At 42.5% G+C, this 1153433-nt stretch overlaps 1 protein-coding gene across 1 annotated transcript; it reads right to left on the reverse strand.

Moving 5' to 3' along the window:
• Positions 1 to 140580: 140580 nt before the first annotated feature.
• On the reverse strand, positions 140581 to 669796 carry CLSTN2 (calsyntenin 2). Its single transcript, XM_066601026.1, has 16 exons — positions 669652 to 669796; positions 472245 to 472440; positions 439358 to 439566; positions 362964 to 363113; positions 337912 to 338097; positions 319031 to 319279; positions 315701 to 315822; positions 221974 to 222136; positions 171981 to 172147; positions 165432 to 165580; positions 158930 to 159150; positions 156525 to 156695; positions 154667 to 154812; positions 150898 to 151015; positions 147909 to 148093; positions 140581 to 140793 (listed from the first exon to the last, which is right to left on the reverse strand). Exons 1-16 carry the CDS (start codon positions 669794 to 669796, stop codon positions 140581 to 140583), a joined length of 2790 nt encoding a protein of 929 aa, XP_066457123.1.
• Between the last annotated feature and the right edge of the window lie 483637 nt (positions 669797 to 1153433).

Consider the following 1153433-nt stretch of genomic DNA (forward strand, 5'->3'; position numbering starts at 1 on the left):
CACCTGATCACATGACGGTGACATCATTACAGGTCTTTTATCCTCCTTCTGCACTGAATGAGGAATTATGGGCAGACTACATCACCCACAAACCCCTACGGCCTCAGTTGCTATGGATATAGCAGTAGTCTGCCAGTTTGTACCTGGTTGTCAGACTGCTACACACCTGTGTGGAGACTCCAATAAATGACCTCACAAATTTACACATACCGGCTCTAAATTTTCCCCCTGATCACATGACAGTGATGTCATCACAGGTCCTTAATCCTCCTTCTGCACTGAATGAGGGAATAGGGGCAAACTACATCCCCCACAAACCCCTGCGGCCTTAGTTGCTATGGATACTATGAACTATGAAGTTCTACCTTTCAGACATCAAGAGCTACTCCTGCAGCCTGGTCCTCTCCCTATAGTTTCCATATTGACCGTGCTGGCATGGCAACCTAAATACAGTAGCCATCTAGCATGTCATGTCCCAGCAATTACTGAAAAAGACGTTTTCCTCAAAATGCGTTTGTTCTGCTGGTTTTACTCCTCCATATAATAAAATCTTTATATCTTACCATCATCACCATTTTTTGGGAGTTGTTTTTGCGCCTTGAGCCATTTTTATCTCTCCCACTCTGTGTGTGTGTGTGACATGCCTGTAGCAGAGCTGTGGGGCACATTGCGCCACCAGAAACACTGGTACTATAATTTCCTAATAATTACTAGTATTTAGCTGAGAAGAGGAAATGTAGAATGGAGTGTGTGGTATGAAATCCATGTGGGGTACTAAGAGAGCCAGCTCCTGGTCTGAGTTAGAGCTAGGGCTCAGAATATAAAGTTTCACTTAAGGGGTACGCTCACACATAGTGAAAATGCTACAGAAATTCCTCTGCGGATAAATCTGCTGAAATATCCATAGCATTTCCACATCAAAATCTGCACTATTGGTCCAGATTTTGATTTAGTTTCAGCTGTAGATCTACAATAGAATACTGAACCCGCTGCCACTGCTGGTCAGGTGATGCGCCCACTTCCACATCATCTGACCGGCGGCGGGATCAGTAGAGGTTCTGGGGTGAGGGATGTGTGCTGCAGTGAGGGCTCAGTATTCCAAGGTGAGAGGAGCGGCATTGAAAACTGAAATCAGCTCTGGGGTCTGCAACTAAGACAGAGTCAAAATCCACAGCAATGTTGCCTATTTTGATGCATAAATCCTGCAGATTTTGCCCCAGACTTTTCCACTGTAGAAATTCTGCAGTATTTCAGTTACGTATGAACATATGTTCCTAGCTAAAGGTGGCAATCTTCGGGACATGATATGAGTGGGCACAACAAGTAAGTCCAAGTACAGCTGTTGGAAGACAAGGTAATAGACTGGAAACAGAAACCAGGACACCTTTGGGAGCCTGAGTGTTGCCATGCAGTGAAGCCAAAGTGCAGCCACTTTGAGACAGAACAGTGAGTTGGTGGAGATACTGAGAGACATTGTGGGTCATTTTTGGGATGGTGTGGGCAATGTATCTGCATCACCCCAGAGTTTTGGTGTCAGTGGACAGTGGAAGACGGACCACCCTGATGCCTACTGACAAGTGTATCTATTTTAATTTAGCAGAGAGGGAAGGCACAGGGATGATTGTCTGAAAATACTCCTCCTCCAGAATGAAAAACTGTGTAGAAACGTCATCATTAGAGATGAGCGAGCACCAAAATGCTCGGGTACTCGAGTAACGAGTCGAGCTTTTTGTAATGCTCGAGAGCTCATTTCGAGTAACAAACCCGTTTGAATTCAATGGGAGACTCGAGCATTTTTCAAGGTGACCGATACTCTGCATAGGGGAGGTTGTGTGATTCACCTAAAAACATCAGAAAGTGATGGAAACACCACAGAAATGGATAGGGAACAGCAAGGGCAGTATGCATGGATGCATCTGAGGCTCCCAGTTCACACTATTAAGCCAAATTGTGGGCAAGAGCCTGGTGGTCACCCCCCAAACAATTTATTTGGGCCATACCATCATCAGTAATGCACACGCACTGGCACATCTTAGTTAAGCACCACAGTAGGTGCAACGAAGGCCTGCATCCACAACGTACTGAAATTTTTTACCACGCAGCATCCAGCTGTCCCCATCCCAGATAGGGTAAGGCGCACTCTTCACTTACTTCGCCGACGGGAGCTCGGCGACACCGTAGGCCGGTTCTTCCGGCTCCTGGCGTCCGATGGACCGACGACGCCCCGGCGTGGCACACGAAAGAGAAGCGGCCCTCTCCTCTCGTCCCAGGGGTTCGGATCAACCCACCTTTGTCCGGGAGCACTGGCCGAGAGCTGGCGGTCTTTGACCTATTTTCTCAAAGCGCTGAGAAGGAGTGGGGAAGCGGACACTCGAGTCAATGCACCGCAGCTGCCCCTCTGCTGCCTCCGTTTGGGACAGTGCCACGGAGTCCCTGAGTCCCCACTCTGCCTGTCCGGCCATGGTAGCTGGCGGGCAGCCGTCCGACCCGGGCACCCCCTCCGAGCGGCCGGGCACGCAACGACACCTCTGCCAGTTGAGGAAGCATGCAAAGAGAAAAAAAAATGAAAAAAAAAATCTCTCCCCAAGGGGTTTGTTAAACAGTGCCCCAGCGAAAGACTGCATGAACTGTAAAGAAATTAGTGACCAAAGATGGATGCTGTGTGACCCTTTTAAAATTGTGCTGCATAGCTGACAAATCGCAGACAAATTAATATATGATTGTAAATGCCATCCCATGCCACCTCCGTTGCAACATTTCATTAGCCACAAATGCCAGCATAGGGGGGACTCAGAGGCCAGTACTTTTACATTTTTAATGAAGAAAACAATCCATTTTAAAAAGATTTTTTTTTTTTACCAAGATTGCAGGTGAGAACCTAAAAGATTTTTTTGAGCGAGAGTGCAGAGTATTTATTTACCAAGAGTATAGGTGAACCCCTGAAAGATTTCTTTACAAAGAGTATAGGTGAACCCCTGAAAAATTTGTGTACCAAGAGTATAGGCGAACCCCTGAAAAATTAGTGTCCCAAGAGCATAGGCGAACCCCTGAAAAACATTTGTTTACCAAGAGTATAGGCGAACCCCTGAAAAATTAGTGTACCAAGAGTAGAGGCAAACCCCTGAAAAATTTGTGTACCAAGAGTATAGGTGTACCCCTGAAAGATTTGTTTAGCCAGAGTGCAGGTGAACCCCTGAAATATTTTTTTAACATCGAGCTCGTACTTGCTTAATGGGATCCAGGTGGCGGTCCACCGACAGGCAAGCTACCGCCTGTCCCAGCCCCTGCCTCTCCCTGAGGGGCTTTTTAACCAGTGTCCCAGGGAAAGACAGCATGTCTTTTCTATGAAGAAATTACAGTGGTCAAACCAGGACAATTCATTCTGTCTCGGTGTCAGATAGCTGGACACTGCGCTAGGATACATTTGTGGACTCTGTGGGCGTATGAAGCTGGAACCAGCACGTTCGCTGTACTCTAGTGGTGAACCTCTTCAAAATTGGGGTTGAGAATCTGGGGCAGCCCTCAGAAAAAATTGTTTTGACAGAGCCTGGAGGCAGCCCTCCGAAAAATTAGTTTTTACAGAGCCTTTTGGCCCTCTGAAGAATTGGCTTTTCAGTGTGCTGACATGCTGGTTTAGGAGGAGGAGGAAGATCAGAGAAGGATAGACCAAGCTACTTCTTATATTTTGGGGGGTAATAGAGGGTGCATGGTTCTCCAGTTCCAGCTTAAAGATACTTTATGTTAAGCTGCTTTCCACCAGTGGAGAAGAGAAGTCTGGGGAAATCCAGGCTTGCTCATCTTAATAAGTGTAAGCATGTCGGCGCTGTCAGTTGACAGGCGGCTATGCTTATCTGTGATAATCCCACCAGCAGCACTAAACAACCTCTCTGATAACACGCTAATAGAAGGGCAAGCCAGCACCTCCAAGGCGTACAGCGCAAGTTCGTGCCATGTGTCCAGCTTTGACACCCAATAGTTGTATGGAGCAGAGGGATCATGGAGGGTGGTGGTACGGTTGACTATTTACTTCCTCACCATCTTTTTACACTGTTCCTTCCTACTTAGCCTAGACTAGGGAGTGGTGACACAGTCTGGCTAGGGTGCCATAAAACTGGCAAAGGCCTTGGAGAGTTTTCCCCTGTCTGCGCTGGACATGCTGCCTGTTTCCCTCATCTCCCCTGCTAGTTGGCCCACTGAACTACTTCCTCTACCGCTAGCATTGTCAGATAGGAACTTTAGTATCAGCTTTTCCACCAGCGCCTTGTGGTATTGCATCACTCTTGTACTCCTTTCCTCTTTGGAAATGAGAGTGGAAAGGTTATCCTTATACCGTTGGTCGAGAAGGGTGAACACCCAGTAATCTGTGTTGGCCAGAATGCATCTAACGTAAGGGTCACAAGAAAGGCAGCTTAACATGAAGTCAGCTATGTGTTCCAGAGTCCCAGTATGCAACACACCGCTGTCCTCACTAGGAGGATGACTCTCAGTCTCCTCCTCCTCCTTTTAAGCCCATACATGCTGAACAGATGTGAGGGAAGTAGCATGGGTACCCACTGCAGTGTGGGCAGCAGTCTATTCCCCCTCCTCCTCCTCCAATACGCGCTGAGAAACAGAAGTGAGGGTAGTACGGCTATCAAGTGACGTATTGCCATCCCCATCTCCTGTTCTATCTGCAAAGCGTCAGGCTTAATGCTTAGCAGTGACCTTCTCAGCAGGCAAACCAGCGGGATGGTTATGTTGATAAGGGCCGCATTGCCACTCACCATTTGTGTTGACTCCTCAAAGTTTCCTAACACCTTACAGATGTCAGACATTCATGCCCAATCCTCTGTGAAGAACTGCGGAGGCTGACTATCACTCCGACGGCCATGTTGCAGTTGGTATTCAACAATGACTCTACGCTGCTCGTAAACCCTGGCCAACATGTGCAAAGTTGAATTGCAACGCGTGGGCACGTCGCACAACAGTCGGTGCACTGGCAGCTGGAAGCAATGTTGCAGGGTCCTGAGGGTGGCAGCATCTGTGGTGGACTTTCTGAAATGTGCGCACATGTTACGCACCTTGCTGAGCAGCTCAGACAAATTGGGGTAGTTTTTAAGAAAGCACTGAACCACCAGATTGAACACGTGGGCCAGGCATGGCGCGTGTCTTAGTCAACCCAATGTGCCATCAGGGAGATGTAGTGTCCCTGCCCGCCAGAACTTGTCCATGTTACGGTGGTTAAGTTGACCTTCCCAGTAACCGCGTTGGTGAGGGCACCATTGATAATCCGTGACACGTGCTGGTGTAGAGCGGGGATGGTGCAGCAGGAAAAATAGTGACAAGTGGGGACCAAGTAGCGAGGGATGGCCACTGGCATGAGGTTGCGGAAAGCCTCAGTTTCTACCAGCCTTTATGGCAGCATTTCCAGGCTCAGCAGTTTGGAGATATGCATGTTTAGTGATTGTGCATGCGGGTGGGTGGCTGCATATTTGCACTTGCGCTCTAATGTTTGTGCTATGGACAGCTGAACAGTGCACTGGGACACATTGGTGAAGGCAGTGCAGGACCGTGCAGGTAAAGGGGTGGGTGCAGGTCGGGAGACGCTTGTGCCTGCATCTTGGGGGGGGGGGGGGGGGTTGCATCTCAGTGCCAGCATGTGACACAGGGGAAGATGCAGTGGTGTGACCTGCAAGCAGTGAATGGCCTTCGTTCCATCTCGTCGGGTGCTTAGCTATCATATGCCTGCGCATGCTGGTGGTGGACAGGCTGGTAGTGGTGGGTCCCTGGCTGATCTTGCTCTGGCACAGGTTGCACACCACTGTATGTCGATCATCCGCGCTCTCATTAAAAAACCTCCAGACCTTCGAACACCTAGCCCTCTGCATGGAAGCTTGCTGTGAGGAGTTGCTGTGGGGAACAGTTGGAGGATTACTTCCTCTGGCCCTGCTTCTCCCTCTGGCCACCCAACTGCCTCTTCCAACCTGTTCTGGTGCTGCACTTGCCTCCCCCTCTGAAGCCCTGTCTTCAGTAAGCTTACCAACCAAGGTCGGGTCAGTCACCTCATCATCCACCAGCTCTTTCTCTGAATCCTCAGTCTGCTCCTCCCTCAGACTTAGTGCCCTAACAACAATCTCACTGACAGACAACTGTGTCTCATCATCATCATCAACAAACACCTCTTGAGACACTACGTCCCCACCCTTATCACCCTGAGACTGTGAAAGGTCCAAATTGTGGGCATCGGTCACGACAAACTCCTCAGGTGGCTCATGAACTGTTTTTTCCAACTCAGGGAAGGGACCCGAGAACAGTTCCTGTGAGTATGCCTGTTCTGAATCTCTCCTTTTCCTGGAGTGACCAGGCTGGGAGGAAGGAGGATCAGCCTGAGGATTCACAGGTCCAGTCCCTTGGCTAGCGTGAGTGGACTGCGTGGAAGACTGGGTGGTGGATAAATTACTGGACACATTATCTGCTATCCATGTCATTACCTGATCACACTGTCGTGCTTTTAATAATGGTCTACCACGCGGACCTGCAAACTGTGTGATGAAGCGAGAGAACGTAGATACATGGCATTCTACTTCTCCCTCAGCAGCAGGCACTGTTTCACCCAGCCTCTGCCCACACCCTCATTCGGACGCCCACGTCCTCGTCCCTTACCCCTAGTCTTCATCATCTTGTATAATGCACTGCATCAAAATGCTACGCAAAATGCAAGTTTTTTTGCGTACGCTTTAAGCCCAAAATAGACACTGTAAACTGCATATAGTCTTGTTAGATAGTGTGGATCGACAGGACACACACAGGGGGATTCGGCGTACCCTTTAAGCCAAAAAAAAAATGAGGGGAGTTTTGTTACTTCCTATCTAGTCTGTGTACACCAGTAGCAGTATACTGTATAGAACCAGTAACAATATGCAGTATACAGCCAGGATGCTTGTGAAGACTTAGTGTGCACTACAAGTCCCAGCCAGCCAAACTGCTGATGCAGAAAAGTGGACTTGTAGTCCTAGAAGAACTGTTGGGTTCTTGGAAAAAGGATCCCTGCCTAAACACTTACTTAACCTACACTAACGCTCTCCCTGATTGACAGCAGCTCTGTCCCTCAGCTAATCCAGCCAGCGTCTGAGGCGAGCATCAGGTGACCTGAGTTTTTATGATCCTAGGTCACCTGATCCAGCCAGCCAGTCACTGCTATAGACATGCACAGGGTTGGCACGTCATAGCAGGAGGTACCAAAGCCTTCCTTGCATGTTTATTGGCTAAAAAAAGCCGCTAAACATGTAGGGAGGAGAGGGGGAAATTTTCTCGAGCATCACGTGGTACTCGCTCGAGTAACGAGTACCTTCGAGTATGCTGATGCTCGAACGAGCATCAAGCTTGGACGAGCATGCTCTTTCATCGCTAGTCATCAAATGTAAAATGACGAGTTTTCTGCAACTACTAATTGCCGTTCTATTGGTCAAGCTGTATTGCAAATAAGAAAGTGCCTGTAGGATGCTTAACAAACAATAGACAAATTATGTAGACTTGGACTAGAGAGACATAGTTGCTTGGAACTTTACTCTAGTTTGCACAGAATACTGTACAACATGCATTCTGCACATTCACAGTTGTGGGTATTTAGGCCCTGTGAAAAGCACCGAGTTGGTTCCATACTAAGTGACTGATGCACCCCTAAATAACGCTTACTTTATAGGTGGGGAAGGCTGGGGCATGGAGAAGCCTCCTAGAAACTCACAGTAGCACAACATGACAGGAAAGAGCTGACAGTCACTTTGGCACTACCTGACTTTGATGGAATATTCAAGGTCCCCAGCTGCTCATTTAGTAATAACCATTCATTCATCCAATCGAGCCCTTGTGGGACAAACTGGAGTGATGGGTACGACACCGCCACCCACGACCATCTTTACAACAATCTCTTCTCACAGCCTGGGATGAGTGATGGCGAGCTATTCCTGCCCAGACTTGCAGAGAACTTGTGGAATGTATGCCTTGACGTCTTACCACTGTAATACAAGAAACAGGAGGGTCGACACGTTACTAAATAAAATAAAGCACTTTTTCTGAAAAACATGCAGTGGCCAAATATGTTTGTCCATATAGCGTGGATGCATCCTATAACTGCATACAATTTGTATAGCCTATGTGTCTAACACTATGCAGGACAGCTCTCCAAAGTTTGAGGCTGTTCTAGATACCATGTTTTCCCCAAAATAAGACCATGTTTTATATTAATTTTTGCCCCCAAAAAAGGCACTAGGTCTTATTTTCAGGGAATTGCTTATTCTACTTACCTAGCAGCCATGATTTAGGTCCCTGCCGCTGGTCTCTGAGTTTCCGTAGCTCAGACACACGTCCTGCACTCCTCGGCCACCGACAGAACATTACTTGCTGTTCATGGGATTCATAAACCCTGCCTCCAGGAAGCAATGGTTCTGATTGGTTCAGTGACCAATGCTCTCAGCCAATCAATGCAGCACTCACTGAACCAATGCGATGGCTGTGATTGGGATGGCTGTGATTGAGTGCTGCTCTCAGCCAATCACAGCCGTCGCGTTGGTTCATCCAGTGCGTTTTACTCAGTGGTTTAGCTAGCTTTTATTTTTATTATTATGTGGTGGTCAAAATGAAATTTTGCACAGGGCATCGTCTGACCTAAGGCAACCTTGGATGCAACATACCAACACATTTGTCTTAAAGTCCCTCTCTAAGTAACAATTGACCAAACTCCACACATGCATTATACACATATTGCACATGAACGTTCAAATATTTTGAGGTTGCATCTAGTTTTCTCTACTATACATCTTGATATTTATGTATACCTATCTTTATTTTTTGTGGATTTGGAGTGTCAAAGGGTAATATTAAAAGAAATATATAGGTGCACGTTAAACCATGGGTCTGAACGCTAATACCAGGTGGTTTAATCTCAACCTGGGAAAGTTGGGTTCCTACCTCTCGGAATGCTCCTCTTTTGGGACTAAGCCTACAAATAAAACCAGGGAAGGTAGGATATCATTTATATGGTACAATAGAAGGGACAGAATGTAAATGGGCGGCAGGTGTGCACGACCAGGTGAAGGCAGCCAAAACTTCACAATATTTGTATAAAAAAAAAATAGGTCAGCACTACCCAATGGAAATATATCTCAATAGAAATATATAGGTGCACGTTAAACCATGGCTGCAACATGCAATAGAAGCAGAAACCAAAAATGGCAACAGCACACAAAATAAATTTACTATCAGAGGTATACATACCTATACTCAATACTCTAACCACATTAAATAATGCAAGGTTCTTGGTATATAATTTGATCAAATTACGTTGGCCCATCTACCAGCGTCCAGGTGACCAAGCTTTCAGATGGGTCTTAATGCCAATACCAGGTGAATCTCAACCTGGGAAAATTGGTTACCTATCTCTCAGAATGCTCCTCTCTTGGGACTAAGCCTACAAATAAAACCAGGGAACCTTGCATTATTTATTGTGGTTAGAGTATTGATTATAGGTATATATACCTCTGATAGTAAATGCATTTTGCATGCTGTTGCCATTTTTGGTTTCTGCTTTTAAAGGGTAATATTAAGACATATCCGACACAATAGAATGAGTATATAGGAAAGTAAAAGCCTAAACAGCGAAGAACATCAAGCACACAAAAAGCAGTATGTGAAGCAATCATATCTAAATGTTTTCTCTGTAGTAACAGTGTTTTGCTTTCAGAAACAAAATGTGCTAAGTAACCAATTTTCTTAAACAGTCTCTCTAAAAAGCACCCTTTGAGAACACTTTACTGAGTAAAATGGACTAAGTTTTGAAACACTAGAAATTGGTAAAATAGCAGCGGTTTGTTTAATGGTCTGTTAGTATTGCTCATAGCGTTTAATATTTCCCTTAAATTTCCCACAGCATATTGACCTACTTTTTCAACACATTTCTTATTTTATGACAAATATAGTAAAAGAGAGCTTGAAGCTTTCTTTAATTCTTCATTGTTTTAGAGATTAATAAATTGTGTAGTAACTTCTAGCAGAATATGGCGGATTAATGTTTCCATATCCAGTAAGAAAAGACAAGTTCAAGTACTAACTCCAATTTATGCAAATTTAGTCTTGGCTTAGGATCGTTTTTGAAGCATTTGGTTCCAAATCACAAGTATTAGAGAAAAATCACTCAATACGTCGACAGTAGTGTTGAGCAAACTAAAACAGTCGAATGCTGTTTGAAAAGTAGCTAAAAGTTTGGTTCGATGTGAACCCAAACGTCTCAGCCAAACCCACTAAAAGAAGGTGGTGGTCCTCTAATTTGGCTTATGGTGACCAAGGACAACATCTCAACATCTGCATGGAGTTTGTAATGACCCTTGTATTTATCCTCTTCCTTCTTCTCCTCTAAAAGAGAAAGAAGTATGATGGATCAGTGGTTAGTACTGCTGCCTTGCATTGCTGGGTTACAAGGTTCAAATCTGTCCAAGGATAATATCTGCATGGAGTTTGTACATTCTCCCTGTGTTTGGTTCATTATAATAATAACTTTGTATAGCTCATACATATATTGAAAAGAAACAGAAAGAGAACATACAATCTCCACACAGATGTTGTCCTCAGTCAGATTTGAACCTAGGACTCCAGCATTGTAAGAAAACAGTGCTGACCACTGAGTCACCATCTTCTTTAATATAGTGCCATATATTACTTTTAGGGGTATCGTTGAAGTTCGAACTAATTCAGACAAAACTAAACTTTTTGCTGAAATTTGCCGAACCAAACTTTTTCAATGTTCACTCAACGCTAGTTAATAGGTGTTATGTCACTAAGCATTTTTAGAAAAAAGAACTAATATGGAAGGCACCATACATAAGATAGTTCTCACAGACCTCTCACCAGCCAAGCCAGAAACCTACTGCACACTGATGAGGGGCAAAGACCCCGAAGCAGCTGTCTGTGTATGGTTTTCTGCCTTGGTTTCCTAATCCCAATCATTGTTTTACATACTTGTTAAAAAGTCATACATTGACTTGCAGGAATGCTGCGATCCAATAGGTGGCGCTGCAGAGGTATTGTTACTAGAGATGAGCGAACACCAAAATGTTCGGGTGCTCGTTATTCGGAACGAACTTCCCGCGATGCTCGAGGGTTCGTTTCGAACAACGAACCCCATTGAAGTCAATGGGCGACCAGAGCATTTTTGTATTTCGCCGATGCTCGCTAAGGTTTTCATGTGTGAAAATCTGGGCAATTCAAGAAAGTGATGGGAATGACACAGAAACGGATAGGGCAGGCGAGGGGCTACATGTTGGGCTGCATCTCAAGTTCACAGGTCCCACTATTAAGCCACAATACCGGCAAGAGTGGCGCCCCCCCCCTCCCAACAACTTTTACTTCTGAAAAGCCCTCATTAGCATGGCATACCTTTGCTAAGCACCACACTAGCTACAACAAAGCACAATCACTGCCTGGATGACACTCCGCTGCCACTTCTCCTGGGTTACATGCTGACCAACCGCCCCCCCTCCCCCCCACAGCGCACACCAAAGTGTCCCTGCGCAGCCTTCAGCTGCCCTCATGCCACGACACACTCATGTCTATTTAGAAGTGCGTCTGCCATGAGGAGGAACCGCAGGCACACACTGCAGAGGGTTGGCACGGCTAGGCAGCGACCCTCTTTAAAAGTGGCGGGGCGATAGCCCACAATGCTGTACAGAAGCAATGAGAAATAGAATCCTGTGCCACCGCCATCAGGAGCTGCACACGTAGGCATAGCAATGGGGAACCTATGTGCCACACACTATTTATTCTGTCAAGGTGTCTGCATGCCCCAGTTAGACCGGGCTTTTTAATTCATAGACACAGGCAGGTACAACTCCCTATTGTGAAGTCCCTGTGGACCGACAGCATGGGTGGGTGCCAGGAAGCCACCGGCGGTACATAGAAATATCCCATTGCATTGCCCAACACAGCTGAGGTAGTAATGTCGTGCGTAATACAGGTGGGCTTCGGCCCACACTGCATGCCCCAGTCAGACTGGGGTTCTTTAGAAGTGTACAGATGTATTAAAAACTCTGTGTGCACCTACAGCATGGGTGGCTCCCTGGAACCCACCGGCGGTACATAAAAATATCCCATTGCATTGCCCAACACAGCTGAGGTAGTAATGTCGTGCTTAATGCAGGTGGGCTTCGGCCCACACTGCATGCCCCAGTCAGACTGGGGTTCTTTACAAGTGGAAACAGATGCATTTATAATTCCCTGTGGACCCACAGCATGGGTGGGTGCCAGGAAGCCACCGGCGGTACATAGAAATATCCCATTGCATTGCCCAACACAGCTGAGGTAGTAATGTCGTGCGTAATACAGGTGGGCTTCGGCCCACACTGCATGCCCCAGTCAGACTGGGGTTCTTTAGAAGTGGACACATGTATTAAAAACTCCGTGTGCACCTACAGCATGGGTGGCTCCCTGGAACCCACCGGCGGTACACAAAAATATCCCATTGCATTGCCCAACACAGCTGAGGTAACGTCAGCTGGAATGCAGGTGGGCTAAAAATTAATTTGATTACACTGTAGGCGAGGGCCCACATAAATTGCTGTATCAACAGTACTAATGTACATCCCAAAAATTGGCCATGGCCAGCCAAGAGGGCAGGTGAAACCCATTGATCGCTTTGGTTAATGTGGCTTAAGTGGTAACTAGGCCTGGAGGCAGCCCAGTGTAACGAAAAATTGGTTCAAGTTAAAGTTCCAACGCTTTTAAGCGCATTGAAACTTATAAAAATTGTTCAGAAAAATTATTTGAGTGAGCCTTGTGGCCCTAAGAAAAATTGCCCGTTCAGCGTGATTACGTGAGGTTTCAGGAGGAGGAGCAGGAGGAGGAGGAGGAATATTAGACACAGATTGATGAAGCAGAAATGTCCCCGTTTTGGATGGTGAGAGAGAACGTAGCTTCCATCCGCGGGTGCAGCCTACGTATTGCTTACGTATCGCTGCTGTCCGCTGGTGGAGAACAGAAGTCTGGGGAAATCCAGCCTTTGTTCATCTTGATGAGTGTTAGCCTGTCGGCACTGTCGGTTGACAAGCGGCTACGCTTATCTGTGATGATTCCCCCAGCCGCACTAAACACCCTCTCCGACAACACGCTAGCCGCAGGACAAGCAAGCACCTCCAGGGCATACAGCGCTAGTTCAGGCCACGTGTCCAGCTTCGACACCCAGTAGTTGTAGGGGGCAGAGGCGTCACCAAGGATGGTCGTGCGATCCGCTACATACTCCCTCACCATCCTTTTACAGTGCTCCCGCCGACTCAGCCGTGACTGGGGAGTGGTGACATAGTCTTAGTGGGGAGCCATAAAGCTGGCCAGGCCCTTAAAGACTGTTGCACTGCCTGGGATGTACATGCTGCTCGATCTACACACATCCCCTGCTACCTTGCCCTCGGTACTGCGCCTTCTGCCACTAGCGCTGTCGGCTGGGAATTTTACCATCAGCTTGTCCGCAAGGGTCCTGTGGTATAGCAACACTCTCGAACCCCTTTCCTCTTCGGGAATCAGAGTGGGCAGGTTCTCCTTATACCGTGGATCGAGCAGTGTGTACACCCAGTAATCCGTCGTGGCCAGAATGCGTGCAACGCGAGGGTCATGAGAAAGGCATCCTAACATGAAGTCAGCCATGTGTGCCAGGGTACCTGTACGCAACACATGGCTGTCTTCACTAGGAAGATCACTTTCAGGATCCTCCTCCTCCTCCTCCTCCTCCTCAGGCCATACACGCTGAAAGGATGACAGGCAATCAGCCGGTGTACCGTCAGCAGCGGCCCAAGCTGTCTCTTCCCCCTCCTCCTCATCCTCCTCATGCTCCTCCTCCTCCTCCTGTACGCGCTGAGAAATAGACAGGAGGGTGCCCTGACTATCCAGCGGCATACTGTCTTCCCCCGCCCCCGTTTCCGAGCGCAAAGCAGCTGCCTTTATGGTTTGCAGGGAATTTCTCAAGATGCATAGCAGAGGAATGGTGACGCTAATGATTGTAGCATCGCCGCTCACCACCTGGGTAGACTCCTCAAAATTACCAAGGACATGGCAGATGTCTGCCAACCAGGCCCACTCTTCTGAAAGGAATGGAGGAGGCTGACTCCCACTGCGTCGCCCATGTTGGAGTTGGTATTCGACTATAGCTCTACGCTGTTCATAGAGCCTGGCCAACATGTGGAGCGTAGAGTTCCACCGTGTGGGCACGTCGCACAGCAGTCGGTGCACTGGCAGCTTAAAGTGATGTTGCAGGGTGCGCAGGGTGGCAGCGTCCGTGTGGGACTTGCGGAAATGTGCGCAGAGGCGGCGCGCCTTTACGAGCAGGTCTGACAAGCGTGGGTAGCTTTTCAGAAAGCGCTGAACCACCAAATTAAAGACGTGGGCCAGGCATGGCACGTGCGTGAGGCTGCCGAGCTGCAGAGCCGCCACCAGGTTACGGCCGTTGTCACACACGACCATGCCCGGTTGGAGGCTCAGCGGCGCAAGCCAGCGGTCGGTCTGCTGTGTCAGACCCTGCAGCAGTTCGTGGGCCGTGTGCCTCTTATCGCCTAAGCTGAGTAGTTTCAGCACGGCCTGCTGACGCTTGCCCACCGCTGTGCTGCCACACCGCGCGACACCGACTGCTGGCGACATGCTGCTGCTAACACATCTTGATTGCGAGACAGAGGAGGAGGAGGAGGAGGGTGCTTTAGTGGAGGAAGCATACACCTCCGCAGATACCACCACCGAGCTGGGGCCCGCAATTCTGGGGGTGGGTAGGACATGAGCGGTCCCAGGCTCTGACTCTGTCCCAGCCTCCACTAAATTCACCCAATGTGCCGTCAGGGAGATGTAGTGGCCCTGCCCGCCTGTGCTTGTCCACGTGTCCGTAGTTAAGTGGACCGTGGCAGTAACCGCGTTGGTGAGGGCGCATACAATGTTGCGGGAGACGTGGTCGTGCAGGGCTGGGACGGCACATCGGGAGTAGCGCGGGGCCGCCGCCTCCATGATACTTTTGAAGGACTCCGTTTCCACAACCCTATACGGCAGCATCTCAAGGCTGATGAATTTTGCTATGTGGACGGTTAACGTTTGAGCGTGCGGGTGCGTGGCGGCGTACTTGCGCTCCAACAGTTGCGCAAGCGACGGCTGGACGGTGCGCTGAACTACACTGCTGGATGGGGCCGAGGACAGCGGAGGTGAGGGTGTGGGTGCAGGCCAGGAGACGGTAGTGCCTGTGTCCTGAGAGGGGGGTTGCATCTCAGTGGCAGGTTGGGGCACAGGGGGAAAGGCAGGGGTGCAAACCGGAGGCGCTGAACAGCCTTCGTCCCACCTTGCGGGGTGCTTGGCCATCATATGTCTGCGCATGGTGGTGGTGGTGAGGCTGTTGGTGTTGGCTCCCCGGCTGAGCTTTGCGCGACAAAGGTTGCACACCACTGTTCGTCGGTCGTCAGGCGTCTCTGTGAAAAACTGCCAGACCTTAGAGCACCTCGGCCTCTGCAGGGTGGCATGGCGCGAGGGGGCGCTTTGGGAAACACTTGGTGGATTATTCGGTCTGGCCCTGCCTCTACCCCTGGCCACCGCACTGCCTCTTGCAACCTGCCCTGCTGATGCCCTTGACTCCCCCTCTGAAGACCTGTCCTCCTGAGTAAGCGTTGCACACCAGGTGGGGTCAGTCACCTCATCGTCCTGCTGCTCTTCCTCCGAATCCTCTGTGCGCTGCTCCCTCGGACTTACTGCCCTTACTACTACCTCACTGCAAGACAACTGTGTCTGATCGTCATCTTCCTCCTCACCCACAGAAAGTTGTTGAGACAGTTGGCGGAAGTCCCCAGCCTCTTCCCCCGGACCTCGGGAACTTTCGAATGGTTGGGCATCAGTGACGATAAACTCCTCTGGTGGGAGAGGAACCGCTGCTGCCCAATCTAAGCAGGGGCCCGAGAACAGTTCCTGGGAGTGTTCCCGCTCCTGAGCAGGTGTCATTGTAGTGGAGTGAGGAGGCTGGGAGGAAGGAGGAGCAGCAGACAGAGGATTCGGATTTGCAGCAGTGGACGGCGCAGAACTGCGGGTAGACGATAGGTTGCTCGAAGCACTTTCTGCCATCCAGGACAGGACCTGCTCACACTGCTCATTTTCTAATAAACGTCTCCCGCGTGGACCCATTAATTGGGCGATGAATGTGGGGACACCAGAAACGTGCCTCTCTCCTAATCGCGCAGCAGTCGGCTGCGACACACCTGGATCAGGAGCTCGGCCTGTGCCCACACCCTGACTTGGCCCTCCGCGTCCTCGGCCGCGTCCACGTCCTCTAGGCCTACCCCTCAGCATGCTGTAATACCAGTGATTTGATTTCACAGGCAGCTAATAAATTGGCGCAAGACTGCAGGCCAAATATAATTTTTTCCCTTTTTTGAAAACGAAAGGCCCCACTGCCTCTAGTGAATGAATAATCTAAGTTTAATAACTGTGCTGTTTTCCTGCTAATGTGTCACAGAACGTGAGGGTAGCAGAGTTATTAACTGTGGCAGAGCAGGTATTTTTTTTCCCAATTAAGGAAAGCAAATGGCGAAGCCAGGAGTAAAACGTAGCTGGGTGCGTCTGATTTTTACAGGTTGCACACGCAGCCGACACGTGTCCACCGCCCTTAGGACGGACAGAGGCAGGACAAATAGAATTATTTTCCGTTTTTTTGCACCAAAAGGCAGCACTGCGTATATTCTATGAACATGAGAAGTTTAATAACTGTGCTGTTTTCCTGCTAATGTGTCACAGAACGTGAGGGTAGCAGAGTTATTAACTGTGGCAGAGCAGGGTTTTTTTTTCCCAATTAAGGAAAGCAAATGGCGAAGCCAGGAGTAAAACGTAGCTGGGTGCGTCTGATTTTTACAGGTTGCACACGCAGCCGACACGTGTCCACCGCCCTTAGGACGGACAGAGGCAGGACAAATAGAATTATTTTCCGTTTTTTTGCACCAAAAGGCAGCACTGCGTATATTCTATGAATAATAACTGTTTTGTGGCCCTGCCTATACAATTCTTTCCCTGCAGTATCAATGGAGGGTGCAATGCTCTGCAGAGGCGATTTTGAGAAGCAAAAAAAAATGCAGCACAGCTAACAGCAGCCTGGACAGTACTGCACACGGTTAAATATGGCCCTAGAAAGGACCGTTGAGGTTCTTGAAGGCTACACTCACTCCTAACACTCTCCCTGCCTATGCAGCACTTCTGTCCCTAATGCCGGGTGCAACGCTCTGCAGAGCCGATTTTGAGGAAAAAAAAATTTGCCACTGCTAACAGCAGCCAACACACAGCTATCAGTGGCCCTAATAAGGACCTTTGGGGGGTCTTGAAGCCTACACTAACTACCAATTCTTTCCCTACAGCAGCTCCGGTACAAACAGCACTGTCCCTCATCTAACTCACACGGCATCTGAGGCGAACCGCGGGAGGGGCCGACTTTTATGTTCGGGTGACACCTGATCTTCCCTGCCACTCACAGCAGGGGGGTGGTATAGGGCTTGAACGTCGCAGGGGGAAGTTGTAATGCCTTCCCTGTCTTTCAATTGGCCAGAAAAGCGCGCTAACGTCTCAGGGAAGGAAGTGAAAGTAACCAGAACACCGCATGGTGTTCGTTACGAATAACGAACATCCCGAACACCCTAATATTCGCACGAATATCAAGCTCGGAAGAACACGTTCGCTCATCTCTAATTGTTACATATTCCTTATTTGCATAAGATAGTTCCCATAATGTAATTTTTTTTCCCATCAAAAATCATGCATATAATCTGAAATAGCATTTACTTTAACCAACATTAATCCTTCTTGAGCAATAGTTAAAGGGGTATTCTCATATTGACAGGATATGCTATAAATAACAGATGCACCCATCTCCAGAACTCCTCCACTAAATCTGACCTGCCTCACCTCCTCCTGCTCCCCACTGCCAAAAGTGGCTGGAATTTTGGAAATTTACAAACTTGCTGTTGTATGCTGTTTCTGTAACTCTCATAGATGGGAGTGACAGTTGCATAGACAACATACCATAGAGAGCTATGCGGTTTATGTAACTCCCATTCACTTGTATGAGAGTTAGGGCTCCTTCACACTGGCAATTAAATTGTGTGAGATTTGTGCGTTGTGAGACACACGAATCTCACACAAATATGAAATCCATTCTTTTGAATGGGTTCATTCACATTTGCGATTCTTCCCTGTAAAGCATCGCTTTGCGATGCTTTGCAGGCAACAAATCACAGCATGCTCTTTCTTTTAGCGATATCACCCATCGTTGCCAATGGGGGCAGTGGCAGCAGTGCCAGCCCTATTGAAATCAATGGGAGAAGATCACAGCCTGCAGAGCTGAAGGAATTCCCTATAGTGAGGAAAGAGAGGGGCACGGAGCTACAGGGTATCTCCTAGAGATACTGTCCTCGCTAGTGTGCAGGAGCCCTAACAGAAACAGCCTAGAACAGCCAGTTTAGCTGTTTCCAATTATCCCAGCCATGATTAGCTGAGATGGCAATAGCCCTTTCACTATTTGATATATAATTGTTATATTTTTCACTAAATATACTGAATCATGAACTTGTAAGTGTTCAAATCAATGGAGCAAGTTTTCACTGGCCAGAACCATTTTTAATGCCATAATATAACAATTATAGTTAACAACTGTAAAACTGATTGATCAAAGACAAGTTGATGAAGGGGCCTGTCATGTTGAAGTTTGTTTCCTGCCCAGACCTCGGCATGTCTTTGGTTTATATCTGTATTTAGGTACTGCACGTTGGCATCGGCAAACACAATACTAAGACTATTTCTGGGAGTAACGGCTTAGGAACCCAGCTATAAAGACTAAATCCCACCTATAGGAGAAAAACTGCAGTTCTGCAAGTGCTGCCTCTAGATGTAGCCCAAAGTCAAGTTGCTTGTGTGGCAAAGCGGACCCCCGTCCATCTACCTGTCAAATGGTCTGTTGGTAAACTATATATATCTCATGGAGATATAACTTATACAGCGCATGAATATCAATGGATTCTCCTGTTATAAACCCAAATTGTAGGTATTAGGCCTCCCTCACACATGTGTTACAATAAGCGCCGCGAGTTTAAACGTTTTTACTATCATTTTCAGCAGCGGCAATGGCGCCAGCTTCTAGCACTCCTCATCATTGATGAGGAGTGCTAAACGCCCCAAAATAATACAGGCACTGCTTGAAAATCGCGGCACTGAAAAGAGCTGCAATCGAGCAGCTGTCTGAGTGGTCCCATTGAAAACAATGGGAGTGTTCTATCGCGATTACTGCAGTGCTGAAAGCGCCGCCCTAATTGCGGTAAGAAACGTCTGCGTGAGGGTGGCCTTACATTTTACATCTTAGATGTGAAAAGATGTATCAAACTATATATTCCAACCAATGTGTAAGTAGTGGTAGAGTTGGGGGGGGGGGGGGGGTTGACATAATTCTACTGAATAAATAAAGCGAATAGAGAAGAAAGTAATAAATGCTACAAAAACACAAATTACTACAACTGCTCTAAACACCGTTATGTCCTTGACTAACTTTATAAAAAATGCATTTACTATTATGTAAATTCCCCGCTGTGCCTTTAGATGAGTTTCACATTTTTTCTCCTGTCTTGAGTAACGATGAGTCTAACTGCATGCTTACCAATAAAATCTTCAAAACATGTAAATCCCATAATTGCTTGACTTGGACTTGGAATCAATAGATAAAATTGACACCCATAGGAATATGCAGAACTGCTGCCATAGTTTTCACAAACCTGGATCTAAGACAACATTTATATTGAAATAATCATTATTCAAATGTCTGAAACTGCTAGACAAGCACATTCTCACTAATGATATTCATTCACTTGTTTTGTTTGTTACCATTAAATGCTTTACATTTTTTGCTAGAGGCTTTTGTTAATTTTTTTTTTTGCCAAGAAAATTGCTTATTCAGATTTTTTAGAGAGAAGTTTTTTTTTTCTTCTTGTTTTTGTTTATTATCGCTGGAGGTGGAAATGCATCTTCCAAAACTAGTTTGGACAAACAGAGCTTTGGGGTTTAATATATCTAAAATGAGTGACACTTCTGACTTTTACTAAGGATATTTACATACATAATACTTATTACATGTTCTCTAATAAAAGTAATGCGGTAGAGACAAAGTAGAATAATAGGAAATCAGATCCATAATAATAGAAAATCACCCGAGGCGTAAGAAAACAAATTACCCTTTAATAGACTAATTTATTAAAGGTGTTTTTTACTGGCTTTTAGCATTTTCTTTTTCTCTCTAAGCTGATGGCATATTTACCTAAGGTACAGTAGATACAAAGATTAACAAACACAGTATTGCATAGGGCAGTCATCCATAACCTATGGCACTCCAAATGTTGTAAAAATACAACATCTTAGCATATCCTGATATCTACAGGTTGGGAGTTGTAGTTTTATAATAGTTGATGAGCAACAAATAAGGAGCCAGGGGTCAAATAACAATTTCCTTGAAATCATAGGGTTCACGGGCAAGGTATGAGGAGATGAGGACGGACGAGGACATGACCACTGAAGGGTTTTACGCAATCTGGCAGCCCTGGCTTGACTTCAGAACATCATCCAGAGTCACAGAGTGGGTGATCTGAGGGTCAACCTTGCCATAGGCGTGTTGCCCAACCTTTTCTTTTCTGCCCAGGGATCGGGGGAGCATGAAGCAGCTGGGCTCATGAATGTTCTAGAGTGATGTCCTCCACCCTGTCGGTCTAGCCCTTGAAGTCTTCAAATGTTATGGACATAATTCCTTTTTCTTTTTGAGGCTTATTAAAGAGCCACCCCTCCTGGACCCCCCTTTTATGTTTTTCTTTCCTTTTTCTCTCCACTTTTTCTTTTTTTCCCTCTCTTCCTGTACGTATCTCTATTTTTGATTTTGGTTTTATCTTGGGTTAGTCCGGTCTATGTTCGAGTAAAAACTTAGGATAGAGAGTATTCAGAATTGTGCTTCAAGGGTGCGATTAAAGTTGGAGAATGTTATTGCTATAATGTATATAAGCTTGAACTTGGATTGGTTTGCTCCACATATGATGTACACCTTGTCCTAATAAAAACTTTTTGAACAAAATCATAGGGTTGAGGTGGAGACAGACTGAGCTTTTACCCAGGTTGTAACTTTCAAAAGAAAGGAGATTTGGATATGAGTATATACACTGAATGACCATTTTATCAACACCATTCTAGTACAAGGAAAATCAAAAAATAATCTAGCAAACTAATAACTGCCACTGGCCACACGGAAATGGAAGGTTACACTAGAAGTCTTGCAGAGCATATAGAATATATTCAGCGTCTAAGATTAATATAAAATCCGAGGCTTTACTGAATTACTGGAAACAATCCAACACACAAATAACAAGCATTGCTAACGTCCTTCAAACCACGCAGGGTGCTAAGTCATTCTCGTAAAGAGGTATAATCCCTTTGTCCTCCAGGACATTCAGAATTTTTAATGAGACAAATTCAACATGGTACTCAAAACACTTCTCAGATATCCCAAGACATATTAAAGCAGTAACATCACACTAGAACTGTATTTCATTGCACCACATCCCAAAATTTGTCAATTACATTTACGTTTGGTGACGTAAATCACGTGAGATTTGTGCGTTAGGAGACACACAAATCTTGCACAAATATGAATCCTATTCTTTTGAATGGAGTCATATGTAGGAGTGTTTTTTTTCTGGCATCGCTCGCAGTGCGGGAAAGAACATGATGTACTATATTTCCGTGTTCCCCGAAACCCATTTCCAATGGTTTTCAAGGGGACAGGAAAATACATTGCACAGAATGTATTCGGGAATGCAATGCAAGTTTTCCCAGTATAAACAATGGGAAACACTTGCCAATCCACCGTCGTGGCTGAAAGCTGGGCTGGCAAAGAAAAAAGTATATGTCAACTCTTCTATAAACACAACATCATACAGGACTTATCCATATGGGCCTGAAACAAATGCATAAATGTCATAACTAGGAGCAAAAATACAGTTCAAGACACCCTGGACAGAACTATTGCCCCTTACACAGATGGCCTCAGTCACAACAGTCTGCAAAGTAAGAGTGCACAAAACCAGAGGAACAATTCGTTACACACTGGACAGACCTATTGCACCTTACACAAACAGCCACAGACACAATAGTTACAAAGAAAGAGTGATCGAAACCTGAGAGGAACTGAAAACAAGAAAAATCACGTAAGGACTAGTGAATAAAGTAAGCTAGATCATTACTTTTCAACAAATTGAGAAAAGGGCTAATACTCTCTAACTGGGGTGTTTGCAGGAATACATCTGGTTAAACAATAGGTTCCCCACCCAGAAATATCATTGGAAACCCGGTTGATAATTGGGTTATGAATTTTTAACCAGGGTAATCCTAGGAAAATATAAGTAGGGAGGCCCTCACATATGTAAAAAGATATAGTTTCTTCAGGAAATTGCTTCAGATGTTACAGGGACGAATCTATAGTAGAAACAGAAATTGGGTTAGAGAGTGTTTCTACCTTCAGACTGGCTTTCAGGGCAAACTGAGAATCATATTAATGTCTGACCCACTATCCAAACAAACACCAGAAGATATGATGTTATTATCTGAAATTACTTCAGCTGAGAAAGTTTGCCCAGACTTGGCCAACTAAGCAACTTGTGGTCTCCGCCAAATAGCTGACTGCTTATTCATGGGTCTTATTGGACAACTGCGAATAAAGTGCCGATCTTGTCCACAATAAAAGCAGAAACCTTTCTTTAAACAATTTTCCCTACGTTCTTTATTGATAAAAACTGTCCCTTTTTCCATAGGCTCATCTGAAACATCTTCATGGAACGAAGACAATGAGGAGGGAAACTAAAAAAATACTGTTTCCCACATTCTTTCTTGCAGACGGCGATCAACCCTAATTCCCCAAGGCCATAGCATCCTCCAGCATACAAGGTGTAGCACACTGAACCATTGCATTCTTCACCTTGCATGACACACCTGAAACAGACCAGGCTTCTCAAAGCCGATTGTTCTATTGAATTCCATTCGCCCAGCGCTGAAATTACACGCAGTAGTCCTCAACCACAGGATTGCCTTGTTGTAGCATACACATTTTACTTTCAGCAAAGGCAACACGATCCAGATCATCATAGAGCAGGCCTAGAATTGAGTAAAAACCTGCCTACTGAACACAGAGCAGGTGAAGTGGGGAAAAAGGAAAATGCTAGGCCTGAGGGTCTCCATGTAACTAAGAGATTAAAAACCCATTTGCTAGATGTCATTCTCCAAGGAAACTGGCCTTAAACAAAAATACAACTTGAAAACTTCACAGAATGAGATAAAATCGCTAAGTTTGCCAGAAAATGGCCTGGTAACTCAAGTTTTGATTCAGATTGTGCAGAAACGTCAAATAATGCAGGCAAAGACTTAATGGCTGACAGCTGTTGCATAGTGTCCACCATTTGCTGCAACAATGCAAGGACCTGCTGAACCGTAGCTTGCATTGGTCCGGTACAGATATAATTTTAACCTGTTTTGTAAGTGACTGAACAGGAGCCATACTGCATCTAGCACAATTATACCTGGTCGGTTATTATGTTACGTTCGTCCTGGACTGCTAACAAAACCTTAAGATGACTTGTTACTATGGCAGTCTGGACAGACATGTAAACTTACTATACAGATGGCTAGATGCAGGATTAGACAGACACAAGAGGTAGCAATCAGAGTAGGGCACCTTGATCCCCTCAGACAGAACCCACTTTGCAGTAGAGCAACCGTCCCGAAATGAACCACTCCACTTCTTCCATGAGGAAAGGTCCAATGTCAGAGGGGAACCGACGTAAGTAAACCAGGGAGAAACAGAAACTGAAAGTAAATAATAGATGAGCATACAGACATGCAACACAAACCGAGAGGAGCACTGAGCAAGTTTACTTGAACAGGAACACTGAAAAATAACCAGCAACTCCCAGCCAGGAAGAGCTAAGTTATATAGGGAGTGGGAAGAAACTGGTTGGCTGCCAGAGTTATCAATTACCAGCCACTACCTCAACTAACAGCTGCAGGACTACTTAACCTTAACTGGCCAGGAAAGAAGATATTAACCCTAGTTTGTTGGGATAGAACCGGCAGTAGTGAAGGTGTGCTGGCAGGGACGTTACAGATGTGCACCAGAGTACCAATGCATCTACAATTGCCAAAGCACGTGTTAAGATATGTTGAGGAGAATATGGCTAGCCTTTCTGGAGTAAAATACCATCTAGTGAGAGCATATATGAGTTTCATGCTGTTAGAATGAGAAATGGTGCTAGCATGATCCACTATCTGTTGCCAAGAGCAGTCTTCGGACAAAGCATCTAACTTTTTTTCCCAAGTATTTGCGTAGAGAGTAGGGACCAAAAACTAAAGGACTCTTAATTGATTATAGAGAAAAGATAATATTCCCTTCCTTCTAGGAGAGTTACAGCATAAGACCTCAAAGCTATTTGAAGTATATATTTGGGTGCAGACAATAAATAATGAGTTTGTATGTAATAAAAGTATTCTCTATGTGTAGTGTCATATTCCAAGTACAATTCCACAAATTCAATAATTTTATTGTTTCTGTGAAGTTTACCAAGAGTACAGAGAGCTGCTCGATAACACCAAAGAAATTTCAACTGGGATTGACCTGGGGTGTGTGAGGGAGGATCTAATAATAATGGCTGTAGGAAAGCCTTACCATGGATTTTTTTGGAATGTTTAAATGTTCCATCTTTTTGGGTCTGTACCCAACTGTAGCCTTCACTTCTTGATCTAAACTGGTAGTAATGCAACCTATTATGGACATTGTAATTAATTGTTAATCCACTATTCCCATATTCTGATACACTCTTCTACATACTAATATTATTTATAACACATGACTTTTTGAGTTACTGTGCCCTTCCTTTTAGCTGGAACAATCTGGACGTTCTCAGTTGATCTCTCTTATTAATAAGCAGAGATGAACGAACGTACTCGTCCGAGCTTGATATTCGTGCGAATATTAGGGTGTTCGGGATGCTCGTTACTCATAACGAGCACCACGCGGTGTTCTGGTTACTTTCAGTTTCCTCTCTGAGACGTTAGCGCGCTTTTCTGGCCAATTGAAAGACAGGGAAGGCATTACAACTTCCCCCTGTGACGTTCAAGCCCTATACCACCCCCCTGCAGTGAGTGGCTGGGAAGATCAGATGTCACCCCAGTATAAAAGTCGGCCCCTCCCACGGCTCGCCACACATGCTTTGTGAGTTAGCTGAGGGAAAGTACTATCGTGCTGGTGCTGCTGTAGGGAGAGCGTTAGGAGTCAGTGTAGGCTTCAAGAACCCCAAAGGTCCTTCTTAGGGCCACATCTACCTGTGTGCAGGCTGCTGCTAGCAGTGTTTTTTTTTTTTCTCAAAATCGGCAGTGCAGAGCATTGCACCCGGCATTAGGGACAGAAGTGGTGCATAGGCAGGGAGAGTGTTAGGAGTGAGTGTAGCCTTCAAGAACCTCAACGGTCCTTTCTAGGGCCAAATTTAAGCGTGTGCAGTACTGTGCTGGCTGCTGTTAGCAGTGTTGCATTTTTTTTTTTTCTAAAAATCGTCTGTGCAGAGCATTGCACCCGCCATTGATACTGCAGGGAAAGAATTGTGTAGGCAGGGCCACAACACAGTTATTGTTCATTGAATATACGCAGTGGGTCCTTCCCTTTGCAAAAAAGGAAAAGAAATTATATTTGGCCTGCCTGTGTCAGTCCTAAGGTCTCCGTGTACGTGTGTGCTGCGTGGACAACGTACAAAAATCAGACGCAACCAGCTACAGTTTACTGCAGGCTTGCGCCATTGTCTTTCCTGACTGGCAAATACCTGCTCTGCTAGAGTTAATAACTCTGCTACACTAAAGTTGTGTGTCACTTTTTCAGGGCCACACTACAGTTCTAAAAGTTATTGTTCATTGAATATACGCAGTGGGTCCTTCCTTTTGCAAAAAACGAAAAGAAATTATATTTGGCCTGCCTGTGTCAGTCCTAAGGTCTCCGTGTACGTGTGTGCTGCGTGGACAACGTACAAAAATCAGACGCAACCAGCTACGGTTTACTGCAGGCTTGCGCCATTGTCTTTCCTGACTGGCAAATACCTGCTCTGCTAGAGTTAATAACTCTGCTACACTAAAGTTGTGTGTCACTTTTTCAGGGCCACACTACAGTTCTAAAAGTTATTGTTCATTGAATATACGCAGTGGGTCCTTCCCTTTGCAAAAAAGGAAAAGAAATTATATTTAGCCTGCCTGTGTCAGTCCTAAGGTCTCCGTGTACGTGTGTGCTGCGTGGACAACGTACAAAAATCAGACGCAACCAGCTACGGTTTACTGCAGGCTTGCGCCATTGTCTTTCCTGACTGGCAAATACCTGCTCTGCTAGAGTTAATAACTCTGCTACACTAAAGTTGTGTGTCACTTTTTCAGGGCCACACTACAGTTCTAAAAGTTATTGTTCATTGAATATCCGCAGTGGGTCCTTCCCTTTGCAAAAAAGGAAAAGAAATTATATTTGGCCTGCCTGTGTCAGTCCTAAGGTCTCCGTGTACGTGTGTGCTGCGTGGACAACGTACAAAAATCAGACGCAACCAGCTACGGTTTACTGCAGGCTTGCGCCATTGTCTTTCCTGACTGGCAAATACCTGCTCTGCCACAGTTAATAACTCTGCTACACTAAAGTTGTGTGACACTTTTTCAGGGCCACACCACAGTTATTAAACGTATTGTTCATTGAATATACGCAGTGGGGCCTTCCCTTTGCAAAAAAGCGAAAAAATTATATTTGGCCTGCAGGCTTGCGCCAATTTATTTCCTGCCTGGGAAATCAAATCACTGGTAATACAGCATGCTGAGGGGTAGGGGTAGGCCTAGAGGACGTGGACGCGGGCGAGGACGCGGAGGGCCAAGTGAGGGTGTGGGCACAGGCCGAGCCAGTGCGGTGGCCAGGGGTAGAGGCAGGGCAAGACCGAATAATCCACCAACTGTTTCCCAAAGCGCCCCCGCGCGCCATGCTACCCAGCACAGGTCAAGGTGCTCTACGGTGTGGCAGTTTTTCACAGAGACGCCTGATGACCGACGAACAGTGGTGTGCAACCTTTGTCGCGCCAAGATCAGCTGGGGAGGCACCACCAACAGCATGCGCAGGCATATGATGGCAAAGCACCCCACAAGGTGGGACGATGCCCGTTCACCGCCTCCGGTTTGCACCACTGCCTCGCCCCCTGTGCCCCAACCTGCCACTGAGATCCAACCCCCCTCTGAGGACACAGGCACTACCGTCTCCTGGCCTGCACCCACACCCTCACCTCCACTGTCCTCGGCCCCATTCAGCAATGTCTCTCAGCGCAGCGTCCAGACGTCGCTAGTGCCACAGTTTGAGCGCAAGCGCAAGTACGACGCCCCGCACCCGCACGCTCAAGCGTTAAATGTGCACATTGCAAAATTGATCAGCCTAGAGATGCTGCCGTATAGGGTTGTGGAAACGGAGGCTTTCAAAAGCATGATGGCGGCGGCTGCCCCGCGCTACTCGGTTCCCAGTCGCCACTACTTTTCCCGATGTGCCGTCCCAGCCCTGCACGACCACGTCTCCCGCAACATTGTACGCGCCCTCACCAACGCGGTTACTCCCAAGGTCCACTTAACAACGGACACGTGGACAAGCACAGGCGGGCAGGGCCACTATATCTCCCTGACGGCACATTGGCTGAATTTAGTGGAGGCTGGGACAGAGTCAGAGCCTGGGACCGCTCACGTCCTACCCACCCCCAGAATTGCGGGCCACAGCTCGGTGGTGGTATCTGCGGCGGTGTATGCTTCCTCCACTAAAGCACCTTCCTCCTCCTCCTCCTCCAACGCAACCTCTGTCTCGCAATAAAGATGTGTCAGCAGCACGTCGCCAGCAGTCGGTGTCACGCGGCGTGGCAGCACAGCGGTGGGCAAGCGTCAGCAGGCCGTACTGAAACTACTCAGCTTAGGAGAGAAGAGGCACACGGCCCACGAACTGCTGCAGGGTCTGACAGAGCAGACCGACCACTAGCTTGCGCCGCTGAGCCTCCAACCGGGCATGGTCGTGTGTGACAACGGCCGTAAGCTGGTGGTGGCTCTGCAGCTCGGCAGCCTCACGCACGTGCCATGCCTGGCCCATGTGTTTAATTTGGTGGTTCAGCGCTTGTCATACCTGCTCGGAAAGGTGCGCCAGCTCTGCGTACATTTCCGCAAATCCCACACGCACGCTGCCACCCTGCGGACACTGCAACATAGGTTTAATCTGCCAGTGCACCGACTGCTGTGCGACGTGCCCACACAGTGGAACTCTACGCTCCACATGTTGGCCAGACTCTATGAGCAGCGTAGAGCTATAGTGGAATACCAACTCCAACTTGCGCGGCGCAGTGGGAGTCAGCCTCCTCAATTATTTACAGAAGAGTGGCCCTGGTTGGCAGCCATCTGCCAGGTCCTTGGAAAATTTGAGGAGTCTACCCAGGTGGTGAGCGGCGATGCTGCAATCATTAGCGTCACCATTCCTCTGCTGTGCATCTTGAGAAGTTCCCTGCAAAGCATAAAGGCAGACGCTTTGCGCTCGGAAACAGAGCTGGGGGAAGACAGCATGTCGCTGGATAGAGCACCCGCCTGTCTATATCTCAGCGCGTTGAGGAGGAGGAGGAGGAGCATGAGGAGGATGAGGAGGAGGGGGAAGAGACAGCTTGGCCCACTGGTGAGGGTACACATGCTGCTGGGCTGTCATCCTTTCAGCGTGTATGGCCTGAGGAGGAGGAAGAGGAGGAGGAGGAGGATCCTGAAAGTGATCTTCCTAGTGAGGACAGCCATGTGTTGCGTACAGGTACCCTGGCACACATGGCTGACTTCATGTTAGGATGCCTTTCTCGTGACCCTCGCGTTACACGCATTCTGGCCACTACGGATTACTGGGTGTACACACTGCTCGATCCACGGTATAAGGAGAGCCTTTGCACTCTCATTCCCGAAGAGGAAAGGGGTTCGAGAATGATGCTATACCACAGGGCGCTGGTGGACAAACTGATGGTAAACTTCCCATCCGACAGCGCTAGTGGCAGAAGGCGCAGTTCCGAGGGCCTGGTAGCAGGGGAGGCGCAGAGATCAGGCAGCATGTACAGCGCAGGCAGGGGAACATTCTCCAAGGCCTTTGCCAGCTTTATGGCTCCCCAGCAAGACTGTGTCACCGCTCCCCAGTCAAGGCTGAGTCGGCGGGAGCACTGTAAAAGGATGGTGAGGGAGTACGTAGCCGATCGCACGACCGTCCTCCGTGACGCCTCTGCCCCCTACAACTACTGGGTGTCGAAGCTGGACACGTGGCCTGAACTCGCGTTGTATGCCCTGGAGGTGCTTGCTTGTCCTGCGGCTAGCGTCTTGTCAGAGAGTGTGTTTAGTGTGGCTGGGGGAATCATCACGGATAAGCGTACCCACCTGTCAACCGACAGTGCCGACAGGCTTACACTCATCAAGATGAACAAAGCCTGGATTTCCCCAGACTTCTCTTCTCCACCAGCGGACAGCAGCGATACGTAAGCAATACGTAGGCTGCACCCGCGGATGGAAGCTACGTTCTCTCTCACCATCCAAAACGGGGACATTTCTGCTTCATCAATCTGTGTCTAATATTCCTCCTCCTCCTCCTGCTCCTCCTCCTGAAACCTCACGTAATCACGCTGAACGGGCAATTTTTCTTAGGGCCACAAGGCTCACTCATATAATTTTTCTAAACAATTTTTATATGTTTCAATGCTCTTAAAAGCGTTGAAACTTTAACTTGAACCAATTTTTCGTTAAACTGGGCTGCCTCCAGGCCTAGTTACCACTTAAGCCACATTAACCAAAGCGATTAATGGGTTTCACCTGCCCTCTTGGTTGGCCATGGCCAATTTTTTGGATGTACATTAGTACTGTTGATACAGCAATTTTTGTGGGCCCTCGCCTACAGTGTAATCAAATGAATTTTTAGCCCACCTGCATTACAGCTGACGTTACATCCGCTGTGTTGGGCAATGCAATGGGATATTTTTGTGTATCGCCGGTGGGTTCCAGGGAGCCACCCATGCTGTAGGTGCACACGGAGTTTAACCTACATCTGTCCACTTGTAAAGAACCCCAGTCAGACTGGGGCATGCAGTGTGGGCCGAAGCCCACCTGCATTAAGCACGACATTACTACCTCAGCTGTGTTGGGCAATGCAATGGGATATTTCTATGTACCGCCGGTGGCTTCCTGGCACCCACCCCTGCTGTGGGTCCACAGGGAATTATAAATGCATCTGTTTCCACTTGTAAAGAACCCCAGTCAGACTGGGGCATGCAGTGTGGGCCGAAGCCCACCTGCATTAAGCACGACATTACTACCTCAGCTGTGTTGGGCAATGCAATGGGATATTTCTATGTACCGCCGGTGGCTTCCTGGCACCCACCCCTGCTGTGGGTCCACAGGGAATTATAAATGCATCTGTGTCCACTTGTAAAGAACCCCAGTCTGACTGGGGCATGCAGTGTGGGCCGAAGCCCACCTGCATTAAGCACGACATTACTACCTCAGCTGTGTTGGGCAATGCAATGGGATATTTCTATGTACCGCCGGTGGCTTCCTGGCACCCACCCCTGCTGTGGGTCCAAAGGGAATTATAAATGCATCTGTTTCCACTTGTAAAGAACCCCAGTCAGACTGGGGCATGCAGTGTGGGCCGAAGCCCACCTGCATTAAGCACGACATTACTACCTCAGCTGTGTTGGGCAATGCAATGGGATATTTCTATGTACCGCCGGTGGCTTCCTGGCACCCACCCCTGCTGTGGGTCCACAGGGAATTATAAATGCATCTGTTTCCACTTGTAAAGAACCCCAGTCAGACTGGGGCATGCAGTGTGGGCCGAAGCCCACCTGCATTAAGCACGACATTACTACCTCAGCTGTGTTGGGCAATGCAATGGGATATTTCTATGTACCGCCGGTGGCTTCCTGGCACCCACCCCTGCTGTGGGTCCACAGGGAATTATAAATACATCTGTGTCCACTTGTAAAGAACCCCAGTCAGACTGGGGCATGCAGTGTGGGCCGAAGCCCACCTGCATTAAGCACGACATTACTACCTCAGCTGTGTTGGGCACTGCAATGGGATATTTTTATGTACCGCCGGTGGGTTCCAGGAAGCCACCCATGCTGTCAGTCGACAGGGACTTCACAATAGGGAGTTGTACCTGCCTGTGTCTATGAATTAAAAAGCCCGGTCTGACTGGGGCATGCAGACACCTTGACAGACTGAATAGTGTGTGGCACATAGGTTCCCCATTGCTATGCCCACGTGTGCAGCTCCTGATGGCGGCCGCACAGGATTCTATTTCTCATTGCTTCTGTACAGCATTGTGGGCTATCGCCCCGCCCCTTTTAAAGAGGGTCGCTGCCTAGCCGTGCCAACCTCTGCAGTGTGTGCCTGCGGTTCCTCCTCATGGCAGACGCACTTATAAATAGACATGAGGGTGGTGAGGCATTAGGGCAGCTGAAGGCTGCGCAGGGACACTTTGGTGTGCGCTGTGGGGGGGAGGGGGGGCGGTTGGGCAGCATGTAACACAGGAGAAGTGGCAGCGGAGTGTCATCCAGGCAGTGATTGTGCTTTGTTGGAGGTTGTGTGGTGCTTAGCTAAGGTATGCCATGCTAATGAGGGCTTTTCAGAAGTAAAAGTTTTTGGGAGGGGGGGCCCCACTCTTGCCGCTATTGTGGCTTAATAGTGGGACCTGTGAACTTGAGATGCAGCCCAACATGTAGCCCCTCGCCTGCCCTATCCGTTGCTGTGTCGTTCCCATCACTTTCTTGAATTGCCCAGATTTTCACACAAGGAAACCTTAGCGAGCATCGGCGAAATACAAAAATGCTCGGGTCGCCCATTGACTTCAATGGGGTTCGTTACTCGAAACGAACCCTCGAGCATCGCGAAAAGTTCGTCCCGAATAACGAGCACCCGAGCATTTTGGTGCTCGCTCATCTCTATTAATAAGACATTTTGCTCACATGATCGATGCTCACTAGCTCTTTGCACTGCCATCTCAATAAATTTCAGAAACTGCATGACTCTCTTGACCTTGCTGTTTTCCTTTTATACATTGACTTACTTCCATAATGATAAGCTGTGTGAATTAACAAGCAAGTGTATAGAACTATCCAATAAAGTGACCAATGAGTTTATTTTGGTTTGTTACATCCAAATATCTTCATGTAAGTTTACCAAAGATGAACTTGCACTCTAAATGTTAGAAATTCTAAGCATTCCCCTACTGATTCCCTTGGCTACAAAGCAACATGATTTGAAACACATTTTCCATTGCTAACCTGTTAAAAGCTAGAATTAGTAGAAGTAATACATGAAAGGGAGAAAAACAAAGGAGCACTCATAATAGGCTTAATGCGGTAAACATTTGCAGCAGTAAAGTGGGCAAAAAGGTTCTAAATGCTCTTCTTTTGTACTGTTGCAAATGAATAGGTACAACACTATTACATCGCTTTTAAAAATGCTGCCGTTGTCCAGATCCTTTTGCATCCGGATGCCAGATGTTATCAGAAGAAGAGTATGTAAAACCAAGAGCTCTCAGGAGGAAAATACAAGACAAAACTTGAGTGCAGACTATCGGCAATAGTCTCCATTAGTAGACTCTGTTAGATCTCTTTTACTTTAAAAAGTGACCATTGAGCCCTTAAATGTGTTAGATTACTGACTATCAATGCATTTCCAGTTTTAGATACCATACAAAGACTTCTGCTGATAGTTTGTGCCTGAATTCTGTCCTGTAATTTCCTGCCAAGGGCTCTTGGCTTCATACAGAGATAGAATCAGGAGTGATTACTGTGCTGTACCTCACAAAATGCTTAAAAGCCTGGCTGATTATTGTTTTATTTATTGATATTTTACATATATATTCTGAGACTCAAAATCTAAATTTAAACCTATTAACATGGTTTTTGGAGCATGGGAGGAAGCCCCTATAAGCGTGGGAAGAATATACAAACTCCATGTAGTTGTGGTCCTTGGTCTGATTTGAAGCCAGAGCCCCACTGCTAACCACTGTGATGCCCATAGATGTGAGATAGACAGACACCCTGATCTGCTGGAGTTTGTCCCATACTACAATCTCTGTGGACTTTAGGTATGCTGCAGAAGGAAATGTAGAGAGGATTGGGATATTTTAAGGTTCAATGTAGTAAGGTTACTACATAGGGGCACCCTTTTCTGGGCAATTGTATGGGGTTGAAAGTGTTATTTTATTAAAGGTAATGCCTTTAAATGTTGGTGGGATGTAAAGTGGGGGTGGGTGCATGTGTGATACGCAAACCATGGGTAAAGAGAAAGTGCACGCAGCGCTTTTTGAGGAGTGACTTTAGAGTGAGACAAGGGGAGATGTGAAGAGCTTCCGTGCATCAGATTTTGAGAGTAGGAGCAAGCTGCTGAAGACACAAGATTTTGAGCCAAAGAATCTGGTGAAAAGCAGAGCTTTGGCCTGAAATCTCGAATCCAATTATTGGTGCACTCTCCTCTGGTCTGAGTGAAGTCTGAATCTGATTGAAGTTGCCATTGCTTCTACAAGAGTTATGATGCCAGAGGAGATAAAGCGATCCATCGCCCCCGGGATTCAGCCATCATAGCTAAAAGACGGAGGCATTACCACTTATAAAGTTTATTGCTATTCAAGGTGATACTATAAATCCACTGTTTGGGAGTGGCTCACAGCCCTTTAAAGGGGTTGTCTCGCGGCAGCAAGTGGGGTTATACACTTCTCTATGGCCATATTAATGCACTTTGTAATATACATCGTGCATTAAATATGAGCCATACAGAAGTTATTCACTTACCTGCTCCGTTGCTGGCGTCCCCGTCTCCATGGCTCCGTCTAATTCTGATGTCTTCTGGCGTTTTTAGACGCGCTTGCACAGTCCGTGCTTCTGCCTGGTGAATGGGGCCACTCGTGCCGGAGAGCTGGTCACCGTGTCGTCATCGTAGCTCCGCCCCGTCACGTGTGCCGATTCCAGCCAATCAGGAGGCTGAAATCGGCAATGGACCACACAGAGCCCATGGTGCACCATGGGAGAAGACCCGCGGTGCACCATGGGAGAAAACCGCAGTGCATCCCTGGGAAAGGACCGGCGGCCATCTTGGGAGAAGAATTTTTATATGTTCATATTTCATCACATCGGTAAGTAGCAAGCGGTTTAAAAACCGCTTTAAAATGCTATTTTATGCTGGGGGGGTGACAGGGGGAATGGGCTAATGTAAAATTTTGATGTTTGCCGCGAGACAACCCCTTTAAGGCCCCCAAGTTGTTGGGTGTTGAGTGTCCTTTTGCCCCAGTGAATGTTTTAGAATCACTGCTGCCCAATGAGTCTGTTTCACAATCGCCCTACTTTTTGAAAAGGAAATAAAGTGGAAAGAGACATTAAAAGGAAAAAAGTGGTAACTATTCAAGCTTCAGAACTACCATTAGAATGTCATCATTCCCAAACAAGGAGTTTTTTAACTTTTGTTTTGTGCGACACAAGTTTTGGTAAATTTTGTATTGTATTTCTAATTTTGCCTTAAAATAGTAATAACTGAAGGGAGGATTTAGATTGACGAATCTACATTTTCACTATTATCTTAAATGTCTTGATCTTAAAACAGCAAGTTTCATCCTTTATTTATCATTTCTTTTGCACTTCCGGAGCTTCCCACAGCATGGGATTTTATTAATGCAATATTGTATAATGAGGCTTTTCCAACAAGTGACACACAGTTTAAAAGTTGTAAATAGATTTTGCTCTTTCCTGATTATCATTATGGTGGCAGTAATCATTTTATAATTATTCTAGTATATTAGAATCCCAGGCCACATAAAAAATGTAAATGTTTTCTATATATCTTGCATATTTAAATGACAAAACATCATCACAGTTGCAGTAATGGGTATTTTTTAGCGTTGGCAGCAGTAATATTCTGCACAATTTTTATCTGCTTGATAATAATTATATAAGCCATTAGTGAGCCTGTGTTTATAGGAGACATATAACAGGATATTAATCTTTGCATTATTCCCCTCTTTCATTAGAATTGACCAGACAGGATTCAACAGGAATAATTACTGTGATTTATTACAGTGTTAAATGGTTGGTTAATCTGCCCTCTATATTCCCATTATTGACATAGGGTTATAACTACACCTTCTCCCGATCTGTTTGCACAACAACTGTACAGGACTGCTCACACTGATTTATCTCGCTCTAGCATTTTATTGAGCCTATTATACTTTCGCCATTGATACAAGGTAACAATTATGTTATTTTCTATGCCTCCAGATCTGTTGGTCCCTAGTGCTTAGATTGATTAGAGTGACATTTTATGTTTATATCAGCCCAGAATTATTCATTCATTATCATTGGTCAAGGGCTACATATTATTTGATTTGCGTGTTGTGTACTTTTCCTAATAGCTCCAACACACACAATGATTGATTCTGTGCATTTGCTCTACTAGATCCCTGCATTGTTTGAAGTCATCTTTAATATCTTATTAGAAATAATACTGTCTTTGTGTTTCTTCATTTCATTTTTTTCTATTTTTTTTTTTATCTTTTCTGGATATTTTGTATTATTTTGTACCAAAACTTAAAGGGATTTTAAGGGGTCTTCAAATGTTTGCAGAAACAGCCGTGCTACTTCTGTACATTCTGTTCAACAGACTATTTCTGTTATGCCAATTCAGCGCCATTCACTTCTGGAAGACTCGTTTTTACTTCTTCTAGTCCTGTCGAAAGCCCATTAAGTCTACATCTCAAATGATGTGTTGTTTTGCTTGTTATGAAGTGGATCTGCTTGTATTAAGAAATTATAAGAATTGTAGAGTAATAAAAATTCTGTTTATAATACTTTGAAAATGGCTAAAAATATTCTACTAAATGTTAGTTTTTAGTTCTTCTGCCATGCAGACATTTTGTTATTAATGTGGTTGCTCCACAACAACTTCTTTTTGCTTTTATAATCTGTAGATATGTTATCAATCATTGAGAATACAGTCACATAGTTTGTAATGCTGAAAAAAGACATGTAGTATGTCCATTTAGCTCAGCCTGTTATCTTGCAATATTTATCCAGAGGAACGTAAAAAGCTCCATGAGGTTTCAACCAAATTTTCTCATTTTACGGGGAAAAAAAAGTTGTGTCGCTCTCTGATTCCATCCAGTGGGCAATATTCATTGCTGTGCGAAATCAGAGGAGTGATAATCTTTGGGATGACTGTCAGGTGTTTAAGCACCCATCAATCATCCCATGTTAAAGGACCCTTAGTCCCTATGCTTACTTGAACAGGCCGTATATGTATCACACATCACTATAATCTTGAATGAGGGCACCAGAAAGAGGCAAAATGTTTTTGCCAATTTTCAGTACCCTCATTCAAGTCAATGGAAAGGGACTGCATAGACTATCCTCCAACTAAAAATGGAAGAGGTGAGTCTATTTTACAGTAGGACCCATCTGAATGCTGCACACCTGGACATGGCTGATGGGTCCACATGTTTTACATGCATTTCTACAACTATATTGTTGCAGCTATGACTTATGTGCACCTTTTACATTTAGTTTACTTATATGAAATGCCAACAGAGTTTGCTTTTTTGCATATGAATCTATTTAAATGGGCATATAAAATATGCATGTGTTTGAAAATCACAGCATGTGCTAGTTTTCATCTATTTTATGGATGTTATACACCCAGGGCTATATTTACTGGTGATGCTGCCCTAGGCATATAGTCTGAATGCGTACTACTTAAGGCAGGGTTCACTGTGATTTACTGTAAATCCAGCCTTTCCTTCTGGGGCTCTGTCAAAATTGCAGAAAAATTGCATTTAGAATTCTGGATGGACTAATAGATTTTAATTTGTTAAACAGACTTCAAGGGTTTCTCCATTTGACATAGTTTCCACTTTCTTCCATTTATTTCTGGAAGACAGAATAGCATAGTCGACTGCATTATTCTTTACTCCAAAAATAACTCATTAAAGCCTACAGTTATGTCTGAACACCATTTTTGGTTATTTAGATGGAACCCTGTGATGGAAAGCATAATATAGCATAGCATATAGAAACACACTGTGTAAATGAATCCTCAATCATACCTTTGAGAATAGACATCAGGGACATTCTGAAAATGTGCATGAAGTGGTGTACCTTATACTCTTCCCATTTATATATAATATGGCCCCCAGCCTATAATATTTGACCAGACCCACTAATCAAATACAGATCTAACCCTCTAAATACAGACCCATGGGGGTGTGGGCTAGCACTGAAAGAGAGAGGACATGTAGTGGATCGGCTCCCGGGAACCACATAAAAAGTTCCCTTCCTGTGATCAGCGTGACTCCCAGCCTGCTCCTGTCAGCTGCTCCGTCCTGGGAGAAGAGAGGTGCAGGTACAGGGACTGCCTGTGTCGCGGGGTGATCGCGGTGAGTTATGACCTACCTGGGAGGTCCTGCCACTTGTCTCGACGAGCATACACTTCCAGTCCCTGAGTAACCCGATGGAGGCAGAGAACTAGTGGCACTTTCACCTGCTGGCAGAGAGTCTGTGCAGCCTCCCCTGTGCTGACATCCACCTGAGCTGTCCCAGAAGTTTGGCGGGGGACCCGACACTGCATAGGCTGCCATCTTGGTGCACACAAGTGGAGGTGAGAGACTCACTCCTGCTGCACAGGTTAGTGCAAGATCCTCTATCTGCCACCGATAGTCTTCCAGAGCCTGAGGGAACTCCAGATGGCTTCTGCCTGCCTTGCCTGTTTTACCAGGCTGGAGGCCTGAATAGTGGCACCAATCGCTGCTTGCTGCCCACCTTCTAGCAGCAGGTGCAGCAACACCCTCATCTCTATCACCTCCCATGCCTGAACAGGCAGACTGTTTAGCTCCTGCTGTCGACACTGGAGCATGTGTCCACTTGCCTACTGGTGACACCTTGCAGTTACGGTCCTGTCTGGCATAGGGTGCTCTAGAGCCCCCATCCTGTGTGAGGGTCATGTGGAGGAACTGACAGTCGCCATCTTGCCAAGGAATAAGAACGAATAGGCTGACCCACAAGCTACGCTGTTTCACCACACCAGAGCTCCGATTTCTAACTGATCTCCTACAGAAAGGGACTGCATTTCTTCTCTCACCTCCTCATAGTCTTTCATAGACAAGCATTTAGAGGGACTTAGAGCCTTAATTTTTTAAGAGAAGCAATTCTCTACCTCAATCATTTGCTACAGTTGGTAACACCTGGACATGCACGCCATCACGTAGCTGATTGTAGTTTAGATACTTGAACATTGCTGGCATGAATTTGCAGACATTGAAGTCTTACTAGCTATGCTGTGAGTTGAAGCTCGAGGATCTTAAAATACAGAGGAGGCAGACAGGATGGGGACATATTGCAACATTGAACCCTGACCCATCGGTGGTATATGATACTCTTCAGCTATGATACCCAACCTTACAAACTAGTAGACTTTGCCATGTTACAATACTGATCTAAATATGCCAAATTGCGGGAAACAATCCAAAGCTTCTCCATTGCACAATACATCTCAGACAATTTCAGAAATTGTTCGTTCCCAACTCCCACCAGATATGGAGGTTCAGGACCTTGGACTCTCCACCCCATTCCTGAATTATGATCGCATTCTGTCAACCTCCCACTCTGGCAGCTCCGCTTCTTCAAGCCTTGATACCAAAGAATTATACGAGAACATTCAACAACGTTTTAAAAGAGAGCTCCAGAGCACTATCTTGGAATTTTCTACACCAATACAAGAGCTTGGCCAACGGGTTGATGAGGTTGAAACCAAGACTGACGAAATCATTGGCACAATGGATCTTGATAGAAGCAACATTGAGAATAATAAAAAAAATTGAGCAACTTGAGTTGAAGCTCGAGGATCTTGAAAATAGGTCTAGATGAGCAAATCTACACATCAGAGGATTACCTGAACACTTCCCTACACTCAAAGAGCTGCACTGAACATCTTTCAGGCCCTACTCCCACAGGCTGACTCTAGTCTGTTTAGAATAGATCATGTTCACAGTGTCCTGAATACACCACGTAACCCCAATCAAACTAGGGATATTATCATAAAACTCCATTATCCTGAAGCACGAGACATGACACTCACTGCCGCCAGAAATGTCTGTCAACTCTCTGGTGCTGAGCAAGGAGTACAGCTTTTTGAGGATTTAGCCCCATCCACCCTTGAAAACAGACACCAACCACGCCCAATCACCAGGACTCTACAAAGGGCACAACTTCACTATTAATTGGGCTTTCCGTATATGCTTTCTTTCAAAATTGAAGCCCAAGAGCATATTATACGCTCATTGTCTGAGGGGCAAGAGATACTCCACGCCACAAGCATTCCATTTGATGTCCCTTTGACCTCAGGCCAACAGTCCCCACTATCCCAGTGCCCGGCTAGGCTATGGGACAACAAGCATCAGAGGACCCGTCCATCTACCTCTCGCAATCCTGCATAATTCTGGTCCGACATGCCTTGGCTCCTTACTGGAACCGTAACATATTATTATACCTGATCATCATATTGTTTGTATTCTTAATTTGATACTCCCTTGTTTTTAGGGGGCTCGCTATGGCCATGGTTTTGAGAGGGAGGGAGAGATGGGAGAGAAAAGTGAAAGAAAGAAATGAGAGATAGAAAGGGGAAGAAAATGTTACTTTTTCTTTCTCCTTTTTGGAAGTTTGGTCGCTGTGCTATGCACCCCCTCTCTAAACGATATAAAGGTTAAAGGTTGCATTGTTCAAGACACATTGCGCTTTACTATTTGTTTTTCATAAGATCATTACCACCACCACGGATGCTATGCTGTCCAGCTGGTATATACAAACCAGGCTGGTCCCTTATATGGGCTACCCTTGCATTTATGATGTTATATTGTTTAATCTTATTTCAAATATCTTTATTTATGTTTATTTGATTGCTGTTACCCACATGAGGTATTGGATTTTGTCTCCACCATCATATCCCAAAGGAACCTTTTTTCCTATGTGCAATGAACGGACCCTCCCCCAATTTCTTTATTCCTACTCCTCAGAATACATTTCCTTTCTATATACCATGTGTAGACTTTTAAGTCACAATGTCTGGGGATTCAATTCCCCCATTAAATGTAGAAAAGCTTTTAGAAAGACATAAGCCACATCCCACCCAAAACACTTCAACTAGCGCTACCAAGCCCACTATCACTCCAGGTTTGTCACCAAATGCAGAGGGATATCCATCTTTTTACGCAACTCCTTCCCTTTCATAGTTACCAAATCCATTTATGATGACCAGGAGGCGGCTGCTTAGGTGCTCTGAAGCGACTCCCCCGTCTCCGTCATAGCCTCAACAGCCTCTTCAGGGAGTTATTGTGATTTTATTTATTTCATTAGTAAATTGTGATGCCAGCGCTACATTAGCATAATAATCTTTAATGTGATGCAATTAAGAAATCACAAGAACCAGGGTTTAAAACGTAGTAACTTTCTTTCCCATTTCTTTGTTGATGTCACATATAGTGATCATATATCAGTGCACACATACAAGCCTTTCATTAAAGGTGGTTATTCTCTTTACATGTTAGGGGTATCATTAACAGGAATAATGTAGATGGGATTCTTCAGGTTACAGACAGAGATGATGCTCTGGGTAACATATGGTGGTGCTGTTAGTTTTCCTTGGACCGGTTTAATGGCCCTTCAGTGACGTGAGCTGGGAGCCATATACACCTTAATTTTGGTCTGGGTTATGAGGGTATTCCGTGGCTCTGGTGTCCACAATTATAACTCTGCTGTGTATTTGGGGCCCACTCCTCACAGAAAAATGAATACTTCTGTGTTTTACCCCTCATGTCTCAGCCACCTCGCAGGGACTCTCCTGTGACAGGCCGCAACTTGCCTCTGGATCCAACGACTCTTCCGGTAGCTTCTGGCAGCTCCCTGTCTGCAATGCTGACAGGGATCTTTCTTCTCCCAGTAATCCTAACTCACTCTCTGTACACACTAACACTGTCCCTCTCTCTCTCTCTCTGATGGACACTCGAAGACTTTTACTATCTAACTCTCTCACTTCTCTGACTAACTCCTCTCAACTACACACATGATCTCACTGACTAACTAAACAGTTTACTTGTTTAACAGCCGACTTACTGACAAACTCTCTGCACACTTTACTGTTCTGATCTGACTGAAATCTCACTATCTTCTCACTATATCTATGACATGACTCCTCTCCTTCCTCTCTCTCTTTCTTCACTGCCCAGACCTGAATGATCAACTACCTCCCAACGTCACTCCACTGGCTTGCAGCCAATTAGAGCTCACTCAACCAATCAAAATTAACTGTCCACCTGGCAGATTATTAATAGCGCTGTCGTAGGGCAAAATAAGTATTGGTTAACCCCTGCTGGTTATACATGAACTGAGCACTGCCATTTAAAGACAAGTGTTACGGTAGGTACGCACGGCGTGGGGCTCCCAGATCTAAACCAACACCACTGTCGCTTCTTGGAGATAGCCCTGATGGTAGACACGTCCAGGCCGCCAACTCTGACCCTACGCTTCCTTTGGGGGGACAGGCAGGGACCGCTGTACCTATGCAAGAGAATACTATCCACTAGCATCGACAGGACAGGCAGATGACAAGAACCAACATGAACAATACTAACAGGACAGAGGCAGATGGAAAGTCCTGGCTGATAACAGAAAGTGAGGCAGACAATAGCAAGGTCTAACAGACAAGCTGACAGAAGCAGGATACCAAACGAGACAAACTAGCTAGCAGACTGAGGGAATGGCATAAAGTACCAGGGCCAGATTACCAGCAGGTCAGAGTAGCTGGAAACTCAGCAGACACTGAACAACAAACTGAAAAACTGAACAAAAAGTACAAAACACTGAAAAAAAACACAAAGTACAAGACACAGAAAAACTAAACAACAGAACAACGTACAGGACCGACAGCCGGCAAGTCTGAGCTACTAAGCTGACACTGAAAACTGAACAGCAAACTGCAAACTGAACAATAATCGGCAACTCCCAAGCAGCCATAGCTGGATCTTATAGGGACACATCAAATTTTTCAGTTAAACATACTTTTGTAAGAATTTTTTATTTTTCTTTTAATTTTCATTTAAGATATTACAATTTATATTTAAAAGAAAACCTAAAATCTTCAGTGTTCACACTAATCAGTAATCGTAATAATAGTCTGATGCTTCTTGTTTTGTAGAGAAAACGTTTCAGCAGTCATCTCATTATCATCACAGGCATGATTACAACGAAAGACAACACGTATATAGAGATAACACAGGATCCACTATTCCCAATAAGTGATGATCACGGCTTATCTTCTCCCCCTACCTGCACAATGACCTCGGCACATGTCACAGAGCATGCCTAGAATACCCTTCCATAGAAGTCAAAGGGTCCCCTCCTGTACATTGTCTCCTTTAAAGCATATCTCAAAAGGCTAGCAGCAGATCAGTCAAGATGGCTGCCCCCATAGTCTTGTACAAAGAGTAGAATACAAAAAATCTACAATCAGAAAATAAAAGCAGATTAAATAAAGGGAATATGTTTTATTATCTGATTAGCAAATTAATTATGGGATACATTCAACTGGACAGTGGATGGGTGAAAACTTGAAAAAATATTAACATAAATACCCCTTTAACTAACAAAGACAAGCAGAGTTGCAGACAGCACAACCTTAACCCAATAAGGGATGAACTGGTAACTTGCAATCGCCACAAGGAAATTGATCCAAATAATTTCCAAAGTAATCCAAGTATGTAGAAAAAAGTATGGCAGCAAACCAGGTGCAGATAAATGATGCAGAGCTTTATTCCTCCTCAAGTCACAGATACATAACGTTTCGACACAAAGTCTTTTTCAATTGCATTTGAAAAAGACTTTGTGGCGAAACGTTATGTATCTGTGACTTGAGGAGGAATAAAGCTCTGCATCATTTATCTGCACCTGGTTTGCTGCCATACTTTTCTCTACATACCCCTTTAACTAAGTTTGCTCTCCACCGACCACCATAAAACGTAACTTAAAGGGGTTGTCCCGTGCCGAAACGGGGTTTTTTTTTTTTTTTCAATAGCCCCCCCGTTCGGCGTGAGACAAACCCGATGCATGTGTTGAAAAAAAACAACGGATAGTACTTACCCGAATCCCCGCGCTCCGGTGACTTCTTACTTATCTTGCGAAGATGGCCGCCGGGATCTTCACCCTCGGTGGACCGCAGGTCTTCTGTGCGGTCCATTGCCGATTCCAGCCTCCTGATTGGCTGGAATCGGCACACGTGACAGGGCGGAGCTACGAGGAGCGCTCTCCAGCACGAGCAGCCCCATTCAACACGGAGAAGACCGGACTGCGCAAGCGCGTCTAATCGGGCGATTAGACGCTGAAAATTAGACGGCTCCATGGAGACGGGGAAGCTAGCAACGGAACAGGTAAGTGAATAACTTCTGTATGGCTCATATTTAATGCACGATGTATATTGCAAAGTGCATTAATATGGCCATACAGAAGTGTATACCCCAACTTTGTTTCGCGGGACAACCCCTTTAAAATAGTGCTAGAGAGAAATACAGGCAACCATACTTTTAAAGAAGTTGCTTACTCTCCCAACTGTAGCTCCCAGGATTCCTTATGGTGGGAGGCTCAACCTTACTTATAGCTGGAACTACCCTTTGGAGGATCACTATTCACACTACCCTATACAATTACATAGCGAGAATACTATTACAGGGTTTAGTCCTTTCTGTAGTTCTGCAATATCTTCGCCAAAAGGAAAAGATTTTCCCATTTAGTCATGCTTATCATGTCCAATGTTATTATAAATATGCTTATCATATCATTCTAAAAGGGCAAATTATTCAAATAGGTCAAGAAATATCACAGACATCAGTGAAGTTGCACTCTACATAATAAGTCAAGAAAATTGGTGTCTTATGAAAACTTATTTTCATCTAAATTACAAATAGGCAATATCATTTCGGCTTATAACTTGTTTACACAAATCACTTATAGTCTAATAAACTTTAAATGAGAAACAGATTAAATGTATCACACAATACGCAGATTAGCATTAGGTCTAATATATTGCTCAGGCGCTTGTTAGAAACTATATTTATGAGCAGGATTAGGGAATTATTCAAGAGTATTATAAGACCATTCATAGATGCAGCTCTTGCTGAACATTTCACAATAAGTTGAAGTATTTTCATTTTTAAACATGATTGCATGGTTCATATCTACATATTATATACTCCACTACTCTGCCCTGTTTGTATTTACACAACAGTATATTCAATAATATCATGTCTTCGAAATTTCAGGACCGGCACAACACATTTTTTGGAGGGCATTTGTATGAGATGTATTTAGGCCATTACATTATAATGACCAGCTTCAAAATGTCATGTATTATGATATAATTATGGCTATGACTCAAGGTGTATTATTGACTGATCGCAAATACCAACCAGCGGACATTCCAAGGCATCTAAAGAAATTGATACGATGAAACCAACAATCATATTAAGGTAAAACAAATTACTTCTAAAGTATTGAGAATTCTAATGTATACAATGCAACCTGCTCACTGCAAGGAAATGTTCACACTTTTGACAAACACAAATAAAGCCTGAACTGTAATTATAATAGGAAAACTATATTATACCACCAAACTCACATATTTTCTAAAAGTAGACATTGTTAGTATGCCATTCGGTAATTTACAATCTTGAATGCCTTCATGCAATTTTGCCTTGAAGCATAGTATTTTGTTAAAAGTCATATTTACAGCCAGAAGTGAACACAGACCTCATGGGGTACCATAGCAAACTTGGAATGGGGGCCCCCTCCCATGATACACGTTCAGTATTAGTCCGTCTATCCCCCAAACCACCAGTAAAAAGTCACAGTGATGCCAGCCAGAACGCTTAGTGCACCATCTGACTCTTCCCTCAATCTGCTGCACATCACACACTAACAGCAGGAAATGAAGGATATGATTGGTGCCCTGAGCACTCCGGCCGGCATTGTAAGAGACTGGCAGCATAGCTGGTGCAAAAAACATCAATTGGTGTGCTTTGATTCTCTATGACACAAGAGAACAGCAATGTTTCAACCTAACCAAAAGTCTTTGTCAAGCTAATTACATGTAGGCACAACATATGATATACATACAAAAATAGTACAACCCGTTTCCCTAATTATCCAATGGAAAACAGACAATACTCACTCAAAACCTTTCTTCGAACAGATGTCTATCCTCTGGTGTCAGAGTGTGGCACATGCAGGGCACCCACATCCATCTTCCCTCACTGCTACTCTCTACAGTGCTGGGACCTCCTCTCATGGGCGAGAGTCACACATAGTATCGCGTACATTCCTCCCCATGATATGTCTGTGTGTGGAGATCGCCATAGTAACCGCAACACTTCAATCTCATTCGAAGATCCTTCTCTCCAAGCGCATGCATCACAGAACCGAGGCTCAGCGGATATAAACAAAAGTATCAAGACTAGTAGCGCCCCGATATATCGAGCTACTCAATATTAACCCCTTCCCTCTATAGGGGTTGGGGTATGTATGAAGGGAGATCGCGGGGCAACCTCCCTTCATACAGTATGGGCGCTGGCTGTTTATTATAGCTGACACCTGGCGGTAACAGCTCCACCCGACCGCGCGGCTGAGCTGAGCTATTCACCATTTAAATTCCGCTGTCAATTCTTACTTTTCCTTTCCCCCTTTTCTTTTTCCTTTCTTCTTTCTCTCTTGTTTTTCCATTTTTTTCCCTCCTCTCTCTCTCTTTTCTCCTTTGCAGTTTTTGCTTTATTAATTCTTTTCCTTTTGATGTTTTTGCATTATATGATGTTTGCCTGCCCCTTTGATTTTTTTGTTATCCGTTTAGTCTGTAGAGACAAAATATGGTGATACATTGCTGCTGTTTAGGTGAGCTCTATTTCCATGTCTGATGATATTTGAATATTGCCTTTTGTCCATTGCTTAGGATTAAGGTGGCTTTGTCACATTTAGTACATACTATATAAATATCAATGAATACATGAGGGGTATTTCACCTATTTAGATATGTTTGTGCTGCGGGATTTATGGAGATTATGGGCATTAATATTGAGCTAGCTGATATATCGGGATGCTATTGGTCTTGATACTTTTGTTTATATGGGAGATGCATCACCCCCCCCCCTCCCCCTCCGTTTGCGCTGAGCCTTGGCTTTGTGATGCATGCCCTTGGAGAGAAGCATCTTGGAATGAGATTGAAGTGTTGCGGTGGCTATGGTGATCCCAACACATTGACATGTCATGGGGAGGAATGCACGCAATACTATGTGTACATCTTGTGCATATGCAGTGCATATCAGGACACGCCAGCACTGAAGAGAGAAGTGGTGAGGGAAGATTGATGCGGGGGCCTGCATGTACTAAACTTTGACATCAGATGATAAACACCAATTAGAAGGAAGGTTTTTAAGTGAGTGTTGTGTTTTTTTATTGAATAATTAGGGAAACGGGTTGTACTATTTTTTGTATATATATCATATGTTGTGCCTACATGTAATTAGCTTGACAAAGACTATTGATTAAGTCGAAACATTGCTGTTCTCTAGTGTCATGGAGGAATAAAGCACACCAATTGATGTTTTTTGCACCAGCTATGCTGCCAGTCTCCTATTATTATTTGGACTGATTTAGATCCAGGATTTGGGCTCCCTTCTGGCTGTACATTGTGACCCGCCTCAATGAATACAGCTATCAGGTTTGTGCAGCTCAAAAAATAGACTGTGAATTCCGTCCGGCATCGTGTCAGTGTATGTAATCACATTTTTACTGTTGACCGGTAGTTTGGGGGATAAAGGTTCCACAAATGGGGCAGGGCCCTGGCCCCCTGCATGTGGGCCCCATAGCAATAGCATGGTCTGCCTCTAGAAGCAGCACACCGCTGTTTGCCACTGAGAAATTAACCCACATCGAGCCTGAGATGCATAAAATTTGCTAAGAATAAAAGTACAATATGTGCAGAGTTCATGCATGCCACCTATGCCAATTTCTACATGCACGTACTGTATTTTTTACATATTCACCCAAACTGAATAGACTAAATATCTCTATGATCCAGTTGCTATGAAACACCTAAATCACAGAGTCGAAAAATGTCATGATTAGGTGCAAAGGGTGATTACGTATGCAAGTACACCCTGAGGGCTCCTTCACACTGGTGATCATGATTTTGCCGCGAGAAAAGCGTGGCGAAATTGCGTCTTTCTACCCACGATTTTTAAGCATGCTTTTTCCTGAGAATAATCTTGCATCACATCGCTGCCGCCTGCTTTTTTATTGTGCACAAGTCAATAGGAGTTTCTAATGTTAATCGCATGAAAACTGCAAGTTTGTGTGTTGCGATGTAATAAAGAGGAGGCTCCATAGAGAAACATGGGAGATAAAATATTGCAAAACACAGATGAGGACATGCTGCGATTTTTGTTTTGACACTCCACATCGCATGAGTGAAAACATCGCAAATGGGAAAGAAACTATTGAAAATCACTGGTTTCATAATTCTTCCTTTTCACTCCCTCTCACATTGCTCAAAAAACGAGTGGTTTTCTCACCAGTGTGAAGGAGCCCGGAATATATTTTGTGATTGCTAAAAAAGTGATAACATGAAGCACAGTTTTTATATGCTCGCCCGACCAAGGTCACTGGAAGCTGTATATCGAGAGAGATGACAATAGCAAACTGTAATATTTTTTTTCCTGATGTCACTTGCAGCTCGCTCCTCCCAACCCATCCTTAGGCCTTAGTCAGACGGGCGTTTTTAGCCGCAATTTGTGCATGCGCATGCGTCCGGCGATTTTTTTAATCCATTGCTTTGCAATGGTATCGGACACATGAGCGCTTTTTATGCACTCGTCCGATAAATTATAGAACAAAAAATCGCAGATCGCACCTATCTGCGATCTGTGATTCCTGTTCTCTTCTGTATATGCGCTCAATGGGGCCGGCGGCAGCAGCGCCGACCCTATTGAGAACATATAGAAGACAAATCATTCTTCTCTGCCACAGCTGTAACAGCTGTGGCAGAGAAGAACGATGTTTGCCCATTGAATTCAATGGAGCGGCAATACAGCCGCTCCATTGAAAGCAATGGGCTGCCGGCGTGCGCGGGGTGAATTGTCGGGAAGGGGTTAAATGTATAAGCCCTTCCCTGCAATTCATCCTAAAATGTGTTAAAATAAAAAAAAATTGTATACTCACCTTTCCGCTGCAGCCGGAGTCCAGCCGCAGCCGCTGTCAGTTCTCCTGAACTGCTTCTTGGCACTATTCAGCCGGTGGGGCTTTAAAATCCCCGCCTGCTGAATGATCTGCCTCTGATTGGTCACAGCCCTGACCAATCAGAGGCTGAAAACACTCACACACCCATTCATGAATTCATGAATGGGTGAGTGACTGCTGCCTCTCAGCGCTGAGCCAATCAGGGGCAGGTCTGACTCACATCCATTCATGAATTCATGAATGGGTGTGAGTGAGGCATGCCTCTGATTGGCTCAGCGCTGAGCCAGTCAGGGGGCAGGTCTGACTCACACCCCCTTCACACCCACTGCAGTACGGCCGAACCGAGCTCCGGCTGCTGGCAGAAGGTGAGTATACAATTTTTTTTAATTTTTACACATTTTAGGATGAATTGCAGGTAAGGGCTTATATATTTAAGCCCTTACCGACAATTCATCCCGGGCTCGCCCGCAGCGCATTGCTTTCAATGGAGACGGCTGTATTGCCGTCTCCATTGAATGCAATGCGCTGGACAGCTCCGGCCCGTTTCTAATGAAACGCGGCTAGGAGCAGATTTTCGGGCGATTTGCGGGCGACTTGCGCGCACCGGTCACGCGATTTGCGGATGCGCATCCGTCATGCGATCCGCAAATCGCGCGAAAAAACGCCCGTCTGACTAAGGCCTTACAGGCACCACGAACCATGAAAGTACAACTTTGCATGCTGCTTCTCAATTTCAAATAAGCACAGCTTCACAGATATTGCACTTATAATATTGAGCCTTGCATCATTTGAAAACTAAAAGTCTGAACTTTAATGTAGTCTAAGCTGTAGTTTTCTTATTGTGGCTTTCAAAATCACAACCTACTAAATTGGTCATTGGCAGTGAAACACTGAAGCATGTTCAAAAGTGGGCCTTAGTTTTAAAAGTATTTGTACATGTTTTTAAATGTACATTTGTAAAAGTCATCATTCATCATTTATAAAAGTGTGTTTTTATTCCACTTTATTTCTTTGTTGTGGATAGATATTATTAGTATTATTATTTTTATTACAATGTTATTCAAGGGCACAGAACATATGAAAATAGGAGGGTAAGTACATAACACATAAAGTACAAAAACAATAAACATGAACTGAATGATTTACAACTTCAATGGAAACCATCCAACCCGTGGCCCTACCGCAATAACATTGCAGAAAGGTTGTGGATTCCGTGTGATTGCTTAGTGATAACGCGGGAGAATCAGGGATTTGGAAAAAAAACTGTACTGCGTATGTCCAACGACTCGCCATGCGGACCATCCGCAGTACATTAGAGCCGCCTGCAGACGGCCGGGTCAGATCCCCCTGGCTCTATGATGAGCCGGCTGCCGCCCAGCCGGCGAATGCACAGAGCGCCGGGAGTGACATTTCTGTGCAGGCCTCTGCGAGACCCACACAGAAATAGAACATGCCGCAATTTGTTTTCCGCGTGTATTTTCACGTAGACAAATCGCGGCCGTCTGCATAGGACTGTGTTTTGTAATGCAATCCTATGCAGGTGGGCATGGGCGGAAATTCTGTGGAAAATCCCGCCGCGGAATTTCTGCCCGTGTGCAGGGAGCCTAAGGCCTCGGTCAGACGGGCGTTTTTTCGCGCGATTTGCGCATGCGTCCGGCGATTTTATAAAACCATTGCTTTGCAATGCTATCGGACACATGAGCGCTTTTTATGCGCTCGTCCGATTAATTATAGAACAGAAATCGCAGATCGCACCTATCTGCGATTCCTGTTCTTCTCTATATGCGTTCAATGGGGCTGCCGACCCCATTGAGAACATATACTAGACAGGCATTCTTCTCTGCCACAGCTGTAACAGCTGTGGCAGAGAAGAATGATGTTTGCCCATTGAATTCAATGGAGCCGGCAATACAGCCGGCTCCATTGAAAGCAATGGGCTGCCGGCGAGCGCGGGATGAATTTTCGGGAAGGGCTTAAAAATATAAGCCCTTCCCTGAAAATCATCCAAAACTGTGTAAAAAGTAAAAAAAAAAATATACTCACCTTGTCCCGGCAGACAGAGTTCAGCCGCGGCCGGCCGGCAGTTCTCCTGAACTGCTGTGAGTAGTATTCAGCAGTCGGGGATTTAAAATCCCCGCCTGCTGAATGAGCTGCCTCTGATTGGTCACAGCTTCACCAATCAGAGGCAGCTCTCACTCACCCATTCATGAATTCATGAATGGGTGAGTGAGTGCTGCCTCTGATTGGCTCAGCGGAGGGACGAATCAGGGGCAGCTCTCAGCTGAATGACATATGATATATATTTTTTTTTTACTTGTTACACAGTTTTGGATGATTTTTAAGGAAGGGCTTATATTTTTAAACCCTTCCCGAAAATTCATCCTGAGATCGCCCGCAGCCCATTGCTTTCAATGGAGCCGGCTGTATTGCCGGCTCCATTGAATTCAATGCGCTGGACAGCGCTGCACTGCTCCGGCCCGTTTCTAATGAAATGCGGCTAGGAGCAGATTTTTCGGGTGATTTTTCGGCCCCGGTCACACGATTTGCGGATGCGCATCCGTCATGCGATCCGCAAATTGCGGCAAAAAACGCCCGTGTGACCGAGGCCTAAGGGTGACTACCCACTACTTTTTTTTTTTACTCCGAAATTCACAGCGTTTTTTTTCCTGCTGGGGTGTATTGGACTTGTAATGCTAAAATCGCGATCATGCAAAATCGCAATTTACCGCGAAATCACGATTTTGCGCGATCTCGATTTTAACATTACAAGTCCCATAGACCCCTGCAGGAAAAAAAACGCTGTGAATTTCGCAGTGAAAAAAAACTGTAGTGGGTAGTCACCCTAAGGGCGCCCACCCACTGGCGTTTTTTTTTCCTTTGCGTTTTGCGTTTTTTCTCAAGAGCAATTAGAATTGAATGTGTTCCTGTCCACTTGCGTTTTTTTTTTCAGTCCGTTGCAATTTTTAACATAGGAACTGTCAGTTGCATATGTGTCCTTATTTTTCTCTTAATGCACCCATGAATGTCAATGGAAATTAACGGAAAGGCGCGAAAATGCCGCGGAAAATGCTGCGTTTTTCACGCACGAAAATCGCAAACGCCAGTGGGTGGGCGCCCTCAAGCAAAAGAAATGTCAGGTACGCGAGAATGCCGCCTGGGCACTGGGTCGGATTCCACTGCAAGTCCCCCACATGCGGAATCTGACCCGGCTGTGTGCAGCCAGCCTATAGCTTACGCATGGGAGTATATTAAGTCAGAAATGTATGGAGGGGACAGGTTGTGGATCGTCTTGTTTGTCATTGCTAATATCTTGAAGTGGATTCTCTAGGCAATCGGTAACCGATGAAGGGATTGGCAGAGGGGAAAGGTAGAAGAGGAACAAGGAGTGATGACTCAATTTTTTTTTTAAACTCGTTTTATTAAACAGTATGCATCACATACAATAACATTTACATTAACTGTGTATACATCAGAAAGCTCTTTGGCATTGGTATTCAGTACTCAAATACGTTACATTTCTTCTGTGCTCATTAGATATATATTAACACTTGCATTTATAGTATTAACGACAATATTGCTTGTTTTACATGTCGAGCCTGGGTGCAGTTCGTCTTAATAAATTTTGAAACATTTCCTGTGTGAAGTTTGTATTTGTTGACCCACACCAGATCCCCCAAACTTTGTCAAATTTTTCAGGATATTTTCTGTTTTTGTAGACTATTTTTTCGTATGGTAGGATAGTGTTAATAATGCTCTGCCATTTTGTAATTGTCGGGGGGCGTCTGTCCATCCATCGTAGTGCTATAACTTTAAGGGCATAGAATAGTACTTTAGTAAGAAATATTTTATCATAGTGCTGCCACTGCTCCTCGTCCATGACCCCCAACAGGCACATAGCTGGATCCAGTGGTACTGGTATTCCCATCAGTTGGGTTAGAAACTCCGTGACCTCTTCCCAGTACGTGTGCACCATCGGGCAGTTCCATATTAGATGGTTGAAATTTGCGTTTGGTGCGTGACAGCGGTGGCACTGACTGGTAATTGATCTATTCATTTTATGGAGTCTACTCGGTGTTAAGTAGCATTGGTGTAGGATATATAGTTGGGTTAATTTGTTATTCGCAGCTGGTGAGACCCCGGTGTATATAGCCATCGCGGTCTCCCAGTCTTCATTAGTCAGTGTTGGGATAAGTTCTTTCCATCTTTCCATCACCGTCATCTGTGTGCCGGGTTTCCTGGAGTGCAGCAGGTGAGTGTATAGTGCTGAAATTAGGCCTCTAGGGCCTTGTGTGCGCAGTATACCTATTAATGGGTATGCTGAAAAGGGTCTCCTGGGCTCCGGGAATTGAGCTGTCAATGCGTGTCTAAGTTGTAGGTATCTAAAGAATCCCGTCCTAGGTACCTGGTATAATTGTTGCAGTTGCTCAAAGGAGGCTAGTATTCCGTTGATGTATAAGTGTTTCAGTGTGGTGATTCCTAAATTTGACCAAAATTGTCTGCCTGGTAGGTTCAGTAAGTGCGGCAGCGCTCTGTTGTTCCATAAAGGGGTCTCCAGGGGGGTGTCTTCCTGCCCAGTCAGTTGCCTACATGCCTTCCAGACATTTGTTGCGAGTCTGTGAATGGGCAGCATTTGTTTTGTCAACAATCCTGGTGCCTCCAGGAGGATCCAAAGCGATGCCTCCGCGAGGAAATACATCAGGTGGTGCTCGGAGTTCGGGAGAGGAGAGCCCGACAACCAGTGGCGTACGTATCTGACTTGCCCCGCTAGGTAATACATTTTAAAGTCCGGTAATGTCATTCCTGCTAGTTCTTTAGGTTTTTGTAGGGTTTCCATACGGAGTTTGGCTCTGGATTTTCCCCAAATAAATGAGGTTATTAATGAGTTAGTTTTTTTGAAGAATTTTTGTGTTATACTTATTTCTGCGTGTTCTAACTGGTATAGGTACTTGGGGAGTATTATCATTTTGATAAGGTTTATTCTACCTGCTACAGATAGTGGTAGAGGGCTCCAAGCTTTTAGTTTTAGTTGCAGGGTCGTCATTAGGGGTGCAATGTTTAGATCAAAGCTTTGGGTGTGGTCTCTGGTGATATAGATCCCTAGATATTTAAATGCGGGAACAATTTGCAGATTATGATGTACTTCTCCCGTCCTCCACTCCTCTCCCCTCAGCGGCATAAGGGTAGATTTCTGCCAGTTAATACGTAGGCCTGAGTAGTTCCCGAATTCATCTATTTGAGATATGGCCAGCGGTAGGGTGTGTTTGGGTTCTGACATATAGAGTATTATATCATCCGCATATAATCCTATCTTATCCTCTCTAGGTCCAATCTGGATTCCCTTGTATGATGCGTGCTGTCGGATCTTAAGAGCCAGGGGTTCTATGGCAATTGCAAATAAAAGAGGGGAAAGCGGGCAGCCCTGTCGGGTCCCCCTGTGGAGTGGGAAGGAGGTGGAGACCAGGCCATTCGCCATTATCTTTGCCACCGGGGCACTATATAGGATAGAGACCCATTTAATAAACGGGTCTCCAAATCAGAATTTCCGCAAAACCTCTATCAGGTATGGCCATTCTACTGAATCGAATGCCTTGGCTGCGTCCAATGAGGCCAGGGCCCAATTTGCCCTCCACCTCCCCCCCACCTGCGTAATCACCTGCGTCCTTCTGATATTGTCTGACGTGGACATTCCCGGGATGAACCCGCATTGGTCTGGGTGTATGATATCTTTGATCACTTGGTTCAGCCTGGAGGCCAATACCTTGGTAAGGATTTTATAGTTCGTATTTAAGAGGGAGATGGGCCTATATGACCCACACTCCTTTGGGTTCTTATCAGGTTTTAATATGAGGACTATATTGGCCTCGAGCATCGATTCTGGGAGATGTTCTTTTCCCAATATGTCTTCATATAGCGTAAGTAGTTGTGGTGTTATTTCCTCCCTGTATTGTAGGTAGACTTCTATTGGTATGCCATCTGTGCCCGGGGTCTTGTTTTTTGCCATGTCCTCCATTGCTTTCTCTATCTCTTCCACTGCAATAGGGTCATCTAACAGGGATTTATGTGTGTCTTGTATTACTGGGAATGTTATACTGGCTAGGTAGGTCTCTAGCTCTGTTGGGGTGTAGTTAGTTTGGGATTGGTATAGGTCAGAGTAGAATTGTTGGAATCTGCTTAATATACCTTTGGGGTCTGTGATTATTGTTCCCTCTGCTGATTTAATCCTAAGTATGGCCGGGGAGGTATTTTCTTGTCGGGCCATGTATGCTAATAATTTACTGGACTGATTACCCAATTCAAAGAAGGTCTGGCGGGTGAAGAATAATTTTCTTTGGGCCTTCTCCTTTAAATGTAACAGGTACTCTCTGCCCGCTTGTAACCATTTGTCTTTTTTTTCATTTGAGGGATCGGATATGAATTCCTTTTCCAGCCGCTGGCATTGTTCCGCTAATTGTTCCCCTTCCTTTGCTGTGGTTTTTTTAATGAAGGAGATTGAGGATTTGAAGCATCCTCTGAGGTATGGTTTGAAGGCTTCCCAAACCAACATCCTATCAGGGCTCGCTTCGTGTGCTTCGTAATAAATTTTAATTTGGTCTACTATTCGGTCGTTTGGGCCGAGTAGCGACAGCCAAAACGGGTGTATTCGTTGTTTCTTAATGACAGAGAAGCTTGGGTTTTTTATAGTCATGCGTATTGGTGAGTGGTCTGACACTGCTCTTGGGAGATGTTCTATGGATTCAACTTTTGGGAATAGTGAGGGAGATCCAAATATATAGTCTATTCGACTCAGCGCATAGTTGTGGGCTGCATGGCAGGAGAACTCCCGCTGGTATGGGTGGAATGTTCGCCACATATCCAACCATCCCGCTACCGAGATCATAGAGGCCAGTCGAGTCGGGCCCGTGTCCCCCGACCCCCGAGCACCACCCCCGAACCTATCCAGGAGCGGGTCCATGACCATATTCATGTCTCCCAAGCAGATGGTTGTTGCGTCTGGTGAAAATGAGGCAAATTGTATGCCTCCTGCTAGCAGGGCTGTTGAGGTTGATGGTGGGTTATAGTAGCATAAGAGTACATATAAATCATTATTTATTTTGGCTCTTACGAAAACAAACCTGCCCTCCGGGTCCTTCCTCAGTTGTTCCACCTCCCATCTAAGTGATCTTTCTATCAGTAGGGACACCCCCCTGGAGTATGGTGTATGGTATGAATGTGCTGACCACTGGACCCATGGCTTCGACAGACATTTAGAAGTTTCAGGCGTGAGGTGGGTCTCCTGCAGGCACAATATATGTGGTCGCCAGGAGTGTATTAGTGAGTTAATTGTAGTTCGCTTCCTGGGGGATCCCATGCCTCTAACGTTCCAGGACACAAAGGTTATCTCAGCCATTGGCGGAGGTAGTTTAATTGGTCCGGATAAAGTTTTTTATGGCATTCTTTCCCTCAGGAAACCCCCCGTCACGCCTCGTCACATTTTTGTTACTCATTATACAATCGCATTTCAGTACATTCGCATAACAGACATTAACATTGAGCATCCGATGCACACAACTTAAAAACATTGCGGTAGTGTAATACCAACTTGTAACTTCTGCAACTTGTGGTCTAACGGGTTTTAGTCACTGAATACTTTTTTCTATATCAGCATTCGTGGCTAACTTTTTACTCGGGGTAACCAGCTTAGCATAGCTTCAGTATTTGCTATACTCGCGGTTCTGTTAGTTTATTAAAGCAGTAGTGCGAGCCGACCAAATCTCGTTGTATATTAATTAGGTGGGCTCCCTTTTGAGGAGAGGGGGGAGGAGGAGGTGGGGGGGAGGAGGGGGAAAGGGGGTGGGGCTAGGGGGGGAAGGAGGGGTGGGGTGGGGATAAGGGGGGGGGGGTATTGTGCTGAGGGCGGCCCGAAGGGGGCACCTCATCTTTGGTTTAGTAATTTATCATATCCTTAGATAGTTTTAGTGACACCTTATATATCGTGTAGGAGTTCCGTCACCTAGAGGGGAAATAAGAAGTGGTTAATTTTTATATACATTACAGTCTTTCTGGACGTCGTCTGGCGGTTAACCATTCTTCTGCTTCGGATGGTGAGGTGAAGAAGCGGGTACGTTCTCCGTCGGTCACTCGCAGTCGCGCCGGGTACACCATAGAGTACGGGAGCTGCAGCTCTCGAAGTTGTCTTTTAACGCTGAAGAATGACGCTCTCTGCTTTTGGAGGTCTGCCGAAAAATTCGGGAAGATGGATACTGTGGCGTTGTCGTGGCGTAGGGGTCCTCCTTTTCTAGCAGCTTGTAGGATATTATCTCTGTCCCGGGAGTTGAGTATTCTTGCTAGTAGGGGTCTGGGAGGGGCTCCAAGTATGGGCGGCTTCATCGGCACTCGGTGGGCTCGCTCAATAACGAAGATTTGTGACAAGTCAGCATTAGGAAGACGTTCACGGATCCATTTCTCTAGGAATTCTTCGGGTCTCTGCCCCTCGGTTCGTTCTGGCAGGCCGACTATACGCAGATTATTGCGTCGTGAACGATTTTCAAGGTCGTCCGCTTTTTGTCTCCAATATTCAGCTTTTTGTGTTACGTCTCTTATTGTAGCTGACATTGGGGAGACGGTATCATCAAGCGTGGATATTCTGTCTTCCGTGTTGGTGACTCTTTCCCTCAGGTTTTGGAGGTCTTGTCTAAGGAGGCTTACATCCATTTTTACTTCATCAAGTTTACTGGTGAGGGCAGTTGTGGATGTTTGGATTGCCGCCAGCAGCTGCTCGGACAGTTGTTGTAGGGTTTGAACTGTCCCTTCCGCTGGGCCTGGGCTGGCATTTTTTATCTGAGGTGATGAGCCCCCTGGGGCCGATGATGTAGAATCGGAGCCTGGGTCCCTGCGGGTTTCGCTTCTAGCAAATGCTTTCAGTTTATCCGCTGTTGCGTTTTGCCTGGTAGGCCCCATGCTGCTCTCTCAGGGGTACCTGGTGGTGTACTCTGCTGCCTTGTTTCTGCTAGGTGCTGTTGCGCTGCATTAGTGGTGATTGTTTGCCTCCGCTTGCGGGGGGAGGGGGGGGGGGTCCTCTGCAGGGCCTGTGTCACCCTTTCCCTCCTTCAGGGGGTGTGCTGTGCTTGCCTCTATGGTCCCTTCTCTGGGTATGGTGGGAGGAGGGGGGGGGTCTGTCTCCGGGCTCAGGTTTATGTGGGGCACAATAGCTGCTGCGCTTTCCCCCTGATTGCTGTTTCCAGCGTTACCTTTCTTCTCTGGTATGAGGATCTCTGCGCGCCCCCTCCGCTCCGTTTGTCTCCTCTGGGTCTGCTGGCTCCGTTCCCCGACCGGCGGCTGTGTCAGCCGCAGCGCCGCGGGTCCGCTGCTGGTATCACCTCAGTCGCCGCTACCACGGGCGCCTCACCAAGCGTCTTGTTGCTAAGCGCGGGGTGATGCGCCGGGGCGCCCTTGCTGTGGGTGCCGCACAGGCTCTATGGTGCCCTGCGGTGTTGCCGGCGGTCTGGGTCTCTCCCACCCTTCTTCTTGACGTGTGCAGCACCGGGTTTGGGGCTTGTCGGCTGGCTGGTGGGTACCTCGTGGCACAGAATGGCGGCTCCCTCCCCCTCACAAGTCTTTCGTCGGCGCCGCTGCCGTTGCGCTTTCCCTCTGGCGTCGCTTCTCCGGGGTCTGTTCTCCTCCCCCTCTCCACCGGAGATGTTGTACCGGGGCTGAGGGTCCTCAGGATGGGCACAGGATTAATTTTGGTCGATCAGAGCGGGAGCTCCTCTCACATACAGCCGGTCAGCTCGGCTGCTTGGCCACGCCCCCGTGATGACTCAATTTTAATATCTTTTGTTTCTTATTTTCTAGCTATGGTAAGTTACTGAATATAATTTAACTTTAATAATAAAGGAGTATTACTATATGTCATATGAACAGCGGTTGTCTCCATGAGAATAAGATCAGGGTCAGATCTGCCCTCCAGGCAAACAAAGGATCTTCCAGTTGGCCAAGACTCTAACATATTAATTGAACCAAAACATAAAATAGTCCATAAATGTAAGTAAAGAGTAATCTCATCTAAAACTTTTTCGTTGTGTGTGATAAAGGTGGGACATAGCTAAAGGTTGTGACTTCAGTGACAGTACCTCTGGTGGTTTATACTGTCTTACAAAAAGAATAAAACTTGTTTAGTGGAATATAAAATAATTTGAGTAAAATAGTACAGAGTAAGGCTAACTTTATAGATAATGGGAGGCAGGCAAAAAATTGGACTTGGAGCAAAAATACAGTTAAAGGTGTATTTTGGAGATTGGGTAAAATTTTCTAAATTTCACTAATGTTTCCACTTATTACAAACATCTATCTAAATTGTTACATTTATTTTGTTGACCTGCGTCACCAGCCAGCTTCAGATTTCAACATTGCTACCTAAAGTGGCCGCCGGGAAGTGCAAAAACTACATCTCCCACAATGCCCCATTGCCAGTTACTGATGAGTGCACATTCACAACTGTACAAACTGAGTCGTCATTACAGAATTTGAGGGCACTGAGTATGCCTAACCAGTACAAGAGCGGAGCATGCAGGTCATAACTATTGAATACCAAAGGAGAAATAAGCTCGGGGGAGAGGGGTGGGATAAACCACAGGTAAAGCAGTATCTCTGCAGCCTTGTAAATCAAGTTATAACTATATTACAAATTGCATGTTTTTTGCCTTATGAAGCATATAAATTTAACATTGAATTGTTGGAATACCTCTTTAATTCATTCTTTACTAAAGAGGATGCAGCAAACAGACTGTCACACATGTCTGGAACAGTCTTTATATCTATATACTATATAATGACAGCAGCAACAAGAATAATCACAGTACTTAGACAATCTCTGCAACACAATAGTTTCCTGGGTTAACCAGGGAATAATGCCAAGAACTGTCCAACCATGGAAATGAGAGTCTATAATAAGAATCTAAGAGGCTGTTTTCTTAACCCAACTTTGTGATTAGCCTCTCCATACAAAAAAGTGCCCTTTTCGACACGTATTGATTCAGACTTTGGGATACAGCATCTTTCTTCGTTAGGAGAACTCCATTGAGACTCCTGGTGTCCGGTCGACTTGTTGTCTCTCCTTGGGAACTTGAGAGGGTAGGCAATGACACCCACATTGTGCATGTAAATAAAAAAAATGAATAAATCTTTGTATAAATTTGTATATTGCCAACTTATTCAGCAGTGCTTTCAGGTAATTTATTTATTACCCCCCACCAAGCTGGATACTCATTTTACTGACCTCTGAAGCATGGAAGGTTGATTCAACCTTGAGCCATGCAGGGATTGAGCTCGCAACCTTCAGGTCATGAGTGAGAGCTTAGGACTGCATTTCTACTACCTTAACACTCTGTGCCACATGAGGCGCTGGTGCACCACACTAGTACAACTCCGTATACCTACTTCTGCTGCAAACTGAATTGACTTCCCTTGCCATCATGTTCTAGAACCCTCTGTTGTGCCTTGTACACATATTCTTTAGTATCCAAATACTCTTACAAAGCGTATATAATACTGCATTATACTTCACCCATAACACTTTAATACTAGTAATACTCAATATGGAAAGATAATCTACTAGTAGCTAAGAAACAAATAATGCAGCTGGAACCTTTTATGAATCCTTATTAAAACAGAAATATAAACATGACATTGCTAATTAAACATTGAAGATCCAATATAAAGATTTAGAGAAGAAGACTTTCAGTTATATGATGACAATCTAATGAACAGCGCTTTGAAACTTTATCACAAATTTACATACAATTGACTAATAGTTTCATATTACTGTAATTATTTCAAACATTTAAAAATAGGCTTTTTTGATCAAAAAGCCTATTTTTAGATGTTTGAAGCAACAATATAGTATAGTATTTATGAATGTCTTTCCAAAATGTTTTGGAAAAAAAATGTTAGTTTTATTCTAATGCCTATGTAGACCTATTTTTATTTTACATTGTTTTCAGGGATGCAAGAAAAAATAGGTTTGCACACACAAGCTTAAAGTGATAAGGGCAAAAGCATATGAAGACAGTAAACATACAAGATATGGAAAGATGTCAGAAAGACAAAATCAAAAGTTATCAAAAGGTAAATGCAAATGTAGCAATTGTTACCATGACTGGTGCATCATGATAGCTCTATTTACAACATTATAGTACATTGTAGTTAAGTTATAATAATTAGAGATGAGCGAGTATACTCGCTAAAGGCAATTGCTCGAGCGAGCATTGCCTTTAGCGAGTATCTCCCCCGCTCGAGACAGAAGGTTCGGGTGCCGGCGCGGGGGAGCGGTGAGTAGCGGCTGTCAGCAGGAGGGAGCGGGGGGGAGAGACGGAGAGAGAGATCTCCCCTCCGTTCCGCCCCGCTCTCCCCCGCAGCTCTGTGTCCGCTGCCGGCACCCGAATCTTCCGTCTTGAGAGGGTGAGATACTCGCTAAAGGCAATGCTCGCTCGAGCAATTGCCTTTAGCAAGTATACTCGCTCATCTATAATCATAATGCGTTGTTTGCATGTCAAGTTAATGTTTGCTAATTTTGTACAACATATAAATTTAGTATATGAACAAGGCACTGTAACAAGAAATAAATAATATACTCTGTGTCAATCTGGGGGAGCACAGTCATTGCTTCCAACATCCAGAACTTTTGTTGAGTGTAGTTGTAATCCTGAAAGAAGTTTGGTATCATGTTAGCCAGTAGAGCAAAATGTGATTGTTCTCAGTAAGAGAAACCAAGTAATCTTGTAGATATGATACCTTTTAATGGCCAACAAAAATACATGATGTTATGGCTTGCTTTCCAACTTGCTCAGGGTTCTTCCTCGGGCCAGAGGAACAACTCTGAGTAGGTTTGAAAGCTTGCTATAACATCATATTTTTTTTAGCCATTAAAAGGTATCATATCTACAAGATTACTTGGTTTCTCTTGCAGGGGCTGCATTCAGACAAACATATATCGGCTTGGTTTTCACGCCGAGCCGATATAAGTCGTCCTCATGTGCAGGGGGGGAGGATGGAAGAGCCAGGAGCAGGAACTGAGCTCCCGCCCCCTCTCTGCCTCCTCTCCACCCCTCTGCACTATTTGCAATGGGGAGAGGCGGAACGGGGCGGGGCTAATTCTCAGAACGTAGCCCCGCCCCGTCCCACCTCTCCCCATTGGAAATAGTGCAGAGGGGCGGAGAGGAGGCAGAGAGGGGGCGGGAGCTCAGTTCCTACTCCTGGCTCTTCCATCCTCCCCCCCCCCCCCTGCACACGAGGACAACGTATATCGGCTTGGCGTGAAAACCGAGCCGATATACGTTCGTCTGAATGCAGCCTGAGACCAACACATTTAGCTGTAATCCTCACATTAGAGTATTCGTGTGTCCAATAAATTCAATGTCTTTGTCTAAAAGAAAGAGTGTTAATCCGGCCTTTCTCAAAACTTTAAATATGCAATTTCTGTATGTAAACTGTAAAATTATATTTTACCTTGACCATGCACTTCAGAATTTGGAGCGATAAGCATGCACAACACCTCCTTTTGTCTGATTACATTTTAAAACTTATATGTTGTTGGATTTAATTACCTTTCAAAGCAGTAAAGATTATTCCTGATGACTTTGCATCTTCATGAACTTTATGGGAAAACATCTTGCACATTATGGACAACAGACACAGATAAACAGTTCCGCTATTCATGTTTAATGAGGCTTTGTATTGGCTAAGCCTTCCATCTGCTATCTTGTTTGACCAGGAGATTATGTTTTCATTTTGGATAACTTCTGTATTTTGTTGTAGTGTTTGTGTTTGTTTTAATGTGCTTATTTGTCATACTTTACTATATTGAGGGTAGATTTTTATCACATGACTATGTTTATTTTTTTTACACCCAATTATATGTATCAGTGGATGAAAACAAACTTTGAAGAGAATTTATCAACTCTCCTGACATAGGAAGATAATTTCCAGAATTATGTCACAGAGAATACAATTATTTATTAAAATAGACCTGTCAAGAGAGCTGACAGATCTTCTTTAGGTGACCAGCACACGGGCAGGTATGATTCCACATGCGGAATCCGGCCCTGGCAGCAGTGGCGTCCGCGTGTACCTGCCTTTCTTTTTCTTCATCTGTACTGCGGATGGTCCGCATGGCTCACCGTCGGACACACACAGTACAGATTTTTTAATAAACTCCTGCTCATCATTAGACGAAGGGCAGCAGATCGGACGGCTTCCATTGACTTCAATGGAAGCCATATGCGCGGAATCAACGAAGAATGGAGTACGCTGCAATTTTTCCTCCCCAAACCTAAACCGCAATTGGTATCCACTTGTGTGCAGGAAAAGTCACTTTTCCATTGCATGTTATGTTTTGTATTTTTGAAGGCACTAGTAATTTAAATGGAAATTAATGGATATTGTAGGGTCTCAGCGCAAATTACATTTTTTGAAATATAACTTTAACTAGTTTAAAGTTATAAATCACATATCCAATTAGTTTTCTATGTGGAACCTTCCAAGTATGGCATCAATGTAAAATAGCATTATGCCCAATTATGTCCTGAGCTTGGGTTTTTATGATTTGCTTTATATATTCTTATGATAGTAAATGAAAGAGACCACATAACTGGCTTCTTTACGAGAAACGTACAGTGACACTGGTCACATGATTTTGCATCTGCCCCTAGCCAATTAGTGCTTGAACTGCCCCCGGCATCTACAATGAGAGCATGTATGTGATGGTGCTTTTGGGTACAATTGCCACTATTAACTTTCTGTTATTTGATCATGTGGTAGATGAACTAATGTATAGAGACCTTTTCTGACTATTAATAGAAAAAAGAGCGCTTTAGACATTCTAGCCATTTTGTCATTAAAGAGAATGTGTCACTAGGTTCCTGATTCCCGAACCATGATCAGAAGTAGGTACAGACATATACATTGCAGACAGGAAATGCTGCAGTGTTTCATAAAAAAACAAAAACATTGTTTAGGAAGTCATCAGCAATGGGGAGAAGAGTCACAGGCATGGCTTATTTTTGGTTTCTTTCCCCTGGATTGGTTAACTAACTTCCAATGCCTGTTCCCAGCAGCTATTGAAAGAAGAAATGTTTGTTTTCTAAAGCACCACAGTGTTTCAGAATAAAACATGCATGTCTGCAATATGCACGCCTATCCTACTTTATGCTGCCTGTACTTTGGGTAGTACTTTTAGTATTTCAGAGACAATTTTGGTCTCTCTTCCTCATGGCCGGTCTATCAGTCCCAGGATTTTATAAGCATAGGCTTATCTTTTACAGAGAAGAGTAAATTTAATGTATAATACTGTATGTTTATTGTTGTTGCTTTGCTTTGTACTCCATTTCAGAAACAGGTGAAAAATCCACACTTCACTGTTTCTTAAACTGGCCAATCAACCTGACAGCTATAGATGTAGCCACTCTTATCTTAGCTCTAATTTGGTTACAAATAGAGATGAGCGAACGTACTCGTCCGAGCTTGATACTCGTTCGAGTATTAGCGTGTTCAAGATGCTCGTTACTAGAGGCGAGCACCACGCGATGTTTGAGTTACTTTCACTTTCATCTCTGAGACGTTAGCGCGCTTTTCTGGCTAATAGAAAGACAGGGAAGGCATTACAACTTCCCCCTGCGACGTTCAAGCCCTATACCACCCCCCTGCAGTGAGTGGCTGGCGAGATCAGGTGTCACCCGAGTATATAAATCGGCCCCTCCCGCAGCTCGCCACAGATGCATTCTGACAGAGATCAGGGAAAGTGCTGCTGGTGCCGGAGCTGCTATAGGGAGAGCGTTAGGAGTTATTTTAGGCTTCAAGAACCCCAACGGTCCTTCTTAGGGCCACATCTGACCGTGTGCAGTACTGTTGAGGCTGCTTTTAGCAGTGTTGCACATTTTTTTTTTTTTGTATATCGGCCGTGCAGAGCATTGCGTCCGCAGTCTGCAGTCATTGTACAGAGTATAGGGCCAGTACTGGTGAGGCAGGGAAAGAGATATTCAGGCTATATAGGCAGTGGGCTTTTCCAAAAAATTGGGGAAAAATACTATATTTGGGCTGCCTGTGACCATCTTCAGTTTACTGCGTGTCTGCTGGGGGTAGTAGTCCTAATTAATACGCAGCTAAGCATTACAGCAGGCTTGCGCAAAATTGTTTCCTGGATCTGCTGTCTCTGTTACATGATCGCCGTCATCCCGCCAGAGGGAAACAGTATACATAATATTATACGCTGCCTACAGTATCTGTCTGCTGTATCAGCTCAGCATTTAAAAAAAGTAGAAGCAAAATACTTAAGGCCTACTACTGGCCTTTGGCCACTTGACTGCTTCTGCGCTGTGAATTCCACTAGCTCAGTCATACGCACCTACGTCTCACTACAGGCGTGCGCAAAATTGTTTCCTGGCTCTGCTGTGCGTTCCGTAAGGGAAGTCAGCCTCCAACCACAGGCCAATAAGCGGCACATTTAATTACAGCGTTCTGTTTCTGCACTACTGGTAATACAGCATGCTGAGGGGTAGGGGTAGGCCTAGAGGACGTGGACGCGGGCGAGGACGCGGAGGCCCAAGTTAGGGTGTGGGCACAGGCCGAGCTCCTGATCCAGGTGTATCGCAGCCGACTGCTGCGGGATTAGGAGAGAGGCACGTTTCTGGCGTCCCCACATTCATCTCACAATTAATGGGTCCACGCGGTAGACCTTTATTAGAAAATGAGCAGTGTGAGCAGGTCCTGTCGTGGATGGCAGAAAGTGCATCCAGCAATCTATCGACCACCCAGAGTTCTACGCCGTCCACTGCTGCAACTCTGAATCCTCTGGCTGCTGCTCCTCCTTCCTCCCAGCCTCCTCACTCCATTACAATGACACATTCTGAGGAGCAGGCAGACTCCCAGGAACTGTTCTCGGGCCCCTGCCCAGAATGGGCAGCAATGGTTCCAAATCCTCTCCCACTGGAGGAGTTTGTCGCAACCGACGCCCAACCTTTGGAAAGTTCCCGGGGTCCGGGGGAGGAGGCTGGGGACTTCCGGCAACTGTCTCAAGAGCTTTCAGTGGGTGAGGAGGACGATGACGATGAGACACAGTTGTCTATCACTCAGGTAGTAGTAATTGGAGTAAGTCCGAGGGAGGAGCGCACAGAGGATTCAGAGGAAGAGCAGCAGGCCGATGAGGTGACTGACCCCTCCTGGTTTGCTACGCCTACTGAGGACAGGTCTTCAGAGGGGGAGGCAAGTGCAGCAGCAGGGGAGGTTGGAAGAGGCAGTGCGGTAGCCAGGGGTAGAGGCAGGGCCAGACCGAATAATCCACCAACTGTTTCCCAAAGCGCCCCCTCGCGCCATGCCACCCTGCAGAGGCCGAGGTGCTCAAAGGTCTGGCAGTTTTTCACTGAGAGTGCAGACGACCGACGAACAGTGGTGTGCAACCTTTGTCGCGCCAAGATCAGCCGGGGAGCCACCACCACCAGCCTCACCACCACCAGCATGCGCAGACATATGATGACCAAGCACCCCACAAGGTGGGACGAAGGCCGTTCACCGCCTCCGCTTTGCACCGCTGCCTCTCCCCCTGTGCCCCAACCTGCCACTGAGATCCAACCCCCCTCTCAGGACACAGGCACTACCGTCTCCTGGCCTGCACCCACACCCTCACCTCCGCTGTGCTCGGCCCCATCCACCAATGTCTGTCAGCGCACTATCCAGCCATCGCTAGCGCAAGTGTTGGAGCGCAAGCGCAAGTACGCCGCCACACACCCGCACGCTCAAGCGTTAAACGTGCACATAGCCAAATTTATCAGCCTGGAGATGCTGCCGTATAGGGTTGTGGAAACGGAGGCTTTCAAAGGTATGATGGCGGCGGCGGCCCCGCGCTACTCAGTTCCCAGTCGCCACTACTTTTCCCGATGTGCCGTCCCAGCCCTGCACGACCACGTCTCCCGCAACATTGTACGCGCCCTCACCAACGCGGTTACTGCCAAGGTCCACTTAACAACGGACACGTGGACAAGCACAGGCGGGCAGGGCCACTATATCTCCCTGACGGCACATTGGGTGAATTTAGTGCAGGCTGGGACAGAGTCAGAGCCTGGGACGGCTCATGTCCTACCCACCCCCAGAATTGTGGGCCCCAGCTCGGTGGTGGTATCTGCGGTGGTGTATGCTTCCTCCACTAAACCACCCTCCTCCTCCTCCTACGCAACCTCTGTCTCGCAATCAAGATGTGTCAGCAGCAGCACGTCGCCAGCAGTCCGTGTCGCGGTGTCTGAAAAGCTACCCACGCTTGTCAGACCTGCTCGGAAAGGTGCGCCGGCTCTGCGCACATTTTCGCAAGTCACACACGGACGCTGCCACCCTGCGCACCCTGCAACATCGGTTTCATCTGCCAGTGCACCGACTGCTGTGCGACGTGCCCACACGGTGGAACTCTACGCTCCACATGTTGGCCAGGCTCTATGAGCAGAGTAGAGCTATAGTGGAATACCAACTCCAACATGGGCGGCGCAGTGGGAGTCAGCCTCCTCAATTCTTTACAGAAGAGTGGGCCTGGTTGGCAGACATCTTCCAGGTCCTTGGAAACTTTGAGGAGTCTATGCAGATGGTGAGCGGCGATGCTGCAATCATTAGCATCACCATTCCTCTGCTATGCCTCTTGAGAAGTTCCCTGCAAAGCTTTGCACTCGGAAACAGAGGTGGGGGAAGACAGTATGTCGCTGGATAGTCAGAGCACCCTCCTGTCTATATCTCAGCGCGTTGAGGAGGAGGAGGAGGAGCATGAGGAGGATGAGGAGGAGGGGGAAGAGACAGCTTGGCCCACTGCTGAGGGTACCCATGCTGCTTGCCTGTCATCCTTTCAGCGTGTATGGCCTAAGGAGGAGGAGGAGGATCCTGAAAGTGATCTTCCTAGTGAGGACAGCCATGTGTTGCGTACAGGTACCCTGGCACACATGGCTGACTTCATGTTAGGATGCCTTTCTCGTGACCCTCGTGTTACACGCATTCTGGCCACTACGGATTACTGGGTGTACACACTGCTCGACCCACGGTATAAGGAAAACCTTTCCACTCTCATACCCGAAGAGGAAAGGGGTTCAAGACTGATGCTATACCACAGGACCCTGGTGGACAAACTGATGGTAAAATTCCCATCCGACAGCGCTAGTGGCCGAAGGCGCAGTTCCGAGGGCCAGGTAGCAGGGGAGGCGCAGAGATCAGGCAGCATGTACAGCACAGGCAGGGGAACACTCTCTAAGGCCTTTGACAGCTTTCTGGCTCCCCAGCAAGACTGTGTCACCGCTCCCCAGTCAAGGCTGAGTCGGCGGGAGCACTGTAAAAGGATGGTGAGGGAGTACGTAGCTGATCGCACGACCGTCCTCCGTGACGCCTATGCCCCCTACAACTACTGGGTGTCGAAGCTGGACACGTGGCCTGAACTCGCGCTGTATGCCCTGGAAGGTGCTTGCTTGTCCTGCGGCTAGTGTCTTGTCAGAGAGGGTGTTTAGTGCGGCTGGGAGAATCATCACAGATAAGCGTACCCGCCTATCAACCGACAGTGCCGACAGGCTTACACTCATCAAGATGAACAAAGCCTGGATTTCCCCAGACTTCTCTTCTCCACCAGCGGACAGCAGCGATACCTAAACAATACGTAGGCTGCACCCGCGGATGGAAGCATTGTTCTCTATCACCATCAAAAACGTGGACCTTTTAGCTTCATCAATCTGTGTATTATATTCATCCTCCTCCTCCTGCTCCTCCTCCTGAAACCTCACGTAATCACGCCGAACGGGCAATTTTTCTTAGGCCCACAAGGCTCAGTCATATAATTTTTCTAAACAATTTTTAGACGTTTCAATGCTCATTAAAGCGTTGAAACTTTCACCTGAACCAATTTTTATTTTAACTGGGCTGCCTCTAGGCCTAGTTACAAATTAAGCCACACTAACCAAAGCGATTAATGGGTTTCACCTGCCCTCTTGGTTGGGCATGGGCAATTTTTCTGACGTACATTAGTACTGTTGGTACACCAATTTTTTGGGGCCCTCGCCTACAGTGTAATCCAATTAATTTTTTGCCCACCTGCATTAAAGCTGACGTTACATCAGCTGTGATGGGCACTGCAATGGGATATATTTATGTACCGCCGGTGGGTTCCAGGGAGCCACCCATGCTATGGGTCCACAGGGAGTTGTAACTGCATGTGTCCACTTCTAAAGAACCCCAGTCTGACTGGGGCATGCAGTGTGGGCCGAAGCCCACCTGCATTTAATCGGACGTTACCTCAGCTGTGATGGGCACTGCAATGGGATACATTTATGTACAGCCGGTGGGTTCCAGGGAGCCACCCATGCTGTGGGTCCACAGGGAGTTGTAACTGCATGTGTCCACTTCTAAAGAACCCCAGTCTGACTGGGCCATGCAGTGTGGACCGAAGCCCACCTGCATTAAACATGACATTACCTCAGCTGTGATGGGCAATGCAATGGGATATATTTATGTACCGCCGGTGGCTTCCTGGCACCCACCCATGCTGTGGGTCCACAAGGACTTCACAATAGGGAGTTGTACCTGACTGTGTCTATGAATTAAAAACCCCGGTCAGGTTGGGGCATGCAGTGTGGGCCGAAGCCCACCTGCATTTAATCGGACGTTACCTCAGCTGTGATGGGCACTGCAATGGGATACATTAATGTAAAGCCGGTGGTTTCCAGGGAGCCACCCATGCTGTGGGTGCACACGGAATTCCCATTGCGGAGTTGTACCTGCCTGTGACTATTTATAAAAAACCACGGTCTGACTGGGGCATGCAGACACCTTGACAGAATGAATATTGTGGTGCACATAGGTTCCCCATTGCTATGCCCACGTGTGCAGCTCCTGATGGCGGTGGCACAGGATTATATTTCTCCTTGCTTCTGTACAGCATTGTGGGCTATCGCCCCGCCCCTTTTAAAGAGGGTCGCTGCCTAGCCGTGCCAACCCTCTGCAGTGTGTGCCTGCGGTTCCTCCTCATGGCAGACGCACTTATAAATAGACATGAGGGTGGTGTGGCAAGAGTGCAGCTGAAGGCTGCGCAGGGACACTTTGGTGTGCGCTGTGGACACTGCATCGTGCGGGAGGGGGGGGGGTTTGGCTGCATGTAACCCAGGGGAAGTGGCAGCGGAGTGTCATGCAGGCAGTGATTGTGCTTTGTTGGAGGTAGTGTGGTGCTTAGCTAAAGTATGCATTGCTAATGAGGGCTTTTCAAGTTGTTGTGAGGGAGGGGCCCACTCTTGCCGCTATTGTGGCTTAATAGTGGGACCTGGGAACTTGAGATGCAGCCCAACATGTAGCCCCTCGCCTGCCCTATCCGTTGCTGTGTCGTTCCCATCACTTTCTTGAATTGCCCAGATTTTCACAAATGGAAACCTTAGCGAGCATCGGCGATATACAAAAATGCTCGAGTCGCCCATTGACTTCAATGGGGTTCGTTACTCGAAACGAACCCTCGAGCATCGCGATAATTTCATCCCGAGTAACGAGCACTTTGGTGCTCGCTCATCTCTAGTTACAAACTTTACTTTCTCATAAATCAAATCAATACAAGATTGTGACATACTAGCAAAACCCTTGAAAACTGCAATCCACAGCCCAACCACTGGGTGGACATACCTAAACACAAATAGGAGAGAGATCTCATGACAGAGTATTGCAAACTCATGTTCTTTGAAAAGTTGGTCATCTCTTGACTCACATATCTGAACATATCCAGCCAAGAGGAAAGGAAAGGATGGAAGGTCACATCTGTATCTCCTCCAACCTCCTAATGAACATATAGACTTTGGGCAAATTTGTGTGCTCAGCTTAATGAATAACGGAACAAGTCACTGCTATACACCTCACTTTAACTAAGCATAAGGATTGGGCGTAATGAACTCCAACATGACTGATCCTTGTTTCCTTTGACTTCTACTATTGGGGAACAATTAGATGGCTCCCATATATATCTGTTCCATAAAATGTAGGTTAGCGCTCTTAAACTTGTTATATCATTGTGTAGCAAACTAGTGCAGAAAGATAAGTTCATTACACATAGGAAAATATTAAAACCAGCAGATGTCTCAAAACTTCTGTTCTTAAAAAAATATACACATCTGACATACGTAATGAGATGCATAGAGCAATTTATTCACATTCATAATTCATTCGATTCATTTTGAGAGTTTTTCAAAGGTTAACACTGAAGTTCCTTTTGAAGGAAACATTAAGCATGTTGATAAGTTACTTAATCCCCAAGTGGAATAGCAATATGAAATTCATTCAACATAGTTCATTTTAAATTTTACATAGAGCAAGACCAGAAAAAAATTATATATTTTGGTAGCAGAATAATTTGAAACTTTCTGTCCACTAGCTATTGATGACGGATAACCTCCTATTTCTGTATATCTGATAGAAGTAATACCTTTTTAGGCAGGTTTGTTGTGTTTGCAGAGTCAGAGTTAAGGGATTTGGTGGTCTAATTTAAATTTCAGTTTTCCGCACGAAACAAAATTTGACCTTTTCCTACTGCTGTTTGAGGAAGTTTCTCAGTATGAGTTATCACTTCAGATTGGAGTACTTTATTTGTGTTCACATCAGAAATGCATTTCGGACTGGAACCGGGTACTTTATCAAGTTATGTATTATAACTTGAAGAGGGAATCTGCTCTTTTAACAAAAGTTCAGAGATTTTCTTAACAGCAGTCACATGGGCATAAAAAACTGTAGTCTAGAAACAACTCACTGAATTCTTTGGTAAAGTGTTGTGGGCATGCTCTATAGCAGGGGTTACTGTAGACGTAGGAAGAAGGGGAAGGAGATGAGCTGTGTCCATCACCTATTGCCAATGGCTGACTTGTGGTATCTGCCTCAAGCTTCATAATAGTGTTACGTCTTAGCCAGATGTACTTTTGTGTCCTTAAAGGATAAATATATACACACTTGGTACAAATGCAGACAAAAAAATAAAATAAATTTTAAAAAAAGTGGGAAAAGAGGGGAATCGTATCCTAACTTACTCATACAAGGAGACCCTACCTAAAAGTGGAGCGCTCGACCCTTAAAGCCCAGCAGTAGATAGTCTCATTTGAAGTCAAATTTATAACCAATCAGTTTGTTTTAATGTTAGGTTATTTGTAATTAGACCCATATTAAACAATTAGACATTACTGATATGAGCGTTGGCTATAATATTAACATAGATTGAAACTCAAATGTGGACATGTACGTTCCATGCAGTTGGTGGATAGGCTTACAGAATTTCTCCAAAGGTTGCTCAATGTAATACTGAATTAAATATTAAAGGGGCCATTCAAGATTTAAAAGAACAAAGCCAAAGAGTAGATAACAGTATAAAATAAAGAAAAAAACACTACTTACATTTTTATCACCCTTCCCCCAGTGCAGTATCTAGTGGTCTGGTCTCGTAAGTTTCCTCAGCAGGCACATGCCATTCATCATTCACATGACCGCTTAGCCAATCACTGGCAGAAATAACTGTTTTGGCTTGTGATTGGTTGAGTGATTGCATGAGTGATTGCATGTGACCACTGCTGCAGCTTTTGGGACTGGACCTGCAATTCTGGAACTGGTGGTGGGGGTGGGGGGCATTTAAAAGGTGAGTGCCATTTGGTTCTTCATTATATACTGTTATCTACTGTCTGGTTATTCTATTTCAAAATCTCAGATAAACCCTTGGGTACAACTAGTTTTTAAGGGTTGAATGTAACTTTAATGTCTGAAAATACGGTAATCAATTGAACACATGATTTGTTTCATTCTATTTTATATTTTTTGATGTTGAAATAAGGTTGGGTAAAGTGCACAGCCCTCCTTACTTGTGTGGCACCATAACAGATTTCTGATATATTCTGGAATATTTAATTCATAATATGAAATAAAATTTCCAAATTATTTATTAGACTGAGAAATTATTCAGGGATGATAGGCTCACGTCTTGGCAGATATATGGAACTGTGTGAATAAAGCCTTAGTCCTTTCATGGCCCTGTCAATTGCGGGATTATAAATAGCCATTCAGTTTGTCCTTCAGCTCTGTATTAAACCGAAGTCTTCATGGAAAACATCTATCTGAAATTCCTGCCTAATGAAGCGTAATGTGTATTAATGGCTTCTATTACAGCTTTACTTCATGTTTGTTGGGGAAATCCCCAGTATGCAGTAAATTGCAATATGGAGTGTTGTGATAGAGTAAACAGTATAAACCTTGCATAGAATATCCTGCTCTTTTTTCTTTTTTAATACATTTTTATAAGAACTCTCTAATTAAGAATTGCTTCAGGAAACGGAGGACTGCACCATTTATTTCCTGTGATTTAAAGGTTACTTTAAAAAGCTCATTAGAATTTAAAAAAAAATATTATTACTAAACATGAACCATTTTTAGGTTTATTATTATGGGTCTATTCAACTCCAGACATTTTTTTATCAGTTCTTCTAATTCAACTAACTACATTCACCCAAGGTACATTATACGAAAAGACCGAAGCAAACTCAGAAATTTTTGTTAAATGAAGGAATGATGAAAACTGGAAAAAAAAACATTTTTTTTTTAAACAGTTAGTGGAAGCTTTGCAGATTTGACTACTTTAGAAAAATGTTTTACAAGCATCTTATTGAGGTAGTAACCAATTTAGGGCCCTCATTTTTATCCATAGCAGAGAGCAGGTATATGTAGCACTCTCTCTAGAAGACCAGGCACAACTATTGATTTAACTGTGCAACATCTTATCCTTCATCACTTGGACAATCTGTAGTCAGCTATTTTATGAACAGACCTTTTTACCAAAAAGAAGATGATGACAACTGTATAACAATGTTAATCACTGATGGGATGTCAGTACTCATAATCCCTTAATTTAGCATTAGTCACCTGGGCCTGTAAACCAAAATAATTACACAACAGCCATTATTCTTTTGCTTGGTGGGAGTTAGTTGCGGCATTTATTAACTTTATATCTGAACAATAACATACTTTTAATTGCATAAATCTCCATTTTTTCGGAAGTGAAATGCCGACCATAGGGTAGACCCAGGCAATTCCGCATTCCAAGCTCTAACTTCCCTATATCTTACCACACCCCACCACAGAGGAGGCCATGTAATCCTACATGGTACTCTATCCCCCACCCATCAAAAACAAGGCCTTCTCCACAGCATCCTGAAGGCCAAACAGAAATATGTCGAAGCCTATGTAATTCAAATGGACACTATCTGGGAGCATCAAATTGGTGTTCTTTCCCTCTTGTAACTGGTGCTGTACCCCTACTCTGGACTCGTAACGCATAAATCTAGAGAAACGGGAATTAATGGTGCAACAGACTTTATCTACCACATCAGCATCCTTGGCACCTTGCCTAGTTACCCGGGGAACTGCCTCACAGCACACCATAATGACTTCTTTAAAAAAATAAACAGGGAAATTATCCAAGTCAGACCTCATTAGGGTCAGGAGTTTAGCAACCTGCTGGAACAGAGATCTTTTCTGCCTGTGTGGATGACCAGGACAACCAGTCTCATTACCTCTTGGCTGATGCTGATGACTTCTGGGATGACCTGGGTCCACAGCAACCCATGGATACCACACCAATGCACATACACCATTTGGAAGCCTAAAGTTTTGCCACCAGGCCTGTACTCAGGAAGTTGATCCACCCAGAGTATATATATATGAATCGCCTAAAAACCAAACCACTGGGCAACTGAAACCTGCAAACAAACAAAGAAGTTAGAAGATGCATATTAAAGTAACAGCTTTGGCCTGATATATCTTGCAAAATAGGCTGATAGCCATCTCCAAATCCTCATGAAATATGACTCTGGAAGGCACGCTTGCACCACTTCTGTGACCACACCAATATAAAATACATCTTGAACTCCAAAAAGCAGGGTCATCTAAAGAATAAAGGGGAATCATTTGCTCTACAGCTCCAGGATTATACCCCTAGAAATCCTAGAGTTCTGGGAGGAGAACATGACTTTACAGAACTGGAAAAAATAGAGGAATTGCCACTTTAATCGATTTGGGGGAGGGAAGGGAGATTAAATCCTTTAGTAAACTTCAGGAGAAGTATGGATTAGCCGATAGAGAATTTTTAAGATACTCTCATATTGGAAAAATTTGGTCGGCTCTTCTTCTTGGGTGATTTCGTTACCCGTTTTCCTCTACAAGTTTAACTTCAAACCCATTCCCTATAAACTATTCCTAAATTGTATTTATGAGATCTTTATTGGAGAGGGGAGCTCAAACCCTAATGTCCCCGAAAGAGCCCATATCTTAAATTGGGAAAGAGAGGTGGGGGGCTCTTTCTCTTCTCAGCAATGGAAAAGTGCGCATACATGGGCAAACAAAGCATCCCTGTGCGCAAGTCTCATGGAGGTACACTGCAAAGTGATTACACGCTGGTACTGGTCCCCAGCAAGACTAGGAGACTTTTTCCAGAGATCTCAGGCAGATGCTGGAGAGGGTGTGGAAAAAGAGGGACATTACTCCACATTTTTGGAGCTGCCCGAGCATCCAAACCACTTGACAGGCCTTCTTCTCTCTCCTAAAAAAAGTTCTAAAAATTCATATTCATCCATCGCCAGAGCTGGGAATCGATGGAGTCCCTATTAAATGTATGAATTTTAAATCACATGGGTTTCTGTCTATGAAACTAATGATAACAAGAAATTGGAAATTAACCCAGACTCCTACAGAACCTGAGATAATTAGGTTGTTGTCAGATCAATGTTCTTATGAAAAAATACACGCCTATAGAAATGACAAAATTGAGGGCTTCAAAGAAGTTTGGGGTCCCTCGGTAAGCTATTTTAAGTTAGACAATTCTTATGTTCTTACATAAATTTTAGACTCGAGGAGCTTCAACGTATGCTGTTTCTTTTACTTAAAATTTTGAATTTCGTACTTGAACATAGAGAGCAGAGTGGTCTATAGCAGATAAAGATGCAGATGCTTTGTGTAAATTTTACAAATATATGCCGTCTGGTTGATATTACATTACATAAATATACAGTTCTGTATTATACATAGAAAAATATACATTATGCTATACAAAAATGGATCCTATAACCTCCCATGTTCCCCTTCCCCTCCCCCTCCCTTCCTCCCTATCCTTACCCAGGTTCTATCACAACTTTCTCTGCTTCCTTCCACTCGTCCCCCACCCCTCCCTTCCAAGTCACACTCCCTCTTCCCTTCTATAGGTTTCCGAATCATTTGGAAATTTCATATTGGGTGGAGCAGACATTGCTGCAAGAATCAATTAAAGGGGTTGTCTCGCGGCAGCAAGTGGGGTTATACACTTCTGTATGGCCATATTAATGCACTTTGTAATATACATCGTGCATTAAATATGAGCCATACAGAAGTTATTCACTCACCTGCTCCGTTGCTAGCGTCCACGTCTCCATGGCTCCGTCTAATTTTGCTGTCTTCTGGCGTTTTTAGACGCGCTTGCGCTGTGCGGTCATCTGCCTGGTGAATGGGGCCGCGCGCGCCGGAGAGCTGGTCTGCGCGTCGTCATCGAAGCTCCGCCTCCGTCACGTGGTGCCGATCAGCCAATGAGGTGGCTGTATCGGCAGTGGAACGCGGAAGACAGAAGAAGAAACTCCACGGTGCACCATGGGAAGACCCGCGGTGCACCGTGGGAGAAGACCAGCGGCGCCATCTTTAAAAGAAGAAATGAAGAAGCTGCAGAATGCTGATGCAGGTAAGCGCAATGTGCTTGTTAAAAACTAACACATGCTTTCTTTTTCACAGGGCATAATGCAGGGGTCCATTTAAAAAAAAAAAAATTTACTTTCGCCGCGTGACAACCCCTTTAAGCAACATAATAGTGCATAGGATACTGGATGTCGAGACTGTGATTACATGCTCTATTTTTAAACCCCTTCAAGGATTGCAATGCCACAAATCACTTTGTTACATCCAGCCAACCCAGAATCAGGAAGCAAAAGGCTACACCTGATAACAGATGCTGGGCAACCAATCCTAAAACTTCTTTTTTACACAAGCACAACATAAACTGTACGGTCATTTCCAAGACACTTTCCGCCCTTGAACCAAGGACAGCCACTCTGCCCATGCCTTACTATTGAGATGCTATGTGTCTGGAGAAACGAAGGACCTCAGCAACACCATCACTCCAGCTCCACCGGGTTCCTTAAATAGTACAGGCATGGACAGCCTTCCTTATTCGCCTACGAATGAAGCTCCCATAAATTCTGCTAATGAAATTTTTTTTTAAATCAGCAACTCTGTTTATGACAACCGGAATGTGCCTTGCAAAAAAAATAAATGTTGAGCACCGAAGTACAAGATGATGAAGCAAATACAGGATGGGCAAGGAGGAAGAAGACATCATAGTAATAACATGAACAACACTTAAATTAACTGTCTAGAAGGGGACTGAGCGCATACTACAGTTCTTCCCCCAAATTTCTACCACCATCACAATGAGGAACAACTCCAGCAATGTCAAATTCCTGTACAAGCCTGACTCCAGCCATTTGCGAGGCCATGGGGAGACACACTATTCCTTTTAGAATACTGCCCCAAAACCCCAAGCCCGGGTGTGTCCATGAATAGTTGCAGCTCCCTGCTGGAAACCTTGGTAGCCTGTGTGGCCATTATATGAATGCAGGAATGCCTGCCAAATGTGCAAATCATCCTTGAGTGGTCTGGTTAACTGGTGTCCTGGCGACTTTACCCCCCAGGTAACTAGAAATAAGCAGTAGGAGAAAACGTGGCCCATGGGAAATACCGAGCAGACAAAAACCAGGGGACCCAGCAGGGACTGCATCTGTTGAAGGGTGACCTTGGTCACTTAACAGAAGCCCTCCACGAAATCACACTGTCGCTGCAATTTGTTCTGCAACAATTGAAAAACCATGGCCTGGGAATACGTTTTGCAACTCAGCAAAGCAAGGGTCGTCGACAGACTCTCGGTTTTCTCTGTGCACAAGGGAATACCAAAATGATGCATAAAAAAAACAGAAGCTAACCAGGAAAATGGCACACCTGTTGCTATCAGGCGAGCCCATAAAAAGGAAGTCATCCAGGTAGTGAATGATAGAATTAGAGCTGGTTTCATAGTTCACTACCCATTCCAGAAAGGAACTAAACATATCAAAAAAGTGGCACAATATGTAACAGCTTATGGGCAAGCAGTTGTCAAAATAATACTACCTATCGATACAACAACCCAATATATGGTAACAATCTGGGTGTACCTGTAACAATTGGAATGTTAACTTAATATCAGATGTTGCTAGAAGAGCATTCCGGCTGGCCTCTAATATGAGGCCAACAGCTTTGTCATAAGATAAGCAGGAGACCGGGAACTCTTCTGGCAAAATTTCATGATTTACAGACTTTCCCATGGAGTGAGACAAATGGTAGATAAGGCGAAACTTGATGGCTTCCTTTTTGGGGACCACCTCAAAAACTGACACCTGCAGGTTAGGAAAAGGTGGGGAGGGGAAGGGGCCTAAAAATTCTTCTCAGAGACACCGTCTTAGTGATCTTCTTTCAGAGTACCTCCGGGTCCTTCTCAGCTGAATAAAGATTAGATGAGAAAAGAGGCTCCCTGCGGAAATAAAAAGGATGAAAATACCATAACTAAAACCAAAATGCAGCTACACAGCCCAGCCATTGCCTTATCAGGGTACAGGTCTAATTTTGGTTCCATCTCTACCATGGTCACTGGGGTCTCTATGCTTGTTGGGATTGAGGGGCCTACTGGCTGTTTTCCCGCTGAATGGGTACAGCGGACTGAAACGTCGGCACCCACACAAGAGGAGCACTCATGCCTGAATTTGCAAAGATCATACAACATGCAGTGACCCTCCATTCACTGTAAGCAGCAGCCATTCAGTACTGAAAGGCTGCTGTTTACACTGAACGACCATCGGTCAGGATTTTAAGCATGCTTAAAACTGAGCAACTGGACGATTCTTGTCTAGGCATTCAGTTTCTGCATATTTTTACATGTGATGATTATTGCTTAAAACACCAGGGGAGTGCAGGAGTCTGAAAAACCAGAATGATAATTGTCCCATGTAAAAGAGCCTTTATAGGAGTTTTAAAATCATGTTCATATAAATGAACAACTCTGAACAGTGTTTGGGGTGCCTCTGACCCATGGAGCATCCCAAAATCAAAAAATCAAAAGAGTCTGAAGCCAGTTGTTCATAGTCTCAGCTATGCAAAGCATCCTATCAAACGATTTATCTACCAGCATACATTATTCCTTATTAATCATATTCTGATCATTTGACACCAACGTCCATATGTCTACAAAGACATTGCACCAAATTTTGTCTTTTGTATCACTGTCCAAGTGTGTACCCAGAGTGCTAACCCCGCAGTAGAAAATGTCATTGTGTAAATTGGCAGAGGGGGGAAGGAAAGGGCTTAGCACTGGGGGGGAGGGAGTGGATAGAGACTGCTGAAACCTTTCCAAAACGGCCTTAAAAGCAGCAACCATCGCTGGCCCCAAAACCCTGCATAATTAAACTCACTGGAATATGTAGAATTCCCTAGATCTGCAACAGGTGGACCCACAATTTCCACAGTCTGTGGAGCTGGAACCAAGCTAGCTAGCCTGGACAGAAGAGAAGGCTCCTGTCTCATTCGATTAGCCTGTCAGCCACTCATAGTTACTGATGTGCCCAATGACTCATCCAATGGTGATGGGGAGCACCATCCAGATGACCGGGAATGGGAACGCATCCACAAGGCTCTTATCTGTATCTGGACTAACTGTGTAGGCAAACCGCAGACCAACAGCTACTATGGCTGCGGTAGTCCCGGGAGGGGGAAGAGAAAGGTAACCTGTGCCTGCTGACTCGTGACTGGCTGGCACGGCAGGTGTAAGGGACAGAAATATTTTGATTACCAGAGAGAGGAAGCACAGCACTAATGGTGGGGGTGAGAGTAGGGGGTGGTTGGAGGCACTGTAAAGTGGGACTGCTGAAGGCAAAGGCATGGATGGTTGAATGATAGCCTCCTGTGAAGCAGCAGAGGGCAGAGGACTACCCACATGATTTAGGGGCAGGTTTATTAATAGTTAGTAATATTTAAGCAGTGTAAACTTCGAATAGACAGTTTAAAAAAAAAATTGCTAAATTTATTACAGTGGCCAATGCTACACAAAAAATGTTTGGCATCTTTAGACCCTTTTGTCTAATTTTAAGCCATGCATTGATTGGGTTAGTTTGTGCTAAAAATTTATGCCAAAATTTGAGTATTATTTTTCTGCACACAGCTGCATTTAAGGGCTCTTTCAAATGGGTATATATGCAATTGTGCATGCCTCAGCGCAACGTAATTGCACAGTGAACGAGGTTAGATGAGGTAGATTTGTGCGGATAACAATGCATACTCTTTGCGCATGCAAGGCTAGTTCACAAGTACACGTGACTTAGCCCTTCCTTGGTTTAAAAGGTTATTTAGTCTTATAAGGACCAGATGTGTTCTTTTCCCTGTGTTTTTTCCAGAATATTAGCCATCTGCACATGTATTGATTTCAATGGTTTCGTTTTCACTATCGGGATTCTCGAGTGTTAATGCTGTCCCACTTTTTTTTCAAACTCTTGCAGTTTTGAATAGCCTGGCTCTTGCGCTAATACGCTCCATGTGTTTTTGCCTGAAAGAAGCTAAAGGTACCTTTAGGGCTTATACAGATAGGCGTGATTTAGTCCTAATATGTGGATGTGAAAATCATAGCCACATAGTAACATAGTATGTTAGGCTGGACCCCTTGTTGGTCCAGAGGAAGGCAAAAAAACTCCAAGCAGCCATTTTGCTCATTTGGAGGAAACATTTCTTCCTGACTACATAATAAAACAAAAATCACAGAGGTGAGGGAAAAAACAAAGACATTATTCACAGAAAAAGCCAAAAATACAATACCTGAAGGTCTGCAAAGCAGTCACGGTCGCCATAGGCACGATCGCCATAAGGCAGGCGCAATCGCCATCGGCACAATCGCCGTAGGGCAGGCACAATGGCCGTAAGCCCTGGAGATATGCAGTCAGCCAGACAATAAAGTGGAGGAGCAGCTTGTTCTGGCTGACTGCATATCTCCAGGGCTTACGGCGATTGTGCCGATGGCGATTGTGCCTGCCTTATGGCGATCGTGCCTATGGCGACCGTGTCTGCTTTGCAGACCTTCAGGTATTGTATTTTTGGCTTTTTCTGACTACATAATAACAGCCAGGGTAATCCCTGGAACAACATTTGAGATCAACAAGCTGCTGGTCACCTAATGTCTATATCCTGTAATACCATAACGCTCTAGAAAGACATCTAGTACCTCTTAAACTCCTCCATGGATTTATAATGGAACTATTGATTTCAATGGTTTCATTTTCACAACCTGGTTTCTAGCTTGTGATTACTAATACTCGTAATATTACGTGCAAGAAACATAGGGCAAGGCATAGTTTCCCACTTTTTTTAAAACACACATGGAATAGCGCCAAGTTTGAAAGGTTAAAAAAAAAAGATTTTTACTTAGTTCATGCGCCCATGTGAAAAATCCTTTACACAGAGCAACTATTGTTCAGGTAGTTGCTAACAGAAGTCGCTGAGGCGTAGGAACAGCAGCCGTTTATGTGCTTTTGCATAGAATGATAATTGTTCATTGGTTGCTTGCTGAGATATCCTTCATAGAGGGGGTCTCCATGCAAATTCATTTGCAGGATGTTCAAATATGACTGACTGACTTTACACCAGACAACTTTTGAGCAACCAGCAACTATTTTTTGACAAAAATGAAACAACTAGTGACTTACCCCCCTGTCAGTGGCCATGTTTACACTCTACGACTATCATTTTGAATTAGCCCTTTCAAGTAATTCTTTGTCTGATAGTCGTCCTGGGTAAAGGTACCAGTCAGTTCAGCAGACATACTTTTATAACATCTACTCTATCTGTCCTGGTTTTATCTGGTGTAGGACAGAGCAGAATTTATTGTAATATAGACCTGCATACATTTGTGTTTTTTTTCTAGGCTCACGTGATATTTTGCACCAGGATAATTGTACATTATCACTTGTTGCCATAGCTTCAAAGATGAAGAGGACACGAATGTCATCCTTTCTCCCATGATTATTATAAAATAGGAATTAATGTTCCCATATTGGTACTTATATCTTACAAGCAAAGAGCAAATAGAACACATCCGTTTTATATTTTCAGTCGACACTTTGAGATAAGTGTGGTTATTCAATGTTCTGGCTGCTTTTTTGAACTTCCAAAGAGCTATTCTTGATATTACCGTTCTGCTTCTCCATATGTTTAGAACAATGGAGACAGATCCTCTTTTGATGTCCAAATATGTGCTGGATGAAAAAAAAAAGCCAGATGCTGCGTATTACAGTTGAAGAAATTTATTTTTAAAATAGATTTTTTTTTTTATTGGAACGTTTTATGACAACTCCATGAACAAGTAAATGGTCACTTCTGGGGGCAGACTTTTATTTAGATGGCAGAGCAAAATTGCTATGCATGAATTAAGGATTGTTCTGCAATATCAAATAACGAGGAAATACCATTATATATATATATATATATATATATATATATATATATATATATATATATAGTGGGAGAGTCAGCTCAGGTAGAGCGCGAGATTGCAGTGTGAACGGCAGTCAGGGTCAAAGACACAGGTATAGTCCAATACGTTTATTAAAAAGTTCACCAAAATAAACAAAACACAGCTTCAGGGCTCAGTCACACGGGCGCTGATCCGCCTGTGTTTCTGCACAATAAGACGATAATTATTCAGGCCCCAGACTAGACCCCAAAGTTAATCCAGACCCAAAATACATTGAGACAGATGACAAGTACTGTGTTGTGGGCTCTTGCTGAATGAGGCCAGAACACTGGTTGCTTCATCAGTAAAAGTTTTAGGTCATCCAGATTGTGTTTTTGTGAAAGACATTTGGCAATTGCACTAGGTAATAGGAGATTTGGTTGGGTAGCATTGATTGAAATCTGGTGCAATGATACATGCATGTTCACCAAAATAAGGATGATCTCAACACGATTGCAAGATACCAGTGGGTCCCTATGTCAGCCAAAGGCTGGACAACATCCTCCTTGTCTGCCATGTAACTCAGCCTAAAAGACCCCACCGCCCAGAGAGTCTTATGTCATAGACTTAGTAGAATGTACTACATCAGTAATTCAATGTACTATCCTAGCTGTTGAATGATCGCATCATAAAGTCCTCTTGCGAGACTAAAAAATACAGTAGTGTCAAAAAATGTCAATAAAGTTTAATTTAAAAAATATCCAGTTTTAAAAAAATTAGATTCTCACAAAAACCCATTTTAAAAGGATAAAATACCTTTTTTTTTTTTAAAGCAAACAAATAATAGTTATTGCCGCCTTTGTAATAACCCAGATAATGAAAATATGTTATTTAACAGACTAGGTGAAAGACATAAACATAATTTTAAAAAGCTATGCCAGAATTGCTATTTCCCCACCCAAAAAAACGCAATAAAAAGCAATCCAAAAGTCAAACTGGTACCAATAAAAACTGCAACTCTTCCTGCAAAAAACAAGCCCTCCCATAGCTGCATTGCTGAAAAAATAAAAATACTATGGGTCTAAGGCCTCCTTCAAACGACTGTATGCATTTTCCATTTGCTCATGTGTCGTAAAATCACATGAATGAATAAATATCACGATTGAGTCCCAAACTTTAGCTGCGTATTTCCAGCCATTCACATGGAATGCTGCTGCATATTGGCAAACAAATACGCAGTAGTGATAAAAACCATCGATTGCTTAAAAATGCTTGGAATAACCAATAATGCTTAAATTGGGCCAGCTGTGTTCTTTTCCCAGCGTTGTATGCAGGGTACGTCCCTCTACCTCCCTTTGATGTGAGACGTGAATGTTGGCTACAAAGTTGCACGAGGGCCAACCGATACATGCAACAGTGGAACAGCTCGCTATGAAAATGAATCTGGGGGCAACCAGACAAGTGTCTAAAACAACAGTTCAGTGAACCCTACTGTGTATGGGTCTCCAAAGCAGATAGATGGTCACTGCACTTATGCTAACAAAGGTACATTGGAAAAAAAGGTTTCAATTTACACGGCGGGATCAGAATTGGACCACCGCAATTGGAAAAGTAAGTCTGGAGAGGTATGTTTTATACTCACCTAGACCCCATTCCTATTCTTTGTTCCTGTGAACTTGGTGCACAAATAATGTGCCTCTTGTCAGACAGCTCTGTTCACACATTCTCCTATTCCTCACTACGGGAGACCGCATGCACAGAGCTGTCTGACATGAGTCACACAATAGCGGGTTTGTGGGGACACAGTGCAGCAACACATACCTTCCCCGGACTGTCCATTCACTCACCTTTGAACATCATATTGTAGTATATGCTGCTCAATGGTGGTGACAGAAGCATTCTAAATAGAGATGAGCGAACGTACTCGTCCGAGCTTGATACTCATTCGAGTATTAGCGTGTTCGAGATGCTCGTTACTCGTAACGAGTACCACGCGATGTTCGGGTTACTTTTACTTTCATCTCTGAGACGTTAGCGCGCTTTTCTGGCCAATTGAAAGACAGGGAAGGCATTACAACTTCCCCCTGCGACGTTCAAGCCCTATACCACCCCTCTGCAGTGAGTGGCTGGCGAGATCAGGTGTCACCCCAGTATAAAATTCGGCCCCTCCCGTGGCTCGCCACAGATGCATTCTGACATAGAGGAGGGAAAGTGGTATCTTGGTGGAGCTGCTATAGGGAGAGTGTTAGGAGTATTTTAGGCTTCAAGAACCCCAACGGTCCTTCTTAGGGCCACATCTAACCGTGTGCAGTACTGTGGAGGCTGCTTTTTGCAGTGTTGCACTTTTTTTTTTTTTGGTATATCGGCCGTGCAGAGCATTGCGCCCTGCAGTAATACTCCAGGGCCAGAAGCGCTTAGGCAGGGACAGAAGACATATTGATTGAATATAGGCAGTGGGCCTTTGCAAAAAAATTTTGGGAAAAAAATCTATTTGGGCTGCCTGTGAGTGTCCTCAGTGTTCTGGGTCTGTGCTGGGTGTAGTAGTTCTCCAAATTCATACGCAGCCAGCTAAGTGTTACAGCAGGCTTGCGCAAAATTATTTCCTGGCTCTGTCTGGGCTGTGAAATCACCACTGTATTGCAGTTCACAGTGCAACACTCTGCAGTTCTTTGACATACTCCAGGGCCAGAAGCGCTTAGGCAGGGACAGAAGACATATTGATTGAATATAGGCAGTGGGCTTTTGCAAAAAAATTTTGGGGAAAAAAATCTATTTCGGCTGCCTGTGAGTGTCCTCAGTGTTCTGGGTTTCTGCTGGGTGTAGTAGTTCTCCAAATTCATACGCAGCCAGCTAAGTGTTACAGCAGGCTTGCGCAAAATTATTTCCTGGCATTCCGTAAGCGAAGTCAGCCTCCAACCACAGGCCAATAAGCGGCACATTTAATTACAGCGTTCTGTTTCTGCAATACTGGTAATACAGCATGCTGAGGGGTAGGGCTAGGCCTAGAGGACGTGGACGCGGCCGAGGACGCAGAGGCCCAAGTCAGGGTGTGGGCACAGGCCGAGCTCCTGATCCAGGTGTATCGCAGCCGACTGCTGCGGGATTAGGAGAGAGGCACGTTTCTGGCGTCCCCACATTCATCGCACAATTAATGGGTGCACGCGGTAGACCTTTATTAGAAAATGAGCAGTGTGAGCAGGTCCTGTCGTGGATGGCAGAAAGTGCTTCCAGCAATCTATCGTCCACCCACAGCTCTGCGCCGTCCACTGCTGCAACTCAGAATCCTCTGGCTGCTGCTCCTCCTTCCTCCCAGCCTCCTCACTCCATTACAATGAGACATTCTGAGGAGCGGGCAGACTCCCAGGAACTGTTCTCGGGCCCCTGCTCAGATTGGGCAGCAGTGGTTCCTCTCCCACTAGAGGAGTTTATCGTCACTGATGCCCAACCATTGGAAAGTTCCCGGGGTCCGGGGGATGAGGCTGGGGACTTCCGGCAACTGTCTCAAGACCTTTCAGTGGGTGAGGAGGACGATGACGTTGAGACACAGTTGTCTATCAGTGAGGTAGTAGTAAGGGCAGTAAGTTCAAGGGAGGAGCGCACAGAGGATTCGGAGGAAGAGCAGCAGGACAATGAGGTGACTGACCCCACCTGGTTTGCTACGCCTACTGAGGACAGGTCTTCAGAGGGGGAGGCAAGTGCAGCAGCAGGGCAGGTTGCAAGAGGCAGTGCGGTGTCCAGGGGTAGAGGCAGGGCCAGACCGAATAATCCACCAACTGTTTCCCAAAGCGCCCCCTCGCGCCATGCCACCCTGCAGACGCCGAGGTGCTCAAAGGTCTGGCAGTTTTTCACTGAGAGTGCAGACGACCGCCGAACAGTGGTGTGCAACCTTTGTCGCGCCAAGATCAGCCGGGGAGCCACCACCACCAGCCTCACCACCACCAGCATGAGCAGACATATGATGGCCAAGCACCCCACAAGGTGGGACGAAGGCCGTTCACCGCCTCCGGTTTGCACCGCTGCCTCTCCCCCTGTGCCCCAACCTGCCACTGAGATCCAACCACGCTCTGAGGACACAGGCACTACCGTCTCCTGGCCTGCACCCACACCCTCACCTCCGCTGTCCTCGGCCCCATCCAGCAATGTCTGTCAGTGCACCATCCAGCCGTTGCTAGCGCAAGTGTTTGAGCGCAAGCGCAAGTACGCCGCCACGCACCCGCACGCTCAAGCGTTAAACGTGCACATAGCCAAATTTATCAGCCTAGAGATGCTGCCGTATAGGGTTGTGGAAACGGAGTCCTTCAAAAGTATGATGGCGGCGGCGGCCCCACGCTACTCAGTTCCCAGTCGCCACTACTTTTCCCGATGTGCTGTCCCAGCCCTGCACGACCACGTCTCCCGCAACATTGTACGCGCCCTCACCAACGCGGTTACTGCCAAGGTCCACTTAACAACGGACACGTGGACAAGCACAGGCGGGCAGGGCCACTATATCTCCCTGACGGCACATTGGGTGAATTTAGTGGAGGCTGGGACCGAGTCAGAGCCTGGGACCGCTCACGTCCTACCCACCCCCAGAATTGCGGGCCCCAGCTCGGTGGTGGTATCTGCGGCGGTGTATTCTTCCTCCACTAAAGCACCCTCCTCCTCCTCCTCCCCCTCCAATGCAACCTCTGTCTCGCAATCAAGATGTGTCAGCAGCAGCAGCACGTCGGCAGCAGTCGGTGTCGCGCGGTGTGGCAGCACAGCGGTGGGCAAGCGTCAGCAGGCCGTGCTGAAACTACTCAGCTTAGGAGATAAGAGGCACACGGCCCACGAACTGCTGCAGGGTCTGACAGAGCAGACCGACCGCTGGCTTGCGCCGCTGAGCTTCCAACCGGGCATGGTCGTGTGTGACAACGGCCGTAACCTGGTGGCGGCTCTGCAGCTCGGCAGCCTCACGCACGTGCCATGCCTGGCCCACGTCTTTAATTTGGTGGTTCAGCGCTTTCTGAAAAGCTACCCACGCTTGTCAGACCTGCTCGGAAAGGTGCGCCGGCTCTGCGCACATTTCCGCAAGTCCCACACGGATGATGCCACCCTGCAACATCGGTTTAATCTGCCAGTGCACCGACTGCTGTGCGACGTGCCCACACGGTGGAACTCTACGCTCCACATGTTGGCCAGGCTCTATGAGCAGCGTAGAGCTATAGTGGAATACCAACTCCAACATGGGCGGCGCAGTAGTTGTCAGCCTCCTCAATTCTTTTCAGAAGAGTGGGCCTGGTTGGCAGACATCTGCCAGGTCCTTGGAAAGTTTGAGGAGTCTACCCAGGTGGTGAGCAGCGATGCTGCAATCATTAGCGTCACCATTCCTCTGCTATGCCTCTTGAGAAGTTCCCTGCAAAGCATAAAGGCAGACGGTTTGCGCTCGGAAACAGAGCTGGGGGAAGACAGTATGTCGCTGGATAGTCAGAGCACCCTCCTGTCTATATCTCAGCGCGGTGAGGAGGAGGAGGAGGAGGAAGATGAGGAGGAGGGGGAAGAGACAGCTTGGCCCACTGCTGAGGGTACACATGCTGCTTGCCTGTCATCCTTTCAGCGTGTATGGCCTGAGGAGGAGGAGGAGGAGGAGGAGGAGGATCCTGAAAGGGATCTTCCTAGTGAGGACAGCCATGTGTTGCGTACAGGTACCCTGGCACACATGGCTGACTTCATGTTAGGATGCCTTTCTCGTGACCCTCGCGTTACACGCATTCTGGCCACTACGGATTACTGGGTGTACACACTGCTTGACCCACGGTATAAGGAGAACCTTTCCACTCTCATACCCGAAGAGGAAAGGGGTTCGAGAGTGATGCTATACCACAGGACCCTGGCAGACAAACTGATGGTAAAATTCCCATCCGACAGCGCTAGTGGCCGAAGGCGCAGTTCCGAGGGCCAGGTAGCAGGAGAGGCGCGGAGATCAGGCAGCATGTACAGCACAGGCAGGGCAACACTCTCTAAGGCCCTTGACAGCTTTATGGCTCCCCAGCAAGACTGTGTCACCGCTCCCCAGTCAAGGCTGAGTCGGCGGGAGCACTGTAAAAGGATGGTGAGGGAGTACGTAGCCGATCGCACGACCATCCTCCGTGACGCCTCTGCCCCCTACAACTACTGGGTGTCGAAGCTGGACACGTGGCTTGAACTCGCGCTGTATGCCCTGGAGGTGCTTGCTTGTCCTGTGGCTAGCGTCTTGTCAGAGAGGGTGTTTAGTGCGGCTGGGGGAATCATCACAGATAAGCGTACCCGCCTGTCAACCGACAGTGCCGACAGGCTTACACTCATCAAGATGAACAAAGCCTGGATTTCCCCAGACTTCTCTTCTCCAGCAGCGGACAGCAGCGATACCTAAGCAATACGTAGGCTGCACCCGCGGATGGAAGCATCGTTCTCTATCCCCATCAAAAACAGGGACCTTTTTGCTTCATCAATCTGTGTATAATATTCCTCCTCCTCCTCCTGCTCCTCCTCCTGAAACCTCACATAATCACACCGAACGGGCAATTTTTCTTAGGCCCACAAGGCTCAGTCATATAATTTTTCTAAACAATTTTTAGACGTTTCAATGCTCATTAAAGCGTTGAAACGTTCACCTGAACCAATTTTTATTTTAACTGGGCTGTCTCCCGGCCTAGTTACCAATTAAGCCACATTAACCGAAGCGATTAATGGGTTTCACCTGCCCTCTTGGTTGGGCATGGGCAATTTTTCTCAGGTACATTAGTACTGTTGGTACACCAATTTTTGGGGGCCCTCGCCTACAGTGTAATCAAATTAATTTTTAGCCCATCTGCATTACAGCTGACGTTACATCAGCTGTGTTGGGCACTGCAATGGGATGTATTTATGTACCGCCGGTGGGTTCCAGGGAGCCACCCATGCTGTGGGTCCACAGGGAGTTGTAACTGCATCTGTCCACTTCTAAAGAACCCCAGTCTGACTGGGCCATGCAGTGTGGGCCGAAGCCCACCTGCATTAAACATGACATTACCTCAGCTGTGATGGGCAATGCAATGGGATATATTTATGTGCCGCCGGTGGCTTCCTGGCACCCACCCATGCTGTCGGTCCACAGGGACTTCACAATAGGGAGTTGTACCTGCCTGTGTCTATGAATTAAAAAGCCCGGTCAGGTTGGAGCATGCAGTGTGGGCCGAAGCCCACCTGCATTTAATCGGACGTTACCTCAGCTGTGATGGGCACTGCAATGGGATACATTTATGTACAGCCGGTGGGTTCCAGGGAGCCACCCATGCTGTGGGTGCACACGGAATTCCCATTGCGGAGTTGTACCTGCCTGTGACTATTTATAAAAAAACGCGGTCTGACTGGGGCATGCAGACACCTTGACAGAATGAATAGTGTGTGGCACATAGGTTCCCGATTGCTATGCCCACTTGTGCAGCTCCAGATGGAGGTGGCACAGGATTGGATTTCTCATTGCTTCTGTACAGCATTGTGGACTATCGCCCCGCCCCTTTTAAAGAGGGTCGCTGCCTAGCCGTGCCAACCCTCTGCAGTGTGTGCCTGTGGTTCCTCCTCATGGCAGACGCACTTATAAATAGAAATGAGTGTGGCGTGGCATGAGGGCAGCTGAAGGCTGGGCAGGGACAGTTTGGTGTGCGCTGTGGACACTGGGTCGTGGGGGGGGGGGGGTTGGGCAGCATGTAACCCAGGAGAAGTGGCAGCGGAGTGTCATGCAGGCAGTGATTGTGCTTTGTTGGAGGTAGTGTGGTGCTTAGCTAAGGTATACATTGCTAATGAGGGCTTTTCAGAAGTAAAAGTTGTTGGGAGGGGGGGGCCCACTCTTGCCGCTATTGTGGCTTAATAGTGGGACCTGGGAACTTGAGATGCAGCCCAACATGTAGCCCCTCACCTGCCCTATCTGTTGCTGTGTCGTTCCCATCACTTTCTTGAATTGCCCAGATTTTCACAAACGAAAACCTTAGCGAGCATCGGCGATATACAAAAATGCTCGGGTCGCCCATTGACTTCAATGGGGTTCGTTATTCGAAACGAACCCTCGAGCATCGCAAAATGTTCGTCTCGAGTAACGAGCACCCGAGCATTTTGGTGCTCGCTCATCTCTAATTCTAAACTTACCCTACTGGTGGCTGTAGGCAGCCTAAATTTTACTATATAATCTACCTATATGCAGAACATTTGGAAATTTGTATCACAAAAATGGCCCTGTTTCCTATTGATCAATAGATGCCGACAGGACTCCAGAGCAAATCATTGACTAATAGTGGAGGTCATGACCGGATCATCTGCTATATTTTCTGAATTCACTGCAAATTATCAGTTTCAGATTTGTGTAATACGGATAATTGGTATATTTGGAAGACGACTGGAGTGATTTAGTCCTCATGTGGCGCAGAGTGTTAGGGGCAGTAGAAATGCAGTCCTTAAGTCTTACTCAAGACCTGAAGGTTGCAGGTCGCATGGTTACGGTAGCTGATTCAAGGTTGATTCAGCATTCCATCCTTCAGGTCGGTAAAATGAGTACCCACCTTGGTAGGGGGTAATAAATAAATTACCTGAAAGCACTGTGGAATAAGTTGGCGCTATAAAAATAGTGAAATTTATTTATTTTACTTTTTTATTTATGTATAACTTTGCTTACTTGATCTTTCTTGTTGCCTGATCCTCCCCAGCAACACTGGATTCTATCATCTTCAAGAGCCAGTATGTTGTGTGCAGCAGTGTCATGATGCTGGCTGATGTCAGGACCCTGTATGCAGTGACAGAGGACTGGGGCATGAAACGTTGTAAGTATTAGTTGGTATCTAATCTGTGTTTTGATACTTTTTTGGTCTGAGCTCTGAGTTTGCCGATCTGTTTTGGGGATCAGATTATTTAGTGGTCTGGTCTCACGTCTGGATTAATTTGGAGATTTAGTCAGGGGTCTGATGAATTCTGGGGTATGGTCTATAGTCAAATTTATTTTTGAGATCTGGTCTTATGTCTGATTAATTTAGGGGCATGGTTGGGGGTCTGAATAATTTAGGGTTCTACTCTGAAGTCTGGATTAATTTAACAGTCTGTTCTGGAGTCTAACTTAATGTATTGGTCTGATCTAGATTATGGGTATGGATTAATTTTGGGGTCTAGTCTGGAGTCTGAATAATTTAGGGACCTGGTCTGAGACATATATTAGTTTAGTGCTCTGGTCTAGGGTCTAATTAATTTAGGGGTCTAGTGTCTGATTAAGTTAATGCTGTTGTCTATGATCTGGTCTTATTTAGCAGTCTGGTGTCGGAATTAATTTAGGATAGTACAGGGAATCCAACCGGCACTCTGCTGCAGCTATGGCACATGCATCTAAGGTACAAAACACCAAGATAAAGCAAAGCAAAGGACTAGCACTCATGTAATTTTGCAATATATTCAATGACTGTATTCAATACTGCCTGATGTGAATTAGATTATTGAAGATATTGCAAAATTACACGCAAGTGTCGGTCCTTTATTTTGAATTACTTTAGAGTTCTGGTCTGGGGTCTAAATTACTTTAAGGTTCTGGGGCCTGATTAACATAGAGGTCTGGTCTGGGGTCCTGGATTAATTTAGTGGTGTGGCTTGGGGTCTAATTCATTTCCACGCCTAGTTTAAGGTCTTTTGAAATGTTGCCTCCGGTCTGGGGTCTGATTAATTTAAGGGTCTATTCCGGGCTTTGGCTAATTTAGGGGTCTGGTCTAAATTAACTTTGGTGTCTGGTATGGAGCCTGGTTATTTTAAGGTCTGGCCTGGTATTTGATCAATTTATGGGTCCGGTCTGGATTAATTTCGAGGTTTGATCTGGGGTCTGCAATAATTTAAGGGTCTAGTCTGGGCTCTGATTAATTTAGGGGTCTTGTCTGGATTAATTTTGAGGTCTGGTACCTGACCTGGTGGTTTTTAAGTCTAGTCTACTATCTGATCAAATTATGAGCCTGGTCTGATTAATTTTGGGATGTGTTTTGGGTTCTATTTTTGTGATCTGGTATTGAATTAATTTAGGAGTATGGTCTGTGGTCTGAATAAATGTAAGGGTCTGTCTGATGTCTGATTAATTTAGGAGTGTCATCTGGATAAATTTTGGGGAGGGGTCTCGAATCTGGATTACTTTTTAGGTCTAGTATGTGCTGTGAATTTATTATATATAGTCTGGATTGATTTAGTTAAAAATAAATTAGCACTCTACTGTGGGTGGCACATGTGTTCCCTGTGTGAGCTGTGTGTGTGAATAAACGTAAAAATAAATAAAAATTGTTTCCATGTGGATACATTATTGCTCTATTGTTTGGTTTCATTAATTTAGAAATATATGTCAGTTTTAAGTACTGTACATTACATTAGTACTTTTAGGTTACCATAGGGAAACATTTTGTATGTAGAGTATTCAGTAGGGTGCAGTTGTTTAGTTGTACAATAGAGCAGAAATGTTTAGATATGCTGTATGGGTTTGTTATAGATGTTCATTTATGTGGAAGCACTAACTGTATGTGTCCATCCATCACTTTTTGATCAGTGCTTCTTATCCACATACCTCCTATATATTCAAGACGATGAATCTCCTTTGACAAAATCCTGTGTATGTGTGAGTCTAGATCACATGAAGTAATTATCCCCCTCTACTCTTCCTTAGTCAGACCTCATCTGGAATACTGTGTCCAGTTCTGGGCACCGCACTTTAAAAAAGACAAACTGAAGCAAGTTCAGAGAAAAGTTACCAAGATGGTGAGTGGTGTACAAACCATGTCCTATGAGGAACGGTTAAAGGATCTGGGAATGTTTAGCTTGCAAAAAAGAAGGCTGAGAGGAGACTTAATAGCTGTCTACAAATATCTGAAAGGCTGTCACAGTGAAGAGGGATCAGCTCTTTTCTTATTTGTACAAGGAAAGACTAGAAGCAATGAGAAAAAAACTGAAAGGGAAGAGACACAAATTAGATATTAGACAGTGAGGGTGATCAATGAGTGGAACAGGTTACCACGGGAGGTGGTGAGTTCTTCTTCAATCGAAGTGTTCAAACAGCGGCTGGACAGATATCTGACTCGGATGATTTAGTGATCCTGCACTAAGCAGGAGATTGGCCCCGATGACCCTGGAGGTCCCTTCCAACTCTATGATTCTAGTTACAAATGAGGAGGAAACTGCAAGACATAATACTGTGAGTAAACATTATACAATATGCTAAAGTAATCAACAGTTTTACATCAGGTAAAAGTTATTCCTGCTCACAAAGTGTGTAGTCAATGATAATTTGTATGAAGGCTTCCTAGATAAAAGAATAACTCTTGTGTTTCACTATTGCAATTACTATTATGCAAAGGTAGGCTTTAAAATGGTCTGCTGATTTTTATTTTTTTGTCATCAAAAGCATGCTAATAAATAATTTTCTTTTTGAAGTTGCTAAAGAAAAGGTAAAAAAAAGGCCTATCATTTTACATGCTGGTGAATGTATTCACTGACCTACAGAGGATAATCACTTTTTCAACCACATTAGATTTTGCTGTATTTTTTTCTTACCTTTCTTTTTCATCAATGCTGCTGTTCCATTAGGATACATTTTCTATGGCTACGCAAACTGATTTATGTTCTTGAACAGTGCTAATCATTTCATTGGTATAAACATTTCCCTTGAGGACAGTAATTGTCTTCCTTTTGTGTATTTATTGTGTGTTTATGGGAAAAATTGCACTCAGAATGAAATAGAACAGCTCACCATAAACAATGAATTTATCCCCCATAGATCCTGGTACGAACAATGCTCCGTCTGCCACTAGTTACTGTAATTATTTATTTTTCAGTGTAGTGTTGTAAAGCTTTTAGTTTCTTGCAAACAGAAAAATCTTTTTTTCTTCAGAAAGTTGTTGGTTAAAAACAAACAAATTTACCGGCTTACATTTAGGCCTTAGTCAGACGGGCGTTTTTTCGCGCGATTTGCGGATCGCATGACAGATGCGCATCTGCAAATCGCGTGACCGGTGCCCGAAAATCGCCCGAAAATCTGCTCTTAGCCGCGTTTCATTAGAAACGGGCCGGAGCTGTCCAGCGCATTGCATTCAATGGAGCGGCAATACAGCCCGCTCCATTGAAAGCAATGCGCTGCGGGTGAGTGTGGGATGAATTGTCGGGAAGGGCTTATCAGGGGACAGGTCTGACTCACACCCCCTTCACACCCACTGCAGTACGGCCGCACGGAACTCCGGCTGCCGGGAGCAGGTGAGTATGTATATATTTTTTATTTTAACACTTTTCTGGATGAATTGCAGGGAAGGGCTTATATATTTAAGCCCTTCCCGACAATTCACCCCGCGCACGCCGGCAGCGCATTGCTTTCAGTGGAGGCGGCTGTATTGCCGGCTCCATTGAATTCAATGGGCAAACATCGTTCTTCTCTGCAACAGCTGTTACGGCTGTGGCAGAGAAGAATGATTTGTCTTCAATATGTTCTCAATGGGGTCGGCTCTGCTACCGCCGGCCCCATTGAGCGCATATAGAGAAGAGAACAGGAATCGCAGATCGCATAAAAAGCGCTCATGTGTCTGATACCATTGCAAAGCAATGGTTTTATAAAATCACCGGACGCATGCGCATGCGCAAATCGCGGCAAAAAACGCCCGTCTGACTAAGGCCTAAGAGAAAAGATAGTTAAAAAATATCCAGTGGTCCAGTAATACTGCTAGTTCAATTTATGCTCAAATAGTTCTAGGCCAGAGAGTGGCTTAATAGACTGGAATTTTCCCAAAAGTAGACACAAATGTATAGAACTGCAGTAGCCTAACAGGAGGTCTTCTTGATCTACCAGCATATAACATGGTTGGGATCAGCTAGGGTTGCCACCAGGCCAGTGAATTACTAGCCTGGCCAGTGTTTTTTACTGGGAGGCAAGTACCGGTGAAAACTTTGCATTGCATATAGAGCAGATATTGTAGAGTTTATCTGCTGAGATCAAGTTACATATAGAGTGTTAAGGCAGCAGAAGCCCTCGCTCATGATCTGAGGGTTGTGAGTTCAATCCCTAATGGTTCAGGTAGCTGGCTCAAGGTTGACTCTGCCTTCCATGCTTCTTATGTCAGCAAAATGAGTACCCAGCTTGGTGTGGGGTAATAAATCAATTACCTGAAAGCGCTGCGGAATAAGTTGGCGCTATACAAATAACAAGATTATTTTTTTTTACTGGCTGTATTAATAGTATAATTTTAAATGTATTGCTATACAATGGGCTTCATTTATCAAAATAGCCTAAAAGAAAAATTGTTGCTGACGACCATAGCAACTAAACATAGAGCAGCTTTTATTTTACCAGAGCAATTTTAGAGATGAAAGCTGAGCTCTGATTGGTTGCTCTGGGCAGGAAGGACAGTTTTTCTATTAAATAGTTTGATAAATGGGGACTGGTATGTTTTAGCTGTATATTTTACTGTAGAGTCTATGCATGGAATTATTGCTGTAAAATGCTACTGCTCATACACAGGATTTGCTTCTTCAGGGCTTAGTCACTGCAGGAAGAAGACGGCTGTACTTCAAGACGGACGTCTCTGTGCAGCACCGGGAGAAAGAACATGTGATTGGCTTCATTGCCGGTTATGTGTTCTTTCTTCAGCGCTGCGGGGAGTCGTCCGTCTTGAAGTACGGCCGTCTTCTTCCTGCAGTAAGGGCTCAGTCACACGGGCGCATCGGCGCCTGTGTATGGGTGTCGATGCGCCCGTGTGACTGAGCCCTTATGTTGTGACATGGTTGGTAATCTACCATACAATGTTGTTGGTGAGTTGTTGGAGCTTATGCAAAAATGGGCAGAAAGTGTACCCATAAGTGGGGTAACATTGAAGTGTTGCTTCAAAAAACTTCAATGACCCAGTCCGAAATGGGTAAGAAATGATTCATAAATCAATTGGCGGTGTCCTGGATAAAAAAGTAACTGGGTCAGAGCTTGTCAGTGAACAGAAAGGGTAAGTTTCCGGATGAGAACTGCATTTCCTTGCAGGATGTATCTCCTTTCTAAACATTGCAAATAGCCATATTTACCTTTATACTAATACAAGGATATACAAGGGCAGGTTCAAGCACCACTTTCCAGCGGAATGTAGAAATGCTGATTGCTATATAGAGGAGCAGTCTGACTTTAGATTCTGCGGTAGGCCATGGTGTCACTCTGTGTGGTTCTCTTTGAGATGTAGGGCAACCCACCAAGCTAAATTTTATGTGGCGTTATTAATATGCTGTAAGCCTGCTTGGTGCACTATGCGTATTAATGGTGACTTGGCACCCTTTGTATGCTTTATCTATGTGCAGGTATAGTAATAGGCAGTCACTCTCCCCCACCTCCACCCTCTCCAATCTGTGATAGATTTGTGGGTTCATCAGTATCTTGTACTTGTGCACTGCTCCTCCATGTAACAATCAGTCTATCTGCATTCTGCTGGAAAGGAGATGTGTGAACCTGCCCTTGTATATCCTTCTATTAGTATATAAGTAAATATGGCCATTTGCAGTGATATGTCCCCTTGCCACACAGCAAAAGTGTGATGCATTTGTTTAACAACTCCGGGCTTGAGCTGCTTCCATGGCCATGCAATAGCCTATACATGAACCCAGTAGAGAGCGCTTGGTGCAGCCTTAAAAGCCAAATTATTGCAAAAGGGCCTATTGTTTGGTTAACAATATTTAATGTAATGCAATCGTTGTGCTACAAAAAGAAGATAATAATCTCATGTATTGTGTTATCATCATTTATTAATACAAGTCTATTTTTGGTAACCGCAAGAATGTTTGCTCATAAATCATTCTGGTTATTAACCAATGTCTTAATGTAAATAATAATCAGATTTAACCCATTTACGACCAGCCACTGTATATATACGGCGGCTGGTGCTGGGCTTAAAGGACCACCGATCGTAAAAATACGGCGGTGCTCTAAGCCTCCTGCCTCTGCAATCAGTCAGAGACAGGTACGGGTTATCAGCTGTTAGTGACAGCTGATAACCTGGAGCAGAAGGCAGGAGGGGTTTTTAACCCTTCCTGCCTTCTGCTTCCCCGATATACAGTGCTCAATGAACACTGTCGGGGCAAAGTGAAAGTAAGAAGTTCTTTCACTACGGGAGCCTCGGGGGGTCATGTGACCTCCCGGGATTCCCTGCTACTGCAGAGCTGGAGGGTCAGACTTAGACCCTGGCAGCTCTGCAGGTGACTAATGTCACCACAGGGGTTGCTATCCCCTGCAACTGGGGATCCTATGGACGCCCAGCTACAGTGGGAAAATGTCAAATAAAGTTAAAAAAAAAAAAAGTGAGTGTCCCCCAGAGGTCTTATATGACGTCATGGGGGACACAGATAGTAAAAAACACAACTACATACATCAGTAAAACAAAATAACAGAATAAAACAACAATACATACAAAAAAAAGGGAATAACACAAAGCAGACGCCAACAAAAACCGTCACCGTATGCGCCCTATAAACCAAAACCATACATACTATATATCAAAACGTCCGAAATAAATAGAGGAACCCATATTTTATTTTAGTGTAAATATAAAAATAATTTTTTTTAAAACTATAAATGTTAAAAAATCATTTTTTTTAGCATTTTACCCCCAATAAAACTAAAAAACGGAAAAAAAAAGTCAGTGAAAAAGATATTAAAAAAATAGTCCTATATGTCACGGAAAAAAAAAAACGCAGCAAAAATAATTTTGGTAGCTAAAGGAAAAAAAATGGAGCAGTAAAACCGCCACATGGGTAAAATCCCTAAAAAGTGTCTGGTCCTTAAAGGAGTTGTCCGCCGGCGAAACTGATTTTTTTTTTCCCCAATGAATGCCCTGTAGTGGAGAAGCATCACACATTACAGCTTTAACCATGAAAAACGATATTTTGCTCACCTTTTTATTCCTTTTCTTACCTTATAAAGTTTGCCTGAAGGATTTTTCAAAGATGGCGCCGCTGGGTAGTTCCCATGATGCACTGCTGCCTCTCTCTCCTCAGTGCGCGCTCCCGATGACACCGGCCACATGACTGGAGGACCGGCATCATGCACGCTTCATTGCTTTGAATGGAGCCAGCAGCCGGCTGGCCCCATTCAAAGTAATGAGAGAGCAGGGAGAGCAGTGCGATCTGCTCCTACAGCTCTGACAGCAGTAGCAGGAGATTCCTTCATCTCCCCGGCATGTCCCCTCATCACTGGACACTGCAGTGTCACAGCCTCCAGTGATGAGGGAACATGCTGGGGAAGATGAAATAATCTACTGCTACACCTGTCAGAGCTGTAGGAGCAGATCCTGATCTCTAGCAGCACTTTCAATAGCTGACGATCGTCGGCTATTGAAAGTGAAAGTAGCACCAAGCATGCCCTACACACACATACACATGCCCCCCCCCCTTCCCCCCCGGACTTCTGACAGCCCGGCCGACACCAGCAGCACACACACCCTCCCCCCTCCCTTCTGCGAGAGCCCGGCCGTCCACTTACCCCCCCGGGACTCCTGACAGCCCGGTCACCACCAGCAACACACACACACACACACACCCCTCTCCCCCCTGCGAGAGCCCGGCCGTCCACTTACACCCCCCCCCCCGGGACTCCTGACAGCCCGGCCACCACCAGCAGCACACCCCCCCCCCCCCTGCGAGAGCCCGCCCCCCCCCCCGGGACTCCTGACTGCCCGGTCACCACCACCAGCAGCACACACACACACACCCCTCTGCCTCCTCCCCCCCCCCCCCTGCGAGAGCCCGGCCGTCCACTTACCTTACAGATGCCAGCAGCCGCGCGCCCCCTGGGAGAGGTTCCCAGCAGCTGAAGTTCTACTGCACATGCGCAGTAGAGAGCAGAAGTGAGAAGCGCGTCCCCGACGTCCCGTCAAGACCTGGAGCCGGCCCGACAAGAAAAAAAGATTTCTTGTCGTAACCAGGGACGACCGAGGAGCAACACAGGGGGGGGCACCCCTACAGGTAAGTCAATAACTTCTGTTTGCCTCATTTACCATGCACAATGTATATTACAAAGTGCATTGTATTGGGCAAACAGAAGTAATGAGATCTAATGTTTATGGCCGGACAACCCCTTTAAGGTACAAAACAACCTGGTCCTTAAGGCGTTAAAGGGGGCTGTACATGAATTGCAACTCTTATGGATAGGGAAAAACTTGCTTATTAGAGATGAACGAGTACCAAAATGCTCGGGTGCTCGTTATTCAAGTCAAGCTTCTTGTAATATACGAGAGCTCTTTTCAAGTAACAAACCTCTCTCTCTCTCTCTCTCTCTCTCTCTCTCTCTCTCAAAATTGGCAGGTCTTGGTGACTGTTCCCTAATGTGTACATGGATCTTTTGGCCTTATGTAGGAGGCGTATGGTGACATACAGAATACCTGTGTTCAGGAGGATGTACAGTGTACATATGAAGTCCTTTTAGTGTATAAGAAAAGATTTGTCAATCAAGTTGAGTCAGGCAGAAAAAGGTTGGAGGGGAGCTGAGCTGCTGAGTGGACACTATTCCTCATGCTGTCTATTTTTAAGACATTTTTTTCTGGAACACCACAGTGTTTCAAGATAAAATGTAGTTGTTCATAATGGGGGATTGTCACCGATTCATGCTTCTTGTGGTTAGTTCAGCATAAAACTGATCAAAGGTTCCCTTTAGAGTGCTTTGACGTGTGCCACAATATCCCATGTGGAAGATATCTGCACCAAAATCTGCATATCTAACATATCAGAATTCTGGTGTACTCACTAAGGATTTGCAATGGTGAAATCACCATTGCAAATAAACTATACAAGTATTGTACTGCAAATCCACATCAAAACCAAGATATGAATACGATGCAGCAGATGGAGTAAATAGAGCGTCAAGGGTTTATTGAGAATGCAGAGATTTTTAAAAAAATGAATACTAATAAGTAAGCAACTAAGTATTTGCCTGCACTGATCAAGAAACTATAGCATAATATTACCTTATGAGTAATATTAATAATATGTTACTAATATCAGTATAATCGTATAAGAATACAGTGTACAGAAGGTAACACAGAGCAAGTTTCTCAGTTAAGGCTCATTCACCTCTGTGGTAGTCTTTCTATTTTACCCCTGCAACATCTTTCAGTCCTGCAATGATTAGCTTTCATCTGTATAATGACGATCCTCAGGAGCTCAAGCAACAGAAAATGTCTTTAATACTTTGCTCTCCCAAATATGATCATTGGTTGATGAAGCAGGCTTATTGGCCATTAATGAACTCTCCCTTTCTGTGTCCACACATATAGACTCCTCAGAGGCTGGCCTCACTTATGATTTTATGCACGAGACATCACAGCCTGTACTGCTAAAGGATAGTCCTTGGCCTTATCCAGGCCCAGGAGAGCTTTACCTGCTCACTCCCTATGGTTCCTGTCGCTGGCTTTGTTCCCCACCATCTCAGGGCTATTTCATTCCTTCTCCTTTATGGACTCAGGCAGCGCAGACACCAGTTTACTGAGTCCTTGGTCCTCTGTGAGCTCAGCTCACTTTGCTATGGAAGCGCTCACATGGACCCTTTTTAGAAGTGTAGAATCTGCGCTTCTAAAAAAGAACGGACAACAAGTGCCGACTCACCTGTCAGGTCCATGGGAGCCGTGGAAGCAGGCTGTCTACACCACAGACGTGTGAATGGGCTGCTCTGGGAAGCTACAGATAGTCCGGTCATGCAATCTTTTCCTGCATGTCAAGAGCGTGGTTTTACACATTGCTTAGCAGCGTCTAAACCACGCTCGGCTTACCGCGGCCTAAGCATTATTATGCCCTTAACATTTTTGTAGGGTGATGTATTTTATTTTATATAGTCTCTATTTTAGCTTCTAAAACATAATCTATATTAGATCAATTTTCTAAAAATCACACAAGTATAAGAAAGGATGCATTTATGTGCAAAATTTAACAGCATATGAGAAAAAAAATAATTTCTTTATCAATATGCTTTATGATGATCAAACGAAACCCTGCATCTTATTAAGAATGTCATGGTAACAAGGCTTCTTTGTTACAGGAGCCAATTCTGTTATATTTACATACACAGTATATTACTTTGTTTTGAAATTCAGGTTGCTGTGTCCCTTTAAGCTACAATACACATAAAGGATTTATTGGCGCAGTGCATTAAAAATGTATATAAATTAAGTGCTTTGGCATCAGTATCTCTGATCATTATTTAAACATCAAGCACTGATTAAGTGGGTTCATGATTAGAGATGAGCGAACACCAAAATGTTCGGGTGTTCGTTATTCGTAACGAACTTCCCGTGATGCTCGAGGGTTCGTTTCGAACAACGAACCCCATTGAAGTCAATGGGCGACCAGAACATTTTTGTATTTCGCCGATGCTCGCTAAGGTTTTCATGTGTGAAAATCTGGGCAATTCAGGAAAGTGATGGGAATGACACAGTGACGGATAGGGCAGGCGAGGGGCTACATGTTGGGCTGCATCTCAAGTTCCCAGGTCCCACTATTAAGCCACAATACCGGCAAGAGTGGGCCCCCCCCCTCCCAACAACTTTTACTTCTGAAAAGCCCTCATTAGCATGGCATACCTTTGCTAAGCACCACAATACCTCCAACAAAGCACAATCACTGCCTGCATGACACTCCACTGACACTTCTCCTGGGTTACATGCTGCCCAACCGCCCCCCCTCCCCCCCACAGCGCACACCAAAGTGTCCCTGCGCAGCCTTCAGCTGCCCTCATGCCACACCACGCTCATGTCTATTTAGAATTGCGTCTGCCATGACGAGGGACCGCAGGCACACACTGCAGAGGTTGGCACGGCTAGGCAGCGACCCTCTTTAAAAGTGGCGGAGCGATAGCCCACAATGCTGTACAGAAGCAATGAGAAATAGAATCCTGTGCCACCGCCATCAGGAGCTGCACACGTGGGCATAGCAATGGGGAACCTATGTGCCACACACTATTCATTCTGTCAAGGTGTCTGCATGCCCCAGTCAGACCGGGCTTTTTAATTCATAGACACAGGCAGGTACAACTCCCTATTGTGAAGTCCCTGTCGACCCACAGCATGGGTGGCTCCCTGGAACCCACTGGCGGTACACAGAAATATCCCATTGCATTGCCCAACACAGCTGAGGTAGTAATGTCGTGCTTAATGCAGGTGGGCTTCGGCCCACACTGCATGCCCCAGTCTGACTGGGGTTCTTTATAAGTGTACAGATGTAGTAAAAACTCCGTGTGCACCTACAGCATGGGTGGGTGCCAGGAAGCCACCGGCGGTACATAGAAATATCCCATTGCATTGCCCAACACAGCTGAGGTAGTAATGTTGTGCTTAACCCTTTCCAATCCAATTTGTATATGGTTTTCCTAGGGGGCTTACTCTTTTTCTGCTGTTATACAACGGCGCTATATGCTGGCTAAAGCCAGTACTGCATGAGCTGACACGTAGGATAGGCTCCGACAGCAGAGAGGCTGGCAATATACAGTAAGAGAACCCCGACGGACGTCTACCAACAACGGAGCTGTACAGCCTTAAACCCTAATGTCTTCACAGGTCACACAGTGGACTGGAAAGGGTTAATGCAGGTGGGCTTCGGCCCACACTGCATGCCCCAGTCAGACTGGGGTTCTTTACAAGTGGACACATGTAGGTTTAACTCCCTGTGGACCCACTGCCTGGGTGGGTGCCAGGAAGCCACCGGCGGTACATAGAAATATCCCATTGCATTGCCCAACACAGCTGAGGTAGTAATGTCGTGCGTAATACAGGTGGGCTTCGGCCCACACTGCATGCCCCAGTCAGACGGGTTCTTTAGAAGTGTACAGAAGTATTAAAAACTCAGTGTGCACCTACAGCATGGGTGGCTCCCTGGAACCCACCGGCGGTACACAAAAATATCCCATTGCATTGCCCAACACAGCTGAGGTAGTAATGTCGTGCGTAATGCAGGTGGGCTTCGGCCCACACTGCATGCCCCAGTCAGACTGGGGTTCTTTACAAGTGGACACATGTAGGTTTAACTCCCTGTGGACCCACTGCCTGGGTGGGTGCCAGGAAGCCACCGGCGGTACATAGAAATATCCCATTGCATTGCCCAACACAGCTGAGGTAGTAATGTCGTGCGTAATACAGGTGGGCTTCGGCCCACACTGCATGCCCCAGTCAGACGGGTTCTTTAGAAGTGTACAGAAGTATTAAAAACTCAGTGTGCACCTACAGCATGGGTGGCTCCCTGGAACCCACCGGCGGTACACAAAAATATCCCATTGCATTGCCCAACACAGCTGAGGTAGTAATGTCGTGCGTAATGCAGGTGGGCTTCGGCCCACACTGCATGCCCCAGTCAGACTGGGGTTCTTTACAAGTGGACACATGTAGGTTTAACTCCCTGTGGACCCACTGCCTGGGTGGGTGCCAGGAAGCCACCGGCGGTACATAGAAATATCCCATTGCATTGCCCAACACAGCTGAGGTAGTAATGTCGTGCGTAATACAGGTGGGCTTCGGCCCACACTGCATGCCCCAGTCAGACGGGTTCTTTAGAAGTGTACAGAAGTATTAAAAACTCAGTGTGCACCTACAGCATGGGTGGCTCCCTGGAACCCACCGGCGGTACACAAAAATATCCCATTGCATTGCCCAACACAGCTGAGGTAGTAATGTCGTGCGTAATGCAGGTGGGCTTCGGCCCACACTGCATGCCCCAGTCAGACTGGGGTTCTTTACAAGTGGACACATGTAGGTTTAACTCCCTGTGGACCCACTGCCTGGGTGGGTGCCAGGAAGCCACCGGCGGTACATAGAAATATCCCATTGCATTGCCCAACACAGCTGAGGTAGTAATGTCGTGCGTAATACAGGTGGGCTTCGGCCCACACTGCATGCCCCAGTCAGACGGGTTCTTTAGAAGTGTACAGAAGTATTAAAAACTCAGTGTGCACCTACAGCATGGGTGGCTCCCTGGAACCCACCGGCGGTACACAAAAATATCCCATTGCATTGCCCAACACAGCTGAGGTAACGTCAGCTGTAATGCAGGTGGGCTAAAAATTAATTTGATTACACTGTAGGCGAGGGCCCACAAAAATTGCTGTATCAACAGTACTAATGTACATCCCAAAAATTGGCCATGGCCAGCCAAGAGGGCAGGTGAAACCCATTAATCGCTTTGGTTAATGTGGCTTAAGTGGTAACTAGGCCTGGAGGCAGCCCAGTGTAACGAAAAATTGGTTCAAGTTAAAGTTCCAATGCTTTTAAGCGCATTGAAACTTATAAAAATTGTTCAGAAAAATTATTTGAGTGAGCCTTGTGGCCCTAAGAAAAATTGCCCGTTCAGCGTGATTACGTGAGGTTTCAGGAGGAGGAGCAGGAGGAGGAGGAGGAGGAATATTAGACACAGATTGATGAAGCAGAAATGTCCCCGTTTTGGATGGTGAGAGAGAACGTAGCTTCCATCCGCGGGTGCAGCCTACGTATTGCTTACGTATCGCTGCTGTCCGCTGGTGGAGAACAGAAGTCTGGCGAAATCCAGCCTTTGTTCATCTTGATGAGTGTTAGCCTGTCGGCACTGTCGGTTGACAAGCGGCTACGCTTATCTGTGATGATTCCCCCAGCCGCACTAAACACCCTCTCCGACAACACGCTAGCCGCAGGACAAGCAAGCACCTCAAGGGCATACAGGGCTAGTTCAGGCCACGTGTCCAGCTTCGACACCCAGTAGTTGTAGGGGGCAGAGGCGTCACCAAGGATGGTCGTGCGATCCGCTACGTACTCCCTCACCATCCTTTTGCAGTGCTCCCGCCGACTCAGCCGTGACTGGGGAGCGGTGACACAGTCTTGGTGGGGAGCCATAAAGCTGGCCAGGCCCTTAAAGACTGTTGCACTGCCTGGGATGTACATGCTGCTCGATCTACGCACATCCCCTGCAACATGGCCCTCGGAACTGCGCCTTCTGCCACTAGCGCTGTCGGCTGGGAATTTTACCATCAGCTTGTCCGCAAGGGTCCTGTGGTATAGCAACACTCTCGAACCCCTTTCCTCTTCGGGAATGAGAGTGGGCAGGTTCTCCTTATACCGTGGATCGAGCAGTGTGTACACCCAGTAATCCGTAGTGGCCAGAATGCGTGCAACGCGAGGGTCACGAGAAAGGCATCCTAACATGAAGTCAGCCATGTGTGCCAGGGTACCTGTACGCAACACATGGCTGTCTTCACTAGGAAGATCACTTTCAGGATCCTCCTCCTCCTCCTCCTCCTCAGGCCATACACGCTGAAAGGATGACAGGCAATCAGCCGGTGTACCGTCAGCAGCGGGCCAAGCTGTCTCTTCCCCCTCCTCCTCATGCTCCTCCTCCTCCTCCTGTACGCGCTGAGAAATAGACAGGAGGGTGCCCTGACTATCCAGCGGCATACTGTCTTCCCCCGCCCCCGTTTCCGAGCGCAAAGCAGCTGCCTTTATGGTTTGCAGGGAATTTCTCAAGATGCATAGCAGAGGAATGGTGACGCTAATGATTGTAGCATCGCCGCTCACCACCTGGGTAGACTCCTCAAAATTACCAAGGACATGGCAGATGTCTGCCAACCAGGCCCACTCTTCTGAAAGGAATTGAGGAGGCTGACTCCCACTGCGCCGCCCATGTTGGAGTTGGTATTCGACTATAGCTCTCCGTTGTTCATAGAGCCTGGCCAACATGTGGAGCGTAGAGTTCCACCGTGTGGGCACGTCGCACAGCAGTCGGTGCACTGGCAGCTTAAAGTGATGTTGCAGGGTGCGCAGGGTGGCAGCGTCCGTGTGGGACTTGCGGAAATGTGCGCAGAGCCGGCGCGCCTTTACGAGCAGGTCTGACAAGCGTGGGTAGCTTTTCAGAAACCGCTGAACCACCAAATTAAAGACGTGGGCCAGGCATGGCACGTGCGTGAGGCTGCCAAGCTGCAGAGCCGCCACCAGGTTACGGCCGTTGTCACACACGACCATGCCCGGTTGGAGGCTCAGCGGCGCAAGCCAGCGGTCGGTCTGCTGTGTCAGACCCTGCAGCAGTTCGTGGGCCGTGTGCCTCTTATCGCCTAAGCTGAGTAGTTTCAGCACGGCCTGCTGACGCTTGCCCACCGCTGTGCTGCCACACCGCGCGACACCGACTGCTGGCGACATGCTGCTGCTAACACATCTTGATTGTGAGACAGAGGAGGAGGAGGAGGAGGAGGGTGCTTTAGTGGAGGAAGCATACACCTCCGCAGATACCAGCACCGAGCTGGGGCCCGCAATTCTGGGGGTGGGTAGGACGTGAGCGGTCCCAGGCTCTGACTCTGTCCCAGCCTCCACTAAATTCACCCAATGTGCCGTCAGGGAGATGTAGTGGCCCTGCCCGCCTGTGCTTGTCCACGTGTCCGTAGTTAAGTGGACCGTGGCAGTAACCGCGTTGGTGAGGGCGCGCACAATGTTGCGGGAGACGTGGTCGTGCAGGGCTGGGACGGCACATCGGGAAAAGTAGTGGCGACTGGGAACTGAGTAGCGCGGGGCCGCCGCCTCCATGATACTTTTGAAGGACTCCGTTTCCACAACCCTATACGGCAGCATCTCAAGGCTGATGAATTTTGCGATGCGGACGGTTAACGTTTGAGCGTGCGGGTGCGTGGCGGCGTACTTGCGCTTGCGCTCGAACACTTGCGCAAGCGACGGCTGAACGGTGCGCTGAACTACACTGCTGGATGGGGCCGAGGACAGCGGAGATGAGGGTGTGGGTGCAGGCCATGAGGCGGTAGTGCCTGTGTCCTGAGAGGGGGGTTGCATCTCAGTGGCAGGTTGGGGCACAGGGGGAGAGGCAGGGGTGCAAACCGGAGACGGTGAACGGCCTTTGTCCCACCTTGCGGGGTGCTTGGCCATCATATGTCTGCGCATGGTGGTGGTGGTGAGGCTGTTGGTGTTGGCTCCCCGGCTGAGCTTTGCGCGACAAAGGTTGCACACCACTGTTCGTCGGTCGTCAGGCGTCTCTGTGAAAAACTGCCAGACCTTAGAGCACCTCGGCCTACGCAGGGTGGCATGGCGCGAGGGGGCGCTTTGGGAAACACTTGGTGGATTATTCGGTCTGGCCCTGCCTCTACCCCTGGCCACCGCACTGCCTCTTGCAACCTGCCCTGCTGATGCCCTTGACTCCCCCTCTGAAGACCTGTCCTCCTGAGTAAGCGTTGCACACCAGGTGGGGTCAGTCACCTCATCGTCCTGCTGCTCTTCCTCCGAATCCTCTGTGCGCTGCTCCCTGGGACTTACTGCCCTTACTACTACCTCACTGCAAGACAACTGTGTCTGATCGTCATCGTCCTCCTCACCCACAGAAAGTTGTTGAGACAGTTGGCGGAAGTCCCCAGCCTCTTCCCCCGGACCCCGGGAACTTTCGAATGGTTGGGCATCAGTGACGATAAACTCCTCTGGTGGGAGAGGAACCGCTGCTGCCCAATCTAAGCAGGGGCCCGAGAACAGTTCCTGGGAGTGTTCCCGCTCCTGAGCAGGTGTCATTGTAGTGGACTGAGGAGGCTGGGAGGAAGGAGGAGCAGCAGACAGAGGATTCGGATTGGCAGCAGTGGACGGCGCAGAACTGCGGGTAGACGATAGGTTGCTCGAAGCACTTTCTGCCATCCAGGACAGGACCTGCTCACACTGCTCATTTTCTAATAACCGTCTCCCGCGTGGACCCATTAATTGGGCGATGAATGTGGGGACGCCAGAAACGTGCCTCTCTCCTAATCGCGCAGCAGACAGCTGCGACACACCTGGATCAGGAGCTTGGCCTGTGCCCACACCCTCACTTGGCCCTCCGCGTCCTCGGCCACGTCCACGTCCACGTCCTCTAGGCTTACCCCTACCCCTCAGCATGCTGTATTACCAGTGATTAGATTTCCCAGGCAGGAAATAAATTGGCGCAAGACTGCAGGCCAAATATAATTTTTGCCCTTTTTGGAAAACGAAAGGCCCCACTGCCTCTAGTGAATGAATTATCTAAGTTTAATAACTGTGCTGTGTCCCTGCTTATGTGTCACAGAACGTGAGGGTAGCAGAGTTATTATAACTCTTGGAGAGCAGGTATTTTTTTTTCCCAATTAAGGAAAGCAAATGGCGAACCCAGCAGTAAAGCGTAGCTGGCTGCGTATGATTTAGCAATGTTTTTCACGCAGCTCACACGTCTACACAGGCGTAAGGACGGACACAGGCTGGACAAATAGATTTGTTTTCAGTTTTTTCCCACCAACAGGCAGCACTGCGTATATTCAATGAACCTGCGAAGTTTAATAACTGCGCTGTGTCCCTGCTTATGTGTCACAGAACGTGAGGGTAGCAGAGTTATTATAACTCTTGGAGAGCAGGTATTTTTTTTTCCCAATTAAGGAAAGCAAATGGCGAACCCAGCAGTAAAGCGTAGCTGGCTGCGTATGATTTAGCAATGTTTTTCACGCAGCTCACACGTCTACACAGGCGTAAGGACGGACACAGGCTGGACAAATAGATTTGTTTTCAGTTTTTTCCCACCAACAGGCAGCACTGCGTATATTCAATGAACCTGCGAAGTTTAATAACTGCGCTGTGTCCCTGCTTATGTGTCACAGAACGTGAGGGTAGCAGAGTTATTATAACTCTTGGAGAGCAGGTATTTTTTTTTCCCAATTAAGGAAAGCAAATGGCGAACCCAGCAGTAAAGCGTAGCTGGCTGCGTATGATTTAGCAATGTTTTTCACGCAGCTCACACGTCTACACAGGCGTAAGGACGGACACAGGCTGGACAAATAGATTTGTTTTCAGTTTTTTCCCACCAACAGGCAGCACTGCGTATATTCAATGAACCTGCGAAGTTTAATAACTGCGCTGTGTCCCTGCTTATGTGTCACAGAACGTGAGGGTAGCAGAGTTATTATAACTCTTGGAGAGCAGGTATTTTTTTTTCCCAATTAAGGAAAGCAAATGGCGAACCCAGCAGTAAAGCGTAGCTGGCTGCGTATGATTTAGCAATGTTTTTCACGCAGCTCACACGTCTACACAGGCGTAAGGACGGACACAGGCTGGACAAATAGATTTGTTTTCAGTTTTTTCCCACCAACAGGCAGCACTGCGTATATTCAATGAACCTGCGAAGTTTAATAACTGCGCTGTGTCCCTGCTTATGTGTCACAGAACGTGAGGGTAGCAGAGTTATTATAACTCTTGGAGAGCAGGTATTTTTTTTTCCCAATTAAGGAAAGCAAATGGCGAACCCAGCAGTAAAGCGTAGCTGGCTGCGTATGATTTAGCAATGTTTTTCACGCAGCTCACACGTCTACACAGGCGTAAGGACGGACACAGGCTGGACAAATAGATTTGTTTTCAGTTTTTTCCCACCAACAGGCAGCACTGCGTATATTCAATGAACCTGCGAAGTTTAATAACTGCGCTGTGTCCCTGCTTATGTGTCACAGAACGTGAGGGTAGCAGAGTTATTATAACTCTTGGAGAGCAGGTATTTTTTTTTCCCAATTAAGGAAAGCAAATGGCGAACCCAGCAGTAAAGCGTAGCTGGCTGCGTATGATTTAGCAATGTTTTTCACGCAGCTCACACGTCTACACAGGCGTAAGGACGGACACAGGCTGGACAAATAGATTTGTTTTCAGTTTTTTCCCACCAACAGGCAGCACTGCGTATATTCTATGAATAATAACTGTGTTGTGGCCCTGCCTATACAATTCTTTCCCTGCAGTATCAATGGAGGGTGCAATGCTCTGCAGAGGCGATTTTGAGAAGCCCAAAAAAAATGCAGCACAGCCAACAGCAGCCTGGACAGTACTGCACACGGATAAATATGGCCCTAGAAAGGACCGTTGAGGTTCTTGAAGGCTACACTCACTCCTAACACTCTCCCTGCCTATGCAGCACTTCTGTCCCTAATGCCAGGTGCAACGGTCTGCAGAGGCGATTTTGAGAAAAAAAAAAAAATCCCACTGCTAACAGCAGCCAACACACAGCTATCAGTGGCCCTAATAAGGACCTTTGGGGGGTCTTGAAGCCTACACTAACTACCAATTCTTTCCCTACAGCAGCTCCGGTATAAACAGCACTGTCCCTCATCTAACTCACACCGCATCTGAGGCGAGCCGCGGGAGGGGCCGACTTTTATATTAGGCGAACACCTGATCTCGCCAGCCACTCACAGCAGGGGGGTGGTATAGGGCTTAAACGTTGCAGGGGGAAGTTGTAATGCCTTCCCTGTCTTTCAATTGGCCAGAAAAGCGCGCTAACGTCTCAGGGAAGGAAGTGAAAGTAACCAGAACACCGCATGGTGTTCGTCACGAATAACGAACATCCCGAACACCCTAATATTCGCACGAATATCAAGCTCGGACGAACGCGTTCGCTCATCTCTATTCATGATGCATTTATATGGGATATAATTCACTTACACACATATGTATTATCCATTGTTGGTGTAGTTGTAGATTTCTTCCCTCATTTTGTTCATCAGTGGATTTTTACATTCATTGACAAACATGAATATATGAAAGTATTGTCTCTTATACAAAGAGGGTCTTGTCATTGTTTGGTAGCAAAACTCCATTCCTATCTCATATCTATCTATCTATCTATCTATCTATCTATCTATCTATCTATCTATCTATCTATCTATCTATCTATCTATCTCATATCTATCTATCTATCTCATATCTATCTCATATCTATCTATCTATCTATCTATCTCATATCTATCTATCTATCTATCTATCCCATATCTATCTATCTTCTATCTATCTATCTCATATCTAGCTATCTCATATTTATTTATCTATCTATCTATCTCTATCTATCTATCTCATATCTATCTATCTATCTATCTATCTATCTATCTATCTATCTATCTATCTATCTATCTATCTATCTATCCCATATCTATCTATCTTCTATCTATCTCATATCTATCTATCTCATATTTATTTATCTATCTATCTCTATCTATCTATCTCATATCTATCTATCTATCTCATATCTATCTATCTATCTCATATCGATCTATCTATCTATCAATCTATCTCATATCGATGCAGCTTAGCAGCGTATGCTGTGTTGCTTAGCAACGCTTCACTCATTCCAGCGCATACCTGAAGCACAGCAGCACCGCCCATAGACTTAAAGGGGTTGTCCCGAGGCAAAACATCAAAATTTTAAATTAGCCCATTCCCCCTGTCACCCCCCGGCATAAAATAGCACTTTAAAGCGGATTTTAAACCGCTTGCTACTCACCGATGTGATGAAATATGAACTTATAAAAATCTTCTTCCTAAGATGGAAGCCGGTCCTTTCCCAGGGATGCACCGCGGTTTTCTCCCATGGTGCACCGCGGGTCTTCTCCCATGGTGCACCATGGGCTCTGTGCGGTCCATTGCCGATTCCAGCCTCCTGATTGGCTGGAATCGGCACATGTGACGGGGTGGAGCTACGCGATGACGCGTAGAAGGGGCGGAGCCAGAACGCCGCTCGTGCCCGGACCGACCAGAAGGGAGAATACCCTTCTGCGCAAGCGCGTCTAATCAGGTGATTAGACGCTGAAATTAGACGGAGCCATGGAGACGGGGACGCCAGCAACGGAGTGGGTAAGTGAATAACTTCTGTATGGCTCATATTTAATGCACGATGTATATTACAAAGTGCATTAATATGGCCATACAGAAGTGTATAGCCCCACTTGCTTTCGCGAGACAACCCCTTTAACATTGTAAGTTACAACCGGCTGACAGATCCCTTAATGTATTAAATTCATATTTGATGATTTTACGGCACTGGTGAGCATGTGTGTCATCTAATGTCATCTTAAGAAACAGCATGTAGGCTTATTTATAATAGATTTGTCTTTTAGTGCCCACATACTTTCTTTTTTTTTACAAAAATGGCAAGGCGGGCGCACAAAATCGAAAAGTTGCAAATTTTTGCACAAATTCCCACTAGCGCAGAAAAATTGTGACTTTTTTATGTCAGAAGCTGGCATATTTTTGTAAATGTCCTTAGTGGTAATTTGAAGGAGTTAGCGGACTAAGTTTACATGCAGCAGATTTCTGGTATAAATGTCTGAGACTCTCCTATTCAGAATAGGGTTTGCAGAACTCCATGCACTACCTGCAGAAATGACCCCATTTAGATACAACATATGGGATCGATTTTCAGCTGTAAGTATTTCTGCCACAAATCTGCTAAGTGTGAAATTAATTTCCTGCAGAGGACAAAGCATCCAACACTTGACTTGAGTTAAACAATAGAGATGAGCGAGCATACTCGTCCGAGCTTGATGCTCGTTCGAGTATTAGGGTGCTCGAGATGCTCGTTACTCGAGACGAGCACCACGCGGTGCTCGTCTCGATTAAACGAGCACTGACCATTGAATTCAATGGAGCCGGCAATACAGCCGGCTCCATTGAAAGCAATGGGCTGCCGGCAAGCGCGGGATGAATTTTTGGGAAGGGCTTAAAAATATAAGCCCTTACCTGAAAATCATCCTAAAATGTGTAAAAAGTAAAAAAAATTATATACTCACCTTGTCCCGGCAGAACGATGTTAGCCCATTGAATTCAATGGAGCCGGCAATACAGCCGGCTCCATTGAAAGTAATGGGCTGCCGGTGATCGCACAATGAATTTTATAAGCCCTTTTATAAGCCCTTCCCTGCAATTCATCCAGAAATGTGTAAAAGTAAAAAAATATATATATACTCACCTGGTCCCGGCAGACGGAGTTCAGCTGCGGCCAGCTGGCAGTTCTCCTGAACTGCTCTCTGTAGTATTCAGCAGCCAGGGATTTAAAATCCCCGCCTGCTGAATGAGCTGCCTCTGATTGGTCACAGCTTGACCAATTAGAGGCAGATATCACACCCATTCATGAATTCATGCATGGGTGAGTGAATTCTGCCTCTGTCTGGCTCAGCGCAGCTCTCAGCAGAATGACAGCAGTTCAGCACCACAGTGCAGGGGACAGCAGGAGAAGACACGGCTGTGCGCCGGCAGCTGAAGGGAGGTGAGTATCTATTTTTTTTGGTTTTTAAATCACTTTTAATTCATTTCCAGGGAATGGCTTATATGTAAAGCCCTTCCCTGAAAAAGAATTCAGGTGTGCCAGCGGACCATTGTCTTCAATGGAGTCGCCGGCAGCAGCAGCGGCTCCATTGAAGAGAATGCCTGCATTTTTATTCCTTTTTACACTAAAATCTTTCTTTTTCAGGTAAGGGCTTATATTTTTAAGCCCTTCCCGAAAATTCATCCCGCGCTCGCCGGCAGCCCATTGCTTTCAATGGAGCCGGCTGTATTGCCGGCTCCATTGAATTCAATGGGCTAACATCGTTCTTCTCTGCCACAGCTGTTACAGCTGTGGCAGAGGAGAAAGATCGTTATGCTGACAGTGGGGGGGGGGGGTCTCACTCTTGCCACTATTGTGGCTTAATAGTGAGACCTCGGAGCCCGAAATGCAGCCCTGCATGTTGCTCCTCGCCTGCCCTATCCATTTCAGTGTTTTTTACATGACTTTGGTGATTTGCTAAGATTTTCACAAATGAAAACCTTAGCGGAGCACCAGTCATATACAAAAATGCTCGAGTCGCCTATTGACTTCAATGGGGTTCGTTACTCGAAACGAACTCTCGAGCATCACTGAAAGTTCGACTCGAGTAACGAGCACTCGAGCATTTTGGTGCTCGCTCATCTCTATTAAACAATAATCCTTTATTGAGTCAAAAACATTAAAAAATAAGCTTAGTTGTTGAGTTTATAAAATCTAGGTCCCTACAAGTATCACACAAACATGGCTTCCAATTTCTAACTTGAAACTTACATTATCATAATGCACAACAGTTCATATTGCTTCCCCTAATATGTTTCAGTGTGCAGGTCACTTAGTAATAATGGGTTAATCCTTCCATTATCGACACACCATGCTGTCAGCTTAGCTTTGTATGTCAAAGGTTATATTTTGATCTCTATGATTTGAAAAAAAGGAGAGCTTTCTATTTAATAATTTCCAACAACTTACCCATTTTAAGTATATTTGTTCTCGTAGTCTTCACCAAGTCTTCTCTGGTGCTGATCAGTGAAAATTCACCTTTGAAGTTAAGACTTGCCTATTTATATTTAAAGGGACTTTTCAGAATTACCCATTGTTTGTATACTTGAACAATAATATCATTCCCTAATTACAATGTTACGTGTATGATGCTCAATACTTTATGGTGGAAGCCTTGGGGGGAACACCTATGGTGCTCTACCTTTGACATGGCCTTGTGCTCAAGTGCTTATTTTAGGTGTTATCGGTGGTGGACAGGCTCATTGATGTGTTCCCCATATGCGTCAGTGAGTCTTTGGTGCCTATGACCCTACCGCTAATTCACTGTTGTCCTTTCTTGAACCACATTTGATAGGTACTGCTGCAGACTAAGAACACCCCATAACACTTGCTGTTTTGGACATGCTTTGACCAAGTTGTCCAGTTGTAGTGAGCTGGAGGCTGCCCACCAGGTATTGAGGATACAAAGCCAAGTTTGGGGATAGCAGTGAAATAATGCAGAATTTATGGCTGGTAAGTAACTTATCATGATAAAAAGGTTCCACACAGAATAGCGAGCATGAATTCCTCTATTCAACATTTAGAGCTCTTTTGATTAACCGGTATACTTCACTGTAATGGTACATTTACACAGGCCACTGTCATCTAAACAAGTACAGGAGTGAGTGACGTCACAACTAATTTTTGTGCTGTGCAGAATGTTTAGACAGGCAGATCACCACTGAGAATCACTCACTTTTTGCTAACTTCTTGCTCAGTGCTCCCCATTCTATGTAGAACATTGACCGGGGAGTGTTTAGACTCAGCGAGAAATGAGTGAACCAACGATTATTTTTATACTGGTTGAAACTGAGTAACAAATGAAAAGTAAACGAATATAGTGCATGATGTTTTTGATTTTGGACATAATGAATATTCTGCATTTTTGTTTGTTTGATTGAAACAATCTTTACGTGTAAATGGCTCTTAACACTAAACGGTTGGTCACAAGTAATCTAGCACTGCCTACACGTATATTATAAGGAGCACACTTCAGAACTAACACTTAAACCCTATCTGAGTGGGTCTTTATCGCGGCTAATAGATAGGATTCCAGTAGGAGACACTATCACCGTCCTTGGGTAATACCTTCGTTCTGAATGGTGACTTGTCCAAAGGAGAATCCCGGCTCCTTTAAAAAAAACACTTCTTTTATTCCAAAAAATTTGTAAAATTACAAATGGTAGATATCGTGTAACACCATGTTTACATGGTACCATAAAAATACACATGGTTTTACACAGTACCTATCATTTATAATTTTATGGACTTTTTTGAATTAAAGAAGTATTTTTAAGGAGACAGCTTTTCTCCTTTGTTGCTAATATTGTCTATAACATCTAATAAAAAACAGTTTTTTTATGAGCTTAGGGCTCCTTCTTGTGGCAATAGCTATTATTGCAGCCCCACAGTGAAACATGGTACCTGGCTCCGCAGTCATCAGAACTTGGCCCTTGTCAAAGTCACTCAGATCCTTATACTTGCCTTTTTTTCCTGCCTCCAATACATCTTCAAGAAGTATCTGCTTACTTGCTGCTTAATCTCTACCATCTCTTGACAGGTACCATTGTCACAAGATAATCAACGTTATTCACTTCACCTGTCAGTGGGTTTAATGTTATGGCTGATCGGTGTATATAAGGGCTCGTTCACATGAGCGTTGTGGGCGTGCAGTATAGCCACGTGCAAAGATCGCAGCTATACTGCACTAAAGATTGTGTGAACGGGTTAATTCCAGCTACTTGAAGTAGCCCGTTCACACGATCCAAGGTGCGTGCTTTCCAGCTCCCATAGGAGTCTATGGAAAGCACGCACCAAACAGAGGACAGGTCCTATCTTTGCGCGCACCATGGAGCTTAGATGCGATCTTGCAGTCGCATGCCCTATCTTTGTTAGGTGCATGAATTTAGCGCTCCTAACATTCTTTCATGTGAATGCTTCTATAGGAACTAGAGATGAGCGAGCGTATTCACTAAGGCAAACTACTCGAGCAAGTAGTGCCTTATGCAAGTACCTGCCCGCTCGTCTCTAAAGATTCGGGTGCCGGCGGGGAAGAGCGGTGAGTTGCGGGAGTGACCAGGGAGGAGTGGGGGGGAGAGAGTGAGAGAGAGAGATCTCCCCCCTGTTCCTTCCTGCTCTCCCTCGCCGCTCCCTGCCCCCCACCGGCACCCGAATCTTTAGAGACGAGCAGGCAGGTACTCGCATAAGGCACTACTCGCTCGAGTAGTTTGCCTTAGCGAGTACGCTCGCTCATCTCTAATAGGAACCCATTGCTTCCTATAGAAGCGCGCCCTGTGCATGCCACCAATGAGTGTGGACAGCGCTCACGTGAATGCGGCCATAAAGATTTAAGTCCCTGGAAGACCCTTTTAGCATTGTCTTATTATTTGAGGTCATTTGTAATGGTTATGTAAGCAAATTCATTCAGTTTGACATGTTAAAGAACTTGATTACATATTCCAACTTCCGTGACTTGGGGATTTTAGTCTTCATTGGAAAAGAGAACTATAATACAGGCATTATCAAGCGGACAAGTAGAGGATCTACAAGGCAACCAGGACCTCTAATTAGGCGAATAAATAAACCTACAGATAGATTCTGCAAGCAAAAAATGGTTCTAACCCTCCGTAAATTCAGTCTCTATTACTTTTATACAGTAGTAAGTGTGATTGTCGACCAAGCAAAACCCAGTTTGGCAGTCACCTTATTCACTTTCCAGAGCCTCATGTATAATTAAGGGGGCTATCAGATGACAGGATTAGCTATTTATAAGAGAACGTTGTCTTCCTAAAGAGTGTTTGTGGAATAACTTTGTGTTTGAAGCGTATTTAATTAATTGCTACCATTGCCACAGCAATATCCGTGCAACAGACATAATATCCCAAGAAGTGAATCAGCTTCGGTGCACTGGATACAGAACAGATATTTCAGCATTGTTCTTAAAAGATCTGTAATATAATTCCAGTCCTATTTGTTGTGGCATCATGTTTTCTTAGGCTTATAATTTGACATCTGCAGGGAATGCTGGGCCGAGGGTACCTCGCTGCACAGTGTATTTCTCCAAGTAGCCTAAATAAATGTAGCTACTATTCTAAATAAGAGGCGGGATGTACATTTTATAACATTATCCATTATAGGTAGAGTGTGCTGTGCACTTACCCAGATATACTATGCTATTATTATATAATATATTGGGTTACGTTTCTTATAACTCACGAGGAAAGCTTGAACCTGGTCATGAAAATATCCTTGAGAGCCTTGAAAGATAAGAAACAAAAGCAGAGAGGCGTTGAGTGTATTATTTAATACGTGATGCTTGTTATCATTTAAAGTATCAGAAGCTAGGGAAATCAGACAATCTATGTCAATTGTTGTAGATGAAAGAAGGTTATATATTGTTTCAATTTAATTAGTTGTTAACCAGCCCGTTCCGGAGCATGTATTGTGTACATTATTCATACGGTTCGCCTTTCTGTTTTCTTCCTTGCTCTTTTATTATGCTTATATTATATTTCTGTGGACAAAGAGATACTGCTAAAAGCTTCAATGCAGGAATCAGTTTAACCCATAGCAACTAATTATGTAAAACTAGCTATTCTAATCTAGAAAGAGAACCTACAGAACTTGTTGCAGCTTATTGAAAATGATGGTCCCTTTTCACGGGACGACAGTTGGGTAAATGACTGCAGAGGCACTGGCGTCACTGCTAAGGTCGTTAGCGCTCGCGCAGAGTATTTGGACAGACAGACCTCGTCGCTGGGTTCTCGCTCAGTGCTACACCTTTTATGTGAAGGGCTGAGTGGAGAGTGTTTACATGGAAGGAGAAGTTAGTGATCCAGTGCTAGTTTTTATGCTGATTGAAAGTCAGCTATAACGACTTGCGAACGAATACTAAGACATTTTTTTTTTTGCATTTTTACTGCATGATAATCACTCAAATTTGTTTGTTTAAATGAATTTTGAGCAATAATCATTACTTGTTAAGGGCCCATAATAATATTATCTAAAGAAGAATTGTAGGCACACTGATGAAAGCAGCCCAAGGTCCTTAATATGCTTGTGTAAGCATGTCATCTCGCAATAATATATAAATCAATGCTTTTATTTACTTTCTCAAAAGTTTGTCAGGCTTTTTAGATGTTGCTGCTGCATTGTTTATCTGTAGCATTAGTCAATATTTTTTCGTGATTTCTTTGTTTTCACCTATCCAATTTTGCATACTATGGAATATCAGCTACATAAATGCCTCCACATACCTTCTGATCCTTATAAGGAACATTGTCTACCAGTCTATAAAGATTGTCAGTTCTGATTATGTGACCCCATAAGTGTGAAAATGACTTTACACAAAATATTTTTTTCTCTGTAAACTTTAACATATTATATGTGTATAACAATTTTATTAGAGCCATATGTCCTAGGAGGCTGTGGATAAATTGCAACAAATTGTGAACAGTTTTTTTGCTTGAGAGAAAGGATTAATACCTTCCCTGGCCAGGGCTTTGTTGACGGTGATGTTTGACTGCATGCTAGATATATGGCTAAGTCAGGAGACTGGTCCAAAAAGTAAAAAGAAGAAATCACTGCCATGTGCAAATAAGGCAAAGCATACAAAAAGATAGGGAAGGCATTGTTCCTAGAGATACAGTTGGAAGTATAGTTCACAATCTCAAAGTTTAAGGAACCTTGGCTATAATATCTGGACATGGCAGAAAGGAAGTTCTCATCGGCTGCAGCTGCCAGCAGATTCCCGAGGCAGGTTGTCAAAAACCCTCAAAAGATCTGTAGGAAGATTTGGTGGTTCCAGGCACTGAGATTTCTGTTTGCCCACTAAGGTGCATACTAAACACTAGAGGTTTTCATGTTCAAACTCCAAAATGTAACTTCTAGTGACCCAAAAAGCAGAAAAAGGTCAGCTGCTATATGCTCAAAACCATATAAATAAGCCATCAAAGTTTTGGAAATTTGTTCTGTGGAGTAACAAAACAAAGCTGGAACTTTTCGAGAGCTACGTCTGGAGGAGGAAGAGTGAAGCATATACTGAAAAGAACACCCTGCCTACAGTGAAGCATGGTGATGGGTTGGAGATGCTCTGGGGTTGCTTTGCTTTCTCCGCCAATAAAAACTTGCAGCCTGTAGAAGTCAAGATGGATACAATCAAGTATCAGGAAATCCTAAAGGAAAATGTCTTCCCTTATGTGAGGAAGCTAAAGCCTGGGTGTGATTGCACCTCACAACAAGACAGTGATCTTAAACATATATCAAAGTCCACCAAGGCTTGATTTCAGAAATAGACTTGGAAGATTCTGGAGTAGCCATCAAAGTTGCCTGACTTGAACCCCATAGAAAATCTTTGGTGGAATTTGATGAAGGTAGTTACAATACACAAACCAAAGGGTATTAGTAAACTGAAGGCTACTGCCCATGAGCAATGGGCTAAGATTCTTCAGGAATGCTGTCAGAAGCTGAAGTCTTTCTATGCATCATGTTTTTTAGCAGGATGAAACTGCAAAAGAGTGCTCTACTAAACGCTACAGCCGCTTGTCATTAGGGGTTGACTAATGCTGAGAATGGAGTAGTCATTTAAAAGTGGCACTTTGTGTTGTATTAGGAGAAACCAAATGTTATGTTGGTTATGTTGAGCTATTTAAATTGTTTTCGCTTTTTTTTCCCACACATCTAATGGTTTGTAAATTTGGCAATGAAACCTAATTTGTAATAGAGGGGAGAATAATTTTGATTACATCTGTAAGTGCATGTTGCGACCATTGATATACAATTAACACTAAAGTAATATGATGATGATGAACATCGCTTGAATTGCATAACATGAAAGTACGTTGTATCTTCTTTAGTGCTCACGTGCCTAGGTAGCTGCGGCTGAAAGCATTAATCTCAAACTATAACACTTTAGCCAGCATTTTATGGATCTGGATTAAATAGCCTGACCTGGTAATCCTGCAAACAGCATTGTACTACAAAGCTTTCAGAAAAAAATAACATACAGAAAGTAGTGTTTTTCATGTATCACAAAGGTTCATTGGTTTGTACCTTTAGGGCGAAGTCAGACAAGCGTATTTTTGCACGCGTCTCTGAGCGCAACAAAAAGCACGTCTCATAAAACAATTGGTTTCCTATGGCGTGTTCAAATGTCCGTCTTTTACAGTTGCAAAATATGCACACCTGCAAAAGATAGGACATCCGTGCACTGGGAAGGTCCGTGCTGTGCGTAAAAAATCCCCGCAGGAGTCCCCTTATCACTGAATACTGTGACAGCACAGGGGACTCCCCACGGGGATGAAGGAACCCCCTGCCACAGATGTCAGAGCTGTGGCAGCTGTGGCAAAGGAATGCAATGTTCTCCCATTGCTTTCAATGGGGTCAGTGCTGCTGCCGCCGGCCCTATTGAAAACAGTGGGATGAAGGCAACCCCCTGCAGTGATTTTCTGGAAAGGGCTTTACATATAAGCCCCTCCTTGAAAATCATCCCTAGGTGTAGAAAGAACAAAACAAAAAAACATTACTCACCTAGCAGCACTGTCCGGGCTCTGGTGCGTCCTCTCTCTGCAATGCCGGCACTGATCTAAAGCATTTTCAAGAGATAGGGATTTAAAAATCCCTGCCTCTTGAAAGTGCTGGTCTGATTGGCTGAGTGTTCATTGAATGACTGCTAAGCGCTGCCTGTGATTGGTAACAGCACTCAGCCATTCATTGAATTTAAAGTGAAAGTGCTTTAGATCACTGTCGGCATTGCAGAGAAAAGATGTGCCAGACCCCGGACAGCGCTGCTGGGTGAGTTTTTTTGGGAGAAGGGGGGTTTCTACATCTAAGGATGATTTTCAGTGAATGGCTTATATTTAAAGCCCTTCCCTGAAAAATCACTACAGGGATTGGCCACATCCCATGGCTTTCAATGGGGCCGGCGGTAGCAGCTCTGGCCCCAATGAAGGCAAAGGGCATGGAGCCATGGTCATGTGCATCTTGCTAATGCGTGGAGTGCTTTTTTTTGCACACACAGAATACTTGTCTGACTGAGCTTTGTGCATCAAATTCCACGTCAAAATTCCCATCAAAATCCGCACCAATGATGTCAAGATTTATACACAGATTTTGCTGCTGATCTGCAGCAGACTTCACACCTTTAACTCTTTGCAATCCAATTTTGGATTCAGGGTTTCCTAGGGGGCTTTCTCTTTCTGCCATTGTACAATGGCGCCTTCTGCTGGCTAGAGCCATTATTGCGGAATGTGACATGCTGGAGAGGCCCCCGACAGCAGAGCGGCCAGTAATATACAGTAAGAATACCCTGCCGGATGTCTTCCAACATCGGAGCTGTACATCCTTCAATCAGAATGTCTTTACATGTCAGACAGTGGATTGGAAAGGGTTAATTGAAAGCGTAAAATCTACAGCAAATCTGCATCAAAATATGCCCCAAATGCTGCTGCTTTTGATGCAGATCCTCACCAAAATCTGCTATGTGTAAATGCACCTTTATACTTTTATACTGACTCGTAAACTTGGAAACAATGTAATATATTCACGTGAAAAGTGAAATATGCAAAGTATGACAGGATAAAGAGAAAACACGAGGACAAGTTTTTTTTCTGTGAAATTCTAAAATCATATTTATTGGCCAGTCCACAGAAAGTGCCATCGTACCACAAAAAAAGGCGCCTTTTTATACATTTAAAAGCCAAGGCTTGAAACAGCAGGTCCGTTGTAAGTAATTTAATAAGATCACGTTCTCAAATTCTTGTGGAAACCGTCAGAATCTTTACAACTCAGAATATAATATAGACACATGAATACAGAGACAAAATGAAATAAACGTAATCCTATCATAACATACGGTGTTATTGTTACCACAAAGTCTATTATTTCACACCAATTCATTGCTAAAATAACTAAGAACATTATTAAAATAAAGAAAAAAAAACAAAGTAAAGTGTGTATAGCATATGTCATATACAGAGCCTGTGCCACAGTGTCCTGGGCGACCACTGACCGTGCATTGTAAGCTTCTCCAACAATATAAATTGTAGCAACTAATGTAAAAACTGGGGTTTAGGCGGCTTTAGATGCATCGCTCAGAGAATAGAAACCATTGTTTTCAATGCCTTCATTCTTTCTGTTCTTTCTTGCACGCGCATTTCTCTCACATGAAAAAATGTGACATGCTCTAATGTTGGCACCATAGAAGTCTATGGGCATGCCCAATGTGCCCCGGATCCTTGCGAAATTGCACAATGAACTGCACAATTTTGCAGGGAAATCAATAACACCAGAGACTAATTAGGTTGCATAGATTTTTTAATCACGGCAAGGGTGGGTCCTGCGACTATGTGAACGGTCCCCAGCAGTGCAGAAAGTACAGTAAATATGCGCTAAAGTGCACGAAATAGCACGACCTTCACAGCGCAAAATGTCATGCTACTGTGAATGTTTAAGCGCTTACCCTCGATTGAAGCCGCCCTTAGTTCTATTTACTACCAGAAAAATCTGCTGTGACTGCAGAAAGCCTATGCATCTTCTCTCCACTTCACACGCAGGAGGAGCTGTTCTTTATCTGCCCCTATGCTGGTCTGTAACATGTAGGAAACATTGTCATTACCAGAGGGTTTTATCTCCTGACCACAAATATGTTAGTTCAAAAAGTACCCATTTTTTTACTGTTACTTGTCAGAGAAAGCAATCCAAGTGATTGAATCTCTACAGCATTTTAAGGAATACAAAAATGCAAAGCTATTATTGCACCTTGAAAAGTATATAGATAGATAGATAGAGATATATATCTATATATATATATATATATATATATATATATATATATATATATATACATATATATATACATATCTATCTATCTATCTCTCTCTCTCTCTCTCTCTATATATATATATATATGATACCAATATTATGTCCAAAGGTGACAAGTTGGATAATTGCTAAAATTTTCCACCAATCAAAGTTGTTAGGAACAATAGTGTTTAAAGGGGTAATCCAGGTGAAGTCAATTTTTAGAAATTTGCTCAATCAACCTGAAATCATGCAAGAGAAGAGAGTATATAGCGCTGCATGTGCACTACCAGTGATTGTTGGAGCGCCTGAGATAGTTTTATGCTCACCTTTGTCTGTTGTGCTTGTCAAGGCACAACATTTGTTGGAGTTTGCGGTAGGGAAGAGTTCTGCTGCCATCCCAGCAAGGCCGATGCTGCCTATTGTTATAGTGCTAGTGGAAGGGAAGCAAACGATGGTACGTACCGAGTCATGCAGAGATGTTGAATATAGGAAGAATAAAACTACATTTATCTGGAGAGAACACAGCAACCATGGACAACACGTCCCATGCACCGGGCATTTCATCAGGTACTTATAATATACACAGAACAAAGCATATTTAATGGCTATCCTAAGCAGTCAGGTATCACAGTTCTGATTTCACCCATAATTTGAACTGTGCCAATATAGTGGCTATTCTTATTTGTATTCTTTATTTTCATTGGCAAAGTGGATATTTCCCAGTGGGTATTTATGTACCATCATCCCAGGGATTGTTTATATTTTATCTTGTAAATTCATTTTGTATATAATTTTAATTTATCATTATTATTACCACTTTTTTTTAATAAGGCTATTACTGTAAAATTGATTTTATTTACTCAGGCATTTGTACTTTACCTATAAATTATTAGTTTTTTTAATCTATTTATGCATTTAATGATTATTTTTATTTTGTCAATCACACAATGTATTTCTCTGAAAACTTTTAACAAACAATATATTCTGAATGGAGCTATGGTTGGCCATTCAGCTATAGTCAAACAAGAGTCAAATGGGAACACCACCCAATGTAATACCTGACCACTTAGGATAGTGGCCTTCCTGCTATGTGCTTTGTTCTATATATTTTATATAATGACCTGATGAAGTGCCCAGTCTGGGCACAAAATGTGTTGCCAATGATTGGCTGTGTCCTTTTAAAATCAATGTAGTTTTATACTTACTATATTCAACATCTCTACATGAGTCAGCTCCTGCCAGCGTTTGCTTCCCTTCAACTACTGGTATAATAGCCATCTGGAAAAACATAACATAAGTCATACCCCTGTCACCTGTTCCCTCTTCACCACTCCCATTCCGATGGTGCCTTGGATCCCACAATTCTCTTCCTACTGCGGCAGTGACATCACTGACAACAGGGACATGTGGCAGGTGATTAGCTGCAGTGGTCACCTGTTGCACTGTCAGGATGTCACCGCTGCTGCAGCTAGAAGTGAAGAATGGCAAGAGATCAGGCACCATTGGAATGGGAGTGCCGAGGGTCAATCAAAGTCAGTCTGACTTTTTAAATGTTTTTTTTTCAGCAGAATGAGCAGATTTCCAAAAGCGCATTTTGCCTGGATTACTACTTTAACATGTCAACCTGTAAATAGCAAAAAAAAGAATAAAATATGTAATCAATGAACCATTTTAAATGGTTAAAGTCCAGTGAACTGAGCTGAGTATGGGATCTGATCAAATTGTGATGTATTTTGTTTGCACCGCAGGTATTCATTTTCTAAGAGCAGATTTTTGATGCTACATGAATAGTGTCTCATGAACGGTGTTTCACAAGCTGTGCTATCCCTGTAGCCATACTACTGAGATCTGCTAATGAGGCTGGGTTCACATTGTGTTACAGTGTATACTCAGCCTATCAATCCCGGGGTTCCGTTTGGATCGCCAAAGCCTGCACCTAGACGGAATCCTTGCTAAAATCATAGACTTTCATTACTGAATCAAAGCTGCAAGCTATTCTGTGTGCTACAAATACCAAAAAGGAACAGATATCTGCTCAAATGAAGACTGACTTTTTTTTAGTTTTGGTCTTTTTTTTAGTAATGAAAGCCTCTAGTTTGATCTGGATGCAGTTTTCAGTGATCCAGATTGAACCCTAGGAATAAAAGGCTGGCTACACACCGAAGTGCAATGTGAACCTAGCCTAAGACGTAATGTGCTCCAGCATCCATACCGTACAGTATATTCCACATTTTGACTATATCTGAACACATGTCTGTTCAACACTGACATTTATATATCAACTCGAATTCACCAGGGCACTATTTGTCCAGCGGGAGTCTAAGATTGTTTTATGAAGTTAATGATATTTCCTTAAGACATAATGACCTACATAGACTGACTATCAGCCCAGTAATGATGTGTTCCGATAGGCTAAAGCTGCACAACCCCTGGTTCTGGGGGAAAGGGGAGGATATTACCGGCTGTCCTTCTGATTCACTAATTCTGAATCTTGTTTTCAGTCATCCAAGATGGCAGCTGCGATTTTCTAGCTATCTAATGCACACTGCTCTCTGATTGGCCAGTGCTGATTATGTGAGCAGTGCTGTATAATAAGAGAGCAGATATAGTGCATTAGTAGTCTAACACTACCATTGCACTGTAATTATGTAGTATGAAGATTGTATCAGCCATCTTGGATGACCAAAATAAGATTTTGGGACCAGAGGATAAGAGGGACAAAAGTTTGCCTCGAAACCGGAGAGTCACTTCAACCCGCAATGAACAAAGTAGAGGTAAGCGTCCCAGTTAGCAGACAGTTCTGTCACCAGTTATCCCTTGAGGAAACAGTTAAATAATAACTCTAATCTGTAGCCGAAAAGCCCCATAAACATTGGTTGTAAGCAGGCACCAAAGAAAACGGTAGGAATCCATGAAAAGCGCTTTATCCCTATAGGAGGCTTTAGACATTGCAATTAAAAATAATTAAAATTTATGATAATTTTGATTATTATATGATGCTCATATTATGGCTGCACAAATAGATAATCAAAATAATCCAATTTACAGATGCAGAATGCACAGCTAGTCATTAGTATAAAACCTAAGCATTATATTCCATAGGAATTTAGATGCATCTCTTAATACCAATTCCACTTTGTTATTTCTACTTGATGCAACTGATTAAAGTAGGTTTGTTTTCCAACACGAGTAAATAATAACCATGGGATTTTTGTTTAATTACGCTTCAAGTTATCTGCAGCCTGAAAACTCATATCTCTGCTTATCAGCAGCCTTCAACATCCACCTCATAGGCAGACAACACACAAAGACAATTTGTCACAGCTGCTTTCCTCCTGCCCTGTACTGCTGGAAGTTCGGTAACAAATGTAGAAGCCTATGGCAAGTTAAACCCAGCTGAAATACATTCATTAACACAGCAATAACCCCATGCTGAGGCTGATTAATTATTAAGCAGGAGAAAAATGCTGAGTACCTCGTTTCATCACAACTTTATCCCACTGCTGTGATTTTACATATTTTTGCATTTGCTTATGGATTCAGAAATGAGAATGGTGTCTTAATGCAGCTGTTTATGTTTAAAAGAAACATATTCTCAGCATTGCTTCTGCTAGTTTTAAAATGTATGACTGTAATGAAGAAAATGTTACTAAATGATGCTCAGTAAATGGGATTCTATCTGTGCAACTGGATTCTTAAAGAGTAACTGGGGATATTATATTCTACATATGGTCGCCCCTACATCGGAGTGATGAGTAATATGGATTAATTGTAAATATGTCATGGATTAATTAATGTGTAGCTCTAATTATAAATAGCTTTTCATGGATTAATATTATTAGTGAAAATAAGAAAACTTTGTAATGTGTCTTATTAGGAAAAAAAAGCCCTATCTCAACATATCAGACTCCCAACTGCACTAATCATTCACTGTGAATTCATGAATAAACTCTGTCTCCGAAGAGCATATGTCTTTTAAATTTACTGAGAGATCAGATTACAGTTGCCTATAAACATTTATGAAAGGGAGGGAAGCATCTCTGGAGTGAGAGAGGCAGAAAAACTGGAATAAAGATGCTGCTACTAAAGTTTCTGGTAAGTTTATTATGTCAGTCCAGTGCTGGGTTCATAGCTACACTGATCAGTACTGCTGTATAATATCCTCTGTGCTGCTGCCTCTGAAGGAGTGCTACAGAGAGGAAGGGGGTCAGGGTCTCCTCCTCTGTCTGTGTGCTTGTATGGGAGACAACATAGCAGCTAGTCTCCTGCACCAGCTCTCTCTCCCACCTTCATATACTCTATGGGCAACCATAATCTGATCTCTCAGTAAAGCTAAAAAGCCATATCATATATACAGATCAAGAAGTGTCAGACTATTAGACACTATTTGTGGTCAGTGTGAAAAGTGCGGGATAGTCTGAAATATAAAATAATTTATATTTACAGAATGTTTAACATAAAAACTTGATTTTATACAATAGCGTCACTTTCTGATAACACAGTCCTTTTAAAGAGGTAAAGGGAAGTAGAAAAAGTCTGATAAGTGAAGAAAATGGAATTTTACTCTAATAAGATAAATTAGAATGTATTTTTAATAGGTGCTTGCATTAATAATTTATGGAAAGTTGTTTTTAATTTAAGGTACAAATGTAGCAAAGTTTAACTTGAGTGCAATAACTTTCTGTGACATAACTATCTTATCTTAAGCCATTAAAAACCTGTTATATTAGCACAGCAAAACCTACTGTAAAGCAATTGAAAGGGTAAACAAACCATGGCACCAAAAGTTACGCTAAAAGTCATGTTAAACTTAGCTACATCTGTGCAATTTATTGTATTATGTTATCAATCCCTGTCCTCAATAGGGTACACAATCTAAACTGCGCATCTCTGGCAAATACACATGCATGCATAATATGACTAATTCCACAGGAAGTCATTGAACCTTTTACTATGTTTGCGGGTCTTAGAGGAAAACTACATCATACAAGTACTAATAGAAGAAACACCTGTCATGATTTATAAAGAGATTAATCCAATCAAGATTAGAAAAAAAGGATATGTTTGTGTTTCTAAAAACAGCACCACTCTTGTTTATGGGTCATGTCTGGTATTGCAACTCAGTCACATTAGCCGAAATGGAAATAAGCTACAATACCAGACAGAGCCTATTGAGTAGTGTGCCTCTGTTTCTACCTTAAAACTGATGATAAATTGCTCTCATTCTTTAATAAAATAATAATCTTTTGTTCAATCCTAGCGATAAAATTGTTAAGGACAACATCTGCATGGAGTTTGTATGTTCTCCCTATGTTTGCATGGGTTTCCTCCCACACTCCAAAAACATGCTAATAGGTGAATTGCAAAATGATGATCCCCAATGGGGACACAACCCAATATCAAGTGATGTAAAGTTTTGCGTAATATGTATCTGTAAAATAAAGTACTTACTTGCCCACCTCTATGTTGGTAACATCAAAATATGTCTCCTTAAGGCCTCCTGCACATGGGCAGATTTGCATTGCGGAGTCCGTGGTGGGCATCCGCCTCCAGACTCTGCAGCAAATACCACCCCCTTAGAAAGCATGCTATGGAAATACGGGATTTCATCTCCATGAGCGGAAATCGATTGTGATTTTCCGCTCGTGGAGTAGTAATCGCAGCATGCTGCGATTCTGTGCGGGCTACAGTCAATGGAAGCCGTCCATCCCGCAAAAGTATCACGAGATGCGTGACATCACCTAGCACTGACGCCAACTACACAGGCGCGATGAAGCGTCAACCGGCACATCTGAAGCAGAGAAGAAAGACGGCGGACAGGTACGTAGGGGTCACCGGCCAGGCATCCCGTTGAACTCCGCTGTGGGAATCCTGCCTGATCCACCCATGTGCAGGAGGCCTTAAGTTCACACAGCTATCCTCAAAAATTGGTATTGGCACTGCTATAAGACTAATCAGGCTGCTGACAATTGCTTATCGTCTTGTCTAGTATTTGATGTATTAAGACATTCTAAATTATTTTCTTGCTCTAACTTTTTGACAAACCACCGAATGTTAAATTTTTCTAGTCTGGCTAGATATCCTCATCAGGTTTAGCTATTTTGCTTGCTTCAGGGCAGAGGGGAAGTGATGGACATTATAATGGACAACTTATTTTTAATAGCCAATTGCCACCCAGAACAAACCATGTCTTGCAAAGTAAATGTACTCTTGACATGAAAATGCTCTTTTAAGATTTAAACTATAAGGTGCCTGCCCTGAATTTCTTTAATGGTACTGAATGGATATATTTCTTAAACCAGGCCAACAATCTTTCCAATGCTGAATGTAATCACTATGAATAATAAATGAATACATCACTTCATTGCATATTTGCTTATGTACTTTCCAGTACACATTTCAATACCTTACTTGTAGACATGATTCATATGTCTGCCTCTGTTTTTCACAATCTGCTCACGTCCAAGTTTTTGGTAGGTAACATTTCATTTTATGCTACATTACATACCATATTGGTGATTTATTGCACCTCGCAGACAGAGGAATCGCTGTGGAGCTTTTTGAATTGTGCAATCCTCCAAATCACAGGAAATGAATTCTTTACAGATAAGTTTTACGGCAGGAGATAATAAATAAATTAACAGTAATTGGCCCCTAATAACAAAGAATTATCGTTTTGTGTGGTGGGATCCAGTGTAATAATTGTGCACGGAACTGCACATAAAAAGCTTTGTGGCTGGCACCCTTACTGTAAGTAATTGTTTAATGAATCGGGCCTTCAGAGTTTGCATTTCAACAAACGTAGTTTCTATAGCAATAAAGCTCAGTCACTTGCTGCTTGAACACAAAGTAATGGGCCATAATCGATGTAAAAGGTATTGTCAGAGTCATTTGAGTAAAATATTTCTCTACTTCTCTTTGGAATTTGATATAATTTGCACTCATTTTGCTCAGTAACGAAAACGAAGGGAAAATAGGTTCTCTGGCGAGGCACCGGCACAGTAGTGTATTCTTCTAGCTATGTTAAGAGGTCATTGATTTTCATAGCATGAAGCCTTAAGTGTTCTTTTATAGTTGTCTGATAAATGGGAACTAAAACAAAAGTTTCTAATTGTCTGTTAAATGATTGGTAGCCTTCGCTTACTGAATATTTATATTCCAATTGTCACATTGCATTATGCCGAGTATTTCAGTGCTAATCCTGTGTAATATTAACTTCCAACATAATTGAGCAAGCAAAGGTATTTCCAACAGTAGAGCAGTTTATTTGGGTCTTGCTATGCTATATGAAATGTAAAAGTGCGTTTAATTAATATACAGTAGTCAAAGTTTAACTAATTCGAAAATTAATAAAGATTATTTACCCCACAAAATCAAATTATGCAGGTATGTACAGTAGCCACCAAAAGTTTTGAAAGAACCATTAAAAATGTAAAATTGGGAAGAAATAGTCAAAAATCTCAATGATATGAGATGTTCATGTTTACTGAACTAAAAAAAATAATAATAAAAAACAGCTAAACCTTTCCACTGGCTCTTGGAATCTGGAAATAAATTTCAGCTTTGGACTATTTGAACTATTTGGCTTTGCTTCTACGACAGCCTCGAAAACTACTGTTATGGGGTAGTTCAACTTTTCCGTTTTTGGGTTGGTTTACATTTCCACACTTGATGGAAAACCTTCCAGAGATATTTCGGACTAGTGATTTCCTGTGTTAAAAACATAGGGTGTTTGCAAACTTCGGAGGGTACTGTATAAATTTACATTTTTTTGGCTATTGTCTGATTTTAGTTCATAGGGACAACATATGATAGATATTTCAACTCATATGTGGTTGTCCCAATGAAAAGGATCTCACTTCCTGGATTAGAATATTCTACCCTCCTCCCCCTACTTCCTCTGGTTCTGTCAGCTTGTCATGTGAACAAATCATAGGCAGAAGTAAAATTAAGCCCCTGTAATATCTCCTGCATTGCTCCTGCATGGGACTAAGCTGTTCCAATGAATAATGGGTATTTTTAGTTTCTGGGAAATAAAGTTGTTGGAAAAAGTTGTTACCTCCTTAACAGATGACTCTTTGCCGTCATACCGTTAGCTTTAAAACACATTTTAAAGGAGGGGGAAAGAAATCTGAACTTTTTCAAATTGAATGGACATTTATAGTGTTAAAGGGGTTGTCTGAGATATAGTTTTTAGTTAAAAAAATTGTGCTCTTCTTATGTAAAAATAATAAGAACATCTTACATTCACCGCTTCTGGCTCTCCACAACTCCATAGCTGCAGCCCCATTCTCTGTGCCGGGTCTGAGTTTATGGGACGTCACAGACTGCTGCAGAGAATTACAAACCTTAGCTTTTGAGTGCTGAAGTCTGTGATTAGCTGCAGCAGCATGTGACGTCCCATACATAGGCTGACTGCAACCAATAAACACAGCATCACAAGGCGATTGCACATGTGATACTGTAGCTGCAGGGAGCCAAAACAAGTGAGTATAGGATGTTTTATTATTTTCACATATGGGGAGCACAAATTTCTAAAAACATACAAGTCAGACAACCCCTTCAAAATAATACTTCAATAATATATATTTGTATACATATACCAATATATACTCGTAGGCATATGACAGCAAAGGCCTACACAATAGAGAATTTCATACAGTCTAGAAAGTCACATATCAAGTTGAAGACTGCAATTTAATAGCACTTAAGGCCCATTTAGACACAACGATTATTGCTCAAAATTCGCTCAAAAGCCGTCTTTTGAGCAATAATCGTTGTGTGTAACTGCACTTACATTGTGCACTGTTCGTTATGCTGTCGCTCATCATTGCCTTTCAGCATGCTGGAAGACAACGATGAGTCTTACCAGGGATTCACAGTGGGATACAGCTGATGCTATTGTTTCAGCTGTATTCCGCTCCCTGATGACAACCTGTGTATGAAGAATAGAGAGGTCCAGCTCTGTTCTCCATAACCAGATCAGAGCACCCGGCTGTATAGCAGCCGGGCGCTCTGTGCAGAGAACAGCTGGTTGCAGAAGAAAAGCAGGGACAACCTGCTTGTCTTCTGCATCCTCCGCTCAGAGCGCTTGGCTGTATAACAGCCGGGCGCTTGAAGCAGGGAACAGCTGGATGCAGAAGACAAGTGGGGACACCATGCTTGCCTTCTGCATCCTCCGCTTGAAGCACCCGGCTGCATAACAGCCAGGCGCTCGGAGCAGGGAACAACTGGAGTGCAAGGTGATCACTCAACATTTGAGTGATCATCTTGCTCTGTAAATGACACAACGATTAAAAAGTTGCTCAAAAGACATGCTTTGAGTGATAATCGTTGTGTCTAAATGGGCCTTTAGGACTGACCATAATTATCAAATAATTGTAGATCCACTGACAATCTAATGCGTATAGAGCAAATCAATTCTCTCTGGTAGCCTTTAACCACTTTTTTAAAGATAAGACATATAGATATGCAACCTTTCTAGTCTGCATATGTATGTGGCTGTTGGCTGAAAGAGTAGTCAGGCCAAATCTGTCCATGTGGGAGCTGCTCTTTCTGATATAGTGGAGTCTGGAATAGGGAATGTTTCTGTGGGGTCAAAAAATTAAATATATCTGAGCATTTTTTTAGAATGGTAAAAAAAATCACAAAATTTATAATTCTATATAAGAGCAGCTTGGTCATAAAGTATACAACCTCTTACATAGTATGCATTTGTTTATGTTAAGGGGATCTCCACATACAAATCATGTAGGGGAGATTTCTAAAATCTCCTGCACATAGAATAGCAAAATCAGCAACGAATCTGAATCCTAATTTTATAGCAAGTCTATTTATATTGCAGTTTTCAACCTCTGAATAACAAAAAATGTTGCGAAATCTACACCATTTAGATCTGCCCATATTCGCTGTGGGTTTTTTGCTGTCAAATGCCTGCAGTTGATACGCTGTGTGTGAACCCACCTTAAATGGAACCTGTAACCAAGATAACTTTTAGGCCGGCTGCACACGGCCATGACGGGCTCCGCCGCGAGATTCCGCGGCGGAGCCCATCACGGCGCCCCCCAGGAGACCCCAAACTTACCTGCGGATCCGGCGTCCTCGCTCCCACATGACGCTTCCCCACCCACCTCCGCCGCAGCGGTGGGCGGAGAAGCGTTTTCACGCTATCTTCCGCTGAGCTACAGCGGGATATAGCGTGAACGGATGGCTCCCATTGATTGCAATGGAAGCCGTCCGCACGTACATCCGCGGCAAATAGAGCATGCCACGGGTGAGGACGGGAGATTTCACGGTGCGGAATTCCGCGGTGGAATTCCGCACTGTAAGCATTGAGCTATTAGATTCAATAGAACCTAATAGCTGCGGGCAATGCGGCGGAAATCCGTTCGTGGGAAGGAGGCCTTAAGAATACAGAATCTATCTAATAGGACTGAACTAACGAGGCTTGGAACTCTCAATTGCTTCCTCAGATGTTAATGTGGGGCCTAGAGGTACACTCCCCCTCAAACGCTTAGAAACAATCCCCTTCTGGCTATGTGGAAATATGCTATTTACTTCCACTTAATAAGTCAGGGTGTTCACAGAGGGTGACCAAGTCAGATATTTTGGAGGGCTGCTTGTTCAGGATTACAATAACTTATTTATCGGATATCATACATTTAAAGGAGCCAGGTCAACATTGTCAGTTTAGTTAAATTATGAGCTGATATGTTTAGCATGTAAGAATTTTTGTAATTGTATTTTTTATTTTGGTTTTCCAGCTATTCAAACAATAGCTCCGTAAAAAATGATTGCCACTACAAAATCTGTATTGTTATAAATGTGTTCTGTCAATAATGACCAAAGATGCATTGCACATAAAGTGTAAGCCTGTGTAACCGGCTATACAAAAGTGACTTATGCTTGAGAATTGCAGCTTCAGGTTATTTTAAATTAATGAGAGTTTCAGAGCAAACATTGAATTTTTTGTTTTACTAAGTAGAAAGATGTGTGGGTCCCTTCAGGCCAAATGAAACTGTAACTGATGTTTGCGTTTCACTACATTGATCTTCTGTTGTGAGAAATCTTTAGCAACACTTAAGGTGTGTACAAGCACCCACAGAGCACTACTCAAAGCTGGAAATAGCATTAGAACCTAATCTCGATTGTGTCTGATGATGTCATCTGTGGGAGATAAAACATTTTAGCACATCTGCTAGTGCATCCATCTTACTAGGCAATACATGCCTTCTTCTGTAGGTTTATTCTGTGGAGCAGACAAAGGCTTATTTTTTCTGAATCTTTCGGGTATATGATGGCTATTCTATGAATTGGAGCTTATTGTTTAGTAGGGATTGAGCAGAAGATTTTATTTTGAGAGTCATTTAAATAAAAGGCTATTTACATCATTGTAACCACTGTTTTCATTGCTCTAATGCATCTTAAGGCTCCTATATATGCTGATTTTGGCAGGACTGCATGACTATTAAATGAGTGTCTCCCAACTCCCTCTATGGGTATGATCCAACATCACAGTGTAAATCCACACCAAAAGTCTCATGTGGATTTAGGTATAGATTTTCATAGTGAAATTCACTCATTGCATTCCGCTGTGGAGCTTCCCCATATAGTTGAAGCCAGGGGAAAGAAGGATTGGGCATGTTGAATTTCAAAGCCTGATCCTTTTGTTTCCCATGCTGATGAGGTGTGACCAGAGCTCCATGGCTTCCACTTTTTTCCCACACTACCTACTGGAAACACATGAACATTTGGCCAAACTTTACATTCATGTGGATATTGTAGTTGGGAGAAATATTTGTTGGCTGAACAAGTGTTCAGTTGACAAATACTGAATGTGCAGGTAGACTATTAAATGAAAAATTAGGCAACTTTGAAAATAAATCACTAAAAATACAGAAAACTCTATTTAAAATAAGAAAAAGCAGCCATGTTTACTATCAAACTGATGCAGAGGTACAAGTTTGGTTCATTTATAAGGTCGTCATTAATAGACTGTAAGCCTGCATGGTACACTACATGTATCTGTGTAACTGACACCCTATACAAACCTTATGTAGGTGCAAGTATTATACTAACAGGTTCCCACCCCCAATGTGTGGTAAGTGTCTGAGTGGTTGTTCATCAATATTTTGCACCTGTTCGACCTCCTCCGTATAGCAATTTGTTTGTTATCAATGCTTCTGGGAAGTGGTGTTTTTTTTACCTTTCCTTGTACCTCTGTATCAGTACATCAGTAAGTATGGCTGCCAACTTTTCAAATAATTTTCATTATAAACATCATATTGTATCTATAGGTCTAATGCAGACCAATGCATCTTCACGCTAAAAGAAAATATACTGATCCTGTTTAATCGGTTCCTGCAATCATACTCCTTTTCATCTGTGCCTGTACTACAATTCTTACTAAACTTTCTAATATAAGTTACCAAGAAATAGAGGACACAAGGAACAGAGTACGACTCTAGCATCAGACTACACAAGATTTGTTTGTAGTCTGTTGCCATGGAGACGCATAGGTCTGCATCAGAACTATACACAGAAAATGGTCTGATTAGTATTACCCACCAAATTAGCAGTAAATATTCAAACTTTCTAGTCTACTATATATTCGTATATCCTGATTCCCAATTACTTCTAGATTATAATATATTTGAGTATCAACTTTTTTTACATAATAGATATATGCAATACATGAAGTGATTTGTAGAAAAGTTTTGCACAATAAATGCTTTTTTAACATTTTTTTTTTCCAAGAAGGATCATGTAACAAAAAGGTGCAATGTCACAGTTATGTTTATGGGCACCCTTTATTGCATGCTGAAATCTGTAGGCCTACTATCAGGAACTAGACTATAGTACATGGTGATGCAAATCACTCTTTTTGAACTGCGTCTGAAACTTTCTGATTGTTACATATAAAATGTAGTTTGTTATCATCTGATCCATTAACTGTTCTGATAACTATTATAATAATATAGGGGACCTGATTGCTACAAAAGATGTGTTTCAATTATATCTAATAGAGCAATCCGTGTATTGGATAGTAGATTAGTAATATTGAGTAAACATTCCCCCTACTGGTTGGTTCGGACTAGTATAATACAGTAAACGCTCAATAGAGATCATCTAAAACTTTTGCCCCTTCTATGGCAAAGTTAAGTTACTGTCAACAATATGAAAGGTTCGAAGCTTACAGCAGTGCAGCATTTTATAAGATGTCACATAAAATAATCATTGGTGACAATATTTACCGTGCATGCTGAATAATTTACTGTAAAGTGACAATAAGGTTAAAACATAAAATACATAAAAAGATGAATTTTACAAAAAAAATTGCTAAAAAAGGAGGACTAGTTGGTAACATGGTTGGTAATGTGGGTACAGTACATAGGAGCATTTCCATTTATTGAGTTGTGCTCCTAGATATTTCCTGCATAGATAAAGAAAACATTCCCCTTCCTTCACACCATTATCTATTTTCATTTAGATTAGGAATATAAAGGCAACATATCATTGACCAGACATGACTAAATCTTCGTGAAGAATCAAAAAACCACGGAGTACCATCCAAAGGTTTTGCCAATTTTGCAATGTGCCAATATATCTGGGTTTATTTTAGAAAGTGAAAATACATAGATGCTTACAATGCACTTAGTAGTCCCCAGCTGCAGTAGACACATTTTCTCTTCTGTTCATTATTATGCATATTCATTCTATAGTACATTATATCCTCAAATTTATTATAAAAATGTACCTGTTAACCATATAGTGTCTCTTTACTTTACACAAGCATTTCAGAATTTCAAAACTATCACTATTAAAGCAAAGTTTATGCTAGCCACACAACGCATTCATTTTGACGTGATACTAACCTACAGCATACAGATTTTCTTTAATTTTGAACTCTATACCAGACATTTACATAACACCTAATGACTGAAAGGTTAGGATGGCTTAATACATTTTACAATATTGATTGCGAAAATTGTAAAAATGTGTTGTATGTTTCCTTCACGAGGAGCTAAATTCAAATAAACAGTTGGGTTGGAGAATTCGACATTATATAAAAGCATGTAAAGCCACCCTTAAACACTAATTAATTAAGGGGAAGGTAACACTTGTTTAGTAATTAAAATCAGATAGTTATATACATTCCATTTTTCTATTCTTATTTTAGATTTTTTTTATTTTATTGTTCGTCATTATTATGGGGGTGGCCATCTTGCTTGAGTAGCAGTTAACAGCATTTAGAGCAAAACTCATGGGCCATTTATACAATGGGTAGGAGCTGATTAAATTGACTTCTATGGGGAAATGATCTAAGCACACTGTGACATGTGCAAAAGTAACTGTGCAGTGAGTAGGAGGAGGTGAGCTGTGACCTTCACCTATTGCGAATAATTGATTATGTGTTATCTATATATAGGTGTTACCTTTCATTGTAATCCTGCTTTTGATGATAATAAGATGACTGCTGTAATGTGTTCTGTACAAAACAAATGCCATTATATTATTATTCCTTGTGGTCAGTGTGAAAACTGCAGGGTCTTAGGATTTTACTTAACATAAATTGTGATATAAAAGAAAAAAATCAATGGCAATTATTTTTAAAAAACTTTAACATTGAAACCTGATTGATACAATAGATCATTTTTCAATGATACATTTCCTTTAAGTAACGCATACAACTAACTACAAAAGGAAAAAAATGGAAGCATAGAAAATACATTGAAAAAATCTGTCAGGTACTGTAAAGGTAATTATTACAACAAAATTAACATACAAATGCGCCAAAATATATTTTGCATGTGGCTAGCATAAAAGAAATACAAAAATAAACAAAACTAGACAAAGCAAAGTTAATGGTATCTCTGTGGTTAATTCTTTTTAGTTATGCTTTGGACCAATATTGTAATTGTTTCATAAAACCATTATCTGTAAACTGACAGTGTAATTCCTTCTGCAGTCTGTAAAGAGCTACATATTAAATATTGCCAATGCTTTTAATTTCAGTGATTACAAATGTAAGTATGTCCTTCCTTTTGAAGTAGGACTCTGTGCTGGTTGGTGGAGAAATATGTAGAAATCGTTTAACCGGTCTTCAGACTCAACCCAAAAAATTAACCATAAAGAATGTTCTATTTCCAGTGATGTAACATATCAAATATGATACATTAGAAAGACTTGGATGCTCTCACAATTATTTTTTTTCCTCATAGACAAACATATTAGTAAAATGCCCATCTGGAAGATGAATACTACCGTTAGCTAAAGAGCAAACACAAATTACAAGAATTCCTCTGACTTATCCACCCAATTATGACTTGGTACTGGATGGTCCCTTTCACCAGCTTAGCAGACATAAGCAGACAATGTAAGTTTTACTAAAACTAAAACTTTTTAACAACTCTACATGCTGAAATGCATAAACAGGGGTTGGAAAAATTCTAAACAATCCTTCCCAAGAAACTGATACTCAACAAGGGCCTAAACCCACATCTAGTCCCATCTGAAAATGGAACCACATTTGTTTTAAATAAAGCCAGAGGGCTTAACTAAGACTATTTAGGTATAGATTCATAACCAAAATCTCTCCTGTATGAAAAAATAGCATTGACAAAAAATTTTTGGATTTATTGACAGGATATGATCTTTTATTGGATGTGTTTGCATGCAGAACCAATCAAATGGATTTTTATCCATAACCCTTTAGATCAAATGAACCCTTTTGCTCCGAGAAGAGTTTGCAAATATATCCTAACTTTATATTATACATTTACAAAGGTAACTAATATGGAATTTCTGTGATTTCTTAATTGTTATTTAGGGTTTGGCATGTCGGGATACAAAACATAGCTTGTGCATTATAAATAGACATGTTCCTGAAATATTGGAACAGTTAGTCCCTATATTAGAGCATATCACTAAAATTATATTTAGCTTTACAAAACAAAATATAAAAATCTTCTAAATAATAGTTTTGACATTTTTAAATTGAATAAAAATATAATTTCTGCAGAGAAAATAAATATATAGTCCTTCACCTCATCTCGCTGTCGTTACAATTCTATCACATCACCTTGTGTTTTGCTCCACCCATTGCAGGAGGAACCAAATGAAGTGAGTGCAAAAATTTACAAGACACATGAACATCACATGTCTTTAAGCCCTTTCCACAATGGAGATTTCGACACTTAGTGTGATGAGATAAAACAGAGGCAGCGAGGTGGGCGAAAACAGATAATCAAGAAATGGACACAAATCTTGAAACGTTTAAGCATTTTTAAATTTAATTAGTTAAAATAACACAAATTTCTATCCTAACATACATTTAAAAGCATTGGAAGTCGTGTAATATTTGCATATATGTGACATTGTGTTGATTAAACTTAACTAGAGGTTATATTACAAATGGGATTTTAGAACTACTTTGTACTTCTAAATACAAGTAAGCTTAGGGATTTTAATAGAAACTGTAATTTTTTGCAATTTTAAACTATGTCCAGTGCTTGACCAGTGCTTGATTCTTCTACAGTACCCTCCAAAAGCTTGGAAACACACCTTAAGATGTAAAATTGGGCACTTGTAGTTAAAATCTTGATGTTTTGGGATGTGCATTTTTATTTAACTAAAAACCATAAAAAGCGCAATAATTTTTGGAATCTCAAAATAACTTCAAATTTTGAACCCCTCATAATATCCACAGTCTTGCAAACTCTCAGTATATGGTGGCTGACCCTTTCCGTTTTGGAGTTGGTATATGTTACCATTCTTGATGGAAAATTTTCCAGAAATGTTTTTCTGCTTAAAACACAGTTTCCAAATTTCTGGGGTACTGTATGACTGTATAGAACAATAACATCTCTTGGATAGAAAGTGAAAAACTTAACAAGAAGTTTTTGAAAAAAAATGATGGAAATTATGAAATTTAAATTTTAGCATGGATGATTTTTGTCTGTAGACCTAATAGATCTTATAATTATAGTTCAGTCAGGGATGATGAATTCTAACGTTTGAATACAATAATGTGGAAGAGATATAGATTTTTTTAAAGTGAAAGATAAAAAATTTGGTTTTCAAGTGAAATATCAAATAGTAAAATTTATTGGTGCAGCCCTGACCACATACTGTAAGTATAGCTCCTTCATCTACTTTGGATTTACACACAGAGTGGCTTCTCTTGCAGCAAGTACACGTATTGTGAAATGAGTGAAGATATTTTATATCAGTGCTAACTTATCTTCTCCGTTACAATGCTACCCCTTTGTGCTGTAATATACAGGCAATCTTCTTTGCTCAAAATTACATTTCTGTCTCTTTCGACTCAGTATATTCACATTGTATGAGCTATAGGCTTCTCGGGAGCAAATGGGTTGAAAATGCTGACAAACACAAAGCTCTATTGGGAAATCATAGTCCCTTTGCTGGCATTAATGCTAGGGAGCTGGTGTACATTTTACTACCCGAGTTGTAATAAGAACCCTTAATATAGCCTCAATACTTTACATACACAAACCAGGTTTTGTTTCAGACTATGGTTTGCCAGCAAATGAAAAAAAAATGTTAGTTGTTATTTGTAATCCTGTCATTGAATCCAGAGTCTTTAACTAAGTTGCTTTTGAAATAAATAAGATTTGTGTTTACAAAAGGAAGAATAATAAGAAGAAAGTATTAGTACGTAAGTGTTAACTGATTCCATTCCACGTGACCTCTTCGTGTTGCACTGTGCTGCTTTGATCTTGCCTGGTTTTCAACTTCCTCCTCATCACTGTCATCTGAGTCTCCACTTGTGCTTTCTCCCTCTTCTTCATCATCATCCTCCTCATCTTCCAACTCTTCTTCTTCCTCACTTTCACCATCTCCGGGGGCATTTGTTTCATATTTCTATCAAAGACAAGATAGGACACATTTCAAATATGGAAAGATGTTCAATGCAAACACGAATATAGATGTCTTGATGTAGCCTTAAAAAATGGCAGAACTATGGGCATCATATAGATTTCCTGGGGATCCAGTAAATAATGGATGCAATCTTTTGCATTTTGGGATAGAACAAATCACTTACTGCACCTGATAATATTGCATCCCATCTCAAAACATGTAGTAAGATTATAATTAGTGATGAGCGAGCACGCTTGATTAAGGCAGTTACTCGAGCGAGCATCGCTCTTCTCGAGTAACTGCTTACTGGTCCAAGCAGATTCGGGGGGCGGCGGGGGTGAGCGGGGGGCGGCAGGGGGTAGCGAGGGGGGAGAGAGAGCGAGATCTCTCTCACTCTCCCCCCTGCTACCTCGCTCTCCCTGACCCCCCAACCCCCCGAATCTACTCGGACCAGTAAGCAGTTACTCGAGAAGAGCGATGCTCTTCCCAAGGTGTGTGGCCCATACACCTATGGACAACATCGAGTCTGTCTTCTCCACCGGCCCATACAATAACCCACATGGGTTGTTTCAGTAATGTTACTTGTAATGATAATCTTCGGAATGCAATAGTACTTATTGTTTGTGTCTTCTTCCAGTGTCAACAGCTATAATGTAATTTGTGGCTTATGAAGTAGAACATGTTGACCTAAATATGTTTACCAATATGTAATGATTTAGTATTATACTATATTTGTACAGATGAAGCTACAAACCACGTGGGTAAGTCAGATAGGAATATTCCTAATGTGATATATCATATTTATTTGAGGCAAAATCATCATGATCTATGAGACCCCTATAGATATTACATCTGTACATAATATTAGTTTTGTGAAATGAAGCAATACCAATTATCTAATATGAAATGAAACCAAAAGATTATAAAGGGGTTGTCCTCAGGACAGGTCATCAATAGACGAATGACGGGGTTCTGTTTCTCGGGATTCCAGTAGATAAGCTGATTCCCAGTGCCGCTATCACTACAGACAGCAACAAAAGCAGATCATGCTGATCATAACGGAGTGGTCGAGGTTGGTATTGCAGGTACAGCTCCCACTTAATTCAGTAGGAGTTTTACCTGCATTACCAAAACAAGTCACTGCAATGTTGTCAGGCCTATCTGCTTTCAAGGCTGACCACATTGACAGCAGTGCTGGCAATCAGCTGATTTCAAGGATCCCTAGTAAAGGACCCCCACGATCATATACTGATGACCTGTCCTCATTTTTTGTTATACTCAAAAAGGTACAAGGTTACTTATTATGTTAAATAATGGACCATATTACAGCCATATGCATAATTCATAACAATAAGAATTCTGACTCTTTCTCGCTAAGTACAGCAAAAACAGTCTAGTACTGTGTGAGCCTTTTTATCTCCGAATTGCTACATTTTAACATAACCCCAGGTCTTCGGCTGTATTAAATGTCATAATAACATTTGGGTTACTTAAAATTGCTGCTTAAAAATAATAGATAACTTCACAGTGGAAATATTTTCAAAAAGTGACAATTACACGTTACATATGTTTCATAAATATGCTAGCTGGTTCATTGCCTGGCAACTAAAACAACATTATTGTTGACTTTTACACAACGTAAAATAATAGTTTTCTTGCAGTGAGAATTTTGACAAGTAAAATGCTTTCCAATTATGATTAGATCTGAATTGTACTTCATATAAAATCACATACATTTTACTGGTGATTATATTTAAAGAGGAAGCAGGAGGAAAGCATCAAATTGTCAATTGTGCATCAAATGTGGGCCTTCTACACCTGTTGCCTAATATCCAGGGTTGTAGCTTAGGGGGGGGACCCAACCTTTTGTACCCTATGAAACACATTAAACTTTGATTGATGGTTGAAACCCACATTCTACTTAAAAATGGGACTGAGAAAATTTTAGACTAAGGCTACATGATGACTTTGGGAATTAAACACTTCAGGCGGCCAGAGATCACCCTATAATATAAATGAGTGCAGTCACATTGTGAACTATAGGTTCTTACAACCCAACAATTGCAAGAAATCCAAACCTGATGGGTTCCTTATGATTGTTGGGTCGGAGAAACTTGCAAATTGCAATGCAGTAGTAGCAGGGCTATAGTGCAATCTTTGGCCATTTGATGAGTGTTGTGCCCAAAGTTGCTGTCTAGCACTGACCTAAGTGTGAAGAAACAAGCAATTTGGAATTCCAAAAAAATTTCTGATAAATATCTCAGTGGGAAATGTGACATTAGTGCTATGCAATTTCACTGTTTGGTGGTTAGGATGTGTCTTGGATAATGTTATTTGCCAGTACACGTGGTCATAACTCAGGACTCTCATGGCAAGCCAAACAGCAAGGTGTTTGCAAACCACATGTGGTGCCTGAGCCACTTGTTGGGGACCACTACTATACGGGGGGAAAATATAATGGTCGTCAAAATGCTATTACAAACCGATATTACAAATGGAGTACAGTAGGTAGAGGTTCCTGGCTACAGATTTTAATTTGGGGTTCAGGAGCTTCAAGTTATGCCTCTGCTAAGATCTAACCCTAAATCTTAACTCTAGTTCTTGCAAGTGAATATAACAATAAATCCATGAGTTCTTAAAACTTGCTTTCCGCTTTGAAAAAAAAAATTGGTCTACTTGTTTTTCCTATTTTTTATGTATTTTTTTCAAATTCTCATATTTTTCCTTGATACAAGGAAATTGTAGCCACACCAATGTGCAATCGTTGTACAGCAGTGAACTCTCTTATAGGTTGTATAGCATTGACTGTGATTCTTTTGCTTTTCAATGCATATGCCCACTTTTGAATGTCATTTATATTTAGCATTAATCTACAGTACATAAAGTTGTATAGCTCTGCAAATACATTGCATCGCTTACCTTGTATTATATTATATATATTATTTTTATATTACATTTTACACTGCATTTTAATTCTGTAACTGCAGCTGCTATAATAGCTCTTGTAACAGTGGAATATGACCATGATGTCGCAGCTTATGATGTCACCAGCATACTGCAATGTTACATAACTTTACATGATGGGATCGATATTGAGACTTTCTCCATTGTACATGTGTAAGGGGGGATGCCCTTTGGGCATACCCTATGTATCAAAGATAACATTGTTATTACAGCCGATGTATGTTGTTTCTATGAATTGATGGAGCTCTGATGCCATCTTGTGGCCACAAAGGTCTACTGTCTTTTGCAATGTTATAATGAGTAAAAAGCATAAAATGCCTGACTTCCATTCTGATAATGAACAGTGATACGTTTCATAATAATAATCGCTGACGTACAGGCAATACTTATTTTCATATTAAAATTGTAACTTAAATATGTTAGTTATAACTTCATCAGCATTTTAAACATTATACTGAACATAAGATGGCAAACACATCATTTTCTTTCCACTTATTTAATTACACAGATATGCAAGGTTCTGTTGTTTTGAAATGAAGAGGTGTACAGGAATAGATTTTTTTCTGCAGATTCCGAAAATGACCTTCAGAATTCCATATCATGTCAGGCTTTTTCACAAATCCCGAAAATATGAAATTTACAAAAAACATAATTTTAATGACATTCATATATGACAATGTATTGGCTCCCCTTGAAATTTTCCCTTTTAGGTACCGGGCAGCCCGCTAACACTCAACTAACTGACTGCCTGAAACAAAGTAATTAGCTCACTATTCTACATCATCGACACATTTCCTGCAGTTTGTAGTAAATATACTGCTTCATCAGGATGAAATAAGGATAAAGAATAGAGGAGGGTGCGGCCATGATAACTGGCAGCATCCCGATAGTGAGTACCGCGCGTCTGCTAAGGACAGCGCTTATATATGAGAAGCCCCTCCTTCCCTCTTCCCTTCTAACCAATCCCAAGTCCTGATTGGGATCCAGCCATTCCCCACACTCTCTCACGATATGTGCCTCATGTCAGTGTTTGTTCCTGGTTCAGCACTGGACAGCTCACAGCTATCGTTATTATGAACAGCAGGGTCTGAGTGCAGGGATCAGCACTGGACAGCTCCCTCCACACTACTATAACATTATGGCACATTTCAAAGCAGCAGTACATATATGGGGGTCTTGTATGTGATGAAATAATTATCCCAACATAATTAAAATATAGTTATGTTACAGGGTGTGGGGGGGGGGTGTCTAATACCAAATGGGGCTGGTTTTAGTTAGTAAAAATTGGGAAGCAAAAAAATACATGTGTATGTTTCTCAGTATTTGATCAAAAGGGAGGCATCTTGCCAAACACTACATTTCACATTAGAAGGGGCAAAGGAGGTGGAAAGGACCGAGTGAGGAAAGAACAGCCCACCTATATCTGGACTAAAGTTGGTACATATGATTATAGTCAGAATAAATCATTTGTTCTGGCCGATTGGGAGACAATACTAGAGGCTAATTTTAGCCTGTATATTTAATTCACATTTGCCAGATAAAATTGGCTCAGATGATTGAGGTATAGGAAATCTGTTCATTCAAGCCTGTGGGTGAACAAGTCCGTAATCTGTGAATCCACATACATTCTCTTTGTAGTAGCTTTTTATCAATATATCCCCTGCTTCCATTATACCTGATCAATTCAATGCCCTTGAATTTAAGGACACTGAGATCATTATCATGGTAGTCTCTCATGTGGGTAGCCAGGCTGGTGTGCTCACCCCTTCGTAATTACCCACATGGGCCAAAATCCTTCTACAGAATTGTTGTTTTGTCTTGCCCACATATTCCAAAGGGCATGGGAATGGTGCCAAGTAGATCACTCCTGACGTTTTGCAATTGATAAAGTCACGAATTTCGTATGCCTTTCCAGAATTAGAACTCACAAATGTGGGACCTCTCCTTATAAATTTGCACGCTTTACAATCCGAACAAGGGTGTTCATATATGACAATGTATTGGCTCCCCTTCAAATTTTCCCTTTTTGGATTTCCTTCGGTGCTCGTCTGTACAGTCTCTTTTCAACATCCAACAATAGTCGGCCATCATATGTGCAGTCCACTTTCCCTGATATCTCTTTTCCATCACTTTAAAATCTTGATGAACGCGCTCGGCATGGTCTTCCGTAAAATCACCAAGATTGTCAGGAAAGCAATTTAGATGAGCATGAAGAAAGTGAACTTTGACGCTTATGTTGCAACCAAGCAGTTTATAGGATTCCAACATCTCGTTGACTAAAATGGTGTAATTTGCAGCCTTTGTGTTTGCCAAAAGTTTTGTACCACATTTCTAAATGCAGTCCATTCTCGCAATTCGCACCTACTCATGGTTTTCTCAAATATGTTGTCTGCCATTAATTTTCGTATTTGTGGGCCTATAAAAATGCCAGCTTTGATTTCTTCAGAAGTGATTGATGGAAACTTAACACCAAGGTACTGAAAGCATTTACTGTCCTTGCTTTAAGCTGTCACGAATTGCTTTATTAAGCCTAGTTTTATGTGTAACGGTGGCAACAGTATTTTCGAGGAATCAACCAGTGGAAGTGAAACAATGTTTTTTTCACCAGGCGTGAAGGTACTTCTGACTGGCCACTGCTTCTGAACCCAATGTTCAGTCCTTGCTCTGGAGTCCCATTCACACAAAAGGCAAGTAAATTTGGTGTAGTCTGCTTCTTGGCTAAGCAATATTGCAATCACCTTGCAATCCCTGCACACAGACCATTCATGAAGCCTGTACTGTACACTTTCCAGCAGAAATGTAAGGTTTTCGTATGTCTCTTTCATAATCACAGAATGTGCTACTGGAATGGATGGATGTTAGCATTGTGTAATAAAACACCTTTTAAACTGGATTTGCTGGCATCTATGAACAACCTCCACTCTCCTGAATTGTAATTAATGTGGCAATATTTTACGACTGCTTGAATGTCTCGACAATATACCAAATTGGCTTCCTCAGCAAAAAACTGAAGCAATTCTACCTCTCGGTGTCTGTACCAGGAGAATCTTTTCATGAAGTTGTGATCCTAACAACTCTGACGTGTCTTTAGGTAAATTCAGATTGTGATCCAAATCATTCAGTTGACGCTGGGTAAATGGCACTGGGGTTTCATCCTCCATACTGTCTGGTTGGTACATCTCATCCCTTGTATCACCATCTGAATTGGTGTCTGTTGTGGGCTTGACAATGGACGGGGATGGCACAGGGGTGAATTCACTATGGGGCACTGGTCTCATGGCAGATGGCATATTGGGATACACAAGGTTACACTTACTGGGAATGATATGGCCAACGCTCTTCACTGTGCAGACGTAGCAGTTGTCACTGTAATTTCTTGGCTCACGCCACACCATGGTTGCACCGAACAGCATTGGTTCCATTTTTCCACTTTCCCAGTTCCTCAACCTCTCCACACATGTATAGCACACTTTGTGAGGAGCCCACGCTTTATTCTGATCTGCTAGTTTAATCCTTAAGTATTGAAAATAAGCATTTTCACGAAGGGCGTAATATTTTGCCCCTGTTTTCCTGTCATTTAATAGCCACATATGTAGCAAAATATGTCTGGATGATTGACACAACAACGTGAAGCCATTGCACACCCCACGAAGAAACAACCAAATGGTCACTATAAAGCAAGAGGGGAGAGGTGGCGTGAGGTATTAGTCATAACGGTGTGCCAAGATTACTTTCTCTCATGTTTAGACTTTGTGAGTGCGACAAATCTTGATGCGATACCGATAAATCAATTTTATTTTCGTAATCAGCTATGTATTTATATTTACCTATTCCATGCACATTCATTCCAGAAGATTTTCACACATTACAAACGTCATATATCAATGTCATCTAAAAATTACGTTTTTTAAATTCTCACATTTTCGTGATTTGCGAAGAAACCTGACATGATACAAAATTTTTGAAGGTCATTTTCGAAATCTGCGGAAAAAAACTATTCCGATACTCATCTTTATTTAAAAACAACAGACAAAAGTTGCAAAATTGCAGATCAGTGTTATTTTATTATCCTCTAGACATATTTTACTTTAAAATATTATACTGATAAACATTGATGATGATGATGCCAAAATGAAATGGAGAAGCCTACATACCTCCATAGGATTTACAGTGATAGTTAAAGCAGAATCATCCCAATTCATGTCAGGGTCTTTTGTTGCCTCTTTGTCAGGAAAGTCTTGTTGGTGGACTGCCCGTAATCTAAAGATTCCCAGCACAACAATAATAACCAATATGCTGATGCAAGCTACCAGGACAATGGTTGTAGCACCTGGAGAAACTGAAGACCAATGGAAGATGTTTAAACATTTTAAGTGATATGGAATCAATAAGCTTACTGTCTCCTACATTTACTTTCTAGGCATTCGAACCAATAATATAGGCAAATCAGTTCCTTTTCAGTTAGAAACTTCTCAAAAAATCTGGTAAACTGCAGTATTGATATGAGATATTGCTGTTGTCTCTAAATTTCCTTTTGCAGGGACTGCTGCAAGAAAAATATATTATTACATGCCAGCTATTCAACTGGCCCCATTCCACTAGAGTAACAGCCAGTGCTTTTCTGTTTTTGCTAGCATCTTTACACTCAAGATCATAGAGATGGATTTCAAGTTTAGGACCATCCTCTATGACATCCATATACCTCATTATACAATATTGACAGGTTTTGCATTTGGAAAAGAGGTGCTGAACAATAGGGGTGTAGCTGGGTGGTTGGGGGGGGCAGTTGGGGCACTGAATTAGCTTTCATAGTGGAGGCGTGCAGGATGCAGCCTTCAGTCACTTCCCTGCACATCTTTTGCTTTCTACACTGCACTGCTCTCTCCCCATTCGGCCTTAACTTCAGCTGGTTGCAATATGAAGCGAGAAAGCAGTTGAGAGATCCCATTGGGATGGCCCGAATGTGGAGGAGCATGAGAGAATGCAAACAATTCGTGGATAGCATGGACTCAGCACAGATATGCTCATTTGGACGATGTATGTTTTATTATAAGATGCTTAGAAATTTGCCTTAGATGTCAGCTGAAATGGAGCTTTGAGTCAAAGAGGCTCTCCCTGCTAAAATCATCAACGTTTTTCTCCCTATACTCAGCTGAAATAGAGCTCAGAGTGAAACCTCTACGTATTTTTTCAGCATTTCATTAGAAAACATACATGAGCCAAATGCGCATATCTGTCACAGGGTCATGCTGTCCATGGTTCAGGCGGCAAAAACCTGGTGACCTGTTCCCTTTAAGATATTTACTTGCTGTCATTGAGTAGGAATTTTCATTCTGAAAATGAAAATCTGTGATGGTGTTGTGGATCTAAACAATGACTGATCTAATTCAATTACTATAGAGAGATATAATCAAAACTGTAAACAATTTATATAGAAAGTACGTTAAAAAATTGTTTAACTTGCCATTTTATAATGAATATACTTTAAATGTTGAAACCAGATTTCCCCTTTAAGTACATTTACCAGGCACCTTTAATTGAGTTATTTAGTTGCTGCTCTATAATCCCATGAACGGCTTTGCAGCATGGCCGGCAGTAGATGGCTTATTTGTTTAGCAGATGAGCTTAGCAAAAAATGATATTAAAAATAAAACAAATTTAATTAAACTATGTAGAACCGGTAAGAAAAATCCTAATTACCATGTAAGTTTAGATGCTATATAAAAATGCAGTAATTAATGTTACAGTTCATCAATAATGATGATTATACCAGTCTATTAAAGGAGATCATCTTCTGCCATCTGCCAGATTCTGGGTGGCACATGCCATGCCTTGTGTGCTACATAAGCAAGGATTTTTCCTTTATTCCAATGCCTAAGCTTCGCTTTATTTACATGCATAACCTGATAATGGTCAGAGGAACTTCCTTTCCATCTGTATTTAATAACCAGCTGTTGCATTTAGTATTCCCACTACTTAAGGACTGAAAATATACACCATCATTATTCATTGCTGGTATATGAAACAGCACTAATACCACATTTTGAAAAAAACAATACACTGCAGATCTATGCAGATTACAATTTTATATGTTTAATTTCAAGAAAAAGTAATTGAACCCTTTTTGAAATACCTGGATTTGTGCATTGATAACTAAGAAAAAAGTGGTCTGTGTCTGGATCAGTGGGCTTGGGAACCACTGAACCCCTAAACCACAGAATGGTTTGGGTTTGGGACAAATCCTGAAGCAACACTTGAGATATCCTGGTCTTCACCCTTTAACCACACCAATTGGGATGTGGGCTTTGCTATGAAGTCCAGGCCATTGCTCAGGAAGTGGTCCCAGTTACTGTGTCAGCTGATGCTATTTAAGGCCCAGGCATGGTATCTGAGTGTGTGAACAGGAGCGTAGTCAGATAGTCTAGGTCAGGGCAGACAGCACACTTTAGCACAAGGAATAAATCCGAATAGGTTCAGTACAGTAATCCAGGGCAAAGGTCAGGGCAGGCAGCAGGGAGAAGTGTAGTCAGAATAACAAGCTGGGGTCAGGAGAGCAACAGGAAAACAGTTAGCAAAGCCATTATTGGGAAACCAGGAAGTCAGAACATATCTTGAAAGCACTTTGAGCAGACTCAGACACCTTCTATACCAGAAAGATACCTGATATAGACAGGAACAGAAACTGATAGGCAAGTGAAAACTTTGACAGAGGCATAATGGCCCTTTTAGAAGTGGCTGTGAGTGTGTGCGTAATCTTAAGGCCAGGGACAGCGAGTGAGTAGATGCCAGGAGCTGGCATCTGCTAAAGGAGGAGGAGGCAGAGTGCAAGCCACGAGTGTCACTGAACGGCCAGTGTGTTAAGTGAATAGAGAGGGGAGGGGGAGAGCGAGGAGTGAAATCTCCTCCAGCTGCCCTGCCCCCCTGCTGAGAGAACCAGCAATACATACTCCTGTGTAACAGCACGGGAGCGAGTACATGCGGCGATGAGTGTCAGGCATCGTTTGCCCAACATTCATCCAGTGTAAATGGGCTTTTAGGTTGTGTTTGTTCATTACTGTGAGTTAGATAACAATGCAGAAATACAGATAATTCTAAAGGGTTCACTTACTTTTTCCTGAAACTATAGATGTGTGAATTACATACCACGACTTTCATGACCTAGTACTTCACTGCTTGGATTCTGGAGAGATGGCATAAACTGTGGTTGAATCATCATGTGGTTAGCATGCTCCATATAATTAGAATTATGTAAAATGTTGACCTTGATAATGAAAGAAAAGATACAGTATGTCAAGCAGTGTATGTAATACCCATTTCAATTACAAAATGATTAGCTTACAAACGCAAATAAATGTAACACTGATATATCATTTTTAGAATATCCTGGATTGCATGTCAGGTCTCTAATAAAATATTCCATATTCTGTTGTAATTATGCATTTATATATTATACTATAAAATCATGCATGGGATTTTTTTATCAAGCTATTTTCCTTAGTTAAATAAGCCATAGTGCGCTTTGACATCATGCATAATAATGCAGTCTGCAGAAATTGTAGGGCAAGTCTCAGAAAAGCTAAAGCTAATGAATTGAGGCTTGCAACAAAGGCCAAGAGCAATAAAAAGGGATTTGGGATTATGTAAAAAGCAAAAGAAAAGTCAAAGATGCTATTGGATGCTTACAAGATGAAAATGGTGAATTGGTTAAGAATGATATTGAGAAAGCCGAACTTTTAAATTCCTATTTTGTATCTGTTTTCTCTCAGAAAGTAGATGTAACATCAATTGATCTCCCCTGTGCTATTGGGGGATAAAAGAATGCAGGCTATCTGTAAGCAGAGAGATGGTGAGGGAACACATAGCTAACTTAAATGAATTCAAGTCTCAGGGTCCAGATGAATTACATCCTAGGATACTAATGGAAGAAGCAGAGGTAATTGCTGAACCACTCGCTATAAACTTTGAAAATTCCAGAAGTCCCAGAAGATTGAAAAAGGGCAAATGTTGTCCCTATCTTCAAAAAAGGAAAGAAGGTGGATCCAGGAAACTACAGACCTGTGAGCCTGACTTCTATACCAGAAAAGATCTTTGAACAAATTATTAAACAGCATGTATGCAAGTACTTGGATGAAAATGGAGTAATTAACCAGAGCCAGCATTGGTTTCTAACAAATAAGTCATGCTAGACGAATCTAATTTCCTTCTATGACAGAATCACTGATTGGGTTGATTAGGGATATGCAGTGGATATAGTATATCTTGACTTTAGTAAAGCATTTGACAAAGTATCTTGTGCCATACTTATTGAAAAAAATGACCAAATATGGGATTGACAGGGCAACTGTTAGGTGGATTCACAACTGGCTGAGTGATCATACTCAAAGAGTGGTCATAAATGGCTGCACATCCAAGTGGAAAATGTATCAAGTGGGGTACCACAAGGCTCTGTCCTAGGCCCAGTGTTGTTCAACATTTTTATAAATGATCTGGAGGAGGGAATTGATGGGAAACTGATCAAATTTGCCAACAACACAAAAGCTAGAAGGGATAGCTAACACTGGGGGAAAAGAGAGAGAGTATTCAAAAAGATCTAGAAAAGCTTAAACAGTGAGTGGTGACTAACAACAGAATGGTATTTAACAAGGAGAAATGCAAAGTCCTACATCTGGGCAAGAAAAATGAAAAATGCACATACAGAATGGGAGGAATTGGGCTAAGCAGCAGCATATGTGATAAAGACTTAGATATACTAATAGATCATAGACTGAACATGGGTCAACAAAGTGATGCAGCAGTCAAAAAGGCAAACACAATTCTGGGATGTATTAAGAAAAGCATAGAGTCTAGATCATGTGGGGTAATTATTCCCCTCTACTCTTTGTTAGTCAGACCTCAACTGGAATACTGTTTCCAGTTCTGGGCACCCCACTTGACATAGACAAATTGGAGCAAGATGGTGAATGGTCTGCAAATCACGTCCTATGAGCAATGGTTAAAGGATCTGGGAATGTTTAGCTTGCAAAAAAGAAGGCTGAGAGGAGACTTAAAAGCTGTCTAAAAATATCTGAAGGGCTGTCACAGTGCAGAGGGATCAGCCCTATTCTCCTTTGCACAAGGAAAGACTAGAAGCAATGGGATGAAACTAAAAGGGAGGAGAAATAAATTAGATATTAGAAAAAACTTTCTGACAGTGAGGGTGATCAATGAGTGGAACAGGTTACCATGGTAGGTGGTGAGTTCTCATTCAATGGAAGTGTTCAAAAAAAGGCTGGACAAATATCTGTCTGGGATGATTTAGTGAATCCTGCACTGAGCAGGGTGTTAAACCAGATGACCCTGGAGGTCCCTTCCAAATCTACCATTCTATGATTCTATGATAATTTTACATCACAAATAAGCCCCCATATGAATGTGGAACCTTATTATCCAACTGTTATGGTAGTGCCAGCTAAACCTGATCAGCTTAGTACATTTTCTATGAGTGAGGTGCTCATAGTAAGCCTGCTGCTCATTGGCTCAATTGGCTGCTTGATGTGTAAAGAGGGAACATATCACCACCATCTCATCCCTAAAACTAACTTCACCAACCAGAGGGAGGTTAAAAGTCAATCACTTCTAACACTCTTTCTTTCCATAATGAGCTCATGTATCTATGCAATTTGATTCCAAAATTATACAATTAGCTGAGAAGAGTCATCTGGCCAGGAAGAGTAATTTTGATGCATCAGCACTGAGCTAACCATGCCTTTTTCTCTTGATAGACAACTCATTTCATCCCTTGTTACACAAGAAACCAGTTTATCAAGAAGAAGAAAGTGTGGTTAGCTAGCAGTTCATGAATCGGCCTTACTCCTCTCAGTTAGATGACTCTTCTCTGCTGATTTGCATACAACACAGGAGCCTAATTGCAGAGGTAAAAGGGCTCATTAGGAAAAGATACGACATTAGAAGTGATCAATTTTCCATCCTCTGCCGTTTTAGGTGTGAGATGGCAGTGACAGGCTGATCAGGTGTCTACGTACTATGACCCAATACTACACTGTATTATCCCACTCATATAGTCACTTTAGGTGCAAGTGCACACAAAGCACACAGCATACTGATAGTTAATGGGGTTGTGTCATTATAAAAAAAATTAAAAGCTGAGCATTGGATAAAACCAAAAAAAGACAACATACTCATGTGTCTCCAGACCCACAGTACTCAGTTGAGTGGCTCCTGTAACCCCATCCATCATACCCAGTATGGATGTCTGCTGGACGTGATGTGACCACCGCGGCCAATCAGAGATTGCAGCATCACTGTCCTGAACTCCTGGCATCATGGCACCAAAGATGTTAGCCCAACCCCTTTAAAAATTAAATGAATCTAGGAATGCACTTAATATCTAAGTTCTGTACTTTTTTGTAAGTGAGCTGTGGGGTCCCTGCTTTTCTGGCCTATCTGGGAGTGCCAAATGTCTGAAAGTCAGTCCTCCTCACATTTACAAGAGAAAATTTGCATTTATTGTATAAATTCTGACATGATGATATCTAAAACAGAAAATTAGCATGTCACCTAATACCATACATACGAGGTATCCCAAAAAATGAATAGGCACTTTAATATTAGTTATATTAATAAAGCTTTTATGCAGATATTTTTCATGATGAAGTGTGTATACCTTTTTTGGGACACTGTATACACCTGTGTATTATAAAAAATGCAAGATATCTTGCGCATTTGCCATTAACTGCTGATAACAATAACATCATTTCACTTGTTTTACTTTCAAGTAACCCAACACCGTCACCTACAGGATATTAATTATAAAGAGAAGAATTGACGCAGGCACAGAGTTGTAAAATTAGAAGTCTAATGATTTTATGGACAGAAAAGTATCAAGATGCATAAACAGTAAGATGTGTCATACCTCGAGATTAAAGTCATTACTTGTGTAACGTCCATTTAATTCAGAACACTTGACTTTGAACTTCCGACCAAAGATAGAAGCAGAATCCCAATGACGATAACGGACTTGTCGTAAAACATCTTCATAGTTTTTCATTGTGTCTACACCTGAAACATTTAGTGCTAGTTAGCTGAAGAGTATATCTTCAAGTCATAGTACAACAAAGAACAGGAATACAGCTGCATACAAATAGGAGTGCATAAGATTACAACAAGTAGTGGGTATCTGCTCTGTGGACTATGGGGGTACAACTGAGCTCATATTTTGCCTGGACCTTAACATTACGACATTATGTAATGTATGATCAATGATAGTTTCCACTCTATAGAAACACAATTCAATCCCTCTATCAGGTCATATTTATCAATGACCTGTTTGAGGGGCTGCACAGTAAAATATTAAATATTTGCAGATGATACAAAATTATACAAGATAATCAATACAACGGAGGACAATGTACGGCTACAAACGGACCTAGATAAGCTGGGGGCTCGGTTAGAAAAATGGCAAATGAAGTTCAATGTTGATAAATGTAAGGTTATGCACATGGGCAGGAGAAACGGATGTCACCAATATACACTTAATGGGGTATAGCTAGGGAAAAGTGATATGGAGAAAGACCTGGGGGTACTAGTGGAATGTAGACTAAACTGGAGTAACCAATGCCAGCCAGCTGCTGCAAAAGCTAATAAAGTCTTTGGGTGCATTAAAAGAGGCATAGGGGCGAGGGACAAGAACATTATCCTCCCACTATATAAGGCACTTGTCAGGGCTCACATGGAATACTGTGTACAGTTCTGGACCCCGGTGCTCAGGAAAGATGTTGCAGTGATTGAGGGAGTTCAAAGAAGGGCAACTAAATTAATAAACAGAATGGGAGGACTGGAGAACCCAGATCAAAATTGGGATTTTTACCCTGGAAAAAAGATGGCTATGGGGCGATCAAATAGCTATGGATAAACACATTAGGAGACAATACAAGGATCCCTCCCATGATCTGTTTATACCCAGGACTGCAACAGTAACAAGAGGACATCCTCTACGTCTAGAAGAAAGCAAGTTTCATCACCAACACAGAAGGGGGTTCTTTACTGTAAGAGCAGTGAGACTGTGGAACTCTCTGCCTGAGGATGTGGTGATGGCAAAATCTATAGAGGAGTTTAAGAGGGGATTAGACGTCTTTCTGGAGCACTATGACATTACAGGTTATAGGCATTAGGTGACCAGTGGGGTTGATTACTCTGGCTGCTATTATGGAGTAAGGAAGGAATTATTTTCCTCCAAATTAGCTAAATTGGCTGGTTGGGTTTTTTCTGCCTTCCTCTGGATCAACAAGGGGGTTGAAACAGGCTGAACATTTTCTTCATTCAGCCTAACATACTATGTTATTATGTTACAATGGGACATATTTTTGTAAGGCTGCCTAATATATCACAGTGTTGCAAGCTGTATCATAGATTTGGTCTATTTTTGGCACACATTTTACTCAAAAGGTACTTCATACCACCTATTAGGGGTTTTCTTTAGATCAGTTTTTTTGTGCCTAAATACTGATAGTCATCAGTACTAAAACTGGCAGATTTCAAATTCATGCCTCCTTTTTGTTTTAAAAAGTGTCTTGCAAGGTGTAAACATCTGTTATTGCTGGCGCAAATCATTAATAAATTTGTCTAAAATGATTTGTGTCAAAATGTTAGCACAACTAATTCTGGAATTCTAGCACAACAGGAATACTAAATCTGCCTTAATGTGGCACCCCTCCCACTGTTTTTCCATTTGAGAATAAGATAATAATAAGCACATTATCATTCATACATACCATAGATGGAATAGCCTTTAGTTGAATTGGTGGCATCAAGATGTTTTCCTTGCAGGGTGCTGCGATCTAGCTCCAAACACTCCTGTTTAGTGTTTAGTTCATCGCCAGTGATCAAGATGTCACAAAAATCCAAATAATGTAGAGTTTCTGCCATTACCACTGCACCAGAAGCTAGGGGCACAAAGCATTACTATTTAGTGACTTACAGTAAACACATAGGGAGACTGTTGAGTTAATCTGCTACAGAAGACCACCACTTTAAAAATACTACTTCTGATCTAGAACAGATACTCCATGAAATAATTTCAACTTCCTTACATTCAATGTTCTTCGTTCTTTGAGAGGATCATCACTCTCGAAGGCCATTTTTCACTGAAATTTGAACATCTCTAAGACATTTCACTGTACATGGTTCTACTTAGGGTACCTTTAGACAGGATGACTGTCAGGCACTTATGTCCAACACCAGCCATCCCAACAACATCATTCACAGAATGGAGGCGGTATGCACAGGAGATCTTTTCCAACTGCCCATCTTCATTCACTGTGAACAAGCAGTTATTCAAATCTGAACCACTGCCTGTCTGCACTGAGCGAGAAGATGCTCACTAGCCGCTTTGCTTCAGTGAGTGAAATGAAGCGAAAAGCAACAAATGAGCGATTTCTCGCTCAGTACCCTGCCGAGAAGACTGTTGGTTAAAATCACTCATTTGAGTGATTTTTTTTGTCCTGAAATCTGTCACTTAAAATATACAGCAGGACACAGAGGTTGAACAATTCCCTAATTTAGGGCTTAACCCTTTCCAATCCGATTTCCCTACCAACCGTACTCCCCAGCTCTTATTTATTTTGCGTGGGAGAGTGCATTGTGCATTACTTGGAATTACTCAACAGAAACACATAAAAATGAACTGTCATTATAGCTTAATTAGCACTTTTTTGAAAATTAAATGTGAGTTATGAGTGTTTCACATCGGGAAGATCATTTGTAATAATCCTTTAAAAATATGTGTATTATTATAACATGCAGTTATATAACAAGGTTCTATTTGTTTCTAATTTCTCTAATGATAGATAGATAGACAGATAGATTGATAGATTGATTGATTGATTGATAGATGCATACAATGTGTATAGCACATGTCTCTAACCGTATACAGGACAACATTCCAATGTCAGAGGCTGTTCTGCATATGTAAGCTACAGTATCAAGGACAGCGCTCCGAAGTCAGAGGCTGTTCTGCATACTACATCTGATGGAGTGCTATACTGTAGAAGACATATGCAGAACAGCCTCCAACATTGGTGCGCTGTGTTTCATAGTGCTACAAATATGTGTTTGAACCTCACCCGACATCAGAGCTATGCAGGGAAATCTTAATGTTGGACGAGGACTGGAAAGAGTTAAAAGCAATGCTTCTAGAAGAGAAAACCTACATACATAAGGAGTGTGATGATGGATGATTTTTTTCCTATTGGATTTGTACAGCAGCATAAGGGAGAACAATAGAGTGCTCATGCACCTTCGTTGAAGCCCAATTAAAGCTCTGCACAAAAGAAGCCCTTTAAGTCTAACATTAAAGTAAGGCTGCCTGCAGACAGCTGGGTCGGATCCGGCTGCGGGAATTCTCGCAGAGACCAGCGCGGCACTCACCTGCTCCCGCTGCTCCAGCTCTTTGATGTGCCGGCTGCCTGGCAGACGGCCCATGCGCAGACCGGAGACGGCAGCCGGGGAGTGACATTTCTGTGCGGGGCTCTTCGAGCCCCACACAGAAATAGAGCATGCCACGATTTGTTTTCTGCGCGTGATTTTGCGCAGACAAACCGCGGCCGTCTGCCTAGGATTGCGTTTTCTACGATTGGTCACTACAGATTGATACGACTTGTGTTAAAACGATAGCTTATCTAACTAGCAAAAATACTAATCACTTTGTTTACCTAAAAAAAAAAAGTTTTTGTGCTGATAAATGACTGTGAAGTGCTGGCCACTAGGGGGAACTCTGCAGTTTTCTCTATGTGCAGTGCATAGATGACATCATAGCATCAGTTTTCACCCACCAGCTCAGAAAGAACTGAAATTTAGAGATGCAGTCATGTATTGGCCCAAAATAGTGTTATTCCTCACATATTCATAGATGGCAGCTTACTCTGAAAAGTTATCTGAAAGTGCGGGTACATTTTAAAAGGTTTTTTCTTTTTAATGTTGTCAATTTCAATTGATTTGTAAAGTAAGCTACTTTATGAGTATTAGTTTCTCTGTGGCTTCATTTTTTTTTGTATTCCATAAAGCAGATGCTATGACAATACAATACTTGACTTCACAATGTATTGATTTTTTCTAGCCAGCTGTATCTTGTGCAGCAATATAGCAGAATGTAGGCATGTTTAACAAATAAAGCTCTTACTTTTACCCAAGCTCTTTTCCAGTCGTTTTTCTATTTTGGTGACTGTACTGCTGATTCTAATATCTGGAAATAGTATCACACCATTTGTATTTTCAAACTCTGAAGCTGGTCGAGCAAAGTGATCCATTCCAGTGACTGTGATCTTGGGTTCATTAGCTTGAAGAATGACAACATATGCCTCTATGTCTGGGATAGTAATGCAGACATCTTCTCCAAAGCATCTGGAATGCAGAAAAATAAGTTGAATCTGAAGTGGTGGCAGATATTAGCTAATAATAAATAATTTGTGAATTATTAATGTACAGTGCAAGCAAAGTTTAACTTGACATTTTCAATGACGCTATTTCTGAAATGGCAATGTCAAGTTTGCTGCATCATGGTATCTAATGTGTTAAATGTAAAAATAAGGTTTTTACATTTTACATCACATCCGGGCTCTAAATTCAGCGCACTTGTCAGGAAATTCTTACACGTGAAATGTTCAGTCATGTGTAGTCCCACATGCAAAAGAATTGTATCCACACCATACACTTTTTTGGTGGCCCACTGTATAATAAAAAGCAGCAGACTATATACAATTAAAAGGATTGTACCAAGATTTCAAATTATCTCCTATCCATAGGATAAAAGACTACTTCTAGATATGAGCGAGCACGCTTGGTTAAGGCAGTTAATCGAGCGAGCATTGCTCTTCTCGAGTAACTGCATACTGGTCTGAGCAGATTCGAGGGGGCGGCGGGGGTGAGCAGAGGGCAGCGGGGGGTAGCGGGAGAGAGAGAGCTCTCTCATGCTCCCCCCTGCCGCCCCCCACCACCACCCCAAATCTGCTTGGACCAGTATGCAGTTACTCGAGAAGAGCGATGCTTGCTCAAGTAACTGCCTTATCCGAGCGTGCTCGCTCATATCTAGAAGTAATCCTTTATCCTATGGATAGGGGGTTATTTTAGAAATCTTTGTACAATCATTTTAATTGTATATAGTCTGCTGCTTTTTATTATACAGTGGGTATAATTACTTCCTCACCAGTGAGACCCCTGCTGATTTCAAGAATGGACTCCCATGTCCCCTCTACTGACCACTGTAGGGATCGCCTCTTACCCCCCCGCAGTGATGTCATAATGAATGGAGCGCTGGCCAATTATTCACGGTTGGAGCTCCATTTATTTCAATGGGACTGACAGAAATACCCAAGTGCCAGCCACTTGAGTATCTTGACGGTCCCATTGAAAGAGAGTGGAGTGCTAATGTGCTCATGCGACAGCGCTCCATTCAGTCTCCTCCTCACTGTGCAGAGAAAAGTAACCTTGCAGTGAGGAAAACAGGGGGACATGCAGTGAGACCCCACCAATCAGAACGTTATTCCCTATCCTTTGGATAAAAGATAACTTGGACTCTTCATACAACCCCTTTAAAAAATAAATGTTGAATAATTCCCTGCTTGCCTGATGGAAAAAGAACACTTTCTTGGCATCCATTGAGTCTATAAGACTTTCCCAGCGCATAGTTATAGCAGAACTTAACTAATATTAATTACAATAGAATGGCATTATGTAGAAACACATACTTAATAGATAGTAGATTTTAAATTATGGCTATGCTTAGAAACATTTGAGTATCTGGAGACCAGCATCCAGCAGCATTAAACATCATAAAGGAAATGGCATTTTAAATATAAAGACCTAAGATAGCTATACGAAACAAAGAAACTGTTTTTCTGATGCAAAACTACAAATCACCTGCAACGACACAACTTTCTAGTCGCCTTCAGCCATCATTACAGAAAGACTGAATTAAATGTATAAACAGTATGCATTAACCTCCCCATATTAGTGGCTGCAGGCAGCTAGAATATTATAATTTTCAGGGACCTTGGAGAAATGTATAAGAAAAAAAGAGCTCAGACTATTCAATGTGAAGAGTATTAGACTTTTATGTTTGGTGTCAAAAAGCATTGTATGTTTATTAACCATTTCAGGACTGCCCATAGACTATAAACATCTAGGCAGTCCTTATCCATCTCTGCAAGGATCTTTTAAAAGTCCTTGCAGAGAATCCCCACAGAGTTCCCCCTACTGTGCAGGAACCATGTTAGCCTAGTGGCTGATGACAGCTAAGGATTGCAGGGCTTAAGACCCTTTTACAAGGGCCAAATTGTCGAGATTCCTATGATCCAGTAAGAATCTGAATGATTATCAGTCAGTGTAAATGCATGCCCCGACTAAAAAATTAATGAGAAATTGTTTGTTTCTTGTTCGTAGTTTGTTTTTTTTATACAGAAAACTGAATCCACAGATTGTCCCATCTAAACAGGCAGACGTTTACCTATTAATAAATCTTGGAATTTGTATAGCGCCAACTTATTCTGCAGCGCTTTCAGGTGATTATTACTTATTACCCCCCACCAAGCTGGGTTCTCATTTTACCGAGCTCAGAAGGATGGAAGGCTGAGTCAACCTTGAGCCGAATACCTGAATCACGCGGGGATCGAACTTGCAACCTTCAGGTCGTAGGTGACAGCTTACACTCTGCACCACAGGAGGCTCATTCAATGACTACCTGTTTACTGTAAATGGAGGAAGGCATGCCAGAATGATCTCTGGACCGCTCCGGTTCCATTCACTAGTGATCATCGTTCCTGAGTAAAAGCACGGGAACAATTATCACTAGGACAACCTGTCGAGCGTCTGCGCCCCATTCTGTGTAAAAGCACCTGTAGGCTTGAGAACAACCAGCATGATCTCCAGGCATTTGATGGCTTTGCAAAAATTGAGTTTGGTAACATTTTTCTACATTTGAAAAATGTCTGGTATATTTATAAGCCTTGTAACGTCTGTAAAAAATAAAAAATAAATTTAAAAAATGCTAAAATAATGTGGACATAGGGTAAATGTTATTTATTAACAATGTGGTAGGGTTATCTGTAAAACAAGCAGAAACTGTCCCATTTAGAAAAATGCAAATTTTTCAAAATTTTCTCTAAATTTTGTTCTTGTTTTTTTCTAAATAAACAAAACATACCAACCAAAAGTTGCATGGATATAAAATAAAATGTGCCACAGAAAACAATCTCAGAATCACCTGAATAGGTAATAGCATTCTAAAGTTATTTCCTCATAAAGTGAAACGTTAGGTTTGAAAAATTGGCCTTGCTCAAATAGGCCAAAACTGGCTTGAGGGGGAGCAAATGGTTAATAAATACACTCAGAAGATAAATCTACAGTCTCTGCTTTATTTCCATGGTTTCTAAAAGTTGAATGTTTTGTTTTTTTTGTTGCATTTAATGACCATCCAGTTTGGAGTATTGTTTGGGCAAACTATCGGTCAGCTGATGCCACAGATCCTGGATTCCATTTACTGCAACATGATTTGATCATTGTTGTGCCTAATACAGTACATGTACAGTATAGACAACTTGACCAGGTGAGCTCTTGGCCATTATTGTGTGTTTAAGCATTTGTCTATCTGCCCCACTGTGCTACCTCGGAGAGCACTGGCTGTTTTTTCCCTTTGTTTCTCTCTGTACTAAAGATATATTAATAAATTTATTGGCGCAGAAAGTCAGAGCTAAAAATGACATGAAGTTAAATGGTGATCATTCATTTTATACTAACTCGGATTTGTATTTAGGGCTCCAGTCAGGGATTGAAAGTCTTCCATTTATTAAAAGGATGTATGAACAAAGCAGATCAGAATGTAGTGAAAATGCCGAGGGAATCCAAAAAATAAGTGACTTTATGCCGTGTTGTAAGTGACTCTTTTTTAATTACACATTTGCCTTTTAGTATTTTCATTTTTTTAGGAAGTTTGAAAAGAAATGTGAAGGATACTCCTTTTTGGAGTTTATTCTTCATTTCCTGATTTGAGATTTTTTACTCTATTTTCTGTACATTATTATTGAGACAGTCATATTGCCTAAGCAGCCACATAGACCATAGAGGCCTGTATTCTGAAGATGTTCATTGACTTCTATGGGACAATGTTCTAGAAATGTTTTATGGCCTATGCAGAAGTCTTTGCACAGGGAAGTGAAGGAGGTGAACCGTGACCCTCACCTATTGTAAATGGTGGATTCTCTGTTATTTATATATATATAAAAAATGGTGATACAGGGCAATCCACTGCTTTGCCAATAGGGGTTGCATTCCTGTATGGCGTGGCACACTTTTCTTTGGCTGACATCCTTGGTATCAGTTCACATGTGCAGACTATGTTTGCTAGCAGTCACCCCTCACCCAATCTGGGCTGGGTTGAGCTGGGTGGCTGCATATTAGTCTACACTGGAACATTTGGCTCACTCATATTGCAATCTGGCTCTCTGCATACTACCAGGGTCTATGGTGATTGAACCCTGCAGTTTATCAGATGGTGCATTTTTGGCTCCTTTTTCTGTAAGTTATGTTATTTATATATAAGTGTTAATTTTCAATGTATTATTGTCTGTGATGAGAATTAGATGACAACAAAAGTCAAATATACAGGACAGTAAATATTAGTAGATTGTGAGTCTCAGTGGCCAGTGTGAAAACTACAAGATTTTAGAATGTTTTTAATATAGAGTGACATGGAAAATTATGGAGAAAACATCTTAAAAACTGTAACCAAAAAAGAATAGGACATTTTCTGATAATATATTCAAAGACAAGAAAGGGATTCTTTGGGGCTTTGTCTTGATGGCTTACGCTCAAAAGGGGCAGTGATTCTATTAAAAAAAGAACTTCAGAAAGAGAGAAGTGCTACAAACTTAATAGAGACAAAAGGAATATAAATTAAATCAAGTGATGAGAACGGGTCGGTGTGGCCAAAATATCTGATGTGGTAGATAACGAAAGGGCTAGAATTAAAACTACGCAAAAGAGGACTGAAGAAGGTATTGACAAAGGTCAGTTTTTGTACTATATTCAGATTATGGATAAGTTGAGGAAGAAGGGAGATCTGAACTAGGTTTTGCGTTATAATCATGAAGGTAGTCCATCTATTAAAGGCTAACTAGAAAAGGTAAAAGTATATTTACTAGTAAAGTGGGAAAAGGTATCTCAAGGGGTCTCTGTCAATTGAAGAGTTGGAAAAATATATTTTCTATGTCTGGGCCAACCACAGTATAGGCCATCTATGCTTCTTCCATTCTAGGCTAATCTCCAGGACCCACACGATCAGTTTAGTAAAGTTTTTCTTCCTATTTTCCATAGATAGGCACTGTGGAGTCTGTTCCTGGTATTATAGTTCATCACATTTACTTGAATGGAGCACCATGTGCAACGTTCAATGTGAATAGCAGTAGGAAATAGGAGGACAACTGATCAAATATCGATGACCTATTCTAAGGACAGGCCATCAACATTAAGGTCCCAGAGAACCCTTAGGATATGTAATGAGAGCACAAATCACGTATGGCAGATTCTTGATGAACCTGGACTTATCTCTTTCTAGTTTGTACTCTTAATGCATTTGTTTCTTCTACATAACAGATTTTTTCTAAATTTAGAGATTTGTTGTCAATGTCACAAAAGGTCAATGTCCAATCATAGGAAATTGTTCTTGAGTGCCGTGTAAAACTCCATTAAAGTGATTTCTCTAATCTCACATTGATATTTGACCACTCGGTATTCATAATTGTTAAACATAGTTACTTCAAAGCTGATCGCTGCCAGGGTTAATCTTTAGTACAATCAATATGTAAATAGCTAACGGGCATTTAATTAATATTTCAGCAGCAAGCCTACTGCAAGTTAATTAGATGGCTCTACATTTAATTGTTATCACCACTAACATATGGTTCTCCACAGTAATATATATCTACAATAACCAGCTTACTGTAATAGAGATATCTTGTTAAAAGTCAATCAAGCACATGTACAAAGTCAGATCTCTGTCGGTACTGCTGGATAATGTGTCTTGTGTAAGAAAACAACACTTCAGCCTTCATCTAAGGTCGCCGTAAAGAAAATATACTCACAAAGATTAATGGAGGACAGCCTCTAACACAAAAATGCAAATGTCTTAGATAATTAAAGCAACACTCCAGGCAAAATTGATACATTGTTTTGCAATATATCTAGTTTGGGGGCTGTAACTGTATTCCTGAATCACACACCAACCTCTTGGAACCAGCATTAGGTATAATACAGTATATACATTTTGCTTGGAGTGTCTTTTTTAAAGGGGTTGTCCAAGACTGGAAAAGGGGTCTGCTGTCCCAAAACAGTGGCATACTGTCCATGGGCTGTGTTTGGTATTGCATCTCATTCTCATTCAAGTGCTGAACAATGGAGTGCAACCCGTGGCTTTCAAACTGTCACAGCAATATAACTCTCAACGTGCTTTGATAGACCACAGGCTGATTACCATATCTAAGGAGCATGGCCTATGGTACCATGCTAGGATTCCGTCTCAATCCTGTTTTCATGGGTTTAGATGGAACCTCAGGGCATAGTCCTTAATGGGGTGTGAACAAACTGCAGTACTCATTTACAGTAGAGGCATTTGTTGATACTGTAATACTTACTGGACTTTGGATGAGACCCTGATCCTTCTTTTGCCAGTGTTTGGAAATTGCCGGGAATTAATATAAGAAACTTTTCGGAGTGCTTGATTTATACTGTCAATATCCTCACCTTCCATTATAAGCATGGATTGTGAAGGGTTGAAGTGGTACTGCAGGAAAGAAAACATACAATGGGCTTGTTGACTAAATTCAACTGCAGATATATGTAACCATAACTAAAACTTATTTACCTCAGTGTTTAACTTTACATTATTAAAACAAAAAGAAAACTCTAGTCCATCAAGTCTAAAGGGTCAGCATCAGGTTCTTTGTGCATTACTTCTGCCCATACAATCATATCCCACCCAAGGCCTCTTTCTTCTAATATGAACTATACTGGAGAAACTTGGATCAATTTATGGTTTCTTTGACAGTTGTACCACCCATCCTGCCGGTATCATTCTACATCATTTAAGACATCAAAAAGAACAGGCAGTGCAAATAAAATGAAAGTGACAATGTAGTTCTTCAAATTCAGCTTCTTTAATTTTGTCTCATAAGATTGGAGTCTCATGTGACAATGAATGAAGCAAAGCTGAACTACCCATTGAAATAACAATCAACGAAGAAGAATATAGAATTAAAACTAACTAACGTTATTAAAAAAAATTAAAATGGACAGAACAAAACATATATAACATAAATGGAAACCCTTGGAGACTTAGTTTGAATGTTCCTTAGTTCCACATAGAAAACCCGTATCCCAGAACCATATAGTGTCACGGATACCAAACACTAAATCACCTATGAGGTCTTCGAAATTCAGGACTTTATTAATTGCAAAACATCAGGAGTGGTTTACCTGGCAACTTGCCCTTGCCCCCTGGAGTATGTGGGCAAAACTAAACAACAATTTAGGAGGAGGATTTTGGCCCACGTAGGGAATGTACGAAGAGGTGAACACACCAGTTTGGCTAATCATATGAGGGACTTCCATAATAATGACCTAAGTGTTCTTAGGTCCCAGGGCATTGAAGTGATCAGACAGAACGGGAGAAGGGGTAACATTGATACAAAAAATGGAGTGTATGTGGATTCATAGACTATGGACATGTTCACCCTCTGGGTTAAATGAACAAATCTCATACACCTCATTTATTTGAACCCAATGATACTGACTGCTCAAGATTTTACCCGTCTCCATCCGCCTTAAAAGTGGGAATCTCAACACATATGTACTGGCAGGAATAAGCGACCAAAAACAGATACTTATGTCAGGCTCTCCCTGTCCATCTCCTTTACTACCAAAAATTATGGTTCTGACAATGATGCTATATGAGAAAAGACTATGAAATAATAATACATACACATATTTTTTGCTTCTAATATTCACTAACTTTAATTATCTCTCTTTGATAATTAACCCCCCCCCCCTGAAATGTAACCATATACCAAACCTGTTGAGATAAATTAAATAAACTTTCTAATATTAAGCCCTCAATTTTTGAAGCAAATGCCCCTCAAAACAGTCTGCAGAGAAATACACATGTAGAGGGAGCTGTCCAGTGCTGATCCCTGTACTAATATACTATTGCTCAGTCTCACGACAGCACGGAGCTGTCCAGTGCTGAGATAACTCAGCAGGCGCTGTCATGTGGTGCAGATCGCGAGAAGGGAGGGCTCATAGCTTAAATCCCAATCAGGATTTGGAATTGGTCAGGGGGTGAGAGAGAAGGAGGAGCTTTCGATATATAAGCGCTGTCTTTCACAGACGCGTGGCACTCACTACAGGGATGCCGTCAGCTATCACGGCCGCTCCCGCTTTTCATTCCATCCTGATGAACCAGTTTACCCTTTGTTAAACTGCTGAAATGCATCGATAGGGATGCAGTACTTAGTGAGCTAGTTTCATTATTCTCAGACAGTCAGAAATAGTGTTAGCCGGCCGCCCGGTACCATCTGCCGGGCGGCTACATCTATGCCGGTATAGCCTTCTACATATCACAGCGGTCAGCGCTGTTATAGGCAGTTAGGACCTTCATACCTACTAGGTCACTATATTTCCCCTAGGGGAGATTTACAAGGCACTAGTGGTATTAGGAACAACCTCCATTAGCGCGCTGTTCTTTTAAAACACACGGGGAGTATTAACCCTTAGTGTGCTGTATCTCTGAAGTATGGTTAATACAGGGATGATCTCTAGGGCTAAGGTGATATAATACACAGAGCCTCAGTGGGATTGTATGTGTGTTCCAGACACTGGTCCGCTTTTACATAATTAACCCCTTCTGCGCTGGGTCGTTATGTCACCTTTGTAAAAAGAAGGGAATTGGGAATCTTTTGCAAACCAGTGTTCCTAATAACTTTACTATCATCAACCCTGTCCGCAATACATGGGAAATATTAACCATTCGCGGTCTGAACATCACAAGTTATAAGCACATCACCTCTGAGTACACAGCGTGATTGGTTCTAAACAATGGTACAAAGTGCTAATCTCTATACCTGCATTAGGGATATTGATCCCGGTTTGGTCCTATCCCCTGTATTACATCTCAACTATTGGGGTCTGCCTCAGAAAGAAGAGAGGCTAAACATTAGACACTCACCTTTTAATCTCCCCATATCTAACATCTCAGACTGGGGATTTGGATTACAATCAAGGGGTGCATTTCTGGGTGGTTAAGCACATGAAACACACCATCTTTCTGACTCTCTGAAGCCTAATACAATCTGAGGGTCCCCACTATAGAACGTACCGCACATAGACTTGAAATTAAAAAGATTTACCTTCCCGACCACAGAACAATATTTGATCACGAGTTGGAGGTCATTATCTCACATATTGTCCAAAGACCTCATAGGTGATTTAGTGTTCGGTATATGTTACACTATATGGTTCTGGGATACGGGTTTTCTATATGGAACTAAGGAACATTCAAACTAAGTCTCCAAGGGTTCCCATTTATGTTATATATGTTTTGTTCTGTCCATTTTAATTTTTTCTAATAAAGTTAGTTAGTTTTAATTCTATATTCTTCTTCAGTGATTGTTTTGAGATTGATTTGAAGAATTACTGCCTCGGTGAATAACCCATTGAAATAATGTTTATTTGATTAAAGTCTAGCTCCTTCTAAAATGACAAAAAAAAAAAAAGATTTTACCACAATTACCCAATTTTCCATATTCAATGCTTATGGAGGAAGTTTTCCTGGTAATTTTTTAAAAAAGTGAGCCAAGGCATTAAGGCAGTAAAAGCAGGAGTTCTTACCCATTCTCTGCCCTGGTAATCTGCAGTACCATGGGCCTCCCAATCTTTATTTTGGAATGGCTACATCTGACCACTGCAACCAATCAGAGGCCACAGCAGTCAGATGCTATTCTCCTTGTATCACCGCTCATATGCTGGAAGCTATGATGCCAGAAGAAAAGTACTAGACTGCTGAGGCCTCCTGCTTGGCTGCAGTCGCCAGGTGGTACCCATTCCAAAACACGGACTGAGAAGGCTACGGAGCTGCAACACTGGATCTTGAGCCCCCCTGCTTTTATTTTTTTAACAAGCTTGGATCATTGCATCCAGACAAGCCAGTTCTGTAACTACCAATGGATATAGAGGTAATAAGGGCATAACAGGAGGATTTCATTCCCTAAGACAACTGTGACCTGATGATGATGGAAAGCCATTATTTTTCCATATAAGAAAATATGTCCTCCAGTCTCCATGACAGTTCTGCAGGCATGTGAACAGATCAAACAGTACAGCTAAAACCAGGGCCAGACTGCCCATCTGGCATTTCTTAAAAATGTCTGTGTCTACAGTGGACAGCTCATCTGCCCTCCTCTTCTTCCTCTGCAGCCAGCACAACCTACTACAGTATGAGGTGAAGGACCTTTAGTGGCATCATGGTCAAATGACAATAAATGCACATGTCTTTCCTGCAAGGAAGTGGATTACTTCAGCAGCAGTCTGAAGACTGGAGAGGCTCCAAAGGGGAGCTAAGAGAGCACACTTAAGATCTCTTTCACCACCTCCAACTACATTTTTTTCCTGCTAAAGCATCTGTTTTGTAATGGCAGCACTGCTACGTGTGGCCTCTGCTTACTAATAGGGCTTTCCCCTGTGGCCCCTGCTTAGTAATAGTAATCTCCTCTGTGGCTCCTTCTTAGTAATAGTGCTCTCACTTGCGGCCATCGCTTAGTAATAGTAATCTCCCCTGTGGCCCCTGCTTAGTAATAATGCTCTCCCCTGTGGCCTGTGCTTAGTAATAGTGCTCTCCCCTGTGGTCCCTGCTTAGTAATAGCTATCTCCCATGTGGCCCCCCCTTAGTAATACTGCTCTTGCACACCTGCAGCAGGAAACTGTCTTTACTACTTACTGAGAGGATCTTGCTCTCTCTAATCCATAGGCTGTAAAGCGGATGTCCCCCTGCCGTGACATACTGTACCGTGAGAGCAAGCGCAGAGGGGAAGAGTCAGCTTATGCCTTTCAGAGAGCAAGATCCCAGCAGTAAATAGTAAAAAGAATTTTTTACTGCAGGTGCAATAATTACCAGCACTGTCCTTTGGATGCATTTACCAACAAGGTCCCAGCACTGTTGAGCACATATCCTGACCACCAACCCACTTCCTTCATCCTGAGTGGCAGCGATGTAGCAAATTGGCTCATACAGCGGAAGAAAGTCAGATACAGTAAGATGTAAGACGAAGGCCAGACTGTAGTTATCCACTGACTTCCCTCTACTACTAGGTAATTAAAATAAATCAATTCACAAATTACCTTTATTCCTTCCCCCTACTTAGGAAACTGTAACTTCCAACAGACTCAGAGAGCTGTAGACCTTCAGGACATGCTGAAAAATATAGTTTTCCTAACAGAATGTACTGAACAATATACTTGTCTTCTTAAAGGCGTATTCCCATCTTTTAAAGTGGTGGTAAATCACTAGGGCATGTAAGCACTATGGTTAGAGGGCTCCGACCACTGGGACCCCTATTAATCTTGAGAATAAAGGGGCTTCAGAGGTGATTTACTGCTGTATACCCTTCACTGATTTGCCCACATAGCAGTGCCCCTCACCACCCGGCTGCTGTGGCAGTTGCAGTGATGCACCATTCACTTGCAAAGGGTCAGTCCGATGGATGCTAATCTGACTTTGCACAGCATGTATGGACAGCTAGTGGGCCTGTGTGTTCTTTTTAAAACCACGGCTGATTTAAAATCCCAGCCAGGCTTTGGTTAAAACTGAATTAGCAAAATAGAATTTGGGCATAATTAGGCAGTGACTACATCATTTTCACATATTAGTACTTCATTGCATTTTTTGAGCTGTAAAAAGCTTTCTCTCACTTATTCCTTGAGCTTGTAGAGCTTGAAGGTCAGTTTTATCTAACTGGATAATGATCCATATAAGATGCACCAACCTGTTCAATTTGATTAACTGCGCTATAGAAGATGTTAAATATTCAACAACTTTATGTAGAAAACTTTTATTTTAACTCTGTTTACTTTTGAGTCTTGCGGATCTTTCTGAGGCCAAGAAGGGTGTTAAGTTCTAAACAAGATCATCCAAGATGGATCAATTAAAATGTGAAGTACTGTTATTACATATCACACAGTTCTGGAATTATTTTTACCAAGTTTAGATATTGCGTAACAATTCAGCTGTTGTATAAGTAGGAATGACATAAATTGAGTCATTATAACAATAACATTATACATATCATAACTGCATTAGGAATAGCTGTCAGTTTGACTGCGGTCAGATTGTTGGTGTCTAGAGGTATACTGCCAGTATTTCTGAAACAGTCACATTTGTTGGCTGTTGCTGAACCACGGTATCAAGAATGTGCCAAAATTGGTTGAACCATGAACTAACATCTAATAGAAGATCACATAGTGGCAGGCCACGTGTAGTTGATTCTAGAGGCCAGCGTTGGTTGGCACTTCTGGTTTCTCAGCAACAACCTGCCACAGTAGACCCAATGACCCAGTAGTATAACAGATCTTGCATTGACTGGGGTTCAATAGCCAAAGACCAACAAAGGAGCCCCTGATGACTCCGGATCATCACAAAGAATGACTTACATGAGCCAAGAAAAGACATCAATGAATGTTGGACACATAGCAAAGGGTAATAGTGAGTGGCAAGTACCGTTTCCTGCTGAACCATAGGGATGACGAGGTCCACATTTGGTGTACACAGCATGAAGCTGTATGCCATAGGTGCACTGTTGTAGTTTAACAGGCCAGTAGTGGGGATGTTATAGTCTGGGGTTCATTTTCCTGGCATGGCCTAGGACTGTGGAATTCATCATATCACAATCATTTAATAGTCCTTGTGAAATCTGTTCCCTGATGTCTGAAAGTCATGATAACCCAAAAAGGTGGACCAATTCACTATTGATTAGGTGTACCTAATGCAGTGAACATGTAGTGTATAAAGGCATAGGACATTTGTAGTTCTGTAATATAGTGCCTTGGTATGCAGCGCTCAGACTGCTAAAACATACAAGACACCATTTTGAAACTTTACTAATAGCGTTAACATTAATTTTCATTATTTTCATTACCTTTACACCTTGTCCAAGGTTGTCCAGTGAATTGATATCCAGCCCTTCTTTACAGGCCTGCAAGCAAGAGATCACTTTGCGACTTTCTATCTTCCCAGGGCGCAGAGTAAGTCCAGCTATGCTCCCACGAAAGTACTGGGTAAATTTTGGCTTTGTGATTTCACCACCTGTCAAGAAAAAAAACACAGTACACTGAATTTCCTTTTTATGTATAGCATCTAACAAGTAGGAATTGTCCCAATGGAAAGCCTCTTTAAAGAGTTTCTCAAAAACGTTGTACTTTGTAATGAATTGACCATAAATAACTAATTTAGCATTAGTTTTTCAGCCACTCAGATTTAACACTTCTTTTTGTCCCTTTTTTAAAAGTTGCAACTACAACAAAGCAGATAAATACCAATAATTTCTGAGTACAACAAATACAATTAATAACCAACTTTTGTTATGACTATAACTTCAGATTCACTGATATATGGTAATTAAAAAAAAAAATATTTTGGGTAGAAAACCTATGTTAAAATAAATAGCACCATAAAAGTTATTTTTGTTATTGAATATATGTCCTTCAAGTGATTTATTATGTTTTTAAACACTATACCATCACTTTATATGATAAATTTCTAATAGCAGACATTTGAAGCTGTATACAGATGTATCTACCCTTAAGTTACCACAATTGTTTTTAAGAACTCCAATTTCTTACAATATGCATTCAGTACAATATTGTGACAAGCTAGCAATACCATTGACAGGCTGTAAGTCACATGACAACCACTAGGTGGCCACATAGACAATTTTGAAGCATATATATCTCCCAACAGAGTATCAAGAAATCATGTTTTTTATAGTTGGTCCTCTTGCACCTCATATCTTGGAATATGTTGAGCCAAGAGTAAAGGAAAGGAAGGACATATCTGTACCGTTGTATAGTATGGACATACATTCTGTGGGACGGCCTCAAAAGGTCCAACCAGGTTTTTCAAGCAGCTTTATTAAAACTGTAAATACAATAGTGAATCTCCCTATCCATGCAATAGCATATTCCTTTCTCATACACCACTGTATTTCTAGGCTGAAGGCTCATGCATATATTCTTAGTGAATGTCCTATGGTAAAATTTGGTGTGTACTCAAGTAACCCCTCATAGAACTCTTGTGCCCCCTATACTAACATGAAAGGATTAGATGTATTGCTATAAATAATAGGCTTATATTAAATATATCATTCATTATATTAAACAGAGATGACAGGTGTTCTAGTCTGTAACACCACATTAATGCAAACATCTGTTTGTCTTTAACTAATATGTATGGCATTATGAGAACTTTCCTAATTATAAATGAATACTGTCATTACAACAAAGCTAGCCATTAAGAAAATATTGGATCTGCTTTAATTGTAGACTTTCTTCCAACATCAAAGTATCTTTGTGTATTACGAATAGAGATGAGCGAGCGTACTCGTCCGAGCTTGATGCTCGTTCGAGTATTAGGGTACTCGAGATGCTCGTTACTCGAGACGAGCACCACGCGGTGTTCGAGTCACTTCCACTTTCTTCAAAGAAAATTTTGCGCCGTTTTCTGGCCAATAGAAACACAGGGAAGGCATTACAACTTCCTCCTGTGAAGTTCCAGCCCTATCCCAACCCCCTGCAGTGAGTGGCTGGGGAGATCAGGTGACACCCGAGTATAGAAACTGGGGCCGGCCGCGGCTCGCCACAGATGCATGCTGAGAGACATTAGGGAAAGTGCCGTCCTGCTGTAGCTGCTATAGGGAGAGTGTTAGGCTGTTATCTTCATCTTCAAGAAACCCAACGGTCCTTCTTAGGGCCACATCCGACCGTGTGCAGTACTGTTGAGGCTGCTTTTAGCAGTTTTCCAAAATTTTTTTTTTTGTATATCGGGCATGCAGACCATAGCGTCCTCAGTCTGCAGTCATTTTACTGAGTATAGGGGCAGTACTGGTGAGGCAGGTAAAGTGGTACAGGGAAAGAGATATACTGGCTATATAGGCAGTGGGCTTTTTCCCAAAAATTGGAAAAAAATACTATATTTGGGCTGCCTGTGACCATCTTCAGTTTACTGCGTGTCTGCTGGGGGTAGTAGTTGCTCATTAATACCCAGCCTTGCGCATATTTTTTTCTGGCTGCACTGTGCTTTGAATAACCACAGTCATCCTCCAACAGGGAAATCCATATACAGGCTATATAGGCAGTGGGTTTTTTCCCAAAAATTGGAAAAAAATACTATATTTGGACTGCCTGTGACCGTCTTCAGTTTACTGCGTGTCGCTGGGGGTAGTAGTCGCTCATTAATAACCAGCCTTGCGCATAATTTTTTCTGGCTGCACTGGCCCTGCCAACACTCTGCAGTGTGTGCCTCCGGTTCCTCCTCATCACAGAGGCAATTATAAATTGACATGAGGGTGGTGTGGCTATGAAGTGAGCGTGTGGCATGGGGGCAGCTGAAGGGAGCGCAGTGACACTTTTGTGTGTGCAGCAGACGCTGGGTTGTGTGGGGCGGTTGGGCAGCATATTACCCAGGAGAAGTGGCAGCGGAGTGTCATGCAGGCAGTGATTGTGCTTTGTTGGAGGTAGTGTGGTGCTTAGCTAAGGTATGCCTTGCTAATGAGGGTTTTTCAGAAGTAAAAATTGTTGGGGGGGGCACTCTTGCCGCTATTGTGGCTTAATAGTGGGACCTGGGAACTTGAGATGCAGCCCAACATGTAGCCCCTCACCTGCCCTATCCGTTTCTGTGTCGTTCCCATCACTTTCTTGAATTTCCCAGATTTTCACAAATGAAAACCTTAGCGAGCATCGGCGATATACAAAAATGCTCGAGTCGCCCATTGACTTCAATGGGGTTAATTACTTGAAACGAACCCTCGAGCATTGCGGGAAGTTTGACTCGAGTAACGAGCACCTGAGCATTTTGGTGCTCGCTCATCTCTAATTACGAACAATCTCCTCAGTGCTGAAGATTAGTGTCCAAATTCTATGAGAATATTTTTGGCTCTTGTCAGTTTGATTATTGGAAATTCTGTTGAGCCAAGAAGTCCTATAGTTGTGATAAGTCCATTTAATAAAGAGTTGGATGATTTATTTGATGATAATGATTCCAATGTCAGTGGTATAAGAGAATAAATACTTGCTCTACTATATCACATCTTTTAAGTAAAGCTTTGCCTTGCCTTGTTAAAGCCATTGCTTTTCTGCTAAGGGTTATACTGTTGAGCCAGCATGATACTTTTAAATGAAGTATCTGTTCTCCTAGTACAAATCTGCGTACAGTGCAATTCCTTTAGTCTGACATCTAATAATTCACAATGTCTGATAATCTGGGCTGTACTTCTTTTTTGCTTTGATTTTTCTCTCTTTTTTCCATAGCTAAAAAATATGATATTCCAGGAATTCATCTTCTGTTGCTCTTCTGTCAGCTTGTAGTTTGACTATTTGGCTTATACTCTTTACTCCTTTATCATATTATAACTTACACTCTACTAGATAGAATATATTTATTGCTAATTTTACATTATTTCATTAGTGTATAGTTGTTTATAGTTATGCGACAAGATAGGATGTCTCTTTATTTAACAACATGTTATACAGCTTTTCAGATAGGGAGTTATCTCATCGTGTTCCATATGCTTGATCATATTGCAGCTTAGTTAAAAGGGATTTTCCAACTTCTTAAATAGCCTACAACCATTCTGTCATTCCTAGTTGCTGCGGTCCAGGACATGTGACTGCTGCAGCCAATCACAGGCCACAGCAGTGACCTTCTATAGCCAGTGATTGGCTGCAGCACTCACATGTCCTGGTTAGCAGCAACGAGGAAGGACAGAGTGGTTGTGAAGCAGTTTTAAGCTGCAGGAAAACCCCTTTAATGAGCCGCACTTTATTAGGCAAGGATGAAATTAGATCCCTTCTTGTGAAATCAGGAAAGCCTTTTGCCTTGTAATGTGGGTGAAGATAGGAGACATTGTTTATTAACATGATAGAGGTCAAATATTAATTGCCTCATTTCTAAAACTTTTTGTTTGATTTATCAAGACATTTGCTACAGCCTCAACTGGTAGTTACAGCCTATTGTGCAAACCTCTATTTTTGGAAAGAAACTGGAATCCATATGTCCAGGCATGTGTCGGGCATTGCGAATAACCCAAGATTTTCTTTCTTTCAAAGGCGGTCATCTTGTTCCACCTATCTTAGGATAACTCAGAACAGGTGAAAAGGTAAGGAAGGAGGCATCCATACACGTATATACTGTATATAGCAACTGTTTAGCCATAACCCCTGTTTTTGTTAAAGCAGTTGGTAGATGAGATAAAAATATATTGACATCAAAGTATTCCTCTCAATAGAGGCTATAACTTCCAGAGTGGTGAACACATTTTAATGAAATTTGGTCCAAGCGTTCCTTACTCAATGAGAACAAGACCCCCTTATAACATCTGCTGTAAGTGTTCTATGTTTTTGGTCAAGCACACTTAAATCTGACATTCTATATTGTTTCACATACTGACATTCCGTATTGAACATATGCATTCATTTCTTGCGCAATTTTTCTTTTCAATTCCTCGACAGCTCATGGCTTATTACAGTAAACTTTCCCCATCAGCAGGGCACCACAAGAAAAGAATAGGATGGGTTAAAATCAGGTTACTGAGGTGGCTAAAGTCCCTTAAAAATGATTTGATCCCCAAAAAGTGTTCAGGTCTTAGTTATGGTCACATTGGAGACATGGAAGGTTGCCCCATCTAATTGAATGCAGCTGATGCTAATTTCCTCATCATCCAATTGATTTACAAATGTGTGTAAAATCTCCACATACACCACATTGGTCATGGTATTGTCAAAAAAGACGGGGCCAATTATGCATCACTATAATATCATGCGCTAGACATACATTTTTGTTCAGGGTAAAGTAGGGTCTAGTGTAGTTGGTGAGGATTTTCAACTGTCCACATCTGCGTATTTTGAGAGTTTAGCCAGATAAGTAAAAACATGCCTCACCTGTAAACCACATGACATCAAGAATATTCAGATTGTCAAAAACAAATGATTCAAATCAATAACAGTACATAAGGCTTTTATTTTTATTGGGACCTTTCAATTTATGTACGACAGTTACTTGGCATGCATGAAGATGATCTCTCTTTGCAACTGTAACCACCAACACTAGCCAATCTGTCTCTTTTGCCAGTGCCCGCCACACATGTGAACAGCGGCAGTTGGGTAAAGGAGTGCTTAATGCACATGCCATGTGAGCTTTCTGATTCTCATTGAGTAAGGAATGTTTAGACCACATTTATTAAGTCTTAAGCCAGAAAATGGCACAAAAACCTGGTGTAGATATTATCTTCTGACTTAAGGAAGCCCAACGTGCCAAATTTATAAAGAAGTGTGTCCAAATGGGTTAATTATGTATACTCTCAGACCTCTTAATAAATTTGGCACATTTTAATGCAACATACTTCAGCCTAAGACTAGAGTAGGAAAGACCATTATTAATAAACCCTACAAAACGTTTTAAAATGCCAATGATATTAGCTGTAATCTGACATTTTACATAGTAAATGTCCGTGGCTGGTTACCAGTTACAGCTTTCCTCAGCCTTGTCCATGGTGCTGAATCGTCTGAGCACTGAAAGCATTTTTACACCTCTTTGTAAAAATGAACAAAATAGGTCAGATTTACTAATGTGGTTAGACCTAAACCTTGTCAGAAAATGCACCAAACTCTGATGCATTTCTGCCATGTAATTTGCACCAAATTTCAAGACCTATTTTTGAAGCAAATGCAGTGAAAAGAATAATTTGGTCAAGTTTGCTGATATGTCATGGGAACAGCCAAACGGAAAGAAAACTTTTCCATTATGAAGCCCATAGAAATGCATTTAAGCGGAAGGTCTTCAGTTTCAATCTGCTTCTGTGTCTTCCGTCTCCCTTCTGTTTTACTCATTGGATCAAAAGTGCAAACTGCTGCACCTTTGTTTCGGAAACGGAATACAGATGTATCCTTTTTTTTATTGAATTGTACACAATAGGAGGCGGATGGGGTTTGAAGACAATCTATTTTTCATTTCTGGTGATGGAACCTCTACAATGAATGTGGCTCAGTGGTTTCCACTTTTTCTTGCAATGCTGAGGTCCTGGGTTTAAATCTCATTAAGGGCAACATTAAATTTGAAAAACTCCATACAGCCATCACCCTTGATTAGATTTGAACATATAACTCTAGCTCTGCAGGGCTACAGTGTTAACAACAGATTGTTCTTTCATTGCTAGAGAAATAGAAGAGCAAGAAGAGTAAACACACAGAGACCATAAAAAGCCAATACACGAAATCACCCTTGGTCAGATTTGAACCTACAACTCCAGTGACGCAAGGCAATAGTGTTACTAACTGAGCCAACTTGCTCAAAAAAGAAAAAGAAGAATAAACACAATGAGAACATACGACCTCCATCCAGATGTCCATGATGTGAACCCCAGTGTTACAAAGTATGGGGGCTAAGTTCTCAGCACTGCTTATTGCAGTTCAGAAGTTTTAGGATCAAATCTGACCAAGGTTGATGTCTTTATGGAGTTTTTCAAAGTTGATGTTGCCCTTGATGAGATTTGAACATAGAGCCCCAGTATTACAAGGCGAAAGTGTTAACCACTGAGTCACATTTATTGAAGAACAACCACCAGCACCTTTTAAATGCTAAAAAAATGGATGCTTTCCATTTTCTAATATTCGTTAATAAATTTGGAACAGTCCAAAAAACACTAGTGTGAATGTAGCCTCAGAAGTATGTGCACTGTTAAGGTCTTATTGTAAAATATTGTCTTAAATAAAGGCAATTATTTGCTGGTTTGTTTTACCATGACTGGGATTTTCAACATGCATTTCCACAACTGCTGTTAAACCTTGACAAACACCACATGTATTTTGCATGTGGTTTTTCAACACCGCATAATGATGTGGTCTGCACCATGCCTTATAAAGTAGTAGACACTCCATGGGCTGCATACAGCCTCTCTGCACACAGTGCTGACATGTGTAGTACTGTATACAATCTGTGTATTCACAAATATACATGACTGAGATGATGTATTTAAAACACAAATTACCTTTAACCCTTTATCTATTAGCCATTTTGGGGTTTTTCTTTTTAATTTTTTTCAGCCTTACCTGCAGCCAGTCCTTTTCTATTTTTCCATTGACAAAGCCATATGATGGCTTGTTTTTTGTGGGATGAGTTGAATATTTAATGGTACTATTTAATGTACTATACAATGTACTCAAAAACTTTTAAAAATGTTTAAGTCGGGTGAAATGAAAAAACAAAACAAAATTGTGTCATATTTAGAGATGAGCGAGCACCAAAATGCTCGGGTGCTCGTTATTCGGGACGAACTTTTCGCGATGCTCGAGGGTTCGTTTCGAGTGACGAACCCCATTGAAGTCAATGGGCGACCCGAGCATTTTTGTATTTCGCCGATGCTCGCTAAGGTTTCCTTGTGTGAAAATCTGGGCAATTCAAGAAAGTGATGGGAACGACACAGCAATGGACAGGGCAGGCGAGGGGCTACATGTTGGGCTGCATCTCAAGTTCACAGGTCCCACTATTAAGCCACAATAGCGGCAAGAGTGGTCCCACCCCCCTCCCAAAAACTTTTACTTCTGAAAAGCCCTCATTAGCAATGCATACCTTAGCTAAGCACCACACTACCTCCAACAAAGCACAATCACTACCTGCATGACACTCCACTGCCACTTCTCCTGGCTTACATGCTGCCCAACCGCCCCCCCTCCCCCCCACAGCGCACACCAAAGTGTCCCTGCGCAGCCTTCAGCTGCCCTCATGCCACGCCACACTCATGTCAATTTAGAAGTGCGTCTGCCATGAGGAGGAACCGCAGGCACACACTGCAGAGGGTTGGCACGGCTAGGCAGCGACCCTCTTTAAAAGGGGCGGGGCGATAGCCCACAATGCTGTACAGAAGCAATGAGAAATAGAATCCTGTGCCACCGCCATCAGGAGCTGCACACGTGGGCATAGCAATGGGGAACCTATGTGCCACACACTATTCATTCTGTCAAGGTGTCTGCATGCCCCAGTCAGACCGCGGTTTTTAATTCATAGACACAGGCAGGTACAACTCCCTATTGTGAAGTCCCTGTGGACCGACAGCATGGGTGGGTGCCAGGAAGCCACCGGCGGTACATAAAAATATCCCATTGCATTGCCCAACACAGCTGAGGTAGTAATGTCGTGCTTAATGCAGTTGGGCTTCGGCCCACACTGCATGCCCCAGTCAGACTGGGGTTCTTTACAAGTGGACAGATGTAGGTTAAACTCCGTGTGCACCTACAGCATGGGTGGCTCCCTGGAACCCACCAGCGGTACATAAAAATATCCCATTGCAGTGCCCATCACAGCTGAGGTAGTAATGTCATGTTTAATGCAGGTGGGCTTCGGCCCACACTGCATGCCCCAGTCAGACTGGGGTTCTTTACAAGTGGAAACAGATGCATTTATAATTCCCTGTGTGGACCCACAGCATGGGTGGGTGCCAGGAAGCCATCGGCGGTACATAGAAATATCCCATTGCATTGCCCAACACAGCTGAGGTAGTAATGTCGTGCTTAATACAGGTGGGCTTCGGCCCACACTGCATGCCCCAGTCAGACTGGGGTTCTTTACAAGTGGACAGATGTAGGTTAAACTCCGTGTGCACCTACAGCATGGGTGGCTCCCTGGAACCCACCGGCGGTACATAAAAATATCCCATTGCATTGCCCAACACAGCGGATGTAACATCAGCTGTAATGCAGGTGGGCTAAAAATTCATTTGATTACACTGTACGCGAGGGCCCACAAAAATTGCTGTATCAACAGTACTAATGTACATCCAAAAAATTGGCCATGGCCAACCAAGAGGGCAGGTGAAACACATTAATCGCTTTGGTTAATGTGGCTTAAGTGGTAACTAGGCCTGGAGGCAGCCCAGTTTAACGAAAAATTGGTTCAAGTTAAAGTTTCAACGCTTTTAAGAGCATTGAAACATATAAAAATTGTTTAGAAAAATTATATGACTGAGCCTTGTGGCCCTAAGAAAAATTGCCCGTTCAGCGTGATTACGTGAGGTTTCAGGAGGAGGAGCAGGAGGAGGAGGAGGAATATTAGACACAGATTGATGAAGCAGAAATGTCCCCGTTTTGGATGGTGAGCGAGAACGTAGCTTCCATCCGCGGATGCAGCCTACGTATTGCTTACGTATCGCTGCTGTCCGCTGGTGGAGAAGAGAAGTCTGGGGAAATCCAGGCTTTGTTCATCTTGATGAGTGTAAGCCTGTCGGCACTGTCGGTTGACAGGTGGGTACGCTTATCCGTGATGATTCCCCCAGCCACACTAAACACACTCTCTGACAAGACGCTAGCCGCAGGACAAGCAAGCACCTCCAGGGCATACAGCGCGAGTTCAGGCCACGTGTCCAGCTTCGACACCCAGTAGTTGTAGGGGGCAGAGGCGTCATGGAGGATGGCCGTGCGATCTGCTACGTACTCCCTCACCATCCTTTTACAGTGCTCCCGCCGACTCAGCCTTGACTGGGGAGCGGTGACACAGTCTTGCTGGGGAGCCATAATGCTGGCAAAGGCCTTGGAGAATGTTCCCCTGCCTGCGCTGTACATGCTGCCTGATCTCTGCGCCTCCCCTGCTACCTGGCCCTCGGAACTGCGCCTTCTGCCACTAGCGCTGTCGGATGGGAAGTTTACCATCAGTTTGTCCACCAGCGCCCTGTGGTATAGCATCACTCTCAAACCCCTTTCCTCTTCGGGAATCAGAGTGGAAAAGTTCTCCTTATACCGTGGGTCGAGCAGTGTGTACACCCAGTAATCTGTAGTGGCCAGAATGCGTGTAACGCGAGGGTCACGAGAGAGGCATCCTAACATGAAGTCCGCCATGTGTGCCAGAGTACCTGTACGCAACACATGGCTGTCCTCACTAGGAAGATCACTTTCAGGATCCTCCTCCTCCTCCTCTTCCTCCTCCTCAGGCCATACACGGTGAAAGGATGACAGCCCAGCAGCATCTGTACCCTCAGCAGTGGGCCAAGCTGTCTCTTCCCCCTCCTCCTCATCCTCCTCATGCTCCTCCTCCTCAACGCGCTGAGATATAGACAGGCGGGTGCTCTGACTATCCAGCGACATACTGTCTTCCCCCGGCTCTGTTTCCGAGCGCAAAGCGTCTGCCTTTATGCTTTGCAGGGAACTTTTCAAGATGCATAGCAGAGGAATGGTGACGCTAATGATTGCAGCATCGCCGCTCACCACCTGGGTAGACTCCTCAAATGTTCCAAGGACCTGACAGATGGCTGCCAACCAGGGCCACTCTTCTGTAAATAATTGAGGAGGCTGACTCCCACTGCGCCGCGCAAGTTGGAGTTGGTATTCCACTATAACTCTACGCTGCTCATAGAGTCTGGCCAACATGTGGAGCGTAGAGTTCCACTGTGTGGGCACGTCGCACAGCAGTCGGTGCACTGGCAGATTAAACCTATGTTGCAGTGTCCGCAGGGTGGCAGCGTGCGTGTGGGATTTGCGGAAATGTGCGCAGAGCTGGCGCACCTTTCCGAGCAGGTATGACAAGTGGGGGTAGCTTTTCAGAAAGCGCTGAACCACCAAATTAAAGACATGGGCCAGGCATGGCACGTGCGTGAGGCTGCCGAGCTGCAGAGCCGCCACCAGCTTACGGCCGTTGTCACACACGACCATGCCCGGTTGGAGGCTCAGCGGCGCAAGCCAGCGGTCGGTCTGCTCTGTCAGACCCTGCAGCAGTTCGTGGGCCGTGTGCCTCTTCTCTCCTAAGCTGAGTAGTTTCAGCACGGCCTGCTGACGCTTGCCCACCGCTGTGCTGCCACGCCGCGTGACACCGACTGCTGGCGACGTACTGCTGACACATCTTGATTGCGAGACAGAGGTTGCGTTGGAGGAGGAGGAGGAGGAAGGTGCTTTAGTGGAGGAAGCATACACTGCCGCAGATACCACCACCGAGCTGTGGCCCGCAATTCTGGGGGTGGGTAGGACGTGAGCGGTCCCAGGCTCTGACTCTGTCCCAGCCTCCACTAAATTCACCCAATGTGCCGTCAGGAAGATATAGTGGCCCTGCCTGCCTGTGCTTGTCCACGTGTCCGTTGTTAAGTGGACCTTGGCAGTAACCGCGTTGGTGAGGGCGCGTACAATGTTGCGGGAGACGTGGTCGTGCAGGGCTGAGACGGCACATCGGGAAAAGTAGTGGCGACTGGGAACCGAGTAGCGCGGGGCAGCCGCCGCCATCATGCTTTTGAAAGCCTCCGTTTCCACAAGCCTATACGGCAGCATCTGTAGGCTCATCAATTTTGCAATGTGCACGTTTAACGCTTGAGCGTGCGGGTGCGTGGCGTCGTACTTGCGCTTGCGCTCAAACTGTGGCACTAGCGACGTCTGGACGCTGCGCTGAGAGCCATTGCTGGATGGGGCCGAGGACAGCGGAGGTGATGGTGTGGGTGCAGGCCAGGAAACGGTAGTGCCTGTGTCCTCAGAGGGGGGTTGGATTTCAGTGGCAGGTTGGGGCACAGGGGGAGAGGCAGTGGTGCAAACCGGAGGCGGTGAACGGGCATCGTCCCACATTGTGGGGTGCTTGGCCATCATATGCCTGCGCATGCTGTTGGTGGTGCCTCCCCAGCTGATCTTGGCGCGACAAAGGTTGCACACCACTGTTCGTCGGTCGTCAGGCGTCTCTGTGAAAAACTGCCACACCGTAGAGCACCTTGACCTGTGCAGGGTGGCATGGCGCGAGGGGGCGCTTTGGGAAACAGTTGGTGGATTATTCGGTCTGGCCCTGCCTCTACCCCTGGCCACCGCACTGGCTCGGCCTGTGCCCACACCCTCACTTGGCCCTCCGCGTCCTCGGCCGCATCCACATCCTCTAGGCCTACCCCTACCCCTCAGCATGCTGTATTACCAGTGATTTGATTTCCCAGGCAGGAAAGAAATTGGCCACGGCTGCACTCAACCGTAGCTGGTTGCGTCTGATTTTTGTACGTTGTCCACGCAGCACACACGTACACGGAGACCTTAGGACTGACACAGGCAGGCCAAATATAATTAATTGAATTCGCTTTTTTGCAAAGGGAGGGCCCCACTGCGGATATTCAATGAACAATACGTTTAATAACTGTGGTGTGGCCCTGAAAAAGTGTCACACAACTTTAGTGTAGCAGAGTTATTAACTCTGGCAGAGCAGGTATTTGCCAGTCAGGAAAGACAATGGCGCAAGCCTGCGAAAAGCATAGCTGGTTGCGTCTGATTTTTGTACGTTGTCCACGCAGCACACACGTACACGGAGACCTTAGGACTGACACAGGCAGGCCAAATACAATTTCTTTTCCTTTTTTGCAAAGGGAAGGACCCACTGCGCATATTCAATGAACAATAACTTTTAGAACTGTAGTGTGGCCCTGAAAAAGTGACACACAACTTTAGTGTAGCAGAATTATTAACTCTAGCAGAGCAGGTATTTGCCAGTCAGGAAAGACAATGGCGCAAGCCTGCAGTAAACCGTAGCTGGTTGCGTCTGATTTTTGTACGTTGTCCACGCAGCACACACGTACACGGAGACCTTAGGACTGACACAGGCAGGCCAAATACAATTTCTTTTCCTTTTTTGCAAAGGGAAGGACCCACTGCGTATATTCAATGAACAATAACTTTTAGAACTGTAGTGTGGCCCTGAAAAAGTGACACACAACTTTAGTGTAGCAGAGTTATTAACTCTAGCAGAGCAGGTATTTGCCAGTCAGGAAAGACAATGGCGCAAGCCTGCAGTAAACCGTAGCTGGTTGCGTCTGATTTTTGTACGTTCTCCACGCAGCACACACGTACACGGAGACCTTAGGACTGACACAGGCAGGTCAAATACAATTTCTTTTCCTTTTTTGCTAAGGGAAGGACCCACTGCGTATATTCAATGAACAATAACTTTTAGAACTGTAGTGTGGCCCTGAAAAAGTGACACACAACTTTAGTGTAGCAGAGTTATTAACTCTAGCAGAGCAGGTATTTGCCAGTCAGGAAAGACAATGGCGCAAGCCTGCAGTAAACCGTAGCTGGTTGCGTCTGATTTTTGTACGTTCTCCACGCAGCACACACGTACACGGAGACCTTAGGACTGACACAGGCAGGCCAAATATAATTTCTTTTCCTTTTTTGCAAAGGGAAGGACCCACTGCGTATATTCAATGAACAATAACTGTGTTGTGGCCCTGCCTACACAATTCTGTCCCTGTAGTATCAATGGAGGGTGCAATGCTCTGCACAGACGATTTTTAGAAAAAAAAAAATATGCAACACTGCTAACAGCAGCCAGCACAGTACTGCACACGCTTAAATTTGGCCCTAGAAAGGACCGTTGAGGTTCTTGAAGGCTACACTCACTCCTAACACTCTCCCTGCCTATACACCACTTCTGTCCCTAATGCCGGGTGTAATGCTCTGCACTGCTGATTTTGAGGAAAAAAAAAAAAAAACACTGCTAGCAGCAGCCTGCACACAGGTAGATGTGGCCCTGAGAAGGACCGTTGGGGTTCTTGAAGCCTACACTGACTCCTAACGCTCTCCCTACAACAGCACCAGCACGATAGTACTTTCCCTCAGCTAACTCACAAGGCATGTGTGGCGAGCCGCGGGAGGGGCCGACTTTTATACTCGGGTGACATCAGATCTCCCCAGCCACTCACAGCAGGGGGGTGGTATAGGGCTTGAACGTCACAGGGGGAAGTTGTAATGCCTTCCCTGTCTTTCAATTGGCCAGAAAAGTGCGCTAACGTCTCAGAGAGGAAACTGAAAGTAACCAGAACACCGCGTGGTGCTCGTTACGAGTAACGAGCATCCCGAACACCCTAATATTCGCACGAATATCAAGCTCGGACGAGTACGTTCGCTCATCTCTAGTCATATTTTTGAGTATTTTGCTTTTGAGGCATTCATGGTGCTGTACAATTTATACATTTACTTTTATTATTCTATAGGTCAGTGCCATTAAGATGGTACTATGATTATAGCTTTTTTAAAGGTTTTACTATTTAGAAAAAAAATTAAAACACTTCATTTAAAAAAGCTGGGGCGAGCTGTAGATTTTAGTGCTATCATTTTTTTTTTTAAATACGACTTTTTGATTAGATTCTATTGAATTCAACTGGCAGAATGAGTTACCAAAAACCACAATTCTGGCAATATTTTTTTTAACTGTTCAGTAGAGATGAGCGAGCATACTCGTCCGAGCTTGATGCTCGTTCGAGTATTAGGGTGCTCGAGATGCTCGTTACTCGAGACGAGCACCACGCGGTACTCGTCTCGATTAAACGAGCACTGACCATTGAATTCAATGGAGCCGGCAAAACAGGAGAACGATCTTTATGCTGACAGTGCGGGGGGGGGTCTCACTCTTGCCACTATTGTGGCTTAATAGTGGGACCTGGGAACTTGAGATGCAGCCCAACATGTAGCCCCTCGCCTGCCCTATCTGTTTCTGTGTCGTTCCCATCACTTTCTTGAATTTCCCAGGTTTTCACAAATGAAAACCTTAGCGAGCATCGGTGATATACAAAAATGCTCGAGTCGCCCATTGACTTCAATGTCGTTCCTCACTCGAAACGAACTCTCGAGCATCACTGAAAGTTCGACTCAAGTAACGAGCACCCGAGCATTTTGGTGCTCGCTCATCTCTACTGTTCAGTTTTTACAGATGTGATGATACCAAGTTATGTTTATTTTTTATTGTTTTACATTGTTTTTTTAGGGAAAATGGGAAAAAGAGTTTGAATTTTTAATATTCTTTACATTTTAAAAAAATAATATTTCACTTAATTTTACATTTGTTTTCCCCTTAAGCAAACTTGCTATTGTTCCTATATTATACTGCAATACTTCAGTATTTGAGTATATTGTATTTTTAACATTCACCTATTAAGCCCTGCCAAATGGCTACCAGGATAACCAGCGGCACCCCAAGATCACATTGGAGGCCTATGGTTAGTTAAAGGATGCCCCCCCTCCAGCTGATATCTTAAATGCACCAGTCAGGACTTATAGTACTTGTAAGCTGTTAAACAACTCAGATTGTGTTAATTGTTTTTGTTATATATGTATGTCACGAAGACAAATGCATTAATATATTTTCACATGGATCTGTGTAAATGTTAAATTATTGTGGGGCACCATATGAGTTGACACTACTCTAACCAGCTAGAAATTGAGTCCTGAGATTGAATCTGACCAGAGGCAGCATCAACATGAAGCTTATATGTTGTCCCTTTACTTGGGTGGATTTCACCTGTTTAATGTAGTTGCCTCCCACACTCTAAAAAGATACTAATAGGTTTACTAGCTACCTGTGACGCTAACCGTGGACTAGGAGATTGTAATCTGGGACTTTAGACTAGTGTGAGTAACTACAGGGTTTGTCCTGTTCACCTGAAATATCTTAGAACATAAATGCTTAAAAAGGTTGTGTGAACATTGAATGTTATCCCCTAACCACATAATAGAAGATAGCATTCTACTCAGTGGTGATTTGACAATAGGTTCCTCACCAATTCGAAGAACATGGGTCCCTAAGGTCACTGTATGAATGAAGCAGCAGTCAAGCATGCACACTACCCCTCTATTTCTTTCAGTGGGACTGCCAAAAAAAGCCGAGAGACTGATCTTGACTATGTCTGGCAGCCCTATTGAAATAAATGCTCAACCACCACTCTATTCACCTGGAGAACTTTAAGACACCTGTTCTTGTGATTGGTTGGGGTTCCAGTAGTCGGACGCCAACCAACTGGAAGGTTAACTTTCTGGACACTCATTTTTGTGGTTAGTAGGCGTCCAAATAATCAGACCATCAACAATCAGAAGGATAAATCTGAATGTTGGCAGAACCCCTTTAATGCCCAAGAAAACTACAGCACTGAGGATTATTATTGGATCGCTCTATGTGTAATGGAAGTATTCTAGTGCTAAAATTATATAAGACAATTTCTATTGACACCATTCCCTGATACAATGTATATATGTGCTTTTCATGCAAGGCTTTACATTAATGCAGATTGCATTTTACCTGCTTGCAGTGTTTGTGAATGGAGCAGTAGAATATCTTTTATCTACTTCTGAATAACACTTTCTTCCTATTTATGCAGCCACCAAGCCTTTCAAGGTGTATTAGTCTAGTTTCTCAAGGTCAAGTTTAGTAACAGAGCTAATTATTAAGCAAATTCCACCTCCATCTCCCTCTCCCCTTCTCGTCTTCATCAATGAGCATAAACAATATGGTGTGTTTTTGCTTACCCTCTGGATGCTGTACATAACTTAATACAATAAAGAGACGCTGCAGGTTTTTTTTGTAGTTAAGCATGAGACAGAATGTCCTAATTATGCGGGGATAGATTTTAGTAATCTTTGTTTTGTACTTATTTAAAACATAAATACACATTTAAAGTCAATGTTATAGTAGCCACCTAGGAATGGTAAACAGAGATGAACAGCTGTGTGAAGGGTACATTTACTTTTATACCCTGCAGATGGGTTATTTATTTATGTGTACTCTCAGACTACAAAAACTACATCAAGGCATCACTGCATTGCAATAAGTCATAGGAAAGATAAATAAAGCCACTATTGTTGTTTTATATTGCTACTACTTATACAGTATATACAAGAGAGTGTTGTGCCATTAATATTTTAATGGATCTGCAGCTACAATCATATAACCAAATATAATCTGAAGAACAAATAAATAAATCTAATTTAAGGAAATAGTTCAAGTAATTCCTATTAAAGCAATGTTGTGTAGGATAAATATTTTATCTTATGCTACCTCTGTTAGATGTATATATATATATACACATATCATTTGGATTTTCCAATAAATATGCTTATAAAAGTAAATAGCCAATGCACAGCATGGTGTCTCAGTGTTTAAAGGGATTTTCTGTACAGGCTTAAAATGGTGTAAAATACAGAAAAAATATATGCTTGCCCACTCCAGCGGGCCTGTATCAAGAGCTGGAGCCCTGATACCTGCAGCTCAGAACCCAGAAAACCCAGTAGGCAGTCACATGCTGTTCATTGTGCACATGACCGCTAAGCCAATCATAGGTTTCAGCAGTGATTCTCTCATGCCCACTTGGCCTGTGATTGGCTAAGTGGCAAAATATATATAGTGTGACACCCCCCTGGCTTTTTTTTAGGTTGCAACCAACAGTCACAGGGACCCCAGGGCTGGATGGGGAGCAACTGGAGAAGGTGAGTAAAGATTTTTCTTTATTTTACACCATTTCAAGTGTGCAAATTATTTTTTAAGTTCCATAAACCCCCTTTAACACAAGAGTGCAGCACTGGAGCTACATAGATATGAACAAGGGTAACATTTGCATTGTATTCGTATCCTCTCCCCAAGTTTGTTTCTTCTAGGCTTCCCATTTTCATCAAACCCATATGGTGCATGTGATTTTGATGAGTGGGATGAAAATGGGAAACCTAGAAGAAACAAATTTGGGGATAGCATACAAATACCATGCAGATGTTACCCTTGTCCATATCTAAACCAAGGACTCTAACTGAATGGATTAGGAAGACAGTAACCCCTAGCACTAATGTTAACGAGCCCTTACTGTATACACACTTATACAACTTATTATTAAAGTGATTCGACTATTGTGTTCTATGATCGGGATGTGTATATCATCTCAGTGTTCACCCCAGTTTTTTTTTCCAGGCCCCTCCACTGCCTGCGTAAACAGTGGACGAGGTGCTGTCAAAGGCCACAACAGTCTGCAGCTGCTCATACAACATCACTTCCTGGTTATGGTTTCATAAATCCTGACTTCTGGAAGCAAAGGCTGTGATTTATTATTGGACTGCTGCTCAGCCAATCAACAGACTTTGCGTTGTGGAGGTGGGATTTATGAACTGGCTGGCCGCGGCTAGGCAGTTAATAAATCCTGCTTCCACAATGTGACAGCTGTTGATTGGTTCTTCGATCCCTGCTCAGCCAATCAATGCAGCTGTTAATAAACCAATGTGATTGCTGTGATTGGTTCATTGAGTGCTGCATTGATTGGCTGAGTAGCGGTCGAAAAACCAATCACAACCATCACTTCCTGGTTATGGGATTCATAAATCCTGCCTTCTGGAAGCAAAGGATGTGATTTATTTTTGGACTGCTGCTCAGCCAATCAATGCAGCACAGGAGGAACCAATCACAGCCATTACATTGGTTCATCGAGCACTGCATTGATTGGTGGAGCAGCGGTCGAAGAACAAATCAACAGCCATTGCATTATGGAGGCGGAATTTATTAATTGGCTGGCCACAGCTAGATAATTCAGAAATCACGCCTCCACAGAACGACAGACGTGATTGGATCTTCAACTACTGCATGGATTGGTTCTTCGATCACTGCTCAGCCAATCAACAGTCATTGGCCGCGGCTAGCTAATTCATAAATCCTGCTTCGACAATGCAACAGCTGTTGATTGGTTCTTCGATCGCTGCTCAGCCAATCAATGCAGCAATCAATAAACCAATGCAATTGCTGTGATTGGTTCATTGAGTGTTGCATTGATTGGCTGAGTGGCGGTCGAAAAACCAATCACAGCTATCACTTCCTGGAAGTGGGAAATGCTGTTGTATGAGCAGCCGAGGACTGAAAGACTCCGGAGCTCCAGAGAACAGCAGGAGGGACCCAGAATGAGCCTGCTATATAAGAATAATAAGACATCCCCCAAAAATAAAACCTAGTGCCTCTTTTGGGGCAAAATTAATATAAAACAGGGTCTTATTTCTGGGAAACACAATAGTACAAATATTATTCAAACATGGTCAACCCTATTAAACTTAATAATAAATTCCTGTATAGTCAGCTCTGATGTGCCAGTAGGCCACCAAAATATTATTATTTAAAGTTGTTGCACAGGATTAGAAAGATATGGCTGCTTTCTTTCACAAACGGTGCTACAGCTGTGCATGGATTGTGTATGCTATTGGAGCTCAGTTCCATTGAAGTAAATGGAACTGAACTAAAATGCCACACACAATCTGTAGACAGTATGATATACGGTTTAGATCAAAAGTAGACATATTTTTAAAATCTTTTTTTAACCCTACTTTATGTCTTCCTGCATTTCTGCCGAATCCATAATCCACTAAAGGTATATCCACAGCAACTCACATAACTTTTCAGATACCTAATCTGGGCCAATGAATGCTTAAAGTTTGAAACAGATCTGTCCACATTAGTTCTGTACTGTGTAGAGATGAGCGAGTATACTCGCTAAGGCACATTACTCGAGCGAGTAGTGCCTTAGCCGAGTATCTCCCCGCTCGTCTGTAAAGATTCGGGGGCCGGTGCGGGTGACAGGTGAGTTGCGGCAGGGAGCGCAGGGGGGGGGGGGAGGGGGAGCCGGGGGGAGAGAGGGAGAGAGAGATCTCCCCTCCGTTCCTCCTCGCTCTTCCCTGCCGCTCCCTGCCCCCCGCCGGACCCCGAATCTTTAAAGATGAGCGGGGTGATACTCGGCTAAGGCACTACTCGCTCAAGTAATGTGCCTTAGCGAGTATACTCGCTCATCTCTAGTACTGTGCTTTGTGTTAACTAATAACCAATATTTTACAGCTCCTTCTGTAGTCAGATATCAGACAGGATATCTAAAACCACTAGAAGTGTTGGCACAATCAATGGAGCTAGATAGATAGTTTGGCAATTTGTATGCAGCTGGGATGATCCCTTAAGAATCTGGAGACAGTTGGCTCAAGATGGAACTGTTGCAAGTGTTGGTGTGATCATTGGAACCGGATGGTTTGTAAAAACAGGTTCTATATTCTTCTATATTGGGACAATGCATACAAGAAAATGTTTCAGATAGGGAAGCGGTCCTTTGTAGGATCCATGCAAGCTGATGAAGGGCCACGTATCGGTATGAAACGTGTGGTTGCAGGCTTTGAACCAATAAAGAAAGACCTTAAACATGAAATTCAGAACCAGGAGCCTCAGATTGACCAGGAATACCTTCAGACTAAGAGTATGATTGGTGTCCTCTGTGAGGAGGAGCCAGAATAAATGTACAAACAGTGACGCTGATTGGTTGGCTGAGTGCAATAATTGTATGATCTAATTAATGTTTACAAGGCTTCCTACATTATTCATATTTCTTCTTTTTTGCTATTGCATGGCGTAAGATATTGGCCTAAAGTGTAACATGTGAATCCTTTTCTTCCTTTTTAAGAAGAGCTATTTACAAGTTTTTAGTGCAGTTCCTCTGTCTCATTACCTGAAAGTAACAACATAGAAATCACATAAAATAAAACTTTTAATTAAACATCCACCTTGTTTTTCAATGTAATGGGGAAACTGGTCAGTTCCCTGGAAAGAAAATGTATGTATATTATTCCTCTGCAACTTAATTCATTGTGTATTTTTTTCTAAAACAGAATGGTGTAATTGTTAAAATGTCCTTGGTAGTGCTGCAGTTAAAAATAAAAACAATACGAGGATGGATGACTGCTCTGAACCTTCATTAGCCATAGCGTCAGGAATGTGGGAATTAATTACTTTAAATAATTCCTGTTGCTAATGCTCTTGTTTGTGTATTCTGTTATCATAAGAGCTAGCTCAATTCTACAAGAAGCATGGAAACCTTAAAGAGACTCTGTCACCATCGTGTTGCACCCCTATCTGAGGACACCACTAGGTAATGACAGGCACATTGATTACAGTGATATGTCTACTGTGGGGATCTGTGCAGTTGTTTTGGAGAAACTTGCATTTTATCAGTGGCAGCACATACATAGAGGACTACTTAAAAGGAATCTGCCACTATGTTGTTGGGGCCCTTACTGAGAGCAGCATAAGGTCGTGTCTGTTACACTGATTACAGTGATATGTCTGCTGTATGTATCTGTTCAAATGTTTTGGAGAAACTTGCATTTTATTAGTAGCACCCAGACACAGAACTAGTGTTGTGTCTGGCTGACAGGGTCAAACTAATAAAATGCAAGTTTCTCCAAAACTACTGCACAGATACAAACAACAGACATATCACTGTAATCAGTGTGACAGGCACTACCTTATACCAATCTCACTGAGGACTGCAAAAACATGGTGAGGCTACCTACACACGTCCAAATGTGATATCAAGCCATGTAACTCAAATCGATATCACGCTTGTGAACGTGTGGTGTACTCGCCAACGCAAGAAGTTTTTCCTTCAAAAACTCTGCCCATCTTTCAGCCGCACCAAAGTATTGGCAAGTGTTTCCCATTGTTTTCAATGGGAAACCACACATTGCACTTGTTGTGCGATGTGTTTTCCTATCCCATTGAAAACAATCGGTGATGCATTCCAAGGAACGGGCAAAGATTGAGCATGCCATAATGTAAATACCACAATGTATATGACTCAATTCAAAAGAATAGGGTTCATATTCGCAGCATCCAAATCTGGCGCAATCTTCTTGGCTGTGTAAAAGCGACCTGACAGATTCCCTTTAATTGCCTTTAATAACAAAAAGCAATGCTAGCGTGGTGTTGTTAGCCATAATACTTATAAACTGCCAGTAGCTCAATGCAATGCTTTTACAGCTATATAACTGATTCTGTTACAAAGGCTTGTTACAGTGAATAATGGAACATTTCCTAGGGTTCATATTTAGCCCTTTACTTCTTTTGTGACTGAATAACTGTTTTGAAAACAGTTACAAATAAATCACAGAAAATGGGATGAAAATTACTTGAAACAGAAATAAAAAAAAGAAAAATAGTTGCTCAACCACGTTACCTCTCAGTAAGTGCTCTTACAACATAAAATGGTATGACAACATGATCAATACATGCTGTGCGTGCAAAAACGGTTTGATTCAATACAAAATCAACATAAACCATCAATGCAAACGAATATAAATAATAGCAACAATCTGTGCAAATCAAATGTTTCTGGGCAAGACGGAAAGTAGGCTATAGAAGTTTTGAATTGTAACTGGAGATTGTGCAATGCTGTCTAAAGTGGAGTTCAGAAAATAGGGAACTCTTCCAATATACTTCAAAAATAATTGCTCTGATTTTTTCAAGTTTGAAACCTCCAGACTAATACAGGACTTCCTGAAAAAGGAGATGGTAACCATTAGAGATGAGCGAGCATACTCGCTAAGGCAAACTACTCGAGCAAATAGTGCCTTATTCGAGTACCTGCCCGATCGTCTCTAAAGATTCGGCTGCCGGCGCGGGAGAGCGGTGAGTTGCGGGAGTGAGCAGAGGGGAGCGGGGGAAGAGAGTGAGAGAGAGATCTCCCCTCCGTTCCTCCCCGCTCTCCCCCGCCGCTCCCCGCCCCCCGCCGGCAGCCGAATCTTTAGAGACGGGCGGGCAGGTACTGGAATAAGGCACTACTTGCTCGAGTAGTTTGCCTTAGCGAGTATGCTCGTTCATCTCTAGTAACCATGTATCGCCTCTTTTACTGGTTATCAAAAACATGAGAAATGTTACAGTACTGTTTTTAGCCTACTCTTTGAGTACTATATTATTTATCTGTGAACGGCTATCCAATTGATTTACCCCTTTACTGCCACTTATAGTGAAGCACCAACTCTGAATAAAGCCTATAAGAAACAAGGTGTACACTGACCAGTAGAGGATTTACATTTTAGGAACATGTAAATATAGGTCATCTCAGGGTACCTTTACACAGAGTAACTATTGCTTGGTTGTTCATTCACTTTTAAGGCCTTTTACACACAGCGATAATTATCGCAGAAGATTGTTCATTAGTTGTTTGCCAAGATATTATTCATCAAGGTAACCTCCAAGCCATTCCAATATCAATAATTGTGTCAGGAATTGAAGCGGAACCTCCTGCTCTCCAGTCTGTTGCTCTCACTACTGAGCCATCCAGTCTGTAGACAGTACACTTGTATTACTATCAGCCTTGTTCCATGATCCCAGTTATTTAGTTCCTGCCTCTTGGTCCTGACCCCACCTCTGTCCCTGATTAGGTTCATTATAAAAGCCTGACCCTGCCACTGAACCAGCATGTGATTAATCTGCTTCACAGCACTGTTTGATCAAGCTCTACGTTGCCTGCTCCTCCACTATTTTTGCAAGACCTCCTGATGCTGACTTCTGGCTTCCTCTCTGATTACGCTACCCGCCTCATCCATTAGTACTGCAAAATAAGACCTCCCATTGCTGACTTCTGGCTTCCTCTCTGACTACACTATCCGCCTCATCCATTTATGCTGCAAACCGTGACTGTGACTTTACACCAAATGACTTTTGATCAACAAGTGGCTGTTTCCTTTTTTTGGTAAGCTTAAACAAAACTTACTAGCAACTTATCACTCATCACCCAGTTGGTAGCTATGTTTATACTGAACAACTATTATTTGAATTTTCTTTTTCGGCAATTATTTGGCCAATACTCATCCGATGTAAAGGTATCTTAGAGTCAACCCTTTAAGGGGTTTGTCCAGGATTAGAAAAACATGGATGCTCTCTTTCAGAAACTGCACCAAACTTATCCATTTGGCTGTATCTGGTATTGCAGCTCAACTCCATTGAAGTAGATGAGCCAAGCTGCAATACCACCTCCAACCTGTGGATAGATGTGGCACTGTTTTGAAAGAAAGTAGACATGCTTTTCTTATTGTAGACCAACCCTTTTAGCAGGACACACCTTCATGTATGGCTTTAAAAATGTCATCTACTCTTACAAAACATTGTGGTACACCTTTCACAACCCCTTGTCACTCCTTGCATGTTCTCCTGTCACTACCACAGCAACATGAGAGCATAATTAAATACCATTCAGTTCATTCATATGTAAATGGCCCTTTAGCAGGCACCCTTTTCCATAAGCACAAGCCTAGTGCAATACTTGATAGCTCCGAATATAAGTCAAGAGTATCAACTGGGATTTGTTGGAATGTGTTTGAACATGGATCTATCATACCTATCATGGCTCATTATTAAACAGAAGCCATGACAATTGTATGAACCGCATTACTCAGATGCATGACTTATTACTACGTAGGAGTAATACAAGTTATTTGGTTAACTGAACAAAAAACAAGTCAGATATTAGGAATTTGATTGTGCTGCAGAAAGAATGATTTTTAATCATGGAGCAGGATAGCCGGCATAATCTCTAAATACGCTGTATGCTATTTTATGTCAAGCATGTATAGGCCATGCGTCTTATAAACTAATAGCATTCTATACTTTGTTGATGGGTATATTGATTGGTTCTGAGAGTGAGTACAAGAAATGTGTTCAGATCAAGCAGCAGTAATTTGGCTGTAGTTGATAAGGTGCCTGCATTATTCGTTGAATAGTTAACCCTTTCCAATCCACTGTCTGACGTCTAATAACATCCTGATTGAAGCGTGTACAGCTCTGATGTTGGAAGACGTCCAGCAGGGTATTCTTACTGTATATTACTGGCCGCTCTGTTGTCGGGGGCCTCTCCAGGATATCCGATACCACAGTACTGGCTCTAGCCAGTAGATGGCGCCATTGTATAATGGCAGAAAGAGAGAGACCCCTAGGAAACCCTGAATCCAAAATTGGATTGCAAAGGGTTAAGCATAAGAGTTACAAAGTACTTTTTCCTAATAACAATGGCCTGTTTTGTCAAAAAAAAGTATATAGTGAATTTTGAGATACTAATTGCAAGTTTAACAATAATAAAAGCAGTCATCAACGATATAGTGAAGAGTAGAGATGAGCAAGCACCAAAATGCTCGGGTGCTCGTTACTCGGGATGAAATTTTCGCGATGCTCAAGGGTTCGTTTCGAGTAACGAACCCCATTGAAGTCAATAGGCGACCCGAGCATTTTTGTATATCGCCGATGCTCGCTAAGGTTTCCATTTGTGAAAATCTGGGCAATTCAAGAAAGTGATGGGAACGACACAGCAACGGATAGGGCAGGCGAGGGGCTACATGTTGGGCTGCATCTCAAGTTCCCAGGTCCCACTATTAAGCCACAATAGCGGCAACAGTGCCCCCCCCCCCTCCCAACAATTTTTACTTCTGAAAAGCCCTCATTAGCAATGCATACCTTAGCTAAGCACCACACTACCTCCAACAAAGTACAATCACTGCCTGCATGACACTCCGCTGCCACTTCTCCTGGGTTACATGCTGCCCAACCCCAACCCCCCCCCGCACGACCCAGTGTCCGCAGCGTACACCAAAGTGTCCCTGCGCAGCCTTCAGCTGCCCTCATGCCACACCACCCTCATGTCTATTTATAAGTGTGTGTGCCATGAGGAGGAACCGCAGGCACACACTGCAGAGGGTTGGCACGGCTACGCAGCGACCCTCTTTAAAAGGGGCGGGGCAATAGCCCACAATGCTGTACAGAAGCAATGAGAAATATAATCCTGTGCCACCACCATCAGGAGCTGCACACGTGGGCATAGCAATGGGGAACCTATGTGCCACACACTATTCATTCTGTCAAGGTGTCTGCATGCCCCAGTCAGACCGCGGTTTTTTATAAATAGTCACAGGCAGGTACAACTCCGCAATGGGAATTCCGTGTGCACCCACAGCATGGGTGGCTCCCTGGAACCCACCGGCTGTACATAAATGTATCCCATTGCAGTGCCCTGGACAGCAGAGCTAACATCAGATTAAATGCAGGTGGGCTTCGGCCCACACTGCATGCCCCAACCTGACCAGGGTTTCTAATTCATAGACACAGGCAGGTACAACTCCCTATTGTGAAGTCCCTGTGGACCGACAGCATGGGTGGGTGCCAGGAAGCCACCGGCGGTACATAAATATATCCCATTGCATTGCCATCACAGCTGAGGTAATGTCATATTTAATGCAGGTGGGCTTCGGCCCACACTGCATGCCCCAGTCAGACTGGGGTTCTTTATAAGTAGACACAGGCAGGTACAACTGCCTATTGTGAAGTCCGTGTGGACCGGCAGCATGGGAGGGTCCCAGGAAGCCACAGGCGGTACATAAATAAATCCCATTGCATTGCCCATCACAGCTGAGGTAATGTCATGTTTAATGCAGGTGGGCTTCGGCCCACACTGCATGCCCCAGTCAGACTGGGGTTCTTTAGAAGTGGACACATGCAGTTACAACTCCGTGTGGCCCGACAGCATGGGTGGCTCCCTGGAACCCACCGACGGTACATAAATATATCCCATTGCAGTGCCCAGCACAGCTGAGGTAATGTCATGTTTAATGCAGGTGGGCTTCGGCCCACACTGCATGCCCCAGTCAGACTGGGGTTCTTTAGAAGTGGACACATGCAGTTACAACTCCGTGTGGACCGACAGCATGGGTGGCTCCCTGGAACCCACCGGCGGTACATAAATATATCCCATTGCATTGCCAATCACAGCTGAGGTAATGTGATGTTTAATGCAGGTGGGCTTCGGCCCACACTGCTTGCCCCAGTCAGACTGGGGTTCTTTAGAAGTGGACACATGCAGTTACAACTCCGTGTGGACCGACAGCATGGGTGGCTCCCTGGAACCCACCGGCGGTACATAAATATATCCCAATGCAGTGCCCAGCACAGCTGATGTAACGTCAGCTTTAATGCAGGTGGGCAAAAAATTAATTGGATTACACTGTAGGCGAGGGCCCCAAAAAATTGGTGTACCAACAGTACTAATGTACGTCAGAAAAATTGCCCATGCCCAACCAAGAGGGCAGGTGAAACCCATTAATCGCTTTGGTAAATGTGGCTTAATTTGTAACTAGGCCTAGAGGCAGCCCAGTTAAAATAAAAATTGATTCAGGTGCAAGTTTCAACGCTTTAATGATCATTGAAACGTATAAAAATTGTTTACAAAAATTATATGACTGAGCCTTGTGGGCGTAAGAAAAATTGCCCGTTCGGTGTGATTACGTCAGGTTTCAGGAGGAGGAGCAGGAGGAGGAAGATAAATATTATACACAGATTGATGAAGCTAAAAGGTCCATGTTTTTGATGGTGATAGAGAACAATGCTTCCATCCGCGGGTGTAGCCTACATATTGCTTAGGTATCGCTGCTGTCCGCTGGTGGAGAAGGGAAGTCTGGGGAAATCCAGGCTTTGTTCATCTTGATGAGTGTAAGCCTGTCGGCACTGACAGGCGGGTACGCTTATCTGTGATGATTCCCCCAGCCGCACTAAACACCCTCTCTGACAAGACGCTAGCCGCAGGACAAGCAAGCACCTCCAGGGCATACAGCGTGAGTTCAGGCCACGTGTCCAGCTTCGACACCCAGTAGTTGTAGGGGGCAGAGGCGTCACGGAGGACGGTCGTGCGATCAGTTACGTACTCCCTCACCATCCTTTTACAGTGCTCCCGCTGACTCAGCCTTGACTGGGGAGCGGTGACACAGTCTTGCTGGGGAGCCAGAAAGCTGTTAAAGGCCTTAGAGAGTGTTCCCCTGCCTGTGCTGTACATGCTGCCTGATCTCTGCGCCTCCCCTGCTACCTGGCCCTCGGAACTGCGCCTTCGGCCACTAGCGCTGTCGGATGGGAATTTTACCATCAGTTTGTCCGCCAGGGTCCTGTGGTATAGCATCACTCTCGAACCCCTTTCCTCTTCGGGTATGAGGATGGAAAGGTTCTCCTTATACCGTGGGTCGAGCAGTGTGTACACCCAGTAATCCGTAGTGGCCAGAATGCGTGTAACGCGAGGGTCACGAGAAAGGCATCCTAACATGAAGTCAGCCATGTGTGCCAGGGTAACTGTACGCAACACATGGCTGTCCTCACTAGGAAGATCACTTTCAGGATCCTCCTCCTCCTCAGGCCATACACGCTGAAAGGATGACAGGCAAGCAGCATGGGTACCCTCAGCAGTGGGCCAAGCTGTCTCTTCCCCCTCCTCCTCATCCTCCTCATGCTCCTCCTCCTCCTCAACGCGCTGAGATATAGACAGGAGGGTGCTCTGACTATCCAGCGACATACTGTCTTCCCCTGCCTCTGTTTCCGAGCGCAAAGCGTCTGCCTTTATGCTTTGCAGGGAACTTCTCAAGAGGCATAGCAGAGGAAAGGTTACGCTAATGATTGCAGCATCGCCGCTCACCATCTGGGTAGACTCCTCAAAGTTTCCAAGGACCTGGCAGATGTCTGCCAACCAGGCCCACTCTTCTGTAAAGAATTGAGGAGACTGACTCCCACTGCGCCGCCCATGTTGGAGTTGGTATTCCACTATAGCTCTACGCTGCTCATAGAGCCTGGCCAACATGTGGAGCGTAGAGTTCCACCGTGTGGGCACGTCGCACAGCAGTCGGTGCACTGGCAGATGAAACCGATGTTGCAGGGTGCGCAGGGTGGCAGCGTCCGTGTGGGACTTGTGGAAATGTGCGCAGAGCCGGCGCACCTTTCCGAGCAGGTCTGACAAGCGTGGGTAGCTTTTCAGAAAGCGCTGAACCACCAAATTAAAGACGTGGGCCAGGCATGGCACGTGCGTGAGGCTGCCGAGCTGCAGAGCCGCCACCAGGTTACGGCTGTTGTCACACACGACCATGCCCGGTTGGAGGCTCAGCGGCGCAAGCCAGCGGTCGGTCTGCTCTGTCAGACCCTGCAGCAGTTCGTGGGCTGTGTGCCTCTTCTCTCCTAAGCTGAGTAGTTTCAGCACGGCCTGCTGACGCTTGCCCACCGCTGTGCTGCCGTGCCGCGCGACACCGACTGCTGGCGACGTGCTGCTGCTGACACATCTTGATTGCGAGACAGAGGTTGCGTAGGAGGAGGAGGGTGGTTTAGTGGAGGAAGCATACACCGCCGCAGATACCACCACCGAGCTGGGGCCCGCAATTCTGGGGGTGGGTAGGACGTGAGCGGTCCCAGGCTCTGACTCTGTCCCAGCCTCCACTAAATTCACCCAATGTGCCGTCAGGGAGATATAGTGGCCCTGCCCGCCTGTGCTTGTCCACGTGTCCGTTGTTAAGTGGACCTTGGCAGTAACCGCGTTGGTGAGGGCGCGTACAATGTTGCGGGAGACGTGGTTGTGCAGGGCTGGGACGGCACATCGGGAAAAGTAGTGGCGACTGGGAACTGAGTAGCGCGGGGCCGCCGCCATCATACCTTTGAAAGCCTATGGCTATGTGCACGTTTAACGCTTGAGCGTGCGGGTGCGTGGCGGCGTACTTGCGCTTGCGCTCCAACACTTGCGCTAGCGACGGCTGGACTGTGCGCTGAGAGACATTGGTGGATGGGGCCGAGGTCAGCGGAGTTGAAGGTGTGGGTGCAGGCCAGGAGACGGTAGTGCCTGTGTTCTGAGAGGGGGGTTGGATCTCAGTGGCAGGTTGGGGCACAGGGGGAGAGGCAGCGGTGCAAACCGGAGGCGGTGAACGGCCTTCGTCCCACCTTATGGGGTGCTTGGCCATCATATGTCTGCGCATGCTGGTGGTGGTGGCTCCCCGGCTGATCTTGGCGCGACAAAGGTTGCACACCACTGTTCGTCAGTCGTCTGCACTCTCAGTGAAAAACTGCCAGACCTTTGAGCACCTCGGCCTCTGCAGGGTGGCATGGCGCGAGGGGGCGCTTTGGGAAACAGTTGGTGGATTATTCGTACTGGCCCTGCCTCTACCCCTGGCCACCGCACTGCCTCTTCCAACCTGCCCTGCTGCTGCACTAGCCTTCCCCTCTGAAGACCTGTCCTCAGTAGGCGTAGCAAACCAGGTGGGGTCAGTCACCTCATCGTCCTGCTGCTCTTCCTCCGAATCCTCTGTGCGCTCCTCCCTCGGACTTACTCCAATTACTACTACCTGAGTGATAGACAACTGTGTCTCATTGTCATCGTCCTCCTCACCCACTGAAAGCTCTTGAGACAGTTGCCGGAAGTCCCCAGCCTCATCCCCCGGACCTCGGGAACTTTCCAAAGGTTGGGCATCGGTCACGACAAACTCCTCCAGTGGGAGAGGATTTGGAACCATTGCTGCCCATTCTGGGAAGGGGCCCGAGAACAGTTCCTGGGAGTCTGTCTGCTCCTCAGAATGTGTCATTGTAATGGAGTGAGGAGGCTGGGAGGAAGGAGGAGCAGCAGCCAGAGGATTCTGAGTTGCAGCAGTGGACGGCGCAGAATTCTGGGTGGTCGATAGATTGCTGGATGCACTTTCTGCCATCCACGACAGGACCTGCTCACACTGCTCATTTTCTAATAAAGGTCTACCGCGTGGACCCATTAATTGTGAGATGAATCTGGGGACGCTAGAAACGTGCCTCTCTCCTAATCCCGCAGCAGTCAGCTGCGATACACCTGGATCAGGAGCTCGGCCTGTGCCCACACCCTGACTTGGGCCTCCGCGTCCTTGCCCGTGTCTACGTCCTCTAGGCCTACCCCTACCCCTCAGCATGCTGTATTACCAGTAGTGCAGAAACAGAACGCTGTAATTAAATGTGCCGCTTATTGGCCTGTGGTTGGAGGCTGGCTTCGCTTATGGAACGCACAGCAGAGGCAGGAAAGAATTTTGCGCAAGCCTGTTGTAACACTTAGCTGGCTGCGTGTGAATTAGGACAACTACCCCCAGCAGAGACGCAGTACAGTCAGGACGGTCACAGGCAGCCCAAATAGATTTTTTTTCCCAAATTTTTTGGAAAAGCCCACTGCCTATATAGACTGGATATGTCTTTCACTGTCCCTGCCTCACCACCACTACTGGCCGTGGACTATGTAAAATTACTGCAGACTGTTTCACTCTGGACAGGATGACAGAGGTGATGTAAGAGGCAACGCAGAGGCAGGAAAGAATTTTGCGCAAGCCTGCTTTAACACTTAGCTGGCTGCATATGAATTAGGGCAACTACCCCCAGCAGAGACGCAGTACAGTCAGGACGGTCACAGGCAGCCCAAATAGATTTTTTTTCCCAAATTTTTTGGGAAAAGCCCACTGCCTATATAGACTGGATATGTCTTTCACTGTCCCTGCCTCACCACCACTACTGGCCGTGGACTACGTAAAATTACTGCAGGACGCAATGCTCTGGACTCAATGCTCTGCACGGCCGATATCCAAAAAAAAAAAAAAAAGTGCAACACTGCAAAAAGCAGCCTCAACAGTACTACACACGGTCAGATGTGGCCCTAAGAAGAACCGTTGGGGTTCTTGAAGCATAAAATCAATCCTAACACTCTCCCTATAGCAGCTCCGGCATCAGCAGCACTTTCCCTGATCTCTGTCAGAATGCATCTGTGGCGAGCCGCGGGAGGGGCCGATTTATATACTCGGGTGACACCTGATCTCGCCAGCCACTCACTGCAGGGGGGTGGTATAGGGCTTGAACGTCGCAGGGGGAAGTTGTAATGCCTTCCCTGTCTTTCTATTGGCCAGAAAAGCGCGCTAACGTCTCAGAGATGAAAGTGAAAGTAACTCGAACATCGCGTGGTGCTCGCCTCTAGTAACGAGCATCTCGAACACGCTAATACTCGAACGAGTATCAAGCTCGGACGAGTACGTTCGCTCATCTCTAGTGAAGAGTTGAAAATAATTGCTAAGAGTTAGTTGCATGCTATTCATGCATTGCTTAGCTAGCACAGTGCATTTAGCTCAAGCAAAAGTGCTTTTAATTTGTATTTATCACACAAAGCCCAGTTTATTATCAGTATTATCAGCATGCGCAATAGTTACCAAGCAAAATCTCTATTAACCAAATTTGAGCTCCTACATTAATATATGCATGCCTTATTTATCTTTTACCTTGTAGTCTGTATTTTGGTTGGTTGACAATATTCGAATGCAGTCGAATAACTGGTGCAGCATCTAATGATACTTTAAAATAAAATGGTTTGCTTCTACTTGTTCACTGTTCATTAGTTGTTGGTCAACATACGTTCATAGGGAGAATCTCCATGCGAATTATTTGCAAGTCGTTCAAGTATGAACGATTCTAAATCAGTCATATTTTTTAGGTGAGATGAAATGCCTAGCGATTAGTGAGCAAATTATTACTAGAGTTGAGCGAACTTAGTCTTCCGAGCTTGATGCTCAAACGAGCATCAAGCCATGTTCGACCCCCGCCCCAGTTTTTGGCTCCTCCCCACTGTGACGTGCCTGCTTTGGCCCCTCCGTCAATGGCAAATTTTTCGTCTGGCAGGGAGGTGAGAGAGAGCAAAAGAGAGAGAGACAAACCTAGGAAGAAAAAAAAGCTCGGCACCCGGCGTCCCACATACAAAAATGCTCGAGTCTCCCATTGTAGTCAATGGGGTTCGTTACTCGAGTAGAGCTCTCGAATTTTACGAAAAGCTCATCTCAAATAACGTGGACCCGAGCATTTGGGTGCTCCCTCAACTCTAATTATTACCCATCACCCTGTTGGTGGCCAGGTTTACATGTAAAAACTTTCATTTGCATTTGCTCGATTCAGCAACTATTCGGATGATAGTCATCTAATGTAAAGGTACCTTAAGCCGAAACTCAAGCTAGAGGAAATAAATATCAGGTATCTTTTACCTAAATATATTGATTATGATATTTGCAGCCCCCTAGCCTTCATTGACCTTCGCAATGTTACAGATATACAGTAGATACAAGAGGTAGACATTTTCAAGGGCATAGCTATACGAGGTGCAGAAGTAGCAGATACACATGGGCCTTGGAGCCAAAGGCTCCTCTGTTACATAGGAAGACATCAGCATTACACGTGGTACAAGGTAGGTGGGAAGTTTCTTTTACCACCTCTTTTCATAATAGTCTGCCTACCGTTTGTTTGGAATTGCATGCGTTTTTGTAAAATGGCCATAACTTTTTTGTTGTGTTTGTCAGTTCTCCAAGCTTTATATTTTCATAAGCTATTATTATTCCTCTATACTACTAGTAGTAGAATGCAAGGTGATCTAACTGAAATTTAGAGGGAAGGTGTAGTATATATTTAGCAATGGGGCCCAGCTATGATACTATAGCATTTCACTGGATACCCTCAATAAAAATCACTTTAGTGCACAGTTTATGGAAATATACTAGTACTTTTATAAACCAGGGCAATAATAAATATTGAGCATCAGTTCAATCTAGTTGTAAAAGGAAACAGCTCTGTCCTGAAATTCCTAATAAAGCTCTTCTTTTTTCTCTTCAATTTCATGGTGATAAAGCATGTTAGAAGTTGGTTTGGCATCATATAATCTCACCCTAAGGGGCCACTAAATCTGGCCATAATTTAGTACTTCCCTGTATAGCTGGCAGCGCAAACATTAGCAATGTGCTCTGCAGAACAAAGTCAGCTTAACATACACTATGTATGACCTTCATCTAAAGGCAGAGCTTTCACCAAGATCTGTAGCATAGTGTGCAATTCTCACTTATAATAATAAAAGACTTGTTAGAAGTCTATTTATTTATGTGTTAATAATCATTTAAATATACATATTTTTTAAATCTATGAAACTAACTGCTAATATTGTCATTTAGAATGGCAATACCGTTCAATAACTGGCATTTATTGGAAATGAAGGGCGATTGTGGTGTGGCTGGATGTGTATCCACTAGAGATGAGCGAGCACCCAAATGCTTGGGTCCATGTTATTCGAGCCGAACTTTTCGTAAAATTCGAGAGCTCTACTCGAGTAACCAACCCCATTGATTACAATGGGAGACTCGAGCATTTTTGTATGTGGGACGCTGGGAGCCAAGCTTTTTTTTTCTTCTAGGTCTCTAGAAGAAACGAGCACCATCGAGTACGCTAATACTCGAACGAATATCAAGCCCAGCAGAGTATGTTCGCTCAACTATAGGCATCGTATTTTTTGACAAATATATAATAAAGTCCTGACAGTAGTGCTATGCTAAACCTTAGGCAGTTTTCACAGAGTTGAGAAAATTTGCGCGAGATTTGAGCGTTGCGAGAGGCACAAATGTATGATCCCAATGGGGTCATACACATGAGCAATGCGATGCGGGGAAAAAATTGCTGCATGTCCTATCTTTGGGCATTCCCTCGGAACACATCACCCATTGTTTTTAATAAGGCCAGCACAGTATCACACGGCGTGCAAGGTGCACTAGATTGTGATGCATGGTTTATCTATTGAGAACTATGGGCATATCACATATTAGCGAGCGCAATACTGGGCCGAGTTTCACTTTTTAAGACGGTTTTTGAATTCTGAAGAACTTCATTGAATTTAATCTCTTATTTTTGCATCAATGCAGGTCTATAAGGTTTGGTTTTTTTAGATGAAATTATTTTTCTACAGTTGCCATTTTGAGGTCAACATTCAAAGTCAAGAAAAAAAAATGAACACATCCACTATGATTTTTTTTCTGCTTTTTCATAAATGCCCATTTGTTGGCTTACAATGCCATTTTACCTGCCATTGTGAACCTGAACTACAACAGGTTTTGACCATTAGATGTGAATTGGGGTTAATTACTTGGATTAAGTTTGTTTTTGTTTTATGACTCTAAATTTACAGTTATTGGGGTTGTCCAGCTTGATCCGCTCAAAGCTGATACTGGCATGGATATCAACCAACTGAAAGAAGCTGTGCAAAACTAAATAAAACATGGATGAAGCTCGCCTTTGGGGTCACCGAGGTTCGTGAATGACTGAAGGCTAACTACAACAACAGCTGTACATGATTGATGACCTATCCTCAGGACTGGTCATTCATTATTATTGATCAGCAGGAGTTTGACAGTCAGGATCATTGGGTTTGTTTTTTCAGACTACAGAACAGGAAGTACACAGCTCTGTACAGGCTGCAGTGGCCCGGCATGGTATTACAGGGAAAGTTCCTATTGGGGTGGGTCCCCTCTGATCATGATAGGTCATCAATCATTTACAGCTGGACAGCCCCTTTAAAAGAAAGGATGGATTAAGGGCCAGCATTAGCATCAGACAAACCAGGGCAAAAGAAAGGAACAACTATACAAATGATAGTAATCTACATGAACATTCTCTATGCTTCTAAGGCTATGGGTGTTGGAGAGACATGAGGTCTACTGTGATCTACAGCCCACACATTTTGTAAAGTACAATATTCCCCACATACTGGCAGAACTCTCTTTCTTGCTGACCTAATAATTTTAATTTATTATTATTTATTTTAAAGCGCCATTAATTAACTACAGATAAGCTATAGGGGAGGAGACAGCAGGTGAGAGTCGAGGGTGCTCCTGTTGTGGTGGCAGTGGGGTTACTGTAGGTTGTAGGCTTGTCCAAAGAGGTACTCTTGTACTGGGCTCTCTGGGTGATAGGATGCCATTGAAGGGATTGGCAGAGGAGAGAGGCAGGAGAGTAATGGGGAGAGAGGTGGATAAGCCAGGCAGCAGAGTTGTGAATAGATTGAAGAGGCACAAGTGCATCAGATGCGACACCACGGAGAAGGATGTTGCAGTAGACTGGATGGTAGGTGATAATGGTGTGCACCAGCGTTTTTGTTGACCCCATCAAAATTAAATTCATGAAGATTATACACTACTGTATAAAAGTGTCCTTAGAGCAGATTTTAGACCGCTACTACACATATTCATATTGTGAGAAATGCTTTGTAACGAATAGAAAAACACTGCGTATCAAGTGCAGCTAAGGGAAGGTTTGAAGGGAAATGAGGTAAGAATGATAACTCATTATGGTAACACACATATTACAATTCGTTAGACATACAAACAGTCAGGCATACATTATTTAATGCATTTACTTGTATTATTCTATAATTCACTGCACTGAAAGCATTAATTTGCGGGCATGCATTTTTTATCTGCTCAGGACTATGCAAGACTCAGGACAGCTGGAACTACAAACCTCTTAGAATTCCCACAATGAAAGCCTTTACACAATAAATTACAGACACGAGAAGTAAAAAAATGTTTTTGTTCACTCTTAACAATTCACATTCAATACAAAACATTATTAGAATTGACAGCCATCTTGAACGAGGTCCAAAATAACAGCTGCAAGAGCACAATAGTTAAACTAAGCTACAGGAAAGAAAAAATATTACAAGGGAAAAAATAGACCAAAGGTTTATGTTCATTAACGCCTTCCCCCATCACACCATACATGCACAGCGCTGATTAATGGGGGGCTCAGAACCTGAGCCCTTAGTATTTAGAGCAGGATCACAGCTGTAACTTGTTACAACCCAGGGGATGGAACCTAGCTCCAATCCCAGTAATTTAACCCTTTAGATGCTGCTGTCTATGCAGACAGTGGCATATAGAGGGTTTGGAGAGGGAGAGGGCACCCTCCTTCTCCCAATTGACACTTCCATGATGAGATCACAGGTTGCCCATCGTAGCCATGGGAACAGGAAGTCAGATCGTGACTTCCAGATCTGCCATGCATGGTGGACTGTGAGTGTCATAGGCTGTACTGCCAGTGATACCATCAACTAAGTATGTAGTATAGTTAGAGATGAGCGAATATACTCATTTCGAGTAATTACTCGATCGAGCACCGCGATTTTCGAGTACTTCCGTACTCGGGTGAAAAGATTCAGGGGGAGGCGTGGCGGAGCGGGGGTAGCAGCGGAGAACAGGGGGGAGCCCTCTCTCCCTCTCCCCTCCACTCCCTGCTGCAACCCCCCACTCACCCACGGCGCCCCCCGAATCTTTTCACCCGAGTACGGAAGTACTCGAAAATCGCGGCGCTCGGGCGAAAAAGGGGCGTGGACGAGTAGGTTCGCTCATCTCTAAGTACAGTGTATTATCTAAGCATTAAAAGGATTGTATCTTCAAGTACCCTTGTGGAACAAACAAATATGGTAAAAAAATATATATAATAAAAATGAAACCAAGCAATGTATAGGCAGCAGCACTCACCGACAAATCCTACTCACGAGGGTTTTTTTTCTTTTTTTACTCAATGTACAAAGCACTAGTTGGTGGGTTCACACCCCGGTCAGGTGCATGCTGACTACATAAATATTTTTATATAATAAAAATCATTTTCACATGCAAAGCCCAATGCCCGAAATAAATCAGAAAAGCGCCATTTTGTAATAAAACACTATTATTGGAAAAATAAACATTGTGTGAATAGCCCATGAATTTTGCTCTAGGCATATCTCTAAATGCCATTAACTGTAGCTCAGGCAAGATGGCAACATCATAGGCATTTACAGACCACAAAATAAAAGCCACAAACAGAAAATAGAAACAAATTAGGAAATGGAATATGTTTCACTATATAAATTAGTCACAGAGGCAGAATTGTCTAATAGTCAATTTGAAAGCCCTTCACAGTTTAGACAAAATAAAATTAAAATCAGTAAACTTTATTTGTTATATTTAAAACCAGAAAACACAAATAGGGCACTACAAGAAAACCTCTACATATAGAGAGGTGTACGAGTCTCATATAGAAGAGACTACTACCACTTCTTGTCAATATCAGATAGTCCCCAGTTAAAGTACGGGCACTGATAGAGTGGTAGAGAAAAAGGGAAAGAGGGAACGCAGGAACTAATAATAGAAAAAAATCCCTTTCTTAGTTAACCTTCCCCATCCTTCTATTATTCTTCTGAACATGTTAGTGTGTGGTAAGGCTATTTCACTGGGATAGACTGAGTGTCACCGTTAGTACCCCAGTGTCTATTTTACTTCATGCTCCAGAAGAATCTAGTTGGGGGACAGGTATATCATCCCTTTATTCTGGGATTATGGGAGTACACAAAGGCGTATATTCTTGATGTTAAACAGCATCCAGTTATCACTGTATTGCTAGCCTCTATGTTCCCATAATAGAAATGGAAATCCCATAATAAAAGTGGCAAAGGAACAAATGGTAGCCCTCTTTCAAAAGAATAGATATAGGGGCGACCACTTTTTATTTTCTAATAACGATTTGAACTCGGTTTCATCACTTGTCTAATATGTGATGCTTTCAGTTTATTTTTCAAGATACAGTATGGATATATTCTTTCTTCAACTTTTAGTACTATGTACAATCTCGATCTTGGTCTCTTGGTCTCAACGCGTTTCACCGTTCATAGAACGGATCATCAGGAGATCACATTGATTAGTACCATCTATATAGAGTTATAACTGTTCCAGCGTTTTTAGGACAGTTGCACATAGATTATTTATAACTCATATATTGTTCCTATTGGTGATAGCAGAATTGCTTACTTTCAGGTATTCTGAATATGCTATGACTATCAGCAAGTGAACACTCAGTGCATAGGTAAATTCCTAGCTTGTCGGAGTGTATTCAGAGTTTAGAAAGTATTATATCAGGTGCAATTTTAATCAGAATCTATGATACTGTGCACGTGATATCAATTTCACTTTCTTTTATTGTAGTTCTCATTTTGCTCTAGTGTCAAGCAAAAGAGTACCCGCATGCTATAATGATAAGCATATGTGGCTCTTTAAATCTTCACCTAGCTAGCAAAGATAGGAGGACTTTGCAATAGATACAATTGATATATCAAATAGGGAGTGTGACCAATGTGTCACTGGTATCTCCCTTACTATCACAATATAATCAATTACATCGTGGGACTGCAAAGTGTATGCAGACCCCACACTGTGCTAGGGAACAAAGAGTCAAAAACTAACGTAATTGGATTAAGGTAACGGCATGCTAGGTAGAGATGCAGTTTTCCATACTAGAGTATAGTTAGTTTCTAATTCTGCTATAATGCAAGAGTTTCTATGTGCTAGGATCAGAGTAGTAGCGCCTCTGGCCTGGATGGTAGGTCAGGGCTATCATGTTTCACTATATAGTTTTAATTAGTAAATAAAACATAAAAGTGTTACATTCCCTTTAAATCATAACCTATAATAGGGCAGAATTCACATGTTGCAGTTATATGGCTTTTTTCCCCTTTGATTTTTGCATAATTATGTAAAAAAGGCTCTAACTGCATTTTTTTGCATGCTGAAGATATATTGTATATTTACTGTGGTTTTAAGATGCAGGCTAGCTAAGATGTGTTATAGTACAGACTCAGAGTTTGCATATTTCCTGGTACTTTGTGTACAGTGGGGAAAAAAAGTATTTAGTCAGATACCAATTGTACAAGTTCTCCCACTTAAAAAGATGAGAGAGGCCTGTAATTGACATCATAGGTAGACCTCAACTATGAGAGACAACATGAAAAAACACATCCAGAAAATCACATTGTCTGATTTTTAACAAATTTATTTTAAAATTATAATGGGAAATAAGTATTTGGTCACCTACAAACAAGCAAGATTTCTGGGTCTCACAGACTTGTAACTTCTTCTTTAAGAGGCTCCTCTGTCCTCCACTCATTACCTGTAGTAATGGCACCTGTTCGAACTTGTTATCAGTATAAAAGACACCTGTCCACAACCTCAAGCGGTCACACTCCAAACTCCACTATGGTTAAGACCAAAGAGCTGTCAAAGGACACCAGAAACAAAATTATAGCCCTGCACCAGACTGGGAAGACTGAATCTGCAATAGGCAAGCAGCTTGGTGTGAAGAAATCAACTGTGGGAGCAATAATTAGAGAATGGAAGATACAAGACCACTGATAATCTCCCTCGATCTGGAGCTCCATGCAAGATCTCACCCCGTGGGTTCAAAATGATCACAAGAACGGTGAGCAAAAGTCCCAGAACCACATGGTGGAACCTATTGAATGACCTGCAGAGAGCTGCGACCAACGTAACAAAGACTACCATCAGTAACACACTACGCCACCAGGGACTCAGTTCCTGCAGTGCCAGACGTGTCCCCTTGCTTAAGCCAGTACATGTCCAGGGCTGACTGAAGTTTGCTAGAGAGCATTTGGATGATCCAGAAGAGTATTGGGAGAATATCATATGGTCAGATGAAACCAAAGTAGAACTGTTTGGCAGAAACACAACTCGTCATGTTTGGAGGAGAAAGAATGCTGTGTTGCATCCAAAGAACACCATACCTACTGTGAAGCATGGGGGTGGCAACATCATGCTTTGGGGCTGTTTCTCTGCAGTGGGACCAGGACGACTGATCCGTATACATGAAACAATGAATGGGACCATGTATTCGTGAGATTTTGAGTGCAAACCTCCTTCCATCAGCAAGGGCACTAAAGATGAAATGTGGCTGGGTCTTTCAGCATGACAATGATCCCAAGCCCACCAACAGGGCAACGAAGGAGTGGCTTCGTAAGAAGCATTTCAAGGTCCTGGAGTGGCCTAGCCAGTCTCCAGATCTCAACCTTTGGAGGGAGTTGAAAGTCTGTGTTGCTCAGCGACAGCCCCAAAACATCACTGGCCTTGAGGAGATCTGCATGGAGGAATGGGCCAACATACCAGCAGCAGTGTTTGGCAACCTTGTGAGGACTTACAGAAAACGTTTGACCTCTGTCATTGTTATATTTCCTTTATTGGCAAAGTATTGAGATGAACTTTTGTTATTAACCAAATACTTATTTTCCACCATAATTTGCAAATAAATTTGTTAAAAATAAGACAATGTGATTTTCTGGATGTGTTTTCTCATGTTGTCTCTCATAGTTGAGGTCTACCTATGATGTCAATTGCAGGCCTCTCTCATCTTTTTAAGTGGGAGAACTTGTACAATTGGAATCTGACTAAATACATTTTTTCCCCACTGTATTTATCAACAGTATTTGGACTTGCATCTTACATAGTAACATAGTAACATAGTTCGTAGGGCCGAATGAAGACAATGTCCTTCTAGACCAGCTTGTTTATCCTCCTATGATGTTGATTCTCTGAAAGAATTGGACAAGCTGCTATTCTACTTGTTGTAGTAGTTTTGATATATCTAGGTAGCTACTGAGTTGGTTTCTTTTCTTTGATACAAAGCGCACATTTCTACTTTTGTACATACAGTGTATCTTGTATTCTATCATTTGAGCTCAATTATCACCTTTTGCTGTATTCTGTGTATGTGAATAGCAGAGCAGTTGTTCTTTTCGGTAGTTTATCAGTTTCTACCATTTGTTCTGCATTTGCCCTTCCATCTGTTTTTAAAGTTATCAGCTTCTGTTTTTGCTGGGATCACAGATAGCAGTGCCATGTTATTATGTGTGCAGAAGAAACCTTTCTTATATTTTACTTTTCTAACTAGAGATGTGATTCACTGGGACTGAGATTTAAAAGGAATTATTTACATTTTGAAGAATCAATGGAAAATAGAAATAGATTCACTGGAGGGTTCTCTCTTTTACTATGAATATAAGCGATACAAGGCATTACTTATAGTGTCTGCAGGCAGACCTTCACTAGACAGTCTACCATTGTCTTCCATTGAGGAGTGAAGTAAGATATCATCTTGTTCAAACCTAGGAAAACAAGAACTGCCAGAAGAGTCTAGAAGAGTATTATCACCTCATTAAGATAAACAGACACACTTGGCTAATCCGGGCATGGAACTTCATGGAGAAGTTGGGAACTTGTCAACCAAGTAGCTAACGTATATGTATGACTAGCTTTGGGCTGGCCAAAAACTTTCAGATATCTAAAATGTGAGACATCTTGTGCTCCTCAACAGTGTTATAACCTTTATGTATGATGATCGTCATCCTTGATTAGTCTTTGTTGTAAAGAAATAGTCAGCAGAGTAAAGCTGCTTGTAGATATTAGAGTACACTTGCCCATTTAAGGAAGATTTTTCATCAATGACTGTGTCAACCAGTCAACCACCGCCAGCCGGTTTTCTACTGATGAAGATTTCATAAGTTTTCTGACTGATCCATGTGTGTTTACGAAGTAAAAACAGTAATACAATGGATCACATTCACTGTGTTACTCTGCATAACATTAAGGGCTCAGTCAGACGGGCGTTTTTTCGCGCGATTTGCGGATCGCATGACGGATGCGCATCCGCAAATCGCGTGACCGGTGCGCGCAAGTCGCCCGCAAATCGCCCGAAAATCTGCTCCTAGCCGCGTTTCATTAGAAACGGGCCGGAGCTGTCCAGCGCAGTGCATTCAATGGAGACGGCAATACAGCCGTCTCCATTGAAAGCAATGCGCTGCGGGCGAGCCCGGGATGAATTGTCGGTAAGGGCTTAAATATATAAGCCCTTACCTGCAATTCATCCTAAAATGTGTTAAAATAAAAAAAAATTGTATACTCACCTTCTGCCGGCAGCCGGAGCTCCGCGCGGCCGTCCTGCAGTGGGTGTGAAGGGGGTGTGAGTCAGACCTGCCCCCTGATTGGCTCAGCGCTGAGCCAATCAGAGGCATGCCTCACTCACACCCATTCATGAATTCATGAATGGATGTGAGTCAGACCTGCCCCTAAGGCAGCAGTCACTCACCCATTCATGAATTCATGAATGGGTGTGTGAGTGTTTTCAGCCTCTGATTGGTCAGGGCTGTGACCAATCAGAGGCAGATCATTCAGCAGGCGGGGATTTTAAAGCCCCGCCAGCTGAATAGTGCTGAGAAGCAGTTCAGGAGAACTGACAGCGGCCGCGGCTGGACTCCGGCTGCAGCGGAAAGGTGAGTATACAATTTTTTTTTATTTTAACACATTTTAGGATGAATTGCAGGGAAGGGGTTATATATTTAACCCCTTCCCGACAATTCACCCCGCGCACGCCGGCAGCCCATTGCTTTCAATGGAGCGGCTGTATTGCCGCTCCATTGAATTCAATGGGCAAACATCGTTCTTCTCTGCCACAGCTGTTACAGCTGTGGCAGAGAAGAATGATTTGTCTTCTATATATTCTCAATGGGGTCGGCGCTGCTGCCGCCGGCCCCATTGAGCGCATATACAGAAGAGAACAGGAATCGCAGATCGCAGATAGGTGCGATCTGCGATTTTTTGTTCTATAATTTATCGGACGAGCGCATAAAAAGCGCTCATGTGTCCGATACCATTGCAAAGCAATGGTTTTAAAAAATCGCCGGACGCATGCGCAAATCGCGCCTAAAAACGCCCGTCTGACTAAGCCCTAAGTGTGCATGCTAATTTTCACAAACGCTTCATTAAACCACTTACAGACATCAACAAACAGCAAATGGTCAAATATCTGATCTTCCAGAGCAAACTTATTGACAGACACATGTCCAAAAGCTTAGCAGATCTCTTCTAATGCTCTGCAGCATAGTGTTTCATTGAAAATACCTATAATACTAGTTTTAATGCGAATCACCAAAAATCTTTATAAGGACCCTGAATCAGCAAGCAATATTTGGGGAGATTTCAGCTCAGGGCCTGCAGTAGTTCAAGTGCAGCTTTGGACAATATTGCAGGTTGTAATTCTGGATTGAAATACAAAATAACTAAAGACAAATATTTGTAATAGTAATACACTTTGGTGTACTGTAGTAATTCTTGTATAAAATGGTGCTCAATTGGCTTTTCTAAAAGCTAACGCCACCTACTAAAAATTCTCATATAGAAGAAAAAAAATTAATTATAAACTTGCCTTTAAATTATACCACAGTCAACGCAGTGGGCCTCTTCTAGAACTTTGCAAATGTTTACATGCAATGATGTGCCACCTACATTGACATCACCATATGTGACTGCAATGGCCAATCGTGGCCACTGAAAGCTACATCATGACTGTGGCTGACAGTGATTGTTCACTACAGATGGATGACATATACTAGATAGATGACATAAACATTTAACCAACTGAAAGATTCTAACAGTGGGGGACCAAAGTTATATATATATATATATATATATATTGGGGTACCCAATTATAGACATTTATAGCATAATCACATGATTTTCTGAAAAATAAAATATATATATATATATATATATATATATATATATATATATATATATATATGTAAGTGTGTGTATATATGTATATCAGATAGCCTTTGGGTAATCTGACTAATGTGCTTTGAATTTCTTTCATTAGATTCAACTGTCTATTATAATGCATCAAAACATTATTGAAATGGAAGAAACACCATTCATTTACTGTTGAAATTCTGTCGTTTTCATTTAATATAACTGTACATTTACAATAATACAGCCTATGATTCCAAGGTTTAAAATCAGATTTTTCCAGATATTTATTAATTTGTTATTAAGTTTTGATTATTATGAATCTGCTATGTGTATAACTGGCTCATATTAAGACTTATTCAAAAGCAAAGAAATATAAGTAGCGATACTTCAAGGGGTTTAACCTCCATGGAACTCCTATTGATGACCTATCCTAAGGATAGGCCATTAATAGTTGATCAGCCAGGGTTCACCCGATCGGGCAATCACAATGAGTGCCGCTACACAAACTGATATATACTTATATTTGCAGGTGCAGCTCTCATTAAAATCAAGACGTCTATTAATCTGTGATATACCTAGTTCAAGGCATGAAGGGGCAGTGCATGACTTCTATCTGTGGTATGCTAAAGGATTGTTTGGTCTTAGCCCAAAACTGGGCAATGGTGGCCAACTACATGAAACAAAATACTTACCTGTTATATCCTATACCACCACTCCGGTTCTCCTTGATGAGCTGTATTGGTAATGTCATTTAGACAACATATGACTACTTTAGCCTATCGCTGGCCCCGTCAGTCACATGTTGTCCATGTGGTGTCACTGCTCCAATCAGATAAATAAACCCATAAGTGATAGCGCTGGATCTAATAGGTACATACTGCTTGTTCTATTGCTTTGTACAATTGGCTAAACCCAGACAATCCCTTAAAGTCATTGTCCCCTCTGGACCGATATAAGGTATAGTGTATAAATATTAAATGGAGAGTTCTGTTAACATGTCAATTAAAAAAAAAGGATGTTAAATACTATACTAGTTTTAACTCTTTAAATACTTAATGTAGAAAAGCTGAAGAATGTGTAAATTGAAGTGCTAGACATACATAGTGACTCGTTACTGAAATGAAAATGTGTGAAGTCCTTGTTAACGGTTTTATTCTTTTTTCCATATCCACAGTAATAATGGGAAAGTTTGAGTCTTGAATTCTAGCACAGATTGAAAGTATGTACTTTTGTGAAACTTTTCTCCATTATGAAGAACATTACACCAAAAGGTCACATTTTTCAAATACATACCTTTCACCCGCTATGAAAGTGCCCTCTCAGTAGTGTGTGACTCAGGCTATAATAAATAGCACGCCACACATAAGGAACAGAATTTTTTACATGCATTATATAGCCACTTGACATGTATTCATTTTTTATGAATAATCTTCCCCAAACTATTTATTTTCTATTGTTGCCTTTATTTAACCCCTTAAGGATTGGAATGTTTCGGTCCTAAAGAAACTTTGTAGTGATTTTACATATGAGGTGCCTTTAAGCTGACTGTATATAGTACTGCTGTAGAATTAAAATGACCTTTCACTGCAAATAAGAGGTTAAGAGTGGCTGCACACAGACATAAGGACATATACGCTCATGATACCGTGATGTGTATGCACTATGCAGGGCGGGTGATCACTTGCTATTGCGCCAGTAGTGGCGCTTTTTACTGTACTTTCTTACACTGCCAGGACCGCGCACAACGGCAAGGTCCTGGCAGTGCCATGTGGTCCAGCTGACTTAGTCCCAGATGTTTTCTATTCTCCGTGCAAAATGGTGCATTTCAGTGTGCAATCTCAATCACGGGGACCTTTGGTGTCCGATTGCGCACCAAGATAGAGTATGTCGTGTTTTTTATTGTGTGCTTGAAATGTGCATGGAAAAAATACTGTGTGAAGGAACCCATTTAAATCACTGAGTTCTATTCGCTGCATATGCTGCCCACAGATTTTGCAAAACAAATACACATGCAAAAGTGTCCGTGTGCGGGAACCCTTAGTCTAAGCCCAGGAAAACAATCACAGAAAACGGCCATTAATAGGTTGCAGACCAGCAACCTATTAATGACGCCATATATCAGAATGGTCTGGCACTTTGTATCCACTATGTGTGGGAGTATACGCCAAGCAGCCACCCCCCTCTATATCAAGAGGCAGTGTAAGTGGCTGTCTCATCGGTGTCCTGCACAGGTGTAATTCGCTACCTCCATTTGGTAGTCAGCTACCTGCATTGTGAGAGGATGCATCTATATGCACTCCTTACTCAGTAAGTAATGGCTGTTTTCTGTGATTGTTTTTCATTTTTTTTATATTTTCCCTTCTGTGATGTATTTATATTAGTGTAGGGACCCACTACAACGCAAGGAACCGTGAAGTGGTTAGTGGGCTCATGTATCTTGGCCAAAATCTAACCAATGCCTTGCATTCATTATCTATCATTCATATGCAGCGTGGCTTTAAGACTCCAGGGGGAGCCCAGGGTGGCAGTACCAATGTGGTTCACTGATGGAAATGCAGGGCAACTCGCCAAATTATTATGGCGTCATTAATAGGTTGCTGGTCTGCATGGTGAACTACATATATCAGAATGGTCTGGCACTTTGTATCCACTATGTGTGGGAGTATACGCCAAGCAGCCACCCCCCTCTATATCAAGAGGCAGTGTGAGTGGCTGTCTCAACGGTGTCCTGCACAGGTGTAATTCGCTCCCCCATTTGGTAGTCAGCTACCTGCATGGTGAGAGGAGGATGCATCTATATGCATTTCTTATTCAGTAAGTAATGGCCGTTTTCCTGTGATTGTTTTTAATTTTTTTATATTTCCCCTTGTGTGGTGCAAGCCCGGGAAAACAGACCCATACTATTATTCCTTCTTTACCTAATTTTAGAGTAGGTAAATGCTCTCCAATAGGTATTGTAGTGTTCCCTGGGTAGCTATCAGACCCAGAATTTGTCCATCAGACTACAACATAGTTGCATGTGGTTCATCACTCCAGAAAGCCTATTTCCACTGCCCCAGAGTTCTGTGCGCTCTATACCGCTCCAGCCATTGGTGTTCATTGCACATGGTGATCATAGTCTTGCATATAGCTCTACAACCACAGAAACCTGTATATTGAAGCTCCTGAAGCACAGTTTTAAATCTTGATATGACTTGATGCAGTTTGGAATTTTGTATTGAATGATCCAACCCAGGATAGACGACTTTTTACATTATTCACTTCAATACTCAGTGGCCTCACTATGTGAGATTGTGCAGTTTACCAATTCAGGACTGAGTTGCTGCTACTCATAGACAATCCTATTTTATAATAATACCACTTAAAGTTGACAGCGGCAGATCTAGTAGATCAGGAATTGAAAAATCTAACTTGTGCTAGAGCTGGCCACCTTTTGTATTACAGAGCCACGTTTAAACTCATTAACATATTAAGCTCTCGGTCAGACGACCATTTTTTGCTGCGATTTGCGGATCGCATGACGGATGCGCATCCGCAAATCGCGTGATCGGGGCCAAAAAATCGCCGAAAAATCTGCAGCTAGCAGCATTTTCAGCGAAACGGGCAGACACGAGGAATCGCAAATTGTGCCTATCTGCGATCTGCGATTCCTTGTGTTTTATATATGCGCTAAATTGGGCCGGCGGCAGCAGCGCTGACCCCATTGAGAACATATACTACAAAGATCATTCTCATCTGCCACAGCTGTAACAGCTGTGGCAGACAAGAATGATGTTCGCCCATTGAATTCAATGGAGCCGGCAATACAGCCGGCTCCATTGAAAGCAATGGGCTGCCGGCGAGCGCGGGATGAATTTTCGGGAAGGGCTTAAAAATATAAGCCCTTCCCTGAAAATCATCCTAAAATGTGTAAAAATAAAAAAAATATATATATTCACCTTGTCCCTGCAGCCGGAGTTCAGCCGCGGCCGGCCGGCAGTTCTCCTGAACTGCTCTGTGTAGTATTCAGCAGCCGGGGATATAAAATCCCCGCCTGCTGAATGGGCTGCCTCTGATTGGTCACAGCCCTCACCAATCAGAGGCAGCTCTCACTCACCCATTCATGAATTCATGAATGGGTGAGTGAGTGCTGCTTCTGATTGGCTCAGTGCAAGGACCAATCAGGGGCAGCTCTCAGCTGTCATTCATAAGCTAATTATAATACTAATTATTTTCTACTATGGAGATTGTATGGTTGTGTGTGCATTATTTATGCAGATGTATCATAGGATGGTAGAGTTGGAAGTGACCTCCAGGGTCATCTGGTCGAACCCCCTGCTCAATGCTCAAGTCCAACTCCCTGTTCATAGTGTATGAAATGGGGGTGGCTAAAAAAACCTGAACTGAATAATTAAGAGGGATAGCTAAATACTTTTAGCCATTCAGTTTGGGTACTTTGTATTTACACTTTTTTACTCTCTACAGCAGGGGCATCAAACTCATTTTCACAGAGGGCCACATCAGCCTTATGGGTACCTTCAAAGGGCCGATTGTACTTGTAAGACAGTATAGTAACAGTGACCCCCGTAGTGGCCGCCATAGTAATAGTGACCCCAGTAGTAATAGGGACCCTATAGTGGCCCCAGTAGTAAGTGACTCCCATAGTGGCCCCAGTGGTGATAGGGACCCCATAGTGGCCACAGTAGTAACAGTGACGCCCATAGTGACTCCAGTCATAATAGTGGCCCCAGTAATAAGAATGACCCCCCATAGTAGCCACAGTAATATAAATGACCCCCTTAGTGGCCCCAGTAGTAAGTGACCACAGTAATCAGAGTGGCTCCAATTATAAGAGTGGTTTCCATAGTGACCCCAGTAATAATAGTGACCCCAGTAGTAAGTGGCCACAATAATCATAGTGGCTCCAATAATAAGAGTGACCCCCATAGTGGCCCCAGTAGTGATAGTCTCCTGTAGTGGCCCCAGTAGTAATAGTGTCCCCCATAGTAGCCCCAGTAGTAAGTGACCCTATGGGAGCCTTTGGGAGTTGCCCGAGAAGGGAGGTGGAAGGGAGTTTAGAAGCATGTCTGCTAAACTTCCACCCCCTCACTCCTCCTCTCCACCCCTTGCAGGCTGTTTGCAATGGGAGGGAGCAGGAGCTAGTGTGCTAAGCTCTCGCCCCATCCCACCCCTTCCCCTTGCTGAGAGCCGTTGAGGGGCGGAAACGGGGGAGGCAGCTGTCTCTCCCCCCCCCCCCCCCCCCCCGCCCAACGGTATCCCAGGCTTGGCATATACTCGCCGGACCACGGCTGCCCCTCGTTCACGCGATATTTGGTTGCACTGTGGCTGTGACCGAAAATCACTGCGCTCATCTGAAAGAGCCCTTAGATTGTTGCATGGCTGGCGGGCCACATAAAATGAGGTGGCAGGCCAGATTCGGCCTGCGGGCCTTGTGTTTGACACATGTGCTCTACAGGTATCTCTCTGCTTCTTAGTCCAGGCTGTGTATGGGTAACATGGCAAATGGAATAGATTACATGAAGAGACAGAAGAATTTGAGCAAGCCTACATCTACAGAAGATCTGTGGTTAGTTCTCCAAGATGTCTGGAACAACCTTCCAACTGAGTTTCTTTAAGAACTGTGTGCAAGTGTATTTAGAACAATTGATGCTGTTTTGGAGGCAAAGAGCGGTCCCACCAAATATTTGATTTAGATTTCTCTTTTGTTTAGTCACATTGCATTTTGTTAATTGACAAAGATAAACTATTAACACTTCCATTTTTGAAAGTATTCTTACTTTGCAGTTTTTCATCCACACCTGCCTAAAACTTTTGCACAGTAACATTTACAGACATACAGTAAAAATATATACATACACACATGGTTATTTATTTATGCCTGGTACCTTTTTCAATGGACTTTCTGATTCTCATCCACTTCCCTCTTCTGGTTTTACTTTTGGTCATGTTTGTTCTGCATGGATCAAACTGCCATATTGGAACTGACCCTTCTTACTGCCGCTACTGACTATCCTATTAGCTACGCATCTGTATTGCCACCTTGTCCTTCCCGGACATCTTTAGCAATGCCTCTGCCACCAGTAAATGACCACCCTAGGGAATGCCAGATGGGGATCAGACAGAAATCGTATACTTCTGTGAGGGAGTTAAAAATGAAAAACAGGAGTATCCCTTAGACTTTGTACTCCGGGGAGTCACTGCCAAACTGGTTCCAGTATCAGAGATTTCACTTTCAGTGTAACATACAAAAGCAAACTTTTTGAATCCTACTATAACCCTTTCATGACCAAATAAAATACATCACATGGTTGTCCAACACTACATAGAATTTCTTACCTTGCCAACAAGCACCAACTGTCAGCTGCATGGCAATGTGTGAGGGATGGATTGGCCAATCATTTGTTACCAGGTATGGTTCATATGTTCCTCCGTCCATGTACAGAGTCACCACTGGAAAGTCTATGTTGATTACATAGTAGTGCCATTCTTTGTCACAAATCTGGAAAATACATGAAATTTCAAAAAAAGGGGATCAGCATTAGCTTAATGTTGTCATTACAAAAAGTTGAACGTAAACTCTGAAATTATTGAAAGCATTATACATCCATGCATGATGTATACTCATGTACAATACCATTGTACAACCATTCTATTAGTGTTGGACCCTGAGGATTTTTTTTTCTTTTCCTCTTATCAGTCTCTGGTGTTGTTTATCATCCTACAGCGTGTTTCAATAGATGTATAGATCCGCTAGATACAGGTGAACAAACTTAAGCTCCATTTATTGTCACATTCATGGGATATGACTGTAGGGTAACACACAGGCTCCTTACTATCCTATGCAGTATTATAGATATGTCTCCATATAACATCTTGGTTTCCCTGAGAAGCAATGTTTCTCGAAGAGGATACCTCCATAATGTAATATGTGATGCAGCATGCTAATAATAATAATCTTTATTTGTATAGCACCAACTTATACCCCAGCACTTTCATAGCATGGGGGAAACACAAAAAAGATGACAATTACGTGTGGTATACCGTTATTTGGAAACAAACAGGGTGGGGGTGATACAGGAGGTACAGGAGCAGGAGATGAGGCACGGGAGAACACAAAACAGTGCCAAAATTACATATGGTATTTAATTATTAGGGAAGCAGAACGCGGGGGGGGGGGGGATAAGGTGGTACAGGGGCAGAAAATGTATATGATAGGCAATGTGAAAAGTGTGGGGAGCAATAGGGAGGGCAGGGGCATGTAATGGGGGTGGGGGATTGGATCAGGAGATTTGGCATGCTTCCGTGAAGAGATGCATTTTTTAAGGCGTGTCTGAACTTCCGTGCATCAGGACTTGTCCGGATGTTTTGGGGTAGTGCGTTACAGAGGACCGGTGCTGCTCTAGAGAGGTCCTGGAGGCGAGCATGTGATGATTGAATTAGAGGGGCGGTTAATCTCAATGTGTTGGCTGATTGGAGTGTGCGCAGTGTGATGTATGGACAGAAGGGAGGCGATGTACAGTGGTGCGGCGCCATTGAGAGCTTTGTGGGTGGGGTGTACAGTTTGAATTGAGTTCTATAGTGGATGGGTAGCCAGTGCAGCGACTGGCATAGTGCAGGGGCATCTGAGAAGTGTCTGGATAGCTAAAATAGTTTAGCTTTCGCATTTAGTATGGATTGAAAGGGCAAAAGTCTGGTGTGGGGAAGGCCAATGAGTAGTGAGTTGCAGTAATGGAGTCAGGAATGAATGAGGATGACAATGAGTGTCTTTAGCGAGTCCGTGGTGAGAAATGGACAAATTTTAGCAATCTTTTTGAGGTGCAGGGATTGGATGTGAGGGGTAAAAGAGAAGTTGGAATCCAGTTTTCTTTTCTCACAGATTCCAAAACAACCTGTGAGAAAAACTTTACATGCCACATTCATGAACCTTTACTATGCCCAACTGGGTATCAACTCTTGCTATGACAATTCTGTACAAAAACCAACAATTGTACCAAAAAATTGTAATCATTTGCATCTGTTGTCATTAAAGTTTGCACTATACTGCTACATTATTAGACCACATTCACATCTGTGTCAGAGGCTTGGTTCAGAGCATCCAGTGCAGATCCATAACAGCACATTGAGCTATTTTGTGAAAGAAAATGCCACTGGGCATGATGGAACATGGATGGACCCCACTATAGGTAATGGGTCTATTGGGTGCAGTTTGTTTCCATCATTGAACAGATCTGGAATTTAATTTTCTTGATCCCATGATGGAATAGGAAAAAAGCAAATCTGAATGCAAATCTAAACAGATCATAAGGCATCAACGGGTGCTGCCATTTATAAAATATTTTAGGAGGCCTACAGAGATCAGAAAATTTTCCTTGAATACAATACAAAATAGTAAGGGAACCTTTGGAGGTATTAGTGTATCTTGACGCCACCAGAAAGTCCTGGTGGAGCCAAGATTGACAGGGGGGGTGATGCCTTGCAAATAGGTCCTGGAAGGGCTCTAAAACTGGCCGGAAAATACATGCAGCTGCACCAAAGTAGAGGGAAAATACCTAAAGCGGGCCCTGCTGCTAACGCACTGCCAGAGCTGCAAGCTCAGCATCGAGGCACTCGCTGCAGACCTGGCTCACTGTTCTAGCAATCAGCCAAAAGCGGCATTAGGCGGCTTTTGCTGGGGAGCCGCTAGCGCACCACAAGAAGCAACCCCACCCCTACCCGATTTCACTTCAACATACCACCCGCTACGCTCTAGGGCCGGGGGGACAGAGAGTGTTATGCGGTGGCCACACAGTGCGGGAGCACACAACGCCAGCCTTCCTCCCTCACCTCAGCTAGCTTTCCCGGTGGCGGAGCACAAGCGCTGACAGCGTTCAGGGCGGCAGCTGTTAGGAGGGAGCAGCGTCCATAGAGCTGAGAGTCCCACCAGAGGAGCGAAGCTTTCAGAGCGACAGCGGCCAACATGGAGCTGACAGTTTCGCTAGCAGAACACAAGGGGTGAGGGCGCCAACTGTGATCAGTAGACCTTAGGGTGAGGGTAACATTACTTGTTATGATTACATTTAAATGCTGCCATGTTTCGGCCGTAGCATGGCAGCATTTATGCACACTCTGCTAGTAGGCCCTTCCTGCCTTGGCCCAATCGTTCCCCCTGTCAAACCACTACACTAAGACCACCTTTGGAATCCATGCATGCAACAATGTCACCACAGCTGTAGCACTAATGAAACTTGGTACTGTAGCAGCACCATATCACTCATAGTACCACTACCACTTGGTTTCTGGGTGAGAACTTAGACAGCAAAACATGGCTGGACTTTGTACCGATCCAATATACTATGAAACATTTTTAACATCCAAATGTTCCTTTTGTTTTTTTATAGTGATCTGTTTTCTTAGTAATCATTTGCAAAGTAATGGCTCAGCAGGCTACGTTGTCATTGCACTAAAAAGTTTAAGCACCACTTCAATACAAAATCTACAGCCTTTACTAGCAACTTTCCTCCACCATTAATGCAATGCCAGGAGCTCACTTCTTCTTTCAACTTCTAAATATTTTCTAGTAATCGCCAAACCTTTTGTCCACATTGTCACAGAATAGATTAGCATGGTATGTATGGATTACATTGCTATTGCATTTACCATTCAATCTCTATACAATTTCTTTAGATTATTTGTACAAATTAATTTTGCCTGCACATCTGGTCCACTAGTTAGAAAAATACCAAACAGGGGAACAGCCTGTATATACAGTATCTCGTGCAAGTACTAGAAAAAGGATTGCAATGTTAAACCTTGAAAAAATATCAACCTCTGTTTTACTGCAATACACAGATGTACTGAAAATAAGAAATAGGACAGTGTTATAATACATGAGTAAATATAATTAGGCATATAATCAGCTCTGAGATGGGCAGTTAAAGAATAGAATGCCTCTGCAGTTCTTATGCCCATTAATAATAGATGCTCAGTAAATGGGTAAAATGCAATTCCAATTAATAATAACTAAACAGACGAATTGATTGGGCAGCTAATATCACAGAGGAGGAAAATAGATTAAGCCGAAATCACTTTTATTAGTCATAAGGTCTTATATCCTTTTGCTTCTCACTCACAATGTAAAGGCTTTACTTAAAGGGGTTCTGTCACTAAAAAAGAAAAATGCTATACTTATCTATTCCTCCACCATCAGTCTACTTATCAGATCTTCACCTCCCTTATCTTCCCCTGTCTCCTGCAGTCCAGGGGGTCACTTCACCTCCAGCTGCCTGATTTTTCTCCTTCCTGTGAGGTTACATACATTTGGTTGGCAGTCTTCCAATGTATGTTACATCACAGCTCACAGGCTAGCAGGGGGACTGCCTATCTTCTTCAGAAATTGCTCATGCGAGCTGTCTCTGAAATAGATTACAATACCTTCCTAGGCAGTGAAGCTACAGCACAGGGATGTGACCTTCACTGACCCAGCCGGAAGTAATTTGTGATAAGCAGCCCTCATAACAAGCTGGGCCCAGCCTGCAGTGAGCTGACCTGGGGCACTGGAGAAGCTCAACCAGGAGAAGATGTGATAAGGAGACAGACAGGGAAGGAATAGGTAAGTTTAGATATTTTTTTTTAACGACAAAACCCCTTTAAAGGGACTATCTGATTGAAAGACACCCTATTTAGGATTTCTAAGTTAATATGCAGGAATACCCCATCCAAGACTCTATTAGACAGAGCAGAGAGCAGCTAGAAGGAGTGTCTCATACTCAGAAGGGCCAAATAAATCCTCCCATTACATGGACAGTGCACTGATTTCAGTGTAAACTGTGTAATGCCTCCTCGTCTCCTGTGGTGGTGCTGCACGGAAATTGAGCACTTGCTGCCTAATTCCTGCACATATTGCAGTTCATAACTTAAGATCCCTGCAGCGCATGCTCTAGTTGTCGCGGGACTGCAGTGATGACTTAGCATCTGCCACTGCGCCGACACATGCTCAGTGTCATTCCAGTGTAGGACGCCAAACATGAGCACTTCTAGGCTGGTGTGTGGATGGATTGGTCAGCTGGGAGGCATGTGTCCCAGCCAGCCAATTAGGGCATGTCTGTTCACATTTATTCCGGCTGCTCCTTATTGAGGACATCAGTTATACTTCTAGTATGAAGGTGTTCTGGTCTAGTTGGCGGCTCCTGTCCTGGTTCTACTGTTAGATAAGTCCTTTTTGTGCTAAGTGCATTTGGAGTGTTTAATATCTATCTTCTGACTAATTGCTTTTTCTGCATTAGTATTCCATCTGGTTTGTAGCCTGCTTCTTTAACATGTATACCATATATATTTTTTATTGTAGCAAACATTATCTCTGTTTTCCAACCAGGGAGACTCAGGGTCGTCACCAATTCCTGATGCAGGGTTGTCCTCATCGGGGCGAGTGCTCCACCTTTAAGTAGGGTCTCAGCACATTAGTATGTTGGGGTCAGATTTCAAATTCCTGACTCTGGTTCTGTTAAAAATATTTTTTCCGCTCCGTGTTAATATATTGTGTGTATATTTGTCCTTCTAGGACAACAAATTATATCCAATCTCGATGACGTGTTTTGCGTTCAGCTTAGACATAATGCTGTCATCTGTTTATTGCTCAAAGTTCCTTCTAACTAAAAAAGTTTATTGAGAAATATTTAGAATAGCAAAACAATAAAGCTCTAAAAATATTCAGCCGCCGAACTGACTGCTGACAGTTTGCAGATAGCAACATGTTTTCTACAACGTAAGTAAAATAAAATATAGTAACATAGTATAAAATATAGTCTGCATGCAATCATTAGTACTTAACTCGACTTTTATGAGAACAGCTATTAGTTTTCAAAAATATATAAAGAAGACGATATGTTTATGGGCAGGCAATATATATTCTAATATCAACATCACTCATCATATTCTAAGAGAACATGTTGGCTGTTTTTGGATGCATTTTATCCTATCGATTGGTATCACACATTTTTCATGCGATTTTTCGCCTGATGCGAGGGTCAGTACCAAAACAGATTATGAAAGCAATGATTCACAATGGTTTCCTACTAGAGATGAGCGAACGTACTCGGTTCGGATGTTTTTGGACTTGAGCATCGCTTTTTCCAAGTAACTGACTACTCGGACGAAAAGATTCGGGGTGCGCCGGGGGTGCGCGGGGGGTTGCAGAGAGGAGTGGGGGGGAGAGAGAGCTGCCCCCTGTTCCCCACTGCTACCCCCCGCTCCACCACGTCACCCCTTGGCGCCCACCGAATCTTTTCGTCCGAGTAGTCAGTTACTCGGAAAAAGCGATGCTCAAGTCCAAAAACATCCGAACCGAGTATGTTCGCTCATCTCTATTTCCTACCCATCTGCGATGTTTTCACTGATGCAATGTTGACAGAATGAAAAATCGTGACATGCTCTATCTTCTTGCGATTTTTGTTTCCCTATGAATTCTTCTTTTATTGCAACAAGCTTGCGTTACAATGCGATTTTAACATTAAAAAGCCCTACTGACTTTTGCGATAAAAGAAATTGCACGTTTTTATCGTGTGATTTTATCACTGGCAGCAGCAATGCGATGCAAGATTATTCTAAAATTAAAAGAATTGCGACGCCCAAAAATTGCACAAAAGACACAATTTTGCCCCGATTTTCTCGCAGCAAAATCGTGATCACCGGTGTGAAACTAGCCTTTCAACAGTACGAGCTGTGGGTTGTTTTTTGCAGTTCAGTTCACCTTTCTAGTTTCCTTGCATTAGGCTTTGCCAGCATTTCTCATTGTGCCTATTGATCTTTTTTACTTCTTATCTTTGTACCATGTGCTGCCATCTTTTCTTGATATAACTTTATTTTTTCATTATGTCTTCTTGTATGTGTTAGCTACTTTCCCATTGAGTATAACAAAGATTTTATGAAGATGCAAGAACTGGAGCCAGGCTGGTTTTACTATTCAATAAAGAACAGGACAAATGTTTCGCCAGATGATATTTTCATGAGGACATTCACTGTTCATTATAATAGAATGTATCTTATAGTAGATCAGCTGTATGTATATTTTTCTACATCCATCTTTCTTTTATACCATTGAATTTCGCACTCGTGTTTCTGTAGTTTTCTGCAAATTGACTAGGGCTTGGAATGTGAAATCTCCTTCAGAATATGGTATGAGTCCATTATAGACGGCATCATTCAAGTTGCATCAAGATGAAATACTCTTCAGTATTTCCCAGCATAATGAAGACTCTTGTACATGACCCAATAGAGGCTGAGCAGCATATAAGTGTACAGACAGACTACTGTAGATTCCTTTTACAACCTTCATGATACTACAGTAATTACATGTAGACTGCTTTCATTTCAGTAGGAACATACTTTATTATAGTGTTATGATCATGTGGGCAAACTAAGCACGGGGCCGACATGATCGTTACCAAAGGTTTTGGACAACTGGCCCTGTGCTACAGGGAGGAATGACTTGGCCCTATCTAAGCGGGGACATCACCCCAATAAAGGGCGGCCCAGCGGTCTTCGGATCTGGGCCCTGGCTGCTCCTAGAAACCACGCACCAGGACAGGATACATACATATGTCACATTACAGGGACAGAACAACAGGACACACAGAGCCAGAAAACACCAGCATACAGCAGATAAAATGCAACCACTAATAGCAGATGATAAGCTATATATAAATACCAGGTATTAGTTGACATTTTGTACAAAACATGGAAGCTAGCGGGCGACTTCACGGCTCCTGGCTCTACCGCTAGTCCCTACACTAACCAGGAGTCCAGAAACACCAGACACAGTTCACACAGCAAGCTGCAACAGGACAGAACAGAGCATACTTCACACAACAAGTTGCAACCGGGCAATCAGGGCACGAACTCTACCGGCACGGACTTTAACATATAGTGCAAACCATACAGACTCCACCCAGAGCTCACATGAACACAGATGAAACTCACAGCAAGTCTGTGTCCTCATACAGGGGGGGATAGACAGTCAGCCGGGAACTGTGTCAGGGATCCACCAACTGACACACAGAGCGAGACATAAGACGTTTGGAGGCCGCACCTATGAGGGGAAAGGAAAAGGGGCATTGCATGTGCTGCAGACTAGGACTTCAGGCGTCCAAAACATCTTTGGGAAGCATAGAGACACAACAGACTTACATGCAAACACAGATCTGAGTGGGAACAAAACAGATACATCCAAACAGTACAAGACCAGCTTCAGACTGAGAAGAGCTGGGTTTATATGTACTGAAGGCTAATGGGGATTGGCTGCTGGCGAATACCACACCCAGCCAGCTTAATTAACCCTCACTTCCTGTGGAGCTGTGCTGCTAGGAACCAGTACTACAGATCCCAGCAGCACACGTAACATATAGACTTTTTAAGGTAATCAAACACAGTGAAACACTTCTGAAGTGACAATAAATATTTAGCAAAAATCTACATTTCAGAACTTTCACAGTGGTGACTTGAATTAAAAAATATAATTTTTATTTTGAACTTTTTAAAAATGCACATATAGGGGCACAACACATAAAACAACAAAAACAAAAAAAGTAAGTAAGGGGCGTGGTAAATACCATCCAACCACACCGTCACTAAAGATGGGCATCCAATTGTGCTGTGTGTGTGGGTGTTTGTGTGATCTGGTCACCGGCGACCACGAAGTTTTTTTGTCCTGCTTAAAGCCGGTAATGTATGAGGCAGGGGTATATTGGTACTTGGGGTTTGTAAGATAATCCCCAGTTGTTTTGGTCTTTTTTATTTATAAAGCCCACACACCGTAGATGGATGCAATTTTTAGTGATTTGAACGTTCGTTTCTTCACAATTCTTTTTTGCCCCCCCCCCCCCCTTTTTTTCAAAGGAGGGTAGAGGTACCTGACCAATTCCTAAATGGATAGTCGGAATTGGCCTTGGCCGTAGGGATCATCTCCCGAGGTTGCTAGATATGTATGATGCCAACCTCCAGAGAGAGTCTCCCGGTTAGTATAGGACGGCCTCGCCTCTATAGATAAGGGTCGTAGTGTAAATACTTGACCCAAGCGTATTCGAATTTCCCTTTTTAGTATGCTGATTCTCGTATTTAATTGCTCGACGCGTTTCACCACTTCAATTCTCGTGGATCATCAGGAACATTATAAATCGGGATTGAGTAGAGACAGTATAGATGATATCATGAGGTCACCAATAGACCAATTGATAAAGAAACGAATATCTTAATTTTTGGAGGGCCTGTTCATGCAGCAGGTTTCTCAAAGGATCGGGTCTAGCCTGGGTAGAAAGTTCGATACTCAAATTTCTCTTATTGACAAAAGCAATAATTTGAGATTTGCCAGAGATAGCGTATCCTAATGACCCAAATCAGCCTTGAATGCGAATGTCTGGCGTGGGGTGTTCAGGACTGATACGGGAATGTTCAAGCTGCTACTACTCACAGAAACATACCATAGGGATGCAGTATTATGCTGTGAGTAAAGTAGTATTGGAGCAATCCGTCTCTGTCCAGAGATTGGATAGCCGGTTCGTCCTATGCAATATGCATACTGGGACGCTAAGCCGGTATCGCAAGGGTTTTTGTGCCTGTGCTTATTCAGGACACATATCCCCAGGTGAGGAAAAGGAGAGAAGCACTAGCCCCCTGCTTCTCTATAGAGAACACCCCGTTCACCAATCTGCTGCTTCTTTAGCTATCACATAAACAGACTAGTGATTTACTAGCCTGTTACGTGTAGGAGCTTATCTAACAGAACCCGCCCGAGTTTCTTTTCCCAGAGTGTCAGAATTGACAGAAGAAAAGGATGGATACAAGATGAAAATAACAAAAGTTGGTGTCCATAGCCCAGATGGTAGGCTAGGGAATGAGCTCTGGATGCAAGGTGCTTGCCTTATATAGTGCAGTGCCCTCCTTCAAGAGGGTGTGATCAATTTGTCCACCTATCAAGATAGACTACGCCCCCTTGTGTACACATCATGTGGATGGGAAGGGCTCATTTGTTATTATTAGACTCCATGTAAACCTAGCACTGGATCGGGAGTCCTCAATGGTTACTGGAGTGTGGGTCCTCTGATGTTGTGGAAACGATCGTCCCTCAGGGCTCCTCTCCACTGGCGACGGCGATAATCGCTGCGAGAAAATCGCAATGCCAAGATCGCACCGCATCGCCGCAAAACCGCAAGTTTGCGATTGCGCTGCGATGCGACGCGACATCCGCCCTGCCATTACGCTGTGTGTGCGAGAGAAAAAAACGCAAAACGCTGAAACAATCCCCCTGCTGCGATTTTTAATCCTCGCATCGCAGCCTGCCCCCAAACATCGCCAATGGAAGGCTGTCACAGAACCACACGTGCAGGACCTTCCCCCGAGAACCCGCACTCTCACATCGCACTGAAAACGCACAACTATCTCGCCAGTGGAAAGGAGCCCCCAGTGTGACGATCGGCGCGGGCTATGCCTCTACTGATGTGGTCTATAGGAAAGATCAGAGGGGGCCCATTATTTTGTCCCCGCCTCCTCGGTATTTGCTGGCCAATCCGAGTCCGGCTTAACGTCAGGGGGTGTGTACTCCCGTGACGTGTGTCGTGGTGCCATGACAACCTGAGCGACGCTGGATCCAACCTCCCTCCGTAACATCAGGCATGTGTATTGCGCAGTGTAGCGGACACAGGGCCGGACTGGGTCTGTTATTATCAGTCGCGGCGCTCGTATAGGTCCGTGCACTCAGGTGGGCCGTGGATCGCGTCCTACATACCGCCCCCCGACGCACAGCGCCGCAGAGACGTGGGGGGACGTCATGACGCGCGGCGTCTCGTGGGACGCATCTGCGTCTCATAGCAGCGATACCTCACGTCCTGGTGACGTGACGTCACGATGTAACGCGTAGTGACGTCACCATGCGTGCCGCATCATCGGGACAAGCGGCTCAGTGTGGGGCCGTTTCTCAGGACTCTAATTGGCGTGCTGTCATAGCGTTATCGATGGGGGGGTGTGGCGACCTACGGGCGCTCACGGTGAGATGCAAAGAATGCATCTGATCCGTGATGGATACCCGGAAAAGACCAAGAATAGTCGGATGGGTCCGTGAGGGATAATAGGATCAGTATGTTCAGGGCGAGTGATGGACTTCACAATATTCACTATATTATCCAGAGTTTGAAGTGTGTAAATAAAGATGTTTGTCAACAAGGTTTTTTCTTTTTATTGCAGATGCTCCATGGGAAAAGACCCCGTGTTGGGTGTTGTTTGTATTTAATAGGTCCTCTTTGATAATACAGTAATAGATATTACAGGATTCATTTAGTTAGTTTTATATTTGTGACCCAGAAATTTAAGGTAAGTATAATACGATCTTGATCCAAAACATAAAGATAGCGGCGGATAATATGGTAAAACCGTAAGATTTGGTAAGGGTGAATGATGGACCATCACTTGTGGTCTTATTTATAGTGTCGCATGACGACCATGGATGGAGGTTGATTCAGAATTATAGTTCTTAGGCCCAAAAACAGAAAAGGTACTAGAAGGTTATCTGTTAGATGAAGCAATTAAATGACAGAATTTCATTTAGGCCAACTGGTTGTGTGGTTCCGCACCGGAAAATCCAATTGGCCTCTTTACGAAGTAGCAGGCTGTCAGGGTTGCCGCCTCTACCATCCGATCTAATTGCTTCAATCCCTTGGAAAGCCAAGCATTCAGCATTTCCATTATGGTGTTCCCACACATGGGTTGCTACGGAGGTGATCTCTTTCCTCCCTATATTGCCAATATGACCCAGTATTCTCCGTCGCAGTTGTTGACGCGTTTTTCCGATATACTGTTTTTTACAGCTGCATGTGATCAAATATACTACATTGGTTGACAGGCAATTGATGAAATCACGTATTTCATACTGTTTGCCTGTAGCATTCGCGGTAAAGGAGTTGCCTTTCAGAATATATTTGCATGCCAGACATTTGGAACATTTAAAGGTCCCATTTGGGATTGAGCGTGTGAGCCAGTTCTTACAAGAGGTGGTTGGTTTCAGATGACTTTTCACCACGTGGTCGCGAATATTCCGGCCACGTCTATAGGTGATTTTAGGGAGATCGGAGATATGCTGTTTGATATCATCATCTTTCTGAAGAATTTCCCAATAGGACTTAAGGATGTTGAAGATTTCCTGGTGTCCAGTGTCGTAGGTGCCAATAATTCTAATTACGTTTTTGTTATCTGGTCGCTGTTTTGGGATAAGGAGAGAACTCCTGTTGCAAATGCGGGCATGTTGTTCAGCTGTGTTTAGAATTTCAATAGGGTATTTACGTTGTCGAAACCTATTGTGGAGTTTGTCACATTCCTTGTTGAAGCAGTTGTCGTTGGAACAGTTGCGTCTTGCCCTTAGGAACTGGCCTTTAGGGATGCCTCGTCGTAGGGGGAAAGGGTGGTAACTGTCCCAGGCTAAGAGGCTATTGGTAGAGGTTTCTTTACGATATAAATCGCTCGTGAGTTTGCCGTCTGCTTCGATTTTGATAATGATATCCAGAAATGTCATCGTATTCTCGTCTATTGCAGCTGTAAATCGTAAGTTTAGATTGTTATCATTGAGCCACATTACAAACTCTTCAAAAAGCCGTTTAGTGCCGGTCCACAGTATTAAGATGTCATCAATATATCTAATCCATGTGAGGATATGTGTGGACCATGGCATGTCGCTGGAAAAGACGATTTTCTCTTCCTGAGTCTTCCTCCAAACTTTGGAGGTCCCTAATTGCGGGAATATCAGAGACTGGTACACCTAGTTCGTTGGCCAATTTGCGATCCAGGAAATATCATGCGATCCAGGATCGCAAATTGGCCAACGAACTAGGTGTACCAGTCTCTGATATTCCCGCAATTAGGGACCTCCAAAGTTTGGAGGAAGACTCATCTGGACCAATTCCATACACTGATTGCAGGCCAACAAATAGATCCCATCCCCCTGCAATGAGTTGTCCAGAATTGGATATCTTTGAGAATTTGGTCCTAAGGGATATAAAAAAGATTCAAACCTCCAATATCAAAAATTATAACATGAGCATAAACGAAAAGAAGGCCCTGAAGGCTCTAGAAAAGAACGAGGACATCATTATTAAACCGTCTGATAAAGGCGGCAATGTGGTTATATTAGACAGAGACAGCTACATCAAAATGTGCACCGACATTCTTGATGATGTAACCACATATGCTGTTTTGGAGGAGGACCCCACAGACAAATTCAAACAAGTATTAGACCAAATTCTCATGACCGCCAAAGAATCGAGACTCATCAATGAACGCGAGCTGAAATTCATGACTGTAGACACACCTAGACTGGCCACCTTCTACACCTTGCCAAAGATACACAAGGGGACGAACCCCCTAAAAGGACGCCCTATTGTTTCTGGCATTGATAACCTAACACAGAATGCCAGCAAGTATCTAGACAAGGTCCTGAGACCATTTGTGTCATCGCTTCCGTCATTTGCGCAGGACACTATGGATGTCCTGCGTCAAATTGAGGGAATAGTGGTGGGTCCGGAGACAATGATAGCGAGCCTCGACGTTGAAGCCCTGTACAGCTCAATCCCGCATAACATAGGACTAAAAGCCACCTCACATTTCCTAACTCAAAGAGGCCGACATTTACAACAGCATAGTGAGTTCATATTGGAACTATTGAGCTTCATCTTAACACACAACTACTTCCTCTTCAACCGGAAATTTTTCCACCAGCTCAGGGGCACCGCGATGGGGACCTCTTGTGCCCCCACCTACGCAAATTTGCTCCTGGGCTGGTGGGAAGAGAAAATCGTCTTTTCCAGCGACATGCCATGGTCCACACATATCCTCACATGGATTAGATATATTGATGACATCTTAATACTGTGGACCGGCACTAAACGGCTTTTTGAAGAGTTTGTAATGTGGCTCAATGATAACAATCTAAACTTACGATTTACAGCTGCAATAGACGAGAATACGATGACATTTCTGGATATCATTATCAAAATCGAAGCAGACGGCAAACTCACGAGCGATTTATATCGTAAAGAAACCTCTACCAATAGCCTCTTAGCCTGGGACAGTTACCACCCTTTCCCCCTACGACGAGGCATCCCTAAAGGCCAGTTCCTAAGGGCAAGACGCAACTGTTCCAACGACAACTGCTTCAACAAGGAATGTGACAAACTCCACAATAGGTTTCGACAACGTAAATACCCTATTGAAATTCTAAACACAGCTGAACAACATGCCCGCATTTGCAACAGGAGTTCTCTCCTTATCCCAAAACAGCGACCAGATAACAAAAACGTAATTAGAATTATTGGCACCTACGACACTGGACACCAGGAAATCTTCAACATCCTTAAGTCCTATTGGGAAATTCTTCAGAAAGATGATGATATCAAACAGCATATCTCCGATCTCCCTAAAATCACCTATAGACGTGGCCGGAATATTCGCGACCACGTGGTGAAAAGTCATCTGAAACCAACCACCTCTTGTAAGAACTGGCTCACACGCTCAATCCCAAATGGGACCTTTAAATGTTCCAAATGTCTGGCATGCAAATATATTCTGAAAGGCAACTCCTTTACCGCGAATGCTACAGGCAAACAGTATGAAATACGTGATTTCATCAATTGCCTGTCAACCAATGTAGTATATTTGATCACATGCAGCTGTAAAAAACAGTATATCGGAAAAACGCGTCAACAACTGCGACGGAGAATACTGGGTCATATTGGCAATATAGGGAGGAAAGAGATCACCTCCGTAGCAACCCATGTGTGGGAACACCATAATGGAAATGCTGAATGCTTGGCTTTCCAAGGGATTGAAGCAATTAGATCGGATAGTAGAGGCGGCAACCCTGACAGCCTGCTACTTCGTAAAGAGGCCAATTGGATTTTCCGGTGCGGAACCACACAACCAGTTGGCCTAAATGAAATTCTGTCATTTAATTGCTTCATCTAACAGATAACCTTCTAGTACCTTTTCTGTTTTTGGGCCTAAGAACTATAATTCTGAATCAACCTCCATCCATGGTCGTCATGCGACACTATAAATAAGACCACAAGTGATGGTCCATCATTCACCCTTACCAAATCTTACGGTTTTACCATATTATCCGCCGCTATCTTTATGTTTTGGATCAAGATCGTATTATACTTACCTTAAATTTCTGGGTCACAAATATAAAACTAACTAAATGAATCCTGTAATATCTATTACTGTATTATCAAAGAGGACCTATTAAATACAAACAACACCCAACACGGGGTCTTTTCCCATGGAGCATCTGCAATAAAAAGAAAAAACCTTGTTGACAAACATCTTTATTTACACACTTCAAACTCTGGATAATATAGTGAATATTGTGAAGTCCATCACTCGCCCTGAACATACTGATCCTATTATCCCTCACGGACCCATCCGACTATTCTTGGTCTTTTCCGGGTATCCATCACGGATCAGATGCATTCTTTGCATCTCACCGTGAGCGCCCGTAGGTCGCCACACCCCCCCATCGATAACGCTATGACAGCACGCCAATTAGAGTCCTGAGAAACGGCCCCACACTGAGCCGCTTGTCCCGATGATGCGGCACGCATGGTGACGTCACTACGCGTTACATCGTGACGTCACGTCACCAGGACGTGAGGTCTCGCTGCTATGAGACGCAGATGCGTCCCACGAGACGCCGCGCGTCATGACGTCCCCCCACGTCTCTGCGGCGCTGTGTGTCGGGGGGCGGTATGTAGGACGCGATCCACGGCCCACCTGAGTGCACGGACCTATACGAGCGCCGCGACTGATAATAACAGACCCAGTCCGGCCCTGTGTCCGCTACACTGCGCAATACACATGCCTGATGTTACGGAGGGAGGTTGGATCCAGCGTCGCTCAGGTTGTCATGGCACCACGACACACGTCACGGGAGTACACACCCCCTGACGTTAAGCCGGACTCGGATTGGCCAGCAAATACCGAGGAGGCGGGGACAAAATAATGGGCCCCCTCTGATCTTTCCTATAGACCACATCAGTAGAGGCATAGCCCGCGCCGATCGTCACACTGGGGGCTCCTTTCCACTGGCGAGATAGTTGTGCGTTTTCAGTGCGATGTGAGAGTGCGGGTTCTCGGGGGAAGGTCCTGCACGTGTGGTTCTGTGACAGCCTTCCATTGGCGATGTTTGGGGGCAGGCTGCGATGCGAGGATTAAAAATCGCAGCAGGGGGATTGTTTCAGCGTTTTGCGTTTTTTTCTCTCGCACACACAGCGTAATGGCAGGGCGGATGTCGCGTCGCATCGCAGCGCAATCGCAAACTTGCGGTTTTGCGGCGATGCGGTGCGATCTTGGCATTGCGATTTTCTCGCAGCGATTATCGCCGTCGCCAGTGGAGAGGAGCCCTGAGGGACGATCGTTTCCACAACATCAGAGGACCCATACTCCAGTAACCATTGAGGACTCCCGATCCAGTGCTAGGTTTACATGGAGTCTAATAATAACAAATGAGCCCTTCCCATCCACATGATGTGTACACAAGGGGGCGTAGTCTATCTTGATAGGTGGACAAATTGATCACACCCTCTTGAAGGAGGGCACTGCACTATATAAGGCAAGCACCTTGCATCCAGAGCTCATTCCCTAGCCTACCATCTGGGCTATGGACACCAACTTTTGTTATTTTCATCTTGTATCCATCCTTTTCTTCTGTCAATTCTGACACTCTGGGAAAAGAAACTCGGGCGGGTTCTGTTAGATAAGCTCCTACACGTAACAGGCTAGTAAATCACTAGTCTGTTTATGTGATAGCTAAAGAAGCAGCAGATTGGTGAACGGGGTGTTCTCTATAGAGAAGCAGGGGGCTAGTGCTTCTCTCCTTTTCCTCACCTGGGGATATGTGTCCTGAATAAGCACAGGCACAAAAACCCTTGCGATACCGGCTTAGCGTCCCAGTATGCATATTGCATAGGACGAACCGGCTATCCAATCTCTGGACAGAGACGGATTGCTCCAATACTACTTTACTCACAGCATAATACTGCATCCCTATGGTATGTTTCTGTGAGTAGTAGCAGCTTGAACATTCCCGTATCAGTCCTGAACACCCCACGCCAGACATTCGCATTCAAGGCTGATTTGGGTCATTAGGATACGCTATCTCTGGCAAATCTCAAATTATTGCTTTTGTCAATAAGAGAAATTTGAGTATCGAACTTTCTACCCAGGCTAGACCCGATCCTTTGAGAAACCTGCTGCATGAACAGGCCCTCCAAAAATTAAGATATTCGTTTCTTTATCAATTGGTCTATTGGTGACCTCATGATATCATCTATACTGTCTCTACTCAATCCCGATTTATAATGTTCCTGATGATCCACGAGAATTGAAGTGGTGAAACGCGTCGAGCAATTAAATACGAGAATCAGCATACTAAAAAGGGAAATTCGAATACGCTTGGGTCAAGTATTTACACTACGACCCTTATCTATAGAGGCGAGGCCGTCCTATACTAACCGGGAGACTCTCTCTGGAGGTTGGCATCATACATATCTAGCAACCTCGGGAGATGATCCCTACGGCCAAGGCCAATTCCGACTATCCATTTAGGAATTGGTCAGGTACCTCTACCCTCCTTTGAAAAAAAGGGGGGGGGGGGCAAAAAAGAATTGTGAAGAAACGAACGTTCAAATCACTAAAAATTGCATCCATCTACGGTGTGTGGGCTTTATAAATAAAAAAGACCAAAACAACTGGGGATTATCTTACAAACCCCAAGTACCAATATACCCCTGCCTCATACATTACCGGCTTTAAGCAGGACAAAAAAACTTCGTGGTCGCCGGTGACCAGATCACACAAACACCCACACACACAGCACAATTGGATGCCCATCTTTAGTGACGGTGTGGTTGGATGGTATTTACCACGCCCCTTACTTACTTTTTTTGTTTTTGTTGTTTTATGTGTTGTGCCCCTATATGTGCATTTTTAAAAAGTTCAAAATAAAAATTATATTTTTTAATTCAAGTCACCACTGTGAAAGGGCTACTCAAGTTAAATTTGGAGACTTTTTGCTCTGCCTACTCTGTGAAATATTGTTACATTTCAGAACTTGCATTGAACAGGCAAGAAATAACTTTCATTTAAGTAACTAACTGCACTTTTCCCCCCAAAATATGCAGTTGTCGGTTTTCATATGATACCATACTACTGAAGTGGCTTAGTGGAATTTGTTTATATCATACTCAAGCAGCAGGGTAGTTACTGAATAAGGTAAAAGCAAATCACATAAAATGTAACAATGATAACGCCTGAAGGACGGAGAGAAAACTTTTCATACTTGACTCTTTGCATTCTGAGAACCATAACTTTTTTGTTTTAGCTTATTTCTATAATTGAGCTGCTGCAAATCTAGTTATTCACAGGAAAATACTGCAATGGGTTCTGCAATTCTCACGATCAAAGGTTTCGTAGTGTAGAAAGACAATTGCTTTAGCAGTTAGGGGAATTTATGAATTGGTCATGTGCATAAAGATGAAGTCAGCTCACCTCAGCCGTGCACAGAAGTCAGAATCTCCCAGGCAAGGAGATACACAACAAGGCATGAACATCCAGCGCAGTTCCAGTTAAAGTCTTGGAACTTTACTCAACTTAGCATAACACTAAAACCATTGAATGTCTGCATACCGTAACTGCATATACATGAAATCACAAGCCATGGAGTAAGAGAATCTCCTGGTGCGTTTCAGACATTAAATGTGCTTACTCAATGCCTCAATGTACTTAATGGTCCTGTTATACATAGCAATATATTCAACAGGATGAATTCACAGAAGGTTATGCAGTCATCAGGGATACTGTTCTGTTAGGCCACTTTATCTGAAATGGCAATCACTAACACACGAGAAAAACTTTTTTAAAGAGTTTTTTTTCCACTCTCTGGATATTTATCTATTTTAGGTAAATCAATAAACATGTATATGAACTAGAGATGAGCGAACCTACTCTTTCGAGCAATTACTCGATCGAGCACCGCGATTTTCGAGTACTTCCGTACTCTGGTGAAAAGATTCGGGGGGCGCCGGGGGGCGGGGGGTAGCAGCAGGGAACAGGGGGGAGCCCCCTCTCTCTCCCTCTCCCCCTCACTCCCTGCTGCAACCCCCCAATCACCCACGGCGCCCCCCGAATCTTTTCGCCCGAGTACGGAAGTACTCGAAAATCGTGGCGCTCGGGCGAAAAAGGGGCATGGCCGAGTAGGTTCGCTCATCTCTAATATGAACCCATATGATCTTAGTGCAAGAAGAAAATACAGCACACATAAGAAAACAGCTCACAAGGGGACTAGTTTAATCTAGACTTCCCATATATAACCTGAAGAAATGAAAATGGCTGCATCACTACCCAAGAGCCTTCATCTCATCTACACTAGTTTCTCTTTTGTGGAAATAAGGGAGATGGAAGAATACCTCTGCTGCACCATCTACAGGAGGGCAGCATTCCTATAAGTCAATGTTAGACTCTTTATACAAGCCTTGTAACAATGACTGGGAATTGAAAGCCAAGCCAGAGTCCATACACAGACAGCTGTTTCAGGGAAACCTATTGGAAGGCAGCATTCCTGCATCTCCCTTATTTGCATATTACCCAGAGGAGCATAAATGGCCTTATAAGTCTCCTCACTCACTTTCTAGGTGCTCTCACTAAGGAGAAAAGATAGCGTGCCGGACTCTCTTCTGTGGGAAACATTTTTCTGATTTCATAGGACAGAATCATCCCATCCTTGGCTTTAAATATATTGTTAATACATGGCACCGTAATATATATCTGTGAGTATAATTCCGCCATCTGCATCATATGCGATACTGTAATGCTCTGCAAAAGAACCGCAAAGTTCTCCAAGTTCTTCAAGTTTTCCAAAGTGCAATATATATGAGCAAAACATTTTAATAAAAATTCTCCATTCCAACCTGTCATTCGGTGTGGAACGGTGCAGGATAATACACTCTGCTGACCCCCTTAATTATTATGACCTGTGAATGACTCTTTCTTAAACCCTTTCACAACCTATGATATAACTGTGCATCACAGGTCACAGGGGTGGGTGGGAAGGTGGTGTTTTGAAGTGAGCTAGGGATCTGAACCCGCCCTGAACCTGGTAGCCGTCAGCTGTTTTAATACATCTAACAGTTGATGACAACGACTGCAATAAAGGTAGCTTTGATTGCATCTGTTTCACTGCTTGTAGACTGGAGTTAACCTTTTCCAATCCAATTTGTATCCTGGTTTTCCTAGGGGGCTTAGTCTTTATCTACTGGTATACAATGGCGCTATATGCTGGCTAAAGCCAGTACTGCATAAGGTGACACGTTGGACAGGCTCCAACAGCAGAGAGGCTGGCAATATACAGTAAGAGAACCCCAACGGATGTCTTCCAACATCAGAGCTGTACAGCCTTAAATCATAATGTCTTTAGACGACAGACAGTGGATTGAAGAGGGTTAATGCTTACTGAAGTGACTAAGCACCTAGCCAAAGGGAGGGGGGCCCTTCAGTACTTCAACCGTCTAGGGTACCGATGGGTTACCATGGTAAACTGGGGCCTACTGAAGGCTCCCAGACTTGCCATGTATGTGAACCTATTAAGCCCTGCCTGTGGTCCAACTCCACTGACACAAGAACATGATGGGTCCTCTTTATACTTTCTTCACAAATCTTTTTTTTTTAACTGAAATGTAAAAAAAAGGCATTAAAAAAGCCTGCACAGTCAATAATGTGAACAGCTAACATCTTACCACCGGAGTTTTTGCCACAAAACCCACTACAATAAAAATGCCAGGAAAAGTACCTCCAGAAAACACAAACTTTTTTTTCTCACACTGCTATGTATGAAACCACCCTAACGAAGACCTTTTTTAAGCCAATGTAGTAAATGTGACACTTTGTCCTTGGCCAGGTTACATTTTTTTTCTGTACTACTAATGTTTTGTTCCAGGTGGTCCATCAAATGGATGTAATCGCTTTCCATTTCAAATAGATATATCTATTATCACAAGCATCATGACCAAATAGGAAGGAGAGATAAATACAGCAATGAGAAATGACCTTTAATCCATACCTAAAAAAAGAGGAAAAAGTGTTTTCTGAAGGTGAAATGGTCTCTGGTGGAAATGGAAAGTAAATAGATTGGCAAAATTGAAAACTTAGTTGAAATACAAAATAATGTGAATCAACGTAGTGGCTTAGAAGATATGTTGCTATGCTCTGACTCTGATCATATCTCTATTATTCCGAACATAGAGGAAGCTAATTCATCATGTGTCACTCTTGAAGCATAAAAATAATCTATGGAGCAAGTAGCCTGCTAGAATGAATATACTTCCAATGACTTTTGCCACACAAGCAAAACTTTACACTGGTTTCATTTAGTATTATCCTACTCTGTCCATTATCTGTCAACTGTGAAGATTTGGATAGCGATATTTTGATTGCAAAACATTTAAGCAAAAGTAGTTCTTGTTTTTAAGATGACATAAGAATAATTATGTTACCGCATATTATTAATTATTGCTATGGTGCCCGACTTGGTTAAAAGCAGTTTGGGGTTTCAGTAAAGAAGCCGTGAGTATTCAAGCGATCCTCCGGTTCACAGTAAAAATGTCACTGTACATGCCGAATGTATAGATAACATACCCGGTGCCCGATTTTACAATGCTGTTGCTGTGGTTCATTCCATTGCCAGTCCCCTATCATATATGCAAAATTGCCAATAGATTCATGAAGACAAGGGATGGACATATGAGAGAGGTCAGGTGGCCTGCTGGGGATTCTCCAGTTCACCAAGTAAGACAGACTGCACACAAATAGATTTGCATTAGCAAATACCGTTTGGTGCATGCTATGCAAAAACGCTTTTTCCTACCCATGGAAATGAATTGCGATTTCCTAGAGTGGAGGAAAATCGCAACATGTTGTATTTTTGTGCGGATTACGCACAAAGGGCTCCCGCATGTGAAATCTGACTCATTCGTGTGCAGCCGGCCTTAGTGTTCACCTGACAGGCAACAGGCAGACTTGGCTCCAAGACAGGGAGTGCCATTTCCAGCTCTCTAATTGAGGTTGTGGTCTCCTTGTCCCCATGTGGAGAACGATGGTAAAGCAGGGACTCATGACCAAGTTCCAGCTGTATCAGTTCTGGAGAGGGCCGAATCTTAAAATAGTCCCTATTGTCTGCTACCACAGGGGGGCTATACAGGTAATTCCCATAGGTCTAATCTTAGGATTCATCATAGCTGCCTCAACAATAAACTTTAATAGTATTATAAACAGGTCGTGAACAGAATGCCAGTTCCCAGGATGGCCAAGTCCTTTCTTTTTATGAATAAACAGAGACAGCTCTTCATCCCCTTTTAATGGTGGAACAACAAAAGTCCCTACCAGCAATACCCATACTCATTACCCATACTCATTACCCATACTCATTTGACAGGAAGAATATCTTTGCAGGCACACCAATGCCGCCGGGAGGGAGAAAAATGAAGAAATGTTGCTCTCTGAACTCTCTACTCAGCATATCAGATACCGAAGAAGACCAAGTCTGTAGGACAGATACTGATTTCCTGCAGCATCAACTAGAAATGACTCCTTTACTTCTCTGTCCACAGTGTAGCTGCTACACACTCTGCTATTTCCTGGCTAGATTCTTCTTAGGGCTCTTTAGCTCACTGCTGTGTATCGGAAAAGAAATACGCTGCGGCATGGAAATCCATCAATTAACAGAAATGCTCAAAATGACTGCTAATGCTTAAATAGAGCCAGCCGTCGTCTTTTCCCAACGTTGGACACAGGGAAACTCCCTCCTCCTCCCTTTATTTTCTACACTCCATCCATCTTTTGATGCTGTGTTTGAAATCATTTTGGTCACAGATGTGCTATTTTTCCAGGCGCAATTTTTTTACGCACCCAAAAATCAGCCAAGTGAAGGAATACATTGGAATCCAATGCTTCAGATGGTCAAACTTTTTTGGCGTTTTTTTTAAACGCTGCTAATTAGTGGCGTATATATATGGTTGAGGGAGGCTTTACAGACCTGTTTCCTCACCCTTGTCCCCTTTTAAAGCAGTAGTACTTTCACACAACGCAACATAATATAAAACAACAAACAACCTATACCTCTCTTACAGATGCAGTGCTGATGTACTTGGCTCTGGTTTATCTAAGAGCAAGTGGAGTGTCCCTGACTACCGAAGCACACTGTGCATGACTAGTATGAGACTCTCAATGACATTCTATATGCACGAAAAAGGGGCACACAGCAGCTGAAAGGGGCGCACCAGGAATTTTAACTGATTTAGCATAGTTTATGAACTTTTTACTGTGAACCAGAGGGTCACCCTAAGGCCTTGCAATAAGCTCAATACAAGAAGCCCAACACAATCCACATGCATGATGCCTCCGTACAACACCACATTAAAGAGGTGTTATCTATGAGCGGAGCCATGATAGAAAGCCATCATACATTTGTCTCAGCATGAAATCAGCAGCATGTGTAGCATATGTATCCATAGACCTCAATGATTGTAATTTCACGGCTCTGTACAACAAGTAATATATTATAATACAGCCATGCACATGAGGTCTGGAAGTTATGCTTCACATATAGCAGTAAGTTTTCTTTTGTGACACATTTTTTCTCATTAGTTTCTCATTACCCTGTATAGGGTGTCACAGAAATACCTATCCGAGGGCAAAAGAGATCTCTCCAGCATCGCACGAGGATATGTATGAAGAACATGCTTGTTCCAGCTGTAAATTAAAGAAGAGCTACCCTTTCAACTAACTTTGACATGTCATAGAGACAAGTAAAAAGTATTGATCAGTAGAGGTCTCACTGCTAAGACCCCTGCTGATTGCTTGAGGGAGTGTGCTGCAGCGCACACCCAAGCGCTGTGCCTCCTCGGTTGTCTCCTCGCTACTTTTCAGCTTCTTCCAGCAACTGAAGAGAGCAGCATACAGGTGTTTACTGCTTTCTATGGATCTCTATCTGGGCAGTCTTCAGCTGCTGGATGGAGCCGAAAAGCGGCGAAGACAGCCCAAGGGGCACAGCTCACTTCTTCTTGCAATCAGTGGGGGTCTCAGCAGCGGGACCCTCACTGATCAATACATGTCTCTATGACATGTAAAAAGTTAGTAAAAAGTACTGCTACTCTTTAACTGAAGGGACTCAATTTAAGACAAATGTATTAATTCATTGGTGGTAATTAAAAATGCAACAAATTAATGAATGCCATTAGTGAAATGAAATAAATCAGTTAATTAAAGGGTCCTCTGACAATTGCACGGTAAACCAGTGACAATAGGTACATTTTTCTAACATTAGGTGCATCAGGCCAAGATGCAAATCATGAAAGAAATCCAGACTAATCATACTGCAACACACAATGCCACCAGCTATACAATAAGAGACAACAACCTGCTAGGTGATACATAGAGTATAGCAGCAATGAACAATACTGTGAAATAGTAATGTCCCGTTCACCCTGAGCGTAAAGGTTCTTTTACACACAAAGATAATCTTTCAAATGGCCAAAAGATTGAAAGATTTAGAGATGTATTTGCATAAAGTGTTAATGGCTTTAATGACCATTAACACATTGAGCATCTTGATTTGCATGTAAAAGGACCTTTTCTCTTCTTCATGAGTTGTTTGCTGAGCTGGGCTTGTGTTTAAACACCCGCCCAGCTGAGTAAGCATCTGCCAGTAGATTGCATTGTTCTCCTTGCTGCAGAGTACACAGTGTACTAGTTATGTATACAAAGCAAAACACCAGAAGCACACTGTGTATTGTGCAATCTTTTGAAGGATCAGTGTAATGCATTCAAATGCACTGTATTTGCTCAGTCTTATAATGGCTGAACAATAGATTTTATGCAAAGCTAAAATCCATCTTGCAAATGAAAACTGCACGATGCCCGTGTTTACATGAAATGATTATCACTCATTTTTGTCCATTTGGATGAATTGTGCGCGATAATCGTTGCATGTAAAAGGCCTTTAAGACACAAAGCACCCAGGATAAACATCAGTAGGAGGCTGGTCATTAAGTTATGTCCATACAGGCCATGGGAACAAAGGCCTAACCCAAACAAGGACAGGAGCCGAAGAATTGGGATAGGGGAACATGCATACACTGTTACGGTACTAGTGGGGTGCCTGGGTACGCATGACGTGGAGCTCCCTGATCTTTACCCATGCCACTGTCCCTTCCTGGAGATAGCCCTGATGATGGACACATGCAGGCCACCAACTCTGACCCTACACTTCCTAGGGGAGGACAGGCAGGGACCACAGTACCTATACAAGAGACTACTACCTACTAGCACCGACAGAAAAGGCACATAACAAAACCAACACGAACAGTACAAACAGGTCAGAGGCAGATAGTAAAGCCTTGGCTGATAACAGCGAGGTCTAGTGGACAAGCTAACAGAAGCAGGATACCAAACAAGGCAGACGAGCTAGCAGACAAAGGGAATGGCAACAAGTACCAGGGTCAGATTACCAGCAGGTCAAGTAGCTGGACTACTCAGCAGACACTGAACACTGAACAATAATCGTCCACTCCCAGGCAGCCAGAGCTGGATATTATAGGAGGGTGAGAGGAGCGGATAGGTAGATAGACCTGTCCATCACCAGCACACCTCTCAGACACATAGCAGGGTAATTAACCTGACTGAAAGGCACAGGAGCTGTTAACCCTGGCTCGTCTGGACAGAACAAGGTGTGCTGGCAAAATTAACTATGAGCTGCCAGGCGTAACATACACTCTGAGCACCATAGCAAACTGAATTGCAAACAGGACTTGCGAGCAGACATCCAACAACAACTGACAACCACCAAAACACTTACCAAGAATACTGACGCGCATAAGCAAAGGGAATAGCTAATGTACAGACGAGGTATTGGTTTGTATTTTGGCCAAGAAACTTAAGCTCTCGAGCCTGCCGACAAGGGTCCTCGTTCTCTTGTAAGTCTCTACTCTACTCAACTTAACCTGCAGGGAGTCTTGCCTGCAAGTGGAGCGACCGTTCTAATAGGGACGCACCCACGCTGGATCCTAGGGGCCTGACTCACCCTAGATGGTATACAACATATGTGGTATTCATCCCACACCTGTAAAAGTGTGCTACTGGAATGACATATTCTTTGAGCACAACATGGCAGGTAATTTTCTCCAGGGCAGCACATAGAAACGTCTCACAAAATCTAGGTGAATGTACAACCGACGCATATGGCGATTCTGACAGTTGTTCACTGCTTGAGGTGACGACGACACAGGAAGGGTTCACAGACCAGGCTGTCCTTGTCTAAACAATGTGGACATGTTGGCACACTTCCGTACTTATCCACAAGCGTCCGTGAAACAGCACATATATTTGGGCTGAATAGTTTTTAAAAGATAAAGTTCACATTTTTTAGTTTTGTGTCTTACATTTGTATTTATCCTGTACAGTCAGAAATTACTTGTTTTTTATGCAAATTCATCTTAAATTGACTCCCTTCGTTTAGCACTGGAACAAGCACGTTCCACACACTTACCTATGTGGGATACTTTTTGCCTCTGTACAGGTATTTCTGTGGACAGCTCTACATACTAGGAATATTCTACCTCCCCTTCCTCAAACTTTGCAGACTTCAGAGCTGAACTCTCATAGCTCAGCATATAGCTTAGCAAAACTGCTAGATTTGTGTCTGATAACGGCAAGCATTTCTACTAGTAACCAGGCGGATTGTCAATGCAGCTCTGAATTATAATGCCATTCTAAAAACTAACATTAAAATACTTTGCAGCAGTCAGGCTATTCCTGTAAATTGTATCAGCAAACCTTGCCGACTCCAGTGTGCTGACCCAATATCTACGGCTAAGTTGCGAGGATTTAGGTTTTTATTATCTACATAACTTATGTAAATATAATGCTTATAAATGATTCATAAGTGAAGTTCTACAGCAGCCCTATGAACACCACTTGCTGTTCTCTAACGTGCCGACATGTTGCTCAGCAGACTTCTTCTATAAACAGCTTTTGATCATTTATTTTCTTTAGCCATCAAAAGGGAAAATTCTACGATTGTCATTTTTATTAATGTGAAGGTTTCTGCTGACATGTCATAAGTAATCAAAATGGCAGCTTTCATACAGTGACTTCGCTAAGAACTCCTGCTGATAAATTGTAATTAGTGGCCTTAATTCCTGCAGATGTGTTAAGAATTTAACACTCATTAGCTTCAAATAATGCAAATTGTATTTTAGAAATACTTAACTTTAACAAGTTTGCACTGTTCAACGAAGATTATGGAAAAAGACAAACTGAAGAACAAATGCCTTGGTTTTACAGGCTGAGAAGATTTGTAATAGCCACATACAGAGTTCTTATGGTTCCAGACCACAGAGATGTAGGAACTCTGTGTGCCGCCATATGTGCCTTCATTCTGTACCATGTTGAGGAAATGTTCTCCCATAGTAGTAATGGTGAAGAATATCTCTGTAATATAGCATCAAATGGAATAAGGCACCATTTTTTTTGTAATTTTCTGCCAAATGCGTCTGTATAGAAGAGCACTATATAAAAAAAACACTTATATGGAGCCATAATATGGCCATGTGCATTAGGCCTAATCACTATATTGGAACAGGAAGAACAAGGTACTCAGACTGTGTACTAGTAATATAAATACTGGGTCATATGGTAAATGGCAAAATGGAATCTACTCAGATAAAGGGGGAAGAGAAAGTGTCCAACGCCACTCACCCCATCCAAATTCCAAGTGGGCTTTCAGCAAAATCAATGCAGGCTTCTAGGTTCACTAAATACAACTTTATTAGCTCATACAGTTGTATCGGGTAAACATGGAAGCCTGCATTAGTTTTGCTGAGAGCCCACTTGGAATGTGGATGGGGTGAGTGGAAGTAGACACTTTCTCTTGCCCCTTTATCTGAGCAGATTCTATGAAAACAAGTATTGGTATTACAGCAATAGTCTGAGCATCTTGTTCTTCCTTTCTTTATCCTTTATACTATAGGGCAGGGGCGTAACTATAATGGATGCAGGGGATGAGCTTGCACATGGGCCTATAAACCTTAGGGGGCCCATAAGGCCTCTCTCCACCATATAGGGAATCCAGTACCATGAATAAAGCATTATAGTTGGGGGCCCAGTTGCAGAGTTTGCATTGGGGCCCAGAAGCTTTAAGTTACGCCACTGCTATAGGGTCTAGCTAAGGTGACCAGACATCCCGATTTTCGCAGGACAATCCTGCTTTGGGACCCTGTGTCCCTCTTTCCCCTAGGGTACCTAAGCGGAATAGCCTTTTGTCCCGTTTTCAGGATGCTTGATCACATTGAAGGTGATTACCAGCCAAAGTGCCGTAGCTCCCCGGCTGGTAATCACTCAGTGGCACTGCTGTGGGATGCACACACTAACGGCAGTGTGTGCACCTGGGATTCTCCTCCCCTGACCTCTTCTTCTTGATTCTGCAGAGGAAAGAAGTGAGGAGGTGTTCGAGCACACACACTTCCACCTGCAACACCACTGAACAGAGGAACAATGGTGCTCTGAAGACCAGGAGGAGGTAAGTATATCAGTTTCAGGGGGAGCTCTATTACTACTGGGACTACTCTGGGGGTAGTAATAGTATCCTCTATATCAGCCTTAGTAGTAATAGCTTTACTACTGAGGCCACTGAGGGTCATTAATACTAATGAACTCTGCAACCAACACAATGATTTTTTTACTTTAATATGTTTGTTGTCATACTTAGAAGGGGAAAACAGGAAGAAAATAGAGGGGTGAAGGGAGTGAGGAAAGGGTGTTTTGTTATTGTAATTCTAAGTATGAAAAAGTCAATTAAAATAGTCTAAAAAAACTATATTAACTTCTAGCCATAATGGGTGGAGCTTAGATTCCGACTGAGGAAACTGCAAATAATTGCATTCCAAGCCCTTCTTGTGGTGGGTTAAAGGGGGTTAAAGTAGGCATTTATACTATCCACAGGCTATGTGATATATGTGTGATCGCTGGGGGACACACACAGGCATTTTGAGCATTACAGTCCTCCTCACTGCATTATTACAGTGAGAAGTTTGAATGGAGCAGCAGTCCAAAATGATTCCTGTTACTCCATTCAATGTCTATGATGCTGATGGAAACAGTTAAATCTGTACACGGCTGTCTCCATCAGCCCCATAGAAATCAAAATGGCCATTGTGGATTAATCACTAAGAGTATTACATCTGCTGTGTACTTTTGCCACTATTGTTTAATTTGGGTGCCATTCAGTATTGCTTTACCATTCTGATATTTCATGGTTGCTGCTTTCCGAGGTGCAAAAGGTGCCTATGCCCTTGCTTGAGTCTTCCAATTTATTACAATGCTCATTCCAGTAAGCTTCCTTATCCCTCCTTGCTTCTCTCTGAAATTCTGCATTTAGCAATCTGAATTTGATGTTCTTGCCTGCAGCTTTGGCAGCTCAACTCTTTTTTGCAATTTCTATTGTCGCATCTAAGAGCCATTGTGGTCTTTTTGTTGTTTTTGTGTATGAAATGGATTGTTCTGCTGTTTCAATTATGATTGATTTCATTTGTTCCCATAGCTCATCCGGATCTTTGTCATATGTCTAATTTATATACAAAGTTACACTCAATAAAAATGGAACCATTTGGACTCTTAAGTGTCTATGTCTTTATCATCACTGCTTCTAAGGTAGAAGACCTCCATAATGTCACATGATGGAGGTATCAGAGATATGGGCCCATAGTGGTCAATAGGTGCCATTCTACGGTTTCATACAAAATGGATCAGCTATATGGCAGTGAGCATGATGTCTTTAGGTAAAAAGAGAAAATCCTGCAATGTCCTTCTGGATGTTATTATAGACTATTAACATGCTATACTGCAAAGAAATCAATGAACTCCAAGATCTGTTATTTAGGACATGAGCAAATTAACATTATTAAAAGCTTTAGAACCACCCAGCAACATGAGGATTAATTTTTACAAGCATCCAATGATCATATACATGCAAAGACCCCGCTGTACCACAATATGTCACTTCCTTAATAACCCCAGAGGTCTAATAACTGGCATTTTACCAGCAATAAATTGAACATTCAAACTACAATCAAACTTAGCATGAAGTGAACATAATGAACTAGTGATTGTTGGAGGTAGCCATGGAAATATGACAATTATAGTATTTATGGATTCCTTTTTCTAATCTCACTTATTCCAGAGCATTAAAAATAAATACCATATAAAGTCGGAGGGAAATGTAAGCAATTTCCAAAGCTTGGCCTTGAGAAAGTGTTTGTACAGTCAAATGAATGGGTTAATCTCCTTTCTCCAAGGTTACATTCTATCTGAACACATGGCAGCTTTTATAATATGAAAACTGTGTAAAGCTTCAAATGGTAGAAATAGCAAATAATTGAATTAAGGAACCTGTGTGATTATATTACTTCCAAAGTATCTGGAATTGTTTGGTTTAATACCTATAAAGCAGACAAGTGTTGGATATAGAGTACCTGTTCTGAAAAACACTTTATTAGCTCCAAGCTAAATATCTGTGTGCCCGGAGATGTGGAAAATTAGGAACAAGACATCCAACGAGAGATCTAACACTCCAGAGTTGGGAATATAAAAGGAGTTTTATTAAAGGGAACCTCTCATTGCGTGTAGCATAAAGTAATGGCAGACAAGCTGATTTCGGCAGTCATGGAGTAATGTGCAATGGTTTTCAAGAACTTACTGATTGTTTCTGCAGCTCCCGGCAAGAGATGAGTGCACTTTATTTATTAGTTACAGCTAGTCCCGCCCACCCTCTGTGATTGGCAGTTTTCTTAATATGCAGTGTAATAGCTAGAAGGCTGTCAATCAGGTGAGATGGGCAGAGCTAGTAGTGTCCCATGCATAAACTGGTCTGATCTCTTGCTGGAAGCTGCAGGAACAAGTTGTAAGTTCTTGGAAACTTCTGCACATTATCCCACAAGTGAAAGACCAATAAAATCACTCAGTCTGTCATTACTTTATGTGCCCTTCAATGAGAACAGCATGAAGTACATGACAGCTACCCTTTAAATACAATTTAAATTACAGCATAACAGAGCTAATGCGATTCTAGCATAACGAGCTCCTATTCACAGGATAAAAAGACAACAGTGGCTACAAACATATATAGTAATACACAAAATCAGAGGGCCAATTAAAAGGCAACACAATTTAGATAAATAATGCACTGTATTAACACCTTGGAATGACAAGCTGAATAGTTTGTAATATCCCCATATAAAAGGTTACATCTGTTAAACAGTCAGTTGTATAGTATTGGACCTCTGTGATAATAAAAAAGAGCTCAAAATATCCCAATAGAAAAACTCCATTAAATAATATTCAAGACAAGACTTCAAAAAATAAGCACAACAAATGCATCAAGAATTCAGCATAAAATACAAATGCACAAAAAAATCCCACAAAAAAGACACCAAGAAATGCAGCAAAAAAGGTGGAATATGCCAATAGATTATATTGGTAGGAACAATGAATTTACAATTTACCCCCCACCATGATAGTGTAAGCACAACATCATGTCTGTGGATCTTGTCTTGTCTATTGTGGACAATAAGGTTGTTATTAGCACTAATGTTGTTAACAGCAGTTCACATGCTGAATCCAGTCACCCAATTCATATTATAGAAAAACATTGCAAAGGGAGATTAAATTAGACCAAAGTTCAATTGCACAAACTAAAAGCAACTTTTATTAAAAACCCAAAAAATCAAATGAAAACTGACTTATAGGGAATATCCATAGTGGAAGCTGTCCAGAGTAGATTGACATGTTTCTCCCTTCGATAGAGATTCCCTTCAATGGAAATTAAAATGGCCCTATGGTTGTTGGATAAAACTTTTTCCCAGGACATATTACCTGCAGTTGTTCTTCATCCAATTTGTCAGTTACCGGACCTATTTGCAGTCATCCAAGATGGCAAATGCAATCTTCAAAATTCCTAATTTCCCACAGTGCATTGGTAGTGTTAGACTATCAACGCACTATACCCGCTCTCTGAGTGGCTAGAGCTGCTCACATGATCAGCACTGGCCAATCAGAGCACAGTGAAAATCTTGGGTGGCAAAAACAGGGTCCAGATCCGCTGGATCGTAGGGGCAGCAGAGAAGTACCGCTGCTGCCTCCCTGCCTCTGGAGTCCCAGAACATAGTTTTGTGACAAAATTGGAGAGTTGCTCAAGGATGAAGGGAATGTCTCATCAAGACCTGTTTTCTGTTCAGCTTTAAGTGAGGTATTCAATGTAGTTACTAATATTATAAACAAATATATACCAGTTTTATGCGGCTTTAGTGAGATCCTAGGCAGCTGGTACTTGCTGCAACAGAACATAAACTTATGTCCTGTACATGGTACGGGCTCAAAAGCTGAGCATGTGCCATCCACAGTGGGCGCTGGCTGTGACTGATAGCCGACCTCCTGCTGTAACAGCAGTAATTGGTGATAGCATTGATCCCTACTGTTAACCCCAGGCATGCAATAGCATGTAAAAGGTTCACAGAGGGTGCACACTCCCTCTGTGACATCATCAGGCTGATGGGTTGCCATGGCATATGATCGTTAGTAATAGTGATAATGCATTGCAGGACGTCTCTATAATACACTGGCATGATAATACATTACAGTACTGATGTACTCCAATGTATTATCATAGCGATCGTACAATTGTGCGTTCAAGCACTATATGGAGCTGTCTTCAGCTGCTGCAAGGAGACGAAAAGGCCGAAAGAGCAGAAGCACTCTGAAGGTGAAAATGCAGGTACTCTTCAATCTCCTGGCATTTTGTGCCATTTCACAAAGCACATACTTTAGTTTTTTTTGTTTTGTGGTTTGAGCCTATTACTGCTCCCACATGGTGGGGATCACAGACGTAAGTTAGGCCTCACAGTTTTTCTTTATGCAGATCCTGTGCCTAGGGGCTCCTGCCGATGAACGATTTTGTGCTCATCTTCACACGTGCAAAATCGCTTGCGCAAAAGAAAGTCGAACCCATTGATTGCAATGGGTTCCATCACAGTCAGCATTTTTTGCAATGTCTTCACACGCACAAAAATACACGCTATATGCTCTATTTTTGTGCGCATTTGCGCATCCAAAGCACCATAGAAATGGTGCACCCCATCCGTACAACTGTGCAATTTCACAGTGTAAATTGATAACACCGGGGACTAATGAAGCTGCCCAGCCAGTTCAATCATAGCATGAATGTATCCCCTGCCGATGTGAGCAGGCCCAGAAGCATGGAAAAGTACAGCGAAATGTGTGGAAAGCACGTGATAGAACTCCCTTCAAAGCGCAATCAGATCATGCTCTCGTGAGCATATATACGCCTACACCCATCTACAGGAGATCTAAATCCATATTATAATCTGTGTGTTTTACGCAATTTGTCATTAGTTCATACAGTATTTGTTTACTGCACGCATAATTTTATTCCGTGAAAAAAAGGTCAATTCTTGCTGCATTTTCTGCGTGGAAAACGCATCGGATTTGCCCATTGAAATTAATGGATGAGGGAAAATCCACACCAAAAACGCTAAAATGGAACCTGCCATCAATGTATTACTTGTGGAAAACATCGTGATTTTCTCGCACGATTTTCTAGCGCGATTTTTGTGCAAGAAAGAGAACAGGACTTTCTCATGTTAAAGTATCATCGCAGGTGATGCAACAAAAATGCAGTCTCCACAGGGAAACATGGGCTACGAAACATTGCAAATCGCGACAATATAAAGCATGGCGCAATTTTTTTTCTCGTAAGATCGCATCAGAGAAAATATAGCTAATGTGAAGTAACCTATAAGAAAGCATGGGCTTCACATACACTACCGTTCAAAAGTTTGGGGTCACATTGAAATGTCCTTATTTTTGAAGGAAAAGCACTGTACTTTTCAATGAAGATAACTTTAAACTAGTCCTAACTTTAAACAAATGCACTCTATACATTGCTAATGTGGTAAATGACTATTCTAGCTGCAAATGTCTGTTTTTTTGTGCAATATCTACAAAGGTGTATAGAGGCCCATTTCCAGCAACTATCACTCCAGTGTTCTAATGGTACAATATGTTTGCTCATTGGCTCAGAAGGCTAATTGATGATTAGAAAACCCTTGTGCAATCATGTTCACACATCTGAAAACAGTCTAGCTCGTTACAGAAGCTACAAAACTGACCTTCCTGTGAGCAGATTGAGTTTCTGGAGCATCACATTTGTGGGGTCAATTAAACGCTCAAAATGGCCAGAAAAAGAGAACTTTCATCTGAAACTCGACAGTCTATTCTTGTTCTTAGAAATGAAGGCTATTCCATGCGAGAAATTGCTAAGAAATTGAAGATTTCCTACAACGGTGTGTACTACTCCCTTCAGAGGACAGCACAAACAGGCTCTAACCAGAGTAGAAAAAGAAGTGGGAGGCCGCGTTGCACAACTAAGCAAGAAGATAAGCACATTAGAGTCTCTAGTTTGAGAAACAGACGCCTCACAGGTACCCAACTGGCATCTTCATTAAATAGTACCCGCAAAACACCAGTGTCAACATCTACAGTGAAGAGGCGGCTGCAAGATTTTGGGCTTCAGGGCAGAGTGGCAAAGAAAAAGCCATATCTGAGAGTGGCCAATAAAAGAAAAAGATTAAGATGGGCAAAAGAACACAGACATTGGACAGAGGAAGACTGGAAAAAAGTGTTGTGGACGGATGAATCCAAGTTTGAGGTGTTTGGATCACAAAGAAGAACGTTTGTGAGACGCAGAACAAATGAAAAGATGCTGGAAGAATGCCTGACGCCATCTGTTAAGCATGGTGGAGGTAATGTGATGGTCTGGGGTTGCTTTGGTGCTGGTAAGGTGGGAGATTTGTACAGGGTAAAAGGGATTCTGAATAAGGAAGGCTATCACTCCATTTTGCAACGCCATGCCATACCCAGTGGACAGCGCTTGATTGGAACCAATTTCATCCTACAACAGGACAATGACCCTAAACACACCTCCAAATTGTGCAAGAACTATTTACAGCAGAAGCAGGCAGCTGGTATTCTATCGGTAATGGAGTGGCCAGCGCAGTCACCAGATCTGAACCCCATTGAGCTGTTGTGGGAGCAGCTTGACCGTATGGTACGCCAGAAGTGCCCATCCAACCAATCCAACTTGTGGGAGATGCTTCTAGAAGCGTGGGGTGCAATTTCACAAGCTTACCTCAACAAATTAACAGCTAGAATGTCAAAGGTGTGCAATGCTGTAATTGCTGCAAAAGGAGGATTCTTTGACGAAAGCAAAGTTTGATGTAAAAACAATGTTATTTCAAATACAAATCATTATTTCTAACCTTGTCAATGTCTTGACTCTATTTTCTATTCATTTCACAACGCATGGTGGTGAATAAGTGTGACTTTTCATGGAAAACACAAAATTGTTTGGGTGACCCCAAACTTTTGAACGGTAGTGTACATGTGTTTTGTAGCGTTGTCGCATTGCGAGAAAATCGTGCGTTTTTTAGCCCATGTTAAAGCAGCCATAAGTGAATATACACTTAGATATGAAATTTCACAATGTAGTTTGGCATTTTCCAGCCAAGAACATTATTATTTTCCCTTTAATTTCTCGCTTCATCACATTTATGTCAGTTGAATTAACTTATGTGAAAGGATCAAATGTTTTTCAACCCAACTAAACTTTCTAGGAAGGGCAGGAGCAGCTGTGGGTAGAAGGGTCATGATACAAGGTCTACGTAGAGTTAGAGCTGTTTAGGTACTGTACTTTTACCGCTGCTATCTTCAGTATATAAAATGTAGCAGAAAGGAACCAAGGATTTAGTAACATCATAGAAATCAGATAAGAGAAAGCAGTGAAAGTTTACTTTGATCCATTGCTCAAGGCATTAGCATTTTTCACTCACCCTCCACATCCAGATCAAACAGATTCCACTGTGAAGGTAGCAGCTGAGCTCTAGCAACCTGTCTCAGAACTCGTCACCCGCTACACTTGGTGGCTATATATAAGGACATTGGGCAGTACTGGCTTAATCCGAGCTTAGACCAAAATGTCAATACTGCCGTCTACAAACAGAATTCACTTTATAGTCAGGCACTGTACATAAATCAGTTACTTTATTAGGATAATGTTAACCTTTTGAAGAATATCTTACTATTACTGCTTAGATGCCAAGGCGGCACTAGTTGGACTGACACACCATTATGCTCAAGTTTATATAGATGGCAAAAACGCTCAAAAGCAAAAATATAAGTAATGTAGCAAAGGTCAGCTAATGTCATGCCTGATCCTTTAATTTCCACCTGCCCACTTGATATTTAGTCCATTATAACTATTTATAATTTTAAAAGATCTATAACTCAATTATTTTAAGAGGTAATCAATCACTGATACTTTGGAATTATCTGTGGAAGCTCATCTGTGCGGGGCTAACAAAGGATATGTCTTCATGTCGCGTGATAAATTTTTATAATTATGCTTTAACCTTGAGCAAGAAAATATGTACATATGTTCATGACTCTACATATTGTTACATATTTTCTTGCTCTAGTTTATTCAGTGCATGGTATGATTTTTGTGCACCCTGTACCTGTATTATATTTGTGATGCCCACTGTTTTTGTGGTTATTGTCCTGCTATGCTTTAACCATGTTGCTTCTTGTCTAATGCTAGAGTTAATAGGCTTTGAACATCATATATGACTATTTTAAGTCTTTGTGACTTATTTCATACAGAGTCATTAAAGGGTGTGACACTAGAGGATTAGTCCCTTGCTTGGTACTGCCATCTTTTCACACAGAACAGATCGTGTCACTCTCAGGAACTCAGTCTACAACCAGAAACTTTTTTCAAACTGACTCCTGGCAGGTTTATTCCCCTAACAGAGCATGGGAGAAAAAAAAACTGGCCGTCTGGCCTTTAACTATACATGAATTTTGCCCTATAGGAGGCCTAGTGCCTAAAAACATTACCCAACAGTACATAACCATTAATCATTAGTCCTTTACCATAAACCATATTTCAGCACAGAGGACGTCTCTTTCTCTGCCGTTTGGGGCCTGTCCCTTCAGGTACAGACTAAAGCCAGAAATGCAGGAGCTCAAGAGCTTCACATCACAAACATGAATCAGCAAAGGGTGTGTCTCATACACTTTCGTGCTATGCCTATCTCTTCTCAGGCTGAAAGTCAGAGTGGGAGCCTGGGAGCTCAGAAGAGAGCCATTGAAAACCTTCCACATCTTTTTAACAAGGCCCATCATAGCCATAATGAGGCTGCTCCACATTAGAGCACCCTTTTCTACTGATACTTTTCCAATACTATTGCCTTCTGGCAGCTCAAACTTGTAATTACAGTGATTGCACTGCCACAAGGCTCATTGCAGCCCAAGGCATTTATTGAATATCAATATTAAAGAATCTCTAGGATCCCTACGTATTGGTTGAACAAGGTTGTTTAGCTGTGTCTGCAACTACCATAGAATATAATGGAGACAGTGATCTGTGAGTGATTAGTTTTCCCTTGCATATCCTTTTCGTAGGGTCTCTTCACACACCTGTATTTTTCGGATGTGTTCTGTGTATTTCTCTCCAAAAGGTATGATCCCAGGGGTATCTGTCAGACCTTTATGTGTATTTTAAAGGGTTTGCCCTAGTTATGAAAGTCCATCCTAATTGGTCCTGCATGGTGTAAAATAACAAAGGAGCTGATTCTCACCTCTCCCCACTCATCTCCCTGCTGATGTAATCTGTAGAAGCTGCAGTAAGCCATAACCATCTCCAAACAAGGTGCTGCAGCGATTATGTGTGAGCGCTGTCATTGACTGCAGCGGTAGGTTTACAGAATATCACAGGCTGATGGCAGCCTGTAAATAAGTAAATAATAGCACAGCGGACACCCGGAGATGCCAAAGGATGAGCGAGGAACAGGGAGAGGTGCTTTTTAGATCCTTTATTATTTTAAACCATGGGTGACCCTTTAGGATGCAGTTTCATAACTAAGAAAATTCCTGCTGTCATTCAGCTGAGAGCTGCCCCTGATTGGTCCCTGCGCTGAGCCAATCAGAGGCAGCACTCACTCACCCATTCATGAATTCATGAATGGGTAAGTGAGAGCTGCCTCTGATTGGTGAGGCTGTGACCAATCAGAGGCAGCTCATTCAGCAGGCAGGGATTTTAAATCCCCGGCTGCTGAATACTACTCAGAGCAGTTCAGGAGAACTGCCGGCCGGCCGCGGCTGAACTTCGTCTGCCGGGACCAGGTGAGTATTTTTTTTGTTTGTTTGTTTTTACACATTTCTGGATGAATTTCCGGGAAGGGTTTATATTTTTAAGCCCTTCCCGAGAATTCATCGTGAGATCGCCCGCAGCCCATTGCTTTCAATGGAGCCGACTGTATTGCCGGCTCCATTGAATTCAATGCGCTGGACAGCTCCGGCCCATTTCTATTGAAACGCGGCTAGGAGCAGTTTTTTCAGGTGATTTTTCGGCCCGGGTCAAGCGATTTGCAGATGCGCATCCGTCATGCGATCCCCAAATCGCGGGAAAAAATGCCCGTTTGACTAAGGCCTTATTATGTAGTTCATTATCCCATCCAAGAAGTGTAACTTAAAGCTTCCGGGTCCCATTGCAAAATTTGTAACATGGCTTTCCATCTCCCATTTATAATACAAGTGTCTCATTATGTTGTAGAGTAGCCTTTTAACCCTTTCCAATCCAATTTGTATCCTGGTTTTCCTAGGGGGCTTACTCTTTTTCTGCCATTATGCAACTGCGCTATTTGCTGGCTAAAGCCAATACTGCATGAGGTGACACGTTGGATAGGCTCCGACAGCTGAGAGGCTGGCAATATACAGTAAGAGAACCCCGACAGATGTCTTCCAACATCGCAGCTGTACAGCCTTAAATCGTAATGTCTTCAGAGGTCAGACAGTGGATTGGAAAGGGTTAAACCTCCTGAGCAGGGGCGTAACTATAGGGGATGCAGAGGATGCGGTTGCATCTGGGCCCAGGAGCCTTAGGGGGCCCATAAGGCCTCTCTTCTCCATATAGGGAGCCCAGTACTATGACTAAAGCATTATAGTTGGGGGCTCTGTTACAGGTTTTGTGTTGGGGCCGAGAAGCTTCAAGTTACACCTCTGCTCCTGAGGTTTTTGGTCTGGGTAAGTCTCATACTTCTGTACACCTTTAGTCACACGTCTTGTTCACTGTGTGAAAATAATTGTGTGATTTCCTATTGCTTTGCATGTAAAGTTATAGTAACAGTCAAATACTAAATTTACATGTTGGGAATCATTTTCCAACAGATATAGCAGTGCAGATAATAATACATTTGTGTGGATCATATTTATGTAGTTTCCAAGTTATTTTATTTGCTCTTTTATACTTATCCGTAGTGGACATGGAACAAGCATGTGTCTTCATGTAGTGCAGAATACATTCAACAGATCAAAGCCCTATCTAACAGCTAAAGGCTACATTGTGTCGCTGCACATCTGTGTGTTATTAAATACTTTTTTATACATAACAGTGAAAAGCTGAATGATAGCATTTATTTTGCAACATTTCAGTAAATTCCTAATAATTGTATCCCCTTTTCCTGTGCATTCTGCGCTACTTATTCATCAGTTATTATTTGTGCCTGTGATCTCTACAAGATATATGTACAGGCATTCGGCTTTGATAAACCAAGGATGCTTATCTAGATGCTCATAAAATAATGTAAAGCTATTGTTACGCATTAGATAATATATGTATCTGCTGGTGGAATAAAACCTGCTGGCATTTTGCTGTGCTCCAGGATAAACATTCATATATGTGTTTTTATTTTATAATGTCACCACACACAGCACTGCGTACAGTAATTGTTTTATGCACACGTCAGGCCTGTTAGACTAGCTATTAATTCGATTACTTATCAAAAGGCCAAGAATGACAGATATGTGAATAATTACCACTCCTGTGGATTTCATAAACAGTGTGACTCCAACTTGAATAAAATAGGAAAACTAATACACAGGAGTGCATGCAAACAGTAGACTGAATACGATTATGTATTTGTGACATGAAGTTTATTTGTGCTATAGAAATAAGGAGAAATAAGGAAAAATCATTTACGGAAAGGCAGAATCATGCTATATTTAGTCTGTATTAGGTATATCCGTGCAGTATATGTGAAAGCAGAAACAAAAGTACATTATAGTATAGAAGAAGGTTATGGGGAAATCTAGGAATAATCCTTGATTTTATGTAAATAGAGCTTAATCATGTTTTAGTGGAACATTTTATTACCTTCCGAAAAAGTTTCAGTTTCGATTTCTCATAATTTCCAAGATTTCTGATTCCATTCAGGGCTCCTTCACACTGGTGAGGGCGATATCGGGCTACGAATCACAGCCTGATATCATCCTCGCCATCCATGTTTGACCGGTGGATGCAAGGCGTTTTTACGTGAAAACAGCCTCGCATCACTGCAGGGAGGAAGGAAGTCTCCTGCTGCGGCTGTGACAGCTGCGGCAGAGGATTGCAGAGTTCTCCTATTGTTTTCATTGGGATTGGCGCTGCTGCTGCCGATCCCATTGAAAACAATGGGTGATATTGCAGGAAGTTGGGACATGCTGCAATCTTTTTCCTGCATTGCATTGCATTACGCTGCTATGCAAGAAAGCATTGCTAATGTGAATGAACCCATTCAAAATAATCGGTTCCATATTTGTGCGAGACTTGTGCATCTCACATAGCACAGATCTCGCACAATTTTCTTGCCTGTGTGAAAACGGCCTCAGTGGATGTAAACATTCTTTCCCGAGGGTCCTAACAAAGCAGCACATATATTTTCCTATTACATGCCTTGCACAGGTGAAATGAAGATCTTAACATGAAGAGTTAGTTCAAGTTTTGAGCAAACCCTATAAGAAGGGCCTTAGCTCTAGTGTAGATGGACAAGTACAATGAAGTGCCAGTAGTCTTGAGATTCCAGTCATACCAATCTAGCCTGCTCCGGAGAATGAGTCAGAGAATCTATGGGAGGCATCTGCTCAGATCACACCTGAGGTTTCAGCCTGATGGCATGAGAGTTCACTGACCCTTGCTAAGTGACATGGGTTTATCAGAGGCAGAAAGCTCAACCCTGTTGGCTACCCAAGGAATGGCAGCATATAATGCCTATACCTGTGTAGTGTCCACCTGCAGAAATGGTGTGAACAAAGAAGGCTATTAACAGAGGAACCATATTTAAGAGTGATGCTCCATTTTTCACAAGATGGATTTCAAAAAGAGCTAAGGTAAGCCCCTAGCTAAAGACCCTCTGATAAAACAGTCAGTTCATAATAGCCATTCAGAGACTGCAGACACCTAAAGTCACCCTCTGGCCTTAGCAAGGCAATGAAAGCAACCCTCCTAACTTTTACAGCAGGCAAACTTGCTATTCCTGTTAAGTTGGCATTCCTGGTGACAATTACATCAGCTAAACAAATCAGCCTGGGCTGTCATAGAATCTCATCTAACCTTCCATAAGACTAAAGTGATATTAAGGACTCTGCCTTTATTCAGGCCCTTCACGTTCCCTGATGTCACCCCCCCCCCCCAGCACTGTGAAGAGAAGAAGCCATACTGCGTTACAGACAGCTTCTCCTCTGCACAGCGCACCCATTCCCCGCAGGACCGCATACACTGTCATGATCTTAGTGCATCAGGTTGTGACATACTGTACATACTATGACATGTATGTCACAGCCTGATGCACTAAGACCCTGACAGTGCATACGGTCCTGCGGGGAATGGGTGTCTGTAACACAGTATGGCTTCTTCTCTTCACAGCTTTGGGGGACAGAGGCAGGGGGGTAATTTCAGAGGAGAGGACAAGATTGGGGAAATTTATATAAAATTGTAATATAACAAAAGGCAGACATCTTATTATACCCATCTATGTAAGCTGTTGTGCCTGCACTAGAGATAATAGTGCAGGCACAGTGCAGAAGGGAGCTCCATGTTCAGCTATGCAGTTAGTAGAGATGAGCGAACGTACTCGTCCGAGCTTGATACTCGTTCGAGTATTAGCGTGTTCGAGATGCTCGTTACTCGTGACGAGTACCACGCGATGTTCAGGTTACTTTCACTTTCATCTCTGAGACATTAGCGCGCTTTTCTGGCCAATAGAAAGACAGGAAAGGCATTACAACTTCCCCCTGCGACGTTCAAGCCCTATACCACCCCCCTGCAGTGAGTGGCTGGTGAGATCAGGTGTCACCCGAGTATAAAAATCGGCCCCTCCCGCGGCTCGCCACAGATGTGTTCTGACATGCTTTAGGGAAAGTGCTATCTTGGTGGAGCTGCTATAGGGAGAGCGTTAGGAGTTATTTTAGGCTTCAAGAACCCCAACAGTCCTTCTTAGGGCCACATCTAACCGTGTGCAGTACTGTGGAGGCTGCTTTTTGCAGTGTTGCACTTTTTTTTTTTTTGGTATATCGGCCGTGCAGAGCATTGCGCCCTGCAGTAATACTCCAGGGCCAGAAGCGCTTAGGCAGGGACAGAAGACATATTGATTGAATATAGGCAGTGGGCCTTTGCAAAAACATTTGGGGAAAAAAATCTATTTGGGCTGCCTGTGACTGTCCTCAGTGTTCTGGGTCTCTGCTGGGTGTAGTAGTTCTCCAAATTCATACGCAGCCAGCTAAGTGTTACAGCAGGCTTGCGCAAAATTATTTCCTGGCGTTCCGTAAGTGAAGTCAGCCTCCAACCACAGGCCAATAAGCGGCACATTTAATTACAGCGTTCTGTTTCTGCACTACTGGTAATACACCATGCTGAGGGGTAGGGGTAGGCCTAGAGGATGTGGACGCGGACGAGGACGCGGAGGCCCAAGTCAGGGTGTGGGCACAGGCTGAGCCAGTGCGGTGGCCCGGGGTAGAGGCAGGGCCAGACCGAATAATCCACCAACTGTTTCCCAAAGCGCCCCCTCGCGCCATGCCACCCTGCAGAGGTCAAGGTGCTCTACGGTGTGGCAGTTTTTCACGCCTGACGACCGACGAACAGTGGTGTGCAACCTTTGTCGCGCCAAGCTCAGCTGGGGAGGCACCACCACCAGCATGCGCAGGCATATGATGGCCAAGCACCCCACAAGGTGGTACGAAGGCCGTTCACCGCCTCCGGTTTGCACCGCTGCCTCTCCCCCTGTGCCCCAACCTGCCACTGAGATCCAACCCCCCTCTGAGGACACAGGCACTACCGTCTCCTGGCCTGCACCCACACCCTCACCTCCGCTGTCCTCGGCCCCATCCAGCAATGTCTCTCAGCGCAGCGTCCAGACGTCGCTAGCGCCACTGTTTGAGCGCGAGCGCAAGTACGCCGCCACGCACCCGCACGCTCAAGCGTTAAACGTGCACATTGCCAAATTGATCAGCCTGGAGATGCTGCCGTATAGGCTTGTGGAAACGGAGGCTTTCAAAAGCATGATGGCGGCGGCGGCCCCGCGCTACTCGGTTTCCAATCGCCACTACTTTTCCCGATGTGCCGTCCCAGCCCTGCATGACCACGTCTTCCGCAACATTGTACGCGCCCTCACCAACGCGGTTACTGCCAAGGTCCACTTAACAACAGACACGTGGACAAGCACAGGCGGGCAGGGCCACTATATCTCCCTGATGGCACATTGGGTGAATTTAGTGCAGGCTGGGACAGAGTCAGAGCCTGGGACCGCTCACGTCCTACCCACCCCCCGAATTGCGTGCCCCAGCTCGGTGGTGGTATCTGCGGCGGTGTATGCTTCCTCCACTAAACCACCCTCCTCCTCCTCCTACGCAACCTCTGTCTCGCAATCAAGATGTGTCAGCAGCAGCACGTCGCCAGCAGTCGGTGTCGCGCGGCATGGCAGCACAGCGGTGGGCAAGCGTCAGCAGGCCGTGCTGAAACTACTCAGCTTAGGAGAGAAGAGTCAGATGGCCCACGAACTGCTGCAGGGTCTGACAGAGCAGACCGACCACTGGCTTGCGCCGCTGAGCCTCCAACCGGGCATGGTCGTGTGTGACAACGGCCGTAACCTGGTGGCGACTCTGCAGCTCGGCAGCCTCACGTACGTGCCATGCCTGGCCCATGTCTTTAATTTGGTGGTTCAGCGCTTTCTGAAAAGCTACCCACACTTGTCATACCTGCTCGGAAAGGTGCGCCGGGTCAGCGCACATTTCCGCAACTCCAAGATGGACGCTGCCACCCTGCGGACCCTGCAACATCGGTTTAATCTGCCAGTGCACCGATTGCTGTGCAACGTGCCCACACAGTGGAACTCTACGCTCCACATGTTGGCCAGGCTCTATGAGCAGCGTAGAGCTATTGCGGAATACCAACTCCAACATGGACAGCGTAGTGGGAGTCAGCCTCCTCAATTATTTACAGAAGAGTGGGCCTGGTTGGCAGCCATCTGCCAGGTCCTTGGAAAATTTGAGGAGTCTACCCAGATGCTGAGCGGGGATGCTGCAATCATTAGCGTCACCATTCCTCTGCTATGCCTCTTGAGAAGTTCCCTGCAAAGCATTAAGGCAGACGCTTTGCACTCGGAAACGGAGGCGGGGGAAGACAGTATGTCGCTGGATAGTCAGAGCACCCTCATGTCTATATCTCAGTGTGTTGAGGAGGAGGAGGAGGGGGGGGAGCATGAGAAGGAGGGGGAAGAGACAGCTTGGCCCACTGCTGAGGGTACACATGCTGCTTGCCTGTCATCCTTTCAGCGTGTATGGCCAGAGGAGGAGGAGGAGGAGGGGGAGGAGCATGAGGAGGAGGGGGAAGAGACAGCTTGGCCCACTGCTGAGGGTACATGTGCTGCTTGCCTGTCATCCTTTCAGCGTGTATGGCCAGAGGAGGAGGAGGAGGAGGAGGATCCTGAAAGTGATCTTCCGAGTGAGGACAGCCATGTGTTGCGTACAGGTACCCTGGCACACATGGCTGACTTCATGTTAGGATGCCTTTCTCGTGACCCTCGCGTTACACGCTTTCTGGCCACTACGGATTACTGGGTGTACACACTGCTCGACCCACGGTATAAGGAGAACCTTTCCACTCTCATTCCCGAAGAGGAAAGGGGTTCGAGAATAATGCAATACCACAGGGCGCTGGTGGACAAACTGATGGTAAACTTCCCATCCGACAGCGCTAGTGGCCGAAGGCGCATTTCCGCGGGCCAGGTAGCAGGGGAGGCGCAGAGATCAGGCAGCATGTACAGCGCAGGCAGGGGACCATTCTCCAAGGCCTTTGCCAGCTTTCTGGCTCCCCAGCAAGACTGTGTCACCGGTCCCCAGTCAAGCCTGAGTTGGCGGGAGCACTGTAAAAGGATGGTGAGGGAGTACGTAGCCGATCGCACGACCGTCCTCGGTGACGCCTCTGCCCCCTACAACTACTGGGTGTCGAAGCTGGACACGTGGCCTGAACTCGCGCTGTATGCCCTGGAGGTGCTTGCTTGTCCTGCGGCTAGTGTCTTGTCAGAGAGTGTGTTTAGTGTGGCTGGGGAAATCATCACGTATAAGCGTACCCACCTGTCAACCGACAGTGCCGACAGGCTTACACTCATCAAGATGAACAAAGCCTGGATTTCCCCAGACTTCTCTTCTGCACCAGCGGACAGCAGCGATACCTAAGCAATACGTAGGCTGCACCCGTGGATAGAAGCATCGTTCTCTATCACCATCAAAAACGGGGACCTTTTTGCTTCATCAATCTGTGTATAATATTCCTCCTCCTGCTCCTCCTCCTGAAACCTCACATAATCACGCCGAACGGGCAATTTTTCTTAGGCCCACAAGGCTCAGTCATATAATTTTTCTAAACAATTTTTATACGTTTCAATGCTCATTAAAGCGTTGAAACTTTCACCTCAACCAATTTTTATTTTAACTGGGCTGCCTCCAGGCCTAGTTACCAATTAAGCCACATTAACCAAAGCGATTAATGGATTTCACCTGCCCTCTTGGTTGGGCATGGGCAATTTTTCTCAGGTACATTAGTACTGTTGGTACACCAATTTTTGGGGGTCCTCGTCTACAGTGTAATCAAATGAATTTTTAGCCCACCTGCATCACAGCTGACGTTACATCAGCTGTGTTTTGGCACTGCAATGGGATATATTTATGTACCGCCGGTGGCTTCCTGGCACCCACCCATGCTGTCGGTCCACACGGAGTTGTAACTGCATGTGTCCACTTCTAAAGAACCCCAGTCTGACGGGGGCATGCAGTGTGGGCCGAAGCCCACCTGCATTAAACATGACATTACCTCAGCTGTGATGGGCAATGCAATGGGATATATTTATGTACCGCCGGTGGCTTCCTGGCACCCACCCATGCTGTCGGTCCACAGGGACTTCACAATAGGGAGTTGTACCTGCCTGTGTCTATGAATTAAAAACCCCGGTCAGGTTGGGGCATGCAGTGTGGGCCGAAGCGCACCTGCATTTAATCTGACGTTAGCTCAGCTGTCCAGGGCACTGCAATGGGATACATTTATGTACAGCCGGTGGGTTCCAGGGAGCCACCCATGCTGTGGGTGCACACGGAATTCCCATTGCGGAGTTGTACCTGCCTGTGACTATTTATAAAAAACCGCGGTCTGACTGGGGCATGCAGACACCTTGACAGAATGAATAGTGTGTGGCACATAGGTTCCCCATTGCTATGCCCACGTGTGCAGCTCCAGATGGAGGTGGCACAGGATTGGATTTCTCATTGCTTCTGTACAGCATTGTGGACTATCGCCCCGCCCCTTTTAAAGAGGGTCGCTGCCTAGCCGTGCCAACCCTCTGCAGTGTGTGCCTGCGGTTCCTCCCCATGGCAAACGCACTTATAAATAGACATGAGGGTGGCGTGGCATGAGGGCAGCTGAAGGCTGGGCAGGGACAGTTTGGTGTGCGCTGTGGACACTGGGTCGTGCAGAGGGGGTTTGGGCAGCATGTAACCCAGGAGAAGTGGCAGCGGAGTGTCATGCAGGCAGTGATTGTGCTTTGTTGGAGGTAGTGTGGTGCTTAGCTAAGGTATACATTGCTAATGAGGGCTTTTCAGAAGTAAAAGTTGTTGGGGGGGGCCACTCTTGCCGCTATTGTGGCTTAATAGTGGGACCTGGGAACTTGAGATGCAGCCCAACATGTAGCCCCTCGCCTGCCCTATCCGTTTCTGTGTCGTTCCCATCACTTTCTTGAATTGCCCAGATTTTCACAAATGAAAACCTTAGCGAGCATCGGCGATATACAAAAATGCTCGGGTCGCCCATTGACTTCAATGGGGTTCGTTACTCGAAACGAACCCTCGAGCATCGTGATAATTTCGTCCCGAGTAACGAGCACCCGAGCATTTTGGTGCTCGCTCATCTCTAGCAGTTAGCAAGCTAAAGATGAATTTTTCAGCAACATCTTCTCTTAGCTACATTGATGAATAGGGGTTTTCTAAGAAAAAATTACAGAATAGGCTGATAAAACATACAGAAAAATGCTTATTCTGTACATTTCAAAAAATAGAATAAAAAATTAAAGTGCAGTTACACTTTAAGCTTTATGCACAAAGACGACTTCTGGGCAGATCACCACTAAGGGAAAAAGTATGAAACAGGAGTAAAGCACAGCTGTGTAGTAGTCTAAAAAGTCCTCGTGTAGGGAGTACAATTTTAGGTGTTCCAGCCTAGTATGCTGGTCAACCACAACTCATATAAGCGTGGAATGCTAAAGTGAAGGGTTGTAAAAAGAAAAAAAGGCAGCAGGTAACACATTTCTAGACCTCTTCATCAGACAGCTGGATAGAAAATATGACAGTACATCATTTCGTCATGGTCTGATGTATAAAATAATCATGACGATTGGTGGCCAGTGGTGGAGTACTGGCGGCCGAGTGTATTACTTGCTAATACTATCCTTGGTTGGCAACACTCCATCACCAGCTACCAATAGTCATAATTGTTTTATTCATTGGACCATGAGGAAATGATGTACTGCCATATTCTCTATCCATCTGTCTGACGAAAAGGTCTATAAACCTCAAAACGTGTTAACTGCTGGTTCCAAATAAAGCGTTCCTTTTTATCTTTATCATTGGCTTCGCTGTCTTTCAAACAACCACCTGCTGACAGTTCGCGCTAGAGCCTTAGTTTCTTTTTACCACCTGTCCTTTCAATCTTAAGCTGGTTTGAAATTGGTGAATTTTGCCGACATTTAAGGGTAGTTATCTTGAGTTGATTCTGGATACATATAGAAATAGAAGCTAATGGTACCATAGTCTATCAACAATGCAACATACTATACAAACACCAAGAAAATGTCAAGAAATCGCACAATTTTTGTGTTATGTTTATTATAAACATAATATTCATATGTAATATGTTCACTTATTGGTCTTACAGTAATGCCTAGATTCATAAAGTATACACCAGCTCTTCATTCGGTCTCCTGTTTATTGCAGGGGGGCGCAGTAACCCTACAGCGAGGAAGCCAGGGAGCATGAGACCCCCCTTCTCGAGATCGGCAGGGGTCTTAGCAGTGACTAATAGACTTGAGGCTGGATCCTGAGTTTTAGCTTACCAAAATTTTGATATAAAATACATAACAAATGTTCTAACCTGAGTTTTCTACTAACTAACAGTCAAAAACAAGCAATGGAAGGTCATAGTGATGCTCATTTTAAACTCCTGCAATCTTCCCGCTAATGCAATTATGTCTATATCCAAATAAGAAGGCAATAATGTTTATATGAAACTGCATGCCCCATAAACATGATTCTACGTAGCATGCAGCACATTATAATAAAGTATCCTACAGTGAGTCATGGATCAATACTACAAATGAGCAAAACTAATTGTCTGTATAATTAGATATTTCTAAGCAAATTATAGCTTAATTAATTTGTTTGTCTTTGGTATTCAAATATATAACTTACAAAAGAGATGTACTATGCACCAAATAGATTCAATACTAGAGTTGAGCGATTATTGTACCACTACCCCGACAGCCGATTACTGTTAAAATCAATGGGAATAATCAAAAATCTATTTAACTAATGTACGTGTACATGTACTGTTGCCTTTCAGTGCTGGGGTCCTAGGTTCAAATCCCATAAAAGACTATTTAGACTTTGAAAAACTCCATCCAGATGTTGCCCTTGGTCAGATTTGTATCTACAAATCCAACACTGCAAAGCAGCACTTACAACTAAGCCACCACACTTGTCTGGCCTGCTCAAAAGGAAGAGAAGAACAGCAGTAAGTATAAACACAAAGAGAACAGAGAAAATACCTCCAGATGTTGCCTTTGGCCAGATGTGAAGCTACAACTCAAGCACTGCTAAGTAGCAGCACTAACAATTGAAACACCATACTTGTCTGTTCTGCTCAGGAGGGGAAGAACAGCAAGAACAAACACAGAGGACTAAAAAACCCCATCTAGATGTTGCCCTTGGTCAGAACTCCAGTGCTGCAAAGTAGGAGCACTAACAACTGAGTCACCATGCTTGGGCTTCCGTTTGTGGAGAAAGAGATGAAGAAAAACAGAGTGCAAGTCCATGCAGATGTTATACTTGGATAGATTTGAACCAAGGACCCCAACAATACAATACAACAGTGCTAATGACTGAACTACAATGCTTATTCTTCTTTCTTCTCATTCCTTTGCCCTTTCCCTCTTTCTTCCTTCTCCTCCTTCTCCTCAAGAAAAAGAAGAGGAAGAAAAAAGTTAAGGATACGTAGAATGAGGAGGGGATAGGGAACAAGATGATAAAAGAGTATAACATTTCCTTCTTATCATTTTTCTCCTCTGCAGAAGAAGAAGCAGGAGAAAGAAGAAGCGTGGTGGCTTAGTGACTATCGTGGTAGATTATGGACAACATCTGTATGTAGTTTGTATATTCTCTTTGTTTTTATTATTCTTGCTCTTTTCCATCTTCTCCTGTGGAGAAAAGAGAATAAAAAAGCGTGGTGGCTCCAGATGTTAGCATTGCTGCCTTGCAGCACTGGAGCTTTAGGTTAAAATCTGCACAAGAGCAACATCTGAAGGGTTTTTTTTTATGTTCTCTTTGTGTTTATTCTTCCAATTCCTTTCCTCCCCAGAGCAGATCAGAGCAGACAAGTGTGGTCACTCAGTTGGTAGTGCTGCTTTGCAGTGCTAGATTTCCAAGTTCAAATCTGATGAAGAGTAGAACCTGCAAGGAGTTTTTCAAAGTTCATGCAGATGTTATCCTTGATGAGATTTGAACCTACACACAGAATCATAAAATGGTAAAGTATTCCAGATGAGGTCTGACTAATGAAGAGTAGAGGGGGATAATTACCTCATGTGATCTAGACTTTATGCTTCTCTTAATACATCCCAGAATTGTGTTTGCCTTTTTGGCTGCTGCATTACATTGTTTACTCATGTTCAGTCTATGATCTATTAGTAAACCCAAGTCTTTTTCACATGTGCTGCTGCTTAGCCCAATTCCTACCATTCTGTATGTGCTTTTTTCATTTTTCTTGCCCAGATGTAGGACCTTGCATTTGATATTTGTATTTAATCCCTGTTAAATACCATTCTGTTAGTCGCCGCCCACTGTTCAAGCTTTTCTAGATTTCTTTAAATACTCTCTCTCTCTTCCCTAGTGTTAGCTATCCCTCCTAGCTTTGTATCGTCAACAAATTTGATCAGTTTCCCATCAATTCCCTCCTCTCGATCATTTATAAAATGTAGTACAACACTGGGCATAGGACAGAGCCTTGTGGTACCCTACTTGACACATTCTTCCCCTTGGATGTGCAGCCATTTATGACCACTCTTTGAGTATGATCACTCAGCCAGTTGTGAATCCACCTAACAATTGCCTTGTCAATCGCATATTTGGTCATTTTTCCAATAAGTATGGTATGAGATACTTTGCCAAATGCTTTACTATAATCAAGATATACTATATGCACTGCATTTCTCTGATCAACCCAGTCACTGATTCTGTCATAGAAGGAAATTAGATTTGTCTGGCATGACTTGTTTATTACAAACCCATGCTGGCTCTAGTTAATTACTCCATTTTCATCCAAGTACTTGCATACATGCTGTTTAATAATTTGTTCAAAGATCTTTCCCGGTATAGAAGTCAGGCTCACAGGCCTGTAGTTTTCTGGATCCACCTTCTTCCCTTTTTTGAAGATAGGGACATTTGCCCTTTTTTTCAATCTTCTGGGACTTCTCCCATTCTCTGGAAATTTTCAAAGATTATGGCGAGTGGTTCAGCAATTACCTCCACTGCTTCCTTTAGAATCCTAGGATATTATTCATCTGGACCTTGGGACTTGAATTCATTTAAGTTAGCTAAGTGTTCCCTCACCATCTCTCTTCTTATAGATAGCCTGCATTCTTTTATTCCCCCAATAACACAGGGAAGATCAGTTGATGTTCCATCTACTTTCTGAGAGAAAACAGATACAAAATAGGAATTTAAAAGTTCGGCCTTTTCAACATCATTCTTAACCAAAGAACAATTTTCATCTTGTAAGCATCCAATAGCATCTTTGACTTTTCTTTTGCTTTTGACATACCCCCAAAATCCTTTTTATTGCTTTTGGCCTCTGTTGCAAGCCTCAATTCATTATTAGCTTTAGTTTTTCTGACACTTGCCCTACAGTTTCTGCAGACCGCATTATATTCTTCTTTAGATATTCCTCCCTTTTTCTATTTGATAAACATATTTTTCTTTTTTTTACTATGTATTGCAAGTTCTGTATTCATCCATTCTGGTCTCTTTAAATGCTTCACATTCTTCCCTATTTTAGGGATTGTTAACGATTGTGCTTTGAGAATCTCATTTCACAATAATTCCCAACCTTCTTGGACATTTCTGTCCTTAAGAACATCCAGCCATTGGATTCTTCCTACCCTCTTTCTGAGTCCATTGAAATCTGCCTTTCTGAAATCCAACCTTGAGGTCTAAATCTTCTCAGGTCCTCCTCCTCTTTTTATCCAAAATTCAAGGATAGCATAATCATTGCTTCCTAAGGTCCTAGCCACCCCTATTTCCTTAACCATTCTCTATCCAACATACCTACCTCCCATTAGTAGAACATCTTTTTATAAAAATCGGGTCAGGATGACCTGATCCACTTTTGCAAAAATCGATTTTATCCCCCGGCTTATCACGACAAGCAACACTATTCAATATTATTTTACAATTAACTTATAGAGATACATAAAAATTAAGCAATCTTACATGTACATGAAAACACTTATCTTTAATTGATCCTATGTTATAGCGCAGAGCTGCATTTATACATTTGCTGACCGCTACTATAAACAGTAGACAGTTTGTTAGGTAAAAACTCTTCCAGTTTAGCTGAGCTACTATAATGTACTGCCACTTATCTACCACACAAAACTTTGTGAAAGATAAACTCTGTTCACACAGACTACTCATTGATATTTACGTAAGAGGTCTCCATAGACGTTCATGGAGCTTCAAATACCAAAAGAGTGTCCTTTTAACTTACACCATACAACATACATTTTCTTGTATTGGAGGTCAGTAGCAGACTATACAACTGGTTAGAAAAGTTTCATTTTTCAAAGTTACTTGTTCGCTGAATACACCAAACAGTACAAGCAGAGCTTTAGAAGTTCTCTTTTTGTTTTACCTAATTTACCATGCAATGCTTGGTGTTAAGGCCTCACTTCTCATTAAACAAATCTGTGAAGAAGCAGCAGATGTTAGGTTTCTCAAAGGAATTGGTTTTATAATATAGATTGTAACTCTTAAAAAGTTTCTTTACTATTTTCTAGATTATATTTATACATATGGCCTTTGTTGGCCTTAGTAATGTGCAACCAATGACATCACAGGATGTCAGATGCCAACTTGTGGGGGGAAGGGGGCTCTGTCAGGCTGTGGGCAATCGCCCTTCATAGTTGTGTCCAGCTGAATGATCTACTTTCTCTGTGCAGTAGTGTCTTGTTTGGTGCTGTATTTATGTACTGAGCTGAGTTCATGTTGTATTTATATTCAACAATGCTGTGAGACACGGGTGCAGATCCATATATTATACATTGATCTAGTATTCTCAGCAATATTTATAAACATGAAGTTCTTTATTATATTTTGATCAAATTGAATAAGCCCACTAGAGACTTCACAGTCTTCACAACCTCTTTTTAGTCGTTCCCTACACTACTAAGTGACCCCTCCCACTCCATGGACAACGCACAATTATAACCTGGGTCGCCATGCAACACCGCACCATGTGAAGAGGCCTCTAGAGCTTATCTGTCTATATGTTCCAAGAAATAGTCTGAGAACAAAGTAAGCAGTTGGTGTTTTTGCATTCTTCTGCTAATTAAAAGCACGTGCGCTAAATGAGTTAGAGCGCTAGCCAAAGCAAAACCAGAAGAGGACAGACTATGCAAATTCAACAAAGCTGTGGAATAGCAGTCCGGGCTGTCATAGTGCAGTGTCCATGAGGTGCTGTGACTTTTGAGCCATGTGGGCTAAGCCTGGCAGCAGTGGTGTTGTTGGGTAGCTGGGTTGCTCCTCCTGCAGGTGCTGTATTGTGGTGGAGTTCCTGTGCCCAGTAGTGTAGTGACTAAAGATGAGCGAACACCAAAATGTTCGGGTTCGCGTTATTCGAAACGAACTTCCCGCGATGTTCGGGTGTTCGTTTCGAATAACGAACCCCATTGAAGTCAATGGGCGACGGGAACATTTTTGTATTTCGCCGATGCTCACTAAGGTTTTCATGTGTGAAAATCTTGGCAATTCAAGAAAATGATGGGAACGACACAGCAACGGATAGGGCAGGCGAGGGGCTACATGTTGGGCTGCATCTCAAGTTCACAGGTCCCACTATTAAGCCACAATAGCGGCAAGAGTGAGACCCCCCCCCCCCCCCCACTGTCAGCATAACGATCGTTCTCCTCTGCCACAGCTGTAACAGCTGTGGCAGAGAAGAACGATGTTAGCCCATTGAATTCAATGGAGCCGTCAATACAGCCGACTCCACTGAATGCAATGGGCTGCCGGCGATCGCGGGATGAATTGTCGGAAAGGGGTTAAATATATAAGCCCTTCCCTGCAATTCATCCAGAAATGTGTAAAAATAAAAAATATATATATACTCACCTGGTGCCGGCAGACGGAGTTCAGCGCGGCAGGCTGCAGTTCTCCTGAACTGCTCTGAACAGCTGTGAGTAGTATTCAGCAGCCGGGGATTTAAAATCCCCGCCTGCTGAATAAGATGCCTCTGATTGGTCACAGCCTGACCAATCAGAGGCCAGCCCTCACTCACACCCATTCATGAATTCAGAGGCAGCCCTCAGCCCTCAGCCCTCACTCACCCATTCATGAATTCATGAATGGGTGTGAGTGAGGGCTGGCCTCTGATTGGTCAGGCTGTGACCATTCAGAGGCATCTTATTCAGCAGGCGGGGATTTTAAATCCCCGGCTGCTGAATACTACACACAGCTGTTCAGAGCAGTTCAGGAGAACTGCAGCCTGCCGCGCTGAACTCCGTCTGCCGGCACCAGGTGAGTATATATATATTTTTTATTTTTACACATTTCTGGATGAATTGCAGGGAAGGGCTTATATATTTAACCCCTTTCCGACAATTCATCCCGCGATCACCGGCAGCCCATTGCATTCAGTGGACTCGGCTGTATTGCCGGTTCCATTGAATTCAATGGGCAAACATCGTTCTTCTCTGTTACAGCTGTGGCAGAGAAGAAGGATTTGTCTTCTATATGTTCTCAATGGGGTTGGCGCTGCTGCCGCCGGCCCCATTGAGCGCATATAGAAAAGATTTCTCAGGGAAGAAAGTTAAAGTAACCCGAACATCCGAACATCGTGTGGTGTTCGTTACGAATAACGAACATTCCGAACACCCTAATATTCGCCCGAGCATCAAGCTTGGACGAGTACGTTCGCTCATCTCTATTAGTGACTCCCTAAAAAGAGGTCTCCATGAAGTGTCTAGTGGGCTGATACAATTTGATCAAAATGTAACAAAGAACCTCAAGTTTATAAATACTGCTGAGGAGCACTAGATCAATGTATAATATGTGGCTATGTGCCTGTATCTATTCTTCTACATGTGTTTATGCTGTATTTATGTCATGCACATAGTACTGTAGATGTGCTTCTGTACTGATCTTGGTTCTGGTACGATAGATAGATAGATAGATAGATAGATAGATAGATAGATAGATAGATAGATAGATAGATAGATAGATAGATAGATAGATAGATAGATAGATGCATCTTTATATATATGTTTTTTTTCAGTGGGGGTGAAACAAAAACATTCTGTACAGGGTGCCATATAACCTAAGGCAAGCTCAATGGGTACTTTTACCCCGTAGTGAGAAATCGATTGCCCAGGCGAAGAAACAAACGATGACACAGTTTGCTCCATCTCTTGGGTGGTCAATTTATACACAAAGATTATTTTTTGTTATTTTTTTTAACAGGATCATTCAATCATTCAGTTCACGGGACCAGTGAATGAAAATGACTGAAAAAACAGTCTTTAAACTTAGATCAGCGAACAAGCCAACGATGATTTTCATGCTTGCATCAAATGAACGGTGAATGATAAGCAAACACATTATCATTCATTGTTCAATTGTTGGCCCTGTTTACACTGAGTGATTATCGTTCTAATCTGAACAATCCAGCAATTTATTTTTAAACAATAATCATTCAGTGTAAAAGCACCTTAAGTAAGACTCTGTTCTAAAGTTTTCCATTGTTTCAACAGATCATAGACGTCAAACAGTGGAAATGATGAAAGTGATGAAACTAGTACTTCACAGCTACCAATAGTATCTGATGGACCAAATGGATTATAATGGGGTCTTTCAGGCTCTTGCCAAGCCACCCAGCATTCTACCAGACACGATAGTGCAGCATGCTGTGCTATTTCGGCAGATCTTTGCCAGATGCAGATGTGAATGGAGCCTTAGCTTAGCAATGTGAATCCATGCTTTAAGCCTACATTTTGTCAGCAAGCATGAAAAAAAAACATTGGCGCATTAGTGTAGCTTGTAAATTAATCCTTTACAAATCTCACACAAACATTTAAATAGAGCATATGTAATATCATTCATTATTCATCGACATGAATTTTGATACATTTTGATATTAACAGAGTGAAAATTATTATTCAGATACCATCAGCTTTGAGATTCTTTTCAACTCTTATGAATATAAATTACTTTTCTTTTTAGGCATAAAGTACGAGGTTGCAATATGCAAAAATATGCATAATAATGCTCCGATATTGCACTCTTTTGTTGTAGTAGGAAATGTGTTATGCTGTGTCCCCTCCACCTCTCTTTTAATGTACCTTCATGATTTATGCTGCACATTAATGTTAATTATTTCTTGAATAATATTTCTCTGCGTCCTTGTAATTCATTTCAGGGAAGGAGTTAATTTCATTACTGGCCAAAGAAAAAACCAAGTAATATGATTTTCTACCTACTTTAAAGCATGCAGTGTTTTAGACCATGGGAATTCTTAGATGTATTTTTGGCTTAGATGAAGATGAGCATTTTAGAGTACATTATCCTGTGAGAAGGATCTCTGTTTAATATGATGCCTCAAGGCTATTCAATAGCCAAACAAAAATCAATCACTTGCCTTTCCTTATAGTTAGGCCATTTTTTTCATCCCTTTTTCAGCTATGACAATGTCACAGAGTTCCTCTTATCCACATCAATACACCAGCAAGTTCAGTGTATTATTGTAGTAGTATTCATACATATTGGATAGAGATGATGATGATAATAAATATTCTATCGCTCCCACATACACAATCACACACTCACGCTCTCCATGTCTGGTGCATACCATTGATTTCAATGGTCTGTATGTAATTCTTCATTTCCCCTGTGGAGGTGCTGCAGGAGAATTGAGCACTTGCTCCTGAATTTCCCATGGATTCCAGTTGATCATTGAGTGTTTTAGTATTGACATGGGTTTTCCAAAGCAGACAAACCTTGTATTAAAATGCATGAAAAATAAATGTTGGAATATCAAAAACTCTTTACAAAAGTAGTTGCCAGGACCATGATAGTGCAATATATAGTGAAAGACTACTAGCTAACTAGAGGATTACATTACGAGGATATAAATGCATTTTGATTCACTAATAGAAATCACTAGGAAAGGATCAGCTAAAGTAACAGGAAGTCATTTACAAGTTTGATTAAAATGTTCATAGTGTGAATTACATAAACATTTTGGTAAGTGAGTAAATGATGGCCGGCTGCACATTGGCGGATTTGCATTGCGGAATCCGGAGAATTCCGCTTGAAATACCGCCCATAGCATGCTATGTAAAAAAAAAAACTGTACATGCTATGTGAAAGAAAAAAAAACTGTACTGCACATTTCCGACGGTTCGCCGTGCAGACCATCTGCAGTACAGAAAAGAAGAAGAGATGACAGATATGCGCGGATGCTGGACAGACACATATTCCGCTACGGGCTCCCATGTGCTGAATCAGACCCAGTCGTGTGCAGCCAGGAACTATGAGTTTGTCTCACTTCATCATGACAACTGAGTAAAGAAAATAAAGCAGTCTATAATACATTGTAGAAGAGGGAAGTGAGGTGAAAGGGGTGCACTTTGCCTTACTGAAATGTTGTAGACGCTTTTTGCAGCAAACAGGAGCAATTTACTTTCTTTAGCCTTCTGTCCACGGGTAATAACGTGGCTGCGGGTAACGCAGTGAATGCTTCCCATAGACTTAACTATGGAAAGCGCAGCCCGACATCCACGAGCGGAGAATCATAGCAATTCTCCGCTTGCGGGATTCAAATCGCGGCATGCTGCGATTCCCAGGATTCTCCACGATGAGCCTATCTATCAGACAGGCTCATGGCGGAGACCTGTCAGTTCTCCCCCCTGCTTCCCCGTGGCGGAATATCCCTAATGATATTCCATCACGGCCGTGGACAGGGGGCCTTACTCAGAGCCAAGACACTCTTGGTGGACAAAAGTATTTTATAATAGTACTACGTTAATATAACATTTTGTCTTTTTTTTATATAAAAGTATTTACCAACTTTTTACAACCCCCACAACAAACAAAAACTAAAAATTGTCATTAAAATGAAAATATTTTAAAAATATATAAAAAAAAATTAATAAAATAACAATAATAAATAAACTGATCACTTCTGGTGTAGAACAATGAATCAGGGGGAGACCGTATACGGGGGCACATACTGTGCTTTTCGCTTCGTACTATGAAAAAGAAGGGACTGTTTGCATCCGCTCGGCCTTTTCCGCCTTTTGTTACATGGCTTTTATCGGTGCATATATTCCTATGGTCGACCAATTTGCTTATATGTAAGAAGCTCAGCACAAGATCCATACCGAACAAATGTAATATTTCTTTTATGGAGGCGAAAAGGTGAATCTGAAAAAGACTGAATTTGTTCACATATGGTACATTTCTTCAACCTATGCAACTATATGCTTGACATAAGCTACACAATGCCATTGTTCCAGGTTTGCTCTCGTTACATTTATGTTTATTTACTTGCGGCCGTGGAATGCAATTTACATTGAGGGGTTTAAATAAATATGATGTTCAGAGTATGTCTGAAGTCTGCCATGTACCTAGACTTCGCTTTCATTCTGACTGACTGCCCACACTATTGTCAGTTAATGCAGCAGAGGGGAGGGGTGATGAAAAGTTCCTTTTTACCTCTATGAATAAAGATCTACAGTTCTATTCATACTGCTCCAAGTAAAGAGGTTGTTGTTATATGTTTGCCTTTTTAAAAGGATTTCCATTAAAATCAAATGGGAAAAAAAAACATATGGGCTCCGAACATTTTTTTTTTATTATGCATCAATAACATGGAGAGGGTTCTTACTGCAAGGACTTTGCTTCTTATTATATTTCAATTTCTAAAGTCTTGGGTTAAACAGGGTCACATAAAAAAAAATTGCAATTAGCTTATAAAAGTGAACCATCAATTAACTTGCTGCCTGCATGCTTCAATGATGATACAAAAGCCAGTTAAAAGGTGCTGCTAGCTGTAGAGAGGTGAAACGTTCTTGTCATTAAGAATGAGGATGCTATTTAGAAAATAAAAGCCTTCTTTAAAAAGTGCAGCTTCACTTCTGGAACATTAGTTTACAGTTAATTTCTTGGTATATGCTACATGCGTTATATTAAATAAGCCCACATATAATGAATGCTTCAATGTAATGTAGGTAGCTCATTTCATAAAGAAACACTGTGAGAACAGCTGATAAACTGTCTTATGCCGAGTGCAAAGTCTGAGGACACGGTGCGTGAGACAGTGTGGCCTCTTTACTCCTTGTTGTAACCGGCATAAGCAATGTATCGGTTAAAAAAAAAATCAACTTGCCCCCCAAAATTAATTCCCTTAATGATACTATTCAAGAGATCTCATTTGTGCCTTCTACTAGGTCACAGCTGAAGTCTGCGCTGACAACAACTTAGCAGCACTATTGCCAGCCACTTGCGAGTCAGTATAGCCAATATACCCCAATGTACCGTAACTTAACAAACATGACTATCCACCCACAGGATAGGAAGAAGATGCCAGTAATTATAGGGCTTCGAAAATTATAAATGGGTTGTCTAGTTCTAGCCCAAAACCAGGCCATGGTGGCTAAATGCATAAGTCAAGTAATACTTAAGGTACCTTAACATGGGACAACTATTGGCAGAATAATTGCTCGAAAGAGTGAATTCAAATGATACTCGTTCAGTGGAAACATGGCCACCGACAGGGTGACGAGCGATAAGTTACTAGTTGTTATGTTTCAGCTTACCAAAACGATAGTCGCTGGTTGGTCAAAAGTCATCTGATGTAAAGTCATAGTCATTCGTATTTGAACATGTGACCGAATTTGCATAGGGATCGCATTATGAATGATATCTCAACAAACAACTAATGAATAATCAGCAAAGACGTGGCCGTTGAAGCCTGGGAAACAACTTTTTGCTAATAAAGGAAGATACGGCCAATGATCCTCAAAGGATTTAATTTTGATATCCCTTTTGAAGGCGTTCCATAGGATTACAAGACAGTTGATGCTTTCTGACAGGGGTAGCACCACATATGGTTTTGTCTAGTATTGCAGATCAGCTTCACTGAAGTGAATGGGGTTAAGTTGCAATACCACATACAACCTGTGGACATATGTGGTGCGTTATTGCAAGACAGCAACCATGACTTTCTGATCTTGTACAATCCATTTAAAGGGGTTGTCCCGCAAAACAAAGTGGGGGTAAGCACTTCTGTATGGCCATATTAATGCACTTTGTAATATACATCGTGCATTAATTATGAGCCATACAGAAGTTATTCACTTACCTGCTCCGTTGCTAGCGTCCCCGTCTCCATGGTGCCGTCTAATCTTCAGCGTCTAATCGCCCGATTAGACGCGCTTGCGCAGTCCGGTCTTCTCCTTTGCTGAATGGGGCCGCTCATGCCGGAGAGCGGCTCCTCGTAGCTCCGCCCTGTCACGTGTGCCGATTCCAGCCAATCAGGAGGAAAGGGGTGCAACCAAAAGCAATTTAATGTTCTGGAGTACAGCTGGAATAGTAACATTTTCTGTATGGTCCCACTAATAAAATGTAATGAATAATTAAAAATGCACAGGGGGTGGACAAAAATATGGAAACACCGTAGGAAATGCATGTGATTTTAATCATGAGCAGTGAACTGCCCTTTTGACTCCTGCTTGGTTGAGAGCTTTCCCACCAAATTTGTGTTTACTTCACCTCTTGCCCTGCTCTGAGTGGTTTTGGGAGCCCACTATAATAGCAGTTGAGTGGCTCAAACCCCTGTCCAATGGAACCTTGTTCACTTCTGCCTGGCAGCATCTGTACTTAAAGTCAGTCTTAATAAAATGTGATTTATAATCCCATGTAATTTAAGGTGTGCATTTCGTATGGTGTTTCCATATTTTTGTCCACACCCTGTATATAGAATGTTTCTTTTTGAAACTAATAATTATTATTCGTAAAGCCTCCAGTAGACCTGACTGTTCTGGATATATAGAAGGAATGTGGGCTGTTTATCTTAATGCTTATGTCTTTCACGTTAACACTGCATGTTTTCCATGGAGATTATGTCAGACATAGAGTGAATTCAACTTTTCTATTCTATATTTAAAGCATTCATCTAGAAGTAAAAGCTGCTAGGTAACACGATTAGAATGTGCTTGGTGTATCTGAGATCGGTGCCCTAGTGCTAGAGCTTGCATGGAATAATTCCAGTAATATATTTCTCTCTGGTGGGAAGCTGCTTTCATTTCGCTGTATTTGTTGAAAGTGTTTTCACTCATTCAGGCATGTGGGGAGAAATCATCCCGGTATTAGTTATGCAAATCTGCACAGAGCAGGGTCACTGCCACTGCTTAGTTTCCCCTGCAGGAACATGCTCGATTTTTGTAAATACTAAGAATGTCAGGGTACAAGGGGATTGCAATCAAAGGAAAATATGTATGTGGCCATATCTGTAAAGAGAAGTCCCAATGCGGGTAATTACCTAAAGCCCTACGTTTTATGAATGATAGGAAGGATATCCTCAAATGAATGGAGATTTTGAAACTGTATGTTCATTTGTAAAAACACAAGCATCATAAATATTCATGCGGTACTACATTTATATACAGTATATGAGGACATCTTACGCATTTAAAGGGGTTGTCTAAGATATATCTCAGATATAATTTTTCTTAAAAGCAAGTTGTTGTTTTTTTTTAAGTTATACTCACCCGTTGTAATGTGTTAATTGTAGTTCTATGGGTTACCAGGAGCACAGTTCCACAGATGTGGAATAATTGAGCTGGCTGGGTGCGTGGATCGTTCCAACCAGCGAATCACTACCAGTCTGTTCAGATAAGTTCCAGACCCATTTGCTTAGGGGTGCTGGACATTACACACTCTAGGTACTTGGTGTTTTGTGTTATGCATGCTTCTTGTTTGAGTTCTTTTCCTGAAGATTGACACATGATCTCCTGAATCTGCATGTTCTGCAGCCCCTGCTCTCTTTCCTTTTATCAGGTGTGGCCTCTAAACATCTAATGTCTTGTATGTGGACAGATGGGTGATATCGGGCAGCATGTTCCTTTTATGTCAGATTGGTGTCTGACACTCCTTCCCCTTTCTCGGTGTGTCGACACTTGAATTAGGTCCTGTTTATCTATGTGTGCATGAGGTTCTGAGTGGATTTTTTTCCTTCTGTCTGTGAGGTGAGCAGGCTATAGGTGTGAACAGGGTTCTGTTTAGTGTATGTCTATAGGTGTGGACGACGCTAGGTGTGAACTAAGTCTTGTTCTGTGTGGCGTTCTCTTTATGTTTCGGTCACTTGGTGTGAACAGGGATGTGTTCTGTGTATGTCTGTAGGTTTTGACTACACTAGGTGTGAACTGTCCTGTTCAGTGTGTATTATGTTGCATTTCCCTTGACTGGTGCTCCTGCTCATTACCATCTAGGGTGAGACACTTGGCCTCCAGGTTCCAGTGTAGAGACGTCCCTATCAGGACAATTGCCCCGCTCATAGGCAGGGTTCCCCCTTCCTGTGTTGTTGTCTTTTGAGTCCCTACACTAACAACACAACAAGGACCCTTGATGTGGGCTTGTGAGCTTACATGTTTTGGCCAAAATACAAATGAATACCTCATACTTACTTATAGATATTTCCATCTGTCTGGTTGTTTAGTACATTGGTAAGTATGAGCCCATCTGGTCTGTTGTTGAGCCTTATGTCCCTGTTTTGCCTGTGGGTGTTTGTATGTATGTCTGGCTTATATTTGTTTGATGTTGATGTCCGGTCGTGTATGCATGTCCCAACTCCTCTTTCTCCTCTCCAGTCATAAAATGTGTTGCATTCCTGTAGGTTGTTGTTCCCATGGCCTGCATGGATGTAACACTTGTTTGATCCCGCACCAGTCCAAAACTGCCATTCCAACCTTGCCGTAGGGCTTTGCTTGCATTTCGAAAAAAAATCTATATATCATATAGAAAACTCCTTTCATTGGCCATCAAGATTGTATAGAATTGCTTCTATTTTAAATTGTACCTATTTTTTACCACTCCAATAAACTTATTTTTATTAATATATCCTAAAACTATTCAGTGCACCCTTATCAAAAATTGTGCATTTAAAAGCCCTTGTTTTTCCTCGCTGGTTGCCAATGGTTGTATACAGATTTCAAACACTATATCATGACCATGATTGTGTGTTACAGTATACGATATTTGAAGGTATGGCTGCAATTTTCACTCTCATTAGCACTGCATGTGTGCAAGGATGAGTAACCGGCATCTGAAAACTTATTATTACAGCCCCCTACTGCCCCCTTCCTACCACAACCTATAGTGATGTCTGGAACTTCGCTCCTTCTGAGCTTTATGGTCCAGTGCGTGGTCCTATCAGTGACTGACAGCTATCTGTATGACTGTTAATACAGAAATAGTGGTCAGTTACTACTTGGACCTCCCACTGGACTACTAAGCTCACAATAAGCAGAGATATAAATCAATGAAACACAAGTCATGCTGAATATTTCCCATAAGACTGTATGTCAATCTGCTCAGCTCTGCCTGCTCTAAAACATCATGCCTGCACTTTGGAAGGCGGTTCGAACTGACACCCTCTCTTTAAAGGCAGCGCACTATGCACCTACATTATTATCAAAAACTTCAGCATTTAATATTTTTACAAAGAAATGTGAAGGTATTTTTTCTTTTGTTCATAAATAAAATGGAACTTGTCACCTGCCTAAAGTACCATAAAGTTATGGTAGTGCTAGAGGATGATGGTGCTGCAAGATCTATCTCCCTAAGGACAACACCAGCGCCCAATAGATTCCCTTAACTTACAATGAGGTCCATCGTGTTCCATCAAAGGGGTCTCTCTTTTTGATAGGAAAAATAGTGCCCATGCAGTGCTATTTTGAGGATGATGGTTATCCGTTCAGTCGCATCCGACCCTCGGTCACTCCATGGATCAATGTTCTTCACGCATTCCTGTCTTTCACCACTTCTTTCAGTTCGGCGATTGACATGTTCGTGGTGCCTTGATTGTATCTCACCATCTTGTTCTTTGTCGCCCTGGTCTTCTCTTTCCACTGACCTCGCCAAGCATCAGTACTGTTTCCAGTGAGTTAGCGCACATCCTGTGGCCAAAAAAAGAGAGCCGCTGTTTGATGATTTTGCCCTCTAGATATATTTTCAGTTTGACGCGATCTAACACTACCTTGTTCGTTATCATGGCAGTCCAAGGTATCCGTAGCATTCTCCTCCAGCCCCATAGTTCAAACGCATCAATATTCCTTCTGCCCATTTTCTTGAGTGTCCAACTTTCGCAAACCATACATCGTTATGGGAAAGACGATTGCGTTGACCAGTCTGGTTTTTGTTGCAATGCTAATATCCTTGCTCTTCCAGATCTTTTCGATTCCTTGCATTGCAATCCTACCAAGTGTAATCCATCTCTTGATCTCAGGTCCAGGTTGCCCGTTGCAATCGATTTTAGATCCAAGGAAGATAAAATCTTGGACCTTCTCAACTTCTTTGTTGTTAATTTTTATATTCACTGTACTGTTGCTTACCTCGGTCATGACTTTTGTTTTCTTGCTGTTGAGGTACAGTGCCATGCAATCGCCTTCCTTTGCCATTTTACCCATCATATTTGACAATGGGGCCTCCAACGCAGAAGTGAACATAGCCTAATACTTAAATTTCTAAATAGTTTATACATTATTTTTGCTAATTTTTCAATATTAGTGTATAATATATACACACAATGTATCGATCTACATATCAGTACACATTCTGATGAGATTTGCCACTATTGTCCAAATATTATGTGGAAAATACATTTAGTTCTTTGTACAATATAGATGGTAAATTCAGTAAAATAACCCCTGGCTTCTATTCTGTATTGTCTTCCTCATGATTGAGAGGCTTTAAAAAATGGTAGTTTAAAGCCCATAGTAATCTACTTACAGAATGGGTCTGATGAATACCAAACAGTTACATTAAATTCATTACCAGACAATGCTTGAGGGGGCCGCAGTGCACTGGAAAGTGAATGGGAAGATTAAGTGACCCCAGTGCTCCTCATGTGTCACCGACTTCTGATGTATCTCTATAAGAATGTTTGTGGCGGGGAAGGATTGTTTGCAATGAATAGAAATGGCTGTTGAAAAGCACAAGGGTTATATCACAGATGAGAGCTTTCTTCCATTGATAATATTTCATCTGCTTCAAGTCATTGGTATTTTAATCATCATTGCAGGCAATTGTGTGAAGCTATTCATTTACTATAATAACTCAAAACATATAATTTATTTCATATTTAACATCAATGTCAGCTTGAATCCATCTCAGCAGTGCAGGTAATCCAAGCTCTGATTAGAGAGTGCTGGAATGCTGCCCTATAGGTATTGTGAGATTTGCAAATTCTCAATGACCGTCCTTGAAATCCTATTCCCTCCTAATTCTCAATCTATGCAAGAATTCTGTACAAGTAGTGCTGACTGACTGTCATACATGAGTGCTGTATGCACATTTCAGCTAACCAGGGTACATGAGTTGGGGTTAGTCAAGAATTAGTTGCGCACATAAACATGCTCATTGTACCTCCATCATCTATAAAGACATGATCTAAAGCTCTATTAAATATGCATAATTATTTTAAAAATGCACTATTCACATTCTACTGCCTCTGTAGTGAGCAGGTACCATGTTGAAAAACCTATATATGCTTAACCCTTTATGGACACTTTTTCACTTTTGGTTGCTTTTTTTCTTCCTCACTTTCAAAATATCATAATATTTTCATTTTCTTGGTTTACATGGCTACATGAGGGCTTGTTTTTTTTGCAGGACACGTTGTATGATTCATTAGTACTATTTAGGCCTCATTCACATGAGTGTGTATTACAAGTGTGCAAATTTGCGCACCTGCAAAAGATAGGACATGCGTGCACTGCGTAGATCCGTGCTGCGCGTAAATATTCCCTGTGGGGAGTCCCCTCATCAATGAACACTGTGACAGCACTGTCACAGTGTTCACTGATGATGGCACTCCCCGCGGATAGTAAAAAATTCCCTGTCACAGCTGTGACAGCTGTGGCAAAGGAGCGCAATGTTCTCCCATTGCTTTCAATGAGGCTGCTGCCGGCGGCCCCATTGAAAGCAATAGGCTGCAGGCAACCCACATAAGCTAGGGATGTTTTTCAGGGAAGTGCTTATATTTAAAGCCCTTCCCTGAAAATCACTGCGGGGGGGTTGCCGTCATCCCATTGCTTTAATTGGGCCACTAGCAGCAGCGGCAGCCTCATATAAAGCAATGGGCATGCAGCTTTGTTCACACATTTTTTTTGGCACATCAGTTGACTCGCGGTTTTGTGCACATATACGCGTGCACAAATACACGGTCACGTGAACGAGGCCTTAATGTACCACATAACATTTCCAAATTTCTTAGTGGAGAGAAATGGAAAAAAAATTCCACCATCTTGTTTTCACAAGATACACATTTTTCAAAAAGTGACATGATAACTTTATTCTGGACCTCATTAGTATAAAAAGGCTTTTAAATCACATCGGAAGGGTGTCCTATACCCATGTGAACATGCCCTGCGTGCGAAAATACCTTATTCATAGTGCAAATATGTCGTACTGAAGCGTGCACAATTGCACATACCTCCGAGGGAACCTCTGATGTTAGGATTGATGTTGAATCAAACCAGTAGAACTTTGTTTGAGGTCAACCTTTGCTAAAAGTTTGGTTCAGCATGGACCCAAACTAAACTTTTAGCAAAGTTCTACCCAAAACAGTACAAAACTAGTCCTGAACACTGGTGTATAACTTCTACATGAGAGTGAATCTTGAGCGAGTTCTGTGCGTTGTGAGACGCACAAAACTCGTGCGAATATGAACTCCACTATTTTGAATGGAGTCATACACATCAACGATTTTTTCCCTAAAGCGATGCAGTGAGGTAAAAAAATCGCTGCATATTCTATTTTTTCGCATCCCCTGGAACACATCACCCGTTGTTTTCAATGAGACAGTCAAACACATTGCATGCTGTACGATGTGCACACGAGTGCGATGTGATGTTTCCCATTGAAATCAATGGGAAACACTTGCTTATCCTCCAACACATGTGAAACAAGCGCCAAAAAAAAAATCGAAATTGCATAGAAGTGATGTGTGTTTTTGCATGAAAAACTCCTCCCATCTGCGGGGAAAAACGAAAGTTGACAAGTGCGATATTGTGTTTCTTGGACCAATATTGCGCTCGCCCATGTGAAGGTAGCCTAAGAGCCATAAAATCTCTCTATAACACTCTTGAGACAGTGTTCTACACGAGTCTTAGGGGTTTTGGTGAACTTTGGACTAATTTGGTCCGAATCAAACTTTCTACAAAAGTTTGGGTTACCAGCTGAACTAAACTCTTCAAAATGTGCCCATTACTAGTGAAAATCAAAACTTGGCACAAGTAATATGAGCCCATTGAGCAAAAGAAAAACAAAAAAACAGTACTAGATTTTTTATTGGCAATGGTTGGCAAACAATTTCTGTGATTGCTTAGGCTTTGTTTACAGCAATGTATTCAGAAATATTATCATAGCATTACTTCAAGTAAACATACTAAGGGCTCAGTCAGACGGGCGTTTTAATGTGCAAATTTTTTGTGCACAGAACGTAAATGCACAAAAATTCGCATGACCAAAGTGGGCGGCATGCAGAAAAAATGCACTTGGCCGCGTTTTTGCACACATAAAGAGCGCTATCCGCTATCCCCTGCTGCGGTTGTGACAGCTGCAGCAGGGGATTCCTTGGATGTGAAACCCCTGGATGCTGTCACATCCAGGTGTTTTGCCTTCCATCAATGGGGCCGGCAGCACCAGCGGCAACCCCACTGACATACAAAGAACATTGCGATCCTCTGCTTTAGCTGTGACAGCTGTGGCAGAGGATTTCTTCATCTCCACAGTGAGTCTCCTTGTCACTAAACACTGTGACAGCATCAGAGGCAGCACTCAGTTGTCGTTCAATAGCTGAGTGCTGCCTCTGATTGGTCACAATGCTCAGCCAATCAGAGGCAGCCCTTTCAGCAGGCAGGGATTTTAAATCCTGCTGAAAGCACTTCAGAGCAGTGCAGGGAGAAGACCCGGCTGGATGCACCTGCACCCCAGCAGCTGCGGAGAGGTGAGTATATAAATTATTTATTTTTTACACATTTTAGGGATGATTTTCAGGGAAGGGCTTATATTTAAAGCCCTTCACCGAAAATCACTGCAGGACTTGCCGGCAGCCCATTGCTTTCAATGTAGCTGGCTATAGTGCCGGCTCCATTCAATTCAATGGGAGAACATTGCGCTCCTCTGCCAAAGGTGTCACAGCTGTGCCAGAGGATTGCGATCTTCACTATATGTTCTCAATGGAGTCAGTGCTGCTGCCGCCGGCCACATTAGGCAGGGGTTTCACATCCAAAAAAGACAGATGCCACAGTTACTTGCATTTTAAAATCCGCTGCCCTATATTTACCGCTGCGCATTTTTGTGTGCAGGTAAATATCTGGCATATGACCGCTGCCATTAAAAAGCATTGGTTCTATATAGATGCGGATCGCAAATGCAGGTAACAAACACACATATAAACGCCCATCTGACTGATCCCTAAAAGAGTGCTCACTTTATATACAGTATATTTGACACAGCAGTGAACTCTGATAGCCCGTATGTAAGAACAATATACAGTGTGGGCCTTATACTCTCCAGTAGCTCATCATAGAGCACTCCTCAGAAAGAAAGAAAAAAAAATAAAAATATATATATATATAAATATATATAAATATAAATATATATATCAAGTGTATTCTAAATATGCTGTGAGTGTAGCTTTTAATATACTTTCAGTTCATGTAGTGTTTTTCTTGAAAGTTCTGCTTCAGATTACCGTATTTTATGGGATTTAGAAAGGATTTGTATGGGAGTTAAACTGTTGTTGATTTCTCATTTATTGTTAGTCTTCATCCTGTTGCATAACCAAACTACTACTGAGTTCTTAATCACACACAGAGGCCTTGACATTCAAATTGTGAGATTTATTTGTACTATGTACATTTTTAGACTCTCAGTTTTGATCTTCATCTACAACTAAGCGTCTAAATACAAAATGACACCCTTATATCCCTCACCAAACTTCATAGATGGGATATTGTATTGGTGTTTGTATGCAGTGTTTCATAACCCTTGGCTGACCTGTTAAGATTCATTTTATTTACACTGTTCTTTATTAATTAAAGTGCCAATGTGTTTATTATTTACACAACTAGTCTTCAGAGTGCCTTTAAATTATCCTTAAAGAGGTTCTCCAGGACTAAGATATTGATGACCAGTCCTCAGCTTAGGTAGGAATGTACTGTTCAGGACCCCCACCAATCAGCTATCAGAAGGAGCTGCAGAACTTTAGTTAGCACTCCAGCCACTTCACTACATACCAGGCATAGTGCCATACATGTCATAGTGAATACAACTGGTATAGCAGCTGAATCACATTCACTTGAATGAGACTGAGCTGCTTAATGGTTATGTGACCAGAGAGAATGACATCACTAGCCTAAGAAGAGTACTGTGGCCTCTTCAATTACTTGATTGTTGGAGATCCTGCAAGGCGGATGCTCACTGATCTGATATTGATGACCTATCATGAGGTAGGTCAGATTTTGATGCAAGCAGCTTGAATGGATGAACCCTTCCTGACAGTTGTTCAGAGCATGTCAGTACCGCCATCTAAACCGCTGCAACTGCAAGAAGCCCTCCATGGTCTATGTAGACCAATGTTCCTCCAGAATGTTTTCAGCACCTGATGGAATTTAAAGGGGTTGTCTCACGGCAAACCTCAAAATTTTACCTTACCCCATTCCCCGTCACCCCCCTGGCATAAAATAGCAAATTAAAGTGGTTTTTAAACCGCTTGTTACTCACCGATCCGATGAAATAAGGACTTTAAAAAATCTTCTCCCAAAGATGGCCGCCGGTCCTTTCCCAGGGATGCACTGCGGTTTTCTCCCATGGTGCACCGCGGGTCTTCTCCCATGGTGCACCATGGGCTCTGTGCGTTCCATTGCCGATTCCAGCCTCCTGATTGGCTGGAATCGGCACACGTGACGGGGCGGAGCTACGATGACGACGCGGTGACCAGCTCTCCAGCACCAGCGGCCCCATTCACCAGGCAGAGGACCGCACAGCGCAAGCGCGTCTAAAAAAGCAAGAAGACATCAGAATTAGACGGATCCATCGCAACGGGGACGCTAGCAACGGAGCAGGTAAGTGAATAATTTCTGTATGGCTCATATTTAATGCACGATGTACATTACAAAGTGCATTAATATGGCCATACAGAAGTGTATAACCCCACTTGCTGCTGCGAGACAACCCCTTTAATGCACGATGTATATTACAAAGTGCATTAATATGGCCATACAGAAGTGTATAACCCCACTTGCTTTCGCGAGACAACCCCTTTAAGCTATGCTTAACTGCTGTAGTTCCAAAGGCAAGAGAAGGTCCAATATGCTACTAGATAAGTGTCTGAAATAAAGTTGCCCTTCGATATGTGCACGTATGTATAAGGGCTTAGTCCTACGGGCGCATCGGCGCCCGTGTTACTGCAGGAAGAAGACGGCCGTACTTCAGGATGGACGTCTCTCTGCAGCACCGGAAGAAAGAACATGTGACCAGCCTCATTGCCGGTCATGTGTTCTTTCTTCAGCGCTGCGGGGAGTCGTCCGTCCTGAAGTGCGGCCGTCTTCTTCCTGCAGTAAGGGCTCAGTCACACGGGCGCCAACGTGCCCGTGTGACTAAGCCCTAAAAGCCAGTGTGTGAACAGTCATAGATCAGCCAAAATATCTGCCAATTCCTCCTATTTTAAATTTTAACAAATCGGGTCTAAATGATGTCTCCTTGGGAGACCATGCCTACCTTTCTCTTCATTACACATTTGGTTAGATATGAGAAAAGCTGCAAACTATAGAGATAAAATGTTGCGTGTCATCGCTTGACATCTGAATTTACGGCAAAGCGTGGTGTAAACAGCAAAATCAATGATGCAAAGTCCCCATTCTTCCTTAAAATGTCCACATTTGACAAGTCTTACAATTTTACAAATTATACAGACTTCTTATAACATTTTTATCTCTCGCTGCTGAAACTTTCTAAATTAATTAAGATCTGATCCCATTCTGACTCACGGCAGTGGAATCTATGTCCTAAAGCAATGACATCTGTAAAGATATACAGATAGTCCCCGACTTGCGAACATTCGACTTGCGAATTTCGCTAGCTGCGAACAATCTGTTCTGCACAGTATGATGTAATGCTATGGCATTACATCATGCTGTGCAGGGACCGGGCAGCCTTCTATCAAGCCTGATAGAAGCCTGTCCGGTCACATCGCGGTTGCTAGGCAGTCGGGGGCCTTCTGAAAGGCCCCAGGGCTGTCTATGCAGAGCGCCTAGCAAGCCGTGCGCTTGATGGGCACTCTGCATAGACAGCCCTGGGGCCTTTCAGGAGGTCCCCGGCTGCCTAGCAACCACACAGCGTCCCACGATCTCATCGTGGGATGCTGTACGGGCCCCCTGAACGTCGGGTGCAGGCTGTTATTACAGCGGGCACCCGGCGGCAGCAGTTCCGACGAGCCGCGCCGCTCGGCGGAACTGTTAACACTCTAAATACCGCTGTCAGAGCGGTATTTAAAGTGTTAACAGTTCCGACAAGCGGCGCGGCTCGTCGGAACTGCTGCCGCCGGGTGCCCGCTGTAAGAACAGCCGGCACCCGACGTTGTATGGAGCGGGATCCACCCGCGATCCCGCTCCATACTACTACTTGTTCGACTTGCGAACAAAACGGACTTGCGAACGGGCTCCCGGAACGGAACCTGTTCGCAAGTCGGGGAGTAACTGTACAGTGTAGATGCGAAGCTTCAAGTCATTTTTACACTACAAAATAAGCCATTCCAATGCGATTGATAAAATTGTACTATAATGATACATGTTCTAATTTAAAATCCATTATAATCAGCTTCCTCCATTTGTAGAAACACAAGTTTTATCTTAGTGTTCCAATAACACCTAATTACTGTAATGTACTATCAGTAAAACGCGTGCAGAAAGCAGGCTGATAATCCTCTTTCAATTAAGACCTCAAATGCGTAGTTATATTTACAAGGGCTTATCTACATCATATTTCTGCTAGCAGCCCCTCTATTTATATGCAGCTATCTGCTAATGAACCTATCTTCAACCCTCCATGGGAGCAAAAAGTCACAATAATGCTGTTATTCTTTAATATTCAGTTACAATGGAAAACAAGCAGGGATTTTCACATTGTAAATTAATGAATAAATGTCTGTTCAGTATCTACGATAATATAATTTTCAAAGCTAATTGTAAATGTGAAGTTCAGTTGTTTAATAATCAAGGCCATTCTTTATGCCCAATGGCACAATGGAGTAAATGAACCACCTGTGAGTTTATAGCATAGGTGAGAATGATAATATACCTCACCCTCCTTCCTCATCAGTATTCTTTTAATGTGGTTTCATTCTTGTATATTTCCTGAATTAGGCTGAGCTCAAATATTCATTTTGGTATAGTGTATTCGGAGCGAAGGTTTTGCGTGCGGGATATGCCGTACCAATCTTATTTTGGCATGTACTTAGACACTAAGATAGTACATGGGCAGCCTAAAGCAAGTATGCAATGTCATTGTGTACTTGCTGCATGCCACAAATGTAGAGATGAGCGAGTATACTCGCTAAGGCTAACTACTCGAGCGAGTAGTGCCTTAGCCGAGTATCCTCCCACTCGCCTGTAAAGATTCGGCTGCCGGCGCGGGCGACAGGTGAGATGCGGCGGTGAGCAGGGGGGAGCGGGGGGGAGAGAGGAAGAGGGAGATCTCCCCTCCGTTCCTCCCCGCTCTCCCCCACCGCTCCCCGCTCCCCACCCCCCGAATCTTTACAGACGAGCGGGAGGATACGGCACTACTCGCTCAAGTAATGTGCCTTAGCGAGTATACTCGCTCATCTCTACACAAGTGCCTTTTGTGGGTGACACACTGCGAATTATGGCCGTCTGAGTCTGGCCTTAGAAGGATGTAAGAGGCAGACTATGTTTATAATCCACTCCTTGTTTTGGATTACAAATACTGAAAAGAATATTGTAATCTGAATCACAGTCCTCAAACACATTAAACGGAAGTTGATGAAAATGGACAATTTCAACCACAGCTATTGTTCATTGGGTCAAATATTTAAAAGCAAGACCCTGTCCTAGGAAATGAAAACAATGATTAAAAAAGAAATAAAGAGGATAGAACTCAACTGGTGTAAACAGTCTAACCTCCTGGCATGCCACCACACCTGTGACCCTCGAGGACGTACAGGTCCAATCAACAACACTTCGTCACTAGAATATCCCAGGAGGAGAGCGCAATGGAAATGGCCCAAAACTTCTGGAAGATTTTGTCATGAAGGCAGAAAGATATGGAAAACAAAATGATATAAAATCTAGCACTCAAAGTATTTCGAAATCAGTGCTATGATACATTTGGTAAACTTTGAGGTACTCACATAGAAAGAGGGTTAAGGAGGTCATCAAACCCCCTCCCCCTGGGGGCAGGGTGATCTTGGTATGCATACATATGAAATACCATGATGAAAGACACGCCAGAGGATGTGCATTACAAATGGTGGTGTGCTTTTTACGGTCATCGGAACGTACACTAAGATTTAACGCTTTCTTGCTGGAATGGATACCTGTAATGCACCATGTTTGTTCGTAAACCATTATTGGTCATACCAACAAATAGAAGATATGAAACTATATATACCCAACCAGATGCTTCACCTGTAATGCACTTGCACTTGGGAGAGGAGAACTATACCTCTAAAACACGTTGCACCATCTTTGTACCTTTTTTTGTTTTGTTGTTATGATAAATTATTTTAATTACACATGGCTGGATTAAGCATAGCGTTTCCAGAGAACACTTATTATTTGGCATTCCTGGACACCAAGGGGGTATCAATGATTTCAGAACCCCTTATGCAAGTGAGTACCTCAAAGTTACCAAATGGAACATAGCACTGATTTCTGAACACTTTAAACACTGGATTTTATTTCATGTTGCTTTCCACATCATTGTTTGGTGAAATTTAACAGCAAATGATGGTTTTAGCCCATAGATAGTCATCATCTGGGAAGAATTTGACAACGTTTGAAATTTTTGTCCGATAGTTGGTTGAAAGAGGTTTCCATCAAAGAAAAATCTCTTGTGCATGAACAATCATTTTCTTGAAAGAATGTTCCCACAAAGATCTTTCGTCCATTGCCTTGTAGCAATAAATATGACCAGTTTGAACTAAATTGCAAGTTGAAAAATCCAACACTTGGTCCAGTAAAATATATAGAACCAAAGCTTTATTTCATGGGTTTAACAAAATAGTAAAATCAGGAAATCTTGCTTAGCCTACTTGTTTCAAACCACAAAGGGTTCTTTCTCATGCCATGAGTAAGAACCCTGTGTGGTTTGAAACTAGGAAGCTAAGCAAGATTGTCTGATTTTACTATTTTTTAAACTTATAAAATAAAGTTTTGGTTTTAGATTTTTCGCTGAACCAAGTGTTGCACTTTTCTACTTGAAATTTAGTGCTGTTACCCACACCTGACAAGGAATCTTCTATCATCACCAGTTTTTCAAAGACCTTCAAAGATCTGACTGCTTGGAGTTGAGTTAATTGTAGTGCGCATGGCTAAAGGCCAGGTGAAAGACTGTGATGGCCAATATGGACTAACATCTCTATTGCTGCATCTGAACATTCACCAGATGATCATTCGTTCAATGGTGGTTCAGTTAGAACCTACTTTTATCTAATGTGCATGGCCAGCTTTAATTATACTGTATGTCAGTGGTTGCTAACAAGTTTCTCTCTTCCTGTGCCAGCAAACTAGAATGAACTTCTTGTAGATCAATACTGCAGAGAATTGTGCCTGATCTATGTAGCTTCCTACATTTCAACTAATTTTACAGTAACAGCAAACTATTCGAAACTATATAATTTATGCTAATATGTTTGGCTGTTATATTTTACATACAGCAACATGACAAGCAAATTGATGATAACACCTAACACACATAATAAATATTCTATAATCTAAGCATGAAGTCAATTCTTTTTTGGTAGCTTCATTATGGTGAATCTTTGCCTCATTACAAGATACAGTATTTCTGCATATGATAGATGTAAACTTCACAGTTGCAGCTGGAGGCTCTGTGGATATGCCAGCCGGATAGCACCTGTTTACATAAATAAGAGACAGAATCATGGCCTACCAGGGCTACAGCAAGCAGAGACATTTGCATGCTTAACCCCTTGTAATCCAATTTTAGATTCAGGGTTTCCTAGGGGTTTTTCTCTTTCTGCCATTATACAATGGTGCAATCCTGGCTAGAGCCAGTACTGCGGTATGGGACATGCTGGAGAGGCTTCCAACAACAGAGTGGCCAGTAATATACAGTAAGAATACCCTGCCAGACGTTTTCCGACATCAGAGCTGTACAGCCTACAATCAGAATGTCTTCAGATGTCAGACAGTGGATTGCAAAGGGTTAAGGGAACAGCATTTGAAGCTTTTCTGCATGTATTTAAAACATTAAAATGGCAAAAGGCCAATAAGTACTACTTTGTTCTCTTGATTCCTACTATTATAAAAGTGAGTTGCTTTTTTTCTTTTTTATGCCATTTTGAAACTTTTCAAATAACTAAAAAAATCACAAAGTTGAAAATAAAAAAAATGTAAGGAAATTAATAAGATTTTTTTAAAATATGTGGTTTCAATCTGGTGGAGTAAATTCATGGGAATATTAAGACCTCCCAAGAACATTTACTTAAAAGATTAATTCAGCCACAAATTTATTGACATGTTATAGATGCACATTGGAAGACCACACTAATGGGCTCCATGAGATTAGACCACCACTAATTCATTAAATACAATCCAGCTCACAGCAACCAGTAGAAAAGGCTTAGAAGCACAGTGCCACACCATCAGAACAGGAAAAAAATGCTATGACTAAGGACTAGAGATGAGCGAGCATACTCGTCCGAGCTTGATGCTAGTTCGAGTATTAGGTTGCTCGAGATGCTCGTTACTCAAGACGAGCACCACGCAGTACTCGTCTCGATTAAACGAGCACTGGCCATTGAATTCAATGGAGCCAGCAATACAGCCGGCTCCATTGAAAGCAATGGGCTGCCGGCGAGCGCGGGATGAATTGTCGGGAAGGGCTTAAATATATAAGCCCTTCCCTGCAATTCATCCAGAAATGTGTAAAAATAAAAAAAAAATATACTCACCTTGTCCCGGCAGAACGGTGTTAGCCCATTGAATTCAATGGAGCCGGCAATACAGCCGGCTCCATTGAAAGCAATGGGCTGCCGACGATCGCGGGATGAATTGTCGGGAAGGGCTTCAATATATAAGCCCTTCCCTGCAATTCATACAGAAATGTGTAAAAAAAAATATATATATACTCACCTTGTCCTGGCAGAACGATGTTAGCCCATTGAATTCAATGGAGCCGGCAATACAGCCGGCTCCATTGAAAGCAATGGGCTGGGGGCGATCGCGGGATGAATTGCCGGGAAGGGCTTAAATATATAAGCCCTTCCCTGCAATTCATCCAGAAATGTGTAAAAATAAAAAAAATATATATACTCACCTCGTCCCGGCGGCAGTCCTCCTGAACTGCTCTGAACAGCTGTGAGTAGTATTCAGCAGCCGGGGATTTAAAATCCCCGCCTGCTGAATGAGCTGCCTCTAATTGGTCACAGCCTGACCAATCAGAGGCAGATCTCACTCACACACCCATTCATGAATTCATGAATGGGTGAGTGACTGCTGCCTCTCATTGGCTCAGCACAGGGACCAATCTGATTGTGTCTGATACAAGATGTGTCTGATACAAATCAGAAAGGAGCTGCACTGAATTGAAGTGACTGCAATGTACATAGGAAACCTCCAGAGTGTATCAGGCAATCAGATGAGGAGGTCAGGAATAAAAAAATGTGTTTTTATCGCACTGGCCCTTTAAATTCAATACAGGTCAAAACCCAATTAATACATTAGGATTGTCTCATGTCTCTAGATGATCACTAAGAAGGTTACTTGTTTACATATCCAGTTTAATGTAAGATTCTCAATCTGATGGGCTATGTTTTAGAAGCTATTGATGGAAGAGAAAGTAATCTGCTCCATTGATAGTTGTAAGCAGAGGTTGACTGCTGTACCCCTTTTACTCAAGTAAATTATTGTATCTGATCATAGAAGTATATCCACAACTTTTAACCCTTTCCAATCCACTGTCTGACGTCTAAAGACATTCTGATTGAAGGCTGTACAGCTCCGATGTCAGAAGACATCTGACATGGTATTCTTACTGTATATTACTGGCCACTCTGTTGTCGGGGGCCTCTGCAGCATGTCCCATACCGCAGTACTGGCTCTAGCCAGCAGATGGCTCCATTGTATAATGGCAGAAAGAGTAAGCCCCCTAGGACAGTGTTCCCCAACTCCAGTCCTCAGGGACCACTAACAGGTCATGTTTTCAGGATTTCCTTAGTGTTACACAGGTGATGTAATTATTGTCGGTGCATCAGACATTGCCACAGGTGTTCTTACTATAGGAGATCCTGAAAACATGACCTGTTGGTGGTCCTTGAGGACTGGAGTTGGGGACCCCTGCCCTAGGAAACCCTGAATCCAAAAATAGATTGCAAAAGGTTAAAAGTCTCAAGAGATGATTTCCAGAGTTTGGCTTGTCAGCACTGATTGGACAGTGTCAGCTGTCAACACCCATAATTGGAAACACCCTATGCACAGCAACTTTGGTCATGGAACATCAAGTCTCAGAAAAGTTGTATTGTCAAAATAATTGGTGCAACATATTGTCACACAAATGTTTTAGCCACTTGCACTGTAATCTATAATGGCAAACTTGTGTGCAACTTGCAGCCCGCCCCCAGAAATCGATGAGTGTGGAATTTTTTATAATTCTCGCATCAGGGTCACATTAGGTCACCGACCACAATGCAATCCTATTGACAATTATTAGATGCAGTATTGAAGTGCAGCACTGAGACCCTCATGTTGCATGCTCAAAGTTGCCATGTACCCTCAGTCTGATTCATAAATTTGCAGGGGGAATAACAGAGGCACAGCACAACATAGAGTAAGTATTAAGAACAGATGGCCCCAAAATGTTTTTTTTTTTAATGGGAACAAAAGTATTTGCTACAACAGACATATCAGAAGAGATGACAGATACTCTTTATGGAACCATGAAAATTGTATCATCTTCACCAGACAAATAATTTTCATCCTTGCTTAATGAACATGAAGGAGCATACTGAGCAGTAAGTACAGACTAACAGTCCTTGATATGTAAAAAAAAGGACTAAGCTACATATTTGTGAATTATTTTATCTCCAGTACAAGGTAGTTGGATGAGAGCCCTTAGAGAATTATGGTTTGCCTAACCACATCTGTTGCATCCGCACCACGTCTGAGAACATGGTTAATTTATTATCACAGCAAAAGGAAATCTCTGGGGTGCCTGACTATCAAAGCAGAATGACAGTAAACTCAAAAAGGTGAACAGGATTGGGGAGCCCCCTAGGATTTCAACAGCTGAAAGCTACTTAATTACCTTACTGTCTTTTCATGGTCAGACCCTTTTCTTAACACTTACTTACAGATTAGTTGTTCACCAACAAGTATATATTTTACTGTAAGCAAACATTTCTATAATCTGTAGCACAATATTCTGTGTAGGGGTATACGGTAGTGCAGGTTAACTATAAACATAGTACATTCTAAATGATCAGTAATAAATATGTATTGGCGTGGAATCAAATTGCATTTCCTGACCAAATAAAATAACATTTGCACAGGTTTCCATATTTGGTGAAAATGTTATGCCGTAGGTGAATAGCATGAGGTAGGTGGAACGAAGACAAAAGTCCAACTTGGCGTTACTGACCTCCAAAAGGAACTCTGAACCTGGAGAAGACTTACATAATAATATTAAGTAAAATCAACTTGCTGCTATTGTAACTCTATAGAAGGAGCCCCATTTCTCTTTTCTGTGGGCACTGTGAACCAATAAAGGGCTTCAGCTCTCCACAGGTATTAGACAATAAGAAAAAGGAATCCAACACCAGAAGGACATGTCAAAATCTGACAGGGGGAACAATTGAGTTTTGAATTTGTTGAAAAATTAACATATTGGGGGAAATTAAGGATGGTGTGTCTAACACTGATCATAATTTGATCCCCATAGGTACACAAGATGTACCTAATGTCATACCTCTTCATAGATTAGGTGCATCTTGGGTTGCCCATGAGCCTAAAAAAAATCCATGCAACCAATGAGTAGAGTTGATTTTTGGTATAATTTATGTCAATTTTTGGTGTAACTTATCTGTCGGTCTGAGGTGGCCACGCTTCTCTCAACCAGCAATGTCTAATTTTCCCAAAACTAGTGTGAGTGAAGTAAATGTTTTACATTTTGCAAATTCTTTCCACAAGTAAGGCTTGCAACAAAATGTATCACTTTTTAACCACTTTACCATGCCTCCATTATACTTCATATAGAAAAAGTAGAGTGGGCTCTGCTAATTAGCCTATATTTAGAAATCATAAGTCCCCCCCCCCCCCATTGGAATGTTCATTAAATAGACAATTTCTGAGGGTGAAAAGTTAATGTTATGTTCCTATTTCTTGACGAAGTAAGGAATTACAGAGAAGTTGGGAGGGGGGAGACTTGTTTGTTGAATGTCGAAAGTATTTTTTTCTTTGCTGGTTTTGTTAGGTCCCAAGCTTCATAAACTGGATGAAGTCTTTATGTTGATCTGTTAGAAAGAAATGCAAGCATGCGTATAGCCTCATATAAGTAGGCAAGTTATAGGCCACTTAAAGTAGAACATGAAAAGACACATTGAGCTTTATGGAATGAGGGGAGCGTACCATCTAGCTTCAGCAAGTCTGCCAGAGTCAAGGTGCTTGTAACCATTAGTGTCACTATATGATTCGAAGTAAAAGACGCAGTCCTGAATCCTCAGCAAAAGAGATAGAAAGCAGGAGCAAGCTTCTCATAGACATCCCTCCAAATCTGTAAAGTAGATTGTGTCTGGAAACTGTAACATGACAGAAGGGTGATGTGACCAGGGTTGGACTGTATCAGTTGGCACAGGAGAATATGAGATGTGGCTTCTCCTATGTTGAAATATAGCATGAGGGACGTGGGGGAAGGTCTGATCCAGTACAGGATCCTGTTTAAATCTCCTGTTTTGTAGTATTTGACTACTTTTGTACCACCTCTAACAGGAGGGAGATGGAGAATTGAATGCAAAAAGAGGGCTTTATAATTAGCCCAGGTACATTCAGTGCAGATCCTTCTCAGCTGGTGCAGGGTAGTTGAAGTAGAAGACCTTTGTAAGAGGTATATAATTTTAGGGATCCGTGTAATTAGCATATTTGTCTTATCAAAATAAGACAGGAAAGGGGGAGGGTTTAGTATAGAAGATATGGAAGCAAGAGGTCGTTTTCTAGTTGACGTTAATTGCTCAAGATTGCAAGTAATGGTGATATTGAGGCGTGTAATGGAGGACTCTGGAAGGCTCCATAAAGCTGCTATTAGTAAAATGCAGTCAACTTTCAGTACAACATAGTCAACTATGCTATTCTGTTCTGCTGCAACGCCAGAATTGAACACAAACCCACTAAAACGGAGACCAAAGCTTGTAGCAGATTAGCATTTGACTGCAGCTTTGGTCTCTGTTTTACTAATACCAGCCTATGGAGCTGTCCAGGCTTCCATCTGGCAGCAGCTTTTGGCTATCTAGACAGAGTCCTGGGACAGAACCCTTGATTAGGGGTGAAGATACCATGTGAATGTAACCTAAACCAATGACAAATTAATCTTTATTCTAGCAAATGTTATGGATGTATCTGAGGAGCTTGAGAGAGTGCAAAAAGGTGTCATCACAGTAATTCCATAGCTAAATAGCATGATAGTCATCTATTTCTGTAAATAGGAATGGCCCCCGTATGGCCAACCTGTCACTTAATGTACTTGCATTATCCATTTTCATGTGATGTGCTTTTAAACCCGGTGGAATCATTATACTGTAAATGTAATAAGATAAGATTTATTATGCAAGTATTTTAACAGAATCCTATGTTATACTGTAGAATATTTTAACACTAAATTCAGCTCCAGAAACTATTACAATGTCGTCTCTATTATCCAATAATTCATCATGACTGTTAACAATGCCATAACTTATTTAGTGAAATGTAACAGCATTTTTGGGATGTCTCGCAGTGCTTTGAGATTAATTGGTCTGCTCACTGAGAAGCACCAAAGATCACTTGGATGTTGGAAAAGAATTAATGGGATATGATACATCATTACAGAATAACTAAATGCAATCTTGTGTGTCAGAGTAAATGAGGAGATATTAAAGCCCACTTATTATTTAAAAGCTGCATATTCTCTGATGCACTAAAACATTCATTAAAAGTAATCTGTAAAATGCAAGCCAGTTTTTCGTATCTGAGTCATAGTCCCCAAAAAATCAGAAAACACATATAGAAACAATTTGCTGAGTAAAAAAACACTATTGTATAGAAAAGTATATATTTGATATGTCTTTCAGTGATTGCTTTAGTCATCCAACATCACAACATAAAAAAATAAAAATAAATCTTGTTATTTCTATAACGCAAATGTATTCCACAACACTTTCAGATAATTTATTTATTATCCCCCCCCATCCCCCCCAGCAAGCTGGGTACTTAGTTTACCAACCTCGGTAGGGTGAAAGGCTGAGTCAACCTTGAGCTGGCTACCTGAACCATTCGGGGATGGAATGCGCAACCTTCAGGTCATGAGCAAGAGCTTAGTACTGCATTTCTGCTGTCCTAACACTCTGCATCACACAAGGCTCAAGTGGGTCACTTATTAAAGGGGCTGTACTCAATGAAGGGGCCTCACTACTGAGATCCCCACCAATTTCAGAATGAATGATGCACTGGATGAGTATGCGCAGATACTACTTCATTCATTTCCTTGGATTGACAAAAATACTTGAGTGCTTGTCGCTATCCCCTACTCTTTATAACTACAGATCCATTCCAAAATGGTCAAACCAGGCAAATACAAGAATAAAGACTTAAGGGGCACACCGAGACTCCAAAAAAGCCAAGCTGAAATGGATAAATATCTGAAAAAATAACTCAACAGTCTAACAAAGATTTAAAATACAAAATACACCTTATCTGAATAAGACCTCAATGATTTAATTGCAGACTGTATGTCTAATACCTCTGACCATATGGAAGACTGAAATCGCATTCCAACTTCCTGCTCTTTCATTAATAAGATCTTTACACAGTCTCTCTGCTGTGATGAGAGACCTTGTTGATATTAAATCTGACAGGGTTAAGGCATAAGAGAATATACACACTTTGATATCCTTCAACATAGTAAAGCTATCCAGACCACCGTACTAGTTCAACAAGATCACTTAAATCAAGCCCTATTTATGGTGGATCAATAAAACAAAATCAGTAGTCATTGAAGACCTGAAATCTTCCAATAAGCAAATTTCTTAATACCTTCTAGGTAATGAAAGAGCCAAATTAATCATAATTGAATGCATTCATAGAACTCAATGACCCATACCAAATGCCCCTGATCTCTCATGTGATGTTGTTTGTTGTCCTTTAAATTATGTAGATACTGCAGCCATTTTGAAAAGAGAACGAGAATCCGAAGAAATGCCTATTTGAAGGCAAAAAAATTCTGCTCTTCCAAGACTTAGCCCATTGGCCAAAATACACATTCTAAAACCCTTTACAGATGCCTTATGCTCTAAAAAACTTTTAGTAAGATGCTCTTCCCTTTTAGCCTTGCAACTTCAGAATGGCCTTCAGAAACCCTGAGAGAAAGTTGGCATCTCTCCTATTGAATTATCATCTTGATTGCCTGTCCAGCTTACCAACAAACTACCACCTCTTCCTCATCCAGAAAGCCAGAAACCAAACTTCATACCAAAAGCAAATTTCCTTAAGAATAAATAGAAACTATCATTACATTGTTAACATCTTAAGGATCCTTCCGTCTCCTGAAATTTACAGAAATGAGGTTATGTACACCATAAATTGAGTGTTTTGTTCCCCAACCATTTGTGCTTAATAAAGAAAGTAAAGCCTTTGAAAAGCATTGCACATAAGTTTACATTATGTTTATTGAATAAAACGGTGTCTAGCCCCCGATTCTGTGACCATGGACTTCATTCATTGGCTCAAGGCACATTTAGGGGGGTTCTCTGTCTCAGGACCCCCGTAGAACATAAGTGCTAACATTATTTTGGTGTTTTGACATATAGGTTGAATGCTCTTTGCTGAACATCTTCAGGTAAATTGAAACCTGTCAATGTCTTTTTTGATTAAAAATGGAACTGTCCACTCTCCCCCTTCTTTAGTTGTATTGGTAATAAAACATAACTACAAAAAATTGGACAATGCCCTGGCATAAAAGGCTTAAAAACAGGGGACACTACACTAAAGCAGCCGTTGTGGATGACCTTTAAATTTGAACGATTAATCCGGAAAAAACACTTCCCTCAATTCTAGAAATCTTTAATATATTTGGTAACATCTTAAACGTCAAAATAAATTATGATAAATGTGAAGCTTTAAATATTTCTTTCCCTGAAAACCCTATTATCTTCAATAAAACAATATTCACCATTTATGTGGCCTTCTTAAGAAATTAAATATTTAGGTATGACTTTAACTCCAGATCCCTCCTTATTATATATATACAATCATGCTCCACTTATTAAGAAAATGCAAAACCAGCTGCGACATTTAAATATACATTTTCTTTCCTGGCTGGCCTGGAAAAATCTGATATCTACATACATGCTGCCTTCTATTTCATACATAACTAGAGATGAGCAAACGTGTTCGTTTAGAGCAATTACTCGATCGCGCATCGCTTTTTTCAAGTAACTGCCTAATCGGGCGAAAAGATTCGGGGGGCGCTGGGGGTGAGCGGGGGGTTGCAGGGGGGGGGGCTCCCCCTGTTCCCCCCCGCTCCACCCTGCTGCCCCCCGCCCCCGAATCTTTTCGCCCGAGTAGGCAGTTACTTGAAAAAAGCGATGCGCGATCGAGTAATTGTCTTAAACGAGCACGTTCGCTCATCTCTATATATAACCCATTCAGTCCCAGTAGTGGTTCCTAAACATTTTTTTAATAAGATAAATTCCTTTTTTAGTCAATTTATATGGAACCATCATAAACCAAGACTTGCTTACTTCTACTTAATGCAAAAGGATCCACAAGGTCGGTTCGGCCTTCCAAGCATAGATCACTATTACCAGCAGATTATATAGCTACAAGAAATTCCTTAGACAACCTTTCAATAAACTCCCCATCAGTAAACCTTGAACTATCATTTCTAATTAGAGATGAGCAAATGTGCTCGTTTAGGACAATTACTCGATCGAGCATCGCTTTTTTCGAGTAACTGCCTAACTGGGCGAAAAGATTCGGGGGGTGCCGGGGGTGAGTGGGGGGGGGGGGGTTGCGGTGGGGAGTGGGGGAGAAAGAGAGAGAGAGAGCTCCCCCCTGCTAATCCCCGCTCCAACCCGATGCCCTCCAAATCTTTTCGCCCGAGTAGGCAGTTACTTGAAAAAAGCGATGCTCGATCGAGTAATTGTCCTAAATGAGCACGTTCGCTCATCTCTATTTCTAACCCCTGAACATAGCTATCTTTTCTGGTTCAACTCCCTCTTAAAACTACAGAAAACTGATCAGCCCTATCACTACAGGCATAATCCTAGTCCTACAGGAAATTCATTAAACGGCCCTAGAACTGTCTAAACTCTCCCATCTAACGTCTGCCTCAATAATTTATTCAACATTAGTAAACAGACCCCTAAAATTACCTAAAACATGGAACACATTTAACCCTTTGCAATCCAATTTTGGATTCAGGGTTTCCTAGGGGGTTTTCTCTTTCTGCCATTATACAATGGCGTCATCTGCTGGCTAGAGCCAGTACTGCGGTATGGGACATGCCGGAGTGCCCCCTGACAACAGAACAACCAGTAATATACAGTAACAATACCCTGCCGGACGTCTTCCGACATCAGAGCTGTACAGCCTTCAATCAGAATGCCTTCAGATGTCAGACAGTGGATTGGAAAGGGTTAATAACCTGATGTTACAAAGCGAACGAAAATCGGCAATGACTGGACGGATAAATCATCATCGCAAAACATTCTTAAGAGTATAAAACTCACTAATCCAGGACTGCACCAAAATGAAACTCTTTTGGATACAAGTACTAGACCTCATCAGCAAAATATGTTCAACTACATGTCATATAATGGCCAGAAATAACATTATTCCTCATGTACACATGGCAGCATATTCTGAAAAGTTATCTGAAAGCGCAATTACACCTTAAATGTCTTATCAATTCCTTAACAACTTTATGTTATTGTTAAAACTCATTTTCTCTTCAAGGACATTCTGCTTATAACATACAGGTCTGCTAAGGAATTTGATTAGCTTAGAGCTACATTCAAATTATTTTGGCTTCAGAGCTGAAATCTCAAAGAATTAATTGCAGGGTCAATGTCTGCACAGACCTTGCTTTGATAAATAACATTCTAATAAGTGTGGGCTTCACACCAGGCAATGTGTCCTACTACAAAGCTATCAGGAATGCATCTAAAGACAAGCTTGTTGACTGTTTTAAGTGAGAATTATTAAAGCAGTGAATGCGCTGCTATACTACTAGTTGTGACTTGGATCCATGTTAAATGGATTTTTCCATGGAAAATACTATTGATGATCTATCATCAGGATAGGTCATCAATACCTATTTGGCCGGGGTCCGTCGCTCTTGACCCCGACCGATCCGCTGTGCGGGCGCAAGCTGTCAGCACCACAAGAACACATAGGTCAGAGTGGAAGCCAACCTCTGTGTAGTGGCCGGCACTTGTAACTGCAGGCACGGCTTTCATTGAAATCAATTAGAGCTGTGCGTGCAGTTCCAAGCGCCGGCTACTACACAGAGGTTGGTGCAGAGGCTTCTGCTCCAACCTCTGTGTTATTGCGGGGCTGACAGCTTGCGCCATCACAGCTGATCTGTCGGGGTCCCAAGCGACAGACCCCAACCAATCAACTATTGAGGACCTATCCTGATGATAGGTTATCAATAGTATTTTCCTGGGAAACCCCTTTAAATTGATAATTTATTGTATTTACAAAGCTGTTCTAGTTTTATTGTACATTATATAAATTATGTCTAAGATGGACACAAAACACCTCGTCCGGATTGCACATAATTTGTTGTCCTAAAGGGATGGATATACACACAATATACTCAGAGAACACAAAATATTTATAATGAAGTCAAAAAGTAGGGGAACAGGAAATCTGATTCCTAACCTACTAATGCATTGAGACTCTACCTAAAAGCAGAGCAACCCCATATCATTAACCTGGGGTAATCCTGACCCTCCCTAGTTGGAAAACAGGGATAAGGGTTGCTACAATAAACAATATACACAGTATACATGTTAAACAGGCACACAATGATAACAATATATAGAGAAACAATAGATGTCAGCAGATAGATGTTAAACACCCCAAATTACTTCAGCACCAAACATCCTTATCTGACAATGGAAGCGCCGCCTAGACCAGAAACACCTTCAGACTAGAAAAATATCTGGTGTCCTCAATGAGGAGGAGCCGGAATAAATGTATACAGATGAGCGCTGATTGGCTGACTGGGACACACCCCTCCCAGCTGACCAATCTATTCACACAGCAGCAAAGAAGTGCTCATCTCAGCATCCAATGCAAGAATGACACTGATCATGCGCCAGCATGTGGATCACGTGGTCCGGGACTGATGCCAAGAGGTCACCCTGGTCCCGATGCAACCTGGCCAGTGAGCCAAGACAATATCTATTTAAAACCCGTAAAGGACATATATTTTTGTATTGTATCTTTTCAGCCACCAACATTTCAGTTTCCGAAATCATTCGCTCTCAGCCAACTTCTGTGACTTACTAAGCTTTTAAATGTCAAGAACTGTGATTTTTGTAGGCATTAAGCCACCAAAGCCAGGACATCTGCGAAAGTAATAAGCACCGAGTTTTCCCTATGTCTTTTTTGATAAATCAGAGCAACCATTTATCCATACAAGGCTTAACCCTTTCCAATCCACTGTCTGACAACTAAAGACATTATGATTTAAAGGGGTTGTCTCGTGAAAGCAAGTGGGGTTCAGCACTTCTGTATGGCCACATTAATGCACTTTGTAATATACATCGTGCATTAAATATGAGCCATACAGAAGTTATTCACTTACGTGCTCCGTTGCTAGCGTCCCCGTCGCCATGGATCCGTCTAAATTCGCTGTCTTCTGGCGTTTTTAGACGCGCTTGCGCAGTCCGGTCTTCTCCCTGGTGAATGGGGCCGCTCGTGCCGGAGAGCTGGTCATCGTAGCTCCGCCCCGTCACGTGTGTCGATTCCAGCCAATCAGGAGGCTGGAATCGGCAATGGACCGCACAGAGCCCATGGTGCACCATGGGAGAAGACCCGCGGTGCATCGTGGGTGAAGATCCCGGGGGCCATCTTGGTAAAGGAAGAAAGAAGTCGCCGCAGCGCGGGGATTCGGGTAAGTAATAAACGTTTTGTTTTTTTAACCCATCCCTTGGGTTTGTCTCGCGCCGAACGGGGGGCCTATTGAATTAAAAAAAAAACCCGTTTCGGCGTGAGACATCCCCTTTAAGGTTGTACAGCTCCAATGTTGAAAGACATCCGTCGGGGTTCTCTTACTGTATATTGCCAGCCTCTCTGCTGTCGGAGCCTATCCAACGTGTCACCTCATGCAGTACTGGCTTAAGCCAGCATATAGCGCTGTTATATTACAGCAGAAAAAGAGTAAGCCCCCTAGGAAAACCAGAATACAAATTGGATTGGAAAGGGTTAAACTGCATATAAAATACATGACAAGTTTTCACGTGCGATAAATGTTTACAATGCTGCGTATTAAGAAGAGAAAAAAAAAGGTTAAAGCGAGCATTGACGGCCGCAGTTATGTTCCCACACTAATCCTGCTCAGTGATCAACATTTTCCTGTCTCTCTGCCAAATCTCAAATAAGAAGAGCATAAAGCAGGAAGGTGACCCTTTCATCCTACAAAACCTGTTCTAGCTATATTTATGAATATCCGTCTATAGCTATATTTCAGCTGGATACTGTACTCATTGAGGAAAACCACATTTGATTCTCCTGGATTCACCTGACATGTAGGTCAGCCCTGAAGCATTCGTCCTAATCTGTAAGAAATGATTGCCATTGAGGTGGGCAGAGAATGGATCAGACCGGCAGAAGCTTTGCAAATAAACTATGTCAGAAAAGACTTTAAGGGATAGAAAGCTAATGGACTTAGACCCTACTGGATACAGTGGAATTGACTTGGAATAATTCTCTGTGGTAGGATTAACATGACTCATTTATCATTTATCTCGCCAGCTGCTTAGGTAAATGTGGTGCTTTAGAGTTCCTTGTATATAACCTTAACTGCTTACATGATAGACGAGCCTGTAGCTATGTGTCAGATAGTACGCTGAAGATTCCTGCAGGCACTGAATGGGTTAAAGGTGTACTCACAAAGCATTAGGGACTTGCACTGCTTGTCTGTAATGAATTCAGCTCATGCTGCTCTTGAGATATTTTTCCCTAAGATAGTTTCTCAAGAATAGAAACATCACTAGCATTAGCAAAGGAGACAAATCCCAAGCAGGATATTATAGACTCGTTTTTTATGGTTTTTTTTGCAAAATGCTAGGAAATCATTAAAGGGCGTAATGTATGTAAAGATAAAATATAATTGTAGGGTAAGTATTTACCATAAAGGGATGTTAAGCTATTGCATCACATTTTAACCCCTTAATACAGCACTAATCTAACATTAAGGTCTCGGTTAGACGGGCGGTTTTTTTGGCGCATTTTTTTGCTTGAAACGAAAGTAAAACGCATGCATCAAAAAAAATCGTGTGACTGAAGCGGGCAGCACGTTCTAAAAATTACAGTTGGGTGCGTTTAAAATTCGCACATAAAGTGTGGTGCCATCGCTAACCCTTGCTTCGGCTGTGACAGCTGCAGCAGGGGATTCCTTGGATGTGAAAACTAGTGGATGCTGTCATATTTAGTGGTTTCACCTTGTGGTCAATGGGGCTGGCGGCGGCAGCGGCGGCCGCATTGACATACAGAGAAGATCGTGATCCCCGCAGAGCTGAAGAAATCGCCTGCCACAGCTGGTACCAGTTGTGGCAGAGGATCGCAATGCTATCCCATTGAATTTAATGGAGCTGGCGCTACAGCCAGCTTTATTGAAAGCAGTGAGATGCTGGCAGCCTCCGCAGTGATTTTTGGGGAAGGGCTTGAAATACAAGTCCTTTCCTGAAAATATGTCCCAGGTGAAAAAAAAAATATTAATACATCACCTAGCGGCGCTGTCCGGGGTCCGGCGCATCTTCTTTCTGTGAAGCTGGCACTGTACTAAAGCATTTTCTTCTGCCAGGGGATTTAAAAATCCCCACCAGAAGAAAACTCTGATTAGCTGAGCGCTGTGACCAATCAGAGGCAGCGCTCAGCCATTGAATGACAGCTGAGCGCAGCCTGTAATTGGTCCCTGCGCTCAGCCAATCTGCTGCTGTTAGTTGCGGTTTGCAATTCGCTGTCATATTTTTTACTGGTGCAAATTTTTTACGCAGGTAAAAATCGGACATATGACCACTGCCATTCAAAAGCATTGGTTCTAATAGATGCAAATCGCAAACACAAAAAATGTCTATCTGACTGAGCCCTTGAGCATCAGTCAGACAAGCGATTTTTTTTTTAGCACATGAATAGCCCCGCTAAAATGAAATTGAACATTACGTATAAAAACATTCTGTGATAGGGTGAATTTGCACTCGCATGTCCTATCTTCTGGGGTACATATAGTTTATTGAATAGCTTTTAACAGCAATTTCAGCACTGTATTTTGGTTTTAAAGGGGTTGTCCCTCGCCGAAACGTTTTTTTTTTTTTTCAACAGCCCCCCCGTTCGGCGCGAGACAACCCCGATGCAGGGGTTAAACAAGAACACCGGACAGTGCTTACCTGAATCCCCGCGCTCCGGTGACTTCTTACTTACCTGCTGAAGATGGCCGCCGGGATCTTCTCCCTCGGTGGACCGCAGGGCTTCTGTGCGGTCCATTGCCGATTCCAGCCTCCTGATTGGCTGGAATCGGCACGTGACGGGGCGGAGCTACAAGGAGCCGCTCTCCGGCACGAGCGGCCCCATTCAGAAAAGAAGAAGACCCGGACTGCGCAAGCGCGTCTAATCTGGCAATTAGACGCTGAAAATTAGACGGCTCCATGGAAACGAGGACGCTAGCAACGGAGCAGGTAAGTGAAAAATTTCTGATAACTTCTGTATGGCTCATAATTAATGCACAATGTACATTACAAAGTGCATTAATATGGCCATACAGAAGTGTATAGACCCACTTTATTTCGCGGGACAACCCCTTTAACTTTTTTTGTTTTGTTACTATATTTGTTGTTTAATATTTTTTTACAATTTACCATTTTACCATTAACAATATTTTGACCATTGTTTTTCGTGTTTCATTTTTGTCACTTTATTTTATTATCCCTTAAATGTCTTGAGGCAGCTATCAGTATTGCTTTGCAATACATAGTACTATAAAGCATTGTTGTGTTATGCAGGCAGGCAAAGTATTATGCCATGGACCTGGAGGGTCTTTGTCTTGCCATAGTAAATTATTAGCCCTCTGGAATCATGTTAAGGAGAGCCTAGGGGCTAAGAGAGGGAGCTCTCTCTCTCTGTCAAACTCCTTAGATGCCATGGCTGCTATTGACAACAGCATGGAAGGGGTTAAAGTGATCAGAGACCATCCTTATTGGTCTCCAATCTGTGCCCAATGCCTAAGGTTGCATAGTGCTGCGATCTTCTTCTGAGGTTTCACTGTTAAAAGGCATTACAAGAAGTCCCTTAACTGCCACCATAGAAAAAGTATACAGTGGTCATTAAGAGATTAAGAAGGTACAATTTAAATGCACATATAGATGAGATAAACTACCCCTTATCATGAATGATAAATCTGTGAGGAACTTGATGACCATGTAAATGTATGAGTCCACAAACATCAAGAAGGCTATTATTATTGTTTGTAGTAGAGTTATATTGTTTCATATACAACATATATCAGCTGATGTAGAACTCATAAACAGAAAATGCCGGTTAACCATGGCATCTAAGATGTTTGACAGAGAGAGGTGGCTTTCTCTCTCAGCTTAATGTGAACAACTGACTCAAACCCCCCCCCTTCCCCATACAATGTCAGTCATGCATGACCCACTCCATAGTGTTGAAGTTGCAATATGCTCTACTATACAGTGAAACCTTCATTTAACACTCCACACACCACCAGTTATAGTGGCGCTCTTACAGACTAGCTTACATTAATCACATCATAGGGACTATTTTAATTACTTTCGCTTATACATTGAATTGCTGCCACATGACATCTTGTGGTCAGTGGCCACATCATGATCTTCTCTCAGATAATGTTCTGAGTTCTCCTTTGCTTAGCAGAAGGCAATATTTGCTAGCAATTGGCACACATAGTGTCTTGAGTGACTTTGACCATGGGCAAATTGTTGGTGCCTGGATGCGTAGTGCCAGTAGTTCTGAAACAGTCACACTTGTTTCTGAACCATGGTATCAAGAGTGTACCAAGACTGGTTGAACTATGGGCAGACTTCTGACAGAAGATCACACAGCAGGAGCTCATCTTTGGCTGATCCTAGAGGTGAGCATTGGGTGGAATGTCTGGTATCTCAGCAACCATAGACCAACTGACCCAGCAATGCAACAGCAGGTAAGTTAGACAATTTTCACGATGAACAAGTGGTGTATTTTATGTTGACTGGGGTTCAGTAGCCGAAGACTGATGAGGTTGACCCTGATGCCCCCCATCATTGTCAACAACACCTTGCATAGGCCCACAAAAGAGATCAATGGAACTAGGACACATGGAAGAAGGTCATCTGGAATGAAGACTCTCATTTCCTGCTTAACCATGTTCATAGCTAGGTTCATAGCTGGCATAAACAGGATGAACCTGTGTCTCCCACAGGTGTACCATTGGGTTTTATCAGGCAGGTGGTTCTGGTGTCATGTTCTTGGCAGTATTTTCCTGGCAGGGCCTAAGACCATTGGTCATTATACCACAATCCATGAATGGTGAATGCTATAGGGAACTGTTAGCTGATCATCTGCACTCATATCTTCGGGAAGTCTTCCCTGACCAAAGTGCCGTCTTTTAACTTGACAACACTCCACGTCATTGAGCTTAGATCACTGGGGAATGGTTGGAGAAACATGGCAATGAATTTTCTACACTGCTTTGGCCCCCAAATTCCCTGTACTGTATCTCCATTGAACATGCTCAAAATATATATAAATAGTAAAAAGGTACAATACAGCTCGCCAAAAATCTTAATTCACAGGGTTATGCCAAACAGAAAAGCTCCAATAAGGGGAGTGCATGGAGGACAACACCAAGCTGCTTTCTCAGGAACTCAATGTGAAAAAAACAATGTATATCGCTCCATCACTTCTCATAAAAATGTAATCTTGATTAGAATATATCCATAAAAGGGTAAAAATGCTCAGATGTGGGAACAGGGACTTACATATTTTGGCAAAAACTAAACCTTAATGATAGCATATAACCTGTACAAGAAGCAAGTCATTTAGAGGTAACAGGATATGACATAACGAAAGCATAACCACTCCTACTAATAAATAAATAACGCAACGTGTGAAAAACAGTACAAAACATTAGTATGTAAACAGAAGATCAGATCTGAGGTTAAGATCAGATGGAAATCTGGTTTATAACTGCATAATCCAATAAGCCTCTCTTGCAAGCAATTTTTTGAACCAATCTCCACCTCTTGTTGGGCGGAACCCCCTTTCAATGCCAGTGACTTGTTTGTTCTCCAGTTTCCCCTTTGCTTCAGCAGGCAATTCAATGACCACCATTTAACTATATTTTCTATATGTTGATACTTTATGGCTATATTATACTCTATGAAATGCTTCTAATTCAAATTAATGGAGTGTCTGTTCATTATAAGTATGCAGCTGGATTAATCCATCAATACACAAAACATGTCAGAAAAATCGAAACGCTGACTGACAGATGAAAAGGTTAAATTACTAAATTTGACTTTTAATATAATAATGGAAATGCCCTAGTGAGAAATGGTTCATTGTCTCTGTAGCAATTAATATCAATCTAAAAGTAACATGAGGTATTTTACAGTGTACAAATCTGAGTTATTTACAGCACCGTCTGAAATGAGGCAGTAGAAGAACTTGTGCCATGTTCAATTGAAAGAACATTTCTAAATAAAAGCTGCACCATAACAAATGATATATTGATCAGCGAGGACTGCAGTCAAGTGTGGCAATACAATCATCAAATGCTGCATAACAAACAGAGAACATGGTCTCCATGGTTTATGTGTGACTTCTAAAAGGACCACCTGTCAATTCTCTTCTGGAGGACATGCCGAGTGACCTCTCAGTTAGTAGAGGTTGTACAAAGCTGTAGGGCACATGGTTACAGTCATTTGTACAGCTAAGCTGAAAAACTGAACAAAGATCTTCATGAAATGCTGCTGACTGAAGAAAAAGAAAGGAAATGCTACTACCTGATCTAATTTCCAATGAAACTCTGCAGGTCGAAAAGTGTCAGCTTGGTCAAAATCCCGGCGTAACAGGAAAACAAGACGGCAGTTGTGTACATACAAAGCATAGTGGTGGCGGTTCATTTCTGAAATAAAAACCATGATTTAACAAATGGAAACATTGTACATGCATATTGGAGGCTACTGTTTGTATAGTTAGATTTTAGGAATGATTTTGGTACCGTAACATACATAGTAACATAGTATGTATGGCTGAAAAAAGACACATTTCCATCCAATTCAACCTATTAACCCCCCTTCCCCCCAATGTTGATCCAGGGGAAGGCAAAAAATCCCCAATGAGATGGAAGACAATTGTTCCTCATTTAGGGTAAAATTTCCTTCCCAGTTCTGTGTGCTATCTGTATTTCAGAAATCTGTTGATTATGAATAGATTATTCTTGACCACAAATTGGACCAGAATAGTGCATGCTACATTTGTCTTCTCAAAGACCATCAGTCCATATGAAAAAATGAATGTATGACTAGCCCCATTGCCTACTATGGGTCCATATGTTGTTTGTATGAAGTCCCATGGACACACTGGCAACTCAAAAATGTGAAATGCACTCATCTGAATAAGCCCTTCTGTCACTAAAAAAGAAAAAATTATTTACTTATCTACTTACCAGATCTTCATCTCCCCTATCTTCTCCTGTCTCCTGCAGTCCAGGGGGTCACTTCACCTCCAGCTGCCTGATTCTTCTCCTTTCTGTGAGGTTACGTACATTTGGTTGGCAGTCTTCTGCCTGCCAACCAATGAACGTTACGTCACAGCTCACAGGCCAGCAGGGGGACTGTCTATCTTCTTCAGAGATTGTTCAAGCGAGCTATCTCTGAAATAGATTACAATTTCTTTCTAGGCAGAGAAGCTACAGCACAGGGATGTGACCTTTACTGACCCAGCCGGAAGGAATTTGAGATATGCAGCCCTAATGACAAACTGGGCCCAGCCTGCAGTGAGCTGACCTGGGGCACTGGAGAAGCTCAACCAGGAGAAGATGTAATAAGGAGACTGACAGGGAAGGAATGGGTAAGTTTAGATTTTTTTTTTAAATGACAAACCCCCTTTGAGGCGAATGTATCATCTATATATTTAAAAAAAAAATAAAACCAGATACAGAAAATTCTTCTGAATTTGTAAAGTTTTTATTTTCTAATTGTAGATTTTTTAATATTATTGTCTGTACTTGACTATGAGGCCTTCCATATTGCAAGAACTGCTTTAACAGCATTTAGAGATATACTTTAGAGCAGCCTCATGGGCCATTCACACAATGGACAGGAACTGACTGGTTGACTTGTATGGGAGACTGGTCTACACATGTTCTGTGATCTGTGCAGAGGTCATTGTGCAGGAAGGGGGAGTTGATCATCAGCTATTCTGGATTGTGGTTCTTGTGTTATTTATATAGAAATGTTTAACTTTGATTGTAATCTTGCCTGTGATGATAATGAGATGACTGCAGAAAAGTTTTTTTATCTACAGGACAGGAAGTCTTAGCCTCCTATTAGATTTAAGTGTCTGACAGTCATCTCTGCAATTATAGTTCATATGCTTTTACAGGAGCGATGATCACACAGTGAATGGAGGCACAGCTTGCCAGGGATATCTTCCTGCCGTCTGCCTCCGGTCACAGTAAGGCCGCCTGCAAACGAGCGGGTCGGATCCGGCAGCGAGAATTCTCGCCGCGGGACCCAACCCGAGAGCCTGCAGGGACGAGCGCGTACTCACCTGCGCCTGGCGGCCCCGGCTCTTTCATGTGCCGGCTGCCGCGCAGCCGGCGCATGCGCAGACCGGAGCCGGCGGCCGGGTGAGTGCGTGCCCCGCACAAAAATAGGACATGCCGCGGTTTGTTTGCCGCGCGAGATTTCGCGCGGCCAAACCGCGGCCGTCTGCGTAGGAGTGCGTATTGTAATGCACTCCTATGCAAACTTTCAGTGGCGGAAATCCCGCGGGAAATCCCGCGGCGGGATTTCCGCCCGTGTGCAGGCGGCCTTAATAGATGAACGACTGCCTGTTTACACAGACCAATAGTCGCTTGGTGAGCTGAAAACCAAGCAAATCCGACAAGTGAATGATTCTCACTCACTTGCCCTGCCTGGTCCTGTGCTTACAGAGGCTGATAGTCATCTGTAATCTCTCTAAGTAAAAGTACCCTTAGTTGTCTATAGTATAAAAAAATGCAGAATTTGTTTTTTTTTTTAAAATATAGATACTGACTGAATGAAAAAAACACCAAAAATTCTTAATGTGTTAAGCATAAAGAATATAAGCCTTTTCCTGGTAACCTTCAATGACAGAATCTGGCTACAAATGCATAAATAATTATGCAAAAATACTAGCATTACAGCAAAAGAGGTTTTCCCAGAGTAAACATTTTTTGCCTATCCACAAAAGAGGTAATAATTATTAAGTTGCTGGGTTCCCCACCGCTAGACCCAAGTCTCTCTGTCCTTGTCACTAGCACAACCCTCCATTGGATGTAAAAGTTCATATGGAGCAGCTCAAGATCTCAGTACTAGTGATCAGGGAAAGTATTTCCTCAGTGGGGAAACCCTCTTTAGTGAGGTTTCTAGAATTACAGAATTCCAGCCTAATCAACATATCCACAATTAAAACTGTATGTTACACTTTGTTCCTCCAAGAAGCAGTCCCTGAGATCCGTAGTCAAAGGTCAAATTTTTACATAGAGTGTTTTAGTAAATTATGGATGTGCTTCACTCTGTTCATTGATATGTATTAATTAATTCCTGAAGAAGCTCTTTGATCCAATGCACTCTAGGTGTATGGAACAATACAGGATGCTATAAACTAGCTATGAGGACATCGATGTGTGCAGGTATGAGAAGGTGCAGATCACATTATTTCTAGTGGATGGTTTATGAGAATCTCATTATACACTGATCTGCCATGTTATTAAAACCACTGAATAACACTGATTTTGATAATGGCACCAGTCAAATGATATCCTACCTGGAGATGTGGTGTTGGAAAATTTAATAAGAGTTGGGTGCTACAATATTACGTTAAAGTCATTACTTTAAGAGTTGTTGTTCCAGGGATTATTACGATTGCTAGACTTGAAGTCAGCAAATAATTATTTTTTCCTTAAGTGAGGATTGGAACATTGACTTCTACTTCATTGTTTTTTGGGTTTTTTGCCTTCTCTAGTCAATATTGGAATGTGAGGTAAAAGGCTGAACTAATTGGACACGTGACTTCTTTCAGCCTCACATACTATGTTACTATGTTTCTATCCTTCTGCAATTATGGTTTAGAACTATTGTTACCTGTCTTGTCTGAATTGCATAGTATTGTCTCCTTCTCAGCTCTCAGCCCAGGGCTTGGACCATGCTTCATCCACATAGTGATAGTAAACTGGTCAGTTAGATTTTTTGGTACTATGGCATCTGGAATCTTCACTCCTTGTTTGCCATCAAATTTAAAGATCATGCCACTATTGTCCATAGGCAGGCCAGCTGTCCAGTTGGTGGCAGCAGTTGGAGTTGGGAGTAAGTCAATGACACCAGAAGAGGGTCCTAAAAAAAAAAAAAAGGCACACTAAGAATACAGCATTGACCACTAAATTAAGACAATTAGGATGAAAATAATAATATTAGACTGCATATTTAGCTCCATTATATTCCGCAGTTTATAATAATCAAAGAAATAGTGCAGATATAAAAAGTTACAACATTTATAAACAATAAGCCAAACAAATGAAGACCTTTAAGAACTTTTAAGTCTGTGGAGGCATAGATATAAGGTGCCTTAGGCTGCCTGCACACGAATGGGTTGGATTCCGTATATGGCTGCCTGCAGTGGAATCCGACCCTGACCGCTGCCAGTGTCCGGTAATACCTGTTACTGTTTTTCATAATCTGTCCAGGATGGATCTGGCAGCTGGCCATCAGACATGTGCAGTACAGATTTTTTTAAATGTTTCTTTTTCCCGCGCCATCGCCAGGCAATGATGCGGAATTCGCAACCTGTCCACAATGTCAATTGTGGACAGGCCGCGGGTTGGACGGCTTCCATTGACTTCAATAAAGGCTGTCCATGCTAATGTGGCACAGTAAAAGAGCATGCTGCAATTTTTCATCCTCTCGTGGAAATTGCAATTTGTTTCCACCAGTGTGCAGGAAGAAGCAATTTTCCATAGCATGCTATGAACGTTATTTTCTGTGGAACCATGGTGCGGACGCCCACCGCAGCTTTCACAATGCAAATATGTTTGTGTGCAGGTGGCCTTACGCAGGAAGTAGGGTGGAAAAGTTTATCACAGTGAGTTATAATGTTGCACTGTCATAGAATACCAATTTTTAATAAGTTGGTTTACCAAATGTCTGCTCTGCTATAGATAAGCCCTATATATCCTCCTTTATCCTCCTTCATCTCTATTTATCACCCTGCCCAAGCTTTCCATTCTGCTAATAATTTTAGACTTTCTTTGTAATCTGCTATGATTCTCCGCTCGTGGACAGCGGGGCTGCGCTTTCCATAGTAGTCTATGGAAAGCTTTCACTGTGTTTCCCACAGCCGGATTATCGCCACTGGAAACGTAGTGAAAATTGCCCACGGACAGGCAGCCTGAAATGTGAAAATTTGAGCATGTGTCCAAAACATCAGATGGAGTTATCTTATATACAAATATCTTTGTATTCCATGAACAAACTTCTGTTAATGTTTCTTAAACTTTGATAAAATCAATCAAAAATGTGTTAAAAGAACATCTCCTGATCATTATGGACTTGCAAGGGACCCTTCACATAGGTCAAATTGTTTTGTAGGATGAAGTGAAATTTGCTGTAAGCTCTTGTGAGCCGGGTCCTCCCTCCTATGGTTCAAAATGTTTATTAATTTCGCACTTCCTATATATAATGTCTAATTTTCTCTGTACATGTACCCTCTGATTTGTAGAGTGCTGCAGAATAGAGATGAGCGAGCACCAAAATGCTCGGGTGCTCGTTACTCGGGATGAAATTATCGCGATGCTCGAGGGCTCGTTTCGAGTAACGAACCCCATTGAAGTCAATGGGCGACTCGAGCATTTTTGTATATCGCCGATGCTCGCTAAGGTTTTCATTTGTGAAAATCTGGGCAATTCAAGAAAGTGATGGGAACGACACAGCAACGGATAGGGCAGACGAGGGGCTACATGTTGGGCTGCATCTCAAGTTCCCAGGTCCCACTATTAAGCCACAATAGTGGCAAGAGTGGGCCCCCCTCCCAACAACTTTTACTTCTGAAAAGCCCTTATTAGCAATGCATACCTTAGCTAAGCACCACACTACCTCCAACAAAGCACAATCACTGCCTGCATGACACTCCGCTGCCACTTCTCCTGGGTTACATGCTGCCCCCACCCCCCACCCCACCCCCAGACCGCAGTGTCCACAGCGCACACCAAAGTGTCCCTGCGCAGCCTTCAGCTGCACTCGTGCCACACCACCCTCATGTCTATTTATAAGTGTGTCTGCCATGAGGAGGAACCGCAGGCACACACTGCACAGGGTTGGCACGGCTAGGCAGCGACCCTCTTTAAAAGGGGCCGGGCGATAGCCCACAATGCTGTACAGAAGCAATGAGAAATATAATCCTGTGCCACTGCCATCAGGAGCTGCACACGTGGGCATAGCAATGGGGAACCTATGTGCCACACACTATTCATTCTGTCAAGGTGTCTGCATGCCCCAGTCAGACCGCGGTTTTTTTATAAATAGTCACAGGCAGGTAGAACTCCGCAATGGGAATTCCGTGTGCACCCACAGCATGGGTGGCTCCCTGGAACCCACATAAATATACATAAATATATCCCATTGCATTGCCCATCACAGCTGAGGTAATGTCATGTTAAATGCAGGTGGGCTTCGGCCCACACTGCATGCCCCAGTCAGACTGGGGTTCTTTAGAAGTGGACACATGCAGTTACAACTCCGTGTGGACCGACAGCATGGGTGGGTGCCAGGAAGCCACCGGCGGTACATAAATATATCCCATTGCATTGCCCATCACAGCTGAGGTAATGTCATGTTTAATGCAGGTGGGCTTCGGCCCACACTGCATGCCCCAGTCAGACTGGGGTTCTTTAGAAGTAGACACATGCAGTTACAACTCCCTGTGGACCCACAGCATGGGTGGCTCCCTGGAACCCACCGGCGGTACATAAATATATCCCATTGCATTGCCCAACACAGCTGATGTAACGTCAGCTTTAATGCAGGTGGGCAAAAAATTAATTGGATTACACTGTAGGCGAGAGCCCCAAAAAATTGGTGTACCAACAGTACTAATGTTCGTCAGAAAAATTGCCCATGCCCAACCAAGAGGGCAGGTGAAACCCATTAATTGCTTTGGTTAATGTGGCTTAATTTGTAACTAGGCCTGGAGGCAGCCCAGATAACATAAAAACTGGTTCAGGTGCAAGTTTCAACGCTTTAATGAGCATTGAAACGTATAAAAATTGTTTACAAAAATTATATGACTGAGCCTTGTGGGCCTAAGAAAAATTGCCAGTTCGGCGTGATTACGTCAGGTTTCAGGAGGAGGAGCAGGAGGAGGAGGAGGAATATTATACACAGATTGATGAAGCTAAAAGGTCCACGTTTTTGATGGTGATAGAGAACAATGCTTCCATCCGCGGGTGCAGCCTACGTATTGTTTAGGTATCGCTGCTGTCCACTGGTGGAGAAGAGAAGTCTGGGGAAATTCAGGCTTTGTTCATCTTGATGAGTGTAAGCCTGTCGGCACTGTCGGTTGACAGGCGGGTACGCTTATCTGTGATGATTCCCCCAGCTGCACTAAACACCCTCTCTGACAAGACGCTAGCCGCAGGACAAGCAAGCACCTCCAGGGCATACAGCGCGAGTTCAGGCCACGTGTCCAGCTTCAACACCCAGTAGTTGTAGGGGGCAGAGGCGTCACAGAGGACGGTCGTGCGATCGGCTACGTACTCCCTCACCATCCTTTTACAGTGCTCCCGCTGACTCAGCCTTGACTGGGGAGCGGTGACACAGTCTTGCTGGGGAGCCAGAAAGCTGTCAAAGGCCTTAGAGAGTGTTCCCCTGCCTGTGCTGTACACGCTGCCTGATCTCTGCGCCTCCCCTGCTACCTGGCCCTCGGAATTGCGCCTTCGGCCACTAGCGCTGTCGGATGGGAATTTTACCATCAGTTTGTCCACCAGGGTCCTGTGGTATAGCATCACTCTCGAACCCCTTTCCTTTTCGGGTATGAGAGTGGAAAGGTTCTCCTTATACCGTGGGTCGAGCAGTGTGTACACCCAGTAATCCGTAGTGGCCAGAATGCGTGTAACGCGAGGGTCACGAGAAAGGCATCCTAACATGAAGTCAGCCATGTGTGCCAGGGTACCTGTACGCAACACATGGCTGTCCTCACTCGGAAGATCACTTTCAGGATCCTCCTCCTCCTCAGGCCATACACGCTGAAAGGATGACAGGCAAGCAGCATGGGTACCCTCAGGAGTGGGCCAAGCTGTCTCTTCCCCCTCCTCCTCATCCTCCTCATGCTCCTCCTCCTCCTCCTCCTCAACGCGCTGAGATATAGACAGGAGGGTGCTCTGACTATCCAGCGACATACTGTCTTCCCCCGCCTCTGTTTCCGAGCGCAAAGCGTCTGCCTTTATGCTTTGCAGGGAACTTCTCAAGAGGCATAGCAGAGGAATGGTGACGCTAATGATTGCAGCATCGCCGCTCACCATCTGGGTAGACTCCTCAAAGTTTCCAAGGACCTGGCAGATGTCTGCCAACCAGGCCCACTCTTCTGTAAAGAATTGAGGAGGCTGACTCCCACTGCGCCGCCCATGTTGGAGTTGGTATTCCACTATAGCTCTACGCTGCTCATAGAGCCTGGCCAACATGTGGAGTGTAGAGTTCCACCGTGTGGGCACGTCGCACAGCAGTTGGTGCACTGGCAGATGAAACCGATGTTGCAGGGTGCGCAGGGTGGCAGCGTCCGTGTGGGACTTGCGGAAATGTGCGCAGAGCCGGCGCACCTTTCCAAGCAGGTCTGACAAGCGTGGGTAGCTTTTCAGAAAGCGCTGAACCACCAAATTAAAGACGTGGGTCAGGCATGGCACGTGCGTGAGGCTGCCGAGCTGCAGAGCCGCCACCAGGTTACGGCCGTTGTCACACACGACCATGCCCGTTTGGAGGCTCAGCGGCGCAAGCCAGCGGTCGGTCTGCTCTGTCAGACCCTGCAGCAGTTCGTGGGCCGTGTGCCTCTTCTCTCCTAAGCTGAGTAGTTTCAGCACGGCCTGCTGACGCTTGCCCACCGCTGTGCTGCCACGCCGCGCGACACCGACTGCTGGCGACGTGCTGCTGCTGACACATCTTGATTGCGAGACAGAGGTTGCGTAGGAGGAGGAGGGTGGTTTAGTGGAAGAAGCATACACCGCCGCAGATACCACCACCGAGCTGGGGCCCGCAATTCTGGGGGTGGGTAGGACGTGAGCAGTCCCAGGCTCTGACTCTGTCCCAGCCTCCACTAAATTCACCCAATGTGCCGTCAGGGAGATATAGTGGCCCTGCCCGCCTGTGCTTCTTCACGTGTCCGTTGTTAAGTGGACCTTGGCAGTAACCGCGTTGGTGAGGGCGCATACAATGTTGCGGGAGACGTGGTCGTGCAGGGCTGGGACGGCACATCGGGAAAAGTAGTGGCGACTGGGAACTGAGTAGCGCGGGGCCGCCGCCTTCATCATACCTTTGAAAGCCTCCGTTTCCACAACCCTATACGGCAGCATCTCCAGGCTGATAAATTTGGCTATGTGCACGTTTAACGCTTGAGCGTGCGGGTGCGTGGCGGCGTACTTGCGCTTGCGCTCCAACACTTGCGCTAGCGACGGCTGGACGGTGCGCTGACAGACATTGGTGGATGGGGCCGAGCACAGCGGAGGTGAGGGTGTGGGTGCAGGCCAGGAGACGGTAGTGCCTGTGTCCTGAGAGGGGGGTTGGATCTCAGTGGCAGGTTGAGGCACAGGGGGAGAGGCAGCGGTGCAAACCGGAGGCGGTGAACGGCCTTCGTCCCACCTTGTGGGGTGCTTGGCCATCATATGTCTGCGCATGCTGGTGGTGGTGAGGCTGGTGGTGGTGGCTCCCCGGCTGATCTTGGCGCGACAAAGGTTGCACACCACTGTTCGTCGGTCGTCTGCACTCTTAGTGAAAAACTGCCAGACCTTTGAGCACCTCGGCCTCTGCAGGGTGGCATGGCGCGAGGGGGCGCTTTGGGAAACAGTTGGTGGATTATTCGGTCTGGCCCTGCCTCTACCCCTGGACACCGCACTGCCTCTTGCAACCTGCCCTGCTGCTGCCCTTGCTTCCCCCTCTGAAGACCTGTCCTCAGTAGGCGTAGCAAACCAGGTGGGGTCAGTCACCTCATCGTCCTGCTGCTCTTCCTCCGAATCCTCTGTGCGCTCCTCCCTCGGACTTACTGCCCTTACTACTACCTCACTGATAGACAACTGTGTCTCATCGTCATCGTCCTCCTCACCCACTGAAAGGTTTTGAGACAGTTGCCGGAAGCCCCCAGCCTCATCCCCCGGACCCCGGGAACTTTCAAAAGGTTGGGCATCGGTCACGACAAACTCCTCCAGTGGGAGAGGATTTGGAACCATTGCTGCCCATTCTGGGCAGGGGCCCGAGAACAGTTCCTGGGAGTCTGCCTGCTCCTCAGAATGTGTCATTGTAAGGCCGCCTGCACACGAGCGGAAATCCCGCCGCGGGATTTCCCGCGGGATTTCCGCCGCTGAAAGTTTGCATAGGAGTGCATTAAAATACGCACTCCTATGCAGACGGCCGCGGTTTGGCCGTGCGAAATCTCGCGCGGCAAACAAACCACGGCATGTCCTAATTTTCTGCGGGGCACGCACTCACCCGGCCGCCGCTCCGGTCTGCGCATGCGCCGGCTGCGCGGCAGCCGGCACATGAAAGAGCCGGGGCCGCCAGGCGCGGGTGAGTACGCGCTCGTCCCTGCAGGCGCTCGGGTCGGATCGCGCGGCGAGAATTCTCGCTGCCGGATCCGACCCGCTCGTCTGCAGGCTGCCTAATGGAGTGAGGAGGCAGGGAGGAAGGAGGAGCAGCGGCCAGAGGATTCAGAGTTGCAGCAGTGGACGGCGCAGAGCTCTGGGTGTTCGATAGATTGCTGGATGCACTTTTTGCCATCCACGACAGGACCTGCTCACACTGCTCATTTTCTAATAAAGGTCTACCGCGTGGACCCATTAATTGTGATATGAATGTGGGGACGCCAGAAACGTGCCTCTCTCCTAATCCCGCAGCAGTCGGCTGCGATACACCTGGATCAGGAGCTCGGCCTGTGCCCACACCCTGACTTGGGCCTCCGCGTCCTCGCCCGCGTCCACGTCCTCTAGGCCTACCCCTACCCCTCAGCATGGTGTATTACCAGTAGTGCAGAAACAGAACGCTGTAATTAAATGTGCCGCTTATTGGCATTTGGTTGGAGGCTGACTTTGCTTACGGAACGCACAGCAGAGGCAGGAAAGAATTTTGCGCAAGCCTGCTGTAACACTTAGCTGGCTGCGTATGAATTAGGACAACTACCCCCAGCACAGACCCAGTACTCTCAGGACGGTCACAGGCAGCCCAAATAGATTTTTTTTCCCAAGTGTTTTTGGAAAGGCCCACTGCCTATATACACTGTATATGTCTTCTCTCTCTGTGTCACCACTACTGGCCCTGGAGTATGTAAAATAACTGCAGACTGTTGCACTGTGGACTGGAATACAGCGGTGATGTAACAGCCAACAGAGAGCCAGGAAATAATTTTGCGCAAGCCTGCTGTAACACTTAGCTGGCTGCGTATGAATTAGGACAACTACCCCCAGCACAGACCCAGTACACTGAGGACAGTCACAGGCAGCCCAAATAGATTTTTTTTCCCAAATGTTTTTGGAAAGGCCCACTGCCTATATTCAATAAATATGTCTTCTGTCCCTGCCTCACCACCACTTCTGGCCCTGGACTATGTATAATTACTGCAGGGCGCAATGCTCTGCACGGCCGATATACAAAAAAAAAAAAGTGCAACACTGCAAAAAGCAGCCTCCACACTACTGCACACGGTTAGATGTGGCCCTAAGAAGGACCGTTGGGGTTCTTGAAGCCTAAAATACTCCTAACACTCTCCCTATAGCAACTCCAGCAAGACAGCACTTTCCCTGATCTCTGTCAGAACGCATCTGTGGCGAGCCGCGGGAGGGGCCGATTTATATACTCGGGTGACACCTGATCTCGCCAGCCACTCACTGCAGGGGGGTGGTATAGGGCTTGAACGTCGCAGGGGGAAGTTGTAATGCCTTCCCTGTCTTTCTATTGGCCAGAAAAGCGCGCTAACGTCTCAGAGATGAAAGTGAAAGTAACTCGAACATCGCGTGGTGCTCGTTTCGAATAACGAGCATCTCGAACACGCTAATACTCGAACGAGTATCAAGCTCGGACGAGTACGCTCACTCATCTCTACTGCAGAATATAAATAAAGACTATAATTATTATTTTTTAAATGATATAATTTGGAAGAATTGGTGAAATGAATATCAATATTTGCTCTCACTAAGAATAGATCTTCATGCTTGCATCCTTGTGCAAACGGATTCCCTGAAGAGTAGAAGCTGTTAGAACAGCAAATAGAGAACCAAATCATATTGACAAACATGGGTTTGCAATAAGTCATTCAACAAGAATCTACAAATGTAACTTTTTGGTGTCCACATCCCTTTGACCACGTACTACATTCTCGATGACACTGCCTCAAGGCCCAAGCACAAACAAATAGCAAATCCAAGCATTTTACATACAGAAAAGATTTAGTTGCTTCTAACAGTCTCAATTTTTATTCCTCCACATCATCTAAGTGTTCTAATTATCTGTGACAGATGTCATGTTTAGTTAGCTCAAACTGACAATATATTCTAGTATAGTGTATATGGGTTTTATATACATTTAAGACTTGCTGGTAAAGTATTCATGCAGTAAATTCTATTGTTAGTCTGGAAAAGCAATAAATTGTGCAAAAAAATACAGTGTCTCTGGGGTAAGATAATAATGATATAGCCTGTCAGTTGGCAACTGACTTTCTTGCTTGTATCAAGTCTAATCAGATCTGTGGCAATACTGAGCTATAATAAGAAATTCTATAATTGGTTTTTAAACCTTACCCAAATAAGTTAATGGTTGAGGAGGGATGTGAAGGGGGATGCACAATGTCTTTATAAGTAATGCAAGTAGCAGTATTGTGTTACACAAACCCTCCACTGAACGGAACAAGAACATTACATTCGTACTTATTTTGATATCACTTTTACATTGTCAGTTTAGCAAGTCATTAACTTGGAAGGGAGCGGAGGTTCCTCCCACCAGTTAATTAAGCACATTACTACATTTGCATGATTTATGTTTTGTTTCATAGGGAAAACATTTTGCTTTTAACAAAGTGTATTCCTTCCATTGCACCTGGATAGTGCTGCTAAAATGATATCTGTATCCTGTAAACCAAATGTTGCTAAGAGTAAAAGGTGTTTTAAAGGGCCACTCCTGTCATATTTTCATTCATTATGTAGCTAGTCCACTAGTATATATAAGTGAGCTAGTACTACCATATTACCTCCTTCTCCTCAGTTGGTCATGTGATCTCAATTATGACCAGCTCACATCTACTTGGGTTTATTTGTTCAGTTTCTAGTCAGTTTCCCAGCCTAGCTCATCCTCTTGACTATATACTTATGGTTTTTAGCCTACTTAGGTGATTATAGAATACAAATAATATTGGCTATGTTGCAGCGACAGTATTGGCTGTAGCTTATAATGTAATGCTGTGCTGATACATCATGAAATTGATGCAAAAGTGAAATAAAACCAAGACTGTGCCTGATAAGAATCAGTTAGGAGACTGCACTGCATGAGAATTACTGAAATTCATAGCGGAGACCACCAGAGTGTGACGGGCAATAAGGTGAGGGAGGCAGAGATGGAAAAATGTGTCGTTGTGAGAGTGACACTTTAAGGGACTGCACTACCCTTAGTATAACGAAGAAACTCTGATTGCTGCTGTTAACCCTTTAAATGCTGCTGTTATTCCTGACAGCAGCATTTAAATGTCCCAATCAGGACTGAAATGTAGTAAACAGTCCTGTCTGGGAGTAATGGCAGCCTGGGGCTTTTGTAGGCCCACACAGCTGCCATGACTGTTTGCCTATTAAGATGTGCCTATGGCATATCTTAATAGAATACCAATTAAAATACAGAACAATGCAATACTACGGTATTATATTATACTGATCAAACAACCACAACTTCTAGTCACTATAGGGAAGAAAAAATAAATAAAAATAAGTAAAATAAAGATTTTTTTAATTATTAGAAAAATAAGAAATATTTAAAAAAAAGAAAAGAAAAACATTCCTCAGTTACCCCATAAAAGATGCTAAAATTGGTATTGCTGTATCCCTCAAAGTCCAATTTATTAAAATATCACAGTGAATGCCGTGAGAAAAATTGCAATGCCAGAATTGAGCTTCTTTGGTTTTCTCGCTTCCAAGGAAAAAAATGAATTAAAAGCAATTGTAAAAAATGAGCCTTCATACAACTGCAATGATGAAAAAAAAAAAATTACAAGGCTTAAAAGATGTCAACAGAAAGCATCTTTTAAGGGTATGTTTTAAAGTAGTACTACATTGAAAAAACTATATAAATTTGGTATCGCTGTAAAGGCCCATTTAGACCCAACGATTCTCGCTCAAAAATCGCTCACAGACGTCTTTTGAGCGAGAATCGTTGGGTCTAACTGCACAGACATGTGCAGTTTTTGTTAACGAGTCATTCATTGTTTTCTTTCAGCAAGCTGAAAGAGAATGATGGATCTTATCAGTGCCGCACACTGAGTTCTCAGTGAGATATCACTGATACTATTGTTTCAGCTGGTATCCCGCTAAACACAGCCGGAGTATGAAGAGGTCAGTGGTCCAGCTGTATTCTGCGTACTCTGCACGGAGCACTCAGGTGTATACCAGCTGTGCACTCCATGAACACAGCAGGAGTATAGGATGCCGGCACTCCAGCAGTGATTTTCGGGGAAGGGCTTTAACGATAAGCTCTTCCCTAAAAATCATCCATAGCATGTGTAAAAAATAAACAAAAATATATACTCACCTCTCTGCCACTCCCGGGGCTCAGCCGCGTGTAGCCACGTCTTCTCCCTGCACTGCTCTGAAGTTCTTTCATCAGGCAGAGATTAAAAATTCCTGCCTGCTAAAAGAGCTGTATTTGATTGGCTGGGCACTCAGCCAATCACAGGTAGTGCTCAGTCATTTAATGAATGACAGCTAAGCACTGCCTGTGATTGGTCACAGTTAGAGATGAGCGAGCATGCTCGTCCAAGCTTGATGCTTGTTCGAGTAGTAGCATACTCGATGGTGCTCATTACTCGAGTGAGCACCACGCCATGTTCGAGAAAATTTTATTGCCCCTTCCTGCTTTACCACTTCCTGCTGTGACGTTTCAAGCGTGCGCATGTCTACAGCAGTGTCTGAGAGAGAGAGAGAGAGAGAGAGAAAGACAGAGACAGAGAGAAAAAAGGCTCAGCGCCCCGCGGGTCCATTGAAAAATGCTCGAGTCTCCCATTGACTTCAATGGGGTTCGTTACTGGAACAGAGCTCTCAAACATTACAAAAAGCTCGGCTCGAATAATGAGCACCTGAGCATTTTGGTGCTCGCTTATCTCTAGTCACAGTGCTCAGCCAATCACAGGCAACACTCGGCAATTTATTGAATTCAATGCGTAATATTTACTACACTGCGAAGTCTGTAAAAACACCCCCAAAAATATGGTGCAATTGTGTTCCATTTTGCCCCACTTAGAAATTTTAAAATTTTTCTACTACACTGTATAGTATGTTAAATGGTACCTTTGAAAACACAACTTGTCCCATAAAAAACAAGCCCCATGTAACTAAGTCACCAGAAAAATAAATAGGTTCTGCCCTTTTGAAAGTAGTGATGGTAATGGTACACCTGAACTGCAAAATGTGTCTTGGATATAGGAGTATTCTAATTGACCAAGGAGCTGCACCTCCCTATCACAGATACAGCAATTATGTGCATTTTTTCACGCGTGTGTCCAAAAAAATAGGTCATTATATATTTTTGTGCATATTTGCACACCAAGTGCCCCATCGACATCTATGGGGGGATGCATAAATGCCCACTGAATATTAATGCAATTGCGCAATACGTTGCACATTCCGCAAGACAAAGAACACATCTTGACTAGAGATGAGCGACAATTACTCGAGCAAGCATTGTCTTTAGCGAGTACCTGCCCGCTCGGAAGAAAAGATTCGGGTGCCGGCGGGGAGCTGCGGGGGAGAGTGGGGGGGAACGGAGGGGAGATCTCTCTCTCCCTCTCTTCCCCCCTCTCCCCCCTGCTCACTCCCGCAACTCACCGCTCACCCGCGCCGGCATCCGAATCTTTTCTTCTGAGTGGGCAGGTACTCGCTAAGGACAATGCTTGCTCGAGTAATTGCCCTTAGCGAGTATGCGCGCTCATCTCTAATCTTGACCTCATTAGGCTAAACAGCCTTTTAAATCATGAAAGGGGTATGTTGAGCGCACATGTAAAATGGCCCTGCATGTGCAAAAAGTACAGTACTATGCACCAATACACGTGTAAATCTACCTCATCAAACCTCAATTGTGCATACAGTCATCTGAAGCCGTCCTTACATGGCTGTTGCAATCGTAGGAATGCCATAAAAGTGTACTTTTCAAACTTTACCACTTTTTGTGAAGTTTTATTCATTTTTCTGAGGATACAGTTTCTTTAAAAAAAAAAACATCAAAGGCCTAGGCTAATGCATTATAACGCAACACAACTCAAACCGCTCCAATATGTTGACACAAACCGACAGTAGTTGGATTGTTAATTGGCCATCTAGTATTCGGGTATAACTCATGGCTAGCTTCAAGGCTGTGGACCATTAATAGAGATGAGCGAGCATACTCGCTAAGGACAATCACTCGATCGAGCATTGCCCTTAGCGAGTACCTGCCCGCTCGGAAGAAAAGGTTCGACTGCCGGCGCGGGTAACAGGTGAGTTGCGGCAGTGAGCAGGGGGGAGTGGGGGGGGGGGGGGGAGAGGGAGAGAGAGATCTCCCCTCCATTCCTCCCCGCTCTCTCCAGCCGCTCCCCGCCCGCCGCCGGCACCCGAATCTTTTCTTCTGAGCGGGCAGGTACTCGCTAAGGGCAATGCTCGATCAAGTGATTGCCCTTAGCGAGTATGCTCGCTCATCCCTAACCATTAACAATCAAACTGCTTTCAGCTACAATCAATTTAAAAACCGCAGCGGTTTGCGCGACGGCACGGTTGAAGCTGCAACATGTGAACCCAGCCTAGAGCAGAAGGTGCTTATTAGCAAACTGTGAACCGTCAGCAGTGATCAGAAGGTTGTCACTTCAAGTCTCAATTATATCCTTGTTGGAAGGTGTTCAGAAATTTATGACATTAGGCCACGTTTTACAGGAAATATGCTCGCTCCAATCTAGTTTTCACACATTCCTGAGCAAATAAAACCATAATTGAAACAGAATGTAATTTAAATGGAAATCCTGTCTGTTCTGATAAATTCAAACAGAGAACCTGTCCACTCTTATCAGAGGATGCTGATAGAAATTTACCTGCAAAATATGATCTTTTTTTTTTTCTAAACCCAGCTGAAGAATAAATAGCACAGATAACCAGTAACCAAAGTTAATAGAGTTCAGTGGAACAGGCGGTCGGTCCCGGAATACATAATCTTGGATATATGCAGAAGTTTCCCCAGGACATGGTCACACTGATAACATGCACTTAAAAGGTCATTTAGAAAACCAGTACCCAAAACCAAAATAATGAAGGACAGATTAGTGTTTTCCTATAGTTTACAGTTTTTTAACGAAGGATCAGGCTGGGCCTAAAAATACAGTAGCAGCCATTCTCCCTGACAGTGATTAAAGCTAATATACTCATGAAACTGGTAAAGTGATGCTGACTAGAGATGAGCGAGCGTACTCGCTAAGGCAAACTACTCGAGCGAGTAGTGCCTTATGCGAGTACCTGCCCGCTCGTCTCTAAAGATTCGGGTGCCGTCGGGGGAGAGCGGGGAGGAATGGAGGGAGATCTCTCTCTCACTCCCCCCCCCCCCGCTCCTCCCTGCTCACTCCCGCAACTCACCGCTCTCCCCCGCGGGCACCCCAATCTTTAGAGACGAGCGGGCAGATACTCGCATAAGGCACTACTCGCTCGAGTAGTTTGCCTTAGCGAGTACGCTCGTTCATCTCTAATGCAGACCCTTTGTTAATCATTCTGCTTCATTAGTATATTTCTAGACACTATTACTTAGTGTCAAAATCTTTTACTCACTACTTATAGTTGTCTAGATTGGACAAGGGCACAATTATAAAGGGTGCTACTGGTTCTAGTGCCTAAAGGGTGCAAAATAGCTTCTCTGCAAAAACCACTCCAAAACATTAGCATTATAAATCAACTGTGAAGGATGCTGTTACGGATTTTGCTTTGTGGGCCATCAGGTTAAAGTTATAACTTTGGTTTAAAGGGGCACTAACTTTTCAGGCAACTCATTCTGATCTACTAGCTTGTGTTAGTCTCGTCATTTCTGTGATATACTTGCATTAAAAATGTAGTTGATTTACCATTGTAAATCACATATGAAGTGGCTGCCACTAGGGGTCTCCCTTCCAGCTTCTCTGAAATCCACTATCTGCTATTAGGTACAAAACTTCCTTAGTAGCAAGGACACAGGAGTGTTTCCATAGCAACATGGTGGGGGGAGGGGCTATCTTCAAAAGAGGCTCCAGTGTCATAAGAGACTGCAGGCTGACAGATCTGTAGACACTGTGAAAACAATCTCCACAATCTCGTCTTCTCCTGCTGTTACAGTGTGGGTGTCTGTCTTTGTAAGTGTGCACATATTACACACATTATAGTGGGTTTACTAACCATTTGGCTAGAATGTCTCTACATGCCTGATCATCCTGAGAAAGCAGAGAGGTGGGCATTAAGGTACTGCCTTCTTGCTGATGGGACCAGAAATGCAGCAGGTGAAGTAAGGGCAAGGAAGCCAGGACAGTGAACTACTGGCAGAATGCTAGTTTTGCTACACATCCCCTACCTGAAAGTGGATTGCAAACTGCAGAACAACAGAAAAATGCAGAAACCACCTGAAAATCAGAACTTATAGACATAAAACAGGGTACAGACAGCAGCAAATGAGAGGATAAGGAGAATCTGTTATATTTTAGAAAACTTGTTGAAAACTCAGGTATGCTTTAAACTATCTCATTCAGATAGTGGAACCTCTGAGGGTCTAATTAAAGGAGGTCTTATGCTTGAAGATCACAAAATCTAATGGGAACCTCTTTGTAAGTGAAATTATTGCCGAAACATTGAAGCAGAGAAAGCGCGAAGCTTTACAACAGACACATTGAAGTCAATAGGTGTCGATCTTGTCCATGAATTCAGGAGGTAATCTGCAGTCATCTAGAGTTAAGAACTTTAGGGCTTAAGGCCCATTTAGACACAACGATTATCGCTCAAAATTCGCTCAAAAGCCGTCTTTTGAGCAATAATCGTTGAGTCTAACTGCACCAACATTGTACAGTTTTTGTTAAGCCGTGACTCATCGTTGTCTTTCAGCATGCTGAAAGACAACAATGAGCCTTATCAGGGATTCACAGCAGGTTACAGCTGATACTATTGTTTCAGCTATATCCTGTTCCCTGATGACTGGCAGGGTATGAAGAACACAGCGGTCCAGCTGTGTTCCCCATACGCTACTTGGAGCACTCGACTGTATAACAGCAGGCGCTCCGAGCAGAGAACAGCTGAATGCAGAAGACAAGCGGGGACACCCCACTTGTCTTCTGCATCCTCCACTTGGAGCGCTCGGCTGTATAACAGCCCGTGTGTAACCACCCTTAGGATTAAATCACACAAAGCAGAATTGCTGGTGATTTTTAGCTGTACAATGTGAGCTGAAATTCTGCAGCACTGTGCAGTGGGAATAAAATCCTCCACGGAACATAGTCATACTGCAGATCTTCACATTTTCAGCATACTCAATTTGTTGTGGAAAGGCTGCAGATTTTCACAGCGGAATTCATTCATTGCAATGCAAAGATTAAATTCTGCAGTTAAAATCTGAACCAACATCTGCATAAAAACCCGCACATGGATTTTTGTGCAGATTAAGGCCTTAGTCAGACGGGCGTTTTTTGCCGCGATTTGCGGATCGCATGACGGATGCGCATCCGCAAATCGCGTGACCGGTGCGCGCAAGTCGCCCACAAATCGCCCGAAAATCTGCTCCTAGCCGCGTTTCATTAGAAACGGGCCGGAGCTGTCCAGTGCATTGCATTCAATGGAGACGGCAATACAGCCGTCTCCATTGAAAGCAATGCGCTGCGGGCGAGCCCGGGATGAATTGTCGGTAAGGGCTTAAATATATAAGCCCTTACCTGCAATCCATCCTAAAATGTGTTAAAATAAAAAAAAATTGCATTCTCACCTTCTGCCTGCAGCTCCGGGCAGCCGTCCTGCAGTGGGTGTGAAAGGGGTGTGAGTCAGACCTGCCCCCTGATTGGCTCAGCGCTGAGCCAATCAGAGGCATGCCTTACTCACACCCATTCATGAATTCATGAATGGATGTGAGTCAGACCTGCCCCTGATTGGCTCAGCGCTGAGAGGCAGCAGTCACTCACCCATTCATGAATTCATGAATGGGTGTGTGAGTGAAACCGGCCTCTGATTGGTCAGGCTGTGACCAATCAGAGCAGATCATTCAGCAGGCGGGGATTTTAAAGCCCCGCCGGCTGAATAGTGCCGAGAAGCAGTTCAGGAGAACTGACAGCGGCCGCGGCTGGACTCCGGCTGCAGCGGAAAGGTGAGTATACAATTTTTTTTTTATTTTAACACATTTTAGCATGAATTGCAGGGAAGGGTTTATATATTTAACCCCTTCCCAACAATTAACCCCGCGCACGCCGGCAGCCCATTGCTTTCAATGGAGCGGCTGTATTGCCGCTCCATTGAATTCAATGGGCAAACATTGTTCTTCTCTGCCACAGCTGTTACAGCTGTGGCAGAGAAGAATGATTTGTCTTCTATATGTTCTCAATGGGGTCGGCGCTGCTGCCGCCGGCCCCATTGAGCGCATATACAGAAGCGAACAGGAATCGCAGATCGCAGATAGGTGCGATCTGCGATTTTTTGTTCTATAATTTTTCGGACGAGCGCATAAAAAGCGCTCATGTGTCCGATACCATTGCGAAGCAATGGTTTTAAAAAATCGCCGGACGCATGCGCATGCGCAAATCGCGGCAAAAAACGCCCGTCTGACTAAGGCCTTACTCTGTGATGTGTGAAAGTATGCTTACGGTATGTTTACCTGCACCTCATTTGCTGTGGATTTTCTGCAGCTAAAAAAATCCACACCAAAATCTATGTTAAAAAAATCCACACCATTTGGTCTGGACATTGTAAGTGGATTTTGGTGCAGATCCACAGCAGATTTCACTGCTTCAAGCTGAATTTAATTATGCAGACTCCTTCACACTGGCGAGAGCAGTAACAGGCTGTAATTCACGGCCCAATATCGCCCTCACAATCCTTCTGAAAATCCCTGGATGCGAGGCGTTTTCACATGGAAACAGCCTTGCATCCCTGCGGGGGTTCCCTTTATCTCTGCCGTGGCCATCACAGCCATGGCAGTAGATCATGATGTTCTCCCATTGTTTTCAATAGAGCCAGCACTGTGGGGCGGAAGTAATCACCCGCCACAGCTGTCACAGCCACTGCAGGGGATCACGAACTTCTCCCATTAGAAACAAATGGGCGATATCACAAAAAAAAAGAAGATGTTGCGATTTTTTTTCATGCAGCATCGCAAGAGTGAAAACATCGCAAATGAGAATGAGACCATTGAAAATCATTTGTTTCATAATCATGCGTTTTCACTCACTCTGTCATTTAAAGAAAATCACACGATTTTCTCGCCAGTGTGAAGCAGCCCTAAGGGCGACTACCCACTACAGTTCTTTTTCACTGCGAAATTCGCAGCGTTTTTTTTTTCTCCAGGGGCCTATGGGACCTGTTAGGCCTCCTTCCCTCGAACGGATTTCCGCCTCGTAATTCGCGGTGAAAATCCGCTGCGTTGCCCTCAGCTATTAGGTTCTATTGAACCTAATAGCTCAGGGCACACAGTCCGGAATTCCACCGCGGAATTCCGCACCGTGAAATCTCCCGTCCTCACCCGCGGCATGCTCTATTTGCCGCGGGTGTACGCGCAGACGGCTTCCATTGCAGTCAATGGAAGCCGTCCATTCACGCTATCTCCCGCTGTAGCACAGCGGAAGATAGCGTGAAAATGCTTCCCCGCCTACCGCCGCGTCATGTGACGTGGCCGGCGCGTCACATGACACGGCCGGCCGCGTCATATGACGCGGTGGGCGTGTCATGTGACGCGGCCGGCGTGTCATGTGACGCGGCGGCGGTGGGCGGGGAAGCGTCATGCGGGACCCAGAACGACGAATCCGCTGGTAAGTATGGGGTCTCTGGGGGGCGCCGCGACGCGCTCGTGTGCAGCCGGCCTTAATGTTAAAATCGCATTGCGCAAAATCGCGATTTCGCGGTAAATTGCGATTTTGCCGCAATGCGTTTTTAACATTAGAAAACCCCATAGATACCTGAAAAAAAAAATGCTGCAAAATCGCAAACACTAGTGGGTAGTCACCCTAAGGGGAAAATCTGCCACAGATTGCACCAAATTCCATGTCAAAATCCATAGCGAATGGGACACATTTTGGCTTGAAATGTTACAAATTTTTCTGCTGCAGAAACTCCACAGCATACCTGAAGCCCCCCTACCTGGATCACGCTCTAGTGCAGCTTTAGATAATTGAGAAACGTCCGAAGAAAAAGACGCACATTCATGAGCTGGCAAGGGTTACTTGTACTTATATTAAATGGTAAAGATGTTTTTATTCAGTTGGAGAATCCCTCTTACACCTTGAAAAAAAAGCTGATGAATATGCTCAAAATAGACATTTCAAGTCACAAAAAAAATGTATTATGACATAACTGTCCACTTACCACATAACTTCTGCAAGGATGTGTCAGAATAGGTTTCACGGTCACAGCCTTTTCCAATATGATTGGTCTGAAGTTCAATGCTGGTACGGACAGAAGACACAGGTCCATCACAGGTCTCCAAGTGAATATTTGGAAAAAGTGCAACACTTGCAGAACCAAGATTGTATTCTATACGTCTATCCCAGTCTAAAAGAGCAAAGAAAAATACACTAAATTATGATTATAAAGTAAATCACAACTATATCTCACGAGGGTTAAAACAATTCTGCTAAATAGTGTTAAGTGACTATTGAAATATTCAGGTCAGGAGTGCCCAAACCGATTTACAAAGAATAATCGAGAATCAGAACAGCCGATCCTGCTTCACTAATGTACATTTGTTGCTCAATTGTTAGTACGGTTGCCTTTAAGTGCTGGGCCATAGCTTCCAATCTCATCAAGGATAGCATCTGCATGGACTTTGAAAAACTCCATCCAAATGTTGACCTTGGTCAGATTTGAACCTTCAACTCAAGCTGCAAAGAAGCAGTGCTAACAACTGAGCCACCACACCCACCCTTTCTGCTCGGAAGGAGGAGAAGAACAGGAAAAATAAACACAGAGGAAATAAAAAACGCCATTCAGATGTTGCCCTTGGAAAGATTTTAACCTAGAACTCCACCACTACAAAGCAGCAATGCTAACAACTTAACCACAACACCTCTTCTTTCTGCTTCCTCTTTTTCTTCTGCTCCTATGGATCAGAAAGGAAAGATGCGTTGGCTGTGTTGTTAGCACTACTACTTTGCAGTACTGGAGTTGAAAGTTCAAATCTGACCAAGAGCAACATCTGGATGGGTTTTTCAAAATCCATGCAGATGTTATGGTTGCTCCTGTGTCCTTTCTTCTGGTTATCTTAATTTTTACTTATACAATGCTACTCTGTGCAATTCTGAATCTGATGAACCAACTCTAATTCATTAGAGGGAAAGGGATCTTAGTGGATAATAGTGGACGAAGCAGTCAGATATGAAATGCATCCTCTAAATACAGAAGCCAAAATGCCATTGTGATCACCACTTTATATGATTATTAGCACTCAAATTACTAAAGAGTAATAAACAGTAAATTCTGTATCCACATTTCTGTGAAGTTCATTATGTAATTTGTTAAATAAATTAAGTTTTCAGCTTTTTTCTCCAACAGCTAGGCCTTAGTCAGACGGGCGTTTTTCGCGCGATTTGCGCATGCTCATGCGTCCGGCGATTTTTTTAAACCATTGCTTTGCAATGGTATCGGACACAATACCGGCAATACAGCCGGCTCCATTGAAAGCAATGGGCTGCCGGCGAGCGCAGGATGAATTGTCGGGAAGGGCTTAAATATATAAGCCCTTCCCTGCAATTCATCCAGAAATTTAAAAAAATTAAAAAAAATGTATACTCACCTTATGGCTGCAGCCGGAGTTCAGCAGGGGCCGCCGGCAGTTCTCCTGAACTGCTTCTCTATAGCATTCAGCAGCCGGGGATTTAAAATCCCCGTCTGCTGAATGAGCTGCCTCTAATTGGTCACAGCCTGACCAATCAGAGGCAGCTTTCACTCACACACTCATTCATGAATTCATAAATGGGTGAGTGACTGCTGCCTCTCATTGGCTCAGCGCAGGGACCAATCTGATTGCCGGCTCCATTGAATTCAATGCGCTGGAAAGCTCCGGCCCGTTTCTAATGAAACGCGGCTAGGAGCAGATTTTTCGGGCGATTTTTTGGCCCCGGTCACGCGATTTGCGGATGCACATCCGTCATGCGATCCGCAAATCGTGCGAAAAAAACGCCCGTGTGACTAAGGCCTTAAAGTGATTCTGTACCCAGGTTCATGTTGCCCAAATAATGGAAAGCATGAACCAAGTACAGGGATGCCTGCTGCTCCTGCCTGCGTTTTATGCTGTGGCATTTCAGAATAAATATACATACAAGTTTGGCTTGGAGCTGAGCTCTGATTGATGAAGGAGGGCCATACTGGCCTCTACCCATCGGCAGCATGAGGAATGGCAGCTCTCTGCCCTTTTATGTATAGGGGAAGAACTCTCAGTGAATTGGAGGTCAAACTCCAAAGTGTATTTATTGTGAAGCAGTATTTCAGAATAAAACACCCACTGGCGCAACAGGCATCACTGTTTTGGGCTCATGCTGTCCGTAGTTCGGGCAGCATGAACCTGACCACAGAATCCCTTTAAATGTAGATAGGATGCCATAAAGGTTAATGATTGTGTAATCAAAAGACACGCTATCTTCTAATATATAGTACTATAGCAGAGATTTATTTTAGATTGGTATTTTATATGCCAGTCTTAAACTTAAGCCCATTGGAGGAAAAAGCACCAAAAGTATTAAGAAATGCACAGCTCTTAGGGTGCCTACTAGAGATGAGTGAGCGCCAAAATGCTCGGGTGCTCGTTACTCGATCTGAGCTTTTTGTAATGCTCGAGAGCTCGTTTCGAGTAACGAACCCCATTGAAGTCAATGGGAGCCTCGAGCATTTTTCAATGGAGCCGTGGTTGCTGCCAGCGACTTCATTGAAAACAATGGTCTGCCCACACCCCTGAATTGTTTTTCATGGAAGGGCTTTACATATAAGCCTGTCATTCATTCGGCAAGAGCTGCCTGTGACTGGCTGAGTGCCTCAGCCAATCACAATCAGCTCTTTCAGCAGGTGGGCATTTTAAATCCCCGCCTGCTGATAGATCAGCACTACAGAGGCGGGGAAAGCGGAGAGAAGATGCGTCTGAGCCCCGGCAGCTGAAGGAAGGTGAGTATGTTTTTTTTTGCTTTTTACACTACTTTTACTGTTTTTTCAGGGAAGGGCTTACATTTAAAGCCCTTCCCTGAAATCCAATAACAGGGAGCCGGCAGCAGAATCCTCTAACGCAGCTGTCATGTGTGACAGCTGTAGTAGGGAATTGAAGAATTTCTCTGCTGTATCTGTCACAGATGTGGCAGATGTAGCAGCAGGGAATTCTTTTTACTAGTGGGGATGAAGGAAACATCAGCCGCATGCGGCAGGTGTGTTCTTCATCCCCGGGTGGGACACGGCAGCAGCGGAGGGTTAGTTGTTTTTTTTTACACTAAAATTATTGTTTTTCAGGGAAGGGCTTATGTGTAAAGCCCTTACATGAAAAACAATTCAGGGGTGCCGGCAGACCATTGTTTTCAATGGAGCTGCCCACAGCAGCTGCGGCTCCATTGAAAACAATTTAGTGTGTGTCCTGTCCATCTGCACCATACAACAAGACTGTACTCATTTTACACTGTCTATTTTTTTGCTAAAGTGTATGCAAAAATACTATTTTGCACACACGTTAGCAAAAAATAAACATGTGGGGAGAAGAGGGTCACGATTTTCTCGAGCACCTGAGCACCGCGTGGTGCTTGCTTGAGTAATAAGTACTTTCGAGTATGCTAATGCTCGAACGAGCATGCTCGCTCATCTCTAGTGCCTACAGATGAGCAGAATATTGCTCTAAGACACGCTGCAATACACAACTTAACCTACAGCTGCGGATTTTGGTGTCAAATTTCCATATCTTTCAGTGCGTCTTGTGGAAATATCCCGCTCACTTGTAAAGTCCCTTAGAATATTTGAGGCATCTCAGATGGTTTATATGCCACAAACTGGAGTAGATTCCATTATTATTTATGCCATTTTCTGGTATAGAGTATAGCACACACTCTACTTAGCCTCAACCACATTTTTTTTTAAGTGGTGCGCATGGTAGTAGTAGTTGGAAAGGCTAATAATTCCCAACAGAACAACGTACTGACTTGCAGCTTCTAGTTTCCTCATATAAGGAATACTTTTCAGTACTTCAGCCTGTTGTGTTCTGTATTACAGCCTTTAAATATCTGTAGGGTAAATCATCTGAAAAGCTATTTTGAAAGCAAATCCCAGTTATTTTATATTACATTTACTAATTGCTTAATGTCAATGTCTTGCTCAGATGCCAACTGAGCGTGGGAGGTGAAATTAGTTTGTGTTTTCCCCAGTGACAGTCTAGATAATCTTATTAGAGCTCATTTATCGAGTCACCCATCAGCCATAGGGTGCATATATTTCATTTTGTATTTTTATCTCTCTTGTAATTTCTGAAGGTTGATGAGTTTCCCTAAGGTTGTTTGTTTCTCTTTTGTACTGTATTCAAAACTAATTTGTAAATGTAATTGAAGGAAGTGAAGTCAAATGCCAAGTTATTGCTTACATCAAGGTTCACACTTAGAAAAACATCTTCAAGAAATAGATGAAACGCTTCCAAATAAAATGTATCTCTATATAGCTTTGTACTCAACCACGTACATTGCCCACAAGCAATATTACATACTACCACCATGCGTTACTGTCTTACTGTAAGCAAAATAATCACCATAATAACAGTGTAGCTGCTTTAACCAAACCATCCAAAATATCAATAATTCATTAAAAGGAAAACAATATTCACAGCACTTCTTCTATACTTACAGCACCATTTTTGAACACTATTAATAATTTGCAAATTTACTAGCTTTCACATAGTTTTCATTTCCTGAATTACAATATGGGATATATAAAATAAAATTTCAAACACCAAATAAATATGGTGAAATATGGAAAACATGAAAATACATGTAGACACAGTGGGTGGGTATATCACAATATACTGATGTAATACTAGAAGCAGGGTGAGCCATTGAGAGGATATATTGCAAATCATATGAAAAATAATAAATCTAGCAATAATTCATTAGATGTTTTCAGAGGAGAAGGCAGATACGAGGTAAATCTGTCCAACCATTCCATTTAGATAAACAATTTGACCTACATCATCCAGATATAGTATAGCACATTTCGTATAGAAACCATACAAACACGTCGTTGGCCCTTTTTTCATGTTTTAACAATGTGACAGTATCTAATTGCAATAAATATATTTAAATGCGTATCTAAGAGATGAACTCAGGTAGTATTCCCATCTGTTTAGAGGTACCCTCCTAGCAAAACTTTTAGAACGCCTCAATTTTTCCAGTTCTTATTGATATTTACACAGTTTAAGGTCTCAAATGTACTTTGAAATGAAAGCATTTTGAGGGACAGATTTGAACGTTCACTTTGCATAAGCTCTCAAGTAGCTAATTAGTGTTTATTAGTGTGTAAATGAAGGCTCCCACTGTATACAGTGGAGCGCTTTCTTTTGTATACAGCTGCTGTGTTCTCGGAGCGCTCAGCTGGTATACAGCTGAGCACTCTGAGCGGGGTATGCAAAAGACAATTGGAGCGCTCAGCTGGTATACAGCTGAGTACTCTGAGCGGGGTATGCAAAAGACAATTGGAGCGCTGTCTTTTGTATACAGCTCCTTTCTTCTCTGAGTTTTCAGCTGGTATCCCGCTGGGACTTCCCAGGTGAAGGATCTGAGAAAAAAGGATGTTATCAGTGCCGCCCAGCGTGCGGCACTGATAAGACTCATCACTCATTTCTAGATGACTAGAAATGAATGATGAACAAACGAAGAGTGTATGATGGCAGAGCATTTAGACAGAATGATTATCGCTCAAAAGATGGCTTTTGAGAAAACTTTGAGCGATAATTGTTGTGTCTAAATGGGTCCCTAGAGCATGAGTGCTCCTTAAACCTTTAGGCCTCTGTCACGCAGACGTTTTTTTGTACAGCGCTCAGCGCTACCTTTTCAGCGCTGTGCTAAACGCTGTACAATGCTCTCATTCATTTCAATGGGGCTGTTCACACAAGCATCAAAACTCAGTGTCTTCAATGCTGCGCTTTGACAGCAATGCATATTCTATCCTTGGTCACTTTCAGCCATGCGTTGCTCATTAAAATGAATGGGCAGTGGTTTCAGCACTACCCCGAAAATCAGCTGTAGCTACTCTATATGGAAAAAAAAGAAAGCAATACTCGCCTAGCAGGTGCCATCAGGGTCCCTCCCAATGGTCTCTGGCGCTGCACCAGGCTTCCCGTGCACTAAAAGATCATGTATTGATGGTAGCGAGGTTTGAGAACCCCGCCTCCAGCAAGAGATTGCTGTGATTGGTCCTCTGCACTTGCTTAGACAATCAGAGCCAGCGCTTGATGCACCAATCACAGCCATTCATTGACTTGCTCAGAGGTCGTCGGCTCTAATTAGCTGAGCCAGTGCCAAGAACCAATCACAGCAATCTCTTTCTGGGGGTTCTCAAACCTCACTACCAGCAATAGATGATCTGTTAGTGCACAGGAAGCCTGAAGCAGTGCCAGAGACCAGCGGGAGGGACCCTGATGGCACCTGCTAGGTGAGTATTGCTTTCTTTTCCAGCTTCCTTGGCTTCGTTTTCAGCCAAATGCGGACAGAAACCGTAGTAAATGCAGCATTAAAAAAGGCTGTCTTTCTGTAAACGCCTGTGTGAGGAAGGCCTTAGTCATGATTGCTTTTTTGTTAGCCCTTACAAGTTTAATCAACATTGTTTGACTCTATGAGATACATGTTTTGAAAGGAAATAAAAACTTCTAAAATGATACAGAATTTTTAGCCACATCTGAGCAAGTTCACATGGAGGGAGCTCTCCTTTAGGATCAGTGAGGGTCGTGAATGGATAACAACAACAACATAAGCTAAATTAATCCCCCCTATCTAGGATAGATATGTATCCATATTTTCTGCATTTGTGATTTAAATGTTTAATTAGGTCAGATTTACAGATGAAACAATCTTTAACATGACTGGCACATTGTGAGAACCTGATTTATAGCATTGCAGATCAATGTAATATTTGCTACATCTGTAGTTGTACCGATCACCTCGTTTGGACCTGAGGTTAATTTAATTCCCAAGTATGTAATACATTTTTCAATCATAGAAACAACTCATCACTATATAAATTTGAAGAGGTGAAGCCTATATGGACTGGTGCTCCGGAAACTATTGATGAGCAGTTAAGGTTATCCAAACACGAAGAAGAAATTCCACCACTTCTGTGAAGATTCAGTAGCTCCTTTATTGTAACATCATTAAAAGTCCATAGGGCATGGTTAGAGAAGTAGGGAACATTGCGTTACACCGCCTCTCAAACCATGCACTATTGTCTTTTAATGATATTACAATAAAGCAGTTATTTTATCTCCCCAGAAGTACCTCAATTTCTCCTTCGTATTTGGATAAACAGTTTTAAGGCCAACTGAACAGAACCATTTTTGATGTCTTTTTCTTTGATTACTGATATTTACAGGGAGAAGAGGATTTTCTGGAATAGATTTTATAGTCTGTGCTTTTGCTGAATTTATCTAATGCTAAAAGCACTTTATTAAGAAATGTGACAGGGGAAGACAGAACTAAAATCACATCATCTGCAAACAGACCAATCATGGTCCTTATGGCTAATATGCACATCTTTTAGGGTATTATCTTGTCTAATATGCCAGTGGTTCCATAATAAGAATGATTGTTAAAAGAGATAGCAGGCATCCTTGTCTGGTCCCATTTGACGAATTAAAAGGTTCTGTCAGAAAACTGTTAGCATATGTTTGCACAGATGGAAATATATACATAGACATAGCCCTGTGTATCCACCTAACATGGCCAAAATTTGTTAAAATCCTTCACAAGAATACCCAATGGCCCTTTCCAAAATCCTTCCCAGTGTTTATGGTTTAACATATAAGGGGCACATTTATGACACTTTTTACACCATTTTGTGACTTAAAAATTTGCTACTTTTCTTCTTTCTGTGCCATCCTCGACACTTTTTCAAAACATGGGTTGCACTTACTAGGAGGGGACGTGGCCACCCTGGACAGACAGATGTATGCATAATTTACAACAGAAACTGGAGTAAATTAAGCCAGAACTGTACACCAAGACAGACCTGGCATATAATTCCGAGAAAGCTCACAAAGCTGCCATGATGCAATTAGTAAATTTTCCCCGTAGTGGGAATGGGCCACATGCACTGGCATAACTATACGGGATGCAGGAGATGTGGTTGCACCCAGGCCCAGGAGCCTTAGGGGGCCCATAAGGCCTCTCTTTTCCATATAGGGAGGCAAGTACTATGAATAAAGCATCATAGTTGGGGGCCCTATTACTGGTTTTGTATTGGGGCCCAGGAGCTTCATGTTACGCCACTGGCCACATGTAATCATATTAATAAGCTTTGTAAACGCATCTATGACTTGTCGATATTTGACAAACCCAAACTTATTAGATCTTTGCAAAGTGAGTAGCGTGGACTCTAATCTTATGGTAAATATTTTTGCAAATATTTTTAAATCATTGTTTAAAAGTTAAATTGTCCAAAGTTGTCTGATGAGACAGACAGTTTATTAGGTCCAGGCAATGCAATAATAGTTTTCATAAATATTTCTTTTTGAAATGAGTCACTCTGAATAAATTACTAAGGGGGATGGGTAGGAAATCCTGTATAAAACTTGCTTGGCTACCTGTCTAGATATGAAGCCTTTAAGGTTTTAAACCAATGAGTAGCCTTAGTAATTTTTAAAACTGAAATACTGTACAGTAGGTATTTTGACTTGGCTTCCATCTGCCCCTAACAGTTGACATGGTGTAGTTTCTGCAAAAACTTATCAATCAAGCGGTAAGTTGGTCAATTGATTGGTTGGTTGATGAATACATACATCAGTGTTCAAATTATACAACCCTTCATAGGATGCAATAAATGCTGCTGCTATTTGGTATGGGTTATACAACTTTCCCCTAACTGGATGATCAATATAAGCTATTTTGTTGGTTTGCTATTTCTTAACCTTTTTAAGTAATGGTTGCACCAGCTCTATCCCCTGGAACTTAGAAATGCGCTTTTAAAGAGCCAATTCATATTTGAGCATCATAGCGAGATTAAGTTGTTTATGAAGAACATGATCTGCATAGTGATTTGTTCTGTAGGCTTTAATTTATTCATTTGTTCTAAATGATGCAGTTGGGTAAGGATTTAGTGTTTGTGGGAGTCTCTCTGGCATTTTTCATATGCTACTAGCTTAATATAAATCATGTTCTTTTAAAAAAAAGTGTAGAAAAAAGTGTAGAATCAGGAGTGGAATTAATATTAAAACATTGTTTTATGATGGTAGCTAACCTGGTTTGAGTTTAACTATATTGAGTAGAAATGTATTCATATGCCATGGTCTATTATTTTTAATATTGTATTTTTCTAAAACAGTAATTATGATAGGTCCTTGGTCCAACTTCATAATAATGCCTATTGACGCTGATTCAAGGGCTTATACCAGGTCTCCTTGTACAAGGCTAGAAAATATTCAATTTTTGAGGCAGGAGTGTGGGAAAAATAGGTATAATCCCTCCTCTGGGGTTAAGATGCTTCAACATATCATGCAAATGCTCTTCTTTCAACACTTGTGACAAATTGAGTCTATACTCATGAAAACATTTTGACCAGTCAATACCCACGTATCATCAAGGAGCAAAATTTTATTTTATTAACTTCATAAGCTTATTAAAGAGCGATTCTTTCAAAAACATTTTTTTTTTCATCCCTGTACCCTTCAGTAACTGTGATAAGAGTGTCTGTGTCCTCTTCAAAGTGCTTGTCTGGCAGGGGTTATGTTATTTGAAAAACTAACAAATTTTGAGGGCGCACAAACCAAAGTAAATCTGAGCTGGTTAGAATTGAGATCACATCTCCCCCTGATGAGAAGGACTCTGGAAGTTTAAATCGAAAACAGTAACTAGCTAAGATAATAGGAGTTGACCTAATTATACTTGGGGGCTAGTTATATAATGAATGAAAAAAAATCTACAGAGTGGCTCTTTAAAGAGTGACATTTGATTATAATTTGGGGCATATACTGATGTGTACACCCTCACATTAGCTCTAAATTGGCTAACGACTTTACTTTCAATTTATTAGAAAATCGTTAGATGCTAGCAAAACCCTTGCAAACTGCACTGTAGAGCACAACCACTGGGTGGTCATACATAGACCTCTATAAAATAGAGAGCTTGTGTATCATGAAATCAAGTTGCTTTGAAAAGCTAGTTACTAGAGATGAGCGAGCGTACTCGGAAAAGCACTACTCGCTCGAGTAATTTGCTTTATCCGAGTATCTCCCCGCTCGTCCCTGAAGATTCGGGTGACGGCACGGAGCGGGGAGTTGCAGGGGAGAGCGGGGAGGAACGGAGGGGAGATCTTTCTCTCCCTCTCTCCCGCCCGCTCTCCCCTGCTCCCCGCTGCGACTCACCTGTCAGCCGCAGCGGCACCCGAATCTTCAGGGACGAGCACAGCGATACTCGGATAAAGCAAATTACTCGAGCGAGTAGTGCTTTTCCGAGTACGCTCGCTCATCTCTACTAGTTACCTTTTGACACACATATGAACATATCCAGCCAAGAACAAAGATAAGGCAGGTCACTTATTATATGTCAGAATAGTCTGGCGGGAGTAAAAAACAATGTCCACTATGCATATAGTTGATCATTTGTAATTGATTTGAGGATGACTAGTCTTCTGCATTGGAAAATATGAGGGCCAGTCTTTTCTTCCAGGTGTTTAGTACAGTATCCAATACCATGTATGTACACCTGAAGTGTAATTAGACTAAAATGGCAGAGGGAAATAAGCAGGTTAACTAAAGATGAGCGAGCGTACTCGGTAAGGCAAACTACTCGGCGGCACCCGAATCTTTTGATACGAGCGGGCAGGTACTCGCTCGAGTAGTTTGCCTTACCGAGTACGCTCGTTCATATCTAAGGTTAACGACTCCTCTGTGATTTGAATTGCAACAAGGACTATCTGCTGTTGTGTTCCCACAGAATCCCAGATCCCCGCACTGTTCGAAGGTGAGATGACCACCATGTGGTAGTTATGATATGGGCTGTACTGGATAGATGAACTTTCTGACAGATCGAAATATTCAGTCAATTTTTCCACTCCTTTGTCTTTTTTGTTCTTCCCGTAATTTGTGAAGGAAAGGTGCTGTAAATATACTCTGAAGCCGTATTATTCCCCCTGCTAGATCAGAGCTGTGAAGCACCATCAGCTTCCAAGATACAGGACACTTCTTGAATTATGTTGGAAAGCTGACAATTCCGCAAGACTCAGAGCTGAAATTTCCCAGATTCCTTGCTGGTTTACTATTAGCATAAACCATTTGTCCTAGGTAGTTTTCCTGCTCAAATATTAATTCACTAAGTGAATTATTGGAAATTAGATAAGCTAATAGAGCTGTGAATATCACCAAGTTTCCAATTGTAACAAGAAGTACTATGAATTCTAATTAATTTTAAAGCATCATTAATTCCAGGTTGCTCTACGTACAAAATAATATGAGTCAGCTACTATTCTCAATAAGAGAAGCAAAATAATCTTGTAGATATGGTACCTGTAAATGGCTAACAAAAAGACATGATGTTACAGCAAGCTTTCAAAGCTACCTGAGCATCTTCATCAGGTCTAAGAAGCTTTGAAAGCTTGCTGTAACATCATGTCTTTTTGTTAGCCAATAAAAGAATATTTTCTTCCCTTCTAAGAGCAATTTTTTCCCTATGGCTAACACAATACCAATTCTGTGATTTTTTTTCAGTAAGTACAATAAATATAAACTTATCAAGAAGGAGAGAACCCTTCATACAACAGCTTACAAATTATAAGCATCCATAGTGCAACTAGAATACGGTCTGTAACACAGAACTAATGTAGAGAAAGTTATATCATGTATATACTGTACTGTTTTTAACTTTTCATGTTTTTTAATGTACATAAATTATATGCTTTTCAAAAATGTGTTTATATTTGACTTATTTGCCTAGAGTAATTAAGCATGGCTATAGCCTCTCAATATTAAAGGAGTTCTAAAATTTAAAAATCTGACTTCTGGAATTTCCCTGCGTGGGGTATATTTTTGGCAAATATACTGCTATAGAGCTCAGTCACACGGGCACATCAGCGCCCGTGTTACTGCAGGTAGCAGACGGCCGTACCTGAAGACGGACGTCTCTCTGCAGCGCCGGAGGAAAGAACATGTGACTGGCTTCATTGACGGTCATGTGTTCTTTTATCAGCGCTGCGGGGAGACGTCCGTCTTCAGGCACGGCCGTCTTCTAACTGTCAGTCACACGGGCGCATCGGCGCCGGTGTACGGTTGCCGATGCGCCTGTGTGACTGAGCCCATATTTTTATGAAAATTACTAAAACGATTTGGCTTCAAGATAGTCAAAAACTTGGAATATACTGCTGTCCTCAGCAGAGTTTTTCCTATAGTGATGTCAACCGAGTCACCTGATGTCTGATTATTATGTAAGTCATGTCAGGGAGCATGAAAGGACAGCAGGGGGAAATATATTGCAAACATTAATATTTTGCAGATTTTTAAATCCTCTCCAGTAAGAATGGCTTATTATTTTCCTAAATACTGAACCCTTAAACAATATATACAGATAAGTTACAAATTATCTTATTTCACTGCTTGATTGGCAACAAAATGTTTTTATATAAAAGCAAATAAGATTTCCAGTAGAGGCGTAACTTGAAGCTTCTGGTCCCCAATGCTAAACCTGTAACAGGACCCCGAACTATAATGCTTTATTCATAGTACTGGGCTCCCTATATGGAGAAGAGAGGTCTTATGGGCCCCCTAAGGCTCCTGGGCCTGGGTGCAACCACATCCCCTTCAGCCTTTATATTTACACCAGTGGTTTCTAGTATACCCTGCCTCCTACTTAGACAGTCTGACAAATTTCAGCTTATTCTACTCAATGGAGAAATGAAAAGTTCACAAAAACTGGACCCTGTTGACGAGGAGACAGAAATCAAACGGTAAGAAATGTATTCAAATACTTAAACCCTTCTAAATTCCAAGTCTTTGTTGATAATGTACAAGACACTAAAACACCTGATGTCATAACAGACGGACAATCAAGCTTACATTTGATATGTAAAAACTATGTATGTGATTTTACACTTCTATTTCGGTGAAGTGCCGGTTTAAATGGATTCTAGATGAAAATCATGTATAGACTACTAAATGTGATTATAAGTTCAGGGACAGAAATGAATGGCTAGCTCTTTAGAGCATACATGCTCCCACTCATGCATCAAAAGCATAATGCAATGAAGTATTTTCATACCAGCAAAGGTTCTAAATTTATGCATCCTATAGGATTCCCTTCTCTAAACACGTCCCTGTAACTTAATCTGAACCTGAAAGACACAAGCACTCATGTATGGAGAAAACTCAATTTTGTTAAGGTAAAAAGCGGATTGATTTATGATATTGTTCTTGTGATACAAACTCAGTGTTCCAGTCTTGTCGTTCTACAGGCTTTTCTATGTCAATTTAATTTCATAGTTATAGTAGATAAAAACTGGCAAAGAAGAATGCAAAACCCATTACTTGAAGTCTCTAAATTAAAAATAGGATATAAGCAATATTTGGCTGACTTTCATTTCGAATGCCTAACATCTGAGCTGCAAAGCTTGCTAAATACTTGTCTGATTCTATCCAATCAACAGAAATTAAATATGCATGGCAAAAGGGTGCACTAGGAACAATGGACATGACTTAAGGCCCTTTTACACACAATGATTATCGCTCAAAATTTGCTCAAAAGTCATCTTTTGAGCGATAATCATTGGGTGTAAATGTGCCTACCTTTCACTTTTCTGCCGAACAATGATTTTTAGTTTGGCATGAAATCCATCATTCAGCAGAAGAGCAGATAAGACAGATCGCACGCTGTGTTCTACCCAGGGAGCTCTGATAACATTGTCTCTTGCCCCCTGGCAGAACAAAGGGATTTTATTCAGAGAAAAGCGGGTTGTCTGTTCTCTGAATATGCTACTAATTGGTACTAATAGGCATGAGTACCAAGTAGTAGTTTATGCAAAATGATTGCTCTAAAGCCATCTTTTGAATGATCATCTTTGTGTGTAAATGGGCCTTTATGGAGGTATTCTTTTCAGGAATTTATGGCATATCAATTGCATATGCCATAAAGTTTGAAAAATGTGGAACCCACCTCTGGAAAACATGCACTCACTATGTCTCCAGAGTCAAGCCCAACCACCCCCAGACCAGCTGTATATGTCAGCCAAAGGTGGTCACAAGTTATAGTAGATAGCTGCCCATCAGCTTCATATTAGCTGTGTAAATCCATGTGCAGATACCTACCCTAGTGATGGTTGCATAAAAACAAATTGACAAAGAGTATGTATATATATATATATATATATATATATATATATATATATATATATACACACAAAACGCAGCATGCACGTACATCTCAGACAGATATGCAAATAATTAGAGTTGTTGTGTGATTAGATGAACGCTCTTGCCAACTGAGGCCCTAAAAGTGGTTCCACCCTTGGTCTATGGAAAGGCTCTCCTAGGCTACTTATGTGTAGTGCACCTCTTTTTCCGCTTGTGTAGAGCTTGTTGACCTATGATGCAGTCAAATAGATTTTGCCTATATATTCATGCCTCTTCGGATCTATTCCATGAAGCCTGAGGAAGAACCCTGAGAGGTTTGAAAGCTCGCTATTACATCATGTATTTTTGTTAGCCATTAAAAGCTATCATATCTACAAGATTACTTGGTTTCTCTTGCTGGGAACAATCACATTTTGCTCTACTGGCTAACATGATACAAAACCTTTTTCATTATTTAAAGTATCTCATATGCCCTTGTTCTTTATCTTTAGCATTCCTTTATGGTTTCTTGCCTTCCTGACAGCAACCAACAGCTACTGGACTAACTGAGGCCACAACACAAAAGACTACTTGAGTGCTGTTTAAGGCGTATGGCCTGTAGTTTGAATGCATTTATTTCAATAAGCAGATGGTCATTTACTATTCAATCTCAATAACTGAAAGAGATGCCAAATATATTTGACCTAATGAATTTTTTAGTTCTGTATTTATGTGAAGTCAGATTTGTTTTCAATCTGTTCCATAATTTACTATACAGTATGTGCCAAATCACCAGATTACATAGTGGAATAAGATTCACTGGGCTTCATTCTGCAGATGAGATATTGGAAGACGGAGCTGATATGTTGTCACATTGCAATGACAAAATAATACAAAAGACTCTTCTACATCTCTGTGTATACAAAAACTTCCTTTTTAAAAAGGTAAATATTGAAGTATTCTGAAATAGGCAGCAATTTAAGAAAAATACATAATCTACAGACAAATTGGAGTGTTAATATTTATCTGGACTATCCAATCTCGTTTGAAAAGCCCAGAAAGTTGAAAAGAAGGCTTGAAAGAAAAAATGCTGAAAATCCCTAGTGACGAACTCTGCCAAAGAAAGGAGGTATCAAAGAAGCTTTTAATATGATCGGGTCATACATGCCAACTTTAAGCATCAATTCTCTTCCTGCTGTAAAAGGAAATTGAATCAGTCTCAGCAGGAACAGCAACTCGAATGCTTCAAAAAGTGGAAAACATAGCTCAGCTTACAATCACCATAGGCACTTATGACATATTTCATTGTACTGATAAAACTTTTGTTGCTATTTCTTTACATTATTTTTATTCTTTTTTAAACCTTAAGATGCCATTTTTTCTTATTCCTTTCTCCTCCCAACTTTCAAAAAATCATACATTTTATTTTTCCATTAACATAGCTATCTGGGGGCTTGTTTTGTGGAACAAATTGCACCATCTTTGGGAAGTGGGGTTGGTTCTTGGTTTTCCGGTAGAGATGAGCGAGCGTACTCGGAAAAGCACTACTCGCTCGAGTAATGTGCTTTATCCGAGTATCGCTGTGCTCGGGTCTGAAGATTCGGGTGCCGCTGTGGCTGACAGGTGAGTCGCAGCGGGGAGCAGGGGAGAGCGGGCGAGAGAGAGGGAGAGAAAGATCTCCCCTCCGTTCCTCCCCGCTCTCCCCTGCAGCTCCCCGCTCCATGCCGGCACCCGAATCTTCAGACCCGAGCACAGCGATACTCGGATAAAGCAAATTACTCGAGCGAGTAGTGCTTTTCCGAGTACGCTCGCTCATCTCTATTTTCCGGCTTCCCTGTGGGTCAGTATGATTATGACAATACTAAACTTATATAACCTCAATTCCAAAATAGTTGGGACACTATGTAAAACATAAATAAATGTTGAGAAAAAAGACTACAGAACAGTTTTCTATTTTGCCTCAGTCCATTTTAAATGAGAAGACATCAGCATTTCTGGGTTGTGTTGATATTTGGCGGTTTCTTTACATGATGCAGCTTTAACTTGCATTTGTGATTTGCACGACGAACATCGTTCTTAGACAATGATTTCTGGAAGTATTCCTGAGCCCATGCAGTGATTTGCATTACAGAATCATGCCTGTTTTTAATGCAGTGCCGTTTTAGGGCCTGTAGATCTTGAGCATCCAATATTGACCAACAGCTATGTCCTTTCTGCACATGAATTTCTCCAGATTCTCTGAATCTTCTGGTGATATTTTGTATTGTAGATGATGAGTCTTCACAATTTTACATTGAGGAACATTTTTCTGAATTTGTTCTACAATTTTTGAAAACACACTTTTTCACAGATTGGTAAACCTCTGATCATCTTTGTTTCATTAGTAGCGCTTACTTTTCCAGCCTTTTGTTAACCCTGTTCCAACTTTTTTGAGATGTATTGCTGCCATCAATCTCTAAATTAGTTCATTTTTTTAAATTAAATTGAAAAATGTCTGAATTTCAAATTCTGATATGTGTTCAATGTTGTATTGAGAATAAAATATAGTCATATGATATTTCCAAATCATTGAATTATTTTTTTTCTAAACATTTATAATTTCAAATATTTTATGGATTTTCACAGTGAAAATAGAGAACATTATAAACAAACAAAGTTTTGGTATTGTACAGTTGCGTATATCTATCCACAATAGTAATAAATGTTAAGTAAACCTATTCCATCATATCTATACGCTTATGGGGGAGTCTATTATGTATCCAATTGTGACCCATGAAAGATGCATAGTTAAGGTTGTCCTGTGTCCTCAAAACTCTTATATATGTATAACCAATTGTATAATAGTTAATTAATTTACATTCTGGGCATGAAATTGCTGAAAAAGCATAATGCATCAGTATATCTCAAAGGAAAAAGGATAATACATAATAAGAATAAATATTTTAAAAGTAAAAACTGTTAGTCCGGTTAAACTCCACTGAAACATTATGGCCATACTGTTGAGCATAAACTGATTATATAAGACACATGCCAACACTACAAAATATCGCCATCCTTCCCCTTTCCTATACGAAATGATCAAAGTGTGGAGGTAGACATTAAGCAAGAGTAGCCTGAGAATTAAAGCCACTTTGCACATTTATTTTTGAACTTTCCCAAGTGGTCCAGTCTGCTGGCAATTAGATGTACCATTACACAATTGTGTTGTATTATTTGGAAAATCTCAGATAAGGAAGGAATTTCGTAGCACTTCCATCTTCTAGCAATAGCTGATCTTGTCGATGTCAGTACATGGGATAAAATTAAGAGGTCAGGGGTGCTGCATTGCTCTATGCCTAATGATAGGAGAGCTATACTTACACACACTCCAGCTTAGGTTAAACTGTAAGATGGAGCAGAGTGATAGATATATTTGCTCCCATAGTGACTTGAGCAAATCACAAAACCACAAAATATGCATCAACGTGCCTATTTGTTTGTTGCATATCCAATATTTATTAGAATGTTGTGATGAAATCTTTGCTAAATGGTAAGAAGTCAGGTACCATCTGTACAAAAGCTTCCTATTGATTTCTAAGTGATTTGCACGTTAAAATGTCTTCAAACTGAATCGGAATGCTAATGAACACTGATTGGGGCTGGAAAGATTTATGGAAATCTCTTTCCCAGTTACTTTGAAAGAGAGGAATGTTTAGAGGTAAGCTAGACAATATTGCTGCATAGGTCTTAAGGCCCATTTACACGAGCCGATGATCGCTAAATGATCGCTCAAACGACAGTTTGAGTGACAGCTTTGAGCGATCATTTTGCATAAACTATTAAATAGCTACTCAGCTACTTAGTAGCAATTAAGTGTGCAATGAAGCCTTCACTGAAAGCAGTTAATAACCCGAGGGCTATTATCTGTGCTCAGATCCTTTGTTCTCCACGGGGAAACAATGCTATCAGCACTCCCCATGGAAAGCTGCTGATAACAGCGAAGGATGATTTTTAGGTAAGACTGAATTTAACGATCAGCTAGCAGTGCCTGAAAAGCGCACGATGGCTGCGCGTTTAGATGCGCCTATGATCGCTAAAACGATCGCGATTAGCGATTTTTTTTTAGCAATCATCGGCTGGTGTAAATGGGCCTTTAAACATTCCTCCAGCGTGCCCCTCACATTTGTATACAAATGACTCATACTTTGTAAGTAAAGTTATAGGTGGGGAGTTTAATGATGAGAGGTAGTGTCAAATTTGAAGGTACTTGTAAAATTCTTTAGGTGGTAGTAGGTACGTTGCATGTAGCTGAGTAAAGGATTTCATAACTGGTCCTTCAAATAAATCCTCTACATTAGCGATGCCCACATTGAGCCAAATGTCAAGTTTTATATCTGGAATTAGTGATTCGATCACTTCCAGAGGCATCTGAAAAATTCAGAAGGGAAGTAAATTAGTTAAAATAGTCATTCTTTTCCACATGCGAAGGTTAGCAGTGATAGCAGGGAAGATAGACATGGGGAAACCCCTGGTTAATCTGAAGGCCCATAGGAGATTTGGTAGTTTAGGATATCCAGTAATATTACACTCAGTTTCAATCCAATGTTTAGAACCATCATTCAGACACCAATTTTTAAGTTGATCAAGTAATAATGCGTAGTAGTAATCTTTTATACAGGGACACCCTAGCCTTCCTCGGAATAATCTTTTATACAGGGGCACCCTAGCCCTCCTCGGAATACTTTGGCTGGTACATGTGCTCTCTTGTTGCCCCAAATATAGCGTATCAGCAAACATTGTATTGTATTCAAAGTATTATTAGGTATTACCACTGGAGGGTTGCAGAATAAATACAAAATTTTTGGAAGCAATAGCATTTTAACAAGGGTAATGCGACCTATCCAAGAAATCCATAATTTATCATAGTTTTGTGTGTCTTTTTTGAGGCTCGACAATAAAATTTTCAAATTGCTATATCCTAAATTGTTGGGAGGGAATGTTAAAATAATACCTAAATAGAGAATCTGTCCATCTACCCATTGATAGGGGTATGGGAATTGAAGATCTGCTTGGGTATTTTTAGAAATTCCTATGTTGAGAATTAGGGATTTGGAGGTGTTAAGCTTGTAGTAACTGACCCGATTAAATTTCTCGATAATGTCTGCTAGTGCACTAATCGAGGATTCTGAGGATGTTAAGCGAAGTATAACATCATCCACAAATAGGCCTATGCGGTGTTTAATATTGCCTATTGTGATGCCAGTTTTCTTAACATTTATTTACATTTTTACATAACATCCCAACGTTTGGGGGATTTGGGGTGGTATATTTTTTTGTTGTTGTACTACTTGTAATAAATAAAACAACTTTAAAAAAAATATTTTCTACTGCCATCCTCTAACTGCCACAATCTTCTTATTTTTCCATCAATGAGGTTGTATAAGGTCTCGATTTTTGTGTTTTTTACCATTTTGGAGGACATGCTGTATGACTTTTGGATCGCTTTTTATTACATTTTCTCTTGGAGATGAGATGACCACAAAGCTCAATTCTGGCATTGTATTTTTTCCAGACAATGTTCACTGTGGGGTATATAAAATGCATTATTTTCATAGATCTAACTTTTATGGACGCGGCAATACAAAATAGATTTTTTTTCCTTTTGATTTTGCTACTTTAAGTACGAGAAAAGAGATTCTTAAAGTTTATATTTCTTTTATTTTTTTACAGTCATTAAAACATTTTTTTTCTTTTTTCTTTACTTTTTTGTAGTCTTCTTAGGGAACTTGCACTTGCAATCGTTATATTGCTTATACCATGCACTACAATACTTCAATTTTTCTGCAGTTGTCAGGCAGGTGGATATGGATCCACATTGCCACATACTGTTTTGACTTTGGGCTGTTTGTGGAGGCAGCACAAAGTTTACAATATATAGCCGAGGTCAGGGAGCACAGAAATTAGAATAGCCAAAGTCAGGTAAGGGTCAGAAGCAGAACAAACACAATCAGGGTCTTTGTCACAAATGGCAGTAGGAGACCAATTGCTTAGGCATCCACTCAAGATTGTGGATGCCTTATACAGGGAGTACAGGAACATGATTGGAGGGAGATAACTTATGGAACCATGCACTGATCATATAGTGGGAGGAAGAGAAGGAAGGAGCTGGAGGCAGGATCCAACATACCAGAGAGTGAGCACAGTGACAATTGCCTGAAGCTGCAGGAGTAGGTGAACTGCAATGGAAGCATGCAATGACAATAGTTCCTAATGGCAATGAAATAGTCTCTCAAAGAGCGCATGCTGTATTCTTGTACCTTGCTGCCACCGTAAGTAATGGGTGGTGACAAGGTACCAGCTGTTAAATAATTTTTTAATGCCCCCAGATTCTGATTGGCTGGGGGCATTACTAAATTTGCACACTGCAGGAGGACAGCAGCGAGCGCAGGGAGGCCAGCCCCAGGCAGAGGCGCCGGAGGACAGCAGCGACCGTGGGGAGCGTTGGCACAGGCAGTGCCCCAATCCAAGGAGCCAGAGGACACAGGGCACTGAAAAGTGCAGGAGTACAGTGGAGAGTGCAGGGAGCCCATGCCCCAGGCAGAGGCGTCGGGCCAGTCAAGGCAACGCTGAGGACAGGGAGCAGCGGCGCAGGTACAGCCCCAGGCTGAGGTGCCGGAGGAGATGGCCCATGGAACCCAGTACTGAGGACAATGGCAAGGCAGGGAGTGCCAGCAAGTTTCATCCTCCAAGTGCCGTCCTGACACGGGAGGAGGACCGCGGAAAGGGTGTCAGCGGCGGCTCCCAGTGAGGTGACGGCTGAGGCACAGGACACCACAGCCAAACAGTGAGTTACTGGGGAATTGGCAGCTGGGACACAGCTCACAGCTGGCAGAGCAGTTGCTAAAAACTTGTCGCGCGGAGCCATGACAGATCGCTGTCATAGCCGCATTGTGTGTACTGATTTTTGGCTGCCCTGTAGGGTTCATGTTTTAACCCTCCAGGGCAGGCAATAATCCATCCACACTATGCTGCTAGGACTGTGCTACATTGACCCACTCTGGAGCTAGGGGTGTGACAGCGGTATTCCTCCATCCAAGCCTTGTCAAACCCCTAGCTTCCGTGGTCATCACGATACAATAATACGATCACATGCATCGTATTGGTTAGAGTTTGTAATGGGCACATTCAGCTTAGTGGTTACAGTCTCTGTTAACTCAAGGGGCATTAACTGAACTCGGCTGGGCACCCTGGGTTGGCACTCTCACAGTCTCCAATTTCAACAATAATATTTCCCAAGGCTTTTCTGTGCTAACAGTACAATCTCTCTCTCCAGGTATTGGTCCAGAACCTCGCTAATACTCCAGGGACACTTCCAGTTAAGGGATGTCCTCAGGCTCATGCAAGGCTATGATTGGTGTGGGTCAAGATAACAAAGTGATGGATAACCAACCAATAGGATCTCAGGATCAACTCACCTGTTGGCTTGTGACTTCCACTTAGTCTCATGTCCTGATACACATAGTACATGGGGGAATTGCGTCAGAGTGTACGCAGGAGGCCAGTTGTGCAAGTAGAGAAGGAGAGTCATCAGGGCTAGTCATAATCCCATACTGATTGCTACAGCCAAGTTACATGACTGTTGCATAGCTACAGATTTAGTGGTCACCACCATAAGCAGCATAGCACGCTACAGGGATTGTGTAGCTAGCCTACATTGTTTGCATCGTGCGTGACTTCTTTAAAGTGAATGAGAATGGCCGAGTGTAGTGCTCTGTGATGGGCTATGTTACTAATGTAGCACGCCAGCAGCCAAGGTGGCAATGGCTACATATGTACCTTAGTACCGATACCACTGGTGCTGAACTAGGGCAGAATGCCTTATATTGTAAAAACACTGCTGTGTTCGAGTTTCCTCTACCAGTTATAAACTACATTCTGCAGCCTTTGTAATCTTTCTAGCTACACCCTGCATCCAGCTGGTCCAACCTATGGCTGTTATTACACTCTCCAATCTGTCTTGGCACTGTGCTTACAGTAGAGAAGGTAAAAGCAGATTAGCAGCAGTGATATCATTTCTCACCTCAGACTGCAGTATTAATCAGATTTATCTGATTTAGGTAAGAACTTATTAGGTCATTATTTGTGCCGTGTCCCCGTATCAATATAATCTACCCAACACTCCTATTCATACAGTATATTATCAGGGATGTATTACATTCCTTAGGCCAGGATCTTCTTTTTAGTTTACAATGCAAGCAACGGTTTTAATAATGATGATGTCTGGGACATGGAACAATGAACGCTTTGTTGTGACTATACCACTTTTTCTGCAGGATTTTTTTATCTGGTCCTATTACTTAGGGGAGCTGACAAAGTTGACTTCATTTTTAACAATGGCTAAGAAGAAGATTTTTCACTGTTGCAAATCTCATTCTCTTTCCCTAAGCATCTTGTTTCCAGATCATGCGTTCTTTGCAATAGCGTTGCTTATCTTGGCTCAGACTCCTGTTAAGTCTGTGTGACTCACTGATATATGGAAAACTCAAATTGAAACTGATGAGCCAGTTAAGTTGATTCTTTTGGCTGTAAAATGAAAATTCGCTACGCACATATTATCTTCTGAGGATGTAATTTACAGAGGGGATCGGTACTGAATGGCCAAAGTGCTTACAAAGAGGCTTGGTTGCAAATACAGACATCAGACATACTCATTGGATGGATACAATGTCCTCTTTGAAACTTATTGTCAGATTCCACTTCCCTGGCTTTTAAATGCACATAGCTCGATGCAGAAGACATACATTACAGATGGATAAGAGCTGAATTTGTCATCAGCCTGTTTTGTTACAATTAATCTGCACAGAAAAGCAGAGTGATACTGTGTTATCCAGGAAAAATCAGTGTCGTATTGATTTTAAAGCAAAGCACAAATGTAGCAAAGTTTAACTTGACTCCTAAAAAGTTCATATAACTTTCTATGCCATCATTTATTTGCGCTTTTATTTGCTTTACAACAGCTTTGTAGTGTTAAGATAACAATAGCTTTTTAATAGCTTAAGATAAATTGTTGCAGAAAGTTATCACAGTCGGGTTAAACTTTGCTACATTTGTTCTTCTCACCACATTGTTGCAGTTACTCAGTAGATTTACACAAAGTTCTTTGTACAACTAATATCATATCATAATGAATTGTATCAAGGTAAAATAATTCAGCCCTGCTACATTTGTTTGTCAATCAATTGGAAATTGAAATCCACCCTGTTAAGTTCCAAAGGAAATGCCTCTATAAAGTCAAGTGGGGGTTTGGCACTTTGTAATGGAAAACAGTATTCTAACCCATATGATGACATATTATAAAGTAAATTATCACAGGAAGTTGCGGCTAAAAGTTAGACACTCACTTTAATATGACACATTGGGAGAAATGTATATACTAGAGCTGGTATAAAACAAATGCGGAATAGTTGCCCAACTTGTTTTTTGTAGTAGGAGCGTAGCTACAGGTTCCTGGTGCAACTTGCTTTCCCCAGCACAAATACAGTGGCTCAGCTCCGTGTATGGTGGTATTCGGTAACTCTACATAATACAATCATCATGAGTCAGATATCAGTTCTACATGGTGAAGACAATTACAGTATAATTACCTCCTGTGATCACAGGTGACATTTTCTCCAACTGGAGTTGTCCACTCTCCCTTTTCTTCTTTAACTGGGTGCAAACCACCATACTCCTGGCTCTTTGAGTATTGTACGAGTGGCGGAGAGCCAGGAGATGGGTGTAGAGGTACAGTGAGTGCTCCCAGCACGGATTGACAGTTATTTCTTTATGCACACTTATACAAAGAAGGCTGTCAATTATTAATAGGACAACCCACTATACCCCTAAGCCTAGAATGAGCAGAAATTACTCCTAAAGAGGTTCTGTCACTAGAAAAAAAATTCTATGCTAACCTATTCCTCTCCCGTCAGTCTTCTTACTGCATCTTCTCTCTGCCGATCTTCTCCTGGCTCCTCTAGTCCCCCGGGTCACGTCACCTCCAGCCGGCTGAGTCCTCGTCTTCCTGTTATGTAGCGTACATTCTCAGCATTCTATTTCCTGCAGGTCAGTGTACCCGGTCACTAGTGAGGGAGCATTCACTGCCTAGTAGGGAATGCCGAATCCTATGTGGGGCTATTGCAGAGACTGCGCATGCATGGTGTCTTGCCAATAGCCTGGCATAGGATTTGGCATTCCCAGCTAGGCAGTGAAAGCTCTGTCACTAGCGATGTAGCATACACTGACCTGCAGGAAGGAGACTGCCGAGAATGTAAGCTACATCACAGGAAGAATTGGATCCAGCTGGCTGGAGGTGACGTGACCCGGGGGACTGCAGGAGCCAGGAGAAGATAGTTGAGGAGAAGATGCTGTAAGAAGACTGACGGGGAAGGAATAAGTAAGTATTAAATTTTTTTTTTCTAATGACAAAACCTCTTTAAAGAATTACAAGTTATACTGAACCCTTTCTCACAAAACTATATATCAATCTGCCCAACTAATCCCGCTCTATACTGTAACATGCTGCCCACACATCAGAATGTAACAGGTTTCCCTTAAGTACCATTGTAATAACTATTATCCACTGAAGTGTATTTACTTTGCCTTTCTGTTCACATTTCTCATCAGGAGATATTTCTTGCTTTTGTAGTATTGTAACAATGTTAGGAAAGGCTCAGGACCAGCACGAGTGGGAGCTTGTTATAAGGTCAGAAACCGACATCATCATTTATCTGCCTGTTGGGACAGTGAAGCCTGGGGTTTTAGGAAAGTAATCTCAAGTGGATTTTTCGACTTGGGAAAACAGCTTTAAATGGCAGTGAAGAACCATAACGTTATTACACAGTTTGATCTAGGGATGCAGGAAGTTTCTTACCTTGCCACCCGGGTTTGCACACCGGCTTCACATCTACTTTTACTGTGACCTCTTGAGCCGCGTGTTTCTGTCCACAGTCATATGCGGTGACTTTAATCTCATATTGGTGTTGCTTATCATAGCTTAGTTTCTCTGTGTTCCTGATGTTACCTTGAAGATAAAAAGATCAGACAAACAGTGATTACTAAAAACGTAACTGAAATGAGTTTATTGGTTTTCAAAATACTGTCCGTCCTGAATGTTTCATACTTTGTTCGCAATATCAATGCTCGCTCTATCCCAATGGTTACGGCTTGGATATAGCACTTTGTTGCATGTATAGGTATAGGAAACAATTTGCACCACACATTTTAATGAGATTTAGAAAAATAAGTTTTTCAAAACTCTTTGTTTTATCAAACTAGTTGTTTCATGAAGACAACCTGATTTTGAAATGCAGCCGACTGGACAATTAATCTGTAGCGTCTGATACTGCCGGCATGATTTTTTTAAACAAAAATCACCAGAAAATAGGTTTACTAATAAAAAAGGGGAGAGAGGAGAGAGAGAGAGAGAGACGGAGGTGAGGAGTGGGAGGGGGTAGAGAGAAGGGGGGGCTGAAGAGAGAAAGAGAGAGAGAGGGGGTGGAGAGAGAGAGAGAGATAGACGGGGTGATGAGTGGGAGAGGTTAGAGGGAAAGGGGGGCTGGAGAGAGAAAGAGAGAGAGAGGGGTGGAGAGAGAGGGGTTGGAGAGATAAAGAGAGAGAGAGAAGGAGATGAAGAGAGAACGAGAGAGGGGGTGGAGAGATAAAGATATAGAGAAGGAGCGGAGAGAGAAAGCGAGTGAGGATGTGGAGAGAGAGAGAGACAGAGGTCATGGAGAGAGAGAGAGAAAAAGAGAGAGGGGGTGGAGAGATGAAGACAAAGAAGGGGATGAAGAGAGAACGAGAGAGGGGGTGGAGAGATAAAGATATAGAGAAGGAGCGGAGAGAGAAAGCGAGTGAGGATGTGGAGAGAGAGAGAGACAGAGGTCATGGAGAGAGAGAGAGAAAAAGAGAGAGGGGGTGGAGAGATGAAGACAAAGAAGGGGATGAAGAGAGAACGAGAGAGGGGGTGGAGAGATAAAGATATAGAGAAGGAGCGGAGAGAGAAAGTGAGTGAGGATGTGGAGAGAGAAAGAGAGACAGAGGTCATGGAGAGAGAAAAAGAGAGAGGGGGTGGAGAGTGAAAGAGAGAGAAGGAGTTGAGAGAGAAAGAGAGAGAGGAGGTGGAGAGAAAGAGAAGTAATTTCTGTCTATCAGTGCTGGGGTCCTAGGTTGAAATCCCATCAAGGATAATATCTGCCAGAATAAAGACAAAGAGAACAGAAAAACCCATTCAGATAAATGATAGACATTACTTTAGGCAATTACTTGACTGTCACCCACTCAAGTTTGGGAAATTCAAATCCGTGTTATGGCTAATTATATTTTAGACAATCCTATAGTCAACTGATTGAGTGACTGGCAACCATTTAATATTTTAAACATTTAATTCTGTGTAACTGTTAATTATATTTTAGGTCATGCTGTAGACAACTGCTCAACTGGCAAGTACTCACATATTTTGGAAATGCAAAGTCACATTACAATGGCCTATTTTACTATGTGAAAATACAAGCACCTATATTTTGCTGCATGCTTGATTGCAATTTTCAGAAAATGCAAACTCATACTGAAGTACTTTAACTTGAATTTGCGTAAACAGTTGAGTGGCTGCCAGTTGAGCAATTGCCTGCAGTATTATCTGAGATATAAAGACATAATTAAAGCCAGAGAAATATTTTGAATGTAAAAAGGCAACTGCTCAACTTTTTTGAAGTGTAAGTGTAATAAATAATGCTACAGACAATCACTTGACCATCAACTGCTAAAATGCCAACTGTGTGGGTAAAGAGAGAAAGTGAGAGACATTTGCTTGATCAACTGGCGAAAAGGCAATTTTGAACGAAGAGTCGTTCACTTGGTCATCAACTGCTGGGAAGGCAATTGCATGGAAAGAGTGAGATTCAAGTGCTTGAATGTCAATCACTGAAAAGACAATTATGTGCGAAAGGTAATTGCTTGACCATCAACCACTGAAAGGTAGTGAGAGAGATTGCTTTACCCTTCCCTGACTCTGAAAAAATTTTCTCCAGTATATTTCCACCATTGCCCAATGGATGTATGAAACATTCAAAATACTTACCTATATAAGCGCTGTGTGATGCCAGCTGCCTCACCGCAGGGGACTGGTTTATTGAGATGCTCCAACAGGCAAGCCCAGAATCAGATGGCTTTGCAGAGCATGTGCAGCTACTCTGAATGGAGCTGACACTGCACATGCTCTGCAAAGTGGATTTTATGGCCAAATAATGGATTTTATGGCCATTAAAACTTGCCTCATCTGATTAATTCTAGGGAATTCCTGACCAACCTGTCCAAGTTCTGCTCCTCGACCAACATGCATTGCAACGCACATGACGGCAAGCCTGGGCGTGAAGATAAGGAGAGGAATGAGTTAGTGTACTTCCGGACGCCATTGCTGCTAGTTGTGCTATTTTATCTAGATGCTTGTGCAGGAGAAGCTTCATTTCTCACTTGGTTGCCTTTCAGCTCAGCTTTCGTGCTTTTTGGTGATCTTTTTTCCGGAAAAGGCCTCGAAGTTGTTTGAATAATCCTGACAACTTCTGTTATGTTTGTGGAGAGGTCACTTTTAAATCGAAAATAAAAGAATTAACGCCATTGATTTGCAAAAGTTATGAACTATATTTGGGTTGCAAGACCAGAGTCCAGGATAAGTCTTGGGCTCCACATGTGTGTTTTGAGTCCTGTGCTACTTTGCTTTGTTAAGTTGCTTAACAAAGAAGCTTCGCCACATGACCTTCGCTTTTCCAATGGTATGGAGAGAGCCAAAGGATCACTTGTTCGATTGCTATTTCTGCATTACCAAAATCACTGGAATTTCAAATAAGTTGAAAAATTCTATACAGTATCCCAACATACTCTCAGCCATTAGGGCGGTCCCTCACAGCGAAGAGCTACCCATTCCAGTACCACTGGAAACATGGAGTCTGGACACGGTGGAGGAGGACCATGTTCATGTTGAGGCTATGCACGATGAAGAGAGCGATCCAGGCTTTACTGAAAGTTCCTCAGAACCACACATATTGAGCCAGGCTGACCTTAATGATTTAGTTTGTGACCTGAACCTTTCAAAATCCCAATCAGAGCTTCTAGCATCAAGGCTTAAAGGCTGGAACTTGTTAGGAGAAAAAAACGGAATCTGTTTATTCCAATGGCGACAACAAGAATTAGAGCACTGTTTTTCGAGGGGAGATGGCCTAGTTTATTGCAATGATGTTAATGCTCTGTACCTTGCATTGGCATCAGTATAATCCCCTAGAGTGCAGGTTATTCATTGATTCCTTTAAAACCAGCTTGAAAGCAGTACTTTTGCACAATGGTAGCAAAAGCCACTTCATTCCCACCGCTTATGGGGCCCACATGAAGGAGACATATGAAAACATGAAAGTTTTGTTAAAGATGGTTCAGTATGAAAGACATGCCTGGCACGTTTGCAGAGATTTGAAAGTCATTCCCCTTGTACTTAGTCTTCAACTAGGATATACCAAATTTTGCTGTTCCTTGTGCAAGTGGGACAGCAGAGATAGAAAAAACACGGTGAGCGATTCCACCAGGACATATCCATCATGGAATTGTGCTATCAAGGAAAGTATGGCCAATTACTGTTGGACATTAAAAAAGAGATATTCCTGCAGCAAAATGCAGAAGAAAATCATGTAGAAATACATTTTGAACTGTCATTAGTATTAGAATTTAAGCTAGTTAAAGTTGTCAGCAAATGGAAAATATAGGTTTTTCAAGATTTTAAATGCATCTTACTCAAAAACTATACCTGACACACATTTGGAAAGCAGATTCAGAATCATTGGGGAAAATACCATAATAATGATCCTATTTGATCAAAGAAACACGAAAAAAGTTAAATTTTGTTGGCCAATGTTATTTGATCTTTACAGATCACGCGCTAACTGACTGGACTTATCCAGTGCACACATTTTTACAAAAGAACTGCAAACTTGAACTTTGGTTTTGGGAAACTGTTGAACAGGCATGTTCAACTTTCTCTGATGTTGACTACTTTCTAGATTTTCTTAGAGGTCAGTTATGATTACAAATAGAGATGAGCGAACGTACTCGTCCGAGCTTGATATTCGTGCGAATATTAGGGTGTTCGGGATGCTCGTTACTCGTAACGAGCACCACGCGGTGTTCCGGTTACTTTCAGTTTCCTCTCTGAGACGTTAGCGCGCTTTTCTGGCCAATTGAAAGACAGGGAAGGCATTACAACTTCCCCCTGTGATGTTCAAGCTCTATACCACCCCCCTGCTGTGAGTGGCTGGGGCGATCAGATGTCACCCGAGTATAAAAGTCGGCCCCTCCCGCGGCTCGCCACACATGCCTTGTGAGTTAGCTGAGGGAAAGTACTATTGTGCTGGTGCTGCTGTAGGGAGAGCGTTAGGAGTCAGTGTAGGCTTCAAGAACCCCAACGGTCCTTCTCAGGGCCACATCTACCTGTGTGCAGGCTGCTGCTAGCAGTGTTTTTTTTTTTTGTTTTCTCAAAATCGGCAGTGCAGAGCATTGCACCCGGCATTAGGGACAGAAGTGGTGTATAGGCAGGGAGAGTGTTAGGAGTGAGTGTAGCCTTCAAGAACCTCAACGGTCCTTTCTAGGGCCAAATTTAACCGTGTGCAGTACTGTGCTGGCTGCTGTTAGCAGTGTTGCATTTTTTTTTTTTTCTAAAAATCGTCTGTGCAGAGCATTGCACCCTCCATTGATACTACAGGGACAGAATTGTGTAGGCAGGGCCACAACACAGTTATTGTTCATTGAATATACGCAGTGGGTCCTTCCCTTTGCTAAAAAGGACAAAAAATTATATTTGGCCAGCCTGTGTCAGTCCTAAGGTCTCCGTGTACGTGTGTGCTGCGTGGACAACGTACAAAAATCAGACGCAACCAGCTACGGTTTACTGCAGGCTTGTGCCATTGTCTTTCCTGACTGGCAAATACCTGCTCTGCTAGAGTTAATAACTCTGCTACACTAAAGTTGTGTGTCACTTTTTCAGGGCCACACTACAGTTCTAAAAGTTATTGTTCATTGAATATACGCAGTGGGTCCTTCCCTTTGCTAAAAAGGACAAAAAATTATATTTGGCCAGCCTGTGTCAGTCCTAAGGTCTCCGTGTACGTGTGTGCTGCGTGGAGAACGTACAAAAATCAGACGCAACCAGCTACGGTTTACTGCAGGCTTGCGCCATTGTCTTTCCTGACTGGCAAATACCTGCTCTGCTAGAGTTAATAACTCTGCTACACTATAGTTGTGTGACACTTTTTGAGGGCCACACCACAGATATTAAACTTCTTGTTCATTGAATATACGCAGTGGGTGCTTCCCTTTGCAAAAAAGGAAAAGAAATTATATTTGGCCAGCCTGTGTCAGTCCTAAGGTCTCCGTGTACGTGTGTGCTGCGTGGACAACGTACAAAAATCAGACGCAACCAGCTACGGTTTACTGCAGGCTTGCACCATTGTCTTTCCTGACTGGCAAATACCTGCTCTGCTAGAGTTAATAACTCTGCTACACTATAGTTGTGTGACACTTTTTGAGGGCCACACCACAGATATTAAACTTCTTGTTCATTGAATATACGCAGTGGGTGCTTCCCTTTGCAAAAAAGGAAAAGAAATTATATTTGGCCTGCCTGTGTCAGTCCTAAGGTCTCCGTGTACGTGTGTGCTGCGTGGAGAACGTACAAAAATCAGACGCAACCAGCTACGGTTTACTGCAGGCTTGCGCCATTGTCTTTCCTGACTGGCAAATACCTGCTCTGCTAGAGTTAATAACTCTGCTACACTATAGTTGTGTGACACTTTTTGAGGGCCACACCACAGATATTAAACTTCTTGTTCATTGAATATACGCAGTGGGTGCTTCCCTTTGCAAAAAAGGAAAAGAAATTATATTTGGCCTGCCTGTGTCAGTCCTAAGGTCTCCGTGTACGTGTGTGCTGCGTGGACAACGTACAAAAATCAGACGCAACCAGCTACGGTTGAGTGTAGCCTTGCGCCAATTTCTTTCCTGCCTGGGAAATCAAATCACTGGTAATACAGCATGCTGAGGGGTAGGGGTAGGCCTAGAGGATGTGGACGCGGCCGAGGACGCGGAGGGCCAAGTGAGGGTGTGGGCACAGGCCGAGCCAGTGCGGTGGCCAGGGGTAGAGGCAGGGCCAGACCGAATAATCCACCGTTTCCCAAAGCGCCCCCTCGCGCCATGCCATCCTGCACAGGTCAAGGTGCTCTACGGTGTGGCAGTTTTTCACAGAGACGCCTGACAACCGACGAACAGTGGTGTGCAACCTTTGTCGCGCCAAGATCAGCTGGGGAGGCACCACCAACAGCATGCGCAGGCATATGATGGCCAAGCACCCCACAAGGTGCACCACTGCCTCTCCCCCTGTGCCCCAACCTGCCACTGAGATCCAACCCCCCTCTGAGGACACAGGCACTACCGTCTCCTGGCCTGCACCCACACCCTCACCTCCGCTGTCCTCGGCCCCATCCAGCAATGTCTCTCAGCGCAGCGTCCAGACGTCGCTAGTGCCACAGTTTGAGCGCAAGCGCAACTACGACGCCACGCACCCGCACGCTCAAGCGTTAAACGTGCACATTGCAAAATTGATCAGCCTAGAGATGCTGCCGTATAGGCTTGTGGAAACGGAGGCTTTCAAAAGCATGATGGCGGCGGCTGCCCCGCGCTACTCGGTTCCCAGTCGCCACTACTTTTCCCGATGTGCCGTCCCAGCCCTGCACGACCACGTCTCCCGCAACATTGTACGCGCCCTCACCAACGCGGTTACTGCCAAGGTCCACTTAACAACGGACACGTGGACAAGCACAGGCGGGCAGGGCCACTATATCTCCCTGACGGCACATTGGGTGAATTTAGTGGAGGCTGGGACCGAGTCAGAGCCTGGGACCGCTCACGTCCTACCCACCCCCAGAATTGCGGGCCACAGCTCGGTGGTGGTATCTGCGGTGGTGTATGCTTCCTCCACTAAAGCACCTTCCTCCTCCTCCTCCTCCAACGCAACCTCTGTCTCGCAATCAAGATGTGTCAGCAGCACGTCGCCAGCAGTCGGTGTCACGCGGCGTGGCAGCACAGCGGTGGCCAAGCGTCAGCAGGCCGTGCTGAAACTACTCAGCTTAGGAGAGAAGAGGCACACGGCCCACGAACTGCTGCAGGGTCTGACAGAGCAGACCGACCACTGGCTTGCGCCGCTGAGCCTCCAACCGGGCATGGTCGTGTGTGACAACGGCCGTAACCTGGTGGCGGCTCTGCAGCTCGGCAGCCTCACGCACGTGCCATGCCTGGCCCATGTCTTTAATTTGGTGGTTCAGCGCTTTCTGAAAAGCTACCCCCACTTGTCATACCTGCTCAGAAAGGTGCGCCAGCTCTGCGCACATTTCCGCAAATCCCACACGCACGCTGCCACCCTGCGGACACTGCAACATAGGTTTAATCTGCCAGTGCACCGACTGCTGTGCGACGTGCCCACACAGTGGAACTCTACGCTCCACATGTTGGCCAGACTCTATGAGCAGCGTAGAGCTATAGTGGAATACCAACTCCAACTTGCGCGGCGCAGTGGGAGTCAGCCTCCTCAATTATTTACAGAAGAGTGGCCCTGGTTGGCAGCCATCTGCCAGGTCCTTGGAAAATTTGAGGAGTCTACCCAGGTGGTGAGCGGCGATGCTGCAATCATTAGCGTCACCATTCCTCTGCTATGCATCTTGAGAAGTTCCCTGCAAAGCATAAAGGCAGACGCTTTGCGCTCGGAAACAGAGCCGGGGGGAGACAGTATGTCGCTGGATAGTCAGAGCACCCGCCTGTCTATATCTCAGCGCGTTGAGGAGGAGGAGCATGAGGAGGATGAGGAGGAGGGGGAAGAGACAGCTTGGCCCACTGGTGAGGGTACACATGCTGCTGGGCTGTCATCCTTTCAGCGTGTATGGCCTGAGGAGGAGGAAGAGGAGGAGGATCCTGAAAGTGATCTTCCTAGTGAAGACAGCCATGTGTTGCGTACAGGTACCCTGGCACACATGGCTGACTTCATGTTAGGATGCCTTTCTCGTGACCCTCGGGTTACACGCATTCTGGCCACTACGGATTACTGGGTGTACACACTGCTCGACCCACGCTATAAGGAGAACCTTCCCACTCTCATTCCCGAAGAGGAAAGGGGTTCGAGAGTGTTGCTATATCACAGGGCGCTGGTGGACAAACTGATGGTAAACTTCCCATCCGACAGCGCTAGTGGCAGAATGCGCAGTTCCGAGGGCCAGGTAGCAGGGGAGGCGCAGAGATCAGGCAGCATGTACAGCGCAGGCAGGGGAACATTCTCCAAGGCCTTTGCCAGCTTTATGGCTCCCCAGCAAGACTGTGTCACCGCTCCCCAGTCAAGGCTGAGTCAGCGGGAGCACTGTAAAAGGATGGTGAGGGAGTACGTAGCCGATCGCACGACCGTCCTCCGTGACGCCTCTGCCCCCTACAACTACTGGGTGTCGAAGCTGGACATGTGGCCTGAACTCGCGCTGTATGCCCTGGAGGTGCTTGCTTGTCCTGCGGCTAGTGTCTTGTCAGAGGGGGTGTTTAGTGTGGCTGGGGGAATCATCACGGATAAGCGTACTCACCTGTCAAACGACAGTGCCGACAGGCTTACACTCATCAAGATGAACAAAGCCTGGATTTCCCCAGACTTCTCTTCTCCACCAGCGGACAGCAGCGATACCTAAGCAATACGTAGGCTGCACCCGCGGATGGAAGCTACGTTCTCTCTCACCATCCAAAACGGGGACATTTCTGCTTCATCAATCTGTGTCTAATATTCCTCCTCCTCCTCCTGCTCCTCCTCCTGAAACCTCACGTAATCACGCTGAACGGGCAATTTTTCTTAGGGCCACAAGGCTCACTCATAATTTTTCTAAACAATTTTTATATGTTTCAATGCTCTTAAAAGCGTTGAAACTTTAACTTGAACCAATTTTTCGTTAAACTGGGCTGCCTCCAGGCCTAGTTACCACTTAAGCCACATTAACCAAAGCGATTAATGGGTTTCACCTGCCATCTTGGTTGGGCATGGCCAATTTTTTGGATGTACATTAGTACTGTTGATACAGCAATTTTTGTGGGCCCTCGCCTACAGTGTAATCAAATGAATTTTTAGCCCACCTGCATTACAGCTGACGTTACATCCGCTGTGTTGGGCAATGCAATGGGATATTTTTGTGTACCGCCGGTGGGTTCCAGGGAGCCACCCATGCTGTAGGTGCACACGGAGTTTAACCTACATGTGTCCACTTGTAAAGAACCCCAGTCTGACTGGGGCATGCAGTGTGGGCCGAAGCCCACCTGCATTAAGCACGACATTACTACCTCAGCTGTGTTGGGCAATGCAATGGGATATTTTTATGTACCGCCGGTGGGTTCCAGGGAGCCACCCATGCTGTAGGTGCACACGGAGTTTAACCTACATGTGTCCACTTGTAAAGAACCCCAGTCTGACTGGGGCATGCAGTGTGGGCCGAAGCCCACCTGCATTAAGCACGACATTACTACCTCAGCTGTGTTGGGCAATGCAATGGGATATTTCTATGTACCGCCGGTGGCTTCCTGGCACCCACCCATGCTGTGGGTCCACAGGGAATTATAAAAGCATCTGTATCCACTTGTAAAGAACCCCAGTCTGACTGGGGCATGCAGTGTGGGCCAAAGCCCACCTGCATTAAGCACGACATTACTACCTCAGCTGTGTTGGGCAATGCAATGGGATATTTTTATGTACCGCCGGTGGGTTCCAGGGAGCCACCCATGCTGTAGGTGCACACGGAGTTTAACCTACATGTGTCCACTTGTAAAGAACCCCAGTCTGACTGGGGCATGCAGTGTGGGCCGAAGCCCACCTGCATTAAGCACGACATTACTACCTCAGCTGTGTTGGGCAATGCAATGGGATATTTCTATGTACCGCCGGTGGCTTCCTGGCACCCACCCATGCTGTGGGTCCACAGGGAATTATAAAAGCATCTGTGTCCACTTGTAAAGAACCCCAGTCTGACTGGGGCATGCAGTGTGGGCCGAAGCCCACCTGCATTAAGCACGACATTACTACCTCAGCTGTGTTGGGCAATGCAATGGGATATTTTTATGTACCGCCGGTGGGTTCCAGGGAGCCACCCATGCTGTAGGTGCACACGGAGTTTAACCTACATGTGTCCACTTGTAAAGAACCCCAGTCTGACTGGGGCATGCAGTGTGGGCCGAAGCCCACCTGTATTAAGCACGACATTACTACCTCAGCTGTGTTGGGCAATGCAATGGGATATTTTTATGTACCGCCGGTGGGTTCCAGGGAGCCACCCATGCTGTGGGTCCACAGGGACTTCACAATAGGGAGTTGTACCTGCCTGTGTCTATGAATTAAAAACCGCGGTCTGACTGGGGCATGCAGACACCTTGACAGAATGAATAGTGTGTGGCACATAGGTTCCCCATTGCTATGCCCACGTGTGCAGCTCCTGATGGTGGTGGCACAGGATTCTATTTCTCATTGCTTCTGTACAGCATTGTGGGCTATCGCCCTGCCCCTTTTAAAGAGGGTCGCTGCCTAGCCGTGCCAACCCTCTGCAGTGTGTGCCTGCGGTTCCTCGTCATGGCAGACGCACTTCTAAATAGACATGAGGGTGGTGTGGCATGAGGGCAGCTGAAGGCTGCGCAGGGACACTTTGGTGTGCGCTGTGGGGGGAGGGGGGGTTGGGCAGCATGTAACCCAGGAGAAGTGGCAGTGGAGTGTCATGCAGGCAGTGATTGTGCTTTGTTGGAGGTAGTGTGGTGCTTAGCTAAGGTATGCCATGCTAATGAGGGCTTTTCAGAAGTAAAAGTTTTTGGGAGGGGGGGGGGCCCACTCTTGCCGCTATTGTGGCTTAATAGTGGGACCTGTGAACTTGAGATGCAGCCCAACATGTAGCCCCTCGCCTGCCCTATCCGTTGCTGTGTCGTTCCCATCACTTTCTTGAATTGCCCAGATTTTCACACAAGGAAACCTTAGCGAGCATCGGCGAAATACAAAAATGCTCGGGTCGCCCATTGACTTCAATGGGGTTCGTTACTCGAAACGAACCCTCGAGCATCGCGAAAAGTTCGTCCCGAATAACGAGCACCCGAGCATTTTGGTGCTCGCTCATCTCTAATTACAAACTAATGACTACAAATCCACATCCAGTCTTATAATTTCAGCCTACCATTCTGTCTTCCCAATACTTTATACTGCAGCTCCACTTGTTTATATTAGTTATTGTGTTTAAAAGCAAGCCCAGCAAGAACTCTGCAAATGGGCAAAATGATTCAAAGCTATAGCAACTAAACCACTGTTTATGAAAGAGACAATGAAAAAAGTTTGTTAGCCAGTAGAGCAAAATGTGATTATTCCCAACAAGAGATACCAAGTAATCTTGTAGATATGATACCTTTTAATGGCTAACAAAAATACATGATGTTAATGTGAGCCTTTATGTTGGAAAAACAGGACACAAACTTAAAGCAAGGATGCAATCTCATCGCCACACGATTAAACAGAGAAAGACAGAATTACCTGTGGTGGAGCACTTTGGACACAACATTGGACACAACATTGAAGAAATAAAAGTTATGATACTCATAGAATGGTAGAGTTGGAAGGGACCTCCAGGGTCATCTGGTCCAACCCCCTGCTCAGTGCAGGATCCACTAAATTATCCCACACAGATATCTGTCCAGTCTCTGTTTGAAGACCTCCATTGAAGACCTCCATATGCTTCTCTTAATACATCCCAGAATTGTGTTTGCCTTTTTGGCTGCTGCATCACATTGTTGACTCATGTTCAGTCTATGATCTATTAGTATACCCAAGCCTTTTTCACAAGTGGTGCTGCTTAGCCCAATTCCTCCCATTGTGTATGTGTTTTTTTTTTTTTTCATTTTTCTTGCCCAGATGCAGGACTTTGCATTTCTCCTTGTTAAATACCATTCTCTTAGTCGCCGCCCACTGTTCCAGCTTTTCTAGGTCTTTTTGAATACTCTTTCTCTCTTCCCTATTGTTGGCTATCCCTCCTAGCTTTGTGTCATTGGCAAATTTGATCAGTTTCCCATCAATTCCCTCCTCCAGATTATTTATAAAAATGCTGAACAACACTGGGCCTAGGACAGAGCCTTGTGGTACCCTGCTTGATATATTCTTCCACTTGTATGTGCAGCCATTTATGACCACTCTTTGAGTACAATTATTCAGCCAGTTTTGAATCCACCTAATATCCAGTAGTATCCACTATACTGAAAGGCAATTTTATGTCACAAAGCCATAGAAGAATTTGGAAATATAAATTTATAACAACTTTTTACACTTTCAATAGAGGGCTAAATTCTTCATGAGGATTCATGTGTGACTGAGAAGTAAGAGAAATCTATAGCACAGATAACACTGCTGGCCTAGTGACCCACCCAACACTAATTCGGGGACCATAAAACCTTCACTTTCTTATCATTGACTATTTAACAATGTCAATATTTCTGTTGTAGTATTCTTTTAAGTGCAAATTATTCACATCCATGTCTGTGCCTTGTCATAAGTATAAATATGAATGCCTCTTCAGATTTATTTCATTTAAGACTGAAGCAGAAACCTGCGTTGGTTTGAAAGCTTGCATTAACATCATGTTTTTTGTTAGCCATTAAAATGTATTAAATCTACAAGATTACGTGATTTCTCTTGCTGGGAATAATCACATTTTGAAATAGACAATTAACAGGAAATTGCAATATATGTGTTAAGGTAATTTCTTTAATGAGTGTATTTAAAAAAAAAATCTCAAGCTTGGCAAACAGATTCTGCTATCTGTAATCATAGCACACAGCGTATGTTATATATAGTAGTAATTGCTGGTGAAATCCTTTGTATGTACTATCCTATTATCACACTATACTCTTTTTACATTTAAATCCTATAGTATAAATGCCAGACATCTTGACATATTCCTTAAAAAAGAAGCTTGTTAAACTTTCGAGCATTTAGTGTGCTATATAAATGTTACAAATTGTTTGAGCATTTCTATTCTCTAATCTAAAAAGTTGAAACCACAACCAAATGTGGACGTCTGGCTCAGTTGCACTGATGACGGACCATAGGATCAGATGACTGGTAGGGACTCCGAATGGTGCAGGCCTGTTGATTAACTATTAATGACGTATTCTGAAGATAGGTCATCATTAGAAAATGCCCAGAAAATCCCTTCAAAATAATTTGGGTTTTTTTATGTTTATTTAAAAAAACATTAGTTTTACATGATATTGCTGGTTTTGATTCCTTTCAGCCCTGGCAATGAATTTGAGTATTTGTTGGAGATTACAGTTATCTATGTAACATAGTATGTTAGGCTGAATGAACTCAATGTCCATCTAGTTCAGACTGCTTCATACCCCCTACCCCCCTTGTTGATATAGAGGAAGGCAAAAAAAACAATTAGCCCATTCGGGGGGAAGGGGGTGGGGGGTGGAATTCCTTCCCGACTTCATAATGGCAGTCAGAATAATCCCTGGATCAACCTTTGATAGTTCCTCCCTGACTGTAAGACTTAGATCAACAACCCGCTGGTCACCTAATGTCTATATCCTGTAATATCATAGCGCTCTAGAAAGACATCTAGTCCCCTCTTAAACTCCTCTATGGATTTTGCCATCACCACGTTCTCAGGCAGAGAGTTCCACAGTCTCACTGCTCTTACGGTGAAGAACCCCCTTCTGTATTGGTGATGAAAACATATACACCAATGATTTCTTAAAACAAAGCATTTACATGTCCACCTCAATGACATATCATACAACAAGGAAATCCCCATCATGGATTAGAGAACAGATACATGCAAATTCTTCCTTTCTGTTCCTATTGGCCAACTTTGCATCCCGAAACCTGCTATATAGAGCAGATAGAGCTTAATAAGTGTAACTTGAATACTTCCATATGTAATAAATACATTTACTTATCAGATGTAGCCATCGTTAAGTAATCCCAACTCAATGTCATGTTAATTTACAGCACTGTAGTACATTGGAGTTAAGTTATTATAATGCATTACATGTCAAGGTACCATTTGTTAGATCTCTTACAATAATATATACTGTAATGAGCATAATTGTTGAAGATAATGTGCCTATTGAAATAATCATAACAACAATTAGATATTATAATCATTTGCTATCTCTAATAACCTCTTTTAACTGAAAGATCTAAGCAGCCAATTTTAGTAACAACATTGGATTTATTCGGCGTATAGGCATTGCTCTACTTAGATAAATTGCTCAATTTGAATGGCTTGCAATATAGCATATAACAAAGAGAAATCATTCACATGCGCCAGATCTGTAACTGCTCAGCTACTTTCCAATCAAAGAGTAAAAGTTACAATGAAGCATATTCAAAGATTTCAATCATGCTGCTGGTAATAGAAGCATTCCGTGCAATGAGATGAAGACTGATCATTCCACATTGATTGACATTAGGAACCAGGGGATATTAGCATTTGATGTCAATATTTCTTATGCAAAAGCTCTGTTTAAAGGAAGGAGGATTAAATTAAAGAATCTTTCTCCTACAAAGAAATTGACATTTAGCATTTATGAGATATTCAGCTTCTTAGGCTGTGAATATGCAGTATGGCCTTTTTCTGTCCTATGACACAGTATACTTACTTTATATGAATCTACTTTGAGGATACCGCCCAACTATTGGAATTGTTTTCTAACCTTTTCAGCAAATATCCTTTCAATATGCTTGACATATTTGAGGTCTTGAGAGTGTACACTTTGTTGGAAACTTTACTCAAGATTTGTCAGACACATATTTTATCATAAAACCACATACAATATTCAAATAACCTTCCTGTACAAAAAGAATACTATGTTCACAGTGCAATTTACTTGATTTCTTATACAGATGTAGTAGTTATTAGCCCGACTGGTGCATTGTGATAACTCGATTTACAGCATTGCAGGTAAGTTATCATAATGCATTAACTCTCAAGGCAATTTTTGCTACATCTGCAGTCCAATGTCTATTCGAGGAGTCTTGCAACATGGCTCCAGTATTAACTAACTAGAGACACCCATAGGAACATAAATGTTTTTTCACTGTTGTGGTTGCATCCTTATTAGAACCATGACTCTCTTTAGAGAGGGATTATTAGAAACAGGAAAACTATGGCAATACTTTAACCACAGACCTGGCCTGATGTGGTTCTAATGACCAAAACAGATCTTTCCCCAAAGGCTTGTTTTTGATTAACTAGTAACAGATTCGAGTCAGATGCTAAAAGAATGTAGACATGAGACTTAAACTTTGGAGGTAGTGCCGAAAAGAGCATCCATAAAAGATGGCTTTATTGTAGCAGATAAAAATATATGGATGTTGGATCAACTATGTTTGTTTTCATTTCCTCTTGAATTCCCACAACATCCATGTATCTTTCGTGCTGTGTGGGCTGGTATTTATTTACTTTTGGAGCTACTACTATTCCTTATTGTAATGACGCCCACTGGACGCTAAATGACAGAACTCAACTTTACCTTAGCAGTTATGCTTCCAAGCTACTAAAAAGTGTCCTCCAGCTCTCAGCTATCCTAATACTTAAAGTAGAGCTGAATACTGTAACAACTGGATGTTGTAAGATATATCGGTATGAAGCACTTATCAACGCAGTAAAACACACATAAATATTAGGGACTCATCGTTAAATGAGAGGGGTAGAAGAGGTTGATGGTAACTGGATGATGATGATGTTGAAACTGGCATTGGAGTCTGGAGCAAATGATATGACACCAAAATAATGACTAGAGAAATGCTATCCCTAATCCTTGCTCTCTTTGCATCTTTCCATAATATCCCCCTGATGCTGTCCCTCAATAGACACCACTATCCCTAAGTATCCTTCAGTTGTCCCTACCAGCATCCCTGTCTAAAACACTATCCCTAAGAACAAAGGGGCATTAGGGTCCAAACAAGAAGCAAACAAGCAATGCTGAAATATGAACCAAGGCAGACAGAAACTAACAAGGAAGGGTTAGACAAACCACAGATTAGGAAACATGGACTGGACTAGAAATAACTAAAGAAAAATACATGTTAAATGGATAAAATTTAGAACTAGAACAAGGAATAGCAGACTAGACACACATCGTCACAGCTATCAACTGTACAATAAAGCAGAAACCATAAATACTTTCAGAGAGGATCCCCAATCAGACACTTGTGAGGTAGGCTAAACAATGAAGTGAGCTGATCCTTTTCAATGGATCAGCTGTGGGACCAGCGACATAGCAATGGTCCCAACAACAAACTTAGAAAGCAGAAGATAATTTAGCCAGGGACCTTCTGCTGATCATAACATTATTATAGTCAGCTTGGAATGAAATAAGGTTGAAAGGTGAAAATGAATTCTCTAATCCCTGCTTACCTGGTGAATCCAAAAGAAAATTTTAGATACATAGGCTACATACATAGGATATACATAGGCAGAAGTTTCAAAGACGGTTTGTAAGAGTTCTACCCATCATTAGAATGTACCCTATTCCCATCTGAATAATTCATAATTCCATTCAGAAATTTTACAACATGTTCTGATCATCACTAAAAACATTATCACCACTTCTACAGCCTGATTTTGGCCAGATTGCTAGAGCTGGCTGAAAAATCAGAATGCAGATTGCCAAACTTAAAAGGAGAGTTGGATTTAGTACACTGATATGTAGCATGGTGTAATAGAGCCAAAGTCATTAGTGATCTGGATTCAATACAATGTATGCATAAATAATCAGATTTTGGCGGAAGGCAGCTGCAGAGAAAGGTAACAACTGAAAGGCATAAGTATCAGAAGCACGCAAAGGAGATGTGATGGGTACATGTTAAATTTGGACTCTTTGTTGTTAACTGGTTAAACTGTTATAACTTTCTTTTTTAAAGTCTTTTTTACTTTGCTTTCGCTCCAATGACAAACTATTTTGCAATCTAGATTTTTACTTGCTTTTTACCTCTGCAGATTCTGTATTACTACAACACACTGGCATATAAGATGTAAGGTTGTATACGCAGTTTTTTCTTTATAGACCTTGTTACTTTTATTTTAAAAAGTCCAATTTTTACATTTCAAGATCATTCAAAGGTTTTTATTCTATAGACCTAGGCTCTTCAATTTCTTAATGTGGTTGCCGGGCTACCCAGCATACTTTTTATTGCATCTGTGCTGACTTAGCCTGACTGTAAAGGCCCATTTACATACAAAGATGATCACTCAAAAATTGTTCAAAAGATAGGGAGATTGACAGTTTTAGCAATTGTTTTGCATAAGCTGCTAATGGGCACTAATGCCCATTAGCAGCTTATTACCTTCATTTGCATGTAAATGAGTTTCCAGGAGCTGTATGCAGAGAACAGCAGGTGGTCTGTTCTCTGTGTACAGCTCCTTTGTTCTGCTGTGGGGCTGCAAGCTAAATACAATGCAATTAGTGCTCCCTTGGAGAACACAGCGTGAATTCCCTGCTATCAGCTCTCTGGCCAAATGATGGATTTTATGCTTACCTAAAAATCATAATTTGTCCGAAAATTAAATGATGGTAGCATTTATACACGATGATTATCGCTCAAAAGACATCGTTTGAGCAAATTTTGAGCAATTATCATTGTGTGTACATGGGCCTTAAGAGTGTTGCTTGACTGGAGCATTTGCAGGTGTTGGAGACATTTGTTTTGGCTTTTGTACCTCAGACAGATTTCTGTTCAAGTTTACAGCAGGGTTGTATCTACAACACCTAATGTAATTATGATTTCTGTTGATTTGTTTTAAAAGTGTGGTCTGGCTAAAAAAGCAGGGCATTAGTTACTATAAGCTGCATTTAACACCTTCTTGCACCGCACCATAGTACTACAGCAAGGGTAGCATGCAGGTGAATCAAGGGTAACACATACTTCCTCTTAAATAACATTGTATATATGTACCTTTTAGAAATATTTATTGTTATTGTGTTGCTGTACTATGTTTGCACTGTGGTCTATTGGCCTGTGTATGTAACACTGACAGACATAATACATTACAATTCAGGAGTATTGCAATGTATTATAGAAGCAATTAAACTATTGTGTCAAGGCACATAGCGGAACCTATAGTATTTTTTTTAATAAACTGTTTAGAAAAATAAAAACTCTAAGTAAAAAAATGAAAAAATATACTTTGCCAAACACAATACTTTACTTTTGAAAATACTAAAAAAAATAATTTAAAAAATCTTTAAATAATTTGCATTGATGCTTCCATAATGATCAGTAATATTATAAAGTAACAAGTTAGTCATCTTTCATGCTGAAAATTGTAAATAGAAAAACTCTAAAAAAAAATCCTAGAACACCTTTTCTTTCTTATCCCACACCCCAAAAACATAAATAAAAATTAATAAAGTAATGTGTACCAAAAATGGTATTAATGAAAACTACAAGTCGTCCCAAAAAAAGAGGTTATACCAGGATATGAACTTATCACCTATCCATAGGTGGATAGGCAAAAAGTATCTGATTGATGGGATTCCAGCCACTGGAAATGGCAGTTGAGCATGTGCACTGTCTCTCCATCAATCTCTATGGGTCTGCTAAAGATTGCAGGGTGCTGTACTCGCCTTGTCTTTGGCAAGTCCCATTGAGATGAATGAACTGGCAGCACACATATGAAGGATTATGGGATCCTTATTCTCATGATCATTGGGAGTTTCAGTGGTCGGATCCTCCCTGATCAGCACTAAGTTCTTATCTTCAGATAACCCCTTTAATTAAATTAAAAAAAACGGTTTTGTTTTTAACAAGAGCTATCCAATGTCCTTTTGTTCAACTGTGTGATGGTGAACTTGTAGACTGAAGTCTTTCATACTGTGAGGTATAAGGCAAGGATCTGAAATCACAAGATCGATGGATAATTTTACAATTATATATTCTACATAAGTAATTTGGGAGCCAACCATAATGATCATCTCATGCGTCTAACATCCTTTAGTTTGAGAAAGTCAGAATTACTACAATTAGCTATGACTCGAGAGTTCTAGCAGTGTACGGAAACTTTAATATACCCTGCCAAATAGCAAAATAGAATATCATTGACAAGTATATGCACATCTTAAGCTTCTTAGGGACCAGTTGTGTCTTAAATTCACTAACAAGCTGCAAAATCCCTTAAAAAGCCAGTTTACATGCTTCAGATTCATTTTCAATGGTATGCCTCTAGAATCACATCTTCTTTAAAGATGAATCCCAGATGACAAATATAAGAAGACACTGATTTATCTTGCTTGGTGTCTGAATAATGCAGTAAATGTAATGCCAGAGGCAGAAAAAAAATATGTTTTAGTGTTTACAAATAGGCCAACAGTTGAAATGTTGAAACAAAGAAATGCAAATCAACGTATTGTATGTTTTTCGTTTTTTTCAAGTGGGACTGCAAATACATGCAAAAGCCTATTAAAGTGGCATATTGAAAAGTAAATTAAAATTGAGTAAATCTTTAATCAAAGACATGCAATTCAGGACAACCATATGTATATTTGGACCATACTTCCCTCATGATTTTTTATGGAGCCAGAAGCAGGTCACAAAGAGATAAATAGCTCTATAACAGCTGCGCTTGTGTGATTAATTTCTCATAAACACCATGGAAAGTTGAAATTTCCTATATAACGTGCATACTATCAAATAGTGGTAGAGTATGACTTATGTCTGGCAGCCTGATGTGGATCCGCCTTGCCACACACCGGTTTGGCTTTGGGCAAACTAAAGTGGCAGCACCTAGAGAAAACTGTTTTTCACACTTGACCCCTCTTAGTGGCAAATTACATGCACAGATAGTCCTGTTTGTGTGTCAAGTGATACAGCACTGGCTCAAGGCACGGAACCCGCAGGTTTGATCAGATGCATAGTGGAGAGACAGGCTTTAGTCAGGGCTGGCAGCACAGGTGCATAAAAGAGGTCCAGGATTGTAGGTCATTGTAGGATCGTACGTAACTAGGTTGACCTGTGTCAGGATTTGAAAGGGTTCCAAGAAGTGGGGAACAAATTTGATGGAAACAAATCTTTTCCTGGAAAATATCTTGTAAGTCTTCTATTTTTATGAGCATTTTTTTTCATGAGAAAGGAAGTGTGTGATAAAGAATACTCAGTCTAGTCCTAAATTTTCAAAAATTCTCAGTTGCAATGGTTTTCAGCAGACACATTCGTAGAAGAAGAGATGGGCAAGAGCATATTGGGCTGCAGAGTGTAGACAATGAAAAAGTTGTAGACTTTTTAAGATTGATTTACATGATTACTGTGAGAGAAGTCAGCCCAATTGTTCTGTTGAAAGGACATAAAATGCTGAAGGTATAGTTCCAAATATTGATTGGTCTGCTCTACCTGGCCACTGGACTGTGGACGGTAAGTGGAAGAGAAATCCAATGTTACAGGCTTCAAATGACACGAGGCTGCCCAAAACTTGGAAGCGGATTGCATACCATGATCAAAGATAATGTGAAGGGGATGCCTATGCAACCTAAAAATGTTAGTCACAAAAAGATGTGCCGCGTGGGACACCGAAGGCAGGCCAGGAAGAGGGATGAAATGAGCCATTTTGGAAAATCTGTCCACAATCACCAAGATGACAGAATTACCAGAGGAATTAGGCAGATCAGTAATGCAATCCATGGCAATGTGTGACCAGGGTGACTGGAATCGGCAAAGGGTGAAGAGAGCTGGCAGGACATAGAAGTGAAGGCTTGTTTCTCACACAGACTTGGAAAGTGGAAACATATTCTTTTATGTCTTTATCCAAAGTTTACCACCAATAATGGTGAGAAATAAATGCAAGTAGTGATGACTGATTAGTGGAATATTTGGTTTGTGTTGGTATTGTGCCGATTTCACAAAAATCATCATAAAGTGGGACAGCTGATTCAGACTCCCATTAAAGTAAATAGGAATAAAAATCAGGTTCACTAATTTGCCTTCCAGAAGGTTTCCAATGCAGCCAATGCCCCCCCAAATTGTATGGGATTACAGCCACACATCTGGGGAACACTGTGCTTCTCCCACAAATGGGTTAAAATAGTGTACAGTGTTGGATGGGGTCAATTGTAGAACAGGGGTGTCATTAAAGACAAAAGAAGGCCCACATAGTGTCTCCTAGATTATAAATTATATCAAGCAAGACAGCAGGCATACTTAAAAGCAATGTCATAAGTTTTACAAGGAGGAGTTCTGCCAGGTGATACAACACTCAAGCACGGGCCTCCTCCTCCCCCTCCTTGGAAAAGCAGTAGAGTTACCAATAATTAGATCAAGGCAGACAGCAGGTGGTGTGCTTATTTTAAAAGCAATGTAAAAGAGTTTGCAAAGCACAAGTTTTGCAAGGTGGACATAACAGCCAAGCATGGGTTCACCAGGGCAGCATTTCCATTGCAAGAAGCTGTGCAATGCTTGCATTCAAGCTTTGTGCTTGAGGATGGCTGCGGTGGTATTTTTTGCGTGAAGGGTCAATTTCGCCATGCCTTATCCAACATTTACAATTTGTCAACTTCTCAACTGGAATTGACAAGTCCCTTCTATCTGGGTGGAACTTAGAGACGGGTGTTTCCTTTACTTGAGAACACAGAATGAAAATTTTTACGCATAAATCTTCCTTCACTAGTAGAATTCAGGAGATACTATCCCAGTGGTATATGGTGTCCTGTTTAGACCAGAGATATTGCCACTCTGTTGCAGGTGTAAGTGGAGATCAGGGCACTTTACTACATATATTCTGGGAATGACCAGTTGTAGCCTGCATCTGAGATTTGGTTTGGTGCATAACATCCAAATTCACAAATTATGATCTGCCTTAGTTTCCTGCACTGTACCTGCTACATCTCAGTGACATCCCACTATGTACTTATAAATGTTCAGTTTTGCAGTATCTGGTTAATGTGATTTGCGCTTGTACTCCCAAATTGTGGAGCCAAGCCTCCCCCCAAACCCCACAGTCTCAATGTTGTTTTATGCAATATAGGAGGTCATGTAGATGGAGGACCTTACAGCATTAAGGGTGATTCATGGTGAGTTCATAAACTTATGCTTTTATTGGCTGGAATTCCTGAACTCCCCGGAATACAGCTTTTTGTCCATTACCTAGATTGCAATCCTTTGTTCTAAGTCAATCCTTGAGAGATTCCTTCTCATTTCTACCTTGTTTGTGCTTTTCCTCTGTCTCTTAGGTTCTCATCATTCCTCCCCTACTCCCAATCCCCCCTTTTTTTTTTTTTTCGGCTGGCTCTTTCCCTTACTATCCTATTCCATGTTGCTATTGATTTTACAGAGGCTTCTTTTATTACACCAAATAAATCATTATTTATACCTGCGCTGTTATTTTGGCAAACACCATGTTTTAACTGTATTGGATAGCTTTTCATTCTCCATACCATAACCATGATCTGTTTGACTTAAGTTACAAAAAGTAAAATTAAATAATTTAATAAAGAAACAGAATTAGATGATGATAAAAGCTCCAAGTAAAGTTGAATGTTATGCTACCTCCACCTCAAGCAGGACAATAACCAGCGCCCTTGTAGAGGTGGGCCCAGAATAAATACACTTCCTTTATGGTTGGTTGGCCAGCCAGGGGAAACACCTACCTGTCTACCAATCAATCTATATACCACAGGAGATGTTGAAGAAGAATAGGGAAGAAGGGAGCATTAAACACTGAGGGATTTGTGATAGACAACACTTAAGGGAACTTCTGCAATGACAGAAAAGATACACTCATCAGCAACCAGCGCCAAATGACAGGGTGCATGCACCAAAGATCTCATCATGTGGGTCAGGGCCGATATTGTGACATCACCCTGGCTTCAGCACCTGATTGACATATCATCAGAGGGTGTCATTGGTGGATGTCTTCTATGCACCCTGCCCCTTCATCTTCAGATCTCAGTCTTTAGTTGGAATCTTTCATTTTGTGTAGTGGGGTAGGCGACATATACCTATCATGATCATGTGGGGTAGGCGACATATACCTATCATGATCATGCATCAAAAGATGGCTTCCATAGGAGTTTGCACTAGTACACAAAAGCCTGAAGACGTCATCTACTGGCATGCCCCAGTGATATTACAGACAATGTTTAGAGGTTAACCTTCCTTTAACTTTACTTCCAGTATATAACTACAAAATATTATTTTATTCGTTGTCTGTACATAGCAGGTACATACTGCTGCCTAGAATTCTTTTCATAAAGTACTATGCTCCTCCAGAGTGCACAGATGTTTTTCGTCCTTATCTCCTAGACTATGTTTCTGGCACATGCAGTATTTCTTGCTTCCAAAAAAGCAAAGACCTCATTAAAGCGGCAGTGCTACTTAGAAGCATAAGCTAACTAGGTATGATGGTTAAACACCTTTCTTATTACTTTTAAGGTTATTTCTTAGGTATAGGTAAGTCTAATGAACTAGCCTCTCAGCAGAAGGAGCAATGGTTCCACAGAAAGCAAGCACAATATGTTTTAATCAAGAGTTAGTAGGTAAAAGCACATCTCTAGCTAGAAAAATCATTGGTGCAGCAACTTTAAATTTGGTCCTAGTTATACAACAGATTTTACAAGCTTTCACGGGAAAGTCAATTTTAAAAGCTGCCAAAAACCCTTATTCCTGTATATCTCTTGACAATAGAAAAAGGCTAGAGCATTTCACAGTGAATTGTAACAATGAAGCTAAACTGTACAGGAGCGTTGATAAAATAAGTACTTCTTTTGCAAAGAAGTTTCTGGATTGCAAAATGCAACATTAACCATGACCATTATCGCACCTCTTTTTATGTAAAAAAAAAAACTTGGCACCATCTACTAACCTTAAGGACTTTGAGAGTAAATTTAGGATTGTGGAGATTTTTACATTTTCTTGTCATAACTTAGTAACTACTTAAAGGGGTTGGACTAAAATTTGAAGTTACCTAAAGGATAGGGGATAACTTGGAGATTGGTCAGGGCCTTACCGCTGAAACCCCTGCTGATCTTGAGAATGGGACTCCTATGTCCTGCTCTCTTGTCCCTGCAGGGAACGCTTCTCTCAATGCAGTGACGTCAGTATGAAGGGAGCGCTTGCCGAGTATGGGCAGTCAGCACTCCATTTATTTAAATGTGGCTGACGGAAATACCTGAGCAGGAGCTATCAGTCCCATTTAGGCCTTAGTCAGACGGGCGTTTTTTCGCGTGATTTGCGGATCGCATGACGGATGCGCATCCGCAAATCGCGTGACCGGTGCGCGCAAGTCGCCCGCAAATCGCCCGCAAATCGCCCGAAAATCTGCTCCTAGCCGCGTTTCATTAGAAACGGGCCGGAGCTATCCAGCGCATTGCATTCAATGGAGACGGCAATACAGCCGCCTCCATTTAAAGCAATGCGCTGCGGGCGAGCCCGGGATGAATTGTCGGTAAGGGCTTAAATATATAAGCCCTTCCCTGCAATTCATCCTAAAATGTGTTAAAATAAAAAAAAGTTGTATACTCATCTTCTCCCGGAAGCCGGAGCTCCGCGCGGCCGTCCTGCAGTGGGTGTGAAGGGGGTGTGAGTCAGACCTGCCCCCTGATTGGCTCAGCGCTGAGCCAATCAGAGGCATGCCTCACTCACACCCATTCATGAATTCATGAATGGATGTGAGTCAGACCTGCCCCTGATTGGCTCAGTGCTGAGAGGCAGCAGTCACTCACGCTGAGAGGCAGCAGTCATTCATGAATTCATGAATGGGTGTGTGAGTGAAACAGGCCTCTGATTGGTCAGGGCTGTGACCAATCAGAGGCAGATCATTCAGCAGGCGGGGATTTTAAAGCCCCGCCGGCTGAATAGTGCCGAGAAGCAGTTCAGGAGAACTGACAGCGGCCGCGGCTGGACTCCGGCTGCAGCGGAAAGGTGAGTATTAGAGATGAGCGAACACCAAAATGTTCGGGTGTTCGTTATTCGTAACGAACTTCCCGTGATGCTCGAGGGTTCGTTTCGAACAACGAACCCCATTGAAGTCAATGGGCGACCAGAACATTTTTGTATTTCGCCGATGCTCGCTAAGGTTTTCATGTGTGAAAATCTGGGCAATTCAGGAAAGTGATGGGAATGACACAGTGACGGATAGGGCAGGCGAGGGGCTACATGTTGGGCTGCATCCTAAGTTCACAGGTCCCACTATTAAGCCACAATAGCGGCAAGAGTGGGCCCCCCCCCCTCCCAACAACTTTTACTTCTGAAAAGCGCTCATTAGCATGGCATACCTTTGCTAAGCACCACACTACCTCCAACAAAGCACAATCACTGCCTGCATGACACTCCACTGCCACTTCTCCTGAGTTACATGCTGCCCAACCGCACCCCCTCCCCCCCACAGCGCACACCAAAGTGTCCCTGCGCAGCCTTCAGCTGCCCTCATGCCACACCACGCTCATGTCTATTTAGAATTGCGTCTGCCATGACGAGGGACCGCAGGCATACACTGCAGAGGTTGGCACGGCTAGGCAGCGACCCTCTTTAAAAGTGGTGGAGCGATAGCCCACAATGCTGTACAGAAGCAATGAGAAATAGAATCCTGTGCCACCGCCATCAGGAGCTGCACACGTGGGCATAGCAATGGGGAACCTATGTGCCACACACTATTCATTCTGTCAAGGTGTCTGCATGCCCCAGTCAGACCGGGCTTTTTAATTCATAGACACAGGCAGGTACAACTCCCTATTGTGAAGTCCCTGTCGACCCACAGCATGGGTGGCTCCCTGGAACCCACCGGCGGTACACAGAAATATCCCATTGCATTGCCCAACACAGCTGAGGTAGTAATGTCGTGCGTAATACAGGTGGGCTTCGGCCCACACTGCATGCCCCAGTCAGACGGGTTCTTTAGAAGTGTACAGATGTATTAAAAACTCAGTGTGCACCTACAGCATGGGTGGCTCCCTGGAACCCACCGGCGGTACACAAAAATATCCCATTGCATTGCCCAACACAGCTGAGGTAGTAATGTCGTGCGTAATACAGGTGGGCTTCGGCCCACACTGCATGCCCCAGTCAGACTGGGATTCTTTACAAGTGGACACATGTAGGTTTAACTCCCTGTGGACCCACTGCCTGGGTGGGTGCCAGGAAGCCACCGGCGGTACATAGAAATATCCCATTGCATTGCCCAACACAGCTGAGGTAGTAATGTCGTGCGTAATACAGGTGGGCTTCGGCCCACACTGCATGCCCCAGTCAGACGGGTTCCTTAGAAGTGTACAGATGTATTAAAAACTCAGTGTGCACCTACAGCATGGGTGGCTCCCTGGAACCCACCGGCGGTACACAAAAATATCCCATTGCATTGCCCAACACAGCTGAGGTAACGTCAGCTGTAATGCAGGTGGGCTAAAAATTAATTTGATTACACTGTAGGCGAGGGCCCACAAAAATTGCTGTATCAACAGTACTAATGTACATCCCAAAAATTGGCCATGGCCAGCCAAGAGGGCAGGTGAAACCCATTAACCGCTTTGGTTAATGTGGCTTAAGTGGTAACTAGGCCTGGAGGCAGCCCAGTGTAACGAAAAATTGGTTCAAGTTAAAGTTCCAATGCTTTTAAGCGCATTGAAACTTATAAAAATTGTTCTGAAAAATTATTTGAGTGAGCCTTGTGGCCCTAAGAAAAATTGCCCGTTCAGCGTGATTACGTGAGGTTTCAGGAGGTGGAGCAGGAGGAGGAGGAGGAGGAATATTAGACACAGATTGATGAAGCAGAAATGTCCCCGTTTTGGATGGTGAGAGAGAACGTAGCTTCCATCCGCGGGTGCAGCCTACGTATTGCTTACGTATCGCTGCTGTCCGCTGGTGGAGAACAGAAGTCTGGGGAAATCCAGCCTTTGTTCATCTTGATGAGTGTTAGCCTGTCGGCACTGTCGGTTGACAAGCGGCTACGCTTATCTGTGATGATTCCCCCAGCCGCACTAAACACCCTCTCCGACAACACGCTAGCCGCAGGACAAGCAAGCACCTCAAGGGCATACAGGGCTAGTTCAGGCCACGTGTCCAGCTTCGACACCCAGTAGTTGTAGGGGGCAGAGGCGTCACCAAGGATGGTCGTGCGATCCGCTACGTATTCCCTCACCATCCTTTTGCAGTGCTCCCGCCGACTCAGCCGTGACTGGGGAGCGGTGACACAGTCTTGGTGGGGAGCCATAAAGCTGGCCAGGCCCTTAAAGACTGTTGCACTGCCTGGGATGTACATGCTGCTCGATCTACGCACATCCCCTGCAACATGGCCCTCGGAACTGCGCCTTCTGCCACTAGCGCTGTCGGCTGGGAATTTTACCATCAGCTTGTCCGCAAGGGTCCTGTGGTATAGCAACACTCTCGAACCCCTTTCCTCTTCGGGAATCAGAGTGGGCAGGTTCTCCTTATACCGTGGATCGAGCAGTGTGTACACCCAGTAATCCGTAGTGGCCAGAATGCGTGCAACGCGAGGGTCACGAGAAAGGCATCCTAACATGAAGTCAGCCATGTGTGCCAGGGTACCTGTACGCAACACATGGCTGTCTTCACTAGGAAGATCACTATCAGGATCCTCCTCCTCCTCCTCCTCCTCCTCCTCAGGCCATACACGCTGAAAGGATGACAGGCAATCAGCCGGTGTACCGTCAGCAGCGGGCCAAGCTGTCTCTTCCCCCTCCTCCTCATCCTCCTCATGCTCCTCCTCCTCCTCCTGTACGCGCTGAGAAATAGACAGGAGGGTGCCCTGACTATCCAGCAGCATACTGTCTTCCCCCGCCCCCGTTTCTGAGCGCAAAGCAGCTGCCTTTATGGTTTGCAGGGAATTTCTCAAGATGCATAGCAGAGGAATGGTGACGCTAATGATTGTAGCATCGCCGCTCACCACCTGGGTAGACTCCTCAAAATTACCAAGGACATGGCAGATGTCTGCCAACCAGGCCCACTCTTCTGAAAGGAATTGAGGAGGCTGACTCCCACTGCGCCGCCCATGTTGGAGTTGGTATTCGACTATAGCTCTACGCTGTTCATAGAGCCTGGCCAACATGTGGAGCGTAGAGTTCCACCGTGTGGGCACGTCGCACAGCAGTCGGTGCACTGGCAGCTTAAAGTGATGTTGCAGGGTGCGCAGGGTGGCAGCGTCCGTGTGGGACTTGCGGAAATGTGCGCAGAGCCGGCGCGCCTTTACGAGCAGGTCTGACAAGCGTGGGTAGCTTTTCAGAAACCGCTGAACCACCAAATTAAAGACGTGGGCCAGGCATGGCACGTGCGTGAGGCTGCCGAGCTGCAGAGCCGCCATCAGGTTACGGCCGTTGTCACACACGACCATGCCCGGTTGGAGGCTCAGCGGCGCAAGCCAGCGGTCGGTCTGCTGTGTCAGACCCTGCAGCAGTTCGTGGGCCGTGTGCCTCTTATCGCCTAAGCTGAGTAGTTTCAGCACGGCCTGCTGACGCTTGCCCACCGCTGTGCTGCCACACCGCGCGACACCGACTGCTGGCGACATGCTGCTGCTAACACATCTTGATTGTGAGACAGAGGAGGAGGAGGAGGAGGAGGGTGCTTTAGTGGAGGAAGCATACACCTCCGCAGATACCAGCACCGAGCTGGGGCCCGCAATTCTGGGGGTGGGTAGGACGTGAGCGGTCCCAGGCTCTGACTCTGTCCCAGCCTCCACTAAATTCACCCAATGTGCCGTCAGGGAGATGTAGTGGCCCTGCCCGCCTGTGCTTGTCCACGTGTCCGTAGTTAAGTGGACCGTGGCAGTAACCGCGTTGGTGAGGGCGCGCACAATGTTGCGGGAGACGTGGTCGTGCAGGGCTGGGACGGCACATCGGGAAAAGTAGTGGCGACTGGGAACTGAGTAGCGCGGGGCCGCCGCCTCCATGATACTTTTGAAGGACTCCGTTTCCACAACCCTATACGGCAGCATCTCAAGGCTGATGAATTTTGCGATGCGGACGGTTAACGTTTGAGCGTGCGGGTGCGTGGCGGCGTACTTGCGCTTGCGCTCGAACACTTGCGCAAGCGACGGCTGAACGGTGCGCTGAACTACACTGCTGGATGGGGCCGAGGACAGCGGAGATGAGGGTGTGGGTGCAGGCCATGAGGCGGTAGTGCCTGTGTCCTGAGAGGGGGGTTGCATCTCAGTGGCAGGTTGGGGCACAGGGGGAGAGGCAGGGGTGCAAACCGGAGGCGGTGAACGGCCTTTGTCCCACCTTGCGGGGTGCTTGGCCATCATATGTCTGCGCATGGTGGTGGTGGTGAGGCTGTTGGTGTTGGCTCCCCGGCTGAGCTTTGCGCGACAAAGGTTGCACACCACTGTTCGTCGGTCGTCAGGCGTCTCTGTGAAAAACTGCCAGACCTTAGAGCACCTCGGCCTCCGCAGGGTGGCATGGCGCGAGGGGGCGCTTTGGGAAACACTTGGTGGATTATTCGGTCTGGCCCTGCCTCTACCCCTGGCCACTGCACTGCCTCTTGCAACCTGCCCTGCTGATGCCCTTGACTCCCCCTCTGAAGACCTGTCCTCCTGAGTAAGCGTTGCACACCAGGTGGGGTCAGTCACCTCATCGTCCTGCTGCTCTTCCTCCGAATCCTCTGTGCGCTGCTCCCTGGGACTTACTGCCCTTACTACTACCTCACTGCAAGACAACTGTGTCTGATCGTCATCGTCCTCCTCACCCACAGAAAGTTGTTGAGACAGTTGGCGGAAGTCCCCAGCCTCTTCCCCCGGACCCCGGGAACTTTCGAATGGTTGGGCATCAGTGACGATAAACTCCTCTGGTGGGAGAGGAACCGCTGCTGCCCAATCTAAGCAGGGGCCCGAGAACAGTTCCTGGGAGTGTTCCCGCTCCTGAGCAGGTGTCATTGTAGTGGAGTGAGGAGGCTGGGAGGAAGGAGGAGCAGCAGACAGAGGATTCGGATTGGCAGCAGTGGACGGCGCAGAACTGCGGGTAGACGATAGGTTGCTCGAAGCACTTTCTGCCATCCAGGACAGGACCTGCTCACACTGCTCATTTTCTAATAACCGTCTCCCGCGTGGACCCATTAATTGGGCGATGAATGTGGGGACGCCAGAAACGTGCCTCTCTCCTAATCGCACAGCAGTCGGCTGCGACACACCTGGATCAGGAGCTTGGCCTGTGCCCACACCCTGACTTGGCCCTCCGCGTCCTCGGCCGCGTCCACGTCCTCTAGGCCTACCCCTACCCCTCAGCATGCTGTATTACCAGTGATTTGATTTCACAGGCAGGAAATAAATTGGCGCAAGACTGCAGGCCAAATATAATTTTTGCCCTTTTTGGAAAACAAAAGGCCCCACTGCCTCTAGTGAATGAATTATCTAAGTTTAATAACTGTGCTGTGTCCCTGCTTATGTGTCACAGAACGTGAGGGTAGCAGAGTTATTATAACTCTTGGAGAGCAGGTATTTTTTTTCCCAATTAAGGAAAGCAAATGGCGAAGCCAGCAGTAAAGCGTAGCTGGGTGCGTATGATTTAGCAATGTTTTTCACGCAGCTCACACGTCTCCACAGGCGTGAGGACGGACAGAGGCTGGACAAATAGATTTGTTTTCAGTTTTTTCCCACCAACAGGCAGCACTGCGTATATTCAATGAACCGGAGAAGTTTAATAACTGTGCTGTGTCCCTGCTTATGTGTCACAGAACGTGAGGGTAGCAGAGTTATTATAACTCTTGGAGAGCAGGTATTTTTTTTCCCAATTAAGGAAAGCAAATGGCGAACCCAGCAGTAAAGCGTAGCTGGGTGCGTATGATTTAGCAATGTTTTTCACGCAGCTCACACGTCTCCACAGGCGTAAGGACGGACACAGGCTGGACAAATAGATTTGTTTTCAGTTTTTTCCCACCAACAGGCAGCACTGCGTATATTCAATGAACCTGAGAAGTTTAATAACTGTGCTGTGTCCCTGCTTATGTGTCACAGAACGTGAGGGTAGCAGAGTTATTAACTGTGGCAGAGCAGGTATTTTTTTTCCCAATTAAGGAAAGCAAATGGCGAACCCAGCAGTAAAGCGTAGCTGGGTGCGTATGATTTAGCAATGTTTTTCACGCAGCTCACACGTCTCCACAGGCGTAAGGACGGACACAGGCTGGACAAATAGATTTGTTTTCAGTTTTTTCCCACCAACAGGCAGCACTGCGTATATTCAATGAACCGGAGAAGTTTAATAACTGTGCTGTGTCCCTGCTTATGTGTCACAGAACGTGAGGGTAGCAGAGTTATTATAACTCTTGGAGAGCAGGTATTTTTTTTCCCAATTAAGGAAAGCAAATGGCGAACCCAGCAGTAAAGCGTAGCTGGGTGCGTATGATTTAGCAATGTTTTTCACGCAGCTCACACGTCTCCACAGGCGTAAGGACGGACACAGGCTGGACAAATAGATTTGTTTTCAGTTTTTTCCCACCAACAGGCAGCACTGCGTATATTCAATGAACCTGAGAAGTTTAATAACTGTGCTGTGTCCCTGCTTATGTGTCACAGAACGTGAGGGTAGCAGAGTTATTATAACTCTTGGAGAGCAGGTATTTTTTTTCCCAATTAAGGAAAGCAAATGGCGAACCCAGCAGTAAAGCGTAGCTGGGTGCGTATGATTTAGCAATGTTTTTCACGCAGCTCACACGTCTCCACAGGCGTAAGGACGGACACAGGCTGGACAAATAGATTTGTTTTCAGTTTTTTCCCACCAACAGGCAGCACTGCGTATATTCAATGAACCTGAGAAGTTTAATAACTGTGCTGTGTCCCTGCTTATGTGTCACAGAACGTGAGGGTAGCAGAGTTATTAACTGTGGCAGAGCAGGTATTTTTTTTCCCAATTAAGGAAAGCAAATGGCGAACCCAGCAGTAAAGCGTAGCTGGGTGCGTATGATTTAGCAATGTTTTTCACGCAGCTCACACGTCTCCACAGGCGTAAGGACGGACACAGGCTGGACAAATAGATTTGTTTTCAGTTTTTTCCCACCAACAGGCAGCACTGCGTATATTCAATGAACCGGAGAAGTTTAATAACTGTGCTGTGTCCCTGCTTATGTGTCACAGAACGTGAGGGTAGCAGAGTTATTATAACTCTTGGAGAGCAGGTATTTTTTTTCCCAATTAAGGAAAGCAAATGGCGAACCCAGCAGTAAAGCGTAGCTGGGTGCGTATGATTTAGCAATGTTTTTCACGCAGCTCACACGTCTCCACAGGCGTAAGGACGGACACAGGCTGGACAAATAGATTTGTTTTCAGTTTTTTCCCACCAACAGGCAGCACTGCGTATATTCAATGAACCTGAGAAGTTTAATAACTGTGCTGTGTCCCTGCTTATGTGTCACAGAACGTGAGGGTAGCAGAGTTATTAACTGTGGCAGAGCAGGTATTTTTTTTCCCAATTAAGGAAAGCAAATGGCGAACCCAGCAGTAAAGCGTAGCTGGGTGCGTATGATTTAGCAATGTTTTTCACGCAGCTCACACGTCTCCACAGGCGTAAGGACGGACACAGGCTGGACAAATAGATTTGTTTTCAGTTTTTTCCCACCAACAGGCAGCACTGCGTATATTCAATGAACCTGAGAAGTTTAATAACTGTGCTGTGTCCCTGCTTATGTGTCACAGAACGTGAGGGTAGCAGAGTTATTATAACTCTTGGAGAGCAGGTATTTTTTTTCCCAATTAAGGAAAGCAAATGGCGAACCCAGCAGTAAAGCGTAGCTGGCTGCGTATGATTTAGCAATGTTTTTCACGCAGCTCACACGTGTCCACCGCCCGTAAGGACGGACAGAGGCTGGACAAATAGATTTGTTTTCAGTTTTTTCCCACCAACAGGCAGCACTGCATATATTCTATGAATAATAACTGTGTTGTGGCCCTGCCTATACAATTCTTTCCCTGCAGTATCAATGGAGGGTGGAATGCTCTGCAGAGGCGATTTTGAGAAGCCCAAAAAAAATGCAGCACAGCCAACAGCAGCCTGGACAGTACTGCACACGGATAAATATGGCCCTAGAAAGGACCGTTGAGGTTCTTGAAGGCTACACTCACTCCTAACACTCTCCCTGCCTATGCAGCACTTCTGTCCCTAATGCCAGGTGCAACGGTCTGCAGAGGCGATTTTGAGAAAAAAAAAATCCCACTGCTAACAGCAGCCAACACACAGCTATCAGTGGCCCTAATAAGGACCTTTGGGGGGTCTTGAAGCCTACACTAACTACCAATTCTTTCCCTACAGCAGCTCCGGTATAAACAGCACTGTCCCTCATCTAACTCACACCGCATCTGAGGCGAGCCGCGGGAGGGGCCGACTTTTATATTAGGCGAACACCTGATCTCGCCAGCCACTCACAGCAGGGGGGTGGTATAGGGCTTAAACGTTGCAGGGGGAAGTTGTAATGCCTTCCCTGTCTTTCAATTGGCCAGAAAAGCGCGCTAACGTCTCAGGGAAGGAAGTGAAAGTAACCAGAACACCGCATGGTGTTCGTCACGAATAACGAACATCCCGAACACCCTAATATTCGCACGAATATCAAGCTCGGACGAACGCGTTCGCTCATCTCTAGTGAGTATCCAATTTTTTTTTATTTTAACACCTTTTAGGATGAATTGCAGGGAAGGGCTTATATATTTAACCCCTTCCCGACAATTCACCCCGCGCACACCGGCAGCCCATTGCTTTCAATGGAGCGGCTGTATTGCCGCTCCATTGAATTCAATGGGCAAACATCGTTCTTCTCTGCCACAGCTGTTACAGCTGTGGCAGAGAAGAATGATTTGTCTTCTATATTTTCTCAATGGGGTCGGCGCTGCTGCCGCCGGCCCCATTGAGCGCATATACAGAAGAGAACAGGAATCGCAGATCGCAGATAGGTGCGATCTGCGATTTTTTGTTCTATAATTTATCGGACGAGCGCATAAAAAGCGCTCATGTGTCCGATACCATTGCAAAGCAATGGTTTTATAAAATCGCCGGGCGCATGCGCAAATCGCGGCTAAAAACGCCCGTCTGACTAAGGCCTAAAAGTGAATTGAGCGCGGTATACTTCACTCACTCTACTGCTAACTACAGTTTTGCAGTAGCCCAGCAGTGAGGTGAATAAGGGCATGGGATCACTGTTCTTGAGATCAGCGGGGTCTCAGGAGTGAGACGCCTACCGATCTGCAAGTTATCCCCTATTATCCCGTGGATAGGGAATTACTTTAAATTCTAGTACAACCTCTTTTAATAGTCTGTCTGGTTTAGAAATCTCATTGACAAATATCCTGTTTGGGGCTCTTGCACACAGGTTATGTTGCATGCATTTTCCCATATGCAAAATCAATCGCACAATCTGACAATAGAACACATTCCCTCACATTCAGCATTTTTGCGCTTGCATTTCTGTTGGGTGAAAAAATATGTAACATCCTCTATTTTTGTGCGGATTTGCACACCCTAGCCACCATAGGGTTCTATGTGCATCCCATTCACATAAAATTCTGCACGCATCTGCGCTAATTGATAACTCTGGGGACTAATTAGGCCACGATGGAAACGAGCCAGGCAGCGCAAAAAGTACACCAAGCAGCTCAGATACTCTTATGAAAGCATGTCATAGCGCTCCACTCACAGCGCAAACATGTCATTCTCTCACGAGAGTACCTAAAGAGCCCTAAGGAATTCGAAAGAAATAGATGGGAAGGGGTATGTTCACACTGTGGAATTCAATGCAGATTTTCCTGCATGGTTTCCACCTCTAAAAACTACAGCAGAAATCAACAGCGGAGCTGCGGATTTTTACTGATGCTATGCAATTGTAGGGCCGTGGATCCGCACGTAAATTTTACCCTTTTTAGGGCGAGCACCCACTGGCGATTGCGTTTTCCGCCGCGTTTCCCGCGATTTTTCCGGGCGTTTTTCGCGGCGTTTTCGCAGTTCCTATGTTAAAAACGCAAACGCAATGCAAAAAAAACGCCAGTGGACAGGAACATATGTTATCTCTATGCCTGTGCAGGAAAACCGCAAAACGCAGGTAAAAAAACGCCAGTGGGTGCTCGCCCTTAATTGGTAAATCCACATGCAGATCTCCCAACACAGATTCTGGGCGGAACCAGCTTTAAAAACTCATGTGAATAAAATCCGTATAGACAATGGTGCAGATCCCCGAAAAAAATAATGGGGCACAGAGTGGATATGGATTTGGTGCCGACTTTACATTTGATTTTTGATCATGTGAACAGAGCCTTAATGTCAGGCATTACACATTGTCTCTTGAAAAAAGTGAACAAATATCAATATTTTTAATCACCATGAACATATATACAGTTGTAAGGGCGTTATCAACCAACTGAAAGAAGCAGTGCAAAACCGAAAAACATGGATGGAGCTCGCTTTTAGGGTCACCGAGGGCTAACAACAACAACAAGGGGGTTAAACCTTATATGCCCCCCTTATATAAAACACTGTAGGAATTTCATGCTAACTGTATATATTATATTATGCTGTGCACCACCCTGCTTGAAACAAGTTTAATGTGTAAGGATTGATGTTTTCAGTATTTTCTGCTGTCACTAGATTTCAGTATTGCAAAAGATATATATATGGCTGTTTTCTAGGAAGTTAGTCTGTGCCTAGGGCCCCATGGCATGCAAGGGTTCCCTACACTGAATGAGACCACAGGCATTGAGCAATACTGAAGAAGGGAACTGCAAAAGGAGTAACCTCAGAGTAGTCTGAAAACGCTGCAGCTGCAGAGGGACATGTTAGTGATGAAGTGGTTGTAGCATGCTTTAATTTAACCCCTGTAAGATATCATTAAGAAGATCAGAGGTGATAGCTCAGGAAGAGAACAACTACAAAAACAGTACGCTGTTATGTGAGTGACAGGATAAAATGTGTCAGTGATCTTTGTGAAGCTAACTGTGACCACTATAAACACATATAGCTGGTCACTAAGGAGTTAAAGGCTGCCTAAACATGGGCTGATTTGCATTGCGGAATTCTTGATTCCTGCTAGAGATGAACGAGCACCAAAATGCTCGAGTGCTCGTTACTCGAGTCGAACTTTCAGTGATGCTCAAGAGTTCGTTTCGAGTAACGAACCCCATTGAAGTCAATGGGCGACTCGAGCATTTTTGTATATGACTGGTGCTCCACTAAGGTTTTCATTTGTGAAAATCTTAGCAAATCACCAAAGTCATGTAAAAAACACAGAAATGGATAGGGCAGGCAAGGAGCAAAATGCAGGGCTGTATTTCGGGCTCCGAGGTCTCACTATTAAGCCACAATAGTGGCAAGAGTGAGACCCTCTCCCCCCCGCACTGTCAGCATAAAGATCGTTCTCCTCTGCCACAGCTGTAACAGCTGTGGCAGAGAAGAACGATGTTAGCCCATTTAATTCAATGGAGCCGGCAATACAGCTGGCTCCATTGAAAGCAATGGGCTGCCGGCGAGCGCGGGATGAATTTTCGGGAAGGGCTTAAAAATATAAGCCCTTACCTGAAAATCATCCTAAAATGTGTAAAAAAAAAAAAAAAAGTATACTCACCTTTCCGCTGCAGCCGGAGTTCAGCCGCGTCTGGCCGGCAGTTCTCCTGAACGGCTTTCTGTAGTATTCAGCAGGTGGGGATTTAAAATCCCCGCCTGCTGAATGGGCTGCCTCTGATTGGTCACAGCCTCACCAATCAGAGGCAGCTCTCACTCACCCATTCAAGAATTCATGAATAGGTGAGTGAGTGCTGCCTCTGATTGGCTCAGCGCAGGGACCAATCAGGGGCAGCTCTCAGCTGTCATTGAAGCCAATGGAAGCTGTCTGCCCCACGACTCTTCCGCCATCATCATTGCAAAAATATCATAGGAGAGGGAGTCAAGGAGGGCGCCAAACACTTTTCAAAGGGTAGTGGGTAACTTGTGTTAACTCACCTGGTGCCCGACATGACACCCTAGGGTGAGCATGTCAGCACCTAGTATCCAGGCAGGCATATAGCATTTTTCTTTCTTACTATCACAGAAATATCCACCGAATTAAACTCCAATGGAGAGCTGCAGGTATCACCCAGAAAAATCCGTACCTCATAAGAGGACGGATCACACAGAAATAAAAAAAGCAGAAAAAATGGGGTTCCTGCGCTGCTTTGCAAGAGACAAGGACCGGTTCTTTTTTCCACAAAGAATTGCAGCGGTCAGTAATGATTTATACTAAAGACATTTATTTATCTATTTATTTAAATAAATGTCTTTAGTATAAATCATTACTGACCGCTGCAATTCTTTGTGGAAGAAAGAACCGGTCCTTGTCTCTTGCAAAGCAGCGCAGGAACCCCATTTTTTCTGCTTTTTTTATTGCAAAAAGATCATGGGATCTATGTCATCGCTTAGCGATGGCGCGGCATACCCTGTAAGGCACTCATGCGTCAGCACATCCGCAGCACAGATTAGAAGATGGCGGACAGGTACTCCGGGGTCAATGGCCGGACACAGGGCTGGATCTGCATGCGGGATCTGACCCGGACGTGTGCAGACGGCCATTGGGTTGGTCCCATCTTGACTTTTCATAGCCAAATTTGGTAAACAGCTGCTATGGCTACTGGACATCTGGAGCCTACAGAAAGAGCCAAGCGCTGTTTTGGTAGTTCTCACTGAAGAGAATAGAAGCTACAGGAACAGAGTAGCGCAGCCTGCTATTTTTTTTTCCATAGCTCCCATTCACTTGAATGCGAGCTACAGAAACAGTTTGTCTCTTTCCGACAGGTCATCTGCCATGAGAAACCACAATGGAAACAGTCCTTTAATAAAATGGTCTTGTCGCCTCTTTGAACTTTCTGAAAACACCTTTGTCCTAGATCTTGTGGGTCTCACTGGAGTTTTCTGCTAAATTATTCTTTCTATGGTGGAAACACATCTGCATTAGAGATTCTATTCGGAGTGTCTATCTCAGATTTATCCAGACATCCCAGACAGAATAGCATCCTGTGCTATTTCATCCTCAAAAGTGTTGGAGGACATGATGGACGCCAGGCAGATCCCACTATAGTCAATGTGTCCAGTTCGCACCATTCGGTTACATCATAGGACGGATCCGGCTGTTTTTCTGTTCATAGAATACAATTATGGAAAGCATAGCCTTAGGTGGGCATAGCCTTAGGTGTTACTCCTACAGAACTAGTTTGGTAGGTTCTTCAGAATAAGCTAAACTCTGCATATACCACAGATTCATCTAAGCAAGACATGAACAATTTTATCTGTATGGGAACATCCAAGCTTGGATTTCAATGCGCCCAATCCAGTTTTCTGATGGGAAGTTTTAGCTTTTTCTTCTTTGTGGAATTATTTTAATTCAGGCTTTTTGGTTGATTTTTGTACATGAAATGCTCATTTTAAGCCATTTCAAAGTGCACTTACTGTAAATGTGCTGTAGACTTGCTATTTTTGTTTTCAATCATTTTCTTCAATTGGAATCATCTTCATATTGTTTCTACTGTAACATATTTTGCATAACAACATATTCTTATGTACTCCTGCATGTGTTTATTCACAATTATCTCATAAGGGTTGTCCAATTGCATTTTCAAGTATTAGATAATTTCTTTCTAAAAATAAATGTGATTTGGGTGCCGCAAACTGCCCAGGGACACAAGCTGAAGGTAATGGATACTGCATATGTATGAACCACATTTGCATACAATTAGTCTAATAGAAATAATGAAGATCCAATTTGCATTATGATTTAATGTCAACACACATACCTTCCAGCCAAACATTTGCTTCTAAGCATGTAGGGCAGTAACACTATTATAATTCTATATAAAACCAAATGTGCCCAATATGATTAGAAAGGGAAAGAACATTTCCTATATATTTTGGCCAAGTGGGAAAACATTGTTTATACCAGCAAACGTAAGATGTCTAAGCCTGTAGATATACTCACTAGAGAAACATTGAAGCAACAATACAAGATGCTACTTCTGCATAATAATCATTTCATTATGTGTAAAGACCTTCTGAAGAATACTGCCACCTTGTATATTTACTGTCTCAACAAAGTCAATGAAAATGAAGAGGATTTTCCATTAGAGATGAGCGAACGTACTCGGATAGGCACTACTCGTCCGAGTAATGTGCCTTATCCGAGTACCGCTGTACTCATGTTCAAAGATTCGGGGCGCTCCGCTGCTGACAGGTGAGTCGGAGCGGGGAGCGGGGCAGAGCGGCCGGGAGAGAAGGAGAGAAAGATCTCCCCTCCGTTCCTCCCCGCTCTCCCCTGCAGCTCCCCGCTCCGCAGCGCGTCCCGAATCTTTGAGCACGAGCACAGCGGTACTCGGATAAGGCACATTACTCGGACGAGTAGTGCCTATCCGAGTACGTTCACTCATCCCTATTTTCCATACATTTTTAGAACATGTCAAACAAATATATTGTTACAGCCATATCTGTATGTAGTATTTATCGTAGCTTTTAACGCAAGTTTTCATAGAGAGTACATTGCTCATAAGTGTCCCCTTTTACTCGTAATTAAAAGCCATTATGAGGCCTCGGTCACACGGGCGATTTTTCGCGTGATTTGCGCATGCGATCGCCGATTTTATAGAACCATTGCTTTGCAATGGTATCGGACACATGAGCGCTTTTTATGCGCTTGTCCGATTAATTGTAGAACAGAAATCGCAGATCGCGCCTATCTGCGATTCCTGGTCTTCTCTATGTGCACTCTATGGGGCTGGCGGCAGCAGCGCCGACCCCATTGAGAACATATACAACACAAATCATTCTCCTCTGCCGCAGCTGTAACAGCTGTGGCAGAGAAGAATGATGTTTGCCCATTGAATTCAATGGAGCCGGCAATACAGCCGGCTCCATTGAAAGCAATGGGCTGCCGGCGATTGCAGGATGAATTTTCGGGAAGGGCTTAAAAATATAAGCCCTTCCCTGAAAATCATCCAAAAATGTGTAAAAAGTAAAAAAAAATATATACTCACCTTGTCCCCGCAGACGGAGTTCAGCCGCGGCCGGCCGGCAGTTCTCCTGAACTGCTCTGAGTAGTATTCAGCAGCCGGGGATTTAAAATCCCCGCCTGCTGAATGGGCTGCCTCTGATTGGTCACAGCCCTCACCAATCAAAGGCAGCTCTCACTCACCCATTCATGAATTCATGAATGGGTTTGTGAGTGCTGCCTCTGATTGGCTCAGCGCAGGGACCAATCAGGGGCAGTTCTCAGCTGTCATTCAATAGCTGAGAGCTGCCCCTGATTGGTCCCTGCGCTGAGACAATCAGAGGCAGCACTCACTCACCCATTCATGAATTCATGAATGGGTGAGTGAGAGCTGCCTCTGATTGGTGAGGGCTGTGACCAATCAGAGGCAGCCCATTCAGCAGGCGGGGATCTTAAATCCCTGACTACTGAATACTACTCAGAGCAGTTCAGGAGAACTGCCAGCCGGCCGCGGATGAACTCCGTCTGCTGGGACAAGGTGAGTATATATTTTTTTTTACTTTTTACACATTTTTGGATGATTTTCAGGGAAGGGCTTATATTTTTAAGCCCTTCCCGAAAATTCATCCTGAGATTGCCCACAGCCCATTGCTTTCAACGGAGCCGGCTGTATTGCCGGCTCCATTGAATTCAATGGGCTGGACAGCGCTCCACTGCTCGGGCCCGTTTCAAAGGAAACGCGGCTAGGAGCAGATTTTTCGGCCACGATCACGCGATTTGCGGATGCGCATCCGTCAAGCGATCCGCAAATTGCGGCAAAAAACGCCCGTGTGACCGAGGCCTAAAAGAGCATAACCACTCTCACACATACTGTAGGTGGCAGGCCATGTATTCTAAGCATGACTGGCAGTCCAGCCGTTTTCCCCAGCAGATGTATAATTTTACATTTTTGAGCCTTAATGCAAAATCTGTAAGTGGAGTCCATGCTTACCATGTGTCCTTTATGATACTGACATATTTTTGTATGTGGAGAGGCACCTTTAACTTAACCACAGGAACAAGGGCCCAGGAGTAACTGCTATGCCTGCATGCCCCATAGCTTTACCCCTCTTTTCTAGCACTGCATTAAGTTCTCATGACATAAAAGCCTATAAAGGAAAGGGATCTTGTCATTCGCGATATTTTCCACTGTTGCACTCATTACACTGAGGGAAGACAATTTTTGGTGACTAAGATGTTAAAACTTTCTTGGGGTATTTTGGGGTCATAGATTCTGCAAATGACATTAGTTCTCCATCATGCTTGTTTATCAAGATATGACATATGTCCATATAAATGTATACATCTACACATATTGTATTATACATGTAATACCTGTCAATCAAAAGCTGAAGGTACAAAGATAAATCCCAAGATGCCTTGAACACGAACAAAGCGAAAGTTTCTTTATTGAGATGTTGATGAAAGTACATTTTTGTGATTTCCTGCGATGAGATATTCCTGGACATTCGCGCTGGATGTTTCTACAGTAGTCCGCCATCATACGTGTATGTATTGTCCGCAGTGCTGTTCTTCCACAGACACCAGTAGTCCGCCATCATATGTGTATCCCATCATCCGCAGTGCTGTTCTTCCACGGTCACCAGTAGTCCGCCATCATATGTGTATCCCATCGTCCGCAGTGCTGTTTTTCCACGGTCACCAATAGTCCGCCATCATATGTGTATCCCATCATCCGCAGTGCTGTTTTTCCACAGTCACTAGTAGTCCGCCATCATATGTGTATCCCATCGTCCGCAGTGCTGTTTTTCCACGGTCACTAGTAGTCCGCCATCATATGTGTATCCCATCATCCGCAGTGCTGCTCTTCCACGGTCACCAGTAGTCTGCCATCATATGTGCATCCCATCGTCCGCAGTACTGTTCTTCCACGGTCACCAGTAGTCTACCATCATATGTGTATCCCATCGTTTCCGGGTGAAATCGTTCCGCCCGTTCATCACTAATTTCACCAAGACAATCTGTAAATCCATCCAAAATGACGGCAGGTCCTGCAATCTGATGCTCATGTTACACCGAGTGTTCAGAAACAGAAGTGAGTGTATTCTCCACAAGTTCAGTATAGTCTTTGGCCTTATAGTTCCCAAGGAAATGCTCTACAACCATACTGAACAATGACCGCGCACGCGTCTGAAAGTTGTTCACTGAATCTCGGAGACGCCGGTCTTTCTTGAGTTCCCGGATTTGTGGTCAATCAAATTTAACTGTTTTTAGCTTCTCCAAGCTCATCGCGGGAAATATTCTACATTTGTAGCCGAAACACGTTCTACTTCTCTTCAATGTCATTACACATTGTTTCATCAAACCAAGTTTATGTGAAGTGATGGCGATATGTACCATAATTACTAATAGTAAACAAATGCTGGCAGGAAAATAGATAATGACATCTGGAATATCTCAAAAACTAGAGCCTGTAGAAAGAAACAGATCAGCGACAATCAAAAAATACCAAGAATAAGATCTAAAATTCCAGGTACCGTGAAAGTTTTTTTTGTTCCATGGTGCTATCATTAAACTCACGCTTTCCTACAGAGAATATAAGTGCTTTGTACACAATGATAACTGTAGGTGCATTTTTCTAGCTTATTTAAACAAAAATTTTCTAGTTTAATTTTTAGCTTAAAAATGTTTTTCTTGATGTTTTTGTGGTGTTTTTCTTCTTTTTTAAAATTCAGTATACTCAAGTTAATTTTGTGGCATCTTTTTCCATATGCTTTAATAGATTTTTTAATACATCTGTAACCCCTTCCCTGATGTAAGGGTACATTATGGCAGCGGGGTACTTCCCGGAACTGGACATACCCTTATGTCATGTGGATAGCGAGAGATCATAAGAGATTTCGCGTTATTCGGCAGCGGGAGCCGTCTGTCACTGATAGCTGGCCTCCAGCTGCAACAACGGGGGAGCATCAGTGATGCCCCCCCTGCTGCTAATCCCTTCCCTGCCGCTCTCCCTCTGTGATGTTATCGGCCTCTCGCAATATAATCGCAAAGAGCCCGGCTGGTTGCAATGGTAATAAGGCGCCATCTACAGGCGTCCTGTATTACCAATGCCTATGATCACTACAGGAGAGAAGTTCTGCAATGCCTTATCATAGTGCTCATAGGTGCTATTCTGTAAGTCCCCAAGAGGGACACAAATGGTGTGAAAAAAATAATCAAAATAATGTACAAAAAATAAATATGTAAATAGAAAACCCTTTTGGGGTCTTTTTCTTATATAAGCATAAAAAAATATATAAATCCCACATATTTGGTATCATTGTGTCTGTAACAACACGTACAATAAGCTCAACATGCTTTTTATCCTGCACGGCAAAAACTGTTAAAAAAAAGCTAAAAACGCAATAAAAGTGATCAGAAAAGCTGTATGTACCCCAAAATGGTACCAATAAAAACTACAGCTAGTCTCACAAAAAATAAGCCCTTACAGAGCTCCGTACATAGAAAAATAAAAAAGTTATAGGACTTTGAATGCAGTGATTTAGAAAAAGAATTTCCAAAAAAGGGTTTTTATTGCAGAGAAGTGGTAAAACCTAAAAAAAATATAAGAATTTTGGTATTGCTGTGATCGTACCGACCCGCAGAAAAAATGTATTCTGTCATTTTTGCTGCATGATCAACGCTGTAAAAAAAATCTATGACAGAATTGATGCATTTTCTCTCCCTGCAATCATAAAAAAATAATAAAAGTTTTACAATTTAGTCTATGTACCCAAAAATGGCACTATCAAAAACTACAGTTCGCCACGTAAAAAACAAGCCCTTATACGGCCGTGTCGATGAAAAAATAAAAAAGTTATGGCTTTTGAAAAATGGAGATTAAAATCCGCCAAAAATTGTTGCGTACTCCTTAAGCCCAAAATAGGCCATGTCCTTAAGGGGTTAAAAACTCATTTAGAAAAAAAGGAATGTCTGAAAAATAACACGAAAATGTGAGTAAAGATGCTATAAAAATCAACCTGGCTTAAATATAATTGTTTGGCAAATAAAAGCACACTAACAATGCAGACATATGAAATTCAGAAATATGATGCCACTTACCCCATAACTATACATTTACCGTTGCACGCCTTTATGAGGGCAGAGGCACACATAAAATGTAGCACACATACTGAAAAGGCTGTTAAAACGACCTAATTTGACATTTGTTTTAATTATTCAATAACAGTTTCACAACAGATAAATTCTGCAGTATAAATGAAACAGTTAGCACAATGTTATGTATCATGGGGGCTCTGGAAGTGCGTGCTTATTATATGCTTGTAGTATACGGATTATGTAACTGTATGAAATACTAGCAAATTACAACAATGTAAAACACTAAATAACTTTTCCAAAAATTGGTGGGAAAATTGTTTTCAACACTTTTTAAGTTTTTTTACGCAAGAAAATACATGTATACAAAGTTGCAGGTTCTAAACATTGTACATTTTTTGAATTGTGATTTTTTTTTTTTAATTCACACATTTTTAACTTGCGTTTTTTTTCTGGTGTTTTTCAAATCTTATAGAGAAGCCTATGCTAAAATGCCAGGACAAAAAATGATAAAACGATAAATGGCTGTGATTGTAAAAAGATCCCACTAATTCCCAAAATACAGCAATAAACATACTCCTTGTAGCATGTTCAGTATCTCCCTATTGGCCTACAAATACCATCTGGCCTAACTTCTGAAAAAACTATTCGTCAGTGTTATACTAAACAGAATCTCAACCAGAGGTATCCTCTACTATGAGGGTATTAACCCCTTAATGACACGGCCTATTTTGGCGTTGAGGACCAAGCGATTTTTTGGTATTTTTCCATCTCCATTTTTCAAAAGCCATAACTTTTTTATTTTTCCGTGGACGCGGCCGTATAAGGGCTTGTTTTTTGCGTGGCGATCTGTAGTTTTTATCGGTGCCACTTTTGGGTATATAGACAATATCGTAAAATTATTTTTTTTTTTTTTAATGATAACAGGGAGAGAAAACGCATCAATTCTGCCATAGATTTTTTTTTTATTTTTTACAGCGTTAATCATGCAGCATAAATGACACACTAATTTTTTTCTGCGGGTCGGTACGGTAACAACGATACCAAAATTGTTATATTTTTTTTAGGTTTTTACACTTTTTTGCAATAAAACCCCCTTTTTTTGGAAATCTTTTTTTTTTCTCTATAGCTGCATTCAAAGTCATGTAACTTTTTTATTTTTCTATGTACGGAGCTCTTTAAGGGCTTATTTTTTGCGAGACGAGCTGTAGTTTTTATTGGTACCATTTTGGGAAATGTACGGCTTTTTTGATCACTTTTATTGCATTTTTTGTGAGGCAAAATGCTAAAAATTAGCATTTTGCCTCTGTTTTTTAGCGTTTTTTTTAACGCTTTTTGTCGTACAAAATAAAAAGCGTGTTCAACTTTTTGTGCACGTCGTTACGGACGCGTCAATATCCAAAATGTGGGGTTTTAATTTTTTTTCCCTTTTTTTATGCTAATATTAGAAAAAGCATAAAAAAGGGGTTTTTTACTTTTTTTTTTTTTACATTTTTCTTTTTTTTACACTTTTCTTTTCTTTTTTTTATACTATTTGAGTCCCTCTGAGGGACTTACATCACTGTGCCTATGATCGCTGTCATAAGGCATGGCAAAGCTACTGCTCTGCCATGCCTTATCGCTTGTACAGCGATTATAGGCACAGGCAATACAGGACGCCAGTGTCTGGCGTCCTGTTGCCATGGTGACAGGCCGGGCTCTCGCGATAACATCGCGAGCTCCGGCCGGAGACACACAGGGATCGCGATCCCTCTGTGAACTCTTTCCCTGCCGCGATCTACTTAGATCGCGGCAGGGAAGGGGTTAACAGCGGCGGGCGCATCTCCGATGTCCCCCCGCTGTTGGAGCGGGACGCCGGCTGTGACTGACAGCCGGCTCCCGCTGCGGGATAGCGCGGGATCTTATGTGATCCCGTGCTATCTCCAGGACGTACCAGGTACGTCATGTTGCGGGAAGTACCAGGCTGCCATGACGTACCAGGTACGTCCAGGAGCGGGAAGGGGTTAAAGAGGAATCCAGCTATAAACCCAAAGGGGCCTTTATAACACTGTGAGGTTTTTAATGTTTTAACTAGAGATGAGCGAGCACCAAAATGCTCGGGTGCTCGTTACTCAGGACGAAATTATCGCGATGCTCGAGGGTTCGTTTCGAATAATGAACCCCATTGAAGTCAATGGGCGACTCGAGCATTTTTGTATATCGCCGATGCTCGCTAAGGTTTCCATTTGTGAAAATCTGGGCAATTCAAGAAAGTGATGGGAACGACACAGCAACGGATAGGGCAGGCGAGGGGCTACATGTTGGGCTGCATCTCAAGTTCCCAGGTCCCACTATTAAGCCACAATAGCGGCAAGAGTGGGCCCGCACCCCTCCCAACAATTTTTACTTCTGAAAAGCCCTCATTAGCAATGCATACCTTAGCTAAGCACCACACTACCTCCAACAAAGCACAATCACTGCCTGCATGACACTCCGCTGCCACTTCTCCTGGGTTACATGCTGCCAACCCCCCCCCCCCCCCGCACGACACAGTGTCCACAGCGCACACCAAAGTGTCCCTGCGCAGCCTTCAGCTGCCCTCATGCCACACCACCCTCATGTCTATTTATAAGTGCGTCTGCCATGAGGAGGAACCGCAGGCACACACTGCAGAGGGTTGGCACGGCAAGGCAGCGACCCTCTTTAAAAGGGGCGGGGCAATAGCCCACAATGCTGTACAGGAGAAATATAATCCTGTGCCACCGCCATCAGGTGCTGCACACGTGGGCATAGCAATGGGGAACCTATGTGCCACACACTATTTATTCTGTCAAGGTGTCTGCATGCCACCGTCAGACCGCGTTTTTTTATAAATAGTCACAGGCAGGTACAACTCCGCAATGGGAATTCCGTGTGCACCCACAGCATGGGTGGCTCCCTGGAACCCACCGGCGGTACATAAATATATCCCATTGCATTGCCCATCACAGCTGAGGTAATGTCATGTTAAATGCAGGTGGGCTTCGGCCCACACTGCATGCCCCAGTCAGACTGGGGTTCTTTAGAAGTAGACACATGCAGTTACAACTCAGTGTGGACCGACAGCATGGGTGGGTGCCAGGAAGCCACCGGCGGTCCATAAATATATCCCATTGCAGTGCCCATCACAGCTGAGGTAACTTCCGATTAAATGCAGGTGGCCTTCGGCCCACACTGCATGCCCCAGTCAGATTGGGGTTCTTTAGAAGTAGACACATGCAGTTACAACTCCCTGTGGACCCACAGCATGGGTGGCTCCCTGGAACCCACCGGCGGTACATAAATATATCCCATTGCAGTGCCCAGCACAGCTGATGTAACGTCAGCTTTAATGCAGGTGGGCAAACAATTAATTGGATTACACTGTAGGCGAGGGCCCCAAAAAATTGGTGTACCAACAGTACTAATATACGTCAGAAAAATTGCCCATGCCCAACCAAGAGGGCAGGTGAAACCCATTAATCGCTTTGGTTAATGTGGCTTAATTTGTAACTAGGCCTGGAGGCAGCCCAGTTAAAAAAAAAATTGGTTCAGGTGAAAGTTTCAACGCTTTAATGAGCATTGAAACGTATAAAAATTGTTTACAAAAATTATATGACTGAGCCTTGTGGGCCTAAGAAAAATTGCCCGTTCGGCGGGATTACGTCAGGTTTCAGGAGGAGGAGCAGGAGGAGGAGGATGAATATTATACACTAGAGATGAGCGAGCACCAAAATGCTCGGGTGCTCGTTACTCGAGTCGAACTTTCAGTGATGCTCGAGAGTTCGTTTCGAGTAACGAACCCCATTGAAGTCAATGGGCGGCTCGAGCATTTTTGTATATCGCCGATGCTCGCTAAGGTTTTCATTTGTGAAAACCTGGGAAATTCAAGAAAGTGATGGGAACGACACAGAAACGGATAGGGCAGGCGAAGGGCTACATGTTGGGCTGCGTCTCAAGTTCCCAGGTCCCACTATTAAGCCACAATAGTGGCAAGAGTGAGACCCCCCCCGCACTGTCAGCATAAAGATCGTTCTCCTCTGCCACAGCTGTAACAGCTGTGGCAGAGAAGAACGATGTTAGCCCATTGAATTCAATTGAGCCGGCAATACAGCTGGCTCCACTGAAAGCAGTGGGCTGCCGGCGATTGCGGGATGAATTGTCGGGAAGGGGTTAAATATATAAGCCCTTCCCTGCAATTCATCCAGAAATGTGTAATAATAAAAAATATATATATACTTACCGGGTCCCGGCAGACGGAGTTCAGCGCGGTCAGCGGCAGTCCTCCTGAACTGCTCTGAACAGCTGTGAGTAGTATGCAGCAGCCTATCATCTGATTGGTCCCGCTGAGCCAATCAGAGGCAGCAGTCACACACCCATTCATAAATTCATGAATGGGTGTGTGAGTGGAATCTGCCTCTGATTGGTCAGGCTGTGACCAATTAGAGGCAGCTCATTCAGCAGGCGGGGATTTTAAATCCCCGGCTGCTGAATACTACTCACAGCTGTTCAGAGCAGTTCAGGAGGACTGCCGCTGGCCACACTGAACTCCGTCTGTCGGGACCAGGTGAGTATATATATATATATTTTTTTTTTACACATTTCTGGATGAATTGCAGGGAAGGGCTTATATATTTAACACCTTCCCGACAATTCATCCCGCCATCGCCGGCAGCCCATTGCTTTTAATGGAGCCGGCTGTATTACCGGCTCCATTGAATTCAATGGGCTAACATCGTTCTGCCGGGACAAGGTGAGTATATATATATTTTTTTTTTACACATCTCTGGATGAATTGCAGGGAAGGGCTTATATATTTAAGCCCTTCCCGACAATTCATCCCGCGCTCGCCGGCAGGCCATTGCTTTCAAAGGAGCCGGCTGTATTGCCGGCTCCATTGAACTCAATGGTCAGTGCTCGTTTAATCGAGACGAGTACCACGTGGTGCTCGTCTCGAGCAACGAGCATCTCGAGCACTCTAATACTCGAACGAGCATCAAGCTCGGACGAGTATGCTCGCTCATCTCTATTATACACAGATTGATGAAGCTAAAAGGTCCAAGTTTTTGATGGTGATAGAGAACAATGCTTCCATCCGCGGGTGCAGACTACGTATTGTTTAGGTATCGCTGCTGTCCGCTGGTGAAGAAGAGAAGTCTGGGGAAATCCAGGCTTTGTTCATCTTGATGAGTGTAAGCCTGTCGGCACTCTCGGTTGACAGGCGGGTACGCTTATCTGTGATGATTCCCCCAGCCGCACTAAACACCCTCTCTGACAAGATGCTAGCCGCAGGACAAGCAAGCACCTCCAGGGCATACAGCGCGAGTTCAGGCCACGTGTCCAGCTTCGACACCCAGTAGTTGTAGGGGGCAGAGGCGTCATGGAGGACGGTCGTGCGATCGGCTACGTACTCCCTCACCATCCTTTTACAGTGTTCCCGCCGACTCAGCCTTGACTGGGAAGCGGTGACACAGTCTTGCCGGGGAGCCAGAAAGCTGTCAAAGGCCTTAGAGAGTGTTCCCCTGCCTGTGCTGTACATGCTGCCTGATCTCTGCGCCTCCCCTGCTACCTGGCCCTCGGAACTGCGCCTTCGGCCACTAGCACTGTCGGATGGGAATTTTACCATCAGTTTGTCCGCCAGGGTCCTGTGGTATAGCATCACTCTCGAACCCCTTTCCTCTTCGGGTATGAGAGTGGAAAGGTTCTCCTTATACCGTGGGTCGAGCAGTGTGTACACCCAGTAATCCGTAGTGGCCAGAATGCGTGTAACGCGAGGGTCACGAGAAAGGCATCCTAACATGAAGTCAGCCATGTGTGCCAGGGTACCTGTACGCAACACATGGCTGTCTGCACTAGGAAGATCACTTTCAGGATCCTCCTCCTCCGGCCATACACGCTGAAAGGATGACAGGCAAGCAGCATGGGTACCCTCAGCATTGGGCCAAGCTGTCTCTTCCCCCTCCTCCTCATCCTCCTCATGCCCCTCCTCCTCAACGCGCTGAGATATAGACAGGAGGGTGCTCTGACTATCCAGCGGCATACTGTCTTCCCCCGCCTCTGTTTCCGAGCGCAAAGCGTCTGCCTTTATGCTTTGCAGGGAACTTCTCAAGAGGCATAGCAGAGGAATGGTGACGCTAATGATTGCAGCATCGCCGCTCACCATATGGGTAGACTCCTCAAAGTTTCCAAGGACCTGGCAGATGTCCGCCATACAGGCCCACTCTTCTGTAAAGAATTGAGGAGGCTGACTCCCACTGCGCCGCCCATGTTGGAGTTGGTATTCCACTATAGCTCTACGCTGCTCATAGAGCCTGGCCAACATGTGGAGCGTAGAGTTCCACCGTGTGGGCACGTCGCACAGCAGTCGGTGCACTGGCAGATGAAATCGATGTTGCAGGGTGCGCAGGGTGGCAGCGTCCGTGTGGGACTTGCGGAAATGTGCGCAGAGCCGGCGCACCTTTCCGAGCAGGTCTGACAAGCATGGGTAGCTTTTCAGAAAGCGCTGAACCACCAAATTAAAGACGTGGGCCAGGCATGGCACGTGCGTGAGGCTGCCGAGCTGCAGAGCCGCCACCAGGTTACGGCCGTTGTCACACACGACCATGCCCGGTTGGAGGCTCAGCGGCGCAAGCCAGCGGTCGGTCTGCTCTGTCAGACCCTGCAGCAGTTCGTGGGCATTGTGCCTCTTCTCTCCTAAGCTGAGTAGTTTCAGCACGGCCTGCTGACGCTTGCCCACCGCTGTGCTGCCACGCCGCGCTACACCGACTGCTGGTGACGTGCTGCTGCTGACACATCTTGATTGCGAGACAGAGGTTGCATAGGAGGAGGAGGGTGGTTTAGTGGAGGAAGCATACACCGCCGCAGATACCACCATCGAGCTGGGGCCCGCAATTCTGGGGGTGGGTAGGACGTGAGCAGTCCCAGGCTCTGACTCTGTCCCAGCCTCCACTAAATTCACCCAATGTGCCGTCAGGGAGTTATAGTGGCCCTGCCCGCCTGTGCTTGTCCACGTGTCCGTTGTTAAGTGGACCTTGCCAGTAACCGCGTTGGTGAGGGCGCGTACAATGTTGCGGGAGACGTGGTCGTGCAGGGCTGGTACGGCACATCGGGAAAAGTAGTGGCGACTGGGAACTGAGTAGCGCGGGGCCGCTGCCGCCATCATACCTTTGAAAGCCTCCGTTTCCACAACCCTATACGGCAGCATCTCCAGGCTGATAAATTTGGCTATGTGCACGTTTAATGCTTGAGCGTGCTGGTGCGTGGCGGCGTACTTGCGCTTGCGCTCCAACACTTGCGCTAGCGATGGCTGGACGGTGCGCTGACAGACATTGGTGGATGGGGCCGAGCACAGCGGAGGTGAGGGTGTGGGTGCAGGCCAGGAGACGGTAGTGCCTGTGTCCTGAGAGGGGGGTTGGATCTCAGTGGCAGATTGGGGCACAGGGGGAGAGGCAGCGGTGCAAACCAGAGGCGGTGAACGGCCTTCGTCCCACCTTGTGGGGTGCTTGGCCATCATATGTCTGCGCATGCTGGTGGTGGTGAGGCTGGTGGTGGTGGCTCCCCGGCTGATCTTGGCGCGAAAGGTTGCAAACCACTGTTCGTCGGTCGTCTGCACTCTCAGTGAAAAACTGCCAGACCTTTGAGCACCTCGGCCTCTGCAGGGTGGCATGGCGCGAGGGGGCGCTTTGGGAAACAGTTGGTGGATTATTCGGTCTGGCCCTGCCTCTACCCCTGGCCACCGCACTGCCTCTTCCAACCTGCCCTGCTGCTGCACTTGCCTCCCCCTCTGAAGACCTGTCCTCAGTAGGCGTAGCAAACCAAGTGGGGTCAGTCACCTCATCGTCCTGCTGCTCTTCCTCCGAATCCTCTGTGCGCTCCTCCCTCGGACTTACTCCAATTACTACTACCTGAGTGGTAGACAACTGTGTCTCATCGTCATCGTCCTCCTCACCCACTGAAAGCTCTTGAGACAGTTGCCGGAAGTCCCCAGCCTCATCCCCCGGACCCCGGGAACTTTCCAAAGGTTGGGCATCGGTCACGACAAACTCCTCCGGTGGGAGAGGAACCATTGCTGGCCATTCTGGGCAGGGGCCCGGGAACAGTTCCTGGGAGTCTGCCTGCTCCTCAGAATGTGTCATTGTAATGGAGTTAGGAGGCTGGGAGGAAGGAGGAGCAGCAGCCAGAGGATTCAGGGTTGCAGCAGTGGACGGCACAGAACTCTGGGTGGTCGATAGATTGCTGGATGCCCTTTCTGCCATCCACGACAGGACCTGCTCACACTGCTCATTTTCTAATAAAGGTCTACCGCGTGGACCCATTAATTGTGAGATGAATGTGGGGACGCCAGAAACGTGCCTCTCTCCTAATCCCGCAGCAGTCGGCTGCGATACACCTGGATCAGGAGCTCGGCCTGTGCCCACACCCTGAATTGGGCCTCCGCGTCCTCGCCTGCGTCCACGTCCTCTAGGCCTACCCCTACCCCTCAGCATGCTGTATTACCAGTAGTGCAGAAACAGAACGCTGTAATTAAATGTGCCGCTTATTGGCCTGTGGTTGGAGGCTGACTTCCCTTACGGAACGCACAGCAGAGCCAGGAAACAATTTTGCGCACGCCTGTAGTGAGACGTAGCTAGTGGAATTCACAGCGCAGAAGCAGTTAAGTGGCCAAAGGCCAGTAGTAGGCCTTAAGTATTTTGCTTCTATTTTTTTTAAATGCTGAGCTGATACAGCAGACAGATACTGTAGGCAGCGTATAATATTATGTATACTGTTTCCCTCTGGCAGGATGACGGCGATCATGTAACAGAGACAGCAGATCCAGGAAACAATTTTGCGGAAGCCTGCTGTAACGCTTAGCTGCGTATTAATTAGGACTACTACCCCCAGCAGATAGATACTGTAGGCAGCGTATAATATTATGTATACTCTTTCCCTCTGGCAGGATGACGGCGATCATGTAACAGAGACAGCAGATCCAGGAAACAATTTTGCGGAAGCCTGCTGTAACGCTTAGCTGCGTATTAATTAGGACTACTACCCCCAGCAGATAGATACTGTAGGCAGCGTATAATATTATGTATACTGGTTTCCTCTGGCGGGATGACGGCGATCATGTAACAGAGACAGCAGATCCAGGAAACAATTTTGCGCAAGCCTGCTGTAACGCTTAGCTGCGTATTAATTACGACTACTACCCCCAGCAGATAGATACTGTAGGCAGCGTATAATATTATGTATACTGTTTCCCTCTGGCGGGATGACGGCGATCAATTTTTTGGAAAAAGCCCACTGCCTATATAGCCTGAATATCTCTTTCCCTGCCTCACCAGTACTGGCCCTATACTCTGTACAATGACTGCAGACTGCGGACGCAATGGTCTGCACGGCCGATATACAAAAAAAAAAAATTGTGCAACACTGCTAAAAGCAGCCTCAACAGTACTGCACACGGTCAGATGTGGCCCTAAGAAGGACCGTTGGGGTTCTTGAAGCCTAAAATAACTCCTAACACTCTCCCTATAGCAGCTCCGGCACCAGCAGCACTTTCCCTGATCTCTGTCAGAATGCATCTGTGGCGAGCCGCGGGAGGGGCCGATTTATATACTCGGGTGACACCTGATTTCCCCAGCCACTCACTGCAGGGGGGTGGTATAGGGCTTGAACGTCGCAGGGGGAAGTTGTAATGCCTTCCCTGTCTTTCTATTGGCCAGAAAAGCGCGCTAACGTCTCAGAGATGAAAGTGAAAGTAACTCGAACATCGCGTGGTACTCGTTACGAGTAACGAGCATCTCGAACACGCTAATACTCGAACGAGTATCAATCTCGGACGAGTACGTTCGCTCATCTCTAGTTTTAACTACATAAGACAAGATGATTTTACAGCTGTAGAGTGTACAAGTCAATACAATGTGGCCCCACCATTGGGCAGTGAGCAGGTGCATTGATGTAATATGGTGCATGTAGGGTGGCATATATTTTGGCATGCACAATGCTGACTCTCGGATGCCAGGGGAAGCGGCAGATGTAACCAGTGATTTGATATAAGGCTCATGTGTAATACTGCTGATTCTTATCTTTCATTCATTGGTCAACATATATAAAGGGAAGAACATGACAGATGTCCATTACCCCTGAAAAGCCATACCCTAAGCAGAGATACGCATGCATTTTTTTCACCTCAGGTCCTGTGAATGTTGGCTATTTTAGCCTTTATGCTTCTTTCTAACTTATTCTGACACTGTTTTTCAGCATTATCTGACTCCATATTATTCTATAGGATGGTTGTACGGATCGAAATCTTTCCCCCTCATCCTCACTCTCATGCATCTTTATTGGTATGCCTATATATCTATATGTATCTATATCTATATATATTATGTACTTTAGGTGATATGAATACTATATACCTTCCAATGTATAGACACTTTAGCAATTCTTGTTATTCTTATTATCAGACCAATTTATATTCCTTATGCCTTTACATCCTGGGGGTGTGTGTATTAATATTGGATACCAGTTGAATTTGTTTCCCTTTATAGTATATAGACCTTTTGGGTTTAGTCATTTTTTACTGCATGTTATGGTTTCCTCACTAATTTTTGGCACGTTAGCAAATCTTGACAGGGCTGCGACCTGCAGTTTTACCAACATTTTTATCTCACGCGACCTGCTGATCCTCTTTTTTGTTTCTCGTTGTGTCATTTGTCTTTCATTTTTCTGTTTTGCCAATACTTTAATAAAACTTGTACCGTTTTTGCATACCCCGGTGTGCATTATCTTTTGATGGGTTAGAGAGTTATTGTTTAACATTGTTGTTTAATTATCCATTTAGCTGCACTCTTTTATGTTGACTTGTAAAAGTGGTGTCACTCATCCATGTGACATACAGTGTGGTCCTCACTAGTGCCAGCCTCTTGGGTGTACGACTTGTGTAACTGCACAGGGCGCATCACTCTACTAATATGAGGGATGCCCCATCTAGCCTCATTCCTAAAGGTTAGGCGGGGGAAGGGGTTAAATTCAGTTTCACTCACCCCATCTGCTGGCTGCTTTGAGTATCTGATGCACTGAATCTCACGCATAGCAGTACCTCTTCTCTCCTCCCCCAATCCGGCTTCAGTACTCCGAGTATAGTGAGTGTCAAGGCCTGATTGGGGAAGCAATGAAGAAGTACTGACATGCAAGAGACTCGGTGCGTCAAATGCTCTGTGTATTACTAAATTTATCTCCTTTCACCTGCCAGAGTTTTAGGAGTGGGTTGCAGTGGACCTAGATGTGTTGGGGCACAGAGAGCCTTATTACTAAGTGTGGTCACAGAGAGGAGTATTACTAACTGGAACACAAGGGGTCCTATTATTAAGAAAGCCCACAAATGGGGTCACTATTACTCTTTGGGGAAACAGAGGGTGTCCTATTACTATTAAGCAACCTGTATGTTTAATAGTATAATATAATCTCCTCAATCCCGTTCAGTGCTCATTCCATCAGACGAGCTCTCTGATAGCTCAATATGTCCAAGCACTTTAGACAAAAGGTGCGCGGAATTAGTGATTTGGGGCATTTCGGGTGTCCATCAACCACAAAAAAACCTATCATTTGTAACGGCCAATTCCAGACTTTTGTTTGGCATAAATGTAATTGGTCCTGGAATCTTTACTGTAGCTGGTGAGATCATTTACATGTATTTAACTCTAATTAATTAGAACTTAATAAAATTTGACTTGCCTAAAACCACAAACAATATATATCAATAAAATATACCTATATAGCATATACAAAACCTATAAACTGACTTGATTAACCTTATTAGTTGTAATTAAAGTTATTAAACTCTAACAAAAGCCTCAAATAATAATCTGAACCCAAGTAAAAAACCTCTACCCAACTGCAACACTACTTGGATTGGCCATACAATATATATTAGCTGATAGATATGTTTACTAATGGCATTTCTTATCTAATAGACCCAATTAACTCTAATTAAATCTAATCTAAAACTAATTAGAGCTAATTAAACTCTATTTTTACCTGCTAAGTGGTCAGGGGATACACTATATATTAGCTAGTTATGAAGGTAAAACAGACTAATAGGTCATTTACACGGGACGATTATTGCTCACAATTAGTTCAAACAAGCTTGAGTGATAATTGCGTAATGTAAGGCCTCTTTCCCATGAGGGACCTACGCGTGTCCACATCTGTGCACCACAAAATCGTGGCTGATTGTGTACAAAAACGTGTTAATGGATGTTTTTTTTTTTTATTGAGCCCTGAGCTTAATTAGCATTAAAATCAACCATTCACACGATCTGGAGCTGCATGTTGCAGAAAAACAGCACTGCTGTTTAAGAATTCGGGGACAACAGAGAGAGAGAGAGATTGCAGCAGCAGCCCCAAAGTCCCTTGTTTGGCTGAACAGTAAATGTCCCACTGTAAGCTCCTGTTAGTCCCTGCAGGGATGAGGGGACTCCCTGGGGGTTCCGTTCATTGCTGGGGACTCCCTTCATCTCATTGGGTCTGTAGGTAACCCTGAGGATTTCCCCTATAGCAGGGCTAGAGAAAGGGCTGGGCTAGAGGGGACTCGCCAAGGGAATCCCCCATAGCGGGAAGAGTGAGGGCAAGGCTAGAGGTGTGCCCCACCTTTCTCTCATTGCTATGGGGGAACCCCTCAGAGATCCCCTATAGCCCTGCCCCCTCTCTCTGCTATGGGGTTTTCCTTCAGGAAGTCCCTTTTAGCCCCTCTCTCTCATCACTGTGGGGGAATTCCCCTATTGCGAGCAGAGAAGGGTTACCTTGCAGGAGCTGCTGAGGTCCTTTTTTTTTGGAGGTGCAATTCCTTCATCTGAATGTTTCCATAGAAAACCATAGGTTTTAATAGCTGCCTTTTTTTGGCGTGCCTACATCACATCTAAAGGACTCTCATCTGAATAAGCCTTCAGTGCAAAACACATGCTCACTGGTCGTTCACAGGTTTTTAGAGCTGACTTTCAGTTTGCTTAGAAACCATCACTAGATCGCTGGTTTATCGTTCAGTGTAAATGCTCCTTGCTCAGAGCTTCACATAGAAAGTGAAGAGCTGAATGAGAAACCTGCGATCAAGCAGTGAAGTCAGTCCATGTAAATGCTCTGCATGAGCGTTGATGACCTTAGTCATGATGTCAGCACTTGTGCAGTTATGTACCTGACTTTGCCCTATATAAAAGAGCCATTAGATCAAGACTGCAGTAAATGTGTGTTATACACTAGCTTGTTCTCATCATTAGCTCATCGTCTTCCCAGAAAGTAAGTTTGTTGGCTTAGACGTTGCTGGCCAGAAAGCCGGTGAATTTGGAAATACCGGGGGAAGCAAAAGGAGAGCAGGGACATGGCACTGAAGAGGGTGCTTGTACACAGGGCATTTAACATGCCACAAATGCCTATATTCTTGCAAACTACATAAGACATGAAGAATTAGCATATATATAGCTGTATGGCAGTCTTGAAAGAGTTCCTATTGTAGTATATATTTATCTATTTCATAACTTATTATTCTCCCACTGGGTTTGTCCTTCAGGTTTTGATGATAATTTGTATTACTCATACTGTTACTTCAGGATTCCTCCAGGTATTCCACTTTTCCCTACACTACAAAAATATACTGATAAGGCCAATGGCTTCTTTTGAAATAGTCCTCAGAAAACAGAGGGGTCACTGATGGCTGTGGCCGACAGGAGGAGGCAGTAAAGGAAGCTGTTGGCCAAAACCAGCAGCCTTAACCCTTTCCAATCCAATTTGCATCCTGGTTTTCCTAGGGGGGCTTACTCTTTTTCTGCCATTGGCACTATATGCTGGCTAAAGCCAGTACTGGACGAGGTGACACGTTGGATAGACCCTGACAGCAGAGAGGCTGGCAATATACAGTAAGAGAACCCCAATGGACGTCTTCCAGCATCGGAGCTGTGCAGCCATAAATCATAATGTCTTCAGAGGTCAGACAGTGGATTGGAAAAGGTTAACAACTACTATGTAAACTAAGAGTAATTTCACACATGGCAGAAAAATCCAACATAGTCAAATTTACCACAGAATTGCTGTGAATTTGCAAAGGGCTAAAACCACAGCAAATACGCCTCAAGTGCAAAGAAAAATCCACATGGAAGAAAAGCAGATTTCGTGGTAGATTTTTCAGCGAAGTGTAAAAGCACCCTACAGAAAAAAACACATAGAAAGAGAAAATATGTAAGCCTCATACATACGTCTATCAACTGTAGATGCTAGCCTACTTGAAATCTAAGTTCCTAGAACTAATAGTATATGAATGTTTGTAAGGTATGCTGGGTAGATGTGTTGTGCGCGGTTAAAATATCTCTCTGTCCCAAAATAAGTGACCTTTTATGTTCACTGAAACTCCAAATTAGAGAAAAGAGAATATGTTAAGCTTCTAACTATCCAATTCTAGAAAGCGTTAGCTATTTCAGGCTGAAATAAAAAGATGTCAAAATGATTGATGTGTGTGCCATGAAATACTCGGAATCAGCAGATTTTCTACATTGCATGAAACAATACACTCATTCTTATCTCTGGCTCGGACACTATGGTTTAAAGGAAGTTCTCCATGGCTAATTATTATTCAAAATGGTATAATGTACTATATATACTTCATTTCAGTAAAACGTACTTCTATATGTAAGCAAGCAGTGAAGTAACTATAGAGCAGGGATGCACAACATACGAACCGCGGGCTGTGACATGACTAGTATATCAAGAGACTAGTCGCTAGCCTATTAACATCATAGTCATATCACAGTCATGTCACACTAGCAGTAAAACCTAAACTTTACCACTAGCGCTAGCATGACATGACTGTGCAGGGTAAAGGGCCTTCAGTGAATAACAGTAATATGACTGGCTGTGCGGCTGGTCACATGACTGTCATTCAAGTCAGGGCCTGTAGGCCCCTGGAAGATATATGTAGATTTAGTATAACAAATAGACTTGGAGAATAGATTGGAAAAAGAAGCTTCCATTAATAGATGTTACCGAACCGTTGGATTGCCTAACTAACTCTAAGAATATCCGTAAGGCCTCTTTAACACTAGTGTTGTGATCCGGCCGAAAATCGCATGAGCGAGAAAAAGCCACGATGAAGTCGCAGCTAAATCTCTAGTTTTTTTTATCCATTCACACATATATACACCACAGCCCGGAATCCTTCCAGTGGCTCAATAGAGTCAGCCAACATAGTTTAGCAGCGCTAGCTGCTGCTAAACCTCCGCCCCTCCTTTTGCCATCAGCACCAATAGAAGCCTTATGTGGCTAATGGTCGCCCATGTGAATGAATGCATTGGAATCCAATGCTTCACATGGTCGCAATTTGTTTATCATGGTAAATTAGCCACGTAAAAACGCCTGTTTCAATAAGGCCTTACTGTAATGTGCACAGAATATTCTAACCATCTTTTACTAATCACAAAAGTTAGCAATACACCTCAGTTATAAAATATGTGGTAGTACCACCGGGTTTCACTAACATGTGTTTTGTAGCGCTGTTGCATCACATGATTTTGTATTCCGTGTGAAAGCAGCCTTATTAGAATGTTAGCATGATAATCTACCAATGTAGTATTTGTTATATTGACAACCAGCATAGTACACTATTGACATAGTGTATCATTATAATAGGAAGTGCCACAGTACCCCTACAGTAAAGCACATTTTTCTCCTTAAGATCCAACTTTTATGTTTATTCTTCCAACTGGAATTTACTTTTAACATTAAGCATTCTTATCTGTTCTAGTCAATCATATCATTGCAGAAGAGCAGAGATGGACATACCATAGGTATTACATCTAACTGAAGAGAAGTTCAACACATCAGGGTATCACAAAATCCAATTTTATTCATTTATTAAATGGATTATTGTCAGGATCCACCAATGTAGACCCACTGTGCCACACAATGGTTTGACTTTGGGCCAAATCCAAAGGGGTTACCTGAGGAACCTCGATCTACACCCATTAACCCCATCAGTCTGAATCTGGGTTTTGCTGTGGGATCCCCAGGCTGTTGCACTGGAAGTGATCTATGCCACCATAGACCGGGGTGCAGTACTTGAGCGTGTGAATGGAGGTGTAGTCTGGGAAATCTGGAACAAGGCAGGCAACATATACTTCTACAGACAGTCTAGAGGTCAGGGCACACAGAACAGGTTTAGTACAGTACAAACAGGCCAGGAGTCAGGGCAGACAGCAGACAGCTAAATGGTTAATATAACAAGCCGAGATCAGGAGTGGAGAATCCAGAGAAGTCAGGGAGAGCCAGAGTCAGATGCCAGCATGTATGATTAGCACCTTCAGCTGGACTAAAAAGGTCAAATCTTAGGCATCTTGTTTAGGGGGAAAGTGCCAGATACTACTAAAGATGCTTAATGATTGTCAGGTGGCAATTGCAGGATACGCGCTGGCCCTGTAAGACTGAGAACATGTGAAGTAATTATTGTCAGTGCCTCAGACATTGCCACAAGTGTTCTCCCTATAAGATTTCCTCAAATCATGACCAGTTCGGGGTCGTGAGGACTGGAGTTTGGGAAACACTGAACTAGACCCTGTCATGGTCCATTCATATTCATTAATAAAGTTGGATTTTATGCTACCCAAATGTGCTAGACTTCAGTTTAGTGCTTATTCAGTCTTTTGTGCACCGGGACGAGAGGTTGGCTAAGCTAAAGCAGGAAAGTACATATGTATACCCTATGTATGGAGTTGGGGGAGTAAGAAGCCAAGTAAAATAAGTAAAAAAGTTGCATGTGGTATCCAAACCTCATTATACCCATTCTCACTCTTATAATGCATCCGTCTAGTTTACTGTAATTGTCGTTAAAGTGTACCTCCAGTTGTGACTGCAGTTGTGTCCTTAGTGGGTGTCATGTGTACCAGGTCCAAGAACGGCTTGCCAGGTCCCTCACTGAATTTTAAAAGTGACAGCAACAGACACAGCTGGAAGTTTGTGAAGTTCAGCCTTCTGGGTAGACCTATGGCACCAAATGGCAACCAGACAGCTTGCTTTCCCAACTGCATTTCTCTACCATCATCTTGATATAATTGGAGCAACAGTCTTTATTATCTGATCTCCAGGAGAAAATAACTGAATCAAAGAAGTTGAATATTTGAATTGATTTATGAAATATAAAGACACTAAAAGGTTGGTACATCCTATCTACTAATCAGGGGCGTAACTAAAGGCTCAGGGGCCGGGTGCAAAAGTTCAGCTGTCCCCCCTCCCCTCCATCTATACCCATACTCAGATGCGTAACTTGAATATTCGAGCCCCAAAGCAAAATCTGTAACAGGGCCCCCCAACTATAATGCTTTATTCATAGTACTTGCCTCCCTATATGGAGAAGAGAGGCCTTATGGGCCCCCTACGGGTCCTGGGCCTGGTTGCAACCGCATCCCTTCAATCCCCTATAGTTACGCCCCTGCTACTAATATTACTGATTCATGGTTGTAATATGGTATCAAGAACATGCAGTATATAGGCCTGTAAGTCAGTAGGACTTTGCTTTATGAAATTGCACATTTTGTTTCAGCCGTTCTAATGTTTACTATGACCCACAATCTCATAACTGACGCTTGCAGCATGACTAGAGGTGGGAATCCTCAATATTGCTGCTTTGCATAAAAATAGAGGAGAGAGAAAAGTAAATTCCAATGATTCTACCATTACAACTAGCCTTTGAAAGCACAATGTTTTCAAGGCTGTGAGGGTCAGAGCCCGTGAGAATGAGACTCATCCTCGAATAGCTTCACTGGAGCAAACTGCTTCAAGCTAATGTGCCATCACTGATTCCCAGATTAGCCGAGTCAATGAGAGGTTGTTGTGTTGTTTTGTTAGAGAGCAACAATTCCTTGATATTTACAGTTTAACACTCGAGCAGATGACTGCCGAAAGAATGTTTACTGGATGTTCATATGGTGCCAAGTGGATTTGTTTGGAGTACTGAAAAAATGAGTCTAAATAATTCAGATATATTGTAAAAGTTATTTATATCAGTCACTATTCTTAGGGCCTCTTTAGACACAGTGACTATTGCTCAAAATTTGCTCATCTTCCATCTTTTTAGCGATAATTGTTATGTCTAAAAGTGTGGCCATCATGCACTTTTAGTGCACTTTTCGCTGATCGCTGACCTGTTGCTTGCTAAAAGTCAGCGATCAGCCTTATCAGGGCCACATGCTGAGTTCTCAGCGGGATACAGCTGATACTATTGTTTCAGCTGGTATCCTGCTTCGAGAACAAATCACAAGTATGCAGAAGACAAGCAGTCCAGCTTCTCTTCTGCATACTCCGCTTGGAGTGCTCAGCTGTATAATGGCTAAGTGCCCTGAGAAGAGAACAGCTGTATACAGAAGATAGCAGTTCCGCTTGTCTTCTGTATACAGTGTGAGCTTCATTTACACATTAGTAAGCTGTTAAGTAGCTAATTAGCTCTGTCTCATTCCTGCAGGGAATATCCCTCCAGTCCCACTTAGATGAAGGGAAGCCCCATAGAGAAGGTGGTTCCCCCGGGGCTTTCCTTCTCCCTCTCTCTCTCGCTATAGGGTGATTCCCCTGTAGTGGGGAAAAAGAGGCAGAGTGGCTATAGGTCTTCCATGAGAGTGGGAAGAGAGAGGGCGAGGCTAGAGGGAACCGCCCTCTAGCCCCTTCCTCTCTCTCTTTGCTATGGGGGAATCCCTGGAAGAGCCCCTCTAGTCCCGCCCTCTCTTTGTAGCGCCTCCCCGCTAAAGGGCAATTTCCCCATAGCAGAGAGCGGGATGGTGGGGCTACAAAGAGAAGGCGGGCTCGAGGGGCTCTCCCAGGGATTCCCCCATATCAAAGAGCAAGGAGACGGGGCTAGAGGGCAATTCCCTCTAACCCAGCCCTCTCTCTCCCTGCTCTCAGGGAAGCCCTATAGCCACTCCCCCTCTTTCTCCGCAAATGGAAACAACAGTTGTTGCATATAAACACAACCACCAACAGGGAGATATTTGATAATTCATTCATTAGTGACTAGTCCTTTCATTTCAGCTCAGCAAAAAAGTAGCTACTGGTTCCTGTAAAGTTGCTTGGTGTAAAGTCACAGTCGTTTGTATTTGAATGATTTGCAAATGAATTTACTTGGATTTCTCTCTTTTGGGATGCTAACAACTCACTTTAGCGCTTATTCTGTACGGCAATTAAGATGATAGCTCGTCAGTGACAACTTGTGCTGTGTATGTTCCTTTCAGGAACAAGAATATTCTGTATGAGACTAGGAAGAAAAGTATCTGTTTTTTTTTTAGAAACAGTTCCACTCTTTTTTATAGGTAGCATTTAGTATTGTACTTTACTTGAATGAGCCACAAAATCAAACACAACCCATGCACAAACGGGGCACTGTTTCTGGGAAAAGAACATTTTTTTTGCTATCTCAATACAAACAGTCTTAGGAAGGCAACATGACAAATCAGTTTCTTAATGTATCTATATGTTTTCAGTGGTCAGCTTCTTTACTATGGAGCACCCATTTTCAGTCTTTCTTATAATTCAAACACGAATTTAGAAGCCCAGTTATGTCCCTTGGGGTCTGGGAGGTCGTCTTCAAGTTCAAATATTCATGCACTTGCATTGGCCCCTAAGAGCAATATACATTTTTATATGAATGGAAAGGGAGGGATGAAGGGTCTGAGTTCTTTAGTAAAAAACTAGAGCATCCAGGGCTTAAGGTACCTTTACAGGGGTCAATAATCACCTGAATTCTTACTGGAAACAGCTAATTTGGGTGATGACCATCCCATGTACATGCGACCACCGACAGGACACTGAGCAAGAAATCGCTTACCTATCACAGTCAATAGGTTTTTAGCAGAATTAAAAACCAAGCAACTATCAGGCCACATAAACAGAAATCGCTCAATATTTGAGCAACTGCTATTTACTGTGAATGGAGGCGGGCAGCTGGAACAAGTTCCAGACACGCCAACTCTATTCACTTAAACAACTATCATTCCTGTAAAAAGCACAAGAGTAATAGTCGGGAGGTAGCCCGTTGGATGGCTGTCAAGCACGTATGCACCCTGCAGTCGTAGAATGCAAAGGTACTCTTGGGGCAAAGTCAGACGAGTGTTTTTTTGCGCGCACCTACATGTGTAAAAAAAGCGCGTCTACTAGAACCATTGGTTTCCTATGATGTGTTCACATGTCCATTTTTTACAGGTGCAAAATACTCTTGCATGCAAAAGATAGGACATGCGTGCACCAGGAAGGTTCGTTCTGCGCGTAACATTGTGTGAGGTCACAGGCAGTCCTCTCATCACTGAACATGGCGACAGTACTGTCACAGCGTTCATTGATGAGGGGACTGCAGTGGGGACGAAAGAATCCTCTGTCACAGCTGTGGCAGAGGATCGTGGTGTTCTCCTATTGATTTCAATGCGATGCAGGCAACCCCCGCAGTGATTTTCGGGGAAGGGCTTCAAATAAAAACCCTTCCCTAAAAATCATCTCTAGCTGCTGGAGTAAATTAATATATATATATATATATATATATATATATATATAAATATATATATATCACCTGTCCGCCACTGTGCAGCTCCGACACGTCTTCCCCCTGGCTCTCCGACACTGTTCTGAGGCACTTTCTTCTGGCTGGGGACTAAAAATCCCTACCCCCTGAAAGCACTGGGTCTGATTGGCTGAGTGCTAAGCCAATCACAGGCAGCACTCAGCCATTTACTGAATGACAGCTGAGCGCTACCTTTGACTGGTCACAGAGCTCAGCCAATCAGAGGCAGCGCGCAGCCATTCATTGAATTCAATGGGGTGGCCAAAGTGCCAGTCCCATTGAAAGCAATGGACATGGAACTTCGGTCAGGCACATTTTGCACATCTGTGCAGCGATTTTTTTTTTGCGCACATAGGTGCGCAATATAAAAATGCTTCTCTGACTGAGTCCTTGCCAAGTAAATCTAGTAAAGACTTCTATTCAAATATCCTTTAGTTCACTATAGAGTATGTATATTTATTGCAGCACTGTACAATAACAACTTAATTGCAAACCTCAATTTCAAATAGCATAAATCTCATGAATCTGGATTGTAGACAAGTTGTAGATTTTCTAATCCACGGCATATTACATCAATTGTATCAATTTTTACTCAAGTTTTCACTCATTTAAAAATTGTGGACTATCAGTCACATTCCACAAGTAATTATTTTAGATTGTGCATAAACGTTTGTGAATTACAACAGGTGCAAGGTGTTTTTGTTTACATTTCAGCAGTGATTAGGCACCATACCAGAACATGACTACTGCATCCAATCACTGTCTGCAGTATTCATGTCTCGTACATAATGCTAACACAAACACTTAGGGTACTGATTGGCTGCAGCAGTCATATGCCATACATACTAGGATCACTGATGGATTCGGTAATTCTCTCTAGTTGTCAGGTGTCTGATTAACGCGCCATGTAAGATGCCATATTCATACAGACTGGGAGATCACAGAGGTTTCAGCTTTAGATTTAACAAGTGAGCATGACTTTTTCTTTCTTTTTTTTTTAACCACATATGAAGCTAAAAATGTTTTAAATATATAGCCCATTAAAAGGGAATGTATCATCAAAAATGACAAGCTTATATGGTAAACATTTTTACGAATTTGGGGTGATTTCTTTTTCATTTTCCATGTCACTATATTAAAAAAAAAAACCTGAAATCCTGCAGTTTTCACTCTGACCACTAAACTTAATATTCTGGCCCTTCTTGTTCTGCAGAGATCACTTTTCATTATCAACATAAACAGAATTACAATGTAAGGTACCATGATAGTCCCATCTGTATATATATGATAGTCACATCTCACCTCTTCCCCTCCCTGCACAGGTCACAAAGCATGCCTAGATTACCCTCTCAGGGCTCAGTCACACGGGCGCATCAGGGCGCCGATGCGCCCGTCTTACTGCATGAAGAAGACGGCTGCACTGCAGGTGCGGACGACCCTCCGCACCACCAGAAGAAAGAACACATGACCAGCAATGGAGACGGTCATGTGTTCTTTCTCCGCACCTGCAGTGCGGCCGTCTTATCGTGCAGTAAGCCCTCATAGAACATCTCTAGTCTACACATTCCTATGGTGGCCATGTAACTACTATAAAACATCTATTTGAATGTTAACTGCAATCAGGCAAGATAGCAGCCCTCATAGTCATGTACACGCAATAGAATAAAAAATCCACTGTCAGAACATTGGAACAGATTAGAAAAAAAGAACATGTTTTACTATTTGGTTTTAATTAGTAAGAATACATTTAAGTGATACATTCCCTTTGTATACACAGCAGTAACACACAATATGTCATATTTATTCGAGGTAGAATGCTAAAAAAGGGAAAAATGTTTTGCCTATTAGTAATTAGTTTTTCGCTATGGTAATGCAATTTACAAAACAATAAGATCAATTAGAAGCACTGATAAATGACATATTCGGTAATATTCGCTGTGCCTGTAGTGTTTATTTTTAGTATTTATTACCATTTTCATTGTTCTATCCAATTACATGACAAAATGAGTCCTAATAAATCTGTGTAAGTCGACTATAGAATCAGTAATAATTATGATAAGCTTATTTAATCTGGTTTTGCTAATTGCAAATCAGAAAAAAAAGGTATTTTCAATGCCTGCAATTATACAAGACATGGGAAACGTCTAATCTCTGCATGCAGATGTATGTGTCAAAATCAGAGGCAAGAGCGGAGATCTTAGTTTTGATTAAAACAAGCTCAGCTCTTATTAAACCCTGGCATCCTTTGTGCTTGGATAACTTCTTTTCTAGTTGAGTTAAGGTATTATGAGCAAAGTGTAAAGAGGCAATTTACAAGTTTCTTCCACACCACTGGAAGTACATTGGTTTGCTATCAATCTTCTTCATCCTCCTCCAACACAATTTGAGGAATTAGCATTTCATGGTATTTTCTGAGTATTCTGCACTGTCCAAATTCAGAATCATTCGTTATGCAAATACTGAAAACGCTTTCATTTTGTTAAAGGTTACAGGTCTGGCGCACTTGCGATAAGTGCATTAGCCAGGGATGGATTTGGTTGGCAGAAAAGCTTCCGATACAGAGCCCAAACAAATTCATCAACATAACATTCCTCCTCTAATATCCAAATTACAGAATGCCAAAAAACTGCTGTTGTCTAGAAGACAAGGCGATTCCCAGCTTTTTGTTCCATTTGGTTTCTGCCAGAATATTATCTTTCGCTCCCCAGACACTCTTTATGACAGACGCTCGTTTATAAAGACAATTCAATTCTCATTTGAAAGAAATTTCTCTCTGTATCTCACATAACCGCCACTTCAACTTAGCAGACCATGGTGATAGCTTGTGTATGCGTCTAATGCAACAAGCTGGTGGGCTTCAGTTTTATGTGTTCTAGTTTTATCTTTACAACCCATTTCGATTTTTTTCTCAGTCATATCCATTTTCTTTCCATGTACAGTACAATAATATCTGTTCGGTACAGAGGCAGTTGCTCTTTTTGGTTCTTTCTATGCATAATTGTTAACTTAAAATAGAGTCTATTGTGTGTGCTGCAATGATAACCAAAGTAATGGGAGAAGAAATACGTTGTTTTTATGGAGGATATTCATTCTCAGAATACACCTGGGCTTTGCTTTCCGAGGCAAGGTGTCCAAATGTTCTAAATTTGCATTAACAAAATCACTTGCCAGAACAAATCAATAGATGAATAAATATATTGTCCACATGTACTTCTTTCACTAAGACAAGCCAATCTTTTTTATGCAACTATCCACGTGTACGTACAATTATTTTATTTAGAACAGAGGTGTGATATATTTTTTTCCAGAAATATTGCTCACTGTCATCTAATGGGCAGTGTCTGGTTTTCCTGCTCAGCTTCATTCAATTGAAGGCATAACCCTTCTACAAGCAATGTTTGTAAGATACTCATTTTCTCTTGGTAAAAACTTTACAATCCACTTTACAAGCAAAAACAACTAGGTTTTCTTCAGAGTAGTGATAAAGGCTATGTACATTGTGAGGGAAATTATATCTTGTATGATTTAGGTTTGTATTTCAGTCTAATTTGGGCTATGTCTGCAAGCAGAATGTTTTTCAGGGTAAATTTCTTACACTATATTAATGTTTACCACCTGAGACAAAGACAGTGAGTCCCCAAAAGGCAAGATACACCAGATTTCCTTTAGAACAATGGAACCAGCAGAGAGATGAATCAACAAAACGTGATCATTCTTTACACTTCAAAGGAAAACCAGTTTGAACCAAATGAATAATGTAGCTGTATTTGGTTTTGTAACACCCCTTTCTGTAGAAACTTGAAACTATTTGCCTAAAAAAGCTGTGTCTTAATACAATAAAGCAGAAAAGCTCTTGGGTAACACATACATCCATCTCTTTATGTTGTATGAGAACATTTTCTCAGAGCTCCTACCAACCACACCTAATATGGCATCCACAGCATATCTAAGAACGTGACTGTGCTAACATACACCTTTGTTACACTTTTTTCTTTTATCAATGTATCTTTGGAAATGGAAACTTTTTGTAATTAGTTTTCATAAAGAATTTCTGATGCTTTGCATGCTTGTATTGTTTTCTGATGCACTGTAGACTGGAGGACTAACAAGCTAGCAAAATCATCAGTAAGGTCTCAGTCACACGGGCACATCAGCGCCCGTGTTACTGCAGGAAGGAGACGGACGTACCTGAAGACGGCCGTCTCTCTGCAGCGCCGGAGGAAAGAACATGTGACCGGCTTCATTGCCGGTCATGTGTTCTTTCAGCAGCACTGGAGAGAGACGGCCGTCTTCAGGTACGGTCGTCTTCTAACTGTCAGTCACACGGGCGCATTGGCGCCAGTGTACGGATGCCGATGCGCCCGTGTGACTGAGGCCTAAGAGTAAACTGACAGCTGCTTCTCAGCCCTTCCCCTAGCCTGCTCAATTGAGCAAGAACAAGAATGCTGTGAGGGAGGCACATTGCACAACAAGAGATTTGTGAGATACTACCACTCAGGGACTTTTTGCAGTGATAGGAAAAAGACAGCACATAGTCATTTGTAAGTTCATGTGAGTATTCCACACAGGAAAGTGCAGTCTATGGAAAGCAAAATCAGCATGTTAATACTTATTATATTTACTCCAAGTCATAAGTAGCAAAAGAGGATAAAAGACCCGTAATATGTCTGCAGGGAGAAATCTTATTACAGAGGGCTGTATGGCTGTATCATCTCATCAGCCCCAATAACCCAGCATTCTGCACCCTGTAGTACTATTGTCACAGCACATAAATTGTTACATTTCAGAATGCAATAAGTGTATTTATTTCTTATCTGACTGGACTATTTGCCCTTACATAGAAGACTAAAACCTATGCTTTGTAGTTCTGGTAACAAGGATTAAAAGATCAGAGGAGTCAATAGGAAGAATAGCAATACTAAATTATGTTAACATAAAGAAATAGTCTTGAGAAATAGTGTATAATGCAATAACAAGACCCTTATTGTAGTCAGTTTCTTGTCTAAATGGGCCTTAAGAGCTTTGAGACTGTTTTGCAGATGTCAATAAACCTTATGATCAATAATCTTTCTAACCTTTGTATGATAACGCCCTCTTTCTTTCTGTATAAAAACTGGCAATGACTTCAATTAACCCTTTGCAATCCAATTTTGGACTCCTAGGGGTTTTTCTCTTTCTGCCATTATACAATGGCGCCATCTGCTGGCTAGAGCCAGTACTGCAGTACTGGACATGTTGGAGAGGCCCCCGACAACGGAGCGGCCAGTAATGTGCAGTAAAAATACCCTGCCGGACGTCTTCCGACATCAGAAACTTCACAGCCTTCAATCAGAATGTCTTTAGACGTTAGACAGTGGATTGGAAAGGGTTAAACAGAATTCTCCATGATATGCTTCTTGATATAATGTGGAGTACTTTCGTGTTATTCATAGATATTGCTGGCAATCGTCTCATCACGGGCTTCCATATCTACCAATTTGGCATCAGAATGGTACTGGTGTGGACCACTAACGCTACTATTTTGTCCTACTTTGCAAGGCCCTATGCCTAGGTCATCTGCCACTCACGCACCTGTCAATATTACAATTGGCCTGTGTTTTTAGTCCAGCTCATCTCCCAGAACCTTGTCGTTTGATCTAGAGACAGCACTGTGCTATAATCAACTACATCTTGCTTATTCTGCTCCTACACCATCAATCTATCCCTCACTAGTAATCATTAAATAGAAAGACGGCATTCTGTAGTATTGAGTGGGCGTGGCTACACAGCCTCTGACAAACGAGAGGGGAGGGGGGCCGAGCTTGTGCTCCTTCATGAGAGAGACCAACTGGTCAGTGCTGGGAATGCCCCCCATCCACAATTCTAAGTTGAGCAAAGAAAGCATTATGTTTTTTATGTGCATCAGAATAAAAACTCAATGCAAAAAAACAGATAAGTGCATCATTTGTTTTTCTGTAGGAACTTAGTAAAATTTTTGTGTGTATATTGATGTTTCATGCACAAAGATTTCCATCGCCTTTAATAATAAAAGTTAACGGCTCTGAAAACATTTGCCTTTCAAACCAGACAAGGAGCAGAAGGATTATGGCTAAGTGCTATATAAAGCAAACACAAGTGTGCGAGCTGAGTAAGTGTGGCTGTATTCTAAGTCTGCTGTTTCTTAAGTGTGTGACTTGGGATTAGTCGAATTGCTGAGTGCATCTTTGCCTATTATATTTGCATATGTTGAGTTGTGCTATATATAAAATCATAGTAATCTTTTAGCTTATACATTGGGCAATATTGTCTTTTTTGCCCTAGAGGTTAAATACATTGTGTCAAAGGGCTATATTGGAGGGACATATTGTTAAACATTGTTACATTTAAAAGCACATATAGTCTGTTTTTGGGTTTCAGTCTCCATTGCTTTGCACAGGTGATTAAGGGCAGGATTACCCAATCAGGGTGTGATAAATTGCATCTGGGGAACTTCCTGTGTCCATTCCAAACAGTGGAGGAACACAAGTATTACAGAAAAGTGCTACTTAAAGCAAACATGAGTGTGCCAGCTGAGTGAGTTGTATTCCAAGTGTCCAGTTTTCTATAGTGTATGATTTGGGATTAGTGACATTGTATTTAGGAACTTTAGAAGTGTCATTTGCATGTATTTATTGCTTATCTGAATTTTTGCATATATTACTTTTATTTAATCTGTATGATGCCCATTAAGAATGTGCTCCATTATTGACAATGTCGTCTAGCTTACATCTTGTGCCATTTATGCAGTCCTTATATAACCGTTCAAGGGTGCATACTTCTGTACAAAATGTGAGTGTGTTGCACATTTGGAAACCTAGATCCTGGATCTAAATGTGCGACTTGCAACACTAAGATCCATGGGCAACATGGGCCAACTTTGCTGAGAAATAGAAAATGTTTAAAACATCTTAAATATAATGAGCAGTTTATACCTTACAACAATAAAGGAATTAGGAATATGAGTAAATCAATGTGGGTTAATAAAGATGTAAAGGGGGGCAATAAACAACAAAATGAAAGTGTTTAAACAACTAAAACAAGAAGGCAGCAAAGAAGCACTAAAAACCTATAAGGAAAAAATAAATCATGTAAAAAACAGAGAAAAGCAGCAAAAGTAGAGACAGAGAGACTTATTGCCGAAGAAAGTAATGCTAAACTATTCCCCAATGATATAAATAGCAAAAAGATTAATACTGAAAGTGTTTGTACTGACTGTGGATGTGGAACCACTGTGTCAACCTACCGGGTAGGTGATGACCCAATCCAGCATGGCTGACAGCTAACCCTCGCAGTGGAGGCAAGATGCCTGATGTCCAATACCCATACGGAAATAAGCTACGGAAAAGTACCTTGCCCTGAGCTGATAATAGGGGGAGGGAAGACCCTGCCTATAAGCAGGGCTGGTGTCCTGAAAAGGACGACCCTATGGTCTTCCTCTAGGCGCTGACTGACCCTGACAGGACACCACACCTATAAAACAAAAGATTGATCAGTACCGGGGAAGTACGGAAGCAAAGAAGAAACAGGATGACAAGGATAAACAGAGAAGCAGATTCACAAGAACGACAGACAGTAAGATACATGGACGGACGAACAATAAAGCACAGAACACAGAATTATAGCAAAATAACTGCAGGAGCAGCGACTAAACATGAAGTCATGGAACAGGATTCTCAACAACACTGAAGCACTGTATGGAAGGGCCAGGGCAGCTATAAGAGCAGTGATGGGAAAAGGTGCATCTACTGAGCTGAAGGCCCAGAGCAATTAACTATAGGAGTGCTGGAATAGAATAGTTATATGCTCAGGGAACAGGTTGAGCAGGACGACGCCCGCATCTGCTAGACACAGAAGCAGAGGACTTAGTCTGAACAGTGCACCTAACAGTGTTGGCCCTTTGGAGTAATCAGATCTGGACTTTTCCAAAGCATTTCATACTGTGCTGCATAAACGGTTGGTATATAAAATGAGCATGTTTGCTCTGGGCAAGAATGTGTGTAAGTGGCTAAGTAACTGGTTCAATGATAGAAGCATATGGTCATTATTAATGGTACATATTCTAATAGGGTCACCATTATTAGTGGGGTACCACAGGGGTCAGTACCGGGCCCTATTCTTATTAATATATTTAATAATGACCTGGCAGAAGGATTGTACAATAAAATATCAATATTTTCAGATGATACAAAACTAGGTAAAGTAATTAACACAAGAGAGGACAGAATGTGGTTGCAAATGGATTTGGTTAAGTTGGAGGCTTGGGCAGAAAAGTGGCAAATGAAGTTTAACACTGATAAATCTAAGGTTATGTACATGGGCAGGGGAAATGCATGTCACCAGTATACAGTAAATGGGAAACCATTGGGCAAGGCTGACATGGAAAAGGGCTTGGTAATTTTAGTTAACTGCAAGCTAAACTAAAGACACCAGTGTCGGGCAGCTGCTGCCAAGGCAAATAGGATCATGGGGTGCATCAATAGAGGTCTAGGGGCACATGATGAGAACGTTGCTTTTCCTCTTTAAAAGTCACTGGTCAGACCACACACGGAATATTGTGTACAGTTCTGGGTACCGATACTCAAGGAGGACATATCAGAGCTTGAGCATCTTCAAAGGTGGGCAACTAAAGTAATAAATGAAATATGAAGACTACAATTCCCAAGAGGTTATCAAAATTGGGGTTATTTAGTTTAGAAAATAGATGGTTGAGGGGCGACCTAATAACTATTTATAGATATATCAGAGGTCAATGCAGAGATCTCTCCCACAATCTATTTATACCCAGGAACGTGCCTGTAAAAATGGGAATCCTTTATGTCAAGAGGAAAAAAGGTTTCTACACCAACATAGAAGGGGGTTCTTTATTGTAAGAGCAGTGAAACTATGAAACTCTCTGCTTGAGGGTGAAGTCACACGAACGTATAAGGATAATTAGCTTCTACCTCATTGGGGTTTTTCGCCTTCCCCTAGATCAACATTGGGGGAGGTGAAGCTGGGAGTAATAGGCTTAACTAGATAGATATATGTCTTTTTTCAGCCTAACATACTATGTTACTGTGTTACATATTTCACTAAGTCTCTGCAGCAAATATGATGCACTTAATCAGTTTTTTTGCATTGAGTTTTCCTTCTTATGCATTTAGAAAGCCTTATACTTCATTTGCAGGTTTGCCTACATTCAAGTTTCTGGCTCTTGGGTGTTCCCATTATTGATCAGCTGGTCTCTCTCATGAGCACACACAAGCACAGCTACCCCTCCCTTCTCCTTTTTTAAAGATTGTGTAGCATAGCGACACCCACTCAATACTACACAGCTATCTTTCATCCTGTCTTTGAGTAGCTGTTGATCCCTTCCCCCTCACTGCTGATAAAATTACAGATTTCTGTAATAGTAGATTTCTCAGCTCTCTATCCTCCTGATTGCCTCCACCATTCCCAGGCACTGTCATACAGCCCTTTGTAATAGCTCAGTGGAAAGGCAGTGAATGGCCATTTATAACAAGGGAATAGCTGTCAGTTTATTCTGACTGATAGAAGTTGCTAAGATTTAAGTCCTTCAGTCTGCAGTGCCTTGAAAAACAATACAGGCATAGAAATAAAAAATTTGAAATTTTTAATGAAAACCAATTACGGTTACAAAATGTCCTTTTTTCTAAAAATACAATGATTAAAAAAGTGCAAAGTTATGCATAGCTTTTCAAATAAATGGAGATCTACTTTCTTAACTCAAGGGATTTTCCAAGGAGAGAAAAACATACTAGATCCAATCTGGGTGCAGTTGTGCCATAATCTCTACTGGCCCAGCTCTGACACCAGGTCATGTGGTATACATTCTTCCTACTTCTTCTCATTTTTAGTGACATCATTGTAGGAGGCTGCTTGACTGTCTCATTGGAATAATTAAGTCAGTCCCCTTCTTTGTCAGCACTGCTCCCCTTGGAGTGGGTTATGATTTTCTCCCCCTGGACAACTCTTTTAAAAGGGTTTTCCCATTATTTAAAATTACTTCACAACCACTCACTTCTTCCTGATTGCTGCTGACCAAAGTATGTGACTGCTGCAGTCAATCACTCACTTTTAAAAGGTCACTCCTGTGGCCAATGATTGGCTGCAGCAATCACAAGTCCTGGTCAGCAGCAAGCAAGGACAAAGTGGTTGTAAACCAATTTTAAGTTGTAGGAAACCCCTTAAAAGTGTCTATCCACATTTTAACACCATGTACTATAGCTATTAGGTTCACAAACTTGTGTTGAATATTTTTATAGTATATTTGTAGTGGAGTGATAAGTCCGTTTTTTTGATATGTCGCTTGCATGCCCATTAAAGGGTTTTCCAGTGAAATACTATTGATGACCTATCATCCTGAAGCCTCTGTGCCGACCTCTATGTAGTGGCCGGCGCGGGTAACTGCAGGCATAGCTCTCATTGAAATCGATACAGAGGTTGGCATGGAGGCTTTCGCTCCGACCTCTGTATTTGCGGCACTGAAAGCATGTGCCCGCTCAGCTGATCGTTTGGAGTCCGTCCGATCAACTATTGCTGACCGATCCTGATGATAATTCATCCATAGTATTTGACCTCTTTAAGTTATATGATGATTGCAACTAGAGATTAGTGAACCAAACCTGTAGAACCTGAATTCTGTTCAAACTTATTAAGAATTCGTTTCAGCAAGAACCCAAACCTCAGGCAGTTTGTTTCTACCACAACGAATGTAAATTCCTAAAAAAGTGTTGCGGGTCAGAGGTTAGCACTGTTACCTTGAAGTGTTGGAATCATAGGTTAAAATATCACCAAGGGCAACATCTATATTGTGTTTGCATGTTCTCTTTGTGTTTCTTGTTCTTCTCCTCAGGAAAACAAAGAAAAAAGAGTTGTGGTGGCTCAGAGGTTAGCACTGTTGCCTTGCAGTGCTGGAGTTCTAGGTTCAAATCTGAGTGAGGACAACATCTGCATGGAGCTTCTAAAGTCCATGCAGAAATTGTCCTTGGCAAAATTTTAACTTAAGATCCCCAGCAGTGCTAACGCTGATAATGTGTTCAGTACTTGTTTTAGGGGTTTTTATGAACTTCTGGTTTGTTTTGAACTAATTCTGACTGAACCCAACTTTTTAGACGCGCAACTACCATTAGATGTACTGTAGCTTAGAAGACACATGAACCCAAAATTAATTTTCTATAGTTGTCCTTGGTAGTATATTGGACACATTTTTTAGGGCATATTTCATAAGAAGCCAATTAACCTAAACATTTTTAAGCATGTAAACAATCAGGAACACAAGGCAAACACATAGAAAATAGGGATATTGTCCAAGTTGGATTTAAATCCACATCCACAGTTCTGCAAACGATTTTCTGCCAAGTAAAAATGGGACAGATTTATTCAATAAATTTTGCACAAATCACTCCAATTACATCCTTTGCTCAGACTAGTAAATAACATAGTAAATGGGGGCCAATTTCTCTTCTATGCAATATTTTTCCGTCCCAAACATTTTTTTAAATTTTACTGCAAAATTAAAATTGACTGTATTATCAACAAAAATGAAACATATCGTATATGTAGCAGATATTTTTAAGAAAGCACATACTATAAAATGACATACATGAAATACACTCACCATTTCTGTCTATAGCAAACGGTACATCACTGGTAACAATCTCATAATTGCAGATCTGGCTGTATTGAGGTGAGCAATCTTCATCCATTGCTTCAACTTGCAGGATGCTGTCATAGATTTTGCCCTCTGTAACAGTTGCTCGATATGTGTTTTCCTTAAATACTGGAGCAAATTCATTCACATCATTTACCTGGATATGAACCACGGCCCTAAAGGGGAAAAAAAGGAGTGTCACAGTGAATATTGTAGGAGTAAATAACAAGCAGTCCAAAGCATACAGTTTACTGGATAAGAGATTTAAAAGAACACAGTTCTTGATGCACAACTTGCATGTGTATTATAGCAAAGACATTGTAATGTAATGCAGTGTAATAGTTCAAGGGCTTTTTTGGAGGGACTCCAACTGTGGTTATATGCAAGTTTGTTTAAGGACCCAAATGCACCTTCAATAGATGTCAATAGCTATTTCTCATGACTTCCCTGTATATATTGACACTTGGTTCAGCCAAACATTCATGTTTTTTCATGGAGAAAGCCATAGACAGACTGCCCTGGCAGACACTTGATTCCAGGGGAAAACAAAAGGAAAGGGTACTAAAATTCAACACACCTGATCCTTCTTTCACCTGTTCTCGGGGTTAAAGTTAAGACCCCCCATACTCATTCAGCAGTCATGCAGTCCCACTGAAATTGACTGTCTAATTGACAGTTTAATATATACAAGAACATTAAGATTGTGTTCACATATTGCAGATTTAGCTGAAGATTCCATGTCTAACCCCTCATCAAATTTACTAGAATTCTGTATTCCATTGCAAGGAAATAGAATACTCTATACCCCATTCATATGTTCCATAAAATATTTGAGTAGGTTTTTGTCAACAATATTGAAAAAAAATCCATAGATGACTCCCATGTGTATTATTCCAATTGAATAAGGCTGCTCCTTTTGTGCATTCAGTGGCCCATCCGTTAGTCTCAGGTTTCAGTCTCTGATGCTCATGTAAAGACATATCAGATTTGTCTGCGGTAAATCTGACATGTGTGAACGTAACCTAGAGAGTCTACATTTGACAAGACAGAAAAGACAAGAGTGAGGGCAGCAGTTTATTCCCTAGCTACTATCATGGTTTGGAGCACGTAGAGAAGATGGGATCTGGAGCACAAGTCTCATGTTTACAGTAGCATTAATGGACAAACGCTTCAGAGGATCTACAACGTGCTGAGGAACCTGAAGTTCTGTTACAATAGTAGGCCAAACAACAGCATGAAGCAAGAAATTCAGCAAGAAACAACCTTGATTTTAATTGATTATAGCCAAACGGTTGCTCCTTGGGAATATTTATAGCCTGGACTGTATGTGCAGTGATAGCTTGCAGAACAATTAAAGGGGGATTCCAGTGACCTGAAGTTAACCCCTATTCACAAGTTATGGGATAGCTAGCTGATCAATAGGGGTCCAACTGCTGGGACCACCACTGATCACCAGAATGGGGGTCCTGTGTTCCCCAAGAGACTGGCAAGATGAATGGAGCAACACTGCACATGCTTAGGCACAGCTTCATTCATTTCAATGTGAGCACTGGAGATTGCCAAGCACTTGAACTCAGCTGTTTTTGCATTTCCCATTGAAATGAATGAAGCAGCAGTCAAGCATGCACACTGCCACTCCATTTGTTTTGCCCAACATGAGAACCCCATGATTTTGCTTAACAGTCAGATGCCCACTGATTAGCTAGTGGATGAATAAATGTCCCTAGAATACCCCTTTAGCGTTCGGTCAGATGAGCGTGTTTTTCGCTTCTATAGAAGCGTTCATATGTTCAGAATTTGAAGCACAAAACAGGGCGCACCTAAAAAAGATAGGACATAATTGCGCGTTTTGCAGGAGTTTCCATTGACTCCTATAGGAGCAGAAGTTAATGGAAACTCCTGCACAGGGAATAGCTTCCCCGCTGCTTATAGCAGGGCATTTAAAAGGTGCTTCTGGCCAGATTCAATGATTGAATGGCTGTGATTGGTCCCTGCGCTCAGCCAATCAGAGGCAGCGTTTCCAGGAGGCAGGGATTTTTCAATTCCCGGCCAGAAAAAAAGATACAGAAGAGTGTCGGGAAGCCAGGGAGAAGACGCGCCAGAAGCCTTACAGAGCTGCTAGGTGATGTATAATTTTTTTTTTTTTAAAGCAGCTAGAGCTTATTTTTAAGGATGGGCTTATATTTTAAGCCCTGCCCAAAAAACCTTAAGGGGGTTGCCTTCATCCCATTGCTTTCAATTGGGCAACAGCAGCGCTGGCCCCCATTAGAAGCAATGGGATAGCATCATGGTCCTCTGCCACAGCTGTGACAGCTATGGCAGGGGATTCTTTCATCCCCACTGGGAGTCCCATAATCACTGAATATGAAACTTTGCCCGTTCACATGTTTTTCGCTTAAGAAGTGAATTAAGAGTGAATACCCACCCTCTGGTGAGTTGAACATGTCCCAGTCCAACATGGCTCATGTTTCCAGTGGTGGTAATGCTACTAGGCACTAATTCCAATATCACAACTAATAGACACAATTCTCCTCCCGTTGTATAGCAATGTTATATAAGATGTTATCATCCTTGACTCCAGCACAAACGTACCTAACGCTAGTTGCATAATACTTTATTTAAAGCATGGTGTGACATTAGATTAGCATTAAACAGCAGTGTTATATTGGAAACAAACATTATATATTGTAAAGTTAGCATCATATTTCTGACTTAAAATATAGCTAATTAGCACTTGGTCTGCATATATTAACACTTGTTTACACATACCATTATTTGGCAAACAGATTTAGAACATGGAAGGTTAATTAAGTCCATTTAAAGGTCTAGAGACACTTGCATAATTATTTATGGACTTATATTTATGATGAAGATCTTTGCCTTACGTGACCTCACAGTATATCTGTACTGCTTTTAGATGGACAAGCAAGTGTTAGAATGTCTTGTCTAGTTTTGGATTGGTAACCTTGAAAAAAAAACAGACCCCAAAGGTGAAATTTTGGCAACAGAGGACGCAAAAAGATCAAGATATTTACAGGGCTGAGTAAATCACACTCAAATTCTTTCCTCAAATGAGCAGTTTATAAAATGTACGCAGCTATAATGGTTACACTGCAATAATTGATCCTTGGAAATCTGCACCACCTTTTGGATGGCATGATCTAAACAAATGTCACTATAAAGGGGACTTTAGATACCAAGTGAAAAGTGAGGTTGAGTTTAAATCCTTTTAACTTTTTCAATCTACTACATGAAGAGGGTGCATAAGTGGGGTTATTCCAGGAAATCCTAATTGTGGGGCATTATCATGACTCCAACTGGTACATAACAATGAAATTTAATATATTGTAAACTACATTTTGTTTAAAGGGAGTTAACTCGGTAATACAGTAAAACAGGGTAATATGATGGAAACAATAGGCTTATTCTGTAGTTTATTCTTCTTGATGGAAATCTAAGTTTATAGGTTACAGAGAAAAAGTGAGAATTTATCATTTGGAAAACATAGTAACATGGTGCCAGACAAATATATTTCTGGATTGCTAAACGCTTCTCAATGGTTTGCTCTGATTAAGAAAATATAGGCTTCACTAATAATTACATGTCAATATATTGAGAGTTTAACACATATATTTCTGTATGCATTCTGGATACTGCCTTGATGTTTGCCCAGACTTGGAGTTGCCCAGTAGGGACTCCATGAATCCCTATTGGTTCCCCCAACTGTGAAAGGGCCTCCGTTAGTTAATCACGTAGATCTAGTGGAGTGCTTTGGCCACCAGGGTAGAAGCAATGACTGCTAACCTATATCCAGCCGTTATCAAAGCAGATTGAAAGGTCCAATGGCGGATTCTCTCGGTGGGCAGCAAGCTATTAGAGGTAAGGGTGCACCCAAATAGAAGGTGACAGAAAGAGGCCGTGGGGAGTGGAGAAAGTGGTGTTGACTTGGAGCAGAGGAAGGGTCATGAGCTGTGAGTACAAGGTAGCATAACAGAGCAAGAGTAGCTGCTGGCTCAGATAACAGAGACAGGATTTATACTCTATGAGAGAGCAGCAGCCAGCAAAGGACACGGCAGCTTTAGAGGCTTCAGGTCCTGAAGGCCAAAGGAGGTCCAATGCGCTGCTAGATTGACTGGCTCTTATAATCTGGCTATTCAGTGTATATAAACTCTAACAATGTGAAAACTGTAAGTTGGGCATTAATACTATGTGGGAGGAAAAGGGGAGGGGGGCAAAAGTAAGTTATGTAGGATGTAGAAAACAAGGGGCCTTATTACTGTATGTGGCACCAAGAGGATATTTTTACTGCCTGGGGTACAAAAAATAGGGAGTTTGTGTAAAGTGTAGGCTGTAGGTGTGGATGGTCCTAGAGAAGCAAAGAGCCAACAATGTATGTGCTAGAAATTCTGCAGAGAGGAGTCATGGCTGGAAGAAATTATCATTGCCATTTGGGCTGGATAGAGAAGAAAAGGTAAAGTAAATGACTTTAATCAGATAGGATGTCACCTGTGGGTCAGCAGAAGTAACTGAACTGTAGCGTCTGCATGTGTACAACTGGTATGTACTACTATATTGTAGCACTATGACATATCTTGGTAATATTGGTTTTGGTATAGTGGTGTTTATTCAGTAGCAGCATAGTAATATTATTCAGTCAATATGTGGTTGTAATATATGTTCATTGTGTGATGGTGTTATTAGTAGAGATGAGCGAGTATACTCGCTAAAGGCAATTGCTCGAACGAGCATTGCCTTTAGCGAGTATCTCCCCCGCTTGAGACTGCAGGTTCGGGTGCCGGCGCAGGGGAGCAGTGAGTAGCGGCCGTCAGCAGGAGGGAGCGGGGGGGGGGGGGGGGGGCTCACAGCATAAATTCACAGCGTTATTCCACAGCTATTAGGTTCTATTGAACCTAATAGCTTTTCGCCTTGCAATGTTCATGCTGCGGAATTCTACCCCTTCATTCCCATCTGGATTTCCTTCCAGACAATTGTGGTATGGTTAGTGATGAACATGGTGACCGTTTTTATCAAGATATTGCAACAATGGAGCAAAGATACCACGAAAAATAGTCTACTACCATGCTGGCTGACTACTGCTGGACATTACCATGCTGGCTGACTACTGCTGGACACAACCATGCTGGCTGACTACTGCTGGACATTACCATGCTGGCTGACTACTGCTGGACACAACCATGCTGGCTGACTACTGCTGGACACAACCATGCTGGCTGACTACTGCTGGACACTACCATGCTGGCTGACTACTGCTGGACATTACCATGCTGGCTGACTACTGCTGGACACAACCATGCTGGCTGACTACTGCTGGACACAACCATGCTGGCTGACTACTGCTGGACACTACCATGCTGGCTGACTACTGATGGACACTACCATGCTGGCAGACTACTGCTGGACACTACCATGCTGGCTGACTACTGATGGACACTACCATTCTAGCAGACTACTGCTGGGCACTACCATGCTGGCTGACTACTGATGGACACTACCATGCTGGCAGACTACTGCTGGACACTACCATGCTGGCTGACTACTGCTGGAAACTACCATGCTGGCAGACTACTGATGGACACTACCATGCTGGCTGACTACTGATGGACACTACCATGCTGGCAGACTACTGCTGGACACTACCATGCTGGCTGACTACTGCTGGAAACTACCATGCTGGCTGACTACTGCTGGAAACTACCATGCTGGCAGACTACTGATGGACACTACCATGCTGGCTGACTACTGCTGGGCACTACCATGCTGGCTGACTACTGCTGGGCACTCCACAGAGATGCTCCCAAACAGCTGTACAAGAGACAGGCAAATAAATCTAAGCCGCAGTCTATGACTTGATGTTTTTACAGGTATTAACCAGAGGCCTATTACTATTGACATGCATTTCGTGATGTAAACAGTTATTGCAGACTACAATAAAAACAGAGACAGTTTTGAATTCTGACTGTCATATTCGTGTTGAGCTCATAAAAATTGCTAAGAAATGACTAATTTTATTTCAGTAACATAACTTTTGTAAAACTTTGTTGACCAGTGTTACATTGTAGAGGTATGTCTAGTGGTCAACAAGCTCTACAAAAGCAGAAAAAGAGGCCCACTACACACAAGTAGGCTTTGAAAGCCTTTTTATACACCAAGGGTGGAACTGCTTTAACGGCCTCAGCTGGCAAGACCGTTCACCTAATCCCACCATAACTGTAATCGTTTGTATATTTGCCTGAGATGTAACTGCAGGACGAGTTTTGCAGCAAAAATAAACTCCTAGGTGCAGGATTTTTTTTGACAAAGGGTGTACTAAAAATAACAGCTGGGATATTAATAATAATGTTCCTTAGCTACTAGTTTATACTCATTTTGGCATTATTATAGATATCCTTTGAATACATTTAAGATGCCATACTTATTTCCATAGTTCCGATAAATAAAATATAACCTCTCTTCAAAAACAGCAGATACATTATTTAGTACTGAATTAATCTACAGACCTTCAAAACGTTTAAAATGTGTGTCTCTATTATGTCTACTTACCCATTGATCAACCAGAACTAGAAAATGGTAGATGTCATTTATTTAGAGATAGATGTAAAAATCTAGCATTAAATGGCAGCAGGGGGGCAGTCAATAAATGTTTCACTTTACTAAGCTAACTTTATGATTTAACACCTTGAAGACCTAATAAATAAATAAATAAATATAAATATATATATATATATATATATATATATATATATATATATATATATATATATATACATATGTGTGTGTTTGTCTTTTTAACATTTTGTTTATCCCTTTCTTTCAAGATTAGTATTTTGTTTCTATTTTTATTTTTTTGTTTCTGTGTTTATCAACATAGCTGTATTTTTTTTTTTTTTGCTGGAAAGTTTTGTGTTTTTTTAGTGGTACCATATATATAATGTATAGAGATGAGCGAGCACCAAAATGCTCGGGTGCTCGTTACTCGGAACGAACTTTTCGCGATGCTCGAGGGTTCGTTTCGAGTAACGAACCCCATTGAAGTCAATGGGCGACCTGAGCATTTTTGTATTTCGCCGATGCTCGCTAAGGTTTTTCATGTGTGAAAATCTGGGCAATTCAAGAAAGTGATGGGAACGACACAGCAACGGATAGGGCAGGCGAGGGGCTTTTACTTCTGAAAAGCCCTCATTAGCATCGCATACCTTAGCTAAGCACCACACTACCTACAACAAAGCACAATCACTGCCTGCATGACACTCCGCTGCCACTTCTCCTGGGTTACATGCTGACCAACCCCCCCCCCGCACGACGCAGTGTCCACAGCACACAACAAACTGTCCCTGCGCAGCCTTCAGCTGCCCTCATGCCACACCACCCTCATGTCTATTTAGAAGTGCGTCTGCCATGACGAGGAATCGCAGGCACACACTGCAGAGGGTTGGCACGGCTAGGCAGCGACCCTCTTTAAAAGGGGCGGGGCGATAGCCCACAATGCTGTACAGAAGCAATGAGAAATAGAATCCTGTGCCACCGCCATCAGGAGCTGCACACGTGGGCATAGCAATGGGGAACCTATGTGCCAAACACTATTCATTCTGTCAAGGTGTCTCTGCATGCCCCAGTCAGACCAGGCTTTTTAATTCATAGACACAGGCAGGTACAACTCCCTATTGTGAAGTCCCTGTCGACCGACAGCATGGGTGGCTCCCTGGAACCCACCGGCGATACACAAAAATATCCCATTGCATTGCCCAACACAGCTGAGGTAGTAATGTCGTGCTTAATGCAGGTGGGCTTCGGCCCACACTGCATGCCCCAGTCAGACTGGGGTTCTTTACAAGTGGAAACAGATGCATTTATAATTCCCTGTGGACCCACAGCATGGGTGGGTGCCAGGAAGCCACCGGCGGTACATAGAAATATCCCATTGCATTGCCCAACACAGCTGAGGTAGTAATGTTGTGCTTAATGCAGGTGGGCTTCGGCCCACACTGCATGCCCCAGTCAGACTGGGGTTCTTTACAAGTGGACACATGTAGGTTAGACTCCGTGTGCACCTACAGCATGGGTGGCTCCCTGGAACCCACCGGCGGTACACAAAAATATCCCATTGCATTGCCCAACACAGCTGAGGTAGTAATGTCGTGCTTAATGCAGGTGGGCTTCGGCCCACACTGCATGCCCCAGTCAGACTGTGGTTCTTTACAAGTGGACACATGTAGGTTAAACTCCGTGTGCACCTACAGCATGGGTGGCTCCCTGGAACCCACCGGCGGTACACAAAAATATCCCATTGCATTGCCCAACACAGCGGATGTAACGTCAGCTGTAATGCAGGTGGGCTAAAAATTCATTTGATTACACTGTAGGCGAGGGCCCACAAAAATTGCTGAATCAACAGTACTAATGTACATCAAAAAAATTGGCCATGGCCAACCAAGAGGGCAGGTGAAACCCATTAATCGCTTTGGTTAATGTGGCTTAAGTGGTAACTAGGCCTGGAGGCAGCCCAGTTTAACGAAAAATTGGTTCAAGTTAAAGTTTCAACGCTTTTAAGAGCATTGAAACATCTAAAAATTGTTTAGAAAAATTATGAGTGAGCCTTGTGGCCCTAAGAAAAATTGCCCGTTCAGCGTGATTACGTGAGGTTTCAGGAGGAGGAGCAGGAGGAGGAATATTAGACACAGATTGATGAAGCAGAAATGTCCCCGTTTTGGATGGTGAGAGAGAACGTAGCTTCCATCCGCGGGTGCAGCCTACGTATTGCTTACGTATTGCTGCTGTCCGCTGGTGGAGAAGAGAAGTCTGGGGAAATCCAGGCTTTGTTCATCTTGATGAGTGTTAGCCTGTCGGCACTGTCGGTTGACAGGCAGGTACGCTTATCTGTGATGATTCCCCCAGCCGCACTAAACACCCTCTCCGACAAGACGCTAGCCGCAGGACAAGCAAGCACCTCCAGGGCATACAGCGCGAGTTCAGGCCACGTGTCCAGCTTCGACATCCAGTAGTTGTAGGGGGCAGAGGCGTCACCGAGGATGGTCGTGCGATCGGCTACGTACTCCTTCACCATCCTTTTACAGTGCTCCCGCCGACTCAGCCTTGACTGGGGAGCGGTGACACAGTCTTGCTGGGGAGCCATAAAGCTGGCCAGGCCCTTAAAGACTGTTGCACTGCCTGGGCTGTACATGCTGCTCGATCTACGCACCTCCCCTGCTACCTGGCCCTCGGAACTGCGCCTTCTGCCACTACCGCTGTCGGATGGGAATTTTACCATCAGCTTGTCCGCCAGGGTCCTGTGGTATAGCAACACTCTCGAACCCCTTTCCTCTTCGGGAATGAGAGTGGGAAGGTTCTCCTTATAGCGTGGGTCGAGCAGTGTGTACACCCAGTAATCCGTAGTGGCCAGAATGCGTTGAATGCGAGGGTCACGAGAAAGGCATCCTAACATGAAGTCAGCCATGTGTGCCAGGGTACCTGTACGCAACACATGGCTGTCCGCACTAGGAAGATCACTTTCAGGATCCTCCTCCTCCTCCTCCTCCTCCTCCGGCCATACACGCTGAAATGATGACAGGCAAGCAGCATGGGTACGGTCAGCAGTGGGCCAAGCTGTCTCTTCCCCCTCCTCCTCATCCTCCTCATGCTCCTCCTCCTCCTCCTGAACGCGCTGAGATATAGACAGGAGGGTGCTCTGACTATCCAGCGACATACTGTCTTCCCCCGGCTCGGTTTCCGAGCGCAAAGCGGCTGCCTTTATGGTTTGCAGGGAAGTTCTCAAGATGCATAGCAGAGGAATGGTGACGCTAATGATTGCAGCATCGCCGCTCACCACCTGGGTAGACTGCTCAAAGTTTCGAAGGACCTGGCAGATGTCTGCCAACCAGGCCCACTCTTCTGAAAAGAATTGAGGAGGCTGACTCCCACTGCGCCGCCCATGTTGGAGTTGGTATTCCACTATAGCTCTACGCTGCTCATAGAGCCTAGCCAACATGTGGAGCGTAGAGTTCCACCGTGTGGGCACGTCGCACAGCAGTCGGTGCACTGGCAGATTAAACCGATGTTGCAGGGTGGCAGCGTCCGTGTGGGACTTGCGGAAATGTGCGCAGAGCCGGCGCACCTTTACGAGCAGCTCTGACAAGTGTGGGTAGCTTTTCAGAAAGCGCTGAACCACCAAATTAAAGACGTGGGCCAGGCATGGCACGTGCGTGAGGCTGCCGAGCTGCAGAGCCGCCACCAGGTTACGGCCGTTGTCACACACGACCATGCCCGGTTGGAGGCTCAGCGGCGCAAGCCAACGGTCGGTCTGCTCTGTCAGACCCTGCAGCAGTTCGTGGGCCGTGTGACTCCTATCTCCTAAGCTGAGTAGTTTCAGCACGGCCTGCTGACGCTTGCCCACCGCTGTGCTGCCACGCCGCGCGACACCGACTGCTGGCGACGTCCTGCTGCTGCTGACACATCTAGATTGCGAGACAGAGGTTGAGGAGGAGGAGGAGGAGGAGGGTGCTTTAGTGGAAGAAGCATACACCGCCGAACATACCACCACCGAGCTGGGGCCCGCAATTCTGGGGGTGGGTAGGACGTGAGCGGTCCCAGGCTCTGACTCTGTCCCAGCCTCCACTAAATTCACCCAATGTGCCGTCAGGGAGATGTAGTGGCCCTGCCCGCCTGTGCTTGTCCACGTGTCCATAGTTAAGTGGACCTTGCCACTAACCGCATTGGTGAGGGCGCGTACAATGTTGCGGGAGACGTGGTCGTGCAGGGCTGGGACGGCACATCGGGAAAAGTAGTGGCGACTGGGAACTGAGTAGCGCGGGGCCGCCGCCGCCATCATAGCTTTGAAGGACTCCGTTTCCACAACCCTATACGGCAGCATCTCAAGGCTGATAAATTTGGCTATGTGGACGGTTAACGATTGAGCGTGCGGGTGCGTGGCGGCATACTTGCGCTTCCGCTCAAAGACTTGCGCTAGCGACGGCTGGACGGTGCGGTGCGAGACATTGCTGGATTGGGCCGAGGACAGCGGAGGTGAGGGTGTGGGTGCAGGCCATGAGACGGTCGTGCCTGTGTCCTGAGAGGGGGGTTGTATCTCAGTGGCAGGTTGGGGCACAGGGGGAGAGGCAGCAGTGCAAACCAGAGGCGGTGAACGGCCTTCGTCCCACCTTGTGGGGTGCTTGGCCATCATATGTCTGCGCATGCTGGTGGTGGTCAGGCTGTTGGTGGTGGCTCCCCGGCTGATCTTGGCGCGACAAAGGTTGCACACCACTGTTCGTCGGTCGTCAGGCGTCTCTGTGAAAAACTGCCAGACCTTAGAGCACCTCGAGGGGGCGCTTTGGGAAACACTTGGTGGATTATTCGGTCTGGCCCTGCCTCTACCCCTGGCCACTGCACTGCCTCTTGCAACCTGCCCTGCTGCTGCCCGTGCCTCCCCCTCTGAAGACCTGTCCTGTGTAGGCGTTGCAGACCAGGTGGGGTCAGTCACCTCATCGTCCTGCTGCTCTTCCTCCGAATCCTCTGTGCGCTGCTCCCTCGAACTTACTGCCCTTACTACTACCTCACTGCAAGACAACTGTGTCTCATCGTCATCGTCCTCCTCACCCACTGAAAGGTCTTGAGACAGTTGCCGGAAGTCCCCAGCCTCATCCCCCGGACCCCGGGAACTTTCCAATGGTTGGGCATCAGTGACGATAAACTCCTCTGGTGGTAGAGGAACCACTGCTGCCCAATCTGAGCAGGGGCCCGAGAAAAGTTCCTGGGAGTGTTCCCGCTCCTGAGCATGTGTCATTGTAGTGGAGTGAGGAGGCTGGGAGGAAGGAGGAGCAGCAGACAGAGGATTCAGATTTGCAGCACTGGACGGCACAGAACTCTGGGTGGATGATAGCTTGCTCGAAGCACTTTCTGCCATCCAGGACAGGACCTGCTCACACTGCTCATTTTCTAATAAAGGTCTCCCGCGTGGACCCATTATTTGGGCGATGAATGTGGGGACGCCAGAAACGTGCCTCTCTCCTAATCGCGCAGCAGTCGGCTGCGACACACCTGGATCAGGAGCTCGGCCTGTGCCCACACCCTCACTTGGCCCTCCGCGTCCTCGGCCGCGTCCACGTCCTCTAGGCCTACCCCTACCCCTCAGCATGCTGTATTACCAGTGATTTGATTTCCCAGGCAGGAAATAAATTGGTGCAAGCCTGCAGGCCAAATATAATTTTTTCGCTTTTTTGCAAAGGGAAGGCCCCACTGCGGATATTCAATGAACAATACGTTTAATAACTGTGGTGTGGCCCTGAAAAAGTGTCACACAACTTTAGTGTAGCAGAGTTATTAACTCTGGCAGAGCAGGTATTTGCCAGTCAGGAAAGACAATGGCGCAAGCCTGCAGTAAACCGTAGCTGGTTGCGTTTGATTTTTGTACGTTCTCCACGCAGCACACACGTACACGGAGACCTTAGGACTGACACAGGCAGGCCAAATATAATTTTTTCGCTTTTTTGCAAAGGGAAGGCCCCACTGCGGATATTCAATGAACAATACGTTTAATAACTGTGGTGTGGCCCTGAAAAAGTGTCACACAACTTTAGTGTAGCAGAGTTATTAACTCTGGCAGAGCAGGTATTTGCCAGTCAGGAAAGACAATGGCGCAAGCCTGCAGTAAACCGTAGCTGGTTGCGTTTGATTTTTGTACGTTCTCCACGCAGCACACACGTACACGGAGACCTTAGGACTGACACAGGCAGGCCAAATATAATTTTTTCGCTTTTTTGCAAAGGGAAGGCCCCACTGCGGATATTCAATGAACAATACGTTTAATAACTGTGGTGTGGCCCTGAAAAAGTGTCACACAACTTTAGTGTAGCAGAGTTATTAATTCTGGCAGAGCAGGTATTTGCCAGTCAGGAAAGACAATGGTGCAAGCCTGCAGTAAACCGTAGCTGGTTGCGTTTGATTTTTGTACGTTCTCCACGCAGCACACACGTACACGGAGACCTTAGGACTGACACAGGCAGGCCAAATATAATTTTTTCGCTTTTTTGCAAAGGGAAGGCCCCACTGCGGATATTCAATGAACAATAACTGTGTTGTGGCCCTGCCTACACAATTCTGTCCCTGTAGTATCAATGGAGGGTGCAATGCTCTGCACAGACGATTTTTTGAAAAAAAAAAATATGCAACACTGCTAACAGCAGCCAGCACAGTACTGCACACGGTTAAATTTGGCCCTAGAAAGGACCGTTGAGGTTCTTGAAGGCTACACTCACTCCTAACACTCTCCCTGCCTAAGCACCACTTCTGTCCCTAATACCGGGTGCAATGCTCTGCACTGCCGATTTTGAGAAAAAAAAAAAAAAAATTTCCACTGCTAACAGCAGCCTGCACACACGTAGATGTGGCCCTAAGAAGGACCGTTGGGGTTCTTGAAGCCTACACTCACTACAAACACTCTCCCTGCAGCAACTCCAATAGAACAGCACTTTCCCTCACTAACTCACACGGCATCTGAGCCGAGCCGCGGGAGGGGCCGACTTTTATACTCGGGTGACATCTGATCGTCCCAGCCACTCACAGCAGGGGGGTGGTATAGGGCTTGAACGTCACAGGGGGAAGTTGTAATGCCTTCCCTGTCTTTCAATTGGCCAGAAAAGCGCGCTAATGTCTCAGAGAGGAAACTGAAAGTAACCAGAACACCGCGTGGTACTCGTTACGAGTAACGAGCATCCCGAACACCCTAATATTCGCACGAATATCAAGCTCGGACGAGTACGTTCGCTCATCTCTAATAATGTACCATATATTTTGTATTGAAATTTTTTTTAAGTGGGGTAAAATAGAAAAAGTACAATTGTGCTATTTATAACTTTTTTTTAGTATTCTATTGATGGAGATATAAAAGGCTTTTTTGCAGGGTACAACTTTTTATCAATTTTTTATTCAATTTTTTGCTTAATTTTTTAATAGAGATGAGCGAGCACCAAAATGCTCGAGTGCTCGTTACTCAAGTCGAACTTTCAGTGATGCTCGAGAGTTCGTTTCGAGTAACGAACCCCATTGAAGTCAATGGGCGACTCGAGCATTTTTGTATATCGCCGATGCTCGCTAAGGTTTTCATTGGTGAAAATCTGCAAAACCCAAAAAAGTACTGGAAACGACACAGAAACGGATAGGGCAGGCGAGGGGCAACATGCTGGGCTGCATTTCAGGTTCCCAGGTCCCACTATTCAGCCACAATAGCGGCAAGAGTGAGATCCCCCCCCCACCCGCACTGTCAGCATAAAGATCGTTCTCCTCTGCCACAGCTGTAACAGCTGTGGCAGAGAAGAACGATGTTAGCCCATTGAATTCAATGGAGTCGGCAATACAGCCGGCTCCATTGAAAGCAATGGGCTGCCGGCGAGCGCGGGATGAATTTTCGGGAAGGGCTTAAAAATATAAGCCCTTCCCTGCAATTCATCCAGAAATGTGTAAAAACAAAAAAATTGAATTCATGAATGGGTGTGAGTGAGAGCTGCGTCTGATTGGTCAGGCTGTGACCAATCAGAGGCAGCTCATTCAGCAGGTGGGGATTTTAAACCCCTGGCTGCTGAATACTACAGAGAGCAGTTCAGGAGAACTGCCGCCAGCCGCGGCTGAACTCCGTCTGCCGGGACCAGGAGAGTATATATATTTTTTTTGTTTTTACACATTTCTGGATGAATTGCAGGGAAGGGCTTATATTTTTAAGCCCTTCCCGAAAATTCATCCCGCGCTCGCCGGCAGCCCATTGCTTTCAATGGAGCCGGCTGTATTGCCGGCTCCATTGAATTCAATGGTCAGTGCTCGTTTAATCGAGACGAGTACCGCGTGGTGCTCGTCTCGAGTAACGAGCATCTCGAGCACCCTAATAATCGAACGACCATCAAGCTCGGACAAGTATGCTCGCTCATCTCTATTTTTTAACATGAGAAATCAAAAAGGGTATTTTTTATTTTTGATATTTTTAAAAATATGTTAATAAACTTAATTTTACTTTTTTTTTCCCACTAGGGGATTTGCAATCGTCTACTCATTAGTAAAATACACTGCACGTCAATGGGTTCCCTTCTCTCTATTGTGTGCATTGCCCATGAGGCTGCAGCTAAGCACATTTCTGCAGCGAAGGCAAGATGGCAGCATCTCGAAAACCGTTTTATATGGAAAGATTATCATTAGAGATGAGTGAGCACCAAAATGCTCTAGTGCTCGTTACTCGGGACGAAATTATCGCGATGCTCGAGGGTTCGTTTCGAGTAATGCACCCCATTGAAGTCAATGGGTGACCCGAGCATTTTTGTATATCGCCGATGCTCGCTAAGGTTTTCATTTGTGAAAATCTGGGCAATTCAAGAAAGTGATGGGAACGACACAACAACAGATAGGGCAGGCGAGGGGCTACATGTTGGGCTGCATCTCAAGTTCCCAGGTCCCACTATTAAGCCACAATAGCGGCAAGAGTGGGCCCCCCCCCTCCCAACAACTTTTACTTCTGAAAAGCCCTCATTAGCAATGCATACCTTAGTTAAGCACCACACTACCTCCAACAAAGCACAATCACTGCCTGCATGACACTCCGCTGCCACTTCTCCTGGGTTACATGCTGCCCAACCCCCCCGCACGACCCAGTGTCCACAGCGCACACCTTATTGTCCCTGCGCAGCTTTCAGCTGCACTCATGCCACACCACCCTCATGTCTATTTATAAGTGCGTCTGCCATGAGGAGGAACCGCAGGCACACACTGCAGAGGGTTGGCACGGCTAGGCAGCGACCCTCTTTAAAAGGGGCGGGGAGATAGCCCACAATGCTGTACAGAAGCAATGAGAAATATAATCCTGTGCCACCGCCATCAGGAGCTGCACACGTGGGCATAGCAATGGGGAACCTATGTGCCACACACTATTCATTCTGTCAAGGTGTCTGCATGCCCCAGTCAGACCGCGTTTTTTTATAAATAGTCACAGGCAGGTACAACTCCGCAATAGGAATTCCGTGTGCACCCACAGCATGGGTGGCTCCCTGGAACCCACCGGCGGTACATAAATGTATCCCATTGCAGTGCCCATCACAGCTGAGGTAATGTCCGATTAAATGCAGGTGGGCTTCGGCCCACACTGCATGCCCCAGTCAGACTGGGGTTCTTTAGAAGTGGACACATGCAGTTACAACTCCGTGTGGACCGACAGCATTTTTGGGTGCCAGGAAGCCACCGGCGGTACATAAATATATCCCATTGCATTGCCCATCACAGCTGAGGTAATGTCATGTTTAATGCAGGTGGGATTCGGCCCACACTGCATGCCCCAGTCAGACTGGGGTTCTTTAGAAGTAGACTCATGCAGTTACAACTCCCTGTGGACCCACAGCATGGGTGGCTCCCTGGAACCCACCGGCGGTACATAAATATATCCCATTGCAGTGCCCAGCACAGCTGATGCAACGTCAGCTTTAATGCAGGTGGGCAAAAAATTAATTGTATTACACTGTAGGCGAGAGCCCCAAAAAATTGGTGTACCAACAGTACTAATGTACCTCAGAAAAATTGCCCATGCCCAACCAAGAGGGCAGGTGAAACCCATTAATCGCTTTGGTTAATGTGGCTTAATTTGTAACTAGGCCTGGAGGCAGCCCAGTTAAAATAAATAATTGGTTCAGGTGAAAGTTTCAACGCTTTAATGAGCAATGAAACGTATAAAAATTGTTTACAAAAATTATATGACTGAGCCTTGTGGGCCTAAGAAAAATTGCCCGTTCGGCGTGATTACGTCAGGTTTCAGGAGGAGGAGCAGGAGGAGGAGGATGAATATTATACACAGATTGATGAAGCTAAAAGGTCCACGTTTTTGATGGTGATAGAGAACAATGCTTCCATCCGCGGGTGCAGCCTACGCTTAGGTATCGCTGCTGTCCGCTGGTGGAGAAGAGAAGTCTGGGGAAATCCAGGCTTTGTTCATCTTGATGAGTGTAAGCCTGTCGGCACTGTCGGTTGACAGGCGGGTACGCTTATCCGTGATGATTCCCCCAGCCGCACTAAACACCCTCTCTGACAAGACGCTAGCCGCAGGACAAGCAAGCACCTCCAGGGCATACAGCGCGAGTTCAGGCCACGTGTCCAGCTTTGACACCCAGTAGTTGTAGGGGGCAGAGGCGTCACAGAGGACGGTCGTGCGATCGGCTACGTACTCCCTCACCATTAAAGATGAGCGAACACCAAAATGTTCGGGTTCGCGTTATTCGAAACGAACTTCCCGCGATGTTCGGGTGTTCGTTTCGAATAACGAACCCCATTGAAGTCAATGGGCGACCGGAACATTTTTGTATTTCGCCGATGCTCGCTAAGGTTTTCATGTGTGAAAATCTTGGCAATTCATGAAAATGATGGGAACGACACAGCAAGTTCTCCTCTGCCACAGATGTAACAGCTGTGGAAGAGAAGAACGATGTTAGCCCATTGAATTCAATGGAGCCGTCAATACAGCCGACTCCACTGAATGCAATGGGCTGCCGGCGATCGTGGGATGAATTGTCGGAAAGGGGTTAAATATATAAGCCCTTTCCTGCAATTCATCCAGAAATGTGTAAAAATAAAAAATATATATATACTCACCTGGTGCCGGCAGACGGAGTTCAGCGCGGCAGGCTGCAGTTCTCCTGAACTGCTCTGAACAGCTGTGAGTAGTATTCAGCAGCCGGGGATTTAAAATCCCCGCCTGCTGAATAAGATGCCTCTGAATGGTCACAGCCTGACCAATCAGAGGCCAGCCCTCACTCACACCCATTCATGAATTCATGAATGGGTGAGTGAGGGCTGCCTCTGATTGGCTCAGGGGCAGGAGAGGAGGGTGGTTTAGTGGAGGAAGCATACACCGCCGCAGATACCACCACCGAGCTGGGGCCCGCAATTCTGGGGGTGGGTAGGACGTGAGCGGTCCCAGGCTCTGACTCTGTCCCAGCCTCCACTAAATTCACCCAATGTGCCGTCAGGGAGATATAATGGCCCTGCCCGCCTGTGCTTGTCCACGTGTCCATTGTTAAGTGGACCTTGGCAGTAACCGCGTTGGTGAGGGCGCGTACAATGTTGCGGGAGACGTGGTCGTGCAGGGCTGGGACGGCACATCAGGAAAAGTAGTGGCGACTGGGAACTGAGTAGTGCGGGGCCGCCGCCGCCATCATACCTTTGAAAGCCTCCGTTTCCACAACCCTATACGGCAGCATCTCCAGGCTGATAAATTTGGCTATGTGGACGTTTAACGCTTGAGCGTGCGGGTGCGTGGCGGCGTACTTGCGCTTGCGCTCCAACACTTGCGCTAGCGATGGCTGGACGGTGCTCTGAGAGGCATTGGTGGATGGGGCCGAGCACAGCGGAGGTGAGGGTGTGGGTGCAGGCCAGGAGACGGTAGTGCCTGTGTCCTGAGAGGGGGGTTGGATCTCAGTGGCAGGTTGGGGCACAGGGGGAGAGGCAGCAGTGCAAACCGGAGGTGGTGAACGGCCTTCGTCCCACCTTGTGGGGTGCTTGGCCATCATATGTCTGGCATACTGGTGGTGGTGAGGCTGGTGGTGGTGGCTCCCCGGCTGATCTTGGCGTGACAAAGGTTGCACACCACTGTTCGTCGGTCGTCTGCACTCTCAGTGAAAAACTGCCAGACCTTTGAGCACCTCGGCCTCTGCAGGGTGGCATGGCGCGAGGGGGTGCTTTGGGAAACAGTTGGTGGATTATTCGGTCTGGCCCTGCCTCTACCCCTGGACACCGCACTGCCTCTTCCAACCTGCCCTGCTGCTGCACTTGCCTCCCCCTCTGAAGACCTGTCCTTAGTAGGCGTAGCAAACCAGGTGGGGTCAGTCACCTCATTGTCCTGCTGCTCTTCCTCCGAATCCTCTGTGCGCTCCTCCCTCGGACTTACTCCAATTACTACTACCTGAGTGATAGGCAACTGTGTCTCATCGTCATCGTCCTCCTCACCCACTGAAAGCTCTTGAGACAGTTGCCGGAAGTCCCCAGCCTCATACCCCGGACCCCGGGAACTTTCCAAAGGTTGGGCATCGGTCACGACAAACTCCTCCGGTGGGAGAGGAACCATTGCTGGCCATTCTGGGCAGGGGCCCGGGAACAGTTCCTGGGAGTCTGCCTGCTCCTCAGAATCTGTCATTGTAATGGAATGAGGAGGCTGGGAGGAAGGAGGAGCAGCAGCCAGAGGATTCAGAGTTGCAGCAGTGGACGGCGCAGAACTCTGGGTGGTCGATAGATTGCTGGATGCACTTTCTGCCATCCACGACAGGACCTGCTCACACTGCTCATTTTCTAATAAAGGTCTACCGCGTGGACCCATTAATTGTGAGATGAATGTGGGGACGCCAGAAACGTGCCTCTCTCCTAATCCCGCAGCAGTCGGCTGCGATACACCTGGATCAGGAGCTCGGCCTGTGCCCACACCCTGACTTGGGCCTCCACGTCCTCGGCCGCGTCCACGTCCTCTAGGCCTGCCCCTCAGCATGGTGTATTACCAGTAGTGCAGAAACAGAACGCTGTAATTAAATGTGCCGCTTATTGGCCTGTGGTTGGAGGCTGACTTCGCTTATGGAACGCACAGCAGAGGCAGGAAAGAATTTTGTGCAAGCCTGCTGTAACACTTAGCTGGTTGCGTATGAATTAGGACAACTACCCCCAGCAGAGACCCAGTACACAGAGGACGGTCACAGGCAGCCCAAATAGATTTTTTTTCCCAAATGTTTTTGGAAAGGCCCACTGCCTATATACACTAAATATGTCTTCTGTCCCTGCCTCACCACTACTGGCCCTGGACAATGTAAAATTACTGCAGCACGCAATGCTCTGCACGGCCGATATACAAAAAAAAAAAAGAAGTGCAACACTGCAAAAAGCAGCCTCCACACTACTGCACACGGTTAGATGTGGCCCTAAGAAGGACCGTTGGGGTTCTTGAAGCCTAAAATAACTCCTAACGCTCTCCCTATAGCAGCTCCGGCACCAGCAGCACTTTCCCTGAACTATGTCAGAATGCATCTGTGGCGAGCCGCGGGAGGGGCCGATTTATATACTCGGGTGACACCTGATCTCGCCAGCCACTCACTGCAGGGGGGTGGTATAGGGCTTGAACGTCGCAGGGGGAAGTTGTAATGCCTTCCCTGTCTTTCTATTGGCCAGAAAAGCGCGCTAACGTCTCAGAGATTAAAGTGAAAGTAACTCGAACATCGCGTGGTACTCGTCTCGAGTAACGAGCATCTCGAACACGCTAATACTCGAACGAGTATCAAGCTCGAACGAGTACGTTCGCTCATCTCTAATTATCATTCAAAAAATCATTGGATCATGCAAATTTGAACGACAATCATTCAGTGTAAACATGGCCAACAATTGAACAATGAAAAATAATTCATTTGCTTCTCGTCTGTCATTCATTTTATATAGGCATAAAATTATTGTTTGCTTGTTCCCAACTCCCTGCATATTAACAGCAATCATTCAGTCATTCACATTCACTGGTACGATGAATGAACGACTGAGCGCACAAAATTTAATTTATTTATCTAATTGTATAAACTGGATGAATGAGCGAAATCTGTCATTGTTTGCTTCTTCACTTCTGAAAACAATTTCTCGCTCCGTGTAAAAAAAAACCATAATGAGGTACATTCAATAGAATTTAAAAAATCTGCAATCATAAAATAAAAACTGAGAGATGATAAAAAAGGGAAATATTTCACTATCTGGTTTTAATTAGTTAAAAATATAGAACTCACATTCCTTTCAAGCTCCGCCACAGACAGGGCTTAATACTATATACTGAAATCCATGACAGACCAGAGAACACTTGGAACACTTGGTTACAAAGGGGGTGGGGGGCAATAGGGGCCACTTTTAGGCTTGCTGCTTGGACTCCCTAGCTGATATTAACATAGCCATATGAGGGCTTGCTTTTTTGCGGTACAAGCCGAGCACCCGCTTCCCATGGAACCGAAGACCTGCGCTGGACTTCTAATGCCGTCTTTTGATAACGCTGCAGATTAAATCATCTTCATGGCGATTGTTAAAGGGGGACAGTTTTCTAACATGGGACTAATGAAAGAACTGGTACCAGAAATAATAGTTGTGCACACTTATATAATGGGTAATAACACACTGAATCCAGTATTGAACTGAAGGGTTCCCATAATGCAAGTATGAGTGTACTCTCAGGCTCCTGTACAAACTTAATCAATGTCTGATAAATTCCGTAAACACAGCAAGGCCGTACGTGTTGGCACGTATGTGCTATTTCACTTCTGAAAATGGTGCATATTACCTGCAAATTCAGTCATGGCCCACAAACAGTGCACCTATCATCTGCAATATCAGCTCTCACTAGTCCCTCTGGCTCCATTCAGAGTTGCAAAGTCAATCACCCAAGACTTTCCCTCCTGGATACTCAAAAAGTCTACCTGCAAGCCTCTCTCTCTGCACTCTATAAAGCTGCTGTATCACCCCAGTCTGTGAACGGGATTCATCTTTTATACTAAGCCCTTCAGCCAATCAATGTACAGTTCAGGTCATGTCTGTTCGCAGCAATGAAAATGAAGGTTCTGGCAGGACCATAAAACCAACTTTAACAGTAATACGCACTGTGGTATCTTGGGGGTTACTCACTCCTGGACCGCCATCTTTCTCCACAGGATGGGTGGCAACACAAGAAGAACTTCACTTCTAGACTGTATCTTTCGTAAAATATCTGATTCACCAGCCTTTTTTTTCAGTTTCACACTGTTACCACCACTGGCATAATTATAGGGGATGCAGGGGATGCGGTTGCACCTGGGCCCAGGAGCCTTAGGGGGCCCATAAAGCCTCACTTCTCCATACAGGGATCCCAGTACTATGAATAAAGCATTATATTTAGGGACCACATTTCAGATTTCGCATTGCGTCAACATACGCCTCTGGTTATCACCGTCATCACAGTACCATATACCATGAAAACGTAGAGAGTTGCGTCAGCAGCACCACATAAACCCCAATCTGTGCAAGTAAATGCAACAGCCGAGGTACTAGGAGATCGAATCCAACTGCCAAGCAATATCCATAGAAATAAGAAGACTTCGGCAGCATACAGGGGTGCAAATCCAAGGAAAGATTTATTCTCCCATCAAATACAAAAATGGTGATGTTTTGGCCATATTGGCCTTTCTCAAGATTGCTGCTGAAGTCTTTTTATTTCTATAGTACCATATACCATAACACCAACAAAGTTCATATCATATCCAACCTGGGTGTGTGAGAGTCTAGGGGCATCCTCCCTGTCAGACTCCAACCTTCTATGCTTGGTCCGTATCGGACCTTGGGCCTGTAGCTCTTTCAGCTTTTCTTTTCTTTCCCTTTGCAGGAGTGTGTCTGAAGGTTTTATCTCCTCCAACCACACCCTACAGCCATCCCAGCTAATTTAGCACACAAAATGCTAATTTCACTCCCTCTCCAGGCCATCTTGTGGAGTGCAGCACCACAACACATATTGGCATTCAACCCCTTACATGCATCAAGCACATACAAATAGATGCACACAGAACTGATAGACATAGTCAGTGCCTTCATTATCAAGTCAATACATTTTCTTAACATACTGTATACATAGCTTATGCTGCCATAATAAACATAACTAATGCCACCAGACAGTACACGTAATAACACTGCCATACTGTATAAACATATAATGGAGAGAATTTACTAAGCTTAAGGTCTTGGGGCCCAGTCACCAGGGCACATCTGCGCCTGTGTTACTGCAGGTAGCAGACGGCCGTACCTGAAGACGGACGTCTCTCTGCAGCGCCGGGGGAAAGAACATGTGACCGGCTTCATTGCCGGTCATGTATTCTTTCATCAGCGCTGCAGAGAGACGTCCGTCTTCAGGTACGGCCGTCTTCTTTCTGCAGTAACGGTTCAGTCACACGGGCGCATCGGCGCCGGTGTACGGGTGCCGATGCGCCCGTGTGACTGAGCCCTTACCATAATTTCCTCGGTGCATGATGCACCTGATACATATGCCTCTTCATACATTGGGCACATCTCGGTTCTTCAGTGCACCTACACAGAATTGTACGCCAGGTCCGATCTGGCGTACATTTCTGGTATAATTTATGCCAGTTTCTGTCATTTACGCCAGTTTTTACAAAAGTGGCTAGGCCAGCTCAAAAGGTCAAAAAGTTCCAAAATTTTTCTGCACGTGGGATTTGAGCAAAAAGTTGGACTTTTATGCCACAATTGTCTCCTGATCTCATTTCGGCCTCATGTCCATGGGCAAAAGAAGAATTAAAATCCGCAGACGTGCCCTGCGCATCCGTCGGGCCGAAGAAAGAAGATCCGGCCGCGACGGAGAGAAGATGAAGCCGCGGCGAAGGGAAGATCCGGAGCGGGCGAGAGGTGAGTTAATTCTTATTTTTATGCCTCATGTCCGCGGGGCAGGAGGGACCCGCTACGGATTCTCCATGGAGAATCTGTAGCGGGCCTGATTTTCCCCGTGGACATGAGGCCTTAATGGTGTATAAATAAATACAACTACTATCATACAGTATACAGAACATGCTCATATATCTATAGCCTATGTACTGTAACAACAGCAATAACACCCATAAGGGCCCCCAATTAATAGTATCTTTACAGGTTGCAGTGCATAGAGATTTAATACATCATTTACTGTAGCTAAATTAAAGAATTAATAATATATATATTTCTATACTCTTCAAATGGACTTCATTCTTGCAACTTTTAATTAGGCCAAAATGTTTTCTATATTCTATGTACCATAAAACAGGAGGGGTTGAGAATTCCCATTTTACACTAGACTTTCTACATACTGTAGCTGTAAACTGGTTATCTTGCCGGAAACAAAGACTTGAGATTTATTCTTAAAGTCTACTTTCACAGGGCATAGCAGTGGGAGGCAATGTGCAGTGTTAGGTTTAATAACATAGCCACAATGTTGGTTTTCTTTAATGAGCAATGGTAAAAGTAATTCTTTTTCACTCTCAAAGGGGACATAGTCCATGACGAAGGGACAAAGGCAGCAAGAGATGAGAAATACAGAGTTTAAAACACAGACTTCTTGGCAATTACATCAGTGAGAATGGCAAGTGAAAGCTTAGTGAAGTACAATAATGGGCAGTGGAGGACTGGAGAAGAGAATATGTATACTGACATTGTACAAAAACAAATATGACATTCAATTGCTTTTCAAAGCATTATTTTCTATTTCAAAGGTTTAATATTTGTTGAATGATCTTTTATTTAGCACAATGTATTCAATACTTAGGGGAAGCTTCTGAATGGAGAATAAAAGCACAGCCATGATTCTATTTTTCCACCACATCCATTTTCAACAATTAAGTAAAGAAACTCCTACAGTATATCAGAAACTTGACAAAAAGAAAAACTGGGTTATATACCTGGGGTTGCCAAAGTATACATCAATCTGTATAAATATTTTCCATCAGACACAAGTGACGATTCCAGAGGTGGAAGTTTAACTTTTCTACTCCAGGAGGCTCCGCTTAAAAGTTCTTGGAATGACAATAGCTACATACTTGGCCTATCCGTCCAATAATAATAGTCGGATGTTGAACATAGTCCTTGTGAGGATAATATTGAAAACCCTCCAGTAACAAATTGGAATATCTTATCACCTTTGATGCACTGGCTCTTTCTCTTTTTGAATTTGGGCTTAATGGTGTTTCAGGGTCTCTGCAGCCTTTGATGTCCTGGCTCTTGCCTTCCTTTTGAATTCTAGTCTCATGTTGTTATGGGGTTCTTGGAGATCTTGATGTAGTGGCTCTTTCCACAGTACTTTAAGTCAGGCCTCACACTGTTCCATGGTTTCTGATGCTCTTGATGCATTGGCTCTTCCTATCTCTTTTTGAATTTGGGGCTCAAGCTGTTCCGAGGTCTTTGAAAGCCTTCATGTCCTGGCTCTTTATGAATTTGCGTCATGCTGTCCAGAGGTCTTTGCACGCTTTGAAGTTTTGGTTCTTTTTCACTTGTTCTGAAGTTGCTGGTCACGTTGTTCAATTGACCCACTTGCCCGCAGTAATTTTACTTTCTTTGCTTTGGCTAGATCTGTCTGTTGGGTTACCGTTTTTAGAGGCTTTCCAGGTCCATCACATATCTAAATTAATCGCCACGCTGAATCACAAAGCATTATTCTACCATAGATTATACAATAGGGGTCATTTGTTGAAAAACTGTTTGTACCAATTCTTAAACTGCTCAAATAAAATGAAAACTGGGCTGTGATTAGCAGCTATCAGCAACAAATAGTTGAAACCCAATGCCCCACCCCCATCAAGTATTTTAAGTTGGATCATGTAGAGTATGTGTACTAAGTTTGGTTGAAATCCATCAAGGCATGTACAATACTATGAGGAACAAACAAACAAAGAGACATATACAAAAATGTTCACTATTAGAGATGAGCGAGCACCAAAATGCTCGAGTGCTCGTTACTCGAGTCGAAATTTCAGTGATGCTCGAGAGTTCGTTTCGAGTAATGAATCCCATTGAAGTCAATGGGCAACTCGAGCATTTTTGTATATGACTGGTGCTCCGCTAAGGTTTTCATTTGTGAAAATCTTAGCAAATCACCAAAATCATGTAAAAAACACAGAAATGGATAGGGCAGGCGAGGAGCAACATGCAGGGCTGCATTTCGGGCTCCGAGGTCTCACTTTTAAGCCACAATGGTGGCAAGAGTGAGACCCCCCCCCCCCCCGCACTGTCAGCATAAAGATCGTTCTCCTCTGCCACAGAGAAGAACGACGTTAGCTCATTGAATTCAATGGAGCCGGCAATACAGACGGCTCCATTGAAAGCAATGGGCTGCCGGCGAGCGCGGGATGAATTTTCGGGAAGGGCTTAAAAATATAAGCCCTTCCCTGAAAATCATCCAAAACTGTGTAAAAATTAAAAAAAAAAATATATACTCACCTTGTCCCGGCAGACAGAGTTCAGCCGCGGCCGGCTGGCAGTTCTCCTGAACTGCTGTGAGTAGTATTCAGCAACCGGGGATTTAAAATCCCCGCCTGCTGAATGAGCTGTCTCTGATTGGTCACAGCCTCACCAATCAGAGGCAGCTCTCACTCACCCATTCATGAATTCATGAATGGGTGAGTGAGTGCTGCCTCTGATTGGCTCAGAGCAGGGACCAATCAGGGGCAGCTCTCAGCTGTCATTCAATAGCTGAGAGCTGCCCCTGATTGGTCCTTGCGCTGAGCCAATCAGAGGCAGCACTCACTGACCCATTCATGAATTCATGAATAGTAGAGTGAGAGCTGCCTCTGATTGGTGAGGGCTGTGACCAACCAGAGGCAGCCCATTCAGCAGGCGGGGATTTTAAATCCCCGGCTGCTGAATACTACACAGAGCAGTTCAGGAGAACTGCCGGTCGGCCGTGGCTGAACTCCGGCTGCAGGGACAAGGTGAGTATATATATATTTTTTTATTTTTACACATTTTAGGATGATTTTCAGGGAAGGGCTTATATTTTTAAGCCCTTCCCGAAAATTCATCCCGTGCTTGCCGGCAGCCCATTGCTTTCAATGGATCCAGCTGTATTGCCGGCTCCATTGAATTCAATGGGCGAACATCGTTCTTCTCTGCCACAGCTGTTACAGCTGTGGCAGAGGAGAATGATCTTTGTAGTATATGTTCTCAATGGGGTCGGCGCAGCTGCCGCCGGCCCCATTGAGCGCATATATAGAACACAAGGAATCGCAGAACGCAGATAGGCGCGATCTGCGATTCCTCGTGTCCTATAATTTATCGGACATCCGCATAAAAAGCGTCCATGTGACCGATCCCATTGCGAAGCAATGGTTCTATATATGCGCAGATCGCATGCGCATGCGCAAATCGCACGAAAAAAACACCCGTCTGACCGCGGCCTTACGGTGGGTTTACACAAGCGTGTTCTTGTGCATACTTAGGTGCGTACGTAAGCGTGAACACAGCTGCGTGCTTGTTGTCAATGGAGCCGCGGCTGCTGCCGGCGGCTCCATTGAAGACAATGCTCTGCCGGCCCCCTGCATTCTTTTTCAGGGAAGGGCTTTACATATAAGCCCTTTCCTGAAAAAGAAACATTTTAGTGTTAAAAAAAAAGCAACTTACCTCTCCGCCGCTGCCGTGACCCCCGCGGGCATGAAGAACATATCTGCCACATGCGGCAGATGTTTCCTTCACCCCCGCTAGTTAAAAGAATTCCCTACTGCTACATCTGCCATTCTTCAATTCTCTACCGCAGCTGTCACACATGACAGCTGCGGTAGAGGATTCTGCTGCCGGCATCCCGTCAATGGCTTTTCAGGGGAGAGCTTTATAAGGGCTTCAATTTATTGCTAGTATAATATCTGCAAATGTTATGATTGATTTGGACAAAAATCTGTTCATCTGTTTGAACATTTAAGACATACTAGGAAATCATGCCTAATTGCTAGACATGTATTTTAGCAGTTCTATGGGGAAAGCAGAGATCAATGAGCTTGGCTATCTCCCTTTATTTCATAGAAGTGAATGGAGTGACACTCAAGTATATGTACCACCACTACATTACGTGGTGCATTTGTGTGCGCTGGTTTAAAGATTGTTGGGATTCTCAATGATCAGACCCCCAATGTATATTTATCAATAAATGCCTTTAAAAGGAAAATCCCCTTAAGCATAAACCTCTTCACTGCTCTAAGCCACCAAAGATTCCTTCATTAACCACATTAGCCATCTCCCTACCCTAGACAGCTAAGGATGCCACCATTACTTCCTTCACTAATCTAGACCACCAGATATTGTCAACTTTAACACCTTTACCACCTAAAACCCACAAAATACTATTCAGGAATCTATAACAACATTATTTGGGGACAGGGTGGTGGTATAATGTGGGCTGTATGTCAGCCAAATATGGATACTCTATGGGAGTGTTATTCGGGCACTAAATGTATTAGGACATTCAATCAAAGTATTGAAAAACAATAAAGAGCAGTATTACTATATGATAGAATTAGCACCAAATAAAAGACTAATAGGCAGAGAAGGGGGTTTCTTTAGTTGTTTTTTTTTTTTTTTTACACATTTTAGAGTAATAGTCAAGTCATTGAAATCAAGAATTGATGCAGATGGAACAATACAGTGACCAAAATGGAAAGGCTTCGTTCAGACTGTATTTCAGTCCAAGCTTAATCTTTCCATCCCAGGGCTCAATGGGAATACCACAAAGCAGTAATGTACTGAAAAACTTTTAAAAAATTCTAAGTGGAGTGAAATGGAAAAAAAAATTAAAATTCCACCATATTTGGGTTTGTCTTGTTTCCACAGCGTACATACTGCAACAGAAATGACCTGATAACTATATTCTATGGGTCAGTACAATTACTACGATACCATGTTTATATAGTTTTTTTATTTGCTACTTTTATTTTTTTCCAAAGATATTTAATTTTTCATAGTTATTTTCTGTCAACATCTTCTGGCAGCCATAACGTTTTGATTTTTCCATCAACATATGTGGGACGTCCTGTAGCTTCCATTGGTGCCATTTTGGAGTACATACGACTTTCAATCTCTTTCTATTACATTTTCTGTTGGAGACAGACAAAAAAGCACAATTCTGGTGTTTTGTTTTTCTTCTGACGACGTTCAGCATGCGGAGTAAATAATGTATGACTTTGATAGATCGGACTTATACGTACACAGCAATGCCAAATAGATTTCGGGGTTTTATTATGTAGATTCTTTTATTAAAAGGGCTTGGTCAGAAAAGCAATTTTTTTAGCGCATGAATAGCCGCGCTTAAAAAGTGGCTCTATTAGAACCAATGTTCTCCAATGAAAGAGTTCACATGCATGTTTTTTAGAAGTGCTAAAAAATTCACACCTACAAAAAACAGGACATGCCAGTGCAAGTACACCCGTTCATGCGATTTTTCTACACATGCTGTGTGATTTTTTTTTTTTAGCGTGGCTATTCATGTGCTAAAAAGATATTTTTTAATATTTAATTAAACTTTTTTAAACTTATTTTTACAGGTTTTTTTTAGTCTCCACAGGGGATAAAAACTTGCGATGCTTTGATCACTCCTGCAGTATAATGTAATGACAAGGCATTACAGTATACCACGATCTGACAGGCAAACTATCAAGCCACGTTACAGGCATGGCTTGATAGGCAATCTGCAATGGCAGCCTTGGGGCCTTTCAGAGGGCCCCCGGCTGCCATAGTAACTGCATAGCGACCCGCAATTTTATGGCAGGGGGCCGTGCAGGACCCTTGATCATCATCAGAATTGACAGTAGCATTTAAAGGGTTAACAGCTCCGATCAGTGGTGCGGCTTATTGGAGCTGCTGCAGGCGAGTGTAAGCTGTAAGGAAACTCTTCCATTGCATGGAGTGGAATCGACCTGCAATTCCCCTCCATACATACCCTGAACCTGCAGGATGTAAGTGTATATCCTGTGGCATTAAGGAGTTAAAGGGGTTTCCCACATCTTAAAATTGCTTTACCACCACTCTGGCCTTCCCGGTTGCTGCTTACTAGAACATGTGATGGCTGTAGCCAATCGCTGGCTATAGCAGGTCACTGCTGTGGCCAATGATTGGCTGTGGCATCACATATACTGGTCAACAGCAACTAAAAGGGACAGAGTAGTTATGAAGCAATTTTAAGTCATGTAAAAACCCTTTTAACTTTGGTTTCCATTCAACTATTTTTTGGTCTTCTATCTTATTTGGAAGTAAGAATAATGGAGTGGGTGGCATTTGTACTGTGTCCTATGGTCTAGTCGCTGCTTGACCGCACTGCTAGAAAACAACGTATTCAATTTGCACACATTGAGTATGTCCCACATCTATAGTATTATAGATCTATGATATTTTAGATGAATGCCTATAGAAAGCAAATATGTTGAATGACGGTGAGGATGGTGAGGACAGCATGTATATGCGTGTGGCTAATGTGGCTTCTACCTAGTGTGTCTGCGCTTTATGTGAAAACTAAGTTAAAAATATCCTATATTAATTATGAAAATGATGTGCAAGATGCTGCTGTGTTGAAAGGATGCTGCATTAATATAGCTATACATATTTCATTCGGTGTTTTGCATTAATGAATGCAATAACCCTACGCTCAGAAAAGGCAAACTGGCAAGAAAATTACCATAACCTGTAGATTTCTGAATGTACAGTACTAAATTTCTTTTATTGTTCATGTGTGAGGGTAGGGGTTATGGACATAGCAAATGGAAAGGTACAGATGTAGTAACACTGAAGTGCTGGAAATCGAGTGTTAAAAGTCAAATTAACTTTTGCTGCATCTGTGTATTACACAGCATTACATTGTTAATGACAAAATAATGAAATAATGTGATTAAAATAGTCAATAGGCTCTAGAGAATATTTTAATTGAACTGTTTTTAAGTAGATGTGAATTTAAAGTGACCCTTTGGTCCCAGGACAAAATTTGTCCTGGGACCTGTGGGGGTAGGGATTAATATTGCCTGCCACTATCCCTTTGTGTCTTTGTCCCCGCCTAGTCTGGGTCTATTTTCGGTCTTCCAATATGGATACTGCACTTTTATGGCCACTTGATGCACACTACTTTGGTAGCATCTTGGACAATACATTGTACTACCAACGAACTCTTATTGGAAGAGGCACTGGCCAATCAGAAAGCAGCATGAAGTGCCTCAGACTACCAATGCACAGTATGGAAGAACAAACAGGGTCTAGGAAATGTCAGATCTGGGAAAGAATGGTGCAAGGACAAATGGTAAATAGTATTATTTGCCCCGTGTCCAGTCCGAGGACAAATTTGGTTTAAAGGCAGATTATTTGACATATTGTATAATTTATCGTCATTAGATTAATAGACATTGGACTCGACAGAAGGGCATTTTTAACTTAGTCTTGTATCTACTATACTGATGACAATATTACTGGTCTAATTAGTTTATATATCATAACAACTGGTCATTTTATTATACATAATTGTTAAGGATATGGGACCTTTTCAGATATACAACAATGTAAAAGTATAATAAAAACTTTTGTAGTTACATAAAATAGTCTCATAATATGCAGCAGCTGCACCTTGTGGAAGCAATGCACATGGTTCACTATGTTAAAACTTTTTTACTGTATTCAAAAGTAGTTATAGTAGTGATATACAATATCTAGTAGTAATATACAGTACATACACAAAAAATTGTAGACTCATCAAACCTGATAGAGTGAAAGTGGCAGGGCTGGCCTAAGATTGAATAGTAACTTATGTTGATCCAACACCGACCACACACACACATAAAGTGTCTATATAATACTGTCGTGGATTTCCTTTGTGGAACCATGGCTTACTCAATTAGGAATGTTTACACCCTTCCAGATTAATTATGAATTGATTATGCGCATAAGAAGATTTCACACTAAAACAGGTTCAGCATGTATAAGCTTCCTCAATTCTGCTTTATTGTTGGGCGCGCAGCCTCTTTTAAAGAGTTTAACATATCTGGGCAGGTCAAAGATTACATAGATACAACGTATTGTTTAATTATTGGATAAGCATCTTGAAATTCTTCCATACCCCGTTCATCTGCCATTGGCCATCATGTGGTAGCAGGACGAGATGAGTGGGTTGTCTTGGACCCACGTGTGGTTCCTCCGATATGATTGGAGATTACAGCTTGAACTATTAATTGCATAAATTTCCCGTGTTATTTGCATAAGTTTCCAGTAAAACTGCTTGGGTTATTATTGCGGTAGCTGCTTCAGACTGCGGTTATTTATGTCTGATTTTACTTCTTCTAAAGTTACAAAACACATGGAGAAAATATAGCGTGTTTTTGCTAAATACTAGCTTGTCAGCAGAGTTTAGAGAATAGAAGTTTCATTAAAGGAAGTAGATACATTGGATACATGAAAGAATATATATATCTATATTTGTATCAGAACAGCCAGCAATGGAAAAGTACTGTCATTTAGTATGCAGAATGCTAAACATATAAAAACAGGTTCACTGTCCACTACAGAGGTCCACAATCCAAAATATAGATATATTGGGTTTCCACTACAATTCCACTATTAATAAGGCCAAAATAATGCAGGGAAAGAAGGAAGGGATGGAGGAAGGGAAAGGGAGGAAGGAAACAAAGAAGGATCCTTCTCTTGCCCAAAGTTATACGCAGTGAGAGCCCTCTTGAGGACTGTGTTTTTGACAGGGGTATAATTAAGAGAAGATGTTGTAAATGATCTTTGTTGTCTACAAAGACAATGCAGGTAGCTGCCACATAAAGGGCTAAGAGGGGTTTCTATGTAAACTGACAAATTGGCAACCCCTCCTTGCAATTCCTTCTGCAGGACTGTGCAGTCATCAGTTATCCAGACAATTTTGTGTAGATCTGATAGTAATTCAAATACATTGGATAGTCATGGAAACATCAGATTCCACTATATTTAGATGGATCTGCCAAAGTATATCTAGTGTCTTTGGCCACCTGAAGAACATAGTCAAATCATTATCACCAGGCTTTAACAAAATAAAATAACTAGGCTAAAATAACCATGTTTATAATATACTGTATAGAAATGAGACATCTATACTTAATAGCAAATATCATCAAAGGATGATGGTAGGAAGGCCAGGCAGATATGCAGTTATGGGACCACCACAGTCAACCATTTTACATCACTAGGAGTGTTACGAAGATACTTAAGATCTGCACATTCAGCATTTATTAAATTCTAGATGTTTAATCACCATCAAAGATGGATGGACTCTTGTGCTGATGTGAAAATTCTAGCAATCATGCACTAAAGAACTTACTTGTGAGATTTCTTCCAGTTGGCCCCATTTGGACCAGCCCCACAGTCGTATGCCTGGATGATGAAGGTATACTCCTTTTGTAGTTCACAGTCAATTGGTCCTTTAGCTCTTAGTCGACCTTCCCCAGAGGTTCTGTTCAGTACAACTGCCTCAAACGGAGTGTCCTGACCATGGATCTTGAATGCGCAAATTTCTCCTGGTAAATAAAGAAAATAATTGGTAAATCGGTTTTCTTTTATATGCCACACATTTTGCAAAATACTCTTTCACAAACTTTACTGTCCAATGCTCTTCCTTAATTACATTGACCTTCAGCACATTGTAAGGATGCAGATGAGAAGCTGTAAGTGAAACTATTGCAGGACACATTGACAGGGGTTTCTTTTTCTCATATTATCTTACATTCCCCTGTGGAGTTTTAGCATGTGCCCACAATAGTGAGCTTACTGACTAAGGCTTAATGCACACCAGCGTTATTTTTTCCATTCGTCTATTTTGTTTTCAGACCAGAAAAATGGAAATAAGTGGATCTGAAAAAATCCCATTGATTTCAATGGAAAAAGATATCTCTTTCTTCCACTTCAGGCCTTAGTCAGACGGGCGTTTTTTGCGCGATTTGCGCATGCGCATGCGTCCGGCGATTTTTTAAAACCATTGCATTGCAATGGTATCGGACACATGAGCGCTTTTTATGCGCTCGTCCGATAATTTCTAGAACAGAAATCGCAGATCGCACCTATCTGCGATCTGCGATTCCTGTTCTCTTCTCTATATGCGCTCAATGGGGCCGGCGGCAGCAGCGCCGACCCCATTGAGAACATATAGAAGACAAATCATTCTTCTCTGCCACAGCTGTAACAGCTGTGGCAGAGAAGAACGATGTTTGCCCATTGAATTCAATGGAGCCGGCAATACAGCCGACTCCATTGAAAGCAATGGGCTGCCGGCGTGCGCGGGATGAATTGTCGGGAAGGGCTTAAATATATAAGCCCTTCCCTGCAATTCATCCAGAAAAGTGTAAAAATAAAATATATATATATACTCACCTGCTCCCGGCAGACGGAGTTCAGAGCGGCCGGCCTGCAGTGGGTGTGAAGGGGGTGTGAGTCAGACTTGCCTCTGATTGGCTCAGCGCTGAGCCAATCAGGGGGCAGGTCTGACATTGAATGCAATGCGCTGGACAGCTCCAGCCCGTTTCTAATGAAACGCGGCTAGGAGCAGATTTTCGGGCGATTTTCGGGCATCGGTCACGCGATTTGCGGATGCGCATCCGTCATGCGATCCGCAAATCGCGCGAAAAAACGCCCGTCTGACTAAGGTCTCAGTATGTATCTGTTCCATCATGGTTCCATTTTTGGGTGTAGAAAACAGTACAGTCTGCAGCGCTATTTCTTCCATTTGAAATAACAGACCCATGATACCATAGCCAATCCAGTTTTTTTTTTTAGCTCTGAGGTCAATGGGAAACTGATGCTAATTTCATTTTCTATATTATATATTCCACTTAAGGGACCTTTCAACTCAAAGAATATTCTACAACAGCATTGCAGAATTCTGCACCAAAATCCTCACTGCTAGTTATGGATTTTGATGTAGAATTGCTAACATAATTCCGCTATTTTTAATTTTGCCTCAAAATCTGCACATTGGCCATGCGGATATTTTTTTTGTATCCGAATTCCTCTCCTGTGGCCTGCACATATAATACAGTCCTGTCTTATTGGAGCTGAAGAGAGTGCCGCCTGTGACTATTTTTATGGTGCTGAATATTTCATAGAAGGGCATATTCTGCAACACTGTTGTGGAATGTTCCTTCCCATGTCTAAGGTTTCTTCAGGATCCTTTTTTCTCAACTGCAAACTATATCCTGCAAACAGGATCCTTTTTTCTCAACCTTCTACTTGTCAGGCCTCACATGGAATACTGCACATAGTTCTGGTCACCGGTGCTTAGGAAAGATGTTACAGGGGGTTCAAAGAAGGGCAACTAAACTAATGCATGGAATGAAAGGACTGGAATACCCAGAGAGGCTATCAAAATTGGATTATTTACTCTGGGAAAAAGAGGGCTAAGGGGCGACCAAATAACTATGTATAAATACATGAGGGGACAATACAAGGATCTCTCCCATGATCTATTTATACCCAGGACTGCGAAGGTAACGAGAGGGCACCCGCTACATTTAGAGGAAAGCAGGTTTCATCACCAACACAGAAAAGGGTTCTTTACTGTAAGAGCAGTGAGACCGTGGAACTCTCTGCCTGAGGAGGTGGTGATGGCAAAATCCATAGAGGAGTTTAAAAGGGGACTTGATGTCTTTCTAGAGCCGAAGGATATTACAGGATATAAATCTTAGGTTAATTGTTAATCCGGGTATACAGGCAGGTAGGAACCATTAGCGGTTGATCCAGGGATTAGTCTGATTGCCATTAGGGAGTCGGGAAGGAATTTTTCCTGCAAAAGGGCTAATTGGCTCCTGCTCTTGGGGTTTTTTGCCTTCCTCTGGATCAACAACATTGGAGGATAAACAGGCTGGACAAGATGGACATTGTCTTCATTCGGCCTTACATGCCATCAATCTTGGTATATTTCTACCAGGTTACACGGCATGCATGGTTGGTGCCTCTTGTTAGTCACTGATATCGTATCCACAGTAGAAAAGGCAGTCACATTTCATTTAATAACGAGGATAACTAATTAGTGTGAACTTCATGTAGTGTCATTTTAGCATTGTTGAATAAAGGTTACATTTTAGGTTTCATTTCCTATCAGCCTTCTAACCAATGTATTTCCTATACAGCGAGGTTTCATACATCTAGTCAATATTATAAGGCTAAGCCAAAAACGAAAATTTGAAGAGTACCGGCAGATAAGTTTCCCAGTGGAATAAATTAGTGATGTGATGGAAAATTCATAACTTTCATAAAACATGTTAAATAAAAATGTATAAAAATGGATATAAGATTTAGGAAAATGTCATTACTTTGTAGCATTTCCACCTATTCTAAATAAATAGCTTTTAATTATTTTTTTTTAGAGATGAGGCCACTCTTGTGCAGGATTTGTTTCTGGTCTTGCAGCTCAGCCCCATTCACTTGACTTGGGAAGAGCTATAGCATCAGGCACAGAATTTCAATAAAGGCGGTTTCAGACGAGCGTTGTGCAACTATGCTCGCTGGCAGGGAAGGAGCAGACTTTCTTCCCCTTCGCTGGCTCTTCAGATGCTGTGCCAGAGCACAGGAGTTTGAAAAAAAAATGCGGGAAGATAGTGGCTGCCCAATCTTTCTCGCATATAGTTAATACTACTTGCAGCAAAGATAGGGCAGGTCCTATCTTTTCTCAGCCGCACAATTAATGGCCAAGTAAAGAGATAGCGAAAAAGAAACTGCTGAAATCCTATTGAAATCAATGCTTTTGTTTTGTCCCATTATGCTTCAGTGATTGTCACGGCTGCATAAGGAGAGAAAAACGCATTTGCCTGACTCCGCCCTAAGGCCTCGGTCAGACGTGCGTTTTTTCGCGCGATTTGCGCATGCGTCCGGCGATTTGAGCGCTTTTTATGCGCTCGTCCGTTAAATTATAGAACAGAAATCGCAGATCGCACCTATCTGCAATCTGCGATTCCTGTTCTCTTCTCTATATGCGCTCAATGGGGCCGGCGGCAGCAGCGCCGACCCCATTGAGAACATATAGTAGACAAATCATTCTTCTCTGCCACAGCTGTTACAGAATGACAGCTGAGAACTGCCCCTGATTGGTCCCTGCGCTGAGTCAATCAGAGGCAGCACTCACCCATTCATGAATTCATGAATGGGTAAGTGAGAGCTGCCTCTGATTGGTGAGGCTGTGACCAATCAGAGGCAGCTCATTCAGCAGGCGGGGATTTTAAATCCCCGGCTGCTGAATACTACTCAGAGCAGTTCAGAAGAACTGCCGGCCGGCCGCGGCTGAACTCCGTCTGCCGGGACCAGGTGAGTATATTTATATTTTTTATTTTTACACATTTCTGGATGAATTTCAGGGAAGGTCTTATATTTTTAAGCCCTTCCCAAAAATTCATTGTGAGATCGCCCGCAGCCCATTGCTTTCAATGGAGCCGGCTGTATTGCCGGCTCCATTGAATTCAATGCGCTGGACAGCTCCGGCCCGTTTCTAATGAAACGCGGCTAGGAGCAGTTTTTTCGGGCGATTTTTCGGCCCCGCTCACGCGATTTGCGGATGCGCATCCGTCATGCGATCTGCAAATCGCGGGAAAAAACACCCGTGTGACTAAGGCCTAAGAGTTTCAGGCACATTTTCAAAATGGATCTATTAGAACAAATGTTTTCTAATAAAAGTGCAATAAAAGTTTTTTAGAAGCGGAAAAAATTTGCACCCGCAAACAATAGGACATGTGAGTGCAAATGCATCCGATCACACCATTTTTTTCTTTACGCAATGTGCCTTTTTTTTTTCCTGTGCCTATAAAGGCCTGAGCCCTAAAGGTACACAGTCAGTTTCCATTGTGTGAGGACATGCCTTGTCCTGTTTAATTGGACATCACCTTTAACCTTTTCCAATCCATTGTCTGGCATCTGAAGACATTCTGATTGAAGGCTGTACAGCTCCGATGTCGGAAGACGTCCGACAGGGTGGTATTACTGTATATTACTGGCTGCTCTGTTGTTGGGGGCCTCTCCAGCATGTCCCATCCCGCAGTACTGGCTCTAGCCAGCAGATGGCACCATTGTATTATGGAAGAAAGAGAAAGCCCCGTAGGAAACCCTGAATCCAAAATTGGATTTCAAAGGGTTAAGGCTGGCTTCATGCAATGCATGTATTTGTGTGCGGAACTAACATTGCTTTTTTGCATGCACGTCAGCATATTTTACTGTTCTTTTTGCGCGTGCAAGGCTTACGCCAAAAAATAAAGCACCAATGCTCCCAGCCATTGAAATGGCTAATTAGTCTAATATGTTCAAGATGTGTTTTTTTACCTGCACAATCATGCAGTGTTTCACACACCTCCTAGTGTATTGCCTGCCCATTTGCACATCCCCATTGACTTCTATGGGGACTTTGGTGCGCAAATGCATATGAAAATAAAGATGCTGCGTTTTAATTGTGCAACTGAAATACGTACATGTGAACAACAAGCCCATTGAAATCAATGGGTTCTATTCACTGCATGTTGCGTGCGCAAATAAGCTTGTGTGAAAGCGGCCTAAATCTAACTGTATTAAACTTTAGAGATGCGGTCTTAAAACTCATAATAATTCAACCACTAGACGTACTTAACAGGAATAGGAGTGCGGTGAATATTCAATTGATGACACATTTGCATTCTATAGACAAGTAACTGTATCCTAAAATATAAAGTGCCCGGATATATAAACTTCTTCTAGAAGATATTTCATAACTTTATGAACTGCTTGCTTCTCACTCCATCTCCATGATTCCCTAATATCCATTATTCAGTGCTCTCGTTTTCTGCATATCACTCACTTTTATACTATCGGTATTTATTCGGAAGCCGTCTATCCCGCCATCAGCTTCATCACTGAGTGAATGTCTACAACAGGGGCTTGTATAGCAGCGGAATGCTTTTTTTTTTTGCGCTCTCATTAATTTTTTGGTCACATCCAATAGTTTAGTGATAATGACTGTAACAAAAGTCTTAATTATCATCATCACAGCACGGACCGGATAGTTATTGTTCGATAATAATGGAGTTCTACACTCTTATGTGCTAAAAATAAGAATAGTCGCACTTGCACTTCTTGTGACCTTCTGCGCTGAACAAAAACGACATCTTGGCGTATTTCCTGCATCTTCTGCTTTCTTCACTATTTAAAATGAAATTGCACGAGGAGTAATAAAACCAATTTTGGAAATAAATGGGTTTATTTGCCAGAACAAAGATTTAAAGCAAACCTTTTGAATGTTAGAAATGGGAAATGTATTCCTAGCAATTTGCCAATATATTGTTATTATCAGTCTTGTTGGGGAGCATTTAGGGTGGTGGAGAATTTCCATTTACAGCAGCTTCTAGTCTGCTATTCAGCTGCTCTGACAGGTTGTCATTACGCCTGTCACCACAACTCTATAGTCTCTAATGGCAGGATACAGGCTGCCATAAACAATGTTAGTAATCTGCTAATGGCACCTATAGTGCTGCAGTGGAAAATCTCAAATACTCCTGTGAATGTGCTTCATGTAAAACAGAAGCTGTCAGTTCGCCAAACAATTCGGTTTTAACAACTATTTGTTTTCCTCCTAAAGTAATAATCTTGGAAAATGTTTCCTATATCATACTGTACCTCTGCTATTCCTCCTGGAAATAGAAGAATACATTAACAAGTGGGTCTTATTCTTCTTGTCAATAGGGTGTGCCTCTTTGGCCAGCTTCGCAGAGGAATACATGTATTTGTGCGCGCATAAACGCCGTGTTTTTTGGAACGAAAATGTATTTTTGCACATGCATCAGCGTGTATTACTGCACTTTTACCACATGCAAATGCACATGTCTTGTGTGACACAATGCGCAATTCTGCAAAAAAAACTAAATCTGGACCTTATTAGGCTAAATAGTCATTTAAATCGGGGCATGTTCGTCTGCTATGCACAAATGAACATGCCCTGCGCGCACAAAAAGTAGATTACAGTGCGCCAATATGTGCGCAAATCAACCTCATTCACAGCGCAAATATGCGCACATTTGTGCACATCCACTCCTGGCTCGATTATTGCAACTCTCTGCTAACAGGCTTCCCCTGCTCTAGACTCTCCCCACTCCAATCCATCCTGAATGCAGCAGCCAGGCCCATCTTCCTGTCCAGCCGCTACTCGGACGCCTCTACCCTGTGCCAGTCACTGCACTGGCTGCCCGTCAAATATAGAATTCGATTTAAACTCATTACCTTAATCCACAAAGCCCTCCACAGCTCAGCACCGCCCTACATTGCTTCCCTCATCTCAATCCACCACCCAGGCCGCGCCCTCCGCTCTGCTAATGAAATCAGACTGAGTGCCCCTTTAATTCGAACCTCTCATTCCCGCCTCCAAGACTTCTCCAGAGCAGCACCGGTCCTCTGATACACACTACCAAAAAAATATCCGGCCAATCACTGACACGCTAAAGTTCAGGGAGGCATACCCTATCTCCTAAACCAAACCCCTCAGTACTCCTCCGGATAACATGCTCCCTGTCCCACAGACTGCAATCCCTGCTAGCCGTAATTAACCGGCACCTGCAGTCATCCCGAATCCGCCACTATACGGCCTGACCCCTGTTTGTGTGTATAGCATCCCTCACTCTCCACCTCACCATACTGTGCACATCTCCACCCCCTTTACCTTCTGTATCACCCCATTACTTGTAGTATGCAAGCTCATTGGAGCAGGATCCTCACCCCTACTGTTTCCATTAATTGATTACTTCATGTAACCGTTGTCTTGGGTTATTTCCCCTGTATTGTAAGCGCTGTGGAATATGTTGGCGCTATATAAATAAAGATTATTATTAGAGATGAGCGAGCACCAAAATGCTCGAGTGCTCGTTACTCGAGTCGAACTTTCAGTGATGCTCGAGAGTTCGTTTCGAGTAACGAACCCCATTGAAGTCAATGGGCGACTCGAGCATTTTTGTATATGACTGGTGCTCTGCTAAGGTTTTCATTTGTGAAAATCTTAGCAAATCTCCAAAGTCATGTAAAAAACACAGAAATGGATAGGGCAGGCAAGGAGCAACATGCAGGGCTGCATTTCAGGCTCCGAGGTCTCACTATTAAGCCACAATAGTGGCAAGAGTGAGACCCCCCCCCCCCCCACTGTCAGCATAACGATCGTTCTCCTCTGCCACAGCTGTAACAGCTGTGGCAGAGAAGAACGATGTTAGCTCATTGAATTCAATGGAGCCGGCAATACAGCCGGCTCCGTTGAAAGCAATGGGCTTTCGGCGAGCGCGGGATGAATTTTTGGGAAGGGCTTAAAAATATAAGCCCTTACCTGAAAAAGAAAGATTTTAGTGTAAAAATGAATAAAATAACAGGCATTCTCTTCAATGGAGCTGCTGCTGCTGCCGGCGACTCCATTGAAGACAATGGTCTGCTGGCACACCTGAATTCTTTTTCAGGGAAGGGCTTTACATATAAGCCATTCCCTGGAAATGAATTAAAAGTGATTTAAAAAACAAAAAAAATAGATACTCACCTCCCTTCAGCTGCCGGGGCACAGCAGCGTCTTCTCCTGCTGTCCCCTGCACTGTGGTGCTGAACTGCTGTCATTCAGCTGAGAGCTGCACTGAGCCAATCAGAGGCAACACTTACTCACCCATTCATGAATTCATGAATGGGTGTGAGTGAGATCTGCCTCTGATTGGCTCAGCGCTGAGCCAATCAGGGGCATGTCTGACTCACACCCCCTTCACACCCACTGCAGGCCGGCCGCACTGAACTCCGTCTGCCGGGACAAGGTGAGTATATATATATTTTTTATTTTTACACATTTCTGGATGAATTGCAGGGAAGGGCTTATATATTTAAGCCCTTCCCGACAATTAATCCTGCGATCGCCGGCAGCCCATTGCTTTCAATGGGCTAACATGGTTCTGCTGGGACAAGGTGAGTATATGTTTTTTTTTATTTTTATACATTTCTGGATGAATTGCAGGGAAGGGCTTATATATTTAAGCCCTTCCCGACAATTCATGCCGCGATCGCCGGCAGCCCATTGCTTTCAATGGAGCCGGCTGCATTGCCGGCTCCATTGAATTCAATGGTCAGTGCTCGTTTAATCGAGACGAGTACCGCGTGGTGCTCGTCTCGAGTAACGAGCATCTCGAGCACCCTAATACTCGAACGAGCATCAAGCTCGGACGAGTATGCTCGCTCATCTCTAATTATTATTATTATTATTTGTAGGAGCCCTAAGGCCAGCGTATCTGATGCTAATTTCTGATGCGCATGAACAAAGAATTGCATCAGTACAATCTTATAAACATTACACATTACATCATACACATATAATAGTACAACATCATATCACCAAATTATGCATGGCCTTGCATAAAACTATGTGTAAAAAAATCAAAAAGAGCCTTGCAAGTTGTAGCCTCCACGCCGCATTGCCTGGCTATTTCCCACTTTTGTTTTGTTTTTTTATTGTTTCCTTGTCTATATCTATATTTTAACCATACTGTGGAATAAATTATTGGAAAACATTTTCATCTCTCAGTAGTGACTTTTGATCTATGAACCTGGATATTGGGGAGACTTGGTGGCACCCAAGTCTCCTCTGTGGAGTAAGTTATACATTTTATCACTAATCTTTCAAGCATTCCAAGTAGCGCAGACATTTTTTCCACTTTTTGATTTTTTTTTTACATTTTCTGTGACTGAGATCATGTGGCCCTGAGTATCTCCGTTGTCACTTTCTCTGTTCCTTTGACACCTGGTTGAGAACTATCACCAGGTGAGCCCACTTCTAAATTAATTGTATTGTTATTTACTCGCATTGACTCCTCCTTGGAGCGCAGACACAATTATCTACTCTTGCATAAAACTATGACATCAAACTCATCTTTATATGGTGGTGATATTTGCATTCAAGCATCCAATAAGGTCCCAATGAGTCCACATTCGCTGCCCTGGGCAAGGATTTACACAATACAGTCTCAGGGAGATTATCACACCCATGACTGTCTTCGGTGTCATATTCCAATGTTGCACAGAGTCAATCTCTTCAACTTCGATGCAGTGATGTCATGCAATGGCAGGGAGGGGGACTAATTATTCTCCCACACACTGCAGGATCCTTCACCCTGATGGTTGGGTTGCTCCATCTTCTGATGCTGCTTCTTCATTCTATGGACCCCGGGTCATCAGAGCCCTCTGTGCTGCTCCCTAAAATGGAGACAATGCTTGCACCTATTGCTTGTGCAGCCTCTGCCACTTTATGGCGGCTGTGGTCTTTGTTCTACGGTGCTACTCCAACTCTAAATATGAGGCCTTAAACCAACTCATTTGCAAGTACAGTACTAGTCACTGCTGTTTTTGACAAGCCCACAATAATTACTAACACTAACCATTTTGCCTGGAGTAATAGATTATTTTTAGCTTTTACATATAACATATTTAAACTTAAGGTGAATTTTATATTCATTTCTAAATCTCCATGGTCTGTATTACGGTAATTCACAAGTATATTTCCTGACACCAGATATTATCTTCTGCCAGTTCAGAATGGAAAAATACTCTGTATACTACACCTCTAGTATAGATAAAAGGGATATTCCTAAAATATTTACTCATTATCTGTTACCTATAACACATTGTAGTTACATATCTGCACTCATCACGACATATCATGTGAATGTCCAAAGGGGTTCTAAGTTATAGGGGAAAGGACAGCTGATGCTTAAAAGTAAAAAAAAATATATACTCATCACTCCTTTCCTGGCCAATCCAGTGCTGTGGCCGCCATCCTCATGGCAAGTATTTATTAACTTGACTGATATTCTGTGTTTACACGTGACTGTTGCAGCCAGTCACTGGCCTCAGTGGTCTACCGGTCAAGATTGCTGAATTCAGTGATTGGCTGCAGTGGTCATGTGTGAATACAGAAACCTTGCCTTCGCAGCTTGTCAACAAAGACTAGTGGTGAGGATGGAAGAGGAGCTCGACCAGCGTGGGAATGAAGTGCTTCCCTCTCCCCAATGTTAGAACTTGGAAAAAACCCTTTAAGGGCTCTTTCCTTTGGCCGATTTTGCTTGCGTTTTTGCAGACTCTAAATGTTTGCGTAAACCACTGACAATAGAACCCATTGGTTTTATTGGGTTCCCTCACATTCAGCATTTTTGCACCCACATTTACATTGGGTAAAAAAATACACAACATGCTTTATCTTTGTGCGCATGTTCACACCCAACCCACCAAAGAGTCTATGGGGGTGTGGTTAATTAAAATGATAATGACAAAACTGGCGACTAATTAGGCTGCTGAACTGGTCCAAAACCAGCACTGGTATGTCCCACACAATGTTAAGGGGCACAGCCTCGTAAAAAAGTATAGCAAATGCGCAAGCAGGTGCACAAAAGTATGTGATCATGCTCCATTTGGAGTGCATTCAAGTTATCCTCTCGCAAGTATATCTACACATTCTCTCATGTGCAGGAGCCCTAAGGGTATGTTCACTGGATGCTAAATCCAGAGAGAATCTGCAGCAATTCCACAATGCATGTGAATGGGCTTTTTAATGGATTTGTTCACATTGCCTTTTTTGCATAGATGAGCAAATAGGGCCTGCTTTACTTGTGCACCTAGTACCCCATAGAAGACAATGGTATGTACATAAATGCATGCGCTAAATGCAAGAACATGAGAAATACGCTACGCAATTCCATGAAAAAGAAAATATTTGGACCTCATTAGGCAAAAAAACCTTTTATGGCAGGGGTTTCGCACACATATAAATAGGCCCTGCAAGAGCAAAAAGTACAGTATTATGTGTTGAAACATGCGCAAATCAGCCTTCTTCACAGCGCTAATACGCCTGAAGCTGCCCTTAAGCTGCATACAAGTCCCCAGGCAAATTAGCCGTCGAAATCTGAGTGTCTGCTATGGATTTCCCTAAAAATTCCATTATGGGTGTGCTTATTACAAATCTTGACCGCGAGAATATGGTCTAATATTTTCAAAAGTTCAACATATTAATAACAATTCATAGAAAACAAGCCAGGGGTTACGAATAGGAAAGACAGTAAACTATAATTACTGTCATGGATCACTGCTTTCATGTTCTGTTCCTAAGAATATGCATGTATATAATGTATTGCTACTGAAAGTAGAATTTAAATACATTACATAGGGCATCCATTTCTTCTACATGGATACACATCAGTACCCACCTGAGATGAAGTGCATTGCTTTAATTCCATGTCTGTCAGGAAGATAAATCAGGTTAAAGTGTATGACTGAGGTCCACCAAGATAAAGCGAGAGATAATTTAGTTCAGGGACCTGCTGTCAGGACCACTTTGGAAAGCAGAGACGTGAAAACGGTACAGTTTTCAGCTGCTAATAACAGCCGTGGTCTTTGGAAACCTTGATCTTCTGAGGCTTCCATGTGACATTTGGACAGCTGTACTATGAAATCCAAGATGGTAGGACGTTCATCTTGGAGATTAGAACCTTGTAAAATCAATGAAGCAATTACACTTGTTACAGACTGTCCAGCAGAGATGTAGGAAACCCTTCACAATACGTAGATAATAAACTATCACTGATATTACTTATGACTTGAATTGTGATCTTAAATGAAAATCAATTTGCAAAAGTTCTAAGTACAAATCATTTATGAAACTCCCCTGTCTCACTTTTTCATTTCTTCAAAGAGCACCCATCACATCCCCACAGCACTATAAACTAAGTTATGGTGGCTGTTGGTGGACATGACAGGGAACCGGGGGAAGTATTTTTTATAACCCCCGCTCCCAGAATTCAGCGGTGTCCCCCTCTGAAGCTGGCGCATAGCACGAAAATATGTCTCTTTTCAGAGTCTTGTGTTCATGTTCTCCCATAAACTTGTTTAGGAGAGAGTTGGCACGGGACTGAAAAGTGCCATCTTCCTTCTGCCATGATCATTGTAGGTATGATCAGCTCTCTAGATAAGTTGTCACTCCTGACAGACGATCTGCGCATACAACTATAGACGAAGTGACGGCACATCCACGAGACCTTGCCCCGCTGCATGGATACATCATCCACATAAGAGAAAACGAAGGGGTGAACTTTTGGACAAAATGAGCAGCTAGCAGAGATAGTCCAGCCCACCCACAGCACCTTTGTGCCTCATTTGTGCATGCAAATAAGGAAGATGGAACATTACCTCTGATGATTGGGAATTGACTAGAGTTGAGCGAATGTACTCTGTCGAGCTTGAGGCTCGTTCGAGTATTAGCGTACTCGATGGTGTTCGTTACTCAATCGAGCATCACACCGTGTTTGACCCAGCCTCAGTTTTTGGCTCCTCTCCGCTATAACATGTCTCTTTTGGCCCCTGCTCGCTGTGACGCAGTGCGCGCATCAATGGCAAATTTTTGGGCTGGCAGGGAGGGGGAAAAAGAGAGAGAGAGAGAGAGAGACGAACCAAGAAAAAAAAAAAAGCTCGCGACCCGGCGTCCCACATACAAAAATGCTCGAGTCTCCCATTGTAGCCAATGGGGTTCGTTACTCAAGTAGAGCTCTCGAATTTTTACGAAAAGCTCGACTCGAATAACGTGGACCCGAGCATTTGGGTGCTCGCTTATCTCTAGAATTGACGATTTGCCTATATTTCCCAGAGGAGTATGCATGGCCTTATAAGTCTCCTCACTCACTTCCTAGGTGTCTCCTCACACACCTTCTAGGTGCTCTCCTTAAGGAGAGATGACGCCATTCCCGAAACATGTCACTAGCCAAGCCACAAACTTACTGCACACTGATGAGCAGCAAAAACCCAGAAACAGCTGTCTGTGTATGGTTTTCTAGATTTTGGTCAATGCCCAATTATTGTTGTAAAGATGTGTTTATAAAGGGTCTGACATTGATTTGTAGGATTGATCCAATAGGTGGCAATGCAGAGGTAATGTTCCATCTTCATCATTTGCCTATTTCCCATAGGAGCTTGCATGGCCTTATAAGTCTCCTCACTCACCTCCTAGGTGTCTCCTCATACACCTTCTAGGTGTTCTCCTTAAGCACAAATGATACTCTTCATGACCCAAGTCATTTGTATATGGTGCTGTTTTTGGTTTACATTGGTAAAAACTGATAACAGGTTCACCTTAAATAATGAGTCCTTTACAAGGTGACACCTGAGCCTTTATTTTTATGCCTTCTTTTATACCACTAAATTTTTTGATGCCAATATAAAAAAAATGGGGGAAAAAGTGTGTGTCTTTTTATTTTAACCCGTTCCCGCTGCAGGGCGTAAGTTTACGTCCTGGCAGCCTGGTACTTTCCGCAACAGGACGTAAACTTACGTCCTGGAGATAGCGCGGGATCACATATGATCCCGCGCTATCCTGCAGCGGGAGCCGGCTGTCAGTCACAGCTGGCGTCCCGCTGCAACAGCGGGGGGGGCATTGGAGATGCGCCCCCCGCTGTTAACCCCTTCCCTGCCGTGATCTAAGTAGATCGCGGCAGGGAAAGAGTTCACAGAGGGAGCAGACTCCCTCTGTGTCTCCGGACGGAACTCGCGATGTCTTCACGAGAGCCTGGCCTGTCACCATGGCAACAGGACGCCAGACACTGGCGTCCTGTATTGCCTACACCTATGATCGCTGTATAAGCGATAAGGCATGGCAGAGCAGTAGCTCTGCCATGCCTTATGACAGCGATCATCAGGGCAGTGGTTAAAGTCCCTCAGAGGGACACAAACAGTGTAAAAAAAACAAAGATTAAAAAAATGAATTAAAAAAATGTAAAAAAAGTGAAAAAAACATTTTTCATGCTTTTTCTCAGATTAGCATAAAAAAAGGTAAAAAAAAATAAAACCCCACATATTTGGTATCGTTGCATCCGTAATGACGCGTACAATAAGGTGCACGTGCGTTTAACTGTGCATGGAAAAAACCGCTAAAAAAATGCTAAAAAACTGAGGCAAAATGCTAATTTTTAGCATTTTGCCTCACTAAAAACGCAATAAAAGTGATCAAAAAAGCCGTATGTACCCCAAAATGGTGACAGTAAAAACTACAGCTCGTCTCTCAAAAAATAAGCCCTCATAGAGCTCTGTACATTGAAAAATAAAAAAGTTACAGGACTTTGAATGCAGCAATTTAGAATAGAAAAAAGATTTCCAAAAAAAAAGGGGTTTTATTGCAGAGTAGTGGGAAAACCTAAAAAAATATAAGAATTTTGGTATCGTTGTAACCGTACCGGTCCGCAGAAAAAATGGAATGTCTCATTTATACTGCATGATTAACGCCGTAAAAATAAAATAAAAAAATCTATGGCAGAATTGATGCGTTTTCTCTCCCTGCTATCATAAAAAAAAAAGTTTTACAATATAGTCTATGTACCCAAACGTGTTGGGTGGTCAATCCATGGTTATTTGTGATTTTAGCCTGCAGTAGCGTTCTTTATTTTTTCATTTTCCTTTACAGCAACCTATCATGCCATAATCTGGACTAAAGCAGTAGGATCCATGTATACAGAGAATAGGAAGGTAGTAAACTATTTCTGCTTTCTCTATGGGAAGCCCGACTGAGGAAGTTGGCTTTCCTCTTCTGCAGCTGCAAGCTTTCCATGCGGATACACAATTTCCAGAATGCTACAGACCCTGCAGAGACCTTTATAGACATTGGACTGAAAATACATAATGGTTCACTTAGATATTGAACAATATACTTATCAGTTACCTACAATACATTTCAATTGATCATAAAAAGACTGCCTTAGTTTTTCATTTTTACAAAGTTTCTATCCAGTAAAATTAATATAGATAATATAGGTATAAATTAATATCAAAAGTTTTGAAAACGTGTAAAAATAATGATAGATGACTGATTTTGTCAAACTGTTAGAGACGAGGGCAGTGCACGTACACACAGACACTACCTCATACTCATAGGCGTCTGGGTTGTAACAAATAGCCAGACATCTCTCACTTGTTTCTCCAAAAGAAAAATCTTTCCATGCAATAAATTATAATTAAAGCAGCTTTAAAGAGAATCTGACTCTTTAGTTTTACGAATTCAGAACACAGCATTGTTCACACCTCCATTCCTAAGACAAGATGGAGTTCAGCTTGGAGGACTTAACCAAACTCTTAATGAAGATTATGAGGAACAATTTTTTTTTAACTGTTAAAAAGGACCCCTTCATATTCTGGGGTCAAGATGGCCGCCTGGATAGGTTTGCCGTGGCCCCATTAACTCACCGCTTTCCTTTTCTTTCTATTCCCCCCTATTCCTCCCTACTGAGTCCTGCTAGACTCAGCTCCTGATGCTTTAAATCTGTCAAGTGGACGGTCTTCATCGATCACTGTTAATCAAATTGGACATCATCCATTGGCAGTGAGAATGGAGACCGCCCACTTGACAGATTCAGCTTCCAGCACTCAAATGGGACTTGGTACAAAAGAATGGAGGGGAGTGGCAAGAAAAAAAAAACTCCCAATGGAGTCAGTGGGGCAGCAACTGCAGGGTTGTGCAGCTAGCCTCTCTTGCCCGAGAACATGGCAGGTCCTTTTTAAACTGCTTTGTTTCTTTAATTTGAAGTTCTGCAATGCAACTTTTTGCAGGCATGAAGAGTACACAGTGTAATCAGCTTGTTATTATGCTTTTCTCAGCCAAGCTTTTGGGAATGAATTTGCAGATAGTGAGCATATGGCAAATTTAGAAACACATGTTAAAAAGTAACTGAGTACTTTCACCTCATTACAATTCCACTAATGTGAGAGAAGTTAATCAACATTGAATTTGTATGTACTGTAATCTGTAGATGATTGGGTGTTTCTTTATCTCACATTAACATTTTCAAAATGTATTACATACATATCAGATCCTAAATATAATTTGATATTTATTCCTACGGATGGAACCTGGCGTAGTATTTAGAATTCAGGCTAGGAAGGTGATTTATGTTTTTGTTGCAACCCAGGCCTATTATTTTAGTGTGTCATATCATTATTATTATTGAAAGAAGAAGCATCTCATTTCAATATATATTACGCTAACTCAATGTATGTATTCAAACAATTTAAACACACTTATGACTACTACAGAATCCCCCTCGTTAGGGTTTACTTGAATCAGTATGAGCGCGGCAGTTTTTAGATAATGCTAGTTTTCCTATCGGTGGCTTTTTTATTGGTAGTTTAAAAATGTCTGTAGGCTCATTTTAGTAGTGTTAACCAATGGCACAGTATTGTGTGGTTGTTGCTGCTTAAAATAATGGTACCTTTCTTCTCTTGAATAAGTGTCATGTTGTGCTCCTGGGACCTATTGTTCTGTGGGTTTCCCAGAGCACACTGCCGCAGGGGAAGTTGATTGGTGGGCTAGAGAAATTCTCACCATCAGCCAGCTAAATCAACCAATACCAAAACACATAAGCAGATGGAATAGGTAATAAATGCAAGGTATTAGTTAGTAATTTGCCCAAAGTACATAAGCACACGAGCCCCCGACAAGGGTCCTCATTGTCTCATGAGTCCCTACTCTAAGAAGACAACTTACATCAGAGGAGTCCTGCATAAAAATGGGGTGATCATCCCAATCGGGACGGCCACACGCTGGAACCTAGAGGCCTGGCTCACCATAGATGATATACAATATATACACTGAACAGGACACCATTCACAAACAGACAAGGGATGTACAACCAGAACAGGTAACTGTTCACACAAACAAAACATGGAATTCCACCCAGAACCTCATGCATCAAACCAAAGCAGAACATACATGACACCAAGCACCAGGGTTCTAAAAGGGAATAAGATAACTGACAAATTGATAAAAGATCAACACTCTTCAGTAATAGGAGCTGGTATTTATCTGCAGAAGACCAGTGGTGATTGGTTGACTGGAGAACTCCACACCATTAGTCAGTCCAATGGACCCCACCTGCAGTAGTGTACTCCTGGAAACCCAAAGTACTACAGATCCCACGAGCACAACATGACAATAAGTACTCTTATAAGAAAATGTGAAGGTTGAAGTGTAGAACACAATGACATAAAAAAGACTTGCAGAATACACTAAACATGTATTCATTTTCCTTTTTTTTTTAAACAAGCTACAGAAAAGTCACAAACAAGCTGTAGGTGAAGGAAGCCTTAGGGCTTACTCCCACAAGCATAAATCAGCCGTCGGTTTTCATGGTCGGGAGAGATATGCTGTGATCTGATGCATGGGATTCCAATACATCAGATCACATGGCCGTATTACTGAGACGTAGAAGCGCACGACCGTGTCAATATAGCGCTGGGCGTTTTTACGTCGGGCCCAAAAGATAGTCCTGTAACTATTTTTTAGGCTGGAATACGTCAGCGGACGGAGGTGGGAGGAAGTTTAGCAGCGTGGGTGCTAAACTCCATCCCTCTGCTCTCCTCCCAGCTTGCAGGTCCACTTCTGCTCTCCTACTTGGTTGCTCTTTGCAATGGGAGGGGGTGGGGTGGAGCTAGGCTCTGCCCCCAGCCCACCCCTTGTCCGCAGCCAGCAATAAGAGGAGGCGGGATGCGGTGGTGCTTAGCTCCGCCCTGCCCCTTCCCATTGCAAAGAATGAGCAGGGAGGAGAGCAGGGGTGAGCCTGCGAGAGGGAGGGGAAAGGGGCGACAGCAGGGTGACCTCGGAGTATATGCCCTGGGGTCCATGACATGTGGATGGGCGCACAAATGGTAGATTTGCGCCCATTCACGAGTTTCTACAAATTGGATGGCAGCATATATCGGCTGGCCGTGAAAACGACGGCCGATATACGCTCGTGGGAAAGAAGCCTTAGGGTGGCTTTATACAGGTGAGAAAAACGTGCGATTTCAGTTAAAATGCAGATTATAAAACTAATGATTTTCAATGGTTTCCTTCCCATCAGTGATGTTTTTACTTACTGCAATGTTGGAAGAAAAAAAAAATTGCAGCATGCTTTATCTTTCTGCGATGTGTGATATTTTTTTATCGCCCGTGTTTCCGTATGGAGCCTGCTTTTCAATCACCTCGCAACAAGCATGCGTTGCGATGCAATTTTAACATTAGGAAGTCCTATTGATTTTCGCAATAAAAAAACGTGCGATTTTATAGCGGGCATCAGTGATGCGTGCAAGAAAAAAGCAGCGCTGATGCACAAAAATCACGGGAACAAAGATGCAGCAAAATCGCAATCGCCCGTGTGAAACTAGCCTTATAGATACACAAAGAGGTAGCAGCATATGAATGCAGCAATCAAGAGCAAGAAATAACGCTGTAACTTCACTGTCAATACCATCTATTTTTGAAAGCCCAGATTTAAGGCAGCACCACACGCCTACTCATCACGTACAGTCAGAAATGCAGGAGGCTTCTTTTGTTTTCGATGTGAAAACCTTGGTATATAAATAGTGGATCATTGTATATATTTGTTTGTAATAACAATTTCTGTACGTGGTGGTTGATTTCTGTGTAGTGTAGTTCAGTGATGGTGAAGAAGAGCGTGCCATAAAGAATATAATAAAGAGTGTAAGAGTCCTTCTATACAGAGTGATTATTCATTAGAGCAAGCGAATGATAAGCAAGTTGTTTGCTCTTACATGATGACCGTTTACACATGCAGACAATCCTTAAATTTGTTTTGCCATTTCGCTTGTTCGGTGGATCGTCGTCCATCGTGGGAGCACTATTGCCCATTCCAAATCTACAAATGACTGAATGATCACGTTTTACATTAAACGACAGACACATGACAAGCAATAATTTTTATGCCTACATAAAATGAATGGCGGACGATAAGTGAATGAATTATCATTTCCTGTTTAATCATTGGCTGTGGCTACACAGGTCAACACATTTTTCATGTTACTGAAATAAAATTAGTGATTTCTTACCAATTTTTATGTGCTCAACACGAATATGACAGTCAAAATGAAAAATTGGCTATTTGTTTTCGTAATCTGCAATAACTGTTTGCATCATGAAATGCATTCAAATAGTAATAGGCCTATGGTTAATGCCTGTAAAATATCAAGTCATAGACTATATCTTGGATCTCTATGCCAGTCTCTTGTCCAGTTGTTCGGGAGCATCTCTGTGGAGAGTCCAGTAGTAGTCGGCCAGCATGTTAGTGTCCAGCAGTAGTCAGCCAGCATGGTAGTGTCCAGCAGTAGTCAGCCAGCATGGTAGTGTCCAGCAGTAGTCAGCCAGCATGGTAGTGTCCAGCAGTAGTCAGCCAGCATGGTAGTGTCCAGCAGTAGTGAGCCAGCATGGTAGTAGACCATTTTCCCTGGTATCCTTGTTCCATTGTTGTGATATCTTGATGAAAACGGTCGCCATGTTTAACTATGCCACAGTTGTCTGGAAGGAAATCCAGATGGGAATAAAGGAAGTGGATCTTTAGAAACATATTGCAGCCAAGTTTCTGATACTGCATCAGCATGTCTTATACCAGTTCCTTGCTGTTTTCTGCTTAACATTCCCGAGAAAGTTTGTAGACACTGGGCAAAAGGCATTCCATGCTTGTTTCGCATCACCCTGCGGCAAGTTGTTGAACCGGACATCTTTAAAGAGCCCTGGAATCTGAGGGCCTACAAAAACTCCCTCTTTAATCTTTGTCTCGCTGAGTCAAAGGAATTTTTCATGAAGGTATCAGAAAGCTGATAAAGTGCGGCCCATAGTTCCACGAAGTTCTTCATCAAACCTAGTTTGATGGGGTTTTGGCAGGACTTTGTGAGCCTCGACCAGAGCTGGGTGCTGGATATTCTTATCTCCAACAGCTACATTTTGTCTGTGAGTCCATTCCTTCCGCAAGTAGTGCAGTGCCCTTGCTCAGCTATCCCACTCACATAAGAAACATATGTATTTTGTATATCCCTGCTGCAGTCCCATTAAAAGGGCAACTACCTTCAGATCACCACAGAGGTGCCAGCTGAACCTCTTATACTGAATTGAATTCCATAGCTGTTTTAAGTTATCGTTACTGTAAGGATGCTGTTACAGTCCCACTGGATAAATTTACACAGTGAAACACAGAAAAGGAACTATATGAAATATCTTCAAAACCAGAGCCATTAAAACTTTTTCATGGTCATATTCGTGTTCAACACACCAAGATACTACAGATTAGGACTTTTTTAAGTCAGTAACAATTTCAGTGTTGACCAGTGTTGTCATTCAGATTTTTGCATGACCCAATGATTAAATGAACAATGATCGTTACAATGTAAAAGTGCACTAAACAAGTGAAAGAGAGCAATTAAGACAGTGATCAAGTAAACAGTACCCACAAATACAGTCGCCAAACTGAGTCACTGAACTTAGTGAAAAATACACTGAATGGCTCCTTTATTCAAGATACTCATTTTGTAGCACGTTGGCACTTCTTTGGCTTTCAGCAATTCATGGTGGTATAGATTCCATTGGGTGTTGAAATCATTCTGCAGAAATATTGGCCATATAGACAGAAAGCTTTTTGTAGCTGTTTGGAAATTAGATGGAGGTACTGATTTGCTCTGAACAGCGGACAGGAAGGGATTAATTGATTCCTGCTGCTTGTACCAAACCCTGACCCTCCATTGGCACGGTGCAACAGAAATCTGGAATCGTCTGATCGGGAGATGTTTTTCCACTGGTCAGTGATCCAATTTTTGTGCTCTTTTACCCATTTGAGTCTTGTTTTTCTATTTATCTTAGCCAACAATGGCAAGACTGTTATAGCCCATCAGTGCTACGTAACGACAAGTTGTGCATACAGACACATTATTGGGAGCACCAGCTTTGTATTCAGCTTGAACATGCACCACTAGTACATCAGAATGATTCTGGAATCCTTCTCCGGCTCCTTTCATCAAGTTGTTTACATCTACAGGTTCACTTTTTGCTGTATGTTTTTACTGGATCACACCAATGTGAGTACACTCTTGTGACCATTGCATGAGAAAACGCCACAAGTCTGTCAGGTTATGAAATACTGGCCCCGACTAGTCTAGCTCCGATGATCATGCCTCATTTTAGCTCACTTAGATCACTTGATTTTCCACTTTCAATGTGCATTCACATTGAAACCAGTTCACTTCATTCTATGCTTCACTCTGCAGTCATGTATCAAATTTCTATACAGGGAAGCTCCAATTGTGAAAGAGCAGATGTCTCTCATGAAGTGCATATTGTTACATTTTATAGATTCATATTAAAATAGCCACCAAAACCCACTGTAGCATCAGGCGAATATCTCTCATCAATGGGACATAGTCTTTGCAAGTGTTCAAACTAAACCGAAAATTGCTAAATGTCCATAATAGAAAATACAATATTGAATACAGTTGATAGAGTAGAGTCTAATCATACAAAAAAAAAAAGACCGCAATACTCCATATCTTGCTTGAAAATATACAGTGTGTTTATTCCTAGAACATGTACAACTTTTCATCCATAGCAGGTCTTGTTCATGGTTGAGGAACACTTGCTATGGTTGAAATGTTGCACAAGTTCTGGAGAATAAATACACCTTTCAAGCAAGATTTGGAGAGCTGTGGTCTTCATTTTTGTATGGTTTGTATCTTGTCCACTAACCAAGACTGCGAGTACCCCCCTCATATGGACTGCTAGAAGGGGGCTGCTATTACAAAGGCTAAGGATAGGTGATAGACAGATTTGTGGTGGTCACTGGGCACCTACAGCAGATGACCTCCATGACTATCTTTGTCACTGTAATACTTCTGTAAGAGTTTCTTTCCTGAATAATTACAATAAAGATCTAGTTTTATATTTGATTTAGCTTTAAGTTAAAAGTCAGTGATGATTAATTGAATCTTCAAGGCCACAGTGTGGATTGGAAATAAGGTCCCTGCAGTAGTCTATTTCACGGTCTGTAATATACGGTGCTTAAGCTAATATTGTACCTTTCATGGGTCAGTGACAGCATCTAATTGGTGGGCCGCACACGAGTCCTCTTCCCTATTTTAATTAAAATGTATGTCAATTTCATTGAACACTGCTCTATTGATGCTTAAAAGACTAATTCCCTTTGGTCATTTAACCCATGTGAACCTGGAAAGGATCTCTTTGGAATTCATATTTGTGGTCATATGCAGGACTGCATGATTAGGGAGATTTGGCAGCGGGTGATTTGTCCACTCATGACAGAGTTAAAGAGTGTGTGCCGAAGGTGTCAGCAAAGAACAGCAAGTGCTTTAATGAGCTTGATTTTATGTTGGCAATATTGAGCCAGATGTTGTTTGAGGCATTTTGTGGAACATGAATACATTATCTTTCTAGTCCATGAAATAGGAGCTGCTGAATCCTGACAATTCGGCAAGAAAAATTAATTGCTTGGAAAAGGGAGGGAGAGAAAAAGATTGAATACCTTCCACCAGCTCTGCCCAACTTCTGGAACTTTGTAGACTGCTATAGTAAGCATACTACCTAGAGATGGCATGAGATATTCCATAATATTCAAACAATGATTTTTTTTTAGTTGTTTTCACATCACTTTCCTTATTTGAAAAACAAAACTAGTGCCAGCTTAACCCATTTAGGATCAAGCACAGTAAATTTACAGCGCTTGGTCTTGGGCTTTATACCCAGCCGATAGAAAAAATACGGCGGGAGTTTAAAGCCTCCTGCTTTTGCAATCAATCAGAAGCATGTCCGGTTGTCAGCTGTTAGTCACAGCTGATAACCTGGAGGGGAAGACAGGAGGGGGTTTTAACCCTTTCTGTTTCTTCCTTTCCCTAGTATACAGTGGTCAATGACTATAACTTTCACTATACGAGCTGGCAGTCATGTGCCTGCCAGGATCCCCTACTACAGCAGAGCTGCAGGGTCCCAGCAGACCCGGATCAGCTCTGCCAGTGACTATTGTCACTACAGGGGATATTTTCGTAGATTTTGGTAGCCAAAGGAAAAAAAAAAAGGCAATTAAACCACCACATGGGTAAAATCCCCAAAAAGTGTTTGATCCTTATGGTACAAAACAGCCAAGTCCTTAAGGGGTTAGAGGAATCTGTCATGAGACAGACTATAAGATGCTTTTTGTAATTCACACATCAGTATATCTCGTGTAACATTCTAGAGTCCAAGTGCTAGGATAGTTCCAGTTGTTAACAAAGTCAGAAACATACCAGGGGTGGTACACGGATATCAGCAAAAAGGAGTTTAGATAAAGTGTGGTCTTGTAGTTGGCCAGAGGTCAGGACAGAGATATCAGCAGTGAAGGATTTGTCCAGGAGGATGGCAGCAAAGAACTAAACTAAAGCAAAGTACAATAATCTTGCAAAGAGGAAATGGAGGGGCCAGATTTTTATAGAGGATGTAGACTAATGCCCTTGTTACACAGGACAGTTATCTTTTAGAATCGTTCAGAATCCCACGCTCCCACCGACTGAACGAAAATTGCTTAGTTTTTTAGTTTCCGTATGCAGAAAACTGAATGCTGAACCTCTTTGAACGACTTTTGAAGGACTGTCTGTTTATTGTGAATGGAGGCGGATGGGGGGGGATGCTTTCTGGCCTGCTGTGCCTCCATTCCCAACACCTCGTTCTATCTATGGTAAAAGGACCATAATAGCTAATCAGACAATCAAAGCCAATGCAAGGAAGTAGGTCAATGGATTAGAAACAGGTTGCTGTCCAGCCAAAACCAGTAACTCAGCAGAAAAACTGCCGGGGATACGAGAGTCTCCAGATTTGAATCTTGACGTGCTGTTAGAGGTGCTGAATGGTGTGCTGTATGCAAGTTGAAGGACTTGTCTGAGCTATAAAACTCATATATTATATTAAATAGTCTGTTTGCAGTGGCCTCTCTTCATGCTCAGTCTATGCTACCAAAACTTAAAAAGTACAGCACAGATTCAAACATTTTTTGTATTACTGAAAAGCATGGACCAACCGTAAGAGGTTAACAATACATAAATATATTGAAAGAACCCTACAGTTTTTAATCAACTATTCTTTTCCCCTACAGTGTTTTGTCCAAGAAAGCTGCTTAAAGTCCAAAGCCTAAAGCCTCTAATTTCATCTTGGCATGCATCCATCTCTCAGACTTAATCTCTGTACGAAGTCGAAATTCAGCACAGGAAAGGAAATGTTCAAAACACAAAGGTCAAAATTCATCATGCAAACCAAATCTATATGTTCCTTTCTTTTTGCTCAGTGTCACAAATGGTGCATTTTACAGTTACTCCCAGCATTCACCTAAATTATCAGCAGAAAGCACAACTTTAAAATTGGAGAACTGACGAGTCTTCCATCCAAGTTTAAAGAATGGAACAGGATTTCTACTAAGGTCTGTTGTAAATGACATTTATACGATTCATATCCGATAAATATCACTTATGTCATAAATGTTATAAGTAGAGGGATGCTTTCGGTTAGTACCCTTAATCAGGCTGAAGCATAGGTACTAGAGATGAGCGAACGTGCTCGTTTAGGACAATTACTTGATCAAGCATCGCTTTTCTTGAGTAACTGCCTACTCGGGCGAAAAGATTCGGGGGGCGCTGGGAGGCGGTGGGGTGGAGCGGGGGATAGCAGGGGGAACAGAGGGGAGCTCTCTCTCTTGCCCCCACTCCCAACCGCAACCCCCCGCTCACCCCCGGTGCCCCCCGAATCTTTTCGCCCGATTAGGCAGCTACTCAAAAAAAGTGATGCTCAATCGAGTAATTGCTCTAAAGGAGCACGTTCACTCATCTCTAATAGGTACTTGATAAAATCCTATGATAAAGATAAAGATGGTAAAATCCTTGTGTTTGAAAGGCACACCTCTGTGTTCAACCCGCCAGTAGCCATAGGGATTTTACTCTCTTTATTCTTACCATAGGACTTGAGTCTTCCATGAGATACTGATATTTAGGCCTGATGAAGAGTATTAATCCAAAAGGTACTCTACTTTTTGACACGTAGTGTTTGTTGAATCTGAGTTCTATGGGTGACATAAATCTGATTTGAACCAGACCTTTGTAGGAGTGCTATTGCATTCTTTGTTGCTATTCAATTCTTTGTTGTTAGCATTCATCTGAAAGTCAGATACGTCATGATTTTTCACTGGAATGCATTATATTTATGAGCTAAATTCAAGGTAGTAACCAGCAGGAAACTATGTTCCCAAATATCATATTGAAAAACTTGAACTACCTCATGATTTGGATTGAGAAATCTCTAGTTTTCTAAAATTGTTAAACAGCCTGTCCATACAAATAAGATTGCTCACTCGTGTAGCGCTGAGTGTAAGCTCTCGCTCACGACTTGAAGGTTGCAAGTTCAAAACCCGAATGGTTCAGGTAGCTGGCTCAAGGTTGACTCAGCTTTCCATCCTTCCAAGGTCGGTAAAAAGAGCACCCAGCTTGGTGGGGGTAATAAATAAAAATTACCTGAAAGCGCTGCGTAATAGGTTGGCGCTATACAAATAACAAGATTTATTTTTATTTTTTTATTTATATTGTTACATTCATGCAGGATATGTTGATAACATGATATGTGGATGAAAGTATACACACCTCAACAAACGTGAATAACACAATATATACACACAAAATAGAAAATAAAGGTAAACTGACCCTGACCTAACTGAAACACAAAGGCCTAACCTATAAGTTGGGTGATAGACCTGGTAAGGGCAGCCTTGCATCAGGGACCTATGGCGACCCTGGCTTTCTCTAGATGGTGACAGGGAATAGTGACAAATGTAAGATGACACTAAAAAAAAAAAAAATCCCTAGTGCAGGCATCAAGATGTTAAACATCCCAGTGAGGGCTTAGTCAGACGGGCGTTTTTTGCCGCGATTTGCGGATCGCATGACGGATGCGCATCCGCAAATCGCGTGACCGGTGCGCGCAAGTCGCCCGCAAATCGCCTGAAAATCTGCTCCTAGCCGCGTTTCATTAGAAACGGGCCGGAGCTGTCCAGCGCATTGCATTCAATGGAGACGGCAATACAGCCGTCTCCATTGAAAGCAATGCGCTGCGGGCGAGCCCGGGATGAATTGTCGGTAAGGGCTTAAATATATAAGCCCTTACCTGCAATTCATCCTAAAATGTGTTAAAATTAAAAAAAATTGCATTCTCACCTTCTGCCGGCAGCTCCGAGCGGCCGTCTTGCAGTGGGTGTGAAGGGGGTGTGAGTCAGACCTGCCCCCTGATTGGCTCAGAGCTGAGCCAATCAGAGGCATGCCTCACTCACACCCATTCATGAATTCATGAATGGATGTGAGTCAGACCTGCCCCTGATTGGCTCAGCGCTGAGAGGCAGCAGTCACTCACCCATTCATGAATTCATGAATGGGTGTGTGAGTGAAACCGGCCTCTGATTGGTCAGGCTGTGACCAATCAGATGCAGATCATTCAGCAGGCGGGGATTTTAAAGCCCCACCGGCTGAATAGTGCCGAGAAGCAGTTCAGGAGAACTGACAGCGGCCGCGGCTGGACTCCGGCTGCAGCGGAAAGGTGAGTATACAATTTTTTTTTATTTTAACACATTTTAGCATGAATTGCAGGGAAGGGTTTATATATTTAAACCCTTCCTGACAATTCCCCCCGCGCACGCCGGCAGCCCATTGCTTTCAATGGAGCGGCTGTATTGCCGCTCCATTGAATTCAATGGGCAAACATCGTTCTTCTCTGCCACAGCTGTTACAGCTGTGGCAGAGAAGAATGATTTGTCTTCTATATGTTCTCAATGGGGTCGGCGCTGCTGCCGCCGGCCCCATTGAGCGCATATACAGAAGCGAACAGAAATCGCAGATCGCAGATAGGTGCGATCTGCGATTTTTTGTTCTATAATTTTTCGGACGAGCGCATAAAAAGCGCTCATGTGTCCGATACCATTGCGAAGCAATGGTTTTAAAAAAACACCGGACGCATGCGCATGCGCAAATCGCGGCAAAAAACGCCAGACTGACTAAGCCCTTAATGAGTAATCACTAGAGATGAGCCAGCACCAAAATGCTCGGGTGCTCGTTACTCGGGACGAACTTATCGCGATGCTCGAGGGTTCATTTCGAGTAACGAACCCCATTGAAGTCAATGGGCGACCCGAGCATTTTTGTATATCGCCGATGCTCGCTAAGGTTTTCATTTGTGAAAATCTGGGCGATTCAATAAAGTGATGGGAACGACACAGCAACGGATAGGGCAGACGAGGGGCTACATGTTGGGCTGCATCTCAAGTTCCCAGGTCCCACTATTAAGCCACAATACCGGCAAGAGTGCCCCCCCCCCTCCCAACAACTTTTACTTCTGAAAAGCCCTCATTAGCAATGCATACCTTAGCTAAGCACCACACTACCTCCAACAAAGCGCAATCACTGCCTGCATGACACTCCGCTGCCACTTCTCCTGGGTTACATGCTGCCCAACCCCCCCCCCCCCTGCACGACCCAGTGTCCACAGCGCACACCAAACTGTCCCTGCGCAGCCTTCAGCTGCACTCATAGCCACACCACCCTCATGTCTATTTATAAGTGCGTCTGCCATGAGGAGGAACCACAGGCACACACTGCAGAGGGTTGGCACGGCTAGGCAGCGACCCTCTTTAAAAGGGGCGGGGCGATAGCCCACAATGCTGTACAGAAGCAATGAGAAATATAATCCTGTGCCACCGCCATCAGGAGCTGCACACGTGGGCATAGCAATGGGGAACCTATGTGCCGCACACTATTCATTCTGTCAAGGTGTCTGCATGCCCCAGTCAGACCGCGTTTTTTTATAAATTGTCACAGGCAGGTACAACTCCGCAATGGGAATTCCGTGTGCACCCACAGCATGGGTGGCTCCCTGGAACCCACCGGCGGTAGATAAATATATCCCATTGCAGTGCCCAACACAGCTGATGTAATGTCAGCTTTAATGCAGGTGGGCAAAAAATTAATTGGATTACACTGTAGGCGAGGGCCCCCAAAAATTGGTGTACCAACAGTACTAATGTACCTCAGAAAAATTGCCCATGCCCAACCAAGAGGGCAGGTGAAACCCATTAATCGCTTTGGTTAATGTGGCTTAATTTGTAACTAGGCCTGGAGGCAGCCCAGTTAAAATAAAAATTGGTTCAGGTGAAAGTTTCAACGCTTTAATGAGCATTGAAACGTATAAAAATTGTTTACAAAAACTATATGACTGAGCCTTGTGGGCCTAAGAAAAATTACCCGTTCGGTGTGATTACGTGAGGTTTCAGGAGGAGGAGCAGGAGGAGGAGGAGGAATATTATACACAGATTGATGAAGCTAAAAGGTCCACGTTTTTGATGGTGATAGAGAACAATGCCTCCATCCGCGGGTGCAGCCTACGTATTGTTTAGGTATCGCTGCTGTCCGCTGGTGGAGAAGAGAAGTCTGGTGAAATCCAGGCTTTGTTCATCTTGATGAGTGTAAGCCTGTCGGCACTGTCGGTTGACAGGCGGGTACGCTTATCTGTGATGATTCCCCCAGCCGCACTAAACACCCTCTCTGACAAGACGCTAGCCTCAGGACAAGTAAGCACCTCCAGGGCATACAGCGCGAGTTCAGGCCACGTGTCCAGCTTCGACACCCAGTAGTTGTAGGGGGCAGAGGCGTCACGGAGGACGGTCGTGCGATCGGCTACGTACTCCCTCACCATCCTTTTACAGTGCTCCCGCCGACTCAGCCTTGACTGGGGAGCGGTGACACAGTCTTGCTGGGGAGCCATAAAGCTGGCAAAGGCCTTAGAGTTTTCCCCTGCCTGTGCTGGCTGATCTCTGCGCCTCCCCTGCTACCTGGCCCTTGGAACTGCGCCTTCAGCCACTAGCGCTGTCGGATGGGAATTTTACCATCAGTTTGTCCGCCAGGGTCCTGTGGTATAGCATCACTCTCGAACCCCTTTCCTCTTCGGGTATGAGAGTGGAAAGGTTCTCCTTATACCGTGGGTCGAGCAGTGTGTACACCCAGTAATCCGTAGTGGCCAGAATGCGTGTAACGCGAGGGTCCCGAGAAAGGCATCCTAACATGAAGTCAGCCATGTGTGCAAGGGTACCTGTACGCAACACATGGCTGTCCTCACTAGGAAGATCACTTTCAGGATCCTCCTCCTCCTCCTCCGGCCATACACGCTGAAAGGATGACAGGCAAGCAGCATGGGTACCCTCAGCAGTGGGCCAAGCGGTCTCTTCCCCCTCCTCCTCATCCTCCTCATGCTCCTCCTCCTCAACGCGCTGAGATATAGACAGGAGGGTGCTCTGACTATCCAGCGACATACTGTCTTCCCCCGCCTCTGTTTCCGAGCGCAAAGCGTCTGCCTTTATGCTTTGCAGGGAACTTCTCAAGAGGCATAGCAGAGGAATGGTGACGCTAATGATTGCAGCATCCCCGCTCACCATCTGGGTAGACTCCTCAAAGTTTCCAAGGACCTGGCAGATGTCTGCCAACCAGGCCCACTCTTCTGTAAAGAATTGAGGAGGCTGACTCCCACTGCGCCGCCCATGTTGGAGTTGGTATTCCACTATAGCTCTACGCTGCTCATAGAGCCTGGCCAACATGTGGAGCGTAGAGTTCCACCGTGTGGGCACGTCGCACAGCAGTCGGTGCACTGGCAGATTAAACCGATGTTGCAGGGTGCGCAGGGTGCCAGCGTCCGTGTGGGACTTGCGGAAATGTGCGCAGAGCCGGCGCACCTTTCCGAGCACGTCTGACAAGCGTGGGTAGCTTTTCAGAAAGCGCTGAACCACCAAATTAAAGACGTGGGCCAGGCATGGCACGTGCGTGAGGCTGCCGAGCTGCAGAGCCGCCACCAGGTTACGGCCCTTGTCACACACGACCATGCCCGGTTGGAGGCTCAGAGGCGCAAGCCAGTGGTCGGTCTGCTCTGTCAGACCCTGCAGCAGTTCGTGGGCCGTGTGCCTCTTATCTCCTAAGCTGAGTAGTTTCAGCACGGCCTGCTGACGCTTGCCCACCGCTGTGCTGCCACGACGTGCAACACCGACTGCTGGCGACGTGCTGATGCTGCTGACACATCTTGATTGCGAGACAGAGGTTGCGTTGGAGGAGGGGGAGGAGGAGGGTGGTTTAGTGGAAGAAGCATACACCGCCGCAGATACCAGCACCGAGCTGGGGCCCGCAATTCTGGGGGTGGGTAGGACGTGAGCGGTCCCAGGCTCTGACTCTGTCCCAGCCTCCACTAAATTTACCCAATGTGCCGTCAGGGAGATATAGTGGCCCTGCCCGCCTGTGCTTGTCCACGTGTCCGTTGTTAAGTGGACCTTGCCAGTAACCGCGTTTGTGAGGGCGCGTACAATGTTGCGGGAGACGTGGTCGTGCAGGGCTGGGACAGCACATCGGAAAAAGTAGTGGCGATTGGGAACTGAGTAGCGCGGGGCCGCCGCCGCCATCATACTTTTGAAAGACCTCGTTTCCACAACTCTATACGGCAGCATCTCCAGGCTGATAAATTTGGCTATGTGCACGTTTAACGCTTGAGCGTGCGGGTGCATGGCGGCGTACTTGCGCTTGCGCTCCAACACTTGCGCTAGCGACGGCTGGACGGTGCGCTGACAGACATTGGTGGATGGGGCCGAGGACAGCGGGGGTTAGGGTGTGGGTGCAGGCCAGGAGACGGTAGTGCCTGTGCCCTGAGAGGGGGGGTTGGATCTCAGTGGCAGGTTGGGGCACAGGGAGAGAGGCAGCGGTGCAAACCGGAGGCGGTGAACAGCCTTCGTCCCATCTTGTGGGGTGCTTGGCCATCATATGTCTGCGCATGCTGGTGGTGGTGAGGCTGGTGGTGGTGGCTCCCCGGCTGATCTTGGCGCGACAAAGGTTGCACACCACTGTTCGTCGGTCGTCTGCACTCTCAGTGAAAAACTGCCAGACCTTTGAGCACCTCGGCCTCTGCAGGGTGGCATGGCGCGAGGGGGCGCTTTGGGAAACAGTTGGTGGATTATTCGGTCTGGCCCTGCCTCTACCCCTGGCCACCGCACTGCCTCTTGCAACCTGCCCTGCTGCTGCCCTTGCCTCCCCCTCTGAAGACCTGTCCTCAGTATGCGTAGCAAACCAGGTGGGGTCAGTCACCTCATCGTCCTGCTGCTCTTCCTCCGAATCCTCTGTGCGCTCCTCCCTCGGACTTACTCCAATTAGTACTACCTCACTGATAGACAACTGTGTCTCATCGTCATCGTCCTCCTCACCCACTGAAAGGTCTTGAGACAGTTGCCGGAAGTCCCCAGCCTCATCCCCCGGACCCCGGGAACTTTCCAAAGGTTGGGCATCAGTGACGATAAACTCCTCTGGTGGGAGAGGAACCATTGCTGCCCAATCTGAGCAGGGGCCCGAGAACAGTTCCTGGGAGTCTGCCCGCTCCTCAGAATGTGTCATTGTAATGGAGTGAGGAGGCTGGGAGGAAGGAGGAGCAGCAGCCAGAGGATTCAGAGTTGCAGCAGTGGACGGCGCAGAACTCTGGGTGGACGATAGATTGCTGGATGCACTTTCTGCCATCCACGACAGGACCTGCTCACACTGCTCATTTTCTAATAAAGGTCTACCGCGTGGACCCAATAATTGTGAGATGAATGTGGGGATGCCAGAAACGTGCGTCTCTCCTAATCCCGCAGCAGTCAGCTGCGATACACCTGGATCAGGAGCTCGGCCTGTGCCCACACCCTGACTTGGGCCTCCGCGTCCTCGGCCGCGTCCACGTCCTCTAGGCCTACCCCTACCCCTCAGCATGGTGTATTACCAGTAGTGCAGAAACAGAACGCTGTAATTAAATGTGCCGCTTATTGGCCTGTGGTTGGAGGCTGACTTCGCTTACGGAATGCCGGGAATTAATTTTGCGCAAGCCTGCTGCAACACTTAGCTGGCTGCGTATGAATTAGGAGGACAACTACCCCCAGCAGAGACCCAGTACACTGAGGACAGTCACAGGCAGCCCAAATAGATTTTTTTCCACAAATGTTTTTGGAAAGGCCCACTGCCTATATACACTGTATATGTCTTCTGTCCCTGCGTCACCACTACTGGCCCTGGAGTATGTAAAATAACTGCAGACTGTTGCACTGTGGACTGGAATACAGTGGTGATTTAACAGCCAACACAGAGCCAGGAAATAATTTTGCGCAAGCCTGCTGTAACACTTAGCTGGCTGCGTATGAATTAGGAGGACAACTACCCCCAGCAGAGACCCATTACACTGAGGACAGTCACAGGCAGCCCAAATAGATTTTTTTCCACAAATGTTTTTGGAAAGGCCCACTGCCTATATACACTGTATATGTCTTCTGTCCCTGCCTCACAATATATGTCTTCTGTCCCTGACTCACAATATATGTCTTCTGTCCCTGCCTCACCACCACTACTGGCCCTGGAGTATGTATAATTACTGCAGGGCGCAATGCTCTGCACGACCGATATACAAAAAAAAAAAAAAGTGCAACTCTGCAAAAAGCAGCCTCCACAGTACTGCACACGGTTAGATGTGGCCCTAAGAAGGACCGTTGGGGTTCTTGAAGCCAAAAATACTCCTAACGCTTTCCCTATAGCAGCTCCGGCACCAACAGCACTTTCCCTCTTCTATGTCAGAACAAATCTGTGGCGAGCCGCGGGAGGGGCCGATTTTTATACTCGGGTGACACCTGATCTCGCCAGCCACTCACTGCAGGGGGGTGGTATAGGGCTTGAACGTCTATTGGCCAGAAAAGCGCGCTAACGTCTCAGAGATGAAAGTGAAAGTAACTCGAACATCGCGTGGTGCTCGTCACGAGTAACGAGCATCTCGAACACGCTAATACTCGAACGAGTATCAAGCTCGGACGAGTACGTTCACTCATCTCTAGTAATCACCAGACTGACTTAAATAATATGCAGGTCAGAATCAGAAGCAACTAACTGGACCAGAAATCTCTCCTCCGATAGAGAATCTTCCGACAGGAGTCAGACTAGACCAGAGAATAACTGGTGTCCTCTGGGAGGAGCTTGAATAAATGCACAAACTAATGGCAATTGGCTGGCTGAGAAGATCCATCCCCCCAGCCAACCAATCTGTGCATATACATGCAGAGAAGTGCCCCTATCAGTGGCCAGAACCAAAATGACAGTGAGCATGTGCCAACAAGCGAGTCATGTGGGCCAATTGTACACATATTGATGAAAGTAATAATACACCTAGTCTGCTTGTACTCTGTTCCTTTTGTTACTATTGATGTGTATTATTACTTTCATCATATGTGTGTACCATTACTTTGAGTCCTGGAACCTACATATTGTTTTGTGTGTGATACGTATTTATGTGTGTATTTGATAAACTAGTTGTTTGGTCTCATACTCCTTTTTTTGTGTTTATACTGACTGTCGGAGTGGCCTTATATTGATTAATATCATTATGGATTTCATTGATTTAGGGTGGTAAATATGCCTGGACCCTTTATTGGAAAATCCTGCATTTTTTTTATGTTTGTGCAATTGTTTATATGTAGAAACGTATATAACCATATTGTTCTAAATAGTAAATGTATTTGTGGTTATTCAAAGTACAACATGTCATCATATAATAAGTAAAAAGAAAATCGGAAAAGCACGATTTGTACTTGTATATGTATTTTGTAATGCTTACATCAATTCTGAATACCAATAGTAATGATTTAGTTTCAGCAAACTGGATTTTGTCAACAATTTGTCAGACATGGCGAACACAATTGATACTGTTGGCAAAACATAATAGGGGAGCAGGAATACAAGCTGTTTTCTTGTCTTTGTAGGCAATGTGCCGTTCCCAATGCTTCAACGCACTGTAGATGCTTTCTAGGGAAAAACATTTACATTATTGATTTTGAGTAGAGCTAGAATATGGGACAAAACACTAGAAGAATTGTATTACACGGCCTTACAAGCCTGACAACATCACCTGTGTTCGGAGAATAAAACTGCGCCCTGTACTGCCGTATCTTCTGGAAGATGCTTCTCAAGACATGACAATTTTGGCTTTATCCAATTATATCTAATACATTTGATCCAATCCAATTTAATCCCATCTACAGACAGATCAAAGTTAACTTGACATATATAATATGATGCTACAAACTTTAAACTGATATTTAACACATCGCAGACTATTCAAAATGCCAACTTAAAGTATGGAACTTTTTCAATGTTAAGTTAAAATTTTCCAACTCTGTAAGGTCTCTATGAATGCACCGCTTAAAAAAAATCTTCCTGGGATCTTACATTGATTTGACACGTGCTGCCCTTTTGTTCTGTACATTTTTGGGATTCAGGGGTTGGACTCCCACTGATCACACAATGAGGACCCATCCTAGGGATATGCCATCATCATGATACTCTGCTGCTCTCCTGTCATTGGGCATCGCCATTCTGCACGCCGCGTTCTGTCCTCCTCTATATCCCTGGTGAGCTGCCTGTAGGGCTTGTGTGACCTAACCCCTCTCTTAAAGGATGAGCATACACTTCCTTAATCTGTTCATCTCCAATTCCATTGCTGCACCTCCTATATTAGACATCTACCCGTTAGAATGGATGCCTATGCAATTGGTCTCCTACCACCATTGGTGATAAAGTCCTCACTTGTGTATATTTTGGTTCTGACCCCTGCTTGTTTGAGCCTATTGGGACCTCAGCTCTGTATTCTATACTTTGCTATTGCCTGCTGCCTGCCTTGACCTTCAGCTTGCACTTTGTTAACATACTGTGCTGCTAGCCCTGACCATAGTCTGTATTCCTGTAAGACTACTGTATCAAGTACCACGCCTTGAAAGGGTCACAAATGTGAGTAAGTGAAAACGCAGAATTATGAAATCAATGATTTCCAATTGTTTCATTCCCATTTACTATGTTTTCACTCAAGTGATGTGGAGTATCTTATAGCATGTCCTATCTTTCTGCGTTTTGCTTTTTTTAAATCTCCCATGTATCTCTATGGAGCCTCCTTTAAATTGCATTTTAAAGCACAAACGTAGGATTTTCATGCAATACGATTTTAACATTAGAACCCCTATCGTTTATCGCAAGAAAAACGTGCGAGAAAATAGAAAGTAGCAGCGAGGCTTTTGCAAGAAAAAGTATCACAGAAACTCAAACATCTCATGAACACAATTATAATTTTGCCGCGATTTTCCCGCGGCAAAATCGCGATCGCCAGTGTGAAGGAGCCCTAAGTTAGAGGATAAAGAAAAAGAAAATATGTCTCTGTGATTCCTTACAAGCGCAACAGTTCAGAGCGTAAAACTGCAGCTGGGTCTCGTTAAAAGAATTGACAGGTGTAGCTGGGGACAGGAGGATCCGTACATCTGCGCAACAATAGTGCGCCGGTAATAGTAGCTATAATGTTAGGAAACACTGGGGCTGCTCTACTAGAATGTTGTTTTATTGCTTAATGTATCATAATGTCAATCTCCCATCTGTTTTACTGTTCTGAAACTAGAATCAAATGACAGAACAGAAAGTGCTAAATGTAATCAGCAGATTGGTATCACAGCATTACACAATGCTTCCAGTTCCACAATACTGTAATCTGCCCAGAGTACTGGAAGGCGGATGCCATTTAGCTTACAGTATCTCGCACGATCGATGATGATTATTGCAGTTTTTATAGCTTTTGTTTTCTTACTTGCCTTTGGAAAACATTTGCTTACATTAACATATCGTTTGTGAGCTCTTTTTGCAACATGGCTCATTTTTGCTGCACACTACAGTATAATGGAGCTATACTACCTCCAAGGTGTATGAAGCCGGAACACCTATAGACTTTTATGGGGTCAGACTATACTGTACCTCTACATGCCTCCTCGTCCATACAGAAAACCAATGCAATGGCGGATGTGCCAGATCCACTGGGTGTTACATTAGGGCTCTCTCACATGAACATTTTTCTGGTGTGTTAGGACTTCTTCAGAGGACCGTATTTGCAAGTATTTTTGCAAGCGTAAGATATATGTGCACACAATAGAACTAATTAATGTCATGGGTTTGTTCTCATAGACGTGTTTTGCGCATATATTTCATGCAAACGCAAAAAATAGGACCTGCTTTGCACAGCAAAGGCCCCCATAGAAGTCTATGGGAAGTGCGCAAGTCTATGAAAAAAAGAACATCTGGACCTCATTAGGCTAAAATGCCATTTAAATCAGGGCGGGGATGTTTTGCTCGTGTACATGTGAACAGACCCTGCTTGCACAAAAAGTACAGTACTAAGTACTGATAGGCAGAAAAATTAACCTTATTGACTGCACAATAGAGATGAGCGAGCGTACTCGGAAAAGCACTACTCGCTCGAGTAATTTGCTTTATCCGAGTATCGCTGTGCTCGTCCCTGAAGATTCGGGTGCCGCTGCGGCTGACAGGTGAGTCGCAGCGGGGAGCAGGGGAGAGCGGGCGGGAGAGAGGGAGAGAAAGATCTCCCCTCCGTTCCTCCCCGCTCTCCCCTGCAGCTCCCCGCTCCGTGACGGCACCCGAATCTTCAGGCACGAGCACAGCGATACTCGGATAAAGCAAATTACTCGAGCGAGTAGTGCTTTTCCGAGTACGCTCGCTCATCTCTACTGCACAAACATGTTGTGCTCAGACGAGAATATTTGCGCATATGGTCATCTGAATAAGCCTTATTACATGTAATAAATGATAACAAACTCACATTACTTTCACTGGTGCCTCTCTAACAGCGTGTGCAAAAGAGAACGCAACATGCACTATCTTGGTGCTTATGACACGCGCATACATGGCAAGATAGTGCATGGGGATGGTAAATGTTCATGTGAGAGAGGCCTTACAGAGCTACGGCATCATACAGAGCACCACATGGCGGCTTACAGAGTACTTAAAGCTCTGTACTATAGAGCTGCAGCAACTCTGCTTTTCTCTACCATTTGCAGGACGCATATGGCTACATTCACACGGACAAGAATCTTGCCACGTTTTGTGCACTGCGAGATGCACAACATTTGCAGGAATATGAACCTTATTCTTTTGCATGGACTTTCCCTTGCATCGATGCCACAAGGATAGAAATTGCAACATGTTCTATCTTTTGGCGTTCCCTCGGAGTGCTTCACCCATTGTTTTCTGTGGGATCCTTAAAGACATCGCATGGCACTTGTATGCTGTACGATGTGCACATGATGTGACATTTCCCATTGAAATCAATAGGAAACACTTGTGATCCTCTGACGCATCTGAAACACACACCTGAGGATCGCAATTTCACAGAAGTGATGAAGCGAATGCAAAACACCTTGCAGCCACGTGATAAACACACGTTAGCATAAGCAATACTGGGCTGAGTTTCTCGGCCCGATGTCATGCTCTTCCATGTGAATTTAGCCTAACTCGGCTTTATTTGCTCCCAAGTATCCAGCGGTTTGATGTATACTTTTAGGCTTTGATCTCGTAATAAAAATCCACACAGCTACATTATATGACATTTTGGGTTTCATACCGAAGCGGCATAGGTTAATGATCTGCAAATCTCCAGAATAAGACACTGACAAGTGATTATCTACAAATCTTCACAGGTGCAGCAATTAGTATAATCGAGGTATTAGAGCCGGTATTAGGATGAAAGTAAAACAAAAAATGAGAAATTTACATTTGGAATGGAATCTAGTAGAAAGTCGTTAAGCTAAATCTGAAATGCCATTTGTGGCCAGCAAGCTGAAAACTGAATGTTTGAGCAAGATGCATATAAGACAACAACATCAAACATAAGAAAAGGGAAGCTCTAGAAGACAAGTAAGTAGCCCAAAGCCTTGATTGCCGAGTCCTTACTGCATATCACTGACAAGGGCTACTGGTAAGACAAATATTCATTGGCATCACATAAAATGTCATTTTTAGTGATTTCATGTTTTTTTTTACAAACTACATAAGCATACACCAAACAGAAAATATACTATAACACCAAAGACATAGATTGGATTTTGTTCATTCTTATCACCCATAAATTGCAGTACTATATCCACTGTCCTCATTATAAGGGCCCTTTCACATGAGCAAATGCGTTCCTGCGTTTTCTCTGCTGCGCCGTAAAATTGCATGCATGGCCGTTTTTCCGTGATCATGGACAGCATTTTCTCCCCCATTCACATGACCAAGAGCAATGTTTTTAGTGAAAGAAACACGTCGCACCCCGGAAAACCCTCGGGATGCCTTCCAATGCCTATACCGAGGCACCTGTAAGTTTTTCGTTTGATGCTGCTTAAATGCCTCCCCCTCCCTTTTTTCTCCCAGCTCCCATAGGAGTCTATGGGAGATACCGCCATGTATCGGGCAAAAGATAGTTCCAGAACTATCTTTTTAGCCACTGTATATACGCCGGCCGTATTTCAGTCACGTGTGTTCTATTTTTGATGGTCTGACGTTTTTTACATGCCGTATACTCGCTTGTGTAAACGAATGCATTGGAAACCAATGCCTAAGATGGTCGCGTTAATATTGGTGGGGCGTAAAAACGTTGCTGTTTATGTGTTCGTGTGAATGAAGCCTAAGAAGCATACACGCATTGTTCTTGAGATTGGTGGCAGAAGTGATTACTTTAGAACACCTTCTATTTTCCGAAGGCAAAACCAGACTTTGAGAAATTAAATGACCAAAATGTCAATGCCAAATAATGTTGAGTGAAGCGAATCAGTAGAACCCCCGTTACATGAATCCTAACAGAACTCAAGATTTTAGCAGAATTCTAGCTGAAACAGGGTTCAATATATATGCACCATATACATACTCACACACACATATATATATGAAGTCATTCTCTTCTGCTGGGTCTTGTGATCTCATTGTAATGTTACACCCAAGAAATCACTTGTCTCTGTGTGACTTCTACGGAGAACAATATAAGGCACCAAAATGTCCTGTATGATGAAACTGCATGAACTGTAACAGATTGGCTTTTCATGGGGGAGTGGGGAAGAGGAGGGGGGATCCTATCACAGTGGTTGCTGATGATTAGAGGCTTCTGTGACACTGTTATAATGATGACGGTTCATTCTCCCTTTAGTTTGTTTAGAAGACTATAGAGAGTGATGATAATCATACTGTCCTCCCAGCAGGCAGAAATGGTAAAGGCTGTAGTTGGTCATGTGATGTTATGTTGATGCATCATGATGAATAGAAAGGAGTGAAAAAGCTAAAAATCATGATTCTGTCTGAAAAGTATCAGACTAGAGGCTGCATTGCATGGAAGTGACTGCAATATACCTGGGAAATGTATAATAGGCAATCAAGGGAGGGGATGGAAAAATGTGCTTTTTCTGCATTGGCCCTTTGTACCTACAAGTGTAGTATGGCTCTGTACAACCTCTAAGTCACAGAGAGCCATAGTTGAGCATCCATAAACTCCAATGGGGCTCTATTGTACATTTTTTTCCATACAAAAAAGAAATGGTTCAATTCTCCATCAGATTCTGCATTGCAGAGCTAATACACACCATACACATTCACGTTGAGTGCTGCTCTTTGCACTTCAGTACAAGGTCCTACTCATGGTTCTATTAAGTGCATTATGCCCATCTCAGATGAAACCCAATAAGTACCATCCAAAACACAAAATCATCTGTTAGAACCAGTCAGCGTTCATTATATATTATTACCAGAATGTAACGCTTTCACTTGCTGATTTACCAATTAAGACTCACCTATAATCTCATTAATAAGTGACCTCATTAATAAAACATGCACAAGATGCACTGCTCAGGGCTCCATCTATCTGATAACCAGCATTGGATGTGTTTCAATATTCGATGTCAGTTCAGCAAATTAAATTGTCTAATGCGGAAAAATTGTCTTTCTGTTCAATGTTCTTGATTATTTCTGCATTTCTTGCATGTAAGCTGCATCCACTATCTGTTAGGTTCAATACAGCCAAAGGCAAATTTGACATGCAGGTCACTAAAAAGGTAAGCAATCACTCCTGATTCAGACTTAATGCAAAACTGTACAAAAGTGATAGTCACAACTGGAGGCAGTTTTATTTAGAAGAAAATCTTATACACTTGTACCAGGACTACTGATTTAGGGCTTATTCACATGAGCGCATATACAGTGCGTTTTCATGGCCAACTGATATACGCGACCATCTGAGGCATTGGTTTCCAATGCATTCGTTCACATGTGTAAATATACGGCACGTAAAAACGTTGCAGCATAAAAAATGGAACATACACAACCGAAATATGGCGGCGGCGAATATACGGTGGGTAAATAGATAGTTATGGTTGTATCTTTTGACCAATATATGGCGGTGGCTCCCATAGACTCCTATGGGAGCTGTAAAAAAATAAAGAGGGAGAGGCAGTTTAGCAATTTCCAATACTGCAAAAAGCTTACAGGTGCCTCTATTTAGGCATTTGAAAGCATCCCGAGGATTTATGCCGAGCGAGGGATTTCTGCGGTGCGATATTTTTTTTACGCTAAAAACGACGCTCACGATCGCGTGAATGGACATGAAAACGCTAATTATCTCTTTGCGTGAAATCATCCACGAATTTGTGACATGGACGAGAAATCGTAAAAACGCATGTGCTCATGTCAAAAGAGCAAGCCCTAAGTGTGCTGTAGCTTGTGGTTCTCCCTAGTTAAGTGCCCATTTTCAATATCGGAGATCAGTGTTCATCTATGCATTGGAAATGCATTAGCTTGTTCTTTGCTTTAGTCTCGAATGCCCATGTTTTATACATTTTGAGGCCTTTGTGACTATTAACGGTTTACTTTATTTGCAATTTACTGACTTCATTTAAAATGAACAGAATGAAGTATGTAAGTATAAATGGCCATCTTGTTCAGTAGAAAGTAATAAAGAAAAGTAATGCTGTAAAAATCTCCATAATAAATTGTTCCAGTCATTCACAAAGGGGAAAATGTATATTTGTATTGCTATATCGATGGCTGTTTTAATTAAGCATCTGCCAGCATTGCAAAGAATCAAATTATATTTGCAGGTCTGGTCCATTATATTTACATTTAAACTTTTCCAGGAGAAATTGCAGTGACAAGCAAGGGCAGCCAGGAAGAACAGTCATTTTATTTCACAAATGGAGGTGGGAGGATTCGGTTCCGCTAACTACCCTGTTATAGACGTTCTGCTTTATTTCTCATGTTTAAAGGACAATTCATTATTTCTTTTATGTTGCTGGTTCCATGTTAGACAAAAAATAGTCACAACAAAGCAGAAATTGCTTATTTGATGCAAGGCCCCGCATGACAGTAGAAGCTGTAACAGATAGGAAATGTGAGCTGATATTTCCCGGTTGTTATTTACCTTCTGCGGTAACAAGGTTTTTCGAAGACTCAGTTTGCTAGAAGTGAAAGAAACATTAGTAACAGTAGCAAGCGGTAAAACTCGAATGGCTCTTGGGATACCAACTGAGATCTATAGACAATACAGAAAGACTATTTCAGCACATTTATTGGTGGTAGTTAATTCCTTACTTAGGCTTTGCCCAAATCTATGGAAGAAGCTACAACACAGTACCAAATCCATCCTATGATAAACACTAATGGCCCTGATGGACCCTAGTAGACCCAATGGATACCAATTAGAGATGAGCGAGCATGCTCGAAAAGGCAAACTACTCGAGCAAGTAGTGCCTTATGCGAGTACCTGTCCGCTCGTCTCTAAAGATTCGGCTGCCGGCGTGGGGAAGCGGTGAGTTGTGGAAGTGAGCAGGGGGGAGCGGGGGGAGAGAGTGAGAGAGAGATCTCCCCTCCCTTCCTCCCCGCTCTCCCCCGCCGCTCCCCGCCCCCCGCCGGCCCCCAAATCTTTAGAGACGAGCGGGCAGGTACTCGAATAAGACTCTACTCGCTCGAGTAGTTTGCCTTAGCGAGTATGCTCGCTCATCTCTAATGCCAATGCATACCAATGGCCCCAATGCACTTTACCTTATAAATTGAGTTCATTGTTGTGTCCAATTTTTTGTCAAGAAGAATAGGGTAGAACCAAAACAAAAAGTAGCACTTTTAGCTGCTTCCTGAAGAAATCAGCTAAATGCATAAGCACGCTGGCCCAGACAACAACAGATTGGTGATGGTCCTTGGTAGCAAACCTCCACTGATCAACTATTGAGGCCTATTCTACAGACAAACCAATTAATACAGTGTTTTCCCAAAAATAAGACCCTGTCTTATAATAATATTTGCCCCAAAAGAGGCACTAGGTCTTATTTTTGGGGGACGTGTTATTATACTTACCTAGCATGCTCAGTCCAGGTCCCTCCTGCTGCTCTCCAGAGCTATGAAGCCCTTCTAGCAGTCCTTGGCTGCCCACAGAAGATCACTTCTTGGTTACAGGATTCATAAATCCTACTTCCAGGAAGCGATAGCTCTGATTGGTTCTCAAGCGCTGCTCAGCCAATCAATGCAACACTCGATGAGCCAATACAATGGCTATGACTGGTTCATTGAGCACTGCATTGATTGGTTCCAGAGAGAAGCTGGAGGGACCTGGACTGAGCCTGTTAGGTACTTTATTATTTTTATGTAATGCAGCTAGGGCTTATTTTAAGGGAAACAGTAGTTTACAACTGAATATTCCTTTTAATATCCCATCCCCTTCATACAAACAATATCACTCATATACCAATGTGTTGTATGGCCACCAAGCAACAGTATGCCGATCGCTACTAACAAAATAATATGTAGGCTGGAGTAAATTACAAAAAATAACTAAGCTGAATATACAATATATTACCTGAGTACAGTCCTAAATCCTCACACCTCAACATGTGCTTCACCGATTTTCAATTGGAGACTTGTCCGAGGAACTAGTGGTCAGAGTTTAAATTGGTCAAGGAGCCAATCAGTAATTGTCAGTAATGTCATCTCATAATGACACCTCATGGGCAAAAAAACTGGCTCCAAGGAAATCGGCAGAGTTTTGGTGAATGCGACGACAGTCAGAGCCTCTCACAGAATTATATTTTCTCACGATAAGAATCTCAGCATCAAATCTGATAGAATTGCTGATGGAAGCTCCAAACAAATGAGTATCTCCTAGATATGCAAGAAAGGGACGAGCTATACAAACACCTTTAGTCGTAACTAGGTTTGCTGCGTTTTGCACTTTTTATTAATAAATTCCTTTAAAACCGCCTGCCAAGGACAGAGTCAGGCTCTATTGAACAAATACGAGAATGCTTTTTTGGTAAGTAAAAGTACAATAAAACAATAAAAGGCTGACAGAATGTACAATAGTACCAAATCATTGCAGAATTTTTCATTTTGTGAAAGGAGCATCAAAGTCACGGTCGTATATTTCAATCCCTCCCAGCGAATAGTTAAACTCTGGATTTACTGCTATATGCAGCACAGCCCATAAAGATCACAATATGTGCTCCTCCATCTGAAGGTTATCTGCTTTGCAGGAGTTATATCTGCTTTCTATTCTTTATCCCAACTCTTTATCCTATAACTGAAGTATATAAAAGACCACTGATAGGTCTAAGGTCCATCCCATGTCATATACGTTCAAAATAGGCAGTACATTGCTAGTTTCTTTTTTCATTTATGTACAGTGTGTCACTGCTTGTACTGTAGACAATTATTATTATTTGTATTCTATTGTATATTAGAGAGTCACATACAAGGAAAACCTGGAGGTTGAGTCATTTACATATACCAGAGTTGAGTTGGTTAATGCAGCAGAACTCATTTTTTCTTAAAAGTGTACCCCAACAGTCAGCTGTAAACTATTGGGGAACTCTTCAGCAAGTGATCGATTTCTCCCTAACACCATCATAGATTTTCCTACAAACTCAATGTGCGACATTCTTGTAGCCCCTCTATACCTTGACTAATAGATTGTTTTTAATAAATGTGAATTCCCCGATGGGGTATTTATATAGGGAATTCTTAACCAGGCTCAAAGTTTAATTTGATACACGTTTCTTCATACTCCATCAATTTCTTAATGTCGGATATCTGCGAACTAACATAAAAAAATTGTGAGCGGAAATATATCTTATGGCCATGGGGGAGGCCCTTCAGTTGCTTTATTTTTCTTATAATAACTAGGTGGCCCCAATAATTCTATACTTCCTGTTTATACAAAGCGTTCTCTTGGGCATAAACATTGATTGATAGGTAATCAATCATTGGTTGATCAGTTGGGGGTTCAATCCAAGATCGTCAGACGAAACATGACCAGACACTAAGCACTGCTGGCTTGCCTGTGTGAACCATGAAGGAGATCCTGTACAATCATGCATTGATGGCCTATCTTAAGGTTAGACAATCGATGTCCATGTACTGGAGAATCCCTTTAAAGATTCTTCAGAATTACTATCACAAATATTTTGAGAGCTTAGATGTAGTATGAAGAATAACCATCCCAACTATTAAAGAAGGGATAAGTGTCTGATCTGTGTGGCTCTGACTGCTGGAACAATACCTCTGCAGTGCCACCTATTGGATGGCAGCATTCCTTTAAATCAATGTACGACTCTTTAGTCCTTAAATCAATGATTGGGAATAAGACACTAAGCCAGAAAACCATACACAGTCAGCTGTTTTAGGGTGTTTGCCCCTCATCAGTGTGCAGAAGGTTTCTGGCTTAGCTAGTGAGAGACCTATGACATGGGTCGGAAGGGGTGGTGCTGCAGAGGTATTGTTCCATCTTCCTTATTTGTATATAATACCCAGAGGAGCTTGCATGTCCTTATAAGTCTCCTCATCCTCCTAGTAGGTGCCTCCACAAACCTTCTTGGTGCTCTCCTTCAAGAGAGACGACACCCTTTCTGAACCAAGTGGAATGCCTCTTAAATAATTTGGTGTGTTGTACTTCTATGACATACAGATTAAGGCTGAAATGTTATCTCTTGAGAGGTGTGCACCTCCTAATTAATTTGGTATATTGCACTCCAATGACACATAGATTAAAGGGTTAGAAAAACATAGCTGCTTTTTTTTTCAAACACAGCGCCGCCCTTGTCCATAGGGTTGGGCCTGATATTGCATCTCAATTCCATCAAAGTGAATGACAGCTCAGCTGCTATACCAGACACAACCCATGGACAAGAGTGTCACTGTGTTTGGAAGAAAGCAGCCATATTTTTCTAATCCTGAACAACCCCTTTAAGCTGAAATGTGCATCTTAATAAATCCCCTCCCCCAATGTGTCTTCAAATAAGATCTATCTCCCATTGTTGAGATAGACCTTATTTCAAGGCACAAAAAGGTCTTTACTAACATGCGATATATGGGAGATAGACATTATAAATAAAGTGAGATTGCCCTAGACGTAGCCTTTAATAATATTTATAACGGTTCCATTTAACAAGTAACAAAAGTCTTTGCCTTTTACTTCACAGCGGGTTGATCGTTAAATTGGGAGCAATGTCTCAAAAGCAGAGGTTTGGGAAGGAAAAGCAGTACATTGTGCTGCATGCACAGAAATTCCCTCAATGGGATATGAAGAATCATTTATTCATAACGAGTCCTGTGAAATATGGCTGCGCTTAGATACGGAGGCATGGCGCCTTCTTTGTGTTCAACATACATATACATTAGAGAACAGTCAAAATTCCTTGTGTTGCCGCCGAGGATTGTGAGAAAGTTTTGTGCTTGTGCTGAAAAACTTGGTCCTGGATATATTTTCTGGCATTGCGGGATAATATATATTTTAAGTTGTAATTCTAATTAAACTTGCAAATTTCTATGGCTTTGACACAACCTCAGAGATGTCAATGCAACGGATTCACTAGAGCTCATTTTTCTGCATCCGATGCACCTCATGAAGGAAAGTACATTTGTTTTTCTCGATGTCATCTATGAAGAGAATTCCTTTAAATCTTCAAGCATAACATATAGAATCCCTGATGATTTATACATTGCATCGCTTCTCTACTGATCTTGAGTGACAGCCTTTAGCTGTGTAAACAATTCTGCTGGTTGTCATTGGGGAAAGTCGATAAGCTTGTTGTCAGACATTCCTCTAACAACTTAGTTGAGCTTTTATAATGCAGAGGGAAAGCTATTTTTTCATACAGTATATCAGTGTTCAAAAAATGCAAACCAATGGAGCCAAGGATGTGATTCTAGCTCACGCGGCCTGAATATGCTCCATTAAAAGCCTATTTACAATCGTCAATTATGGCGATGATTCACTCACCCCTGAGCAATTCTAATAAAATGTATTAATATAGAATTAGATCAATGATAAAAATTATTGTGTAGCGTTAGTCGTCAACTATGATGCCAAAAAATAGTATCTTTCAGTTGTAAGTGGCGCTCAATGACCTGGTGTTCAATGGTATGCACTGAGCCCCCCAAGATTTATGTGCTGTGATGGGAAATACAGGGCAAACTATGCTGCATCAGAATGTGGACTCTGCATACATAGACTAGTAATTATTAGGAAATTATATAGTACCAGTGTTTCTGGTGGCACAATGTGCCACACAGCTCTGCTACATGCACGTCACACACACACAGCACTTCTATATGTACACCACATAGAGCACTGCTACATACATTCTTCAAGCAACAGGGATGAAAATCAGCACAATAGAGTACTGCACACACTGATCACCCCTTGGTCCTGTGAGCCCGGACTACTTCCACACAGGTGACTGATCACATGATGGTGACATCATCACATGTCCTGTAAGCACACGGCTGCTGTAGATGTTCGTTAGTATTCCATCCCCACAAACCCCCTGCGGCTTCAGTTGCTATTTAATACTAACGAACACCTAGCTGGACAGCAACCGTGTGCGTAGAAGACCTTTGATGATGTCACTGTCATGTGATGGGGGGAGCATATAACTCACTCACTCAGGATGAAGGACATTTGATGACGTCACCATCATATAATCAGAGCCGGAGCATGTAACTCACTCACGCACAGACGGACAGGTCGTCATTAGTAGTTTGATTAGCACTAGCAAGTACAATGACTAAATAATACACCATATTGTGACTGGATAACACAACCATAGAGGAAATAAATAATACCACAACACTAAGTAGTACTAAGTAGTACCAGCATGCCGTGACTGGATAACACCAACATACCATAACTGATTAATACTAGAGATGAGCGAGCACCAAAATGCTCGGGTGCTCGTTACTCGGGACGAACTTTTCGCGATGCTCGAGGGTTCGTTTCGAGTAACGAACCCCATTGAAGTCAATGGGCGACCTGAGCATTTTTGTATATCGCCGATGCTCGCTAAGGTTTTCATTTGTGAAAATCTGGGCAATTCAAGAAAGTGATGGGAACGACACAGAAACGGATAGGGCAGGCGAGGGGCTACATGTTGGGCTGCATCTTAAGTTCACAGGTCCCACTATTAAGCCACAATAGCGGCAAGAGTGCCCCCCTCCCCCCACTGACAGCATAAAGATCGTTCTCCTCTGCCATAGCTGTAACAGCTGTGGCAGAGAAGAACGATGTTAGCCCATTGAATTCAATGGAGCCGGCAATACAGCAGGTTCCACTGAAAGCAATGGGCTGCCGGTGATCGCAGGATGAATTGTCGGGAAGGGCTTAAATATATAAGCCCTTCCCTGCAATTCATCCAGAAATGTGTTACAATAAAAATATATACCGTATATACCGGCGTATAAGGCGACGGGGCGTATAAGAAGACCCCCCAACTGTCACCCTATACGTCGGGAATACAGCGGAGCAAAGAATAAAAATCATTACTCACTTCTCCTGGCGTTCTGCGGCGCTGCTGCAGGCTGTCGCTCCCTCCTGGTCCCCGGCAGAGCATTGCTTTCTGGACACAGGGCTTGAAATCCCCGCCTCCAGAAAACACATGTGCCTTCAGCCAATCACAGCCATTCAATGACATCATTGTCATTGGCTGTGATTGGCTGAAGGCACGTGTGTTTTCTGGAGGCGGGGATTTCAAGCCCTGTGTCCAGAAAGCAATGCTGTGTCGGGGACCAGGAGGGAGCGACAGTCTGCAGCAGCGCCGCAGAACACCAGGAGAAGTGAGTAATGATTTTTATTCTTTGCTCTGCTGTATTCCCGGCGTATAAGGTGACAGTTGGGGGGGTCATCTTATACGCCCCGTCGCCTTATACGCTGGTATATACGGTATATATTTTTATTGTAACACATTTCTGGATGAATTGCAGAATATATATTTAAGCCCTTCCCGACAATTCATCCCGCGATCGCCGGCAGCCCATTGCTTTCAGTGGAACCTGCTGTATTGCCGGCTCCATTGAATTCAATGGGCAAACATCGTTCTTCTCTGCCGCAGCTGTTACAGCTGTGGCAGAGAAGAATGATTTGTCTTCTATATGTTCTCAATGGGGTCGGCGCTGCTGCTGCCGGCCCCATTGAGCGCATATAGAGAAGAGAACAGGAATCGCAGTTCGCACATAGGTGCGATCTGCGATTTCTATGGCCTAAGAAGGACCGTTGGGGTTCTTGAAGCCTAAAATAACTCCTAACGCTCTCCCTATAGCAGCAGCACCAGCAGCACTTTCCCTGATTTATGTTAGAAGGCATCTGTGGCGAGCCGCGGGAGGGCAGATTTTAATACTCGGGTGACACCTAATCTCGCCAGCCACTCACTGCAGGGGGGTGGTATAGGGCTTGAACGTTGCAGGGGGAAGTTGTAATGCCTTCCCTGTCTTTCTATTGGCCAGAAAAGCGCGCAAATTTCTCAGGGAAGAAAATGAAAGTAACTCGAACATCGCGTGGTACTCGTCTCGAGTAACGAGCATCTCGAACACCCTAATACTCGAACGAGTATCAAGCTCGGACGAGTATGCTCGCTCATCTCTAATTAATACTACCAGACCATGACTAAAGAATACCACCATACCGTGAGTGGATAACAACATCATAATGCTGCTTATTAATATAAACACTATGAGAATGTCAAAATTACCACCACACTGTAAGGTAATATTGTCAATATATGGAAACTATGACCACTCTCCTATATGCTTTGATCCTCTCCCTTGTTTCATTTTTAAGCACAGTGGAATATTCCACAGCATCTTCTGGAATGCTCCGGTATGTGCGAAAGCACCCAAGCAAGTGAGTTTAATAAAATTGTGTACAGCTACCAAATAATCTAAAATATAATGTTACAATGACGCCTGATTAAGGGTGCCTTACTTATAACATCTTATGCAAAGGCGCCACATTTCTTGTGGAGGTTTTTGATGCAGTTTTTTGGGCCAAAGTCAGAAGTGGTTAAATAAAAATGAGAAATATAAAGGAGGAAGTTACTATTCTCCTTACTGCTGGATCCATTCATGAGTTGACGGAAGTGGAGCTCTTCCAAAAAAATGATGTGTGCGTGGGACTACCTTTATAGTTGGTACCGGTGATGAGCAAACATTTGAAAAGTTTTGTTTGGCCAGTTCACTGAACTTTTGCAAAGAGTTCAGTTCAGTCCGAAATAGGTTGAACTGAACATGAACCAAAGGTTCACCAAATACCCTAAAACTGGTTATCACGCTATCTAAAAGCCATAAAAGCCCTCTATAACACAGGGGTATTATGGTTCTTAGACAATGTTATCCGTGTTCAAGACTAATGTTGAGCGAACTGAACCAGTAGAACGCTGTTTCAGGTAGAACTTTCCTAAAAGCTCAGTTCACGTTTGTATCAACTGAAATTTTAGCGCCGTTTTACCTGAAACAGAGTTCCACTGGTTCAGTTCTGTCAACACTAGTTGATACAAATGTAACAAAGTTTAACTTGTCACTTAAATAACGGTTAAATAAGTACAGAACATCTTCTTACCTCCTAAATTGTTTTTCAAATGGCTCTTGTTGTGTTAACATTACTTGTTGCAGCATGTTATCAGCATTGGGTGAAACTTTGCTACATCTATAGGTACTTTTCCAAAATAAGCACTTCCTCATAATGAAAGACATGTATCAATGCAAATACAGATGCATCCTACCGAACTTTAGTTCTTAGCCCAACAAACCCCAAGATGACTGGCATGACATGGCCATCTTTGATTGATAACAAAAACCTTTCCATTACCATCCCCAACAAGTCTGTAAATTGCGCAGTGACCTGGATTGGTCCTGCAGACGTAGTCCTATTCACTTCAATAGCACTCAGCCCATACTAACAACTTGAGCCACTGTGCAAGAATGGCATTGTCTACTACCTGCAGCAAAACAGGTCAGTACACAAATACACTGATCCTTTGGGGTTCTAGGCGGCAGACCTTGCTGATCTGCTACTGATGTCCAACCCTGAGGACAGATCATCAAAAACTAAGAGTGAAACAGGCTCTTTAAGGCTTGTATGTAAATACTCCAAAAGTCAGCTTTTCCTCTGTTTTGCCTGTTTTGAGTTATTGCAATTTATATCAGCTCTATAAATTATATCTGATGATTGGATAAACTACACAGGCCAAATAGCATTTATTCATGCTCAAAATGTCCTCATAGCTTCTGCAAAAAGCTTGGTTTATGTTGCTGGTCCAATAAACCATGTAACAGTCTATAAAACCACTGCCTAACCTCCTGAAACTGTAATGGTTGGAGTTTCTCATCCAGCACGATGCACTTTTCCAGCAGAGTGACAAGTGACTAGGCAGAGCATATGGGGACACATATTGGATTCATCAAAGTAATGAAATACTCTAAGAAAATATGTTTTCATGTATTATTGCAAAATTCAAGGCAGCCAGAAGAGTTTTATTAAAGGACTGGAAGATTAAAGATACATAATTTACATAGTTTGTACTACAGCATTTCCCTTCTTGAATTTCTCTCTATATATTGAGATGCAATTCCCTGGCAACACTTTTTTAGTATAAATTTAGTGTGCTGGCTGACAATCTGTTCTGAAATTATGAATCAACTTTCTTTCATCTTTCTTTCATCTCTTTTTGGTCAATTGTAATCTGTTTTACTTACTGTTTTGAGTTTCTCATAAGAGTTCTGTTACATTAAAAAGTCAAGAGAAAAAGCAAGATCAATCTTTGTACGATTCATATCATTATGAAGTTTCGTGAACTATTCCAAGTATTACTCTTACCGTAACAGCGAGCTTATATGCAAGAACACTGGGCATAGAAAGTTGGTTATAAAGCTCCTTTGGCAGAGTTGAAGCTGTTTTGTATGGAGGAATGGGCTAAAGGTCCTCCAAACGGATGTGCAGGACTAATCAACACCATAAAAAATCTGTAGTAGAATTGCTTCTTTTTGTTCATCCTAACTTGAAAAAAAAGAAATAAAGTGTGACTAAAAAGTAGCGCCCATATTGTTTCAATGAAAACAATGATTGTCTCTAGAGATGAGCGAGTATACTCGCTAAGGCACATTACTCGAGCGAGTAGTGCCTTAGCTGTATCTCCCTGCTCGTCTCTAAGGATTCGGAGGCTGCCGCGGGTGACAGGTGAGTTGTGGGAGTGAGCAGGGGGAGAGAGTGAGAGAGAGATCTCCCCTCCATTCCTCCCCACTCTCCCCCGCCGCTCCCCGAATCTTTAGAGGCGAGCAGGGAGATACTCGGCTAAGGCACTACTCGATCGAGTAACGTGCTTTAGCGAGTATACTCGCTCATCTCTAATTGTCTCCCAAAAATAAGCTCTTTTACAGCTCTGTAGATGGAAAATAATACAGCTAGGGTTCTTGTAAGGCGGGAGTTAAAAATCAAAAATATGAGCTCCTGAATGGGTTAATAGTGCCATTCTCCTATTACCAATGATAATGTGTTTGCAGTGCTGCTCAATACACCGAATACAATTGTTCTGCAACATACGGTGGAATTTGCCGCTATGGAAAACAGCTTGTGAGGATGTGGATTTTGCTGCAAAATTGTCAGCAGAATTAAGACATTTTCAATTCTGCATCAAAATCGTATGGATTTTGGTGCAAAATTTTGTGCAGAACAGACAAATTCTGTGAGAATTGCCGAACAATTCTAGCTGCGTGGCAGGGTCCAAAAACACCAATACATACAAATGCTTAAACAAAGCATTGCCCACAAATGCAGTTATTTTGCACAACCCCTTAAAGAGGTAATAATTCTGTTTCAGGCCTCGTTCAGATGAGTGCTGTTTTAGCGCAGTATGGGCGCATGAAAAGATCGCGGCTATCTGCACTAAGGATTGCATGAACGGGTGATTTCAAGCTATTTTAATTAGCTGTGAAATTGCCCGTTCACACGATGGAGATGCGTGTTATCCAGCCCCCATAGGAGTCCATGGAAAGCACGCACCAAAGATAGGTCAGGTCCTATCTTTTCTCGCACCGCAGACCTTAGATACGAGCTTTGCAGTCCATGTCCTATCTTTGATTGGTGCATTGGTATTTAGCGCATCTAAACTTCCTTCCTGTGAATGCTTCTATAGGAAACCATTGGTTCTAATAGACACAATCTTTTCACATGCGTTTAATGCACTAAAAAAGAGCTTGTCTGAATGAGGCCTGAGGCTGCTAATACACAAGTGCTAGTGGCAACTGCTAGCATTCAGTTTCCTGACACTTGCTGGACTGCATCTGCAAATGCTTTCCAACGTTGCCCTGGCTATATTCAGTTTCATGTTTCTTCCCTGCACTGATCATACAGATAAGGGATAGCCATTACGCTAGGCTGCAAAATTCACTCTATGATTAGGCAGAGTGATTCAATATTGCTCTGCCCAGTCATTAAGAGGAGAGTCAGCATGTAGTGAGGGAGGCTAGTGAACCCCATTGGCTTACAGACCCAGTCTGAATTGCCTCTGCTGTAAACCCTATCATGCTGCTAGGAATTATCCTGTGATAGAGTGTACAATATTAATTGTATTTTGCTTGTATTTATGTGCAGCATTCCTCATCACTTTAGGATAGGGTTCCATAATGACAGATTTACTGACTATTTGAAGCAGGATTGTAACATCGCTGTCATTCATGAATGCCCTTGAATTTTTCATACTCACCTAACCCAGAAAAAGCAGGCCACACGCTTTCCCACAGTCTCCACTCACGTCTGGGTCCAGTAGTCTTGTGCCAGTCTAAGCACATGACTACTGCAGCCAATCCATGGCTCTAACCGGTACTGAGCCTAGCGATTAGCCATAGCAGTCACATGCTTCAATAGGCACATGACTGCTGGACCCGAAAGTGAGTTGAGATCGAAACAGTAGAACAGGCGTATATAGCTTTCTTATTATTTTTTAACCTCCATAATACTTTTAACGTTCTGAAGAAATGGGTACAGGTAGTTGAAATTGGTGCTACTGCTAGGGAGCCACTGCAGGTGGACAGTTTGCTCTATGGTTAAAGCAGCCTTAAATGTGATCATACCACGATCAAAATCAGCAAATATGCCAATTTAGCCATAATTGTCATTTTCATGGAAACAAACTTTCCACATTTCTTCAAACTTCATATCCTGCCTATATTATGATTACAGAACAGGACACTCCAGGGGAAAAAAAACTGATCCTGGAGGGAGTTTATGCATCGCTCCTCGGGTCCTGCAGTGTACCACTTGTTCGTGGAGTGTTCTTTTAGTAAGTAGATTTCTACATTGACTTTTACTGTTTAGTTGTTTTTTTTTAAATACTACTTCCTGCCGTTGGCCTTTAAGGAACAATTCAGTTACATATTGTAGAAGTGAAAGCTGTAATGACAGCTAAATCAGGGCCTGTCAATTATTGCAAAAAATTAATTAATCCGTTAATGCACACATTGATTAAATCGTACTTCAAAAGGCGTGTAGATGGGGGTGATCCATTAATTTCACTTGAGATGACAGGCATATAGGCTGAGCAAATGCTTTTTCAGTGAAAATACTTTATGGGTAGTTGCCTTAGCCGTCGCTGTTAATCTGATTTTATTAGGCAGAGACGCTCGAACAAATTTTGGTTTACAGATTGCGTCTTTGAAGAGGAAAGCATAAATTATTTGTGGAAAGGAGTTATCAGAGCTTTAAGGAGTAATATTTTCTGGCATCTAAGTTTAAAGCATACAATCCCTTTTAGCAAAATGTTTGATCAAATTATTTTACAGTCTCTTAATTGCTGGGGATTGTAGCAAACCTGTTTCTGTTGTTGTTTGGTGGATCAAAGCGTATATTTTTTTTTAGTTTTCATTGTGAAAATTAAAAGTTTGAAAAATCATTAATTTGAATATGGAAAGTGTTATTTTTTAAAGACATCTAAGACATGACGGCGCTGGGCTGTGACGCGGATTCTCGTGGTACTTCTGCTGTGATCACAGTGGAAGTATTGCGGGACGGACGGCTTCTATTGACTGCAATGGAAGCTATCCATGCAATTTTCCGCATAGAATAGAACATGCTGCAATCTTCCCCCGCGAGCAAAAAATTGCAGTTGATTTCTGCCCGTGGGCATGGGAGAATCGTTTACCATAGCATGTCTATGGACTGACATTGCTGCGGAATTCATGACGGGTGTCTGACCGCGAATTCTGCAGCAATAATCCGTCCGTGGGCATTAGCCCTAAAGGTGTTGTACCAGGATCGCATGTTATCTCATATGATAGGGGATAACTTGCTGATCGTTGGAGGTCTCAACGATGAAACCCGGTCAATCTTGAGAACGGAGGTCCTATATCCCCTTTAATCTTTTTGCTGCAAAGTTACTTCTACACCCAATGTGAAGTTAGAATGAGCGGAGCGCTGGCCAAGCACGTGCAGACAGTGCTCTATTCATTTCAATGGAGCTGATGGAAATACCTGAGTAGGTGCAGCCTGGCTATCCCTGCAGTCTCACTGAAAGTGTACGGAGTGTCAGAGCGCTTGCGTGGCCATCTTTCTATAAAGTCTCCTCCTCGCTACTGGGGAAGTGAGGTTGCAGTAAGCCCGCAGTGAGAAGGACTGGGGGAACTGAACCCCAAAAACATTGTTCCTTACAGGATTTGTCCAACCTAATTTTTTTCTAGGGCCACTAAATGTGATTAAAAAAAAGGCTATATTAAGCCCTTATGATGCCCCATCGGGATAACATCACTGCTCCAGTCCTCCCCGGTGGGATTTCTTTACATGACTGCAGCGGTGGCATGCTTGTATACACATGTGACAACAGTAGCCAATCACTGGATTCCGCAGTCTTGGGCCATACACAGGTGAGGCTAATGACTGGTTGCAGCGGTTATTTGTGTATATGGCAAAGGCGCCACTATGGTTATCCAAACAAAGCCGAGAGTAGAGGGGTGGCGGGTGCAGAAGTAGGGAATCGTTTTTATTTTGCTACCTTTATTTTGCAACCTTGAGAAAGAAAAAAATTAACTCAGACAACGCTTATAACTCTAATTCTCAAGTATTCCCAACATGCCATGTCTTGAGGATTTGTTTTTCCATTTCACAGGTAATTTAATTACTGTCATTACCACATACATCAGTCATTATCACATGTACTTTCACTGCAAGATATCCCCAAGAGGGTTGTCTGAGATTAGAAAAAAAATGACATTTCTTTCCAGATACAGCACCATTCTTGCCTGTGAGCTGATATTGCAGTTCATCCGCTGAAGTGAATAAGGCTAAGCTGCAATACCAGACACAGCCTACTGATAAGAGGGGCGCTGTGTCTGCTGAAGGAAAAAAATGTTTTCTTTCTAATCTGGGACAATCTTTTGACTTGGTGATAGCACTGAATTTAACAGACAAGGTAATATATATAGCTACAATAATATCTGCATGGCTAAGCACTGGATGCAGATGTAATAAATATTACATTGATACCTAAAGGGGTTTTCCAGGCAAATACTATTGATGACCTATCCTCACCTGCTGGTAATTACAGGTGCAGCTTTCATTAAATTCAATGACAGCTGTGCCTGCAATTACAAGCACCAGCAACTACACAGGGGGTGGAGCTGTTTCCACTTCGTACCTCTGTGTGTTGTGGCACTGACAGAAGTCTCCTGATTAGCTGATTGGTCCAAAGTGGTGGACACCAGCTGATCACCTATTGATGACCTATCCCGAGGATAGGTCATTAATAGTATTTGCCTGGAAAACCCCTTTAATGTGTAAAGGCACAATTTCAGCAAACTTTAAAATGACACTTAACATAATAAAGGTAATTGAAAACACAGGATTGGGGATAACTATCTGATCTGTGGGGGTATGTCTATTGGGATCCCCACACATTCCAAGAACCAGAGTCCCATATACCACTTGCATGAATGGAGCAATGAATGCATATGCACGTAATTCCTTTTTTTGAAGGGACTGCTGTAGATACCAGAGCACTATCTCCAGAAGTAGCATTGAAATTAATGGAGCACTGGCAACATGGGCTGCCACTGTTCCGTGCATTTGGGGGTATAGGGGTCCCCCTCTTGGGATTGGTAGAGCTTCCAGTGATCATACTCCACTATTTAAATAATTATTCCTTATCCCACTGAAAAGGGATGACTTCATATTACCTGAATACCCTTTTAACTTCACTTTTTCAATTACATTTGTCGGGTTGTGCCAATTTAAAGTTTGCTGCAATTGTCCATTTACACATTAAAGGATTTGTCCAAGATTCTATTTAAACCATGTTCCCCAAGCCAAAAAATAGCAAACAGTCATATCTCCCGTTACCTCTACCTGCATCTTCAGTGATGCTGCTCAGTCTCCCATTCCCAGTCTAGGTTTGCAGCTTGGGACGCCACAGGCAGCTGTAGGCCATCATAGAGCTCAGTAATGGAGCATCAAATCTTGCAAAATCATGTTTTTTGTTCAAAAATGGTGATCTCATAGCACAAAACTCAAGACATGTTAAGCCACAATGAGAGGTAAAGAACATTTTGTCATGGGGGGACCCAAAGCTGCCAGCACAGGAGATGCTAAGAGATGATAAAAATTATATCCCTGTTTGTTACTTTGTGGCTTGAGGAACACTTAAAAAAAACTGAGGTGTCAATTTAACATGCGCTACATCTGCAGGAGGTGCTTAGCAGAGCAGATATTGTTGCAGCAATAACTATTACATTGTTCCTCAAATTCAGTCCTGAATTAGCTGCAATTGTGCATTAAAGGTTTTATAGGGGTCATGTCACTATAATAAAAAATATATGTAGTCGGGGCATGGGATAAACAAAAAAAGAGAGCCTACTCACCTGGGACACAGCTGAGTAGCATCCATGACGCTAGCACCTGGCATGGACGTCCGAAAGAAATCAGGTGACCATTATGGCCAATCAGAGGCTGCAGTGTCACCATCCATAACCCATCGGATCATGGCAACCAAGATGTGAGCGCTGATGCCAGGAGTTTGGATGGTGAGGCCGCAGCCACTGACTTCCAGCAGACATTCATGCTCGGTGCTGGAGTCGGTGCCACAGGAGCCACTAGGCTGCGTCCCAGGAGGGCGAAGACAGGTGAGTATCTTTTCTCACCCATTCTATTAACAGGTGAGAATACTGCTAATAAAAACGAAACCATTGAAATCAGTGGTTTTGTTGTGTCCCGCTATCTGGTTGTGATTAACAGGGTCGCATAAAGGGACTAAAACACGCCCATGTGAAGAAGCCCTTACTTTAAAATCTCCCCTTACATCATTAGGTCTCTCTCACATGAACATATTGTTAGTGTATTCCGCATGCTGGTTTTGTGCTCGTAACACGTTGTATCAATCAGCCATAGGCTGCCAAGTTGCCGCTCACACGAATTGCGCTAAATACATGCGTAAGAAAAATTGTTCTATTTTGGCGGTTATTACGCGCGCATACATGCCGAAACAGTGCACCTTGATTGTCAGCCCACAGCAGGAACACAATGCCATTGCTTACTTGTTGCATGTCTCGCAGGCAGCACACAGCAAACTACGGTGGTCAAGGCCCGGCCACAGTCTTACAGACACAGAAGCAGCATGTCTTCCGTATATAACTGAGCCGACAGCCTCCAATAAACAAGACTGTATAGACATCTCTTCCGTAGTAATATATATTGCATTCTCCCTAACTGGTATTTTCTCCAGGTCTTTCCCTCCAACTCTCTGTTAATGGGTTGCGTTTACCTGGAAACGATTCACGGGATGAAAGCGAACCTGTAAGCATCAAGCAGGGACAGTTATTTTCCGTCGATCTGGCGGCTGGGTGTATCCTCCTGCCAAATGTCAATAACCTCTCCTCCCACAGAAGGTGTTATTTCAGGTTTATAAAATTCACACGGTGACAGTTAGCATCCACAGGCATTAATGACATCTGCTGGACGCTAACCCAGATAAGTACAAACATCCCTAGGTTTCTTAACAGCCCAAGTCCGTTCCTTTTGCCTTGGCACATCCATTAGCAAAGGAGCAGAACAATGTAAAACAAAGCCGAAAGAAGCCGAACAAACCAATTACACCGAGGTGAAAATAGAAAGTATATATAGTGCAATTATACGGGCTCCAACAGTGTAACAACTTCGGAGAAGATCTGTTTTCACCTTCCAGCTTAGTGACAAATGAATGTTAAGTAAAACCTTGCACAATAAATATTACTAAAGTTAATTACAGCTTCTTTCTACTTGTAGCTCCGTGGCAGAATGTTTTATGTAGTCGGTGCAATGTCTTCTATTATATGCAATATAGGAAAGTCTACCTCCATTGTTTGGAATAAATTAAATAAAAATTTCTATTATCTAGAATTTATTCAAGTGCAGTTAAATATGACCCGAGATTTCCCATATTGGTCTTGGAATTCTCATCATTATTGATTATAAGAGGAAAGGCTTAGTAAGCATTTTCTTTATATATTTCCTTTTTTCTTATTTTAAATGTAGCTATTACTGTGAAGCCTGGCAGGTTCGTAAAATAGAACATGAGAAAACTAATTAGCAATACAAAAATAGCTACGAAATTCAGCAATAAGAATAAAAATGGTGTTAATGGCACGAACAAATCGGACGTACAATCATTTTATCAGCAGAAGGTATGAGGGGATTTGATAAAGATATTTGATTTCTAGGTTTACAGTATTTTACCGTCTTATTCACACGTCCGTTTATCCGCCAGGTTTTCACGCCGATATATGGTGTCCCTTTCTGCAGGGGAGGAGGCGGGCCAGACCAGGAGCAGTGCACTGAAATCCCGCCCCCTCTCCGCCCCATGCCACTATTTGCAATGGGAGGGGGTGGGATGGGGTGAAAGTAAGCTCCACCCCCATCCCGGCCCTCCCATAGCAAACAGTGCATCTCCACAGGGTCACAGCCTTCATCTTGATTTTTTAAACCTCCCATAGACTTCTATGGCAGCTTTCTGCATAGCATACAGTAAGATAGGGCGGGTCCTGTATTTTCTTGTGCATAGGAACTGTGCGTGAGAAACACACTCATGAGAACTAACCATTGAAATCAATGGCTTTCATTGGTCATGTTATACGAGTGTGAGATTCAAGTGCACAAAAATCTGTTTAAACACGTTTGTCCGTTTAAGCCCTTAAACGCAACAGACATATTTACACTGAAATGTTGTTACTGGTTCATTTGCTTTTTCAGGGTTTTTTAATTTAAAAAAATGGCTACTGCAGGAAACCTTAAAAGTATGAAAAAAATTACTCACCCTTTAAATTTTCAGCTGGTCTGCAGTGCTGCAATCCCTGCTGGTCCTCCAGCAATGTCATATTATCACTGCAACCAATCACTGGCCTTAGTGGGGTTGCTGGTATGTACAACACTTGACTACTATAAGGTTAATGATCAGCTGTAGTGGTGACATGAATTATATACTTGATATCATTGCTACAGGACTGGTAGGAACCACAGCGGAGGCACTAAAGCTGTGAGGCATCTAAAGAGTGAGGAATTTCCTTTAAGTTGTTTAAGAGTGAGGGAATTCCTTTAAGCAACTTTCTAAATAGTCTTCATTAAAAATTTGCTACCATTTTAACAGTTTTAGAATCATGTGTCTGGCTGTCCTGCTGCTTCTCATACAGTTCTGATTGCTCCTAGCACTGTTGGCTGTCTCTACTTGCCCCTTTTCTTCTCTTTATGCTAGTGACTGCAGTAGTGAGAGGAGAAGAGTTTGTCCTTAGCAAATCAGAGTGTGAAAGGTGGAAAGATCACTCAAGTTGTTGTTGATAGTTTGAAGGAGGTAAGTGTCATGTCTCTTTCATAAGTGAACTAGTGAACTGTAACCGGGACTCATGGGCTGGCATACACAGAGACTGACAAGCGCTCAAAACACTCACCAAGCATACCTGCATGCATAACCAGATGGAATAGATATGATATGTATTTTGGCCAAGATACTTAAGCCCACGAGCCTGAAACAAGGGTCCTCTTTGACTCCTGGGTTCCTGCTCTCACCAGACAACTTACACATGAAACCTGCCTGCATTCAGGGCGATCCTGCATTCAGGCGATCGTCCCAATAGAGACAGCCCCATGCTGGAACCTATGGACCTAACTTGCCCAGGATGGAAAACAATTTAAAGCAGGACAGGATGTAGTTCACACCAACACACTAGGGATTGCATGCAACACAGAACAGTACTGTTTATACCCCATGTCTGGCCACCTGCACAGACCCACAGAACACATCACTGTTCACACACATGTCTGGCCACCTGCACAGACACACACTCAACACATTGTGCATTAAAGCAAAATCCCAGGGTGTAGGAAAAGCAGCATCCTCTTGCCAGAGTGGCTGGTATATATGTGCAGAAGAGCAGTGGGGATTGGATAGCTTGGGAACTCCACACCCAGCCAGCTTAATTAACCCACATCTGTGAAGGTGTGCTCCTGGAAACCCATAGCACTACAGGTCCCAGCAGCACAACCTAACAGTAAGTGGGACAGTGTCAGTCAGCACAAGAGAGAAGATGTCCCTAATTGAGTTGTAGAAGGGGAAATAAGACTAGTAATGGAGCTGTGCTGATATATGAGCGCTAGGGCAGGCAGCAGCATCCTGGACACACAGACCTCGCATCCATCATCTCTCTAAGTGGATGGGAAAAGACCACATGAAAAATGGATGAAGCTAGGAGCAAGTTGCATACTACATATTAGGACTAAGGGCGCCCACCCACTGGCGATTTTTTTTTCTTTGCGTTTTGCGTTTTTTCTCAAGAGCAATTAGAATTGAATGTACTCCTGTCCACTGACGTTTTTTTTGCGTTGCGTTGCGTTTTTTAACATAGGAACTGTCAGTTGCATATGTGTCCTTATTTTTCTCCTAATGCACCCATGAAAGTCAATGGAAATTAATGGAAAAGCCGCGAAAACGCCGCGAAAACGCGGCAAAAAACGCAGCGGAAAACGCGGCAAAAATGCCGCGAAAACGCTGCGTTTTTCACGCACGAAAATCGCAAACGCCAGTGGGTGGGCGCCCTTATACAGAAGAACACATGCGTAAATTTGCTCACTGCTTATTTGCGTAAGAACAAGTCAAAAGTTTTTTCTTTACACATGCAAGACCTATCTGTTCTCACTCTTCTAAAAAAAATATGTGCAAGAAAGATAGGGCAAGGCCTATATATTCTCACGCGGAGGGATTTCGCATGAGAAACACTTTCATAAGAACAAAACTATTGAAATCAATGGCTTTGTTTCATCACGTTTTGCGGGCGTGATTTTGGCGCGTGCAAAACCTTCCACAGATACGTTCGTCGGTTTAAGCCCTTAGGGGTCTCAAAATGATTGAAGGCATGAAGCTTGCAGTCTGAAACTTAATGCAAGATAACCATTAATATATGTAAAAATCTATTTTCCATATTGAGTCTATTTCTGTTAAATATTACATTTTCATGGGGACCATTATAATTAATGTCGCTAACGCTTGAAATATTGTAAACACAATCAACAGAGTGTGAAAACCATAGTTATTATTTATGACCAACTCATTAAAACTGAATACAATTAAAAAGACTTTTCTAAGAGCTCACTTACACGGGCGTATGTCGCCCGCTTATTACCTGCATATTTTTCACGTGATTATACATGGTGCTAAAAGCCCATTGATTTCTATCGGATCACTCACACCTGGGTGTGTGTGTGGGGGGGGGGGGAAGGGGGGGTTACATGCGTAAAAAACGCAGTATCTAATATTTAGGTGCATAATACTTACCATTTAGAGCGAGCATTGCCCTTAGCGAGTACCTCCCCGCTCGGGAGCAAAGATTCGGCTGCCGGCGGGCAGGGAGCTGCGGGGGAGAGTGGGGAGGAACGGAGGGGAGATCTCTCTCTCTCCTCCCCGCTCCCCCCTGCTGACTGCCGCAACTCACCTGTCACCCGCGCCGGCAGCCGAACCTTTTTTCCCGAGCGGGGAAATACTCGCAAAGGACAATGCTCGATCAAGAAATTGTGGTTAGCGAGTATGCTCGCTCATCTCTAGTACCATTATAGGCTATGGAGATTTAAGACAAGCGTGAAAATTCCATGCATAATACGCAGGACGCATGCACCTATGCGAATGAACCCTTATAGTTATTACAGAGAATATACATGCCAACAATATGCCAACCTCGCTTTGTCAAATAACACTAAACTGTATTAATCTAGTATTACGACAACCATCAAGGAACAAGACTTGGCAATATAACTGTTTATAGTCAGATAAATATGCTACATGTAGACACACTTGATGTTCTCCAAATGTGTTTGTATGTTGCTTTTATTATCTTGTTTTGATGCTTTCATTTTTTTCCAGTAGGAATTTCATCTGCATCCTGAACAGTCACTTAGGTTACACAGCTTTTCTCCGATTCCTGCTTGCTGCCAAAAATGCTCAGAATAAAACATTACTATGTAATTGTGATGATAAAAGGAACACTTATATGCAGAAGTTATTGTTTTAGAAGCACATATATAATCCGGTAGAAGAAATCTAGAAATGTGCTTTGTAATATACTGCATGTCACATGTTTTAGGCCGGCTACACACGACCGGGTCGGATTCCGCATGCAGGAGCCTGCAGCATCTGACCCTGTGCCCAGCTAGGGACAGCGTGTACCTCTCATATCTTCTTCTCTTGGGTGCTGCGGATGATCCGCACGGCTTGCCATCGGACATGCACAGTACAGATTGTTTTTTAAAACCCCTGCTTTTCCCAAGTCATCGCCTAGCAGATGATTGCAGAAGTGCCACGGGTCAGAAGACTTCAATGGAAGCCGTCCGCGTGGAAGCCGCTGAAAAATAAAGCATGCTGCGATTTTTCCTCTGTGCGCGGAAAATCATGATTAATTTCCACTCGTGTGCGGGAAAAAGCGCTTTTCCATAGCATCCTATGGAAGGTATTTGCCACGGAACACAGAGGCGGATGCCAGTTCTGGATTCCGTAATGCAAATACGGTCGTGTGCAGGCGGCCTTACTGTAAAAGTATTATTTAGTATGTTTGGAATAACTGGCGTTATGTGGAAACATAAGTACATTTATATTATTTCCATTACATTAGTATCGTGTATTGCACAATTGCTGAACAGACATCTGTCTGGGATGATTTAGTGAATCCTGCACTGAGCAGGGGGTTGGACCCGATGACCCTGGAGGTCCCTTCCAACTCAACCATGCTATGATATCATAATATTCTGCTAGATTGAAGTTTAAAGGGCTTCTCTGCTCTTTAAAATGTATAGGCAACTAGTTTACATACAGTAAGATTAGTCTCTTGCTAATACAGTGAAACTTTTGGAGACAACCACTTAAAATTGCATTAAATATGGGAAGTATGCAAAATGTATGGCAAAACTGGAAATCTATCAAATCTGGGATGAATAAGGGGGTAGTCTTCTCGATGAGGTGGTCTTTTAGAAGAATTGTACTGTATGCTCTCTGTAGCTGAGATGCCTATACAGAATCGTAACTTGAAGCTCCAGGGCCCTGATGCAAAACTTGTGACAGCCCCCCCCCCCCAACTATAATGCTTTACTCATAGTACTGGGTTACCTATATGGAGAAGAGAGGCCTTATGGGCCCCCTAAGGCTCCTTGTCCCGGGTGCAACCGCATCCCCTGCATCCTCTATAGTTACGCCCCTGTGCCTATATAAGCCAGTCTTACATCCACTCCTTGTGTGTATCTTCTGTTTGCTTGAAGCTATATACACCCAACACGTGATTACCTCCCTTCTGCCCTTCCATGATGCACAAGACTTCACACATCACATGCCGCATATCTCCAATGTTCCCTGCTCTCCCCCTTCCTTTCTGCCTCTAGAGGAATGTTTGCTGAGCAGCAAACATATAGTCAATGAGCAAAGATGCAGTACAACAGACAGTGAGTAATTACAGCATTACCCAACAAATTGTAATAGAGAAGCCTACAAATAGATGCAAGAGGAGAGAGGAGTAATGGGAACTGAAGTCCTTTGCGTTGGTAATCCCACCCACAGCATGCCCTGTTGGCATTAAAACAGAGGTGCATCGCAGAGCTGAACAAGATCATGGAAAATAATTACTTTCGAGCTGTAGCGGTGAGCATTCAGTAGCTTTGACTTATTTATAAGCTCAGAAACCCTATTTAAGTGGTGATTTAGCTAGGAAATGGTCACAAGAATGATAAATATACTTCAATTTACTGACAAATATTCAGCAGTAACCCTTTTCAACCCGTAAAAATGCCATTATCAGAGGTGCCAGGTCTAGACTTTAGTTTTCCTGATCATGGCATTAACCCTTTCCAAACCAATGTCTGACATCGTCCTACATTCTGATTAAAGCTTGTACAGCTCCAATGTCATAAGACGTCCGACAGGGTACTCTTACCGTCTATTGCCAGCCACTCCGCTATCGGAGCCTCTCTGGCGCACACACACTGGCTTTAGCTAGCAGATGGCACCGTTGTATAACAGCAAAAAGAGAAAGCCTTTTAGGAAACCCTGAATCCAAAAATTGGATTGGAAAGGGTTAATGGGGCATTGTAAGTACTACATACAGAACTGGAACTAGACAAATCCCTTTCAGTCCTGATTCTCTGTGACTATATTCTTTATCCCAAGGCAGTGGAATACATAGAAAAAAAGGAAGTCTCATACCAAAGATTAAAATGTCCCAAATCAGTAATGGGCATCTTCTCTTATAAAAAGAATGCTCTATGGTATATATGCCCTCTCTCAAGATATTAAGGCATAACAGGTATTGCAATTTAATGGGATGAGTTTAATATACCTTATATAATAAATACACAGATTTATGCATAAAGCATATCATTGATGCCACTCCTTTGCTATAGCCAGGGGTATAGGAAATTATTGGCCTACTATACAATTCAGGTCGGCTATTACATGTCCATGGATGAAAACTCAATTTAAAATCCAGAGCAGAATATGTAGGTGATTTTATGAGGACGAATTTATGAGGGGGCTTTAATTTGGTTTAGTGTTCCAGCTAAACGAAATGGCACCAAAGACAAAGTCCAAAGGAGAAAGACAATAACCTTGTTTAGCAGAGTGTAAATAATGAGAACTACTCTCACTTTATTTACCAGGAATTGCTAGAGACTGTAAATTCAGGTTATGAAGTAGTGAGCAATATGTATTCTCATCGTGACCTTCCACCCTTGTGCTGCTGGAGGGTTTTGGCTTTTGTTCTATATATTTTATTTGCTTGACTTTACTGAAATACTATTGATAACAACACAATAGCAGATTCTGTTAAGTAAAAAAAGGGTAAAAAGGCATCTGCTCAGACTCCCCAAACTGCACAAAACCTTTAAAAGCAGCCTGAAGGGAAAATGTTCTCTGTTTAAATCAGAAAAAGTGCTAAAGAAAGGAAAAAGGCACAAAATATCTGCAGTTGATGCACTAAAAGACATATCCCACTGAGTTGCACACGAACTTTCAACCATTTTCATCCTGGAACCAGAACATAATTCTGCTATTAAGTTTTTAGTTTATCCTCAGTTTAATAGAACTTCTCTATTAAGTAAAAGGCCACGCTGGTGAAAAACACATTTTCCATCCATTCCCCCCTCACCTAATTGCCTTTCACATTCTAGAGGTCTTGCAACTACTTTCAAACAGTGCAGCCTCCTGTCAGGTGCTCATCAGGTACTATCTTGTGGTTAAAATTTAGCTTTTACTTTCACATCAATCCCATGAGGCATCAGCACAGCATTAGATAGAGGCTGTATTATTTCTGCCTGCTGAATGGACAGGTTAATTATCATTACCATCTATATTCACCTAAATACGCTACAGCCCATAAGTATACAGTCAGGAGGATGAGCTGTCATCTCCTTCATTATAACTGTGTGATCCTCATCAGTAACAGTGATAGGTGTGCCTGTGTTCCCCTGCTAAGAAGTTTCTGTAGCAAATCCATATGAAAGCGTCACAGACTGAGAAACTGACTTGAAAACTAATACATAGCCCCAAGTAAATATGAGCTGGTCAGAATTGAGATCACATGACCATCCGAGGACAAAGAGGCCAGATGGTTTGGATAGAAATGAATAACAAATTAAGGTAATATTAGCTTACTGTGGGAATAGATATATGAAAACACTAAATTCACTGCAGTGGCTCTTTAAACAGTCATTCTTCACCATATTCGCACAGTAGTCATAAACTGTGTTCATTTTTAATGGAGAAAACCATGGTCCTTTTTAGCAACAATTACCAATCTGCGACACATTTGTATCACTGGAGGGTCCTGGCTATTGCTGTTCCTATTTCACTGGCAAATAATGGAGATGGGATAATACCTCCACAGTGCCACCTATTGGAAGGCAGCATTCCTTCAAGCCAAAGTTAGACTCTTCATACAAGCCTTGTAACAATGACTGGGAATTAAAAGCAAAGCCATACTCCATGCACAGACAGCTGTTTCAGGGTATCTGCCCTTCATCAGTGTACAGTAAGAGTCTGGCTTTGCTAGTGAGAGGCCTGGGACGGGGGGCAGAAATACTATCTTTTCTCCTTAGGGTGAGCATCTAGATGGTAAGTGAGGAGGCTCAAAAGGCCATCTATGCTCCTCTGGGTAATATGCAAATAAGGGAGGTGGAATAATACCTCCACAGTGAACCTATTGGAAGGCAGGATTCCTTCAAGCCAAAGTTAGACTTGTAAACCCCGCCTCAAGGAAGCGATGGCTCAGATTGGTTCCTCAGTGGCGCAGTGGAGCCAATCAATGCAGCGCTCAATGAACCCATGCGATGGCTGTGATTGGTTCCTCGCATACTGCATTGATTGGAAGAGCCACAGTGCTCGAGAACCAATCAGAGCCATTGCTTCCTGCAGCTGGGGTTTACTAACCCTTGTTACCAGGAGGCGTTGTTCTGTCGGTGGCTGAGGACTGCAAGCAAGCTTGCTGGAATGCCAGAGAGCAGCAGGAGGGACTGGGACTGGCCTGCTAGGTACGTATAATAAGACATCCCCCAAAATAAGACCTGGTGCTCCTTTCGGGGCAAAAATTTATATGAGATAGGGTCTTATTTGTTCAGGGAAATGTGGTTGATATTTTATATTAGGCATTATTGCTTATTTGAACCCTAATATTGTGAAGGTCAAGAAAGATTTTTTTTTGTACATTTTAAATGATTTGATATCTTTTGCATGTTTTGTGTCGTTTCATATTGACCATACATACTTTATGAGTCTGTTTTTTTCCCACAGGTATAGTAACAGTATATATACGCATTATAACTACACTCTGCATTTGTATACTTGTGGTGCCTACCCTTTACTTATTTGGTAGTAAAAGCTACACTAGCTTCGAGCTGGCATTCATTTTCACTGTAATTTTGTTCAGTTACTGGTATAAATTTTATTTAAAAACTATAGGGCCACAGCAGGCACCTTTTTCACCAAGCCCCACCCTTTTTTCAAAAAGTTGGCAAAGTTGGAATAAACCTTAAAAAAAGTCACAATTTTTGTGCAAAAACCCATTCTGTACCAAAATTGCCATTTCTGGTGCATGTGAGTTCATAAATTCCCCACATTGTTAAGTTAATATGTTTACCTTAATAGATTACCATAGATGTTTGTTTTATGAAAATGGAGCACGTTTTTCTAGGTATTGATAGTTCACTCCTTCATTGCAATGCACTGATCCTCAGACCTCCTAAGACATGGGGCATACACTAATTTGCCTACCGCTAAAGAGCTTATCAGCACATAACCCAGGTTTTTGTTGTTTTTGGCATATTCAAACTTCGTGCGAGTTTGAAAAAAAAAGCGGGAAGATGGGTTGAGCCCAATCTTTCTTGCAGAAAGTGCTAACTACATGTGAGAAAGATAAGGCAAGTCCTATCTTTTGTTGCAAGTAGTACTAACAGCGGGAATCCAGATAGTGGGAGCTAGACCATTAAAATCAATGGTTTTGTTTGATGGTGTTATGCGGCTGTGATTTTCACTTATCTGTTTAAGCCCTAAAAGTGTAAAACTTTTAATAGTGATTGGAGATGAGCAAACTTTTTAAACATCCGGTTCAACCAGTTCACCCACTTCTGTCAAATTCTGTTTTTGTTCAAATTAGTTCGAACTGAACCTTAAGTTCACAAAATCCCTAAAACAAGTACCAAACACTTTATAACCACCCTGAAATATTGGTAATAGTGGTAGTAGTGTTTCGATGGATGTAGTTCAGTGGTTAGCACTGTTACCTTGCAGTGTTGGAGTCCAAACTTCAAATCTAACCAAGGGCAACATTTGCCTGAGTTTGTATGTTCTCTGTATGTTTCTTCTTGCTCTTATCTTTCTCCAGAGGAAGAGTATGGCGGCTAAGCAGTTAGCACTATTGCCTAGCAGCGTTGGAGCCCAAAGTTCAAATTTGACCAAGGGCAATATTTACATGGAGTTTGTATGTTCCCTTTAGATTTCTTCTCCCCCAGAGAAACAAGATGCATGTTGGCTCAGCGGTTAGCATTGTTGGCTTGCAGTGATGTATTTCTAGGTTGATATCTAACTGAAACATATCTGCTATCTGCAGTGATGAAGTCCCAGGTTCTAATCTGACCAAATTCAACATCTACATGGACTGCAGCAATGCAAGGCAATAGTGCTAACTACTGAGCTACAGTCATACCACCACCATGTTCTTAGAAAGTGTTCAGTATTTGTTTTAGCGTTTTTATGAACTTCCCGTTCAACAGACACAAACCACCTGAGGTTCAGGTTCTGGTCAAACCAAATTTTTTGGAAAGTTTAACTCGAATTTGAATTTTACTGGTTTGGCTTGCTCTTCTCTAGGAATAAGTATTGCCTTAATTAGAGTTGAAAACCTAAGATTAATTTTAAATTTATTACCTGCACAATTATGGAGTGACTGCTGCTTTGCCCATATCTTCAGTGTCACTGATTACTGCCTGATGTCTACTGTATATGCCAAAATTAAAAATATCTCAACAGATACATGTTAAGGACTTCCGATGACTACAAAGCCAATTGATTACTCAAATGCTTATGAATAAAAGTTGAACAGTTCACTTACTTATAAATAGATGGTTTTGATGTTCAAGCTATTTCCGTAAGACTGGGGAAACCCATTGCAATACTCATACTTTTGGAGGTACTATAGATGTGCTTGATTTTTTCTGAGAGGTTATAAGTCCCACAATTCTAATATACCAATATCTACACTAAATACAAAACAAAATGTTTATACATACAGTATATATGATATAATATATATCTATATATATATATATATATATATATATATACACACACACACACACACACATTTATATATATATATATATATATATATATATATATACACACATACACACACATAAAACAGTTTTCAAGACTGAGGAAGGGAGTACTGAGTAGACAAGAACCAATATCCTTCATCCAACCATACTGTGCATTTAGTACCCTCTGGAAATATATCCTTGTATACCGCTATCATGTCATAACATCATCCTACTTTATTGTCAGTAATTTGTCTATCCGTCTCTGTTCCTTTAAAGTGGAATTGAGATTTATTTGATTTGATTTTATATGCTGATTAAAAACCACCAGTTTTCTTGATCTATAGACCCATGAAACTGTGTCTTGGATTAACCTTATGCAGTTTATCAATGTCCCTGTGAAACCGCTCCGAATTCTTTACAGAGTATCTAGCCAGTGGTCTGTAAAAAAGAGTCAGCAGTTCTGTGTGTAATTTGTTAAAGCTACGCCAAATAGGAGTCAAATTATCTGCACAGAACTAATGCAAAATGTATTTTATTCCACTTTTTTATTGGCATTTTGTAGTGACTGATACATCATCCGAATGATTGATCCTTTGAAAGTTTTGTTGTGGGTAAGTAAGAGGTGGTGAAAAAAAAAACTTTAAAGTTTGAAACCTTAAAAACATGTCTAGCGTTTTATGAATCTATTGTCAGACCGCTGTAGCATCCTATACTGTCAAGGGGATAATGCGATTTTAGGTCTACAAAGGATTCTCATTTCAAAGTCTTTCCAGTACATTAGCTCCCCTAATGATATCAACGCAAGGACTTAAAAATACCGCATTAGTGAACGATTCAGCACTGTAAACCGATCAATCTTGTTAGACATCAAGACTTCATATGGTAGTCAGGGATAAAGAGTAAACAGGTGGGAGTTTGTATCTCATTAAATATAATGGAAAATAAGAGCTGTATTTAACTGGGCTCATTCAAGGCTCTGACTTTTGTACAATTTTGAAAAGGGTGAATTCCGTTTGCCTCTTAAACTACATATTGATGCATGACTGTTAACAAAAAATTGTTCAGTCTGAAAAAATCAAATGTTAAATCAAGTTTTAACGCCATTTGAAAGGACTATTCACAACACATGAAAGGGGGAATAGAAGAATTGATATGGAGATGCTGGATGTCATTGAAAGGTAATAGTCATACATCCGAAAATTCTATGAAAAACTCTATTGGAGTATGTTGCTTTTAGTTTTCATGCATAGTGTCAGTTACATTACGGTATAAGCCAAGCTGAGGCCAGGGTAGTAGAAGAACATTGTGATAACAGCGGCTTCCTTAATCCCCTAATAGTCACATTCAAATTGGGGAAAAAACTCCAGAAAAAGTAACTTTCTTATTGTAGATTTTGAATTTATATACCTTGAAAAATATTAGGACTATTTTTAAATTCCAGAACCAGTAAATTATTTCCCTTTTTGTGTTCCAGTGGCCATAAAGTTTTACATTTTTTCATCCATGTAACTGAGTTCTAGTCTACATATGAACCAATTTTGGATACATATAATGTATTGAATAACAATTTTTTTTTGCTGTGCGGGCGATGGAAAGAAGCAATTTCACCCTTGTTTATTGGGATTTATTTTTACCTTTTTCATCATGTGGTATAAATATTATGTTAAGTTTATTCTAATGGTCACCATTAGAGTTGAGCAAACATACTCTGCCGAGCTTGATGCTCGTTCGAGCATTAGCGTACTCGATGGTGCTCGTTACTCGAACGAGCATCAAGCCGTGTTCGACCCGACCCAGTTTTTGGCTCCTCCCCACTGTGACGTGCCTGTTTTGGCCCCTCCCCGCCATGACGCAGCACGCGTCATTGGCAAATTTTTTTGCTGGCTGGCTGGCGAGAGAGAGAGAGAACCTAGGGAAAGCAAAAAAGCTCAGCATCCGGTGTCCCACATACAAAAATGCTCGAGATGCCATTGTAGTCAATGGGGTTCGTTACTCAAGTAGAGCTCTCGAATTTTACGAAAAGCTCAATTCGAATAACGCGGACCTGAGCATTTGGGTGCTCGCTCATCTCTAGTCACCATGATTATGACAACACCAAATTTATAGAGGCTTTATTATATTTTCTAACTTTTGCTCAATATAAACCTTTTTTTTTTTTTTTACAAAATGACTTTGTGTGGTACTATATTCTAAGGCCATAGCATTTCCATTAACAGAGCTTGTTTTTTGCAGCATGACTTTTTATTGATACCATTTTGTGGTATATAAGATTTTTTGATTACTTTTTATTCCTCTGTGAGAGCAGTAAATATGTATCCATTTTGCGTCTTGTATCCATCATATGTGTTTCTGTCTGTTATGTCATAAAGCTTGTGATTGTCCATTAACTAAAAGCATTCCAGACACAATCTCTTAGCCTTGCCGAAGCTGTTCAAGAAATCCAGACTTTCGACCTGGATATTATCAGCACCAGTTTCCCAATAATATGTTTTGTTTTACATTACCCTATAAATTGAGATGCAGCGCTAATAAAGATCAGATGACTTCTTATCACATTCAAAGTGTGTGCGATTTGTAAGCTTTTTTGAGCTCAAACATTAGCAGCTAATTTTTGGCCACCTAAAAACATACCAAGTAGTGAATATTTACACTAACACCTCTTTTAGAAAAGCAAGGTGGACAGTAAATGGCATTTTGGCGGTTTCTTTTTTTTTCTGGAATTTACTGTGCTAGATGAATAATGTAATATTTTATAGTATGGTTTGTTATACATGCATTGATACCAATTATGTGTGTTTTTTTATTCCTTTGATTTTTCAGATATTTAAAGCATTGTGTAAGGCCTCATGCACATGGGCGGATTTGATTTGCGGCACCCGCGCTGGAGATTTACAAATCAAGCCGCCCATAGGGAAACATGGCCGCCCGCAGAGCAGCTAAAAGCATGTGGATGTGATTTTTTTTCCTGGCATGCTGATCCACACGTGGCAGGAAATCGCAGCATGCTCCATTTTCTTGCGGATCCCGTAGGGACAGCTTCAATTGAAGTCAATGGAAGCCGTCCAAGCCGCGGCACACACACAGCTGTCACTGCGGACATGCCGCGGATCCGTGGAAAAGCAGGAGATTTAAAAAAAAAAAAGCACTGCACATGCGCCGGGTGCATCAGTTGGTGTGCCCGGACGCATCCGCCAGGCTGAAGAAAGAAGATCCAGCCACTGTGGGGGAGACATGCACGGCAGCTGGAGAGGTACCTCTCTTTTAATCCCCATGTCTGCAGGCACGGGTGGATTCCGCTGCTGGATTCAGCAGCGGAATCCATGTGTGCTTGTGTGCATGAGGCCTAAGGGGAATTCTTTTCTTATGACTCCCAAATTTGCTCTCTGATTAATAAGGGGAGGTTACAACATTAACAAAAAACCATCTCTGGGTGCCTGCTCGTCCCCCACTACACCTCCCTCCTCTGCTCTGTACACAGACTGAAGTGACAACTGTAAATTCAGTATTTCTGACCTTGCTTCAAAGGGCAGTAGCTCCAGTTGTATCAGTGCTACAGACATGCTTTTGATCTCATTTTAATGCCAAGATGCTTTAGAAGTGGAGCTAAAGCCATTTTAGCAATCTCTGTTCATCCAAAACTGTAACATATATTTCCTGTAGCACAAACATAGCTTAAACTAATCTGTAAGGGGATTGAAGCAGCGAGCAGTGTTTTGGCTATTTAGTTTATACAGAAATACATTGTAAACTTTACACACATATTTAAGGCTGCTTTCACATCTGTATCGGAATTCTGTTTTCCTGCTCTGTTATGGCATCAGGAAATGGGAACCCGCAGGTGAAACCCATCTGTCTTATGAACCGAACAGCGCCAAATGGACCTCATTGACTATAATGGGGTCTGTTCAGTTTCTGTTCAGCTGACCGGTATTTCACTAGATGCATGCAGAACTTTTTTTTCCGCATTTTTCGTGTGGTCTGCAATGGAACATCCAAATGGAGCTTCTAGTGCAGATGTGAAAGCAGCCTTACTTTGCTTGATACAGAAGTAATGAATAATTAGCTCTCCCCAGGGATAATGCTTTTGTAACCATATTTTGTACACAATACGGTACAGTCAAAAAGCAACACTTCTTCAAAAAGAAAGCAAAACTTATTACACTTCGATTCCCACTAATGAGGTCTCTAATTAAAGCAGATACAAATTTTACATTCAGGAACTAACTGATAATCTAGATTCAGAAGCTTCACATCAGTGTACTAATTACCAGTTTAATTAACTGACTCATAATTTAGTTTCTGGTGACTTAAGGCCCTTTTACACACTACGATTATTGCTTAAACAACAGCATGACTGACCGACTTGTGAACGACCTGCCGACATTTTTGAATAAAATTACTTGCACCTAATAATCTGTATTTTCCCTCATTAGTCTATGTAAACTCTGTAGCAGCTGAGCGTGTTTGAGCAACAGATTATCCAGCAGATTCCATTGTCTTTCTCCTTTGTATACACAAGGAGTACATTGTGCTGTACTCATTATGTATCAAAAGCAAACACATCCATTGTTAAGTCACTGGAAAGACTAAATTACCTGCATTTGAATGAAATGAAAGTGGCTTAACGATGGATTTTATGCCGACTTAAAACCAGCGCTGAAACACAATTGGAAGAATAGTGCATGACTGCGCACGTTTACATTAACGATTATCGCTCACTTTCGGCCATTAAACAAATTTTGAGTGATAATTGTTGCATGTAAAAGGGCCTTAACCTATCTTCAGTAATGGCCATTAGGTGATCTTATCTAGCTGAGAATAAAAGCCCATTTACACGTAATGATTATTGCTCAAAATTCGTTCAAGTAAATGAATTTGAGCGATAATCACTCATTGTGAATGTGGAAAAAAATCACTCCTTTGTCGTTCGTGGTTGTTTTAGCTGACTTTTTAGTCAAGTCAGCTTAAAAAAACATCATTGGCATGCTGGCTTCTTGCTGCATGTAAATGCTCTCCGCTCAGTGCTTCGCATAGGAGATGAAGCGCTGAGCGCGAGGCGGACGAGAAGCCCGCGATTCAGCGGTGAAGTCTTTTAGTGTAAGCACTCTATTAGAAAATCTATTAGTTCACCAATGTCTAGACTAAGTTTAAAGGATCATTCTGGGGATTTGTTTCCCCATTCATTTTGTACCGTAGCTATCCTCTTAGTATATATAAGTTGGCTAGTGTTTTAGTGTGTAGTTTGTGGCTTATTTAGATGAATACACAATGTAATGGCAGTGTTTTATCTGCAGGCAGAGATGATACAGTCTCTAGCTGTTCATGTAATGCTGTGATGATGCATCATAGGATTGATACGAAAGTGAAAATCTCAGCATAAAGATGGTGCCTGATAAGCATCAGACAGGAGGTTGCACTGCATGGAAGTGGAGAGGGGAGCTCCAGAGTTTGACAAGCAATCAGTTGAGGAGGGCAGGGATTTGAAAATGTGTTTTCACCAGAGTGGGCCTTAGAAATACATTATTTGGATAAAAAAATGGTATAATTGTAACACTAGAGATTTCTAGATCAAAACGAAGCTTGATTTTACACCTAATGTTCGCATGAGTGAATGATGTTAGAGTTCGCTCATTCAGGCTGTTTATACAGGCAGATAAATCGTTCGCTTGCTAAATCATTCTTTCACATTCACTCTATACGTGAATGAATATGACTGATCCGTATTTAAACCGAATGATTGGCGAACGAGCCAACAATGATTTTCATGCTTGCATGAAATAAACAGACAACGATAAGTGAACGAATTATCATTCATTGTTCAATCATTGGCTGAGTTTACACTTAATGATTATCGTTCAAATCTGAATGATCTTGCGATTTTTTTGAATGATAATCATTCCATCCAAACGCATCTTAAGTTCTGGTGAATAAAGAAAAAAGCTTTGTGATAGGACTCCCCTGAGCTGTTATAGCACTTGGTCACAGTCTTATTATTTCCTTACATCATTGCTTAAATAGAAGATGAAAAACGAAACAAAAGAATATTGCACCATGTAAGCATAGGAATGTGTGTCCAATAAGAGGGTAACAGAATTCTAACAACAGGGATTTGCATATCTTGACTGCCTGTATGTATTATGCAAAAGGAGATTGAGACTATTGCAGCTACATGTCACTCCTCCTGATGCCTCAACATATCAAGGCCCTTTATTTGCAACTCGCCTTGCTTACATTAATCACATAAGACAGTAATGGCCTGGCAGAAGCTATATGACAGATATTGTGACGCGTTGGAAAAAAAACTCCTTGGCAGTGTTTAAAACCTTTTCAATTTATTCTCCCAAGTTATAACTACCGTATATACCGGCGTATAAGACGACTTTTGAACCCCGAAAAATCTGCTCTGCAGTCGGGGGTCATCTTATGCGCCGGTAATACAAAAAAAAAAAAAGTGTAAAAAAAATAAATTTATTACTCACCTCCCACGGCGTTCTGTCGCGCTCCGGCAGGATGTCGCTCGCTCCGGCAGGCTGTCGCTCGCTCCTCGTCCCCGCCGCAGCATAGCTTTCTGAATGCAGGGCTTGAAATCCCCGCTTCCAGAAAGCTAGTACACACGCCGGCAGCCATGACAGCATTGAATGGCTGTGATTGGCTGAAGGCGCACGTGTTAGCAATCACACCCATTCAATGATGTCATTGAATAGTGTGATTGGCTGAAGCCACGTGTGCTTTAGCCAATCACAGCCATTCAATGATGTCATGGCTGCCGGCGTGTGTATTAGCTTTCTGGAAGCGGGGATTTCAAGCCCCGCATTCAGAAAGCTATGCTGCGGCGGGGACGAGGAGCGAGTGACAGCCTGCCGGAGCGAGCGACATCCTGCCGGAGCGCGACAGAACGCCGTGGGAGGTGAGTAATAAATTTTTTTTTTTTCTCCACTGTATACCGGCGTATAAGGTGACAGTTGGGGGGTCGTCTTATACGCCCCGTCGCCTTATACGCCGGTATATACGGTATCTATTTATATCTAGCTATCTATCTATCTATCTATCTATTTATATCTATCTATCTCTATCTATCTATTCATATCTATCTATATCTATATCTATCTATCTATCCATCTCTATATCTATCTATCTATCTATCTATCTATCTATCTATCTATCTATCTATCTATCTACCTACCTATCCATCTATCTATCTATCTATCTATCTATCTATCTATCTATCTATCTATCTATCTATCTATCTATCTATCTATCTATCTATCTATCTATCTATCTATCTATCTATCTATCTATCTATCTATCTATCCATCTCTATCTATCTCCTATCTATCTATCTGTCTATCTCATATCTATCTACCTATCTATCTATCTCATATCTACCTACCTACCTACCTACCTACCTATCTATATCTATATCTATCTATATCTATCCATCTGTATCTATCTACCTATCTATCTCTATCTATCCATATATATATATATATATATATATATATACATATATACGGAATATTTTGCAACAGTGTTGCGGAATAAGTCTTCCTGCACTGCAGATTTTGGTATGAAAATAGTAGAATTCTGCCAACAATTTTGCATCAAAATCTGTGCCATGTGCAAGGTCCGCTATATGGTTCGTTATCTGGTCATTCCACCCCCTACAGAATAAATGCCGTCTATATTTCTACCATTCACTACACAATCTGCGATACAGTCAGAGGAATCACACCTCAGTCTGACATAGAGAGAAGTGCTGAAGCTGTGTGCTATAATTTGCTGGTACATTCAAAGTACAGGATGCTAATTACAATAATATTTAAATTATAGACTCATTATGAGATGTATTTTTTCTGTAACAACATGGTTTTGTTCTAAAAATGTCAGTCAGTTCTTTCTAACGGAGCGCAGTCTTTGCTGTTATGTACCTTTCCTACAATATGTTCTATAGCAGAGCGGTTCCTTGTTATAGTCAGATATTTAACACTTTAAAAATAGGCCCTTCTTGTACAGTATGACATCTCATTGAACACCGTGTTTGCTGGTGTCATTCTTCTTCTGACACCTTTTCACTAATTCTACATAATAAATGAGTATATTTGCAAACTCTTTGTTTTACTAAGTTTATACATAGTTTGTTAGTTTTCAATTCAGAAAACACAAGTGAATGCAGAAAATATAAGTTCTTCATTGGTAATTAAATAATAGTGACCCCCATCTCATAGCATGTTGGACCTCTTTTGGCCTTCAGACCTGAAGAAGTTCATCGTGGCATACATCTTTCTAGGTGTTGAAATTGTTCTGCCATAATATTGGCCCATGCGGACAGGAAAGCCTCTTGATGTTGGATGGAGGTACTGGCATGCTCTGAACAGCTAACAGGAAGGGTTCATCGATTCAATGCTGCTTGTGCAGAGTATTGCTTTCTGGACGCAGGGCTTGAAATCCCCGCCTCCAGAAACACAGCCAATCACAGCCATTCAATGACATCATTGTCGTTGGCTGTGATTGGCTGAAGGCACGTGTGTTTCTGGAGGCGGGGATTTAAAGCTCTTCGTAGAGAAATCAATGCTCTGCCGGGAACCAGGAGGGAGCGACAGCCTGCAGGAGCGCCGCAGAACGTCAGAAGAAGTAAGTAATGATTTTTATTCTTTGCTCCACTGTATTGCCGGCGTATAAGGTGACAGTTGGGGGGTCGTCTTATACGCCCCGTCACCTTATACGCCGGTATATATTTTTATTGTAACACATTTCTGGATGAATTGCAGGGAAGGGCTTATATATTTAACCCCTTCCTGACAATTCATCCCGGCGCACACCGGCAGCCCATTGCTTTCAGTGGAACCTGCTGTATTGCTGGCTCCATTGAATTCAATGGGCAAACATCGTTCTTCTCTGCCACAGCTGTTACAGCTGTGGCAGAGAAGAAGGATTTGTCTTCTGTATGTTCTCAATGGGGTCGGCGCTGCTGCCGCCGGCCCCATTGAGCGCATATAAAGAAGATTTATGGCCTTAAGAAGGACCGTTGGGGTTCTTGAAACCTAAAATACTCCTAACACTCTCCCTATAGCAGCTCCAACATGATAGCACTTTCCCTGAACTAATCTCAGAATGCATCTGTGGCGAGCCGCGGGAGGGGCAGATTTCAATACTCGGGTGACACCTAATCTCGCCAGCCACTCACTGCAGGGGGGTGGTATAGGGCTTGAACGTTGCAGGGGGAAGTTGTAATGCCTTCCCTGTCTTTCTATTGGCCTGAAAAGCGTGCAAATGTCTCAGGGAAGAAAGTGAAAGTAACTTGAACACCGCGTGGTTACGAGTAACGAGCATCTCGAACACCCTAATACTCGAACGAGTATCAAGCTCGGACGAGTATGCTCGCTCATCTCTACATATCATCAACAAGAACAGATACTGTATAATATAACCACTGATATGTCACATGACCATGACATAAAACTGAGCGGTTTACACTGATGAGGTCTCAAAGAACAGGATTAAAGAGTCTTACTGGTTAAGCCATTTCCAAATACCCTAGTAGTAAATAAAAAGCAGTTTCCTATAAAGAGCAACTCTCACTCTGAAGGACCCAACGTATCCATTTCTTATAGTGAATGCCCATTGATTTCAATGGTTACAGTGTAATGCTGAATTTCTCCTATGGTGGTACCAGAGGTAAATTAAACATGTGGTTGGGTTCTCCTACATATAATGAGGTACAAGCAGTAACCCATGATCATATTATTGTTGGGGATCACTTAATAAAAAGGAAATACCAAAAGTGGGCAACTCCTATAAAAAGGGTGAAAGGGATTCTGAATTACAACGAGGGAAAAAAGGGAGAAAGTGATTCTACTACCGGTATAACATTAAAGGGAATGTATCATCAGAAGATGAATTATTATTTTAATCAAGTTTTTATGTTGGACATGTTGTTAAACAATTAGATTTTTGTTTTATTTTCTGTGTCACTATTTACAGTATAATTAAAAAAATTTATACTGTTCCTTTTTCACACTGACCACCAAGCCATCTAATACGTATTTTTCTGTAGAACACTTTTCAACATCTATATATAGGCAACATAGGATCTATCATTCACAGTAGGTGATGATCACAGCTCACCTCCTCCCCCTCCCTGAGTGACCTCTGCGTATATCACAGAGCATGCCCACAACACTCTGCCATAAAAATCAATGAGTCTTCTCCAATCCATTGTTTCCTTTGTCCATAAGGCTGCTGTAAAAGAACCCGTAAGTCTCAGCCTATTAGACTTAGTAGCCTATGTGAAAATTGCAAGTTATTAGAGTTTTTTCAATATAAATAGTGGCATGCAAATATTAAAAAAAGAAATCCCCAGAAATCACTAATAAAATATGTTTAATATCAATATTTTATATTCCCTTTAACCCCTTCAGTGGCAGGTTTAGGTAGTCTTCAGCACATTTCAACACTGATTTTTAGGAGATTTTCAGGGCGTGCCACTAAAGGGGTTAATCTATTTAGTCATGAGGGAGGGAAGCAATGCTTGTGTTGCTAAATGTGGCTGTGGAATCATGTAAATGTAAAACAAAAAAGCCAATGCTAAAATATGTATAAGTTATCACAACTCTGAACTGCGCTGCACTATATACCTCCATGCTCGGCCGACACCTGAAGTCTCTGAATCACAGACACAGTATTTCAATTAACCCTACAATTAAAAAACAGTTTTTTCCTGTATTACAGTAAATAGGTATTAATGTCACATAGTCATATTGTTAGTCTAATTTCATTCATTAACATTTCCAATTAAGGCGGATATCAGTGAAAATTGAAACTTGCTACAATTATTTCATTACATTTCTGCATGAATAAGCGCTTTTACCAGATAGCAGACACATACTGACCCCGCTTTCTACTAACTATATGTGTGCTCAAACTGTGCCAACTAATTATGCTCATCTATTAAAGGCCAAGGGCAAATCTAGAGGATTCAGTGGATTAAATTAAATATTTTTAATATTTTAGTGCCATATCACAGTCATCTGTGCGGAAATGAGAGTCTGAAGAGTCTTATATTTATATGCCACAGCCCCCCTCCCCCCATCCCCCATCTATCAATGTATTTATGCCTTGTATGGTGCATTTACTTCAAAATAGGGTGAGAATTTTTAAAGGGGTATTCCAGTCTGAGACTTTCTCCAAGACCTACACCCAAGTCTAGTTCCAGCCCCAACAACCTCCGCCTAGTGACTGTGAGTGTTGGGGATGTTTAGAACATATGTAAGCAGTTGGGCATATTTTAATTTACCGTTTCTGTAACTCCTATAGAAGTCAATGGGAGTTACACAAACAACATAATACAACAAACTACACAGTTTCTGTAAAGCCACATTCACACTGCATCTTCTGTTTACGCTAAACATACATGTTTTATGCTGTTAAAAGTACTTGGATGTATACATAGAGTTTTATTATAGGAAAACTTAGACAGACGTAGATGCACACTTTTTTACACTTTTGTGAGGCATATGTAAATTTATAAGTTAATGTAAATAGAAAACGCAGTATGAACGCTGTCTAAAACTTGAAAGCTGCAGAAACAGTGTGGCCTTGCTCTGCTACGCTGTTTGTGTAATTCCCATTGACTTCTATAGGAGTTATGGACGCAATATAGCAAAGTCAGCTTGGCTTTTTCTGTAAGTTTTCATCACCCTAGGCCCCTCATTCAGCCAGGCTGGGGGCTGTGGGACCAGAACTAGAAATAGGTGCAGGTCCCAGAAGTGCAACCTGCATTTATCAGACTCTCAAATGTGACTCCTAGTTGCCAGAAGTTATGCTATAGTGGAGTTATGCAACTTTTTGACTTCTTATACTTTGATTCATCTCTTCTAGTAAGAAAACAGTAGGAAAAGTGGAAAATTGAAATACCAGCATCACTGCTGATTCAGGTTATAAGAGCCTGGATATCATAATAGACTCCCTTTCCAATAGTACACTTTTGAAGGGAATTATAGGTGAAATTGGCCTTGGATATTTCTTTTATGCAGAATTAACACTACTTGACAATCTAAGGGCTCGGTCAGGCGAGCGTGATTTTTTTTTTGCGCCCTTACTTGTGCAAAAAAGGGCATTCCACAGATGTGCAAAATGAGCGTGACCGAAGCTCCGTGCTGTGTTTTACATGTGTGTGGAGCTGTGCTGCTGCCGCCCAGTTGAAAGCAATGGGGGCGGATCGCTATTCCCTGCTGCGGCTGTGACAGCTGCAGCAGGGGATTCCTTGGCTGTGAAACCCCTGAAAGCTGTCGCATTCAGGGGCTTCACCTTGTTGTAGACCCCACTTCACACCTTGTTTTAGACCCCACTGCAGACTGCTCATCACTGAACACTGTGACAGTACTGTCAATGATGAGGGGACTCCATGTGAGGATCAACAGCACCCTCTGGGAGTCCCCTCATCCCCGTCACCTGTGTCCTTAACACGCAACGAAGACCTTACTGGCGTGCATTCAAGGCATGCATGTCCTATCTTTTTCAGGTGCGAGTATTTTGCGGTTGTGAAAAACGGAGATGTGAACACTTGATAGGAAACGATTGGTTCTAATAGACACAGTTTTTTTTTCCGCACATAGGTGCGCACAGAAAAATCGCTCGTCTGACCGCGGCCTAAGGCGGCAAAATTCATGTTTTCTCAGGTTAGATTGTTATTGCTTTTAAAGGAAAAGTTAAATACATAGCATCTTGTACATTTATTCCCCTTTTTCGTAGTGTCCGGGGATGGTAAAAATGGAGACTATTCAGCAGTTACAATAACTCAGGAAGGAAGAGAGGTACGTTTTTGGAGTTGCTATGGTAACTTTGTGGGGAAAGTGCTTTCAAGCTCCATTTTTTAAAGCACTAAATGCCAATGTGATCTGTAAGGAATATTATAAAATGCCAAATTCCCTTTTAATAAGCCAATAAGTGCTATCATTTGCTGTCCGATCCCAATGGGGGGTTAAGTGGGATTTCTACTGCTACAAAGAAGAACACTGAGCAAAATACTGAAATGAAGTACAAAATGTGTGTTGGGGGGGAAGAAGGAAGTGAAATTGCTTCAGAAGATGACTTTTCTCTCCAGATAGTAAGGGAGGTCTCATACATAAAATATAACCTCTGCTTGACAAATTACACTGCCAAAAAAACACATCACAACCCATTACAGCACAAAAGAAAGAAATCTTTCATACACTTTTTAAATGTTTCCAAATGTCATTTCTACCGAGTAAAAAATATGTTTTGTATCCCTTTGTATATGTTTCATCACAACAATTTTCTAATCTCCAGTCCTATCCATGCTGAGCGATGAGTTAGAGAAAATATCAAATAGGCCCATGCATTTTCTATATTACTCAAATGGAAAGTGCAATATGCAATACCTATTACTTAAATAGTAGTAACGCGAAGTTTTGATATACTCTATTTCTGTATTTACAGTAATAATGTATTCTAATACATAGTTCTCTCTCCTCCTCAAATTGTCTCTAACTCCTGTAAAATAATTGACCTTTTTGTAGCTCAGGTTAAAAAATTTGAAGCAGTAACCTGATTGGTTGGTATTGGTACCACCCCTACTTTAGGTTTCCAGTAAATTCCTATAATAAAGTAGATGCCAAGATCAGCGGGATCCAATGACCCACAGACTGGTTTGGCTCTGGGCCATATTCTGAGGTGACATCTGAGGTACCATGGTCTTTACTCTTTAACATCACCAGTTGGGATGTAGGCTTTGCTGTGGGGTCCTCAGGCCTTTACTCAAGAAGTTGTCCCAGTACAGTGGTGGCTGATGCCATTTAAGGGCTTAGTCACACGGGCGCGTCGGCACCCGTACACAGGCGCCAATGCGCCCGTGTGACTGAGCCCTTACTGCAGGAAGAAGACGGCCGTACTTCAAGACGGACGACTCCCCACAGCGTTGAAGAAAGAACAGATGACTGGCAATGAAGCCGGTCACATGTTCTTTCTCCCGGTGTTGCAGAAAGATGTCCGTCTTGAAGTGCGGCCGTCTCCTACCTGCAGTAACACGAGCGCCGATGCGCCCGTGTGACTGAGCTCTGAGGCACAGTATCTGAGGTTGTGTGGAGAAGCATAAACAGGCAGTCTGGATCAGGGCATGTGACACACTTCAGCATCAGGAATAAAACCTGAGGTCGGGTCATGGAGAACAGTTGCAATATGGAATTCATGACTAAACTTGAGAGTGCACCTTGAGACAGACCAAAAGGATTCAGGCAAACTCTTTGAGGAAGGATGCCTGATATTCCCAGAGATGAAAGATAATACGTGAGGAACTGAGCTATTGTTGTACACTGGCCCTTTAAAAGGAGGGATGGGAGCATATGGGCAGCCTCAGAGAGTCCAGAGGCTGAGAACTGGCATCTGCAGGGGAGGTAAGTCACCAGCTCTGGCCGCACTTTGTCACAGTAGAACTATTTTGTCCTTCAGGATTTTGAGGTTGCTTTGTTTGTGCATTATGATAATTCTTTTATGTTGTGTAATCTGTGAAAGGGCAGCCATAGAGGAACACAAGGCTATAACTATACCTATACCTTTGTGTGCCTCTGATGTTGTATAAAAAATGTCTTACTATTGGATTACTATGCCAAATCTCTTGCAACGGGACTTATTCATTGCAATGGGTTAAATCCACAGCCACATTAGGTTTAACATCGATAAACATGTACATTTTACCGCCAACTTCAGGCTAGTTCTACAGAGTATTTGTCAACCTAACCTTAAAGTTGGGTGCCAAATCCAGCTGCTTCCAATACATCCTCAGGTGTGGCGATGCCCTCCAGCCATATCCACTGCTGTGACCTGATCATTTCACTTAACTTTTCACATTAACAACGTTTACTGTACAAGAAAGATAGACTTGGAGCTAGCTTTGGGCAATTTGCACCACATGGCTGTTTGGAAAGATTAGCTTGAAACCTATTTTACATTTTCCATATGTATTTATTGGCAAATGTCCATAGAAGCATCATTTCAGCAATTCGGCTTATTGTCATCACACACACACAGTTTCAGAGGCCACAGGCTGTTTGACATGAGGAATCCTCCAGAATGCTGTTCATTTTTCTCCCAGACAATTCAGCAGATTTTAATGAATTACAATCAGTCATTAAACACACATGTCGTATCAGATGGAAGACAACCGCCTCGATACCCAAGATGTTCGGAGATCACATGTGAAATGCTAGAATCAATTCACAATTGGAGAATCTGTAGAGAATATTTGCTCATCTGTACTCATGTCATTAGCTTAAGAAAGGTTGTATGAGATTAGACAAAAAGTCTGTTTCAATTAACCAATTCCTGCTGTAGCCCTTTTTGTTTTCTCGTTTTCATCTCCCCACATTCAAAAAAGTTTTGCCGTTTTATTTTTCGGATTACATGGCTACATGAGGGTTTGTTTTTTTGTGCGATTTGTACTATTAAATTGTATTATTCAACGTATTATATTATTGGAAAAAATGCAATTGTGTCATTTTTGGATGGGTTGCTTTTGTAGTGTTCCCAATGCAGTAAAAGTGATATGTTATGATTACAATTATGGCAATACAAAATATATATCGGGTATTTTTAGGTGCTACAGCTCAAAAGCAAATTAAATGCCTTAAAAAAAGTGCTTTCTGTTGCATATTTCAGCCCCCGTTGCTTTTTCTATTTTCTCTGTTGAATTGGGTTGTGCGATGGCTTCCTTTTCGAGAGGTGACTTGTAGAGATCAGCGAGCGTACCCGTTAAGGCAAATTACTCAAGCGAGTATCGCCATTTTCGAGTACATGCCTGCTTGCCCTGAAAAGATTTCGGGGCCGGCGGTGGACGGGGGCGGCGTGAGAGAGCGGGGGGAACGGGGTGGAGATCTCTCTCTCCCCCCCTCCGATCCCACCTGCTCACTCCCGCAACTCACCACTCACCCCCGCCGGCCCACGAATCTATTCAGTCGAGCAGGCATGTACTCGAAAATGGCGATACTCACTCGAGTTATTTGCCTTAACAAGTACGCTCGCTAATCTTTAGTGATTTGTAATTTTTAATAATACCATTTTGGGGTATATATGAGTTTTGATTGTTTTTTGTATATGGGATGACTAAAAAAAAAAGTGCAACTCCGGCATTGCACACATTTCTTTTCTGACAGCAGTCACCATTTGGGACTAATAACATGATTTTTTAAATAATTTGGACTTCTGATTAGAGATGAGCAAACGTACTCGGTTCGGGTGTTTTTGGACTATTAGTAAAATAAAGTATTTAGAACTTAAAAAAACTTAAAGATAAACAAAAAAACATTTTCCCGTCATTGCATAAAAAAAATTTTGCTTCATCAGAAGTAGAGATGAGCGAGCGTACTCGGTTCGGGTGTTTTTGGACTCGAGCACCGCTTTTTCCGAGTAACTGACTACTTGGACGAGAAGATTCGGGGGGCGCCGGGGGTGCACAGGTGGTTGCAGAGGGGAGTGGGGGGGGGGAGAGAGAGAGCTTCCCCCTGTTCCCAACTGCTACCCCCCGCTCCACCACGCCGCCCCCCGAATCTTTTTGTCCGAGTAGTCAGTTACTCAGAAAAAGCAGTGCTCGAGTCCAAAAACACCCAAACCGAGTATGTTCGCTCATCTCTACTTCTGATGAAGCAAACTTTTTTTTATGCAATGACAGGAAAATGGTTTTTTGTTTAACTTTAAGTTTTTTTAAGTTCTAAATACTTTATTTTACTAATTTTTATATTTTTTCTTAGTCCACACTAAAGAATTGAACTTGCGATTTGATCGCTCAGGGCTCGGTAGAGAAGCAATTTTTTTTTTGCACGCCTATGTGCACAAAGAAAATCACGTCTATTAGAACCATTGGTTTCCTGTGCGGTGTTCAAATTTTTTAGAGGCGCAAAATACTTGCACCTGCAAAACATAGGACATGAGTGCCTAGAAAGCACGCTGGTAAGGTCCGTGCTGCACGTAAAGACATTGTGGGATGTTCTGTTAATCCACTATCATTGCTTTCAATACCTTTCAGTAGCATCGGCTCCATTGAAAGAAATGGGATAGCAACACGGTCCTCTGCCATAGCTGCGACAGCTGTGGCAGCGGATTCTTTCATCCCCGCTGGGAGTCCCGTCATCACGGAACACTGTGATAGTGCTCTACAGCTGACAGCTTCTACAAGCACAGCTGCTCCAGTGAACGGGCATATGAAACTCTGCCCGTACACACGTTTTATTTCGTGTACATGTAAAAAAAGGCACAGAGCTTCGGTCATGCGCATTTCGCACATCTGTGGAGCGCATTGTTTTGTGCACATAGGCATGCAAATAAAAATGCTCGTCTGACCGAGGCCTCCTACAGTATAATGCAATAGCATATTATTGCATGATACAGTATTCTGACTGGCAATCTTCAGAAGGCCTCAGGCTGCCATGACAGCTGAATAGCAGTTTGTAATCTCATTGTGGGTAAGGGGATGGGCATTCACGACCGGCAAATGCTAATCACGGCATTCAATGCCACTGTCAGCATTGACAGCAACATTTAAAGACCTACCAGCTGCAATTGAAGTTATCTCTGATTGCGCATGTCAGCTGTCAAAGATGGCTGACACTGATCTTGCATGGAGCAGGTTTTTTGGCATTCTCAAGTGGCGAACCAGCATTATCCTTCAGAAGTAGCAATTTTTGGCACTTGCGTCAAAATCGTAACTTTTTGATGCCAAAACTCTGCTGTAAGTTGTATAATGATTATAGAAAAGGAGGAAGACATTTTTTTCGATGTGAATATAAATAGTTGATGCTCTTACATATTAAAGGGGACTGTCTGCTGTGGACAATTCCTTTTTGCTAGAAGGATCCTTTAACCCCAGCCATCACCTTTAAGTGAACCTAACTAGTGTTCAATACTCCTAGAGCTCCACCAAATCAAGCATTACAGGCTTAATTGAAATAAATGGGCTTGTAGTCTAATCCATGGACATAACAGGAAATCCAAAGAAATGAATCTTGGATTGAAAAAAACCTATACTAACTGAAGAGTCCTAAGGAATGTGTTTGCAAATTGGATTCATACAACGGATAACAACTTTAAATGAAATTTAGAAAAAAAGCAAAATGTTAACAAGGCACCGAATAAGGAATTTAATCAAATGATTGTTTGAAGAAAAATCTAAGAATGTGAACAAACTTATATTTGCGGAATACTGATAAGCTTTGAGTGGTACAGAGTAAACGTTAGCAGTCATCAGTACTGGCGGATGCAGGGCTGAATTAAAATGTTGGATTAGGGTTGTAATATTCATCAACTGTTGAATTCGAAGACATGTTTATGCAAACAGTCTTAGATATGTTAGGATGTGATACTGTGACAGCGGTAATATCTGCAATTAGATTATTAATAAACAGAAATACCCTACATTATTATTATTTCGGTTATCATTGGATAAAATGGAATGGAGTGCAGGCCCTCTCCGAGATGTCGAGCCGTTACATGAAATGACCTTTCCCATTAACAGGCTTGTAATAGTACCACATAGAATAAAAAGTAATGTATTTCAAGATACTGTAAGTCATGATAATCATTACAGTCAGTGTGGATAGATTTAGGACGCGTTCACATGTCGCTGTTTAGCTGCATATTGCGTCAAATTTTTTTAATGCAGATCTGCAGTAGATTTCACACTTTGAGGGCTCAGTCACACAGGCGCAGCTGGGTGCCGGTGCGCCAGTGTTACTGCACAAAGAAGACGGCCGCACTGCAGGTGTGGACGACTCTCTGCACCGCCGGAAGAAAGAACACATGACCGGCAATGGCCATGCAAGCTCCCGTAGATTTCTATTGAAGCTAGAGAAAAGGAAGGGGGAGGGAGTTACCTGGCGTACAACATTGGGAAAAGAAGACAGCTGGCCGTAATTAATCATTATTGGTCATTACGAGCATTTTACAGCGATCGCTGGTTTAAGCACTTCTGGGTATTTTTTTGCCTATACGCGGCAGCGCCCCGTGTGAATGGCTGGAAATACGCAAATAAAGATCACGACTCAATCGCGTCAAACCAGCATTTATGTGATTATAAGGTGTGTACAGGCAAATGTAAAAACGCATACGGTTGTGTGAAGGAGGCCTAAATTGATTTTAAATTGAAGAGGGGAAGTCTGCTGCAGATTTACACCACAATCTGCAGTAAATCACTGACATGCATTGGCGTAACTATAGGGGATGCAGAGGATGCGGTTGCACTCAGGCCCAGGAGCCTCAGGGGGCCCATAAGGCCTCTCTTCTCCGTATAAGGAGCCTAGTACTATGAATAAAGCATTATAGTTGGGGGCCTTGTTACAGGTTTTGCATTGGGGCCCAGAAGCTTCGTGTTACGCCTCTGCTGACATGTAAACACACCCTCAAAGGGATTGTCTCACTATAGACATTGGTGAAATATCGCTAGGGTATGTCATTCGTGTCTGACTGGTGGAGGTCTGCAAGCCTAGACCCTAGACCATTACGAAAAGCTCAACTCGAATAACACGGACTCGAGCATTTGGGTGCTCGCTCATCTCTAATGCCTACACAAAAAGACTAAAAGCTATCATAAAGGGAACATCAACAAAATATTAGTTTTAGGGTGTGCATATTTATGCAAATATATATATATATATATAAGAAAACGTGTATATATATATATATATATATATTTATATATATGAAAATATGTTGTATGTCAGTTCTGCAATTGGGGGCTGTTGGCAGTTAGAAGTTGTATAAAGGTTTCAGAATGTAGTTCTCTTCCCTATGAGGACATGAGTAGAGATAAGCGAGCACCCAAATGCTTGGGTCCGCATTATTCGAGTCGAGCTTTTCGTAAAATTTGAGAGCTCTACTCGAGTAACGAACCCCATTGACTACAATGGGAGACTCGAGCATTTTTGTATGTGGGACGCCGGGTGCCGAGTTTTTTTTTTTTTTTCTTGGTTCGTGTCTCTCTCTTTCTTTCTCTCTCTCTCTCTCTCTCTCTCTCTCTCTCCCCTGCCTGCCAGACAAAAAATGTACCAATGACGCGCGCTGCATCGCGGTGGGTAGGAACCAAACAGGCACGTCACAGCGGGGAGGAGCCAAAAACTGAGGCCGGGTCGAACATAGCTTGATGCTCGTTCAAGTAATGAGCACCATCGAGTACGCTAATACTGGAATGAGCATCAAGCTCGGCAGAGTATGTTCGCTCAACTCTAGACATGATAGAACATTTAGCCCAGTATTATATGCAGCTTATTTAGCCTGCAAGCAAAGTTGATCATTTATTGAATGCCAGTTCCAGGATATCTTAAGTTGGATATTTAATGAGTGTGAAGTTGTAGAATAGCTTGTAAAGATGAAGTGATGTATATTGTAGAAAGTACAAACTAATAAAAAAAAACAACCCTCTAATACCAAAACCAATAGCCAAGATTTCCCTACTTACATATTGTGTTTTGCTCTGGAAGAAGAATATGGTGTAGTTTTTGACTAAATACTGTTTTGGAAACTGAGACAGATGGAGACAAACATGAAGCTAAATATATCTAAGCAGCAGGAGACGACGTCCAAGACGAGTCTTAAAATACAAGAAAAGCTCTGAAATGAGGATTTTGTATTGTTTTATGTGCGTGTGTGCTGTTTTATACAGAACTGGAATCCAATCCCCAGCATGATGTTTGTCAGCATCTTACAGTATGTACAGTGCTGCGCAGGAGCCCCCGGCCCGGAGGACGCCTCCAGCTGAGACATGATATTAGTGTTCCCAGCTTTTGGTATCATTAAAAATTATCTCCACTAGAAATGTGGAAATGACTTGGCTGGGTAATGCAGAGAGCTGTAGGAAGTCGGTAACATAGTAGTATTGTTACTGTTCTGGCAAAGAACTGAAGTAATTTATCCTTTTGCTCATTACAGAATACAAAATAGTTGGCAGAGAGTGCTGTCATTAACAGCTAACCCTGAGCATAGCTCTCTGCTAGATGAAACATGATGCATCGCTGATCATAGTCCACAGAACAAAATGACTTATTGTATAAGGAACCATGGAGGAGGAGGGAGAACAGTGGCCTCCAGACAGAGGACATCGGCACACAGCGCAAGGTCTTCATTGCTGGAAATCATCCTCACTCCCTGGGCATTTGATGCTAAAAATGTGATTAAAAGTCTTAGGAATAGGGATTGATTGGCAGTATCAGCAGAAGAAGAGTCACTTGTACTTGTGCTCTTGAAAAAGAGAATAGTATTTTCCATTTTAGAATTTAACCCCTTAAAGACAGGGCAATTTTGGCATTAAAGACCAGGGGAATTTATTTGAGTCCTCGCATTCCGTCAGTCATAATTTTTTTTTTCACGGTTATGTAGCTATTTAAGGCTTCACATTTGCAAGGGTGATTTAACAGCACAGATTAGTGTTTAATTGACACTTTTTTAAAAATAAAAGCAGAATGCATAAAAAAATAAATTGTCAGATTTTTTTTTTAATTCGGCTATTCTCCTTAAATGACACAAAACATGTATTGTACGCGTCGTTGCAAATATGGGAATATCAAATAAATATGACCATTTGTGTTATGTTTTTACTACATTTTAACAGTTTAAAATATTTGTCAAAGTTATTTTTTAAACTGGTGTTCCCCATGAGAAAACATAATAAAAAATTCCTATATAAATCTCTCTTTGCTCCCTCGCAGCTCCAGTGGTGCAGGTCAGATCTCAACTACGATGGTGTGTTTACAGGCTGCTGCAGTCAATCACAGACCAGCACTCTACAGCTGAGTCCTCTGATTGGGCTGCAGCAGCCTGTCAACACCGACCCGGTGTGGAGTACACAGACACAGCACTAAAGCTAAAGGGAGGTAAGTATAGGATGTTTTAGAGGAGCATGAATTAAATAAAAATAACTCAGACAACTCTTTTATAGGGGTTGTGCTAAAATAGAAAGTTATCACTTATCCACACCATAACGAATACGTTTCTGATCAGTGGGAGTCAAACCACTGGGCCCCTGACTGATCCCAAGCATAGGGATCTCAAGAAGTGGTCTTGAATGTTTGCTGCCACTCCATTCAATTCAATGGGAATGTCGGAGATAGCCAAGTTCACAAGTTCTAAGGGGGAAAATTGTTACTAGACAGTGTCGGAGGGGCTTTGTTAGTTTCCAAAAAAATTTTGGCGCGATTGGTGAAGATTATAAAAAAAATTGCCCTCTTCATTTCGCAGCAGTACAATCAATAACTGATCCCTGTGCAGGGAACAAAGCACCATTCAAGTGAATGGTGCTATGCTGCAGTGCCTTACAGTACCAGTAGTCAGTCACAGGAAAAGACTATGATGGGCCCCTTCATTCTCAAAATCAATGGAGGTCTCATTAGTTGGATTGTTACCAGTCGAAAAGTGATGCCATTATTGTCCATGATAGGAAAACCTCCTTAAGGGGTTAAATAGAACATCTGACTCTTGCACTCCTACAGTAGCTTCTACATAAAAGGCTTGTATAGGAGTAGGAAAACATGGCCACTTTATTGCAGAACCAGTGCCACACCTATCAACGGCTTGTCTGTGGTATTACAGTTCAGTCCTATTCACTTCGAAGGAGCTGAGCTGTAATACCAGACAAAACCCATGGAAAAGTGTTTCTGGAAGAAAGCGGGAATATTTTTCTAATCCTATACATCCCCTTTAATTGGTATAGTTCTGGTTAGCTACATTACAGAGTTCATTAAAAATCTAAAAACCTATGTAGTTTTACTAATTACAAATAGAGGTTTATATATTCGGAATATATCCCATGCATTCAATTATGGCTTTAATGAGCTAGTTTCACAAAACACTTCTTTATACATAGTTTGGTATATTAGTTAAGCACTTTTAAACTTTTTCAATAAATGCTTCTGCTGCTTTCGAGTTGCACAGGTGCTTTGTTGATGTACAGGCTTTTAATAAATGGAATGGAGAAGAGAAGACATTTTCCGTTAGCTTTAATTACAGGAATGAAACCGATATTGGAGGATTCCCTAAGTGCTTCTTAGTAGGATCAAAATATGTGTAATATAATTAAGACATAATTAGCTGTCTGAGAAGTGTATTCATACTCTTAAAGACCTCAGAAGTAAAAGGCACATTAATAGCCCAGAGTGGATATGAGTTGGAAATGTCTCATAAATTGTGTAGTTTTAAAGCAATAGTACGATAAAAGGACGAAAACAGAATGTTTTTCATGGTGTAGACTCTGGAATAAAATATCTAGTTCAATTCTATCCCACAAGGAGCCTTCTGGAATAAATAATGGACTAATCATATTACAGCTGTCATATTTCTAATTGCTTTATACATGGAAGAAGTGGCCAAAATTGTAGTAATTTACAACATTTCTACTTTCATTTCACAAGGGCTTCCAAAAATAATTCTATAAACCCAACAAAAGCTTTACCATAGCTAAATCCGAGTCATAGCTAGGCCTTCCTTCATTTAGCTGCCGTACCTAGCCAAGGCAAAGTGGCTTTTTAATACCCACCTGGATCCTAGAACTCCTGTCCAATGCCCCATTGCTGCCCCTCAGCCAGAACCAAAATTGCAGTCCACTACCGGGCAATACATTGTTATTCATTAGGATAGTGCTCTGATACTGGGGTAAAACGGTTAGTTTTTCACATGATATTGCAGGAGATTTGGATGCTTTGAGTCACACGATCAGTCTGATGCCAAAATATCAGTAAGGGTTTAGTAAGAGCGTATTTTGGCTGCATTTTAGGCGATTATTTTTCATGCGTGTAAGGCCTTGTTCAGACAAGCGTGGTTTACATGCTGCTGACATGCAGGAAATCGGCGGTGAACAAGCTGCTCCATGGAGCAGCCCATTCACATGTCTGTGGTCAGCACCATGGACAGCGCCACAGCACGGAGCTGACAGGCGAGTTGACACTTGCTGTCCTATCTTTTTTTACCAGTGCAGATTCTGCACTGGTAAAATAAGCTTAGTGTAAGCGCTTCCACAGCAACCTATTGGTAATGCACACTTGTCTGAAGGGCTCATTCCCACTGTGCATGTCCATAACTGTGTCATTCACAGGCATGCGCAGTGCCCTACGCAACGCATATGCGGTCTCTGCCGGTTCTCTGCCAACAAAGCGTACGTGCTGTAATGTGTACAATGCTGCAGGAGACCCGCAGCGTTGTACACATACACCCATGTGAAGAAGCCCTAATTTGCAGTGCTAAAACCACATTGATTTACATTGGGCAATTCAGACCTGCGTTTTTCACATGTGTGAAAAAAATGCCGCATGTCCTATTTCAGTGCATAGTACGCACGTAGTGCATCCGTTGTAGTATATGGTTGCGTAAAATATGCAGTAATATATTTGCTAAGCACTGTGTATTATGTGCGCAAAAATGCCCACGTAACAAGAAGCCAACATATGCTCATATGAGTGAACAACCCTCAGGCCATGCTTACATGGGATTGTAGGGTGTCTGATCATTCTAATGTGAACGTAAGGCCTTGAAGTACTGCCACGGACATTTATGGGGTCTACATGTGGATTTAACCCCAGCTAATAGGACAAATCCATGGCAGCTGCCCAATATGGATTTCACATGAAAACGGGGAAACGGCATCAAGAATTTAAAGGTCATTTCTTTTTTTCTGTTAAGCCAATTTTCAAATTTGTACATGGAATAACCGATGCTGTAATAACTACGGCACCAATTTTCCTAGCTTTCAATAGTATGCTAAAATAATGAGGATTTTGCCATGGATTTGGAAGCGGAATCTGTGCCTGAATTTGTAGTGAATAAAGCCTTAAATTCCATTTACATGGTTAGAAATAGAACAGATGACGAGCGCCAGTAATATCGACATTTAAATGATCCTTAAATATGTACAATTCAGACTGCATGACTGTAGATGTTCTGCCGACAATACAGATGTGATCAAAAAAAATATGATCAGCCAACATTTGTCGGCTGATTGAAACATTGTTTACCTGGGGCCACGATCAGCTGAACAAATGTTTTAACGAACATCAGTCCGTGTAAAAGGGCTTTAACTTAGCAGCAATGGGAAGTTGCTTTGAACTACATGTTAAGTAACTGCCTACCATGTCACATAAAAAAAAATAATTAACTGCTGTAAATAACATTATAAGCACTGGATGGAATAATACATCACAGTGCCACCTATTGGAGGCCAGACTCCTACTGTACACTGATGAAGGACAAATACCCTGAAACAGCTGTCTGTACATGGAGTCTGGCTTTGCTTTTAATTCCCAGTCATTGTTACAAGGCTTGTATAAAGAGTCTGACTTTGGCTTGAATGAATGCTGCCTTCCAATAAGTGGCGCTATGGAAGTATCATTCCATCTCTCTTATTTATACATTATAAAGTGACTATATACAGTATTCAGCTACAAAAAGTTAACTTGAATGTCCTAGGGCCTAATGAAAAATCCGTAACAGGACCCCATACTAACCATGTGACATTTATAATACTGATATCTTCTCATGTGGTTTATAGGCCTTTGGGACCCTTGAAGCAATCCTTCAGTTTCAGGACAAAATTCTGTCCCAAGACCGGAGGGGGCAAGAAATATATTACCCGCACTTGTTCTTCTCTGTCATCCTTCCAATTTGCTAGTTCCGGGTCCTGGTTTTGAATGTCCAAGAAGGCCAATGCAATCTTCAGATTACCTCATTGGCATAGTACATTGTTAGTGCTAAATTACCAATGTATTATATCTACTTTCTGATGGGCCAGCACTGTTCATGTGATCAGCGCTGGTCAATCAAACAGCAATATACACTGTGTATTAGCTACACAGAAAATTGCGGGGGCCATTTTGAACAGCCACAATTCGGGCTCAGAACCAGCAAATCGGATGGATAGTAAAGAGATGCAAGTGCAAGTAATACACCAGCCACCCCCTTTGGTCCCAGGACAGAATTCCGTCTCGCAACTGGGGAGGGTCAATTTAAGTACCAGGACCTGGATACAACCTTATCCTCTGCACCACAATAGCTACTGCTTAGCAGCAATGCCCTTTAAAACGAGTGTATGAACAATTTACAGCACAGCTTGAATGATATATCCAATGTGCTGCAATAGGTATCATATCATCCATATCGTTACCAATTGCACCTTAGCAATGACTAGAAACTGTACGCCTTGAAGATCTGTCACAATGAAACATTTATGTAAATTTACAGTTTAGACCAAATGAAAATTCACAGCCATGAAAACTATTGTCAAAAGTTTGCAGTAAATGTTGACCAGATGGCGCAGCTAGTTTAATTACATTATGCCAAATCTGTTCATAAAAAAACTGTCCAGTATTTTTGTTGCGCGAATCGCAAGTTTTAACCTTGTGGAAAATATGATAATCTAATTGCAATCATCCCTAAAGCGTAGGAACCCGCTCTATGTAAACAGCTCTATTTGTACATCTCCAGCATCCTCCATTATTAGTGCGGCAGCTGCAGATACTTTCCCTACTTTTCCCTCCCGAATATTCACTTTCTGACTGCGCTCCTGTTTCCAGCTGCCAGCCTGCATTCTGTGTCATTCTCAGCAGCTGTGATCAGTTCACCTTGGTGCATATGTGTGTGAAAAAAAGAAAGAACAGGTGTTTTTCTTCTAACTATACCGACTCCCATGTGAAATATGTCTTTTTTTTTTCTTTTTGATATTTTTTTTTTGAGCCAAATAGAAGAATTATCCTGAAACTGCTTCCATTTCCGGCTCTTATTTTAAGAGCGCACATTTATTCCTTCTTGACATTCCTGTTACTTGGCGAAGTCTGCTGTGTAAACAGCAGGTTCTACTCACAGCGCATTATTTTGCTGGAACCGGTAAGCAGCAAAATGAGGCAAAGCTTTCAAATGATGTATCGCTACAACAATGCCCAGCCGCGAAGCAGTCAGGACTTTATGGAACTGACAGCAAATGGTCTAGCTTGTCAGGGCTTTGTATTGCATCGAACGTGGAACGCTTGCCATAACAGGAAAGTTACGAGTTCTCCCAAATATTTTAGCTTCATTGCCAGATACATACAGGGTAAGGACAAGTGGCTATGAGCCCAGCAAGAGATCAGCAGTAGGCAGTACAGGTAGAAGCTTGTAATAACAAAACGTATAAATGTTTTATGAGTAGTAATAACTTTTCAGCAGGTTTGTTGCAAATTCAACTAATAAGAGTCAGATTCTAAATATTGCCCTTTAGCTCGCAGGATGCACCACAAGCCATGGTAAATTCTGCACCGAAATCCGCAGACTTCCTATGGATTTTGTTGCAGAATTGAAAATGGCTTAAATCTGCCTGCAATTCCATATGAAAACCCAAAGTTAGACCTGCAGATCTTGGTGCAGAATTCCACAACTCATCAACGAAAATTCATATTCTGCTCTCATGGGATTCAGGCTACCCAATCATCACCACTTTGAACACAGCCCACAAAGCAGAACATAAAACATAACTTTTATTATATAACTTAAAACCACCTCATATTATTATATTACAATTGGCAGACTGTGTATACATTGTATTAAAGGCATCTGTATAACCAAAGTCAACAGTAGTCTACTGGATGACCTATGTATTTCAATGTGCAGACGTAGTTGCCACTAAAAGAAAGTTACTATAGCCCCGTTGGCATGCTTCACTGCAGCAGCGTCATCAGAGGGCACGGCCATAATAAAGGGAGACGAGCATTTACAACTTCTTGCTATGAAGACATCAAGATGCACTTGCATCTGTAAACCAATCACTAATTCCCACTGATCTCCATCTGTTCCATCCAATCGTATGTATTCCATATCTCTGCTGCTTGGAGTGCGTCCTTGCAGAATAATTTTGCTGATATGAAAGGCCCCTAATCGGACAAGTACTAGAAAAATGTTGATTTTTTTTCTTGCCATGTGAATGGCCAGGTGGCAAAGTGAAGGGAATCAATATTATTTGCATAGGGGTAAATACATTTTTAAAGTAACTAATTTATGAAGATGGCAGAAGAAATTCACAACACTGCTGCAGTTGGGGGAGAAATATGCCAAAGGTGCTGTGTGTTGGGTAGGGATTTGAATCTATTACTTTGTGAGTTTGGGGCACCATAGTGAATATTTCCATTGATGATTTCCCATGTTCTAGATATAAAATGTTTCACATTTTGGAGACTTAATAAAGAGATATTTAGACAATCTGGGGGAAATTTACTAAGCCCAGTGCTTCCAACGCCCGTCTTAGTATAAATTAGTATGAGGCGCACACCTTTTCATGTATTAGATGCATCTTAGCATCTTCTTGAGCCTTCACAGAAATGTAGTGTAGAAACTGGTGTATATTTCTGGCATAAATCTGTTGATCCAAGGCAGCCACTTCCCTTCCCAAGAAGTGGTGGGGATGACACAAAAAGACAAAAGTCGGACATTTTTGTGCTAACCCCCACATGCAAAAAAAATTTCTACTTTTTTATGCTAGAAACTAGCATAAAAGTCTTTACACATGTCCTCCTCTAGTTTTTGAGAGTACAGCAGACAAAGCACCCCTGTTATTGAACTGAAGCTTTATAGGAGTACCAATTTGCAGTGCATTGATTTATTTAATTTATTATGCCTACAGCGCCCATTTATCGCCCACCGGTGTTTTACATACCATTCTTAAATAAGCGGATTAGTGACGAAAGAGGAAGACATAATAAGAGCTGCAAGCCTCTTATTAAATTTCTCACATCTTGGGACGATTTGCACCACTTGCTGAAATCTACAGCAGGTACCTGTGGTAGATGTACAAAGTAATTTACAACAGTTTTTCGATCACAGTGAATTTGATGAGTTGCGGGTAACCCCAGCCCCTCCCAACAAGACTCGCCCACTATTCTTTGCAAACTGTTCTTTGTGTAACTGGGATGTGCAACTTTATGGTGCCAGAATTTTGGTGTAAAGTTAAAAAATTCCCCCCACTGTTTCTTTGTATATTTCCCTATAATATTTTTTAATGGGTTGCAAAATCTAAGATAGTTTCAATATTGTCAGCCCTGCTACTACTCAAACAGTCTTACTCTAGACTTACTTTACACCAAACTTTCTTATTAATCATTTATACCGCATTTTATATAGAAATCAAAGCAGAAATTCAGATCATTTCAAAAAGTTGACTTACTTTTTCTTTCAAGTATATATTAAATAGATGTATTGAAATGTGCAGTTGGCTAACCTTTGCAATACAGTTGTGGCTGCTGTATCTTAACATGTCTTGGCCAAGCAGATGCCAGAAAGCCATCCTTTGGGAATAAGCTTGCCCATTAAAGTCTATGGGTCATAGGTATATAGAAATATTACTGGGCAATGACTTTCCAATTTTTGTTTAGTGCAAATGGTGCTAGTAATGCTAAATGTCATTCCATTGAAGTTAGAGATGACGTGTTAATGCATGCGAGTTGGGTGATATTTTATATTATTTCGTTATGACCTTAGTGAAGAGCAGGTGATGTGGTCGTCATGTATATGGAGGCATATTTAATTACTGCCTAAAACTAGCAAACATACCAGCGCATTACAGAATGTTACGAAACAGATAGAAAAAGGAAAATGAAATGACAGTGCCAATACCCAGGATATGAATCAAAATGTGGACTGATATATGCACAGACACCATCTGCTTATCATAAACCTCAGTATCTTGTGGCTCTCATGATAAGCCCAAGGCTGTAATCAGTTTGATGCAACAATATATTATATGTCTTTGAGAAATGATATTTGATCTATTGGTGTCACACTTTAAAAATTCATGAAGGAGTGTCAGATTGCCCGCTTGATAGCTCCTAGTTTATAGCTATCATTTTTAATTTAGTCATCACATTATCAACACTTTGATTTACAAAAAAGCACAGAATGCAAGAATTACAACATTAGGCCTCGGTTAGACAAGCGTATTTTTTTGTGCGTCTATGTGCGCAAAATAAATGTGCTTTACGGATGTGCAAAATAAGTGTGACCGAAGTTTGGTGTTTTTTTTACATGTGTGCAAAATAGTGTGTTTAGGTCTCAGATGCCCGTTCACTGGAACAGCTGTGCTTGTAGAAGCACAGCTGCTCCACGAAGGTCCCCTCATCACTGAACACATCACCTTTTACCTCTGCAACATCACACAATGTCTTTATATGTAGCACGGACCTTACAGCCTTAGCTGCACGAAAGAAAAACATTAATACATCACCTAGAAGTACTGTCGGGCTCCGGCGCGTCTTCTTCCCGGGTCCCCGGCACTCTTCTTCTTCATGTTCTTCTGGGCAGGAATTGAAAAATTCCCATCTCCTGGAAGAGCTGCCTCTGATTGGCTAAGCGGTTTGACCAATCACAGCAATTTTATAGCTGTCCGTCATCCAGAGACAGATGGCACCATCATTACAGGCCCATGTCTGTCGGAACCATTTGCAGACACCTAGCTGAAGGATTTTTGGTCTCATGGTTCTCATTATGTGTACTGCCTTTGACGCCCACTTTCACCTCTGTTGGCAGTGATGTCATGAACAACGAAACTGGACTGTTGCGGAGTGAAACCAGATTGTCTTTAATGACTAATCCAGGTTTAGTTTGAACACTGACAACTGCCATTTTGCGTCTAGAGACCTAAGGGTGAGCACCTTAATCCTGCCTTTGCTGTAGAGTGGAACATTGCCCCCATTGTTGGTGTGATGATCTGGGGGTCCATTGCATACAACAGTCAATCACCGCTAGTAGTGGTACGAGGGAGAATGACAGCTCAATGCTATGTTCAGGACATCCCGCATGTCACTTTAGCATAGAATAACTCCATTAAGGTTTTGCATATCCAAGTGATTCCGACATTGTTATTTCACCACATATTGTACTTCATTTAGGTGGTAAAAATAGACTGATGGAATTTGTGTATATTTATTAAAAATGCCAAAATTGGGAAAATTTTGAACAAATTATAATTTCTTCACATTTTCAATTGCAATATCTCAAATATGTGCAAATATACTGTTCAAATGTTTGATAAGAAATATATTTCCATCTGTTAACTTTATTCTGGAGCACATTTGAAAAACTTTCAGGTTTTTTTAAATGATTTAGGAGTCGTACAAATTTAACATTAATTATTAACATTTTGAGGAACACTTTGTTTTCCTACACCAAGCCAAGATTGCAAAGGCTCATAGGAATCAGAATGATAGATACCCCACAAATGACCCCATTTTGAAAACTACACCCCTTAATGTCAGGAGTATTTTGACCCCACAGTTTTTTTTTCAGGACTCAATGTAATTTAGAGGAGAAAAAATAAAATTTCATATTTTTGAAAATATTTTTTAGCACACTTATATACCTCTTGAGCGGCCAAAACAATAGACAACCACCACAATGACCCCATTTTGAAAACTATACCCCTTAACGAATTCATATAGGTGTGTATGGTGTATTTTGACTGCACAGTTTTTGAATGAATGTAAGCAAAGCAGAAGGAAAAAATTTCAATTTTCGTGTTTTTTAGCAATTGTGTCATTTTAAACACATGTGAATAAAGACTTTGACCCCAAAATGGATATCCCTGATCGTCCCATGTTTAGAAACATAACCATTGTGGCATCACAGTGATCATGTGACTGGAGACCGCTCACTGTGGCACTTCGGTCACTGCTCCAGGCTCTCGGCTACCTTTAGTAGCCAGGAGCAAGATGATTTTAAATTTCCTAGACCCCCCCCCCCCCAGTTTCTGCACTTGTGCCTGCCATTTTGGAGATGGGTGCATGGGCCGAAGATGAGGAAAGGTCCATGAATAAAGATCCCATCGGGGGACATGGCGGGGGGCCTTACGTAAGTAATTCTACCTCCCCTCTCGGATCTGATCCGTGATGGGAGGTAAAGCTTTAACTTTTCTTTACTTTTACGTGATCGCCGTTATCCATTAGATAGCAGCGATCACGTGACCAGGAAACGCATACCATGGCCACCCGTGAAATCTCCAGGCTTTTGGCTACGTTTGGTAGCCAAGAGCAAGGAGATTTTATATTATCCCAGCAAGCTACGGCTTTTGTGCATGCTCTCTGCCATCTTCATGACGGGCGCATGCACAAGAGTCAGGGTAAGGTCCACGGATAAATCCAGGGGCCATAGGGACGTAATTTTTTTTCCCCTCAAGGATATGATCTGTGAGGGAAGATGAAACAAATTTTTTTTTTTTATACTTTTTTAAACTTTTACATGATCGCTGTCATCCATCGGATAACAGTGATCATGTGACCGGGTACCGCATACAGCAGCTCCCAGTGACAGCTCCATGCTCTCGGCTACTCATACTAGTCGGGAGCAGGGAGTTTTTAAATTTTCTGGGCCTCCCGGCTCTCTGCGCGTGACATGGTGCCGTCTGAAACATATTCTCATAATTTCTCGCAACTTTAATAACATGCCTGTCAACAAGTAAAAGTCATTCTCCGACCTGAATGATGTATGATAAGATATCTGAAGAATCCATTTAATTGAGTCGGAATAAACTAGAGAAATTTTATCACATTGTGCTTGAGTATCTTATTAATTCATGCGCCCATGTCCTTATTCTGGGAAACATACCTGAAATGTTCTTCACACAAGATTTCTGAAAATGCTAATTAACATCATGGCCATGTTCTTCATTTTAATGTTACTGCACCATACTGTGCAATCTTAATGGGGCTTTCTGTTCTTCACTCTTATTATCTCGCTGTGGCCTGGGCACTGTTCTGCACATAGATGCAATAAATCACCTTCTTATTGACTGATATGTTCATGTAATATACATACTGTTTTCTTTGCGCACTCTGAATTTCTGAATAACCAATTAAAAAGGACATTTTGTACTTGTACTATGAAGTACGAGGAATTGTCACTTTCAACGTAATTACAAAAGGTCCTTGTGGCCTACATCCAAATATAAGGTCACTGCAATTATTATTAGAGGAAATGTATGGAAATATATGCAGACGCCGTTAATGCCATGATCAAGTACTAAAGAAATTCCAGTGGTCATTTTTAGAATTACCACAAGCATGAACGTGAACCTGTCATTTATAGACTGAAAGCAGCCATTTTATAAGTTAATAACATATTTCTGACAATAAAATGTAACTGATAATAATGTCAAATGATATTGAAATCCGCCTTTTATATAGTTTCCATAAAGCATAACACATAGCATTTTATGGCATTTATACAGCAGAAGGCACATGTCCAATGTAAGTAAATGGAAATTTCAAACATTCCACATATTCCATATCATGCTATGCCACACATACAGTCTTCTATGGGAACATTTCTGGCAACATTTTAAAAAAATAATGGGGCAGACTTGTTACTCATGTCTAAATGGATTTTCCAGGACCTACCCTGAGGATGAGTCATTAGTTCTTAATCGGGGAATCTACCACCTGCGATCATCAGATGCTTGCCCAACCCGGGCAGAGCCCAAAGCTGACAGCATTGTCCATATTGCAGCAGCCCCGTTGGTAATGCAGACTCAACTCCCATGAATTCAAGTGTAACTGTATCTGCATTCCAACCTGGGCCACTGCAAAGTTGACAGAGCTATCTGCTTCAGCTCTGGCTGCACTGACATCGGAGTGGGAAATGGCTGATTCGTGGACCCCAGCCAATCAGCTATTGATGACCTATCCTGGGGATAGGTTATCAATAGTAAAGTTACAGAAAATCCCTTTAAGTTTCAAGTGCTTACAACTGGACTAGATGCACCAAATTTTTCACAGTGACTCATGTATATGATAAATTTGATGTATCTTCAAAAACGTTTTATCAATTTTTGTGCCAACTCTTTGATGGCTTACCATAGACCAGTGTTTCCCAACTCCGATCCTCAAGGCAAACCAACAGGTCATGTTTTCAGGATATCCTATAGTAAGAACACCTGTGGCGATTTCTGAGGCATTCATAAGAATTACATCATCTGTGCAATACTGAGGAAATCCTGAAAACATGACCTGTTGGGGTGCCTTGAGGACCGGAGTTGGGAAACAGTGCTATAGACCAATTTCTACAGCAATTTTTGTCACATTGTGGCACATTTTATAGTAGTTGTATGGAGAGAAAAATAATTTTCAAAAGTGCCCAGTTATCACGTGAAAACCTAACAAATTGAATACACACCTCATCTGATTTCCTACCACTCCCACTCCAATGGTGTCCTTACTTCTGGAACTCCCTACTTTCTATCTATTTCATTGATGGCATTCTATGACCACTGCAGGTAATCACTGACCAAACTGAACCAATAGTTGGTTGTAGAAGTCACATATCCAAGTGTCAGGATGTCAATTGTCAATGCTGCTCAGGAAGTAGAGATTGGCAGGGGACCAGCACCATTGGAACAGAAGTATTGGTGTATCAAGTGAGATAAGCATGTTTTACATAATGTTTTAGACATTAGTAAGCACTTTTCAAAAAAAAACAATTTTCTCTGAACAATCCTTTTACGCCATGCCCCCTTTTTCTCTAAACAATGCATCTTGTCTATCCTGGTGCAAAAAGAGCCTAAAATAATAAATGTGGCACACATGTGCCCCAGAACCGTAGGTCAAATTGAGTCACGGTTTAGTAAAACTGTCCTGTTGTTGTCTGGTTGAGAGTCAGAATGAACTTTCTTTTTTTTCTGATCACAGGAAGCTTTTCACCTGGATCCCCTATGACCAGCTGCAACCACCAGGGGATCTGACACTTAATTGTTGTCATACAGGGAAACCAGCTGTAAGTGATAGCCACTTATTACAAGCAATTTTCTTATAAGGGTTTTCCACTTCTAGTTGTCATGCTGCTGGAACAGACAGCTCCATGCAGTGGTCCAGGCTGGAACTGCAGGCTGAGTCCTATTGAAGTGAATGTGACTCAGCCTGCAGTACCAGCCTGGGCCACTGTGTAATGTATAGAGCTGTCTGCTTCCTGCAGCAAAACAGCTAGAAGTGGAACAGCCCCTTTAAAATCTGCCTACCAGGGCTGCTTTCCATATCTATTATGTTACAAACTGACCTTTTAAAACGGGTTCTCTGAATCAAGCCAACTATTTAAAGAATCCACCCATATACTTACATCAAGTAAGACATAAAGCCTCTCATCCCAACTCTTTACAAGGATTAATAGGTTTGATATCAATTCTACCTCCTACCAACATTCATGAAAGCTTTAACAATGGCAAAAAATATTGGTGATCCATGCTACGATCGCCCGGTAGTATATTTGGACATACAATATCAGAATGCAGAATAGGATGTTAACCATAAATTTCACCTGTAATGAATTCTAATGCTATTTCTTGTACATTTTAAGAATCAATCAATTTGTCCGTGTGGAGATAGCTCTAGTATTATATCTGGTGTTAAACATGTCATGCATGGATAAAAAGATTTTTTACATTTCACTTGGTTACTAAAGCAAAGAATTATGGCACGCTTGACATTAATACAGTCTGTTTGATAAACAGCCACCAAGTTACGTTGCGATATCTCTTACACAACTAATGTGTCACTTGCAGATAAACCATTTGTGCTTGCGCCTGATGAGACACAGAGAGAGAGAAAGCGAATGTCTGGGCTAGCTTTTCTATCTGTTAATACCTGTGGAGAAAATGAACAGACTTTGCCTAACTGATGCTAAATATATATGAGAGGCATTAGCTATGAAATTTGTACTTAAAGTGAAGTTTTCTTGCAATAATCTGATGATTACATGGTTGAATGCAATAACTTTTACAATCACTTTTTCTTACAATACAAAACATTTAATTTAGTTTATTCTACAATTTAGGAAACACAATACTCAGTGGATGTATATTATTGTATCCCTGCCTTCCAAAAGCCATAACGTTTTTATTTTTCCATCAACATAGCCTTATAAGTCCTTGTTTTTTTTTGCAAGATGGGTTGTATTTTTTAATGATACCATTTAACCCTTTCTAATCCAATTTGTATTCTGGTTTTCCTAGGGAGCTTACTCTTTTTCTGCCGTTACACAACGGTGCTATCTGCTGGCTAAAGCCAGTACTGCATGAGGTGACACGTTGGATAGGCTCCGACAGCAGAGAGGCTTGCAATATACAGTAAGAGAACCCTGATGGACGTCTTCCAACATCAGAGCTGTACAGCCTTAAATCATAATGTCTTCAGAGGTCAGACAGTGGATTGGAAAGGGTTAATGTACCATATAATGTACTGAAAAACTTTTAAACATCCTAAGTGATGTGACAAAAAAAAATGCAATTGTACCCTTTTTATACCAGTTTTTTATTGCTTACATTTTTTAATGGGAAGAGGGCTTTTTTGAAAGTTTTATTCTTTTTACATTGTTTACAATTTTATTAAACATTTTTTACACTAGGGGTCTTACACTTGATTGCTTGTACCATATACTGCAGTACTTCTGTATTGCAGAATATATAGTGGTACTTTTAATTGTTGCCTATTAAGTCCTGCTTAAATGCAGTGCTCAGCTTTAGTTATACTGTAGCTGTGCAGTAACATTATCTCTTCGATGCTCTAACTTCTGGTAGTTAGAATTGTGGCTGGGACAAGATTTTTAAGCCTAATATGGGTGTAAAAATGTGCTAGATTTCCAAATCATTGTATTTTTTTCTTAACTTTTGTTTACATTTTACAAAGTGTCCCAACTTTTTTGGAATTGCGGTTGCACAATAAATGATATAGAGCCACACTTTTGGAATGTTTCTGCTACTACTTATTAATAAAAAATACTGTAAAAAAAAGTCCAATTCCCCTATTTTTAGGTACATTGTTTTGACGAGGCCTCAGTGAAGTAATAATAACAATAATAATTTTTATTTATATAGCGGCAACATATTCCACAGCGCTTACAAAACCACGGTTACATGAAGTAATCAAGTGATGGAGACAGTAGGGGTGAGGGTCCTGCTCCAACGAGCTTACATACTACAGATAGTGGGGTTATACAGAAGGTATAAGGCTGGAGATGTGCACGGTATGGTGAGGTGGGGAGTGAGGGATGCTATACACACAGACAATGGTCAGGCCGTATAGTGGCTGAATCGGTATGACTGCAGCTGACGGTTGATTACGGCTAGCAGGAACTGCAGTCGGTAGGACAGGGAGCATGTTATCAAGCAGATTACAGAAGGATTTGGTTGATGTAATGTCATGTGGCTGCATCATTTCATGTGAGGTTATGCCACTTTGGCGAAAGCATTGATGCAACTTATACTCTTTCCTTGTGTGATACACTTAGGTGTGGGACAGCCCACCTAATTTAATAGTACAGGTGAAACTAATAGACTGTAAGCCAGCATTGAGCACAACATGTATGGTTGGCATATTGCAAGAATAATACTAAACAGGCAGCTCCTATGAATGGTAGGTGCATGAATGGCTGCTCATAAGTATTTTACACACGTGCCCTGCCCCATAAAACATTTTGCCCTTTTTTCATGCTGCAAAGATTTGGTATTTGTACCTGCCCCTGTACCCTTGTATCAACAACTATTGTCTTTCTGTGATTGTAACCTACACTCTCTGTTTGATAGGTACCAGTCATGGTCACTGGCTCATAGAGGTCTGTAGTCATCTTCTATAGACTTCTGTGAGCCTGTCTTCAGGTGCTGAGAACAGACAAAGAGTAAAGATTACAGCACTTGGGTGAGGCCTTTTACCCTTCATTTCAGAAATCAGAGGGGGTCTCAGCATAGGCACCACCACTAATCAAAACTTTTGACTAGAGATGGGCAAGCATACTCAGTAAGGCGATTTACTCGAGAGGGCATCGCCTTTTTCGATTAACCGCTGGCTCGTCCCTGAAGACTCGGGGGGGGGGGGGGGGGTGCTCCTAGATGAAAGAGTTAACTGACCTTCCTGTCAGGAGGCAAATTAATCATATTATTTATATTCATGCCCTAAAAAAGTTAGTGTAAATGTGAAGCCAATACAGAGGAAACATTGTATTATTACAGAATTGTTTTATAGATAATTTGCAAACTAGCATTTGAGTAATTGGAATGTATGCTTTTCCAACCATGTTCACTTTCATTCCATACAGGTATGACAAGGAAAATTGGGCTCAGCAATGTTTCAATCAATAGCGTATTTGCCGACATTATGAAATCATCTCCAAGAGCACTTTACTGGGAGAAGGCATGACTAATGCTCTGCACTGATATAATACAGGAAATGTTAAAGCACAAAATCATGCATCACAAAAGCCTGGTTGTACATTTGCAGAGTAGTGAATTTACAAAGGGGCAATTTCCAAATCAACAGAATTTGATACCAAAATCTATAGCTGTACAACAAAGGATTGATTATTCAAGACAACTCATGAGAAGCCCTGTGTGCACAGTTAAAGCCGAGAAATATCAAACATTCAAGTGTGCATGTCTATTAGGTGTTACAGTTCACAGCCGTAGACATCATCTTGCCAGCTCTCACCTTCCTAAATCTTCCCCTGCTCATCATGGGTTATCTCTGGCTATATCAGGGACCTTGCCTATTTTGGTTATATTGACTCTCTGCTTTCTGTCTCTGGTTATTACTAAGTTTCTTGCATTCTCCACTCCTGACCTCAGCTTGTTGCATTGGCCATTCTCCTATTTACTTTTTGCTCCAACTCTTGGTCTGTTTGTACCATGTCAAACCATTCTATGTGTCCTGATCTCAGGTTTGTTCCTTGTTCTGAAGTTATGCTGCCTGCCTCGACCCAGATTGATCTAACTACAAGCTCGAACATTGCACCTTCATCTATTTCAGTGTCATCTGCCACATTACTGGGACCCATTCCAGTGTAATGGCTTAGCGAAGCCCACATCCCAATTGGCAGGGTGAAAGGGTGAAGACAGGGCTTCTCAGCTATCACCTCTGTATTTGGCCCAAAGCTAAAGCTAAATCAGTGTGTGGCAGGTCCATGCCCACTGATCCTGATATTAAGAAGCCTTATCACTACAGGTGAAATCAGACAAAAAAAAAGATTGAAAGGATACTTTTTGCAGCATTGTGAAAAAATGATGCAATCTTCTAAAAAATGGTAACCAATTGAGGCATCATCACAACAAAGTCAGATGGTATGTTAGTAATAAGCTACTGTAGATTGCTAAAGATATGCTGAGATGAAACAGTGCAAAAAAACTTGTAAAGTTTCTGGAAACCCTTCAGCCTCCAATCTCCCTATTTTTGAAAACTACAATCATCCTGGAACTTCTTAAGGTATACGGTATTATGTGCACATCGGTATTGCTAACATTAGGAAAACCGGAACATGCTATCTGCTTAACAAGACTCAAAAGCTTAAGAGGTTTTTAGGATTAAGGCGATGGGAGTAACTCTGAATGGACCCATGACTCAATTACTTATGAAAACAAGAACCAGCTTGAGTAATGGGTGTGAGCTGCTATCGTTAGCAATAAGCTACTTGGATGAGAATCAGTTCTCAAAATTATTGATAGTTTCTGAACTTTAGATTCTTTAAACATTTTATATAAGGCACAGAACCGGACATTACATGGAGGCTGTTCTTTATCGCAGCTCAATCCCATTTCCCTTGAATAAGCTGCAGAAGGTCATTTGGCTGATAAACATGACCTCACAAATAATTGATTGACTGTAGGATTTGGACCCCCACTGATCTGATATTGATAACCTATGAGTTCTATGAGTTTCAGCTCATAGAGAGGGGTTCTGAGTGGAGGATCCCACAGTATGATGTTCATATGCCATAATAAAACATATGAACTAGAGTTACATTTTTGGCACAACCTTTTTAGGTGTCTATTTTTATATACGTAATGCACATTTGAAATTCTGTGTGACCAAATACCAGTCTATCTATCTATCTATCTTGAATGTTTACATTATTGTCACATTGTGCCCCTGGGACCTGTACTTCTATGGGTTTCTAGGGGCACACTTCCAAGGGTGTAGAATGATTGGGCTGGCTGGGTGTTTATTGCTCCAGTCAGCTAATCACCACTGGTCTGCAGCACATAAATGCTGGCTCATTCTGCTAGAGGGTGCTGGTCATTTATCTTTCCCCTCATTCCTCTCAGAACCCTGGCATTTGGAGTCATGCATGTTCTGCTTAGTGTTACTACATGCATGAGGTTCTGGGTGGGATTCCCTCATCTGTTGGTGTGAACTGTGTCCTGTTCTGCTTTTATACTTTTTACCATCTAGTGCGAACCAGGCCCTTAGGTTCCAGAGCGGGGCCATCCCTATTGGAACGATCACCCTGCTTGCAGGCAGGACTACTTTGGGTCTAAGTTGTCTTGTTAGAATAGAGATTCACAAAACAACAAGGACCCTTGTCATGGGCTTATGAGCTTAAGTATCTTGGCCAAAATGTGAACCAAAACCTCATACGTACTTTGGCTATTCCATCGGTGTATGTGTGTTGGTATCTTAGGTAAGTGTTTTGGCTTTTGTCAGTCATTGTTGGATATCTGCTTGCAAGTCCCATTTACTGTTAAGTATGTTTCGGTGTCCATTTGTGTGCATTCACCTTATTTTTGCATTCGCTCCTGGGTGTGCTGTACATTATGCTTAGGTCAGATGCAACAATTATTATGTTTTTACTGCATAAAGTTCATTTGAAGATAAAAAGAAGAAATCCTCTTGGATTGCAGACTATTTTAAATAACAAGAACTCTTGTGTACAACTAATACATTCAAGGTCCTCTCACTAGTGATAAATGATGCCAGCCTTGATTTATGTCTTCTCATAAACTACACATTTATGATTTGTAAGGCTCCCTCTCACTGCCTCCTCAATACATTTATATTCACTACATTATATTTTATTATTCCTCCTAAACGGTATTATCCGATTTTATTTACTGTTAACTTGTTAGGATAACTAAAATATGCAGAGAGGCGTAAGACTGGTCCTATGTTATACTATTAATTTACACAAAGAAAACTAAGGGTTATTTCTCTATGGTGTACATGGAAATGTACTTTAGAATTATGTACCCAATGGTCAATATCTGAGAAGGGTTGGGGACATGACAAAAGTTTTACAAGGCATGTATGAGTTCATCTTGAATGATAGGAGAAAGGAAAAAACCTTTCAGACTGGGGTTAGTTCATATATTGGTATTTTGATAAATTCTCAAACATCAGAGGTATTACTAAAAAAAATCAATCAAAAGTATTTCTCTGAAGCTCTGAAAATCCATTAAGAAGAAATCTATCAGAACAATGACTGAGTAAGGAGAGTAAATATTTGGTACTTTTTGGAGAACCTGTGTGAGCATATCATGACCCGGTCAGATTATTGATTGCAATGTAAAAAAGCAATGTACTACAACGACTACAGGTTAAGATCTTGAAAACTGTGAGGAACTGATTTACAGATTTTTGTACGCACCCATAGAGAACAATAGGGCTCTATTGCATTTTAAATAGAACAAACTGCGTTCTTTTTATGCGCATATTATATGCAATGATTATACATGTGAGTGGAACTGCGTAAATCAGTGTATTTGAATCGCCACGATTTACTGCATATTATAGATTGTATGCATAATACGCAATTCAAATACGCTCATGTGAGCCAGGTCTAATGCCGATATAGTTTATTGGTATAAAACCCTAATTGTTCTCTGTTAATACATAAATATGCAAATAGTATGTTGTTTGAATGTCAGCATTAAATATCAGAGTCAGATCTGTTATTATAAACCAACTATCCCATGTTCATTATTTTTTGAGAATGACTCAATTTCATTAACATTTCAAGAATATTTCATTAGAAAGTTTATGTCAGGTTTCACACGTGTCCCCTATTCTACTCACCTATTTGGAGAATGCAATCCAAGTACAATACTCGGCAAACTTCATTAGTTTAGTAGAAATGAATGGAATGTCAGTATGCACCTTCAACTACCACTCCATTCATATGAGGTCATAGGACCCCATTCTCCTTAGTGGTGGGGGACACAGTGATTAGTTCCCCAGTATTTAGAAACGTATCCCCTATTTTGTGGACAGGTTATAAGGGGAAAATTTGGCAAAACCCTGTTAAAGCCCCATTTACACACAATGATTGTTGTTTGAACGAACAAATGACTGAACGATTTAATGACTTTTTTGCATACAAATGCTGAGCATTTACACTTAGAGATAATTGTTTGAAATCCTCTCCATTTCCCTCATTAGCTAAAGTAAAACGCAGTAAATGTTTTTGCTTAGGTGGGCATGTGTTTATGCGAGGAATCTCTGGCCAGCAGGTTTTTAATTAGTGTGAAGAAAAGCCATTGTTTACTACCATCATAAATAAACAAGTAGTCATTGTGTTTAGCTGGGCAAACAATCAGTCCTTCCCTCAAGTCCTCCAGTCTTTCAAAGGACTTAACAAATGTCATTTAAATGAAGCGAAAAGCAAATTAACTAATGACCAAATGAACCAATAGTGCATAATGGCTTTGTTATTACACATAACGATTATTGTGCAAATTTCTTTGTTTGAATGCATTTTGAGCCATAATCATTCCGTGTAAATGGGCCCTAAGACAGTAATATAATTAGCATGTAAGATCTGACAGTATTTTAGAGAACTAACTATTTAAAAAGTGTTCAAATCAGTGAAAAACTAATGTATTTAATGACAATCGAGACATGTAAACCATTTCTTTCATAGAAACCCTATTTGTCACCCTGATGATCTTGGATAAGGGTTGAATATCCTTCCGGTCAATGTAATGCTCTAATTATGAAGTGTTATAGAGAAAAGATTACTATTTAAGTTCAGTTTCGTCTTCAAAAGAGTAGTATTTTATCAAAGAAAAACTATAGTTATTACTGAATTCCCTGTAGAAGGCAAAAACTTCACCAGCTAAGATCAAACTTGAAAAATGTAAAGTGAAGATGCAAAAAATCCCCTATTTTTTTTAGTTAAGTCACATTATACAGTATATTCTTCCAATATTTTTGTTTACTATCCTTGGAAGGAGCTTAGTTGTTTCATGACTAAATGCTATGGAGATAAAAGCTATAATTTACTGCAGTATCTGAGAGCACAGAACTAATCAGAGCATGTAGAGTTGATGAGTGAAGGGCATCCATATATAATTCAGCATTTTTTATAGACACAATATTGGCCATTTTACTTGTCATCAAGGTTTTCCTAAAGTGGACAACTCAACTCAAAGATGTGCTTTTACAGTTTTGGGACCACTTTGTTTTTATGACTAAATTGTGATACAAAAAAGCAAAAACATCCTCCAACTAAATCATTCAATATAAAGAAGCATTTGCTCATCCTCAAAATGTAATAGTCTTTATTTATACTGTAAGTCATTGTACAAGTCAAGTAACTTTGTAAATAAAGCAAATCAACTAAGTTCCACCTTAAACGTTATAAAAAGATAACAACAGCTGTGTCAATGTGATGATCAGGTATAGTAGGCACACAGCTCTTTTAGAAGACACAACTCTGTTAACTCTACTCTATGAGACTGGGTGCACATCTATAGGGCCAGCTTTGGGTTTATGTGGGCCCTCAAATGAGAAGGTCTCAGTGGACCCCTTTATGGTATGTCATAACAACCGGCAGTAAAACAGCAACAGTGTATTCCATTGTTCTTTTCTTTACCTCATTAAAAGTACCATACCCAGCTTTATTGGGTTCTTCTATTACCGTTTCCACGAAAATAAGACAGTGTCTTATATTAATTTTTGCTCCAAAAGATTTTACTTTTTTACATGTATAGCTGCCTGGACACTATTTATATTGCTTTTAGATATACTACCTTGCACCACTTTAGATATGCTACCTCTTGCCCCCTTTTTCATATGGATGTCACCTTTCGCCCCCTTTTACATAACAATGCCACCTTTTGCCCCCTTTTTCATATATACGTCACCTTTTGCCCTTTTTAAATATCAATGTCACCTTGTGTCCCCTTTTTTATATAGGTGACAGCTTGTTTCCCCTTTTACATGACCAATACCACCTTGTGCCCCCTTTTTTTACAGATAGATGCCCCCTTTTACAAATAATGACCTGTTATAAATATCTGGTAAAATAAAAAACAGGCCATACTTACCTCCCCTCTGCTCGGCAGCTGGTAGTCAGTGCTGCTGTCTTCTGCTAACTTCCAGGTTGTGCGACGCACAATTGCTGCATCATTCCCCAGCCTCAGCGATCATGTGTGTCACATGATCATACAACCAGTTAGTCAGTGGCTGGGAAGTGACAGGGAAACTTAAAATCAAGGGGGCCTCACTGCTGTGTCTGAACAATAGTCTGGGCCCCCTTTCCCTTCTGGTCCCCTGTCTCCAAGTGGAGTGGGCACCCCAGCACATTGGACCCCAGCACCTGCATAGGTTTGCCTGGTGCTAACGCCGACCCATTTGCATAACCAGGATAGATTTTCCTCAACTGGAAATAAATAATAAGGGTTCTTATTGAATGACTAAAATCTTAAAAACAGTGGGAATTGAAAGAAAAAGTCTACTGCAAAATGATATAATTGTGTTTTTTGTGATGTGCTGAATGCTATATTATCTTGTGACAATGCATTGACAGGAGGAAATTACCACCATGTACAAGCAGTGAGTGCACTTCAAGACATTAATGAACACAGAGATATAAAATGCCTTTTATTATACCAGAGCTACAAAACTAACTTTACAAAAAGTAATATAACTACGGTAGGTATTCTAAAGGCACACCTACAGCATAATCCCACAGAAGTCGTGTGCGGTTCATTTATAAAATACTAATTCTAGTTCAGCTAATCATAACGCTGACTCCAATAGATAACTTACTGCTTGTTTGAAGTCATATCCCACATAGGGCATATTTGGGATGGATATGAAGAAGTCATTAAAAGGCAAAAATATAATCACGGTCATAGAGCTGTGTAATTATACAGCATTAAAATCAGTACATTTAGGTCAGGAGGAATCTTTTTTTAACTTTCTAATAGGATCTGATGCTTTGTACCTTCTATATAGAGTATCTGAACATTTAGTTGATGCACAACAATCAGGTGGCTCTGGTGTGTTCATACAAAACACCAGGAAAACTGGCCATTTTAAAGAGATATTAACAAATTCTTAACATTAACTGTTAATTCCACCCAAAACATGAAATTGCCTTAAATTAGTTTTAATCACAATTAGTGTTGCCTGGCCAGGCGATAGAATTGAAAAATTGCAAAATTGAATTGGGTTAGTCTGAATCGATTTTGGCAAAAACCAAGGAAAATGTAATTTCCCACAATGCCTGCTGCAGCAGTTAGCATGCAGCCAATCAGCACCCAGGGGGCCCTGCTGATGTCACTAAATGTGTTCTCCATCTTGCATATGGGCAGCAGTTTCATTAGATGCCTGCGTCACATGACCTAGGCATATATAACATAGGCACAGTGTAACCAGCGGCTATTTTACAGTTAAGCACAGCACAGAAAAGCTGTATCACATTTATATTCCTATATGACATGTGGTCTGTTGTTCATACGGACAGATATTCTACAGAGGATATATTGCTGATGGGTGTGAAAGCTTGCAGACTGGGTTATTTTGGAGGGAAAAGAGAAAGAAGCTGCATGATGTTTATATGTCTATATAAGGCATGGTTTGTTAATAGGGACATATATATATATATATATATATATATATATATTTTTTTTTTTTTTTTAATCAGGTAATTTTTATTGAAGTCACATTTTTGAATACAATTACCCCTTAATTTCTACACATTAATACATGCATAAGCATAATATACATAGAACATAATGTTACCCCACTCAAACAATTAAATACAATTAATCATGACTATATTTAAGCAAGCCATAATTTTCCCCATGCCTAACAATAAAAATATTTTCAGACATACAAAAAGGAAGGGGGACAACAAAAAACCCTGAGGCCTCGGTCAGACGACCATTTTTTGCCACGATTTGCGGATCGCATGACGGATGCGCATCCGCAAATCGCGTGACCAGGGGCGACGATTCACCGAAAAATCTGCAGCTAGCAGCGTTTTCGGCGAAACGGGCCTGATCAAAGGAGCGCTGTCCGCCCATTGAAATCAATGGGCTGCCGGCGAGCGCAGGATAAATTTTCGGGAAGGGCTTAAACATATAAGCCCTTCCCTGAAAACCATCCAAAAATGTGTAAAAATAAAAAAATATATATACTCACCTTGTCCCTGCAGCCGGAGTTCAGCCGCAGCCGGACGGCAGTTCTCCTGAACTGCTCTGTGTAGTATTCAGCAGGCGGGGATTTAAAATCCCTGCCTGCTGAATGGGCTGCTTCTGATTGGTCACAGCCCTCACCAATCAGAGGCAGCTCTCACTCACCCATTCATGAATTCATGAATGGGTGAGTGAGTGCTGCCTCTGATTGGCTGAGCGCAGGGACCAATCAGGGGCAGCTCTCAGCTGTCATCCAACAGTACTGAACTGCTGCTGTTTACACTGAATGATGGTCATTCAGGATTTTAAGCATGCTTAAAACTTAATGACTGGATGACTCTCGTCCAGCCATTCAGTTTCTGCATGCTTTTACACAGGACAATTATTGTACAAAACCCTGCAGGAGTGCAGGGTTTTGAACAATCAGAACAATAATCGTCCTGTGTAAAAGGGTGTTTGCACAGCTAGCAGTAGTTTTCTGCAAACTACAAAGTTAGCTGATAACTTACATATAACTATAATAAAAAGAATTAAAAAATAAAATAAAAAGGCAACATGGAGAAAGCAAGGGGTAGGGGACCATTTCAGTAGTGGTGTCTGTCGTAGAGGATAGGCCAAGTTGGCACTTCAATCAGCTTACACTGAATCAACAGTTCCACATTTTGTAGTCAAGCCGCGTGCCACTCCTTAGAAGTGGTTCTGCATGTTCATTCCCCTCTTCATTCCCTTCTTTATTCTTCCAACATAGTTAATGCTAATTTCAGAGTACTTAATGCATAAGGAGCACCTTTTTGCAAGATAGGCAGGGGCGTTAGTGTATCTTGACGCCACCAGTAATTCCTGGTGGAGTCAAGATTGACAGGGGGTGACACCCCCTGTACCCGACTGGCTGCAGAGGTGGATGGGCTGCAGGTCCTGGAAGGCCAGTAACAATGAATGGCAAAAGCATACAGCGTCCGCCCATGCCCTTGTTCGTTCCTGGAACTGCACAGTGTGTTCAGCAGCAGGGACAGAACTGCAGAGTAAAGCTTCTTTCCCGGCGGCGCAATGCATTCAGCCGACAGGGCGGGCGTCAGCAGGGACACCACAGCAGCATGAAGCGCCTTCCCTGGCAGCGCTGCAGGACGGAGCCCACAAGGGCGTGGGACAGAGATGGACCACTGGTGGATGCTGTCTTCCGCAGTAAGGGGAGGAGACCTGGGAGGTGAGACAGCGCGGGAGAACAGTGACCGCCGGCGGCCACTACATTGCGGCAGAGGCGAACAGCTTCTTCTTATCCGGCGCCAACAGCGGATTCCGTGCTGGCCTCCCTGCAGTGACAGCACACGTGGTACCACAGAGTGGCTGCAGACAGTGAGGGAGCAGCGGCATGGCATGAGCCGCTATTTATGCTGTGTGAAGCTGCTGTCACAGCCGCCGGATACAACGAAGAAGGCAATCTTACTCACTGCCAGGACCTGAGAGCCCCGAGCAGGGGAAGGCAGGCCTACAGCCAATGAGACAGGAGGGGGGAGGCATGCCCAGCCTGTCAAGCAGGCTGTACCTTGACACCACCCACAGTTCTGGTGGCGTCAAGATACACTAATACCATAGGCATGTGGGTGGTTATTTATCAGTACTTGACACTTCTGCAACACTCCTCAATTTAGCACTTTTGATATCTGCATGTTTGTATTTATCAGTATCTTTTGTAACAGGCAGAATTTCTTTGAGTGCTGAGAGAGTCCGTTGTGTTGGTCCAGGGTGGTCCACTTTTCCAGTGCAGGGCAGCCCACTGAATTGAAATTCTGTGTTATTTATGGGTCTGTACAGTGCATTAAATATGTCAACTGGCCTAGCACCCTTTTTATGCTTTATCTATGTGTAAGTGTATTACTAAGTAGTCGCTTCTCTTATTACAGGGTGGCCATGTGAGGGTTGTTTGTCAGTACTTTGCACCTGTGATATGCTCCTCCATTTAGCCATTGATCTGCATTTGAGGAAGGTGGTAATATTTTTGTGCTTTCACGCAGGAGCAATAATTGTTTAGTGAATGGAAGCCATAATTTGATCAAACTTTGATTAAACAAAACTAAAGCCTCTGGATACAATCATTAACTATTCTAAATAATCTAGCAATCTATTCATATAGTGCCATGCACAGTGTCTTGAGTAATATAAATGGTCACTTATCACAATGTGTTAACAAGAAACTGCATTGAATATTTACCCATATCTTCAAATTACCATCATAGCAATTAATCAACACCATGTTAAATAGTCAGCATGAGCAGTAAATGGTTTGTTGAGTCATTGTTAATTCTCGGTGCATACTCAGTAGGGTGATGATAATTGAGTATTGAAAGCATAAAGTAAAATACATTTCCTGCATTAAAAATGATATTAACATTAGTATAATCTGAGCTTTACAAGCATCTAATCCTCTCCACACCGAAATTACCTGCTTCAGTTAGTGGATCTTTCTTTAATGAAAGCTCAAATAAAGTAGTACAAGGATAATTTCTTGACAATAACATCAAAATATTACAGTTTAAGCTCTGTTTACATCTTGTTTTGTGAACATGCGTGCCAGGAAAGACAGTGTAGACAGTGACTGGGACCAAGTAATGGGAATGGGGGTCGAGTGTGGGGTAGGGTTGGTACAGTTAGAACTGATAGAACAGCTAATAGAACCATAAGTAGCATAATGAATAGAAATAATAACAACTGTATAAATTGTATGGTAATGAATGCAAGAAGTCTGATCAGTAAAGTGGGTGTGCCTGTAGTGAGAGAGTCTGAAGAAAACTATGATATAGTAGGAATAACGGAAACATGGCTTGATGATAAGTGCGATTCAGCTGTGAATTTAAAGGATTGCAATCTCTTCAGAAGAGACCATGGGATCCAGAAAGGAGGGGGGGGGGGGGGTATGTCTGTATGTTAAATCCTACCTAATGCCAAGGCTACGAGAAGATATAAGGGAAGGAGACAAAAACATTGAATGTCTGTAGGTAAAAATACAGGGAGGGAAAACAAATAAAATCCTGATAGAGGTTTTCTATAGGCCACCAAAATTAACAGTAGAAACTGAAAACTTATTACTAAGACAAATAGAAAAGGGGGACTTTAATTATCCGGATATAGTATGGGAAGATGAAACTTGCAACTATTACAAGGGCAATAAGTTCTTGAGAACAATTAAAGATAACTACCTTACTCAACTTGTATTGGAGCCAACTAGAGGGAGGGCCACTCTGGACTTATTACTAACCAACAGACTGGACAGAATCATGGGGTTGCACGTTGAAGAACACTTGGGAAATAGTGACTACAGTATAATCAATTTCCAGTTAGCACTCAACAGGAAGCCTTATCAGGGAGCGACAAAAAAACTTTAGTAAGGTAAATTTTACTCAGCTCAGAGTTACTCTTGGCAACATTACATGGGACAATGTCCTCAAAAATAACAGTAAATGCAGCAAATGGGAGAAATTTTTAAAAATCCTGAATACCTCATGCAAGCAGTTCATACCCTTCAAAAATTCAACAAATAATGCAGGAGAAACCCTAGAAGATGATGGCGGGAAGGCGTATCTATTAAACATTTTTTTCTCAAGTGTATTCACAAAGGAAAAAGAAATGTCATGCAAGATGCAAGAGAATAAAATGAACTCCCCGCTAAATATCTCCTGCCTGATGCAGAAGGAAGTGCAGAGTCTGGTTATTTGAAATGATGATGGACAGGGGTCCACCTCTCGGGACCCCTGCACATCAACTAATTGTCTGGTCCACTGCCATTGCAGGAAGCGAGAGTGCAAACTTCACTCCCATTGAAATCAATAGGAGCGCCGCGCTGCTCTTCCACTTTCTGCTTTTCTTATGGTCAGTATATCACATCCAGTCCATTAGAGAAGCAGAAAGTGCAACAAAAGCACAGCACTCCTACTGATTTCAAAGGGAGGGAAGCTGTCACTTCGACTTCCTGCAATGTCTGGCCTGCTTCAGTGACAGCGAGTCTCTTGATCAGCTGATGGACTGGGATCCCAAGTGAATGACCTCCATCCATCAACCAATGATGACCTGTCCAGAGGATAGTTCATCAGTTCAAATAGCCCCGAATACCCCTTTACGTGGAGGTCACTCTCTTCCTGTATCCCTGCTTTCTGCCAAATAAAAGTAAATATTCCTCTAACTACTTCCTCCATGCTCCTCCTGCTTTCCACCTTTCTACTCCCCCTTCCATCGTCTTAGTACTGTGGATATTTTCTCAGTCTACTCAATAGAATCTATTAATGATACAACTGTTTGTGTTATTAGTTTAGTTAGATTGTGTTTGTCTATAAATGTGACTTAGATAACAATGACAGCACATTTTATTAGCAAACAATGCAGAATTCCAAGGGATATCAAAGAGCTGACTTATGTTTCGGTTAAAATATCAGCAATGTGTACAAATTCAGTCAAAGAAATGCAAATCTTCCTTTAAAAGGGTTTATCTTTAGAGATGAGCGAGCATACTCGTCCGAGCTTGATGCTCGTTCGAGTATTAGGGTGCTCGAGATGCTCGTTACTCGAGACGAGCACCACGCGGTACTCGTCTCGATTAAACGAGCACTGACCATTGAATTCAATGGAGCCGGCAATACAGCCGGCTCCATTGAAAGCAATGGCCTGCCAGCGAGCGCGGAATGAATTGTCGGGAAGGGCTTAAATATATAAGCCCTTCCCTGCAATTCATCCAGAAATGTGTAAAAAAACAAAAAATATATATACTCACTTTGTCCCGGCAGAACGATGTTAGCCCATTGAATTCAATGGAGCCGGCAATACAGCCGGCTCCATTAAAAGCAATGGGCTGCCGACGATCAGGGGATGAATTGTCGGGAGGGGGTTAAATATATAAGCCCTTCCCTGCAATTCATCCAAAAATGTGTAAAAAAAAAAAAAAAATATATATATATATATATATATATATATATATACACTCACCTGGTCCCGGCAGACGGAGTTCAGCGCGGCCAGCGGCAGTCTTCCTGAACTGCTCTGAACAGCTGTGAGTAGTATTCAGCAGCCGGGGATTTAAAATCCCCGCCTGCTGAATGAGCTGCCTCTAATTGGTCACAGCCTGACCAATCAGAGGCAGATTCCACTCACACACCCATTCATGAATTTATGAATGGGTGTGTGACTGCTGCCTCTGATTGGCTCAGCGGGGCCAGCTGTATTGCCGGCTCCATTGAATTCAATGGGCTAACATCGTTCTTCTCTGCCACAGCTGTTACAGCTGTGGCAGAGGAGAATGATCTTTATGCTGACAGTGCGGGGGGGGGGGGGGGTCTCACTCTTGCCACTATTGTGGCTTAATAGTGGGACCTGGGAACTTGAGATGCAGCCCAACATGTAGCCCCTCGCCTGCCCTATCCGTTTCTGTGTCGTTCCCAACACTTTCTTGAATTTCCCAGGTTTTCACAAATGAAAACCTTAGCGAGCATCGGCAATATACAAAAATGCTCGAGTCGCCCATTGACTTCAATGGGGTTCGTTACTCGAAACGAACTCTCGAGCATCACTGAAAGTTCGACTCGAGTAACGAGCACCCGAGCATTTTGGTGCTCGCTCATCTCTATTTATCTTTCTTCATGAAATGTAAACATATACCATGTATGTGTATGAAATCATTCTTACATGCACCTCCTGGGTCCTTTTCTTTCATTTATTTTACAAAGTATGTTCTGTCCTCCTTTTCCATGTTTACAGTTTTTACTTGGCTGGTACTTCTAGTAGGGTGATCCTTCTGTGCTGAAAACTACATTTACAGTGAGGCTGGTTTAACACAAGCATAACACATGTGCATTAATGTGCCCATAATACAGACATGTGTCTGGACCTGATAGCTAGTCTACTGATGCAAACTAGCAACATCGTAGAGTCCCGTGACATGGGGAGTTTAGATCAGTAGACATTTGGTTGGACCAGGATACCTGTCCATATTACAGAAGGATAAATTACACCATAATACACTTAGTGCATCCAACTTTAGTCTTCATTTCCTCCACTTCCGGTCTAAATTGGCATTCTTTCTCTGATTCATCTCTGGCCCCTGCCCTAATACAATGTTCCACTCTCCCGGCTTGATGCCTCATTCCCTTACACTGTAGCCCACCATAATCAGTTCGCACTAAGGAGGAAATGTCATGTGATCAGGAATATTCTGAGCACTGAAAATGCTAAGAAAATGGCATTTGATCACTATGCAAAACTTCACTAATCAGGGGGAACACAGTGGGATTCAATGACTGCATTACAGAGCAGTAAAGTGATGCATCAAGATAGCAATCATATTTGGAGAATTGATTGAATGGAATATTCTTTTTCAAAACTTGAAAACCCTCTTAAACATAATCTGATGTGTATTGTATCATTTATGACTATTCATCGTAGCTACAAAAAACACCACAATTGTTTCCTAGTAGGAATGAAGATATCTTAAACAAATCCTTTGTCCATTGACCTTGTAAGGCTGTAAATGTACTTTACTTTAAATGGAGGTCTTCTGTTCAGTACTTTCCATTTTAGGCAGAGTGGAAAGAGCTGCAAAGAACACCTCTTGCACTGTAAAACCCAACACATTCGAGCATTATACAGACTGTCCAGTGATTTCAATGGAGGCTGTGTAATGCCTAATCTTTGCTGAGGAGGTGCTGTACGAAAACTAGATACTTGCTCCTGGGGATTCCAAAAGAATACAGCTGATCCCTAGTGTTAACAGAAGCAGAAAAATCTATGATCATCTATTGGGAGCCTTAAAGGATGACATTCCCTTTAATATGTGGAAGTAACTTCCACATGCATGGAAAATAAATCCCCCCCCCCCCACAGATTAGTATTTGCCCAATAGAAAATAGTAAAATATGGAGGCAAATACGGATAAAACATTGATTGCATACGGATGTAATGTCTTTAGAAACACGTCCATAATATGGATATGTATTACAGACATGTTGTAATACACGAATCCGAAACCAGTCTAAGCCTACTAGTACATGACCACTAATGGCAGCTGCTAGCACTCATGTTTTCCCAACAAGTGTCAAGATGGTCCTGTAAGCCTAGGTGCAGCCTGGCAATCAGAGCTATTACAGAAGTGTTAATGGCGCTCGTGTAATAGTAGCCTCAATGACTATTGAAAACACATTTAATGTTTTCTTGCAATAAGATCTGCTGTTTTAAAGCTGACAAAGGCCCGCTGTCCCTGGGGGCCACTAATCTGAGTTACCAGCTCCTGTTTAAGGGATCGGCAGAATGATAGGTGTTTGTTATTTGTTTGTGAGTGTGCATCACCTTGAAAAGAGTGCACTCATTCAGTGTCTATCTGTTCTAGCAAGCAACAAATATCACAGCCGAGCTGAATTATTGCAGCTAGGGGCCAGAAAATGGTGATGAATTCAAACAAGAAAAGCAATGTATTTCAGAGACAGGTATTATATGACATTACAAAACCAAACAGATTAAATGGATTTTAGAACATTTTTCCAAGTGAAAGAATGACCTTGGCATAAAATTAATATTTTAAGAGGTAAGGCAAAATGTTCTTAGCAAAATTGGTGTGAATGTGTGGAATTCACATAAATAATCTTTTGAGTTTTCCGTTCTCACTGATTCAAATATAAACACGAAAAACTCCAAACAAAATAACTTGTTCTTGTAAAAACTGATCTTTCATTACCACAAATTACTAGTAGTTCTACCTAATTCCCCATGCAAATGAGGAGGTTGAAGACCTGACAGTTAAAAATATGGTCAGAGGCACAAACCCAAAAAGTTTTGAACTGGTTGTAGACCAAAATCAAAATCAAATGGATTTCAAAAGGGAAATACAATACAATACTAAAAGAAAGCATGCTGGCACTAACTCACAAAAAGCACAAACCGCTCTGGCCGGAAGCGGTAGTGTGAAGGAAAACTGCCGGCTAAAGTGTGACGTCACATGGTGAAGAAGCCAGTTTTAAGCTTCGTAACGCATAGGAATCTTTTGGCCAGCGACAGCCATTGTAGCCAGCTGTGCGACGCCACACTTTGGTTGCAGTTTTCCTTCACACCACTGCTTCCGGCCAGAGCCGTTTGTGCTTTTGCGAGTTAATGCCAGCATGCATTTCTTTAGTACTGCACCTGGCACATAGTGATAACCACCCCTAACGAAGACTGTGAGGACCAGTCCACACCAGACTCCTCTCTTCAGGAGGTACAAACTGAACCAACACTATTATACTGGACTTCTCTGGAAGGCATCTCCCTGCTGACTAACAGGCTGCTGACATACATATATATATATATATATATATATATATATATATATATATATATATATATATATATATATATATATATATACCTACTGCTCTATTTTAACACAAAGTTGGGATGCTTTGTGATTACTAGTTAGGATGGTGTATTCTTTGCATCCTTAATAATATAGTTTCTATGTGTTTTGTCGTGCTCAGTTTTACCAATAGAGTTTTTTGTGCACTGCTTTCTCGTACGATTTTCAGCTACTGATAGTATTAATAGGGTAGCAGCCTATACACAGTTGCTGCATTAAACACGAAACGCTTGGTGCAGACCCCTTCTCATTTATTACACGTTTGTATCCTATCTTCATTTTTAAATTGTAGAAATAATTGCTTAGGAGGGCATCACTGCAATTAAATAAATCTATAGATTGTTATGCAGGAAATCTGGATTCCGAGATCAAGCAGTGGATACTTGTTCCCTGAGCAGCTTGCACTGTCATCAGAGTACGGCTAAGGTGATATTCACATGTTCTGCTGGTCCCTCTAGCTTCTTGTCATGGCACGTTATTGTTTTGTACCTATGTGCTCTCAGCTGTCGGCCTCTGCTCTACATTCACCATCGCTGCCTTGGCAGCATTAATGGTCAGCTTTTTATTATCTAAGGTGTATCACAGAAGTCACAATTCTTAGCTTAGGTTTTTACAAAGGGCATGTTGACTGTTAAAGGCTGGCTGCAAATTAGATACTTCTGCACAAGTCTTGAAAGCAAACTTGGCATCAAAGAGTAATATTGAGTGCACCTTATAGATACATTCATGTGAGCCTGTCTGAGTACGTATATGGCAGCGTGCAGGCTGTGAGATACACACGTGCGGCATGCAGCCAGTAAGCAGTGACATTCCGTACTGGCTGCGTGCCGCCCATAGCCATGTACTATCTTGGCGTGTATATGCATGTAATACGCAAAAAGGTAGAACATCCTGTAATTTTTCTTGCCCACGTATTTCGTACGTGTCGTGTAAGCAGCAACATGACCCCCTTGGGGAGAGACCAATACAGCGTATTACATGCGCATTTCCCCATGCAAATATGCAAGTAAATACACCCATGTGCGTCCGCCCTTAGCATTTCTGTTAGGGTTCTTAGACATGGGCCAGAATTAGCCTGCAAGATGTGCAGTAAGCCGCGGCAAATTTCCCACCAAAATCTGCAGGCTACCCGAGGATTTTGATGCAGAATAAAAATTCTGAAACCTGCCTGCAATTCCACATCAAAATCCACGGGTAGACCTGCAATTTTTGGTGCAGAATTCCACAGCTGCAGATTTGGCTGTACCCTGTGGGCTTATTCTGGTTTGTGCAGAAGGTCCCTTATGCATGGACATACCCAAGTATGGAAACCATCCATAACTCAACTCCTTAATCTGTCTGATGGATAAGAGTAAAGCACATAACAGATAGCAAATGAATCCAGGAATCCATCTATCTTACAGTCTAAGCCATTGTGCTCCTGAAATACTAATTTTCCATTCTAGGACTACAGTAAACCCACAATACAACAATCCAGTGCAGGAATTATTGGGTATTTTATCATGCAATGTCTGTCTTCAATTTAATATCACTGCTACCTTATTATTAGTCAATAGAACTCAAAATAATTGCTTAATCTAAATTGCTCATTAAAACAACTGCAACAGGAAGTAATTGCGAGATTATGCTTAACATTTCATTGTTAACAACATAATTAAAATAGAATGACACACAACAGATTAACTAAATAATGGGATGCATTGGGAAATATTTTACTTTCTCAAAATATTTCATTATCCTGCTGCTAATGTTATGAAGTGCTGGCATTTTAGATGCGAGATACTGTATGAGTTACAGTTATACTTGTGATTTCCTGACACGTTCCACCAAAGTTGTGCCAGAGTTTATGGTTTTGGCTGGTTGACTTGGGGACACATGTATACAGTACATAGACAATATTGCTTGAAATCCAAATTATAGCATTAGACTTTCATAGAGTGATGTGCTGACACCAGCATGCTAATTCTGCAAAGTGTGGTGTGCTGTAGTTTTAGGGGTTAAAAAAAGCTGCCAAACCTGCAGACTTCTCCTAAAGGGACGTTTCACACAAAACAAAATAGGCCATACAACACACCGCAAGCCGCGGTAAATTCTGCACCAAAACTCGCAGGCTACCTGATGCAGAATTAAAAGTGGCTTAAAACCTGCTTGTAAATCCACATCAAAATCTGAAGTTAGACCTGCGGATTTTGGTTTGGAATTCCGAAGTGCGGATCTGAATGGATGTGAGGCAGTGGCCACATAGGATGAATATACACCAGTAAATAATGCATAGAACACTATGAACACAAACAAAACATAACCATGGAGAAAAAAGTGAAATCTAGCCATGCAACGCTCTTACGGATTTTTTTTACATATGACACCCAAGGAAATCTCTGCAATGACAGGGACCTTAAGGGATATCAGATATATGACACCAAAAGTAACTACTACAGCAACAGGATGCTTGTGCCAACAGCGTTATCATGTGGCTTGGACTGACATTGTGATGCCAGTCCATTTCCGCGTCGTAGCCAACAAGCCATGACAGCTGTTATGCCAACTAGGCACATGCCTAGGGCCCAGGAAGATGTCAAAAAATGTTATAAAAAAGTGAATAAAGAGTAATACTGTTTTAAAGATTTTTAACAAAAAGTATTAAATCCTTGGAAATTGACATTTGTGGAAAAAGCAAATATTAGCAAACGGTGTGATGTCCATTTTTCAATAGTGCTACTGTTTTCTCCCATTGAATACATTGAGGAGTATGTACACATTACTGCATTTTTTTTTTTACTTTTCTTGCCCTCTTATGAGCCTCCCATTTATTGTTTTTCTTTCTGTCACATCACTTATTCTTTGTATGGACTTGTAAGTGGAGTTACTTATTTATTCATTTATTTATTGTTTGAGCACTAGCGATTTCTTATGGCTTATAAGCACTTTATCTGTCATTTTGTCTCCACTGTTGTTTATATTATCTAGAAGTCTTTTTGCAGCGCTGTTCTTGGTCCCCCTGTATTGTCAGCAAACTTGCATGGTTTCTTTGTTTTTAATTGTTTTCAAAATATATATTTTTTTATAAAATTATTTTGTATGCTTTCATAGAGGAGTGTACATATTTCTTCTCATGTCACTTTTCTCTTTGTTGTATCATGTATCTCTTGACATAATTTGCAGTACCTCATCCTTTTTGTAAGGGTTGTTTATTTTTCCATACAGTATATATTTTTGGTGCCTATCAACTTTTCTATATGTCAACTGTTTGTAAACGTCTGGTGATATGAAGCGCCATTTGTACAGAATCATGTTTTGTAGCTTCTCACATGTATGTTTCATTCATGCATAGACCCCTGAGTTGTTCTATTTGCGGGTGTGTCTATAAGTCTGTGAGAAGAAAAGAAAAGTTGTAACTAATAATCCCAATAAATTCTATGCAAGTAAGGAAAAAAGTTTAAGCATAACACACTTTTATATGACTTTTCACAATAAGCTGTCAAGTATGTGTTATTATGTTTGGAGTGTCTGGTCATTATATGACTTGTATCTTTTACCAGTTTTTCCTTCTGCAGCTTGTATCTCTGATTTTCAGTACACTCTGAGCTGATGGGAGGAGCCTAGCTGTTACAATGTGTTCTTTACACTGCAGGTGGAGAAAACAGGATTTCTTCTCTAATTTTTTATAGCACAGAGAGGCCATGAATGGGTGAGTGAGTGCTGCCTCTGATTGGCTCAGCGCTGAGCCAATCAGGGGCAGCTCTCAGCTGTCATTCATGAATTCATGAATGGGTGTGAGTGAGAGCTGCCTCTGATTGGTCAGGCTGTGACAAATCAGAGGCAGCTCATTCAGCAGGCGGGGATTTTAAATCCCTGGCTACTGAATACTACAGAGAGCAGTTCAGGAGAACTGCCGCCGGCCGCGGCTGAACTCCGGCTGCCGGGACCAGGTGAGTATATATATATATATTTTTTTTTTTTTTACACATTTCTGGATGAATTGCAGGGAAGGGCTTATATATTTAAGCCCTTCCCAAAAATTCATCCTGCGCTCGCCGGCAGCCTATTGCTTTTAATGGAGTGGCTGTATTGCCGGCTCCATTGAATTCAATGGGCAAACATCGTTCTTCGCTGCCACAGCTGTTACAGCTGTGGCAGAGAAGAATGATTTGTCTAGTATATGTTCTAAGTGGGGTCGGCGCTGCTGCCGCCGGCCCCATTGAGCGCATATAGAGAAGAGAACAGGAATCGCAGATCGCAGATAGGTGTGATCTGCGATTTCTGTTCTATAATTTATCGGAGGAGCGCATAAAAAGCGCTCATGTGTCCGATACCATTGCAAACCAATGGTTTTATAAAATTGCCGGACGCATGCGCATGCGCAAATCGCGCGAAAAAACGCCCGTCTGACTAAGCCCAGAGAGAGAGAGAGATAACATCAGCATGTCTAACAGCGTACCTTAGCACTGAGCATTGTAGTTATCAGACATCACAAATTACTCACCAATACAACTGAAATAATGTCTACTGCAGCACAATTTACTAAAAAGCAACAACAGAATTTGCTTGTAGGAAGACTCAAAATCACATTTCCTGAATTATGAATTTCTGAACTGATTCTGACCTGCTTAGACTGTTCTTGTTTTGTATGTGCAAAATAATTTATAAATGCAATCAAAAAGGTGATAAAATTAAAATAGTTGTAAATACTACTGCTACACCCCTGCCCTGATATTTACTTATCACCAGTTATTGTGTATACTTGTTTTGGAAGGGCCCAAATTCACCTTTGTGCCAAGGATGTATTATTTACCCAGCTCTGCTTCTGAAGGTTTCTGAAGCAACATCATTCCCAAGCCAAGCTTATAAGAAACCTGCCTAAGAAAGAATCCCCTGTGTGTAGATGTGGAAAATCTTCTTCTCCTGTGCAGGCTCCCCAGTGACCCAAGACAAATAGGCTATAATTATCCACCGTTTTTTCACGTCTTCTATTGCATTTTCTGTGGCAGTTTTCTTTCAAGAAAGGCTGCAGTCAGTTTAAAATGAAATATAGAAGTCCACATAAACAGAATTTTTGTGTTTTTTTTTTATAAATTCTTTATTTAACATTTTCATTATGGTTTACATTCAATCGATTTACCGTTAAATGGTTCCATCTGGGTACTAAAATATTTAGGTAACTTTGACAGGTATTACAGTAACAGCTTGTGATTACTCTAGCTGGTCCGAATTGTATTTCTGTTAGATATTGAGTCTTGTTCTCCTGGACCGAGTCTGTCTGAACTTTTGGTTTTCCAATAAACTTAGCTGTATAACTACTAAGGGTAACACCTTAATGAGAACTCACATTTATTGGGGGAGGAGGTGGGGCGGAAAGGTTCGGGGGAAGCGGGTGGGGTACACAAACGTCTCTAAGTAATCTCAAAGTTGGGCGAACTCTGTCGTGTTTTGAAATTCTATCCAATGGTACCAGGTCTTCCTAAATTTGTTTTGCGTACCTCTCAGTGTGGCCGTAAGGTCCTCCATCTCCATCGTCCAATTTACTGCGTTTAACCACATCCTTACAGTGGGAGGTTCTGTCTGTCTCCACATTCTGGGGATACAGGATCTCGCTGCGTTAATCAGGTGACGAAGCATTGAGTTCTTGTATGTAGAAATGGGTACCTCGCAGTGGTGCAGGAGGAAGAGGGCCGGTGTTTTGCTTAAGGTGTATGTGGTGAATTTGGATGTGATTCTCCACACCTCTGTCCAGTAACTCGTCAACAACGGGCAGTCCCAGAATATGTGCAGTAGCGTCCCCTGTTCTGATCCGCATCTCCAGCATAATGGGGAGACCGAGGGGAACATTTTATGTAGGTGGGAGGGCACCCTGTACCAGCGGGACAGGATCTTGTATCCTGATTCTTGTATCTGACTTGCTAGGGAGGTTGTGTGCGTCAATGTGTATATTCTCTCCCTTTCCTCTGGGCTGTATGTTGTATTTAGGTCCTCCTCCCACTGCAGCATGTATCTCGGGGGTGGGTTTTCTTCTTGCGTGTTTAACATATTATACATCCTTGACAGTGTGTGCCTAGAGGGACCTACTTCGCTACATGCTGTTTCGAATTGTGTCTTAGGGCGCGTGTACAGGTTGGCTTGGGGGAGGGATCGAAGAAAATGTCTTAACTGAACACTTTGCCAGAATGTTAGCCCAGCTAGGTCCCTCTCACTTCCCGGGTCCTCATCCGTACACCACTGGCCCTCTCTTAGGAAATGGCTTGCCCTGAAATTCCCTCTCACCAGCCTCTCTTGATATATTTTGCCCTCATTACCCGGTGGGAAATCCGGGTTGCCTAATATCGGGTACATGGGGGAGGGTCTAGGAGACACTCCCGCATCCTCCGTGATCCTTGCGAGACTCGTTAGTGTGGGGCCGATAGTTGGGTGGTTTGTCAGTTCTGTTGTGGCCAGGTTATTCCTCCATGGGAGTACTACTAGGGGTACCGATGTCGCCATCTGTTCTATGTCTATCCACTGTTTGGCTCCCCTGTGTCTGTGCCAGTCTATTATGCGTGCAAGATGCACCGCCTGGTAGTACCGGGGGAAGTTCGGCAGACCCATCCCTCCCTCCTTTTTTGATCTAGTCAAGATGTTGCGGGATACCCGGGTGGGTTTAGATGCCCAGATGAAATTAGACATGAGGGAGAGTAGTTGCCGAAAGAATTGCCTGGGTACGTGTATTGGTAGTGCCTGGAGTAGGTAAAGCACTCTTGGTAAGATGTTCATCTTAAATATGGCCCCCCTCCCGAACCATGAGAAGAGCCCCTTTGTCCAAGAATTCAGGTCTATGCGGATCTTATTTAATAGGTTTGGGTAGTTTGCGGGAAATAACTCTGTCACCTTGGGCGTCAAGTAGATCCCTAGGTATAGGATTTTGTCTCTCCTCCAGGGGAATGAAAATGCATCTTTGAGCTCTTCCGCGAGGGACCGTGGGAGTGAGATGTTCATTGCTGCGGATTTCTGGTAGTTGATCTTAAAGTTTGATAATTTAGTGTATCTATCGATTTCTGCTACTAAGTTGGGTAATGATATTCGCGGTTTAGTAATAAAAAATAGGAGGTCGTCCGCGTAGGCCGCAATTTTATACTCTGTGTCTTTAAGGGCTAGCCCCCCTATGTCTTGATTGGACCGGATATGGTTTAGGAGAGGTTCCAGACATATGACAAAAATCAGTGGCGATAACGGGCAGCCCTGTCTTGTCCCGTTTGTAATGGGAAAGGAGGACGAAAGCAGGCCATTTACCCTGATTTCTGCTGTTGGGTTAGAGTACAGACTCGCTAGCCACTGTGTCATGTGGGGTCCCGTCCCGAGTTGTGACAGGGTGGCAAATAGAAAGTCCCAGTCCACCCTGTCGAATGCTTTTTCTGCATCCGTTGACAGTATACACATGGGGGTGGATAATTTTTCCGCGAGATGGATCAGGTTTATGGCCTTTATCGTGTTATCTCGGGCTTCTCTCTGTGGGACGAAGCCCACTTGATCTTTGTGTATCAGTTGCTGCAGGTATGGGGATATTCGGTTTGCTAGTATCTTGGAGAAAATTTTTAAATCTGCATTCAACAGAGAGATGGGCCTATAACTCTGGCACTGCGCAGGGTCTTTCCCCTCCTTTGGGATCACAGTTATGTGGGCTCTCAGTGAGTCTCTGGGCATTTTGTGCCCCATTGTCAGTGAGTTGTAGGCCCTTAAGAACTGGGGTGATAGGATTTCTATGAATTTTTTGTAGTATGGTAAGGTTAGGCCGTCTGGGCCTGGTGCTTTCCCCGTGGGGGCTTCTGACAGAACTTTGGCTAATTCGTTCTTCGTTATTGGGGCGTCCATTACTTCTATTGCTCCTTGCGTAAATTTACCTAGTTTTGCTTGTTGGATGTACTCCTTGATCCGATTTTTACGTGATTCTCTGTCCTGCTCTGATTGGGGGGGGGGAGAGGTTGTATAGTTTCTGATAATATTCCCTAAATGCCTCCGAGATCTGTTTAGGTATGTGCAGAGTCTTCCCTTTAGAGTTTGTGACTTGTGGGACATATGTTCTCTCCCTGGTGTTGCGTAATGCCCGCGCCAGTGTCCGGCTAGGCTTGTTGCCGAATTCAAAGAAGTTCCTTCTGCACTTTAACAAGTTAGTCTTCGCCTGGCCTAGACTTATTTTACGTACTTTGTCCCTCAATTGTGCTAGTTCCTCTCCTTGCGTCCTATCTAGTGATGATTTGTGGGCCAGTTCTAGGTTTTGTATGCGTTTTAATAGCTCTTGTAGCTGTGCTCCTTTTTGTTTTTTGATGTGGGCCCCCAGGCTAATGAGGGACCCCCGTATAACGCACTTATGTGCTTCCCATACCGTCATGGGGTTTATTTCTGGGGTGTTGTTTTGTTCGAAGTAGTTTTGTAGAGTAAGGCTTAGTTTCTCTGCTACTGTCGGGTCTCTAAGCAGGGATTCGTTTAGTCTCCAATTCCATTCTCTTTTGTGTATAGTGGGGAGTGATAGTGTGAGGGTGACTAGGGCATGGTCCGAAAATGTGATGCTATCTATTTCAGCTGATATGAGCTGGGCCAGGGAGGAGTGGTGTACTAGAAAGTAATCGATTCTGGAGTACACATTATGTGGTGGGGAGAAGAAGGTATAATCCTTAGTGGTCGGGTGTAAGATCCTCCAAGCATCAATCAGCTGATGCCTGTGTAGGATCTTTTTGAACCTGCGGTGCGTGGATGTCGGGAGGGAGCTGCTTCCTCTTGATGTATCTACTTGTGGGTCTAGTGGCATGTTGAAATCCCCCCCAAGTATCAGGGTGCCCTCCTTGAATTCACCCAGGTCCTCCAGGGCCCTTTCCAGGAAGGACGCCTGGTTGGAGTTGGGAAGATACAAGGTTGCCAGTGTGACTTGTGTATTTGCGAGCTTACCCTTGACGTATAGGAATCTTCCTCCTGGATCACTGCGCGCCTCCCCATGTTCCCACGGGATGGTGTTGGATATTAGGATTGACACCCCCTTTGTTTTGGCCTCTGCGTTTGTGCTGTGGTACGCTTTCGGGAATCTCGCGTTCTCAAACCTCGGGACGGCGTCTGTGCGGAAGTGGGTTTCCTGTACAAAGACTATCTTTGCCCTTTTCTTCCAGAGGAGATGGAGGATGGAGGACCTTTTTTCAGGAATGTTGAGCCCCTGCGCGTTAATGGAAATCACCGAGAGGTTTGCGTGGTCTGTGGACATGGTCAATTGGCTAGGTAACCTGGAAGTCAAAGATAGTTATTAACGACTTGTGGTTAGTAACTTGGGTAGGTGTGGGGAGGGATAGGAGGGGAGGGTACAAAGGGGTGGTTAGTGGACAGGGGATTTGACAGACACAGTAAAAATAAGATATTAATCACTCTATACTTTAAGTTTATCCGGAGGCCTGGGCCCCCGTCCAAAGGGAGGCTGGGCCGAGGTCTCCGGCGCCCTATTTGGGGGATACGAGGTAAGGCTCTGGTCAGAGAAGAGGGCCGCTGGTCCGTTCTCTGTGGTGTTTCTCGGCAGTGTAGTCTTCACGGACCGGCGTAAGCGAAGGGTGGTTAATTCGCTCTATTATGGGTGTGAGCTGCTCCGCCGTAGCTTGTCTGTCCACGACTGTGGGGTCCCGACCTTTCAAGTGGGTTGTCCTTTAGCTCTTGGGCATGGCGGCTCTGATTGACGGGGGTTCCTTCTGTGGGGCCGCTTTATGCCCTTTAAAGGGCTATGTGAGTGGTATTTGCTAGGTCTATTTTCTTTGTGCCCGTTCGGGTATAGTGCCGAGTTCTGTGCTTCGGTGTGATATGACCCCGTAAAAGTTCTTTTTTTTCTTTGGGTTTCTGCGTTGAGGATGTTGATGATCTTTGTATGTCATGGCTGGTAACATTTTTCGATTGCTGGTAATTGCTGGAGTCATCGCCTTAATTGGATATCGCAGGTGAGTCTATTGGTTGTGTCCAGTCTGGGATAGGGACTGGCTGCTCTTCCAGGAATGCGAACGCCCCTTCTAGGTCGGATGGTGTTTTGACCGTGTACAGACGGCCTCTTTTGCGCAAGATCAGGTGGAAGGGGTGTCCCCATTTGTAGGTAGCGTCTGCTCTTCTTGCTGCGTCCAATAGGGGGCGGATCGTCCTCCGGCAATTTAAGGTAAATCTGGATACGTCTGGCAGGATGGTGATCTCGTTTCCCCTGAATCTGACCGGGCCTTGTTCCCATGCCAGTCGCATAATCTCCTCTTTTTGTCGGTAGAAATGTACCCGGCAGATGACATCTCTGGGAAAGTTCGTGTTCCGTGCTCTCCCCCCCAGTAGGCGATGGACTCTGTCGAGCTCTATCGCCCTGTCTTCTGATCGCTGTAGAAGTTTATTGAATATTGCCGTGACGCAGTCGTGCAGCGCTTCTGGCGGGACGTCTTCTGGGATGCCTCTCAGTTTTAAATTGTTGCGGCGGCCCCTGTTTTCTACATCATCTAAGTGCAGGGTTAGTTCTCTGATTTGTTTTTGCTGCTTTTCCATTGTTTCAGCAAGATGTTGAAAGTCCATACTCGGGGCGCCTGTTGTCTGTTCTAGGGTGTTGACCCGTTCCGTAAGTTCTTGTACTGAGAGCTTCACCGCTGATATGGCTACTTCTTGTTTCTCTTCGATACGCCTCAGGTGCGTTTCAAGATCCAACTTAGTGGGTAGTTCACGCATCATTTGCCATAGAGCCTTTAGGGTCTGGGTGTCATCTGACGGGGGTTCTTGCGGTTTTTGAGAGGCACTGGCTGGCGCTGTATATGCATTACTTGCGGTTGTGCTGCTCCCCACGCCCCTTGGGCCATCTGAGTATGGGGCTGCTGTGAGGATGGAGGGGGTAGTAGTTGTTCCATTTGCCCTGTACTCTGTGCTTGTTAGTTGTTGTGGGCACTCTGTGTCATCCTGGCTGGGGTGTTCTCTGCAACTAAGCCCCTTTCTCTGCATATCTTGAGCAGGTGCTTCTGCTTGCTGAGCTGTTCTCTTCATGGGGGTGCTCTGATTGCCCTCCTGCACTTGTGTTGGGCTGCCCCTGGGAGACCCTCCCGGTACCTGCGGTGTTGTGGAGCTTCCTCTGCCTGGTAGCGGTGACTGGCTCTCTCTCCCGTCTTTTCCCGCCGTCAGCTGGGCGCCTTCTTGTGTGGGGATGTCTGCGGGGACCTCCTCTGTCAGCGCTCCGCTCTTTTTCTTGTCCCCGCTCTGAGTCTACGGCGAGGTCCGCGCCGGCGGCAGCGCTTTCCCAGCGGAGCTCGGGGACTGCCGCTCCACGTGTCTGCCCGGCGCCATGTTCCCTGACTTGCGGTCCGTCTCTGTGGCTCCCGCTCCTTGCAGGTACCTCCTCAGCGGCGTGTTTGTGGTTGGTGGGGGGTCTCCCCTGCGTCTTCCTCCCGGCATTTGGCTGGGTTTCTCCTTTGGGATGTCAGGGAGTTGTTCTGCTGCTGTTAACGGCGGAGGAGCACTTTCCCTGCTTCCTTACTCCTCCATGCCTAGGCCCGAATTTTTGTGTTTTTTTTTAACCTTTTTATAGTATTTCTGGGGTCGGTGAAGCTTATATAAAAAAAGATTGTACAAAAAGTGATGACATTTCTCTCTGGCGTTTTTCCTAAATGTCTTTTCTATAGAACTTTAAAACCGCAGAACAAATTCTGGTTGCTGAATAAAAAATTCCACTAAAGACGCATTTAAAAAAATGTCATAGAAATACTTGATATGCATGGAGTCCTCTACTGGCATTTTAAAATGCAGAGAAAAAGAAGGAACAGGCTTTTAAAGAAGCTTGCAAGAAGATAACCTACAAACCTGGTCACTGAAAACGTATATCTTCTGACAAGCCTTTAACCTGTCCTAGAGTCCCCAACCGCCATTCTTAGTCTGCCTTTATCTGACACCTCTAGTCCTCAAGACATCCAAAGACAAGAACATACCTTACTAAATAAATGGAATAAATTATAGAAATGCTTCAGTCAGGTGAGCACAGAAAGCATCAATTATTATAATAATTTTATTGCTATTTAACTATTTTTTAATATCAATATACCCAAGCAGCGCACATATTTATTCACGGTTATGAAAATGGAAGATGAATTTAAAAGGTCACCGGCAATGTGATCTGCGTTCCTATCAGCTTTCTGTTGGGTTTGGCATTCATTGTAAGATAATCATTTGTTGTCTTTGCTTTTACAAGCATTGTGTAGCTCATCAAATCACTAATTATATATGCCCAAGTCTTCCCTGACAAGCGTTTGATGACAAAACAGCATATGCTGTCAAATCTCACCATTACAAGGTGTTCAGTTTTGTTTTAAAGAGGAAGGTCTGTGTTCATAGTAAGAAGGGATGTTATAATGAGGCGTGTATTTACCATAATAACAATACAGAGGAGTAGGACAATTTTCCTTATTTCATTTGGTAGAGAAATGATACACTGACAACATTAAAGGGATTGTCCCAGTCAATTGCCTACCCTTAAAGTCTTTTTACACGGGGCACTAAAGCATCCAACGGTCCTCTCATCGATAATCACTCTTTTACTTGTACACAGGAGCGATCATTGTTCAATGAATGGAGGCTGAGCGGGCCGGAGATCATTTTGTTAACCCGCCTCCAATCACAGTAAACAGCAGCCATTCATAAATGAACGACTGTCTCTTTAGACAGAATGAGGGTCTGCATGAACGATCTGATCAGTAACTTACTGCTAATCATTCTTTCATTGCACATGTTTACACCTAACAATTATCGTGCAAACTGCTGGAATTAACCAGCAGTTTGCATGATAGTTATGCCCCATAAAAGGGCTTTTAGGATAAGCCATCAGTAGCAGATCAGTGGGGTCCTCCACCCAGGATGCCTCGAGCTTAGCTGTTCACCTTAGCCGGTGTCTTTGTGTCCAGAACTCTTTTGCTGTCATGGAAGCGACTGGGTTGATATTGCAGGTTGAGTCACATTGACTTCAATAGGACTTGGCCTGCAGTACCAACCTGGCCACTATGCAATGTACAGAACCGTCTGCCTCTATGCACAAAGATACCAGCCCAGCAGAATAGTTGATCACTGTGGGTCCCAGACAGCAGACCCCTGATGGTTTGCTATTCTAGAGCTATCCTAAAGTTACTTTTACACGGGTCAACTTTGCATCTGACAGCCAACTCTGCAACAATCACTCTTGTGTTATTGCTGAGATAGTTTGTCAGATAATGGAGGCAGAGCAACCAGAGATCTCTTCCAGCCATATGCCTCCATTTACAGTCAACAGGAGAAGCTACTCAGGAATCATTCCATTTCAGTGAGCTGAAATGGAACAAATATCAACTACTGAGTGACTTCTCACTCAGTGCTTTGTCAGGAGCTGTGCACATGGTCAGATAGTCCCTTGTAATCGCTCACTGGAGCAATTATTCGGGTGACTGTCGGCCCATGTAAATGCACCTTAATGGTAGGTCAGTAATAATTAGAAATTGGAGAACTCCTCTACCAATAACTTACACAGAGGTATCAAAACAAGCTTCATTCATGGCAATGTGAAAGTACTAAAAGTTATCACAGCTTAGATAATGGGTTCTGATTACTAAAACTTGGATTACACCCTGGTTTCTTTTAAGTTGGTCCACAGCAAATTTTGCTTCATGTTATGGAGCATTTGTACCTCAAATTGAAAAATAATCCAGTACCCAAGAAAGCTCCAAGTGACAGCCTTTGTGAGACTATGTATTGTATAGAATGTCATCAAGCCTTCTGGCTGGGTAGAATTATTAATAAAAAGTCAGCTTTTTTTAGCTTAGAAAAAAATGTTACTTAACACAAATGGATATGGCTCAACTTATGCCTTACATGGTAATGGATATGGCTCGACTTATGCCTTGCATGGTAATTTTCCTAGAGAAAAGCATTTTACTTAAAACAACCCGCCGGTTTCAGAACAAAATTCAGTGGGAGGACCGGAGGAGGTGGGGGGGGGGGGGGTATATTAATGGAGTAGCATGCCATGACATTTTTAAAAGTGCTGGATCTGTAGTCTAAGCAATGCACTATGGGGATTAGGTAGGCTAAAGATTGCATTGGCCATCTTAAATGGCCAAAGTCAGGACTTGAAATCGATGGATCGGAGGACCAGCAAAGAAGAACAACTGCAGGTAATATATCCCTCCTTCTCCTGCCCTAGGACAAAATTCTGTTCAAAACCAGAAGGTCGCTTTACTTATTGGCTGTACTAACCAAAAATTATTTTTCATCGTTTCAACCTTGCCTTAATAACTATTAATGTATAATTAAAAACTTTCTTAATAACACACCACTTTTTCGTTCTCTTGTTCTTACTCCTGCAGTTGTCATCTACTTTTAATTTTTGGGTCCTATAAATAGTAGATGAGTGTGGGTTCCCCATCCTTCTCAGTGCTAAAATTATTTCATTTTGGATATAGTTGGATCTGTCTCCATGTTGTCCCCTACAATTTTCTGAATCCATAACACAATCCCCATATATCTGCTATGTTATTTCAACTATAATAGTCAGAAAAGCTCCAGTCCGAATTAGTCATTCAGAATAACATATGCAACCTTGATCAAGTTGCAAAGTAGCAAAAAATATAGTATAGTCAGTCACTGCGTAAGCAAAAGGTAGGGAGACAGTGAAAAAAATAATATAGGTCTAAGGATGAACGAGTATACTCGCTAAGGCACTACTCGTTCGAGTAATGTGCCTTAGACGAGTATCTCCCTGCTCGTCCTTAAAGATTCGGGGGCCGCCGCGGGGCGGGGAGCTGCGGGGGACAGCAGGGAGGAACGGAGGGGAGATCTCTCTCCCGCCCACTCTCCCCTGCTCCCCGCCGCGACTCACCTGTCAGCCGCAGCGGTCCCCGAATTTTTATGGACGAGCAGGGAGATACTCGGCTAAGGCACATTACTCAAGCGAGTAGTGCTTTAGCAAGTATACTCGCTCATCCTTATATAAGTCTGATGTATGGAGCCAAGGTCTTTGTCTAGTGGCAAAAATCCAATATGGTTGACTTTTAAAGTAACACTCCAGTGAAAACTGATAAACTGTGTTTGACTTAGTATAGGGTCTGAAAGGCACAGGTATTACAAGAATATAAAGAAATAGAAGTCATCCACCACCCCCTCAGGTGCACGAGACACAACACAGTGATTCAGTAATTAGATAAGAAGTAATAACAGCAACATGGTAGGTTAGAGGTACTTTTATAAGTTTTTCATTGAGGTCCATGGGTTTCAAGTTATATCTTGAAGAGGTGGTGCACTAGTCATGCAACACCCCTTCAGGCCCTGCACTAGAAATATTGTTCCTTATTAGAGACGAGTGAGCATGCTCGTTTAAGGCTGATGCTCGATCGAGCATTGGTCTTGTCGAGTAACTGGTTACTCAACCGAGCACCATGTGGGGGGGGGGGCGGCGGGGGGCAGCGAGAGGTAGCGGGGGGAGAGAGAGAGATGCCTCTCTCACTCTCCTCCCCCCGGCTCCCCTCCGCTGCCCCCCCCCCCGCATGGTGCTCGGTCGAGTAATCAGTTACTCAACAAGACCAATGCTCGATCGAGCATCAGCCTTAAATGAGCATGCTCACTCATCTCTATTCCTTATCTTTCCTGACTTTGCATATCCAAACTGTGGCGCAAAATGAACAGTTTTGAAAAAAAAGATTTTGTGTTACTCTTCGGAGACATAACTGCCATGTTTTTTTATTGTGACCAGTGGTTGTGATATGAGTTGCAGCTTTTTGAGGATTTTCTTGCATTTTACAAGAATGCATTACATGTGCATTATGATAAATTAAAGCCCTTAATGAAGTTTGTGGAAAGTTAAGGCTGGACAAGACAGTAGTTATAATCTAATGTATCAGGTTTCCTTTAAGGAACTGGAATCGGGTTTTATGGAACAAAAGAACACATTTGCAATTTTCCAGAAGCAAAGTTTGGATATGTATCTTCTGTTCAACCGTAGGAGATTTTCTATTTACACTTGCAGTTTCAGTGCCAACTGGTATATAGAATACCCTCGAATTCTAAGGCAAGAACAATACTCCACAGCTAAATTATGGATAACAAAGAAATAATGTAACAACAGTATCTTCTTTTCTCGTTGTTTTCCCATAAACGCATTATCCGAACAGATGAGCTCAGTTTACTTATTATGGGAAGAGGTTGCTAAAAGCAGTATTAACATTTGGAAAGAGACGTTAACCTGAAATATATCCTTTGGCTCTATAGTCAGAATGTGGTTATCTGCTGCACTGCTGAAAACGGAGAAATACATTTAAAGATTCCTCCAAAGAGATAGAATCTGAACATATTATGAACTTCCTCTAATTGTTTAAGTGAGTTCTTGTAACCTTCTCCAATATACAGTTCAAATATATAATTGGTAAAAATTTATTAAAATCCTCTCTCTTTTTTGCCAAGTGTTTACAAAACAGCTAATAGTATTATTCAGCTTTACATGCTGCAAGTTAGAATAATTTTACACGAACTGACTTTAAATGTATGTCATGTATTTATTTTAATGTACAGAATAGGTGATTCTATGCTTTTTTACAATATATTTTACTAACTTATTCTGTACATTTTTCCCTCAAAACCCCTCTTCAGCTATGCAGCTAGGTGTAAACATTGTTAGGACGTTGCTGTCCTCAATGTGGTCATTTCTCTTCTACCCTTCACTGATCTGTACCTCTACAGTGAGCTGTATGGAGAAGCCATTCTATGCTGTAGACAGCTTTGCCACTGCACTGTCAGGGTCTCAGTGTATTGGGTGGTAACATACAGGACTGTATACCCGATACACTGACAACCCAACAGTAAATTGTGTCTAGCAGGTAGTGGGCATGCTGTGAAGAGGAGAAGCCATCTGCAACATAGAATGGCCTCTCCATACACGGTGTGACAACAGGGGTCAGATGAGTGGAGTTAGAAGAGAAATAATAGCTCTACAAAAAGACGTTGGGCACACATACAAGTATTATGTTTGTAAGACTGAATAACATACAAAAAGCAGGATTCAGGTGTTATAATGGGAACAGCTGTGTCTGTAGCTGCACTAGACAGAACAGTGCAGGCACAGTTGGAGCTCCTCTGCTATGCTGCTGATGAATATTGATTTCTCTAGTAACTTCCTAGCAATGTCTTAACCTAGCTGCATAGCAGAAAAGGGGTTTTAAAGGAAAACTGAATAAAATAGACTAATAAAAAATATTGCAAAAATGTTTATTCTGTACATTTAAAAAGAAAAAGACAATGACACTTTAAAAGACTTATTTTCAATACAAATACTGAGAATTGTGATGAGAAAAGGAATCTTCAAATATTTCTGAATGAGTGCGCAGTTAGTCCAGGTCAAAAGCTTTGACCATGTGTGTCTGTACTACAGAGGAAGCACACTCTATGTTAAGAGTCATTGATGGGCTTAATGTTATGTTGCCCCATCCCTCTTTCTTATGAGTAATGTAAACCTCCACAGGATCCCACTTTTCATAAGTGTAGGGAGGTGACTGGTATGGTCCTGATTTATTTTTTCATTTTGTCTGTCAATTATACTTCATTTCTGCTGCTGGTCGTAATGTTGCTGTTCCCATGGGAACTCAGTGGGGGGGGGGGGGGAGCTAGAGAAAGGTGAAGTTTTTGTTGTCGTTGCTTACCAATGCTCGAGACTATAGATATGTGCTTCCCATCTAGAAATGTGAGTAGAGGAAGGTGCCAGTGAGGAAAGAACTGGGTTCTGCCCAGTGATGGCAAGCTGATACGGCTACATCTATTGAGAGACAAGGCCTGCTGCTCCTTTAAGAGGAGTTAAGACTGCCTAAATACGAGACACACTCAAGAATTCCTCTCCCCATTTCCGAGAGACCAAAGAGAAGTATCTGCTGTTAAGGATAAAGTTTAACATTCTACAGCCCTCATAGAATGCAACAAGGCTGGGGCCTAGGCAAAGCCTGTGACCGGACGTTCCTGTGGCAGTCAATATACCTGCTCCACTTCTAGGTACTGATCCGACTCCAAAACCAGTGAGTGACCCTGACCAACTGAAATCCCCTGTCTCCAGGCTGAGAAATGGCCCTGTCAGTCCACCTTTTGCCCAACCTTGTTTCATAAGTATTAAATAATTAAGACAACCTATAAAATGTGCTTGCAGTAAAAGAAAACGGTAACTTAGCCTAAAGCAGCAATGTCAGGTCTCCTATTCCAATTCATCTGTAGGTAATAGAGGATAAGGCACTGAGCTTCAGGATATATAATTTTCTACTATTTCATTCACTATTTGCAGTTAAAATTCTGCCAGGACTCGTGGGGAAAACCTGCAAGTCTTGCTTTGCCCCATACACACATAGCACTGACAAGCAGTACGGTGGGGGATTTAAATTCCTCACTGATGCCTTATGCAGTCTTGTCAAAAGACATAAAATCCTGTAGGCTATTGCTTAAAAATGATCCACTGTAAACATTTCTTTCACTATTTATGTTACTACACATGTATTGAAAGTGCATTTGATTCCACTTTGTTTGTGACTCATAATTAAGTAGACCAGGAACAGCAAACCATGTGGACATGTGCAGAATTGCAAATCAGTTACATCAAGCTTGGGGCATACAGTTGACATAAAGATATAACTGGAGGCATGAATATAACCAAATGCAAAATATTAAAGGAAAAATGTAGGCTATGTACAATAGTGACTTAGTTGCATTGAGAAGTTGATAAAGTTAAAAAAATACATAAATCTATCAAACGCAACCTATAATCCTACCGTATGTAAGCAGAGGAAGCAAAAATATCTATGAGGTGGATGCCAATTTGCCATTACTAGGGAGAAATTCCTTTCCAACTCCACATCTGGTAATCACAGTAAATCCCTTGATCAATGCCCCATCTCTAGAAATCTAGTACCTATAACTTGTGATATTACTACTTTCAAGAAAGACATCCTGGCCCCTCTTGACCTTGTTTAATCAGATATTACTACATATTGTGTTTCCCCCAAAATAAGACAGTGTCTTATATTAATTTTTGTTCAAAAAGGTTTAACTTTTTTACATGTATAGCTGCCTGGACACTATTTAAATTAACTTTTTTAATTACCTGTTAGCAGGGCTTAATTTTGGAGTGGGGCTTATATTTTAGGCATCCTCAAAAAACCTAAAAAATCATTTTGCATCCTCAAAAATTCAGGAAAATCATGCTATGTCTTATTTTCAGGGTATGTCTTATTTTCAGGGAAACAGGGTATTATGGCAGAGACTTCCATAATCTCACTGCAGTTGCTTTGGGGCCCATTACTGTATCGGAGGATGGGCCCATTGGATTATCTTTCATACTCAGATAGACTTGTCTGTCTCTGCTAAAAAAAATAACAGTATCCACATGTTAAACGTCCTATAGAAAGCTATAGATGAATCCCAGCATATCACTGTATGACGAAGGCCATGAGTCCCTGGAAGTATCGAAAATATGAAGACCCACAGACAGACATATACTGTAGGTGTTAATAGCTGATCATACGTTATCTAGAACTGTTACCAATATCTTCCTTGTTTGTAAATTTGTTCAGCGTCTTTGGCCGTTTGCCCATGCAGCAATCAACTCATTTCAGTGGATAGATGAACAGCTTGTCTCATAAAGCGTAGGACCGATTGAAAACAAAATCACAGACGATGAAACAGGTGCCTCTACAGACCATTTATTTCTTTTTTACACCTGCATTGCTGTAACGTACAAAAAAAAAATCCAGGGACACGTAGGACTTCCAACTATTTATTTGGTTTATGCCGAAATCATGACTTTAGATTAAACGAGAAAAATGAAAATGTAATTGGAAAGACTCTTTGCACAAGGGTAAACATATTTTTATTATATAAGCAATATGAAATATGAGTCAACATTCATTATATAAAAGAATGTAATGAATTACACATGGCTAGAATTAGCTCTCCAGAGACACTAGCAATTTCTTCCAGCAGCAAGCAATGTTAATATTCCATAGACATATGGTTAAAGCCTAAAGAGTTTCCACTGTTTCAAACCATTAATAAAAAAGTTATTTGACTTATCATAACTCAAATGATATTGGAAATCTCAGATTTGCAAATAACTGCAAAATTGTAAGTAAACCTAGAGATAGATATAATATTATACTGGACTATAATACATAGACCTATCAGAAGATGGAAGCAGCATCTATTCAACTACTAAAGCCTTTCGAGTTGGCCATAGACATAAGATAACATCTTTGACTCCACCGAATGAGCATGCCATGTTTACGAAGGAATAGAGGTATTCAAGATGCAGATATCACTTAGACAGCTTATGTAGCTAAAATCAGAATACAACTTGTTGAAATACTCTTTATCTCTGATGAGTCAGGTTTTTCCCATGGATATTAGATTGGTTGGTAGGATCCACCAATTAAAATTCCAGATTTATGGCCATCCTAAATCTCTATTGATTGCCAAAAGTTGTGATTATTAAGATACTGTACTAATGATAAAGAAGTGCTTTGAAAGCAAATTTATATACATATCTGTTACCACTTAATAGAATGAAAATATAAAATGATGCACTTCAAACCAGTGGAATAGTAAAATACAGAATGGGCTTCCCGACTCTTGTACAGTAGTGTCTAGGTTTCTAAGGTGGGATTTTAGCAAGGTAAGGTAGATCTAGGTAAAGCAGTAGGAGACCAATCTACTGTCCTTATCTTTACCCTTAGCTATAGCAGAGTACCTGCTTAGAGAAGTTTGGTTCCACAATGGATGAACCTTATCCTGTGTGTACCTTCGGATATATATATATATATATATATATATATATATATATATATATATATATATATATATATATATATATATATATATATATATATATTGCACTGATAGGCAGTCTGCCTGTTTTCTACTTGTGCAGAAAGCATAAAGATAGCAGAAAACCCACACCAGAACGGCTCAAAGAATAATTACTGTACCCGAACTAAGCTCATAACATAAGTACAGTACCAGAACAAAGCTCACTACATAAATGTAGCTCCAGAACTTAGCTCGTAACATGAATACAGCACCAGAGCCAAGCTAATAACATAAATATAAAAGCAGAACTAAGTGATTGTGTTGCAGGGGCAGCAATGGTCTGAAAGTGGTGCCTCAGAACATCAGAGGGGAGAAGACAAAGGCAAGGATAGGATGGCCCAAGTAGCTCCATAAGATGTTATCACACAGAGGAAGAAGATCATCTGGCCAGGCAGACCCAAGTGGGAAAGATTGCCCACAGCTTGCATCTACTTGGTGCCTCACCCTACAAGCTGGTGACCAGCCCCAGTGCTTTCCACCAGCACATGTTGCACATAGCTAAGGTTGGCCATATCTTTATCCATACCCTGATCTCATCCAGCAAACAGTGCTTCTGTCCCAACAAAAGCGTTTGGATATATCAGGGATTTGGGGTTATCCCTGTCACTGGAAAAAAAAATCCTAATTCGATCTAAAATAATCACTGATTGGTTTCCAGCTTATCCTTTTGATCCATTTTCTTCCACATATAATGATGTTGGTCATAGCCCCTGTAATTGCCGTTATTGCATAAAAAAGTACAAAGCATACTTGTTGCTTGCACTTACAAACTACTCTACCTTAGAAACATTCTGCTCTATAATGGCCTGAAGCGACTGCTGCTATTTACAGAGCACTGCCACTCACAGAGCGTTTTACTGTAAGAAAAGCCATTACCCAATTAGGCATGGAGAGGCAGTGCATACGCATGAATGGACATACTTAATGGCAATTAATGCAATTCCACTTAACCCCCTATGTGCCAGATGACAGCTGTGGCACGAAGCACTTAAATACAAATGGATTCTAAAAGTTCAATTAAGTTCAATTCTAATACAGTTGACACATTTAAACAGAGAAGTGCTGCATTGTACGATGAAAGATAAGTGTTATGCCTTGGTCGCACCTCTATCAACTTAATGCTGACTTTTTTAACCCCTGCTTTTTGTTCTCATGTTAACCCTTTTAATTGCCCTATTAATTTCCTGCTGCAAGCATGTTAATAAGAATAACTCAGTCTGCAACTCACTGTAACCTAAAGGTATGGAGGGAGGCAAACTGCCACTTCCAATAGGTCGAATATGCAAATACAAATCATCTTTATTTGATTCCACTTTTGTTTAGTAGATTTTGACCCACACAAACTGAAGAAGCCTTTGGATGGCTTTGTACATAACTGGTCAATCTTTTTTGCAGATGTACTGTAATAAAAATACAGACAAGAATTCCTATGAAGAGGTTGACTTTAGCTGCATTCTCGAATATTCAAAGACTCCGATAACCGTAGTAGATACAGTAGATGAAACTTTTACATGATGATTGATGAAGTATATCCTGATGATGTGCAAGCTATTCCTCTATCACTTTCTGAAGGTGCAGAGAAGGTAAAGCATTATTGATCACCGAGAGATTCCAATTTTTAAAAAACTTTTTTTTAATCTTCATAGGCACCTCAGATGTTCGCCTACTCTTCCTACAACATGATCTTCTTACTACTCAAGATGTGAAGGGCAAACATCTTACACTGCCTTGTTCACCAGCCTCATTTTTCATAGACTTTTTATACTCCCAAACTCCAAAGTGTGAGGTTCTTTTCCTCCCTCATTACCTCTCAGAGTTTTTTAACTTTAAATAAGATCCTGAGCGGTCTTGTGCTTGTATGACAGCGTTTGAAGAAATTGCTGATTTCACAGTTTCTTTATTAGCCACTATATGCTAAGTTATTGTTATTTTATTGTAATTTGGTCCTGCTAATGGGAAGCTAAAACATTCATAAGCTTCATTAGCGTAATATACAGCAGTGTCCACTTAGTATAAGGATGTTTTAAGAATGTAGTGTCATTAAGAGGACAAGTGGCAATCGTGCCTGAAAAGAAGGACAATATATATGGAAGAAAGGGAATATATACACTACCGTTCAAAAGTTTGGGGTCACATTGAAATGTCCTTATTTTTGAAGGAAAAGCACTGTACTTTTCAATGAAGATAACTTTAAACTAGTCCTAACTTTAAACAAATGCACTCTATACATTGCTAATGTGGTAAATGACTATTCTAGCTGCAAATGTCTGGTTTTTTGTGCAATATCTACAAAGGTGAATAGAGGCCCATTTCCAGCAACTATCACTCCAGTGTTCTAATGGTACAATGTGTTTGCTCATTGGCTCAGAAGGCTAATTGATGATTAGAAAACCCTTGTGCAATCATGTTCACACATCTGAAAACAGTCTAGCTCGTTACAGAAGCTACAAAACTGACCTTCCTGTGAGCAGATTGAGTTTCTGGAGCATCACATTTGTGGGGTCAATTAAACGCTCAAAATGGCCAGAAAAAGAGAACTTTCATCTGAAACTCGACAGTCTATTCTTGTTCTTAGAAATGAAGGCTATTCCATGCAAGAAATTGCTAAGAAATTGAAGATTTCCTACAACGGTGTGTACTACTCCCTTCAGAGGACAGCACAAACAGGCTCTAACCAGAGTAGAAAAAGAAGTGGGAGGCCGCGTTGCACAACTAAGCAAGAAGATAAGCACATTAGAGTCTCTAGTTTGAGAAACAGACGCCTCACAGGTACCCAACTGGCATCTTCATTAAATAGTACCCGCAAAACACCAGTGTCAACATCTACAGTGAAGAGGCGGCTGCGGGATTTTGGGCTTCAGGGCAGAGTGGCAAAGAAAAAGCCAAATCTGAGACTGGCCAATAAAAGAAAAAGATTAAGATGGGCAAAAGAACACAGACATTGGACAGAGGAAGACTGGAAAAAAGTGTTGTGGACGGATGAATCCAAGTTTGAGGTGTTTGGATCACAAAGAAGAACGTTTGTGAGACGCAGAACAAATGAAAGGATGCTGGAAGAATGCCTGACGCCATCTGTTAAGCATGGTGGAGGTAATGTGATGGTCTGGGGTTGCTTTGGTGCTGGTAAGGTGGGAGATTTGTACAGGGTAAAAGGGATTCTGAATAAGGAAGGCTATCACTCCATTTTGCAATGGCACGCCATACCCAGTGGACAGCGCTTGATTGGAACCAATTTCATCCTACAACAGGACAATGACCCTAAACCCTCCAAATTGTGCAAGAACTATTTACAGCAGAAGCAGGCAGCTGGTATTCTATCGGTAATGGAGTGGCCAGCGCAGTCACCAGATCTGAACCCCATTGAGCTGTTGTGGGAGCAGCTTGACCGTATGGTACGCCAGAAGTGCCCATCCAACCAATCCAACTTGTGGGAGATGCTTCTAGAAGCGTGGGGTGCAATTTCTCAAGCTTACCTCAACAAATTAACAGCTAGAATGTCAAAGGTGTGCAATGCTGTAATTGCTGCAAAAGGAGGATTCTTTGACGAAAGCAAAGTTTGATGTAAAAACAATGTTATTTCAAATACAAATCATTATTTCTAACCTTGTCAATGTCTTGACTCTATTTTCTATTCATTTCACAACGCATGGTGGTGAATAAGTGTGACTTTTCATGGAAAACACAAAATTGTTTGGGTGACCCCAAACTTTTGAACGGTAGTGTATATATATAGAAATATGTAAGAGCAAAAATAGAAATAGAAGTTTCTGCAGGGATGTTATTACAGGATTTTTCTATAAGGCCATAACAGTCTTTCTTGTGAACTAATGCACTGATTTTCTTGTTCTGATTTTTTATTCCTTTGCCTACCCTTAGCAGATCCTCAGCTTTTTTCTTAGGCCCCCTGTACATGAGAATATGTACAATTGTGCACACTTCAGCGCAGCTTTTTTGCGCATTGAGGGCTCAGTCACACTGGCGTTTTTTTCCCCGATTTGCAGATGCGCTTGCGATCTGCAAATATATATACCTAATGCTTAGCAATGGGATCGGTCACATGGCTGTTTTTTATGCGGATGGACCGAGAATTATATAACACAACGATTCGCAGAACGCATGTAACTGCGTTCTGCACAAATCGTTGTTCTTGTATATGCGCTCAATGGGGCCGGCGGCAGCAGCGCCGACCACATTGAGAACATATACTAAAGATCGTTCTCCCATTCAATTCAATGGAGCCGGCAATACAGCTGGCTCCATTGAAAGCAACGGGCTGCCGGCAAGCACTGTATTAATTTTCGGAGAAGGGCTTCAAATATAAGCCCTTCCCTGAAAGCATCCAAAAAAAAGTGTAAAAAATATATATACTCACCTTTTTGCTGCTGCCGGAGATCAGCCGCGTCCAGCTGGCTCTTCTCCTGAACTGCTTTCTGTAGTATTCAGCAGGCGGGGATTTAAAATCCCTGGCTGCTGAATGGGCTGGCTCTGATTGGTCACAGCCCTCAGCCAATCAGAGGCATCTCTCACTCACCCATTCATGAATTCAGTATATATATATATAGGTGAGTATATATATTTTTTAATTTTTTACACTTTAGGCTGAAAAACGCTGCTAGCAGCGTTTTTTCAGCTGTGATGCTGGCTTTGGTCACGCAATTTTTTTGTGCGCATCAGTTTTGCGCACAAAACAAGTCGCACAAAAAAAACACCCGTGTGACTGAGCTCTGAATGATGCTTTTGTGCATGCATATCCTTGTATTTTTCTGTACTTTTCCAACTCGCAGGGCATGTTCATTTGCGCATGGCAATCAAAGACGCACTGATTGACATGGCTAATTTGCCTAATGGGTTCCAAATGTGTTCTTTTTCCAATGGAATTATGCAGTGTATTACGCATCTCCTTGCATATTGCAGGCATGTTTGTTCACCCCTTTCCCCCCATTGACTTCTATGGAGAATTTTGGTGGGGAGCATTTACACTCAGCGAGAATCCCACGATCCAAGGGAATTACATCAAATTTATAACATGAGAATATACAAAATGTTCAATGGCATGCAGTTTTGCCCAAGTATTTTTAATTATTATGAAGGCACCATATGGCATCAGATGGAGTGCTTGAGGGTCCGCAATATGGACCACTTAAGACCCTTAGTGTACTTGCATAAGTCAATGCATGTAGCAATGTCATCTGCTGTTGAGACGTTTAAATGACACTACAGTCAATGAGACAGCTCCTGCCTATACGTTGTGCTTGTATAGAGCCTAATTAGAAAAATGTTCTCTTCCTTGGAAAGTAAGAGAATTTAATTTCACGAAAATAGTAATGGTTCAGCTAAATTGTAAATTGCGGATCTTAAAAAGCATAAATATCAAACTTGATACGATAAGAAATTACATAAACAACAACATGACTTTGTATGTAGCCGAACAACATTTAATGAGCTCCCAATGGACTTTTTAATGTTACCATGCAACAAAACAAGGACTTGCTGTATTATTATTATTCCTTTTGCTAAAATGTTTATGCTGTGGGCAGAAACTGAACTTTACACCGTCCGTGAAAAGGTAAATGAATGGATGCACTGAATCTCTAAGTGGGTTTTTGATCCCTAAATTATTAAATTTGTTTCAGGAACTTGAAATTTTGGACCACGCTTATGTAGATGTATTCAGAATCAGACATTTTATAATTCAAGTAAATCTAAACAAGAGTTTGAGGCTGAAAAATTGTGTTTTTATTCTTAATACATTAGACCCTCAGGAATCGTAGTTTGGGGCATATCTTACGCCATTTGGGAGTGCTCCAAATATCACATATGTACTGAGAAGTCACAGGCTGGCACATGCACAGATTATATCTATCCCTTTTACAGGCAGATTCGGCACACCAATCAATCCACTTCTGGGAGAAGATTGATAGGATTAGTGGTATCCAACAAGTCCCACCAGCAAGCAGGGGTGTTTTTATTAGCCAAATTCTAGCCAGTAGAGATGGTCGGGCCAGCCCACCAGACCACTCTGCTTTTATTTGCATGTGGCGCGAATACATTTTAAAAGACCCTTTCTCTAGGTTTGATATTTTCAGCCACCATAAAAAAATGTGTTTCGGAAATAGCATTATTTCACTAGGTCTTCATTGAAGATAATTTAATGTTTGAACCTACCGACAGGTTCCCTTAAAAAAATGCATCTAATTAAAGACCCGCGATGCCTATCAAACTACTAATGACCACTTGACTGTGAGTATGTATGTTTGTGTGTGGGTGCTTCTCATGCTCCACCCCTGGTGATGTTAATGCTCCACCCCTGGTGACATCATCGCAGGTCCTGCAACATATAGAGAACACAGAGCCTGACTGAAAGAAGAACGATCAAGTTAGGGCTCTTGGAAGGGGAGGACAAAAATAACAAATGAGAATACAACTAAGTTGTTATTATCTCAGACACAACTCAGTGGTTTTGACAGAACTGAGGTCCGGTGGGCTGTAGCACCTGTGGTAACATCACTGCTGTGGGAGGAGCCATTGTGCCATTTGGTAAAAGAGATACGCTGGGCTGAAGAACCTGTGGTGATGTCACTGCTGTGGGAGGAGCCATTGTGCAGTTTGGTAGAAAGTATTGCATACTGAATAAGCTGACAGTAGCCACCAGGACCTGTGAAGATGTCACCGTCATGTGATCACCTGTGTGGGTGGAGTCAGGGATTACATAATCAGGGGCTGATCACTGTATCCAAAAGTCTGCTGAGCTGTTGATGTCTGGAAATCAGCATGGATGTACCACAGCTGTGGCTGTGTGATTTGGTGAATCAGGATGCATGTAGTAGAGCTGTGTGTGTGATGTGTGCTAATCATAATGGATGTACCATGCAGCACTGCTGAGTGGTGCATTGCGCCACCAGAAATACTGGTACTATAATTTCTTAATAATTACTTGTATGTTTTAGATAGAACTGACTATGTGGACCCTTGACCAAAAAAAATTATAATAAAATATAACTTTTATTAAAGAAATAACTAAAAGGAAGAACATACACACATAAATCTAGATCCAGGAAAACCCATGGAACCGATAAAAATGTATTGATACCACTGTCCATAAACAGTAATAGACCGGTCAGTCTGAGTATCGTTATGACTCAGCCATTTAGTGTATTCGGTCTCTTTGCAGAATCTGACAGGATTATCAGAATCTATTGTATACATGTCAACCTAATCAGGAGATGAAAAAGTGACATAAGTCCGACAGTTGGATGTTACAGAACGTGACCCAAACTCCAGAGATCAGGTTCGGTGATGTATACGTCGTTCACATCGAGAAAATAAGCTATGCCGGACCACTAAAAATTGTGAGCGTAACCCAACGCGTTTCTCCCACAACGTGGGTTCATCAGGGGTTTCAATACGCAAAAAATGGTACTTTACTGGTTTAATGACTCCCAGTCAGAAATCGGATAGTGGTACAAAAATAAAAAATTGATGAAGCCTCAAAATGTCCAGCACTGTCAAATAAATGACACACTGGATATAGAGGGATCAATCAGAGTAGAACTGTCATTTCCACTGGTGACAATTATATTACTAGATAGATTATTGTCGCCATATAAGATAAATGAACTGACAGGACTACGAGAACCCTACTACTACAATGGTAGAAATAAGAGTAGGGTATAGGTAAGAAAAATTTCTACCCTTTATGCGAGAGAAAGTTATAATTTCTCAGGGATAATAGTCCCGAGTACAGAAAGATAGAATAATTTTAGCCGTTAAGTCAAAGAGTATCCCGAGGGCAAAATTTTGGTAATCGGGTCCCTGGATAATCAGATGGCATATTCACAGCAGCCCAGAATAGCCGCCTTTTGGATACCCATCTGATAAATTTTCGCTCTAGACCTACAAGGAAAATTCCTAAGACCTATAATAGTCCCTCAATAGAGTGGAAAGAGGATTCAAAGACCTATATTAGTCCCTCAATAAGGTGGTCACTAAGTCAGAGCCTTAATAAGCAAAAACTGAAATCAAACAAATAAACAAAACGGCGGCATGTCAGCCCTGGTGGTGGACTGACAGCATACTGAACTCACAGCTCCCTGAGCTTTAAATAGGAATCCTGTAGCTCCACCTTTAATGGGGGAGTCTAGATGTAAGCCAATCATCATTATACAGGGGCGTACCTATGTCAGTTGTTGCTATGGAGATCAAAGTGCTGTCGTTTTGTTTAAGACGCACTCATGTCCAAAATCCATATCCTCACCATGTATAAATGGTAACAGTGCCCACCTGATGTTTAGCGCTCACAGAATATAAATCCCTGGTTGCCCTGATCGTCTGGGGAGAGTAGCGTTCCTGTAGTGATCATAGAGATGTAGAGGAGCTACAGAGATACAGAGATCACATGACCCGCCCCTCCGGCAGTCAGCTGAGCAGGAGGGGGCGGTGCCAAAGGTCCTGTTCTCAAGTCCTATTTTCAGCAGAGAAAAGAATAGAATAAAGGCGATATACTGATTACAGTGACATTTCTGCCCAGCCTTATGGATAAAAGTAAACAGTGCAAAAGACAGTGGCATAATTAGCCACATTTAGTAGTAGTAGTTCAGATTATACAGATCGATAGATCCTCTACCATGACATGTCATGCTAATCGTGATGTGACACATTAAGGGGCGTGTCCAAGACGCCGAGAGCTAGAAGTGAACAAAGGTATTAAATCATGATAAATTAACTCAAGCAATGTGAGTTTACATAAGCCCAATATTTCAATTGGGACACACACTAAAAAGTATCAATATGAAAATGCACTGTTTCTTATAATAAATCTGCTGTTGTCACATGATGTTTTTGTATATAATATACGTGCTTATATTGATGACCATAAAATACAGACGCTACGTACAGGAAGATAAATCAGCAACCAGGTTACATAGAGCAAGTGGCGAGCAGAGTATGTTACTGTGGAACGGAAGGCCACAGTGATAACTACATGATGCAAATAGCTTGATGCTCAATACAAAGGTGAGGGGTTAGTTAAATTACACAGGCACAACCACAGGGCAGAGATAATCCTAACCTTGGTAACCTAAGATGAAGTAACAGAGTCATGGAATCGTTTATTCTTCCGATATATGATAGCTTTGTTATTACTGCACATCTAGCACTTTGGCACGCATCGATGCCCCAGTTAAATAAAGCAGTTAAAGGAGAGTTGCTCATTAAGTCCATCCGGGGAGACCGAGCGCAAACGAAAAATCCAACTTGCTTCTTTTTGCAAGAGGAGTCTGTTGGTGTCGCCCCGGCGTCCGTCCGGACGTATACACTCGATACCTTGAAAGTGAACCTGGGTTTCGTCCCCTCCATGTACATCCCATATATGTGTGGCTAGAGGTGTTGCTTCGTTCCGTCTGATATTTCCTATGTGGGCAAGTATGCGACGGCGAAATTGTTGGGCCGTCTTGCCCACATAGTTCAGAGGACACGAGCAGGTGGCTAAGTAGACCACGTTCTTAGACCGGCAATTAATAAATTCACAGTTATGGAATTCCTTAGCGGTAGCCGCACTTCGAAAGACAGAACTTTTTTGAATAAAGGGACATGCTACACATCCAGAGCACCGGAATGTCCCCTTTAGATGGTGTCTTCCGAGCCACATACTGGTCGGTATTTCCGGTTTGAGATAGCTCCTGACAAGACGATCTCGCAAGTTGCGACCCCTCCTAAAAGTGATAAGGGGGGACGCAGGTAATAGATCACACACATCCTCATCGTCCTTCAGGATATCCCAGAAACTACCCAAAATCCTTCTGACTACAGAGGCTCCCGTGTCATACGTACCAATAATTCTGGTCAGGTTGCTGTTATCCCTTTTACGTGATTGCAAAAGGTCACTTCGGTTCAAGCTAGCTGCATGGTCATAGGCCTCAGTGACTATCGTCTCTGGATAGCCTCTTTGAAAAAACCTCGATGATAATTTGTTGCCTTCCGCAACATATTCATTTTCTGAGGAACAATTTCGGCGTATACGCATGAATTGGCCTTTTGGGATCCCTTTGCGCAGGGAATAGGGATGGTAACTGTCCCAGGTCAATAATGAGTTTGTTGCTGTAGCCTTACGAAATGTTGTAGTACTCAGAGTACCGTTTTCTTGTTTGTTAATTCTCAAATCGAGGAAGGTGATTGTGTGCTCATCACATTCAGCTGTGAATCGTAGGTTGAGATTATTGGTGTTTAATTTCTCAACAAATGTACCGAAGTTTTCTTTAGTGCCGGACCAGAAAATGAGAATGTCGTCTATGTACCTAGACCATAGAACGACATTGTTGGTAAACAAGAGGTTTTCCTCCGTGAAGACGTGCCTTTCCTCCCACCAGCCCAGGAGCAGATTAGCATACGAAGGGGCACAGGGCGTCCCCATCGCGGTGCCCCTGAGCTGGTGGAAGAAGGCCCCCTGGAAGAGGAAATAGTTGTGGGAGAGGATGAACCCTAAAAGTTCCTGAACGAACTTATTATGATCACGGTATTGAGAGCCCTTTTGATTCAGATAATATTCAGTGGCTCTCAAACCCAAGTCATGGGGTATGGAGCTATAGAGGCTCTCAACATCCATAGACGCCAGGATTACATCTGAATCCAGATGAATGCCTTCAATCTGGCGCAGCAAATCAGGGGTATCCTCAACATGTGATGGTAGAGAGGTAACAAATGGCCTAAGTATCTGGTCCACATACGTACTTGCATTTTGGCTGAGATTAGATACACCCGAAACAATCGGTCGCCCCTTGATGGGTGACAGTCCCTTGTGCACCTTTGGTAAGGTATAAAATGTAGCAACTCTTGGGTGCTTCGGCACAATATATTCAAATTCTTTGGGACTAATCAATTTCGATGACAATGCCTTCTCTGCGATAGATAATAATTCGCGAGAATATTTAATTGTCGGGTCAGATGCAAGTTTCTCATATGTGGCTGTATCATTCAACAGAGACATACAGATATTAACGTATTGGTCCCTGTTGAGGACTACCACGTTACCCCCCTTGTCAGATGGTTTTATGACAATCCCACTACAATCTTCCAGGGATTTCAATGCGCATATTTCTTCACGGGTCATATTACGGGAACCTCTGTAGTCGTTGGGCTGGACATTTTTAATTTCCTTGAGGACAATCTTCTCAAAGGTGTCAAGAAGGGGACAGTGCAGGGAGGGAGGGTTAGATGAATTTTTGTTCTTCAACTGTGTAAATGGACCCTTCCCAGGGACACTATTCATATCGTTCTCTAGTTGTTGGAGATCTCTCAGTATGGGCATATCAGATGGAGATAGTCCAAATTCAGCTGCTTGTTTCTTATCCAATTGGACAAAATATTTTTTCCATCTGAGGCGGCGTATGAAGAGGGAGATGTCCTTCGTCCAGACGAACGGGTCAAATTGGTTCGTCGGGACGAAGGACAGCCCCCTCTCCACAACGCCCACCTCCACAGGGGAAAGTTCCCTGTCTGAGAGATTAATCACTTGTAACTTATCGGGTGCAGGTTTTTCAGCTGTTATAGTCTGAGGATAGGCGTGAGTCAAACGACTCTTCTGTCTCGCAGAGGATAACGCGGCATAGGAGGACCTAAAAAACTCTGGTCCACATTGGTATTGGGATGTCTAGTTTTGCCTCGACCTCTTTGTTGCGTCTTGTTTCTGCCTCTCCTTGAATATGTATTAAACCTGCCTCGCGTTGGGTTGTCGTTATCTGAAGTTTCAAGGTCGGAAGAACTCATATCGGTATCCGAGTATGGTCTATCAATGTTGTAAGCCCGATTTTCCCTAAAATCTATGAGATCACGGTTAAACTGTCCATGCTTACGCTCTTTTATTTGGGAGGTATATTTTTCAACATTAGTCTGGAGAGCTTTCTCTTTAATAGAGAACTCTGGATCGGTGGAGAACTTCCTCACAGCCTCCAGGGATTCATCCAGACTTTGTTGGTTCTTAGTAAGAATCTGTTGTTCCTCATTGATAAGAAGCTGTATCAGTCTCAATGAGGATTCCGTCGATTCTTTCTCCCATTGAGCCAAAAAGTCACTATTTCTCAGTCTCAAAGGAGGTAAAATCGGGTTCCGTAGACCCCTCAGAAACGATTTTGTTCTCGAGATATCTTTTAAGACCTTGAACTTCCCACCACCCCCTAATGCAATCCCGATATTGTCTTGTGAGTAATTTGAAGCAACCATGCATGTCAGTACTAGATGTGCTTGGGTGATATCCCTCTTGGGAGAATACGGCGTTAGCCTCAGATACCCAACTCTCAACATTGAGTTTATGAGATAAGAAGCCTGCCATAGCGAGAAAAGGCAATTTAACAGAGGCAGTGAAGTCCAACTAGTTTGGAAAGAACTGACTATGTGGACCCTTGACCAAAAAAAATTATAATAAAATATAACTTTTATTAAAGAAATAACTAAAAGGAAGAACATACACACATAAATCTAGATCCAGGAAAACCCATGGAACCGATAAAAATGTATTGATACCACTGTCCATAAACAGTAATAGACCGGTCAGTCTGAGTATCGTTATGACTCAGCCATTTAGTGTATTCGGTCTCTTTGCAGAATCTGACAGGATTATCAGAATCTATTGTATACACGTCAACCTAATCAGGAGATGAAAAAGTGACATAAGTCCGACAGTTGGATGTTACAGAACGTGACCCAAACTCCAGAGATCAGGTTTGGTGATGTATACGTCGTTCACATCGAGAAAATAAGCTATGCCGGACCACTAAAAATTGTGAGCGTAACCCAACGCGTTTCTCCCACAACGTGGGTTCATCAGGGGTTTCAATACACAAATAATGGTACTTTACTGGTTTAATGACTCCCAGTCAGAAATCGGATAGTGGTACAAAAATAAAAAATTGATGAAGCCTCAAAATGTCCAGCACTGTCAAATAAATGACACACTGGATATAGAGGGATCAATCAGAGTAGAACTGTCATTTCCACTGGTGACAATTATATTACTAGATAGATTATTGTCGCCATATAAGATAAATGAACTGACAGGACTACGAGAACCCTACTACTACAATGGTAGAAATAAGAGTAGGGTATAGGTAAGAAAAATTTCTACCCTTTATGCGAGAGAAAGTTATTATGTTTTAGATAGCTGTCAGATGAATGATTCGTTAGCAGACAACTATCTCTTTCAACTTTCCATACACATGCACACTTAGCCTGTCATAGATGCAAAGTGGGAGAGCAGCTTATCTCCCAAAAACATCAAGCAGCTGAAATCCAACAGCCTGATCCTTTATCTCCTTTGACATCTGCCATTGGGGAAGAGGCTGAATGTTGTTGTTCTGGGGTGGCCTTATGCATTAGATGATTGGACAATCTTGCAGAAATCGGTGGGTTTGGCCAATGTAGATTTACTGTGTATGACCACCCTAAAACATTACCAAAAATAACTGTGAGCAGTCATTTACCCACATCACAATCTTCAGAAATCTAACCGTCCAACTAACAATTAATCATCATCATTAATCAACCTAACAATAGTTTCCCTTTCTCTTTCAACTGACTTTACCTTTGTTCTACAATTTTGCCTCACCTTCCTCCCGGTGATTGTTGTGGAAAATGATGTCAGCAGAAGTCACCTGACCGCTGTGGCCAATGAGATACTGCAGCATCGCTTCCCATTCTCCAGGCATCAGCACTGTGATTGCGTGTGATTGGCTGCAGTGGTAAGATGACTTCCACTGATGCCCTCTTGCGCAACAAACCCCAGGAGTACAGCAGAGGACGGGAAAGTACTACGCTGTTTGCTATTTTAAAGCAGTTGGAGCTATGGCTGCGATGTTCTCAAGTAACTGGACAACCTCTTTAAGTTGTTGATTAGAAAATCTAATAAAATATTCATTTTTAAAAATGGGCTAAAACCTTTTAAAGAGAATAAAAGAAGGGAAAAAAATGCAAATAAGAAGTAAAATGCAAAAAAGGTTCACTAATAAATATAGAAATAGAATCAAATAAACCTGCAGGCTCAATAAACCCGCTGGGCCAATTGCTCAAATTAATTTTCAAAATGGAACGTTAGCAATTTGCTTATTATGTTGTCATCTTCTTGTATAGCATGTAATTACCAAGAAAATGTCGTATCAAAAATATTTTATACATTCTGAACAATTTTTTCCTACCTATTGAGGACTTTTGTCATAACAGATGAACAATTTGCAATGAAATTATGGTACAAAGGTCCATAGGTTCATTCTTCAATAGGTTGGCAAACACTTAGCTGTGCCCGATGGTCACTTGTATTCTTGTACTGTGTTCTTTCACCTCTTTTATTTCTCTTCTTTTAAAAATGCAAAGTCTGTTAAAAGCTTCTTTTTTTTGAAGATTGCGTATTTTCGAGACAAGTGTAACAATGGTACTGATCAAGGATGTTTATCACATAAGGTTTCGAGGAGATACACAATTACAGCCAGATTTAAGAACAGACAGATATGTAATTTTAATTCCATTATTTTCTAGTTGAACAAAACATTATCAAAAGAGTTCACATTCAGAACATCATTCACTGGGAAAGGTGAATTAGATGGAAAAGAATTACAAAGATAACATTTATCTTGCAGAGGAAGTCGAATGCTACATCTCACAGCTGTACACAATGGCCAGTACACCCATAAATTGCTATTAATCAGCCACATCATTATACCTCTCTGGCAAGGTATTCTTACTGCACAGTAAATATCTATTTATGCAGTAACTCCAGGGCTACTCATTTCTGCATGTTTAACATACGGAAGGTCCATGGCTCACTATTACAATGTCAAAGGAGTAAACATGATGCCTACAGAAATTACTTAGCATAAAACGTGCCAGCGGCTCTATTGGATGCAACTGTAGAGTTACATTGTGTATTGTGGTAGACCTATGGCAACTGATAGCGTTATCCATTCTGCAAAATGATATTCATTTGCATATTATTTAACAATGAAAAATGCACATGTGTCCTTGACTGTATAGAATGGATAATACTCTAATAGGCATATGAGGCATTCCATGTCAAGTAGTCTAAAGCAAGAGAAAATAACCACCTTCATATCTCAGATTTTGTTCCAAATTTGTGTCTTACACACCCATGGTCCCAACAGGAACCATTGGCTGCAGGAATCTCACACTTTTGGAAATTTTAATATTGATACCATGGGAGTGTAATACACACATTTTGAACAAAATCCGAGATATGAAGGTGGGAAGCATTAGACCACTTGACATGGAATGACTCATATATCTATATAATCAGGAATGACTGCAGAAGATTCCTAAAACTAAAGTCCCACTTACATGAGCCACTGATGGACTTAAAGAGTGTATGTTAGTTGCTGACCACTATCCTGTGTAAATTTGAACTCTCTAAGGGCTCGGTCAGATGAGCGTGGTTTACATGCTGCTAAACCACGCTGCTGTCATCCTGAAAAAGATTGCATGACCGGGCTGTCTCTAGCTCTATGGAGCAGCCTGGTCACATATCCATGGTGCAGGCTGTGTGCTTCCATGGCTCCTATAGGAGCCTATGGTAAGCACCCTGTACATTGCGCACTATGGAGTTGACAGGCAAGTTGGCACTCGCTGTCCATTCTTTTTTAGAAGTGCAGATCCTGCGTTTCTAAAAAGGGTCCATGTGAGCACTTCCATAGCAACCTATTGGTTCCTATAGCCGTGGGGTTTATACGCTGCTATAGTAGTGTATAAACCACGCTCGTCTGACCGAGCACTGAGCTGGCAAAAAGAAAAGTAATAATGTATAGAACTAGGTAGAATCTAGGTCATGAAATTGTGGTACTTGTAGACCACAGCATAGATGGGTACAAGGGAAACAGGTTAATATAAGAGATGATTGATTGTCTACCCACAGCAACTATAATGAGGGCTTTGCATATGGCCGGTTTATAAGGGCAAGGTAGGATTGCAATGTCTCGTCAGTGCTGTAACTGGGAACATTGTAGATGCTTTGTAGTACTGAAATTGTATATGGTAGTGGGAAAAGAGAGCAAGTAATGTTATGGGGCACTGAAACTTTCTGTATATGGCTACTATGTGTTTTATTCAATGTGGAACTATAAGGATACATTCACATGGATGAAGTCAGCAATGGAAAAATATAACTCATAGTAGAAATCCAAGGCTGAGCTTCAGATTGGCATTGACAGCTGGGATGGTTCCACACATGGATTTGCCCAATTTATTAGAGATAATGCATGTGGGGATATCCCAATGCAGATTTGGCACATGGTCTTAGAATTCGCACGTAAGTTGTGGATTCTCACACAGATGAATATAGAATTGATGAACGTGAAATTAAGGCAGGTTTAGCACAGATTCTACATAGATTCCATGTCAAATATGCTTCAAATTTCTCCGTAAGAACCCAGTCTTATATGAGCTTTAAGGTTAGCTATTAGGTTGTCAGTTCATAAGTCACCAGAAGGGAGGGGTGGGGGCTTTTCCAACAGCGTCCTCTCTTCAACAAAGATGCATCACCCGAGTTGCCTGATCTTCTTCTGGGTTTTTCCTGCTGTGGTCCTACTCTCAGGCTGAGTGCTCCACAAGTGTTGTGTTGGTTCTTGTGTAGTATCTTAGTAAGCTTTGTCCTGGTACAATATCTGCATAGTGAGCATGGTTCTGGTAATGTATTTATGTAGTAAGCTTAAATCTGGTACCATATTTGTGTATTAAGTTGAGTTTTTTTCGTCATATCTATGTAGTAAGCTTCAGATCATTTTAAAGCCTTAGATTGATGGAGGACTAGAAATGAGTGAACATGCTCGTTTAGGACAATTACTCGATCCCCCTGTTCCCCCCTGCTCCCCCCCGTTCCACCCCACTGCCCCCGCCCCCGGCCCCCCGAATCTTTTCACCTGAGTAGGCAGTGACTCGAAAAAAGCGATGCTCAATCGAGTAATTGTCCTAAAGGAGCATGTTCGCTCATCTCTATGGAGGACCCAACGCTATATCTTCGTATAGCATAAGGTCCATAGTAGACTTATCCACTCCTGCCGTTGGTTGATCAATTGTGTTTGCACACCTGACTTATCATAAACGCGGGAGTACGTGGTTGAAATTTCTTTGTTTTATTTTGTATATCTCTCCATTTACTATTCCCTTAAAGGGACATGGAAGTTTCAATCTTTATTACCTGGATATATTGTTCCGTTGAATGTTGCTCTGCCCAGGAGCAGAGATTTTGGGCTACAGAGAGTCTGACCATACTTATCATAGAACATTTATATACATCTGTGTATAAAATAGCAGGAGCTCTTTCCATAGACTTTATTTACAATTGCTTTTGACTTTATGCTAAGTGTTCTTTTACGATTGCTCACGTTTGCATCAGATGAAGCCGAATAAACATTTGCTATTTTTTCTTGGATGTTTTAGTGTAAGCATTTTCTTCAATGTTTTAATAAGGATTGTCTACACATAACCCTTAATGACTGCCAAATGGAGACAGTATTGTGAGGCTGCAATGGCTCTGTCAGTGCCATAATGAGAAAAGATGAGCAGATCTAGCTGGCTAAATGCTGGTGAGGAACATTCCCCGCATTATGCATATATACTGCATTCAAATCCATCCTGCTAAGTGCTTTATCATAGTTATGTTAATATTTGGTTTCCGATTAAGCTTGCCTACTTTGAAAGGTCAAAAGAAAACAAGCTGTTACAGTTGCAATATAATATATACTTAATTTGTGCACGTATGGCTTATCTCTTAGCTCAAAACTGCATTTTTACAATCTTTGGCATGTTAACATTCTAGATCCTATAGGGAAAATCTTAGTTTTATATCTAATTATCAGCTTTTGGTTAAAGGGAAACAGTTTGGCAAAAGCAGTGACATATAGCTACAAAGTGTACAAAATAAGATAATTATGTATTTTCCCTATTTGATAAGCAATTAAAAGGGGGGGGGGGGGTATGTATTATGGTCCTTTTACACAGGCTGAGTTCTCAACCCGATGTAATAAGCATTAATAGACATACACGTTGATTGGCGCTCGTTTCATTTTCTTTTACATAGGCCAAGAATCGGTTTATGGTAGCAAATGATCGTTGGTTCCTATAGGCCGGCTGAACATCTTCCTGAAAGAAGATGCACCACACTTCAATGCTATTGCTTGAATAGGCATATGGCCTTTTCATGGCCAAATTGTTGGGAGAACGAGCATTCGGAGAAACGTTCTAACCTGAAAATCAGCCGTAAATTGACCTTAAGGCTCTGGTTACAGTGTACATTGGACATAATCATCAGAAAATATTGCCAACTTATGCCTCCAACTAAAGCCATTGGCATATGCTGCTGTATAGGCATACAGTATGTTGCCCATCGAGTTGAATTAGGTTTACACCGAATGGCATACATTTATTGTTGGATCTCTCAGAATTCAAATTACTAGAGTCAGCAAGGAATGCTGGGAGATTTCAGTTATAAGGCTTGCAGAATTGTCAATGCAGCTCTGGAAAGTACAGTGTACCCAAGGATGAGCAGCATAGTCATAGAGATTTATGTTGTTCAGGAACACACCATTATATATACTAATATTGTACATCTACGTTTTAGATGTATGTATTGTAAGGATGTCTGGTGAAGAGGACCTATTATGTCCTCAGGTTAGTGAGGCCAGCTACATGGCTTTGCATCGGCAGTCCTACTGTGTTTTTGTTGACTCTACTTCCCCTTTCCCCCATAATGAGTCTTGTTAGATTCTGCTCCCAGCACTTTAAATCTGTCAAGTGGATGGTCTCCAATGCTCACTATTAATGGATGACGTCAGATTCGATTCATAGTGAGTCGGTGGAGTTTGCTTACTTTACAGATTCAATGGGGCGCGAATAGTAGGAACGGAAGACGAACTGCGACATAGTGAATAGAGCCGTAGTTGCAAAGCTATGTAGCTGGCCCCGCTGATCCGTGGACATGAGAGATGCTCTTTAACTGCACTTTACTAAAACAGGTATATGCAAATCTATACTAATCTATTAAGTCCAAATCTATACTAATCTATTAAGCAGGCTCTAAGTGCCCTTCAACACCTTAAAGTCTAGGGAGCATTGCAAAATTTTGGGAAGCCCTTGCATCATTTTTAAGTGTATCCAGATTAATGAAGCACACATCCTATACACTTACACTTACACAGACTGAGGCCTCTTTCACATGAGCGATGCGTTTTCACGCAAGTCACATTGTGTCAAAAAAGGAATTAGCGTTTTCTCATCCATTCACATGGCCACATCATGTGAAAAGGAAGCTGGAGCTGCGGTTTGCAGAATGGCTCTATTTAGCTTAAATAGCTAAATAGATGCAGCTGTCTTCTTCAACGAGCTCCGGAGCAGGTAAATTCCCTCCCACTCTTTTTTTTCAGCTCCCATAGGAATTTATGGGAGCTCCCTACGATTTTTGTCAAAAGATCATGGCCAATCTTATGACGCTGAGAGGAAAAATCTCAACTGAAAATTGCTGGTGATTTGGCGATTTAACAGTCACAATTTTTTTTTGTGGCTAAAATTGCTGATGTAAATTAATGCATTGGAATCCAATGGTTGAGGTTTTTCGGTGTCATTTTCTCGCGGCTAATAGCTGCAAGGAAACGCTTGTCTGAATGAGGCCTTAGAGTTTTGAGTGTATAGTCTTTTTTACCATTACTGACAACGTATGTGTTGTCATTTGGCTGCAGGAGATGAGTGCCTTACCTTTCAGTGCCACTGACTCAATGACTCAATAAATAATTTTAGGTTGACTATCACAATACAGCATCCATGGGCTGACATGCTTCATTACAATGACTGCACCTAAATATAAAATTTGGCAATGAGCACATACAGTCCTCTGCTCCAATTACTGCAGCATAGTACTCATGCACACAGCCGCATTACTGGTCTGTATTGTATGGATCCCTGATATGACATACGTAAAGGTTTATGAGCCCATACAGTTTGTCTCTGACTTCATAAGTAGGCATACAGGGCTTCTTTCTCAGAACACATTCATACATATGTCTGAATGTGGCCTTATGAAATCTGTGAGGGAAAATCATGACACTATGGAGGTAGGGGCGTAACTATAGGGGATACGGTTGCACCCGGGCCCAGGAGCCTTAGGGGGCCCATAAGGCCTCTCTTCTCCATATAGGGAGCCCAGTACTATGGATAAAGCATTATAGTTGGGGGCCCTGTTACAGGTTTTGCATTGGGGCCCAGAAGCTTCAAGTTACGCCTCTACATGAAGGTCTTCTCCCAAAGAAGCTTACCATCCAGGAGGGCTATGAAGGCACAATACATTAGCTGGTAATACAGAAGCTTAGGGACTCCATGTCAAATCACTTTACTTCACTACAGTTAGCAGAAGGCAATTCTTAATTGAACTAAATGCCCTTCATTTCTACCTGTTTGTCTTACGAAGCATAATGAAAGGTGCCCATGTCCTGGAAATAATATTGTTTCACTAAATCATTATTAATCATAGCTAAGGTTAAAGAAAATTGCATTTTCTGCAATGAAGATATAATCATTAGGTTCTTAAACGACTGGCCATGATCAGTAAACCTTGAAAACGTTCATTATAGTCTCTGTCTTTATCCTAAAAAGATAATTATGGGACATTTCACAATGATAATATCTGCAGCTTTCTCTACTGGGACAAATCCAAGATGAAAAAAACAAGGTACTAAAGGTGATTTGTGGAAAATAACACAATAATAATGATAATAATAATAATCATGCTTTGACAGAGAGAGTCGGGTTGGAGGTTTAAATGCTTGGTGACCTTTCTAAGTCACCGGCAGCTCGGCTGCCTGGAAGGGCCTGAGTGCTGAACTGTGCATTATTAATGCTTCTGTGCCCTAGTTTTCAGCTTCTGGGCAGCACACATACCAACCACATTTTGATGCATGATGTGTTATGAACTTTAATAAACATGCTCATTTATGGATCAAACAAATATCCTTCCAGAGTTTTACCCTTGAAGTGTAGAAAGGGAAAGTTTCGTTTTCTGTATTAGTTTAAGGAAAAGTTTATGGTAATGGAAGAACATCCAACAAATCTATATTGATACATACTGGGATAACTACGTGACATTGCACCTGATCCAAATTATGGAAATCATTTCACAATAGAATTATGTGTTGGTTTTTAGCCTGCATTTTAGCACCTTTTCATCTTGGGTGAGCACGAACAGAAGTGGCAGAGATAAATTTGCCAGTAAAGGGCTTTTCAACATTAAAAAAATATAGAGATGACCAATGATAGTGAAAAATAGGGGGGAAAAGTCATAATTACCTTTCCAATGACCTCTCTCATTTAGCGCTGACACTCCAGTCCCTGCAAGTCCAGTCAAATCCCGAAAGCAATAGCAGCAGTCATGTGCTATTCATCGCTTCATGCACAGATGCCTTCCGAGGCCAATGGTTGGCTGAGCGGTCATATGAGTGATGAATAGCAAAAAACCTCTATAGTTGCTTCGGGAACCGGATTGGCAGGGGAGTGGCGGTGCTGCATGAGGGAGGCCACTGAAAAGGTGAGTGTGGCTTTTTAAAAAAAATTTACACCATTGTCTGCTGCCTGTAATGTTTTATGTCAAAAAACAGTCTAAAGGGGTTTTATAGGCAAAAACTATGCTCATGATAGGTCATCAAGGAGAAAATCGCAGGGATCCAGTTGCATGGGATCCTCGGTGATCACCTGATCAGCTGTCACTGTTGTGGGCCAGACGTGCATCATTGTAGACAGCACTGGAAGTGGTCTAGCTGGCTTCCCTCCTATTGAAATCAACAGGGGCTGAAGCTGGCTATTATACCTCTGTGGCCAACCCTAATGTCAAACATGGAAGTGCCGTAAGTGTAATAGTCAGCTTCAGCTTTCATTGATTTCAATAGGAATGAAATCAGTTAGGCCACTTCCAGTGCCATCTGCTATGATGCACATCTAGCCCACTGCAGTGACAGCCAGGGATCACCAGGGATCCCATGTGGTGGGTTCTTGGTGATTAACTATATATGACCTATTATGAGGAAAGGTTATCAATAATGTTTGCCCGAAAAACACCTTGAACCGCTTGTTGACATATAATGACAATACTCATCATATGCATAAAAACAATAACATACTTGTCAACAAAGTATATGGCAACCGGCCTGTAATATTAGGGGTAAATTCAGACAAAACAAATTTTGAGAGTGAAAATTAGTTCTTTCCATCTCACTGGGGTTGTTTTGGTGACAAGCACATGGATTTCTGAAAGCACCACTCAGATGAATGGAAAGGTCTCAGAAATGTCTGCAACAAATCTGCCAACATGTGAATATATTCTAAGGTCTCATTCACACATTACAGATTTGGTCAGTATTTATTTGTAAACCAATACCTGGAATAGAACCTACTGAGAAAAAATATAATAAAAGACTCGTATTTTGGACCCACTCCTGGTTTTGAATTACAAATACTGAGGCAAATACTGCCGTCTGAATGCGGCCCAAGAATTTATTCACATTCACACTTTTTTTTGTCTTTATTTTAATTTTTATTGATATATTTTCAAAATAACCCTTATAAATGTGTAAAATAACACAGCACCATAGAGATATAGATAAACAAACAGTGCTTTATAGGCAAAAGGTGCAGGATGGAATAGTAAGCCACAAAAAAATTTACAGCAGAATGGAGGGCAGCTTGGAAATCTGATAATCCAATAAAGCATAGAGAGAGAGTTGGAGGGGGAGGCACTTTATAATTAGTCATCTTAAAGATGAAGTCAGATGTGGCCAACCAAAAATTATCCACCACAGGGCAAAACCACCACAAGTGTAAGTGGTTTACAGGCAAGCATTTTGGGAAGTTGTTTTGTACTAGTGACTTGAATGGCTTGAAGACTTTTTCAACCCAATGAATAGCAATGTGCCAACCCTCGAATGGTATAGTTAGTTTAAAGTCAGATTCCCATTTAAGAAGGAAACTAGGTTTATCCAGAGCTCATGGGAGAATGATACTGGAATAAAAGAGAGATTTTCCCTTATTTTATTGGCTTTATTTCTAAAAAATAGGCAGGCACAAGAGTGAAATATAGGGGAATCCAGGATTAAAGTATATGTAGGATTTGGAGGAATCTATAAAATTATTTATTGGAAATATGGACATTTTGAACCAGGGTCTAGAAATCCAGTATCATAAAGAATCTAAATGTTGTTTGATCTGTTACAAATCAGCTGCTTCCAATTACAGATACCTAACTCTGGTAGTATGGTTTATAAGAAACAGAGAGGGAGGAGCTTCAATGATTTAAACTCTGAGGGTGGTGGACTGCAAATTAGGTACCTCCAGGATCTTATAGAAATGTTCATAGTCAGCAAACTTGTATGAGGTTTAATTTGAGGATTTTCACAAAGGCATAATAAAGTGAAAAGAGAAAAGTCAGCAGCTTCTCTCCATGTGGATATCCATTTAAGAGCAGGGTTATCAGACAACCGTAATTTTAATTGGGACAGAACTACAGAGTAGCATTTTAATAGTTGGAATGCCCATTCCCCTTTTAGCCCATTACCTAGCCATAGTGCAAAATTGAATCCTCGATTTCCTTCCAGACCAAATAAAATGTGTAATTTTATATTGTAACCTAGAAAGAAAATTATTAGACACTAGAATAACAACAGCTCAAAAACTGGCACAGATCATCATCTTAACAACAGCCATTTCAGCAGGCCAAGATAACATTGTTTTGGAAAGCTATCTAGTAGGAGGGAGACTTTGGGCAACAGAAATATGTCATTTGTATTCAATAATTACAAACTAGAAATAGTTAGAGAATTTCCTGAATATTTTACAGATATCTCCTACCAATCGTAAGGAAATTGAAAGACAAGTAAGGCTTTAGGGTTCTGATCAATTCCTAAGTTGAGTATTTGTGACTTAGATGCATTAACTTTATAATTCGAAACTCTACTAAAGGCAGAAATGGAATTTTGAAGCGTGGAGAGAGATTTGAGCAGATCGGCTAGGGACCGGATTTCGTCATCCCTATGCAATCTTAATTTCTTTACCAATGCACCTATTTGTATACCCTCTATGTTGGGATTAGGACAGATCATCTGAGGTATTGGCTCCATAAACAGTGCAAAGATAACAGGGGATAAAGGGCATCTCTGACGTATCACATTACTGATTGTGAAGAGTTCAGACAAAAAAACAGAGACAAGAACTTTGGTGAAAGGGTTAGAACATAGAGTAAGAATAGAAGACTTGATGTCCTGGCAAGTCACATTTATCTAGGAGCTGGGACAAATATCCCCAATTAACCGTACTGAACGCCTCCTTCGCATCCCAAGCACTGAACAGAAAAGGTGTTTGAGAAACCTCAGTCCATGGCGTAAGATTAACCCTTTCCAATCCAATTTGTATTCTGGTTTTCCTAGGGGGCTTACTCTTTTTCTGCCATTATACAATGGCGCTATATGCTGGTTAAAGCCAGTACTGCATGAGGTGACACGTTGGATAGGCTCTGACAGCAGAGAGGCTGGCAATGTACAGTAAGAGAAACCCCATGGATGTCTTCCAACATCGGAGCTTTACAGCCTTAAATCATAATGTCTTCAGACGTCAGATAGTGTATTGGAAAGGGTTAATAAATCTACCGATGCTGTCAGGGCCTTGTCACGCCATAAAGAACCCTATCTGCTCTGAGTCAATCAATTGGGGGATATGATATAGCCTATCAGCTAATAATTTGGTATATATTTTAATATGGACAGCCCATGGATCCATTGAACTAAAGTAGTGTATTCAGATATGCATTTTTTACAAGACCAATGTTGCTCTATTTTCGGCCATATTAATTGCCCATTAAAGTCTCTGGGTGTGTAAAAGAAACACTGCAAACATTCATAAGTATCCATTCTCACTGTGGGTGGGTTTTGTGTACCCTGTTTTCTGTGGGTTGTTACAAAACTGATATCACCTCGACCTTCTTTTTTTAAGGCTGTGGATTTGTTGCAGAAAAGCTCCACTCCATGTGCAGGAGATTTCAGAAGACTTCTCCATGTGGATTGTACTGTAAGGGCTGCAGAATTTTCACAGCAAAATCTACTGCAGAATTTCTGCAGTATTTACACTGTGTGTGAAGTCAACCAAAGGGATGATCCAGGCAATCACATTTTGTTGGAAAGGTACTAACAGTGGTGGAAAAACATAAAGAAGACAAACTCAACTCAACTGATTACTCAACCATCCCATTCTGACAGTGACCTGTCTCCCACTGCTCTCTATATCCTACCGCAGCAATGAAGTCACTGGGACAGGTGACCACTGCAGCCAATATCAGCACACTTCAGGCAGCAGTTAATTGCAGTGGTGACGGAACAATATCACTACTGCAGCAGAAAGTGGAGAACATTAGGAATCCAAGCACATGAGTGGTAAGGCTTCCAATGAGGCGAGTCTTTTTTCCTGTTTTCTCAACACAGTGAGGGTGATCAATGAGTGGAACAGGTTGCCACATGGGGTGGTGAGTTTTCCTTCAATGGAAGTGTTCAAACAAAAGCTGGACAAATATATGTCTGGGATTATTTAGTAAATCCTTCACGGAGCAGGGGGTTTGACCCAATGACCCTGGAGATCCCTTCCAATACTGAACACCTTACCAAAAATTTTGTGAAAGCTCCTCTAATTGACGATTGTGGTGTGAATGTTGCCCAATTTAGCATAATTGCAGAAGATAAATATGTTAAACCTTACATTCTTGAAGCAGTTTTATTTGCCCATATTGGGATTCCCATACGAGGGCCAACAATAAATTAATTAATTAATATATGTTCCAAAAGTTGGATGGTACCTTTAAATTCCTTAACGTTTGCTGTAATAATTACAGACTCATAGTATCAAACATTATTAATTATTTTAGTAATTCATTGTTTAATAATGTATACTGTAAATTTAATCCAGGTATCTGTGACATCTTCATCAGGATGGATGCTCCTTGGTGCATGCATTCAAAAATCACTATATGGATTAGAGAACTTGATTCTAAAATCAATGAAAAGTAAAGATGTGAAAATGACCCTCGATGCGGAGGATTTGTTAAGTCAGCAGCATTTTCCTTCAGCTCTTTATCCTGATTTTTTACCCGTATTGTACTAGTAATCACTACTATACCTGTCCTGTAAATATATATTCACAATGAAGAAAACATGTTCATATAAGCTAAATGCATAGGTCCACCTTTGATGAACAGGTGAAAACATTGAGGGGAATTCATAAAAGATATTACACCAGAATTCTGGTATTAAAAAGTTGCACATTTTTGTGCAACTCTCACTTGGTCAAAAATTTGTGAGTTCCCTGCATGGTACGTTGTCCTTGTCACTTTTGCTAAAAGTTAGTAAGGCTTGGCAGGAGGGGTGTAATTTATAATGAATATCTACACCAGGCTTTACCTGCCACAGATTTCAACAAGTGGAACATGGCCAGTTCAAGATGCACCAAATGGAATTAAAGGCTGGTGCCTCTTATTATACTTACTGCATCTTACTTCACAACTTATCTAACACCAGCATGTAAGACACAGGTCTAAGATAAATGTGCCCCATTGAGTATTAGGAAATTACTCTGATTCTATGCACTTTCTCTGAGATTTGTCACATGACCTTTATGGTGGCTTCACACACAGCAATTTTTAGAAAATGCACTTATGGTTTTTGCCAGCAGTAGATTAAAAAAGAATGAGAACGATAAAGAAAAGACTTGTAATTCTTCCTCCTGCTGGATCCACTTCTGGCTTTCACTCAACAAACTGCATTAAAAACTGCAAGTGTATTTTCCAAAATAGGCTGTCTATGAAAATTCTGTCAGCTGTTCCTTAGCAAGATAATACAAACTGTATCTTCCTTGTCCATGATCAAGCATCTTTAGAACATTGGGTCCCATGTGTGGAATATATAATAAAGAGCTCATACTCACTGATCCCTGCTCATTCCCTGCCAGCGGATTGGGGCCTCCCTAGTCATGTAATGTTTACAGTCTAGAGCCTGTGGCATCCCATAAACCTGCCGTTGCAGCCTGTTTCTCAGATGGCACAAGCTTGCAGCGGTGAGTATGAGCTTTATGAGTTCTTTATTAATTTAATATTAACATATGTGTGTTGGGGTGGGTGGGGGAGGGTGGCTGAAAAGTTCTAAACTGGATTCCCTTCCTGTACTGTATGCAAAATGCTGTCATTGTTGCTATAAGTTGCGTATCTGCCAATTTTCAGGAAAATAGCACTAATTTTGCATTTTTTCACATTACTAAAAGAAGCATGGCAGAGAAAAATGTGGAATTCACCAGCATTGAACTACAAGGCATAATGAAGTTCCTGTTCATGCAGAATAAAACACTAAAGGAAATTCATGAGTGCATGATGGAAGCATTGGGTGACCAGTGCCGTAATATTCAACTGTGCCAACTTTCAGAGGAGTACTATTTCCATCCAAGCTGCTGAAACATCTGGGAGACCCATCATAGTGTCAACAGCTGAAATAGTTGAATGTGCTCATGACATGGTTTTGGAAGATAGGTGAATCTCACAGAAAGCAATAACTGAGACACTGCACAATTACAAGAAATGCGTTTTAAGTATAATTCATGAACAATTGGTTATTCACAAGCTTTTTGCCAAGCAGGTGCCAAAATGTTTGAATGCTGACCAGAAGCACACCTGAGTGAGGAGTTCAAAGGAGATTTGTAAGCATTTTAAAAATGTCCTTTTAAGATTGTGTAAATGTTTCTCTGTGTCTGTTGGTTTGGAGCAGATCTGGTTGTATCTGCTGGCCTGGCTGTAGACATTGGACTATTTAATGTGTTTGGGGTGCAAACTGTTCCATCTGAGGCATGTTGGCCGATCAGTAGGTTTTCGATACAGGGGTGTCTGTATTGAGTTGTTTAAAATATTTATGGTGGTGTCCAAAAACTTGATTTCAGTATACAAGTAGCTTATTGTCAGGTTTATAGTGGGGTGAAATGCATTGAATCTCTCATGGAATTGTATTAGTTTTTGTTCAAAGTTGAACCAGATGATTATGATGTCATGAGTGTAGCAGAAATACACCAATAGTTTGATAAAGCAGGAGGCCAGAAAGTCACTCTCCAGTTTTGTCATGAAAAGGTTGGCATATTGCAGTGCCAGTTTACTGCCCATGGTGATTCTTATGAGTTGCAGGAATATCTCTTTGCCAAAGTAGAAATAGTTGTGTGTGAGGATGAATTTTGTGAGTTTTAACACAGGTTCAGGGGAAACCCTATTGGCCTCAAAGTATACCTGGCAAGTGGTCAGTCCATGCTCATGTGGGATGTTGGTGTATAAGGATTCCACATCCATGGTGGCCAGAATGGTGCCATCGAGGAGGGAACCTATGGTTGACAGTTTGTTCAGTAGGTCATTAGTATCCTGCAAGTAGCTGGTTGCATTTCTCACCAGTGGTTTGAGGACACCTTCTACCCATCCTGAGATTCTTTTATTGACGGTTCCCACACCTGAAATAATTGGCTTGCCTGGAGTAAACACCTGCCAGGTACACCTTGGGGCCAATGGGATTGCCTCTGAATAATGTCTTTTTGTTAGCCATTAAAAGCTATCATATCGACAAGATTACTTTGTTTCTCCTACTGAGAACAATCACATTTTACTCTACTGGCTAACACCGTACCAAACTTTTTTTTTAAAGAAAACTAAAGAAATGATGTAACAAGTGTATTGCATTACAGGGGAAATATGTTGAATAGCATAAGTAAAATGCTGAGTTAGTCTCTAATCTCGTCTGGCCATTGTGCAATACTTTGATATGTAATCTAAAATGATATATTAATATCTAAGATGTCTCTAGTTCAGTAAAAGCCCATTGAAATCTACCTGTAAGAAAACCAGATTATAAACTCTGCAAAGCGGAGATTTCTTCCTTCAATCCCTTTGACAACCTCCATATCTTTATTCATTTGCCCCTCACTGGGATAGGGATTTGGGTTTGAGGAAGTGTGACTAAACACACATTAAATTTACTTTTCAAATAAAAAGGTTTTACATTTGATGGCGTTATGACTGTACCAAGGCTAATCCTACTCATACAGACGAGATTTTTGCCGCTGGTAATTCAGAATGAAAAGCCATTGTCACACAATACTTCATGCATTCCATCATAATGCTCCTTGTACTCAGTGACACAATCACGCTGATAAGACTTTTAGAAAACAGCAAGAATGGATCATCAAAGAGAAAAGTATGCAGAGATGTATTACCTATGGTTTCCTAAATTATCGGAGTTCAATATTTTAGTGCAAAATAATATATTTTCTTTCGTGGGTCCCGAAAACTCCATTATCTCTCAGCAGCAACATACCATCCTGGTAATGCACATTACACAAAACTACTTTTCTATTTTTGATTTCTTAAATTGTCATTGTAGACCCTATGAATGTTAAAGTATGATGGTAGCAGCATGGTAATGACGGATTTTCTTATAGATGACCAACTGGAAAACACATGCTTCACTGAAGAATATTAAGACAGTTATTCAAAGTATTATGGCAGGTGTTTCTAGGTAGTCTGTGTTACAGAGAGCACCATCCCATTATAGAACATGGCGATGTGATTGGTCCAATAAGCATTTATGACAATTACTGAATTAAAAAAAAAAAGATAAACAAGTCATTTATCCCTAGGGAAATGTTATTTGCATACAGAATAATCACTAGGATAGTTATATAAAATTGCTGGAGCCATTTCCATAGTCTAATAGGTGTAAATAGACTGTATTTGTAAAAATATTTTATAATGACAATTGTCTACTGGCGATGATGAAGTTAAAGGGGTTGTCCGGCCAGAAACATCATAGCTCATTACTTCTGTTTGCCCATTTCCATGCACTTTGTAATATACATTGTGCATGGAAAATGAAGCAAACAGAAGTTTTGGACTTACCTGAAGGGGTGCCCCCCCCTGTGTTGACCCTCGGTCGTCCGTGGTTACGACAAGAAATCGTCTGCATTTCTTGTCGGGCCGGCAGCAGCTCTCGTCGGCGCTGGAACGCTCCTCTTCCCTTCCGCGCATGCGCAGTCCTTCTTTCTTCTGCCGGGACCGTGCTCTTTACCTCATCATCGCAGGGGACGCGCGCCGCCGGTCGGCGCATGCGCAGTACACTCACTTCCTGGTTTCATATACCAGAGCGGAGTGAGTGACTGCCTGCCGCTGCTGCTTGGACAAGAGCCAAGAAGACACCGTCGGGACTTTAAAAGTATGTGAAAGGGGAGAAGGGGAGTAGGGGAGAAGGGGAGAAATGTTGGAGAGATGGATGGATGTGTGCACGGGGGGGGGGGTAGTGATGTGTGTGTGGTGTGCACGGACCGGCTGTCAGAAGTCCCGGGGGAAGGGGGGGGTGTGGAATGGGAAAGATCGATGGATGGATGGATGGATGTGTGCAGGGGAAGGGGGGGGGTGCAGTGATGTGTGTGTATGTGCACGGACCGGCTGACAGAAGTCCCGGGGGAAGGGGGGGTGTGTGGAGTGGGAAAGATCGATGGATGGATGGATGGATGGATGTGTGCAGGGGGGGGGGGTGCAGTGATGTGTATGTGCATTGACCCGGCTGACAGAAGTGTGGGGGGGGGGTCATTGTGAGAGGGGCACTATGAGGGCATGTGTGTGTGGGGAAATGTTTTACTTTACTTTAGCAGGGGGCGGGGCCTGGGCGGGGAGAGACTGTAGAGCAGTTCAATAGAGGTGGGTGTGTCGTGGGCGGGGCTAGGACGTGAGCTGAGGGAAATCCTGCCTTTTCATGTCTCTTACTACCATCGGGAGCGCGCACACAGAAGAGGGAGAGCGCAGAGCATGTGAGAAGACAGCACAGAGGCGCCATCTTTGAAAACTGCAGAGAAGATCAGTCTAAGGTAATAAACTGACATTGCAGCTGATCTGCCGGCCGGTTTGAGCCCCTGTATGCTGTCTGTTACTATCCTTACTGAAAGGGAAGCAGCAGCATTATAAAAATTTTTACCCTGTGTGGCCGGACAACTCCTTTAACAACTGTATGTCTTAAAAGTTTGCCTGGTGGACAGTGGCAAAAACACTGTATATGCGACAACTGCTGGGATCTCCACCAATCAAAAATAGGGATGCCTTGTCCATAATTTTATTCAAGGGGGCAATATTAATGGAAAGTAGAGAAACAGCCACCATGACTCAGCTGTTATGGTATCTTTAAGCTATTATAGTGCATTATAACCAGGGGCATAGCTAAAGGCTCATGGGCCCGGGTGCAAATGTTTATCTTGGAGCCCCCCAACTTCTCTTAACCCCTTACCGCATCGAGCCTCGTGTGGTGCAGAGTGTAAGCTCTTGCCTACAACCTGAAGGTTGCAAGTTCAATCCCTGCATGATTCAGGTAGCCGGCTCAAGGTTGACTCAGCCTTCCATCCTTCCGAGGTCGGTAAAATGAAAACCCAGCTTGTTGGGGGGTAATGAACAACAATTACCTGAAAGCACTGAGGAATAAGTTGGCGCTATACAAAAAATATTTTTTTAACGCAGAGGCGTAACTTGAAGCTACCGGGCTCCAGTGTAAAACCTGTAACAGGGCCCCCAAACTATAATGTTTTATTCATAGTACTGGGCTCACTATATGGAGAAGAGAGGCCTTATGGGCACCCTAAGGCTCCTGGGCTCGGATTCAACCACATCCTCTGCATCCCCTATAGTTACGGCAGTAATTGTAACCATACATGATCAGCTATTTCTTTATTTGACATAGAAAACTAATATTCTCAGAATCAGTCAAGGTTCAATGGCTATACTCAGTAAATAGAGACAGCATATATACATGCAATTATTGATACTTTACCCACTACCACGAGAAAAGACTAAATCAATATTTAGTGGAAATTAATGCCATTCTTCAGGCACTCTAACTTCCAAATATCCTAAAGAAGGATTTTAATTCTTCCAATACATTGCTCTTGTCTTTGTCATGGGTGGTGGCGCAAAGCAGAATTCAGGATAAAATGTAGCCGATGGAGTAACCAAAGTTTACAATATTTATTAATAGACACAGAAATAGAAATGAACAATAATAGTATAGCAATAATGGTTACGCAATAAACCCTTTTACCTAGAATCACCTGTCGCTAACTAGATTCTATAATTAAATATAGAATATAAAATTCCAGAAGAAAAATATAAACAACACTGGACTATTATCAGCCCCATTTAACTCAATGTCTGGTTATGGAATATATAGCAGAGGGCACAGAAACACATTTTCTCGTTACAGGTTAACAATCCAATACAGTCTCTAATAAAAGCTGGTTCCCATATTTACATATAATGCCCCTTTAAATAATCCGGGTTCGAACATCAAAAACTTGTACGATGTTAGTGACCACAATATGGGTCCTATCTCTTACAGCAGACCAGCTAACACACTGTAATCCTTTCCTTGGTGTGCACATGTATTGCCATCTTGAGGCTAGGCTCACTTACATATTATACCACGTGGAAGTACTCAATTCAACTGACCCAGGCTAGTTCAAGATCAGGAGCGCTCCTCCACAACAATTACTGAAGCTCTTTGTTGTTGTCCAGGTGTCACGCTGGTCTGGAGACACAAGACTTGCTCTCTCTTGCCTTCAGACACCAGCAAGTCTACAGTCACTATCATTTCTCAGCAGCTCCAGCAACTTCTCCTCACAGACAGCAGTTCCTAAGCTCTTTCAGGCCCAGCTTCAGCAGTACCTCCAGCTCACTCTGCTCAGCGCTATCTCTCCACTGCGACTCAGTATAAAAAGGCCCCTTTTATAACTAAGACTCCAGTCTCTTGAAAGTTGCTACTAAGCATGCTCAGTTCCAATGTGCAGAAATTTGGCACAACTTACAGTCCATCTTGATGGCAATATTTTAACATTTTAGGGTAGCTCCATACACTTTCTCTTATAGTGGTGTAAATAAAGCACCAGTAATTACATCCAAATATCCTGGAGTGCTGACTCTACTTCCTAAGTATGCTCATAGGGACCTATGGTGGAGAGTGCCTATGAGACAAGTACCAAAAACGATTTCATCCAACTTCCCCAAACACATGAATGTTAAGTTCAGCTGAGCAAGCCACAACTAAACTCCTCTAGCAGTGGCTTAAAAAAGAATAAGGCATTGAACTTCTACATACTCAAACCTTCTTTCCTGCAACATAATTTGTTGGGGGAAAGTCAGGAGCCCCTATACATATAAGAGAGTTGTCTGATCCAACCAAAATCATCAGGGTCGAAAGACTATTGTCTAATCTGTATGGTGACCATAAGGCCTAGCTGGATAATCCTGTGCTAGGAAAATATTGAATGCTGTGTTATGAAGCAGCATTAGATGCACAAAGACATTCACAATCTTCTTCCCTCCAGCCTTGATGAAACTGGTGAAGAGTTGAAACAATATGCAATATAGTAAGATATTTATCTTAAAGAGTAACTGAGTTCTCAACATATTTTCTAAAATACAGCAGGTTCTCCTTACCCACCTATTTTCTCTCTATTTTATGTCTGTAAGTTCTAATTTTCAGATGATCTTCTCCATTTTCTGTTGCTCAGTTGTTTGCATTTCACGTTCAGGTAGAATTCTGACAGTAGTTCACTGATCTGTACTTCCTTGCCCTCACTTCCCATGCTGCATTGCACAGTCTGTGGTCCAATCAGCAGGGATGCAATTTCTGAATGTCGGCCCCTCTGCTTTCCAAGTATGATTCCGACATTTAGAGACATTCTGGCCAAATGGTTAGTAATTTCAATATTTGTGTACTCACACAGATGCTGTAACATCAGGAGAGGCAGAGACTGTAGAGGTTGTTATCACAGTGTCAGTAGACAGAGTCACCCTGCAGGCTGTTAGTGCAAGTGAGCTGCCTGTGAAGATAGCCCCTCCCACTGTCGCTACAGAAATGTCCCTGTGTCCTTGTTAAGGAAACTCTGTATTTAACAACAGGGAGTGGATTATAGAGAAGCTGGAAGGGAGACCCCTAGTGGCAGCCACTTCAAGCTTTACAGTAGTAAAGCAACACATTTTATTTATATTACAGAAATGATGCAACTAACACAAACTAGTAGATGAGCATGACATTTCTGAAACGTTAGTGCCCCTTTAATGATTTGTAACTATGAAAATGTACTATATTTAAGAGAAGATGAACAAACCATTCAAGTGGATGTATGGGATTAGGAAGAAGATCTGTCTTTTTTTTCCAGAAATAGCATCACCCCTGTCCATGGACTCTATCTGGGATTGCAAAATTGTTCTGCTTCTGGAAAAAAAAAACATAAATGCTAGAGTGCAGGTGAATCTATCCAATTATGTCCTCCATAGTAGAATATGCTGTAGCTCATAGATGAAATGATACATAGTTTCCTCTTAATTAATCTTATTTATTGATTAGACAACATTCTAATAGAACTTTAACATTAAACAACACAACAAAGTTGTCTTCAAACTCTCAACTCCAATAAAGTTCTAATCCGCCAGGCCTAAAGGCCTGATAACATTCCTTACTTTGGGCAACGAAGTATTACTTTTTAATTAAATTTCGTTAGAAGAAGAGCTAGTTTATAAGTAACTTCTTATCATCAGATAAATAATATTTAATTATGTTCTTTATTAGCGGCAATAATGAAGACTACAATCTATTGTGTGGGTTTATTTGTGTTCTAATACAATAATGCCTGTCCTTTGGAAAAGCGCTTTAAAGTATAACTCAAAAGCCAGTTTGTTTTACAAGTTATTGCTGCTATAAAACCGTATACAAACCCAGTTAGCATATTTTATGTTAATCTCCGCCACTTTCATTATTACAGTATTTTAAATTGTTACGAGTCTAAAGCTCAAGATTGTGTATTGCCTTCCATGTCTGATGAAAAAAGCCCTATTTTTTACTCTCTTGTAGATTTAATGCCTCATAAGAAGTGTTATCTTCCAGCTCCTAAGACAAGAAAGCGAAAAAGATTGGCCCATTGCATTTTATTCTGAAAATAAAATGTTGTGTTACAAGAAGAAAAAAAAAGCAGATACTACTACTGTCTGCACCATACAGTCAATGGTTTTGCTGCATTGTAAGACCAGCTTGTGTATCTGTTTCGAATGTAGTCCTTTTCGTAAAATTCCAAAGAGATCTAGTAAGAAGAATATATAAATGTAATACACATATCTGTTGGTTTGTTCAGCAATTATTATTCTAGCCCGTTTTGTATTGTATGCGTCCTCACTCCTGTAAAGCTCAGAGTGTTATTACCATTCTATATCTCCTTTTCAAAGAAAGTGCTGTATATATCATTTTAATTTGTCAATAACATGCTGAACTCAGCAGCCTTTTTCAAGGGTAAGAAATTTTACATTCCTTGGCTACTGTTCTTTAAATCTGATCTGTCTGGGCAATAGAGCCAGGGGTCAGGCTTGGTCAACGAATTCGGCTGACATTTCAGCCTGGGATAAACTTATCGGATTAATTCTATCAAATTGTTAATAATGCAATGTTTTCCTCTTTGCTAAAATTGATACATAATGTCCGCACAAGATGATACAATAAAGAACTTCTTTTTCTGAGATTTGTCATACGGCATTTAAAATTCTCTCGGTTGCTCCTGAGCAACACATTACTAACAGGCAAAATAAATATACAGTTACAGAGCTCGTCTCACCTCATCTCACCTCACCAAGAGTTTTACATCAGTGCTGTCAATGAGCTTACGACACTAGCAGTTCAGCTTTTCCCACCACCGGCAACTGGTTGACAGCCTCTCTTGTATGTATGCATGCTTCTACAGCAAAATATTCAATTACTAAGTTGTGAAAGCTGAATTCCTGGACTTATCATCTCAGAGTAATTAAAAGATTATTTCTATCTTAGACCTTTACGGCATTTCCACAGTTTGATAGAGGTAGGACCCTCATCTAGCACCCATAGCTCTCAAAACAGTTCAAGCTCTCTCGTCTACTATAAATGCTACCTTGATTGCTGATTGGTGCCTCCTACACTGGTCAATGGAGACATCTTGAGCCCCACATATGTTGCACCTGTACCACACTGTGGGATCCGGCATATGCACTGTGATGACCTCTGAAGAAGGAATGACATCACATGCATGCATCATAGCACCATCCTCAGGGCAGTGCAGACATAGGTATGCAGATCACCTTATCTTTTGGGTGGCCAGAGCTAGAGACATCGATTAATAATCAAGAGGGTTTTTTTAGTGGAAGAGAGAGGAAGAGGGCCTACACTTCTTTAAGAGCTGAACTGCCCATCGGATAATCAGTCTACCACTAATTATCACACTATGCAGAAAGTGCTTCTGGGGCTATATCTCTTGATGGAATATAAAGCAAAGGTACTGCTTTATTCATCTTGACGTTGCACATCTTACAGTATATTGGGTTTACATGACTAATACAAACCTGACAGACTTCCTTTAAGATGTGAATACCTCTTTAACAAGTTGAATATCTTTTCATACTAAAAAAGGTCCCATCAGCTTACTGGTGCTCCAACAAGTCCTTATACTAAACAGCTATCCAAAGACGGAGAGTAGCCCAGTGTATCCATGTTCATATGCTGTTACATATTACTCTACCCTCTCACCAAAGCAGCAGTTTGTAATGAGGGCCTGCACAAAGAGAATGTTCACATCAAATGGTTGTTGGTAATGTAGCCCATTATGAAAAATAAAGAAGATTGATATTACTTGAGCCAGTGGGGTGCCACCTCTCCAGTTGAAGTTTGTAATCTGTTGCTAAGGTAACTGAAAGAATCGTAAAAACATGCAGAATTTTTGGCATCTTTAATTTATGTCCATTTTACTGTATCTGTAATACTGTACATCTCTACACATTTATATGTAGCCCAGGAGGTGTGGAGCAATATCAAGACCCAGGTTTTAATCAGAGAGAGAGACATTTTGTCCTGTGCATTCACTAAATATTCCAACCTGTCTAACCTGTCAATTTCTCTAACTTGGTATTTCTGATTTTCTTCCAGTGTTTTCTTAAATAGTAAAAATTCACCGAGAATTCACCCACTGAAAAGTGTAAATTATGGAGCTGAAAAACATCTTCTATTTCGTAGGTCTAATATAAAGGAGCAAATACAATGACATGACAGGAATTGTGAATTTGTCAAGTTATTAAAATGCTGAATTTAAAGAGGCTGTCACATAAAAATATTGTTTAGAGTTAAAAGCTATAGAGACGTGTGAATTAAAATCAATACACACATATCTTACTAATTCCCTTCAGAAAACAGAAAAAAACTGATGAAATTATCTGTATTTTTGCATTGAGTTTTCATTTTCATGCATTTTAAAAGACCCATACTTGGTTTTCAGGCTCTCCTACATTCAAGTTTTTAACGTTGAGGTTTTTTCGCAGCACTAATTGGCTGGTGTCTCATCAATGTGCACAAAGCTCAGCTACCACCTCTTATTTTAGAAGCTTTATTTAACTCAATATTACACAGCTATCTCTTCCTCTCTCTGAGTAGCTTCTGTTCTGCTCCCACTTACTGCTGATAACAGCAGGCGATTCAACCAGAGTGAATTACAGCCCTCTGTAATAGTAGCTTTCTCTACTCTCTGTCTTCCTGATCTCCATTATCTCTCCGTACTGTCATACAACCCTATATAAGGGACCTGTCATACTGGATGGAATTGTCCACAGGACATATTGCTGAGGCAAATTGTGTCAATTGGTGTAGATTTTGTTGTGGGATTTTTACACAGACTTTAATTGCAGAATTATGTCTCCTGTATGTTAGAAATCTGCAACAACAATTCTGTAAAATGTCCTTAATTCTGCACCAGAAAGCTTTTCTGCCATGGAATTTAATTTTGCGGTTTTCAAGTAAAGACGTGCAGATTTTAACAGGTGCGAAATTCATGCCCCATAGGACAGCATTGTGGTACTGAAATGTCAGTATAGAAAACTTTTGTCTTGTGTGAAAGGTCCCTAATAAGTCAGAGGAAAGGCAGTGAATGGACATTCACAACAGGGGAGCGGGTTAGGGGAGGAGCTATCAGTTTACCCTTACAGAATATGCTAGCTTTCAGTCCTCCCGTCTGCAGTGTCTTGGAAAACAATACAAGTATGAAAATCAAACAACCAGAAATTTTATAATGAAAACCATTTACAGAAAGTCTTCAAAACACATTGATTAAAAGAAAAAAAAAAAGTGCAAATTTAAATTAACTATAAACCAGGCAATAATTATGAAAAATTTTTGTATTTATGTTTATTAAAAATAACATTTCTAACCCCAGATATTCCAGGACTGATGTTAGAATAGCACCTCCTAGTGTTTCTATTCTGTGTCCACCTCTGCTTTTCCACCTGCCCAGTTTTGCTTCTCTCTGTGCTTCACTGGGTATGTGAAGGGATCCCTGGTGTGGTAGGTGGCTAATTCTGAAGTTGTGTCTTTCATGGGACACCTCTTTAAGGTGTATGCTAATCTATCAACAATAGTTTAAACTGTATGTATTAGTATAATCTACATAAAGACATTAGATTATTTTGCAGTTATATTGCTTTGCTTACTGACTATTCTTATCCCAAGCTGAATGCACAATTCGGTTGACTAAAATGTGACTGCAGTCGCTACTCATTCAGTGTCTGTATTAAACTTACTATAGTTATTTGTTTCCAGTGAAATGTAGTCTTTACTGCGGGCTCTCTACCATTATTTAATGTAATTTCCCAGGATACAGTGAGACATACAAATTACTTTTGGAGCTCAGCTAAGCTGTTAGTGCTAAGTCTGTTGACTCACATGTCCAGATATAACGGATACCTTTGTACTCCCTATAGCTGTGGGAAAGAAAACTAGGTCTGACTTTAGCTTCCACTCAGTATGCCCTATGGAGGGACAACCCCTTCAATTACCAAAACGAACTCTGTTGCAACCTGGATGGAAGAATACACTAATCATACATCCTCATTACTGTAGAAAAACAGGAAACAATTATTAACCAACCATGGATCAGACCCTATAATAAAACTATATTTTGTTTTTAACATTGCATAGGAAACTGTTCCATTATTAGTAAAAAAAAAACACTTTAATTATAATACCTGTCAAACTGTATTGGATTTGCTAGCTGTTAACACAGGCTTTTTAAATGGGATAGCTTAACTAAATTATTCAATTACTAAATGTAATATCTTTCAAAAAGGCATATTTTTATGTATCAGTGCTGTATTTGCCAAAGAGGTAGTATGACCATGCCATTGCTGTGAGACTTTTGAAATGAGGAGGAGTATTAAGCACTGTATTGCCCTACTTAGGCATAGCTATAGAAGGTGCAGTGGTTGCAGTCCAATCTGGGCCCTTGTGCCTGAGGGAGCTGGAGGCCCTGCTGGCCCTACACTTATTATCGAATTGCATTTTGGGTATCTGCACTTAAAAAAAAGGGTGAATTATCGCTGGGCTCCTCACATTTTTAAGAGAGTTTTAGGGCTTGAGTGAGTGCCAGGAGGGTGATGGGACCTTCTTTGTATCTTCTTTGTATCTATGAACTAATTTAAAGAGTTGTCTAGTTGTAAACTATTGATGGCCTAATCCTCAGGTTAGGTCAATAAATAGCAGTTCCATAGATGTCTACTGTCCAGGATTCCTGGTGGTCATCTGTTTGCCTGGCCAATGCCCTTGTGTACCAGGCTGTTTTCTGCAGGAAGAGGACAGCTCCATTTTCCCTACAGTAGCCAGCTTTAGTATTGCAGGCTAAGTTCCCATTAATTTCAATGAAAACTGTGCCTGCAGTACCAAATCTTACCACTGCAGTGGGATTGCAACTGTCTGAATCCTGATGAAATCCCATGTGGTGGACAATCATCGATCTACGATTGATAGCCTATCCGGAGGATAGGTTATCAATAGTTTACAACTGGACAACCCCTTTAAAATAAGTCTATCTCTAGTAAGGTACAGAGTTCAAAACTAATATTCTCACAGAAAAGAAGCAATTTGTCTTGTAAGGAGTTTCTGAGTTTGTTCATTTTCTTGCATAGATAGTAAAGCAATGCTCTGTTGCCTTCGTCATTAATTGACACAAATGCACCAGTACATTGGAAAGCTAATGGGATTGCCACATACTTCATTGGACAAACAACGTGTTATGTAAAAAGATAGATGTCATTAGCTTGAAATGATAATGTTCTGCAAAAAAGTGTTAAACCAATTTATTTTCAAGTTTCGATTAAAAAAAAAGGATACGAGGTAACAAAAAAAGAAAATACGTGGTAACAAATGCCACATGAACAGGAATAAAATCTCCCACAAAACGGGCAAGTAATAATGTCATTATTTATATCTGAAAGTGTTGCTTGCTACTATAGATGAGATTTTGAAATGAAGACAATGCAAAAGATAATGTACAGATGTAACAGGCACCAAGAGAACCAATGATCGTTCTAGTGGATACATAAAGTCATGCTAGGTTCTTGGGTGGATCCTGATGATGAAGATGAATTATCAAGTTACGAGCTTGTGTTGTTCTGCACAATAAAAATCGTTATTTATAGAGCACCAACATATTCCGCATCACTTTACAAGTCAGAAGACACAAAATTACACAAATATAAGTTTAAAATATTAAAAACTAATAAACCACTTGTACAATAGGCATGAGGGTCCTGCTCTCAAGAGATTACAACCTATGAGGAAACAGGGGTGGCAGGAGGAAAAAGTGCATCCAAAATTTAGAGAAGATGCCCACAGCACAATCAATATATTCCCTGCTCGGGGGAGGCAACAGCTGCACAGCCGATCCCGGAAAACGGACTCTACTTTTCCAATACCATACGTCTACAGTATTCCAGCCATCTTTTATATAAATATGGTGGTATACAATAGATAAATCTGCAGGAGACAGTCACCAACCAACACCTGAATACGTCCAGATATGAATTGTGTAAGGGTCCTTGTAACACAAGCCAAATTCTTGGCCGAATCTGACGTGACCAATTGGCCCACAAGTCGATCAGTGCTCCTTTTACATTAATTTTCAGTGACAAGCAATCGCTAGTATGATTGTTTGTCCCTAAAGGTTGACTGTACATCACCCTGTTCAGTGTAGAGTAATTTATCATTCAATGGTTTATCATTGGTTTCTTTACATGGTTCGAGTGTTGGGTGAGCAAACATTGGAAGGAACATTCAGGCCCAATAAATGGAAAAGAAAAAGTCGGTAAGCATCTCAGCTCCAGACACTCTTGTAACACAGGATCTCGCACATTATTGTGCCAAGTTAAAGTTTGCTGCAACTGTGAATGTAATGCAAGAAGTGTTAAGTTAATGTTTGCTACATCTATATGTTCTCCTTATTAGTATGTAGAGTCCAGGAAGTGAAACCTACTTATCAAGCTTGTTAAAGAAGCCAATATTATCTGCAACTGAAATATAATTACTTCGAGATTAGTGTTGCTGGTTTATTTTTTTGCAAAGATGCTAATCATCAATTTGTTAGATTACCACTATCACTATATATGTTTATCACACCCTACATGTTTCAGCCAGAGAATAGCTTTTAAAAGGAACCTGGAAGCAGATTTTAGAAACCTAAACCTAAAGCAGAACTGCAATATTGACAGTGCTTTATTTTCTAAATTGCTTTTGGTTTGTCTGATTATAAAAGCATACCTCCCTAATTGTTCAAAGTTCTCCGACACCGGAAGTAAATGAAGCAGAGGGGTCCAGGGAGCGTACCAGACCATCTTCGCCAGCAGCCTGTTTGTCCCCAAAGTCCATCCCTCTCACCTCCTCAGGCACATCTAATGCTGCCAAGTCTTGCATGAGTGCCACGCGGTCATCAGCCGGTGCATACGCAGATGAGCAATATGATTCTTCCCATAAAAAGGACAGTTCATCTGTGCATGCGCTGGCTGAAGAACGCACAGCTCTCACGTGAGATTACAAGCACTATATGTGTCTCAGGAGGTCAGTGGGGTGGACTTTGGGGCCGAACAGGCTGATAGCAGAGACGGTCTGGTACGCCCACCTGGGCCGCTCTGCCTCATTTACATACAGTGTCGGAGAAATCTGAACAACAAAGCAACCAATCAGAGCAACTAAAAGGATTTTAGAAAAGTGAGCACTATTGCAGTGCTGCTTTTGGCTTAGGTTACTAAAATCTGCTGACTGGTTAACTTTTATTTGCTTATGGCAGTACCTTGGGAAGTTTGAAGAAAAGTTCAACTTATCATTTTCTTTGGTTTGCTGTTTCTCAGTGAGAAAGGTTAGAACTTTCACAATAGATAATAGAATAGCAGAGTTTGCCATTTAACTATTTTTTGATGCTGCACATTAAACAACATGTGACGTACGTAACAGCTACACACAACATGCCTCCTTCTCTTCTGTATTATGTCTTTCTTTCTGTCTGTCAGTCTGATGATTTCCTGCCTTGGGGAGCTCAAGTTAAAGGTGGTGTAGAAATGTGTGCGCTGAGGGTGGGGTTGGGCAATGACACAGTTATTCACACAGTCCATATTAAATCTAACCAGTTTTATTTAATGCCAGAATCCGAAGATTTGTGGAAAAAACAGCCGCTTACATCAGACAGACTTTCAAAGAAGAAGTAAAAAAAGAAAGATGGAGCAAGCCCCAGGAAGAAAGGCGCAGGTCTTGTTTGAGCTGCTACTGGAAAAAGCACCTACAACACTATCTTTATCACTACCGCCCATGGTTTTCTCTGCGCTTCTTAAAACCAGCATCAACCATAAGAGACAGAAACTACACCCCCCCAAAATCCAAAGAACCATTTTAGGCACAGCTACCCATTCTACTGTATCTATTCTGGAGGATTCCCTCATTACAATCTATAACACACTAAATAATATTGTCCTAATAATCTCCACAAATTCCTCTCACTCCCCCACCAGATCTATCCACATCCAGTTTACCTAGTCATTCCAGTTCTTTTTAGAGCTTCCTACATTGCTCACACCAACTTTAATACAACGGAGCAAGCCAGACGCCAACACCACACATATAACAAAGTTCTTCAATCCCACAGAAGAGAAAATTACAGGTAAAAGAAAGTCAAAGAGGAAAAACAGAAGGAGAAGAAAACAGCCCAACCCCAAAGAAGAACAAAACAATCCCATTAAGATTTTTAATCTATCTGACCACATTCTTTCAGAAGCAGAACATAAACAATTGAACAAGCATCTTTCATTTTGCTCAAATGAAACATTCAATGAGTTTGAGTTGTTTATTGATATCAATAATTTTATTAGGAAACTAACATTGAAAAGACATTTTGCTATCAAGGAAAAAATAACGGAACTTAAATCAAGCATCTCCGAGAATACTCTAAATGAGGAACATCAAGATCGATCCCACTCCTCCTCCCCTTCCACACTAGCTTGAGAACAACATCCTCATTCTACCCCAGCCATCATAGAGGAAACTTTATTGAGACATACTCAACATTAATTACCATAGAATGTAGAGGGATCAGACGATGCCAACAAAAATATAACCTTAAGAAAGAAGATAGGCAGGCACTAAAGGTTTTAATGGATAACCAAAAGATAGTCATCAGCAAAGTTGATAAAGGTGAAGGAATAGTAATACAGGACTGTTCGACATGTTCAGGGATAGCCATTAAAATTCTTTCGAACAATATTTTATATACTTCTATTCTTACAGTTCTTACAAAATAACGAAAGCAGAAGCACTTACTGGTCTCGTTCAAAATGCATTCAACACCCACATAATTAACAAAACAGAGAGAGATTTTTTAATCATTGACCACCCATGACTCTTAATTTTTTTACCACCTACCTAAAATTCCTAAGGACCGTCAAAACCCAGTAGTATCTTGATCTCGTAGTGTATTATGAAGACCGCAGGTTCAACACGAAAACAGTTAAACCTAATAACACCAACAGCCTCTTTAGCTTTAAAAGAGCACACAGATGTCTGAGCGCTGCCAATGACTTCGGATGTGTGTCTCCAGCAAATATTGAGGAAGGAGTGCCATAGCCCCAAAATGCATCTACTTATTGTAGTTTCAATAAAGTAAGGAAGTTGAGCTAGTCCCCTGATGTCTTGTGCTTCTCTAAGACAATTGCGCCTACACCCAGTTTTTTACCATTGACTGACAAAAGCACATAGACTTTGGGCAATAAACAGAAATAAAACACCTGCTTGGCTGGCCGCTAACTAGACAATGTTTTTCTCATCCAGTCCAGCATTTGTCAGTAAACAGACAGATTCTACAGAGTGCTTGTACTCATCTCCCAGGTTCTGACCCAGATAGCCTGGGATTGCAGTCTTTTATGACCCAGTAATGCAGCTGAACTAACTGGGAACCAAGAAGATGTTCTGTACTGATTGGGAGAGGAAGTAATGGGTCCCACTACCAACCTACCCATCACTCCAATAAAGTCCAGCCCATAGCACACTTAAATGACAGCTCAATAAACTAAGTTTACTGAACAAAACTATTACTTTTGGATTTTTCATCTCACCCAGGCTAAGCATCTGGGTGGAATGTTCCCTCCCTTCAGCTACTTTTCTGTCAAATGCCTACAGTGGCCATACACATTAATCAAAAGTTGATCAAAATGGACAGGGCCGGTCTTAGGTTAGATGGCGCCCTGTGCAAAAAAATTTTTTGAAGCTCTTCTTCCCCCATCATGGTGTAACCAGGTAAAACATGTGCCAAATACAATCGCGTGAAGGAGCCCTGATACAGTACATGTACGGTAAATCCACAGGGAACAGAACCACAGAAGTAAAATCTGCAGCGGATTGCAGTAGCCCTCAAGTGAATAACATTTCCACTAACAAAAAGTGGCATGGGGTGCGGATTGTAGAATCCACATCATGTTCATTTCTGTTGGGGATTTTCACCACTGATTTCACGCCTTTTAATGTAGCAGGGGTGAAATCCACAGTGAGTCTGCAATAAAATGCAAACACTGCAAATACAGATTTCACTATGGATGCATATTTTTCTGGTATGTGTTGATTTAGCCTCAGCATTTCATAAAAATGAGCTAGGACTAGTATAGCTGTGCATGTATTATTTTTATACTTTCCTCAAGGGATTTACTATTTTGACTTGTATGAAAACTTCCCCAATTCATGTTAAATCCTCCTCGTATCTAGCTTCATTTTCTGATAACAGACGTGGTAAAATATACCGTATGCTTTATGCCGTACTACTTTGAAGATTGAAGCTAATGAATTATTCATTCTCTGTGATGATGTCACTGTTATCACAAAATACAAACACTGAAAAGAACATGGTTATCCAGTGTAGAGGATCAGTCTTCATCATATGTAAGGCCTCAAGACTTTCAGGCACATAATCTTTATATGGAAGTCATTATTTTTTTTAGGCCAAGACAACATTCTTACAATATTTATTAAAGGAAACGCGTGAAATTTATTGCTACTGTCCAAATATTAAATGGAACCTGTCATCAACTATTAGCATTATAAACTAAGTTATGGTGCTTATAGTTTTGGTAATGGGGAGTCCGGGATACTCACCCAGTCCTCCATTCCTGTGGTTTCCCCTGGCCAAGTCAGAGCACACCCACCACAGTGACTCTTTTCAAAGCCTGTATGTGCACTCCCATAGAGATGAATTGGTGCGCACACATAGCATTAATGAAATACAGAGCTTGAACCTCTTAATATATTTGACGTACTTTACACTAGTGCAAGCTTTACTTAGGCCAACATATAAAACACAGGTCTAAATAAATCTGCCCCATAAAGTGCAGCAGCAGAACATCATGTTGGCATTTTAATGCCATCAAAGCATATATGAGTAGGAGAATGCCGTCTATATATTGTATAAATGGCTATTTGTTTCTTTGCTCTTCATAGGCCCCTACATGTCTTGATGGATCTCAACCCAATTTGTTACACACACTCTTCTTGATCTAACGCAATATATATGGAAACCTATTACACAAGTCTAGATGAAAGCAAAGAAAATAAAATTACTATGAGTGAGTGAGATGAGTGAACAAAGTGTCAATGACATAAGAATGAGCAGGAAAGAGTCGGGACATCAAGGGTTGCAAAGGTACTGGAACCTCATGAGGTCAAAATTCAAAGAGAGAGAGGAACAGCCAGTGTATTAAGGATGTCAGAAACCATTTAACAGTGTCAGGCCTGACTTCAAGTATTGCGGGAAAGAGCCACTACATCAAGAGATCCCAAAACAGCATGAGGCCAGAACTCAAAAAGAGACGGAAAGAGCCAGAACATCAAGGGACACCCAAGCAATGCCCGGTGTATAAGCTAGTATTTAGAATGTAATCATTTATAAATCCATAATAATATCTGGAATAAAGTATTGCTGCATCACTACTTCATTCCCTGTGCAAGTATGAGAGTACCTGTGTAGTCCCAGATAGAATGGAAGTAGAAAAATCTAGAACTCAGCTAGGAGTATAAAACTTATAGCTTTACTTCATCACAGTTTAAAACATAAAGACAGGACATCCTGTGCCGTTTATGGATTTTGAACCTTAACCCTTTGCAATCCAAATTTTGATTCAGGGCTTCCTAGATGGCTTTCTCTTTCTGCTATTATACAATGGCGCCATCTGCTGGCTAGAGCCAGTACTGCAGTAAAGGACATGCTGAGGAGGCCCCCGAAAACAGAGCGGCCAGTAATATACAGTAAGAATACCCTGCCGGACGTCTTCCGACATCAGAGCTGTACAGCCTTCAATCAGAATGTCTTTAGACGTCAGTGAGTGGATTGGAAAGGGTTAATGGTTCTTACTTTTTCTCCACAGCAGTGCTTGGACTTACATGAGTTACGTGAATTAACTCATTGAGCTGAATTGTATTCTTTTGGATGTTCATAGGAACACTTGTAGAGGATTTACCCCAAACGAAATCCAACCTTGGCTATGAACGTGCATCTAGAATTCAATTAACTAGAGACCCCCATTTAAGACACACATCCACCTCCAAACTTTCTGTATGCTGCATAATGCAGAAGTCATATGGATTCGGTAAGTAAGCAGGAGTGGATAATTTCTGCAGAACCTATATGCGGTGTTCCTCATATAATCTTCTAAATGGTAACTGCATTAAACCATTCCATTTCATAAATATTCTAACACCCTTCAGCAGATGGAAGGTTAAAAGGGCAATGGTTAAAAGTTGAATATTTTAAAAACCTCATTCTCAACAAAAGAACTTTCACTTCAATTATGAGCACAGCTTTCTTTTTTTTCTTCGATCCATTACACGTATAACTACCAATGCAAAAATAAATGTATCCTGAAGTCCATTACCATAACCCATCTGCATTAGTGCCCTGCTTGTGCAGACTGAAAGAGCAGGCGTCACATTATGCCATTTTATGAGGTTAACAGCTGGTGTGTATTTTGTGCAGATAGATTCCAAAATGTGCTGAGTGTTGAACAAGTTCTTTTAATATGGATACTGTCAGAGCGGCAGGGAAAGAGGTAAAATAGTATATCCACTGCTAGAGCCCTGCTAGGACATTTGCCCTTCCTGTGACAATGATGGGGCGGCAGTCTGTACAGACAATCTGTGTACTGTAATGAAGAAAATGGGCCAAGCAGAGATGCCAGGATGTTTGCTGAACTTTGCTTTCACGTACTATTGGGAAATGTACATGAAATTTAAGAGGTTCTGCCATGTAAATAAGAGACATCAACATGACTGCCAGGTAATTGATCATTCACTGTGGACATTATGGTCATTGTGTGACAGTACAGAACAGTAAGGGATATTAAAAACTGACATATCTGTGGGTTTACTGTATACGTACAACATTTCACTATGAAACACAGGACATGTTCTGGCGGTTCTATTAAATGTACATGATTTTAGATTAAAGTAGGAGCAGGGTCATCTTGTAGCAATCATTGTACAAAAGAATTCCGAGAATCTGCTGCATTTCACTTCAATTTCCCATAATGGGTCTACTTTCACATCACCATTCACATACTTCATTGGGAGAGATAATGGTGATTGTTAGACAGCAGGTCAGATACATTTTCTGGCAGATGAGACGTATTTCAAAAGTCTCGATTGTCCAGTTACGTGCATCAATCTAGATTGATAGTGGTCTGGCTGGTGGGCCAAATATGTGTTAGGAAACCAATAATTTCTTTCCATTAGTTTCTGGTGATAAATAGATAGATAGATAGATAGATAGATAGATAGATAGATAGATAGATAGATAGATAGATAGATAGATAGATAGATAGATAGATAGATAGATATGAGATAGATAGATAGATAGATAGATATGATAGACAGATAGATAAATAGATAGATAGAAGATAGATAGATAAATAGATAGATATTTAACAAGGCTTTCTTTTTATTGACAACCTCCCTTCAGAAAAGGTCATTAGTAGCTTAAGAGTTGTGATCGGATCTACTGCTCAGGGCCTCAACTGATTAGCTGTTTGGGTAAAAAACACAGGGTATGGAGCGAAGGCTGATCGTTCCAACCCTTGTTTAATGTCCAGCACTAGTAATTACAGGTGCAGCACTCACTGATTTTGATGAGAGTCACCAGTGCTGCCCACTCCATCATTCCTCTCCCTACCCTGTGTGTTTTGCTGGTGACAGTGGTGAACAGCTGATCAGTTGCGTCCTGAGAAGTGTACCTCAGCCAGTTAATGACTTGTCCTAGAGTCAGACAATGCAACTGCTACGTGTCTCTTGTAAACAGGAGGCAAAGTCCTGCTTGGTTTCATAATCTTGGCTATTGGGGGCAAAAACCTGTGCAGATCTACCAAAATATTAGTTTTGGTTTATTTCATTAACCCAGTGCAACAATTCAGCCTACATCCTGGGGATTTCTCAAGCTGGCTTAAATGTTGCACTTGGTGAATAATATTCATAGTAAATTAATACATTGGAAGAGCTGAGAATTTTGTGTACTACACTTTTACCCAGAATTGTGGTCAGAATCACTAGCAAGCCAGAATTTTACTAGATAAATAATAGATAGATAGATAGATAGATAGATAGATAGATAGATAGATAGATAGATAGATAGATATGAGATAGATAGATAGATAGATAGATAGATAGATATGAGATAGATAGATAGATAGATAGATAGATAGATAGATAGATATGAGATAGATAGATAGATGGAGATAGATAGATAGATAGATAGATATGAGATATATAGATAGATATGAGATAGATAGATATAACATAGATAGATAGATATGAGATAGATAGATAGATAGATAGATAGATAGATAGATAGATAAAAAGACAGATATGAAATAGATAAATAGTAACATAGTTCGTAAGGCCGAATGAAGACAATGTCCATCTAGTCCAGCCTGTCTATCCTCCTGTGTTGTTGATCCAGAGGAAGGCAAAAAATCCCAAGGGCAGAAGCCAATTAGCCCTTTTGGGAAAAAATAGATATGAGATAGATAGATAGATAGATAGATAGATAGATAGATAGATAGATAGATAGATAGATAGATATGAAATAGATAGATAGATATGCGGCAGATGGATAGATAGATAGATAGATAGATAGATAGATAGATAGATAGATGAGATAGATAGATAGATAGATAGATAGATAGACAGATATAGATAGATATTTAACACAGCTTTCCTTTTATTGATAACCTGCCTTCAGGAAAGCTCATTAGTAGCTTAACAGTTGTGATTGGATCTACTGCTCAGGGCCTCAACTGATTAGCTGTTTCAGTAAAAAACACAGGGTATGGAGCGAAGGTTGATCGTTCCAACCCTTGTTTAATGTCCAGCACTAGTAATTACAGGTGCAGCATGTATTGATTTTAATGAGAGTCACCAGTGCTGCCCACTCCATCATTCCTCTCTCTACCCTGTGTGTTTTGCTGGTGACAGTGGGCATCTGAACAGCTGATCAGTTGCGTCCTGAGAAGTGTACCTCAGCCAGTTAATGACTTGTCCTAGAGTCAGACAATGCAACTGCTACGTGTCTCTTGTAAACAGGAGGCAAAGTCCTGCTTGGTTTCATAATCTTGGCTATTGGGGGCAAAAACCTGTGTAGATCTACCAAGATATTAGTTTTGGTTTATTTCGTTAACCCAGTGCAACAATTCAGCCTGGGGATTTCTCAAGCTGGCTTAAATGTTGCACTTGGTGAATAATATTCATAGTAAATTAATACCTTGGAAGAGCTGAGAATTTTGTGTACTACACTTTTACCCAGAATTGTGGTCAGAATCACTAGCAACCAAGGATTTTACTAGATAAATAATAGATAGATAGATAGATAGATAGATAGATAGATAGATAGATATTAGATAGATATGAGATAGATGGATATGAGATAGATGGATATGAGATAGATAGATAGATATGAGATAGATAGATAGATAGATGATAGATAGATAGATATGAGATAGATATGAGATAGATAGATAGATAGATAGATATGAGATGGATAGATAGATAGAGATACATATAGATAGATATGAGATAGATAGATAGATAGATATGGGATAGATAGATAGAGAGATAGATAGATATACATATAGATAGATATGAGATAGATAGAGATACATATAGATAGATATGAGATAGATAGATATACATATAGATAGATATGAGATAGATAGAGATACATATAGATAGCTATGAGATAGATAGATAGATAGATAGATATGAGATAGACAGAGAGTTAGATAGGAGATAGATAGAGATACATATAGATAGATATGAGATAGATAGAGATACATATAGATAGATATTAGATAGATAGATAAATATATAGATATGTGCTAGATAGAAAGATAGATAGATATGAGATAGAGCGATAGATAGATAGAGATAGATCGATAGATAGAGATACATATAGATAGATATGAGATAGATAGATATACATATAGATAGATATGAGATAGATAGATATGAGATAGATAGATATGAGATAGATAGATATGAGGTAGATAGATAGATATAAGATAGATAGATAGATGGATGGATAGATAGATAGATAGAGAGAGAGAGATAGATAAATAGATATGAGATAGCTAGGTAGATAGAGAGATAGATAGATAAATATATAGATATGTGCTAGATAGAAAGATAGATATGAGATAGATAGATAGATAGATAGATAGATATGAGATGCATAGATAGTTAGATAGATGGATATGAGATACATAGTTAGATAGATAGATAGATAGATAGATAGATAGATAGATAGATAGATAGAATAAACTCTCCATGTATTAGAATCTTAGAATTTGTACAAGAAATTTGGACAATGTGGTCTATGTTAAATACTCATATATTTCTATGAAAATGAATTATTGGAAGTGACAAAAAATGTTTCCTGCGTGGATGAGTATTATAATGTAGATTGTGCTATGTGTAAATCTGTTACAATACAGTAGTTGCATTGCAGACTTTATGGTATTATTCAGTATAATATCTCAGTATAAATGATTGACTTGAATCTTTTACCAGACAAGCATTGGTATTGTTGGAGAATTTTACGTTCTTGCAACAGGAGAACCTTCACATCTACTATATGGTCTGCCTTACCTTGCTTTGGCTTTCACACAGTGTCAAAAATAAGATTTGTCACCAGGTCTGTACTTATTTACCAATCATAAAAGATTACAAATATATTATTACTGTGATATCGGGTCATTTCCTGGGACATATACAACTGAGATTGCAGGTAGAGGACGTTTACGGAATATAGAGTTTTGCAGATTCCATTCAGTCAGACAATGGCCTTAGTAATAATTCATCCCTACTTTTCAGCCTTTGATACTAAGTATGTCTAGTACACAAAAATCCTGACATACAATAATGCACATTTGAATTAATAGCTACTTTTCTTCTTCTGACATAGCAAGGCTGGTGAATCTGGAAAGAACTGGCCTATTCACATTTTAAAAACCCCAAAACATCCTCACTGAAGCACAACATGCAATGTCCTACCAGCAAATGGGACCGGAGCATCTTTGTCCAATGCAACCAGAGGAGGGTCCAGGATAACTGTGTCGTTATTTTCAGTAATAACTCCATGATATGAGGTTTCAATCCACGGTTTGTGCTTGTTCACTAAAAGAGAAGAAAGACACATACCTTGTAAATGGCTTACAAACTGCAAGAATGAATGAATAGCCCATCTATGCAAGAAGTTGTAGCGAAGTTTAACTTGAACGTGATAACTTTCTGCAAGTTTTCTTATCTTAAGCCGTTAAAAAGCTTATGTTAACATAACATACACTGCTGAAAAGCTAATGTAAGGGCAAATAAACATTGATGCAGAACGTTTTATTAATGTGTTCAGTCTCGAATTAAATGTTCATATATCTGTGCATTCGCCTTCACCACCAATTTGTATTCCAGCCAATGCATCGAAAATGAAGCAACTTTGCAAATAGTCATACTTTTATCTATCTATCTATCTATCTATCTATCATCTATCTATTTATCTATCTATCTATCTCAAAGATATAGCTTCTTTGTGTACATAACATGTATGCGGACTTTTATGTCTCTATGACAACAGACAACAAACTAGCTCAGTGTAGTCTGACTCTGCAGTCATACTCCCTTCTGTTTGATTCCTGCCCTATTATTTCTCAATGTATAGTGCATTTGATAGGCAAGCAAATCTAACACATATCTAATCATCCCCCAATCCCATAGTATAAGCAATGAAGACTTGGTTAGGTAGCCTATATATAAAACAGTCCTTTTGCTGGGCTATACCCTGATTTTTGTTGGGATATGCATGTACATCAAAACTCTTGTCCAGTTTTTGTTTTACTTTGCTTGATGAATAAGATAAAAAAAATGAAACATTGTTTTAATGACCTCCATCCTTATTCAGTTATGTCTTATTGTGCCAAGATCAAGATTCTTCATTTTATGGGCAAGCTGGGTAGGGGCTACTTGCATAGAACTACCCACAAGCCAACTTCAAAACTTTACATTGCACAATAAATGAAGAGCTACTTAGAGAGACTGTTTCAACATTAAGTATAGTGTAACTAAACTTTTAGAAAACTTCTGACATGGCATAGTGACATGTCAGACGTTCTGATTGATAGGGGTCAGTTGCTGTGTCCCCACCAATACCTAAAGGGAAGGGCTCAAGGGCACACAGAAGGGCTCATATGAGTGCTGGGCCCATTTGGTTATCCTCAGAGCAATGTATTGGCTCAATAGAAAGTCTAGAAGTCCATATATTGCTGATCACAGATGAAGAGGTACAGTGCTTAGATAGGGGTTTTTGTTTGTTTTAATGGTTGGTGAAAGTCCCAGCACCCAGATCTCTACCAATCAAAACTTCTGACATGTAACTAGAAAGTGGCAGAAGTTTTCTGAAAGTTTAGTTACTATTTAAAGCAGTTTAGAAGCTTGTAAAGGCTATACATTTCCCCTGTAGCAGCCAAAATGTAGTTTTATATGCCAGACATTCAAATGAATGGTGAATCATGTAAGAGCCAGTCTTTGATAGTGCCTTTCTATTCTGGCTAATATAGGGGCATCTAAAGTACAGGATTCTATATACATCCATATGCAATGATAGGGCTTCACAAAAAGAACCCTCAGCGCCTTTGCAGCATTAAGTACTGTAGATTGGACTGGTTACAATTTTTCTAAGTTGAAGTTTTTTCATTTACATCACTATTGGTTGAAAACATTTATTCAAAATTCTAGAATATCTGTAAATCTCACCAGTTTTTATGTCTTTTGGTCTTTTTACAGCAGATGATCTCACCGTGCTAACGATCATTGACCAACCATGAGGATGTCGGCCAGCGTTACTTACCACCATGTTCACGGGGCAAATCATCTGCCACTAATCACTGATACAATCGTTGATCCCCATACAGCTGCCATTGCATGGCTGCACATCTCCCTGTTTACACAAGGAGAACTGGAGGCGAGCAGTGAGTGTTATAATGCTAACATAAACGACCCTCCGATCTGTCTAATGAGAGTTTGCTTACTCATAATTTTCTTTACCTCGCCAAATTGTTAGGTGAACAAGTGTTTGGAGGAACACTTTGGCCAGATAATCATACCATCAAGGAACTATGGTGACACAAATGTTCAGTACTGATAAAATTAAAAAGTTTCTCTTCTAATTTAACGATAATATACGTTACGAAATAGTCAGATGCAAATAAGGAAGATGGAACAATGCCTCTGAAGCGCCACCTATTGGATGACAGCATTCCTTTAAAACAATGTACGACTCTTTAACAAGGCTATAAAACAATGATTGGGAATAGGAAACCAAACTAGAAAACCATACACAGACAGCTGTTTCAGGGTGTTTGCCGCTCATCAGTGTGCAGTAGGTTTCTGGCTTGGCCTGTAACGTGGGTCAAGAAGGGATGACACACTCTTGACCCAAAATAGTTAAAGTGTCAACTTCTAACACTTTGGACTATACAGTATCTTAGAATTCTGCGTCTGCAAGCAGCTCTGGTATATCCAGAGTAACGGTGTTGTCAGAGTGGCTGCAGATTTGTCTTTGCAAGCTGGACTCAAGGACAAGTTGGTTTCAATAGAAAGCTATTGACGTGCATGCCTCCATGAAAGGTATTTTAGACACTTTTTTCCTTATGCGACCTGGGACCCCCCCCCATTACATTTCTACAAGATACTATATGAGATAACTGAAAACTCCATTTCTACTCTCAACCCCCGCCTATGAATTCTACATATTTTCTCTCTATATACTTTGTATCATAATGGGGGTAATTCCCAAAAAGATTATTGTAATATTTAAAAAACTAGAAAACTGTTGAAAGACGTAGCATATCACATTGCACATAGAACATTCTATCAACAGTCTTCTGCATAGCTGGGAAACTACTTGCAGCATTTCACAACACCCGTTAGACCCAATGCAACTGAGACTTTCTTTTTTCAATCACACAGCCTAAAACCATCAGCACCTCGGATGGAAAGCTCAATAGGCTTGAGTGTAATGTAAATCAAATTGTATATCACTGACAGAGAGCTGAGGTCCTTTAATAAGTACGGAATGGTGTCTATGTCTAGTGATTCTATCTAAAAGCCTGAGATTGAAATGTATTTACTCACACATCGATCTCAGAAACGAAATGCGAGCTGTACATGAATGTTTTCATTTTTATTCTCTCTATTATTCTTCTGAAATCTGGAGAGATTTGAAGAAGTACTTTTTGAGAAGGACATTAGAGCAGTTCAGTGAAAAATCCAATAACATAAAATAAAGACTGAACTGGAACACCTATGGAATGATTGAACGGGAATTCTTATAAATGAGCACATGCCAGCATTTATTTCTGTGGTCGATAATGTCCTCTACCTCCATATAAGATTCCTAGACGTGGATGTACGGGGGTCTCTATAAAGGCTGCCCCCCAAAACTCCTTGTATATGAGATGTTTAATAAACTACGTTGCAGTCTACTATCTGGAAGTCTTCACCCAAGTTTGTGTCATCTTGTTTCTGGATTCAGATCTTGGTTTCCAATGGATGCTATTATCACAATTCCCAAGCTCGGTTGGCTACTTGCACTGTTGGGATATCTGGACATCGGCTGCATTCTGTAAATACATTGGGGACATTTAAAAAGGATTTACATTGGTTTTCCAATGTGGAAAAGTTACAATATTTGGCACAACAGTTGGATGCACAAAAACTTTGCAACTTTTCAGCCTTCTGTGACAGCATCGCCACTTTTTGAGCGGGTGGGCAGAGCTTTTTGGGAAGGAGGATTGTTTATCGGACACACACATTTATGTATAATTTATGCCAGAAACTGGAGCAAATTATGTCAGAAATGTAAGCCTGGTCGGGACCAAGTGTACATTTTTGTCAAGGCGCACGGAGCTGCTGGTAAGGTACTTAAGGGCTCAGTCACACGGGCGCATCGGCACCCGTACACCAGCGCCGATGCGCGCGTGTGACTGAGCCGTTACTGCAGAAAGAAGATGCGCCTAATTTCTAGCACAACGATTTAGGCTAAGTTCACATGTGATCTACGTCAGATTTTTCCAATGTGAATTAAAAGGAAATCTGTGCATTTAATTTGCATTTGTAGAAGTCGCAGATCCGCATGCCCATTTATTCCCGTTCAATAGGGTAAATGAATTTGCAGATTTCCCGAGATTAATTCCACGTGAAATCCATGTCAAGAAGTGGTGGATGACTTCTTATTTTTCCAGGATGAATTTCAGATCTGTGTTTGGAAAAATCTTCACTGTACTCTCTATATTTCCCAAAAAGTTACTGAAATACTTTATGAAGAGGATATTGCCATAGCTTTAATGTGGAATCTGCATGGAATCCATATGGGATCTGATTCTGATGGATTCCTTGTCAGCATAGCCTTAAAGGGCCTCTCCGATGATTTTTTTTAATTCAACATGTAACTAGCCTCCAGTATATATAAGTCAGCTAGTGTTAACTTGTTTAGCTGTTTATTTCAGCCTGAAACTTCCTGGAGTCTTTCTCCTCTGGTAGATCATGTGAACTCACTCTGACCACCTGAGAATAACTTAGATTTATGTTTTCTGAAGAAGTCAGCTTCTGAGTCAGCATAATACCTGTATGATAAACTAATGGATTGTACCACACATGCTCTGCATGGGGGGTAAAAAGTCCTATCACAGTTAATAGTGATAATTAGAGGCTCATGTCACACAGCTATAATCAAGGAGATCACAGCTCATCCTCCCTAACTGTAAACATATAAGTGTAAAGCTTATTCAGACAAATACAAAGAGTAGAGGTGATCACGTTGTCCTCCCTGCAGGCGGAAATGTTACTAGCTCTAGCTGCACATGTGATGCTGTGTTAGGAGAATTAGCATAGCATAGAGGATAGAGAGTGGAGAACAATATGAGCATTAAAATAATGCCTGCTAAGTATAAGACAGGAGGCCACACAGCATGGAAGTGACTGCAATATACACAGACTGGGACAGACAATCAAAGGAATGGTGTAGGAAGGAAATATGTGTCTTTGCTGGAGTGCCCCTTTAAAGAATGCCTACAAAAGCAACCCTATAGGGGGAAATATCTATATACTGCTTGGTCAAATCATTTGTTCTAACGTACTTACTATGCAGCGCCATTTGTGTTTCTTCTAGCTATTATTTGTTTTGTATGTTCAAAGATCCTTGATTTCGCCTTTGTCTTATGTATTGAGTCACTTAGTTGACTCTTTCTAATGGGAATTCATGAATTAAATATTGAAGTTCTATTACAATGTTATTATTAGAGATGAGCGAGCATACTCGTCCGAGCTTGATGCTCGTTCGAGTATTAGGGTGCTCGAGATGCTCGTTACTCCAGACGAGCACCACGCGGTGCTCGTCTCGATTAAACGAGCACTGACCATTGAATTCAATGGAGCCGGCAATACAGCCGGCTCCATTGAAAGCAATGGGCTGCCGGCTAGCGCGGGATGAATTTTCAGGAAGGGCTTAAAAATATAAGCCCTTAGCTGAAAATCATCCTAAAATGTGTAAAAAGTAAAAAAAAAAATATACTCACCTTGTCCCGGCAGAACGATGTTAGCCCATTGAATTCAATGGAGCCGGCAATACAGCCGGCTCCATTGAAAGCAATGGGCTGCCGGCGATCGCACAATGAATTTTCGGGAAGGGCTTAAATATATAAGCCCTTCCCTTAAATATATAAGCCCTTCCCTGCAATTCATCCAGAAATGTGTAAAAATAAAAAAAATATATATAATCACCTAGTCCCGGCAGACAGAGTTCAGCTGCGGCCAGCTGGCAGTTCTCCTGTACTGCTCTCTGTAGTATTCAGCAGCTAGAGCTTTAAAATCCCCGCCTGCTCAATGAGCTGCCTCTGTTTGGTCACAGCCTGACCAATCAGAGGCAGATCTCACTCACACCCATTCATGAATTCATGAATGGGTGAGTGAATGCTGCCTCTGATTGGCTCAGCGCAGCTCTCAGCTGAATGACAGCAGTTCAGCACCACAGTGCAGGGGACAGCAGGAGAAGACACGGCAGACACGGCTGTGCCCCGGCAGCTGAAGGGAGGTGAGTATCTATTTTTTTTTGTTTTTTAAATCACTTTTAATTCATTTCCAGGGAATGGCTTATATGTAAAGCCCTTCCCTGAAAAAGAATTCAGGTGTGCCAGCTCACCATTGTCTTCAATGGAGTCGCCAGCAGTAGCAGCGGCTCCATTGAAGAGAATGCCTGCATTTTTATTCTTTTTTTACACTAAAATCTTTCTTTTTCAGGTAAGGGCTTATATTTTTAAGCCCTTCCCGAAAATTCATCCCGCGCTCGCCGGCAGCCCATTGCTTTCAATGGAGCCGACTGTATTGCCGGCTCCATTGAATTCAATGGGCTAACATCGTTCTTCTCTACCAGAGCTGTTACAGCTGTGGCAGAGGAGAACGATCTTTATGCTGAGAGTGTGTGTGTGTGGGGGGGGGGGGGTGTCTCACTCTTGCCACTATTGTGGCTTAATAGTGAGACCTCGGAGCCCGAAATGCAGCCCTGCATGTTGCTCCTCGCCTGCCCTATCCATTTCTGTGTTTTTTTACATGACTTTGGTGATTTGCTAAGATTTTCACAAATGAAAACCTTAGCGGAGCACCAGTCATATACAAAAATGCTCGAGTCGCCCATTGACTTCAATGGAGTTCGTTACTCAAAACGAACTCTCGAGCATCACTGAAAGTTCGACTCGAGTAACGAGCACTCGAGCATTTTGGTGCTCGCTCATCTCTAGTTATTATCTTTTTGGTCCTTGTTTTCCAGTGTGATGCATTTCCCATAGGTAAAACAATACTTCTGCATGTAACCATAACTTGTAATGAGGGTCATACCTTCTTTATTTTAATGCACATAATACCCTGTAAATGACATGTCTGAACATAGACATGTGGTAAAAGCAGGATTAAAGTTCTCTTTTAACTCTGGCACTCTTGCTTGGTGAGTTGATTTTTCAGCTGCCTAATTGCATTTTCCTGAATAGTCTCAGAGGATCAATATACTATCATGTCACATTTTCTTCTGTATTCTCTACAATACATCACTTTCGGGCAACTTCGGATCATCTCTGTATGAAGTACATTTAGATGGATTCCATCAGCTCTGTATTGAACATATTTACTTGTGACATTACTATGAACCCTTTCAAACCAGTACCACATGATTGGCCAAGCAGATAATAATCCTGCTGCCGAGGTCCTAAATTACTCGCTATTGTTGCACCTTCTATGCTAGAATTATTATGATAGTGAATGCACCTATGACATTGATGTGCTGCAACAGACGGGACACAATAAAACCCAAGGAGTCTGAAAGGATAAGAATGACAGTATACAATGGCTGTATACAAAGCTTTGCAGTTGATGTGAACTATTACAATATTAAATAGGAGTTAGTCTTCTCAAAAAAGTGTTAATGTCCCCTTATACACACAGCTATATACAGGTGGACATACTCTGTCCTACCAAAAGTAATTGGACACCCCAGCAAGATTCAAAAGTAGTATTTATTTACATATGTCAATACTTAGTGGGGCCTCCTGTGGCCCTAATGACATTGGATACTCTCTGTGGCATACCTTCTACTTCTGATACACTTCAGCTGGTATTTCCCTTCATTGATCCTACAAATGTCTGGCAAGTTCTCTCAAAAAAGTTGCATCAGCCATTTACAATGGTTCAAGGAGCATCATCATTCGATAGTTGAGCAATGGAAGAACATTCTATAAAGTAACAAATCAGAATACTCCATCTTCAAATCAGATGGACGCACCTGGGTGCGTAGGATGGCTGGGGAACGCCTTTTGCCTTCATATGTTGTGCCAACAATTAAGTATGATGGAGGTTCCATTATAGGGATGTTTTACATGGCATAGTTTCAGACTGTTGGTTTTAGTGCCAAGAACCATGAACAGGTGTACATTCTAAGCAATAATAATAATAATAATTGTTACAACTCTAACATTGTTTTACGTTGGCTTGAGGATATGGATGTTGCACAATTGGACTGACCTAAACCCTATTAAAAATCTTGGGAAGAACTGGAATGTTGGGTTAGGAAATATGAACAGCGTCCTTCTTCTTTTAGACAACTCACCAGACATTTGCAGGATGAATGGAGGGAAATACCAGTGCATCAGATGTTAGTGGAATGTATGTCATTGAGAGTATCCTATATTATTAGAGCCAAAGGAGGCCACACTAGATACTAACATATGTAAATAAACACTACTTTTGATTCTTGCTCATGTGTCCAAATACCTTTGGTAGGATACTGTACATCGCTCCACACAACTTGAGCTCACACGAACGGGTCGGATTCCGCGAGTATATATCCACAGTAGAAGACCTGTGTATGACCGCCAAAAGCGAATTGCGTATAGTCGCAACTGCATATGATTTTCCACGTGGATGTACAGCGTATGGATAGAATGAAGACATGCAGCGAATAACATCAGAAAGTTGCCCAAATGATATCTTGCTGAACACACGCTTCAAGTACTTTCCTGAGTCAGTATCTGAATGATAGTCGCTCACTGCAAAGGCACCCTAAGTTCTTTCATTCTATTTTAAAGTACAAAAGTAATGAAATGTAGTATTTCTATTACCAGGTTATTGTTTCTGACAAATAACTACTGTTAGAGATGAGTGAACCTACTCGGCCACGCCCCTCTTTCGCCCGAGTGCCGTGATTTTCGAGTACTTCCGTACTCGGGCGAAAAGATTCGGGGGGTGCCGTGGGTGAGTGGGGGGTTGCAGCGGGGAGTGGGAGGGAGAGGGAGAGAGAGAGGGCTCCCCCCTGTTCCCCGCTGCTACCCCCCGCTCCGCCACGCCTCCCCCGCCCCCCGGCGCCCCCCGAATCTTATCACCCGAGTACGGAAGTACTCGAAAATCGCGGTGCTCGATCGAGTAATTACTTGAAACGAGTATATTCACTCATCTCTAACTACTGTGTGTTATTGGAACTTGCTGAGACCAGTATACATGAGTTCGGACAACTTTGCTTAAAATATTGCATATTTAATAAAAATATGTAGAATAAAAAATGTTAAAAATGTTATTGACATGCACTTTATTAGTTTTCCACCAGGGATGGTTCTTTGAAATCCAATATAGTCACAAATTAATCGGCTAGATAGTTAAATCTCCTTTATGATGTGAAGTTCCTTACCTGGGATCTTACTTTTCAATCTTTTATGCTATCAAGCGATGGAAAGACAAGAGTCTTGCTAAACATTTCAGAGGAACATCTGGGATCGGCCAAGGTTGCAAATCTCCACAAAACGGACTAGCAATATTTTAATGGTCAACATGGTCAAGTTTAGCCTTATGTGCATATTAGTTGACTACTCTCGCTGTGCTACAATGAATTACTCTTGCTATGAAATCCTGCCAGGAACACAAAAGCCCATATAGTATCAGTATGTGCCTGTTGTGGGGAACTTCTATAATAATGCCTGACTACGGGTTGTCTATTTATGCACTTGCTTTCATATACTTGAGTAAGTTTATCTACGCTTCACACTATACTCAGAGGTTCCACATTTCAAAGGATGTTAGCTTTCTTCCTCATACAACCAGACATAGATTATTCCTTGGGGAGTTGAAGTTGAGCTTAGTTGTTTCATCTCTAAAGCCACAGTAAGAGTTCTTAGCCACCTTTGGCCAATTTCCAACATTTCTTATTTTCTTAATTCACCAACTTTGACTTTTATCTTGTTAAATTATACCTCATTTCCACACAAATCTAATTGCAAAATCCTTTTGTTTTAGCTCTAATTATTTTAGCTAATTTGTTCAGTTTGGTGTTTAACTACCGGATCCGATTCTCCAAACACTGAATTTTGCCTCCAATTATCCTCCACTGGCTGTAAATCTTCTAAATAAAATTCATCCTGACCTAAAGCATATCTGCTTTTCTAGTAAAAGTGCTTCAAATGAGAGAGATTTGCAATAAAGTTTAATTTCATGCTTTTTATTGCAAAATGTTTGGAACAATGAATGGTAATTACATATTTTACACTTCATTCACTGCAAACAGACCATTTGTTTTTCATAAGTCTTGCAAAAAAAATGCTTGCTGTCAGCTATACATTTCTGGTAGAAGTATTCTTGCAATTCCCTTGTGTGCATTAAGAGACCATCTTCAAATTTCTCATTGTGCAGTGATTGTCACATAAACATAAAGGCACCAATATTTTTATATAAAAAGGCTTCATATCCCTGAGTATAATAGACACATTTTATGCACAATTTGTCCACAATGGAAACCGTATATCATGTTCTTGCATTTAAATCCTCTTTGTATGCATAATATAACGCCAAATCTCACCTGATAAATAATAAGGGACATCATTTATGATCTACAGATGAAGGATAGCATGCAATGACCCTGATATGCCCATATGAGCATACGCAGAACAGTGACTACTACATTCTCAGCTTTCAGTCAAAATGAAAATAGGCACAGAGCAACAAAAGACGAAACAAACAGAAACATATCTGCATTAGAAACTCATCATGCAAGCTCAGAGCACTTCAAAATAACCCCTGAGAAAAAACTGCGTAAAGTGGGGTGAATCTTTCTAATCTATCTAGTTATCCTGAAATTTCTGTACTTTGGAAAATGAGGGCTTACTGATGGCAAGTAATTGCACAGATGGATTCTGACCATTGAATATGTAGTCACGATCGAGAAGTATGACTCCATGTAGGAACGTTCTTTTATTTTCAGGCAAGTGCGCCAAAACTGAACAGTTTCGATAATGTAAGGTACTGCAGATTATATGGTGGTGGGGCTTTGGACAACTGGATCACTTGGGTCTCTGTCTCTAAAGCTCTTACTTCAGCTTTCTTATTCTCCAGGTAATTGCTCTGGCTAGAACTGGCACTACTCTTTGCCCTCATGGAATGACATTCTTTAGTGATATTCCACAATGTACCGGACTTTCTGCAGTCTACACTGTGTCTTGCTGCCACTCTACTACTGTGCCTTACCAACTACCCTACATAAGAACAGGACTTGTATATACAGTGCCTTGTGTACAGTGCAAGTATATGCCCCCTTGGTATTTTATGATACCCCCATGGTATCCCATGGCTGGCCTTGCCTGGCTATTGGGCACAGACCCTTGGCGATAGGGATATCAGTCTAACAGATTGGTAGCTGCACTGCCACCATGGACTAATGCAAGGATTTAAACATCTTGTGTGAACTTTTTCCCCGTAAGTGGAAAGACACCAATATGAAACTACAGGAACAGATAGATTAAGATCGCTCTTCCAAATAGCACAAAGCAAAATAAAATTAAAAGTATCCTTTTTGAGTTACAAATGTTTAAAAAAAATGGTAAAATTTGCAAAAATGAGAGAAAATATTAATCTGGAAAAAATCCAATATAGCCTCCTCTGTTCTAGCATTACCATCATGCAGGTTCAACCAAAAGGGATTCAACTTCCAAAACTTTATCCAAACTAAATCATCCGCCATTTATGATCAACAACAACAAATAAAGTGGAGAGGGATCAGGCACAGTTTGTGATAGATATTCTACCCTATAAATATAAGGAAGCATAGATGGAATACCTATCATGGAATACCTATTCTAGAAAGTGTAGTGTCGAACTTCTGGATTGTTCAACTTCCACAGATCATATAAACCTAATTCCATTAATAAGTGTGCAAAAGCAATTGCTGAAGGAGAAGCCACTATAGGGTCTTTATTAAATCTGCCCAAACAGGGATCCAGACAATTATTAAAACTGACCACATTTAACGTACTAACAGTAGAGCTATAGCACAAATTCCATCACCTTCTAAATACATTTGCTGGAATCCAAAGGGGGATATATGTTGCCATTAAAAAAAAACTTTCTTGTGAAATAATACATTTAAGACAAACAAGTCTCCCCTATGGAATCTATAAAAGATGACTCACATTTAACAGAGATGTTTTAATGAATCAGTACAATTATTCCATGCAAACAACTCAAGTACACAGATTGAGAAGAATGTGTCTACATTAGAGATGAGCGAACGTGCTCGGCCCCGCCCCTTTTTCACCCGAATACCGCGATTTTCGAGTACTTCCGTACTCGGGCGAAAAAATTCGGGGGGCGCCGTGGCGGCGCGGGGGGTTGCAGCGGGGAGTGGGGGGGAGAGGGAGAGAGAGAGGGCTCCCCCCTGTTCCCCGCTGCTACCCCCCGCACCGCCGCGCCTCTCCCCGCCCCCCGGCGCCCCCCGAATCTTTACGAGCGAGTACTGAAGTACTCGAAAATGGCGGTACTCGGGTGCGTAAGTACTCATTACGAGTACGTTCGCTCATCTCTAGTCTACATACATTGATGAATCAAATGCATAGTATCTTTTGTTAAATGTGTTTCTAATAGACAAACAATAGCTAGTTGAAATTGCTGAATAGATGAAAAAACAGCATATATTTTAGTTTTATTTCCTATACCCTGCACATTTTACGAAATTGTATTAACTTCTTGAACCATAGTAATATATTCATTATTTATGTTTTTTCACATAATATATACCAGCCCATCTTGTTAGAGGATGCTGCTTATTATCCATTTCTCATCCTTCTCTCTCAGTACTCTGGTGTTTGGAGTCATGCATGCTGTAAGGCTAGATTGAATTGTTCTTCCACACACTCCCTGAAGATGGTCTGGACACCTGATTCCCCTGTTTGCATGGTTTGTGGACCCTTTCTCTCTTACCCCTCTATCAGTTGAGGTTCCCGGTATCAGATGTTCTTCATACTGTCAGATTGGTGATGTCCGACACCTTGTGTGGGAGTGGATGTTTAAACTATGTCCTATTTTGGATGCATGCATGAGATTCTGAGTGTGATTGCCCTGTGTCTGTAGGTGTGCAGACACCGGGTGTAAACAATGACTTGTTCAATGTCTGTTTGCTGATGTGCAGACACCTGGTGTGAATAATGTCTTGTTCAGCATCTGTCTGTAGGTGTGCAGACATTTGGCGTGTATTATGTTGTATACTGGAACATCTTTCATCCTTGGGTGAAAGGACATCTGAACCTCTTCCATCCTTAGGTGAGAAGGCACCAGTGTCTAAACTACATTGTATGTGGTGTCCTTGCATATTCCTACCTAGGGCAAGACAAGAGTCCCTATGTTCCAGTGTGGGGCCAACCTTATCAAGACAATTGTCTTGCTTTTAGGCAGGGTTCCCAGATTTCCTTGTTATGTATATATATTTGTTTATTATGCATAACTTGTCTAATAAAACCATTATGAGTTTTCTACATCCAGTCTTGAGGGCAGATCCTTCTCTTCAGCCTTAAATAGATTGTGTTCATGTAGCCAGGGTGAGTAAGACATGAACGTAACAGATCGCTAATACCAAGGAGCAATATCCAGGATACTTTCCCAATAATCCACAAATAAATATGACTAATTATTATTATTATATAGACATTGTTCATGTTTAGGAGGCAGTATCCATTGAATGATCAAAGAAAAAAGTCTCCCCCTGCATCACAACTCTCAGCTGTGCCGGATACAAAATAGCTTAAGGCAGCTGTAAACCCCGTGACCTTCTCTTATCATCTTGAAACACCATCCACTTTCTTTGTATGTCCTCAGAATAATCTGGAGAGACAACTATACGATGACCATCCATAGTCATCTCTTTCATTTCTTTTGTTCTCTTTAAAATAAGGTCCCGAAATTTATAATGCAGGAGATTTATAAAAACCATTCTCGGTGTGGCACCAGGTGGAAAGGGCTTAGCAGGAACTCTATGAACCCTTACCACAACATAGAAGACTGACAAAGTATCTTCCCCAACAGTTGATTTTAGCCATCCCTCAAAAAATTATCTTGGATACAATGCTGTCACCTTTTCTGGAACCCCACTAGTCACAGATTATTTCTCCTTAGTCTATTTTCCAGATCATCCGCTTTACATTGCAAAGTATGAATAGACTGCTCGCATTGACTAATTGTATCCTGCATAGGATCTATTTTTTAAAAAATTTCATTAATACATCTTTCTGCTTTAGTTAAATGTGATTGTTCCCAGCAAGAGAAACCACGTAATCTTGTAGATATGCTACCTTTTAATGGCTAATAAAAATACATGATGTAATAGCAAGCTTGCAAACCTCTCGGGTTCTTCGTCAGGCTAAAAGTGGAATAGATCTGAAGAGGCATGGATATTTATACACACTTATAACATACATACTTATGACAAGGCACAGACATGGATGTGATTGGTTTGCACTTAAGGCCTTAGTCACACGGACGTTTTTTCACGCGATTTGCGCATCGCATGACGGATGCGCATGCGCAAATCGCGTGACCGGCGCCGAAAAATCGGCCCAAAAATCGCCCGAAAATCTGCTCCTAGCCGCGTTTCATTAGAAACGGGCCGGAGCTGTCCAGCGCATTGCATTCAATGGAGACGGCAATACAGCGGCTCCATTGAATGCAAGCGCTGCGGGCGAGTGTGGGATGAATTGTCGGGAAGGGGTTAAATATATAACCCCTTTCCTGCAATGCATCCTGAAAAGTGAAAAAATAAAAAAAATGTATGTACTTACCTGCTCCCGGCAGCTGGAGATCCCGGCGGCCGGCCTGCAGTGGGTCTGAAGGGGGTGTGACTCAGGCTTGCCCCTGATTGGCTCAGCGCTGAGCCAATCAGAAGCAAGTCTCAGTCACACCCATTCATGAATTCATGAATGGGTGTGACTGAGATCAGCCTCTGATTGGCTCAGGCTGAGCCAATCAGGGGCAAGCCTGAGTCACACCCCCTTCACACCCACTGCAGGACCTCCGCGGGAATCTCAGGCTGCCGGGAGCAGGTGAGTACATCCTTTTTTTTTATTTTTTCACTTTTCAGGATGCATTGCAGGAAAGGGGTTATATATTTAACCCCTTCCCGACAATTAACCCCGCGCACGCCGGCAGCCCATTGCTTTCAATGGAGCGGCTGTATTGCCGCTCCATTGAATTCAATGGGCAAACATCGTTCTTCTCAGCTGTGGCAGAGAAGAATGATTTGTCTTCTATATGTTCTCATTGGGGTCGGCGCTGCTGCCGCCGGCCCCATTGAGCGCATATAGAGAAGAGAACAGGAATCGCAGATCGCAGATAGGTGCGATCTGCGATTTCTGTTCTCTAATTTATCGGACGAGCGCATAAAAAGCGCTCATGTGTCCGATACCATTGCAAAGCAATGGTTTTAAAAAATCGCCGGACGCATGCGCATGCGCAAATCGCGGCAATAAACGCCCGTGTGACTGAGCCCTAAAAGGAATTCTGCAACAGAAAAGAAATGTTGTTGTCTAGGCACTGATAAGGGAGTAAAAGTTTTATGGTCCCTGAATTACTGTTGGGGGGGGGGGGTCATCAGACTAGGAATGCTACAAGAGGTACACAAACATTTTTAACTAGACAATGATAAGGGATTATAAGTTTATGGTCCCTGAATTACCGTTAATGGAAGTTTTCACCAGGCCAGCAGTCTTTTCTGTGCAATAAATGTCTCACACCTCCCATTCACGCATAAATCCTGGCGAATAATTTAACCCACTATTCAGTGTGTCAAAAGTTGTTATCAATTTATATTACCAAATTCTCTATAGTTTTGTGACTTGAAAGCACCCTTCAATATGTCATGTCCATGGTTAGATCCTGTCCACAGTCTGCTTTAGTTACTTTCTGCATCCTCTTTCAGCCTACCAACCGGAGCAGAGAGTGAAACCAAAACAGTATTGCTTTTATTCACAGCTAGAAAAACATTGCGTAGAGTAGGTTCATTTTGTTTATCATTTTGCAAATCCACACTACTAGCTTGTGGTGAAGCAGCCTGCATAATAGTATTTGCAGAGGCAGATGAAGAATATTAAATAGGGCCATGCTTACCCTTCTCAATTACAGAGTGAGATAATGTACTAGAAGTCCTATTAGAGGAGGCAAATACAACCATAGATGTTTCATGAGGATTTCTTACTGGTGTTGCAGTAAGAGTTGAATGAGAAAATTCTGCCAACCTGTTCGCTGCATTTCTCAGTAAAGCAATCAGAATGGTCAAAGTATCCCATGCATTTCGCATGATCATCTTGCTCAATATTCAATATTGCCTCCAATGTTGCCCGGGCAAATTCCTAGTGAAAACTATTTGCAGTAGCATTTGCAGCATGCCTGCGCCTGAGTGCCATCTGCACCACCATCTTCTTTCCTCCTTGTCACTGCAACTCAGTTAAACAACAAGCTGGCCTCACAGCAAAGCAATTTTAGTCATCACTGCTCCTTTGTTTCTCTGCTCTTCTACTCCTCCACAGCAGGAACTGTGGTGCAACACAATCCAAAGCCCAGGGAGCAGAAAGCCAGCCAGGACAGCATAGTTTAAAGAACCGCTACAAAAATAAAACTAAGCTAACAAACTAGCATAACAGGTAGAAGCTCTCCTGGTGTGTCTCCACTGCTCACATGACACTCTACGCCACACCCCCTTCATTTTTGAGTTAAGTTTTTAAAATTAAATTAAAAATTGTCTCACTTTCAGATACTGATATGTGTTTTGTGTGCTATTGTGAATAAAATATATTAATAGAACATAATATAAATATAAAATATGATACCCTGTTTCCATGAAAATAAGACCTAGCCTGAAAATAAGACCTATCATGATTTTCAAGGATTTTTTAGAATGCAAAATGATTTTTCAGGATTTTTGAAAAAAAATTAAGCCCTGCTTACAGTTAATTAAAAAAGTCAATTTAAATAGTGTCCAGGCAGCTATACATGTAAAAAAGTTCAATCTTTTTGAGCAAAAAGTAATACAAGCCACTGTATTATTTTCGGGGAAACAGGGTATTTCCAAATCATTGCATTCTTTTTTTCTTTATATATTTATTTATATTTTACACAGCAACCCAACTTTTTTGTAATTGAGGTTGTAGTTTGTTAATGTCTCTTATGTTAGACCGCCGTTATCCTGTTTTTTATATATATATATATATATATATATATATATATATATATATAGATTCTTTATTTATAAATTTGAGGGAGCAACAGCACAGGAGCGAGGAAGTTTTTCCTTAACTTTCAATATATATTTTTCAATAATTATTACAATTTTTTTATACTGTCTTAACTTTTTCTTAGTCTCCATAGAAAATTTTAACTTGTGATCACTTGATCACTTCTACAAAACCCTTCTGTATAGCAATACTATAGCAGGGCAATGGAGCAATGGGATATGATTGTGTGGTCAGCAATGACCACCGCATCTAAGTAGTTGAACAGCCGCAATTGGAGCTAGCTTCGATTGTGGCCATTGTAGAAGGGTGTCAGCTGTTAAAAACAGCTGGTTCTCAAGCTTGCTCCATACGTCACCCACAGTGCATTTACGATGGGTGGTAGTGAAGAAGTTAAAAACATTCATCACTTTACATACAACTCCCAACTTCATTCTCCATCTGTGGAGTGCACTGCAGCGCTGAATTAATGAAAATCCTGAGTAGTTCTCAATTTCTATTTTTCTTCTAATATAACACAGTGTTTTAGCTGGAAACAAGAGGGATGTAAGTAAACAATTCATCTTGCAGCACAACAACTACAACAGTTGCTATGCTGCGAATTGCAAAGGTGATAAACCTGCTCAGATAATTGGGAAACTTGTCCAGAAAGAAAAACAACTAGACAGGCTAGACAGGTAAAATGTGCTCGGTGTCTGTTCTCTAGGGACACCAAATCTAATACTGCTAACGTTTCCCAATTATGGCTTCTCATAGCTATGTACCGAGGTAAAATGGCATTTTATGCTACTAGCATGATGGGGTATGCTGTATTTACTGAAAGATGTGTGTTTGTTTCATATCATATGTTATTCATTACCGCCTCAACACATCTCTTTGAACTTTCCTTTTGAAGAGTGCCGAGTCTTTTGTCTACATATCTACATTTAGTTTGGCAGCTCATCATCAAAGCTAAGCATCTGTGCCTCCCCGTGGACTGTAAATATGTATACAGGGTTTTCAGTGTTGTCTCTGAGGCTGATGCATTTCATTTAACTCTAAAATGGGTAAGGTTGACAAGAGCTGAGCGATGAACAACTATCTTTTATAGTTCAAGGGAATGTATCACATTTTTACTCATTAAAACCAGATAGTGAAACATATTCCGATTTTCTAAAATGTTTTTGTTGACTGTTTTTTTTGGATTTTGAATTCTATTTTCTGTACATGACTATGGGGGCGGCATCGTACCTGAACTGCAGTTAACAGCATTTAGAGATATGTTTTACAGCAGCCTTATAGGCCATAGACACAATAGACAGGAACTGACCCATTGACTTGTATGAGAGATTGTTCTAGACATGTTCTGTACCCTGTGCAGAGATTATTGTGCAGGGAGCGGGAGAAGGTGAGTTATGATCATCACCTTTCGTTGTAATCCTGCCTGTGATGATAATAAGAAGAATGCTGAAAAGTTTTCTCTACAGAATAGACTGTTATTTGGCTTAGTGTCCATGTAAAATTGCTAAACTAGAGGATTTTTTTAATAATAGACCACAGCATCGAGAATTAAATAAAGAAAATCATCAAGATTCTTAAAAGTACATTTAACATAAAAATGTTATTTATACAATAGATCATTTTTTATTCCCTTTAAATTAGATGTTTTTGTTAATTAACACCCCTTGCTGCACACTATTTTGTAAATAAATCTATTCTACACAGTGTGGTTTTGCTCCAGTGTTGTTTGATATGATGCGTGACTTGGACACACTGTAATTCAGAGATGACTGAATTCAGTATTGAAGAAGTATTCCCATCTCAGCAAGTTATTCATTATCCACCCATTTACTGATTTGTGGGAGGCCAAGCACTGGGCTGATCTAGAGAAATTCCCACCGATGCATCTATTGACAGTGGTGTCCAAACATATGTGTCAACATGTCATTTATTTCTATAGGAACTGCCATAGATAGCCAAGTTCAAGCACTTGGCAATGTCTAGCAGTCTAGCACTTGAATTGGACTACTGGAGATTGCCAAGCATTGGAACTCCAATGGTCCCATTGATGTGAGATTGAGTGGTGACCATAGCTGTCAAAATTAGTGGCGGATTTCTCTGGACAAGTGGGAGTCCCAACAGTCAAGCCCCACCCGTCGGTAAGTTAGGCACTACCCCTTTAATTATCAATTTATAAAACCCTTTCCATGTGCCATATTAGAGTATAAGGGTGCTTTTCCTCAGGACGTCTGTTGAGTGACGGAATAGGTCAACTGTTGTGCTTTCACACAGAAGCGATGATGGCTCACTGAATAGAGGTACAGCAGGCAGGAGATCGCTTCCGCCTGCCCAAGTCCATTCACAGTAAACTGGTAGTCGTTCATAGATGAACGACTCCCCGTTAACACAGGCTGATCACCGTATGATTTTTATGCCTACAGTCACTATCAGTATATACATTGAATGATGATATCATTCAGATTCCCACAACCCTGTGAGAATCTGATTGACAGTGTAAAAAGGTCCTAAGCCAGTACCGAAAGCTGCTTACTTTTATTCTGATGAACCAGGCCTGTCCATCTTTTACATGGTTAGTAATCTATTTGAATGTAATACTACATTATGCATGCAGCGTCCACTACACGGAAAGTGTCTGACCAAATTTCTTCTAGGAATCACAGTTGAGAGCCGGAATTTTATGTTGCCAGACTCAAGGTAATTATCTGATCCCCGATTCAGCTTGAATTGATAACTCCTTTAAGAAGCTTTTTCTTATTTTAGGAGGAAATGCATCCAAATGCAGCTAAATTGCTTACTTTCCAATATGCCTTAGCCTAGTGTTAGTAGTCTAGTGGAGATACCAATGGTAGAACTTTTTCTATTCTTGTACTATTTTACTCTTACGTCAATATTTTAGGTTCAAGTGTAATGATGGCATGTACAGATGAGCGAACGTACTCGGTAAGGGCGATTTCGCAATCGAGCACCGCGATTTTCGAGTACTTCACTACTCGGGTGAAAAGTACTCGGGTGCGCTGTGGGTGAGCGGGGGGTTGCAGCGGGGAGTGGGGGGGGGAGGGAGAGAGAGAGGGCTCCCCCCTGTTCCCCGCTGCAACCCCCCGCTCCCCTCTGCACCCACAGCGCACCCGAGTACTTTTCACCCGAGTAGTGAAGTACTCGAAAATCGCGGTGCTCGATTGCGAAATCGCCCTTACCGAGTACGTTCGCTCATCTCTAATGGCATGCATTTTTTACGGATTAATCTAAAGGTGTTTAAAAGAAAAGTCGTTTTTTTTCCTAGGTACAAAAAGCTAAATATTTTGCAATATTCCCATTCAGCAATCATTAGTTATGGCCTATTAACTATATTACCAAATCATTATAAAAAATAAAACTTCTAATCATCATCAGCGTTTATAAAGAACTGCGGATTAAAACCATAATCCTACTTTGAGCATATTAGCAAATGCAGCAGCAAAAACCATTACTGGGGTCATGATTTTTCAACCAGTACGATAGGATAATTAAAGCTTTCCATTTTGGAAAGAATAGAATAAGTTTCCCTGACCTGTATTTTAATGTGCACTTTGTCTCCAGTTTCATGCTCGGCAATATCAATAAGCAGATATTCTTGTAAAAGATCTTACTGCTTCCAAATGATATGTGCAGTCATGGGCCAGTGCATGTCTTCACTTTCATACAATGGGTTCTAGCCCTGCTCAGTGTACAAATACTATGCTTAATGGTGCTTCAAGTTTTGTTAGAATCTTGATACCAGAGCTCGAAATATGTAATGAAGATTTGCACAAAAAAGTTCCTAGAGAACAATTTGTTTTGGTTATCGGACCTTCTATACCTTCCAATTAGTCGTAGACAGAAATAGGCAAAGACTTATTTGCCAAAAGGTGCAAAATGTGTTGATTTGGATAACTTGCATTTTAAACATTTCCTCATCATACTAGAAAATATGGTGCTGATTTATGGGGCTTTAACAATAGGTAAAGGGGCTTTACATGGGATGACCATCGTTTTAATAATTGCTCTGAAAAGAGAAGGCAAACGACACAGTCACCAGCAGGGCCTTAAAAATTATCGTTGGTTGATCAAAAGTCATCTTGTGTAAAGTTGCAGTTGCTCATATTTGATTGACTTTGGAATAAGTTTACATGGAGCTACCCCCAATGAACGATATCTTCGTGAATAACTAATGAACAATAAGCACTCTGTGTAAAAGCTTTCAAACAACTGTTTTTTGTAGGCTTTTGTGACTTTTTCGAGTGATTATCTGAACAATAGCTGCTCAGTGTAAAGGTACCCTTAGTAATATATACTGAAAACTGGAAGAAAGGTCACTGTTATTTATGAGTGAACTTTTGAAAGCTTTGGTTCAACTGGTTCGACAAACCTTTGTAAAAGGTTTGGTTTGGTCCGGATTAGTTGGAAACAAACTAGAAGTTCACCAAAACCCTTAAAACTGGTGTATAACACCAAGAGCCAAAAAAGCCTTGTAAAACACTCTGATGGTGTTATATAGGGCTTTTATGGCTCTTAGACAGTGTTGTTTAGGAATGTTCAGGACTAGTCTGAAGTAAACCTTAGCAGTAGAACCCTGTTACAGGTAGAGTCTGGCTCAGCTCAACATAAAAAATGGTTCTACTGGTTTGGTTGGCTTAACACTAGTCACCATGAAATATTTAGCAAAAGTGATGGGCCCGTTAGCTAATGATTATTTGGCTAACAGCTATTTCTGGCAACTCAACCATTAAACATGCATGTTCGGCTCAGTGGTTTGTCTCCCCCAAAGACCTTCTTTTCCCCCAATATCTGCCACTGTTGGAGAGTTTGGAGGCACCTATATATTAAATCATTGAATGACCCTGCCCCCCAAAAAAACACAGATTTGGCCAGGTTTTGTGTAATGTGTATAGGAACTTTTATAATAATCACACGGACAGAGGAATGGATGAAGATTGTATTTAACATCAAGCAAATCTAGATATGATGATTTTGAAACTGTAATAATTTAGGAGTTAGAATGCTGCTGTTTTTTCGAAAAAAAAAAAAAAAATTGCATGGTGTCATGTACAATCAATTTTAATCAGGTACTCTATGCCAACACATGTTAAAATAGAAATTGATTCAAAATAGGCTGTCATTCCTATGTTCTTAAATCAATACAAGTAATGCAACTCGATAAAGGCTGACGTTCATCATAAAGCATTCATAATGCAGCTATTACCACAGATAGACCTATTTAATAGACATCAACAGCAAATCAAATGTACTCACAAAATGCACATACATAAATGTCTACATTAAAGGGAACCTGTCATCAGTTTGGCAGCTATAAAACTACATTAGCTGATAAAATAATATAAAAGTACACTTTTTCAAAGTTGCTTTGTTAAATATTTTGATAAAATCATACTTGTAAAAGCAAAGTTTACTTTTCCATGATGCATGGTAAATCCCATTGGCTGGTCCAGTGTGTGGGTTGGACTGTCTCTGCAGGCTGAAGTATGTTCCCTAATGCCACCTATCTTTGTTCATGTGCTGTGGAAGTTGTAGAAAATCTCATGCATGTGCCAGGAGATCCTAGACCAGAACTCGTGTAGTTCATCTAGCCGTTCTGTGGGCAGATCCACTGCACTTACCTGCACATGCGCCCATCTGGGATCAGAGAGCAGACCCGGGGAGGTGGCACAGGACACAGCAGGGAAAGGTGAGTAAAAGTCTATTTACTATGTTACTTCATGGAGAAAACATTTTACACAGTAGCTACAACTCAGTTATAGTTAGTTATCTTGCTTGGATGACAAGGGTCCGTAGCACCGATCTAGAATGACCATGACCGAGAGCATTGTCCCATTCAGTCTTAATGTCAGAGGAGGTACCATGGCTTATCTGTTGCACCAATGAGTGCCGCGGTTGACCAGGAGGCCTCCACCCTCCGGCAGGGGGTCGTCTCTCGATTTTCCTAGCAATTGCTGCGGTTAGAGCACTGTGGGCCGGGACAGCTTCTGATGAGCGTGCACCCCTTTAACATAAAGAATTCTTTGTGCTTGTAGTAGCCTTATTTTTTGGCCAGCATTAAACCTGTCATTGAGTGGTTTCTTTTGTGCCCCATGACAATTCTTTTAAGGTGATTTCACACATGGAGTATTTTGGGAAAACACTAGAGATGAGCGAGCACCAAAATGCTCGGGTGCTCGATACTCGAGACAAACTTTTCGCGATGCTCAAGGGTTCGTTTCGAGTAACGAACCCCATTGAAGTCAATGGGCGACCCGAGCATTTTTGTATATCACCGATGCTCGCTAAGGTTTTCATTTGTGAAAATCGGGGCAATTCAAGAAAGTGATGGGAACGACACAGAAACGGATAGGGCAGGCGAGGGGCTACATGTTGGGCTGCATCTCAAGTTCCCAGGTCCCACTATTAAGCCACAATAGCGGCAAGAGTGCCCCCCCCCTCCCAACAATTTCTACTTCTGAAAAGCCCTCATTAGCAAGGCATACCTTAGCTAAGCACCACACTACCTCCAACAAAGCACAATCAGTGCCTGCATGACACTCCGCTGCCACTTCTCCTGGGTAACATGCTGCCCAACCCCCCGCACGACCCAGTGTCCACAGCGCACACCAAAGTGTCCCTGCGCAGCCTTCAGCTGCACTCATGCCACACGCTGGCCTCATAGCCACACCACCCTCATGTCTATTTATAAGTGCGTCTGCCATGAGGAGGAACCGCAGGCACACACTGCAGAGGGTTGGCACGGCCAGGCAGCGACCCTCTTTAAAAGGGGTGGGGCGATAGCCCACAATGCTGTACAGATGCAATGAGAAATCCAATCCTGTGCCACCTCAATCAGGAGCTGCACACGTGGGCATAGCAATGGGGAACCCATGTGCCACACACTATTCATTCTGTCAAGGTGTCTGCATGCCCCAGTCAGACCGGGGTTTTTTAAAAATAGTCACAACTCCGCAATGGGAATTGTGTGGGCACCCACAGCATTGGTGGCTCCCTGGAACCCACCGGCTGTACATAAATGTATCCCATCGCAGTGCCCTGGACAGCAGAGCTAATGTCAGATTAAATGCAGGTGGGCTTCGGCCCACACTGCATGCCCCAGTCACACTGGGGTTTTTTATAAGTAGACACAGGCAGGTTCAACTCCCTATTGTGAAGTCCCTGTGGACCCACACCATGGGTGGCTCCCTGGAACCCACCGGCGGTACATAAATAAATCCCATTGCAGTGCCCAGCACAGCTGAGGTAACGTCAGGTTTAATGCAGGTGGGCTTCGGCCCACACTGCATGCCCCAGTCAGACTGGAGTTCTTTAGATGTGGACACATGCAGTTACAACTCCGTGTGGAACGACAGCATGGGTGGGTCCCAGGAAGCCACCGGCGGTACATAAATATATCCCATTGCATTGCCCATCACAGCTGAGGTAACGTCCGATTAAATGCAGGTGGTCTTCGGCCCACACTGCATGCCCCAGTCTGACCGGGGTTTTTAATACATAGACACTGGCAGGTACAAATCCCTAATGTGAAGTCCCTGTGGACCCACAGCATGGGTGGCTCCCTGGAACCCACCGGTGGTACATAAATATATCCCATTGCATTGCCCATCACAGCTGAGGTAACGTCAGGTTTAATGCAGGTGGGCTTCGGCCCACACTGCATGCCCCAGTCAGACTGGGGTTCTTTAGAAGTGGACACATGCAGTTACAACTCCGTGTGGAACGACAGCATGGGTGGGTCCCAGGAAGCCACCGGCGGTACATAAATATATCCCATTGCATTACCCATCACAGCTGAGGTAACGTCCGATTAAATGCAGGTGGTCTTCGGCCCACACTGCATGCCCCAGTCTGACCGGGGTTTTTAATACATAGACACTGGCAGGTACAAATCCCTAATGTGAAGTCCCTGTGGACCCACAGCATGGGTGGCTTCCTGGAACCCATCGGCGGTACATAAATGTATCCCATTGCAGTGCCCTGCTCAGCAGAGCTAACGTCACATACAATATAGGTGTGCTTCGGCCCACAGTGCATGCCCTAGTCAGACTGGTAATATGTACCTTAACAGTAACTGCGTTGGTGGGAATGTGGTGGCGACTGCAGACCTAGTGGCGTGGTTTTATTTAGTTGGTTTTCGGAATGTGGCCAGGATTAAGTGGACCGTGGCGGGGGAATGGTGGGGGGGCTCTCTTGTTGTGTCGGTAAAGGTGAAATTCTTGGACTGCCACCAGACGGACCAATGCAAAGGTATTTGCCAAGAATGTTTTCATTGTTGGAGGAGGAGGGGGATGTTTTTGAGGCACTACGTGTCCTCTCCACGTGTCCGTGGTTATATGCACCTTAACAGTAACCGCGTTGGTGGGAAATGGCCTCGCCACCATCATGTCTTTGGGAAGTCTCCGTTTCCACACCCCAGTGACATAGCATTAGCAGCGGTATAGGTAGAGCCCAGTATTAGTAACATTTCAGCGGTAGCATTAGGGACAGACCCCAGTAACATATTACTAGCAGCATTATAGGGGGAGCACAGTATTAGTTCCATTTCAGTAGTAGTAGCAGTCCAGACAGGCCCCAGTAACAATTCCGAAGCAGCAGTATAGGGGGAGCACAGTATTAGTTCCATTTCAGTAGTAGTAGCAGTCAAGACAGGCCACAGTAACATTCCCGTTGCAGCAGTTTAGGGAGATAACAGTCTCTTTCACATTTCAGTAGTTGCAGTATAGACAAGGCCCCAGTTACATTTATGTAGCAAAAGTGTAGGCCAACCCCACACACCTTGCTGTGCCATGAGTGCAGGCGAAGCCCATAAAAATAACTAGCATTACACTGTAGGCGAGGGCCCAAAAAATTGGTGTACCAACAGTACTAATGTACCTCAGAAAAATTGCCCATGCCCAACCAAGAGGGCAGGTGAAACCCATTAATCGCTTTGGTTAATGTGGCTTAATTTGTAACTAGGCCTGTAGGCAGCCCAGTTAAAATAAAAATTGGTTCAGGTGCAAGTTTCAACGCTTTAATGAGAATTGAAACGTATAAACATTGTTTACTAAAGTAATATGACTGAGCCTTGTGGGCCTAAGAAAAATTGCCCGTTCGGCGTGATTACGTGAGGTTTCAGGAGGAGGAGCAGGAGGAGGAGGATGAATATAATACACAGATTGATGAAGCTAAAAGGTCCCCGTTTTTGATGGTGAAAGAGAACGATGCTTCCATCCGCGGGTGCAGCCTACGTTTTGTTTAGGTATCGCTGCTGTCCGCTGGTGGAGAAGAGAAGTCTGGTGAAATCCAGGCTTTGTTCATCTTTATGAGTGTAAGCCTGTCGGCACTGTCGGTTGACAGGCGGGTACGCTTATACGTGATGATTCCCCCAGCCGCACTAAACACCCTCTCTGACAAGACGCTAGCCGCAGGACAAGCAAGCACCTCCAGGGCATACAGCGCGAGTTCAACCAACAACTTGTCCGCCAGGGTCCTGTGGTATAGCATCACTCTCGAACCCCTTTCCTCTTCGGGTATCAGAGTGGAAAGGTTCTCCTTATACCGTGGGTTGAGCAGTGTGTACACCCAGTAATCCGTAGTGGCCAGAATGCGTGTAACGCGAGGGTCACGAGAAAGGTATCCTAACATTAAGTCCGCCATGTGTGCCAGGGTACCTGTACGCAACACATGGCTGTCCGCACTAGGAAGATAACTTTCAGGATCCTCCTCCTCCTCCTCCTCCTCCTCAGGCCATACACGCTAAAAGGATGACAGGCAAGCAGCATGGGTACCCTCAGCAGTGGGCCAAGCTGTCTCTTCCCCCTCCTCCTCATGCTCCTCCCCCTCCTCCTCCTCCTCCTCAACGCGCTGAGATATAGACATGAGGGTGCTCTGACTATCCAGCGACATACTGTCTTCCCCCGCCTCCGTTTCCGAGCGCAAAGCGTCTGCCTTTATGCTTTGCAGGGAACTTCTCAAGAGGCATAGCAGAGGAATGGTGACGCTAATGATTGCAGCATCGCCGCTCACCATCTGAGTAGACTCCTCAAAGTTTCCAAGGACCTGGCAGATGTCTGCCAACCAGGCCCACTTTTCTGTAAGGAATTGAGGAGGCTGACTCCCACTACGCCGCCCATGTTGGAGTTGGTATTCCACTATAGCTCTACGCTGCTCATAGAGCCTGGCCAACATGTGGAGCGTAGAGTTCCACCGTGTGGGCACATTGCACAGCAGTCGGTGCACTGGCAGATTAAACCGATGTTCCAGGGTCCGCAGGGTGGCAGAGTCCGTCTTGGACTTGCGGAAATGTGCGCTGAGCCGGCGCACCTGTCCGAGCAGGTCTGACAAGCGTGCGTAGCTTTTCAGAAAGCGCTAAACCACCAAATTAAACACGTGGGCCAGGCATGGCATGTGCGTGAGGCTGCCGAGCTGCAGAGACGCCACCAGGTTACGGCCGTTGTCACACACGACCATGCCCGGTTGGAGGCTCAGCGGCGCAAGCCAGCAGTCGGTCTGCTCTGTCAGACCCTGCAGCAGTTCGTGGGCCGTGTGCCTCTTCTTTCCTAAGCTGAGTAGTTTCAGCACGGCCTGCTGGCGCTTGCCCACCGCTGTGCTGTCACCCCGCGCGACACCGACTGCTGGCGACGTGCTGCTGCTGACACATCTTGATTGCGAGACAGAAGTTGCGTAGGAGGAGGGGGAGGGTGGTTTAGTGGAGCAAGCATACACCGCCGCAGATACCAGCACCGAGCTGGGGCCCGCAATTCTGGGGTTGGGTAGGACGTGAGCGGTTCAAGGCTCTGACTCGGTCCCAGCCTCCACTAAATTCACCCAATGTGCCGTCAGGGAGATATAGTGGCCCTGCCCGCCTGTGCTTGTCCACGTGTCTGTTGTTAAGTGGACCTTGGCAGTAACCGCGTTGGTGAGGGCGCGTACAATGTTGCGGGAGACATGGTCGTGCAGGCCTGGGACGGCACATCGGGAAAAGTAGTGGCGACTGGGAACCGAGTAGCACGGGGCCGCCGCCGCCATCATGTTTTTGAAAGCCTCAGTTTTCACAAGCCTATACGGCAGCATCTCTAGGCTGATCAATTTGGCTATGTGCACGTTTAACGCTTGAGCGTGCGGGTGCGTGGTGGCGTACTTGCGCTTGCGCTCAAACAGTTGCGCTAGCGACAGCTGAATGCTGCGCTGAGAGACATTGCTGGATGGGGCTGAGGACAGCGGTGGTGAGGGTGTGGGTGCAGGCCGGGAGACGGTCGTGCCTGTGTCCTGAGAGGGGGGTTGGATCTCAGTGGCAGGTTGGGGCGCAGGGGGAGAAGCAGTGGTGCAAACCGGAGGCGGTGAACGGCCTTCGTCCCACCTTGTGGGGTGCTTGGCCATCATATGCCTGCGCATGCTGGTGGTGGTGAGGCTGGTGGTGGTGGCTCCCCGGCTGATCTTGGCGTGACAAACCTTGGACACCACAGTTCGTCGGTCGTCTGCACTCTCAGTGAAAAACTGCCAGACCTTTGAGCATCTCGGCCTCTGCAGGGTGGCATGGCGCGAGGGGGCGCTTTGGGAAACAGTTGGTGGATTATTCGGTCTGGCCCTGCCTCTACCCCTGGCCACTGCACTGCCTCTTCCAACCTGCCCTGCTGCTGCACTTGCCTCCCCCTCTGAAGACCTGTCCTCAGTAGGCTTAGCAAACCAGGTGGGGTCAGTCACCTCATCGTCAAGCTGCTCTTCCTCCGAATCCTCTGTGCGCTCCTCCCTCGGACTTACTGCAATTACTACTACCTGAGTGATAGACAACTGTGTCTCATCGTCATCGTCCTCCTCACCCACTGAAAGCTCTTGAGACAGTTGCCAGAAGTCCCCAGCCTAATCCCCTGGACCCCGGTAACTTTCCAAAGGTTGGGCATCGGTCACGACAAACTCCTCCGTTGGGAGAGGAACCATTGCTGCCTATTCTGGGCAGGGGCCCGAGAACAGTTCCTGGGAGTCTGCCTGCTCCTCAGAATGTGTCATTGTAATGGAGTGAGGAGGCTGGGAGGAAGGAGGAGCAGCAGCCAGAGGATTCAGAGTTGCAGCAGTGGATGGCGTAGAAGTCTGGGTGGTCGATAGATTGCTGGATGCACTTTCTGCCATCCACGACAGGACCTGCTCACAGTGCTCATTTTCTAATAAAGGTCTACCGCGTGGACCCATTAATTGTGAGATGAATCTGGGGACCCCTGAAACTTGCCTCTCTCCTAATCCCGCAGCAGTCGGCTGCGATACACCTGGATCAGGAGCTCGGCCTGTGCCCACACCCTGACTTGGGCCTTCGCGTCCTCGCCCACGTCCACGTCCTCTAGGCCTACCCCTACCCCTCAGCATGGTGTATTACGAGTAGAGCAGAAACAGAACGCTGTAATTAAATGTGCCGCTTATTGGCCTGTGGTTGGAGGCTGACTTCGCTTACGGAACGCACAGCAGAGCCAGGAAACTATTTTGCGCACGCCTGTAGTGAGACGTAGGTGCGTAGGACTGAGCTAGTGGAATTCACAGTGCAGAAGCAGTCAAGTCGCCAAAGGGCAGTGGTACGCCTTAAGTATTTGGCTTCCCTTTTTTTAAATGGTGAGCTGAAACAGCAGTCAGATACTGTATGCAGCGTATATTATGTTTACTGTTTCCCTCTGGCGCTATCACGACGGTGATGTAACGGAGACAGCAGAGCCAAGAAACAATTTTGCGCACGCCTGTAGTGAGACATAGGTGCGTAGGACTGAGCTAGTGGAATTCACAGCGCAGAAGCAGTCAAGTCGCCAAAGGGCAGTGATATGCCTTAAGTATTTGGCTTCCCTTTTTTTAAATGGTGAGCTGAAACAGCAGACAGATACTGTATGCAGCGTATATTATGTTTACTGTTTCCCTCTGGCGCTATCACGGCGGTGATGTAACGGGCACAGCAGAGCCAGGAAACAATTTTGCGCAAGCCTGTTGTAACGCTTAGCTGCGTATTAATTAGGACTACTACCCCCAGCAGACACGCAGTAAACTGAAGACGGTCACAGGCAGCCCAAATATAGTATTTTTCCCCAAATTTTTTGAAAAAGCCCACTGCCTATATAGACAGTATATCTCTTTCACCTTTCCCACTGTCCCTGCTTCACCAGTACTGCCCCTATACTGAGTAAAATGACTGCAGACTGAGGACGCAATGGTCTGCACGCTCGATATACAAAAGAAAAAAATTGTGCAACACTGCTAAAAGCAGCCTCAACAGTACTGCACACGGTCAGATGTGGCCCTAAGAAGGACCGTTGGGGTTCTTCAAGCCTAAAATAACACCTAACGCTCTCCCTATAGCAGCAGCAGCATCAGCAGCACTTTCCCTGATCTCTGTCAGAATGCATGTGTGGCGAGCCGCAGGCGGGGCAGATTTTAATACTCGGGTGTCATCTGATCTCCCCAGCCACTCACTGCAGGGGGGTGGTATAGGGCTGGAAAGTCACAGGAGGAAGTTGTAATGCCTTCCATGTCTTTCTATTTGCCAGAAAAGCACGCTAAAGTCTCAGAGAGGAAACTGAAAGTAACTCGAACATCGCATGGTGCTCGTGTCGAGTAACGAGCATCTCGAACACGCTAATACTTGAACGAGCAACAAGCTTGGACGAGTACGCTCGCTCATCTCTAGAAAACACTCAACTGCAGTTTTTGTTAATAGCTTTTTGTGCCAAAGCCAGAAAAAGATCCTGCAAGACAGATACACATAAGTCCTTCCTTTATATTCTCCAATTCTTTTGAATCCATCGCTTGGTTGGCTTAAAAACCTGCAAAGAAAAGCTGCCACAAAAACGTGTGAAACCATTCTTAGAGAAGATCTCTCAGTATTACCTGTAGTTTTAATGCTCTAGTGTTAACCAAGTCGTGTGGGGGCCAAATGTACAGGGTCCTACTCTACCTCCGATTTCCTTTAATTTCATATAGAGGCATATATACTGTATATACTCGAGTATAAGCCTAGTTTTTCAGCACATTTTTTTGTGCTGAAAAAGCCCCCCTCAGCTTATACTCGAGTCAGGGAAGGGTTAAAAAAAACAGCCGGCACTCAATCATTCACAGCCAATCAGGCTGCTTTAGAATTTTTCCCACTGTCATCTCCCTACTCAGCTTTCAAATCCCCTGCCATCAGCTCTGTGTAAGTAAGCGCTGTGATTGGATCGAGTGCCGGCTGTGATTGGCTGGCGCTCAATCCAATCACAGCGCTTACTTACACAGCGCTGACAGAGCCGAGCAGAGAGGACGGCGGGGGATGACAGCGGGGAGAATTCAAGCAGTTGGTTGCACAGACTGGGAGTTGAGTATGGAGGGGTTATTTAAAACCAGTATACACTCGAGTATAGCTCGGCTTATACTCGAGTCAATAAGTCTTCCCAGTTTTTTGTCGTGAAACTTACAGTCTCGGCTTATATTCGGGTCGGCTAATACTCGAGTATATACGGTAATTGTTTTTTTTTAGTTTTTACTCTATGACAATGGGTCTAAATTTACAAACTTAGCTAGTTTACACTGGCCATGTACTACTGTACAACTGTATGGTGTATGTATGTTACTACCTTGAAGCTGTTTATACATCTGCACTGTAGACTACTTCTTCCATAAGACCTTGCGGACATCGATGTCTCATTGAAAGTTCATAATGTGACATTGGGACTGTTAAAAGGCTTAGCGCAGCTTTAATAACACAGTGTACAATGTTAAATCAGGCCACTGGTTTTGTGGTCAAATAGCATGATTGAGCACAGCTGGTGTTAATATATTGTAAGCCTTTTAAAAGCATTGCTTGATAAATCTTGTTCCTTGTCAACACATTCAATATTCTGTGCATTAGACGTTTAGTTTTTAGAGCAATGTAATGACCGTACAATTTACAGTAAAAGAAGAGAGGAAGAGAAATGTTTTCTATCTATTTGGGATCATTTTTAAACTGCATTACAGCTGGGAAAGTGCATTTCTCTCACAGCATTTAATTTAATCATTCTTCAAATAGGGAGAGTGAATGGGCTGAAAATTGCTCGCCTGCATGTTTCTCCATTTTCTGGCTTGAAGTTTAACCATATAACTTGTACAGTAGGACATAATAAATGCCATTTATCTACGGAAAAAAGGCAGGTACTGTCTTTCACAAAAAAAGTCATTTTGGACTGCAGGGGTAGAAGACATTTCGGTGTCCCAGCTGTTGCTGAACTACATAAATTCTATTTTCTTTCAACCACAAATGGAAATGCAATTTAGAAATAAGTGCATTCTTTATTACACATATTTATCTATGCTTCTAGTCTAGGAGCAACAAAAGCCCCATTGTGGTAATCTGTCACTTTGCATGCATACAATTACTAAATTACAACTCATTAATGGAGAACATGTAGATCAATTAAAGGGAACCGGTCATGAGTTTGATGCCACCCTAACCAACATAAAACAGAGGCAGGCTCTCCTATTACAAAGAACTACTGTAACTTTAATAAGTGCTATATGAGCAAAAGTGTCCACTTCCCCCCTGCCTTCTCTCTACCCGGTCTCTTCCTAAGCTCAAGTACACACAGTTCCCTTTAACAGAACACTAGTCTTGCTCTAGTCAATTAATTTATATTCTGTCTTACAATTTAGTTCCAGAACATTAATCTTGATATACTGTTCATGGTGGCTGAGATTGGATCTTGACTACCCATTTCATTTATGTATGTAGGCTACATCAAGAGGGACCTATGAGAGTATTCCATCTATATGGACAAGGATTACAAACTCTCAGAGAGAGTGGATATTGCTGGTGTATTGCTAGGATATGTTATCAATGTCAAAACAATGAGGGTTCTGTTATGAGTCACGTTCGAAGCCTCTGTCTTGCCTTACCTGTTCCTGCTGTCCGCCACGGTCTCAGAGACCATACTTTGGAGTCCTGTCTATTCTCACTTCTGCATGAAAGGTGCACGCACTGGCCTACATTCTTAAAGGGCCAGCACGCATCCTGTGATTCTGTCCCTCGTCCAAGACCTGAGCACCTCTGGTTATATCAGACACTTAAGGTTAGATACCTAGTTATTACGTGTGCTGCTGGGATCTGTTGTACTATGTACTCCTAGCAGCACAGCTACAGGTGGTTGGTGGATGGGATGGATGCACACAGGTAGTACCAGGGTCACACGGGATTCACACAGGTTTCAGGCAACGGACCCTGTACTACGCGGGAGGGATGACAGTGTACACGTTACAGAACTAACATGACTGCTCACCCTGGGGCCTAGCCAGACTGACCAGAAGCTGGGTTTATATGTGAGCACAGATCCCGGAGATTGGCTAGCAGGATGTACCACAATCAGCCAGCTCAATTGACCCTCAACCACCTGTAGCTGTGCTGCTAGGAGAACATAGTGCAACAGATCCCAGCAGCACACGTAACACTAGTCTTTTTGTCTCCTTAGTCCTATTGAAGATGCTACTTGTTCTAATGTTCTGGTAACTGACTCTGGCTGTATTCTGACAACTCTGCTTTCTTCACTCCTGATTTTAGCTTATTATACCAACCACATTTCTGTCTGCTGCCTTCCCAACTCCTGGGCCGGTTTGTAGCTTCCTGAACCTTTTTCTGTGCCCCCCCCCCCCCGCCCTCTGGACTGTCTCCCATGTCACTTGCCCTAATTTGAGATACCTTTTACTACATCTCTGTTCAAACACTCAGGTACAACATCCTGGTATTTTGTAGCATCAGCTACCACATTACTGTGACTACTTCCAGTGAAATGGCCTGAGGACCCTGCAGTGAAGACCAAACCCCGATTGATTGGGTTAAGGGGTGAAGACTAGGGTTCCTCGGGTGTCACCTCTGGATTTAGTCTTAAGTCAAACTAGTGTGTGACACATAGGATGAATGTCTGCTGATCCTGACAGGTTCAACTGCTGGAACTACCAATGATCCTTTGGAAAAAAAGACTATACCATCTTAAAAGGCCATTATAAAGCTAGTTTAGAGGTAGCAGGTGAAAGCTTTACCATTGAACAGTTCTGAGTAGAAGACACATTTTATGTGACAGGTTACATTGATTTGAACTTTTAGTTACAATGACAGCTAAATGAACCAATTTGCACTACATCCAAACATCAATGCTGTTGATTAATGTGAGAAACCAATGTTGTTATTTTTGTTATTTAGACAATTTTTCTCCACATATTCCTGCTGGAAATGAGTTTCATACATGCAGTATAGCCACAAAATAAGTATGGCTATCAATGTGCCCATGATATACAAACATGGCAAGGAGGGCATTTGAATGGAGTGGTACTTGATGCCACTCCATTCAAAATCTATGGGACTGATTGAAGTAGTTGGAGTCCCAGTCGATAGGTGACAGATGCAGTTTTCTGCTTTTACTAATAAGACATATCCTCCTAGTACATACAATATATTAACCACAAGCAACTTTCTCCAAAGTAACTTCTCTTCAAGCTTAAAATATCTCCTGCTGCTGAACTATAAATGTCAATAAAACATGTTCTGAAAAGTTAGCAACTTTTACAACTAAATTGCTAAGATTAAGTTATACTAATTAAAATCTAACTCACTACATCTCCCATTAAAGGGATTTTCTGGGAAACCCAACATGTGTACAGGCCACCTACTGCCCTGCGCTTGAACATAATGGTGATCACCATTCCTTATGGTTTCATCTTTTAACTGTCCATGAACTGGAAATGTGGTGACAAACATGGCTACATCAGTGTCATATGACATCACCTTGCCACAAAGGAACATTTTTAACTCACTTTCCAACTTTGTTTGAGGAGTCAAATCATAGCATTAGGTTCCTTTAACTAGACAATTCTGCTCCCCTCTGCACATATATTGTGTTAAAGTCAATGTCTCTGGAGAAATGTGGAAGTGTAGAAATATCAAGTGAAGTGTTCCAGGATAGTGCAAAGAATGTGAATATCTCACTGACAACTAGACACTTGTTTTTCATGGGTTTCGGTAGTTAGTAGCCACATTAAAGATGTTTACAGATGCATGTGGCTCCCAACCCTCAAGGCCCATTTACACACTACGATTATCACTCAAAATTCGCTCAAAAGCCATCATTTGAGTGATAATTGTTGTATGTAAATGCTCCCATCTTTCACTCTTCGGCTGAACAATGATTTTTAGGTCAGCATAAAATCCATTGTTTAGCCGGAGAGAAGATAACACTGACTGCATGCTGTGTTTGCTGTCCATGGTGCTGTATTCTATATGGGAGCATTGATTACACTGGATTCAGCTTGCAGCCCCATTGCAGAACAAAGGAGCTGAATGCAGAGAACAGACCACCTGCTGTTTTCTGCATACAGCTCCAGGCGGCTCATTTACATCCAGGTGATCAGCTGCTAATGAACATTAGTGTCAATTCGCAGTTTATGCAAAACAATCTTTTGAACGATTATCTTTGTGTGTAAATGAACCTTCACTGTGGCCATAATGCTAATTGCCTCCTGTTCAATAAGAAGCAACCACAGGACATGCAGGAGAGAAGTGGGGGCTATGATTCACACTGTCTATGTGTGTGTTGACTGTGGCAATCAAAATATAAAAGTTGGGTCATATGGCTAGATTCATTAATGGAATTTCTCTCTGCATCAACACAGAAACCAGGAAGGTAAGTTGAACTTTGTTTATTCAAAACAACAGAAACACAATGGTGACGTGTTTCACAATTCAAGATGACAGCTTCTTCAGGCCTGAGGAAGCTGTAAGCTTGAACAGTGAAATGCATTGCCTGTGTGTTCCTGTTCCCAGTCATTGTTTTAATGACTTGTTTAAAGAGTCACACACTGATTTGCAGGAATGCTGCCATCCAATAGGTGGCGCTGCAGAGGTATTGTCCCATCTTCCTTATTTGCATATATTATCCAGAGGAGCATGCATGGCCTTGTAAGTCTCCTCAATCATCTCCTAGGTGTCTCCACACCCCTTTTGGGTGCTTTCCTTGGGGCGAGACTATGCCCCCCCCCGCCCCCTCGACCCACTCACCTACTAGGTGTCTACTAGGGGATGCAGGGCATGCATTTGCAACGGGGATCAGGAGCCTTAGGGGGCCCATAAGTCCTCTCCTCTCCATACAGGGAGCCCAGTACTATGAATAAAGCATTATAGTTGGGCGCCCTGTTCAAGCTACACCTCTGGTAGTGTCACAGTATCCGTAAACCTGATCCCTTTAAATCTTAATGTTTCAGGCTACAGTGGCTATAGCAATAAGAAAAGAAAGACCGAAAAAGTAGATTCGCATTCAATATATATATATCTAAATAAAAATATTCAAGTTATTGCCACGCTGTAATCCTCTTAAATTAAGATATCTGAATGCATTAGTTAGAGAGGCGACAGATGCATAAAAACTGATTTGCTGGATGGAAGGAGGCAGCAGCACATTTACTGTATACCACCATTCATCTAGTTATCGTTTCTCATTTTCAATTTCACCTTCGGCATTGCACGTCAGTAGTTTCATTTCACTCAGATAAAGTGTGATTTCTTCATCTAACACAAATAAAAAAAATACATTGGTTCAGCGGTGACTACCGGCTGATGCTTGTGTTGAGAGGGAAAAAATGTGAAGTGGCTGGCAAGAAAGAACATTTCTCTAATACCGAACAAGAATGGGCAACCGTTAGCACTCCAACTGTGGCTGTAATACGTCTCCTATATCGCCCAGCAAGCAGATTCAGTAGCAGCGGGTTTCCAATCCTCGCTACAAGTGTACAATAATCGCGTAATCTAACAATATTTGTTATATGAATTCCGTGTGTTCTGCTCTACCAGCGCTTTTTTTTCTCTCCAGTAGCTGCAACGCTAGTTAAATTATCAGCGTGGAGATCCATTACTGCACAGGGCTTATAATGAAAAGCAGAGGAGGCATTACATGTCTTTGGTTCAATATCAATGCAGGGGAATCTACGGTGATATGGCTTGTTCAGTACTTTTTGTGCTATTACAGTCATCAAAGTCTTTTTATTTTTTAATATAAGTGAATTTATTAACCCTTTCCAATCCAATTTGTATCCTGGTTTTCCTAGGGTGCTTACTCTTTTTCTACCATTACACAATGGCGCTATATGCTGGCTAAAGCCAGTACTGCATGAGGTGACATATTGGATAGGCTCCAACAGCAGAGAGGCTGGAAATATACAGTAAGAGAACCCCGACGGGCGTCTTCCAACATCGGAGCTGTACAGCCTTAAATCATAATGTTTTCAGAGGTCAGACAGTGGATTAGAAAGGGTTAATATTTAACTTCATTCAAACAATATGTAACAAATGTTAGCTTTATAAATAAATATTAACTTGATGTTTAGGCTGCATTTACATGGGCGAGAAAATCGGGCGAGATTTGTGCGTTGCATGATGCACAAATCTTGCGAAAATAAGAACCCCGTTTTTTGTAAAGGGTTCATACACATAAGTGATGTTTTCCTGCATGGCACAATGATGCGATGCAGGAAGCAGATCAGGCATATTCTATCCTTATGTGCGCTCTCGCATCGCAGCGCCCAGTGGATCCAATGGGGCTGACGGAAGCATCGCACCACGTGCTTTGGTGCGTGCGATGCTAGGTCTGCCATTGAAAACAATGGGAGATGTCCCCGCGATTGCTTCTTTCCCGAAGTGATGCAATGCTGTTTTGAATCAAAAAGCCCCTCGCATTCGTGGGGAATCTGCATGTTGGCAAGAGCGATATGGGGTCATGATTCACGGCCCCTTATCGTGCTCGCCAATATGAAGTTAGCCTAAATGCATTATGATAATTGGATTTGTTGTTCAGCTTTACAAGATTGAAAGCCGATCCTCAGGTTCAGTATACCGGTGATGTGCAAAGCTGTTCTGTTGCGACAAACACGCAGCTTCAATCTCTCTGCAGTGGCCTGGGTTGGTATTGCAGGTAGAACACCTGTTGCATTCAGTGATTGCTTCACCTACAATATCAACTTTGCTTATTGTGGTAGGAAATGAGGTGCCTGTTTCTGGCAATACAACAGCATTGTAAAATAATACACCACAGCTTTTTGCATGGGGAACCCAGGCAGTGGACCAACACCAATCTACTATTAATGGCCTATCAATAGTGTAAAGCTGGACAACCCCTATTAATTACAATGTACTGTGATACTCTCAATACTTCATATTGCTCTTGGCTGGCATTCGTTAAAACGTTCTACCAGAAATCTTGTTCACGCTCCTCAATGGAGACTTTTTAATATAGCTTTGCAATGTTTAAAGGGGTTGTCCCACTTCTAGTCATTTTGCTGCAGGAAGTAGACAGCTCTGTACACTGTGCAGTGGCCTGAATTGGTATTGCACACTGAGTCCCATTCATTTCAATAAGACTCAGCCTGCAGTAATAACTTAGGTGACTGAGCAATGCACAATGGTCTGCTTCCTGCAGCAAAGTAGCTCAAAGTGGGACAACCCCTATAAAAGGTTTCTTGGATGTGCAACATGTTTCAAACCCTCCCACAATACTTTGATCAGATTGAAAATGTCTGCTTTGACTTGCCCATCAAAAAAGAAAACACCATTTCTTTTTTCATCCACTCTTGATGGTTTTACTGATATGATTAGGACACAGTGACTCATGCACATCTTTATACCACCTATTAGTCTTACAGCAATTTGTGTGCCAAACTTTTTGTACATTTTTGGTGTACAAGGCATTTAGGTCATATCCTCTTACACATAAAGCCTTGCCCATAACCGTGAAGCCCCATACTTTTTTTGGCATACTAAAAAAAAGTGTTTAAAAGTTTATAACAAGAGGACTACTTAGCAGCACCACTCAATAAACTGCAGCAGCGGCTTTCAGCACTTACACCAGGGGAATAGCGGGGAAGGTATGTATAACCTTTACACCCCTGGACTCAGTGGGTCACCTTCTTCAGCCTATAAGCTTAGCTTATAGGGATAAAAGTAGGTGATAGAGTCTCTTTATCGTCGAAAAGCTGCTCATAAGTCTCCAAAAAACTTCTGCTGTTGGGCTTAGTTTACTGGAATGACCTGGACAAGTTGTCAAATCACTCGTAGATGATATTCCAGGCAGTGGAATAACTGATTTCCAACTTTAAATTTTCAAGGTATTTTTAATTACTAGGCTGACGCGATGTTCGCTACGGGGAACATAAAATGGGTCCATTCGGCCTGATGTCGCCCTCGTCAGTGTGGAGGAACCCTAACTCTCCCTAGTGGCACTATTGGCTGAAGCACAACAGCGCTGCTAGACTTAACATAGGAACTTTGACCTGGCCTGACAGTCACTCCATGTATCAAACTCAAATTTTATGATTTTACGGCGGTGGTGAGGATGTCACAAATCTAATGACACCAAAATCATCACCAAAGATCATGCAAAGGGGTCAAGGGTCAAAGTGTGGGGCAAGGAAAAGCCTGTAGGCTTTTTTATATTAGATATAGATAGATACTCAGTATGACTTTGGGCTCTCCACCTTTATAGGTATTGCTTCTAGAGGGGCATAGATTCATAATATTACATGCTATGTCTAATAGAAAAAGACCCTTTGCATTTCCAAGCACAGCACAGGCCCAAAGATTTGTCTGTGTGCCGTACTTACCAGCTGATGCTAGTGCCTTAGCGCTCTTTAAATTACTTTACTGTTTTATGAAGGCATCTGGATAGGAGATCACAACCGGTATTTCAAGGTTCATAAAGTGCTTAGTAGTAAGACTTGTGTCACTCAAGGTCAAACATTTATTTAATGATGTAAGGCGTTATATATTTCTATTGATTAGAAGGAAGTACGCCTGGTGTAACTTTTCGCAATTAGGTTTTGCAAGAGGAAAAACTAATACCATGCTAATGCAGACCAATTAGTTATTTCCAGCAATCAATAGTGTATGTATGGTTAACCTGTGGTCATTTCCTCTAACTGGCTGAGAAATCTGAGAAAGTGTATTTTATTGAATTACAGATGTCACTCAGTTGCTTAAAATAAACCATATATTATAATGCTCTACTTACATACTACCGTGTTTCCCCAAAAATAACACACTCTCTAATATACAAATTTTTGCCCCAAAAGAGGCACAGTGTCTTATTTTGGGGGGGAACTTATACTCACCTGGTCTGCGGCGTATCGATGCCTCGTGATGGTCTCCGGTAAGCGTTGTGATTGGATCGAGCACTAGCCAATCAAAGCCATTCAGTCATCTCATTCACTGAATGGCTATGAATAATCGAGCGCTGACTGTGATTGGCTGGCACTAGGGATGAGCGAGTATACTCGCTAAGGCACTACTCGCTCGAGTAATGTGCCTTAGCCGAGTATCTCCCCGCTCGTCCTGAAAGATTCGGGTGCCGCCGCGGGGCAGGGAGCTGTGGGGGAGAGCAGGGAGGAACGGAGGGGAGATCTCTCTCTCCCTCTCTCCCGCCCGCTCTCCCCCGCTCCCCGCCGCAACTCACCTGCCAGCTGCGGCGGCCCCCAAATCTTTAGGGACGAGCAGGGAGATACTCGGCTAAGGCACATTACTCGAGCGAGTAGTGCCTTAGCGAGTATACTCGCTCATCCCTAGCTGGCACTTGATCCAATCACAGCACTCGCTTTGCTGGAGGAGGGGTATTCAAAGCCCTGTTTACCAGAAAGAAACTAATATGTCAGCGCAAAGGGCAGTGCAGCTTGCCGCAGTGCCGCCGGAGACTATCAGAAGGCACTGGGACACCGTGGACCAGGTGAGTATTGATAGTTTTTTTTGTCATGTAGGTTAGCTAGGGCTTATTTTTAGGGGAGAGCTTGTATTTCAAACCTCCCCTGAACACTGGGGTGGGGCTTATTATCAGGGTAGGTCTTATTATCAGGGGAAAATTGTATATGTACAGAAACACATGTGAATGAATGACTAACTAGTCAACAGTCCACTATATAATTCTACACCATTTGTACTGACATTCCCAATACTATCTGGAACAGTTGCGTTCTAGGAACAAGTAGTGATAAAATATGAACAAAATAATGTTTCTTACAGAGCCTACAAAGCTTCTATATGCTGCATTGCCAGAAGAATTGGCCTACAAGTAAATGTAGAGTCCATGGAGTACTGTAGCTGGAGGACTAGGTTTATGCCTATGGTAGACCTGATATGTTTAATATTAATTAAGAAGTTGGAAGAGTTTAGGCCCATAGTAAGGGTAGATTCAGACGAACGTATTTGCGGAGGCATTTCCACATGTGAAAATCTCACCCATACAACGTGATGAAGTGATGCCTTCGGGTTTCTATAGATTCGTTCAGATGAACGTGTTTTTCCATGAAAAGATAGGACCTGTGCTATCTTTGTCCATGTTATGCAGAAAGCTGCCATAGACGTCTATGGCAGCTCAAAATAAGGGGGGAGTGAGTTACCCTGCGTACAGTGCAGTCAGAAATAGACAGCTGTCCCTTAATTTGGCACTTAATTGTCATTCTATTGTACGGGAAGGGTGTAACACGCAAGGTTGTGAACGGGCAATTCGATCACACAAAAAAAAAAAGATTGATCTGCTAGAGCGGACGTATCAACCTGCTTCTTGCTATCTCATCACTTCGTTCATGTGATAACACGTTCCGTACCGGCAAATGTATTTATGCATATGCTTGTTTGAATAAGCCCAAATGCTAAGAGACTAGGATTAATGTGCATGAAGACTATAGAGGACTAAATCCCTGGTAGCGTTGAAAGAGTAGTGCCACTTTTACACGGGACGATTCTTGTTTAAACGAGCACACGAGTGAGTGACGTCAGCTATAGTTGTTTGCTCTCCTGCAGAATATTTACAAAGGCAGATCGTTGTTGAGAATTGCTCACTCAGGGCGCCCACCCACTGGCGATTTTTTTTTCTTTGCGTTTTGCGTTTTTCCTGCAGAGCAATTAGAATTGAATGTACTCCTGTCCACTGGCGTTTTGCGTTGCGTTGCGTTTTTTAACATAGGAACTGTCAGTTGCATATGTGTCCTTATTTTTCTCCTAATGCACCCATGAAAGTCATTGGAAATTAATGGAAAAGCCGCGAAAACGCCGCGAAAACGCGGCAAAAAACGCCGCGAAAAACGCAGCGTTTTTCACGCACGGAAATCGCAAACGCCAGTGGGTGGGCGCCCTAAGTGATGATTTTTATGCAGGCTGAAACTAAGTGACAAAAGAAAAGTGCACACTGGCTTTTCATTTAGATGCAACAATTATCACACACCTTTGTTCATTCAAATACACGTGGAAATGGGCCATAGGTTTAATATTCATAGAGAAACTGGGGAACGAAGTTCAAGTCCATGGCAGAGATAAAGTATAGATTAACCCTTTGCAATCCAATTTTGCATTCAGGGTTTTCTAGGGGGTTTTCTCTTTCTACCATTATACAATGTTGCCTCCTGCTGGCTAGAGCCAGTACTGCGATATTAGACATGCTGGACAGGCTCCCGACAACAGAGCGGCCAGCAATATACAGTAAGAATACCCTGCCGGACGTCTTCCGACATCGAAGCTGTACAGGCTTAAATCAGAATGTTGGAGGATGTCAGACAGTGGATTGGAGAGGGTTAAATAAAGTCTGGTCCAACCAACAAACTTAATATTACATGATTTGTCACATGATGATAGTATAAATATACCTGTTCTGAAAGGCTTGTGAGTCTGCAACGCCACTAAGCAAGTAACATGAAGAAGGAGCTGTACAGCCTTTAATCAGAATGTCTTTAGACGTCAGACAGTGGATTGGAAAGTGTTAATGCACATGAACAAGATTAAGGCTAAGGTTATTCCGATAGTTTAATACATAAATGGAAATATGTCATGTGTGATGATAAAAGTCGAGATAGTGTGGAGTCCTTTTCAAACTACATGTGCTTTCCCTATCTGCAATACGTCTGTGTGATCTGCCCTCTCTGAAGACTTGGATGCTTTCCCTATCTTTCCACACTCTGATTTTTCACAAACAAGCTTAGGGCTAAGTTTATTCTGATGCTTGTGATGTTTTATAGAACTGGAAATAAGTTATGTTAGATGACAAATAGTTAAGATAGTTAAGTTAATGAGTTTGCCTCGAACACGATCACAAGATCAGGTCTATGATGGCTACAAATAAAGCTAACACTGCTTAAATGTACTGCTCCAAAAAGCACACATTGATTCCATTTTCAGCATTCCATCAAGGTGTCTTAAGATGTCTTAAGGCAATTGCAATTATTTGTTAATTCTTAGTGCATTTATTGAGTTGTACTGTATTTGTGAGACAATGATCATTAATTAAACAATTCTGGCATGCTATTCTGTATGATTGCACATGAAAAATGCTATCTCAACTCATGATATGAAGCTCAGGAAACAGGCTGCACACTGTTCATAGTGGAAGTAGAGCGAGGAGAAGTACAATGCGTGTAAGTCATTGTGACTGGACAGTCATTATGATGTTGTAGCCAATTCATACGCATTCACATTACTTCACCTTACATCAAATATTAGTCTAACTCATATGAGTTTATAGAGTAGTTACCTTGTAAGACAGCTACAATAAAATACTGATATAGTTAGAAGTTTGTCACTTATCAACACTTTATTCACTCTCCTCCATTTGGTAAAGCACAGAGCTGCCGTCTACCTGTGTTGTTCTGCACTGATATTGCCTGGGGAAACATATGGCAAAATAAAATAAACAGGTTTGAAGAAAAAATAAGGTGATTCGCTGAACGAAATATGGCTGTAACTGCTCCATAGGGAATGTGCAGCTAATTGACTGTTCTTTCAATTGAAGTTGAATTTATTAATGCCGCAATAACACCAGTCACATTTACTAACTGTTTAGGGACTGCAGTTTCATATAGAGTGTGTTTATTTGTGGTTATTGCGGCCATTATTCTTCATGAGGCAGATATACAATACGGCATGACTGCAATGTAGCTTCAGGAATAATCAGCACATTGTCCAGCTTTATGGAAAAGCCCTCCCCAACACTGAACAGGATTGATTCTCTATTTCCATTTTCTTACACAGTACCAGCATAATCCACTGTACAGAAGATGTCTTCTTACACGTTAGGTTAATGACCCATCTTGGAGACAGAGCTTGAAAAGAAGCTTGTTGGACCACGTATCCACAGTCTGGTGCACCCTGCAACTGAGAGGGTTCTTAGACTCCAGAGACACGTTATAACTCACATGGCAGTTCAGGGCAGGGCCGGCTTTTTGGGTAAAAAAATGATGGCTGGGCATATGGTACTGTGGGTTAGCATGCAGCATCACATTGTGGAAGGTATCTGGGTCCACTAGCCTGAAGGGCAGCATTTTCATTGTACAGCTGTGCATTGCTTGCCTTCAGGCTCTGTGCGTGTGGATGGTTGGGGTGGTATTTTTTTATGTTTTAATAGCGGGGGGATGGAGGACATGTTGGAATATGGGGTAGTTGTCAATTTTGGCGAAAGTGATGATGATGGTGGTGGCTCAACATCTGCTCCCACTCCTGGCTCTGAAGCCTGCAACCCGATCACCAATTGCAGAAGAGAGACTTGAAGTAGACATGCTGCTGCCCCTAGACAAAACTGCCTCTGTATGCTCAGAGGCTACTGCATGAACAGGGACAGAGATGGAGATAGAGGCAGCAGAATAAGGAGCAGGATAGGGCTAACCCTTTGCACTCTGGCCCAAGAGGGCTTTCCAAAGCAGTGAGTGATGGGAATTCATGTGACTGTTCATACATTTTGTGTTGAAGTTGTTTAAGCTATTGCTGCACTTTAAATTCTTACTGTAGATCTTACAGGTGACTACTCTTCTGTTGTCAAGTGCAAATTCAAAGAATGCCCAGGCTGTGAGCAGACCTAGATGTGGGCCTTATGTTGCTGCTGTGACTAGTAGTAGTTGAGGGTAGTGGCATTACCCTTTTGTTTCTGCAACACTTTAACCGCTACCCTGGCAGGGTGCTGCCCTCTTCCCCCACACCTGCGAGATGCTATCATGACTCTCCTTGTCTCTCCATATTGGGTCAAGCACATCATTATGTTCCACTTTCTCTTCATTGTCCTTCGTCACCTGAGTAGACAGTGTCATAGTGAGCACCAGGAGCTGGCACTTCCATGTCCACATCCCCCTTAGTATATGTTGCCTTTGGGGATTGACCACACTCACTGATCCACCCTCATTTTCCTCTCTGGAGGAAAAAATGGCTGTGCATCAGTGCATTCAATGTCTTGATCTTCTCCCTCTGGTGGTTTGGACTGTCCAAATGACAGCCTTGACACTGAATGATAAACAGCACCTCAGACTGATCCATGTGGACTGCTTCAGAAGATGGGGGAAATAAAAAGGAAATGCTCATGGCCGAATGGTGCAGATTGACAGCTGTTTGCCTATGACTGCAGGGAAGAGGAGGTGGTGGAACATGAGGCATACTGTGTCATGAACGCTATGACCTGTTCTGCCTGAGCATGCTTGACAAAGACCGGTGGAACACTAGTCGAAACGTTGCAGCCATGCTCTGAAATAGAGGAATAAAAGTTTTTTACTTTTTCTACTGCATCGTTGTGCTGCCATAGATTATGTGTCTCTTATGGATTATCTTGGAACTATAGTCCATGTTCCCTTTTTGTGGCTTTGCACTGTTGGATTCGCCCTATGGGCAATAAGTGAGTGCTGCTTGTGTAAGTCTTTTTCCTGAAATTGCAATGGTTCAAAGAGTGCTGTCTTGGAGAGTTAAGCAATGGAAGAATGCTGTATTGAGTGACGAATCATGCTACTCGGTCATCAAATTAGATAGACATACCTGGGTGTGGAGGATGCCTGTGGAACACCTCTTGCCTAAGTGTGTTTTGCCAACTGTTAAGTATGGCAGAGCTTCCATTATGGTCTGGGGATGTTTTAAGTGGCATGGTCTCAGTCCATTGGTTGTAGTATCAAGATCCATGAACATGAAGGTGTACCTTGACATTCTCGATAATAAGGGGTTTCTGGCAATGCAGAAATACTTTAGGAATGGTCAGCAATACTTCCAACAAGACAACGTGTCTTGTCACAAATCCAATGCTGTCTTACGCACGTTTGAGGATATGGATGCTCCACAATTGGACTGACCTGCACAAAGTCCTGACCTGAACCCCACTGAACATCTTTGGGACAAACTGGAACATTCAGTCAGGAAATATGAACACTGTCCATCTTCTTTGAGAGAACTCACCAGATATTTGCAAGATGAAATACCAGGAAGGAAATACCAGCTGAAGTGTATGAGACGTTAGTAGAAAGTATACCACAAAGAGTATCCGATGTCATTAGGAAGCCCACTAAGTATTAATATATGTAAATAAATATTACTTCTGATTGTTGCTCAGGTGCCCAATTACTTCTGGTAGCATAGTGTATCATCAGGGGCGTAACTATAGAGGATGCAGGGGATGCAGTTGCACCCGGGCCCAGGAGCCTTAGGGGGCCCATAAGGCCTCTCCTTTCCATATAGGGAGCCCAGTACTATGAATAAAGCATCATAGCTGGGGGCCCTGTTACAGGTTTTGCACTGGGGCCCAGGAGCTTCAGGTTACGCCTCTGTGTATCATTGTATCACTTATAGCACATCTGGGGATTATTATTGCATGTACTAAGCAATATATGAAAAAACTAACTGCCCGTTAAATGCTATAATGGTTTTGACCATTTTTAGCAGCAATAGCTACAATCAAACAGCGCCTATCATTTGAAGTCAATCTTGCACTGTTGAAGGATATCAGGCCTGTGCTGGCAGGGTTTCGTCTTTGATCTGCTTGTTTTAGGTTCTGTCACATCGTCTCTGCTGAAATCAAGTCAAGGTTTCCAGAGATCAATACGAAACGTTAGTTTTGTTTCTTCTCAGCCCTTCCAATGTACAGTAGCTGTAGGTGCATACTGTACCTCGATCACAAGGATTCATTAAAAGTGATACTTACTGAAAAATGGAAGAAATTGTTTTTTTCCCTCTCACATGATTGAATATAGAGTTGGAATACATGGAAATAATTGCCTACTGTCACTGGCTCCATTCTATTTAATTACATTATGGTCTGAATTAGAAAGGTAATATACAGTACTATTGTGTTGGGAAATAAGTTCCTGGAAGGATCATGGTCTTCTTACCTTCATATGTAAGCAAGCATGCACAGATCATAGAGGTGGTATTCCTGCTAGTTGCTGAAATTATAGGCATTGTTGTCTGACAGAGCTTACATCTCCTCCTATGACCTATGGCTCAGGAGATCAGTAAAGAAATAGGAAGGTAAACATCAATCCCCATGATAAGCGACTGCTTCTCATTTCCTGCAGAGGCTAGAAAACCGAACTGCCAAGTCTCTTGTAGCTCATCCACAAGTGTAGTTTAGCTCTATGTCCCTCCTTTAAAGGGCCACTCCAGTAATTTTTGTTTTTCACTCATTATTTAGATATCCCTCCAGTATATATAAGTAGGCTAGTGTTACCTTGGTTAATAACCTCTTTCTTTCCGAAGCTCCTAGCCTCTTTTCCTCAGATGGTCATGTGATTTCAGATCTGATCAGCTCAGGTCTACTTGAGGTTATTTATGTTCTCAAATTAAGTCAGTTTCACAGTCTGTGTGATGCAGTTACATGCACCTACCACAGAAACTGAGTATAGGGTAACCCAGGCTCTCCTATCACAGTTACTGATTATGATCACACAGCTCCTGTCACACAGTTATAATAGAGGAGATCACAGCTCATCTTCCTGACTGTATATCGTTGGTTTGTACCTTATTTAGGTGAATATAGCAGGCAATTATAATTGAACTGTCTCTCCCAGCAGGCAAAAATGGTACAGATAGTCCCCTACTTGCGAATAGGTTCCATTCCAAATGGTTGTATGGAGGGGATCGCGGGTGGATCCCGCTCCATACAACGTCGGGTGCAGGTTGTTCTTACAGCGGACACCCGGCGGCAGCAATTCCGACGAGCCGCGCCGCCTGTCGGAACTGTTAACACTTTAAATACTGCTGTCAGAGCAGTATTTAAAGTGTTAACAGTTCTGATGAGCGGCGCGGTTTGTCGAAACTACTGCCGCCGGGTGCCCGCTGTAAGAAACAGTTGGGCCCCGGTGTTCAGGGGGCCCATACAGTGTCCTGCTATGAGATCGCGGAACGCTGTGCGGTTGCTATGCACCCGGGGGCCTCCTGAAACTATGCAGAGTGCCTATCAAGCGCACCGATTGATAGACACTCTGCATAGGCAGCCCTGGGGCCTTTCAGAAAGCTCTGGCTGCCTAGCAACCGCACATTGTCCAGTGATCTGACCGGACAGGCTTCTATCAGGCTTGATAGAAGCCTCTCCGGTCCCTGCACAGCATGATGTAATGCCATAGCATTACATCATACTGTGCAGAACAGATAGTTCACATCTTGCGAAGTTCGTAAATCGAACGTTCGCAAGTCGGGGAATATCTGTATAGCCTCAGCTAGTGCTGTGCTGATGCATCATGGAATAGATGTGAAGCTGAAAGTAAAAAGCTCAGCATTAAGATGGTGCTGATAAGCATCAGACAGGGGGCTGCACTGCATGGAATTGTTTGCAATACACAGAGGGGAGCACTGGGATAGGAGCAATGGTGTTTCAACATATTAAAAAGCAGTGACACCCACTATTAATAAACAACAGGACATCAATAGATGATCGTCGGGGACCCACCACTCAGATCCCCACGATCAGTTGATTTCTGGTACCATTGTTAGTAAGGTCAGCGGAGGAAGCAGAAAGCTCTGACTGTAGCAAAGTATTCCTGGTTGGTACTGCAGTGCACCTCCGACTGAATTCAACAGGAGCTGCACCTGCAATACCCACCCAAGCCGCTGCGCTTTCTGCTTCCTCCACTGACCATAGTGACAGCGGCACCAGGAATTAGCTGATCGGTGGAGACCTAAGTAATGGGTCTCTGCCGATCATCTATTGATGACCTGTCAGTTATTAATAGCAAAAGTTAGAAATATCACGGAATACCCCTTTAAGTCATGTTTTAAATACATTAAATTAAGATATCAAATAAATGGAGAAACATCTTGTTTTAATTATGAAAGGAAGTATGATGGCCACCAGCATTGTGCATAAATAATAGGTACACTTTAAAAAAGTTATTTGCCCCACCACCTTTGACTTTATTCTCAGTAAACAGTGGCACATTATACCATCATTTCCCCAAAGCTCAGTCCTAATAACTCAAGTACATTTTGCTGTTTATTCAGTATGCAAAGATTTGCCTCAATAGTCAGACCCAGTGAGTTAAAAAACTTTCTAGTTTCTAACTCCTATGAATAAATATAGGTGGTACTCTATGATTCTAATGGAATGCGCTCATAAAATGCAAATGTTCTGCAGAGAACCCTGGGAGTAAAATGTTTGCAATGTAATTTGAGAAGCCAACGAAGTGAAAAACTAATAACGTTCAATGTAGATTTTGACTAAATAAGGGATGCAATAGATAATTCTACAGTCCTTGCATTCGGGATATTTGGAAATGAAATGCCTTACTTAGAATGCCACTGGGAAGGAAATAACTTGTTTCTGGGATATTTCCACCAATGATTGTTAACATTTAACTCTGGTGATAACAGTAAAGTGATGCCATGTAGAGAAATTGGTAAGTCAACAAATAAAAGCACACCTGTGAAGAACCCGTATCTTTCCTCTTAATGGTAAAGTAGGCACTTAAGGTAATTACTTTTATGTTAGCATTTTTGCCTTTTGGGGAGATTTAGATTGCAGTAAGTCATTTTCATAGCTCTGTAATCTAGATACTACTGTTTTTGTGTCGTTCAAAAATTATTGCAGTCTGTGCACTGTGCTTTCTACATTATTCATATAGAAAATAAAGCAATAAGACAGACGCTAAATGATTAGTAAAATGCTACTATGATCACTGAACCAATATCAGAGCCTTTAAGCCCCTGCATGAATTTATTAATAAACGCAGTACTGTTCTGCAGATCAACTCAGTCATGATCTAGCATCCTAAAGAAACACCTTTTTATCAATATGGATACTTGTATGTGTTGTTAAGTAGAGATGAGCGAGCGTACTTGGAAAAGCACTACTCGCTCGAGAAATTTGCTTTATCCGAGTATCGTTGTGCTCGTCCCTGAAGATTCGGGTGCCGGCACGGAGCGGGGAGCTGCAGGGGAGAGCGGGGAGGAACGGAGGTAAGATCTTTCTCTCCCTCTCTCCCGCCCGCTCTCCCCTGCTCCCCGCTGTGACTCACCTGTCAGCCGCAGCGGCACCCGAATCTTTAGCCCTGAGCACAGCGATACTCGGATAAAGCACATTACTCGAGCGAGTAGTGCTTTTCCGAGTACGCTCGCTCATCACTATTGTTAAGTCATATATAAAGACTTATTTTGTGCACAACAAACAGAACCCAAACCACAATTCATTCTGTCTATTACATGTAATAGTATATACAAGATTATTAATGACTAGAGATGAGCGAGCACCCAAATGCTCGGGTCCGCGTTATTCGAGTTGAGCTTTTTGTAAAAATCGAGACTCTACTCGAGTAATGAACCCCATTGACTACAATGGGAGACCCGAGCATTTTTGTATGTCGGATGCCGGGTGCTGAGCTTTTTTTTCTAGGTTCGTCTCTCTCTCTCTCTCTCTCTCCTGCCAGACAAAAAATTTGCCAATGACGCGCACTGCATCACGGCAGGGAGGAGCCAAAACAGGCGGGTCACAGCAGGGAGGAGCCAAAAACTGGTGCAGGGTCAAACACGGCTTGATGCTCGTTCGAGTAATGAGCACCATCGAGTACGCTAATGCTTGAATGAGCATCAAGCTCGGCAGAGTATGTTCGCTCAACTCTATTAATGAGCAAATTTTTGAAAAGTTTCGTTTGGCCAGTTCACTAAATTTTTGCAAAAAAATTTGGTTTAAAGCAAACTGGATCCTCATCAAAAGCTCTAAAACTGGTGCATAATATTGTCTGAAAGCCATAAAACTCTCAATAAGACTTTGAGAGTGTTATAGAGGGATTTTTATGGCTCTTAGACAGTGTTATACACCAGTGTTCGGGACTAGTGTTGAGGAAATCAAACTCTCAGTACCCTATTTTGGGCAGAACTTTGCTAAAAGTTTGACCCAAAACAGGGTTCTACTGATTCAATTCACTCAACACTATACAAAATATTAAGATTGTTAAGAGATTTTTCAAAATGGTTGAACATCTAAAATTGCAAATTTAGGGTAACTTGATCAACTCTACCGATGTGATGATCAGTGGTTGAGATGCCTTGAAGTCATGGTAACATTCCAACTTCAAAGTGGCACATAAAGCTTTAACCTAAGATTGGCCACACCTCAACGGATATTAGATAAATGGATATAAAAATATCTGCGTTCCTTACAATATTGCAGGCCTTCACTACTCCATCAACATCTAGATCATCTAAGCACTCTGTGCTATGAACATTCTCCTTTCTCCGATAAAAGAATAATCAGTTCTAACGAGCAGTGATTTTTTTGACTTTTAGGTGAACCATTCTGTGCAACAGTGAATGCTTCTTACAATGATGCAAGGTCTTTATCTCCCACTAGAGAAGCTACACTATACAAGGTCGAATTCTTGCACTATTATCACGCCTGGCAATACATTTCAATCAAAACTTGGGCCTTCACAGCCAACCAGACTGTATTTTATAGTGCTACTTATATTATAAATGTTCTGCTTTGTATGTTTGAGTCATCAATAACCCACAATATCAAAGGCGATTCAGGATGTGCTAGCAGAAAGTAATCTATAAGTTTTTAGGCACAAAAAGGTGGAAAGGCTGTACATAATGTACCACAGTTGTATTAATCACCTTTTAATCAAGTCATTTGACTGAACCTGCCATGGTTTATAAAATAGCAGATTTTTACAAAATAAGGCCCAAAGGACTCTTGAAAATTAACTCAAGAAGTTGAAATTGCATTTAAATTCATCTAATCTGCATTAAAGACAGTAATGCTAGCATTAAATAACAACTTCTTCCACTTACGCTGATCCTTTTAAAGCAGGCCAATTAGACCTCTGGGAGATGAGAGGCAATAAAAGCAGGTGGAACATGCTACTGGTTCCAGATTAGGAAGAAAAAGAGAGCTTCCATTAGACTGTTTTTCCACCCGTATCCATCATAACGAGAAACTGTACTTGTGTATGAAACATAAAATGCATTTTCAGTTGTCGTTTTCTTGCAGATTATGGATGTGCGATATATACGGTGAATTAGTTTTCCTTGGTTGTGTAAGTGATTATGCAGCTCTTTGAGAAGTATGTTGCTACCTTGTTTGCCTGTGAATGGTAAACAGCTTGAACAAATGCAGAGGAGGTAATAGAATTTCGGATAGAAGCTGCAGGGGCCTTTTCTAGTGTATGACAACACTGCGGAGGATATATAGGTCATCAACCAAACTAGGTTCACATAGCAGAAAAATAGCTGTTTATGCAAGATAAGATCACATTCCATATTGTAGGTAAGTTTATACACAAAGGTACTTTCCTGAATTTATCGCTCCCATCGGTTTATTAATGTGATAGCCTTTCCAATGTTCACCACTTCTTACAAACTTTATGTCCATAAAGGTCCATAAATTAACAGGACTTTGATGATCGGCCCAATTTGATTTGTTAACACTATGGAGAGTGGATTGGCTGCCAAGGTACAACATCAATCATTAGGACGGGCACCCAACACACCCTGGGAATATTCCTACATATTAGATTCTTAGTAGTTATTATGATGCATACAGTACTGTGTAAAAGTTTTAGGCAGGTGTGGAAAAAGTGCTGCAAAGTAAGAAGACTTTAAAAATAGAAGTGGTAATAGTTTTTTGGTCAATTAACAAAATACGAAGTGAATGAACAAAAAGTCTAAATCAAATCAGTATTTAGTCTGACAACCCTTTGGCTTCAAAACAGCATTGATTTTTTTAGGTACACTTGCACACAGTTTTTAAAGGAGGGAGGTTTTTGTAACATCTTGGAGAACTAACCACAGATCTTCTGTGGATGTAGGCTTGCTTAAATCCTTCTGTTTCTTAACCCTTTCCAATCCAATTTGTATCCTGGTTTTCCTAGGGGGCTTACTCTTTTTTCTGCCGTTATACGACGGCGCTATCTGCTGGCTAAAGCCAGTACTGTATGAGGTGACACGTTGGATAGGCTCCAACAGCAGAGAGGCTGGTAATATACAGTAAGAGAGCCCCGACGGATATCTTCCAACATCGGAGCTATACAGCCTTAAATCATAATTAGAGATGAGCGAGCGTACTCGGAAAAGCACTACTCGCTCGAGTAATTTGCTTTATCCGAGTATCGCTGTGCTCGGGTCTGAAGATTCGGGTGCCGCTGCGGCTGACAGGTGAGTCGCAGCGGGGAGCAGGGGAGAGCGGGCAGGAGAGAGGGAGAGAAAGATCTTACCTCCGTTCCTCCCCGCTCTCCCCTGCAGCTCCCCACTCCGTGCCGGCACCCGAATCTTCAGACCCGAGCACAGCGATACTCGGATAAAGTAAATTACTCGAGCGAGTAGTGCTTTTCCGAGTACGCTCGCTCATCTCTAATCATAATGCCTTCAGACGTCACACAGTGGATTCAAAAGGGTTAATGTAATCCTGGACTAAATCGATGATGTTGAGATCACAGCTATATGGGGGATATATCATCACTTCCTGAACCCCTTGTTCTTTTTTACGCTGAAGATAATTCTTAAAGACATTTAAGAAAAAATTGGTAGTCACTGAAATGCCTTTTATTTTGGAAAATGTTTTTTTACTTTGCAGCATTTTTCCCACACCAGCCTAAAACTTTTACAAAGTACTGTGAATAATGCATGGATTGGTCTAGGTGTTACTCTAAATCATGGGTCAAGACTGTCCTATCAAAGGCAATGGTAAAGCGATTCAAAATAATACTCAACCACTAAGTTTAGTTTGAAAAGGCCAAAGGCTTTCTTTATGTTTTTAAATCCTTTAATTAAAATGCATATGAAATAACCTCACTACACCTTTAATACTTGTCTTCCCCCTTAAATCTGCCAGAGACATTTAGAAGGTGATATGCTCCAATGATCCAAGGTTGGTCTGCAGTAGAGAGTGTGACTGAGTTTCACAAAGGAAACCAAGTTGGCTTATTCTGACATTATAAATATTCTTCCATTAACTTCTCAACTTCTTTTCATGCTTAAATGCTTCAAAAACCATAAAAATGGTAAGATATTATGCTTCCTGGGTTTTTTGCTAAACGACAAAAAGAAACGGTTGGTAATAAATGTGAGGACTTAAGTTCGCACAATGCTGTCTGGACACCAAACAGCAGAATGTACCTTTAGCATTCAGCTTTCGTGGGTACTAATCATGTCTCCCAGTACTCAGATACTCCCAAGACTAACAGTAGAGTCAAACATTGTAACAACCAAACGTTGAAAGGAATATAGACATGAAGCATGCATCAAAAAGGTGAAAACGCAAATTCAACTAGGGACTAGAGATGAGCGAGCACGCTCGTTTAAGGCTGCTGCTCGAGCGAGTAGCAGTCTTATTGAGTAACTGTGTACTCGCCCGAGCAGCATGCAGGGTGGCGGCGGGGGCCAGCGCGGGGGAGAGAGAGACAGATCTCTCTCACTCTCCCCCTGCTCCCTCCTGCTCCCCCCCCGCCCCCCGCATGCTGCTCCGGCGAGTACACAGTTACTCAATAAGACTGCTACTCGCTCGAGCAGCAGCCTTAAACGAGCACACTCGCTTATCTCTACTAGGGACCCATTATGGGGTAGTAGAGGCAAAGGATGATGGCAGTGATTGCAGTAGAGATTGTAACAGATGGTACAGATATAGCAATACTAACACATGGTGGTTAGCGCAGTACTCTGTTAATGACTCACACCGCAACTCGGCGCAGTTACACTAACTCCATTGCAAGGCCACTGTACTAAGTGGATAGCAGGGGCTGCACAATGCTAATTGCTTAAAGGCACTGAGTTGTTCGCCCCACAGGTGTAGCTCGCCATCCTTTAAGAATGGCAATGCTACATCCGCATAGAACCAAAACAACAACCACCGTGTAGTGCCTGCCACTAGTAACTGCAGGCACGGCTCGTATTGAAAAAAAAACACGTGCTGTGCCTGCAATTACAAGCACCGGCCACTACACAGAGGTCGGTGTGGAGACTTCTGCTGCTTCCGCTCTGACCTCTGTATGTGCAGCGCTGACAGCATATGCCCACTAAGCTGATCGGTAGGGAGCAACGGACCCCAGCCAATCAACTATTGATGACCTTTCCTGAGGATAGGTTATCAGTAGAATTCTCCTTTAAAAACCCCTTTAATTAATGGCAGGAAGTGTTGAATTTTAGCACAGCATTACCACTGAGGAAAAAAATAATTGTATGGGGTCAATTAAAATCAATCAGCTGTTAGTATAATACACAAACATGCAGGATCCACCAGAGCAAGAGACACTCTTTGTAGCAGCGCTCTGTTGTCACTAATAGATGAAAGTCCTAAATTAGGAAAACTCTGGAATGCTTTAGGCATTCTTCTGGATATCTTGATGGATATTCCCATGTTAACATAATGTACAGGATAAGAAACGAGAGTTTACTTTTTTTCCCCAAAACCGTGTACATGTGCTGTATTTTGGATTATAACTTATTTCCATTCAGTTTAATTATAATCCTGGATAACTCCATTAAAGAGGTATTCCAGTTGGAACATGTTAATCCCTTATCCTGAGGATAGGGTATAACTAGCTAATTGCTTGGAGTCCACTCGCTGGGATCTATTCCGATCCTGAGAACGGGGTTGAGTCAGTCATGCAGTTGCATCTTACAGGTAGGCTGCCATGCCATTCAATGAGAGCGCTATAAATTGTTGAGTTCAAGGACTTGGCAATCTCCAGTACTCTCATTGAAGTGAATGGAATGATGGTGCACCTGCACATACTCTGCTCCGTTCCGACTGAACCCCTGTTATAGGGGAGTCCCAGTGGTTGGATCCCCCCATATCAGCTCATTATCTCCTATCCTGTGGATAGGGGATTAACCCTTTCCAATCCACTGTCTGTCATCAGACATCCAGCAGGGTATTCTTACTGTATATTACTAGCCACTCTGTTTTCAGGGGGCCTCTCCAGCATATCACATACTGCAGTACTAGCTCTAGCCAGCAGATGGCGTAATTTTATAATGGCAGAAAGAGAAAGCCCCATAGGAAACCCTGAATCTAAAACTGGATTGCAAAGAGTTAACTTGTTCTAATCAGGATACTCCTTTAAGGAATGTCCTAACATTATGCAGCGTCACACCAAACCTTACAATTGACAGCCATCATCATATGCACCTGTATGTGCTAAGGCAGTTTTCGAGACACCAAAAGAGTGCCATTTCATAAAAATGTTTGCAATTTTGCCCAGAAGACTAGCCAGCTTAGTTTCTCCCATGTTACGGCTCGCTCTTTGATTTGCAGGAATGTAAATTCAGAACATAAAAGTCAGGTTACTAGAAAGTGTTGCTGGGTAGCTATATGCACACTGGTGATATAAATTAAAATGCATAACTAAAGCTAGTGGAAGATTTATTTACACCCTAGTTATTTCTCTTTATATTCTACCTACCAACTAGAGACTTTAAAAGAACGACTGCAAATCACTAGAAGCCCATGAGAAAAACCCAAGGGCAAGAATACAAATACGCAGGCAAATAAATATTGGTATTATTTGCCCGTCTCAATTTAGTGCACTAGGGAAGAGTCTATTGAAGGTTACCAGGGTAATAATGATAAATCCGCTTTATTTATTCTGTGCTCTGGACTGTCTTGACTTATCTGAAAAATGAGGTGAAGCAGCCAGCAGTACTGTAACACTGTCCATTACAATAAATCCAGAAATGAAATAAGACTGTTTAGCGGGCGATGCATTTGAAAACAAATCCCTCGAATTGGGTGCAGGAAGGTAAGATCTGTGCAATTATGGCCAACATACCAGGAAGAGGAGACTTCAGGACTTACAAGGTAATTTCTGTATGCTACATGATTATACATCACTTCTGCTTTGTAACCTTAATACTTTTCATTCTCAGGAATCCCATTCTCCTCGTTTATATGGCGCACTTATGTTGTTACCTTGCAGTTTTATGTATCTCGCTATATAGATGTATATTCTTTTATACTGACATCCCAGAGGAACTTTTGGGTCCACTGGAGAATCGTGGTTTAGTAGGAATGTTTGCTGGGAAATGCAAGCAACAATTAAATGACTATAGAACACAGCAGGGGCGTAGCTAAAGGCTCATGGGCCTGGGTGCAAACGTTTATCTTGGGGTCGTCCAGGTTCTCTTAACGCAGGGGCGTATCTTAAAGATCCTGGGTCCCAATGCAAAACCTGTAACAGGGCGCCCAACTATAATGCTTTATTCATAGTACTGGGCTCCGTATATAGAGAAGAGAGGTCTTATAGGCCCCCTAAGGCTCCTGGGCCCGGGTGCAACCGCATCCTCTGCATCCTCTATAGTTACACCAGTGGAAGACAGTGTTATGTACCATGTTAGGACTTCTTCAGACACCAGTGATTTTCTCCCGTTTTACAGCCGTGAAAATCAATTGATTTCAATGGTTTCGTTTTCACTATCGGGATTCTTGCTTGTTAATACTGCACACGAGAAAAGATAGGAATCGCCCTATCTTTCTTGCACATAGTTTTTCTATCCTCCTTTTTTTTTTTACTGCCGTGCAAAAGCTTGAAATTTGAACGGTGTAAAAAAAAAAAAATGTACGTGGTTCATGTGCTAACACGCTTCGTAATGCCGAGCATATTTGCTGCGCAAGTCTGTTTAAGCCCTCTGGCTGGTTTCATGCCTAGTTGTTTGCAAAAACACCACTTTTTTGTGTTTTAATACAGTGGCATCTTTTAAGGCAAAAAACACTGTGTCCGGATGTTTGCCGTAGGTCAATAGTAAAATATGAAAAACCCTATAACATTGCATTTTTTGTACTGGTAGTATTTCTCACTTTTGCTGCATTTCTGGGGTGCATGCTGTTTTTTGAAAATCACTATCTCCATAAGTTTCTTATAGGAAAAAGGCAACAAAGAAAAAAAAACACATTGTGGCAAACAACACACCACACAAAAAGCCAGTCAAAAAACATTAATAAGGTTATTATTCAAAAACACATGTGATGTGTTGGGTTTTTTTTCACCCCAAAAAATGCGAGAAAAAAAAATTATATCTGAACAAAGCCAAAGGGTCCCTTCACATGGGGGGTATTTGATGTCGACTTTCAACAGTGGAAAACCGGCAACAAATATGCAACAAATCTATAGTGGCCGAAGCACCACCGAAATGGTACAGATTTTGCTATGGATTTTGCTGTAGGTTTCAGCCTTTTGCGTTTCACATACTGGTTTTACTCACTGCATATTTTTACAAAAAGCTACAGTTTTTGTGATAATTTTTCATATGGTTATTAGAGCCAAAGCCAAACCTGGATTGGGAAAATGAAGAAATTATACTTTTCTTTCCTGCTTGATCCACTACTGCAGTAGCATTTTTCCATTTTTGGATTAGGGCTACCATCCCACAATTGATGACCAAATCACTAGAGCCACCAGGATACCCAGGAATCAACTACTCCACAGAGAAGGAAGGAAATGGTCATGTACCTCTAGTAGTGGCCTACAATTCACAGCTAGAGGTACTAAGGAAAACCGCAAATAAATTCCATCACACCTACACAAGGATGACCATCTGAGAACCATATTCCCGGACCCTCTGCTTCTGTATTACAGGCAACCTTCAAATTTAAGGAACCTTATAATCTGGAGTGCATTGCTCTCTGACACACAAAAAGGAACTTATCCCTGTAAGTAAGGTGTTACCTTTCAGTGTAATCCTGCCTGTCATGTTAGTGAGATGACGGCTGAAAAGTTCTCTCTACAGATGAGGAAGTATCATCCTATTATATGGCTCTATGGTAAGTCTGAAAAATGCAGGATTTTAGGATATATATATATATCGTGATTGACAACTTAAAAAAATAATCACAAAATGTCTTAAAAAATATATGTAGAGATTGTATAATTGTAAACCATTAATAGTAGATCTGAGATGGTCTGCTGCCTGGGACCCTCACCATTCAGCTGTAAGTTGGGCTGGTTCGCTCATGCACTGAGCTGATTTCTGCAGGAAACAGATCGCTCAGTTCTTACTGCAGTGGCCTACCTTAGGCAAGTTGCCATTCACTTTAATGCCTGCAATACGAGGTCTGACCCCTGCTGTAGGAATGTTGCTGGCTGCCTGCTGCAAAAATCAGCTTAGTGCATGAGTACAAAGGTCCAGATTACTGCTGATCAGCAGCGGACCCTCACCAATCTACTATTAGGATAGGCCATCAATAGTTTATAACTAGACAACCCCTTTAACCCAAAATTGTGATTATATAACAGGTTATTTTCTGATTATACCTTCCCTTTAAGCCTTGCATTAGGCATAACACAGTGCATCAGTGCTCTCTGTAGTGTTCCTTTAAGATTAGATAACAAATGACGATACTTAAATAATAATAAATAAAGGGATTGTACTTCTGCCTTATTTCTATCAGTAGGGAAAATATTTAGTGTTTTGCTTTTCTAAGCAACATAGAAAAAAATTCCGTTTTTATTGTATGTACTTTTTATTGCATCCCGCCAGATAGTAAATTTGTCAGCCAATGCAATCAGGCAGCGTTCCAGTCGGCTCCATAAGGATGTGCCTGGCTACACCACGCAGGCCCTCTCAGCATGTTTATAGCTATATATCATATTTTTGGACTATCATTCATCTAATAAACACAGAATAGTTGTATGCCGAGTGACATCTGTTTTTGGAACAAAAAAAATTGATTGTGATTTTTTTATTTTTTTATAGAGGAAGATTAGTGGCCACCAGACACACCTGCTGCTGATCTTGGCAAATCGATATGATTGGATGGGATGAAATACAACCTATTCAATCCCTGCAATGCAATTTATTGAATCCCTTACTGGTGATATTGAAGTACAGTCAGGCTATCCCACCACTTGTCAGATTGTTGGCAAATCCAGCAATGAAAATCTCATGGCCTGGGTAAGATTATAAATAGTAGTGAGTAGAGATGAGCAAGTATACTCGCTAAAGGCAATTACTCGAGCGAGCATTGCCTTTAGCGAGTACCTGCCCGCTCGAGACAAAAGGTTCGGGTGCCGGCGGCGGGCAGGGAGCTGCGGGGGAGAGCGGGGTGGAACGGAGGGGAGATCTCTCTCTCCCTCTCTCCCCCCGCTCCCTCCCGCTGACTGTCGCTACTCACCGCTCCCCCGCGCCGGCACCCGAATCCTTTCGTCTCGAGCGGGCAGGTACTCGCTAAAGGCAATGCTCGCTCGAGTAATTGCCTTTAGCGAGTATACTCGCTCATCTCTAGTAGTGAGTCAATCAATAAATTAATGGAATGTGTGTAAATGCATATGCTTAGAATACACTAAAGGCATATGGCTAGTAAGGAGGGTTGGGGCTAGAGGAGTTGAGGAACCGGACTGCTGTACTTACTGTACTTGACACATTTTAAGTGGGAGTCATGCTATAGATTCTTAAGGCAGAGTGTTAAGGCAGCAGTATGCAGTCCTAAGCTCTCGCTCATGACCTGAAGGTTGAGAGTTTAATCCCCACTTGGTTCAGGTAGCCGGCTCAAGGTTGACTCAGCCTTCCATCCTTCCGAGGTTGGTAAAATGAGTACCCAGCTTGGTGGGGGGTAATAAATACATTACTCAAAAGCGCTGCGGAATAAGTTGGCACTATATAAATAACAGGATTTTTTTAATTTATAGCCCAGGAGCTTCAAATTACGCCCCTATATTGCATTAAAGGAGGGGGAAGCTCTGAGCAAGTTATGCGGAATAGAGTCAGGAGCCAAAACACAAGGAGGAAAGCTTGCAAGAACAGCATGCCTAGGATCAAATATCACAGTCAGGCTTCTTGCAGTCTATTGTACTAAATGGATATTTAGAACATGTGACCTTACTGCATTTCATGGGGATCCTGAAAATCTGCATATATGTGTCAGACTGGTTCCAGACCACACCAAATCAAGCTTTACCAATACTGTATATTATGTATTTATGTTTACATCTATTGGTTCGTCATTTTATTAGAGATACTGGGACTTTCACAATTGAAGCCTACCTGTATGGAAATTAGACATGTGACTCCGGAGTGCAGGACAAGATCAGATAAGTGAGCAACTTTTCCATTAATCAGTGTAAATCCTCACTAGAATGGGAAAATCGAGAGATCTGAGCAACTTCGAATGAGGCCTGGTCGACAGTGGTAGACTAGTTGGGACCAGTATTAAAAAACTGCCAACGCTATGGGGTTTGTTCATGCAACGGTATTGAGAGTATATCGAAAACGATGTGACCGAGGAAGAGCATCCAGTGAAAGGGAATCCTGTGCACATAAACTACTCATCAATGAAAGAAGTCAGAGGAGGAGGTCAAGAAACAATCCGAGGAACAGGCGGCACACAGTTAAAAATTGCAGCTGAATAAGGGCTTCTCCAGATGCATTTCACGCGTGCAAAAGAAAAATATGGCATGCTCTATTTTTCTGCGCATTTGTGCACGATAGGAGTCTATGGGGGTGCGCACCCAATCCCCGCAAAATTGCACAATGAACTGCGCAATTTCACAGATAATATTGGGACCTAATTAAGCTGTACAGCCTTTTCAATCACGGTGTGGATGTGTCCCGCTCTGATGTGAACGGATTCCACGATACAAGTCCAGCCGTGTGCATTCGGCATAAGTTAGCCGCACACAAAAAAACGTGTGTATTAGAACTAATGGTTTCCAATGGAAAATTCAGCCGAAGGAATTTTAGGCATGTAGAAAAATCGCACATGAAAAAATAGTACATCAGGACTGAAATTCGCTGCTGCGCAGTAATATAGGTCTCTTGACCTATCTTTGGTGCGCAAAGCACAGGAGTGTCCATAGAATCCTATGGGAGCTGAAAAAAAGGGGGAAGGGGAGGAGAAGTGAGATTAGCAGTCTAAGCTAAACATTGCCATTGTTTAGCTGACACTGCTAAACAATGGCATTGGCAGGGAGAGGGAGTTTGTGAAACAATGCCAGAGGGAGGAGGAGTCATATTAGCAGCAGGAAGGGCTGATAAAGAATGTCACATGGGTGTATCTAGTCAGTTGACGGTTTTGAGCTCTCTCTCAGCGCATTTTTTCGGCAACAGGTCGTTCTCAATCATGTGAATGGGCGATTTTCATGCTAATGAGGATCCAGTCTCCACTGCCAATGTCATTATATTCATCCTCTTCATTCTCCTCATCTGATACCATCCTCTTCTCCCCCTGACATCGAATAGCGAGTTTTCCATATCTTTTGTATGGTACATTATTTGTATGTGTTTCATATGTCCATGTTATGTTCAGCAGTTCGTTGTTTGACTCTTTTGCAGTCATTTCACCATTTATCTACAGCTGACATTGTTACAGGCTCATAAATAATACAGTATATCCCAGAAGCTGAACTATAGCGCAAGTGGCATCAATGTGAGAATCATCGACTGAAAACATAATTAGCAGTGGTGCCTTTACTAGAACTACTGCTAATTAAATTAATTAAAAGGAACAAGATAAAATAGTCATTTATTCAAAAGTCTCATAAATAACACTTCCGGGCTATGATAGGTGGCTGTGTACAGGCAAAGAGCCAAAAATGCACTGAATTTTGTAGTATTAAGAGCTCTAAAACCTCAACCGAACAAACAATACTGTATAGCCCCCTAACAGCAGGCCAGAACCAGCTAATAACTGCTGCATGGGTGATTAATTTACTGTATATAAGTGATGATGATGATAAGGGAAGCAGGATCTTCTGTTCTATATGTGCAATGTGTGATAACATCATAGCAGCTCATCTCCACTCAAAAGCTCAGGGAAAGCTGAAAATTAGAGATGGAACATGCAGAGAGGAGAATGGTAAATATGCAGGATACAAGTTATATAATGACCAGAAATAGTTTTATTCCTCATGCACATACACACTGCAGCCTATCCTGAAAAGTCATCTGAAAGTTGTTGCAACTTCATCATTCCTATAGTAGCGCTATTAGAGAATTAAACTGCTAATGCCTGGTTCGCCAGAGTTTACGTCTGATTACTGGTTTCTAGCACCGGGCAGTATAGTAGTGCAGATGTGATTCCACTAGGTGTGAGGCAGTGAAATACTTACAATTAGCTGCAGCAGCATTACTTTGTATCCCTCTGCTTCTATCCCTCTCACTAGCCTCCTCCTCCTCTCATTTCTATAGACTTCTATAGGCAGCTTGTAATGTCATCTGTCAGTGAGCTGTTAGGGCTCCTGCACACTGGTGAAGGGCGATAACAGGCTGTGATACACAGCCCGGTATTGCCCTCTCAGTCCTAAAACCCCCTGGAATCGAGGCGTTTTCACAAGGAAACGGCCTCACATCACTGCGGGGGTTCCCTTCATCACCACCATGGCTGTCACAGCCGCGGCGGGAGATCGCAATCTCCTCCCATTGTTTTCAGTGGTCCCAGTGCTTCTGCCACCGGCCCCATTGAGGACATGTAAAAACCCCTGGATGTTAGGTATTTTCATTTGAAACCCCTGCTGGGTTCCCTTCATCACAGTCACTATGGGAGATAGCGATGCTCTCCCATAGTTTTCAATGGGGTCACTGCTGCTACCACCAACCCTGTTGTGAGTAATGGGTGATATCACAAAAAGAATGGACATGCTGTGATGTGTTTCTGGCATCGCATCAGAACGCAGTGCCATGCAAGGAAACATCGCAAGTGTGAATGAACCCATTCAAACTAATGGGTTTCATATTTGTGAGAGATTTCTGCGTCTCGCAGCACACAAATCTTGCACGATTTTCTGGCCAGTGTGGAAGAGCCCTTAGTCTGTCTTTCTCTCTTTAGCAGTACATGAGTGAACAGTTTAGGGGGGAGGGAGGAGGAGAGGTGTCTAATAAGTGAAGAAAGAAGCATTTTTCTCTGATAAGATATATTACATAGTGTCTTGTATTTGCTTGTACTATTGATTTATGCAAAGTCTGATGAAAGTTCAGTCACCATTTAAGTATTACACAGTTCCAATTGAAATTAATGGACTGTTTGTCTAATGTGCGGACAAATCCTTCTTGCATCGGTAGAGGTTCATCCAGTTCTACATTTGGAGGAGCAAAGAGAGTTTTTAATTTTTTTTTTTTTTTTAAGGGAGTTTTTTTTAATATTGATGTGATTTCTCTTTTGTTCATTCGCTTTGCATTTGGTTAATTGACAAAAATAAACTATTAATACTTCGATTTTTGAAAGCCTTCTTATGTTGCAGCATTTTTTCCACATCTGCCTAAAGCTTTTGCGCAGCGCTGGGTTTGCCAGGCTAAAACTGGGACCTTGAAAGGCAATAATTTTGATGGAGGGATTCAGAAGAAAAGTAGAGACTGTCCTTCCAAGTGAGAACACTTGGGAGTTATGGGAATGCAAGGTTGGTTTTTTTTTCAACTATAGACTGATTTTACTTAGGGAACTTGTATCCACTGTACAAAATATTGTTGCATGCATGACCATTCAGAGTGGCTTGTTCAATCCTTAAAATAACAAAACCCTTGTGTGATAAGGTAAAGACATTATCCCGCAGGTCGGTCTAGCAGACAACACTAATCAAACATATTTATACATCTTCGATGAAAAGAAATTGTGGCCTCGGGTAACTCAGCAGAAAACCCTTTCATGTAGGCGGCTGACTTTCTCCAACCTAGCTTGTAAAATAAACCCAGTGGATAATAGCTGTGCCTGGCAGGATCTGCCTTCACAGCTTGTGTGAAAGAACTGCAGATTAATGCTGAATTTTGCTGCTGGATCCAAGTATGCAGGCTCTGAATGTGTTTGTCCAACCATAGATGGATTGGGAATTGCTAGAGCATATATTACCAATTCCTTGGTTCCTTGCTCTGATAATTAATTCAGTATGCTGTACATTCAACGGCACATGACAGTCAAAATCTAACCATGCATAAGCGAGAGCCATGTATGCAACATACAGCGGTGACATCCTGTATACTGGTGCAGATTGTGTACTGGATATTGAGACATCATGATCGGCTATATATTCCTCACTGTACTTAGCTTGATGTCATTTTTAATATTTTTGTCTGTTTTTTCTAATCCTCCTACAGTTTACCTGGAACAGAGCTCGTTCTACAGAAAAAGGACATTGCATTTTGGATCAACTGAGCTCACTCTACTTCATAGGGATGTGGCTCCAGTTCTATCAGTGCTACCAACATGCGTTTAGTGCAATTTTAAAGCCAAGAACCAATAAAAAGTCATCAGCTCTGACAGAACCAGAGCTACAGCCATTTGAAGTAGGGTAAGGAATACAGAACTCATAGATGTCAAGTCTGTATAAAGAGCAGAGGGGAGGTGGGCAGGAAGCAGAAAACGACTTGTGATATTCTTCTTTCTGTCGCTCTGTCCTAAGGAGGCCTTTTGTTTAAGTTATTGACTTCTTATCAATCAGAGAGCATATTTACTCTCTGAGTGTCATATATGGGTGTTTTTCCCCAGAAAAGGAATGGAAAAATGAGCATTTGCTCATCTAATTGCTTCTCTATTCTGTTTTACTCCCACTCATTGCTGAACATGGCATATAAAGATCTGTATTTATTTACCTTTTTCTGAAAAAAAATGCAAACGGTTTTACCCCTTACACAATGCTTTAAATATTAGAAAAAAGTACACATAATTAATGTTGCTACATCCTTAACAATCACCCCACTTCCAAAAAAAGTAATGAAATAGTTGTTTAAAACTCAAAATGATACCATTAAAATGCACACTTCATCCCACAAAACAAGCCCTCATACTGCTTTATCCACCAAGAAACAAAAATACTCGCTTAGAAATGTGGTGACACATGAAAAGTATTTTCGTAAAAAAAATGTGTTTATATTATGCAAAAGTAGTAGAAGATAATAAAACCTCTATAAAACTAGTGTTGTCATAATTGGAATGACCCTAAAATAGTGTTAACATAATACTCCGTAAAACGCCCTAAAAATACCTTCCAAAAAAGTCCAAATTTTCTATTGACCCACAGCAAAAAAAAATAAGAAAAGTTATTTAATATTTTATATGTACCCGAAATTGGCTCCGATGAAAACTAGAACTCATCCCACAAAAATCATGTTCTCATACAGCTACACTAACAAAAAAATAAAAAAGTTAGGACTACTGGAACTCAAAAGGGGAATCAGTGTACTGGTTTTTAAGGCTAAAATTAGTTATGCCACCAATGGGTTAAAATACACTTAAAACAACCAAGTTCTGTAGGAAATGTATTTACATGAAACATAAATTCATAATTACAATTAAATTACAATTACAATTAACCCTTTGCAATCCAATTTTGGATTCAGGGTTTCTTAGGGGGCTTTCTCTTTCTGCCATTATACAATGGCACCATCTGTTGGCTAAAGCCAGTACTGCAGTATGGGACATGCTGGAGAGGCCCCCGACAACAGAGTAATATACAGTAAGAATACCCTGCCGGACGTCTTTTGACATCGGAGCTGTACAGCCTTTAATCAGAATGTCTTCAGACGTCAAACAATGGATTGGAAAGGGTTAATTCCGATTTAAAAAGTGGCATTTTGGGGAGTGTTTTTCCAATTTTAATGTGACTGTTAGGGGGTTAAATAATTGTACATTTCAAGGCAGATTCACCATTGAATGACAATTTGTAATATTCCACAGTCTGTCTATCTAAAAAGTTGAGTCTCTGGATTGTTTGCGTTATTTATCTAGTGCCACTTTTGAATTACATGATGTTCATTGGCTATTCAGACAGAAAAAGTAAATTTAGAGCTCTGCTGGACTCTCGTTACTAGACAGTGGTGCACTGTGGGAACTCAGATAGCTATTTTACAGGAAAGTATTTTAAGGTATTAAGTCATGTCAGACAGTGGTACGGAGCTAAACCTCTTCCTGGGCAAAACAGTAAGTATTGAAAGCAGCTATCTATATGAATGTGGATCACAACATGAAATCACTTAAAATGAATGCAAAACCGGTGATACAAAGTATGAAAAAAGTTACTTACTTAAACTTTTTTTATGCTTTACCTGTGAAAACGGTAGAGTGATGGACTAACATTTACTGCAATACCTACAGTTATTTTGAAACTGAACATAACTGCCCTGTATGTGTTAATATTTGTGGTTTATTATTGTTTTCCCATATCAATGATCCTAATAAATAAAATGTGTCATTGCTCCCTGGACAATGGCTTATTCTGCCTCAAAAGAGTCACACTGGAGGAGCTATGACATATAAGTTGAATGGCCAAGATGACACATGACCCAGAATACAGCTGTATTCTCATTAGCATAAGTGGTTTATTTTCCTGTATCACATTAGAGGTCCTTTTAGCCTTTAAGTATTATTTGGGCATTTATACCTTGCCCTAATCTAAAGGGCAAACCTAGTAAAAGTTTCCTTTATAGTACAATATATAATGTTCATGCCTAACTGAACTTTCAGCAAAGTTCAATCGAAACAGGGTTCTACTGGTTCGGTTCGCTCAACCCTATTAGGCACCTTTGTAGTCTAGAGTGGTAAATGAACTGAAAGAACGATCAGTAAAGCATAAATATATCATGGCGTAATGATAATCACAGAAGTGAACCTCCTACCATGTAAAGAAATATAATACTTAGAGAGACTCTATCACTGCAAAACATCCCCATAATGTAAAGTAATGAGTGAATACTATAAAGACATCCATCCATCCATCCATTATGTTTAACCCTTTCCGGCTCCAGGAAGTACATTTACGTCCTGGAGCATCAGGGTATGTATGCAGAGAGGTCGTGTTTAGTACAGCTGACACTTGCGGGTAATAGCCACGATTGGACATTCGCGGTTATTAACCCTTTAAATGCCGCTGTAAGATCAGGGGAGCCGTGCAGGTGTCATGGCTGCCGGGGGCCTTCTGAAAGGCCCCAGGGCTGCCTTGAGAGACTGCCTGTGAAGCCATCCCCGTGGGGTGGCTTGATAGGCTGCCTGTCAGAATGCAGTATGACATAATGCTATAGCATTACGTCATACTGCAGGAGCGATCAAAGCATCGCATATTGTAGTCCCCCAGAGGGAAAAGGTAATAAAAGTTTAAATCACCCCCCTTTTGCTATATTTATAATTAAAAAGTCTAAATATTAAAGTAAAAATACATATCTGGTATCGCCGCATCCGTAAAAGTCCGATCTATCAAAGTAGCACATTATTTACCCCGCACGGTGAACGTTGTACGAAAACAAAAATAGAGAACACCAGAAATGCACTTTTTCAATCACCCTGTATCCCAGAAAAAAACGCAATAAAAGTCGATCAAAAAGTCGAACGTATTCCGAATTAGTACGGAAACTACAAGACATTCCGCAAAAAATGAGCCATCGCTGCACTACGTCGACAGAAAAATAAAAAAGTTGACGGCAGAAAATAATTTTAAAAAATTTAATGTTTTTGAAAAAAAAAAAAGAGTAGTATAGTAAAAAAAAAAACTATACAAGTTCGGTATCGTAGCAATTGTACTGACCCATAGAATAAAGTTAGCATGTCGTTTTTGTTGCAGTTTGTGCGCCGTAGAAACATGACACACTGAAAGATGGAGGAATGTCAGTTTTGTTTTTTTTCATTTTACTCCACTTAGAATTTTTAAAAAGTTTTTCAGTACATTATACGGTACATTAAATAGCACCATTGAAAAATACAACTCGCCCCGCAAAAAGCAAGCCCTCATACAGCGACGTTGATGGATAAATAAAGGAGTTATGATTTTTTTTAAGGGGGAGAGGAAAAAACGAAAATGAAAAAAAAAGGGCCACGTCATGAAGGGGTTAAGCAATGGAGTATAAAGGATGTGGATGAAAGCAAGTAATAGGGTTACATCAAAAACTAGGTTTGACCCAATGAAAGGGAAAGAAAAACTTATAGGCGTAAGCCAATCTGCCCTGTAAAGGAAAAAATTGCATTCTAACCCAACATGGTTATAAAACTAGATCAACAATCACACAAGGATTTTCTGCACATCATTGTATTCCATCGCACACACAGTGGAGATATTCGGAATTGGTTTTAGTCATCGCTCAACAGGACAAATTTGTGATTTTGTCTGTAAAATGTGTAGAACATATTCTTCACTTTGTAAATGAGTCTTATCAGTTATACATTCTCCATGAAATAATGAGGACTGCTTCCCTTCGATGGTGAAAGTCACTGCAAGGCAAGATTTGTACTCAGCTGCTCGGAAGACTCCCCGTGTAGCACATCAGACAAGGAATTGTTTATATGATTAAAAAGAAAAATGAGACTCTACACAAGAGAGTATTCTTGAAAAGTGACATTGCCTTTCACCACCTGCTTTATATCCCGTGGTCTGTTATACCGGCTGCAGTTAAGTGTGCTGAAATGTATTATTCTGTAGTATCAATGGGAATGACATACCAGATGTGGCTACTATCATATGGAGCATGTTGTTGCTATCTAGATGTATTAAAAAAAAACACATTCTCTGTTTTAGATACATTTTTACATTTTACTCTATGAGGGCTCAGTCAGACGAGTGTTTTTTTTGTGCACCTATGTGCGCAAAAAAATGCGCTCCATGCATGTTAAAATGCGCGTGACTGAAGCTCCAAGCCCATTACTTTCAATGGGGCCGGCACTACTTCAGGGGGTTGTCTGCATCCCATTGCTTTCAATGGGGCTGGCGGCAGTAGCAGTGGCCTCATTAAAAGCAATGAAATGGCATTGCGGTCTTTTGCCACAGCTATGACAGCTGTAGCAGGGAATTCCTTCATCTCCGGGAGAAGTCCCCTCATCACTGAACACTGTGACAGTGCTGTTACAGTGTTCAGTGATAAGGGGACTCCCTGTGAGGAATCTTTACACGCAGCATGGACCTTCCCAGCATGCGGATGTCCTATCTTTTGCAGGTGCAAGTATTTTGTGCCTGTAAAAGATGGACATGTGAACATACCATAGGAAACCAATAGTTCTATCAGATACCCTTTTTTTTGTGCACGTAAGCTCGCGCAAAAAAACGCTCATCTGAATTTGCCCTGACAAGCAAATACCATTGAAGATAGATAGATACCAATGTAGCCAAAATTAAGTTAACTGTGATAACTTTCTGCAACGAGTCAACTTATCTTAAAGGGGTTGTCTATGAAATGGAAAAAATAGTGAAAAAAACTGTAGTATAAATAGATACTTAATAGCTTTAGTTATTTCCAACTACTTGTTGTGTCATTAGGGAATGAAAATGGCCATGAAACAGAAAGCACGTCCTGCTAGGGTGGGTAGCATCAGAACAAAGACTTGAGTACCTAGCTAATGTCTCCCTGCTCCTCTGCCTATCAATAATGATTCCCTGCACTGGAAACCCCTATGAAAGAGGACAAAGGACAGTAGTATGTATTGTTATCACTACTCAGATAACATCCAGCAGCAAGAGGAGCCGCGATCATGGAAACGTTTACAAAAATTGTTACACATTGGTATCTCACTCCAGCAGTTCTAAAAAACAGAGGCCTACGAGATGATGACAACTGCTGGAGGGAGTGTGGCCATCCAGGAACGCTACTCCACATCTTTTGGGAGTGCCCCGATGGGAAACCTTTCTAGGAAGTAGTATTTAATACAATAAACACTATAGCGAATACCCATGTGCCCAAAAGACCTGAAACAGCATTATTCCTATTAAATCTAGAGGGTTTCTAGGCTGGCCTTAGGAAATTGTGAGGTCATATCTTTATAGCAGCTTCTAATTTAATCGTCAGGAATTGGAAGGTCAAACTACCACCAAAAGAGGAAGACCTTCATACCCTACACGTACGCTCATGCCACAATTGCGGGGGTAAGCAGGGGGTTGCAGAGGGGATCGAGAGGGAGGGAGATAGAGAGAGAGAGGGATCTCTCTCAATATCCTCCCCACTCCCCCTCGCTGCCCCACCCCGAATTTTCAGGGATGAGCCAGCAGGCACTCGAAAAAGGCAATGCTCTCTGGAGTATATCCCCTTACCGAGTATGCTCACTCGTCTCTATTATTTAGTGATTAAATGTTTATTTACCTAAAGCTATAGATTTCTAAGAATAAAGATAAGCAACTGTCAAAAATGTTAAAAAGCTCTGCGTGATGGGGAATGTTGAGCCTCGCGTGATATTGAGATTGCTGTCTCACTTGTCATGCTGATATAGCTTAATTGTTTTGTATGCCCAATGTTTTCTACCACAAAATAAAAAATATTCAAAACTACTGAGATAACGTCAGCTATGTCGGTGAGCCAGAGGAATGGAGTCTTTACCTTACAGCCTGTGACTGCCACCAAGGACAACTTCAAGTCACAGCATCACAGAAGAATTTGAGAGTATAAGTTTATGGCCATGTTCGACACCCTCAAGAATGGAATGAACCTTAACCCTGGTTTCTTGCATAAGTGGGGAATATGATAGGTCTGAAAGAGGTCAAGACGGGTGTCCTCTTCCCGATTATTTTTTGTTTTTCTCATAAGAATTCAGAAATTGATTGTAAGAATGTTTCCATCCAATAGGTGGTGCTGTTGAGGTAGTATTTCTATCTCCTTATGTGTGCATTAGTGATAAGAGACATCATAAAACTGTCGAATTCCTCAGCTTAGTGAACTGATTTAGCGTTTGTCTCTCTGATCAGACTGTCTTGTGCTTTTTCAAGTCTCACATTTCTGTGTGTGAACATTTATTTAGATCAAGAGGGGTGTCCCCCCCTCCCCTCTGCATCTGTATGTTATAATTATGTGCCATCCAAACTAGTTTCATTCATTAGCCTGACGACGGGGGTGAGATATCCCCGAAAGCTTGCTGTAACATCATGCATTTTTGTTAACCATTAAAAGGTATCATATCTACAAGACTACTTGGCTTCTCTCACTGAGATCTATCGATATTGTCCTTGGTCACACTTGTATCAAGAACCCCAGCACTGTTAGCCAACAGCGCTGATAAGAGAGCCACTATACTGCCCCAAAACCTCAGATAACCCCTTTAAATATACTGTGCATGGAGGATGGTTGAAGAGTACTTCTGAACTTATATGTTTTATGTAAGTAAGAGTAGAATAATTCCTACAGCAAGAATGCAAAGACGGCTAGGTAGCTGCAAGAAATACTTGGAATCTGTGATTTCTGATCAAGTAGAATTACTAATTTATGACTGACAGAGTGCTCAAACCTTTGCACCTACTAAATTTCATACTGTACTTCATTTTTTCAACTATGATAAATTCAACTTTTAAACAGTAAGGCCGCCTCCTCACATGGGGGAAAACGCAGAATTGTGCTGTGGTATTCAACCCTTGCAATATAAGGGTTAAATTTCACAGCTGTTCCACAAGCAAAAATGTGGCCAAATCCTCACCATGCTCACATGCAAGTGCCATCAGTTTTTAAGGCATTGTACTTTTGGAACCACGTGAGATTTATTTTTACAGGTGAGAAAAACACATTGAAAAATGCATGAAAATATGATTAATCAAGCATTTTTATTTTAAAAAAATGCAACATAATCACCTGGATATCGTAGTCAAATCACAGGTGAATACGGTCAATCTTTCACTCATTTACATCACACTTGCCAGTGTCAATACACACTTAAAAGAAGGTAGAGAGTTTATATGTAGCATGGCCAATGTACTTCAAATTTCAATATGCAAATAATGGAGATGGAACAATACCTATGCAGTGCCGCTTTTTTGAAGGCAGCATTCCTTCAAGTCAATGTTAAACTCTTTATACAAGCTTGTAACAATGTCTGTGTATGAATTCTGGCTTGGCTTTCAATTCCCAGTCATTTTTACAAGGCTTCTATAAGGAGTCTAATATTGACAGGAATGCTGCCTTCCAATAGGTGGTGCTGCAGAGGTATTGTTCCACCTCCCTTATTTGCATATTACCCAGAAGAGCATGTATGACCTTAAAAGTCTTCTCACTCACTCATCTTCTGGGTGCTCTCCCTAAGGAGAAAATATAGCGTTCCTGACTTAAATTTCAATGGCACTTCTGTATGAAAACTGACATCTCCCTCCTTTGTATATTTTTCATGCTGTTTTGGGATGAAAATATGTTAAAATATGAACTGTTGCAATGCAGCACGTGGTCAGATTTGAACTTAGGACCCCAGTTTTGCAAGGCAACAGTGCTAACTGATAAGCTACTACAACTATCCCCATTAATGTTACTGTTACCCCTGCTGATGTTATATACTAAATTTAGGGATACTGCTGAAGTCACAGTTTGTTTTGAACTTATTTGGGCCAAACCTTTTGACGAAATTTGATGAAAAGGCAGAACCGCACATTTCATACGTTTGCTCAACACTAGTTCGCACTGAAAATATTACTGTAAACGGTGTTTGAACGTCAATTTATGCTTTGCATACATAAACATTGTACAAATTTGCGAATAACTGGCATTATTTAATTCTAAAACTGCTGTCATAAGTCTGTTGGCGACAGTAATCTGATGAACAAAATAAATGCTTCCTTTGCATTAACTAATTGCAAGTAAAAGTAAGTGAACCCTTTGGAATTACCAGAATTTCAGCATTGATTACTAATAAAACATGGGCAGATAGTTACCCAAGTCACAATTGTAAAGAAACCCATTCTAACTAAACTAACACACAAACAAATGTAATAGTCATGTCTCATATTAAGTAAACATCCTCAGTGCAGGGAGAAATAGTAAGTGAACCATTAAGTTTAATAACCTGTAATTCCCCTTTAGCAGCAATCACCTCCAACAAATATTCCCTCTAGCTGCAAATAAGATTTGCACAATGTTAAGAAGGAATTTTGATCCATTCTCCCTGCAAATGTGTTTCAGTTCATCAATATTTCTGGGATGCCTTCAGACTACCAGTTCTCCTAGTAGCTATATGGGTAAAGCAGTAGTCTGAAACCCCACCCACACTTTTTGTTGATGTTTATGAATAGTCATCAACACAGTGTAGTGAATGGAGCTGGCATACACAGCTAATGAATTCCCTTACTAGTGTCTGTTTGCCCACTCTATTGTGAGGAAAAGAGGAACAGAGGCTAGGTTAATCTTTTTTTTTAACTACACCCTATGGCAACACTACATTGTACAGTGGATTTAATGCAGAAACAGCAATAGACTTAAGGCTCATTTACACGTGATGATTTTGCCTGCATAAAAATAGTCGCCAGTTCGTTTGCTTTTCACTCCGCCTAAATAGTATTCATTCAGTCCTTTGAAAGACTGAATGACTTGACCTGGTGGGGGGGAGGGGCTGATTGTTTGTCTTGCTAAACACAATGACTACTTGTTTACTCATGCTGGCAGAAGACAATGGCTTATCTTCATACTAACTAAAATCCTCCCAGCCAAAGATTCCTCGCATAAACACATGCCCACCTGAGCAAACAACATATGCAGTATTTACATAGCTAATGAGGGAAATAGCTAGGATTTTAAATGATTATCTGTACATTTAAATGCTCAGCATGTAATATGGTAAAAGCTAGTGTGTTCTGAACTTTTGAGAATTCAGTCACATTAAAACCTAAAATGCCGGTCCTAACTTACAGCCTTGGATAATGCAATTTTTACACAATACTATTTATGGATGAAGTAATTACTCTATCTAAGTGTTATATCATTTAATGAATGTTAACATTTACTTGCCGTGCCTAAAAAATTAGAGGATCATTGGAACACTTGAATTAAGTAGAGACTTTTGTTAATTCCACCAGTTGCCACTATGTACACATTTGTCTCCATAGAGACACTATCTACGTGGAAATTGAGAAACTGAGCCCTTTAATCAGTTCCTTCCTGAGCAGATAGTTATCAAATGGCATCCATTTTCACCAGTGTAATAGATAACACAGCACAGGCTGAAATCTCTCATTATGGAATTCTCCAGACTCAGCAGAGCCAGCGCTGAACTATAAATTGTTCATATCAGAGCAGTGAACAGAAGCGGCGCCATTTATACAGCGCACAAGATACACGAGCTGTCTCCATGGTAATCAGAGGTGAAACACTTTATAAATCAACCCATCATCAACATCCATACATATAGATATTACTCACAGCACTCTCTTACAGCACTCAACCTTGATAATACAAATAACATGTCTCTAGCACTACGCAGTTTATAGCATATTATAAAAGCAATGCAAATGAATATGAATTACTCATCATTACATTAAAAAAGTTACATAAAGTTCACAGCTTCAAAGCATAAACACCTATATTTTCTATACAAGTGAGTTACCTTTTCTTCTATATGAAGAATTTAGGTTTTTTGCTTTTTGGTAGTGTTGAGCAGACTTTTGAAAAGTTTGGTTCGATTGGTTCGGTCCAGATTAGTTTGAACCGAACCAGAACTTTACCAATACTTAAATACCTTATACCAATACCTTAAAACTGGTGTGTAACACTATCCGGTTTCTGTTTCTTCTCTTCCTCTGGAGGAATAACATAGAAGAAGCTCAAATCTGACCAAGGACAACATCTGCTTGGTCAGATTTAAGCCTAAAATCCCACCACTGCAAGGCAACAGTGCTAACCTCTGGGATGTCATGCCTCTTCTGCCTTCCTCCTCTGGAAGAGAAAAAACACAAGGAGAACATACAAACTCCATAAAGACATTGCTACCACTGGAGAAGAAGGAATTTTAGTGGGTTTGACAGAGGCATTATGCCTGACGCTTGGGTTTACACTGAACCAAACTTTGAACAGAATACCTGAAACAAGTTTTAACTGTTTTGGTTGGCTCAATGCTACTCCCTGGTGCACTTACAAGAGTTTTGATGGGTTCAGCTAGAAGACCTGCAAAAGGCATAGGCTGAGGAAGGAGTCTTGCTTTTGGAAGCATATCCCTTATACTGTACAATGATTAACCATAAACATAAAAAGCAAAGAAGAGGCTCCAAACCATTGAAGAGCTTGGAAAGTCATACTGTAACATCAAACACCACTGCTAACCTACTGGAGTTTATATGATCATGGAAAAGTGAGAAGATGTTAACAGATAACATAAACATCTCTATCATTTACAAGAAACTGAAAATAGGTTATGTTCCTTGGCAACCTTAAAATTAGTGAAAACTTCTATGGAGAGACCCTGACACTCCTGCTTGCAAAGAAAACTCATACTAAACAAGACATGTTTTGTATAACATGGATGGAGTTGTCCATGTACGTGTAAAGAAATGTCTGCTCTACAGCTCTGCTTTAGACCTGGCAGTGAAAATGTGGGCTTTGTACACAGAGAACAATGCAGGCAGAGGTGCCAAGTTGTATTGCTCATCATTATCAGCCAGGCAATTAAATCGGGCCCATTTTCACAGAAATGGATCATCTAGACCCAATTTTTAGCAAAAAATCAGTGTGTGTGTTTCTCTGCAATGAATGTGGCTCAGTGCTTAGCACTGTTTCTTTGCAATGCTGGGGTCTAAGCTTCAAATCCTATCAAGGACATTTGCATGGATTTTGAAACACTCTATATAGATTTTGCCATTGTTCAGAATTGAACTTAGAACCGCAGCTCTGTAAGACAGCAGTGCTAACAACCGAGTCACCATACTTGTGCTTTTGTCTGCAGACGAGGAGAAAGAGAGGAATAAAGAGAGCATAAAAACTCCATACAGATGTTACCTTTGGAAAAAACGTGAACCTAGCACTCCAGCACTGAAAGGCAGTAGTGCTAACAACTGAGGCACCACAATTCTTCATTTTCCCTTGTCCAATAAAGAGAATATGTAAATTCTATGCAGATATTGTCCATAGTCAGATGTGAACCTAGAACCCCAGGCTGCAACAGAGCTAGCCACTAAACCACACAGCTTCTTCCTTCCTCCCCCTCGTGAAGGAGAAGAAGAAGAAGACGAAAGAGCAAGAAAGAGGACAAGTAAGAAAGAAGAACGGGCATGGCGGCTCAGTCATTAGTCTTGTTACCTTGCAGTGCTGCGGCCTTAGGTACAAAGCTAACCAAGGACAACATCTGCATTGACTTTGTAAGTTCTCTTTGTGTTTCTCCTATGGTGGGCAAGGGTAACAGCTGTTTGAAATTTTTAGGTCCTCTTTGTGTTTCTTCTTCTCTGGAGAAGAAAGAACAAGTGTGGGTGCTCAGATGTTGGCACTGCTGTCTTGCAATGATGAATTTCTAAGTACAAATCTGAACAGGGGCATCATCTTTATGGAGCTTTTCAAAGTTCATGCAGATGTTGTCCTTGCTGAGATGTGAACCTAGGACCCTAGCACTGTGCTAACCACTGGGCCATATTCATTAAAGAGGCGCCATCATGACAATGTGTGGCTGTATTCCCATGCAATTTGGCTTGATTAAGGATCTTCTGAATCCCAAATTAGTGAACTCAGTTTTTATTCCCCTTGACTTTAATGGGATTTAAGATCGTGCCATCCTGATTCCTGATTATTTTTTGAAATTCAGGCCAATCACTAATGTAAAGCAGACAAATAACAGTACATCTCTGTCCGGCCAATGAGATTTGGAAAGAGGGGATTTGGAAAGAATGATTAAAATCCACTTTTATTGGCAATTAATCATTTTAATTTAAAAGTTTCATAACTCATCAAGCCTAACTATGAAATATATTCATAAAACATTTTAAAAGCGAAAAACATGGCTAAAATGTATACATTAAAAAAAGACAACGTTTTTATCTTTTCCCTAATGATCCCCTGGAATATTGTCTGATTGTGGTAAATTGTCATAGTAATTATGGTATTTTACTGCCACAATTTTTTTAGAGTCTGCAAATCATTATATGTTCCACATGTAATAGGAGGAGAGGAAATTACTAGAGATGAGCGAGCACCCAAATGCTCGGGTCCGTGTTATTCGAGTTGAGCTTTTCGTAAAATCCGAGAGCTCTACTCAAGTAATGAACCCCATTGACTACACTGGGAAACTCGAGCATTTTTGTAAGTGGGACGCCGGGTGCCGAGCTTTTTTTTTTTGGTTCATGTCTCTCTTCTCTCTCTCTCTCCCTCTCTGTCTCCCCTGCCTGCCAGACAAAAAAATTTGCCATTGACGCGCACTGTGTTGTGGCGGGGAGGGGCCAAAACAGGCATGTCACAGTGGGGAGGAGCCAAGAACTGGGGCGGGGTCGAACACGGCTTGATGCTCGTTGAGTAACGAGCACCATCAAGTACGCTAATACTCGAACGAGCATCAAGCTCGGCAGAATATGCTCGCTCAACTCTAGAAATTGCAGATTATTTAATATTTCAACATCTTTGGAATTACGTTTTGTGAGTTTTGAAAAAGTGCAAGGTCCACAGTTTGCATTACAATGCTGGAGTGCTGCAGGCATCATCCTTCTTTCCCCTATTTTTTCATTTAAGGTAGACTTGGGCACTAATGTGGTAAAGTTTGTATTAAGTTGACCATGATAACTTGACTTGCAGAATTTTAAACCCTATTATGTTGCTTATTAGTGCTCAAAATGTTAGTTGTCAACCCTATGCCTTGACCCCGTTTTAGTCTTTTCTCAAGATTTGGTACCTTTCTGCCCATAGCTTCTAACCTTACCCGTCCCTGGTTATGATGTATTCTCTGTATCCCGTACCATGTATAACCATAAGCTGAAGACCTTTGGGTTTTCCAGTCAACATTATTTGAAAAAGCCTAGGAAGAACCAGCTTTCCTCTAAATCCTGAGACAAGCAGTGGTTGACCCAATCTAATGTCTCTTAGAAAATAAAGTCCTGCAACTTGACACTTGCATGTGTGACAACCAAATTAAACAAAAAGAAGCAGAAAAACATACTTTGAATGTCTGCAATATCCAGGACTAAGTTAGAATGCAACCTGTACAAATTATTATTTGCAACCTCGTGTGTAAGTGATATCAAGCACTTCCTCCAAGTCATTTTTTTACAAGACACATTATGAATCTTTTGTGCCACAATTCCATGTTTCAGATAATGAAGCAATAATTAAACTACAAATCAAGGATTCGGGAGCATTCGTTTTCTTTGTGTGTCTACGCAGGCACTCCATTTTCTTTATCCTGTAATCTGTTTTTGTCAGAGTTATGAAATATGCTATAATTCACCTGTAATACAATTATTACATTCTCTAGCTACGGCATTTGGAAGTATTTTTCTACATATGAAAGTCTGCAAGTATCTATGCAAACCACATACAGAAGAGAGAAATAGATTTCTCAAGTAGAACAGGATATAAAAGCAATGTCAAAATCTGAAGTTCATTATTTGATTAAGGGCTTGTTTACATGAGCGTTCGGAAGTTCCGTTTTCCTGCTAAGGGAGCAGGAAATGGCGCCCCCTGGCTGAACGGTTCACCGAACATTGCCTAATGGACCCAAGTTGACTATAATGAGGTCCATTCGTTTTCTTGCTTGCAGTCCAACATTTTACCTTAAATGACAGGACAAAATAGCACTAAACTAAACATGGAGCTAATTCAACTCCATGTACCTGGTGGAATTAGCAGTACTGCATGTGCCTGAATGCTCATTAGTCTGATTGTTCGGGCACAATCAGCTCAGCCTTTGTCGGTAGCACATCACTATTTACACACAGCAATGCTAACAACAGATCATTTTTGGTGAGAATTTAAGATTGTGATCAGCAACACCTTTATATGAGCATCAGGTGCACGAATGTTCGGAAAAACGTTGATTCGCAATCATCTGCCCATGTAAAGGGCTCTTTAGTTTAATGCAAGAAATACAGCTTCAGGGCTTAGTCACACGGGCGCATCGGCGTCCATGTTACTGCAGGTAGTAGACGGCCACACTTCAGGACGGACGTCTCTCTGCAGCGCCGGAAGAAAGAACATAGGACCAGCTTCATTGCCGGTCATGTGTTCTTTCTTCAACGCTGTGGGGAGTCGTCCGTCTTTAAGTACGGCTGTCTTCTTCCTGCAGTAAGGGCTCAGTCACACGGGTGCCAATGCGCCCGTTTGACTAAGCCCTCAGGCTCCCTCGAACTAGAGTATTTTGGGCCGTGTGCTGTCCATGATAATCCATAGCTTGTTATATACTTGTAAGGACATGCACAGTGAAGTTTTTGTACACGGACTGAAGGCATTTCCTATTCCTATCTGCTTTACTGATGAAAAATAGGACATGGCAATGTATGCCATTGTGCTGCCTATGTGTAAATCAGACGGCACACAGACCTGTGTCCGATGCGAGTTGTGTTTGAGTCTTTCAGGAGCAACTCCAACACTTGGCTTACGTGCAACTAGCCTTCAGGGCTTAAACAGATGGCCATATACACAACTACACTCACCGCTATTGATCGTAGTTGCACATGAACACTTTTCAGTTTTTTTTCCGGACCATTCAAACTCCATGTTAGTGTGTGCGTATGCTACTTGCTATTTAATAAATATTAAAACATGTATGAATAGTGATCAATGTGTTGTTTTACATGTTAGGATTTCGAATATGAGTCAACAAGTTAAAGTTACAGAAAAAAAGACGAATTTTTAAACGTATATTTCTGAGTTACATTTTACTGGTCTAGGACTTTCTGACCCCATACAAACGACTAAAAAGATAACACATTGTGCCATTCTAATGATGACACCTCCTACATGACAACACTTCTATTCACTGCTAGAACATTGTTCTTCTGGGAGTCTGTAACTTTGATAGGACGCAAATTATACATTAGATCTAAAGATGGGTATATTCAGAGAAAAGCAAAAAAGCTTCCCATAATCTTAAATTAAATCCAAGACAAACACCCCTGGGCATAGAATGCCCTTCACTACAATTGGTGCCCATTTGGCACAAGTACATTATGTTTTGAAGTCCTTTTAAAGCCCTTTTCAGGATACGCTTGGCCTGGACAATAATACTAAAGTATATCTGGTGCACATTTCAATTCCATATCCATTTTACTTTGCTAATACTTTGCAATATGGCACATTTGGTACAACAAGATGTGCCAGCCACATGACCAATTAGCTATTAACATGCTCTAGGTTCTTGGATTTCATCCTGCTGCCACAAGGTTGGAGACAAAGAGAAATAATAGCAGTTCTCCTAGTAGTACTGCGCTTTATCTGGATCCAAATCCCTAGCACTTTGACATGTTTTTCATAAACCGTGATGTATAATTAAGATGTTTGCTAGATGTGATCTGAGAATAAACAAATGCAAACAGCACCGTGTTGTGTTCCTTGTGGAAAGCGGTGTTGAGGCAAATATGATTTTATTGTCTGCTACTGAGAACAATCCTTTAATTGACATCTAATCACCTGGGTCGCTGCTACTGCACACAGAATGTAAAACAGTCGCTGTCTTTAAGGGAATACTATATAATGTCTGCAATGTATCAAAGCACTGCCATGGCTGTTATCTGTTACGTCAACATGCTGCCATATTTAATATTATAAATCATATTTGTTGGTAAGGATTATTTATGATTTTAAGGAAAATTAAACAAATATGTCATAAAAGTTGTATAGAATAGATACAAACTAGAGATGAGCGAGCCTACTCGGCCACGCCCCTTTTTCACCCGAGCACCGCGATTTTCGAGTACTTCCGTACTCGGGCGAAAAGATTCGGGGGGCGCCGTGGGTGAGTGGGGGGTTGCAGAGGGGAGTGGGGGGGGGAGGGAGAGAGAGATGGCTCCCCCCTGTTCCCCGCTGCTACCCCCTGCTCCGCCACGCCTCCCCCCGCCCCCCGGCCCCCCCCGAATCTTTTCACCCGAGTACGGAAGTACTCGAAAATCGCGGTGCTCGATCGAGTAATTACTGGAAACGAGTACGTTCGCTCATCTCTAATACAAACCAAAGGCCGGAGATATGTTGTACTTGGTGCACCAGTGATATTCTGTAACAGTATGGAATATAACAGAATTCATTGTTGTTATAGTGGTATCTGCAGCATTATACATTGCCAAGCTATCCCAACTACGTACATTGCCAAGCTATCTCTACTAACTCGCAAAATCTACCCCACCAGACTATTCACATCCTCTACTTACATGAAAAAATGGGTGGCCGTTTAACACAGACAGGTCTTCTAAAACTTACTGTTAACTTTTTTCATTATACTATATGGTAAATGGGTTATCTCTTTAAGACAAACTTTTGGGAAGACTGCGGTAAAAGCATAAAAGAAGACATCATCACCCAATCCCCTGCTGCACCCATTCCAATGATACCCAGCCCTCCGCTACTCTCTACTTCCTACTGTACCAATTAAGTCACCGAGATCAAGAACATGTGGCTGCTGTAGCCAATAACCTCTATGTCTTGAGGAAAGAAGGTTTCTACGCCAACATAGAAGGGCGTTCTTTACTGTAAGAGCAATGAGACTATGGAACCTGCTGCCTTAGGATGTGGTGATGGGGAACTTGATAAGAGTCTAAGAGGGGCCTGGACGTCTTTCTTGAGTGCATAATATTACATGTTATAGTCACTAATTACTTCAGAAAGGTTGTTCATTCAGGGACTTTTTCTAATTGCCAGATTTGGAGTCAGGAAGGAATTTTTTTTCCCATAAAACACGAAAATTGGCTTCTACTTCATGAGGCTTCTGCATTCCTCTGAGTCTACATTGCAGAATAATCGTCTGAATGGATGAACATGTGTCTTTTTTTTGGCCTTCAAAATTAAGTTACAATCTTAGAGTAAATGGAATAGTTATTAAGACGCCATAAATGTTTACAGTAATGTAGTAAAATTAATAACTACATAGTTATGGCTAAATAAGCAAAGATGGAGCCGCAGTTGAATTAAGCACGGGTTGTGCAGGTGAACTGCAACTTCATTCAAAGTCTATGGGACTGAAGGAAATAGTAAAGTATAGCTTTGGGGATATCAGCTATCTGAGGTTTATCACCCATCCTGTGGGTAGGTGATAAATGTCGATCTTGGAACAACCCCTTTAAAGGTGATATATTAACTACAGGCTCCGGTATTTTAGCGTGTTTTTGCAGAGAGAAATAGAAAGCCGCTGTTTCTAGCACACTAACCACTTATCAGCATATTTTAATGAAATACAATACATTAAGGGAGTTAATTAATGCTTTCCTTTATCATTTTCCTTATGGAGTCGAACATGGTTTAGCCCTTAGCACTTTTTCTATCTCGTTAAGTAAGTAGTCATGCTTGCATTTTCATTAATGTGCAATATAGGTATTTTTGGAATTTTTTTGTAAGCTAGTCAGCATTTCTTTGATTATAGGATTCGTACATCATTTCCATAATGCAGCCAATATGTTCGACTATGCAGCTATACTTACTAGTTGCTTATAAAAGGATTTACTGCAATACCCTATTAGAGGAGAGGTGGCTTAAATTATAATGTGATGAACAGGTAGTGCCCAGTCAAGCAAATTGCTGACAAATATAACACTGGAGGCTCCAACTAAAGTGTCTGAAAGCAGAACTCATTGTTCCTTAGCATGGGTGGGCTATAACAGATAACCATTTCCAGTTCCATTACTGTCTAAAGGCCCATTTACAAATAACGATTATTGCTCCAAGCTCATTCAAATGACTGAAAATGAGTGATAATCGTTACATGGAAACACAGGGATTGTGTAGTTTGCAGTTGAATGATGATTTTAAGGTGAACTTAAAGTATCTAAGGTGAGACAAAGTATCTCTCAATAGACCGCAAGCTGTTATCTCCACGGAGTCGGCAGATAACATTGTAATCTGCCGGCAGCCATGAATAGAATAATGCAGCTGTGTGCACAGCTGAGTGTGTGATTAATCACATGCTGGGCTCTGCAAACAGCTCTTGGAGGCCCTTTTACATGGAAATGAAGATGATAAAGTGTAATGACCATTAATGACCATTAACACTTTATGCAAATATATCGAAAAAACTTCCAATCGTTCAGTTGTTTGAAAGAAAATCTTTGTCTGTAAATTGGCCTTAGCAGAAACAGAAAGACAAAACTCCGGTCAGGAAAAAGAGCACACGATTTGGATCAGTGAGCAGTGGAAAAACATTGCCTGATCCAGATTTCGTTTGCACAATACTGATGGAAGGGTCAGAAATTGGCACAAGCAGCATGAATCGATGAACCCTTCCTTTCAGCTGTTCAGAGCAACTCAATAGCTCCATTTAATTTGTGATTGTTCTCAGTAAGAGAAACCAAGTAATCTTGTAGATATGATATCTTTTAATGGCTAACAAAAATACATGATGTTATAGCGAGCTTTCGGACCTACTCAGAGTTCTTCTCAGGCTTATGGAATAGATCCGAAGATGCATACATATATCAGCTTGCTATAACATCATGTATTTTTGTTAGCCATTAAAAGGTATCATATCTACAAGATTACGGGAGAGAAGTAGATCCACTCAGAAGTAAATTGTCCTAAGGTTTATTGCAACGCGTTTCAGCCCCTCAAAGGGCCCTTCTCAAGCATACAACATATAAAATTCAATCTACTTCTCTCCCGTGAAGCGCTTGCATCCTTTTTCTTCTTTTCTTCTTGGAATATACACCATTGGGTCCCCCATTTTAGGGGGAGACAAAGATTTTAGCTGCTCTCCATAAGGATTGGAATCGAGGACCACCACTTTTACAGGCTTTTCTGGACTTGGAGGTACCGGTGGGGCACTCCAGTGACTTCACTGAGTACCAGGGTAAGTCCATTATATTATATTACTCATTGCTACACCATTCATGACTGTAGGGGCGTTATCCTGATTCCTATATACTTTTGTCATATCTACAAGATTACTTGGTTTCTCTTGCTGAGAACAATCACATTTTGCTCTACTGGCTAACATGGTACCAAAGTTTTGTCTTTTTACCTCCATTTAATTTGCAACAACTGCAAGAAGCTTCCCGTCCAATATACCTGCAGAACAATTTCAACACCTAGTGGGATCCATGCCATAATGAATTTTTGCCTTTATGAAGGCCAAAGGAGGCCCAAAGTGTTATTAGATGGGGGTCTCTAATAAAGTGGTTATTTAGTATATATCTCCTATAGTCTTTGCTGCCTAGTTTGTGGCATAGCTTTTGCATAGGGGCCATTGTGTATATAATAGATGCTACTAGACATCTTACAGGTGAAACAAAATGATGCCAGAACTGCTGTAATTTACTAATAAGTTGCAACCTATAAGCAAACCATAGCATTTTTGCAGAGGGAGAGCCATTCTTCAAACTACTTCTCTGCCTGTCACAGTAGCTTTCTGTACTCTCCCTCACTTATCTTTATGACTCTCCTCATAAACATGACAGATCTGCATACTCCCTGCCTGCTGCTTGATCATTACAATGAACAAAATCATGGAAAGGTCACATTACAAATCTTGAATTGTGTTTGCAAAGCAATTGCTTAGAGTCACATATTAGTTACTAAACCTCCCAAGACATACTGTTCTCCATGTGTACAATACATCCTCGTGTTGACTTCCAAATATAAAATCGCATTATGCAAATGCATGGAAATACAAGATTGCCATTCAGGTTAACCTTTAAGCAGTCACCTTTTACCGTGATCGGGTTAGCAATGCTAATGAGAAATTAATCAGAATCCGAGCCACTTCTTGGTGGGAGTCACAACAATTCATTTCAATTAGAAGGCTGCTTATCTCAGAAGTAAAGCAAAATCTGAAAGGGTCTTAAGAAATCAATGGACAGTTCAACACAGAAGAAGTGCCTAATGATAGGTATATTCCCACAAAGGTTAGTTGGTTAGGCTGACCTTATTAAAATGACTAGAGATTCCTACAACGCAAAAGGGAGTGGATCCATCCTCCACAGTGCAGTCTATAAAAACTGCGAGGGCTAAACGAGCATCAGCTGGACATGACTGTTCATTTTCCATATTTATTGCCGCCACTGGATGAATATTAATAGTAGCCAATAAGTAACAGCATTTAACAGGTCTATATAATTAGGGAGCCTGGTACATTGTTATATGCAGCACATATGGAGAAGTAAAGCGTATAGGCAAAGGTGATACACTGAAACAGAAGAATGATGTGTGGATAAACGTTTTACCCTTCATTGGTCTTCAGTCAATAACATCGGTAGATAGATTTCCTCTAATATTCATGACAGTTTTTGGCAGTATTATTAGTATAGGAGGGCCATGGCCTCCTTAACGAGGACCTGTCACATCCACTGACATGTCTGTTTTAATTAATAAGCGTATTCACCATGATATATCAATTCTAGAGCATCTTTCTTATAGCTCTGCATTGTGCTTTTCCTCTGTTATTCCTTCTAGAAATTTTTGAATAAATTGACAAGTTGGCGTTATCAGTTGAGGGTTGTCCGCTCTCAGTCTGGCATTGTCCAATCTTTGCTGACAGTATCATATTATGTAAGGTCGTACCCCTCTGAAAAGGAGAATGGTAACACCCATTTATTCAGAACTTTCTAAGAGGAACATCACAGCAATATTTACGAAGATAGAGATGTCAGGAGAACTGACAAGTCCTCTATAAAAGGGCCCCTGATGATTGCTTTTTGTTAATTCATATTTCTCTTTGTGGGTTCACTCTTATTACATGGGATATCAGAGCTTCTGCACATAAAAACACACATCTGAATACAATGATGCAAATCAGTGGTTGTTGTGTGCTGTCTGTGCTACGCTTATAAAAAATAGAGATGTAATACAGATAGAAAAATATACCTGTGTGCATGAGGCCTTAAACGTGTTCCCCCTTTTTAAACTTAGGATCCTATAGTGATGGATGGCTGATGGATGTCGTCCATCAGAGGCATCCGTTTGCCCTATATAATGTTTTTTAGCTCAGATCACACAACTCAGGATATGTTGAGTTAAGGGCAATGCTAATGTAGGACACATCTCTAAGTCTGAGGCCCAATGTCCACTGGTGGATTTCAATTATGGAATCCGCGTGGATGATCTGCAGTTCAAGCCACCCATAGAAAAACATGGGAGTCTGCACCTGAATGAAAGCATACGGATTTGATTTGAGGATCTTTGGATGCAGAAATCAAATCGCAGTATACTCCATTTCAGTCAATGGAAGACGTCCAATCCGCAGCCTGTCTGCAGCTGACACTGTGAATGGGCTGCGGATTCTGCAGGAAGGGCAGTAGATTTTAAAAAAAAAATCCATGCTGTGCATGTCCAACAGCGAGCCGTGCGGACCATCTGCAGTACAGATGTCCCGGAAGAATAGAGGTCTATGCGGCCGCCGCCTGCAGACACCAGGGCAATGGGCAGGGTCGGATTCCACTGCGGACTCCTACATGCGGAATTCGACCTGCCCGTGGACATGAGGCCTAATTGTGACTAAAAAATTGGAATTGGTAGAGCCAACTTAGGTCTTCTTGCAAATGTACAAGCAAGAATGAGTAGGGCTACTGTATGATTGCTCCAGCACTATGACAACTTCAGTGGCAAGAACAGCATGGCATGGAGCACTATTCTTGCTGCCAACAAAACAAAAACCTCGGTGAAACACCCAAAGCAGCTCACCGTTTGCCATTGGGATCTGTTTCATGGTATCTAAGTAAACTGAGCTTAACCAATGCAATATGTTTCCAACTGCTACTTGACTGCCATCATAACAGCTTTGCCTATATTCTATAGAATCTGGATTAGCTTCCTAATTCATAAAGGGGAATTGAGCTGAGACTGCCATCCCAGACCCCTTTTTCCTGGAGCAGTACCATTGTGAGCTTTCACCATTATTCTTAATTCTTTTCCTGTATTATTTACACTGTAATTGTTTGATTACCTGAACAAACATGAAAAACTCTTTGGTCATTGAATTTACAGGATGAGGCACCTCTATAGGTGGCTTCTTTGCCATAAAAAAAAGTTTAATTCCCAGGAAACCACAAATATGATTGATCCATTTTTATCCTCACAAGATGTTTCAAAGAATGAGACTTTTAACAATATAGATTGTAAATTCCTCATTTTCAAAGGGCCCGTCTACCCTGAACAATTGGAGTCTGAACAATAAGCTTTCAGTGTAAACGCCTGCATGATCTGAACGATGAATGATAACTAGCTTGTCGTTCAGTTCGTGCAAGCATAAAAAAAATAAAACAACGATCTGCCCCGTGTAAATAGTTTAGTGTGAATAAAACTGGGTTAAATTAGTGTCTGCGCTCCAAGGAGGGAGAGTAGAGATAGATGGTGCACAATTCGAATAGAAAATAAACACAGACTCACCTGGTGTGGGGCCTGTCGGAGGACAGAACACCACACCTATGGTCCAAGTCGCCACTCGCAATATGACACAAGCATATGATCCCATCAGATATGGGTGGCTGGGAGAGCGTCAGCGGGCATTCCCTGGGTTGTAGGACCTCGGTCATAAGCAGTAGAGGAGTCACAGTCCAGTGCTGCTATATGCTGTGTGAAATCATAAAGGTGTATATATATATATATATATATACTTACTTCACCAGGTGGATCTAGAGATTATCAAGCCTTTCAATCCTGGTCTGCGGTTGGGATATAGTACCAAATCCATTTCTCACTTTGTGACCATTTACTTTGTTCACCCTGTGACTTCTCTACTGCTTACTGTGAATGGAGGTGGGCTGGGTGGTCTGCTCTGCCTCCATTCACTGAGCGATGATTGCGACTGTGTAAAAGCCCTTGAGAGATCATCGTTGGCACAGCTGTTGGGCGAATCTACACCCGACAGTCATCCTGTGTAAGGGCAGCTTCACACGAGCGTATGTTGAAAAACACTTGCCGCAACGCAGCCTATTTGTGCATAAACAAGATTTGAAGAGGTACATAATCTGCACGTTGCACATGTGTTTGCGCATTGTGCTGTACTTTCTGGCACGCAAGGCCAGTTCACACATGCACATGACACAGCCTTTCTGTGGATTTCATGGCTATTTAAAGCCTAATAAGGTCAGATGTGTTCTTTTCCCTTTGTGCAGCATCACACTCTTCCTCTTGCGTGTTTTCGCACCTCGCAGAGTCTTCTATGGGACTATTGTTGTGCAAAACGCAGAAAAATGGAGCAGGGCCTACTTTTTTGCGCATGTGTACACAAACCACACTTATGAGAATGAACCCATTGGCTTCTATTTTTGTGTTTAGCGCATACAGATTTTGTTTGCACAAATACGGTTATGTGAACATAGTAACATAGTAACATAGTTCGTAAGGCTGAATGAAGACAATGTCCATCTAGTCCAGCCTCTCTAGCCTCCTGTTTTGTTGATCCAGAGGAAGGCAAAAAACCCCAAGAGCAGAAGCCAATTAGCCCTTTTGGGAAAAAATTCCTTCCCGACTCCCTAATGGCAGTCAGACTGTTCCCTGGATCAACCCCTAATAGTTCATACCTGCCTGTAAACCCGGATTAACAAATAACCTTAGATTTATAGCCTATAATATCCTTCCTCTCCAGAAAGACATCAAGTCCCCTTTTAAACTGAAGAAGCCCTAAGAGGGCCCTTAGTAAGAAGATTATACCAAAAACACTGTCTATTCAGGTGTAATCCTCTTTTTCTCAGGATGAAAGATTCTTGGGTTGAGATTTTAGACAGTTGGTTATTGAATTTAATAAACTATATTTTGAAGGAGAAAAAATTGACCTGTAAAGAACTAATAGATTGTGCTCTCACGGCTCGGTTTCCTACTCACTTCTCTACGTGAGCACATTACAAAACTGGAGTTTGATATTATCTTCAAAAAGGTTAGGAGATGATCACATGATCATGCTTCCTGTACAACAGAGGAACAAGACTATGAAGGGTTAATGCTCTACCCAGAACACTTTTGAGACTATAAATGCATTTATTGATAATTTTAAGACACCTTCTTCTTTAAGAACTACTAATTTTTAAGAATGGAACACCATTACAAACCAACACATTTTTGCATAATATAAAACTACGATGATCAAAACCACATGGCTGTATATGAACCATCCCATGATAAAATTCCTAATTCTTCAAGAACCACTTTTACAGCTTGTTCAGTACTGCATATTTTCCCACCAATGGTATTAACCCAGTAGGGACCTTCAAATCAGATGAATTGGCAGTGTGGCAGCTACAGGTAGCACACTGGGTGCTTTAAAGGTCCGTAAGGTCCGTAAGGTTCTCATTCCTGTCTCTCTTTTTCATATCAACTTGATATGATAGAAGGGTTAAAGGGGTTCCATAATTACCTATTCCTCCCCCCATCAGTCTTCTTACGGCATCTTCTCCTCTCTGATCTTCTCCTGGCTCCTGCAGTCCACCGGTTCACGTCATCTCCAGCCGCCGATTCTTCGTCTTCCGATGATGAAGCATCTATTAGCTGCAGTCTTCCTCCTGCCAGGCAATGTACGCACGGTCACTAGTGATGAAGCATTAATAGCCTAGCAGGGAATGCCGAGCTATTGCTGAGACTGCGCATGTGTGCTCTCTCTACAATAGTATATGAACTTTTGCGGCGAGACAGCACGCAAGCGTAGTCTTGGCAATAGATCTATATTTCTTGCCAGGCAGTGAACGCTATGTCACTAGAGATGTAGCGTACATTGCCAGGCAGGAAGAAGAATGCCGGCAATGAACGCATCATAACAAGAAGAAGAGGATCAGCTGGAGGTGAGGTGACCATGGGGACTTGAGAAGATCAGCGAGAAGAAGATGCGTCAAGAAGACTGCCTAGGAAGAAATAGGTGAGTATTGATTTTTTTGATATTTTTTAATGACAAAACCCTTTACTGCTCTAACCTTAAACAAGAATCCACATTCCCCTTCTAATAAACCAGCCACAGCCTTCGCTCTCTGAGGTTATCAATGTATCACAGCTATCTATAAACCAATTAATGAACTTAGGGTATTTTTTTCATGTGCCAACCATCGAGCGAAACATCGCTCATCGTCCTGTTTCAGCTCAAATAAATGAAGCGACTAACGAGTAACTTCTTGTTCATCTATGAACAACTGCCTGTTCACAGGGAATAAAGGCAGATAGCCAGAAGAGATCTCCTGTATGCTCCACCTCCATTGCCTGAGCAACTATTGTGAAAGCCCATGAGCGATAGTTATTGGGGCAGCTGCCAGGCATTTAAGTGCCGACAGTCGTCTAGTGTAAAAGTATCCTTAAAAAATGTATGCAACCACAGGATCAAGATATACCCATTAACCTTCAGCCTGAACTTCAGCAATCTGGTATCTGTGGAGTCATCAGTGGTCCAAGGATCTTGATGTAGCCTATATAATGTTGTATATTCACAGCTAACCCAGGTCAACACCTAGTATTGTTCACTGTGATAAGCTGGACGATGAAATCAGGCTGCCCTTTGCTAAATCAGATCATCCCATTCCGATTTATAGCAAAAATTGCCAAAATTTTAGCTTTCTGCTTGGAGCAGAAAGGACAGGTGTGTTGGCTTGGCACTGCAGCCTTGCAGTACCAGGGGTCTAGGTTTGAATCTGACCTTGATGGGGATTTGATCCCAGCAGTGCAAGGCAGCAGTGCTACCCACTGGGCGACCACCACCTCCTGTGTTGGCAGCTTTACCCTTTCAAAAGTTCATAAAAGTACCACCAATTCCCCTAGCCAACCAATACTTTCTGGTTCCGTCTTTAGCAACCTATCTAATTTCCCAGATCTTCATTTACAGAAATCAGCAATCACACTTGCATCATACCCAACTCATATGCAAATTACACGAACTACAAATAAAAGCTATGGATGTTAGCTTTCTAACAGTAGATGTTACAGCATTATACACAAACATTCTGCATGGCAAGGGAATAACAGATGTTCACTTTTTTCTTAGTCAGGATTCCCAGATGTCTTTCTTTCATAACCAGTTCCTTTTAGACAGTATCTCATTTATCTTACACACTAATGTTCTTGATTTTGATGGTTCTGTATACCAACAGACCTGGGGCTGTGCTATGGGCACAAGCTTTGCACCTGCATATGCAAATCTATACATGGGTTATTTTGAGGTAGAACATCTATAAAAAGATCATGCTTTTTTAGATACAATCGTGTACTATCATACATATCCTGATGATGAGGTTGAGGAGTGTGTCCATTAGTTGAAAGGGAATGAATTTGAGCTACAGATGCAGCAAATGTTACCTTGAGATTTAATGTGTTATGATAACTTAGCTACAATGTACTACAATGCCGTAAATAGAGATATTGCGACGTGTCAGTCATGTTAACGATTGCTACATTTGTAACATTCATTTAGCATTACTCTAGGGAGAATATTGTGTAGTTGAACCTTTTAATCTATTTAGTTGATAACAAGAACCTACATATTTGTAGATTCTTAAATAGGTACCGATAAGGCCTTAGTCACACGGGCGTTTTTTCACGCGATTTGCGGATCGCATGACGGATGCGCATCCGCAAATCGCGTGACCGGTGCGCGCAAGTCGCCCGCAAATCGCCCGAAAATCTGCTCCTAGCCGCGTTTCATTAGAAACGGGCCGGAGCTGTCCAGCGCATTGCATTCAATGGAGACGGCAATAGAGCCGGCTCCATTTAAAGCAATGCGCTGCGGGCGAGCCTGGGATGAATTGTCGGTAAGGGCTTAAATATATAAGCCCTTCCCTGCAATTCATCCTAAAATGTGTTAAAATAAAAAATATATATATACTCACCTTCTCCCGGCAGCCGGAGCTCCGCGCGGCCGTCCTGCAGTGGGTGTGAAGGGGGTGTGAGTCAGACCTGCCCCTGATTGGCTCAGCGCTGAGAGGCAGCAGTCACTCACCCATTCATGAATTCATGAATGGGTGTGTGAGTGAAACCTGCCTCTGATTGGTCAGGGCTGTGACCAATCAGAGGCAGATCATTCAGCAGGCGGGGATTTTAAAGCCCCGCCGGCTGAATAGTGCCGACAAGCAGTTCAGGAGAACTGACAGCGGCCGCGGCTGGACTCCGGCTGCAGCGGAAAGGTGAGTATACAATTTTTTTTTATTTTAACACATTTTAGGATGAATTGCAGGGAAGGGCTTATATATTTAAGCCCTTCCCGACAATTCACCCCGCGCACGCCTGCAGCCCATTGCTTTCAATGGAGCGGCTGTATTGCCGGCTCCATTGAATTCAATGGGCAAACATCGTTCTTCTCTGTCACAGCTGTTACAGCTGTGGCAGAGAAGAATGATTTGTCTTCTATATGTTCTCAATGGGGTCGGCGCTGCTGCCGCCGGCCCCATTGAGCACATATAGAGAAGAGAACAGGAATCGCAGATCGCAGATAGGTGCGATCTGCGATTTCTGTTCTATAATTTATCGGACGAGCGCATAAAAAGCACTCGTGTCCGATGCCATTGCAAAGCAATGGTTTTATAAAATCGCCAGACGCATGCGCATGCGCAAATCGCGGCTAAAAACGCCCGTCTGACTAAGGCCTCACTCTTGTCTTCATTTTAGGAGTAAAGTAAGGTAAAGTCCCCTGGTCCAAGCACCGAGTCATGATTGACTCCTAGGGTGACGTCACATTATGATGTTTTCTTGGCAGACTGTTTTTGCAAGATGGTTTGCCATTGCCTTTCCCAGTCATCTTTACCCCCCAGCAAGAACTTGGCAAACTAATATCCCGTTCGGACAATTTAGAAAAATAAGAAAAAATGTCTCAGGCAATAGTGTTTTTAACACACTGGCCAAGATTCTTAAAGATTGGTTCAATCAAAAGAAGTACCTCAACCAACTTATTGATCATGTCTTCATTAGAGCTAAATCTTTTACCCAAGGTCTAGTGAAATAGAATGCTTTAGCAAGAAACATTCACATAATTTCATAATTCAGGTCACAAAAAGACTAGAGAAATACTTAAAGACCACTAACTTTTCAGACACCTTATGCTCATGTAAAAGCCTGTTTTTGTCTCATCAATCTTGTAACATATTTTCATTAGAATGTTGTTCTTTTACCACTGAAAACATGTTTGAAGTGGCTGCCATTAGGGGTCTTCTCTTCAGTCCGCCTGCAATCCACTGCCTGTTGCCAGGTATTGAGCTTCTGTAGTTACTGGAATGCTAGTACTTGGTGGACTGTACATTATACTGGGTATACTAACCAGTTGGCTAGAATGTCTCTGAATGCCTGAATCATCCCCAGAAAACAGAGAGGTGGGCATTCACATACTGCCTCACTTCTGATTGGACCAGTGACAGAGCAATGTAGCATGGGAAGTGACGAAAACAGGCAGAATGCTAGGCTTGCTACATGCCTTCTGCCTGAAAATAAATTGGAAACAACAAGAAAATGGGGAAAATTGACTGAAAATCAAAACTTAAAAACATGAAACAGCATGCAACAGTAGCAAATGAGTGGGTAAGGAGATGCTAGGTTATTTTAGAAAACGTGTTGAAAATTCAGATACACTTTAATAAATATTAAGGAGCCAACCCTCTGATGTAAAAAATAAGATTAACTGAGCCTATGGTATGTGATATGATTCTAACTGCTGCCCGATTCCCATCATCACAGCCTCACATATATTCTATGGAATCTTTAAATGAAAAGTTACCAGTGAAACATGTCTAGAATATGAAGAATGGAGTCATCTTTAATGAGTAAAATGGTCAATGAGGCAGATGTTGTAAAATTACAGGATGGTGAAGCCCATCTCATCTCTCTAAAGTGAAGGAAAGTGTTCAACGTGCATTTCGGCTTCAAATTACTGCCCTTTTCCTCGCTGAAAATAACTTTAATTTGTATGAATTGCTATATAAAAATATTTTTTCTGCAGGGCAATAGATTGGCGAGTCTCCCCATTTGGCTGTGACCTTTTCCTTCATACGTACATGGCCCCAATTTCATTCCCTTCTGCTGACATTTGAACAGTTAACTCTCTGATGCCTCAAGAAAACAACTGACACTGTAGTAACGAGATATACGTTTCAATGCTGGGAATGAGTTACACAAGTAATTTTGCCTCCATCTAATTTCACCCTAAGGTGATCACTTCTAAACATAGCCGGCATTTTGGCTTCAGCAATGCTATATTCTTGCACAAATTAAGATCTCATCTGCAAACCTTTCAAGAAATGTGAATGTTCAGTATCAGCAATTCAGACCAAATGGCAGAACGACTCTCGGCCAAGTACATTCTCCAGGGCTGGAAAAATATTTAACTGACGCCGAGTAATTTAAATTGTTCAGTTATGGAAAAAGAAGAAGCGGCAATAAATTAGAAATTAGATTTAGAGCGCTGTGCATAAAAGGTTATAGAGAGACACCGAATATCTCAGGATGCTGCATAATAAATATAATTGGAAAAATCTCTCCAATTAAATCCTTTTTATTGACGGTTTTCGTTTAGCTTCTAACAATATACATAAAATGCAGCAATTTTTCTGTATGGTTGCCCTAGGCTGGATCAGAAAGTCAGAACTATGGCAATTGAGATGGCATCGATATTGGCTGATAATGTTTTAATTGCCACTGTTAATTCTGAAAGTGGCATTTAAATGCCATGATCGGTGTTTGAGGGACTCAACAACCCTTCACTCCACCCGCGATGGAACCATCCAGGTGTCAATTAGCTGGGTACTTTCTCAAGGCTGACAGCAATGGTCATCTATCAATACATACGTGTCGCACGTCTTGATAGAATACAGTATGATACAATACTATCTTGTTGCATTAAACTGTACAAGCGATCAAACGGTTGCAAGTTTAAGTCCCCCATGAGGAGTAATGGGAAATGTAAAATTAAGTACAATAAAGTTTATTTAAGTTATCCTAAAAGATAAAGTATTAAAAGTTTTTTTTAAAAATATTCATTTTCCCAGTCGTCACATAAAAAAAAAAATTTTAAGTAGTATCGGTACATCCGTAAAAGTCCAGAATATTAAAATATTGCATTATCAATCTTGCAGGGTGAATTCCATCAGGAAAAAAAAACACAATTCCAGAATTGCGCTCTTTCGTTCTCCCCATAGGCAAGAAAAAATTGAATAAAAAGCTATCAAAATTCTTATGTACCCCTAAATGGAACCATTAAAAATGGCAGGTTTCCCCACAAAAAGAAGACGTAATGCGAACCCATTGATGAAAAACTAAAACAAGTTTGGGGTCAAAAGATGGAGATAAAAAAATAAAAATAAAATTGCCTTCTAAATATTTAATCTTATTAAATACTTAAAAAAATACTTATTAAGTAGGCAATAATACTACATGAAAGAACATATAAATTTAGTATTGCTGTAATCATAGTATGAAAATACCATGTAAGTGTTGCTGCACTGTGAAGACTATAATCCCCCCCCCCCCCCCCCAGAAGGCACTTTTTTTCACTTTGCCATATTTAGAAATCTTTTCCAATACATTACATGGTACTTCAATGGTACCATTAAAAAATACAACTCCTTGACCAACAAAAAAAACTAGGCCTCGTGTAGCTATGTCACCAGAAAACAAAATGATAATTTTTTGGAAAGTAGGGAGTAAAAGAAACAAAAAGGGCAGCAGTAGGAAGGGTCTAATAGTGAGTCCGTCACCCATGGGGTTTTCTAAGGAAGAGAAAAGTATCTCATATGTCTAGTGATTTGCACCAATTTCCAAGTGTAACATTTTGATAAATTTGCTGCCATTTTCTTGTGCTCTAAAAATGATATATTTAATGTAATATTTATAAATCTTCAACTATGAGTTTATACTCTGTGGTGTATATTTGCACTCTGAATAACTGACACTGTTACATCTAGTGTGAACCAACCCTGCAGGGGTGGTGCGTGACATATGGATTCTCTCCTGTGGTGTTCTATGCCTCTCTATGTCAGGTACCGCTCCCCCAGGTCTTGCACCAGGCATAACACAGTATACTGGCTCACTTGCATCACTCCTTAAAGTTGGTGACAGCATTAGGAACTTTTGGTTGCTTGAATCTCAAATCTTATTCAAAGTTTAAGAAAGCTTTACAACTTCTAGCAGAAGCTGAGAACCCACAAACACAAACAAAGCCAAATTAAATATACCGTATGTGCATATTCTCTGTGGCAGAAGAGCGTGATGCTACCCAATTGCTTTCAAAGGGGCCGGTGCTGGTGCCACCCCATTGAAAGCAATGGAATTAAGGCAACCCCTGCAGGGATTTTCAGTGCAGGGTCTTGAAATATAAGCCCTAGCTGCAAGAAAAAATAAATAAATAATACATCACCTAGAAGCGCTCCACCCCCCTGACTCTTCTTCTTCTTTATGTTTTTCTGGCTGGGAATTGAAAAATCCCCGCCTCCTGGAAGAGCTGCCTCTGATTGGTTGAGCGCTTTAACCAATCACAGACATTCGGTGCTTAAAGCACTCAGCCAATCAGAGGCAGCGCTTCCAGGAAGCAGGGATTTTTCAATACGTGGCAAGAAGAACATGAAGAAGAAGAGTGCCGGGGACCCAGGGAGAAGACACGTCGGAGCCCGACTGCACTTCTACGTGATGCATTAATATTTTTTTTGCTGCAGCTAGGGCTTATTTAAGGGCTTTGGCAGTATGATTTCCTACTTGCAAAGTTGCATTGATTCGCATAAGAACTGTGTTTTTGTGCAAATCGAAAAACATGGTTTATTTTTCCCTGGAACGAACTTTAAGCACATGTAAAAAATGAACATGTGACCGCTTTCATTGAAAAGCATTGGTTCTAAAAGATGTGCTTTAAAAAAGCGCCTATACATTCAAATTCCCACGTGTGACTGAGCCCTAAAAGGAAAAAAGGGACTTAAAAACAGAGATTTGCAGTAACTTTTAAAAGACTCTAAAATGGAAGAAATGAGCTCCGGTTGGTGAAAGTAGAGTTTTTAAAGGCTATTTTTAATGTCAGCTTAGATGCCATCGTGCATAGACTGTATAATGATGTACGCAGGTTTGCACATTCATCAATCATACACACAAAGATGAATCACATAGGCGTCTGTACATGACGTTTCTGCGCTGCGTTCTTGCTTACATAGATTGAACATCTCTCTTCGAACCCAAAAGAAGAAAATGGATCACAGCCCATATCATTAAATCAGTGCAGCAAACGTTACCAGTGGGACACGGCTCTCCAGTTCCACTCAAGTGCCTTTTCAGGTTAGTTGAAATGTTTGCCTTTTTTTCCGTAAATGTTGGATCCATAATGCTAATCATGTTTGCAATTAGTGCAATTAACAAAAAGCAATCAGCAGCAGTTTAGGCCACTATTACGCTGTAGCGTTTCTTCCCTGCAAAACGCAGGCTTAGTTCTATAATACGAGTCCAGGTGCTTGCCGCAGTCAGCATGGCCCCACCTGGGAAGAAATGCAGTGTGTAATAGTAACACACTGGGTCTGTTCAAATGCGCAGATTTTTCCTGGCACATTTTGGCAGTGCGAAGAAAAGACAGACTGCCTTATTTTCCTGCTCAAATAGTCCTCATAGAAGTCAATGGGGGTGTGCAAATGTGCAGAAAATACGCTAAGAAATGTGTGAGACACTGCGCAATTGCGCAGGAAAATAATGCGTCTAGAACTCATTAGACTAATTTGCTATTTGTTTTTTTTCCTGCACACAAATGAACATGCCATTGCACACGGAAAAAGTACAGTAAAATGCGCGCACAAAAAAAGCATAGTTCATTCTGCAAAGCCGCTATACTCCTGCCGCCAAATGCTCATACGCTCATGTGACGCCGGCCTTACAGGGACAGAAGAGCTCACTTACTGCTAGAAATGACCTGATGCCACAGTTGCCTGCACATTCGGGTGGCTGCAGTGTTCACTTTTATGTTTGTGTTCTTAAATAAATATGGTACACTTTGGTTACTCCATCTGCTGTATCGTATCCTGAATCTTGTGTCGTCATACCTCGACTCAAGACATACAGAAAGGATATCTTTACGTATAACAGTCAGAAACAGCTGCTGGGGGGGATTTATACTCAAGGAGTACACCAATGCCCAGGGAAATTGATCTCATGTGAAATTGGGGCCCAACAAGATAGTTCTTCCAGCTATTACCCTTCCTGCTTCCGCCACATGCTACCTCCATGTGACACGGTTTTTCACCTTTTTTTTTACCCCAAGCCTCGCTCTTATTAATACCAGACTGTATACTTTATACAATGTTTATACTGTATACCCTCTTCCTAAGGATGTATTCCTCTAGTCTTTCATTATGCACTTGTATGGACATTTAGGATGGCTTTCTGTACTTTCTTTACTATTGGCATACTATTTAATGCTTTGCTTATTTAGCGGACTCCCTGTGCGTTCACCTTATTACTGTTATTGGTTTTGATTCTTATTACTGCTTTATTCTCATTTTGTATCCCTCAGAGCATTACTATTAGGTCGACGCTCATATGAGGCTGTTTAGTCATGATTATTCTTTGTAGGGAGTTCATTAAAGGAGTATTCTCATCTGAGACTTTCATATCCATAGAATATACTATGATTGTCTTATAGATGTGAACCCCATATCCATCTCTGCTGCCAATGGCCGAGGCCAGGAGTGCTTGGTATTTACGGATACAGTGCAGGCTTCACTTTACTGTTTCCAACTATAAAGTCAATAGCAGAAATAGTGCTATGCTATGCTGTTTCAGTAACTCCCACTTACGTCTATGGGAGGTACAGGGATAGCGAAATGAACCCCTCTTCGCTGTTTTTGCACACCCCAACCACCTCCAGTCACCACATTCAGCCAGGCCAGGGGCAGCACAGTCCAGAAATACTGATAAGTGCAGATCACAGAGGCATCTATCATGTATTAGGCGCATCTCAGCACCTCCATGCACCTTCATGCACAAAATATTCATCAGGTTCAACCTAGGGGTACACTTCTGGCATAATTAACACAAGTTTCTGGTGTAAATAATATATGAATCTGTTGGTCTAGGAAGGTCACACCTCTTCCTGACCAGCCCTGTCCACTTTTTGGAAAAGTGGTGAGGCCAGCACAAAAAGCTAAAAAGTTGCAAATTTTTGCGGAAATAGCTGTTGGCACAAAAATGTGCAACTTTTTTATGCCAGAAACTGGCATAAAAAGCTTTAGAAATGTGCCCTACATTGTACCAGCAAAATAACTAAGCTGCACTTACCTGGTGTCAAAATGAGCAGCTTATCCTTCCACAGGTAAAGGGCAGTACAGAACATGTAGTACCACACCGTACTGTAGAGAGGCGCTACTAGACCGTCCATCAGTGCATACATCTCAGTAGTATAGGAGTTTTTCCCGTAAAATCTGCACATTGATTGGCTGTAATGTCCATGTGCCACAAACTAGCATTGTCTGTGATATTGCTTAGCAAGGGCCCTTTCACACGAGCGTATGCGTTTTTGAGGTTGCCCGTACGTGCCATAAAATCATGTAAATGAAGAAGTGAGCTGATCAGATCCAAAGCTTAATTAGCATTTTCTCGTCCATTCACACAGCTGGGTGAGATGTATTAGCGAGCAAATACGCTGCAGTCCGGAAATCGCTCACTTGGCATACATCCTCGGAATGACTTTAAATGCCTAAATAGAGGCACCCACAAGCCTTTCCCTGCGTTAAACGCTGCTAAACTTCCCCTATTTGTCCAGCTCCAATAGGAGTCTATGGGAGCTGCCACGTATATCGGTCAAAAAATAGAACCAGAACTACCTTTTCAGTGTATGTGCTACTTTTCGCCGCCGGGTGATTCTTCGCGACACAAAATCGTCCATGTGAACGAATGCATTGGAATCGAATCAAATTCACCTAAACAGCCGCATAAAAACTAATGTAAATAAAGCCTTAATGTAGTTTGTAGTTCCAACGGGCCAGGAAAGCCCACTGCACAGTATGATGCAAATCTTGTAACCTGAGGCCATTAGAACTTGAGGGTACAGCTCTGCAATGTGAGAAGCATGGCAGCGTAACCGCCTCCTATTCTCTCATCAAACTTTTATTCTCTTGCTGTCCACCGTTACACAAAGCACTGCGCACAGCGTACTTCTCCGTTTGAATGGGATACTTTAGTAAAGTTTCACTGCAGCAATTATGATTAATCTTAATGAGAGAGGGAGCAAATTATGCAAAATCCACATTCAAGAGTTCTTTAATTATAATAGAAAAAAAGTCGATATGTAAGTGTCAAACACGCTGTGCTACTTCAGAAATAAGGAGGAACATTTATCATTAACTTCTCCATTTCTAACACAGCTGAATGGCTAAGCTTAGGACACCTGCAAAGCTGTTTGGTCTTCAATATGTGAGCTTAATTAGTGAGAACAGACATAAAGACTTCAAGAGTAAAATATTCTGCAGCCCAACGGTCTACTAGTAAAGTCGTGCCAAGTTCGAAGTAAAGGGAGGCAGCGGGGTTTTAATATAAGCATTTGAGAACAGAGGACTACAGATAGAACAGGGGTGCTAAATATTACTTTTAAGAAGACTTGTTACAAAACATAAGGAAAAAGATTTATTTATTAGATTAACGTGCTGTGGCATTGGAATGGCTCAATGAAGAATAATGTAGAGTGGAGCAGATTAAAAGACAATTCCCCTTGAAATGTGTAATTTCCTTGTAGCATTCTTACTGCATGGAGATTTAGGAATTGTGCGTTTGGCTCTGATTTAGATATCATGTACATGTTTACTCTGACTATGTCTATACCCATAGAGCTACCCACAGAGTCTCTAGTGTACCTTCATACGCCTCAGATATGCATCTAACAGATAGAAAACTGTGCTATATTCCATTGGAATCCATATATACAGAGATATTTGCCCTCCATACATACAGCAGCTGACAGTTCCATGGCTTCGTACTGTGAGCCCTTAGAAGAATTCTTTGAAGGGAGAACATCTCCATAATACAGTACTGAATGGAGCCTATATGGTAGCACACACACATAACTCCACAGCTATTCTCCTCTAGAAACAAAGCAGAACTTTAAATTTAATCATGTACTGTACCTCAGTGTGAAAACATACAGAGGAATGGTATCGACTCATAGACTTCTATTGGTACCATATTACAATTGTAAGCAGAGTAGGAGATAGCTTTATGATTGGTGGGGTTCTAAATGCTGTGATCCCCACTGCAGGAGTCCCGAAGGTCTCCGAGTGAATTAAGCAGAGAACGTGCATGTGCACCACCTTTCCATCCAAGTCAACGAGTGCGGCCTCAGACAGCCGTAGGCACAACTACGCTCGCCGGTATGGAACATAGTTGTGCTTGAACATGAGAAATTTCTTCCCTTTTGCTGGCTGTTCAAACTCTGTGCCATTGTGCAGGAGTTTGAAAAAGAAAGGGAAGATAGGTCTTGCCCCACTACATGTGGGAAAGATAGGGCATGTCCTATCTTTTTTTGGCTGTAGTATTAACGGGTGAGATAAGAGCTAGTGAAAACGAAACTACTGAAATCCAGTGAAATCCATTGAAATCAGTGGTTTGGTTTTGTCCCGTTATGCTGCCGTGATTTTCTCGGGCACATATGGGGAGAAAAACACGTTCGTCTGAAACCGCCCTGACAGTGCGGGAAAATGCAGGAGAAAGCCTGGACTTGGCAATTTCTGGTTCTGTCATTGAAATGAACAGAGCAGTGATGTGCATGCGCATCCTCTGTTCTATTCAAGCAGAGACTTCGGGACCACATTCTTGGAATCTGTGGCAATCCCAACAGTTGGACCCCCACCAACCATAAAGTTATCTCCTATATACCTATTAGTACCAATTAGCAGCGTGGCGGGAGTTGTAGTCCAGAAACAGACCACATTGATTACATTCCTTTTGTTCTGCCAGTAGAGCTGACAGCTGAGAACAGCTGAAACAATGCAATCAGCTGTTATCAGTGCTCCCAGGCAGAACACAGCGTGCGGTCCTGCTTATCAGCTGTTCTGCAGAAAGATTGTTTTCAAGCAGAGCTGAAAACCGTCCTTCGGCAGAAAACTGAAAGATGGGCACATTTACACCCAAAGATTATCGCTCAAAAGATGGTTTTTGAGCGATAATCGTTGTGTATAAATGGGCCTTTAGCACAACCCCTTTAATGGAACGCTCCAAGCAAAACTTATACACTTTGATGCACATACACAGGACCTGATTATTAGTAAGTTAATATAGAGGAGGCTTTGCTAAAGAATGAGGCTAAAGGTGATATACACACTAGATAGAAGTAGGTTGGTGGTTGAATAACGAATGAAGGAATAGTTGTCTGATAAATGATTGTTTTACCGAAGCAGCTATGCACATTTTAGTCCATACTGGCCAATACCGTTGTTCAAACTAGACATATATTTTCAATGCTACTAGGTGATAGATAAAAGATCCCTCTGGGAATGTTCTTTGAAGGAAGGACTATATATCGACAAATACTCTTTTGTAAGAACTAACGATCTTTCCCCCAACTAGACGATGAGAGTCTGCTAAAATGATCAGACGTTGTTAGAACGTCAAAAGAACAGGTCCTGTTTCTCTCTCACAGATTTGGAAGCCCAGCAAGCTTCCATATGAAGTTGATAGGATATAGGCCTATAGACTTTTGCTTCTGTAACACTGCCATGATTGGGCATGAGGTCCACCTCGATCTTCTTATGCTCTACTAAGATTATAATTTGGGCTTTTGTGAGACCTACTGTATATATTTTCACACCAAAAATATAGTGTACAGTATGTAAATGTAGACTATACAATATTAATACTCTGCTACTGTCTAGACGAATGACAAAAGTATAAATCCACAAAGACTTAAGGCTGGTTTACACGGGCAGATGATCGCTCAAAGATCGCTCAAACGACAGTTTGAGTGACAGCTTTGAGCAATCATTTTGCATTAAGTAGCTACTCAGCTACTTAAATACCAATTAAGTGTGCAGATGAAGCCTTCACTGAAAGCAGTTAATAGCCCAAGACTATTATCTGTGCTCAAATTCTTTGTTCTCCACGGGGAAACAATGCTATCAGCACTCCCCGTGGAGAACTACTGATAAAAGTGAATGAGGATTTTTAGGTTAGCTTGAATTTAAGGATCAGCTAGCAGCGGACGATGGGTGCACATTTACACACACCGATTATCGTTAAAACGATCGCCGATTAGCAATTTGCTGAGCGATCATCAGCTGGTGTAAATGGGCCTATAGATGGCAGCATATCCATGTGTTCTCTTCATTGTCCTAAACAGCATACAAAAATTGCAATGGTTCTTGATAGATTCCAGTGGGCACCAGAACAGGGTCCAGTGGTGTGGTTTCCATCCTTTATTTGGATGAAATGAGGTAAGTGTGTCCTTTCTGCAAACATTTGACAGATCCAGCTTGAATTTAAAAAAATGTGTCTCTCTCTCTACCTAAAGATTAAAGCTTATTTTTGGTTGACAGATCACTAAACAACCTTTCCCAATTTTCATGTATGCCAAGAATAATTAGCAAGAGCAACAACAGCAGCAGCCTGGCATGGAATGCTGCCAATCAACTTACTTGATCACTTAAGTGATCAATCAGAACATTTCTATGGCTGTTTTTACATATACAATACCCAATTATTGAGCTTCTATAGCAATCTCACATAGTGTACACACAGTTGCCGAAATTTATCTTGAATTCAATGGTATTTTACTTAATAAAAAGAAAGCAAATCAGACTCCTAATGTAACTGGGTAGACACGATTGATTTTCTGTAGAGCTAATGTCAGGATAACTGGTCTATAATTTTCTGGCAGCAATTTTCTTGCTAAATGTTGCAATTATGACAGCATTCTGTTAGTTTCATGTTTTTGAAGTGATTCTGAAGGACCAAGTGAATAAGAAAGACAGCGGTGGTCATTTATTAATACTCATACTGTGTGTCAGTATCCTTCCCCTGTGCTGCATATAACACATCCATCCACAGCATGCACGCGCCGTAGTGAGCTGCAGACAACATCTAGTCGCACGATGTAACAATGGGGCTATTTTATAGCATTTTTTTCAAGTACAAAAATGATGGAAAATCATACTTTTTCATTTTTAAAAAAGCCATAGAAAACAGCAGACACTTAAAGGGGTTTTCCATAGAAATACTATTGATGGGGACAATACAAGGATATCTGCCATGACCTGTTTATACCCAGGACTACGACGGTAACAAGAGGGCATCCACTACGTTTAGAGGAAAGCAGGTTTTATCACCAACATAGAAAGGAGTTCTTTACTGTAAGAGCAGCTAGACTGTGGAACGCTCTGCCTGAGGATGTGGTGATGGCAAAATCCGTAGAGGAGTTTAAAAGGGGACTTGATGTCTATCTGGAGCGGAAGGATATTATAGGTTATAAATCTAAGGTTATTTGTTAATCCGGGTATATAGGAAGGTAGGAACTATTAGGGGTTGATCCAGGGAACAGTCTGATTGTCATTAGGGAGTCGGGAAGGAATTTTTTCCCCAAAAGGGCTAATTGGCTTCTGCCTCTTGGGTTTTTTTGCCGTCCTCTGGATCAACAACACAGGAGGATAGACAAGCTGGACTAGATGGACATTGTCTTCATTCGGCCTTACGAACTATGTTACTAAGACTTATCCCCAGGATAGTTCATCAATAGTTGATCGACCGGGATCCATCGCTCCAGACCCCGACCGATCAGCTGAGCAGGCGCATGCTGTCAGCACCGCAATTACACAGAGGTCGGAGCTGAGGACTCTATGTAGTTGCCGGCTGTTGTAACTGCAGGCACGGCTTGAAATCAATGGGAGCTGTACCTGCAGTTAGAAGCGCTAGCCACTACACAGAGGTCGGCGCTGAGACTTCTGCTGCTTCCGCTCTTACATCTGTGTATTTGTGGCGCTGACAGCATCTGTCTGCTGAGCCGATTGGTCGGGGTACCGAACGACAAACCTCAGCTGATCAGCTATTGATGACCTATTCTAAGGATAGATCATCAATAGTATTTCCCTGTAAAACCCCTTTAATAAACGTTAGAGACCGTAAATATGTGAGTGGGGTGCTACATGTATGTCCAAGCACAGGTGGTTATTGCAAAAAAAAAAGCAAACTACTAAATGAAATGCACTCTCATAAATATTTAATTATTCACAAACCAGGTAAAAAGTAATTAAAAGCAATCAAAAAAATGGCACACCGTAGTAGTCGTTGTTTATTGCACTTATTGCAATTCTTTGCACTTGTAGTACTATTCTTTGTATTAGTATGGTATATTATGCACTTTATTATCTTTAGCATATGGATTATGTTTATTTATCATATATGATGTATTTTCATTAGAGATGAGCGAGCACCAAAATGCTCGGGTGCTCGTTACTTGAGTCGAACTTCCTGCGATGCTTGAGGGTTCGTTTCGAGTAACGAACTCCATTGAAGTCAATGGGCGACTCGAGCATTTTTGTATATCGCCGATGCTCGCTAAGGTTTTCATTTGTGAAAATCTGGGAAATTCAAGAAAGTGATGGGAACGACACAGCAACGGATAGAGCAGGCGAGGGGCTACATGTTGGGCTGCATCTCAAGTTCCCAGGTCCCACTATTAAGCCACAATAGCGGCAAGAGTGGGCCCCCCCCCAAAAAAAAAAAATTTTTACTTCTGAAAAGCCCTCATTAGCATGGCATACCTTAGCTAAGCACCACACTACCTCCAACAAAGCACAATCACTGCCTGCATGACACTCCGCTGCCACTTCTCCTGGGTTACATGCTGCTCAACCGCCCATTTCAGTAATAGTAGCAGTCAAGACAGGCCCCGGTAACACTTCCAAAGCAGCAGTATAGGGGGAGCACAGTATTAGTTTCATTTCAGTAGTTGTAGCAGTCTAGGGTATTAATGAGCGACTACTACCCCCAGCAGACACGCAGTAAACTGAACATGGTCACAGGCAGCCCAAAGATTTTTTTTCCAATTTTTTTGAAAAAGCCCACTGCCTATATAGCCAGTATACCTCTTTCCCTGTACCACTGTCCCTGCCTCACCAGTACTGCCCCTATACTCAGTAAAATGACTGCAGACTGAGGACGCTATGGTCTGCACGCCCGATATACAAAAAAAAAATGTGCAAAACTGCTAAAAGCAGCCTCAACAGTACTGCACACGGTCAGATGTGGCCCTAAGAAGGACCGTTGGGGTTCTTGAAGACGAAGATAACAGCCTAACACTCTCCCTATAGCAGCTACAGCAGGACGGCACTTTCCCTAATGTCTCTTAGCATGCATCTGTGGCGAGCCGCGGCCGGCCCCAGTTTAGATACTCGGGTGTCACCTGATCTCCCCAGCCACTCACTGCAGGGGGGTGGGATAGGGCTGGAACTTCACAGGGGAAGTTGTAATGCCTTCCCTGTGTTTCTATTGGCCAGAAAACGGCGCAAACTTTTCTGGGAAGAAAATGGAAGTGACTCGAACACCGCGTGGTGCTCGTCTCGAGTAACGAGCATCTCGAGTACCCTATTACTCGAATGAGCATCAAGCTTGGACGAGTACGCTCGCTCATCTCTAATTATCATCTTTACACTGCTGTAAGGGCTCCAATTAATAAGATGGTGCCTCGGATTTGTTGGTTGTGTTTTTAATTGTTTTTGCTTTTTCCGGTTTTGTGTATAATAAAATATTTATAGGAGCGCACTTCATTTGGTATGTTGTTTTTTCACCCATTTTTGGGCACATTTACGTGTGTTGGGAAGAGAAGCGTGGAAGATTCAAAAATATGGTATTTTGAGCAAAGATCATGGTGGAAATTTATTAAGATAGGAATTTCACATGTCAGTCTTAAGGGCTCCCACTAGGGATGAGCGAGCACACTCGGTAAGGGCAGTTACTCGAGCGAGCCTCGCTCATCTCGAGTAACTGCCTTCTCCTCCAAGCGTGCTCGGGGGGACGGCGGTGGGGCGGTGGGGAAGAGCGGAGGGGAGCGGGGGGAGAGTGAGAGAGACCCCCACAGTGACAGGCAGAATGGGACATGGGAGTCCTGTTCTGGAGATCGGCAGGGGTTTCAGCAGTGAGAAACCCACCGATCAGCAAGTAATCCCCTATCCTTGCAATCTTGGTACAACCACTTTAAAATTGTTCCCTATGTAAAAAAGGCTCTACAAATAAATGGTTTTACTCAAAGTTACCTGGTCACAAGTTGTACACTTTTAGTAACTCGGGCTAAGAAAGGAGATTATAAAGTGTATTCAGTCATTCTTCCTATTTCATAGGTTAAAACTATCCTATTTCAACAAGTCCAAGATCCATATTCAGGCTTGGACTGGCCACTAGGGGAATAGGTGAATCCACCGGGGCCCTGAGCTCAAATGGGACCCCCACACATCTCTGTACACCCTCTTCAATGCATATTGATAGACAGAGTACAGCATCTTAAACGGGTAATATTTGAATTTAACCACTCAGTGGGACCCCAAAATGTATATTTCCTGGCAGGCTCTAGTCCGACACTGTCCACATAAGGAACTACTCAATATTGCAAAAGGGAACTACCTGAATAGCAATTCCTTAACAAAACATTTTCCATGAAATTGCACTTTTTAAAACAGGAACGATCTAATAATATCCTGTAGACGTGTCAAGAATTTCAATTTCTCCATCAGCACATCACAACAGCCTGTGTCTGCAGCACACTGAGCGAATACAGTCTGTCATTTTCTGCTGACAGCTCCTGCAGAGCAATGGCAAGGAATTTGAAAATCTCTGCAGCCCTGCAGGTTATCATTGAGCCGCCAATATGATTAAAGAGAGCTATTCTAATAAAAGAAAAAAATCTATGTAAAAATATATATTATATCATGGTATTGCGACATATGCAATCCCCTGATATCAGCTTTGCGGTAGCTCTACTGATGTGCACACTACTCACGGCTTTCCTAAGAATATGCAGTTACGTTGTAAGCCTCCAAATCTGGAAACATTCGTGAATTAAATATTCTGTTGACTTTTCAGAAAACATAAAGGAGTTTCCCCAAGATTGACACATATCACCTATCTATCAGATTGTCTGGGAATATCACCACTGGGAACCCCACCATTCATGAGAATGGAGTTCCAATGTCTCTAGTTTGAACAGAGCAGTGGTCAAGCATGCAAGTTGCTGCTCCTTTGAGACTTATGGGACTGATGAAGATACCCAAGTGCTGTACTCAGCCAACTCTGTCAGTCCAACATAGACCTTGAATGGGGTAGAACACCCTTTCTTGTAATCAATTGGGGTGCCAGTAGTGGGAGCCCCAGCCATCAGACACTTATTATCTATCCTGTGGACAGGTGATAAGTGCTGATCTTGGGACAAGCCATTTTAAAAAGCTACAGCCGGGGCAATTGACTAATATTTCCAGATCCTGCTCACAAAAGCCCAAGCAAACAGCTGATATTGCCAAGGGAAGTCACGGCCTGCCAGGCATTTCCTCTGCTGGAGCTGCTGTTGTGAAAATACAGTATTATATGATGGCCCTCCACTTTGATGTCCATATGCCATAATGGACATGACTGCTCACACGGTAACCTGTTGGACTAAGAAAGTGGTGGCCAGTAACGAATGGATATATTTATTTGTTGGTACTTTGTCTTATAATAGGTCCTTTATCCTCTAAGTGATACATAGTGCAAGCTGTGTTTAAAATTATACATACATAAGTATTAGATTAAGGCCTCATTCATATGGAAGAACTGTGTGCATGGCAAGGCTGGCATCATCACCTGGCAAGGTCAGGCAGATGCTGAGACTCGCAGTCATACATTACTGCTTTTCTCACACTTACACAACATAGCAGAATGGCAATGTGTACCTGGCCCCACTCCTCCTGTCTTCAGAGTACTTTGCTATGAGAGTTAAGAGATGGGGAGGAGGAGCACGGGAGAAAAGAGGAAGAGTCAGACTAGGCTGGCATGCAGTGCTGCCATGCGTGAAAAATTTAGTTGTGCATAACTCTGGATGGAGTTTTGTGGAATGGCATCTGTGGGGGTCACAATCATTTTGTAGAAGGGGCCATAGCTACTTTGTGGGAGTGGCATACAAGTGGCACAGTTAAAGGGAACTTGTCACTAACATGGTGCAGTTAGGGCAGGTGATAGGGAGCCAGGTGCTGTATTCTTTATACTCATCCGTTTCCTGGTTCCCACGGTGCGCACTGTTGAAGTCCACATGCCGGCTGAAAATCTGACTTTTTTCAGAGTCCCCAGCGCATGCTCTCCCATTGTATAAAAGATCACACACACAGAATTTTGAAAATAGTCGGATTTTCGTCTGGTGCACAGACTTCAGCAATGGGCATCGCAGGAACCAGAAAGCGGTTGAATATAAAGAATACAGCATCTGCTCCCAGTCACTTCATCTAACAGCACCATAAGTTAGTTTATGGTGCTTTAGGCAGGTGGCAGGTTCCCTTTAAGTTGTGGAGGGGGCCACAGAGAAAACAAAAATATTTTGTGGAGTGCCACAGAGGGGTCACAATAAAATGACCCACTGTGGATTGATCACCCAAGGGCCCACATAATCCAGGAGCTGGCCACGGTGCATGGATCATGTAAATAGGCACACAGTGCCCCTGTGGCTGCAGTGGTTTTCCATTTGCCAAATTACAAACCTGGGTCGGGAGGGGTATTGTCTCTCCTTAAGGAGAGCACCTAAAATGTGTGTGGAGACACCTTGGAAGTGAGTGAGGAGACTTATAAGGCCATGCATGCTCCTCTGAGAAATATATGCAAATAAAGAAGATTGAACAATACGTCTGCAGCGCCACCTATTGGATGGCAGCATTCCTGCAAATCAATGTCCGACCCTTTAAACAAGTCTTCAAAACAATGATTGGGAATTGAAAACCAAGTCAGAAATCCATATATTTACAGTTGTTTTAGGGATCAGTGTGCAGTAGGTTTCTGGCTTGGCTAGTGAGAGACCTGGGACGTGGGTCGGGAGGGGTGTCGTGTCTCCTTAAGGAGAGCACCTAGAAGGTGTGTGCAGACACCTAGGAGGTGAGTGAGGAGACTTATAAGGCCATGCATGCTGCTCTGGTAAATATATGGCTTTGTTTTCGATTCCCAATCATTCTTTAAAAGACTTGTTTAGAGGGTCTGACATTGATGTGAAGGAAAGCTGCCATCCAATAGGTGGCGCTGCAGAGTTATTGTTACATCTTCCTTATTAGCATTTATTACAAACCTATCCAACCTAGAATCAATGAGAGAATAGTTCTGTAATAAAGTGGGCCACAGAACATGGTATGAGAGTTTTTAAGTCAGATTCATACGGAATCTGACAAAAAAAGATCATTTGAATATGGAGGCAATGGGCCCTATAAATGTTCATAGGTACTATATTATGACACTATTGAACTAAGAGATTTTACGGAGATATAATCTGGTAATGTACATAAACCCTAAAATGAAGCAAAACTTGAAAAAAGCTATTGAAACAAATTTACTTATATTTAAGTATTGATGTATTGAGCAAATGAGCTTAAGTATGCAAAACCAGATTGGACAACACTTAATGGGATTTCCATTGAAACAAATGATGTGGTAATTCTATTTATTATAGCATTTTTTTCTGATGAAAATAGTGCAATGATGCGTGAAATTGCACCACTTTCCACTGTGACCTTGAAGAGTCTCTGTGCAGCCTGTTATTATTTAACATTCAATTTAGGATAATCCATCTGATGGTCATGGACGGGAACATAAGAAATATTAGAAATAATCACTGAAAATCTCAGCTAGTCTGGGGCTTCATTTATATTTGGTTATGCAATTTGTATGTAATGTAGCTAGTAAATCTAATCCACCTTAACAGTTAAAAATATTCTGCTCAGTGACCACTTATTTATTTTTTAACTCATATCCATGGTGTTTGCACGGGTTTAAAAGTAATTTAGAATTAGAGCAAACAGAGGCATCACATGACGTTTCTGAGCCACCTACCATGTGCCATATATAAGGGTGAAGTCACACGAACGTATATCGGCTCGGTTTTCACGCCGAGCCGATATACGTTGTCCTCGTGTGCAGGGGGGGGGGGGGGGGGGGAGGATGGAAGAGCCAGGAGCAGGAACTGAGCTCCCGGCCCCCTCTCCGCCTCCTCTCCGCCCCTCTGCACTATTTGTAATGGGAAGAGGCGGGGCGGGGTGGGGCTAAGTTCTGTGTCCCTGTCCCACCTCTCCCCATTGCAAATAGTGCAGAGGGGCGGAGAGGAGGCAGAGAGGGGGGCGGGAGCTCAGTTCCTGCACTTGGCTCTTCCATCCTCCCCCCCCCCCCCTGCACACGAGGACAACGTATATCGGCTCGGCGTGAAAACCGAGCCGATATACGTTCGTGTGACTTCACCCTTAGACTGATGTCTTCTTATGTGGGATGTAAGAGCGTGGTTGAGTGCTCCCTTTTCAAAGACCGAGATTGGTTAAAACTGACAATATTACTTTTTTTCTTCACAATACAATGGCACAACATGCTTGAAAGTTACAGTTCCAATAACAGGGCACAGTAAGCTTGATGGTTACAACACACTGAAGGTTGTACTAATACTTAAACATTCTAGAACACTACTTGAACAGTCTTTATAATACAACAGTTACAGCACTCTCTCCCATGTCACTGCTGACTTTATAGGGGCATCAGTTCAGTGTTGTCCTCCAAAAAAACTGAATAAACCTGACACTACTTTTCAGAGCTTGCCACTATGAATCAATAACTCATGGTTCAGCTTGGCAACACAATTTTCTGTACAGAAACAGGAGGAGGATCACTGCTATTCCCAACCCAATTCCTAAGAATCCATATTATGGCTACAACACCCACAGGAGGATAGGGTTCAGGGCGACATCACAACGTCCATGCCGACTCACGTGATTTGCATGCTGGCACATGCTCAGTATCATTTCAGTGCTGGATACTGATAAGGACACTTCTCTGCCAGTTAGTGGACTGATTGGTCAGCAGGGAGTGGGCATCCCCAGCTGGCCAATCAGTGATGGTGTGTATATTTATTCCGGGTCCTCTTGATAGAGAATTTCAGTTATACTTTCAATCTGACAGTGTTTCTGGTTTAGTCGGTGCGTCTGCTTCCGATCCTAAGTCAGTCTGGTGATTTACTCTATTAGGGCCATCGTAACAACTTATCTCCTGTACTTTTGTGATTCAGTTTATTGTTTAACATTGAGTTTTGGTCACAGTCCCCATCTAGGGAAAGTCAGGATCACTCTAGGTTCTAGACATGGGGTTACCCTCATCAGGGTAATAGCCCCACTTTTAGGTAGGATTCTCCTGCATTAGTAAGTTAGGGCTAGAATTCCCCTACTCCTCCATTTTTATGTTTCCTTATATAAGATTTTCTATTATCCATGTTTGTCCCTGGAGTGTATATCCATCCTTTGGGGACACATAAATTGTGCCTGGACACAGGAATATATTTGCTGCACCCGGCTTGAACATTACAGCAGCATACGGTCAATAATAATTTTAAGCAAATTGTTAGTGAATATTGATTTATATCCAAAAACCAGAGGTACACTTTAGTCTGTAAGATTACCTTGATGCTACTTTTAACTTTGGGGTAGTATCCAGATTGGCGTAATTCAAACACCGGAAGGCTGCCTAGGAGTCCCTAGACTTGACTTTAAAATACAGATTTTAAAAACGCAGCACATGATGTAAAATGCCCATTGATGTTTACGGAGTGTATTTAATATATGGGTGCATCTATAATGCTTACGTATAACAACCATATTTACATTTATTGGTATTTTTTTCTATAAGCTAAAAACTGATTCATTTTTGCCCAGTAGAAAAAAATACCAAAAATGTAAATATGGTTGTGATAGTTATGCAATATGGGTACAATACTGGTGGGATAGTGATGCATCGATATGATTGCATATTTTGATGACAAAAAGCTGAGAATTTGGCCCAGATTTGTCTAACAAAATAATGAAAATTTACCAAAAACAATTGGCATGCCACAGATTTAAAAACCACATTGTGTGTCAATTCTTAAGATTTGCTTAAATCTCATCACTATTCTGCTACTGTATATGCTGCTCCATGCAGCATTTATACCCCAAGCCAACATACATACTGTTCTTGTGCTTGTTTCAGACATGGATACCTGGGGTGGTTTCAGATGGCCATAATTGCGTATGGGTTCTATAAAACCAATAGATTTGATTGGGTTTGTTCTCATGATCGATGTTTTTTGTTGTGCATATTCCCCATGCGTGCAAAAAAAAAGGACCTGCTCTGTTTTCCTCCATATTTGCGCACCAAGGGCCCCACAGAAGTTTTTTGGGAGATGTGCAATACACAACGAAATTCCGTGAAAAAAAGAACACATCTGGACCTCATTAGGCTAAATAGATCATAGAAGGGGTGTGTTGCACACATGTATGAACTGGCCCTGTGTGCACAAAAAGTACAGCACTATTCACTTCTGCGTACTTTTTTCCGATATGCAGCAGCTCCCCGGTGTAAATTGCTGAAGATACATGACTAAAGATCGGGAGTGGGAGGCCTACCTTCTCCCTATGGCTGGGTCATAAACTGAGTCATAATTGGGGTCATAATACTCTCATCCTCATAAGTAGAGACAAAGTCAACAGGCTGCCAGTTCAGCACTCCATTGGCAGAAGTGTGCCGGGATGCAGCTGAGTACTCAGGAATGCAGTGAAGGAGCCGGATATTACAATGCTCAGCCACTTCAATAACGAAACAGGCAATAAAAAATTACAGACGTTAACGGAAACTTCTGAGTCCCATAAATCGTGTGACTGTGATGGCATATAATAGTTCTGTAAGCACCCGCCCGTAAACCGGATTGAAAACAGTCCCCTTTATCCAAAAGATTAGGCGATATGCAGGAGAGTCCTCCTATAAGCAACCGGTGTTCTGAGTGTATGCAACTTTCTGTAGGGCCCCTTCACACGGGCGTGTTTGCGTGCATTTTTGCACACTCTTTTTATGTATATTTGTGCACCACAGGTACCCATAGGCTGGGTTCACACGGGACGAATTTCCAGTGGATTTCTGGCAGATTGGCCGCACAGAAAATCTGCGAGAATTCCGCTGGAAAACCGCAGCTGTGGGTTTTGGAGGGGCTTCGCCGTCTGCATTTCTGCTGCGCCCATTTCTCCCCATAGAGAGGAGAGAGGCCGCTGCGGAAAACAAAAGATTTGACATGCTGTGTCTTTAATTTCCGCACCGTATGGCCGTATCCGCACAGTTTGGCCGCAATGGATTGGCCGCAGCGTGTGAACGAAATTTTTGCAAAATCTCGTCCACTTTGCTGACTAATCACGGGATTAGGAGCCATGTGCGGAATTGCAGTGCGGACAATCAGCATGGAAATTCAACGGCAAATCCGTCCTGTGTGAACCCAGCCATAGAGGTCTATGAGGGGGAGCACAAATGCGTCCGCAATACACGAGGAGATGGGCAATGCACTGCACAATTTCATTGGAAAAAGAACACATGTGGGCCTCATTAGGCTTAAAATGAGGGCAGGTTTGTGTCCGCAGGCGAATGAACATGCCCTGCAGGCAGAAGAAGTACAGTGAAATACACTGATATGTGTACAAACAAACCTTGTTCATGGTGCAAATATGTTGATCTAAGGCACGTGCAAATGCACATATGCCTGGTGGTGGAGCCCTAAGTAGCGGGCAGGCCTCCCAGTTCACATGTTCGCTCAGACAACAGACAGGAGGATCTGAATCTCAGTTTTCTGAGCGGGAGGCAGTAACACACCCATAGGGCTATACTGATGCAGTTTGCTGCCGCAGCTGGAGGCATTAACACGCCCGTAGGGCTACACTGATGCAGTTTTCTGCCGGAGCAGGAGGCAGTCACACTCTCATAAGGCTATACTGATGCAGTTTTCTGCTGGAGCAGAAGGTAGTAACACGCCCGCAGGGCTATACTGATGCAATTTACTGCCGGAGCGGGAGGCAGTAACACGTCTGTAGTGCTATACTGATGGACCACTTCAGTCTCTTCTAACCATGGGCTACATAACTTTCAAAACTAACTACTCATTGAAGCTTCTCCATACCACACAGTTAACTGACTCTGCTCTCTTTCCAGAAACTGATCCAAGACTGTGCGCCAAAGCCTGCCATTTCTTGAACCCTCCCACTCTTAAGGATATAGGCAACACATTACAAACAACACATTATTCTACAGAAAACCATAATTAAATAAGCATGGACTCCTCTTACATAATATCCGACGGATACATTATTTACATCAATTTATTGCATTTAAATGGAGAGTCCAGATAAATCCACATTTTGCAAATAATTTTGGTTGATAGAAACCAAATCCCACAGCAGCCGCTGCCCCCCCCTGATACGGCTGCCAGCCACTATGCACGCCGTGCAGCCATAGCTTAATCATGTAAGGTGGCTGCAAGTTCTTTCCATGTCTAATTTGTAGGGAAACACATACCTCTAGCCGGACAGCAAGTTACTTATCACTAGACAAGACCATTAATGTAGGAGTCAAATAGAAATCAGCCCTATTGCCACTGACATGTCATCCCTGATGATTATATCTTATTAATTAACTAAACACAGCATTTCAGCCGCAGAAAATGATACAGAACCTTTGGCTAGTGAAATCCTCTGGGTATATCTGCTTTGGTATAACAGCACGTTAACCTAACATTTGCCTTTCCGAAGTCAATGGGTTTAAACTGTCAAGTGAATTAATACCGCTGCACACATTCTGATTCCATTCAGGCTTAAGCTATTGTTTTTTTAAAGGCGCTGAGAGAGCTTTGAATTAAATCCCAAGACCTCCCTGGAGTTGAGGAATCATTGATTGTATTGTTATCTATAAGGAGCTTACTAATCAATGCACAGCCTAATGAGGAACCTGAAAGAATAGCTGCATTTTATAGGTAGGGTTTTGTCTAGACTAGGACATGGGGCGCAGAAGTGTGCAGCATTTGCAAGGATCTGCAGAGAAATACATATAGAATTGCTATAAATGATTTTACCATATAATGTGAGATATTATAGGGGCTGGCTTGTTTAGAAATATTAAGCTTTACGCATATGAGGCCTCATTCGTACGAGCGCTGCTATTATACGCTGGTCGCATCGCGGCCAAAAATTGCATCACTGAGGAATAACCGCAAGTCTCGAGATTAGTTAGCATTTTCTCATCCATTCACGAGAAAAAACGCTGCAGCGAGGAATTCTCATAATCCTCATAATCACTTCTAATACTTAAATACTGGCAGCTGTCTTCTTTCCCGAGCGCCGAATGCAGGTAAACTCCTTACTCCTCCCTCTTTTTATAGCTACCATAGGAGTCTAGTCTAGATAGTCTAGATCTATCTTTTGATGCAGAGTGAGAAATCGGCAACTTTAAAAAGTCGGCAATTTGACGTTTTAATGGTGCCATTTTTTTCACCGGCCCAAAAATCGCCCATGTGAATGAATGCGTTGGAACCCAATGCTTCACATGGTTGCGATTTTTGGCAAATGTTTTATCGCGGCAAAATAGTCATGTAAAGAGGCCTAATAATGACAGGTCTCTAGCTCTGAACTCTTCTCTATTGGGCAGAGTGGGAAGCCTCTAGAAAGAGCCATTCTCTCTCTATAGCATCTTTCGGACAAACCATATTTTGACACGACCGTAATAGAGAGGTATTACAGATAACGTTGCATTAGTATGTCATCCATATGCCATCTATATTTGAGGTTTGGACAGCCATCGGCTCCCTGCTGACCCCAGGGAGCCATTTAAACCGTCAATATTGCAGTTCGCCATCATTCCTACTGTGCTGTAGCCCCCTGAGCTGTAGGGAAGAAGAGGAGGCGCAGCACCCTCAGGAAGTATATGCTGCAGCACAGCACCCCTCTTTGCCAGTCTGTTGTGGCAGGTGCCACCCTCTAGCTGTGCTTTTCAACTACTTTCGGCACTGCCCAACCGCTTTGTCTCCAAGACGAGTGGTGCTGCAGGCGGCCCCTTTGGGCTATTGCCCAGTTTGACCCACTAATGCCGGATCTGCCATGTACTGACTTATGCTCTCTAAGTAATAGTGCTAAATTGTATTTAAACAGTGATACAATGTAATTTCTATCTCCGCATACTAGCGTCCATTATAAGGGTGTTTATTTGAGAAAAACATAAAGGCAGGATTTGCGGGATCCACTTCTGTGTATGGCTCAAATAGTTGCATCAAAAGACATCAAAACAATGGGGCAAATTTACTAATGTGATTTCGCCTAGGTCTTGACTTCTGGCACATAATGTTGCAAAACAAAAAGAATGGCTTAACAAAATAGGTGCAAGGCATAGTGGGAAAAAGGTATAGCTTAAATACGACAATCTGCACCAAAATTGTGGTGCAAAATTTCAGCGCAAACACAGCCAACTAATAGGTGATGTAAAGTTAGAGCAAAGTTTTTAAAAATATGCAAACTTTTTCTCCAGCATGACTCACTATGATATGTTTGGTGCATTTTTATACCGCCACCTCTAAGTTTTCATAGACTAAATATTAGAATTAGTAAATCTGCGTCAGTGCCAACCTGTGAGTGCTTACTACAGTGCCACTAAGAAATCACCTGCCACAGAGCACATTTAATAAATGCTTCATGTTTGAGGGCTCAATGATCTTTTACTGCTTCTAGTCAAAAGAAGTAAAGACTTTACTGTGATCTACTGAATGCGCCAAATACAATTTGAGCTTCCAGCGACAGGTCAGGCTGCCGTATCTCCGTAAGAGACATGACTTTGTCAGAATGCCTGAAGCTGGAATGGCTGCAATGAAGAATAAAGCAGAGCAGTACAGACTGATCACCATCTGTACTATAACGTCCAAATCAATGCTGCTGGAGGGTATGTCTGCAATTATGGTTGTCATATGTTTCTCATTTAATGTGCACATCAATTATTCTCAGCTATTCCTATTCATGGCCGGCCTTAGCTATGTGCGACCCATGTCGCAGGTTGCCAGACCTTATGGGGGTGACAGCGGGTGGGGTGGAATTTTCTTCCTCATTTCTTAGAAAATGGAATTTAATTGAATCAAAGGAAAGATCTTCTGTGTGATGCCCCCTTGCACCTCTACATCGATGATACAGAATGGCCTGATGATGTCATCACAAGTCAGTTCACATCAGTATTCAGAATGCAAGAGGAGGCAGGTGCACCAAGTAGATGCGAATCCCTGATGTTAAGTGGCGGCAGAGGAACAGAAAGTCTGACAAGTAAAAGTGTAAAGTGTACATTGCTGGCATATGACCAGCTTAAGTACAAAGCCTAGCAAAAGGTCAGACACTGTGAAGTTTCATTTATTAAATGGGGAACGCAGAGCCAAGAAGGAACCTATAGAGGTAAAAAAAATGGCAAAAAAGTCAGTGCCACCATAATACCTATATGACATGTATTGCCCCTTGACTGTCCTTCTGTTGAATTTCCCCTTTCTGCCTAATTACTACTCAATGAACCTTTAGTTCCACTCTATTCAATGCCCCTTGGTGTCCATATACCATTTTTGCCCATTTAGTGCCCTTTTGTTATATAAGGGCACTAGAAAAAACAGGGCAGAAAGGAGCACTTAGCAGAAGGGCAGTAATGGGGCCAATTGGGCAGAAACAGAGCACTGAATTATGTAACCATTTGCTATTTATTGATCACTTAGTGCCTTTCTTTCTTTCTCTTCTGTTCTCACTTTTTGCTCATAGCCAATCAGCAGACTAGCCTTGGTGTAATGGAGAAATTATATATATATATATATATATATATATATATATATATATATATATATATATATATATATATATATATATATATATAGCCAAACAGTTGGTATCTAATAGTTTAGGATATATTGAGGTTGTTATATGACCACAGTCCTTCCTAGGAGTAAAGGGTCACAGAAGAATGCAAAAAATGAGGTCTACTCCTTGTAATTGTAGATGTATAATGAGAAAAGACAGCGCTCCATTGGGTGGCACATTAAAGCAAACAATGAGAAATAAACAGGAGATTGGTACTTGGAGCAGACCAGAGATGAGAAGATTTTCTTTAATAAACAATGCGTTTCAGCTCCATAATGGCGCCTTAATCTGGTTCATTCATAACGGGGTGAAGGACAAAATCACCATATGCCAACATTGTTAAACAATAAAAAATGAAGTTAGGGGACACAAGGACAATTTTGCACAGGCACCATTCTGCCGATAGGCAGCCTAGCTCCACCAAAAGAAATGTAGATCATGCTGCCTATACTGCCAAATGTGTAACATAGCACAATTATTTTATATATATTTTATATAACTAGTGTTAAACTGCTGGATGCCATTAGTGTTATTTGTCCACTGTGTGCCATATAAAGAATATGTTCCCAGAGTCTGTATTATAGTAGACCTCTATTGATTTACCATCGCCTGGGTCTGGATATTGGAAAGCAGTATAACTATAACTTCCCACTTACTGCTGATGCACACAACTATGTTACGTTTCCACACAACTTCCACTGAGCTGAAATAAAGTATCCAAAGAAGCTTCTAGGACCCCATGGGACTTCTGTTAGTCATAACTAGAGGCATACTTTTATTCTGTCAGATTTTGCATGAACCCAACAGAAAAGAAATGTGGAAAGCTCCATTGAATGCCATATTGCAGAAGTGTGCTCCCTAGAAGCATTGCTACTAGTACAGAACCTCCATGATACTCTGTAACGTAGACAAGCCACAACAAATGACTGTGTGAGATAGGACGACACTTATATGCAAATGAATTTTTCAAAATGCTATTCACGTGCTATAAAAAAAATCATATCCGTTGCAAATTTCTCTAAGATAGTTGAATAATTTAGTGGATTTCCCCCATTTTATTTGGATAAGTAAATCCGTATCTGAATCTCCAAGTAAATATGCATACAAAATGAACCGTCTGAAAACACTGATCAGCTAAACCACTGACTACCTGATGTGCACTATGCATTAGTATATACTGGTAGTCTAAGACACTACATGCAGCTCCTACTAGCTAGCACTGCTCATGTGGGGGCAGCACTGAATCAAAGCAGCCTGTACTGTCTTATACTAATGACTAGTAATTATTAGGGCATTATAGTAGCAGTGTATCTCGTGGCACATCACACTCACAGTAGCTTGATTACCACAAAAGATAAACACAGCTTGGATCCTCCCACAGCCGTGACCACAGGTCCTTCAGCCCACCGGATCTCTGTGTTGGTGGTAGGTCAGTGTGTTCTGTCAGGACTGCTGAGTTGTGTAGGAAATTAAAGTACCTGTGTTTCTGGTGCCACACAGCCTGCTACATGGTACATGCACACACACAGCTCTACTACACCCCACACATCACACACAAAGCTTGGCTCCTCCCACAGCAGTGACATCACCACAGTTCCTTTAGCCTACCATATCTCTGTGGTGGTGGTAGTTTGTTGTCTTCTGTCAGGACTGCTGAGTTGTGTCTTCTGAGATATTAATGGCTTAGTTGTATTCTCAGTGAGTTATCAGTTTAGAAAATGCCTCTTTTATATATGTCCGTAACTATTAAAACTTCTAGTCTTATTTCATCAGGATTTTACATACATTTTCAGCTGCTTTTACAATATTTTTGTAAATCGTCATCCGGCGTCTCCTCCGTGCATGTGGATGGGCGTGCCAGCATGTGCACGCCCCCTACACATGCGCAGTTGAGATGTTATTTTTTTTTAATCTCTTGCTTTCCCGTGGGACCCGCAGCACACCCGGAGTGACAGTTCCAGGTGTGCCGCAGATCGGACGGCTTCCATTGACTTCAATGGAAGCCATCCCCGTTGGTCCCGCGGCAAAACGTAGCATGCTGCATTTTGTTTTCTGGACCAAATGGTCCAGAAAACAAACCCGCATGCTTTAATTAAGCTACGGGCGCCCATGAATTGCCTATGGACAGCTGGAATTCCGGATCATCCACGCAGGTGCCCCACTTGGATCACGGAATTCAAACCCGCCCGTGGACATGAGCCCTTACTGTTTAGTCAGATTACTGGACTATATTTTACTCTTGCCCAACTCTGATACCATTCTTTGGACTGTGACGATCTAACTAACCTGCTGCTCTTGATGCAACCGATATTGGGCACAGATTGACTACAACCTAGTAAATGTTATTTAACAAATTTTAATTAAAAATATGCTTATAGCAAATGCTTCAATATTCTCATGAAGACTTTTCCCAATCCATCCAGTCTATAGGACTATATGATACCTGACCGAACATATATCAATGTTAGTTGCTTCTTGCATTGATCCTGTTCCAGTAAATTTTATGTACTAAAAGCAGTAATTCTGTAATAATCAGGTGTAATAATGCAGGATGTAGTCTTCTATATAGCTTGTTAACTATGAAAGTGCAGGTTTGCTCATTTATAATATGTTGGCAATGTCTAAAACTTCTATTTTTGGGATTGGGCCATCAAAGCTCTTTTCAAGATTTCTCCTCTGTTTCTCTTTTGTACCTTCTACATTTATTATGTCTTTTGAAGAATTTATGAGCATAGATTAATAGTTTCGCTACAGGAATTCTGATCTCTAGACAGTTTAATACCTGTAGACTGTGATTCCTAATTCCGTGTGATTACTGCGTCAAAATCTGCAAATGTTCCTTTATGTGGTTGTGAAGCCGGGCTAACGGATCTAATAAGATTCTCATTTTTTATGGTAAAATATACTATCAGCTTTTCAATTAATTTTTGAGTAATTTTGTTTAATAGAATCCGAAAGCATAGCTTGTATTGACTTTTCTTACTATTCTCTACCTGTCATCGACTGGGCATGACTTTTAAATATAGTGATATTTTAGTAATCAGATCCAACATTGATTGAATATTGATTAAATCCTTGATGTTGGACTTTTTATATTTGCATTGGTGTCTAGGCACCTCAACACTTATACTGATAGGTAAATGGCCCCTAAGGGACCTTTCACATGGACCAGATTCACAGTTATGGAATTCCATGTCAAAATCCGCAGATCTAACTGCAGATTTTGATGCTAAATTGCAAGCAGGTTTTAAGCCAGTTTCAATTCTGCATCACAATTCGCAGGTAACTTGCAGATTTCGGTGTGGAATTTAACGCAGCTTGCGGTGCATCATAGGCCTTAGTCACACGGGTGTTTTTTCGCGTGATTTGCGGATCGCATGACGGATGCGCATCCGCAAATCGCGTGACCGGGGCCCAAAAATCGCCCGAAAATCTGCTCCTAGCCGCGTCATGAATGGGTGTGAGTGAGACCTGCCTCTGATTGGCTCAGCTCTGAGCCAATCAGGGGCAGGTCTGACTCACACCCCCTTCACACCCACTGCAGGCCAGCCGCGCTGAACTCCGTCTGCCGGGACAAGGTGAGTATATATATATATATATATATTTTATTTTTTTTTACACATTTCTGGATGAATTGCAGGGAAGGGCTTATATATTTAAGCCCTTCCCGACAATTCATCCCGCGATCGCCGGCAGCCCATTGCTTTCAATGGAGCCGGCTGTATTGCCGGCTCCATTGAATTCAATGGGCAAACATCGTTCTTCTCTGCCACAGCTGTTACAGCTGTGGAAGAGAAGAATGATTCGTCTTCTATATGTTCTCAATGGGGTCGGCGCTGCTGCTGCCGGCCCCATTGGGCGCATATAGAGAAGAGAACAAGAATCGCAGATAGGTGCGATCTGCGATTTCTGTTCTATAATTTATCGGACGAGCACATAAAAAGCGCTCATGTGTCCGATACCATTGCAAAGCAATGGTTTTAAAAAATCGCCGGACGCATGCGCATGCGCAAATCGCGCGAAAAAACGCCCGTCTGACTAAGGCCTTACAGCGTAATTCCATTCCATGCAAAGAGTCCCTGAGGTTAAGTGCACACACACAGGAAATGTGAGTTGCACTCAATAGACTGAGGTGCAACTTGCATTGGACAGTCAATGGACATCATTGGCATGTCCTATTTATTTTCCAAGAAACAGACAGGAATAAGACATACCATGTGTTTTTCCATGCAGACCATTAGTCCATGTGTATAGCCCCATAGACTAAAATGGGGCAGTGTGCTGTCTGTGTAATTACACATACAGCACATGGCTCGAAAATACACTATTGTGCCAGAGGTCTAAAGTCTCTTTCACACAGCAGTATTCTCATCAGTATTTTGCAGCAATATTTGTAAGGCTTCATTCATACTGATCCTAGGAGGTTCCGTCCCACAGCTCCTTTTGGATGGTGTCCCGACGGAACCATGGATGGCTACATAGCCAGCTATTATTGAAACTGCAACTATGCTATTCTTTCTGATCGAAATGCCAGAATCAAATGGAAGCCTGCTAAAATGGATATCAAAGCTTGTATTATTGGCCTCCATTTTAATAACATCAGGCAATGGAGCTGTCCTTAGTTTCACCTGGATGCCGTTCTCCCCATACAGATGGAGCCCTGCAACGGTACTCCCAACCGATTTCCGAGTACAATGTGAAGTCTAAAGGCTGATTTACACGCAATGATTATTGCTCAAAATTCGTCCAAACGACGGCTTTTGAGCGATAGCTGTTGCATGTAAATGTGTGCCCATCGTGCACTTACCGTGCACTCTTCATCCATCGCTGACTTCAAGTCAGCATGAAATCTGTCATCCCTGATAATAGGGACGGCACGCTGTGTTCTCCACAAGCAGCTTTGATAGCATTGTATGCAGGCTATTGCAGGCCGCAGAACAATAGCAAAGTATTTATAGAACAGATCACCTGCTGTTCTCTAAATATATGCAAATGAAGCTAGTTAGCTACTAATGGGCTGATTAGCCCATTAATAGCTAATGCAAAATGATCGCTCAAAACTGTCATTTTTTGATGCATTTTGAGCGATCATCTTTGGGTGTAAATGGAACTTAAGCCAAAGCCTGGAGTAGATCTGAAACAAAGAGGTGCAAGTCTTATCATTATAGTTTTTCTCTGGCAGGTGCCATGCCTGGTTTGGGTTTACAAATGCTGATCAAAATATGCAACTGTGAAAGTGGCCTATACCTGTAAACTGTGCTAATCCTGTAGGTTCTGCTGGAGGTTTTCGGGAAACGTCTCAGGCTCAGTATAGTTGTCTGCAAGATATATCTGCACAGTCTGTCTTCCAATGCGATATTAATGAGTGGATGTACAGTTTGTAACTAGAGATGAGCGAACGTACTCGTCCGAGCTTGATGCTCGGGCGAATATTAGCGTGTTCGGGATGCTCGTTACTCGTAACGAGTACCACGCGATGTTCGGGTTACTTTCACTTTCATCTCTGAGACGTTAGCGCGCATTTTGGCCAATTGAAAGACAGGGAAGGCATTACAACTTCCCCCTGTGATGTTCCAGCCCTATACCACCCCCCTGCTGTGAGTGGCTGGGGAGATCAGATGTCACCCGAGTATAAAAGTTGGCCCCTCCCGCGGCTCGCCACAGATGCCTTGTGAGATAGCTGAGGGACAGTGCTATAGTGTTGGAGCTGCTGTAGGGAGAGCGTTAGGAGTTAGTGTAGGCTTCAAGAACCCCAACGGTCCTTCTTAGGGCCACATCTAACAGTGTGCAGTAGTGTGGAGGCTGCTGTTAGCAGTGTTGCACTTTTTTTTTTTTCCAAATCGGCCGTGCAGAGCATTGCGCCCTGCAGTAATACTACAGGGACAGAAGTGGTGGTTAGGCAGGGAGAGTGTTAGGAGTTAGTGTAGGCTTCAAGAACCCCAACGGTCCTTCTTAGGGCCACATCTAACAGTGTGCAGTACTGTGGAGGCTGCTGTTAGCAGTGTTGCACATTTTTTTTTTTCCAAATCGGCCGTGCAGAGCATTGCGCCCTGCAGTAATACTACAGGGACAAAATTGTGGAGGCAGGGCCAGAAGATATATTTTATTGATTGAATATACGCAGTGGGCCTTTCCTTTAAAAAAAAGGGCAAAAATTCTATTTGGCCTGCAGGCTTGCGCCAATTTATTTCCTGGCTGGGAAATCACCGCTCTGCTGCAGTTAATAACACTGCAGTTCTGTGACACACAGCAGGGCCACACAACACATTTATTAATTGATTGAATATAGTCAGTGGGCCTTTCCTTTAAAAAAAAAGGGAAAAAATTCTATTTGGCCTGCCTCTGACAGTCCTCAGCGTTCTGGGTACGTGTGTGCTGGGTGGAGAACTTAAACAAAAATCATACGCAGCCAGCTAAGTTTAACAGCAGGCTTGCGCCAATTTATTTCCTGGCTGGGAAATCACCGCTCTGCTGCAGTTAATAACAGTGCAAGACTGCAGTTCTGTGACACACTGCAGGGCCACAACACATTTATTATTGATTGAATATACGCAGTGGGCCTTTCCTTTAAAAAAGAAGGGAAAAAATTCTATTTGGCCTGCCTCTGACAGTCCTCAGCGTTCTGGGTACGTGTGTGCTGGGTGGAGAACTTAAACAAAAATCATACGCAGCCAGCTAAGTTTAACAGCAGGCTTACGCCAATTTATTTCCTGGCTGGGAAATCACCGCTCTGCTGCAGTTAATAACAGTGCAAGACTGCAGTTCTGTGACACACTGCAGGGCTACAACACATTTATTATTGATTGAATATACGCAGTGGGCCTTTCCTTTAAAAAAAAAGGGAAAAAATTCTATTTGGCCTGCCTCTGACAGTCCTCAGCGTTCTGGGTACGTGTGTGCTGGGTGGAGAACTTAAACAAAAATCATACGCAGCCAGCTAAGTTTAACAGCAGGCTTGCACCAATTTATTTCCTGGCTGGGAAATCAAATCACTGGTAATACAGCATGCTGAGGGGTAGGGGTAGGCCTAGAGGACGTGGACGCGGCCGAGGACGCGGAGGGCCAAGTGAGGGTGTGGGCACAGGCCGAACTCCTGATCCAGGTGTATCGCAGCCGACTGCTGCGCGATTAGGAGAGAGGCACGTTTCTGGCGTCCCCACATTCATCGCACAATTAATGGGTCCACGCGGGAGACCTTTATTAGAAAATGAGCAGTGTGAGCAGGTCCTGTCGTGGATGGCAGAAAGTGCTTCGAGCAACCTATCGTCCACCCACAGTTCTGCGCCGTCCACTGCTGCAAATCCGAATCCTCTGTCTGCTGCTCCTCCTTGCTCCCAGCCTCCTCACTCCACTACAATGACACATGCTCAGGAGCGGGAAGACTCCCAGGAACTGTTCTCGGGCCCCTGCTCAGATTGGGCAGCAGTGGTTCCTCTCCCACCAGAGGAGTTTATCGTCACTGATGCCCAACCATTGGAAAGTTCCCGGGGTCCGGGGGATGAGGCTGGGGACTTCCGGCAACTGTCTCAAGACCTTTCAGTGGGTGAGGAGGACGATGACGATGAGACACAGTTGTGTATCGGTGAGGTAGTAGTAAGGGCAGTAAGTCCGAGGGAGGAGCGCACAGAGGATTCTGAGGAAGAGCAGCAGGACGATGAGGTGACTGACCCCACCTGGTTTGCAACGCCTACTCAAGACAGGTCTTCAGAGGGGGAGGCAAGGGCAGCAGCAGGGCAGGTTGCAAGAGGCAGTGCGGTGGCCAGGGGTAGAAGCAGGGCCAGACCGAATAATCCACCAACTGTTTCCCAAAGCGCACCCTCGCGCCATGCCACCCTGCAGAGGCCAAGGTGCTCTAAGGTCTGGCAGTTTTTCACAGAGACGCCTGACGACCGACGAACAGTGGTGTGCAACCTTTGTCGCGCCAAGATCAGCCGGGGAGCAACCACCAACAGCCTTACCACCACCAGCATGCGCAGACATATGATGGCCAAGCACCCCACAAGGTGGGACGAAGGCCATTCACCGCCTCCGGTTTGCACCGCTGCCTCTCCCCCTGTGCCCCAACCTGCCACTGAGATCCAACCCCGCTCTGAGGACACAGGCACTACCGTCTCCTGGCCTGCAACCACACCCTCACCTCCGCTGTCCTCGGCCCAATCCACCAATGTCTCGCACCGCACCGTCCAGCCGTCGCTAGCGCAAGTGTTTGAGCGCAAGCGCAAGTACGCCGCCACGCACCCGCACGCTCAAGCGTTAACCGTCCACATAGCCAAATTTATCAGCCTTGAGATGCTGCCGTATAGGGTTGTGGAAACGGAGTCCTTCAAAAGTATGATGGCGGCGGCGGCCCCGCGCTACTCAGTTCCCAGTTGCCACTACTTTTCCCGATGTGCCGTCCCAGCCCTGCACGACCATGTCTCCCGCAACATTGTACGCGCCCCCACCAACGCGGTTACTGCCAAGGTCCACTTAACAACGGACACGTGGACAAGCACAGGCGGGCAGGGCCACTACATCTCCCTGATGGCACATTGGGTGAATTTAGTGGAGGCTGGGACAGAGTCAGAGCCTGGGACCGCTCACGTCCTACCCACCCCCAGAATTGCGGGCCCCAGCTCGGTGGTGGTATCTGCGGCGGTGTATGCTTCCTCCACTAAAGCACCCTCCTCCTCCTCCTCCTCCTCCTCCAACGCAACCTCTGTCTTGCAATCAAGATGTGTCAGCAGCAGCAGCACGTCGCCAGCAGTCAGTGCCGCGCGGCGTGGCAGCACAGCGGTGGGCAAGCGTCAGCAGGCCGTGCTGAAACTACTCAGCTTAGGAGATAAGAGGCACACGGCCCACGAACTGCTGCAGGGTCTGACAGAACAGACCGACCGCTGGCTTGCGCCGCTGAGCCTCCAACCGGGCATGGTCGTGTGTGACAACGGCCGTAACCTGGTGGCGGCTCTGCAGCTCGGCAGCCTCACGCATGTGCCATGCCTGGCCCACGTCTTTAATTTGGTGGTTCAGCGCTTTCTGAAAAGCTACCCACGCTTGTCAGACCTGCTCGTAAAGGTGCGCCGGCTCTGCGCACATTTCCGCAAGTCCCACACGGACGCTGCCACCCTGCGCACCCTGCAACATTGGTTTAATCTGCCAGTGCACCGACTGCTGTGCGATGTGCCCACACGGTGGAACTCTACGCTCCACATGTTGGCCAGGCTCTATGAGCAGCGTAGAGCTATAGTGGAATACCAACTCCAACATGGGCGGCGCAGTGGGAGTCAGCCTCCTCAATTATTTTCAGAAGAGTGGGCCTGGTTGGCAGACATCTGCCAGGTCCTTCGAAACTTTGAGGAGTCTACCCAGGTGGTGAGCGGCGATGCTGCAATCATTAGCGTCACCATTCCTCTGCTATGCATCTTGAGAAGTTCCCTGCAAAGCATAAAGGCAGATGCTTTGCGCTCGGAAACGGAGGCGGGGGGGTAGACAGTATGTCGCTGGATAGTCAGAGCACCCTCCTGTCTATATCTCAGCGCGTTCAGGAGGAGGAGGAGGAGCATGAGGAGGATGAGGAGGAGGGGGAAGAGACAGCTTGGCCCACTGCTGACGGTACCCATGCTGCTTGCCTGTCATCCTTTCAGTGTGTATGGCCTGAGGAGAAGGAGGAGGAGGAGGATCCTGAAAGTGATCTTCCTAGTGAAGACAGCCATGTGTTGCGTACAGGTACCCTGGCACACATGGCTGACTTCATGTTAGGATGCCTTTCTCGTGACCCTCGCGTTACACGCATTCTGGCCACTACGGATTACTGGGTGTACACACTGCTCGACCCACGGTATAAGGAGAACCTTTCCACTCTCATTCCCGAAGAAGAAAGGGGTTCGAGAGTGTTGCTATACCACAGGACCCTGGCGGACAAGCTGATGGTAAAATTCCCATCCGACAGCGCTAGTGGCAGAAGGCGCAGTTACGAGGGCCAGGTAGCAGGGGAGGTGCGGAGATCGAGCAGCATGTACAGCACAGGCAGTGCAACAGTCTTTAAGGCCCTGGACAGCTTTATGGCTCCCCAGCAAGACTGTGTCACCGCTCCCCAGTCAAGGCTGAGTCGGCGGGAGCACTGTAAAAGGATGGTGAGGGAGTACGTAGCCGATCGCACGACCGTCCTCCGTGATGCCTCTGCCACCTACAACTACTGGGTGTCGAAGCTGGACACGTGGCCTGAACTAGCGCTGTATGCCCTGGAGGTGCTTGCTTGTCCTGCGGCTAGCGTCTTGTAAGAGAGGGTGTTTAGTGCGGCTGGGGGAATCATCACAGATAAGCGTACCCGCCTGTCAACCGACAGTGCCGACAGGCTTACACTCATCAAGATGAACAAAGCCTGGATTTCCCCAGACTTCTCTTCTCCACCAGCGGACAGCAGCGATACCTAAGCAATACGTAGGCTGCTCCCGCGGATGGAAGCATCGTTCTCTCTCACCATCCAAAACGGGGACATTTCTGCCACATCAATCTGTGTATAATATTCCTCCTCCTCCTCCTGCTCCTCCTCCTGAAACCTCACGTAATCACGCCGAACGGGCAATTTTTCTTAGGGCCACAAGGCTCGCTCATATAATTTTTCTAAACAATTTTTATACGTTTCAATGCTCTTAAAAGCGTTGAAACTTTAACTTGAACCAATTTTTCGTTAAACTGGGCTGCCTCCAGGCCTAGTTACCACTTAAGCCACATTAACCAAAGCGATTAATGGGTTTCACCTGCCATCTTGGTTGGGCATGGCCAATTTTTTCTGAGGTACATTACTACTGTTGGTACACCAATTTTTTTGGACCCTCACCTACAGTGTAATCATAGTAATTTCTATGTTCTTCGCCTGCACTCATGGTACAGAAAGGTATGTGGGGTTGGCCTACACTTTAGCTACATAAATGTAACTGGGGCCTTGTCTATACTGCAGCTACTGAAATGTGAAAGAGACTGTTATCTCCCTAAACTGCTGCAATGGGAATGTTACTGGGGCCTGTCTTGAGTGCTACTTTTACTGAAATGGAACTAAGACTGCGCTCCCCCTATACTGCTGCTAGTGATATGTTAGTGGGGCCTGTCCCTAATGCTACCGCTGAAATGTTAATAATTCTGGGCTCTGCCTATACCGCTGCTAATGGTATGTCACTGGGGTGTGGAAACAGAGGCTTCACAAAGACATGATGGCGGCGAGGCCATTTCCCACCAACGCTGTTACTGTTAAGGTGCATATAACCACGGACACGTGTAGAGGACACATAGTGCCTCCAAAACATCCCCCTCCTCCTCCAACAATGAAAACATTCTTGGCAAATACCTTTGCATTGGTCCATCTGGTGGCAGTCCAAGAATTTCACTTTTAACGACACAACAAAAGAGCACCACCACCATCCCCCCGCCACGGCCCACTTAATCCTGGCCACATTCCGAAAACCAACTACATAAAACCGCGCTACCAGGTCCGCAGTCACCACCACATTACCACCAACGAGGTTACTGTTAAGGTACATATTACCAGTCTGACTGGGGCATGCAGTGTGGGCCGAAGCCCACCTGCATTAAGCACGACATTACTACCTCAGCTGTGTTGGGCAATGCAATGGGATATTTTTATGTACTACCGGTGGGTTCCAGGGAGCCACCCATGCTGTAGGTGCACACGGAGTTTAACCTACATCTGTCCACTTGTAAAGAACCCCAGTCAGACTGGGGCATGCAGTGTGGGCCGAAGCCCACCTGTATTAAGCACGACATTACTACCTCAGCTGTGTTGGGCAATGCAATGGGATATTTCTATGTATCGCCGGTGGCTTCCTGGCACTCACCCATGCTGTGGGTCCACAGGGAGTTGTTACTACATCTGTCCACTTGTAAAGAACCCCAGTCTGACTGGGGCATGCAGTGTGGGCCGAAGCCCACCTGCATTAACCACGACATTACCTCAGCTGTGATGGGCACTGCAATGGGATACATTTATGTACAGCGGGTGGGTTGCAGGGAGCCACCCATGCTGTGGGTGCACACGGAATTCCCATTGCGGAGTTGTACCTGCCTGTGACTATTTATAAAAAACCGTGGTCTGACTGGGGCATGCAGACACCTTGACAGAATGAATAGTCTGTGGCACATAGGTTCCCCATTGCTATGCCCACGTGTGCAGCTCCAGATGGAGGTGGCACAGGATTGGATTTCTCATTGCTTCTGTACAGCATTGTGGACTATCGCCCAGCCCCTTTTATGGGGGGGTCGCTGCCTAGCCATGCCAACCCTCTGCAGTGTGTGCCTGCTTTTCCTGTGGCAGACGCACTTATAAATAGACATGAGTGTGGCGTGGCATGAGGGCAGCTGAAGGCTGGGCAGGGACAGTTTGGTGTGCGCTGTGGACACTGGGTCGTGGGGGGGGGGTTGGGCAGCATGTAACCCAGGAGAAGTGGCAGTGGAGTGTCATGCAGGCAGTGATTGTGCTTTGTTGGAGGTAGTGTGGTGCTTAGCTAAGGTATGCATTGCTAATGAGGGCTTTTCAGAAGTAAAAATTGTTGGGAGGGGGGGGGGGTCACTCTTGCCGCTATTGTGGCTTAATAGTGGGACCTGGGAACTTGAGATGCAGCCCAACATGTAGCCCCTCGCCTGCCCTATCCGTTGCTGTGTCGTTCCCATCACTTTCTTGAATTGCCCCGATTTTCACACATGAAAACCTTAGCGAGCATCGGCGAAATACAAAAATGCTCGGGTCGCCCATTGACTTCAATGGGGTTCCTTACTCGAAACGAACCCTCGAGCATCGCAATAATTTCGTCCCGAGTAACGAGCACCCGAGCATTTTGGTGCTCGCTCATCTCTATTTGTAACACAAAAAAACTAAAGTTTTTTTTTTTGTAGTGTGATACAACACTATTGTCCTGATCTGCCATTGAACCTATCTGCCATTTACACACTCATTTAGACATTTGATCTTTATAAATAAATTCATGTAAGTGGGCAAAATGAAAACATAAAGTAAATGTATATAAGAAAAGTATCACACACTTCAGTATCTCCAATCCATTCCAGTTTAGCATCAGCAAAAATGAGGATGCATCCAGCATATCAGATCCTCACATTGTAATAACACTTATTGTAACAGTACATTGGATTATAAAACTTGTCTACTTGGTATTAGGATTACTTTTATATATAAACTGAAAGAAAAAATAAAGAAAACTGCTGACTGCGCGTTTTATACAAGATACATGTTCCCTATAATACTGTATGTTACAGTAAAAGGTCATGCTGGCACCGGAGATATGCTTTTTCATTTGTCAGTGACCTGCGTCCCTCCCAGCTGCTCTTGTTTAGTACAATGTTCTATAATGCAAGGCAGCTTTTCCATCTAATGTGACACCACTTCATCAGAGGCCTCTCAGTGAGTGCTGGTTATAGCGGAGGACACCGCATTAAGCACATGCTTGTTTGTTGCTGCCGTCTTATAATGAAGAATAAAAATTGATTTTTGCATGGTCTCAGCAAGATGTAGCAAGTCCCTTCAGAGCCTACTTGTTGTAAATCACCAATACAATGCAACATTGTGTGCAAAATTATATTACTATTTATGTAAAGCCATTGAACAACAATTCGCCCGGTTGAAAGTGGACTTCATATTAAAATGGCAACATATAAAAGGTAAGTTAATGGAAAGATACTTTAAGTCTTGCTTATAAATAAATAAAGGCCTACAGTACATAAACAATATTACTGCACACATTTTATCTTAAAGGGATCTGCTGTTGAATGCATAATAGACAAAAAACTGAAAGCAAGAGATGACCAAGAAATGTGTTCATCATCTCAAAAGCACATTACATGTCGCCATACACACTGTGAACACCAATCTGCCATAGGGCTAAAACCATTGATAGGTGAAGTGAATAACATTGATTATCTTGTGATAATGGTACTTGTCATTGGCCCCTACCATCTCAATTTGAGTAGAACCATAGGCAAGCGTAAGGATCTGAGCAACTTTAACAAGGGCCAAATTGTGATGTCTACATCAGACTATCTCCAGAGCAGCAGGTCTTGTGAAGTGTTCCTGGTATACAGTGGTTAGTACCTACCAAAAGTGCCCCAGTTAAGGACAACCAGAAACCAACAACAGGATCATAGGTGTCCAAGGCTTATTGATGAGTGGGATCATCATGACCATGTTTACCCCAAAATACCTATATCTATTATCATAGCCAGAACTGTATAAGATGTGGATTAGGGATGCGCCAAGCTCAATTCAAGCAAAATATGAAGTAGGTTATATAACATAGTTTAACTCACCTGGTGTCCAGCGAGGTGAACCTGATGGGGTAAACCTCGCTGACGCCTGCAGTCCAGGAAGACCTGTCAAGGTATCGTTAAACCCAAATCCAAATTTGTTAGATCGCAAACACTCAAGTGTCAATGGTATTAGTCAAGATATACCACAAATACCAGTAATTTTGCTCTTCCCAGATCTTTCTCAACAGTATCTGTTGGACAATGGCGAGATATAATAAGTATTGAAGAGCATGCTCCTAAGGAGTGAGTGACATTGCAGAGGAAGTTCTGTTTACACTGATGTCATGGCTTTTGCTTACAACCACACCAGATCCATCATTCAAGAGATCAGAATGGTGACCAATGGACTCCACTGGCTTATCACTATGCCCTCTAGGGTTCGGTCAAGGTTTCTGTCCCTTTAAAGCAAGAATATCACTTACATGCTGTATTATTCTTGCTATCAAAAGTGACAGAAGTTTTGATGGCACAGGGCAGAGACAAAGCACAAGAGTGAATGTAGCTTTACCAACACCGATCCCAAGAATAGTGAAGGGGACTTAGTGCTACACCAATGCTGGGGCATTTTATCTGCAGGATCAGTGGGAATCTCAAAGATTGGACCCCAACTGATCATATCATGACATATTTTACCAACATCAAATATTACAATTAAAGTGACTCTTAAGGTGTAACAAACATTTGACGTTAGCACTACATAGCTATAGTATAGTGTGCTCTGATATCCATTCTCCAATGCGATTGCACACCAATCCAACCCCTGCAGTAGTGATGGTACTGGATGTAATGACTTACAGAGTGCAATAACAATGACAGACACTACTAATGATGTCAATTACTACTGCCTGTTTACCCACTTTATTCTGAACCAGCCAGACAGAGAACTGTGGTGGAACAGAGGTTAGTTAAGTATTAATGTTTTCTTCCTCTATTAATTTTTAACACTTTCCAATCAAATTTTGGATTCAGGGTTTCCTAAAAGGCTTTCTCTTTTTGCTGTTATACAACAGTGCCATCTGCTGGCTAAAGCCAGTGTGTGTGCGCCAGAGAAGCTCCGACAGTGGAGTGGCTGGCAACAGACGGTAAGAATACCCTGTCGGCCGTCTTCTGACATTGGAGCTGTACAAGCTTCTATCAGAATGTAGGAAGACGTCAGACAGTGGATTGGAAAGGGTTATTATGTCTAGTGGGAACCCTTAATATCTGTCCAATTAGGATACCAGACAATTCTGTCAATCTGTATAAGCAATGGCTATTTATTTTTGGCAGATGCACCAAAAATGGCACACCTTTACAGAATGCTGATCTTGGGGCATAAAATGGTATCAGACAAGCTGGATAAGCAACACCAGAGGTGTCATGTATCACATATTTCCTTTAGTCTCTATTGAATGAATGTATTCAATTGTCTGAGAAGTGACTAAGTGTGCATCCAATAAAGTCAATGATAAATGTTGAAATCTTATATTCTCCACCACTGCTCCTATTCAGCTACTGTGTATAGTGTTAGAGCTTCCTTGAGAACACTATGGGGTTACATTTATCAAAATTTTTATGCCAGAATTCTGGTGTAAAAAAGTTGCAAATTTTTGTGCAAATCCATCTTGTGCAAAAATTTGTGACTCTTCAGCTTCTTGTGCTGGCATCACCACTTTCCCAAAAAACTTGGGAGGGGGACAGACAGATTGATGTGTGCCATTTCTGTCTAGGTGCATGGAGGTGCCAAGATGTGCCTAATACATGAAGAGACGTGAACCTCTTCATGTACTAGGTGCATCATGACCCAGGGAAAATTATACTAAGACCAGCATTGGAAATGCACATGTACCCATTATAGGCCATTAGGCTATTCGCATTAGTGCATGTCCTAGTCTGGTATGTTTCACGAACAAGAGTAGGACATGCAATGTCCATTACCCCAGAGGCTTGGGCATCACACAAACGTGCGTCAGTATGCTGTCTGACGCAAGTTGCGCCCAAGCAGCTGAAGTACAACTTGCATATGGCCATCTGAATGCAGCCTAAAAGTTCCAAATTTGCTTTTTACTTTGCAAACACCTGTGTTACAGTTTTCTTCTTAAACCTCATTTAAACATAACCTAATCTTATTCTGCAACCCTGGAATATTTATTACCCTATGTAACACATTAGGTGTGACACTAGGACTATTTCTGGAGTGACAACCTAAATTGCCTCAAGGGTTTGTTAGCATGTGACCTACATATATGGTAATTAGGCTTGCAATCTGCCGAATTGTCTACAAACAGGTTCCATATTATCACCTGCTCCATGAACTTCTTTTATGACCTAATTTCAAAGACTTCTATATACATTAAGGGCTCATTCTCACAGAAGTGAGCATATTTCAGTTCCTGAATATGCAGCATATTCACAAACCGAACAATGCCTATTCATTGTGTACTTTGTGTTCAAAGTGAAATCGTAGTCACACAAACATTGCTTTAACCTTGGAAGAACCTCGCTTCCATGGATGAGACCCACAATAAAGTAACTATAATTCACTGGCCCAATGATGAATCAGGGTTATATGATAATGCAATGATTAAATGCCTTATAAACCTACAGTAGTATACAGTAAGCATGTTGGTAGCAATTATCTCATGATACAAATGAATTAACTTTATCATGCATTGAAATAGAACAGAACATGTCATTGCTAACTCATGGAATATTCTGGAAAGTTTAGATAGAGGGCCAAGCATAGCAGCTATGTCTTTAGAGGTTCATGATGGTTCCTGCGAGGAGTGAAGCTAAAGACTCATGGGCAAACGTTCAACTTGGGCCTCCCTTCACAACTACCCTTCATGACTGCCAAAAAACCTGCAAAGAACTTTACGCTGTGTCACTGGCACTTTTAAGTGGCCCATTGATACAGTACTAATAGCCAGGGAGCCACCCTCTTTCCCTATAAAAATAAATGCTATATACATACATTTACACACATTTTTGGATAGATAATATGGCTTTTATAACACTACAAGCTCAGATAGAGCAGCTCTTCTTTAGTATAGCTCTAAATAATGCATTCCCCATAAATAGTCAGATACCAGTTCTACGCAGTGATAGTGATTACAGTGCAATTACCTCCAGTGATCACAGTTGACATCTCCTCTGATTGGTGTTGTCAACTTTCCCATCTAGTAAAAATGATTCATCTCTGTGCCCCTCTCAGTGCCCTACCATAGTAATAATGCTTGCATTTGTATCCTAAACCGCCCTAGTGTCCCCTATTGTGCCCTGCAAAGTAACAGTGTTTCAATACAGTAAGGTTATGTACATATGCAGCAGAATTGGGTGAAATCACCACCAAAATCAATGTTAATTTCTGCACCAAAATCCACTACATGTGATTGTATCCTTATATTTATCCTCTAGTACCCAACTCAAGAACTAATTCCACTCCTGAATCTCTCTCATGGTTATGGTGGCTTCTTTCCTGTATCCTCTTCATTGTCATGGTGCTCCCCCTTCTGTACCTCCTCATGCTGAGTGTGAACCCCCTTATATAACCCCAATGCTCAGGGTGGCCTCTCTTCTGTGCCCCCACCATGCTGCTTGCAGTCCCCCTTCTCTTCCTGTAGTCACACAGTCCCACTAAAGCTCAGGCCAAGAAGACTACAGGTTGCTGCCTTGGAGAAGAATGGATGTGCTCTGGAGAGCGGAGAGGAACTGGTCTGTGCTATGCTCTGAGATGCTATGACAGACTGCGGTGCGGCAGCATGAGTAATGCCGCAACATGTAATCTTCCTGGATGGAGCTTTGGGGGGAACCTGTGATTGTGATGAGAGGTACTTTTCGGACCCCTGGCTTAGGGGTCGGGTCGCAACTGCAACCACTGTGACCTCTATAGCTACTTCACTGGTTCCTGCAACTACTGTATACTCTGCTGTATATTCTGCTCCTGTATTTATCCTCTCAACAAGTGCTTACAATAAAGTAGTTCTTCTACCTGCAGTAAGGTACGGAAGTGGTGAACATGGAACTGGATCTCACAAGCTTTTCAGACACATACAAGGAGAAGATCTTACCTGAAACAAGAAAAACAGACAGTTAGGTGAGAATTTTGCAAGTTTTTATAGCATCATGCATAGTAAGATGATGGGTAAACATATTGTGCTTCTTTCTAACTATTAAATTCCCAAGGTTCTGTTCAGACTAACATCATGATTTCTGTTCATTATCACAGCTGCAGCATGATAGAGCTCTGTTCATTTGGATCATAATACTGACTGATCCTATTGACTTGAATGGGATCCATCAGCTTTCTGTCTGCGTACACAGTAGGCAGTCATCACTAAGTAGAGGGGTGGAAGCTTTCCCCTTATAACTATGAATCTATTGTATTCTTTCATCTCTTCTATTAGGAAAAGAGAAAAATAAAATTTGTGTAATAGAAGTGTAGACCTGAACTTGTAATATACTAGGTGGAAGTTCCTTTAAGAAAAGGGAGAGGAACACTCAATCCAGTTTCAGTCCAGTAGTGGCGGCAACTTCACTTCCAAACCAATTCCGACACTGAATCACATGGTATGCAGTGGAGGGGGGGCTGTCGGTGACGCCAACACAGTTGGCTGTCTGTTCAGCTCATTCCAAGATATTCTAAGCCAACCCTTCTCTGTCACACCAATGTAGAGGCAGGGGGAGGGGCTGCTGGCTTAGGTATTGAAATGAGCTAAACAGCCCACCCTGTATAGTAACATAGAATTCGTCACACCCCATTGCCCAGTGTTGGACCTGCGATGGAGATCTATGTGCCATTACTGCTGGACCTGAAATGGATCAGGTAGTTTCTTACCTCTAAATAGCTTTTTGAGATATTTCATGATGTTGAGGGACATTTTTGTAGAGCTTATATATTACACATAGTCAACATCTATACAGTAAGAGCATATATTATACAGTACCGTGCAAAAGTTTTAGTCAGGTGGGAAAAAAATGCTGCAAAGTAAGAATGATCTCAAAAATAGAAGTGTTAATAGTGTTTTTGGTCAATTAACAAAATATGAAGTGAATGAACAAAACAGAAATGTAAATCAAATCAGTTTTTGGTGTGACCGCCCTTTGTCTTCAAAACAACATCAATTCTTCTAGGTACACTTGCACACAGCTTTTGAAGGAACTGTTGCAGGAAGGTTGTTCCAAACATCTTGGAGAACTAACCACAGATCTTCTGTGGATGTAGGCTTCCTCAAATCCTTCTGTCACTTAATGTAATCCCAGACAGACAGAATGATGCTGAGATCAGGGCTCTGTGGGGCCATTTAATCACTTCCAGGACTCCTTGTTCTTCTTTACGCTGAAGATAGTTCTTAATGACGTTGGCTGGATGTTTGGGGTTGTTGTCCTGCTGCAGAATACATTTGGAGCCAATCAGATGCTTCTATTGTAGTCTTTTTTCCACACTTTCCTAAAACTTTTGCACAGTACTGGATACACACAAACATAATTAGATAGGGTTTGGTAACACTTAATTGCACATTTGACACTTCTATACTATTACTTGAACTCTCCTTCTCATTTTGTTTATCTGTCAATGTGTTGATTGGAAGAGACATGACAGAAGCTTTCACCTACTTAGCTCTCTGAATTCTATTGCCTTTGGCAGAAATGAGAAATGTCAAGCACATTGCATTATAGCAAATAGACAGAAGAATTATTCTGCAAGCATACATCTAAGAAAAGCACACAACAGCATTGAGTAAAGTTCGCTCACATTAGCTATGTTTATTTTTAGTTAAAAAGAATAAAATGAAAACTATACAATATAGAGGCAAACAGCTATAAAAATCTGTACACATGGTAAAAAAGAGAACTCACTTTTTTAGCTAACTTTATAGTAAAATTTGCAGAAGATCAAACAAAAAATAACAAAATTTACAGCATCACATAGGAAAATACAGTATAAATCATGGGTCACATCCATTATTCAGTAGCAATCGGAAAATTCATGAATGTTAGACCATCTGTGTCAGCGCTCACTACTGCGCCGCAACAAGAAGAGGCAACAAGGTTCGATATTTATCTTTTTCATTGTTCCCTTAATAAAGAATTGTGCTACTGTTGTGTTTTTTAATGAAATGTCAAACTAAAAAAGTAAGACTCTGCTCTTTTCAGATGTGTATCATCATGACCATAATAAACAGAAACCCCAATGCAGTTCTGGTTCCATCATATGACAGCTACTCACTGTGCCCAACAGACCCCATTTACCGCATTGATATAATGGGGTCAATCGTTCTGACAGGAAGAATAGTGCAGCATGCTGAGCTATTATTCCCATCAAGCATAAGCAGCTCTGACAGTTTCGTTGTTCGCCATCCAGAGACAGGTGGCACCATTGTTACAGGCCCCTGTGTCTGCCAGAATCATTTCCAGGCACTTGGCTGAAGGGCATTTGGTCTATCAATGCCCATTATGTGTACTGCCTTTGATGCCTTTGACACCCACCCACCATTGCCTCCGGGTGTAATGATATTGTGAACAACAAAACTGGACTGCTACAGAGTGGAACTGGCCTTTCTTCAGCAAAGAATCCAAGTTTAGTTTGGGCATGGATGACGGCCATGTTTGTGTCTGGAGATATATAGGGGTGAGCACTTCAATCATGCATTTGCTGTGTAGCAGCACACTGCCCCGCTGCTGGTATGATGGTCTGGGGGGCCATCGCATACAACAGTCGGTCACCCCTAATAGTGATTTGATGGACAACGACAGCTCAGCGATATGTTCAGGACATCCTACAGCCACTTGTGTGCCTCTCATGCCTGGGCTTCCAACAGGCATTTTCCAGCAGGATAACGCATGGCCGCAAACACAACAAGGATGTCACAGGAATGTCTCCACAACGTTGTCACACTTCCATGGCCTGCCTGGTAGCCAGATTTATTGCCAGTAGAACATGTATGGTACCATTTGGGATGCCAACATCAACAGCCTACGAGCTCTCACAATCTAGAGACTTACTTACAGCAAATGGGGAGCGATGTGCTGCTGGATACCAGACTGAACCTGTATGCCCCATGCCCGCCCGTATAACATCTTACATCCAAGCTAGAGGTGGTACAACAGGGAACTAGCTCCTCCATGCCTGCCCATATCACATCTTATATCCAATCTAGAGGTGGTACAACAGGGTACTAGAGCCTCCATGCCCACCCGTATCACATCTTACATCCAAGCTAGAGGCGGTACAACAGGGTACTAGAGCCCCCATGCCCGTCTGTATCACGTCTTGTATCCAAGCTAGAGGCGGTACAACAGGGTACTAGAGCCTCTCTTCAAGGGTTCAGTTTTCCACAATAATTTATCCTTTTGCTCTGATATTGTAATCATTTACTTATATCAAAGTTATAATCACACACTGAAAGTTCAATTCGATTCCGACAACCCTGACCCTACATCCCAGCCATTTAATAGAAGAACAGAGCAGAGAAAGAACAGAGGGGAAGGAGACTAGAAACAATGTAATGAAACTGAAAGGGAGGAGACAAAAATGAGATATTAGAAAAAAACTTTTTGACAGTGAGGGTGATTGATGAGTGGAACAGGTTACCACGGGAGGTGGTCAGTTCTACTTCAATAGAAGTGTCCAAACAAAGGCTGGACAAATATCTGTCTGGGATAATTTAGGGAAAGCCGCACTGAGCAAGGGGTTGGACCAGATGACCCTGGAGGTCCCTTCCAACTCTGCCATTCTATGATTCTATGAGACCCCATGAGTATTGTCAACAAAATGCATGCTTCTACAGTTTACGTGCAGTAATGATTTGGTGGCATGATTTGATATGCTAATCTCTACATCTGCCCTTTTGGATTACTTTTTAATACTGGTTCAGCGTACATAGCCCTTTGTAACTCTTTCTGTGGTTTGCGTTAATTTTAATATTGGCTGTCCCGTTTTTCTCATTTATTTAGTACTAAAATCAAGTATGGGGAACAGATTGTCCACAACTGAGGCTCTGAGATTATGTATGTTTTTTGCAAAGTACCTGTAGAGGCAACATAGACCAAAGCAGATTATCTAGATACATATACATAATACACGCAACTTAACTTGAGGTAGGAAAGACTATCACAGTGCCTCCATAACAGAGGGAAAACAGAGCAGATGCTGTGTTCTTTCTGGTTGGGCAGAGCACTCAGGAGCACATCTGCCTATTCATTATCCTGGGCATTTGCTCCATACGAATGTGCCTTCCTTGGGGGCCACACATCAGGTACATAAGAGCCACCAGTTGAGCATCCTTGATCTAGGTCATAGGTAATTTAAAGTACTTGTACCAAACCAAACAGTAGTTACATGAATAAACCAAAGTGTGGAAAGATGCAGAATGAAATATTGCATTGCTCTGCTATTTCAGCTCTGCACGTTGGTTTTCAAGCAAACCTTTCTAGCGATGTGCTTATAAAAAAGTCATGAAACAGGAGGGCCTGAATCTTTTTTATTTTCTGAGCAAACAGAGGTGTTAGTAATTTTGTACCTATCCCCAGGGAATTGTGGAATACAGGCTTTAGAATAATATAAAGGCTATTTATATGTTAATGAGAATTCCCCTTTAACCCTGTAAGGATTTAAAGAGGCGATAAACACCCAAAGTGTTAGAGACAATGTATACTATGAAAATTGGGAGAAAATAGAATTATTGATTTTATGGCATGTGTTCTAGACAGGTTAACCCATTGTTTGTGTGAAGAGAATACATTATTGCTGTATGCATGTGATACATACATATACAGTTGCAAAAAAAAAGTAAATGAACTCTTCGGAATTACCTGGATTTCTGCATTGATTACTAATAAAATGCAGCCTGATCTAAGTCTTTAGCAATCAGTGCAGAAATCCAAGTAATCCCAAAGGGTTCACTATTTTTTTCTAGCAACTATGTTATTTCATAGCTCTCATTCAAATACACAAAATGAAGATTATATTGTATTGATGGCCAATGATTAATTTGGAAACATAACAGCATTTTCTATTCATATTTATTAACTTAAAGGGGTTCTGACATCAAAAAAAAAAAATTGTACTCACCTTGCCTGGCCTGGCCCGATCGCCAGGCATGTCCCCTCCAGCCGGCATCTTCTTCTGTGCCTTTAAAGCAGAGCAGGAGCGGTCAAAAAGACCGCTTCCTGCTCTGGTCCGTCCGTCAGCCACTTCTGAGGTCAACGGACGGACCGCCACAGCAAGCACGTCACAAGCAGTGCTTGCTGTGGGTGGCCCGTCCGTCCGGCTGAACTCCGGAGTGCTGCGCATGTGCAGTGGAGACGCAGCCCGTCCTGACTCCTGTCAGAGGGCACCTCTCCACTGCGCATGCGCGCGATCCCGGAGCGGCGCGGCTTGTGCAGACAGCAGAAGAGGAGCAGCGCCTGCCGGGAGATGACCCCCCGATGTCAACAACAACAGAAGACAAGGTAAGTATTATCTTTTTATGCTTTAGCAGCCATTAAACCATGGGTTCCCTGGGTCCATTAGGCAGACCAGGGAACAATGGCTGCTAAAGCATAAAAACATTATTCATGTCAGAACCCCTTTAAAGGGCTTTTCCATGTAAAATACTATTGATGACTTGTCCTCAAAATAGGTCATCAATAGTTGAACGGCTGGGGCTTGCCGCTCAGGACCCCAGCCCATCAGGTAATTAGGCGGCCGCTGTCAGCCCTGGGATACACTAGGGTTGGAGTGGAAGCAGTTAGTTTTGACCGCTGTGTAGTGGCTAGTGCTTTTAACTGCACATCCAGCTCCCAATGATTTCAATGATAGCCGTGACTGCAGTTACAAGTGCCGGTCACTACACAAGAGTCGGAGCAGCGGCTTCCGCTTTGACACTTGGGTATCCCGGCGCTGACAATGGGCACCCAATCTCCTGATTGGAGTGGGTTCTGAACAGCGGACTCCAGCCAATCAATTATTGATGACCTATCCTGAGGTCCTTGGAGAAAGGGTTCATCTGACTTGTAGCGCCACCAGAGGAGAAATGAAGCATAGCATTACATTATTTCTATTGAAATCAATGGATTGTCCAAATAGATCGACATGCTTGGTCCTTCTGCAGTATGGTCAATAGATGAAGTTACAGGGTTCACTGCACAGTTCTTCTCACTGTCAGCACACCCCTTCATCTGGCACTCGTCAGCCTCTAGTGAGCAACGCGCCGCTGGTTAGGTAATGCGGAAGGCATCACCTGACTAGCAGCGCTCCCTCGAGGCTGCCAGGTGCCAGGTGAAGAGGTGTGCTGACAGGGCAAAGAATTTTAAGTTGAGGAGGGCGCCATAGCTTTTGTAATCAGCTGAGGATATGAAGCTGATTTTGAGTCAAAATCTGCTCAGACGGTGCGGATTTTGACTGGCTTTTTTTGCATGGATGCTAGAGATTTTGCGGCAGAATTTTCCGAAAATCAGCAGCATTTCCGCTAGATGTGAACGTACCCTTAATTGAAAATGTCCTCATAAGATGTGAAAGTGATTTTTCTAAGGCTGCTTTCACACAGACGAGAAAATCACGCAAGATTTGTGATTTGCGAGGCGCCCAAATCTTGCACAAATATGAACCCCGTTCTTTTGAGTGGAGTTATACCGCTATGCAGGAAACAGATTGTAGCATGTTCTTTCTTTCTGAGCTCTCTCGCATTGCAGCGCTCATTATTTTTAATGCTCAGTGCACACAATGCGTTGCGAGGTCTCCCATTGCAAAGAACAGCTACATCCCCAAAGTGATGTGAGGCTGTTTTGACATGAAAACGCCTTGCATTCTGGGCCTTTCTATTTTCCTAATTATTTTATAACCAGGATACTTTGCATTGTTTTACTATACTGCAGTTGTTTAGTGATATGTTGGAAAATCCCTAGCAGAATGCCATGTCCAGGTAGTGTAGCCAGTGTTCCTTTAATTGTGAACTTGCATACTACGCTTGCTACTATATCTTTCGGTGCATTCTGTGCCTTTGCTATATTTTTGTCTCCTTTATCCTTGTTTGTGCGAGGCAATGATCTAACGTTTTTGGATCACACTCTTGACTTAGCAATATTTTTTTATCATGCAATCAAATGTCACAGTCCACAAGGCCCTAGATAGTCTGGGTATTCAATGTGTTTTAGCTCAGTCACACCTGATGTAATTAATGAAGCACTTGATTAGTTGCATTAAGTGTGCTTGAGACAACATCTGATTTGCAAATTTGTGCTCTTATGAGGGATTTTAATCAGGGGGTTGACTGCAGTAGTCATTAATGTGGCATTTTGTGTTGGATTTGGAGAATCTACTTGCATTGAGCTATTTAAATTGTTCTTGCTTGATTGGCTTGTTGCAAACAGTTGAAAGTTTTTATATTTGGCATATTAAACCAAATTTGCAATGGGGGTTGAATAATTTTGATTACAACCCAGTACTCAAGAAGGACATATCAGAGGTTGGCTAGGTTCAAAGACGGGCAATTAAAGTGATAAATGAAATGGGCGAACTATAATACCAAGAGGGGTTATTAAAATTGGGGTTATTTAGTACTATAACTGTAATTAGGGGGGTCATTCTCCACGTCTAGGGAAAAGAAAGTTTTTACATCAACATAGAAGGGGGTTCTTTACTGTAAGAGTAGTGAGACTATAGAACTCTCTGCCTGAGGACGTGGTGATGGCGAACTCACTAAAAGAGTTCAAGAGGGGCCTGGACGCCTTTCTTGTGTGTAACCATATTACATCTTATGATCAATGTTACATGTTATAGTCACTAATTACTTCAGAAGAGTCGGTGATCCAAGGGATATTCAGACTTGAAGTCAGGAAGGACTTTTTCTCCTAAAATTAGGAAAATTGTCTTCAACTTCATTGAGAACTTTTACCTTCCTCTGGATCAACAGGAAAATAGGTTGAACTGGATGGTCTTTTTCACCCTAAAATACTATATTACTAACTCTATATGTTGAATAAATATAGTAAAACATGGTAACGTCAAAGTCAATATAGAAATATATTTTAGAGGAGCTTTATAAGTATATTAAACATCTTCCAGAACCAATATTACCATCATGCTTGTAAGTACATACACAAGATGATAATGTATCAAATATGAGCATGTGCAATAAATCTATATACTGTAAACCGATATTAGCAGTTAGACCTGTACAGAATAGATGATTTTCAATGCAGTCCTAAAGTAAAGTTGTTGTATGCATCACTTTCCTCCAAGGAGAATCTATCATAGATGACAAGTATCAGTAGTGCTAATCTACAGCGTGTGTAATGTAATCTAAGGAAATGGAAATACAGCAGCATCTTTGTGAGCAAACATATTCCAGTAGTGTTCTGGCCCCATGCTCAAAAAAGGCTCATTCGTAAGACCAAAATATTGCAGTAACATGATAGCATAATAAACTTGGAGAATGTTGATGTTACTTCTTCACTTTGGATTACAATTAGGATGCAACATTTCCAGCAACTCAGTTTTTTAATTTTCTGACCTGACAATAAACCGTCAATGATTTTATTGTGAAGTGAAAATGCCCAAGAGTACAAAGCCTCAGCTGTGAAGTGGTAGCCACAAAAGCTTACAAAGCACGATCAATGAGCCCTGAAGGTCATAGCTTGTAAAAATCATCAGCCTTGGATGGGAACGGTTAATCCTTATCCCAAACTGCCTCGTGAAGGAATGTCAAAAAATTTTCTCTGGGAGCCTCATGGATTAATAGCAGCACACAAGCTTAAGATTCCCACGAGCAATGCAAAGAAATGGCAGAACTTGTCTAATCTACAATACCATTGGGCAGATTACTATAAAATCATTCTCATCATCTCTCAGACTGAACAAATTCTCTTTAAAACTAATCAGAAAAGCAGAATGCAGTGTAAATCACATACAGACGACTTTTTATAACATCTATATATCCTTGGCCAAGTACCTATAGGCGCCAATATGTTGATATTGGTGGCACTAGCCAACTGTCGCACAGATGTCCTACTCTCTCGAATTTAGCTAAGGACTATAATTTCTCATGAAACCAATTCAATAGAACATGTTATCAAAACCATTGACAGGGCACAAACCACATCCCAACTACTAAGTGGCCATGATAAATTCATTAAAACAAGACATCCCACGACAGAGAATCACAAAATCATGTTTTTTGAAAAGCCAGTTATTTCATGGCTGACATATCTGAACATGTCCAGTTAAGAGGAAAGGTAAAGAAGGCCACATCTGTATATGCAAGAGGGCTTTCTTTCCACTTGCTGGATATTGCCAGGATAAAGAAGGCTGGGACATGTTAAATTGCAACATCCCTTACTTTTGTTCTTCCTGGAAATTAGCCTCTGCAAAGGAGTCTGGCTACAGTTTTCTCCACTCTTCCATGTGAGAAACACAAACGGTACGCTGAACCAAGCGCTTATGTGTATGTTGAAGTTGGTAGAAATAGCTGTCACCCAAATGAGCATCCAGCTGATAGTTATTTCTATCTTTCATATAGGAAACGTAGCAATGACTGACACCATACTTATAATTACATGATAAAAATCCTGTGAACAGGATCTACATAGTAACATAGTATGTTAGGCTGAAAGAAGACAATATCCATCTAGTTTAGCCTGTTTCCACCCTCCCCCCCTTGTTGATCCAGAGGAAGGCAAAACAAACCCAATGAGGCAGAATCCAATGTAGCCCATTTGGAGGAAAAAATTCTTCCCAACTCCATAATGGCAGTCAGAATAATCCCTGGATCAATGTTTGAAAGTTCCTACCTGACTCCAAGACCCAGGTCAACAACCCCACTGGTATTAATGCATGTATCCTATAATATCATAGCCCTCTAGAAAGACATCTGGTCCCCTCTTAAACTCCTCTATCGATTTTGCTATCACCACATCCTCAGGCAGAGAGTTCCACAGCCTCACTGCTCTTATGGTGAAGAACCCCCCTCTATGTTGGTGATGAAACCTGCTTTCTTCTGGACGTAGAGGATAGATGTCCTGGGTATAAACAGATCATGGGAGAGATCCTTGTATTGTCTCCTAATGTATTTATACATTTTTGTTTGGTCGCCCCTTAACCATCTTTTTTTAAGGGGGAATAATCCCAATTTTGATAGCCTCTCTGGGTTCTCCAGTCCTCCCATTCGGTTTATTAATTTAGTTGCCCTTCTTAGAACCCCCTCAAGCATTCCAACATCTTTCCTGAGCACTGGTGACCAGAACTGTACACAGTATTCCATGTGAGGCCTGACTAGTGCCTTATATAGTAAAAGAATAATGTCCTTATCCCTCGCCCCTATGCCTCCTTTAATACACCACAAGACTTTATTAGCTTTTGTAGCAGCTGACTGGCATTGATTGATCAGTTTAGTCTTCAGTCTGCTAGTACTCCCAGGTCTTTTTCCATATCACTTTTCCCTAGCAGTACGCCATTTAGTGTATATTGGTGACATCTGTCTCTCCTGCCCATGTGCATAACCTTACATTTATCAATATTGAACTTCATTTGCCATTTTTCTACCCAAACCCCCAGCTTATCTAGGTCCGTTTGTAGCCGCACATTGTCCTCCGTTGTATTAATTATCTTATATAATTTTGTATCATCTGCAAATATCGATATTTTACTGTGCAGCCCCTCTATCAGTCTTAAAAGATCTGTTTGGGGTCTTTAAAGACTGGACATAAGAGACATTAGTTTCTAATATATGATCTTCAGTATTCATTCAGTCACTGATTAAAATTCCCATACACCAAAGACAAACAATACCGCTAAACTGTCAAATTCAAGAGCAAGATGCAATCTGACACCTGCAATAGCTATTACTTTCAGGAGAATTACAAAAATAAAGATTTTATCTAGTTTGTACTCATGGCCTCTATATTTTCTGTTTTGATCTGGGAGGCATTTTCGCATGTGGAAATTGGAATCAAGGCACTTATTGCCCTGCTGATAGGCAAGAAAATTAGAATGAATAAAACCACTGAATCGTGAAACTTCATCTCATCAATTACACATTTATCTCAAAGTTATTACATACATAATGAAGTTTTAAAGTCCTCCAACGTTTTCTGAGCTATATGTAGCTACACTTGTAGAATGTTTGCAGAAATATATACCCAGTTTAAAGTATATATTTGAGTACAATTTAAATAACTTATTCCTGCTTGTTTTCATACTGTATGTCTTGTATTTTTGTCTTTATTGGAAGGAGATGAAATTCCAAGGCACCATCAAGGGGTGAAATGTAGTGAATAGTTTATTCAAAATGTAACACACAGGCAAGCAAAAAATAAAAAGCAACATTTCAGCCAAATGACCTTTTCCAAGCTATATATATGCAGAATGCCCTTGGAATTTATTCTAATTCAGATTTACTGTAGGGGTGTTTTTACACTGACCAATAGTCGCCTGAGTGATTGCTCAAAAGAGCAATTACGGGCAACTCACGAGTAAACCAGGGGTCCTGACAGGGCAATTGAGCGAAAATCCCCTAAAAAGACCCTAAAAATCCCCTAAAAGCCAAGCAACTATCAGACAGTTTAAAAAAGCAACCGTTGATCTATGAACTACTGCCTGTTTACTCTGATTGGAGTCGGGGCGGCTGCAAGTGATCTCCAACGCGCTTTGCTTCAATTAAGTGAGTGGTTATGGCTCCTGTGTGAAAGCACAGAAGCTATGATCGTTGGGGTGACTGACAGTCATCTGGTTTAAAAGTACCCTAAGGCCGCCTGCAGACGGGCGGAAATTCCGCGGCAGGATTCCCCGCAGAATTTCCGCCCGTACATGCCTGCATAGCATTGCATTACAGCATTACTGTGATAGGAAAAGGCCTCTGTACAAGGTGGCTGTGAGTATGGAAACACAAAGTGAGCTATCTTTAGCAATTAACATAACTCCCATAGAAGTCAATGGCAGTTACAGAAACAAGACAGCACTGCTCTTTCCATAATCCCTTCGAATCCCTAGAGATAGATGTGAGTCTAAGAAGTGGGATCCACATCTATTAGACTTTTACCTGAAATAGGGACACCATTTAATATCATGAGTAGTTAAAAGGTTTATACCTTTGTCTCTAATACGAAAAATGCAAACCAGAAACCAGCTCCACTGCAGTCCCTTCCACACAACGACTGGTTGGAAAACAGAACAGATGTACAGGAAAAGGGAGTAGGTCCAGCGTAGGATAAAAACTCTTTTTCTTTATTGAAAGATCTAGGCAGACATGAAGGAACAAGAAGCATATGCCGTCTTACATGCTTCAGGCAAGCATGTTGACCTTAATCATAAATTATGATTAAGGGCAACATGCTTGCCTGAAACATGTAAGACAAAGGTACAAACCCTTTAACTACTCATAGACTATGATTAAGGGCAACATGCTTTCCTATAACATGTAAGATGGCACATGCTTCTTGTTCCTCTATGTCTGCTGGATTTATCAATAAAGAGACAGAGTTTTTATCCTACGCTGAACCTACTCCCTTTTCCTGTTTTGTCTCTACTAAGAGTATATGGATGGCTTAGAGCGGGGCCTCTGACTCAAGACCCTTTTGTATAAGTCAGAATAGAGAACTGCTGCAAAAGAATGGTTTTCCCTCTGGCAGACTCAATATGCCATGTATTACATATAATACTAAATTATTTTTAGCTTGCAAAAAGGAAGGTTGAGAGGAGACTTAATAGCGATCTACAAATATCTGAAGGGCTGTCACAGTGCAGAGGGATCAGCCCTATTCTCATCTGCACAAGGAAAGACTAGAAGCAATGGGATGAAACTGAAAGGGAGGAGACACAGATTAGATATTAGAAAAAAACTTTCTGACAGTGAGGGTGATCAATGAGTGGAACAGGTTACCATGGGAGGTGGTGAGTTCTCCTTCAATGAAGGTGTTCATACAAAGGCTGGACAAATATCTGTCTGGGATGATTTAGTGAATCCTGCACTAAGTAGGGGGTTGGACACGATGACCCTCGAGGTCCATCCCAACTCTACCATTCTATGATTCTATGATATTATACCATGTAATACTACCCCTACTGTGAATGAAATGAACAGCTGCATAAAGCTTCCTCTTACATTATTAGCTAATCATGGGGTAGTAATGAGCACAGGTTCATGGCAAACAATCGGATATTGGTGCAGATTCAATTCAAGATTAATTTCTCTACTTGAGACTACTTTAACAAAATAATAGTCACGTGTGTTAAAGGGAATTTGTCATCATACAATACATTGAACATCTATAAAATGCACATAGTATTATGTTCCCATTTCAGGAATTCTTCAAAAGCACACATCGGATTGGCAAAAAGCCACCACTTGCTTGTGGTCATGCCCTAAATGAGTTGCAGCTGCAGCCATGTGGTAACCCTTCGTTAGTTATGGTGGTAAGCACCACATTTACTATACAGCATGCGCTTTTGAATTAGGACCAAATTGGAATATGGGGTGCCATTCAGAGAGTAAAGTATTACCTTCTGAAGAACAATACTATGAACATCTCATAGAGACTCCTTATTATAGGGGATGGATTACTTTGAAGTATTTTAAAGCAGTTTTAAGTTAAAAGTGACTAAAATTAATGGTCGGGTCATATGATATTGTATTTTACTTATGTTTGTTTCACTGCTTTTTATGTCATGCATGTATTTATGTAGCAACAGTTTTTAATGGTATCATTTGCAATTGATCTAATTGACAACTTGACACTCTATGTATTTTAATTTGTACAAAAATATATTTTTCTGGTGATTGATGTCTCTTTAGATGTCCTATTTCCTCTCTCTCTATTTTGCCATCTCTCTCCTGCTTTTAATGTCAAGCCGTTTAAGTGTGACAGCTGGTGAGAAATCATTAAAAGTAATGCAGTCTTGGTAGCCAAAAAAACGAGAGAATGTGAAACGTTAACATTTAACGAGGTGGAAACTGCATGCTCTGACATCTCTGTTTTGCAGTTTTCCAACACAAGTGTGTCTCCAAATATATTGTTATGTTCAAGGAGGGCAATACTTATGTTTTCATGTAGATTATATCCATGATCAACCGAATCTACAAACTGCCATGTGCTCTGCAGTTTCCATCCTACGCTTCTGCTTTCCATCATTTTTGCCCTTTGTTGGATACTAAACCCAAGAATCATTTTTGTCCAAAACAGATCATCAGTCCTGTAGTAGAGAATCAGCCTTCTAATACAAGCATATAGCTCCTAGACATCTGATGATCTTGCCATTCCTTTTTCTTGTGCCTCATCACTAAGAGTATTAGGTATAAAAGCCCATTCCTTTTTCTTGTGCCTATCACTAAGAGTATTAGGTATAAAAGCCCATTCCTTTTTCTGCAGTGTTCAGCATACTTTGGGTACCAATTTCTCATGGCTTACAAGATTTCTACTTGCAGTCATTAAATGGGAACTTTCACTATACTGTAATGAACTGTGTTCATATGTGATCATCAGATGACCAGGACAAGTATTTATAGAGGTAGACCATGAAGGCTTCCATCCACTGTCTGCAAGCAGTGATTTTGAAAATCATTAATTCAACTGATATAAAAAGTATGTTTCCCGGATAAACTTTATTTGCTGAAAATGTTTGACATTATGTTATCACCATTCTAGACTATCCAGAGTTTTGGGATTAATATTAACAATGGAGCTATATTTTGTAAGGATACATTTGTATCTAGGGAGCCGGAGCTTTGTTATGAGTTATGATCGTATGTACTGGCTACAATAAGAGTTCCACGCTGACTGACTATGTTGTAATACATATTCTAAATCCAATATAGTGCTAATATGGAGGCAATAATACTTATTTGCTACCAGTATAAAACATTCTACCATATCTGTCACATAGTGTTACGATCAACAGGAATTCTGCTGCTGCATCATCATCTTCTGTCTTCTCGCTACAGGTGATCTATAATAGTAGGTCAGCTGACCACACTGCTACAGCCCAGCTTTATTTTAAAGAGTAGTATCTTATTGGGTAGCCTCTCTTTAAATATTGTTGGCTTCTGCAGTGTGGTGCTGGTGATAGCAGTAATGTGTGTTTAAACCCAGTATTCCTTGTTTAAGTTCTAGTACCTTGTTCCAGTCTAGCAGGTTTTTGTTAGTGTGTCTTGTTCCTATAGTAGTCTAGTCCAGTTTTGCTTCCTTGTCTCCATTCCTTGTTTGTATTTGTCTAACCTTGGTTTATTATTCAGCTTGTTTGATTTGCCCTCTTATTCCCAGGGATAGTATTCCAGTTAGGGTCACCTGTAGGGAAAACTGAGAGCTACTGACAAACAGTAGTGTCTGGTGTTAAGGTCAGTGTCAGAGAAAGATTAGGGAGAGACATAGGGAGAGCTAACATCAGGGATAGGATTTTTGATTTGTGTTGCATAGTATATGCTCCAGTCTCTATGGCCAATTTCAGCACCTTTATCATCATTATCATCCTCATCATCTACTTGCTATCTGTTATATTAGTGTAGGGCATGTACGGCACCCTCATGGGTGCAACAAATATGTCGACTAGGATGTAATCAGTGCCCACAATGGACCAATATACAGTGAATATAAAAAGTCTATACACCCCTGTTAAAATGCCATATTTTTGTCATATTAAAAAATCTAACAAAGATGAGTCATTCCACATTTATTTCCACCTACAATGTGACCCGTTATCTGCATAATTTCATTGAAAAACAAACTAAAATCATTTAGGGGGTAAAATAAAAATAACAGAACTAAAATAATATGGTACATAAGTGTGAATACCCTCTTATATTAGGGGATGTGGTTGTGTTCAGAATTAGCCAATCACCCTCTGCCCTTATCATTTAATGGTGAGTCCCTAGGTTGGTCAGAGTGTTTTCTACTGTGTTTAGACATGATTCAAATTGATTATTTTTCTGACAATCCGGTTGTTTAACTATTCGGCTCCACTCTAAGTCCTGGAGGCAACTGAGTATTGGGAGACATGGCTATTACCCAGGAAAGGTGACTGCTATAGTCAAGTTCTGCTGTTTAGCATCCAGATGGCTTTGTTACACTTAGCCAAATAGTGACAGAAGAAATGACAAATGAAAATCTAGAGCACCTTGGACTCACAAGCCGAGTGACAAATTGTACATTTCATTTGGACCTTCTCCATTTCTGAGTTGAGTATGGCTCCAGATCCTGACTCAGAGTGGACTGTGACTCACCAGATATTAACTCTGTTCTACTGTTTAGTTTCAAATCTTTCATATTTTAGTCAAAAACTCCAAAGGAGGACAAAAGAAAGAAAAAAGTTTGCCTCTTATGAGTATAACATACTCTCAGCTGATGCCGCTATGTAAATAAATACAATTTCATAACCAGCGATAAACCATTGTACTTCGGATAATACTTGTTTAATAAAAATACAGCCACACAGTGTGTACGAAAAAGTTTCAATTGCCAGTGACATTGGGGCAACTCTCTGTGAAAGTGTCATAAAATGGCATGAAGGACAAGGCAGGACTTGTAAAGATGTCACATAAAAGTCAATGCTGATGTATCTTTTCAGCAAGAGGAAAGAGATGAGCTTGTACAAGAGACCCTAGATTATCAACTGATTCTAAAGACTTTGTCTGGCTATTATCAGAACAAACGCCATTTCATTGTGGCGGACATCTGTTAAATCTTCTTCCATTAATAGAAAATGTTGCCTCTGGGACATTTTTTTTTCTGCCTTTATAGTACTTCTTCCTTTGTGATGAAGGTCTCCTTGTTTTTATTTTCAAAAAGGAGATGACTATCTTCAGGTAACTTGTAGACCCTCAATTTAGATTCCATTTTTTATGCATAATTAATGTAAATTAGTTATGGGAATTTAAAGAGGAACATTTTGGTTTGAAAGTATTATTATGTGTATATGGGACTGGAAAATGTTACTGTACCTATTATATTATTATGGGTTTACTGTTAGACCAGTTCCAATATGAATCCTTCTTGTAACTGGGCAACTCTTTATTTGCATTTGCTATACATTAACAAGGCACTGTGAATATAATCGGATTAGCAAATTGAGCATAATGTCACTTAAGCTAGTACTACATGGGGACTATAACGTTGCCCTTGATTTTTGGTAAAATGAAGAAATTATCATGATGCAACCTTAATGTTACCCTGATAAAAAAAAAAATTACAATTGCCATTAAGAGGACCTATCACCTTTTCTGACATGTCTGTATTAGCAATTACTTGTATCCCCCATGGCATAATATTTCAGGAGCAGCTTTTCTTAGAAATCTGTATTGTATCATTCTTCTGTTATTCCTCCTAAAACATATGAATAAATTGACAATTGTATGTAGTGCCAGCCTTAGGTTATTGTTTTTTAATGACCCCCATCCTTTCCTCGATAAGAAACAAAACTTTATAGGACTGAGAGGCAGTCTGTATTCTGCTTGTGTATAAATCAACAAAAATAGCAGCATACCACACTAGAACAGCTTAGTGAAAAAATACTGTACCAGAACCAAATATAACATAAATACAGCACCAGAACCAAGTTCTTAACATAAATACAGCCGCAGAATCAAGTTCATAACCTAAATACATTAGTATAACTAAGCAACATCAGATAGGAGGAAACAGAGCCAAGAGAATGATGATTCAGGTAGCTCTACAAGATGCTGCTACATGGAGGAAGAAGATCATCTGCCCAGATGGACTTAGATTGGGGTGATTGCCCCCAGCCAACATCTTGTTCCCCCTTTACAAGCTGGTGGCTGACACCATGTGCAATTGCACTGGTTGCACTTAGCTGAAGCCAGCCATGACTGTGTGTTACAATTCCCATAGTCAGATCATGCTGACCATAGCACAGTGCCCTGGGTTGGTATTGCAGGTGCAGTTCCTGTTAAATTCAATGCTAGCTAGCTGCACCTGCAATACCAACTCAGGGCCTCGTACTACGGTCAGCATGATCTGCTTCCTGTGCTGACTGCAGTGACAGCATCCCCGGAATCCCAAGCAGCGACTCCCGACTCATCATCTATTGATAATAATCTGTTGTCATCAATAGAAAACATTTTTTTTTAAATCCAAAAATACCTCTTTAAAATTTCTGTAAACCAAACATAGCCACTTTCTGACAAAAAACAGCAACACATTTATCCACAGCTTGCATTTAGTATTACAGCTCAATTCAATTTACTTCAGTGGAGCCCAGCCACAATAACAGAACAGTGACCATGGACAAATGTAGCACTGTTTTTGGAAGAAAGCAGTCATGTTTTTCTAATCTTGAACAACCGCTGCAATGATGAACATATTAGGAAGCTGTAAAGTAAGAGGAAAAGTCTTTAAAAAGACAGTATTTGATTTACTCCCAAATTTCCTCTAGTACACCCAAGCATGTCAATTTCCAATGGCCACAGTCACCTCTTGGACGGTAAAGGCTTGGGTTGTAGTATGAAAGTTCGGGTACCCACTTGCCCAGAGACCTTTATTAATATAATATGCAGAAAAAGGGAATAGGACTCCAGTATTTGCCGCATACACAAGATCAACTTTTATGCATGTCATCAGGGTTTTATGGAGAATTGTAATGTAGTAGCATTTCGGACCCAGTCCTAGTTTACGTGCAAGAAGAGCACAATAAGTAATAAGAAACCTGATGGAAGTTTGCACTGTGTACCTTCTAGCATAAGTCAGCACTCCTGCAGCGTCTAGAGAAACTGAGGGCTTATGTCAAAAAGTGACTGTGGTAGGCAGCGCACACACATTACGGTTCAATAGCAGAGCTTGGCATTACTTGTGAACTGTCTTTATAAATGATGACAAAAGTCTACAGATTACAAGTTTAATTTAACTTCATTTTAATTATCAAGAAAGCAAAATCCTAATTTATTTTATTCACCTTTGCCAACCGCAGTGTGTTGTATGTCTGTAATACGTTTTGTCAAATAGGCAGTAAACAGTGTTACTTAAATTGATTCATTTATGCCTTCGGATTAAATGCTCGGGTTCCTTTCTTACTTATTACGTGTTGTGCAGTATTTGCAATGCTTAAAACAAACATCAAAACAATCAAAAAACTAATGATTCCAAACTACCTTTTAACTCCATTTTCTATAATTGAAAAAATGCAAATACAAGCGGAAAGTTTATTTTTATATTCCCAGAGATTGTTCTTCACATATAAATCAGGCATAGCCGAAAGTAGTATCACGTGCAATAGAGTTCTATGGCAGGACTATATTTGAAATGAGAAGATAGGAGAGAAACCAGAGATAAAATATATTTAACAACCTCATATAAGTGGAATGTAAAGCTGTCCACGCAGCTAGCAAATATATTAGACAACTGTCTCCATAATGCTGTTGTTCCTAAACTGTGAGGTATGACTAGCGGAGAGCAATGCTTCTTTTACAGCAATCCATTCCTATGTTAAATTCTGTAGTCCTCCAAATAAGTCTCATAAATCAGAAGGAGCTCATCAAATACAATATTGGACATCATACTAGCTGGCCCACATGTGTGACATACAGTAGTTCATAAGGGAAAAGTGATCGAAATATGGTGCCTATTTACAGTTACACTATGGTGCTTACCAAAATTGGTCTGGTTGGCTTTAGTGTTATCTGGAACTCAATAAAGTTCTCCTGATGAAAGAGTTAAAATGTATCCTTTTCTGTTGGCTGGATATATCCAGATATGTGTATCATGAGATAACCAGCTTTTCAAGACAACATGATTTCATGATATGCATCCCAAGATCTCTATCCTATGTGTGTCTATTGTGGTTGTGATGTGTACTGCAGCCTCTCAAAGTTTTGCTAGTATGTTGCGACATTGTAAGGAATCGTTTTCATGAGAAATTGTAGTCTTTAAGAGAATTAGAGTTAGGGCTTAAGGCCCTTTACACACAAAGATAATCGTTCAAACTGCTGAAAGATTGAAAGATTTAGCAATGGTTTTGCATAAAATTACATGCACAGATAATCACTCCATTAAGCTAATTAACGAGTTGTTTGCTCAGCTGGGCGTGTGTTTAAGCAATTGGTATTGCATAATCACTTCACCCAGATGAGCAAACATCTGGCCAACACATTCCATTGTTCTCCTGTCAGCTGACTAAACATGGCACTAATTGAATATGAAAAGCAAAACAAAACCATCACTGGCTGCTGGAAACACTAAACAGACTGAATTCAAATTGAAAGAATTACCAGCGATTAGAGATGAGCGAGCACCCAAATGCTCAGGTCCGCATTACTCGAGTCGAACTTTTAGTAAAATTCGAGGGCTGTACTCGAGTAACGAACTCCATTCACTACAATGGGAGACTCGAGCATTTTTGTATGTGGGATGCCGGGTCCCGAGCTTTTTTTTTTCTTGGTGTTCTCTCTCTCTCTCTCTCATTCCTGCCAGACAAAAGATTTGCCAATGACGCACGCTGCATCGCGGCGGGGAGGGGCCAAAGCAGGCACGCCACAGTGGGGAGGAGCCAAAAACTGGGGCGGGGTCGAACACGGCTTGATGTTAGTTCGAGTAATGAGCACCATCGAGTACGCTAATACTGGAACGAGCATCAGCTCTGCAGAGTATGTTCGCTCAACTCTACCAGCGATCAAATGATGGATTTTATCCTAGCCTAAAAACCTAGCCTAACGATAATTAAATGAATAGTGGACCATTGCTTGCATTTAAATGTAACAATTATCTCTAATTTTTGGCCATTTGAGTGAATTTTGAGGGATAATCGTTGTGTGTAAAAGAGGCCTTAAACAGAAGAAAGCATTCACAAATACGTTCTCCGCAGTGGAGCGTATTTGCTCATGAACAAGTTCTAAGTCTTTTTTTTACTGTTTAAACCCCACACTGTTATGTGCACAAAAAATGGAGAAAGAGTGGGACCTATCTTTTTGCATGTATAGAAAATACATGCGAGAAAGATGGGGAAAATTCTTCTCGCACATACGAATTGCGCACAATAAATACGCTCCTAAGAACGAATCCATTCAAATCAATGGCTTCACTTCATCGCATTTTACGACTGTGATTTTCAGTTGCACAAAAAGCTCCGCAAACACGTTTGTCTGTTTAAGCCCTTAAGGTAAGAGTGGACACAACTGTATTATAAGGGGAAAGACCAGATTAAAATGAGTTTCTTAACAATAGAAGTCATGTGATCACTCTATAACTGGTGGAGTTGTAACGTCTCCTTCACAGTTGTTTCCATGCATATCACTGCTCCTGTCCAGCTGTGTAACGAAAAGCAACATAACTCGATTCACTTGAATGGGATGCTGTTGTAGCCATCTGCACAGCATTTGGGCATTTGGACAGTGCTGTGCAGAGGAGTTGCTGAAGGGGCTTTCACCTTGCCAATCTTGGGATTAATGAGAGATCCAGAAATCAGAACTGAACCAATCATAAAGTGATGGCATATCCTAGAAATATGGCATCACTTCTTCAGATAGAATACCCACTTAAGAACATAGCGTGAGATGACCAGTTTTGAAAAAAAAAAGCCCTACATGATTTAATGATACTCTCTCGGGAGATTTATGTGGTATATGTGTCTATGTTGGCCACCCCTTCATTGTGATGAGAGTTGCAGTCTTCTAAGGGTTTTGCTTGCTTGTTGTGATAATGTATTGAATTAATATCTTGAGGAATTGAAGTCTTAACAAAATTCGAAAAAAGTTCAGAGTGGACATATATGTATTTACTAGTTGGAGCTGCTCTTTACGGGACACCCTCCCCAACAATGCTTTTCTTCCCACATGTTCTCCACTATAGACTTTGCCATGCTCTTGACTCCAACAATCACTTAGAACCTTCAATAAATCTATTAATATAGAAATAGAACATGGTTCCTAAGCATGACAACTCTGACAGGTGGGCTACACACTAACTATAACCATTCAACACCCCATCATCAAATCACCTGTAACCAGAGGCGTAACTTGAAGCTTCATGGCCCCGATGTAAAACTTATAACAGGGCCCCCAACTATAATGCTTTACTCATAGTACTGGGTTCCCTATATGGAGAATAGGGGCCTTATGGGCCCCCTAAGGCTCCTGGGCCCGGGTGCAACCGCATCCCCTGCATCCTCTATAGTTACACCCCTACCTGTAACAATAACATTTGTCTTGTTTTCATATTGCCCTTTAGCAATGCTCGATATATCACAACTCAAGGGCTCTAGACTTGCAATTTACAATGGCAAAAATATTCTTTTCCATTATGCAAGAAAAGTTTGTTTTATAGCATCTTGGCAAAAGCAGCAAAACAATAGATTTACGTAACATAACAAGTGAAATTCAATAATAAGTGATATTAATCCATATTAACCCGCAGGAGGACATGGACTTGAGTTGATAAAGTATACCTCACACAGTGGAAACCGCAAGGATAAGAGTTGATATTGGCAAGGACATACATTTCTAAGGATATAGAGGATACAAAAGTTAATTGAGATCATTAATCAGCAGAAGTGGACAGGTGTGTGGTATTCTAATGGGATATCGGGATGGGGACACATTGTCTATTGCTAGCGGATTCCATTATGGCCTTCAATGGAAAACAATCTAGAATTTATCATCAGAAGCAGAAAAAAACTTGCACTTCTCTGCCAAGTTTTTCTCATAGAATATTATTGGATAATGTGCTCCTCCCTGCAACGCCACATGAATCATTTTACGATGTCCTGTGTTGGGATGTTGTTCTTGTCTATGCTTATAGATGCAGTCACAACTCCTCTGTACTATATTTCCTTTTATACTATCATATCAGAAGATTTTAATTTCTCCGTAACCCAGGGATTTTTTTTACATTATTCTCATCTATAAAAGCCTCATAGGTCTTATATATAAGCAGTCCTAAGTTCTCGCTCAGGACCTGAAGGTTGTGGGTTCAATCCTTGCGTGGTTCAGGTAGCTGACTCAACGTCGACTCGGCCTTTCATCCTTCCGAGGTCGGTAAAATGAGTACCTAGCTTGCTGGGGTGTAGAAGATGACTGGGGAAGGCAATGGCAAACCACCCCACAAAAACAGTCTGCCAAGAAAATGTCACGACGTGACGTCACCCTAGGAGTCAGTCATGACTTGGTTCTTGCACCAAGGGACTTTACAATATCATCTATAAAACTTGTTTTTTTAAACAATGTCACAGATTTGGGGGTTTCCCAACTGTAAAATATTGATGGCTTATCCTCAGAATAGATACTGCAGGCACAGCTCTCAAGGAATAAAATGGAATCAGTGCTGCAATGTTAACAGCATTATTTGCTTCCAATGCTGTCCAAACTGACAACAGGCGGGGGGCAATCAGCTGATCAGTGGCGACCTTGAGCGGCAGACTCCCGGCGATCAACTATTGATGAACTATTTTGAAAACAAATGATCAATTATAAAAACAACCCCTTTAAGTAGGGCTATCCTTTTTCTACCCATAGACCCTTATATTATATTTACCACTGTGATTAATCATTCAGGCTACAAACAATATAGATAAAAGTTATTATCCAACCCCCCAAAATTTGGAAAGCTGCTAAATGTGGTGGGAAAACATTAAAAAAAGGCTTACTCACCCAATTCCCAGCTGCTTCTGTTCTGATGATGCCCTGCTACCTTCTGCTCCCTATTTCCTGCTGCAGCAGTGATTGCCTTAGGACAATGGCACATGTGACAGATGCATGGGCCAAAGTGAGCTGGTCATTGGCTGCAGGGATCACATGTACGGATATCAGAACATAATTGCTGCGGCAGGAAGCTAAGAGTGATGGGAGATTTGGCACCATCAGAATGAAAGCAGTGAGGGATCAGCTGCGGTGAGTAAGCTTTTTTATGTTTTCCATTACAGTGAGCAGCTTCCAAAAAATTGGCTGGATAACAACATCAAAGCATGTATTTGTTGCCCTTTGCAGTTTTTGTTGTTTATATAAGCCAGTCTGACCTTGAATACATTATATATATAGGGTTCAGGGTCCAACACAATACTGGACTTCAAAGATCCAACAGAATGTAATCCTGTTGGGAGCTAGCTTTGGAAGCAATTATTTGCCATTAGGGTCTAGTTTTTTGGGTGATATGATGTTCAGTATAGTGTAGATGCAACATGGGCCCTCAGAATCATTGTCTCTGGTAGAACCAATTGACCCCAGATTAATGCAAAATTGTAAGCTTGGAGCAAATTCCAACTGCCATATAGTATCTCAAATTCAAACTTCAATAAGGTCTCCCATCTTCTACATCTCCAATGATATCTTTATTCTTGTGTCCAAGACTTCTCTTGTGTCTCTCTTATAGCATCCATCACACTCCAAACCTTGGGAAAAAAAACTAAAAACACTTAAAGGGGTTTTCCAGGCAGAATACTATTGATGACCTGTCCTTAGGATAGGTCATCAATAGTTGATTGGCTGGGATCCATAGCTCTCGTTGAAATCAATGGGAGGCATGCCTGCAGTTACAAGCACCAACCACTACACAGGGGTCGGAGCAGAGACTTCCGCTACTTCTGCTTTCCCCCCTGTGTAACAGCAGAGCTGTCAGTGGGTGCACAATCAGCTGCTCGGTCAGGGACCTGACAGCGGACCCGGCGGATCAACTATTGAGGATAGGTCATCAATAGTATTCTCCCTGGAAAACACCTTTAACTTCTTCCTACAAGCTCATCACCCAGACTAAGTTCTGTCCCTGACAGATAAATGAAGATCACCTAATCCTTTACAAATTATATTAACCCCTCATTACTTTGTAATCTCCCATGGGAAGTGCCTCCACAAATTCTTATTTTCATGTAGACATACAGTATATTCTTGTAGGGTATGACTTTTGGCGCTCTGGTGCCATTCTCATTGTACAGTAGCAGGAAAAGGTACAAACCTAAGTATATTGATACAATTTCTGTTTGTTTGAAGCTAACAAGATTTTACTGCAAAGCTAGCGTTTCATTCATCTTCGGCTTTCTTTCTTTGCCTTCTACAAGGTTTCTTTTATTCCTCTGTAGAATTCTGAATCATTCCAAGTTGAAAGAAAAGAAAAAAACTGCAGAAACAAAGTGACTTTATGACCTTTCCGCTTGGAAAGCAAATTAATTCATTAATATAGAACTATTTCAGAGTTATCCCTAATGGCTACTGCTGTTTTATGGCCTAATTTACAAACATATTGTTGCTTTTAATTTTCAGAGAACATTTATATGGAATCCACCAAATGTGCCCTCGTGGTAAGCGTCAGACATAACGGTGCTTCTAAATGCTATTCGGAAAATCTCCTTCTGAATAATAAAAATGTCCTATTTATTGTTGGCGCTCATGATATTGCTGTTTAATGCTCTTATTTCACGGTTGGGGATCTCTGCTTCAAATGAAACAGAAAATACATGCATGCTAATAGCGCTATTTTTCCAGCTCCATAAATCAGTGGGATATGGACAATTATAAAATAAATCTGTTCTCTATATTAATGTATGTGAAATAAACATGAAGGTGAAGAGAACTTTCTTCCACACTTTGTGGTACACACTAGATGTCACAAAAAAAGTTTCAAAAAACATAACTTATGCTGGATTCCCACATAGCAATATGGCATAAAGCATCAATTAAAGCCTATTTTCCTTACCAGGCAACCGAATGTATCCTTCACGGTTTTTAGAGAATTTCTATTTTTCTATTAAGGGGACTACATATAGTGATAGAATTGGCCCCAAATGGCACAAGACCAAACAACACAATATATTTTGTACAATTCGGTTAATAGTAGTTAAGACAGAATGCAGTGGATTCTTGGTTATAAGTCCATGGGGAGAGAAGCTCTTCCACCTTCCCTTGCCACCTCCCATCCCCATGGCCACTGAATTACCGGCTGCCATGTATATCGTATGCTATCAATCAATGGTGAGAGCGCAGGTGGAGATGGTGAGAATCAGGGGGAATGTTCTATTCAAGAAAAAAAAGTCTGCTATTAACCAAAAGGCTCAATATTGTGTTTTTGTTGTTTAGTCCACCAACCCATTAGACCTGTCACTATAATATGCTACACTTGAATATGTTGGTATGCAAGATCTGCTTTAAAGAGCCTCTGTAAGCTTCCATTTGCATACATTTTTACACGTCAGTTTTGAATGATTCCACGGACTGCACCTTTAAATATGGTGAACCAAATCACCCTACTAATCCACAGGTGTTCCTTCCATTCATCAGGTACATGGAAGAACCTAACACTGCATCGGCATCGGGTCACAGTATTAAGCAGTAAAAGAAAGGGAGAATCCGGCACTCTAAAAATGGAAGTAGAAGTAAAAAGTTTGTATTCCAAACTTTAAAAACAGCAAGTGCAGAAGTTGGATTCCTTTGGGCCCGTCAGTTCGCCCTTGATCATAGTATGGTCTATAGAGATGCAAGCAATCAAATTTATAGAGGATAATGAAACTAGCTCTTTTCTACTATATAGACAAGTAACTGGGAAGGGGCAATTTTCCTGCTCTAGACCTCCAAAATTGTGCCGCATTAACAATCCTAATGGCTCTAGATCATCACCCTGGGCGTGCCCATTAGCCCCTTATCTAGACATAAATTCCAAAATTGACTTGCAGGAATATTGCCTTCCCATAGGTAGCTCTGTAGAGGTATTTTCCATTTTTCCATTTGCATAGAATATCACAACATACTAGCAAAATCTTTCACAACTCACATCACAATCACTGGGTGGTCACAAAAGACACACATAGGATAGATATCTTATGACAGAGTATTGCAAAATTATGTTTTTTTAAAAGTTGATCATCTCAAGTAGTGTTGAGTGCACCAAACCAGGAGAACCATGTTTTGGGTCAAACTTTGCTAAAAGTTTGATTCGCCATTAAACCCAAACCGAGCTTCACCAAATTTCTGCTCAAAACGTTCTGTTCTACTGGTTTGATTTACTCAATACTAGTCCTGAATACTGGTGGATAACACTGTCTAAGAGCCATAAAAGCCACTGTATAACATCTTGAGTGTTATACAGGGCTTTTATGGTTCTTACACAGTGTTATACACCAGTTTTACCAAACTTTTTGCAAAAGTCCAGTGAACTGGCAGAACCGACTTTTCAAAACTTCACTCATCACTAATGTCAAGCTATACATGTTAGTAATGTGGTCTCTGAAAATAGATTACAGGAACCTTGGTTATAGATACCTCTGTGCCTGTTAACAAGAAAATGTAATTTCCTACAATTGCATTACTATAAATGCCTTTTATGTCATTAAGGGCTCAGTCACACGGGCGTTTTGATGTCCGATTATTCGCGTGTTAAAAAATTTGCACTATATAGAACCAATGCTTTCCAATGGCAGCAGTCACATGTGTTAATTTTACATGTGCAAAAATGCCCGCGGTGAAAATTATAGGACGCCGTTTGTCAAAACGCAAGTAACTGCGGCATCAGTGTTCTTTGAATGTGAAACCCATAGGTATTATTCACTGAAAAATCCAAAAATACAATACCTGAAGGTCTGCAAAGCAGACACGGTCACCATAGGCACGATCGCCATAAGACAGGCACAATCGCCACCGGCACAATCGCCGTAGGGCAGGCGCAATGGCCTTAAGCCCTAAAGATATGCAGTCAGCCAGACTGCATATCTTTAGGGCTTAAGGCCATTGCGCCTGCCCTACGGCGATTGTGCCGGTGGCGATTGTGCCTGCCTTATGGCGATCGTGCCTGCATATCTTTAGGGCTTAAGGCCATTGCACCTGCCCTACGGCGATTGTGCCGGTGGCGATTGTGCCTGTCTTATGGCGATCGTGCGTATGGCGACCGCGTCTGCTTTGCAGACCTTCAGGTATTGTATTTTTGGCTTTTTCAGTGAATAATATATGTTTGTTTTTTTCTTTTTCCTCACCTCTGTGATTTTATGTAATTTATCGTGAGTTAGCGTAGGTACTGATGGAAGAGGTGTGACCTCGACGCGGTCCGTCAGCCTATGCGTTTTGGCCAAAATGCAGTACCAACACCCGCATTTTATTAGTATGCATTAGTACTTTTGTATGTAGTTTGCTAGTTGGTGGGGGAGCCCAAGATGTCAGCCAGTGTGGCCCACTTTGGAGATACAGGGCAACCCGCTGTCATATCAGCCAGGGTTGATATCCTGTATGGTAGGTCACCATCCATCTATGGCTGGCATATTTGGTATCGTTCACATGTGCAGGCTATTAGTATATGCAGTCACTCCTCCCCAATCTGGGCTGGGTTGAGTGGGTGACTGCATATTAGCCTGCCAGGAACAAGCTGCTCCTCCACCTCATTATTGTCTGGCTGACTGCATATTTTTAGGGCTTAAGGCCATTGCGCCTGCCCTACGGCAATTGTGCCGGTGGTGATTGTGCCTGCCTTATGGCGATCGTGCCTATGGCGACCGTGTCTGCTTTGCAGACTTTCAGGTATTGTATTTTTGGCTTTTTCAGTGAATAATGTGTTTGTTTTTTTCTTTTTCCTCACCTCTGTGATTTTATGAAACCCATAGGTACAACAGGGGTTTCACCTTGTGCTCAATGGGACCGGCGTCAGCAGCGCCGACCCTATTGAGAACATACAGTGAAGATCGCAATCCTCTGGCACAGCTGTGGCAGAGGAGCGCAATGTTCTCCAATTGAATTTAATGGAGTCGGCGCTACAGCTAGCTCTATTGAAAGCAATAAGCTGCCGGCAAGCCCTGCAGTGATTAGCGGGGAAGGGCATTAAATATAAGTCCTTCCCTGAAAATCATCCCTAAAATGCGTAAAAAATAAAAAAAATATGTACTCACCTCTCTACAGCTGCCAGGGCTCAGGCGCGTCTAGCCGGGTCTTCTCCTGAACTGCTATGAAGAGCTTTCAGCAGGCGGGAATTTAAAATCTCCACCTGCTGAAAGGACTGCTTCTGATTTGCTGAGCACTCTGACTATTGAATGACAGCAAAGAGCTGCCTGTAATTGGTCCCTGAATTCAATGAATGGGTGAGTGCTGCCTCTGATTGGCTGAGCGCAGGGACCAATCACAGGCAGCTCTGAGCTGTCATTCAATAGCTGAGAGCTGCCTCTGATTGGTCAGAGTGCTCAGCCAACCAGAGGCAGTCCTTTCAGCAGGCGGGGATTTTTAATCCCCGCCTGCTGAAAGCTCTTCATAGCAGTGCAAAAGAAGACTCGGCTAGACACGCCTAAGCTCCAGCAGCTGCAGAGAGGTGAGTATATTTTTACATTTTTTACACATTTTAGGGATGATTTTCAGAGAAGGGCATATATTTAAAGCCCTTCCCTGAAAATAACTGCAGGGCTTCCCGACGGCTCCATTGAATTCAATGGGAGAATATTGTGGTGAAAATGCTGTCACAGTGTTCAGTGACAAGGGGACTCCCCGTGGAGATGAAGAAATCCTCTGCCACAGCTGTCACAGAGGATTGCGATGTTCTCTGTTTGTCAATGGGGCCTCCACTGCTGCCTCCGGCCCCATTGACCAAATGGGAAAACCCTGGATATGATAGCATCCAGGGATTTCACATCCAAGGAATCACCTGCTGCAGCTGTCACAGCCACAGCAGGGGATAACGGGCAGGTCTGTTTTTTCCTGCGTGCCACCCGCTTTGGTCACGTGAATTTGTGAGCGCATGCGTTATGCATACAAAAATTTGCGCGTTAAAACGCCCATGTGACTGAGCCCTAAGAGAGCACACAGTCATGACCACTGACAAAATACACTTGATGTATTCCTTGTTGACAGATAAATTCTACATAGACAATTCAGGAACGTGGTCCCCTGATTTGTTTTTGGGAACTGCATTACTAGATAGAATATAAAGTGTAATAAGTAGTGCAATAAATTAATATAGCCTACGTAGCATTGGAATAGTGTCCAAATGACTTGTTGACAATGTTTCTATACAATTACATCATGTATTAATACAAAACCTACAGATTCACATTAAATATTAATTAAAATGTTTCCAATTATCAGGAAATATCCAGTCAGATCCAATATACTGTAGAGGTCCATGTCTAAGATTTTATATTCAGTATTTCAAGAACAAATTTACATATTAACAGTAAAGTCATTTAAAAGCAGGAAAGACAGGGGCTGCTGTCACACTGCTGCTACGCTGCGGGTAATGAAAGTACATACCATTTGTTACAATGACATGTCCTACATCTTCACAAAAACAAACAGTTTTAATGAAAACAGCTTGCAAATACAGGAAATTAACACGTAGAGCGTGAAAACTAATAACTTAGATTACATATAATGTAAGATTGTTCTTGTAATCAAAGAGTTAATATAGGCCGAGTCTCATATTTTAGGTTTCTTACTCTAATCCTTGGGGAAGGCTGCTTAAGGTATGTATGTCACATCTGGGCATTTCTCTATAAATGCAGATTGGGCAGGTACTGGACGTTATCGGACCCCCCCCCCCCCCTTCAATAGGACTACCTATATTAAAATAATAAATAGAGATGAGCGAACACCAAAATGTTCGGGTGTTCGTTATTCGTAACGAACTTCCCGTGATGCTCGAGGGTTCGTTTCGAACAACGAACCCCATTGAAGTCAATGGGCGACCGGAACATTTTTGTATTTCGCCGATGCTCGCTAAGGTTTTCATGTGTGAAAATCTGGGCAATTCAGGAAAGTGATGGGAATGACACAGTGACGGATAGGGCAGGCGAGGGGCTACATGGTGGGCTGCATCTCAAGTTCACAGGTCCCACTATTAAGCCACAATAGCGGCAAGAGTGCCCCCCCCCCCCCCCCCCCCACTGTCAGCATAAAGATCGTCCTCCTCTGGCACAGCTGTAACAGCTGTAGCAGAGAAGAACGATGTTTGCCCATTGAATTCAATGGAACCGGCAATACAGCCGACTCCACTGAATGCAATGGGCTGCCGGCGATCGCAGGATGAATGGTCGGAAAGGGGTTAAATATATAACCCCTTTCCTGCAATTCATCCAGAAATGTGTTACACTAAAAATATATACCGGCGTATAAGGCGACGGGGCGTATAAGACGACCCCCCAACTGTCACCTTATACGCCGGTAATACAGTGGAGCAAAGAATAAAAAGCATTACTTACGTTTTTAGATGATCTGCGGCGCTCCTGCAGGCTGTCACTCCCTCCTGGTCCACGGCAGACAAGCTTTCTCCACGAAAGACTTTAAATCCCTGCCTCCAGAAGCACATGTGCCTTCAGCCAATCACAGCCAATGACAATGATGTCATTGAATGGCTGTGATTGGCTGTGTTTCTGGAGGCGGGGATTTCAAGCCTTGAAATCCCCGCCTCCAGAAACACAGCCAATCACAGCCATTCAATGACATCATTGTCATTGGCTGTGATTGGCTGAAGGCACGTGTCTTTCTGGAGGCAGGGATTTAAAGTCTTTCGTGGAGAAAGGAATACTCTGCCGTGGATTAGGAGGGAGCGACAGCCTGCAGGAGCGCCGCAGATCATCTAAAAACGTAAGTAATGCTTTTTATTCTTTTCTCCACTGTATTGCCGGCGTATAAGGTGACAGTTGGGGGGTCGTCTTATACGCCCGGTCGCCTTATACGCCGGTATATATTTTTAGTGTAACACATTTCTGGATGAATTGCAGGAAAGGGGTTATATATTTAACCCCTTTCCGACCATTCATCCTGCGATCGCCGGCAGCCCATTGCATTCAGTGGAGTCGGCTGTATTGCCGGTTCCATTGAATTCAATGGGCAAACATCGTTCTTCTCTGCTACAGCTGTTACAGCTGTGCCAGAGAAGAAGGATTTGTCTTCTATATGTTCTCAATGGGGTCAGCGCTGCTGCCGCTGGCCCCATTGAGCGCATATAGAATGCATCCATAGCGAGCAGCGGGAGGGGCAGACTTTCATATCAGGCGGACACCTTATCTCCCCAGCCACTCACAGCAGGGGGGTGGTATAGGGCTTAAACGTTGCAGGGGGAAGTTGTAATGCCTTCCCTGTCTTTATATTGGCCAAAAAAAAGCGCTAACGTCTCAGGGAAGAAAGTTTAATTTACCAGAACACCGCATGGTGTTCGTTACGAATAACGAACATCCCGAACACCCTAATATTCGCACGAATAGCAAGCTCGGACGAACGCGTTCGCTCATCTCTAATAATAAACTAAACTAAACTTACCCCTTCCCTGGGATTCAGCACTATGGCCCCACTCTGGTCCCGATGTTTGTTTTCACAGATGATGTCACAGGAAGACAGGCAAATACTGTAGCCAATCAAAGGCTGTAGCATATTTGCTCGTTCTCTTGGCATTGGCTCTCACATCCTGATGCCATAATGCGGGAGTTTGGGAACATGATGCTACAGCCTCTGATTGGCTGCAGTGGTCACCTGATTTCATATGACATCATCTTTCAAAACAAAAGCTGAGACCTGAGCGAGGCCACAGTACTGGATCCCAGCACCAGTCGACAGACCACCAATAGAGAGGATTGTTTGCTCATTCAACAAGCATGAGCAGCTCTAACTTTTTCCTTGTCTGCCATCCAGAGCCAGATGGCACCATCCTTACAGGTCCCTGTATCTATCGTAACCATTTCCAGGTGCTTGGCTAAAGGACATTTGCTACTGCCTTTGACACCCACCCATCATTGCTTCCTTTTGCAGAGGTGTCCTAAACAAAAAAAAAACGGACTGCTACAGAGAAGAACCGAGTTGTCTTCAGTGAAGGTTTAATATGAGCACCAACAACATCTGTGTTTGTGTCTAGAGACCTAAGGGTGAATGCCTGAATACTAACCCCCACTGCTGGTGTGATGGTCCGGGGGGCCATTGCATACAACAGTCGGTCAGCCCTAGTAGTGGTATGAGGGATAATGACAGCTCAGTGATATGTTCTGGATATCCTGCAGACACATGTGTTCCTCTCATGGCGGCTTCCAAGAGGCAGCAGGATAATGCTCAGACACACACAACAAGGGTGTTACAGGAATGTCTCCACAACGTTGTCACACTTCTGTGGCCTGCCCAGTCGTCAGACATATTGCCAATAGAACATTTATGGGGTCATCTGGAATGCCAAATTCAACAGCATACGGGTTTGCACAATCTAGGGGCTCAGTTGCAGCAAAGTGGACTGATATGCCGCAGGATATTAAACAGAACTTATATGCCTCCATGCCCTTACATATCACATCTTGTATCCAAGCTAGAGGTGGATCAACAGGGTACTAGAGCCTCCATGTCCACCCATATCACATCTTACATTCAAGCTAGAGGCAGTACAACATGGTACTAGAGCCTCCATGCCTGCCCGTATCCCATCTTGTATCTAAGCTAGAGGTGGTACAACAGGGTACTAGAGCCTGCATATCCGGTTGTATCACATCTTGTATCCAAGCTGGAGGTGGATGAACAGGGTACTAGAGCCTCCATGTCCGCCCATATCACATCTTACATTCAAGCTAGAGATGGTACAACAGGGTACTAGAGCCTCCATGTCCGCCCGTATCACATCTTGTATCCAAGCTAGAGGTGGTACAACAGAGTGCTAGAGCCTCCATGTCTACCCGTATCACATCTTGTATGCAAGCTGGAGGCGGATCAACAGAGTACTAGAGCCTCCATGCCCACCCATATCACATCTTGTATCCAAGCTAGAGGCGGTACAACAGGGTACTAGAGCCTCCATGCCTGCCCGTATCACATCTTGTATCCAAGCTAGAGACAGTACAACAGAGTACTAGAGCCTCCATGCCCGCCTGTATCACATCTTGCATCCAAGCTAGAGGCGGTACAACAGGGTACTAGAGCCTCCCTCCAAGTGTTCAGTTCTTCACAATTCCTTTTGCTCTGATATTGTAATCACTTTTTTATATCAACGTTACAATTACACATAGAAAGTTTCATTTGATTACGACAACTCCTTCTAGGGGCTTGATTTTTTTTTACAATGAGTGTATATAAAGGGTGAGGCAAAAGTCTGGACACACTCATTAAACTGTGATAATGAGAAAACTGACTTTCAATGTGTGAAAATATTAATTGGAATGGAGGCGGCATTTTTTGGTGGAGGAGACATTTTTTCTGACAGATACGTAATGGTGAGAAGTACCTCCAGATGTTACAGGATACAATATTCCCACCTGTCCTCAATGAGAATATTGAGTTTCTATGTTAATTTCAACAGCCTGGCGCATAGCCGCACTATCCATTGATGTCTAGATGTCTTACTAACCACCCCAGCGACAATATAGTGATATTGTTCATGCAGTGTCCTACAGTGGAAGAACGGTTTTCCTGTGACGGTTCTAGCACTGAAAACGCCCAACACCACAACTTGCCCATGTCGTGCCTCAGAGGGCAGGTTTTTTAAATGAGTCAACAATGCAATTTTAGTATTTATTAACCCCTTGAGTGGCACACCCAGAAAATCTCCGGGGCTTGCCACACTGACCATGCAGCTAACCCTTTCCCTCTGTTGACTTCCCATGCGGGATCTGCACTGAAATGGAGCATGCTGCGATTTGTTTTCTGGACCAAAAGGTCTGCAAATCAAATCCACATCCTTTATTTTATTTGCGGACGTCCATGTTTCCCTATGGGCGGCTTGATTTGCAAATCAAACCCGCTCGTGGACATTGGGCTTATAAGCAAAACCAGATTGTGGACATTACAAAAAAAAATGGAATTGCTAGTATTTCTACCCCCACCCCAAAGCAACAAAACAACAATAAAATGCTTTCAATACCTTATATAAATAAATTAAATAAACATTTTTTTATTCAGTGTATAATTAGTTCCCCCGAATATAAAAGTCCGCCACCTTAAAATAGCAGAAATCTCTCTCTTTAGTCGGGTCATGTGAGCTCATTGTCACCATCTGAGAATTATTTGTCTTCGTGTGCTTTCAATAAGTTGGCACTTTTTCCGTCAGCAGAATTCCTGTTTGATGAAGATGCCTGGTCTGTATTACACAGGCTCTTCATGGAGGGGAGAGTGGACTCATATCGCAGTTACTGATGATGACTAGAGGCTCCTGTCACACAGTTAAGGCTCTTTAACACGAGCATATATCAGCCCGCCGTTTTCACGGTCGGCCGATATACGCTGTGATCTGATATATTGGATTCCAATGCATCAGATCACATGGCCGTATTCCCATGACGTAAAAGCGTCCAGCCGCCCGATGGCGTTTTTACCTTGGGCCCACAAGAGATAGTCCTGGAACTATCTTTTGGGCCAGAATACGTTGACCACTGCATGGGCTCCTATGGGAGCTAATGAAAGCAGCCGGAGAAAGGAAGTGGGAGGGAGTTTAGCAGCATGACTGCTAAACTCCCTGCCTCTTCTCTCCTCTCCTCTGGCTGATTCCAATGGGAGGGGGCAGGATGGGGCGCAGCAAAGCTTCCGCCCCTTGTCCGCAGCCAGCAATGGGAGGAGGTGGGAAGGCATGGCGCTTAGCTCTGTCCCCGCCCGCCCCTCCCATTGCAATCAGCCAATGGGGAAGAGAGAGGAGGTGAGCTGGCAAGGGGGAGGGAAGGGGAAGGCTCAATGGCATGGCAGCTTTGGCATATATGCGCTGGGGCCCATGCCGTGTGAAATGTTAGATTTGTGCACCCTTTCACAAGTTTTTAAACCTCACATCATAGCGTATATCGGCCGGCCCTGAAACCGGCAGCCGATATATGCTCGTGTGAAAGAGACCTTATGGTGAAGGGGACAATAGTGCTGTCTACTTATGGTATTTAGCTTAATTAGGAGACTATGGAAGGTAATAATAATTATACTCGCCTCCCAGCAGGCAGAGATGGTACTGTCTCTAGTTGGTCATGTGCTACTGTGCTGATGCATCATGGGATTGATAGCACAGAATAGAAGAGGAAATGGCAGGGAGAATTTTAAAAATCAATAATGGGCTTGATAGGTACCAGACATGAGGCTGCACTGTATGGAAGTCAGCACAACATTAGGTAAGGGATGCAGTAATAGAATAATGTGTTTTCACTGCAGCGACCCTTTAACTTTCCATGAATTTTTATAAGGATTTAAATTTCTTATAATACAAATTCAATAGATTATGACAACTTGCTTGCAAAACTCTCAATAAGCTGAAAAGCACATCATGACTATTGGGTGGACACATATGAACTCATATAGCATATATCTCTCCCAACAGAGTATCACAAAATCATGTTTGCTTTTTTTTTTCTTCAAAAACTGGTCATTTCATGCAACAAGTCTCAGGATATGTGAGGTCAAGAGGAAAGGAATGACACATCTGTAGTTAAGCAAAAACATTATACAGCTATCACCCTGAGGATTTCTTCCTCTTTCCTTCAGGTAGCACTCAGGGAGCGTCAGTCACTAGGGCCTCTACACACAAACAAGTCCCGCTCTACGTTCCTCAGGGCTAGATACGGGCAGCTGCATTTCTCTCAAGATGCTGCTTTGGTTTATGCAAACAATGCATTTGGGAGGTTATTGAACTTGTTAACTCCTAGGCAGAGTAGATCAATGTCGCATCAGTCGCACTGCTATGAAGAGCAGAACAATCCTATTTTTCCCTGTTTGACAGTTTTTGTGCATTTGAATTGAAATGCACACAGGAAAAATACTTCTAGAACAAAAGTTGTGTTGCATTTTCCTTAATTATGTGAATTTGATGTTTTCCCTAAAAGGTGATAAATGACAACTGACTAATTGCTGGCAGAGACAACACCAAATATAGGCTGTTGATGAATGACAACAACAGATGGTTAACTAGGAGGATTTTGCCAAAAAAAAAAGTATATAAATTGAATCTGTTTTTATTAGAAAAACACAGTACTTTGAAGGTGGTAATCTGGCCTAGATGTGCGGCAGCCAGCTGTTCAGTACTACGGTGTATAACCGGCATTATTGTAAAAGTAGCTTTCATGATTACTTGCTGAATATAATTCAAGGACAATCAACATCAGTAGATCTGTGTGCTAATGTTTTTATATACATTGCTAAGTACATTTGGGGCTTTTGTACTAAGTGTTGCCATAGGGTGCTCTATATGGCATTGTATTGCATAATGATTCTCCCTTAGAAACTATCAAGGAGTGGTCTACCGTAGGTAGTCTGTCCATAGAAACAGAAAATTAATGCAAAAAAGCCCACATGGTCCATCTAGTCTGCCCTTATATTATTTCCTTTTTACCTCTTTCCTAGGACAGATATAAGCCTATCCCAGACATGCTTGACTTCAATTTTGCTGATTTTCCAACCATGTCTGCTGAAAGTTTGTTGCAAGCATCTACTACTATTCCAGTAATCTAATATTTCCTGGCATCGCTTCTGAACTTTCTCCTAACTAATCTCAGATTGTGCCCCCTTGTTGTAATGTTGAGCTTCCTAATAAAAACACTTCCCTCCTCAACCTCATTTAACGTATATAAGGGTTTCCATTATGTCCCCTTTCTCCATCCTCTCCTCCAGGCTATCAAAATTAACTTCTTTAAATCTTTCTTGATAATTTTTGTTCTTGAGACCTTCAACCATTTTCATAGCCCGTCTTTTGACTCATTCTGTTTTATCAATGTCTTTCTGTAAATGAGGTCTCCAGAACTGAGCACATTATTCCAGATGTGATCTCACCAGAGCTCTATACTGCAGGATCACAATCTCCCTCTTTCTAGTGGTAATACCTCTAGCTATGCAGACTAGCATCCTACTTGCTTTTTTTGTTGTCTGACTGCACTGTGGACTTATTTTGAGGCTGTTAGAAGTCAGAACCCCTCAGTTCTTCTCTTCTGAAGACCTGGATAACATAGAACAGCCAATACAATACACTTAGAAACAGTGAACTGCAGTTTTTATTGTTTTGACTGTTTATTCAGTCCAAATAGGCCTTAGTAGTCAGATGTGGGGTTCGCCGCTCTACCTAGTAGAGTCTTGAGAACTCCTGGTCTTCAGCCAAGCCCTTCCCATGGAGGTTGGGACTTGACTGCAAGAAACTCCCAGTTATGTCCACATAGGGTTCACTAACTGGCTGAGTAGACCAGAAAGTCATAAACTGTGGAAAGCCAGGGGTCAATACTGGGGAAGCAGTATAATTATAAGAGCCAAAATAGAAGATTCTGTAGGTCACAGAATAGCAGGCAGTAGCAAGCTCAGACAATCCAAGCTCAGGTATAAAGTAAACTTATAGAGGGTAAACCCAGGGAAGAGTGAGAAGGATAGCCCAGTAAAGAGCCCAAGAAAGCAATCTCCTAACACACCGAAGGGTCAAAAAATGATGTTAAAGGCCTAGTAACTGCTAATAGCAAATGAACCCTTTGTGTAGTAGGCCTTAGTCTTTGAGCTGTTTTATGATTTTTTTTTTTAATCCTGTTTGAGGCCTCGGTTAGACAAGCATTTTTTCCATGAATAGGCGTGCAAAAAGATTGCATCTATTAGAACCAAAGCTTTCCTATGAAAGTTTTCTCATGTACATTTTTTTAGAGGCACAAATTAATGGTAAGAGGGAAATTAGAAATGGTAAGAAGCAGTATTCATTTTTCATCGTTTTCATAAAATGCAAAGTTAGTCTGCAAGTACTTTGGAAGCTACCTACACACCCAACCCTAATAAATATGGAACTTGTTTCTTATTACTATTTCCTACTTGTCAATAATTCCAGTTTTTGTGAATTATTCCCAATTTCAAGATCCTAGAGGAAAACCTGTTACAAAAGGAGAATAGTAGGATTCCCTGAATGGTATTAGGAATTATGTTGATATCTGTTCTACATTTCAACTCACGGACATTGGCCAGAAGAGTTCATATTTCAATAAGAATCTCATATTCTCTCCTTACACCTTTCATTTGAGCAATGTGAACCTACACAGTTATTCTCCACTGGGAGGATGATGAAGAATTGCAATGCCATTCTCTCCTAGAAAGAATGTGTCACAGTGATGCTAGTGGATAGGCATGGGTCTGGGATGATGTCACAGCGTGAGCCCCTGCCCATGTGATTCACCAAGCCAGCTAATGCTCATTGTTATTCAGCACTGGACATTGAGAAGTTAGCTGCTTCTTGCAGGTAACTGATTAATTGGCTGGCTGGAGTAATAGGCAGCCCAGCAAGTCATCAGTAAGTTTGGCTATTTAAACTGCCTCCATAGATCAATAGATGCTGGCTATACATCTGGTATCCTGGTCTTATGTGTCAGTGGTTTTGTTTAGTGAGGAGTTTTGTCAGTATGTGTGTGCGCATCTACTTTGTATCAGTTTAGGTTGTTTTCTACACTTTTTTCCTTTTATTCCATCTAGAGTCTTATAAGGATGCTCCAGAGTTGCCCATTTTGGGTTGGGTGCTCCGATTATAAAGCAAGTACAACCATTTTTAGATCAAGCATAGATTCACCCCCCTCTATGTCATTAGCTCTGGTGTGTTTCCCAAATCCCTGCCCCATCCAAGTTCTGGTCATCTATGTAATGTCCTTGTCAGATATGACAGAATAAAAACAGGAAGATGGTCTTCATGCTTCAGGATGTTAATGTATATGGATAAACCCCAACATGAAGAAGAGACCTCCATTTCCACATTTGCTCCAAAGTCCACTTTTGTAAAATTGCCATGTGGAAATATATTATTTTCCCTTGTTTTCTACATGATAGAATATTCGATGTAACCTATTCTTTTACTTAGTTTCTTTTTACTTTATGCATTTGATTAATAATGCACTCTATGTAGTTCAAGAAACAAACTGAGCATATATAGGTTTTAGCCGATCGGGTTTGTTTTATTACATCTGTATTAAGATATATGTATGTCAGATAAAAGCATATATTTTTTATTGCAGTAGAGCCCTTTTCTCCATTTCCGATAATGTAATGTTAAATTATTTAGCACATTTTTTTGCAAAACAGGAGGCCTGTTCTATTCTCACTTGGCGTTACATGTTGGTAAAAGTAAAATAAGTAAAATATACGGCTGGTGGGATTCTGATACAGGAATTGAGCAACATGCTAATGAGATTAAATGGGAATACATTCTCAGAAGTGACCACAAATTAGTATTTCTGCCTACTCAGTGTGGAAGACTGCAATAAATTTGTGAGACTGGGATGGAAATAAAAGAGCGTTTTTGCAAGAATATGAACAAGTAGAAAAAAATCATAAAATTCTCAGTCATTGGGCACAGTCATTTGGGATATGTAATGCAGAAACTTCAGATTCAGATGCTAACCTTTACTGTGGCTTCCTATAAAGTCATAATGGTAATGGGAGTCTGAAAAGCTTCCTTAAGTGCTCTTAGACACAGAGCGCCAGGCTTTTACACACAGGAAAATAAGGTAGCTCATGGGGTTTGCAACATAAAAAGATAAAGATTAAGGTTTGGTGAAGTCTAGAAATCTCAGCTGCTATGTTACTATGTAGCTTATAGAATTAGTACAACAGTTGATACAGAGTATACCCAAGGAACTCCCTGCTGCTCTTATTCTATATTCTGTAAACTGAAGTAAAGTGCTAACATGATGGAGTATATATATATATATATATATATATATAAAAAATTGAAGATGATTTATGAACTATTCTAGATCTGCAAGTGCAGCTTTTCTCTTAAAAGGTCCTCAGGCTCATTTCACATTTGCGACACCCCAAGTCTCTTATCTATCCTGCCTGGTGCAAAAGTAAGAAACCTGGGGGGCCCTGCAAGCACCATAGAGAAATACTGCCTATACAACTGATTTAAGTAATAGCACCTTAGGGTATGTTCTTATATATACCAGAGGCCCAGCTCCAGGGCTCCGACGCTGCTTCGGCATGAATTTCCAGATGCAATAGTACAGCATGCCATGCTGTTTTCTCCAGGAAAATCCCTGCTTGCATGCCAGTGGCTGGGCAGACCCCATTATAGTCAAGGGGTTTATTCAGCGCCATCTGATATGTGGCAGATCTGGCATTTCAATTTTTCTTGATGTTCGGTTCCGAGGACGGACCCGAATAACGGAATAGAAACCAGTAATGTCAACAGAATTTTAACTTTATTACATCCTCTCAGTTATTAAAGAGGTTTTCCAGGGATATCCTAAGGATAAGTCACGAATAGTTGATCAGTGTGCGTACACTACTTGGGATCCCCACCAATTAGCTGTCTGAAGAGGCCATAGGTAATATGGCCTGATATCAGCTCAGTCCCATTGAAGTGAATGATATTGGGCTATTACACCAGGCATAGCCAATATACAATGCACGGCGCTGTGCCTGGTATATCCTTAAGAGACTACGGTCCTCACTTAACTATGGCTGTCATTTTAATCAGCTGATCTGCAAAGGATGCTAAGCATCGGATCTCTGCCAATAAACTATAAAAGGAGTTTTCTGGTACTTTAACTAGTTTATCATTAGGGGTCTGCTGCTTGCAAGTTTCTGATGATCAGCTGATTGTTCAGTGGGCCGGACGTCATTATCATTGGCCTGTGCCAGAAGTGTTATAACAAGCTTCACTCTCATTTAAATCAATGGGAGCAATGCATCCTATTACACTTCCAACTCCTCTCTGCTGTCAGGACCAGATGTCATCAATAGTTTATACTATTATATTATTATGTAGTTAATACTCAGCTCAAGAAGATGACTGATCAAAAAGTAGCATTTTATCTTTGTAAGTGGGACTTACTGGAGTACCGCTATTCTGGACTAAGCTTTTACCTGTAGCTTTAATATAATACGGTTTGCGAGTTTGAAAATAATGTAATTGTACAAGTCATTTCAATGTTTGGATGCCAACAACATTTTGAAAATATTGATTTGCAGCACAGATATTAAAAAGAAAATAGCTATGTAGTAGGGCTCACCTTATTTTAAACCATGAGATATACAGAGTATTAAGAAGGGTGGGCTCGCTGCACAGAGTGGTTAGCCATTATGTAGGGTGAGTTAGCGTTCACTTGCCCACCATTTGGTCTCAGTCTACTGGCCTCTTTCAATGCTGTGTCCTGTCAACACAGAACCACTGCAACCAATCACAGACTTAAACAGTCACATGTCCACACATCATTCCCAGAGCTGGAAGTACATGGATCATATGGGAAGAAGACCTCAGAAGCCTCGGCATGGGAGCAGCAGAAGGTTAGTATACTGTTTTAATTATCTTGATCGGCTGTTGGAATCTGCTATGAAAAATGTAGTCTAAATGCCCAATCAATGCAATTTGGTGTGCACATTCTATGAGCTTTCCCTGATGAAACCCTTCTGGATTGGATTTGCTGCAGAGTCTGACCTCGGTGAAATCGACTTTAGGCACAAACCAAATTGTATGAAAAAAATCTGTTTTAACATTCGACAATAGCTAGTTAGTTTTGCATCTTCAGGATTTTTTGACAAATTATTAATTTCCCCTTGTACGTAGGTAAGTAAAATATTATGTGAAGGCTTCATATATTCGGGCTCTGGTAGATAGCCTAGGCGTGGTTTGTACTGCATTTAGAGTATACTCTCACTCTGCTAGTTTAAGACTGGGATCACACCAGCGCTCTACATTCCATTGTATGGCTGAGTCCTACAAGACAAACTGCAGAAGTGCCAGATATAGCAAATGCCTGATGTGAAAGGTGCCAAATAGAGATGATCAAGCACGCTCGAATAAAGCAGTTACTCATGCGAGCATTGCTCTTCTCGAGTAACTACCTACTGGTCCGAGCAGGCTCGGGGGGCAATGTGGGGTAGCGGGGGGGGAGGATAAGAGAGAGATCTCTCTCTCTACCCCCGCTAACACCAGCTGCCCCCTGCTCACCCCTGTCGCCCCCCCAAGCCTGCTTGGACCAGTAAGCAGTTACTTGAGAAGAGCGATGCTCGCTCAAGTAACTGCTTTATCCGAGCGTGCTCGCTCATCTCTAGTGCCAAATAAACCCAAGCTACTATAATGACTCTCATAATGCCCTCTGGTATTTTGCTTCATAAAAATAGTACAGCACACTGGACTATCCAGTTCAGATGGAAACCTGCCCTAAAGTGGCCATTATAGGTATGGTCAAAATATTAAATATGTCAACTATTGACTTCCATTATCAAAAGAACATAAAAGGCATGGTATACATTTTTTTGTAATTACTCAATAGCGTTAGTATAATCAGCACAGTATACTGCATATATTAGCAAAATTTATGCGAAAAAACATTTTTTCGGTGTGGATTTATTTGTTAAACTTTATTTATTAAACTCTATAGGCACATCAGAGCATTTACTGTGCTTGTGATGTCAATAGCCCCTTAGATACAGAGGATATACTTTGAAATATGACAAAAATTACACCTGTCATTTATTGGGATTAATTAAAATACCAGAGCGTTAATGAACACTAATTAGACAGTTTTTTTCAGAGTAAAGCAATGTGGCCCTTAAAATATTCTTCGGTGAATTTCCCAGATAAATGTGCCTATGATGTTAGTGGAGCATTGTTAGGAAAATAATGAATACTTATTAGACAGAAGACCAATTATGTGGTGTAAACATGACGGAGAATATTATCAGCCTTACTAAGCCTTCATACAATGGGATGATATTGTCCCATTTTCCATCCTCATTAATATGCACTCTCTTTTCCAGTTAGAAAATTAGATTTTTTTACCCACAAATGGCTATTTCAGAAGCTAAATTTATTCCACATGGACAACAAGATGCCTAAATAGAAATCCAAGACTTTTAGCCCATCCGTGCTCTCCCATTATATCTGTGTATATCTTTACCCCATGTTTCAGTCCTGACAGTAAGCGATAATGTAAGGACACACCTCCTTGTTAAGGGGAATGGTAACACCCAGTTGTCAATTATATATTTTTAAGAGTAATAACAAAGGAACAACAGTGTGGAATTATAAGAAAATATGCCTTATAATTGTTATTTTATGGGAAATATAGGTATTCACTAAAACAGACATGTGAAGAGAGTGGACTGATCTCCTATAAGGAACAAAAGACCTCTTTAATTTACAGTTGGCTTAGGCCGCCTGCGGACGGGCGGGTCGGATCCGGCAGCGAGGATTCTCGCTGCGGGACCCGACCCAAGCGCCTGCAGGGACCAGCGCGTACTCACCCGCGCCCACCGGCTCCGGCTGTTTGATATGCCGACTTGCCGTGCAGCCGACGCATGCGCAGACTGGAGCCGGCAGCGGGTGAGTGACATTTCTGTGAGGGGCTCGCAGAGCGCCGCACAGAAATAGAGCATGCCGCGATTTGTTTGCAGCACGATATTTCGCGCGGCCGTCTACATAGGATTGCGTTTGTTAAAGCAATCCTATGCAGGCTTCCAGCGGCGGAAATTCCGCGAGAAATCCAGCCGCGGGATTTCTGCTCGTGTGCAGGCGGCCTTAATAATTTCAAAATCTGTAGATTCAAGGTAAACACTGGGTGCAGACCCTCAAAGTGTTGACTGGAGTGGTGAAGCAAAACACTGTCATATTTCTTAAGAAACATATTTGGTGACTTCCCTCTGCTCCATCATTTTTCTTAGTAACTGTACCTGGCAACACCAAGAAATCTAATACCACATGCTGCCAGACTAACTAGAAAACTCTTGTGCGTAGTGATTTCTGAGACTTATCATGTGAGATGTCTCTGCCAGCCTGCAGTCATTGTAGGGAAATGAACTTTGCATTGCCCACTCAATGGCACATACAGATGTGCCCATTCATATCATATGTCTGACTTGGTTAAGGACTGCAGTTTCTTATGAAAACCAATTCCAAATAATACCGCGATATGTTACCAAAAACCTTGAATTCTGCAATTCATTAAACAACCATCAGGTGGATACAATGAACACATATAGGATAGTCATCTGCTGACAGAGTATCACACAATGCTATTCTAAAAAGCTGGTTATCTGGTGACACACATATTCTGCCAAGTGGAAAAGGTGAGGAAGGACACATCAGTGCTATCACACAACATGCCACAAAGAACTATGAACACACACCCTGCATTGTGATAGCACTGAGGCATACAGTATTGTAGTCAAATGTCTGTATAAAGAAAAACAGATCACTTGAAAGGGTTTCTCCTCGGGATCCCTATGCCTTAAGGACCATTTACACGCAACAATTATCACGCAAATGTCATACAAATGACTGCAAATTAACGATAATCATTACATGTAAACGTGGGCCTTGTGCAGTTTTTGTCTGAATGATGATTTTAAGGTGAACTTAATATCCATCGTTCAGCCAAAGAGAGATAAAGTATCTGTCAACAGACTACATGCTGTGTTCTCTCTACTGGAGCCAGAGATTACATTTTATTCTGCCAGCAGCCCCAATGAGAATAATGCAGCTGTGTGCAGAGCCCAGCCTGTGTTTAATCACATGCTGGGTTCTGCAAACAGCTCCCGGAGGCTCTTCTACATGCAAATGAAGAGAATAAAGTGTTAATGGACATTAGTGTCCATTAACACTTTATGCAAAAAGATCGCTAAAACTTTCAATCATTTGAAAGATTATCTTTGCATGTAAATAGACCTTTAGGAATAGTAGAGAGCTTTTCTTTCATTTAAATGGTCCATCCTTATCCATTGACTGTGGCTGGTTTTACAGCTCAGTAAGTATACAAGAAAAAGATCACAAAAATATTGCAAACTCTATAGAATACAAAATGAATAGTTTATTAGAACACACCGAAACACCAAAAAGCGCAATGCACAAATGAAAAAAAAATGTAACCAAAATTAGAAACAGACGAGACATCATAATAAGATGAATGATCACTACAGGTACATAAGTAAGCAAAAGCAAGCACTATAAATAGCAGCCAAATCAAAAACTATACAACCTGGAAACCTTATAAATACTAATAATATAAAGTGCTAGTGCATTACAAGATAAATATATAAAAAAATAAACCTTTAGTGATGGGGCATTCAGAGGTAGTGAGAAGAAAAGAAAAAACAAAAAGGTGCCAGTGAGGTACATGCAAGTCCAAACTAACAAAAATAAAAAAGATGCATATAAGCAATATTGACCCTTTTCCTAGGCAATATATGTACGTTTTTTTAATACCGTACGTATCTTGGCATTAAACTCGTAGATTGAGTTTGCAGGTCCTTTTTACTTTTATAGATCTTCTTTATTTCAAAACAGTTTTGTTTGTACCAATATTGTCCACCCATTAATGTATGTATCATAAAGATGAACGCTGATCTTTAATAAGTATATAGGAGACATACTGTATAGCTATAGTGTATTTACAGTATATCTATCTGGTATTAGTATGGATGGTAAGTGACCTAGAGATGCTCAAAACAAGGATAGGAAACCTTAACTTTGTCTAGACCATTTCACTCTGACCTATTCACAGTAATCCAAGCTAAAGCAGTGAGTGGTTTGATATAAAATGATGAGGACACTTCAGTTACCAAGAAAGAAGAAATGTATTAAGGCCGAACTTTTTGTACTTTACAGTATCATTGCCAGTGATGGTCTTCCAGAAACAGACTTTTGTTTATCACTTGAGAAGAAAAATTCTGGGCTCAACTGGCCTTTAGATAAATGTATCCTGAAAGCTGTATACTGTAGCTTTATATTTACTAAAATAAAAAAGACAACAAACTAAAGGAGATGAAAAGCAACTTCTCAAATTTAAAGAGCAATGGTCTCCAAACTGTGGCTGCCAGCGTGCCAGGACAGCCTTGAGAACTTCAGGTCGCAGACCAGTGTTATTATATTACATTCAATTCTTCACATTTTCTGCACTCAGAAATGATAAAAACTATAAATTATCTATTTTATTGGAAGTTTAATCATTCTGTAATTTGTAAGTGCACAAATCCAGTTCATATTCACATATTTATAGTGAAATCCCAGGCAAATTATCATAATTAATAGCATGACGCTACTTGCATCATGTACCATGGCAAGGCCATAAAATTCTTTCACTCTGGTCAGCTACATGCAAGTTTCCAAAGTTCTCACTGAACTATAGGCCCTTAAAGGGGTTGTGTCAAGTTATAAACTTACACAGGATAGGGGATAACTGATTTGGATCAGTGGGAATGCAAACGCTGAGACTCCCACCAATCCTGAAAATGGGGGAACTGAAAGTCTCCACATGAATGGAGTAGTGGCTGCACATGTAAGCCGCCACTCCAGGTATATCAATGGGAGCGTCTGCAATTGCCAAGTACAGATTCTTGGCAATCTTTGGCGCTCCCACTGATTTGAATGGAGTGGTGGCCTGCATGTGCATCCTCCCCTCTGTTCATGAGGGGTCTTTCAAGACCACCGTTAATGGGATCAGTAGGGGTTATAGTGGTGGCACTCCAACAATCATAATGATATCCCTTATCCCATGGATAGGGAATAATTTTATAACTTGGCACAACTTCTTTAACACCAAAGGCATTCCACAAATACTAATACATATTACTGGGGTGTACAGCAGAAGTTGCCAAAATGATGTCTCCTTTTCTGACACTCAGGTAAGAAAGCCATAGGCCGCCTGCAGACGAGCGGAAATTCCGCTGCGGGATTTCCCGCGGAATTTCCACCCTTGGAAGCTGCCATAGGATTGCATTAGCAAATGCAATCCCAGGCAGACGGCTGTGGTTTGTCGCGCGGCAAACAAACCACAGCATGTTCTATTTCTCTGTAGGGCTTGCAGAGCCCCGCACAGAAACTTCAGTGCCGGCTCCGGTTTGCGCGTGCGCCGGCTGCTCGGCAAGCCGGCACATCAAACAGCCAGAGCCGCGGGCAGAGGTGGGTATGCGCTGCTCTCTGCAGGTGCTCGGGTCGGGTCCCGCGGCGAGAATCCTTGCAGCCGGATCCAACCCGGCCGTCTGCAGGCGGCCATAGTTATATTACTTGTATTGAGAATGTGGAGTGATCTTTGACTTAAAAAAAAACAAAAAACGACTGTATGACAATCGCACAACTGCAGCAACTATAGAAACACTCCTGTCACCCCTATACAATTCCAACCCAATGGTTCCCACACCAGCTTACACTGACGAGCTCCTCTCCAGCCTAATTACTATGAAGACTGGAGACCTAATTTCCTTCTAGACAGGAGTTAAAAGATATGGAGTCCAGAATCAAATCTAAATTCCTTGATAAAATAATCATGATATTTCTTGAGTAATCTAAATTGAAAGGGATAGAAGCTCAATGGAATTCTAAATTATTGCAATAAAAGACTCTCAGCAAACTCAATCATTGCAAGTTTTCATTTCAGGAGGCTATTAATGTAGCTGACAATAAAAGCTGGCGGCAATATCTGAAAATCAGAGGCCTTAATTGGATTTTTGTTAGTGATTTCTCGGAGTACCCACCTTTCAACTCAACCAGCATAGATGGGTCATAGAGATTTTCAAAGACCAAGCCTTTAGATTAAAACATATAGTATATTTAGTGACAATTTTCAGGCCTACATATAATGTACTGAAAAACCTTTGAGAATTTCTGAGTGGAGTGAAATGAAAAAATATGCAACCTTACGATCTTTGGGGCGTTCTTGTTTTTACAGCATATACACTGTGGCAAACATGTCATAATAGCTTTATTCTGTGTGTTAGCATGATTACGATAATACCAAATGTATTCAGTTTATTTATTTTTTACTGTACTACTGTTAAAAAATAAAAAAATGTATTTTTAAAAAATTGTTTTCTGTTGCCACCTTCCGACCACCAATACATTTTTGTCTGTCTATCGATGGGGCTGTGTGGTGCTCGTTTTTTGAAGGACGTCCTGTGGTTTACACTGAAACAATTTTGTACTACATTCAACTTTTTAATCGTTTTTTATTTGAGGGGGCCAAAAAAATTCTGTCATTCTGTTTTTTTTTTTTACAGTTTACGTTCATCATGCGGTATAAATAATGCATTATATTGTTAGATTGGACTTTTATAGCAACGCCAAAGGATTATTTAAAGTCCCCTAAGGGAACTTGAACTTGTGATCTTTCAATTGCTTATACCATATACTCCAATACTCCAGTATTGCAGTATATGGTATATCTGTAGGCATTCTATAAAGACAGGCCACAGGCTCATCTTAATAGGTGGAAATACATGGCAGCCCTGAGGGCCCACAGAAGGTTCCCAGCTGACATGATACCCAGACAGCACCTTGCAATCTAATGTTTGGGACCCTCAAATGCCAATCGTGACATTTGAAGGGTTAACAGCTGTGATCGACACGAACGCTAATTATGACTGTTGCGACTAGGTTCAGCTGTTAAAGGCAGCTTACACTGTCCATGTAGGGAGCTGATTCAACTCTCGACACTGCTCAATACAAACTCCATGCACTGTTTTATGCAAACTCATGCGCATAGTTTGAATACTCCAAAAAAAAATGCTCATGCGCGACTACGCTCCGTAGCAGCAAGATTAGTTACTTATACGGCCATGTGAATAAGCCCTAAGTGTTGATAGTGTCAGAGTGAAAGCACAAGCCCCAACAAGATACCATATCAATACGTATAGTCAGACAACGCTATAAATACCATGCTGTGTAACGGTATCCAAGGTGAACATATCCCCCTACGTGTATCACCACCTCTGTGGCTTTCTCGGGGGTCCATAGAATTGTTCTTGTGTCCACAGAGATATCTCTAACAGCTTAATTGAGATCCTATAAAATGGATGTATTAAGGCTTGTATATGCAGTGTAACTTGCTTTCATTAGGCTGGATTCACACAGCGGTATTGTGAGTGGTGCCCAAGAATTCCAGGCACAGCTTGCATCGGACATCACATGGACACCAGTCTGCGTGCTGTCCGATCCGTACGGACAGTGGACATTGTATGCCCTATTCTCATTTAGGAAAACAGATAATAGGACATACATTGATTTCTTTTACACAAACCATTGATCCGTGTGAAATATTGCTTATGCTTATAGACTCATAGTATATAATGTGGAATACATGGACAACACATTATCCACAACCAGTATAAGCCCATAATAAGATATCAGGATTCTGGACAAGAGTTATGCTTCCTTCACACAAAGAGACACATTTATAAAGCTTTTTATGTGAGTTTCTGGTGTTAAAAAGTCACAAATTTTCGTGAAAGCTGGTATTTGTGTAAAATTTTAGATTTTTTCTATTTTTGCACCAGCCCTAGGATTTTCCAAAACAGTGGGTGGGGCTTATTAACACGGAACATGGATGCCTAGGACCTATAGATTTATATATAATGTGTACCTGAGCTCATACTAAGCCCTGGGTTGGAAATGTCAGGCTTAGTATACAACCAAACTTAGATTGTATTACAAGGGAACTAACTTCATCTGTTCTTTATTTTGGATCTTATTCCCCATCTGTATTGTATCTATAATTATTGCTACAATAATCGGTTTTAAAGAAGTAGCAAAAGATGAAAGAAAGGGGTGGAGAAAAGCCAAAAGGTGTCAAAATTCTAAGTACTTGGTATAAGCCCAGAAGCCAAAAGCTCTGAGGAGGGTTATAGAAAACAAGCAATGGAGGTGATACAAACCAGATGGACCCACCAAAGGTGAGCGGGCTAGATATGCATGTGTAGAACACTCTCCAGTGAAAGTCATGAGGCAAAAGGATGAAATACTCAACTTCTCTTTTATTTAGTGAATTAAAAGCCAGCAGTAGATACACATTTTAGGGTAGACCCCTTTATCAGTCATGCTGGGAGGGTTCATTACTACTGGGAGTGGAAAAGTAAGTACCCAACATGCTGGTGACATCAGGAGTGGGGAGACTCGATGCCGTAACCCCGAAGGAGAAGCAGATGAAGAAGATCACTGGCAACACATATTAATCTTACACCTGTATATTCTAAGAAGCGAACATAATATTCATACTGGTGATATCAGCTTTAGGCCAGGCTCACATGTCCATGTTCATATAGCGTATTCTGTGCATGGATTTTGCGCGCGTAATCCGCTGTACTAATCTCCCATAGACAGCTATATTGTCACTCAGATGAAAAATCAGTGCAAGAAAATTGGCAGCATGTTCTATGTTGGTGTGTGTTACGCGCACATTTATGCCAAGATAGTGCTTGGCGATTGGAGGTGCGCAGCACACACATAATGTTATTTCATACTTGCTACATACCTAAAATGATGTTTTTGTGCAGAAAAATAACTCTACCGCTTATTAAAGGGGTTGCCCCGCGCCGAAACGTTTTTGTTTTTTTTTCAACCCCTCCCCCGTTCGGCGCGAGACAACCCCGATGCAGGGGTTAAAAAAGAACACCGCACAGCGCTTACCTGAATCCCCGCGCTCCGGTGACTTCTTACTTACCGGTTGAAGATGGCCGCCGGGATTTTCTACCTCCGTGGACCGCAGCTCTTCTGTGCGGTCCATTGCCGATTCCAGCCTCCTGATTGGCTGGAATCGGCACGTGACGGGGTGGAGCTACACGGAGCTACACGGAGCCCCATTGAGAAGAGAAGAAGACCCGGACTGCGCAAGCGCGTCTAATTTGGCCATTAGACGGCGAAAATTAGACGGCAACCATGGAGACGAGGACGCCAGCAATGGAACAGGTAAGTGAAAAACTTTTGATAACTTCTGTATGGCTCATAATTAATGCACAATGTACATTACAAAGTGCATTAATATGGCCATACAGAAGTGTATAACCCCACTTGCTTTCGCGGGACAACCCCTTTAAGTATTTATGGGACCCACTAGGATGCCAGCTTCAGCAGCCTTTCGAGTGTTCATGATCTAAAGGCCCAGTTGCAACATCTGTGGGCAAATGTACACAAGAAAACATACAGAGCCTGTACGCCTCCATGCTCGACGATAGCTCATCATGTATCCAGCCTAGAGGTGGCCCAACAGGGTACTAGAGCCTCCTCTGAATTGTACAGTCTTCCCAATAAACTTATCCTTACATTCTAAGGCTGGTCTCACATGACCTGATTTGAATTGCGGATTCTGCAATCACCGTCTGCGCAGTAATATGCAGTCATTGAAAGTCATGGACTTTTGTCGGTTCGCACAGACGTGCAGGTAGGAATTTCGGATTCCGCGAGCCGAAGAAAAGTCACAGCATGCCCTATTTTAGCTCGCATTCCGTGTTTCTGAGCTTATACTGAACTTTATGGATGCGTTTGATCTGCAGTGCATATGCAATTAACATCCGTACGCACGTTGCTAGGAGCCCAGATAACAAATGGAATAAAGAAAGCAGGAATTTGTGGCCAGATGATGCAGGACAGAGTCTGGGAAGCAACACACCCATCCAGACTGCTGTCTGCAACCTCCGCTTATTCTTCTGGGCTCTTCCTCCATAAGAATAAGTGGTTTTGTTTTTTAAAATGGTTTATACTACTTCCAAAAAAAAGTAGTATAAAACCATCTGAGCCTAGAGAGCAGCATCCCGCTCTAAAGGCTCCCGGACAGCTCTCACCCCAACAGCACAAGATAATGTCACTTGGGCAATCGTCTGAGCAATAGGAGGGTGTTTCCAAGGGGTTGGGCAACTTTCTGATGTCATTTCCTGCTTGCGATCTGTGTGGACAATACGCTGTCCAAACACATCCATCGCTTGGAAAACTGCACACAAATGTCACCATTCGCAATTCATTTCCGCGATCACTTACAAGTCTTATGCTGCAGATATCCGCAAACGGAATCCGACCCAGAATTCACATATATCTGGAATTACATATATCATGATTACATTCACACACAGACAGTTAAATTCAATTCCAACAACTCCTTTTTGTTGCATTATTTGTTTTGTCAATAAGTTTACTAGCGCTATACACAAGAACTAAAACTAAGGGAAAGACAGGTATTAATACAATATATACGGCTTCCCAGAAATGTCTGAAAATCCCCCAAAACTGCTCTTGGCATTTAATAATAACAACATCTGTCGAAGCCTTATTACACCTTCAGGAAACTCAGAGATTGGCTTTAGAGAAGCTGAAAATGTGGGAACCAGCTGTAGTCTGACTGTTGGGAACTACACCCAGGCTCAGCCAGCATGTATTATTCATTGCTAGCTTTTGGATGTGCTACCCGGTCTTTTTTACTTTTATAATTAATTTTGAAGTAACAAATTGACGAGATGCCATGTACTGCAATTTCACTCAAAACTTTTTTTTTATGTTTGTAATCGTAAAGTGGCATCTTAAGAAACAGCCTAGAGATACCATAAAGCAATGCTTAGAATGCATATCAGCTCTGAGCCCAAGGTAAACAAATTGCTGATTAAACTATTCCCTAAATATGGAGTGTTCAAAATACTTTGCACACAGCAGCAGCGCGTATAAAACACTAATTTGGAAGAAAACGGCAGAATGGAAGGTTACGTTAGTTTTCTTTTTATTTATTTTTGCATATCCTCAAGATGTTCTTTGAGAATTTAATGTGATTGTTCCCAGTAAGAGAAACCAAGTAATCTTGTAGATATGATGCGTTTAATGGCTAACAAAAATACATGATGCTATAGCAAACTTTCGAAACTCTCAGGATTCTTCCTCAGGCATAATGAAATAGATCCAAAGAGGCATGAATATATATATACACACTGTGGTAAGGCAGTAGCAAGAGAGGCCTGTAGAAGGCCTTAGAGTGCAGATTACTGCTTTTGTTTGTTCAGCCTGAGCCTGTCTGACAGGGTTAACACCTGTGGGTGCAACAGGAACTAACATAAAAGGAGTAGATCCTGCCACACTTGAGAGAGAAGTTGGCTGAGAAGCGGTAAAGGAGCCACATGAGGAACTCGGAGCCTGAGGTCTGGCACAGACCAGTGAGAAGAAGTGACAGCTTAGCAGAGCTGGAAGCACTGCAAACTGATGTCCATGGTGAACCAGCAGAGGCCTTGAGTTGGACAGGGATGACAACCCTCAATTCTCACACCCAGGTAGGGTGCTTATGGAGATTATATGGAGTGTGGTATGCTGTATCCGTTTGATTTGCAGTGCTGTGAAATAAAGCTGGCAGGCACCAGATTTAAAGAAAATCCACATCTGCTGAGTGTTATCTATACGTGAGTTGCACCATTTCTGGTCCGCAAGGTCAGCGATCCGCAGGCGAGGAACCCCACCCCTTCCCACAACACATACTTATGACTAGGGGCAGACATGATGCTAGGGTTGTGCTGTGCTAAAATCTGTTTCCTTCAGTGTGTCTAGTAGCACAGCTCCATAAGTGGTTGGTTTAGCTGGCTGGGTGTGGTTTGCTCAGGTCAGCGAATCCCCAATGTCTGTGCTCATATATATACACCAGCTACTGTCAGTATCTGCTGGGTGACCAGGGTGAGCAGTCATGTTTCCTTGTCTGTGCAGCTTGCTGTGTGATTTGTCTTGTTGCCTTTGCGGTGCAGCTTGCTGTGTGATTGGTGTCTTGTTGCTTTTTTGGTGCAGCTTTCGGTGTGATTGGTCTCTTGTTAGATCATGTGTGTGCAAGTCTGGCTTTAGTTGTCTTGGTAGTATAGGGACCCGCAAGACAACGAGGAGCCTTGAAGTGGCTTGTGGGCTTAAATATCTTGGCCACTAAACAAACCAATACCTCGTACTTATAGCAATTCCCTCTGCTTATGCATGTGGGGATGCTTGGTAAGTGCCTGAGTTATTGTCAGTCTCTGTGAGGTCCATGGTCACCTACCTTCCAAGAAGATATATCAAGAGGGGTTAGTGGGTGGTAGTTCCACCTGGTTTTCACTATCTTTGGTAACGTTTGTGTGTGCCTGGAGCTCACTTGCCCACACAAACGTAGCACATGAGAATTTAGAAATAGATTGTAATGTACTTGCTCACTTTTGAACATCGCAGTTTACAATTAAACACATACATTGTATTTAGAGATGAGCGAGCACGCTCGCTTAAGGCTGGTGTTCGAGAGAGCATCGGTCTTTTTGAGTAACTGATTACTCATCCGAGCACCATGCGGGGGGGAGAGAGAGATCTCTCTCACTCTCCCCCCCCCCCCGCTTCCTCCAGCCGCCCCCCCCCCCTTCCCCCCCGCATGGTGCTCGGACGAGTAATCAGTTACTCGAAAAGACCGATGCTCGCTCGAACACCAGCCTTAAGCGAGCGTGCTCGCTCATCTTTAATTGTACTTCTAACTGATCCAAAATTATAGTCTCTATTCACAATTCTGCTAGTTGCCATTGTAAATAGTTGACAAGCTTTTCTGCCAATGTACTATGATCAACTGCAACATCACTGATGGATTAAAGGGGTGTTCCCATTCAGGCCATATGAAAACCATTGATAATGGGTGACCTAGCTAACATAAATATCCAAGCTTGTCTGAGTTGCACTTTTTATACATCTCAAATTTATGTTTGTGGAAGTTACATAAACAGCGTGGTACACAAGTTTGCGTGGATGTTTGCATGGATTTTAGCTACTGACACAGAGTAGATATCTGTATTGCACTGCTTATGTAGCTTCTATTGACTTCTATGGGCGGTACATAGTACAAGGTACGTAGTGCTCGTCTATTTCAGTCCTCCTGACCACCCCCAGTCAGGGCATTCAGCAAGGCCGAGGGCAGTGGCAGCACCAGTCAGTAGGTAGGACATTCTAGGTAGCAAATGAACCCTTAGTTTTTGAAGATATGTTAAAAGCAGGAAAAATGGTCAAGGGTGAGGATCTGAGCAACTTTGTCAAGGGACAAATTATGATTGCTAGATAACTGGGTCAGAGCATCTCCAAAATGGCAGGTCCTATGAGGTGTTCCCAATATGAAGTGGCAATTACATACCAAATATGGTTCAAGGAAGGACAACTAGTGAACCAACTACAGCATCATGAGCACCTAAGGCTCATTGATGCTCATGTAGAACAAGGGCTAGCCCGTCTGGTCTGAAAAGGTTAACGTTGGCTTTGACAGAAAGGTGTCAGAACATGTGGCATTGTATTTTGTTGTATATGAGGCGGAGCTGTAGTTCATAACCTGAAAATGCCTACATTGGACATGTGAACATCAGAACTGGACCTTGAAACAGTGGAAAAAGGTGTCCTGGTCTGATGAGTCACATTTTCTTTTACGTCATATGAATGGAAGTGAGTGAAATTCTCACCTGGAGAAAATACATCACCAAGAAGCACTATGGGAAGAAGACAAGTCGGCAGAAGCAATGCGCTGCTCTGAGCACTGTTTTACTGAGGAACCTTGCTTCTGACATTAATGTGTAAGTACCTTTGACATGTACTACCTGTATGTTGGAGAACAAATACATCAGTTTTTGGCAGTGACATTACCTAGTAGCCGGATAATATGCCTTCTCACACTGCAAAAACTGTTTAGGAACGGTTTGAGGAACATGACAAAGAGTTCAAGGTATTGATTTGTCCTTCAAACACAAAGTACTTTTTGTTTTTAGTTAACATGTCATTTTTATTCTACAGTGAATACCATGAAAACAAAATCACAAAACAGTGGCAAAATTATGCAGTTTTTTTTCAATTCCACCCCACAAATAATTGTTTTAGAACATTATATGGTACATTAAAGGGTGCCATTAAAAATTACAATTTGTCCAGCAAAAAGCAAGCGTTTATAAAGCTTTGTCAACAGAAAGATGGGGTTGAAAAGAAAGAAAAAATGTCTGCATTGGGAGGGGTTAAATAAGAATTATCACATGAGTAAAATCAATGTTCTAGCATGTTATTATATAGAGCTTATACAATATTTTAAAAACTATTATTTCAAGTAGATGTTTCAATTGCATTGTGATTTATAGTCATTTGATTTACTTTTGGGACTACTTTTTACCACCGCCAAAAGCATATATGTGTATAGAAACAGGTCCATTCTGTCTTGTAATACCAGAGAAAACTGTAATGATGACAAGAAACATAAGATTATTCTTGAAGAGCAGATCTTTGCACCTGATAAAACCTGTGAATCCAATAATAAGACGTCTGCTCAGCAGTACAACAGACTTCACACACTAACTATAACACCTCATGTTGAGCCGTTGGCTGAGGGTCCCGTGAAGATATTAGGTCATCGATGTTTTACCATCATCAACATCACCTAGATCTACTAACAAAGCTCTAACTTCTATAGTCGGCTTTTCTTTTGACACATACTATTCAAGTTTATGCACTTAGACTGAATAATTATTTTAGTTTTATCAGTTTTTCTCAATGTAAAATACAAACTGAAACATTATTGCTTTACGGCTCACAGGGTGATTGAAGGAAAAATCTAATATTCATGATTCTGCCTTTCTAGTGCTATCTGTAATGTAAATTTGCAAGTTTTGTTTACATGGTTTTACATAAATTCAAGTAGAGTCAAGTTTGATGAGCAGTAATGTTTTGTCTGAATTGCTACTTACATGTCCCAGTTATATGTCAGACTAGTAATTATTAGGAAATTATAGCACCAGTGTTTCTGGTGGTGCAGTGCGCCACACAGCTGTGCTACATGTATGTCACACCCAGCACTGCTACATATATTATTCATCCCATACAACAGGCATCAGAAGCAGCGCAGTAGTGGAGGTGAAGGACCTGTGATGATGTCATTATCATGCTCAGCCCCTGATCACATGACAGTGACGCTCATCCCAAGTGAATGATTTACATGCTCCATGGCTAATCACATTATGGGCGGATTACAAACCCCCTGCAACCGCAGTTGCTGTGGAATACTAACGAACACCTAGCTGGACAGCAGCAGTGTGTGTGCAGGACCTGTGATGATGTCATAGTCATGTGATTGGGGGAGCATGTAACTTCCTTACTAGGGATGAAGGACCTTTGATGACGCCACCATCACGTGATCAGGGGCGAAGCATGTAAGTCACTCACAAACCCACTCATGCACGGACGGACAAGTCGTCATTAGTAATTAGAAGATAAATAAAGGTGCATACCCCTTAGGCTACATTCACATAGCGTTTTTATCTCAAACCATGGTTTCCTTACCGGGATTTAGTCTGAATCTCTAAAAAAAGGTATTCAGAAAAAACCCTGACCTGCGCCATATAATGTATTGAAATAGTCAAATGGAGACCAAAGTTGCAAACTCTGGTCTCCATTTGACATGGTTTCCATTTGTTTCCAGTATTTCTGGAGGATAAAATATTATAGTCTACTACACTATTCTGCTCTCCAAAAATGGTCAAGAAAACATTTATGGAACACATTTATTCAATTGAAAATGTGAAACACAATCCTACATTGTTCTGCTATAAATCAACATCTATGCACTTTGACATTTTCCGAATTGACATTTAAGATGGACAATGTCAACAAAAGAATACAAGACTTGTGTTTTTGCCTTAATGGATTGGAGCTGGACATCATTTCTGTTGGCTTTGGAAACTGGTTCACACAGAGTAAGCAATAGAATGAATACAAATGTTTCTTAAAAATCCTAAACAATTGTTTAGCGGTGCACCTGCCATAACTTCTCAGTAGATAATGTTCATCAGCTCTTTGGATTACTGCCATTAGTTTGCCACCAAGCACTAATTACCTGCAGTATCTCATTCTCATAATAACCTTAATGATGCTGCAAAGCTTTGTTATTATTTGACTGTCATTATGTAAATAAAGATACAAATACACTCAATAAATACATCTTAGTGTTTAATTATGTTTTCTATTTTTACTACTTAAAATTGAAAGGGGTTTCCTGCGCAAAAACTATTGATGACCTATCCTCAAGATAGGTATTCAGTAGTTAATTGCTGGAGACCCACTGCTTGAGGGCCCCGGTGATGAGCTTATCGCCCAGCCTGCTGTCATTGCAGCTGGGATGGACATTGTCATAGGGGACAGGAGCAGAAGTGCCATAGCTGGCTTCATTCCTATTGACATCAATAGCAATGACCATGACATCTGTGGGGTTAAATGACATAAAGGAGGGATTAGATAAGCAAGTTCCTATTTTATCACTACTCTTCTGAAAAAAGACCAATGCATGTGACAATCAGAAAGTAAAATGTGACTGAGAACATTTTACTTTCTGATTATCACGTGTTGGTCTTTTGTAGGATAAGTAGAGAAAGGTCATCTTGTAGATATGATACCTTTTAATAGCTAGCAAGACATGATGGTATAGTGAGCTTTCAAATCTACTTAGAGTTCATCTTCAGACTTAATTGAATAGATCCATAGGGGGGGAAAATAAAAAACATATTAAGTATATACAGTATATTTCTTTGGAGCTTTTCCATTAAAGGAGATGTCCCGAGGCAGCAAGTGGGTCTATACACTTCTGTATGGCCATAATAATGCACTTTGTAATATACATTGTGCATTAATTATGAGCCATACAGAAGTTATAAAAAGTTTTTTACTTACCTGCTCCGTTGCTAGCGTCCTCGTCTCCATGGTGCCGACTAATTTTTGGCCTCCGATGGCCAAATTAGCCGCGCTTGCGCAGTCCGGGTCTTCAGCAGTCTTCTATGGAGCCGCTCGTGCCAGAGAGCGGCTCCGTGTAGCTCCGCCCCGTCACGTGCCGATTCCAGCCAATCAGGAGGCTGGAATCGGCAGTGGACCGCACAGAAGAGCTGCGGTCCACGAAGACAGAGGATCCCGGCGGCCATCTTCAGCAGGTGAGTATGAAGACGCCGGACCGCCGGGATTCAGGTAAGCGCTGTGCGGGTGGTTTTTTTAACCCCTGCATCGGGGTTGTCTCGCGCCGAACGGGGGGGGGGTTGAAAAAAAAAAAAACCCGTTTCGGCGCGGGACATCTCCTTTAAGGCTAAGGAAGAACCCTAAGAAGATTCAAAAGCTTGTTAAAGCATCATGTATTTTTGTTAGCCATTAAAAGGTATTACATTTACAAGATTACTTTGTTTCTCCTATTGAGAACAGTCACATTTAGCTCTACAGGGTAACATGGTACCAAACTTTCATATTCAATGAGAAAGTAAACATGCCCTCTGATTGATAAGGGTGAGGGTGCAGGTCATAACATGAAGAAATGTCTAAGCTATGCTCCCCTGAGACAGGAGAACAGGCAGGAGAATCACAATTTCTTCTTTGTTGCCTGCTCATCCCTTGCTGCTTCCCTCTGCTCTGAAAACAGACTAAAGTGACAGCTGTAAATTTAGTATTCCTGCTCTCATTTTAAACTGTTGCAGCTCTGGTTCTATTATGGCTGCATCCGTGCTTTTGGTCTCATTTTAAATCCAAGATTCCAAGATTCATGTGCCAGGACAAGTGTTAGGATCATGCGGAAGGAGAACATCCAGCTACACAATGGTACCGCCACATTGCACCAAGGACAGCTACAGAGATAGGTCCCGACTAAGAACAGACCAGCCATAAGAGGATTGGGTATTACGCTAAAATAGCATGAACCTGGGAAACAAGCTCTAACAAAACGTATGAAGCAAAAACACTGATATATGAACTTCCTTGTTTTACTTGTAGCTTAGACGCATGAGGCCCACACTGTTAAGCTTGTTGAATTGTTCCAGAGAAGCCTCAGTAAAGTAAATACCTGCTAACCTGCTCCCAGAATAATTATTGTTCTACACCATCTTACAGAGCACTAAACTATGAAATAAAATGAGGGAAAAATAAAAATGGAAATCAAACACTTGCCACTCTGCAAGGATGTTTGAAATAAGATGGAACACTTCTTTACTCATAGTCTGATCTATTTTGCTTTTCTGTATGTTTCGGCTAGTGTAGGAACACCTAGAGGGGCATAGCTTATTTCTGCTTAGCACAAATTGCAAGCAGCATATAATGGGATTTCACTGCACAGCCAAGAAAAAATTGTCACATCCACCTAGGACGTGCTGGATCCGTAACCCACAGTATTCGCACAAATGTGCACAAGCTGTGAAAAAACAATAACAAACCAAAATATGGGAACTCTTTCCCTACCAAAATAACCACAGGGATAGGGACCTGTCTAAATGAAGGCAATTCACCCTGACAAGGACGTACCTGATCTTGTACCTCGGCCCTTAGTTAACCCTACGTAGGCCAGGTGAAACATAACAAACACAATAGAAAAGAAACACAAACTTAGCTTAGATGCAGAAGGCAAATGAATGATTCAGAAGCAAGCTCTTACTGAGACCACAGTCAGAGCTAGACTGAAGATTCAACAGCAATTCAGTCCAGCATCAGCAAGACTAAACAGCCCCTTTAATTACCCGCAGGGGTGATTCAGCATGTCTCACTTAATACTAGACACACCAGGGCCAGAAGATAGAGAACTGCCACAACAGAAATCCTTCTAAACCTTGTTCCTTTCCCCAAACCTACTACTTTCATAGTCTGAGCTCAAAAAGTGAGAAGACAAGAGGGGAATATAAAATAGGTGCAGACTTTTTATACTGTTTATATAGCAGATTTTTTTATACTTTGAATTGCAATTCTTAATTAAATAGGAGCAAGGAGCAAACTGGTTGTAACAGTTGTATTTGTTTTATTCCTTTAATTTTAACTTTAGTGTTTCTATAATGTATATTTAATTAAAACTGCTAATGGAATGCTTGTGCATTATGTTCTTTATGCTATATTTCATTTATAGATCATCAGATATAGTTACCTATGACCAGCATTTTACAAACTACATTTAGCTGTTGGGTACCAGAAATCTATTATAAAGTACAACTAAGGACCCTTTTAGATGAGCTGACTTATCGTTTGAATGAGCAAATGACATTATCAGAGTTGGTTGACTTGCGCAGCCTGTTTAAGACATGCAGATTCATCATTGGCTCCTTCAAATGAGAAATCGTTTAGAATCGTTCAGTCTTTCACATTCGCTGTATAAGTGAATAACAACTGAACTAGCGCTATTTAAACTGAACGATAAGTAAATGAGCCGACATAGTTTTTTATGCCTGCTTAAAATGAATGCTGAGCGAAAAGTGAACGATCGTCCATCATTCGGTTGTTGGCGCGTGTTTAGACTGAATGATTCACTATGTAACAAAATTTGAAAGATTTTCTGTTCCTTGTTTGAAAGTAGTTGTTATACTCCAGAAACTTTGTTTTTGTGGCTGACACAATATTATTTACGTATTCTTATATTTACCAACTAAATTTGAATTTCTTTGTACATGTGCATTAAATGCACAATACTGTATGAAAAAAAATTTCTTTCTGTTTCATTAATTTGATGAATAATAATAATATTTTTTTTCCCTATTTTTAGAGTACCAGAAGTCAGTGAGGTGTTGAGTACCTCCAAATTCCGATAGAAGATCCCTGAATTCACTATTACTTCTTCAAATCTATATAAACACACAAGTACATCATCGTTCAGTTTAGTATCCCCACAACTTTCACACTATTTTAACATAGATATGGTTGCAAGAGGTTGCAAGCATCCTGCAGATGCATTTGGTTATATTTGTGGGGAATTTATTAAAGCAAGAGAAAACAAGTTCTTCATTTCATCACTAATTAAGATGTGTGAAGTGTACGAGGCATACTCTGGGCTGCCTGTTGGAGACCAGGACAAATCATGGGCTCCACATTTCACATGTGATAAGTGTAAGAAAACTCTGGAAGGATGGTACAGAGGAGAAAAGAGGGCTATGAATTTTGGTGTTCAACAGATTTGGCGAGAACCCACTGATCATTCCTTGGACTGCTATTTTTGCCTGGTGGACCCTTCTAAATGACGTGAAGGTAAGAATGCACCTGCAGTCATTTATTCAAACATCCTATCATTCTGTACTACATGGCCTAGAAAGTCCTGTTCCTACTCCTCCACAGAGAGATCGGACTGGTGATGAAAAGAGTAACTATGAGGGTCCTGAAGATGTTGCTGATCCAAATTACAGTGCTAAATATGAAACCAGTGAAAGAAAACCATATTATCCCAACCAAAAAGACCTTAATGGTTTGATCAGGGACTTTTAGTCTTGAAAAGTCTAATGCTGAGCTGTTAGCATCCAGATTCAAGCAATGGGACTTGTTAGATAAAACTGTGCAAGTGTCGCGTCAGAGGACGTGACTTCACACTTTTTCCAGGTTTTTTATTCGTGAAGTTTAACTGTGCCATTGTCATGATGTAACTGGTATATTTAGGGAACTTGGATCCTATTTGATCCTAGTGAGTGGTGCCTCTTCATCAACAGTTCATCAAAAAGTCTTAAAGTAGTATTACTCCATAATGGTAACAAGTATCCTTCTCTTCCTCTTGCACATTCAGCTCAACTTATAGAAGACTACAAAAATGCGAAGAGATTGCTAAATGCATTGAAATATGAGGAATATGGTTGGGAAGTTATTGGAGACTTCAAGATGGTTGCATTCTGGATGGGTCTTTAAGGAGTGTTTACTAAGTTTCCGTGCTGTCTTTGGGATAGCAGAGACACTAGACAGATGATATTGGCCTGAATGTATGGAGTTTTCTGTGGGAAAGAATAACATTAAGTGGGAGCCACTTGTAGACCCTCGAAAAGGTACTAATGCCACCATCAAACTAGGCCTCATTGTCACCTCTTTGGACAAGGAATCAGTGGCATTCAAGTATTTACAAGATCTTTTCCCGAAGCTTTTAGAAGCAAAAGTTATATCCGTTTTGTTGGACCTCAAATCAGGAAAGTTATTGAGTGTCAAGAGTTTCCTAAGCTTTTCCAAGAACAGGAAAAGGAAGCATGGGTCGGTTTTGTTAAAGGCTTTCTTGGAAATCATAAAGCTGGAAACTATGTTGAATTGGTTGAGACTCTGGGGAAAACTATAGCAAAATGGGCTTCACAGTGTCTTTAAAAATATCCTTGATGCTCATCTTGGTAGATTTAAAGAGAACATGGGTGCCTATTCAGAGGAGCAAGGCTAGTGCTTTCATCAATACATCCTACAATTTGAACGTTACTACCAGGGAAACTGCAATGAAAACATGATGGAGGACTACATTGGGGGGCTAATCCATGAAAGTGATCAGACATACCCGCGCAAATCTCACAAAACTACACATTTCCTTATCATCCATTTGTAGCATTTTGGTTAAAATATATGATATATATTATTTAGAGATGAGCAAGCACACTGGTTTAAGGCTGCTGCTCGATCGAGTAGCAGTCTTATCGAGTAACGGTGTACTCGCCCGAACAGCATGCGGGGGTCGCTCACCCCCGCTGCCCCCCGCCGATCCCCCGCATGCTGCTCGGGCGAGTACACAGTTACTCGATAAGACTGCTACTCGGTCGAGCGCAGCCTTAAATGAGCGTGCTCGCTCATCTCTAATAATGTTGGTTTTTATCCTTCCATTACCTGAAATCTAAAAGTTTGTAATTTTCCTTAATGAAATTATCCATTTTCAACCTTTCAACGTATAGACCGCAAAAACAAAGTTTTTGCAGCTTAATACACGTTTTCCATGTTTTTTTAATAGAACCAATTAGGAAATGACATTTATAACCTAGGAACAAAAATCGTGTTACATAGTACTTTTGCTCATTCGAACGATTTTTCGAATGATAATCAATCATCCCGTCAAAAAGCACCGTAACACTTAAAAATTTCAAGGACACTTACTTGAATGTTGAGCATCTGCAAAGCAGACCTAACCCTTATTGTTTCTAAGCACTTTATAAAAGCTTCAGCTGCATCTGGCAGCAAATGTGTCAGGCTGTGTTTTGAAGAGATATATGTTAGGATGTGATATTGTTCTGTTTCATTCTCCGAGACCAAAGCTTGAGCATTTTCTTGTTGATGTAAAGGCCTCTTGGGGTTCTCTAATTGGATTGAAGCCATAAATTCTGGGCAGGAGCCTTCAGAATTGGCTATGGGCTCTGCAATTCAAACACATGCAGCACTCCCGTTTTAATTCAAGGAGAATTAATGAGGTGTAATTGTAAAACTTATCACTTTAATGATTGTGTGTCCAAACACTGGTTGAATAAAAGAGAAGAGAGGCCGAGAGTCTTGCAACATAAAAGTGAACAGTAGCCAAGGGAATCGCGTGTGTTGCTCATTTTGTGAGCTGCATGACTAAATGACTGGGAGTGAGATCTCCTCATGCAACAAAGATAGATCCTGTTAAAGAGAAGCTTTGCTGTCCCTGGCCATATACATTCCCTGACAGGTTCCAGGAAAAGTCATTCCTTTATACTCTTACTGGTATTACCTCTGCGTATTATACAGAACTAAAACATAACTCACACAGTGATGAAAAGCATTGGTTCAAATGAATAAAAGTCTATGAGATGTGAGAATATCACCATAAAGACAAGACGCATAATGGAGTACCGGGATCGCCTACCTATTACAGGTCACCGGCCACATGCATTATAGTATTTAGAGCTACTAAAAGCTTAAGAGCTTCATGCGGCAAGAGCTACCAATGGGGAATAATGCTGTAGTATGTGAACTTACACATTAAGTCACACAGTGCAGGCTTATACAGTGATATGGTTACAGTCAGTGCCAGCCCTGGTCTTCTTGGCACCACCTTATCAAAAGAAAAAAACAATATAGCATATATACTCGAGTATAAGCCTAGTTTTTCAGCACATTTTTTATGCTGAAAAAGACCCCCTCGGCTTATACTCGAGTGAGGTTAAAAAAAACCCCACAAAAACTCTGCAATAATCACCTCCCAGCCTGGGTTTGTGTTCCCGGCGCGATGGTCTCCCCGGTAGTGCGGCAAGCTGCTTGAGAATACTCCCCTCTGTCATCTTCCTGCTCAGATTTGAATTCTCCCACGGTCAGCGCTGTGTAGGTAAGCGCTGTGATTGGATTGAGTGCCAGCCAATCACAGCCAGCGCTCCATCATTCACAGCCATTCAGTGAATGACATCACTGAATGGCTGTGATTGGTTTATTGAGCGCCGGCTGTGATTGTCTGGCGCTCGATCCAATCACAGCAGTTACTTACACAGCATGGACTGTGGGGGAATTGAAAACCCAGCGGGGAGAAGTTTGAAGCAGCTTGCCGCACCACCGGGAAGACCATCACGCCGGGAACACAGACACCGTCTGGGAAGTGAGTATTGCATCCCCCCCTCCCCCCCCAGTATATACTCGAGTATAGCTAGCTTATACTCGAGTCAATAAGTTTTGCCAGTTTTTTGTGGCAAAATTATTGACTCAGCTTATACTCAGGTCGGCTAATACTCGAGGATATATGGTATATTCACTGATAGGCAGTCTGCCTGTATTTTGCTCGTGCGGAAAGCAGCAAGATAGCAGTATATGGACACCAGAACAGCTCAGTTAATACTGTACCAGATCCAAGCTTGTAACAATAAATACAGCACCAGAACCAACGTCAGAACATAAATACAATACCAGAACCAAACTCGTAATGTAAATGCAGCACCAGAAACAAGCTCAGTACATAACTACAGCACTAGAAATAAACTTGTAACATACTGTAAATACAGCACCACAAACAAACCTCAGTATATAGATACAATACCAGAAGCAAGCTCATAAATACAGTAGGAACTAGCCTCAGTACATAGATATAAGACTAGAACCAAGATCATATTATAAATATAGCCCCAGAACCAAGCTCATAAGATAAATACAGTAGCAGAAGTAAGGAATAGTGTTGTGGGTGCACCAATGGGTTCACAGAGTTACCTTGGAACATCAGAAGGAAGAAGACAGAGCCAAGAGAAGGTTGATACATGTCGTTCCACAAAGGATGATCATCTGATGAGGCAGACTTAAGACAGGTGATCGCTCTGAGCCAACATTGGACTGGTGCCCCACCTACAAGCTTGTGGCCACACACGGGTTACACATAGCTAAGGGCCCTTTTACGTGAAACGATAATTATTCCGATTCTCACTGGATTGTAAAAATCTCAACGATAATTATTCAGTAGAAATGCTGGAAGTGACTGAACGATGAATGATAATCTGTCATTCAGTTCTGTAGGTATAATAGTCAACCGATGATCGGCTTGTTTACTGTGAAAGGAGGCAGGCAGAAGAGATCTCCAGCCCACTCCACCTCCATTCACTGAGCGATGGTCCTATGTAAAAGCATAGGAGTAATTAGTGCTGGGACGACTGTCTGTCAGTGAAGTCCCCAACAGTTGTCCTATGTAAAAGGACTCTAAGGCCAGCCATGGTAACAATCTCTACACCAATAACGGATATATAAAGTATCCAAGACAATAATCCCATGTTTCTTATATCGCCTCCTTTCTCTTCATCTCAGACTACACCTTAGGCCTCGTTCACACCAGCGCTGTTTTCACGCATTACAGGCGCGTCAAAGGATCACATCTAAATAGAACCAATGGCTTCCTATGGAACCATTCAGATGAATGAATTTTAGGTGCACAAAAAGCTCGCACCTAACAAAGATAGAACATGCGTGTGCAAAGCTCACATGTAAGGTGTGAGAAAAGATAGGACCTGAGCTATTTTTGGAGCGTGCTTTCCATAGACTCCTATGGGAGCTGGATTATACGCACCACGCACCTCAGATCATGTGAACCGGCTAATTAAAATAGCTTGAATTCACCTGTTGATGCGATCTTTGGTGCAGTATAGCCACAATTTTTTTGCGTGCCTTTAATGCGCGAAAACAGCGCTTGTGTAAATGAGGCCTTAAAAGGAGTTGTAAACTTACAAATTAATGTAAGGCTGCCTGTCCACGGCATTGCGAAATCCCTTGGTGAATCTCACCGCGGGAGCTGGCAGACAAATCTCCAGGTTGAGCCCATCTGACAGATAGGCTCACCTCTGAGAATCGCGGCAATTCGCAGCATGCTGCGATTTGCCGCCTGCGAGCGGAGAATCGCAATGATTCTCCGCTCGTGGACAGGGGGGGTGCGCTTTCCATAGCAACACTATCGAAAGCGTTCACTGCGTTCCCCGTGGCTGGATCCAAGGGGAGAACGCAATGTATTTTTTTTTCTTTAGTCCTCCTTCAGACATATTTTTTGAGTGTTTTTGAACATTTGTTAACAACACTATAAGTTTCAAGTGTTTTTCCAAGTGTTTTTGTGGCGTATTTTACTTAAAGCATGCATTTTTAAAAATGTATTTTAAGTCTTACAGAGAGGCCTATGGAAAGAACACCAGGAAAAAAAACACCATACCCAGAGCATACTGCATTATGGGGGAAAAAAGCACCAAAAACACCACAAAAATGACTTTTCGTATCTTTTACTATAAGTTACGTCTGGCCTCAGCAATTTAGACCCATAAAACGGTATACTTGGTGCATTTGCTACAGATATACTGTCATTTCCAAGCATTGGGCATTCTCTGTTGAAGCGTATGGCATAATACTATATATTTCTGTGATAACATGTTACATTTACAGTTTACCAGAATACTTTATAGTATGATGTAAAAGCATTGGCTGCATTTAGTGATGTCTGGCTAAAAAGCTTCCTTGAAAAGTATCATAAGCACTAAATAACACTAAATGACAGTTTCAGTCCGTTTCCTATAATATTAGCGTGAAGAATACCTGGAGTACGGAGACGAATACATTCCGAAACCTGCTGTTTTACACATCTATTCACCAAATCAACGAGAAGCTGTACCCAACAATTTTTGCTGACAAAATGTCATATTAAACTCTCCTGAACAAGCAGTTTCTTATGTAGGATGTTATTATATTGGCTTTCCTGGGTTGTGTTATTTCTATGTCATTGTCTGTCATGTGCTATGTAATATAAAAATGAGTTAACTCTTTAATAGTGCATGGCATGGTTCAGAGTAAATAATACAGATGTCTCTACAGGGATCATAATTTAATCATTTGGAACCAGTTTGCTGAAGACTTGTGAAGCACAAGAGTTTCTTAAGAAGCCAGTACAAATATAATGGAACATACATGGGAGAATGTTTTATCAAAATTCAACTACTGAGCGAACAAGCAAGGTAAAGGTAGAGTCCCCTGGTGCAAGCACCAAGTCCGGACCAACTCCTAGGGTGATGTCCCATCGTGATGTTTTCTAGGCAGACTGTTTTTGTGGGGTGGTTTGCCATTGCCTTCCCCAGTCATCTTTTTACCTCCCAGCAAGCTTGGGTACTCATTTTACCGACCTTAGAAGGATGAAAGGCTAATCAACCTTGAGCCGGCTACCTGAACCATTCTGTTGCCTTAACACTCTGCGCCACACAAAGCTCTGTGAGTGAACGAGCACTTTCCCTTTAAAACTGTGCCCTTAGGAAATGATAGAGTTAAAAATATTGGTGTCATCGGTATGTTGCTTTAACTCTTTCCAAAACATCCAGCTTAGAGGGAACACTGCCAAAAAGTAGGACAAATATCCACAGGGATAGATGTGGCTTGCTTGATTTGTATTTCACAAAAAGCTTTTGTTTTTTGCAAATTTTTAGCAATTTTTAGGACCTTTTTTCATATTTCGTAAAAAAAATAGCCATGTTGGTCTGAGAATGGGCTTAAAGGGGTTTTGTCAAGAAAACCACATTCACCTGCTGGGCCCGGCTTAAAAGAAAAAAAGGGGGGCATACTCACCTCTCCTAGAGCCCTAGGATGCAGTTGATAGCCATTGCGTGTATCGGTGGTGGCTTCCGGGTAGATGGCTTAACGGAAGTCAGCTGTCTGCTGTGGCCAATTAGAGGCCGCAGCATCACCGTACATACTCACCAGGAGTATGTACGGTAACATATGTAAGTTGATGCTCCAGCCTTTGATTGGCCAGAGTGCACACTTGACTTTCACCAAGCCATCTACCTGCTGATAGCTGAATGTTGCATCCCGGGTCTCCTGGACAGGTACGTATGCCTTTTTTTTAATTTTAAGCCTGGCCCTAGTGTTGCTAAGACATCTATTCATGTATGGTTGTCTTAAGGAACTTTAATGGGCCGCCTCATTGCAGACAACCTGCTTACCGGCTTCAGGACCAGAGATTTTTAATTTTTTTGATTTTTGGTTTTTTTGTCTCCGCCTTCCAAAAGCCATACCTTTTTAATTTTTCCATTGACATAGTCATATATGGGCTTGTTTTTTGCAGGGTGAGTTATATTTTATATTTAATATATCATATGATATATTTAAAAACTATTTAAAATTTTTAAGTATGAAAAAATGTTAAAAATGCAATTTTGCAAAATTGTTTTTTTGGGGGTAGTTTTTATAGTGTTCACAGTGCAGTAAAAATGACATATCAACATTGTTCTATGTGTCAGTACAATTACGGTGGTACCAAACATGTCGCTTTTTAACGTTTTTCTTCTTTCTTTTGTGTGGAGATGTGTAAGTATGTTTGTGTGTGTACATTACCATAAGTTTACTAACTATTTAACCAGAATATCTGCGAATGCCCAACACATACAATCACTCTAAAAAAGCAGACAATGCAGTGAAGCATGGGAAGCACAGGACAGTGAACTACTGGCAGAATGTTGGACTTGCAACACGCTTTCTACCTGAAAGTGAATTGCAAACAGCAGAGCAGCAGAACAATGGGGATACCACCAGGAAATCAGAAGCAGGGTGCAAACAACAACAAATGAGTGAGTAAAGAGAACGGATTATATATTAGAAAATTGATGTACACTTTAGAGACAACCTGTCAGCTCTGCTGCCATGTCTGTTTCAATAAATACTTGGTATTACCCATGAGATAAGAATTCTGGAGCATCTTTTTATAGAATTCTTTATTGTGCCAATCCTCTGTTTTTCCTAGTGGAAATATACGAATTAATTGACAACTGAGTATCACAATTCCCTTTCTTAATAGGACATGTCCCTATACAGTATGCCACTGTAAGTACTGATTAGAAAGCATCAACGTGTGTAAGGACATACCCTATTGACTAGTAGAATGATAATGCCCTGTTGTCAATTTAGTTATGGCTTTGCAGGAGGTATAACAGAAGAACAGCTCAATAAAGAATAAAGAGAAGATTCTCTGGGATTTCTTGGGAATATAAGTGTTTAACCCTTTACAATCTACTGTCTGACCTCTAAAGACATTATGATTTAAGGCTGTACAGCTCCGATGTTGGAAGACGTCCATCGAGGTTCTCTTACTGCATATTGCCAGGCTCTCTGCTGTTGGAGCCTATCCAACGTGTCACCTCATGCAGTACTAGCTTTAGCCAGCATATAGCGCCGTTGTATAACGGCAGAAAAAGAGTAAGCCCCCTAGGGAAACCAGGATACAAATTGGATTGGAAAGGGTTAAAAGCAAGCATGTCAGAAATGATGACAGATCTTCTTTTTTCCAGATCTGTCATTATAATATGCTATCTTTAGCAGGAAGTACTTTTGCCTCCGGTCTTCAGTGCAGATGGTCGCACACCAGCAGGCCCCAGTACACAATTCACAGTACATACTATATGGTAGGTCAGGGTGACTCTACCCCACAAGCATTCTCAGGGAGGAAAACTTGTTGATCAGCAAGCTCAAGGCATAATTACAGAGCAACCTTTGTTTTCAACCCCTTGCAGGATATCTCCCAGATATGGCTCTCCCATTCTATCTTTATTCGCCGGACTTGGTCTCTCACAAGTTGCAATCTCAGGTCCGCTTCACTGGACAGTACAATGTGCACAACATCTCCTACAGTATCAGAGTCTTCTTCTTACAGCTCACTTATTCACATGTTGCTCGTCCCCAGGGTGGTGTGTGTTAAATGGGTTGTGCCCAGTTAGAAAGTTATCCTCTATCCACAGGATAGAGGATAACTTTATGAAAGTGAAGGTCCAACAACCTGGACCTCCACCAATCCCAAGAATGGGGTCTGGTCAGTCCCCGAGTGAATGAAGCAGAGGTCAAATAGGTGCACTGCTGCTCTAGTCATTTAAACGACAGCACCAGAAAATACCAAAGCACTTGAACTCGGTAAGGGCAGTTTCACATCTGCACCTGGCATACCGCTTTCCATCTCAGGACGGAACCGAAAAGCGCTGACTAGACCCCATTGACTAAAATTGGGTCTGTTTGGTTCCCACTTAGCTGCCCAGCTTTTGGGGCAGAAGAAAAAGCACTGCATGGTATTCTGAACTGGATCTGCATGTCAATGAAAGAGGAGGAGCAGTGCGCTTGTACAGTATGACCTCTGCTCCATTCACTCGGGGACTGACCAGACCGCTTTTATCAGGATCAGTGCAGGTCCCAGTGGCCGGACCCCCACCAATCATAAACTTATCTCCTATCCTGTGGATACGGGATAACTTTTTATAACTTGGCACAACCCCTAAATAATGAGTGCTCTTCCACTTTCACTCTATTGCCATGAAGTGCTGTAAGTAGCCTTTTTATATACAGTAATATGCTCTAGTCACACGGCTGCGCATCAATGTGTGACCAAATATCCAACCAGAAGCTTACTCAACACCTTAAAACTACAATTATCATCATTACAGTATTCAATTCTGCATAACTTTACAAACTGTTTATGACTAAAAGGCACATTAGGAAAACTATGCCATCATTAGCAGTGATATATATGGCAGTGTAACACATAACAGTGGCAAATGTGCCAACAGCCAACTATACTTAGTTCAATATTACACTATAGTGATGGGTAGTTAGGTGCATGGACAGTCCACATCCGTTTCCAACCCTCTTATAAGCTATGTTAATAATTATTGTACATGGTGGCAGGTTGTACAGTATATAAGTTGATTATATTTCAGTAAAACTTTATAAAATGCTGACTTTGAAAAATGTTAAGTTTTAGGAACACAGATTCTAATTTACCCAAAGTGTTGCGTTTCTTCTTAATTCTCTATCAAGCCAGCATACCGCCACAACTCTGAAGACTCCATGTGATCTCCTGTACATCCACTCATTCATTTTACCGTCACAGGCTAACAGCTATTACGTTTTTTCAAGGTGTGCTTGAATAGAGAGTGTCAGAGCAGTTACAAGAAGGCCCCGATAGCAATCAAGGGATATGTGACCCGCGGTTCACCAACAAGTTTAGTCTGTCATTCACAATCCATTTGAAATATAGACCCTCTTTAGACTCTGTTCATGACATTGCCCAAGTGTGTTGCTTTAATTTCTAGCAAAGTCACTTAAGTCAATAGAAAATATAAGGTCAGTCTGTTAATACCGAAATTTCTAAAATTTGTTGTTTAGTTCCTTAAAAACTAACACAAAAGCAAAGACCTTGCCGTCCTTCACCTTCTCTTGATTTTCTCTTACAAGACATTTATTTTGCAGCTGCTCCACTTTTTCATCAAACCAGAGTAAAAATTTCAAATGATGTTATTGAACATTTTCTACATGATGCATCAATCTTCTGAGAGAATGGCATTAAATAACAACTTTGTTATGTAACACTGGTATGATTAATGTCACCTATAGGACTATATACATCTTTATGTGGCCTAGTTGTAAGGTGGGGACCTTTCATTTTACAGTTAATAAGGAAAAAGAAGACATATTTCAGTATTCATAACACAAGGTAGATGACATAATGTCACATTGTGTCATATGATCTGATCTCATATTTGTCGGCTGGGAATAGAAGCAATGTAACACTGTCAAGCAAAATTCTACATTATTTCCTTGACTTATCCTAGTCGGTAGTTAGGCAATCATCACGACAAAATGCTTGGATGCAAAACATTAACAACTTTACCCGTGTTTTAGAAATATCTATTTTCTTTTTCAGTAACAACCGCTTTTAGATAGATAGATAGATATTAGATAGAGAAATAGGTATTAGATAGACAGATATGAGATAGATAGACAGATATGAGATAGATAGATAGATAGATAGATAGATAGATAGATAGATAGATATGAGACAGATTGATAAGGTATTATTGTATCTTGACGCCACCAGGAAATGCTGGTGAAGGCAGGATTGACAGGGTGGTGTACCTGATTGGCTGCAGAGCTGGTTGGGCTACAGATCCTTGAAGATCACTAAGGAGTTACAGCTGCAAGGGGCTTACCCTGTGGCGGACAAGAAGGCGAAACCCCCCTCACAGTAAAAGCGCAGTGGGGGATTGTTAAGGATTTGCAGAAGCAAGGGGTTTCCCCGGTGGCAGCCCAGAAGCAACATTTCTGCTTTCCTTCCTTCATGGACGACATTCCGTCATGCGGACTGAGGCTGGATTGGGAACTGTCAACGCCCGTCACAAACCACTGAGGCGGCTGACAGCTGCCATGCAGAGATGCAGCACAGAGCCGTGAGGTGTTACCCTGCACATCAAACTGGGGGTGGCTGCTCCACTTACACTGCTGGCTGCAGCATGTGGATTTATTTGTGCCGCCAGATGTTAATGCTGCCATGTTACAGCGCAAACATGGCATTTACAGGTAATAATGTAACCCTAAGAAAAACAGTAACCCTCACCCTAAGCCTGCAGGGCCGGCACAAATAAATCCACAAGCAGCTAGGACCTTCCAACCTTGACCCTATCAGGAGCTAGGGGTGTGAAAGGGGTGTTCCTCCATGCAAGCCCTGTCAAACCCCTAGCTTCCAGTGGCGTCAAGATACAATAATACAGATAGATAGATAAATATATAGATATGAGATAGATAGATAGAGTATATTACCTTCCTTCTTGAAAATTATGATTTTACGACATTCTGTCATCAAATGTTCTTCCAAGACCACATTGGTTGTTCATTTTGTTCTATATCTAAAGTCATCAATCTTTGTAAATAGATCTTTTTTTTGAAAATGCACTAGTCCTGACTCCTCACCCCTTTAAACATCCCATTTTCACTGTCGGGTTATCTTTGGTTACTTCTGGATAAGTCCTCTAATAGTTCTACACTCTGATCAAGTATGCTCAGTTCAATCTGCCTTCACTTCTATGTAGTTGCTCTGTCCTTATGTTTAGCACACACACAGTGATCATGTGCAGAGCAGGGTGTGTCTCTGCTCTCTCCCCCCTGTATTCAGTAAACTCAGATCCCTCTTCTTTGACAAAAAGGTTAACCATTTCATCTTATAAATGGGCTGTGAAAGATACGTTTTGCAGAGATCTAGCCCCTTGCTATCTTCACACTTAGTAAATAAAGCCCAGATAAAGAACTAATGGGTAATCTGTTCCAATTAATCCTCTTGGTGCACAGGCACAGTAATTAGTGGTAAATGAATAGAGAAGGGAGATGCTAGAGGCCAGGAGATAATGCAGGCCCTTCTGGAAATTGTAGTTTCCCAGTTGGAAATAGTGGTTTTGGGACTGAACAAAAGGACCGCTGTTTTCTCTATGCATTTGACAGTCCCACAGGAGGTGGGTCACACAAGTCTGAAGACATGGTCTGGCTATGCCCACTGGACTGTTGACCCTTCATAGAATCATAGAATGGTAGAGTTGAAAGGAGCCTCCAGGGTCATCGGATCCAACCCCCTGCTCAGTGCAGGATAACTAAATCATCCCAGACAGATGTCTGTCCAGCCTCTGTTTGAACACTTCCATTGAAGGAGAACTCACCACCTCCTGTGGTAACCTGTTCCTCTCATTGATCATCCTCACTGTCAGAAAGTTTTTTCTAAAATTTAATTTGTGTCTCCTTCCTTTCGGTTTCATCCCATTGCTTCTAGTCTTTCCTTGTGCAAATGAGAATAGGGCTGATCCCTCCACACTGTGACAGCCCTTCAGATATTTGTAGACAGCTATTAAGTCTCCTCTCAGCCTTATTTTTTGCAAGCTAAACATTCCCAGATCCATTAACTATGCCTCATCTTGGTAACTCTTCTCTGAACTTGCTCGGGTTTGTCTGTGTTTTTTTTAAAGTGGGGTGGCCAGAACTGGACACAGCATTCCAGATGAGGTCTGACTGAGGAAGAGTCAAGGGGGATAATAACTTCACATGATCTAGACTCAAAGCTTCTCTTAATACATCCCAGAATTGTGTTTGCCTTTTTGGCTGCTGCATCACATTGTTGACTCATGCTCAGTCTGTGATCTATTAGTATACCCAAGTCTTTTTCATATGTGCTGCTGCTTAGCCCAATTCTTCCCATTCTGTATGTCTTTTTTCATTTTTCTTTCCCAGATGTAGGACTTTGCATTTCTCCTTGTTAAATACCATTCTGTTAGTCGCCGCCCATTGTTCAAGCTTTTCTAGATATTTTTGAATACTCTTTTTCTCTTCCCTAGTGTTAGCTATCCTCCTAGCTTTGTCTCATTTGCAAAGTTAATCAGTTTCCCATCAATTCCCTCCTCCAGATTATTTATAAAAATGCTGAACAACACTGGGCATAGGACAGAGCCTTGTGGCACCCCACTTGACACATTCTTCCACTTGGATGTGCAGCCATTTATGACCACTCATTGAGTACGGTCACTCAGCCAGTTGTGAATCCACCTAACAGTTGCCTTGTCAATCCCATATTTGGTCATTTTTTCAATAAGTATGGTATGAGATACTTTGCCAAATGCTTTACTAAAGTTAAGATATACTATATCCACCGCATTTCCCTGATCCACCCAGTCAGTGATTCTGTCCCTTGATTTGCATTTCCAAACTTGATTTCTAGAGGTATGTAGGGCTAATGGGGGCTAAGGCTGTATTTACACAGGTGAGTGCATTATAGGAAAATTGTACCTATATAGTACTCATTAACCCGCAATTTTCAAGTGTGTCCAATGCATTTTGCTGTAAAAAATGTAGAATATGCATCAGATTTACAGGCATTTTTCAAGTGGTTACAATTGTTGAATTGGAAAAAAATATAGCGCACATGCATGCAGATTGCATGACATGCTAGTTTGTTATGATTTTTGTCACACTATCATAGGCAACAATTCGTGCAGTAGAACCATCCAAAAATAGGACATCAGTGTGAGCCAAAGATGCTCGTGTGAACAGTTTAGAGTGATTACACCCGGTGACACGTTCGCTTTAATGCTCAATTTGTCTCAGTTTTTTAACCCAGTGGTTGTAATGTGATTTGGAGACTTTTGCCTGTTTTGCTAGCTTGAAACGAATAATGTATTGAATTTGTTGTGTGAGACATTGGAGCCCTTAACAAAATGTATGGAAAATGTAGAAGTTGATCTGTAGATAATAATTATTTATTATTGATATTTAGATGAATAAATGCTAGATAGATAGATAGATAGATATGAGATAGATAGATAGATAGATAGATAGATGTGAAGTAGATAGATAGATAGATAGATAGATAGATAGATAGATAGATAGATAGATAGATAGGAGATAGATAGATATGAGATAGATATAAGATAGTAGATAGATAGATATGAGATAGATAGATAGATATGAAAGATAGATAGATATTAGATAGATAGATAGATAGATAGATAGATAGATAAATAGATAAATAGATAGATAGATAGATAGGAGATAGTAGATAGATATGAGATAGATACATAGATAGATACATAGATAGAGAAGAGATAGAGAGATAGATAAATAGATAGATATGTGATAGATAGATAGATAGATAGATAGATAGATAGATAGATAGATAGATAGATAGATATGAGATAGATAGATAGATAGATATGAGATAGATAGATATGTGATAGATAGATAGAGAGATATGAGATAGATAGATAGAGAGATAGATAGATAGATATGAGATAGATATGTGATAGATAGATAGATAGATAGATAGATAGATAGATAGATAGATAGATATGAGATAGATATGTGATAGATAGATAGATAGATAGATAGATAGATAGATAGATAGATAGATAGATATGAGATAGATAGAGATAGATAGATAGATAGATAGATAGATAGATAGATAGATAGATAGATAGATAGATATGAGATAGATAGATAGATAGATAGATAGATAGATAGATAGATAGATAGATAGATAGATATGAGATAGATAGATAGATAGATAGATAGATAGGAGATAGATAGATAGATAGATAGATAGATAGATAGATAGATATGAGAGATAGATAGATATGAGATAGATAGATAGATAGATAGATAGATAGATAGATAGATAGATTTTAAATAATAGAGTAGAAATAAATAATAAAGTAATATTACTTTTTGACAAAAATAGAAGTGAAAGCGGTGGATTTTCTTGTTACTATATTTTGCAAGAGGAAGAAGATTTACATTTCTATCATGTCCAAAGATTATTTGCCTTGTTGAATGTTGAGGCTGTCTACTGTGACACATCAGGCTGAGATATTGAACGCTGAAGGTAAGATTGCATTGTCTCCCCCTTGCTGTCACATCAAAGCCTGTTCCTATAAAGGTCAGTGACCCGCTATGCTGTCTATCCTTCCGTCTTAACTTTCTTCTGTCTCTTCATTGCATGAAAGACTGCTTTGAAAATCCTCAAAAACAATCCTGTTGCCACCTACTGCACAGCTACTGAGGATGCTATTATTTCCTCTTGCGTATTATTGCTAAATGTAATGCACCGATAAAACTATAAGTATTTTATGGATTTATGCGCTTGTTGCAAGGAACAGTTCTCGATTTGGCCAAGTAGTATATATATATCTCTCTCTCTCTCTCTCAGAGTGCAAGTGGCAGATCAACTATAATCTATTGGAGATGTAACAAGTACTTGCTCTTATTACCATCCTCTTGAATGCCTCGTTCTTATCGGTTTTCTTACAGGAAAATGATTATTTAAGACCTATGATACACTTTATTGCTACATGTAACAGATTGCTTCCAATGTTTGCAGACTTCCTCCCAAATATCCATTATTCACACCTACACAGTGACAGTGGTATTGTTCAGAGCCCCAGTGGTTGCTAAAATATACATAGTTGGCATTTTACTATGACTGGTGGGACATTTCACATAACGTGCTTATGATGCAGATATTTCCTACCTCACCTTACTAGGAGAAATGAGAAAGTGAAGAAGAAGTCTCGGGAGCCTGTAGGCGCAGAAAGTTAAACTCCTTAAGGCTCCTTTACACAAGCCGATGATCGTGAATGAAGATCCACCAGTGATCATAGATTAATATTCATTAGAGTGTTCGATCACTTAATCACTGCCCGGTGTAAACAGGACAACGATCAGTCAACGAATGAACAGCTCTTACGGGCATGTGTCCAATTTACATAGCGAGATGTGTAGCAAAGAGGAACAAAAGTGCATGAGAGACCAACGATCGTATGAATGATCACTCATCTCCCATAGAGTCTGAATCGGTCTATGTAAAGGCCAGGTAAACGAGAGCCGATCCTGATGCTTGTCAAGCGCTTGATATTGTCCTATGGCAAAGGGGTTCTTAGACTCTGCCCATCCGGTAAGCCATAAATTAAAGTCAATGGCCACTCTATAACACAATTTTGCTTATTTAATCTATATTGATATAATATGCTGTGCAGACACATTTTTGAACATATCGTAGCTCCAAGTGGACAACCAATGTGGATTTATAGTGCTTTAACCAAGGGGGAAATAGTGCGCTTGCACTAGATCCCGGGCAGCACTCCACTTTTAGCTACAGTGGAGCATGGAGCCATTGCTTCTCTGCTGCACCACTAATTGTAATAAGCTTAACATGTCTAAGCCTATGGCAGGCGGTGTGATGCAGTGATGGCATTGCCCTGTCTGTTCTGGGCTGCTGAGACCAGAAGACGGCAGTGGTTGGCACAGGTGGCACAATACAATGATGTGGTCTGCTGCTTGGGCTCAGTTATCCAACACAAGCGGTTTGATGATATTAGTGCATTACACTACCTGTGTCAACTTGCTAAGGCCTCATGTCAACCGGATGAGCAAATTTTTCATGTAGATTTCCGCAGCGGATGCACTGCAAGTCATCATTAAATGGATTTTTTATTGTTTGCAGGAGATCGTGGATTGCGTTTTTTCACGCAGATCATCTGCATGGAAAAACTCCGAACCCCACCTCCCTAATTCATTTTAACCTTCAAATCCACAGTGAATCCAAAAATGTATTTGTTGATGCTCTGCGGATCGTAAGCTCCCATACAGATGAATGAAGCACATCCACGTGTGATCCGTGGTAAAATGGAGCATTCTGCTATTTACTATCTGCACGTGGCATCCACAAATCAAATAAAAGCAAATCTGCAAGTGTTAAATGAAATGCGGACACCCAATGCTTTCCTATGGGCGGCTTGATTTGCGGATCTCACGTGTGGATTCCTCAAATCAAATCCACCCAAGGACATTTGGCCTTACTGAATAGGCCAGAAGAGGTCCCAGCCTGTTAGGTGCCCTTCCTCTGGGTCACCTATGAGCATGTGGCTACTGTGTCGCTAATTAACATTGGCATTGAGAATGGGTACATTACACAATCGTATATACTATGAGTGTGAAAGAATTATGGGTGAAGCGTTGATGCAAGCGTGAGCAAAATCGCTGACCTTCTAAAATGTCCCAAATTGCTCTAAATTTTCACAGTGTAGACCAGAAGGTGAAAAATAAGGACCGAAGACAATATTAGTGCTGATAAATGGATATTGAATACTGAGGAAGAGACGGGAATAGGCAACAGCATGGGCAACAGTGTGCCATAAAATACATTATCTGAATTAGGGACCAAGTCAGAGCTTCCACAATACAGCGCCTTACCAGACATTACAATGTAGGGGTATCAAATGGCTCAAAAATGAATAGTCATAGAAAAATGTAAGTGAATGTAAGTATAAAAATATCATGAACCAGTGTGGTTTCTGAGATGACTGGATGCATCTTTTTTTCATGCTAATAGCCTGGTTCCCCTGGATGGTGGTGACACAACTGAGCCTTCTTAGGACCTCTCACGGGGTAACCAAGTCTTCAAAAAAAGTAGAGCTTTATCCAAGCTTTGTTTCGCCTATCCTAGCCTTATATCTTAATAATCTCACCAAAGCTGAGAGGCTAATTGGCACACTGCTGGCTCCCAGCATCCAGGTTATATGCTCATCAAGCCTCTTCCACCCTAGCTATGCCCTTGCAAGAAAAATAACTGAATGCAGATACATGAATAAAGGTGGGACAGCAAAACTCTGCGTTGACCAATGGCATTCATCTAATGGGTTAGATGAATGGGTAAACTGATTCTTTACTCTACTCAATTTGTGTAACATGCTGTCCATTCACTCTGAATGGCAGCAAACACAATACGCCTATAGCATAGAGATCGTGGCGTGCCTACAGTATTAATGTAGCTTGCCGGCGATCAAGTTAAGCAATGCTGCATCTGTAAGTGAAGGAAAGCCTAGCTATGGATCTGCCCAAGAGCCTAGTACACTCCATATCAGTATCCTTACTATATGTTGCAATTCCTTGCTGCGAAAGGTAGCAAATTTTAGGGATGAGCGAGTATACTCGCTAAAGCACTATTCGTTCGAGTAATGTGCCTTAGCCGAGTATCTTCCCGCTCGTCCTGAAAGATTCGGGGGCCAGCAGGGGGCGGGGAGCGGCGGGGGAGAGCGGGGAGGAACGGAGGGGAGATCTTTCTCTCCCTCTCTCCCGCCCGCTCTCCCCTGCTCCCCGCCGCAACTCACCTGTCAGCTGCAGCGTCTCCCGAATCTTCAGGGACGAGCAGGGAGATACTCGTCTAAAGCACATTACTCGAGCGAGTAGTGCCTTAGCGAGTATACTCGCTTATCCCTAGTAGCAATATAGGATATTCCAACCGTTCTGAATGTTGAGTCGTATAAGCCTGATGCTGCATTGGATTTCACTGTCTTCGTTTTTTATACAGAGATTTGAACAAGTCCTTGTATAGTCTTATATAAATATCTGTCATATATAGGCAAATAATATAAAATATGCGCAAAGAAGTAATGAGGCTAATCTGCAACATATGTTTGGTGCTGGAATGCATATTCTCCATAGGCGAGGTGCATAGTGTGGGTGTACACATCCTAGCAACGTGTCATTATACTGCATATCTGTGATCATCAATCTCATAACCTGCTTGTTAGATCTGCAGTTATCTTGGTGCCCAACACACATAACAAATTACTGTAATTTGTCTTTCCCTTAAGTGGCAACTTGCTGTAAGACCCAATTTCATAATTTTAATTGTATGTGATGACTAATTCAGCCTGTCTTTTTCTGTGGTGCAGCAATATATAAATGTAGCTATCAAGCAAGGCGCAAACTGCAGGACGCTTTATCTTAGAAGTGAAAAATAACAGCATTGATGTAAAGAAATAGTGATTTCAGGTTTATCATACATCCCAGTCCTCAGTAATTACTGGGAGTTTCAGTAATTACAGTCACAGATATAACCTGTCTGCTCTTTAGGTATTTGTACGCGCAATACGCAGTGAATAGAACCCAGTGATTTCAATGGGTCCATTCACATGCACCTATTTTTCTTGCCCATTTCAGTTGCACAAAAAAAAAACACAGAATGCTCTATTTTTCTGTGCATTTGTGCACCAAAAGTCCCCATAGAAGTCAATGGGGATGCGTAAATGCGCGTTCAATACGTTAGATGTGTAAAACACTGCGTAATTGTGCAAGTAAAAGAACACAAGTTGAACTCATTAGACTAAATAGCCCTAAATGCACATGCTTTGTGCATGCAAAAAGTTTATTCCAAAATTGCAGCTGTTAATGCGTGCACAAATACGTATACACTTGTGTAAAGACAGCCTTAGGCCTCTTTCACATAAGCATAGAACGGACGCCGTTTTCACGGCCGGCTGATATATGCTACGATCTGATGCATTGGATTTCAATGCATCAGATCACATGGCTGTATTCCCGCGGCGTAAAAGCATCTGGCCGGCCAATATAGTACCGAGTATTTTCACGCTAGTCCACAAAAATAGTCCTGGAACTATCTTTCGGGCCAGAATATGTCAGCCGCTGAATGGGCTCCTATGGGCGCCAATGACAGCGGTCGGAGAAGGGAGTTGGGAGGGAGTTTAGCAGCGTGACTGCTAAACTCCCTCCCTCTTCTCTCCTCCTCTCTCCTCCCCTTAGGCTGTTTGCAATTGAAAGGGGCAGTAGGGGGCGGAGCTAAGCCCCTCCCCATGGGCCCTATTGTTCTCTATGGGCAAATAATAAACGATGTACATACGCAATTACATTACATATGTGCGGCATTTACATGCAAAGTCAGACTGCACATGACCACGTGTGTGAGATATGTTGTCATGTGTAGTGGGAAATCGCTGCCTTACACAGTTATAGCAGGCTCACACAGCAACAAAATGCTGCGTTTTACAAGCAGTGTTTTACGCCTATGCTTGTGTGAGCCGGCCCTCAATTTGTAGCATGTCAATTCCTTATGAGGATTTTCACAGCAGATTTCACCCTTTGCAATATGTTACGAATTTTGGATGTGGACCCACTGGGCTAACCAAACAGCCTGGGTTGTGGACCGGACCAGGTGACTAGCAACTGACCCCAGCAGAAGGCAAACCTACAGATGGGTAACTGGACCTAAGGTAAGCATGGAGATGGAAGGGGTCCATCCTACAAGCAGGGTAATTGCCCTGATAAGGGCGGCCCCGCGCTGGAACCTTGGAACTGACTAGCCCTGACAGAAAACAGGGAGGAAGTACTGAATCACAGAAACAAAGACACTGCATAGATCTACCTTACTACAGAGATGAGAATTAAATACAGACGAAAAAGAAATGGACACACATACAGAGACAGAGCACAAGGCAAAGGAACAAACAGGATAAACAGATAAAAGTCAAATGAGACTTGAACAGTCCAAAGACAGAAGACCTAACAGTGGAGTGACCAGAGGAAACCACACCAATACTGAGGCAACAAGGAAGTGCAGGATGGCGATTCATCCTGCAATACCCGGACAGCACATAGTCACCACAACAGGAGCCACTCTTATGAACAAGGGTTGTGATCTCAGCAGAACCCCATTGACTATGACAGTCCCTGATTCCAAAGACAGTATGTAATTACATCTGAGGTAATGTCAGCATCTGGGTACAGGTTATATTGATCTGTTGCATTATAGCACTCATGGTTGATAAGCTTTCTGATTTGACAGACATTTCTCTTTCCTAACCTTCCATGAAGATGCTAAAAACTGTTCATAAATTGAAGATGGAGGCATTTTATACAATGTTTTATCAAGCAGAAAGCAAATAGGCCTGACTTGGAAAGCATGTTGGAAGTTACATTTTAACAGCTTATCATCGCTAACAGCACAATGCCAGACATGGCTTACTTGATGTACAATACTCCCTGCATGTTTTATGGTGCTGGGCTATTCTTCTGGAAAGCTGTAGTCATTCACAAATGCCAAGGTTGACTTAGCAGTTAATTCTAAGAGAATCCACAAAAACAGAGATAATGCAAAAGTCCCTTCAAAATGAACCGGCATTGCTTTAGAGACGGAGAATAAATACAAGCAATAAAAAAAAGCAAAAATTATATAGTTGTATAAAGATTGTCTATATATCATATCTATCTATCTATCTATCTATCTCATATCTATCTATATCTATCTAATATCTATCTATCTATATCTATCTAATAACTATCTATCTATCTATATATCTACATATCTATCTATCCATCTATCTATCTATCTACTATATATATCTATCTCATATCTATCTATCATATATATCATATCTATCTATCTCATATCTATCTATCTATATCTATCTATCTATATATCTACATATCTATCTATCCATCTCACATCTATGTATCTATCTATCTTCTATATATATATCTATCTAATATCTATCTATCTATCTATCTATCTATCTACATATCTATCTATCCATCTCACATCTATCTATCTATCTTCTATATCTATCTATCTAATATCTATCTATCTATATATCATATCTATCTAATTATCTATCTATCTATCTATCTCATATCTATCTATCTATCTATCTATCTAATATCTATCTAATATCTATCTATCTATCTATTCCCAATCCTTGGTACAAGCAGCTAACATGTGCCTGCTGCAGTCAATGTCCTCAGTGGTCATTTGGCATAGTACTGCCATCACCTCTAAGCGATGGGAGCCATGATCTTAGTGGAACGGCACATGACTGCTCCGGTCACTCTGATACGCTGGCTGCTTGTAAGCAAAGAACAGGAAAACCATGGAAGCATGAGCTGGATCGCCGGGGGGACAGAAGAGATCAATAGTGTTTCCTTTATTTGTTTCGAACAATGTGTAGCTGTTTTTGCATTTTGTGTAAGTTGGATAACCCCTTTGAGGTCTATTCCATATATGTGTAGGTTGCCTAAATTAATGCAAATTAAACAGGATCCTATGAAGGCCAACTAGATATCTGGTAACATTTTTGCATGTACAAGTTTTACATGAATCCCTGAAGCCTAGGAAGGCAATGTTATTATGTAAAGCGCAGACAAGTGACATTGCAATAGACATAGCAGGCAGCCTACAGAGAATGCAAAAAAGCAATGCAAGCAGTGGATGTTTTTAGGCTGCCAGAGATACATTTAGATACTTGATGCAGGATGGACTTTATGAAGGTGCTTACATTCATGCCAGTTCTGCACATGATAAGGTTCCCTTGGCTTGGCTTTGCCTGGGTTTAGATGAAAGTCATTTATCGTATTGTCTATACTAAATATTACATGTTGTGTCTCAGCAGTATATCACAGTATAAAACTATAGTGCTATGTGTACAGGAACGCAGGCGAGAATGGCTGCATTATAGTATTACAGTAAAGCACAGTACGGTAGTAGGGGGAGGCAGAGGAGAGTGGTTAGCACTATTTTATGGGTACTAGTGTCAAGGACTATGGGCATTTCTTTGCAATTGAAACTATTATACGTGATTGATAAATTGTGTTTTATTTGATGGAGGAGGGGAATCAAACCCTGAGGAAGGAAAACCTAGTTCTGTCCTTGACAGTAGAGTATTGTGGACAAATGGATTAGCGGCCTGAGAGATGCAAGGTTTTAGAAGCACTATGGATCATAATATAATTCCCCCCCATAAATATACGGTACATGCACTCACCTCTTGTGACTATTGCAGCTCAGCTATACAGTAGAGCCTAATGCAGAAATGCACCTAAACTTTCAGGTGACTTTTCACAATAAACTGTCATGTGTACAAATGGGAGTAACACTAGTTCTGTCCATTATATGACTTGTATCCTGCATATTTCACCAGCTTTCCCCTCTGCGGGCTCTCTGATGGGTGAAGACTGCTGCTACACTGTCTCTATACACTGAGCACATAGAGAAGCCTGTTCCCCTTTCTCTATCTCTCATACACAAAGACATTATAGAGAAGTAGGTAGCAGTGTAGCCTTGATTCCAGTAACTTTGACTTACACTCACTATTGACTGTAGCAGCATCTCTATACAAGTTTCTCTGCTTCTCTTTCACTTTGCTCCTCCTCCCTCTTTTCCATAGACTTCTATGAGCATAATGTAATTTAGCATGCCAATTAGTTGTTAGTCTGTCTTGCCTATTAAGACAGAGTTTAGCAGTTTTTCATTGAGTGAATATTTTAGGAGGGGGATTGAGGAATGGAGCCTGAAAACAACATTTTTTCTATAATAAGATATATTATAAAGTGTCTTATATCCCTCTGAACTATTGCTTCATGCAAAGTTTTTCAAAACATTAGTGACCATTTAAGAGAGCCATAATGCATGCATTTTTGTAATGTCGTATTATTAGCAATATTGAAGAACTAAGGATGTATCCTGAGGACGCTCCCCTCCTCATCATAGAAAGTGAGATACCAGCTCTTTCTGACTTTAATATGTAAGCATTTTTATATTACTAGATTGACCCGATGTTCGCTACGCGAACATAAAATGTTTCAATAGTGGTGGTTGTGAACTCCTAAATCCGCTTGGCTAGGTGATTATTTAGAGTATCACTTTGTATTTGGAGCAAATATCTAATATAAAAAAGCCAACAGATCTCTCTCTGTTTGTCTGTCTTTCTCTCTGTTTGTCTGTCTTTCTGTGCCTGTCTGTCTTTCTCCTTGGCTGCCTGTCCCTCTGTCTGTCTGTCTCACTCTGTTTATCTCTCTCATTGTCTGTCTCTCTGTCTGTTTGTCTCTCTCTATCTGCCTCCCTCTCTCTTTATCTCTATCTGTCTCTTTTGTTGTCTCTCTCTATCTTTCTGTTTCTGTCTCTTTCATTCTCTTTCTGTCTCTCTCTGTATGTCCCTCTCTCTCTCTCTCTCTCTATCGCTCTCTCTTTCTGTCTCTATTCCTCTCTCTCTATGTCTCTCTATCGCTCTCTCTCTGTCTCTATTGTTTTCTCTGGGTCGCTCTATCGTTCTCATCCTGTCTGTCTATCACTCTCGTTCTGTCTATTGCTCTCTCTCTTTGACTCACTGTTAATATCTCTATTTGTCTCTCTATCACTCTGTTTGTCTATCACTCTCTGTGTTTCTCTTTGTATCTATCTCTCTCTCTATCATTCTCTTTCTGTCTGGCTCCCTGTTGCTTTCTCTCTCTCTATTTCTCTATCACTATCTCTCTGTCTGTTTCTCTATTGCTCTCTCTCTCTGTCTGTTGCTCACTTTCTGTCTCTCTATCGCTCTCTCTATCACTCTGTCTGTCTCACTATCTCTCTGTCTATCAATCTCTCTCTGTCTGTATCGCTTTCTCTTTGTGTTTCTATTGCTCTTTCTCTCACTGTCTCTATCGCTCTCTCTGCCGTTCACTCACTCTGTCTCTCTATTGCTTTCACTCTATCTCTTTCTGTCCTTCTCTGCCTCTATTGCTCTTGGTTGGGCAGTGTATGGTGCAGCTTAACAGTGTATGCTGTGTTGCTTGGCAATGCTTCACTCATTCCAGCACATGCCTGAAGCACAGCAGCGCCACCCATAGACTTAACACTGTAACTTTCACCCCGCCTGATAGATCCCTGAATGTATTAAACTCACATTTGATGATTTTACGGCACTGGTGAGCATGTGTGTCATCTAATGACACCAACATCATACACCAAAGTTAAAGCACAGGGGTCAAAGTGTGGTGCAAGAAAAAGCATGTAGGTTTATTTGTATTATAGGAGACTATAACCCGCAGCACATTATAATTGTATTGTACGTTAGACACAATAAGTGACCATGCCGGCCGGCTGTGTGATTATTTACGTATCGTATGTAGGTGTTCAATAACACTCAATTGCCCAATTACTTTCTAGTTTATTTCTAAATGTCTTGAGAACACTACTTGTGAGGTCTTGAAAATTGTTTAGTCATATCTGAATGGAAATATTTTTCTGCAGGTAATTAACGTGACCCTCTTTTTTCCATTAATTTGCACTCAAAACAGCAATCCATTCTAATGTTATTTTTCTGCCTTCACAGCAGTGGGTAATACACAACTGAATTATGATTTAACGTAATTGTAATTAAGAAAGTACTTAAGGCACCTGTCTCAGACATCAGATGGGGCTCCTGCACATAATGAAAGGTAAGCCATATAAGACCAGTCTGGGTTCACACCTCGGAAGTTCATTATTTCATAGTTCACTGACTCGGTTAGAACTGAAACTGGGTTAATTGGTCAATTATAAGTTAATTGGATATTTCCTGAAAATCCAACAGTGAAGAATAAACAGAAAAAAAACAGAATTTGAACATTTTGAAATACTTTTCTGTATTTTAACGCTACCGCATACGTAGTTTTCATTGTCTATGATCTATGATTGTAAGTTAGTCAGACATTAGGTAGTCTTACTATATATATGTGTCACCAATTGTCAAGCAAGCCACCAATCTTTTTTTTGTGAGCTTTAAAAATACTGCACTACCTACATGCAACCTTTCGGGAAATCTGCGGTGAATTGGCAAAAAATTCATCCCTAATGGTTATGTCGATGCAAATCAATAAACTGGCATCCCGGTACAGAGGCTCTGCAGTCCATACACTACTTGCTAAGAAGTGGTATACAGATTTTACATAGAAGCAACACTGGAAGCAGTACCGGTTTGGTACTGCCGTTCATTGTAAGTTGTGTATGTAGCACCAAACTGGCCCACTGCAATGTTGACAGCGCTATCTGCTGCCAACGCTGTCTGCACTGACAGGTCATCAGTTGGTCATCAAGGATCCCGAGTGGTGAATCCCTGCTGATTAACCATTGATGATCTCTCCTGAGGATAGCATCTTAGGTGCAATAAAAAATTATTCTTTTACTTCTTCATTATAGAGCATTTCGACTGTGATGGCCGTTATCAAGCATATACCAAATGTCCATACAGGCTCATATATATAATCCATAAAGTGATCACCATAAGCAGTCAACATCAGGAACCAACAACGTGAAGATTAAGGATCACAGGTGGAGCTAAGCAATATTTTATATTTACTAGAGGTGTGCAATATTTTATTATCATGTTAGGTGCTTATAATAGACTCTCTCTCCTGTTGAAAGCGAATTTGTGATTGTAATTGGTTATGTTGATCACTTTAAGGACTATAGGTGTCAATATGGTCGTTTCATACATGCTTGATAAACACTATCACAGTCGAAAAATTGCATAGTGGAGGAATAAAAAGGACAATTTTATTATTGCACATACGGTGCTGTCATGGAGTCTTTTTTTCGATTTGATTCCTAAAGATTCTAGTTTTAGGAGGACTTTGCATCTACCCTATACATTATTGATATGAAAAGTGCTGTTTATGATTTTTTTAATTTAGCTTTTTAATATCCTGAGGATAGGTCATCAATAGAGATGAGTGAGTATACTCACTAAGGCACATTACTCGAGTGAGTAGTGCCTTAGCCAAGCATCTCCCCGCTCATCTCTAAAGATTCAGGGGCCAGCGGGGGGGGCGGGGGAGAGCGGGGAGGAATGGAGGGGAGATCTCTCTCTCCCCCCACTCCACCCTGCTCTCCGCCGCAACTCACCTGTCACCCGTGCCGGCCCCCGAATCTTTAGAGATGAGCTGGGAGATGCTCGGCTAAGGCACTACTCGCTGGAGTAATGTGCCTTAGCAAGTACGCTCGCTCATCTCTAGTTATCAACAGTAAAAGTCCTGGACAACTCCTTTAAATACATTACAAAGTTTCTTAAAATCAAATAACCCACTCAACCCCCCCTAAAAAACCCAATAACGTATAGATACTCTTTAAATCTCATACTCTTCCCATTTACTGTAAATACTGTGGATTTTTTATGCGGATGTCCAGTTTGAAAAATCCACAGCATTTCCATCCTCTGTGGACATATGTTTATGGTGGTTTCACCATGGCATTTGTAGTAAAAACAGTGTTTTCCATTATGTTTTTTTCTGCAAAGTTGTGCACGATCCTACAAAAAGTAATTGGACACCTTAACAAGATTAAAAAGTAGTATTTATTTACATGTGTTAATACTTAGTGGGGCCCCCTTTGGCTCTAAAGACATTGGATGACATTCTAAGGGAAATGCCAACATGCAACTATACGAATACAGATGGTAGCAGGCAACCCTCACACAAACTGTGTCAACCAGCATCCTGTATAGTAGCAGAATGACTAGACTGCTTCCGCATTGTGGTTAATTTACGCAATCATTTTTCCTCCCTTTATCGGCATTTTTGGGGTCCATGACATTTGTCTCAAAATACAGCATCCTTTAGTTGAGGTGTTTCTTTCAGGCTTCTCCATAGGAATTAAAAGCCACCTGAAAATAAGTAAGTGTATATAAAAATATACTCCATGAAAATGATCTGATTGGGCAGATTCTGCATTTCTTATTGCAAAGCCAAATTGATTGAGTAAACTATAAATTAAAGAAATAAATGTTGGGTCCTAGTTAGAGATGAGCGAGCATACTCGCTAAGGGCAATTACTCGAGTGAGCATTGTCCTTAGCGAGTACCTGCCTGCTTGGAATGGGGGGGGGGAGAGAGGGAGAGAGAGATCTCATCTCCGCTACCCCCCGCTCTTCCCCGCCGCTCCCTGCCCCCCGCCAGCACCCAAATCTTTTCTGCTCACTCATCTCTAGTCCTAGTCCTTCACTAGCATCCCATCATTGTAAACCGTCATGATATAATATGCAGTATTATCTACACTGTAATGGCTGTACTGAAAGGCTATAATCAGAATGCCTTGCGTAGTACATTCTAAAACCTAAAATATGGGAACTCGCATATCGTATTCCTAACTGCTAAGATTTACACGCTTGTTTATGCTGCATTATGTTCCAAGCCTAAAATCTTCAGCCGCGGTACTTTGTGCTTGAACCTGAATAATTTGCTTTGCTTGTCTTACTATTATACATATTAGCCAGACTTATACTTCTAAAAACATTTTCGAACCCATAAAGCGCTTGCAGCATGCATTTTTATGTCTGTTCTCCTTAAGGGCGAGCACCCACTGGCGTTTGCGTTTTCCGCGGGAAAAAAACGCAGCGTTTTCGCCGCGTTTCCCGCGGTTTTTCCGCCCGCTTTCCGCTGCGTTTTTCGCGGCGTTTTCGCGGCGTTTTCGCGGCTTTTCCATTAATTTCCATGGAGAAAAATAAGGACACATATGCAACTGACAGCTCCTATGTTAAAAACGCAAACGCAACGCAAAAAAAACGCCAGTGGACAGGAACACATGTTATCTCTATGCCTGTGCAGGAAAAACGCAAAACGCAAAACGCAGGTAAAAAAACGCCAGTGGGTGCTCGCCCTTACTCAAGTGTCTTTCTTATGCTGTGCTGAGATTTCATTAAAACACAGGAATTCTGTAATAAAAGAGCACACAGAATCTAAGGTAGTTTTATTTATTACAAGCCAAAGAGTAATATAAAACACAGCATAAAAAATAATAAAATCACTTATCACATTTTCTCTGGGAGAAATCCCTCTGCAACCATCACACTGGCTTGTTCATTTGCTCAGTTTGTGTTCTCTCTGCTGTGCTCACGTTTTAATTCAGAGAACGCTGGAAAGGAAAGTGGGATTCTTCTATTTGAGGGCGAGCACCCACTGGCGTTTTTTTACCTGCGTTTTGCGTTTTGCGTTTTGCGTTTTTCCTGCACAGGCATAGAGATAACATGTGTTCCTGTCCACTGGCGTTTTTTTTGCGTTGCGTTTGCGTTTTTAACATAGGAGCTGTCAGTTGCATATGTGTCCTTATTTTTCTCCATGGAAATTAATGGGAAAGCCGCGAAAACGCCGCGAAAACGCCGCGAAAAACGCCGCGGAAAACGGGCGGAAAAACCGCGGGAAACGCGGCGAAAACGCTGCGTTTTTTTCCCGCGGAAAACGCAAACGCCAGTGGGTGCTCGCCCTTAGGGGAGACTAAATAATTTATATGATATATCCACCTAACGAAAAGAGAGAAGTGATGCACTGTACTTCCATTTCATAGGAGGATTTATATCATAATCATGTTATTTATTATACAAGTTTGGAAACTTTTGCAAAGTGTCAAATAGTTTACTAACTTTTGTAGTGCAGCAGATAAGAAATTCATGTCAATGAGAGTACTGTATTCATGCAGTAATTCATCTGATGGAGCAATTATATTTCATTAATTTAATGTCTACACTTGAACACCAAAGTGACCCTCAGGTGTTGGGACAAATGGGACCATATGGGGAGGTTGCGGTTGTTCTTCTCTCTTGTCCCTCCCTACTGCCAGTTCTAGGTTCTGTTTTCTGCCATACAACACAGCCAATTAAATCTTTAGACAACCTAATCGCCACAGTGTATTGTTAGTGTTGGATTACCAATGCACTAAAACTGCTGATTGGCCAGAGCTGCTCACATGATCAGCACTGGCCAGACAGAGAGCAGTGCATAGTGTTCAATAGGTAGTTGGAAAATTGTTGTTTTGGACAGCCAAAAATGGGGTTCAGAGTGGTGGATCAGAGGAGCGGCAGAGAACAACTGCATCTAATATATCCGCCTCATGTCCTGGGCCAAAATTTTGTCTCAAAAAGAAGGGGGACACTTTAACAGGTTCTAAATTATTTGCTGATTTATTTTATTTATATATAGTTGCACAAAAAAGTAAGTGAACCCTTTGGAATTGCTGTATTTCTTCATTGATTACTAATAAAATGTGGTTCTGTTATCCAAGTCAGAATTATAGAGAAACACATTCTAATTAAACTACTAACACGCAAACCATTCATGCCTATTACTGAGCACATTAAATAAACATCTGCAGTCCAGGGAGATAAAGTAAGTGAACCATTACATTTAATTACCTGTAGATCCCTCTTGAGCAGCAATCACTTCTGCCAAATGTTTCACATGACAGTAGGGTTAAGGTCAAGACTCTGACTTGTCCATTTCAAAACACAATTTTTTAAATAGTTTTAGGCCGCCTGCAGACGAGCGGAAATCCCGCCGCGGGATTTCCTGCGAAATTTCCGCCGCTGAAAGTCTGCATAGGAGTGCATTACAATACGCACTCCTATGCAGACGGCCGCGGTTTGGCCGCGCGAAATCTCGCGCGGCAAACAAACCGCGGCATGTTCTAATTTTCTGCGGGGCACGCACTCACCTGGCCGCCGGCTCCGGTCTGCGCATGCGCCGGCTGCGCGGCAGCCGGCACATCAAAGAGCCGGGGCCGCCAGGCGCGGGTGAGTACGCGCTCGTCCCTGCAGGCTCTGGGGTCGGATCGCGCGGCGAGATTTCTCGCTGCCGGATCCAACCCGCTTGTCTGCAGGCGGCCTTAGTTGATACACTTGTATGCTTTGGGTCATTGTGTTATTGCATCACCCAACGTCTCTTCAGCTTGCGGTCATGGTTGTCTTCTTCTGTAAAATGTTTTGATATACCTTAGAATCCAGTGTTCCCTTAATGATCACAAGACGACCAGGCCCTGAGGCAAGAGAGCGGCCCTACACCATGATGCTTTCTCCAGCAGATTTCACCGCTGGATTGAGGTTTTGGTGCGCTTTGTTCTTATTCCTCCAAACACAGAGCGTGCCCATGTGTTAAAAAGTTCCAGTTTTATCTCATCTGTCTATAGAACATTTTCCCAAAAGCATTGTGGAACATCCAGGTGGTCTTGGGCAAACTTGAGATGGGCTACAATTTTTTTTTTAATGACAGCAGTGGCTTCTTTTGTGGTGTCCTTCCATGAATATCATACTTGTTCAGTGTTTTAGGGTCTCCTGTAGATCTTTTGCTGTTACTCTTTGATTCTTTCTCACCTTTTTCAGGATTGCCCATTATCCTTTTGGAGTGATCTAACAGTAATACATTTTCTTAATTTGTAGATAATTTGGTAATTGATGTGTACCCAAGTCTTCAGCAATTCTTTTGTAGCCCTTTCCAGCTTTGTGGATCTCTATAACACATCTTCTGAAGCTTTTTGAAAGCTTTTTGCATCGAGACATGGTTCACGCTAGCCAATCTTCCTTACAAAGCACAGACATCTCAGTAACCAGGCTTTGTGTCTTTATTTAATGAGCAAAGCACCTGTGAAACCCATACTTTCAGATTCATTTGAATCTAAACACCTTTTGCCAATTAGTTCTTGGAGAATTCATTAACACAGAGGTTTGTTTACTTTTTCTACCTGTACTGGATGCTCAATAAAAGAAATGAACGGTACAAGCGTTTGTGGTATTAGATTAGTTAGGTCAAATCTAATTTGCAACCACAGAGAATATATGGCAGAAATAATTGCCGCTAAAGGGGGATCTCCGGGTAATTAAATTCATGGGTTCACTTACTTATTCTCCCCCGATTGTGAATGTGTTTTCAAAGTGCTCATTAACAGATATGAACAGTACAATTGTTTGTGCGTTATTAGTTTAGTTAGATTGGTTTTGTGCCCCATATTTGTGTCTTAGATAGCAATCAGACCAATAATTTTATTACTAATCAGTGCAGAAAGCCAAGTAATTCCATAGGATTCACTTACTTTTTCATGCAACTGTAGAACAATTCCACATGTAAAGAAATGACCAAAAAAATGACCCAGGAGGAACATATTCTTCAACTATTACACCCTTGCAAGTTAAAGGATTATTTTTATAGACAACAAAATGTATTTGCACATTTCAACGTCTCTATAACCAGATTTAGTGATATAATTGTCGTTCCTCTAATCAGGAAACGGTTTTATTTGCAGCTGTTAATCCCTCTATACTATATCTGGCCCACTCTAGAGACACCAGATCAGCAACAAAAGTGATTGGCAGGAGTCTTGATTATACGAGAGCTCTATTTTTGTGCAGTCATTTACTGTTCATGTAACGGTGGATGAGAAAATAGGGGAAGACGAGTCTGAGCCTTATAATCCCTATTTTAGCCTAAGCTTACAAACCAACATTCTCATAACGCATTTGTGTGGGCTGTAAACTCTGCTAACTTGCACCTTGAGACAATTTCTCTTTAATTTAAACATTTATAAGTCTGTTTAATGGAACATGCTGTTGTCTTTGGTCATGATTGTAATATACGTCTTGTGGTTATGGCCCTTTGAATTAGCAGTTTGCATTGTCTTATATACTGTACATACTGTTTCCCACTGATCTTAATTTATCTTATGTTTCTAATCAATTATCAATACACTTTTCTAATCTGATCCATTATGGCTAAATAAGCAGTACCATTGTGGTACATACACTATATTATATTCTATACCTATAAATCCAGACAAATGCATTCAGTACACAATTGAACTACTATGTGAGTTTTATTAAATAATCCAATATGGAAGGCTGAGTCAACCTTGAGCTGGCTACCTGAAGCATACAGGGATTGAACTCACAACCTTCAGGTCTTGAAGCTTAGGACTGTATTTCTGCTGCCTTAACACTCTGCACCACACAAGGCTCTAATATATTTCATATATATATATCTCTTGATAGACAGGATATCCTATGATACAGAGGATACTACTGTTACAGCTTGTTGCCCCTGCTTCCCCGCCTTTCTTAAAGGGCCCAAAATCTAAGCGATATGTGGTAAGAGGGATCCACATCCGCCTGCCTGACAACAAGCTTGTCTATCAAGAAGAAGGAGGCGTGGCTAGCCTAAAGCTCTTCAGGCATGTGGCTATGCTTTCATAGACATATGAGTTTTAGGACGGCATTTTGGCATTTACCACGCTGTATGGAGGTTGAATTTTGTCATATATGGACATCCCTGCCGATGTAGAAGGTGTTGAAAGTTGGTATGAAGACTTGAAGGAAGAGAAGGAGAATGCGGTTGACAAGGGGATAGACAAGAATGATGGCTCCGCAACTCTTGGGGGTACCATGAAATGTGGACCATCACTTTTGGCTTCATGCCTGCGACTGACAACATTCTTCAACCTTAAGGACACATTATCACTCACATAGCAGTGTAGGGCAGAGATGGCTTTTTTGCCAAATAAATGATGGTTGGGCATCTGGTACTGTGGGTTAGCATGGAGCATCACGTTGTGGAAGGCATCTGTGTCCACTAGCCTGAAGAGCAGCATTTCCATTGCAAGTAGTTGTGCAATGCTTGTGGATGGTTTGGGTGGTATTTCTTTACATTCTCTTAGGTGGGGGATGGAGGGCTGGCTTCTGACCTGGGATACGCTGGAATATGGGGTAGATGTCAACCTCTGCTCTCTATTTCCCACTCCTGGCTATAAATCCTGCAGCCAAGTGATCAATTGCAGAGGAGGGTTCTGAAATAAGCGTGCTACGGTCCCTACATAAAACTGCCTCTCCATGTTCTGAGACTACTGTATGAACAGGGAGGGAGATGGAGGAAGAGATAGCAACAGCATCGGAAGAGAAGGATGAGACTGACTCTTTGCCCTCTGGCCCAGGTGGGTTCTCCAAGGCAGTGGGTGGTGGGAGTTCATGTGGCTGTCCAATCATGTTGTGTCGATGTTGTTACATTCTTGCCACATTTTAAATGATTACTGCAGATCTTACAGATGACAACTCTTCTGTTATTTCATATCGTTTCAAAGAACTTGAAGTGCCTAGTTGGCCCATCCTCTAACAAGAACAGTAACATATCCCTTACCCCTTGCTGTCATCATGTCTCCTTTAAAAAAAAAAATCTTTATTTTGCCGCCATACGCGGCAGTACGCTGGATTATGGCCAGCTCCACAGCTGCAAAAATGCTGTGAAACGCTGCGGGGACCCCTGCAGTGTTTTACGCTTATGGCCATGTGAGCCCAGCCTTAGGCCTCCTTCCCACGAACGGATTTACGCCGCGTAAATTCGCGGCAAAAATCCGCTGCGTTGCCCCCTGCTATTAGGTTCTATTGAACCTAATAGCACAATGCTCACGATGCGGAATTCCACCGCGGAATTCCACACCGTGAAATCTCCCGTCCTCACCCGCAGCATGCTCTATTTGCCGCGGGTGTACGCGCTGACGGCTACCATTGCAGTCAATGGAAGCCGTCCGTTCACGCTATCTCCCGCTGTAACACAGTGGAAGATAGCGTGAAAACGCTTCCCCGCCTACCGCCGCCACATCATATGACGCGGCCGGCGCATCACGTGACACGGCCGGCCGCGTCATGTGACGCGGTGGGCGTGTCACATGATGCGACGGCGGTGGGCGGGGAAGCGTCTTCACGCTATCTTCCGCTGGTAAGTATGGGGTCTCTGGGGGGCGCCATGACGGGCTTCACTGCGGAATATTCCGCTGCGGAGCCCGTCACGCTCGTGTGAAGCCGGCCTAAAGTGTATTTTGTCTTTTGTTTTGCTTTTATATACATTGACAACAACAGAAATATACCCTCTCCCAATGTACAGACCACCTTTCTTATAGGCATATAAACATGCTGCAGCTTCTTTCCCTGTTACCTTCATAAGCTCTCTGCTGGTATACAAGCATTCACACCCAGCAGCAATATATCCTTTGTAGAATATGTGACCCTAACAACAGATCATGTTTTGTATAGGCATATAAACATGATGTAACTTCTGTCTCTGCTCCCTCCAATCTACAATCTTTTACACCTAGCAGCAATATATCCTGTGTAGCATATCTGTCCCTATTAACAATGAACCACATACTATATAGGTATATAAAAGTGATGCAGCTCCTCTATCCCGTGCTCAACTGTAAAATAGCTGCTGGATACACTGTGCCTTTTATATATATCTAGGTCATCTGATCTGGTTATCTGATGTAAGAGTCCAATGAAACTGATGCCCATATACAAGATGGTAGACACATTTGGTCACATCAGTAAGGCACCCTGGCTGCTGATTGGCTGCAGACTGACCTCTGCAGTATGCATTATGAGAAATTAAATTTTCCCATGATTTTCGCCCCAAATCAGTTTCATTTTGCGAAAATCAGGAAGATTTTATCAGCTCGTCCATCAAGATGAGTAAATCTGAGCTGATCGGAAATGACCATCTGACGAAAAAAAGGCTAGTAGACTAAGACAGAAACAAAGTAACACTAGCTGACATATATACTGGGGGATGTTTGATATTGTATACTAGAACAGCTGATGTTTTTTTTCACTCATGTCCATTTCCTAGAAATGATGGAATCAGATAAGAAAGAATTATTCATAGAAACTCAACTATTCATAATTCAACAAAAATCCAACATGTATGTTTGTACTTCCGCACTTGGCTGAAAATGCTACTTCTCAGGCTCTCTGCATTGTTACCGGCATCTAGAAGATTAGACAAGTCATCTTTAATACATTTGTAATTCATGAAGTATCTTAGTACCTTGATACAAGCTGTTCTTGGCACATTTTAGTCATGTTTTTGCACCTATTCGTAGACTCTGATTTCAAAGCATTTTCTGATATTTTTCAGTAGTCTGGATAGAGCTTGCAAGCTCTTCACAAGCCCTTAAAAGCAGAGAGGATTTAAAGCACTAGTCTGATGTTCCCTTTTTGTTAAGAGTAAATATCTGCAAAAAGCTGAGACCGGTTTGACATTTGCATTGCTGAAAAGTGCAAATGGACTCTGCCTGTCACATTTTAACACCGTTTTTGCATTAAATAATACAGTAGCAAGAGTACAACGAAAGGCGGCATACAACTCCTTGGGATGAGAGGCTTCCAGGGGGAAAAGAAAGGTTGCTGTTGTCAAAACGAAAAATTAGCCTGGAGCCTGGGGCACAGAAAGTTTTAGAGCAGTAACCTGTGTTAAGGATAAGACATTAATATGTATAAAGTTACATTTACCATGTAAATGGCTCCCATACATTAGTAAGAAAGATATTTAGCTATTCAGTTCTAATCAACTATTCATCTATTAGGTTCACAGGGATGCAAGAACACATCCTGCTAGAAAATGACATAAGTGTCCTGAAATAAAAATGACATACTGTAAAAATGACATTAATTTGAATAAACTCTTCCAGAAAGAAGAGAGGAGGGTTGGCATGTGGGGGTATATGTGACGAGCTCGAAGCACACAGTATAGTTCTCACATCACACCAAGAAGAGACCATTATCGTAAGCTCATCCTGCAAATACAGATGTGTCCACCCATTCCTTTCCACAAAGGGGTACAGTATTCCCATCTGAGACTTTTATTGCATATGCATAGGATATGCTCAAGATATATAAAAGAAAATGCACACAAATTAGTGATGCAGTTGAGTAAAGGAGAGAAAACTTATGTATGTCAGATCTGGAGAAAGTATCTCTGTCGAATGGGGCATCATGTGTTAAATATCAGCTACAATTAGAACTGCTAAGGGTGGCTTCAGACGATTGGTCCCAGCACTCAGCCAATCAGAGGCAGCACTCACCCATTCATGAATGGGTGAGTGCTGCCTCTGATCGGCTGAGCGCAGGGACCAATCAGAGGCAGCTCTCAGCTGTCATTCAATAGCTGAGAGCTGCCTCTGATTGGTCACAGTGCTCAGCCAATCAGAGACAGCCCATTCAGCAGGCAGGGATTTTAAATCTTCGCCTGCTGAATACTCCTCACAGCTGTGCAGGAGAAGAGCCGGCTGGACGTGGCTGAGCCCTGGCAGCTGAAAAAAGGTGAGTATAGATTTGTTTTTATTTTTATCACCACTTTTTCTTGTTTTTCAGGGAAGGGCTTATATTTAAAGCCCTTCCCTGAAAAACAATTACTGGGTGTCAGCAGCTTGATCCGCTACTGCAGCTGTCCTCTGTGACAGCTGTGGTAGGGAATTTTTTATTCCCCGCAGGGATGAAGAAAATATCTGCTGCGGGGACAGGTACGTTTTTTTTTTACACTAAAATTCTTGTTTTTTAGGGAAGAGATTATATGTAAAGCTCTTCCCTGAAAAGCGATTTGGGGGTTCCGGCAGAACATTGTCTTCAATGGAGCCGCCGGCAGCGGCTCCATTGAAGACAATGCGTGCATTATTTATTTATTTTTTTTTACACTAAAATTCAGTTTTTTCGGGGAAGGGCTTATATGTAAAGCCCTTCCCTGAAAAATAATTCATGGGTGCCGGCAGACCATTGCCTTCAATGCAGCTGCCGGCAGCAGCCGTGCTACCATTGAAGGCAATGCACGGACCTGCATTCACTTGTGTTTTTGCACGTACATGGGTGCGCACTTATGTACGCACCTATGTACGCACAAAAACACGCTCGTGTGAAGCCACCCTAAGTATCTGCTGATGGGACCAATTCAGCAAAAAATCTGGTAAAGGGATATTACGCTGCAGTCACCTGCAACCGAGGTTGTGATTGAAACAACAAGATATTGAGTTGGCTCTTCTCTGTTGGCAAGTAAAGTCTTCAGTTATGATGTGGTCACTCAGTCTCTCTTCTATTGTATAGCGGCATATTCCCAAACATCCTATTAATCAAAACCAGTACTCCAGATATGTGTCCCACCCTATAGAGCGAAGCATTTATAAAAAGGTATGTGACCCTTGACGACTCAGCAGTCATCTTAGCAAACACAGACTTAGCGGCCCTGGAACGGCTTGACCAATGTTCTGAATGCAAGAATATTTCATAAGGTCGTCAAAGCCTGATAGATATTGGTCCCACCTCTTGGAACCGCACCTGTCTCTAGTTCTGGTCCACATTGCCACCAGCACAGCAGAATCCAGACTTACGAAAACATTCAAGCAGATTTTGCTACCCTGTTTCTGTAACTCCCATAAAAGTCAATGAAGGTTAGGCAAACAGCATAGCACAGTGAGTTGCAGAAACCGAGTAGCTCACTGTGATACTCTGCTTGAGTAATTTGCATTGACCTCTAGGGGAGTTAAGGACAATGTGTAGTGAAGCCCGCTCTGCTGTGTGAGTAAGTCACAACTACCCACAGCCACCACATTCAACTGGGCTTAGGGTTATGGATGCCAGAACAAGGGAGAGCTGTGGGTGCCCAAAGTGGGACTTACATTTAGCAGACATACGCAGCATATTCTCCGAATAAGCCATGAGAGTCTCAGAGTGCAACACCTCTTTAGAGGACTCCTAAATTCTCAAATTCAACACCTTCTTGTGACATGCTAGCAAAACCCTCAATAGGCTGCAGTTCACAGCACAACCACATAGAGATATATGAAACATATAAATCTGCCTACTATGTAATGCAAAACCGTGTCTTTTTTATGCTGGTCGTCTCATGCCACATATGTTGAACCAAAGAGGAAAAGTAAAGAAAAACATTCATTAAGAGAAATCAGAGTGAAGACAAAGACCCAAAATATGTGAATTAATCCGAATGCCCATGGCCAGGTCGGATTCCAACTGCAAAATCGGGCAGCGGAATCAGGTGCCCAGCTAGAGACACATACTCACTTGTCTGGATCCGCCACAAGCATCTCGGCCGTCGTACCATCGTGCATGCGCAGTGCAGGGATGTGCCATCGACCCGGCATTGAAGTGGATCCGCAGGAATTTCAAATTTGACATTTTTGAATCGCCGCGGATTGGACGGCTTCCATTGACTGCAGTGGAAGCCGTCCGTGTTATTTTCCACACCAAATAGAGCATGGCATGATTTTCCCCCGCGAGCGGAAAATCACAGTTGATTTCTGCTCATGGGCATGGAAGAATCTTTTAACATAGCATGCTATGGACAAACATTGCTGTGGAATTAACGGTAGGTATCTGGCCGCGAATTCCGCAGCAAAAAAACGTCTTTGGGCATTGAGCCATAGGCTCAACATTTCTGGTTGCACTATATCCATGATATATATACACCTACCTAAGGAGTGATTTGATTTTTTTCTTCAATAGGGTAGACTAAATATCTCTCCTGTTTAAAGGAGCTGTCCAGTTAGAGCAACACTAGTACACATGAATATCTATGCAACAGTATTATGACTAGTACTTATACGTAAAGCCAGAATGCGGAAAGAACACTTTCTGCACCCAGCTCCCAGTGCTGAACATAACATTCATTTTGAGCACTGCATTAGGACTTTTGACTGATCATTTCTTCAAGCCGTCACCTCAGGAGTGTCAGGGTGACATAGTCTCTTTTATGGCAGAATGCTGTAGAAAGCAATTTACCATTAAAGTTCACACTGTAGATTCATGCCGTTGCTGAACATGACATTGACTTTTAGCACGTAAAGGTTTAAAGCATGATGCAATTAAAGGAAACATAACATATTTATTAACAGTGTTGTGGAGTGATTGTACATTAAAATATCAATATTCGCAGATGATACAAAACTATGTAAAGTAATTAACACAAGAGAGGACAGTATACAGTTGCAAATGGATCTAGATTAGAGATGAGCGAGCGTACTCGCTAAGGCAAATTACTCGAGCGAGTATTGCCATTTTCGAGTACATGCCCGCTCGTGCCAAAAGATTCAGAGGCCGGCAAGGGAGAGCGGGGAGGAACGGGGGGGGGGGGGGAGAGATATCTCTCTCTCCCCCCCCGCTCTCCCATGCTCACTCCGGCAACTCACCACTCACCCCTACTGGCCCCCGAATCTTTTGGCACGAGCGGGCATGTACTCGAAAATGGCAATACTTGCTTGAGTAATTTGCCTTAGCAAGTACACTCGCTCATCTCTAATCAAGATAAACTAGGGGCTTGGGCAGAGAAGTGGCAAATGAGTTTTAACACTGATAAATGTAAGATGGGCAGGGAAAATGCATGTCCCCATTACACACTATATGGGAAACCACTGGGTAACACTGACATAGGAAAATGACTTCGGGATTTTAGTTAACTGTAAACTTAACTAGAGTAACCAGTGTCAGCTTGATTTGGTTTCATGCCAAACGGAACATTTAGCAAAGTTCGACCCGAAACAGGGTTCTACTAGTTTGGTTTGCTCAACACTAGTCATAATGCCTATTGGCCGATAAAAACACCTGTTCAATGCTAAAAAGTGAAGCTGGATACCATCAAATACCCTACCACCCTACAATTCTTCAAGTAGTCCCAATATATTCCTTGTTTTGTTTTTTCCTTCAACTCCAGTATACAGTAGGTAATTCTCTAACTGTGGTTTCTTATGTCTGCGTGACTGCTGTAAGGCAAATCTTTGAACTGTTCCTCACAACTCAGAGCAGTAGAACAAGACTGTTCCTATAATCATGTAAGAAAGTAAAAAGAAAAAAACCAAAAAAAACAAAACTCGAAAATAGATAAAGATTGGAAAAACAAAATATGTTTCAGTATGTACTTTTCATCAGAAGAAAAAATATATACTGTAGGTGATGAATCCTTTAAAATCATTTCACTCCTAGCACATCTCACAGCACAAATCCTTTAAAGCTTAGGGGCGCTTTCTCCTTTGCTTATTGTCTCTGCTGGTCAAGTAATACATTTTCTATGACCTGCCAAGAGATGGAAATAAACGGAGTGTCAACTGCTCTCACTATATAGCTGGTTCAAAAAAATGGTTATTATTTATTTTAAAGCACATCCATTCCTGGGTGTTGTACATATGAAAAATGGATTTCATTACATAACAAGACAAAAACCAATACAATAAACCCGAACGAAATGGATGACGGACCGGTCAAAAAGAAAGAAAAGCCCACGAGAGCTTACTATCTAAAAGGGAGGAGCGAAAGAGACAATAGGTGAGGGTAGAAGCTGCTAAGGTGGTAGTGTAGTAGCAGAAGAGGTAATATAAGTTGTAGATGTTTCTGAAATGGTGAGTTTTCAGATTTTTCTGGAAGGTTTTGAAGATTAGGTTTTGAAGTTCTAGAATATGGGGAAAGCACGGCAGAAATCTTGGACATGATTATGTGAAGAGTAGGCAAATGAGCAGAGAAGGAGATCTTGTGAGGACTAGAGATTATGTGTGAGGAGGTATCGGGATATTAGGTCAGAGATTATTAATGATGAGCGAACATCTGAAAAAGTTCTGTTCGATCCAAATTGGTTTCAAACTGAACTGGAAGTTCACCAAAACCCCTAAAACCAGTGTATAACACTGTCAAAGAGCCAAAAAAAAGCCCGTATAACACTGTGAGACTGTTGGTATCAAACTTTTAGCAAAGTTCCACCTTAAGTAGGGTTCTACTAATTTAGTTCGACAACACTGACATATGGAGAGGACAGGATGTGGGCAGCCTTGTATGTCATTGTTAATATATTCAACTGAATTTGCTGAGTAATGGAAAACCAATGGTGGGCTTGACAGTGTCAGATGAGGAAAGAGGTAGATTAGTCAGACAACAGAGGTGAGTGAGGATTTGAGGAGTGCAAGAGTTTTAGATGAGAGGCCATAAAGAAGAATATTGAAGCAATCTAGGTGGGAAATAATAAAGATATGTACTAGCATTTTTCCTGACTGAAGGTTTAGCAAATTCGATAAAAAAAATGTTTGACCTAGAGGTAGCAAGAGGGGGCGAGAGCTTGAATGTGAGGTTTAAAAAACATGGCAGAATCAAAAATTATTCCAAGGTAGCGAATTTGTGATGTGGGGACAGAGGCGTAACTTGAAGCTCCCGGTCCCCGATGCAAAACTTGTAACAGGGCCCCCAACTATAATGCTTTACTCATAGTACTGGGCTCCCTATATGGAGAAAGAGGTCTTATGGGCCCCCTAAGGCTCCTGGGTCCAGGTGCAACCGCATCCCCTGCATCCTCTATAGTTACACCCCTGTGTGGGGAAGTGTGAAGCCATGAACAGTGGCTGATAGGTCTGGTGGTCTCACCAAGAATCCCTTACATCATTACTAGTAAGAATATAGACCCTAAAATCTTGATATTTGAGTTCCTCTTTAATGAATTTTCTTTAAAACCACTACATACATTGATATCCGCACATGGAAGGATCATTTTGTTGTTAGCTACTATGTAAAAACATAAAAGGCACTTAAGTTTGATGCTTGGCATTGAGAAAAAGGGAAGTGAGTGAACTCATCACCTTATGTACTCTTCTGTAAAAAGCACCAATGAATCCACTGTGTCAGTACAATTCTTCATTCCAAAAGTAGAAAAAAAAGGTAACAATGGAAAATGTTTCTAAAAGCTGAACTGCGGATGTTTGTCCCAGCACCATGAAATACGTTTTCATTAGCATACATATCCTGGACTCAACAGTCCTACGATTATTGCAGGCCTAATTTATCATCATTATGATGTATATTGGGTATTCTCTAAAGACGTCCTCTATTTATTTACTCAACTTCGACTATATGTCCACGATGGAGTGAATCCATCTTAAGGTAGCAATCTGTGTTTGTACTGTAGAGAAATGTAATTTTCTTGCCCAGGATGATGCCGCAGTGTCCAGCTCAATGTATAGGAGGCTTCAGGATTGAATTACAGCTATGTCCGTATATAAAGGCTGTTATAATGATCCAAAAGCGCAGACATATGATTGATGGATATGGTGAAAATCAACAAGATAAACAGATCTCCTGAGGACAACACCAGCAGGGAAGAAATAAAATTGAAATTCAAATATGTGACCAGGCCAGATAGGAATATGATGAGTAAATTGAGCTTTTATACTGTCCTATGGAGCCTGTGACAGAGTGCCTGACAGAGGGATATATATGGAGAGAGCAATCAACACACTGATACAGTATCATTTAAATGACACACAAGTGCTTAAGCTCCTCAGTCACCTCTAAACTAAATGAAAGTGGAATGGGAATATGCAGCGCTCTCACTCATTGCACATCCTTAAGACAGTTTGAGAGTCCTGAAAAAAGGGTATTTTTACGGACTGATGCAGAATTTTGTTTTAGATTTTCAACACGAATAACTAACTTAAATAAATTTAAATATTCTAAATATATATATATATGTATATATATACACACATCTTAGTCTCATGTGATGCGTGAGTTGAAACGTTGTTGTACCACAAACTTCTATGGAGTAAATAAAGTGGCATCAAGATAGGTGCAATTTTAAGGAGACACTCGTGACGCTGCTCAACTTTATTTATACCTTTGATGGATATGGAAGGACCCATGGAGTCTGATTTCTTGGTATGAGCTTGGCGCAATATTTTCATTTTTTATTAATTCACTTTTTATTGAAAGAGTTTTTCATACAGGGTATTCAACCTTACATAAGTATAAACTGTTTGTCCAAATTCTATAACACAAAGTACAGGAAGTTTCTTACAAAATTGTATACGAGTGTTACCATCATAACTGGGTATCCTTATCAAACGGATATGTATCTGAGCTGCCCAGCCTGGTCAGACACCTGGATCCGAGGCTTTATTTATCTGGCCAGAGTGGGCATAGGTCAACACATTCAAGTACCTATACTTATAAAACCTTTACAACTTATCAGTAGGGTAAGGCTTGAAGGCTAGGATGGGGGGTACGAAGAGGGAGTGGGGGGACTGGGGGGGGAGGGGGGAGGGGAGAGGAGAGGGAGAGGGGGAGGGGGGAGGGGGGCGATCTCAAATCTCCGTATTCAGACTTCAAACTTTGGTTCTGCGCTTGACGCCACTCAGGTGGTCATGGCGCATAAACCGGTGCCTCCCACGTGGCACCTACATCAATCCGTTTGTGGATAACAATGTTATTTCCCCTTATCTCTTTGGTCCCTGAGGCAATTTTCAGGCTTAGTCGCCTATGAGCGGATGGTCCCGTCCCCACCGGGGGATTGTGGGGACGCGAGCCCCTGAGCGGCGTCCTCCCGATACCTCCTAATTGGTAACCCTCTAGACAACCTGGAGCTCTGTGGTTCTGCAGGCGGGAGGGGGTCGATCAGTCATGTCTCAAGTCTGGTGGGATGGTATGGCTAAGAGCTAGTGTGAGAAAGTTGTTCCAGTGTATGGCATTTTAGGGTTGAGTTTGTCGTGTGAGGTGGATTATTTCCAGCTAGTGTCTTTTCTTGTTCGCTACTTGGGTTTGTCTCTGTTTCAGCGCAGTTTGGTCTCCTCTCTAGTGGTTTCAACTGGAAAGAGTATTATAAAGACTCCGGTGGAGCTTCTCATCTCTAGTTTAGAGGGGTCCGCTCCGGGGAATCAGCCTTGTGATGTGGTGCTAGAGCAAAAGTTTACCCAAGGCGACCATATGGTCAAGAATGCTGGGTATGTTGAGTTTGTCCAGCTAAGGATCTCCTCAAACTGGTATATCTGGTTGATCTTTGTTTTCCACATCTTAATGGTGGGGGGGGGGGGGTGCTGGGCTTTTCCAATGGAGGGGGATTAACGCTTTAGCTGCCGCCACCATAAATGCGGCTAATATTTTCATTTTTTAGCCTCCCACAAAGTGCTTTATATGGTAGTGCTGCGGTGACATCATTTACTTTTGTGATGTGGTTTGTTATCAAAAACAACTTTGTATGTATTATGTAACTATAGGCTATGCCTCACACTCACTCATCATCGCCATAGCATCTACAGGGTGGGCCACAGAAAATTAGGCTAACACCACATTCTTATGAAAGTTGTCTAGAAGAAATTCATTATTTTTTTTTGTTTGCCCATAACAACCAATCACAGCGTATCTTTCATTTCTTACCGTGCTGCGGTAAAAGATTTTCTTTTAGACAGCTTTCATAAGAGTGTGTTGCTGGACTACTTTTCTGTGGCCCATCCTGTATAACAAATTTCATGCCTCACATCATCCACATAAGGCTACCTATACTGAGGTCAGTGCAATATCGGGCCGAGAAACTTAGCCTGATATCACACTCACTAAGGGCTTAGGCACACGGGTGCATCGGCGCCCGTGTGACTGAGCCCTTACTGCAGGAAGAAGACGGCCGTACTTCAGGACATACAACTCCCCGCAGCGCCGAAGAAAGAACACATGACCGGCAATGAAGCCGGTCACATGTTCTTTTTTCCGGCGCTGCAGAGAGGCGTCCGGCCTGAAGTGCGGCTCTCTTCTCCCTGCAGTAACACGGGCGCCGATGCGCCCGTGTGTCTAAGAACTTACTTGCATTTTCATGCCGATGCACAGCGTTTTTCTGCCAAAAATGCCTTCCATCATTTCTGTGAAGTAGCGTTCCTCTGGTGCGGCTTCCATTGTTTTCAATGGGAAACTTCGCATTGCACTCACATGCATATCTGGGGCGTGTGATGTGTTTTACCGTGCCATTGAAAACAATGGGTGATGTGGTCCGAGGAACGCAAAACAATAGGACATGTCGCTCATGTATATGGCTACATTCAAAAGAATAGGGTTCATATTTGCGCTCATTTTGTGAGACTGACAACGCATCAAACTCGTGCTAAATTTTTGGCTGCGTGAAACTGGCCTCAGTCGAGTGAAGCTATCTCTCTCAATTAAACACACAAGCCTACATTGTAAAATGTACACTTTTTATGAATCTTCTGCTGAGGTTCCATGATGATGGTTTCACAATGTGGCAAAATCTTGATTTTCCAAATGCCAAACTTAAGTCCTATGAAATCCTGGTACGTCCTTGAATATATAATATGAAGAGGATTGCTGATCTGCACAAGCCGAGAGAATGGCCAACAAAAGTGAAGAACATGGATATTTATATATAATTTGTAGTCGCCATCCTATGATGGGCTTTCTAGTAGTAATAATAATGTATGAACATCTTAATGTCATGTAGACATTCAAGTAGGTGCAAAATTTAATGTGACTAATTTAACTCCTCACCTGCTCATTATCAATGTACCATTAGGTAGTACCTCTAGATGGCCTTAAGCTATGGGCTTGTGGGAACCCTACTGTTTTCACTAAATGCATTGCTTGTTCTTACTAGCTAGCTTCTTTCAGTCCACTGAGCTGTGTAATTTGTATGCATATAATGGGGAAAAGTTGGCCATCGTCTCTAGTATAAGAAATAAGTATGCTCCGACTCTGTAAAACAGGTATATCTCAAAAGTAACATAAATGAACTCCTCGCGATATTGGAACATTTGTTACTGGTTAATGACTCACTTGGTGCTCACATCCAGTCCTGCTAAAAGACAACGTGCAGACACAAGACTTCTGCTTCTGCTACTGGGATCTAATGATACAGTATTATTTGCAGATAGATAAAAGTACAACAAAACTAATTATTAAGTTGAGTAACTTTGCAAATACTTTACTCAATAGCCCATGCACACCACCATAATACAACCATGTAAGGCCTCCGCCACACTAGCGTTTTTTTTCCCGTGTGTAGTCCATTAAAATAACAGACAGCATACTGACCCATATTATTCAATGTGGCAGCTCCCACTGACAATTTATTTTCAGGTAGGGTAACAAAACCTCACAGTATGCGCTATTATGATCTGCTATAGGGCTTAAACAGATGGGCGTGTTTTAGGCCCGTTATGCGTCCGTAAGTATCACATGGGACAAAACAAAACCATTGATTTCAATGGTTTCGTTTTCACTAGATCCTTTCTCGGTCGTGAATATTATGCTTGTGAAAAGATAAGACTTGCCCCAGGTTTCCCGCACATAGCTTATACTACTCGATGGAAAGATAGAGTAGGACCTATCCTCTCGTGGCTTTTTTTGAACCCCTGCACAATAGCGTGGAGTTTGAACAGCTGGAGGAAAAACAAAACGTTCATGTGCAACTATGCTCCATACCGGCAAATGCAGTTGTGGATATGGCCCTCTGAAACCGTCCGTACAGACAAGACTTGCCCATGCAAGTCAATGGAGAACAAAAACAACAGCCATCTGTGTGTGTGTGGGGGGGGGGGGGGGAATAAAAAAAGAATGGCACACGAAGTAAAAAAAACAGACGCATAAACCAAATACACAGTTCACATGGAGTTGCACACAAATAAAAAATACCTGATTTTTGTGGACGTAACATGGACTTCTCAATGCAAGTGTACACCTAGCCTAATAGCCTAACTGGGAGGAATAGTGGGAATTCCATAAGTACCTCTGAGTGTGTTTATACTGTTTTTTTTTTTCCATTTAATTTCGCAAGAAGTCTTCCAAAGAAATTGCTCCCACTGTTTCTACGAGGGAATATGGATTTGACCATTCTGAACTTAAATTTTGTTATCTCTGCATTCTCATTACATTAACTCCCCGATACAGGGATTCTGTCTGAGGCGTCCATCTCAATGCTCAAAAATAGTGTTCAGACAGAACCCTGGATGGCTCTGCAGGCTGCTATTAGTAAAACAGAGATCAAAGCTGATTTAGCAGGTTTCTGTTCTATTACGACTACACTGTTGATTCAGCCAAATGCTGGAATCGAACGGAAACATAATTAAACAAAGACAAGCTTTGGTCTCTCATTTCTCTTCTCGTTGAGAATGTAACCTAAGTTATATAACTTGTTGTGATACTAGTTTAATATAATCTCACTCTATCCTGTAAAAAAAACCAAATGTATTTATTAAGGTATCCATCATAGTCATCCAATAAAAGAAATATACAGGGGGTGGACAAAAATATGGAAACACCAAAGCTGCAGTCTGCTTCTTTTTCATAACAACCATATGCAATGATCATCTGTCTCTGTAATGCAACCCCCATTTCCATCCATGCTGGTGTTTGTTGGATTGGATTTTTTCAGTCTTACTGTATGCAGTCATAATCTTGGATACTGTGCCTCATGATACAGCAAAAACTTCCGCTACCTTTGTTACAAAGACACCCACCATACGGGCCCCAACATTTTGACCACGTTGGAATTCCATCAGGTCTGCCATGTTTCCCTCACAGCCATGCAGAGCGCTGTCTCGAAGATAAATAATGCTTACCACGTGCTGGCACTGTTATACAGATCATTGCATCATGCAACAACTACAGCACCACCTACTAACTCCACTGTAGTACACATGTATGGATCCCGGACCGTTAGGAGGGTATAGTATTTTAATTATTAGCACTGAGCTGCCCTTTTGATAGAGTTAAAATTTACTGTTAGTATTGTGAAATATGATTTATAATCCCATGTAATGTAAGGCATGCATTTCTTATGGTGTTTCCATATTTTTGGCCACTCTTGTATATGTTAAACTATACGAGAAGTGAGAGCTTAAGGGCCACTGTTGTCTGATGGATACACCCACCAAGGCATCCATCAGACGTATGCGTTTGTTTATAGATATTTAACATCTGATGTCCTATATCTCAGGATATGCTGGGTCTAGTGACAATTTTTTTTAGGAAGGACCCATCTCTATCTCTAAAGCTACATTACACAACAGAACCAACACATCAGTGCACATGGGCTGTGTGGCATCATACTAAGGAGCCATAGGGTTTCCAGGCACTGCCAGGCAGAATCCATGCCCTTCTGCATAACTCTTTGCTATGCTGTCTTTTGGACAGACTGGTCAACTGCAAACCACAATGTAACATTTGCTACAATGCATTCCATCCCGCTGCATTATGGTAGATGCATTTTCCCACATACAATTATACATTACAGTACTTGGTGCTAATGCTACAGCCCACCTGATATACTACAGCAAAAGTACATTCTACCTAGACAAATTGGGGCCTTCGAGGAAACCAGAGGTCATGCAGTCTCAGATATAAAAGGAAGTCAGCTCTAAATGGATGCAGCGCTATGTGAATAAAGGCGATTGATTATATGTTGCAGCTAAATCACAAGAGAAGAATCTATGCAGTTAAAGTAATAATGTATCCCTTATTAGGAAAACACTAAATCATACCGTAACCCCCCCTCCCACCCCCCCCCCCCCCCCCCCCCCCCGAGTCCTATCAGCAAGTACAAAGTCATTGAGCTTTTCAGTGACTTCTGAGACTCTACTGTATCATAGCAGGGGATGCATATTTCCATACTCATCAGCATCTACTAAAGCTTAGATTCAGCTGTTATGAGCAAGGTTTTCCATTCTATTGTATCTCACTGTTGCTATATTTATAGTGACTTTTGTCCCTTTCTAATATAGTTACTTGTACCATCTTGTAGGATGTTAGACGCCGATCCCCCCTCCACCCCTTGGGTACCACACTATTTGGCACCATGGCAGATAATGGTGCTAGAGTTAATAATAGCTTTAATTACACAATAAACCAGTGCACTGTTAATCATTCATACCCCTTCCTAATAGCTTGTAAATGTTGAATACTGATAAAGTCTGCAAATAAAATTTTGACTTATTAACTGACAGAAAGGAAAGGCACTAAATCAACAAAATGTAAGCTAATTAAATGAATGCAGTAATTTAAACCCAATTATATTTTTAAAAGATGGAGGTCATGCATCTCTAGATACAATTACATACTAAGATTTCATATAATTAGTATTTATAGAGCAACAAATCCAGTGTTTATCAATCGTAATAATACCAAGTGCTAGAGAAAAGAAAACACACAAGTATCACTCATACAACAAGAAGAGATGGCGGAAGAAGTTTCTTTTCATTCTAATTCCTGTGAATCTACAACACATTTAGGAAAATGTCATCAATTTGATACAGATTTACAGAAGAGCTGTCAGGTCTGCTTTAATTATTACCTGTATTCCCCATGAAGTAACAATTCTAGAGCTTCTCTTCTAATAACTCTGCTAAGTATCGTTCCTCTGTTAGTCCTTAGGAATATTTAAGAATAAATTGACTACTAGAAGTTACTACGTTGCGTGTCAAAGAGGGGTGTTCTTCAGTGTCTGATACTACCAGCATTAACTGGACAATATCAGTGTCACAGCTGTACAGAATGACCAGAGGATGAGTTACAGGGCCGAACACAGAGTCTAAGTGAAGGGCTAGTGATTAGAGATGAGCGAACGTACTCGTTTCGAGTACTTACGCACCCGAGTACCGCCATTTTCGAGTACTTCAGTACTCGGGTGAAAAGATTCGGGGGGCGCCGGGGGGCGGGGAGAGGCGTGGCGGTGCGGGGGGTAGCAGCGGGGAACAGGGGGGAGCCCTCTCTCTCTCCCTCTCCCCCCCACTCCCCACTGCTACCCCCCGTGCCGCCACGGCGCCCCCCGAATTTTTTCGCCCGAGTACGGAAGTACTCGGAGATCGCGGTATTCGGGCGAAAAAGGGGCGTGGCCGAGCACGTTCGCTCATCTCTACTAGTGATCCAGTTGTATTGGCTGATGTCATCTTGGACCAACTAGAATGTCATGGTGCAATCGGCACCGAGACAGATCATGTAAGCATATGCTTTCAACTGGTAATACCCATAAACTTCTACTAGGATACGGCACAGTCCAAGATGATAAAAAAAGATGCTGCAGAATTATTATTTCATGAAAAAAAAGTATTTACTAAGGGCCCTTCCATGATTGTCGGGCGCATCAGCTGTACCAGCAATATTTGTTCCTGTACTTTCATATACTAGCAAGAATCACTCAATGAATAAAGGCAAATGGCCCGAATCAACGTTCAGATTCTCCTGATCCAACAAGAATTTGAACGATGATTGGACGGCGTAAAAGGGCCTTAAAAGTGACAAATCAAGAGAAATGACAGGTTCCCGCTAACTAGGGGAAAACCAACAGTACATCTAGCTTATCGGGTCTTTTTCATATGCTGCTCTATGCTGTTGCCATTGGTATTGTGTTATATGTTTCTATGCAAATAATTATCTACTGTTCTCATCACAGAACCTATTCCGCTACTGGCATGGACAAATGAGAAATGTGTATCAGATAGTTAAGACTTTCTTGGAGGTCAACAGAACAGGAGAGACTAATAAGTTGGGATTCAAATGGAGTTGTATATGCTGTGTAGCAATTATGTCAAGGCCTCCAAATGTCCAATATATATGGTACATCACATCTTTTCAAGAAGCTCCAGCTATTATATAACACTCTATACAGTATATTCCACATTAATCTTATAACTATACCATATATTAAGTAGCATAAAACATTATAAAAAGTATATAAACTTTTTATGACATTCTGTTCAATATAAGCAATAAATTAACTTGTGCATCAGAAATAGCATGCTTCTTTGTTAAAGGGAATACCTTTTAGATTGGTAGGGGTCCGACCGCTGGGGCCCCCATAATCCTGGTGTGTCGCTGACCCATTCACTTCAATGACAATGCTGGAGATTACCAAGTTCAAGTGCTTTGGCTATCTCTAGCGCTGTTTCTGAAGATTCTTCTAGTTTATTTCATCTTAACTTGGGACAATTTCACCTTAAATCATTTGTAGTTATGCAGGTAGGGAACTTCCCGACTCCTGCTATTTCGCTGTGTGTCCGAGTTATGGCATAATCTCAAAACGTGGTATATAAAGATTCATGGTATAGTCAATTTCATGGTCACTTGCCTTATAACTGGCTTGTAATCCACTCAATACATTGATTGCAGTAAACTATATTATCAGGAAACAAGACTTGATGTCACTTGTTCCTATTCAACGGATTGACTTTACATAAAACTGTTGTGCAGATAGTGATACATGTGTATCATATGTGGGGGAGATTTGTCAAAACCAATGCCTACAGCAACCAATCAGATTCCAGTTCATAATTTGAGACCTTTGCAAGATAGAAGCTGCAAAATGGTTGGTTGCAAGGTAATTTCTCTCCTTTTTTATTGCACACATTTTGCTAAATCTTTGCAATACTCACTTTGTAACAAACTCACTGTTTAAAACCAGTGAAGAAATATTTCAACAAATGCATAATACAAAATTGCCAAAATTTTTAGGGTTGTACATAGAGAAAAGAGAGCCATCTTCTGGTGCTGGTTAACACCAACACATGCCTAATCACCAAGAGAAGAGAACGTAGTGCTTGTTTGTCCCCATCTCCTCTCCAGGGTCCTGTAGTTGATTTCCCACTCCATTCTTTGAAAGGTTCTCATCAGCCATTAAAATGGGATGAGGCCAACTTATTCTGGGCACATGGTTTTCCAAGGACTTAGAGCAGCCTCATGGTCTACCTCTGTGGTTCATGTGTCTATTTTTACTGACATTTTTTTCATATTTCTGTAATTTACTAAATGTACCATACAATCTAGTAGTTGTATATACCCACTAGCAACCAATCAAGCATCCGATAAAATTGCGGGTTTGAAAATCATTGACTTGGTTATTACTGATTACTGCTCCTGCTTATCCTTACAGTACATTTATGAGATTATAAATGGGGCACAAATTGTGTCAAATTATTCAAAACTAGAGATGAGCGAGTATACTCGCTAAGGCTAACTACTCGAGCGAGTAGTGCCTTAGTCGAGTATCTGCCCGCTCGTCTCTAAAGATTCGGCTGCCGGTGGGGGGCGGGGGAGAGCGGGGAAGAATGGAGGGGAGATCTCTCCCTCCCTCTCCCCCCCCCCCCCCCGCCTCCCCCCTGCTCACCGCCGCAACTCACCTCTCACCTGCGCCGGCAGCCGAATCTTTAGAGACGAGCGGGCAGATACTCGACTAAGGCACTACTTGCTCTATTCAAAATCATAACATATTCAATTTGTTTATGTACATTTTTCTTCCTTATGGCACATCATGACTGACATATTGCATAGATGTGGCTACATTTAACTTGACCGATAACTTTCAATTGCTTGAGATATTTAAAATCCCCGCCTGCTGAATGAGCTGCCTCTGATTGGTCACAGCCTCACCAATCAGAGGCAGCTCTCACTTACCCATTCATGAATGGGTGAGTGAGTGCTACCTCTGATTGGCTCAGCACAGGGACCAATCAGGAGCAGCTCTCAGCTGTCATCCAGCTGGACAGCTCCGGCCCGTTTCTATTGAAACGCGGCTAGGAGCAGTTTTTTTCGGGCGATTTTTCGGCACTGGTCATGCGATTTGCGGATGCGCATCCGTCATGCGATCCGCAAATCGTGGGAAAAAACGCCCGTGTGACTAAGGCCTTAATGTGAACAAAGTCTTAAGATCCTTTCACACAGGTGTGATAATCACTTAGCGAATGGAGGAGGAGCATGCTAGAGATCACTTCCGGTTGCCTGCCTCCATTCATAGTAAACAGGCAGTTGCTCCTTGATAAACGACTGCCTCTTTACACGGGTTGATTATCGCCAGGTCTTCAGGCATGCATAAACTAAACAATGAACAATAAGCAAATGGATTATCATTTGCTGCTCAGTCATTTCCTGTGTTTACACAGAACGATTAAGGTTCAGTTTCGCACAATTCCGTGATTAACTAAACAAGAATCATTTTGTGTAAAAGAGCAATTGGGCATAATTTTGTAAATTGCCATAGCCATCAGAAAATGCTGATAATAATGGCACAAGTGATTCATAAATCTGGTGTTAGTCTGGCAAATGCGCTGTGGTAAACGTGCTCCACACTGTTCTGCTAGTCCTAAAATAATTTATTTACTAATAAAGCCTAAACGTTAGACAGTGCAAACTTAGACTAGACAGTCTTAAAATGCGTCAGGTTTATCACTAAATGATAAATCTGTTGAATTTTAATACTGTCTAGTCTAAATTTAGATGACCAGTTAGTTGGCTTTGTTTAAGTCGAAAATTGTGGCAAATTTTGGCACAATTTGCCTCAATTTTCCAAAATTTTTAGTACAACGATAATGCAGAAAATCTGTCTGGAAGTGTCTAAAAACACATTTTAGGCCTTAGTCAGACGGGCATTTTTTGCGATTTGCGCATGCGTCCGGTGATTTTATAAAACCATTGCTTTGCAATGGTATCGGACACATGAGCGCTTTTTATGCGCTCGTCCGATAAATTATAGAACAGAAATCGCAGATCGCACCTATCTGCGATCTGCGATTCCTGTTCTCTTCTCTATATGCGCTCAATGGGGCCGGCGGCAGCAGCGCCGACCCCATTGAGAACATATAGAAGACAAATCCTTCTTCTCTGCCACAGCTGTAACAGCTGTGGCAGAGAAGAACGATGTTTGCCCATTGAATTCAATGGAGCCAGCAATACAGCCGGAGTTCCGTGCGGAGCCAATCAGGGGGCAGGTCTGACTCACACCCCCTTCACACCCACTGCAGGCCGGCCGCTCTGAACTCCGACTGCCGGGAGCAGGTGAGTATGTATATATTTCTTATTTTAACACTTTTCTGGCTAAATTGCAGGGAAGGGCTTATATATTTAAGCCCTTCCCGACAATTCATCCCACACTCGCCCGCAGCGCATTGCTTTCAATGGAGCCGGCTGTATTGCCGGCTCCATTGAATGCAATGCGCTGGACAGCTCCGGCCCGTTTCGAATGAAATGCTGCTAGGAGCAGATTTTCGGGCGATTTTTCGGGCACCGGTCACGCGATTTGCGGATGCGCATCCGTCATGCGATCCGCAAATCGCGCGAAAAAACGCCCGTCTGACTAAGGCCTTAGACAGTTTTGGTGTAATTTGCAACACAAAACTGTCCTATTTTGAATGGTAAATAAGCCCCACATTCAATGCATTATTACGTGAATTAAAAAGACAGCACATTTCTCAGTCTATTTATGTAACAAAATATTCAGAATAGGTTCTAATATCTGTAGCTAAATATGCATAGATTATGCAGCAACACCAAGTATGAATAAATCTCCTAAGTACAAATTGCCTAAGATGAAAGTACAGCATGTGGAAGCATGAAAGACAACAGAAGTCTTTACAGTCTTTCTGTCATATGGGAAATCATACTGTTAAATTACAGATGTCAAGATCCAGAATGAATATATGAAAGAGCACTTTAACAAGTCTTCTGATCAAAGTCATGAGAGGGCGTGAACACATTTACATGCACATTTTCATTCACTTCACATGCACTTTTGTTGAAAGCCACTGTACTGCACTGTCGGCGAGCTGTAAATATTCATGTGCATAAAAAGAAAAGACACATTAAGGTACATTAACTGAAAAACTGTCCGCAGATCAAGGGAAGAAATACTGAATGATGCAAATGTTGTGGCACAGAATACATAGTGGTGCTATATAGTAGAGGGGGTCTCTGGTTCTAAATTCTTACTGCAAAATGTACAACTTCCAACATATATAGACGGGTACATCACCTCTTTATCCCTCATGCAGAGCAATATGAAAACTGTTTATTTCAGAAAGAGCAATAGGTAAACCAGCTTACACGGATGCATTAGGGCAGGGGTCCCCAACCACCGGTCCGCGGACAGGACCGGGTTATTGGGGTTTTTTTGCCGGTCCGTGGTGCCGCCGTTGGACGATTACCTCGTTAGTAGTAAATACCGGCAGGGCCCGCGGCTCCCCTGCCGATATTCACTAAGCAGCACTACTAGCAGCGCTGATCCCGGTGCACACTGTGATATCAGTGTGCAGCCGGGATCCTCCTCCCCCCTCCCCAGATGTCTCCTACTTGGTTCCACAAGAGCAGGGGGAGGAGGCGTGCAGCAGCAGACTGACATCACAGTGTGCACCAGGATCAGCACCGCTAGCAGTGCCGAGCAGAGGAGTAGCAGCACTTGCATGAGGAGGAAGGGGTAAATATATGGGTCGCAGGGGGGGCGCTATTACTAATGGGGCTGATATAGGGAATACTATTAGTAATAGTGTTCCCTATATAGGCCCCAGTAATAATAGCATTACTACTGAACCCACTGAAACACTGCCCCAATATGAACAAAGCCCCGCCCTACCCGCTTTGCTGGGCCATGAAAAAATGGTCCCTGATGCAAAAAAGGTTGGGGACCACAGTATTAGGGAATTACATACAGTAAGGCTGCCTGTCCACGGGCATTGCGGTATCCCGCGGCAGATCTCCGCCACCGAGGAGCTGCCACCCGGGAGCAGGAGCCGGCAGACGGATGTCCACTGTCAGCCTATCTGACAGATAGGCTGACCGCAGAGAATCGCGGCAATTCGCAGCATGCTGCAAACTGCCAACCCGTGAGCGGAGAATCGCAATGATTCTCCGCTCGTGGACAGGGGAGTTGTGTTTTCCATAGGAACGCTATAGAAAAGCTTCAGACAGCGTGATTCGCTGGCCATTTACCACCAGCGAATGATCGCCCGTGGACAGGAGCCCTAAATAGGAAATGTATAGGAAGAGTTCCTTCCTATACTAGAGGCTTTGGGACCTTTGCAATACACTAGAGTCTCGCTGACTTGGAAACAAAAAGGAATAAGTATACCACTCATTACACTATTGTAATACTAAAATGCTCTTTATATTAAATACCCACATGGTATGCTGTCATAGAGAAAAAACTATACAGTGTACAGTGCCTAGGAAACAATGCATAAAAGTGAATAACAAAAGGATCACAGCACTCCTCATTCAGAATAATGACATCTCAAAAGTGTGGAAACACCCATATAGAATGAAAACAGTTTGGCAGACGGTAATCTAATTTTGCATACAACCTGCAAGGGAAAGGGAAAAACCTGATAAGCCATGTGAACAATATAACGGCCCTTTTGAATCCTGCCATCTTGGATTCAAATCTAATTTTTCCAATGGGAAGGTAGGTGTGTGATATATCAGACTGGTAGAGAAATTCACCCGGACAACAATGGTGTGCTTCATTTTAACATAACTTTATTCATTTTCATGAATTCACAATGATTTTTCTTCATTAGAGGCAATGTCAATGCGTGATCTCAAGCAGAATGTCCTTATGTCAGATGAATGAAGAACACGTGTCATTGCTGCTGATTTCAATCAACACCACCCAACCAGACTTCCCATTACCCACAGTGCAGTTATCAATTTTTCTCCAAATTCCAAGAACTGTAATGAGCCACGCACTTGTGTCAGCTGGTTTCTATTCATAGACAGCAAGTGGAGATTTTGTAAACATCTGCAAAATTTATTAGAAAAATACTGAATTTTTCATTATGCAATGATTAAAAATTTATCTGCATAAACCAAAAAAATCCCTTCATGTAGTGCAAAAACAGGGACTTAGAATTAAACAACTTCACACCAGGGAATGAAGTGTTACATAGTTTTCAAGTCAATATTGTTAATGATGCTATAATTAAAATTACCATTGGGAAGTTTCAAATACATCATTCACTTTTCTAATTCGAAAGGTTAAATAGTTATGTAGAATGAACTGATCTTGGTGCCTTCTCAGTTTAAAAGGGGCGTTTATTGTGCGCTCATAATTTATTTACACGTTTCAGCCAAAAACAATTTGCTTTTGTGCTGTGACACTGTATGATTCATGTTCACTAGTGGATGTAGTTATGGGGGGATTATGTTTTTAGCCATATTAAATAAATGCTGATTTCTTCTCCAATATATAATATTCTGACTCATTTAGAAAATAGATATCTTTGCTGCAAACGAAAGAACCTCCAAAAACCGTCATAGAATAAGCCATATGAACCATTAGCTTTTATGTAAGTTATCAAGACTCGGGAGTTGGAACGGCCCAAGATTACTTCTGAGATGTTATGTATCTTCTGTGTGTCCATTTCATTTAAGAAATGATTCAAATATTACTATAATCGTTTCCATTAATGTTCCTTATGGCCTCTCATTAAGGCATGGGAACAGCAGCGACTTACACTTCATTACATTTGAGTCAATGTTAAATTTGGGATAGTTAATGATTATTTAATGCAAATTAATTAGCTATTTTCCTCCAACATGATCCAATATTATATTCCAAAAAGTGATTAACTTTCTTACTTTTTTTTTCATACTCTAACTAAAGTGGTGACTGCCAAGTTTAATTAAATCCCCGCTATTAAAATCTGGCACCTATTGTGACATTTTTATTTCATTCAAAGAAAACTAGAATGGTCTAATTAGAAAACAGAATCCCACTGAAATTGGAGAGCTGGGCTAGGGGGAACTTGTGTTCTACAAAGCAGTAGTTTTACCAGTAAGGCCAATTTGACCATAGTATCTATACATGGCTGATTTAGATGTGGATGCAAGGCTGGTTTATGTTGATGTGGAATGTCCAAATGGTCAAATCTATTACATATGAGAAAATGAAGCTCAAATTATCCAGGCTGCTTGATATTAAGAATTGTCTAATTAGAAAACAGAATCCCACTGAAATTGGAGCGCTGGGCTAGGGGGAACTTGTGTACTACAAAGCAGTAGTTTCACCTGTAAGGCCAATTTGACCATAGTATCTATACATGGCTGATTTCGATGTGGATGCAAGGCTGGTTTATTTTGATGTGGAAAGTTCAAATGGTCAAATCTATTACATATGAGAAAATGAAGCTCAAATTATCCAGGCTGTCTGATATTAAGAAAATCATTGTGGAATTATAAGATCCAAGACTCCAGAGCATTTATAGCTATTTTTTGCCTCCTGGAAAATGTTGTTTAAAGTATATTGATCCAGAGGGAATAATCTTTGTCCCTCCCATATGCTAACAATATATAGGAAGTCTATATTTAACTATGCAAATACAGTAGCTCTCAAAAGTTTGGAGACACCTTTTCATTCTATGTTTTTCTTCATTGTAGATTCATATTGAAGACATGAAAACCATGAAGTAACACATGGAATTAGGCAGTATCAGAAAAGTGTTAAACCAGAATAGGTTTTAGATTTCAGATTCTTCAAAGTAGCCAGTTTTTCCTTTGATAACAGCTTTGTAGACTCTTGACATTCTCTCGGCTTTATGAGGTAGTCACCTGGAATGGTTTTCAGTTAACAGGTATGGCTTGTCAAGAGTTAGTTTGTGGAAATTTTTGCCTTCTTGATGTATTTGAGACCATCAGTTGCGTTGTGCAGAGGTAGGGTTGGTAAACAGTACCATGCAGTGTTTAGATCTGTTAAACTTCTACTCTAATCCACATTATGGCGAGAAGCACTCAAATAAGTAAACAGAAACAATAGTCTGTCATTACTTTACATGAAGGTCAGTCAGTCCAGAAAATTTTAAGAACTTTGAAGGCATTCTAACGTTCAGTCATAAAAAACATCAAATGCTATGATGAAACTGGCTCTCATGAGGACCGCACCAGGAAAGGATGAACAAGAGTTACTTCTGCTTAGAGGATAAGGTCATTAGAGGTACCATTATCAGAAACGGCACATTAACAGCCCCTCAGATTAGAGCCCACGTAAATGCTTCACAGAGATCAAGTACCAGATGCATCTACTGTTCAGAGGAGAATACAAGAATCAGGTCTTTATGGTTGAATTGCTGCAAAGAAGCCGCCACTGAGGAGCATCAACAAGAAGAAGAGAATTTCTTGGGACAAGAAACACAAGGAATGGACATTGGATCAGTGGAAATCTGTGTTTTGCTCTGATGAGTCAAAATAGGAGATTTGTGTTTCCAACAGCCATGTCTTTGTGAGATGCAGAAAAGCTGAACGCATAATTTCGACATGTGTGGTTCCCACCGTGGAGCATGGAGTATATTAGTGTGGGAGCTTTAATGGTGACAGTGTTGGTGATTTATTCAAAATTCAAGGCACACTTAACCAACATGGCTACCACAGCATTCTGCAGCAACATGCCATCCCATCTGGTTTATGCTTAATGGGACCATCATTTGTTTATCAACAGGACAATGACCCTAAACACATCTCCAGTCTATATAAGGGCTATTTGGCCAGGAAGGAGTGATGGAATGTTGCATCAGATGGACTGCCTTCACAATCACCCAACTTAAACCCAACTGAAATGGCTTGGAATAAATTGGACTACAGAGTGAAGGAGAAGCAGCCAACAAGTGCTTAGCAGCTCCGGGAATTCTTTCAAGACTGTTGGAAAACTATTTCTTGTCACCTCCTACCTCATGAAGCTGATTGAGAGAATGCAAGAGTGTGCAACGTTGCCATCAAAGCAAAAGGGGGTTACATTGAAGAATCTAAAATATTAAACATGTTTTTGTTTGTTTTACATTTTATTGTTTTCTACTTAATTCCATACATGTTCCATCATAGTTTTCATGCCTTCAGTATGAATTTATTATGTACAGTACTATGAAAAGTTTTTGGCAAGTGTGGAAAAAATGCTGTTTTTCAAAAATGCAAGATGTCTCATTGACTCCAAACTTTATTTTGCAGCAGTACAATGACTTCAGACATAAAGCAAATATTCTTAAAGGAGATGTCCCGAGGCAGCAAGTGGGTCTATACACTTCTGTATGGCCATAATAATGCACTTTGTAATGTACATTGTGCATTAATTATGAGCCATACAGAAGTTATAAAAAGTTTTATACTTACCTGCTCCGTTGCTGGCGTCCTCGTCTCCATGGTGCCGACTAATTTTCGCCCTCCGATGGCCAAATTAGCCGCGCTTGCGCAGTCCGGGTCTTCTCCTCTTCTCTATGGGGCTCCGTGTAGCTCCGTGTAGCTCCGCCCCGTCACGTGCCGATTCCAGCCAATCAGGAGGCTGGAATCGGCAATGGACCGCACAGAAGCCCTGCGGTCCATGAAGACAGAGGATCCCGGCGGCCATCTTCAGCAGGTGAGTATGAAGACGCCGGACCGCCGGGATTCAGGTAAGCGCTGTGCGGGTGGTTTTTTTAACCCCTGCATCGGGGTTGTCTCGCGCCGAACGGGGGGGGGGTTTAAAAAAAAAAAAACCCATTTCGGCGCGGGACATCTCCTTTAATAATTATCTCCAGTGTAAAGGAGAACAGGTGGTCTCAAAAGTGATTATATGGCTCCCACAGAGCCCTGATCTCATCAAGTCTGTCTGGGATCACATGAAGAGACAGAAGAAATTTAGCAAGGCTAAATCCACAGAAGGTCTGTGGTTAGTTCTCCTTAAAAAACTGTGTGCAATAATTGATGCTGTTTTGAAGGCAAAGGGTGGTCACACCAAATCCTAATTTGATTTAGAGTTCTCTTTTTTATTCATTCACTGCATCTTATTTGAGAAATAACCTATTAACACTTCTACTTTTGAAAACATTTTTAGTTTGCATCATTTTTTTCTACACCTGCTAAAACTGTAGAAACTAAAAAAAATGAAAAACACATAGAATAAAAAGGCGTGTCCAAGCTTTTGACTGGTACTGTGTATTTGCAAAGTTTAAGATTTACGGAGATTAAACTTTTCTGATCCAAAAACATTTTCTGACCTGCCCATTCAAATCCCAATTTAAAAGAAAAAGATAAGAAAAAGCATGTTTTCAATATGCGGAACAACTAAGATAAGATGTATATTTCATTTTTATCAAACATTTAGAAAAAAACAAGAAAAGGCAAGATTGGAATTCATTTTTTCCAGGATACATAGGATAGGTAAAGGAAAATGTCATTTGAAGTTCTCCATAAATATATCACATATGTTATAGGAAAAATCAATGGTTTTCCTCCAGACTTCACCGTACTGCTCTAAATTAATTATAATGAGAAGTAGCATGCATGCAAGGCCACTGAGTCTGACACGATGTTGGTCAATCATTAGTACACTTCTGGTTTATTCCTAAAATCACAGTACAGGTATAGTGCAAATGGTGCATCAGCAGGAGTACACGCCCCCTGGAATCATGAGAACTCATGATTGGCTTAGTATGTAATGACTCTAATGATTAACATATGTTAACACCTTAAGGTGTATGTTGCTACTAACACGTAATTTCTAAGAAACGCAACTAGAATTAACTTTATCAATATCTCTGTCTGGACCAAGGAATCCAAGGGAGGAGGTAAGGAGCAGCCCACCCTTATGAGCAGTGGGCATCCCAGGTCTTTCTCGTGAGACAGTGCTAAATCCTGGGAACTGTGTGTGGGAGATACCACACAAGAATCACCCGTGTATAATATTGAACCAGTTAACCATTTAACTGCTACCTATTTCCTAGGAAGGTAGATATAATAGTACATATTAGCCGAGGCTGATGTAAGAAACATATGACAAGTTATATATAATATAGAATACATATATTATTACTATAACCCATGACAACATAGTGAGAATAACCTGTTCTTATCCTCCAGATCATTCTCACTCTATAGTCCAGCATTTCCAATATTCTAAGTCTGTGCTCTCAGTCATTTTAACTACATTATTTCAAGAGCAAATACCTTCATACGCTCTTAGCTCGAATATCTTTATCAGTATGTAGAATTCTCATAACTCCTTGTGTGGTAGGAAACTGTATTTATATGCACTATGATTTTGACAGCCTGTCAGCTAAATGTGCATGTAGTGACATGAGCAGTTCAAGAATGTCATTTAGCTGCATCTTCTTGTCACTATATTTATTGTGCGATCTATCAAATATCTAGTTTCTTGCCGGCATGAAGGAATCAGGAGGCGGTTTCCAGAACAGGACACCAAACTTATATTGACCATGTTTACCACCGTTATTCTGGCCCTGTTGGAGCTAACTGGCTACAATTTTTAACTTAAAGGCCTCAGCTTGTCTACAAGAGTTGTTCAGGGTTTAATAAATTGGTGTCAGTGGATTTAAAGCATAAAAATAACTCCTCTACATACTTGAACGGCAGAGGGCTTATGGGTTGCTATGGCAACAAGATGCCAGACAATGGCATTCGGGTCTGCCATGGCTGATCTTTTGAAATATAACACATAATACACTGCAGTAGAGAGCTGTATAGTCTGTGTGTTCATAGGCTTGCAGGCTCAAGTCCCCTACATGGACATAAAAAAGGTAAAAACAGGAAAAAAATACACAAAAAAAATCAAAAATCGCTACTTCTGCACTTTTCAATTTTTTTAAATAAAAAAAGATTTGAAAAAATATGTTTGATATTGTCACATCCATGATATCCATACAATAATTTGAGCAAATTTTTTTTTTTATCAAATGCTATTTAAAAAAGAAAATTCAATTCTTCTCTTAAAAAAACACAGTAAGGGCTCGGTCACAAGGTAGTAAAATTCGGCGCTGCTAGTAACGCACAGTGCATGCTTCTAATAGGAACCAATAGGTTCCTATAGAAGCGTTCACTCTCAGGTTTTTAGATGCGCAAAATTCCGCACTCCTTACAAAAGATGGGACATGCAAATGCAAACTCGCATGTCGGCTCGGAGGTGTGGGAATTACACTAACTCTGCTGCCCTTTTTCCTTAGGCTCATATGGGAGCCTGGAAAGCTCACAGCCCGGACCACACAGCATGTGAACAGGCTGCTTCACGGAGCTGAAGCAGCCAGTTTAGGCGATACTCACAGCGCTGTTAGCAGCGAGCGGTGCTCGTTGCTAGCGGCGCAAAATTTTACATCCATGTTACCAAGCCCTAAAAGTGAACAAAAAAAGCTATATGCACTCAAAATGGTACTAATAAAATCGGCATCTGATCATGCAATAAACAAGCCCTTACACAGCTCTATCCATGAAAAAATGATGAGTCTTTTAATGCCAGAAAGAAATTCTTGTCTAAAAAAATGTTTTTTATTGTCCAAAAAGGGAAAAACCTAAAAAAAATTAGAATCTTGATATCGTTGTCATCTTAACAACCTGCAGATAAAAGTTAGCATGTCTTTTAGGCTGCCTTCACACAACCGCATGCGTTTTTCCGCTCAGCTAATTGCGGCTGAAAAAAACAAAAAAAAAACTCGAATGAATGAAGAATAGCCGCGATCAAGTCCCGAGCTTTAGCCGCATTTTCTTGTCCATTCACACAGACAGCTGCAGCGTATCAGCAAAAAAATAAGTTGCTGTGTGGAAATCTCGATCAGCAGAAATCTTCGGAATGAGATTTAATGTTTAGAGCCAGCTGTATTCTTTTCCCAGCGTTGGACACTACTAAACTCCTTCCCCCTCCTTTTTTTTCAGCTCCCATGAGAAGACAATGGGAGCCTCAAGTGTATCTCGGCAAAAGATAGGGCAAGACTTATCTTTTCACACGCCATATATAATCAGTCTCCGTTTTCAGTCACTGATGTCCTATTATTCCCAGCGCGATTTTTTTACGCAGCTAAAAAAACGCTCATTCGAATGGATACATTGGAATCCAATGCTTCAGATGGTCGCCACATTTAAACACGGATAATTTAGGACGTGTGAATAAGGCCTTATAGTCCATAATGAATAATGTAAAAAAAGGAGAATTGATGTGTCCATCCCCCCAGTTTTTTTTTTGTATAAAAGTTATACAATACATGAAATGTACCCCAATATAGTACCAACAGAAACTACAGCTCACCTTGCAATGAACAAGCCCTCATATGACTATGCCAATGACAAAATACAAAAGTGGTGTCTTTTGAAGACTAGAGATGAAAATCCCAATACAGCTGAGTATCCTTCAGTACCAAACTAAGCGGCGTCCTTAAAGGGCCATGGACACCAGATCAAGTAATGCTGCTGTCTCCCAGTGTTTTGCCTAGGCAGGATACAATAATAGCAAACTTTCAGCTGTGATTATTTTTAGTTTCAGATCCTGGATTTTCTCCCTCTGGATATATCCAAATTTATAGAACTATTGCATAACTAAATTGTATAATTATTCATCACTCAGTGACTAATAAAAATATTTTTTCAATAACACAGACAGATTAGTTTTATTTGTAGCTGTTGTGCAACTGAGGGAATTAGAAGATGTGAAAAATAGATGTTCTTTTTTAATCTTTAGAGTCATATTGAATATTATTTGCATTTTTAAGTAAAGAGTATTACAGAATGTATATTAATGCACTGAAATGTGCCAGGTGGCTGCTAAAAGTCACTACGTGTAATGTATGGTAGCTAAGTTTCTGGGGAACTATGCAATGTTTAGAATATTTGCATATAATGACCAACCATGGTTTATATACAGAAGAAACAATTCCATACAATGACGACTCTCTGTATGTCCATTTACATGAATATGTAAAAACAAGGTGATGCACCTCAAGAATTCGTGAGTGTGGTGTCTTTAATGGCATTTTAAATTAGCATATTGAGAAAAAAATGTAGCTTCTCCTAAGCTTTTATACTAAGTTATAGGATACCACTGAGTGTAGTAAAGTCTGTATAGTGTACAGTAGGAATGTACGCGGCACAGGTGCACCAAAGCTGAGGTACTTCTTTTCTTTAACTATTTTCATGAAAAGTCATTCAACACATTTCCATTAAAGAGGTATTCCAGGTTTTTACCATTGATGAAGTATCTGGATAGGTCAACAATAACTGATCGATGATGATCATCTGGCATGTAGGGCAGGACATGGTCATCAGTGGTCAGGGTAGGACATGTACATGCTGGCCTCACGTCCTATAAAATCAATGGGAATGCTGCTATTGTACTTCCTTCTCCTGATTATGGTCAGAATCAGATGTCCGTTCCTGATCATAATGAAGAGCATGAAGTGTATTAGAAGTGCAGCGCTTCCTTTAATTTCATTTGCAGTGAAGCTGCTATGACACTTCCAGCCCCACTGCACTGACACCGGCCGGACGATCAGCTGAGTGGTGGAAATCCTGAGCGGCAGATCAGTCATCAGCTGTAAAAAACTGGAATAATACTTTAAATCCCCAGGTTTTCGTGATTGTTTTTACAATTATTTTAGAAATTTATTTTTTAGGGCGGGGATTTAGGAGAAATAAACCAGTGTAGGGAGCAGCTCAACTCAGTCATGATTTAGCAACTATCGAAATGTTGGAACCATCCTGTCCAAGCATAGAGGTTTGGAAGGGAGAGGGCATCAATGCTTTAACAGAGATCAGCATATTCCATTTTTACCATGACACCACCTACTACTATTCAACATTTTTTTAAATCTACACCAAAAATAATAACATAAAGCATAACCGATCCAAGACATAGAGTAAAATTAGGCACCATGTTAGAATAACCAATGTATAAGGGGATGAAGCTAAAATGAGGCCTAAAATCTAATTTGTGAAGATTAAAGGGTTCATTCAAACAAGTGTATGCATATCTCAATTGCATACTTATTTATACGACTGAAATAAGCATATTCCCTCAATAGTGGGGTTTTTTTTCGTGCGTAAAAAAACGCAAGCATCGATTTCAATGAAAAATTGCGTTTGGTATAGGCTACTTGTGTGTAATATGCACCAAAATAGACCATGATGCTTTTTTTTTACGCAATTGAAATATGCAGTGTGAATATGCACATGTGAGTAAACCTATAGAAAACAATGGGTCTTACTGCATATTACATAAAAAATGTGCAGGTAATACACTACGTATAATGCCCATGTGAATGAACCCTCACTCTATGAAAATCATAGCAATATAATGCATTTTAGCTATAAGCTTTCAACGACTTGTAGATATTCATTTAGTCGTGGACTCCATAAAGGATAGCCGTTTGGTCCAGAGTCGAGCCACATGTATTCATCTGCATCATTAGAGCTATCTTGGCTCACTGTGTGAGTGGCAGCTCAAGCGCTGCCTTATAAGACATGAATCTGGCAATACATTCCCTAAGAAAACACATTCTAAAGAATAACATTCGACTCATCGGAAACCAAATCTATAATGCAGCAAGTCTAGTGCCATAAATATTTGAATGGAGTGCCCTTGTGGTTAGTACATGAAGTTATCCTATACCTCCTATTTTTAGCTTGCCGGTGTATAGTCTCAAGTGTTTACCCAGAGGGACTATAAGAACTAATTTACTCCTGCCCTTTAAAAACTGTTCCAATTTCCACCTGCCAACTAAATCCATTCCATTTTTCATTGTGAAGAGTTTCCTCTATCATATGGAGACTTGGAATTTCATGTCCTGCAGACCTCCTGGGTTACGGATCACTAAGTTAATGTTTCCAAAGTGTCAGGCTTCCACAGTCAGATTGATAACTTGTTTTCTTCATGTCTGAACAGAGAGCCATGAACATGGCAGGCTGGAAGCAAAAGAACCTAAGCATCATTTGTTTCAAAGACATGTTCTGCCCTTAGACGGACATGGTTTTTAACACAAAGGAACAGGTTGAGACTTCAGTGTCTACTTTGGTTTCCACTTTCTTTGCTGAAAAATGTCAGAAATTCAGCTGGTATGACAGAGATTATATGACTATCGACAGAACATTTAAAGTATACTTGACATCTTCGAAGAACCGAGGCAGCCACTTTGTAGCTCAATCAATATTATTTGTTGTCCTTGAAGTGGAACTTGATATTAAATACTATCCATCTGTAAAAGAGGATGCACCAGGATGACACATTATCCCCTATCCACAGGTTAGGGTATAACTTGCTGAGACCCTCTCTAATCTCAAGAATAGGGGTTCCATGTCCATCTCTGCCGGTCAGTGTAGGAGTCACTTTCCCCCTTCCTTCCCCAGTGACATCAGAATGACTGAAATGCTGGTATAAGTGGTCGGCGGTCCAATCATTTTAATGTGGCTGACGGAATTACCTGATTCCTTACCGCTCAGCTATCTCAGTCCCATTGATAGTCAATAGAGAATTAGCGTGCTTGTGTGACCAGTGATCCATTTAGTCTTCTCCTCACTGCGGAGGTGCAGTAAGTCCGCAGTGAGGAGGACAGGGGACACTGGAACTCCGTTCTCGAGATAAGACCCTCATCGATCAGAAAGTTATTTGTGATCATGGTACAAACCCTTTAACTCATGAATAAGTCTACTTCCTAGCAAAAAATTCAGTGATTATATATAAATGAATCTAAGCAAAATGCTGGCATAAAAAAGCACTTGAAATAACAAAAGACACCCCAGATATTTTTCCTGCATATTAGTAATTCTACGCAGAGACTATATTTTATTATTATATATCCCAAAGCACATACAAGTCATCTGATTTAGCCATTGACTACTCACTAAAATGATCTGAATATATCTGGAAGTAATCTCAGGGCTAGAACTGCTCCTCCAAAGCTTCCTGAATTAGGTTAATATGGACATCCATTCACATTTAATACTACCTTGTGGATACATAGTTACTATTCTGCGAATCTAAAGGAATACATTCTTTCAGTGACTTGTTTTTTTCTTTTATTAATTGTTTCTATTTTAAAGTTTGTGGTTGCCCTATGGACTTCTCTTTTTCACCGTTGTTAGCCAATTAATATATTGTCTGGTGGGAGGAGTGTTATCTATGTACTTTTTTGGACCATATTACATGGTATGGGAGGTATATAGATGATGCCCTAATCCAACAGTCTACAAATTATTAAACAGCATCTATGCCAGTACTTGTGTGAGAATGGAGTAATTAACCAGAGCTAGCATGGGTTTGTAACAAACAAGACTTGCCAGACTAATCTAATTCCCTTCTATGACAAAGTTCTCAGACACGGGTGATCAGGGAAATGCAGTATATATAGTATATCTTGACTTTAGTAAAGCAAAGTATCGCATACCATCCTTATTGAAAAAAATGATCAAATACGAACTGCTAAGTGATTTCACAGCTGGCTGAGTGATCGTATCCAAAGAGTGGTCATAAATGGCTGCACATCCAAGTGGAAGAATGTGCCAAGTGGGGTTCTAAAATTGAGTAAGCCTCCATGTAAGCCGAAGGCATTACCTTTTATCTATGTGCACATTTATTTTTTAAGTGTATTTTAAATAAAAGATTGTCTTTATCAGATTGGTGCTGGGATTTACCTGCTTAGTTTATCAGTTGCCTGAGACCCAGCTTGGTATTTTGCAGGAAACTGTGCACCTGTTTCATGGATCAGTGTAGGCCATTAATGGTTTTTTCATTGTTCTGAAAGTGGTGAGCCATACCTATTGTTTTTCTTTCTTCTGTCGGATAAATGTTTGATCACTGGGGACCAAACTGCTGGGATCCCCAGGAATCACGAGCAAGGCACACCCCTGAGTCCTCTAAGTGGAGCAGTGGCACCATAGGTGACTGCTGCTCCTTTCATTTCCTTATGAGATATCCAAGTACATTCCTATCTTTATACTCAGTGAATGCAGTGGTGGTCACATATGCACACTGCCACTCCATTCACATGAGGTACACTGGGGTGTGCCTTTCTTGTGATCACTGTAGGTCTGGCGGTCCCTTTGGATAGGTGATAAAGGGGTTATCCCACCAAAAACATTTAATCTATATATATAAAATTGAATGTATGCGTGTCTGTCTGTCTGTCTGTCTGTGTGCATGTCTGTCTGTTTGTTCTTTATGCGCTACGACACCATTCATCCGATCGCCATGAAACTTTGGGAAGTTGTTGAGTACACTCCTGGGAAGATTATAGGCATAGTACATTTATGCTACGATAAATGGCGCACGTGCGTGCGTCATCGACAGTTACAACCCCCCCCCCACACGTAGATCGTTCGATTTCCATCATTGCCACTAATTCTCTCACTTCCCGATGTTGTAGAAACATGAAATTTGGCACGAGCATTGATTATGTCATAAATAGGAAAAGGTAATGGGTCCCAACTCGATTATTCAATTCTAAGCGCCAAAGAATTAGCGTCCAAATTTTACATACGGAATGTAATTTTCTCACATAGAAACATTAAATTTGGCACGGGCATTGAATATGTCATAAATAGGAAAAGCTAATGGGTCCCAAGTCGATTATTCAATTCTATGCGCAAAAGAATTAGCGTCCAAATTTTATGTACGTAATCTAATTCTCTCACTTCCTGATATATATAAATGAATGACTGTCTGTCTGTCTGTCCTTTATGCATTACTACACCATTCATCCAATTGGCATGAGACTTTGGGAAGTTGTTGAGTACACTCCTGGGAAGGTTACTGGCATAGTACAACTATCCTACGATAGGTGGCGCGCGTGCGAGCATCGTCGACAGTTATGCCCCCCAGACAAAGATTGTTTGATTTCCATCTCAAGCACGAAAGCAAAAGGCATTACGAGCAACGGGATGAGTGTTCAACCAGAAAATGATGCATCCGCCGAACGTTTCGCAAGACAATTGCTGGATATTGAGAATGCTGAGGTAAAATGAAAGCTGTGCTGTGATTGGTTGCTATTTCTTATACTGCTGAGGTAACATGAAAGCTGCGCTGTGATTGGTGGCTACTTCTTATACTACTGAGGTTGCATGAAAGCTGTGCTGCGATTCGTTGTTATATATTATACCACTGAGGTAACATGAAAGCTGCGCTGTGATTGGTTGTTATATATTATACCACTGAGGTAACATGAAAGCTGCGCTGTGATTGGTTGCTATTTTTTATATTGCTGAGGCAGAATAAAAGTTGCGCTGTAATTGGTTGTTAATTATTTCTCTTACTGCTGAGGTAACATGAAAGCTGCGCTGTGATTGGTTGTTATATTTTATACTGCTAAGGTAACATGAAAGCTGCGCTGTGATTGGTTGTTATATATTATACCACTGAGGTAACATGAAAGCTGCACTGTGATTGGTTGTTATCTAGATATATAAAAACGAATGTATGTCTGTCTGTCTTCGCAGCAACGCGCGACGGGTAGGCTAGTATAAAATATAATAGACATGTAAAAATGTTTTGCTTCTAATAGTTTCATCTACAAAGCCAATTTGACTGCTTTACTCCATTGTCTCTACTTGAAGCGGCGGTCCTTACACCAGACATGCTAGAAACAACAAATAACACAACATCATTCAACAATTTCTACAGTTAAGAAGGTCGGAACTCTTGTTCTGCTGTTGTCATCATAAATGATAATGGAAACGGAATTGGCTTGATGAAAAGAAATCCCTTGAGCAGATGTTAGTAATTCTATTTATTAGCAGCTCTATATAATTCATATGTAAATAGTAATCCAATCTAAGACCTCTCCAAGCAATGCAAAGCTTAGACCTTTTCTTCTTTGTTCAATACGCCAGGGACTAAATACATGGCAGAAAATGAGACAATACAGCAAAGGCCTTACTGAACTTCATTTTCCTGGATGTACAGCCAGCAATCATAATTCCTTCTTTTGTGAAGCCTCGCCAATGAGGACCAAAAGTCAGGTCTTCAAGATGCTCATGCTTCTTAGTTCTACAGGTTTAGCTCAGGTTCTTGTACTTTAAAGCAACTTCTAGACATCAGAAACATAAGGTTATGGTGTGGTGGAAAGAAAGGAACAAAAACTCTGAAGTATAACATTGTGAGGCACAGAAATGTATTTACAGAACTCAAATCCTAAAAATGAGTTTGATCCTCATTTTAGAATGACGATGCAGTGCAGTGTAAATGATATATATGGTATTCCAGAGTAAGACTCCAGCACCACAGAACAATCTGCTTATATATTCTAATGTCTATCATTTCCGTTTATGCCTTTATAACATTTAGACCACGTATGTTTTTGAAAAGTGTATTGAGGTATCGGTGTATTTTCGCCCACTGTATCATCCTTTACAGGTGAAAGTATAGATGGTGTACAGCAGAAATAAGGTTAATCAGTCTAGTTTGCAGTTACATATTTGAGCTAGGCTACTGGGTGTAGCTAAAGTTATATAAAGCCAGACACATAACCAGCTCAGTCAGACATTTGTGGCTGGTTAGAGGTTGAGTTAGCTCACCAGAGACTACCTGCTTTACTCTCAGACTAGGAGGAGCAGACGGTACTGGTGTATCTTGACGCCACCAGGAAGCTAGAAGTTTGACAGGGCAGGGATGTAGCAACGCCCCTGTCCCACCCCTAGCTCCCCATTGGCTCAATGCTGGAAGGTCCTAGGAGCGTGTGGATTGATTTGTGCCTTCCCTGCACGGTTAGGGTGAGGGGTAGTTGACCTGTTAGGCTTACATAAATGGCTGTAATAATGAAAGCCTAATAGGTAAACTATCCCTCACCCTAACCATGCAGGGAATGCAGAAATCAATCCCCACTCTGGTGCTATGATGGAGTGTTCGCTGCGTGTTGCCCACCTGCTGGCTCTGTGGTCCTTCCAGGAAGGCGGCTGTGTGCTCCGTGCCGGCAGCCGGCTCTCCGCTGTGTCCCGCTTGGTTCCCCCAACACCCCGCCCCCCTTCCCACACATACAGCCACGTGCACAGGACACTGACTGTGGCATCTTGTAGCAGTCGGCGTCTCTCTGCTGTCCTCCAAGTTACCTGTGTCGCCCCTCCCTGTGTGGGGCCCTTGACTCCTTAATGCAGGACAGCGGTGTAGGGAGTGAGCCGCCAGCACATGCCAGTGACACTGGCGTCTCCCCACAGGCTGCGGCTCGCCGCTCGGCTGCAACCTCCCTGTGTCGGACAACAGCACCTTACTCCTCAGTGCTGGTCAGCTACTGTGGAAAGATCCTACAATGCAAAGAGCCTGCAGCTAATCAGTAACTGGGGACGTGTACTGGCTGTCAACATACTGTCGCCCAGTCTCCATCCATGACTTCCAATGGCGTCAAGGTACATCAGTACCGAAGCAGACATGGAGGCCTACTATTGAGTGGATGACAGTCTAAGGCCAGGCTCACATGAGCCTAAGTCTGTCATCCACTTTTTTAACCACATATTATGGGGGCTCTGTATTCCTGTGTGATACGTGGTAACTTGCAGTTACACTCACATTAGCATGTCAGAATAGCGTGATACACAAGTGCAAAAAAAAATACATCATGTTCTATTTTGCCAAGGTGGAGCCCATTGTTCTCTATGGGCGTGTATATACGTGCGACAATACGCAATTACTTTACTGTACTGTCACACTTCAATTTCAGGTACATGTGAGTTTAACCTTCCTCTACTGACTCTCTGGACTTTATTTGGGGTAACCCAAGGCACAATCACATTTACACCAGGGAGGGAGCAGAGACCAGCCTCATTGCCGCCCACCATCACTCCATATATATTAACACACAAGTGTTTAGGCATACCAGCTCTTTCACAATCAGCCCAACTTCTGGTCACCACATATATTTCCACGCTTGTGGACCATTATGAATTCAGAACCGCTCTTGCATAGCACAGCTGGAGTCAAAAATAGCCATTGATTCCAATATGTATACAGCTGTTCTTGGCTTATCAGCTCTCTTTACTGCAAGATATGGAGACTATGCATCTACAAAGTATAGCTGCAAAAGGTTTTTCAGTCTATTGAAGAAGTGAACGTACAGTAAACGTAATGGTTATAGTATTTGGCTGCTCCCCAAGTCTTACTTCATAAAGCCATGAAAAGGGTTGCAAGCTGTATAAGTTGGAATAAATGGCTCTGTGCATAAGTGCGGTATCTTTGCTATACACCTGCTACTCCACATGTATATTTAGCCCCAGTCTTCGGGAATAAACCTCTTGTTCTTAAGCTTCATAACGGAAATGAATGGCATAATTATCTTTTGTTTCCAAATGGAATGCTGTACATCAAAGCAATTTCTTTTAAATTATATTGCAAATTAATTTACACATGATTTAATTGAGATGTTAATTCCCCATCTGTACGGTATATTTCACATAGAATGTCATACAATGTCAGTGTATTAATTTTTACTTTAAATGGGTTTTCTGGTCAAGCACTTTTGGGGACCTATGCATAGGATCGATCATCAATAGTTCACCTCTCGGGATCATCTGATCATTCGGTCTACTATCAGTGCAGCGGGGCCGGATGTTGTCATCGAGGTCATGGGTGGAAGCGTCATAGAAGGCTTCACTGCCACTGAAATCAAATGGAGCACTGCCTCCTGCTATACTTGTGTGTCTGACCCCTGTGTCGGAGTTGGAAGTGCTGGAAGTGTAACAAGAGGCAGCGCATCTATTGATTTTAATGGGACTGAAGCCCTTTATGATGCTTCCACCTCCAACCCTGATGATAACATCCAACCTCACTGCACTGACAGCAGGCTGGATGATCAGCTGATGATCCTGAGCAATGGGTTTCCGGTGATCAACTACTATCCAGAGGACAGGTCGTCAATAGTATTTGAATGGAAAACCCCTTTAAGCAATTAAATAAATGTGTTATAAAGATTGGAAAATAGTGACTACAGCAATTATTGAAATGACATCATTATTAAAATGACATCAATCATTACAGCACTTAGAGAGATGTATAACATAGGGTTGTGTTATCACCATAACCTCTTTGCCAAATGGCACTGGGCTGACAATGGGTCAAATTGAAGCAATCTATACATTTCAAATGAATGGTCAATCATGTAATATTATTTATAGATAGTCCAAGTCCATGAGGTCCAGCCTTTGTTAGTGGTTCTGGATAATAGAGGGGGTCCAATGAGGAGAAGCCCATATGATAGCCTGCTATACACAATAGGGGGGGTCATTATGAGACAAACCCTTTAATTATTTTCTGCAGTTTATAAATTGCATTGCAGCACATGCTTCTGAATGTACTATTACTGAATAATGTAGAATACAGTATATTTATTACTGTAGCCACTTGCCTTAGTAATTCACAAGGCTGAACTTCATTTAAATAACCAGAATTCTGTTTTTATGAACACTCGAGTTCCCTCCTCCAGAACAGACTGTCCTAACATCAGGATATGCAAGTTACATCACAGCCCCGCCATCTGCTGCTTCTGCATCCAAGTCAAAACCTAATTCTGTCTCTGTATCTTCTCTAAACTCTAACCTGATTTCATTTTGCATGATATTTAATTAAGAAAGCTATAATTTAATTTCATATTGTGTTTGACCTGAAATTAGAGCTTCATTTAATTACTCCTTTCACTTGCCTTGATGACATGGCTGAAGACCATGTCAGCTGATGAGCAGAAGGATGTCACATGAGAGCCAGGCAGTACTCTGTGCAACGAAAAGGCATGCTGATACTGAATTATAGGCAAGCGCCAGGTAGACACGGTAGGAAATATACCTGACTGTGCTTATTCTGTCTGTTGGAGGAAGAATAGAATCAGGATGGGTATGTGTTCATACATCTGCACAGCACATTTTACTTATAGGAGTACTTTTTTTGTTAATCATGGCTGGGGCATATTAGGGGAAGGTGATCCTTATAATGCAGGTACAACTGTTCGTGAGATGGACGTTAATACTTGGTGTCAAAGAAACTCTCTGGGTTTCCAAAATTAAGTTAATTGAAATGCATACAGATTGTAATAACTCTACTAATTTATTCTTATAGCAGATTTTGAGGGTCAGAGTGACTTGAATTGTACTATATATATTATGGCGTGCCAGCCGCAATCAAGGAGTGGAACAGGGGTGGCTTCTCTAGCCTGGTCCACATGACCACACCCTAGGAACTATTGACTGCCTCTATCCTGTCAGAAGGTCCTTTAGGTGTTGCCTGTTGGGGATCCCTCTGGGTTTTCTGTCATTGCAGAGATTTCCTTAGGAGTCATCTGTCAGGAATCACTTGGTGTATCCTGTCACTGCAGAAATTCCCTTGGGAGTTGTCTGTTGGGAATACCTCAGTGTGTATTGTTCCTCTCTTCTCTTCCCAGCTTTGATATCTCCTGTGATGTGTGGGAGGTGTATCCCCTAGCTGGCCAATCAGTGATAACTGGTATGTATTTATTTTGGACTCGCCCTCACATGGGCTCTGGTTATTCTGCCAAGTACATGTATGCTGTTCTAATGCTTGTCTGGTGTTATCTATGTTTGGTCTAAAGGCTCATTTACATGCAAAGACAATCTTTCAAATGATTGAAAGATTGTTGGTTCTAGCGATCATTTTACATAGAGTACTAATGTTCACTAATGCCCATTAGCATTTTATCAGCTTTGTTTGCATGTAAATGAGCTTCCAACAGCTGTTTGTGAATACCAGCATGTGGTCTGGACTTTGCACTCTGCCAGCTGAATACAATGTAATCAGCTGCTCTCGTGGAGAACGCAACTTGTGGTCCCTACTGTCTCTCTCCGACTGAACAATGGATGTTATACTCACCTAAAAATCATTGTTCAGCCGAAGAGTGAATGATGGAAGGGATTACACGCAAAAATTATCGTTCAGAAGCCATTGTTTGAGCGAATTTTAAGTGATAATGGTTGCGTGTAAATGGGGCTTTAGTCCTGACTTGTTTGTGCCCCCTTTCCAATGGTGATTGGCTGGCTGAATTTTATCTTGCTCGTTCTACCCGTCCAATTCTAGTCTACTTCTGTTTCTTCTGTCTAATGATTGTCAGATGTCTGGGGTATATGTTCTTTCTGACCCCCTCCGTCCAGTGGTGTACAGAATCCCCATCGTCCTTTGGTGAATGCCTAAATCCCCTCCATCTGATGGTGTGTGGATGTCTAAACTATGCCCTGTTGGCATTTCCATCTGCTGTACATCCTTCCCTAACCTCTTTCTAGAACTGGCTAGGTTCCTTACAGTCGAAACGTGGGGCTGTTCCTATCAGAATGATCACCCTACATTTAGGCAGGGTCCACACACTTAAAGATGAAGTGTGTGTATTTTTAATCACCTTAGGCAACTGCCTGCTTCACCTATCCCTCATCCCGGCTTCTGAAACAATAGCAGATTACAGTTGATACTCAACAATCACTTTCTGAGTATCTATCATTAGATGAGCGTATGTGCAAAGCGCGGTTATATCACTATTCTTTTCTCTAGGTGAAAGTAAGTATCCCAGAGGGCCCACTATTGCAAATTATGGGAGGATGGTGGGATTTGAAGAGCAGATTGTTCTAATTTATTTTTTTACATTATAGTACTGGAAGATATGGGTTACACAGATAACATTTCTCTGGAACATTACTGCTAGCAGAAAAACAGACACTCGGAAAGACCAGAGTAGACACATTCACATCGCTTCCTACACATGACATTAATCTGAGGCATATGTTCTCTGTAGTCATGTCTGAGATGTATTTATAGCAGGTCTGCAAACTAAAGAAAATTAAGTTTTAGATGAATTACTGTAAAACAACACATTCATTTAGGCAACGTAAATCAGGCAATACCATTAGTCTCTTGCAGTACATGTATTATGCCTATATTTTAAATAGCCTGTCAATACTCAAGCTGGATCTCAATATTCAAGCTATAAAATATTTAAACTAGAACTCTGGCTGTTGGCTTAATTAGGCACTGTCACTGCAACATACTTTCCATAAATCAATACTACAAGTGAAGAAAAAAAATGTAATATATATTTTATTAGAGAAAATGCCTCTTTCTGTACTAAGCCACATTTTCTCCTCCACCTGGTTCCTAGTCTGATCATTTGCTCTGAAATACTACTAAAATCTGTCTCAAGAGGGATCAGCTCACTGAGGGATCAGATTATAATGGCCAACAGAAGTCTATGAAGAGTGAAGGGGAGAAGGAAGCAGCCACAGGGTAAAGGTAAAGAAACAGAGTTTTTTAGAACTGTAAGTTTTCCATTTTACCTTAGTGCTGAATTCACATCTACACTGCTCAGTACTGCTGTATAATGTACTCCACACTGCTTATATGAGGATGTGCTGCAAGGAGATAGGGGAGCAACATATTCTCTTCTCTATGTGTGCTATGCATGGCAGACAGTACAGCAGCTAGTCTACACCCACCTGCTCAGGGAAAACTGACAATTAGAGATGGAGCCTGCAGCGGAACATGTGGTGATAAATGCAGGTTACCAAACAATGTTATTCCTAATGTACACACACACCAACTTTATCTCAAAAGTCACTTTAAACAACCGGTAAGCTTTAAGTTATGACAGAAGAGAATTCCACATTTCGAGTTGTTTTTGTACTAGCATTTGTCATAATCATCATTTGCAATCTTTAGACATAACAATATTGGTTACTGTTTAAGTACTTTACTCACAGCTAGCAATGAAGAATCATGCAGCAATACAATATTAAAGTTCGCATTAAACAATCTTTGCTCATCAGTAGAATCTGTAGGCTTTTCATGAACACTTGCCATATCACCCTCCGTCCTTTGGCAGCAGATGTCACTTTTAAGCGCTAATCAAAAATATGAGCAGCATGTTCAGGTCATGGAAATGAATATTACTTCTATGTGGTCATCCAAATCATAGATTGTCAACAGCTGGTGCAATAAAATGTGAGTATGATGCGTCTTGGGGGTTGTTTGGGAACTTTTAATAACTTATCAATGTGTTCTTTTGCTTTAAGTGAGCCCCATTTCACATCCTCTCACAGTAGAAATGTCTGAAAATGTGTAAGTCTAGTTTTCTCCGTTAACAGAACTTACAATATTTCTCCACCCTTGTTTTCTTTATTCCATTGTTTGGAAGCCCCTAGGCAATCCTTATGATATCCAATTTTGTTTTGGAAACAGTTTGTTACATGAAATACAGGATTCTAGCATGTATGTCTAATTATCAATAATTACTGCACACAAATTGGTCACAAATTGGATTTGCCTGGCTTCCTGTTTGCCTGCCATTTGTTCATTGCAGTCCTGTTTTTGACTCTGCTCTGAACCTGACTCTGATACTGGATTTTCCTTTGCTGTGATATACACACTAACTTCTCAATATCGACCCTGGAGTTGTTTGACTTGTTGTCTATCTCTCCAACAGTCACCAGCTGCTCTGGGGATACAACCTGGGGGTTCATAGCCGCAAAGACCAGATCCCTTAATCAGAAGTAAAAGGGTGAAAACCTGTGGCCCCTAGGTGTTGCTAGTCAGACTAGCTTGTGCCAATCCTAATTGTGGTTTGTTGTTGCTGGACAGGCTATTCCTCCCTTGACGAAAAGGTCATAAGTTGCATATGAATCATTGGATAAGCTTGAGCAATTGGACAAGTAACCTACTCTAAAAGAAAAAAAGGCAAAGTTTAGGATACAAACTAGTAAATTGAAGATATTGTGATGGAGAACAGTGCTATTGGTCCATAATAGATAAATAAATGGAAACCTCTAAAAGATGTCAGCTGGATTTCATTATTATTCTTCTCCCCAGCTGTCATCCTTCGTTGTTTCTATTGCAAGACAAATAAAACTGAAAGGGGAAACAGGAAGCAACAATGTGACCCCTAGAGGGCATTTCCAAAACATTTGTCACTGCATCGTGGGATTCTGTCTCAGGGTTCCATCACAAAATACTGAAAACGGTATTCAGTCAAAACCATTGACTTGCATTAGTCAAACAAACACAACTTCGGTGACTGTTTGACAAGGATTCCATTAGTCCCCATTATATTTGAAGTACAGATAAGAGAGGTAAGTTAGTGAATTCCAGAGCATAGTGGAAAACACTATAGGAGTGTTCACTTACTCTTCACAGTATTAGAATTGACCAGTAAAATGGTAAAATCTGAATTCTAAATAATGTTTCCATATTAAAGTCAGGATCAAGCAAGTGCAGTCTGTAAAATACACCCATTGACAAACAAATACACCAAGAAGGAGTTGTTGGAATTGAAATGAAACTTTATGTGTGTGAAGGGAATGGTGATATATGTAACTGATTACAATATTAGAACAAAAGGATACATTTATTGGGGAAAATGAAACAATTTACAGGAGGCTCTAGTACCCTGTTGGGCCACCTTTAGACTGGATGTACAATGAGATATGGTAGGGCATGGAGATATACAGGATTTGTATGTCATTCTGCAGCACATTTGTCCACAGGTGATGCAACTGGGCCTCTAGATTCTGCATACGCATAGGCTAATGAATGAAACTGAAGAATTAAATGCTCAGTTGGCGATAAATCTGGTGACTGGGCAGCCATGGAGGTGTGACAATGCTGTGGGGACATTCCTGTGACCTTGTGTGTGTAACCAAGCATTGTCCTGCTGGAAAATGCCTTTTGGAAGTGGCTATAAGAGGAACACATGTGGCTGCAGGATTTCTGGAACATATCGCTGAGATGTTGGTGTCTCTCAATCACTACTACGGGTAACCGACTGTTGTATGTGATACTCCATAGTAGCAGTTGAAGCAGTGTGTTGCTCCTCAGCAAAGCAAGATTGTAGCACTCAACACAAAGCCTCCATACTCGAACACAACCATCATTGGCTCCCAAACAGAATCTGGAATTGAAACTAAAGACAATATGGCTCCAGTCCATAGCAGTCTAGGTTTTTCATTCGTGACACCACTGCAAATGAAGGTGGCGGTATTGGGGTATTAATGGCAGGATATGTAATGCCCATCGTGTCATCAACTTTCCTTCTGCTAAGTGCCTGGAAGTGGTCCGAGCAAAGTCAGGGTTCTGTAATGAAGGTGCCACCTGTGGTTGACAATGCAAGCATTTGTTCGTGCTTGTCAAGGGATCAAACAATTCTGTCTACTAATAGTCTGTCTGGGCCATCTGGAGTCTGTTCACTGTATGTGCATACCCTAACATAATCACTGCTACCAACACTTCTTAACAAGCTTGGTCGGAATGGCCTAGATTGTGGGCAATTTGTTCTCTTGTTCCAATGATACCCCCTCAAAGTCTGTTAACTGGCAAAATGTCTTCGAAATTGTCATAGAGGTATGTCTAGTAGTCAACAATCTCTCAACCAAAGGTACATTGCATAAAAGTAAGCTCTAAGAGCCTTTTTACAGGGCAATAGGGGAAGCACTTTTAGAGCCTCTGGTGGCAAGACCCAGTTTTTATTATAATTATTGACATGTCTGTCCGAGACATAACTGCATGCCAACTTCTGCAGCAATTTGATATTTCTAAATGGGTCGTTTCTATTATTTTTTTTTGTCAATGAGTGTATATATATAAAAAAAAGTATAGTAAACACCATAAAACTATCCATTAACATCAAAAGCCATCTTTGTTACTAGTTCCTGCTGTGTTACATTTGGTTTAGATCTAGAAAAGACAAAAAAAATACATTAATACACTATTATTAAAATGAAATCGTTCAACACCAAATGCTGTTGTGACTGCCTGCGGTGGCGGTTTCAGCCTACGAAGCTCAAAGTACATACACAGTAATACACGTAAATTAAAATTGAATAATTCATGAGCATCTCGATATCCCCTTCTGCTCAGCCAGTTTTGGCTACACCTAAACAGTGGCCGATCCACATGTCATTTCTTTCCCTCCGATAATCCAGTAGTTGCCATGTTTACAATGCCCCTGCTTTCATAATAAGGTTTATATGTAATGAATTCAAAACTATTTTCATTACTACTTTTTTTAACGTTTTTAGTCACTGAGCTCAGATGTTTCCGCGTGATAGGATTAACAAAAGTATTGCAAATGAATGCAGCAGATCCCCAGAACAGCACCTAACATGCACAATCGCCAAAACTTATTTATTTCCTTTTTGCTAAGAAGTGCCTTGTGTATTCAAGATCAGTTTTATTTAACAGGTTTTCTAGTTTTAATGTCCATTCCATAGATTAAGGGATTAGCGGCCTGACCAAGAGCAGAACTGGCTTTATAAATTGCAAGGAGAAGATTACGACTCCACTGATATCCTCAACAAGGATAAGGGGAATATTCTCTCTTTTTTTTACTTATATAACTCACTCTTTGGAAATCTGCTTTATTTTTATGGATTTCGAACTAACACAGATAACATATCAGCCACTTGTTTTTCAGCTGTAAATTTGATGACAGTTGTGTATTAGTCATAACTACAATGACTCTCTCGTAAAGTCTTCCTTTCCTCTTACATGTGATCAAATACAGTAGGTACCGATGTAGAAAAGTTGACTGTGATAAATTTCAAGACAAGTTATCTTATCTTAAAGCCTACTTGAGTCATCGGATAACTTTTCAGAATAAGCTGCTATGTGTGTGTACAGGAAGAAAAACACTATTTGAAGCCATAATATTACTTGTAACCTACTTTTTTCCCCTCTGCATGCTGATCAGCTTCTCCATCCTCTCAGGACTAGTGGGAGGAGCTGTGCTGTGCTATGTGTGCTGTGTTCTACAGACTGTTCTCAGAGAACTGCAGAAATCCTGCTTTCTATCTATCTCTTACACACACACATACACATGGTCTCATGTATAGAAAGATTTAACGATGTACATGTGTATAAACAGCAGAAGATCTCACCATTAGCTCTACTTGCAGCTCTCTGTGTGTAATGACCCTTTTATACAGGATGATTTTCATTCAGAATTGTTCAAATTCCTGCACTTCCAGTGTAAATGCATTCAGCGAATGCACAAGAATTCTGAAGGACACGCCATTGAATGTAAACAGCAGTCGTTCACTTCTGTCTGCTTACTGTGAATGAAGGCAGACAGGGGAAGACTGCTCCCCAGGCCGCTCCGCTTCATTCTGTGTATCAGCACAAGAGTGAGCTTCACTAGGAAGATCTGCTGAGCATCGTTTGCCCAACAGCTCATCCCATGTAAATGGACCATAAGTGTCTCCTCCTCCCCCTACGCTCTGCATACTCAATGAACGGGATGATTCATCCCCTGCTCCAGCTTTTCTTGGTAATCAAGAGCCAAGTAGACAGCAATGTTAATTGTGTATGGGCTGCAGATCGTTTGCATCCATAGACATCTATTGAGGCCATATGCGCGGAATCCATGCTAAAATAGAGTATGCTGATATTTTTCTTCCGCTTGCGGAATGCGCAATTCGTACCCGTGAGTGTGAAGGAAAATTCAAAAATACATGCAGCAATCAAAATCTGTTTGTGTGAGACCACCCCACCTACGTCTCCAGTTAAACCCTCCTACATCTGAAGAAATGAAGCCCCTTACTTGCAGAGCCCTTGTGCAGTAGCTCAGGCTGCACATAGTATATGTCTGTCCCCAATTCAAGCACAAAAGTCATAAAAAATGTGTTTAACCCTAAAACAAAAAGCTATGCTGCACAAAGTGATTATTTTTTTAATTAGTTTGTCAGCACATCTTTTTATTTTGGCGGTCATCTGTAGATATCAAAATTTGGAACTATTGTAGACGGCAACCATAGTACTTGGGTCTCTCTTTTAAGCATAAGAAAACGTGTTTTATTACATCTGCATCCAGCCGTTAGCAGCACAATGTCCTGTACTGCTGCATTTACATATCACACCCATGACATCTGCTTAGCAAAATATGCGTCGGCAGTCAGCGTCACTGAGAACAAAAAACAGCAGATCATAAAAATACACATTTTGTTTATCCGCTATGCTTTTACTAATGTTCATTAAGGGACGCTCTGGTGTAAACAGACTTCTAGCCCACATGTTTTACATTATTTACATAAAAGCAGAAAACCCCTTTAAAGGGAACCCATCATGTTGTAATGCAGTCTGATCTGCAGGCAGCATGTTATAGAGCAGGAGGAGCTGAGCAGATTGGTATAGAGTTGTAGGGGAAACATTCAGTATAACATGTCATTTATTTATATAAATTCCTGCTCTTCTATGCTGAGGAGTCCAGTGGGCGGTCCTACCAGTCATTAATAGTTATCTCTGTATACACATTCATGCAGGGAAGGCTGACAATTATAGGGCCACCCCCTGGACTTCTCAGCATAGAAAGAAAAGGAATGTCAATAAATGACAATTTATACTGAAACTATATATCATATGTAACATGCTACCCAGAAATCTGAACATAGATTTTCAAGCTGGCAGTTTTTTTTTTCTTTGTGGATTTTCTTAGTTCTTCTAGCTGTGAATTGTAGGTCACTACTAAAGGTACTAAGGAAAACCACAAAGAAACCCCATCACACCCTACACAAGGATGACCGTCTGAAAACCATATTCCCAGATCTTCTTCGCTTCTGTGTTACAGGCAACCTCCAAATTTGAGGAACTTTATAGTCACGAGGGCATTGCCTCTGACACACAAAAAGGAACTTGTCCCTGTAATGTAAGGAGCTGTAAGACCTGCGCACATGTACTGACTGCAGACAGGATACAAATCCCCCACACACAACAGGACTATAAGATCCCTGGGACATTCACATGTTCCACGTCCAATGTTGTGTACCTGATCCTGTGCAGTAAATGTCCTGTTGGGGCCTTTATGTTGGGGAAACAGGACAAATACTTGTGTGCGTGGATAAGATCTCATCGCCATACAATTAAAGAAAGACAGAATTACCTGTGGTAGAGCACTTTTCTAGTCACGGACACAACGTAGAACATATGAAAGTCACCATATTGAAAGGCAATTTTAAGTCACAAAGCCATGGAAGAATTCGGAAGCACAAACTTATAACAACTTTTGACACTTTCAAAAGAGGCCTAAATTCTTCACGAGGATTCATGTGTGACTGGGAAGTATTAGGATAGATAACACTCTAGCCTGGGGACACCCTAACACTAATTCAGAGACCATAAAACTTTCACATCTTTATCATTGGACTATTTAAGTATTTATTTATTTCTCTACTCATCCTATTCTGGTAAAGAAAAAGATTTTAAGTGCAAATTAATCACACCATGTCTGTGCCTTGTCATAAGTATGTATGTATATATATGCATGCTTCTTCGGATCTATGTCATTATGCCCGAGGAAGAACCATGAGTAGGTTGGAAAGCTCTCTATAACATCATATATTTTTGTTAGCCATTAAAAGGTATCATATCTACATGATACCAAACTAATTTCATTTTATCTTCATAAAGCCAACACATGATGCAGTGCAAAACAGATTAGGACAATATAGACTTAAAAGGGTTGTGCCAAGAGCAGAACATCTCCTTCTATGCTTTATTATGTCATATGAAAGTCAAAGAGTGGGGTCTGACACCTGAAACCCCTTCTATCAGCTAAAAGAGAAAGAAAGTGCATGACTGGCCGTGACTTCTTGCAAAATCAGCTTGTTCATTCCAAGGAGCACATTCTGAAGGTAGTTATCTCTGATAGTTATAAAATAAGCGTTCACGGGCAATTTTTTTAAAAATATTTATTTCTGCTGTACCAGAATATCTAATAAATGTATGCACATTGCCTACTAATTGAAAAACTTTAGATACATAACTCTAAGACTAACCTCACAAGGGGCGAACGCAATATTGCACTGTGAATAAATCATGGCCCGAGGCAAACGCGATACTGGGCTGTGAACCACAGATGCGAGGCGTTTTTATCTCAAAACCCCCTCTCATCACTTTGGGGAAGTAGCAATCCTCTGGTGAGGCCGACAGCTCTGGCAGAGGATTGTGGCATTTCTCCCATTGTTTTTAACGGGGTGCGATGCTGCCACCAGCCCCATTGAGAGCAATGGAAGATGCGAGAGCATGTTTAAAGATGGGAATGCGCTGCGATTTGTTTTCCGCATTGCATTGCGGTGCAATGCGACACAGGAAAACATAGCCCATGTGAATGAATGGGGCTCATATTCATGCAAGACGCACAAATCTTACGCGATTTTCACGGCCATGTGAAGCTGGCTTAAGGGCTGACACCCACTGGCATTTTTTTCTCTATTGCGCTGCGAGAGTAAGTGAAAACACTCGCCTCGCAGTGCGAGAAAAAAGCTGGGATGACGCCGGGATGTCGCCAGTCTTTTCAATAGGGACAGCGGCAGCAGCGCTAGCCCTATTGAAAAGAGAGAGAGAATTCCCCGGACTTCTGCCACAGCTGTCACAGCTGTGACAGCTGTCACAGCTGTGACAGCTGTGGCAGGAGTTTCCTTCATCCCCGCGGTCCCCTCTGCCAAAGGAATCCTCTGTCACAGCTGTCACAGCAGGGGTTTGTGGCAAACCCTGCAGTATGATTTTTGGGGAAGGGCTTGGAATATAAGCCCTTCCCTGAAAATCATCATTAAGTGGTAAAAAAAGAAAAAATACATTTACTCACCTCTCCGCACCCTGGGCCTAATATCTGAGTCCATCCAGAGGTGCCTTTGACACATAAGAAGATACCATAAAGGACATGACACATGCTAGATGGGGAACACTTGATATAGATCATGATTTGGGGCCTGGGGTTTCTGAGAAGAAGAGGAATCCCTTAGATTATTTACAGCTACTAGGAATAAACTTTATTTTTTTGGTTTTGCTTAAATAGCAAAGAAGTTAAAATAAAACTTCACAGACATTTCAACTCGGATTGAATAACTTCTACAGCAACACCTCATCCAGAATGAAACAAGCAGGTTGTGGCTGCTTTATAGAAAATGACATATGGCTGTGCTCCTAATTACATGTAGTAAAGCATGCCATAATGGAGCAGCAGATGTGTTTTGATGTACTATACCTTATTAAGAGGGATTTATAATGCAAATAAAATATAGAGATGATGTATATAGCTACACCTGCACACTTACATTATTGGAGTACATCATAGCATATACTAAAGCCTCAATCAAGCAGAAAAACTCATTCTGCAGCTGGATGTTGAGAACCAGGACAAAAAGTGATAGAAAAATCTCATGGAGGTGAATTATGGTGAAACGTCTTTGGGATGACCACCCAAAATGACAGTAAAAACAGTCTTCTGATAAGTTCTCTCAAAGAAGAGGAACACTATAGGTAGTATATTAGAGAAGTGAAAATCAGTCACAGAGAAATGTTGTCTAAATTTTGGGTGGTCTTCTTGATATGTTTTACTGTACTGTATATATCTGGATACAAAATGAGATTTAGAAATGGATAAAACCTTTATCTGGTTAAGGTTTTTAATTTTATCAATACCTCTATATAAAAGAATCCTTTCCAAACGATAAACTTTAGGCTGGTTTCAAACAGGCTACAAAATTGCACGATTTTGTAGCAATTAGAGATGAGCGAGTATACTCGCTAAAGGCAATTGCTCGAGCGAGCATTGCCTTTAGCGAGTACCTGCCCGCTCGAGACTGAAGGTTCATGTGTCGGCAGCAGGCAGGGAGCTGCGGGGGAGAGCAAGGCGGAACGGAGGGGAGATCTCTCTCTCCCTCTCTCTCCCCCCCCCCCCCCCGCTCCCTCCTGCTCACTGCCGCTACTCACCGCTCCCCCGCGCCGGCACCCGAATCTTCAGTCTCGAGCGGGGAGATACTCGTTAAAGACAATGCTCGCTCGAGCAATTGCCTTTAGCGAGTATACTCGCTCATCTCTAGTAGCAATGCAACATCGCTACAAAACACATGTATGTGAAGCTCATGGTTTCCAATGGGTTCTTTCATATGAGAGATGTTTTGTAGCCCGATAGAACCCATTGGAAACCATGGGCTGCACATACATGCGTTTTGTAGCGATTTTGTAGCCCGTGTGAAACAGGCTTTAAAGAAGCAAAATGTTCACTTCTGCCTCTTTAATATTCCATTGGGATGAAGTCTTGGTCACATATTGATTAGTGATATAACAAAATCTACAATTTGAAGTTTTACCACAAGTAATCTACCACCCAATGTGGAATTTGGTTAACCTACTGGTTTCCTGCACAATTACACAGATCACTTCTGTTCCACTATCACTCATGTGACTGAGCAACTTACCTGTGAATAAACTTTTGAAAAGTTTTTTTCTGCCTGAATTAGTTTGAACCAAACTGGAACTTCACCAACACCCCTAAAATTAGTTTATAATGTGCTGGTGGTCCTTCTGTGGCTCAGCAGTTAGCACTGTTGCCTTGTAGCACTGGGATCCTAGATTCAAATTTGACCGAGGACAACATCTGCATAGAGTTTGTATGCTCTCCCTGTGTTTCATAATAATCACCTTTATTTATATAGCACACAGTGCTCACAATCTATATTCAGCTAACGTATTAGTATGTTTTGGAGTGTGGGAGGAAGCCCACACAAACAAGGAGAATATGCAAACTCCATGCAAAGGTTGTCCTTGGTCAGATTTGAACCAAAGACTCCAGCACTACAATACTAACGTCTGAGGTCCATTCTCCATCATCAGTCTATAGCCCAAAACTGTTACAGAATACTGTGGGCACATAATGTATCTCTACGTGCCTCCAGGTTTGTACAGAGGCACACAGAGGTAATTTCTCATGGATTCATTGAAAATCTACAAACATAGGGAAAACATGCAAACTCTATGCAGATGTTGTCCTTGGTCACATTTGAACCTAGCACCCCAGTACTGCAAGGCAAGGAGTGTACAAAATAATCATGGGGCCCCAAAGCAAGAATTAAAACAGGCCCCTACCCCCAAAAAATTATTGCTATCTAGCTTTTTCTTTCCCCAGCACTCCTGTCATGTTGACTGCTGACAAAACCTCAGGTGATATGGTACCAGAGCAGTCAGGACAGGCGTGTATGCTCACTTATAAGGTGGCTTAGATGCAGGAGCAGACCAAACAAAGGGGTACCGGTCAGAGCAGAGTACTTTGATCCCCTCTGACAGAACCAGCCACCATGAGGAGCAGCCGTCCCAAAAGGGACAACCCCACTACTTGCACGAAGCCTGTTCCAGAGTCAGAGGGGAACTAGAGTACAGAAACGGGGGAAAACAGTAACTGACAACAAATAAAAGACGAGGATATACAAAACAAACAGAAACACAGGGAACTAACCAGAAGACAGACAGGAGCCAGACAACAGACAGGTAAACTGAGGGTGCTGACTAGACCAGTGACACAGTTTCCTGCAACTGTAACCAGCCCTTCCAGCCAGAAAGAGCTAGATTATATATGGAAAGGCAGGAAGCTGAATGGCTGTCAGAGCTGTCAATCAACACAGACAGCACAGCGGCTGACATAATTAATGAACCAGCTGGTTGACTGACAGAGTTGTCAATCACCAGCCACTACCTCAGCTAACAGTAACAGGGATTTATTAACCCTAACTAGTCAGGACAGAATATATTAACTCTAACTAGTCAGGATAGAACCAACGGCAGTAAGGGTGTTCTGGCAGTGACAACTCTACAGCGACCACTCTCCACACCCCACATTCTTCCTAGCACTCCACAGCCTCCACACTCCCTCTGTGCTCCACAGCTCCCTCCTTGGCCAGCAGAACTTTGGAAAAAACTTCAAGTGCTGCAGCTCATCAAAAGCTCAGCATGGCGTGTGCACAGCCTCCCCCTCTCTCAGTACAGTCTCTGCACCAAGAGAGAGGGAGGAACAAGCTCTAATGGTTGTAATGAGCTGCAACCGCGAGTACTATGCTGTGTATGGGGAAGCACTGGGAAGGTAGGGCCATGCATCACTGGGCTTCCTCCCACATTGGGCCTTGTAGAAACTGTGTGGTCTGCCTACTTTGTAGGCACACCACTGGCAACAGTGCCAACCACTGAGCCACTATGTTTCTTCTTTCTCCTCCTCCTCCCTGGGGACCCCAGTAGTGAAAACCTCATTGATCATACATTTATTATCTATCTAATGAATAGGTAATAAATATTTTTGGAGGGATAACTTCTTTAACAGTAATTGCCCCACAGGGATAACCCATTGTAAGCTCCACCATCAATGAGGTGATCAAAGGTTGTCCTGCTGGTGCATCCTTAATTCTTTCCTTCACCTAGAAGAGAGCAGTCCTAATGGCACCCCTCTCTATGATGTACGTACTGTATGCTTTTATATGTATGTCATAAACATGGATTGTCACGGTGCCTTTCAGTTGTATTGATATACCTATAATGTAATGCATTAACCTAAAAGTTGTTCTGTCTTAGGATGCCAGTTCAAATTTGGCCTTCAATGGCAAAAGCCTTGGTGGGCTGCCCGAATGTTCCCTGACACACAATAAATCGATTTGCTAAAGTAACAAAGAGGAGACAATGGAGAGATGTATAGAGATGTATGATGTCATGTACCAAAGTGCAGGAGACTTTGATAGATCACACGCCGTAGATTCTTGCTGCATTGCCCTGGGGCTACAATCCATTTTTCTTTCTTTTTTTCTCTTTTTCCTTTTTTATAAAGCAATGACATAGCTTGTCACCCCCTGCTATCAGCAGCACGGTCTTGAAATATGTCCTTTTATAACACAAGAGCTTTGTCCTACGTTCACAAGTTAGACCTTACAAATCAATGACATTTCTCTTAAACAACCAGGCTGTACCAAATGCTCACATTGTATCCATTCACCTCAAGGGAGTGTGTTCACATTAGAGAAGGATGAATCTATGAACAGTAATAACCTTTCCTACACAAACAAATCAAAGTGTATGACTTTATAGCTACAGTTATATATACTACCGCTGTGCAAAGAGTAGAGACGCTCTGCATTGCTCACTTCTGATTCATGAGTCTGGAACACAGAGATAAATGCAAATACATCATTTTGAATTATGTGTCTTATTGATATAGTTGTATTTCTTTTGCGCCTCTTTTGGAACTGTTTGTTATAATTATCATAGTATCTTCTGTAGAATTCCAAACCTATTCATATTCCAGGGTTTTTTCTGTTTTGTTCTGTTTTCCCATTGGAAGCACCCAATACTGTATCTTATGGGATGTTATTGCAGGCTTGTGAGAAAATAATAATACTGTGTATTATTTTAAAGTGGAAATTCCCATCTCAAACTTCTATGGCATATCTATATGATGTAGGTGCAGCCTATAGGACCCCCACTTATCTCAAAAATAGAGCTGCCCAGCCACAAGGACTTCATATACTTTCATACAGGCTCTGCTATGTGCATGACAGCTGGGCAATACCACTGTTGATGTGGTGGCCAGGAGTCTGGAAATACCTGAGTGGTCTTTTCTATGTGTTTCCCGTAAGAAGTGAATGGAAATTGGAAATAGCCTAGAGCAGCCCGATCGGTAGATTCCATACGCCTTGCCACTAAAGTCACTGCCTCAAGAAGTACAGTCACTGCCTCAAGTATTGATGACCTAGGTCTTCAATAGTTGCCCAGTGGGGATGTGTCTTGGCTACAGTTGTAAATAATACATGACATGCATCCCATGTTTTTGTATTCACCTTACAGCTTATAGTATTATACACGTAATACAGAAAGCTTTTCGATTCTTAGTAGAGTTTAAACATATAACGTAATAATGTTACATAATGCACTTAATGCATTTAAGTAGAACTAAGCTATCCTATTGACCCATTTTTACCATGTGGGATCAACAAAGGCACAAAAAACGTTCATACTTCTGCTTTAATTAGAAAAATAATGGCTTACCCCAACTCACATAAGTGGACCTTTCTATACAATATATCCAACATTTTATACTAAGTTGACCCTTTAGGACAATAACCATAAAGTAGCAGTTGCAGGTAGTTTACTTAGTCATGCCAAAAGTGAAATGTCCCCTTTAAACGCCTTGCACATAGCGATATGTGCATGGTAAAATAAGCTGGACTATACACAGTAATATTATAATCTAATTCATGCTGTGATCTATGACAAACTCAATCTCCACTATAATCTATATCCAACTCATTAAATGCATATATTGAACAATAAATGAACCTCTGTGTTTAACCACCCTAGCATATACAGTAATGCACTGCGGAATAACGAGCATAGTAAAATGTATGCAAATTATTCTATATTTAACCAATATTCAGTTTTAATTAAAGATCCCAATTACATGTGCATTAGAGAGCAACCTCCCAAAATTAAGAAGAAAAATAGCTTGAAGCCATCCAAACATAATGTACTGTGGATATCAGCGTGCCATTGCCACCCCCCTTCATATTTCTGAATGGAAGTGTTAGAACAGAGTCTTATTGGAACTCCTATTACTGTACATGCATTTAGTTCTTTTCCTTAAAGATACCCTCAAGTCTAATTCAGTCATAACTAAGGAGCTATAAAAAAAAAATCACATTACATTTCCAAACCAACACAATTGATATCTCTAGGCTCTCATTTTTTCGTTAAAGGGATTAAAGCTGTTGGACTCAAGGATGTCCTCCCATACAAATAAAATGGAATGAACAGTAATTGGTTTTGCATGAAAGGGAGGGAAGATGGAAGCAATGAAGTAGGTGAGAACTTTTACAAGACGACAGAGGCGCGGAGCTCATACAAACACAGACAGTACTGACCTTTTAATTATACATTATACTTCTCTATGAAGTAGATTAATGTGCCGGTATAAAACAACAAATAGCTCTTTCTTGCACATAAAAGTCACTTGGAACCGGTTTTTAATCACACATATTAGGGCATATTAGCTAATGCTGTCTAAGGCAGTCAGAGGATGTGCCAAAGTTATCACAGGGGTGCATGCTGTGTGATAAATTTGGCCCATGTTACAGTCTTTTGGCTTCTTTATATCAGACTATTAATAAACCTAGTGCTGTTATGTTCAGCGGGAATTGTCTATCTCTTCTGTCATATCTATTCTACTATTTTGTTGTTGGGGCAGTTTCTACGCAATTGTCCTACAACTAATTAGATTGGCCATCCTCGCTTCGAGAAAAGTTCCCAATTGGTTAGCTTTTCTTTAAATATTCCTGACTTCTGCACTGTTTCACTGGTTATCGTGTAAACTATGTGCCTTTTAATCCAGTATTCATTGAATGCTTCTAGCATCTTGTTCCTAGACTAGATTGTTTCTTGTCAGTGTAGTTTTGTACCTGTGGTTATTTCTAGTCCAGTTCTTCCTCCTTAGCCTTGTAATTTGCCGCTTGCTTTTCTTTGTTTGTATCTATATTTGTATTGTTTCTAAGTTCAGTTCTGTTGAGTCTGGTTTCAAAGTCTCTGGGTTTTAGTATTCTCTCATTGTTTATCAGAGTCAGTGTTTCAGTTAGGGTTATCCTTAGGGATACAAAGGGACAGTGGTGTCTGGTGTTAGGGTCAGCATTAGTGGAAGATTTGAGGAAAGCTAGAATTAGGTTTAATAATTGTCAGTTTGTTGTTTGATATCATCATTCATTTGTTCCATAATCTGACTACTGACACCATCTTATCCAATGGTGCAATCATCTGATTACCATCCTCATTCTGTTCCTCTCATCTATTGGTGAATTCCTATACTTGCATTTTTGTTACCTACTAATGTTGATAAGTGTGTAATATTGCTATCCATTTGCCTGTCTGGTTGTTACATAATACAGCCCTACTGTAAGTTTTAGGGTATCTAAGTATTGAGAAACACCATTAGCTCCCAGGAAAGGCAACCGCCATAGGTGAAGTCCAGTTCTGTCATCCTGAGTCAAGCCGCCGTCATTACAGGTGGAGTTTTTGACTTGAGAAAACTACACTCTCTTTTCTAGACACCTTTGAAAAGCATCTAGCAAGCCACAAAAAAACTATCTTAAAGACATAAATGTGGCGCAAAACATGTATGCCCTTTGTTTGGCATATATTAAACCAGAATTCTGGTATGCAGACATTAGTAAATCTGCTCCATTCTGTCTCCTACAACATATGTGGACTAAAATGTGCAAAACTCCACTCCGAGTCATAATAGGTCTATCATAGAGCTGGATTGGATCTATACTGTACCTCCATATACATCCATTCCACATGTTTGTACGGAGATATTCCTCACTACAATCATACTATTCTATGACCTCTGTCCACTGCAGTACAAGTTCGGTGTACACAAGCTCTTATGTATTACATGTAACAAGTTTATCCTGTGAAAATTAAATAAGACAAAAGGTCAGACCTCACCAGACGCATTCAGATGGGTTTTCGAATCCCTGAGAGACAATGAGAAAGAGGCAGTGATATCTTTCAAGGTGAGAATCTGAATAACTTGCAAAGTGTCAGGAGAGAAAAAACTGATTGGTTTGATAAACTGCTTTTGACCATTTGCCTCTGCTGAGTCATAATACATAAATGTAGTAATATTATGAGTAAGGGGATACTCATCCTCCAGCAGGCACTTCCCAATTGCCCTATGGCTCAATTTACTGCTGGGCAGTAGCTGAAGCACAACATCCTCAACTATAATACAACTTTTTGTCTATATTTGTATTATCTAACTCAAGTTCAAAAATTTTCATATCTTATATTAGCCAGCTGAATTGCCTACTTTATATGTATGTCTTGATGTCTGTGCAGTAGTTTGGGAGAAATTTGAATTTTATTAGTAGCACCCAGACACTGGACTAGTTCTGTATATTCAAAAGCTACAGGCTACCCACCTCTCCCTCCAGCCATTGGTTGGCAGTTCTATCTCTATGCACAGCAATGACTGCCATCAATCATTGGCTGGAGGGCGGGGTGGGTTTGGCTAGCCTGCAGCTCATGAGTATGCAGGACTACTTTCTTTAAGTAGTCCTCTATGCATGTACTGCCACTGATAAAATGTAAATTTCTCCGAAACGGCCTCACAGATCCACACAATAGACATAACACTGTAATTAGTGTGATATGCACTAACTTATGCTGCACTCAGAGAGGGGTGTAAAAAGATGGTGAGAGAGTCTCTATAAAGGGGTCATTGCACCAAAATCATTTTTCACTTCTCAACAAGATTTTCTCCATAGACAGTGAATGGACTGGTGGTCATGCATGCACACTGGTGTTCCATTCACCTGGAGGACTTCAGGTGCGCCGCTCTCATAAAACCAGCAGTCACACCTCCAGCAATCAATCATTTACCACCTATACTGTGGATAGATGATAAGTTGTTTTGGTGCATCACCCCTTTAAGATTTCCAGAGCAAAATGGGGAAACCTTTTACGAATAGTTAGGTATTCATTAATGAAGAAATAAAGGTCTCAGCAGCATCAGTGGTGCAAGTCCATCAGCAAATTCCTTTTCCCATTACACCAACAAAGCCATTGGACTTAGTTAGGTATTCATGTGACTTTTCTGAGCACAAGTATTAAGAAAACACAGCTCTCAAACTTGCTGCTACAGCGGTCTATTTTTAATGTAAATTTTATTGTTGAGGCAAAGTAAAACAGCGGGAAGTCTTCTATAACTTCAAGGCAACTTGTTATTGTTCCCATATCAAGTGCATTGGAACATGCCAAGGACTGCAGTGCAGTTTGTTATGTAACTGCGCTCCTTGTCAGAGTATTCATGGCCTCATTGAATATGACGTTGTCTGTATTTCTCACTCTGCATATCCAATAGGACTGTATTAGCTTTCTATGTTCCCTCCTGGATTAAACCAGGTAACTTCTGTTCGAGTTGCTATAGGGATAGAATATACTTCTTCTATACTGTTCGTGTCTTAAGTACCTATCTGTGACTCTTGGGCCTCCCTCACACAGGCGTTTTTGTACGTTTAGCGCTGCGCTAAATGCTGAATAACGCTGCCATGCAGCGTTGAAAATATAAGCCCTACCCCGAAAGCAACACTACATGAAAAAAAAGAAAACCATACCTAACCTAGCAGGCGCTGTCCGGGTTCTTCCTGCTGTTCTCCGGAGCTCCTGGCAGGCTTCTGGGCACTTGTCATCGCCGATAGAGCATCTCTTCATGGTAACAGGATTTGAAACCCCTGCCTCCAGCAAGAGATTGCTCTGATTGGTTCATCGAGCTCTGGCTCGGCCAAACTGAGTCAGCACTCAATGAACCAATCATAGCCAGCAGCACAGCCAATCCAAGCAATCTCTTGCTGGAGGCGGGGTCTTCAAACCCAGTTACCATCAAGAGATGCTCTTTTGGCAATGATAAGTGCCTGGAAGCCTGCAGGGACGCTGGAGAACAGTGGGAAGGATCCAGATAGCGCATGCTAGGTGAGTATATGGCCTCCCTCACACAGCTGGTATTCATCTTTCTTGGCTGTGTTTTCAGCTGTGCTAAAAACGCAGCCAAAACTCATGTCAGCGCTGCTGAAACCGCAGTAACACAGCGTTTTTGCAAACACCTGTGTAAGGGAGGCCTTAGAGCTTAAATAGACACACGTATTTGTACACATTTTGGCGCGTGTGAACATCAAGCCTGCAAAATGTGCCGAATAGAGCTCATTGATTTAACTGGGTTCGTTCTCATGAGTCTGTTTCTCATGGGCAATTCCTGCGTGCGAGAAAATATAGGACCTGCCCTATCTTTCTGCGATTTATGCAGAAAACTGCCATTGAGGCCTATGACAGGCTAAAAAAATCAAGGGAAAGAGGTGACCTTGCACTATGCAGGGAAAAGAAGACAGAGGGCCCTTACTAGGCTTTAAATAACCGTTCATTTCCAAGGAAAGGTAGTATCACACTTGCGTGTGAACTGGTATTGTGAGCGCAAAATTACAGTACTATGTGCTGGCATGCATGTAACAGCCTGATTATTGCCCTTTCCAAACCTTGTTCATGTGCAAATACGCTCCGGTATTGCAAGCTTATTTGCGCATGCTTGTCTTTCAATGCCCTTAGGGCTTACACAGGCAATGCACAGTGCTATAAGCCCATTGATTTCTATTGGGCCGATCACCCCTGCCTTTTTTTACGCACATAATATGCACCAATATGGGCTATGGGGATTAAATATACGCAGTGTGAAAAATACATGCATAACACGTAGGGCACAGACGCCTATGTTTGTGAGTCCTTAAAACCATTCTGGTTAAAGAAAAGAGAGTGCTATCCTGCAGTGATCTGATGTTCTGACAGCATTATTCATCAGCTATTATCAGTCATCTTCTAATCATTACTTCAAGAATAATTTTCTTCCCAAGTGTTGCTATTAAATTCATTTGCTGCATAGAGAAGCAATAGCTTTTAATATGTGTATATGGATAAGAAAGAGTAAAAAAGTAGCTCTGTAAGTTTACATAACGTCAGTACAGTCGTGGCTTCCCTACTGGGAGAATGACGTGGGCCATTTAATCTCCAGTCCACTGTCTATTCAGAGGACTTTGTCACTTTTGACTGTTTTAATGTTTTCATTAATTAATTTAGTGAAACTTAATTGCAATCGAATTTAATGAAAAATACAAAGACCTACCGTCGCTCCCTCCAAATTTACTGTCAGATTTGCTGGCAACAGTTTATTGTTTAAATTAGTTGTACCGTAGGGATTACTGGCGTCACGGAGTGAGGTCCGCAATTGTTTCATAAGCAGAGATTGAGTAATTGGAAGCCACTGTAGCTCTGTGATAGGAGGAATTGGGGGTTCAGCGGAGATTGTAATTATATATCTTGCAAAAGTTTGTCACTGTTTATCTTTATGTGGATGCAGCATGGCGAGTTCTATTGGAATTAACACTATGTGGTTGCAAGTGACCACATAGGGCAGGCACAAAGGAGCCCTTAGAGAAAGACACTGAAGGGTACGAGGGGCAAGTACTAAGAAAGGAGCTTGAGACAGAAGCACCAAAGAGGCACCTGGTGTAGAGTCACCTGAGGCACAGGCATACACTGATATAGGAGTTTTGATGACAATAGAAACCAGTAATGCAGAAATTGAGCACATCATGCTATGTGTGTCTTATAACTTCCACTATTATTGCACCTAAGGGGAGGGTGCCACTGTGCCAATTTTCAAATGTTAGAGGTTATGCATAGAAAGTTCAATAGTTCTCCATATGTTTATGATAATGAACTATGTAATTGTTGTGGGAGACGAGGAAGATTCCAGGATACGACGCAGCAGATGGAGTTACAAATATATATATATATATATATATATATATATATATATATCTTTTATTTTGGAACAGACAACTAGAAGAGAACAATGATATGCTATAAAGAATATGAATCAACTTTCACAGAACCGTTGCTTTAACCTCACTATGGATAGCAATATTATTTTATGCACACTATGTAAAAAACAATATTTCACACTTCGTATAAGATTATTACAATGCCAGAAACTAAATATTTCTGAGGCAGCTTGAACTCTACCACATGTTAATGGAACAATAAATCACAGCTTAATGCACACAATTTGTGAATAACGAAATACCCTTTGCATCCTGCAGGATCCTGAAGCAGTTTACAATAACTCTATTACTATTGTCCATAAGTATCCAGGCTTTATCCCAGTAAATTTCTCAATAAAAGCTTGCTAATAGCCTCTGTGAAGTCAAAACTGCCCAAAGATTAGTGTTCAATTACTTGCTATTTGGATAGCAGGCCTTTTAAACACCTAGCAAGTCATTACAGGTGGGCACACCACTAGGGTTTTAACGAGGTTGGCCTCACTTACGCAAGTTACATGAAAGTACTAGCATCTATCAGCTCCAGCTAATCCAGAGGTGGCAGTGTTCCTTAACCATAGTTCCCAGAAATCAGATAAGTTATTCAGATATCTTCTGGGGGGTTATAAGCTTAAAATTGACTCCATCTGTACTGTACTCTGGCCTAGTAATGGGCTGCACCTTTGCCTGCACAGCCAGCAGTCTCTCCTGCAGAATATCTCACCTTCAGCTACACCTTCCCAGCACTCTCAGCTCACTCTCTGCTGGCTCCTTCAGCAGCACATGCAAGTCTCTGCACTCTCACAGCCTTTGCTCTCTTCTTATTATTATTTCTAGAACTTTCCAAACATGATCTCTCACCAGATAAAGCACAGCACATAAGAGGCAATGTCTAGGGGCAGTTTTTCAAACTAGCCTCTAGAGGTCATTGCAACCTCAGGTTTCCCAGCTCTAAGGCAATCTTGACCTTTTAGAGTGAATCCCTTACATAAGGTCCAAGGGTTGGGTCCTGAAAACAAGCTAGTGAAACTGCACTGCCCTCAAGGATATGCAAGTGCCTCTATATTACCGCGTTTCCCCAAAAATAAGACCCTGTCTTATAATAATTTTTGTCCTAAAAGAAGCACTAGGTCTTATTTTCAGAGGATGTCTTATTATACTTATCTAGCAACTGCGGTCTGTGTCCTCCCACTGGTCTCCAGAGCTCTCACGCACTTGCTTGCATTAATTGGCTGGCAATGCTCGAAAAACAATCACGTCATTGCTTCCTGGAGATGGGATTTATAAATCCAGTAACCAGGAAGTGATCTTCTATTAGTGACTGAAGACTGCAAGCAAGCGCGTCAGATCTCCAGAGACCATAGTGAGGACATGGAGCGCGGATGCTAAGTAATGTATTGTTTTTTGTTTTTTTTTATGTAATTAAGCTAGGGCTTATTTTCAGGATAAGGTCTATATTTCAAGCCTTCCGAAAAATCAGATTCTGGCTGATTTTCGGGGTAGGTCTCATTTTTGCGTAAACACAGTATTATTGCTTCTGCTTCCTTTGATTCCCTGCTTTCCATGACTTACCGTTTTTAATTGTGGAATTACCAGGGGATGTCCTATCCATTCTGTTATAAAGAGATGTCCTGTGTCCTTGGACAATTCTATTAGGTTAATTACTGACCCTAAATCATTAAGGGACAAGGTCCATAAAGTAAGTGTTCTGTGCTGTAAAATAAGACATTTTAGATGTAAACTGCACAGCGGGTACATTTAGCCTGCTGACTTAGAGTATCCATCTGCTGCACCCATGCTTCACTGCACAGGAGATTTCTCTATGAAGCTTGAGGAAACATTCTGACAGGTTTTAGCTTCTAACTTCGGACTACGGATGTGAAGACCACACTATCTTATCATCTGCAAAGAGGGTAATTACAAATGATCTTGCCTTGGTTGCCAGACATCTATTTATGGAGTAAAGGAATAAGTGCACACATGTTGTATTTTATATAAACCCCTTGCACTGGTCACAAAACCATGATGTGAATTTACAGGAAATTGTGGAGTACAGATATATAGGGATTTAAATATAGCTTTGTACATGTATATATAGCATTACAGGAATGGTAATACAAAAATCTGTCATACTCAAAGACAATTATAGAATATTTAAACAAATGGGAGATGGTACAATTCTTCTGCAACGCAACCTATTAGATGACAGCATTCCTGAAAGTTATTGTTAAACCTTTTAACAAGTCTTGTAACAATGACTAGGAACAGAAGCCAAGGCCAAAGTCATCTCCAGAAGAAAAAGAAAACCATGCACAGATAGCTGTTTCATTGTTTTTGCCTCTTGCCAGTGTGCAGTAGGTTGCTGGCTGGCTGGGTGAGAGGCTTATGCTGTGGGTCAGGAAGGATAGAGTTTCTTCTTAGTGAGACTTATAAGGCCATGCATGTTCCTTTATCTAATGGGAACTATGCCTGCAGTACTAAACTGGGCTACTGCAATACAGACAACATTGCCTTCTTCCAGTGCTGTCCGCATTGATAACAGGCTGGCAATCAGCTGATCGGTGGGGATCCCAAGCGGCAGAATCCCACCAATCAACTATTGATTGATGACTTATCCTAAGATAAGTCATTAATAGTAAAAATTCTGGACAACCCCTTTAAGTATAATTTTCCATTGATAGCATCCCTTTAACAGATTTTCAATTAAAGGAATTCCCCAGGATTTTGCTGTTTTTAGACTATAGGGAAACGAGGGGAAAATAATAAAGTAAGCTTCTGTATACACAACAGTTCCAGACCCTTGCATTTCTCGCTCTCACTTCTTGGTTCTGGTTACATCCTGCAGTTGGTGACTTCCGTGGCCTCAGCTGCAGCCAAACACAGTGCACTGCCGTGGCTTGTGACTAGTAGCTTCAGCAGTCAGCCTGCATACGGAATGTCACCAACTGTAAGATGTGAATGGAGCCAGACGGGAGACTCGGAGATGCTGTATAGCACCGGAGTGGTGGAGTTCCAAAGCTCGTGAGTATAGCTTCTTTCATAGTTTTTCTCCATTGCCTGCTATTAAAAAAAAAAAAAAGACATCTTGGAAAACCCCTTTAAAAATAGTCACCAAATGAAAGGAATTCTTGAACCTGGCAGGTCTATTCACATTATAGCCTCTACAATAATGTTATTTTTATTAGGGATGCCCTAGTTTAAATTGGGTCAGTCCTGGAGATAGATTCTCTGTAATAATGATTTTGTCACATTCTTTTCATTCCAAAACTCGGCAAGAAGAAGGAGAGAAGCACATATAATCATTCATGTATGCATCGAACCTTCCCCAATCAGCACTTTGGGTGCGTGTAACTGATGCAAAGGCACCCAACGGTATGTTTATTAATTAGGGCATGAAGAACTGTTCACTACAGAGAGAAACTCAAGAGAAAGATGCAGGTTCACTAGTTCAAGGCAGGATTACTGTACGTGGGAATCTTTCAATAAGTTCAGTTAATGGATAATTAGAGGAATCTTTCAATAAAGTTATGCAGTAGTAAATAAAAAAAATAAAAAACCACAATGTTTAACCCTTTCGTGACCCAGGGTCATTGATGCTTCTTGTCCAGGTCCCATTGTGCAGTTCTGGCATTCCGAATTTAAAAAATCTTAACTTTTTTATTTTTCTATTGATAGGGCTGTGTGAGGGCTCATTTTTTGTGAGGCAACCTGTCACTTTTATTGGTAACATTTTAGGGTTCATATGACTTTTTTATCACTTTTTATGACATTTTTTCTTGGGAGCAGGGTGATCAAAAAAGCACAGTTCTTGCCTTGTATTTTTGTTTCTAACCGCATTCACCATGCAGGATTAATAATGTGACATTCTAATAAACTGGACCTATATGGATGCAGCAATACCACATTTTACATTTTTAAATGTGTTTTTATTTTGATGTGACAACTGGGAAAAGGGTTTTTTAGCTTTTTATATTTTTTTATTTTTTGTAATGATTAAAAAGTATTTTTAAATTATTTTTGCTGGCATAGGGAATTGAACTCGCAGTCGTTTGATCACTTAAACAGTATAATGCTACAGTATTGCATTATACTGTACTACAAGCTGCCAGTTAAAGGCATGCCACAAGCTTAATTTAATAGGCAAACAATCATGGCAGCCCTGGGGGGCCTTCAGAAGGCCTGAGGCTGCCATGATACCTGTACGAGAACCTCGCAATCTTATCGCAGCAGGGCCATTCAGGACATTGAAATACCACTGTCAGAATTGACAGTGACATGTAAAGAATTAACAGTTGTAATCTGAGTTATCTCCAATTGTGGGTGTTGGCTGTCAAATACAGTCAATACCCGCCATCTATGTAGTGGGCTTGCCTCCCGAGCCTGCTGAATGCTCAGCATATGCTGTGGATGTCTATATATGTCCTAACTGCATGGGGTATAGCCATATGTGTGCCAGAAAAGGGTTAAATATAAACATTTTACATAACGGTATTACACGGTTTCTTTGAGAACCGATGCACAAGTAATTCTTGTTGAGTTACTAAGATAATGGAATACATTTCTATAACTCACTTGTGGTTGAATAGATTCTTACATAGTGGTGGTAATGTTTTGTATCATTTAAACTACTCTCTAGAGATGAGCGAACTTTTCAAATATTCAGTTCAGCCACTTCAACAAATTTCAGCAGCATAGTGACTTAGTGGTTATACTTAAAGCTAGGACCCCAGCGCTGCAAGGCAACAGTGCTAACCACTGACCCACATCCATTGAAGGACCACCATCATTTCAGGGCTCTTAGACAGTGTTCAATACTAGTTTTAGGGTTTCTTATGAACTTCGGCTTTGTCCAAAACAAACTGCCTGAGGTTCGGAATATCGCCAAAATGAACTTTTAGTTTGACCCAAAACAGGGTTCTACCAGTTCAGTTTGCTCCACATTAGTCCTCTTGAATGGAGACTGAAGACCTTGTTCTAGTGATCAGTGAGGTCCTGAAGAACCATTGAAAAAAATCGAAGATCCAGTGGTCATGGACCTTAAAAGCCAGCCCACAGGATCTTACATCCCTTCTGGGAATGAAATGTCTGGAGACAGTACAAATGGACTGCATATGACACCCCAATAGACCTTTTGTGTGACTGTATTGTCCATAACAGGATCTATTCTTCATAATGGAGTATATAGTTATAAAATACATAAATGGCCTCAGAATTGAGATTGAGAATTCCCACATAAGAGAAAAATGTCATCAACAGCCATATTAAAGGACATCATGACAATTGCTGGCAACCCAAGAATCATTCAAATAAGAACAATACCTCATCCACCAGCTTATGCATGCAGTGTTACTAGTTAGATCGCAATGTCACTATATGTACTGTATTGCGCATGTATGATATATGAGGTCACTCCAACTGGCAATCCAAAGGTGTCACAAGGAAAGAGAATAATAAATGTTGCTCATATGGTTTCCGTGTTTCCAGATGGCTTGTGCTCAGCATTAATTAAAGCGTAACCATCATTTGAATTTTCTTCCCATAAATCAACACTACAAGTGTAGATAGAAAACTTTATTACAGAATGATGCATCTTTTTTCACTTATACTCTTCCCTTCCTCCCCTGTCTCCTGCACTGATCACTTGGGGGACTTTTAGATGGGAGGACTATTGCTTGTGCTTTCACACAGGAGCAATAGACGTTCAAAGGATGGAGGCGGAGTGTACCAGAGATATCTTCCGGACGCCTGTCTCCGTTCACTGAATAGACTAGTGACTAATAAGCCATTTCTCAGGACCCTGCCAGATCCCACATTTACACGGACAGCTATCGGTCAAAAATTGCTCATATGAGCTCATTGCTCATAAAAGTATCCTTAGTGTGGGGACAGATTTCCGGCTTCACTGAGAGATCAGTTTACAATTGCTGCCCATAAAAAGTCTGCTGAAAAGGGAAGATAGGCAAAGACATGTCTGTAGCATCTAGTAAGTGTTTTATTTCACCTCAAGATTGGATTTAAAGCTACACTGCTCAGTACTGCTCTATACTGTTCTTCATGTTGCTGCTTCTGAGAGTGTGCTATAAAGAGAGGGCTGAGAAGGAGACATCATAGCAGCTAGTTTACAATCACTAACTTATGGAAAACTGATAATTAAAGATGGAGCCTGCAGAGGGAAAAACTGGTGTACCAGTCATACACTATGTTGGCAAAAGTATTGGGATATCCACCAATCCTGTGAGGGAATATGCAAATCTGATGTGTGAGTATTGGGTATAAAACAGAGTATCACACAGGCATATCCTACTACAGAAACCATCAGATTGTCACGAGGTATAGAGTTGACAGACTTCCAACAGGTAATGATGATGGGATGTCACCTGAGCAACCAATCAGTACATCGCAGCACTTTGGACCTTCCAAAGTCCACTGTTGATAATGTTATTTTTAAATCAAAAACAACTGGTGTGCAGTGCTGCCATATTTGGGGAAACATCGTAAACTGACAGAATGTGAAAATCGAAGGTTTGTATAAGCTGTGAAGGCATCATGCACACTGTCTACTGAAACACTCACTAAGGAGGTCCCACAGGCTATTGGAAGATCCATTAGTACCAGAATCATTCGTAGGAAACTGCATTTGAAGACCTACCATGGGCGAGCGACTGTACACAAACTCCACAATACAGCAGTGAATGTAAAGTGGTACCAGGGATGGTGCTTGGAATGTCGTTCATGGACTGCAAATGAGTGGAAGCAAGTGTTGTGGACAACTGAATCACAGTACCTCATCTTCCAATTTGATGGCCACACTTGCGTATGGTGGTTACTCTGAAAGACGTTTCTATGTGAATGCTTCATCCCTACAGTGAAGTTTGGAAAGCTCTGTTGTTGTTTGGGGGTGTTTATGCTGGGAAGGACTGGAGCAATTGGTTATAGTGAAGTTCACCCTCAATGCCAATGAGTACAGACACATTTAGGACATTGTGGCATTACCTACCTTGTGACAATACTTTGGTACAGCTCCATTTTTCTACCACCATGACTGAGTACTATGTCATATAGCATGCAGTGTTGAGGCTTGGTTTGAGGAGCAGAACATATGCACACTTTATTGTCCAGCTCAAAGTCCAAATCTCCATCCCATCAAGCATCATCTTTGGGATGAACTAGAACGCCATAGCTATACATACCCATAATCCCCCGCATCACTTTCTGAAACTCTCCTTGTCCTATTGAGCTTGCATCTTCAATACATTCAATTACTAAAGGCAGAGCTCAAACTATAACTTATTTCTGTACTGAACAAGTACATTATCCTCTCCACAGAATGTAAAACAATACAAGATCAATAAATGTCAGCTGGGATGACATTACCATATATTTTTACACATTGGAGAGTGGTTGAAAGACATAGCACTCTATATATAACACCAATATTGGCAAGTGCAATAGTTTGAACTCCCTGACCACAAGCAAGTAGTAGATAAGATGATGTAGAATTTAGGACCCAGTTAGACAGGAAGTTTAAATATCTTCAAAAGTGTAACATTAAAGATGCAGCGTACTTGTAGGCTATAGACCTGTAGACTAACATTACACTGCAATCTGAACAATGAAAATAATGATGTAGAAATGTAGTAAACTTTAACTTGACATTTAATGTGTTATGCCAACTTCAATGTATTATGTTGCTGTAGTATGAGTAATGTAGTGTAGTACAGTAATCGAGGTATGTCATGTTAACGATTGCTTCATCTCTACAAAGTATTTAAACATACAGTGTGTTGCATATACAGTACTTATGGTAGAAAATGCTAAACTAGCATAGCAAGGCTCAGGGCTTAAATAGATGGGCGTGCTTTAGTCCCAATATGCAGCCGTGAAAATCATGGACACATAACGGGACAAAGCAAAACTATTTATTTCATCTAAATTTTTGCCAGTTAATACAACACGTGAGAAAAGATAGGACTTGCCCTTTTTTTCTTACACGTAGTTAATATTACATGGGAGAAAGATAGGCCAGGACTAGAGATGAGCGAACGTACTCGTTGAGGGTGATTTTGCAATCGAGCATCGCTATTTTCGAGTACCTGACTACTCGGATGAAAAGATTCGGGGGGCGCCGGGGGTGAGCGGAGGGTTGCAGAGGGGAGTGGGGGGGGCGGGAGAGAGAGCTCCCCCTGTTCCCCACTGCTACCCCTCGCTCCACCACGCCGCCCCCCGAATCTTTTCACCCGAGTAGCCAGGTACTCGAAAATAGCGATGCACGATTGCGAAATCGCCCTTAACGAGTACGTTCGCTCATCTCTAGCCATGACCTATGTTACCGCTTTTTTTTCAAACTCACGGAGTTTAAATAGTACAAAAAAAAGACCTGCTTTGTTCGCTAATACGCCCCGTAGTAGCAAGTACAAGAGCCCATATGTTTTTCCTAGAGTTGAGCGAACATAATCTGCTGAGCTTGATGCTCGTTCGAATATTAGCGTACTTGATGGTGCTCGTTACTCGAATGAGCATCAAACCGTGTTCAACCCCGCCCCAGCTTTTGGGTCCTCACCGCTGTGACGTGCCTGTTTTGTCCCCTCCCCGCCGCGACGCAGCGCACGTCAATGGCAACCTGGAAAAAAAAAAAGTCTGGGACCCGGTGTTCCACATACAAAAATGCTCGAGTCTCCCATTGTAGTCAATGGGGTTCGTTACTCGAGTAGAGCTCTCGAATTTTACGAAAAGCTCGACTCAAATAACGCGGACCCGAGCATTTGGGTGCTCGCTCACCTCTAGTTTTGCCTTTAAACTACAAAAAGTATCAGCCTATTGTGACTGCTTTAGTGACCACCGTAAAAAGTTCAATTGTTAAACAGCTTATTCATTATCACATTGATCCATTTCCTTAAAGTTTACCCTATTTACAATCTTTCACTCAACACTTACTGTTACAATCATTTTTGTTCATACATTTATCCCAAGTGTTTCAATTGACTTATATCTTGCAGCAACATCATGTCTTATGCAATTTTCTTAAGCTTCTTTGCCTATAATTTGGGATGAAAAAGACCCTGTGTAGCATAGAGAGAAGTACCTCGGCACTGCTGTATATGCTACTTCTGCCGGAATTGTATTAAGACGTGCCACAAGCATGAAGGAGTTAAAGGTAGCTTCACAAACATACTATTTATAAAATAAACATCACTGCACTTTTTGATGTAATATTTTTGAGCCAAAGCCAGAAATGGATGCAGGAGGAAGGAGCAGTATAAGTCCTTACAATTACAATTCTTAGTCATTTCAATTTCACTTCTGGCTTTGGCTCAAAAAACTGGCATAAAAACTGTGGCATCTTTCCAAAAAAAAAGCTGGATGTAAAAGCACCCTTAAAAATAAATATATGGGTGCACCATAAAAAAGGAAAAACACACGTTTTTCTTCTACAGACCTTAAAATAATTAATAAAACTAAAATTAAGTACATGAGACACTCCCTGAATACAAGCCTTCTTTTCCTCAACAAACACTTTATACAGTCCATCTATAAGCTCAGTCTATTTCTGCTTCATATGAACACTTTTCAGTCATTTCCTCAAACCAGAGGATAAGTTGTGTGGATCAGTGAGAAGTAGCGGAGTGTTCTGTGCTTGCAGCTATGTTTCATTGAGATCGATATTGTGCAAAGTTGGTCATGGATTAAACAATCATAAAAAAGCCCATAAACAAGTATTGATGCTGCACCAGCTAATGATACAAGTCGATTCTAATAGAGTCTAATAACAATTATCAAGAGCCAAAAATATTTCCAACATATCCAATCCTGCTTTCTGAATAATACAGTCAACTATGAGCGCCACATTCAGTGGTCTTACCATAACAGATCGGCACTGCTGACACTCTTGGATATAAATATGCGTCGGAAACACCTCGAACCCAAATAGTGGTGGCTCTGCACAAAATAAGGATCACCTAATATGTTCACCAAAGAAAAGTAACTTGTGGCACTCACCAGCTACGAGCCTCTTTTATTTTTTTTCAGGAGACGATGCCCTTCATGTCCTGGACTGGTAGGTTTTAAAAGAAAACTGGTGAGTGCCACAAGTTACTTTTCTTTGGTGAGCAGATTAACTAGTGTTAACTGAACCAGTTAACTTTGCTACAAGTTTGGTTCAGCATGAACCCAAACTGAGATTTTATCAGTTTTACTCAAAACAAGGTTCTACTGGTTCAGTTTGTTCACTCTAGTCCTGAACACTGGTGTATTACACTGTCGAAAAGCTATAAAAGCCCCGTATAACACTGTTACTGTTACACAGGGCTTTTATAGCTCTTAGTCATTGTTATACGACAGTTTTAGAGGTTTTGGTGTACTTCTCACTCAGTTTAAACTAATTTGGACCGAACCAAACTTTTTGCAAAAGTCTAGTAAACTAGCCAAACCGAACTTTTAAAAAGTTTGCTAATATACTATATAACAGTGGTGGCGAACCTATGGTACGCATGCCAAAAGCGGCACGCAGAGCCCTCCCTACTGGCACGCGCCCCATCGGCCACTCACCACTTGTGAATACCAGCAGGGGTCGCAGCTCCCCTGCCGGCATTCACAAACGGCACTGCTAGCCGCGCTGATCCCGGCACACACTGACTTCAGTGTGCAGCTGGAATCCCTCTCCCCCCCGCCCCGACGTCTCCTACTACTTGGTTCCGCCGGGAGGGGGGAGGCGTCCAGCAGCGTGTGTGTCAGAGTGTGTGCCGGGAGCATATTAACACTTTCTTCCCCACTTCTACAGCAATCAGCAATTCCCAGCAACCTGATTGGTAGTTTGTGTTGGCTGATTCACCAAACAACCAATCAGGTTGCTGGGAATTACCTATTGAGCCAGAAGTGGGTAAGAAAAAGTTAATATGCATGCCGGGACCATCGCTGACCAGAAGAGGAGCTGAGCTTCCAGGAGGAGGTAAGTATGTGGGTCTCGGGAGGGGCACTGTGGGGTGTCACTACTGAACTGGAGGGCCGCTAGGGGGGTGTCACTACTGCACTGGGGGGCCGCTGGGGGGTGTCACTACTGCACTGGGGGGCCGCTGGGGGGTGTCACTACTGCAATGGGGGGCCGCTGGGGGGTGTCCCTAATGCATTGGGGGCCGCTGGGGGTCACTATTATCGCTGTGGGGTGGGGGACACTATTACCGCTGGGGCCGCTGTGGGGTGGGGGTCACTAGCACCGCTGGGGCCGCTGTGGGGTGGGGGTCACTATCACCGCTGGAGCCACTGTGGGGTGGGGGTCACTATCACCGCTGGAGCCGCTGTGGGGGTCACTATCACCACTGGGGCCGCTGTGGGGGTCATTATCAGCGCTGGGGCCGCTGTGGGGGTCACTATCACCTGCTGTGTGGTGGGGGTCACTATTATTGCTGTGGGGGGGTCACTATTACTGCTGTGGGGGGGTCACTGTGATGTGCGGGTCACTATTTCCCGCTGGGACTGCTGGGGGGGTGTCACTATTACCGCTGGGGTATGTTTACATGTGGCGGAAATAGGCAGGGCTGTTTCAAAATAGACAGGGTGCAGATTTTGACTGCTTTTTCGATGCGGAAATGCTGCAGAATTTTCCACAGAAATTTCCGCTAAGGACATTCTGCAGCATTTCTGCATCCAAAAAAGCAGTCAAAATCTGCACCCTGTCTATTTTGAAGTGGCCTGCCCTTTTTAGAACGACGGGGGTAAAATCATACGTCGTGATAAGCCCCGCCCCCTGACGTGTTGGCACTTTGCGATAAATAAGTGGGTTTTAGGTTGCAGTTTGGGCACTCGGTCTCTAAAAGGTTCGCCATCACTGCTATATAACATTCATTTGGTGAACCTACCATAATAACACATTTTCTGTACACACTGTTTTTTAGGTTTCTAGTAGATTTACTTATAGGGATTTTCCTTTTTTTTTTTTCAATAGGCTCCCCATGGTAAAAAAAAAATCTTAACCTCTCCTTGGTCATTGTAACTCTAGGCCTGCATCTCCACTCACAACACTGAGTCTGTTTACTGGCTGCAGAGGCGGTCTGTAAATGGGACATCACAGATTGCTGCAGCCAATCACTTACCTGAGATTTGAAGTCTGTGATTGACTGCAGCAGCCTGTGATGTCCCGTCATTAGGTTGACTGCAGCTTCTAAACACAATGCCGATGGGAAGTGCTGGATGTATAGAGACCCTGCAGAGGTGAGTATAGCCTATTTAAAAAAAATAACTTGGAAAACCCATTTAAAGTACAGATAAGTCCACTCTTTTCCTGGATTCAATTTGGTTAAAGTAATTGTCCCACTTCTAGCTAATTTTCTACATGAAGCAGACAGCTCCCCACAACGCGCAATGACCCACGTGAAGTAATCCAGCACAGACTAAGTACTAGGGCCAGGCTTATATAGGATGTCAGAGGTGGGGCTAATTAGGCAATAAATGCAAGGGAGTGCAAGAAGCAAGGAACTTAGTCAGCGGGTTCAGCAAACGAGCTGTCCAGGTTCACCAGGTTTGAGTTCTGGCAGAGGGACATTTACATTCAAGATTAATGATAAACAGTCATTTTATAATTTACTGTTGATTTTTTTCTTAAATTCACACAGGACTGAAACTGGGGAATGGTAAAGACAATTGGCTGATGTAATCAAGCCCTTAACCAAATAGCAGATTTCCAAAGACAGCAAACACTCCTAGTAGCCATTACTGTGACCATATGGGTTGTCAACCAGCTTTCTGCAAATCATAGATACTGTAGCTCCTTAATGAGACAAATGCTTACACATTAGGCATAGTATATTACAAGAGGCCTGGCCTGCCAACATCAGTGGGTGGGAAGAAATTAAAAAATGCTCATGATAAGTCTTCCCATATGGACAAGAAAACATGGCAAACTGTGTTTTCCATTGTTTGGAAAGCTCATAAAATGAAATGATACTTAATATCACATATGACTCAGACAGCATTCCAAGGATTTTTATCATTAAGAACCTTTTACACTCTTCATCCAAGAGGTTTGGCAAGACCGGGTTTCCTGAAGACAAGCAGATGCTATGTGGGCAAGCTGAACTTGACAACTGCAGAGAAAGCTGTTCTTGACAGCTTGGTCCTCACTTCTGTGTTCTACATTGTACCCTTCGAAAGGACATTGAACTCCTTTAGAGATACGAACCAGAAAAAAGCACTTCAGATAAACTATATTGTGTCATCATAATAGCTACATTTTGTGAAACAATGCAATGAAAAGTGCAATCACAGATTGTCAGCCCCTATAATGTTCACATCTATTCATAAGCAGAAAATATACACAGCATTGTATACACACTGCAAGTTTAAAGGCTTCAGTAGCACAGGTGAAAAATAAATCAACCATGTGGCATCCCTGAAACAGCTCAGATAGCTGTAGTACACAAATGTGTCACTTAGCATCAATGTCTCATGTCACTTGCTCTTGAGCTGGGTAATTTGTGTATGAAATTTCTGATTTAGAGATAGCAAGACTGAATAGCTCGAAGTAGCTTGAAGCTACCATTGACAGCTTCTCAACTCATCACTACCATTAGGACTGACTTGATGGACACCAGACTTGCAGGATAACACTACACACTATACCGAACATTTAAAGTGCTGCTTTATTGTTTTATTTCATACAAGAGCCTCTTTACAAATTACTACTTCAGTTTTGTAGTTTATTTATTTAAAAAGAACCTGTCGGCCATGTTCACACTTTGTGGAAAGGCAGTGGATTTTCCATTGCGGAATTGGCTGTGGAAAATCAGCAACATTTTACCATACAACCAATGTGGATAAAATTTCAAGAAATATCGTCCACACGTTACAGAGAAGATCCATGATGTAAATAGGCCTGCAGTATAGATATTTACAAGAAGCAGTGCTTGAAAGGGAAGTATGGCGAATGTTCGCCTCTAAAGTCACTGAGAGTCCGACACGACTAAATGGATAGATTGATTGATAGATATTCAGCAATACTTCCAACAAGACGACACACCTTGTCACAAATTCAAAGCCGTTGAGGGTAAAGAGTATGAATAGTTTATGATCTGACTGGCCTCCACAGAGTCCCGACCTGAACCCTACTGAAGATCTTTGGGATGAACTGAAATATCAGGTCAGGAAATATGAAGCATCCATCTTTTTTGAGGGAACTCAGCAGACGTTTGCAGGATAAATGGAGGAAAATACCAGCTGACGTGTATCAAACATTAGAAGAAAGTATGCCACAGAGTATTCAATGTCATTAGGGCCAAAGGAAGCCCCACTAAGTATTAACATATGTAAAAAATTCTACTTTGGTAGGATAGTGTAGGTATAGTCTTTCTAGTTAGGGGTGACCTACTTGGATCTCCTTGAGGACCCCGGATACTACATGGAAGTCCCAGAGCCTCCAATTTAGAGATTGCAGATGTGTTTATCCCTACCTTTCCATAAATTTTGTTAAAAACTCCAATTTCTCATGATGCTGACAGAGTAACAGTAAAATGTATTCTTCAAAACTGGTCATCAGCCGAGAGGAAATGTAAGGAAGGACACGTCTGTATTCATTTTCCCAGATAACATTTTAAGTTAAGGAATTTTTCGTAAAGCTACTTGGTCATATCTTAACTGCAAAACGAAAGACATCTACGTTTCCAATTGTAAAAATGATCTAAACTTTGTCAAACAATTCCTAGCTTAAAGTCAAAGATGTTGAGCCCTAATTTGCATGAACAACTTTTTAATGCCAATTAAACTGAGTTGTGACTTGTCTTCCTGAATGAAAAATGTATTTACACAATAGCAGTTAATTGGCCCATAATTTGATATGGAACTGAGGTTGAATGCCCATAATGGTCTTAATTAATCATTTCAACAGACTTCTAGTAACTGCAATGTCCTAGTTTTCTCTGCTACTGCAATGAACACATCACTGTATTTCCATCAGCAGTGATTGTAAGCTATATCTTCTACAGGAGATGGAATATTACTTTGTCCCTTTTGACAGGTATAATGGTTAGATAAATCTGATTGGATAACGGCGTCAGCTTGTATTTTGTAAGTTACATTTTTACTTCCCATCAGCGGACTGAAGGGTCATTTAATGATTGCAGATGTGGCCTCTAACCTTAACTTCTTAGCATCCTTTAAATGCCATAACATTAACCCTTTCCAATCCACTGTCTGACGTCTGAAGACATTATGATTTAAGGTTGTACAGCTCTGATGTTGGAAGACGTCTGTTGGGGTTCTCTTACTGTATATTGCCAGCCTCTCTGCTGTCGGAGCCTATCCAATATGTCACCTCATGCAGTACTGGCTTTAACCAGCAGATAGCACCATTGTATAACAGCAGAAAATAAGTAAGCCCCCTAGGAAAACTGGAATACAAATTGGATTGGAAAGGGTTAAGGTAGGTGTCCGCTGTCAAATACCCTTCCAGTTTATATGACAATTATGTTTACTGTTATATCCTAAATTTTGCTTTCAAAATAAAATAAATTTACAAGAGGGATTCCTCTAACTCCCCCTGCCCTCAGCTAAACTGCCCACACCTGACCTTCGTTTTGTTAACAAAAACCCTTATTTATACCGCCTCTTAAGGTAATAATACTTGCAAACCAACATAATGACAAAAAAACATACCTCCCCCTTCACAAATCTGCATAAATCCTGCCCTTTTTATGATCCAGTTCTTAGAATTAAGCAATAAAATTGGGGTTGCTAGAAGCATGATCTTGTAAAGGTCTGAAAACAGGCTTTTATAACTTTGTTTTCATCGTGTTATGTTTGATGTGTTGCAAGGGAATAAGGATTAACTAAAGAGGCATATTTTAACTTTATTGTCGCCTAGTGTCTATTGCAGTCAAAGCAAGATGTTGAGGTTTCTATTAGCTTTTAGCCAGAGACAGGCTTTATTCCTTTGCCAAACTGTAGCTCTATTCATGAAGGAGGGGGGGGGGGGGGGGGGCAGGGTGTATAAATGAATTCCACTGGGGTAAGATAGAAGGAGAAAACAGAAGACTATCAAAGGATAGAAAAAGAGGCTCTTCTTATGTTCTCTGGGTTCCCATCATTTATAGAAACAGTAACAGGATTTGTGAAAAGCACACAAAACATTAAGCTCGAGGATAACTTGATATTAGCTCATCTGTGTTCCCCGAGAAAGGTCAATTGTGACAACTTTACAAATCCAATCACTGTAGGGATGAGTAGATTATCCATGTGATTGTCCATGTATATAGTACAGTACTTCAGACAACCATTTTTAGAAAAAGGTAGAAATTTAGAAGTTTCCACACTTTATCAACAATAATGAAAAGATGAAGGCCCTTTTACATGGAACAATTATTATCATTCAAAAAAAATCATTCAAACAAGTGAAAATCAATGATAATTGCTCATTGTAAACGCAGCCAACGATCGAATGGCAAGACTCAGGAGTCAGACAGGAATCTGAATGGGTTCAGACAAGACTCAGATAGGAATCAGACAGGACACAGACAGAGATATGATCAGCATGCATGCTCAAAACGGACTGGTGAATAACCGACACCCTCTGAGAGGAAGGGCTGGAATAAGTGTGCACAGACACAAATGGTGATTGGCTGCCTGGACTAATCAACCCCTTAGCCAACGAATTAACCATAACATATGTTGAGAATTGCACCAGTCGGTGCCAAGCACTATAATGACAGACAGCAAATACCAATAAACAGATTATGTGAGCCAGGACCAACGCTGTCACGTCACCCCAATCTCACCCCAAAGCTGCAGCAGTTGAGCCATAACAGTTAACCAATTAAAACTTGTATGTACATTCCCGAATAAAACCATAAAATTCATCAATGAATTTTTTTTTCAACCCTTTCCTTTCTTGGGATGATCGATTGCAGAATGGCAGCGGGATGGATGGCTTCCATTGACTTCAATGGAGGCCGTCAGTGCATAGCCCGCACAAAACCACGGCAAGCTTCTCTGCGAGTGGAAAATAGTAATCGATTTCTGCTTGTGGACAGGAAATCACATTTTTACATTACATGCTATGGGGCTAGATTTGCTGAGGAGTCCGGTGGTGGAATTTCGCTCCGTACTCCGCAATGTAAATCCGTCCGTGGACAGGAGCCCTAACAAAGGAGTGATAAAGCCCAAGTAAATTGTTAATGATATAAGGACAGATTTATCATCTCAGGAGTCTTAAAACAAACAAAGCTCCCCACTACAGGAACCGAACCTCTACTAGTAATAAACAGATGATCAGAACTTCTATCCTTAAAGAAATATAAAAATTTAGTGCTGATTTTTTTTTGGATTCCAGGTGAAAATCCTCTTAAAAATGGTTAAAATGTAACAGTGCAGTATGAAAGGGATGAGATGTCTGTGCCATATGCTGAGGGACTGAGTATGTTGTTTGGTTAATCATTGTAAATCCTTGTTATTTAGGATGAAATATCGAAGGAATTAAAGAACACTGGGCAATGCGAATAGATGTCAACTGACTCTGTAGTGCAAGGAAATGACCCTGACCTTAGTATATCACCCACTGGTAGGACATGGCAAAATGTTTTTTCTATAAGCAATGTCTTTATCCCAGTACTTACCTCTGATGTTGAAAGAACCAGGTGGGTGATAACTCTAACAAGGGAGGTGTAGTGCAACACCCTGACTAATAATGTTCTCCCAAAATTAATTATTATCTTGGATAAATAATTTTATTAATCAGGCATGTGATTACAAATAAGCAATCTTTAAAAATAAAAAAACTAATATTTTTACAAGGGCTCATTCCACATAGGAAGCCATTTCTCTAGTGGTAAGGTTTGATTCTGCTGCAGGTGGGGTTATTTTAAAGGAGTTGTCCAGGAGTTTGGGGATTTCTTCTATTGATGACCTATCCTTAGGATAGGTCAGAAATAGATGATCAGTGTGGGTCTGCCAGTCATCGATCAGCTGCTTCCTCTCACCTCTGTCAGTACATACATCACAGGAAGCAGATCACATAGGTCGTACTGCAGTGGTCCATTTAAGTAGTGCAGGTATAACTCCCATTTAATTCCCTAGCAGGTGCGCCTGCATTACCAAACCAGGCTGTTGCAGTATGGACAGTGCAATCTGCTTCCTGTACTGTCTATGGATCAGTTTCACTTTGAATCCACATTAGAATAGGAAAATCGAGCAACCTGAGTGACTTATTGTATAATGGGGCATGGTCATGGGTGCTAGACTAGCCAGGTCATTATTTAAAAAACTGTCAACCTCTTGGGGCTTTCTCGTTTAATGGTGCCAAGAGTATACCAAGAATGGTGTAACTGAAAAAAAAAATCCACTTAAAGTGGATCCTGTGAACGCAAATAATTCATCTGTCACGTCTGTGCGGCACACGAGCATGACACTCAGCACGAACGCAGGGTGACATTCACACTAATGTAGTTGTAACACTATGCACTGTGGAACAATGCACGCTGCACCACAACTCTGAAAACACCACGCTATGCTGATCAGTAGCACCACTCCAGGAGGGAGGGAGCCTGGCCCTAACTTAGTAGGGAGGTGGAGGGTCCCTGCCTAAAAGCAGAATCATTGCCTCGATAAAGGCAGCCCCCCTGATTGTCCAAATAGGAGCCCCTGGAGAGATGAACCGAACAGCAATCAATACAAATGAAAACAGAAAAACAACTGAAAAGGAAACTGGAGCACTTATCTGGATAAGTAGCAAGACACCCAGCATAGAGGAACACCACACTCCAACAACTCCTCTATGGAACTGGATAAGTAGCACTAAGCAAAGGGAGGGTTGAGAATATAAAGCTCTCCACACCTGAGGACTGGCAGAGCAATTAGAGAACCACACCCCCAACCTTCTCCCAGGAATGACTAATAGTCAGCATGCACCATGCAGAATCACGAGACAGCAACCAGCAGCCTCTGCACATAGTGCATTAAGCCTTGACCTGCCTAACCAGGCAACAGGTCTTGGCCTGCTTTCAGGCCACCATGCCATGATGCTGTCGCGACTGACAAGCCGTGACATCATCGACTAAATAAGCCAGAACATAATGTCAAGAATCTTCCTGATAAATACGCGGTGCATGGTCAAGAACAGAGCAGCCAAACACAATGGTGGTGCTGTAATTAATGTGTTTGAATGCATAAGTCCTTGTTCCTTGGCATGGATGGGCTATAACAGCAGGAGACCAGTGCTATTGCTATATAAGAAAAAAACAGAAAGGCAAAACTCCAGTAGACAGAAGAAAGGAAAAATTGGATCACTGAGCAGTGAAAAAAAAACATTTCCTGGTCAGATGAATCTGGATTTCTGTTGCAACATGCTGATGAGAGGGTCCGAATGTGGCACAAATAGGATGAATTTATGAACTCTTCCTGCCACAGTATGTAAGTAGCTTCATCTAATTTGTGGCAACTACAAGAAGCTTTCTGGTCCGCATGGGCCAATATTCCTACAGAATCATTTCAACACCTTGTAGAAACTATACTATGGCAAACTACTGCAGTTCTGAAAGTCAAAGGAGGTCCAATGCTCTACTGGATGAGTATCTCTAAAAAATTGACCATTCATTGTAAGTGCATGGGCTTCTATGGGCTGTGATGGAGTCCAAATGGATCTAAATCCCAACAATAAATAGGCTCTATCCACCTTGGTAGCGGTTCTGTTAATGAATTCCGTTGGTAGTAACAGCAACCCTAATGGTCCATTTACACAGTACAATTAACGGTCAAAATTTGTTCAAATGAACTAATTTGAGTGATAAACATGCAGTGTAAATGCAGAAAAAAAATGCTCATTATTCATTCACAAGTTCTTATCGCTAACTTTCAGTCAGCATAAAAGCAGTCGTTGGATTGCAGGCTTGTTGTTCAATGTAAATGCTCCCCACTTCACATAGAAGGTCCAGCAGTAATGTCTGTCAGTTTAAATGTTCTACACGAGTGTTAACGACCGTATCGGTACCTTCAGCAGTCGTGCAGTCGTTTGCCGACTGTCGTCCCGTGTAAAAGGGCCATTAGTCAATTGGGTTCCATCACTGATGTTTGAATCCATGTAAATGGAATCTATAACCCTAGCGTGAACATAGCATTAGGCACTTACTTTTGTTATCTTAGTTAAACAAGATCTTTTAGGTAATAGCTAAGTTCTGGTACGTATAATTGTTTTTTGTAAATAATGCATGAAATGAAATGCTAAAAAAATGAAACCTACGTTACTCCTAGGTGCATTCATAATTTATGATATGATTTTTTTTCTCACATCTAAAAAGAAAGCAACTGTGCTACACTCATTGTAAAAAATAATCACTACCTAGAAGGAGTGGTCAGAATCAAAATGAACTTTCTGTATGTGATTGTAACATTGATATAAGTAAGAGATTACAATAGCAGAGCAAAAGGAGAATTTATTGAGGAAAACTGAACACTTGAAGGGAGGCTCTAGTACCTTGTTGGGCCACTTCTAACGTGGATGCAAGACGGGATACAGGCAGGCATGGAGGCATACAGGTTCTGTATGGTATCTTGTGGCATATCTGTCCACATCTGTGGTAACTGAGCCTCTAGATTGTGTAAACTCAAAGGCTGTAGAAGTTGGCATCCTATGTGGTCCCATACATGTTCTATTGGTGATATATCTGAGGAGTGGGCAGGCCACATAAGTGTGGCAATGTTGTGGAACATTCCTGTGACACCCTTGTTGTGTGCGGCTGAGCATTATCTTGCTGGAAAATGCCTCTAGGAAGCCCGGCCATGAGAGGAACACATGTGGCTGCAGGACGTCCTGAATATATCGCTGAGCTGTCATTGTCCCTCGTACCACTACTAGGGGTGACTGTCTGTCATATGTGTTGGCTCCTGAGCCCATCATACTAGTAGAGGGGGTAGTATGCCACTTCACAGCAAAGTCAGGATTGAGGCGTTCACCACTAGGTCTCCAGAAATGAACACGGCTGTCATCAGTGCCAAAACTAAATCTGGATTCATTGATGAAGACAACCTGGTTCCACTTCAAGCAGTCCCGTTTTGTTGTTCACAACACCACCGCAAACAGAGGCGACGGTGGGTGAGTGTCAAAAGCAGTACACGTAATTGGCACAATGAGACCAAATGTCCAAGAACCTGGAACTTATACTGACAGACACAAGGGCCATTAATGATGGTGGCATCTGTCTCTGGTTGGTGAACAACAAAACAGTTGCAGATACTCATGCTTTTTTAGACAATCAGAATATCCTTTCTGCTGGTGGTCTGTTGAGGGCATCCTGAGTCTGGCCAACTTATGTTTGTGCCCTCACGCATACACTGGTCCCAACACCTCCTAGGAGTCTGATAAGAACGGCCCAATTCATCTATGTGATCATCCAGCTTCTAGCATCCCAATAATGCGCCCCTCTCAAACTCTGTTAAGTGGGTGAAATCTCTTCTCTGCGTCGTAGAGGCATCTAGTGGTCAACAAGCCGTACACAAGCGGAAAAAGGGTCACTACACACAAGGAGCCTCTGAGAGCCTTTTTTTGGCCAAGGGGGGAACCACTTTCAGGGATTCAGATGGCAAGACCGTTCATCTAACGCTCACAACTCTAATCATTTAGATATCTGTCTCAGATGTACCTGCATTCTGATATATGCAGCAAAACAACAACTTGTTCTAGTGTATTTAGACTGCACTTCTACCCCTGCCCACTCTTGACTCTTTCCCACATATTTTTTGCTCTTTGTAATTTAATTATTGTAACTGAAGTACTGCAGGAGGAAGGCCAAGGGATTTAATTGCCAGACACTTGGAATGAAACTCTGTGAAACATCCCTGATTTGTTGTCCGGGCTGCTTCCATGGCAACTAACTGAAGCCATACGATTCTAATACTATTCTCTTAGGGCGACTTCCCGAGCAAGCAGAAGTCACCAACAAGGTTAGTGTAGACTGGGAAATTCAGCATTATTCTTTACTTAAGGTCATTCTGTAGCATAGAAAGAATAATCCATCAACACTGAGCACTAACAATAAAAGCATTTTCATGACACTCGTTTCTCATTTCAACTTTAAGAACAAACATTTCTTATATCTTACATAGTTTGATATTTTATGGATACCTGTCTTATGTCATGTGATGCTACTGAAACGTGCAGTCTATTGAATGTCATCTTTAAGGTGCATTCCACACCAAAACTAGGATTTCAACAGAGTACATCCACGGAAATTCTACGGCAAACTGCTGTAAAATCCATATATCCTTATATAAAGCTACAATTGTCTGTCTGACTCTAGAAGCAGCCATAAACAAATATGTATTGGATGTGTGCAATGTTCACATCAATGCTTCATTGATATACTAGTATTGCCCTATGTACAGTATTTGGGTACATTTAATAAAATCATCCTGGAGGTTTAAGGCATAAAGCATTATAAGAAAAGTCAACATTAAAAGTGACCACATAAAATCAAAGTTGGACAAACATTCCGACTGATGGATTGGCCAGAGATCTAACGGCTTCTCAATGGTCCCCCAATAGCAGATTATGAGAGAAAGAAGGATTAGGCATGTTGAATTTCAACATGTCCAATCCCTTGTTCCTGCAGGAGATAAGCTACTGCTAGACCTCTTATTTTCCTCTTCCCTCGGAAATAAAAATGCACATTCAGCTAAACTATTTATGCATGTTTACGGGGAAGTCAGAAGAGAATGATATTTGCTGGACAAACATCGAACCATTAGCTATGTCTTGTGTATGGCCGGTTTTCTGTGCAAAATTACCAAATAAATAACCTCAACCTCAAATACACGTTAGGGCAGAGTACATATAGTGCACTTATTTGTCACATAGTGATTTCACCTTTATAAACACCTTTCCACAATCTACAATACATCACACTTGACTTATCATCATCTGGCCAACAGTATTTTATAGTAGCAGGTCTCACACATCAGCAACATTTTGGGCCATAGACACAAATTTGGAGAGAATGTGCATGTGAATGGGGAAGAGGCGCTCAGGAAGGTCGAGTAAATAAGTGTTTGTCCAACAGCAAATTAAGCCGTATGGGCCCCTTAAAGACAAATCTTTCCAGCTTTAAGGTATTGTAATTAGGATAAGTAGATGCATCCCATAACACATAACAAAGGTGCTGAAAGGAAAAGAAAAGAAAAACTACTTTCTCTTTATTGTACACATTCAAATTTAAGGGCCATTTACACACTAAGATAATCTTTCAAACGACTGAAAGATTGAAAGATTTTGCAATCTATTTGCATAAAGTGGTAATGACTAGAGATGAGCGAACGTGTTCTTCCGAGCTTGATATTCGTGCGAATATTAGGGTGTTCGGGATGTTCGTTATTCGTAACGAACACCATGCGGTGTTCTGGTTATTTTCACTTCCTTCCCTGAGACGTTAGCGCGCTTTTCTGGCCAATTGAAAGACAGGGAAGGCATTACAACTTCCCCCTGTGACGTTCAAGCCCTATACCACCCCCCTGCTGTGAGTGGCTGGGAAGATCAGGTGTCACCCGAACATAAAAGTCGGCCCCTCCCGCGGTTCGCCTCAGATGCCTGGTGAGTTAGATGAGGGACAGTGCTGTTTGTACCGGAGCTGCTGTAGGGAAAGAATTGGTAGTTAGTGTAGGCTTCAAGACCCCCCAAAGGTCCTTATTAGGGCCACTGATAGCTGTGTGTTGGCTGCTGTTAGCAGTGGCAATTTTTTTTTTCTCAAAATCGCCTCTGCAGACCGTTGCACCTGGCATTAGGGACAGAAGTGCTGCATAGGCAGGGAGAGTGTTAGGAGTGAGTGTAGCCTTCAAGAACCTCAACGGTCCTTTCTAGGGCCATATTTAACCGTGTGCAGTACTGTCCAGGCTGCTGTTAGCTGTGCTGCATTTTTTTTTGCTTCTCAAAATCGCCTCTGCAGACCATTGCACCCTCCATTGATACTGCAGGGAAAGAATTGTATAGGCAGGGCGACAACACAGTTGTTATTCATTGAATATACGCAGTGCTGCCTTTTGGTGCCAAAAAACAGAAAATAATTAAATTTGTCCTGCCTCTGTCCGGCCTAACGCCGGTGGACACGTGTGAGCTGCGTCTGCAACCTGTAAAAATCAGACGCACCCAGCTACGCTTTACTGCTGGCTTCGCCATTTGCTTTCCTTAATTGGGAAAAAAATACCTGCTCTGCCAGAGTTATAATAACTCTGCTACCCTCACGTTCTGTGACACATAAGCAGGGACACAGCACAGTTATTAAACTTCTCATGTTCATTGAATATACGCAGTGCTGCCTTTTGGTGGAAAAAAACTGAAAACAAATCTATTTGTCCAGCCTCTGTCCGTCCTAAGGGCGGTGGACACGTGTGAGCTGCGTGAACAACATTGCTAAATCAGACGCACCCAGCTACGCTTTACTGCTGGCTTCGCCATTTGCTTTCCTTAATTGGGAAAAAAATACCTGCTCTGCCAGAGTTATAATAACTCTGCTACCCTCACGTTCTGTGACACATAAGCAGGGACACAGCACAGTTATTAAACTTCTCATGTTCATTGAATATACGCAGTGCTGCCTTTTGGTGGAAAAAAACTGAAAACAAATCTATTTGTCCAGCCTCTGTCCGTCCTAAGGGCTGTGGACACGTGTGAGCTGCGTGAACAACATTGCTAAATCAGACGCACCCAGCTACGCTTTACTGCTGGCTTCGCCATTTGCTTTCCTTAATTGGGAAAAAAATACCTGCTCTGCCAGAGTTATAATAACTCTGCTACCCTCACGTTCTGTGACACATTAGCAGGGACACAGCACAGTTATTAAACTTAGATAATTCATTCACTAGAGGCAGTGGGGCCTTTCGTTTTCCAAAAAGGGCAAACATTATATTTGGCCTGCAGTCTTGCGCCAATTTATTTCCTGCCTGTGAAATCAAATCACTGGTAATACAGCATGCTGAGGGGTAGGGGTAGGCCTAGAGGACGTGGACGCGGCCGAGGACGCGGAGGGCCAAGTCAGGGTGTGGGCACAGCCCGAGCTCCTGATCCCGGTGTGTCGCAGCCGACTGCTGCGCGATTAGGAGAGAGGCACGTTTCTGGCGTCCCCACATTCATCGCCCAATTAATGGGTCCACGCGGGAGACGGTTATTAGAAAATGAGCAGTGTGAGCAGGTCCTGTCCTGGATGGCAGAAAGTGCTTCGAGCAACCTATCGTCTACCCGCAGTTCTGCGCCGTCCACTGCTGCCAATCCGAATCCTCTGTCTGCTGCTCCTCCTTCCTCCCAGCCTCCTCACTCCACTACAATAACACCTGCTCAGGAGCGGGAACACTTCCAGGAACTGTTCTCGGGCCCCTGCTTAGATTGGGCAGCAGCGGTTCCTCTCCCACCAGAGGAGTTTATCGTCACTGATGCCCAACCATTCGAAAGTTCCCGGGGTCCGGGGGAAGAGGCTGGGGACTTCCGCCAACTGTCTCAACAACTTTCTGTGGGTGAGGAGGACGATGACGATCAGACACAGTTGTCTTGCAGTGAGGTAGTAGTAAGGGCAGTAAGTCCGAGGGAGCAGCGCACAGAGGATTCGGAGGAAGAGCAGCAGGACGATGAGGTGACTGACCCCACCTGGTGTGCAACGCTTACTCAGGAGGACAGGTCTTCAGAGGGGGAGTCAAGGGCATCAGCAGGGCAGGTTGCAAGAGGCAGTGCGGTGGCCAGGGGTAGAGGCAGGGCCAGACCGAATAATCCACCAAGTGTTTCCCAAAGCGCCCCCTCGCGCCATGCCACCCTGCAGAGGCCGAGGTGCTCTAAGGTCTGGCAGTTTTTCACAGAGACGCCTGACGACCGACGAACAGTGGTGTGCAACCTTTGTCGCGCAAAGCTCAGCCGGGGAGCCAACACCAACAGCCTCACCACCACCACCATGCGCAGACATATGATGGCCAAGCACCCCGCAAGGTGGGACGAAGGCCGTTCAGCGCCTCCGGTTTGCACCCCTGCCTCTCCCCCTGTGCCCCAACCTGCCACTGAGATGCAACCCCCCTCTCAGGACACAGGCACTACCGTCTCCTGGCCTGCACCCACACCCTCACCTCCGCTGTCCTCGGCCCCATCCAGCAGTGTAGTTCAGCGCACCGTCCAGCCGTCGCTTGCGCAACTGTTGGAGCGCAAGCGCAAGTACGCCGCCACGCACCCGCACGCTCAAACGTTAACCGTCCGCATAGCAAAATTCATCAGCCTTGAGATGCTGCCGTATAGGGTTGTGGAAACGGAGTCCTTCAAAAGTATCATGGAGGCGGCGGCCCCGCGCTACTCAGTTCCCAGTCGCCACTACTTTTCCCGATGTGCCGTCCCAGCCCTGCACGACCACGTCTCCCGCAACATTGTACGCGCCCTCACCAACGCGGTTACTGCCACGGTCCACTTAACTACGGACACGTGGACAAGCACAGGCGGGCAGGGCCACTACATCTCCCTGATGGCACATTGGGTGAATTTAGTGGAGGCTGGGACAGAGTCAGAGCCTGGGACCGCTCACGTCCTACCCACCCCCAGAATTGCGGGCCCCAGCTCGGTGGTGGTATCTGCGGAGGTGTATGCTTCCTCCACTAAAGCACCCTCCTCCTCCTCCTCCTCCTCTGTCTCGCAATCAAGATGTGTTAGCAGCAGCATGTCGCCAGCAGTCGGTGTCGCGCGGTGTGGCAGCACAGCGGTGGGCAAGCGTCAGCAGGCCGTGCTGAAACTACTCAGCTTAGGCGATAAGAGGCACACGGCCCACGAACTGCTGCAGGGTCTGACACAGCAGACCGACCGCTGGCTTGCGCCGCTGAGCCTCCAACCGGGCATGGTCGTGTGTGACAACGGCCGTAACCTGGTGGCGGCTCTGCAGCTCGGCAGCCTCACGCACGTGCCATGCCTGGCCCACGTCTTTAATTTGGTGGTTCAGCGGTTTCTGAAAAGCTACCCACGCTTGTCAGACCTGCTCGTAAAGGCGCGCCGGCTCTGCGCACATTTCCGCAAGTCCCACACGGACGCTGCCACCCTGCGCACCCTGCAACATCACTTTAAGCTGCCAGTGCACCGACTGCTGTGCGACGTGCCCACACGGTGGAACTCTACGCTCCACATGTTGGCCAGGCTCTATGAACAACGTAGAGCTATAGTCGAATACCAACTCCAACATGGGCGGCGCAGTGGGAGTCAGCCTCCTCAATTCCTTTCAGAAGAGTGGGCCTGGTTGGCAGACATCTGCCATGTCCTTGGTAATTTTGAGGAGTCTACCCAGGTGGTGAGCGGCGATGCTACAATCATTAGCGTCACCATTCCTCTGCTATGCATCTTGAGAAATTCCCTGCAAACCATAAAGGCAGCTGCTTTGCGCTCGGAAACGGGGGCGGGGGAAGACAGTATGCCGCTGGATAGTCAGGGCACCCTCCTGTCTATTTCTCAGCGCGTACAGGAGGAGGAGGAGGAGGATGAGGAGGAGGGGGAAGAGACAGCTTGGCCCGCTGCTGACGGTACACCGGCTGATTGCCTGTCATCCTTTCAGCGTGTATGGCCTGAGGAGGAGGAGGAGGAGGAGGAGGATCCTGAAAGTGATCTTCCTAGTGAAGACAGCCATGTGTTGCGTACAGGTACCCTGGCACACATGGCTGACTTCATGTTAGGATGCCTTTCTCGTGACCCTCGCGTTGCACGCATTCTGGCCACGACGGATTACTGGGTCTACACACTGCTCGATCCACGGTATAAGGAGAACCTGCCCACTCTGATTCCCGAAGAGGAAAGGGGTTCGAGAGTGTTGCTATACCACAGGACCCTTGCGGACAAGCTGATGGTAAAATTCCCAGCCGACAGCGCTAGTGGCAGAAGGCGCAGTACCGAGGGCAAGGTAGCAGGGGATGTGCGTAGATCGAGCAGCATGTACATCCCAGGCAGTGCAACAGTCTTTAAGGGCCTGGCCAGCTTTATGGCTCCCCACCAAGACTGTGTCACCGCTCCCCAGTCACGGCTGAGTCGGCGGGAGCACCGTAAAAGGATGGTGAGGGAGTACGTAGCGGATCGCACGACCATCCTTGGTGACGCCTCTGCCCCCTACAACTACTGGGTGTCGAAGCTGGACACGTGGCCTGAACTCGCGCTGTATGCCCTGGAGGTGCTTGCTTGTCCTGCGGCTAGCGTCTTGTCGGAGAGGGTGTTTAGTGCGGCTGGGGGAATCATCACAGATAAGCGTAGCCGCTTGTCAACCGACAGTGCCGACAGGCTAACACTCATCAAGATGAACAAAGGCTGGATTTCCCCAGACTTCTGTTCTCCACCAGCGGACAGCAGCGATACGTAAGCAATACGTAGGCTGCACCCGCGGATGGAAGCTACGTTCTCTCTCACCATCCAAAACGGGGACATTTCTGCTTCATCAATCTGTGTCTAATATTCCTCCTCCTCCTCCTCCTCCTGCTCCTCCTCCTGAAACCTCACGTAATCACGCTGAACGGGCAATTTTTCTTAGGGCCACAAGGCTCACTCAAATAATTTTTCAGAACAATTTTTATAAGTTTCAATGCGCTTAAAAGCATTGGAACTTTAACTTGAACCAATTTTTCGTTACACTGGGCTGCCTCCAGGCCTAGTTACCACTTAAGCCACATTAACCAAAGCGATTAATGGGTTTCACCTGCCCTCTTGGCTGGCCATGGCCAATTTTTGGGATGTACATTAGTACTGTTGATACAGCAATTTTTGTGGGCCCTCGCCTACAGTGTAATCAAATTAATTTTTAGCCCACCTGCATTACAGCTGACGTTACCTCAGCTGTGTTGGGCAATGCAATGGGATATTTTTATGTACCGCCGGTGGGTTCCAGGGAGCCACCCATGCTGTAGGTGCACACTGAGTTTTTAATACATCTGTACACTTCTAAAGAACCCGTCTGACTGGGGCATGCAGTGTTGGCCGAAGCCCACCTGTATTACGCACGACATTACTACCTCAGCTGTGTTGGGCAATGCAATGGGATATTTCTATGTACCGCCGGTGGCTTCCTGGCACCCACCCATGCTGTGGGTCCACAGGGAATTATAAATGCATCTGTTTCCACTTATAAAGAAACCCAGTCTGACTGGGGCATGCAGTGTGGGCCGAAACCCACCTGCATTAACCCTTTCCAGTCCACTGTGTGACCTGTGAAGACATTAGGGTTTAAGGCTGTACAGCTCCGTTGTTGGTAGACGTCCGTCGGGGTTCTCTTACTGTATATTGCCAGCCTCTCTGCTGTCGGAGCCTATCCTACGTGTCAGCTCATGCAGTACTGGCTTTAGCCAGCATATAGCGCCGATGTATAACGGCAGAAAAAGAGTAAGCCCCCTAGGAAAACCATATACAAATTGGATTGGAAAGGGTTAAGCACAACATTACTACCTCAGCTGTGTTGGGCAATGCAATGGGATATTTCTGTGTACCGCCGGTGGGTTCCAGGGAGCCACCCATGCTGTGGGTCGACAGGGACTTCACAATAGGGAGTTGTACCTGCCTGTGTCTATGAATTAAAAAGCCCGGTCTGACTGGGGCATGCAGACACCTTGACAGAATGAATAGTGTGTGGCACATAGGTTCCCCATTGCTATGCCCACGTGTGCAGCTCCTGATGGCAGTGGCACAGGATTCTATTTCTCATTGCTTCTGTACAGCATTGTGGGCTATCGCTCCGCCACTTTTAAAGAGGGTCGCTGCCTAGCCGTGCCAACCTCTGCAGTGTGTGCCTGCGGTCCCTCGTCATGGCAGACGCAATTCTAAATAGACATGAGCGTGGTGTGGCATGAGGGCAGCTGAAGGCTGCCCAGGGACACTTTGGTGTGCGCTGTGGGGGGGAGGGGGGGCGGTTGGGCAGCATGTAACCCAGGAGAAGTGTCAGTGGAGTGTCATGCAGGCAGTGATTGTGCTTTGTTGGAGGTAGTGTGGTGCTTAGCAAAGGTATGCCATGCTAATGAGGGCTTTTCAGAAGTAAAAGTTGTTGGGAGGGGGGGGGGGGCCCACTCTTGCCGGTATTGTGGCTTAATAGTGGGACCTGTGAACTTGAGATGCAGCCCAACATGTAGCCCCTCGCCTGCCCTATCCGTTGCTGTGTCGTTCCCATCACTTTGTTGAATTGCCCAGATTTTCACACATGAAAACCTTAGCGAGCATCGGCGAAATACAAAAATGCTCTGGTCGCCCATTGACTTCAATGGGGTTCGTTGTTCGAAACGAACCCTCGAGCATCGCGGGAAGTTCGTTCCGAATAACGAACACCCGAACATTTTGGTGTTCGCTCATCTCTAGTAATGACCATTAACACTTTATCATCTTCATTTAAAAGGGCCTCCACAAGCTGTTTGCAGAGCCCAGCTTGTGATTAATCACATGCCCAGCTGTGCACACAGCTGCATTGTTCTCCTTGTGGCTGGCAGCAGATTAAAATGTTATCTGCTGCCTTCCATTGAGACAACAGTGTGTATTCTATGAGAGATACTTTATCTCTCACTAGCTGAACAATGGATTTTAAGTTCACCCTAAAATCTTCGTTCAAACGAAAACTGCATTTACATGTAACGATTATCACTCATTTTCAGTCGTTTGAATGAATTTTAGGCAATAATTGTTACGTATAAATGGACCTTTAGTGAATCAACCTACCATACCGTACTAGATATAAGACTTTAGTTGCCATCATGAGACGTAAGGTAAGAAAGATAGGTTTGGATTCGCTGCCTATATAACAGGTGCAGGCAGATCAAGAAGAAGTTAATGAAGAACACATTTTAGAGCTGCGTTAATGAAATCAGGGTCACTCGAAATTACGCTATACGCCAGCATGACACTTAACTAAATGCAACTGCAATGTTTTATTGATTCGTGTTTCATTAAATTACAATTATAGTACCAGTAGATGCATAAATGCAGGCCACAACAGTGCTATACATTCCATGGAGTATAACGGCACTGTGCTGATCTCTCCGGACTATTTACAATACACTCGTGATTGCCCACATCCAAACAGAAGGATAACTTGCAGAATACACTAAGAGGGGAGCAAAAGTGTGAAGTATTATATGCAGTGCAGTCGCTGAAGGAAGTTACAATTTTCTTTTTAACTTTTTTAATGCTTCCCCCTATGCTGCCTACTTGCCTGTCCACCGTTCTCTCTACTTGTGGTGCATCAGTGATCTGTGATACCGCCAGATGTTCCTGGCCCAGTGACAACATATATACAGATCACATGGGCCAAGAGCTAATCACTGATGATTTGGGGTGTGTGGTCTTGTACTTTATTGGTTGTAGCAGTCATGTGGGTAAACAGTTACATTACCACTGCAGTCAATTTTAACTAAAATACAGAGACTAATAAGAGGGGTAGTGCTGGAGGAAAGGTAAGTACTGTCCAATTTAAGTCACCTCCACCTCCTCTTTTTTTAAAGTACTCTACACATACCCTTTAAGGTTAAAGTACAAGGTGTCAAAAGTGTAGAAATATCCACAAAGAATGAAAACAGTTTGGCAGTAGGTGAACCAAATTTACATACAAGCTAAGGGAGAAGGGGAAATCTGTTAGACCATTCGTCAAAATAACAGCCATTTTGAATACCGCCATATTTGATTAAATTCACATTTTTTAAAGGGGAAAGTAGATATGTGATATATCAAATAGGCAGGGAATTTCACCAGAAGAACAATGGTGTGCTTTGTTTCAACTTTATTTATTCTCATGTTAACACAGTGATTTTTTTGTTCATTAAAGTCAATGATAAGGATGTTGTTATCTGAAGCACAACATGTTGGGATCCTCTTTATGTCAAGTGAACGAAGTACATGTATCATCGCTGCAGATTTTAATCAATGCCACCCAGCCAGACCTCCCATTACCCATAATGCAGCTGCCAAACTTTTATCCAAATTAAAGCTTTAGCAAATGCTGTCCAGAATTTGCTCATCAAAACCTGTAACTTCAGAATACGAATAGGCCAAACTGCGCTCCAAACATGTATGAAAAGAAGTGTACTTACTCGGGAGAGGGGAGAAAGACCCAGTGAATACTGGGTGAATGTCTCCCCCCTCTGGGTCCAAGACTGCCTTGTATGAATATAGTATGAAGCTTACATCCTATCCCAGGTCCAATTTAATACAAAAGTCATAAAACTCTCCAGCAGGAGAGTCAACAATCACACATACAACGTGTTTCGGCTATACAGCCTTTTTCAAGTATAAAGTACATGCATAATCACAAACTTAAATAATAAGCTAATACACATACCCTCTAATAGATTCCAACGAGTGCCGCTTGGTGTGGGGCGCCATTGCTCTGACATGGAGAGGAAGGGAGGGGGAGTTTTGTGTCACATGACCACCGTCACAGCATGTGAAAATGTGCATCCACTGAAATAATGTGGACTACTAGCGTTGGAACGCAAACGTGCGTGACAGCCGGTGTCACGTGACAAAAACTTTTCCATCATGCCATCGCAACTTGAAATCTTTATTGTTACATGACAAATGACAGTATTGATGTGTAGAGGATAACATAATAAATAAGAACATCTAGACAAATTGCTAATAAATATAAAATCATATAAAGAGTTCATGGAAAATACTATTTATAAAAATATTAAAACATGGGTTATTGTTTGACCCAAGGCGCTGTTCCCACTACTTTTCTACAAAACCTGTTGCTTGGAATTTGGAAAGAAGTTTGACAATTGCACTGTGGATAATGAGAAGTCTACTTAGGTGGCACTGATTGAAATATGCATGGATGACACATGCTTTATTCACATGACATAATGACGATCTCAACAAGTTCTGCTTGAGATAGCACCATCATTCACACTATCTGTAATAAAGATAAATTGTTGTGTTAATATGATAATGAATAAAGTTATGTTAAAATGAAGCATTGCATTGTTTTCCTGGTGAAAGTCTCTGCCATTCTGATATATCACACACCTATCTTCCTATTGAAAAAATTTGAGTTAAATCCAAGATAGCAGAATTCAAAATGGCCGTCATGTTCATGACAAGACCTAAGAGGCTTACTCTTTCCCCTGCAGCTTGTATAGAAAACTAGATCACTGTCTGCCAAACAGTTTTCATTCTATAAGGGTGTTTCCACACTTTTAAGACATCTTGTTAAGTTTTTAAAGTATACTGTCACGCTGCTTAACAATCTGGCGCCTTTTTTTCGTTTTTGTTGTTATATAATAAGATAGTAGAGAGATGATTGGAAGTATTTGTAAATAATGTCATTCTGGGAACTAGACAGAAAAAAAATGAGACATTTGTTATATATTTATTGTTCTTTATGTGTTTTAGGTAGAAGGCATACAAGAGATCAAGTCGTGTTTATCAGAAGGGACTCTGTAATTATTTTGTATTAGTTGGCACAATAGTAAATATCTCAAAGGTCTCTCCATTCACTGCCAAGTACACAATCACCCAAGGTTCCTTGACTTGATTGTCTGCTGTTGAAGAGCCCTTCTCCGTGGAGAAATTATAGTATAATGATCTGTGCTAAGGCCTCTTGTATGTGTGTAAGAGTACTTAACCAGTGGGTTGATTTCCTGCACTCCGGGAACATGGCTGCATCTGGTACAGCACTATCTCACAAGAAATAACACAAATAACATTGGAAGCATTTATTCTGCCTATGCGTATTAACAGTTGAAATAATTGTATTCATTGTCCATTACAGGTGCTGCTAAAATTAATCACTGGTTCAAGTGATTTATAGAGAATTCTAGTTATTTTCCTCTGGTAGAATGATTGGCGAATGTAGTTATTATTTACTTTTTTACTTATTTTACATACTACATACATATTCCATGGTACTGTATATTACTTGATACTAAGTTCTGTCCCTACTGGGACTCACAATGTGAATTCAACTATTAACATGTTTTTGGAGGAAACCCACACAAACTCCATGCAGATGTTGTCCTTAGTCAGACTTGAACTCACGATCCCACCACTGTAAGCCAGCACTGTTAGCTACTGAGTCATCATGCTGCTCCATGCTGGAGAAGATGATTCATAAATATTCCCTCACCTATATTAGTCATTTGGTTCAACTGTGACATGAATTTGATTTTTCAAAATGTAAAGTAACACTGTACTTTCAACAAACTTTGCATAAATCAGTTGAACAAGTGAATATAAGAAGCTTTATAATATATCTTATAGAAAAACACATATTTCCCAATTTAGGTGCCAATTCTTCTCCCTTTCCCTGCTTCTTGTACCAACTCTCAATTCATTGCTAATATCTGTCTTTAGAGATGGATTATCAACTCACTGAGGAATCAGATTATATGCTGTCCATGGGCATCTATGGAGAAGTGGGGGGAGGAAGCAGCTGCAGATTGAGAAAGTGTCAGATACACAGAACCTGCTGCTGAAGGCTCTAATAAGTGCCTTATTTCACCTCAGAGCTGGATTCACAGCTACACTGATCTGTACTGCTGTATAATGTCCTCCATGTTGCTGCTGCTTTTGTGGGTGTGCTACAAGGAGATGTAGGAGCAGCATCTCCTCTTCTCTATGTGGGGATGTGATGGGAGACATCATAGCAGCTAGTCTCCACCCACTAGCTCACGGAAAACTGGCAATTAGAGATGGAGCATGTAGAGTGGAAAATGGGTGAAAATGTCAATCTATATGTCATATAATGGCCAGAAATAGTTCTACTCCTCATGCATACATGCTTACCTGAAGGCAAAAACAGACTGACATTTGAATGGCAAATTATGTAAGAGGTGTTAGTTGTAGCTTCTGGGCTCCAATGATCATGAATGAGTCAATAAATGATTTGTAGGAGTCCACTGCTTGGGATCCCCCCTGATCACCTATTTGAAGGGGCCACAGCTCTCGTGTCAGAGATGCTCTAATCCGGCATGAGAGTCACATAGCCTGAGAGCAGCTCATTTTTTATTCAAGAGAATGAAACTGAGTTGTTATACCTGCCCAGCCACTATACTGTACAATATAAGGGTCTGTTCCTGGTAAGTAGTGAAGTGGCTGCAACACCTGAGTACCATTGCCACTTCAAACAGCTGAACAGTGGGGATCTTGAGTTGTGGATCTCCACTGACCTGATACTGGTAACCTATCTTGAGGATTGGTAATTAATATCTTAGTCTCAGAAAGGTCCCTTTAAAATAGCCAAAATCTAATTCTGAAGCTAGAAGTAAACTTTTTTGTTGTCTGTACTACTGTGGAGAACACAAGAGATAGGAACTGGGCAGGACAATTTGTGTTCCTGTCAGCAACTCCACACCAAAATCCACAGATGATGGTAATACATTGATGTTTTGCAGCTTGTTGAGAAACTATTAACACAACCAGCAACATTTTTTTTCAAGCTTTGAGTATGAATAGAGGATAGAGATGAGCGAACCTACTCGCTTCGAGTAATTACTCGATCGAGCACCGCGATTTTCGAGTACTTCCGTACTCGGGTGAAAAGATTCGGGGGGCGCCGGGGGACAGGGGGAGGCGTGGCGGAGTGGGGGGTAGCAGCGGGGAACAGGGGGGAGCCCTCTCTCTCTCGCTCTCCCCCCCACTCCCTGCTGCAACCCCCCCACTCACGCACGGCGCCCCCCGAATCTTTTCGCCCGAGTTCGGAAGTACTCGAAAATCGCGGCGCTCGGGCGAAAAAGGGGCGTGGCCGAGTAGGTTCGCTCATCTCTAATAGAGGATAATGATGACGTCATCCAGGTTACGCAAAGCAAAGTATTGTCAAAGTTACTCAAACCTTTATATAAAAAAATGAATTAAAAGAGATGATAACCTACATACCACTCGATGAGACTGATTGTATGCTTTCTATGATTATCGTCTCATAAAAGGCTTAAAAACATGTTTTTATTGTATAAATGTAAAAAAAATGATAAAAAATACATAATAAAATATAATTTCAACATAAACTCCTTGAACTCCCATTTTAACAATTTCTAATACGTCGGTATTTCTCTTTGTTTCCATAAGCACTTCAGTTAGAGAAACAGTTAACCTCTTAACCCTTCGCCTTTGCGACAATTGCTAACAGTTTTACTAAATATTCCACCTCTCACTCGGAGTAATATTTATGAAGCTTTTGTCATGCAAATACGGCCATTTTGTCAGGAGTGTTATTTGCTGGGATAGGATTCTGTACGGAAAAATCAATTATTTCAAGCCTTTTGTGTTTTCTACAAATCTGCTCTTTTCTCCAGCAAATCGCACTCAGTTGTTTCTCTGAGATTTAATTTCATATTATTTGCAGATGGTGCAGTTTGGCTGTGGTCGGAGCCATAATGAGATTCAAGTCAAACATTTTATTGGGAGCATAAATATTTGGTTATTGTCTTGTGGATGAATCATGCATGACCACACATCCTAGTGGGTTCACTTATTTATTTATTTATATTGCCAAGTAAACATTTGTTGACTATTAAAGGATTTCCTGGGTAATTGGTATGCAGTCTAGTATTTTTTTTTTAAATATTCCTCTTCATCATCATTATTTTATATAACATCCTTATATTCTATAGTCAGCTATACCTTCTTTCAATATGAGATCCAATGGAGGAACTTTATTAAAACTGGTACTAAGGAAAAGAGGAGGAGTTATACAAACCTACCAATCAGATTGCTTCTCTCATCCTGAAAATGTCCTTTGAAAAATAAGATCTGGATTCTAATTGGATCTTATGGGCAACTACTACATGTTTCTTTTGCAGCAGTTTTGTTAAATATTCCCCAACAGGTATTCCAGTTTTGGACAGCAATCCTAATGCAGAGGAAAGAGTCAGTCTTCATACATTGGATTGATGAGAAGATCCAGTGCTGAAGACCATTGAAGTGAATGGAAGCTGAGTGGTAATACTAGACAAAACCCAGGGACAAGGGTGGCGCTGTGTTTGGAAGAAAGCAGCCATGTTCTTCTAACCCTGGACAATCACTTTAAAAAGAGGAGTGAGTCTCTTTTCATTCCCTGGATTGATGAGAAGATCCAGCGTTGAAAACCATTGGAGTATATTTACTTAGTCCAACTTTTTAGAAATAGACTGCGCGCCCATCTAACAATGAGAAATGTATGAAGAGGTGTAAGCCAGGTTAATCTGGCAGCATACCCTTCCGGCAGATAAAGACCTAGTCTGGCATAGACAATGACAAAAGTGACGGGCCACACATGGCAATGCCCCCTAACACCAGACCCCACCCACTTTTGAATACCATTGAACTCAATGGATTAGTTTCATTCCATTATGTTGACGTGCTTTTGACGGCCGCATATCAGGACAAAATCACGCCATCCTGGCTTAGAGTTATGCAGAATGGCAGCACGACTCCATTTATCAGCTATCCCATGGACAGGACAAATGTTAATAGCTTCAGTTTCATTTATGAATGAGGCACAGGAATATTCTATGACCAAACACGTCCATGCATAGCATTTCTTAGGGACATTTCACACGGGACGTTGTGGAATATGCCGTCTCGAAATTCCGCATCAAAATCGGCACGACTAAAGTACAGATTTTGATGCTCAATTGCCAGCAAAATCCTGTTATTTTCATTTCTGTATTAAAATCCGCCTATTAGCAGTGCGGATGATGCTGCTGAACATTCCGACAAAGCGCATATTCAGCTACACTGTTGCAGAATATTCCGTCCTGTGTGAAATGCCCCTTAAAGCAAAACACTCTTACAAAACCCAGCAGAAAATTCCTGATCGAGTTTGATAAAATATTGTCTGATGAGTAGAGATGAGCGAGCATTGCCCTTAGCGAGTACCTGCCCGCTCGAGAGAAAAGGTTCGGGTGCCGGCGTGGGGAAGCGGTGAGTTGCGGCAGTCAGCAGGGAGGAGCGGGGGGGGGGGGAGAGAGGGAGAGAGAGAGATCTCCCCTCCGTTCCTCCCCACTGTCCCCCGCAGCTCCCTGCCCGCCGCCGGCAGCTGAACCTTTTCTCTCGAGCGGGCAGGTACTCGCTAAGGGCAATGCTCGCTCGAGCAATTGCCCTTAGCGAATATGCTCACTCATCACTAATAATGAGCATTTATTGTCTAGCGAAACCGCGTAATGAGCTTAAAGTTTGCTAATATCTGTCAAATGTCTACTAAATAGACTCATGACGTTCCAGCATGCAGATTCCATGGCAAAAGTATTCTATTTATTGAAGGTTAGAGGTCAGAGAAATCCAGCAGTATAGAGAGGATCAGAAGCAACTAAATCAATCCCTCTGCCTTTCTGTCTATGCTATCTGTAGTTTTAACCTTTGATATTTTAGCAGAATTAGGTCAAAAAAGCCCCAGGAAGACCAAAAAGAGAACCATCATGCAGAAAACATTGTTCCTCCCGATGCCCTTGTCCTTCATTAAGAAGGCCTTGAATAAACAGAGGAGCTGTCAGGGTTATTTGCCTTCAGCACTTTTGATCAGAATAACACAACTTGTCACTTTAATTATTTTCCACTTCACTTGGTTCCCTTGTGTTAGCGCAGGTCCAGCCATTTAATTCACAGACCCTGCCTGCGGATATACCGTAACTGCTAAGCTAAAACATGGAAAAGCTTTCTGAATCCCGCACGTTGCTGTGGTAAGGGGTTCGTCTATTTTCACACTGATCTATTGCCTTCTTAAAGGTGCTATGTTTTTTTGTGCTAAGTGGAAGGTCCCCGGGTGAGAAACCTCATCCTTTAGCAAAAGTACAGAGAGAATAAAAAATCAATTTCTACTTCATCTGACACCTGAGAATCCAACTATTCCATCATGTCTCTTCCTATCAAGGTTCTTTATAGAATATTGTTACTGATTACATATATAAAGCGATATAACGTTCCGTACTGCAGGTAGGTGATATGTTCAATACACCATAAATGGAAACTATTATAGCAGTCTATACTATATATGAAATATATAAACACAGCACTAAAATAACATTATATGAAGATCTGATAACTATGGACTCACCGGGTCTATGCAGTTTGGTCCCTATTAAATGGACTGATTTCATTGCATGTGTATGTGTGTGTCACATGCGTTTCACATATCTGAGTACACCAATTAACTTTAATGGGTCTGCGTGCTGTCCCTATTCAATCAGTAAAAAATATGGGTAGCTCAAGGTCAGAAAATATGCCTGTATGAATGAGCCATGACACATGCCTTCCAGTGCATTTACATACATGTGGGCATATGCCTCTCTTTTGGTTCATGGCACTTTGATTGCTTAGGTTTATTTCAGTATGCAAATTACTTGACAAGTGCCCCAAGGATTGTTCCAAGCCAAGCAACTGTTTTGGGTTTAGCTTGTAAGCCACTCCCCTTTGGCCTTTATTGATGAGTAGACCAGTAGTGTGAATGAAATATTATGAGATTGCAAGGTGCTGTTCAGTTGTCATGGCACTGTAGAGTCTTCGGAAGACTGCCTGTCAGAATATTGTACAATGCAATACTGTGGTATTGCATTAAACTTTATGGCTGATCAAATAATTGCAAGTTTAATAGAGATGAGCGAGCATACTCGCTAAGGCAAACTACTCGAGCGAGTAGTGCCTTATTCGAGTACCTGCCCACTCGTCTCTAAAAATTTTAAAACTTTTTTTCTTAGAACCCATACAGGACTTAAACTTTAGAGATGAGCGAGTATACTCGCTAAGGCACATTACTCGAGCGAGTAGTGCCTTAGCCGAGTATCTCCCCGCTCATCTGTAAAGATTCGGGGGCCGGCGCCGGTGACAGGTGAGTTGTGGCGGGGTACAGAGGGGAGCGGGGGGGGGAGAGAGGGAGAGAGAGATCTCTCCCCTCCATTCCTCCCCGCTCTCCCCCGCTGCTCCCCGCCCCCCGCCGGCCCTCGAATCTTTAGAGACGAGCGGGGAGATACTCGGCTAAGGCACTACTCGCTCGAGTAATGTGCCTTAGCGAGTATACTCACTCATCTCTAATAAAAAGCAATTATATATATATATATTTTTTTATAGTTCAGCAAAAAAAACTATTTAAATTTGGTATCGTTGTAATCATACTGACGCATAGAATTAAGTCATGTAATTTTTTCTGTAGTGTATATACTGCAAAAACAAGCCCCCCACCACCCCTACCTCCAAAGATGGGAGAATTTTTTTCCCGTTCTACTCCCGTTTTTCAGTGCATTATATGGTACCTTATACAGTGCCATTGAAAAATACAACTCGTCCCGCAAAAAAAAAAGTTCTCAGATAGCTACGTCGATGGAGAAAAAAACAAAAATGAAAAAAAAGGGCTGCGTCACTAAATGGTTAAAGGCTTGTAACTTAAAATGGTTTATCCATACTTATATTGAATCTGTAGGTTCGGTATTTTATAATTTTGCTAATTAGCGGAGGTCTGAGCTCACAGACTCCCATGAATGTCACCTTCCTATGTATGTTTTTGGCAACGTCTCCTTTTAGATCCAGTATTCATAGTGTGTTACTGATTCAAAAGGTCCACTAGGGAATAATACAATCAACGAACCTCGGGTCATTACTTTCTACTTATTTAATAGGCTGAACTAAAAACTTCTGCTACTTCTATGTATGAAATATAATATTATCTCTATCTGCAGTTCATCTAAAAAAAGGCCGTATTATAAAATGCGCAGGTTAGAATTAAATTTTACACCAACTGCACTGAACTGTGTAATGTATGTAGCATAGACAATTGTAAATGAAATGCGCAGAACGCTGTATCTTCTTCCATCTCTATGGAGAGGTTCAGTAGTGTATTCAAGCCATTGTGATGCTTCCTTTAATAAATCCTTGGGTGAGCTCTAACCTCAGCACATTGACTTCATGTAATAAGTAAAATTCTAGCGAACCACTCCATGATTGTAATCTTTAAAATGTATTGTATTTGTTCACGACTTCATTTTAAGAATTTTTTTCATTTTTTTTTTTAAATCAACATAAACCGGGTCCGTGACTTGAACATGTTGTAGTAAAGATGCTGCTGTTGACTGTTTTCAACTGCCCTCTAGTGGCCAGTGAAAATGCCGAACCTGAGAGTTTGCTGGTACAGTGTATTTACAGTATGGCATTGAGAGTTAATGATACTTTCGATGAAGCAAATCGACGACGCCAACAACAGCCCATAAGAACAATGTCTGCCCAAAACTAAAGCAGCAGTCCCCATGCACAGAAAACAGCAGCATCATATGAGTGCAAATGGTACATGGTGTAGCACACGCTCTTGTATATGTGACTCACATTTGCCTATGAGATTACATTCTACCCAGTAAAAAGAAAAGAAACATATACAGTGTTAGAAACGAACACACACTACAAGAAAATGTGATTTAATATGCCTGTCATATTACCAGTGGGTAATCAGATTACAGTACAGTAAGTGAATTACCCAGCCGTTGATGAAGTTAATGGCACTGTTGTGACACGATCAATGTAAATATTCTGGCATATAAAGCGCAGATAGGTTGTTAGTGTGTTTATATTTAAAGCTGAGAGTCATGAGGAAAGCAAAACTAGAAGATTAGAACAAAGGAAGTTGAGATAGTCGGATTACATGTCTATATAAAGTATGTAGTCAATAACAGACTACAGTTTTGGTCAGGAACGCTATCTTTTCTCCTTAGGGAGAGCACCTAGAACGTGAGTGAGGGGACATAAAACCATTCATGCTCCTCTGGGTAATATGCAAATAAGGGGGATGGAACAGTACCTCTACAGCGCCACTTATTCACCTTCTAGGTGCTCTCCCTAAGGAGAAAAGATAGCATTGCTGACCCACATCACAGGCATCTCACTAGCCAAGCCAGAAACCTACTGCATACTGATGAGGGCCAATACCCCAAAATAAAAATAGCTGTCTGTGTATGGATTTTGGCCTTCAATTCCAAATCATTCTTACAAGGCTTATATAAAGAGCCGCCTTCCAATAGGTGACATTGCAGAGGTATTGTTCCATCTGCCTTGTTTGCAGTGTACAACTTTTAGCAGATATAAAGGGCCACTCTAGTAATTTTCATTTCATTTTTTTCATTCATTAATTAGCTATCCCCCCAGTATATATAAGTCGCTCATATATTGTATTAAAAGCCCTTCACAGTTTCGACTTAGTTAAAACGTAGGAACTTTTTTCATACATATTTTTTTTGGACTTTTTGCCTCTGTGAAATATATCATATATTGTATTACCTTGTTTTTTTATTCCTTCCTATTTGCATATCGGGGCTTCTTTCCCATTAGATGGTCTTGCAATCTTAATTCTGACCTGCTCAGATTAACTTGGGGTTATGTGTTTAGTTTCTAGTCAGTTTCTTAGTGTGTCTTCTGCTGTTACATGATCCCTACCATAGAAACTGCCTAAGGCGGAAAAAACATGCACTCCTATCGCAGTTACTGATGATGATCACACAGGTATAATAGAGGAGATCACAGCTCGTCCTCTTGATTGAATACTTATGGTCTGTAGCTTAGTGAGGTGACTACAGAATGTAATGGCAGCAGAGATGGTAGAGACTCTAGATGCTCATGTAATACTGTGCTGATGTATCATGGGATTCATATGAAAGCAACATCAATAAGGTGCCTGATAAGCATAAGACAGGAGGTTGCACTGCATGGAGTGGCCCTTTAATCTCTGTTGTATATAATATGTTGTACACAGATTGATAGCATTAACATCAGTCCATATCTCAGATAAACATTAGGGCCAATTTCATAGGAAGCTGGTTAAGCAAGTAGCGTATATAAGGGCTCTTTCATGTGTGATGGAACTGGCTGCAAAATTTGCTGTCAAGTGGAAAAATTTTGCATCAAAATCTAACATGCAGATTTTGATGGGCAATTGAAAATGCCTTAATTCTGCCAGCAACTCCACATCAAAATCCACATTCAGACATGCAGATTTTGGTGCAAAATTCCACAGCGTCAAATTCCGTAGCGTATTGTGGAAGAATTTGAGGCTGCCCATATATTTTAGATTTAGTGATTGATCAAAGTAATTCGGCCAGCAGCTACCGTACTCTGCCACTTCCTCCGCACACACTTCCAGATGTAGCCAATTCCAATGTAGCAGCATCATTCTTGATGGATGGCTTGTTAGGTTTATGGCATAGACTGGCTGGCACTGCTGTTATTAGTGTAGTCCACCCGCTATGATTTAGTTTGAATGAAGGCTGAGCCACACTAACGTGAGATGTGTTAGTGCCAGCACATCTGTACACTCCGCTCAGCCAAGCATGCATGTATTCTGTGTGTTGAGGAAGGGGGGAGAAAGAAGCTGCCAGACACCTGTGGCAGCAGCTTATCCCCCAAAAATAAAAGTAGCGTGCAGTTGTAATCCAACTGTGGAATCGTTATCTTCCTCTACTGTTAGAGGAGGGTTGTGAGGTGCACATGCACAATACACGATTGGCTGATCCTGCCAAAATCAACAGTTTCGGTCAAATTACCTATGATGTGTATGGCCATCCTTAGTATGGGCAGAAGTCAAAGTACCCTGAGAAAAACCCACACAATCTTGGGACAAAGCATAAACTTAATGTAGATGATGATCCATGTTGTATTTGAACCCTAATGCCGCACAGAAGATGATTCTAAAGGCCACGTAGATAACCTGTACATGACTCATTTTAATTAATACAAGACACATCATCAAAGGCCATATAGGTTATGTGTGAATCAACCCAAAAGAAATGGACTCTAGTGACACGTGATTGACTTCAAAGGCAGCTCTTAATGGACCTTAGAGGCTCATTATTGTGCCTGAGCCCATCGGACGATAGTCTGATACTCTGAGGGCCAGTCTGACTCTGACTTGGCCTAGAGCTACACTGCTAAAAGTCACATATCTTACCGCACATCCGTATATATTATCTTCTGACAATTATCACTAGTACATCCAAGGCAATGGCAGGTGCATGCTGATATGTGGGATATTTAGTGCAATTTGCAAATTGTGCTGCGTAGGACTAAACTCATCTTCCAGATTTGCTGTAACTCTTCATTATTCTTGAAATCCCTGTAGCTTCTCTGCTAACTCATTGGACTGCCCCTCCTAGAGATTTTCTAACGCTGTGTTCTAAACCTGCTGGTTCAGCAGATCTCCGGTGTATTCTGAAGAATGAAGTCAGAGGTGGATGCACAACTTTCCGACATGTAACCCGACATTGTGACCAGCCTTTTTTTAAGCAGAAGTATCGAATTGTATTTACCAAGTCCGCAATAAATAAAAAAAATAAAACACTGTTCCATTAAGTAATCGCACCACAATAGAAGCAAAGCATTGTGGGTACAGAAAATATTATGCAAGCAAGAACCTAATTCTTCACTCAATTATTGAGGTTGCCGTAACTATGATTACTTATGTTGCCATGCATTAATGTACACAGTGGCGTAACTATAGGGGATGCAGGGAATGCGGTTGCACCTGGGCCCAGGAGCCTTAGGGGGCCCATAAGGCCTCTCTTCTCCATATAGGGAGCCCAGTACTATGGATAAAGCATTATAGTTGGGGGCCCTGTTACAGGTTTTGCATTGAGGCCCAGAAGCTTCAAGTAACGCCTCTGCATTAAGGGGTTAAGAGAAGTTGGGGCCCCCAAAGATAAACATTTGCACCCGGGCCCGTGAGCCTTTAGCTACGCCCCTGAATGTACAGATATAGGTGCATTGCAATAACTCGATTTACAGCATTGTAATACACTGCAGTTATCACGACGAGCTAACTATCAAGGTAAGATTTGCTACTATGGCATCAGCGTACCGATGTTCCAGCTAAGAATGCCATTTGTAATGAGCACAAATTACAGTTTGTCGGATGCAACAAGTCTAATACAAAGCAGCGTCCTGTTCCACAATCCACGTTAATAGTTATTAAAAACGACTTCAATTATTTCTTCGGCTGTGTACTAAATGCATTACTTTGGCATCAATGTGCCTAATATTTACAGTAGCTGAATTTCCCACACAAGTTTACTGTATCATTTCGCAGGGCTGGAACATAGACAAATCTTTACTGCCAGCAGTTAAAAAGAAACATTGCCGGATTCCACCTGAGATATATCTCCATGCTGAACGAAGAATAACATTCGGAGGATGGCTACACAAAATAATAAACCATCATCCATATTCTTAACAGTTTAAGGCTTAAATTCAACAAACACTACAGCAGCCGATAGCATCAGATAGTTCAATTTTGTGTGATGTACTGTAAAACAAAGCTGTCAGCTAGAACTAATGATAGTATGCCTGTCATAGGCCTGCAGTGAGGGCAGACATCCTGTGACTAGTATTCAAGACAGTGTAGCTTACAAATTAGCTAGGGTCATTGAAACTGAAATGGCCACATTGACTCATAGAAACAGTGTAGCTTCAGCCTTGCTGAGAATTGCTACAGCCAAGCTTCCTCCTTAGCAACACATTGAATTTTGAAAAATTATAATCTATTACAATTGAGAATGTTAAAGACCATGGAAACCTTTCTGTATGAAAAATCAATATACACATATCTCACTAAGCCCCTTTAGAAAAAAATGATGTACTTAGCTGTTTTTTTTTTTGCATTGCATTTTCCTTCTTGTGCATTTAGAAAACCTCATACTTGGTTTACAAGCTCTCTTACATTCAGGTTTCCCGATTGAGGGCATTTCCAGCACTGATCAGCTGGTCTCTCTTATAACCATGCACAAGCACAGCTATTCATCCCCTCTACTCTTTTAGAGGCTGTGTAGCATAACCACACTCAATACTACACAGCTATATCTCCATCTATCTCATTTTCTCTCTGAGTAGCTGTTGATCTGTTCCACCTCACTGCTGATGAGAACAGAAAGTTCCCCTTGAGTGAATTACAGCCTATGTAATAGTAGATTTCTCTGCTCTCTGTCCTCCTGATCTCCTCAACCATCCCCAGCACTGTCATATGGTAAAAATTTTGGTTGGCCTGGACATATGCTTTAAAGCAGAATACAAGTTGCCTTATCCCATTAAAAAAGTTATTGTTCTCTAGTCTTAACACAACAAAACTTATTGTAAAATGATTCAAAGTGTAAACCACCCTGATAGCCCAGCCCACTGTGATATCACATCACATGAAGAGTCAAGCTAAAGATACATGCATCTGTATGCCCTTATCATAGTACACCCACAGTATGTTATTTGTGTAGCCCGGCAGTCAACAGACTACAATGGATTATGCAAATAGCGTAAGGTGCCGATCAAATGTTTGGCATGCCAAGCAAATAGCTGTGGCATGCCGAACGTTTGTTTGGAGAAGACTTTGGTACATCTTTAACTTTTCTTAATGCACATGGAAAATGCACACAATGATGACATGATGCAGAGAAAATACACACAGTGATACAAAAGTATAGTCATAATCCGCTCGGCAAAGATACAGCTGAGGAATCATGCAAACATTGATGAATAATGTCATTTAAAGGGGTTGTCTAGAGTTAGAAAAACTTGCCTCTTGTTCCAAATATGGCACCACCCTTGTCCATTGGTTGTGTCTGGTATTGCATTTCAACTCCCATTTATTTTAATGGAGCTGAGCTGCAATACCACACACAAGAGTGGTGCTGTGTTTGGAAGAAAGCAGACCTGTTTTTCTAACCCTGGAAAATCCTTTTAATTGGGCTTCCAGGGGTCTATATTCATTTATTCACGCTCTTTTGCAATCCTTTATAGTCATCATTAACTGCACCGCAACTCTCAGTGCCATGATGGTGCTCATAGCTGCTTCCATGCCTATTAAACTGGTACTGTAGTTATGTCCATGTAGCAGGTATAACAGCCCCATAAAATCAGTGTAATGGGAGCTACCAAAGGGAAATTACGCTTTTTTTCAGAATAAATACAGAACTGCCGGCGCATTTCAGTATTCTCACATACAGAACAGTTCTGTGCACCATGTTTACAGTCCTGGAGATTTACCCTGACCTTGGCAAGATTGTTAGTTGACCATGAATTATGTAATTTCAGTTAAAGCTCTATGTGGAAAAGCTGTTATATAGATAGTATCTCATATCGATCCATCCATCTCATATCTATCCATCGCATATCTATCTATCGCATAGATATATATAATCTCGTATCTATCTATCTATCTATCTCTTATCTATCTGTCCATCTCTCTATCCATCTATCTCATAGATAGATATCATCTCATATCTATTGCATATCTACCCATCTAGATATCTATCTCATATCTATCTATCTATCTCATGTCTATCTATCCATCTCACAGATAGATATCATCTCATATCTATCCATCTCATATCTATCCATCTCATATCTATCTCTCTATACATCTATCTTATTTATAGCTCTCTATACATCTATCTCTAAATAGATATCATCCCATATTGATCTATCTTTCTATCCATCTATCTCATAGATAGATCAATATGAGATGATACCATGTCTATGAGATAGATGGATAGAAAGATAGATCAATATGAGATGATACCTATCTATCTCATATCTCTTTATCCATCTCTCATAGATAGATAGATAGGAGATTATATCTATCTATCCATCCATCTATCCTAATTTATCTATCTCATATCTCCCTATCTATCTAAGCAAAGCTAACTTGACATTGCATATATTAAATACCATTGAATTGAATGTCAGGTTAAAGTTTGCTAGCTTTGTGCATATACTGGTATTTTCAGTCCCATCTCCAGCGACTATCACTATGTGAACGATATCACTAGTCAGTATGAAGCAGTTTGCGTCTAAAGGCTTAAACAGACAAATGCGTTTGCACATGTTCTTGCATGGGTGAAAATCACGTCCATTTAAAATTATGAATCAAAGCCATTCATTTCAATGGGTTCGTTCTCATGAGCGCGTTTCTCGCATGCATTTCCTACGTGACAGAAAGCTGCCCTAGAAGTCTATGACAGGTTAGAAAAATCAAGGGGAATGATGTGACCCTGCGGAGAATGCAGGAAAAGAAGACAGCTGGTCCTTATTTGGCTTTGAATAGCAATTCAATTCCACGGAAAGGGAGTATCACATGTGCGTGTAAACTGGCATTGCGAGCACAAACATGACAGCACTATGCGCTGAAATGCATGTATCAGCCTGATTATTGCCATCTCCTAACCTTGTTCATCCGCAAATACATGGCGTGTGTATTTGCGCATATGTTCTTCTATCAAAGCCCTGAGGGGGGCCACACATAGGCAGTAGCGCATATACGCTTGCGATAGCGTTCTGTATATGCATTATGCAACGCGAATACTATTGCGCTAATTTCGGTGCATTTTACTGTACTTTCATGCTTTCCTGGATCTAGTCACTTTGGCGGAGTTTCGGCAGCATCATGTTTGAGTGGGCAGGCCAGACGACTGAGTAAGAGGGCCAGCCAACTGAGTCGCATGTGTTTTCGATTTTCAGCACAATGTCATGCAGACAGGGACCTTTGTGCACCAAAATAGAGCATGTTGCGCTCAAAATGTGTACGGAAAAAAAGCACCATCCATTTAAATCAATGGGTTCTATTCACTGTATATTCTGCTGGCAGATTTTGCAGCCGCAGATTCGTCCTAACAGACATGTTTGTGATATGAGCTGACACGTGACAGTTAGCATTCTCCCTGTATACATCATATCTTTCTGTACCATTCTGGACAAGCCCTCATGTGTCCTATCATGATGAGATACCTTGGACAGCTCTTGCTGCAACTCCGCTACTGACTATTCTGTGTATGATATGTCTGCACAGCTCTATGCCAACCTAAGAGAACAGGAGAACGGCACAAGCAATTTACCATATGAGCCTTGATACATCACAGCTTCCCGTGGGACCTAATTATTATCACAGTGTTCACGTCTTCTCCTTCCTCGCTGCTCTAATAATTTGTTTACTTACAAAAGAGAAGGAACCAACATATATAAGAAAGGGCGACTCATTGGAAGATGTAAAAATGGGTTCACGAGTGTCATCCTTGGACAATAGGAAATGACAGGTGACACTATAATCTAATTGCAGAAGGAGGCAACGGGCACATGGAGCCAATTATAGTCTGTTCTATAGAATGTAGACATAGGCGGGGAAGAGTGGTTTCATTATATACACTTTATGTAATACATAGAAATCCTACACAACATTGCAGTAAATAACAGTATGTACTTAAGGAGTGTAGGAGGAACTGGAATTCAGAACTAACAATTTGTTTGCAGTCAGCATGAGCATTTGTAAAGCAAGAACACAGATATTCCTGGGAAAACACAAAACGATATGCAGAGATTTATGATGGCTTTCTATATGTTCTTAGGTACAGGCCGATCGTAATTAAATTAGAGGCGTTCAGAGGTCTCCGGTCGAAACACTATGGCAAAATCCAATAAAGATTGTTGGTGTGTATACTGTACTTGACGCTGTTGAAGTGTGAGATATAGGAGTACATCACAATTGTGGCTAACAAGAATCCATTGTGGCTTAGGACAAGATTATGTTTACTGCATGATGGCTCTGTGACTTGTCATGTTGGGATAACCTACAGATATGGTACAATATGCCCTCCTTGTACATATTCCTATAGATATGCAACAATCTGCTCTCCTTGTACATGTTCCTATAGATATGGTACAGTGTGTTCTCCTTGTACATTTTCCTATAGATATGGTACAATGTGTTCTCCTTGTACATGTTCCTATACATTTGGTACAATGTGTTCTCCTTGTACATGTTCCTATAGATATGATACAATGTGTGCTACTTGTACATGTTCCTATAGATATGGTACAATGTGTTCTCCTTGTACATATTCCTATAGATATGGTACAATGTGCTCTCCTTGTACGTGTTCCTATAGATATGGTACAATGTGCCCTCCTTGTACATGTTTCTATAGATATGGTACAATGTGTTCTCCTTGTACATGTTCCTATAGATATGGTACAGTGTGTTCTCCTTGTACATTTTCCTATAGATATGGTACAATGTGTTCTCCTTCTACATGTTCCTATAGATATGGTACAATGTGTTCTCCTTCTACATGTTCCTATAGATATGGTACAATGTGTTCTCCTTGTACATGTTCCTATAGATATGGTGCAATGTGTGCTCCTTGTACATGTTCCTATAGATATGGTACAATGTGCACTCCTTGTACATGTTCCTATAGATATGGTACAATGTGCACTCCTTGTACATGTTCCTATAGATATGGTACAATGTGCTATCCTTGTACATGTTCCTATAGATATGGTACAATGTGCGCTCCTTGTACGTGTTCCTATAGATATGGTACAATGTGCTCTCCTTGTACATGTTCCTATAGATATGGTACAATGTGTGCTCCTTGTACGTGTTCCTATAGATATGGTACAATGTGCTCTCATTGTACGTATTCCTATAGATATGGTACAATGTGTTCTCCTTGTATATGTTCCTATAGATATGGTACAATGTGCCCTCCTTGTACATGTTCCTATAGATATGGTACAATGTGTGCTCCTTGTACATGTTCCTATAGATATGGTACAATGTGCTCTCCTTGTACGTATTCCTATAGCTATGGTACAATGTGCTCTCCTTGTACATGTTCCTATAGATATGGTACAATGTGTTCTTCTTGTACATGTTCCTATAGATATGGTACAATGTGCTCTCCTTGTACATGTTCCGTTAGATATGGTACAATGTGCCCTCCTTGTACATGTTGCTATAGATATGGTACAATGTGCTCCTTGTACATGTTCCTATAGATATGGTACAATGTGCCCTCCTTGTACATGTTCCTATAGATATGGTACAATGTGCTCTCCTTATACATGTTCCTATAGATATGGTACAATGTGCTCTCCTTGTACATGTTCCTATAGATATAGTACAATGTGTTCTCCTTGTACATGTTCCTATAGATATGGTACAATGTGTTCTCCTTCTACATGTTCCTATAGATATGGTACAATGTGTTCTCCTTGTACGTGTTCCTATAGATATGGTACAATGTGTACTCCTTGTACATGTCCCTATAGATATGGTACAATGTGCTCTCCTTGTACATGTTCCTATAGATATGGTACAATGTGTTCTTCTTGTACATGTTCCTATAGATATGGTACAATGTGCTCTCCTTGTACATGTTCCGTTAGATATGGTACAATGTGCCCTCCTTGTACATGTTGCTATAGATATGGTACAATGTGCTCCTTGTACATGTTCCTATAGATATGGTACAATGTGCCCTCCTTGTACATGTTCCTATAGATATGGTACAATGTGCTCTCCTTATACATGTTCCTATAGATATGGTACAATGTGCTCTCCTTGTACATGTTCCTATAGATATAGTACAATGTGTTCTCCTTGTACATGTTCCTATAGATATGGTACAATGTGTTCTCCTTCTACATGTTCCTATAGATATGGTACAATGTGTTCTCCTTGTACATGTTCCTATAGATATGGTACAATGTGTACTCCTTGTACATGTCCCTATAGATATGGTACAATGTGCTCTCCTTGTACATGTTCCTATAGATATGGTACAATGTGTTCTTCTTGTACATGTTCCTATAGATATGGTACAATGTGCTCTCCTTGTACATGTTCCGTTAGATATGGTACAATGTGCCCTCCTTGTACATGTTGCTATAGATATGGTACAATGTGTTCTCCTTGTACATGTTCATATAGATATGGTACAATGTGCTCTCCTTGTACATGTTCATATAGATATGGTACAATGTGCTCTCCTTATACATGTTCCTATAGATATGGTACAATGTGTTCTCCTTGTACATGTTCCTATAGATATGGTACAATGTGCTCTCCTTATACATGTTCCTATAGATATGGTACAATGTGTTCTTCTTGTACATGTTCCTATAGATATGGTACAATGTGCTCTCCTTGTACATGTTCCGTTAGATATGGTACAATGTGCCCTCCTTGTACATGTTGCTATAGATATGGTACAATGTGCTCCTTGTACATGTTCCTATAGATATGGTACAATGTGCCCTCCTTGTACATGTTCCTATAGATATGGTACAATGTGCTCTCCTTATACATGTTCCTATAGATATGGTACAATGTGCTCTCCTTGTACATGTTCCTATAGATATAGTACAATGTGTTCTCCTTGTACATGTTCCTATAGATATGGTACAATGTGTTCTCCTTCTACATGTTCCTATAGATATGGTACAATGTGTTCTCCTTGTACATGTTCCTATAGATATGGTACAATGTGTACTCCTTGTACATGTCCCTATAGATATGGTACAATGTGCTCTCCTTGTACATGTTCCTATAGATATGGTACAATGTGTTCTTCTTGTACATGTTCCTATAGATATGGTACAATGTGCTCTCCTTGTACATGTTCCGTTAGATATGGTACAATGTGCCCTCCTTGTACATGTTGCTATAGATATGGTACAATGTGTTCTCCTTGTACATGTTCATATAGATATGGTACAATGTGCTCTCCTTGTACATGTTCATATAGATATGGTACAATGTGCTCTCCTTATACATGTTCCTATAGATATGGTACAATGTGTTCTCCTTGTACATGTTCCTATAGATATGGTACAATGTGCTCTCCTTATACATGTTCCTATAGATATGGTACAATGTGTGCTCCTTGTACATGTTCATATACATATGGTACAATGTGTGCTCCTTGTGTATGTTTCTATAGATATGATACAATGTTCCCCCTGGTACATGTTCCTATAGATATGGTACAATATGTTCTCCTTGTACATGTTCCTATAGATATGGTACAATGTGTACTCCTTGTACATGTTCCTATAGATATGGTAGAATGTGAACTCCTTGTACATGTTCCTATAGATATGGTACAATGTGTTCTCCTTGTACATGTTCCTATAGATATGGTACAATGTGTTCTCCTTGTACATGTTCCTATACATTTGGTACAATGTGTTCTCCTTGTACATGTTCCTATAGATATGGTACAATGTGCTCTCCTTGTACATGTTCCTATAGATATGGTACAATGTGCTCTCCTTGTACATGTTCCTATAGATATGGTACAATGTGCCCTCCTTGTACATGTTGCTATAGATATGGTACAATGTGCTCCTTGTACATGTTCCTATAGATATGGTACAATGTGTGCTCCTTGTACATGTTCATATAGATATGGTACAATGTGCGCTCCTTGTGTATGTTTCTATAGATATGATACAATGTTCCCCCTGGTACATGTTCCTATAGATATGGTACAATGTGCTCTCCTTGTACATGTTGCTATAGATATGGTACAATGCGCTCTCCTTGTACATGTTTCTATAGATATGGTACAATGTGTTCTCCTTGTACATGTTCCTATACATTTGGTACAATGTGTTCTCCTTGTACATGTTCCTATAGATATGGTACAATGTGCTCTCCTTGTACATGTTGCTATAGATATGGTACAATGCGCTCTCCTTGTACATGTTTCTATAGATATGGTACAATGTGTTCTCCTTGTACATGTTCCTATACATTTGGTACAATGTGTTCTCCTTGTACATGTTCCTATAGATATGGTACAATGTGCTCTCCTTGTACATGTTCCTATAGATATGGTACAATGTGCTCTCCTTGTACATGTTGCTATAGATATGGTACAATGCGCTCTCCTTGTACATGTTCATATAGATATAGTACAATGTGTTCTCCTTGTACATGTTCCTATACATTTGGTACAATGTGTTCTCCTTGTACATGTTCCTATAGATATGGTACAATGTGCTCTCCTTGTACATGTTCCTATAGATATGGTACAATGCGCTCTCCTTGTACATGTTCATATAGATATAGTACAATGTGTTCTCATTGTACATGTTCCTATAGATCTGGTACAATGTGTTCTCATTGTACATGTTCATATAGATATAGTACAATGTGTTCTCATTGTACATGTCCCTATAGATATGGTAAAATGTGCTCTCCTTGTACATGTTCCTATAGATATGGTACAATGCGCTCTCCTTGTACATGTTCATATAGATATAGTACAATGTGTTCTCATTGTACATGTCCCTATAGATATGGTAAAATGTGCTCTCCTTGTACATGTTTCTATAGATATGGTACAATGTGCTCTCCTTGTACATGTTCCTATAGATATGGTACAATGTGCTCTCCTTATACATGTTCCTATAGATATAGTACAATGTGTTCTCCTTGTACATGTTTTCGTATAGATATGGTACAATGTGTTCTCCTGGGTGGGATTCTCTTGTGTCTATTTGTCGATTTGAACAGTGTCTTGTTCAGTATCTGCATGCATGCTCAATTTTCTGTGTGGTGATGTCTATAAGTGTGCACACACCTGGTCAGTTTTATGTTCTATGTTGTATTCCCCTGTGTCTGTAGGTGAGCAGTTGTGTTATTCTTTCTGTCTGATGTACCTTCCTGTTACCATCTAGGACAAGCCAGGCACCTAGGTGCAAGCATGGGGCCGTCCCTACTGTAGGCAGGGTTCCCTTCCATCCAGCCTTCTACATTCGTGTAGGTCATTGTTCCTAGTGACATGACATGCAGAAGCTTTAACACTCTATTGCCAGGACAAAGGACAGGTGAGTACTAATTCTTTTTATGTTTTATCATCTTCGCAAGCTGTTTTTTAAAAAAACAAAAACATTTTTCATGTAATTAATCCTAATTATCATAAACAGCCTTGCCTAATAATTTATTTGTTTTACGAGATCTAATAGCCTCAGTGTAAATTTTAGCATTTCACTATACACAGTACAATGTGCAGAATTAATTCAGAAGTTTGTTTCCCAAATTTCATGGCATGTGTTTGCTGAACCGTGTTGTGTTCGATCAACAGTAACAGACTCCGCAAAAGTAAAGAGTCACTGCAAAATGTTTCTGCTATTTCTAATTATGATGACATCCTGTTTAAAAAACAACAAACATGTCAGTGTAACTTCAACTAAAGTTGGTATGAAATGATAACCTACATGAACCAGTAGGATAAAAAGGGATATTCCAGTACTTTTGCTATTGATAACCTAACTTCAGGACAAGTTCATCAATAGTTGATCAGCAGAAGTCCGCCGCTCAGGGGTGTTCATCAATAGTTGATCAGCAGAGGTCTGCCTCTCAGGGGTTCCCACCAATCAGCTGATCGTGCAGTAGGCCAGACCTTGTCATTGGTGGTCAGGATGAGAAGTGTATTAGCCAGCTTCAATCTCATTAAAATCAATGGGAGCAATGCCTTCTATTACACTTTTGGCACTGACCACCAATAGCAACAACAGGCCCGCTGCACGGACAGAGGGCCAGACGATCAGCTGAACAACAGGGAACCTGAGCGATGGACCCCCGCCAACAAACTATTCAATATTAAAAGTCCCAAAATATGTCTATACCTCGAAATAGGTTTGCACTACCCTGTAATGACAAGGACAGTTATTGTATCCTCTCTCTTAGATTGTAAACTCTTATTTGAATTAGTAATTAGTTTGATACTCTGTAAAGTCTGATTTGGTTTGTACACATGAATTGCAAAGTGCTGTGGAGTACAGATGTAGCAAATTTTAACTTCACATTTAAGCATGTTATGATAACTCAACTACCGCATACTCAATACTGTATATTGGGTTACCACAAAATGCAGTCAGCTTCACACAACTGCTACATCTGTATGTAGGCACCATATAAAGATTTTGCGGGAAATTTACTAAGCCCAGCATTTCTGAATCAAGGCTTAGTATAATTTCCCCTAGCGCATGGTACACGTAACACACGAAGACTGGGCTCCATGTATTAAGTGCATCCCCAGCAGCTCCGTGTGTCTTAACTGAAATATACATAATATTTATGGCATAATTTACACTATCTTCTTGCATTTTTCTGTCTAGGGTGGCCATGCCTCCTCCAACAAGCACCACCTACTTTCCTTGAAAGTGACAAGGCTGGCACAGAAGGCTGAAAAGTCGCAAAATCTCTGTGCAAGCAGCCCACGTGCCAAATTTTGTGACTTTTCTATGCCAGAAAACTATCATAAAGCCCTTTTAAATGCCAAGAGAGTTACCTTTTTACTAAGGTACCTCCTATTCTGTGTGTATGTCACTGTTCTGTTATCGTGTTGTCTTGACATCTATGGACAGGACCTTGTGTTTAGTAAAAGTATATATAAGATGTGATCCAGGCAGTGTGTATCTTTGACCAATATATTATAGATATTTCCTGGAACAAAACCATTGATGACCTATCTCCAGAATAGCTTATCAATATCAGATTGCTGGGGGACTGCCACTCAGATCTCCACCAATCAGCTGGTTGAAGACAACGCAGCGCTCCTATGAATACCGTGGCCTCTACTCCATCCTGTCATCATCCATTGATCGCAGTATGTGAGAGCAGCTCAGTCCCACTCAAGTAGATAGGACTGAGTTGCTATACCAGGCACAGTACAGCACTGTGCCTGGTACTCATTGAGGCCACTGTGGTTCTCACGTGGGTGCCGTGGCCACCTCAAATATCTGATCGTGGGGTACCTGAGTGGTGGACTCACACCGATCTGCTATTGATTCCCTATTTCTTTCAGTTAATATAGACTCTTGTCATATAACGTAATCCAAGAGCACACTTTCACTACTTTAGTGTCAAACCGACTAGACCCTGAATAGTTCAATAGTAACATTTTCTATGGCAGATTTCTCTATTCCATACAGTACAGATACAGAAACTGAATTTCGCAGCAGCTACACCATGAACACAGCGTGCCTACACTATTTGATTAGCCTGACGGTATTTGTCTATGGCTATGCAAATTCTGCTCGGGCTGTTAAATAAACAAGCTTGGCGCACCAGACATTAGTTTAGCCTATAGATATTCCTTATAACATGATCACATATCACTAAGATGTACCTTCACTTTATGATCAGTGGGGGTCCAAGTTCTAGGAGAATGAGGAGGCCACAGCGGTGATTTAGTGCAGTGCCACCTTCTATGTTTTCCAAGCACTCTCGGCCGCCCAGCTGTGCAGGGAACTGCTGCCAGCCTCATTGACTTGGTAGACATGCTGACAGTTACCATGTCTATGGCCAGCTTTAGATCCATTATTCATATCTGACTTAGTTGTTACAGTATTTGATTGTGACTATGATCTATATTATATTGACATCTCTGATGTTGAAGAGTGGAATCCCTGTACGATTTACCATACATCTGCTCATGTGTCACATTTATCCTTTTCTACGTATTTTGAAATCTGTTCAAAAAGATTAGCAGACTAAAGATTGTCTGAGAGAATATTTGAGTGGAGAAGAGCAACAACCTGGACTGTAATTCTGCATTACCCATCATGTATGCTATAGAAGTTGATGCAAATATGACATCCCAGCTGTAGTTGTAGAAGGTGAATGAGGCCCACTAGAGCCTTCACCTATGTAGGAATTGACCCTGACACTAATTAGCTGCCCCTTGGCAATGACACCGGAGTATGTGAATTGCTGGAGAATAAAGCAGAAGAAACGAAAGAGAGCAGAGGCGTAACTTGAAGGTCCTGGGCCCCAATACAAAACCTGTAACAGGGCCCCTAAATATAATGCTTTATTCATAGTACTGGGCTCCCTATATGGAAAAGGGAGGCCTTATGGGCCCCCTAAGGCTCATGAGCCCGGGTGCAACTGCATTTCCTGCATCCTCTATAGTTACACCTCTAGAAGAGAGGATTCCTTATAATGTTAATCATCACAGGACTGGCGTGAATAGAAAAGAGCTTTGATAATCATCGAGTTCACGTTGCCCGAACCACAGGAAGCATGAACTGGGACAAGTATACCTATTGTCCCGCATATACGATGAAACGCTCCCTATAAAGAAGCAGAGAGTTTTCAGTCTACATGCTACAGGTGGGTTGTAGCCAGCGTGGTTCGCTTCTTAGACTCAGAGCGCTGTTCTAAGCCAAACTATAAAGTGTGTTATACATGGGGGCACTGTGCATACTTGTCTCTGGTCCATGCTACCCATGGTTCCCTTTAACCCCTTAACAATACAAGACATACAGTTATGTCCTGTGCATTCAGGGTTTGGCGGGGGGGGGGGGGGGGTCAAGAGACGTTTCTGCTCCATATAATGTGGGTGCCAGCTGTTTCTTACAGCTGATCTTGGCTGCTAATCCTTTAAATTCCCCAATTAAAGTTCGGGGGTCCCAAACAGCCCCCTTGTGATGTGATTGCAAGGTGCCATTTGGTTGCTATAACAGCTTGGGGCCTTCTGAAGGCCTCCAGTGCTGCAGTGGCTGATTGCCTACCAAGCCATGCTTGTGGTGTGGCTTGCTATGGTCTCTGTCATATTGCAGTGTGATGCAATGCTATGGTATTACATTATACTGCATGACCGATCGAATGCCAAGTTCAACTCCCTTTTGGGAATGTAAACGTGAGTTAAAGCTTTTATTAATTATAAAAAATAAAAGAGTAAAAATTAACAATAAACTTTTCCCATATTGATACTAAAAAAAAAAAATCAAAACAATAGACAAAAACATATTTGATATCACTGCATCTGTAAAAGTCTGATCTATCAAAGTAATGCAGTATTTGTCCTGTATGGTGAACATTGTCAGAAAAAAAATACACAACACTACAAAAAATTTATAAAAAGTGATCAAAAAGTTACATTTATTCGAAAATGGTACCGCAAGAAACTAAAGGATGTGCTGCAACAAAAGAGACCACGCACATCTATATTGATAGAAAAATTAAGTTATGGAGGTCAGATCTCTCTCTCTCCCCTCCGCTACCCCTCGCCACGCCTCGAGCACGCTCGGACAAGAATGCAGTTACTCGAGAAGAGTGAGGCTCGCTCGAGTAACTGACTTATCCGAGTGTGCTCGCTCATCTTTAATCTTGATATTCTAGACAATAATGTGCTGTCAACAATGTGGTAATATTGGGAATGGTCAACAATACTTCCAACAAGACAACAAACCTTGTCACAACCACAATGCATTATATGTTAGTTTGAAGATATGGGTGTTCCATAATCGGACTAGCCTACAGTCTTGACCTGAACCCTATTGAGCTTTTTTTTAGGACAATCTGGAACGTCCAGTCAGAAAATATGGACAACGTCCATTGCCTTTGAGAGAACCCATCCGACATTTGCAGGATGAATGAAAGGAAATTCTAGCTGAAGTGTCCCAGACGTACTTAACTGTTAGCACAACACAGTTAGGTAAAAGGTGTTCCCCAGGCATCCTCCACATCCAGGTACAATCATCGGATTTAAAGATGGAGTAGTGGGATTCATCACTCCATAGAACGGTCTTCGATTGCTCAACTGTCGAATGACAATATTCCTTGCACCACTGTAGACAGCTGATGCATCTTCTTTTAGGGAACTAGACAGACATTTGCAGGATGAATGGAGGGAACCAGGTGTAGCGTATCAGATGGTAGTAGAAAGTATGTCATGGAGAGTATCAGATGTCATTAAGGCCAAAACAGGCCTCACTAAGTATTAACAGATGGAAATAAATACGACTTTTATTCTTGCCCATGTGTCCAATTACTTTTCAGAGGATAATGCAATCAAAAATGTTGGCCAAAAGGGGGTTAAAAGCATGGATAAGCCAATCCCTGTAGGTTACACTGGACACAAAGATAATACACAGTAGATTCAGAAACATCCTGTAGGCTTTCCAAGTATAGTAGGTTTACCTCCAGTCGTGTACCAGCCCACAGATAACGTATCACTGCTGCATCATTTGTACACCTGCAGTTCACTGATGCAAGTCTATCATTCTAGGATTAGTAAATCCAGTACTAAGCTACTTTCTTCATATTTATCACTTCTCTGATTCTCCAGGTTTTCACCATAACCAGACATTAAAGCTTTGCCTGTCTGTCAGATTGTATCTAATCGTTTCTGCTGACATAACCCTCTGGATTTTAACAATCTGTCCTAGATATGAGTTACTATTTCTTCTTCTGAAACTAGTAAGAGTGAAAAATGGTGTCATGCATCAAATCATTTCTGCTTTGCTCTTCATTGACTTATTACTGTATGCAGATCCCTCGATACCTTCCTTGACTGGCAAATGTCTAAAGGCTTGCAATAGATCAATAGATAGATCATCAGAATGTTCCGCAAAGGATTTATAGAATATCCAGAGCAGAACCGATACTATTCAGATTGATTTCTGGGGATAAATGTAGAAATACGTTATTCTTCACCTACACACACCTCAATAGTCTATTGTTATATTCTCTGTTACTAGGAGAAATGACGGAAAAGCTGTAGTGCACCTATATTATACAGGGGGTGGCTTTGGATGCATCATAGTACCCCTCCACCTCTCTTAGCCTGTAACGGTAGGATATAGGTTTTAAGTGAAGGTTACTGTGAAGAGAATACACTTATTTAGAGACAGCCTGTGGATAGTACAGCTTTATGGTTATCTCTGGGGTACTGGATATGTTGGCAAATATATCGAAACTTTGAGGTACCAGGAAAAATAAGCAGTCGCACTGTCAATTGCCTGAGGATATATAAAAGCGACACAAAGCCAACATCTATATAGGACTGACATGTGATTTACACACATTGACTCATTGGCTATAAGATAGAGGGGAAACAGTGGGCATGATACCAATAAAAATAATTGACCTCTATGACCTCTAACGGTCAGTGTGTAATTATAACATCTAAAATAATGAATTCACAAATGAAGGGTGTTTAATTAATATCTGGTTTACCAAGGTTGTAGAGGGATTAGAACATGGCCGTCTTCTTCCAAACACAACATCACCCCTGTACACAAATTGAGAATGGTATTGATTTGCAGTAACAGACATAGGGCTCTTTCACACGAGCGCATAATCGGCGTAATACGTCAGACCGTGAAAAATGGAACACATGCCACCAAAATACACGCCAACACATATATGGCGGGCAAAAAGATAGTTCTGGAACTATCTTTTGCCTAATATACGGCGCCGGCTCCCATAGACTCCTATGGGAGCTGGATAAAGAAAGGGAGGGGAGGCATTTCAGCAGCGTCCAATGCTGCGAAAAGCTTATAGGTGCCTCTATATAGGCATTGGAAGGTACCCCAAGGATATTGGCAGAGTAAGGGTTTTTCGGGAAGCGACGTATTTTTTCGCTTAAAAAAAATGTCGCTCCTGGTGCTGTGAATGGGCAAGAAAACGCTGGCCGTGAGCGTGGGAAAATGTCATACACGCAATTTTATGGCACAGCCGAGAAAACGTAAAGGCGCGTGCGGCTGTGTGAAAGAGCCTATAACCTGTGGACAGTTGTGGTGCTGTTTCTAATCCTACCTCCTACGACCACTTTAAAGGGTAACTAAACTTTTTAAAAACTTTTGACATGTCATGGAGACATGTCTGAAGTTTTGATCAGTGGAGGTCCAGGTGCTAAAGTGAATGGGCACAAGAACTCCACCGAGCTCTGTGCTGGTTCATCCCTTTCCATTAGTAGTTGAAGCAGTTTTTGAGCTCCATAGAAAGCCTATGAAGACCATACACTACTCACAATGACAGTCGAACAGGCACATCACTCAGCTGAGCACTTCTGCCCATTTGGTGGGGGAAGTCTAAGTACGCAGACCAATCAAACCCCCAATTAATCATGTCACTATGACAAGTCAGAGGTTTTTAAAAAATGTTGTTATACTTTAAGCAAGAACCACAGTGTTAAAATCATTTCTTTATAATAACCCCCCATGAGCACAGATGCTTTATAAGATGAATTATTTATTTAAAATTAATAATTAATTAATTGAATTAATTTAAATTAATTATAAACGACTTGCTTTCTAAATAAATCACATCTCAAAAACATAGAAATATCTTCAGATACTTGGTGACACAATCTATTCTAAATGATCCTGCTCAATTAAAAATGCTAATCACCTTGCCCTGTATTCACATGTTAAAGGGTTTTTCAAGATAAATTACATTTTTAAGCTGGCATGTTAAGTAAATAATAAATTAGCCTATATTCACCCCTCCCGTATGCCCAAGGGTGCACTGTTTACAGGTGCGGCTGTATCGATGCCCTGCCATTCTCCCCACCAAAGCTCGGCTTACGGTCTACAGTCAGTCTGTTGACCACTGAGGTGTGTGACTGCCTGCAAAGCCCATGGCCTTCCACTTACAGGCTGACCCTGTCCACCAAGCAGGGTGGACAGAGAGGCAATGTTGGAGGTCCGGGGACCCAGTACAGGTGAGTATAGGTTATTTTATTATTTTTTTAACGTGGGCAGCATTTCAAACATCTACTTATAGTAACACAAAGACACAAAACAGATCAATCAATAGAAACATGCTGACAGTTTCCAGTTCTCAGATATTTTTATTCTTACAATATGCATGTCAGTAAAATGGAAAGAAATAGAAAATCGCGAAAGAGAGGAATGTAATGATATATTTCAAAGATGTTGAATTTAACATTTACTTTGCCAAATAATGAAATTTAAAGTGATTTTCCAGCTCTAAAAAAATGATGACCCATCCTTAAGATAGGTCATCAATAGCTGATTCACATGGTCTGCTGTCATAGTGTACAGGGCAGGAAGCAGACAGCTCCGTACATTGTGCACTGGCCCAGCATGGTATTGCAGGCATAGCTTCCATTTACTTCACTATGATTCCTGCTTCGTACACCATGTCAGCCTAGTGTACCATTAGCAACATAGTGAACCGCTAATCAGCAAGGGTCCCTAGAAGCAGACACCCGTAGATTATCTTCTAATGATCTATCTTTAAGATAGGTCATCAATTTTTTTTATAGTTGAAAGATCTTTTAATAGAATGTTAAAGGAGGTTCCTCACTTCAGAAATATACTATCCTACCAAAAGTAATTAGACACCCGAGCAAGAATCAAGAATAGTATTCATTTACATATGTTAGTACTTAGTGGACCTCCTTTGGCCATAATGACCTTGGATACTCACCATGGTATACTCTTTACTAACATCTGATACACTTCAATTGGTATTTCCCTCCATTCATCCTGCAAATGTCTGTCAAGTTCTCTCAAATAAGATACATCAGTCATCTACAATGGTATAAGGAGTGTCATCAGAGGACATTTGCGCAATGGGAAAACATACGATGCATCTACACACTACTCCATCTTCAAATCCAATGGATGTAACCTGGATGTGGAGGATGCCTTGGGAGCGCCTGTTGCCTTAGTGTTTTGTGCCAACAGTTTAGTATGGCGGAGGTTCTGTTATGGTCTGTAGATGATTTACAGGGTACACTTTTGATTTGTTGGTTGTAGGGGCAGGAACCATGATCACAGAGGTGGACCATGACTTTTTAGACAACAATGTGCTGCCAATAACGTGGCAATACTCTGGCAAAGGTCAGCAATGCCCCTAACAAGACAACGCGCCTTGTCACAAATCCAATGCTGTTTTACATTGGTTTCAGGATGCAGATGTTCCACAATTGGCCTGGCTTGCACAGAGTCCAGACCTGAAACCTATTTAATATCTTGGGTACGAACCGGAATGTCGGGTCAGGAAATATGAATAGGATCCATCTTCTTTTAAAGAACTCCCTAAACATTTGAAGGATGAATGAAGGGAAATACCAGCTGAAGTGTAACAGACGTTAGAAACTATATTACAGAGAAAATATCCAGTGTTATTAGGGCCAAAAGAGTCCACACTAAGTATTAACATATTTAAGGGAATGAATGCTACTTGTGATTCTTGCTCAGGTGCCCTACTTTGGTAGGATAGTCATAGATGGGGAGGTCAGAGTTCCCCTTACAAACCAAGAAGGCTGGCATCAGACACATAAAGACGACCAAAAGATTTAGGTCTATAGAAATTATGGAAATAGTCAAGCAAGCAGTTTTTCATAACTTCAATAAACTGATACAGAGAGAAACACCAAGAACCTCTTCTGTCTAGTAGGTGGGTGGTTGCGCAGGTGGGATACCCACTTGTCAGCCATTTATAGCAGCTCCTGGTTAAGTAGAAAACCCCTTATTAAGTTATAAAGAATGAGTTACCATGAAAAGGAAGGTTAGTGAGAATTTGGTCTATTCTGGGCAGTAAGCCAGTAGACCAGTAGTTTCATAAACTGGCTGTAAAAATCCATTTCTCTTTCAGTCCAGCTCTGTGCAAAACACTCCTTCGTATCTGAGTAGTTTAGTAAGCATGCAGGAGGCAGAGTTATGGCACACAGAGAATGCAGCCCTGACCCCTAATATTGGGATGACTGGATTATTGAATACCATCCAGCAAAGTATGGACTATTGTATGCGAGCCTATTGTCATAATATACTGTACAGAGAATAGCTGAATCCCTGATGTTTCTTTTGGTATCACACCTGGGTTTAAAAGGCAATTCTAACACGTTATAGAGTAAGCTAACAAAAACCTTCTATTTAAAGGCGATGTACAACTTTGCAGCTCTTTTTTTAACCAATGTGTTTCTGGAAATAAAGACTTTATTAGTTTTTATTTTTAAAAAAATCTGATTGTTTGATTTCTATGTTTGTATTGTTTTCCAAGGCACTGCAGACTAGGGGGGCTGAAATCCTAACAAATCCTTTCAGAGTAAACTGACTGTCTTTTTCCCTAGCCTGCTTCCCTTCATATCTGCTTTGCTATTACAAAGGGCTATATGACAATCCTGGGGAATGGTGGAGGTTATCAGGAGGACAGAATAGAGAAAACCACTATTACAGAGGGCAGTATTTCACTCTGAGTGAATTTTCTTCTCAGCAGTGAAGGGGAACAAATGAGCAGATACTCACAGAGAGGATGAAAAAGCTGTGTAGTACTGAGTGGGTGTGGATATGCTACACAGCCTCTGAAAATATAAAGTAGAGGGGGAGCTGAACTTGTGTGCATTCATGAGAAACAGTAGCTGATCAGTGCTAGGAATGTCCCCTAGCTAGAAACTTAAATGTAGGAGAGCCTGCAAACCAAGTATGATGTTTTCTAAATGCACGAGAAGGAAAATGCAAAAAAAAGAAAAAAAAGTATCATTTTTTCTGCTGGGAGTTAGTAAGATATGTCTGCATTGATTTTTCATGCACAAAGGTTTCTATAGCCTTTAAGCCTTTATTTTCATTAAAATATAGTCCCTACACATATGTTGAAATACACGACCTGTCATATCCAGTGTTCATTGCAGAAACTAAATTATCTCTTCATAGACATTCACAAACAAAAAACATTATCATCTTACTCGCAGCCATTGATACAAGCAAATAAAATAAGCACAAAACAAATACTGGAGGCTTATAAGACTTTAATCAAGCATTATAGGATAAATCTTCATAACTAACACAGCCACCACATCAAATTAAAAATTAGGCAGTCTTAGTTTCCAAGACCAACTTCTAGATTTCATCAATATATGTATAATGAGGTAGAATGTCTATTACGCATTTCATGTAAAAGACTGTGAAACATCTCTTTTACAATATTCCAAGGTAACAATGAAATGAGAAGGAACAATATCCATAACAGCATAATGAATTACGTGCTAGACGTATATGCAATTACTAGGGATCTCTTCACAGCTCCTTTATGGTTTCCATTCCGCATAAAAATTATAAATCAATGCCGGATTTGTCACAAAAAAAGGATAGGCCACCAATAGTATTCTCCATGGAAAACCCCTTTAAGAGGAGGGAAGACCCTACCTACCAGCAGAGCACTCACCCTAAAGAGGGTGACCCTACATCAGGACCCTGGGGCAACCCTGACTTTCCTTAGATGGTAACAGGGACAGTGGCAAAAGTATATAACCAAGAAGAATAAACCACAAAGCACAGGGAAATAAATGTTCAAACACCACAGATAAAAGAAGTGAACGACCAGCAAACTTATCTTAACTGAGATGCAATTCAGGATCAGGAGCCTCCGACATGACCAGAAATACCTCCATACTAAGAGTAGAATCAGAGTCCTTTTTAAGGAGGAGCCAAAATAAATAAAAACAAACTAAAGCTGATTGGCTGGAATGTCCCCCTCCCAGCAAACTAATCAGTCCACTAACCAGCAGAGAAGTGGCCCTATGAACATGCAGCGCTGAAATGACAGTAGGTCAGGAGGGGTGTCTTGTCTCCTTAGGGAGAGCACCCAAAAAGTCTGTGGAGACAGCTAGGGGGTGAGTGGGTTGGGGGATATGATAGTCTCTCCCCAAAGAGAGCACCCAAAAGGGGTGTGGGGACACCTAGAAGATGACTGAGGAGATTTCTAAGGCTATGCAAGCTCCTCTGGGTAATTTATGCAAATAAGGAAGATGGGGAAAATACCTTTGCAGCACCACCTATTGGATGGCAGCATTTCTACAAATCAATGTGACTTTCTAACAAGTCTTAACAATGATTCTATTCCCAATCACTATTAAGACTAGTCAGAAAGTAACATTGATTTAAAGGAATGCTGCCATTCAATAGGTGGCGCTGTAGAGGTATTTTTCCATCTTCCTTATCTGCAGAAATGACAGTAAACATGTACCGGGGAGAGGATAACATAAACTTGTTTTGACGCTGTGGTGTCATCCTGGTCCCCATCCTCATCCGCTGCCATAACAATAGTTCAAATAGATTTATGTTAGATTTTTTTCCTGTTTTCCTTCATATTCTGAGCCTATTCTAGAACCAAAATTGATAACCATGAAGTCTGGCTGTGGTGTCAGATGTTGTTATGACTTTATCTTTAATCCAATTGTGGTTTTTTGGTGCGAATTTCAGTCACAGTCCACTAACAACATGGCATCATAATGCACTAGCAGACAGGGCAATCAACAGCAACTTGTTGATGGTTTCTATGCGGTACACGATAAATATTGATTAAAATAATGTAAACTAAAGTAACTTTATGAGGTCAATGATATAAAGATTTGACATATCACAATGCTGCAATAGGTTTAAATCAACACGACATGTATTATATCACAAATCCCATCACATGTAATGCATAACCAAAGTGTTAATCATGATTATAATCAATTTCATATGCCATAAAAAACAACCAAATTACAAATCATTTCATTATTTCCCAGAATTAGTTATTGTACCTGTTGACTAGTCAAGTACTGAACTCTGTACAGGCACTGAATGGCATAGCCTGTCACTGCTAATCACCCATATACTATCCCGCTACCTGTGGTATTTAGAATTGTAATCCCACCATATTAAGATGCTGTAACACTTACCGCTGAATACTTAGGTGTCTAATCCCTCATATTAATACTCATATGGGCTTTCATACCCTTATAGCCTAAGCAATGGTGTGCAGAACTAACTAGCCAACAAAGCCGCTTCATCAACACATTATATAGGTAAGAGCACTAGAATGGTTCAGCAAGTGTGAAGACATAAACCAACACTCCTAATGGTCAACAGACAAGTTTGAAAGGGTAGAATTCATCTTGCTACTAATAACTACATCATTCTTTCATTCACTATAACATAGTACATTGCAATAGCATGCAACACACATAAACCAAAAAAAAAACAATGATAGATAATAGATCTGAAGCGCCTTAAGTCCTGCTGATTCTCAATGGACATTACCAGGCACAAACCCATTTTGAAGAGACTCTGATACTAAATCCAACATTATCCCACCTGCGCATTTGTACTAAGTCTCTTGCTCCCTACAGGGCTCATCATGAGACTAACAAAATGTCAAAATAAATATTTGCCCCCATGATCAGTACTATAACATACAAATATTTACTACTTTTGGGTTAATGACCCTTTAGAGTCAGTTTTAACCCTATGGACTCATACTATTATCCCTTCAGATGTCATGACCGGACAAGAAAGTGTAGCTGATACTTCCTAATACTAAGTCATCCTTCTTAATGTTAACAAACTTGCAAAATCAATGTTAAGTGCAACAATATTTTAACAAGAAGCATCTTATGAAAGGAAGAAGACTGAAGTATTACCAAGTGGTATCATCTCACTTTTGGGTGATCTTTTTGAAAGCTTTCCACACTTAGAAGTCTTCAAAGTAAATCTGCTACACTTTTCTGCGACAATCTAGAGTAATCTAGAGTATGGAATCTGGTATTTATCTATCTATCTATCTATCTCATATCTATCTATCTATCTATCTATCTATCATATCTATCTATCTCATATCTATCTATCTATCTATCTATCTATCTATCTATCTATCTAATATCTATCTATCTATCTCATATCTATCTATCTATCTATCTCATATCTATCTATCTCATATCTATCTATCTATCTATCTATCTATCTATCTATCTCATATCTATCTATCTCATATCTATCTATCTATCTATCTATCTATCTGTCTGTCTGTCTGTCTGTCTGTCTATCTATCTATCTCATCTCTATCTATCTGTCTATCTTAGAAGAATGGCATCAGGTTGGGCCACCTTATAGAAGAGATCAGCTCTAGCCAAACCACAAACCATTTAGTTATTTAGATACTTTACACAAAGTCATTTAGACACCTTGAGCTCCCTATGTAGTGTAAAAAAAACACTATATGCATTTAACAAGTCAGTGTGCAAAAAGACAATATAAACCCAGTAAATGCAAAAGATCATGCACAAAATAATGTTTCAATGGGACATTAACTCTTCCAAATATTACATTCCTCCATTTAGTCACTGACTAATGATTGAACATTGAGCTTTGTACAAATGTATTGCTAGTATAACCCTGTCAGCAATACAACTGTGTGTAAGAAACAAAAGGCAAACTTTGCCAAAAAAACAGCTCACACTGCTACTGTAATAATACCAGGCTGATCCTGGCACTTCTTCAAGGTAAAGGCTTGACTTTGTGAGTGTTACAATGATAAACCCCTTATCACAGATTTTAGTACACCCATGCCTCTACACCACAGCCAACAAAGAGCAAACAGTATCTGCACAGCCGGTTGGTGGGCAGGGGGTTGGTGCTGGAGTGGGAATTCCAATGATCCAGGTGTTGTATTGACTCCAGGTGAAGTCACATTACTACACTGCGTCCATCATCCTCACAGATTGGAGTCTACTTTACAAACAGCCAGTACTTTATCCTAATAAAACCAGAGGACACTACTACAGCTGAGTTTTCTACTCCATTTAATAACCTTGAAGAGACACAATAAATGAATCAGATAAGTGGGATTTCTAGAACCTGCATCCCAGGAGCTTCCAGTAACACAATCTAATCCTCCAAAAGTATCACAGAATTAATTGCATATTCTCCATGGTTCCTCTAATATGATAAGCATTGTATATAGGTAAGTGGTCAACAAGAAAGTCTTGGATTAGTGCTGAGGCTTCTTACCTTTTGTGGTGAGGACACTGCAGCCAACACCCAGGAAGAACACTGCTGTCACCCACTGAACTGACATCCTTCCGAGAGGAAAGGCAGAAAGTGCAGACAGAATCCCTTTCTGGAAATCTGCTCCTGGTCATGCAAGATCACAGAGGCAGCAGGCAGGCTGGGATGTGTATGTAGCTGAGCTCCTTAAATCACAATGTAGGACAGTGCTCCTCCTTCATCTGCTGCTGTATTATATGCTTGTGCAGGGAGTGACAGAGGATCGGTGTCTCTCCCAGTCCCCCTTGCTAGTGATGCCCAGTAATTCTCAGCTCTCTGCTGATATTTCTTGTTCAGATCTGTCTGATGGCAATTTAAATCCCCTAGAAAGGCTCTCTATTGCCACCTACCGGAACAAGCTGGAAGTGCAGAGTTGTAGAATGCATTCTGCTATAGAGGGCTGTCATCCTGTAAATTAACACAGACGTCTGCTGATTAAGGTTGCGGAGTAATGGAAGAATAAATACTGGTAACAGTGGATGGCGTCGATGATTAGGTAATAAGTGTACATGAAAGATGGAGGTGTTGCAGGTTCAAAATACAATATGCATTAAAAATGGGCCAAATAAATTAGTTTTTATTTAGCTTAGCAAGCACTGAATAAATACCCTGTAGCACCGAACGTCTAAAATTAGGCTGTGTCGCACTAAGGATAGGATATTGTATATTAGATAACCTGCTGATTGGAGGAGACAGGTTCTGTACTGACCTCTTATTCGGTACAGTGGCAACTAAAAAGGCTTGTCCAAGTTTTTTTTTATTAGTCCATTGATTGCTCCTTTCTGAAGCTACCAATTTGATAAGTTACTTAGGGACCTTTTTACACATGCGGAATATTTCTGCAAGACAAATCTAAAGAATGCAGATTTCTGCTCTGTAACCCACATATATCCATGCAGAATTTGGTGCAGAATTTTTTATGTCTCCAGGTACATCTTGAGGAAATATTCTGCATTTGTGAATGGTCCCTTACAGTCCTGATGACACCTTCTTCTAGTTGGCAGTGTGTTACGTGACCTATGATGTCAGGTCATCGACACTTGTTCAGTGTCGTCTCACATACACTATCCTATGAAAAGTAATTGGATGCCTGAGCAAGAATCAAAGGTAGTATTTATTTCCATATGTTAATACTTATTGAGCCTCCTTTGGCCCCCATGATATTGAATACTTTATACTAATGTCTGAAACACTTAAGCTGGTATTTCCCTCCATTCATCCTGCAAACATCTGGCGTTTTCTATCGCATTCGCCTGTTTACAATAGTTCATGGAGCATCATTGGACAGTTGAGCAATGGTAGAATATTGTATGAAGTGACAAATCATGCTACTCCATCCTCAGATCAGATGGATGTATCTGGGTGTGGAAGATGCCTGGGGAACACCTTTTTACCACTGATGTACTTAACTGTAGTGCCAGCAGTTAAGTACAGCAGTGGTTCCTGTATGGTTTGGGGATGTTACATGTGGCATGGTCCATTGGTTGTAGTGGCAACAACCATGAACACAGAAGTGTTCCTTGGCGTTCTAGATCATAATATGCTGTAGACGATGTGGCAATACTCTTGGAATGGTCAGCCATACTTCTAACGAGACAACACTATAACATGCTGTGGAATTTCGACTCGCATTCAGCACCTGAAATTCTGCAGTAATTCCGCTATTCCTAAACTCATTCTTAGAACATATTTTGCCTCAATTTGCTAACTGCGGCAACCCCTTTAATTAAGGTGCATCTTTTTCCTTTTAAGTGTTTCTTAGAAATAAACAACTAATGGGAAAAATCATATGACAATGGAATTTACTCACATCAGGCTTTGAATAGTGCATCTCAATGTTTGGACAACTAGGCTGGGGAGAGAACACACATTGTACATTTAGACTGTACATTGCAGAGATTGTGTACAGTGGAAAATCTGTACAAGATATATAAAATGAGAAATGCAAGTGCAATTTGAAGATACTGCGCCCAACTGCAAGATATGGTCCGAAAAATCCCTCATAGGCGAAAATGCTTCAGAGTCCTGAAATTTTGCCTGCTGCCTATGCAAATTATACCCCCAGGAGTCTTAGACAAAAACAGCAGAGTCCCATTCTACTTGTCAGCGCAATGTTCAAGGCTCTGTTCATACATTTGCTTGGCATTTGCTTGGCAGTCAGCTGTGCTATTGGCATCGGTGTCTGCGTATATGGTGGAGGCGAAATTACAAGAATAATTATTAATTCAGCTTCTATAAACAAAAGAGCAGAAGAGGGGATCTATAACGCAAAATGATTAAGCGGCTTGTGCTATTATGATACATCATTGTTAAATGTTTTGTCATTTCATCCTTTCGGTTGTCATTTAAGGTGATATATAAGCGGGCAAATCAATAGCCATTCACTGTACTTATACCATGAAGATTCAGTAATGCATCAGTGTTTGTGTCTTACTATAGTTCAGGCCAATATTGGCAAACTAACAGCTTTGTGATGCTGGACTGTACTACTGAGCTAATGCAGGTTTTTAGAAACTGAAAAACAAGAAATCTAAAGGCTCCGAGACTTATTTAACCATTTCATCCAGGTAAGGTACCTTCTTCATTATGATGCATGTACTCTATTTTGAGTGCAGCTCAGAGGGGTGATGTGACGCTCCTGCGTCCCAATGCTACCATATGCCATTTATAATTCTGATTTCTTGCTAGGTGGCAGAGGGATCTTTGACCTCATCAAGCACTAGAACCCAAGTGTGATAGCTCCTTCTAAACCTCTTACCATGGGACTTATTTGTCCCATAGTTATAAACCACCCACAAATTCGATTGAATCATTTACAGTGCTGAAAGGGTTAAAGCTCTAGCGGACTTACTTTTTGGAATTACGATAAAGTCTGGACATTGTACATATGGTCAAAAGTGATGAAGGACTTGTGATCAAAGCCAAGAACGTATCAGCGCCCCCTTGTAATACTTTCACTACACTTTGTTATAAATGGACATAACTAAGAAATGGCAGAGAGGATTAAAAAAAACTACTATAGAGAAGAATAGAAGATGTTGGCCATAACAGCAGATCACGGGTCTAAAAATGAATGAATTGTTCAGTTATCCTGGACAACAGCTTCCGCTCTTCTCTGCACCAGTCTTCATGTATGAGACCATATTATTTTGGTGGACGTATTCGATCAATAGTATCAAATTGTTGTAAACCAGCTCTATAATTCTGAGGGAGTCATGAAGGGAAGGCGCACTGCTGCGCTCTGTCAGTTCTCAGTAGAATATTGCATCTGTTATTCCGAAGAGATTGTGTTACATTCAGGACGAGCATTTTGTTAGTATTGATTGTTTATAGCAGCAGTTACTGTTAGTTTCGCTTGAATTCAATATCAAAAGTTGAGCCAAGTTGGTAAATTCACTACATATAGTCAGATTACTGCAGCCCTTTAGCTTGCACCATGATCTAACAATCCAGGATGCACCTCGGGGTCTGTTTGTGATGTCCATGTTAGTACAGGATGCAAACAGCATTGCAATAGAAACAGCTGAAAGTGATCAAAGGGAGAACAAAAATGTACAGAGACTGGGCAATATGCTTCCTTTAGCAGATTTATAATATCTATCTATCTATCTATCTAACTATCTATCTATCTATCTATCTATCTATCTATCTCATATCTTTCTATCTCATATCTTTCTATCTCATATCTTTCTATCTCATATCTATCTATCTATCTACCTACGAAGGGCATTCATTAAATATTTCCCCTGACCCGAGACTGGGCAATATGCTTCCTTTAGCAGATATCTATCTATCTATCTATCTATCTATCTATCTATCTATCTATCTATCTATCTATCTATCTATCTATCTATCTCATATCTATCTATCTATCTCATATCTATCTATCTATCTCATATCTATCTATCTATCTATCTATCTATCTATCTATCTATCTATCTATCTATCTATCTATCTATCTATCTATCTACCTATCTACATATCTATCTACGAAGGGCATTCATTAAATATTTCCCCTGACCCAATTCCTGTGGACTGAGAGCAACTAAACATGGCATAGTTATTAGTTCTTCTCTACATAGGTGCCACCTAGGGGGGCACACGTCTTCCATCTCTTTTTGCAACTGTAAACACCTTGCTTGTACGAGATGTTTACAGTTGACTCTTGTAGAAGTCCACAGATTGCTGCAAAAGCCACATTGTGACTTCGGAAATCAGAGTCTCATCATCTGGAAAATGCTTGCCCTTCAAAAATGACTTAATTGTTGGAAAGAGGTGGAAGTCCAATGGTGCGAGGTCGAGTGAATAAGGGGGATGCGGTAGAACTTCATACCCGCAGCGTGCTGCTATCTGGGCAACATGTGAGTTTAGAACTGGGGCATTGACTTGCAGAAGGCAGACACATTGGGTGAGCATGCCATGTCTCTCGGTTTTGATGGCCTCCCACAATTTCCGCAGCAGTGAGGCAGAGTATGCCACAGTAATCGTGGTACCTTTGCTAGGAAATCCATCAAGACTATTCCGTGCTGGTCCCAAAAGACTGTGAGCATGACCTTGCCTGCCGAGGGTTGGCACGTGCCTTCTTTGGAGGTGGTGAGTCTGGATGTTTCCATTGCATCGACTGGACTGGCACATTGTCAAAGGAGCCTGAGAGCATTCAACCCGTTCCTGCTTCTGGAAAGGTGTGAGCAGCTTGGGAACTCAGAGAGTGGATACCTTATACATACATTATGCATGATTTTTTCCATTGACCCCACACTAATCTTGACATTTTGGGCTGGGTTGCAAATGGTTATGCAGTGATTTTCCAAAATGGTGACTTCCAATTGCTAGATGGTATGTTCATTTGTAGCAGAGTGGGGTTGCCCTGGAATTGAAACTTTTCCACCGAAGTCCGACCACATTTGAATTGACAATGCCAGTTCTTGACTAGATCATATGATGGGGAATCCTCCCCATAAACCTCTTTCATCTCATTGAACGTCTCCCTTGGTGTGCGGCCTTTCAAGTTAAGGTACTTGATGACTGCTTTGTATTCCACTGGGTCCATCAGACCTTGCACCACTTCAGCACCTGTAAAAGAAAGACCCTTACACAAAGTCCACAAAGTGACAACGTTTTGGCTGTAACCCACAGCCTTTATCAAGAGCCGACACGTTGTCACTTTGTAGACATAATAAAGAAGTATCCTCTGGATGTAAGGATTTATTTTTGCACCTAATTACTGTTCAGTTTCTCATTTTTTGGCCGCATTTGTTTATGGATCTAGGGTCAGGATCCGACACTGAGCGTGCAAGTGCATTGGAGCTTCTCACCTGTGTGGCAATATTGTGTGCTACTGACTATTTCTTTCTTCTATGTAAAAGAAAGACTTATCAGTTCAGAGTTGCAAATTGGCACGTAACCTGTAGAAACATATATCATTGTACATGTGCAGTTTCAGCATCCTGCGATAAATAGAAATGGGTCATGGGAAACCTTTATTGGACGTATCTGTCTATCAGAGTTTAATTGACCATAATAACTTCCAGCGACAAGTTATCCTAAGCCATTAAATGTTAAGATATGTGCACACACCGGAATCACCACGAATGCCCCCTCCATCATCACAACGGTATTACTGAACAAATCAAAGCAAAAGTGAAATAGATTATAATTTTGAAGTCTCCTGTACACGAACTACTATTCAAGATGGTCACCATTTCATATAATACATTCATGCCATTGTGGAACCCAACTATGAAATCCGATCAGTTTGGAAAAAATGGAATTTGCTTTCTGACTCATGACTTTATAGCTGATTTAACTCCATCATAGCTTGCAAATTTCATATCATGTCGGCTTTCCTTCACAGGCCCAAACAGGAAGAAATTGGAGCTGTAAGGTGGATGACAGACTACCCCATTACGGCAATCACCTGGGTTGTGAAAGCCATATGAGGTCTTGCATTGTCGTGATGCATCTGTATTGCAGAAACATCTTTGTGAAGGCCTCCTTCAGCTTCTTAAATGTTATAATATAATTGCTTTACTGTTGATTGTGTGACGACTTTCATCACTGCTTGGGAACCCACTTAGCACCAACATTTTGATACCCCAAGTCAGTAATCATCACTTTTGTAGACCCAAATGACACATGCAATGCATCAGCAATATCCTGAACTGGGTTGCATCTGTCGACTCAAATCAACTCATCAGCACGCTGTTAGTTCTCATCGGTGACTGATGTTGACCGACAGCCACTCCTTGACTTATCTGCAATTTCGGTTTCACTTCTATGGCACATCTTACAAATATCTATTACTGCATCCCTATAAATATTCATCAGTCGATTTCTTTGGGGCACATCCCTCTATTGCCCGAAATTCAATGGCAGCTCTATGTTTGAGCCCCAGATCTGTGGTTCTAATCACCCAGTCTGAAAAAGAACACCATCCATTAGTAGAGAAAGGACACCTATATAACATCGCTCATAGCCATCCACAGTCACTCAAATAAAAAGTTACTGACACAGCAGCATCCCTTTTTGTGTGCATGTGTGAACCGAGAGCAAGGCAGGTGGTTTGGTCTCCGCAACCAGAAAGGACGCACACGGGGTGGTCAAGTTAAGAAAAATGTATTTACTACAGGTTAATAAAGGCAAGTTAATGGTAAAAGAACAGAAATAAGGACAAGCACAATACACAGTATAGTTGGAACAATTCAAGTTAGATTTCACAATATATTCCACGTTTACTATGTCCACCTCCACAGCACGGACACTGAAAGAACAATAGTCCCAAAACTATCCCTAACTGACCCTAACTTCACATTTGGGTGCGCAACCCTCTTACCAGTGATCCGGGTGGACTGCTTACAGTGTGTAGAAGCGCGCGTTGGGGCCCGATGTCGTCTCTTTCTAGTATAGCGAAGTGTCCTCTCCTCACGGTTATCACAACATCCGAGGCAATAAGATCCTTCTCAGCAGGCAGGAAAACAAAATGGAGGCAATGGGATCCAACAGCAAGTAGCTCAGCACACTGACAGTCCTGCAGAATCCATACACCGCAGTGTGATATAAGCCAGGGGTTGTGCGGTTACCGTCCGGTACTCAACAGCACTGCCAGTCTTTAGCTTTGGCGGCAATGTCCACAGCCACAATGTCAGTATTACTGGTTAGCCACTGGGCACAGTGCTTTCAGCATGGCTCCACTGAACATTCTGTCTCTTTACACTCTGTCTGCCTCTGGACTGAATTACACACAGGTTAGCTGCACAGGAAAGTCCTCTAAGATCTCCACACACTCTCCATGCAGCACAGACACTTGGTTCTCTGTCTGCAAAGATGGCTGCTGCTCTCTATGTGTCGTCACATCCTGCTTCCTTCTCATACTGGCAGGCTGACCTCATAGGGGTGTGTCCCTCCAGCATCACATTCCCATTGCAGGGGCTGCTGACCAGAATCACAGAAACACATATTCACTCAACTTTAACACAGTATAAACAAATGAAACTTGGCACATCATTGGGCTGTATATTAGGACAAGTATATGCACAGAAGCAGCACTCCTATTGCCATAAGGCTGGGACACAGTCTGTATATTACACATGTATGTATGTCTATATACGTACATATATCTCAGAGCTGTAATTGTCACTTTGCATAGCTCATTGCAATTACTAACCCGGTGAGGGAGTTATTAGGATGCTATGCAAGAGGAAAAATATAGTGTATTTCAGACAGTTACTTTCTATAATCTTCATCACATTTCATTATTTTTGGCATCTGCATTACAATAAAAGGCTTAATTGGTCAGCATGATCCTAAAATGAGATTTGTGTAAATCCTTGGAGCAAGGTATTAAGGAATAAGAAGGAACAGGATCAAGTTATCAAGTCATTACGAGCAGACGTACTGTGTAACATAATAACTCTTCAGTGGCCATGAAGACGCAAATGCTGAATAGTTGTACCCAACAAAACCTCTGACAGATATTTCTGTGCACAATTACAATGCTGCTACATTTATAATAGGAAGGACTTTGCAGTTTACATTGGGCTGTACAGGAGGCTTGTGCCTTTCAGACTGGCTACAAATGTCCCGTAGCACCCCTAGGGGTTATTGTATACATTCTTGTCTTTTTTTAGTATGACATTGTAGGTGTTTTCATCTGTACTGCCAACAATCTAACATGCAGGAGCGCCTATTCTATTTCTTTTCTCCTCAGTCAAGAGTGATATTATAGGCAAATGGCAGCAATTTAACCCCTCTACTATCACTACAGAGAGATATTTCCTTTTTTTCCCCTTTGCACTACAATCCCCTGCACCTCAGCAATACCTTATCTAAATTCCCTATCTGGGTTCCATTTGAATAGCAGCTGCTGCTCAGGCATTCCATTTTCTGGGACTGATGATCATACCCTGGCAGACAGGGGCTTAACAAAGGGCAAGACAGTAGGCAACCTTAGAGAGGGGGATATCTACTTCTACTGTTGTGATTTGGGACAGTCTTTAGATCTTCTTGGTACCTATTTGTAATAGGACTAAGGGAGAAATGGTATCAGGGGTATTACCTGTGTCTTAAGACACTGACCTTTAATGGATATTACATTCTAAAATAAAGTCAGCACTATAGAATATGCAAGAGAATTCACCACTGATTGGACATAGTCACAGGCAAAATGCACTACAATTACTGTATGTCCAGTGAAGTTTTCTCTGATTGTTGACATTTTCTTTCTTGATGTTCTCCATTCGGCCCAGATCACCATGACACTTATTCCTGCCATGATTCTTCTGTACAGTGTATGCTATCTAGGAGTCTTAGCTGCCCCACTTTTCTATCATCCTACCTAATGTCTTAACAAACAAACCCCACCCTATTGCCCTATCAGTATCAAAGCTGATGCTACCATTAATACTGTGCTACTCGGTATCTACAAATACAGTTCTGCAGAGTTAATAGTGACATTACTATCGTTACCCCAAATAAGTATTGCTATACAGATTGTGACCAAAAAATAATACTGCAACATACTGTACAAAGGGGACAACAGTAACCCTACCAAGCAGGCAGTGTCTCTGATGGTGATAGAGTCATACAGTGTCTACAAAAGTGTCCTCTAAATAACTGTGCAAAGCATAATACTCCCATAATGCCCCCAACATATGTTTCCCCAAAATCAATGAAAGGGAATTCCAAACTAAAAGTACCGAACCCCACATTGCACACAACATTGCAGGTTATAGATTACACAGACCTGCTGTTTAACCACTACCTGTCATACATACTGCTGTGTACATCCTAACTGCATATGCTGTGTAATGACTCCAGTGCTGCCATGGTAATTACACTCAATGTAGAAAAATCCCCCCCCTATAAGGAGTTGTAATTCAATGAAGCTTTCTATGTGTGATTGTAACATGGATATAAGTAAGTGATTACAGTATCAGGGCGAATTCATGAATGGGTGTGAGTCAGACCTGCCTCTGATTGGCTCAGCGCTGAGCCAATCAGGGGGCAGGTCTGACTCACACCCCCTTCACACCCACTGCAGGCCGGCCAGGCTGAACTCCGGCTGCCGGGACAAGGTGAGTATATATATATTTTTTATTTTAACACATTTCTGGATGAATTGCAGGGAAGGGCTTATATATTTAAGCCCTTCCCGACAATTCATCCCACACTCGCCCGCAGCGCATTGCTTTCAATGGAGCCGGCTGTATTGCCGGCTCCATTGAATGCAATGTGCTGGACAGCTCCGGCCCATTTCTAATGAAAAGCGGCTAGGAGCAGATTTTCGGGCGATTTTCGGGCACCAGTCACGCGATTTGTGGATGCGCATCAGTCATGCGATCCGCAAATCGCGCGAAAAAACGCCCGTCTGACTAAGGCCTAACGGTGTGGTCAGAACAGCCCAGGTGGAGGGGAATCATTGATATGATTGATATTGATTCCAGTAATGTGCCCCCTTTCAAACTATAAACTGGGCAAAATCTCTTTGATTGCATCATAGAGGCGTCTAGGGTCAACCAACTCTACACTAGTAGAAAAAGCAGTCCACTACATATAAGTATCCTTTAACCCCTTGAGTGGCGGGTTTCTAACTACTCTGTAAGTAACAAAAGTTTAAATCACCCTGCTTTTGCCATATTTATATTCATAAAAGAAAAAAACATATTTGGTATCAACGCATCCGTAAATGTCTGATCTATCAAAGTAGTGCATTATTTGCCCCTCACGGTAAACGTAGTATGGAAGAAAAAAAAAACGCCAGAAATGCACTTTTTCCGTCACCCTGCCTCCCTGAAAAAATGCAATAAAAAGCGATCAAAAGTCATATGTATTCCAAATTAGTACTAACATAAACTACAGGACATCCCGCAAAAAATGAGCCCTTGCTCAACTATGTTGATGGAAAAATAAAAAAGTTATTGCGCGCAGAAGATGCAGCAGAAAATAATTTTAAAAAGTGAAATGTCTTTGAAAAAAAATACAAGTACTACAGCAAAAAGAAAAACTATACAAGTTTGGTATCGTAGTAATCGTACTGACGCGTAGAATAAAGTTATCATGTCATTTTTGTTGCAGTTTGTGTGCCGTAGAAACAAAACACAGTGAAAGATGGTGGAATGTCATTTTTTTTTTCACTTTACTCCAATTTTGTAAAAGTTTTTCTGTACATTATATGGTACTTTAAACCGCGGCAGGTAAAGAGTTAACACAGCAGAGATCGGAGGATTTCTCCATTCTCTGCTGTGTAAGAGCTGGTGCCTGGCTATCCTCTGACAGCCAAGCACCAGCTCTCCCTGCTACAGAGACCATCGGCTGGCTTCTGACAAGCCGATGGTCTCCATGGCAACCTGTATACAAAGCAGAGTTTGAAATTAGAAGCGGGAGATTTCCGGCAGATCGGTAATATCTTCCTGCTTCTTATTTCAAAGTCCTGCACTGTTCTATGAGGGACTGTGCAGGCAGAGCACACTGCCACAGCTTATTGGATTGTGCTCTGCAGGTCCCATAGTGAAACATAGCCTGGAAATCTTCTGGGCTATATCACTATGGGCAGTGGGACTCGTCCCAGAAAATTTCCGGGCGTGCCACTCAAGGGGTTAAGAGCCTTTTTATAAGCCAAACATGGAACCACTTTTACGGCTTCAGGTGGCAAGACTGTTTATCTAATTACACTACAACTCGAATCAGTTGCATATCTGGCTAAGATGTAACTGCATGCCGAGTTTTTGCAGCAAAACCATAACTCTTTCTGGGGTAAGATTTATTTTTTTGAAGGAGTATATTTCAGAGCCTGTCTAAATACAAACACTTATAAAAGTGTAGCTTGTGAAAAGATCTGCTAATATCATTCGAATATACAGTGCTGTGTGCGTAAATCTATCTGCAGATATATGAGACATGCTGACAGGTTAACGGGCTCTCTATGAAATGGGCTCTAGTATATATGCTCAAGATAGGAAAATTAGATTGTGATGACAATTTCTATACAGCGCTGTGCAATATGTTGGCGCTATATAAGTCAATGGAAATAAATAGAGTAATAATGATTTTTAGGCCAGGGTTTAAGATGTAGTAATTTATTGAGGAACCTTACAGCCTCTGCAATATTCTGATATATTTATGCATATTGCAATATACTTGTGTATCAAAGCATCTGAGCTCCCGGAAAGAACTGTAGAGGAACAGGTGAATGACCGAGGCATATGCATGGACACTGTGAAGGGTCATGTATTTAGTATACTGAGTCTGTGTTATGCATGGTGGTGAGTCCACATCCATGATCCTCCCTAAAGCAATGTATTGTCCCCTAGAGGCTATGACATGTGGATCTCTGCATCAGCAATGTGCATGAGCCCTTATGTTGGCCATACAGATTAACACTCGGCTTTCCCAGAAACAGGTACAGTATACAAAAAGTGCAACTGAATAGAATTTATAACAGAAGAGGCTCATTTGGGGAAAATGTAAAGGGAATAGAGATGAGCGAACCTACTCGTCCACGCCCCTTTTTTGCCTGAGCGCCACGATTTTCGAGTACTTTCGTACTCAGGCGAAAAGATTCGGGGGGCGCCGTGGGTGAGTGGGAGGTTGCAGCGGGGAGAGAGGGCTCCCCCCTGTTCCCCGCTGCTACCCTCCGCTCCGCCACACCTCCCCCCGCCCCCTGGCGCACCCCGAATCTTTTCACCCGAGTACGGAAGTACTCGAAAATCGCGGTGCTCGATCGAGTAATTACTCGAAACGAGTATACTCGCTCATCTCTAAAAGGGAAGTGTATAGTTACATAGTATGCTATGCTGAAAAAAGACAAATGTCCATCCAGTTCAGCCTGTTTCCGCCCCCACCCCCCCTTGTTGATCCAGAGGAAGGCAAAAAAAACAATGTAGGCATTGATGATCCATCATAGGCATACAACTGTACAGTCAATGTGTATTAGATTTACCCCACCCTTTTATACTCCAATTCACACTAATTACCTACCCAAGAACCCCCAATCTATGCAAATTGACTCCAGGTAACCTTTTCTCCCGGCAAAGATTTCTATTTTTCTGCATATGTGTCTTCCCTTCTGATAGAAGCTTAGGTAAGGCAATAGACCTTTAGTCTCAGCCAGTTGCTGTATATTTCTCTAGGGAGCTTGTCTTCTACACAGGGCAACAATCCCTGATGTGTGAAAAGGCAAAAGTCTTTTTTCGCTGTCATAGGGAAGCACTTGCTCATAAATACTGCTTCATGTATCCACTAGAATCTGCTGAACAGAATAATTTAACTGTTTCACTACCTGTTTGCAGGCTCAGCGAATGTTCAGAACCTGCAGAGCTTCATCTGGATCAATAATCTGCAACATTTGCATATGCAAATAACCATAGTCATCAATATTAATGTACTGATTAAAAAAAAAAAAAAGAGTTTGTAGAGTTTAAGTCTCCGTTCACATCTGAGTCAAAGCTTCCATCACGAATCCAGTGTAAGATCATGTACAGAATAACGCAGCCTGCTGTGCTATTTAGTCCAGTGACGGATAGACCCTGTTATTGTCAGCGAGTCCAACAGACATCATTCATAACAGCTAGGTGCATGGTTCAACACTTTCCGTCTTTTTGTTGCTTGGCTCCTATGTCGAAGCTAAACAATAGAAATGAATGGCGCAAATGTGAAAATAGCCGAAGACCTTATGGAAGGAAGAATAAAGTCACCCAAGATATAAAGCTTTCTTAGAGTCGCTTAGTTCTGCATTGTGAGAATTGCACTGTGCTGCTGCCACTTTCTATTCAACTCCAGTTATGGTAAGACTAGGTAAGCAGAAAACGATGATGTTTCTGATCCTCTGAGGTCTGAGAAGAATGCTGTTAGAAACGTACTCTTAAAATATCAGATTTTGAGAACAATAAGAAAAGCGAGTTCTATATCTGGGCCGTTCAATGTCACAATGGAGAATATGTGGTCAATCATTATTGTTGCCTGCTAGAAGTAGTGAGCCAACGCGATTGATCAGAATTTCTTGCACAGTGATATCCCAGGTATAGAATTTTACATGATTTGCTTGTTCAGAATTCCTCTTCTAGTAATATTTCTGGTCTGGGCAAGTCGTGGGGTGCGCTCAAAATACGGAATGCTATGAGTTAAGAGTTATGGGACAGAACAAGATGAAACTTCACAAAATACCTTGATGACTTGCTACTTACAGATACCATCAAGCCCTTCCAACTGCTAAAAGCCAACTTTGCCGTCTGGATCCGTATAAATATTTTCAGATTAGTTCCTTTATGAACGCTACCAAAATATATAAAATCAATATACTTGATGAAGTTTTACAAGGTTTATCTCACTCACGACTACGCACCAAACCATGCACACGGTTGGTTTATGATCAGCTGGCCGGGAAATTGAAATCCACAATAAAGTGCCACTTTGTGAGCTGGGAGAAAGATTTGGGGGGACCAATTCCCATAGAAAAATGGGTGTAAGCTTTTGAGCGGGCAGGCTGCACTTCAACAAGTGCAAATGCTATTGAAAGCCATCTAAAGGTCCTGACTAGGTGGTAGCTTACCCTGGTACACTTCTATCTCAGGAAACTAAGTCCTGATGCGTCATGTTGGAGGGGATTTGGTGGTGAGGGTAACCTGCTCCATATTTATTGGCCATGCAAAAGACTAGACGTTTTCTGGAGAGTGTACACAAATTAATTGGAGTCTTCACAAAAAACCCTGACCCCAAAAGACAGCCCTGTTACTAATTGATCTAATCATGTATCCTCCATCCAGCAGAGTGTTGGTGGGACACATATTCTTGGGAGCAAAACTTCTGATTGCTAGAAAATGGAAATCCACAACTTTGCCATCTATTGAGGAACTAAAACAATTGGAGTCTGAACACCAAATCCATGAAAATATTCTAGCCCTGAAAAACAGAGAGATCTCCCCTCCCTTCCTCCCCGCTCTCCCCCACTGCTCCTCGCCCCCTGCTGGCACCCAAATCTTTAGAGATGAGCGGGCAGGTACCCGAATAAGGCATTACTCACTTGAGTAGTTTGCCTTATCGAGTATGCCTGCTCATCTCTAATTGTAGTCCTTTTCCTGTGTGATGCCCCCTTTCAGTTTCAATATCTTTTTTTCTGAAGTGGTCATTTAAGAGTCATCCCAGCTTTACTTAGTGATCACAGAGTATATTCTGCTAGATCTAACCATGTTGTTCATCTACCGGCCTGGAAGTGAGAAGGACAAGGATGCTCTACCCATGCAGATGGCTGCCAGTCATACAGATTAAGGGCACATTCACACAGGCATGTGCAATTTCAGTGCGTGATTAATTGTACAATTTCCACTGCGTACGTCATTGGTGCATTTCCATTTTTATACAAGTGTTACTACGGTGTTGTATTCGTAGTAACAGTGTTTTTCATGCGTGCAAAAAAAATGTAAGAACGCACAATTGATGTCACTATTTTTTTTACTGTCTGCTGCCAAAATGTGTAAAAATTCAATGCATATGAATGCAACGGTGTATTTGCTACACTATTATGCTATCCTATAGACTTTAATGGACATTTTTGGAACAGGATAATAGACCAAAAGAGGACATGCTGTGATTTTTTTTTTATGTGTGTAAAATACACGTCTGAATACCCCAGTGCAAATCAATGGAGTTTATGCGGTCTGTAATATGTCTGTAAACAATATGGACGTAATACTGACAAAATGTGCCCTTAGAGTGCTTACTTTCTTCCGTTGTGTTATCCCTTTCCAATCCAATTTGTATCCTGGTTTTCCTAGGAGGCTTACTCTTTTTCTGCCGTTATACAACAGCGCTATATGCTGGCTAAAGCCAGTACTGCATGAGGTGACACGTTGGATAGGCTCCGACAGCAGAGAGGCTGGCAATATACAATAAGAGAACCTTGACGGACGTCTTCCAACATCAGAGCTGTACAGCCTTAAATCATAATGTCTTCAGACGTCAGACAGTGGATTGGAAAAGGTTAAGGTACGACAGCTATAACACACATGCAGATGTAGCAAAGCTGAATATGACGCTGATAACTCTCTGCAACAAGTTATCTTATCTGAAGCCATTGAAAAGCTATTACTATATCATCATAACACAACAGAAGCCTTTGTAAGGCAATTGAAAGAGCAAATATTTGAGTGCACAGAAAGTTATAATGTAATAAAAGTTAAATGAAACTTTGCTACATCTGTATAGGCAATTTGCTAAGTGTGTTGCAAGTCCGGGATGGGTGCCTATGTGGGAGAAGGCTTCACAGCAAAAAAAGCAGAATATCAGACCAGGTCAGAATAAGGGTTTTTGTCCCGGATAAATGTTATCTGTTGCGCTTTATTTCTTTTCCATAATTTATACTTGATGCGCCATATTATTGTCTCATTTTGATGTGATTCTTGGATTTTTGCTGTAAACTTTTCTCCATAGGCTACATTGGGCAGACAAATGTTTGAAAGTGTGAATGTACACAGAGCTAGGAGTTTTGTTAGATTGCTAAAGAGGCATTTTATATGGATGATTGTGCGTTAAGTCACACTGTGAAGGGATGTGATCTGTCTAATCTGTATTTCACTTTAACTATGAAATAGAGCAGAGATGGGATATTTGTCTAGACATCATTTATCTATATGGTGCACTTGTGCCCATAGCTGCTAATGAAAAGGATTGTCAAAGCAGAATAGACCCAATGAATGAGTTTTGTGTAGACAGAGACTACAAAACCCTCCACTATAAGAATCACTGTTGTAACTAGTTCTAATGTGAATATTAATAGTGTAAAAGGGCCTCATAGCACAGAAATATAAAGAACTTAACTTTTTCAAAACATTTGACATGTTACAGTGACGTGTCAAAAGTTTTGATCGGTGGGGTCTAGGTGCTGAGACTCCTTCCGATTGCTGTAATGAAGGGACTGCAATGCTTACGCAAGCGTTGTGCTCCTTTGGCTGTCTTTGTTGCCTGTCGGCTGCTCTCGGCTGCTGAATACAGATACAAAGATGTCTAAAAAAGTCTATTCGTCCTGTTTCAGCTGCTGAAAGAAGCCGACAAGCAACAAAGGCAGCTGAAGGAGTACAGCTCACAAGTGAGACCCCCACTGATCCAAACTTTTGACATGTCACTCACTCTAACATGTCAAAAGTTTTTAAAAAGTGGAGTTACTCTTTAAGCATTGGGCTCAAACATTTTCTGCAAGCTATTTCATATTGTCACCGATAAGAAATTGTACTGATGACCATTGGCTGAATACAACACTTGTCAGCAGGAAACTGATTATCCACAATTTTACTAAATCTCATGTTTAGATTTGTTTCAAGGGGCTATCGGAATACAAAAAAAATTGAAAGGAGTTCAGAGTGGATGAAAAACATGAAAAGTCACCTCCCCACGACTCCCATGCCACTTGCACTTCTGGAAATGAGTCGTGATTGGCTGCAGCCATCAGATGTCCTTGGTATCAGTAACATGATTGCTGGCTCATTGCAGCCAAAACTGCAGAGCAGCGGGGCATTGGGCACCAATGGAACGGGGGCAGCAGGGGATTGGGTAACCTCTTTAAGTACATGACGTGTAGTAATAGAACCTATGAATCATCTCTGCAGTATCACATTAAATATTGTTAAGCGGGACAGTATGATGTGGGCATCCAAAGATGATAGAATGCATTTGGCATACTTCATCTGGTTTCTTTTTCCTCTATGTCTGTATTCACAACTGCATTGGAAGCTCCATTTGGAGCCTCCAGCATATATCCAGTATAAAATCCAAGATGAAATAACGCAGAAAACTACACTATTTTGTTCTGAAAATTTTCAACTAGCATGCCCATGCAACTGGACGGACCCCATTGTCAGGGAAATTCTGCGTACAGCACCAATCAGGCCCACCCCAATTCCCCGTTGCTGACAGTAAAGAAAAAACACCACACACGGAGGTCTGGTATAGTTCCTCACACGGGGAGTAACTGCGCGCTTTATTATAGGTTACATGGGGCTTTATACCCCTTATCACATCATTAGAAGTGTGTCTTATTGGCCCAAATCCACTGCATAACCATATATGTGATGTCTGCAGTTCCACCTGAGGCAGAGTTAGTCACATAAGCAGTCATTATCTAGATAAGCTGATTCTGGGAAAACAGCCAAGCACGCGGCCTTCATATCCGGTTCTGTATCATCTCTGAATTTCTGGACACATCTCTCTCGGCCTTGCAAAGCCTTGACATATCTGATATGATTTTTAAGGCTACATATTAAGTTTTTTTGCATTTAGCATTGCATAGAACTTGCATACAGGTATAAAAGCATAAAAAACATATGTCAATATATACATATACCCTCACACCACTATGGTAAGTGGGGTGCATCTGGTGTCCCCTGGATTCAGCATGTGTAAAGACAAAACCAAATAATGGAAATGACACTGAAGTTGGGAGAGAGTGTGAATGTGAGTGTGAACGAAGCATAGATTCACATTTCTGTTTTCCATCTTATTTCTAGTTTCCATAAGCGGTCTGCTAAAAATTATCCATAAAGAGAGGCAGAAGAGACACAAGTTGTGTCCTCCTACTCACCAGAGTGACATTAATGGGACAGATTTACTATGGAAAGTGCAAGAGTTTTCTGGCCTGAATTGAACCAGAAAATTGTCTGAGATGCTTTGTGTCACATTTATGATGTGTTTTAAACACTTTAGGGGTATTTATCATCAGGGGAATTTCTGACACCACTTTTCTTGCATACTTTTGTTTTTTTCGCTAGTCTAAAATGCGACAAATTTCACACAATATTTGTTACATCTTTACATTTATCTACAGATGTAGAGTCCCTTTATGGCACTCAGTTATTGGAACAAGATTGCAACAAATATTGAGATTTTTTGCATGACATACACGTCTCAGTAGAGGGGTATTGCTCTCCTTCCTTTTATAACATAAAATTCTATTGTGTTCTCGTTAACAGAGTATTGTTGCTTTAAATCTAGTTTATGCAAAGCACAGCTGATAAGCTGGTTTCTGGCAATCCTCGCAAGAAACAGGGAGAAGTGGAGAAATGAGGAGAAGTGGTAAAGAGGTGTTTTTCGTGGGCCTGGCAAGCCGTTGAGGTATACAAGCCGTTGAAGTATACAGATAGTCTATTCCAAGACTTGTTGTTGTTGTTAGCAATTTAGTCATTCACGACCCTCGGTGACCCTAAACACGAGCTCCCTCCATGTTTTTCATTTTTTCACTGCTTCTTTCAGTTGTGTGATATCTATGCCAGTATCAGCTCTGACAGTATCAGCCATCGTGTCCTTCGGTGGTCGGGTCTTCTTTTGCCACTGATCTGTCCAAGCATTATAGATTTTTCTAGTGACTCTGCTCGCATTACTTCACCAAAATACGTGAGTCTCAGTCTGGCTATCTTGTCCCCCAGTGATATATTGGGTCTTATACAGTTCAGGACTTCTGTTTATTACTCTCGCCGTCCAGGGCATTCGCAGCAGCTTTCGCCAGCACCACAGCTCAAACGCATCAATCCTCCTTCTATCAGCTTTTTTGCAGTCCAGCTTTCACATCCATACACGGCTATGGGGAAACCATTGGTTTGCACTATCCTGCATTTAGTTGCTTGACCGATATCCCTACTTTTCCAGATTTTTTCCATGTTTAGCATCATGCTTTACCCCAATTCTATTCTATATTTTATCTCTGGCATAGATTCTGCAGCCTGGTCAATTTTCGAGCCAAGGAAGATGAAGTCTTGAACGCATCCCATGACCTTATTGTCGATTTTGAATTGAATTTGGCCATTTTTTGCTATTGTCAAAATTATAGTCTTCTTTAAATTCCAGTAGAAGCCCATTTTTTCACTTTCAGTTTTAATCTTGCATATCAGCTGTGTCAGACCTGTTTCTGTTTCTGCAAGCAGAGTTGTATCATCCATGTAACGGAAATTGTTGATGCTTCTGCCAACTATTCTCACCCCGATTTCAAATTCCATTTCCCGCATATTCCCTTCCGCATATAGGTTAAACAAGAAAGGTGAGAGGATGCAGCCCTGTCAGACGCCTTTGCTGATCCCACACCAATCTGTGTCCCCATTCTGTGTTCTCACAGTGGTTTCTTGATTGGTATAAAGTGATTTTATTAGGTTGACTAGATGTGCCGATACGCCCGGCTCTCGTAGGCCTGCCATAGCTTGTCATGGTCAACGCAGTTAAAGGCCTTGATGTAGTCGATGAAGCGCATGTAGATATTCTATTGCTATTCTCGAAAAACAACGTTGTTTTTCTTGCTTCTTTAAAGGTGAAATACGCACTGGCTGTTTTCATAACTGTGGACGGTATATCGTGCCATAGTTCCTCTGGATGCTTTTCTGATGTTCAAGCAGTTTGAATCGGTTTGCTCTCAATAAAAAAAACACCTTTCTTAATGCTATTGAATTTAATCTTGATCTTAGCTGCAAGGAGTCCATGATCAGTGCCGCAGTCGACGCCAGGAAAGGTTTTTATTGCAACGATTGAACTTTGCCAACAATGATTACACAGGATGTAATCAATCTGATTTCAATCGAGGCCATTGAGAGATGTCCACGTGTACAGTCGGTGTTTGGTTTACATAAACCATGTGTTTCCCAAGACTACATAAGGCTTATTGTTGGGAGAAGAATCGCTGGATATTACCTTCAGAGTTTCGAGACCATATTACCCAGTTCTGCTGACAAGGAGAACTCTGCCGGACTCCAGCCAAGAAAAAAGCGTCTCCCAGTTCTGCTTCATTGTATCACCATGCAGTCATCTTACAATGCATTTGAAATGTTCAGTTATTAAAGTTTAGTTCTGCAAGCACTGAATTTAGAAGTCATGAAAAGAGAGATTCAGCAGCACTTGATTCAGTCCCCAACAGGGGGAGGTAAGCAGATGCCAGCCACAAAAATAAGAGCCTGAGCCTCCAAACTCTAACGAACAATCCAGGAGAGAATAAAGAATAGTGGCAGCATGCAAGAGGGCTTATAAAATCATAGAAATATTTATTCCTCCATAATCAATCCATTAAAAAAGTGGGGAAGCTACGTTTCGGCCCACATGAAAAAGACCTCATGTGGGCCGAAACGTAGCTTCCCCACTTTTTTAATGGATTGATCATGGAGAAATAAAGACTACTATGATTTTATGAGCCCTCTTGTATGCTGCCACTATTCTTTATTCTCTCCTGAATTAGAAGTCATGTGCTCGAAGGCCTAACACTTCCTTCCCTACATGTCCCCTATAGCGGAAGCTTTTGTAATTGAGAATTTAAGAATTTGTCAGGAATCACCCACTGTTATATCCATGGGTAGAGGTCAGCTGCTACTTTTGCTATCATCATATTGCTGACCGGCTGTCCCCAGACTACGCTTCATCTCTAAAAACCTCATACTACTCCACCACACCTCCTTTTCTAGACACTTTTTTAAAAAGTGGAGTGAGAGGCAAACATCTGGTTTTTTTTTTTTGGTGCAAATCAATAGTAACTATGTCCAATTGATTTGCACCAAAAAAAAGGTGCAACTTCCACCAGAATTTTGGCACAGCACCAACAATAAATGTGTCCTGTTTTAATTTTAACACCATGCTTGCATTCTGTAAACTACACACCAATTTTAAGAAATCACTGCACACACGTGAATAAACTTGGTAATGTGCAGAAGCCAACATGAGTCAAGCCCTGGAGTATAAATCCTTTGCTATTCACTGTTCATTGATGCAGCTGTACAGTATATTATAGTTATGAGCCTCCAATACTGTTTTCAATGCTGCACATGTCCACTATATCCCATTTAGTTTCTTCTATTCTGATCGAGATCTCCAGGCATAGCACAGTAAATCACCTGACACTACCAATTCAGTTTACTGTTTGGATCAGACGGATAGAAGTTGCATTCATAAATAGAAACAGAATACAGTGGTTTCAATAGGGAGTCCAGCTCCAGAAGAATCCAACAATGCACAATAGGAAGGTAAAAAGAAGAGGGCGACAGAGACAGTTTTAATTTATATCTGATGAAGTTCTGCGCTTGGCCAGGAAATGCTATCACTCCGTTGATAGACATGTTAATTTCGCCTTTCAATTCATTCATCAGTAGTAGCAGAAATCTGAGTTTCCAGTATCTGCCAATACTATTCAAATAATTTGTAACCTAGGAACATGCAGGCTTAGAGGAAAATGCCATTTTTTTATCAGCCACTTCATAACCTTGGCTTCTTGGCAGGACTCATCAATAACAGTGACACCTTTAGTGAGCTGTTACAATGGTTATGTGAATGGTATACAAAGAATCCATTGTTGTATTTAGGGCATTTACTGTGGCTTTGTGCTGCCGAGTGGGAACAGTTTAACTTTGATATATCCACATTAACCATATGAAAAGAAGAAAGTTTACAAGTGCAGAGCAAGGACTAGATGGATGTAAATCTTGATGTATCTACATGTTGGCCCATAATTAGACCTGCTTCATTTACCATGTGCCAAATGGATCTAGGTTACAATATGGAGACTGATTTATGACTCATTGGTACACAGGAGTGCAAGCGCATTTGTGCATGTTTTTGCAGTGTGTTTTTGCAGCATTGGCGTTGCGTATCTGCATGTTCATTGGCGTGTTTTACTGTACTTTTTGCACGTGCAAGTTGTACACAATTGCACATGCAAAAAAAACATGCAGTGATGCTTTCATTCAATGAAATGGGCAGATAGTGTAAATAGTTCAATATGTGCTTTCTGCAGGAAAATAGAGCATGCTGTGCTATTTTTTGCATGCCCAAATTGCACTAATGTGAACAAACCCATTGAAATTAAGCATGTCAGGTTGTGTTGCTGGGGTCTGTTGTTCCATATGAGTTTCCAGCAGCACAGCTTCACAGGTGGGGGTTAAATGACCTGGCTAGCTGTAGATTTCTCCAGCCAGCCAATCCCCCTGGTCTGTGGCACATATATACCAGTTCCTCTGCTGGAGAATGCTCCATGCATGGTGTTTGTGTGAATTAGTGTGTACAGTGGTATGTTCTGAGTGTCTGAGTGCATGCAGGCAGAGTAGGGATCCATGAGACAATGAGGACCCTTGACATAGGCGTATAGGCTTAAGTGTCTTGGTCAATTCAAGAACCAATACCTTGTACTTTTATAGCTATTCTATCTGGTTATGTGTGCAGGTATGCAAGATAAATGTTTTGAGTCATTTGTCAGTCCTTATATTATGTCTGCTCGTGCGTCCAGTAGGCAGTTCTGCCCTTTGGTGTACCGGGGTACATTTGTATAGAATCTTAAGTCCTCACCTGCTCCAGCACGTCTTGTTTGGATGCAATACCACATTGTGTCCATGCTGTGGTGTGGTGCGCCCAGTGGACATAACAAAGGGGTTCTTTTCACTGCGTATTGCACAGGAAAATTTCTCACATGCAAATACGCTTGTGTGAATCCAGCCTTAGAGAAATATATGTTCATTTCCAATTAAATTACCACTATGTCTAACTTCATTTACAGACCAGTGAAAAGCAGGAATGATGCCTTCCTGTGTTTCCACCTCTTTCTCCAATAAACTTGACTTGCTTTTTACTAATTTAAACTCACATCTTATATTTATGATCAATTTTTTCCTTTTTTTAAAATGTAAAATCCAGCATTTCCCTTTCTAATTTGCGCATATTGTGCATCATGACCATATGCAATTAACTTTTAGGGTGCCTTGAAACACGTTTTTTTCAAAATTCTTAAATGCTTGTAAAAAAAAAAAAAACAGCACAAATTTTTAACGGTTTACATAATCTATTTTATAAGCATTTTTGGTGGCTTCAATTGAGAAGCGTAGGGAAAAAGTGGCTTAAGGACACGCCCCTTTTTCAATTTTTGGTTTTACCTCTCCACTTTCAATAAAAATCATAACTCTTATTTTTCCATCGACTTAGCTGCCTGAGGGCCTGTGTTTTGCACGATGAGTTGTATTTTCCAATAATATTTAATGTACCATATAATATACAGAAAACTTTTTAAAATGGTGGTTCAGTTGTTTGCATGGCTATGTTGCAGTGTTGGAATTGTAGGTTCAAATCTAGCCAAGGGTAGATTTGCCTGTATGGAGTTTTTCAAAGTTGATGTTGCCTTCGATGAGATTTGAACCCCTGCATTACAAGACAACAGTTCTAACTTCTGAGCTGCATTCATTGAAGAACAATCCTCATCACCTTCTAAATGCTGAAAAACAGATGTTTTCCATTTTATTTCCATTTTCTGATTTCCGTTTTTAATAAAACTGGATCAGTCAAAAAAATGCTTATCTGACTGTAGTTGTCAGGGCTTGAACCTAGGAACTCCTGTGCTCCAGCTCTCTCTGCTGAGCTCTCCGGCCATCTAGACAGCTTCCCTGCTAAACTTAGTCATGATCTTGTAGTTCTGGTCTGGTTCCCTGTCCTGGCCCCACCCTGCTTCTGATTAGGCAAAATATGAAAGCCTGGCCCTACCACTGCATCAAGGCACTATTATTGAGCTCCCTGCCAATAGTTTAGCTCTTCTTCCTAAGCTTATCCTCTATACCTGAAAACTGATATCACTTGTTACGGACTCCTGGCTTCCTTCTGATAATGTTACCTGCTTGCTCCTTTGTACTGTGAACTGATACTACCCATTACCGACTCCTGGCTCTCCCCTGACTACGCTGTTGGTCTGCATGGGTTACAACACCAGAGGCTCCAACCCAGAACCAGACTGGTTACAGTAGTCCTACTCAGTTTAAAAAAAATATGAACTGAAAAACAGTTACAATTACAGATACTATTCCTGGATTATAGTGTCCAATTGGGTCATCAGAACCAGGTAATAATTTCATAATTTGAAATTAGTGTTGAGCGAAATAGAACCCTGTTTCGGATGGAACTTTGCTAAAAGCTCAGTTCGGTTTCGAGCTGAACCGAGTTTATAGTGAAGTTCTGCCCGAAAAAGGGTTCTACTAGTTGGTTCATGTAACACTAGTCCTGAATGCTGGTGTATAATACTGTTTAAGAGCCAGAAAAAGCCCTGTATATTTGTGTTATACAGGGCTTTTATGACTCTAAAACAGTATTATACACCAGTTTTAGGGGTTTTGGTGAACTTTTGGTTCAGTTCAAACTGATTCGGAGCGAATTGAATGGAAGTATGCAAAAGTTTGGTTTGCCCAGTTTGCCAAACTTTTGCATACTTCCGTTCAATTCACTCCAAATTCGCAAACCGGGCAAACCAAACTTTTCAAAAGCTTGTTCATCACTATTTGTCGAATAAACTTAAAGTACCCCCCCCCCCCACACACACACACACACATTTCACTGGTATCTTCTCTGAATGTAGGCCAGCCTGCGCTGAGATCCTAGCACCATAAATGCTGCAGGCCCAAAGTGATCTGTTGTCTATGAGTGCAACTATCGGGACAGGAAGCAGATGACCTCTTGCTCTATTCTAATTGTGTTAACGTCCCAAAGACATGCAAACAGTTGAAAGTGGCAGGGCACAGGGGGCCTCTTGTGAGACTTCCTTGCCAATTGAAAAAAGAGTGCCAGGGCATTACCCTGGTCCATCCTCACGTGATGACTCTCCTGATCTTGAACTATTCCTGACAACTGGAGCAGCCACAGTAGGCTCCCTGCTTTTTGCAGCTCACTAATTAGCTTTACTGTATACTGTAGTTTCTAGCACAGAATGAGGAGAAGCATCTCATTATCAGAGGGTGGGGGATTTAATGACATCGGTATTGTACTGCTGTAGACCTAGATAAGGCGGGATGCAAACACAATACACTATACAGAATTTATATATAGATACGACTCTGTACAATTACATCTCCCCTGCACTCCATAGACTTTCTATAGATTGTAATAATCTATGAGATTTCTCTGACAATTAATCCATGCAGCTGACATAAAGCACACATATCCTTCTGCATTAATGATATTATTACTTTACTCATTTATATAGCACATACATATTATGCTGTATATCACTTCATAAAGGGTTTTGTCTAGAGATGAGCGAGCACCAAAATGCTCGGGTGCTCGTTACTCGGGACGAAAATTTCGCGATGCTCGAGGGTTCGTTTCGAATAACGAACCCCATTGAAGTCAATAGGCGACCCGAGCATTTTTGTATATCGCCGATGCTCGCTAAGGTTTTCATGTGTGAAAATCTGGGCAATTCAAGAAAGTGATGGGAACGACACAGAAACGGATAGGGCAGGCGAGGGGCTACATGTTGGGCTGCATCTCAAGTTCCCAGGTCCCACTATTAAGCCACAATAGCGGCAAGAGTGGGCCCCTCCCCCTCCTAACAACTTTTACATCTGAAAAGCCCTCATTAGCAATGCATACCTTAGCTAAGCACCACACTACCTCCAACAAAGCACAATCACTGCCTGCATGACACTCCGCTGCCACTTCTCCTGGGTTACATGCTGCCCAACCCCCCCCCCCCCCTGCACGACCCAGTGTCCACAGCGCACACCAAATTGTCCCTGCGCAGCCTTCAGCTACCCTTCATGCCACGCCACACTCATGTCTATTTATAAGTGCGTCTGTCATGAGGAGGAACCGCAGGCACACACTGCAGAGGGTTGGCACGGCTAGGCAGCGACCCTCTTTAAAAGGGGCGGGGCGATAGCCCACAATGCTGTACAGAAGCAATGAGAAATATAATCCTGTGCCACCGCCATCAGGGGCTGCACACGTGGGCATAGCAATGGGGAACCTATGTGCCACACACTATTCATTCTGTCAAGGTGTCTGCATGCCCCAGTCAGACCGCGGTTTTTTATAAATAGTCACAGGCAGGTACAACTGGGAATCCCCAACTCCGCAATGGGAATTCCATGTGCACCCACAGCATGGGTGGCTCCCTGGAACCCACCGGCTGTACATAAATGTATCCCATTGCAGTGCCCTGGACAGCAGAGCTAACGTCAGATTAAATGCAGGTGGGCTTCGGCCCACACTGCATGCCCCAACCTGACCGGGCTTTTTAATTCATAGACACAGGCAGGTACAACTCCCTATTGTGAAGTCACTGTGGACCGACAGCATGGGTGGGTGCCAGGAAGCCACCGGCGGCACATCAATATATCCCATAGCATTGCCCATCACAGCTGAGATGATCTCATGTTTAATGCAGGTGGGCTTCGGCCCACACTGCATGCCCCAGTCAGACTGGGGTTCTTTAGAAGTGGACACATGCAGTTACAACTCCGTGTGGACCGACAGCATGGGTGGGTGCCAGGAAGCCACTGGCGGTACATAAATATATCCCACTGCATTGCCCATCACAGCTGAGGTAATGTCATGTTTAATGCAGGTGGGCTTCGGCCCACACTGCATGCCCCAGTCAGACTGGGGTTCTTTAGAAGTGGACACATGTAGTTACAACTCCGTGTGGACCGACAGCATGGGTGGCTCCCTGGAACCCACTGGCGCTACATAAATATATCCCATTGCAGTGCCCAGCACAGCTGATGTAACGTCAGCTGTAATGCAGGTGGGCAAAAAATTAATTGGATTACACTGTAGGCGAGGGCCCCAAAAAATTGGTGTACCAACAGTACTAATGTACCTCAGAAAAATTGCCCATGCCCAACCAAGAGGGCAGGTGAAACCCATTAATCGCTTTGGTTAATGTGGCTTAATTGGTAACTAGGCCTGGAGGCAGCCCAGTTAAAATAAAAACTGGTTCAGGTGCAAGTTTCAACGCTTTAATGAGCATTGAAACGTATAAAAATTGTTTAGAAAAATTATATGACTGAGCCTTGTGGGCCTAAGAAAAATTGCCCGTTCGGCGTCATTACGTCAGGTTTCAGGAGGAGGAGCAGGAGGAGGAGGAGGAATATTATACACAGATTGATGAAGCAAAAATGTCCCCGTTTTTGATGGTGATAGAGAACGATGCTTCCATCCACGGGTGCAGCCTACGTATTGCTTAGGTATCGCTGCTGTCCGCTGGTGAAGAAGAGAAGTCTGGGGAAATCCAGGCTTTGTTCATCTTGATGAGTGTAAGCCTGTCGGCACTGTCGGTTGACAGGCGGGTACGCTTATCCGTGATGATTCCCCCAGCCGCACTAAACACCCTCTCCGCAGGACAAGCAAGCACCTCCAGGGCATACAGCGCGAGTTCAGGCCACGTGTCCAGCTTCGACACCCAGTAGTTGTAGGGGGCAGAGGCGTCACCGAGGACGGTGGTGCGATCGGCTACGTACTCCCTCACCATCCTTTTACAGTGCTCCCGCCAACTCAGCCTTGACTGGGGAGCGGTGACACAGTCTTGCTGGGGAGCCAGAAAGCTGGCAAAGGCCTTGGAGAATGTTCCCCTGCCTGCGCTGTACATGCTGCCTGATCTCTGCGCCTCCCCTGCTACCTGACCCTCGGAACTGTGCCTTCTGCCACTAGCGCTGTCGGATGGGAAGTTTACCATCAGTTTGTCCACCAGGGCCCTGTGGTATAGCATCATTCTCGAACCCCTTTCCTCTTCGGGAATGAGAGTGGAAAGGTTCTCCTTATACCGTGGGTCGAGCAGTGTGTACACCCAGTAATCCGTAGTGGCCAGAATGCGTGTAACGCGAGGGTCACGAGAAAGGCATCCTAACATGAAGTCAGCCATGTGTGCCAGGGTACCTGTACGCAACACATGGCTGTCCTCACTAGGAAGATCACTTTCAGGATCCTCCTCCTCCTCCGGCCATACACGCTGAAAGGATGACAGGCAAGCAGCATGGGTACCCTCAGCAGTGGGCCAAGCTGTCTCTTCCCCCTCCTCCTCATGCTCCTCCCCCTCCTCCTCCTCAACGCGCTGAGATATAGATATGAGGGTGCTCTGACTATCCAGCGACATACTGTCTTCCCTCGCCTCCGTTTCCAAGCGCAAAGCGCCTGCCTTTATGCTTTGCAGGGAACTTCTCAAGAGGCATAGCAGAGGAATGGTGACGCTAATGATTGCAGCATCCCTGCTCACCATCTGGGTAGACTCCTCAAAGTTTCCAAGGACCTGGCAGATGTCTGCCAACCAGGCCCACTCTTCTGTAAAGAATTGAGGAGGCTGACTCCCACTACGCCGCCCATGTTGGAGTTGGTATTCCACTATAGCGCTACGCTGCTCATAGAGCCTGGCCAACATGTGGAGCGTAGAGTTCCACCGTGTGGGCACGTCGCACAGCAGTCGGTGCACTGGCAGATTAAACCGATGTTGCAGGGTCCGCAGGGTGGCAGCGTCCGTCTTGGAGTTGCGGAAATGTGCGCTGACCCGGCGCACCTTTCCGAGCAGGTATGACAAGTGTGGGTAGCCTTTCAGAAAGCGCTGAACCACCAAATTAAAGACATGGGCCAGGCATGGCACGTGCGTGAGGCTGCCGAGCTGCAGAGCCGCCACCAGGTTACGGCCGTTGTCACACACGACCATGCCCGGTTGGAGGCTCAGCTGCGAAAGCCAGTGGTCGGTCTGCTCTGTGAGACCCTGCAGCAGTTTGTGGGCCGTGTGCCTCTTCTCTCCTAAGCTGAGTAGTTTCAGCACGGCCTGCTGACGCTTGCCCACCGCTGTGCTGCCACGCCGCGCGACAGCGACTGCTGGCGACGTGCTGCTGCTGCTGACACATCTTGATTGCGAGACAGAGGTTGCGTTGGAGGAGGGAGAGGGTGGTTTAGTGGAGGAAGCATACACCGCCGCAGATACCAGCACCGAGCTGGGGCACGCAATTCGGGGGGTGGGTAGGACGTGAGCGGTCCCAGGCTCTGACTTGGTCCCAGCCTCCACTAAATTCACCCAATGTGCCGTCAGGGAGATATAGTGGCCCTGCCCGCCTGTGCTTGTCCACGTGTCCGTTGTTAAGTGGACCTTGGCAGTAACCGCGTTGGTGAGGGCGCGTACAATGTTGCGGGAGACGTGGTCGTGCAGGGCTGGGACGGCACATCGGGAAAAGTAGTGGCAACTGGGAACCGAGTAGCGCGGGGCCGCCGCTGCCATCATGCTTTTGAAAGCCTCCATTTCCACAAGCCTATACGGCAGCATCTCCAGGCTGATCAATTTGGCAATGTGCACGTTTAACGCTTGAGCGTGCGGGTGCGTGGCGGCGTACTTGCGCTTGCGCTCAAACAGTGGTGCTAGCGACGTCTGGACGCTGCGCTGAGAGACATTGCTGGATGGGGCCGAGGACAGCGGAGGTGAGAGTGTGGGTGCAGGCCAGGAGACGGTAGTGCCTGTGTCTTCAGAGGGGGGTTGGATCTCAGTGGCAGGTTGGGGCACAGGGGGAGAGGCAGTGGTGCAAACCGGAGGCGGTGAACGGCCTTCGTCCCACCTTGTGGGGTGCTTGGCCATCATATGCCTGCGCATGCTGGTGGTGGTGGCTCCCCAGCTGATCTTGGCGCGACAAAGGTTGCACACCACTGTTCGTCGGTCATCAGGCGTCTCTGTGAAAAACTGCCACACCGTAGAGCACCTTGACCTCTGCAGGGTGGCATGGCGCGAGGGGGCGCTTTGGGAAACAGTTGGTGGATTATTCGGTCTGGCCCTGCCTCTACCCCTGGCCACCGCACTGGCTCGGCCTGTGCCCACACCCTGACTTGGGCCTCCGCTTCCTTGCCCGCGTCCACGTCCTCTAAGCCTACCCCTACCCCTCAGCATGCTGTATTACCAGTAGTGCAGAAACAGAACGCTGTAATTAAATGTGCCACTTATTGGCCTGTGGTTGGAGGCTGACTTCGCTTACGGAACGCACAGCAGAGCCAGGAAATAATTTTGTGCAAGCCTGCTGTAACACTTAGCTGGCTGCGTATGAATTAGGACAACTACCCCCAGCACAGACCCAGTACACTGAGGACAGTCACAGGCAGCCCAAATAGATTTTTTTTCCCAAATGTTTTTGGAAAGGCCCACTGCCTATATACACTGTATATGTCTTCTCTCTCTGCGTCACCACTACTGGCCCTGGAGTATGTAAAATAACTGCAGGCTGTTGCACTGTGGACTGGAATACAGCAGTGATGTAGCAGCCAACACAGAGCCAGGAAATAATTTTGCGCAAGCCTGCTGTAACACTTAGCTGGCTGCTTATGAATTAGGACAACTACCCCCAGCACAGACCCAGTACACTGAGGACAGTCAAAGGCAGCCCAAATAGATTTTTTTTCCCCAAATGTTTTTGGAAAGGCCCACTGCCTATATTCAATAAATATGTCTTCTGTCCCTGCCTCACCACTACTGGCCCTGGAGTATGTAAAATAACTGCAGACTGTTGCACTGTGGACTGGAATACAGCGGTGATGTAACAGCCAACACAGAGCCAGGAAATAATTTTGCGCAAGCCTGCTGTAACACTTAGCTGGCTGCGTATGAATTAGGACAACTACCCCCAGCACAGACCCAGTACACTGAGGACAGTCACAGGCAGCCCAAATAGATTTTTTTTCCCAAATGTGTTTGGAAAGGCCCACTGCCTATATTCAATAAATATGTCTTCTGTCCCTGCCTCACCACCACTACTGGCCCTGGACTATGTATAATTACTGCAGGGCGCAATGCTCTGCACGGCCGATATACAAAAAAAAAAAAAAGTGCAACACTGCAAAAAGCAGCCTCCACACTACTGTACACGGTTAGATGTGGCCCTAAGAAGGACCGTTGGGGTTCTTGAAGCCTAAAATACTCCTAACACTCTCCCTATAGCAACTCCAGCAAGACAGCACTTTCCCTGATCTTTGTCAGAACGCATCTGTGGCGAGCCGCGGGAGGGGCCGATTTTTATACTCGGGTGACACCTGATCTCGCCAGCCACTCACTGCAGGGGGGTGGTATAGGGCTTGAACGTCGCAGGGGGAAGTTGTAATGCCTTCCCTGTCTTTCTATTGGCCAGAAAAGCGCGCTAACGTCTCAGAGATGAAAGTGAAAGTAACTCGAACACCGCGTGGTACTCGTCTCGAGTAACAAGCATCTTGAACACGCTAATACTCGAACGAGTATCAAGCTCGGACGAGTACGTTCGCTCATCTCTAGTTTTGTCCCCATTGGAGCTCACCATCTAAATGTATCTTTAAGTATGTATTTGGAGTGTGGGAGGAAACCCAAGTAAAACGCAGGAGAACATACAAACTCCATGCAGATGTTGCAAGACTTGAATGCAGGACCCCTGCACTGCAAGGCAACAGTACTAACCACTGAGCCACCATACTGTCCATACATTACACGGACAGTATAGGAAGGAAGTGTGCATCTCCAATATGGCCAGGGGATTTTAAAAAATAGTTACACCGTTAAAAACACAAGAAAAGGTACATTATTTATTATCTAGACACTAAGATATAATTAATTTAACTAAAGTGACACATGATTCGACACGACATGACACATCCCCTTTAAAAATGACATAAAAAACGATGCTGACAGTAACAATAAGGTACTTAGAGATTTAAGTTGAGAACATAAATGTATATTAATTAGGCACTGCACTTTCAATAAAATTATACTGTGATAGACAACATAATTAGCAAAAGTGCAATTTATTTACCTACAATGACATTTATGTGCTAAAAAAGCACTCTAATGTTGGCCCTTAAGGGCCTCATATTGTCATGTCTCACTACCTGACTCTATTCATTGACATGTATAACCTGTACTGTATCTGCAAGTGTTTGCCTTCTTTAGTTTGTCCCTCCTGTCTCTCTGTACCCCCTGTGTTACATAACCCCTCCCTTTCCTCCTGCTAGGGAGTTTCCTGTCTATAGCCTATGTGTTAGGTCTCTACTCTGTGCTTTGGCTAATCATCATTCTTTTTACCTACTGCTGAATGTGCATTCTACAAGATTTCTACTTAAAATAAACCCTGGAATCTTCTCACATGCCTCTGCAGTCGAGTCGGATGCTGTCTGACAACATATACCTGCTGTGAGTACTGGTCCATAACTACAAGAGAAGTTACCTCAATCGATACGCTTGCAGCCATGTTATTGAGTCAGAATAGTAAAAAGAATGTATAAATCCTGCCAGACACTGCTGTAAAGACTCCTCCAGCAGCTCCACATACAACCACAGCTGCAGCTCATAATCTCCCACCAAGTTATAACTCTCCTCAGTGTTACCTCCATCCTGTGTGCTGCATCATGGCTGAAGAACACTCTGAGGCACAAGCTAGCATGGACCCTAGTCTGCAGTCTAGTGAGAGAGACAGGCGCTCCAATAAGCAAACCTGGAAGGTTAGAGAGAACCTTGAAAGTCTCAAGCAGGAACTTTCCTCTGACATTTTAAAACTGTGGGAAACATTACTGAGTCATGTCTCCAACATCCAGCAGAGTCTGTCTTCACTCCATGTGTCACCACTAGAGGGAACCCTGCAACAGCTTCATGCAACGTATGAACATTATAATATAAAAGTCCAGGAGTACGAAAACACTTTGAGAAAATTAAACACAGAGGATTCCATAGAGGAATTGCAAAGCTTCCAACATCTCAGTGTAGAAAGAGACGGCTTAGTACGCGACATTAAGTCTAAGACAGAAGCGAGAATTGCGCAACTTCAGAAGGTGTCATCTCACATTTCTGACTCTACCAGGCACTCCAAGCGTACATCTAGGTCATGATCTTCAAAGCATTCCACCCTCAGTGAGCAGCTTCTAAAAGCACGCGCAGAAGCGGAAGCGACTAAGATACAGGCCGTCTTTGCGCAGAAGAAAGCAGAAGTGGAAGCTGCACATAAGAAAGCGGAAGTGGAAGCTGCACATAAGAAAGCAGAAGCAGAAGTGGAAGCTGCACATAGAAAAGCGGAAATAGAGGCTCTGGAGAAACAATGTGAACATGCTACAGCATAGCAAGGTTAAGAGTTTTAGAACAAGCCACGAGTCAGAGCGAAAGAGACAGCATTGACTTCAGCGGACTGGATGCAGAGGAACCTCTCGAGCGTACAAGAGACTATGTACTAAGCCAATGCTTCAATTCCCTATCTGCCACAAACATTCCAGACAAAACAGATGTCTCTCCAGAGCGACAGGCCGCACATTCTTCCACAGCACCAGGCATGCAAAGTCAGCACAGAAGTCTGCTCGTTCCTCACACCAACCTTCCGTCCTATATGGAGCACCAAGGCTCTGCACCCCAGCAAGCTCAATATACGGGTATTCATGGACAATTCAATATACCAGCGGTTCTCCAAACCTCTAGCAATTACATGGTTCCATACCCACATGTCACCAAACCTTTGGACTTCAAACCAGCTCCCAGGCTGAACACCCTGACAGCCCCATATGTACCTATGTCTCTCACGCAAAACACCACAAACGATGTGATCAGCACCACTCAACCAATTTCACACCTGAAGTCAGAGAAAACTGACATGTCAGAGTTTGCAAGATACATGGTACGTCGTGAGCTCATCAAGACAGGACTGATAAGGTTCGATGACCAGCCTGAGAATTACAGAGGCTGGAAATGTGCCTTCAGAACTGCAACTCACGATCTGGGCATTACTGCTTCGAAAGAACTAGATCTACTGATCCGGTGGCTTGGCCCACAGTCTACAGAACGAGTAAAGAGACTCAGATCTGTCCACATTGAAAATCCAGCAGCAGGCCTTGCAGCCGCTTGGGAGAGACTGGAGAGAACCTATGGTAGTCCTGAAGCAATAGAAAATGCTCTATTCAAACGTCTGCAAACCTTTCCAAGGATATCTGCTAAAGACAATCAGAAATTCCAAGAGCTCTGTGACTTACTGCTAGAGCTACAGCTGGCCAAGGGAGACACTCACCTACCTGGCCTCAGTTACCTGGATACTGCTCGTGGAGTAAACCCAATCGTGTCAAAGCTGCCATACAACCTTCAAGAGAAGTGGACCGCTCTGGGGTCAAGATATAAGAGAGAAAATCAAGTCTCTTTTCCTCCATTTTCCTACTTCTGTGAGTTCATCAAAAACATTGCAGAATCTAAGAACGACCCAAGCTTCTCCTATGAGGAATCCAATCCCGGTCCACATCCATTCAAGTCTGACAACTCACGTGTCGACTACAAAGGCTGCAGAGGTCCAGTGTCAGTAAAAAAGACTGATATTTTTCCCTCTACTTTGTCAGCTTCACAGGGAATCAGTTACAAGAGCAATCACGATGAAAAGGTTGAAAACCCTAATCGCCTGTGTCCCTTCCATAAGAAGCCTCATCCCCTCAAGAAGTGCATCGGCTTCAGGAAGAAACCACTCCAAGAACGCAAGGAGCCTCTAAAGAAGTTTGGGGTATGTTTCAGATGTTGCGCTTCTACTGAACACATTGCTAAAGACTGTAAAAATGCCATCAAATGCATTGAGTGTGGTTGTGAGGATCATGTACAAGCTCTTCACCCATCTCAAACTAGAACTGCACCAGCTACAAGTTTCCCTACCCCACCAACGTATGGCGGGGAGAACACAGATCAAGCAGCAAGTCCTACCACTGTATCTTCTTCATGCACAGAAGTCTGTGGAGAAGGCATTTGCGACCAGTCCTGTGCAAGGATATGCCTAGTCGATGTGTACCCCCAGGGTCAACCAGAAAGGACTATGAAGGTGTACACCATCCTCGATGACCAGAGCAACCGATCACTTGCAAGGTCAGAACTCTTTGATTTGTTTAACATAAAGGGAGATGTTTACCCATACACCTTGGGTACATGTAGTGGAGTGACAGAGATCTCGGGGAGAAGAGCCAGCGGACTTGTAGTAGCCTCTCTTAAGGGCAATCATGAGATACCCTTGCCCACACTTGTTGAATGTAATCAGATACCATCCAATAGGGGAGAGATCCCTACACCAGAGGCCGCTTTCCATCATCCCCACCTAAGGGCTATAGCTAACGAAATACCAGCCCTTGACAAGAGCGCAGAGATCCTACTTCTGCTGGGTAGAGACATTCTTAGGGTGCACAAAATACGCAAGCAAATTAATGGACCTCATGATGCACCATTTGCCCAGCGCCTTGACTTAGGATGGGTCATCATAGGCAATGCCTGTATAGACAAGATGAAAAAGCCAACCAAGATTTCCTCATTTAAAACACACATCTTGCCAAAGGGTCGCAGTACTTATTTTCATCCATGCCCACACCATTATCGGGTGAAGGAGAAACTGACTAACAGTAAGTGGCACCATGACCAACAAGACAGCACAAACACTTTCCTCTGGGATGACAGTCTTGGATCAACAGTGTTCAATACAACAAGTGACGATAACAAGTTGGCACCTGCTAGAGAAGACATTGAATTTCTCAAGGTCATGGAAAGGGAATTCACCCAAGATGACTCCAATAGCTGGGTAGCTCCCTTACCCTTCCGTTCTCCAAGAGTAAAGCTACCTAACAATAGGCAGCAAGCTACCACTAGATTCTCCTTTCTGAAACGCACTCTTGAGAGAAAACCAGTAATGGAAAAACATTTCGTAGACTTCATGCAGAAGGTATTCGATAGAGACCATGCAGAACCTGCACCACCGGTAAGGAAAGGAGAAGAATGCTGGTACCTTCCGTCCTTTGGCGTGTATCACCCCCGCAAGCCCGAACAAATCAGAGTTGTGTTCAATTCCAGTGCTCAGCATGAAGGTGTCTCTCTCAACAACCTTCTCCTCACAGGCCCTAACCTAAACAACAGCCTCATGGGTGTTCTAATTCGCTTCAGACAAGAACCCGTTGCGGTTATGGCTGACATCCAGCAGATGTTCCATTGCTTCATCGTTAAGGAAGATGACATAAACTATCTCAGGTTCCTATGGCACAAGGACAATGATGTCAACAAAGAGGTCATAGATTACCGGATGAAGGTACATGTCTTTGGCAACAGTCCATCACCTGCTGTAGCAATCTATGGACTGAGAAGGACAGCCCAAGAAGGTGAGAAGGAGCACGGATCGGATGCTCGGCAATTCGTCGAGAAGAACTTCTACGTAGACGACGGACTTAAATCCTTACCCACAAGCGCAGAGGCAATTGATCTCCTCACCAGAACCAAGGAAATGCTGTCTGTCGTGAACCTTAGGCTTCACAAGATTACTTCCAACAGCAAGGAAGTAATGAAGGCCTTTCCATCTGATGATCATGCAATCAACTTGCGGGACCTTGACCTCAGCTCTGAGGTTCTTCCTATACAACGCAGCCTAGGATTGCTCTGGAATATCGAACAAGATACATTTATATTTCAAGTATTAGCTTGCGACAAACCTTTCACCAAGCGTGGAGTTTTATCGGTCGTGAACAGTTTTTATGATCCTCTCGGGTTCATAGCCCCCATCACTATTCAGGGCAAGATACTTCTGAGACAGCTTACTGCTGAGAATATGGATTGGGACGCTCCCTTACCTGTTGAGAAACAACAAAGGTGGGAAAAATGGAAAAGGTCCTTGAAAGTATTAGAACAGTTCCAAGTACCGCGCTGTTATGCTCCCAGTTCTCTTTCAGCTGCTGTCAAAAGGGAAATACACATCTTCTCTGATGCATCAATGGAAGCCATAGCCGCAGTGGCCTATCTGAAGATCTCAGGAGCCAACAATGAGCTACACTGTGGATTCGTACTAGGTAAGGCCAAACTAACCCCAAAACCTGCGCATTCCATACCAAGACTTGAACTCTGTGCTGCCGTGCTAGCAGTAGAGATTGCCGAAGTGATAAGGGATGAAATGGACGTCGCATTTGATTCACCTTTTACACAGACAGTAAGGTTGTTCTCGGTTATATACACAATCAAGCAAAACAATTCTACGTGTATGTAGGACACCGAGTAGAAAGGATCAGATGTTTCTCCACCCCTAACCAGTGGCATTACATCCCCACAGAACTTAATCCAGCCGACCGGGGAACAAGAGCCGCACCAACATCAAATCTGCTAGACCACATATGGTCTTCATCTCCAAGTTTTCTATACGAAGATCCTTGTTTGTTACCTACCAATGCCATCTATGATCTGGTGGACCCTGCGTCTGACAAGGAAATCAGAGCCCTAAGTTCTACACTCTACACTTCTGTAACTTCTAAGGTGAAGCTGAAGTCACATCGCTTTGAACGTTTCTCAACATGGAGATCTCTTGTGAGAGCCATTGGCAGACTATTTCACATTGCCCAGTGTTTTGCAAAGAACGCATCATTGGAGTGTGGTGGTTGGCATGTGTGTAGGGCACACCCTACAGCAGCAGAATTTGAACTAGTGCTTTTTCTTCCAAGGAAGGAAGTCACCTAAGGAAGCTTGATTATCCTACACAGCTCATGGCGGGGAGCATATCACCGCAGACTGCAACTGAGAGAAACTGAAGAAGTCCACCTGTGGATTACCTTTGCCACAACAGTTGACTTGTTCATTTATTATTGCTGTTGCATTTGTTTATTTGTTTTTTAGGTTGAACAAGAATTTCTGGACTTTGAAGGACATTATGTCAAAACAGTATTCAGTGAAATCTAAAGATTTCAGATGGGGAGTGTCATGTCTCACTACCTGACTCTATTCATTGACATGTATAACCTGTACTGTATCTGCAAGTGTTTGCCTTCTTCAGTTTGTCCCTCCTGTCTCTCTGTACCCCCTGTGTTGCATAACCCCTCCTTTTCCTCCTGCTAGGAAGTTTCCTGTCTATAGCCTATGTGTTAGGTCTCTACTCTGTGCTTTGGCTAATCATCATTCTTTTTACCTACTGCTGAATGTGCATTCTACAAGATTTCTACCTAAAATAAACCCTGGAATCTTCTCACATGCCTCTGCAGTCGAGTTGGATGCTGTCTGACAACATATACTTGGTGTGAGTACTGGTCCATAACTACAAGAGAAGTTACCTCAGCCGATACGCTTACAGCCATGTTATTGAGTCAGAATACATATCGTTCTAATTTGCTGTTCATCTCCAGCAGCAAAAGCACTAAGAAAGATTGCTGCTATCTCATGCTGTCCATAGAAGTCTAAGGAGAACAGAATGCAGGTGGAAGAAAATATTGAATGTATACATAAGCAGAGGGATTCATACAGAGAGGTTGCTGCAGCTTCTAATAAGTCATTTACAGTATCTCACCCCAGTGCTGGATTCACCCATGTGCTGCTCAATACTGCTGTATAATGTCCTCCGTGTTACTACTTCTATATGTAAGGATAGGGATAACAGGTTCTTCTCTGTGTGCACACATTGGAGAGATCATAGCAGCCAGCCTCCATCCACAAGCTAATGGAAAAGGAGAATTATAAATGGAGGCTGCTGAGATTAAACTAGCAAAAGAGTCAAACTTAAAAGTCATATAAAATCCAGATATAGTGTTACTCCTATGTAAACATGGCAGCTTATTCTGAAAGGTCAAGGGAAATTGTGGGTGGGCTTAATGGGGTGATCCCTTCACGCAAAAAGTGTTTTCCCTTTAAGTTGCTATTGTAAATTCCCAAGCAGGAAATATACCTTTTTTCACCTAATTATACTTATCCAGTATTGTATACAATTGATTCCGCTTATCATATTCATTATTACATGCCATCATCACAGCGAAGTAGCCTTCACTGAATGATCTGGAATATGTAGGCATTATTTTACTAAATATACTTTAATTTTTCAATGTTCTATTTACCTTTAGTAATATTACTCTCCAATGTAAATTTAGAAAAGATGGCATTCTCTTCAATTAGGCCAGCCACACATGAGAATAAGCTTATTTGTGGGTGCCTGAGCGCTGCATTTTTGCGGAATGAATGATGCTTATTTGCACGCGCATTGGTGTATTTTATTATACTTTTTTTTAAGGCATGTTCATTTCTGCACAGCAAACAAAGACGTACTGATTGAAATGGCTAAGTAGTTACAGTTGTGTTCTTTTTCCAGCACAATTACGCAGTGTTTCACGCATCGCCCTGTTCATTGACTTCCATGGGGGCGCTTGGTGCGCAAATATGCAGAAAAATAGCACATGTTCTAATTTTTTTGCACGACTGAAATGCGCACACAAAATACAGAAATGTGTATGAATCCATTGAAATCAATGGGTTCTATTCTCTACATATTGCTTGTGCAAAATTTGCGGTTGCATGTACGCCCCTGTGAAGCCGGCCTTATACCAATTACAATTAGTTAATACACATCTGCATTTCCCAGTCTCCCTTCCCTATCTACTGAAAGCGCTGTACTTGAGCTCTAACATCCAAGGTCATAATTATAGGGGGGCAGGTAGAGTCTGTGGACCCAACATCCATTCTGCTCTATAAGGGCAGAATATAGTGATGTACGACACCAACTACATTATCCACATCACAAGGGGCTAAAGAGGTGGACTTTGTTGAAAAAAATGCAGTTAAGGTAACTGATCCGGCCCATGCACCGGTTCGCTCAGCTGCATTTATATATGGCACAGGAGATTTTCAACCTTCAGTTATACAGGTATGCTTTCATCAACAACGATGAGAAAAGTAGTGTTGGGAATACCACGACTCCAATCCAACAGCACTATAACAGCACTGTTACAGTTTTAATGTGCCAAAAAATGGTGATACATTTCCTTTTAAAGGAACTTATGGACTTATTATTTTGGCCTATAGTTCGAAAACTACTTTAATATTTGATAACCCAACATCCAGCCAGTGAAAACTTCAGATCCAACTCTGTTAAAAAATGTGCCGTCCTCCTGTCCACGAATGTTCATGTCGTATTTCAGAATGCTTAACTTAAAACTTGCATCTATCCTTTATTGCATATGCTACTTGACGGTGCATTAGGGTACTTATAGACAGGACTGCCATAGGCGCTTAAGTGCCGACAGCCATCCCAACGACGATAGCTCTTGTGTTTTCACACAGGAGCAGTAGTCGTTCAGTGAATGGAGGCGGAGCACATCGGAGATCACTTCCAGCCGACTGCCTTCATTTACCATGAACAGGCAGTCGTTCAGAGATGAACGACTGCCTGTTTATACTGATCGAGAAGTCGCTCATTAGTCACTTTGTTTCAGTGAACTAATGAGCAATTTCTCATTCAGTACCCTAATAGTTGACTCGTGTAAAAGTGCCATTAGAAAACCAACTAACTCTCATAAGACATAATACATTATGAGGTCAACTGTGATTATGCAGAAAGCATTAAACGGACAATAGCAGCTAATTATCCCTATGCTATCCTCAAAATTAAACATCTACCACCATCCTATCCCTCGGAGGGAGGGGGAGTGTACTCGACAGTTTTCGCATCAGTAATTTGATAAATGTAAATTTCCACATTTGATTTTTTTATGGATTACTAACTCTTTGCAGAACGATGTAGAGATAAATGACAAGCTTAGCATGGATTTCTCAGCCTTTGTTCGAATGCTGTTTTATAACTCTTACATATATTGTCGCCTGGTGAAAATAACAGAGAAATAGCTGCGTTTACTGAAAAGAACTTTCCAAATGTCAACTGAAAAGAGAAAAAAGAGGTTTGAGTTGAAATTATACAGGAAGCCTCCGAGAAAATGAAGACGAGTTTTGGTATTTTTAAGAGAAGTTAAATAAAAGAAAGAATTTAACATGTGGGTGTTCACTCGCGGTAGAATTAGAAGCGTTTTGTTAAAATGTTAATTACAAACAGTGACTATGAATATGTGGGCTGAATAATTCTCAGTTCTTAGGTTACCTATGGCCATTTAATACATTATTTGATGCAGAGTCTGCTTATGAAATCTGTAAAACAAAATCTTGCTTTTTGGCTTGTCATAAATGAATGGAAAATATCACTTCAATGATTTACCAAGAGGTTGGGGGTGTCTTTTTGTTATGAAATAACTACTTTACAAATCTATTGTGATGCTAATGTGCAGGCTGAAAATGTTCAATAGAAGAAATATGGGAAAAAGATATGTACATATAAAGTAAAAATCTCAGAGAGTCCACTGGGAATGGACCACAGATAAATAAGCTTCTAACAAAAGCTTCAATCCTTTATGTTAATAAGCAAAGCTTACCATACATGTGTAAAAACCATTCCAACACTTAGGTGGAGTGTTCCCATTAATACATAGGTGGTAAAGCAATAGCCTATAAGCAAGTCATGCAGGGACAATGATAATAGAAGCAAGCAGGCCCCCAGAAACATTGCACAAGTGCTTCCACTTAGCAGCATCTTTGCATGAACTGGCTTAAGCACTATTGATTACCACTAGAGATGAGCGAGCATACTCATTAAGGCGATTTACTCGAGAGAGCATCGCCTTTTTCGAGTACCTGCTGGCTCGTCCCTGAAGATTCGGGGGTGCTGCGGGGGGTAGCGCGGAGCGGCAGAGGGGAGCGGGGTGGAGAGTGAGAGAGTTCCCCTCCGCAACCCCCACTCACCCTCGCGAAGCCCCCCCCCCGAAACTTCAGGGACGAGCCAGCAGGTACTCGAAAAAGGCGATGCTGTCTCGAGTATATCCCCTTAACGAGTATGCTCGCTCATCTCTAATTAACACCCATGCATTGATGTGAACATTGCACTAAAGCATTGGGATGTTGTTTACACATGTACGGTGTGGGTTGAATAGTTACATAAAGAGTTGATCCGTTTTAGGGTGATTCAACGGGGCTGTGGAGTCGGGGTTGTGGAGTTGCAATCAGAGTCCCATTTTTGTGTAGTCAGAGTCAGTGAAATGTACTGACTCCGATTCCGCCTTTTTAGAAACTAAATATATTATAAATAAATCTGATATAATTAATTCAATGCAGAATTTAGTGCATATTTCCTTTCATAGGAATAAAGGAAAGTTATGGAATCACCGATAAATATTTGTTCTAGTCATCTAAGCCCCTTTTTATCAAAAACATAGATAACTAGAACATGGAAGCAGTAATAGAAAATCAGTTATTGTTAGAGATGAGCGAGCACCAAAATGCTCGGGTGCTCGTTACTCGAGACGAACTTTTCGCGATGCTCGAGGGTTCGTTTCGAGTAACGAACCCCATTGAAGTCAATGGGCGACCCGAGCATTTTTGTATATCGCCGATGCTCGCTAAGGTTTTCGTTTGTGAAAATCTGGGCAATTCAAGAAAGTGATGGGAACGACACAGCAACGGATGGGGCAGGCGAGGGGCTACATGTTGGGCTGCATCTCAAGTTCACAGGTCCCACTATTAAGCCACAATAGCGGCAAGAGTGTCCCCCCCCCCCCAACAACTTTTACTTCTGAAAAGCCCTCATTAGCAATGCATAACTTTGCAATGCGACCCTCTTTAAAAGAGGCGGGGCGATAGTCCACAATGCTGTACAGAAGCAATGAGAAATTCAATCCTGTGCCACCTCCATCTGGAGCTGCACACGTGGGCATAGCAATGGGGAACCTATGTGCCACACACTATTCATTCTGTCAAGGTGTCTGCATGCCCCAGTCAGACCATGTTTTTTTATAAATAGTCACAGGCAGGTACAACTCCGCAATGGGAATTCCGTGTGCACCCACAGCATGGGTGGCTCCCTGGAACCCACTGGCGGTACATAAATGTATCCCATTGCATTGCCCATCACAGCTGAGGTAATGTCGTGCTTAATGCAGGTGGGCTTCGGCCCACACTGCATGCCCCAGTCAGACTGGGGTTCTTTAGAAGTGGACACATGCAGTTACAACTCCGTGTGGACCGACAGCATGGGTGGGTGCCAGGAAGCCACCGGCGGTACATAAATATATCCCATTGCATTGCCCATCACAGCTGAGGTAATGTCATGTTTAATGCAGGTGGGCTTCGGCCCACACTGCATGCCCCAGTCAGACCGGGGATCTTTAGAAGTGGACAGATGCATTTACAACTCCCTGTGGACCCACAGCATGGGTGGCTCCCTGGAACCCACCGGCGGTACATAAATATATCCCATTGCAGTGCAACACAGCTGATGTTACGTCAGCTGTAATGCAGGTGGGCAAAAAATTAATTGGATTACACTGTAGGCGAGGGCCCCCAAAAATTGGTGTACCAACAGTACTAATGTACCTCAGAAAAATTGCCCATGCCCAACCAAGAGGGCAGGTGAAACCCATTAATCGCTTTGGTTAATGTGGCTTAATTGGTAACTAGGCCTGGAGGCAGCCCAGTAAAAATAAAAATTGGTTGAGGTGAAAGTTTCAACGCTTTAATGAGCATTGAAACGTATAAAAATTGTTTAGAAAAATTATATGAGTGAGCCTTGTGGCCCTAAGAAAAATTGCCCGTTCGGCGTGATTATGTGAGGTTTCAGGAGGAGGAGCAGGCGGAGGAGGAGGAATATTATACACAGATAGATGAAGCAAAAAGGTCCCCGTTTTGGATGGTGATAGAGAACGATGCTTCCATCCGCGGGTGCAGCCTACGTATTGTTTAGGTATCGCTGCTGTCCGCTGGTGGAGAAGAGAAGTCTGGGGAAATCCAGGCTTTGTTCATCTTGATGAGTGTAAGCCTGTCGGCACTGTCGGTTGACAGGCGGGTACGCTTATCTGTGATGATTCCCCCAGCCGCACTAAACACCCTCTCTGACAAGACGCTAGCCGCAGGACAAGCAAGCACCTCCAGGGCATACAGCGCGAGTTCAGGCCACGTGTCCAGCTTCGACACCCAGTAGTTGTAGGGGGCAGGGGAATCACGGAGGACGGTCGTGCGATCGGCTACATACTCCCTCACCATCCTTTTACAGTGCTCCCGCTGACTCAGCCTTGACTGGGGAGCGGTGACACAGTCTTGCTGGGGAGCCGGAAAGCTGGCAAAGGCCTTGGATAATGTTCCCCTGCCTGCGCTGTACATGCTGCCTGATCTCTGCGCCTCCCCTGCTACCTGGGCCGCGGAAATGCACCTTCGGCCACTAGCGCTGTCGGATGGGAAGTTTACCATCAGTTTGTCCACCAGCGCCCTGTGGTATAGCATCATTCTCGAACCCCTTTCCTCTTCGGGAATGAGAGTGGAAAGGCTCTCCTTATCCCGTGGGTCGAGCAGTGTGTACACCCAGTAATCCGTAGTGGCCAGAATGCGTGTAACGCGAGTGTCACGAGAAAGGCATCCTAACATGAAGTCAGCCATGTGTGCCAGGGTACCTGTACACAACACATGGCTGTCCTCACTCGGAAGATCACTTTCAGGATCCTCCTCCTCCTCCTCCTCCTCCTCCTCCTCCTCCTCTGGCCATACACGCTGAAAGGATGACAGGCAAGCTGCATCTGTACCCTCAGCAGTGGACCAAGCTGCCTCTTCCCCCTCCTCCTCATGCTCCTCCCCCTCCTCCTCCTCCTCCTCCTCCTCCTCCTCCTCTGGCCATACACGCTGAAAGGATGACAGGCAAGCAGCATCTGTCCCCTCAGCAGTGGGCCAAGCTGTCTCTTCCCCCTCCTCCTCATGCTCCTCCCCCTCCTCCTCAACGCGCTGTAGTATAGACATGAGGGTGCTCTGACTATCCAGCGACATACTGTCTTCCCCGGCCTCCGTTTCCGATTCCAAAGCGTCTGCCTTTATGCTTTGCAGGGAACTTCTCAAGAGGCATAGCAGAGGAATGGTGACGCTAATGATTGCAGCATCCCCGCTCAGCATCTGGGTAGACTCCTCAAAGTTTCCAAGGACCTGGCAGATGTCTGCCAACCAGGCCCACTCTTCTGTAAATAATTGAGGAGGCTGACTCCCACTACGCCGCCCATGTTGGAGTTGGTATTCCGCAATAGCTCTACGCTGCTCATAGAGCCTGGCCAACATGTGGAGCGTAGAGTTCCACTGTGTGGGCACGTCGCACAGCAGTCGGTGAATTGGCAGATTAAACCGATGTTGCAGTGTCCGCAGGGTGGCAGCGTGCGTGTGGGACTTGCGGAAATGTGCGCAGAGCTGGCGCACCTTTCCGAGCAGGTATGACAAGTGTGGGTAGCTTTTCAGAAAGCGCTGAACCACCAAATTAAACACATGGGCCAGGCATGGCACGTGCGTGAGGCTGCCGAGCTGCAGAGCCGCCACCAGGTTACGGCCGTTGTCACACACGACCATGCCCGGTTGGAGGCTCAGCGGCGCAAGCCAGCGGTCGGTCTGCTCTGTCAGACCCTGCAGCAGTTCGTGGGCCGTGTGCCTCTTATCTCCTAAGCTAAGTAGCTTCAGCACGGCCTGCTGACGCTTGCCCACCGCTGAGCTGCCATGCCGCGCGACACCGACTGCTGGCGACGTGCTGCTGCTGCTGACACATCTTGATTGCGAGACAGAGGTTGCGTAGGAGGAGGAGGAGAAGGAGAAGGGTGGTTTAGTGGAGGAAGCATACACCGCCGCAGATACCACCACCGAGCTGGGGCACGCAATTCGGGGGGTGGGTAGGACGTGAGTGGTCCCAGGCTCTGACTCTGTCCCAGCCTCCACTAAATTCACCCAATGTGCCGTCAGGGAGATATAGTGGCCCTGCCCGCCTGTGCTTGTCCACGTGTCTGTAGTTAAGTGGACCTTGGCAGTAACCGCATTGGGGAGGGCGCGTACAATGTTGCAGGAGACATGGTCGTGCAGGCCTGGGACGGCACATCGGGAAAAGTAGTGGCGACTGGGAACTGAGTAGCGCGGGGCCACCGCCGCCATCATGCTTTTGAAAGCCTCCGTTTCCACAAGCCTATAAGGCAGCATCTCCAGGCTGATCAATTTGGCAATGTGCACATTTAACGCTTGAGCGTGTGGGTGCGTGGCGGCGTACTTGCGCTCGCGGTCAAACAGTGGCGCTAGCGACGTCTGGACGCTGCGCTGAGAGACATTGCTGGATGGGGCCGAGGACAGGCGTCTCTGTGAAAAACTGCCACACTGTAGAGCACCTTGACCTCTGCAGGGTGGCATGGCGCGAGGGGGCGCTTTGGGAAACAGTTGGTGGATTATTCGGTCTGGCCCTGCCTCTACCCCTGGCCACCGCACTGACTCGGCCTGTGCCCACACCCTGACTTGGGCCTCCGCGTCCTTGGCCGCGTCCACGTCCTCTAGGCCTACCCCTACCCCTCAGCATGCTGTATTACCAGTAATGCAGAAACAGAACGCTGTAATTAAATGTGCCGCTTATTGGCCTGTGGTTGGAGGCTGACTTCGCTTACGGAACGCCAGGAAATAATTTTGCGCAAACCTGCTGTAACACTTAGCTGGCTGCGTATGATTTTGTAGAACTACTACATCCAGCACAGACAGACCCAGAACACTGAGCACAGTCACAGGCAGGCCAAATAGATTTTTTGCCCCAAATTTTTTAGCAAAGGCCCACTGCCTATATTCAATCAATATGTCTTCTGTCCCTGCCTACGCACTTCTGTCCCTGGAGTATGTCACAGAACTGCAGAGTGTTGCACTGTGGACTGCAATACAGCAGTGATTTCACAGCCCAGACAGAGCCAGGAAATAATTTGGCGCAAGCCTGCTGTAACACTTAGCTGGCTGCGTATGATTTTGTAGAACTACTACACCCAGCACAGACCCAGAACACTGAGCACAGTGACAGGCAGGGTAAATAGATTTTTTGTCCCAAATTTTTTAGCAAAGGCCCACTGCCTATATTCAATCAATATGTCTTCTGTCCCTGCCTACGCACTTCTGTCCCTGGAGTATTACTGCAGGGCGCAATGCTCTGCACGGCCGATATACCAAAAAAAAAAAATGTGCAACACTGCACAAAGCAGCCTCCACAGCACTGCACACGGTTAGATGTGGCCCTAAGAAGGACCGTTGGGGTTCTTGAAGCCTAAAATACTCCTAGCACTCTCCCTATAGCAGCTCCACCAAGATAGCACTTTCCCTCCTCTATGTCAGAACGCATCTGAGGTGAGCCGCGGGAGGGGCCGATTTTTATACTCGGGTGACACCTGATCTCGCCAGCCACTCACTGCAGGGGGGTGGTATAGGGCTTGAACGTCGCAGGGGGAAGTTGTAATGCCTTCCCTGTCTTTCAATTGGCCAGAAAAGCGCGCTAACGTCTCAGAGATGAAAGTGAAAGTAACCCAAACATCGCGTGGTACTCGTTACGAGTAACGAGCATCTCGAACACGCTAATACTCGAACGAGTATCAAGCTCGGACGAGTACGTTCGCTCATTTCTAGTTATTGCCTTTCTTCTCCATTAGGGCTCTTTCACATGGGCACTGTCAGCCCGCAGTCTAGCTGCGTGCATAACTTGCGGCTCTAAAGATTGCGTGAACTGGCTAATTCAAGCTACTAGAAATAGCCCGTTAACATGATCCAAAGTGTTCTGTGTACTTCCCAGTTCCCATAGGAGCCTATGGAAAGCACGCAGCAAAGATGGGACATGTCCTATATTTGCAAGCACCTCGGAGCCGACATATGAGTTTGCACCCGCATGTCTTATCTTTGTTGGATTCGCGGAATCCACGCATCTAACAATCATTCATGTAAACGCTTCTATAGGAACTCATTGGTTCCTATAGAAGCACGTTCTGTAAGCACCTATCATGCAGGCAGACAGCGCCCATGTTAAAGAGCCTGAAGATTAAGTCTCCTTATGCTGATGTTCGCATTTGAATTTTTCACTTTATCACATGAGTCATCTATGAAGTAGTCGGTGTCTGGGAAGATTGAGGAGTCAGAGGTTTGGTTTACCGATGTCATAGTCCTGGTGTTCACATGTAGCCCCATTTTGCCTTTTCACAGACTCTGCTGGCAGCGTATCAGCCTGCTGCTGGTCATCCTCTCACATACAATGTATATGAAATCTGCAGGAACTTCAGAATATATTTATAATATTTTCATAAACCAACATCATGTTGTGTATCACCACTGCAGCTATTGTTTACAATGTATAAATGGATGCAATAATTAGAATTTATACCGGATAAAATAAACAAATAATCTTAAAGGGAATTTATGACCTTATTTATCTAGTATGTAAAAATCTATACTAACAGACTCTTTTTAATTTAGCTTTTATATATTCTCATTATTTATTTTTAATTCCGTTTTCTTTGCATGGTTATGGAGACCGTTATCTTGCTTGAGTTGCTGAAATCACAGTTATAGAAAGTCTTGAATATAAGGAAGCTCAGTCAGAAAATAACCAATAAACTTCTACGGGAGAATGTTGTGGGCATGCTCTGCGACGTCTTCAGAGGTGTCTGTTCAGGAGGAAAAACTGAGGTGTTTGCCAACAGTTCAAACAGTGTAAAAGCTTGTACCTGCAGGCACAGCTTGCCTTGATATCAATGGGAGCCACGCCTGCAGTTACAAGTGCCGGCCACAATCCAGAGGTCGGCGCAGAGAGTTCTGCTGCTTTAGCTCCGACCTCTGTGTTATTGCGGCGCTGACAGCATGCATCCGCTCATCTGATCAGTCGGGGTCCCGAGAGACAGATGCCAGCCGTTTAAGTATAAAGAGATACAAAGTGTAAAGTGTAAAAGTCAATCAACAGAAAGGTAAAAAATGACGACCTCATATTTAAAAAGATAATATTTCATTTACACGCATTCCTATCCAAATAATGAAGAGTCTGTGTAATACAGTACATGTTCTCTAAAGTTTCACAGTATTTAGTGCATAGCTGGTGGTAGAGAGCTTAGCAGTCTGGCTGTGTGATTACCCATATGGATACATGTATGCATGAGTGCTTCCCTGCTTCTATTCTCTAGGCATACTTAAATTACTATACAAGGTGATGGCATTCTAATACTAGAGTAGCAATGCCTACATGGCGGCTCACATGACTGAGTTTTTCTACTAATTATAAAACTAAGAATAACCATCATTCATTTTATTAATATTAAATAGAAACATTAAGAAATACTTTTAAAGAAATGGTGCGTCATGTTGTAAGCAGGAGATAAAGCCATTCTGCCTTCTACAATACCACTGAAGCTGTGCAGTGTAGGGCTGCTACATCAACATTCTAACTGTTGCAGATCTATAGGAGTGATACTTCTCATGTCAACAAGTGTTCATCTGTCTTTAGAATTGTAATCTTCAGTATTGCAGGGGTCATTTACCTCCACACTGCAGCACAACCACTGAGCAACAGCAGTAGACGTAATGTATATGTCCTCCAGTGCACATGTGCCTATATGCAGTGTCATACATAATCGAGGTGGGAAACATCCGCAGGTCCGTAATGTTCCTAGATGATTTTAAAAATGCATTGAAGGTCATCATTTTATATGGAATGCTATAGGGCTTTGTCCAAAAGAAGCATAAATGCCATGGATTTTCTCCTGTGGAATTGCATGCAGAAAATCCGGTGAATTTACATTGGCAGCATAGTAAATGGAATTTCACTAAGGCCTCCTGCACACAGGCGATTTTGTGCGTGGTTTTACATGCAGTAACTGTTGGTTTTAATAGGTTCCCTCACATGGATCGTTTTTACATCCACATTTACGTTGTGCGAAGAAATACACAGCATGCTCTATGTTTGTGCACATGTGCACACCTGAGGCTCAGTGGGAGTCTATGGGGGTGCACAAAAGCGTACCCATGTTCACGAAATCCTGCACGTAAAGGTGCATTCAGACGACCGTATATCGGCCGCGTATTCACGCCGGCCGATATATGGCGTCTCTCTCTGCAGGGGGAGGAGGCTGGAAGAGCCAGGAGCAGTGCTCTGAGCTCCCACCCCCTCTCTGCCTCCTCTCCACCCCCTTCACTATTTTCAATGAGGAGAGGCGGGACGGGGCGGGGCTAATTCCAAGACCTTAGCCCCGTCCCGCCTCCTCCCATTGCAAATAGTGCAGAGGGGCGGAGAGGAGGCAGAGAGTGGGTGGGAGCTATGAGCACTGCTCCTGGCTCTTCCAGCCTCCTCCCCCTGCAGAGAGAGACACCATATATGGGCCGGCGTGAATACCCGGCCGACATACGGTTGTCTGAATGCGCCCTAACTGAGCAATTTTTTAGTGTTAATTACTAACACCAGTGATTAATTAGGCTGCTGAAATGGTTCAAAACGTCTCCTGCACTGATGTAAATAGGATCTACAGCGCAAAAAGGGATAGTTACCTGCACAAAAACACTAGAGGGAAGACGTGATTGGGCTCCATTCAGAGTGCATTTACGTGATGCTCGTCTGCAGGAGGTCTAAATCTCATCTATGTGCTGCAAAAAAAAAAACTGCAGCCTGACTTGAACTGCGGTACAGCTTTCAAATCCACAACATGTTTTCACTGCAGATTGCAAGTTTTGCAATGCACAGGATAAAACTGCAGCAAACCTGGATGTAAGAGCTTAAACAGCCGAGTGCTTGCACATTTGCGCATGAACAAGTCAAAATTCTTTTTTTTTTACCATTTACATTCTGCATTATTGCGTGCTGTAAAAAAAAAAGCAGGAAGATAGGTCTAGAAAAACTATGCGTGAGAAAGATAGGCAATGCCTATCTATTCTCGCAAATTGTAATATTGTGTGAGAACCATGCTAGTCTAAACGAAACCATTAAAATCAATGGTTTTGTCTCATCATGATTTGCAGGGGTGATTTTCACGCTTGCAAAACATGAGGAAATCACGGTCATGTGTCTAAGGCTTCTTTCACACGAGAGCATATCGGATGGTTGTTTTCACAGCCGTCCGATATACCCTATGTTGTTAGTGAAAAATCTGGTGAACGGGTGCACAAATCAAACGTTTGTGTGCCCGTTCATATGGTCTGGTGAGGCTGGTGCAAATGTGCCGAGCTCACCAGGCCATCGCCCATTTCCCCACCCTCCCCATCGCAGGCTCACCTGTCATTCCTCCTCGCTCGTTCCGTGCAATGGGAAGTGGCGGGATGGGGCCGGAGCTAAGCACACGCCTACCCCTGTCCATAGCCAACAATGGGAGCAGGCGGGGCGGACTGGCACTTGACTCCACCCTCGTCTGTCCCCCTTCAATTGCACAGAACAAGCGGGGAGGAATAACAGGTGAGCCTGTGATGGGAAGGGAGGGGAAATGGGCGATGGCCTAGTGACTCGGAGTATTTGTGCCGGTCTCACCAGGCCATATGAATGGGCACACAAACGTTTGATTTGTGCGCCCGTTCACCAGATTTTTCACTAACAACATAGCATATATTGTCCGGTCGTGAAAATGCGCTCGTGTGGAAGAAGCCTAAGGCCTAGCACATACAGATTTTGCTGTGGATTCATGACAGATTTTCCACTATGGAAAATGCGTCCCACATGGACGCACCCCGATGATGAAACATTACAAGCTCATAGCGAGGAAATGAAAAAATCCATATATGGTCTTTTACAAAGGATGATTATTATTCAGAATCATTCAAGTTCCTGTGCTGCAGCGGAAATTTGATCGATAATCGTCCCATATACATGCAACGAGAATTCTTCAGTCGTTTAGTTTCTGCATACAGAAAACTGAATGCCGTGCCATTCAGTGTAAAGAGCAGTCATTCACTTTGCTCGGCTTCGCTTCCATTCCAGCCGCGCTGTGAGCAATGACAGCGATACACAGGAGCGAGCACCACTGGGGTGGGCTACCGGCCATCGATTGCCCAACAGCTCGTCCCATGTAAATGGATCTTTACTTACCAAACCCAGCAGGAAACCCCAGCAGACAATTAGAAGAATTGTACATGTTGCTGAGCAGAACACTAAATCTAGAAATTAATGATACAAGCAACAGGAGATAAACTTGTACACTGTCAGCCCTCATTATTTCCTGCATGTCTCTGAAACTAAAGGATGCCATACACATTAGGGCTTCTTCAGACGACCATATGAGCAAATACGCTTGCCGCAGCGCAATATATCTGCACAGTTAACAAGATTGATTTGTGCACATAGGGTCTGTTCACATGTGCAATCACAACACCCCCGGCCTGATTTAAAAGGCGTTTTACCCTAATGAGATGCAGATGTGTTTTTTTTCATGAAATTGGGCAGCATATTGTGCATTTCATGCGCATTTGCACACCTCCCATAGATTCTATGAGGATCATTGCTGTGCAACACATAGAAAGACAGAGCAGGTACTACTTTTTTGCGCTTGCAAGAAATGCACATGCACAATACGCTCATGCCAACGAATGCATTGATATTAGAGATGAGCGAGCACCAAAATGCTCGGGTGCTCGTTACTCGGGACGAAATTATCGCGATGCTCGAGGGTTCGTTTCGAGTAACGAACCCCATTGAAGTCAATGGGCGACCCGAGCATTTTTGTATTTCGCCGATGCTCGCTAAGGTTTCCATGTGTGAAAATCTGGGCAATTCAAGAAAGTGATGGGAACGACACAGCAACGGATAGGGCAGGCGAGGGGCTACATGTTGGGCTGCATCTCAAGTTCACAGGTCCCACTATTAAGCCACAATAGCGGCAAGAGTGGGCCCCCCCCCCTCCCAACAACTTTTACTTCTGAAAAACCCTCATTAGCAATGCATACCTTAGCTAAGCACCACACTACCTCCAACAAAGCACAATCACTGCCTGCATGACACTCCGCTGCCACTTCTCCTGGGTTACATGCTGCCCAACCCCCCCGCACGACGCAGTGTCCACAGCGCACACCAAAGTGTCCCTGCGCAGCCTTCAGCTGCCCTCATGCCACGCCACACTCATGTCTATTTATAAGTGCGTCTGCCATGAGGAGGAACCGCAGGCACACACTGCAGAGGGTTGGCATGGCTAGGCAGCGACCCTCTTTAAAAGGGGCGGGGCGATAGCCCACAATGCTGTACAGAAGCAATGAGAAATATAATCCTGTGCCACCGCCATCAGGAGCTGCACACGTGGGCATAGCAATGGGGAACCTATGTGCCACACACTATTCATTCTGTCAAGGTGTCTGCATGCCCCAGTCAGACCGCGGTTTTTAATTCATAGACACAGGCAGGTACAACTCCCTATTGTGAAGTCCCTGTGGACCGACAGCATGGGTGGCTCCCTGGAACCCACCGGCGGTACATAAAAATATCCCATTGCATTGCCCAACACAGCTGAGGTAGTTATGTCGTGCTTAATGCAGGTGGGCTTCGGCCCACACTGCATGCCCCAGTCAGACTGGGGTTCTTTAGAAGTGGAAACAGATGCATTTACAAGTCCCTGTGGACCCACAGCATGGGTGGCTCCCTGGAACCCACCGGCGGTACATAAAAATATCCCATTGCATTGCCCAACACAGCTGACGTAGTAATGTCGTGCTTAATGCAGGTGGGCTTCGGCCCACACTGCATGCCCCAGTCAGACTGGGGTTCTTTAGAAGTGGAAACAGATGCAATTATAATTCTCCGTGGACCCACAGCATGGGTGGCTCCCTGGAACCCACCGGCGGTACATAAAAATATCCCATTGCATTGCCCAACACAGCGGATGTAACGTCAGCTGTAATGCAGGTGGGCTAAAAATTAATTTGATTACACTGTAGGCGAGGGCCCACAAAAATTGCTGTATCAACAGTACTAATGTACATCAGAAAAATTGGCCATGGCCAACCAAGAGGGCAGGTGAAACCCATTAATCGCTTTGGTTAATGTGGCTTAAGTGGTAACTAGGCCAGGAGGCAGCCCAGTTTAACGAAAAATTGGTTCAAGTTAAAGTTTCAACGCTTTTAAGAGCATTGAAACGTATAAAAATTTTAAAGAAAAATTATATGAGTGAGCCTTATGGCCCTAAGAAGAATTGCCCGTTCGGCGTCATTACGTGATGTTTCAGGAGGAGGAGCAGGAGGAGGAGGAGGAAGAATATTATACACAGATTGATGAAGCAGAAATGTCCCCGTTTTGGATGGTGATAGAGAACGATGCTTCCATCCGCGGGTGCAGCCTACGTATTGCTTAGGTATCGCTGCTGTCCGCTGGTGGAGAAGAGAAGTCTGGGGAAATCCAGGCTTTGTTCATCTTGATGAGTGTAAGCCTGTCGGCACTGTCGGTTGACAGGTGGGTACGCTTATCCGTGATGATTCCCCCAGCCACACTAAACACCCTCTCTGACAAGACGCTAGCCGCAGGACAAGCAAGCACCTCCAGGGCATACAGCGCGAGTTCAGGCCACGTGTCCAGCTTCAACACCCAGTAGTTGTAGGGGGCAGAGGCGTCACCGAGGACGGTGCTGCAATCGGCTATGTACTCCCTCACCATCCTTTTACAGTGCTCCCGACAACTCAGCCTTGACTGGGGACCGGTGACACAGTCTTGCTGGGGAGCCATAAAGCTGGCAAAGGCCTTGGAGAATGTTCCCCTGCCTGCGCTGTACATGCTGCCTGATCTCTGCGCCTCCCCTGCTACCTGGCCCTCGGAACTGCGCCTTCTGCCATTAGTGCTGTCGGATGGGAAGTTTACCATCAGTTTGTCCACCAGCGCCCTGTGGTATAGCATCATTCTCGAACCCCTTTCCTCTTCGGGAATGAGAGTGCAAACGCTCTCCTTATACCGTAGATCGAGCAGTGTGTACACCCAGTAATCCGTAGTGGCCAGAATGCGTGTAACGCGAGGGTCACGAGAAAGGAATCCTAACATGAAGTCAGCCATGTGTGCCAGGGTACCTGTACGCAACACATGGCTGTCTTCACTAGGAAGATCACTTTCAGGATCCTCCTCCTCCTCCTCCTCAGGCCATACACGCTGAAAGGATGACAGGCAAGCAGCATGGGTACCGTCAGCAGTGGGCCAAGCTGTCTCTTCCCCCTCCTCCTCATCCTCCTCATGCTCCTCCTCCTCCTCCTGAACGCGCTGAGATATAGACAGGAGGGTGCTCTGACTATCCAGCGACATACTGTCTTCCCCCGGCTCTGTTTCCAAGCGCAAAGCGTCTGCCTTTATGCTTTGCAGGGAACTTCTCAAGAGGCATAGCAGAGGAATGGTGACGCTAATGATTGCAGCATCGCCGCTCACCATCTGGGTAGACTCCTCAAATTTTCCAAGGACCTGGCAGATGGCTGCCAACCAGGCCCACTCTTCTGTAAATAATTGAGGAGGCTGACTCCCACTGCGCCGCGCAAGTTGGAGTTGGTATTCCACTATAGCTCTACGCTGCTCATAGAGTCTGGCCAACATGTGGAGCGTAGAGTTCCACTGTGTGGGCACGTCGCACAGCAGTCGGTGCACTGGCAGATTAAACCGATGTTGCAGGGTCCGCAGGGTGGCAGCGTGCGTGTGTGATTTGCGAAAATGTGCGCAGAGCTGGCGCACCTTTCCGAGCAGGTATGACAAGTGGGGGTAGCTTTTCAGAAAGCGCTGAACCACCAAATTAAACACATGGGCCAGGCATGGCACGTGCGTGAGGCTGCCGAGCTGCAGAGCTGCCACCAGCTTACGGCCGTTGTCACACATGACCATGCCCGGTTGGAGGCTCAGCGGCGCAAGCCAGCGGTCGGTCTGCTCTGTCAGACCCTGCAGCAGTTCGTGGGCCGTGTGCCTCTTCTCTCCTAAGCTGAGTAGTTTCAGCACGGCCTGCTGACGCTTGCCCACCGCTGTGCTGCCACGCCGCGTGACACCGACTGCTGGCGACGTGCTGCTGCTGACACATCTTGATTGCGAGACAGAGGTTGTGTAGGAGGAGGAGGAGGGTGGTTTAGTGGAGGAAGCATACACCCCCGCAGATACCACCACCGAGCTGGGGCACGCAATTCGGGGGGTGGGTAGGACGTGAGCGGTCCCAGGCTCTGACTCTGTCCCAGCCTCCACTAAATTCACCCAATGTGCCGTCAGGGAGATATAGTGGCCCTGCCCGCCTGTGCTTGTCCACGTGTCTGTTGTTAAGTGGACCTTGGCAGTAACCGCGTTGGTGAGGGCGCGTACAATGTTGCGGGAGACGTGGTCGTGCAGGCCTGGGACGGCACATCGGGAAAAGTAGTGGCGACTGGGAACCGAGTAGCGTGGGGCCACCACCGCCATCATGCTTTTGAAAGCCTCCGTTTCCACAAGCCTATACGGCAGCATCTCTAGGCTGATCAATTTTGCAATGTGCACGTTTAACGCTTGAGCGTGCGGGTGCGTGGCGTCGTACTTGCGCTTGCGCTCAAACTGTGGCGCTAGCGACGTCTGGACGCTACGCTGAGAGACATTGCTGGATGGGGCCGAGGACAGCAGAGGTGAGGGTGTGGGTGCAGGCCAGGAGACGGTAGTGCCTGTGTCCTCAGAGGGGGGTTGGATCTCAGTGGCAGGTTGGGGCACAGGGGGAGAGGCAGTGGTGCAAACCGGAGGCGGTGGACGGGCATCGTCCCACCTTGTGGAGTGCTTGGCCATCATATGCCTGCGCATGCTGTTGGTGGTGCCTCCCCAGCTGATCTTGGCGCGACAAAGGTTGCACACCACTGTTCGTCGGTCGTCAGGCGTCTCTGTGAAAAACTGCCACACCGTAGAGCACCTTGACCTCTGCAGGGTGGCATGGCGCGAGGGGGCGCTTTGGGAAACAGTTGGTGGATTATTCGGTCTGGCCCTGCCTCTACTCCTGGCCACCGCACTGGCTCGGCCTGTGCCCACACCCTGACTTGGGCCTCCGCGTTCTCGCCCGCGTCCACGTCCTATAGGCCTACCCCTACCCCTCAGCATGGTGTATTACCAGTGATTTGATTTCCCAGGCAGGAAAGAAATTGGCGCAAGCCTGCTGCTAAACGTAGCTGGCTGCGTATGATTTCTGTTTACGTTCTGCACCCACCACACACGTACCCAGAACGCTGAGGACTGTCAGAGGCAGGCCAAATTGAATGTTTCCCTTTTTTTGGCAAAGAAAAGGCCCACTGCGTATATTCAATCAATAATATATGTCTTCTGGCCCTGCAAATGTGTCACAGAACTGCAGGGTTGCAGAGTTATTAACTACAGCAGAGCAAGGAATTTCACAGGCAGGAAAGAAAGTGGCGCAAGCCTGCTGTAAAACGTAGCTGGCTGCGTGTGATTTGTTTACGTTCTCCGCGCAGCACACACGTACCCAGAGCCCTGAGGAGTGTCAGAGGCAGGCCAAATATACTTTTTTCACTTTTTTTTAAAAGGAAAGGCCCACTGCGTCTATTCAATGAATAATAACTGTGTTGTGCCCCTGCAAATGTGTCACAGGACTTTAGTGTTGCAGAGTTATTAACTAGAGCAGAGCAAGGAATTTCACAGGCAGGAAAGAAAGTGGCGCAAGCCTGGTGTAAAACGTAGCTGTCTGCGTCTGATTTTTTTCTGTTCTCCGCGCAGCACACACGTACCCAGAGCCCTGAGGAGTGTCAGAGGCAGGCCAAATATACTTTTTTCACTTTTTTTTAAAAGGAAAGGCCCACTGCGTCTATTCAATGAATAATAACTGTGTTGTGCCCCTGCAAATGTGTCACAGAACTTTAGTGTTGCAGAGTTATTAACTATGGCAGAGCAGGTATTTCCCAGGCAGGAAAGAAATTGGCGCAAGCCTGCAGTCAACCGTAGCTGGCTGCGTCTGATTATTTTTACGTTCTCCACGCAGCACACACGTACCCAGAGCCCTTAGGACTGACAGAGGCAGGCCAAATATAATTTTTTCACTTTTTTTAAAAGGAAAGGCCCACTGCGTCTATTCAATGAATAATAACTGTGTTGTGCCCCTGCAAATGTGTCACAGAACTTTAGTGTTGCAGAGTTATTAACTAGAGCAGAGCAAGGAATTTCACAGGCAGGAAAGAAAGTGGCGCAAGCCTGCTGTAAAACGTAGCTGGCTGCGTCTGATTTTTTTACGTTCTCCGCGCAGCACACACGTACCCAGAGCCCTGAGGACTGACAGAGGCAGGCCAAATATACTTTTTTCCCTTTTTTTTTTAAAGAAAAGGCCCACTGACTATATTCAATCAATAATATATGTCTTCTGGCCCTGCCTACACAATTCTGTCCCTGTAGTATCAATGCAGGGTGCAATGCTCTGCACAGCCGATTTTGAGAAGAAAAAAAAAATGCAACACAGCTAACAGCAGCCTGCACAGTACTCCACATGGTTAAATGTGGCCCTAGAAAGGACCGTTGGGGTTCTTGAAGCCTACACTCACTCCTAACACTCTCCCTGCCTAACCACCACTTCTGTCCCTAATGCAGGGTGCAATGCTCTGCACAGCCGATTTTGAGAAAAAAAAAAAATCCACTGCTAACAGCAGCCTGCACACAGGTAGATGTGGCCCTAAGAAGGACCGTTGGGGTTCTTGAAGCCTACACTCACTACTAACACTCTCCCTACAGCAGCTCCGGCACCAGCAGCACTGTCCCTCAGCTAACTCACAAGGCATCTGAGGCGAGCCGCGGGAGGGGCCGACTTTTATACTCGGGTGACATCTGATCTCCCCAGCCACTCACAGCAGGGGGGTGGTATAGGGCTTGAACGTCACAGGGGGAAGTTGTAATGCCTTCCCTGTCTTTCAATTGGCCAGAAAAGCGCGCTAACGTCTCAGAGATGAAAGTGAAAGTAACCCGAACATCGCGTGGTACTCGTTAAGAGTAACGAGCATCCCGAACACCCTAATATTCGCACGAATATCAAGCTCGGACGAGTACGTTCACTCATCTCTAATTGATATCAATGAGTTCTATTCTCTTCACATTGCGCACGTAGAATATACGCACGCAAATACAGTCATCTGAAGAAACCCTTAGGGCATACCTTAGGGTATACACACAGCCATGTTTGCTGAGCTTTTTGCGGCCGTGAGGATCGCAGCTGCAAGAAGTGATGAAACAAAACCATGGATTTCAATAGTTTTGTTCTCACTGGCACAATTCTGGCGTGATATCATTATACGTGAGAAAAGATAGAACTTGCCCTATGTTTCAGCTTTTTTTTGTCGCATGCAATGGCATGGGGTTTGAACATTTAAACAAGAAAAGAGATTTCACTGGCTCATGCGCAAATACGCTCTATTGCGGCGAGCATATTTTGAGTGTGTTTAAGCCCTCAGATAGAAGTTGACTGAAGTTTGAATACTCATTGTACAAAAACATCCCTAGTGAATGATGACTATGCTGACAAAGTCATACACATTTTAGTCCCCATTGACTGCTATGTTCAATGACAGTGGGCGATGGATGAGCAATCCTTCTGGGAATGTTTTAGCAATAGAGATCTTTCATAGACTTGCGATTATTTGGCAAAATTTTTGAAATAGGTTGACTTCTTTTTTTACAATGAGGGAGCTCGATTTGGGGGACGGGATTCACAACTCAATATCGCTCTCGCCAGTGTGAAGTCAGCCTATCAGGGGCCTCGTGTATGGAAAAGTGTTAAGGCAACTAAAATGCAGTCCTAAGCTCTCGCTCACGACCTGAAGGTTGTAAGTTCAATCCCCACTTGGTTTAGGTAGCTGGCTCAAGGTTGACTCAGCCTTCCATCCTGCTTGCTGGGGGGGGGGTAATGAATAAATAAATTACCTGAAAGCGCTGCGGAATAAGTTGGCACTATACGTATGACAAGTCCCTTTCCCCTACCAGACATGCAAAGCATTTTCATTGACAGAGAGAACATTTTCATATATGTTTCTAACAGTTTTGATTGCAATGAGAAAACATATAATCAAATAAAAGGAGGAGATTGGTGATGAAATTGCTATTTCTTACTTTGTATTTACAGTATTTCTTTAAGTTGATACCTATTTTATACTATAGTGGCAATCTGAAGACTGTATATTCACATTTCAGCCACTACATCTCCTATGGTAGACATGTACGGAATGCTTCAATTTTAAAGATTAAAGTTTACGTTTGGACATGAAGGACTATAAAGTCTCCGGACATGAAGAGGTTAGCATTTTGTTTGTGATCTCATATTTGTTTTAGAAGCATTGGGACACAACATTAAATGGCGCTGTGTCATTTTATACACAATAGTTTAGTAAATGTGCATATGACTGTATAATAGTTCACAACAACTGACTTCCCTAGGGGAAAATATATGGCTTTAATTTGCATGCTTGTAACATTAACCTTGAATAGCAAATGAAGATGCATTTCAGTACCATGGACTTCTAGTAGCTAGAGTCTATGGCTCAGCACAAACAGATAAAACAAACAGGTCTTTGTAAGATAAAGGAAAAGTACTGTACAAGCTGAAATACAGTTTATAGATAAGTGGGGGGGTGGGAATAACTTTTTTGTAGCCACAATAATGGCTGGCCGCAGGTGCCTAGTAGTGGCAGCCAGTGATGACTGCAGTAGGCAGAATATTATCGTTTAACTTAGCTATAAAGGGGATTTTGAGCTTCGTTCCAGCAAAATAATGTTCTTATCTCTTAAAAAATATATTAAGAGATTAATCAGCATAGAGGTTTTACTCTACGTACTGTGTATACATTAAACTGCTTAATAAATCAATACATTCTTTAGCTCCCCCTAGTGGTGACTGCAGGCTGCAAGAATGTTATCATTTGACTATTTGTCTATGAAGGAAGTTTACAGCTATAAAAATTGAACCGTGATAGTTAGTAAGATATATTAATAAATTAATGAGCACATAAGATTGGACTTTGAGGGCTCAGTCACACGGGCTCATCGGCACCTGTACACAGGCACCGATGCACCCGTGTGACTGAGCCCTTCCTGCAGGAAGAAGACAGCCGTACTTCAAGACAGACGACTCCCCGCAGCGCTGAAGAAAGAACACATGGCCGGCAATGAAGCCAGTCACATGTTCTTTCTCCCGGCGCTGCAGAGAGACGTCCGTCTTGAGGTATGGCCGTCTTCCTCCTGCTGTAATACAGGCGCCGATGCGCCCTAAAAGTGAATTTTCATTCGAAGCTTCATGTTTAGCTAGTGTCCTTAAAATATTGTAATTCCAGATGCAGAATGAAGAATTCATAGCTTCATTAACCCCTTTCCAACATCTGACACACATTTACAGCATTGAAGCAATGCCCTAACTGCAACCTACTGTGCATGTATAGCGCTGTAATAGCGTCGGCTCAGAAGCAGCATCTGCACCATTTGCACTGAGTATCCACTGTATACAGTAGACACTCTACTTCAACGGCTGTTATTGGAGGTAAGTCTGATCCTTGCTGTTTAATGTCCTAAATGATGGGGTCTATAGTAACTAGGGCATACTGTATAAGTGGTTAGGCAGAGGGTGAAGGGGATCCCTCTGTCATGCCATAACTCCCTGTGACACCATTATGGGGTGGTGATGAGTTGGCATGGCAGCTGAGGACCTAATGAAGACCCCAAATATGCCATGTTTGTACACCCATTATGTTGAAAGGCACAACACTGCAATATAGAAGTATTGTAGTGTATTATATAAGTGATCAGAGGGTTCCCATTCAAGCCCCTGCTGGGACCTAAAAAAGTCAATAAACGTTTTTAAACACTATGGAGAAATGTAAAAATAATTCACCTTAAAAAAAATGACCTTTTTTTTACAGAGTCTCTTATCACTAGAAAAAGACTATACATAATTGGTATTGCTGTATCCCTTAGGACACAAAGTATAAAACTACCCTGTTAGTTCATCTTCAGAGTGAATGCTGTAAAAAAATAAATACAATTTCAAAGTTGTTGTTTTTTGTTCATCTCACCTCCTAAAAAAACTGAATAAAAGGTCATCCTGCAGACGGCCAAGGCCTCACAAAGCCCCATCTTTGGGAAAAGTGTTATGTGTCTCAGAATATCATAGCACAAACAAAAAAATGTTTTTTAAGTGTTTTTATTGTGCACAGTAGTTAAACATTAAAATAAAACTAGATACATTTACGATCACCATAATTGTACCGACCCACAAGATAAAGTGGAAATGCCATTTATACCACAGAGAATGCCATAAAATGAAAACCAAAAAGCAATGGAAAAATTGTAATTTTTTTTTTCTCCCAAAAATGTCACAAAAGTTTTCATTTCAATTACAATCACTATTCCAAATTGGTGGCATAAAAAAAACCACAACTCCTCCATGAAAAAAGGCTCTCATATAGCTGTGTTGATGGAATGAAAGAAAAATATTATGGCTCTCAAAAGGAGGGAATGAAAAGTTGCTGTTTTAAAAATAACAAAATAAGTTGTGTCCTTAAGTGGTTAAGATGTATTTTATGTAGTGAAATAGGAAAACATCCCTATAATTTACCACTACCAGTTGGTGACTATATAATATTCCTATCAGAAAAAATTACCAGCAGCACATATAATAAACCACAGTTATGGTAGAACCTTTAAATGATGCAGCAGCCACCTTGAACCGAACCTCAGCCACAATGTTTGTAGAAATGAAAAAATGTGGCAGCATTCATGGATGTGAAGAATTTACAAGAAATGCTTTGTTCTCCCTTAGCATCAACAGAAAAAGGCAATGTTTCGGCTCCCAATTGGGCTTTTGACAAGCTTGACAAAGGCCCAATTGGGGGCTGAAACATTGCCTTTTTTGTCAAGCTTGACAAAGGCCCAATTGGGGACCGAAACGTTGCCTTTTTCTGTTGATGCTATGGGAGAATAAAGTCTGCCGTCTGTCTGATATGATAGTTTTAGTCCCAGTTTTTGGCTGTACCAGGATGGCCACAACAACTTTCTCTCTAGATAATGCACACTGTGCAGTGCTCTCTGATTGGCCAGCGCTGATCACAGGAGCAATGCTACCAATCAGAGAGTAGATATAATGCATTGGTAGCCTAACACTACAATTGCAGTATAGGGAGTAGGTAGTCTGAAGATTGCATTGGTTACGTTGGAGAGCTGAAACCTGAACCCAGAACTGGTGGATCAGTCGGATGGCAGGGAACAACAAGTGCAGGTAATATATCCCTGCCACCTCTAGTCCTGGAAGAGCATTTTGTCCCGAAACTGAAGGGTTGCTTTAAGGCATCCAAGTCAAGTATATGTGGAGAAATGCTCCCAACATATTCCTCCAGTAGATGCCTCATGACATATGCAGCTATAGACCATATAGATGTGTTCATCGGCCACAGATTACCATTGGAAACAAAATTATACTGATACATGCCAGCCTGGCAGATGCCAAAAGGCCCATTGGGGTCTATGGACATGTTGGAATATGCAATAGAGGTATTGTCTGAGGCATTCAACAAAAATATACTGCTAAGGCAGTACGATTAGACAACTACTACACCCTTGTAGTAATTCTGGCAGGCACATACTCCTCTTTCCTTGCACTATAAACCATTAAATGTGACAGATATGTAATAGTATCGAGGCATACGGATATATTTGTTCACTTTTATTCTACAGCTTTCAAGTTTTGCCAGTACAGTTATCATATGGGGGTGTCATTAATGTAATGACAGGTCTTCTCTCAGATATCTATATGACATTATTGGTATAAGCTGTAGCAAAATGGATAACTTGTCAGAAATACATCTACAATCATATTTACTATTACCAAATGAGCACATTGTTAATTACATTTCCAATAATACCCACATTTTGAAATTACAAGATATATTTTTATTGGATGAAAACATTGATTCTTTTCATTGTGTCTAAATTAAGGATTACAGAGAGTTTCAATTACTAAACCTGGAAGTACTGCAAAGAACAGAAAAGTACATTAACACATAGAAATATTAGCATATAGATGAAAGGAAGCGAAAATGCATTCCTAATGCAATGATTTATTGACTATAATGGCCAGCACTGTTGGAAGCGAAAAGCAAAGTACTGGAGGAATAAGAATACTTGCAGATACCGTTTTACGCTATTATAGATTCATGGTCTACCACGTTTTGGGTTCCTAATTGTTTACACAAATTCTGAGTTGCCTTCTCTCCCTGCGCCATGTGTTGTATGAATATTAGATGAAATAGTACAATATACTTTTGAAAGAAAACAATAATAGAAGATAAAGTGACAATATTAAAGTACATAATGCTAAAATATGTTCTCTGCTAGAACAACTGTGCTTAAAATAAGTCGCAAGAATCATGTGAGGGAAGAAGTTTTAAAGAGTATTAGCCAACTATGGAAGTAGAAAGCCCGTCCCAGGCCAGTGACTGCAATATACTTTATATATATATTCAGGAAAAATATTCTGTGGAATTAGGAATAATAGTTATAATGAAACTGAGTCAGCTATTGCAAATGCATGAAATACCCGAGACAATCCAACCTGAAGGTCCCTTAGTTGTCTCATTTTCTCTGCTTGCGCGGCTCAGCGCTTCTCTTCACTATTATATTTTAACGTACGTGCCAGGATTTCATAGGACTTAGGTTTGGAATTTGGTAAATCAAGATCTTGCCACTTTGTGAAACCATCACTATGGAACCTCGGCAGATGACCGATGAAAAAGTGTACATTTTACAATGTAGGCTTGTGTGTTGGCTTGAGAGAGGTGGCTTTGTGTCACTTGTGTGGATTTAGATGATGTGAGGCAGGAAGTTTGTTGTAGATGCTATGGTGATGATGAGTGAGGTGAGGCATAGTGTGTAGTTACATCATGCATACACATGAGGGCAGAGCTGTTTTTATAGCAAACCACACCACACCAAGCTAGTTACTTGTCGGTGTCCTGCACAGGTGTAATTTGCTCCTCCATTTGGTAGTCAGCTACCTGCATGGTGAGAGGATGCATCTATATGCACTCCTCAGTCAGTAAGTAATGGCCATTTTCTACGATTGTTTTTAATTCTTGATTTCCCCTTCTGTGATGCATTTATATTAGTGTAGAGACTCACTACAATGCAAGGAACCGTGAAGTGGTTAGTGGGCTCATGTAGCTTGGCCAACATCCAATCAATGCCTTGCATTTATTCTCTATCATTCACATGCAGCGTGGCTTTAAGACTCCAGGGGGAGCCCAGGGTGGCAGTACCAATGTGGTTCACTGTTGGAAATGCAGGGCAACCCGCTGAATTATCATGGCGTCATTAATAGGTTGCTGGTCTGCATGGTGAACTACATATATCAGAATGGTCTGGCACCCTGTATCCACTATGTGTGGGAGTTTACGCCAAGCATCCACCCCCCTCATTATCAGGAGGCAGTGTGAGTGGTTGTCTCATCGGTGTCCTGCACAGGTGTTATTGGCACCTCCATTTGGTAGTCACCTACCTGCATGGTGGGAGGAGGATGCGTCTATATGCACTCCTCAGTCAGTAAGTAACGGCCATTTTCTGTGATTGTTTTTAATTTTTTATTTCCCCTTCTGTGATACACCAAGCTAGTTTGTTGTAGATGCTATGGTGATGACGAGTGAATGGGAGACATAGCGTGTAGTTACATCATGCATACATATGAGGGCAGAGTTGCTTTGATAACAAACCACACCACAACAGGCTGAGATTTCTATATATTAGATTCTCTATGTTCAACATCATGAGTGCTTTACGCGGCTACAAAAAGTGACAAAACAAAACCATTCATTTTAATGCTTTCCATTTGACTAGCGGGATTCTAGTGCGATATTACTATGTGCGAGAAAAGATACAACCTATCTTCCTCCTTTTTTTTTTTAAACTCGCAAGTAATAGCATGAAGTTTAAATAGCCAGAAAAAAAAATCACTGATTCATGTGCAAATACACTCCACAGGAACAAGTGTATTTGTGCATGCTCCCATGTGTTAAAGCCCAAAATACACAGGAAATCTGTGCATTTAGATAAGAAATCAATGGCATTTTGTGCATTTTTAAAAAATATGTTGCATAGTGACTCGTATAAAAAAATGGCGATAGACAGAAACACGCTATTTATTTATGAACCGAAATACGCAATACAGTCATGTGAATGAGCCCTAAGACAATACACCTGCTGTGATTAACCAGGGCTACCCACATGAGTGTTGACCATTCAAAGCAGCATGTAGTATTTGAGGCCTTAAACAGACGCACTAATACACTCACCGCTACAGAACGTATTAGTGCAAGAACTTTTTGGGCTTTTTTGACTATTCAAACTCTGCGCTATTGCACGTGAGTTAGAAAAAAAATCAGAAAGATAGGTCCTGCCTGGTCATTCTCATACGTAGAAACACTATGTGTGATAAAGATAGGGTAAGTCCTATGTTTTCTCACTTGTAGTAATAATGGGCGAAACCATTGAACTCACTGGTCTTGTTTCATCTTGTTTTGTGGCCATGATTCTCACAACCACCAAAGGGGATAAAAAATGCCCTTCTGTTTAAGCCCTTAAACTAATGATGCATACTAATACACAGTGTGCATCAGGTAGCCAGAGAAGCCGGTACGGCCATCTTTGTTTGTCCAGGATCGGAGGGTCGCTTTAACTACAATATATTACTATGCTGTAAATCAAGTTCTCAGAATGGGCCAGTTAATTTAGTGATTGTGACATCTGTACCTCGCATGCATGGTTTATTGGAAAATATCCGTATTCTCCACTTCTTCTTCCTGTTCCTCACAGCTTAGAATTAGTAGCACTTAATCACCTTAGCCTATTCATCCCATTCGCAGCTGACTGCACTTTCGCTGCCATGTACATATTGGATGACTTGATCATGCAGCAGAATGTAGAAATATCAGCTTTAATCTCACACGTGGCAGGTCCACCGTACAAAATACATAGTTCTGCCTTGTGATTCATTTCTCTTATTCACCCTAGACCATAAGGCTTAATAAGTAGGATCCCATGTCCATTATCCTTATTGTTTACCGCAGTATTTGTCAAGTTTTCATTACACAGTTTCCCATTTTTCATTTACAGCCGCAATATTTTCTGCTGACTGTATAATAATAATATAATATTGTAAAGGATAATTAATTTCCTAATACAGAGAGATACCGACATTATGAGGGAATTGCGTTATATGATTTAGCAACCAGAAGCCAACTCAGTTGGATGATAACAGGTGAATTTTGAAGAAAATTACAAATTATTTTACAGTCTTTAAAAAGTGGATAAATGGCTCCTAAAAATATAGTATTACAGTTTAGAAATGACCAATCCTATTATTTAAGGGACAAAGTTATTATGCAGCCATAACACCTATGGGAAAAACTAAGTGTTCTCTACATTTAAACGGGTTTTCTAAGACTGAACTATTGATAACCCATACTCAGGATTGGTCATCAACAGTTCATTGCCGTGGTCTGCTGTCCAGGACCCCTGCTTATCAGCAAATTGCTAGGCCCAGTAGCATGATTCAAATGTAGGCAGACCACGCCACTACTATGGGGCCTATTGGGTAAGGAAGCCTAGGGCTAAGTGGCACAACCTGCCTTTCAATTACCAGCCTATCCACCTGCAGATCTCTAAATCCTGGGCATTGTATGCAGAGGAAATCCTGACTACTCACCATCTCCTGCTCATACTATATGCTAGAAAAGGAGTTGGGAAGAGTCAGAATTTCCTCTGCATTCAGCACCCGGCATCTGGAGTCTTTGAAAAACTCAGTACTACTGTGAGTGAGAGGTATGCTTGTTAAAACATTGCTGCATGGCCAGATATTCAGAAGGAATGATGCAACAAGGCACTGTTATATTAATGTGGGCCACTGGGGGCACTATTATACTAATGGGAGCCACTAAAGGCCTTATTTTTACTAATGGAGGCCACTGGGTGGAACTATTATACTAATATGGGCTACTGGGTGCAGTATTACACTAATAAGGCCTACATGGGGTCTATTATGAAATGGGGCCATACCACAGAGGGGACAGTATTACTAAGAGGGGTTACAAAAAGGGTATTTATTTAGTGGAGGCAGTATTACTACATGGGGATACTGAGAGGAAGGATTAGTAGCAGGATGGAAAGAGGACCACCAATTTTTTTAGCTTTTTGTACACATTACCCCTAATAAGCATAACAAGAGTAAATACTTAACTGAAAATTTGTATTAAATAGAGCCCTATATGTCATGAAAAAAAGCAAAAACAATTTAGGCATTTCAAGAAAAAGAATAGGGCTATGAAACCACCGCATGCGTAAAATTTCTAAATATTGTCTGGTCCTTTAGGACTGAAACCCTCTGGTCCTTAAGTGGTTAAAATAAAACATAAGGATTACTGGATCTGAAGATAGTTAGGCTGGGTTCCCACAGGGCGGAATCCCGCCAGAAATCTCGCAGTTTGGCCGCAGCGAAAAACCACGAGAATTCCACCGGGAAAGCGGTGCTTCAAATCCCACGGCACTTACCACGGGTTTTGGAGAGGCTTGGACGCATGCTTTTCTGTTGCGGCCGGCGCTCCCACATAGGAGATCATAGCCACATCTAAAAGAAAGAAAAAAAAAAACTGACATGCCACAGCCTGCGAATCCGCGACGCAGCATCGGGTTTTGCCACCTTTACCGTGACAGATTCGCCGCCCCGTGTGGACGAGACTTTTGAAAAATCTCATCCACATGGCTGGCCAACTAAGCAATTAGCGGCCGCAGGCGAATTTGCTGCAGCGAAATTCCGGACGGAATTTCCGCAGCAAATCCACCCTGTGTGAGCCCAGCTTTAAAGTAGCAGAAAGTTCTGAGTAGAACTATACAGCGCTCCATTGCTGACATGGTCTCTCACAATGATACTTTTAAGCTAGATTTTCCTGTTAAGTCCCGTTTATTAAAAGTACACGTTTACCTGAAAGAAAACATTGCTCAGCTTATGGTCTATTAGTTGGATAGAGACCTGTACTATTACTACAGGGAACAATTATCATGCATGTCATTACCAATATATTTCAATACAAAGACTATAACTGGTCACAGCTGTCAGACGAAAATGATTTTTACTTTAATAGTGAATATTCAGCAGAGTTTAGGCTCAGTCTAATGCTCAACATCTGTTAACATATTTAAGCTAAAATAAGAGGTTTATCATTTCCGGATTATGTGTTTGTAAGATGGCTGTAACCTAAAAACAATAAATACCCGCTCACCATTTTCTTCTGGTAGGTAGACGATTTATGCAGTGTGACCTTTTAAATATGTTGCAGTACTTTACTTACTTCTGTATATTAAGCTAATATAACAAATGCAGCTATTGCAGCTTGGCGAAATATGAAGAAAATGCTGCTGCCCTAAATAAATAAGTAGTAGATATATACAGCACTGCGCAAAAGTTTTAGGTGGGTGTGAAAAAATGCTGCAAAGTATAAAAGTTTTCAAAAATTGAAGTGATAATAGTTTATTTTGTCAATTAACAAAATGTAAACTGAATGAATAAAAGAAAAATTAATATTTAGTTTGACCACCCTTTACCTTCAAAACAGCATCAATTCTTCTAGGTACACTTGCACACAGTTGAAGGAAATTGGCAGCGAGGTTGTTCCAGACATCTTGGAGAACTAACCACAGCTCTTCTGTGGATGTAGCTTGCTCAAATCCTTCTGTCTCTTCATGTAATCCCAGACATACTGGATGATGATGATATCAGGGCTCTGTGGGGACCATATCATCACTTCCAGGACTCCTTGTTCTTCTTTACGCTGAAGATAGTTCTTAATGACGTTGACTGTATGTTTGGGGTTGTTGTCCGTCTGCAGAATATATTTGGAGCCAATCAGACGTCTCCCTGATGATATTAAATGATGGATAAGTATCTGCCTGTATTTCTCAGCATTGAGGACACCATTAATCCTGACCAAATCCCCAACTCTATTTTCTGAAATGAAGCCCCATACATACAAGGCACCTTCACTGTTACCTGCAGACACTCATTATTGTACCGCTCTCCAGCCCATCAGTGAACAAACTGCCTTCTGTTACAGCAAAGTATTTCGCCTTTTGATTCCTCAGTCCGGTGCCCCTGCTACCATTTTCCTGCACTCCACTTCCTATGTTTTCAGGAATAATTGAGTCGCTTGGCCTTGCTTCTATGTTGATGGTATGGCTTTTTGGTCAATAAGACCACTTCTGGCCAGGCACCTCCAAGCAGATCTAAGCTGATGGCTCTGCTGGACATCTTCCAGTTTCAAAGGGAAGTAAGCATGGTGTATCTTTCATCTGTTGTACTAAGTTTACTTGCCCGGCAACTGCATCTATGGCCTTTAACATTGCTTATTTCTTTCTGCTTCTTCAAAAGATCTTGAACAGCACATCTTGCATCTTGAAACCCCAGTCAACTTTAACATGTTTGCCTGGGAGAAACCTTACTGATGTCGTAAAATAACCTTGCTAAATCTTGCCATGGTGTGTGACCTGTGTCATGAGACTGTATTCCACAAACTCACCTTTGTAGCAAAGTTTGGCTATTCTTCACACACTTTTAAGCCTCCTACACAGCTGTTTTTGTTTCAGTTAACCCCTTAGTGACAAAGCCTGTTTGCGCTTTAATGACTGGGCCAAATTTTGGAAATCTGACATGTGTCACTTAGAACATTGAATAACTCTGTAAATGTTTTGCATATCCAAGTGAATCTAACACAGTTTTTCGTCACATATTGTACTTCATTTTGGTGGTAAAAATAGACCGATACAATTTGTGTATATTTATTAAAAATTCCAAAATTGGGAAAATTTTGAAAAAAAAATCATTTTTCACATTTTCAACTGCAATATCTCCAATATATGCAAACATACTGTACAAATTTTTAATGAGCTATATATTTTCATCTGTTTACTTTATTCTGGAAGCACATTGGAAAATCTTCAGTTTTTTTGAAACAACTTAAGGGCTTGGTCAGACAAGCGTGTTTTTTGTGCATGTATGTGTGGGGGGAAAAAGTGCGTCTATTAGAACCATTGGTTTCCTATGTGGTATTCACATGTCCATTTTATAAAGGCACAAAATACTCATACCTGCAAAAGATAGGACATTTGTGCACCGATGAGGTCCATATTGCGCGTAACATTGTGTGATGTTACAGGGAGTCCCTTCATCACTGAACACTGTGACAGCACTGTCACAGTGTTCAGTGATGAGGGAACTGCAGCGGGGACGAAAGAATCCCCTGCCACAGTTGTCACAGCTGTGGCAGAGGATTGCAATGTTCTCTCATTGCTTTCAATGGGGTCGCGCTGCTCCTGCCCCATTGAAAGCAATGAGATGCAGGAATCCCAGCAGTGATTTTTGGGGGAAGGGCTTGAAATATAAGCTCTTACCTGAAAAAAAGCCCTAGCTGAATGAAAAAAAAAGAAATTAATACATGCTCCCCGGTAGTGTTCTTTAGCATTTTCTTCTGGCCAGGGATTTAAAAATCCCTGGCTCCTGGAAGTGCTGCATCTGATTGGCAATTGTGTCTTTTTAAAAACACTTTTTTTGTACAGCATACATATGAATGAAAACTTTCACCCCAAAATGGATCCTCCTGTTTGTCCTGTGTTCAGAAACATACCCATTATGACCCTAATTTTATGTCCATATGCACAAAACGGAGCCCAACCCGAAAGGAGCATTACTGTACAACTGTTTTTTAACATTTACGAGATCACCATTTTCCATTGGATAACGGCGATCACATGACCAGGGACTACTCAGTCCTCGGTCACTGCTCCAGGTTCTCAGCTACCTTTAGTAGTCAGGAGCAAAGAGATTTTAAATTTCCTCCCAAGCTTCTACATTTGCGTCCGCCATTTTGATGATGGGCACATGCGCCGAAGCTGGGGAAAGGTCCGTGGATAAAGATCTCATCGGGGTAAATTGCCGTAGGCGTTAGGTAAGTAATTTTACCTCCCCTCACAGTTCGGATCTGTGACGGGAGGAGAAACTTTAGCTTTCTTTTACTTTTACATGATCGCCATTATCTATTGGATAATGGTGATCAGTCACGTGACCAAGAACAGCGTACTGCGGCCCCCGTAAGTTCTGCAGGCTCTCAACTATGTTTAGTAGCCAGGAGCAGGGAGATTTTAAATTACACTAGCAATCTGCGGCTTTTGTGCATGCGTCCGCAATTTTGGGAACGGGCGTGTGTGCAGACGTTGTGATAAAGTTCACGGATAAATCCGTGGTCCTTTGTATGTAATTTCATCTCCCCTCATAGATATGATCCAAGAGGAGAGATGAAACTTAAACTTTTTCTTTCTTTTTTTCTACACTTTATTTTACTTAACATGATCGCCGTTATCCATTGGATAACAACAATCATGTGACCAGGAACTGCATACAGTAGCTCCCGGTGATATCTCTCTGCTGCCGTCTGCACATGGTAGCCAAGAGCCAGAGAGATCTTAAATTTCCCGGGCCACGAGCCCTCCTGTGCATGCACCCAATGTGTGACATTTGTCACGCATGTGCAGAAGGACCAGAAACCAGTGGGACATCGTGGAGGACAGAGGTGAGTGCTATAAGCTCCCCACATGGATCCAACCTGTGAGCTGAATATTTAACTTTTATTTACTGTTTTTGCACTTTTATGCGATCGCCGGCATCTGGTAGCCGGCATGGAGCTGTCACATCCACAGCCCACAGCCCATGTGTCCAAATGCTAATTAATCACATCCACGTCTGTGCCTTGTCATAAAAACAGGAAATACCAAGTTGGCTTTGCTGATTAGCAACCTTGCCGATTTGATGCTCTCGGTTTAGATTAGCTAGTGGCAAATCTGTCTCTCCATATTTTGTGGTGCCTCTTCTGAGTGTACTACGAAATGATACCATCCCCTGATCCACTCACCCCCTAGGTGTCCCCACACACTTTTTGGGTGTTCTCCTTAAGGAGACATGACATAGCTTCTGACCCATGACACAAGCCCCTCACAGACTAAGAGAGCGACCTACTGCATACTGATGAGGGGCAAACACCCCGTAACAGACTGCCTATGCATAGTTTCTGGCTTGGTTTCATATTCCCAATTATGGTGGACTTTGAATTGAAGGAATGCTGCCATCCAATAAATGGCACTGTAGAGGTATTTTTCCATCTTTCTGATCTGCATAAATTTCCCAGAGGAGCATTGCCTTATAAGTCTCCTTGCTTAGCTTTTAGGTGTCCCCAGACCCCTTCTGGGTGCTCTCCTTGGGGAAAAACTATACCATTCCCTGATCCACTCACCCCCTAGGTGTCCCCACACACTTTTTGGGTGCTCTCCTTAAAGGGGTTGTCCCACGCCGAAACAGTTTTTTTTTTTTGCATAGGCGGAGGACAAACCCAAGGGATGTGTTGAAATTAAAAAACAAAAATTACTTACCCGAATCCCCTCTCTACAACTTCTTCCTTCTTTTCCTCCAAGATGGCCGCCGGGATCTTCACCCACGATGCACCGCGGGTCTTCTCCCATGGTGCACCGTGGGCTCTGTGCGGTCCATTGCCGATTCCAGCCTCCTGATTGGCTGGAATCGGCACACGTGACGGGGCAGAGCTACGCGATGACGCGTAGAAGGGGGCGGAGCCAGAACGCAGCTCGTGCCCGGACCGACCAGAAGGGAGAAGACCCTTCTGCGCAAGCACGTCTAATCGGGCGATTAGACGCTGAAATTAGACGGCACCATGGAGACGGGGACGCCAGCGCAGGGAAGGTGAGTATATAACTTCTGTATGGCACATATTTCATGCACGATGTATATTACAAAGTGCATTAATATGGCCATACAGAAGTGTTTAACTTAACTTGTCATCGCGGGACAACCCCTTTAAGGAGACATGACACCGCTTCTGACCTAAAGACAATGTTTCTTGTGCTCCTGAGTTTAGGTAGTTCAGTGATTCATCTGATCTGAACCTTTAACTCCTTTAGGAACTATTTTGTGCAATAGAATAATTATTATAGTGAAAGTAGGTTTCCTACAGACATTAGGCTCCTGATGAACTAGGAACCGCCTTGAAGAAAAGTGTTGAGTCAAAAGAGCCAAAATATTTCTACCAGTGAAAGCTTTATACTTCAGAGTTATAACCCTTCTGCTGCTGTAAGCAATTTGTATCACTATTGATTATAGATGTTCTACTTGAGCCAGTTTATTCCCAGTATTGGAAGTGTCACACTTCATTATTGAATGTGGATACTCTACTGGGAGTCAATAGACTCTATTGCCATTTTTTTTCTATCGATATTGAACTATGTACTCTTATTGCCTGCCTGGGTCATTGTAAGGGACCAGGCTGTTAGTCGAGGCATTCTTTTCCAATTGAGCGCATTCACTTTGAATATCTGTCATTTGAAGGCATCCATAAAAATTAAACCATCTGGATGAGACTCAATTTTGTAGTTTGTTTTTTTTTATAAATAGTGGAAGTGGGGCTTTTAAAACCTTTCTTTTTTGTAAACTGCAGAGTTTGATCACTTGTACAATATATAATGCAGTAACATTGTATTACATTATATGGTGCTCTAAAAGGTAGTCCTGGTATAAGATATGCCTTCTTGGACTTCAGAACCTGCTGTATGAGCATACAAGATCACGGTGCTCATACCTGGTGACCGTTTCCCATTAAGAGGTTATGTAAGGCTAATACCTGTGATAGTTCCCTGATGTCATCACTGTAACAAGAACTTTGTCCCCTTGTAACCTCGAGTCCACTGTAAGACTTGTGCAGCGTTCTCACTAGAAGTCATCAGAAGAATTAGATATTAGGTTACCACACTCCACGACATCAAGATACCATTGGTGTGGGTTTTGGGTGTTTTCAGTTATGTATGCTCTGTCTGTCAAGTAGCCCTGTTGATTTTTAGGGAGTTGTTTTCTGTGAAGGGCTTTTTGTCATTTTGATACCCCCTCTGCCTCAGGGATTTACTGAGTCACCATTTAGTTGAGTTATAGATTGGATTTCCTAATTCCTCCACTAAACCATGCATGTTATGGCAATACCCAAAGCCACTGTCACTTCTAAAGTATTGCCGAATTGCAATTTCTCTGGGTCGATAGTCGATACCTTTGCTCCTTTTTCAAAAACTTTTTTCTCATGCAGTCTTGATGCTAGGAGTTCTGAAGCCTTTTTTATAGTCCCAAATATTGTGCCAAATCATACAGCTCATGTTGATCAAATCCTTTATGAACTAAGTCATCTTCAATTTCAAAATCTTCAGCAGTGCTGTCACATCATCATAATCATGTTCTTCAAGAGAGGGTAGTTCAATGAATACTGGCACTGGGATTGCAGCTGAATGAGACACTGGCCATATAGCTGATGGTAGACCAGGACATATAGCTGATGGTAGACCAGGACATATAGCTGATGGTAGACCAGGACATATAGCTGATGGTAGACCAGGACATATAGCTGATGGTAGACCAGGACATATAGCTGATGGTAAACTACAATGTATAGCTGATGGTAGACTAGAACGTATAGCTGATGATACTAGGATACTCTATTCTACTTTTATTTTCTTGTTATATCCTGAAGTTTTCATTATACAAAAGTTACAGTCTCTGGAATGATCTCTTGGTCTGGCCGAATCTTGGTATACCAAATGGTACCTTATCACGTGTTCCCTTCATCCACATCTGTAAACAGTGCTGGCACACCTTGTGAGGGGCCCAAAATTTATCATGATCACCACGTTTAACCTTGAAATATGCAAAATAGGCTTGCTTGACAAATGCGCTGATGTTCGCCCTTTGACTGGGAATGCCAGATATAGTAACAGGAATCAGGGCTGTTTAGGCACTTTAGATGAGAAATAGCAGATGCAGACATGATCTGAAGGAAAGGAAATAAGTGTGTAAATAAAAAAAAAAAAATTTTGGTAATTCACTATATAGAGCGGCACACAACTCCTCCTCACACTATCACAAGTGTAACTCAATAGCCTAGACAAAGAACAACCTGTTGCCAACATCATTCTCCACCCCTCCCTACTTGAAGGAGGTTCGCTCTTAAACAATAGGAGAACACTAGTGCTCTACTCGACCCAGGCATTAGAAAAGCTGTAGAAAAAAAACCTGACATGATAGAAGAAAACTAACTCCATTTTTTAAATCACATGCCTATTTAGTCTAAATCATCTGAAAAATCAAGCTCAACAAAAATGTTGCTCAATATTGTTTCCCAGTGTTATCGTAAAGATAGGTGATGAATATTTGTTCAGTAGAGATCTAACTCCAGGCACCTCCCACACTGTATATAAGGCATAGTGCTGTACATTTATAAGCTGGTATTGCAACTCAGTCTCATACACTTGGATGGAACTGAGCTGCAGAGAGATGCAATACCAAAATAAACTCTACAAAATGTATGGCACTGTGCCTGCTAAACAATGAAAGTGAACATTCACAGGAGTACCGTTGTCCTTCAGTCAGCTGATTGGTGGGGGTGCCAGGATTCAACTCGCTACCTATCCAACTGATAGCTTATCCTAAGGATTGGCCACAATATCAAAATATTGGAAAACCCTTTTAAGGAGAGATTAAAGAGTATGTATCATTGCAACCATTTCTAACCATGGAGAAACATAGGGCCACTTAGGAGCTTTAGACACAAAACAGTAGGAGATTTTAGCTACTTCCTCCAATGAGTCATAAGAATATGTTATAGTGTGTTCAAAGATGTGCCCATGCCCATGCAGCTGTGCCCATGCCATCTGCAGCAGTTGGAGTTAACTCCAATCCCAAGGTGTTTAACCACATGGTCAATGCTGGTGGTGGCCTAGATAGTTTACGGATGGACTCTGTCCTTAAGCTCATCAATCACATGGTGCCAATGGGTTATCATGACAGCTGAGGCCTTAACAGTAGTCACCAGGACTGGAGCCCGTGCCTGTTTTGTTGCAAAAAATTAACATAAACAGAATAAATAGAGCCTTCCTAAGGCAGGACCTGATAGACTGCCTGTCAGAGTAACACCGACATGCATAATTCTCAGCAATTTAGAAGTAATGCAGTGTATTATGGAAGCAAATGATCACATGGTCAAGGCTCTTAGTGGAACTAAATAAATGTGTAGAAATAAAAAAATTAAATAAAGTATATAGAAAAATGTAAAAAGTCCTATAAAAAAGATTTTCAAAAGTATATTTTCTCTTCCACAATGTTTTATTTAAAACTAAAATAAAAAAAATAAAAAAGCAAACATCCATAACAAGTCATACTTTCTGTCATTCCTGTATCATAAATGTCAAAAAGAAACAACAAAGACTAAAAAACAATGCCAGAGGAGCTGCTTTTTTGATGATCCTGTCTCTGCAAAATAGGATGTAAACCAAAATGATATCAATGAAAACTGCAAGTCACCTCGCAAAAAATCAAGACCGCGTCCAGCTCAGTCATTGTTTGTCAAATGCAGTAACACAAAAAACAAATATTTCGGTTAAAAAAACCCGTTTTTGTTATACAAACGTAGTTAAACAAAACAAATACTATATATAATAAATTTGGTGTTGCCGTAGTCATAACAACCCATTGAATAATGTTAACACAAATGTGTCTACCCTTACATTACCTTTAGAGATGAGCGAGTATACTCGCTAACGGCAATTGCTCGAGCGAGCCTTGCCTTTAGCGAGTACCTGCCCGCTCGAGACCAAAGGTTTGGGTGCCGGCGCGGGGGAGCGGTGAGTAGCGGCAGTCAGCAGGAGGGAGCGGGGGGGAGAGAGGATGAGAGAGATCTCACCTCCGTTCCGCCCCGCTCTCCCCCGCAGCTCCCTCCCCGCCGCCGGCACCCGAACCTTTGGTCTCGAGCGGGCAGGTACTCGCTAAAGGCAATGCTCGCTCGAGCAATTGCCGTTAGCGAGTATACTCGCTCATCTCTAATTACCATACATTTCACCAAGGACTTCAATACAAACTGCATACACTACACTAGGCAACAAAAAAACAACACAATTTTTGCTTTGTTTATTTGTTCCTGTTGGCTTATTGTAAGATATAATGGAAAATAACTTTAATTTTGAAAAATGTTTGCTTTTGTGGTCAGGACATCGATAATTAAAGATAAATGATTTCGAATGTTTCAAGGACATACAAAGTGAGAAAAGAAATTACTTACCATTATGAGCCAAAGTCATTATACAATGCAGAGAATGTCCATACAGTTCACAATGAATGAAAATGTCTGGTTCTTTTCATTAATCCCTTCCAGTGGCTCACTCTGCACATCTCAAGGAGGAGTACAGTAGTGTCAAATTCCTGTTGCAAGTTCTGAAGTACGATCAGTATGATTGGGAGACTTCAAGATGGTTGCTTTCCTTATGGGTCTTCAAGGTGGTTTCACAAAGTTTCCTTGCTATATTTGTCTTTGCGATAGCAAAACCAGAACTGAACACTACCATCGACGAGACTGGCCTGAATGTATTGACTTCACTGTCAGACGAAGCAATGTCAGGTGGGAACCTCTAGTTCAGTGATGGCGAACCTTTTAGAGACCGAGAGCTCAAACTGCAATCACAACCCATTTATTTATCACAAAGTGCCAACACGTCAGGTGGCGGGGCTTATCACGTATGATTTTTACCTTCGTCGTTATAAAAAGTACAGGGCTGCTTCAAAATAGACCGGGTGCAGATTATGACTGCTTTTTAGATGCAGAAATGCTACAGAATTTGCCATGGAAATTTCCGTTGAGGACATTCTGCAGCTTTTCCGTCAAGTGTAAACATACCCCAGTAGTAATAATGACCCAATGTCCCCCCCCCCCCTTCACTACGGCCCCAGTATCCTGGGTGCACACTGATGTCACAGTGCGTGCCGGGATCAGCGCTGCTAGCAGCGCAGCTGAGTGAATACCAGAAAGGGAGCGGCAGCCCCTTCCGGTATTCATTAACGTGGTGAGTGACCGACAGCGGCACATGCCAACAGGGAGGGCTCTGCGTGCTGCCTCTGGCACGCATGACATAGGTTCACCACCACTGCCCTAGTAAATCCTAAGATGATTCTGATGCCAGCTCTTCACATAGAACTCGGGCTTATGAAACAGTTTGTCACAGATCTAGATTAAAAATCTATAGCCATGAAACCTCTATTAAACTTCTTCCCGGAGCTGACTGAGGCCAAGGTAAAAGCTGGCATCTTTGTGGGACCACAAATCAAGATGATCATAGAATGTCTGAAATTTCCTGACATGCTCACAGCACTGCAGAAGGCAGCTTGGAACAGTTTTGTTGCCGGGGTTCAGGGGTTCTTGAGAAATCACAAAGCAGACAACTATATGAAGTTGGTGGAAACAATGGTAAGGAAATACTATGCTATGGGCTGCAGGATGTCGCTCAAGGTTCATATCCTGGATTCTCATCTACATAAATTCAAGTAGAACATGGGAGCATACTCTGAGGAACAAAAAGAAAGGTTCCACCAAGATATGCAGCAGTTTGAGCCTCGCTATCAAGGACAATACAATGAGAATATGATGGCACGCTACATCTGGGGGCTGGTACGTGAAAGTGACCAAGTACACAATCGTCAATCGAAAAGAAACAGACATTTTCATTAATTGTGACCTGTATGGACATTCTCTGCATTGTATAATGACTTTGGCTCATGATTGTAAGTAATTTCTTTTCTCACTGTGCATCTCCTTGAAACATTCGAAATTCAAAATCATATATTTTTAATTATGGATGTTCTGACCACAAAAGCAAACTTTTTTCAAAATGAAGTTATTTTCCATTATATTTTACAATAAGCCAACAGAAACAAATAAACTTTTCTTAAACACAAAAATCGCATTGCCTAGTGTTATCACATGCTTGACAGGTTGCAATGCGTATCACAACCACTAGGTGGCCACACATAGATGGAAATAGCATCAACAACTTTCCACAGAGTATTGCAGAAACAGGTTGTTTGTTTTTGTTTTTTGTAAAGCTGACCATCTTGTGCAAATCATCTCAGGATATGGTAAGCCAAGAAGAAAGGTAAGAAAGTATGTGTTTTCTCTATATGGCACAATAAACACTGTAAAAATAAGTTCCAAAAAACAATGCTTGAACTGCTGTTTTTTGTCCATTTTGGGGTCCATTATATGAACCCCAAAATATTACCAATATAAAACATAACTCTCCACACAAAAAAACAAGCCCTCATACGGTTACGTTATTGGAAAAATAAATATGGCTTTTGGAACATGGAGATGAAAAAAACAATGCCACATCCTAACTAGATCTTGTCCTTCAGGGATTAATCAAGACTAGTTGTAAATAGGCTTTATTTTTGTATTTTAGATGCAATGGAGCACAAGTAAAAATGAGTTGCTGCAGTTTACCTCCACTGTGGTCCCACAAGCGGCAGTCAGTTATTAATGGCATATGTTAGCCATATGCCTTCAATGTGTGTCATGGAAGAAGCCCTCTAAGGGTTCAGTGAGACGGGCGTTTTTACATGTGTTTATTTGCACGTAAAAAAGATTGCACTGGGCGTGTAAAAAAAACAAAACACATGACACGTCCATTGCCACCCATATGTTCTATCTTTTGTAGGTGCGAATTTTATCCACATGTAAAAATCGGACATGTGACCGCTGCCATTGAAAAGCATTGGTTCTATATAGACGCGGATCGCAAAGGCAAGTAGCATGTGCAGCAAAAAACACCCGTCTGACTGAGCCCTTATACACAGGTTTTATTTATTTTACCTACTTTTCAATATAAATGTTGCTATACAAATTTTTAGTCCTGTTATAATAGAAGGCTTGCCAAAGTTCCTTCAATGCCTAAGGCCAGCTGCACACGAGCGTGACGGGCTCCGTGACGAATATTCCGCGGCGAAGCCCGTCACGGCGCCCCCCAGAGACCCCATACTTACCAGCAAATCCGGTGTTTTCGCTCCCGCTTGACGCTTCCCCGCCCACCGCCGCCGCGTCACATGACACGCCCACCGCGTCACATGACGCGGCCGGCCGTGTCATGTGACGCACCGGCTGCGTCATATGACGTGGCGGCGGTGGGCGGGGAAGCGTTTTCACGCTATCTTCCGCTGTGTTACGGCGGGAGATAGAGTGAACGGACGGCTTCCATTGACTGCAATGGAAGCCGTCAGCACGTACACCCGCGGCAAATAGAGCATGCCGCGTGTGAGGACGGGTGAAATCACGGTGCGGAATTCCGCGGTGGAATTCCGCACTGTGTGCCCTGAGCTATTAGGTTCAATAGAACCTAATAGCTGCGGGCAACGCAGCGGATTTTCGCAGCGAATTACGCGGCGGAAATCCGTTCGTGGGAAGGAGGCCTAAAGCACAACATAAGCAGCTAGCGGCGAAGTTCAGATATTTAACATTTCCAGTTCTGCATATAATACGTTTGTAAACTTGGAATCTTCACGTTTAGACTCTGGCCTTCTGTCATTTTGAACACTCTATCATTGACCTTACTGATTGATAGTTGATGGTTTTGTTTATTAAGAAACTTTTTCTATTTCCACATACTTTTGGTAAGTAACACAGAAGTAGATACAATTTGTTTACAAACCAAAGAGAGCGTATTGAGTTTCTGCTACATCCTCCCAACATCCTCTTAGTGAACCTGATATTGGATGACACGGCTGATAAAAGTTGTGTAAAATAAAATACATTGTTTACTGTTTATCTGAGATTTCTCTGCCGCTGCATAAAGCACTACTTCTGCTACCTCATTGCAGACAGCTATTTCTTCATCTTCTGGACACTATCATAATGGGATCTCATATAGATCAAACCCCGAGAAACTGCAATTTAGAGTACAGTATCTACTGCTACTGTGTGTAAATAAACCAAGCCACCCAGCGCATTTCTGAATAGTGAGAACATACACACTCCCAATAAGGATCAGTCTGTTAAGAGAAGCAGCTCTACATGCAGTGTATTCATTGCCACAAAGCTTGTTTAACCCCATAACACTACAGGGCATACAGTAACATCCTGCAAGTTTGAGGTGTGTATGGAGGGGTATTGCAGGTCAATTCCGCTCCATACAGTGCGGGTGTCAGCAACCACCCACAACAGCTCTGATAAGCCGTGCTGCTCATTGGAGCTATTAACCCTTTAAATGCAGCATTTAAATGCCCCAACCAATGTTCTGGGTCCCGTACAGCCACCCGCGATGAGATCGTGGGTTGCCGTGCGGCTGCCAAGGCAGCCAAGGGGCCACAGGGCTGCCAAGGGGCCACAGGGCTGCCATGGCAGATTGCCTATCAAGCCATGCCTTTATTAAGAACTTAAAGGGGTTGTCTCGCAGCAGCAAGTGGGGTTAAGCACTTCTGTATGGCCATATTAATGCACTTTGTAATATACATCGTGCATTAAATATTGGCCATACAGACGTTATTCACTTACCCACTCCATTGCTGGCGTCCCCGTCTCCATGGCTCTGTCTAATTTCAGCGTCTAATCGCCCGATTAGACGCGCTTGCGCAGAAGGGTCTTCTCCCTTCTGGTCGGTCCGGGCACGAGCGGCGTTCTGGCTCCGCCCCCTTCTACGCATCATCGCGTAGCTCCGCCCCGTCACGTGTGCCGATTCCAGCCAATCAGGAGGCTGGAATCGGCAATGGACCGCACAGAGCCCACGGTGCACCATGGGAGAAGACCCGCGGTGCATCGTGGGAGAAAACCATGGTGCATCCCTGGGAAAGGACCGGCGGCCATCTTTGGAAGAAGTTTTATAAGTTGATGAAACGCTAGAATGGTGAGTAGAAACCTTCTATAAACCTTCTTTACACATGTACATTGTAATGTTTGATTTAGAAGGGGGACTGGGCAGAAAAAAAAATGTCACTTTTGCCTCGGGACAACCCCTTTAACTAATTTAGAAATTAATGGCAGTAACACGTCTCACAAAAGTTGGGCCAGGGCGATGCCTACCATTGTGTAGCATTCCCTCTTCTTTTTATAACAGTCTGTAAATGTCTGGGAAGTGAGACCGATTACTGGAGTTTTGGGAGAGGAATGTTGTCCCATTCTTGTTTGATGTAGGATTTTAGCTGCTCAACAGTTCTGGGTCTTCTTTACTGGATTTCTCCTTTCATAATGCACCAAAGGTTTTTAATTGGTGAAAGGTCTGGACTGCAATCAAACTCTTCTTCTGTGAAGCCATGTTGTTGTGATGGATGCATCATGTGGTTAAGCATTGTCTTGCTGAAAATATGCAAGGCCTTCCCTGAAAGAGACATTATCTGAAGGGAGCTTATGTTGTTTTGAACCCTCTATATAGTGCTCAACATTGATAGTACCTTTCAAGATGTGTAAGCTGCCCATGCCATAGACACTAATGCAACCCAATACCATCAGAGATGCAGGCTTTTGAACTGTGTGCTGATAACAAGCTGGATGGCTCCTCTCCTCCTGAGTCCGCAGGATACGGCGTCTGTGGTTTCCGAAAAGAATTTCACATTTTGATTCCTCTGACCACAGAACAATTTTCCATTTCGCCTCAGTCCATTTTAAATGAGCTTTGGCCCAAAGAAGACATCTGCATTTCTGCATTGTGTTCATACATGGCTCCTTCTTTGCATGATATAACTTTAACTTGCATTTGCAGGTTGCATTCTATACTGTGTTCATAGAGAATAATCTCTGAAAGTATTCCTGAGTCCATGCAGTGATTTACTTTACAGAATCGTTCCTGTTTCTAATGCAGTGATGCTTGAGGTCCTGTAGATCTCGAGCATCCAATATTAACTGTCAGTCTTGTCCGTTGTGCACATGAATTTCTGCACATTGTCTGACTCTTTTGATGGTATTATGTACTGTAGATGGAGGGATATTCAAAGTACACACAATCTTATGTTGGAGAGCATTTTTCTCAAATTGTTCCACAATTTTTGACACAGTTTTTCACATATTGATGAACCTCTGACCATCTTTGCTTCTGAGAAACTCTGCCTCTTTAACATGCTTTTTATATACAGTCATGTGCCTTTGTAGAAAATTGACCCTCCAGCTGTTTTTCATTAGCACCACTTTTCCAGCCTCTTGTTAACCCTCACCCAACTCTTGTGAGATGTGTTGCTGCCATCATTATTTTATTCTTAACATTTATTAACATTTTACATAGCATCCCAACTAGAGATGAGCGAGGATACTCGCTAGGGGCAGTTACTGGATCAAACATTGTCCTTAGCGAGTACCTGCCCGCTCGGAAGAAAAGGTTCGGCTGCCGATGCGGGTGAGAGGTGAGTTGCGGCAGTGAGCAGGGGGGAGCAGGAGGGAGAGAGGGAGAGAGAGATCTCCCCTCCGTTCCTCCCTGCTTTCCCCTGCCGCTCCCTGCCCGCCGCCAGCAGCCGCACATTTTCTTCCGAGCAGGCAGGTACTCGCTAAGGACAATGCTAGATCGAGTAATTGCCCTTAGCGAGTATGCTCGCTCATCTCTAGTCCCAACTTTTTTGGAATTGGGTTTATATCTAGAGATGAGCGAGCGTACTCGGAAAAGCACTACTCGCTCGAGTAATTTGCTTTATCCGAGTATCGCTGTGCTCGTCCCTGAAGATTCGGGTGCCGGCACGGAGCGGGGAGCTGCAGGGGAGAGCGGGGAGGAACGGAGGTAAGATCTTTCTCTCCCTCTCTCCCGCCCGCTCTCCCCTGCTCCCCGCTGCGACTCACCTGTCAGCCGCAGCGGCACCCGAATCTTCAGACCCGAGCACAGCGATACTCGGATAAAGCACATTACTCGAGCGAGTAGTGCTTTTCCGAGTACGCTCGCTCATCTCTATTTATATCCTTTTACCCAAAGTTCATAAATCAAGAGCGTTTTACCAGAAAGCTAAAGTAATCTGAATACTAAGAAACACTTCTATGGACACAAGCTTATCTCAATGTGAATTCTATTAAAACTTATATACTTGGCATTACAGAACTCAAGGATATACTTTTTAAGTGCAACTTTTATCCCACAAAATGTATCACTATTTTAGAACTGCCTGATGTTGATTATAGAGAATGTCTATAGGTGTTATTATGCTCTGACCGAGGCAAATTGGATCATTTAACCTCTAAGAACTCTGGGCCGAACCATATAATACTGTGCTTTTCAAATGCTTGTTCACAAAGTGTAATAGGAATATGAGTATAATTTGTATTCTTTCTTTTTCGTACTTTGCAATTTGCTACTTTTCTCTTTCCTATTAAACTGTAATGGCAGCTAAAGCTTAACTCTCATGCAGAGCGAACTGTGAAAGGATTATTTGTTCTTGTGAGATGTCTGGTCTACGTTTTATGGCTGCATATTTTGTGCTAGTGGTCTAAAAAAAAAGGCCAAGTCCCCGACTCAAGCTGGGTCAACACATTGGCTGCTAAAGAAAAGAAACATTCTTACATTTCTTATCTTTTCACTTTTTACCTAACCAAATTATCGTATTTCCATTGTTCACTTGTAAAAGGTGGGCAATTGGAATTCAGTTTCCTTAAGTAGGAAGGAGGCAATAGAATATTTGACAAGTTTGACACCTAGGTGTTAAGTTGTGCATATAGTCTTTATGATCAAACAATGGCTGCCACTGACCTGAAAGTGAATTGATAAGTCATATTAACGTACACAATGCATGTCATGAGCCTCGGCCTCTGTGGATAGGGTTACACAGCATGCATTTGGAAATACTTAGAATATCATACATAGAGGTATTATCCATTTCCTTTCACTCCATACCTGTGTGAATAGAGTACTTAACCTAAGTTTCCTGGATTCTGATACCTCTAATGAGTTCCACTATCATTATGGGCATAAAATGCGGAAGGCAAATTGAGGGGCAGTGCAGATTGTAATTGCAGTTTATAATTGTAGAGTAGTTTTTGCCACGTGAATGCAGAACGGGATGGTGAAAAAGTAACGCAACGTTTTCTGTGTGAATCAGTGGGAAGAATGCATTGCAGCGCTATAGCCACAGTGCACTATCCTACCATAAGTAACAGGACACCTGAGCAGTATTTATTTACATATATTAACACTTAACGAGGACTTCTTTGGCCCTAATGACATTGGATACTCTCTGTGGCATTCTTTCTATTGACAGCGGATAACTTCAGCTAGTATTTCCCTCCATTCATCCTACAAACATCTAGTGCAGAGGCATAACTTGAAGCTCCCGGGCCCCAATCCAAAACCTGTAACGGGGCCCTCAACTATAATGCTTTACTCATAGAACTGGCCTCCCTATATGGAGAAGCGAGGCCTTATGGGCCCCCTAAGGCTCCTGGGCCCGGGTGCAACCGCATCCCCTGCATCCTCTATAGTTACGCCCCTGGTCTAGTGAGTTTTCTCAAAGAAGTTGGGTGCTGTTCATATTTCCTGACCAAATGTTGCAGTTTGCCATGAAGATGTTCAGAAGGATTCAGGTCAAGACACTGTGCAGGTCAGTCCAATTGTGGAACATCCATATCCTCAAATCAACCTTTTATAGCATGGCATTTGTCATAAGGAGTATTGTCGTGTTGGGAGTATTACTGACTATTTCTTAAGTATTGCCATATTGTCCACAGCAGATTATTGGTTTAGAATGTCAAGGTATACCTTCTTGTTCATGGTTCTCGCCATTACAACAAACAGACAGAGACCATGGCACGTAAAACATTCCAGACCATAGTGGAACTTCCGCCATACTTAATTGTTGGTACAACACACTCAGGCAAAAGTGTTCCCCAGGCCTCCACACCCAGGTACAAGCATCTGATTTGAAGATGGAGTAGTGCAATTCATCACTCCATAGAACGTTCTTTAATTGCTCAACTGTCCAATGAAGATGCTGCTTGCGCCATTGTAGATAGGCTGATGTATTATGCTTTGTGATGGATGATTTGTCTACAGTGGCATAACCCATATATCCTGTAGTGTGCAGTCTCATTGCAAACTATGGCTGATATCTCTAAGGGTCTGCATCTCATATAGCATGGTATATAGACATGCTGCTAAGACACAATCCATTCTACTGATAAGGGTGTCCAAATAATTTTGGTAGTATAGTGTAGCTACCCCAAAGTAACTCAATTTTGCATTTTCTATAGTGATTACAAATACTGTGCCTTCTTGTAAAACAGAATATTGGAGCAGTCGTTCTTTTGCAAATTTTGCAGAATTTTGAAGCAAATTGGACCAAAAAAATTGGTGTACAAATTTTGTGCTACATGAGACACTTTTCAAAAGTGTCTCAAAAATGCTCAGAGTAAGAATACAAGTTTGAAATGATTTTATTTGTTGTTTAACCCAATAAAGCTGTAATATTTTCTATTGATTCTTGGTGGAGTGCTGGATTTTGTATATGTGTCTGAGAATACGGAGCATTGTTGCGCCTGAACGAGAGGAATCCCTTCTCCTTTGCCGGCTTTTCAAACTCTACGCAGGAGTTTGAAAATAACTGCAGGAAGATAGGTGCCGCCCAATCGTTCCCGCATATAGTATTCACTACGAGCGGGTAAGATAGGGTAGCTTCTATCTTCTCTCAGCTGTACAATTGATGGCCTGAAAAAAACTAGTGAAAATGAAACCACTGAAATCTATTGAAATCAGTGGTTTTGTTTTGTCTCGTAATGCGGCCGTGATTATCATAGGGGCAGAAAACTACGTTCATCCTTATATTTTGACTTTGAATATTCTGTTGTTTACTTTTAGTGACAAAAGGCTAAATAGCACAAAAAGGGTACCATATATATTCCCTGCTAAAGAAGATTACCACTACCTTTTTCCAAGGACACACACAGGTGTATGGGGGCTGCATATAGTACACACAGCCAATACACATGTAACGTGTATTTGCTGCATAATAAATATCCCAATAGCCTATATTGGTGTGCATAATTTTTTTTTTCCACACGCATAATACACACGTGAAGAAAACGCAGGTGTGAGTGACCCAATAAAAATCAATAGGCTTGATTTTTCAATAGTACTGCATATTACACGCATAAATAATATGTGTGCAATACACAGTCCCCATGCACCCATGTGAGTGAGCCCTTAATTTGTACAAATTAACCTAAATTTCCACTCAGCTGCATGAGTGTATAGAGTGAATTGGAGTAGTAGAGAGATTCAATAGTTTTGCATCAGATGTTTGCCTATGTCATACCATCATTTTTAACATATATCTGGATACCATTTTTGGACATGGATCTCTATTTATTATATTACTCAAAAATTAGGCCCTATGGGGCCTTAGGCTAGGCAAACGTTAAAACATGGCAGCCTAGTCTAAGGTTTCGCATAGAATTCCAGTGCCAGAAAAAGCTGATGCTGTGCTGTCTAATTATAAGGGGGAAGCACTGTCCCCTTTACACAGTGCAGAGAAATGTTCTGGAACTTACTAGGAACTGTGAGAGAGCCGCATACAGCACAGCGGGAGTGGGGCTGCTGGTTCCTGCAAGAAAAGGAACAGAAAAGGGCAGCAGATGATACTGGGACACAAAGAGTGCTATGCTGAGGCTGTGTGTGTCACATACTGCTGGAGATGCTGAGGGCCAAAGAACCAAGAGGCCAATTGTACTATTTGTATCATCATGTGAGCGAACTCCCAGGATAACTGTGCTGTAGAGCAAGTATATTGGAATAGAGAAAAGCCAAAGCATCTGGACCAGAACTGAGGCAAACCTGCGAGGAGTGCTTGTGCAGTGGATCGGATGACCTCAATAAAAGCTGAATGTCTGAACACGTGTAACAACTGTTAGGGAATACGCAGGACTGCTAGTCAAAAACAAGCCTGGGACTTTTGAGTAATTACTTTGAGAGTTTTCAACAAATCCTTTAGTTGTGATCAGTTCTTCAGTGATTTAGGATAAATTTATTACTATGTCGTTGGTGTGTTACGCAGGTTCCAGGATTCGAGACAGATGATGGAGTTACAAAAATAATGATACAGGCTTCTGCTTTAACAGCCATGGGCAGAGAAACCTCTGATCTAGGATGTTTAACCCCTTACGTGTCTTGGTTAATAGAAGCCCCCCAGCATGATACCCAGTTGGCAACTCGTGATCTCATCATGGGGGAGAACGATTAATAGAGAATTTAAATGCCACTGTCAGTAGTGATAGGGATATTTAAAGAATTAAAAGCCACAATCAGTGTGAACTTCAATTATGACTATTGTGGCCAAGAGTCGGCTGTCAAGGAAGGCTCACACCAACTGTGTATGGAGCAGGTTCAACTTCTGAGCCCACGCAAGTATTCTTGTATCTTGTCACCACCGGAAGTGTGGGTGGTGACAAGATACTGTCTGCTTGACAGGCCGGCCACGCTCCCCTCTCAGGTCCTGCATGTCACTAAGACTGGCTTATCCTGGGCTCCAGCTTCCCCGGCGGCACAGCACCTTCTTCTCCCTGGACTGGGCAGCGGCGGCAGCAGAGCAGCTTCCTTGACTGACTCAGTGAATGACGGAGGGGGACAGGGAGCCTGTGTTGAAGGCTGCAGTGGAAGGCGTAAGCAAAGTGAGCAGGGGAGCGGCGGCAGGACAGCGATGGGTGAGGGAGGGAGTGAGTGGGACAGGGAGGTTCTGCAGAAGGCAGCAGGGTAGTAGGGACACAGCATGAGCGGGGGATCGGCAGCAGCACAGTGCTGGGTGACAGTGGGTGAGGGAGGGAGTGAGGGAGATGGGGAGGCAGTGCAGAAGGCTACAGGGGAGCGGGGTCACAGCATCAGTGGGGGATTGGTGGAAGCACAGCGCTGGGTGACAGTCGGTGAGGGAGGGGGATGGGGAGGCTGGAGGGGAACGGGGACTGCGCTAGGTGACAATGTGCCTGGCATGGAGGGTTAGGGTGAGGGGTCGTTTCAGTCTTGGGGTTATATTATTTGCTGTAAATCCTTCCATGTTAATGAAGCCGGCTCTGACATGGAAGGATTAACAGCTACTAATGTAATCCCTAACACTGAAACAACCCCTTAGCCTAAGCCACCATCCCAACATGAATTTTATCCCCACACTACTAGGACCTTTGATGGCATGGTTGCACAGCATGTGGGCGTGCACTGGGCGGATAAAGCCCATCACTCGCTCTCCACCCCTTCTGCTGGTGGTGAGAAGATACAATAATACCACCCACGCCATTTTAATCCCATGCATCTGGCACATACATATACATAATGGGAAGCTAAGGGTTTAAAATAAGAACTAAATACGTTAACTCTGTTGCTACATCAGGGATTGCTACATTAAGGGAAAGGCTTTTATATCAGACGATCACTTCCTTTAAATCTGCCTCCACAGCTGTGCCTCACCAACTGGGGGTTGTCTCAGAAGTGAAACTCGTCCCACAGTTTCAGAAGCACTGGTAAGACAGATGATGTGGAAAGGACATTCTTCTGGATCAATCTGCAGACCATAGAGCAAATAATTTTATTGTAATTGTAAATATAAATGGAGAAAATGGCTGTTCAGTAGATTGCTGTATAAAAGATGCAACATGCAGTATGTGGCAATATCTTGTCTAGACACTCTGCTATTTCAAATCACATATTGTTACAGAATAGATTAGAGATATATGTCCGGATATATATCTTTTATGAATATACTTTTATTATACTACCAGCCATATAATTCTATAGGGCCCTTTATAAATTAATGTTCTAAACCCAGAACAGTTTAATGTGTTTTACAAATCTATGAACATATTGCATTTATGTATTTCTGTAAAATGACCTAAGTCTAAGAAAGAACTAGTTTGTGCAGATGATATGCACTTAGAAGTAAGGAACACAATATAGGGCTTTATGTTGTTACAGAACAGCAGGGATAATCCAGGCATATCATGAGCTGGCAGACTTCATTTTGTAAACTAATGGTTATGGCCTGCTCCGATCCAGATTTTGTGTATTTCAGCAGTAATGTTATTCATTTGGTGTTTAATTCAAGGAGTTGCCATATGTTGCTCCTTAAGTGGTGCACTGCGAAAAATGGCTGAAGCTGTGTCTTGTATATGAAGTGTGTCTTATTAGCAAGTACATACTGGCACTCTCAGAGGAGGCAGAGATAACTGGCCTGCTCGGAAATGCTTTTAATTACCTATAAAAGAGGGTTGTTACCAAAATTCTGGCTAGAGATGAGGTACACATTTCTTACACTACTCCTTAGCGCTGCGATCAGTCATAAATCATTTTAATGAATATTACTGGATGTTCTGTCAACCATCATTATATTGTAGGTATTCTTAGACACAATTACCATATTGTATATGCATCCATTTTTAAGAGCTGGACCAGAAGGTTGATAGATACTTGATATAGCCAAGACATATAACACAGGCAAGTGGTCTTATTTACCAGTGTCTCCTAAGTTCATCGAACCATTAGATGAAGTCACATGACTTGGTGTTATTATTTATTGCCAATTCGGCAAATTTCCATCAAGATTAAGCCTAGATTGCTCTTCAGCTGTTATTGTAGGATACCTGATTAAGCTTTATAGTTTTTTATCTCACACAAGTCCTTTTCTGCAATGAAACCCTGAGAGATGTCTAGTCTTAAGAATTATCTCCAATAATCCATACTGGAAGAATGAAGGGTTTGTCTGACTGTGCTATATTATGAGGACAAATATTGCAAGTATAGGTTTGGGAAGGCTATGTACACCTTCACGCTCTTTTTTAATCAATGTAAATTAAGACTCTTTGTAAATGGTTCTCATTAAAAACTTGACTGTTTCATTTATGTTCTTGTATTGTTTTCCAAAGCGCTATAGAATGGATGACTGAAATCTTAGCAAATTATGTTAGTCAGTGTAAACTGATAGGTTGTTTCATGGCTCCTTCCCTAGCATGCTGCCTTGTGAGCTCAAGAGGACAGAGAGCAGAGCATAGAAATCTACTATTACAGAGAGCTCTATGACAGTGTCAGAAGATGGTGAAGGAGATCAGGAGCTCTTATCAGCAGTGAGAGGGAATAGCCAGCAGCTTCTCAGAGAGGATGAGCTAGATGGAGAGGTAACTGTGTAGTATTGAGTGGGTGTGGTTATGCTACACAGCCTCAAAGGGGAGGGGAGCTGAGCTTGTGCACATTCATGAGAGTGACAAGTTGACCAGTGCTAGGAACATTTCCAAGTCAGAAACTTGAATGTGGGAGAGCCCGCAGACCAGGTAAGAGGCTTTGTAAAAGCATGAAAAGGTAAATTCAATAAGGCACAACATATGCACAGTGTAACTATCATTCATTTTATAGTTGAGCATAGGAGAAAGAAGCTGTAGCATGTTTATATGCTTACATAACATGCGGTCTGTTGTTAGGGCCAGATATTCTGTTGCTGCTGGTGTGAAAGCTTGTATGCCTTGGTTATATTGGAGATATCAAAGGAAGAAGCTGTGTCACATTTACATGTTTATATAACACAAGGTTGTCACAAGAATGCCTCAACAACATTGTCACAGGTCTGTGGCCTGCCAAGTCACCAGATTTATCAATAGAATATGTATGAGAACACCTGGGACACAAACTATGACATCCTACATGTTTGCATGATCTAGAGGCCCAGTTACAGCAAATGTGGACTGATATGCTGCAGGATACCATATAGAGCCTGTGTGCTTCTATGCCCACCTGTATCACATCTTGTATCCAAGCTAGAGGCGGTACAACAGTATGCTATAGCCCAGAGGCGTAACTTGAGGCTCCTGGGCCCCAGTCCAAAACCTGTAAGAGGGCCCCCAGCTATAATGTTTTATTCATACTACTAGGCTTACTATATGGATAAAAGAGGCTTTATGGGCCCCTTAAAGGAGATGTCCCGAGGCAGCAAGTGGGTCTATACACTTCTGCATGGCTATAATAATGCACTTTGTAATGTACATTGTGCATTAATTATGAGCCATACAGAAGTTATAAAAAGTTTTATACTTACCTGCTCCGTTGCTGGCGTCCTCGTCTCCATGGAGCCGACTAATTTTTGGCCTCCGATGGCCAAATTAGCCGCGCTTGCGCAGTCCGGGTCTTCAGCAGTCTTCTATGGAGCCGCTCGTGCCAGAGAGCGGCTCCGTGTAGCTCCGCCCCGTCACGTGCCGATTCCAGCCAATCAGGAGGCTGGAATCGGCAGTGGACCGCACAGAAGAGCTGCGGTCCACGAAGATAGAGGATCCCGGCGGCCATCTTCAGCAGGTGAGTATGAAGACGCCGGACCGCCGGGATTCAGGTAAGCGCTGTGCGGGTGGTTTTTTTAACCCCTGCATCGGGGTTGTCTCGCGCCGAACGGGGGGGGGGTTAAAAAAAAAAAAACCCGTTTCGGCGCGGGACATCTCCTTTAAGTTTCCTGGGCCTGCGTGCAACCGCATCTCTTATAGTTACGCCCCTGCTATAGCTTCCATGCCCCCCGTATCACATCTTGTATTCTAGCTAGAGGCAGTACAACAGGGTACTAGAACCTCCATGCCCGCCTGTATCACATCTTGTACCTAGGCTAGAGGCAGTACAACAGGGTACTAGAGCCTCCATTTAAGGGTTCAGTTTTCTGCAATACATTATCCTTTTGCTCTGATGTTGTAATCACTTACTTATATGAACATCACAACCACACAGAGAAAGTTTCATTTGATTCCAAGAACTCCTTCTAGGGGAGGGATTTCTTTGACAATGAGTGTATGTGCATTGATATTTCATGTACAAGGGTTTCCAAAAACAATAAAGATACTCTTTTTTTGTCAGTTGCTTTACCAGTCCCTTAAATGTGTATTCATCTCTTTGGTTGCTATTAAGTGTCTAAGAACTACTGCACCTTATTTCTTTGTGGCATTAGTTGAACAAGCGACTGCGGGAAATTCCAGTACATTGATCTTGTTTTCATGTTTATGAAGACAGAATGAAATATTGGTGAATTTTTTGTAAAACGTGTGTTATTGTGCTTGTATTAAATATTCAATGATATTAAATGCTTATGGTGGAAAGTGCTACTTTCTAAAGGGTGTAATAACTACAGAATACAGGATGTGCTAAATACACTCATTGTCTAAACAACTCCCTCCCATAGAAGGAGTTAATGGAATCGAATGAAACTATATAGGTGTGATTGTAATGTTGATATGAGTAAGTTATTACAATATCAGACCAAAAGGATAATTAATTGTGGAAGACGGACCCCTTCAACTAATGCCAAAAAAGAAATAAGGATGCAGTAGTTTTGAGACACTTAATAGCAACCAAATAGATGAAAACTAGAGAAGAGCGAGCGTACTCGGCCACTCCCCTTTTTCGCCCGAGTACCGCGATTTTCGAGTACTTCCGTACTCAGGCGAAAAGATTCGGGGGGCGCCATGGGTGAGTGGGGGGTTGCAGCGGGGAGTGGGGGGGAGAGGGAGAGGGCTCCCCCCTGTTCCCCGCTGCTACCCCCCGCGCCGCCACACCTCCCCCCGCCCCTCGGCACCCCCCGAATCTTTTCACCCGAGTACTGAAGTACTCGAAAATCGCGGTGCTCGATCGTGTAATTACTCGAAACGAGTACGTTCGCTCATCTCTAATGAAAACATATTTAAGGGACTGGTAAAGCAACTGACAAAAAAAGAGTATCTTTATTGTTAGAGACATGGAGACCCTTGTACATGAAATATCAGTGCACAAACACTCATTGTCAAAGAAATCCCTCCCCTAGAAGGAGTTGTTTGAGTCCAATGAAACATTCTCTGTGTGATTGTAATGTTGATATAAGTAAGTGATTACAATATCAGAGCAAAAGGATAATTTCTTGCAAAAAACTGCCCCCTTGGAGGGAGGCTCTAGTACCCTGTTGGGCCGCCTCTATCTTGGGTACAAGATGTGATACAGGTGGGCACAGAGGCTCTGGTATCATGTTGGGCTGCCTCTATCTTGGGTACAAGATGTGATTCAGGTGGGCACAGAGGCTCTAGTATCATGTTGTGCCACCTCTAGCATGCATATAAGATGTGATACAGGCGGGCATGGAGGCTCTAGTACCCTGATGTACCACCTCTAGTTTGGATATAAAATGTGATACAGGTGGGCATGGAGTCATACAGGTTCCGAATTGGTATCCTGCATACATCTTCTATTAGTGATAAATCTGGCGACCGGCCAGGCCACAGAAGTGTGCAATGTTGTGGGGGCATTCCTGTTGCAACCTTGCTGGGTGCAGCTGAGTATTACGCTACTGGAAAATGCCTCTTGGAAGCTGTCATAAGTGGCAAGACATGTAGCTGTACGATGTCCTGAACATATCTCAGAGCTTTCATTGTCCCTTGTACAGCTACTAGGGGTGACCAACTGTCATATATGATGGCCCCCAAGACCATCCCAACAGCAGTGGGGGCAGTGTGCTGCTCCAGAGCAAAGGCAGGATTGAGGTGCTCACCCCGAGGTCTCTAGACACTAACACAGCCGTCATCAGTACCCAAAATAAACCTGGATTTGTTGCTGAAAATAATCTGTTTCCACCGATAATTACGACCCCACTGCAAAAAAACAACGGTTGGTGGGTTTCAAAGGCAGTACATGTAATGGGCGCTGTGAAGCCAAATGCCCTTCAGCCATGTACCTGGAAATGTTTCAGACAGACACAGGGGCCTGTAACGATGGTGCCACCTGTATCTGGATGGTGGACAATGAAACAGATGGGGATGCTCCTGCTTGTCTAATGATCAGATGATCCTTTCTACAGGTGTTCTGTACCTGGTCAACTTGTATGCGTGTCCTCATGCATCCACTGGTTGCTATACCTCCTAACAGTCTGGTCAGAACAGCCCAGATGGTGGGCAATTTATCTATATGACCAACCAGCTTCTCGCATTCCAATAATATGCCCCCTCTCAAATTTTGTTAACTTGGCGAAATCTCTTTGATTGCATTGTACAGGCAAGTCTAGTGGTCAAGAAGCTCTAAACAAGCAGAAGAAGAGGTCCACTACACACAAGTATCCTCTGAGAGTCTTTTTATAGGCCAAGGGGGAACCACTTTTAGGGCCTCAGGTGGAAAAATCGCTCATCTAATCACACTACCACTCTAGTCATTTGCATATCTGCTTGAGATGTAACTGCATACCAAGTTTTGCAGCAAATCAACAACTCCTTCTAGCGTAGGCGCTTCAGTTTTTTGACAAAGAGTGTATAAGGAGGGTACACGAGGAGGTGTAAGGGGCTAGGAAACTCACTCTACAATGGTGCTATTATAGATGCCCTACCTGCAAAGCAGAATATCCTTTCATATTCACACACTCAAATTCACATTCATGCCATTCAGTAGTGTGGAAGAGCCATGAACTCTGCTTACTGTGTTATCTGTGATCCAGGCAGCTCTGCTATTCTGTTTTCCGGCTGTGCTACATCTCACCAGTCACCAAATCCTTTCCTGCTTTGGACTCCACCACTGATCACCTGTTTGCTGTTTTTAATTTAGCTTCTGTTATATATACCCAATCTGTTGCTTCTATCCTTGCTTGTTGGTCAGTCTCTATGTTCAGTTCTTATGTGTTATTCCCTGCTCCGTCCTGTTAGGACCTGCTTTGTTCCTGACCCAGGCCACCATGCCAGTTTCTGCTTTGATTCCATGCCTTGTTCCAGTGTTATTACTGTGAAGATTAAAGCTTTATTTTCCCAAAAATCCTACAATGTCTGTCATCCCTGCAAGATCTTCCCCTAGAGAGAATCACATTCAGTGCCCGGGGAAAACACAATCCTAGAACACTGATTATTACACTCCAGTGTAGAACTGCTGATGTAGCCGTGCTAACGCACAACTGAGCAGTGTTGCTCATCTTTATGAAATCACCCCGATGTTAGCTAAATTGGGTAAGTTTGAATGTTTTTCAATTTCCCATAACGCTTGCTGCAGAGTTCGACATGCAGTCAATCAGCAGACAAGATGTGATAGGATTCTGACTTCCAGGATGCTAAATATAGAAAAAGAGATCCTTAATAAGAAATTGCACAAACTCCAAAGGGATCGGGAAGATTATAAAACTGGGAACGTAAGTTCTGGTTACAAAAGAAAATATGCCCATACCATCCTTCAGACACTATTAGTAGACTGAGACATATACAGGACAACCCACCCAAATCCTGGATCAAACATCACCCCCATGTTGCCCCCACTAGGGAATCATTCAACAAATCTCGAGGAACCCTAATCCCTCCCCTTATGAGCCTCAATATTGAGCATATAGTCCCCTACTATCAAAGGCCCCACACCCCATTGGAAGCACGCCCCAAAATACGAGAAAATCTTTCAAAGTCCGATATAGAGACTAAAATGCCCCAGAGCGAGACCGCACGGACAACTTTAAATTCCCAACCCAATGCACCCAAAGGAACAGGCTTGCAGAATCAGCAAATGACTCAATCTAAACCCCAATCAACCAGGCCTGCAAGGTCCCAACTTGAAACTAGTGAGGAGTTGCTCGACATTCTCATTGAGGAGGCTCAGGTTCTCTCCTCCCTCTCATTACCTCCCACTACTTTCTCGGAAATAGCCCATCCTATGGATAATGTAGGCACACCACCAGTCAACACCATTGAGCCTGCCATAGACACGTCTGTAATTTCTACTCCCACGCTTGAGGACTCCCTTGTTACTGTTTATGACACCCCCAGATCTGATCCTGTCACTGTGCCGACCATCATAAAGGCAAAGCACACTTCTCCAAACAGTCCATCCACTACTTTGCCACTTAACCACTCTGAGTCTTTTTTAGACCTACCTCCCCTATCCCCATGTATCATATTCAACAGAGCCCCAAGACTACAACAATCACAAACTACTTCAAGACCCCAGCCCAGAAAATGAGGGTGGAGGACCCAAAGATCAAAGAAAGACCAGAAGGGGGAAAAGGGGCCATAGGAAAACCAAACAGACCCAGCCCAAAAAAGAAAAAGTAGTGGCAGTGTAAAAATCTTCAATCTATCTCAGCATACTCTCTCTCGAGCAGAGGAACAACTCCTTAATAGGGGTTTATCCTTCTGCCCAAACAGTCATTTCAACGAGTTTGAATTTTTCATCGACTTCAATACATTCATCAGAAAGCTCACTCTGACCCGACATTTTTCGATATTACAAACATCAGGAAGCGACTATAGCTACTTCCATTGGTACAAATTTTAGGGATAAGGTCAAGGTCTGAAATCATCTCCCATTATCGATAATTGGCAGGGCAAATCTTAGAATGTTTCTGTGGCGCAGCTCCTTTAAATACTTCAAAACTGTCTGGCATGGATTCTATCACAATATTTTTTCAGACTCCATGCGATATTTAGGAACTTATTATGGAATTAGAAATTTGCTAGTATTAAAGTGGAGACCCTTCAAACTGATAAACGGTCTGGAATTCCAGATGTTTGGATATATTTTTGGGCGTCTGAATTACAACAGTTGAAGAGGTGGGAAGAAAGAAATTCGGTGGTGCTGAATGGCAGATTAATTTCTAAAATAGCAGGTTGTGGCCCCCCTGTGTGAGAGAGGGATAAAAGAGGAAAAAAAGGGATTATATTTGACAATTATTTTCATAATTAAATTCTGGAATACATTTAAGCAGATTTTCTAACTAGATGCATTTACTACCCTGTTTCCCCGAAAATAAGACGCGTCTTATATTAATTTTTGCTCCCAAGTATGCGCTACGTCTTATTTTCAGGGGGTGTCTTATTTCGCCACGGCAAATCCGTCTGTGGCCGCTAATCCCTCAATTGGCCAGCTTTGTGGATGAAATTTCTCAGAAATCTCATCCACATGGGACAGCAAATCTGTCACGGCAAAGCTGGGAGAATCCGGTGTTGTGGTGCGGATTCACCGGCCACAGAAACAGAAAAGCGTGCAGCCAGGTCACTTCAAAACAAGCGGCTGAGTGCCGTGGGTTTTGAAGCAGCGCTTTCCCGGCGGAAATCTCGCAGTTTCTCGCTGTGGCCAAACTGCGAGATTTCCTCTGGAAATACGCTCTGTGAGAACCCAGCCTTAAGTATCACACACTGGTTGCCTGACTCACACACAGAGCCATAAAAAAATAAGGGCTGTAAAGTAACGTACCTGTCTGCAGACAGAAGTTCCTGTACCACTTGTAAGCAGGGATGGTATTGCAGCTTCCAGCCACCAGGGGGAGCTCATCACAGCAGACATGTACAGCAGGAACAGAATGTACAGTATGGACTTTTCCAGCCAGCAAGGGGAGCTCACAACAGTACACTCGTACAGCACAGCAGGGACAGGATAACAGCAGACTGTCTGCAGATATACCTATACATCTGGAGGTAGGAGACAACGGGGATGGCAGCAGGGGACAGGCCTCTTGACTTGCCTGCACACTTTACTATGCCTTACTATCGGGGGGTGCCTTATATTTGGGACTTCTGCGAATTTCAGGGGGTGCCTTATTTTCAGGGGGTGTCTTATTTTCGGGGAAACGCGGTATATACAGCCAACCTTTGCAGGAACCCTAAATTGCCAGAGTTTTTGTTCAGGTTGGAGGGATTTTCACCATGGGAAAAGAAAGGATTAATATCTTTGCAACTGGTACATTCTGAGAGTCTTGTTTATAGTTTTGAACAATTTGAGAGCTTTATGATGTTCCCCATAGTTATATTTTCCAGTTTCTTCAGCTATGACATGTGTCTGCTGCTCAGGCCTGGAAAGCATCTGTACGTGCGGTTCAACCCCAGTTTGTTGAAGCTTCTTGGATGTTCTAGAGCTAGGAAAGGTGTAATATGTTATTTTTATAGACAGATGCTTTATTACTATTCACAGCAATTCCCAATAGAGGTAAAAGAAAATTGGGAAAAGGATTTAGGCCATATTAGTGAAGATAAATGGGCAGCAGTGCTGCATATGATTCCAATGATATCTCATCTGAAAGTTAACGAGTATTGCAGTTGTATTTAGTGCACAGAGTTTATCGTACTCCATTAAAGTTGTTTAACATGGGTATTAGATTAAACTCAGACTGTTCAAAACGTTATATGGATGGTGCAGATTAAATGCATATCATTTGGGATTGTGTAAAATTGTGTGCATTTTGGAATGGGGTACTAGCGATAACTTAAAAAATTATATCTTATTAATATTGGTCTTAATCCCAGAACTTTTATATTGGGTATTGTTGATGAGCTTGATGGGCATACTCTTTTGGGAATTCAAAGAGCATTGTATCAGGCTTGGAAGTTCAATGGATGCAGCCTGCCCCCTTACTGATAATAACACAAACAGATTTATAAAAGAGAACAGTAGGTGTGCAGGGACAGACTCACCTGGTGTAGTGGTCTGCAGGGTGCCCTGCAACACTTGACAGCCTGGATGCCTTTTGTATATAATCTCAATGGGTGGCAGAGGATCCTCTTTGAATTTGGACATCCAGCATGGATTGCAGCTGTCCAATCCAATCCAATGGTCTGGGATAGCAGTTATGACAAACAAACAAAAAAGAGGCACACAGCACTAAAGGACAATCCTCCAAGGGAAACTGAATAGTAAGTGAAAAGACTAAATAGTAGATTATTTACTTTACCAGGGAGGTTTGTAGGCCCATAGCGACCTCCGTCAACTCCCTGTGTCCAGAAAGACCGTATGTAAATAAAGTGGTTCTAAGTAACGGGAAGCAACAATTGAAGTGGTGAATACTTGCAGCATGTTTATTAGAGGGAACACCAATAAAAACACATCAAAATTAAAATTTTAAAATAAGAATAAAATATAGAAAGATAAATAAAATGGGTAGATAAAAAACAAGATGTATTCTGCAACATGTTTCAGGACTAAACCATTCCCAGTTTTTCAAGAAATAACCATAATGTCTATGTGACAGGCATATGTGCAGGACTAATATGGCCTTCATTGGAACGTTTGGTGGGTGAAATGAAAACAAAAGTTTGGTACGGTATTAGCCAGTAGAGCAAAATGTGATTGTTCCCAGCAAGAGAAACCAAGTAATCTTGTAGGTATGATACCTTTTAATAGCTAACAAAAATACATGATGTTAATGTGAGCTTCTGAACCAACACTGGGTTCTTCTTCAGGCTTAAATGAAATAGATTCGAAGAGGCATGCATATTTATACACACTTATTACAAGGCACAGACATGGATGTGATTGGGTTCCTTTAAGTGCAAACCAATCACATATTAGCCATTAAAAGGTATCACATCTATAAAATTATGTGGTTTCTCTTGTCAAGCAACCATAGGTTGCCTTGCTTTACAGTGTGCATTTTAGTGAGAGAATATTCCCCTAATGCCATCCAAAAGCCTGGGTATGGCAGGATGGATTGTGGAATTAGTGCATGCTTAGTCTTGTGAGATTTTGCATGCTTGATTGCACAGTTCCAAACAATGTATGGGGCAATTCAAGACATTGTGACATAGAAACAAGTAGCTTAAGGTATACAGAATATGTATGCGTTTGTCAATCACATAACTAGGAATAATTTAAAATATATAAGAGTACATCAAAGTCATACATAAAAAATATATAAAATCACACTTTTTTTTAGTAACAATATAATAAAAACTGTAATAAAATGTAATGAAAAGCAATGTTAAAAGCAGATGAATTCTGGAAGGTAGATATATAAATACATAAAGGTGATGTGTAAAAATACATAAAATCACACATTTTATAGAAACAATATAATAAAAAATTATAATAAAATATAATAAAAAGAAATTTAAACCACACAGAATCCTGAAGGGTTGTTGTAAAATCGAGAGAATACTTACCCTTGCCATAAGAACTAGTAAAAATGGTAAAAGATAATAAATGAATGTGATAAAAACAATAATGAAACTAATAATAGTGCTGAATTTTTTTTCATAATAAAATAAAGATATGATAAAATATGGTGAGAGTATATAGAAAGGAAGGGAGGTGGAGGGAATTTATGTATTGGTATGGACCATCGAATATGTGCAGGCATGGTTGGGGAAAATATATATAAAAATAAGAACGTAAATTAATAATAGAATCCTAAAAAATAAAAATTGCAATAAGAAGCAAAAGTAAAAACGGAGAAGATAATCATGGTAAAAAAATAAAATATTGATGTTATTAATAGTAATAATAATCCTAAAACAGATCTGTGCTTAAAAAATCCTAAAAGAATAACAATAAAAAAAATAAAAATTATAAAATTGGTTTATATATTTAAAAGTTATAACTTATTAACAAATAAAAATAAAAAACAGAGGGAGAAGTTTGATTTCAAAGAACATAAGTCAGGGTGTTAAAACAGTGAAACCAATACATCTCTTTCCTTCTCAGCTTCTGGTATTCCCGCACCAGAATTTCTTCTATTGGTGTGATACGCATGTGGGCTGGATTCTTTGGCCGCTCTCACCCATGAACACGGCAAAGCCGTGATTTTACTTTCGCTTTCGGTCACAGCTCCCTGCGTCTGATAGCGTGTTTTAGCGCACCCCATCATTGTGATAGGTGATGAGGTGCACTAAACTGACAAATATAGAGCAGGCAGCGCTCGAAAATTGCGGCGCTGGAAAGCGCTGTATGCCATACAGCGCCGTAGTCAAACGCATGTCTGCGAGGCTCCATTGATTTCAATGGGAGTGTTATACCGCGATTAATGTGCCATTCAAAATGCAGCATTAGTCGTGGTAAAAAACGTCTGTGTGAGAGAGGCCTTATTATGACAAACTGAGAAGTGTCTGGACACACTGTGCTTGTCATAACTATTTGTGATGTTATCTGTGTTTGTTCTCTGTTTCTTGCAGGGGGTTTATGGTGTGGCCCACATATATAAAGCCCCATTTACATGGGCCGAACTGTCGGACAAACAATGCCCAACAGCGTGACTCTGTGAAGCTGCCTCCTGTGCTGTTATACAAGAGTGAGCATCGCTAAAAAAGCTGCCGGCATGGAGGCAGGGGTACCGGGGAGCACTTTTTTCCCCGCCCGCCTCCATTCTCTGTAAGCAGGCAGTCGTTCAGAACTGAATGACTGCTGTTTACACTGAACAGCTAGTCATTCAGGTTTCTGCATGCAGAAACTGAATAACTGAACAACTATCGCTCAGTCGTTCAGTCTCTGCATGCATTTCCACAGGAAAACTAGCGTTCAAATTCCTGCAGGAGCACGGGGATTCGAACAACTCTGAACGATAACTTTCCCGTATAAATGAGCCTTAAGATGGCAAGAACACTCCACTAGGTAAATAATGTAATGTGAGATGCAGTTTTTAAGTGGTGCTAAATCTCAACAAAATGCTCTTCACCCTCAACTTCAAACATCTTCCTCCCATGGCAAATATAATTACAACGCTTACATTTTGCCTTTGTACATTTAAAAGCACCCTTCTCCACTCCCAATCGGGCAGGAGGGGGCCAAGATGTTCTTAAGCGTTCTTCCATATCTAAAAATCATTCTTGGATTGGTAGGCAGTACATTCTTCAGGATGTTACCACTTTCCAAAATATTCCAGTGATTGTAGAGTATTTCCTTGATGTCACTATGTTGGGTGTTGTAGCTTGTCATAAAGAAGATATTTAAGTCATTTATTTTGTTGCTTGTCGTTTTAATGCTTTTAGAAAGACAATATTCCTGATTGATGGCCCCTGCATTCTCACAAGTTGTTTCGATTAAAGCTTTTGGGTACCCTTTCTCAATGAACTTGTTCTTTAAAATAGTTGATTGCGCTTTAAAACTTGAACCTTTCATGCAATCTCTCAGAACCCTCTTAAATTGGCCATAAGGAATATTAGTTTTCCAACTTTTCAAATAACAACTCTGTAAATTTAGATAGCTATTTCAGTCAACTGTCTTAAAAATGTTTCTATACAGGGCCTCATATTTTACACAAACATGCATAGATCTAAAAATACTACTTCAATATTAAAATTGCAGTAAAATGTAAACCCCCAGATCTGACTTGGAGCCTTCCCATTAAATTAAACAATTGTCAATGACTCTTTGATAAAAACATACACAGGGGTCATTTAAAACAATTTCATCAAAAGCCTTTATGCAAAGATTAGCATAACACAGCGGCAAAAAAGACGTCCCCATCGCGGTACCTTTTACCTGCACATAAAGTTTATAATTGTACTTAACACAATTATTGTGAAGGATAAAACTAATTGCATCCAGGACAAATAGCTGTTTAACTGGCATCAAGAGGTCTGCACTAAGATATGTCTTGATTGCCAGAATACCTTTCTTATGTGGAATATTAGTGTATAAAGATGTTAAATCCAAGGAGACCAAAATGTATGACCGCTTCCACTCCAGGTCTTTTAGTAATGTGAGGAGGTGGCCATTGTCATGAATGTAGGATGGGAGGGTGTTAACATATTTTTTGGAAGGTGGTCAATATACTCAGACAGGTTTCTTGTAATAGACCCAACTCCTGAATGGGCCTTTCTGGGTTTTCAGATAAGGATTTGTGGATCTTGGGGAGAAAGTAGAAGTATTGTGTCTTGGGGTTTTGGATACAAAACCCTGAGTCACATTCCCCTTTTGTTTAGGCAATTATCTAGAAAGGCACTTTCCAATAATACAAAAAGTGATTCTTTGATGGATTATGTAGGGTTATTTCTCTTTTTTTTTGTAGTAGGAATGGTCACTTAAGATCCCGGATGCTTCCTGTTAGTAGTATGAGCAATGCATTATTACCCGAACTCCCTTTGACTGCATTTTTTATAACAATCTAATTTTTTCAGCCAATGTTTTTAGAGGGATTATTTGCTCTTTATTTAATTCTTGCGTGTTCTGATCTTTTCTTTATTCTTGACCAATCTACCAAACGTATCACTTTGATGTATTCTTATGTTTTTTTAAAATTATTTCTGATTTTGTGATTCACAAACGCATACATGTTCTGTATACTTTAAGCTACTTGTTTATATGCCATAATGTCTTGAATTGTCTCAAACATTGTTGGGAACTGTGCAATCCAGCATGCAAAATCTTGTGAGATTAAATTTGCACTAATTCCACAATCCATCCTTTTATACTCATGCTTTTGAATCTCATTAGCAGAATATCCAGCAGCAGAGGACATTGCTCCCAATCCTGGCCTACCCTCTAGTGCCCCTAACTATTACCCCCCCCCCCCCCCACACACACACACACACACACACCTTCCCCACTGAGACACCCTTCTAGCCAAACCACTTGTCTGTGCATATCCTCCCCGGTTTCCTTTCAATGTGCGCTCTGGAATTGCCAGTCAGCATGCAACAAACTCCCCACCATCTATGACTTTTTCACTGCTAAATCCCTAAACCTGCTAGCTCTAACAGAAACGTGGATACAGCAGTCTGACACTGCCTCCCCTTCTGCATTGTCTTATAATGGCCTGCAGTTCTCCAATATCCCAAGACCGGAAGACAGGTGAGGTGGAGGATTAGGTGCTCTTTTCTCCACGCAATGCACCTTTCGGGTTATCCCACCGGTACCCTCACTCACTTTCCCGTTGTTCGAGGTACATGCGCTGTCCATGCGAGTAGAAGTTATTTGCTGCCCCCCAAGTCCTCCTCGCCAGTTTCTGGATCACTTTGCCACCTGGCTTCCTCACTTCCTCTTCTGCGAAATCCCAACCCTCATCCTAGGAGACTTTAACATCCCCCAAATGACCCCATCCCCCTATCTGCCTCTCAGCCTTTCCCACTCACAAGGAAGGCAATACTCTTGATCTGGTCTTTCTCCATATCTGCTCTGCTTCCAACTTCACTGACTCCCCGTTCCTGCTCTCGGACCATAACCTCCTCTCTTTCTCTGTCAAGCTTCACGCCTTAAACATGTTTCATCCGGCAGTGCTCTAGTTGTGCTGAACAGTGGTGGAGAAAGTTTTAAAACTCTGCAGACTTTCTCCATTTCAAATTCATGCTCAGAACAACCTTGCCCTCCACCATGCCTAACAAGTCTACTTCACCTCTCTCATTTCCTCACTATCCCACAACCCTAAACGACTCTTTGACATTTTCCACTTCCTTCTCAGCTCAAAATTGCAGCCCGAGTGATGGATCTCAGTGCTGATGAGCTGGCTGCTTACTTTAAAAAGAAAATTGACAACATTTGGCAGGAAATAACCTCCCAATCCCAGACTAGCCCCTACCTTAGTCTCATCAGTCCTGCATCTAGCTCCTGCTCATGCTCTGTATTCAGACCAACGACAGAGGAAAAAGTCTCCAGATTGCTTTCCCCTGCTCGCATCACTATCTGTGCTAATGACCCTCTTTCCTCACACCTCCTCCGGTCCCTCTCCCCGGTGGTCATCTCCCATCTCACCCCTATATCCAATCTTTATCTGACCTCTGGCATCTTCCCCTCCTTATTCAAACATGCTATGATATCCCCACTGCTAAAGAAACCGACTCTTGACTCGATCGACGCTGCCAACTACCGAACCATCTCCAACCTCCCCTTCATCTCTAAACTATTAGAATGCCTGGTTCACTCCCGCCTTTTAAGCTATCTCTCAGAAAACACTCTTCTAGACCCACTACAGTCCGGCTTCCACCCTCTACAATTGTCAGAAACTGCAATGACTGAAGTGTCAAACGACCTCCTGATGGCCAAATCGAGGGGTGACTACTCCCTACTGATCCTCCTCAATCTCCCTGCAGCATTTGGCACTGTTGACAATAAACCCCTCCTCAGTATGCTTTGCTCCATTGGACTAAAGGATACTGCTATCTTCTGGTTCTCCTCCTACCTATCCAACAGCTCCTTCAGTGTCTCTTTTGCTGGCATTACCACCCCCCCTTCTTTCCCTTGCTATTGGGCTCCCCCAGGGATTAATCCTTGGCCCCCTCCTCTTTTCCATCTACACAGCCCTCATTGGACAGACCATCAGGAGATTTGGTTTTCAGTAACATCTCTATGCTAAAGACACCCAGTCATACACCTCTTCCCGGTACATCACAGCAAGATTCCCCCACAACGTCACAGACTGTCTGGCCACTGTCTCTAATACTATGTCCTCTCTCTATACCTAAAATTGAACCTCTCAAAAAATGACCTTCTCCTGGTTCCACCCTCTGCTAACCGACCTCATCCTGACACCTCCAACTCAGTATGTGGCACCACCATAACTCCCAGACAGCACTGCCTTGAGTTTTATATTCGACTCCAATCTCACCTTTACCCCTTATATCCAATCTCTCACCCGAACATGTCAGCTGCACCTCAAGAGCATCTTAAAAATCTGCCCTTTTCTTACCGTGGAGATGTAAAAATGCTAACTGTTGCCCTCATACACTCTCGGCTCGATTATTGTAACTCGCTGCTGATCAGCCTCCCTCGCACCAGACTCTCCCCTCTCCAATCAATCCTGAATGCGGCATCCAGGCTCATCTTCCTGTCCAGCCGCTACCCGGATGCCTCTGCCCTGTGCCAGTCACTGCACTGGCTGCCTGTCAAATACAGAATACAATTTAAAGTCATCACCCTTACCCACAAAGCACTCCACAGCATAGCGCCACCCTACATTGACTCCCTCATCTCAATCCAGCACCCAGCCCGGGCCCTCTGCTCCACTAACGAAGTCAGACTAAGTGCCCCTTTAATTCGAACCTCTCATTCTCGCCTACAAGACTTCTCCAGAGCAGCACCAGTCCTCTTGAACGTGCTGCCAAAAGCGATCCGGGCAATCACTGACACAGAAACTTCAGGCCTGCTCTAAAAACACACTTCTTCAGGGAGGCATACCACATCCCCTAACCCTATTTACTTTGCCTGATAATATGCTCTCTGTCCTACCGACTGGAATTTCTTGCTAGCCGTAATCAACCAGCATCTGCAGTCATACTAATTCAGCCAATATACGGCCCAATTTGACCATTGTCTATGTGTATAGCATCCCTCACTCTCCACCTCGCCGTACTGTGCACATCTCCAGCCCCTTTACTTTCTGCATCACCCCCATTATTTGTAGTGTGTAAGCTAGTTGGAGCAGGACCCTCACCCCTACTGTTTCCATCAATTGATTACTTCATTTAACTGTGGTCTTGTTTTTATTTCCCCTGTCTTGTAAGCACTTCAAATTACTATTATACTATGTCCTAGTTCGGTATTTTAAAATTAGTTGGTGAAAGCAGAGTTTTGAAAGAGCAGGTGTAACTAATAAAGTGACCGCTGAGTATTCACATCTCCTCAACAAAGCCCAGCTGCTATATATATTCTGGTTATCTAATAATTATGATACATATTATTTCTCTTTTTTTGTATAGGGCAGTTTGAAGAAACAACCTTCAAATGTTCCAGGGAATAAAATGTTAAATATAGAACCAGCAGCAAACACAGAAAAAACAGATACCTAATATTTCACTAATATTTATTTGGGAAACTGCCCAAGTTGTCATGGAGTTGGATGTAATATCACATGTGTCAGCAACAGGGGATAAAATTATGAGTTCTATTAAAATCCTGGAGGAAAGATAGTGTATCTCCCAGGAGAAGCCATCTAAAATTGGAAGAAAAATGATTTATCCAACTTAAATATGATTCTTAATGAAAAAGGCATCCTACTTCTGTTTAAATAAATGAAATTTCTTAAATACATCCATATCATTGGAATTCTATCAGCAAAACAGACTTAATCTGCAAAACAAAATTACATTTGGAGCAGTGTGTTTCTGTGTAAATACATATATATTAGGTTTATATAAAGGAAATGAGAATGAGAAGAGATATTGGTTCTGCTTTAATTTTATGATAAGCCACATTTTTACCAGGTTAGGATATTAAAAGGTAGATAGATAGACAGACACAGGGTGGGACAAGTCCACCAGACTACCAAAGAATCCTCACATAATGATCAGGTGCAGGTTCGAATCGTCTTATGCGACCAGTACGGGCCGGTTGCATGGTCAGGGGAAGCCAGAGGTTGGTACACAGGTAGTATCGGTTGCAGTATAAAAGAACATGCAGGTAGTAGATTCGGGGGAAGCCAAAGGTCAGTACACAGATAGTAGCAATTGTAGAAGGAGGAGCAGGTAGGTAGAGGAGTTTGACTACAGGCTGGTAGCGCAATAATTACAACGGGAACTGGAGGAAGGGCTAGGCTTTTTTAGGAGGTCCAATTAAGAAACAGGGTGAAGCCAATCGGGAAACAGGCAGCTAGGGAGAAGAACAAGGTTATGCAGATGGAGCTATCCACCACCTGGAGCACAGGAGCTCCTGTGTTCAAGTCCCGACATCAGCTACCTCCTTCCAGAATGACCTTAGGACATCCCAAGGGCTGGTTTTCCCAGATATCTTCGATGGAACTCCCCCATGAGCATAGGGCATGAACATTGCAGGCTGGTTCACAAGAATTTTCTCCGGTCCATACGCCCTCTACTGCAATTTCCCTCTGAACACCCTAGAGTCCAGAATTTTTTCAATGAGGTATTCCTCCTCACCTTGGACATCCACCTGTGGAGGAGGTGGTTGACTTCTACCCAGAAAGCTGTTCTCCCTGAACGGCTTGAGCAGTGGTACATGGAACACAGAATGGATATTCAGTTTGTTAGAGAGTTTCAACCGAAAGGCAACCTGGCCAATCTAAAAAGGCCCAATAAACTTTTGATCCAATTTGGGAGAAGGCAAATGTGTTTTAAATTTTTTGGTAGATAGCAAAACTTTATCACACACCTAAAAAGTATGAGGAGCTTTGCGGTGTCTGTCTGCTGCCTTTTAATAATTTTCTTGGGCTTCTTGTAGCACCTCAACTAACTTTTCTTGGGTTTCCTGCAAAATAGTTGGCCTGTGAGTCTCAGTAGGAGTGGGAATATTGAAAGGAAGGTCAGGAATAAACACCGGATGTAAATCAAAGCTGGCAAAAAAGTGACTTTGGGATGTGGAATTATGTTTGGAGTTGTTATAAGAGAATTCTTCTGTTGATAAGTAGCCCATCTAATTATCCTGGGGGTAGGAAATAAAACAGCGGCGGTATTGCTCAAGAATCTGGTTGTCCTTTCAGTCTGGCCATTGGACTGAGGATGAAAGATGGAAGACAATTTGATAGTAATCCCTAGGGCAGTAAAGAAGCTTTTCCAAAATCTTGATATAAACTGAACTCCCCTATCAGAAACTACATTATCGGGAATGCCATGCAGCCTAAATATCTCCTTGATTGTAATTTCTACAGTTTGTTCAGCAGTGGGAATCTTTTTGGTTGGAATAAAATAGGCAATTTTTGTAGGTTTTTCCAGCACAACAAGGATGGTAGTCACTTATTTACAAGGGGGAAGACTTACAATAAAATCCATTCATATTGATTCCCAAAGCCTGGATGGGACTGGAAGACGTTGGAGAAGTCATAACGTAGGAGATCATGGTGTCTTGTTTCATGCACACTTTACTCAAGTGGTGGTATGTTTTTTTAGCATCATTCTCACAATTAGGCTACCAAAATGAATGAAGCAGTAGTTCAAGAGTGTTCCTGACTCCAAGATGGTCTGCAAGTTTAAAATCATGGACCAGTTTAAGAACTTCAAGTCGAACAGGGTCGGGAACATGCAGTCTATTTTCCTGCATCCAAAACCCCTTCTTAAAAAAAGAGGTCCATGTCCTTAGAAGGATGATTGAGAAAGGAATTGTTTTGGTACCCATCTTTGAAATTTGTTAAGAATTCTTTTGAATTAAGTATTCCCAGGACATTTTGGCAGGACAAAATTTGTACAGTCTGTATTAGACCCCTCCTCCCGTTCAGCAAGGATCCTGGACAAGGCATCAGCCTTGCTATTTTTTTGAACCAGGCCAATAAGATATGATTAAAGGGGTTGTCCCGCGGCAGCAAGTGGGTCTATACACTTCTGTATGGCCATAATAATGCACTTTGTAATGTACATTGTGCATTAATTATGAGCCATACAGAAGTTATCAAAAGTTTTATACTTACCTGCTCCGTTGCTGGCGTCCTCGTCTCCATGGTGCCGACTAATTTTCGCCCTCCGATGGCCAAATTAGCCGCGCTTGCGCAGTCCGGGTCTTCTGCAGTCTTCTATGGGGCCGCTCGTGTAGAATGCCGGCTCCGTGTAGCTCCGCCCCGTCACGTGCCGATTCCAGCCAATCAGGAGGCTGGAATCGGCAATGGACCGCACAGAAGCCCTGCGGTCCACGGAGACAGAGGATCCCGGCGGCCATCTTCAGCAGGTAAGTATGAAGACGCCGGACCGCTGGGATTCAGGTAAGCGCTGTGCGGGTTGTTTTTTTAACCCCTGCATCGGGGTTGTCTCGCGCCGAACGGGGGGGGGGGGTTAAAAAAAAAAAAAAAAACCGTTTCGGCGCGGGACAACCCCTTTAAATTAAATTTGGATGGACCAGCACTGATGCAAAAGTGAACAGAGTTTTTAGTTTTTCAAAAACATCCTGTGCCTCTAAAGACTATGATTATGTTTTGGCTTTCTTTGTGAGTGAAATGATAGGTAAGAATTTTTGAGAGGTCTTTTATGAATCTTCTATAAAAATTTGCAAACCCTATGAAGCGTTTAAAGTCTTTTAGATTTCTCAGAGTGCGCCAATCAACCACAGCTTTAATTTTGCTAGGGTCCATACTCAGACCATCTGAGAAGATGATATATCAAAGAAATTATATCAAACTGGAAAAATGTGAGTTTGAACAAACCAGGATTCAAAGATGATTCCTTTGGAGGCGTTCCAAGACTAGCTGGACATGCCTGCAATGTTCCTCCAAGCTGTCAACAAATATAAGTATGTCATTGAGGTAAGCAACAACAAATTGATCCAAACAATCTCGAAACATATCACCAACAAAATGCTGAAAGGTGGCAGGGCCAAAAAGACATAACCAAGTATTCAAAGTGACTGTATCTAGTTCTAAAAGCAGTCTTCCACTCATCCCCTGGGTGGATCCGTATGAGGTTATAGGCCCCTCTCAGATCTAGTTTAGTAAAAAAAACTTGGCAGACCGGAGTCTTTCTAGCAATTCTGGGATTAAGGGAGGTGAGTAGCGATTTTGAACAGTAATTTTATTTAGTTTCCTATAATCAATGCATGGCCACAAGGTTGAGTCTTTATTTTCTTCAAAGAACAGAGGTGTCCCAGCTGGGGATGACAAAGGTTGAATGAAACTTTTCTTTAAATTTTTGTCTAGGTTCTCTGAGTACCTTTAATTGTGGTTCAGAAAGATTGTAAATGTGCCTGAAAGGAATCGTTGCTCCAGGGAGCAGTTCTATTGGACAATAAGGGGTTTAGTTAATCAGATTTTTTTCCTGCTGTAGACCTCATTGAATTGCTGGTACTGAGGTGGCAACTTATCAAATTTCTGCTGACAATCTTCATATGTTTGGGTATGTTCAAGGGCGGGCAGGGAAATTCAACAATTTTCTTTACAGTACTCAGAGGGGAAGGTAATAGTTCTTGAATTCCAGTTGATAGAAGGATTGTGGGTAGAAACCCAAGGGATTCCTAGAATAACTGGAAACTTGGGAGAAGAGATCAGATGGAAACTAATCGTTTTATGGTAATTATGTTAAATAACGATTTCAAGTTTGATTGTCCCATGAGTTACAGGCCCCCAAAACAACGGTAATCCATCCATGGTTTCCATATCAATTGGTATGGGCTTGGTTCTGCTTGAAATTTTATCAAAAGTGCATTTAAAGTCCATGAAATTCCCTCCAGCTCCAGAATCTAACATCAGAGCATTGTAGTTTATGGTCCCCCATTAGGACCTGTCTGTGAATGACAAAGTGAAAATATGGATGACGTATCTCTTCTTTATCTTGAGGTATGAATGGGATAGCCTGTGAAACAGACCCAGCTGTTTGAGAAAATCAGAATTGTTTATGATCTTAGCACTTGTAATTTTGTAAAGGTGATAGTTTTTTGGAAGTTGTTGGGACAGTTAATAGCATAATGTCCTGAGCCCCCACAATAGAGACAAAGATTATCAGTATGGCACCTTTCCTTCTCTGTTATGGAAAGGGGTTTGCAGATGACATTAATCTGCATTGGTTCAGGTATAGTTTTAGTCCTTTGTTGGGTGTTTGATGCTGGTTGACTGAAGGAAAAGGCAGGGTGGTTTCCAAGTACCCGCAGTTTCTCCTTTTTTCATTCTGTAAGTGTCTGATCAATTCAAATGCATAAGTGAATAAAGCCCTCCAAGTTATCAGGGGTTTCAACTTTCGCAATCTCATCCTTCACTGACTCTGATAATCCTCGTCAGAACTGACTCTTCTGGACGGCTGGGTTCCACGTGGCATCGGTCACCCAGCAACTAAATTTTGCCGCATATTTGGCAACAGCGTCGACCTTGTCGTAGGTTATGTAACGTACCTTCTGCTGTGGCACAGCAGTTTGGATCATCAAAGACTTGATCCATAGTGGTAATGAAGGTATTGAGATTATTGAGGAGGTCACTGCTTCCACATACGGTGATGCACACGCAAGTGCCTCATCTATGAGAAGGTTGATGATAAATAGCACCTACTTTTTGTCACTGGTAAATGGCGGGGGTTGCATCTGAAAGTAGATATAGCATTGCTTAAGGAATCCTCAGTACCAAGGATGATCCCCACTGAACTTTGCAGGCAGTGGAATGCAGACATCTGAACTGTGCAGTTCCAGAAGTTGCCTCTGTAAATTGTTTTTTTTTCTCTCTGAAACTTTTCCCTCGTAAGTGGCATAAAACTCTTGAAATTCACCAACCTGCCTCCTCAAGGTGGCAACAACGGACTCCATTTTTGGGCATGATTATTCTGTAACGATCAGTTCGGGCCTCTTAAAGGGGTTGTCCCGCGCCGAAACGGGTTTTTTTTTTTTAACCCCCCCCCCCCCCCCGTTCGGCGCGAGACAACCCTGATGCAGGGGTTAAAAAAACAAACCGCTCAGCGCTTACCTGAATCCCGGCGGTCCGGCGTCTTCATACTTACCTGCTGAAGATGGCCGCCGGGGTCTGCTCCCTCCGTGGACCGCAGCTCTTCTGTGCGGTCCATTGCCGATTCCAGCCTCCTGATTGGCTGGAATCGGCATGTGACGGGGCGGAGCTACACGGAGCCGGCATTCTGCACGAGCGGCTCCATTGAAGAGAGCAGAAGACCCGGACTGCGCAAGCGCGGCTAATTTGGCCATCGGAGGGCGAAAATTAGTTGGCTCCATGGGAACGAGGACGCCAGCAACGGAGCAGGTAAGTAAAAAACTTTTTATAACTTCTGTATGGCTCATAATTAATGCACAATGTACATTACATAGTGCATTAATATGGCCATACAGAAGTGTATAGACCCACTTGCTGCCGCGGGACAACCCCTTTAAGCGACCAGTGCAGGATGGTAGCTTGGTCAGGGAAAATCAAAGGTCGGTACACAGGTAGTATCCGTTGTGGTACAAAGGAGCAGGCAGGAAGCGAAATCGGGGGAAGCCAGACGTCGGTACACAGGTAGTATCAGTCGCGGTACAAAGGAGCAGGCAGGAAGTGGAGTTGGGTGAAGCCAGAGGTCAATACACATGTAGTATCGGCTGTGTTATAAGGGAGCAGTAAGGGAGCTGAGATGTGGGAAGCCAAGGGTAAGTACACAGATAATAGCAATTGTAGAAGGAGGAGCAGGTAGGTAGAGGAGCTTGACTATAGACTGGTAGCACAATAATCACAAAAGAAACTGGAGGAAAGGCCAGGATTTTTATAGGAAGTCCAATTAATGCACAAGGGAAGTCAATAGGGAAACAGGAGCTAGGAACAAGAACAAGGTTCTTGTTCCTAGCTCCTGTAGAAGAGGAAGTAGGTGGAGCTACCCCTAAATGATGCATATAAAGCCTAAATGGCCAAGTACTGATATAATGAAAGGGTCATGGAAGCATTGCCAATTCAGAGAACCACCAACTTCACTGAGGGAGGGCATTACTGTTAACATTTAAAATATAAAAAAATCTGGTAATTGTGCAGACTTCCAATTTAAGCACTTGAAGGCAAATGAAATAAATCCAACTTTGCTTTTATTATAAAAACCCAGCAGAACAACGAGCTTCAGGGAATGTAACCTCTTCCTGCAATGGTGATCAGATTTTTAATATTTTAAACATAAATTATTAATTAAAATAATACATTTTTAATCCTGCAGTATTAATTATTTCAGAAAAAATACACAATGACAGAATTGTGCTTTTTTTGGTCACTCCATCTCCAAGAAAAAATTGAATAAAAAGTGAACAAAAAGTTGTTCCCCAAACTGGTACTAATGCAAACTACAGGTCGTCCCTCAAAAAAAACTAGCTCTAACACAGCCCCATCAATAGAAAAATAGAAAGGTTTTGGCCAGGGGCGTAGTGAAATTCTCAGGGACTCAGGTGCAAAATTTAGATTCCTCCCCCAGAGCAAATTCTCTTCACAGAATTGGCTCTTCTACAGACCTGAAAGATCAGGGGCACAAATGTTCACCCCCCCCCCCATTGGTGAGAGCCAATGGGTTTGCCAGGCAACTAAAGATCAACAGTTCAAGTCCTTGCAGGGACATATAATAAAAGTAAAAGATAAGAGTAAAAAAATGGCCAGATGAAAAAAACCACTATGCAAAAACCAGCATAACCTTCATACAGTGACCATATGACAGTAGATACAAGCTCTACACAGGCATTCTTAAGACTGTATAAGTGATCACAGTACTATTACACAGTGATCACAGTTGACATCCTCTCTTACTGGAGTCTTTCACTTTTTGTTTTCTTCTTTGTTCAGGCCATACCACCGTGATGACTTCTCCCAGCCACCGCCTGTCTCTGCAGAATTTGACATACAAACTTCTTTGATTCCTTACTTTTTAAGCAACATCTCTACTCCACACAATCTCCCCATTCATAGTGCTTAAGATAGTAATTAAGCATGACAGAGTAAGTGCAACTTTTAATTCCCTCCACACATTAGTTGTGCCCACCTTTATATCCCTATACAGTAATAAAGCTCCCTTATGGCCCCTATCAGTAATATTGCCCCCCCCCCCAGTAATCATACTCTTATGCCCCCATCTGTAATAATGCTTTCCCTTATGACTCTATCTGTAACAATGTGCTCTTTATGCCCACATATGTAATAATTAGAGATGAGCGAACGTACTCGTCTGAGCTTGATACTCGTTCGAGTATTAGCGTGTTCGAGATGCTCGTTACTCGAGGCGAGCACCACGCGATGTTCGAGTTACTTTCACTTTCATCTCTCAGACGTTAGCGCGCTTTTCTGGCCAATGGAAGGACAGGGAAGGCATTACAACTTCCCCCTGCGACGTTCAAGCCCTATACCACCCCTCTGCAGTGAGTGGCTGGCGAGATCAGGAGTCACCCAAGTATTTAAATCGGCCCCTCTCGCGGCTCGCCACAGATGCATTCTGACATAGATCAGGGAAAGTGCTGCTGATGCTGGAGCTGCTATAGGGAGAGAGTTAGGAGTTATTTTAGGCTTCAAGAACCCCAATGGTCCTTCTTAGGGCCACATCTAACCGTGTGCAGAACTGTTGAGGCTACTTTTAGCAGTGTTGCACTTTTTTTTTTTTTGTATATCGGCCGTGCAGAGCATTGCGTCCTCAGTCTGTAGTCATTGTACATAGTATAGGGCCAGTACTGGTGAGGCAGGGACAGTGGGAAAGGTGAAAGAGATATACTGTCTATATAGGCAGTGGACTTTTTCAAACAAATTTGGGGAAAAAAAATCTATTTGGGCTGCCTGTGACCGTCCTCAGTGTACTGCGTCTCTGCTGGGGGTAGTAGTCCTAATTAATACGCAGCTAAGTGTTACAGCAGGCTTGCGCAAAAGTGTTTCCTGGCTCTGCGTTGCCCGTTACATCACCACCGTCATCCCGTCCAGAGGAAAACAGTCTGCAGTAATTTTACATAGTATAGGGCCAGTAGTGGTGAGGCAGGGACAGTGGGAAAGGTGAAAGAGATATACTGTCTATATAGGCAGTGGGCTTTTTCAAAAAAATTTTGGAAAAATACTATCTTTCGGCTGCCTGTGACCGTCTTGAGTGTACTGCGTCTCTGCTGGGGGTAGTAGTCCTAATTAATACGCAGCTAAGTGTTACAGCAGGCTTGCGCAAAATTCTTTCCTGGCTCTGCATTGCCCGTTACATCACTGCCGTCATCCCGTCCAGAGGGAAACAGTCTGCAGTAATTTTACATATTATAGGGGCAGTACTGGTGAGGCAGGGACAGTGGGAAAGGTGAAAGACATATACTGTCTATATAGGCAGTGGGCTTTTTCAAAAAAATTTGGGAAAAATACTATCTTTGGGCTGCCT

This window comes from Eleutherodactylus coqui, chromosome 1 (genome assembly GCF_035609145.1).
Source record: "Eleutherodactylus coqui strain aEleCoq1 chromosome 1, aEleCoq1.hap1, whole genome shotgun sequence".
NCBI classification, from domain to species: domain Eukaryota; kingdom Metazoa; phylum Chordata; class Amphibia; order Anura; family Eleutherodactylidae; genus Eleutherodactylus; species Eleutherodactylus coqui.

Coding starts and splice junctions, on each gene's coding strand:
- CLSTN2 (XM_066601026.1), bottom strand. CDS start 669,796: ATGTGTCTTTCTTCTCTTTTAGTGAACAAGCACAAACCGTGGATTGAA. Junction 315,823..319,030: donor ATGCAATTCAGACAAGACAG/GTAACAATAGTT, acceptor TTTTTATTTCAG/AAATGAACCGCCACCACTAT. Junction 151,016..154,666: donor GTAATGACTTTAATCTCGAG/GTATGACACATC, acceptor TTCATTATCAAG/GTCAACATTTTACATAATTC.